The sequence below is a fragment of the Colius striatus genome, chromosome 15 (genome assembly GCF_028858725.1).
Source record: "Colius striatus isolate bColStr4 chromosome 15, bColStr4.1.hap1, whole genome shotgun sequence".
Lineage (NCBI taxonomy): Eukaryota > Metazoa > Chordata > Aves > Coliiformes > Coliidae > Colius > Colius striatus.
This window is the reverse complement of record NC_084773.1, coordinates 12214154-13345242: the sequence shown is the minus strand read 5'-3', so window position 1 is coordinate 13345242 and position 1131089 is coordinate 12214154. Positions and strand designations below refer to the sequence as shown.

General features: G+C 47.0%; 50 protein-coding genes across 101 annotated transcripts; 18 read left to right on the top strand and 32 right to left on the bottom strand.

Moving 5' to 3' along the window:
• Window positions 1–51651: 51651 nt before the first annotated feature.
• On the top strand, window positions 51652–112357 carry CFAP20DC (CFAP20 domain containing). Its single transcript, XM_062008553.1, has 16 exons — window positions 51652–51678; window positions 52293–52382; window positions 52855–52948; window positions 54824–54896; window positions 67247–67361; window positions 68010–68166; window positions 70674–70838; window positions 75996–76132; window positions 77022–77202; window positions 77751–77897; window positions 83198–83526; window positions 85774–86187; window positions 90734–90937; window positions 96591–96652; window positions 108895–108986; window positions 112245–112357. Exons 1-16 carry the CDS (start codon window positions 51658–51660, stop codon window positions 112355–112357), a joined length of 2394 nt encoding a protein of 797 aa, XP_061864537.1. The 5' UTR covers window positions 51652–51657.
• A 23860-nt stretch (window positions 112358–136217) lies between these two features.
• Window positions 136218–140830, top strand: FAM3D (FAM3 metabolism regulating signaling molecule D). Its single transcript, XM_062008115.1, has 9 exons — window positions 136218–136264; window positions 137004–137111; window positions 137430–137450; window positions 138089–138209; window positions 138462–138520; window positions 138861–138911; window positions 140166–140250; window positions 140395–140521; window positions 140741–140830. The coding sequence occupies exons 1-9, from the start codon at window positions 136252–136254 to the stop codon at window positions 140828–140830; spliced, it is 675 nt and encodes a 224-aa protein (XP_061864099.1). The 5' UTR covers window positions 136218–136251.
• Window positions 140831–157938: 17108 nt separating this feature from the next.
• On the top strand, window positions 157939–171321 carry FAM107A (family with sequence similarity 107 member A). The gene is made up of 4 exons (XM_062008559.1): window positions 157939–158056; window positions 165996–166164; window positions 170047–170203; window positions 171214–171321. The coding sequence occupies exons 1-4, from the start codon at window positions 157939–157941 to the stop codon at window positions 171319–171321; spliced, it is 552 nt and encodes a 183-aa protein (XP_061864543.1).
• A 5603-nt stretch (window positions 171322–176924) lies between these two features.
• Window positions 176925–193843, top strand: ACOX2 (acyl-CoA oxidase 2). Of its 5 annotated transcripts, none has more exons than XM_062008112.1 (15): window positions 176925–177159; window positions 177797–178027; window positions 178989–179151; window positions 181405–181556; window positions 181798–181905; window positions 182772–182891; window positions 183336–183451; window positions 183826–183998; window positions 185023–185185; window positions 185836–186026; window positions 187132–187293; window positions 188269–188374; window positions 190284–190501; window positions 192090–192222; window positions 193143–193843. In XM_062008112.1, the coding sequence occupies exons 2-15, from the start codon at window positions 177868–177870 to the stop codon at window positions 193203–193205; spliced, it is 2028 nt and encodes a 675-aa protein (XP_061864096.1). In that variant the 5' UTR covers window positions 176925–177159; window positions 177797–177867; the 3' UTR covers window positions 193206–193843. The 5 variants fall into 5 exon arrangements, with proteins under 5 accessions (XP_061864096.1, XP_061864095.1, XP_010205857.2 ...); XM_062008111.1 differs by having other exon boundaries at window positions 177748–178027; XM_010207555.2 differs by lacking the exon at window positions 176925–177159 and having other exon boundaries at window positions 177626–178027.
• Window positions 193844–194900: 1057 nt separating this feature from the next.
• Window positions 194901–203192, bottom strand: KCTD6 (potassium channel tetramerization domain containing 6). The gene is made up of 3 exons (XM_062008696.1): window positions 202786–203192; window positions 197520–197628; window positions 194901–196308 (listed from the first exon to the last, which is right to left on the bottom strand). The coding sequence occupies exons 2-3, from the start codon at window positions 197544–197546 to the stop codon at window positions 195622–195624; spliced, it is 714 nt and encodes a 237-aa protein (XP_061864680.1). The 5' UTR covers window positions 197547–197628; window positions 202786–203192; the 3' UTR covers window positions 194901–195621.
• A 115-nt stretch (window positions 203193–203307) lies between these two features.
• On the top strand, window positions 203308–208084 carry PDHB (pyruvate dehydrogenase E1 subunit beta). The gene is made up of 9 exons (XM_062008695.1): window positions 203308–203448; window positions 203640–203747; window positions 203819–203881; window positions 203982–204017; window positions 204102–204387; window positions 205099–205209; window positions 205695–205786; window positions 206243–206384; window positions 206761–208084. The coding sequence occupies exons 1-9, from the start codon at window positions 203320–203322 to the stop codon at window positions 206904–206906; spliced, it is 1113 nt and encodes a 370-aa protein (XP_061864679.1). The 5' UTR covers window positions 203308–203319; the 3' UTR covers window positions 206907–208084.
• PXK (PX domain containing serine/threonine kinase like) lies at window positions 207696–244469 on the bottom strand. Of its 3 annotated transcripts, none has more exons than XM_062008693.1 (18): window positions 244274–244469; window positions 233874–233924; window positions 233162–233209; window positions 228487–228673; window positions 226513–226590; window positions 226273–226346; window positions 225330–225404; window positions 224005–224109; window positions 223742–223843; window positions 222956–223117; window positions 221519–221636; window positions 221005–221083; window positions 218787–218835; window positions 217990–218067; window positions 217491–217577; window positions 216794–216863; window positions 215794–215853; window positions 207696–209083 (listed from the first exon to the last, which is right to left on the bottom strand). In XM_062008693.1, exons 1-18 carry the CDS (start codon window positions 244373–244375, stop codon window positions 208881–208883), a joined length of 1728 nt encoding a protein of 575 aa, XP_061864677.1. In that variant the 5' UTR covers window positions 244376–244469; the 3' UTR covers window positions 207696–208880. The 3 variants fall into 3 exon arrangements, with proteins under 3 accessions (XP_061864677.1, XP_061864676.1, XP_061864678.1); XM_062008692.1 differs by having other exon boundaries at window positions 207697–209083; window positions 215794–215856; XM_062008694.1 differs by lacking the exons at window positions 233874–233924; window positions 244274–244469 and having other exon boundaries at window positions 207698–209083; window positions 215794–215856; window positions 233166–233184.
• A 652-nt stretch (window positions 244470–245121) lies between these two features.
• Window positions 245122–247344, bottom strand: HTD2 (hydroxyacyl-thioester dehydratase type 2). The gene has a single exon (XM_010204640.2). The coding sequence runs from the start codon at window positions 247342–247344 to the stop codon at window positions 246847–246849; it is 498 nt and encodes a 165-aa protein (XP_010202942.1). The 3' UTR covers window positions 245122–246846.
• An 11-nt stretch (window positions 247345–247355) lies between these two features.
• RPP14 (ribonuclease P/MRP subunit p14) lies at window positions 247356–249675 on the bottom strand. Its single transcript, XM_062008242.1, has 5 exons — window positions 249590–249675; window positions 249419–249503; window positions 248664–248740; window positions 248067–248145; window positions 247356–247444 (listed from the first exon to the last, which is right to left on the bottom strand). Exons 1-5 carry the CDS (start codon window positions 249673–249675, stop codon window positions 247388–247390), a joined length of 384 nt encoding a protein of 127 aa, XP_061864226.1. The 3' UTR covers window positions 247356–247387.
• Window positions 249676–251816: 2141 nt separating this feature from the next.
• PRKAR2A (protein kinase cAMP-dependent type II regulatory subunit alpha) lies at window positions 251817–313593 on the bottom strand. The gene is made up of 11 exons (XM_062008495.1): window positions 313195–313593; window positions 290266–290301; window positions 273775–273827; window positions 272310–272393; window positions 269705–269811; window positions 265159–265312; window positions 261900–262001; window positions 260010–260084; window positions 257190–257255; window positions 256430–256568; window positions 251817–255924 (listed from the first exon to the last, which is right to left on the bottom strand). Exons 1-11 carry the CDS (start codon window positions 313445–313447, stop codon window positions 255791–255793), a joined length of 1203 nt encoding a protein of 400 aa, XP_061864479.1. The 5' UTR covers window positions 313448–313593; the 3' UTR covers window positions 251817–255790.
• Window positions 313594–334938: 21345 nt separating this feature from the next.
• On the bottom strand, window positions 334939–344574 carry SLC25A20 (solute carrier family 25 member 20). Its single transcript, XM_062008616.1, has 9 exons — window positions 344149–344574; window positions 343507–343599; window positions 340812–340939; window positions 339225–339315; window positions 338188–338305; window positions 336961–337033; window positions 336292–336401; window positions 335591–335715; window positions 334939–335091 (listed from the first exon to the last, which is right to left on the bottom strand). Exons 1-9 carry the CDS (start codon window positions 344251–344253, stop codon window positions 335029–335031), a joined length of 906 nt encoding a protein of 301 aa, XP_061864600.1. The 5' UTR covers window positions 344254–344574; the 3' UTR covers window positions 334939–335028.
• Window positions 344035–376670, top strand: ARIH2 (ariadne RBR E3 ubiquitin protein ligase 2). Of its 5 annotated transcripts, none has more exons than XM_062008613.1 (15): window positions 344035–344267; window positions 348650–348997; window positions 361071–361138; window positions 362809–362872; window positions 364966–365113; window positions 365816–365937; window positions 366825–366934; window positions 367381–367498; window positions 368695–368745; window positions 368847–368868; window positions 370340–370491; window positions 371521–371664; window positions 371978–372046; window positions 372966–373049; window positions 373164–376670. In XM_062008613.1, the coding sequence occupies exons 2-15, from the start codon at window positions 348749–348751 to the stop codon at window positions 373233–373235; spliced, it is 1473 nt and encodes a 490-aa protein (XP_061864597.1). In that variant the 5' UTR covers window positions 344035–344267; window positions 348650–348748; the 3' UTR covers window positions 373236–376670. The 5 variants fall into 5 exon arrangements, 4 of the variants coding, with proteins under 4 accessions (XP_061864597.1, XP_061864595.1, XP_061864599.1 ...); XR_009819805.1 differs by lacking the exons at window positions 344035–344267; window positions 373164–376670 and adding exons at window positions 344634–344776; window positions 372260–372335 and having other exon boundaries at window positions 372966–373051; XM_062008611.1 differs by lacking the exon at window positions 344035–344267 and adding an exon at window positions 344637–344776.
• Window positions 376671–377036: 366 nt separating this feature from the next.
• Window positions 377037–394183, top strand: P4HTM (prolyl 4-hydroxylase, transmembrane). The gene is given in 10 exon segments (XM_062008684.1): window positions 377037–377239; window positions 377241–377298; window positions 377370–377451; window positions 386578–386768; window positions 387812–387908; window positions 389579–389741; window positions 391326–391511; window positions 391919–392009; window positions 392544–392667; window positions 393961–394183. Coding segments are annotated over 10 exon segments (1413 nt in total). The 3' UTR covers window positions 394179–394183.
• Window positions 381033–384472, bottom strand: LOC104550046 (secreted frizzled-related protein 5). Its single transcript, XM_062008340.1, has 4 exons — window positions 384156–384472; window positions 383223–383395; window positions 382221–382310; window positions 381033–381367 (listed from the first exon to the last, which is right to left on the bottom strand). Exons 1-4 carry the CDS (start codon window positions 384470–384472, stop codon window positions 381033–381035), a joined length of 915 nt encoding a protein of 304 aa, XP_061864324.1.
• A 638-nt stretch (window positions 394184–394821) lies between the features above and the next one.
• Window positions 394822–403088, top strand: WDR6 (WD repeat domain 6; the record flags this gene model as incomplete). Its single annotated transcript, XM_062008683.1, has 5 exons — window positions 394822–397019; window positions 397337–397432; window positions 397628–397744; window positions 397921–398039; window positions 398119–403088. Coding segments are annotated over 5 exons (3021 nt in total), but the record flags the coding sequence as incomplete, so codon positions are not given.
• Window positions 399162–405581, bottom strand: DALRD3 (DALR anticodon binding domain containing 3). 4 transcript variants are annotated; one of them, XM_062007993.1, is made up of 13 exons: window positions 403366–405581; window positions 402992–403278; window positions 402636–402916; window positions 402326–402384; window positions 402123–402242; window positions 401736–401806; window positions 401157–401215; window positions 400777–400859; window positions 400567–400690; window positions 400406–400464; window positions 400189–400302; window positions 399926–399994; window positions 399162–399722 (listed from the first exon to the last, which is right to left on the bottom strand). In XM_062007993.1, exons 1-13 carry the CDS (start codon window positions 403756–403758, stop codon window positions 399603–399605), a joined length of 1839 nt encoding a protein of 612 aa, XP_061863977.1. In that variant the 5' UTR covers window positions 403759–405581; the 3' UTR covers window positions 399162–399602. The 4 variants fall into 4 exon arrangements, with proteins under 4 accessions (XP_061863977.1, XP_061863978.1, XP_061863979.1 ...); XM_062007994.1 differs by lacking the exon at window positions 402326–402384 and having other exon boundaries at window positions 402670–402916; XM_062007995.1 differs by lacking the exons at window positions 399162–399722; window positions 399926–399994 and having other exon boundaries at window positions 400214–400302; window positions 400406–400483.
• Window positions 405582–407736: 2155 nt separating this feature from the next.
• On the top strand, window positions 407737–409120 carry NDUFAF3 (NADH:ubiquinone oxidoreductase complex assembly factor 3). Its single transcript, XM_062007997.1, has 5 exons — window positions 407737–407801; window positions 407932–408124; window positions 408232–408298; window positions 408453–408553; window positions 408681–409120. The coding sequence occupies exons 1-5, from the start codon at window positions 407740–407742 to the stop codon at window positions 408774–408776; spliced, it is 519 nt and encodes a 172-aa protein (XP_061863981.1). The 5' UTR covers window positions 407737–407739; the 3' UTR covers window positions 408777–409120.
• Window positions 409121–409332: 212 nt separating this feature from the next.
• On the bottom strand, window positions 409333–420592 carry IMPDH2 (inosine monophosphate dehydrogenase 2). Of its 2 annotated transcripts, XM_062008118.1 has the most exons (15): window positions 420441–420580; window positions 420302–420350; window positions 420114–420215; window positions 419750–419824; window positions 419129–419335; window positions 417040–417127; window positions 416259–416458; window positions 415176–415266; window positions 414405–414500; window positions 413160–413231; window positions 410894–411037; window positions 410529–410673; window positions 410300–410443; window positions 409866–409949; window positions 409333–409601 (listed from the first exon to the last, which is right to left on the bottom strand). In XM_062008118.1, the coding sequence occupies exons 1-15, from the start codon at window positions 420536–420538 to the stop codon at window positions 409580–409582; spliced, it is 1617 nt and encodes a 538-aa protein (XP_061864102.1). In that variant the 5' UTR covers window positions 420539–420580; the 3' UTR covers window positions 409333–409579. The 2 variants fall into 2 exon arrangements, with proteins under 2 accessions (XP_061864102.1, XP_061864101.1); XM_062008117.1 differs by lacking the exon at window positions 413160–413231 and having other exon boundaries at window positions 420441–420592.
• Window positions 420593–422736: 2144 nt separating this feature from the next.
• Window positions 422737–449376, bottom strand: QRICH1 (glutamine rich 1). 2 transcript variants are annotated; one of them, XM_062007998.1, is made up of 11 exons: window positions 449262–449376; window positions 448140–448200; window positions 444359–444688; window positions 436215–437234; window positions 432654–432825; window positions 431907–432061; window positions 431048–431162; window positions 429627–429735; window positions 429139–429290; window positions 428390–428480; window positions 422737–427629 (listed from the first exon to the last, which is right to left on the bottom strand). In XM_062007998.1, the coding sequence occupies exons 3-11, from the start codon at window positions 444665–444667 to the stop codon at window positions 427437–427439; spliced, it is 2316 nt and encodes a 771-aa protein (XP_061863982.1). In that variant the 5' UTR covers window positions 444668–444688; window positions 448140–448200; window positions 449262–449376; the 3' UTR covers window positions 422737–427436. The 2 variants fall into 2 exon arrangements, with proteins under 2 accessions (XP_061863982.1, XP_061863985.1); XM_062008001.1 differs by lacking the exon at window positions 448140–448200.
• An 835-nt stretch (window positions 449377–450211) lies between these two features.
• QARS1 (glutaminyl-tRNA synthetase 1) lies at window positions 450212–456081 on the bottom strand. The gene is made up of 24 exons (XM_062008598.1): window positions 455921–456081; window positions 455650–455797; window positions 455461–455570; window positions 455285–455360; window positions 454909–454973; window positions 454635–454688; window positions 454381–454438; window positions 454187–454258; window positions 453937–454022; window positions 453621–453707; window positions 453407–453506; window positions 453202–453280; window positions 452995–453103; window positions 452784–452914; window positions 452562–452654; window positions 452304–452441; window positions 452138–452225; window positions 451917–452060; window positions 451740–451844; window positions 451372–451464; window positions 451017–451144; window positions 450803–450869; window positions 450465–450590; window positions 450212–450392 (listed from the first exon to the last, which is right to left on the bottom strand). Exons 1-24 carry the CDS (start codon window positions 456065–456067, stop codon window positions 450342–450344), a joined length of 2355 nt encoding a protein of 784 aa, XP_061864582.1. The 5' UTR covers window positions 456068–456081; the 3' UTR covers window positions 450212–450341.
• A 1014-nt stretch (window positions 456082–457095) lies between these two features.
• Window positions 457096–458148, bottom strand: LOC104562715 (epidermal differentiation-specific protein-like). The gene has a single exon (XM_062008681.1). It carries the CDS (start codon window positions 458146–458148, stop codon window positions 457096–457098), a length of 1053 nt encoding a protein of 350 aa, XP_061864665.1.
• Window positions 458149–459412: 1264 nt separating this feature from the next.
• SLC6A8 (solute carrier family 6 member 8) lies at window positions 459413–465110 on the bottom strand. The gene is made up of 14 exons (XM_062008270.1): window positions 464825–465110; window positions 464298–464516; window positions 463790–463921; window positions 462966–463239; window positions 462753–462885; window positions 462369–462503; window positions 462175–462278; window positions 461967–462091; window positions 461779–461891; window positions 461562–461699; window positions 461181–461283; window positions 460994–461094; window positions 460637–460807; window positions 459413–459929 (listed from the first exon to the last, which is right to left on the bottom strand). Exons 1-14 carry the CDS (start codon window positions 464928–464930, stop codon window positions 459798–459800), a joined length of 1986 nt encoding a protein of 661 aa, XP_061864254.1. The 5' UTR covers window positions 464931–465110; the 3' UTR covers window positions 459413–459797.
• Window positions 465111–465912: 802 nt separating this feature from the next.
• Window positions 465913–486048, bottom strand: USP19 (ubiquitin specific peptidase 19). Of its 12 annotated transcripts, XM_062008258.1 has the most exons (28): window positions 485962–486048; window positions 482370–482484; window positions 481970–482214; window positions 480492–480548; window positions 479302–479430; window positions 478612–478745; window positions 477886–478293; window positions 477380–477647; window positions 477092–477248; window positions 476915–476986; window positions 476358–476473; window positions 475882–476096; window positions 475367–475568; window positions 475147–475280; window positions 474823–474981; window positions 474627–474737; window positions 474387–474497; window positions 474136–474237; window positions 473674–473814; window positions 473399–473517; window positions 473089–473226; window positions 472637–473001; window positions 471881–471991; window positions 471158–471374; window positions 470689–470841; window positions 470427–470590; window positions 470175–470353; window positions 466179–468563 (listed from the first exon to the last, which is right to left on the bottom strand). In XM_062008258.1, the coding sequence occupies exons 3-28, from the start codon at window positions 482076–482078 to the stop codon at window positions 468330–468332; spliced, it is 4305 nt and encodes a 1434-aa protein (XP_061864242.1). In that variant the 5' UTR covers window positions 482079–482214; window positions 482370–482484; window positions 485962–486048; the 3' UTR covers window positions 466179–468329. The 12 variants fall into 12 exon arrangements, with proteins under 12 accessions (XP_061864248.1, XP_061864253.1, XP_061864251.1 ...); XM_062008264.1 differs by lacking the exons at window positions 466179–468563; window positions 482370–482484 and adding an exon at window positions 465913–466113; XM_062008269.1 differs by lacking the exons at window positions 466179–468563; window positions 482370–482484 and adding an exon at window positions 465913–466113 and having other exon boundaries at window positions 475882–476090.
• A 434-nt stretch (window positions 486049–486482) lies between these two features.
• On the bottom strand, window positions 486483–496651 carry LOC104561554 (laminin subunit beta-2-like). Its single transcript, XM_062008710.1, has 33 exons — window positions 496520–496651; window positions 496214–496377; window positions 495975–496110; window positions 495734–495807; window positions 495439–495627; window positions 495296–495359; window positions 494408–494610; window positions 494200–494320; window positions 493642–493830; window positions 493377–493556; window positions 493188–493300; window positions 493001–493080; window positions 492788–492923; window positions 492485–492640; window positions 492240–492367; window positions 492040–492157; window positions 491743–491935; window positions 491447–491590; window positions 491100–491331; window positions 490866–491029; window positions 490560–490784; window positions 489757–489971; window positions 489569–489665; window positions 489128–489500; window positions 488872–489056; window positions 488554–488795; window positions 488283–488486; window positions 488057–488201; window positions 487545–487752; window positions 487319–487460; window positions 487054–487230; window positions 486819–486978; window positions 486483–486740 (listed from the first exon to the last, which is right to left on the bottom strand). The coding sequence occupies exons 1-33, from the start codon at window positions 496560–496562 to the stop codon at window positions 486604–486606; spliced, it is 5337 nt and encodes a 1778-aa protein (XP_061864694.1). The 5' UTR covers window positions 496563–496651; the 3' UTR covers window positions 486483–486603.
• Window positions 496652–496866: 215 nt separating this feature from the next.
• Window positions 496867–511303, bottom strand: LOC104562006 (laminin subunit beta-1-like). The gene is given in 37 exon segments (XM_062008709.1): window positions 496867–497123; window positions 497281–497437; window positions 497525–497701; window positions 498015–498156; window positions 498249–498456; window positions 498542–498686; window positions 499096–499299; window positions 499393–499622; window positions 499697–499881; window positions 499965–500343; window positions 500794–500890; window positions 500977–501191; window positions 501566–501790; window positions 501878–502041; window positions 502533–502764; window positions 503155–503298; window positions 503671–503746; window positions 503748–503858; window positions 504325–504445; window positions 504647–504768; window positions 504845–505003; window positions 505112–505264; window positions 505432–505588; window positions 505837–505916; window positions 506047–506159; window positions 506707–506886; window positions 507009–507197; window positions 507589–507709; window positions 507791–507996; window positions 508073–508136; window positions 508215–508403; window positions 508483–508556; window positions 508652–508775; window positions 508880–509055; window positions 509578–509627; window positions 510335–510505; window positions 511212–511303. Coding segments are annotated over 35 exon segments (5484 nt in total). The 5' UTR covers window positions 509609–509627; window positions 510335–510505; window positions 511212–511303; the 3' UTR covers window positions 496867–496989.
• Window positions 511304–513300: 1997 nt separating this feature from the next.
• On the bottom strand, window positions 513301–522597 carry CCDC71 (coiled-coil domain containing 71). 2 transcript variants are annotated; one of them, XM_062008296.1, is made up of 2 exons: window positions 522519–522597; window positions 513301–520289 (listed from the first exon to the last, which is right to left on the bottom strand). In XM_062008296.1, the coding sequence occupies exon 2, from the start codon at window positions 520226–520228 to the stop codon at window positions 518957–518959; it is 1272 nt and encodes a 423-aa protein (XP_061864280.1). In that variant the 5' UTR covers window positions 520229–520289; window positions 522519–522597; the 3' UTR covers window positions 513301–518956. The 2 variants fall into 2 exon arrangements, with proteins under 2 accessions (XP_061864280.1, XP_061864279.1); XM_062008295.1 differs by lacking the exon at window positions 522519–522597 and adding an exon at window positions 520390–522490.
• A 162-nt stretch (window positions 522598–522759) lies between these two features.
• Window positions 522760–526242, top strand: LOC133626840 (uncharacterized). The gene is made up of 5 exons (XM_062008410.1): window positions 522760–522962; window positions 523036–523421; window positions 523980–524140; window positions 524518–524650; window positions 526031–526242. Exons 1-5 carry the CDS (start codon window positions 522809–522811, stop codon window positions 526235–526237), a joined length of 1041 nt encoding a protein of 346 aa, XP_061864394.1. The 5' UTR covers window positions 522760–522808; the 3' UTR covers window positions 526238–526242.
• Window positions 526243–526381: 139 nt separating this feature from the next.
• KLHDC8B (kelch domain containing 8B) lies at window positions 526382–533393 on the top strand. Of its 3 annotated transcripts, none has more exons than XM_062008406.1 (9): window positions 526384–526524; window positions 526649–526781; window positions 527729–528195; window positions 528982–529146; window positions 529351–529575; window positions 529808–529909; window positions 530745–532271; window positions 532355–532570; window positions 533083–533393. In XM_062008406.1, exons 1-7 carry the CDS (start codon window positions 526434–526436, stop codon window positions 530939–530941), a joined length of 1380 nt encoding a protein of 459 aa, XP_061864390.1. In that variant the 5' UTR covers window positions 526384–526433; the 3' UTR covers window positions 530942–532271; window positions 532355–532570; window positions 533083–533393. The 3 variants fall into 3 exon arrangements, with proteins under 3 accessions (XP_061864392.1, XP_061864390.1, XP_061864389.1); XM_062008405.1 differs by having other exon boundaries at window positions 529808–529921; XM_062008408.1 differs by lacking the exon at window positions 526649–526781 and having other exon boundaries at window positions 526382–526524; window positions 529808–529921.
• Window positions 533394–534863: 1470 nt separating this feature from the next.
• Window positions 534864–555316, top strand: IHO1 (interactor of HORMAD1 1). The gene is made up of 7 exons (XM_062008414.1): window positions 534864–535198; window positions 542269–542428; window positions 543746–543903; window positions 545692–545740; window positions 546458–546545; window positions 553520–553623; window positions 554045–555316. Exons 1-7 carry the CDS (start codon window positions 535143–535145, stop codon window positions 555305–555307), a joined length of 1878 nt encoding a protein of 625 aa, XP_061864398.1. The 5' UTR covers window positions 534864–535142; the 3' UTR covers window positions 555308–555316.
• Window positions 555317–559470: 4154 nt separating this feature from the next.
• On the top strand, window positions 559471–563188 carry PRRT3 (proline rich transmembrane protein 3). Its single transcript, XM_062008680.1, has 4 exons — window positions 559471–560593; window positions 560678–560818; window positions 561207–561799; window positions 561914–563188. Exons 1-4 carry the CDS (start codon window positions 559471–559473, stop codon window positions 562955–562957), a joined length of 2901 nt encoding a protein of 966 aa, XP_061864664.1. The 3' UTR covers window positions 562958–563188.
• A 31-nt stretch (window positions 563189–563219) lies between these two features.
• CRELD1 (cysteine rich with EGF like domains 1) lies at window positions 563220–566423 on the bottom strand. The gene is made up of 10 exons (XM_062008409.1): window positions 566226–566423; window positions 565688–565770; window positions 565486–565596; window positions 565321–565412; window positions 565019–565195; window positions 564804–564899; window positions 564624–564707; window positions 564424–564519; window positions 564199–564342; window positions 563220–564131 (listed from the first exon to the last, which is right to left on the bottom strand). Exons 1-10 carry the CDS (start codon window positions 566421–566423, stop codon window positions 563911–563913), a joined length of 1302 nt encoding a protein of 433 aa, XP_061864393.1. The 3' UTR covers window positions 563220–563910.
• Window positions 566424–567126: 703 nt separating this feature from the next.
• On the bottom strand, window positions 567127–571361 carry IL17RC (interleukin 17 receptor C). The gene is given in 20 exon segments (XM_062008403.1): window positions 567127–567597; window positions 567599–567729; window positions 568006–568044; window positions 568124–568219; window positions 568329–568386; window positions 568464–568532; window positions 568612–568724; window positions 568848–568893; window positions 568966–569016; window positions 569091–569275; window positions 569378–569432; window positions 569528–569587; window positions 569788–569927; window positions 570042–570086; window positions 570155–570266; window positions 570460–570815; window positions 570894–570915; window positions 570993–571147; window positions 571150–571218; window positions 571221–571361. Coding segments are annotated over 20 exon segments (2397 nt in total). The 5' UTR covers window positions 571345–571361.
• Window positions 571362–571501: 140 nt separating this feature from the next.
• Window positions 571502–575985, bottom strand: IL17RE (interleukin 17 receptor E). The gene is given in 17 exon segments (XM_062008404.1): window positions 571502–572572; window positions 572738–572839; window positions 572916–572967; window positions 573052–573120; window positions 573191–573339; window positions 573460–573505; window positions 573610–573657; window positions 573823–574010; window positions 574088–574154; window positions 574259–574327; window positions 574399–574538; window positions 574611–574734; window positions 574808–574914; window positions 575020–575175; window positions 575601–575616; window positions 575696–575803; window positions 575806–575985. Coding segments are annotated over 17 exon segments (2214 nt in total). The 3' UTR covers window positions 571502–571979.
• Window positions 575908–577084, bottom strand: JAGN1 (jagunal homolog 1). Of its 3 annotated transcripts, none has more exons than XM_062008413.1 (3): window positions 577037–577084; window positions 576726–576823; window positions 575908–576624 (listed from the first exon to the last, which is right to left on the bottom strand). In XM_062008413.1, the coding sequence occupies exons 2-3, from the start codon at window positions 576812–576814 to the stop codon at window positions 576162–576164; spliced, it is 552 nt and encodes a 183-aa protein (XP_061864397.1). In that variant the 5' UTR covers window positions 576815–576823; window positions 577037–577084; the 3' UTR covers window positions 575908–576161. The 3 variants fall into 3 exon arrangements, with proteins under 3 accessions (XP_061864397.1, XP_061864396.1, XP_061864395.1); XM_062008412.1 differs by having other exon boundaries at window positions 577042–577080; XM_062008411.1 differs by having other exon boundaries at window positions 576990–577052.
• Window positions 577085–577143: 59 nt separating this feature from the next.
• Window positions 577144–578872, top strand: RPUSD3 (RNA pseudouridine synthase D3). Its single transcript, XM_062008450.1, has 9 exons — window positions 577144–577208; window positions 577409–577476; window positions 577557–577601; window positions 577681–577777; window positions 577859–577966; window positions 578038–578122; window positions 578200–578326; window positions 578410–578549; window positions 578628–578872. The coding sequence occupies exons 1-9, from the start codon at window positions 577144–577146 to the stop codon at window positions 578805–578807; spliced, it is 915 nt and encodes a 304-aa protein (XP_061864434.1). The 3' UTR covers window positions 578808–578872.
• Window positions 578873–579050: 178 nt separating this feature from the next.
• Window positions 579051–582672, bottom strand: TTLL3 (tubulin tyrosine ligase like 3). The gene is made up of 12 exons (XM_062008679.1): window positions 582532–582672; window positions 582216–582401; window positions 582072–582131; window positions 581823–581951; window positions 581620–581734; window positions 581417–581512; window positions 581004–581172; window positions 580778–580926; window positions 580458–580704; window positions 579945–580380; window positions 579698–579868; window positions 579051–579188 (listed from the first exon to the last, which is right to left on the bottom strand). Exons 1-12 carry the CDS (start codon window positions 582670–582672, stop codon window positions 579051–579053), a joined length of 2037 nt encoding a protein of 678 aa, XP_061864663.1.
• Window positions 582673–583459: 787 nt separating this feature from the next.
• On the bottom strand, window positions 583460–585468 carry ARPC4 (actin related protein 2/3 complex subunit 4). Its single transcript, XM_062008116.1, has 6 exons — window positions 585209–585468; window positions 584960–585078; window positions 584497–584608; window positions 584303–584398; window positions 583839–584009; window positions 583460–583549 (listed from the first exon to the last, which is right to left on the bottom strand). The coding sequence occupies exons 1-6, from the start codon at window positions 585209–585211 to the stop codon at window positions 583544–583546; spliced, it is 507 nt and encodes a 168-aa protein (XP_061864100.1). The 5' UTR covers window positions 585212–585468; the 3' UTR covers window positions 583460–583543.
• Window positions 585469–585666: 198 nt separating this feature from the next.
• TADA3 (transcriptional adaptor 3) lies at window positions 585667–588533 on the top strand. Its single transcript, XM_062008207.1, has 8 exons — window positions 585667–586093; window positions 586207–586457; window positions 586607–586712; window positions 586865–587006; window positions 587138–587241; window positions 587328–587437; window positions 587561–587746; window positions 587830–588533. The coding sequence occupies exons 1-8, from the start codon at window positions 585887–585889 to the stop codon at window positions 588020–588022; spliced, it is 1299 nt and encodes a 432-aa protein (XP_061864191.1). The 5' UTR covers window positions 585667–585886; the 3' UTR covers window positions 588023–588533.
• A 288-nt stretch (window positions 588534–588821) lies between these two features.
• CAMK1 (calcium/calmodulin dependent protein kinase I) lies at window positions 588822–592372 on the top strand. The gene is made up of 12 exons (XM_062008061.1): window positions 588822–588886; window positions 589144–589257; window positions 590006–590137; window positions 590376–590450; window positions 590526–590664; window positions 590756–590882; window positions 590983–591058; window positions 591148–591260; window positions 591362–591440; window positions 591543–591630; window positions 591725–591851; window positions 591932–592372. Exons 2-12 carry the CDS (start codon window positions 589172–589174, stop codon window positions 591985–591987), a joined length of 1098 nt encoding a protein of 365 aa, XP_061864045.1. The 5' UTR covers window positions 588822–588886; window positions 589144–589171; the 3' UTR covers window positions 591988–592372.
• On the bottom strand, window positions 592333–594125 carry OGG1 (8-oxoguanine DNA glycosylase). The gene is made up of 7 exons (XM_062008062.1): window positions 593934–594125; window positions 593600–593865; window positions 593353–593532; window positions 593083–593261; window positions 592867–593008; window positions 592740–592789; window positions 592333–592650 (listed from the first exon to the last, which is right to left on the bottom strand). The coding sequence occupies exons 1-7, from the start codon at window positions 594041–594043 to the stop codon at window positions 592546–592548; spliced, it is 1032 nt and encodes a 343-aa protein (XP_061864046.1). The 5' UTR covers window positions 594044–594125; the 3' UTR covers window positions 592333–592545.
• A 389-nt stretch (window positions 594126–594514) lies between these two features.
• Window positions 594515–606287, bottom strand: BRPF1 (bromodomain and PHD finger containing 1). Of its 6 annotated transcripts, none has more exons than XM_062008043.1 (13): window positions 605602–606287; window positions 603538–604497; window positions 601504–601660; window positions 600261–600392; window positions 599888–600034; window positions 598714–599026; window positions 597494–597808; window positions 596368–596655; window positions 596121–596268; window positions 595582–595718; window positions 595370–595488; window positions 595099–595253; window positions 594515–595031 (listed from the first exon to the last, which is right to left on the bottom strand). In XM_062008043.1, exons 1-13 carry the CDS (start codon window positions 606195–606197, stop codon window positions 594827–594829), a joined length of 3672 nt encoding a protein of 1223 aa, XP_061864027.1. In that variant the 5' UTR covers window positions 606198–606287; the 3' UTR covers window positions 594515–594826. The 6 variants fall into 6 exon arrangements, with proteins under 6 accessions (XP_061864027.1, XP_061864029.1, XP_061864030.1 ...); XM_062008045.1 differs by having other exon boundaries at window positions 594515–595010; XM_062008046.1 differs by having other exon boundaries at window positions 594515–595010; window positions 597494–597805.
• Window positions 606288–607030: 743 nt separating this feature from the next.
• CPNE9 (copine family member 9) lies at window positions 607031–613652 on the bottom strand. Of its 5 annotated transcripts, none has more exons than XM_062008056.1 (20): window positions 613533–613652; window positions 611987–612027; window positions 611849–611895; window positions 611490–611593; window positions 611278–611317; window positions 610583–610659; window positions 610330–610393; window positions 610150–610253; window positions 609966–610070; window positions 609586–609627; window positions 609401–609476; window positions 609276–609329; window positions 609101–609162; window positions 608798–608844; window positions 608542–608723; window positions 608289–608416; window positions 608067–608169; window positions 607932–607989; window positions 607715–607788; window positions 607031–607624 (listed from the first exon to the last, which is right to left on the bottom strand). In XM_062008056.1, exons 1-20 carry the CDS (start codon window positions 613607–613609, stop codon window positions 607448–607450), a joined length of 1662 nt encoding a protein of 553 aa, XP_061864040.1. In that variant the 5' UTR covers window positions 613610–613652; the 3' UTR covers window positions 607031–607447. The 5 variants fall into 5 exon arrangements, with proteins under 5 accessions (XP_061864040.1, XP_061864041.1, XP_061864042.1 ...); XM_062008057.1 differs by having other exon boundaries at window positions 607031–607600; XM_062008058.1 differs by having other exon boundaries at window positions 611490–611539.
• Window positions 613653–614019: 367 nt separating this feature from the next.
• Window positions 614020–643221, bottom strand: MTMR14 (myotubularin related protein 14). Of its 5 annotated transcripts, none has more exons than XM_062008050.1 (19): window positions 643072–643221; window positions 642856–642995; window positions 640553–640661; window positions 639477–639552; window positions 638737–638797; window positions 638060–638182; window positions 637468–637541; window positions 635326–635396; window positions 634683–634757; window positions 632236–632302; window positions 631226–631311; window positions 630850–630926; window positions 630364–630400; window positions 628962–629032; window positions 628281–628330; window positions 627949–628087; window positions 625025–625201; window positions 617471–617626; window positions 614020–614388 (listed from the first exon to the last, which is right to left on the bottom strand). In XM_062008050.1, exons 1-19 carry the CDS (start codon window positions 643195–643197, stop codon window positions 614211–614213), a joined length of 1893 nt encoding a protein of 630 aa, XP_061864034.1. In that variant the 5' UTR covers window positions 643198–643221; the 3' UTR covers window positions 614020–614210. The 5 variants fall into 5 exon arrangements, with proteins under 5 accessions (XP_061864034.1, XP_061864037.1, XP_061864035.1 ...); XM_062008053.1 differs by lacking the exon at window positions 643072–643221 and adding an exon at window positions 641964–642091 and having other exon boundaries at window positions 642856–642874; XM_062008051.1 differs by lacking the exon at window positions 617471–617626.
• Window positions 643222–644770: 1549 nt separating this feature from the next.
• Window positions 644771–655417, top strand: LHFPL4 (LHFPL tetraspan subfamily member 4). Of its 3 annotated transcripts, XM_062008254.1 has the most exons (5): window positions 644771–644913; window positions 645055–645181; window positions 653263–653499; window positions 653675–653691; window positions 654273–655417. In XM_062008254.1, exons 1-5 carry the CDS (start codon window positions 644776–644778, stop codon window positions 654444–654446), a joined length of 693 nt encoding a protein of 230 aa, XP_061864238.1. In that variant the 5' UTR covers window positions 644771–644775; the 3' UTR covers window positions 654447–655417. The 3 variants fall into 3 exon arrangements, with proteins under 3 accessions (XP_061864238.1, XP_061864237.1, XP_061864239.1); XM_062008253.1 differs by having other exon boundaries at window positions 644771–645181; XM_062008255.1 differs by having other exon boundaries at window positions 644771–645181; window positions 653922–654366.
• Window positions 655418–657279: 1862 nt separating this feature from the next.
• On the bottom strand, window positions 657280–723706 carry SETD5 (SET domain containing 5). Of its 3 annotated transcripts, XM_062008121.1 has the most exons (24): window positions 723551–723706; window positions 697632–697806; window positions 693772–693877; window positions 692689–692900; window positions 692310–692368; window positions 691721–691908; window positions 690653–690691; window positions 688900–689142; window positions 683990–684138; window positions 683547–683664; window positions 683015–683124; window positions 682483–682729; window positions 682210–682290; window positions 679614–679877; window positions 678549–678869; window positions 677378–677620; window positions 673221–673350; window positions 671750–672003; window positions 669242–669298; window positions 667311–667781; window positions 665355–665641; window positions 662327–662460; window positions 658678–658751; window positions 657280–658498 (listed from the first exon to the last, which is right to left on the bottom strand). In XM_062008121.1, exons 2-24 carry the CDS (start codon window positions 697700–697702, stop codon window positions 657899–657901), a joined length of 4458 nt encoding a protein of 1485 aa, XP_061864105.1. In that variant the 5' UTR covers window positions 697703–697806; window positions 723551–723706; the 3' UTR covers window positions 657280–657898. The 3 variants fall into 3 exon arrangements, with proteins under 3 accessions (XP_061864105.1, XP_061864106.1, XP_061864107.1); XM_062008122.1 differs by lacking the exons at window positions 693772–693877; window positions 697632–697806; window positions 723551–723706 and having other exon boundaries at window positions 692310–692570; window positions 692689–692778; XM_062008123.1 differs by lacking the exons at window positions 693772–693877; window positions 697632–697806; window positions 723551–723706 and having other exon boundaries at window positions 692310–692530; window positions 692689–692778.
• A 1373-nt stretch (window positions 723707–725079) lies between these two features.
• LOC133626871 (SRSF protein kinase 3-like) lies at window positions 725080–736568 on the bottom strand. The gene is given in 13 exon segments (XM_062008678.1): window positions 725080–725267; window positions 726418–726510; window positions 726598–726667; window positions 727085–727192; window positions 727623–727708; window positions 728914–729067; window positions 730980–731086; window positions 731331–731418; window positions 733274–733361; window positions 733804–733912; window positions 734058–734106; window positions 734109–734169; window positions 736441–736568. Coding segments are annotated over 13 exon segments (1329 nt in total).
• Window positions 736569–737801: 1233 nt separating this feature from the next.
• PLXNB1 (plexin B1) lies at window positions 737802–793683 on the bottom strand. Its single transcript, XM_062008339.1, has 37 exons — window positions 793661–793683; window positions 776191–777334; window positions 771557–771739; window positions 771016–771144; window positions 769102–769202; window positions 768196–768328; window positions 767346–767502; window positions 764249–764357; window positions 764047–764155; window positions 762644–763495; window positions 762096–762221; window positions 760899–761021; window positions 759813–759906; window positions 759394–759560; window positions 758217–758368; window positions 756354–756459; window positions 754581–754717; window positions 753786–753962; window positions 753421–753589; window positions 752413–752655; window positions 751379–751555; window positions 750900–751048; window positions 750466–750566; window positions 749664–749881; window positions 749289–749467; window positions 748489–748555; window positions 747788–747934; window positions 747149–747326; window positions 746658–746761; window positions 746091–746175; window positions 745216–745382; window positions 744074–744234; window positions 743690–743837; window positions 742943–743007; window positions 742783–742858; window positions 742348–742422; window positions 737802–741809 (listed from the first exon to the last, which is right to left on the bottom strand). The coding sequence occupies exons 2-37, from the start codon at window positions 777322–777324 to the stop codon at window positions 741705–741707; spliced, it is 6603 nt and encodes a 2200-aa protein (XP_061864323.1). The 5' UTR covers window positions 777325–777334; window positions 793661–793683; the 3' UTR covers window positions 737802–741704.
• Window positions 793684–822590: 28907 nt separating this feature from the next.
• Window positions 822591–829531, bottom strand: CCDC51 (coiled-coil domain containing 51). Of its 3 annotated transcripts, none has more exons than XM_062008286.1 (5): window positions 829178–829531; window positions 827962–828222; window positions 827507–827853; window positions 827024–827188; window positions 822591–825532 (listed from the first exon to the last, which is right to left on the bottom strand). In XM_062008286.1, exons 3-5 carry the CDS (start codon window positions 827822–827824, stop codon window positions 824759–824761), a joined length of 1257 nt encoding a protein of 418 aa, XP_061864270.1. In that variant the 5' UTR covers window positions 827825–827853; window positions 827962–828222; window positions 829178–829531; the 3' UTR covers window positions 822591–824758. The 3 variants fall into 3 exon arrangements, with proteins under 3 accessions (XP_061864270.1, XP_061864272.1, XP_061864271.1); XM_062008288.1 differs by having other exon boundaries at window positions 829197–829531; XM_062008287.1 differs by having other exon boundaries at window positions 829233–829531.
• Window positions 829532–837534: 8003 nt separating this feature from the next.
• Window positions 837535–853708, bottom strand: CCDC174 (coiled-coil domain containing 174). Of its 2 annotated transcripts, XR_009819794.1 has the most exons (12): window positions 853623–853708; window positions 852425–852529; window positions 851002–851102; window positions 850549–850607; window positions 849326–849506; window positions 847294–847389; window positions 845989–846125; window positions 845504–845598; window positions 845118–845265; window positions 843955–844089; window positions 842351–843401; window positions 837535–839917 (listed from the first exon to the last, which is right to left on the bottom strand). XR_009819794.1 is itself a non-coding variant. In XM_062008429.1 (11 exons), the coding sequence occupies exons 1-11, from the start codon at window positions 853662–853664 to the stop codon at window positions 842452–842454; spliced, it is 2049 nt and encodes a 682-aa protein (XP_061864413.1). In that variant the 5' UTR covers window positions 853665–853708; the 3' UTR covers window positions 842307–842451. The 2 variants fall into 2 exon arrangements, 1 of the variants encoding a protein (XP_061864413.1); XM_062008429.1 differs by lacking the exon at window positions 837535–839917 and having other exon boundaries at window positions 842307–843401.
• A 15663-nt stretch (window positions 853709–869371) lies between these two features.
• On the top strand, window positions 869372–1130317 carry GRIP2 (glutamate receptor interacting protein 2). Its single transcript, XM_062008252.1, has 24 exons — window positions 869372–869426; window positions 1074459–1074539; window positions 1077643–1077778; window positions 1078588–1078733; window positions 1081510–1081596; window positions 1081890–1081965; window positions 1082488–1082633; window positions 1089287–1089434; window positions 1090078–1090247; window positions 1094154–1094279; window positions 1095132–1095284; window positions 1095480–1095666; window positions 1100753–1100898; window positions 1101250–1101330; window positions 1109817–1109883; window positions 1110660–1110805; window positions 1111087–1111231; window positions 1113407–1113546; window positions 1115872–1116048; window positions 1119002–1119155; window positions 1122101–1122221; window positions 1125697–1125933; window positions 1127537–1127683; window positions 1130120–1130317. Exons 1-24 carry the CDS (start codon window positions 869372–869374, stop codon window positions 1130315–1130317), a joined length of 3270 nt encoding a protein of 1089 aa, XP_061864236.1.
• The last annotated feature ends 772 nt before the right edge of the window (window positions 1130318–1131089 follow it).

Below are 1131089 nucleotides of genomic sequence, written 5' to 3'. Positions count from 1 at the left end.
AGCTTTGTTCAGGGCCCAATTAATAAACAGGGCACAACAGCACTCTGGAGAAAGCAACCGAGGTTACTTCCTGCCTATACATTCCTAGTTGGCTGAAGCATTTATCACTCCTGGAAAAAACAGACACAAAAGCAGCTATATATATTTAAAAAAAAAAAAAGTACTAACTGTTAAGCCAGTGACTTATACACAATGATAATTCAACATTAAATATCACAAAGAATATCATGCTGCTTAGAGGATAATCAAGCTAATAACCCTTTGTGCAAGGTACCATGTAAACATAATAAATATCATCCCCTGCTCCAAAGGCCTTACAACTGAGACAAAATAGAAAATACATGACACAGTGGGACTGACATTTCAAGAAGATAAAAGCCTAATAGCAAACATGCTAAAGACACGACAGTAAAAAAAGGGGCCAGGGAACAAGGGCAAACAAAAACTGAAAACCAAAAACCAAGTGTCTGGTAGTTAGAAGTTATGGAAGCAGGCATCAAAACACAACAGCAAACAAGCAAGCCAAGGAAGTCTCCTCAGGGGGTTTCTGCAGAAAGGGTAAAAAAATGCTCTGAAGACAAGCTAGAACAACAAAAGGAAATGTAGATACAGGTATATATAGATACCTACACATATACACACATGTATATATAAACAAACACCAAGGATTAGACTTCCATGAAGAGTGAAGCAGAATGTGAGTTCACAGAGGTTGTGGAGTGTAACACTGAAGAACAATTTTACACGCCATCCTTCAGCTCAAACCATTCAAACTCTCAAATTGCCCTACAGGTTGCTGCATGGAACCACTCACTTCAGCCTTTTTCTGTGCAAGTGCAAGCTGAAAGCTGAGTCCTGTCTATAGCTCATGGCATCTCTCCCACCCTTATTGCTAGCTCTCCCTCCCTGGCTCCACATACATACAGTTTTTTTCTGTCAACACATCTGATCTCATGGAAAGAGACAACTTGTCCAGCAGGCATCATGGAGGAAACAAAAACGTAAAGTGTCTCAGTAAAAATCTGATCATTTTAATTAAAATAGAAATCCATTTTTATTCTAGAAAAGCAGTCCATAAAACAATCCACAACTACATTGAACAAAATATGCCATTTTAGTAACACTGAAGCTCTGAAAAGCAATGTGAAGAATCTTACCTCTGTGGGATAAGTTCTGGGTTCTCCCCTCAAAAATGAGATTTAGAGAGGTTTTGTTCACTCCTTGCAATTGTATTGGGGGGGGGGGGGGGGGGGGGGGCACAAATTTATCAGTTGTAATGTCCCAAGAAGAGTGGATACAGAGGAACTGCTGGCACATCCAGTAGTACAAACATGTCTTTATTCTGGCTTGCCTACTACCAATATACTGCAGTGCTACTTACCTTTATTCACTAAGACTGCAACACACAGTGTATGGCACCAGCTTTAACTATGGCAAGGAGGGTTTGCCTTAAATGCAGTGGACATCTATATACCCATGCAGCTTGACCTTTCATAAAAGGCTGCCACCTCTTCCTAGAGGAGAATTAGAAAGATCCAATGAGCTACCCAAAGAAGCAAAATTGACTTGAGGTTTGCAACTGGATCCAGGTACATGGCTGATGACAGAAATGAGTTTTGTGTCCCTTGCCCCATGTTCATCTTGTAGCTAAAAGAAGAATGAAGTGTAGTAAGTATGAAGGACTCACTGGTGAAAATAAATGAGATGCAGTAAACAAGTCTTCATTGTGACTGTTGCCATTGCAATGTTAAATGAATGTTCAAATTCCCAAATACACACTTTGATGTCATATGAGAGATGGCACAACACCTGTGACAAACCTGTCACTATCATGCTAAAGCCAGAAGGATTCACACTGGTCTTTTATAAATACTCTCTGCAACATAGAAATTCAAATTATCTTTAATCTGTTCCTGTTACACTTCAACCTCTCTCATACAATAGCTTTCTTTGTTAGGATTTGGAACTATATTTATAAAGTGACCTAAATTCCCACACAAGCAAATGGCCAAGTTTTCCTGTTCCCTAGATGGGGAGAAGCATTTAAGAACAGGATTCAGAGCTGACAGCCTGTTAGGAAGGAAACCACACACCAGTCCATAAAGCATCACTGACAGAACTGACATGACTTAATCCTGTACCTCCTGAGGAATTAGGCACGCCACTCTGGGTTGCCAGCAGTGGTTATGACACCACAGGTTTCATGGACATGAACTTGCACCAGAATTTTGCCACCTAAATTGTCTCTCTCAGAAGGGAACAGGAATCAGACTTAAAGCACTGTAGAGGTGGCTACTACAGATTTTGTCACCACTAAATACGCAAGTTGGGATGATTAAAGCAATAGGAGACTGATGACCCAAGAACTTTCACCACTGCAGCACAGTGGTGGGCCAGAACCTGCCACACCTTAAGGATTACCTGGCATTTCTCCAATACTTCTGACTCCTACTCTCACTAATTCAGCTTTACAATACAGTTATCTAGATGAGCAACCTAAAGGAACAAGAATGGAACATTCACCACAGAATTGTGGCTTTTACTGTTGCTTTTTACTATTTAATATAGATTCTCACAATTCCTTTTGGTTTGTGGGAATATTATAGAAGATTTTTGGTCCCAATATGTACGAAAGATTTATGTCCATTACTGTAAAAAAAAATAAAAATAAAAACCTTTCACAAGGCAGGAACAGTGCAGCATGTTGTCTAAAAAGCAGAGCTGCTTACTGCCATGGCTGGAATGCACTTCTGCAAAGGACTGAGCACCGATTTGATTTAACGGAAGAGCAATGCTGCATTTCTGTGTATCAGCCAGTGTAAGATTAATGCCTTCTGAATGTGAGACTGCTGCACACCAGAGAGAAATGACTGACAGAAGCATTAACTACTGTTTGTAACATGATGGTTTGACAATCAGTATCCTCATATCTTTCCAACCAAGGGCTCCTATAAAGCAGTAGACAGCAGCACGTCACTTTAACAAGCCTCCAAACCCTAAATTCAAAACCTAGCTGTTTGTGCATACAGGTATACATCTGTGTGCATGTGTACAAACATGTACATGCTATAAAAAGTCTGTTAGGATTAGTGTTTATAATTACTGGTAAAGAATTGGACAAAATGAAAATTATTGCTTCTAATAGAAAACAGCAGCATTGTGGAATTAGAAGGTTTCCAAGTTTTAGTGAGATTACTTCTGGCTCTGAAGGGACTCTTCTGGAAACTCCAGTTATTTATATCATTTTCTTACAGGGCATCTTAAATTGGTAGAGAGTCCTACCTCATTGCCAGACAGTAGTCATGTCGATTTACAGCAAACTGAAAAACGGCTTACAATTGAGAAGCCCAAATTCCAGCTTTGATTTATCCTTTACTGTACAACTGAAATTGAGATGTTTTTGGGTTAGAGATGAAAGAAAACAATGTGTTTGTAGACTCAGGCTCAACTCTAAACAAAAACAAAATGAAGAACAACAAATTAGTATTCTGAAGCCTGTGGTGAACTCCATTGAGCTGGAGACTTCTCATTTATCTGTTGCAGGTTTGAAAAATTTAAGACATGTACTCAGCTTCAGCAAGACTAAAATCAAAACCATTTCTACTTTTCCTCATCGCTAATGCAGATTAATTCATTAGGAACTAAGCAAAGACCATCAATCTAGGCTCCAGGTAATCAATAAGAAAGTCCTATAGGTTCAGACTGACCTATCTCTATTTTCACTGGAAAACAATTAGGGGATTGAGTGTTGTTAGAGGATATTGGACAAATTCTGATAGAGATATAATGAATGGAATTAAACAGATTTAATTAACATGTGCATATTGAAAGACATACAGAATAGGCCTGCCCAGAAAACTACAAGAAATGTGATCCCAATCTGCATCTTCTCTTCAAACTACAATCTCAGAAAAGACAACCCTGCTCTCAACTCCAGTCTCTGTCCTGTTATCTTGCTCTGCACTTTCCCCTCAATCAGGGCAGTCTGAGAAGCTTTGCAGTCTGATCATGAAGAAGTGCACCTTTGCTGTGCTCTTTTATTTCCACAAAGCAGTTAAGTAATATAGAAACACACTCAGTCAGATCAGTATGACAGCACACAACCTTGATAGAGTATGGTCTACTGACTACTGTCCAGGTTCTGTGGAGCAGTCAGTGTTTGAGGAAAAGTACCTTTTCTTTAATCCTTCAGCATCTTCAAGGGTTTATAATTGAAACAAGTAGATATCAATAAATTTTATTGTAGTCCTATTTTGTATCAAATGTTATAGCAGCCTGAACCCTGTAAGAGCTGCAGCCCCAAGACAAGTCATACAAAACATTTAATAGAAATCAAATCAGGGGGAAGAAAAGTGAAGCCCACATCCTTGCTCAAGTGAAACAGTTTCATTTCTATACATTTCAGTTGTCTCCACATCTTTGTTTATATTTTTGCAGGTATGTTCTGTTTCAGGCAGATAATTTTATTTTGGTGTTAATTTCTCAGTCACATCCAGTTGCCTTTTCATTCCATTAATTATAAAGCAGGGTTTAAAAAAAATAAAGCTCATTTGATAGTAATGCATTCATTCTTTTTCAAATCAAAACATTGATACAGCTCAAGCAGCTTCCTCACATCTCCAGGTTCCAGCTGACTAATAGAAGGACTGATAACCAGCCCTCAAATCATTTCTATGCCCATGAAAACATTAAATACAGAGGGTTTCTGTTCTGTGCAAAAGAATCCTGTATTACCATTCTGTTTCTCCTTAAGATTTTTCTGTTGCTGCTTTTATGTTTCACTTATGGTGGGGAGAAAAAAATTAAGAGATTTCTGTTCATCTTTTTCTCTACAGCCACAGTTCAGAAGCAGCAATAGAGCGGGTAATGTGTTTGACCTTGTGGGAGTGGTGGGGGCCTCAGGGCACCATGCTCTCAGGCTCACTTCCTTTCTTTGGGACCCTGCAAGTGATGGAGAGAGGATTATGAGGAGATAAAAAGATTCCTTTTAAGTTGCTGTTGAAATTAACTGATCAGACTCTCATCTGTAGGGTTCTGCTCTTCCTTTTCTTGTACTCTCCCTGCTGTGGGAATGAAACTCTGCAAAGAGAACAAAAGTGCCACTCAATTCAACTAAAAGAAGTTCTCTGAAATAGCAAGCTGTTAATGTACATACTAAAGATCATCTCCCATTGTGCTTGTCAACCAGTTTGCCAATCATTTAAGCTAACATTATCTTTTTGCTTTATCTTTAAAGTCTGCAAGTTGCCATGACAAGTCTAGAAAAAAAAACACCAAACACTTCCTCATTTGGAGAAAGATGATTGACAACATGTTAAACTTGGGTCTGTAAAGGCTAAGTAAGGTATGGATGCTTGGGAAAAGAGCTCTGCAGAATTCAGACAAATCCAGCTACAAATGAACAGTTAAGGAAGTCTTCAGAAGTTTGTCTTGGGGATACTCTCAGTGAGCAATACTTGTGATGCTACTACAGTGGAAGATAAACCTGAGGGCAGCACTCCAAATTAATTCACTGTGAGTAGGACAAAAACCAAATTTATGATGTACACACTGCAAGAAAGAAATTAAAAGAGGGACAGATTAGTTCTCCAGAATAAAAACAAAGCCAACATGTGAGGGTTGTCATCTTTAGGTGAAACTCCTAAAATAATAATGCAAGCAAGGTTCACCTCATTGGCCATAAGTCTTAATAGTCAGCATTGGGAGTAATTTGGTCACTAATTAAGTCAGTAGCTACTCAAGGGGATGTTTACGATGAAGTAGTTTTAGGGTGGAACAATAAGGGTTATTTTCTGCAGGAAAAGGACAGAGGGGAGAGGAAACAAGAGAAGAAAACATCTGATAAGCTAGATGTTCCTGTGGAAAAGAAACTTACTGCTACAATTACTATTTTTTTAATGGCAAGATCACCATTAGAAATGTATGCTTCACATGCAAAAATAAAATCCAGCATGAATTTGGTGAAGATCATGGTCAGATCAATGTTCATTTAGATTGCAAAGAGGTGTCACAGCCTAGAAAGCCCTTAAGTTGCAACTGCTGTCAGAACAGGAATGTCCATTTGCAGGCTCTGAGATTACTTTATCTAGTACCTGATGGCAAAGATGTTTATAAGAGCAATCTACGATGTTTGGGAACTTCTGCTATCTTAGTATCAAATTTGGTAGATGAGCTACAATACTTGCACATGTGCATGCACATTGTTTATGCAAAGGGCTTTCAAGTCAAGGGAATTCTAGGACACTGAAAACTCTTTCTTTTCCTTCCTCAAACATGCATACACTACACTACATGGAAAAGCACAGACATCATAGATTTGAAAATGCTGTGAATCCTTTGTAGCCAAGGCAGAAATTTTCTACTCAGAGTTCCTGCCTCTTTAGAGAATGTCTTCCTTTAATTTATCTCTTCCTCTTTTCATCAAGATCATTAATTGCACAAGCATTTGTAGTGTTATCTGCAACAGTTGTCATCACATCTCTTTGCCCAGCTCATTTGATTAATTGCCTCCAAAGCATGCCTCTGGCTAGGGGGCATGCCACCTTTTACTGCATTCCCTACCAGTCACCAGCAATTTATCTCATGTGCATACACAGCCCTAGCTAGGAATGGCAAGGATCCACGTTACCATGCCCATCTCATTCAATTAATTGCTTCATTTGCAAGCCCCTGGCCAGGACAAATTTAGGTAACTGTAGTGTTAAATGATCCATGCAAACATTTTCCACATATATACTAAATCCATTTACTGGATTTACCACTCACCCATTTTCTGTCACCATACACCTCAGTCCTTGCCACTCATTTGAAGGTTAAGTATCACATGTACAAGTTTGGCTCCAGCTGCTGATCTCAGACGCTGCCTGTCCCTTACCCCACGTTCTGGAGCTAGAATATGCTAGATGAGAAGATGTCTTGCCCAGATCTGAATATATTTTATTAGGTAGAAAGTATCACCATTAAGAAGCCAGATGGTACAAGATTTACATTGTCAAAGTTATATTTTGTGGTTCACAATGCCCAAATAGCTGTAGCTTATACTGGGTATGCAATGACCAAGAACCTACCCTTGCACATCCTAAAGAGGATAGAAAAAACAGAATGGGGAGCTCCAAAGGTCCCCAGTCCAATAAACAGCATGTGTCATTCAAACCTATAAAAGCACTAGGTTAGACTGCAGTTGTGACTGATGCCTATGCCATGTGAATTGGACACAGCCACAAGTATAGGGAGAGAACATACTGCTGCAACTTCATAGCTACAGAAAATGCTGGATGAGATCCTTTCAGCAGAGCCTCAGCTTCACAAAAATCAATGGGAGATTTGCAACTGTCATTAACTACAGCAGGACTCCATCTTTGGCACTCAACTGATTTTACAAAGTCAGAATTGCAGCTGGTACACATTGCTTCTGATTTCTTCATAATAATGATTAATCACTAAATCTCTCCCTCCTACAAAAGTTACCCTGTAATGAAAAAAATGCCATGAAAACAAGATTACAAATTTGTCTGATAAACAATTCATCCTGACTGCCAGTGATCATGAGCACATAGCACATCACTTCAATCCCCACGTTTCAGTCACTTAAAACCATCTTAAGTATAACTAATTTATGAGGCAGGTAACATTTCAGAGAAGAAACAATAGTGGGAAAATCCTGCTGGTCTGGCATGGGTGAGTTGGTGCTGTAACACAAACAGAGGCAGCTGCTGCATATGAATCCTTCATATTTGACAGTTACACTCTGCATCTCATCAGTCATGAAAGCACACATGCAAGCACACATGCTATCCTCAGTCTGAACCAAGTAGAGGCTACATGACAAGCAGTTGTCCTCCAGGTTCACAAAACTGCACAAAGCTCAAATATACCCTGGCCATTCTTCATTTAAGAGTCACCCACGCAGCCATGAGTGCATAGCAGATTTATACACCAGTTAAACAACTGCTGTTCATTCTGAATGCAGGACCACACTCAGACTAACTACTGCAGTATAGCTGTATGCATTGGAAATGATACTATGATTTCTCTGGATATCAGCCACATTTATGGGGCCTTATTTATTGATCTAGCAAAGGTTTCTGATACAGTTGACCGCACATTTTTGTTACAGCAATTTAAGTGTGACACAGATTTTACTGTAGCTTGGTTTAGCAGCAATATAATTGGCCACTGGGTATTATGAGGAAGCTGACATTGCAACAGCTCTTCTGTATCTGTGGTGTAAAGAAAGGACATCCTATCCTCCCAGACTGTTGGCCTAGCATATTTTCTGAGTATGGCATATTAGCTCGCCATAACCTGCATGATTCCCCTGAAAAGTTTGTGATAAACACTGTCCACAAGGCACAGCAAGTAAGAGTAGTCCTTTATTGTCCTCTATTGTAATCAGCTCTTCCATTTCAGGGTCTAATCTCATCACCTGCAAGAACTAACAAAGAATTTCTTCTTCTCCCAATTGAGCAAATGTACTCAAGTTCTTAAGATTCCACTACCTCCAGCCCTGAAACATCAGAGATCAGCTGTAATACATAGGATGTGGTAAAGAGAATTTTCCTCCTCAGGCACCCATGTGTTCCTGCACGCTGCAGGTACAGGTGGGAGGCACAGTCCTCTTTTGCTACCCGTGACACATCAGCTTGTTCCAAATGTTAAACACAATCTAAAAAAAATCACTGGGCTGAAAGTGCAGACACACCAGTGAAAAATAATGATCTCCATTAGTACAGAATTTACTTAAAGACTAAGATGATACAGCGCTCTCATATTCAGATACTGTCATCACAGGGTAAAAGGTGATAAGTATGCATAGCAGATTAAACTTGAGGTTGAGCAAAAAATAATATGGTATCTCTAAGCAGAGCCATTAACTTGCTTTTTTCCTGCAGAACATAAAATAAATTGGACTTGGAACACTATAGAGCACTCAAATATCGTGGCTGAGACTGCCTTCTCTCAAAATTCCTTATCAGAAGTGATGAATTGTCCAAAAAGCCCTTTGCTGGAGGGAAGAAGGTGGAAAATGTTCCTCCATAACAGCAAGAATATAGGGAAGTCACCTCTCACCTCAACAGATCATGGAATTCCTAGCACAGTCCCTTGATGAAACTTCAGACATGGCAATTTGTAAGTATTACAACCCTAACACATATGGTCAGAAGCTCTTATAACCTTTTGTATTTTTTCCCCCATGAAACAGCTGCTTAAGTGTTTCCACATGTCCCAAAGAAAGTTGCTGCATTTTCCACTCTATAGTGGAAAATGAGGGTTTTTTTCTCTATTCCAGTTCATCTAGGATGATATTTCCATACCTTATGTGAAACAGTGAAGCTGATCTCCCTTTTACATTCTGATTAAAAATAACTGGAATGCATTCCCTGTACCCTTACACACAAAATGGCTTAGATCCCATTCCAAATTATATGTACTTACTTAAACAGGATCCAAAAGTGGATAGAACTTCAAATCACACATTTATATTAATTTTAATATTCTCAAGATTAGTCAGAATTTTTTAAGCAAATCATTCATTTGCTTGGATCCCTGTTTCACATTAGAATGGATAGTTGTACTGTGATTTTAAATCAATTTTGGAGTCTTTTTCTACTGAGGATTAAGCTTGATGATTAAAGGGACTTTACGTTAATTTCAATAAAATTTTGCCTTCCTCTTCATTTATTATTTTATCAATTCAGTAAGAGAATTTTGCAAAGTCTCAGAGCTCTGCTCTTGAGATCTAACACAACAGTTTCTTGCTAGGCTGCTCTTTCTCCCTTTTACACTGACGATGATAGATGACTTCAGCAAAGTCTCTCTCTCCTTTGACATTAACCTGCTGGAAGGCTCCTAATGTCCTCCTCCCACCCCACTGTTCTTACTAAATATATTTTGACAAAAGATCAGAAAGGTGAATGACCAGCACATCCCTGTGGCTACTGTGGGTTACCCTCATAGCTGCTAAAGAGAACAAATACAAATCATGGTCTATGAGCAAAAGCTAAGAATAACTCATGGGTAGCACGGCTAGTGCCTTTAGAAAGCTTTACACACAATAATGAAAAGCCTAGATACTGCTAGACAACACAAGAGAACAACAAACCATCTGTAAATTTCAGCCCTAAGCTACAGTGACCATTATCAGAACCTGCATCGGGATAGCCTCTGGAAGCCTAACCTAAAAATCACATATGAAAGGGCAGGAAAAGGCTCCAGGGTCATGAAATCCTTTCCCTACACCCAAGGCAATAATAACATGGCTGGTCATTCCTCTGAAGTGTTTATCTTGCCTGTTCAATAACTCTGCCACCCTCACTCCAGGTCTGCACAGCTAAAAATAAATAGACTCGTCCCTGTATCACAATGGTTAATAACTGAGAACAACACAAACCAATAGAAGACAGAATTCATTCCTCCATTGTTACTGCTGGGCAAGAGCAGCCTGTCTGAGCTGTAGGTCCAAATACTGGAGCTAAACAGCATAAGGAATATATCTATCCTTCTTTCAGTTAGAAGATAACCCAAAATTCAGCCCTGCATATCAATCTGGGCACAGCAATGTTCCTACAAGAGTCTGGCTGGTATCTAGGCTCAGCCCATAAGGCACTGGCACCCCCAAGTGCTTTCCTGAATTGGGTGCAAAAATTATATTCTTCTTCATCAGTCTCTGCTGTGCTTTTATAAGGAGACCTAGGAAGTCCCAGGGAGAAAGTAGATAGCAAGACTGGTCCAGAGCGCAAGAGCTACAAAGGATTTTCCACCTAGAGAAACTGAGGGGAACTGAAAGCAGAAAACTGGCCACCAACACAAGAGTAAAGCAGTTTAGCCTTATACATAGCAATGAGTTAAGAGCCTTTAAAAAACAAGAATGGCCATTTCTTTCTAACCCTAACATTGATCAGCTCTGTAATACAGGGCCAGCAAGCTCCCCAGCCAGTGTGCCTGCCTTTCCCCATCTCTTACTGCCTTCATCAGGAGTTCCTCCAGGAAGGAACAGCACATGCCTTCCCCAGTACTCCATCGCAGGGTGTCGTGGGCTCAACTGAGACCTTGATTCCCTATTCTCATGCAATGGATACTAATGAAATCAAGATGAGCAGTGACTGGCTTTTGACAGAATAGAGGAATTGTCTCTACCCTGTGGTAACAGTTTTCCACTTATTTTCTTGGTAATTAGCTTAAACGTTAGATTTTGCTGATCATAAGATAAATATTCACAAACACCCAAAATTTCATTTAGTTCATTTAGGATGGACTTGCAAATAGTCTTTGCCACCATAAGCTCCATTCTCACCAAGTGAAAAAATATTGTCTAGTTCCAAATATGATACCAGCTTTACAAAGTACTCAAGGTCAAGCCAGAGGTCAAATAGCTCAAGGAATGGTGACAGTTGAAAACACACTTTTAACCTCATGATCCCCTTCATAGCATCTTGCTCCTGCACCAACTCATCCTTCTTTGCTCAGTACTTGTATTAAGAAAAACCTACATAACCAACATCACCTACATCCTACCCATGGCCGTTTTTAACACCTCAAATCTGTTACAAGTCTCTCCCTTATCCCTTTTTAAAATAAATCCATCAAAGAAAAAAGTTCTCCTCTCTGTAGAACATGGAATTTTTTCCCCTAGGAGACAGAACAGATTTAAGGCTGAACACCTAATGATTTAACAGAGCCAGAAGAAGGAGCTGCTCAGTGGCAGAAAGGGAAGAATTTCAACTTTTTATTCTGAGAAGCAGAGTATTTGTTTCTTCCATAAATGTTTGGAAGAAAAGTGTGCCTAGGAAAGAGACTTGAAGTCATTTTTTAAAGGGCTTTATGCTTCCACTGCACCCCATGCCTTTGGACTCATGCCAGCACTACTGAGGGATTACAGTGGATTCCAGCCATTCATTCTTCACCATGCACATTTCAAATTCATCAAACAGGAGTGGTTTGTTCTTCCTGCTTCCTATGGAGATTGCCAAGCAACAGCAACACATTAAGTGGGTTTTTTGCTTGTAGGATGAGGACAGTCATCATTATAAATAGTTTGCTTAGAACTATTCCCTCAAGTCATGGATCTCTTTGTAAACATCACAGCTCACCTTTCTTCCCAGAGTGTGGTTTTATTGGCATCTCAGAAACAAGAGTACTTGGGCTTCAGTCATTGGTTGGTTGCTCCCCAGGTCTTCTCAGCACACATTTATCCTGCAAAGGAACCTGCTTCCTCCACTCCTCATCTTCAGTCACAGCAAACAGCCAGAAGCTGCCAAGGGTTAATAATAGGTCACTATCACCCTCTTGCTCAACAGGCAGGTTCTGAAAAATCTTCTTAATGGCAAGGTGCAGACAAAGATGTTTTTCCCCCCCTCTTCTCAGTTCTGTTTTGCTCAAGCCCTGGCATCCTTGTAGTCATCATGCTCAGAACAGAACGACAGGACCTTTCTTCTCTCTTACAGAATATACCCTGACCTGTCTTGTTGTCCCAGGGAACTATCAAGCAAGAAAAAAAACAGGTCTCTCTCACAGCAGTACAATGCCCAACACATACTCATCAATGTACCCTCAGACATTTTATCTCCTTACAACTAAATCTGAAGAACTTTATGCTGATCTACTGCTCAGTCCTACTCTCCAGTTCTCACCCAGGCTAAAAAAAAAACCAGAAGAATAGAAACTCTGTTACCCTTTTCTTCAGGTAAACAATGATTCTTGCATTGCTGTCAGCAGTTTGATTAACATGTTTACACAGGGGAACAATTTGTCTGAGGAACCTACTGGAATTGGTCTGGATTTTAAAAAAATAGTTTAACATACCAACACAACCTTTAAATGCACAGAAGCTCATGGCTTCACTGCAGTTGTGGATGTAGTGATGCTAGAGACCATCTTTATTATAACAGAGATAAGAAAATCCTTTGTGTTTGCCTAGAGTTTTTTGGTGAGCCCAAGCTGAAAACAACCGTATCTTTTTCATGGTACAGGGTTCTTAAGATGCCTCTGAAGCTTTTATCAGATATTTCAGCACACAGTTATTGAGCACAGGTGCCAAAATACAAGAGTACTTCCATCTCCATCTGTACTCCTTGATGGAAGAAAACAAGTTCTCTGTTCTGTGCCACTGCTGCCATCCAGAGCCAGTATGAATAGCTGGTTTTGGAAGTCTGACTCCAGCAGTAGGCTATCTGCTAGAATTTCATGCTGCAGCACTGCTAGATTCTATTTGCTGCAATTGCCATGCCATCCTTTTTTCCCTTTAAACAAATTGACCATTAGAGAACATCCTCTGTGAAAACAGCTCAGAGACACTGGCACTTCGAATCTTACAGAGGAGGATGGGAAATTTGTATCTTTTGATGGAACAAAGTCACTGGTTTTACTTTGCTGTCGCTTTTTGTTAAGCATGTGTCCAACTTCATTTACATGCCTGTCAACATCCCTTTTCCTTTGCTTAGAAACACTGAGGCCAATGCCACAGAGCTCACACTGGAAATGGAAACACAAGCATGCATCTCTATATTTATGCACTCACAATCCTAATGTCAGTGCCAGGGGGCAGCCAGAAGAAAAACACCCATGTATTTTAGCTATGACAGACACTTAAGGACCAGCTTTTCTGAATTTGGTGACAGAAATTAGCAGATTCAGTTTTCTAAACAAACAACAGCTTCACAGCAAGCTCTCTCTGGCATAACATTTTCAGCCAACTAATGTCAGAAACACAGTACATTACAGTTTTACACTCTGGATTTAGTTCCCAAAGATATCAGAGCTATACTCATGACCACAGTGGACACTGGTCTTGGCATTTGCAAAACTGTGCACTGTAGCAGAGAACGGTCACTTGAAATCAAACCAACCAGCCCCTTTGGGGTAACATGGCACTGGGTAGAAAAATTAGTTAAGGCAAGGACATGTATAGGATTTAAACACAAGAAAAGGGTCTTTCCACATATAATATGATGCAGAAAACAGTCTGATAACACACAAATGATTCAGGACTGCATATACCAGTCTAACCCAGGTGATGTCACAGAGGTTACTCAAATCTTCTGTTGGTTCATCGATATCTGCCATCACAGAGGATAGTTCCTCAGAACAGGAGCCTGTTTCAGCTACACAGACTCTCAACAGCACTGTCCTGATTCAGCATTCCATTTAAATGGACAGGACCATCTAAAGACAAAAGTAAATATTAATAAAGTAGGCAGAATTCAGCCCATAACAGCTTCAAAAAACATTAAGTATTTTTAGGCAGCATGGGAGCTGTTTTATCAAACTGATGAATGCAGTAAAAGCATTCACTTCTACAAAATGACTGCCTGTCTCAGTTATTTTGGACTTATTTGACAGTGTTCTTCATAGAATCAAATACTTCTAAATTCAGAAATTCAGCAGGGAATCTCACTTTGTTTACAGCTTTAGAACATTGGCACCTTCTAGACAACTTACTACTAGAAGTGCAATTCAAATATATTTTTGTACATCTCAGCACTAATAACAGTGGGAGATGCATCAGGCCTATTTAACAATGGACAAAGTAAATTTTGGTATGATTTCCCAGGACAGTGTTTTGCATTTGCATGACAATAAACTTAATCAAATCAATCTTATGCTCCAAAGATGAGCATTTAATTTAGCATGTTTAGCCATCTTGTACCCTGTGTTCTACGTGAGAAATAGCCAGGGTGTATGCCTGGGCCTTAAGACCAACTCCATTTCATTATCAACTCCATTAATACACACATTTGCTTTGAGAAGAAAGGTGCTGGGATGAGATTCAGCAGGTGGCACTGTTACACATAATTTAACACTTTTTTTTTTTTTTTTTACAGACTAGGTATACTTTTTGATTTGGACATGGGTTATGCCTCTGGTAGTTTTACTAGTGAGGTCTCTGGAGAGTAGGAAAGAGAGGAGGACAGCTCTTCCAAAGTGTATAAGGTTCTCTCTCCACTTTAATCTCTCACAAGAGTCAGCAGTTGAAGCAGTTAAGGTGTACACTAGAAACACCAGAAGCCATGATACTTTTGACTATACCTGTTTTAGGAACAAGATGTACATTTAAATAAATGTCATATCACTTTGAATACAGCCAACATCTGTGTTACTCAGCTTCCATCAGGGAGTCAAAAATTCCTGAGGTACAAAACCGTCACACCACTGATGTTCACAAATTCAGTAGCAGTTGTAAAAATAAAAAAGAAGAGTATTTAATGTTATTTCTTACACTGAATGTTACTTTATTGCACTGAAATTGGTATGCTTCTCTATGTGAGCACCAACAGGTCTACTGGGGTTAGCAACATAAGAAATTTGGCTAGACTACTTGAACTCTACCCTTTTCTCCTGCCCTTGTATCATTTTTGGGTTAACTGCGGACCAGGCCAAATAAATGTCAGAAAGAATTTCCTTTCATTATTGCTGCTCCTTGGCTTGGTGCCCTCTATCATAACTACTCCCTAAAGCAAATGCATTGATTTGTAGTTCCTCACTTAGGAAGAGTTAAGTATTAAGAGAAACGTTCTAACAGCAAGGAAAACAAATTGTCTCCTAGTTTGGCATATCCATCACTCTCTAGTTTACTCTTTAAGATCATCAAGCAACTCACAGCAATGCACATAGAAGTATTTGAATTAGTCTTAAAAGCAGAAAGCTGGTCTCTAGGCTCCAGCCTTGTTTTCCTAGATCTCTCTCACTCACTCCCGCTGCCAGCCATGACAGAATTAGTTACTGGCCTACTCCTAATCCCCTTTCTACAGTATAGTTGGGTCTGCTACTGGCTGCCCATCAAGTCTTCCCAATAATTTGAAACCAAAGTTACATTTTTAGAAGGACTGATTCTTCATCACTCTTGCAAGTGTTGCAAGGAATGACATTTTGAATCCATAAAGCTTTGCTGCATAGGCAATGAAGGCAGCCAACACTTTTGATCTAGCATTTTTAGGTTTTAGCGACTTGAATAGAATTCAACAAACATTAAATAAATTAGCTTTTTCTTTCTGGATGTTTCGTTGTTGTATTTTTTTTTTAAATCATACTGTTCAAACTGAATAGTGCCAGAATCAAAAGCTTTGAACTTTTATCTAGAAGGTTGAGCTGAGCAAATAACAGATATTTCTGCCTAAGCTTTTGGGGAAAGGTAAGAATGTGCAGTCATCAGGAAAAACTTATGAGAGAGAACAGATTTGTCTATTTTGAAGCAAATCTACACTGGGATTAAAAACAGATGTTTGAGCCAGAAAGCCACAGGTGGGAAGAGTCAGATGACATCCTCCCACCGAGGCTAAAGGAAACCAGGAGAGAAGATCTGTAAAAGACACAGGTGACCATTGAACATGTTGAAGCAAGGGGCCCCCTCAGCAGGTGCCACATGGGAAAAATTGAGGAAAATTACCAGAATAAAAAGGAATTATTGGTTTCTTGTGTTTTACTTAGGACCATATTTATTTATTTGCTTAGTGAGTAGTCAAACACTAAAATTACCTTCCTAGAGAGGTAGTTCGTGCTCCAAGCCTGTCAGTATTTAAGAGGCATTTGGACAATGCCCTTAATAACATGCTTTGGCATATGGTCAGCCCCAAATTGGTCAGGCCATTGGACTAGTTGATCATTTTAAGTCCCTTCCAACTGAAATACTTTCTTCTATTCTTATTAATTGCTACGCAAGAATAAATGGAACTGAGAGGAACTCACTCCTCTGTGTATGAACCCTAGAGCCCAGTTATCAACCTACAGTGGAAACCATTTAAATGTAATTTGTTCCTGGATACTAGACAAGGAGACTACACTTCCAAAGACACGCTTTGAGTTAGCTTTTACCTTTTGAACTCATGTCCATTTTTAAGTCAAGTCTTTGGCACAAAGAAGAGTATCAATGCTATACGGAAGCTGCCTGTTTCAGAATGAATTCTCCATCACCAAGATTCCAGTGACCTTCACAGGACATGGCTGCTTTCCATGCCTTTGAATCATACTGATAGGAAACTAATATGTGCAATACATAAGCTAAGAAAAACAGCAAAGAAAACTCAGAGACCAGTATCGGGTGGGCTCAAAGAGACTTTTAGTATGGCAGGACACGCTGGGCAATTCTCTCTGTAAAACAATACCATCTGCCTTCCCCCTTTAAAAATTAAAATTCAAATGAAAGCAGAATTCTGACTGCTTCAGCCTTTATCAAACTCAACTGTTCAGCACAGCATTAAATAGTATGAAATAAGGAATCTTGGAGGACTGTGCATACTGCATGAAAGCATTCATTAAGTCTAAGTTATGGTTACTTCTGCTGACAAGTCAACAATACACAATCAGTGGTGGCTAAAATTTTAGCCTGGTCTGTTAGACTAACAAATAGCTTTTAAGCCTATATAAATTCTGTTTCCTGCTAATGAGAACAAATTATATGTCACTGTGGGATTAATTTCTTTCTTTGCACTAAACAAAATAACAGGAAGAAACTTCTTGCAGATACAACTTTGTAGAAACTTGTCATGATTTTTGCTAGAAATAGCACTTTGGTTCAGCATACAAAGATAGGGCAAAGCCAAGGATTAGAAAATCTGGATTCAAATACATCCCCCCTTTGAATCCCCATTGAATCCAAACACAGATGCTATGGCCAGGACCCTCACTAGCTACCATCATAATCCTACAGTATCACAGACCATCAAATTGAGCTATTAAATTTTATTCAATATTCTTCCTAAAGTTCCTATGTTGCTCCTGTTGGCTTGACAAACATCAACTCAGAGTCATTCAAATCAGCACTACAAAACACTGTCCTGGTCTGATTTCTGACTGTGTCACTACTGCTTCTTGTAATCCACTTTCCCTCAGGCAAAAAACCTGTCTCTCCCACTGTCTGCCATAGCCAACACCCACAATGTCTCTTACATTGATACCTCAGACTATTTTTTAACTTTCTACTTTAGTGTCCCACAAAGCTCAGAGAAATTCTCAGGTTCTGCCCACCTCCACCTGTTGCCTCTTCTCTTATATTCCTATCACCTTTCTTTGCATTTCAGTCCCTACCACGGTAGGACTCTGGCCCAATATAGAGGTACTTAAGTGCTACTAGAGTGTAATAACATGCCATTACTTACATCATTTTCTGAGTTTGTCAGGCAGGCAACTGCAGCAGCTTGCTGCTATTAATGCCAGTAACAGGCAGAGGACATTTTATATATTTCAATGGAAGAACAAGCTACAGAACTAGGGATCATAGAATCACAGAATGGTAGGGTTGGAAGGGACCTTTAGAGATCATCTAATCCAACCTCCCTGCGGAAGCAAGTCAACCTAGATCAGTTGCACAGGAACACGTCCACGTGGGTCTTGAAGACCTCCAAGGAAGGAGGCTCCACAACCTCCTGGGCAGCCTGTTCCACTGCTCCCTCACCCTCACTGTGAAATAGTTTTTTCTTATATTTAAATGGAACTTTTTGTAGGAAAAAAAAAAAACACTAAATAAAAACAATATGGCAAACCAATAATAAGAGATCACAGATGCAAATTAAATATATAGCACATATCCTAAGACTGCAGTGATGCAGAACTGGATTATTCTAAGCTTACATTATCACTTTAACACCAGCTATATTACTAGCATATCATATTTGTGTTTCACTTGGTGTCTTCCAGGCAGGTTTGCTAGCATTGAGAACTGAATTTGCACAGAATATGGCATTTGGAGTAGGAACTGGGAATAACACCACTTGCCAAGTCATCATAGATCACATAAATTGTGTAAAACTCCTCATGAAGGACAAAGCTTATGCTTCAGTAACAAAGCAAGAATCACAAAAACATTTTTAAATTAGTATGTTTCCTTGGGATCACCAAAATAAACAATTACATGCTTTGTAGTCCAGGCCATGCAATCAAGTCAAGACAAAATGGTCTATACCTCTGCAAAACTGTACTCTTCCAATAGGCAAAGAACTCCAGAGAGTAAGATCTATGCAGGGAGTGCAAAACATGCAAGTCCACTTGTGTAAAAAAGGACTGTGTTTCTGTGCAAAAGATGGCAAAGCTTCTCAGACTGTTCAGAAGAAAACACATATAAAGGGCTAAACTTACCTTAACCTTGTGTAGATGAAAGATCACACAAAACAGTCCAGCAACAATAGCTTCAAATTTCATTCTGTGATAAACACCCTTATCCTTCTGCAGGTTACAAAACACCTGAAGGCATTTAGTTGATAAAGGTAGTTTAACCTCTGAGCTTCAGCCCATGTGCTCCTGGGAAATGCAGTTCAAGGTAGTTAACTAGCAAAGTCTGTGGATGAGAGTGAATTACAGAATGGTATGCAAGAATGGTATTTATTGGTATGCAAGAGAAGTCATGAATTACTTGATGGTTTGTGTTTTAGAAGATTAATTTAAGTATTTTAAGGTGAAAAGACTTAAATCTTTGGGTTATTGCAAGAGGTTAAATTTCTCTTACAAAGCCAAATAAACTTCAGCTCAGGTAAGGGAGTTGGAAGTAGTTATGTTAGCTAATGGTTTCATAAACTTTGACATGCTTATTGTTATAGTTGATAAGAAGTTCTACAGACTGAGCTGTGTAGGTTTAAATATTTTATATTAAGTCTTCTAATATTTTTAACTAAAAGAAATATTTTTAACCATTATCCCATTTCTCCAAGAGCAAGCCTGCAGGTCACAATTAAGTCCTGATTTCCCAGTGCCTCACAAGGATATCACCCCTTTCATTCCAAATCAAATCCTTTCTAGCATTTCAGATGAAAGAAATAAAATCATCTACTCATAGTTTTAACCATAAAAGTTCTGAATAATTTATAGGTCAGAAAAAAATGGAGATGTACAGCATACGACTGATCGTATTAGCATAGTACAGCAGATAAAATGTTTTCCAGAAGAAAGGCAGTTTAGTTGCATCTTTGTACATTATACTCTGAAAACCAAACAAGCAATTACTTTCAAAATGTAAATATTTCTAATGAAAGCACTGTGTACAAGTGTAGTTTCTGCTACCTTATTGCACAAAGTACATAGTGATTGTTTTTCTCATAAAAGAGTCATTGGACTGTTTATCAAAATTCCCTTCAGATTAGGTGAAGGTGCACTGAGGTATGGTCCTGAGAAGCACAAACTCGGGTCTCATCTATCCAGCTCACTGGTCTTTCAGAGGCAGAGATGAATGGAGCATCATGCTGAAAATCAGAAGACAAGTTCTGTTCCCAGTTTTGCCAAATGATCCCAGTCAAGACACTTTTCTTGTTAAAATGCTAAGGCCTTCACAAAATGACAATGGGTTTCTGCAACTTCAAAATTGACAAAACATGAAAAATTTGTGGAGTTTAAGGAGATCACAAAATATAAGGGACCTGGTACCTGTTCTTACATAAAAGAATTAGTGAATTGTTGAAATAATTACATACAATGACCATCCTGGTTAACAAAATCCCCAAGTCTCAGTCCAAATTTGTCTACATCTATATGCCTTTGCAGTCTGGCATCCCCATTAGTGATGGAAGTTTCCCAATATATGTCTAGTACAGACCTTACAAGGAGATGAGTAGGTCCACAGGGATGAGAATAGTCCTTTGCTCTTCCAGCATAGACATGCAGATTTAATGAAATGGGACATTTAGAGTTTAACAGGCTTAGCAGATGAGGCAAATTTCACCCTTTGTCCCTGCAGTATTCCCTGAATGTATCATTATCAGAACATCTCCAAGCAGCAGAGAAGGAAAAGTGGATGTGAGTGAAAAAGACTGCATGTGCTGTACACATACAGAAAACTACAAAGGAAGGAGTTGTGTACACCTTCTTGGCTTGTTTCATTTATTTCACTCATTTTTTTTAACATTCATTTGTTACTTTGTATCCCCCACCTCCCTAATATCAGCAATCACAATGTTCACTGGAGTGTACACAGTGGAAACAACGTATTTCCATATTAAGAAAACCCTTTCTACATTGAGTTAGACACCTGAGAGAGGAAATAGCACATGGACACTCGACCAGTTCCCTAGGAAGGGTAAACACATGGCCCTTAATATTTAGACCAAAGTGACTGTTCCTCCTTTTCTGTCTCTCTGCATAAGCTGCTTACTTGGACGTGACAGTTTCCTCATCTTCATCCTGAGCCCCACTTGCAAAGTGGATCCTGGCAGGAAATAAAGATGCTCAGCTCTTATCAGGACAAGGCTGCTAGGTGTTAGTAACCCTGCACAGTAGATAAAGCAGGCTGTGCCAAAATGCCACATCTTAGACACTCCCTACTTAGCACGCTGACTGGCAAACAGTAAGTGAAACACTTTGCTTGTCTTGCATCTCTACAAAGGCAAAAAAAAAAAAACAAGCCAAAACAAACTTAGTAGGTCACCAGGAAAAGTGAACCCTAAATTGATATTTAACTTTTCTGAGACTTTTTGCATCCAAGAAGATCTCTTCTAATCACCTCTGATACTTCTGTTTTTCCAGATATCCTATACATTGCCATGAGGAGACAGGTCATTGATTGGAGCCTCAAGATTTAATGTTTTCACTGAACCTTGATCTACTAACAGCTCATATTCATCTCAATAAGAATTGAATCAGCAGGTCATACCATGCCACCAGAATAATTACAGATAGACTGTATGAGATTTTTTTAAATCCTCTATTTTTTTGTGAAGTTTTAGTTTACATGAAGCATGAATGACAAGGAAGGTCCAAAAGGTTGTCGTCAATGTTTAGCACAATAAATCAACAGCAGACTACTGTGATATTCGGACCCAATCCTGCTATTATTAGTGAGTCAAAACACGGTTATTTTCAGTAGGAAGATTGGGTTTTCAGAGTTTTTTATCTGACCAAATAACAACTGCAAGATTTGGCCCTATTCACATCTAAACCTAGAGGCACTTCATTACAATTTATAGTGAAGCTCAGAGAGCAAACACACATTTTAAAGTATTTATAAAAGCAATCACTTCTGCAGGCCACAATTTCCACACTTGAATCTGGATCTTATTTCTTCACATTTTGTTATTTATGTAGTAATTTCTGTTTATCCAAGAGTGCACTGCTCAGATGTAATATCTCACTTTCAGCAAGGCTCTCCTTCTTACCCAATTTTTCACAGCTAAGTTCACTGGAGTAGAAGAAGGTTAATAAGTGACTCTCTCAGGAGTCTTATTTTATGCTTTTTTTTTTTAACTTGGTGATGTGAAGAGTTGATAATACAAGAGTTAGATAGATACAGTGGAAACAGAGGATGAAGGCAAAGTCTTCTGGCTATCTGATTTCCACATGCTGGCTATTGGCCAAATTACAGGACTCTTGCTTGTCCACACCAAGAATAGGTCTTTAGAAAGCACCTACACCCACTAAACTACGTCTCTAGCCTCATGACTTTAACAGATCTGTTCTTGTGTCAGAATTAGGTACCTACATGACTTTGCTGAACCATGTCCAGGAACAACTTTGCAGTAGCTCTTGCGGAGTTGCTGGTAAGTTCTGGCATTTCCACTGTGCATATTGTTAGCATACAGTCACAAGAGATCATGCTATCAGAGCATTAGGGAGCCACAGTGTCCAAATACTACCAAGTATTCTCAGGTATTGCAGAAAAAGAGCTTATCCCTGAACAATGTTTAATGTAGGTAGACAAAATTGTGGTTATCAACAGGCCAACTGACCAAGTAAATCCTACAAGAAATAGAGCTCTACCAACAGACAATCTTACTTTCACAAACATCTCATTTCACAAAGCCACATTTAACAAACAACTAGTTAAACTATGACTCACAGTTGTGTTACAATACAGTGTTTTTACTGACAACCAGTATAGATGGACTTGTGAGGGTGAAAGGTAAGTGATGAAGTAAGGAGAACACTGTCAGTAAATCAGGAGAACAGAAAAACAGCTCTTGGCTGGTCAACAGTAACTCATGTGGAGTTTTGTCCATTGCTACCAAGAAAAATCAAAATACTCCTGTAACCTTTATTCATCCAGAAATATCTCTGCTTGTTCAGTCTTTGGTCTTTCTGCTGGAAAGATACTCTTTAGCGCATAAAACATGCAAGAAGTATAGTCAGCACTGACATGTGTAAGACTAAGATCTAGACAATTATTCTGCTTCTTTGTGCAGCTGAATACTCAGGTTCAAAAAATCCCATACTTCTCTTTAACTTAAAGATTTTCCAAGGTCTTTCCAGCATGCAAGTGTAGCACTTCTTTTGATTTATCCTGTCTGGTCAAAGTAACAGAACGATTACCAGATTTAGAGGATTAAAGGTAGGACTTTGATGTTATTGTAATAGATTTAATCGAGCTGAGGGAAAACTATGCAGAACTCCAATTTGCTACCCTTTCTCCTGTTGCTGAATGGCCTTCTCTGCTGAAGCACAGAAGAGAGTTTATTCTTCTTCAGCACTTTAAATAAAGGTATGGGAAATAAAATTCCAAGAGAGCAAGTGCCACACAATGATACTTTTGAGTATACACTTTAATGGAGCCTCTGAAAAACTTACAAATGCGTTTCTTAGACATCACTATTATGTGGTCACTCTGATGACATTTCCAAAGGAATTTTTCCTTCCCACTTCACTCAGGTTATTGCTGACCCATAAACAGGATGCACCCATGAGATGGCAGACAGTGGCAGTAGTGGAGTGGTGTCAGTAACAGCTCTACAGCTGTGGAAGTTACATCTTACTGGGCACACACATGGGAACGCAGGCTCTTCCAATGACATCTCAGTTCCTGTAACAAAGCATCAGAAAAGTATATTCCTCAAACTCAGGAGTACCACAGAAACATGCCACAACCCTTCTTAGGCTAAGGACTATTTAGTGTCATGATGTGGGAAGGCAGGTATAGGAGGTGGGGCAATATGGGAAGGATATGGAGACAGATTCAAGGACAGAAGTCTCTTTTTATTGCCTGAGATTAACTAACAGTAATGGCTGTTTCAATCTCAGAACTATGCACATCTCCATGCCATAGGAACAAAGGCTGTATAATGAGATGACATCTGTGGTGCTGTGATTGCCATCAAAAATAAAAAGAGGTAATGATGAGATACAGAAAAATAGAGCAGTGAGGCTTATCACTGGGCAAACTGAAGTCTCTTGAGTGACTGAAAGAAATGAAGGAGGCCTCCAGTAATATGAAAAACCTACCTAATTTCATTACATCATAGGGCCCAAGAGGAATTCCTAATCAGGACAAGCAAGCCTGGCCAGCATTTCTCATAAGTATTGTATCTGAATCATTACTGTCTGACATTTGTTCACAGTTAAGTGAGAATAGCCAAATTTCCTTTGGACATTTCTTCTTTCCAAAAAAAAAAAGCCCTACTAATGTTGTCTTGAAGTCCTGATTGCCTGTTCTCTGTATGTATGCAGAGATTCTGAGGATTCATTATAACTTCACATCTTCCCTCAAGTGTTTATCATTTCTTTGTACCGAAAGTTTGTAAACTAAACCTTTGTACAACATCACTACAACCGATGGTACGAATTCAGCACTACACTAGATTACCTGAGTCTGTAGCCACATGAGTAACAGAAAAATCCTCTTAATTTTGTTCTTCTGAAGGGAGTAACAGGCATAAGAGCCTCTTGCTATGTCTAGAAAAGCAAAAACAATACATTATGTTGAGCTTTCACTACAGCTTAACGTATAATCCAAGTGCAAAGTTCTCCACAGACAAAAAACAAACACACTACGCATTACTGCTGTGTTGGATACTTTATTTGAGTGTCCTGAGGCCATTAATTAGTTGTCAATGTCTGCTAAAAGCACAATTGTAGGGGAAACTTCACCTTGGATGCAGATTTGAGAACAATGAATCCCTTATATACCTTGAAAGTCAGAGGGTGTGAAGATCACCTCCAGAAGATATTATATACAAACAAAAATAAAGTTTAGAAATCATTTATCTGATCCCTTTATGGCTTGTCATGTAACAGCTGAAGACCAACTTCCTGCATTGCCCCAGTATCATAAAAGATTCCAATGAGAAAGACAATCAGACAGATTCTCCACTGGTTTAACAATCAAAGTGAGAATATGGCTGCTCACATTTAATTAAAAAATACATTAAGTGCTGAGAAACAATTTTCAGATGGGGAAATTTCAGGTCATTATGCTTCAGTTTGCTGTTTGAAGGATTCAAGACGTAAATAGGTTTAAGTTGGTATCCGCTACCAATAACCTGGCACAGTTAACCACTGCCAAAGTAACTGAAATGTTATTAATGTTATCATCATAACACCTAGGACTCACAGTCAGGTACTACAAGTCCTTGATATTAGACACTAGAAAGACAGAACAGAATTATAGTACCTACAGTGAAAAGTTTACAGCCTCGTATATCATGTGAGGCTACAGGAGAATGGGTAGAAATAAGTGGAAAAAAAACCCCACACTGAAAATGTGTAAAGCTTATAGCAGAATGCTCTGCAGAGGTTCCTAAGTTTGTTGGTAAGATCACACAAGAAAAAGAACACAACCTCTAGTCTAGAAGAGCTATGATCCTTCCAGCTGGGAGTTCCCACAGTACACGTGTACTGACACACACATGGGAAGGCAGGAACATAATCACAGTGATTCACTGCACATTCTTTACACTTCCAAAGTGCACATGCATGGTATATCCAATGCTCTCACTGGGACAGTGCTTCCATATGCTCAAAAACGTGAGATAAACATTGCACTTCCCAAAAGCTCATCCAAGGCTTCAGCAGCAAAAGATGGCTTATCTAAGAGCAAGCAATATAGTTCTGTTCACATAACAATGACCTCTAGCAAATAAGCCCTGATGCTCAGGCATATTAGCACAAAGGTAGCAAAACATAAATGAGATCATACTGCTTGAGAACCTGTACCAGTCTGCACTTGTGCAGGCTGAACAGCTACATTTGGTCAGTAGGAGCCAAGGCTCCAACAGAAGCTAACGGCTCCCATTCCCTGCAGGAGGAAAGGACCTCACTGGTAAGTTGAAACTCAGCTGGACAGTTGCCAGCAGTTCAAAATCAGCCCACCTTCCTTTGATATATCTGCTGCAATTGCCAACACATGTCCTTGGCTACCACTGGTGAGTTAGGTCATTATGATTTGTTGCCATAATTTCTTTTTGCTGAGACATTTTAAACAGTTTTAATCCTAAAACTTGTCTATTCTCTCCTTATACTGCAATTTTGGAGTGTCTAATCTAAAACTTTCATCTGGTGGAATACTACAGTGTATGTTGGTGATTAAAGATAAACAAACTCCATATGTGGTTCAAAAGTTCAGCTACAATTTGAATGCTTTGGAGTAGAAAGTGATAAAAGAGCAGAGAAAAAAAAAGGGTGAAAATATAGGATGAAAAATGTAGTTGGGAGGAGGAAAGGGAAAATTGTAAATGAGCATAGAAGCAATTTAATTACCATATACAGCACACTTGTCAAATGCTACATTTCCCTGTTTTGATGTCTGATCTACAGAGGAAAGCTGTTTGCTGTTCCTTATGAGGCAGTTTGGTTCTGCTTTAGCGATTCAGCAGATAACATTGGGTCCTCTGCTGGACTCCTGCCAAATATAGCCCAGAGAATTTCACCAGTGGATTCCTGCCCAGAGACCAATAACATCTTGTTGAACTGGGACACATCTTTTAGGAAGACATCTGTTCCTGACTGGATCCATAGGTGAGTTGTTTCAATTATTGATTTCCCTTGCTGTTAAAAAATTTGCACTTTATTTCCCATTTGAATTTGCCAGCCTTTGTTCTAGCAGTCACAGGTTTGTACTCTGATGACAGCCCATCTATCAGTTCAGCATTAGACAATTCATATGTGCCAATGCAGTTATTGGGAAGGGGACAATTCTGCCTTTGGAAAGGCTTTCCTTTAGAGGGGGCAAGAAAAACAACCTCCAATAAAAACTTTTCAGCAAGAAAAACAGCCTTTAATAAAACCCCCTCTGTAACTAAAGAGTGAATCACAAACTACAGGGAGAAACGATACAGGGAGTGATCAGTAATAGCAGTAGAAGCTAGAGTGACAAGCTTGAATGTGTGCAGCCTGGAAGGCAGCTGCTGATGCAAAACTAGAACACTGTCTCAATGATTTTTTAATGACTCAGCAGTCCTGCCTTGAACTCTACAAATCATCCCTATAATGGAATGGATGAGGTGCCCAGAAATGTCTATCTCTATTACACAGACAAAGTCACTGTAGCAAGCAGTTACCATATTACTCCTTAATGACAGAAAAAGGAAGCTGAGAACTATCCATGGGAAAAACAAAGCACCAAAAATCCCACAAAACAAAAATCCTGTATTTTTTATAAGATTAAGTATGTAGGGGCACAGTAATACTGGCTAGAAGGAAATTTGTATCAAGACAGCACAACCCTGCCTATACCCTCTAGGATCTCATCATCTTGATTTTCCAAGTTCTCTGTTCACAAACATGTTATCTGCCTTCCTAAAATCCAACCTGAAACCCATGCATCCATCTATTTACTCACTTGCAAGCTCCAATTATCTTTCTGCTTCTATTACTATATACAGATACACACACATACATACATAAATAGTATGCATGTATGTATATACTAGTTTACTGCCAGTCAACACAGCACTTTTCATTAAAAAAGATGATTGCTTGCATTCTATTACACACACTGCTTGATCTGCTCTCCATTTAAGTTTTAGTTTAAGTCCACCTCCTTTGTTAATTACTGTTGTTTTATATTGTGTGACTGGAAATGTCTGAAGCAAACAGAAAGACAAGTTTGTTGCTAGAATTGCATAGGAATCTCACTCAATGTCAACCAATACTCTCTATATATTCATCAATTCTTACTTTCTTAATCTGAGAGATGTAAATGCACCATGAGATGGAACAACACTTTTTGACCTTGCATAGAGCGTAGACATAGAAGTGATGTTCAGCCAGAACAGTTCACTTTTTACCCTGTGTATCAGGCATGAAATTAAAAATCACCAGAGCCATGTCTCAAGAACTAAGTTCAAGTTCTCTTGCATGCATCTACAATTTTGTCTATGAGAGACTAGCAGGTACGTCACTGAGCACTGGAAAGGCTTGAATCAATATATGCTTCTAACTGACAGATGGTCAACCACATAGTACAAAACTACTCCACAAAGAGCCTCCTAGATGGTGTACCATAGCAGCCAAGCAGCTATTCAGGTTAATGTGGAAAAACAAAATGCAAAGGCCAAATGTGAAAAGCTGTGTTTGAGCCAATTATTGCTCTCTCTTGTCTCCTGAAGATACTGTAGACCATACAGGACATGTGCTGGATTGCATTCAAACTGCTGACTTTCTATGTGGGGAACACCAAAACAGGATGAATGGCTATCATACTGCAATTCAGCTTCTGCTCAGAGCACTTGTCAGATTGTGCTGGCTTGCCCAGATTCAATTACGGACAAGCTGGCTTCCAGGAAGATCCACCATGAAGTCCAAATCAGTTATGTCAGACGAAGGGTCAATGGTGGAAAGCCAAGGCTGATGAATGGCAGGCAACTACTGACAAGCACCATATGTGCTTATTTTACAATAGGCTCAAGGGGGTTTATGGACCAAGACAGAACATGACAACACTGATCATAACCAGGGAGAAAAATGCACTGATCACAGATTGCCAAGGCATAAGGGCCCAACATTTTCCATATTTGTTTAGCAAAAATACAAGCACCAGCAGGAATGTGTTGGATTCACATTCGAGGAGGCTTGGTTGAGCTATTAGTTATAGCCAAATTAGCAATACAATAGCATTAATGCAAGATAGTAAATGACATCATTTCTTGAAACAGAGAGTATGAGCTGCTAGGCTCTGTCTAAATTATTGCACCACCTTTTTTTGGTCAGATTTGGGATTCAAGTATCACTCTGCAATATTTCAAAGACAGATACATCATCTACAGAGGAAAGAGAAACCTCATAGACAGTAATTCTAACACCAGCCTTCACTAGCCAGCGTCTTTCTCAGATTCTTCCCAATCGTTTGTCCTTCCATCTGACAAAGGAAAGTTCTGGCATGCACAGTAGATCTAAGTAAACCACAAAATATTTTACACATAATTTGTGGCTGAGAAATGAAGGGTCAGGTTTTAATTAATCTAAAATGAGGAGCTCAGCTGCACTTCCATGACTAAGAAAGTTTCAATCAGCTTTCAGTGAACTGGCATAAGTTTATTTAACCTATCAGGTTAACACAATGCTCAGCTGGTGGAGAACTGATACTGAGTACTTGCAACATAGTAATCCTCTTTTTTACCATTTGCCATATGCCAGTCTAAACATTTGACAGCTTAACTGTTCGTTGTTCTTGTGAAAGTTTTGGACAACTGTGCCAATTCAGAAAACCTACTGCATCCAGATCAAGCTTTCTACTAGACTGAAGGTGTACAAGACTGTTTTCCCAACCACATTTTAAGTTGTGATGTTGTTTTAGAGCCAAATTTATCAGCTGGAGAAATTCTACTCCAGCTCAAAGAATATTCCAATATTTTTCTGAATACAGTTGTAAGACTGAATGATGATTCCTTGCAACAAGTTGATTCTATGCTCACAAAAGCACTAATGATGAAGATGTAATTGATGGATCCGGCACACTCTCCAGATGTGAATGCCTTACTCTTTCTTTTATTGATCTTGTTTAGCATGGAAAGAAGCATGTTTACCTAAGAAAATAGAGTAAATACATACAAAAGGTGTGCTTGTGCAAGTGTCAGTTACTGGCTGACCCTCTCAAGACTCTCAAGATCTTAACTGCAAATAAGTAGCAATGGAGTGAAAATGTGAGGAAAAGCATAGGATGCTTGAATAGAAAGGACATGTTCTTGGACAGAATAAAAGTGTAAAATAACAGACACACAGTATTAAAACCAGAATGCCTCAAGTAATGAGCCTTGTTAACCAAAGAAATGCTTTGAAAAAGCTTACAAAAAGCCTCAGTGTTGTTGAAAATGCCCTTTAGATTACAACTTGAAACATATTTTATTATGCATGGATACAGTGCAAGAAACTGATGTTCTATCCCTACTCAGCATGCCGGGAGTTGACAAGCTCCTACGACAATTTTGCAGTGCATTCTCATCAGCAAGTTTTTTTTTCCAGACACACACTGACCTGGCATCCCAGATCACAAAAGAAAATTCTCAGATGTATTATGTACTGATGCATATCTATGTAATTTCTAATTAATTGTAAACTTGATTTAGAGAAGAACAGTTTATGTGTGAAACCTATAATTTAACTATCACACACCAAATCTAAGATACAGGAATTAATGGAGGGATGCATTCTCAGTTCAGGAATCTATTCTTTTGCCTCAGCTGTTAGTTCTGCTAACCAAGAGAAGGTGTAAACATGATTCTTCCTTTTCAGTTCTACAGAATTACCCTGGAACAGTCGGTTACTGGGAGTACTATTGTGGCTATAGAGCCATTCCCATGGTATATTCAAGAGGAGTCAAAGAAGGAAGTCCTATGGCAAATCTTAAGTTTATAGCATTCCTATAAAATACTTTCAAGCTCACAGGCTCCAAGTGACCATTGGATTGATTTTGTGCAGCCACATCCATGCACACCCACATACTCCAGCACACTTCACAAATGAACTCAAAAGGTACAAGGCAACAGACAGTCAAGCTTGGCAAGTTATGCAGCTTACTGAGTTTTTAGCTCAGTTTCATAGTGTGTGATTATTATTATTGCTGTTGTTATTGTTATTGTAATTATTGTTTTTATTACTATTTCCTATCACTACTACATTTTGATGCCATGGTAATATCTAAAGGCTACATTCAAGGAGAGCTGTGCTATGCTAGGCTCTAAACACATTTGTAAGCAGCTCACCCTGGCCCAAAGAACATTGAACCAGAATTCTGAATTTTTCAAGGTTTGTCCTTCCCATGTATTACCTTGGTTTCACATTTCACTTTGCATTGGATAGTCCATCATTTTTCAAATCTTTCTGGTCGTTCTACCTGTCAAGGAAATGTGCATTAGCCTTCAACAGGAAAAGGCCATGTACCTGTAAGTGAAAAGCAATTAAGTTAATAATGAAAACAGTCAAGGCTTGTGTAGCTCTGTCAGAAAAATGAGAGATTTATTAATGGCACATCAGTTGAGAAAGAGAATGTTAACTCAACTTGTATACGCTTTGTACGCATTTTACTTTTGTAAGAACTGGGGAATTAAACTATATTAATAGATGCCTACTAAGAGAGCAAGTTTGTGTTCACTAAACCTTTGATCTACCAATCAATATTCACTACTACCAAGTACACATTGATATAAATGGAGTGCAAGCTTTTTCTCTTGCAATGAGAGCACTTATGCTTATCAGCTGTGAAGGTTTAAATGGGTTTATGGAGGGTGGGGGAGAGAACATGAGCGAGTTCATCTATGAGTGGTAGAAGTAAGTATGCTTGAATTTTGTAGATTTGTGTCAAATAGGTCATAAAATATTCTTGCTGTGGGCAAACTGAGTACTTTAAGATACTGGAAATTTGGATCCTGGGGCTAATTTCTTAGGAACTGTGATTCTGTGACTTGTCATTGCCTGTCTCAGAGTATTTCAACCAGCAGCCTTACCTCATAGCAACTTCATAGCGCATTCTCGATGCAGGTAGCTTAGGTGTAGCTCTGTCCCAACAAAGATATACATCTTTTAGCTCTGGAGCGTAGCTGCTGTGGTGACTCACAGGCCTCTGAGATATGTTTTCATTAGAAGAAACTTCTTTAGGCTAGTAAAGGAAATAACAGATATATTACCTTTCCCTTTCCTAGCTCCCTTTCAGGTTCTAGCACAGAGCAATGGCTAAGGGCTTGCTAGAGACAGGTAGGAAAAGACTAAGGTGCACTGGCTACTGTATTTTTCACTACTGTAAAATCTCATGGAAGTTACAGGAATCCTGAATGCAAGCCAGAGCAGTCTTGAAAGCTCTCTGTCTCATTGCAAATCTCATAAGTCTTGAGCTTTCTCAATAAAAAGCAGTGTGAATATGGCCTAGAGCCACCTCTCCCTTTCTGCACTTGATTTCCTTTCTGACTTTATTGTTGCACTGGTATAAAGAAAGAGAGCCATGTTGCTGAAGTATTTATTACAATCTATGACCGTTTGAAATTAGAGCTGACTCATAAATAAAGTGGCACAGGCAGATTTGGGGTAAGTGTATCTGATTTACAGACTACAATGCTACAGACAGAAATGGCCTTGATTAGAAGCCATCTCAATTTAGTAGCTGCCTTCTTACAGCACAGCTTATAATAGACTTTGCCTTCATTCATTAGCTTCTCTTGTTTAGTATAATATTTGTTCCTTTGTCATATGCACCTTTAAGCAAAGCTGCAGGGGAAAGCAATTAAAATGTAATCGAAGCAGTGCCTTCTAAAGAAAGATATACAGGATGTTCCCTCTCCTAACATAGCTGAAGGCCATGATTATAATTTATAACAAAACAAATGCCCATATGTATGACACTACAAGCTCTGAACCATGATGTGCAGGTAATGAAACCATACAATCCTTATTTATGCCATGAAACAAGCTGTTATATTTATTGCAACTAGATAAATCCTTCTTCTGTTGTTGTACACAGGTGCAGCTCACAATGACTCAAGCAGGATTTGCAAATGCACCACATGAGCAGGTAAGTGCTGCCAGCTTCAGTATGCACTTGGTCTTTAAGACCTCATACTCACAGGAGATATCAAATTGTCCTCAATGCTTATAGCCAAACAGGGAAAACTGGTTGGAAAATATTTTCTAAACAAAACATAGCCTTACAATACATGTTATTAACCTTTGGCCCACTTGTCCCACTAGTAAATGAGAAAGAAAATACTCAGTCTCCTTTGTAAAGCTGAAAGGACACCACATCCTAAGCACTGCAATATTAACATGCAGATGTGTTGCTATCAATACACTGTCATTAATAACCATCACAAAAATTATTATTACAAAAATGATACTAGAACTTTTAACTGGGTGCAGCCTATCCTGCTGCAACTTCTGACTATACCTACTAAAAGGCATGAGAAGTTCCCTAGAAGGCCACTCCAATTACTAAACTAGAGAAAATGTTAGAAGGATTTTTGCCTCTGCATTGCAACCACAAAACGTGTGACTAGAGGAAAACAGGAAGAGTGTCAGTAGGGTTTTCTTAGCTGCTTAGAAGCGCTAGCAGCTGCATGTTGGAAGAGCCCTGAGGTCTCTGGTGGCAGGTGGGCTCCCTGCACACGAGTTTGGACTCTGCAACTTTATGCTCTTTTTGTAAGTCTTCAGCCAGAACCACCAGCTTCCCTGCAGCAGCTAAGAATGTCATCTTGTGTTACAGTCCTTCAGTTCCAGCTCCATACTGTCTTGTTACACCCTCATCCGTAGCTATTTCTATGACTGGCACTTTAATAAAAGTTAAACCTACTACCACTTTTCTGATGTTAACTTTAATTTCCATTTCTACAGAACAGTTGTCATGAGGAATTAATACCATTGCATTTAGCAACTCAATTAATAAAAGAATATTAAAATTAGAGCAGTAATGGGTAAAAAACTATTTAAACCTTTAGCAGTGTCAGAACTTCCAAATATGCAATCCTAATGAATTTATATTAACCCTAGAGCCAGAGAACAAACTTTGAAATATTTGCCATTGAATCAAAACTCTGCTTTCAGTCTAACCAGTTTTTAATAATTTCTCATCTGGTGATGAGGGCTATTTTGTAATTTTATTTCATCAGTTTCTAGTAGACTAAAAAGGACATGTAGTTTGGTTCCATTGTTCATCCCTAAAGACATGGGGTTGCAAAATTTGAGGCTATTATATCTAAATAAATAATTTTCTCCTGTCAAAGGAATAATAAACAAAAATCACACTTTTATTGATCTTCACCTCACATTCACCACATTGGATCAGAGATTTGACATCCAGAATCTGAATGTAAAATACATTTTTTTTTTGCATTATGATTGTAGGCCTAAGCAACAAAGTATATGTCACAGTTACCTGTCAGCATATGTGGAGAGTTTGAATAAAGCTCTAGAGGTGTCAGCTGTTCTACTCCTCTCTGTGACAGCCAGGCAGACCCTAGCACTTGGCAGCTGTACCATGTGTCAATTATCCAACATGCAAATCACGACAATTTTGCTATGAGAATTTCCCTTCTCCTAGCATCATGTGATATGACCTTCTGCTAGATGCACTTGTTTTTCGTTCAGTTTTCCATCTTTCAGGAAGAAAAGTTTGAAACAACTAGAGGAGCAGTTGGCAGCCAATGGAGCAGCCAGGAAGATGGCTCATAAAGCAATCTACAAGTTCCTACCTAAGAAAAAGGAGATTCAGTGTTGGATTGCTCAAAGAGCAATTTTAGGAGATAAATCAAGTTCTTTTGCAAACCATTGCAGGCAATGCAATCTGTAAAAATAATGACTCACAGAAACAACGTTTTATACATTTTATGTCAGATAATATTCTCAAATATCGGACCATAAATCTCAAATGTAGATGTGCATGCTTTGGTGACAGAAAGAAAGAGTTAGAATGGCAAATATACCCTGATAAGAGGTCAACTGAAGAGAGTAAAACATTCTGGAATTACTGACATCTAAGGTAGAATTGAATGCTGCAAACTGTGATGCAGTTTTACCACAGAGCCTTCACTGAACTTAGCAGGTGCATATGAATGGAGTACAGGATCTGATTAATTTATGTATTCACTTTAAGATTTTTTTAAAATACAGGTGAAAACACATTGAGTAAAAATGTCAAAATACAACCCATTACAAAGTCCTAGTAGTGCTAAATGCAAGGGGCAGAAACTGTGTTTTGTAATATTTCTCCACATCCTCACACTTCTTTTGACTACACATGGTGAAAATATCTATTTGGCAAAAACCCAAATTAATAGAAAAAAGCCAGGATTTATAAAAATACTTCCCATTAAAGCTCTCAGTTTCAAGAGTGAAGGAAATGTTTCATAAATAATCACCTAGGTTCATTTCAGTAGGAAATCTCATGTTGATAGTCATGGAAGAAAGACTGGATCCTAAATTATACAGAGCGATTATATTCTTCATTTTAGTAATTGCACGAAGTTCATCTGTTTGGCTAAATGACAACAAACAGCCATGAGAATGTGGTGACCAAACAGAACTGATGTCATGATTACCATAATACACAGGCAGCAAAACTGCCAGTTATTTCACTCTCTCCTCTTCCCCTCAAAAGGCAAAAAATCATAAATACTCAAGAAGCGAAGCCAGAAGAATAAAAGATCTCTGGAACCAGATTTTTTGCTACATAAAACAGTTGTCATGTATCAAAGTCAAGATGTTTTGAGACAAGAGTTATTCAAAGGGATAGTGTTTTGAGATTGAAGAGTTAAAGGTCCACAGTCAACTGCACGTACACCATATGTAGTAGCATTTCTGAGCTGAAAGAACTCGATTCATGCACATTTAATTCATCAATCTAAAATGTTTGCAATGCTTTGCCCACCATCAGAGGCATTGTACTGTCACAGAGCTTATCTTCTGTAAATATCTTGGACCTTCAGTGAGGATTCCAGGACACTATTTTTGTCAAAAAAAGTTGAGTACTTCACCTATGCATTAGCCAGGAATTAGTTTTCTTCAGCAGCTTTATGATGACTCATGTCATGACCTTAATCCAACAAAACCCTACTCATCCCAACACAGACTTATGGATCATGTTAATATATACATTTATTCTAGTATAATGAGTATTATTGATAAAAAATAAATAAGAACCCTACCATTTATTTTATTCAGAATAGTGAGAGAATAATTAAAGCCAGTGAGCACTAGTACTGTACAAAATACTTTTGAATATTAAATCTGACGTAGGTTATAGGAGTTTTAAAAGTATATGAGTATGTTTTAAATATATATATATTTGCACATCTCAACTCAGCCACTATCTTTCCTGATAAAAAACTAGTGTACATCTTTACTACTGTGACAGACACCTCCAGCAGATCACCATATCTCTGTGTCACTAGAAACACTGAAGAGTCATAAGAAGTACCTATTCCCTCCTGTATTTAGTATCTATTCACTGAATAGATTATTGATTTCTGTTTCAGCAGTACACATCTTCCTTGAAGAAGATGTATGCCACCTTTCCAATGCTTCCAGACCACATGTCTACAAAAGATAAAATATTTTTATTTGGATTAGTTTTCCTCATTTTTAAGAGATAATCATACCTTCTTCCCCTGTTGTTTCACTCATCATACAGACTCTTCCTTCAAAGAAACGGCTAAGGTCCACCTCCTGCTTCAATGCCATCAACAGTAATAAGTCAGCAGCCATGAGGAAAGAGGAAGCTTCTCTAAAGCACAGAATAATATCTTCAACTACTTTCAACTTCAACAAGCCTAAAGAACAATAATTTATTCTAAACAAAAATTCAAATGTATCCAAGAAGCAAGTATTCACTAACTCTATCCAGCTTGAGGAGTTCAAAGAGTTATTCTGTTCTGTCTGGCAAAATGTCTAAAACCGGTCACTAAATTTTATTCAAAATCCATTTTCATTTCATGTTAATTCCTAAAATAATAATGGATTTATTTTAATGGATTTCCAGATAAATTACTGCATTCAAAGATTTACTGCATTTTCTGTATAAGGTAGAGCCTGACTTTTTCATTTAAACTCAAGTGCAGACCCTAACTATAAAATTACTGTTAGCCATTCCAGAAATCTGTATGGACAGATTTACTGGTGTGGAAAAATACATGTTTTACACCAAAATCAACAGGGCCCAGAAAATTGTTATGTACTTGAAATAGCTTTCTGCATAAAATGCAGCATCTTTGTAAGAGGTGGAGATAGAATAGCCCTTTATCTTAAAGCTTTTGCTGAGAGAAAGGAAGATCAAGAAGTATGACTTCTTTCAACCAAAAGGCAAGTGTAAATTTCTAATAAATGATATATCACAAGTATGTGATAAGAAAGAGGGTTTCCCTGTCAGGTATTGTACAAAATAATAACTGTGTTTATATTAGGTACCTCTCAGCAAAAAAAGGCAACACTTGTTTACAAATGTAGAAAACAATCATCTGACAGATTAATTAGTTTTGAATCAACAACAGCAATGAAGTGATTAATACATGGAGTTCTCTATCTCCCTGCTTCTATACTGGTCATATTAAGTAAATTCCAATTCCCTGAAAAAAATCAGACTTTCTGAAAGATCTTTATGTATTGATAAATGTGTAAACAAAAGGTAAGGATTTTTAAGAGGTATTACTGCAGTACATATTTGATAGTGAAATTTTCTGGTTAAATTAACCAACAAAAAGTATAAAGGTCTCATGGGCTTAGTCAAAAAATCCACACATTTCCAGTTGTAGCAGAGATATGATGGATGTCCTCTACAAAGGAGTATCACAACTAGCAAGGACAGACATTAATTTACCTGTTTGCAAGAGAGATATTTTTACAGATAATTTTGGCCATGAGGATCATAAAATCACAGAATGGTAGGGTTTGGAAGGGACCTCTAGTCCAACCTCCCTGCTAAAGCAGGTCCATCTAGATCAAGTCGCATAGAAATGCGACCAGGCATGAGCATGAACTCTTCTTTTTGACAAACCAAACCTGATTTCCATAGTCACCAGACGTAAATAAAATAAATTAAAATAAATCATTCTTTGCCTAAATTGTTGCAACTTGTCTACTTCAGGAATCCTGTACTGCATATGCACAGAGGGTCATTGGTCATTCAAATCACAAGGCATGGCTACCGTTCTGATTCCTAATTGGATGACTGAAACCACAGAGTGATAAATAGCAAATAAACATGTCCATTCTGAACATGTGTATACTTTCAATTTGGATTGAAATTAATCATATTTTAAGATTTGCAATTAAGGTAGGGATTCAGAGACTTATGGGAGATGTTCAGGGCACACAATTTGGGAATTTGAATTTGATTTATATTAATTTTGGGGATATAAAATCACTCTTGTTAATATTTGATTAGCCATACCAGCTAAACAGTTGCAATGTAGTTCTACTTATTACACTGAAGAGCAGAGCTGTCTAAAAGTGGAAATCAAAAACCTCTAGGATTTAAAGATGCAGAACATTTGGGAAGCCATTTGACCAGCAAACATTCATATACTCCTTTTATATGACTAGTAGCTTAAAAGGAATGATTCTATGTCAGGAACGTGTCATGTTATCATGGTATGTTATTTAATCTGTACATCACTTATGTTACCTCAAAGGTCATTGTCTAAGAAGAAGAAAAAACCTACTGTGACGTAGTAAAATGTCAGTGGTATATTTATGTAAATGTATCCTTCTCATGAAACTTCTCATCAAACATGATGAATTACAGTTCATTCTCAACTTGAGACAAATGATAAAATATCAGAATATTTTACAGTTATACAATTATTTTCACCTGGAAGAACTCAATCTGAAGGGATGCTGTGAAGTAGTGGAGGGCTCTGGGACACAGTTTCTTTAAGTAAATATTCTCCATATTTCTGTAGAGAATTTCCTCACATTTCAGAGTTGTATATTAATAGCAAATTGTGAAAAAAGTATAAAACTTTACTAGTACATTAATGGATTTCATCTTCCAAACAGGTGCCAGATTTATATTTCTTCTTATGCAAAGCAACAAGTCCTTTCAGATTCCTTCTGAGCCGAAAAGAATTAATGTTCATTTCTAGAAGTGTGAGAAATTATGCTTTATCTGTAAATACAATATCTTTACAGATTCTAGTGTGAAATTAATACATCACCACTACATAAAATGTATAATTCATGAACTGATACCCAGTCAGATGTAGCAGCCATGAAAAATAAGGCATCTTCAAATCACCAGCACTTCTGGAAAACAGGTGATGTCAACAACCCCATAAAGGTGGAATATGGTATTTTCAAGAAGTAAAAAAAAAATTCACTGCAGCTGCCTGTTATCTTTGCAATGTAAGATTTAAGAGTGGATGTAATATTTAGTAAGATACAAATTTTTTTTGAGAACAGTCAACAAAATCATTATTGGGTAGAAACAGGCAGCAAATGAGTTCTTACAGGCTCTAGAAAACAAACAGCTATATATCACGCCTATAGTATGGCACTAGCTCTTAGAAAGTAGTAGGGGTGTATACTGAAACAGTGATGTAGCTTATAAGTTTTGCTGAGAGCAGAATTTGGCAAATCTACAGTAGGTATATCAGGAGCTAGTGACACAATACAGGCAGACCCTCACAAATTCGCGTTTGCTTTGAGTCCTTTGTCGTGGACCAGAGTGCAAAGGACAAAAGATCCTCCCCCTGCACATTAGAGAGGTTATGGAGCACAGATAGAGCTATCAAGGGCAGATAGCCAGGGTGGGAGAAGAGTGACCTGTTGGATAGATACAAAGCAGCAGAAGGAGCAGCAATATCACCATTAAACTCTTTTTTCCCAAGTATTCCAGACCTCACCTACCTTGACAATTTCAAGGCTAGAGCAGAAGCAGCTGCCAGCTTAGATCCTTAGCTTCTTTTCTAAAACTGCTGAAGTATGCTTTCTCCAGAATGACAAAAGGTGAGGATTAGTGCATTGTGGGCATCTGCGAGATAGAAATTTGAGTAACATTGCTAACACACACCAAATATATTTGTTTGAAACAGCCCCATGCATTTACAACACATCATTGGAGGAATTTTCATTCAATTATCCATCGTTTCATTGTTCTGTACCAGGAATGTATAATTATGGATTGTGACAAATTTTAAGTTAGAAGAAAGATATTTTAAACAGAAAAGAATCTTGATTGTATATACTAGGAGCTGATGATGCTAAAGGAATGTTACCACTCTAAATAAAAGGTAAAAAAATAAGATTCTTGATGAATTCCAGTTGTTGGTTAAGATTACTCAGTATTACAACCTTTCCTTCTTGGATTTTACAGAACTTGACATTAGATATTAATATATTTCTTCTCATAGAATATTCTACTCTCACATATTCAAGTAATTTGCCTCCATCCCCTTCAAGTTTTTCTAAATATTTATTTAGATTTGCATAATTTTCCTAATTCTCAGAGCACTGTTAAGGTCTCCTCAAGATCTTGTTATTCATGGCAAGTGCTTCACTCTGAGACTGAATGATTGGCATTCACAAATCTAGGAGCTGGGAAGCTGGAAGTAGAATTGGAGCCAGGCTTTGGGACTCTTCTTTGTTGTGGAGGTTCTCTTTGGTGGTGTTCTCCTTTTGTCTTGTCCTGCAAGCTCTACTAGCTCTTCAGTGACAGCCTCACTAGCATTGAATCTGGAAAGCTGTATTGAAAAACAATCTGAGCCACAACATGCAACATTCTATTTTAAAATGCAGATGAAAGACTGCTTTCTTCCAGGCAGATGCACAATTTTAATATGAGGATGACTGAAGCCATGGAACACGACATGCATTAATAGAAGCCAAAAAAGTAGTATATAAATTCGTGGATTAGCTTGTCAGCAATTTAAACAATGCAACGCCAGATATCCTCGGTATCATTTTATAAACAGACAAAAAATATATCCAAAACAAGCCAGAATCCGTACAACATATTTACTTGGAGAAGGAACTGAGTGGATTTGGGAGAGAGTGCATAATAGGTGCCACAGACTGAAAATGAGGGAACAAAAATACTTTGCATCTGCCATGGCTGGATTGTCAGTGTATAGAGATCACAGCAGGAAAAGCAGGAAAAGCCAGTAAATCTCTCCTTTTTGTAGCTCTTTACAGAGATCTTTTTCACATTTCAGCTCAGTGCCAATGGACTCACACTTGACTTTGTTGACTCAGTATTACTCCAAAGCACTCCTACTCATCCTCAGGGGAAATGCTGACATGATTGGTAACATCTTGCACAGAAGTCACAGGAGAAAGTGGTTTCATTCTTGTCTCAATCATCTCAGGCTATATCCGGAAAAACTCTTCACAAGCCCGTTGAGCCTGATCCTGCTTTGCATGCCATCTGACAATCACTATTCTAACGGCTTCTAGCAGCCCTAAAGCCTGTTAGCCAGTCACTGACAACAAGCCTTCCCCTTATAGCAGGTATTACATTACCCCAGGAAAAGAGACATTTCTAGTGCACCCTGAATGCCTGCAGCCCCAAGCTGTTAGCACAGCCTCTATAGACACTGGCAGACAAATCAAGGGATGTGAGGGTTTACTAGGAACTGCAGCAGAAGGGTACTTGTGGCATGAAAGACAATCTTTATGCCACCTTCACAAACAATTACAAATTAAGTTCTGGCTCTTTGCATGGGACTGAAATATAAAAAGAGTATTTTAAAAGGATACAAGAGCAAAGAAGCACTTTGTACCAGCTTGTCCTGTTCTCCCTGTTGTGATCTCCACACATTGGCATGCTGGCCTTGACAGATGCAAAGCACTTTTTGTTCCTTCCCTCTCATTTTGCAATGGTGGCACACACTACAAAAAACACTGCAAATGTATTAATCAATTACTCTCAAATATCCAACTCCTCCTTGGAGGAAACAGATGTCCCACAAACTTGTCACTGCATGTGGTGGGATGTCTTTGCAAAGAAAGTTATTTGGTTGTTTTTACTTATATTAAATAATCAGAAGTAAAAGCTACATGTAAGGTTTGAGCAATAAGACAGGCTTGGTACCTTTAGGTAAAAATAATTTTCCAAGCATCTTTAATAAAAATATTTACTATGGTTTAATACTTTCCCTTTTTTTATATCTATCCAAGATAGAGTGCAGATCACATCTTGGGGGGTATTAATTCCAAGAAATGAAAAGACAAATTAGACTCTTGGCATCTAGTCTGCTCCATGTTCAAGCCACCATGTCACATTACCCCTTTACATAGTTTTGTCTTAAAAGGCATCACAATTATTTTTGTCCCCACATCTCTCACAGGAAAGCTGTTCCTGAATTTTTCTTCATCAACAACTAAAAGCGTCCTTCTACTCTCCAAATTTAATTGTATTCATGATTGCTTTATACTCATTTGTCCTTTTGCCAACACTGCTCTTTAGCTTCAGCACTTCTTTTGCTTCCTCAGTCATTTCCCATACGTGAGCTTGCAACTTACTAGTTGCCAAATGACCTTGCACCATATAGCCATGAATTTCATCTGATTTCAGCAACTCCAGGCTTTAGTTCATCCAGTTCTTTCTATCTGATAGGCTGCTCCTATTCAGAGTTCTGTCATCTATATATTTTATGGGTACACATCTCCTTTTTGGGATAATATTAACAAAAGTACCAAAAAAGATTAATCAGGAGTCCACTCCTCAAAAATTGTACTCTAGCCCTTCATCTAAAACTTTCCAGTGTCTCTTATGGTTCTCAATACCTTTACATCATTCTTTACTCACTTCTTAACTTTCTGTCTGATGAGCATTACCCTTAATTTTCTTAAGAGATGCCAAATCACACACACAACTACAGTCCAGCCAGAGTAGTCCAACTGCATTTTGTTATATAGAAAATGAGTTATCTTATCAATGATGTCCCCATAGATTTATCCTCAACATATTCCATCAAATCAGTGTTGAGCAGTAGCCAAAAAGACAAGTTGCTGAAAGACTGTTTGTGAAAATGCCAGGTGCTATTCAGCCCAGTTCACCTTCATTGTTCATAATCCAAACCTCTATTAGTGGCAAATGTGACATCAGTGCCAACGCTTGTCACTGCTGAGCAAAAAAAAACTCCATCATCACTTGGACCTGAGTAACCCAATTTATCTCAGTGGCTACCCAGGGGCAGAGAACCTCCTCATCTTCCCTGGTTTTAGATTCAAGTTATACTTAGGTGCAAAGTATTCTGTAGCAGTCAGAACATTGCATCTTCAGCAGCAAGCTCCAAAAAGAACAAAAAACTCAGCCAGGGAAGGGCAAGGTAAAAACCTGATCTATTTTCCCCAGTTCATAATGACATTCATGAAGAACTGGGCCCATAAACAAAGTGTAGTTTCACGTCATCATAATGTTGCTGGTGTACAGGACTCCTGTGAACAGCTGTCTCCTGAGCTATGCCAGTTTCATTTGTCCTAGGTAGTTATCCCTTTGGGATATATTTTCTTAGGAAGAATCTGAAAATACAGCAGAAGGTGATAATGAAATGTAGTACTACTGTAAAACCCAACATTAATTAAAAAAGATTAAGAGATATCACAACAGAGGCATTTATATGCAGCCCACTGCAAGAAACCTTAAACCACAACAATATGAAGTTTAAATAAATGAAAAAAAACAGTATCAAAACACCAAACAAAAATCTGACAAGTTGGATGAGCAACATCAAACTATATATCGACTTTTTTTTTTCTATCTTGTCAGTAAAAATAAGATGAAAAGTGGAAAGAAAGAAAAACAAAGCCCCACAGTAATCAGAACAAATAAAGGCTCTGTTTATCCTGTCTCAGTACAAAAGAATACAGGAAATGTCAGAATAAAAGAGACTCTTTTGACCCATCACAACCAATATCTTGTCTTTTAATACTTCATGCTACTTAAGAGGAAATACTGTGGACTTTTCCTTCATTGTACAATTTATGTGATGGAGAGATTAAGAAATTCCACTGTGAGTACAGACCCTGGAGTCCTCTTCCAAGCTTGAACAACAAGACTGCATAGCAGTCAGAGGAAACTTGATGAAAGTTTGGAAGTATACAACATAGAAATTGGCTCATCTGTTGTTTTTTTCATAAAGATCCACAATGCTCAAATAAGGAGTCTACAAAATCTCTATTGATGAAGTATTTTTGGGGCTTAGGAGAATGGGTTGTGAGCTGATTCTCAATTTTAACATATTTACCCAAGAACTGTCTTCTCCAAATTGCTGTGTTTTCTGAACTGAAGGTGTGTTACTCCATCCTACTGAAATAAAAGCTTAAGCTGATGGAGATATTATACATATGTACCTCTCAGAGAAATTCTTCTTTCCTAGAAGTACAAATAGAGACAGAATAACTAATGAATTTCACTCATTTATTTGAACAGTATTTGTATCAGAAGATCAGTGTACAAATTAGAGAAAATTCAGAGTTCATGTACATGGCTGAAGGAGGAAGCATTCTGCTGGGAAATTTTCAGAGATCCACAAACAGTAGTGGATACAACAGTGACCACACAGTTAAATTACCCTGCATGATGTAATCTAAACATGTTCCTTAAAAGGTCACTATCTGAAGAGGAATGCTAAAAGGAAGTGCAGACTGGCCTGGCACTGGGGCAAATAGGCTCCATGGCAGCTGTTACCAAGTGAAGGCTAAGCAGGCAGCAAGGCACACCATGTCTCACTTCCTTGTAACTCAAGAAAGAGAAGAAATATCGACAGAAAATTTCCTAGGTCTTCTTTCTCAGCTTAACTAGTATTTATAATTTTAATAGCTCTCAAAACATAACATGGCATTTTGTGAAACACAGTATAAACTAGAAAGACAAGAGATTTCCAGACTACGTGAAATGACAGTCTAGAAAGATGTAAACCAAACCAATTCAGAACAATACAATACAAACAGACAGGCAAATGGACATTTGAGCTGAAAAGGAGCTTTACACAGGAGGGAAGGGAGGCCACTTGCTATAAATCAACTGTCAGGCTGCTCCAAGTGCGAGCAATGGTATGCAACAGGGCAAAGACAGGAATGGATGAAGGAAATTACAGTAGTATTCCCATATAAACAAAAGCTATGTCAGTGAGGGTCCTTTAAAAAATCTAGTGCACATTGAATGCTCTCCTAAATTAAATCAATTCAGCTCCCAGAATGATGCTCCTAAGATCTTGGTGTTTCAATTTAAGACAGGAGACTTAACCACACCTTGTGCTTAGGGCATTTAAAAGATGAAGAGATGTCCATATGTTCCAATTTCCTACTCCAAGATACAGTAAGAATCTCTTCACTGGAATACATTGTACCACGTAATGAGGTTAAGTTCAGAACATAGAAGGTTCATATTAAAAGACAAACATATGCAGCAGTGTGCACCACAGCCTGAGCTACAGCTCACAGCAGAACAGGACCTGGCTGAGTTCCTGTGTGACCTACTCTAGGTGGTCCTGCTCTGGCAGTGGGGTTTGGACTAGATGATCTTTTTAGGTCCCTTCCAGCCCTTGAGATTCTGTGATTCTGTGAGTTGTCATAGTTTTCCCCAATTTTTTATCCAAGCACTTGCTAAACACACATGATACCTCTCCAGGGTTTTAGCAGCTGTAGGCTGCACAGCAGCCTAAAATGATTAGCCAAAGAAAAACCATAACCCAGCAGCTCAGGTATCAACAGCAGGTGAACTACAGATAAAACCTTATAACAAACACCTTTATTGTCTATTCATTACTTTCACAGTGTTTCCTACATAACCATAATTCCAATCCAGACCTTGGAAGTACAATGGGCTCAGGCCACAGATGGGCCAAAATTAATGACACACAGTTTCTTGCTAGTTTTACACTACCTGTGATTTTTGAGTCATAGTGTCTACAGCAAATGATATGGGGGTTTTTTCTGTAAAACTAGAAGAAAGGGGAAAAAAATTCTTCCCATAGTACGTCTAAAACCAGTTTCCTCTGGCAGCTAAGGGAACTTGTGTGGCTCAATTTTGCCCTGAGCAGGCAGATAACTGCTTTCTGTATGTTACACTCACAGCTGGATGCTTCATATACCTTTACAACTTTAGACTCTTCAGTCTAAATCTCAGTTTATAACTGGAATTTCTTCTAAGGCGTTAGTATAACTCCTATCACAAAGGATTGGAACTTTTCAGAGTTATGTAACAAATTTAAAGATGACTTCAGGTTAAACCATATATAATGAACTATGCATTTTCTGTTGGTTACAGAACTCCTCAATAGCTTTTTAACCTTTCTTTTGCTATCATCATCTCTCTTTTGTCCTTGTTCTATTAACTGTTTTTATTTAATAACCTGTAGCTGAGTTTTAGTATTATTGTTTTCCTTATCTCCAGTACCCAAGAACTCTAATCAATGTAATCCAGTGTATGATAAAAATACATTGGATGTGATTTCTTTGAAAATCCCAAGGTAAAATAAGAAAGCTAAATAAATCTTATAATTGATTTAACTCATTCCTTCCCCTGGCAAAAGAAGGACAGTACCTTTCAGGAGCAAAACCAAGGAGGTGAACAAGATGATCATGAGACAAGACACAGCAGGACTCATCAATGGCTCAGCACTTTCAATTCATGTATTTCATCATGCTGTGATAGGTTACAGGGGTTTTAATAATTGTTCTTTGTAGACATTAAGATGCACTTCAAGGAAGAAGTAAGTATTCAATTATTTTCTTGTGAAAAGGCTACAAAGTTTCACAAAGAAATGCTATGATTAAAAAAGCTGTCACTTCAAGGAAAGATCTTCTTTGACTAGTATGCCACTATAAAAACCAGGATCAAATTGGTTTCCTATTACCTTCCTAAAGGCTTTTTGAAACCATCAGGAGGTGTTAGTTCATTTTTGACAAGTGGGGCTGTACTTCTTATTTCCTTCTCTTAGAGAAGATCTGTAAGCTCATTTTAATTCCCCAAAAACCAAGGACTTTGATGTGTCTGCTCTGGCTCATAGATTCCCCCCATTTTTAAAAAAGAAAAAGCACAATGAAGCCTTACAGAGTAAATGGCCAAATGGGTTTTGGAGCTGAGTTCGCCACAGCAGTCCCTCCTGGAAACACCTCCACCGGCCCTAGGTGACACAGCACCATTTCACAGGGCCACTCTCTGCCTCGGGTACCCAGCGGTACATCCATCGGTGAACAGCACTGCCTTCGGTGCCAGCTTTGGCCAGGTTTTATTCACTGACGACCACGGAGGCCTGCGGGCAGCCCGGCCTTTACAAGGAAATCCCTATCATCCTCTGAAGAGCCGACGACGAAGGAACCCGAACTGATGGGCGAGGCGCGCTGCCAAACCGCTAACCGCCGCTCGCCATGGCTGACCGCTCGAGCCACGCCTCGAGTGCAGCCATTTTAAAGACACACACACCTCCCACCCCTTCCCTCGTTCCGCTGCCGGTGCCCGCCTACTCCCTAGGTGCGGCTTCGTCCCAGGCCACCCCTGCCCAGGTGAGACCCGCGGCTGAGCGGCCGCGCTCCTCGGTGGTACCGGCGCAGCCCCGGCGGCCGGGAGGCGGAGGAGCCAGCCCGGCGCCGGGCGACGCGGCCTCGCCGATGTCGTTGCGGTGGATACGGGTCTGCGGTGTCTTATGCCAAAGCTCCTATGATCTGTTTTTTTGTTCTACAAGTGAAAAGCTTGACTTTAATTACTGTTATCTCCTTAACTCTGCGAGTTGTGTGTAAAGGCTGGATGTGTGGCTTTTCACAGAGGTACACCGGCAGTCTAGGTATAGTTTATTAATGGTCTTTTTAGTCATTTATTATGTTAACTTGTATTTTGAGAAAAATATATAGCAGTGTTAACAATATTCAATATTTAAATATTCAAGCTTTAAATATTCAATATGTGGAATTCATTTGTCTGGAAGATGCTAAAACCCTTCATCAGTGATGAACTGCTTTCCCTGGTGTGTCCCAGCCTACCATAAATCAACACTGGCTTTGAGCCCATGATGGTGAGTTATATGTATTAACAGTCTTGGGTCTAAGCCTGTGTTCCTCGCCAAAAATAGTATATTTGTGTCACTTTCCAATGCAAATTACTAGTAGGTGCAAATTCCCTCTATTTTGCTTCACACTTTTGACTGTGGAATAGTAAGTCTTAAATAAACACGGGTTTTTTTCAGTGCTGGGTTATTGATCAGAAAAATGTATTCATGTAGTTATGTAAATAATCCAAGACTGAGGCTGTCCATCCTTGTCTACCTTGGCATTAGAACAGTGCTGAATAATGAGTAACTTAAAGAAACATAAAGGTCTGTTTACATTTACTGTTTGTGAAATACTCTTGTTTGAAACTTACTAGGGACAAATGGTTTGCATTGTAGAGCTACATAAACACAAAATGTTATTGAAACATTTGAATGTGAAACATTCAAGAAAAAACATTCAGAAGAAGATGTCATAAGGTGGAGCTGTTTTTGCAGAGTCCTGAGTGGTTTTTGTGAATGGAAGGATTAGAGGGCCCTTTGGACTGATGCCACTTTTATTTTTGGTGTAGGAAACATTGTGAAACTAATAATTAAAGTCAGTGCACAAATCAAGACTTCACAAGGTAAATCCCAATAGGAATATAATCTTCCAAAGATAAATATATTTCATTGTCTCTTAACTTTATAAACTACATTTTTGAGGATTTTTCATTGACTGACACTTTAAGCCTGTCTTTCCAGTTGGTCTGATGTACTAAAGTAAACAATTCAGGGCAATAAAAAGTAAGTTTGATATGTGCCTTAAAAATGAGAGTTTATAGTTTTCTGTGTTTGATATGTGCCTTAAAAATGAGAGTTTATGGTTTTCTATAAAGGTGTCATAAAACATCTGTTTATTTGACAATTATTCTGAAAATTGAGGACTTATATTTCAAGATGCTGTTGATTTTTCTGAAATAGTCCCTCTGGATTTTTAAGCACTCTTGATTTCTAGAATTTCTGGAGAGACTAGGAGGGAAAAAGATGAAAAAAGGGAAAATTATTGCAACTGTCAATTTTCCACACCATTATCTCTTATTTGTAACCATAGGTTACTATAACTAAAGACAATAATACTTGATGCATAATGATAGCACTTCTTAGCTTATCTCAGTAATTACATGTCAAATATGTCATTCACTGAATGTGTTCAGTAGCTACCAGTCTTAATAGCAAAAGGAATTTCTAGTCTTCATTTATAGTAACCTAACAGAAATCAGGAAGCTACAAATAAACAATGTATAAGCAAAAATGTATTGCAGTGTCACTTGCAATGTTTTTTGCCTTTATGAAAAACAAACTGACATTTCACCGATGTGGTTACAGTAATCAGCTGTAACTGAACTTTATTTCACAATTGGAAATTAGAAGATTTGTACAGTTAGTATGAGAGTCGTAGTCGTTCCGGAGGTGTTCATCACCCCATAGTTTTTCTATTTCATTTTACTACTATATACCTCCTAAATGTTGCCTCTTCATATATCTCACTACCCTTTTCTGTGATCAATCATAGAATCACAGACTGGTAGGGGTTGAAAGGGACCTCTAAAGATCATCTAGTCCAACCCAATGATCCATTGTAAAAATCATTTAACTATTTGATCGTCTTTTCTATCATAAGCATAGCAAATGAATGAGAACTTTTCAGTTCAGATATGTACTTCCTCCACTTAAGAATTAACCAGTAGCAGAAGGGGAGGGGGGGTGTTGTGTACGTGATGTCAATATGTGTCTTTGTGGTGTTTTACCAGTGCATGTATGTTCTTTCTGTGCTCAGAGTCAATGGATAACTATTTCCATAGAATACAGCATGGAGATAGATTAGTGATGTCAAGCCAAAGCTAATAAGCACTGCTGAGAGGCAAAGTGAATTAGCACAGTATTGAACCCAAGTTAATATATCAACAGGGCTTCCACTCACCACTTGCTGTATGCAGAGCTATTTGCATCTTCCTTCAAAATTGTGTAAGGTGCCATCAGTGGGCTGGCTCTTCTGAAAGCCAGGAATACTTACAAGAAAACAGTGAGAAAGCAAAAGTATTCTTTTTGATGTATTGTGTGTAATTTTGACTACGGCAGTGTCTGTAATTACCATAGCATTCAACCTTGCTAAGTAGTTTTAGCCTTTGCATCCAGAAAGATGCTGTGATAATGAAGGTGAAATTTGGCATCTACATACTAAACACTAAATGTTTGTTTCAAAATATATAGTTTGATTACAGTCAGCAGCAGACTTCTGATGTAAATATTAGTAGTCTCTGGAAGAGATTAGTTATTCCTTCCAGTCTCAGAACTGTATAATTTTTGTACAGTAACTCTTATACCAGGATCTCTAACATTTATTTAATCTTAATATTTTTCCCTGACGTGATAAGGCACAACAGAACTGCAAAATATGTAAGGATTGTGTTAGGTGTATGATGCTTGACAGATTTTTCAAGTGTGGGTTTTAGAGTGATTTTTAAAGCAAAAGTGAAAAGGCTTTTCTCCAAGGAAAAAACAATGTCTTCCTTCACACCTCCCTCACTTAAAAATAGTAATAAATAAAAACTGGGGGATGGTGAAATCCTTAGTCCTAGGAAGGGCAAATGCCTCATAGTGTGGATTACAATAGTACACCCACTGTAAATATGTACCATGGAAGGGTGTGACTCTGCCTCTCTTTCGCTGCCAGTCCTTCACACTTTTCCTACTCTGGAAAAGTGAATGAAACCAGTGGGTCACTCTGAGACTAGTCCCACTGTGCAACTACTTCTCACTAAGACATGATTTTTGAGTAGTTCTACCTTGTTTACAGGGTGTAGATAATGGCAAAGGCTGCAGTAGGCTGCAGACAAAAAAAGCAAACTGATTTCCAAAATAATTGCTCTGTATGTAAAGTGAATGTATACAGAAGGAAGAAATAATACAATCACTTTAGAAGGCACATTCTTTAAAAGGCATTTCTAAAATGTCTATTTCATAATTTAGTATAGTTCAATATAGCTATTAGTCATTCTTAAAAATAAACCAACTATGCCAAGAGGACAAGTGGGAAATTTCTATAGAAAATCATCTAAAATGCAGAATAATGCAACTGTTGTGTTAGGTGTGCAGTAGCAGTATTGCAGCCTTAAAAAAAAAAAAAAGAGCGATTAAAAATAGTTTGAGTCTTGTTTTCAGCCCTGAACTGAATCATGGAACGTAGGCAAAGTATGTAAAAGAAATGAGACACGATCTTGTGAGAGGATTTTTCTGTGAGTTGACAAGTACTTTTAGTTTTCACAATTAAGGTGCAAGTTTCTTATGACCGGTTCTACTTGTCTTTGGTGATTGACAACTACCTTTTATGTTCAGGGCTCTTCATTTCATGTTGTCTTCAGGTGAAACTGCATCCATGCAGTGGGAGGCTTCCAGTATCTGTCCCTTTGCTTTCGACTCTCCCGAGTCTTCAACTGCAGATGTCTCTTAATTATATTGAATTCAGCAGCCCTCAAATAACTGAAGTGGTCAAAGAAGAATGCTGAATATGAAAGAATATAATTTGTCCAGAAGGCTCTGCCAAATATCTCTAGATAGAGTGGCTCCTATTGCAACTATTCCATATGTCTCTCTTTTTCTGTATTAAATGTTAAGCTGCCGTTTAATGGAGTCTAATGTTTGCCAGTGGGCATTAGTGTGGGCACTTGATAACAAAGAATAATAAAAAAATATGTGTACTGAAGAGGATTTTCAAGCATATTTAAAGCATGAAAAAGACTTCATTGTTAAAAATAAAGACTCACATAAAATTACTAGTTTTATTTGGAATATAGGAAAAGGCAGCCCTGAGTATTGGATGCATGAAGAGAACATTTTCCAAGATGGTGTCAATGTTAGTATTTTTTTAATCATAATTCCTTGGCAGTAGCTCTTAGATGCAGTTGATACACATTCTGAACTCATGACAAGTATTTCATATTGGTATTTCTATTTTTTAAAATATGGTTGGGGTTTTGTTGTAGGATTTTTTCGTGTCAAATCCTATATAATTTTTTTTGTTTCTTTTCAGCACAGTCTGTAAGTGCCTTTACTGATTGAGAAGCTGAAATTATTTTTTGCCTGTGAAAGCTGGAAAATGTTCAAAAATCAGTATCAGGTAAAATAGAAATAGTTTTGTTGGTTTTGGTTTTTGTTCTTTTTCTTACACTTTCATTTCACCTCTGAGAGAACTCAATTAAAATTACTTATTCTAGGGGCAAAAGGTCCAGATACAAAAATATTTTGCAGTGTTTCATTATTCAGTATTTTTATAGAAGTGTTGTGAAATAGTGGGTAGCTGCTAACACTGTCAGGTTGAGAATGGACACCAGCATGGTGTTACCAGTGCCTGTTGATGTGTACTTAGCCTTGTGAGCCAGGGAAAGCACACCATCTGCTCCCAGGCAGCCAGGGAGCAGCCCAGCTCCCAAGGTATAGTCAGAAAAGGAGGAACATATTCCACAGTACTCCTTCAGATTTATTTTCCAATCCTCTAGTAAAGCCAAATATTGTCTATATGGATTGCCATATTATAGTAGTCTAGAAGCTGTTGCTATATTCTAATAGTCTAGAAGCTGTTATTAATATTCTGCTGTATGACTCATCAGTAATACTGAATGTGGTAACAGCCTGATGTGTAGAGGGATTATTCTTATGTACTTATCTTGACCATTCATTATTCTGTGCTGAACCTTTGGTTGCATGATGTATCCTTAAACCATTTTGTCACAGGGTGGCCCATTTGTTGAAATATTCAGTGCTCAAGGCAAGAACCCAGAAGCAAAATGGAAGATTTTTGGCAATCCATCAGCTATATGGAAAGTAAGCTTTTAAAGGAACTTATAAAACTTAGAATATAAACCAGAAAAATGTGAATGAAGCTTAAAATTAGAAGGGCTTTGACCTGCCTATGGAGTTGTCACTTGCAGTTCTGTCATTATGACAGACTAAATAACTACTTAAATTAGTTCTTTATGTCTGCTTGCAGACTAGGTTGGTTGCAGCAATTACATAGTTTTAATATTTTAGAAAGTGATTTCATTATTCTGATACCTAATGGATTGAGTTGTGCCAGTTGGCTCATAGGTCCTGTTTGTCAGCATTATTTGTAATAAAACATGCAAAGACATATTTGTGTGGATTATATTATTAACATCAAATCTGAACTACTGTCATACTTGCAGTGCCTTTTGTGACTTAAAAAAAAAAAAGTAGCTTTGAGTGTCAATAGCATAGTTGGTTGTGAGGAGAATCTTTCAAGATTCTTATGTTTGTTTATTGATCCTTTTTATAGGAATATGATAAAGAAGTAAAAGGCTTTGTTTTTATACTTAAAGGAAGCAGTCAAATCAATAAAATGCAGCTACCAAAGGAAACTAGACAAACATGTAAGTATCAAAGAATTAAATGTCTGTGATGTTCTGATTATGAAATCAGTCATCTTAGAATGTAAAACTTACATTATTCTCCCTTTGGGCATAATTCAGCGTTAGCAAAGTTATTTTTTGTTCACTTTTTAGCAGGTCAGTTACAATTAAGTAAAAGCTATAGAAATGCCATATCAAAGTAAGTATTGTAGGGAAGATCCTTGTTAATACATGTCCTAGTCCTGATAGATTCACCTCTGTACCTGATACTGCAACAAACTGCTGTCTGGCAAATGTCTTCTGACTGCTTTAACACTTACTAAAGTCAACAATTCTATTGACTTTACAGAATGTGAAATAGTTTCCTTTCCCCTTTCTCATTTTACCTTGTAAAGTATTTTTTACTTTTATGTAGCAAATAAGCACTAGCAGTATAAGGAAGTTAGACCAAATTTTCAGCTGCATTTATGTAATCAGTCTTTGGGTAGTATGGAGTGTTTCCCCAGGCCGTCTAATGCACTAGAATAAACCAGAATAAAAGCAGTTTGTGTTTCTCTGGGCATGCAGCAATCATCATAATTTACACCTTAAACTCCACTGCAGGATTTTGTACCTTATAAGGCCCGTAGTAATGAATTGAGCTGGTTTAGAATTAACTGCTTGATTTTGAAGAAAAATTGAGATTATTATTTTAGTCAAATGAAACAGGAATCTTCTAATACACTTCTCATGCAGGCTATATAATTAGATTTTTTTTTTCAAACAAATACAGAAAAATAAATAAGAATTTGTGTAGTCTAGTCATGCACTAAGGCCTTGAAGATTAGTCTGATTTTTATAAATTAGATTTGCTATTATCTTCAGTGTAATAAATACTAGTCTAATTCATCTTTCTGAGAAATCCAACTTTGTTTATCACCAATGTTACAATAAACTAATATAGGCTAAAATGAGGATTGAGAATTAGTGTTGTGGATTATCACTGCTAAGAAATGATTGATTTTAAATTTACTTTAGCTAATGCTACGATATTAGTCAAATTTCCATCTGTCACCATTTTGTGTCTCTCTGTCTCTACGTCTCTTGAGGTGTATGTAGCTCAAGTATTTATGTCAAGTATACAGTCTCCCAGTTGTATTGTAATCATGACATACTCTTCCAACTTAGAAGATGTTATATATACAAAAAATGTAGTTGAAAATGTAAATGACATTTGACCCACAAAAGAAGGAAGTTCTGAATTGGCATTCTTTAGGAGAGGAGCTAATGTTGCTGTTGAGTCTTGTTAAGTCAGTGTAGAGCAGCCCGTAGCTTCCCTGACGGAATAACTAAGAAATCAACATACATTTTAATTCATTCAGCTTTGTACTATCTGGTTTCCCTTGATAGGGAGATACCTGAATTCTGAAAGATTTCTTGTGTTTGTTCCCTCAGTTAAGCTCCTTTGCTCTTGTTCTAAAAATCAGAAGCCTGATCTGAACTGCATTTTTACCCAAGGATTTTTTGAAATTAATAAGGCATACATTGACACAAGCATTCACACAAGTTTCATGTGACTAATATAATCTTCATAGGAAAGTATTACTTTGTTTTGTAATTTTTATGGGATATTTGGTGTCTGCTTTTGGAACACAAGAATTCTAAGTAAAAAAACAAAGTTTCTTTTGTTTTCATGAGAATTCCAACAACAACATGGATGGGACTTATTAAACTAACAGTTTAATTGAAGTTTTAATTAGTTTTCTTCAGATTTTTTGTGTGTTCATATGTTGTGTGGACCTTGGGAAATAGTATTGCAGGAGCATGTCTATATGATACAAAATTAAAATGCTTGATGATGAAATGTGCATCTGCACACACAGAGGATATGTATTTAAATGTTTTTCCTGTTTCTAGTGGGACTGATCCAGCAATTTCTGACACTTCAGATTTTTGTGCCATTGGGACAAGACTTCTCCACAGAGTTACTGTAAGATGTATAAAATTTCCTTAAATACTTAATGTAAAACGAATCCCTGATAGCAGCCATTAATCGTGGTGGCAGATTTTTGCATTAAAGTGTGATGACTTATCAAGTCAATAAGAAGTAATTAAGCTAATGAGATAATTATTTCTCGGATGTTTTAAATACTGACATTCTTTTGAAGACTGAACAAACTCTAAAAATCATGACTGAAGATAGTGAAAAATCTGAAGAGATGAGACATGAGTTTATCAAACATATGAAATTACTGTCTCATATGAGATTCATGAAAATTCATAAGAGATTTATAAATAACTGTTCCAGGACTCTTTGGTTCAGAGCAAAAAGAAATATCTGTTCTTACAACTGAAGGTGGGAAAAAACAACCAACCAAATGGTAAAAAAAATAGGAAGAAAATGGAGTTGCTTAGTTGGTATCATTTATGTCCATTCTATAAGGAAAGAGAAGCACAACTGAAACACCTTTTTTTTCATAGTTCTATGTGGAATTATTATTATTGATAGAGTTTTAAACTTGGACAATTGTCAATCATTGACAACATTTCCGCTTTAGCGGCAGCAGCTGTTCATAACCACTACAACTCAGCTTTGTTGCCAAGAGAACACTTAAGATTTGAATTCTCAAAAGAGATGCTATGCTGTTAGAAACCCTGCAAGAAAAAGATGGGTTGAATGATATGCAATTAAACTGAGCAAAGTCAGTACAGAACTTTATTTTTGTTTATCATTCTACGACTTTGCATTCATCTGTACCCATGTCTGAGCTTTTCTTGGTTGTCTGAATTTTCAGGTGACTAGAGAAAAGGGAAATAACCCATGTAGGTTTAAGTCAGAGAAGACTGAATGAGATTCTGAGGAAATATGGTTCAAGCTATACTTTAGTAGATATACAGTGTTCATTGTAATGGGAATCATTATTTAATGAAGTTAGGATGGTATGCTGTTTTATGTTGCTGGGTAATTCTGTTATCTTATGTGCCTTCACCTAAGCAGAGTCATATTGGAATTTGTTGTTATTTTAACAAAGAGTATGCTAGTGTGAATTGAGTCATATTTATTAGAATTCCTCTGTGAATTTGTAACACTCCATGCAGGTATTCTAGCTTCAGTGTGCTATGAGTTAGTGGGTACTTATTACCACATCATGTAGCTCATATGATATATTCTTCTTTGACATGCCTAATTTCCAGCATAATTTTAGAACCTGAGCGTTGATAAAATCTTCAAAGGATAACTTAACTTATTTAGCACAGATCTTCACCAGAGAATATTCTTGCTTCTGCGTGGAGTAAGAAAATTTGAGAACACTGGTCTCAAAATACTTGTTTTAATGACAGCTTTGACTATGCGTCAAGATCTTGGTGCTGAAAAGACTAATGTTTTGCTAATGTAAAGTGAGAAAGTGTAGGCTGGGAAGCTGGTAATTGTTGAACAGACCAGAAAACTGCAGGTTTTCAAACAACATTGCTTTCTCTTTAATTTCCCTTCCTACCACAGCCATTATTCATTTTCTGCTATGTTTTCCTTTCAAGGAAGTTATCTTTGTTAACTCATTCTGGTTTGTTTGGTTTTTTTGTTTAGATATTAAAAGTGTCTCTAACAATGACTTTCTTGATGTCAAATCACCCTGAGTGAACTTTTCTGTTCTTTGAATTTCCTGAGTGTAATTCTGCTTACATTTTCTACTCCTATGGTTTTAATTGCACTGCTTCTAAAAGAGTGTAACAAAAGGGACAAAACAAACAGGATATGTCATACAGTAAGCAGAAAACAAGGACATAGATTTGCTTCTTATCGGCATTCTGTAGACAGATATCAGAGACTGACAGGTACAAGATTTCAGATTTTTCTGTAGTTTCACATTGAACTTGGTGCTTTTGGATACTTGTCATCCATCTATACCTCTTAACAAGAACCTCTTCTCCACCTTTTTTTCTCTTTTTGTTTTTTCATTAATTGCTTTTTTGATAATTGAGAGAGGACTCATTTTCTACCACCTCTCCTACCTTTCTTTGTCCTTTCTCTTTCCAACTCATATCTAAACTATACATTTTCTTCATGTTTTCTTCTCACCAATTCCCATTCTTACTATTACTTCATGTAATAATATGTATCCTACTTCTATACAAGTATAGAAGAAAATTACAGTTTTAAATACATATACTTAGTATTTGTGGTATACAGTTTGGGTAAACGTAGACTATATTACTTCATAATACACTATTATTACTCTATAAACTATTTCAATAGCAATAACTTTTATTTTTCACTTTAATTCTGTTTTCTGTCAGTTTCCTGATTCTAAGTCAGTATTGCCAGAGCCCGACACAAACCTTATTTCTCTCTCCTTCTCTTAATGTGCAGTGATCTCAGTGTTTGTTGATGAAGTAATCTCAATATATTTCCATAGACTTTTTACAAACAAATAGATCTTTAATTCAGTGCAACTGTTTCATTACTTAACTACTTATGTTGTAATCAAGTCATACTTATTCTGATAATTACAGGTGCATTCAAGGTAACTGGAGCTACTTGAAGGTGTATATGCCTAAAAAGTAGAATCTCATTTGTTCTTCATTTAGTGCAACTGTATGCAGAAGTTAATAAGACTTCTTTAAAAATAAATTTAATACTAATCTTTGTGTTAGAAAACTGTTAATTGGTGATATACCTATGAACTCCTTCAAGACTTGTAAAACAGTGTATTTTATTCTAGTAGACACATGATACTTCAGAAAAAAAGTAAAGACAAGTCCTTCTTACCTCACATGACTGCCATTAATTTTTTTATATTTCAGACATTTGGAAAGGAATCTCTTGCTTATAGTGGACAGAATATTGATTGTGTTGGTTCTTCCTAGAGTTCAATGTTCCAAGATGGTTTCTTACATAATCTGACTACTTACTAAACCTTTAAGTAGCTTCAAATGAAAACTGATAGCATACCAGGCCATCAAATTTACTTTATGTAAAAAACATTTTGCCAAGTTTTTTAATAGCTGCACATGATGCTTTATGGTACATTTCTTCCTCTCTCATTCTGCTTAGAGAAGGAAATACTAATTTTGTTTGAGTCTCATCCTCTCTTTTGCATTCTATTCAGTGATTGATCTAATCAACAAACAATGCCATTCATCAACTGAGCTAAACCCTCTAACTTGCTGCAGTTAACCAGTCATGCAAGATTCCTGTCATAAATACTGAATGTGCAAACAAGTGTTTAAATTCAGTGTTTTGCCTTTTCTTTGGAAGAAATTTAAGTAGAGTTTTAGATACTTAGTTAGGTGGCATGATTAGATGGGTATCACCACATTATGAATCAATGTATGGATCTGCCTAAAGATGTGTAAAATAGATTGTAGATTAAAAAATTGGTGAAGTATTATAAAATCACAGCTAAGGTAGAGAGCATGTAATTTATGCAGCCCTTTTGAAGCAAGAAACAGCAAAACTGTTAGGAGTGCTGAATGTAGCCATCTGTTGTAAATGTAGTAGCCAATTGTTAAATCCTCAATATTATGGATTTTGCTACCTTTCTGAAAAAACAAAAGTAACTCAATGTTTGAAAAAAAATATTTGTGTGTGAAAGAAAACAGCATCTGGCCTGTCTTGGCATTCTTCGTTTAATTCCCAATACATGGACATATGCAGGTGCTAGTACTTCTGCTTGGCATTTTGTCAAGCACATGACATTCATTCTTCTTAAACTACTGTAATGGCAGTCATTGTCGTACTTTTTCTGATATGTTTTTTTTTGTTGTTAGATATCACATGAAATTAGTACATCATGCTGTAATTTTTACAGCAAATGAGTATAACTGTTAATGTGAGAAAACAGACCTTCAAAATGTGCAGTAGCCTCAAAGAGTGGTCTGAAGTATGAACAAGGGCCAGGAGCTCTGTTTCTGGTTACGGACTGAAATTCTACATAGTTCTACTTGAACCCTTCTAGGTTGCTCAGCCTTTTTTCCCAGATTTTATACATTTTATGAGAGTAATATTTTATCAGTTTTCATTAATATGCAGGTTAGTGTGTGATGATAGTACAGATTTAATATTTTATGTACTATCCTATCACTGAATAAAGGCCAGTTTAGGGAGATAGCACTTTTGGAAAAGACAAAGTTCTCAGTTTTGCGTTTGAGCATTGAGACAGAACAGAATACAGTAAGAACAAAATGTATTCAAACTAGAATGTTCTGCCCTATTTTTTGATACACCACTTGTAATTCCTGTATCTCAAAAGATTCTGCAACGAAGGTCAATATTACAATCTGTCATGGGTCAGGAGAAGAGGTTCAGAAAGCTTGGAAATATTCAGACACAGTTGGTAGGTTTAAGCTTTTGAAAATTTGGCATTTTCCTAATGCTTTGGGTATCTCAAAATTAGCAAGGCCTGAAAACCACAGTTGCAGCTTATTTCATTCTGAGGAGTGATGTTTTCAATCATACATAGAACCTTAATGGGTTTATAAGACAAAGGGATGTTCTTGATTTGTTGAATAAATGAGAAGTCTGGAGTTTCAAATGCTGGAACACACCTGATAAGGTTTACAGCATTTTCTATAAAAGTTTAGCTAGTTATGTATAGATGAATCAGCAGTTGGAAAGGGCTTAAAATGTCCTCATTCCTAAAGTAGCTGTTTGTTAGAAAGTTTATTGCAAGGCTTGTGAACAGCACAGTAAAATATAGATTGTAATGTCATATTTCCTTTTTTAAACAGTTATTTCTATAAATATGTGTATTACTTTCAAATTTTTAGTAACTGGAACACACTGCATAGCTAATTTATTCATAGACACCATAATGCTATCATACTCATAATTTTAACTTTGCTGACAGAGATATGATAAATTATTCATGTTAATCTAAAGACCCAGCATGTTTTCGATACAGAACAATAAATAAATTAGAAGCACAAAGTAGATGCTAATTCTGTCATGTACTTCTGACAAGTGTTTGAAGATAGAGACTGAAGGTAAACTTTGTTGAACAAACTTAGATGGAGAGATTTGAAATTCTCATGTTTAGTAGCATGTTCCTTGAATTTTTTGTGAAGCAGAAGGGAAATACAGAAACATTCTTAAAAGTATTAGAGTATTAGGATTAAGGTTGCTAAAATGTTGAAAGTTGTATACTTCAGTAGTTTTGATAATCTCTGTTATAGTATCTTGTAAGAAGGTTTTAAGTTAAAAAAAAATATCAAACCCATCACATCTTTCTAGAGTTTAAACAAAGAAGACTAGTATGATCTATAATTCTGCCCAATGCATAAACTCTCAGATTCTGAATAGCCTATAAAGGCTGCTCAAAGGAGAATGTTGACAAATCAGAAATTCTCTCAATGTAGGCAGAGATCACCCTTGTCTGAATGTTATTGAGGCCTGTCATTTAAAATTCCACTGGCAGAGCAAACCATTAACTTTCTGCCAAATTAGTGCTACAAGAAGACAGTAAAAAATAAGAAAGTAAGTTAATGAAAATATCCTGTGGTTGTAATTACATTGAGGATTGTCAATGTGGTATGAAAACCTGCTACAGTCAACTCTTGACAGTGTCCTTTTGGTTGATTGAAAGCCAGGGTAGGTACTGTTTGCCTTAATGAGACTGTTCAAGTCTAAATAAATATATTTTTTTTAATTAGCTCACCTTAATTGTAGACAATTCTATTTGCATAGTCATCTTAATCTAGAGGTATTAATCTTCAACCCTTTAATGAAAGACATGTAGTTGGTTAAAATTAGAATGATCCCTTGTATTCTTTTTAGTCAGGTCTTAATGGCAAGTTTTTCCCATGAGCTCAGTACAGCTGATCATCCTCGCCTACATTTTGCCAATAACATTTAGATATTTTGTTTTATTTTAAATATGTAGTTAATTCCACTTGCTGTTCTGACTCTGAGATGCTTTTGTTCTCTTACGGCTTTGAAAAAGGGACCAGCCTTAAAATGGAGATTAAGTAATTTAACTCATTGGAACACTGTATCTGTTTCTTAGAGGGACAATGCAGAGTCTGATGGTATACACCTTGATGAGGGTAATTTTGTTTTGATTTGAAGAATAGGGTTAGGATGATTTGAAGGATGGTGTTAGAAGACAGTTACCAGCTTTTTCACTTTAAATATAAACTAGAATTCTATGTTTAGATAAAACTATTGCATTTTTCTGAATATTTAGTGACAAGTAAAATGAGGTCTGAGAAAGAATATACAGTCACAGGTTATTATAATCCAAGTAACATACTTAGTTTCAAACTAGCAAGGAGATGGTTTGAGACAGATTCTGGGCCTAGTAACCTACAGTAATCCTGAATTTAGGTTCTTGACTATTAAAAAAATTCAAAATACCTTAACAATTGATGTTTGTCTGGGGTGTGTTTTGGAGGTTGCATCTTCTTTTAAAACATCTTAAGCCTGGATGAGATCTAATTGGTGCCTTAAACCATTATTTTTCAATGTGCATCATTCTCATGATAGGATAAAGTCTTCCAGGTAATATTCAGCAAGATTTGCATCTGCAGACCTAGAGCCAAGTCAAGAAGAGTCAATGTAGGAAGACAGAAAAAGTGAGAGGACTACTAAATAGGTGATAAAGAATGGTAGGGGAAGTGGAGATCATTTTGGCAAGGAGGGGAGTGTGGAGGAGGGCCTCTCTCTTTCCATACATCTCCTTTTTACTGATCACTTTGGGCCTGCTAATAAGCGAGTTATTCAGCATTACTATTGCTTTAAAAAAACAGAGAAGCAGAATGATGAACAAAAATACATTTCTCTGACTTGTTTCAGAAATAGCATATTGCTTTCCCCTCAGACCAGAGCATGCTCATCAGTCTGCCAAGCTCAAATTAGATAAAATTTGCATAGTGAAGTGAACAACTGTCATAAAAAGAAGTATCTCCTTCATCACTGTGTTGTGTCCTCTGAGGCTAGTATTATAGGATTTGTGTTGCAGTAGTGTCTGCAAATGAACAGCTAGTGTAATTGCTTATTTTAAAGTGCAGTTACAGGCAGTCTTAATTTAGTATAGCACAGTACCTTTAGCTTAATAGACTGATGAAACATTGTGTCCAGTCTGTACAGTATTCCTTTTTCTTCTAGTCACTTCAAAGATGAACATTCACTTTCTGTGTTGTGGTAGTTTTGCCTAACTTTCACGATACACTGGAAGTAATTATTTTAACCAGTGTCACGTTGTCATCGTTTAAATAAAACACAGGTCTGTTGAACCAATAACAGAAGAGAGAAAATCATGGAAGGAAAAACTAAGTGGAGAGAGTAACAATCAATAAACAAAAAAAAAAATAAAGAGCCAACAGAATCAGTTCCAGGCATAAATAACTGCATTGTAAGGATAACTTGTTTAGATTGTTGAAAAGAAGTAGACACTCAACTTTCCACAAATTAATACTCATCAAAGTATTTTGTACTGAACAAATTAAAAACTATTTTCTAGAATTATGGTTTTCTAAATGATTTGGCAGAGTTAGCCATCCTTTAGAGGTGCATGCCACTGGGCCTTAGAGTAGAATTTAATTAATACTTGAAAGTAAGAAAGACAAGGTCATTTCAAAATTAAAAATGTTAAAATAGAAGTTTCTGGAATGTTATGAATATTTATAGCCACTTTGTTTTTTGAAACATGAATTTCTAAGAGTAATGAAACACATTATTCTTGATAAGAGACAATACCAGGTTATTATTTCAGTTGAAGAATTGACTGCAACTATGTTGGTATCTTGTAGAGAGACCTCAGGTATCACCAGTTGTTCTTAATTATAGCAATCAGGTTTGATTCTTTTTTTGTATCACTGCTTTTTTATGGCTACTGTTTAAGGGGACTTTGGTGGGTTTTTTTTCCTTTAGTCTTTCCAGAAAAACATTATCAATTAAAAATTCCATAATAAAAGTAAAGCTGGTTCTTCACAACTTGTTCTGTAGGTCTAGGTAACATATCAGTCTTCCTGATCCCTTACTTTGTAGAGATTTGATTGACATTCAGTATAACTAAGTCTGGTTTTAGGGCAGAATACAGTGTTCTGGATTTCAGATGATCAAGAAGCCAGTTAAATAATGTGATGTCTCCTGTGAGACCAATTTACTCCTAGCACATAAAGTAAAATATACATGAAGTACAGACTGCTCCTGAATAAGAAAACTTAAGAATCTGTAAGCATAGCAAATCAGCTGAACATTGCTGTTCCTTCATTTTTCTGTCTTTAAAATGGTGATAATGATAATACTATCTAATGTTTGTGAAGCACATACTTTTTATGGAGAAAATGGCACTACAATTGCTAAGTACTAATACACTAACATAATAACCGTTAAGCTTGAGCAGAGAATTTGGATTTTGACCAGGGTACAAACATTTCAAGTAATACTAAATTGTATGAGAGTTGCTCTTTGCTTAGCAATATCAATGAAATACCTGCTTTCATGTTTGATAAACTTCCAACTTAAGTAATTAGAAGGAGAAAAACACTTTGATTTTAAGAACAAGCGAGCCTGATAAGTGAAGCATCCTTTCAACAGTCCAGCATCATTTTTTCTAAGTTCATTTTAAGCCTTGAATTAAACCTTAACAAATGCTTATAAATTATTGTACATACAAAAGCAAAGTGAATAGGTAATCTGAGAAGATGAGTGTATCTGTACTGTTGGGTAGTTGCAACCATTTACTTGCAATTTCACTATAGTTACCATTGTGAGGAGAATAGTCAATCAAAGTTGAAGATATAAAATAAAATTGAAAATTGAATTGGAAGGCAATCTTACTTTCAAATGGTTTGCAAATGTAGATGTTAAGTGTGAAATGAATGCAGTTAATGACCATAGCTGGGAGACTTATGCACCTGCTGATCACAGGAATATTATTATAAATGAGGTTGATTTTCCTGTTGACTACCTCATTTTTCTCAACATGGTCTCATTACTTTTCTATCATATGTCTGACCCTTAGATATAAATACTCAAGCACAGACATAATAAAAATACATTAACTCCTATATAGATTTCTTAATGCATCTTTGAAAATCAAGATGTGTGCTGCAGACGTTTCTTACCTTTGTAGGCTTAACGTAGGTTGTGCTTTTTGATAACAGAAAAAAAGCTGTTTTACCATGAATACTCGAGTCATTTTACAGGTGAGAGTTCTCACGTTCTAACTCCTGTTGTCTGAATTATTTTGGAAACAGTTTCATCAGACCCTTGTTTTATTTTTATTTTCCAAGAAGCAATGTAACTGGAAAGTTTAAAGGTTACACCAACTCTCAAACAATTGTCATTCTTCTTCTTAATAAATTACAGAATTTGAAGACAACATTCTTTCTCCAATTTTGCCAGTTCTTCAAATGTTTTGCCTACTTTTGCCTGCGCAATATAAATATCTATTATTTTAAATTTATATACTGAAATGAATTTTGAACTTCTTTAGGTATGGTTATAACCATGTAACTAAGGTTTGCTGCTTCTTTATAGCATATGTACTATCAAAAAGATCTGAAAGACAGAGTCTCTTATAAATTGTATTTTTATCTAAATGAATGTGTTTAGTATTGCACTTTGGAATGTAACTGAATTGTAAATTTACTAATGGCCTTTTTATTGCTAAGGTATTTAATATTTTTCAGGAGAGGGAAAGATAAAAATATTAATATAAAAATAAATAATGAATTTAAATATATTGATCTGATATTCTAAAGTGAACTTCATTCTTTTATTGCCAGTTGTTTGGAAATATGCACGACTTAAGTCTAGGTGCCTACTGCTTTGTCATAATATCGTTTAAAGCAACATTCTTCATTGAGAATAACACAGATAGAGTTTCAGTAGAAATAGTATTTTTATTTGTGTTTCAGCACTCAGGTTACTGCAACTACCTGGCTCGTTACCACATTTGCTCAGCTGCTCTAGACATAGCCGGGAGATCTATAGGAGTTTCACTACTCTGGTTCTTTGAAGTTCTTTGCTGCCTCAGTTTCTTAGCACTTCAGAGCAGATTGGAGAGTTTCTGAAAACTACATCCACAGGTTTTTTTATCAAAGGATATATGAGAAGTGATGGATGAAATTAAGCTTTGATCTGGGGCACAGGCTTAGCTATGCAGCGAACTGGCTCATGATCTTAGGTGACTTATTTCACATCTTGCTTAAATTCCTTCAAAAGGAAGATCAAGCCCAGAATGCCTGCATTATGAGACACTAAGATCTTCTGATGAAATCACTTTCCAAGGACTTGATGGTATTTTTCATCTATCCATAAATTTATGTACAACTGATAGTGAAATCTGCTCTGTCAAATGATAGCAGTGGTGACGATATACTGTTCTTCCCCTGGCTCGGTAGTGAAATTTCTGCCTGAAGTGCATGTTGTTTATGAGAGGAACTGATAGTCTTTCAAAATGAAACAGCTAGTGAACTTTCTACTTTGTTTTGATTTGCCCACCCGTGTTATGAAGGTGAATAGATTTAAGATGGAATTGTCTCAAAGTGAGAGGAAATAATGAATTCTGGAAAGCTGATGGACTTTCTTTGCTTTGCATAATGGCCTTAATGACTATGGGGAAACAAAAAAAAGTGTTCCTGTGTTTTTATCACCTGTACTAGTAGAACTTTTTGATATTTACATATTGTAGTATATTTTGTACTGTTGATTAAACTCTTGAATTGTCAAAAATAGATGAAAATAGAGTGAATGCCCTCCAAATTTGACCTGAGAAAACCTAAGAACATTGTTTATCTGCAATTTCTGAGCATTTCATTAGTTAAGCTACAGATAGTCCTTTACTAATGAAAAGTGTTTTCAGTAATTAAAAAAAAAAACCTACATAGCAGTCTCACAATTTTTAAGTAAAACCCAGCATTTAAATATAATGATTATGAGTAATTATTTTTAACAACACAAAGTAGTGACAGAAAGTTGTTTATTGTAATTATTTGTCATCTTCTCAGAGGGGCTGCTAATTAAAGAGAAATACCCATCTGTTAGAAATAGGCTTATTCAAAAATAATAGGTAAATTAATCCCCATACAGACTGCAGCCTTTAAAGTAATGTCTGTTCTCTGGTACAGTAAGTTAGGACTGCTGGGGGATATCAAGGTTGTGCTGCTCTTGTGTTTTAACCCCAATAGGCTGCTGAGCCACACAGAGCCACACTTACTTTCCCTGCAGTGGGATGGTGGAGAGAATCACAAAAGTGGAGAAAGTTGTGGGTTGAGACCAGGACAGTTTAATAGGTAAAGCATGTGCAACCAAAGTTAAATAAGGCATCTGCTGCTTACCATCAGCAGGCAGATATTCAGCCATCTCCAGGAAAGCAAGGTTGTATCATGTGTAACAGTTACTTGGAAAGACAAACACCAAAATTCTGAGCTTCTCTCCTTCCTCCTTCTTCCCCCAGCTTTACGTGTTGATCATGATGTCATATGGTATGGGATATTCCTTTGACTAGTTGGGTCAACTGTCGTGGCTTTGTGCCCTCTCAGCTTCTTGTGCACCCCCAGCCCACTTGCTGGTGTGCTGGGTTGAGAAGTAGAAATGTCCTTGATTCTGTGTAAGCACTGCTTATCAGTGAAAAAAACATCCCTATATTATCAATGCTTTTTTCATCATGAATCTAAAACATAACAGTATACAAGCTACTCTGAAGAAATTTAGCTGTATCCCAGCAAAAAACAGTACAGTTTCTCACAAGACTTAAAGAAACAGAACATAAAAATGAGCCCCTGTCATCTTAAAGGCAGCCTAATCTTTGTGTTCATGGCTGAGGTCTGAATCTATTAGAAATGTTAAATTCGGTGTCCTTTGAGATGACCTGAATAGTGAGCAATAAACTTCTGTATTGTAATTCACAATTGAAGATATGTGCTCAGGAAATAAAGCAGACTTTTAAAGCTGACAGAGAGTTTATGTAAAATGACAGAGACATTTTTAGGAAAAGAAAGCAAATGTTTTTCTAGTTAGCAGGTGACAATATGTCCCAAGGTAACACAAGCTTAAGGGGCAGAAACAAGTGTGATCATTAAAGTTTACTGAGTTCTCAGTTCATACAAATTGAATTCTTTCATAGTCTGCAGGGCTATGGAAATCTAGTGAAGTATGTATACTATTGAAATAAAATTAGCATGTAAAGTGATTTTTATATATGCAGGAATATAGCCACCAAGTTTGAATTTCATCTTGTAAAAGAAGTAATTCTTAAATTCCATATTTGCTGTCACTGACATTATGGTTCTGCATATGAATAGGGGTTTTTGTGATTACCCAAAAATTCAAAGATACTGGATTATTGAATTGACAAATATCTGTTCCATTCTCTCCTGCTTTTTCTTTCATAGGATAACTGATTTAGGAAATATTAAAAGAAGATTGTATTTATCAACAATCCACAAGGAGTTGTCTGTAACCCCTCTGCATGCAAAAATTCCCCTGTTCATGGTCAAGCGCAAAATAGTAGGTACCTTAGGAATATTCCTTGAATTGTGGTTGATAACACTTTAATGCTTGATCAACCTTAAAGTGTAGGTCTATGTTTCTTAGTATATCTGAATGCACATCTGTCTTCTTTTAAATGGTTATCTGCCTTTTTACTGTTGCCTTTACTTAGGGAGTATGGTGCTTTCAGTGATTAGATAAATCTTTTACATGGCTCTGATAGTTTAACTTATTGTATACACAAGTTGATCATTATTATCAGTATGATTAGTTGTGAATAGGATACAATATGTGGTTTGTTCCATAACTAGAACATAGTTTACTTTTTCATATGCTAGCTTACTGTATTGTATTCATTTCAATCTCAGCAACAGAAATATGAGGTATAATTATATACTGAATTTTCCATTGGTGACTTCCAAAGAAGTATTTTTTTCCTTTCAAAATTTCGGACTAAGCTGAATAGTAGTGTATGCAACTAATTTTTTTTCACACACAAAAAAAAATATTTACTCTTTCACATTTAGAAGCTGGGACTTTTATTTTTACTTTTAGAGGCTGGTACTTTTATCATAGACACTTCATTTATAATAAACTATACAGTAATACTCTTCTGCAATGTTTAGTGTTTGGGTTTTATTAAAGAGTGTTTTTTCTCTTTTCTAGTGGTGCAATATGTGTATTGACTTGGTAGCATTCACCAGTGAAATATTCAGAGGAGCTGTCTTCCAGTCTTTGGATGGAATTATTATTTCAGCTAACTGTAAACTGAGAAAGATCTTCACTTTAAAATCCAAGCCGCAAGATACAACCGAGGAAGATGGTGTGTTATAATTATTATGTAGTCTTAATCATAACTGTTCATATTATAAAATGAAAAGCTTCTTAGTCATTGGATTTGCAACTGGAAAGATTACATGATTTCATGAAAATTAAAGTGGTAGTGCAGTATATTGAATCTACTAGTGTTAGACTTTAGGCAACTAATTAAATGTCTGTGCACTCCTCTATTTTAAACATTCACTTCCTTGGAAGTATTTTATTGAAGAAATTCTGGCAAGGTTTATCAAGTAGAGAGCTTATTTTAATGAGAGTATCTCATACTGATAGAAATCAGATTTTGCCCAAGAAAAATGTCTCAAAGATAAAAACTTAGCAGCATTTACTCTTTGTTTTCTTAATTTTGGACATTGGCAACTGCTGAAAGTTGTTTTTTTTTTTTCAAATAAACCAAGACAAAACTGTAAAAAATCAGAATTATATGGAACAGAGCTATGAAACTATCATAAACACCTCTTAGTGATCTTTAGTCCATTTATCCTAATGTATACTTGTTCATTAGGAAAACAATGTTGGTGGTGAGCTGAAAAATGATAGCAGAATATTGGTCAAAAGTTTACCATTCTCCAAAGTAGCCTCATAATCCCAAATCATGATTTTCCAATAGAGATAACTTTATTCATTTCTGATATTTGAAGTAATAGAGGAGAAACTGAGAAAACACAGCTAGTAGCTAGTTTTTTTAGAAGAGTCTTAGGTATAGTTCAACTTCAGTTTCACTGACATTTTCTTTGTGGAGCTTTTAAAGAACATACCTGAAAAAAAAGGATTCTGGTTTCTGAAACAGGGGTAGTTAACAGTATTGTAAGTGTAACAAAAGGTAAGATCTGTTTGGAAAACCTGAACCAGTAAAGGAGAGTATGTGATCATTGTGATTACTGCTCTTTTGTTTTCATTGCTGAAGTTGGGGAAAAAAATTAATTCAAAAAATTACTAGGGAGAGAATCTGGTAAATTATCATCAGAAACTGCAGTTAAAGGCTTCAGTGGCTTTAATTCCATTTCATTCCATCAGTGTATTGTTTTCTCTCCTCCACTGTAAACAGTTCTTGAAATGTACATAAATGTTCTAAATTAGTTCCAAAATTCCAAAATGTAGTTAACATAATGAGTAGACAGCTTTAATAAACTTTATGCATGGTAAAATATTGCATTTTTAATTACTGGATTATCAATTCTATGATTATTACACAGCTAGTGGGCATTAGTATTTTCTGGATGCTTATGAATTTCCTTATCTAGACAAGTCTTAAAATTGCATTACAGCTCAAGGTTTGGCTGTATTAAAATAACTCTAAACTTCATAGCCAATTACAAAAAAAGTAGTTTTTTTCTTTTTATTAATTAACTTTCAGTTAATCATGATTTGATAAAACATTTTTCCTCTCAGATGATTAGACCAGTTAGTTTAGCTCCACTGAATGCAATGACATTGCAGCTTGTAGTAAGTGTCAAGTTCTTTGCTCAAACTTCCTTGGTGGTGGCAGCAGTGATTTCAAGGTGCAAGGTGATTCCATATTAGCTCATATACAGTATGTTTTGCATTCTTGAAATGATAGCAAGTGGAAAGGAGAAACCTAATATACTAAGAAATTATTTCTGTATTAGATCATCGACGTAAAAGGAAAGAATTCATCTTTTGTGCCCCTGATATTGAGGCATATAGGCTTAAGACGTACCTAGTTTATGGTTTCCTTAGTAATCTCGAGGTTACATACGAGGATATTATCACTAAGAATTGTCTTGCAGCAGTAAATAATATATTGACTTGGTGAAAAAATGGTTGAAAAAATTTGGAATGAATTTGGATCAGAACATCAGAAATGGTTCTGACTTTTGATACTTTTCCTTATAGAGAATAGCTTTCATAAAGTCTGTCTGTATTGGTTATTAGATGGAGAGCAGAGACAATGAGGTAACATTCCACGAGTGTCTGATGTCATAAGAATAGACTGGGTGCCAGTTTTTTATTTTATCATGAAAGTGTGATAGTGTCCCAAGTCTGGAATTAAAGCTTAACAGATTTTTTTTATTTGCAGGTATGCATGTATGGGACTTCTCTATTTGCTATTTCAGTCCCACTGATATCAATACCATATCAATATCATGTTCATTTTGTCTGAAATTCAGTATATCGGTATTAGAATTAAAGCTAAGTTGTAATATAAATTAACAACATTTGTTTTGTGATTCTATTTTGTGTGTTCACTTGTCAAATCAAAGTTGGTTTACCATGGCTATTCCAGCCATTGATGCATATTTCTTAGTTCAAATGCATTCAGGGGTTTTTTGGCCTAAAAAATATCCAACATCATTTCAAACTTTACATGCTGTTCTCTTAAAAGTGAACAACTACAGTAATTATTTCAAATTACTATAGTCTATTATTATAACATATGAACTAAAGCATATGTAATCTGACAAGTAATCTTAAATCAAATTTGATTCCATTATGTGAATAGAGAATTAAAGGGTTTTTTTTTCATTCTAGATAAGTGTGTTGTTCCACTTAATCGTCATGAGCCCACAGATGTTATTCCTCGAACCTGCCAGCTAAATACTGATGTGCCGCAAGTTACACAATTGCTGGACCTGACTAAAATTCAGAAAGCAGAAATAAAGTGCAGCAGATATCCAGTAATGGGGCAAGAAACAGGTATCACGTTGTATTAAAATACTGTGAACACAATCTATACGGTATGCATAAAAATAATGGATATTTTTGCAGAGGGATATGTTAAGAGTTCCAGTGTCTTAAAGTAGAATATAACAACTCTTGCATAGCTGTGATATGAGGAGGTAGAAAAGCCTGTTCTATAGTTTGAGATCCGTGTGCAGACTGAACAATTCTAATTTCTGTAGGATTTGTAATAACAATATTTGAGGTGTGTCTTCTGAATCTACATTGAAGTGGGGCTGTTCACTGCTTTTTAAAATATGTTTACCTTAATGAAACTCTTCTAACAATAAGACCACTCATAGTCTCCAGCTTATACCCTAAAGGAGAAAATCTTGTCTGATTGGTGTCTTGGAGTTATTTGAATGTTTCTGTATGCTAGAAGACAATGAAACATATAATTTAGACTTTGGCAACATTTCATAGAAAGGACTTATTAAAGAAGTTAGGCAGTCGTGTGCCAAGATACAAACCATTGACTTGGATAAAAACTGGGAGAAAAAGCAGAGGATCAAATTTAAAATTTTCATTGTAGCTGAAGGCTAACAGCAGGAAGCATCAAAAGATTTTTGTTCTGGGATCTGTACTGTTGATTATAGTTATGAGTAATCTCAAAAGAGACATGAATAATGTGGGAGCGAAATTTCCATATGATACAGATGCTAGGTTAGTAATGAGTGGGACTTCAGAGAGTTTTAAACTTGTAAGATGGGCAATCCCTTTATACTTATTCATGACAAACACTGCAGAGCAAGTAATGTGCAGGAAACATCATATCTTGCTAAACAAACTTTCAGTTTACTCTTTTTATTTCTTACGGCCACTGTGTTGAAAAATTATGAGCTCGGGGCTACTGTATCAGTAAATGTGTAACATGATGCTATGTAAAATCTGGCTTTGATAAATGCAAACGATTGTACATTGGGGAGAAATGTTAAATATGTTTCAGCTTTAAAGTGTCAAAATTAAATGACTCAAGGAAGGAAAGTTATCATCACCAAAGATACAGCTCACTGGAATTTTCAGATTAATAGGTATATAGATTTTAAAAAAGCTAAGATACTGGGTAGCAGGAAGTTCAAAATCATATGAAATGGAAAAGATATCAAACCTTTAAATCAGTTTTGCATTATTATCTGAAATACTTCATCCGTTATCAGTTAAACCATTTCAGAAAAGATTTCACAGAAAATGATTCAGAAGGTAGCAGCATAAGTAAAAAATACTCACGTAAAGATATGCTGAAACATTAAAAATTGACTTAAGGGAGTTTATAAAGTAACTAGTGATACAAAGAAAGTTCAATAAAAACTGTTTTTCCTGTCATGGCATAAAAACAAGACATCATTTGGTGTGATGAGGTGTTTGAAAATTAAAAACTGACAAAAGAAAATAGCACATTACATGGAATATGATTAAAATATGGAAGCTACTGCTACAATAAGCTGGTGAATTATAGAAAACACTTGGCTATTTATATGGATAAGAATAATGTCCACGTCATATTTAGCACCAGTAAAAATGTGAAGAGAAAGTTTACTTTTGTACTTTTATGTTTTTCCAACTTTAAGAACCATGTTGAAGGCAGATTATTTCATAAATCCCTCCTGAAGTTATCTTGTGCCATTTCTGTAACATTTGGTTTCAGCCACTTGTTTGAAACCAGATGTTAGAGAGGTGACTGGCCTGTTGTAGAATAGCACTTCTTGTGGTTTTGTATTTAAATTGGCGTGTCTGCCTGCATAAAATTTATAAACCAACAATTAGAAATTGTAGAAGCACATACCAAGATTCGAATATGAATTTGCTTAAATAGACTTGGCTCAAACAATTGGTTGCTCTTTACTACAGCTACTACTTTGCTTTAAAACTGTGTGCTGCTACCTACCTGCAGTAAAATTAATAGCAAAGTTTCTCTAATGTTAATGTCTTTAAAAATAATGAACATATCTTCAAAACAACTTTGCAATGAGATAGATCATCCTTAAATAACAGCAATAAAATAAGAGACAGATTGTGCTCATTAATGAAACTCTGTAGTTGTAAATTTTTTTCCTAAACAGCAGCCTTAAGGTAATTATGTAAAAACTGAAATAACATTTTTAGCTATTGACAGGGTTTGTTGTGGTTTAATGAACAAGTATTTTAAATCAGTTGTTGAGTTTTGAAGACAACAGCTACATTTCCAATGAGGAAATAAATCAATATAGAAAAGAAAATGTAATTTTCATCATTAGTACATTTCATTGATTAGCATTCTAAGCATATAAAAAATATAATTTCCTCACTCCCAAGATATTACTGATTTTGTAAATCCAGTTGCCCATAATGAATCTGTCATCTTTTTTTTTAATGGGAGATATTCTGTAGATCCATTTGCAACAGTAAATATCCTATAATGTCTGCAAGCACTTCTTAAAAAAGAGAGTTATAATGGATTTTAAACTAAGAATATGTTGTATGCTCTGATTCATGTACTTCATGAAGAACTGATCATTTCACCCCTTTTAAAAACTTGAATTGATTGTTATTTTCAGCTTAACCTGTGACGTACATAAACTTATTACCGATAAGAAATTGGGTGAAAGCTCTCTCTCTAGGCAAGCTTTTTCCTCTAGTCTTTTGCAATGTTATTATTGGCTTCTGTATGAGACACAAGACCCAGCCTTTAATTTGGCCCAAGTAGTAATTGCAATATCTTACTGAAGTTTTCCATTTCCCCCTTACTCTGTACTAGCTTTTGAGTCATTGATTCATCATACTAAAATAGGGTAGGAGGATATCTTTTGAGAAGGAAGTAGGTCTGAAGTAGCTTAGAAGTGAGTCTGAACACACAAATTAGATAAAGAATCAATTTCCAATACATCATCTTCAATGCAGACAGTGCAAGAAGTGGTGCTGTACATCTGGAAGATATCTTTTTATTCCACTGGTTTTAGTACTTTCTTAGTCTTGAGGATTCTCAACTTTAGTGTTTGAATTCGGTGAATAATCATTTCCATCATTGTTGTTAAAATGCTCTAGAAATATATGTGCAAAGTATTGACCAAAGGAATAAAATAAATTATGGGGAATGATAACTGCTATTGAGATTTATTACTATAAAAGACAAGACTGTTACAGCCAACAATAGTATTTAAGGTGTAGCATCTCATGAAACTCTAAAGAAAAATAAACTTTCAAAGATTTCTTTGAGAACAACCTTGGTAATATGAAAAGTTTAAGAAAATAATTTAAAAAACTTATTTTCTTCTGCTTTTACTGGAATATGAAAAAAACAATTCATAAAGATTTTATCATCTACACTAAGCTACCATGCTGATGCTTTCTCAGGTTGTTAACTTTTGCTTTCTCTTGATATACCTCATTAGTAAAGGCAGTCTTTGGCCTACAGCAGCTGAAGTGAGGAAGAAGGGTTGTAAATTTTTGCATAGAGTAAGAACTTTCATAGATTTATATCTTTAAATTGCATTCAGATTTTTTTTCCACATACAAATACCATTTTTATAATATTAAAGGGCAAATAATATTTTCAGAGTATTGTTGCCCTGCAAGTAATCAAGCCAAAGTCAGGCTTGATTATAAGTTTGCATTTGAAATAGTGGAGGAAACACTGGAATTCAGTTTCTCAGTGACTGTATTCAAACACCAGTGCTTCTTGGTTGGATTATCAAGATACAAAGGACCATAAAACTTGAATACGATATATATATCTAAATATCTAAACATAAAAAATGAATGTTCATTTAAGTGAAGACTCAGGTTTTAGTGTCCAGACTGCAAAGATATATAGTCCTTAGGTGTATATAGTAAAATAATTAGTTAAAACATATCTGCCATGCGTGAAAATATAATGCCTTCACTTTAAGGTTTAATCTTTATTTTTAATCCCACTTTATGAACATAGCATTTATTCTTCAGACATACTTTTCAAATTTCAGAAGTTGCCCTTCTTGAAAATGGAACTTTGGTATGATTAAGTACATTTTAATTGGGAAATGTTTTTATTTGCTAAACTTTTTGTTTCATTTTATAATCAAAAGCATAAATTATTTTTAGTATCATCCACTTTTAATTACACATATTATTTCATTAAGTCATCAACACAGTTATGTGTAGATGGAGGTAATTAATTGTAGTCAATTAATATGTTCATAAAGAGAGGTTTTCATGCAAATCAGCTTTTATAATTGGAGGTAACAACATCCCAAGGTAGTCAGCAAATTAAAGAAATTGATATTAAACCAAGACAGGCCATCAAATCTTGCAAAATGGCAGCTGTTAACAGCAACCAAATGTCACATCAGGAAAAAAAGGAAGAAGGTAATGGCAGAAAAGTGGATTCCTTTGTGCTTATTAGCATAGTAAATTATTATATTTGGTGACTAATGCATGCTCTTTTTTCATTTCCTTAATGACACTGCAAATAAAGCTATCTTGAAATAAGATTAAATAATTATAAAAAATGCTTAGGAGAATTGACACAATTTTGTTTCTACTTTATTGCCTTATGAAGATGTCAAATCTCTGAAGTGAGATAGGAATTTGACACTGAAGTTGTAAATTTTAACTATAAAAAAATTGTAAATTTTAACTATAAATTTATATGAAGATACCCTTTTTATCAGCTGCAGAACGGAGAATTCACTGACAATCTTGGGAAACTAAAAAAGAGGAGAATAGGTCTGATACGCAGTTCTGCAACCCTGGTAATAAAATTAATATGTAACCATTTCACTGGTTTTCTCTCTGAAATATTTTTCAGACTGTACACCTGTGATCCATGTTTTCTTTTTGTCTGTCTTACAGACTGGTTGGCATTTTCTGTGCTTGAAAATTATAAAATTATAAAAATGTATATACATTTTAAACAAGAAAAAAAATAATTAAGGTGGTAGAATATTTTAAGCAGGACTACAGTATGTTTGCAATATTAGGGCTCAGCCCTGGTATAATAGACAAAAAGTTCCTCACTTGTATGACAAAATCCTTTTATAAAATGTACATTTCCTATTCCTACATATTTCTAGGGATTGTGATATAAAGTAATGTTGTTTTAATGTATGTTTAGCATTCATAATTCTTAATTACTATGTTGATTCATTTGTAAGTACTGTAACTTTTTAAAACTATTAGGTATCTTGGGTAACAGAGGACAAAGCAATATACGCAGCAGTAAAACTCAGGATGTGTCACATATTGCATTTGGATCAAAGATCCTTGGGCCACCACCATCTTCAAACAAAAAAGGCAGTACAAGGATATCTGGAGAGGTAAGAAGACTTAAATTGCAACAAAACTGCTGGCATTTATGCAAAAGAAGAAGTTTTTTTCAGAACTGATTTGAGACTGTGTGTGGAGTGCTCTGGTTGTGGATCTCCAGTGCAAGTTACTGTAACTGATCTAATTTCAGCATTAGGCCTACAGAGTTCTCTTCCTCCTGAAATTATTCTGTGATTATCATTCTTATTTTTCTAAATTTATTTGATCTAGAATGAAATTTTGGTGTGTTGACAAATATTTTTCCTTATCATGAGAGCTATGATACAGTGCAGAAGCTCTGCATTTCAGTATGCTAAGTGAATGATGGTTATCTGTACTGTAGCTCATCTGATGCTGTCAATTACAATGCCAGGGAAGACTGCTGGTCTCACTCTGACAGCAAACAACATGCAGGCTTTTAGGAAACTGCTCTGAACTATAATTCCTGTTAACACCATGAAGAGAGGATCTAACCAATTGAAGCAGACTCTTCTGTAGGAAGTCAATTGGAAGTCAATCGAAAGCTAATATGTAAAATGAGATTCCTTTCTCTAAAGAAGCACAGACTCCTGCTAATGTCTAGAACAGCCAGAAGTTTAACTGTCTTATTTTCCAGATAATGAATGTTAATTTCTTTTTTTTGTCTTTTCTTTGCCCTGTTTTCCTTTTGCTCCATTAAAAGAACCTTGCCTGTTACTAGACTGTAAAGATTGAAGATTCCACACAGAACTCTAAAGTTCCACACTACCATAAAGTTTCCTGAAAATATAATATTTAAAATATATGTTTGGAAACATTTCTTTGAAAAATAAGGTTAATTCAAAATGTGTGTTTACCTTTTAATATTTTGAAAGCTGTTATGGTTTTGTGTTTCATTAAGAAAATAATTTACATTTCAAGGTAACAAAGACCTTGAGTAGCAAAAGATCATGCAGACTTCATGCATCATGTTCAGCAAAAGAAACTGAATCCATACAAGACATTGAGAGACTGGAGCTATCATTCTCACCATGTGATGATTCTATAGAGCAAGGGGGCAAAATAAATACTCACCAAACAGCTAAAGATCTTTGTCAAAATGGTAAGAGCATAAACCAAGGAATATGTAGACTTCACAAACTGCCAAAATCTTTGCCTGTTTCTTACTTCAGAATTTAAGACTTAATTCTCTGTTTTTTTCATCATCTACCTACCTTAACTACTGAAGACATTTCTATTAAATCATTACTTATTCTCCCATATGAGATTGAATAAATGCTCGTTCTTTCTGCAGGTATTAATATCATAAATGTTTGAGCCAGGGATGATAACCTGCTGAAAGTATCCACGGGTTATACACATATTCTACTTTCCCTCATTCTGTGTGTATAACTCAGGTACTACAGTGGTTCTTGATTATTTTGCAGACTTTTGCAAGCCTGTTTTTTATAACTTCTATGGTTAGCCCTTCTTCCATACCTAGTGTTAAATTTCTACTTTCTTATTCTTGCTGTCCTACAAGGTTCCTGTGCTGTTTGGAAAATGTTTTTATGCCAGGACAATGCTCTTTTTCCACACCTTAAGTAAGAAAAGCACACAATATGAGTGAGTGTTCACAGGCATTTCATAAGCTTCTCTGTTGTATTTCAGACTCTGCAATTCAGACTCAGAAAACCTCTGAGAGTGGAAGAGCAGATTTTCAGTTCGCCTTGCCACAAGGACCATCAGCAGACAAGAACAGTCATAGAAGATTATCTGTAAAAATTGAAGCTGAAAACACATGGGAGATAACCAATGGTATGGTGCTCATTTTATCTCATTTTACATCTCAGTTCTGTGTGACATGGGGGACTATCTGTTGTAAATTTCAAAGGACCCAGAAGCAGTTCACATAAAATATAAATGTCTGTGTTGTTAAGGATTATGGAAATCAAAAACCTGGCAACAGAATTGCTTTCGAGCATTGATAAAGATTTGCAGGATTAAGCAGAGTACCAGAGCAGGGAATGAATAAAAAAGGAAAATTTCATGCTTTCATGATTAAAGGAAAAGAACTAAAAACAATTTATTTTAAAATCCCTGTTAAATTTAATGCTAAAGGCTCCAAACATCAAATGTATAAGAAATTTTATTTGCCCTGGATAATAGTTTGGGATATTAATTATGATACCCGTGTAATATCAGCTGTGGTTTTCCCTTTCACACCTCTCTACCAAAAAATGTGGATATTTCTTGTCATGCATTGTCAATCATCTTGCTTTGCATGTATGTGGAAATTACATTGTTGTGGCAAAAATAGCCTTCATCTGTATGAAAAAATAGTGTTACTTTCTATTAAAATGCTTAGCCACTCACCACTTGTAACATGGGCAGACTACTCAAATGTGCTCAAAATTGACCAGACAAGTTTTCCTTCATATTGTGAGGTATTTCCATTTCGTTCCATCTTTGGGATGTTTAGAAGCAGTTACATACTATGGCAATGTCAGTAACCCGTAATTGCTATTACAGGTTTCATAATTTGACTGAAACAGATGTAGGATGCCAAGGCAGGTAGAGCCTTCTGGAGAATTTTAAACTTGCTTCCTATTTACCTCAATTTTGACAATTCTGGGGCTGGCATCACTTGTTCTTCATCTTGTTCTTCATCTAGAACACCAGGGCCTCTATATACTGCTAGAATTTAAAAAAAAAAGAAAAAAGAATGAATCCATGTTATTTTATGTAAATATAAGTGGTAAGTGATATGAAAAGACAGAGACTTGGGGCAGTAGACTGGCGTGTCTAAATGCCCTATTGTAAATTCAGCAGCAGAGTACTGAGGATGAAAGCTGTATCTAAGTACTGCTGTTTTACTATTTGTGAGAGTGAAAGCTGTTTCTATAGTCTTAATTGTGTGTAAAGGCACAATGTGAACTTGTAAGGTACAATTCTCCAAACTTTTTTTTCTTCATATATTCATTGCTTGGCACTGGTAGCTCAATTTGCAGATTTGAGTTTCTTTTCAGTACATGAAGAAGTCCAACTATATGTACATGACAATGGTTTCTTTATCCTGTAGTACTGGGTTAATCTGTGATGAAAAGCTTCCCGTAGGCAACCTCTTCATGGGAAGTCCTCTTCTCTGCTTTGTTGTGAACTTCTTCCAAAGTGAGATAAACTTCACCTCAGGGAATGACAGGCATTCTTTGAGGAAAAGTTCACAGAGGAAAGAAGGTAATTCAAAAGCTTAAACCTCGAACAAAAGATGAGGAACCTAATAGTTTTAAATAAAATTACACCATTCAACATATACATCTGCATGAAATGACACAGAAATAATTTACAAAAGTGATGTATACGCTGACATTACCAGCCAGGAGAAAAAACTCCTTCTACCCATTTCTTAACAAACTGTTTCATGTTTGCATTTCCATTTTAAAAACAAATGCTTTTCTTAAAAAAGCAAATTATGATTTCTGTGATGACTCAGATTGTAGCGGCAGTTTGTGCACGCTGCCAGAATCGTAACCCTGTAAGTCTCAAAATCAGTGTTTTTAGTCAGGAAGCTCCCAGCAGCTCATCTTGCGTCATAGTGCAAGATCACAGTGCACGCTTGGTTCACTAGTGATGACTCAGCCAAAAGCATAGTCCTAACACTTCTGATGAAACCTTGATGACAAGTCATTTGCACAAAACCACATTTCTCGTGCAAGCGCAAGCTTACATGATTTCTAACTATTTATACTGAAGTCAAAACAAGTTGTATCCACAAGAATCTATCACATACTATTCTTGTCACGAGGTTTTAATATTTTTAAGCCCTGTGCAACCATATCACCAGTACTGCACTTGTTTTGTCATTAGCTTGAGTAAATATTCATTTAAATTTCATGGGAGGAGGGGAGTTTTCATAAGTGATTCTTCATATTACTTTAGAAGTTAGTCACTTCTATTTATAATAATATGTTTTAGATTTATTATAGCCCTCAAATCACCATGTCTTCCATAGCAAATGTGCAGTACCTTTACCAAGGTAATTTTTTTTTAAGCAAGGGAAAAAATAAAATGATTGAGCATTGCTTACAGTTTGTCAATCTTATTTATGCAATGCTGAAACCTTCATTAAAATGTTAGACTGCAATTAGAAGCTTTAGCATAAGTCTGACTATGTAAAAGAACTAATTAGATGTTTAGGTGATCATTCTTGCATTTATCTTGTTTGCTGCAATGTTATGATTACATAGTAGTTTGCATATTTTGCTAAGAAGATACTGCAAATTATTCATTACAGTTGACATGGAAATGCTGAGCTAAAGAAATTCCTGTATAGTTTGTGGTGGAGAGGTAATGGGATTTGGTTTGGTCCAAAACATCCCAAATCTTTCATTCTAGACTATTTACAAAATGCTACACTGACTACAGGTTTAGAGAAGTTGCTGAACTCCACAGCCAGCATAAAATGTCATCTTAAAGCTTTACAGCCTTCTGTCTTCCTCCTGCGTGTTTCATTTAGAATAAGTACTATGGTATAAAAAGTAATACTTGCATTTAACTTTTTACTAACTCAAGTTTATTTCTTCAACATGTCTAGAAATGAATGTTGATCTTTACAGAGAAGATCAGACTGAGAAAAAGGAGAATATTCAGGCTAAACATTATACAGACACTGAATCTTTTCAAGTAGTTCTTTGTATTTCTGAAGTACTTTTGATCTAGATGTGTTATTGGATGTCTGTGGCAGGGCCAGGAGTAGGAGTCAGGAGCTTAGGCTTTTACTTGCCTCCTCTTCACCAAACACTTGACAAAAACTGATACTTGAGATTTCTTTTTCGTATTTTGATACTGCATTCAGAATTTACGACAAATCTCAATACTTCTTAAAATTTTGCTTTGGAATTCATTATGAAATTTTATCTGTAATGACATCTCCAAATTAAACAGCAGCAACTGCATTAGAACTCATTCTAGAATGAGACTAGAGCAGGTGCAACTGCAGTTAGGGAATTTGGTGGTTATTAAGTCAGTAGGCCACAATAAAAATCAAGCTACTCCTCTCTACTCATTCTCAATCCTCTGCACGTGAAAATTAGCAGATTGTCATGGAGTTATACACTAAATGTATAAGCATACCATAGAGGGCTCATTACAGGGGTCTGAGCATATTTGAGAACTGCAAAGACAGCATGATACATGCCACATCAAATTACATGACAGGGAAAAGGTGTTCTGAATATTAAAAGAAGTATATGTTATACATCTCAGTCTTGGTAACTTAAAAAACACAGCTTATATAGATGTATAGATTATAAGTGTAGTGAAAGCATATAAACTGGAATGTGAGTTCATGATTAATACTGTGTTTTCTCTTACGATTTCAGAAGTTTTATTCACTTACCTTTTACATTTAATTTCAATTACCTGACTAAGAAAAATACGGTATCACACAAGTGTGACACAATTTCGAGTGATCCAAGACAGGAGAATTCTGCTCTGATACTTCTTTGAGAAATTTGTAGTTACTAGTCATAATGAAAGGTCATTGAGTTTACACAAATGAAGGGTGATTCTTAAAAGTTGAGAATAGTCTCATGTATTTCTTCAGGCTCCTGAAAACGCTAGTCCAAAATATCTGTTAAATAAATGGCAGTACTTATATGTTAATTTATCAAGTCTTTTATTAAATAAAAGCAAGATGAGATTTCTATGTATTCACAAAATAGATTTTTCTATGTACAATAGACAATGATCTAATAGATTCTTTTAAACTATCATGATTATCTAGTATAAAAAGAGTTTACTTGAAAAGCCTTGGGGCTTCTAACTATAGAGAGATGGGACTTCTAACTTTCAGTAGAGACTGAAAAATATCGTCCTCTGGAACTAGGGGCAAGCCATAATGTACAGTCCCTACTTTTAAGATATTAACTGTAGTTTGGTGTCTTTACTTGGTATTTTCAGTAGACTGGGAAAAAAAAATCTCTGCAACCCACTAAGACAACAGTTTCTGCTGGTGCCTCGTTACTCTTTCTTTTGCATTCATTTACGGTGAGGGGACTTTTTCCCCCTCAATCCGAATCTGCTGAAGTGACAATTATATCTAACAAAACTAAAGAGAGTAGCATACAATAGTAAACTTACTGTCTTCTGTGACAGCAAGCCTTTTATTATTGCAGTACTGCTTTATTATTACTTTTTTCATATTTTTATTAAGGCTTTCTGAATACGGTTGGTGGTAACTTTGTTTTATAGACCCAGAAAGTTTCAAGTGAATAATCCACACCACACTGCCTTTAATGAAGATAAGGGAGTATTGCACACTTGAGCAATTCTCCTTTTCTCAGATGCTATTTGAGATTGGTTTTAATCAATCAAATTGACATTTTTTTCTATACCATCATTCTGAACAGTAAAATGTAAGTTAACAATAAGAGTATAAAAATGGCCTTTTCATGTTTATCTGGTGCACTCGATCTTTAAATCCATTTCTGTAGTTTATTGTTTGTTTTAAAATTGGCAGATTAGTACTGCCTGTATTCAGAGAAACTTGGTGAAACAGATATCTTCATACATTTTTCATGTCACACTATTTTTCATCAGAGCTGTGGTTTGAAACTGAATTCTAAACCATAAGTTCTGAACATAAAAGAAAGTGCAGAATTTCAGCTATGAAGGAGCAGATTGTAATATTATGAACTTTCCACTGTGTGTGATTGTTTTTAAACTGTCGACCCCAAAAGACACCTATAAAAAAGGGATCAATAGCCAAATTTAATAAAATTATGTTTTCCTAGAATTAAATTCAGCTGAACAGTTCCAAATCTCAACAGCTAAATAGTTTCAAGATAGGCAAATGGCAGGCTTGCATGTCATGTATCATAGCTTGTGTATTTTTTGAACTGTGTTCTAGAAATGTTTTGATTAACCTTGTCTCTCTTAGAAAGCAGCCTGATCTTCTTTGCATCCTTGTCACTATTCCAGCTGTATAAATCTAATAAGCAGATTGTTTCTGTATTAGAAAAACTTATTTTGCTATCCAACTTCCAGAGAAAACAAGAGTGACCAGGGTAACATACAATTTACTTATTTAACTTTAAAATAAGCATTGTACATTTCAGATGAATGGACATTTCCAGAAAATTGCGATGAGAGCGTTGAGTTGGATAATAGTGAGCCATTCATAGCTACTGAAGATTTGGCCTGCCATAATTTAACCTCACCACAGAATGCCTCTGAACATCACAGCAATGAGACAGGTGATCAGGAGGTGAATAATAAAGACATTTTCACATTTTCATCAAGACCTCGATCAGCTCCTCATGGGAAGTCTCCAGATATGTCACCAGAATGTGACATTTTCCCCTTGGATTCAAAGCAAGACAGTAACGGATTACATGGGAAAACCCAGATTGAAGATAACTTTCAAGGAACTGACAGCAGTGAAGAGGTAGGCCACTTTGTACGTGTAATTCTTAATAAAGTGGTCATCATTCTAAAACTCTTAGGATGAGATTCTGTCTTCAAGCTAGACAGAGAGTATAAATCATCCGTTCCCCATATACCTACAGGTAGATTTGTCTTTGTCGGGTTGCTGTGTCTAACTGGATACAGGAGTGAAAATGCAGGTGTACCCTCTGTAACAAGTGGACAAAAGAAACCTAACTCTCTGTCAGCCCCTAAGGTAACAGAGAGTTGTGAGTATTGTGCATCATTACAACAAAGATTTTTAGGAAAGCCTGCATCATTGATCTAAGCAAGATGTAAGTCCATTATGAATGAGCAAGTGTGCAGTAAATAAGGCTTCATTGTGCCTTTTAAAACTGTAAGCAGGGACCGAGTTACATAATAGCATGATAGACTGAACTGCTCTATAGTCCATATTTCTGAGGACCCAAATTGCTTGCTACTCATTAAAAGAAATAAAATTTTCCTTTTTTTCTGTAGTTGTGACATTTTCCCATTATCTGGGGCAATGTATTATTTATTAAACTAAGGTCTTCAAGACCCGCCTGGATGTATTCCTGTGTGACCTGATCTAAGTGGACCTGCTTCTGCAGGGGGGTTGGAGTAGATGATCTCTAAAAGTCCTTTCCAACCCCTACTATTCTACAATTCTATGAAACCCATGGGACTTATTCTTTCAAACAAAATTCCAGAATTTCAGAACTAAATCTGTTTTAGTCAAGCTAATAGTTCTTGAGCAGTGCTATATGGGATACTATATACTATATGGTAGAGGATCCCTATCTTCTTTAAAATGATTTAAGGTATTATATAAAGTAAAAACTTTTCTTTGATTATGTGCCAGAGGTGTGCTAGGGAGCAGCCTCTGTTTCATTCATTATCTTTGGATGAAAACTGCGTTAAACAGTATCAGAACTGCAACTGGAAATGTGTTAGACTTACAAAGCTGTAAGATAATGACATTAAACAAATCTACAGCATGCTAACAAATTATCAAGAGGGGTTTTTTTCTCAGTCTACTACATTATTAATTCATAGTTAAGCCTTTCTTTGATGTGAAAGAAGTCACTGAACCAAGAAATTACTTAGCAGTCGTATTTTGTCCATATTCATCCTGTTCCTTGTACAGACACATTCTGTGTCGCTTCTTGAAGTCAACTTTATATTGATGGGCTGGATACACATTGAATATTCAGATTGCTCTACTTTGTATTACTGAAGTAAACTAGAAAACAAGTTTCATTTCAAGCACTGAAAATACAGGAAAGAGGATTCTGGAAAAGCAGAACACATTTGTGTTTCAAGGAAATTTCTGAGTATGGGAATAAAACTATAAACTTCCAAAATCTGTATGATTCATAAAATTGTGGGATTGTTTGTTTGAATGTGCATTACATTCTGTGTAATCTTGTCCTGAACTCGGTGAAGTCAGTAACAAACTTGGATTGATTAAATTTATAGTAGGACTGCACCTTGTCTGAGAGGCATACTGAAAGATGATATTTCAACGTCTTATTGTTTTTTTAAATAAAGTCTTACATCCAGTGTGATAGCATATTGCAGAGGACCATGATGAGATGAAGATGAGACTTCTCTCACCTTTTCTTCCTTAAGAACTTTGACACAAACACTGAATGTGTTTCCTCATTATTTTTCTTTCCTTGTGTTTGGGCTTGCTGTTTGTTGTTGAGATGAGATATGAGTGAACATCATACACTTGATTATAGGATGTTTTACAGAGACATTGTTGGAAGCATGAATATGCTAACCAAGTGGGATATTCAATGATACTACCAGAGGAGACAAAGTGACCTCAGCAGGAGTTACTCCTACATTCAAGTTGAATATGCAATGTGAAAATATGCAACATTAATAATTCAAAAGAAAAACATCATTGTCATGGACTTTTGATTTACTTTTGGTTTACAGTTGTAATAAATACCATTGAAATTGTGATTATTATGTAACACACATGTTTGGGAGGTTACCAGCATTCTAAATTTGGAATGACGTTTTGAAGTGTCTTCTTGAGATGTAAGAATATGTTTGTGGTATACTCGGTGTAGTTGCCAGGAAGAGCAGCTGGTTTTCAGAGTCACTGATGATTTGATTGCCTAATTCAGGATTAGACAACAGAGGTTAAAAAGTCATTTTGAAATTTTAAGGTTATGTAAAACTGTATAGTGTGATGGAGAAAGGGAATCACTCTTGCTTTGTTTCCTAAATTCAGGATGGCAACAGTGAATTAATCCAGGGTACTGAGAACCTGGATATCAGTCACAGCATGCAAGGAACATCTAATTCAGCGGTTTTTGAAGAGGTCCCATTAAAGACAATGTCAGGGAGAAATGAATACTGGAAGAATAAGGAACACAGCAAACGTAACCTCGAAGACATCATCTTATCAAAACCACAGAGTTCCACTGTGAGAAAAACAGATTCTGTTAGCTCTCCAAGAAGCTTAAAGCCTACCTTTTCTCTTTCTCCAACTGGAACTAAATCTGAGTTCTTTAAAGTAATTCCAAACGTATCTGAAAAAACTGAAAGACATGAAGGAGTTTCTGATCAATTAAAAAGATCCATCAGTAAAGAGTCTCTCAAAAATATCTCAAGAGAAAATTCATGTCTGACACCGCAGATTTGTGTAAGTGATTTTTACTTTGAAATTAAATTATTAGATTGTATAGAAATGCTGTGTTAGATACACCCATTTGGATGAACTGAGAAATAATGCATCTTTCTTCCAGTTATATTCTGGTTTCATCATAACAGTATTTACTAGGCAAAATCTTACGAAAGCTGATTTTGGAGTCTTTTTGTGGCACACAAAATGGTACACCAAATGAAACAGAAATCACTGAGATTTATAGATTTAAAAAGGTGTCACCAAGCAACTCCCATTTTGGAAGTACATGGGTTAAAAAGTAGTTTTCAGCTGAAAGATTACAAAGAAAAATTGACTAACTTTGAATTGATATAATAATAATGAGTAACCATATAAAGAGCTTTAGTGTAGGTACTTCATAGTGTCTGTGCAACAGCCTGAAAAATAATACATTTTGTGTTTGAGGGCCAGCAGTAAGGCTGTGCATAAGCTAAATTGCCAGGCTACCAAAGAAATTGTTACATTCACTGATGTGTTGGTTTATTCCTATTTTTTTCTTCCTGAATTCTGCCTTTGGAAACATGCAGCAATTTGAAGAACAAGTTTGTGAAGCTAATTATGTTCTCGAATATTTCCTAATAGTTAATTCTTCTCTTTTCAGCTTATCAGGAACTGGAGCTTGAGAATCCAGTGTAGCTTGTGAATCACAAACAAGACAGCATGTTACTGTTCCATGTTTTTGGATAGAGTTGTTTTGGGCTTAAAATTACTGCAGAGTCATATGTTTTAACATGTGACCTCATCTCTAAATGTGTTACGAGTAGATCAGATGCATTTGTGAGCATCTGAGAGTGGAGCAGGCCAAACTTCAGAGACTTTTTTTTTTTAGATGTCATTTAATACCCAATGAGACCAAAGATTTACGAAGCCAACCTCATCTGTCCAGCAGCACTCAGTCATAGATGGCTAGGGGGAAAAAAGTGCAAGGACAGACCAAGCATCCAATGATATCTTGCCAGAATGCCCTCCAGGCTTCCATCCAGCAGTCCACAGTTTAGCAGTTTCTTCAGTGAAAGGTGTTGTCTTTGTGGTAAATAACTGGCACTGGGATATTTTTTTTCCACAGTTTTGTGTGGTGGCTTTTTGTATCTATTTGGCCTTTGCCACATGGCAGTGAATTTCAGAGTTTAACTGATATTTGGGGGAAAAAATAGGTATCTAATTACACTTATTTTGAGCGCATTGTCTCACTCCTGATGCTTTCTCATTCTTATGTTTATTATAAGAAACAAAAATCTTTTTAATTATTATTCTTACCTGTGCCACTTACCATTTAATGCCTGTGTATCATATTCCCCTGCAGCTGTCTCTTTTACAAGTCAAGGACTTCTATGGTATTTAGTCCCAGGGTTGCTGGTTTGTGAAACTTTTTTGTCATTTACCCAGGGAAGCTGAATCTAGCTACTGCATGATCATCAATGGAAGAGTGGGTTTGGGGTACTAACATCTTATATTTTTATTATTTTTTTTAACTATGGCAAATATTTTAAAAAGCTATGTGAATGTGGCCTTTTTCTAACAATATACATATGTAAAGCTTGTTTTGTGTCTGCCACAGTTGCTTTGCAGGAAGAAACTAGTGTTCTAGGTCCACACAAGTTTCAATAAAAGGAGTGCTGGCATATAATATTGTTAATTGAAGTGTGAAAACACTGGAGTCATTTTGTTGGCTGTGGGCATGTAATTATTTTATTTCCATTTTAAAATACTCTTCATTTTTTTAAGAATTATGTACAAAAGGATAGTTTTGTGTGAAATTGTATTAGAGTGAGTTTACATCTGAGCGTATGGAGGACTGGTAAAGAAAAAGAAGTGCTTAAACAACTTTTCCTGCCATCAATTTGCTAACTACTTAATACACTTTAAGGACCTGATTGCTTGCAATGTTTTATTCATGTTTTAATGGAGTTCTCCATTATTAAGTTCAAATAATTTTAATTAAGAAAGAAGTACAGCCCTCTGGGTGATATTGCAAGCATGTAGATAGCTGGTAATTAAAGTTTTCCACACATATAACTACATTCAAACATTTCTGAATAAATCATTTGAACCTAGAAGATGCAAATGTCATTATATATGAAAAAAAATCCTTTAAACAACATGTTTTGTCAATCTAGCAAAAGTTTTAAGTGCTTAATAAAAATACTTTGTCATAAGGGGAGGACACTCAAAAAGGCAAGATAAGCTATTAATTACTAAATGTTAATTTTTAGACAAGTTTATGAGTATTGCAAAATTACTTCTTACATCAAAAGTTTCTCCTAAATTGCAAAGTCAACTTAATTTTCAATTCATTTTTCAAATTGACTAACACAATCTAAAATTTGTGAAGAGGCTTTTCTGTAGTAGTCGTCTGAAGCTACAGAATAAATAGTCCAAACTATTTATCTTTTATGACAAGGAGTTTAATGTAAAGGATAACACAGAAAATTGTCACGACGTCTATCCTACTTTGTGAGTATGGTGTTTCTAGAGCGAGGCCATTACAAGAAAAGAAAATAGAATCACAATTTAAAATAGGCTGTGGAGGGAAAAACCCACAGATGTTTTGAATTGTTTTGTAAAAATTCCAGAAATCCTTTACATGTATGAAAAAGATGCATAGAAAACAAACAGATTTGAGCAATGTTTTGCCTGAATAAGAATGAGAAAAATGTTCTTTTAGCTCTAGTGATGCAAGTTCATACTGTAATTTTAATGATTGCATGCCAAGTATTTCTTATCTGAAGTAAGAAAGGTAAGCCAAGGCTTCTCTTATAACAATCAAATAAATGCAGAAGGCTTCTATATAGGAAATTTAACAGGAAATCAGCATCTTCAGAAAGATCAATAAAAGTTATAGAAGCTGTAGACTGGTAGAAGAATAATACATCAGAGCAAAGCAGACTTTCCAGATGTGACATAGCAAGCTTCATGTGAAGTGAACAAATAACTAATAGTAAATGAGCTATAATAACTTACATCCAGTAAGAGTCTAGTGAAAACATGATTAGTATTTTAGGGGGTTGGACTAGATGATCTCTAAAGGTCCCTTCCAACCCCCTACCATTCTGTGATTCTATGAATGAAACTTGGACCTCAAAAGCCAGAGCTAGTAAAGGGGTGGCAGCTGTGCTAACACTTTCTGTCCTCTTACACTTTGTATGAAATGCCAGACTACATTTATCTGTGCCAAAAATACTTGAGGTGATTCTGCAGGAAAAACCTTTGCTAAGGCATTTAACTTAAGAATTTGAGGTGCATAGTAAAAAATCAAAAATGTTTGCAATAGGCTTTAAAACCAATTTTCTTTTTCACAATGATTTGCATAGTTGCACATGGCAACTGTTTCCATGCGAGTGCCCTGCAGTCATAAATCCTGTTTCTGATGTATGTTCCTGCTTGCAGGAACACTTTCCCATCAAAAGTGGTTTACTTTGTTACTTCAGGGCTAGTTTTGTGACCAGTTATTTGCAGTAGGTGGCTTTAAGTGAAATTTGATATCATGGTAGTCAAAATGAAAGATACATGATAGGTTTGCTACTCCCTAAAACTTATGTTAGGCAACAGTCTTTAATTAATGGTGCTTAATTTCTTATCTAGAACTAAAATAGGAATGTATTTTACATACTATCCAGATGATAACTGTGGATTTATTTTATGGCACCAGTGAGGAAATAAAAATATGCTACAAGTTTTTTATTCTGAAACTGTTTTTGCAAATATGTAGTAAACTGTTCCAGTGCTTGAAGTGAAATCAAGGTTCTCTTCATTCTATAATGCTGTTATGTATTATTAAAAAGGAGAGGTTTCTCCATCTTTGTCTTTAGACAAAGGTGATACTACAGCAGGTTTGTTGAGCTTAAACAATTTTATCATGAAGTTTTGTGTGAGGCAGAAGTACAAACTGCAAAATAGTTAATCTATGTTTTTAGCTTTTGGCCTATGAATCAAGTTTGATAGAATAATTAGTTACATTAACAATTCAACCAGTGAGTATAAAGGAAAATGAAAATAAAGTGATGTTTATTTTAAAATGTATACACTAGCAAGTTACCAAAATAACTTTTAAAATTGAATGCTGACATGTGTTGCTTCCCAGAGAAATTTTATGCTGTGCTTGACAAATACTAAATGTTGGGTTGATGGTGTTTATGGTAACTGTGTGATTGGGTCTATTTCAAGATTTGCATTTAATGCTTAAGCACTTTTATAGTTGCTGGATTTTTTAACTTCTGAAAGCCTGCTTTTGTCTTCTGTTTTTAGTTGCAGTGAAACAGCAACTTCACCAAATACCATGGACGCAAGCCGCAGAACTTAATACTGTTTGTGTTGTTCTTTCTTCCTGTAATTATGTGTAAATATGCTTTATCTTCATAGCTGAACAGAAATCTGTTAACTAGTCTTTTCTAGCAAACACTTCTGTTTCTCTTTTAGTGTTGTAACTTCTGAAGATAACTTGGAGAATCTCTTGGGGAATCTGTTTCATTCCTATACTGTTCTATGATCCTGTCTATATTCTTGACTTTTCCATTTTATTACACAGGAGTATGACTGGAAGAACCACCAGTCAAATAGGCTAAGTTCATCTGAACTACAGATGCTGGCTAGCATGAGGAGACAACAAAATGAAGAATTAAGGGATACTGGGATCTCGAATGGGCTGAGCGCATCACAGATAGACAACTGCAATGTTAGCATAAGTACAAGCAGTGATGATACAGCAACCTGGAACTCTTGTTTCCCACCAGTAAGTCTAAACCTACAGTATTTTCTCTATATAGTGTCTATAAATTCAGAGTCATGTCCTGAATATTAAAACTTCTTTGAGTAACTTGAAGTTATCATAACTAAGCATTTTTTAGAACTTATCAAGTAAAACATACAACCACACACAAAACACACAAACTTCCAGTGGGCTCTGTAGTACCACCATGGACAAAGGGCAAGTCTATTATATTCCTTCCTAGAATTCTGAATAATCATGTAGGCTGTACAGTTTGTTACAATAGTGGCTGACAACCTGCAGGTGTGTGATATAGTACTTAAAAATCATTCCAAAATGAATGAAACCCAGATACACCAGGCAGCAACTGCACTACAGGGAGGGTAATGGAAAATAATTGCTTCTTCCAATGAGAAAGTCTCATTACTGAAAAGCCAACTGTTTAAAGGACTGAAGCAGGAGAACAGCAGCAAAAAGCTGCAGTAATTCTAAGCACTTAGTGTGTGATCCTTCAATATTTTACACTTTGTATCGTTATTTGTCCTGGTACAAAGTGGTACAAAATAACACACAGCTGCACTGTGTGACAGAATATTGTTGTAAGAAGCATAGGAGTAGCTGTTATAGTCCACCAAAGAATATTTGATGTAGGAAATAACAGAATAATATTTCAGCAAGTATATAAAAGTACTTGCTGGAGCTGCTGTAAAGCTAGATAACCTCATACTCCATTTTTATCTCAGCAACATAATACTTATTTTATTATAGGTGAAACAATAATAAACAATGAATGTGGCCTAAGTGAAGCACACAACACAATTCTCAGAGGCAGCTCCAATGTTAGAAGAGTAAACACTGCTGTGTTGCCCAATATAAACTCTTTTAGAGTAAATACCCTAAAATGTTAGGTGTACATTACCTACAGGGATCTACAGGGTCCAAATATAGGCCCATAGTGGCAATCTCCCAGACTGAATGATCAACACAGCATTGGAACTGTGGTACACTGGTAAACGTGCATTTCAAATGAGAAGAGATGTATTGATAAGTGAGTAATTGTACAAATAAGAACTTGGTTTACAGAGTAATTTTACAGAGTAATATTTTGCAGGATATCAGTAAAACAGAAGATGGTTTTAACAATTTGTGGTACATCAACATTACACATTTAGTTGATTTCATCATATTTTCAACGCGTTTTCTCAGTACTCACTGTGTAGACTCAAACATGGTCTAAATCTGCAAGACTGGACAAATGGAACTCAAAGAGAATAGCAGTCTCATTAATTTAGAGTAGTTTAATTATAAGGAAATTGATAAGAATATTTAGACATGTCAGATTTGGTTAATACAAATTACATGACTAAACCAAAGTGAACTTTTTAAGTAGAATGTACTGCTCCAGTATTCAGTGAAGCACGATGTGATTGCAAAGACATTTCTTTGATCTTACTGCCTTGATCAGCTTCTATAGCTTCAGACTAATAGCATCAGTCTAAAAAAGTGTTTAGATATAACAGGTTGGTCAATTAAATTTTCATTTAATATAGCTGTAGTTTTTCATAATAGTCCTTGGTGGCCATCTTTCCCTTTGTAAATCAAGTGTAAAAGGCAACATATTTGCCTTTGAGAGAGAAGTTTTTCAAATTCTATTCAGCTGACTGAAGTGTTGCTGTGTCTTACACACAACAGCCTTGTCAGGTTTCTCCTCTGCATTTTGCAAGGTAGATATTGAGGTTTTGAGATTTAGTGGCAAGAACCTCATTTCCTGGAAGAAATAATTTAGAAAGCAAACCTAATTTTTCTCTGGTAAGGAATAACTTAGTCCCCTACTACAACAAAGACTGCTGAAATTCAGCTTCTGCAGCCTTCCCTACCCCTAAACATTTGCCGTTATGCAAAGGGACTGTCTGTACCAGTACAATGTTTGTTAGTCCACAGTATCTATTGATCCACTTCATATTTTGCTTTCGGAGATAGGTGCCATGGCACGAAAATCATAGAATTGTTTGGATCAGAAGGGACCTTTAAAGGTCATCTAGTCCAACTCCTCTTCAGTCATCAGGGATATCTTCAACTAGATAAGATTGCTCGAGACTTGTCTAACATGAGATTGTGTGTTTCCAGGAATGGGGCATCTACCATCTGTCTGGGCAACCTGTTCCAATGTTTCACCACTCACAGTCTAAAAACTTTCTTCATTATATCTCACCTAAATCTCCCCTCTTTTAGTTCAAAACCATTAACCCCTGTCCTATTGTAACAGGCCCTGCTAAAAATCTTATCCCATCTTATAGGCCCCCCTTTAAGTAATGAAAGGCCATAATGCCTCCCCAAAGCCTTTTCTCCAAGCTGAGCAATCTCAACTCTCCGGGCCTTTCCTCACAGCAGAGATGTTCCATCCTTCTGAACATTTTTGTGGCCCTCCTCTGGACTCACTCCAACAAGTCCATGTCTTTCCTGTGCTGAGGACTCCAGAGCTGACTGCAGCACTGCAAGTGGAGACTCCCCAGAGTGAAGTAGAGGAGCAGAATCACCTGCCTTGACCTGCTAGCCACGCTTCTTTTGATACAGCCCGGAATACAGTTGGTCCTGTGGGCTGCAGGCACACATTGCCAGCTCCTGTCCAGCTTTTCATTCACCAGTACCCCAAAATCCTTTTCTTCAGGGCTACTCTCAATCCATACATCCCCAAGCCTGAGTTACATCATTGTTTCTTCAGCTTAGTTTTTCCCCAAAAGTGCTCTCATGTATGTTTATTCCTTACATAAGTTATGTGAAAAATGCATGTAGAGTAGAAGCAAATCTGTCTTTATGTCACTGATCTTTACTAACAGCAGCATAGTGCATAGGAAAGAAATAGAAATAATCCTCATATTGTAATTTGAGAAATTAAGGACAGCTTGAAATTCTTTTCATCATTCAACTTTCATGCTTACGTGTGTTTCCAAGTTGTATCTTTCTGATTATTCAAATCAGTAGTATCTATTGCTTTCTCTTATGTTCTTCAAAGATAAGTATTTTTATTCCATGTTTTTGTTCATTTTATACATTTTTGTCCCTTAGTGGAATCTGTGGCAACAGCACCACCAGAAGGCAGCTTTTTGTGTATCTTTCATACTGAAATACCTGTGAATACCTGCAAGACAGGGCAGGATATAATCATGTTAGATAGTGAACTTATGTATCAAACTAATATTTTATATATTAAATACTTTCTTGTGGGTTAATTTTTTTCATCACTTGCCATTGTTAGTCTGATTGCCAGATTCATTGAAAATTCTCATGTTACAGACTCTAATGCATCTTAAGAAACCCTTCTGAATGTAGAGGCACATGGATCAATCATAATGCTAAATTGCAGTTAGAACAGATGTCCTTAAACAACTATAAAACAGATATACTAAAACTGTATTTTTATATCCTGTGATACTCTACCAAGAACTCAATATACACTGTCAGGAGAAATCGTTGAAATGTGAGTTGTTTAGCAGCTGCTGTAAACTATGACAGCCAAAAAGGAATAAAATAGCTTTGAATATTATACATTACCCAGCATAGCTTTCAGTTATAAATATGAAAAACTTCTATTTTAATATGAATTTACTTTGAAAGAGAATTATAAACCCTCATAAAACGTGTGTGGGGCACAGTTCCAAATCAATATGTGTGTGTACAACTAAGTATTTTAAAATGTTTTGACTATGTTTTACCTGAATGTTTTCTTGAATCTTAAGGTCTATGAAATTCCATGTTGGCTTCACAACATGTATTGCAGAGTATAATGTGAAGTTTATACCCACGCAGGTACACATTATCCAAGAAAATTTGCAAACCTTACAAAATATTTCTACTTATTTGCCCCAATTTGCTCAAGAGATCCAGTAAGACCTTCCTGCCCTGTTAGGAATTGTCCCATTCTGCTTCTTTGGTAGCTGTTTCCACTCCACTTCAGGTATAACAGACACATTCTGGAGAAAGATCATGTATAACAGAATTGAGGATATCTTACAGCACATGGTCCCTGAAAATAAGAAGAAAAAGGAAGATTCTCTGAGATTACTCATTGGTATATCCAAAAAGCTTGTAGTGGTGTAATGTACCATTAGCAGTCTCCAAAATATGCTCACCACTAAGACTTGTCTTTTGAGTAAGGGATAATCACAGAGAAGAAAGACTACACATTCCTCAAGCAACTTCCTAAACATAATTTCAGTCACATAAGCCTTGATTTGCAAAATATTTGAAAGAGTCCTTCCAGGTTCATACAGAATTTGTGAAAGGTCTTCTGGCCTCCTTTGTGATGTTTTAGAAAAGAAAGACACTTAAGACAAAAATGGTCTGGCAGAACTGAAGTCTGACAGACAAGAGGAGTGATATTTAAACCCAGAATTATTCCAACTGAGAGCTCAGTTTGACAGCCCCTGGAGGGATCTGTTCACATCAAGTCAAATTGCAAAACTGAGGCAGACTATTCTTTACTATGAAATGAGAGTAAAAATTATTTAGACAGATATTCTGGTTCATAGACTGACTAATTCACTTTCTGTCTCATCCCCAGTCCCCCAATAGCCATCATTTGGGAATTGCACTATCCACCACCAGGCAATGACTCATATTTGGCAGTAATTAGGATGTCAGTCGTCCTAAACATATATTTTACAACTGCTTCCTGAAACCATGAGAACATAGTCATTTTTTTATATTGATTTCTGTAAAGAAAAAAAAGCAATTACTTTCATAATGCTTAGTATTTATTTTTAGTATTTCATGAGCTAAATTGCAAGTGTATGCTTGTGTTTTAACTTCTTTTGCATTTGCTTCAGTGATTTCCTTAGAACTGCTTTTGAGGTGTGTGATGATGCAGGGGGGTGATTCTCTTCTGGAAGCACCACATATATACTGAGGGAAAAGTATTTCTGAATTTTAAAATACTTGCATTTTTACACCAGGTTATGAATATTGATTTTTCTTGCAAATAACTCTCTTTAATGTCATAAACCAAATGTAGTTTGAAACCTTGGGGAACATTCTTACAAAGGGTAGATAAGATTTGAAGACTGTGGAAAATTGTCATCTTCTATATGAATATTGATACAGTCCACTGTTATCTATTCATGAACAGCTTAATCCAGGTTTCAAATTGGCAGTGCCATAGAGAATTCTATATGCGTCAGCACACTTCATTTGGGACAGCAGAGATTACTGTTAATGGTGTTTCTGAGGAGAGAGGAATGATGCCTACCAGCCCTATTAGCTCTGGCTTAGTATTATCTAGGCTTAAGAATAGTTGGTTCTGCACAGATGTTACTAAGAGTTCCTGCGCCACACTTCCTATACACATACAGTCCAGACTTTTCTATCAGACAAGGCTTTGCCATCCTTACTCCTCTTAAGTTTCCTGATTGTCCCATCATTCTCACAGGCAGTAGAGAAATGACCATGTGGTTGAATCTTTAGTTCATATGTATTTCCACCCAGACAGGAATCACCTGTTAAGTTGTATTTCTGCATACTTAGGATCTGAATATGTTTTAAATTTCGCAGATAAGAAAAAAAGACTGTAAAATTCTAACATCAGAAGCTCCAAACGTGTGTGTTGCTAAAAGATCTCTTCTAAACACTGGAAGAATATTTGCAGAGTTCTTTTCTCACTATTATTTTTTGCTTTCCATAGCCCATCAGTCAGGAGCATCACTATCAAAAAGAAATGAGCCCGCTTTCTCCTTCCAACCCACGGTAAGCTTCTATTTATAGCCCAGGCAGTAAGGATGCAGTTAGAGCATTCTGAATATTAAATGTGACATTCTTTGATTTAATCTTAAATCTCTTTTTAGTTGCAACCTCTTCTCCTTGTGCTTTACTATTTCTCGGCTTAGGCATTGTCTGCAATATGTCTACATTGTCCTCAAATACATCATTGAATTCTCCACGTGTGGATGCACCACTGTGTATCTAAAGTAACTGACATGGGCCTTTCTCCTATGTCTGCTTTGAAGCGTGATTCAACACATCTTTCTCATCTGACATACATACACTCTCACCTGTTTCTTTCTCCTTCATTCCCTCTCTGCTTTGAAGACTTAGACCCAGAATTCTGTATATGAGTGTAGATGTCAGGGAATCAATTTGTTACAGAAGATTTTGACATTACTTATTTAGACAGGTTTTTTCAATACATGGCCCAGTCAGGTGAGGGTGTTACAACATTGTGGGATGGTTCAAGGGGATCCTGTTTACAGTGTATTTTGTCTGACAAGTTTTTAGTTTGATCTGTTTTGTTTGGAATCAGCAACAAAATCCCAGTGACTTTTAAGGTGAGGTGAAGACAAGAGGAAAGAGTGAGCTAGGGAGAAATAATCAAATTGAGACAATCAAAATTATTTGTTCAGTTTCAGAACTGCCTTGTACTTGTGAAACTAACATCACTTTCTCAGGTTTTTTAGCAGCTTGAACAAGACGTGTACTTATTTTTAAAAGTAATCCTACTTCACTTGGTGTCAATAACATCAATTTTACTTGTCTAAGTTTTAACTGGGCAATGCATATGCATTGCAAGGGACAGGAAGAGAGGATATTTCAGATGCAACTTCTGTATCTTTCATCAACAGTCTGGAATGTTTTCTGATAGTGCATAACCAGTCAGTTGGGCAGAATAATATGCATTTCTCCTCACACAGATGTTTTCAGTTACTTATCTCACTTGCTATCCACATTTTTATGGGTTTAAAATCTTCATGTTAGATTTTATGAAGTGAATACTATGAGACTAGCTGTGCAAGTTCACCCAGATGCATCAGTTATTGCAACATGAAGCCATATGTTTCCTAGTCCACAAAATACATTACTGGAGTTAAAGTATAATCCTAGATTCTTGTTCCCTTTCACATATAAATCAAGGTGTTTGTGTTGGCCTAGAAAACCTCTCTGTCTTGGGTACTGGTTATCAAAGGAAACTGTCTCTATCCGTGTGAATTGTTAGAATGGATGAAGTGGATGGACGCACTTGAGTGTCATCCACAGAGTAAGATATCAGGTGTCTTGTGACTGACGTTTCAGACTTATTCCAGAATCCGTTTCATAATTTAGATAGCATTAGAATTGCCTGTATTGTTTGTCATCTTTTTTTTCCCCATACATTGCTTGAGTCAGATTTAAGGGGTTTTTTATGCATGTGCTAAAGCAATTTGGTACTTGATACATTTTATATACTGAAAAAAACAGAATAAACACCATTATCTGTAAAAATAAAGCATTTCATGATACCAAGTTAATATGATCAACAATGAAAACTTGTATTTCCATATAATAAAATTTAAAACAAAATAGTATAAATTATGACTTAGTTCTTATGCTGTTTTAACTCAGTACACACTGTAGACTCTCTAGAAGTCATTTTCGAGAAATGCAGGCAAAGTATTCGTAAAATACCTGACTTGCAAGTGCCTCATAAATTCAGTAGCCCTTGTGAACTGCCAGAAAAGCATTATTGGGCTGTAAATACAGAAGATGACAAAATTATGAGGTCAGTTTACATCATGATATAAAAACTGGAGATGATGTGACTTGAATACCATTATTCATATCATTACCTTTCATTTATAACGGAAAACTCTGTAATGTTTTTCACAGAGGGTGTGTACCTAAATGAGAAGGAGATAAATTTAATGGTAATTCTATAACTTAGTTCCTAAACTGTTTTTAAAGCCAATTTAAGCAAGTAATGTATGAGCAACTGGAAAATGTCTAAATCTTTGTAAGTCTGCTGTAGCTATGAAGAGGAATACACAGAATGTTTTAAAAAGGTATTCATCCCATGTAGATGAGGTCTCCATGGCATGGAGACATAATGCACCTACTGCAAATGACAGATTGTTGTAGAGAGTGTTTAAGAATTTGACAGGTCTCAAGTAACTTTAAAAAGTTCTGGGAAATGACAAGAGAGCAATGTGGAAGCTGTTGTCCAGTAAATGTAACTTCTGTCCATAACAAGATAAAAGAACAAGCCAAGAAAGAAAGCACCTGTGAAGATAATGGAAATGCAGTCAATAAAAAGACCTGGCTAGACTCATTTTCCATTGGTTCCACTGGGGTAAAGGTCATAAGTCTGCCAAGAATATTTCTACTGCAATACAAATCACCTCCACATCATGCTGCTTTGCAAGGCGTAGGACCAGTTAATGAAAGGAGACAGGCTGACTGCAGAGGCTACAGAGCCAGATGAGCAAGATGATGTGCAATGTTTCAAGGCTTAGCTATGCACTTCCACTGACTGTTGTGCAGTATGGTCTTAGCTAAACTTCAGAATTGCTCTCTTTTCTCCAAATAGAAAGCTGTAACTATCTTTCTTACTTCTTCCACCAGTGCAGGGACTAGAAATTGCTATGTACCACCTGCATCTGTGTCTTAAGCATTTGTCCTCCAAAATATTTGTGCATCACAGAAAGTTTAGAAGCACTGAAAGAAAGTAAATAGTGTAGAAGAATTTGAGCCATACAGAGCTGCAAAATGTAGAGATGCTCTTTGAAAAAGATCACTTGAGCCTAATTTTATAAATAGATTTTCTGAATTTATGCAGATGCTCTCCAGAAACTTTATTTCTACAAAAGCTGATTTTTATGTCTTTGAAACAGGGGTTTTTATTAAGTTTAAACCTATCTTTACAAGCATTGCCTCACTAAATCCTCTCTTGCTATCTTACTCATGCATTCTATGAAATTCAGACACAAAAGGTCTTTGTCTCCCTTATTTCCAAGCAAAGGCTTGAATAGAAGAATAACTTCAGAAGCACATTTAAAGATTGAATTGTGCAAACAAAGAAACATTTATTTTTATGATTCATTACAAGATCAACGTTGTATCACTCCATTACTTCTGCAAAACAGATAATATTTTACTATGAAGTACTATAAAATTACACAACAGTTGTCAAAATAAGAGAACAAGAACAATGTATCACAAAATGAACTTTTGTTTTTCATTGTACTTGCTCAGTTACTTTACTCATCCACAATATAGAGTAATTTGCAATAGGTCTCCCAGTCGTTAATCTGAATTAGTGAAGTTCTGCTGCATTTGTCAGGCTGTAATATGCATGAAAAAGAACATAAGAAAAGAAGCAAATGGAACAGGAAACATCTAATTGAAAAGGTTACAGTTTTTAATCATGATGGTAAAAAGCTTAACAGCTAAAAGTTGTTGAGAACCAAGTGACTGACACGTAAAAGCTTGTTAAAATAATACAAGAATGGCTTTCCCTTGTATCGGAATCCAAGAACATGAAACCATGTCAGCATGCACACTAAGGGTTTCAGTGTAAAACATGGCAAATGCTTTCAAACATACTGTTGTGTCTGTATTGATATAAGGCAGTTTATCTCTTTTTTTTTTTTTAACTTCAGTACTTACTGAGAATATTTTTTATCACTTCCACCCTGTTTCTGAATATTTTCAGGCCATTCAGAGTTGTCTGATCATGTTTATGTACAGAGATGGAGAATAGGCAGTGGAAGATTTTATATGCCTCTAAGATCTCTTAGACTGAAAGGAAAGGATAGGTGTTGTATCATGTCTGGGATTCCCTATTCACAGTGTTGCCATGCCTGCTTCAGTACTCAGTCATCTGTTGCTGTGGCCCTTTGCCAGTGTGTCTTCTTTCAGGGGGGCTCCAGTGTTTGCAGATGACAAGACTGTTCAGTCCAGCCACTAACCAGCATCTGAGTCCAACTTCTGACAAAGCTTGGGATTTTGGGTTAGGCAAGATGCTAAAGAGTTTTTTACCGGTTGTAGTGTTCCCTTGTCTGGAGAGAAAAAGCTTGTTACCACTAACCAGCACCCCATCCATGGAAATATGTATTTATTCCTCTGTCCTCCTTCTGAACTGTAAATTCATTTAAATACAGAAAAATCAGGCTACTTGACTGGCATCACATATGCATACAACATTTTCTTACAGAGCAAAACTGGGTTTCTCAGGACACAAATGCCCATATCTCCCTTCTTTGCTATTCCAGTATCATTTCTGCAAAATCATTGGTTTTGATTCCTTTATGTTATTTCACATTTGTTGTTGATGAAAGCTGGTGTTTTTGAAGAATTAAACCAAGGTAGTATACTTGTCTTTTTTGTGGATATGATTAAGTTCCTAACTTCATGCAGTACCATTAATTGCATTAATATGTTAGAAGGTCAGAATTCTCTTGCATACTTGTGGGTTTTTTACTTTTTAGAAAAAGAAAGACAGCCTTCACAGTCTAGGAACATTCAACAGCATCACCTTTAACAAGTTTGATAATATTAAAGTTAGTGCTCTGTTGAGTCATGACTCTCCATTGATTTTTAGAAGCCCTCTAGCTCCACGTCATCCATTAAAGTTAAATGGGATATAGTCTACATCCAAGATGCACCGAACATACTGTTGGTGCCTGGATGAGGAGCAAATAAATTACTTTAATTGCAACAAGACTCATTAAGTACTAGATTCAGGTGTTTCCTGAACTGGGAATATTTTTTTTTAATTAATGATTTCTTTAATTGTTACAAATATGTAAAAAAGAAAGCACAGCCCATGGCCACTTCATTAAATGTGGAAATTCCTTTCATTCACTGATCGGTGATTACTTGATGTAATTACTAGAATTTACTTGCTTATGATTAGATTAACAGGAAGGAATTCTAACACACCTTTGCAAATTCATTTCTTCCAATTTATACAGCTGCTCTTCTGATAAACAAATCAAAACTAGCAAAGAAAAGGATAGTATTTTAAGTTATATTAGATGATAAAACATTTGTTTTCTCTACTAGTGTAATTTGTATTGCTAGTAAATATCAAGACTATAATCTAGCCAGCAAACTAACACCGTAATAAAGTATGGGTTTAGTCTTTAAATAAATTCCTTTATTACTGTCATTTAACAGTAGCTATGATAGAAATTTCATGTATTTAACTCCAAATAGTACAATATATTCATTACTAAGCTGTTAAACCTCCAAATTCAGATCAATCATATATTTAGACCGATGTAGATGACTGTATATCTTTTCAATACCCTGCACAAATTTGTCATTTGAACTTGATGATGAAAGAAAAATAGGATAGCATTACAAGTTAAACTTTAAGCTAATACCAGTCAGCATGATTGTACTGTACATACTTGTAATAGCATCTTACACTATCTAAATATCTTATTTAATAAGTAGAAATTCACATCTCCTTTATCCTTGAATCTAATCTACCACCCATAAGCCAGTTCATTCACAGATTTAAGACTTCAAGATCAGATTCAAGTCTTCCCTGTTGCACTTGTACATTTTATGATCCCTTTTATTTTTTTTCTACTTCATTAAAAAATAAATCAATTTTGTTTTCAAGAAGGCCTCTCTGCCTCCATTAGAAGTATGGTATTGGCAGGCTGAATGTGCTGAAGTGATCTGGAGGAAAAAGGCATTCTGTAAATATGCTTGGAATTTTCTAAATCTTAGTGCTAGCAAAAAACAGAAAGTTCCAGTAAGGCATACAGTAAATGAAGATATTATGTATTAGGGATGGAATGAATCTGTCACTTTGACGGATTGTGAGGCAAAGAACAGATTAACAGATTACTCATAGTCAGAATGCAGCTCACTGTGAAAAATGTGCAGGAAATGATAAGTGTTGGTTTGTGCTGATTTAATGATATTTTGAAACTACAATAACACTCCAGGAGCATAACACAATGTAGCTCACGGCTTGCACTTTTTAATCATCAATATGTTGCCAGATTGCCCTTAAATACTTTTTGAAATAGAGCTTTCAATTCATGCAAAGTCATATGGACTTGAATATTTATATTCCTTTTCAAGATTTTTATTAAAGTGCGTTCTTAAAAATCCTTGACTTTTATGTATAAGGATTCTTTATGTTCTTTGGGTAGTGTATCTTATTTGGTGTACTCTCTCAGTTTTCTCCACCTGGAGCCGAGTGACACTGTGCAATCATGGATGTATAAATTAACATTGAACATTTCGTGGTTTATGGCATATTTATGGAAAACTTTAATAATATTCAAAAATGTAAATTGTTCAAAGCATTTTAGATTCAATAGTGAATAAACTTCAGGCTCAGATGACTTCACAGTTCTTACAGACACACATAGTGGCAGGGCCTGAAATTTTATTTCAGCATTTTTTCAAATGATATGCTTGAATTTTTACAGAACAAGAACAAATCTTATTACTGATAACCTACCTAAGTCCTTACCTGACTATTGAAACTTGTATTGAAGAGTTTATTTCAATGGAAAGGTTTCCATTAAAAAAAACCAATTACCATTATGCATACATCATTAATATATTATAAAGCAGAACCCAAATAGGTGTGTATAGTGATTTAAGTTGATGAAGTTACATACAGGTATGAGGTTCAGTAGATAGATAGGTAGGATAATTGAAAATTCAGACCTGCTAATCTAAAGGAGCCTACCAAGTAATGCATACTCAGAAAAAAGATTTAGGAGGGAGTAGGTGAGGGGTCTTACAAAGCTGGTCAAATTTTTATTGGTTTATCTGAGAACTGAGTTATTCTCTAACAACCCTTGTTAAATAAATACAATTAAAAACACAAACAAGTGAGAAAAAGTAGGACTTCATTTTAGATTAACTGAATATTTAGGCTATACTGAACCATACCTTAGGTAGGAGCTGGCACTTTGCATTTAGTGGATCATGGTAGTGTTACTCACTTTAAGCATTTGCAGCAGAACTTGCTTCATATGGTAGTAAATGTCACTAATACAACAGAAGCATGTGATGAGATTTTAGCTGACAGTTACATAAGATATCAAGAGCTGGTACTATTTTCCTTAATATATTTTTTTATGTCTATATCCTTATATTGGCATTTTCTGACCCTCCACAGAGTTAGTCAGATTTTCCATTGTAAAAATGGAAATAATTTAGCAAATGTGCTCCTATTATTACCACTCAGGCACAAGAAAGTTCTCTTATATTTGAACTTAGGAAGTAGTTTATGCAGTTAAATATCGCCTTTTGTATTCTTTATTGATTGTAGTCTTCAGATGCTTAATAGTTTGTCAAGTTGATGTGTCCTTGATACAAAACGGATGCTGTTTTTTCATTCTCCAATTAGATGTAGTGTAGCACTTGCATTTTTTAAGTATAATGCCAGGCTGAACTAATAATTTGAATATTCCTTTTAATTCCTGTTTAGATTGTTGGACAAAACCGTACTAAAACTTTGGAGCATTTGGATTTAGTTAATAATGTGGATTAAATGATCCTATTGATTTAAGTAATACAAATTAAATCTGACCCAAAAGCAATGTGATAAAGTATACTTTCTCTATTAACAGCAGTGTCAGAAATCTTTATATTAAGTGACTTGCCATTTTCTCAGTCAGGCCAGTAGGATAGACTAAAATGCAAAAAATATTGGTTAAAAAATCAAAGTATCAAAATGTTTATTAAGATTTAAATCAGAAACCTCTGATTATTTGGATTTCAGTTGATGGCAATAATTTTGATACATTGTCATTAGTAGGTGCTACTTAATAAAGCATCACTAATTTTCTCAACAGATTTTACTGATGGATGCCATTTTCTGCAAAATTTAACATGCTATCATAAAGCTGAAAACTATGTCCTTAAGCCCAAAAGATTCTTTTCCTTTCCTTCATAATTCAGCTATCATCAGGTATTTCAGTAGCTGAGAATTATTTTCTGGAGGTTTTTTTTAAGGAAATACCACAGTGTAACAAGATTATATAACCCTTTAAAATTATATTTTGGAATGAAGAATAGCTTTCAAAATAATGGAGAATTTCAGTGCAAGCACTGGAGGTGTGTAGAATACGTTTGGAAGCTATTCTGAGCCTTCATACAATGCAACTCACAATGTCAAAAGACAGTACTTAGCATTCCACATTATCAGGAAAGCTGTAGATAGTTTATTGCTCATTGATTGCATTGACTACAGCTGGAGGCATTGATAGCATAAGTAGAGTGTCTTTAATTAGTCAGAATGTGTGATTGGCTTTTCTGTTTTAAGGAGATAAACCAGCTTCTTAAAGAACTTCTGAAAAAAGTATTTTTTATTCAGTCAGAATAAAAACACAATAAATGGGAACACAGTCCACAGTCTACGTTTCTCAGAATACTACCAGTTGTGTCCATGCTGGGCTCTACTTTTAGGCAAGGTCTGAAAATTTTTCAGAATGTCTTTTTATTGTGCTTTTAAATTAACTCATACAATTTGTCTTCCCCATACACACGCTGTATTTGCTTCCTAAAAGCAGTTGCAGTTTTCATGGTGCAAAAGTCTGTGTTGACTGTAAACCCACAACTAACTTGCAGAAGTAATGAACCAATTTTTAATATATATTGTGTAAAGTGTTTCCACCTTAAAAGTAGTGTTGAGTCAACAATTAGTTCCTAATACTGTAGCGATTTCATTACTTGTCTTGGTGGAATGGGTTTGAATAGCAAAATTGCCTTAATAGGAAATATCAAGCTTGCCAACATATCTCTATTGCCTCTGTCATAAATAAGAACTCCTTTGCCTCTCTTTAGAACTTTCAAAATCCCTAGATTTACACTTACACCTCCTAGAGAAAATATTAATTAATCTACTAAACCAGATAAAGATGAAACTGAACAACTCCTTTACATGAGCGTTGACTCCAGTAAATGAAAAACATAATCATCCAGCTACTCACAAATCATTCCACCTCTGGTTTCTCTGTCTTGATCTTTCAGGAAGATCTTCCAGAGATGAGACTTCAATCTAAAATTAATAAATTTACTGAATAATAACTTTCAATTTAGAAGAAACACTGTTTTCATGACATGTGATTACTTGGCTTTCTCAATGTTCCCTAAATGAATTGTCTAGGTAATTGCCTTATATCTGTCTTTCTCTCTTACTAACATCCTCTCTGCTTTCCAGGTACCAACTATATTCTTTAGAAATTCTGTGATACACGTTTTTTATGAAAAAAATGTATGTTTAAACTCTTCTGTTTTGTGCCAGACCTGTAGAATTGCATGCATGCTCTAAAGCTTCTTTACTTTTCTAACTACTTTTGTTGGTCTAAGGCAGTTGACTTTAGAAGCAATCACTGTTATTCCTCTGTCTTTGCACCATTTTTGCTTCAGCATCTTCGTAGCAGAAATGTTCTTGTTCATCTCTGTATCTCAAGCATCACGGTGTTTTTAAAAAGACAGAGTGATTTTGGAAGAAAGGGTAGCTTGGGAAGTGGAGATGTGGATTAGCACTAATAGTTTCTCCTCACCTTCTCTAAAATGGCCACAGTTTCTCCAAGAGATTGCCATTGCTGACGTGTTTCAGTGCAATTGTAGACAATCAGGTAAGTGGTAATGCTTCATGAGCTCTGCCAACACCTGGTGAGCATGGTCAGATTCTAGTGTCAGGCTGATGTTGGCTGATTCTGAGGCAGCACAAACCACACATGCAAGTGGCAGAAATGGGTATCATAGCATGCATTTAACTGTTATTCCTAAAAACTTTCAAAGCTTTGATGTAAACAGAGTATTTGTCTGTATTCAGGGAGTGCAAATATGGTGACCAATGACAGAGAGAACTCATAAGGAGGTGTCTAGACAAGCATGTTGCTGTGTGGATTAGTTGTACCAGTTCTCACTACCATTAGCTCAAGAGCAGAAGAGAAGAATTGGTTGTGAAGTTGGCTGTATATGTGATGATGTAAAAAAGTTTTGAAGTATGTTTTTTACGTATTGAAATGATGGAAAATTCAATATCTCTTCCTTTAAATCTGCTATACTACTTGCTGTATTTCTACACCAGCAGTTCTGTTTCCTGAGGCAGAAAATTAGTTTTTTCCATGTTGACTGCAAACAAATAAGTGGTTGTCCCCTGATTCACCCCAGATTATGCATACATGCCAATAGGAGATGATGTGGAATCAATAACAAGTCCAGAAGTAGCCAAAAAAGCTAAAAAGAAAACCACCTGGAAAAAAGTAATTGTCATATTTTAGCAGTTGTAACACATGACTGAGCCTTGCCAGACTTCTCACAGAAGCACATCTTACATGAGAACATCAAGGATTTTCAGAAAGTAGAGGTACATTACCTGTTTTCTTGGTGTTGGACAACTGAGTTGAGACAATGACAGTCTGGCAATGTAAAGAAATCTGTCAAGCTTAGAAAAAAAATCATCCCTTCTAGACAAAGCCGTGTGTGTTGAAGTTACCTCTATAGCTCTGGCTAATCTCCCTGGCCTCTAGCACAAGTTTGCATGCATAATATTGTTGTGCCAGCTGTTGGAATAGGCATGGGCAGGCAGAGTTGAACCAACCCCAAACCAAGTTAAATTTACTCTCTAAAGCTGTACTGTTACCACCAGCGTGAAGCCAGCACAAAGGAATTTGAAGACCTCTTTTGCCTTCCATTTCCCTTGACTTGCAGTGAAATAGGTTTGTCAAAAAACAGTTCTGTCAAAATGAGATGGTTTACTGACGTTCTTCAAATTTGGAGTTTAGGTGTTAACTTGTAATTATTTAGTCTAGTTAATGATTATATGGAAGCTTTAATGTGTTATAGCTCTTTACTGTTGAAGAGGAGAAATGGGAAGTTGAGGAAACATCAGCTATGCACAGCGGACAGAGATTAATTTCATGTATGAAAAGAATTACAAGACGTAGTCATCAGCACAGGGAATTTCTTAACTTTGTGACTTTGATGTGTCCTTTCAGGGCTGTCTTTCTCTGATTAATAGTATAATATGAGTGACTTTTGCAGTGAAAAAATCTGCAGTTCAGTTTGCCGCAAAAAGCAGTTACAATAACAAGAAAAACAACTGCTCTAGTTTCTCTTCTTTGAGCTGTAACAGTCAAAGTCGGTGATTCATAAAGTGGTGTATGTGAAATGAACATTGAACTTTGCATGAGTATATGATGACATGAAAACCATTTTTAAAAGCTGTCACAAAGTAGTGTTCAGGAGAGACAGAAATTGGCTATTAAATTGTATAGGTGAAGAAGGTCCCTACTCCCTCTACAATAAAGATCCCATCAACATTTTTTTCTTTACAGAAGCAAAATAGATATGTGACAGATGTGATGAGAAGTCCTCTGTATTGTCTTGCCAGTAGCTAAAATTAAATTATGATCAATAGCAATTTTTTATTTATAACATAAAATATGTTGTAATAATAAAATTGTATTCAGAAATTATTATAAATTTACCAAAAAAAAGCTTTTTTCCAATATTGACAATTCTATCAACAGCAACATCCTGACTCAATCCAATGGCTGTTAGTTCATTATTCTCAACTCTGATCACTAATTTCATTAGTTAATACAAATCAGGAGTCTCACAGTTCATGACCACTGAGTGGGTATCACTTTGTTAGTGGCATCTATTTCATATCTAAGCTTTGCTGTAACTCACCCACTATCCCTACTGTGAATGGTGCATCACTGGCTGCGTCACACTGTTACAGGGCACTCCAAGCAGTTCTGAGTGGTCAATGGCAAGCAAATACAACTCTTGTGACTGACTTTAAGCCCCTTTCCTTAGAGAACATAAGGATTTTTAATCACATTGACCCCCACAGCCTCTCATCAAGCACAGGTTGTTCATCCCATCTTTATTCCTTAGAAAACGAGTCTCATGACTCCTGTAGGCTTTCAAAGTACAGCTCTCTGGATTATGAGTACACCTTTTGCTGGGAGAGCAGTACCAGCTAAGTCTGCAAAGCAGATCTAATTTATAACCCAGATTATAGTGTGAACAAGGGAAAAGGCTAAGGAAGGAAGCAAGCCTTAACATTTAAGAATTGTATTAACTGTAAAGTTTATTTTCATGAAATCCACCGTGATTCTGTTTTGTCGTACTCGAGAACATACAGTTTCCTTAGAATATTTTGTTTATAATCAAAATAATTAGAACAAATAAGAACACAAACTTTTATGAGTGGTATTTTGATTTGTATTTTTCAGGGACTGGTTGAACATGTTCAGTCCCCCCATCATTCCTGGAAGCCAACAGCTGGAAGAAGACACTAAATCTTCAACAAATCAGAGTATCCCAGGTAGGAATTTATGAAGACAATGAAAAGGACCTGGGTAGAAAGATATTTCTAAGTGCTTTTTCTATAATACTGGTGCTGCCTTTTCATAGTTTTCGATACTGCTACCTTTTGATTCCAAGACCTCTTATTTATTATTCTTATAATGTATTTGAGTTATTCATTTTCTCTGAAAGTATCCTTAAAGAAAAATAGATAGTACAGCATTAGTATATTCATAAACATTTTAAAATTCTTAAATTCAGAAAATACCCTTTAAATTGGGGCATAACCTTGGAGAAAAAAGATGCAAGAAAGCCTCTGTAGTTCCTTTCTTAACATTTGCACCATCTCTAGGACATAGTTAAACAGGGAGCTGTGATGAGCTCAGCATAGTCTTCAGCAGGTTTCACAAGACAATCAAGAGGAAAATTTTTACTCATAAATATGATAAATTTCCATAGATTTCTCCCTTACTGGCCATTGATAATTTTTATTTATAGACAATTTCATTTATCTTAACAACTGATACAAGAAAGTTTCCACAGTAAATGACAAAAGCTGAGTCATAAATTCTCTGGAACTTACTGTTTTGTGTCTTGTTACTTATCTTAAGATAGTGTGCTAGGAACCACAGCACTGAATAGCCTTCTTTCTTGGACTACAGCTGTTGACAATAGCCATATGGTAACCCTGCAGTACCTAATTACAGTGTAGATTTGAGCACTGAAGTTCAAGGATCACGCCAGAGAAAATATTCAGCCTCTGCTGCCAGCTGATCCAGTGTAGTTGACTTGTATCAGGGTCAGAATGTGATCCATGTATCTTAAAGTGAAATTTGCTACAAGCCATTTTCTAATATTAAAACCTCGAATACAGTGAAAATATATTTCTGTGAAAAAGGGAAACTATTTATTTTTGTTCTCCAGACTGTGGTGACTGTGAATAGTATTAACATAATCCAAGTAACAAGCAGTTATTTGTACAGTTATTTCAGAGTTCAGGAAAAGCTGCTACATGCTTCTTCTATTCTTTGCTATTAGGGTTTAGACATCTTGAGCAAAAGCATTTCTCCATAAAAACAATTGCTCTTCTGATTTCAGACGGGTAGCATTTCATTTAATATGACAGGTATTCAGAGGTACCAACTATCTTCAGTATCCTTTCAGATCAGAACTAAATTATACTCATCCTTCTATAATGAATATAACAGACTTCAGTTTTCATTTAAAAGCAAGTTATTTTCTAGCCTAAAATACTAATTTTGTAGTGATTTAAGAACAAAATCTTTCTTTTTGCATCCACCAGTATACTCAAACTGTCAAGAGTTTTTTTTCATGCAATCCTGAGCAGCTTCATTCAACCCCAAAAGTGTGGATGGTGGAGGCATAAATAGCTATGAAAATTTTCTTTGAAAGTGACTTGTTTATCAGTTAATTTGGCCATGGACACTTCATTCCTACAGATGGTCAAGTTGCCCACAATTTACCATTTGAAAGTAGAAAGATGCTTTCTGACATGTTAGCTGAATCTTGTGAAGACTGTCGATTTAATTTGTACTTCTTTTTAGGAAGTAGAAGAACAGAAGTGAGGTTTTCATATGTTTTATTTAATCTGTTCAAAACTGAATGCTCCATGCTGCCATTAGAAATCTGTTTCAACTTCTAAAAATGACTTTAAAAGCATTTGGGGATATTATGAGATGCTAAAAGAAAGAAACCTAACTTTAAAAACAAGATACATCTAGAATGCTAATTTCTCTTCTTATTCACATGAAAATACATGCAGGTAATTATTGTTAGAAAGGTATAAACCCAGGTAGTCCTGGATGCAATCTGATTCTGATTTGGTGTGAATTCAAGGCATACATTTAAAGAGGTACACACCTGATGAGTCTGAAGAATTTCTTATTTCTCAGTCAAACCAGGGAGTATGCTGAGAGACCAGTTCCAAGTTAAAGAGGGAAGGAGATTTAAGCTTAGACAAGAAAAGATAATTGTTTTGAAGACAACCATTGGCAGGGAGAAGCTAAATAATAAAAGGAAGAATTCAGTGGAAATAACAGCATGGTTTCAGGTGAAAATGTAAGGCTATGTGAGGGAGTCAGGCATGAATACCATTTGCTTGTGTACTAAGATCTGAAGTGTAGGAAAAAAATGTTCAGTTCTACACCTTCTTTCTGCACTACATAATTTTTCCCAAGAGCTATCCAAATAAAATACCTCAGTTAACCTCATTTAGCTTACAAGGCCTGATGAAGTACCCACAACAGGGAGGGCAACCATTTTAGCTTTACCTTTTTACCTTTGGTTGTAGTCAAAGACAGTTGCTTTCTGATGGCATTTGTTAATGCTACTGAGGAAACAAAAATGAAATCTCCTACAAAACAATAAAGTGCACACTTCTTCTGTATGCATTAAATGCACCAACCTACTTTCTGGTCTCTAGATAATGTAACCTATATATCATTGTGTGATCCTGGTCGTAAATAGATTCTGAGTGTTGTGAAACTGCTGCTGTTAGCATAACAGGCCATTGCTTATTATGAAGTGTTAGGGCATACAAAGCATTTGGTTTGTATTCACAGTCTGAGAATAGGATGAACATTTATGATGAAATTCAAGGTACAGATGGAGTTCAACTGTGAATTATTTCTTATCAAAAAGCTATAGATCATATAACTTAGATTTAGCTTACATGAAAGACAGGTTTAGAAAAGGAGCTGCAATATATGAAGTGTCTATAATAAAAGTCTGTATGGCTTTATCAGTGTATTTTAGACTAAGGATTCATTTCTCTTACCTGAAAACATTCTTTCTTTTCACATAACTTCAGAAAAGCCTAGATTTAAAATTTTTATCGTCTGAAAGAATTTTATTTCCTCTCTGATATTGAAAGCTCTTTCAAACAGATTTACTAAACTGGACATTTAGCTGACATATTTGATACCAGACATTCAAACTGTGTCATTTCTACAGGCCTTAAATACACTCTGACTGTCTTTGTTCATGACAAAACATTATCACTTAAGAAGGTCATTGAATCACTTAGGAATAATTTGATCCACTATCAGTGAACATACTTCTCATGAACCGCTCCATTGGACTTTGTAAAGTCCAGTTGTTAAGAAAACCCTGATTGTATCATTTCACGTCAACTAAATACGAGTCTTCAGAAATGCAATGAAAAAGTGAATTTCTATTATCTGGAAGGTAACAATTCAGAAGTGTAAGGTCTGAGTGAATATAAGTGATTTGTTCTTACTTTTCCCATTTGGCACAGGTGAAGATGACCTCAATGCTGAAGAAGATGAGGAATTTTTGACTCTTTTGTACGATCCATGTCTGAACTGTTACTTTGATCCAAATTCTGGGAAGTACTATGAATTGGCATAGTCAGATCACGAGAGGAAATGGTTTTATATTCAGAGTAGGTTTATCTTTTAGCTGTTTGTAAAGTGTTAATGAGCTGTATAATTTATCATGTAACGTAAAACTTGAAGTAACCAATAGCTTTTCAAGCAAATGAGTACATTTTGTAAATAGTGTTTTACTTTTATAGTTTTGTATTAAGTTATAATGCAGTGGGAAATCACATAACATAAAAGTTGCTAAGACATTTATTCATTATTCTAATTTATTTCCAATAGTCAAAGGTCCTATATAGAAACAAATGAAGTTGAATAAAGAAGGTTTGTGGTGTTTATCTGTAAATTATGGCTTTAGTCAAATAAAAAATTTAAACAAACTCATTATTTACTTGCTTATAATTCATTCTGAGGTGTCTTACTGTTAGTATTCTAAGATAGACAGCATGATGTTCAAGCCCTCATTTCATAAGCTCACTCCCTTTAGTTATCAGAGAGTGAGCAGTATTTTCCTTATCTTCACAAAACTATCTGCTGTTGCATGTTACAGTAACAGGATGATGTCAGAGCTGTAGGGTGGCACAGTGTGGTGCACTTCAAGATGGTTGCATGGGCAACTTACAAACCTAGACCACAAAATGGTAAGTATGACAGACTGAGAGTACCAGCTGCTGTCTGCTTCACTGGTGTAATTTAACATAGGACTGCAGAGCAATGAGAGTGATTGCTTCAATGCTCCAAATACAGAGCCTTGGCTTATGTACGGCAGGAAGGTGTGTGTTTGATTCATATGGGATGCTGTGCTCAGAATACAAGTCTTACATGTTTGTGTTCCACCTTGCAATGGAAGAATGTGATTTATTTAACTCATCTGTATTGGATTTCAGTGCAGTTTTCAGTGAGGGTCCTAAAGTTCCAACTTAGAGTTTTAAATTGGCTGCATGACTGTGCAATTTTCTTTTTTTATGGTACATGAAATATCCCTATTGACGATAAGGAAAGACTATAGATATAAACCAGACCATACATAGACTTTGAAAATGAAATAATTATGTGAAATCAATTAAATGTGCATGGACACACATCAAGGTTTCTCTGCCCTGACAACCAGTTAACATGATCCTGATGTTTCTGAATTGCCATGGCTACTGCTCGGCTCCAAGCAGTCCCCAGTGTTTCCAGCATCAGAGGTAGGGAGATTCTTCTCCCCAGAGAACTGAGATTCTGCAACACTGCAGTGCTGCTTCCCACGAGTGCCCTCCTCCATGCAACAGGACATTTGATCAAAGGGTATCATTAAAAATTAAATCATTAAAAAATCAAGTGCCTGGTGTTGAAGAAAAGGTGTCGAGAAGGATTTGCCTGTGAAAAAAGAAGTGCAAGGGGTTGTGCTGTAATGGAGTTGAGTTTGTGGAATAGCTTTGGAGTCTACAAGTTCAGTATGTAACAGATTTCTGGAGAACAGTTGAAAGGAACGTCAAAAATCACATGGCAAAAGTGATATATAGGCATTTCAGGTGGTTCTTGTTCTAAGTCTCTACTTGATTATATCCAGTGCTATTCCACTGTAATTATTTGCAAGCTGATTACTCAGTGAATTTTTAAGAATAATGTATTTGGGTGTCATAAAGTGAGCCTAGTAAGCTCACCAGCAAGTGATTTAAAGTGATATGTCTGTAAATTATATGTAATTACAGATCCTGGTTAATGAATATCCTGGAATCAATTGAAAATGCAGTTGTTAATAGTAACTTGGCATAAGATCAGATTGTGTATTTGGCTTCTGTGGTAAGTACAAACATATCATAACATCGATTCAAGTAAGAGTAGTGCTGAAATCCACAGGAAGACAGATACTGTGTTGAGATAATTTACTTATGCAGCCTTAGCCTGTTTCTCCCAGAAAGATTTGTACCTGTTCTTGCTAATGCCATAATCAGTTTAAAAGTTCAATGAAATCATAATTTTGACCTTCAAAAATCAGATGCTAGCCTGTACATGCTTGTGCATATCTAACTGCTTTCTTTTTAGCATCATTAATGATCAGGACACTGCTCCCTTTATCTGTTTAAAGTGTGTTGTTAATTATCTTTTCATAGCTGCTTGTCTCACAGGAGTGGTTGGACGTCCTAGGGCACCCCTGTGAATCCAGACTAGGTCACTGGTGCTAGAGATAACTGCTCCCTTGGAAAAAAAAGATTAACAAAACAAAATCAACAAAATATTGGCTGCACAGTGGTGTCTGCTGTTTACGAGGCAGAAGTCTGCAAAGAGCCAAGGGGTTGTCTGCCAGTGCCTGACAGATACACTTGCCCTGGCTTTACAGCACACTCACTCATGTGTCACATACAAAAAGGTACCAGTGGACATACAAAGCTTGGCCAAAAGTGAGAGCTTGGAGACTTCACACTCTTTTTATCCCCCTTTAATAAGGGAATGAGGATGAGTCTCTCATTTCAGACAGGTTCATAGGCAAATCCAGATACACTCTCTTTCCCTGTCATTAGCACAGCAGTATTTTATAGGTAAGTCCTGCTTTTCAAAATCAGCAGTTTGGGATCCTTGCCCTTTGTGTTCTAGTTAGCAGCTTTATGTCTTCAACATCCATGGGGATTGACTGTCGAAATGCTGCGAGCAACACCTGCGAGCCGAGTGGCACAAAAGGCTTAGCTCCAGGGACTGTAAGTTTTGCTCACAATGTTTTTCTTAATCATCATCCTGTGAACCTAGAACTAAAGCACTGCTGGCACACAGCATGCTTTTTGCTTAGCCAATTTGTCAAAGCCAGCATTTATGGCAAATGATGAAAACCACGAGATTTCTCCTAGCAGTCACGTGCAATGTTTTAGTCCATGAGAATCACCTAGTTCTCACTGGAGCATGCTTTTCAACAGATAAAAAGCCCTGTTTCTGGGCATAAAGTTTCAGGTTAATGAAACTGCAGGGATTTATTTCTACAGACTCAGCATCAGTTATGATTTTTGGGAACAGATATTTCAAAATACAGTAAATTTGAGTAAAGCTTCATTAATGTTTCTTCTTGCATTGAAAATATGGGAATTAAAGCTAGCTTGGTAGAGCTGCTGGAGTCAGCAGATCACAAGTCAATCAATTGGTCTCTCAGGCCTTTCTTTGTTCCATACACACAAGATGTGACAAATGTCTCTGCTTTGTTTCCAGTGGCTAAAAAACACCGTCAATCAGCTTTCAGATAGCTCAGGAGGCAGAAGAAATCTTTCAAACACTTCTTAGCCACAGCCCAGAGCATTGTGTTTCTGGAATGATTCTCCACAGTTCTCTCATTCTGTTTGCCTTAGGTCCATCTTCCAAGGTCTTCTCTGAAGCCCAACCAAATACCAAAGTTTCAGCCTTCCAATCTCTGTGGGCTGCAGCAGCTCTGAGTTGGCTGATAAACATCAGCACCAGCATGGACACCTTCAAGCAGCTGCTGGGACTTTGTAAGCTTTGATCTTGCAGTACTGTCACTTGTACCCAAGTGCTGTCTGTAGGTGTGAGCCTCATTATGCCAAAGAAAGAACTCGCTCTGTCCTAAGGAGCTTACAGTAAGACATCAATATTGATTTTTCCCCTCTGCTGCCGTGGTTGCTGGGTGAGAAAGCATGAAAAGTCATTTTTAGTTATTATTCACATATCCTAAAGCCATAAAGCATTCTGTTCAGGGGCACATCCTCTAAACTTTGTGTCAAATGGCAAGCTTGCACAGGCTGAAAAATCCTTGAAAATTATTTTACATATTGCATTTTGTATTCAAGTTATTTTTTTCCATCGTGTTTCTTTAGTCTAGAAGAGGGGATTTATTTCTTTTTTTAAGCAATGGGCTACATGTAAAGTAAAAAGACAATCCAGTCTGTCTTTTCTATGTGGTATTGCTGATAATCACCACTTTTCTCATGGTTACTATAGTAACTTGGCATCCTTATCTGCCACCTTTTTTGGCACCTTGAAAAAAACTACTTAAATTCAGTTCCCTGATAAACTGAAAGCTTGGCTTCATGATACCCATGGGAATATCTAAGTGTAACAACAATACTTGTCATTTTTCCTTCGTTGGTGTTTAACTTGCTTGTTAGCACCTGTGCAGGCAGTTCTAACTGTGATGTTTTGGGATCCTGCTGCAGGTGTTACAACCAGCGCAAACACGACCGCCCTGGATGAAACCCCAGAATCAGCCCTGAGCTCCCACAGGATCACATGTAGCAGCCCACGATGCAAAGACCTGAGCAGGCTTTTACTCTTATCATGACACTTTAAAAGCAGTTCTGTGTCCAAGTTTGACAGTTTTCAAGAGAAAAAAGAAACCAATCTGTGGACATTAAACTACATGGTAAGAATTATTATGAAGGTTCCTGTGGTGAATCAACAGCGTTGTGATGCTTTTAATCCTTTTCCAAGTGTCAGGCAGATGAGAGTGGACTCAGGCTGGGAATGCTGGAGAGCTAAGACACATTTTTGGAGGTGAGTTCAAGGCCAATGCCACCACCAGGTGCACCAGCTGAGCATTGCTTCCTAGCATTTCCATTTCACTTTTTGCTTTAAGGGCACAAAAATGGTTCTTGTGATAAAGGTTGTTTTTCTACTTCTGTCAAAATGTGGCCCAGATACATCTCTCTGTTCACACAACCTCTGTACTGGTGTCCTGAAAGCTCTCTGCACAGAAGTATCCTCATCACTGGAAGAGGAAAGGAGATGTCAACACTTGAGCAGCTGGTGTTAGCTCCTGGCCATCAGGCACAACAGTCCAACCAGTTTGCAGAGGAAGCTCAACATTTTGCTGAAGCCAGAGCATTTGGTGATCCATTCCTGCATCTGTGGCCTCTTCAGGAGATCTCAGGTATTTTTCTTTGTTATCATGGACTTTTGAAGAACAGACAGGGTTGAAGGATATGTGATTGCAAAACAACAAAGAAAAAATGGTATCCAGAGACAAAAAAAGCAATTTACTTTTGCAGTGTATCTGGAGTTCTCCTGGGGACTGACAGTATGTTCTCATCCCACTCCTCATAGATTCCCTCCCCTGGCCACTGCCAGAAGAGATATACTGGCTATACTGATAGCAAGTCCTCTGCACTGACCAGGTACAGCCAAAGAATAGTATTTTTCATAAAGAAAACCAGCCAGGCTCCTAGTACAACTTTTACTACAGGGGTAGTGCTAGGGTACTTCAAATGCTGTTTACATTACACTGCTTGGGGTTTTTATCTATTAAAAAGTTTATTATTGGATGATTTTGCATTTTATCTGCATGGGAGACCAAAAAACCTTAGGTCACGGAAATTACAAACATCGTTTTAGAGCGCTGCATATTTATTAGGCCATCTGCTACTGCAGTGCTCAAGGCAGAAGTCTTTGTACAGGCAATCTAGTCACAGCTACTGTTTTACCACCTGATGTGCAAAATATCAAAGCTCTGGATGCTTTATTATTGTGCTGAGTAATTTTCTAATGAATTCTTAAAGCTCAGGAAACATCCCATGCAAGAGTTTCTTTATATTAGGCTGCTGTTTTCTCAATGAGGCTTGGGAGGGTGAAGGGTTCCTGCCATCCCCAGTGAGGTGCTGGTTCCCTGCAGTGCCACGTAGTTCCACCCATGCATCAAGGGTCCCAGAGTACCCAGCCCCAAGTATCTCTGGGGTGGTACCAAAGGGGCCAAAGCTAAACATTTGCCATTCTGTGAGACTCCCAGACACAATCCCAGGTCATCATGTCCAGAGCAGCAATGTCATGTGTTACTCAGAGAGATGTTTCATAGGGAGTCTCTTACAGCAACACACTGATCCCCTGCTCTGTGCACACTCAGAGCAAGGCTGAGAGTCTTTACACTTACCCCATGTGAAACACTGAGACTCCTCCATCTCTCTGCTGAAGCAGCTTCATCCTTCCTGTGGATGTCTGCCACAGCAACAGAGCTGGAGAGGAGGGCCTGGCAGCTATTGTGCCATTGATACATTACAGTCCCCTGATCTCTTGCAGTGCATTACCCCTTATTTAATATCACCTGTAAATCCTCATGTGCCAATAGAAGGAAATGTCTGATCAGCCTGTAAGGTGCTCAAGGGACACATCTTTTACCGTCTTCTGTTAGTTTCCAGCTCGTGAGCAAAGCCAACAAACGGCAGGTGCTGAGACACCCAAGAGGAGCATGTGTCGGCTCTCATCGATCCATCACTCTGTCTCTGGCTGCAGCTTCCCCTCCAGAGCTACCTGAAAGCCACACACACACAGACAGAAGGTATTTAAACTTTCCTCCAGGTGAAACATGCGGCTCAATATTGCTTTGTGCACTGATCATCTTGAATGTAATCATGGGAACGCTTTGCCACTGTTAGAAGTTAATGAAGCATTGTTTAAATAGGAAAGAGACATTTATATCCAAATTTATACCTGGAGTTGTAACACACAACCCCAATCCTGGCAGTGCTGGGCCATGGCAGCGTTGCCATTGCCCATGGTGGGGAAGTGGTAGCCACGGCAGGGCTGGCAGCTCAGGGAAGCTGCTACCCTGGCCCTGCTCCCACTGTGCCCTTCCTCAGGCTGTGCTGGCCCTGACCAAATCCATGTGCACCCCAGGGCACCCACAACCCAGAAAGCCTCAGCCATGAGTGTTTGCAGGTTCCTGCACAAATGTCCCCAGTGCATGTGGTGCAGCCCAGGGAAATAAGGATATAAGCACTAACATGAATTGCATTCTCTTGCCAGTCCTCTGACACCTCCAGCTCTGCAGTCCATTCAGCTGTAAACTCAGTGCCACGAGATTAAAATGTATAGCTATGTGACACCTTATAAACCACATAAATATGAACTGGCAATGCCCTTTAACAATGAAGGATCTTGCACAAAATCTTCAGGCACTAATTCAATCTCAGAGCTCTCTTTCCATTGCAGTGCCATTGGGAAACTTTGACTGAATTATAACCTTTTACTCTTCTAAGCATCTCTTTTGCTGTCTGCCACAAGTTTTATTATGACCCAATTATGAACACAAAAATCATAAGAGATGCAAATGCACTTGGATTTGTCTTCTTTGGAATAATGTGCCACATTGTGATGCTAGGAAAACAGCTATTAATTTAGAGGTCATTTCAAAACTAATGGATAATTATAATTCTGTGGAATTCTTTTTTACCCATCAGAGTTTACTTTGCTGAATGATTCCTTTCTATTTGCAAGCACTGATGTTTCTCTTTCCCTGCATTAACATGTTACCATTCAGAACAAATGACTGTGCTTTTGGCTTTGAATTTTTCTTCTGCATTTTTGACAATTGTTCTTTATGTCTTGTATAAATCACTGTAACACACGATAAAGTCAAGCACATTCAGTACCTACAAACAGTTAAGTTACTGTTTCTCCTTTGTGCAATAGCCCATAACTATATTTTAAAGCAGTTACAGTCTTTTATCGAGCACATGTTTTGGCATCTTTCTGTAACTGGATTATTGAGCATACTCTAACAACACTTAAGCAGCTCTCACGGACTATCATGTAAATCCTTCTTAATTCACAGTTTATTGACCACAGTGGTTCTGGATGAGCATCTGATGCCAATTCCCTCCCATGGGCACCGTGCCACCTGCTGCCACATCACCATGGAAATTCCCAAAGTTCCTGTTGAAAAACCAGAGTGTTTGTTGCAGACTGTCACTGCTTCCATAGGAAAACCCAGTCCGAGAGGCTGGCGTTTGCAGGGGGTTGTTGAACAGGGTAGCCCACAGCCAAGCAGACAGAAGCCTCTTGGTCCTACTGGTACCCAACAAGCTCATAGGAAAAGCTTGTCTTGCATGGGACAGGGGAGCAGGAGCTCCCCATCCCCACAAGCAGGAGGGTTGGGTCCTGGGGATACAGGAGCTGACATTCAGGGACACTTGTGGCAGTAACCAGCCCAACAGCACCTGTGTCTGCAAACCTAGGTGTCCCAAATCAGTGTACAGCAACACTAAGGACATCATATGTTTGGTGCAATCTGCAGTTAGTATGGATGGAAGGGGGTTATTTTGTTCATTTTATGGGATGGTTTATGGCTTGTTTACTTGGATGCCTCACCTACATTGCTAATGTTGTAATTAAACCTTGTTAAAGTGCTCAGGCCTACCTCAGGCATGTGGTGTAACATTCCACACAACCCCCCACCTCCCCACAAAAAAAGATTATTATATAGAGGGGGAAAAACTGTGTGGTGAGGAAGGGTGTCAGGCAGGCTTGGTTGTAATAAATACCTGTTTAGCAGGCAGAGGATGTTTAGTCCTAAATCAAATGATATTAAAAGTTAAAATTGCTGAGATTACTGTTTACCTGGGAAACCAAAATTGCTTGATGAAGAAAGTAATTATAGATGCAGGCTCTTTAAAAAAAACCTGTTGTGAGCCTTTATTAAATAGTTAAAATCAATATGCTACTGTGAAGTGCAGCATCAGCATATCGTGCGTGGGTTGGCTTGGAGGAGTATCTGTGGAAGAAGCACCTCAGTGGGCTGTGTGTGAATACACCCCATAGAGCTCTACCCCACATTTTTCTGGTGCATTGTATTGCCTTCCAAGTTTAAAGTCTTCTAGGAGATAACAAACCCCATGAAGCAGTATTAAATCAGGTCAAACAGGGCACAAGGGAGGAATCTGATTACCGGAAAAGGCTGATGAGTTCAGGGAATTAGTGGGGGGAAAATGGAAATTATATTAATAATAGTTGTTTAATATCTTTAACAAGGCACCAAACACCCTAATGAGCAATTATGGAGGCACAGAGCTCACCCACAGCCACAGCATTTGCAGAAGCCCTTCCCCTTGTTTTAACGCAGCTTCAGTTCAGCTTAACTCAGTACTGAATTTGCTCAGGGACCTCTCTTCGAGGCAGCTACAGCAGTGACTGCCAGGAGACAGTATCTATAGATTTGTGTCTATATAGAGACTTACACAGCTAGGTGGGCCAGGTAGGAGAGCCTTGGGATGCTCCAAGGGAGCCGCTCAGTCACATGTGCAGCACCGGAGAGGAGGCGTTGGTGGCAGCGCTGACAGCCCCACAGCAGCAGAAAGCTCTACAGTGTCACACAAAGGGATATTAAAGGCTCTCACAGGGCCAGGGAGTTGATGACTGTAGCCTAAACCTGCTGTGCTCCTGCAGACACAGAGCCAGGAACAGGGTGGCCCTTTCCTGTAACTCTCCTCCAGTGCCACATGATGAGGCAGCTCTTCCAGGAACGGTCTCCTTGCGTTTGAGCTTTATGGCTGAGGCATGCTGGAAGCTCACCAACAACTGCTGGGATGTGGGCTTTTTATAGTCAAAGCAGAGTCCCTCTTGAAATGGCAGGCATTCCTTCTGGAAGAGTGGTTTAAAGCCAGATTTGGGAGAGTCACTGAAAGGACAAAGATGAGATGAGCTTCAGAGAAATGGTTTGGTCTGAGCCCACAGTGTGTTGATGCACCTGTGCAACCACAGCTGTCAGTGTTGGTGCAGACAGCTCCGCCACCCAACACACAGCATTAATGTGCTGGGACATCAGTTATTCACCAGCAGCTTGACACTGTCTTAAAAGTTACATTCTTTTGGAAAGAATTGTTGAGGTGTTAGAAACAGCTGCTCACTGCAGTGCATGCAGTGTAAGGGGCTTGGGTTTCATGAGCTGAACAAATTTGAGTGTCTTAGTCAAGATTATCACTTTGCCCTCCTGAGGATGACAAGAACTGTGATGAGGGACCCCTGGCAGCCCCAAGGCCTTAACTCTTGCCCAGCAGGAACAGTTTGCTTCAAACACTGCACCACTTCTCCATGCAGTTCCTGGATGGATACTCAGTGAGTGACAGAGATGGGAAGAAAAGGAGGGGAAAAGAGATGTATTTCTCTTGTGGAACTGCATGAAAAAGATTCTATGTAGAGTTTTTCAGGCAGTTAGCCAGTAGTACCAGATGGCACATGGAATCGTTCCTAAAAATGAATTGGTTGTGGTGCTGCCCTACATAGAAGTTAATGGCTATTAAAGCCATGCACTTTTCAAAGAAATGCAGACAGAAGTGCAGGCAGTTTGCAACCTGCTTGGCACAACTATACAATGTGTGTTCGTTCATTAAGGAGGGCCATTAGCTTTGGCACCAGTTCTCTAAACACAAGAGACCAGCTGTAAGGAGAGCCCAGCAGTGAGCTTTTGGATGCTGTAGAAATGCCATTTATTGATGGGAGAACAGCATCTTGCACAGTCTCAGTCATGAGGGAGTTTCTTTAACATCTGTTACACAACTGCCCCTCATGTTTGGCCAGGCTGGCCTGAAAACCTCTGGAAGAATTTGCACCTTTGCAGATTTTACCTTTAGTAGCATCAGCCATTCCCTCTGGGACCAAACTGCTGCTGTGATGGCTTTGAAGTGCATCACTGATTGATGAACATCCTCTTAAGTACAGAAAACCTGTTGGTAAAACACAAACTATCAAAACAAAGCAGACAGAAGACTTACCACCCTCTAAGACCATAATGGTTGAACTGCTAATGCGTCTTCACTGTGAGGAATGCTGGGGCTGAGGCTTCAGTATGGGGCTTCACACTCTCTTGGGTACCTCCTTCAGAAAGTGAGGAAGGCAGCTCTCTCACTCACCAAATCCCTCAATGTACTTGTCTTAACCAAGAGTAAAAGCTAAATAAACACATCTAAACAACTGAAAAGCACATCAACATCCAACTTCAATATAAAATGCAGTGAAGTGTGAAATTATACCTTTTATTCCATAAATCTCCAGCAACCGGCACAGTTCTATAACTTGTATCACACTTTAATGCTGGCAGAATTTAACACACCATGCAAATCCCATAAAGTAATTACATTTCATCTCAACAAAGAAGCAAAATCCCTGCTCACTCAACCCCCTCTGTCGGAAGAAGGATTATAGACAATTCAGTGCATGTCGATTTTTCCCAGTGATAAATCCAAAGTAGATCACCAGTGAAATGGTAATGTGGGTTCCCAGGGTAGCTGATTTACAGGGGAAAATAAGAGATTTGTTTGGTTTCCTTCAAGGCAGCGTCACTCTGCTTTCTAAAACTTCCTGACTTTCCCCTCCCCTCCTTAAAAGAACCCTTAATAAAATGTAAAACTTACCTCGAACAGACCAGTTGCTCCTGTGCAGGTTGGTTATGTGCCTCACACCAGATTCCCATTCAGCTTTTAGAGCATTATTTCATTTTGCCATAAATGAGGTGTCAAGGTTTGACCCCAGCCAGTAACTCAGCACGACTCAGCCTCTCACTCACTGCCCCCACCTAGGGAGGTGGGGAGGAGAATCAGGGGAAATAAGTAAAATTCATGGGTTAAGAGAAGTGTAATAACTAAACCAATATCTAATAATATCCAATAGTATCACTGTAATAAATAACAATGATGAAATACATAATATTAATAACAACTTTAATGAAAAGGGATATAACAAAAAAAAGAAAGATAAATATATTTTTTAAGGTACAACTAAAAACCAAGTGATGCCCAGTGCCATTGCTCACCATCACTGACCAACTCCCTCTCCCCCAACTGCCCCCAGTTTCTATACTGGGCATGACATCCTATGGTGAGGACTAGCCATATGGCTAATTGGGGTCACCTGTCCTGGCCCCATTGCCTCACAGCTTCTTGTTCTCCCCCACCAATCTTCTTGCTGGCAGGGCAGGATGAGAAGTGGGAAAAGTCTTGAGCTGTGCAAACACTGCTCAGCCATAACCAAAACATCCCTGTGCCATCAGCTCCGTTTCCAGCACAAATCCAAAACACAGCCCTGTTTCAACTACTGGGGAAAAAAAAATCATTCCTTTCAAACCACTGGGCATCAGTTTGCTTCTCCTATTATGTCTGTTATTTACATCTCAGGCCCAGCATTGCTTCCTTGCCTCTGACCCAGGCAGGCTCTACAATGAATGTTGCAGAGTGGTGGGGAAAAGCCATTAAGAATCACAGAATCTTAAGGATTGGAAGGGACTTCGAATGATCATCTAGTCCAACCTCCCTGCCAGAGCAGGACCACCTAGAGTAAGCCATTGCAGCTTCACAGCATCTGGTGCTGTTGTATTAAATTGAAGGCAGAGAATGCAGGAGTAACTTGCACGAGTGTTTCTGTGCTTTTTCAGCTGTTATGCCTCATAAATGTAGCTCAGTTCCCACTTCAAGAAATTGAAGACTTGAAATGGTGTAAGAAATTGTATTGCTACAGTTACGTTTTGGGAATAGGGAAGTAGGAGAGAAACCATCACAATTGCCAAGATGGAGAGAGCAGCACTGGACAGTAGCAACCAAGAGGATTAAATTATGCTAAGCATCAGCTGAACACAATGGGTTTGGTGAAAAACATAACATTTTCTGGGAAATATTTTGTATCAAAAAGTTCACAACCTTCCTACGAGACTGGGAGCAGTGGAAAGCCCACAACAAGGCAAAAAATTGCAGGGTGAGTACAAGTCAGGTTGCACAGGGCAAAGAATTTGATAATATTATGATCAATTAAGATGAAATAGGAAGACAAGTCTAGAAAGGGCTCTTGAGAGGCCAGGAAATGTCATTGGGGTGGGGGGCAGCAAAGAGGCGAGCAGCAGGCAAGAAAAAGATCAGCTTTCTATATATAAACCCAAGCCAGGCTCCTCATTCCTGCTCTGGTCATTTCTTTTGCCCTTTAGACTTTTCAAAAAAAAAAAAAAAACACCACTTTGCTATAACTGTAACAACCCCAAATCATTCCTCCTAATGGCACCAGTATTCAGTTATATATTCTGTAGTGAGCTGGAGTAAAAGGAGAGTTGCAATAGGCACCCCACGGCACGCTGGCCACCGCCATTCAGCGTGTGTATGGCACCAAGAAAAACCCAGCAGGTGCAGGAGAGTTCCCCGAGTTCGTTCTTATTCTCTGTCTAGCAATAGACACACAGTTACACCAGGTGGTAATTCTTAGCAGATGGTGACTTTTTAAAGTTGATTGCTGGATAAATGACGCTTTCTGAGTTTGTTCCGTTTAATTCAGATCCTCAGTAGCGTGTTCAAATGTCAGAGAGCATCATATTTCTGTCTTTCATTTCCTTTGTGGGCAGAAGTCTTCTTTAAGAAGCCTAGGAATTACAGCTTGGGAGAGAAGATATGCTCTCTCGATAAAAGTGATCTACCTCACAAATGTTACAGAATACAACAAAAACAGGAGATGCAAAGAAGCTCCGCTGGCTTTGTTCTCAGTGGAGAACAAATCTCAGTTTTAATTTCTACTGCACTTTTTAAAGAGACATTTTGTCTGCACTGTAGTGGTTTACTGCATCAGTGAGGTCCGTTAACAGCATAAAGGCAGGATTTCCTCCACTGCAAGCCCAGGGAGGTTGGGGGGAGTAGGGGTGGAAGCTATCTAATTAATCAGCTACTACTGTAGGCAAACAAAAATAGCAGGACAGCTGAATGAGCACCTTATTTGTCCCCAGTTGCCTTGCAGTCCCAAGTCAAGGCGGCTGTGTGCCAGAGCCCTGCAGCATGCAGGATTTTGGTGGCTGTCCATGACTTGGGCTGACAGCCACAAGCTTTACAGCTGCACAAACCAGATTCAGAGAGACCAGACAAGGGCACTTTGGCTCCAGTTGCAAATCCAAAGCCTATGCAACAGCTCCTGAAGGCAAGGTGGCTGTTACATTGCTCCATGCTACCTACCACCTATGGCCAGTGGGTTTACCGGCTTACCCACATTTCTTTACTCATCAGCAAAGTTGCAAATCACCACGGTCCCAAAGATCTATAACCTGTACCTGGAGCTGCAACTAGAAGGACTCTCTCTGCAAGATGTGTGTACATATTGTCTTTCTAATAGTGGTGTAGCTGGATCCCTCTCCTCACCTTTGTAGCAAGGGGTGAGCACAAGGCACTTACACAGAACTTATGAGGATGCAGTGCTCTCCACCAAAGAATAGTGCCTGCAGTGGTTCAGCATTGAAGGCATTGCTGTGCATAATCCACCAAATCTGAAAATCTGTCAATAACTACAATATATTTCACTGCAATTTGCTGCTGCCAGCACCAGGTGCCCACAGTCCCCACACAGCCCCATCACGTGCCCGACTCATCCCACACAGGCTTTTCTTGGGGAAGGCATAAAGGAGCAGATGAACCCCCACAAAGTCCACTCCAACAGCCAGTCAGCATGCTGGGGTTCTCCATGTCACCCCAGTAAGGGACCTCACAGGGCTGGGAGAGCAGCCAAGTGCTTAGACAGTGTCAGACTCCTGAACTGCATCCCCACCTGCAGACTCTCACACTCAATGTCACTGTGTTTCCCACTGCTGTTTGCTGCGTGAGGCAGCAAGAAAGGGCTCACTCTGTCCAATTACAGCAAATAACAGGCACTTTTGGAGCATTCAGGTCATGCATCCCCATAGTCCTGCTCAGCCATAACTGATAAGCAAACCTGGCCAGCCTGGTGCACAGGATTACTGCCTGTTCCTTCAAATACTGCTTTTCAATGGCACAAACGTATCAGAACCAGCTACAGACAAACTCACCCCACTAACCCAGGACCTCCTGATAACATGTGAGTACTCTGGAAAAAAAAAATGGAAGTTGCAAATAGCTGAAGCTCCTGAGCTTGGGGAAGCTGTACCAAAATCCATGTCATCATTGCAAACTGGGGAGATTCAAAGGGCTTTGGAACAGCCCCTGATCTGCCCTCTGCATATCACCTCTCCTCAGTGTCTGTGTCTTAGCCTGTTTATTTATTGCAGCTCACTGGCAAAAAAAAGAAAGACATCCCCTGGCCAGAGGGAAATGTCCCAATTAAAAAGCAGACGATGCAGTAAAACAGCAGAGCGTTCTTGAGAGCAGCGGTAAAAGCGGCCACCTCTTGTCCTCAATTTATGTTGCTCCCATCACCCTGGGCATTATATTTGTGCTGACAAGGATCAGTTTAACCCCTGCCTAAAATCTAATAAAAAGCTGGCATGGTGGAAGCATGCATAATCCTTCTTCAGTGTCCGAGGAATGGGTGCAATAAAAAACTTCTGCTGCTGCTTGGTGGCTGCAGACACTGCCTGGAATAAATAACTCTTATCCAAAGCTGGCAAGTGTTTTGGAGCAGAGGTTTCTCACACCTTCACCACTTTACACAATCATAGAATCGTTTAGGTTGGAAAAGACTCTTAAGATCATTGAGTCCAACAATTAACCCAGCACTGCCGCATTCACCACTAAACCAAGTCCCTCAGTGCCACATCTACACAGCTTTTCAAAACCTCCATGGATGGTGACTAAACCACCTCCCTGGGCAGCCTGTGCCAGTGATTGATAACCCTTTGGTGAAGGAATTTTTCCTAATGTTCAATCTCAACCTTCCCTGGCACATCTTGAGGCCATTTCCTCTTGTCCTGTTGCTCATTACTTGGGAGAAAAGACTGACCCCCACCTCACTACAGGCTCCCTTCAGGTAGTTTTAAGAGAGTGATGATGTCTCTGCTCAGCCTCCTTTTCTCCAGGCTGAACACCCTCAGTTCCCTCATCTTCTCCCCATCAGACTTGTGCTCCAGACCCTTTCCAAGCTCTGATGCCCATCCCTAGACACACTCCAGCTCCTCAGTGCACTCTGGGAATGAAAGGCCCAACACTGAACACAGCACTTGAGACGCAGCCTCACCAGTGCCAAGTACAGGACAATCACTTCTCTGGTCCCACTGGCCACACTATTGCTGACATAAGCCAGGATGCCATTGGTCTTCTTGGCCACCTGGGCACACTGCTGGCTCATGGGCAGCCACTGTCAACCAGCACCCCCAGGTCTTTTTCTCCAGACAGCTTTCCTACCCCTCTTCCCCAAGCCTGTATCATTGCACAAGGCTGTTGTGACCCAAGAGCAGGACCCAGCCCTGAGCCTTGTTGAACCTCATACAACTGGCCTTGCCCCATCAATCCAGCCTGGCCAGGGCCCTCTGTAGAGTCTCCCTGCCCTTAAGCAGATCAGTGTTCCCACCCAACTTTGCAAACTTACAGTTCTACTTGATCCTCTTATCCAGATCATTGGTGAAGGTGATAAATAGAACTGGCACAACACTAAGCCCCGAGGAACACCACTGGTGACCAGTCGCCAACTGGATTTAGCTCCATTCACCATCACTCTTCGGGCTTGGCCATCGTATATCGACAGTGCTGGGTAAACAGATGTGATGATCTTAAAGGTGTTTTCCAACCTCAGTATTTCCTGGGGACAAAGCAGAAGGAAAAGTCTCAAAGGCTCTGCCATCAGTAAACAAAAGGAACTTTCCCTTCTCATCATTAATTGACCAAATCACTGTTGCAGAGCCAGCATTATGCTCTGCTACGCTTTGTAATGAAATCACTGCTTGTGTGTAAGAAACAAATTTAATGATATGATACTAATAGGGTTAGAAATTTCCCATTCAAATATTAATAATTCATATCTACAGTCATTTTTTAATACTGCTTGTAGTCTGAAACAAGAAAATACTGAGGTCTACCAGCCCCTCTCACAGACTGTGTCCAGGGAGGATGCGGGCTGGAGGCAGAGGCCCTCAGCATGTTTTCACTGGAGGTGCAAATTAGCATTTGGAAATCATGTCTTGGCCTGCAAACATGTTTCAAAAAAGAGGCAATGCCTAAAACACAAACGCTACTTGCATGGCAGCAGCCAGCTACAGAAGGCCAGCAAGTTTTGGTGCTGCCTAGGCTCCTTCCCTGTGAGCATCCCTTCGAGCATCCCTGCAACACCTGCACCAAGAGGCAAGACTGCTAATTGCCTCTGTAATAAACTGAGTGAAATGAGCTGTGGCCCAAGGGTTACAGACCACAGAGGGTGCCTAGCTGGGTATCAAGACAGCTGGCAGCAATCAGAGACAACCTTTGGGCTGCAAAAGCAGAGGGTTTTGGGGACTAAGGTGGGGCATTGGGGAGACACACGACATTTTGTTGTAGAAGTGGGAAGAAATTTATGTTAAATGTCCTCTTTTTCAGCAGGAAAAATAAAAGTGTCTTAAAGGAAGGGCAGTGACCAGAGGCCCAGGGGGTTGAAAGAGAAGATAATTCCCTCGGACAGATGTAATTGCTGCAATTCAGAATGCTAAAAATGTGAAATTAGGAATAATCAATGGCTGTTTATGATCTGTGAATTCAGCTAATACGGAGTAATTACACTCTGCTAATTCCTGGTATTTGTCATCGTTCAGTTGCAGAGGAGTCCTGCGAAACAATAAAAACAGATTGGCTGCTCTGGGCCCACAGACTGGGGGCTTAGCACTGCGAGAGCTAATTTCTCCGTTAATGGTAAAAAGCAGTTATGATTTCCTTTCTTTATTTTCCTCTCCCAGCAGCAAAGGCAGCGTCAGTGGGCCGTGCTGCCAGGCGGGCGCAGTGGATGCGCTACACAACAGCACCCCCAAAAGCCACAGCGCCGTGCTGCCGGCAGAGCATCAGTCCCTACTGTCACCCGTCTCCTCTTGTGACACTGCGTTGTCACTGTTTTGGTCCGATACAGTTATATCATCCCTCCTATCAAACTTTGTCCTCACATATTTTTTCTCCCAGCCCATCTGGCACAAGGTAACCCCGCCAGCCTTTTACCTGGATGCTCGGGCTGTGTTCGATCACCAGGACATCAGTGGAACCCATGAGATGTGTCAGCGGTTTACTGCCATGATTCACGCTTCCATCTATGAAATGCTGCTGTTTAACCTGTGCAAAGGTGGGAGAAGAGAGGACCAGTTTATTGGTCAGGGACTAATCCCCCTCGTCCTCATTCACCTCTCACGTGCAGCCTTCAAGAAACATAGGTGGTGGTAGATAAGCACAGAAGTAAAAGACTGTTTCCTTTAACATCTGCAGTCCCTGGCTTAGCCCAGCACAAGCAATCTGAAACCATACAGCCCCTGCACTTTTCAAGACAAAGTTAGCAAGCAGCAGTGGCCAGACCTCTCCTAAGAGAATTTGTCAGTCAGTTGTCCCTGCAAAGCAGCATGTCCCACAGGCACTGCAGAGCCCAGCAGACAGCAGATCTGCAGGGGAGAGCCTCTCCTGGTGCAGTGATTCTGAAGGAAACAGCTCCTAAGAGGGACAGATCTGGGAGGTTTTGCAGGAGCCACTAGTACTCCAACACCCCCTGCTCCTGCTGAGGTCCCACACGGGGCCCACGCACCCTACCCTGGCACAAAGCAGGAGGAAAAGGAGGAAGAGAGCAGCACCTCACCCACCAGCTTGCTCCTGCTGGCACTACCATGGCCTCAGCTCAGCATGGATATTTTGCACTTCATCCTCCTCTGTGCTTTCAGGGAATGAAACACACATTTAAGAGCAGAAACTGTTCACACGTGGTTTCTTTGTTGGGATGATGAGGTGCTTGGTCTTGCTTTTTTTGTTCTTTGCTCATTTCCTCTGCAAGCAGCAGCAACAAACCCATTTCCATAGAGATCACAGACAGGCCTCAGGTCCCATGAAGCAGGAGGAGAAATTCATCACAAAACTCCTGGGCAGCTGCAAGCCATGTGCTGCAGGCTGGCTCCTGCGCAGGTGGGAAGTGGGGCCGGAGCAGAGCCGTGTTCTGTGGCACAGCAGCGCTTGGGGCACCTTGTTATTGAGCAGAGGCAGTTACTGCCAGCAGCTAAGCAAACTAATCAGGAGGATATTTCCCTAGAGAAGGAGGAAGTTTCTGATTCAGACTGCGCTGTTTAAGCCCAGACTCTCACTGCAGCTAATATTTCCTTCCAAGGGCAATAATTATCCTAATGCAAAGCCTGAGTTTGTTTTCCTGCTCCCCATCTGGAGCAGGTGTAAAGGCTGCGATTTCCTCTGGTTCACAGCCCAGCACTCCTTACACCCAGGCTGCATCCCACACCCGTTGCCCAGCACTGGAGACCAGAGCTGTGGAGAAGTGAAGAATAGCTCAGTGCATAGTTTTATGCAGAAAGCATCTTCTGATATTAAACTAATTACCAGAGAGCAGCGTTGGTCCCTCAGGGGCTTCACTCCAGCTCTCTGCAAGCTGCAGTGCTGCCACTGCCAGCCAAGCATCTCCTCCACTGGCTGTTGGATGAAAATTGCTTTAAAAGCTTTGAGAGAAGCTGTTTGGTTCTTCTAAGTGATAGGAATGAAAAAAGAAAAAGGCAAAAGGAATGGGAACACTTTTGTTCTTAGCTGCCAGGTAAATGAGCTTCAGCTTTGGAAAAATGTATAGGGCCTCCAGTACTAACTGCAGGGCTGGAGTCTCCAAGGAGTGATTTCTTCCTTCAGAAACATAATAATAACAATAAATTATTAAAAAGAAAATGGCCTAAATCTATATCTACAGTTAACTCAGGACTCCTTCGGAGTTCAGGACTGTTGCTGGATAAATAAATGCTTATTTGAAAAAGGAACCTCCAGCCTCCTGCAAACAAGAGGCAGCGAAGCAGCGCTCAGGGACAGCCCACACACGTGCAGCACAGCCAGGGGGAAACCTGGATTTCAGGTTATTCTGGGTTTACCCCACGTCAGGGAACACTGCTCTTGGCTTTGTGCCCACCTAGTCTCATTGCAGCACCCTTCACCAGCCACACTGCCCCATGTGCTGGTTTAGTGCAGAAGGTCATGCTGGTGCACACTGTGGGAGAGGTTTTCCTCTTCGGATGTGGCAAAAAGGCAAGTGGCACAGTGGAGAAAACCTCCAACGGAAACACAAGAGCTCACAGCCACAGGAATTACTTTTTCTTGCCCCCTCCCACAAGACAGCTGCTCACAACCACCAAGCCTGGCACCACCCAGCCCGCCTCTGCCCTGTGGAGCAGCGCACTGGGGCACCTGGCTGTGTGCCGGGAAGCAAGATAAGGCTCAGGGAGGTGCCATGAGTCACAGAGGGCTGGGAGGTTGCCCAGCCCAGCCACACTGCCACACTGTCCAGCACATGGTGGTCCAGCTCCCCAGCATGCCCCGGCACCCTCGCAGCCTGCGGAGACGGATGGCGTGCCTGGCACACTGAGCGGTACGTAGGCTTGTCCCATCCCTGACCGGGGAAATAAGAGTTTCTAGAGCAAGACTGAAATAATGCCTCTCTGCAGCACTCTTCTTTTGACCTGATGGCAGGTTAGAGAGTTGCACAGGGAAGGTTTTAGTTGTTTTTCCTTCTCATAATGTGGAGGTGAAGTGGAAATGCCACGCATTGGCATCCCTTCTCTGAGATGCAGCTGTACTGGTTTCACAGATGGAGTTCATGAACTACCTGTGTTAACAGAAAGGGTTAAATCCACGTTTACACCCATTACAGGATATGTGGTGGAATCAGCTGTGTGATGTGTGCTGGAGATCAAAGCCCTTTATCCATAGTGGCTATGGATGAATTTGCAAGGTGTTCCCTATGCAAAGCGTGCAGCTTGTCCAAGGCCAAGCTGCTCTTCAGGATATCAATTGTGTTTTCCAGCATTGCTGAAAGGGCTTGTGTAGGGACCAGGGCTTGCTGCTCACAGAGGAGGGAGGGCATTATTTTCTTTTAAAAGCTGATGGAATCAGCTGGAGATCTGAGAAACAAGCCTGGATAGAAGGGTAGGAGGACTCAAGGTACCAAGTGCTTTCTGGTAGAAAGCAGCAAACACTGGTCAGCTGAAAACCCTCTCTGACACGATAGCAAAAGCAGCCTCATCTGCCAAGAACAACTCTGTACTCAGAGCAGCCGGGCTTGGCTGCACATGGGGAAAGCAGACACAGGGGAGAGTTGAGAAACTTTCATGCCCAACCCTGACTGTTGGGGCACCTCTCAGACACAGATTGGGAGCCCCCAGGGTGCTGACATCTGGGGTTTGCTAGCTGCCAAAAGTGCATTTCAGGTCCTCTCACACGCATAATCCCTAAAACCCAGAGCCCTTCACTGAGCTGCCCAGTGCGAGGACTGCTGCATGGCCCACCTTTACCCTGTGCTTTCAGCCCCAAGCAGCATCTCTGCCCAGCAAACGGCTTGCTGCCAAGTCTGAGCACTGACACTTGCATCTCTCCTTTTGCTCTGATGTTTTTGGCACAGGCCACTTTGACCTGCAATTCATGGCACTAGGATCTGTACTGAGCTGCCCACTGCTGTTCCCATGCTGGATGCAATTGCTCCCCTCCATCTCATCTCTGTCACAGCTCTTAATTCACTGCTTGGGGAACCCTCACCAGAGAGGCAAGCTCATAGACAGTGACATTTAGAGAGAACCAGGCAAGTGGCCACCAATGACAAACGAGCAAGAGACAGACTCGGTGGCAGCCGCAGATGGGTGATGTTCCCCTGGCAGCTGCAGGCAGCCAAGCACAGGATGGGGCACATACCCACCTCATACCAAAAGGAAGGTTCCTTTGTTCATGGTCAGGGACCTGCTGGGAGAGAGAGGGACATGTGAGGCTCAAGAGCAGGAAATAAACCCAAGACCAACACCACCAGAAGTTTCTGGGGAAAAGAGTGACGTTTTCTTCTGGTGCTGGGAGGAAACAGGAACATTCACCCCCTGCATCCTGGAAGGGTACAGATCTGCCCAGTTTCTTCTTGGCAGCAAAAATTCAGTGCTGCCAAGCAGCACTTCAGTTCTGAGCAGGCTCAGGGTAGAGCCTTTGGCTTACAACACCACAGAGCTCTTAAACAATATTTGTCTGAGAACCTTTTTGTTCCTGGAATGGTTTTTAAGCAAATAAATTTCAGGTTTATTAGACAAATAACTCTGTTTATCACCCACCACAGTTCCTTCCTTTCTCCCTGTCCTGCAAATCACTCCCTGGCAGGTGCCAGCATACTGATGCCTTTTTTCCAGCCCAATCTTGGCCAAAGAAAAAAAAAAAAGAAGAAAAAAAATCAATCTGAACAATTAAAAGAGAATATAATAGAAATCCCAGGACAGGGCTACTCTCTTGTAATGCAATCAGCCTCCAGGAATTCCACCACCCAGGCACTTCACTCAATCAATTTTACCTGGGATTAAGGTGAAGATAAATAGCCCAAATAAATTATTTCCCTAAAGCAGTGGGGTTTATTGTTTTATTTTTCCATTTCTCTCCCTCTGCAATGACATCAATATGTGCATAGAAAAACCACAAATTTGGCAAAGGAGAATGCTGTGCAATGAGTCCTGGTGGGGCTGGTATCCCCTCCAGCAGCAGGGACCAAGCAGGGCTGGGTTTGCAAACTCAGAGGAGTTTTGCTCCACTCACTGCATCCAAATCATGGCCCAGGTCTGAATCCTCATCAGCTCCAGGCTTTGATCATGGCATTTTGAAGGGAACTGAATGGACTCCAAAAGCAAATCAATACCAGTCTCAAAGACTTCGTGACTCACCAAGGGAGGATTTTAAGGTCTGTTCTTCTGTGCCCATCAGACCTATTACCTCAGCAGGCACTGGACTGGAGAGCTGAGGAGGGGTGGAGGCTGGGAGCACCCTGCATTTAAAAAGTCAAAGGTCGTGCTGGAAGGAACAGAAGGCAAGTTCAGTGAAACAAACTTGTACAGAGCAGCTTCAATGTGAGTTTAAAACCCATGTCAGCAGTCTGGGATGAGCCAGGATAAGGTGGCATGGGAGGCCACAGGCATTGCAGACCCCTATGCCACCTCCTGCAGAGACAGATTCCCACTCATAAGCACTTTCCTCTGGGAGGAACAGACACAGAGAGAAGTGGGATGCTGCTGGGAAGGTACGTGTGCTTCACCAATACCTTATCAAAACCACACCCCTGCCATACGCAGCACACAGCTACCTTCCAAGGCTTCCTTAAAATGCAGATAAACCACAAAGCCTCTCTCCTCTGGGAAGCCACTAGCTCTGTGATGGAGCAGCCTCACAGGAGCCAAGGGCACAGTGGGCACAGTTCTCATGGGGAGCAGTGCTGGGCTCCAGACAGCTGAAGCATCACTACAGGGCTACCACCCTGGCCGGGCACTGGCCTCTCTGGCTCATGGCAAACTGCCTTCAGGATCTCAGGCCAAGCAGAAAAGCCACAGTTTTCCCCCTGCAATGCAGATCCTTGTTTTTAAGGCTACCTAAAAGCCCCAAAGCTGCAAACTATCCCAGGGCACAGGGGAAGACATAGGGGAGCATCTCACCAGGGCACTGAGAGGTTTCCACCCCACCCAGTGAAGCAAGGAAGGACTCTGTACCATGGCCACAGTTCATCACGTGGCCACAGGCACTGTCCTGGAATTCAAGCTCTGGGAAGATACTCAGGGCAGGCTGTGCAGGAGGCAAAGCCCTTCTGTCCTTCCTCATGACGCAGCAGCCTCAAATCAATTTTCAGCCCAGCCCTGCTACAACATGTTGCTCCTTATTTACCTTTCAAACAGGAAGAGCAACTCTCAGCATAGCTCTTCCACACATTTTCTATGTCAAGCCTCAGTGAAGGGCTGCTTCAGTTAGCATTAGGCTGTTTAACTCTGAGCACACATCTCAAGGGTGGCGATTTGCTTTAGGACTCTGGGGTGGTTTCCAGGACGGACATTCATCAGACTGCAGCCCTGAACTGCAAAGGTAGGAATGGGTCCTCAACCCCGGGAGCATGGTGTGCGGGATGGCAGATGCCCACCCCTCAGGACTGGCAGCAGAGGGGCAGTTGAGCTCACTCAGGTAGGAATTACTGCCACTCCCCACTTACCTGGGTGAAGATGCTGCAGGATCTGGACAAGTAGAAATATTTCTGTTCTTAAGTCAGGGTTCCCAGATCTGGCTGCTCAGAGTTCAGAGGCTTAAAAATGAAGCAAGCGTCAACATCTTGGAGCCGGGACTTCAACACTAGGGTGGGATCAAGCACACATGCCATATAGGAACATATGCATCTGCAGTGACCTCTTAGTTATTGCAAATGGCTTAAACATAATTTGTTAATATCTGCTTAGATCTAGGGGATTACAGGGGTGCTTTATGGTATTTCTTTCTTCTTTCCTCAGAGTGATTTGTGACCCTTGGCCACCCCTCTGTTCTGTCTCCCCACACCACCATGCGGGTGACAGGTAAGGAGGGAGACAAGGATTTACCTTTCTGTCCATTTTTCTGTAGTCTTTTATGCTTCTCTCTCATTTACATGACCCACTCCCAAACCCAGCTACCCTGACCTTTCCCTGCTATGGGCATGGAAAAAGGCCTTTGGGTAAGCATCAGGTTTTTAAAAGATTTGTGTAGATTTCAGCGTGGTGTATTTTTCCCAGGGAAGCCCTCTGTGGCTGGGAAGAGATGGCTATTGAGACACTCCTGGTTCCATAAGAGCCATTCAGCTGCAATATAAGTATATTTTTCTACTCTCTTTCTATGCAGACCTGGAACGTTTTGCTCCGATGAGCTCTGTTTTAAGGCCAAATGCCAATCACATTTGTATTAGCAGCTGCTCAGCTGTAGCTACCAACTAATTGAAGGATAGCAGCCTTCCCAGCACTGGGAACATAAGAAAGAGTTGGATTTACATAGCTTTCTGATTAATTACCAGACTTACTCTAATACAGAGAGAAGTAGGAATAGTGCCTCCCAGTAGAAGGGTAATGCCTATCTGAGCATCACCACACACTCTAGAGACATTAATTAAGAGATCAAAGTTCTCTTAGAGGATGAAGGAAGGAGCGTTAAGATGCAAGCACTGGCTTTTACACTCTGTGGACACACAGACCGAGTCCCCAAGAAGCCAGGGGGATGCTCTGGTCCCTAACCCATGCTGTCGCTGCTGCTGCTCTCACCTGGCTCTTCTCCCACCCCTTGCAGTGGTGATCCGGTACGTGGCTCTGCTCGTCACGCTGCTGGGCACGTGGTTCATGGTGCAGACGTACTTCGAGGGGAGCTGGAGAGCCATCAGCCTGCGAAGCTGGCTTGGTGAGGCACGGCGGGGCCCAGGCGGGCTCAGAGGGAGGGGGCAGGTGGTCCCATGGCAAAGCCAGACCCCAGAGCTGTGTATTGTATCCACAAGTATTTGCACTTGCAGCCCCTGGCTGAGGCTATAGCCACCAGCTCTGACTGTCATGGCAGGGAGGAGACAGTGCAGTGGGAAGCTGTACCAGGGTGGGTGGCTCCAGGAGTGGCTGCAGCCATGAGGAGCAGTTTTGGAGAACCCACACCTCATCAGCTGCTCCTGGCTTGGGGAAGGGCCAGCAACTACCTCGGGTGTCTAACTCTCCTCCTTGTTACCCACAGGTATCACCAGCAAGCCCAACAGTGAGTACCACTCTCAACACCATCTCCATCTCACACCACTGCTCCAGGGCTGAGGGTGATGGTGGAAGCACAATTGCTGCCCTCCAGAGCCCCTTTCCCAAGGCAAAAATCCCACCCTCTCAAACAGGGGAAATTCATTATTGCACACAGCAGCAGTGTCTTTGTTAGGCTCTGCAAGCACGCAAACCTTTGTATGATCCTCCTGCCCCAGCAAACACCCTCAGGCCACCGGCTATGCAGGATGCAGATCACTGGCACCATCTGGGCAGCGTAGCACAGGTCCCCACCCTGGCCAAAAATGGGGAAACTCCAGGCAGAAAAGCCCCAAGAGGCTGGGCTTGAACAGGTGCCAGCTCCAAACACTCCCCAGCACACACCCCACACTGCAATCCCCGTGACATCAGCCATGCCACGCCGCTGCTCACTCCAGACAACTCATTCCACCCTACTCTGAGCCTCCTCACCATCAACCTCAGACAAGAAGCTGGTCCCAGCCCCAAGACAAGTCTTCTTCATGCAAGAAGGTGTTGCCCCCTTAGTAGGCCATTGTGCCAGCCCTGCTCAGCCCCTCAGGGACATGGCCAGTATCCCCCCACGGAGCCAACACCATGGCTTGCAGCTCTCCTCTTCCCTCACAGGCAAGCAGCTGCGCCAGCACAAGTGTGGGAACCAGGACTGCTCCAGCACCCATTTTGCCTTCAAGATCATCAGCGGTGCTGCAAACGTGGTGGGACCCTCCATCTGCTTCGACGGCGTGATGTAAGCAGCACTTGCTGGCATGGGACAGCTGTGCTTGGCCTGGCCTTGAATAGGAAAAATGTGGCCTCTGCTGAACACATCAGTGGCCATCACAGTGCATTGGTGGTAAAAAAAAATGGAAATCATTTTCTTTGCTACTGCTTCTGGAAATATTTCACTGTCTGCAGCCACTTGGCCCAATCAGAGTTTCATTGGTACCAGCATCTCCAGGGCAGTCCTGCACTTACTGGTTTTCTCTTCTTTTCTTTCCAGCCTCATGAGCAGTGTGAAAAATAACATTGGCAGAGGCCTGAACATCGTGCTGGTGAACGGTGAGTCAGGCAGGGTGCCCATGGCCAGGATCCCTTCCTCCCCTAGAAGGGCATAGGACCAGGGATCCATCCCCAGTCACCATGGCTGAGCCTAAAGCACATTGGTCTGGTGTTAGGTAGGGGGCACAGCCACAGCTGCCAGGGAGACAGCAACAAACCCACCTGAGTTTGTGTGTGATGGCTCTCTCAGCTCCACCAGATTTGCCACCACAATAAATATGACACACTGAGGGAAGAGCAGAGCATTTTGCAGCAGAACCCTCAAGCTGGGGTGCAGGTAAAGCCTAGAGTCATTCCAGTGCAAACTCACCGTGCTCTGTTTGGAACTTTAACCTTTCAGGAACAAATGGGCAGCTCCTGAAAGCTGACACGTTCGACATGTACTCTGGAGGTAAGTGCAGTCGCTTTGCTGCTTGCTGGTTCCCAGCCAAGGCTCACAACAAGCACATTGGCTAGCTGATGAGGCTGCTCCTCTGGCATGTATTTAACAATAAAGTCTAGTGGATTTTGACCAGGATTGCCAGATCAGGCAGTAAAAGCTCAGCTTTCTGTGAAGCCTTTGGACCTGGAGTCCTCATAATGCATCCACATTTGAGACTGGCTTCTCACTCCTTTTACACGCACAGCCTGAAAAGCATAACTCCACTAACCTGAATAAACCAGGGTACTTCAGACCTGAGACAGGCTGCTTTCTGGGATCAGGTAGTTACGTTAATCCTGAGGATTTGCAACTTTCAACTTAGTTTTTCAATGTTAAGCAACAGCTTGTTTCCCTTTCATTAGGAGGATAAATCAGGGCAGGCGAGATGTGGCCCCAGCCCCAGCCACACTGGCCGCATGGAGCAGAGCCTGGTGGCAGCAAAGACCATGTCCCTGCACCTGACAGCTTCAAATCATCATCCTAATAGCAAGAAGATGCCCTAAGCAGGGACAGCCCCCTCTCACAGCCCAGCTGGCACTGATTTGCACGATGCTGCAGATCCTACCATTGTTGCAAAGCTGTTAGCAAACCTCTCCAGAGTTTTGGCAGGATTCCTCCAAATCACATGCTAAAACCACGACTGCAGTGCTTTTGATTCACCCTTTGCTGTTTGAGCCTTCCCCAAGCATCAGTCATCTTTTTTCGGTTTTGTTTTTGTCCTTTATTCTCGGTAGCTCTGGGGTTTTAAGGAGAAACACCGATTTCATGAGATTTCTGGCTGAGTTTGCAAGCGAGACACGTGGTGGGAGAGGCACCGGGAAGGAGAAGGCAAACGGCTCCTGTGCCACTAGATGGGGCATTGGACTCGAGCATCCCACGGAGGCGGGATGAGGAATGATTCCCGCGATACAGCCGAAAGCATGATGCCAGGGCAGGCAGCTCTGCGGCTCCGTGGGCTCATGTCTAAATTCCTGTAACTAGATTTCACAGCGGTCAAAGTTTAGGAGCAGGTTGCCCCCTGCAGTTGTACCCGCAAGAGGGAAGCGCCAGCCCTGGGCGCTGTTGGAGAGTCCAGATGGGAACACAGGATGCAGCACTGAGGAGCCCAGACTTCCCCAAGCCCATTACCTCAAATCCTGGCTAGCACCAGCAGTGTCAGGATACTTCCCATGCAGCAGTCCCTGCTAAAGCCCTTTCTCTTTTCCTAATGCTTTTCTCTCCCAGACATTAACAAACTGGATACCTTCCTCAGACAGATCAAGGATGGCACCATCGTGCTGACAGCCAGCTACGATGATGCTGCCACAAAGTGAGTTTGGCCCTGGGAGCAATGCCTGCACTCCCCAAAAACCCATGCCTAGGGGCAGCTGGAAGAGCTGCTGCCAGCAGCAGAGAGGGGACAGGAGGGAACACCCACCTGCCACCATGTTAACACCTTCTTACCTTCTTTCAGGATGAATGATAAAGTGCGGGCACTCTTCACAGAGCTGGGCAGCAGCCACGTGAGCAAGTTGGGCTTCCGGGACAACTGGGTCTTCGTGGGAGCCAAAGGGCTGAAGAAGAAGAGCCCCTTTGAAGAGGTATTTGATGGTGCTTCCTGCCACCAGCTCTCAAGGCTCCCATCCTCTTCGTAGCACCTCCTGAGCTACACCTCACCTACCTGTCTGCAGCAGATATGAGCCACTGGTGTTATCCCTCATATCGAACCAAGCTGCAAGTTTAGCCACATAACAAACTTGCATTGTGTCACCAACCTCTTCATTAATTTTCTCTCTGTTTTGCTTTTTTTTCCCCTGCAGCACATCAAAAACAATAAGGACACAAATAAATACAATGGCTGGCCTGAGCTACTGGAGTTGGAGGGTTGTGTCCCCAGGAAGATGAATTAGTATCAAGTCCCAGCCTGCCACAGAAGAGAGACCAGTTTTGCAGAATCCCCATCACACCAGCCCCAGCCCCATCACACTGACCCATCCAGGGCTTGAGAAGAGCTGTACAAGTGCCTTCAGAGCCTGAGCAAATACCCAGACAGGCTTCAGCTGAACTGTCCTCATCCAGGCCTCTGGGGTATTTTTCTGTCTTTAAACCAAAAAACTTTGTCAAAGGTTTTTCAGATTTCCTAAATAATATATCTAATTATAAAACATTGCCTTCTCACTTCCATTTTCAAGCATAATCCATGCTTTTCCCTGCAGCACAGCATGCCATGTCCTCTGCTACCGGCCGGGCACCACCATCACCCATCCCACAGCACTGCACACCAGTGCTCCCACATGGTACAGAGCAAACTCATCCCTGAGGATGCTCAGACATTGGTGGCTTCCCCTTGGAACTCCTGACAATCTCCTGCTGTATCCTACAGCCACTCCAAGGCCAGAAGGCCACAAAGGTGCCTTCCTTGCAGACTAAAGCATTTATTCCACCCAGCTGCATCTTTTCTGGGTTAAATCCAAGCTAAATCCACTGTGGCATATTCCCAAAGGTCAGGATAACACCAGGGATGTGCTAACCTGATTTGGCCCTCAAAGAGGGAGGGAGGAGGGATGGGTGTGCAGGTTTCCCAGGCAGTTGAAGTTGTGCAGCATAACCAATAGGTGGGAGCCTTTTACCAGGAGAGCCGGAGTCAGCATCAGTCTGGAGCGATGGAGCTCACCGGGCTGGTACTCGCAGCGGGCAGCCCCCAGAGCTGCGCCCCCGGAGCTGCACCCCGACCTGGGGCCGGCCGACACCGCTGGGAGAGCAGAGATCCCTGCCCAAAGCAGGCCGGCAAAGCAGAACACGACAGTGGAGCATTTCTGCTGGAGCAGCTGGAGCCGTGCAGGGTAACAGGCTGCCCCACACAGCCTCTTCTGCCTCTAACAGTAGGGTTTGACCCAGCACAGCTTCTAACAGGCTGTTCTCATCAGTTATCTAGCCCTCAAGTCACCTGAAGGAAGCAAAAGCGAGGAGCATTGGCAGGATTAGACCAGGAGGAGCCACAGCCTGTCCTGCATTGGCCACCTTAGGGATGAAGCCCTGAATCTAAAACCCAGCACTACCATCTGAAAATCAGTGAGGCAATTGGTTTTCCCTAAACAAGGGAAAAAACCCACCTAAATAAACTGTGTAACAGCTATAAGAACTTCCAAAGGCAAAACTGAAATAGAACTCCAAAACAGCCAACACAGAGGAATCCCCTGATAGCTGTAGTATTTTATCCCAGCTTATCCTCCCACGTGCTCTCAACGTGCACCTGATCACACTGAGGGAAGCCTTTGCCATAAATCGATCTCTAAATCTGCTGCAACAGCAGCGGTTAATCCTGGGAGCTGAATCATCCCTACTCGCGGCAGCAAGAACACAACAGACACAACAGCCCTCACATCACACAGCCCCGCCACACTGCCAGCATAAATATGCCAACTATTTTAAGCCCCCTCAAAGGATCTAGGTTCTCTCATAAGCCAAAAACAGCCTCAGAGCTGTAAAGGCGGCTGTATGGGGTAAACCAGCAGACAGAATCCACTACAGCCCAGAAAACAGCCACTTTCAGCCACAGGAAACTCTTTCTAGCCCTTTGCAATGCACATTAGCAAACTGGTTTAAAGCCAAAATAAAGGAAATGTACGCTTCAGCATGCTACAGAGAGTTAAAAGCAGCTCTGCATCCATCACGGAGCAGTTACTGTGGCACATCATGACTAGCAATGAAATAGGGAGAGCTGAAAGTGCAGCTCCTCTGCAGGAACCTCCAGACACCTCCAGTGTTTAGAAGAGCTACTCCTGCCAAAGTTACCATGTCCTGGTAAATAAATTGGGTATAAATATGGCTTGAGGAATCAAATTTAACTTGTTCATTTCTTAAAAGGATCTGAAAAGGGTGGCAAGTGCAGGGACACCAACCCCCAAAGGAGTTTTTTTGAGCCTTGGCATTTTGAAAGCTGTATTACTGCAGACACAGGCACCTACCTGGCTGGTTTTCAACATGCCTCATCCTTCAGACTTCAGCAAACACAAACCCTGACCTGCCTGGCCTCCCAGATGTAGCTGTGGGCAACCCATGCTCACCAGGGGGCCAGGGTGGGCTCCAGCGCTGCAGGAGCAAACAGGCAGCCTGAGGCACTGGGGAGAGTAAAGCTTGCAAGATCCCCTGCTGCAGCAGAAGCCAAGAGCCAGGATGCAGATGGGTAGCAGACAGTCCTCCTTTATTTTGGGGGTACAGGTGTATTTCAGCAAAGCACCAAAGGAGCAGCTAGGAAGGATGCCCCAGGCAAGGAGCGACGGGTGCCGGGGCCCCGCAGCGGGGCGAAGCCGCATCCTGTGACATCTTGCCCTGTCAAGTGCAATTACTGTAATCTTCCACAGCCTCTCAAAATACGGATCCCGGCTTAGAAACCGGGCATCCACAGCATGAAAGCTGCCTTTGTGCCCGGGCAGAGCCTGGGTGCGAGCCAGCCGTTAGGTGCATGAAGAAAATGAGTTCTCCACGTGCTGGGAGAAGGGAGGAAAAGCAAGCTTTCCCGCCCGACCCGGCTGCAGACGGGCTGGATTTCACCCACCTCTCCCCGCAGCGGCCACCGAGGGGCCGGGAGCCAGGCGGCTGCGCGTCCCCCCGCGAGTAACGGGCTGCTGGCCACGCACAGCCGGCCAGTCCCGCAGCCAGGGCGAGCGGAGCACAGCTGCCACAGCAGACCATGGGGGCGGCTCACGGGAAAAAGGTAACGCAGGGCGGTTTGGTTGCGGGCTGCTGGAGCGGCGGTGGGACGGTGGAGAAGGCACCGGCTGCTCACGTGGGCTTGTTTTGCCCCACGCGTGTGCTAAGGCGGCTGATGGCAATGGGATTAGAGGGAAGGGACCCGGCTCATCCGTGTAGGACTCACTCCTTAGGGCTGGATTAAGTAATTCCACCTGATGGGCTCAGCATCAGGGCATGCCAGGGCGTTCAGGACAGCGAGGAGGGGATCAAAACACTGCATTAGGATGGGCAAAGTTCGGTGGGGACAAATGTCAGGCTTGCTCCAGGTACATCTGGCAGCCTGGGGACTGTCTCCCACAGCTGTGGTGCAGAACAAACCCCAAGGACTTCTTGGCCTTGGAATTGCTGCCAGCTCCCTCCCAAGATGGGGAGGAGCCAGGCCAGGTCCCATGGCACCTACACGCATCTCCCTCTCCTCCAAACGTCCCTGCGGAAAGCAAATAGTTCTGAAAGGAAACAGGGCTTTAAGGATTCAGAGCCATGCCAAGGCTGCTAGAGATGGTTGTGCTGAGGAGGCTGTTAGTTGTCATTTTGCTTTCATGTCTGATGACATCAGTGACTAGAGATGCATCACCACTGTTTGGTTGTGATGTCCTACCTGGTGTTAGGTTTCTGCAACTTCTTGTCCAGCTCTAAAAGAGATGCACTCATAGACCACACTAGGTGAGTAACTCCTGTTGCAATGGGGACAACTGTAACCCTTTGCTCCAGGAGGGACCCTGCATGCCCAGCAGGTCATGGTCTCTGTGGCCCACACAGGTGCAGACACATCCAACCCAGGTGCCTTGCAGAAATTTGCAAATCTGGTGGGCTTTCTTCCAAAACCAGAGCTGGTTTTGGAAGCAGCCTCCTGGCCAGTGTTACCAACACCCAGAAGGAAAATTGGTGCTGATGTTGCATGAGCAAGCATCTATTTTCCTGGCCCTCAGAGAAGTGCCAGGTACTGAAGGTGTTGCTCCCAGCCAGCTCCCTGTTCCTCCAACACGCCAATGCTGTTCTGGCTCACAGGAAAGCTGCAGCTAGGCTGGGGGGATGCAACCATTCCTGGGGCTCAGGCTATGATGCTTCAACCTGGGAGGAGCCACTCTCTGCCCACAGCTAACCCACAGCCCTTTGCTTGTGCAGCCGTGACCTTCAGGCCTTGGCACATTTGTACAGGCATTTACTGAAGGTAGGGAAATGAAATGAGCTAATTAGGTCAGTCTTGGCTCAACACCACCCAGTTCAGCCTTGCTGCATTCAAAGCCATCTATGCCAGCCTTCCGACCCCCAGACCTGATGGCTTTTGGACAGCTTTCCCCATTGCTCCCTCTTCTGAAGCAGCACAGTCCAGCACTGAATGGCCTGGCTTTGAAATGCCTCCAGGAGCTCGGGCTCTCCCATTGTGCCAGCTTGCTGGCAGCCCCAAAAAGCTCTGAGACAGTTTTACTTACAGAGACATCGAAAGGTCAGAGATTTCACTCCCACTTCAGCCTCCCAAATGTTGCCTGGGTTAACAAAAGCTTGTGCCACCACCCAGCTGGCACTGAGCAGGGACAGCTGGGTCCGTGCTTTACCCTTAGGTTGAAGCTGATGGGCGATGAAAACATGACAGCTCCTTCTGCTGCATTTCCAGGGTGGGCATGAATGGAAGCTCCCACCCTCCCCAAGGACCAGGCTGGATCCAGGTGACAAGCAGGAAAGCTGTCCTTCCTCCAGCCCTTGCAGAACCAGCACGGCTCAGGGCAAGGGGACCTGGCAGGCCTGAGCCCATCTACCAGCTACAGCCCTGAGCAGAGCCTGCATGGGAGCACGGGCTGGGAGGAAGGCTCAGCACCCCTCGCCAGCCCTGCCTGCATTAGCAGTCTCAGCTGCACCCCTTTTAAGTTTAGACCAGAGCAGCACTCCAAGGGGATTACAGTAGTGGATTGTAGAGTGCAAGGCAATCCACAGCTCCACAACAAAAGGGACCGGAAAGGCTGCCAGCAGGGCTCCAAGGACATTTCTGCTTTCAAAGGCCTCAGCTGCTCCCAAAAAACCTGTTCTGGTATCACCACTGTCCCATGGGTCCCAGCTGACAGCAGGGCTCCAGCAAGGCACAGTCTCTGTCAGAGAGCCTTTTGCTGCAAGGCAGGGATGGGACAGGGGCTGGCTCAGGGGTGCTGCAGAACACCCCAGAGGAATGCAACTGATGTCCCTCTCACCACAGCAAACCACCTTCAAATCATCCTGCCACAGCAGCTTCCCCAGCAGCAGCTCTCCAGGGAACCCAGGGAGATAGTCCCAGACCCCCAGGCAGGTGAGAGAGTCATTTCCAGGTACCCACACCTCCTCCACTGCTTTCTCCCTGGTTTCTCAAGGCAGGGTTTGCATAGTGGATGTTTCCCCAGGGAAAGTTTTCTGTCCCCAAATTCCCAAGAGTGTCAGTTTACACTAATGTCAGATGAGCCATGATTAGCCTTGCTGCTGAGCAAAGAGCTTTGCTCCACAGCGAGTTCAAAACAACAGGCAACATGCCAGCGCCAGGGAAAGCTCTCTGCTTGCTCAGGCAAACCACACTACCTGCTGCCTGTGCTCAAAGCTGGGACATTGAGAGCATCCTTTCAACCTCCTCCATCTGAGCACTGCAGAAGGATGGGACCAGTATTTCTAGGAGCTACTGGTGGGATTTCCCCTTGAACACAGCTTCATAGAATCATAGAATGGTAGGGGTTGGAAGGGACCTTTAGAGATCATCTAGTCCAAACCCCCTGCAGAAGCAGGTTCACCTAGATCAGGTCACATAGGAACGTGTCCAGGTGGGTCTTGAAGACCTCCAAGGAAGAAGACTCCACAAACCCTCTTGCTTGCCACTGCTCAGGGTATCCTCACGGCCTGGCCAGAGAAGTGCTTTCACCTGTGTCCCAGCTCACATGGACACACTCTGCTCTGCTCTTCAGGACACAAGGGAGATGGGCCAGGACATGCACCATGTCCCCCAGCACAGCTGGCCCAGAGCAGACCCCTGTTTCAGACTAACTTTGGCTTCTGCCAAGCTGCTTCACCAACACATTTAACTGCACCTCATCAAGTTTTCTCACCAGCGATCACACACATTATTCACACAATAAAGGAGGAGAAGGCTGCAAAAGCAACACTTCAGCTCCAGAATAAAAAGCAAGTCCTAAAAAAAATTCTTCTGCAAAACAGTGGGAGGGGGAGTAACTTTCTTGCTCTGCCCCTCCTTAGCAGGGGGCAGCTCTGGAACAGGTAAATACATGTGCCACTGCCCTGCCAGCAGCCCTGCCGTGGTAACAGCAGGGTCATATTGCTACTAAGCATCTGTGTGGAAGTCAGTCATCTTGTATGCCAGGAGAATGGTCTGTCTTAAAAAGGCTTCTGCCTGCTGCTGTCAAGAGAATAAAAGTTGTGATTTTTCAGGGTTTTCCACCCATCCTGAAGGAGGCAGGAAGCAGCAGTTCTATTTTCACAGCTCCATTTAATGCTGAGCAAGGAACTCCCTCAGATCTCCCCCCACAGGTGAAATTCAGAAGAAAACATCCCTCCCATGGGATGGGGAAAAAAGCATGGTCCAACTAGGAGTGGAGCTCTAAAACAACAAAGCAACATTTTAAAGGATTTTTTTTCAGTCTATATTATTAAATGAAAGATCCAGATTGACAAAAAAAAAAAAAAAAAGCTGTTCCTCACTATTCAAGAGCTTAGAAACTCTTATCCCAGCTACAAAAACTCTGGGTCCTTGTTTTGAAAAGCAGAGGAGTAAGGCAAACAAGAGGATCTGTGTCTGTGGCTGGCAGAGGAAAGGTTTATAATAGGAAAGAAAAGGGTTGTTTCATGTCAGTACAGCAGAGCACAGGGAAGAAAGTGCCCCAAAGGGACCAGCACAGTGGCTGTCCTGGTACAGGGACACCAATTGCACAAGGCCAAAGGAGGCAGCCCCAGGATCCATCATCACCAGCATCTTCCCTTCAGCTACCAGCGTGGGCAGCAGCTGGAATTGAAACCACTTCAAACATGAGATGAGGAATAAGGCCCAAATTGCTCCCAGAAGAGATGGAAGAGCTCAACTACAGAAAGACAAAGAGGCATAAAATGCTGCAAGCAGCTTGAGCTACTCAAGAGAGGCTCTGTGGTCCAGCAGCCCTCTCAGATGAGAGGGGACGCTAGAGGAACACAGCCCTCTGAGGCAGTGTGGCTGGGACACTGCTGCCCCATCATGCTCTGCAGACCAACAGGATTTTCCTGGCTCTCCCTGGCAGCTATTTCACCAAGCAGGGAGTCAGTGTCTCTGCCAGGTCATTCAAAGCACTCCCCATGCCCAGGCAGCACAGGAGCCCTCCAAGGGGCACTGGCCACAATGCCCCAGGAGCAGCAGCTGCCCTCCGCCAGCCAGGGCTGCCTCTGCTGTCAGTGAGAGGGGCTGCAGGTGCCAAGGCCCATGAGCAGAACAAGCCCCACTGACAGGCACTGAATGCCACCGGTTGTTTGGTGGCACTGGCCCCGGGAGCAAATCCAACTGAGAACCACAATGTCTCAATGTCCTGGAGCATTTTGCTGCTCCAGGAGAAGGGTCTGTCATGGGCTACAGTGGTTCAGAGGAACAGGAACGACAGCTGATAACTTTACACACCAGCAAAGTCTCAAGTGCCTCATGAGAGCAGCCATATCGCTGATGAAAAGCCCATTTCTGGACAAAAATAACATACACTCAGAAAATAACAGTGCAGGCCCCTGAGACAGCAAACACCAGTAAGTCCTCTCATCTGCCTGACACAGCATAGCCCAGAGCAGGAGAACTGGGCCAGGGCTGGTCCTAAAATCTCCATAGAAGCCCTTGAAAGTGACTTTATTCTGTTTCTGCTTGCCTTCCTTTTTTCTCAGTCCTTTGAAGTCCCACAGGTGGTGACATCTGAGGACTGTGATTAAGCAGGCACTGCTCCAGGCTTTTGTCACTTTCAAAGACAACAACATAAAATGCTGTAGCATCCCAGCCCTCAGAAACCAAACTCATTACAGTGAGTTGCTCTAGCTTCTGGAAATAGCTCACAGCTTCATTTCTTACCTCTTCATCCCAAGAATCCAGACAGCACAGGTAAACCAGGTCCAACACCTAACGTAGCTCACTCCCTGCCTCCAAAGAGGTTGACATTTTGGTCTTGAGAGGGCTAATATGTGCTCAGCTCAGGCAGGGAACTAAATTTGAGCACAGCTGCCCCAGTTTAAGGCTCTGCCTTCCCCAATTTGCACTTACTGCTTCTGCAGCTCTGCTGGACCAGCAGCCTGCATGCTGCATCCTTCATCACTGCAAAACCAGCTGCAACAACACCCATACCAGCTCTCTAGGCAGCTGGCTTTGCCCTGGAGTAGTGTAGAGGTGTGCACACAAGCGCAGGACACGCAGACCCCATGTCAGTAAGGTGAGCAAGCACATCTCACCAGTCTGTGCATGGGAAGCTGTGATACAGGGGTTTGATCCATGGTTGAAGGTGCAGGACAAAGAGGAGCATGCAGAGGAAGGGCAGAGGCTGGTCAGCACCAGGCAATGCTGCTGCAGCACCTGTGGCTAAAAATGGAGCCCTGGGAGAGGCTCAGGCTGAGGGGAGGCACGTGGTGTGCTGGTGGGGAAACAGGCAGGTCACTGCATGGGAAACACAGCAGCTGCCACTGGGATGGCTCAGCAGTCCTCAAATAAAAATGGATTAAAGCAATTAAATGCTTCACTGCTTCACTCTGCTCCTGGGAGTCTGGTTGAGTGGTGTCCGCTGCCTCCTCACCAGCCCTGCAGTAACAGGGACACTTCACCTCTTCCTCCACCATCTCCTCCATTTGCAGCCCATGACAACAGTCCCAGATAACAGCCAAACCTCTTCCCTTTTGGCCCCATCTCTTAGGGGTCCCCCACCCACAGCTGCCACTGGCACCTGCTGCCCACAGGGAACGGGCCACCCTGCTCTTGCCAGACTGCTACCAGCAGCACTAGGGCTGCTGGCGCATTTCTGCTCTTCATTTTCACAAACCCCACCTTTTCCAAGTTAAGGACTAATTCTAGTGACCCTGGACAGGTACAGAGCACAACAAGGTGGTGTCAGAAGTGCAGGTTTCTGACAGTAGGACTATCCTTGGCCCCTAACGTAGTCCCTAGTTGTGAAACACAGTAATGATGCCACTGCAGCCTGGTGGCTCCTGGACAGCATGGCACAGCGCCAGAAATAAATATTGTCCCTATTATTCATGTGGCAGAAGACTCCATGTTTGCAAAATGCCATTCTTCAAGGCACTTTAGAGTGTCCTAATGGTCTCTCTGCAGCATGACAGCAATTTGCTTTGACACTGTTGGAGCCGTTGTGTGCCAGTGACTGATGCTCTTCCTCTGCAGCATCCCTAGTGCCATGGTTTAATCCCAGCTGGCAACTAGGCACCACAGCCACTCACTCACTGCCTCCCCCTCCCAGGGAATCAGGAAAATAAGTAAAACTTTCAGACTGGGAAAAGAACAGCGTGAGAACTAAAGTGAAATAACCTATAATGATTACAATAATTAAATGGAATCATTATGTTAGAATGGTAATGAAAAGTAATACAACCAAAAGAGGGAGAAATAAAACCCAAGACAGAGAAGTGATGCCCAGTGCCATTGCTCACCACCTGCTGACTGATGCCCAAGCAGCAACCAGCCCCTCCCCACCAATCCCCCCCCCATTTTCTATACCAGGCTTGACGGTATGTGGTATGGAGTAGCCTTTTGGCTACTTCAGATCAGCTGTCCTGGCTCTGCTCCCTCCCAGCTTCTCATGCACCTCTTCACTGTCAAAACACAGGAAGCTGAAAAGTCCTTAATTTAGGACAAGTGCTACTTCCCAACAACTACAACATCCATGTGTTATCAATATTATCCTCACATTTCATCCAAATTAAAGCCTGTACCAGTTATTGGGAAGAAAACTAACTCTACCCAGGATAGAGAGAAAAAGTGAGGCAGTCTCTCCCATCATTAGTGGTACCACACCTCCAGCACAGGGCAAAGATAAACTCTTGAGACAGGCAAAAAATGGCTTATCTGTAGCAACAGCTTAACTGCTGCAAACATTGAGGTGAGCAATGCAGGTATTGCCAACAGAGAGTAGGGCAGGAATTTAGCTCTGTCCTGGCACGCAGCAGCGTTATGTGCCCTGCACATTGCAAAGGACCAGATTAAAACTGCAGGAGAGGATTTCCTTAGGACCAAAGGAGAGTATTAAGTCCATCAGCACTGGGAGGCAAGGATGGTTGGTTGGATGGAGGGAGGGATGGAGGGATATGCTGCTCCAGTTTGTGCTGGGGAGCTGCCGAGAGCCTCCTCGTGCCCTCCACAGCAGGATGCCAGGCTTGGCAGTCAGCTGCAACACTGACAAATGAGCCTTGAGCCCCAGCTGCCGCAGGGCTGAGCCCTCTCACCGAGTGTTCTCATTAATCTGCAGCAAATTTTCAGCTGAGGGCTGGTGTGTCACACTGGCTCTCCCCAGCAGCAGGGCCCCATGCAGCAAGGGAGCAGCATTTGCCCAGCTTCAGCAGGGGGCATCCTTCCCCCTGGGGCTGATGGCTGCAGTGAGCTCCCCTCCCCATGCTGATGCTGCACTGCCTTAGCTTTCTGTGCACTTTTTTCCTGCGCAGCCTGTGACACCAGCCTCGATTTGGCAGCTTTTTTGGCTGCAGGAGGGCTGCGCTTGCCTTCTGGGGTCAGCCCTGCCACCAGGATTTGGGAGGGGAGTGGCATTGGTGACAAAGGCAGAGGTCAGCACAGCACTCATCTATGTCAAATTGTGTTTTCCTTATGAACAAAATACCACCAAGCCCGACTTGAAGCATTTGCAATTTTCCACTTGCCTGGGCAGTGAAGCAGCCACCTGGCTGGTGCTCCCCAAGTGGCACAGGCGCTGTGGTGATGTGAGTCTGGCCCCAGCCCCACAGCACAGGCTGCTCCTGCAAACCTGCATTTACCATTTACTGTTATCCAAAAAATCCCCAAGGCTACCAGTGGCCCCCATGAGAGTGGCTGCAAGTGACTGCCCTCAGCTCTGCCTTAGCCCAAGAAATGCCGTGGATTTACAGAGGTCAAAAGACCAGTAATGAAATGTTACACCAACAACTTGATATTTCTTAAAGCCCTTTGCAATATGATAGTGAAATGGGCTCTAGTTGTGGCCAGAGACCAGGAGTAATACAAGCTCACAGCTTGGCTTGAAAAACCTGCTCAGATCCAGGCAGGGGGGGTATGTGTGAGTGGAGGGCTGCATGAGGACACAGAGCAGCACCAGGAGCGATGCGGCAAGCGCTGGATGCTGTGGTGGATCAGAGACCCTGCTGAGACCCCTTCCCATGACAGGGGCAGTGATTTCATAGCTGCTGCCTCAGGAGTGATGGGATGTGCCTGGTCACTAATTCCTGGGTGCTTGCTAGTGCCAATTGTAAAACCTGCCAAAATAACAGTGTTGCATATGAGTTGGGAGCAGAGGAATGTGCATAGTCAAGCTCCCCACTGGGGAGTAACTTCTCCAAAACCATCATCACTCTGCCCTTACAAGACAGAGGAACTTATAGTTTCCACAAGAGCCCCAATAGCAGCCAAGTCATGACCTCCACCAGAAAGGCAGAGCCCAGAGCAGGGTGTTACACTACCTTTCCTAGCCCTCAAGACGTTTTGGAGATTCATCCAAACTGCAGCACTTCCTCCAGCCAAGGCCAGCAGGGAGTTAGCAGCAGTGATATTAGGTGCTGGGGCATGCTGCTGATCTTCTCTGTATTTATCTTTCTCAAGAAAATAGTATCGTCTCAGTAAACATGTGCAGCAGCTTGCTGGTTCAAATCAGCCTCAGCACTTCACATGGCAAATCTTCGCAGCAAAACAACCGAGCTGACAGATTTTTGCACATTGACATCACAGATGGGAAAAAGTCTTACTAATCCTCATAAGTTTCTTCCAGTGGATGATTTCACTGAGGGCTCTGGATCAGTCCCAGCTGCTGCAAATGAGCACAGACAGATCAGAATTCAACAATAACACAGGAGATTTAGGCAACAGCTTAGTCTGTATCTCAGCATCCAGAAGCACGTCAGGACAGTTTCACACAGAGCACTGGGAGCAGCAAGAGGGTATTTGGGGCTAATTGAAAGCAGTGGCATAATTTGGCTAACCTCTAAATCACATGTTTTGTGGTTTCATCACACACACAAATTCTGGCTTCAATCTGCAACCACCAATGCCTTGTTCTAGGCCATGATAATTTCTTTCAAAGCCTCCAGGTTAAGCAATAAGACTATTTTAAGCAATGGATGTTCATTCATTGAATACTGACGTCAGCAGCTGCTACAGCACCTTATGCACAAAGTACTTTTCTTTGATCCCATCTACTCACAAATAGGTTGGGCAACTTCCAACCCTGCTAATGGTGCTTCCTTCTCAAAACCAGGTCTGTAGCAGATTCACATCAGTTCTCAGCCTGGGTGGCATTTTGCCCATTTTTATACCTTTTAATCACCATCATTGGATTGCAGCAATTTCTTGTCTAATTTATCAGTCCAGACTTTGGCTGCAAAGCAATACAGATGCCATGATGTTGCACCTTGATGGCACCTGCCTCACTGCACCTGCCCAAAGGCACTCTCCTCACCCTTCCTGTGGTTCCCAATCACTTTCATCAAAGCTCAAACATGCTCTGAAATTACCAGCTGCCAATTTTGCTGCAAGTAAATATTAGAGCACCCACGTGTAGGACAAGTAACACTGATTTATGGTTTCTACAAGGAGGCTGGCTTTAAGCTGCAGCAGGAGCATTGTACTCCCAACCAGGGCCATGGAGGAGGATGCCTGCTTAGAGCTGGTGGTTCAAAGCAGCCTACAACTGTGATACTGCCTCCAGATGCTGCAGGAGCTTTTTGCTATGCAGCACAGCTGGGGTCAGGAACAGTCCTGCTGGGCTACAGTGATCCCCAGGATGTTTGGGAGTAACAAAGAACAGTAAAAGTACAATGTGAGACTACTTACTCTTTATGCTTTGTGTTGCTTTGATGCATTTAACCACACTTAATAGCCAGGCTAATTCCAGCTCAGGTGGCAGGTGTCCCCACTGACACTGCTGGGAGATCCCAGGCAGGAGCTGGCCTGCAGGATGGAAGTGGTACCTGCTCCCATCAGAAGTGCCTCCAGGACTTTCCCTGTCTTGCTGGAGCAATGTGCAGGGCTGTTTCAGGCTGGTTGCTGGAAGCACCGAGGACGCTTGGACAGCAACTCCCTGGCATGCTTGCATCACCCTTGCTCACCTGCAGAGGGGCAGAGCGTTACCGAGATGCCAGATTTTGTTACTTCTTCCTCCTCCTAACGAGATGCGGTGGCACTGCACGCAGAAGTGATTTTCACATGGAAATAGAAGGGTCTGGGAAATAGCAGGCATTTTCTGCCCATTTTCTGCAATATATCCTTCCCGTCTGTGTCCTCACTGTGACAACCAAAGCCTTCCATCTCCTGTGGTATCCCATCCCCCTGCCCAGCTGGGTCAGGGATAGAGTCCCATATCCTGCTTTGTCCCACGGCAAGCAGGCAAAAGTCTCCATCATCTGGCTAATCGTTAACTCACCCCAGCGAGCTGACAAGGTGCAAGACACCATCCTGCTCTGCAAACACAATAATGGAGCAAATGGAGATTAGCAGGAGTGTGTTTCCAGCTATCTCGTGCCACAGAGGTGACAGGGTATCAGCGACCAGGCAGAGCTCAGACCAGCATATACATCCCCTGCCCTTGGCTTTGCCACAGTCAAGGTCACCACCACAGTGCAAACAGCACAACAGGTTGTAATGGCATTGCACAGTTTGTGCTGGGGGCTGGGGCAGAGGGAGTGGGAGGGAGGGCTGGGCTGCCCGGCCGGTCCCCATCACTGCAGGCAGCACCTCAGCCAATGTTGAGCATTAACCCAGCAGGGGAAAATGTTTAACCAGCCTCCAGGACCTCCCTGCAGCGGGAGGTGAAATGATGTCTGCCTTCAAGTCCCAGCCCCAGTGACTTCGGTGAGGCCAGAATTTCGTCTGTGGATCAGGAGCCCAGAGCCCAGCCAGACCAGCAGTGACACTGCACTCCCAGCCTTGTGTTGAGAGTGGAGATTTAATAAAGATAGGGGCAGGCAGGGCTGGGCAGAGCTGCCTGCTCTGTAATTCACAGCTTGCTTGCAGCCTCCTGGGTGCTGTGGCTGGGCAGACAGCAACCCCACCTCGGCGGCAGCGTTACCTCACTGTCATTGCATTCACATCAGCTGGCTGCACTGCGCACTACACGGCCATGGGGAGGCCAGGATTCATGGTGGGTGCTCACTTGATACATCTGAGACTTTTTAATACACGGGAGTCATGTCCACACAAGAAAGCTGCTGATGCCACAGCAGTTGGCTGCACAAATGGCAGCCAGCAGCCAATATCACTAGCAAAGTAACTCAGCAACTAATAAGTCAATCTAACGTACAGCCTTAGTGACCAGGACCAGAGCCATCTTCCTCTTCCCAGCATTCATTAATCACCCATACAACCACCCATCAGGGATCCACATTCAGCACAGCATTGTTTTCTCTTTACGTTCACATTGAACGAAAAAAACATGTCACTTCTTCAGCAGGACAGAGTCAGAGTCCCAAGAAACGATCCCTCTGTGGCCACACATGACAGAGAGCAGTGCCAGAGCCGCCTGGCTCTTCTGCCAGCTCCAGATACAGGCTCACTCCTCTTGGGGTGACACCTTCAAATGAGACTCCTTCCTGCAAAACCCTCGCAGCACCCACAGCAACACAAGGCCTTGTAGAGCACCTGAGACACAGGTGGTGCTGGGGTGAGCTCCCCATGTCACCTTCTCCTGGAACATGAAGCCATAAGAAACATGGAGGCAGCTGCTGAATGACGCAACTCCTTGTCTGCAGGAGCCACTCCAGATAAATATCACCCAGCAATCAACCGCCTTCACACAGTAACCTTCAGGGGGAATATAAAGGCTTTTTGTTAATCCCAAAGACTCAGGAGCACAGGGTGAGACTGCTTACTAATTTAGATAGCAAAGAAAATTGTCGTGCAATGTGCTCCTAGAAAAACAGCTTTGCCATGAAAAGTGCTTTGGTTCAGGAACACAAGGTCCTAAGCACATGCCAAACCCACTTCCCTGCAGAGAGGAGCCCAGGTGTGCAGCTTGTCAGGCACCAGAGAATATAAGAAATGTGGCCAGAAGATTTAGTTTGCCTTTTCCCAATCTGTTTTACTCAGCTGAATGCAGGTGCCGATGGATCACAGCCCTTTTCCACTTCCACAGCCATCAGTGCTAACCACACTGAATGCAGAGCTCAAACCAGGTTTAAAATTATGCTCTCTGACACATCTCCAATGAACTCACAGCCCTGATGCGTACCACCTGCCCCTTGCCCTGTTCAAAGGCAACCCAAAGGGAGCAGGACAGATGTGCACCCATCTGCTTTTCAGCTGGAAATTGAGCCAAATGGTTTTTGGGAGTGTGCAAGTGAGCAGACAGGCTACAGGGCAACAGGTGATGTGGGAATCTGCACAGCCATGGAAAGCTCAGGGGGCACATGTGGGCTGTGAGGCAGGCTGCAGTCCGAGCAAACTGCATGACTCCCCAACTTAAAGCCCTCTCCTCCACCACAGCCTTGGTCTAGGGGCACAAGTTGTGTCGGATCTCCAAACCCCTGCCTGTGCCTAACCCCATGGCTGGTCAGGATGTGCTACCTGTGCTCACACAAGCACACACACACCCCATACACACACACAGGGAAATGCAGCCCAGGCTGTTTCCTGGCTCCTACAGCTGATGTTCCACCTCGATTAAATTTATCAGCTCCTGGTCAGGAGGTTAAAAAAAATCAGATGCAAATGACCAGCAACTCCTACACTTCATCTCCTGTAACAAAGCAATACCTGTACGGTCTTTTCCCATTTCTCTTGTCTTTTCTTCCAGAAAGAATATTCCTTTCAGCCCAAGTGCCCGAGCGGGAAGGCCGGGAGCAGCAGCACAGGTGAGTGCCAGCAGCCAGCACTGCCCCAAGAGCTCTGCCAGGCGAGCTGGGGGAGGCTGGGGCTTCTGTTCACACAGCCGAGCCCTTGGCTGGAAAACACAGCTAGGACAGGGGAAAATGTGAAGAGATGAAAATAAGTGAATAAGCACCCATGTCCATGGCAGCCTGGCCTCTCTCTCCTGTCCTTCACAGGCCAGGAGCACGTGATGGCATGTGGCACCCATGGGTGCCACGGCACGGGAACGTTCATGGCACCGTGGCAGTGCTCCCTGGATTCCCTTATACCCTTCCTCTGGGTGGAAATGGTCTTGTCCCATCCTTGCCCACCTCCTGAGATCAAAGTGCTGAGCATCTGCAGGCTGGGACAGGTTGACCTCAGCAGAGCTAGATCACAGCAGCCATGTAAGAGCCAAAAAGAGCTGCTGGGGTGCCTTAACTCCTCTCTTCCTTCAGCTTTGCAGCCTCTGGTTTCCCAGGCCATTGGCAATTCAGGGACAGTCAACATGGTACCTCCAGCCACAGAGAGAAAGGGGATGAGGGACCCAATCCAGCCAGAGGCTGCATCTCAGAAGGATGAGACCTGGATCAGCGATGCAGCAGCATCCAGCCCATGGCCCCCATGCAGGGGCTTCTTCTCCCTCCCACAGCCCTTACCCAGGGGGTGCAGCAGCTGCTCCCCCTGGACCATGCAGCAGTTGGTAGATGACGGGGTGTTGCAGCACACCAGGGAATAATCACGATAACTCGAGCGGTTGCCCTGGTGCCGGGCTTGGCTGTTGCAGTGGTTGCTAAAGAGAGTGGGCGTGCGGCTTCCTCTGGGGCGATCTGATTTCTCCAGGAGCATGGTTAAGGCACGCTTAGGAGAAGTCCTTCTCTGTGGAGCTGGGACACAACCTCTCTGCTGGCAGCAGCAGCTGTACTGAGCTCAGGAGCCCTGGGCTTGCACTGAGCTGTTTGCTCTGAGGGAGAAAAAAAAACCCAAATTGTTCATCCATCCTGGGAAAACATCATCCGGCAACGAAGAGCAAGGGCAGCAAGTTTTCAGGGTGGCAGAGACTTTTGGGACCGGCACCAAGGTGCGGGCAAGGCCACCAGCTGCTTCCAGCTGAGCTCCAGCCCTTGGTGGGGTCCCCGTGGGGTGGCAAGAGCAGCAGGGAGGAAGCGCTGGGGCAGCGGCCGTCTGCACGTGACCCGCCGTCGGAGAGACCTGGCAGGAGCCAGGCAGCTTCCTCGGAGCCAGCCAAAAGTCATGCAGGCGCGAGCGCAGCCGGGCAGGAGCAGCAGCGTCAGCTCCCACAGCCCCATGTCGTGGGGCACAGGGCAGCACCTGCCCCTGGGGCTCCCCAGGGCCACGCTGCAGAAATCAGGTAAGCCCAGGGCCCTCTGAGCCATCCCGGGGGGTCTCTGCTGCAGGGACGGGCTGCCGAGCGCCATGGGGTCAGTCTGCACCGCGTCCATGCTCCCTCACAGGAGACTTTGGACCCTGTTTTAATTTTTATTGGAGGTATCATGTTACATTAATGCTTCAGCAGCTGGTTTAGGAGCTGCCGCCCTGCTTCTGCCTTTCCAAACAGACCCGTATCCCATGGGAAATTCCTTCAGCAAACTAAGCAGCCCAAACCTCTCTCTTGGAGAGGCATCAGGCTGGACAGGGGGCACTCGCTAATACAATTCCTATAAAGCCATGTGGGAAGATTTTCTGTGTATTCAACAAAATACCTTTGAGCTACCTTGAAACACCAATTAATGATTGATGTGCAGGCGAAGGTGCAGGGCAAATATTTGATGAGATATTGGAAGTAAGTTTGCGATTACGGAGGAAGGCTGCTCAGCATCTGCCAGGGCTGAACAAAACCAAACAAGCCGCTCCACATCCCGCTAGTAAAGGCACGGGACTGACGTCCCTCGGTGATTGCTAACAAAGAGGGATCCCAGCCTTGTTATCTTTGCTTATCACAGTCTGAGGTAATTAAATGAAATTATTAAGCAGCACACCCAATCCTGCCTGCCAGCAGGCAGAGGGGAACATGCTGCTGCCTGACTGTACATGCATTTTCAGCATTAGCCAAGACAAAACAGGGAGCTGGTGACATCTACACACCAGACGGCTCAGCTAGCCCGAAACCTGCCGGGATTTCTCTCTTCCAAACACGTGTGCATGGGTGCAAAGCCCCACGGGTGACTGTGGTGACATCTGGGGTCCTTTGCACTCAGGATGCTTGCAGGTGGTGGTGTGTGAGCAGCCCAGGCTGAGCCCAGCGCTCGCTCTCTGTCCCACTTCAGCAGGTACAGCACTAATGTAAACGGGGGACCCCGTCCCCGTGGGCTGCACTGCTGACACGGCCCTCGGCAGGGCTGGGCAGGACTGAGGGCACTGGCTGGACTGGGGAGACTGGCTATACTGGTGGGAGAACATGGGCTGTACTGGTGGGCACCCCTATCCCCAGCATGTGCTCAGCAGAGACAGACACAGGTACATTGGTGACATGTGGCAGCGGTGCCAGGAGCTGCAGGGCTGTCACCCTGTGTCTCCTTTTACATTTCTATTAGGCTTTTCTTTCCCTTTCCAACCCCTCGATCTCGTGGGGTTTACTCCTGAACATCGGGGCTGTATGAAGCCGAGGGGAGCCAGGACATGCACCTGCTGCCTTGAGGCACCACCTGGGAACTGCTTCCTATGGCGGCTACATCAAGTTACAGTCACCTTACTGCATTATAAATACCAGAATTAGCCTTGCTTAATTATTTAAAACTATAGATTAAAAGCAGACAAAGGCTCTTTGCCTCCTTTCCGGAGCACGTGTATCATTTATCGGTGATCCGGTCGCCTGGTGACAAGCAAAGGGGAGTGTGCCAGGTCCATCAGTATGAGATGCTCCTGAGCTGCCAGCACAGCAGGAGCCAGAGGAGAGGAAAATCACAGTGAGGATGAGAGCTGGAACCATCTCACCCAGAGAAGGTAACAATTAGCATATGCCAGTCTTTGGGCTTGCCATAATATTATTATTACTGCTATCACTACCATCAGCATGGTTATTATTAACATCAGCATCATCCATCACCAGGGCAGTCAGCCACAGCAGTCATTAGGTAACATGAAGGAATGACAGGTATTTTGTTCTGGGCTTGGCTGTGTAACAGCCACACACAAATTAGTTGGGGTATTAAGGCACATTTTGGGGACTCAGCTGTGGGGACTCACCCACCAAAGGGCTCCCAGGCACAGCAAAAGCCACCCCAGGCAGCACCCACACATGACCCACCAAAGCTGGCACCTGGCTGCCTTGCTCTGCCCTGAACCTATGGATCATGCAGAAAGTGGCTTCCAAAAGCAAGTGCCCAGCTCAGATGTCAAACCTCTTGTCCTCCCGGCAGCAGATCCCTGCAAAGCAGTTGCACACCCTAAAGCTGCTCTCACTGCACAAAGCTTTGGGGCTCACGCAGACAGATACACTATCGATTCCCTGCCCCATGACACCAACCTCAGCTATTCCCTGTTTACAAAATACAACGAATTAACGTTAGGAAAATCATGCAAAATAGCAAATGCCATCATTTCAGGAATAGGAAATGAAAGAAAAACTTTTAGCTCCATTCTTTGTAGGACTTAACATACAGTTATAACCTTTTCTGCCATTACACTCTCATGGGAAAAGCTGTAGGGCCAAACTCCAGCTCAACTTCAGACAGTGGAAATGCAGTGACTGAAAATTCCTTTGCAGAATCTGAGGATGATTCACAACCTTTGCAGGATGTGAGGACAAACCTGCTCCCCTCAGCCTTCTCAAGGAGGAGGAGTTTGAGTGTCAGTACCCTCATCTTGGAGAAAGGAGAGCTCCCTGGGGAAAAAATGCCCTTGAGGGCCATACCCCAGAAAAAGGAAGGTTTCCCTATACCTGCAGCTAAATGTGTGAGAAACATTATTTCTCAGGCTCAGGTTACTTGTGTAAATAGCTTTAAGCCACCTCTGCTGAGCTCTCTGGAGAACTGTCTTTGCAGTCAGCTCACTTGTGGGATGTGTATGACCAGCTTCTTTCAGCAGCTTTTAATTAATCTGTTGGTTCTTTAAACTAGATGCATTCATGAACAAACTCCAGGCATCCAGAAAACCAAAGGTTCTTCTTTCTAGCCAGAATTTTAAGTGACCATTTCTGCCCAGGAAACAGTCACTTGAGTCAGTGGTTTTACAAGCCCTGACCAAGGGCTCTGACCTGGGGCATCCTGAGCTTTGTGCCCAGTCTCAGCCCTTCTACCAAGTAACAGCGTTTCACACGATTATAAACAGCAATATCCTCTTGAGCTTGGATCCCATTCCCAGAATGCCTTCTGCCTGCTTTTTCATGGATGGCATTTCACAGAGGTCCATTCTCTGCTCAGAAAGTGATGCTCATCCAATACCTTTAAGAAGAGTAGCTTGGTCGCCATATGCCCCTATTGACAAACCTCACCTGGGATGCTCTAGTTGGAAAATCAGTTCTCCAATGACACAGATGGCAGAAATAAAAGACTCTGAACTACATTTGCTTTATACATTTCACTAAAGTTAAACACTGGCCTGTGCTGCAGAAGACAGCATCAACAGCTTTGCAGGTTAAGGATGCTGAGAGCCAACTGAGCATTACACAGGGCAGACTGGAGAGAGGGGCTGCCCTCAGCCTCCCTCACTGGAGGAAGAGAACCTGGGTTTGCAGAAGGCACAGAAAAGGGCTGAGAGACGTGCAGGGAAAGGGTGAGAAGGTTACAGAAGAGCAGGACATGGAGAGCTTAGCAAAAGAAAAGTCAAGGAAGAGGAGGTATTTCACAGGAAAACCTGCAAAAAGCAGCTGGTGTCCTGCTGCAACCCTTCTATACAGCAGGAGCCCAGACCTCCATCCTAAAGCTTTTTAAACATCACAGCTATGGATTAATTTTCTTTTCAGTCTCTTTCAGTTTTCCCCCAGTGAAGAATGGCTGAAGCCATGCAGGCAGCGTAAGCAGAGCTGCACCCCTCAGGTTACCTGCCCTTTACAGGGTTGTTAATCTCCTTAACATTCCTGGGGATTACTTCCATCCCGACAGGACGGTGGGGCAGGCTGCCAGCAGCAGCTCAGGGAGCCACACGCAGCCCTGACACAGAGGGGCTCACAGGACAACCCACCATGGAGAGACAAATCGCTTAATCCCAAACAAATGCTCTGTCAAGGGCATCTCCTCTGAGTGATAGAAAACCAAAAAAACAGCAGCAGCAGCAAAGGGAAGTGTAGCTCAGCTCCAGCCATGGCCAAGCCCCCTGTGCCTGATGTCTGTTCCTGAGCATCAGCAGACTGAAACCTTTCTTTTTGCTCTGGGCTGCACAAAAGCCACTCAGCACCCCAAGCAGCACATTGTGTTTTACACTCTCAGCAGGGTATATTTCATGTGTTATTTGTAACATTCAGGTTTTCAATGGCATTTAATGTTGCATCAAACCTGACTGATACCCAGTTCCCCAAAAGTAGTCCCTGTGGGGTCTCCTAGAACAATTATCAAGACTGGGAGCTCATTTCACAGCTTTGGCTGTGAAATGTTTGGCCACCTGTGGAGTTCAAGTATCTGCCAGTGGCCCTGGCCTCCTCATCCAGGCAGTCTTGCTTTTTACTTGCAGAAAAGTCACTTGGAGATGCACCTTTCCTAGAAAGCCTCAGCCTTCTAGAAATGAGGAAATGGAAACTATTTAAAGGCTAGTAAAAGACTGGGGATGTCGAACACAGCTGCTTTTTATAAGCAACACTCCAAGGCAGATCTATTTAAAAGGTCACACTGTCTTACTGAGTACAGCAGAAGGTATTAAAATGCACATGGTTTGGAGGGGTTTTTTTTTTGTTTCCATCTTGCCAAGAACAATATAAAAATGTCTAACACCTTTAGCTGATTTATGCTGGTGGCCAAGGAGGTGCCAGAGCAGAGCCTTGTTCATTGATCTACAGCTGAATCATGGAAAAACAGACATCCTGCTGTAAATCCACTGCAGAGACCTGCCTTGATTTATACCTCCAGCACTATAAATAATGACAAAAAGCAGCCTGATAGCAGTCTGTCTCCTCTTACATGGGCATGAATTACATCAGGTCTTGAAGATGATAGATCTACTCCACAAGAAATATTTTACACCGGGCCCTATCTGCCAACCTGCAGGAGAAAGGATGCCCCGTCCTCACTCCCAGCACAACTCCCAGCTGTGGTTCAGTTGCATCAATATTTTTACACTCTCAGATCTCTTTTTCTGCTCAATGCAAATGAAGACATTCCTTGAATTGTTCCAGACTAAGACTTTCTGAAGGTTTAAAGTGTGATTCTTGTAGTGAAGTTCAAGGCTCCTTCCAGTCTCAGTCAGGGACAAGGTCAGGGCTTTGACCTTGTGCCTGGGCAGCAGTACAGACACTCACTGGAAGCCAAACCCCTTAGGTCGGCGTGTGCACACTCCTAGGCACATCTAGCACAGTGAAAACCAAGCTCAGAGCTACCTGCTGTGTCCTGGCCCCTGCAGTATTGTTCAGGCAAATTGCACTCACTGTGAGGACTTTCACATGCTGATTTAACAGCCGCCTTGCCCAGAAACGCTTCCAGTCAGCTTCAGTTCCTCCCACTCCTTCTTTCCCAGTATTATCTTAATTTCTACTAGTTTCAGGGAAAAGTTTCCCATCTGCTTTCAGTAAATAGGTTGACAAATTGCTGCTTCTTCACAAGCCTCAGCCATGCCATGTTAGATTGCTGAAAGCTGGAAATAATCACATTAGCTGATTCAAAACTTCCAGGCTCACTGCAATGCTCCCCTAAAATGCTGCACAAGCAGAGAGTCCCCCTTGGGGGAAGAGGGGTGGGGTGGGTGTTGGGCTTCCCTGATCATCCTGGGTGTCTGAGGGGTGGAAACACCACAAGACCAAACTGAAAGGCTGGATGACACAGTACAATAACAATAGTGTTGTATGCTGCGAGGTGTCAGCCCTGTGTGGATGTGGCCACAAGAGAATCTCCCAGCATATGGGCTGTGGAGGTAGGGAAGAAGAGACTCCCACTACTATACTGCAAAAGGAAACCCATACAGTACTGAGGTAGGGGGAAAACAGTATTTTATAAGTAACAGTGCTGCTCTAGTGCCCCAAGAGCTAGTATAGCTTGGCAGCAGTAGCTGAGAGCTACTTGGTATAGAAAAAACCACCAAAGTTACAGCCATTTACAGCACCCAGGTTGGTCCTTCAGGCTTGGTTGACTGTGTAACCCCTCCACGCTCACTGCTCACTTCATTGTCCCCTGATAGAGCACAACAGGCAGACTTAGGATGTACAAATCTAATAGCAATATGTCCCAGCCCTTCTCCTGCCATGGGGCAGGATTTGGCACCCAGCACATGAGCAAGTGCAGACATCTCTGTCATGGAGGCAGCTCTGGTCTAACCAACGGCACAGGAACGGTGGGAAAAGGGTGACAGGACAACACAGTGACAGAGTGTAGTCTCTTAGTGTAGCTGTCCAAAAATGATGTTTCTTAAAAAAACACCTGGCATTTTTGTTAAGTTGGAGAGACTTTTTTGTTTGAAAAATGAAGGCATTGCTTTGCCATTTGAAATGGGAGCTCAGCTACTTCATTCATGCCAAAACGAGCCTTTGCTTTTGTATCTTCCTCCCTTGTCTTTTGTCTCTTCTCCTGAAAAAAGAAGACCAAAAAGGGAAGAAGTAAAAGAAGAAAAAAAAAGAGAAGCAATTTTACCCCAGCAAAAACCTGTTTTCTCACTGTTCAAAACCTGGCTTTCACCTAACAAAAATTAGCCAGCAAACTGTGCTGCCTTAACCCTTGGCTGTTCTTCAGTCCCTGCATCTCTCTGGAAGGCAATGTTTAGCCCTCAATTTCAGCCTGTGGAGTCCAGCTCCACAGAGGTTTCAGTCAGCCTGGCACTTGCCATCAAACATCAAACCACGCCACCTTCCCTTCTGCCAGCAATAGTGTGTGATCCTAGAGGAAAATAATTTGATACAAGAAATCACTGGTTCCAGCTTCCAAGTGCCCTTTAAATACGTACCGAACTCTTCACCCCAATTACACTCATGTAATGGCATCTGATTTGTTTTCTTTTGTTCCCAAAGCAGTAGGGCATTGGCTACATTAACATTCAATGAGAAGTTGTTTGATATTGAATCATTTCTTCAGCAGTATTATTCCTTACACAATTCTGTTTGATTGCAATGCACTTCACATTTGATAAGCATTTACTGACTATGAAAGAACAACCTAGCATGCTTTCTCTTGCCTTTTTCATTGATTTCTTTTTTTAAAGGGTTTTATTCCTTACATGAGATTGCAATAAGAGAGAGGGAAAAAATTACTGAACAACTATTTTCCTTGCTACCCCACCAAACCATATAACTTCACACTAGGCTCCCCAAAAAATACAGTAATAATGAGACACTGACAGACACGGAGCTGCCTACACTCTCTTCCTGGGACTTTTTGTTCTTACTGGTAAACTTCCAAATTACTCAAGCCAATAGTCAGGAATAAATTGCTCTTTCTGAGCCCCTGATTAGACCGTATTCTGAATAATTGCAGGCAGCTCCACTGCGCTCCACATTTAAAGAGGCAGCCCACCACATGCAGTTTGTGTTATAACTTGTGCTTTCTACCCACTTTGTATAGGGTTTTTTTTAAAGGAGAAATGTGAGGCACTTGGAAAATACCAACAATGAACATGTCCTGTGGTTTGCCTGAAATCCAAGCTGCCATCGCTTCCAAAACAGTGGGCTCTTGTTCTTACATCCAGAACATACAAATTATTACAGCATGATCACATAGTTTTCTTGGCATTGGGCTCAATTCTGACTATCAGGCCAGCAGGCTATCAGAAAAATCTTTCCTTGACGAGGATTTTCAGGTACAGCAGCATTTCTTCAGGCCTGTGTTTCAGAAGCCTCTCACACCCCAGAGCATCTCCTTGTGCTAAGGGACCAACAGCCTCAGCCATGATGACCAAAGCAGCAGCTCAGCACAGACCTCATCCATGGCTGTTTCCAGTTTTAGTCTGACTGTCTTGCATTAATTCATCCTTGGCACTAAACACTGCAGCCACTGAAGCGAGTGAGAGGCAGATAATTTAAGTGATCTAATTAATGTGTCTCATCACTGGTGCAAAGGGAATATTTTGTGAGAGGCACGTGCACACAGGCACTGACATGGGTGGTGAGCAGCCAGGGCATGCACCAGCTCTTCTCCTCTGTCTTGTCATGAGGAGGAGAGCTCCAGTCCACACCACAGCAGGGTGAGACTTCTGAGGCAAACATCTCTCTTTTCTTCCAGCATCGATGTACACGGAAATACAGCGACCAGAGGGTGAGAATATCCTGACCCACCCAGACTACATAGATGGAAACCCAGACCTCATCAAACCTAAAAAGCTCCTAAACCCTGTAAAAGCCTCAAAGAGCCACCAAGAGCTGCACAGAGAGCTGCTGATGAACCACAAAAGGTAAGAGGAGGTTGCAGCCTGCCACTGGAGTGGTCTGAGAGGTCCAGAGCTCAGCAGCTGAGGCACAAGCACCAGTGACAGTGTTGAGCTGGAAAGGCACAATAAATCCTTTCATTTGCAAACAGCATAAAACTTGCTGTATCCCTTTTCTCTGCCATGATAGTTTCTTTTAAAACAAAAGCAGAATTAAAAGCCTCCTTCTCTGCCATCCTGAAGCATCACTCAGCACTTTTCAGAGCTGTTTGCTATTTCTACCCACATCGAAGCACAAGTGCTGGAAGATGTGAGGCATCCCTATGGCTCCTTTTTCAATGCCCCACACATGCTTTCCCCCTGGTCCTGTTCTTTCTGTCTGCACCACTGATTTGTCAAGTCCCCAGCAATGTACAGCATTCCTGTCTGCTTTAAGATCAACCCAGAGGCAGCAAGAGGTGCAGGCTGGATGGAGCCATTGAATCATAGAATGGTAGGGGTTGGAAGGGACCTTTAGAGGTCATCTAGTCCAATCTCCCTGTAGAAGTAGGTTCACCTAGATCAGGTCACATAGGAACATGTCCGGGCAGGTCTTGAAGACCTCCAAGGAAGGAGACTCCACAAACCCCTCTGGGCAGCAGAGATAACCAGAGTGAGACTATTTGTACAAGGAGAAGGCTAACCACCACCTCCCTAAAAACCAAATGGGCAAAGGTAGGCTAGAATTCACATTCCTGACTTCCTACCTCATCACCCCAATGCAACTCTTTGGGGACACAGATACAATATTAGGAAAATAACAGCAGTGACTGAGAACCTGTAACCATGTCACTCCTCTGAGGCAACCGCCTCAACATCACTGCAATAAAAGCATATTCAGTTCAGAGGCTTTTAAGCACAGCAAGACATCTTCTGGCTTTATATTGACATTTTCTGAACGCCCTGAAATCTGCTGACACATCAGCACTTTGGCCGTCTAATTAAAAGGAGCGCAGCCTCTGTTCCACAGGACTACAGTCCTCACGAGAACCAGGCACATGGATTAATTCAGCAAACAATCAAGCCTGCCAGTGGGGTGCATTCATCAATACTGGCACTGGCTGGCCTTGGGTTTGATTTGATTTTCCCCAAACCAGAAGAATTAATTACAGGGACCCTGTCCAGCCTGTTCTCCAGCATCAAGGCTGATGTAACTATACCAACCAGATAACTTTAGAACTGTCTGGCTTGAGGGTGACCATATGCTGCCTAGTGACTTTGCTTAGTTTAAAGGCTCACCCACCAGCATTGGCTTTCACCTCACAGAACATGATTCCAGTCTGACCATGATGGAACAGAGAGTCAAGAAATCCCTGCACCAGAGGTAGCAGAGACAGGATACAGATGAGATATAGACCTGGCAGCAGACAGGATACAGACCCCACAACATCAGACTGAGCTGAACTGCAAACTAGCCAAAAAAAATACGTCATCACTTTGTATTCTGGTTCTGTGCCTGCCACCATGTTATGTCCCTCATGTGCCATCAGACACTAGCAGGAGGCAGCCCTAGTGCAGCCATCCTACATCTTCTGATCCCTCTCCTCAGTCCTGTACAACTCAGACACCAGCCTAAACCTGCTTTGGCTCTGGCCTCCCAAATATTTTTCAGCAAATATGGGAAACACATCTTACTGCAAACAATAATACATTGCTACTGGTTTCTTGTCACTCTTGAATCCATCAGTTTTGGTTCCTGCTATATGTTACTAGAGAGTTAGACAGGGAAGAAGTACCTACAATCCAATCCTGCTTCTGCTTTGTTGTTGTTTTTTCCTCTTAAGCAGCAGTGAGAAGCCACTTAAATCAGCAACTTGTGCAACAAAAACCCTTATCTTAGTCAACACCTCTGGGTATTAACATTACAGGCTGATTAAATCAAAGAGTGGCAACAAATCCACAGGCAACACTGCAAGCTGTGTCTCCAGCAAGCCAAGGCAGGTTTTCCTTCTCTCAAAACTTGGGAAAAGCATTTCTACAGCATCCAAACTCTTCCTACCTTGAAAAATCACTGTGAAAGCTCTGGGGTCAACACTACAGCTGCCCTCACTAATGTTGCCATCAAATTTGTGCTGTCATAAAGCAAAAAAAAAAGAAATTACAATAGGAATCATCGTTAAATGTGGCACTGGAAGGATGCAAGTACTGGTCCCCAGCCATGTTGTGACAGCACAGAGGTTTGCTGCATCTGGAGAGCATTTCCCTGTCGTGCCAGCCAGTTCAGTTCCTCATGATGTGAGATATCACCTCAGTGCCTGCCACCTTCCCAAAAAATCTCCATAGTCCACAGGGTTTGAGGTCTCTGCTTTCAAATGACCTTAGCAGAAACCATCCAGCCCCTGGTCAACAGAAACTTCCCGGTACTGAGCTTTGCATTAATAGCACATTGTGTCCAGGGACATCCTTAGCACAGACATGGGGAGGTCCCTTCACCTCCTCAAAACAGACCTTCACCCACAGGGACATCAAATCCAATGGCACTTGATTTAAATGAGTGTTAAACCCAGACCATAGAAGTGGTCAGGCCCCACTGCTCCCCCTTGTGTGTGACAGCTACAAGGTCTTTGATACCTTCTCCTCAAAAATACAAATTCAGCCAACTACTTCTAGTCCTGTATTCTCTTGCAAGATTACTTACATTCCAGTTGCTATTGCAGAGAATAGCCTGCATAAATGCAGCCTTGACTACTTAACAATCTGTTCTTCAGAGACATGAAACTCTGCAGTTGCACTAAAGTCTCACCTGAAATCAGCAAATGCTAGACTGCCCAGCAGCTTCAGGGTTTGCCAGGCTAGGCTAGGGCTCGAGTCACCACTTCAGCAATTTAAGCCAGGAAGCTGAAGGAATTTTTCCTTTTGGCATGGAAGAGATGAGCTGGTCAAACCACTATCTGAGAGGGCAGCAATTGTCCCACAGACATGCAGGAGCACATCTGGACTTTCACATTCACTCATAGCCCTACACATCTATTTGCAAGGGAGCAGAAGCTGGTGGGAAGGCAGCTGGGGTCAGCCACAGGAGGTAAATCTTAGTGTCTCAATTCAGGCATGGCCATATTCAAAGCATTAGATTTCTGAAATGCTTGGAGAATTTCTTTACCACATATTCATTCCTTGCCTGCATGTCCTTGTCATGACTCCTTCCCCATGATCCCACCCCTCACAGAACAGGGCTTGAAGCAGCCTCGCGTCACAGAATCATTTTGGTTGGAAAAGACCATCATGTCCAACCACTGATCTAACACTCTGAGATGCTTCAGGCAGCTCAAGGGGAGCAGGTGCCCGCACCGTCAGCAAATGCTCTGGCTTCCAGGAGAAAAGGACAGCTCATTTTGGCCTCTTGACCCAAACTCACCATGTCAATATGCAGATAGGTAGCCCTCAGCTCTGAAGCACAGCTGGGGTGGCCGGGGAGGAGAGGAGCTGCCAGGACAGTTCCTGCAGATCACTGACTACCCCTGCTGGCAGGAAAAAAATCGCCAGCATTGAAAGTGCCTTCAGCGCGGCTCAATCTGGCACCGACATCATGAAAATGAGCGACAGTGGGAGCCCGCAGAAGGTCCCGTTCCCACACCCGGCACAGAAAGCTGTAGCACCGCAATGTGATGGGATTAGCAGAATTTCCAGCACCACAAGCCCCATACACAGACTGCAAATGCAGTGCCCATCCAAGGCAGGTGGCCCAAGACACCGTCCCAGCAGTAAGGTGCTCCCAGTAAGACCCTCAAAGCCTTGTGCACCAGGACTGGTTCCCGGACCAGGTCTCTCATGCTTCCACTTAGGATGAAGAAGAGGTCTGAGGTTGCTGGGCTGCCTGTGGTTACACCCTAGGGTGCTCTGGATGTTGATTTATCTGCTTTCTATCCACAGAGGTTTGAGCATGGAGAGCAAACCGGAGCTGCAGCGGGTGCTCGAGCACCGTCGGCGAAACCAGATCATCAGGCAGAAGAAGGAGGAGGAAGAGGCAAAGAAATTGCAGTCTCCTTTTGAAAAGGAGCTATTAAAAAGGCACCAGAGGCTGGATCAGGTAGAACTGAGTTTTCAGCTGCCCTGGGTTATTTTAATCACCCCACACAAGGCAGAGACAATAGGGGAGATGAGTGGGCTGAGGCTCAACACGAGGTATAGCATTGCTACCCCTTCATAATCGGGAGCCAGAGGACACCCTTCACTCCTGCTCCATGCAGCTGCAGCACCCTCATCCTCACAGTGGGATCCACCTTATTTGTACAACCTCGCCCAGGACCTTCACTGGCCCTGGGTCTCCCAAATAGCACAGGGGCTGTTGCAGCACTCACCACAGGGGTGCTCAGGACTCTGGCATACAGGGTAAGAGGTTACAAAAGTGCTGGAAGGTTCAAACCCTGCCGAGATCACACCCAATCTGCTTCTGGGAGCAGTTTCTGCAAGTATCCTGCCAAAAAATATGCCTGGGAGAGCATTATTCAGCATGGGCACTTGTCAGCAGCACAGCCGTGCCCCAGGTGCCCTGTACCTGCCCTCTTACCCAAACCACTGCAAGCAGCAAGCAGGTTTGTTGACACTGAAAATAATGTCATTCCCTGTCCAGCTTTGCCAGTATTTTTACTACAAATGGATGAGTCTAGTTTACTTCATTTATGACACAACAGTTCCCTTGCAATACTACCAGCAAAGCCAAGGTCACGTGAAAATTAAAGCCCAGCATTCTCAGAGAACCAGGACTGTGAAACAAGGTGGCTTAGGTACAGATCCATAAAGACTTGCATATAAAATTGAGGCAATACAATGACTTACCCCACCTTAGGCAATAACCTAATGCTGAGAGCTTTTCCCAAGGCTCACAGGCCGCCTTTGCTGCCAAAGAGACTCGGGGTGAACACGCCTCCAGTATAATGGTTTGGAAAAAGAGAGCACCCACAAGTGCAATGCACACTCCTGTAGCGTTAGGCAATAGCAAGCAGACACCCAGCAAAAATGAAACCCACCATTTGAATGTAGCTGATGTGCTTTTGTCCTTCAGCACACACGGGTAACGGCAACTCTTCTTTTTTACAGTTGGAGAAAGAGCAAGAGAAGGAGGAAGACCATGCACCAGAATTCATTAAAGTCAAGGAAAACCTGAGAAGAACATCGACGGTGACTGGGGACGAGAAAGCAGCGTAGCTCTTGCCAAAACTCCACGGGGATCCCACCAAGGCCCGTGCTAACACACACACGCTGACATCTCTGTACACGGTGGATATTCACAGCCACATCACTGGGGCTACTTACAGTTATTAACATTTGCTCCAAAAAGTTTTCCCAACCCAGGAAAGTGTCACAGTGGAAAAGGTGCAGTATGCACTGAAGTACACACACGTTGATACAGAGAGGAATGATGCTATTTCCCCCAGCCTGTGGGTGCATGCTAACCTCTTGCTAACTCTTGGTTAACTCTTGAGACACAGTGACCATTTAAGACAGGGAAGTCTGTAGAGGGATGATTTGGGGGACCCCTGCTTCTTCCTGGAGGCAGGCTTGCCAGGCACGGGGTGACAGGAGGGTAGCTGCAGCTCTGCAGAATCTCCTGGAAACCTAGCATGGGAACTAAAAGGGACAATCTGTGTATTACTTAAAACAGCCCAGGTGACCGTAATGGCTTTCCCAAGGGTCACTGGTGTTGCAGCAGTGTGTGAGCCAAGCCTGGCTGAGGCTGTGTCCCAGCACCACACCTGTACTATTAGGAAAAAAATCACCCTGTGTGCCCATACCAATGCAGCACAGGCAGCTGCAACTGTTCTTCATAAGCACCTCTAATCTGTGTTTCAAACCTGTTTGAAAACAGCTATTTAGGCAGCTCCATGCTCAGGCAGAAAAGACATTGGACTCACCAGTGTCCCAAGAGCAAATGCTCTGTGCAGAAAGCAAAAGCCAGGTGTTTTCAGCATAGGTGTTCACAGAGGTGTGCAGTGACCTGCAGCAGAGACAAACTGCTTCTTGCCCTTGTACTACTGAGCTTCAGCCTCTCACCCAGCAGCTGGGCTTATGCTACCCTAGGAACTCAGAAAAAATGTCCTGTGATTGCGAGGCTGTAATATGGTAATGTCATACTGGGGTCAGGGCACTGTCCTGTTAACCACCCTGCACACAGATGGCATCTGTAGGCACCAGGGGCTACGGGGCACGGAGGTACTGATGCAAAACTATTTGTCAGTGCTTCTCATCCCCTCTTCCAGAGGTCAGAGCAGCCTCATTTCTGTCAGCACCTTGCAAAGATACAAATCTTGCCGCTGGTATAGCAAAGCTGAGATAGATGGTGCATTTGCACCTTGTAGGGACAGAGCCTACTACATTTATGGGGCAACTATGCCCTGAGGTGTCCACATCTAGAGCTAAAATTGCACCTTCAAGAAGATCTTAGCTTCTTGCACCTCACATCAGCCCTGATACAAAGCCTAGACAGCATAACTCACCAACTGCCTTTGAACACTGGCTCTCAAATGGCAAGCCTCAGTGGATCTAGCCAGCTGGGAAGGTAATGTGTGGTTAAACAACATCTATCATCCACATCTTCAGTAGATCCAGAAGTAAATTAAGAGAAACTAGGCATTTATCACATATTTATTAAAAAGCCACTAATCCATCCCCTAGTCTCCCTGATCAGGGGAGGCTGCATTTCAGGGGGCTGTTGCTTGACCCGGCAGCTTGAGTAAAACATCTGAGCCACATCACGTGTCAAGAGCAGTGACACAGCTACAGCATCTTCCACAACAGATGGAACTACAAAAGCCCTTAACTCCATTTCAGTTCCTGAGAGCCCCATCTCACAGCACTCTGGAGTGGTTTTTGAGCCCCTTGTTCATCATGCTTATTCTAAACAAGTTTTTAATTCAGAAAGCCAGTGCATATGGTCGCTATGGGTCAAATAAGATCTGAAAGGATCTATTATGTCCTTTCCAACTGTGAAGCTTTTCTTATAGGTTACTAAAACCATGAGGAAGAAGCAGCATTGACCTTTTTTTTTTTTAAGGGGGGGAAAAAAGCCAAATTTCTTCAAGAAAAACCAGGTGTTGCTAAGGTTACTTGTGCACAGCTGTAAAGAATGCTGTATGGTACTCCATAGATAACATCGGTTTAAACAAGCCTGAATTACTGTGCTGGGCTTCTGTGAGGGGTTATGGCACAGATTAAGTAACCTTGATCAAAGAGCTCAGAAAAATTCAGCAAATTAATTTGTAATTTTGCCACGGATGGAAGTGCACTCCAGGAGAGGCAATCTGTCACTCCATATGCACCAGTGAAATCAGTGTTACCAGCTCACCCGGGCTGGGGCAGGGGCGTTTATGCAAGTCCTTGGGTGGGAGCCATCCAGCAAGGTCTGGGTGAGCTGAGCGCTCAATGGAAAGTTTGAAAATATTTTGTTGCAGTCTTCTTGAGTGTGAAAAGAAACAAAATATTCGAGGTGTCCCCTTCAGATGTGGTGTCCAGTGAGCACAGAGTGGAGCTGCACACCGATGCAGTCTGTGCTTGCTAAGGGGTGTCTGGGTCATTTTCAGTAGCTGTCCAGAAGGGAGAGGGAGCGCCAGGTCATCCTGTCCTAATTCAGGCTGAGCTAATGGAGCCACAAGAAATCCTTCCAGCAGTGGAGAGATAGCAGAAAGCCTTGACCCAGCTGCCCGCCAGGACCCAGCCGCACATTGACCCATCAACCCAGCACAGGCAGGATGGGCCTGAGCAGCCTCGTGGCACATAAGAGCTTCAGCCTCAGCAATAGCTGCAGGCACGTGATGACACGTGGTAAACACTTCTGATTTTTAAGCCAATGCTTGAACAGTACAGTGTTTTCCAATGCAGCCCTTCTTCCCCCTGCAAACAGCCTCCCCAGCTGGGCTCAGATCCAGAGCCTGGACAAGCTTCAACTATGTACTTGTGCTCACAATGTGGCAGTGTGGAAGTGGCACCTAAAAACATCACTGTAGGCATCACCAGGAAGATTTGGGGGGGATCTTTGTGTCTCTTTCTTTTAAATTAATTCTTCCCTGTGCCCCCAAAACACATTCCTGAGTAAATGTGGTGTATCCAGAAGATGCAGATTATCAGAGTATCAATGGAAGACAATGTTTTGCACTGTGTATGTTGCTTATGTGGTAGATAGACAACATTCTGTGTTGGTGTTTGTATATTTATATAAAAATGTACATCATGCAACTCTAATTCACACTGTTTAATGTGGACACTTCTGAGGAAATAAACTAAATCGTGATTGTATATTTTGCTCTTTTCCATGTGGAACTGAAGAAGCTCCATGGATGCAAAGCAGACAATAGCCAAATAAACTGAATGAACATAAAAATCCATGAAGTCTGACAGCAACTCCTTTGTCAGTGCTGTGTTAACTTACTCATCAATGAGCTGTTTGCACCATCCACACCCAGTGCTGTGTCCATTGCTATCCTTAAGCTTCATCCCAATTTGATGAAAGTTTAAGGGCATAAAAATTGTGGAATCAGGCTTTGTGCACTGAAACTTCTCATGTTTGATTTCTAACTGGCCACAGATGCCCACCTGCCTGGCAGGGCAAGATCTACAAAGCCAAGAAAACACATTGCCCTTGGATTTCATTTTAAAACTCAGTTTGAACTGAAAGGTAATCATCATATTGTCAACTCACTTCATTAGACATTTTTTAAGTGCTTTAGCAGTAATCAAATAGTGTTTCTGATGTGTTTTAGCAGCAGCACTGGAATGGACAGTCAGTTCATTGACAAAACATCTTCCCACACTGTTGCCACTTACAATACTACCTCACCTGTGGCGGGTTGTGTACTTCATTTCCTGCCACAAACCACACAAAGGGAAATGTCTTTGCTGGAGAACATGGCCTTTGGTGAGACATGACATCAGGACACTCCGGCAGGACTTTGTAAAATGCTTTATCAGCCTTCCACAGCCCCGACTGGTGAGGTTTTGATGGGCTGTGCACCAAGAGTGCTTACGCAAATCACATATTGCTTTCCACGCTCAGGCAGTCGTTCATATCGTGACAGTTCCTCTTCTACAAAAGAGAGGAAGAAAAGATCTTTTGTGTTCCTTAAAGATGTGCTGCCTTTTAGCTGTGCACAAACTACTCCACTGCCTGGAGTTTTCTTCCTGCCAGTTTTCAATACTAGCTCCACAATTTATCCAGGTCATGAGATCTCTTTTCCTATGCACTCACTCCTGAAGTGCTCCCAGGTACTTTGTTGCAGTGGAATTTCCTATCAGGGATTCCTTATATTTTACTGTCTAATTTATTTCTCATCAAATGGCAAATTCTGGTTTTTTTCCCTCAAGCTAGCAGCACCCTCAGACTGGCTCTGGCTGAACACCCCTTCTCAGGAACTCTCCTCTGCCTCGTCCAGGTATTTCTCTATATTCAGATCATTTCCTAAAATCACAGAATCTCAAAAATCACCTAAAACTGGACCAGGTTTGTGTTGATAAAAGCATTACATAAAACCTGTGAGTGGGACATGATACCAGGGATATCCAGGCTTATAGAAATGGGGGAAATGTAAATTATCAGCAATACAATAATTGTGTTGTGTTCCAGCTCCAGCTCAGACTTCACTAATGCAGACCAGCAATGACCTGCCTGGGCAACTGCCCAAATATAAACCTGCATGAACATCAAGTTGCAAACAGGTTCAGGGACAAGCTTCTTCCAATACATCCTCCCTTGCCCTTCCTTTAGGATACCCAGACCCACTAGCTGAATTGCAAAGAGCATTCAGGAAGCACAAAGATGAGGGCTTCTGACCCCAGCAGAAGAAAACAGCAGAGCAAACAGAGAAAGCTCACAGATAACTTCAGAAAGATGCTACTGGCAACCCCAGTGCTGGCAACACCAGGTGACCATGGGATGGCATGCTATGCAGTATGGAATGGAACACCAGGCAGCACATCCACAGGACACCCTATGGCTCTGGAACGGTGACAGAGCCACATAGCATCTTGAATCTACCAAACTCACCCCCAAAGCACCATCCACTGCCCAAGAGCATGCTTACTGCATTGCAGGCAGCTTTTCTGATTTATTGTTGCTCCTCATGGCTGCTGGGCAAAGTTCTCTCAGAGTCAAGCTTAAAATTACAGTTATGCAAAACTACATCTGATTTCCCTTCCTTTGTTTAACTTCCCATGATAAAGCAGCTCTATGGTAGCGAATCCTACCCGTTTCACCTCCTTCTCTGACAAAGCAGTTTCCAGCAAGAAACAAACAGGGCTGAAGCAGCAGCACAGACTCATCAATGAACCGTGGGCAAGAGGGACTCGTCTCCCATCAGGCTCAGGCTGCTGTAGCTGGCGTGGAAGGGTGAGCTGCCAGCTCACAACCACCAAACACCAGGCCAGACTGCAGCCAGGGCAGATTGCTCTGCCCCCCCAGCATGACCCAGCCCAAGAGGCACATCCCCCCCCATCTCCTGGCTTGCACCCCAAACTGATCTGGGAAAACCCTCAGTGAGTCAAATCCACTTGTGAGGAGCGGCAAGAGGCCAAGGGGTGCTCTGCTCCACCCTAAGCAGACCACAAAAACAAACAGAAAAATGCTGGTAGAGGGGCAGAGTGTCACTTTGGTGACAGAACTGCAGCTTCCAGCACACAAAATGGGGTTTTTATAAATGCAGAGGCTCCAGCCCTTTTAGCAGCGGGATGTGAGGCCTCAGAGGCGCAGGGGCTGCTACCGGCAGAGGTCAGCCCCAGCTCGCTGCCGCGCACATGCAGAAACACCCACGGGCAGCGTCACACTCCGCTGGCCCTGGGGACAAGATCCCTTGCAGTGCGGACAAGGGAGCCATAACCCAGGCAGGGAAGCAGCAGCCAGATGTCTCCCTGAAGGACACGTGGGACAAGGGACGTGGGGTCTTGCGCCCACACGGAGCCGACAGACACACCGGCTCTTCATCAGCGGCCTTACGGAAGAGGGAGGCAGCGGCCGGCGCACGGCGGGGCCCCAGCGCTGCCGGGACGGCTCAAGGGCAGGTCTGTGTTACTCCAACCTTGTGTACTCAGTACGCTGCTGTGAGGCTTTTCTCCCTCTCCCAGGACAGTAAGACACCTTGAATTAAAGGTCTAAAGATCAGAGAAACAGGAATTAAGGATACATTTGTAAGAGTTTCCAGAGTTTAAATTGCTTATACAGGAAGGCAGGCAGCCTCTTCAAGGGAAAGATCTGCTTTAACTTCCACACACTACACTTGTTTGTTATTAGTGTCTGCTAACATGGGAATTACATGATTGAGAAGTTAACGTAAAGCTGAGCTCCCCGGGGAGCAGGATGACAGCAGCACTCCAGGGCCAGGACCTTCTCAGCTCGTGTCTATGGGCCAGGCAGCTGCAGCAGCACGCAGCAAGGGCTGGCCCAGCAGCTCCCTCAAACATTAACACAGAGTTGTGGGATATTCCAGCAGGAACCTCTCATAAAATACTGAGAATGGACAGCTGAAAGAAAAATATTTATTTCTTTAAAAAAATAATAAAACCTGCTTTTTGAGCTCTTAAAAGTACCCAAAATTTCCATTGTGCGTATCATTGTGATGAGGACAAGACAGTGCCCACATATCCATGCAGGTACAACATCTTAACCAGCCGACTGAAACCTCTCCTTACTGCTCCCAAGCCAACCACCCACTGCAGGGGTGCCAGCAGGTGACGAGTCCCAGCCCCTCCCAGAGCAACTCAGTCTCCAGGATGGCTCTGCCAGAGACCAGCAAGTACTCGCAGGGCTCAGTCCTTGATGGTGTGAACCCCGACCTCGCCAGCGAGAGGCAAACAGCCTCCTTCAGTGTGGAGAAGTTGACGGTGTGGCTGGACGGCGGCGTGGAGCACACGCGGACACGGAGGGCGGTGGGTGAGTGAGCCTTCTGCAGCCCCTGGCTGTGGGCTGCTGCAGAGCACACCTACAGCCCTGCTGCTGCTGCTCATCCTCTGCAGCACAGGGCGGTTTGTGCTCCTGGGTATGTGCTTACTGCCTCTTAAAAAAGTGGCAGAGATCATCTAGTTCAAACTCCCTGCTAAAGTAGGTCCACCTAGATCAGGTCACACAGGAATGTATCCAGGAGGGTTTTGAAGACCTCCAGAGAAGGAGCCTCCACACCCTCCCTGGGCAGCCGGTGCCAGGGCTCCCTCACCTGAACAGTAAAATAGTTTTTCCTTCTGTTTAAATGGCATTTTTTGTATTACAGCTTTTTTACATTACCGCTTGAATAGAAGGGGAAAAGAAAATCTCTTTTGTTTCTGCAACTGCAGCATTATCAAATGAAAATGGCATAGGTGCTGGGATTGCACACTTCCAGTGCAACTACAGTTCAGTATAAACTTAAATGTGGACTCGAGGTTTCAAGGCAAAAAGAGAGCAGCAGGAGCATTCAGGCTGGCACAGAAAGGGTGAGCCCAAGAGTTGCTTTGCAATGCTGCAACAACCAAAGCACTGCTGTTGAGCAAGACACCTGGTAGCTCCAGTCATTAGACCAAAATCCAGCTTACTTCAGCTGAAGACAGAGGGATCCATGGCATTTTCAGTCTGAGGCACAAAGTCATCCCTAACACCCTGATCAGAGACAGTGCCTTACCCTGCAGGGTCACTATTTCCACTCAACAGATCCCTTTCTCAGGCCCACTTGGTTCCCTTCCCCTAATCCACTGCATGACAGCCACCAGAGCTACTACTGCCAAAATAAAACCTGCTTGTAGTCACCTTAAAAAGTCACATCAGTCTCCATGACCCCTGCCTGCACTCCTACACAGGACTCAAGGCACTGCCCACACCTCCTCATCCCCAGGAGAACCAACTCCTCTGTGTTGCTTTGCAGTCGAAGCTATTGAATGCGACCCTGTGTTCAGCAGAGAAAATCAGTACTTCCAGAGCCAGAATGAGAGGTACGAAGCAGCGGTCAGGAAAGCTGTTCACCTCCACAAAAAGATGCACGAGATGGGATGGACTGAGGATGGACCTGAATTTAAGTACATTTACAGGTGATTTTTATTTCTTTTTCTAAAGGTACAACTAATATTTTGTTAAAAATCAGCTTCAGCAAGGGCTGGGAAAGGCCAAAAGTTGACAGATAAGGTTTTGATACAAACGTGCCACGGGTTTTCACTTCAGCAGCACACTCGGGAAAAGGGAAAATGATGACACACAGCAGGGAGGTTGTCAAAGAGCAGCACACGGGTACAGCATGACAGATCCCAGCAGTTCATATCCTCAGTGTGATATATCCACTTCAGCAAGCTCCTTACCTCTGCACCAGCTCACATAGCACTCCTTTGCCATTTTAAACCTATAACCGTAATTGGAAGTGGTGCTGTTCCAGCTACATTACTGATTTCCAGATAAATTAGAGATGGCATTATCTCTAGATAGAAAACCTAGAAAAAATACACACAGCCTCAGCTTGTAGGTAAATGGAATAAAATGCTTCTGACAGTCCTCTCCTTAAAAAGATCTCTTTACACTTTGCATGGGGTTGAGCTCCACATTTCAATGCCTTTCCCCTCCTTCTTTCCCTCTTTGTTAAATAAATTACTGGCTTGGTGTTGCCCAGTGCACACTGTTGACTGGGTGGGGTTAATATCCCCTAAGAAAATGCAAGTTTGAAGGTGTCATTCGAAAGGGCAACGCTGCTGACACTCAGAGGCACTTTCCATTGGTTTATCCTGTGAAACAATTCCTTACTCTGAGCAATTCACCACCTACAGAGAGTGGGACTGATAAAGGGGGGAAATCTTCCAATCTTGGATCTGATCATTCTATTTGCAATAAAAAGCAGTTCTCACTCCTCCCTCAGAAGAAAAGAAAACCCTTTAAGATGTTAAAAACCTGACAAAACTCAAGCATCCCTCCCACAGAGGCTTGCTTTTATCAGGCCCCCTGCTGCCAAGGGCCTCGGCAGGACCAGCCCTGTGCTCCCAGTTTGCTGGATTTTGCACAGCCTGCCTTGCGGGACAGCTCTTCTCTGATGGAACTCCAGGTGAGCACCAGGCTCTTACTCACAAAGTCCTGGTGCCAGACACAGTGAATCACTTGCACACATCTAAAAGTCAGCTTTTTTTAATTGCACTTAAAGTTACTTCTGGATGGGCTGCCCAAGGGTTCATTAAGTCTTTTTCTGTTAATCAAAGCAACTTCCCTTCTTTGTTCATATTTACCCCCCTCAAGTTTTTCAGCATGACTGATTCTCTCTCAGGGCCAGTAAAAAAGACAGGTCATAGTCATTTCTTCACAATAGAAGGTATATATCCAGAATGAGATGCTCACTAGAGCACTGCAGCAAAGCAATGTGCTAACAGCCACACAAGCTGAGACACTTGTTTTCACGTGTGAGAGAATATGTACTTACATCTGTGAGATGACTCAGTTATATTCTGAGGAATACCAGGAAGAGGGACAGTATTCCTCATATTTTCTTATCATTTCTCACATACACAATAAAAAAAACCTTAAAACAAATGAGTTTGATTTGCACCATGGAAATTATTGTACCCAAGTTGCCATACACAGCTTTTTAGGACGTATGCAGCCCTCTCAGCTGGCCATGAAGGACTTGCCCAGACAATAAACCAGGCATTACAAGGATTCATTTGGATTTTTCCACAAGAAAAATAATCTTTAATCAGGCCAAATCTCCATGAACTCCAGTATTGTTCACTGACAGTGACTGACAGCAAACACCCAGAGAACAGTAGAGCAACAACCTACTAAAGCACTTCTCCAGAACAGGAATAGGAAGGTTCAGGAAATCCAGGTCTCAGATGCCTACATACATAGTTCAGTCTAATGTGCCCCATAGGGAACTGAGGGTATTAGGGTGGGGTGGGAGGGAGTGTGAACTCAGCCTTAAAAAGTTATTATTTAAATATTTGGGAAAGAAAACAACATGCTATGAAGTAAACTAGAGATAGGAAGGGCTCACAAGCTATCAGAGCCACAGGAGCTTTGGAGCTGGGCTGTGTTTTTAAGAACTCAGCATCTGATACTCAGAACAGATAATTCCTCCAAGAGCAAGCGAGATAATGAGATAGCAACACTAGCAAACTACTGAAAGGAGTAAAAGCAGCTTGGAAGAGCACTTTTGCTGCAGTACTGTGTTGACATTGGTAAGGTATGACAATGCAGAAATCAAAAGGTAACAGCTGGTATTGTCTGGTGACTAGTGCAGTGTCCCTGCCCCATTCACACATCCCTGGAACTTCATCCATGTAAAAATACCTCTCGTGCCCCCTCTGCAGGGCAGTGTCAGGAGATATCGCCTTTCTCCTTCACCGCATCTTCAAGAGGAGTATTTTAATGCTGGGCTCTGACCAGCAGATTGCCAAATGGATTCCTCTCGCCACCCAGTATCAGATCATTGGAAGCTACGCCCAGACCGAGCTGGGGCATGGTAAGGCTATAAGAAAAAAGGCTCTGGCTCAGATTCTGAGGGGATTCTCAGTTCAAGCTGGCCCTGGGTGAGGTTGTACCATGTGGCTTCAGACCTTTGCAGGAGATGGTGTGGGGTCACTGGAAGCATTGTCCCACAGTTCTTATCTCATGTGGTAATGCCCACACCAGCCTCCAGAAATCCTCCAGTCTCTCTGCCTTTGTGATAAACTAGATTACTTACTTTATTTCTTTTTTTAAAGGAACTTATCTTCAGGGTTTGGAAACAACAGCAGTCTTTGATATGACTACACAGGAGTTTATACTGAACACACCAAAGATCTCTGCCATGAAGTGGTGGCCTGGAGACAGTAAGTACCACACAAAATATTTTGGTTTTCCTTATCTGTTCTGCTCAAGCTCAGTGTTTGAGGGTCCAGGTGCTAGCAGAGGACTGCAGTCTCCTTCTCTGGAGGCTTTCAAACCCTACCTGGATGAGTTGCTGTGTGACCTGCTATGGCAGGCAGGTTGGACTAGATGATCTCTAAAGGTCCCTTCCAGCCCCCACCATTCTATGATTCTTTGACAGCACTAAGAGATGCACACATTGAGAGACAAGTTAGAGACCAAAGGGTTTTGTACAAGTTCAAAGGCCAGAGAGGAGCCACTATCATCTTTCAAAAGCCCTTGAGTGGTAGGGCTGGAGAATTTCACTCAGGGCAAGTCCTGCCTCTGCAGGAATCAATTATCTCTTCTTTGTCAATAACATTCAGACAACCAAAAACTGCCAGGAGGTCATCAGCATAGCGGATCAGTACAAAGGAGCCATCAGCCACTCTCAGCATAAAGAATTCAAGTACAAAATTCATGGCTCCCTTCAGGAAAAGTATTTTGCAGAAAATAACTGGAATTACTCTAACAGCCACAGCAACTGCCCACTCTGTCAGCACTGTAAGAACTTCACTTATTTTTTTCTCATCTGCTGATGCAAACTGTCAATCCAAGCCTCACGGGCAGCAATAGAGGCAGAAGGATGATGCAACTTTTGAGTCAAGAGCAGGCTCAGAGCACAGACTTTGCAATCTCCAGCTTCCAGCATCTGTGGGTCACACCTATGTTGACTCATAATTGTGTGTTAGTGAGACCTAATACACAATTAGCACTGACTGTTGTTAATTGTGGAAGTGTTTGTATCGTGCCTTGTCTTAAGGGAAAGGGGCTGTTTTTCTTCGCACAGTGGGAAGGTCAGCAACCCACACAGTGGTCTTTGCTCAGCTGTACATCCACGGGAAGTGCTATGGCGTGCATCCCTTCATCGTGCAGATACGCAGCCTTCAGGACCATTCTCTCTGCCCAGGTAAACATCCTCAGACATCACAGCTCTTCTGCAAGTGTTCTGCCTACTTTGCTCTTAAACTCTAAAACACTAGGCCCAGGGGGAGAGAGAGTTATAATTACCAAAATCAAACCAAGACAGATACCCAAGGTATACTTATCATTAACCCCAACTATTTTAGATAAAGGAAGATTGAATGTATCTTTAGGCATACTCAGATCAAGCCACCTTCTTAACCAAAAGCCTGGGCTGCTCTGACTGCATCTGCATTGACACCTCAGTTCTGACCCTGGCCAACACGGGTAAAAAGACGCATCAGGGAAATCAGCTACCGTAGGGCATCTGAACGGCTGTTTGATCCCTCTGACTGAACACTGCCCTTCCCTTGAGAGCCTCAGCCTGGTACAAAATGGGGAGAAAAAAGTTCAGGTGGAAGTAAGCAGGTTATGTTTCCTCTCACTGCAGGCATAACTGCAGGAGACATTGGTCCCAAAATGAATTTTGAGCACGTTGACAATGGCTACCTCCTGCTGCAGAACGTACGAGTGCCCAGGGAGAACATGCTGAACAAGTTTTGTGAGGTACGTAGGGACTCACATCAGACTGGGATGGCACAGCCAGAGACACCACAGACACCTGCCTAAATTTAGGACAAATATCTTCCTTTGTGATGTCTGCAAGTCTCTGCAGTTTTATCAAGGGCAAAAGGTACCTGAATCCTAAATGAAACTGTGTCAGCAATTCCACATTCTGAGGGTGGGGATTGTGGGGCAGGCAGAAGCTACTGGAGCCAGAAGCAGTAAGAGTTCGGCTCTTCAAACGGATACATCTGATCCATTGCACATAAAAACATCCAGTTCTGCATTCAGGGAAGGATTTCAACGCCCCTTTTACTCTATGCACGGACACTACACAACCATCCTAGACACCGAAGCACACACTCTCTCTGTTCTAGGTTCAACCAGACGGCAACTACATCAGACGGGGATCGCCACAGATTAACTATTTCACCATGACCACGGTGCGCATCTCCCTGCTGGCAGATGAGGTGCTGACCCGGCTGATGAAGGCCTGCACCATCGCCATCCGCTACTCGGCGGTTCGCCGGCAGTCCAAGCTCATGCCTGGGTAACGCCACACAACCCAGCCAAGGAAGGGGACCACACACCACCTTCCCCTGCACTAGTCTGTTATTTCTACTTCTCATCTTTCAGCACATCACTGGCTTGTTTCCTAGCCCAGAACAGGGCATTACAACACACACCCCATCCCCGTTATTTATTTCACGAGCTTCAGGCAAAGTACAAGAGAATGTTTACAGTTCTTTCCAAGATAAGTTTCGCAGTCTGAGTAGCTCAGTGGTTCAAACAGGCAACTTAATTTTTCTTAGAACTGGCCTTCCTGTGTAATCCCATAAAGCAGAAGCCAGACAATGTGAACAAATTGCTGAACTCTTACTCCTTAGCATCCTGCCAGTGGGTGCAACAGTAAAATACCTTCCAACATCCACAAATGCCATACCCACACTTTACAACATTGACTTTTATCAGCCTGGTAAGAATTCATTTTTTAAAATATACTTTCATTTGAATGGATTTCAAACACTTCCACTTAAATCTCTTTTCCAACACAAGAAGATCCTAACGAGAATGTGGTTTGAACCAAACACAAGACTTATTGTAATAACCAATGCCATCATAAGTCTGAAGTGTATGAGCTGCCACAAAAGTGGTAAAGAATACCCAAAAAAAGCTCAGAAGGCTTATACTCTAATATTTTCAAAGAAACCTATCTACATGCATGGCCAGAAAGATCCAGTTTGAAAAGCAAAAGTGCCACCACCTCCCCTTTCACACCTAAAAACTTACTGTCCTTGAAGGCTTCATCCTCATCTGTCCCTGTTCCTCCTCTGCACTCACCAATCCCCACAGAGCCTGTTCTACTCCGTTAGGTTGGTTCACCAACAGCAGAAAACACATATTTTTCCTAGTTGGGTTTGTTTCTCTACCAGCTTAGCAAGCTGGGTAGATTTGCTGCCACAATGCCAGCTCAGTCCTGCTTTGTGATAGATGAAAAAAGCCATTTGTCATTACATGATAGGTAAAGTAACACTGCCCATGCTTTCCTGACTTCATCACCTGTATTCCAACAGGGAACAAGAAGCAAAAATCCTCGACTACCAGACTCAGCAAGAGAAATTGTTGCCCCCGTTAGCAGCAGTCTATGCCTTTCATTCCATCAACAACTACCTGCAGGAGCTATTTGACCGGGGGTACAGGGAGATCCAGAGGAATAACTTTGACACGCTGCCAGAGGTGAGCTCCAGCAGGATTAGCTCTTCTCATCTCTAAATATCAAAGTATTTTAGCAAACTGGAAAGGCATTCCTCTCACCACTAGGTAACTGGAGAAAGAGGAAGCACTAAGAGATCAGATGGCACGTCCTAGGCCCACAACCAGTCAGCAACAGCAGTTGCTTTACCACCCCAAATTTTTTGGTTTTAGAAACTATTGCAGAGTGAAAAGGCCTTGAAAAGCATGTTCTGTTTGATAAAACCCTTGTTCCAGGTAGCTGGTGGCACAAACTGTGCTGTTTCACAATTTCAGCTACAAACGGATATGCAAATATTCACTTCTGAGCCAGACCCAAAAACGTGATGTTTTAGATAGAACAGTAAGATTTTGCAACTGGAAGCCTGAAGTGAAAACACATTCTGAGTGAGGGCTGCCAAAGCCACTGCTGCTTCAGAGAAACCCAAAAATGGATAAACTGGCCACAGTATGCCCAGCACGAGGGTGTGCAGAACCCAAAGGCCAGGCTCAGGGTGCTACACCAGCACACAGAGGATCTGACAGGCATTTCACGCCCAGAAATTGCACAAAAAAAGAAACATTTCCTGAGGATTGCTTTAGAACGCTTTCACCACTAACACCTTGCCTTTGTTTTTTGTTTCTTTTTTAAACAGCTCCATGCACTTTCTTCAGGCTTTAAAGCATTGGTTACTCAGTACTGCACTTCAGCAGTGGAGATCTGCCTCCGGGCATGCGGGGGACATGGTTACTCCATGCTGAGTGGACTCCCTTCCTTGTATACTAATATACTTGCCTCTTGTATTTATGAAGGGGAAAACACCATTTTGCTCCTGCAAACTGCCAGGTAACAATCCAAATCTGCTCACCTGAAAGCCTTCCCCCTCATTTATTCAACCTCTACTAGTTCTTCTGCAAAACCAGTAAAACCAGCTGCTCCTTTCTCACATCACCTTCTAAAAATACAGCTCAGGACATAAACTATTCATGTCTTCTGTCTAACGTGCATGGAGGTGTGTGGGAATGGAACTATCTCCTCTATTTTTGGGTTTGGAACTTATACAGGTGCTGTTCTACATAACCCCATTTTCCTCTGTCAGTAGCACAGCAAAAGCAGTGCTCTATAAATTTTGTGGCTTATTTTTCAAGCAATGAATGTAATGTAATATTGGTAAAGTTGCTGGATACTGAAAGTGGATGAGTCATGCTCCAAGAAGATAATTTTCTTCCAAATAATGACCCAAAGTACATTAAATACAGGAGAAAGAAACTACAGCTGCTTGAACTTTTAATAATATGTGATTTTACTATAAGCGCTTTCCAGGGACAGAAGTGCTTCCACATAGCTCTGTGCTTGCATGCAGACACTTCTGCACTCATTACTGCCTCTTCTTGCAAGATCAGTAGTAAGGTCAAGAGAAATGCTGTAGGCTTTTGACTTACAGACCTGGTCGATCAGTCTAGGTCATAGCAGAGATGTCAAAAACATACAGGAGTGGGCAATGCTCCCTGGACTCTTGTTTAGCTCCAAGAAAGGATCTCATATTTGTTAACATAATGTGACTGTGTGCTGGGGATCAGAGAGGTTAAGATCAAATCACCGTAAGAGTCCCGGAGTGTTTAGACTCAGGCTGCAAAGTTGATAATGCAATCAATCAGCCTGCTGCTGAGAATGCTCACAGATACAAGAAGCTTCTCCCTAAAAATTCATCACTTCAAATTGCTGTAATGTTAAGTACAGCAGCCAGGCTACCCCTGAGACCCATCACAGATCATTGTAGTGAATAACATGTAAAAAAACCGCTCATTACTTGTCCAAGTCCATTCTGGACCACTGATGGGATGGGACACACCTTGCTGCTCCTCACTCTAGCCCACTTTACTTTCTGCATGACCATTTGCTGTGTGGGGATCACAACCATGCCCTGCTCTGACTGTTACCCTCTTCCCAGGTTCCTGGTTAAGTGCCTCAAGGCAGTCAGCACCGGCCAGCCCGTTCCACCATCTGTCACTTATCTGGCTGCAGTGAAACCCGGGAAGTGTCCAGCCAAGAACAAGTCGGATTTTCTCTGTTCAGATATTTACACTGAGGCCTATCAACACATGGCAGCCAGGTCAGTATGAAGGTCAGGGGACGAGGTTTGTTTCTCTCTTTGACAACAGAAATGTGTAAAGATCTCAGTATCTTCCTTGCTTTAAAGAGAGCTAAAATGACATAAATTACACCAGAATTGACACCATCTGCTCCTGAAAGACAGTTTTTTTAACCTTAGCCATGTCAAATGTTCAATATGAAGTCTTCACATCAAAACTTTTAAGTCATGTGCAACCTATTAACTATGTTCCATAGAGTTTATTCTGTACCAAGTTGATTGCACTATTTAATTAAATCCCAGACCACAGCACTGAGTTGCCATCAACATCAAACCTTTAAGCAACTGGACCCTGTGCAAATCTACACAGAAAGTTAACATTTCACATACCTGTTTTCAAGGAACACCACAGCAAACAGAGCTGCTCATTCTGTCTGTAGGCTTTCAACTGCACATTCAACTACTCAACACAAAACTGGTACCATGAGTCATCTCATTAGTATTACATACATGGCAATGGGCCATGAGGGCATCATCTCTGAAAAACAGGTAAACAGATAGACAACCCTGCTATCAGTTAAATCAGCATAAAACCTGAGACATTCTTCTGAAGGCTTTGGTGTCAACAGGAGCAGGATTTGGATGCCTGTGTAGAAAAGCAGAAACATCATGTAACATCAGTCCACTATTGTCACCGCCTCATTTTGTTCTGAAAACTCTCCTTACAAACATACAACCCAAGAAAAACTCAGCAGAGCCCCTGGTAAACTAACCTGGTAGCTGAGAGAGCAGAAGTCCTTCAGTACCAGGGTAGTCTTAGTGCTTCTCCTGATTTGTACTTAGATTTTGCATAACTTAAGTTCGTTCACACCAAGCATAGGTAACTTCAAATGTCAGAAATGCCATTTGGCCATCCAATCACACACCAATCTGAGTATGAAATGACTGCATGTGGGCTGCTATACCCATACATAATATGCTTTTTCAATTTTCCAGGCTCATAATCAGCACAGCAGCTAAACTACAGGACTTGACTCAGTCTGGAGTCAAAAAGCACGACGCGTGGAACCTGTGCACGGTGCAGCTGGCACAGGCTGCAAAGGTGAGCAACATTTACCTGCTTATTTCATGTTTGTATTTGTGATACGATATGCCACAGAAACAGCACTCTTAGCTTAAAGTCTCAGTGCTGTTCAATGTTTCCTGTCAGCATCTAAAGGACAGCACAAAGACCAGGACAACACTGTGGAAAATTAGTAGTAAGAAGCAATTCTGGATCTGAGGAATTGCCATCTGAATAGGTGGTTACAAAAACAGACTTCAGGAAATAGAAATGAAAGGGTCAAAAACCCCCACAATTATGTACTGGGTTTGTATCATGCTTATACTGTCACTACTAGCAGAATGAGACCTCCCATATCCTGCAACAAGAACCCATCACCTCCAGCTAACATTCATTTTTTATATAAGAATCTAGCTTTTGTGGCTCCCAGAGGAAAGCTTCCCCACTGTCACCCTACAAGGGTGAAACACACCTGGTGTTTCTTACGTCTGCTGCTCTCACAAGGAAAGACAGGTGCAGGGAATTCAATGAAGAGCAGTGATAGGTGCAATGTTAGTTTCTACTGAAAGAAAAATCGAAGTCAAACGAATAAATGAGGTTCAAACTCAACTCCCAGTTCACACAGGTTAAGCAGGCAACCAGCATGCCTTCAGCTCAAGTAGGATCAGGGCAGCAGCATTTGTTCTCCAAAACAGAGGTCAGTTAGTACAGAAATAAGCTCAACAGAAGGCAAGAGGGGAGAAAAGCCCTACATTTAAATGAAAATCAGAAGCACTGATACCTCAATATCTCCAAAACTCAAAAATGGTATATTTAATATACAATTAAGTGCAATTCCTCCAGAATTATGGTGAGGGTCTTCCTTCCTTCCTAAGTTGAGGCAATTTTGAATCAGATCCACAGCTTACTTTAACTTCATTCCATCTTTAATGAGAAGTATCTTGCTGTAATCTACCGTTCAGCCAGAGCCAACACAAATTGAAATGGACTTCATAAGAAGCCCCCTGACAGAAAAAAAGGAACCCTACACTTACCTAACAGTGGTGTTACCATCTTGGTGATCTCCTAGCAGGGAACAGCCCCTTTGTAGTCAGTCATTTTGATGAAGTCCTTGATGAGTCAAACTCTCTCAGCAACAGCTGAGATCCTTTCCAAACCATCAGAAGCACTGATGTGCTCGTGCTGGTAAGCACAGTTACAATCCTTCAAAAGGAGAGCTTGCTAAGGGAGCAAAGGCTTGATCTCAGTAGCAACACTTTTTTTGGTCACCTGTCTGCCATGCACCATCCCCCATTTCCAATTACGCAGACTCAGTGGAAGCAGCAAATGTTCACTGCTGTGAGTCTAAAAAAAGAGCAGAAAATCTGGGTAATCACCTCAAAAATAAAGAAGGCCCCCTATAAACAAAGTGACTTTAAAAAACTCCTTCCCTGATAATTGTTTATATGTATTTTTAGTGGAATTAAACAGAAGCAAAATGTTCCTATTCGAGATTAACTTTAGAAAAGACTCTGACCTCGCTTCCAACACACAAACCTGAGCAAGCTCTTCCCTCCTGCACCCACTCAAATGGGTGGCCAGGTTCTCTCCTGTGGATGTATAACCAAGATTCACTTGCTAAGGGTCAACAGAAGCACATTCCAATGTGTTTCCATCACACAAACTCTTGAAGGTATTCATCAGAACTATTTACAGCACGTACTACCGTGGTTTCGGAAGTGCTTTGCCAGAGTTTACAAATACCACGGTGCTGACTGTTTACACTCCAGTTCTCCCCTCGACTGTCACTGAATGCAAAAGGCCTAGTCTACCAGCACACAAAGAATACAGACTGGAAGAGTGCCAGGGAAATGAAAAGGTTTTATATTCTTTGCAAGAACATTTGAGTCACTTGGCCTACTAAAAGTGTTTTGAGGAGCATTCACTGTTAATTGCATTTGTTTTCCAGGCTCACTGCCACTACATCACAGTGAAAAACTTTGCAGAAACGGTGGAAAAACTCAAGACCGAGGCTGGCATCCAGAAGATTATGAAACATCTTTGTGACCTCTTTGCATTACACGGGATCTTCTCAAATGCAGGAGTCTTCTTGCATGACGGATACATATCTGGACCTCAAATGGACATGGTCACATCATCATACCTGGACCTCCTGGCTGTCATTCGGTGAGCTGCTCTAGCATGAGAGGAGATACACAGCTATTCAGTTTGTCCCTGTGACAGGTATAAAATGGTGCTGCTGTACCTATGGCAACATCTCCAAAGTAAATTCATCTCATTCGTTTTTCATTGGCATTGCCTGGCAGCACTAGAAATTGATTGAAACATCTACACAGAGCTCGTTTTCACAGCAAAACACACCTAAGTGTCTGGCTCCTCTGCAATCTCTAAACTAGAGTTCTGTAACATGAAATCTGAAATTATAAATCAAGATCACCTGAACACTTTCTACTGTTTGCAGTGGAGCAAAAGCAGTAAAATCTGTAGTGGGAGCAGCACTGGCAGGAGGCAGCCACAGCAACCCACCACACACTGCAAAATTCGCTTAAGCCACAGTTAATACAGCCTACTCTGTTGCCATGGCTGAGCTGCAACTGGTACCCAAACAATCCTGCCTACAGCTAGTTCCGATGCATCTGCTCGACTCCAGTTATTACCAACAGAATTCTCCAATATGCTGTGAGGTTTTAACTTGCCACAACCCTCAAAAAGGCTTTTTGACGTCTTTCACTACCCAGTGCTGCTTAAGAGCAGATTACTTTATGGTGCAGAGAAGCAAGTTGCTATTGTATGTACAATTCTACTTAAGCCACCTGGAGATAGGCCATAACAAAGAGCTGATCAATGCTGAGCCAAAGGGCAAGTGTTTTTAGAACTCGTGGCAGAATTCAAGTTAAGCAAGAAGCTTAAGCTTCACATTTTCAGAAACCTAACACGTTGTTGTCTCTGGAATTCATTGCAACTTCCTGGTCTGTAGCAAAAACCCAACCTCTCCCAAACACCCTGACAGCCATTCCCTAAACGGAACTGGTAAATGCAAATGTCAACACTTGAGCAAACCATTTTGCATCCCTGTACCTCAGGTGCAGGGTACAACCACCATAACTTCCTACACCCAGGATGATGAAGAAGAAACCATTTCCTGCTTAGAAGCAGCATCTGTCATTATATGCTTGTCCTTATGCTCTCACTGTCTGTTGCTGACTGCTGTCAGATCAGCCTCCAGGCTAGATGGGTCCCTGGTGTGGTTCAGGGTTGCTTCTTATTCTGGACACAAATACAGTAGAAGACCTTGACACTTCACAGTGAGGTAACAGAAGTGCCTAAGAGCAGATGAAGGTTGCAGCCAGCAAAGCTCTTCACACCAATCTGGCAGCAACCTTATTCCATTTTGTAAGACAACACACACAGCAAAAGAAAAACAAAACAACCAGCAAACCCCAAAGGCCAAAATTGTCAGATTCTGCTGAGAAAACATCTGCCATGAGATTTGAGTCCTGAATTAGGGATGGACCCCAGAGGATCACAGGACCCTGCAAATACCCATTCAACAGCACAGACTGCTCATGGCCTTCACAGAAAGTACTTCTGAGGAATTAAAGCAAGCAGGATTTTCCTCACAGTGTACGCAAGGGGAGGAACTCGCATAGACTTGGCTGAGGAACTTGGACAATTCACTGACAAGTTTACTTTTGACTTCTTTTCCTGTCTTACAAAGCCTCAGCAACACTGGTTCTGTTCATCTGCTCCACAGGAAGGATGCTGTTCCACTGGTGGATGCTTTTGACTTCACAGACAAGACCTTGAATTCTGCTCTTGGCAGTTACGACGGGCAGGTTTACCAACGGCTTTATGAGTGGGCTCAGAAGTCACCAACCAACACGCAGGTAGGAATGCTGGACTATAGCCAGGCCAACTTCTGCCTTTCCCAGAGCAGTTGTTTGCTTCTCTTTCAATAAAAGCAACACAGATAAAACTAAATGGAATAAGAGCTTTTCATTCTCAGTATCTTGCTCTGAACCATGACCTGTGGCGCTCCAATTGTGCCCTGAGTGTCTTCACTCAGACATTTAAGCTGCCGATGAATTACAGCCCCTAGAGCACCAGGGAGCTGGACTGTCACATGCCACCTATGTGCTTGTGGTTTTTGAACTTGTATCACTGCAGCAGCATGGTACAAGATAAGCTCAAACAAAAGTCTGTTTAACATAGTTTACATCCTATGGAACACTAGATGGCTGCAAGAGCCACTAATTTTCCATTCACTGGTACTTGTACTGGTGCAATACCATTTTTTAAATGGTATGTTTAACCAGAAAAAGTATAAATGTTAAACAAGGCAATTTCATCCTTCATGGTCTTTAGCACTTTCATTTCTTAATTCATCCATATTACTGAGCAGTGTAAAATTCTGCAAGATGTAAACAGCTATTGCTCTGTCTGAAAACTCATTTTGCCTAAGTGAGATTTTTACTGTGGTAATCAGCAACCCTTTGAAATGCCACAGCCAAACACAACATTTGCCTTCAGCAAACATTCAAGTTCAAGCATATTTTTTGAAGTTAAATAGTACGCTGCCCCATGTAGCATGTGTATTGTACACCTGCTATGAGGGACAGCACATACTATAGGGAAAGAGACCTTGCACGTAGCTGAAGTAGCCGGTGGTTTGGCTTTTCATTTGTTTGGGGTTTTTTTAACTAGTCTGGCTTTCTGTGTTTCACAGATGTTTGTTAAGAAAAAAAAATACAGTCTTTCTTTCTTCTTAATTACCATTCATTCCCTTCCACATTCTCTTTCTGAACAGATGAACCCAGCCTACAAGAGGTATTTGAAGCCACTTCTTCATAACAGACTATCAAAATTATGAAGAGCTAAGTGAAGGCCACGTATTTCCTCCTCTTCTTTGTGCGGCACTACCTTTATGAACCTTTATGAACTATCAGTAATGACTAATCAAAATTAATAATCAAGTTGCTTACTTGCAGTTTTAACAAGTATGAAAGAAGGTTCTTAGCCAGTCATTTGCATTTAATGAACAGAAGCCAAACGATGCTGAGTGGTACCCACTGCTGTGAGGCAATCAAGTCAGGAGGAGTCTAGGGTTCGTTGTTTTGTAACCTGAAGTGTTCTGACAGCATCAAAACTGTGACATTTGGCTGTCTTATATTTTTTTTTAAATCTAAAGGAAAAAACAAGCCCACCCACCACATTATGAGCCCCTCTCAGTGTGTCATAACCGTACAGTGCCTTCAAAAAGCAACCCACTTTACTGCAAAATCCAAGGCAGGTAAAATTACGGTCCTTGGTTTCTAGGAACAACTTGTTCTCTTAGATCAAAAATTGTATCAGAAAGTACATCTGTTTGGACAATTAAAATAGCTCTTCACTTGCTCAGCAGTGGAGTATTCCTGGCTAATGAAGACTCAGACAAAGCTGATGCCAACTCGAGTCTGCTGAATTTACTTTCCCATTAATAGAGCTGCTCATACCATCTTTCTATAAATCTTGTGCTCCAATAAAGTCTATTATTTGGAATACTGCTTCTCTAATTATTATATTTCATAATTATGGAAAGGGCAGGCTGATCCAGGCCAGTCATTCATTTGCTAGTAAATGAAGAGTTGCAAAGAACATCTTGTGATTATAATTCAATGCAGTTAACACGGATATTTCTTACCGCGTGTTGCAAGAAAGAAACAACCGCTCTTCCTGAGCTTCACCAGTTCAGCTTTTCTTTCCCCTCTTATAGGAGGAATAAAGTTCTTACTGCCTCTTACTACAAAAGTCAAAAAGCGTGCAAGGTATGAAAAGAGGGAGACAAAACATGACAGAGAAATACACCCCTGACACAGGCCTTCGGAGCGAGAGATGGGATGGAAAGGTCTTGCCTTCAAGAACCAGTAACTACCACAGAAGTGCAGACGCCCCCTACTTACATTCCCAAAGAGCTGTGGTCAGCACAGCCCAGAGAGCAAAGCAGCTGTGGCAAGGAACTCTTGTGACAAAGAGCTTCACAAGCGAATGCCATCCATTCATCAAAACAGGTATCAACTCTCTCACTCTCAACAGCATTCAAGTCAGAGCATAACCAGAAATTCTATTAATAACTATGACAGTGGCCAAGACAAGGAGAAATTCTACACAAAATTGAATAGAAAGACAGAACTTGAGTGCCTTGAACATCAAGCCCAGCACTCTACAGTGAAATCTGTATATATATAGTCACTAGATAAACGTCTATCAAGCCAGACAATGCTACTCGGCAGCGACACATCTTCAGGCTCCATGTTCCCTCCATCCCCATCCCTTCAGCCAGTACAAATCCTTGCCATCTTTCTGGTAGTCATAATGCAGTTTCCTAAACACAAGCTTTTTCAATAACAAGGACAGCTGAATCAATTGATTAATACAAAAAGGAACAAAGTAATGGAGGAGCATGGAGCCCTAGCAGAGCATCTGAATTACTCTGCAGCACAGAAAAACAAGGTTTGGGCGGGGTTTGTTGGTTGGCTGGTTTTGGTTTGTTAAGTTTTAGGAGACAAAAGGAAAATACAAAGTAGTATTCTGTATCTCACATTTTTATTAGCTTCTTGCTGGCAGGCATTACACTTGGGAATAATATTGCACCAGGCATTAAAAATATGAATTCTACCACAGGGACATTTTGTATTTGGAATCCAATATAAATATTTCTAATCGTATTTCCATGGCTACAGATAATATTTGGTTGCTTGATTTATATGCATAGAAAGAAACAGTTGTCATAACTGTTAAGAAACCGTACTTATCAAGTACTTTTAAAGGGTGGGATTTGTTTTCCTAGAACATTACAATACTGTTTATTGATTTAGAAACTAAATTAGTCTACACAATAGCAGCTTTTCCCCCACTGCATCTGAAATCATTTTTGTTTCTCGCTCCCAGTGTCATAGCATTAGATGGATTAGAAACCGCTTAAACGGAGGTAATTTTAGCACTTTAAGTTGCATCAGAGAGAATTGTGTTAATGACACAAAATACCCTATTGTACTAATCCCTCGGACTCCCTCTTTCAAACAACAAGGTGTCTTGACTGAACAGGCACATGCATGGTTTTTTTTCTCAACAGGACAAAAGGACAGAGCTGCTAGAGAACGAAACTCCTCCAAGTCCTTCGTGATAAACAATAAATAGTCGTATAAAAAAAAAAGCCCACATTGTTGCTTTAGTCAAAATCCAGACTCCCTTGGATTTACCGTCCAATTAAGTTGCTAATCACTCAAGTGGCTCCTGTGGAGTCAGAATCAGTCATCTGTTTTCCGTGCCAGTCTACAGAAAGTCCAGTTATGCTCCACTGTGTTTTCATTGGCACGCTCGCTCATATGATGAACTCGGGTGTTCCTGATCGTGAAGCCTTGCTTTGTGATGTACTCCATCAGATGGACCCTGAGCGACACTTCCTGGTGGTAATCGCAGGGCCCGAAAGTGAAGGAAACCTGGCAGTCCCTGGTGTCCATCATATGCTTGTTCCACTTGGTGAAGTGGTTGGAAATGCCTTCCAGTAAGGAATGGACTTTCGTCGTGATAGTGAGCTGCGTGATGATTACAGCCACCGGGTTGGAGTACTTGGAGAGCTTCCGGGTGCTGGAGAGCTCCACCACCTCCTCAAAGGTATCCACGGGATACAGCGGCTTGGGGTCGTTAAGACACTGAATTAGCGGCTCGATCTGATAGAAGTCCGCTTCCTTCCGAAGCAGGTCGAACTCCTTGAAGTCCAGTGGCAAAGTGAGCTCTGAGGTCCTTAAAAAGTTAAGAACATAACGGAAAAGTGGTCCATCTCTGTCAATAAAGTAATTGCCCTGAGAGTCCCTGGCAGTGGGGAAGTCTCCCCTGAACATGGCCCCAAGCATTGAGTCGGGATATCTCGTTAGAGTTGTGAGGGATGTCGTGTACATGTGTCCACCCACATTTAGCGTGACTGGATCAGTCATCTAGAAAGAGAGAAATTGCAGAGTTTATCAAGCCACCACGAGAAGATTCGAACACCTGACACACACGGCAAACACTGAGAGCTGCAGGCTCTGGAGAGAATCGTGCTTCTCCCCTTCGAAGCCCTTCGGCGGTGTTTGAAGTCAAACACATTCAAGCCACCTAGCAACAAGGCACAACTGGCAACTAGACAGGATGATGCTTAACATTCAGAATGCACGTTTCCAGAATGCTGTAGAAATCCTAACAACTGAGCTACTGTCACAGAAGCAAGTTTTGCATTTGGGCAACAAGTTTTTTTCCTATTCTACAGATGGGGAAATGAGAACAGAGAGAATTCCTGAAGAACAAGTTAGTTTGAATGAGGCCCATCAGTGTTCCTTACTTTCACAAACTGTCTCTCATTCTAGAACAAAACAAAAAAAAGAAGGAAAGAAAGAAAAAAAAACCAAAGAGCTGAACAAGCCTTAAGCCTCTTTCTCTCCAAAGAGAATGACAGTGCAAGTTTAGACACAGCACCAAGAGCTCAGCATCAAAATAATCCACGCTCTGGTGTAAGAGGCATCATTAAAATGAGCAAACAAAAGAAGAACTTTCAGCTTTTAACTCTAAAAAGACATTTTTATTAGCAAATTAGCATGCTGCATAGAAGAGGAGGGCAGAGCACAAACCAGTCTGCAGCAGCTTCCAGATAGCACATGAAGCAAGAGAGAAAGGAACATAAATCCCATCTGGCCACCAACCCTAACAACCAGGACTGCAGCCAGCCAGAGAACAGAGACATATGCATGGAAGCAGAATGTTTAGAGAAAGTGAAGAGGAGAAAAATAAGATGTCATTGTCTAGTTTGAGACAGGGTTTACAAAGAAAAACATTTTTCTTTATAAATAAAATGACAAAGTCCTTAAAATTATATGCAGGAAGTACAAACTATTCTCATCCTTTGTGTGCCAGGAAAACAGTCACAGTGAGTTCAAGGCATCAGTTAAGTACTCACTGATTGTACTTAGGAAATGTGAATCTGAACTCTGCCCACAAATAGTATTAGAGGTGAAGCACTCTGAAGAATGCACCTAAGCTGTTGTAACATGCAGTTTTTCTCCTCGCACGGCTGAAGCTCTGGATTTACACGAGACAGATCTGAAAGGATTCCTCCTGCAAGGCCCTGAAAGCCCAGTTGCAGCATACAGTGCACACTCAAACAGGCACTTACCATATATCCCCAGTCTCCATTATCCATCTGTTCAATCGCTTGAACTGGAGTATTCCAAGTTTAACAGAAGGCTGCTGAAAGGACACGCAGTTCACCTCCTATTATCTCCCTGCAGGAAAAAGCACACACAAAAACAGAGAACAAAACATGGAGACCATCAGTACCTACAAGAAAACCAAGAGGAATGCTTCCTAGTCAAAGGCAGGCACTCTGCCAGGAGAGCATTCAGCTACAAAGCCACATTAGCCAAAGACTCTAAACACGAGCTTTTCCCTTCCTCTCCCTTCCCGCTACCTGCAGGCCTGTCTCAGGAGCACGTGGGACAACTCCACTGGCTGCCTGACCATCTCAGTTTTGTTAAATAACAAGAAATGTTGCCTCTAAGGATAATACATATTCACAGACTACCTTTCACCTGGGAAACAGTGAGTACTTTGAAGGGCAGATGGTCTCTTCCCAACTAAAGAGGTTTATTCAGCCACCGTTGATGTCATACATGTGATCCACTAATACTGGCCAAAACTTCCATGCTCCAGTTTCAAACTGCACAGAAGAATAAATCAAGCACGAAAGTCACTGAACAGTTAGAAGGAAAAAAGAATCTTGCTGTGGAATTAATAATTTGGAAGTGGAGAATTGCAATTGATAACAAGAACATTAATCTACAAAGAGTATGAATGGACTTCACAGACAGATATGTACTCTCAAAAGAAATCTCTTTAGGGACAAGCCAGAGCACATCAAATGTGTTTTCAACGACACTCCAACAAAAGCGATCTGAGAAGTGGTTCATGCTGTAGCTTCCCAGAACATTATGAACTGCTGACTTGCATAACAAGGGGACTTTCTCCACATGACCACGGCAAGGGAAATCCACAGCCTGGGTTGGGCAACTTGAGGGGAAGGGGGAGTGAATGACCCCAGCCACCAGTGGAGATTTTCCATAGGTGCCTGTCAACCATGCCAAGTGATGCATGGACAGGGAAGCCACTCGTCGGTAAGACTTTACCCTACCAAGAGCCTGACTCTCTGATAGAATTGCTGAAAATTTAGGTCAGTTTGTTTTAAGTAGGGTGCAGCTGCTCAGCTTTGTTTATTTTTATACGCTGAAGACCACAATGTTACCAAGGCTTCTGCTCCCATCCTCTTTACTAGTGAACTTCAACACGCACTCACTCAGCTAGAAGCAGCACAAAGATTTAGCTGAGTCAAAGCCCTACATTCCAAATCAACTGAAGGCTCACAGTTAATTCCCAACCAAAAAACATCCTTCTCATGCCTAGCAAACATGGCTGGTCTCATTCACCACAGAAGGCAGCACATCCCACCTCTGTGGACTCTGCTGCCCTGCCCAAACCCACAGCCTGGGCACGACAGCATCCAGCAGGTCAGGCCTTTGGGGGCCGGCAGCAGCAGCACAGCCTCAGCTGCATCTCACATGTATTAAACAGTAAAAAACTCCAAATCAGTATATGAAAATCATGAGGTCAGACAACAGAAGACTAAGGAATACTAAGATACAGAACTAGTTGTACCAGGATCCTATTTTTACAAATTAGAGACAGAGCACGCCTCAAGAAAGTACATTAAAGCACAGCCCCCGACAGCAGATAAACCTGGAATGCCAGCTTGTTTGCCAATCTCTGCAATTATTTTTTAACTGCTCACAGATCAAGAAGCGAAATCAGGTTTTCTTTATTTGAAATTGTTATTCAAACACAGCTCATCAACTTTTATCAATAGCCCAGACCTTTTAAGTTCCAGTACTTACAGGTGTTAGTCAAGTACACCACCAGTGTAACATACAGATGCACTAAAACCACGGGAGAGATAATTGGTACACATGTCTTATATTCAAGGAAAACATTCACTTGAAAGTGAAATGATGCAGCCAGCCATAGACTTCCCTAGTAGTTATGATATAACATCTCTGCAGTCTTAATAAAATTAACTGGCATTATACATTCAGACTATCTCAAAGACAGACAGATGTCCCTCAGAGTTATTTGAACTGTTGGACAGATACTATGTTATATTGGTCAGCTTTTAAGTCCACACTACTGATGAAACAAGCCATTATCAAGAAAAGAAACAGATGACACCACCTGTCTGTATGAGGGCACGAATTAATCTTTGATCACAGCACTGCTATGTAACACTGGAGTGAATAATTTATAAGAGCAATTAGCTGAAACAAACCCAGGCCTCAAAATGTAAGTGGCACCAAGAAAATCTCACTGACCTTTGTGTAAGGACCAAGAATCACTAAGTATGCACAAACCTCTCTGGTAAAGCCAGTGCTGAGCAAAGGCACGATCCTGGGAAACCACCCTAAAATGCCGAAGTGTGGTCACAGGTACCCGCTGCTTCCTTCATTGGCCTCGGAGCTCTGAATTTCTAGACAACTTCACAGGCAAAACCAGCTCTGCTCAGGTACAACCCAAGATAAGGAATAGAAACCCACATCACAACAAGGGTGGGGACGTACACCCTTCCAACGATGCTTTAAATTCTTCCTGAAGGAAAGACAGCAATGCATTGATGGGAGTGGGCAGACACTCACTCCATCCGTACCCCAGGATGAGCAGCCTCAAGCCAGCTCTTGTCCCAGTGTCACACAACTGCACCCTGCTCTTGGACAGCCGCGCCAATGTGGCTACTCATGTCCAGACTGCAGACAAGAGGCGACACGCAGCTGTGCCCAAGACAGCCTGCCTTTAATAACCATAAGAAATACTCATTTCAGATGAAATTCAGTCAGAGAAACTGCTGACATCATTTAAGCCAAACAGGATGTCATCTTCGGTGAGACCAGAAGCACGCTGACCATGTCAAACCACAGTCTTGCTTTCACTAAGCAGCTCCTTGAGCAGGGAGAAGATGCACAGCACTAACATGGCCACGGCAGCTGCTGCCATAGCCCAGCACCAAGCACATCCAAAACCAGAAAGGCAGAACAAGAAGCAAGTACCTTTGAAGAAAAACACTCAAGTCATCATTTCATACTTCATACACTAAATTGGACACATGCATTTATAGAATGCTCACTCTTATTTCATATATGATGACTCAGAGGCTTACAAGGCTATTTAACAGCAGCACTCCTGCAACAGGTAGTGCCATTAACTCCAACAAGGCTTCTCCCAGGTCAGAGCTGCTAACGTGCAACCATTTTGCAAGCTGAAGTTCAGGGCAAGCAAATGAGAGCCAGCTGAACATCTGCATCCACAAACACACACACATACACAGTCCCCCCCACACACAGGGGAGTCTCAGGACAGGCCTGGGGATGCCAGCAGCACTGCCAAGTGCTTGCACATGCATCATATTTGGTCCCAGCCCCAGGCTATACACTGCACCTGGATAACACCACTGCCCTGGTCTCATATGCAGTTACTAGAAAGAGGAGCAGAATTGCACCCAAGAGTTAAAAGTGAAGAGGCATACACCACCTGATTTTCTCTGAATGTTTCTTATCCAGTTGTCCAACACAAGAATTTAGGGATTTATTTGTGGCACTTGTCTTTAGGGGACAGTTTAGTATCAATAGTACAACACAAGCTGTTTAACCTCAGTAGTTGCCTCAGGTTTCTAGATCAACATAGAGCTGGCAGGAATTCTACTGATGGCAACTTAAAAATGTAAAGAGTAAAGCTAGGAGTCTACTTATACACATAAACATACTTGGTATTTCAAGATGCTCAACCACTTAGCTCCCTGCCTCTCACATTTCTGTCTCCAAAGACGGGAAGAAAATGCCCTCAGCATAGTTCTGCAGTACAGGGACAACCTCTCTCCTCTCCAGATAGAACATCTGAAAGGCAAATTTTTATTGTAAATCTTTACCAGTGACTTGTCTGAACTGACAAGAACTAAGTGGTGACTGTACTCCATCAAACCATACAGCAAGAAAAGAGTCTGCAGAGCAATCCCAGGAGGCTCCACCTTCATATTACCCTAAGCAAGGGAGCAAGGAGGAGCCAAGCCCTTAAAACAATCAGTTACCGAATCTTCTGGTAATTCAGCAGATCAGCTTCACTAAAGAAAGTATCTATTGCCTTGTGCACATCTCAAGTTTATAATGACTAATACAGTTTATTAAAAAATAACTTAGTTCTTGCTTTAGTTGTCTTACTAATACTTAAGTCTTCACCTCAGGCAGGAGAGGAAAATGCTCACACCAGCCACTCAGCATTTTCACTCCTTTAAGTCTAATTATTTCACTCCAAATTCCAAGCTCCTGAAGTTTCGTTCCTTTCCTGAGTTCTGTGACATCCTGGTTTAAGTCCAGGTTCCAAACTTTTATTTAAATCGCTGCACAGAAAATCCCCCATCACCATATCCCTCATGAGAGCCAAAGGAAGACACTTGTATCCAGCCTGGTCCTGCTAGTCCTGAAGCAACCCAAGGCATCCAGGCTTTTCACACCCATGACAACAGTGGGGTTTTACTCATGCATTTCGCTTCTGTTAAACTAACTGGTAGTTGTCTGCGTGTGCAAACCTCCAAATAATGTGCGTCTCCAAATAATTTAGTGGAAAAGCAGATATCAGAAACGTCAAGCTCCCCTGCGCACAGCAACAGGGCTCAGCACATGCATGGACCAAGGAGCAAGGTAAGACAGGGGCAGAAATCCTTCCTGCAAGCCCAGAGAGGAGCCCAGGCATACAGCAGGAGCTGGGAAGTGCTCGTTTCTATTTCAGAGGAGCCAGAGAGCTGACTATTGAAGAACTCTCCCCAGGATCACAATGATTCAGCAAAGATACTGGAAATGAACTCAGACAGTTTTGCCTTTCCTTCTCCAGCAAGTGACCCAAGAGCCTACACCCTCACTCCCTCCCAAAGCAGAGTAGCAGTTTTGCCTCCCTCCTCTTCCTCGTGGGGCAGGAGGACCCTCTCTCCTCCCTGCGTGGGGGCAAAGGCCCACATATCGTAGACCCTGCTTACCAGAGATCACCGCCAGGCACCCCGGCACCTTCCCTGCTCCATCCCGCTGCCCATCCGGGAACAGGAGCCAAGCACTAGCTGTCCTATCCCCACCCTAACCCAGGGACCTCGGCACCCCGCAGCCCTTCCCTGGCAACCGAAACGGCCCCGGGCGCCCAGTCCCGCGCCGGGACTCTCACCCAGGACGCGGCCATCCCGCCTTAACGCGCTCCCCCACAGGGGGTGCGGGCACTCCCGCCCCTCACCGCTCCCCCCGAACCAGGGCAGGCCCCGGACGCTCAGCGCCGCGACCCCCGCCCCGCGGCGGCCCCGCACTCACAGGCGCAGCTCCTGGTGCCGAGGCAAAGCCCGCGGTGGCGGCGTCCGAGCGCGGAGCTGAGCCGCCGGCGCGGGCAGGGACGCGGGGGGCGTGTCCTGAGCAAGCCCCGCCCACGGGACCCGCCTCCTCCGGTCGGGGCGGGCGCTGCAGGGCCCCGCAGCGCCTCAGCGCCGCCCCCGTGCGCCTCGGGGCCGCCAGCTGCGTTACTGCGCTCGGCCTGCGGCTCCGTGCCCGGCTGCGGTGTCACCGGGGGGGCTGGGAGGAGCCCGGGCGGGGCATCCCGGTCGCCAAGAGGCGAAGCGGCGTCCGCGGGCCGGGCGCTGGAGCCCGCGCCATGCGTGTCCCGGCGCGCTCAGGGTGGGCGCACGGCCGCCGCCGAGCCACCGGAAGTGCCGTCCAAATGCCGCGCCGGCCGCTCGCTGCCGTCGCGCGCGCCGGTTCTCGCGAGAGGCGCGGCGGGGCCGCAGGGCGCGCGCCCGGGGGCGGGGCTGCGGCGGCGCTGCGGTCGGCTCGCGCGTAGAGGACACGGGCAAGATGGCGGCGCTGCGGCAGCCGGCGGCCCTGGGCGCCCGCCTCGCCCGCCTCCCGCCGCGGGGCCGCGCCGCCGCGCCGCCGCTGCAGCTCCGCAGGGCCTTCCGCCTCTCCGCGCCCGCCGCCATACAGGTAGCGAGGCCGCCGCGGGGAGGGGCGCCCCGGCAGAAGGGCTGGGGGGGGAAAAGGGGCTCGTTCCCCTGGAGGGAAGGGTCCGGCCCCGCGGATGCGAGGCGGCCCCGGGGCGGGTGGGCTGGCGCGGGGGGACCCCGGCAGCTGCGGGCCGAGCCCCCGCCCTGCCCGGCTGCCCGTGTTTCTCGCAGGTGACGGTGCGGGACGCGCTGAACCAGGCGCTGGATGAGGAGCTGGAGCGAGACGAGCGCGTCTTCCTGCTGGGCGAGGAGGTGGCCCAGTATGACGGAGCCTACAAGGTATGTGGATGTCGTTATCGAGGCGGGAAGGGGCCTCGGGTGGGCCCTGACTCCTCTCTCCTGCCCTGCAGATCTCCAGAGGTCTCTGGAAGAAGTACGGGGACAAGAGGGTGATCGACACCCCCATCTCGGAGGTAAAGCTGCCGTGCCTGCAGCCCTGGCCATCCCTTCCTTGGGTGACCCTTCCATCAGCTGCTCCCCTGGTGCTCACCCCTCTGTTCCCTTCTCTTTCAGATGGGCTTCACTGGGATCGCTGTCGGTGCTGCTATGGTTTGTAAATTTGCGTTCCTCTACTTCTGAGTCCAAAACATTCATGTAAAATCATACTGATCGGGTTTTTAATATATTTAACAGGCAGGATTGAGACCAGTGTGTGAATTCATGACATTCAACTTCTCCATGCAAGCAATCGACCAGGTTATAAACTCAGCTGCCAAGACCTGTTACATGTCTGCAGGAGCAATCGCTGTTCCCATTGTGTTCCGGGGCCCCAACGGGGCATCGGCCGGCGTGGCGGCGCAGCACTCGCAGTGCTTCGCAGCGTGGTACGGCCACTGCCCGGGCCTCAAAGTTGTTAGTCCTTGGAGCTCGGAAGATGCCAAAGGTCTGCTGAAAGCATCAATCCGGGATGATAATCCAGGTAAACGGGAAGATCATGGCAATACCTAGCACTCGATCTGAAAGGATGTCTCGTTTTCCCCACCTGCCTCATTTATAATGACAACAAAAAAGATCTTTAAGCCCTAAAATGCTTAAGGTTGCTTTGCTGAAGCTTTAGGGGAGTTAGAAAGGCAGAGAAGTGTTGATTCTTTTCCTAACAGTCACTTGCCTTGCTGCAGCAGAGTAATGCTGTGCCAGCTATGTATCTGTAGTGCTAGTTAGTACCAGTCAGGAAACTCAGAAGCATTTGTGAATCTGTCGTACAGGGTTTAAAAAGGATAAAGGTGAGTCAGTTGTTCCTGCATATACAGTGTCTGTGTAAATCCTTTCTACAGATCGTGACATTCAGATGATACTTCAGAATGTCATTAAATGAAAGCAGGGCACCCTTTATTTTTCACAAGCACACTTGCAGTATCTGACACCTTCCTAAGACAAACAGTTCTGCCACCATGTACCAGAAGTTAAATATCTCATCTTCCTTAAGACTAACTGTAGACAATGTTTTAAATAATTCAGCACTGAAGTAAAGATACTGATTTCTTTTTTTAATTGCTTCTGCAAACATACTTGAGTCCTTGTTGCCTGGATGGGCTGAGTAGCTTGAGCTAGTCTGCTGTACTGCTGTTAACCAGCGGTGCAGTCCTCTACCTGCAGATGTACGTGTTAATCCAATTCTGTTTCCTTCTAGTTGTGATGCTGGAAAATGAATTGCTGTACGGTGTCCCCTTTGAAATGTCTGAACAGGCACAGTCAAAGGATTTCATTGTTCCAATTGGAAAAGCTAAAATTGAAAGGGAAGGTAAGCAGAGAATACAGTTTGTTGTCCTTGTTAACTGAGCTGTCTGGGGAACCTTTTTTAACCTCTGAGCTATTCAGAATACTGCTGTCATGGGGCATGGAGTAGGTGATAGCTGGAAAATATTTTTCCTCACCTCAGTATGTAATTTCTGTGAAAACCACTAAAAGGCATCACTGTAGTATTTCAGCCTATTTGTTCATAATTTACCTCTGAGTTCTATGAGTGCTTGAAAAAGATAATCTGCAAACTATATTAAATACCTCTTCAGTTCCCTGAATCACAGGGTAAAGTTTCTGTCTTGGCATAGTCCATCCACTACCACTCTTCATGCTATGTATGGGTGTAGAACTTCAGTTTCATTTGAGGAGCTTAAATTTACAAGAGGATCCTAATATTACAAGAGAATCCTTGAAAGGAGCCTCAAGGCTAGAAAAAAATGCTGTAAATATTAAGTATATTTTTTTAAACACTTGTTTCTGTCGTAGGAACTCATGTTACATTAGTGTCACACTCAAGACCTGTTGGACACTGTTTGGAAGCAGCTGCTGTGCTTGCCAAAGAAGGGGTGGAGTGTGAGGTGGGTGAGGTTTCTGTTGCTTTTCTCTGGAAGTGGGGAGAAAAAAGCAGAGGGTCTTTTTGTTCAGACTCTGCAAAACTTCAGTGCATTAACTACAAACTTCTGGTATTTGTAAATGCGCTTGCAGCGTGTGCATTTCATGTTTCTGCAGTTGACCAAATTAAGGCAGAACTGGTACTGATTTTCAGACTGGCCCAGCTGCATGGTGCAGAACAATGCAGTATGTGATGGTGTTTCAATTTAGCAAGACTCTTCCCTCTGGGATTTTCCAGCAGCCACCACAAACTGTTGCACACAGTCTCTGCCAGCATAAAAAGTTAAAAAATGTATTTAAATCTTATCTTCAAAGTCAGAATAGGTGGAAGTGCTAAAGGACACTGTACCCAGTTGGAACAGTGGGAACTGACAGCCCGAGATCATAGCAAAACTCACACTGTCCCTTTTTTCCCCCCGCAGGTTATAAATCTGCGAACCATTCGACCGATGGATGTTGAAACAGTGGAAGCCAGCGTTGTAAAGACAAACCACCTTGTAACCGTAGAAGGAGGCTGGCCACAGTTTGGAGTGGGAGCTGAAATCTGTGCCAGGATCATGGAAGGTACCGAGTTTTGCAATGTACATGCTGATTCCTAGTCTGAATCCCAACAACTTCTTGATAAAGCCAGATGAAGGTAGAATTTGGGGTTTATATCTGAGGAGCTTGAGCTTAGCTGTCTTGCTCTAGCGATTTTCATAGGTTGGATCCAGTTCATCTTCTGTGTCAAGTAATTCTTATCCCAGCAATCTGTCTGTGTGAGAAGCAGGATGGAAATGTTTTGTCTACACCATAGTGCACGAAGAGAAACGAGTAGGAACAGCTCTTTCAGGAGTATTAATGCTACGGGAACAAAACTGTTTCAGTAGATTAGGATTCAGGGATTGATTTGAGAGGAAACCAGAGAGTATGGCAACCTGACAGCTGTCTTCTGTTTCAGGACCTGCCTTTAACTACCTGGACGCCCCAGCTGTGCGTGTCACCGGCGCAGACGTGCCCATGCCTTACGCAAAGATTTTAGAAGATAACTGCATTCCTCAAGTGAAGGATATCATATTTGCAGTGAAGAAAACTTTGAATATCTAAGTTGTAAATACATGTTCTGTGGTCCTGCTTTACAAAATATTCATGGTGTAGGGCAAGTTGTATGCATACCTTCTCTTGTATAGCTACGTGAACTTTTTGTACAGTGGGGGAAGTACGGTGGCCTCCTGGAATATTTATATGGGGTTACTCGCTAAGCCACACATTATATAAGCAACAATGTGGTAGTGCCTGGTTGGTTGTTTAACAGTTCTGGTGGGTTAGTTGCTACTGTTCGGGGAGAAATCCTCCATTTCTGCTTGGTTTGTAATTATCAGAGGAGCTGCTGTTAAACCAGCTGTAGGGTGGCTGAGTGCAGAACTGCAGCGAGCACGAGGAGGCCATGTCCTGCCCTAGCTGGTGTACAGCTCTCCAGGAGCCCATGGGCAGCTGGCTTATTCTGAAGCAAGTGAAGCTTTGCTTTTCAGTACAATTACCTGTACACAGAGGCTGGGGAAGCCTGTGGTATGGGCCAAGAGATGGCTTAACGTGTTCAGTTGGGAGATCACTCTGCTCATGCAGAAAAGCTGCACAAGAGTTAAAGATCCTGATCCTCTTCACTATGTGATGGGAAACACTACCTGGTTTATGTTCGCTAGCTACCACATATGGTGATAAAAGAAATACTTGCCCAGATGTTTTGTATTTATGTTTGTTGTTGTTTGAGGTTTGGGGTTTTTTTATCTTGTTGCACAGGCCAACAATGGCATGCTCAAACTATAGTTCTTAACAGTGCAAAGTTCCTTTATTCAGACTGAAACAGCAGTTGTGCAGACTGTGTTTGAAGGGCTGGTAAGCAGTGGGGGCAGGCTTGTGGCAGGGTACCAAGGCAAAGCTAAGGGGCCAGTCCTGGCAGGGAGAGCTCTGCCCTCCCCAGAGCAGGAGCTACCTGCAGGAGTCGGGGTGGTGGGACTCACGCTGTACCCTGGGCAGTCTGCCTTGGCCCTGAGCTGCTGGAGGGGAGATCCTTACCTCTGCATGCAGACTGAAGAACTTGGGTCCCTTTCATCCATAGGCCAGGAATACCTCTCAGGGTACTTCCTTTAGCAGTAAAGTGCTGTCAGGCTTTGGGGAGGCTGGGCTTGAGGGTGCAATCTGAGGCGAATACACCCACCACCACTGCTGAAGGAATTCCATTAACATTTTAATAAAAATGACTGAATATCACAGGTTACATGAAACTCTGTACAGACATTCTCTGCATAGTAACAAACACTGATGTACTTGAATTTAAAAAATGGATTATCTATAATCCTTTAAAGTGCAATTTGTTTAAGGTTTTAAATCAAAAAGGATCTTTCAATAAAGTTTAAGCTGTAGAATTAACTTGAAGTAACTTTGCATTTAACTAAATCAAGAATAATATCCCAGTGCCCTATTAACTCCCATTTCAACTGTTTTCTTCATGTAAAAAACACTTTCCCTTAGGGTTGCAGGTAGGATGTCCATTTAAACAAGTTTATTGAGACAGCATTTTAACTCCACCAGCAAATACGGTGGGAGTAAGATGTAATTCTCCACTTCCCCCACCTGTGCAGTTATCCTTTTAGGGTTGAGGGGCTGGAATACCTAAAACAAAACTTGCTGATTGCATGCAGCAAGAACTAAAATGAGTAACAAGTGTGTGAAAAGAGTTGAAAAACTGAGCAGACTAAAACTACATTCCTGTAATTTGAAAAAAGGGTGAATTCACCATGGTCATGGCCATTCCTATTCTGTGGGGTTTATTTAGCCATATAGAGTTTGCTGTACCCCTGAAAAATTGTAGCTAGAGAACCAAGTTCTTGAAGTAAAGAATAGAGTACTTATCACAGCATGGCAACACAATTCAGACAGGGCAGTGCTGCTACTCGAGGAAAGCTGAAATAAGGATCAACAGAGTATACACTGGTGGGTCGGTCACTGGCTGGGAGTTGTCTTCTTGTGAGACAGCACAGGAGGGGGAGAGGGAATTCAATCCTGGTGTGACCAGTGGCCTCAGCTGATCCTGGGAGCGCTGTAGTCACACGTCTGTGTTTTCTTCAGAGTTCCTTTCTGAAAGTTCTGAATGGAGCTGAGTAAGGCCCCTCGGCCTGCACTGACAGCGGGCTGCGGGCTGGGCTGCGGCAGCACCTCTGTGCTCGGAGGAGGAGCTGCTGGTGGCAGGGGCGGCGGTGGCGGTGCTGGGGGTATCGATGCTCCTGTTGAGAAGATGAAGTTTGATTATGTAAGGAAAGTCCTGCTGCAGAAGACTGCAGCTGCCTAGCTGGACTTGGTTGGTCCTGCACTAATCACATCATTCTTCAAATGCCAGTGGAGTGGGAAGAACAAAACAGATGAAAAATGCTGAAGTGATCAAATACCTCTATCTGCAGGTGAGTTGTGTCATCTGAGACACCTCTGAAACAAAGCCCCAAGTGCCTCAGTACTCAGGGACGCTAAATAGGTCTCAAATGTGGTCTTGCACTGAAGGAAATGGAGATCACTTAACAGGACTTCCCAGCTTCCATTTCTTGTTTGCCCCAGTGAAGCAGTTTGCTCTTTGGGTCATGAACAAGGTCAGTAACAAGGACTGAAAGCAAATCTTGCTCCCAGTTCTTATTTACATGTCTAACTTTACATTCTTACAAAGCACTGCATGGCTGCAGTATTTGTGATGCCTGCTTGGTCAGATTATACTCCATTTTTAAAATACAAACCACAGATAGAGTTTTCTGGAAGTGCTTCACACTTCCACAGTACTGACAGGCTTTCTCCAAACACTTGTTTCATAGGATGAGTGAATCACTACCATTTGCCACTCACACCCCTTGCCAGCCTCTCGTGGCCCCACCAGTCACCTTTGTGCTCTGGCCTTTGCTTCCTTACCCCAGTCACATCCATCTCCTGCTTCTCCTCATGCCTTGCCCTCCCCATCCAGAGTCCCTGGGAAGCCAGAGCCCATGGCAGTGCATGCAGGCAGCCAGCCCAGCAGCAAGGGCCCACGTGGAGGTGCTTCCAGGCAGGTGGCCTTATTTGCCCCGAGTAGCTCTCCCAAATACCCTGACCTTGTGCAGCTCTGCTGCTGCTCATTGCACCATCATTTCTACACAAACACAATCAGCCATGCTGGAGTAAGAGCAAAGGGCTTCAGAGGTGAGTGCTTGCCCTCCCACAGGACATGTGCGTGAAAGTGGCATTGGCAGCACATCACCAGCGAGATGGGGAAGGACAGGCCTGCCTTGTCTCATACATTCTGGAATGACCAGGGGCATCATAATTAGTATTTTAGAACTATTCAACAGTGAATTTTTACTTAAAATCCTCTAGATCCTAAGTTATTACATAGTAAGGCTAGAGCGATGGTACCTATAACACATGCTTTTGGTAGCTCTAACCTACAAAGAGGAATACACTTTTAAGTGGCAGAACTGTGACACAATGCAAAACAACGTGAGGCCAACCAAGAGACTATGGTAGCAGAACTGCTTGGTGTGAAGTAAGCAAATGCCAAGCAGTTAAAGGACATTACGCCACAGAGACTTGAGAGGTATTCAGTGAAGATAAAGCTCACCTATAGAAGACAGAGAACAGGCCAAGTTCTCTATGCTCCAGTTTTCTCTCAATCCCCCACTAACTCTTGCTCTCAGACTAACAAGCGATAGTAAAGAGACAACTGCTGTAATTAAAAAAAGCAGTAATACTAAATCAAAGCTGTAACTCAAAGCTCCCTCATTTTATATTTGTACCCGTCTCTGAAAAGAGACTCATCCCATATGGGAGTGAGCTCAAAGTGCAGTCTGCACACAAAGCATCCAATTTTGCCAGTGTACATTAATACATGCTGTGACTGTAGCACTTCCAGCTCCCCAGGAGAAAATTCTCATTGGCAAGAAAACCTTCTGTGACAACAAAACATGGAAGTACATATTGAGCTCTTCTTCACTCTTCTTCTTTCCAGAGGAAATATTCAACTCCCAGTGGAAATACCAGAGATCAGCTGAAACTATTTAACATGCCTGTTGCACGTGGATCAACTGCTCTCTTCAGTCATCAAAACATTGCCCAATGTTAGCACAAACTGAAATAAATAGCATACTGATGACATGGGGCCATCTAACTTATCCAAATCTACTCTTTACACTAGCCAAAGATGTAAGCCAATTTATTATTAGAAATACTGGAAATCCATCCCCTAGGTTAGAGTCCTTCTGCATCTCATGTGCGTACAGAGTGCCAGCAAAGCACAGCAAAGCAAAACTTGACACTTTGCCAGAGGAAAAACAAGACCAGGAACAGTTTATATAACCACTTCTGTGGTCAGATCAGAACACTACAGGACTGAGGTATCAACACTATCACCAAACTGATCAGATGACCTGCTGTAAAAGAGCCAAGACCAGCTAATCATAAATGAAATGGCTTGAAAGAGATGCAAGAACTGCAGAGAACAAAGACGAGATTTGTGGCTAGAATTGCAAGGTGGGGTTGAAGATGCTACTTGAAGGAACAAGTAGTTTTGCAAGATGCAACAGAGAATGACCATGAAAATAGTGGCCAGGGCTCTGTATGGAATACAACAGGAATATATGGAGTGAAAGAAAGTACACATCTAACAGAAATGGGGGCAACACAGACACAGAGTGCTCAGATCACTGAATATTATTAGGCCAAGGTTTCATGGGATATCAATTTTGGTCTGGTTATTTTACCACAGGGGTAGAAGAGACAGGGAAGCAGGGGAAGAGACCACCTTCTGTCCTAGAAATTGTTAAATTCCCCAGGACTCACTTGTACTGAAACTGAGCTGCCAACAACATCATACAGTTAAATTCTTCAGAGACTGGCTACAGATAATGATACTCTTACACCTGAGCTCAGCCTTAAGACATAAATACACACAGGTTTCATAATGGTGTCTGACTACTTATGAGCACGACATATTGAACATTTTAAGAGTATGATTCTGAAAATCAGAACAGTTAGTTCATCAAAACCAAGCTGTCCTTCCCTTCTTAATTGTGTTACGAAGGTAGGGCAAAGGAAATCTTATTTCAGGCTTGTGTACTCATGCAGTTACATCTACAGATTAAATTGTTCTGCCCAACAGGGAAATATTTTCCTGTATTGACTAGTAAAAAACAGTAGAGACAAATGCTCAGTTATCACTAGACTTTCTATACTGAAGAAGCTGCCCACAAACACACATTTTACTCATTCATGCAGTTGTAAGAATAAAACACTCAAACAAGAACTTACCAAGGGTTTTTTACAGGGACATTTTTGTTAAAAGAGTGTGTTAAAAGGAATAGGAAGTAAATCAGATGCTGTAAACTTGATGCCTGAATTGAAACAAAAACTTAATTATGAATTTAAAGTGACAGCAATTGTGCAAACAGCAATAAAAACTTGGCTGAGAATGGGATGCAAACAAAGAAAACCATTTTAGTGACAGGGTTTTTAAAGATGCTGTATTTCATTACAGTAATCCATAAGAATGTTCAGATCTTTTTCTTCTATTCCCTCCCAAATTCTAAGCAAGCTGAAGATTTGCATTCAACTTTCCCATAGAGAAACAGAGCATCTTTAAAGAGATAAATCAGCATTAGCTTACTTGTCCGAAAATTCATGTTCAAAATGATGCATGCTCTATGCCAGCAGAGAGAGAGAGAGGACACAAGTTAATCACCCAGTTCTCGTGTCAAAGTAAGAAAAACAGTTACTGTTAGCTGAAATGTTAGTACAAAAATCAATACATTTGTAGTCACTGACAAGTACCAGGACAGCAGATTGACTATATCTCATATTACATATTCAATATTTCATCTGATTCTGAATAACGAACCACAATGTTCCAAGCTATAAGCATTATTGTACTTGAACAAATACAACACACATGCTTTCAGTTGCACATGCTGTAATTCAAGCTTTACAGAATTAAAGTGCATTTAGAGAGATTTAGCAAGAGATCTGCAGGAAGATTAGCCACAGAAGATGAAATCCAGGAACATTTCCTGTCCTGTTAACACCTGTATTTACACTCACGCTGCATGGGTCGGACACACTCAGTAAGTGCACTCAGATTGTCTTACAGAAACGTGAAGGGCAGAAAAGATGCACCATAGGAGTGCCTATGAAACATATGTCGTACTGCAGGATTCAGAACAACTGGCACAGAAAAAGACAGCTAAAGTCAAGCACAACTCTTTCACATTATTCCCACAGGGAAGCAAAAATGGCACCCTCCAAACTCTACTCCATTGTAAAAGAGAGCTCATGGTATTTTATGGGCTTGTTTGATTTAGAGAAGGTGCAGTGATGTTTTAAATAACCCATGCCATGGTGTTCTGCATCCCTTCTGATCCCAGCCACAGCTCACAGCCACATAGAAAAATAACAGATTTCCAAGGAATCAAAGAAAATGTAGGAAGTTATGTTAGAATCACTTGCCCTGGTCTAAACAATGTATTTAAGATGTTGTTTAGCCAAGTATCTGCAACAAAATCAGTTCAAAACATTCTAGTCAATGAGAGAAGCCCATAAGGGTCCTACTTTTCTAGTACACACCCTTCCCCTCAAAGCAGGTCATGCCTTCAATCCTACAGCTGCAGCTGCCATAATGAAGCCAGCAAACAATTTACTACTCAGTATGGTTGATGTTGATTACACCAAACACTGCTGCAAGCCAAGTCTCATGAGATTCTTGTTTAGAGACAAAGCACCACTGAACACATGAGAAACCTCCCTGAACAATGTTCCTTCCCCAGGGTGTGTCAGCCTGAAGCCCATTCCTCTTTGGTTCACATCTTTGACCCTGCACATACCCACACACTGCATTGATTTGGTTAGTTACAGGCCAGGACAAGAGCTTGTTGGGTACACTTTTCCATTATCAGCCTTTATTTTGCCATGGCATCATATCAGCAAGGTGCTTTGACATATCCTGATTCTAACACAACCAAAACAGAAAGACTGAAAGCCTCATTCCCCTTCTGAGAGTCATCTCACCACACAGACACCCACAAGTAGTTTTGGTTTAGAGGTACATAGAATCATAGAATGGTAGGGTTGGAAGGGGCCTTTAGAGATCATCTAGTCCAACCCCCCTGCAGAAGCAGGTTCACCTAGATCAGGTCGCATAGGAACATGTCCAGGCGGGTCTTGAAGACCTTAGTAAGTACAGGGAAACCCCATGAGAGGTACAAGTTACAGATGCATCACTTGTCACAAAATCCTAGCATGGGCCAGTGAGTCTTTCAAGTCAGTAATTGCTTAGAATAGCTAAAATAGCAACATTGCTGGTGAAAGAGGCATGCTAGCTTTCTCTTAGAACTACTCTCTGAAACTTCTTCAATGAATTCTGCTCACAAAAGCACTCCTGAAACAGTGACACTTGCCTTTACACCTGAACAAAAGGATTAAAGCCATGGGCACGCTAAAGCACTTTCTGATTTGAATGCATGTAGGGCCACTGCACCCACTATGTCAAACGAGCCTGATCCCACAACCCATCCTGAGCACGCTGGCAGCAAGATGACTGAGACACTATGTCAAAGTGGTTTGAACATCAGAGCAAAGTTTTGAGCCAAAACTTGAACCATTTTCAGCCATCCAAACCATATCTACACACAAACCTGCATCACACACTCAAAACTTGAAAGTTTTCAACCAGGGTCCAACAGGTACAAGTTTATTGCAGGAAAAATAGTTTCCTAAACATCTGTCCATTTTGGAGGCATAAGGTTTGCTCTTGCCTTTTTAGCTGCTTACTTATTCAAGCAAACAGCACTGCAAATAAACTCTCCAGCTAAGAGTGAGCACATCCAGAGAACAGCACTGTTATTGTGCAACACAATAACAGTAATTATCTGCTTTGGACTAACTGGGAGAAGTTAGTTCATAAAATACACACTTCAACATACCCTTAACTTGAAGGAGCAATGGCTAATTTCAACATGACTAAATTTCACGACACAAACTGCAGTGTCCTTTGAAAGACCTGCTACAGTGAACATAAATTTGATTGCACTGCTTTAGTTAATGAATTGTGCCATGTAGAAAGTTCCTGGGACTAGAAATCATATGGCATGAGTCATCATAACAAACAGCAATGCTATGGACTGCTTCCCTTCTGGAAATGTTCTCCATTAACATTTTTGCTGCTAATGTTTGCCAGTGCTCCTCTTGTAGCCTTTCAGACTGAAGCACATCCACTATCACTAAACATTCAGATTTGTAATCAAACTTTCAGAAGCATTTCTATTACCCACTCAAGCAGATTCTTCACCACTTCCCACTGTCTGTCCTAAACGTTAGCAAAGCTGCACAGCTAACCAGCAAACTGGGAAACAGAAATGGCCCAAAATAATTGAGATATTATTTTTAGCTTAAATCAGACTCTGACTTGTTTCTGTCAGTTCTACTGGGGTCATTGATGGGCTGTAGCAGGCCTGGGGAGACAGATGTAGCCTAAGCCACTGAATTTGTCTAAAACTACTAGAACTACATCACAGTAGTACAGGTGTAAAGAGACAATACACAGAAACAAGGGAACAATAAACAGTATTTCAGAGTCAACAGACCATTAATATCAGAATAAATGCAGATGGCAACGTGAGGCCCCAAAAATGTCTGGAAAGTGGCAACATTGGTAGGACTTGACTAGTAGATACTCTGAAGCAAGCTCTTACACTCTATGGGTAAATCATACCATGTGTATCTCAAGAAAGGTTGTTAAATGAAAAAACACAGTACTAAAAGGTTCTCTATGGCCCTAAAAAGAGAGCATATGCCCACAATCAGGCTGACACAAGATAAATGTCATCTCTGTGTTCCAACCTTGAAAATCCCCATCTCTTCACCATCCTTGTGAAAATCCACAGCTGAGGGGTGGGAGAGAACAAAGACAAACATTGTAATGACTTGAACTTACCTGCTGTAGAGGGCGGAGTGGGGGATGATGGAGACGTTAATGGGGAACTTGCCCCAGAGCCTGCTAAATAAAACAACAGTCTAGTAACTAAAGCTGTGCCAAACAATTCAACACAGTCAGACAAGACAGTTAGAAACAGGTCAACTTGATTGACTGAAGATCCAATCCTGCTTCGACTAAAATCTTGGGCAAGGTTCCAAATCACAGGGACAGTGTCACTCAGACCCAACCTGACCAGAAAGGCTTTACAGTACACAGTCTCAGGAGGTCCAAACATGCAAGAAGTGCATTTAGCAGTATTTCTCAACAGTAAACACTTCTGTTGCTTAGGCTGGTGGATTTCAGCATCCTAATTCTGTTCTCCTTAAGAGCTGTGCCACTGCATGAATGACACCCCATTTCTCATGATTTTCAGTCAGTTGCTGTACTCCACAAGTTACTCTGACATCTCACTATTCCACGATAGGCTGCTTTTGTCACATTTTAGCCAAGCAACTCATCTCAGCTAAGTAGTACCAACCATTCCTTCTAAGTCAATGAAGGCCTGTCAAAGACTCTGTTGTTTCAGAATTCAGCACTGAAGCAGTAATTAAACAGCTCATTTTCTCATTCATTTTAACGCCTTCCTATGGAACACCGCTCACCACAGAGTTTCCCCCTGAAGGCTGCATTATTAAATGGTCCAAATAACAGATGTTTTCATTATTACAATAAAATATCAATCAAAACGAAGAGACTGATTTTTTTCTTCTTTTGAGGAACAGGGCACAGGACAGAAGACACATCGTTTTAAAAATGGCAGCTGAAAATCTAACATTGACAACATTTTTAAGCCCTCAACTTATCTATTACTAAATACCCAAACCAGTGGTATTGATCTCTGCTAGTCCAATATTACTGTGTAAACTGATGGTGACCCTGGGTCTTTTAAGCCAGAACATGACAGCAACAACAACATTGACATAGCTGTGCAGAAGCAAACTCTTCTCTCTGTAGTTACCTGAGTTATTGGAGTTGCTGTATTTCGCTGAGTGTTCTTCCCCACTTTCATAGGCAGAGCGTTTTGACTTCTTTAAAATGGAACAGAAGAAACAGAAGATAGGAATGAATAATTGCCTTCCATGATTCAACTGACACACCAATTTGTAACAGTCAGCCACCATACCACACAAGGTTTATCAATGCCCAGCCTCCCTCTCCACACACCCAATACTTGCTGCAACGAGGACAACAGCAGCAAGGCTGTTCTGCACTCAGGTATCTCCAGGCAAGCAACATGGGCAATTCCAGTGCCCTCTGACCACAAGGGACAGGCAGAAAACTGGCCCACCAAAAAGAAATAGAAATGCAGACTGTGCTGCAGGAACAGACTATAAAAGGCTCCAACACCTCGCCTGGGCAGCAGGAAGCAGCACAGGTTGTCATCTGTGTTATGTGTCATTTGTCATGAAGTGTTACCTAAGACTGTTTTCATACAGCAATCTCAAACAGGTTAAACAAATATGCAAGACAGCTACCACTGTAACTTAAACTTCTTAGGAAGTCTATTGCTTAGCTACAGAAGTGAAAATGCTCAGGAAAGAGCACAGAAAAACACAGGACAGAATAGAGCAGCTATTTGTGGTTCTGCCTGCTAAACATTCAAAAAGATACATGCCCTTTGTTCTGTGTGAGAAACCTACTGAAAGATTGCCTACCTTTCGTGCTAAGATCTTCCTTTTCTTTTTTTCTTCTTCAGAGCCATGATGAGACTGAGCTCTTGTCAGCCTTCTGTGCTGATGAATCTTCAAAATGAAGGGAAAAAACAGAAAAAGGCTATTTCAAGACCTTGAATATTCTCAAACAAGGCATATGTTTGGGGTACAGGATAACACACTGTAGCTGCTTTGCATGTTTAGTTTTCTTTTTTCATTTTTAGTTTTTATCATTACTGTTGCAGGTAGAGGATGGAGCCCCATGCTGCAGTTAAAATGATCCTTTAACTTAGGAGCCTGTGCATCACTTAGAACAGTGAAATGCCATACAGTCAACAGCTGTTCTACAGCTCCTCATACCACATTTCTGGGAAAGCAAACCTGTTGATAGAAGCTTTTATTAATCAAAATCGCTTTGAGTAAAAACTTGCTTTCCCCATATAAAGCGATAAGAGGAAACTAAATGTCTGTAGAAAATACAGTAAAGAAATGCAGAAGTTACCAATTTCTGTTCTTCTGTTAATCGTTTTTCTATGCATTCCTTGGAGGTTTTCAGTGCCTCTTTTAGCTTAGTAGGAATCTAATGCAGAACAGGGAAAAAATAATAGCACAAAACATAAGCGAAAACACAACTACACCACTCAAAGCTCGTTGTCTGATCATGTTGCTCATCTAAAGCTCCACTTTCCCTTAGTGAAGGGAAAAGGAAAACTCTAGATACATGTCTTCCACTCCAAACCTAGCTACAGATCTAACAGTAGGGACAAAGAAACACCAAATACCGTCAGGGATACTTTAATGGCAGGGACAGCTACTTGAATACTCCAGTCACATCCATCCCCAAACTGCCCTGAGGCTGACAACACAAGGCACAGGGCACATGCCCTCCAGTGCTCTGAGACAGCTTCCCAGTAGGAGCAGATGTGGCTCCCTAGAAGACCCAGCACTGCAGCGCTGGAGCTGGCAACAACATGCTGATGGTCTCAACTTGCAAAATCAGCTTTCATAAGTCTTAGCAATTGGTTTCCTCTCACTGCAGCTTCTGTTCTGATTAGTTGTCATTAGTCAGGCAAATGAGCCTCAGGACAGGAGGAACTGCACTTCAATACTCATAGGTCAAATCATGTCCCCCTTCTAAGGGGCGACTGAGTACAATTCAACAAAGGAATCCAAATATTGAAGGCAATCACCAAAAAGCCAAATAAAGCCATCTTTCCTCTACACTATTTTCCAATTAATGTGTAGCTACCCACAGCCTGGCACTTCCACAAACATCAGCAAATCAATGCTTAACTCTACCTTAAACTGTGGTTTCTCGGAGTTTGTTAGCAGGACGTCACTGAATAATCTGTGAGTGGATTAAAAAACAACAACAAAAAAGAAAAACAAATAAAGGAATATTATTCCCAGGAGAGAGGCAGAACTGCAGCAGAATACTACAGGTACTGTTTGCTTAACTGTGTCTTTCTCTTTCTCCTTCTCTGTCTTCATCCCTAGGCCACTGTGGGTTTTTCCCACAGGTTTTTATGTACTGCTTTTTATTTTCCAAGCACTGCTGTAAAATTTGCAGCATTCAACCCTCAGAATGCAGCCACTGCTGATGGCAGAGTAAGTAAGACCATATGAAGTATTTTGAAAGCTGACAGAATAGGTACAGTTATCAAAGGCAGAGAGGGTTCCCCCAAAAAGAATACCTTCTTCTTAAAAGTATATCGATACTTAATGACAGAAGATTACCTAAGGCTTTATGTTAAATTTCACCTAAACAAAAACATTGCTCTTTTTAAGAACTCTCTCTGAGCACAACTAATTGTTAGCATTAACAAGAATTATGTGAAAGATCAAGGAATGAACTTAACATTTGAAAACATCTGTGTTCTTGTCTGTACTCTGGCAAAGGCAGCTAAAGCAAATATTCAAATATTTTCACTCTCCCCTCTACAGTATCAGCAGCAACAGCAGAAATGATAAATCCTTTTCCATCCAAAACATAAACACTAGAGGGCAATGGTTGTCTGATAATAAACTGGTTAGTCCACTTCGAGGTATTTTGTTCTGGAGAACATACTAGAAAACCGTCCTAGAGAGAGATCTCAAGCCTGGCTCTGAAATAAATATTTCAGAGGTCTCTTGTTACTGTTCACTGGGGAAAGTTATCACAGGCCTATACTAGAAAAAACAAATTCAAGTCTAGAAGCAACTTTCTAAGAGTAGGATTCCATGAAAAATTCAGAAATAAAGCAAAATTTGTAAAGATTTTTTTAAAAAAACCCACAAAAGTTCACTCTTGTTTACAGTGCAGTTTTCTGACCCTTTCTGATGACATGTCATTGCAAAATTAAGCAAACTCATAGTTTATAAGCTTAATAAATACTTAAATTGCATTAATTGCATTGCACATCTACACAGAACACTTTAGCGATGAGTACTGGTATGAAGGGAATGTAGTACAATATCCTACATGTCAGACACAGCTGGTCATGGATTGTTTACTCAACATCTTTTAAGACCTAGATATTCCTGTATTGACAGAGTTTTCTTATAGCATTTCTCCCCTGCTTAGATTCTTCTCTCTATTTCCCACCTCCTCTAATAGCAGAGGAAGGAAGGAGGAGAAGGAACTGAAGGCTGAGACAAGCCTGTAGGGACTCTTCACACTCAGGAAATATAAATCTTGGAGCATGCTCTAAATGTACTGATGTGGATACCGTGAGATCAGACTCAGATTTAGGTAAGGGCAATCTGTCATTTATAAGGTCATCATTCTGGCACCTTGCATTAAGAAAAAATAAAAGAACCTCCCACCAGGAACTGTGGTTCTATGCTTAGCATGCTGATGACATGACAGCAGACAATTTCCCTGGTAATACTATCTCCTAATTGCTGGCAGGGCAGCACTTCAGAAAGGTATGATCTCTATCTCAGCCATGCACTGACATCACACCTTTTCTGCATTCTGGTCTTGCCCCATACCTGCCCTTACCCCTTCACTGCATCACTGGGAGGACAACCTGGAAGGGAATTTATTCTGTTTATGTTTCAGAGAATCCCTAAGTCACTCCTGAAAGAAACCAGCCAGGGCTTCTTCATGGCACTTCATACCCAGACCCAGTCTAAATGTCACTGCTGAGCAGAGCAAGAGATCTATTTTGCTAGTCTTAAGTAAAATGATAGCAAAATCTACTGAAGTAAGTCTGAAAAGAAACTGCAGAAACACTCCTTATTCTACATGTTTTAAAACAATCTGGACATGATTTTAATCTCATGCTGCTTTAATAGCTGGATCAGTCTAAACCAGAGCATCATGCTGAACAAAATGCTCCAACATGCCAAGAGGCAAGGAAATGTTAAATGAGGGTTCTATAAAGCCTGTCAATTTTAAAGCTTCATTTGGCTATAACATACATCCCTCAAAGAGGAGCAAGTCTTTCTAAGAGGGAACAAAAGCAAAAAGATTCTTCCTCCTTACATAATTAAAAATATTGCTATGAGTATAAACAAGTAAAACCAGACTTACGGCATCTGTAAGAGCCGTGAAACAGTTGGCATGCCATTCTTCATGGCTTCACAGGTCAGAATGGATTCCAACACAGACACTACCAAAGGGAAAATAAGAATGAACATATTTTTGCAAGGCAGGGTAGCAAATGACGTAGAATGAACATCTGGCACTGCTGCGTGATGTTCCATCAACTAAGCAGTGATGAAGCTCTGACATGTGGTTTTTATTATCATGTTACAATTACATGTACAAACTTTTCAAAATGTTAGACAGGAGGCCAAGGGAATCCAGGCATCTAATTACTTACCACACAGTGCTTTAGCACTCAGATTAAAAGCAAAATTAAAGTTTTATTCAAATAGCACATATATTTCAGGAAGAACATCTTTTGTAGATTTACAAATTACTAATTCTTTCTGGTCACAGGCTGTAAAGATCTTAGGCTGCTGTTTCACAGCACATCAGCTTAAGTAAAAGGTAAAGAGTACCCAGGGAGCTGAGACTGACATTTTGTTGATTGTGTACTAACCAACAAACATTGATGGTGCAGGAGGGAAGCTGTCTACTGGAATCGTATCTGGGGGTCTTCCATATGTCATCTCATACAGTAAGTGTCCAAAGCAATGTACATCAACACCTTCTAAAGTCTGTGGAGGAACAAAAGATAAAACCACAACTTGCTAGAACTAATCAGTTCTTCACAGCTGGTTTGAAAACATGCAATAACCTGTTAAAGAGCGGTCTTACATTTGAAGATAGAAAAGAGGAACCACTGGGACAGTTACTAATCCCAACCATTGCCCTGCAATACTTCAGCTCAAATTAAATCTTCACACCTCAAGTTAAAGCAGCTACTGCTGTCCTTCTATATATGATGATACAAATGGGATAGCAGTATAGTCATGTTCTGTAAAGACATGTGAAGATGTAGTAAGCTCTTTTCATACACAGCAGTTTGGAGAGCCATACATTGACACAACCAAAAGGAAGCACATTTTCCTTGCTAAGTCAAACAGCAAAGAATGAGATTTATAATATGATGAGCTGTTATGTAACAAGGATAACAGCAGATAAAGAGACAGCAAAGAGGCATACCAAACAAATCTAGGAGAGTCTCTTTCACTCCTCCTTAGGTCTGTACAAGCTGTACGTACATGCTAAGCTCCCAGACAATGTATTTCCAAGTCCTTTTTAAAAATGCTTGAACAGAAATGGCTCCTCTTACAGGAAGCTTAGAGCTTTGAGGGCACTAACAGATTTGGACTCACCATGAACTTTTGAATGTTTCTCTGACAACATAGTAGAACTTGTTTGGCAAGGTCAGAAAGCAGCTGCCTCGTGATGCTGTACAGAATTTATTACAATGAGCTCTTAGAGGGAGGGCAAGGTGCTGGCTAAAAGGCTGCATTGCTGCACCAGGAAAAATTTGCTTTCATATTTTTGTAGGAAGATAACATTTTGCTTTGCAAGCCTGCACTGAAGAGGCACTCTTCAAACAAATGAAAACCAGCTTTGAATAGGAAGACATCTGCAAGTGTCTAATCAATTTCCCCAGGAGCCAAAGCCAAGGCTGATCACTGCTCCCAAGTAATAAGCTGTGCTCATTGTACAGACAATACAAGAGAAAAAATGTGGTAGACAAAATGCACATTCCTATGAAATATAAGACCAGTTCTTAAAAGAGCTACAGTATACCTCTACTTCAGACAGCACCACTGCCACCAAAACACTCACCTGCACTCCCCCTGCTTACCTGTGTCCCCAGCCTAACTCCAGTGTGCTGCAACAGTACTTCTGTGCAGCCAGACAGTGATTTGGAGGAAGCAGAGAAACGATTTGATGGAGAAAGGCTCAGATTAAAGAAAGGGGGCTGGGAGTTTTTTTCATTCTAGTCATCTCTCCACAAACAGAAGTTGAGGATAAAGGGATGCATGGAAGTCAGATGAATTAACTGCCTGAATCTTACATTAATTTTCCGAAACTGTGAGAAGTATGATCGATAAAATGATGGGAGTCCCAACAAGGAATTTTCTAGATCCAGTAACTTGCAGGTGTCCCCATCCAACATCACATTGGCAGAATGAAGATGGCCATAAGGAAATCCTTTCTCATGCAAGAATTTTAACACCTGAAAAAAATCCAATACAGAAGTAATGTCACAAGATGCTTTGATGCTCTCAAGATCTTAAATGCTCTGATACAAAAGCAGACACATAACAAATGATGCTCCTGTTTGGGATGCTTGCTCAACTTAATCTACATCTATCTACATCATCTTTGTCTGACTGTTTACATTTCACTGTTAACATTTCTCACAAAACAAGCATTTGCTACTGATCCTTGAAGCAGGCTTATAGACATCTTCCAAATAGATCTGGAAACCAACACTGACAATGCTACTGAGTATTATAGTTTGAATAAAAGAATTTCTAAAAACATATTAATGAGAATGAATTTATGGCACAAGTTCTGCAGGCTATGAATTACTTCTTTCCCTAACTACATTATCACTTCTCTCTCACTTCAGCTCCACACATATCAACTGCCTCTTCTTTTGATTTTTTTTGGTCAGAAATGGTCTCACACATACATTCAGCTACCAGCAGCTAATCTCAATTTACATTTAACTTTGAAATCTGGTGCTGAAATAAAGCCTGTATGCTCAAAAGCTTGTCTATTTTTTTCTAGTTAAAACAGTTGACATTAAAAAAAGCAAACATAAAGTCTGGTAAAGAAAGCAAATAAAAAATACCTCTAGTATTTGCCTTCCATAGGTTTTTATTTGCTGAAGTTCAAGACCTTGAATTTTTTTAGGATTGCAATACTTCTTCAGGAATGGGTCTTTTGGCTTTGCCTTTGAAAGAAATACACAAATCAAGTATCATGCCCAGCAAATCCAGTAATTTGTCTCAGCTTGCTTAGCAAGAGATGGTATATAAGTTCTATAAGAGATATACTATGGTCATTCCAGCAGACATGCTACCGTTTGACTTGGGGGTGAGGTGAACACATTACCTTATAAATAAGGTCCTTTAGAGTTCCTTTTTCACTGAATGGTCTAATAACCAGCGCTGAAGATTCATTGGCAGTGGCAAAAGTGATTTTGTAAATATAGGGATGCTACCAAAAGAAGAAACTGTAGGTAAATTTTAGATGACCGATTCTGTAATAAATTTTTGCTTGATTCACAACTAAGTAAATATCTGCCTTGAACTGGATATTTAAAGACATAAATTGATTCTGTCAGTGACATTTACTCAAGTTATTCAGTCTTAATCTTAAGTAAATGCAAAGAAAACCTCACAAGGACATTGTTCATTTTCCACACAAATTAAAAGAAAAAAAATCCCACTCTTTAATTTTAACAAAACTGACTGGCAGTTTAGACAAATGAAGAATCCAGCCCCATTAGCACCTATACATGAGCAGCTTTACTGAAGGTTGAAGTCATGCTAAGCTAACAAATTCATTCATGGTTTTGTACAACTATGGCACATAAGGAAACTTGGCATTAATAACTGTCACAACAGTTCTGTGCTTTCAGAAATTATTGTTAACAGCTTCCTGCAAGTTTGTGAAACCAAATGAGACAGCACAGTTGGTAATAAATTACACATGCAATGCATACATAACTGAAACGGCTAGATAGGAAAAAACCCTTGTTTGTGTCTTATTTCAATACATCAGTCTGGTTTGGGGGTTGAGACACATAGTTTTCAGCCTCTTCTGTTGTGTGCATCTGTGGATTTCCAGGACCACACAGAGGCTTACCAGTTTAAATACTCTCACATGGCTAACATCCTTAAAGAGAAACTCCTTTTGGAGTCAAATGCCACTTTTTCAAAGATGTGTATTAAATTTATAACATGGCATTGCACAGGAGCTTAAATTGTGCAGCTTTCATTGTATTTCTACTAAGATACTCCTGTCTTAAGTTCAAACAAGTGAAAAAATGACACTCATTCCACTGCCTTATCCACTGTTGCCTAAGAATATCCCCAGCTCCAGCAATTACACCTTGCCAGCACCATCCTAACAGCTAAGAAGTGCTGAGGAGTTGAAATGGAAGCTCATGTTATCACAGTACTGCACAAAAAGAAAAAAATACAATTAACCACAACTCTGAACCTCCTGTAATAATCCTGTAGGATTATCATTTGTGCTGAGAACATTACCTCATATTGTGTGGGAAATGTAATTAAAAGGTTTGCACATCTTTAAATGAAAGCAACTCTACAATTAGAAGCTATGTCTTCTAGACTACATGTGCTTTTACAAGATTAGCCCTTGACACACACTTTTGTGCTGGCACAGTTTAAGTATCTTCAAGTAATACTCACAGAACAGGAAGAAAGAAGTTTCACAGCATACTGTAAATCTTTGTCAGACAAGTATTTATCAGGGCCAAGATCAGCCTGGAAATAAATAGGAAAAGAATGGCATCGTGATAGCTGTTGCACTCCATAAAGAAAATGTGATCTATATTCTGCCCTCACAAACTAAGACAGCTGCTTGAATGTATCTTTTGAAAAACAAACAAGGAAATTAAACTTAGAGCATGAAATTTTAAGAGGATGATTAAGGCCATAGGTTTTTGATAAAAAGCATCTGACCATAAATAAGTATTATGGCCTCCTTCCTCCCCCACACCCAACATGCTTTACTATCACTGAATGAACTCCAACAACCTCAAACTGGGGGACTCTGTGCACGGTGAATTGATAAGAAGCCCTACCTTCTTCCTCTTCAGAAAAAAAAAAGCTTCCCTCTTACTGCAGGCTTTGGTGATATCTGCTCCAGTGAAGCCTCACAAACAGCTATGCTTATACAATTAAGAGAGGGTGGCATATTTCAGCAGAGGAGCACAACATTGTTGTCAATACATGCATACCTTAAAGGAGCCACTCGTGCCTCTCTCACCCACTAGTTTGTCAGTACAACTAAAGACCCAAGTTAGAAAACCCACCACTTTAGAATGTATCGCCTTGATGTTTTCAGTGAGGAAATTTACACCATGGGCAACAGCAACATCATTACAACTAAAGAAATCTGAGGCACAGGAATGGGAACAAATGACCAGGCACAGGAACTTACAAACTGGATTTGCCACCGGAGAACAAAAACACAGCAAGTTCCCACACCACACATCCACCTAAGGGCTTTCAAGGCTCTTTCTGAGCCTGAACTCTTGAGTCTCTCTCTCCATCACTCACATATGGTAGTCAATAGAAATGAGTCAGGTTCATTAAGAAAGACTTGAGTATGAGATGAAAGAATATATACCCAGCTTAGCATTAGCCGTTCCTTTGGTTGATTCTTAATCTTCATTAAGAAATATTTCTTACGTATTCGCCAACCTACAAAAAAAGAGTCACCAGCAACTTTAATTAAACAATACTAAATCACACAGCTTACAGGCAGGACGAGGTCTGTAAGCAAAGACAGTATTGTAATCTTAGAACAACTCATATAGAATAATAATAAAAAACTAGACTACTTTTGTTGCATACATTCTCTTCTTACCTATATCTTTTAATGGTTCTACCACTTCCCACTTTGGCTCTGATCGGAAGAACATTGAAACATGCTGTAAGGCAATTTCTGAAAAGAAAAAGGAGAGAAAAAAACAGATTTAAATGTTTTTAGGAGACTATATAATATAACTACCCTCATATTAGGTAAGGTTCAATGTCAGAAGGAAGCTTGTAGGAATTCAGACTAAAAGTCAGCAAAATCACTTTAAAAGGAAATCAGATAAAAACACGGTTAAAGGGCAATTGCATTTTTAACCAGATAAATCCAGAGAGAAAATAGGGAAAGCACTGCCTTTGGAAAACTTATCTTACCAGCCTGCATTCTATCTGTACTAGCTCAAAATTTCCAAGTCTAAATCCAATGCTCACTGCTAATATTTCCCACACCAGGTGTACAATACATTAGATCATTAAATGGTTCTGCTATACATGTCAAAGTGCTAAAGTGCTTGCACATCACTTTACTCTGCACCTACATTGCTATTACTACGTGTCAACTAAGTGCCTCTGTGTCACTGTGTGTTACTCTACCCTTTTCTGAGCAGGTAGGGTATTCTGATAGCTATCATGATCCTGCACATGTTTCAGAGGTTGCGGGAGGATATCCTTTTGGTTACTGAATTCTCCCACAGCTGGGAACACAACTGGTTTACTCTTGAAGTGATTTGAGGGGAAATCTCACTGAGAAATGTTATAGCAGGGGGAGAAAGGGAATGATGCCAACAAGGAGTCTTCTCTAATATGGCTTGTCTCAACAGAGAAACACAGCAAAAAGGTAAGGATGCACTTCTCTCTAAAAATATGCTAAGAGAGAGAATAGTCCAAGATGACAAACTGATGGTGTCTCCAAAGACCATGACTTGATTGCTACTAACTTCCCAGCAACTTTGCTGAGAAAGCAATCTTGATGAAAGCATTCAAAATTAACATAGAAGTCACTGTCTCCTTGAGGATTTAAATTGCTTGCTCAGCATTACCCAGACAAACTGCATCCTTAAAGAGTTACTGATAATTTACAACTCCTCCATAGCTTATCACAAACATCCAGGAAATGTTCTTTGCATTTAGAAGCTGAAGACACAAGAATGTTACATAAAGGGAGAGCAAAAAGACAAGCGAAAAGGAAGCAGTAAGTTCCTGCTTCAGTAGGCTCTGCTTCTATGAACACAAGCTTTGCATTTTGCAAAGAGATGGTCTGCCCATGAACTAAATCTGTGAAGTGAGTTTCATCACTAAGAGGAAGTTTTCTCTCAGTCTATAAGTGAAATATTTACTTAACAATTTCCAATGGCTGAAGCTGAAGTCAGACAAATTCAAAGAAGAAACGTGTAAGAGAACTGATCCCTGGGCTATCATTTTAAGGGATACAGTGATTTTCCAGCATTTGGGGAGAGAAGGTGTGTGACTTATTTGAGCCCTGAAAAAAATACTCGACCTAGCTCAAATAATTAGTTCAAGGAAGTCTGACAACCCAAAGCGATACCGGGAGCTAGACAAGACGACCACAATTGTTCCTGTTGATTTGAAAAACCTCACAGTCATGACAAATGCAAGATTCAGTGTTCAGAGGATGAGCTGTTTTAGCAGAACACAGAGCTGAAAAACTTAACTCTACCTTACAGCTTGTCTCCAAACACCAACCCTCTGCATTTATCACCAACTGTGAAAAAGTATCTATTGCTCTTACCAATCCCCCTTCCTCAAGTTTGGCTTATATAGATCTTGACCCTCATCACTCCTCTGTAAAATAATTCAAATATTTAAATTTGACAAATGTAGCACAGTTCATGCACAGAGACAGAGACAGTTTCAAATAAACAATCATGTGCACAATATGATAACTTTGAAGGTTGCTCCCCTCTCCAGTCCCCATGTTTCAGTGTAAATCCCTTCCAGCATTAATGGCAGATATACACACACACTGAAGTGAAACTGTAATGCAGTTTTGCAACTCCTCACTTACCAGTGTAGTTTATAGAATAGCTGTTGGGGTCCAAGAATTTTTTTACCAGTTCACAGTTAGACAGTATGTGATGGGTAGTAATTACATCGAGATAGGCTTGGAGTCCCTTCTGTCTTTCAGCTATGAATTCACGCTCCATATTTCCAATCAATTTTTTTGGAGGGAGAGGTAGACTGAGAGTTGAGATCTTAAAAAGAGAGAAAAAATTAAAAACCTTGCTCTCAAAAATGCCTCAGGGATATAAACTAGCAACCCAGAAAGTAAGACTCCTAGCAGCAAGCTAACTACTGGATAACTCTTTTTGTACTGTAGATATACAAGCTTTTATGTTTTTCCTAAGTACTGTTATCAGGGTGAGCTAGTCAGCCTACAGCTTACATCCCGCTGTGAAGAGATCAGTAAGTGGAATGACACTGAAAATGTGAGAAGACAATTTTTTCGTAGTGAGTCATGCATTTGAGATCCCTACACAAAACTTTCAGATACTAAACGGCTACAATTTTCAGCCAAATCCTTTCTATGACAGACCTCTGCCACAGCACAAAACCATTTCACACATTATTATTTTCTCCAGGTTTTATGCTTTCTTATTTCACAGATTAGTAACCTTCCTGTGACTCTACTGCCTTTATAGGTAATTTACAGCCCTTACTGACAGATTTTGAAATCTGTAACTTCAAATATACTGCAATTTTTCCATATTCTCTTCTGAATTTGCTGCTGTACAGTTTTTAAACACCATACAACCCAGAAATAGCTACAATCTACCAGTGGATGTAGTTATGTTGACATAAGTGATCCAAAGCTTCAGATAAATACTTCAAAAACAGGACAATGAAAAAAAGTACAGAAATTCAAAGCCTTATGTAAGTCAGATCAAAGAGATCATCTTTAGTGCTTGTACTCAGTGATGTCACGTGAATCCCGGGAATGAATTTTTCATGTTAACACCTCGTTGTCCCACAGATCAAAGCACCTGCCTTGGTGCTGAATCCCTGTGGGAGTTGTCTTTAGGACAACTTGTATTGCAAGAATCAATTACACCACATGCAATAACCTCATTTCTAAAGCAAACAGTTCACCAGGGAGAAGACAGAGACTTTTGGTATTGGAATAACTTTCATTCTAATTAGTGGGAAAAGTAAAGGATTAGTTCAACAAACTGGGCCAGAAGTAACAATTTCTTTCCTTTTTTACCTCCTTTTGAGCACAGAAGCTGGCCCTTTGGTAACCTTAGCACTTCTGCAGTTTCTGACTGCAAATCATGAGCTGAAAAAGAACTGTAACTACATCTGAATTACAGAAGATATTAATAAAAATCATTCTATTCACTGAGCACTTTTTAATGCTCTTTTAACCCAAGGGAAAACAAAAAAAGTCCATTCAGAAATAAACCCAAAAGCAACAATATGCAACTTACAGCCAGTAATTCATTAATTATTTTTACCACTAGAGGCATACAAAACTTGAATTTAGCAAATCACTCTTCCTTCAATTCAAAAACAAGTTTCTAACCAAAAACTAAATCTATTTCTGGTATTACTCACTTGAAAAGCATGCCAAGTCACTATCACCTTTACCTTCTTGCCCTGACAGCTAGCTACCATCAGAGAGAAAAGGACTCTAGTTCAGATGTGTTCAAACCACTATTGTATGTTTAAAACTTATTTTAATAAACCACACATCTGTTATTTTTCAGCAGAAAGTAACATTCCTGCCATTCCCCCCCACCTTTGGCAGATTTTGTAGCTATCTGTCAAAACACACAGCACAGTGAGAACACCATCTACCACAGAAGAACACCTCACTGAGGTCCTGACCTTGCAATATTTCTCAGTGGCCTCAGCTCAGCACCAGGAGCCAGGATGGGCTTTGCCACAGAACCTGGGAATTAACATTCTTATCTTCAAACCACAGCCTGCTCAGGAATGTCTGTTCAAAAGCAGCAATAAAATGCTTCACAAAAGCCAGATATCTTGCTGTGAATACTGTACCAGTAGTTCACTTAAACAAAACAGAAGAGCAGCCAAATATCTCCACACATCTCTGTCAAATAAGCAAAGAGGAAGAAGTGCAGGACAGCCTGGAAGGAGTTTTTCAGTCCAGCACACAGACGAGGAATCTGGCTTGAGACTCTCTAATGCAGATCAGGGTCACAGGTCACACGCTTCATCATTTTCCAAGGTGTTTGGTAGGTCTGCATCACCTAGTCAGTTTTTAAATTCTTAATCCTTACTATTATTATACAGGTAGAACCAGATTAACAGCAGAAAAGTTGCATTCCAACTCAACTGCAGCCATGTGTTCAAATACAGATGCTCAACTTACTGAGGTCAAGTGTGCCACAGGAACTGCAAGAACTTGGGAGCTTTACACCCAAAAGAAGCTCTAGCAGTTTTCCCAGCAGCAGTTTAGTTTTGAAGGAAGAACACTGGGATTTGGTGTTTTCTTATTGCTCACTGCTTTATATTGTTTGCTGGGGGCTGGTTTGTTTTGCTTGGAATTTTTTGCTTGTTTTTTTACTCTTAATTTCAATGTACACAAGAGTTTAAAAACAACTCATGGACTTGAATATTGTGATGAAATACTATTGCTTACAGTTCTGGAAAGAACTGAGGACTGTTGCATGTCTCAATGACTCTGAAAACTTCAGCTCTAGCATCATAAAGAGCAATTTATAAAAGCCTCCAAAACACTGTGATGAAAGAGCATTATAACATGCTTCTCATTAGCCACTCATTCTCACTAGCCACTGTCTGCTGTCTCTTAGACCCTGGCATACGGAACTAGGCTGGAAAAGAAGTGTTTGTCAAAAGTGGAGCTGTGGATCTTTGCTAAAGGCATAAAACTCTTCCTGCCCTTCTGCTGGGCACATAATGAAGAACTACAACTCATAGGGCAGCTCTTTGTATTAGTCAGAAAAGAGTATTTTCAAGTAGAGGCACATCTTTGACTTTCCAGGCTGTTGAAAGCAGAAACAGAAGCTTGAACATCAAGGGGTGAGCAATTTTCACTGAAGATCAAGTGCTAAAAAACATGGCCTGTTCGTTTACCCATCCTCTGCATATCCTCCTGTCCAAGTCAGAGGTATGTCTTGCTGATTGATCTTTTCTAGCCATGCAAGCAGCTGATGCTTTTGTCCCAGAACTTGGTATCTTGTATCTGCAAAACCTCTCTCATTTAAAATTCCTCCTTGTCTCACTCTACAAGTTGTTGTCAAATAATTTCCTGAACCCTCCACTTTTATCTTTCACCCTTGTCTCTGATACAAAGGCCTTTTCTTTCTGCACTATGTCCTGTGTAACCTGTTTGCCTTCACTTTCTAGACCTTCTATCTCAGAGGAACTTTTCTGTATCTGTCATTTCTGAATTTTAAGTCTTAAAGGTCCATTGCCTTTTCTGCTAAAGTTGCCTCATTTGAAAGTTAAATGAGAAGGCAACAAAGCTTTTTAGTGCCTTAACACATGCTATTCCCCATGGTTAAGAGAAGCTTGTTACAGGTGGCTGCAGAAGTGAACTCTTTCTTCTTTTTAAACCTGTCTTAAAATTCTTTCTCTGTGATCTCTATCAAAATTTGACTATGTTTAAGATTACAATGACCACTATGTACTGTGACTAGTGCCATCTCATTTTCTTTTGGCCCCATGGGTGCCTATCTAATCTTAAATCTTGGATTTCTCTGGAGCAGGAGACACCTTTGCATTGCATTTATTCAGCGCATTTCTAGGTCATGATAAGAGTTCCTATGTGCTGCTGCACATTCAATAATTCCACAATGCAACCATGTTGTGTCTGTTGAATGATGACTAATTTGCCTCCCCATCCACCTTCTAGCATAAGGATCAGTTATAGCAGACTATCAGAGTGCACAATTCAACATCCTCACGTGTTTTTGCTCACTGAAGTGCATCAAGCAGATAGCTGGTTTGATGGGGGGAGTGGAAGCAGTATTAAGCTTGGATTCACACTACATTTAACAGGGGGAATAAAAATTTCAAAGTCACAAAATCCATCCTCAAATCACAGAATCATTCACTTTTTATCATTTGCCTAGTACTATGGAAGTAGCAAGTAGCAAGCTGCACTCCATAGATGCTAGTGACTGCTGCATCCCTCCTTTTCCCAAACACACTCATATACCCTGCTCTTTCCCACACAAACTAAAAAGAAATGATTGTCCAAAAAAGCAAAAGAAAAAAGACAGTAAGTCCAGTGTTTAACTAAGGAACACTTTCCAGTGATACAGAAAACCATCACATGAGAAGCAACATCTGGTAGAGCTTTTAGATGAATACAAATACTGAGACACGTAGCACTCCAATGCTGAATTTAAAAGGCTGGCATGTGTCTTGGCTTTCTTCAAATCAAAGGAGGAACAAATAATAACACATAAAACCGGAACAAGTCACAGGCCTGAAGGGAAAGATTCAGCATCTGCCAGTTTCCTCCATTACTACAGAAACTGGTTCTGTCGATGCTAAAATTACAAATTTTCAAGAGAAAACATAAGAGTTAAGAAGTGCATGTTCAAGGTACATTTAAGTTACATTTTCTCTTTACAGCTATGGGAATTTGCATTTTTTTCTTCACTGGAATATATAAAAATGTCACAGGCCTTTTAAAATATATCCTTCTAAATGTCATTTTATATTTATATATCAAGGGTGAAAGTTACCTGCAAGCTGTTATTAAGCAAGTCAAAGTCACTGTATCGCCTCACAATCTGTAAAATATAAAGACAAAGTTCAAGAAATGTTACTTTTTCATTAGCTTTTGCTCTTCAAAATCCCATCAGAGAAAAGTAATTCCCATTTATAATCTTCTTCTTTTAGCCATTTTTTACAACTGCATAACTGCTGAATTTATGTCACGCTGTCAGAGAGCAAAGAGCTTTTAATCACATCTTGACCAGAACAAAATGTATTTCTAAACATTATCTTAAATCCATTTAAAAAAATGTTTGTGAGCAAAGTTGTCTATAGACAAAGCATTTTTGCCATAGCAGATGCAACTACTTTTTGTAGCCAACTTCATTACTGCTTCTAGGTTTTGTTGGTCATGTATCAGCAAGGCTGTGATTTTAGTACTAAGGAAAGCAAACTGGCATTTGAGATTTTAAAATTATGGTCATACTAACACACTGTAGTAACATGAGAGGCATTTTTCCTCGAATATTCACAATAGCAGCAGACAACATGCCTCCTGTAGCTGGCAGCGGTACTGTTTTTCTCTCAGTTTTTAACCAAAAGTATTCAAGCAGTACATGTTCTTAATTCCAAACCAACATCTCCCTCTCCAGCTCAGATGTCAAAAGCTGGGAAGGGACAATTTTCAAACTCTTCCTAAAAAGGCATTCTGGTTGCATGAGCCACAGTTTAAGAAATTACCTGCCAACTGTTTTCTGCTGAAACTCCTCTCTGAACACGGATTATGTATTCCTAATAAAAAGAAAAAGATATTAGAAAGAAGAGCTGATGAGTTGAAGAAAGTTATTCAGTACTTCGCCAAAGATGACCACTATCCAATTAGGAAACATTCAGAAACTGAAAATACAGACACCCATGACAGTCAGAGCTGAGTTTGCTCAGACCCATCACTAGCAGCTGTCTCTGCTTTACTGAGCAGAAGACAAAGAGAGGTCCAACACCCTGCAGACCTGTGATGCACTTGAACAGTTTCATTTAGTTATGGAAAAAGACAGTAGGAGTATTCTCACCACACATCTCTACTAACAACAGCTGAAGAAACTTCTCCTTCCCTCACCTCCAATATGCAAGTAGTAGCCCTCAGGAATTACTGCCACCATCATAGCAACAGAAAATGCCAGTAAATACTCACAGCTGCCCAGACTCTAAATTATTTTTGTACAAGAAAGGTTACCATAAAAGTTCTGGAGTGTACTTGAGTAACTAGAACGTGTCAGCTTCTCAGGATGATAACTCCTCATTTATAATGCATGCTTAATGTTAATTATTAATATATTAACTATGCAGATATATCTAAATCTCAGTGAACCACTTTTAAGTTTTATAAATTAATAATTCTCCCACCATCACTGCCTTCATAAGGCACAATTCTTTTCAGTCTCTCCATTTCAAGCTCTACTGTACTTTTTGTAGACTGGTCAATACAACAATATCATTATTTGAGATTTATATAATTATCTCAAGAGTAGATACCAAGTATACTGTACACCTACTCAGACAAACCTCAAGGAAGCTGTGAGTTTGTTTATCTCTAAGTTTGGAAACAATTCTGAAAACATTTTTGACCATTCAAAGATCATAAACAACGCAAATCCTTTTCCTAGAGAGCCTATAAGCTCCATTTTAGATATTGTTTCATTAGCAAAGAAATAAAATTAATCTGGGCTAAGTGTAGTAACAGATACTTCCTTTACCATTTGCATACACAAAGCTCTACAAATGCAGCTCTGTTTAAAGTCTTATTACACAGATAATCCCCCAGCCACATTATTTACATTGAAAAACATGAAAATGGAGAGCCAAAAAGAGTTTGCCTGAGAAAATGCAACTCCCAACTCTGAAGAGAGCTGGAGATTACCCATTCAGAAGAAAAAGCAGTCACCCAGGTACTTATGCTGTTACACTTTCCTTCCAATTGTATTGGTCCAGTGTTGAAGGAAAGGCCTGTGTCCCCAACACCTTTTAAGTACATTCCTCATCTCTGCTATGCTTGGCCAGGGATAGCAGGACTCACCACCACTCAAAGGGGCTTAAAGGGCCACTAAATCCCCCAGGCTTCCCCATTGAACACACTCAGGCACACTGCACACCTGCAGTTACAAAATGCAACACGTGGACTAGAAATTCTACCACAAATACAAACGCAAGCCCCAGCTCACGGTATTTCTCCGCTGGAACATGCAAAAAGCTCTTTGCGTTTGTGCCAAGCGACCCATGAGGACTCACCCAGTTATTGCCTGCAGTGCAGCAAGCATCACATGATAAAGCATTTGTTATTCAGCTCAGATGACTTCATTCACCCTGGTACATACTTTCAAATGTATTTTATGCAAAGTGATTAATTATTTTTTCATCTCAAATGCCACCTAATTTTGCTGAACTGCTTACATCAATAGGTGTCTTACACAAACGAGAAGGACAGAGCAGAGCATTATGCACAGTTTTTTCAGATATTGAAATGAATGCTGCATTACAAATCATGGTGAATAGGCAATAAGGAAATATCAACAAATAAACAAAGGTATTTCCAGTACCTTGAGTTAATATACCAAATTTGTCCAATGTGTAACAGTAACTCTTTCTGGCATGTACTTGCATACCAATTAGAAAACACAATTAATTGTCTGATCCAGGATATATTATAAATTGAAATTCACACTTAAAAATCCACTACAGGCATTTATTAGTAACTTCTTTCAAGTACTGTGAAGTGACTTCTGGTTTTGGAAGTTGCCTTCGGAATTAATTCTCTTCTTTCAAATTAAATTAAATGCTTGTATGCTGAAAACCACGAATATACCATTGGATGCAAACAAGCAGAGCATGGCACATCTGAGAATCCCTCCACAGAATTAAATTCTCGTTGAACATTTACCACCATGAGAAGTAGGCAATACAAATCAAGAATTATATTGTTCCTGACCAGAGGCAAGGGCAACATTTATCACATGGCATTACCTTGTGTGTTCAACCTTAACTAATACAGAATTTATTTACTGAAGCTGCCTTCCAAAGTACAATTCTGCTCAGGCAAAAATGCTATTCTGTTTTCTAAAATTCACTTAAAATAACCTGTATTATCAACAGCTGTCAAATATCTGTAGTCATTCTGAACCATCTAGCCTTGAGAACAAATTCAAGACTAGGAAGCACAAGAACCAAAGTGATTTAAAACAGTTCATGTCCTAGCAGCTTAGTAAGATGTCACAAACCAAAACACTTAATTATCACACTGGAATTAAAGTGTTTGTTTTCAGAAAGTCAGCCTGACATTGTTGCTCCATATTCTCTTCTCTTACGCATTTGAAATTATAATTAAAGTATTTTCCTGCAAAACGAGAAGCCCAAATCCTCATATATAATAACAAAAAATCCACAGAGCTGATTGCCATTCAACGGGTGTAATTATGTGAGGAAACTGTGAGAGAAACTGGTTAAAGGGACACCTGGAAACCCAGATTCACCACTAATGTGGGTCTTCCTGTTTTGTGATGGTTGCTGCATTTTGGGAAGTAGGAAGAGGCTACTTTATACATAGCCAAAAAATTGCAGCAACTGCTTATTCAGCACATGTCAAAGGAACATTGGCTGTTTCTCTGAAAAACCATGTAAGTGATGATTCACCATGTTCAGCCATTCATCTTTTCCAGGATTTTGAAAGCAGCAGTTGTTGCTCAGTCCCTTGCAGCATTCACTCTTTATCCAGCACTTAGCCTTTTTCAGTTGTACCCCAAGAAAATGCTCTTGGGCAGGCAGACCACACAAATGAATTAGCCAGCCATCAAAGCATCTTACTGCAAACAACCACTCTAAACAATATGATGGTAGTCTCTTCTGCAGAGCCTAGCAATAAACAACTCAGGGCTCATTCTCACAAGAAGATTATATTACAAATAAAACCCCAGATTTAGGCCACAACTATTTTTTCTACACATACTCAAGCATTTTCCCATCCAGTTCTGCTTTAGTGCCCTAAAGCCTTCATCAAGCCCCCTCTTTATGTCATGAGGTTTGCAATCTGAAAGAAGGGAGGATTGCTTTTCAGACATGGTCATTAGTTCTGTTTGTATGAAAAAGGTAAGTCCCCACTACACTCTCTCCATCAGCACTGACTGCAACAAAAAATTAGTCACCTCAGCACTTTCTTGTCAACACAACTAATGAAAAAGTCTGAATGGAGTAGGAGTTTTATCCCCAAAGTTGATAATGAAATTGTAAGTCAAAGTATGGGTATAAAAGAAAAGTAATGATAAGAAATACAATCCTATCTGCCATGGCTACACATAATCAGCAGGCCTCAGTATTTTGAGTTTTAGTGAGAAGCTGATACTTCCTATTGCCTCGGCACAGCAAGGAGCTTGTCTTGGGATTATAATTAGCACCAGTGATATATGCTTCCCATAGGACCAAAGAAGAGCTTTCATCTCTGCAAGGGAAAAGCCTAAATGCACTAAAGCCTTTATTACTCTGCCAAACTCTGTTTTGTTTAGGAAAAAAAATCTGATTTACACCGATTTTCTTCTAGACAGCCTAATTTGATAGTGGGACTGAAACCATGCCCATAGGAAATAAATGAAAGTGTAAGGAAAACAGGCACACTCAGAATCACTTCTGGTTAGCTGCATCATCCAACATGGGGAAATAGTATGGAAAATGCTTTGGAAAGGGCTAGTAATTACCAGAGTTCACTCCTGATAATTTTAGGGATCCACAACCAGGCTCAGTGAGGTCTAAGTTACCTAGACTCACGCAGAAATTCCCATGGCATCTTTGAGCTATTCATGTAGGAGTGAAAATCTTTCCTATGACTCAGTTTACCAAACAACTTCAAAGGAGCCCTAACAGCTGCTAGCTGGCAAAGAAAGGCCTCAGCTTGCAAAGGAGAGACAACCTCCCACTGCTGATTTTGCCCATGGGCAGGAAGCTCACAAGCAGCAACTACATAGGAGCCACTGACAAGACAGGCCATAAACCCATTCCCCAAGACACCTCCAGACTCTCACACAGGTAAGGAGGCACAGCTGCTGTTCTTCCTACCAATACTGCCAAGCCAGATCCTGCCACAAACTTGGTATTCCAGCAGCAGTTCAATGTACATTTTTAAAGATGTCAAACAAAGCGTTTTTCCCTACAGGATCATTTCCTGGCTGCTCCACTTAGTCAATAAAGCGGAAACCAGTGCTAGTAGGAAGAGGTTGGGAGCAGGGAAAGCTGTATGATCCCTTTTGCACACTGTCATTTCCTAAAATCCTCCTAGCACTACAAAGTGCTGGGTAGGGTTTTTGAGAAAGAGTGTTTTCCAAACATCCACAACAACCATGTTGCATTTCTCCAGTCCTTGGCCAGTAACAGTTTCACAATCACTGCCTGGGATTAATGTTATCCTGAATTTACCCAGAGACAACATTTATGTGGTTCCTCCCCCGCTCCAAATTCACCAAGATTACTCCTTGGTATTCCACACTTGTTAAAACATCAGCAGCTCAGAGCTGCTCAGATAATTTTGTTAACATTCCTACGTGAAAGTTACACAGCAAAGCAAGTCTTAATGTTTAACAATTGCTGTTTATCATGTTTCCTAGTTTCTGAAACTGAAAGCAAACAGGAAAGAAAGGCTTTTGCAGAGACAAAATAGGAAAGAACAAGTGGTGAATTTAGAGATTCATAAAATAAAATGTAGAATCTTGCCAATATTGGGTAATACATTCTGTTTTCCCAAGAAAATAGTCTCAAAATTTCTGGCTCATGATAGTCAGTCTATTTTTCCACAGATTTCTGCTGTACATCTGTTTAATCCAACAGGCTTGAAAAGCCAACCATTATAAAGATCCAGGTCACCTTCAGGTCACATCAACTAAAAGTCTGAAAGGGCTTTATTTTATAAGCATTAAAGAGAGGAAAGCCTAATTAAGCATGAATTCAATCCCTGCTTAAGTAGCCTGCATTGGAACAATTTCTATTATGAAGCTCTTTTAAATGTTTATTTAGAAAGTCTCCCATGTGAAAAGTAGCAAGAAAATAAGGAAAACTGCTCAGACCTAGGGACCTCTTCATTACAGGGCATAGTACTTATTTGCTATTGCACAACCTGCCATAAGCCCATCTGAGGCAGAAGCAGCAACAGCAGTGTTTACCTGCTTTTTAAACAATGCACGTGTTTCTCTGGGGACATGATACAGTTCTACACACATTGTATCCTTGGTGTAGTAATGCGTAAGCCATTCAAGAAGTGAAAGTTAGGACAACTGCAGAAAAAAGAACAGGACACACGTTTACATGTGAAGGAACTTAATGAACATGTAAAACTCTGGAAAGAGAGGAGAGACATAACAGCTTTTGGGTACCCTGCATCACCACAGCTTTCACCAGAGAAGCAAAACACTCGGTATTTTTCAGGAAATACTCAGTAGCCAAGAAAAATATGCTATTTACACTGCAAGATCTCTAAGGCAATGGTATGATATAGCGATGAATAGTTTGACTGCAACCTTTGCAAGAGCTACAAACGCAATACTCATTTAGTAAGTTCATCAGAAAACCATAAAGTTGGGATATCTAAAATGAAGTGATGGAACAGCTGTCTTTTTGGAGCTCAAGCTGGGGGAGGCAAGTGGTCAAGCTTACTTACTAAGTCCAGTGGAGGGACTGCATTTCTAAAACCTCAGACAGTGAACTCTCGTAGTTCCCTGCCTAAAGCCGCCTCTAAAAGCAACTCAATCTTTTTTTTTTTTTTTCAGAAGTAAAGGCAACCTTGCAGAGGCCAAATGCAAAGAGATGCAAAATCTTTTACAAGCTTTAAAAATAAATCCTACAGTTCTAGAAAAACATGGCTCCATTTCTGTATGACAGAACAATATAGGGAAAATAAACACGCTTTTTCAACATTTTTCTAATATCAAAGCTGTGAGTGTCTACATTCATCATTGCTTAAGGAAAATGAAAAACTCTGAAAGTATATTACAAGAGGGATTTATTTCAGCTGTTCATTTCCAAATGCCTTTAAGACAACATTGTACTGTAGCAAAATTGGCTGTTTCACTACTTCAATTTCAACACGAAATGCATGAAAAAGGAAAATCACTTCAGAAGAGAATTAAGGAACGTTCAGAAGCATTTGTATAACTTGCTAGTGGTTTTACTGCTGTAAAGTGCTGTAAAATCTGTATGTACAGATGTGTAGCTCTTATTAAGGACTATGTCTAGATCACTGTGGAAGAGAATAGAATCCTATTTTAAGCCTTAGAAAGCAAGCTACTTTTAGATAGTGAATATACAGATGAAACATTACAATATGGAGCAAGTTCAACAGCCAGAGTGTTCAACAGCTTTAGTGCTGAAAGTGCCTTTGTTGTCAGAACACAAGATTTGGCATTAAGATGAGACACTTACAAATAGCTTAATAATTCCACTCCTATTGAATTCCAGGAATGCAATGTCAGCAAAACTACTTATTTTCTGCAAAATGGTTGGTACACATACCTACCAAGGGCACTGAACCATGCCTACAAAAAGGTGCCCCACACACTCCTGGAGACTCTGTCTTATGCAGTGCTAGTGACTGAAGCATACAGGAGGAGACAAAATGAAGGTGACAGGCTTTGCTCATGCAATTCCAAATCTATTAAGTGAAGTACCACTGGAATATGTCTGTAATATAAATTTATTTGGCTTTCAAAATGAAAAGACTGAACACTGCACTATAGAATTATTTGCATGTAAGTGCAGATTCCAACAAAACTCAGCCTACTTCTAACACACTTAATTGGGGAAACAACTTCGGTAAAAATGAAAAGACATCATTTTCATCTTCAATTATCACTGGAAATAAATATGCAGAAAGAATACCTCAGCTGACAATTTCATTGTTGCAACACAAAAGCATGGAGACTGTGTTCCAGTTGAGATGTACTAACTCAAGAAAAAACTTCTGAGCTCTTCTGACTTGAAAGAAACATGAAGAGCTTGTGAGCTTATCAGAAAATTGTGCAGTTGATTTCCTAAGACTCTAAAACCCACATTTACTAGACAGTTGACATGCTCTTACTAAGAAAAAAGTGTAAAGCCTTAAAAGCATATTTTGAATGCTAGCTTTGTCCCTTCTTAGGTTTATGGAGAATTCAGGTAAGTATGCAGTAGTTTCATGGTTTGTTTTCAGTTTGGTCTTCTTAGTTTCACCTTCATCCCCAGGAAACAGAAACTAAGCCTCTGCCAAGTGCAGCCCTTCATTCAATACTATGAAGTTTACATGTACCCAGTCTGTTGTATTAATTTAAAATAACAGAAGCACTTAGAACAATAGACAGCACACTATTCATTTGACACACGCTTTGGTCTTCAGCATGGTATTTCGCCATATCTACAGAGCTTTTCCTGAAATTCTTCACCTTTTCCTTAGCTGGTTATTCAGAAGACTGGCTATTTTCAGCACCCATAGGAGGTTTATATTATTACTAGTTCAGTTGGCACGTTAAAGTTGCACCTAACCTCAGCTTAAATCATCTTCATGTGAGTGCTTTTATAAGCAATGATCTATGGGCAAAAAAATTATAAATGCAAATTTAAAGCAACTCTTGCAACACCAAGCAGCATTAGAAAATCTTCATACATACTGCTGACAAAAGAGTAGAAAATTTAGTCATGGATGCCTTTGCATTTCAGCTTTAGAACAAGTCTAGCATGTGATGATCTAGCTCCCCAAACAGGAGTTGGGGAGCAAGAAACAAATAGGGATCTAAATCACTACTTTGAGGTGGGATGAGAACCCAGAAAGTATTCAGTTAGTGACAACCTAATTCCTTACATCTATAACAAAGCAAAGTAAAACAGAATCTTAATGCCCCACAAAAAGCATTTTAACCCTTGTTTCTTAGAGAGACTTCATTTACACACCTCTTCAAACACAAAGATCTATTTGTGTGGCTTACTTAAACTAGTGAAGTTCAAATCAGGGGCAACATCAACCACCAATAAACAAATTATTCAGATACCAAGGAACATAAAATGAAGTGTCTAAAAAGACAAAATAGTTGACTTACATCAAATAAAAAGCCAAGTCTCTGTTATGGCTTCCTGTATTTTGTTATCCCACCCTGCCTCTATATAAACCATCTGTGCTACACACACTTCAAGCCATCTTTCAACTATCAACAGGGCTTCTGCAGTAAAACAAACAATTACTAATAGATGTATCTTAGAGACAGATTTTAAATCAAAAGGCACAGTGATCCAGCATTCTGTTATTAACAAAAGATCAGAACAAATCACTAGAGATTTTTTTCCTGAACATCCGTTTGTAACAGAATACAGAGATGAAGCAACATTTGCTATCACATTCACCCAAACAAGACAACACACAGAGTCTGGATTGAAAAACTGCTTCCAAGTGTTCATTCTAAAGGAATTTTGGGACTTTATTTTTCCCTAACCCGAATCATACAAGCCAAATAAAAACTACAAAAAGCTTTTGTCGTTTGCAAAACCAGGTGATAAGGCACGATGGAAACAAGTTAACAATGGAAGTGTAACCTGGACTGCTAACTGGGGAGGATTGATTAGAAGTTATACAGCTTCTCACAGAACTTGGCATCGGGACCCTTCAGCTAATGAAACAGGTAAAAAGTATCAAGCTTGACAGAAAATAAACCTCACTATTTGTATTTACAAGAGGAGTTGCAATAATTGACAGCTGTAGCTTGCAAGATTCGCGTTATCTTCTGGACAATTTCTCATATGTAACTTGTGTTCAGAAGAAGACTGAAATGTTAGTTACTGGGAGTTCCTCACACAAAAAACCAGACCCACTTCCTAAGTGTAGATTACTTATAGGAAAAGTATTTAATAAGACAGTCTACAGATTAGTTTTGTATCATGTGGTGAACATACAATTATTTTCATTCAGGTTAAGCTACTCATTCAGATGCAAGGAACCAGGAAGAGAGATAAACACACAGCAATCAGAGCTGTGCAAGGAGCAGAACACATTTCCTGCTAGTGTACCTGATGCTGCAGTACCTTTGGCCTCCTTCTTAGCCCAGCATCCCCTCTCAGATAAAGCAGGGATCAGAAATGAAAGTCAGTTCTTTCTCTGATTCACAGTACTGCTTGGTCATACCATAAGTAAACTTAAGTTTTTAAAGTGGAACATAATTGCAAGCAGGAGATTGTGAAATTTGGGCTACTACTGCATGCTCAAAGACAGTACAGCTCTTAGAGAGGCAGCATGTATGTGTGCTCGACATCTCAGAAGATTTAATCTGTGACATAAAGTCACCGCAGGGCTTGTTTTGAGTGACATCACTCCCTACAACAACAAAAAAAATAGTGAGGCTCTACTCTCAGTTACATCTCTGCAGCTTCACAGCCTTCACTACAGTCACACTGTCAGGACCAGAAGCAAATGTAGCCTGTTCAAATGTAACTTCATCACAGCTGCTGAAATGAGGCAATCAGAACCCATCTCCACTCCAAACGCTGTAACAGACCCCGAGAAAACCAGAAATTACAACAACTTATTGAGTCAGGAGGCACCAGGCCTCGCTCAGAGCAACGAGAAGCCCAGGCACGGACTGCACCCGCAGAATCCCAGTCAGTACCATCACTGGGAGCTGTGGCAGGCTGCAGAAGGAAAACTCGCTTAACAGAGAGGAGAAGGACCCGAGCAACTCCCGGCTCGGTACAGGAGAACAGGCAACGGCGGCACCGCCACATCCCCACCGGAGGGGCTCCCCGGGAGGAGGAACCCGCGCTCCTGGGGTCTCGGCCCCGCTGCCTCAACGCCAGCACCATGCCAGCTGTCCCGGGCGCTCGCACAACCCCAGCCTACCCCTCCGCTACTGCCCCGGGCCCTGCCCCAGCGCCCTCCCTGCCTCTCGCTCCCCTCAGCCGCAGGCCCCCGCCCGCTGCCCCCCGCACCGCCCGTGCCCCGGCCTCGCGTATCCCGGACACCTCCTGGGCACCACAGCACCTCCCCTGTTAACCGACCCCTTCCCATTATCTCACCTCGCTCCCCCTGCTCCCCCCCAGCACCGGCCGTTCCCGCCGCCTCCCGCGGCCCAGCCTGCCCGCCGGCCGGCGCCGCTTACCGTGTGCGAGTGCAGGCTCTGGCTCGCCTCGATCTGCGCTGTCAGCGGCACCGTGTCGTCCAGCAGCACCTTGCCGGCCGGCGGCTTCTCCATAAAGGCCATACCGGGGCTGGGAGCGAGAGCCCGACGCCGGCAACCTGCTTCCCGGGGCAGCTCCCGGCGCGGCCGCCGCTGTCAACACGGCAGCGGCGCGACGACGACGGCGCCGGGCCTTTAGCGCCGCCGGCCGCCAGGGGGCGCCGCGCCGCGCCCGCCGCCCGCACGCGCGGCCGCTCGGGGCAGGCGCGGCCCCGCGCGGCGACTCCCGGCCCCGGGAGCGAGCGGGCGGGCGGCAGCGGGGCGGCCCCGGCCCCGGGAGCGAGCGGGCGGGCGGCAGCGGGGCGGCCCCGGGACCGGGAGCGAGCGGGCGGGCGGCAGCGGGGCGGCCCCGGGACCGGGAGCGAGCGGGCGGGCGGCAGCGGGGCGGCCCCGGGACCGGGAGCGAGCGGGCGGGCGGCAGCGGGGCGGCCCCGGGACCGGGAGCGAGCGGGCGGGCGGGCGGCAGCGGGGCGGCCCCGGGACCGGGAGCGAGCGGGCGGGCGGCAGCGGGGCGGCCCCGGGACCGGGACCGGCGCCGGGAGCGAGCTGCGGCAGCCGGCACCGCGCCTGGGTCTGCCCGCTGCTCCGTGCCGCTTCGGCGCACGAACGACTGCAGGAAAGTCATTAGCCCCGAGACACTGCTGGTCCTTGCGGAGAGAGTCTTAAACGGCCAGCGCTTGCTGCAGTTTATCTTTTAAGAGTTTTTATAAGTAGTCAAACAATTACTAAAAAAACACTCTCTTACATTTCATTTGTAGATTTTTTTTTGCAACACAGATTTAAAGTTGTTGTTCAACCGAGTTCCACAAACGAACTCACTGTAGCACTGTAAAAACTTTTCTTCCACTCCTGCTTCGTACTTGGGAACCTCCTGCCCACTGGACACTGGTCTGTATTTCCTTTTTCCTTTTCACACCTTATGCAGGAATTAATCTCCTGTATGATGTAGGATGCAGAGCTTGAGCTGTTCATACACTTCAGTTACTGAAAATTGCCTCCTGTCTGCATCCTGCAACTCCCCACTGGCAGGAAAATGGACTTTGTGCTGCCGTTAAGCAGCTAAATCTCAGGTAAGAACAGTAATCTTGACTCCTTCCAAACTATTCCTGACCCAGGAGGTCAGTCATGGACTTGATTTGTTAATAGGTATTAACATGTTGCCTTCCTATCCCGAGAGGCAGGTGAATGAGGGAAGGAGAATGCCTGCTTTGAGAAACATTTTGTGCTGTAAAAGCCAGTGACCAGGCAATGAAGGAAATGGGAAGTGAGGCTGCTCTTACAGACACCAGATGAGGAGAGCTCTCACTAAGCACTGGTTCCATGCTCTGAACAGGTCAAACTCTCGTGCTATGAAAACAGAGCACAGTGAAGTCAAAGAGCTTAACGTTACCCTTCTCTCTGATCCACTCTTGACTTTAGTGGACAGTGACCTGGGGGCGTCACTGTTACCGTGCAGCTGTGTTTAAGAACAAAACAGCACACTCAAGAGAGCGGAACTGCTTCACCAGTAGCTTTCATCAGAGATTAAGGCCAAACTCCCATTTCCATAGCAGCAAACAACTTCTGAGGTTATTTGCAGTCAAGAAAAGTTACAAATGCAGCAAGGATAGGGGAGTATAAGAGATGCTTTCCCAGAAAATTGTGAGCCACCAATTGAAGACAGATGAGCTACCAGTTCAAGACAGCCTATACTTTTACTCCTGATGGTTCCCATCATTCCTGAAAAAAATGTTCTTTAGTGTGTAATAACCTTGTTCATACTAAAATAATTTAACCCAGGTGATTCACAAATGAATTTACCAAAATCCTACTTTACCAGCAACCAAATGGGCATAAGGGAGTTTGTTGGTTAGTGCTCAACCAAATTGTTCCTGCTTGTCTTGCCCACAGGAGCATGAGAAGGCAAAGCTTTCTTAAAGCTTTTTTTTTTAAAGCCAAAGAATGTGAAGCTATTGAAAGAGCCACACCTCCAGCCAAACCAGAGTATATTCAACATGTGAAGGCTGACTACTACTTACTTGCAGAGATAAAGTGGGCTTTACTAGCTAGAACATTGCAAAACATGTGTGTCTGTCCTGCTTGTTAAACACACAGCACTGTTCCCTCCATCCCATGCTTGTTAATAATATCACTACTTTATAAGGAAGGACCAAGTTTTAACTGAACTTATCTAACGTGGACTGCAATTTTGGCTAAAAGAACAGCTTCAATATAAACCCCGCCACTCCACACTTCCCAGTGTGGCAGAGTGAAGGCTTGTCTAAAAGTGGCACTTTTGTCACAGTAAGTGCCTAGTTCTGTGAGTTTCATTTTGGCAGTACACAGGGAAAAATGAAAAGTTTAATGTAGTTCTGTCAAGATTAAGTTTGTGCACTGGCTTTGAAATGTAGGAGTCTTGTTGCAAATTTACTGGATTAAGTGATGTCACATAAAAAGAGTCAGAATCAAACATACAGTTCTGGCTTTTATAGTAAAGCAGCACAGAATCAATGGCTCTAACTGTCTGACACCATGACTTTCACCAGCCCTTCCATGACAGTCTTTCCACTTTCTTTCACTTTGCATGACACTGAAATGTGTGCAATAGAACCCTTCAGTCGTTTAACTTCCGCTGCAGCCACAACTTCTTCACCAGTATACAAAGGAGCCGGAAATCGGATCTCCTGAGAAAGAAATACACAACCCTGACCGGGCATTTTGGTACCCAGAACTGCAGAAATAAGTCCATTGATCAAAACTCCATGCACAATAGTTCTCCCGAACCTAGACTTCTTTGCAAAATCTTCATTTAAATGCAAAGGATTTGTGTCACCTGTTAAATCAGAAAAAGTAACAACATCTGTCTGTGTAAAAGCTTTGGTGAGTTCGGCTTTGTCTCCAACTTTTATGTGTAAACTCTGAAGTACACGATGTCCAAGCAGTGAGTTGATAAGTGTCAGCTTTGTCAAGGCTCTTTCCCCTCCAGAAATTCCACACCTCAAGGGCTGCAACATCTCAGGTAACTTCTGCTTTGTACAACCAACCCAACAACTACATTCAGTCCAGGACTAGTTCTCTACTGTTGCCGTATAAGGCGAGAAGAAATGGAGATATCTAGTTTGTAGGGAAACAAAAACAAAGCAAGAAACAAACAAAAACATTAAAAAAAAAACCCAAAAATACAAAACACCATCAAACACACTCAAAATTGAAAATGCTTAAGTTTCCCTTTTACATAAAAGATTAGAGCCATGCCTGATCAAATTTTTGATTAGGCATTGCTTTGGAGACAAAGAACTCTTTGAACTCATTTTATTAAGCAGCATCATCTGGGAAAAAAATAAGCTCTGGAAGTGCATGTTCATGCATGCATTTTTAAATGAGGTCCGCTGACAGCAACTATTAGAAAGGCAAGAAACAAGGCAACAACATGAAAGAAAAACTGGACCAAGATATGTGCCAAGAAAAAAAACCTCCCAGAAACTATTTTATAATTTAATAAGAGCAGGACTTCTCCCTGGAATGAGCCACTGCTGGCACATCTCACACGGTTCATTATGAGAATTGCTTAAATGCAGGCCTACACGCCTGCACTGAAGAGCATTTCACTCCCAAACCAAGACATTTTTGCATCTAGGCTGTTTTTCTATGAAGAGGCCACATGTTCAGCTTGCCAGACAACCTTAGAACGAGAACTGATATGTGGAGGAAGCCATTCAGCCCCACAGGGCTTTACCTGCAGCACTCGAAAGGCACACCTCCTGTTCTGGTAGAAGCCCAGCAATGTTAGAGCACTCCACAGCTTGATGAGGCCACTAAGCAAAAAGAAAATGAGATATATTAAGGTTTTCTCAGTTTTCCTGCAGCATGAACATCTTAAATAAAAACCATGTTACATAAAGAGCAACAAAATCTTAACGGAGTTTAACAGTAGGAAATACCACCAGTGAGTTCTAGCAGCAACATTATACCCTGAAGGTTCAAGTTTACTTTACTGGTCCTGGTCTTCTTCTCTCTGTGTGCTTAAGCTCCTCCTTCCACCTGCATTTAAATCCAGTGACCATTCTCATCTTTACTACAGAAAGGAATTTAAAGCCATGTATTTTACTGGTGTTCAGTTCCTATCAGACCATTCTGGTTTCAAGCAGGAACAACACACTGATGCATGTAGGTTACCAAATCTTAGTGATTTTTTAAATTTACTTTCTGCATGCTCTATGCAGACATCTGCAAGTTAGGCTGAATTCTTTAAAGACCATTCTAAACTTACAAGTTTTGTTTTCTCATGATATTTTCATGGCAGTATTTGAAGTGTGTACTAATTGTACCTTACCTGCTAATAACTCTTATTATGGCTGACAAAGTTTTTTCCTCATATGTTAAGACATCAACAGGCAAAGCTGCTCCAACCTATTAAAAAATAGATTATTTACTAAGTACCGTTCTATGCTCTTGTAGTGATTCATAAGCAAGTGATTTCATACCCACCATGCAACACCGTTAAAGGTGCTATAGTTATGCTCATAATGAGCGTTTCAGTCAAACCACCACTAGATTGTATATATCCCCCTGCTTCACAGAGCTCTTTAGGTAGAGGCCACCTTTAGTTTCACATTCCAGCTGGAGAAACAGGGACCTAGCAATGATACAACTTGCTTAAAATCACCAGCAGTACCATAAATACAACAAGAATGCCGTGGTGTTCCTCATCCGTGAAGATGTCCCCTTACCGTAACTCTCCTTTTAAAGCCTGTCTACAGTGAAAGCATCACAAATTCTAAAAGGCAAATATGCTGGAGTCGTTTGACTAAAGGTGCCAAGACAAAATACAAAACCCCGACTTCATTTGAGGCAAGTGAACACGTGAGCTGGAGAGCAGGCAACGACCTATATCCTGCCATGCACGCCCGGGACTCCAGCCGCTGCCCTCCCACCCCACTCAGACAGTGTCCGTTGACTGCGGGGTCGGCGCCGACAGAAAACCGACGGCAGCAATCGGAGGCATACGGGCCGCTCCCGCAGTGCTGTCCTGGGCCCAGCCCGAAGCCCCCAGCCGCGGGAAGGCGCCCGGTGCTGGTCGCGGCCCACCTCTCCGTGCAGCTCCCTCAGCGCCGACACCACCAGCTGCTTGAACTGCGCGGCGCTCGGGCGGGCCCCGCCGTCCGGCAGCTCCCTGCGGGGAAGCAGAGCAGAGGGCGAGCTGGCGGGGCGCGGAGCGCGGAGGGGCGGGTGCGGGGGGCGCCGGGCAGACTCACGCACAGGCGCACGCGCAGGTAGTGGTGCTCCGCCGCGCTCCGCAGCACGCGCCGCTCGAAGGCCGCGGCCGGCGGCTCGGCCCGCGCCATCCGGCCCGCGCGCTGCCACGCGCCCGCCTCCCAGCCAATGGCGGCGCGGAGCCGCTCGGCTTCCTACGGCGGCCCCGTGGGCACAAGCTCCCGCGCGCTGCGCCCCGGCCTCGCCATGGCAACCGCGCGGCGCGACCGCGCGCGGAAGGGAGGCGCCTCGGGCAACAGCAAACGGCACAGCTACCGCTCAGGGCTGGACGTGCTGGGTCCAGGGTTGGCCCTCAACTCCGTGGGGGCTTCCTGAGCTTGGCCTCTTCAAGTTGGATGTCGCAATAAACAGTCTACAGCAGAGATGTTCCCTCCCTTCCTCATTACACAAACGACGCCGGTCGCGACCCAGTTCCTCGTGGAGGGTGCTGTCTGGCACCAGAACCGGTTACAAACGTGGAGGGCACTATGTTACTCTAGCCGCTTATGGGATATGGGTTTGAACAGTACAGAGGCATAGTCTAGCAGCCTGGCTGTGCCTGACCCTGATCAACACCTATGTGAGTAGATAAAATAGCAAAATTTGAGTACTGTGTAGCTGATGTATCCTTTGGAGAGAAGCAGCATAAAGGACGAAAGTATCTTTGCCTTGCCAAAATAATGAAACATCATCCTCAGCATAGGTAGTTTCCAAAAGTAACACTGACCCCAGGAGGGTAACTCTGCGGTAGTAACACTCGCCTGCTGTGCTCGAGTTATGGCCCAACTCAGAAGATTCCATTTGCCTTTGCTGTCAAGCTGCTCAGTCTGTACAAAGGAACTTTGAGAGTTCAAGATGTTTTCTCTGTTTGGATTGAGGGTTTTCCCTGTACCCCCCCGGGGGTTCACCCTCCTGCGTCCCAGCAGCTTGCTAAGCTTTGGCCCTGAGCCCCAGCATAGTGCCAGCCTATTTATTTGCATTGGGCTGTAAAGGGCACATCTCCCTCTCTTTTACAGGCACTGATCTGTTAACCATCTTCCTACTGCTGATGTAGCACAAAGCCTGCAGACAGTGTATTCGTGTCAGCTAAAGTCCTCAGTGCCTTTAGAGAAGTATTCACAAGAAAACAGCAGCAGCTCTCAGAAAAGCCTGCCCAAGAGGTTATCTGATCCACCCCTGCCTCAGACAGATAGTGTAAGCATTCAGTAGAGGTAGTTTACAATTGTTTAGGAAAAAAATAAGTAGATAAATGAAAAATTTAGTGCTGGAAGATTTCATGCTTCCCCAAGCAGTCTATTCAAGCTGTCTTCCAGACTCATCTTTTCTATACTTCATCAACAGCTTCCCTGCTGTGGCTTAGGCCCTGTGTTAAGAGGCCTAACCTAACCAATATGGGCTCATTCTTCACTGTTTGAATATTCCCTGTCCCCTTTCCCCCAATTCTTCTTTCCACAGAAAAAAAAAATTCTACTTTTTCTTTCTACTTCTGTACAACGTCCTATCTTCTAGGTATTTGTTTATCAGTCTGCTGCCCTTTGGCTCCTTCAGGCATCAACATCTTCCTTGAGTGGAAGTCCCCAAAGCTGAAGTACTGTATTTCAGAAGAAGCTCTCTCACATCAAGCACCACAGTCCCTCTGAACTACTCTCCTGGGCTAATTAAAAAAACCTGTACATAAAAACAGTAAATGTTTAAGAATAAAACTTCAACAAAAACAAATATTGAGTATTTGAACAAGCAATTTTCACAAGTACCAAAGTGATTTTCTTTTCAAATTGTTAGTTAGGTTAAGAAAAAGGCAGCTTGCCACATCAAATCCAGTAGCTGTAAGTGTAGGCCAGCAAGGGACCTTCAGAGGTATCACATTTCTCCTGAGAACTGAGAACCAATTAGCAGAGTGCTCGAACAATAAATCAGCTCTACGATAATTTGGCAGACGTATCAGAGCAGCCAGTTTTATTGGGAGCAATAATATCTACAGAAACTGGTATTATTTTTAAGATGTTAGTAAAATTTTATCACCAAACAGCAAAACTTGGTGGTCAGGTAACATATAAATCTCTTGGTTATTGCGATAGGGCGAATGCTGTTCTCCATAAGGCTCTGCTAACACAAGCAACAGTAACTCAGGCACCCTGAGCAAACCTTATTAGTGGCTGTAAAGCCCCCTCCTGATATCAGCTGCAGTCAGTCAATAAAGAGCACACACAGGATTGTACAGGAAGGCTGGACACAACATGTCAGTTTTTTATTAACCAAAAGTGAAGCTGAACCCCAGAGTGGTATAACTCATTAAAACCGTATCTTTATATGGCAGATATTTTTTCCTTTCATGTTCAACACTCTAGTGCAAGAACCAAACTTTGCAGCTGTTCATCCTTTGAGAATCAAGTACTAAATGTAAAACAAATTAAAATAAGGGTCCCTCAATTAAAAAACAACATTTAATTCAAAAGAACAGACCGATTTTAAGAACCGTCTTATTAAATTCTCCCAAGTGAAAGACCTTTAAAAGCACTTGGAGCCTTGAGGTAGCAACTTTATGCAGAATTTAATTCCCCTCCTGCCCAACAGAGAGGAGGACAATTAGTAGCACATTATTAGCTCCAGCCAGCTAAGCAGAGTTGAGTGATCTCCTATGAGGTTAGTGACTCTCTCTTGCAGCTTGAAACAGCAGTGTAGTGCTGCAGACCATCGGGAGGAAATCCACAAGGAAGGCCTCTTGAAATAAAATATATGGTTTGAAAAAAGTGAAAATAATCAGCAGTAACTGTAAGAAGAAAAATTACCCCAAGTGAAAAAAACAAACCAAAACAAAATCAAAATGTATGTATTTTGGCAAGACTAGTTTACAAACACGTGTCAAGAACAAGAGTCCGTTTTCAGCCAACGGAAAAGAAAGAACGGAAGTGACATTCAAAGGGGTTTTGGTTTTTTTTTGCCCTCTGTGCCAAAATTGCACTTTGTTTTTAAAGTTTTAAGCTTTGCACTTTTGTTTCTAAAAAGAGAGCACTTTGGCTCTTTTTTGTTCTTTTACATTGTGAAATACCATATGCCAGGATATTTGACCACTGAAAGCTCCTCTCACTGACTTCACAACAATCACAAGCAGGGAATCACAAACAAGAGACTTTTCTTCCTCAAAGTCCCAAAGACACTATCCTCTTTGCCCACTTTGCTGCTGAGTTCTTGTATTAAAAACTAGATTGATCTCTACTGCCAATTCCAGGGGCTCCACAACAGACACACTGAACACTGAGCAGTAACAACAAAAAACCTGGGCACGTGCTCCATGACAGTTGTGATGAGCAGTCATGGTGAAAAGGAACAAGCCAAGATCCAGTGATGGGACAGACCTTTACAAACAGGTCCCTCATTTCACTCCCTGGCCTTGGTACCACCACACAGACACTTTCTGACTTTGCTCACTGCTGGTGCTCTAACCAGATACCTGGCAGTGTTGAGTAACTTACTACAAACTTCTCTCACTAGCTTCATACTCCAAAATGGTTCAGAATGGGTTGGTTAAACCAGACCAAGCTAATCAGGCACATTGCAAATTATAGCTTTTTAAACAGATGAGTTTGCTGACAGGCTCATTCTGTTTCAGCTCAAGGTGAGGTTGCCTCTCCACACCACAGGTCCTGGGTGTGGGATGGCAATTGCCCAGTATACCTTTGCTTCAGGGAGTCTAGAGAAACGTGAAACTTCAAAAACTTGTTCTTGTTCATATGGGACCCAAATCTTTTGATTTTACATTCTTATCCTTTCCTTTGACTTCCAGACATCAAATCCTCCTTTCCAGGCAGGATGACCTTAAGAATCTAACATGAGCCTTGCCTGGTTTTTTGGTCAAACCTCAGAGGAACAGCCAAAGTCTGCATATGCTGGGGTACAGTCCTGTCCTGCAGAGAACCACAGGCTGTAAGAACCAGCATCCATCCCAGCCTGCCAGGCTCCTCTGGATCAAGGAAAGGATATTCTGTCTGAGACCAACAAAGGCCAGCTGATGATTATTCACCTAAGTTTCTCTTTAGTACAGACAATAGTTTAGGCAGCACAGAAACTGATATTTGTTTGGAGACCAGTTCATGTCTGATTTGCAGGAGAGTCACAAGCTGGCTTCAGAAAGACTCCTGTCTTGGAGCTCAAAGTGTCTTGAAGTTTTATCTGTTATCAATGCAAGGACCTCATGAGTGGGTTTTTTATTTTATAGTTTTTTTTCTTGGTTGTTTTGTTTGTTGTTTTTTGTTTGGGTTTTTCTTTGTTTATTCATTTTTAATTCTGTAATCAAAAGAAAGATTTTTGTCTTTGGTGTTAAACCTTGGAAGCATGAATGAGAAGTACCTGCTGCTTCTTTGGCTGTAATTTGCAACAAAAAACCAACCCAGTAAAGCAAGGGAAATTCACTGTTCTAAAATACATGCAGTTAGAACAGCCACTAGACATCACAACCAGGACTTTAATAATACAGAAACACCTAGTTCAGTGGTGTCCATTACAAATCCTTTGCATTATATAAAAATATTACTCCAATTACAGTAACTGGACAACAGCCATTCACACTTACCAAGTTTCCATCTTACTCATATTGCAGGAACTGGGAGGAACTCATCCATTCAGGGAAAAAAAATATCCAGAAATCAACAGAGTTGCAGCTAAGCATCTTCTGCCTTAGAGAAACGTCCACTGTGATAACTAGAAGCAGGAATTCAACATCAGCATCCTTCTATTCTTGCTCACGTGGCCATGAATAAAAAGATCAGGTTCTGTTACACTAGTATCCACAATTAGAATTTTGTAACCCCATAAAACACCAGCAAGTTTTGCATGAGCTGCAGAAGAATGCAAATTCAAAGGGTCACTAGATTTATTACCTACAAATCCCATGTCTTAATATAAATATTCTGTTTGTACACCATAAAAATGTCCTTCTTATGGTCTGATTCTTATTTAGATAATACTCTGACAAAATCTCAGCAGTATGCCAATTAAGGTCATTAAAGCTATAGAAATAGAATCTACCTAATAAATGCTGCAAATTTAGCAGGTATTTCAGATAAACAATATTAGCTTAGTTATCAACTAAACCAAAAAGACTCCTTAAACACACCAACTGCGTAGCCAGCAAAGACATTTGCTTTGCAAAGTCAAATGTTGCCAACCTTTCAGAAGTTTAGCAAATCAACGTGGTATTTGGAAGCATCCATGTGTCTAATGAAGTTAGAATACTGTGAAATGTTAGGACTAGGGGGGAGCTCCTGTAAACAAGTACAGAAGTAGTCTTCATTTAAATTACAAAACATTCATGTCCTTAAAAAGCTTTAAAACTGACCCAGTCAACAACGGTGCCCTGGGAAATCTAGTAGTATAAAGGATCTCTGTAAGCAAGAGAAGGTCAGCTATTGTGATCTCACCACAATAAAATGTACTCAGTGTCAGGAACAAGGAGCAAATTTGGGTAGATGACACCTTCAGGCTGTTTGATTTGAACCACTGCACTTTGTTGGGCAGCATAGAAAGAAATAATTTTCTTTGCTGCTCAGAAAACACTTAAAGATAGTAATGCTTCATTTTCTGCATTTGGTTGCTAAGCAGACTCTCCCATGTTCCCAGCTTGGTTTACTTGGTTTAAAGAGCCATAGTACCTGCCACTTTGAGCAGGTGGAAGAAAACTTCAGTGCCACCTTAGTAATTGGCTCCATTGATATTTTAACTTCAAACCCAGATGCTACAATTAAAAGTAAATTTGACATTGTGTAAGGAAAGCGTCAGATGAAGGTAATGAGCCTATAAAAGGCTCATATTCCACAGGTTGCCTCTGCAGAACAGGCAGCCTCCCACTACAGAATCTGATCTAAAAATTTATCCCAACAGTAACACCAGAAGGACGGAAGCTTCTATATCTTGTACACTTTGGGTTTCATATCAGGCACTTGAACTGTTGGATAGATGCCATTCTGAACCAAGTAGGTGAACATAGGGTTAGAATCATCTTTAATCTAGGTCTAATAATGAAGTATCAGCAGCAAAGTGGAGGCAGGGAGTGAGCAATCCATCTGTGCTGAGACTTGTTTATGGTTTCTAAAATGCCCAAGAAGACAGCAGCAGTAACTGTCCCATAGTGTCCGTTTTCCTTGTGAGTTGTGTTGCTGATAAGAGGCTTTTCTGTGTCTTGAACTAAGAAGGCATCGAGGTACCCTGTGCCTAATTCCCTGGATCCATCAGGTCCATGCTAGAGCCAAACATTGCCACCAGCTGCTCCTCATAATGTGTTATATTCCTCTTCATAATGTCCATGCAGGGTCCAAGCAACCTCTCAAATGCTTGCACATCCATGACTGCAGAGGAACAGAAGTGAAAACAAGATGGTTTGTCATCAGGGAGACCATGTGCCAATCTATTCTTTGAACTCAGAACACAGACTTCCAATCCAACCCATTCGGGTTTGAGACATCAATAGGAGCCACAGAAACAGAAATCATATTTCTGATTTCCCTCTGTACTGTTATTTGGAGAAACAAGATTAATGAAGCACATACCTCACCTCAAGGAAAAATATAGAAGCCAAATACACATTGCACTGGCATTAAAAGACCACTTGAAAGCTTAGTGCAACAAACAAACTGTTGACAAAAAGCAAAACCAGGAACTGGTGGAAGAAAGCAGCAGTGCTTCTCAAACTTCAGTGTGGAGATCTGCTCCAGCCCATGCCCCTAGCTTCTTGTGTCTGACTACCAGCTACTAAAGGGCTGCTAGGTTTTGAACAGCTGCTCATTCAGGCATGGTCCACAAAACAAGCAAAGACCAGGAATGGGTAACTAGGAACACAGAACATTTGCTTACCTAAACATTTGACCTCCCCAACAGCATAGGCAGAGGCTGCTCTGGGTTTGTTGGTAACAAGTGCAAGTTCTCCAAAATACTGCCCTCGGTGACATCGAGCAATCTCCACTTCTTGGTTCGCTTCTTTACTTGTCATAGTCTGTTAAACAGTACATTTTAATTATTTGCACACAGTTCTGCCTTTGTACAAGGCTGCAGTTAACCCCAAGTATCTTACAGATAGGGACAGCTCATTAGGTAAGGACTTTTAAACCAGCAGTTCCCAAGTCATGCTCTGTACTGGTAGAACACCTTGACAGCATGTTCAGTTGGAAGTTTGATAAGAAAAGTGTATGCCAGCCCACAAGTTTGAGATCAGCAGATATTTACTGTTACAGCTTTGGGAACTGCTATTCCATTAGCCTAACAGGTTTTATCATGCACAATACATTCCCTAAGGCTGCTTCAGATTGTAGAGAGAACCATTCAAATGCCAACGACTTGGGATCTGTTATCTCCAGGGACATACAAGTTTTGCAAACTGCAGTTTTCTATAATCCTAGGAGAAAAGTTTCATCTCCACCCTTAAGGTCAGGGAGAGCCTATTGCAGAGGAACAGTAAACTTTCTAACTCCAGTAAAGTGACTTCTGGCCACTTCAGAACAAGTATGGGGATTTCCAACCTACATCACAGGAATGATGATGATAAATATCACACCACTGGTACTAATCAATTGAACTGAGGATTGACCTAAAGCCTTATCACCCAATTTGAACTCACCTTGCTTTTAATCAAGATTTTTACTTCACCAGATTCTACAATGTAGAAGCAATCTGCTTTATCACCCTGTGAAGAGGAAAACAAATTGGTTTTAGTTTACTGTAACAGTTTGTATACATAGTATTAAAGCATCCACTATGAACTAGGCATATGTGCAGAGATCTGCTAGAATCAACAAACATTCAAAGTCTTAACCTTAAAAGGTGACTGGTTAGGCAATATACCAGAGAAACCCACTGGGGAAGAAACTATTAAACACATGTCATTGGTGAGAGAGGGCAGGTGGAAAGGAAAGACCAAAGGAGATTGACAATATAGAGCAAAATCACTTAAATGCAAATCATCTGATCCTGATGGAAGTATCAAATGGTGAAAATAAGCTGGGCCAGAAAGTTCCAAAATCAAGGTTTACTAAAAAGCCAATTTAATGCCCACATTTCTAGATATCAGCAAGAAGGAGGACCCATGAAACTAAGTATGAGCTCAGGCAATCCACGGTAAAACAGTGAGAGATCAGCAGAACCCAGAATAACTGTATTTGAAGAGCATGAACATAGGAAGTAAGAGGATAGTTTAAAGAAAACTAAGTCCACAACACAAGCCATCTATATGAGGAATGTTGCAACAGCCATGTAAAGGTAGTGAGAATGGTAAGGAATTAAGCATTCAATAGCATCATGGCATTAAAGAAAAGCAAGGAACATCCTAAGGCAAGAGGGAGAAAAAAAGATAAATCAATAACCATTTCATATCGAGTTCTGGAAACATCACAAGCTGGTGTTGAATAACCAAGTGTGAAATAAGAAAATCTGGTTTAGTCAAATTCAACTGTTTCTAGTTGAAATAGTCTAGCCACTCTTTCACACTGTGAGGGTGACCAAGCACTGACACAGGTTTTCCAAAGAGGTTCTGAAGTCTCCATCTTTTGGGATATACAAATGCTACCTGGACATCTGGCTCTAGGTTGCCCTGCTTGACCATAGGGGCTGGGCAAGGGCTTGGTATAGGGCAGGAAGTGAAAGTGGAGAGCTGGCATGTGCTTCCTGCTATGAATCAGGAGACAAAGGGAGACAGAGGCTGGATGAGCAACTGATAAGGGAATGGGAGCAGCTCAGCAAAAAAAATCCAACTGTGAAACAATGTGAAGACAGAGATAAATCAGTCATTTAGTAAAGTGGGCAAGGAGACTATGAATGTGACAGGAAGAATGAAGAGAGATGATTACAACTTGAGTATGGAACATGGGCTAGCAGAAGATGATGTAAGATTTAAACACGGAGTTACAGAAGAACTTAAGCCCTTAGCTAAGTTTCCTGGGGATGGTTCTAAACCATCCAACACAAAGCTTTTCATTCAATGTTGCCATCTATCAAAACATGAACTAATACACTGAGCACACTTCTGGAAGAGTGAGTACTTCTGTTTTTTTAAAAGAATGAGAAGGATCTGAGTGGGAGGCATCCTTGTAACTCCAGCAGGCACTAACAATTTTCAAGTGCTTTCAAGCATACTGCCCTTAACTGAAGGGTCGAATTCCAGAAAGATAATTAAAATGTAAAATTATCCATGAGGGAAAAGGGGTTCATGGTATTGATGCAGCTGCTGTAATGTCAGAGCTATCACATTTTTTCCAAGCATAACATTTCTTCATCTTTAGCAACATATTACCATAACCCAGACCTATCCAGACTATTAATTCTCCTTTTAAGGATAATTATATCCTTGTCCTTCATTTAGTTATTACAACTGCATAATTGGATCACTGATTGAATGGGTTCCTACTTTTGAAACTGATTTATAAGCTTTGATTGTGATGGGAATTCAGTTTTATCAGGGTCTTTACCAACAAGATCTTCAACTTAAAAAACAGGGTATTTTTTGAGAGAAGTAATTCACTGACATTCACAGTAATTAACATTATTGGAGACATTATATCAAGCAGTAATATTCTGTTTATAAAAGAAGACAATGGTTGTGATAAAAAGCCTGCAATTTCAGGTAAGCCAAGGTCTTTCTTGCACTAACTTCCACTTGAATTAGAGCACTTTTGCAACAAACAAAGCAACCCAAAGCTAAAGTTGATGCAAAATTCCAGTGTTTCATCAGTAACTGTGTTCCAAAGTGTTATTTGTGTCACAGTCAAAAAAATCCCACGGCTTTAGTTCGAGTTAATCCAGTTTGATGTTCCACCACTCTGGCCTTGATCTATTACAGCAGAAAAAACACACACCAACAACCAAGGGCTGTCAATCAAAGCTAGACTATTCCAACATCAAAATACTCTTTTTAAAAGCATCAGGGAAAACACTGTTTTTAATTAACTCTGATAGCTTCTTAGAACAGTTAACTGAGTTGGGTTTAACTGTTGAAATACTCCCAGTGACTCCATTTACTTTCATCCCAATCATAATCCTGTTGAATTGTCTGGTTGTGTTGTTTAGTCAGACCTCATTAGAGATGCCTTTACTAGTGACTTCTTGTTTAATCTGGTCATAGGTGCCTATGAAATGTAGCTGGGGGATTTCACTGAAAATTACAGACACATTTAATTTCAGCTTCTTAAGGCATACTCCTCTTGAAACCTTGCAAAGATCATGTGTAAGAAACCAAATAAGATGAGAGAAGAAATCTCAAGTAACAGAACAAATTTGTGGCAAAAGACATACTGGCTGTTCCCCAAAAGTCATTAAATAAATGGGAAATATTAAAAAAATAAATGTCAACTTGGTCCAAGTTGGCAGGATTCTGTAAGTCAATTTCAAACAGGAAAAAAGAAGCAGAGAAAGAAGAAGGGTACAGAGAAATTCAGACTTCAAGTACCTGAGAAATGATACGTTCTCCATCTTGATATACTTTCTCCCCTATAACATCCACTATCTTCATTCTCTCTGATGCCTGGAACAAAGAAGAAAAATAAACATAATCATATTTTGTAGTACATCTCTGGTAAACTTTGTAGCCCTGAAATGAAAAGACATTCACTAGACACACAAGTACACAGTATCTGGGTATTGAGCAATACAGCCCCTACCATGACACTGTCATACTGCACCACAGCTTTCAAGATTATCATAATCAACAGGGAAAGAAAACTGTATCATGTTCCATCTGTGTGCTTGTCTTACCCCAAAAAGTTAACAAATCACTGATTTGGCTAGTTTAGAGCAAAGAAGAAGAAGAAAAAAAAAGAAAAATAAACACTTCCTCGTTTGAAATTTGAAGAAAACACTCAGAAAAATGACGTAAATTTTCTTAGAACAAACTTCAACGGGAAACACCAGCAATACAATTTTCAGAACATTTTAATCACCATATACTTGAATATCTGGGAGGTTTTGTGTCTGAGAACTCACTCCTAGAGTGGAGGGAGGAAGGGGATATGAAAAGGATACCAGCTCTAAATTATAAGGAGACAGTGCAACAGGATGCTCAGCAGAAAGGGCAAGAGGTACTGATTTGACATGCAATGAAGCATGTCTGAGTCTTCATCAACAGGAAAGGAAAAGGAACATTTATCTTCAGTGTCTCCCACTGCCCATATAGAACAGCACAAAACAATTCTACTTCTTCAGAACAGCGTAGAAAACATATTAAAAAAGGAAAAAAATCCTACAGTTAAAATTAATATCTCAACAGATGACTCAGTTGAAATTTATTCATTTCACAAATGCACCTTCATCTATGCCCATGTTTGAGAAACTTAATTCGGATCCACTCATGATTCAACTGCAGTGTGTCATGCAAAAAGCCATTCAGTGCTAACGAGTTGTTTTTCTCTATCTTTAAATATTTATGAGTCATTTTTGTGCTCAAAAAAAAGTCACATTATGGAACTAGTTTAAGCCAGGCACTGATGGGGAACGTGTTGTGCAATTTACCCCTTCCACAGCTAAAGACATATGTCCAAAATAATATACATTAGAGGCTGCTAATGATACTTTGAAATTTGTACTCTTCTTTCAAGGAGATTAAAAGCTCTCTTGAAATACTAAAGGCTAATGCTGAAAAATACTCTTCTGAAAACAAAGAAAAGTTGTGGCATAAGGCAAGGACAGACACACAATAATTTCAAAGTAGATTAGTATGACTCCAAAAGCCCTCTGAAGACACATACTGAATCAATACCTTAAAAGAGACAATTTACACACTGTTCTTGAAGTCATGAACCCCACACATCAACATGACATCTACTGTTTTGCTCCCAGGTGGCAGTGCTTCCCTTTAGCCTGTTCTTAGTTTACCTCCTGATTATTGGTTAAGGTTAATGCAAAGGCCTACTACAGCCCATATCTTTGGCTCAAATTTAAATTCATGGCTGAGAAAGGCCAAACATCCCACTGATTGTATCATTACTTCAATATCACAGCCTCAAAGGATATCAAAGGAACCTAAGCTCAGATTTTCACCTTAATATCTGTTCTCTGAAATACTTACAGATGGGTTATCTTTTGTGGTTTTTTTGATTTTTAAGAATCTTTACACAGGCCAAGATAAAAATCAGCAAAGCACTTACTGTGAATAAAGGATATGGAAAAAACCAAACATGTACAACTTCAACAATGCAAATCAAGTTATACAGTAAACGTCATACTAAAGCTTAACATTTTGTTCTAAGCAAAAATTACACAGATTTCTGATATAACAGAAACATTGTCTGTGGAGCTAATGCTAATGCAACAATTTGATGCAGATGTCTCTGAGACACTTTACCTCCAAGGACTTAAGAAGGGGCACAGACTCAATAAATAATTCATACGTCTTCCTCTTCTTTGCATTGTTTTTCAATATAATTCTTCTGAATGTCACTCGATCCTGCAAGAAACAGCACAAGAGAAATGCATTATTCCTCTTCACTAAAAGGCTTCTGGTTTAAGGACCTGACAAACATGAACTAGTATTTGCAACAACCATAGTGTTTGAGAAGTCAGCTGTTAAAGTGACACCATATCCATCTCAGTGGTCATTGTAACCACTGTTGTGAAAGTACTTGTTGCAATAACAAATTGAAAAACAGGGAGTTGTTAGACCTGGTCCTTCTCAGGTAAGCACTTCAGAATTCCATTTTTAGTCTTTCTTGCACTGTTTTTTCAGGGTTGAGCTTCTGGGGTTTGTTTGGTTGTTTGTTACTATAGCTCTCAGGCTTCCACATACAGGAAGAAGTTATTGCTCCTGCTGAAGCCACTGGAAATCATAATTTCCAACACGTAATTTGTTAAGACAACTGCAGGACTATGTCTGAATTGGATCCTCCTCTACTCAAGTCACAGATTTCAAGAGTCAGTCAGCGATTTACAGAGGTCTCAAATAGGTCAGGAACAGACTATCAAACAGCAACAAGCTTGATTCTCTCTTCCACCTTCTAGGATCTGACAGACAGCATTTTGCAACGACTGCTTCCCAGTTGCCAGCTGTCCATGTGCACCATAAGCACTTTCCTGATGGAAAGATTGTTTGGTTTGGTTTTGAAGCCCAAATAAGAAAGTAAGATTCTCATCCACCCCCTGCCAGCTTTCTTGCTCTGATCTTCCGCTAGTGGCACATCGGCTCCGTGGCCACTGGGCGGCACTGTGTGCCCGAGCAAAGGCAAGCTCACCCAGTTGACACAGGTACCTGCAATGGCAGACATATTTGAGGGTTTATTGTCAGAGATCTGGACCAAATGCTTTTGTTTCCATACAGAAAAGGCAGGGCTTGACCATCGGCAAACATCTATGAGAAAGGCCACAAGAGAGCTGAAACTGAACACCACGTCGATGCAAAGGGGAAGTGCACTTGCCCACCAGGTATTTTTGTTAGGGCTTGTGTTACAACTATGCCCACAGTCCCTGTTAGGATCTGCACTAAATTAGGGACAGAATGAGAGTTGCAGAGTTTACCTTACAAAGGGTGAGGCTGTAAGTGTAAGAATCAAAACCAAAAAGTCAGAGGAAAGTAGAAATCCAGTTGGGAAAATGGTATCAACAATAAAAAATCTTTTAACTTTACATATCCCACAATGAACAGAAAGAACCAAAGTCCTGAGAGCCATTCCTCTGGATGGCATTTTCTGAAAACACCGACTGATACCTCAGCAGTGACATTTGGAGATGAAGAGGTATTTTGAAGTAAGTGAACAGTTTTATGGTATGCAGGCTGCAAATTCTTGGAACTTCAAACAATGACTGATACAAGTGACACTAGTGGAATATGAAAGTTGAAGGTTGTGAAAGATGAAGGGAAGCATGGTATTACCATTATCCACAGGAGAACAAGAGGTCATAAAGCATGGTGAATTACTTTTGTTTTTTTAAAAGAAGAAGTTTAAAGAAGAATTCAAGCACTGAAGAATTTTTCAGTGGTAGAAGTCTTCTCAAATGTGTGTGTTTGTAGAAGCAGAAAGGCACAGGAAAAAGTCAGGGGAAGTACAAAAGCATAAAAACATCAGTACTTGAACAAAAAAGGCAGAGCAGTGAAGGAAGCATTTGTGGTCATGAGGTTTTTCCCCAGACATATTCAGTAGTAAAGGCAGAGGACATTTCTCTGCTCCAGAAGAGACCCACATCTAATAACTGCTTTGTGCCTGAGTCTGCCAGGCTTTTGTCAACTCCTGCTGCAATGCAGAAGTAATCCACATTTCCTAAATAGCAGATAACCCATGAGCTTCAGCAATGACTTCTGCAGGCTAATAAAAATATGTTTAAAGTACATCAGACACAAAACAGTAAAATAAAACACAGCAACAACAGAATATCTGGAAGAAATAACTGAAGTTTTAGGCAGGAAAATGCTGCCTTAGTTAAAATATCCACAGGACAGGTGACTACCAAGAGGCTGCCCTTCAACTATACCTTGCTAATTAAGTGAATGTAATCACAGGAAAAAGAAAAGAAAAAGAAAAAACCCACCAGATTAACCCAACTTGTGCAGGTTTGTTTTTTTTTTTAAAGGCAAACTGGAACACGGAACAGTCTTTTTTTTTTTGCTTTTATGAGCTTAGTTTGTAGGTAGCTGCTTTTTTCTACCTGTTTCAATAAATTAGATTTTGACATTACTTTCTGGTTGATCTACCAGAACCTTTTCTTTCAACTCACAAAGAGAAGAGAGTTTGGATCTCTCAGCAGGTGCTGAGATCGCATAAGCACACCTTGTGTAGCTGTTTATCAGTCCTGTAATCAAGGTCACAATACATGGTCAACCCCCAGTTGCTGAGGAGCTCGGAGCACACAGAAAGCACACAACACTCCTGGCTTCAAAGGCTTTGTTGATCACACAATACACGTATTATGTGAGCCCTCATAGATGAGTAAGAGAGCACTGTGAAAATAATCCTATACAAATAGTACAGAGAAAAGAACTAAAAAAGGAAAGTAATGCCTACAGCTTCCCGTTCAGCACTGCTGGGCTGGGGACAAAGAAACACCATCATTTAGGCTTGGTATCTCATAGGTCATGCTGACCTGAGAACCTCTTCCAGGGTAACACAAAGAAACCAGAAACATCGTGACAGTTTATTCTGAAGGAAAACAAAGCTTTGGACAGTTTTCCTAGCTCTTCAAATTACTGACATCCTCAAGAAGATATTTAATACTTTCCCATTCCCGTTAAAGCAGACAAAATTGTAGGAAGGCAAGCTGAAAATAAAGAACAATTTAGATGTTGTTTCCCCCTCCCATAAAATATGCACATGAATGCCTCCACTCTCCTCTGCAGGATCAGAACAAAACCAGGATTTTTTTTCCTCCTAACAGCCACAATTATAGCAAATGCAAAATAGTGAAGGATCAGATAAAACTAGTGATACAGTTTTTACAGACAAGCTGTTCTAGCAAACTGGCCAAAAAAAGATTTGCACAATCTTATGTCAGGAGGCAAGATAACAGGTCATGACAAAATAGCCATTAGCACAAGAAGCCATGCCAAGAGAAGCACTAGATAGGGTAAGTTAGTGTTCAAAAATACTATGCAAATGAGAGCAACTTCCTTTCCTTACCAGTCCCCAAAGGGCTCCTTCTGTTGTGGCAACAATGGTGGCAGCTCGAGGAGTGTTGTACATCAATGCGAGTTCCCCAAAACTGCCATGATTATCATAGCGGCCCACACAACGTGACTGGTTGTCTTTTGCTACAATAATATCATACAATCCCCTGAAAAACAGAATAGATGCTTTTCATTAGACAACATTCCTGTACAAATGATAGAAACAGCCTTTTGCTGTTATATAAACAGTCCTCTTACTAATGGGTGAGATGGGACATACTTTATTGAGCTTTCCATTTCCCTAATACTAAGTTGTTTCTAGTTACACTATTTTCACAATAATCCTCTTGTAACAAAGCATTTCAGTCCTGACAGATCCAGGCAAGATCTACTTGGTTTCCTCTCCACAGTACTTTGATATTGCTTTCTAAGTGCTCTGGCCTGGGTAGTTTCACCATCTATAACAGTATTTGTCTTCTCATAGCACATCTGTGATCCAGTGAGGCCTCTTTGGAGTGACTTGGATCCATCTATACCTGTTATCTCAGTGACAGCATGGCTGGAATACCTTTGGGATACACTCAATCCAACTGCTCACCTGCTTCTATAGTTTTGCCCCAAGTGCAGCTTAAAGGTATGTCTGTATCATAACCCCAACATGCAACTGTAGCTTGTATCTCCATATGCCCATGCTAGATTCAAACTGTCCAGCTCTCAGACAACAGTGATACTGCAGAAGCATGAAGACTGTAAAAAGAGCCTTTCTTTACATACCTAAGATACTGAGTTTTGGTAGTGCGAACTGACCAGTCTTAGAAGCAGCACATACTGATCCTCAAGCCAGAGGGTTTAAAGCTAGTTCAGGAATGTTATAAATGCCATGTCTTTACACTGTACCACAGAGGTCTCCAGAGGCAACCCTTACTCACTTGGTATTTGTCTAATAGTTCCTTGGTTTTTTTTTTTTCTTATAGCTCACTCTAGAAACAGGAAAGCTCTCTGAAACTGCTGACATCTAGCTAGGATCTCTGAAGATATCAAGAGAAAGGCACTGAAGTATTAGAATCCCCCATGCATGGGAGCTGTAGCCTGTTTACATGGGAAAGACCTCCTCATCCTGTTCTCCAAGAAACACGTGTCCTATATTGTAAAGAAGAGAAAAGTACCCTAGAATTTACTAAGAATCAAAAGACTGCTCTGATGAAGATTCAGGTGCAAGTCCAGTGATTCAAAGCAGAAGACACAAATCTGGATCAAACTGCACCACAGCAACTGCACACAAAGAAACAAAGTCAAACAAGTGTCTATAACATCCCCAGGCCTATCTTATGCTTGGGGCTTTAAAAAAAATAACTTAAACATACAGCTTGACTAGGCTTGATTAATTCTTGGCTATGGCACCAGAGATTATTCAGGGACTAGCCACAGGCCTAAGAGACTTTACAAAATATCATGCCCTGGAGGAAAGCAGGTAGGGAACATATTACTGGCTGTAAGCTGATGAACACAAATATTTTTCTCCAGCAGTTTAGATCTTTGTTAGGAGGAATGGTGTTCTCTCCCAGAACATAATTAGGGAAGTAAGATAAAATAAAGAATCACCAGAAATGGCAGTAGGTGAAACTTCTCCTGGTAGACAAGCATGGGAGCAGACTCAGTGGCAAGATCTGCCTAGTACTATCAGCAGAGGGTCCTTCAGGATTGCTGACGGAAAGCCCTGGATTTGTTAGTTATTTTTCAACACTGCTGCATCTTTAAAAAGTGTACTACAGGACAGCTTTATTTGTAGAGATTCCAAAAAGTGAAAATTAGCATCAAACAATTAAAATACATCAAAGTGAGGATGCTCTGTGCAACGACTTGAGGGTGTAGTGTATTAAAGCCTTTCAGACTATGAGAAAACTTTGCTTACTGGTTCAATAGTAGATGGGGCAAATACAGACATATCAGAAGATCCAAATTTAGTCTCTCTCTGTCACTCAGAGGCTAAAGGAGGCAGTTGGGCACATGAAGACCGTGTAACATCCTTACCAGACATGTTTTACACTCACTACTTACTTAAACCTAGGAGACAGAAAAAAACCCCAAGAGTATGGTAATAGTAAACTACAGAAGGATTAGTGTGGATGGAAAGTTTCACTAATTCTTGTCATGCATAATATCTGTTTAACAATTCTCTGAGAGGCACCAAAGGCAACAGACTTCAGAGGGTTTTTAATTGAGAAGAGCCATCTGCGAGCACCTTAAGCAAATGTAACAACTTCTTCCCATCTCTCGGACTGAAAGTCACTTACTAGTGCCATTTATTTCCAAATAATACAGCCACATAACCTTCAGCCAAGCATTCAGCCGTCTGTGGCCCAAGGACTAAATTGGTGATGCACCACTGGGTGACCTTGGCTCAGCTTTACTGAAAAAACCTGTTGCTGAGCTGTGAGACAGTCCATGAGCTAAAGCCCTGCAAGATAAGAATAAAAACACAGAGTGAAGTGTAATTGTTGAGATGGTAATCGTTAGGAGCTCAAGGACTCAACACAAAAATACTGACATGAAAAAATATAAAACCTCAAGGAAAAAAAAAAGGCAGAAGAAGAGGGCAACTCAGCAAGATTGTGGATCAGCCTGTTCCAAGAGGCAAGAGAGGCTGCCCTTCTGATTGATGACTGCTCCATCAGCAGAGACTCACCAGGTGCTTCCCCAACAGTGATGAGCATACTGATGTTTCGACACACAACACATTTGTCCTAGCTCCCCCTTTCATACAGTAAGCACTAAATAGCTGCTGCATCCTCAAGTTGCATCTGTCCTGCCTGCTATTTCTCTGCACTTGCTAAAAGATTCTCAAACAAAAGTGACCTCCTGAGGGATTATTAACAACCAGAAGACTTTGGGCCGGGGGGGAGCCGATGCCTGTGCCAGAAAGCCAGTTTTTCTATGTAGACAGGAAGGTAAAGAGTTATATCTGCAATATAAAGTCACTCTTCATTCAGACAGGAAGAAACTAATACTCAGGGATATTTAGGCATTAATGACTTAGATTAACAAGACAATCCTAGTGATGCCTTGAAAGACATAAGAGTCCTCTGAATTTGCATTTGCAGGGAAGTTAAAATATTATAGCTTTCTATAAGCAACAGTATCCTGCTATTCTTTTGCATGAAAATGAGAGGGTGGGAGGTGGAGGAGGATTGGAAAGGGAAAGAAGGAGACAGAAAAATCACAACTGTAAAATTCTAATAACTGAATAGCTGACACAAGAGTTGCAGCCAAGTTTGTGTGTGCAGCAAAGGCTGGTATGCTCAATCGCTAGGGAGTGCAAAGTTTAATTTCTCTCACTGTATAGCCTTTCTGCCACATACTTTTGGCAACCTGTTTATGCTACTGGTGTATTATACTTTGAGAGCAAAACAAAGCAAAAATCTAACCTGAAATCTTTCAAACCAACTATCTCTTGATAGAAAAAACACTGTGGAATAGCACTACATCTGTAGAACTGAGACCGTAAAAACATTTACCTGAGTATTAAAGATAAGGTTACATATGATTCTATGCTTTCACTTCTTTATTTTAGGTTAAAACTCCTTTCAGCAAGAGCTTTGTAGTAATCAACAGGTTAAGAGCCTTACACAGAAACAAATTAAAATTGGCTGATGATATCAAACATTTTTGAGAGGCTACTGAACTGAGTTTAAGTTTTCTCAAGATTAGGAACCACTGTTCTGAATGCATCTCATCTCGGCAGAGTTGGTGGCTCTAGCTCCCATGAGTTCTGATCTGTAAGTATCTTACCCTTAGCTGAGACAGGCTGACCTCCCCAGTGAACATAGCAAGAGAAGGAACTTGTCCCAAAAGATACCCAAAAGTGCATCCATACACATATCTATTACTTGCCTGTTGCACATACATATGATCCACAAAGTTATGTGAATTTGCTTGATGCAAGAAATTGCAAAATGACACCTCTAACTCTGTAAATGCAAATCACATGACTGACAGATGTAAAATAACTACAAGCCCCTCCAATTCAGTGATCAAAACTAATTTTACAAAGTCCAGGTTATTCCACAGTAGCTGCTACCGTGAAACTATTTCCTGTATTCTCCTCAAAAATAATCCCCTGCTCCTTCCCTTACCAAATGTTTTCTTTTGTTTTTCTCTCTTCAGAAAAAAGCCCGACATCCTGCTCTAGAGACAGCATGTAATATGGCTGGCTTTAAGCTATGCATATGCTGATGGGCACAAAAGCTAAACTGAACAAACCATAGGCAAGCTTATGCTGCAGCCTTTCCCCCAGAGAAAGTGTTATTTGAGTTTTTACACAGTCACACAGAACGTGTTAAAACCCAGCAGGTTTGAAATGTCCACCTCTGTCACATTTGATTGCCTCTGGGCAGATGATCCAAAAGTCAATGAGGGCCTCATAGGAAAATGGAAAGGAAGAGGCAGTAACTGCAAAAAGTACATTTCCTTCAGATACTGTCCTGCAGTTAAGCATTCCCTGCCATTTCTAAGAAACTGAAATGACACATACTCCACATTTCTAAGGCACAGCTGCTTACCGCTCAATGACATAGAAGTTGTCTCCATCATCACCTTGGTCAATCACGTGTTCCTGAGGTTTCACCTTCCTCTCAAACATGGCATCAAGGACCTGAGACAGCTGTTCCTATACAGGAACAGCAAGGTAAAAACGAAAAATCAAACAAAACCCAAATCAACACAATAAAAACCAAACAAACCACAAAACTCTCAGAAAAATACACCTTAGTATTATGGCTGGATATGGGCAAGTTCATTTGACTTGACTTGATGTGACGTGCATGCATTACCTCATTTTTTACTGTATGCAAATACAAGTGATATTGACATTAAACTATGATTTCCACTAGTAACTATCACACTTATTTCCAGCTCAATCATGCAGAAAAACATAGATACTCCCATTACTGAAGAGTTATTATCTCAAATTTATGTCCAAATGGCTTAGCCTATGTATACCATTTCAGTGCCAGAGTGCATGTGTACAGCAAGCACTCACTGGTATAATCTGCAGCTTCACTGCAATGGATACATACTGATTTATTTCATTATAGGTATGTATGTCAAGAAACCATAATTTATTAGTAACTTATTTGTACTGTGAGCATCTAAGAGCCCCACTCATGCTCAGGACTGTACAGAACAAGATTCTGTGAAAAGTTACTTCCCTAGGTAGTTTGTGTCTTAGAGAACCTGCAATTCCAGCATGAGATGAGATCACAGGTACAGACAGGGAGCATATACAGAAAATAACGCATATGAGTTTCTCTGATGAGCCATAAACTTTTTTTGTAGGCAGCACAGCCAGGAAAACTGTGAAATTCAGAGGAGAGGGTGCTATATCAATGCCTTGCCTTGATGCTGAGCTGCTGTACCAGCTTCGGTATTCCAAAGTCCATCAGCTATCAACTCACTGCATTTTCAATGACCAGATGTTCAAAGTTGAAGATGTACAAAACAGATGAGTTTCTAAAAGTCTACTCCATGAACACACAGTCTTTATGCTGCTAGATACACCTGAAATATTTACCACACTCCTTAAGTTGGGCGTAATCATTGCAGCATCTGTAAGCACCACTATATTAAAAATACTGCCTACCTTTTATCTAGAATCTTATTTTCTCATTTTTAAAAACTCTCCTGATATTTAAACTAAACAAACAATCATTGCATGAAAGCCATTTATCTTAACCACATTTCACAGCATGCATTTACTTGACAGCTGTCAGAACACAAGCAATCCAGATTTTAAAAGCTTTTTAAAAATACTGTAACTCAATAATGCTTTATTTGGAGAATAAAACAGGTATTGACTTATTTTAAGTAAATAAAACACTGAGCTCCTCTGTCAGTAAAAGCTTTGTCAGATTTCTGAACTGTAAAAAAACTCTCTTGGTTTAAATATGGGTACTGAGCTTATGCAGAGGCCTTCCTGGTAAGGATAACTGTCATTGCTCTCATCCAGTACAAAATTCAGTTGTAACTAAGATTCTACAGACTCATTTACAAAAACACTGTGAAGCCTATACATGATATATCATACAGAGCTTTTAACAGGGGATAAGTTAATTTATCTCCTCAGCCAGCACTTCATATTGAAACATAGATCAGGTTAAACCCCGAGGTTTATCGGGGTTGAACTCTGTGACAATCTGCATTGACCTTAGTCCAAAGTTCAGTGTGAACTTGCTAGAAGTGATCCACTGGACACTGGCTCCCTCATGTTTGATATCACAAATTACAGCAACTATTAATGCAAGTGAAGACATTTAAAAGGGCTGTTGAGTCACTGGGCCTAAATTCAGCAGAGTTCACCTGAATGAAACCAGCGGGAAGGGATTAATTTGGCCAGGATATTGGGAGTCACACAATTATATTTACTCCTAAAGGCGTAAATATGCAGCTTTGTCTTTGCATGTGTTTGCTTACATTTAACAGTTTTATATGACACTCTTTAGAAGTTAAGAAGCAAAAGAGCATCTTTTGAGCCCTAATTTGAAAGTGTTCCTCACAACTATTAAAGAACTATACACACCGAGCAAAAGCAGCAGCCTACCTTTCAGTGGGCATTCTACAGCCAACCTTCCAAAGCAGTCACATTATACACAGGGAATTAAAAAGTAATTTATGAGAGGAGGGGTGTAAAGATGCAAGTTCCATACTCCCTTTATACTTCATGGAAACACCAGACCAGAAATGAGGTGCATTCATTCTGTGGCCTGTCAGAACTGGATTAGAAGATCTCTCATACAAGGATAGTGTTCAATATCACAATTGTGTAATTAACTTTTTAAATTGCCCATAAAGTTATGTACTGTTTCCTAGTGAAAAGGAAATAAAGTGCAATGGTACCCAACAGTAACTCCTGAAAGACAAGCCAGAGAATTTACAAAATCTGAATCTGCAGGGAGATAATCATTGCAATTGTCAATTTCACATTTGCTTATATTTCTCCTTGATTGTTGATCTCCAAATATTTGCCCCAGTCTAGTCTTCATATAATTAATAATTCACTGAACTGTCAAACCAGTGAAATGCAAACCAGTGTCTGGACTTGCTTGTATTGTGATGTACCTGTACCGACAAACTACAACTCCACTTAAGATCTCCTTAAAATTATCTTACCTGATCTAGGTTTTTGAAGAGCAGGATATCTTTACAGGCTTCCTGCAGTCTGCATCGCTGCTCATCAGTTTTTGGATGAACTACCTTTAAAGCAAAGCAAAACAAAACTGTTGTGACATTAAAGAAATATAATTACAGACTGAACCTTCACTTCAGAGTGAAAGAGCAGAACACAATTTAAGAGTTTCAAAGTATACAATTCTTTTTTGTTGTCTACATAAACAGTACTTATATATAAACATATAAAGCAAGACAGAATGAAAGAGACAAAATAAATGTATTATGCTGACAATTAACACATGTAAAATAACAGTCAAGAAAGACAAGAAAGAAGAGGATCTCAGCTCATCTAACAAAAGAAGTTAGCTAAGAAGCCTTTTTTCTTTCCCAGCAAAATTACTTATTCATTTTGATGCTTCAGAGTTGGATTATTTTGTTACTTCTTTTCAACTATAAACATCTCATCAGGTTAAAGAACCAATACTTATTGTGTCATAAAGATGTTTATATATGTGATTGTTTGGGGCTAACTATGAAAGCGTATAAAAATACTAATTACCTCACATTTGTCACATGAACTGTATTTATGGAATAACAAGGATTCCAGAAAAACAGGTACATTAGTGGGAATTGCTAAATATTCATTGTCTGAAGTTAAACAGATGTCAGATCCTTGTTTTAAAATAAAACTGAATATTGAATCAGCAGTCAGGAAAATTAAGACTTTTGATGAAAAAAATGTATCCAAGTTTACAAACATTTGGATGATCACAGTCACTCTTTTTTTTTACCTCTCTATAGCATCTTATTTCTGAAGCATCTTCTTAAAAGACAAATTAAATTCGATAAGCATCCTTGAGATAGAATCTGGAAATGGAACACTAGAAGTCCAGAGGCAAAACACTGAGTGACCCTCACCAGCCAAGCTACAGGATTTGTTCACATAAAAGCATCTCTAAAGAAATACAATTAGAGTATCTGGACTTGCAATTCCTAGAAAATCCCAACTTGCAAAAACAATAGAACAACAGGTGGCCACAGTCTCAAAATATTTCAACAAAATACTTCTCCCACCCAGGCAGAACTGCTTTGACAGGAAAGGCAGTAAAAAGCATGTGAGGTATTTTAAGAAACAGCTGTGGTAAAGCTTAACTAATTCTTCGTAACAGCATGGATGCTCTAGGAATCGCCTCAACAAGCCTGTAAGATAATTAAGAAAGGAAAATATCCAGAATGTTAAAGATGGTAGACTTAAGTACAGCTTGAGTCCTTTGAAGTAAAATTATATTAAAGCTACAGTGAATAAAAAAGCATGTAGATAAAGTGGCCCTAAATTGCAGAACAATGTCACTTTGTCAGTGTCAGCATACCACACAGCCTCTCCAAACTAAATGCACAAGTGGTAGAGAAAAGGTGACGATACAGATACCCATCCAACCACACGATGCAATTTGCTCATTCTTACCCTTTGTTCTGTATCTTCTTCCTCTTCATCTGGATTGAAAGCTTCAGCACAAACTTGGAAGGAAAAGAGAGACAAAATTAGTAAAATGATGCAGTTACATGAGAACAGCAAACAAATCAAGTTTAAATTTTTTAATATATTTTTTTTCTACAGGAAAAATAAAATCACTTTTGGCTTTATGTTGTTATAGTGTCAAAGGCTTAAATCCTATCTGTGCTCTGAGCAGGCACAGCATGGCTGTTCACACTCTCATGTAAAAAGTCTGTAGCTTAAAATAGGAATCTTGCCTAGCAAGTACTCAAAAGCACACACACAGATTTCCTTTCAATTCTTATCAATGCACAACAATCTCCACTCAGATTAATTTACAAACATCACCTCTAAATCACAGGGGAAACATACTGCAGCTATACTGCTTTGTTCTTTGTAGTGCACTGTATACAGCAAAATATACTTATAACAGAGTACAAGAGATGGAATGTAACATCTTCCAGTCAGATTTGCAAGCGAGTATTTGTATTTTGAGTTTTTTTTTTTTTTAAGAGAAATTACATTTGCACAAAAAATTAACCTGGAAAATGAAAAATCAGCTTCATAACAGTATATTCTAGGACAAAAAAAAATGTTTACTCCTCCTATCCCATATGCCTCTGTATTTTAGTGGCTTTGAATTAAATGAATATCAAGTCATGACACAAAAACCCTTAAAAAATACACCAAGTCTTTTTTTTTTTTTTTTAAAGAATGAGAACATTTGTAGAAACCATCCAGTAGCACAGAGGAACAAGGCTCTGCCAAACATGTCACTGTAGCTACAGGACCAACTGTAAAAGAAGCAATAATGGTGAGCTTCTAAAATGACAAATGATCTTTGTTCAGTTTTAATACTACAGAAAAGGTTTATCTTCGCTTATTTAACAGTTACACTGCTACACAATTTTACAGCACTAAACACAGACACCTTTGGCTGCCAAAGCCTACATCTCTAGCTCAGATTTTCTTACTAATTTGCGGACATTTCAAAATGAACTCTGCATTCTATCTGAAGTTAGAGAAAGTGAGAGTCAATCCCATTTTCACCTAGTTCTGCTCTTACGTTAATTAGGGTGCTCTCACTTTTGAGGCTATATGCTACTTGTAAATTTTTACCAGGAAACACAGACAAGCATTTTTCTTTGTACTTTATCCAGCATCCTGAGACAATACTGAAGACTTGGCAGAATGCCCAGAAGCTCACTGCAGTGACATCTAACCAATGAATGGACTTAGAAAGTATAAATAAAAATAAGCAGACAAAAAAAAAACCTCTAAATGGTCTAGCATTCATCAACTTGCACATAATCTGAAAACACACACAGGACTATTGACCTTGTCATCATGCTTTTAAAAGGACTAAAAAATGCCCCAAGTCCAGCATAATTTGCTAAGAAAGACTTGCTTTTTTTTTTATTCTATCTAAAAGGTACAGGTCTTTCCTAGCAAGTCTGATTTTAATTCCTCCTTTTTCCTGGAGAGGTTGGAGAGACTGGAAAACAACATAAGCATTTCACTTATCAAACCACAATGGAACACACAATCATGTAATCTTTAAGCATTTAAAGAGCAGTTATTGTTCATACAATAAACCCAGTGGTGCACTGCTCCTCTGGTTTGCACCATTTAACAATGTAGAAACAGTATTATTAACAGTGCACCTACAAGCACGTACTTTTAGTTTAACAGTGTGGTCCACTTACATTTAAATTCTCAACACTAAAAAGCAAAATAGATTTTTTTCCCACCTCAACTGCAGAGAGGCTAATGCTAAGAATAGGCTTTGGAATTGAGGAAATTCTCTTCAATTTCCTCGGGAAAACAAGTTTAATTACCATGGCTAAACCTACAGCATTATAGCAAAACCTTATCTTCAAACATGCAGCAGCAAAACCACCGCAGCTCTCTGCAACTTTAGTATCAAATGGCTTTGGCTGGGGTTTGTACACGTCAGTCTCTCCCATTTTGTCCTACCCAGCATGGGTGGAAACAGCTTCATAAAGCCCAATAAGGATACAGACCAGGACATAGTGCCTTTCCTTTACATAAAGAGTCACTCTTGTAGTGCCCATGAACGGGCACCGCAAAAATACAACAAAAATGTGGCAAAAATACTGCTTCTTCCCATGCCGTTACATAGAAAGTCTTTCCCTTACACTTTTCATTCTTAAACTTCCTGCTGGGATTTCTTTTTTCATGCAGAAGCGAGAGGGCAGACTCTTTGGACTTTGACTGGCAGCTTTGATTGACAGGACTTTATTTACTTACAGGCAGAGCTGTAACACTTGATGTAACATATCTGTTGTGGGATGGTTAAAAAAAGGGGGGAGAGACAAAAGTTATTAATTCTTGATATCAAGCTTAAATTAATATTGTGATATGCTGGAAAGCCCACAGAAGGCTCTTCAGCCTACTCTATTATAACAACCAAGAGCATTCTCCAAATGTTTTAAAACATGACTAACACAAGGACAAGGTGAACATCGCGTCAATGCCATTCTCTGGTTTACATTGCAATGCCTCCCATTTTTCTTTTCACTGTTTTTAATTAATAAATTACCTGTGGAAGTAGCAGTGGTGAATATATTAAGATGTGTGTGTCAATCCTACCTTCAATAAGTTGCACATTATCTGTGCTCAAATAATGTTGCTTCTTTATCCTTCTGACTGAAAAGAATCCCCGTAACTACCCTGAACTCTGCCAATGCCTGTCAGAAATCTCAGTTTCAGGACCCCCGAAGGCTAGGTTTTTTTGTGGGTTTGCACCATTTAACAATATAGAAACAGTATTATTAACAGTACACCAACAAGCACATACTTTTAGTTTAACAGAGTGGTCCACTCACATTTAAATTCTCAACACTAAGAAGCAAATTAGATGTTTGTTCCCACCTCAACTGCAGGGAGGTTTTGTGGGTTCCAGTACAGCCAGTCACAATGCAAAAACATTTCATCTTTCACCTTGACAGAGTGAAAACATACTTGCCACGCTATTTGATATGACTGAACTCACATATTAACTATTTCAGTGTCCCACTAAAATAGGTACTTCAAGGCAAGTACATGAGATTATCCCGAAGAAGTGTTGGCATCACTGTTTCAGACTCATTGAAACAGCAGCTAGAAGGGATCTCTCTGCGATTACGATCCAGTCCAACCTACCCATTAAAGAGGAGCTATTTGCAATGCTAGATAGGAGGTGACCTGGAAACTTCCCTGGGTGAAGGTTGCAAATCTCTGTATCTACTGCTCTCCTGGGGAGGAAGTTTTTCTTAATGTGCAACTTAAAATTCACAAATATTGTGATACAATTTGAAGCGACTTCTGAAATCACACATCTCCTATGTGAGATTTTCAGCACAACTCTGCCCTTGAGCAAAAGCTAAGCATGAATACACCAGTGAAAGTTATGTACAAGTGTGACACAGCCCAATTACGTATTTCCAATACTACAGCTATATCAGCATATCTCATGCAGACCAAGCTGCCTTCCAAATCTACCCACATAGTTCAAATAGCTTTAGAACATAAAAAACAGTTTTCAGTTTTAAGCAGCTTTAAGATAAAAAGAAATGCAGGCTTTTATCCTACCATCTACATTTAGTGTCTCTTAGCTTCAGCAGCTTCTACAGCTAGTTTAGCTTTCTCCTCATATGGCACCTTCTTGGCTTTCAAGAACAGGCACATCTGTTAGCACTTCTGAAGGCTCAGAAATGATACAGCTGGATCGCTGCTTTGTTATACATCTAACAGAATCTCTCTAGCTGCAGCAATGATATAAGCAGTGGTTGGGTGAGGGGGAAGCCAGGGTGGATAAAGAATGAGAAGTAGCAAGAGAAGTTTGCCAGTACAAACACCACCTTTGTTTATACAAGTTTTCATAGCTCACAAGATAATATTGTTCTGCAAAATATGTGTTTTGTCAAGATCAAAGTCCTTGCACTCTATGCAAATGTGCATAATAGTTCAGAGTTTAACTCCCATAAGCAAATAAAACCTTTGTGAAAAATGCATACTGGTAACTCCTGTAGCTGAGACACTGGGTTACATTTTTTCCAAAATAGTAGTTGAGAGGCTGAGTCCTGAAGACCTTCAGACACACATAAGAGGAAAAATTTTCATATTGGACATGAAAATTCTATGTTTTACATAAGGTGAACACATTGCTAATATTTCTGTTCTTATTGAAAGAAGTAGCAAAGACACACTCTGTCATATTTGCTTTGCAATTTTACATAGCACCTTCTGTATTTTGGAGTTAAGTCTTACTCACTCATCTTTACTTATGAGGATGCATTCCTTCCAGTTGATCCCATGAGATCCACCCAGATCAGTACCTGCAGAACAACTTTACTGATCTGGATAAAATAACTGAAGATTTGCACGATGTTTAAGGCAACGTTCCCTGCATTTGAGTTTGCCAAAGCTTCAAACGTTCTGTAAGTCAGTCTCTCAAGGGACAGATGCATAGCCTCTTCTGGGAGCACTATGCCAGCTGGAAAGGTGACCACTTCCAGTGGCTTGTCGTTCCGTCTCTGACAGTTGAGTTGCTAATGCAGGCACTTAGAAAACAATGTGGTCGAGATGAACTTGGGAAGTTTAAGCAGAGCTTGTACATAGGTCTTTGCTGGCACAGCTCAACGTGCTTTTTTGCACTTGGGAAACAACTTCAAGTTTCCTCTCACTTCAGTTGCTGAGTAACTCAGAACTTCTTGGTTAAAGATCTCACCATGTCAAAGCAGATGACAGATTCATACCTCGATCCACCAAGTGTGAAACGGAACCTGCACTCATTTGCACTACCTGAACAATTTTCACATTTATGACAAAATGAAAACCAACACTGAAATCTGAAAAACAGGTAAGCCACAAGACCCCCCAGCTTCACCATTACTCTCCACAGATCGCAGGGGAACAGCCTGCCATCTCACCACGGCATGCAGGGGGGTCTCTGCTCCAGCACATCTCCTCTCTTCCCTCACTGACCTTGGGGTCTGCATGGTCACTTATCTCTCCTCCAGCTCTTTCCACTACCTTCCAGGAAGAACAGCCCTCATCTTCTGCCTGCTGCTTCTTAAAAAAGTGATCTCGGAGGTGCCCAATTGGCTCAGTCCCAGAAGTGGGTCTGAAGGTTTCAAGCAACTTCTTACAGGAGCCACCATTACATCCCCTTCCCCGTTACCACAAATGGTTCCACACAAACCCATGACAGTCAGCTGCAGGAAAAAGCTGTTTCAGCTTTCACTTTACTCATGAGAACTGACTGAAAGCAAGTATAAATTTTTAGTTAAAAAGAGTGGCATTGTATCAGTCTAGAACTCAGATCTCAGAAGACTGGTCTTTCTCTTTTACTTTATGTCCCAGGTAGAAATCCCCAGACACAGGAGTACCAACAGCAGGACTATCTCCTGACTTCATTCTTAATTCTTAAGAATGCATAACTGAGACACGACTTACAATGACTGGGGACTTGAGCAACCAACGCCCCCTCAAATCTTTGTCAAATACCAACACAGAATATTCAAACACATCACCACTTGCACAGCCATAGATGTCAAATCAACTGTAAGAATTTTCAGTTGAAAATTATTTTGAAATAACAAATTTAGGTGACAAAGGAAAAGAATGCATTTTCAATTCTGGAAACAGCTTCAAATTTCATTTAACGTTAAAAGGAATTAAGTCAATAAAATCAACTCAGCTTTTCACAGGTAGAAGTATTTTCTGTTACGGATTAACTATGACACAAAGTCACTCAGCATGGCTGTGCCCAACCAGCTCAGTCCAGCAACGACTACAGGTTCAAGCACAGCTCTGCACATAGTCCCAAAGCCTGCTCAGGCAGGAGAGCAGCACAGATCATTTTGTCAGGCAAAGAAGCCTATGAGACACCGATAAGGCCTAAAATCCTATGCTGTTTCGCTCAGCTCTGCCAAAAGCCAGCACTGCCTCTCAGTACTACTGTTCTACTGGCTCACCCAGACTTTTGCTTACACCCCTACTAATTCAACTTGAAAATACCCATCTCTGATGTGGACGTTAGTGGTACTTCTCAAGGCCCACTATTTCAATGAAGCAGCAAAACTGAAGTCACAGACACAGCTTGGAAGGATCCACTCTAGCTCACAGTCACCCTAAGGCACAATTTGTGACATTTTTGTCCAGGGAGACTGGGCTGTTTAAAGAGAACTGGATGGTCAATTATAAAGTACTTGCTGTCTCTACCTTGAGAAACTTTTGATAACCATTCCCTTAGTGTGATTACACCCTTTCCAGTAGCATTATCCAAATCAGACTCCTCTAGCTTGTTTTATTTCCATCAACAAAGAAATGCAACAAACAGTTCAAGTGGAACGGCTTGTGATAAAACTGTAATGCCAGTGTCACACACTCCTACTTCATACTACATTTCAGTCAGGAGTTCAGAACAGATTTCATTTGTTTTTTTTCTTCGCAGGAAATCCAACTCCACATGCACAGACATCTTTTCTCCCAAGATGTGTAAGTACAGGCAATATAATAAACCCTTTAAAATTATGACAATTTGTTGACAACTACTTCCACATGTACATTTGTTGTACATATTCTGAATGCATTTTTAAGTCTTTTTACTAAATTCATGTAGATTAATAAACATCTAATTGTAAGTGCTTATTTAAAAGGGTGTAACAATTTAGACACTGCATTACAGCAGAACAGCCATTAAAATGACACAGCCACAAATTAAATTTTTTCTTGCACTACAGGAAGATTTGGCAAAGTATTTAATATTACATTTCCCTAGGGGTAAATGAAAACTTTAATGATGCAAGACCTAGAATAATAAACAGGAAGTAAACAGCCACCATCTCTTTTAGATTTCTATCTTTATGTATGTAGAATCAAAGTACTACGTGCAGACAATACTGCATCAACTAGAATTTAAAGACAAACATAAAGCTCTTTTGACTTTTGATATAATGCATTCCTGCTTAATTATTATTTCCAGGTAGGCTTTGTTCAGGGTTTGGGTTTTTTTTAATTCTGTTTTGCTTAACTCCTCCTGCAACATGCAGTATTAGTGTGGAAACTGCCTCAAGTTAACTGACAGGCCTTGCTTTGCCACAGTCATCCCAAAAACCGTAGGGGCATACAGCACTAAGCCAAATAATAGATCAAAGGCTCCCTGGCACGCTTCAGAACCTGCTTCCAGATCTATTATGGAAAAACATTTCCTGTCAAAGTAAGAAGTAAATGGGGAGGGTGAGGAGGGGGAAGGCGTCCTACTGAACTGCAATGGCACTTCAAAAGACAATCCTCAGCCTGTATATCTTTTTAAATCCTCCTCCTACTCCGGGGCAATTAAAACAAAAAACTTGAGCCAGTGCAGGACTGGCAATAGATTTCTCTCAGGCACTTCTCCTACCTGTTTGGTATAACCAGATGGACATGACATTTTCCTTTTTCTTTCTGGCTTTTTTTTTATAATTAAACCAGCAGCAATTTATCATTGTATTTGCCTTCTGTAGTTGCCTGTTTAATTAGAGACCTTTATGTATGAGTTATGTAAGCTTATCCTTCCACTTAAACTGCTCACAACTGGTTAAAGGATCATACTCTCTCACCTCACAGAAGCCAGGTGCTGCAGAACAATAATAAAGTTATGAAGTTGCTTTGTTTCACAGAACAAAAAATTCACAAAAATAACTGAATAAAATTCTTCTTTTAAATGCACATTTGTGCATGCACTCCAATAATTATACATAATTACTAGACTGTAATTTTTGATGATTTAAAGTCCTAAAATTTACAGAGGAGTTATCGTGAAAGCACTTTGTAGATAAAATATAGCACTCTGCAAGTAGTCTCTCTCCTGTTCAGCTGGAGAAGTCAAAGGACATGATTACCTGATTTCACAGAAATCATCTGCTAAGCCACAATTAGAGGTCCTATACTTCCAGCCTACATGTCTCTATAGCCCTAACAGTAAAACCTAGTATTCCATCAGACACTACTGTGCTCTGGAGCTTGCAGTAAGAGGTGAGTCCACATGAAAAATAGCAACAAAATGCTTTCCATCATGGTAGAGGACTCATTAAAAATAAGAAAACTTTCCATGTGGCAATATCAAAGGAGTTGACAGCGCTAACATGGTAACAAACCAACCGAAAATACTGCCCCTTTGATCTTAAGCAGTAATTTGCCATTTCCTACTTGTTTCCAACTCCCTTTACAATATTTCAACAAAAAAAAAGTCTTAAAATGACAGCAGGGTATTTTAAAGTTAGACATTAGTCTTCTGTGCTGTGCAGCCTGAGAAATTTAAATGAAGCAAGCTTTATTCTTGCAAGATAAGAAATCAGAAGACTGAAATGGATAAACACGCTGCTGACCTTGTTCAAGCCTTCTAAGAGAGCCTTACCGATGAGATAGTCATCCATAAAAAAGGTCTCCTGGAAAACATGATGCTACTACTATTTCAGAGCACCCAGATCCACAATTGTAGAAGTAAGCCTTCTGCTTTAATGATCTTCTGCTTTAGCCCATCACATAAACCTTAACACATTTCTAAATGGTTATGTAAGCAAGGCAGATAAAACCAGAAATTAAGCACCAATAATGTCTACGTGCCTGATCAACACAGTGATACTTTATCTCAGTTAAAAACAGCATGGACAATGTTCATTTTACATTCAGTTTACATTAAACACTAAGTTACATGAAATAGCTCAAATATATAACTTTCAAAGAAAAACCAACAAAAGGCATGTATCCTATAGGCTTTTAGTTTCAAACAGTAGATAGAAAAAATAATCTAGCTGAGGAATAAAACAGAAGGTGTTTCTCCAGACTCAGTTTAAGAAATTCTCTTTCAGTTTCCAGACTAATGCATTTTTTGGTTTTATATTTGCAATTCTAATATTTTAATTGCTAAGCCTGCAATAAGGCACGTAACATTTTAAAAGAACCACCAGCATCTTGGGAAAAGTGCACTGAAGCACTTGTGTGTTAGAGCAGAGCAGGTATTTAACACTGAAAATTACCCATGTCTTTCTAACAACTATCATGACAGAGAATTGAAAGATGTCAAAGTGTTAGAAGGCATTTCTGAAATTAATGATTCAGCAACTTAGAAATTATTTTTAAAGATTTCTAAAGAATGTCCAAATATATTAAAAATTCCATTACCTTAATGGAACAAGTAAGGCCCATTTACCTGTAGTGACAGCAAACAACATAAAACTAGCATGGCTTTGACATACAGTGCAGAGCAATGAAGAGGAAGCCACCATGTCCCTGTGCTTTGAAGCGACTGCCTCCTGTATTGGCATGAAGGCAAAGCAGGTAACATGGAAATCTACTCTCCAATCTCTTGAAAATCCCAGCAGCTGTCCCCATTTCTCTGCATCTCCTGAGCAACTCGAATGCTCTGGCAATTGCTAGTAATGGGGAAGGCATACTGTTTGATTTAATGCAACTCATCTACAGGATGAGTCGACTCTCAGCTTCACTGGCCTACTCAGTGTAAGTGCCTCAGGCAGCCAAATGTCAATGCACAAGCTATCTCTCAAAGTCAAGCCTTGATTTAAGTCTCTCTTTAAATGAGGACACCATAGAAGTGCTCACAGCAATTCCTAACTAAGATTGCTTTAAACCTATTATGTTCTCTGTAGCTTTTTTTTTAGCGTGCTGAATAAAGCTTTGCATTATTTGGAATACATACAGTCCCATCAAGGAGTTCTGGTGTTAAAAATGTGTGAAGTTTCTGACAAAAAAACCAAAACATGGCATATCCTTCCATATTTAAATCAGGCACGTTTAAACTTTTCTGGTTTACATGGACTATGCACTCAGTTTCACATTTAATCTGAAGTTACAGTAACCTAAACTTGCCATGAGTGTATTAATCGATATAAGCACATAACATCTATGACTTTGTCTAAAACTTTCTTTTTAAAAAAGGGATAAAGTGCTGCCTTATTCACAACAAAAATGCAAAGCACATCTAATTTCCAAGGTTACTCCACATATATACATCACAGCACAATGTTTTGCACTAAGTATAAAACTGTCATTAAAAAAATCTAGCCATTACAAGCGGAATTATTCACAATGGTGTGAAATTCAAGTGATTGTGAAGTTACGACTGTTAATTTCCAAAAATAAGCTTTTCGTTATCCACTGAATGTCAATTAGATGCCAAGAAATTTTAAATACGTCTCAATATTGCAAACAAAGAAAATAAGCTTTTTTTTGTTTTGTTTAATGAATAATGATTCAGGCACTTTCTTACAGGAGAGCACCCACACAATTTATCACTACTTTCATCTGTCATCCCACACACTTGGCTTTTGCTCATATCAACATTTTTCAAAATGAATTATTTTCACTCCAGTTATGATATTAGTTTTGGAATCATTAGGGCTAGCAAAATATGATAGAACAAATCAGGTTGTTGAAATAGGAAAGCCTGTTTGTGCCATTTGTAAAAACATGCATTTTTTAACACAAGTCTCTTAGAATGTATCAGTTGCCTGAACACCTTTCAGCAGAAATTATTATGCCATCAGTTTCGTAAGATGGTGAACAATCAATACAGAAATTCATTAAACTGCTGCAAGAAAGAATTCAGATAATGATTTTCAAGTCATCCACTGATAATCAGATAGGCTGGTAAGTAGAAAGCAAAGAAAATAGCACACAGAAAGTCAGATACTCAAGTCTTCCTCCCTTGATGATTTCAAATGATGTGATTTTATCACTGAAATAGTGACAGTATCCTCAAGAGAAAAACACTCAACCACCCAAAAAAGTGTTGCTTCTCATGCCATTGCTACTATTTAGATGTTTTATTTTAAAAGGATGCCAAAACTGTACTCTTTACCAAATACTAATATGCTGCATGGCAATAATTAATATAAAAGCTTTCTCAGAAAATTATTTTTTAAAGCTGTCATTTTAAAAGGCTAAAAGCTACTAAAAAGATTTTACTATGCATAATATGATAATCTCCTGACATCTAAACTTGCCAGGGTGTGAAGAAAATGCTGTATTTCACTAGAGATCCCACAGAGATACCAGACTCCAACAAAATATCCACTTTACAGATGTCTGCTCATCTTTGGTAGGAGTCAGAAGGATTTCAAAGTAAAGAGCTCCTCACTGTCAAAATGACGAAGCAGTGAGTTTGAAGAACCAACAGTCATACAGGCCTTTTATGGAAGTTTACCTTACGAGGAATGAAAACGCCAGGAACTGTCACGGGATATCAATTTAAACAGTATTAAAATACAAAATTCTATACCTATACCCTCTAAAAGTAGCCTGTTACTCTACATAAGAAAACATTTAATCAGCAATGACATCTTAAGAGGGGGCTTAGCACCTGATTCTGAGGACAGCAGATTACAGCCTTCCTGCTTCACAAAGCCTCTGCTGAAAGCTGCCCTACCCAAGGGACTAACTGAAGCAAGACTTGTTCATTGATCACTTTTTATATTAACATGAAAATTATCATTGGTCCTGACAGTCATGTTACTTTGCTGGTATAAAAAAAATATTAGGAAAAAATGATCATATATTGCTTCTCTGTATGATACAATTCAATTATTCTGCTTATATAGTTGTTGAATGTGAAAACTGTAATTTCATTCCCATCTCACAGAGGCCAAAACAAGATTGAGGAGGGAGTATGGGAATATGCAAGAGAGACAAATTACATCAGGTCACTTAGAAATAATTGGAGAAAACAGATGAAAACCTTCTGTCACACGTGCATGGTATGGGTGTGATATTTTGTCAGATTTTTTTCTATCCCATGAAGGAATCAGCAAGTCTGCTGAAGAGTGGGTGTTCTGTAGAATGAATCAAAAGTGTCTAGAAATGGTAATATAAAAATGTAGCAGAAAACTTTACTTTTCTGAAACATGCTGAAAGTAAAAGAGAAACTATGCCCAAGTGAGACTATAGTAGGCGTCACACTCTTCATTCCAAATCCAGAATTAACTTTCATTCATTCATATACTGCCAGGAGCAAAATTCTCTTCAATGTTATGTATCAGTTGTTATAATGGGACAAATATCCATGTCTTCCCTCTAGTTTTGAAATAGTTGTGATAGTGTTCCTTGAGAAAGGAGATATCAACAATTTCTCCCATTTCCCTGCATCCTGTAGCCACTAACCAAGGGGCACAATACTGATATTCTCTGCAGTCTCTTTCACTATAGAAAAGGAAGTGACTAACAGAAAGTTTGTCAGGAATCCCTATGTTTGGGGGAAGATCAGGAAACGTAATCAAGCAAGTATATTACCATAGTCGAACTCTTGGGAGGAAAGAACGTGTATGGACTTCAGGCCATCCAAGCCAAATTCGGGGAGAGTGAGTCAGCAAGCCATGCAACATGAGGTACTCACACCAGTAGGAAGGCTCAGACATTGCTAATTCACTTAAAGCAGCAGCAAGATGATTACTGGGTAATTAGCACTGAAGTTGCGCATGGCACCACAGTTCTAGCATCCTATTGCTAGATTTTATAATTAGTGGGTTGGAAGGGATTTCTTTTCTTTTTAGTTTCTACATACGGATAGTTTATGATTCTGCAAACGGGATTACTTATGTCAGCCAGCAGCTTGTACACAAATTAGAACTGATCAACACAATGCTTAGGGTTTGTGTGCACACTGTGGAACCTGAACACATTACACATCCAAACACGCTATACTTCAGTAATCTACTCATTAGATAAATTCTATGGGAACATCAAGCTCTCATTTCTCTTTCTGCCTCCTAGCATTTCCTGGAAAAAGCTGTTTCTGTTCATTAGAACACCACTTTGCCACTCTGCACTTCTATAAATAATTCCATAAACATGATTAGATAAGTCCTGCTTTTCAAGGATGATCCTTCTGCACAGTCTATGGAGTTTCTCACTATCTCACCCACGGACCCCTGTCTTGCTGGCTGCATCTCCAACCAGCACACCATGTATCTCTGGTCAAGAAACAAATGGGATTCCCTACAGAGCCTTTATGACTGTCAAACCATTTGGAAGAGTTTAATGCCAAGCAAGCCTTCCCCTCAGGAAACACATCAGCCTAGGAGATGAGTAAGTAGCAAACGTTACAAAAGTGGGGAACGTTAGGAAAGTAGAATGAAATCCTATGTTCTTAGTACTATAGGGAGAGAAAAAAGTAGTATATGAGAACATGCAACTGTCACCTATGGTATATGAATGGAACATCATCACTTTTGGTTAACTGAGAAATACAGAAATAAAAATAATTCCTTTTTTGGCACAAGAATATAAATAAGGTCTGTTTTAATGTACAAGGTCAGCCTGAGAGTTTTAATACATTACCATTTGTTAGGCAGCTTTCTTAAATCCTGATTTCTCAATATTTTAGTGAGGCATTACATATGCTACAAATAAACTAATTTGCTCAAAGTTTTCAAAAGGCACAAAAATAAGCTTCCTGACCAATTCTTGTCAGAAAATTCCTTTTCATATACTGTAAATTCATTCATATTTTCATTAAGTCTTAACAAATGACAGCTAAATAGTTACATGTAATCGTTAAAGCAGTATTTGCCAGTACTGTCAACAGCCCCAGGTTTAGATGTTTCGTAACTAAACATTTCAATGAAAATTCAGTAATTATTATAACAATATTTTAATGGGTTTATGTATCCTTAGAATTTGCATTAGTGCACCAAGGGAATCATGACCATCTTGTTATTTTTAGGCAGCTAAGCACAACTGACCAGGAGTAAACACTCCAATTTAATGTTGAGGATATTAACAAAGCAATTTAAAAGAGATTCTGTAACCACTATGCGTAAGACACGGTCATAAACAATTGTTAGTCTCCAAGGACATATATCTAGTTGAATCATTTACCAGAACAATAATTAGTCTGCCCTAATGTATGTATAATGTAGACAATTATGTTATAATCTTTTCCTTTCATTAGAATTGTTTTCTAACTTTCATTCTCGACCTACTGAACAATGATATTAATGCCAGAATTCCTTATGTCCAGTGTTAGTTCTTAAATTCTTATTTTCATCTTCCAGAGTACTATAAATTTACAGCTTTGTGCATGTAAATCTCAATACAACCAAACAATTCCGCTCTGCTCTTTAGTCCCCTTACGAATGAACACTGCATTGGAAACATGACAACAATCAATAGAACTGACAAGGTTCAACTCTGTCTAGCAGAATATTCCTTCTGAATAGAAGACCAGAAAAGAATATATGAAACACAAGTACAAAATAAATGTAGCAGCTTTCCTCCCTGGTTTGTTCTGCTTTAATTAATTAGTTAAAAACATTTACATTTAGGTACTATGCTGAGTAATCCATAATGCAATGTCTGTTTGATATCTGTTGGTTTACAAAGAATAAAAAAAAAGAAATCTATAAAAAAAATCAGAATTAAAAGTTTAAAACCTAACACATCTAACAAGGAAATCATACCAAAGTCAGAGTACCAGAACCAACCATCAGTCATTCATTTTATGCAAGGGATTATCAATTAGCAGGGGGCCGAGCTCATTAACCTAGGAGACCCCTGACAGTCTTGTTCCAATTTGGGTAACTTCTTGACAGACACAGCAGGTATGGAGTGCAAAAAAATCTCCAACCAAACGACTTTCCTCAACCCCAAATCAGTAGGTTTCTGCACTTTTCCTGCCAAGAGAAGGAAAATTGGGTCTTTGCGTACATGCATGGATGCTGTTGGCATCTCTTTTGCATTTTAACAAATCCCACACCAATCACAATCTGTACAGTGTGTATATACAAAGTGGAGAAAAAATATTTTTAATGGATAAATAAATAAATACTGTATTTACTATACAGTAAGAGGATAGACATATTCAATTAATGTTTGTCTCCATGAGAATTCTGCCATGTACTGTGAACCCTTCTTGGAGCCACAGGGCAATTATTCATCTAAACAGTCCTCCTTAATCTAATTGTGTAAGTTAGCAATTCAATTTACATTTGCTTTTTAGTTGTTCACATTAACCTTTAGACCCCTTCAATGAAGAAACCTGTTTTTTAACTGAGAGCAGCAGCTCAGTACTACAATAGCACTAGTATTACATTTCGGTATTGTTTCAAATATATTAAAACTACTCTCTGATTAAGGCTCAGCTTTTTAACTTTTGGAGTAATTCAGCTTTTACTTAAATTTAAGTCTGAGATGTATTCACTTCATATTTCTAAGATTTTACTCCATCAGCAGGTTCCAGGGCAGATGTGTTTAATTAGCAGACAAATAAAATGTCCTGGGACTCTCCTGATTAAGATACTCTACAATGTATGACTTCCAGTATTTCCTAACCAGAGTATCAAACTCCATCACTTAAGATACAGGTTTATCTTGACTAAATTTCTCATGTAATAAGCCAAAACTACCAGCACTGTCAATTTTTAAGAGTGAGTATAGTGAGAGCTTTCTAACAATCATTTATTTGTAGTGGCATAAATACAATCATATCCTTTATCATACCCAAGAAATTGAGTTGCATGGGCATAATGACATTTTGCATATAAAATTCCACATGTATTTATCTCATATATATTAATATTTTATTTTAGTAATGCCCCACCGTAAATATTATGTCAAAGAACATGTCAGATAATATACAAGTTACAGTAGACTTGAACTGAAAACTAGAAAGAAAGCACTGAACATACAGGCATTTTTATAAAGACATTTTCCAAACCAGAACCATAACGACTTTCTAGACCAGCTAACTGTTACAACTAAATATTTGAAGAAATAAAAAGTAAACACATTTAAGCAATCCACACTGCACTTGAATGAAAAAAATAACACAATACTATCTCATCTACAATGTGACACTTTGTTTACAAGGTGCTCCTCAAAAACAACATTAAAAAGAATTTGTTTGGAATAAGAGCTATTCATTAAAGCATTTCATATTGGTTAAGACAGAAAACAAAGTATAATCTGCATCAGCAGACCAAGTGAACAGTCACAACTTCAAGTATCAATGGCAGAAGAAAGTGGCTAAAACACCACAAAGAGGGAACATGCCCTATATTCCTGTATTCTAGGGAGAGAGCAAATTCTTAGCGAAAGAGCAGATTAGGAGGTATGTTGCAGCAGGAAGAAGCTGACACTTTCAGTTCACTACAACACAAGCCTTTGCTGTAGTTATTAATGCTGCATAAAAGTTCTGGGAAGTTTTTCTGGATGGAACCATTACTACTGCTTTGATAGCGATTACTCACAGAATTGTTTTCTAAACCACTCTCCATGTGTTGCACATCAGTCCTATAGTGAATTAAGGAACAACTTTCACTACTTCACATAAAAAGGCTGCAATAAATATGATAAAGAAAGCAGTGATGAAGAGTAAGGTCATTTTTCATGTAATTCCTTTAGTCAAACACACATTTCAAAACTTTTCAGAAACATTATATTCTTAAAATAAGATCATACCTGATACTCTTCTGTTATATCGGTTCACAACTGGAGCTGCAAAAGAAACAAATCAAAATTACAAATGCTATTTATCACTGCAAATTCAAAGTCATCATCTTGAATAACCACAATATATTTTCACTACAGAAATCCTATACAAATCTATTTTTACAACCCAAAAACCCCTTTAAGTTTTCATCTGCTTACTTGTTAGCCATTAAATGTTTATTCAAAGTTAAAACTTGATATTCTGGAGGGCTACTCATGCTAAGATGGAGGATAAGCACTTTTGGGGCTCTTTTACTCAATTCTGAAAAAAATATAACTCTACAGCAATTATTCAGTCTTAACCTATCATAAGGTCCCAGACCACTTTCCTTAGCATTATTACAAAACATTCAAGGACTTTCAGTTAGCTATACCTACTCAGCACAAATCATACCCTGATGGAACTATACTCCTGCACAACACAAGCCATGTAACTGTGCTCCTGTACTAACTCCAGTCATCTATCCCTGCCCAAAGCTGACCACCACACCTCGAAACTGAAAAATTCCAAGATGAAGGATGCATTGTTTCACTGTTTGTTTGTTCATGCTGTTAAGCATGTAAGATACTCAAACTTTATCCGTAATTTGAGAAGAACTTCCCAACTTTCACAATTCACATTAATTAATTAAACGTTAGTAAAGAGTATTCTTTCCCTACTTCACTGTACCCAAGTTACTATCTTTAAGATCTGCTTCAGTTTTAATAAAAAAACAATCAACTTTTACCCAGAATAAAACCAAAACACTTCACCACTAACCACCAAAGTAAATTTATTCTGAATGTTTCATGCTTTCCCACTCCTCTTCCCCTCAACTGATTCTTGTATTTTCCCCCATACCAAGTGAGCTTTCCATTCCATTCTTTTAACTATCTGAGAACTGGATGAGCCTTTATACCACATCAAAGCATATGCAAAAATCTTAACGACCCCATCACTTCTTAAAAGTTAGAAACTTTTGAGTATCTCAGCACCACCAGAATATGAAGAACAATGCCTTCTTAGCAAATACACAAGAATTCAGTTTCTTTTGAGCATTTACAGACACTCTGTGTCTGTATTAAAACACGTGAGAATAACACCAGAAAAACAAGATCAAAATTATCATCGTGTATTCTTTTGCAATGACAAAGGAAATCAGAAGAAAGAGGAGGCTGAGAGGCGGGGGGGGATGATCAGGCTAACTCCATAGAGTTTTCAGCCAAATCTACCAACAAGGCGACAATGCTCAGCTTAACAAGAAACTAAACATTAAATGCAAGATTTTTGTGAATTTCACAACTTGGACTGCAACCTAAACTCCTATATGAAGTCATAATCCTTATAAAAATAGCATTAACACAGGGTTTCATACATACAGCTTGAAGAAGTTCAAACACACTGAATGATAAACCTGAGAATTCAACAATCTATTTAAAATCTTTAAGCAGTCTTCCTGCAAATAAGGGCAGCATATATTTCACTTATCAGAGGACATCATGGATGCAAAGAGTTTATAGCGCCTTAATAGGAGATGGGCATTTGGAATAGACATTCATTCTGGTTTGTTAAACAAACAACGAATTTATATAACTCCCTGAAATGAAAATGTTTGTATATTTTGCCCTGTTCTTTTACTTTTACACATGGCCCTGCCTGCAACAACAGAATGCTGCTCCAGACATTAATCTGCCCTGCCACAGTACATTTCTTCTTATCTCTAGTTTATTGAGCTAATTTAACTGAGTAACTACTCAAAGCTGGCAAGCAAACTTGGACCTTAAGAAACAGGAAAACTCATTACTTCTTATCTAGAGACACAGACAAATGCCTACCAGTTCTAAGACACTGCAGAACAGGAGAACCAAAACCAATTAGTCTAGTTCCCACTACAAAATTACTTAATACAAGAGGAATACTAAATTCAAAACATAACTTGTAAGTTTGCAATAAGAGCAACTCATCTAAGTCATAATAATTTCAATTAAGTGTTCAATTAGTCTCACATATTGATTTGAACACTCTTAATCAATGTTGTTATTAAGTAAATACACACTTTTACTTCAGTCACTCTCTTGCACACGCAGGCTTTCTTCTCAACCTTTTGACCACTACATTCATTTCTTACTTATATTAAGAATAACACTTTAACATCTTTCAATATTAATATACTACAGAAAAGTCTGACATACTCTGAGTAACACTGGAAAAAAAAAAAAATCACTTCTCAAAGACTATGGCTTCTTTTAAAATCTTGATTATTTTATCCCATAGCAGGGTTCAGTGTCATCAAAAGAGCATCAAGTTTTCCACAGTTAAAAACAAGGAAAAACATAACCTTTTAAGGACAGTTAAAAGAGCCCTATTATTCTGCCTCCACAAAGCTTTTAAGTTTAAACTGATAGTTGGCTTTTCTTACACTAGTGAGAGTTTTAACGTAAAAAATTTCAGGTTTGCTTTTATGTGTTGTCAGAAGATGACTATTTGTATGCTAAAGAGATAAAAACTGACATTTCCGACTACAAAAGATTAGCATTTTCTTTTGTTCTGGCTTACCAGTGAAAAGATTTCTTTGTTTATAACTCTTTTCAGTCTTGCACAGACAGTATAGCCACTATGGCATCCTTGTGTTTTGGCATTAGAAGGAAAAAAAGCCCAGCATCAAGGACTGCTAAGAGAAAGACTCCTGAAGGTCCCACATACACGTAGATTACTCTCTGGACAGACTCCAAAAAAATTAGATGGGACGGAAGGGAATACATTAGTGGTTAATCCAGCCTATTTCCTACCTTGAACACTAAAGGGCATCTCATTTAAAACAATAGTGATAGATACACTAACAGTAATCCCTTACACCAGTATGGCCATTAGAGCATACCTCCGCCTACCCTGTAACAAGAACACAGTGAACCCAGCACACCAGCCTTCAACAATTAACAGAAATCACTGCTTTGAAACAGGAAGCAATTAATTTTTTGTGTACCTACATTTGGAATGTCCCTCCTACACACCAATAGGCCATGTCTCAAGTCAGTTATGCATTAATTGCAGAAATTACAATGAGACTAAAATGTTGCTGCAAGATGATTGTATTGCTAACTCTCCATTATGTCGAAGTCTCAGGTGCAGTAATATCAAGGTTCAAAATGTCACATACCTTTGGCACAGTCCCTGCTTTTACTTGGAGCCAAGACCCAGTAATTGGGTAAACACAACAAAAACTCAGTTAAATTAAACCATTGTACCATAAGAGATCAAAATGGCCCAATTTCCTCCCTGGCAGCCAAAGGCAAGTGACGCTGGCAGTGGAAAGGCAGATCAAGTTGAGCATTCCAGAGTTTTGCCAGAACTGACTCAGGACAGTGATCCTACTTCACTGATCCATGAAAAATCAGAAATGTCTGCTGAACCTGAGCTTATTTTCCATGCTGTCCTGAGACACGGGTTGAATCAAGCATGAGATAGGAGCAGTTAACAGAGGGTGTTTGAGATTGAAGAATCTGTAGGATTCTTTTTTATTTACAACTGCAGTTTCTAGAACCAGTCAGTTCTCTACTTTAAATCAAACAGTTATTAAATAAGTAGTTAACAACTTTATCTCGGTGTCACTTAACGTCATTCATTGGTCTTTTTTTCCTGCATTGGGGAAAAAGATAAACAAAATACTGGGCATTCATTCAGGAATATATATGAATGCTCCACACGTATCATAAACAGAATAAATATGAAACAATGCTACAAATGTGCTCAGCTTTTCAATTTCAAAGACATTTTACATTATCTCCAGTCAGTTAGCTCTTAAAAAATTAGTCATATACTTATTTGCTAATAAAAGACTGCACAATTTTTCTCCCACAAAGTAGATGCAACTCATTCCAGTTATTCAGTAAAAAATATTTCAATCATAAATCAGTTCTGTATATTCCATTAGTTAAATTCACAAATGTACCTTATATCAAACAGCACTACTGCCATGCAGCTGTATTACCAGTTGTTAGTGGCTTCGTTCAAAAAAAATTTTATTTTCTCACTTGAAAAAGTAGAGATACAAATTTCAGTAACAGCCTGGCATGTGATAATGCTGAAAACCACTGACCTCAAATATTCTTTTCTTCTTTTACAATATTATTTTTTAAAAATATCTTCCAAATGGGGGAAAAAAAAAAAAAAAAAACAAACACAACAGAATTTTCCAGTATTCTTCAGTTTGCTTTGGCACTGAGATTTCCTTTGAAGTATCTAATCCTTCTCTAACTATGGTTATTGATAGATGTTAAAACTCATTCCTATAGGTGAAAAAGCATATAAAACAAAAGGGACACAAATATGATCTTTTATTTACCCCTATGTTTTCAAGATCAAACCAACAATTACAGGATTTAAGCCAAACAAGTGACAGTAAAATCATTCTCCAATATTCACTTTACAGACCAGATCTGAAAGAATGCTTTTCCTACAGTGTGTGGGATCTCTTTGTCAGTGTACTGACAAGCGCCTGGTAAAAGACGCCAGCAAGCTTTTTAAAAGTTGCACTACTACCATAACAGTTTAAGCTATTTCTCTGTGCTACTCATAAGCATTGTACAGTTACAGACGATGACAGAACTTGAATAGAAAAAATATAACAGTCATTCTCCCAGCTATTGGTATCTTCTTCTTCAGTATACTAAGAACATTACATCTTTACAGAAAAGATAAATAAAACTCAAAAGATCAGTTCAGGGCCACAGGAAAAAGTTCAGAGACAAAGAACTGGCATTCCAGGCATGACATCAGAGTATCAGATGTTACCACTCTATACTGGATACCTTAAAAAGTTTTTTTCTCTTCCTCTTCCCAGTAAAAAGAACTTTGCTGTGAACACCTCCTAATCACAATTGAGGTAAAAGAAACCTCGACATGCTGATTGCTTCTGATACTGCGTAGAATTTATAGCAGCAGACTCAAGCTATAGTGCACACAAATATATACACATCTTTCGTGTTTCACCCTAATCAACAATTTTTTGAAGGTTTCCTAATGAAAAATGGAGCATACTTTATAATAGGTTGCATAAATTCAGTAGCATAGTACTCAGAGTTCAAAAGAGCATAGGTACAAAATACCACCTTTATTAAAATCAATTAGCAGAAATCAGTGATTTCCAGAGTATTTTCTCACTGAATCATGGCACAAAGTCATACTACGTGGACAGAGAGACACAGAACGTAAACTGTTCTTATTTAACAAGTCAATTAAGATTACCCAAATATGTGAGTTGACATTATAAACCATTAAAGCTGAAATACCAGCAGCAGAGCGGAGTATAAATCTGAGGCATGACTGTCTCTGTGGAATGTTATATCAAGTTACGATAAGGAAGTGCTAGACTACAGCTGTCAAAGTGTTTTTTCTACACACCAAGATGTTAATGGACTTACATGAATATGAACCATTGCAACTGTGAGAAAATTTAAAGATTCAAGTATCAGTCGTTTATGATTTATAACAGAAACAAGACTTTCACCATCAGGTATGCAATCATACCTTAACAAACACAAATCTGAAATTGCTTTTCAGCAAGTAAGTAAACTAATAGAGTTCCTTGATACTATTACTGATATAAGAGTTATGCATCCATGACTTCTTTCAAGATACCCCTGCTGGACAGTGGTAAAATCCACTTACTCTTCCAGAGCTCTACTTGATAAGGTGGGGAGCATGGGTGGGGCCACAAGCTACATCAATTTTTTCAGAGGCAGTTGTGGAATCTAACAGTCCACACCTCAACTTTCTTTCATAAAAACAAAACAGACAGAAATGGACAAGAGTTTTACAAGTACCAACTTTTCTTTTTTTTCCCTTCTTTTCTCCTCACCCCTCTCTGAAGGGAATGGAAATTCAGAACATGGTTAGAGACAGACAGGAGAGATTCTGATGGTGTCAACTGAAGCATGCCAGATATTTGGAGGAAGAGGAAAGGTCAGGGAACACTGGGGAGGAAGCAAGTTTTCAGAGGATGAACAGAGGGAACAACAGCAACAAAAAAAAAAAAAAGGCGGAAAAATGGAAATTGGTCCAGGATTTTCTGTGTACGTATACACACACTTGACTGTTCTGTAAGAGGCTTTCACATCTATTATGTAAGAAAATGATAACAAAAGTTACATTAATATTAAACACCATCCTCTCTGATGCAGAAGTAATAAAGGCATAGATACTTTTTCATTGCCAGTATTGAAAAATAGCAAACTTCAGTAGCAAGAGATTTTAAAAAAATCAATTAAATTGGAAACTAGGATGTGTTGCTACTTTGTTTTTATATTAATCTTTGTTTTAAAATTACCAACACAAAACCGACAAACACTGTCTGGAAAACTCATTTTAAAAGAGTCCTCCATCCTAGGTTCCTGAGGTTTTTAGAACCCCTCTGACAGGAAGAGTGTATTAACTACTTCTGAAGGAAAAGGTTGAGTCAACAGGCAAGGCAATTATATCAGTTAAAAAAGATGTTTTATGAAGTTAAAGTTGTTGTGCTATTTTGAGTTGGCTTGTTTTTTAAAGACAGAAGAAAAACTAAATATGCATTCTGGAATGGACAGACTTTAAACAGCTATGAAAATAAAGATTAAAAAATCTTTATTTGGTTCTCTGAAAGAAATTTGGGTGAACCTCTAATTAATATAACACTTCTTGACTAAGATTTAAGAGTTTTGTTTGTTTTTAAATTAAAGACACTTAAGAATGTATCAGTATTTTAATATTTTCATTCCACAACTAAATATTAACAGCCCTGCACAGTAGTATTTTGATTACATTTCTCACAGATACTAATTCTACACAAAAAGATATCACGATCTCATTACACAATGAACCCTGCTCTCAAAATTCAGGAGTTAATACAGCCTGACCGAAGTACAGGAGAATGAATACCTATCAAGCGGCACTCCATATTATCTGACATTGCAATGCCATGATGCACACAGCCCTCCCCTACTTCTTGCTGACACGTCTCAGAGATCTATCCAAACATAGCACTTCTTTTTTTTTTTGCATTATTTTTTTATGAGTAATCTGTATTATGAAGATCAAAGGGACAGCAACAAGGCACGTACTTGCTTTGCAGACATGGAATTAGACAATTTCCCAGTGCGGGAACTTCACTACTACTTCAGGGTATTTAAGATCTTTGAAACGTAATGAAAGCAAATTTTGTCTGAAATATTTTTGGTAGAAACTTCAGAAGTGTTGTTTAAAGCAATGTTTTACTCTGGCAAATACGGTTCTTTTAAAGCAATGCTTCCGTATTTCAACTGATTCTTTACTATGGCTTTGATTTCTAAGACTGAACTTCACATGTTCAGATCTTTTAAAACCTCAAAGCCTAAAGATTTTTTACCACATTTTCACCCTTTTGTTGGTTATAAGGTTCAAAGTCATTGCTCTGTGTTATCAACAACAACACTTAAACCTCTTTTGGCTTATTAGGAAAGTTGAATTTCACCTAACAGTTGAAAATCCAGGAGATAAATTTCTAAATTACTTACAAAACACGTTACTTAACTATGTCTAAGTAAGCTACTGCATTTTTATTACTTCCAACTGCATCTCTTGCATAAATCTCTTTCCACAGATTAATGAACTCTATGCAGGTGAATGCAGTGTGAATAAGGCTAAAAAAAATAAAGTCCACATAAACATGAGAAAAAGTTTTACGCACCTCATTATTATTAACTTTGCATTCTATCACAGCATGGAGCCACTGCTAAGTATGTCTAAGGTATGTAAGTCACTGCCCCAAAAAGCATAGTCAGTCCCTCCTTCTGACCTGCCACTGAAATCAGCCTGACTTCTTTTTCCATTTTCAGAAGCCCAATTGTAAGTCCCACGATTATCCTGAAAAACTGAGTATATTAAAAATTATGAAAACTTTCATGAGAGCAACAACCCACCAAAGACCTCTCATGACAAGCAAGTCGGATTCTCCAGGCAGCTTCTACACTCCTTCCTAAGGCAGATGACACTCACAGCCATGGTCTGGGACAACATCATCAAAACCAGCTGGAGAGAGGTCTGCCACACTTTGACAGTGCCTGGTCACTGTTGTCCACTGACAAACTTCATGGGTAACTCTGCTCTCAGTCTCACTGTAGTCTAGATTTTCAAAACTCTGTTATCACATAAGTATTATCCTCAGGAACAGCAAACAGACAATTTCTCTTAAGTATACATCTCAAATAGGTACTCTTGTGAAAGCCAGGAACTTCTTCACAACTAGGCCAATAACTCTGAGAGAAATATTAGCCAGGCAACAGAACTACAACAGCCGAACATATATATCTGGAGGAAAATATTCATTAAAGTAATATGGACGAGATGGAAAATGCTGTCATTGGCTTTACTGTTTACACAGCCTTGTGTATATGCTATTGTAAAATTAAGTATGAAAAGGGTGGGAGGCAAGCATGTCACAGCTGTGGGAGTAACATTAGCGAGTTAAACAGCATACTGAATTTACATATTTCACACCTCCTGTCCCTGCCTTTTCTATAACCTCTTTCTCCTGTAACAACCACTCACTCTCTCCTCACACCCCTGCATTCTGCCTGAGAGCATATGAACTGCAGCAGCAAAGAGAAAAGTCACAATTCCCACTCATACAGAAACACTTCTACTTTCTGTTTCAGTACCACAAGTACCCTGTTATTTCCAAGATTTTTAATATATTCCTACTACCAAGGCTTTACGCTGTATCTCAAGGACTGTCACAGAAGCATGATAAATACTGAAGTAATTAATCCACACACTTTCAGAGCTGGATTGCTTCTGTTTTCTGACAGCTAACTTTGAGTTTGCAACACACTAGACTACAATGCACCACTGATGTTCTTGTCATTCTGCTTCCTAGGCTTATACTACACGATCCTATGCAGGATGAACTTTTCCTAATACATGTCACATAACATCTTCAAATCCCAATGAAATAAAACTATATATACTTTTATACAGAACAATGAACAACTTGAATAACTCAGATGTCCTACGTGTCAACTATTATCCATTGCCTCATATCTGTCCTTTAGGCAGAGGCATATTTTAAGGTACAGCAAATGTTACATGCATTCCTAATATTTTTCTAGGTACATTTGGCATTTAAGATAACAAGGCATAGTGCTGTGGTTTTATTTGGATGCATAATGAAGAGTTTATTTCCTCCTATATGTAACAAAAGGATGATGACAACACACAGATATTCTTATGCTCTAGCAATGAAAAGCAAAGAAAAAAGGAATAATTTTGACTGCCTCTCAGTTTCTACCAGAAACTCAACCTTAATTTTACATTCACTGCATTGTATTTTAAAGAGATTCCATCTGCTCTGTCTGTAGTACACATTAATATTCAGAAGACATCTGCAGTGTGCAGACCAAGCTTTTAATTGGAATCATGTCACAGCTACCATCACACAACACTGAATGTAAATGTTGGCTATCTGCACTTGGCAGCTGCTTGGCAGGCTTATTATAAAGTCCTACTGAGACTGATAGTGTCTTTAAATAATGCAGTATCAGGACATAAAAAGTATCTTCAAAAAAATCAAATATTTACTATCAAGAAAGCTGTACTATGCCATCCATACCTAATATAGTTTACTAGCACCTCAAACTACTTACAAGAAAAAGGTATTGTTGATATTCAGACGTAATTTTTGAAGAGAGTCAACAAACTAATACAAATGAATATTCACATCCTTATTATACATACTTAAGCACATGAACTTGTACACAAAGGAAGACAAAATGAATTTCAGTGCAACTGAAACTAGGTAGCAAAGCTCAAAGCATTTATAAAAATCTGAAACTCAAGCATTGCTAAGCATGTAAAAGCACCTGAACAAAAGAATCCAATTAACAGGTGTGCTCAGTGATTTAAGACATTTTCATTCAATGCCAGGCTAATTATTCTACAATAAGCAATGTAGTTACCTTTTTTAAAAGAAAAAAAAATGAGTTAATAGCATCATCATCATCTGCTTCAAATCCCTGCCAAACCATGGTAAGGTAAAACTACATTTTCACAATCACCTGTTTCTTTTCTGTTTGTATTTCTAAGTTTCTGACAAACAGGGCAGTGATCAGCAATCTATATACACAAAAATATATACACAAAAGTAAAGTTATCTGCCCAGTACAAACAATGAGTTGCTACATCACCAGACTGACCTAATACATGTTGCAAGTTATTTAAATCTTATCAGCAGGTAACAAGTACCTAGAAATTCCTAGTAAGTCACATTTGCTTTTCATGAAATGCACATTTTCTTGGGGAATTTGTCATACACTATCTTTGCCATAATATCATAACAAATATCTTTTCACAAAACTAACAAAACTTCAAGACCATAGCTCGTTAAGGTATGTTGCCACAAAAACAATTACACAAGTAAATGCAACATCAGAACAGAAAGCCATCACGATCCAACTGCTCTAACTAGTGCCCTTCTCTGACAGACTAATTGGCTTAAGGGATACTGCTCAGCTTCACTACAGCTTCAAACACAGAAGGGGAAGATGCAGTTGCTTGTGCTGAGGGCACACAGACATAGTCAGTCTGTATTTGCACATTCAACACCATTTTAAAACATGTTATGGTGAAAGGATAATAACAACTAAAAAAAAAAAAATAATCAAAGGACCAAGCAAGGTTTCAGTTCCAAACCTGAGCATGCAAGAAGAAGACTGATGACCACTGATTGAAGCAGCACTTCCAATCTGGTTCAATGCAAAGGAAAAAATGGGTTGGCCTTTTTTGGTTTTTTACCAGTGATATACAGCTCATCTGCTCAAGTTTGCGCTAGAAGCAAACGGAAGAATTAATGTGAGCAGTTAGAGATGAGATGCAGTATAAGCAGCTTTTCCTTTTGCCTCTAAGCTATTTACAGTCTTGGACAAAACAGATTGGAGTCACTCTCACAGTCAGGTACTCTATCTCATGTGACAGACGGTAAGAAACAACGGTAACTGAACTAGCTCTACAAAAGAGAGCAATTTAGAAGAAAAATACGATTTGCTCAAATCAACCTGCAGAAACAACATGCAACACTGACAGAGCATATTTTATGTACCCAGTACGGACGTTACACTGCTATACTTGCCAGGTCAACCAGAGCTCAGGGTTGTATAATTGTACCTAGGCAGGATTTAAGAAGCATCCTACAGCTAAAACAGGAGGCACATAAAAGCCCATAGTTCTTCAGTTAGGTAATTTTTAATTTCATTACCGATTCCTACTGTCATTACTGATTTGGATCACGAAACATAGTGTGTTTTTACATACAACAAAGCTGCAACGAGTTGTGCTGTCATCCGATTTGATCTGTATGAAAGAGCAAGAGGAATTTCAATTAGGAACACCAGCATCATGCATTACTTCAAGCTGATTCAGATCCTAATCTTGCACATCCACATGTAAATGAGGGTGTAAGTATACTTGTATATGCTAGGCAAGCCATGATACTTCATGGTATCCTGAGCTGCTTTAGAAGCAGCATTGTTGCCTGGTTGAGGGAGGTGGTCCTTCACTTCCATTGAGACGATAAGGTCATACCTGGAGGAATAGTATGTTCACTTCCAGGATCCCTAGTGCAAAAGAGACACGGACATCCTGGAGAGAATCCAGCAAAGGTCCACAAAGATGAGGAAGGGAAGGAGCATCTCTTGTATGAGGACAGGCTGAAAGTGCCAGAACTGTTAGCCTAGAGAAGGCCCAGGGGAACTCTTACCAATACCTCAAGGGAGGGTGCAAAGTCGACGGAGACAGGCTCTTTTCAGTGGTGCCCTATGACAGGACAAGAGCCAATGGTCTACCTGAACATGATAGATGTGAACACTTTTTTTACTATGGGGGTACCCAAGCACGGGTTTAGGTTCCCAAAGAGGTTTTGGAGCCTCTATCCACCAGGATACTTAAAAGCCATCTGAACATTGTCCTGGGAAACCACTCCAGGTGGCCCTGCTTAACCAAGGGGATTGGTCAAGATACCCTGCAGAGACCACTTCCAACCTCAACCATTCTACGATTCTGCAAAGATACTCTAACAGCTTATTAAAACTCATACTTCCAGTTTAAGTTCCAATAGCAAGAAGGCAAATATAGAAGTAAACTTTATTTGCAGACAGATGGACTAAGGGAGCTCCAAGCTTCAGACATCCTTTTTCCAGGTAGGTGACTATGAATTTTGACAGAGCCACTGCATACGTTTTGGCTGTTGGGATTTAATCTGTTTGGCTTTTTATTTTTTAATGGGAAAAGGGAAAAAAAGGAGGAAAATAAAAGACTGAGAAATAGTCTGGGCTGACATTCTCCATGTTTCTAAACTGAGCATCTTCTTGGGTAGTTTTTTAAAAATTTCAGTGATGACTCTACTGCAACATACTAAAACAGTTCTTACTCTATTAATGCCAACAAACATCCACATCTTGGACAAACCTTAATGTATCTACCAGCCCCTTAACCAGTGTTACAAGAAGTATCTATTACCAGTTGATCACCTATGACAAACTCTGAATTCTTTCCCACACCACTGTTTCCTAGGATTTAGAGCACTATCCTCTATGTAATCATTACTCTCTGGAGACTCATTCTTGCCTGAGTAGTTTGTGAATGACCTTTCTTCAGCCTACTCTTTTTCAAACAATCAACAATTTAAAGAGCTGACTCAATTCTTACTGAAGTCTCTTTTTGACAGTTTTTTAATTAGGTGTTTAAAAAAAGACCCAAGACATGTTGTTGATTTGTGAAATTAAAAAGTGTATTCAAAGACTCAATGTCTCTATATAAAATATGTTTAAAAAATATATTTGGAGAAAAAAATTCTATCGCATATTGCATCACATTTTGAATAACCAAAACCAGAAAATATTGGTCAGTTGTTTATAAAAAGTTTTAGATATATTTGCAACTGAAGTTATTGGTTTTCCAACTAAAATCAAACAAAAAAAAGGACAAAAGAAATTTAAAAAAAAAAATCCCATGCCAAACCTCAACTTAGTCCTACAGACAGATCTATCTACAGCAGTGATAGAAGAGGTACACAGGATTTCCGAGATTTTATCCTAGAGTGGTAGCTCCAGAACCACAGCACTGGACACCAGGTTTTCTGCCTTGCTTCCCCTCATCTCTAGGGTGGAGGATTTTCCGTGTGAGCACAGTTGCCTCTACAATTCAAGTTAATTTTCTTTCCTGATACTTTACTAGGAAGACAACAAAACCTGAGTCCTTCCACACCATCACAGCAAGGAAACACAGCCTCCGCTCCAAGAGAGAGAATGACAAAACAGTGGACTGAGGGGTGGCACAAAGTGAGGAGACAGAAAGAAAGTACTGAAGAGTATCATGAATTCTGCAGAAATATTATCAGCATCTCTTAGCAATTCTGTGATTCTATGGGTATACAACATGCAGTATTACTTTATTACCAGTAAAACTATATTTCATCAGTAATTCACAAGTGGATCTTATTCCATTCCGATGTGATTTGATAACAGTTTCTTTTGGTAAGAGTTTCTTTTGGTACATAAAGTCTAATTAAAGTTGAATCACAGAATCTTAAGGATTGGAAGAGACCTCAAAAGACTATCCAGTCCAACCCCCCAGAGCAGGACCACCTAGAGTAGGTCACACAGGAACTTGTTGAGTAGATTCTAAACATGTGCGGTTTAAAATCCAAAAACATTTAAACTTTTAAAGTGAGCAATCTTCAGCTTGTGTTATAGAACTAAATTATAAACAAAATATCTGTACTGCATCTCAAAATAATGTATTTTATAGCTTTTCTTCTTCCAGATATACAAATCTAACAATATTAAATCAACATTCAGCAAAGCTTACTTAAAACATATAGCTGTAAAAAGAATAATCTTCATGTAAAACAAGTATTTTGACAGACAACTCGCACACACACATTTCCAGTAATTGCATCACATGTACTTTCACAGGAAGAGGATTTTGGAGAAAGAGGAAGGGTGAAGACAGATTTGTCCCATTTCTCAAGAAGGGATAATAGTAAAAAAATCAGTGTGTTCTTCCCAGAACAGCAAAAATTCACTTTTATAGAATCGTAAAATCATTTAGGTTGGAAAAGACCTTTAAGATCATCAAGTCCGACCATAACACTGCGAAGTTCACGACTAAGCCATGTCCCTAAGCTCCACACCTACAATGCTCATGAATGTCTGAAGTCCCTGCAAAGGCCACAAGTTAGCATTCATCCTAACATCAATATGCCTAACATCAATAAGAACTTCCCTCACTGAAGTGAGCTGCCACAGGTGGCAAGTACTACATGGTTCAGTTCCCAGATGAACCAACTTTCAGGATCAGAACTTGTAATATAAGGCTCCTCAACCACTGTTACATACTAATCAAAACAAATGGTAAGCATTGCAAATCCTTTATTATGAAGAGATAAGTGTCTGCATGTAATAGCTATGAAAAGCTAATAAAAAACCAACCAAAACCACCACAATAGCCAAAACTGTACAATATACAAAGTTATATTGTTTCATAGTGTTAAAAAAAATACAAGCTACAACATTTAATAATTAAAGGTTTTCAGCAGCAAAAAAAACCAAAAATTACTTCACAGAGATGTAAGAGATGCTCTTACAAAATACATGAGAACATGAAGCCCAGTGTATAGCCATTTATGGTAAAGTTCCATGATCTCAAGATTAGAATTAAGCTGACACAAATTATATCCAGTGATGTTTAATTTCTATACACTTCAGAAACCAGAGTATTTAAACTAACACCAGTACTCTGAGTACCAGTAAGTTTTAGCATTTTAGAACAAGAATACTCGTGGAATCTCTCCTCCATCCTCCTCAAAGGCGTCAAAACCAGAAGACTGAATGTTGGTCTGTTTTAAAGAGCCATCTTTCATAACTTAACCCTCAGAAAGCTTTGAGAGTTACAAATAGTTATGAATTTTAATCAGAAACATTGATAACATACTTGTCTTTGAACTTTCATTCCAGAGCTGTCCATTAGACATCTTTCATAGAGAGGCACTCCCCATACCCATAGCAACCTGAGACTGACCAGTTCCTGACATTGCAACGTGTCCTTGAGGAAGCAATTCCTCCTGAATGATGGAGATTAGCACAAATGTTGACACAGAAATGGCAGTTTTTACTGGAGCCCCAACAGGAAAAACACACACAAATATTTGTATTTTTCTTTTCTTAAAACCTCTTCTATCGAATAGTTTTCCCAATAGGAAGCAGAAAACAATATGCTGTCCCAAGGGAGGAAGAACCAAAATGGAAATGAAGGGCCATTGTGACATCCTGCTGTATAACAGTCTGTCAATATACAATCACCAAGAACAAGGAACTTGGCACCATAGTCTACTCAAAAATACATAGGAAAATTACAGAGCCGTTTCTCAATCCTCATCCAAAAACCACACAGTTTACACTCCACACAAATTCCAGACATGTAGAGAATGCTCAGCAACAAAAGCAGCAGTACTTTAAGCTTTGCAATCCTTCATTGCGTATCACTCAGACTCAGAAGATAGAAACAGTTTCTGGTGGAAGAACATCTTTTTACCAAAACCACCACTTCTTCTCCAACTTCCAATCCCAATTTCCACACAATTGTTCAGAGAGAAATTCTGTGACAGTTTGCTCAATTTTACAGTTAAGGCCCCTGACCATGGACCATTTTAGTTTAGACTTCACGCTAAAAAGGAGTGTGATGTTCCAGACTTTTCAAGATGACCTCAGGACAAAAGGGCCTTTCTTACACATCAGTGTAAGTCACAGTCAGATTACTCAAATTTCCCACCGGTTACTCTTCTAACCAGTGTTCTTATGATTTATCATTTATCTAGTCTGTTTCATATTACATATATGAATATAAACAATATCAATGCAGTGTCTATCATTTGCTATGGAACTGATGGTATCTCAGGGAAAAAAAATTAAACCTGCATGAAGAATCTGGATGTATCAAAAATCACCAATAAATTGCAACATACTAAAAAAGTACTGATACAAAAAGACAGGCATGAAATCCAAAGATGCAAGTGCAGTAGCATATGTAAAGGAATCTAAAGGACCATTACAGAGGTAAAAATAACATCCCTCTAAAAGAGGAACCAGTATGTTTGTTAAGAGTTATATTTGTCATTGTCACTCTCTCCCTTCACAAAAAAATATGAATGATCATTCATAAAGTTGAAAATGTTACTAAAGCCAGTGAGAAATATTCATAGCTCATCTTGGCTACACTTCCAGTCTTCATTTGAATAATGAGTAACTGCTCTTTATTAAACATTAATGCTTTTTAATGACTGACTAGTGAATAATTTGAAGTGAGCTTGTTCTCTGCTGTCTCCTCCTCTTCTTGGAGATCTGTATTGTTCTATTTTAGGTAAGAGAGTACAACTAAACTTCAGCATTAGGCAAAAGGGGAAGATGGCACTCTGCAATACTGACAGAATTGTCTCACGCTCTAATATTAATTGATCAAATGAAAAAAAAATAGTACAGTCAAAAAGAAACTAGTAGGGTATCTAGTACTGTGGTACTAGAAACTAGTATGGTATCAATATTATATCTAGTACTGTGGTATAATAACTTTCTTTAGCTTACTATTAGAACCAGCTAGAAGAAGTTTCAGATAATTTTTCTTACAATAAACTTTTTCAACACACAAACACGAGCGTTCAAGAAGACAGCAATTATTTACAAAGACTACAGTTATCCACTTCCTTTATAGTTAGTCATACTCCTTTTACGGGCTAGTACACAGAGTAATGCAGTTTCTATATGCCCAGCAACACAGTAGGGAATTAAAGAGCAGAAATTGAGCCTAGAATTTATTTTATCAACACAGTTATAGCTAGTATCAAAAGCTCTTTCAGGAAATATCAAGTTTGACAGTGAAGTTAAGAGTTACTAGCCTGCAACAGTCTACAAACATGAGTTTAAAAGATATTTTAAACAAAAGAAAATCCTACTTGGTTCCTCACATTTTAGAATGAACAGACACGTAAAGAAAGCAGAACAATTTTGCCAATTCACTAAGAGTAAACTGGAATGAGAGTATCTTCCTCAAGAGACTGTGAGGGCTGTCTAATACATGCTATAGGAATAATAACGGTGCTGATGTCAGGATGTTACAAGTAACTCTGTAAGTATACTGAAAAATGGCAAGAAATGTATCTTCTTAAATTAACACAGAAGTTCCTCCTTCCTGATGTAGATCTGCAATATCCAGTGATATCTGAAAATTTCAATCCTCTCTTACTCAGACACTCAGCAGCATTTATACCTTAATTTCATACTTTCAGTTCTTTTACTATCTCAGGTAAGAACAATGTATTACACCTACTTTTTAATTAAATTTCATGTGTAGTGAAGGTTAGTGATGGAACCTTTCCTCGGGCACCACTGAGGTACAAATAGCAACTTAGAATTACACCACAGTTAAAAAAAGTCCTAGTCTAGTCTTGTAATAGAGTAAGTACAATCTTAAGAACAACTATTGAAAAGCAAGTATTTTGTGATAAGAAAATACAGAAGTAAAAAGACCTCCAGGAAAAAAAGCTTTTGATTATTTTGTTCAAGTAACTAAAGAGAACCAAAATCAGTCTTCCTTAATACTTAGTTTATCTTCCAAGTTCCCCTGTGTCAATAAGATAAATACAGAGAGTGAAGTTCCATTAGTACTAACAGCAGTTACTCCACTTCATCCTTCAGATTTAAGTCATTGAGAATTGTCTCTGTAAAAGCAAAGACATGTGCAAGAATTACAGCAGCTGCACAACAGTCCTGCACCTAGTATTTTTGTTAAACATATTCAAGATACTATGCTGCCAAGACCCATTACAACTAGAAAATTAAATGTAGAAATATATTCCTCTTAAAACATTCCATCACTAACACTTTGCTTTACAACTGATTTCATGTTATTGCTGGAGATCAAAGAATAAATAAAACTCTAAGGCATTTTCTACACCTTCAGGTCGCTAGGCTTGCTTACACATATACTCTTTTAAAACATACATAAAGAAAGTATGTGTGCTTCTTTCTTTGTATACCAAACTCAAAGGCTTAACACAGGCAGATTATAATCTAAAGCATCTTCCTCCCTCGCCCTAAAATTCTAGAGACTACTGAAGTAGAGCACAAAACACCTTTGTTGTAACTAAGGTATTAAGTCACATGAGTCAGTCAAACAAATTTTAAAGGAAAAAAAAAGATACAGTAATTATCAGATTATAAAAATGCCCACAGTGCTATCTGGATTTTAAATACAGTAACTATTCTTTGTGCTCAATTTGCATCATACAATGCAATAATACAGTAAAAATTATGTTCTGCAAAGAAAGGCTCTTCTAATGCTACTGACAAGAAAAAAAAATCAGGAGAGAGCTACTGTGCTCCAGTAAAATATCAATTATGGAGGAAGTAGGTAGGTGCTACTAAAAAATCTTAAGAATCTCACAGGACAGACCACTTGAAATTCCTGAGGAATTCCACAGGACACATCAGGCAGGCAGGGAATAAAAAAAGCACGGGCAAATGAGGCTTAAAAATAAGTAGTAACTTGAAGCAGGTTTCATTTAATACTAAGCACTTCTGTTAACAAATAAAAAGATAAAATATTTCAAAGATGGAATGAATTCTTACTCTGTATTATGTGCCAGATCTACTGATGTAGAAGTCCCTTTCCCTACTCCTTTCTGCATTCCTTCTGCTCAGATATCCTATTGATGTTTTAAGGATGACATTTAGAAACTCCTTGAAATTTAATTGAGAAGCTCAGTGCAGAACTAAACAGCATCTTTTTACCTATTCCTGCAGATTCATACACACAATTTTCCTTCATAACAATAGAGCACACTGAAGAGGAATATTTCAAAGGCAGTGTATTAAAAAGTGTTTCTTTTGCTCAGGGAGCAGCTGAAAAGCACATAATCTCTCCTTCAGTGTCAAGGTGAAACCTTGGAAAGGAAAAATTCAACTTGCACTAAAATATTTGTCATTAGTTAAAATATCCAAGCTCCTCAAGTTACTATATAATCACAACAATTTTTCAGTTCCATTGTTAGTTATATTTAATATCTCCAACAACAAACACAGGTGTTTTAATGAACTGATTACTATTACAAACAAGGAGACATAAACCAGAAAGTTAATGATGCAGCACCTTGCACGTTTGTGCAACTGCCTCAATTGACAAGGAAGGAGAGCTGCCAGCCTTCCCTCAGATGTGCTGCTCACAACAGGAGGTTTCTCAAAACCATGATTCAGTCTTGAAAAGTGGACAGATCATTTCTGAGGCTTTGATTTCACAGCCTTAACACATCCATTCAGAGTGTCCTTGATAAAAACACAACCCTCACGGTCAAGGACACATTTCGGGAATAGATATTCATCCCTGGTTACATCCTCAGCCTGATTTTTGGAGTTGTCACTTTGCCTCTTTTTCCAGCTCTATCAACCTGTCAATTCTGCAGTTAAACCAACCAAATAAGGGCTCTGATGAAAGCATTGTATGTATAAATTCCCTGCCACAGCTCACTGGATAAATGTTTCTGCCCCTCATCATCATTTTCTTTCCACACATTCCTTACCCTCCAGTCTTTGCTGAACATCCACATCCTGTCACACTTTGATCACATATACAAAAATAATTAAAATAAGGGATGAAACTCCAGGGGGTTCAGAGAATAAACATAAACCTGGAAGTCATTTCTTAAGTGTAAAGGGAATAGAAGTCTTTTGTGTAGTCTACTTGTTTTCAATGACTTTGACCAAATTATGGAGTACCATTAGGGCAGAAAAAGCGTTGCTAGGACTACATGAAGACATTTGCCACATGGTTTACACCATAAAGCTTATTCTGATTTCAAGTTATTTCTTGCTTCTATTAACATGGGTACTCAAAGTATATAAAAAAAACCCAAACAGGTAACTTCTCTGAAGTGTTCTCTAACTCATAACACACAGATGCAGCCTAGTAAGATACTACTTCTGACCCAGTATCACATTTGTGTAAGATCAAGATAAACACATTATTTGTGCTGACATCTTTCAAACACCCAACGTATATGGTTAGGTTCATTATTTAAATGGGCTTTAAGTTTTCTTAATGTAATACTTTACAACAGATGCTCAATTTCATCTTTCTATTTAAAAACAGCTAGTTCACCTTTGTAACTCGAAGGTAACAAACTGTTAACCTATGAAAACACAGGGAAGTCTTTCTTAAGTGGTCCAAGATGAAAAAAAATTGCAACCTTAATAAATACTAGGGTCTGTCCAATGAGATTGTCTGAGACTCTCATTTTGTGTGTTCTTGTTAAGTGTCCTTCAAATGCTAAGCAATCTAAAAGCATACAGAATCTGGCTTTCCACAAGGCAGAAGTATTGGCCTAACTGTAACATACACAGAAGTAAGGTATCAGAACCTCCGATTTAACATTTTTTAATTAATAAAGCCTTCTATTACAAGTTGCAACAGAAATCTAAAAACCACATGCCCAGAGTTGACTGTTAAACAACATTAAAGAAAGAATCCTTTCCCTGACCCTGGAGAGAACTTTGCTGCTTAAGTAGAACACAGCATTCTTCGTCCCCCAGGTCTTTGACCTCCCCAGGTCTAGGGAGAGAATAGCATGGGTTTTCAGATAAGAAGCGAGACAGCGTTACTGACAGTGGTCCCTCACCTAAAGGCCTCAAACTACAAGAAGTGGCACCGACCAGCCCTGTTAATTGAATTTTCTCTCTAAGATAGGAAGGAGATGAACAGAAACTTGAAGCAGAGACTTCTTGATGACTTCTGCTTCAGACAGCCTCACCACATAAAAGCTGTATCTGAAAAGTTGTTTGCCACCATCAAGTTTTTAGATTTTTACCTATCTTCAGAGGATCCTTTCAGCTGCAGTTGCAAACATTCACCAGGAAAACTTTACACTTACTTCCCTGGTGAAGGTCTTTCAAATCCTAAAACAAAATAAATGGATTAAGAAATAGAACAGTTGCTTTCAACAACATTAAAAGCTTTGGTGGAGCGGGGTAGGGTTTTTAGTTATGTTTTTGTGTTAGTTTGCTTGGGTTTTTTTAAAGGAAAACACTATATATTGATATTGTACATTTTTTAAAGATTACATCCAAATACTTAGTGTAATTTTTCCAATCTAGAATTTTATTTAAAAAAAATACATTTTACAAGAAGCTGTAACTTCTTAATACTTACAGTTACTTGAAAATATTGCTGACTTGGGTTGCAGGAAGAAAATAAAACTTTTTTCTAATTACTGCCAAGAATTTGCACCTACACTTGCACATCCCCTTAACTTCACTCCAGTCACTACCAGTGTCTGCCTCTACCCTTCACTTTTCATCATCTCTTCCTCATGCCCCAAACAGAACCTCTCTCTCATTAGAAAAACAATAACCATGAAAATCTAGGCAGCAGTTGCAAAATGCTTAATTCATTCTGACTGCAGATCTTATTCTTGTCCTCTCACATACTTCACGTTGGGTTTAGGTTGTGCATTTTCAAGAGCAAAAGCTGTGTTTTATTCTGTAAAGTCCCAGACTAGAAGGGCTGCAAAAATAGCTGCACTATCAAGACTTCCTTAATAAAAACAACTATTTGTTCCACAGTTCAGTTTCTTCTTGTTTCTTTAAAACTCTTAACCCAAGAATAGTCATGCAGAAAGTGACATACAGTAATTGGTCTAAAATACAATTCTCTGTCAATAGAAGTCAGAAACCTTTACTCATATGATAGGTCAAGGGCACAAGACCTCCAAATGAAGGCACTGAAAGTTTAGGCAAAGCGTACCTTTTCTTGCCTTTCCCACTTTCCCCCTTCCCTTTAAGTCACCTTATAATAAGCAGAAAGCATTCAACAAATTCAGATTCAAAATCCTGGGTGTGCCAAGTAGCACACATAAACATTTAAAATAACTTTTTGCACTGAAGCTCAATTTACAGTTCAAATTATAACCACAGCACACTGCACAACATACACAGTACGCTTTGACAGAATACATATGGAAATATCAGAAGTGGTGTTTCAGTGTCCAACTCAGGTAAGTATCTCTTGTATCTACAGCATAAACAGGAGTATATACAGCTGGTTTTATATTGTCGCTATTTAGTAACATATTAAAAGGTTATTACAGTCGTTTATAATAATAACTTTAAACACACAACAGTGGCAATAAACATCCCTTGCTCTAGTGGAAAAAAAACCCACAGTTGTCCACAATGATTTTAAAGACAGAAATGTAAAGGTAAGTACTGAAGGCATTGCACAATAACACATGATCTTCTGTATCACATGCTTGGCAGTGTGCTCAATTCACTACGATATCTCTGGTCAGACCCCAGGCGCAATTTCGGCCGTTGTATGGCAGCTCTGCACATCTGCCTTCTACCAGCCCTCCCGGGGAAAGAGCCTCTCGCTGGAGTCTACGGGCCTGACGCCACAGCGAGCGAGGCTTCCCCCTGAGAAGACAGTGCCCTGCAAACGCACAGCCCGCCCCGGCCCGGCTGACAGCTTACAGAGCCGAGGGGCGCCGGATCCCGCCGAGGGGCGCCGGATCCCGCCGAGGGGCGACGGATCCCGCCGAGGGGCGACGGATCCCGCCGAGGGGCGACGGATCCCGCCGGCGGACCCCCGGCAGTTCCCGCCACAGCACGGCCGTGCTCTTCTCCCTCATTCAACCCATCCCGGCCACTCTCCCCCCGCAGTCCCGAGCGCCGGTGGCACCGAGAACCGGGTGGCCGAGGCGCCCAGATGGCCTTCCGGGCTGCTTATTCCCCTGGGGGCATGACCCCGCCGTTCCCGGCCCTCACGCCGCAGCCTAGGGCAGCCCCTCACAACCTCCCCTCACCACCGGCACTTACGCTCGAAGTCGGAGTCGGAGTCATCGTCGCCGCGGTCGGGCTCCTCTTCGCCGTTGGACTCGGTCTGCATGGGCTCCCCGTCGAAGCTGACCACCCTGCGGCCGCCGCCGGCCGCCTCCTGGTCACGGGCATCCCGCAGGCGAGCGAAGTAGTCGGCAGCGAAGCCGAGCAGATCGGGCGGCCGGTGCCGCAGCACCTCCACCGTGTAACCCTGCAGCAGCTCGGTAAGGCCCGGCGGGATCTCGATGCTCATAGTGCCGCGGACTCAGGAGGCGGCCGCCGCCTCCCCCCTTCCGCGGCCGGCTGTGGCGGTGGCGGGCTCAGGGCCTCCCTCCGCGGGCGCTGACTGACTCCCGCCGCTCCGGTCACACGAGCCACGCCGGAGGGGAGGGGGGGGAGGGATGAGGGAGGAGAGGGACGGGAGCGGCCCTGGCTGCGCAGGCGCGGGAGTGGGCGCGGGCACGGGGCCAATGGCTGCGTACGTCACTGCGAGGCGCGGCGCGCGCGGCGGAGGCGCGCACGAGGGGAGGGCGGCGGCGCGCGCGGCGGGAGGCGGGAGGAGGCGGCGCCGGGCGGGGGCACCGGTGCGGGACGGGACGGGACTAAGAGACATTGCGCGGCCGCCAGCACTGCGGCTGTGTAGGAGTCCTGTCGAGAGATGGGGGTTCCAGTGACCGGCCCCGCGGAACAGCTGCGGCGGAGATTCCAGCGCAGGGGAAGGCTGAGCGGAGCCGGTGCTTCTGCGAGGCCGGAATCGTGGAGCCTAAGAGCGGGTTTGGAGGGGTGTTTGCAACCCTTCGGACTGGAGCTGAGCGTGGCGGTGTGAGGAGGGGTGAAGGTCAGCCCCGGGCGGCCGCGAAAGATCCTGCCTCTCCCCGGGCAGCGCCCGGGCTTGGCACAGCCCGCAGGAGGATGATGCTACAGCTGTTTGTCTTATTTCATATCTGTGACCCCATGTGCTAATTTCTTTCCTCGGAGTGTCCATGAGGGTGTTACAGAGCTCCCCTGGGAGTGGGAGAAGGCAGTTTTCTTTGATCTTAGTTGGATCTAATGTAAATCTTTATCTGATTATTGGTTGGAATTAGATTTAGGACCTCTGACCCCTCAGATTTCTTATCATAATTAAGACATTGAAGATATATTCTTAAATCTAGTGAGCAGGGTAGAAGTGTGCAGGCCTTCACACGTTTTGGTGAAAACTGCATGAAGCCATAGTGTCGTGGTCCGTGAAATGGTGGCAGTAGTCTTGATCTGCTTAGTCCTGAATGCCTGAGAGGGCTGAAGAAGAATTTCAGACTAATTAATTAATTAATTGCCATCTAATTAGTTGCTTATATGTATGAGCTTTGGAGATTCCTGTACGTATGTTGTTAAATGTGCTTTATTTAGATTGTTGCTTGTATTCTTTGTACAAAACCTATTACTTATTTTTGTGTACAAGGGAGATTTGGCAGGTGCCATGGGGTAGGCAAAGGGCTGCACATTGTGGAGTCATCAGCCTTTTGAGGTTTGACATTGCTGAGAGCAAGGCGTGGGAGAAAATAGGCCTTTGTATAAGTCAAGGGGAATCAGGATGTTGGTTTAGTGACGCCGCTGCATGTTGTTGGTGTAAATATTTTTATATAATTCTTCTTTTGTTTCAACAACAAAAGGGCAAAAATCAACTTGTACTCAAAATACAAATTTTCACATAGAAGCCGAAAATTGGCTGAGGCAATTTACTCTGTGTTTTAGGTTTGTTTGCTCATGTGCCAGAGGGTCCTCTCGCTCACCCAGATGGTTCTCACCACACTCCCATACATAGTCCTGTTCATTGCACGGAGAGCACAACAGCAAATTCCAAAACACCCCATTCCATACTTTTATTGGCTTTACTCCTGGTGAGGAAGGCCAGTTTGAAATTTCGTGGCACTGTTTACAGCACCCAGCTTTCTAGTAAAAGGTGTTCACTGTAATACAGCTCCCATATTTTTATGTGGAGTAAAATTACCCATACAAACCAAACAAAAGCAAGCACAGGAGGTAGGTTTGCCACATCTCACCAGTTTATCTGGAGACTTGTACAAAACTGTTTCTCTTCATTTTTATTCTTGTCTACGGCTGGCACAATTGCTATATCCCTTTTAGCAAAAGATAATTGATACTGAATTTTCATTTACCACTCCCATCGTATTATCTTTCTGACGTTCTCAAACAATACAAGAACACATTTCACTGCTTAATGTAACCACTTTACCTGCTGTTAGAACTGGTGCAGGGGAAATGGTTTGGATCCTTGAGAAGACTTTATTTGGCTAGTCCTCCACAAAATTAAGGTTTCTGATGAGATGTTTGCTTTGCCAGATGGGTGCTGATGCTACTACTGATGGTGAAGTGGTAAAAAATAAAAATGTTGTAAGAAAAAAAAATAATAATAAAAAGTGTTGGCAAATAGAGTCAGAGGAAAAAAGATAATGTCTTATTCCAAGGTATTACGCTTTATTTTTCTTTCCTGCTCTTTTGCACAACAATCAGCCACCTGACAATTGCCTGGTTTTGGCATTAGTCAGCTCTTGTATTAGCTTTTAATGTTTGTTGATAATTTTCTCTCATTTGTGCCTATGGATATAAATCTGGTTGTTTATATGAAAAAAATGTGTTATCATTAAATATTGTTAATTCTCTGAAGAGCTACATTGTGTTAGCCTTCTGATATTTATATGTCCACACATAACTAATCAGCTTCAGAGAAAGTAAACAGCAGAGCTCTGTTTAGCCTCTTTCTGAAAGTCAGTGGGCTAAATAAAAAGCATCCAAGGTCATATGAAGCACATTTTCAAGCTGGTTTACACCATAGTTTATCACATTTCTTTATATACCTTTTTATTTTGTGAGCATGAGAATTGATGACACAGAAACACAGGAGACCTGTCTGTGATCAGTTTAATTGTAATCCTGCCTGCTGTGCAGACATACTGCTCATCATACACTTTCATTCAACCTACATTTGCATAATTTTTAAAATTATTACTGTAATAAGCAGACATATTAAAAGAATGGTAGAAAATCAGGAAATGCAATCTTAATTTGATCCCCTTCATGAGAGCATTTTTAATTCATGCAGCGTGACCAACGCAGTTTCTTTCCACTGGCTTCTTTGTGGAATGTTCAGCACCCAGGATGGAATTAGATAAGGCTTGTATATTCCTGTCAAAATATATACTTATTTCAGTGTTATGTTCTTCTAATAATTTAATAGTCTCTAAAAGCTATTCCCATATTTACCATGTATCTGTGCTCTCAAATGTTGAGGTCTCGTCCCTTCACTCTGCCCATCCTACCTGGTGCTATGTGGACTTGATGCACCCTTAGTAAAGCTACAATGGAGCTTCAGTGCTTGTCTGCTAGCAGAAGAAGCAAAATTGCAAGCAAAAAAAGAAAAATAACCTGTACAGTCTTGCACTGGAGAAAAATTCAGATAAAGCCCCAGACTGGCTCCTTAAAAGTAAAATAAATCCTTTTATGACAAGTAATACTTATTACAAACCTGTCCACACCAGCTAGAGCTCAGATATTATATAAACACATGCACCTCTTGGGTTAATTATACTTGCCTTCAAATTCACTGTAAGTAATTCAGTACAAGGATAATGCAAAAAAACCCACTAAATACTCTGATAGCTGGTATTCTGATTCTCTGGTGAGGCTGGTATGAAGAGGGAGTTGGTAGGAGCTTTGTGCATGTTCCAAGGTAGCTAAGCTGGTCACTCACTGGATAGCCCTGACCTTGCTGGAATGGCTATGTCAGAGTTACCCTACACGGGCATTGCTACTAAATAAAGGTTAAAGGTTTTTAGGTTGTTTTCTTTCAAGAGAAGAAAGCAAATTAACCTGCCTGTACATTGTTCAAAGACTAATCTGAATCCACAGTTTCTATTTCTGTCTAGGTTTTCCAGCAGACCCTGTTTAAACAAATGATTGTTGAGTTTAAGGGTTGTGCCCCACAAAAAGCTCTAAAATCCTTTTCTTCCTTGAGCCTTTGCTTGCAAATCTGGGTGTACACACTTGTCTCTTCCCTCCCAGTCTTCTCACGTTTCTACCTGACGTAGTTCAGGTTATCAGCATTTCGCTGTGTGGTCCTGACCTGCCACTACCCGTCCCATGGAGCACCTCGGACACGTATCACTCTATTGCTATCACCTCAACTCCTGTTTTCACATCTTCTGTTGTCACCTTTGTCCATGGAAGGTTAGTTATTAACCATTTCTCACACCTCAGCATATTCCCATTTGTCATTTAACTTCACTAGCTTTTCGTCAAATAGCCATTTGCATTCCCAAAACTTACCTCATGCATCATCTACCCCTGGCCATATCTTGCTCGTATACCCCAGTATATGAGGCAACTTGAGCCTCCTCCCAGACTGAGCCTGTCTCTCTCCCTCCTCCTGCAGCATTTGATGTCTTGCCCAGTCAGCAGTCACGGTGGCTTTGCTCTTTGGCCTCAGTTTATGGTCACTGCAGGAAGCAAGCCATGAACCTATTTCTTTTTTCCCAATGATTTATGTCCTTGGCCCTGCCCTTTGATGCCCACAGGTAGACTCCATGCACAGAAGGTAGACTCCATGCACATGTACATAAACATGGAGTAGTCTTACAATGGATGCTATGTGAAGGGTACCAGTCCTTCCAGCTCAGCACAATGGGTTGACTTCATTCCCAGTACTAAGATTGCAGTATTAAATTTAAATTATAACAGTAATAAATGAGCTTTATCCACCAAATCCCCAACATTTTCTCTTTTACTCTGAAAACCCTTTTATGAGCTCTATTACAGCTGTTAGCACTTGTTTTAATTAAACTTACAGCACAGCATGCAGCTCAGTTAACCAGTTTTCAGAGAAAATCAGTAAGCATTTCCAATTGCATTTTTCTGGCATTCTTCACATGCTGTGCTTTAGCATATATTCTAAAAATGTTCGTAGAGGATTATCTCTCTCAGGGGAGGATAATGGGGACATGAAACTTCTTACTTCTAGGCTATTTCTTCCAACTTAGTTTGTGCTCTTAAGTTTTGTAAAAGTATGGGTTTTGACTGCAGTGTGGATGTCTGCCTTAAAGGAGACAGGTGGTCTCAGTATCCAGGACAGAGATTTATCAGATTACCATGGCTGAACCTTTTGTTGTCCATCTCAACAGAAAACTAATTGGTTTGTAGGGCTGAAAAATGGTTGCTGCCTTCAACTGTGACTTAAATCATGTCTGTGGCAGAAACTAATTGTGTGGGTGTTCCATATACAGTGCCTCTCCTGAGGGTTTTTCTGATTTTAATTCCCAAGGCTGTCAGCCCAAAAGAGTTGTATTAGAAAAAAGGTCTAGTTTTAGAGAATGCAGCAGCACAGCCTTTTGTTGCATGTGGTTTGAAGTGTCTCTCCATTGACATCTAGTGTCCATACAGGAAGATCTTTAGATTCCTCACAGGCCTGCTGTCAATATCTATCTCTAAATCTTTAAAGATTTTTTCCTTGCATAGTCATTAAGACCTCTTATTGATAGGACCAGGTCAGCCAGTGAGTGAGACTGATGATGAAAACACACTTAACACTGTGATATGCAGTGACATCCATAGAAGTCCATGTTCTGAATGGCTCTGGAAACCCTTTCAAGACCCTGCAGTTCACAGATATTATCCTTTTCAAGTTATCCTGTGAATACCTGCAAAATACTCTCCATACTCTTTCCTCAGACCATACAAGTTACTGTACAGTAATAAATATTCAACACAGTATGAAGTTATATCTCTCTCAACATTTACGAAGTCTCGTACCTCTGTAGTCAGGCATTATTCTAATTTTCCTTAATTAAGCGTCTCTTTCAATGACAGAAACCTCTCTGTTACACTGCATTATATCATTAAAAGCTATTTAATAGAGAACCGTTTTCATCTACTTTTACAACAATTCCTGTATTTATATTGTAGAAATCCCAAGATTTTACAAAAGCATTTGCTGTTTTGCTTTTGCAAAATCTATAAGGATGGCAGTGAGGAGGTGAATCATGTCATTAGTGTACACTTTGCTCCATAGGCAACACCTTTGCAGTTCTTCTTCCTCTCCTTCAGTCAGCCTTCAGTGTGTGCTTATGTTGGGATAACACACAGAGGAGTCACACTAGACTCTTGATCCCACCATGCTTGGTCTTAGACTGCTGTGGAAAAGTCCTTCCCTACTCAGAAGACTCCCCGTGGGTTCATATTTTGAGCATTTCCATTGTCAGAATCTGTTTTAAAAGGCACTTATTTCAAATAAATTATGTTATGAAAGCTTAACAAGATTTGTTGCCCAAATATTTGTGTTACAGCCTCAGAAGCAGAGTAGGACAAGCCCAAGGATGCACACTGAGCACAGCTCCTATCCATGACTTACTCTGTGGCTCCAAGGGACTTGTGGACTACATCGTTTATCAGTGTTGTACTATCCATCCCTTTCCAGCCTTTCTTCAATATCTGATTAGCTCTAGACAAGCTCTTTCCTGGTTTGGTGGTACCTGACATAGCAGGGACCTGTCCTTGCTAGCTAGTGAAAGCTACTAATGTGCAAATAATAGATCTTTGCCTTGGAACAACAGGAAACTTTTGCTGAGAAAGACAACCCTGAACTTTTTCTGTGGAGCGTAGAGGAGGGTGATACAATATTTCCCACAATTTCTGGGAAAGCAGCTGTCATCAGTTTTTATAGATGGTCAAATATTTTCCCTCTGTTTCTTTTCACTGTTCTGTTGTTTCACAATACTTGTTACATTAACCCAACTGTCTGTATTCAAAGAACCTGCTGAATCCATACATCCAGAATATGAGTGAAAGCATCATTAAAATGTATCCTGATCCGATGATTCATAATTTAACTATAAAGCAAAACATGTGATGGTGAGCAATGAAGGAATGTGACATAAATCCTTTCATTCAGAGCAGTGCATCGGTGCAGGCAACAGCAAAGCTGCTGCAGTGGCAGCCAGAACCTTTAATGTGAAACTGCTTTTACAGTGAGGGTTACAAATACACGTTTCTGTCTGTCCCTGCCATGGTTCTTTGGCCACTCTGACTTTTCATCGCTGGTAGGACTTGGTGCTTCCAGGAACCCCAAATTCTCCCTCTGTGGTGCCAATGGAAGGAGGCAGCAGTGGCAGCCGAGAGCATTGCGTTGCTGTGGCAACACATCCCACTTCCCTGGGGACTGCGTTGCCTCGGCGACACCCAGTAGATGAAATTGTCTCAGAGCAGCTGCCCCTCACCCCAAAGGAAAGCAGCCCTGGTCTTCAGGCAACATCAATGAGCAGCTGTAGATGACTTAATGAGTGCAGGACCACATACTCACAGCCTGGATCTGCATTAGGAGAGGGGGATTGCTGTATGTGGTTCATTGCAGGTGGTGAGGCAAGGTCACTGCCAAAAGCAGCTTACCAGTTTGTGTGTCAAAATAAGATGGCAGGAAGGACAATGTCAGCAGGTAGGGACAAGCTGAAGGGAGGAAGTGCTGGGGCCACTGTTCTTCATTTGTATAGTCAGGACCTGCAAACATATTGCAACATGAGAAATTATTGTCTCTTGCAGATTACTGAGCCTGCTTCAGGAGTCTACTGTTACCTTTGGCCCTGAAGACATTACCATGTGCTTCAGTGCTATGTCTCAATCATGCTAACATACCTGGTTTTGAGTAAACTTTGCCTGTACTTTCAGCTGCTGCCCTACTACTTGATTTATCTTTGCATTTTTGATATTGGCCTTGCTCTCTCTGAGCCATTCTTTGTGCATTTTCCATGAGACATCAGCTGGCTTTTATCTCAGAATCAAAGCTGTGGTTAATTGTATTTACAAAAGATTCCTGAACTGTGAGAAATGTTTCTCAGAGTGTGCAGTTTTGCATCATTTAGCCTTGAAAGGATGCTGCTTTCCCTGACCTCTTGCTGGTTTTTCTCAATGACTCCGGTAATTGCATCAGTAGCCTTGGGAGTCACATTTTCCTTTCACATCTAGGAAAGATCCAAACTTTCCTTACTGTCTCCCAGCTGAATCACACATCCAGTCTCTCCTTTATTCTGTGGCTCAACCACACAAGCTCTTTTTCTATGTTCCGTGGATGCAATCTCATTTCACTCTTGTCCAGAATGAACTCTGCCACTTTCCTGGCCGATCATTTCCACCACCCTACTTTTCTATGAACTTCTCAGTCTTCCTTCTCCTCCTCTGCATCAAACACATTTCTTATCTTCTCTGTCAACATCCTTTACAACCTGTCTTCAGTCATGGCTGTTATCAGTCATGGTGTCACCTCTTCAAACAGATATGTTGGTGGTTTTTCCACACCTCCCCACCACAGCTGGGCACCACCCTCCAGAAGCACCTGCAAAGGGACCAGCCGGTACTGCTTGCTCTTTCCTATTGGAGGGATTCATCTGCCATGTTTCACCTTATACTTAAATTCAGACTGCCTTCAGACCTTCTTTTTTTTCTTCAGCACAATGGGAAACCAGAAAATGTCAGCCAGGAAAGCATCCCAAACACACACATTTCAGATTCTGATGTCACCTCAGCGCCATTTGGTCCCCACACTGATGCCCCTGGTTATCTGCAGTTGCGCGGCAGGGGGTTCCCTTTCAAACAAATGCCAGCAATGTCAGTTCTTTGGGGTTTAATTTGCAGTCAGCAAGAAACTAGAGGCAACATGCAGAAAATAAACCAATTTCCTCTCTTCACACCCCTTTAAAGGTGACTGGTTTTTCTGAGTCACAGCTAACACAAACCAGTTGAAGATATTCAGCCTGGATTTATGCTGCAGCTTAGAGGAACATAAAAGACCATTTAGTGTTCAAAGGATTATTTTGAATTATTAATCAAGCCCCCTGTCTGGCTGAGCTCAGTCAGATCCTTCTTCAGATTTTCTGGAGTTTATGTCTTTTGTCACCCTGAGCAATCTTTAACATGCAGAACACAGGTTTGCTGATGAAACGAGAAGATGGCAGCGTGTGCGTTTGCAGGAGGATCTCGGTGCAGGGCATATGCATTGCAGGTATTCCTTTGTTCATATTTAATCATACGAGAAAAAGGAATGTAATTATGGCCTGTCTCCCTCAATCTCCTCCTTGCCTCTGAGTATTTGAAGTGGGAAGGTAGCTTTAACTGACAAGGGAGCATGTCCCATAGCGGATCAGAAGCGATTCAGCTCCGATCACTGCAGTTTCCATTTGACAATGGTTTCCCGCTGTGCCGTCTCCCATGTGAAGGAACACGGCCATTACAAACAGCGTTGCAAGTACCAAACCAAATCAAAGCTGGAAGCACGATGTTTCCTCTTGGTTTTCTTCGTACATCTGACAGCCCAGTCAGATCATGCTTGCTTTGCTTTCCCCCTGAATAGCTGTTTGGTTCCTCTTTGTCTGAACACACCCTCGTGCAGTTACTAGCTTTGAGGATGCAGTATCAAAATGGGGCTTGCCTCCAAAATATACCTTTTTTTTTTCCTATTTTACTATTTTAGCTGCTTATTTTCTGCTTAGCCTTCTATCACAAAGTAAACTCACTTTGCTTACACTCTAAACCTATAAAGCCCTCTAAAGCTCAGCAAAGAGTTATGAAAGATTTGCTGCCCAAGAATTCTGAAAATTGAAAATGTCTTACTGAAAAGGGTGTTTCAGGCTTGCAGTTTTGGTTGGCCTTGGGCTTAAGTGAGACCGTAACAGCAAAGACAAGGAAGGACTGGAAGGAATAAAGCAGGATGAAAAAGGAGTCACCTCCTGAGCCTAAGCAGTGTGGCAGTGCCAGACAGCTACAGAAAAAAACAGCCAGTCAGAAGACAGTTGATTGATGAAATTGCCCAAAATGAGGAAGGAGGCAAAAAGCTGTAATATGTAAACACATTAATGGCAGAGTTGTTTTATCTGGGCTGTCCTAGGAGCTGACAGGGTAAGTGTTACTGCTGCTTCCTAGGCTACCTAACAGGCAGAGGGACTGATGGGGAAATTTTCCGCTTAGTGGCAGGGATATTCAATTATAAAAAAGATAAAAGTTTATCTCAAAAGAAATGAGCTGCTATTTTCTCAAGGCCTTGCTGTTGAACTTTAAAAGAAACAGTGTGGAAATCAAAGCAGTGCTCCAAAGGGGACAAATGTGTTACAGAAAGAATGCTGATTTAAATCTTTTTTTCAGTTTGCAAAAGTGTTTTTACCTACAGAGAGGCTTTATTCCAGCTGCTTGGGATCAAAATTTATCTCTGACACACAGAAGAATAGTCCAGAGAGAGAAGCTAATAATTAGCTGCTGAAAAAAAAAAGCCATGGCAAATGAGAAACTCAATAGGAGTGGAAAGTGGAAAAAAGGACAAAAGAATGGAAAACATTCTTGCAGTATCCAAAGTGCCGCAAAATGAGAGGATTTGAATGTTTGAGGATAACTGAAAGGTTATATGTGAGGATTTTTTGGGAGTTAGTGAGTATGAAAGTTGCACAGTGCCAGTGCTGGTGCTGGTGCTTAGAAGGAAGGCTGTGGGAAGGCTGGTTTAACTGGGAAAAGCCTATTCCTATTGAGGAAAAACACAGAGATGATGAGCTCAAGAAAGAAAAGGTTAAATAAAATGGAAAGGATCCTTCTGAAGAGCTTCAGCAATAAGCAGAACAGGGGCCAGTGCCAGGTACCCACAGTGGGAACGTGTCTGGACCAGGTTCTGCTGCTCAGCATCTCACAGCTCTTGCCATCCTCCTTGGCTCCCTGCAGCTGGGATGGAGCAGCCCCTTGTCTCACAGGAATTGTCTCCACCAGAAGCAGCACATCTGAGGCTTTTAAAAATAACAAAATAATTATTAGTTGCCTTCAAACTAACACATTTAAAGGCCAAAGAACTAAACAATGAAGGCAGGTCAAGCAGCTCAAGCAAAGGAAAGCTGTGCACACGTTATTACTGTCTTTTCAGACTGAAGCTGTGTGTAAGAATGAGAAGTGATGGTATCTTGTACTAAAGGACACAGTTGCCTCCCCAGGTATCCCTGTCACAGGGTTCAACTTCTGCTCACTGTCAAAAGCAGATAGTTTAAAATGCACTTTAAGGTAGGGCAGGACTTTGGGAAAGGCTGAATCCTTGTTGGAATTTTGACCAGTATATATTTTTACAGGAAAAGACCCAATAAAGAAGGTAAACCAAAGAAAGCAGCAAGCACTCATTGTATCAGCAATTCAGGCTCTCAGAGTGCTGAGAAGAACTGCCCTCATGGAAACGAGATTCTGTTTTACTTGTGACACATATAGAATAACAGATTGCTCATTCACCTCTAAATTTATATGGAAAGTGATTAGGCAAGAGCTACTGAAACAGCAGGGAAATCATGACCAAACCTTAGAAGCAGTATTTGATCACCAGATGAAGTCTCAGGGAACACTCATTTGGAAACAAATACTCTGGTCACTGGAACAAGTTAGATAAAGTAAAGAAGGCTGCTCCATGCTTTCAGTAAACAGAAACCTCTTTATCTATTTATTTATTTATTTATGGGAAGCAGTCGCTTCAGCAATAATTAGGGCAAAGGAGGTCTTGGACAAAAAGGGGTCATCACGAATAAGTAAAACATTAATTAGTAAATCATTTTGTAAGAGTAGAAATTTTTAAAATATTTAGAATAATTTTTAAGGTGAATTTCATGGCATATGACAGAAAAATCTTAGTTTCCAGTAAGATGGTTACATATTGTACCAAAATGTGTACTGCTTGTGTTGTTTACTTATTTAAAAAAGCCTTGATACTTGAGATATTCTGAAGTAAATGAAAAAAAAATCCACCCTATATGTGATAATTTATCATTTGTTCCATTAAATGTATAAAGAAGGACAAAAGAAGACATCCCAGAGAAGAAAAAAAAACAATGTAAAACCTAGCAGGAGCACAAGAGATTATGCTTTCCCAGCTGATTCTACCAAGTGTTTAAATTGTTTTTAGAGGCACCCGGGTTTGCATCCTGTATGAAGTGAGCTTACGTGTGAAAATGAGTCTTTTTTCCCCAAAATATGTAACCCCCTTGTTCTCTTATAGCCCTTTATAGCATCTTAGAAAGTGCCATGTTCTGCCTGAGCCAGATATCGCTGCTAAATCCCAAGGTACAATCCCAAGATTGGACAGGCTTGGCAGAGGCCAGGTAGCAGCTGTGAAGGACATGCATCCACTCATGGTGCCACATCGGCAAGAGGGGTTTGTGTTGTCACTTGACACAGAAAAGGTTCTGAAAGGCTGGGGCAGAACTTGTGGGCAGACTCCCATCCAGGCGAGCCTTCCTCCACTCCCTCTCTATCATTAAATGATGCAGGCAGAGCTCAGGCAAAGCTGCCTTGGGGCTGGGGGTCACTAGATGACAAATCTTCCGCCAAATGTTCTGTGGATCTGTGAGTTCATGATTCTCAGAGTTATTCTTGGTGACCAACTGAAAGCATCTGTGTATGTAATGAAGCTGGATTTCCCATTTTCATCACCACGATGAGTCTGGCACTGCAATTAACCCTCACATCTCTGACAAATATCCCAGGAAACCAGTGTTTTTGGGAAGATCCTCCCCTTTGAAGCAAATTTCAGGAGTGACACACAGTTGCCAAAGATGATTTTTCATACTTGTGAGCAGTAAATACTCAGAAAATACTTGTGAGCAAACATTTAACAGATTTCAGGTTCCCTAGCAATCACATTTCAGAGACTCTGGAACAGCCATATGACTGCTATGATAGGCAGCTCCTTTAGCAAGCAAAACTAACCGAAAAAATCAAGACAAATATCTTCCATCGACACCTCACTTCAAGATTTTACCATTGTTCTGAGCAAAGCTTTAGCAGATGAGCTGAAGCATGAATAAAGTTAAGTAAGAGGAAGACACTCTAAATGCAGGGGGCTGAGCATTGTCAGTGTTACTAGCAACGGAGTCAGGATGAAGAAAGGACTGGGCAGTCTTTTGCTTAGAAAAACAGTACTTGGTTATTGATGGTGTAAATGTTGCTAGGCTACGTGGATTAAATTAAAAAGCCCATCCTTTCCCAACGTGTACATCACCTTTAGCAAAGAATGCTCTCTGAATTTAGTAAAAGTTGGGTTTTTTTACCAGATAATTCAAATTTACCACCAATGATGGACCAGGGGGTTTAATTATAGAAAAACCCATAGAAGGCAGAATATTAGCCAACTACTCAATAAAGAAACTTTTCAGCATATTTAGAAATCAATACCAATTTTAATTAAACAACTGTGCCAGTGCCCAGGGGAAAATCGAAAATAAAATAGAAAATATCAAAATGACTGTATAGAAACTACTGTATTTTCATACAAAATGGTTTGTAGAACTATAAGAAATGCAAAAAGGGGGAAACAAGGATTGTGGCTTGTACAAAGAGAGGTTAAATAAGATATCAGCTTGGAAAAGGACCCAAAGGAGAAGGGCCCAGAAAGCCATGAAAAAGATGAAGGGGGAACAATTTGTTATTATTTCTCACCAGACAAGATTTAAGGGACACCAGTGAAATCATTCAGCCAATCTAAAACACAGCAGCACATCATTCAATAGTGCTGCTGAGTTTTGTAGAGGCCGAAACCAGGAAGGTGTCCAAAAGATGATTACATTGAAACCCGAGTCTAGAGCTCTAGGTAGAGATTCAGCCTCCAGCTCAGTAAATCCCAGTGTGTGGCCATGGGAGGCAGAGCTGGAGGCAGCACCCTGGGGAGGTACTGCCGGGTGCTTTCATAGAATCATAGAATGGTAGGGGTTGGAAGGGACCTTTAGAGATCATCTAGCCCAACCCCCCTGCAGAATCAGGGTCACCGAGATCAGGTCGCATAGGAACATGTCCAGGCGGGTCTTGAAAACCTCCAAGGAAGGAGATTCCACAACCTCTCTGGGCAGCCTGTGCCAGGGCTCCCTCACCTCAACAGTGAAATAGTTTTTTCTTATATTTAAGTGGAATTTTTTGTGTTCCAGCTTCATCCCATTCCCCCTTGTCCTGTTGCTAGCTACTACAGAAAAGAGGGATGTCCTCCTGCTCTCACTATGGGCAGAGCTTTGGGCTGAGGGATCCTTGGTCTGAGTAAGGTGGTTCATAGTGCTCCTGTATTTTCCAGAAGGAGGAATGCCAGCTGTAATGAATTGTAGTGCTGTTGGAGGGAGGGAGATGGGGGAGTCATGCTTCCCAGTCCACTTGCCATTGGGACATTTCCCTGTGGAGCTCCTGTACTCGCCCTGTGCCTGAGTAGAGGGACAAAACAGGAGCAGAGGGTGCACAGCTCTTTCCCTGGGAAGGGCTGCTCTCCCATACCAGCAAACAGCTCTGGCATCTCTAAACATGCCTGTGCTGGTGAGCAGGGCAGCTGCAAGCTTCATTTGATGAGTATTATTGAGAGAAATGCCAGGGGTGGTCTGTGCCCTTGGGACAAACGATATGTGGGACAGGAAAGTGCTTCATCACCATAGTTGGACCCACAGGGAGGAAAATGGGGAAAACCCCGACAATTTCTCATCAGCACACAAGAGAACTCATACACATCACAAGGAATTGCTCACCTCAGGAGAGACAGACATTTCACACCAGCACCAAGTCACTGTGCCTCATCTGTGAGGCCCCTGGCAAAAGCAGAACCACCACCACATACCTCCCAAACCAAAGAGAAATGGACATCTGCCATCACAGTGCAGCTTTTGCTGAATGGAGGCAGGGGAGATCTGGAACTTCCCCCACCTTGAGCCACTGGGGCAGTGGGCACGGACAGACCAAGAGGGCTACCCAGGGCTCTCTATCCACACCCCTTCTCCACCGCAGCAGTGGCAGATCCCAGCCAGTTTCTTGGGGTGCTGGCAGAGCAGGAGGCCCTGTTCTGACCTCCTGCCCAGCTCAGCTTCAGACTCCTTTTCAGGAGAAGGCTCTGCTGCCAGAGGCAGGCTTCAGCCACCCTGCAGAACCTCGCTGTGCCTTGCAGCTGAGCACGCCTGACACTGGTGGCCAGGCTGGGAGAACAGCGAGTTCCCTTCACCGAGTGATCCCCTGCCATCGACTGCCAGTTACTGAACTTTGGCTCCAGCCAGGAGACCGTAAATGAAGGAGATAATTGCCTGGCAGTGATTGATAGGGAGTCAAGGGTGAGCGGGTAGGGAGGGGTAGGGGATGAGCAAGAGGATTATGTTTCAGAGGAAGGTATTTTTTTAGGATTTGTCTGTGCAGGCAGTCAGAAGCTTTTCTGAATCACATGGGCTTAGCCCAAGCAAGAGAACTCACTGTAATTTTACACTTTTCCAGTGTTTCAGCTGGTTTCTCCTGAAATCTGCATAGGGATTAAAAATGAGAGATAATAGAGAATTTATTTCCTTGCCTTTGGTCTACCAGAACAAATATTCAAGGCTAAATCACAGTTTAGGATTTTTTGATGGTATGAGTGAAGAGAGGAAGGAGCAAGCAGCTGCCAGCAATAAATAACTATTAGGAAACACTATTAGGAAATTGTACCAAGAAGAAATGTTGCTGCTAGGATATTCTTTCAGCCTTGAGGAATCCATAACCAGGCAGCTCAGAATTTACTTGGCTATCTAGAGCTCATGTGCAACTTCTCTCAGTCCCAGCACAGCAGCAGCGCTGGTGGAGGAGCCTGAGCTCAGGTCTCTGGTGAAGGGAAGTCAAGTCATTGCACAGATAAACATCACAGGCTTCCACTCAGCAATGCCGAGGGTTAGCAACAGCATCGTGTGTCAGCAAATTCACATTCCAGCTGTCACCTGCAATGGGAGGGGAAGCTCATCTTTAGCTTATTGCTGGAACTTTGATACTGATCTCTATAAACAGACTTCTAGTGAGACTAGGGACAACCTATGCATTGTAAACTGCTTAAATTGAACCATCTGAGCTTTAAGTGTCTGATTTCAGAGACATATGTTAGTAAAAATCCTGTCCAATTTCTACTTAAGGTTTACATTTTTACCAGGTTTGAGATACACTTGCAGAACTATTCTGGCACATTGAGGTAATGGAAAATGTCCTCAGTTTTATACACAAATCTCCCTAAATTAGAAATAGTTTTCCATTTCAAGCATCCAGCAGCACCAGGCAGCCCTTCCCCTCTCCTTCACTGGGTGGCTTTCTCATGGCAGGGTCTACAGAGCAGGAAGACATAAAACACAGCATAAAAGGGGGTCAGAGCCACATCTGAGCAGGCGGCAAGCCCACGGTTGGGTCACCCGAAATGCATCCGGAGAGCGGGGATGGGGCAGGAATCCCAGCAATCCCTCCAGCCCTGCCCCCTGGGAAGCCCCTGCTGCGAGGCAGGCGTCTCCTGGCTGTCCCCTGCTCAGAAGTTCAAGTCCCCAGCAAACAGCTGCCAGGGCAGATGGGCTTCTTTTCAAACGGGAACAGCTCTGGAAGCCCTTGGTCGCAGAGCACACACGATGGCATCAGCACAGTGTCACGGCCTACATGGCTTCATGCCACCGACTGGGCGGGCACTTCTGTCCGTGGCCTGCACAAGCAAGTAGCGCAGTCACATGTCACGGTTGGAAGCAAGATGTGGTGAGGAGAATCATCCCACACTGCATGGGTGAGGTACATTCCTACCCAGGGGCTGCAAGCCACTGGAAGGGACTGTTCTGGCAGTGGTGGAAGGTCACTTGCTTAGAGACAGCTCCAAAAACATAAGTCACCAGTTTACTGAGGTATTTCCACAGCTGCTTCTGTAGTCCCAGGCCCCTGAGGCCAATGGGAAAGCCATGGATGGCAAGATAAGGATGAGGCTCCGTGGATGAGGGTGGAGCAGCAGAGGTTATTTACCTCAGTTTTGGCAAGGCTTTCCATGCTGCCTCCCATGACATCCCCTTGGACTAATTGATTGATGCAGGACAAATTAGGTTAGTGGACTCAAAACTGATTGAGCTGCCAGGCTTCGAGGGTTGGGGTCAGCCACGTGAAGTCCGGGTGACTAGAGATAAGGCCACTCACCCATGGTGTACCCCAGGGTGGGTACTAGCGCCATTACCTTCAGTATGGACCTGGGGGATGGGACAGAGCACACCTGCTGCCAGTTTGCAGATAACACCAAGCCAGGAAAAGTGGTTGGTACCCCAGAGGGTTGTGCCATCATTCACAGAACTCTGAACAGGCTGGAGAGCTGAACCAACAGGAGCCCTGTGTTTGTCGAAGGGAAGTACAAAATCCTGCTCCTTGGGGGACAAACCCAATGCACCAGTGCATGCTGGACGGGCCCACGAGCCAGGAAGTAGCTTTGCAGCAAAGGCCTGCTCTAGTGGACCTTATGTTGAGCAGGGAGACTGGACTAGACCACCTACAGAGATGCTTTCCAACTTCAACTCCTCTGTCATCCTGCGAACCATACTGTGGTGAGAGCCGCTTTTCCTCAGGCCGTGCACAAGGCTGAGCCCTCACCTGCACAAACAGGCTATTGACATAGAAGTCCTCTTACCTAAGAGGCAGCAGGTAGTCAGAGAAATGGGATGTACCTTGTTACTGAGAAGGCACATGACCAGCCCATCCAACTGTGTGCAGACCCCACAGAACTAGTCAGGGTTTTGCTGATCATATCCTAAGAAGAACAGCAGCCAAACTATCAAAGGTCAGATGGGAGGTCTGTCTGTTCTTCTGCCTGACAGTGGCCAGCAGCAGATGCTTGCAGAAAGACTGTAAGAAAGACAACTGTCAGTCTGTATTCCCTGGCACACTCTCCTGGTTCCCATCTACCTGCAATTCGGGAACTTCTGATGCAAGACTGTAGCCATAGCAGCTCCAGTAGCTCTTGGTGAACTGTTCTTCCATCACTTTTTTAAAGCACTTTGCATTCTGTGATAACCTGTACAGCCTCACTGTTCACAATATATTTTATTTTAAATATTGCTCAATATCCTCACTGGACACACTGTATGTCTTGTACTGTGAGAAATGAATAAATGCACCCTCTTCACATTGTAAGATCTCCTGTGTAACGTCCTTTCCAAGCTGGAGAGTCTGCAGTAATGCTCCCACGGGCAGCTTCCTTTAATTAGTCAAATTTGATAAAGACTGACTTGTTAGGGGTATTCTAAGGACCTTTCTGTCAATATAGCAAGTCTGTGGGTACACAAAAGCCACTTGTACACAATGGGCAGAGAAATGCAAGCATGGGAGATTTGAAATGCAAGCATGGGAGATTTATGTTATCATGGATGACTTCTGGAATAGTTCCAGGCACCTTGACTCACCACTGGAAAAACCATTTGCATCACAGCAGGATGGGCCAGGAAGATGTGCTGTAGCACAAGAATTTTGTGGAACTCTTATGCTGATTTTGATACAGGAGAAACATATTGTATCAGCACAAGGAGCGTGAAGACAAATGTCATCAGTTCCTTTGCTGGTACAGAGACCCAGCTGACAAGCTGCTGCTGGGTACCACGAACCTGTGTATCTGCTACCTGAATTTCCTCAAGAGCAGGACAATTAAAAAAACCCCAACATCTGAATGCAAATCTGTGCTTCTGAAAGCCAGAGAGTCCTCAATGTGCACGAAACCATATCCATGTTAAAATCCCTCTCTCATTCTGAGGCTGCACACAGCAAGGGGCAAGGATTTGGCAAAATTTTGCATGGCAGAATCTTGAGAGACAAGAGCAGCTTTTTAAACATTTCCAGGGTGCCTGGGTTTCAGTTTTTGAACAAACAAGCAGATGTGTCTGATCAGCCTTCCCAAAGCTCCTCTCCTCCCACCACTGCTGCTGGAAAGCAGCCACTCATTCCTGATTGCTTTCTTCCATATTTTACTCATCTAAAAGCATTGAATGAAATCAAGCATGTTAAACAGCCAGAGTTTTATCATACAAAATACAAAGCTCTGCAAAAACTTCAGACTGGGGAGAATATAATTAGGATAATTGAAATTGGAAAAAGGATCTGAAATGCTTTAAAAGAAAAAAAAGGGGTGTTAAAATGGATCGCTTGGCAGAAGGAAGATAGCGTACAGTTACTAGTAACAACTGAAGTATTTAGTGTAGGGAATATTTCAGTCTTTCAGAGCAAATAGTGCTTCAGGCCGGACAGGCAAGCCTGAACGGGTGACAGCACAGCCATGGTAAGTGCTGGAGCACCAAGCAAGAGGCCAGCACAGACTGAGAAAAGGCTTCTTGGTGCCCAGATGGAGGAGCTGTTCTCTTAATCCCAGCACTTGAATCCTGGCTGTTACTAGTCCTCGATTTGGTTTCCAAAAAGTATGTTTTTCATAGCCTGCAGCAATGGGCTGGGAGGTTGCAACAACCACAACTCACAGCACCTCACCCAGCCTGGAGGATCAGCAGGACAGATGGGGAGAAGAGGTTCCCACTGCCTCTCTCCCGACAGAGACATCAAACTCGTGCAGCCCAGCTCGGAAAGCTGCAGCTGCCACGAGCAGAGGCACGGGTTTGCCAGCAGCAGCTGCTGGGCTGCCTCCCTTGCCTCTGACCTTGCCTGTGGCTCTGCGGTTTGTCCCTCTTGCTGCCAGCCCCCGACAGCCATCTGCTGGGCAACCACGCCATGAACCACCTCAGAGCAGCACTTCCAACCAGGATTGTGCTGCAGCTCTTCCTGGCTGCCTGTGTGACAAGGAGCCTCATGGGATGCATTTGACAGGTCAGCGTTAAGCGTCGGTGCCTGCAATTTTAAGCCAGAAGATGGACATCTGTCCTTCACAAGAGGTGTCAGTATCCCTGGAACTCATGAAATGGGAAAAAAAATCCATCTTTACAATACTTCTTGAAGCTGAAAGTTTCCTTCTAGTCATCACAGCCCCAGCCCTGAAGTCAGAAGGTGGCCAGAGCAACCCTAAAGCAGTACGGGATAGCATTTGGTGGCCAGGAAGCACAGCCACAAAAGCAGACCTGGTCCTCCTGAAACTAGTTTGGATTTAGTCTCAGTAAATCTGGAATTGTGTTTTAAGACCACTTGAGAGGTTAATGTCCTTTAATCACCACTTCTCTGAACCAGTATTAACTCAGCATTCAGGCTTTAAGCATTTTATTCATCCACAGCCACAGGGACTGCTTTGAGAAGCGGGAGCAGCAGCAGGTTCCCAAGCAGTGGGGAACAGGGAAGGTCCAGGGGAGTGAAGGCAGCAGCGAGAACCTGGAGGCAGCTCCAAGCAACTGAGATTTTCCCACACAGGTAGCTACATAACCCTACCCTGTAAAACACAAGAGGTGGACTCTGGGGAAGGCAGGTTCCCTTCTAGTCCTTCTAAAGAGCTGGGAAGGAAAGTGGGATTGCAGGTTTCTGAAGTAGCAGAAAGTCTTCAGGGCTGACCTTGCCTGTGACAAGCCAAGATTAAAACCGTCCTTATGGTACAAGCCAACACCAAAGACAAACTCTGCCCCCTTTCCCATGGGCCATCAGGACAGATGCTTTCCCTAAGCTCCTTTATATCTGTGCCCAGGCCTCTCCCTGGCAAACAAAATACTTTCCACAAGCAAGACGTGTTATTCAGTGTCTGTTATTCATAGTTTAAAAAGCTGTGTCTGCAACACAGAGCGTAACAGGACTTGTAGGACAAAGGTGTGAAGTGCAGAACATTCCTTTCCACAGCTCACGTCAGAAACCCAAAAGCTAAAAGGCATTGGGTTAACCATGTCAGACAGCACAGCACAACTTATTTCCCAAGCACCTCTATGAATTAGAAATTGGAAAACTTTTACAAAGCTCACCATGCATGACCATGCAAACAGTAAATGCACCAACACACACTCTAGCCAAGCAGCAGGTAGTTTTATTGAATTCCAATAACACTGCAGCAAAAACACAAAAGAAATTAGCTTTTGCTTCTTAGCATTAGTAGTTTCTCAAATGAAAATGATTATGTTTCATATTATTAAGAGAAAAACAAGAAATGGGAGCAAGGACAAAAGTCAGACAGAGTGCAGAGCCACAGTCCCCTTCGTGCATGTCCCTAGTGTCAGAGAAACTGAGCTCTTGCAAGTGCTGTTACGTTTTCTCAGGGCAGTGTCAGCTATTGATTCCCAGAACACAGCATCTGATGATTCAAGTATATCATGGGTTGCTATGACCCACGCTGTACTTTCAACATTGCATTTGTGATCTTTTCAGTGGGACAGAAAGGGATTTCAGAGAAAAGTTCAGGTTAATCAAATACATTTCCCCACTGTCTGCCTCAGTAAAGCTTAGTACAATGTTAAGCAGTCTTCCTCCTAGTTCCATGGGAAAGATCGATGTGCAAGATCCAGTGTGCTATCAATAACACCCCTCAACCCACTGAAAGGCAGCTCTGGCTTCCCCTGCTCCTTCTGCCTTCACTGCCTTATGTGTCTCTATAATTAAAACCACCATCAATACAGAAACAGCCACCACTGAATACTGATGGATGAGAACTCTCTCTGACAGTGCTTGTAGATACTCCTATGTGCAGCTGGTAATTCATGCCCTGAGAGTTAAGTACACACTGCCTAATAATTACTTTAACGATGTTTTTCAGCATTAATAGATACATGTTTCTTCAGTAAATAAAAAAATTACATTTTATGAAGTGCTCCCTACTTCCATGAGGAAGTACTTAAGGTACTGTGTGTAGTAGTGGCAGCAGCCTGTTAGCAGCCTTACAGCTGTGGTACTTTGGCTCAGAAGACAGGTGTATCACCTCGAACTCCTCACCAACTCTGTTTCAGAGCTACAGCTTACCTTTCCAATCAGCACATAGCACCACCTAATGAATGTGGGGAAGGCAAAAAGGTATTAGGCAAACAATCATTCCTGAAACTTCAAGTGGTCATTCATTTATTCCTTTGAGGCAGATTTGCTCTCTCTTCCTTCTCTAATTTCCAAAGACCTCCTAAGTCTTCATAGGCCCGGTGCGATCCAGTTAAGAAACTTCATAGCAACTTCAAAACCAAGAAAACATGCCTGAAAAAGAGAACAAATACGGACTCTAAAAACCTATTCCAAACAAAGCTTTTGAAATGCAGCACTGTAAACACCTCATGTGGAAGGAGGAAGAGAACAAAATTAATGTCTTGGACCAGAAGCAAGGATTCTACTCTATCCCTCCACACAAAAGCAGAGCTTCTACTCTGTTAGGCTCATTATTTATTGAGGGTGATGTCACTCCAAACTTTTCCACCCATTTCTGTCTTCTACTGGTGGATGTAGGTGAGAAAGACTATCAGGGAAAGTCAACAAAGGGCTTTCTTGGAAAGCTTCAGAGGAAGGTTTGCGTGGTGTTCCTCCTAGGTGAAGGTATGTTTTTAGAACCTGGACACCAACAGCTCAAAGTACCTGCAGTGACAAGGATTTTACTGAAGTGGTACAACAGGAAGCAGCCAGTCATCTTCCCTACAGACTGCAAACCCTCACTGGGAGCAGCCAGGTCCTCAAAATCCATGTGGAATCACAATTTACTTACCGCATTAGCGGGAAATGCCCTGATCATGACGGCCGTGAAGCCTTTATATAGAGATGCTACTCCTTCCTCTCTGATAAGCTCTCTCAGCACATCTCTAAAGCCATTTGCGTATTTTCCTGGAGGAGCTGAAAGGGATACAAAACACACTAGCTGAGACATTTGGCAGTCACAAACACTGAAGCATGTGGGGCAAAAGAGCCCCAGGTCCCATAGCCTTGCCTTATAAAGAGACGTTCCAGTGCCCTGATCATCTTGGTGGCCCTGCACTGGACTCTCTCCAGCAGTCCCCCGTCTCTATTGAACTGGAGTGCCAAGAACTGGACACAGGACTCCAGATGAGGCCTCCCAAGGGCATAGTGGAGGGGGATGAGAACCTCCCTCGACCTGCTGGCCACACTCTTCTTGATGAATTGCAAGGTGCCATTGGCCTTCTTGGCCATGAGTGCACATTGCTGTCTCATGGTTAGTTTGTTATCAACCAGGACTCCCAGGTCTCTCTCTGCAGAGCTGCTCTTCAGCAGGTCAGTTTGTGAGGAAACCAACTAAAACGTTAGGAACATGCTTGAGCTTTCCACGTACTTGTCTCAAGCAGTGCTCAAGACACATCAGTTCCCAGGTACTATGATCAGACAGCATCTTCCCAGCCCCTTCCCGGGAGCACTGCACTAAGTGTGGCTGTGACGGGCTGTGACACAACTCACCGGTCTGGAAACGGGATTTCAGCACATCGGGTGGGATGGCAACTGCCCAGTTGAAGATCCCAGCTAGGCCGCCAGCAAAGAGGATCCGAGGCGCACTGAGGTCACTCACACTGTGGCAGGATTGGAGTGCAGGGAAAAAAAGAAAACAGAAAATAAGAAAAACCCCAAAGTTAACAGCCATCTGTTTTGGATAAAGTGACAAGAAGGCAGCACAACGCTGCAGACACACAGTGCAGTATCTGAGCAACACTTCCATGAATCAGAGCCCTGTGGGCAAGATGTACTAACTCCACCCTAAAGCTTCAAATCTTTTCCTTCAGCTGCACACACACAGGTGCTCTGGGGAAAAAAATAAACAAACCAACAAAAAAAGATCCCAACAACAAAAGTGCCCAGCTCTCTGTGCACATGCAGGGGTCAAAGAGAAAAGACCTACTTTAAGTATTCCTTACTTGGCTAATAAGATCCAAGGCTAGAATCTGAGAGAAACTCGAACACTGTTTTACTTGTGAGGTAACCCCAGACCAAATCAGCTCAGTTCACAAGAGGAGCAACCTTCTTTTTTCCATTTTGTTTTGATGATACTGCTCTAAATCTCTTCATAACTGGGGAGACTAATCAGCAGTGTCTGGGAAGTCCAGAAAACGATGACTGTGAGATTTTACTGACCTCTTTCCCTCAGGGGTCAGAACATTCTTCAGCCATTCGTACGTCATGAAGTACATTCCACTGGCTGGGACGTCTAGTGGGTAAACAACAAAGGCTATGAGTAGTGGGAAACAAAATGAAGCCCCATGCCAGCTCAGCAACACCACTAAGAACATCCAGATTCCTTTTCTGAACCTCCTCTACAAACAAAATTAAATCTTCTGTTGCCCTAGACAGAGGAGCCTGAACTTTCCCAGGGAGAGCAGGTGCTAAAGGCAAGAATTGGGGAAAACAACCGTTCTGGAGTGCTTCTGTCAGCAGCCTTTCAAATCAGACTGTAACCTGCCTGCTGGCCATTAAGCTAACGACAAGACAGCTCTATGCTTTCTTAGTTGCTGCCTAGCAGATCACAGCAGTTTGGGAACTGCAAGAGTTTTTGCACACTGTTTGTTCTAACCATTCTATTTTGGGCTTTTTTTTTTTTACAGTTGATGGGTTTCATTTGTTTGGGTTTTTCTTAAGGTACTCCCACAGCTCATTCTTAACTCATGCCTAAACTCGAGAAACAGTCTCTGGCTAGGTGGTTCTATGAGAAACACTGGATGGAACAAATTCCTTAACTGAAATATCAAAATACAGAAATTTCAGCTTATCCTTGGAAACAATTGCCCCAGTACAGGGAACAAGCTTTGCAAAGGAGAATGTACTGAAACAGGTAAAGATTCAGGGTCTGTCACAATTACTTTGTTGTTGTTGTGAGTGGGGTCATGCCACCCCAGTCCAAAATAACCCACACTCAAGCAGACAGAAAGCATAACTGCTGCAACTATATCTTTTAAAGCAGTCAGCATTCTACAGCAACAGGCACAGATTGTCACAATCCTTCTCCCAAGGAAGAAGAAAAAAAAGCCAAAAAAACAGCCCAGTTCTGTATTTTTGTTTTCACTTTGTTCTCTCTGCACCTCTACTGAAGTCTCTCATTCCTCTTGGCTTCTCAGATCTTAATTACTTCCTATATCCCTCTGATCCTTGTCATCTATTCTCTTCCTCACTCATTGAGAACCTCATGTTTATTTCTCAATCCCTTTGAGGCACTGGAGTATCTCTGCAGGCTGCAACAAAAGAAACAAAGGGTGACACAGCATCTCCAGTTGGCTAAATGGACAGCGAGATCTGTGACACTATGTCAAGCTTCTTATCTTAAAGTACCCCATGCAGAAGCAGCATCAGAACATCTCCATCAGTTACCTCTCATGAGGGTGAGCACCGTCCCCTTGTACACGCCACGAATGCCGGCCTCGCGGTACAGCTGCTTTGCACAGTCCAAAGAGCCATTGTATTTAGTTTCACCTGTAGCTGCCTGGATCTGAAGGATTAAAGTGATTTCTGACTAGTGAAGGTTTCTGGCTGGTGAACAGTTATTCAGCTAATAGTTAGAAAGCCACGTGCGTGTTTCCAGAGAGGATGGAGCATGTATTCATTCTACAGGCACTCCTGCCTGTGAAACCTCAAACAGCTCTCTCACATTCAAGCTGCTGTTCCATGCAGAGGCCAGATTCTCCCTCATTTTTCCATAGTATTAAGTTTGAAACAACAGCAGTCAGTTCAGTAGTTCTACACTTGCACTGACAAAGAATAGCTTTCAAATAGTTCAGTGAAATTCAAACAACTTGTAGGTGTACAAAAGCTTCCTCAATAGTATCGTGTCTGTCACAACTAACACGTGACCACTCCTCACCACATTAATGGACTTCAGCATAGCCTGGTGTAAGCAAAGCTTCCCATCACTGTATTTTCATTTGTTTGCATTTACATTTGCCAACAATAATTTAAAAACCTTGGATGAGGTGCAGAGCTACCAGTCACCCAAACATTTCACATATTTTGAACTATATCCCTCAGTTATGTGTTGGCAGCCTGTCCAGGGAACAGAAAACACTAGAAAACGTCTTATGAGCTAGCAGGCTTTTATAAGAAACAGTTTAATTCCGAACAACTGGACTTTTCCATACTTTGAAGTGGACTGAGGCATCCACCAATGCCTCACATAATGCCATATAGTACAAGGCTTGTGCTCTGTAAAATGCATCGAGCAGTGAAGGCTGTATGTTCTTATACTGTCATGGTGAGTTTGTGTAATGCTTCTTCGTGACACAGTTGCATTAAATGACAGTTGTCTCAGTCCTGTCAAAAAACAGAACAAACACACTAACCAAAGAAGTTCCTGGTTTGGAAAGACAAGACCCTTAAAATTAAACTCCCATCACCACCATCCAATGCCTTACCTGTAAAAGGCACTTGATTCTCTCTCCTGGAGCCATGATTACTGTTGTGAACACTCCTGACAACATGCCAGCGGCAAACAGCTGAGGATATCTGCGCCGAGGAAACAGAAGAGACCCTAACACAACACAGCTCACAGGAAATGAAGGGCAGAAAGACCCCAGCATCACCAGGTTAACACTGCTCCACACAAGGCTGGCAGCAGAACGAGAAACATATCCACTGTGTTTGATGGGTGCAGAAGGGCCTCATCAATGCATAATTAGAGCATAATTACTTATGATCTCTAGGATTCAAAGCGCTGGTTCCCACAGCAACCCTAACACAGCTCTCCACAGTCACTGTATTTGCTAATATTTCTTGCACTTGCATTTTTTGCTACAGCGTTCCCCATTCATTTTTATTCCCAACAGTCTCTTCCTCCCCCAGGCTCTCACACTCTTCTCAGTGAGCCCAGCTTCCACACATACTCCTGCTTGTGCAGCCAGGAGCCTCCTCTCTGTAACCTCTCAGTCCCTTGCTCCTTCAGCCTCTGCCATTGCTGAGTCTGTCCTACCAACCTGCCATCATCTCACACATTCTGCATCTGCTTTCATGTGTCAAAGTCTCTGTGACAAAAATCACTTAACCAGGCTGAGTTTCTCCATCAGTAACTTATCTTTACAACCAACCTTCCGCCCTCTTCCCTACTAAAATGATCTACTGTCACAATTTAACTGAATTCCTCTGCTGCTCTCCATTTGCCCAGGAGATGGCACTCTATTCAGGTTTTCCAATTCTTACACCTTTCTTTACTCTTTAAGTTCACAGAATCACAGAACCTCAAGGGCTGGAAGGGAGCTTGCTCGGTGTCACAGCAGTGGCCAGTGCTAGGTGCCCTCATGCCCCTCGGGCAATGCTCCAACAGAAGCTGCACCTCCCCACCCCACCACACTTGTCTCAACACAGCAGACTCTTGCTTCTGATAGAGCTCCTCTGTATCACACAAAAAAGCTAAGGGACTGCTTTATGGGGGGGCAGAGGGTGCTTGCTTCATGCGTAAGTTGGCTTGTGGAAAGCCATACAAAGCTTTCTTGAGCTTCCCATCTCAGACAAGCCTGAGAGGAGGGCTGCTCATCAACACCTCTTTCCAGAAATTATTTTTATGGCTATTATTATATTCTAACATAAGGACACAGCAATAGTCATAACTAACAGGGAAAAGAGAATCAGGACTGTGAACGTTGTCAAGACTGCCTGACCGTGAATTTACTTCTCCCATGGTTTCTTTTAACTGTGAGACTGTTGGCAAGCAATCATTATATAACCTGCAGTGTACTCATCCAAAACAGAATTGTTCCTTAATGGTTCTTGCTTGCGTAGAAAGGGAATTGCATAGCACCTGCCCACATGCTGTCTGTTTTTAGCCTGTGCTATCAACCCCACGCTTCCAGAAGGACTAAAACACACCAGTGATTTATTTTTTGGAACTATATTTATAACCTAGGAGAAGAGACGAGTTTACACCACAACTCAGTGTGTGACAATACAAGAGGCTGCAAGAGCCTTAGGGTACCCTTCCCAACTGTCTGATTAACTTGGAAACTCACGTCAAAACGTCATCAGGTTTTCTCTGTTGGAGTCTCTTTCCCAAGCCAAATCCAAAGAAGCACACAGCAAACATGGGTGTCACTCCAATAATAGGAGCTGCCATTCCTCTGTATAAGCCCCGGACTCCCTGCAAGAAACATTATCACAAGAATTACTTGGTTTTGCACAGACTACCTACATATTTCAACTTATACAATACAGGATAGTATCAGTAATTCAAATTAATCAGACCGTAACAGGCCTGTTCTTTATTTGCAGTTTTAAGTGCTCAGCTGAGGCTGGGAACCCATTGTGGAGGAAAGCCATCCCTCCTGGAAAATACTGGCACCACTTACACCCTTCTGTTCAAATACTGTTCATCCTGTACTTCCATCTCAAGTACAAGGAAGCTAAAAGCCACTTGAATAATAGTCCTAATAAACTACATCAGAAGTCTTCTTCCTCAGATAAAGCAGATGTGATTTTTGTGTGTATTAATAAAAGCCATCAAATGCAGCTGTGTAAAATCCTGCCACTGAGCCTGAAACACCGAGTCGAACTCACTCTTTAGACCAAGGAAGAGCCAGGGAGACTAACCTGAAGTATTTCACTCCCTGCAAGGGTTTTTCTTCATTATGCGAGACGGGAGCAAACACACACCAACATGATGTGCATCAACTCCAAATTTATTGCCACGTAATCATCACTTCTATACTTTCCCAAATGCTGTGTACATGCTACAGTTCATGACAATTAGTTAACACTAAAGATCACGTGCTATGCATAAGGCCTCAGAGTTTCATTTTGGTAACAACTTAGACACCAACCTCATTGTGTTAAAACACCGTCCTTATTGTACTTAAAACATCAACCTTATTGTGCTTAGAATATCACCCCATCTATTTGGCCTTCAGTTAGTTTTCTCTCACACTAGACTATGGTTCTGCTTACTTTACATTTTACTTAACTTTATACTACTGTTAGTTACATATGTTACAATTTGCTAGTCACAGACATGCGATCACACAATGCTTAATTGAATGCTCTATTCTATTTTCTAACAATGCTTAATTTAATGCTCTATCCTGTCTTCTTGTTTTGACCTTGCCTCTGTTACAGTCTATCGCTTTGGTTTCTTCCCTGCTCAAGCTTGCTGTCACATAAGCATTCTTTTCTTTTTCTGCTGCCAAAGGCGATTCATAGATGAACTGCAAACTTTCTCTGTCTTTGTCTAACTCCATATTGTTCATTATAGCCCAGGCCCCAACAACTCCCCACACTAACTCAATTTGCAATGAGCTCCAGGACAAAGTATTTCTTCTTTCCTTCCTGAAACCAACACTTTCTCACCATGTAACTTTACCTTCCAACATTTCCCTTCATCAGACTACGCACATGGAAAAGTTCTAATGCAGATCCCAGCAGCAGCATGTTTCATTTATCTTGCCTCTGAACTGAACTTCTTCTAATAAAAAGGAGAGTTATCTAGAAAGATAAAGGCTAGAAGCACAAACTACTACTCTATCTGCTCTTTCCTCCCCCTGCAAATACATATCCCAGTACATGTCTGTACACTTACAGGCACAATTGACTATGTAATGAAATTGCATCTGGCTGACAAAGATCAGACCCTCCTGCTCAACCTTCCCACGAGCAGCAGGAAACAAAAGGCCTTGGCAGGGAAGTTTAATGGTTTTCCTTATAGAAAGTGATGAGTATTGAGTAGGAGTAGAGAGGCAGCATTACTTCTGAGCTTCACATCACAAGGCTATTATTATGGTTCAGCTCTGACGTCCATGCTTCAGCAGGGGTGTTAAAAACCCCAAAGGATTCAGAGCAAGCAAAGCACTTTGGCACTTTGTGGGAGAGACTAGGGAAGCAAGATCTGCTTTGCTTATATAACAACCTGCTAATACCATCATGAAAGTAGATTTCAGAGATGAGGCAGATCTTTCATTGAACAGGGAGTTACCTAACAAGATCCAGCACTTTGCAATTAGACTTCAGACTAGTAAATAGACAGTTGGGCTTCATAGCCACGGTTTACAAATGGCAAATAGCTACTGGGAAAACTTATGAAGAAAAAAAAAAATGGATTCTATGTCACTTAAAGTCTTTAAACCAAAGTTGCTTGCCTTTCTAAAAGCAAAACAGACTTTATCCTGTCATATGGCTGATTCAGAGGTGAAAACCACTGTCCACCTGCTGAATAAGGTTGAACAAAGCTACTGTAATTGACATTCTGTCATCAAAACAGAAAAAAAATTCTTAAGTAATGCTTCTCTGCCTTCTCACAGATGGCAAAACACATTAAAGAAGAAAGTAAAAGTATTATTTGTATCAAAAGTCACTGTCTATTTCAGGATTTCCAGAGACAACTCCAGATACCAAAGACAGTAAGATTCCACCAACAAAGCCAGAGAACAACTGCCAACATTCACTGCAGTCTATAACTTCGGATAGTGACACCATGCTATTTTGGACCAAAAGCACTTCTTAACAAAACAAAGAGACATGAACCTGGAGCCTGTAGCTGTTAAGTATTCCCCAAGTTTTGCAATCCACTTAAAAATTTTGATTAGAATCAATTCAAGTGACAACCCCAGACTTGTACAGTCTCCCAGGGGCAACATTCCCGCACGATTCCATTCCCGCGACGTCCAGGAACAACTGATCTGTTTGGCAGGCATGGCAGATGACACGAGAACACAGTACCTCTCCAACCAGAGTCTTTCTGAAGCAGTCAAAGGTCCCAGAATAGAGTGGAAGTTGCCCAGGCTGCGGCTTAGGCTGGGTTTGCAGTCTGACCTGGGAAGACAGGGAAACATTATGTTACTGAATATGACTGTCTAAACTTTGATTCAGAGAACCCCTCTATATGACTATCATGGAGTAAGTTCTGTGACTGGACTTTATGGTATTTGTATGGAGATAAATGTCGTTTTAGCCCTGTACAGATTGGAGTGAACTTCGTTGCATTTAACACTTAATGAATTTAACTAATTAATTGCTGGAAGGACGTGTGTGTCCCGGGTAACTCCCGGCTCTGTCCCGGGGCGCTCAGAGCCCCGACATCGCCCCCGACACTGTTTTTAACGGCAAAGCGGGCTGTGGCGGGACCGCGCTCCGCGGACCGCCGCGCCACCGGGGGGCGCCCCAGGCGCAGCCCCGCCCCCTCCCCGCGGTGCACGCCGGGAACTGGTGTCTTTCCCCCCGTCCCCCCCCGCAGCGCCCGCCGGGACGTGTAGTCGTTCCGCCGCCACACCGGCAAGCCTCGCTGCTCCCCGCTCCCTCGGACCGCCAGGCACCGGGCCCCGGCAGCCGCCTCGTCTCCGCCGCACTGCGCTGCCGCCTCACCTTGATGGTGTCCAGCGGGTGCCCTACGAACACCAGGCAGACGCCCCCGAAGCCACCAGCGAAGAAGTTCTTCACGGGGCTGATGGGCTGCGGTTGCTCGGCCATGGCGGCAGCGGCGGGTGAGAAGCGGGAGCGGGGCGCTGCGTCCCCGCCGAGCCAGCGCCGCCCCCTCCGCCCCGCGACCTTTACCCCAGTGCCGAGCCGCGCGGCACGCCGGGATGCTGGGGCAGGCGAGCGCGGGGCAGGCCGGGACAGCGGCAGCCGCTACCTGCGCGGGCCCTTCCCCCTCCGCGCTGTCGGGCGCTGCCATCGAGCGCTGCCGCCGGCCGAGGCCGCGCTGCCGGCGCGTCCCGGGGGTACCGAACCGGCGCCGTTGGGGCGGCCCCGCGCCGCCGGACCGGTTCTCTCCCGCCCGCCCCCTCACGCATCGGTGGCGCCGTTTACTTCCCCCCCCCCCCCGGCCCAGAGCAGTGGTCGGGCCTGGCCCGGCCCGGCGGCGGCTGCGGCCCCGCCCGGCGGAAGTGACGCCAGGCGGAGGCTGGTGCTTCCGGCGTGCAGGCAGTGGCGGCCCGGCAGGAGGAGCCCGGGGCGCCGCTCCCCGCCGCCCGCCCGCGCCCCGCGGCGCACGGTGAGTGCAGGGAGCAGGGGCTGGGCCCCGCCGCGGCGGGGGAGGTGGCGGCGGCAGGCTCCTGGGGAGGCGGCCTGTGCCGCGCCGTCCGGTGCTGGCGGGGAGCCGGGCGCGCCCGGTGAGCGCTGCTGCCGCCGCCGCCCGCCGGGCCCGTGTCCCTCAGCAGGAGGCGGCGAGGCTCTGGGCGGCGCGGCAGGTCCCGGGGCGGAGCGGGGAGAGTTCGGCGTGAGGGACGCGGTGCCGCTTCTTTGTAACTTGTTCTCAGTTCGTGGTCCGGCAGCGCTCCACCCCGCAGCCGGTGCCGAGGTCGGGCTGCTCGGGGAGAGAAGCCGCAGCCCGTGAGCGCTCAGGCCGGCGCCAGGCACGGGCTGTGCCGGGGCTCCCTTCTCGCACCGCCACGGTTCATGCAGCTCCCTGCACAGCTTCCGTCTCTCCTCCAGGTTCCCTGGGCTTTTTTCCTACAATTGTGTGGCGTCTTGGCTCTGTGGGACAAGTACAGGATTCGGTCTCGAACAGATCACAAGACAGATGGGCCTGAGTTAATTTAAATGTGCTGGGCACTTTTCTGTCCAAGCCTGTAGGTACCGTGGAAGGAAGGCTGGTGTAGGTATGGGTCAGATATAACTTGTTAAAAGTGATGATAGCTTAGTAAGGGCACGAATGGATTGGATGAGCTGGGCAGGAGAAGGCAGTCGTCATGGTGTGAACAAAGACTGCGAAGTGGGAGGAGAGCATGCAGATTCACATGGCCGTGTGATATGGCTGCAAGGTCTCTGCAGAGTCATCTGTGGTGAAAAGGGTAGGGAATATTTTTCTCGTTTCTCAATTTTGGTCTGAAAAAATCCTATCTAAACACTCACTGGAGAAAGAGAAAGCAGGGTATGCATGCTGTGTGTGTGAAGAAGCAATTGAGGATGATACAGGTTTGAGTGACGTAAAGATGTGATTAACACATAGCAAGTGTGGATCAGGGTCGCAGATGTTTCTGAGAAAAGAGAGTCAGCCCATTGAAAGTTTACATAATTAAGTAGTTCAGGAGGCACTTTCTGTTTTGGAATAAAGAAGTGAAAGAAGTACAAAACCATCTGCAGTGGCTCTGAAATACCCTCAGAAGAGCATCTTCCAAAAGAGTCATTAGAGAAATTCCACAGAGGGCATGAAATCCAAAAAGAATGATTTGATGGGGTAAGAGAGAGGGTAGAATCACGTAATTCACTGTGACAGCAGCGAGATCAGAGAGAGAGTGATGGTGGCATATTTGAAGGCATTTTGCTTCAAAAGACCTTGTTAAGAAGAACTGTGTTACAAAGCGAGAGGCATCTCTGTGTGAGCCGATATGCGTCAGAGCGCAGGGGTGGCTGTGTTTACGAGCGCCTACAAAGAGGCTGGAGGAAGAGAGAGGTTCAGATTGTATCAGTGTTAGTGACTATGAGGGAGTACCTTGGATGAAGGTGGTAAAGAGACCCTCATCTACCCTTGAGTAGGAAAACAATCCATATATCGTTTAAAATTTTATAAGCTGACATTTGGGATTAGGGTAATTATTTAAATAGTCTTTTATTTTTTCAGCTTAACATCTTTATTGTCTTAAAACTAGAGTTATTAGCTATGTCTTGTCTTAGTTTGTATTCAGAGAGCTTATGATTTGGTCATGAATGAGATCATTAGGCTGAGCATTAGGTGAGTTCTGTTCTTTGTTTCCCTAGTACTGTGCTTTGCTCTGTTCACAGCCCTTGTGCCTCAGCCTTCCTCTGTCTTTACATATGTCCATCTGATGTTCAGTTGTACTGGAAGTGAGCTCTTTCCTAGAATGTTGTGAGGAGAGCCATAAAAGTCATCCAGTGTGCAGACTGTTTTCTGTTTGATATATCCTATTTGCCCATGCAAACAGTTCCTTTGATTGTTCAAATAAGTGTCTTAGTGGTGCAGAGGAATGGCTCTGCACTGTCCTGAGGCTCCTCCCCAGCCACTGGCATGTAGCTGCTGAGGTACCAGGTGGGCCTGTTATTCTATTTAGATATCTAAACTCATCTGATTGTTTGGATAGAACTCAGTATATGTGGAGATAGCAAATAGACCCAATGTTTTGCAGGTTATTTTTATCTTCAGAGTATGGAATGATCTGAGTCAGTTTGGGAGATTTTCTGCCTGGTGAAACTTGCTTGGGTTTTGTGTGTACAAAGCTGTCACACACTGGGCTGATAGCTCTGTAAGAATGCTCACAGTGCTTTTAGATTCTCAAATAAGTTATTCCTTTAACATAAGGTTTAACAGGTGAAGATCCATTGCCTCTTTTATGCAAGAGGTCAGTGCTGATAGAGATTAAGCCCAGAGGGAATCATTAACTGTAAGCAGGGCAAAGGAAAGGCCAATATAGATTTGCGTTGTGTCTGTCATTCACATCCGTCCCCTTCCAATATGGAGGGATGGTGCCTCTACTCTGAAGTTCTATGGGAAGCAGTGCTATAAAGTATTTGTGTGCTATATATGCTGTGGATAGCTAAGGAATCGAGAGGCAAGTGACAGCAATGGAGACCAGAATTCAGGGGATAATATAATGAGCTGCTGCCCTTCATCCTGTCTCACTTAGAGGTTTGTATCTGCTGAAATCACTGCAGCCCCTGAAATTAACTGTATGTGGTTATTCTGTGCTGCTTGTTCAGGTTACTGGAAACAGAAAACAAATGAGTTGAGGAAAAATAATGAAAATTTGTAGTTGAGATTTCCTGTGCTCTGAAGTTGGGATTCTCAGAGCTTGTTTTCCCAATGGTTTCTTCATGGTTTCCCCAGCAGCTACAAGTTTTGATACTGTAGGAATATATTTGAGTAAGAGTGCTAACAACGTAATAATGCAAAGATATGGAAGAAACCCAATACTGCTGCTTGTGGATTTATGTATATATTTTTTGTGTTTTGTATTTAATATATTATCTCTTGAAACTAAATTATTTGGTGAAATGGAAATTTGTGGCTAAATACAAGATGGCCATAATTCCGGGTTGATGTGTGCTCAACTGCTGAACCTTTTAGAACTCTAATTCCTGCAGTTTAGTTGACCAAGCAGGTTTGTAGTTCAGAGAAGGAAAGTCAAATATGTGAATTTTCCAATACTAATGAGAATCTAGAAAAAAAAAGTTGTCTGTTCTGATTCTTCTTGAACAGCAGTTGTCAACACTTGAGCATGGATTTCAACATTCAGAAGTAATAAGTGTATATTGAGAAGATAGTAAAATGAGAGAATAGTTTTATTCCCCTCTTCTGAGGTAAGGCCCAAGCCACATCACATCCTACCTGAACCTACTTGATGGGATTAAGTAATTTCACTGTGGGGTTTTTTTGAGATGGTACTGGAGACTGCTAAATTGGAGGTATGTGTTTGCTTGCCTTATTTTCCAAAATCTCACTTAAAGCCTGTGGTTCTGAAGCAATATGGACTTGTACAGGGTATCATAGGTTGCTTTTCTAGCTACTGTGGTCCTAGTTAAGGAATTTATGTTTTCCTTGTTGACGAAATGTATGTGATGCTTTTCTGCAGCACTTCAGACTGTTGGTAAAAAAATAAAGGCATAAATACAGTTGTATCTCAGGAAAGATCTGTAGTGAAAGTTATGCAGCCACTTTCTGAATGTCAGAAGTCTCAGGGCCTGCAGGATGTAACATAATTAGCCAGTCTCCAAGGTTTTAGACCTCATCTGTAAGGGCAGCCTTGGCTTTGCAGGTGCAGGAACTTCAGCAGATCCAAACCAGGGACCTGCACGACAGAATCTTCTTTAGCTGGGATGTTGGGTCGGTCCATTCCTGGCTGTTTGATCACCTGTATGATGTTGATGCAATTTCTTAGGCAACAGAAAAAATTGTTTTTCCCCCCCTTAGGAGACAGAACTCAGATGAAATCAAAAGAACAATAAAGTTTGGAGGAGAAAAAAGAAGCTGCAATTGGTTTCCTGGTCTGCAGTTTGACAGGGCATTAAGATGTCCGTGGACATGAACAGCCAGGGCTCTGACAGCAATGAAGAGGATTATGACCCTAATTGCGAGGAGGAGGAAGAGGATGAGGATCCTGGGGATATTGAGGATTATTATGATGGGGTAGCTAACGACGTGGAGCAGCAGGGAGCAGATGCCTTTGATCCAGAGGAATATCAGTTCACCTGCCTGACTTACAAGGAGTCGGAGAGCACTTTGAATGAACACATGGCCAGCTTGGCTGCCACATTAAAGGTGAGGAAAGGTTTCTGCATTAACACAGTCTGTGACTGAAAAGTCAAATGCTGAGTGTACAGTTTAAACCAAAAACTGTGGCAATGTTACTGTTACGGGGGTTGGAGGAGCATTATTGAAGGTCCCTGGTTCAAAGGTTTACAGTTGTTGTGTACTGATTCTGGGGCCTGAAAAATCTTCCTTACTGAATATTGATTCTTACAGTTCTATTTTTTTTTCCAGATCTGAGCTTCATAACCAGAAATTGCAAAGTTGTAACTCTTTGCATTAGCACAATGCAAAGAGGATGTGTAGGAAAGAAACAAACCAAATCATAAATGATGCAAATTGGTACACCTGTGCTTGAGAAGATAACTGACAGATAGGAAGATGTGCTAAAACTCTGTGGTTCTAACAAAAACACATTTCTTTGTTGGTTCTGAGAGAATAATGATAGACTTTCAAAAACAGATCAGCTGTCATGCCAGGTATTAACCCTGCTGTTGCAGTGACAGCAATTAAAGTACAATGAACTTGCCAGTTCTTGTGGTAACTAACTCATCACAGTAGAATCATACTCTGAGTCAGCTCTATGGTATTATTGCTCTATAAGATTTTTGTGAAGTTTCCTTCCTATTTATGCAGCTGATTACTGTAGTAAATACTTGTAATAAGAGGAAGTTCTCTATCTTGTCAGTGTGCTTTGGTCATAGTGCAGAGGAAAGCAGAGCTCCCAAAGCAGTAAATGTGGACAATAGGTTGAAGTTACTGATGCAGCTACTTTGAAACAGGCCTTCTAGTGCTTGTTCTGCTCTGGAACAACCCCTGAAAGCAGGACAGGGGACAACAGCATATAAACCCCCATGTTGCATAGGTTTTGATTCCTGTTTATTTTGTCTGAATCAAAACTCATTTTAAAAAAAATACAATGATCTCTTGATCCTTATTTGTACATCAGTATAACATATAAAGCTTGATATATTTGAGCTCTGCCTCGTGCTTCCTACAGATTGTCAGAAAAGGGAGGCAAAAGAAAAGAGCAAATGAGAATAGTTGGTCAGCACTTTTGATCCAGCTGCCAGTTGTTATTGATTCTTAGTGATTAAGTAAAGATTCAGAATGGCTTTTCTGCTTCTTACTGTTTGCCTTCAAGTGGAGCACCCTTCAAAAAGATGACCCCTGCCATATTGTTCTTTTGAAATTAATTAACAAAAGCAATACTTTAAAATCAGGCTTTCAAAGTTAAATAAAGACTAAAATAAATTTCCCAAGAAGCCTGAAGGTCTCATTGAGCAAATATTGTAGCTGACCAGATAATACCAACCTACTAGCTCGAATATCACCCCAAATGTGACCCAAGGAGAGAACATTTTAGATTCCTTTTATATGAAGAATATACCTGCATATTTACTTAAAAATGAAGTGCTACACATTTTGGGCTGTGCATGAAAAGATAAAAGATAATTTGGGTAGAACCCTAAAACACTGTGATCTTGTAAGCCAGACACTAATCCTTTGGCTCTTGTAGTTCCACATTAACTCTGTTTGCTAGCAACAGCACTGAGAGAATTGCCCTTTTCTTGGAAATCTGTTGTGTATCTGCAGCACATGCTTTTTGTTTTCTGGCATCCTTTCTTACAGTACTTCAGCAACCCTGTTTCTTCCTCTGTCTTCCCCCAAGGAAACCTGTCATTGTGTTAGTTTTCTGAGACAAACTAGAGTGGAAAGAATTTGCATTGAAATAGCAAGTGCAAAAAGCAAGAGAAGAAGGAAAGTGAATAGAACATGTTGAACTATTTGCTATAATTATTTTCCATTGACTTAACGAATATGAGTAAATGGGCAGATTTTTGTAAGAACTGTATTAACTTCTCTAATCTAATGAGCTCCAGAAACTTGAGTGGTGGTGTTTTTGTTTTATTTAAGGCTGTTATTCATAACATCTTGGGATTTTTTGGAAAGTGGTGGTGGTTTTTCTGGAGCACACTAGTTCATTTTGTTGATTTAATCTTTACCTTGTGATAGCTAGTACTTATGTGGTCCTTTTCAGCATTAGCTCCTATTTAAGACAGAGTGGTTGCCCCTGACAGGGGAAGATAAATTAAAGACTGTCTTTAGGAGGTACAGTGTTGAAGGCAATGTATGACGTGGTATCCAAGCAATTTGCTATCACTAGAAATGAATAGACTAATACAATATCCGACAGCAAAGAAAAAACTAATGTAATAAATGGGTTCTAAGCCATGTTTGAATGTTCTACCACTGTATATTGTCATTAAGTGGTTCACTTTCTGAAGGATAAATTGGAGGTGAGGTGGTGTATTGGGAATGGATTTGTTTTCTCTGACACATCATCTACATGTTTTTAAGACCAGAAACAAGTATTTGGAGATTTACTTCTTCACACTTGCAATCTGTGTGTTATTTAGACTGTTATTAGTTGATAACATTTCATTTGCTCTGCTTGTTGACCTTCAACACTTGCTTTTTAAAATGCTTTGTTCAGCTATTTCAGGCTGATTGTTGAATTCCTATTTTCTTAAAAGCATGAAGTTAAAGGGTAATCTTCTTTGGAAACCTTCTTGGCTACTTTTTTTTGTTCCCCCTGAGTTACAACTGACCCTATTTTCACTCCTACTGAAGCTGAACAGACAACTGACCAAACCTGGCATTGACTGGCTAACTTCAGACCAGGTGTGAGCACCCTGCACAGGTTTAAAAATTGAATACAACATCAAAAGAGAAAATTTCTTCAACAAAATGCTTTGTTTTTTCCTACCACACTTAGAGACAAAAATCAGTTAAAATCTTAAGTCTGATTGAGCAATGAAACCCAGGGTGGAGGTAAATGTGTGCCCTTGTATCTCTCACTGTAGTAGAAAACTTTTTACCTTGAATTCTTCTGACTAGCTTAGAGAATTCAGAATAGAAGAATAGGTACAAAGAAGGTAGCAGTGCATACAACCAATTGTGTGGCAGCCCTGCAACTCCAGTAGTAATTACTGCAGAACCATGGAGGAATTTTGTAAGTGGTACTCTGAAAGTTTCTCCTTGTTGTGGTTTTAATAAGAACTGTGCGTAGATCATCACTTCCAAGAAAAGGAGGAAGAAATGTTTGCTCCTTGGTCAGTGCTGGTGACCTGGAGGTCTCTTTGTGAAGCGTTCAGCTAATACCCTGACTAAAATTAGGCCAGGCTATCTCTCTTGAAACATGCCAGAAGAAAATCTCAAACCAATAGCCAAACCTGATTTTTTTTTATGACCAAAAGACCTGTCAATTGAAGCAAATTCCTCAAAAGATCACTTGACCAACAGTCAACACTCATTAAGGACAATACTCGTGAAAGCAGAATGGCTTGTATTGCCTACAGACCAGCAAAGGAATTTACAGCAGTACTTTTTTAAAAGTGAATATAATTATAAAATCCAGTATCTTTCAAAAATAATGAATGAAAAATGTGTACTCATAAGTTTGTTTTCCAGCTAACCCTGTCCATCATTGAGTAATTGTGGGTCCTGGAGTGGCAGTGTCATTACAGGCATACAAACAGTTCAATACTCAACAGTTATACAAACAAAGCTGACCCTGTCATTGGCAAGCAGTTAAGTGTGTGATGATGTCATATTGTTTTTGTTTGTGAATGACACGTCCTGGCTTTGCTGAGGGTCTCCGTACAAGTCTGGAAAATCAGTGATTTTCCAAATAACTGGCAGTAGTTTCTCTGTTTCAGTGATGAGAGAGATCTTTCTAGTTTTTAATGGTAATACAAACCATCAAATAAAACAATTGTCATTACAATTTATGAAAAAAAGTATTAGCTTGTCTCTAGGTGTTTGTAGAGCTGATTGTCAGGTTGTGAGGCAGCTAATGTAGCAAGGAAAGAGTCTTGTTTTACAGGCAATTGATACTGATGGAGTCTTCCCACTGAAACCAAAGGAACTGTAAAACTGAAGAACTTTAAAATGGTCAGTTCTATAATGTAGGTAAGCTGCTAATATTTACCAGACAGCAAAAAACTAACTTCCCTCACTCTTTGAAATAGCAGCTTGTGATGTGGGATTTTTCAGCTTTGTCACTTAAAGAATAAAACTTGGTAGGTGCAAAAAGTATTTTATGTCATGACATAGTTCTGAATCTATTAATCAATGTTACCACTACTCATCTTTGAGAGATAAACCAGTTTTTCCTATATTCTTGCTCACCTTATTGACATCACATCTTTTAATGCAACCAAATTAGTGTTTGCTCATAAAAACACAGCCCTCTGAAACCGTTGTGTGCACTCAAATTGCGCTGACACAGAACAGTTAGCTTGTAGAGCTGCTTGGTGAGTGCTGGCAGCCATCCTTTTCAAATACCATCTTTAGCAGATCCAGGGTCATGTGTGTGGAGATTGGCAGCCTCTATGAGCAGCTCTACCCCAAGGAGTTTGTGCTCACAGAATGCCTGGTCAACATGATCAAAAAGTCTGAAAGGAGCCAGATGTCCGGAAGCTGATGTGTGTGCCTCTGTATCACTGTGCCAACCACCACCGAGTGTGTGGGATGGGGTGCTTATCTGAACAGACCTACAGTGCTACACAGGCATCCTTTTCAATGCCATAAGGACTTCATGGAACTTATGTGCAGCATAAAGTGGCAGTCATAAAAAAGTAGCAGTACCTAAGTACCTCGAGTGTGGGAGAGGTATTAAAGCTTCTTGAAATATTAAAATGCACATATGTAAGAACAGTGTTTGAAAAATTGATGTTCAAAGTTGATGTCCATAAGAACCAACACTGGTAAATATTAGTAAATGATAAATATTTAAATATCATTTGTTATAAATGGTAGACTCTGATAGGCTAATTTGACTTCTTCCCAGAACCCATACAGTACTGTTTGGCATCAATAACACACAATTTCAAAGTACCCATCAACCCTAGATTAGTCAGGATGTGCAGGTTTATATCTGTTCCATGTTCTGTGTTATAATGTCAAGCCAACATTATGTGGGGCATCCAGTCTGAAGCTGTAACCCTTAGGAGCACACACATTTGAGATGTACCTTTGTCCTTTACCCACTTTTTATTCCCAAATGGAAAGATGCTGGAAATTCTGCTGTATGAAAGCTGTGTTGTTGCCTGCCAGATTCGCAGTACCTATAATTTAGTAGTGTGTGAAGCATCAAGAGGGCACAAAGATGTCCCTAACTGTCTTCAACATGTGTTTTATTTTGGCCCCTAAAGATCTTTTTATTTTTTTAAAAGCACTGTTAGTTTTCCTGGACTTCTGGCCAGCAAGAGAAGAGCTGGCTGGAGAGCCCAGACCTTGAAACTGTGTAACAACTTCATGGAGTCATTTGAGGAGAGAAATCAGTTTTGTTACTTATGGCCTGGGACTGCTGAAATATTTCTCGACTCGATTGGAAAAATGAACCACAAATGTGGAGGGTGATTATAGCCCACACATTTCTTTGTGATTCACGTCTTAAGTGTGTCTTACAGCCAGTATGACTGCAGTGAGCAAAAAAAAGTCTCTTCACAGCTGTTGATGAGTCTGATCTTGGTGGGAGGTAAAGGCAAGACACAAGGTGTTAAAAATGCCGAAACAGTCTTTCAAGAACTGTTTCATGTTGCAAACTTACAGCTGGACAACACAATCACAGGAGGGGCACAAGGCAGCTGAAGTGCATTGCCAAAGACATGTGCAGTGCACCAGAAATGGGCTACGTTGTGACTACTGGCAGAGTAGATATTCCTTCTTTTTATTACAAAATAAAAACATCCTTAAAAGCTGGGACTGTCAAGTAAAGGACTATGTTATCTGGGATTACTCACTGCCAAGTTCTCCAAGCCTGTGCTCCACAGGCCTGTGCTCACACTGCTGCCTTCTGCTTCGAGTGGGCTGCCCTGTGACCTGAGGTGCCGGTCACCACTGTGTGCATTCAGGTTGTTACCTGCCCTGTGCTTCCTCCCTGTGCATCCTCCTTTCTGTCAACCGGAAGGACTTGTCCACTTCTGTGTTTTGCTGGGCAGCCCCCTGGGCAGAGGCTGAGCTGAGTTCAGCAGGGGTTGCAGTGCAGGGGGTGTTGGCAGCGCAAGGGGAACAGTGCCGCATGAGCTGGATGCTGATATTCTCCAACACTAAGTTAGGTTGGAAAGAATAGCTGCAGTGAGTATAGCTGGGGACTCTCATGTCAATCTTATATTTGCATGCATTCTTACAGCTTTCTTGCTGCATTTCTTTAGCTCCAAGTCTTTCAAAGAAGGAATCTCACAGCTATTTTGTAATAATGCCTTCTTGTATACCCTCTTGCTCAAGACTTTTTTTGAAGTTTATTTCTGACTCTCCTCAGGAATAGCCTAACAGCTTGAGAAATACGTATGGTGAGATTTCCTAGTTGAGTCCTACTGATCCTGTTTGTTGGCAGCTGCAGCTGAAATTGTTGCTGTCCTGTGTAGGAGAGCAGATGGATTAAAGCAAAGTGTAAGTGCAGAGAAGGAGTTAGAATTTAACCTGGAATCCCCTTTCTTTAGGATGTGGCCAACTAGGTTGTGCACTGACAGCTTCACAAACCGTGTGTGTAACACCAGCAGCATTTGTCACTCCCACACTGTGCTCTGCCTCCTAAATATGCGGCTAATCTTACAGACTGACATCAGGTCTCTGCGTGCCAGAGAGTGAGTGACGGGGTACAGATTAAAACCCTGTGATGGAGCCAAGCTCCTGTAGTGCTGTTTGTTGAGACCTTTCCATGATATTGAGACAGCAGCTACAGACTCAAAATTGCATTTCATTCCCTGATGCAGCCTGTAGTCTCTAATCAAGAGGGGGGCTGAAATGCCAGACAAATTGTAAGCAATACCGTGAGTGAAACCTCAAGATGGAAGGGCTTTTTCTCTTTTTTTTTTCCTGAACAAAAAAGGATGGTATCTCATTTTGTTAGAACTTTGTCTTTTTCTGATGAGTGAAATGAATCTGAGGTCAATTTTGAAAACAGCCTTCTCGTGCTCAGAAACCTGTAACAGGTGGAGAGGAATTTGCTACAAGACTTTGAACACTTGGGGTGTTTATGGAAGGTGATGTTAATCACAGCACGAGCCCCTGCAACCTCATGTATTTTCTGTCACGATTGTATATTGGAAGTCTGCTTAAAAGAGAAGTAGGTGGAAGCAAAGGAGAAAAATCTGGTCCAAAAATAGATTTTTACTTGCTCTTTTATTTCTTTTTAATTCTTAATATTGCTGCAGTTTCCTGAGAACTCCTTTGGTAAAAACAGGACAGTTTTTCCAGTGGTGCATAGAGAGAGTCAGATTTGCTTTCCATGACATGAATAAGTGTAAAATAGTATTTTTTTCCATTTGTGGGTCACTTTCTTTACTTCAGTGTCCTTAAGAAAAGCACACCTGAAGGGTTTTCTGTCTTCAGCAAAATTATTCAATGAAAACTATGGTTTGTTTTTGAGATGTTACTCTTTTCTACTACCAACTCAATTCAGTCTGTGTTTTGCCCATAGCTGCTCATCAAAAGCAGCAATTTCAGAGGCTCTTGCTCTGTGTTTTTACTGTTGTAAGGAATGGAAGGGTGTGGTTGTAGAAGTTTTGTTCAACAGCTAAACTAATATTTTCTCAAGTTCATCCTTTCCCAATCAAAACTATTAGTGGATTAAAATAAATATTTACCAAAATTAATCCTATTTGCTTAAATCAATTTGTATAAAAAACTTTTGTTAGGGGGAGAGATCAGAAATGGAAGCTGCATTTCTTTATGCCAGGTTTGTGTTCACGTCAGTCAGACATTTCAGTGCAACCCTAATCTAACAGGAATTGTCAGCTTGGTGCAAAGCCACGGAATGTCAGCTCCAACCAGATCCCAATACCTCCAACTCATTCTGAATCAAATCTCTTTCAGAATCACATGATAATTCTTTTTTTTTTCAAGTTCCTGATACCATATCTCTGCAAAAGTGAGGATTGAAACACACCTCCAAAAAATAGGCCATCCCTTGGAGAAAAGTGAACTCAAGAGATATGTATGTGACATCCATATGCATGAGCAATTGCTGTAGAATATAAGCTCTACAAAATACGGTGGTTTTTAGCTTTTAGGAAACGCTTCTGTCTGAGTTAGCAACTGTCAAAGTGGCATAGTTGAAAAGATTTTCTGCCATAGAGAGATGAAACTTCAATTCTTCAAACAGCTTATCTTATGTAAGGAAACAAGGTGAGTCCTAGTTGTTGTCTTAGAGCTCTCTAAACCCAGCAAGGTACCTGCAGAACTTCTTTACAAATTCTTGTGGTATTGTCTTGTCTTAAAGATTGCCAGACATTCTCTCACACTTCAGAAGTGTGACAGTTTTGCTTACCTTGGAGAATAAAGAATCCAGGAGATAAATGGAGATAGAAATAATAACAAAATAATACTGTGCTCTGTTCCAGAAAATCAACAGATATGTGTTTAATGTCATGGCATTCCCTCTTTGTTCTACATTCAGAATCTAATTTTGAGCAGCACTATGTGAACTTTTTGGACTTTACCACTCCAGTAGAGATTTCCATTTATGCAGAGCAGCTTCTTCTTTGCATTCTTCCTGTGTGCATAGACACTGCTCCCCTTCTCCAAGCCAGTGATAAACATGGGCGATTGGTGCCTATTTTTGGCAATCAGCAGCCCTCTGTCACTGATAGAGTTAAGCTGATGGAGTTTCGGAAGAGGTTTCTGAATGACCAAATTCCTGTCTTAAGATAAAGCTGGAAATTGCAGATTGGATGAGATCCTCTGTCTTTAGCTTTGCCACCTCATCCAGAAGAAGGAAGTCTGATCTTCAGTCAGAAATTTTCCAGGTTCAGATTTGGACTGAGATGGTTTCTGATCTTTAAGTTTTAAGCTGATGGTGAGAAAATGGGGAAATGAGAATGAGGGAAAGAAAGACATTTTTTAGCATGACTCCTGCTTTCAGGTTTCATCTTCTAAACTTTAGTAAATTTAATCAGAGCTAGAAGAGTTCTTGAGTAGTCAACCTGTGCACAGGCATTGGCAGAATTCATCAGTTGCAGATGAAAACTGAAATAGAATTGCAACATCTAGAATATGCATTCCCTTCTGCACTGTGGTCTGTAGAACTATTTTACTGCAGTGACCTGCTGCCAGCAGGACACCAAGTGGGCTATATCACCAGCTATTTTACTTCTTTCCTATTCTTATTTCAGAATACTAAGTTTAAACAAAGATGATGATTTGTCGAAGACATCTCTTTTTTTGTTTTGTGTCTGGAGACAAAGCACTGTTGTTTCTGGATAACCTGAGATTCTTGTGGCACCCAGTGACTGAAAGAAGAATGAATCATAGCTCTTTCTGAAATGTTTCAGAAGTTTGAGACTTTCCCTGTGTGAAACTTCTGTGTGTCTAGGAAATGCTGTATTGATCAGTGTGCCTGCACAGCAACCAAAGTTTACCTCCTAAGTTGAGATTGTGTGTATGTGGAAGGAACATGATGTCTTCTAACTGCATAGTTCAGCCAGCAGTACCAACTTCTGTATGCTGCCTCTCCAGTCCTGTAAGGTAATGAATTCTGTACAAATGCAGCTAACTTCTGATTGCAGTGGTATTTTTTTCTGTGCTAAGCATGTTTTGGTTTCTGTGTACAGCAAAATACTTCAATTATTCTGGGGTGTTATTGTGGCAGAACTGGCTGACTTGGTGCAATCATTCCACTTACTGTGAATGTTCAATCATTGAAGAGGTGGGGAGCGCTGCTAATCAATAGAAGCAGGCTTTTGTTAAATACTTGTTTTTCTTCTCATGCTTGCTTTCTTGAATCTCTCTGGTAGTGTTGACCCCTGATGGTATTCACATTTACCTTCTGAATTACCAGCCTTGCTTGTGGTGAGCAGGAGGTAGATTGCAATGTGGTGAGACTCCTCTCATCAGGCATGGCCGCAACCTCCTGTTATCTGTTCTACTTCCATCCCTCTCTTACACTTTGAATGTTATCTCTCTTTAACATGTAAGAACTAGTACTTCCATGCCAAGCAGACTGTGGGTATGTTGCTGCGACTGTCTGACTTTGGGACTATTTTTTGCAATATCATCTGCACTTCAATCCAGTAGTATTAAAAAAACTTCTCTGCTTTGGGTCTTTTATCAAAGTGGACTCATGTCTCGAACCTGAATTTATGAATTGAAAATTTTTTGTTCTTGAGTGATTGTTATGATGCAAATAATCAGCCCTACAGCTGATCCAGTCAGTGCTTGCAGTTGGAGCAAAATAAGAATGGTCACAGAAGCTTTATTATTCTTCTAGATCTGTTAATCAGACATTTTTCTGGAGCATTAACTCCACATTTTGCCTGACAAATAATATGACTCAAAAGCATTTTATTCTGTTGAGATAGATTGTTAGGTTTCAGAAAGGTGTATGCTGGTATCTCTGTTTCTTTTTCTGTCTATTCTCATTCTTGAATGTACTTACTTCCTCCTCCAAAACAAGGAACTTCATGGAATTATGATGTTGCCATGAATGCTACACATCAGTCTCTGAAAATCCAACTGAAAAATACTCATTTTCCTGTGTTACAAATAAACTTCCCATTTAAGTCTAGTGATTTGGGGTTTTTTGTCAGAATGTTAGTTCTTCCTTACTGCTACTGAGAAATAATTTCATTGCTTTTTAGAGAGTGATTCATTAGCGTGTGGTTTGCATTTGCAGGAAACCAGTCTTGTAGAGACCACATTCCTTGTGCTTGTTTGTTTTACAAATGCCAAATGCAGATGTCTTCCTTGTACAAGCAAGTCAAAGGTGTCTGTCTGGGTCTGCCAGGCTGGGGGCTTAAGATAACAACCCATGCAAGGCTGGCAGTGGCACTTCATCTGTAGAGACCAGAGCAGACTGTGTGTTGTCAGCAGCAGCCCTGTGTGCCACACTCCCATCTCATCACAAGCTCTGGTGCTAGAAGGGAGGGATCCACTGCCTGGGCAGTCTTTGTTTTCTGAGGGTCACATCGCTGGTAAAGTTGAGGAAGGTGACATACCAGATCTTTCATAGCATGAGCCAATGCTCCCTTTCTTCTAGAAAAGTAATTATTCATTAAAAATTACTCCGTTATTGGGATTTTTTAGTGACCAGCAAAATGGGCAAATCTGAAAGTGGGAGTGGCTAAAATCCAATTTAAACCCCTGTCTGCATTGTGTATTGGTCCTACACTGTTTTAGCTCACTGAACCAACTGTCCAGCACTGACAAATGCCAGTGCAGGACCCGGACAGTATCATGTGGCAGGAATAGGTCAGTTGTGTTGTGAAACTGCACCTCTTCAGTAGGGTGGATTTAGAAGAGAAATGAATATGCTGCCCTTAGATATGCAGAGCCTGCCTGTTCCGTAGGAGCAGCCATTGCTTGTTTTTCCTTCCAGGGTTGTGCTGGGGTTGATTGTGTGGCTGTATACCAATACATTGAATCCTGTGACTCACCTATAGCAGGATTCAAGAGGGTTTATGGCTTTTCGGCTGATGATTGGGACTGACAGCTTCTCTGTGGATAAAAAGAGGAGCTCTTGCTGCAGTTAGGATGGAAGAAGTTGTGTGTTCTCTATGTATAGTAGAGAGAGAGGTGCTGTGGTAGTAGTTTGTCTTGGAATGCAGGAGGCAGAGCCCTTTAACATCAGGGAGTGTTTGAATGCAGAGTGTGCAGACCACTGGGCGGGGGTTGTGTGCCCTCTGAATCCCTCTGGAATCAGCATCCTCTTTGCAGGTGACCTGCTGATCTGTCTGCCCTGTGGTTCCTACTTTGCATATTTAGCAAGGACCCTGATCCCAGTCAGGACTGGATATGGGGCTTCCTTAAGCAGTTAAGTTAATCCACTGAGTTCTTGGTTCCTTCCTCTCTGTGCTGTTGTGGCTGAGTTAGTTCAGGTACATCCAAGCTTCATTCCAACCTGAATATTGCAGATGCAATGGCTGTGAACATTATGTCTAGTACTTTGAAGGGAACTGAGTATCACTGGGGTATGGTACTGAGCTTGTACGACTTAGTAGTCTTATAAGAAGATCATAGTCCTAAGCAGAGCTGTGACCTCAAGATATACCTAACTGATTTTTTTTTACTTTCCACCTAGGTATCACATGCTGTTGCAAAGCTAGTATTAGTTAGTTTCCACTGGCAAATCTCAGAGATTTTGGAAAGGTAAGTGTCAATATAGTCTTACCTCATCTATGCTCAGTGCTTTCCCCCCTCATGCTTTGCAGGAGTGGTCAGGGTGGTGCATAGATGTCTTTCTGACAAGGATCTTTGCACCTGAAAGCAGGCCATGAAATCTGCTCCAGAGCAGAGCTAAAAACACTGCTTTGTTGAGGCTTCATTGCCTGTAAGAAATTTGTAATCAGGGAGAGAATAGTAGTGGTGAATGTCTTTCAGTCTTAGGAATTATGTCATGCTGGGAACCCTGTAGATGCATTGAGCTTGAAATTTGAGATAGATTGAGAATGCTGCATCTGTATTTGTTTATTTTAACAAATAAAAAGGTAATATATGTTCTGGTTTGAACATATGAGCCATAAATCACAAAAGACCACTGGACTATGCTGATGTGTTCATTAGTAGTATATTCACATTGAAGATTTTGTTCCTTCTGAACGTAAGTGATGTTTTTTCCTAAGCTGGCTCACATTTAGAGAGCAGGAGAAGTTGGTGTGAGAGCTGAGAAGTGCTGGCCCTTTGGTGCTTGATCAGTGTCACTGCATCAAACTCCTCCAGCCGATTTCAAAAGGAGGGTTCAGACTCCAGCCAAACATATACAGGAAGTGTGTCAGGAGACACTGCTGTCTGGCAGCCCCTCCAGAAAATACTGGCTCAGAACTGAGTATTGTCTGAAAATAGAGAGCCCATCAGTCTGACTCATTCTGCCATGCCATTTTTGACATCCCATAGCCAACAACTCCATCCAGAGAATGTATGGGAAATGCTTCTTGTGTATGGATATTGTTGCAGCATCTTTGGTAACTGGCTCATTCGTCACCATGCATCCTCTGGGGAACACTGAGGGTGAGATTCCTATGTAGCAGCTCAGAGTGATTCTGCAGGTTAACGACAAAAGAAGTTTGAGGAAGGATTTACTTGCAAAGCTGTGACTTTGCAAGTTGTTTTCCAGTTGATCTGGTCCTGAAACTTCTGTCTTGGTATGGAGTGACGCTATCAAATGTACAACTAGAAAGTGCTAGTGGGAAGGGAGGATTTACAGGATGGTCACAACAGTGATGCTGCTATTTCTGAATTCATTGAGATAGAAACATTCCTCTGCAATGGAAATCATAAATAGCAAAGCATGTTTAATTCTAAGGCTGCTGATAGACAACTTGATATGCTTAAGGGGTGATAATCTGTCAAAGAGTAAATGCTTAACTAGATAATAGACTGGAGTCAGTGAGACCTAACCAGGATAGCTTGATCCTACAAAGGAATAGGAGACAGACAGGAGCCTTACTGGAGTGGGTTATTATGGGCAGTGACTTAGGAGTGCTCTAGGAACGTGAATAGAAAGTCCTCACCTCAAAAATAATTTTTCATGGGGAGTTGTAGGAAAATATTCATCAAGGAGTATGAGGGAAATGTCAGTCTGTTGCTGGGAGAGGTATTATTCCTGTTTCTGGTTTTGAAGAAACCGTCATAAGGTTTTGTTGGTGAGAGTTCAGCTCACCGTTTGAAGGAATCTCACACATGCCACATTTCCCCTTTCCTTGCTGAAACCTGCCCAGCCATTTGCACAGAGCCTCTTATTTATTCAGGTTAGAAGGCTCAATTTAACAAAGCAAAATGTATTCAGAAATTGATTTGATCGTTCTTCATTGCCTTTTCAGGCACAAATCTAATGCTGCCCAATTGCTAGTAGAAGCACGAGTTCAGCCCACCTCATCCAAACATGTAAGTATGCTAACTATTTTGGTCTGTTCCCTTGGCAGACACTTCTTACCCACCTCATCAGAGGATTGCATTACTAATGGCATAGCCTGCCACATATTAACTCTTTGCAAATTCAAGTCCAACACCCTGACTCAATGCTGGGTTTACTTTTTAAACAAGAATGCTTAAAGAGGTGCTACTGTTCTACAGGTAGCAAGACAATCACAAATTACTCGCCTCAAGAAAATTAAGCTCTTATTTTTGAATGAATGATGGTACAAAACAGAAGGAGCAGAGTACATGGGCTTGGGGCTACCTCTTCCAATTCTGCTCTCTCTGTAAAAGACACTCAATGGAAACACTAGCTGCACAGAGTGAACAAAGCCTGTCTGGCTGAAACAGGGGTTCTTAAAGTTGGGTGGGTTTTTTTGCACAAGATGACTGTTTCCTATACTGCTCTGCTCAGGGATTCTTAAGCCAAATTTCCCAATGTTGTTGCTGCTGAGCCAGCCTGTAGTGATATTTGAACCAACAGCTTATGCTTTGCAGCCAGGGCTACACAGGTCTTTAGATACGTTTTTTCCCCTTTCAAGTAGAAACTTCCTGATGCATGTTTACAGGTTTCATTGACAGTGGGTCAGTTATCCCAGGAATATGTTGCCATGTGTCAGATACTGAGCAACAAAATACTACATCTGAGAAGCACTTCTTTGGGTTGGGGGGAGGGGAGATTTTAAAAGCCTGATTTGGCATCTGAGCTGACTTGTAAATAGCAGAGAGTGAAAATGCTAAAACAGCTGACAGAAGTAAGCTTTATGGACTCTAAATAAATTTTCTGCCTAGAGTCCAGAAAAAAAACCAACACATTGTTATTTGACATACCTGCAAATTAGTCCATATATTTGGAGATTTATCTGAATCTTGTACCAGCTGTCACCTAAGTACTGTTCACTACAATGGTGATTTCATTTTGGGAAGGAAGATACTACAGTTAAAAGGTTAATTTAAGTCTTGATGAATTTGGTTTGGTAGGCAATTCATTACAGTCTGTGCTGGGGCAGGTTGCTCTGTGCTTCAGCTCCTAACACAGACTGATGATATTTTGGGGGCAGATGCTCATACTGAATGTCTGCAAAACAACTGACTCTGTAGGGAGAAGCTGTAGTGGTGGGCTCAGAGGGACACATCTTGCAAAGGTTTGAGGTAGTGTGCTTGCTGGTCAAGTTGAACAGCTGATCAAGACCATTAACGCAGTTGCAGCCTCAGTGAATCTTGTTCTGGTCCATAAGTGAGGCCACTTAGAACAAAGTCATATTATTTCCTTTTTTCATGTGATCATGCTATAAAACAAGCTTTGTGGGTCCTGTGGCTGCATATCATGCTGCTGCTCCTTGCTGGTATGCAGAGCCAGGCATGGAAGCTGATGACTGTCTCACACAAAAGCCTCTCCAAGTAGCAAGGGTTTAAGCAGATGAAAAGTTATCATATGACTTCTCTCTGAAAGGAGAAATGGGAACATAAACTCCTGCTAACAGCTTTGTAGAGCCTTGCTTTTGATAATGCTGTACTAGACCTAGTTCTTCATGTCCCAAGAGTGAGCCAAGATGTGTTGAAGCCTAGATCTGTTGTCTGGGGATTAACTGTGCACTCCCCAAGTGGTTTGGTGAAGCAGTAGCAGAATTATGATTTGAAATAAACCCTCTAATCCTTTTCATCTGAAGGGATGATGATGCGTGCTTCACCCAATGTAGCATAGACAGAGTATCAGTAAATTCAGGGAAGGACTAACACAATTATGTATTTCCTCATTTTTCAAACAAGGTGAGAGTAAGAACCAGAAGAGTAAAGATGAGTTTTGGAAAGCACTAGATCAGAGCCAGAGTTCAGTGACTATCAATCTGTTGTGCTCCATGACATTAAAGAGCTTCGTGGGAAGGATTGACCATGAGTGCTGCAGCAGCTCAACATGCTAGCTGCTGCAGATCCTGCTCTGGCCTGGAGCTCACCTGAGACCATTGTCACAGTGAAGGTGACACAGGTGCCTGTGGGTGAGGTGAGAGACTCTGGGACAGCTGGGATGCCTTCAGTGTAATGCTGCTTTGTCTCTCTCCCAGGCAATGGTACATTCCTCCCATCACTGCGCAGTGTGCATGCAGTTTGTCCGGAAGGAGAACTTGCTCTCTCTGGCTTGTCAGCACCAGTTCTGTCGCAGCTGCTGGGAGCAGCATTGTACAGTGCTCGTCAAGGATGGTGTTGGAGTCGGTGAGTTCAAGGCACATACAGTACTGGGTCAAATACATTTACAGTTCAGCCAATTCAGACGACTGGCTGAATTGGTCTAAAATATCTCAGTAACAAGAAAGTGGAGCATGGAATGAGTATTTGTGACAAACTTAACTTGAACTAGTGGTCTTACTTGAATCACTGGATAGTGTTGGCATAGCACTAGGAGAGCACTACTCCTGCCTAACAAAACCTGCAAGTCCACAGATCCACTTGCTGCTTTTCTCCCAGTATGATCTCAAGAGTGTGACTGTAACAAGTTAGAAGGTGCAAATCTGCTGCATTTTGAGTTTGTGTCTCAGCCTGGGAGTGCTTCTGGATGCAAGCATCTGTTGCCTTTGTGTTGGGTAGAAGCCAGTAGCTGCCACTTGCTTTGGGCTTTGTCTAGTCTTATCTTGCATGCAGGCATGGCAGTAACATGCAGTTTTCTACTTTAAGTATCTGACCACATGAATACTGGTTAAAGAACTTACAGGTCCTGCACATGTGTGCTGACATCTTTTGGTGAAGACAGTTGGGCCTCAGCTTTTCAACAGCCCTGATAGATTTGTTTCACAGTTGTGTCCCTCTTGCCACAACAACAGATGGCACCTAGGAAACTGTGTTGAATGCTCTCTGTGCATGTGCATTTGCTCCTTAGTATAAGTTGCACTGTACTAAAATGTTGCTTTCTCTTCTCAGGCGTCTCCTGCATGGCTCAGGACTGCCTACTTCGGACACCAGAAGACTTTGTGTTTCCATTGCTGCCTAGTGAAGAGTTGAAAGACAAATACAGGCGCTACCTCTTCAGGGACTATGTGGAGGTATTGTATTTTTCAGTTTTAAAATACCCTCAATTCACCAGTGACTTGCACGTTTAGTGTCTTGCATCTTTGATTAGAACTGCAGTAACCGCAGCAAAATTATCCCCCATAAACATGATGTGGCTACTCCTGTAGGACGGTCTCACTGATGAAATGTTCTTACAAGTTGACAAAGTAACTTCTGCTGTAAGGTCACCCAGTAACTCCTTGGCTGGTGCTTCAGAATTCTCAGAGTGTTGCAGCTTAGAACTTCAAACGTCAGTCTCAGTTTTAAAATCCTCCTTGCTCTTGCATAGCTATTCTAGGTTCTGAAAAATAAGTCCCTAATGCTAGAGTGTCCCAACAGAATTGGTTTGCTCGGTAACATTTTGTGTAGGCTTTTTTGGAATTAAAGCAGCAGTTGTTACAGTTCAATGTGAAGGAGTATTTTGGTGTGGTGACTGGGAATGCTTAAGAAGCAGCAAAGTAGTCTAAGAGTGGTATCAACTCTCTTCAGTATGAGACCCTTTGAGAGGAAACAGCCACCACAGGAGAGCAGCTGAACACATTCTGGGTCACAGAGGATGGGGAAAGAAATCAAATGGAATAAAATTGTTTGTCCAGTGTCTCAGTGGAGTCTTCAGGTTGTGTTGCTGTGCTTACTTGGTCTGTAACCTTCCATTTGAATTCCTTGTTCTACAGAAGCTGCAAGTCACTAATGCTCCCTTTCCTAATGTGGGAGAGGTTTATCTGAGGTTGCTCTCTTAGCCAAGACCTGGTGACAGTTTTCACTCGTTTGACAAGAAATAACCAACTTGCATGGTTTTTGCAGATAAGAGTGGTTAAACTTGCATAGATAATACTCTTCTGCACCCACTGCTGATCTTACCACCTTGGTATGTTCACAGAGCCATTATCAGCTGCAGCTGTGCCCTGGTGCAGATTGCCCTATGGTCATACAGGTACAAGAGCCAAAAGCCCGGCGAGTGCAGTGCAATCGTTGCAATGAGGTCTTCTGGTAAGAATCAGAGAAGGTTAAAGATCACGGGGAAAGTGTGTGCTGTCCTCAGAGCTACTCCATTTGCTTGCCAACAGGTTCAGTGTGTAGAAACATCTCAAATGCTTTGCTAGATTTGTCTGTAACTTGAGCTGCCTTGAGTAATTGGACACTTGGGGTCTGAGTTCTGCAGGTGGTAAGCTATCCTCTCCCTCTCCAAACTCCTTGGGAGTCCGGTGTTCTGACAAACAGGGAATGCTGGGTGTGAGTAATGAAGGGGTTACAAGTCTGCACCAGAGAGTGGGGATTTATTGGAGCTCAGCCTTGGCCTTTGCACTCTAGTAATACATAAATGCATTTGCATCCCTTACCTGCGCTTTGCCTCCCAGATTTTGGTAATCAGGAAAACCTCCGTCCTTGAGTCCCTTCCTTGGAAATGGATGTCTGTTTTCTTTCCCCCCGTTAAGCTTCAAGTGTCGGCAGATGTACCACGCGCCCACAGACTGTGCCACCATCCGGAAATGGCTCACCAAGTGTGCGGATGACTCCGAAACAGCCAACTACATCAGTGCTCACACTAAAGACGTAAGGACAAGCACCTGCATGCTTTTTTCTTGCCCTCCAGGCCTGCCTGGGAAACCAGATACAATTCTATACATCAGTAGCATTCCGTGCTGCCTCCTCACAGACTGGAAATTCTCACAGCTTGCTAGAGACTGGGATGTAACACAGCTGAATGCCTTGAGAAGGCATTTGGGGGAAGTCCAGCTGCCCTTCTGCTATAAGGATGTGCATAATGGAGCAGATGACGTCTGGAAATTAGACACTGAAGTACTTCTAATATGTTTAGGCCCAAGAGAAAGAAACAGTATTATATATTGTGCACTCTACCTATGGAACTGCCTTTAAAACTTCTAGATATGCTGCCTTTATCTTCTAGATTAGCTGTCTGCAGGTTGGAACTTTTAATGTCTTCTGAGGGTTTTGTGGCCTCCTGTTCTTAGCTGCCGTTTGTTCTACCCTAACCAATGATAATTGTGACAGTGCTAATTAGCCACAAGCTTCAGTGGTGTTAAGAAAGCCAGTACTCAGAAAGACCAGACATCTTAAATTCCCTTTTTTCTCTAGAGGTGTCAACATGTGATGGCATCGTGTCTCCTGTGCTCTTTTCTGCTGTGCTCCTTTGTGGAAATAAAGTTCTATAACATTGAGCATTTCCCTGGCATGCATTTTGTCTGCCATTAAAATTTATAAAACACTGCAAAACTCATTTCCTCCTTTGTACCTGTGCAACCCTAAAATTATAACTTGAGACTCCAGGGCATCAGCAGAGTGAAGAAGTGAGCAGCTCTCACTGGTCAGCCGGATTGTCTTGTAGCTGTGGAAGCTACTGTCACACCTGAACTAATCATGTCCCCCTGCCTGAGCAACTGCTAAATGGTAACTCAGTGAGACCTTCAGTTTTACAAGGAGTAACAACAGCAAATTTGTTTTCTTGACAAATAGTCCAGTGCTGCAGTGTAACTTCCCTCTCTTTGCCTTTGCCTTTCTGCTTCCTTTTCAAATGGAGCTGTCAGGAATTGGTAGGAGGCAGGGTATATATATATATATATATATAAACATATATATATGTGCTAATATCCTCATGTATGTGTATGCATGTTTAAAAACAAAACAAACCAAACCACAAGGCAGGAAGGGAATAATCACACAAGTATTGTCATTCTCCAGAAAGCTGCTAGAGACAGAGTTGAATCTAACAAATGCTTCTCTTTCCCCAGTGTCCCAAGTGCAATATTTGTATTGAAAAGAACGGAGGCTGCAATCACATGGTGAGCAATTTCCTGAACACATCACACCTTCCTTCTCCTAAGCAGAGAGGGATTTTTTTTCCCATTTTCCACTAATCGGTGCTTCGTGTCTTCTTTTTCAGCAATGCTCCAAATGCAAGCATGGTAAGTAGGATCTGGAAGCAGTTTTCACTGCAGTGCTTGTTATGGTGGTGGTCTCTCTTTTTGTGGTTTGAGGACAAACTGTGAGCATCGACTGAAGTATTTTTTCCCCTAGTAAAAGGTGAACAGGATATTAATTAGAGACTTGCATGTGATAGCTGTATTTATTTTTGTTTTTCACTGACTGTGATCTCAGCTGGGCTCTCATTTGGTGCTGGTTTGGCTCCCTCTCCCTGACATGTCCGTTGTATAGAAAAGTCTCCTTCTCTGCCATAGAGAGTATTAAATGCTTTCATGTAATTGTATTCGTCATCAACTGAAATGCTGTCAGAACTGAACCATTTACTCGGATCAGCTTAAGTCCTTCTGCTTCGTGATGGAAATAATGAGCTTCAACCCAGATGAAACTGCAGGAGCTGTGAATTGTTCTGTGTAACATTATCTGTGGGACTTCTCAGTCTGCTCCTGTGCAATTACCAGCCTGAATGTCTTGGGCCCATTGTGTGGTCCTACAAAATGACAGTCTCTTCTTGCCTTTATCTTTTCATGGCAGAATTAATTTCTGTTGCCTTGGAGTGAGACAGTTAATAGTGCCTCTAGGAAGTATTATAATATCAGAACCTCATTTGGAAGATGATTAAAGATTACTGTCCTCTCTCATTTCCTTTGCTTGGGGTCCTCAGCAGCACTGGACGTGCTTTGATGGAGCTCTGTGACAAGGGGGAGCAGGCAAGTGCCAAGGTACCATGGTGACTAGCACTCAAGAAGGCTGATGTACTCTTGAAATACAAATTCCAGTCTCTCATTATGAGTAACAGAAGTGGTTCTTATTGTAGCAACTTAATCTCCCATCTTTTTCTCTCCTTCCCAGTAGAACACTCTCAGCCTTGCTCTGAATTCAGGAAACAGTCACATGGGTTTTGCTATTGCTCTCTTTACTCTGCTTTCTTCTCAATTCAGTGGCTCCTAATTTGAAGCCACTGACATCTAAAGTTACCTGGGCAATTCCATCCTCAGGAGAACCAAGGGCAGACTCTCTCATGCATGAGTTAACTCATTTTGGATTTGACTGTTCATATTTTATTCAGCCAGAGATCTACACCGGGCAGTATGCCAGTGGTGGGGAGGATGCAGCTCCCCAGTAAGACTGCAGCCTGCCTCTTCTTTAATCTAGAGTGACAGCCTGTGCAGAGCATGAGCACAGTTCTGCCCATTGGTCTTGGTGTACAGGATGCAGCGCTTCGGGATTTACTTTCCATAGCTGCATGCCAGGCTGTACAATTAAAATCTTCAGGACAGGCTGGGATTTTTGGCTCACTGTTGTGTTCCATGATGCAAGATGATACCAAACGTATATGGTTCTTAGCTTAGCAGAAGTATCCGAAAACAGATGGACTGTGTCTCCTGAAGCTTTTCTTTCTCTTGAGTTGTTCTTTTCTGTGCATCACAGTGGGTTTTTCCCTGTTTTCTGCAGACTTCTGCTGGATGTGTCTGGGAGACTGGAAGACTCACGGCAGCGAGTACTACGAATGCAGTCGGTACAAAGAGAATCCTGATATTGTAAACCAGAGTCAGCAAGCACAGGCCAGGGAGGCCCTTAAGAAGTACTTGTTCTATTTTGAGAGGGTAGGAGACATCTCCTTGGCCAGAGCTGCTGTAGCCTTTTAATGCTCCCTGCCTGGTGCAAAGGTCGTTGCCAGCAATCTCCGTGCAAGAAACTGCCCAAAGAGAGTCTGTGCAGAATTTTCAGGCCCTGTTGTTTTTCACTCAAAATCCTGCCCTGTGAGTCCCATCCAAACCAGTAATGTTGTACCCAAAGCAAATCATACTTCACGTATTTCCTTGTGCTAGAGAAAATCAGTATTACCTGTGTACCACTGAACTGTTTTCCTGTAGTCTGAGTGCTGCTGCAGTAGATAGATATTGCTCCAATCCTTTCCTTCTAGGATCAGGGAACTTCAATTCCGTTCAGAGACAAAGACTCTGACATGTTCAAAACTCCATTGGCTATAGCAAAGCTTTCCTAAATTTTGATGTAATCACCTTTTTTAAAGTTGCAGTCAGAGCATCTCTGTTCACACAGCAGGCTCGATGCACCTGGCCATACAGGGCACTTCCAGAGCAGCATCTCTAGAAGAAAACATGGTAGAGATTAAATGCTGCTGCATTTCAGTTTCTCCATTAAAATGAGTTTATTCTTCACATTATGAGCCGAGTTCTGGGGTAAAATAAATGTGTTCCTTCCTGGCCTTCCAGACCAACAGGCTTTGGGAAGCAGCCATATTTACAATGTGCATGTGGATCTTGGAGTTCACTGAGCCCATGTTAAATGTTAAACTCTTGACCTTTCTATAGAAATGCTTTAAGTAGGGGAGTCACCTTTACTTTCCATCTTGTTAGACACAGGGCCATTTTGTAACCAGAGGCCATTCCCACTCTGTGGAGCTGCGGTTGCTCCCTGCTCTTTGCTGCTGTATACGACCTCCACCACTTGCTGCCGGAGGTGCTGCCTTGCTCTTCTTTCCCACAGCACATCTTGTCTTGCTGGACTCCTACCCCACTTCAATTTCTGCTTGCTAGAGCTTGTGCTTTTACAGCAGCAGTACTCTGGTCTCATGCCATATTTTTCTTTCCCAATTTCTCCACCCCTTGCAGTGGGAGAATCACAATAAAAGCCTACAGCTGGAGGCACAGACGTACCAACGAATCCAGGAGAAAATCCAAGAAAGAGTTATGAACAACTTGGGAACATGGATAGACTGGCAATACCTACAAAATGCTGCAAAACTACTTGCAAAGGTGGGTAATTGTATCTTGTTTGGCACAGAGAATTCACATCACAATGTGATGGGTTGTGGGCATGTCAGACAATACCTCTGCTCTAGGACATGACGTAGCCAAAAGTCACCTGAAAGTGACCTCTGTGAAGTTATACTGTAGCTCCACAAGTCCTTCCAAGGAAAGCGTAGGAAATTCCACTGTGAAGTGTCAAGTTGTGTTTGTGAGAAGGCAGCTGCTTAGCCTGTAGTGGTCACACAAATGTTACTGTTCTGACTTCAAAACCTGAGACTCTTGTCCTTTTTTTGTTTTTCTTCCTCCCACTCCCCAACAGTGTCGTTACACCCTGCAGTACACATACCCATATGCCTACTACATGGAGTCTGGTCCCAGAAAGAAACTGGTAAGATATTTTGCTCCTGTTATTTTTGCTGGTGGTTTTTTGGGGTGTAGCTGGCACCATACTAGGCTGAATCGCAGAGCTGAGCAGTGTTTGAAATATTAATCCTGAGTTTGAGGTAAGAACAGGACAAATAGCAGGTGATTTTGCACCTTTCCTCTTCATTTTGAGTTGACCAGCACCTCAGTCCTCTGATGCATTACATTATTTTCCCAGGACACTTCACTGCACTTTCATTAACAAGCAGTTTATCCAGAATGTTTTGGGGCTGGAAGTGTGCATTTGTTCCTTGGTAAGACTTATCTTGGTGCTATGGGACATATATTTTGTGAGGAGCTGCTGGAAGATAGCTTTTTGAACCTTGAATCAGGATGTAGCTTTGCTTTTTATTCCTGCTGTAAGTTCGTTGGTGCATCCCATGGGCTGGACACGTCCAAAAATAGCCTTGAATTCACTGAAGAGGTAGTTTCTTTGACTCATCTGTCCTGTAAAACCTGTTACCCAGTCTCTCCTCATGGCATCATGTGTATTCTTTGAGGTTGTGGACAGATGTTCTTTCTGGATCTGACTGTGCCAGTGGAACAAGTTGTTGCCTCAGCAGTGGTTAACAGTCCCTCTGCTCTGCCTGCAGAGCTGCTCACGAGAGCAGTTCGTCACCCGTTTATGGCAAAATGAGCTGAGTTAGGAGATATTTGTCACTTGCACTGGTTTCATGCTGACTGGGTTAATTTTGAGTGATGCAGGTTAGGGAGTGCTTACACAAGAAACTTCTGGAAGGGATGATGCTGAAGGTGGATAAGGAGGTGGCGCAAACCTGCTCTGCCAGCACATCTATCAGCAGAATGTATTTGTCTGCTCCTGAAGTGTAGTCTGTCCCACTAAATTGGTTTCTTGTTGCTGTCTCTAATTCTGCTCTTTGCAGTTTGAATACCAGCAGGCCCAGCTGGAAGCTGAAATTGAAAACCTGTCGTGGAAGGTGGAGCGAGCAGACAGCTATGATAGAGGGGTGAGTGTGTGAGGAAGTTGGTGCTTCTCCAGCTGGAGCTTAGTCTCTCCCTAAAGAAGATGAGCTCTTCTCTGGGGAGTTCCCACTAACAGTTTCTACCTTCTGTTTTACCAGGACTTAGAGAATCAGATGCACATAGCAGAGCAGAGACGGAGGACCCTGCTGAAAGACTTCCATGACACATAAGACAGGAGGGATGACAGTGCAGGGGTGAGAGCAGCGAGTGAAGTGATGGCAGCTTCACCGGGATAAGCAGGCACTGCCTCTGGGAGAACATGGCCAAGGACAAAGCCACCCCTCCCCTTGCAAGTCAGACACATGCAAACACCACATCTTAGTCCAGTTTGTTCTCTTATCTTTCTGTTTCTGTTTCTACCAGGCTAGAGGCCAGATTTCAGATTGGCATATTTCCTGGGACGTTTCCCTCCTGCCCTCGATGGTTTCAGAAGGGGAGGGAGTTTTTCTCTGAATGGCTGTTAATAGTATTAGATCATGACAATTTATGTAATTTTCAACGGTTGTACAATTATACAGAGAAACCTTAGAATAACACACAACCCTTTTTAAAAATAAATTGGCAGTGGAGTGTTTTTCCTTAATCTGCTTGTAAATTTAATGGGCTTTTCCCCCTCTCCCTCTTCCTTCCTCTGACCCAGAAATCCTCCTAGGCACTGAAGGAGGTTACCAAATATTTCGGCTAGATTCCCCGATGCTCCTTTAACCAGAGCATTTGTGGCATTGGCATTGCACGGGGAGAGTGGCTGGTGGTAAGAGTGGCTGCTGCTGTGCCTGACCCAACAGTACTAGCAGTGGCCACGATTTAGTATGATTACCTGTGGCATCTCTTTTCTTGTAAATCAGCTGTGCAAAATCCTGCTACGCAAACAAAAGTAAACAGAGGAATTGTAGGGGAGAGATCAGGTTAACACCAGGGGATATGCCTTGAGTCAGGTGAGATTTTGCATTTCATGAATTTTAGGTCTTCCATGTAGATTTTTGCTTTATTTGTTTTTGTGGGGAGGATGTTGTATTGCCAAAGTGAATGATGAGGGAATAGTAGCATACAGTTGTTAATCGAGGCTTGGGGCTTTTGCAGAGTGAAACAATCCATGTTATAACAGTGCCATGCAGCCTGGTAAAGATTATTTGTGCCTGCTGGGTAACATGGCTGAGAAACGCATTCATCAATGTGAAACTAAACACGGCTACATTATGAGGAGGAGAGATTACGTGCGACACACTCCCTGGCACATGTTGGCAATGTGGACAGGCACTTGAGTACAGGTGCACTGCTTGTGCAGAGCCTGCACCAAGCCAGGCAGAAAATTAACTAGCAAAATTAATTTATTTGTATATTAGTATTGATACTGGTGGGAACTTATCAGAAAATTGATTGTTAGGAGCATGTGGAGCTTTTTTATTAACATTCTTTTTTCTAATGTAAAATGTACACTAAAATAAAAATATGAAAACCTAGTTCATCTTAGTAGGGGTTAACATGAAAAAGGTTACTGGTATGCTGATGCTTGCCTGTTTGCTACAGGAAGCAAGCCACACGTTAAGATTTCACAGGCATGTATGTCACCTGCACCAGGAACACGTTTGCAGCCAGTCAGGTAGAGCTGGAGTCTGATCTGAGGCAGTCTTCACCTCTGCAGGGAACTGATGGAATTCTCTTCTGTGCTGTATGTGGAAATGTTGCCTTTGATGCATCCCTGTATTGCTCTTATACAATGACACTTGAAGATTAAAATGGAGGGGGGAAAAGTGCTCAATTCCTACATGTCAGAGTAAGCTAACTGCTGCTGGAGCCTTTGTCCTCTACCTGACACGTGACCCAGGTATTTGCAGCGTGTGAAATTGGGCAGATGGATTTTAACAAAAGATGCATCAGTTTAAAAGAGGAGGAGTAGCTGTCATAGGAGCTAATCCTGTGACCATGCTTCTTGTACACAGCAGCAAATTTCAAACTGAGAGGCCTTTTCCGTCCTCCTTCCTTTCCCTGGTTGTGGGATGTATCCTCAGGGAAGGGCAGAACACATTGCTGAGGAGCTGCGGGCAGCGGAGTGGGAGTTACAAACAGAGGCAGCCGAGGGTAGAGCAGGGTTGTGGAGAGGTGGCTGGAGCCAGGGAGCAGGGCTGGAGCAGGGAGGGAGTGTGTGGTTTCTGGGAGCAGTGCTGCTTGCTGCACAAGACACATCTGTAACTGTGGCTCCTTGTGTTCCTGCTCTGCCCTGTCCTTGATCCCCTCTAGGCTGGAGCCACAGATAAGTCCTTGCTCCAGCTGCTATCTCCTGACTTCATTCTCTCCTCTGCCCCGAGCAGCAGCCTCTGTGCTCTTATCATGATATATTCTAGAGGTCAGTCTCTTCCTTCCTCCCGAAGTGATTATCAAAGTCTGGGCATGCTGAACCCAGGGGAAGGGAAGGCCCACGGGCAGGGACCCAGCACTTTGCAGGGCATGGAGCCAATGCTTTAACTGTTATTTAAAAATGTAATGTGCAGAGTACTAATTGGGATATAAACCGGTGTCCTTGTCTAAATGTAACTATCATAACACCTAATCTCTTTTCAGAATCAGTATGAGGAGTTTCCTAATCCCAAAGAGGTCTCACTTCTGTTACATAGTTGTCCAGCTTTGAGCTAGATGAGAATGGCATTTTGTCTTTCTCCCTCCCCGCCTCCTCCCTCCCTCTCCCATGCCCCCACACAATGCTTTGTTATGAATCTTTGTTTGTAGACAAGCTAGACCATATAGCTGTAGCCAAAATCACTGAACAGACTGCTGAGGTGCTTGGTTGAGGAACAGTAATAAATGTGTCTCAGTACACCCCCTAATTCTTTCAAATGTTCTGAAACTAGAGCTTTGTTAGGAGTTCTGTTTATTTTAAAAGAAACCAGCATACCCTTGCTGAAGGTGGTGAAAGCCCTGGTTTGCACACATAGATCCTATTTCTGTACTCTGGGGAAACAGCAGGACTGACTTGCTTTTGCAGCCCAGGCAGTGAGTTCTGTGTTGCTGTCATACAGAAAAGTCGTAGACTCCAAGATGAAACCTTCAGAGTACCCAGACTTTGGCACTTTGTGTAAAGCGACTGATGCTGCTTGGGAGGCAGGTGCCGGGGAGGAAACAGGAGCTCTCAACACCAAAAGACAAGGCCAGGTTTTTTCCCCTCTAATAGATACACGGCCCTATTTGAGCCAGCAAGGTTACATGAGTGTAAGTGACTAGAAAGCGTCTCAGGAGCCCCGTTAACTCTGAGGCACAACTTTCCCTTTGGTGCGTTACTGCTACAGATGTGGAATGTTTGCTCTCTTTTTTTTCTTCTTCCAGCACTCATTTCCTTTCCTGTGCCAGCCTGACACCTCTCCAGCCCTGCATCCAACACTCTTTTTATTTCAGCTTCGCTCCCGTTAGTGCGTTGGCCGCCTCATCTCTGATAGTCCTCAGGCTTCCTAGACTGTAACAACAAACCATTTTCTACTGATGACACAAACTGCATGACTGCTGCGCTGTGCCCGCGCAGGGCCGGGGCAGCAGCAGGTTTCTGTACTATATTGCACTCTTCAATTTTAGACTTTTTAAGCAGGAGAAAAAACAAATAGAACTTTATTTTTAAACGAGGCGTTCGTTCTGGGAATTCCTTTCCTCGCCCCGGTCCGGCGCAGGCTGTGGGACAGCGCGGGTGCGGCGGGGGGCTGCGGAGGTCCCCAGCGCTGCTGCCGCGCCTCGCTTTTCTTGGCAGGCGCTGGAGAGGCAGCGGCGGCGGAATCCGCCCGGGAGACGGTTGCCAGAAGTGTGCCCGTGGCTTCTTTGAAATAAAACCGTGCGAGAGTTCTACCCCGGGCGGTGTGACGGCTGTTCTTGGGCAGGGGCAGGGGCGGGAGGGGGCAGCGCCCGGCCCGGGCCCGCCCCCGCGGCGCCGTGACGCAGCGCGCCGGGCGGTTGCCGGGGTGACGCGCGAGGCCTGGCGGGCCGGGGGCGCGATGGCGGCGGCTGCGGCGGCGGCGGCGCGGGCCGAGGGGCCCCCGCTGCCCGGCCCGCCGGGGGGCCGCCCGCGGCCCGTCTGCTCGCGCCCGTACTTCCTCGTCCTCATGGTCTTCGCACACCTCTACGTCCTCAACGTGTTGGGACTGCTGCTCTTCGTGCACCTCAGCGCCGGCGACACCGGCGGGCCGCCCGCCGCCTCCCCCCCCCCCCCCGCCGCCGCCGCCTGCCAGCGCTCTCCCGCGCCTCGAGGGCATCAAGGCAAGGCCGCGGCGGGGGGGCGGGGGACGGGGCCGGGGCCGCGCCGCCGCTCACCGCCGCTCTCCCCGCAGGTGGGCCACACGCAGCGGGTGGAGCTGGTGCCCGGCCGGGTACACACCGTGCGCACCCTCAGCCTCAAGCCGCTCCTCTTCGGTGAGTACCGGCCCCGCTGCCCCCCGCGCCCCGCAGGCGTCTCCGCGCCGTCCCTGGGGCTGTGTGCTGCGGTGGGGCCGCGGATCCCGATGGACAGATCCGGGGGGGGAGACCTGTCCGCCGCCCGCTCTGCCCTGCGGCTTCCACCGCAGCTCCGACGGCGGGAGGGGGGATCCGTCTCACACCCGCCGCTGCGTTACACCCACTCGTGGGAAAACGACTTCTCATCCCGTGCGCCTTTTCCCGGGGCTGCGTTCAGAAGAGCGGGATTTTGTTTAAGGTATTTTGACAGAGTATTGACAGAGGTGACTTGTTCTGAGTGGCCCACTTGGAAGAATTTGGAGATTAGCCTGTCCAGGTTTTTTAAAATCCCTTTCAAATACCCTGAATAAGCAGCTGAAGAGGACCTGGAAGAAACTGCTCAGTGTTAGGAAGGGACAAGAGATCCCCACACTTTTGATAATAAGTGATGATAAAGCAATTTAGTGTTGGTGCTTCCGTGCTGAGGAAATGATTAACAGGAGAATTGACAGATTTAATGTCTTCCATTTTGCATCCTGTTCTAGATTTGGTTCTGGCAGCTCTGATACCCAACATCCATCTCTCAGATGTTTTAAAGCCTTCTTTACCTTTCTGTGGTTTTGCTGTGACCAGTGGTCTCATTAATTCAACTCAGTGTTCTGGAATATACAAATTCATTTTTATGGGACAGATGATTACAAAATTCCTACTACTGCAAAGTCAGAGAAAACCTGTTGTCTCTGAAGAGAGCACTGAGAGTCTTGCAGATGCTTTCTCAATAATATGAAAAGAGAGGAGAGCTTGTGATTCCAGATGGATTTATATACACTGAAAACCCACCCATACATCAGACAGGTTTCTTATTAAACTCCTTTAATGCAGTTAGTATCTGGAAGGAATATACAAAGTTCTTTTGTCGTTTCTACCTATGTGGTGCTAATGGTTTGCAGATTTCTAAAAGGTTTTCTGTTTGACATTCTGTAAACAGACACACTGACCTGGAACTGATACCTTCCCCCAGCCATTACAAAACTGATGCCACTACCAGAACCACGATCTGGGACAATCCCTCTGGTTTGCACTCAGGAAAACTCCGGTTCCCATCTTCTCTGCCCTCTCAGTACCACTGAAATAAGAGAGTTGATCCTGGTCTGCCAGGAAGGTGCTGAAATTGCGAAAAGGCAGGTTGGTCCTGGCAGCGGCAGTCCCACAACTCTCACCTTGTCACTCCAGCACCTCCATCAGTTCAGAGGAAAGCTTTGCTCCCTGAGGATGGGATCACAGACAGGACAGCAACAGACATTCAATATTTGAGATGCCCCACGAGTCTGTTCTCCTTTGTCCTTTGATAACAAGTCCTTAATTTAGAAGCTGCAAGTCGCAAGACAGCTCTTATCTCCCGGATGAACCTGCTGGGAGCCAGCTCTGACTTTAAAGACTTCCAGAGACTTCTCTATCTATGCAAACAGTCCCAATCTAAATCAACCACTTAAAAAAACCCCCCACTAATTATTGCAGCTCAGTTGTTTAAATTAGCAGCAGTGTGTATTTAACTTGGTTGTGTTAGACAAACCCAGAAGGAGGACTCTTCAAATTCTGGGTATTTGAAGTGTTGTGGCACACGGCAGCCTATTTAAGGAAATAAGTGGCTGGTCTGTGATCTTTGCTTTCAGCTGTAATGGGACCACAGCAGTAGGAGGCTCCTTAATGATTTAATGAGAGCTCTGTGCTTTGGAGCATGGCACAGGGCACCAGAGGGGAACTTGTGGTTTGTTTCTGAAATGGGGGTAAGTCATCTGCTGTGAGCCCAAGCGTATTTCGTGGAGCTATGAAAAAAGTCCCTGTACTATTTTTTCCCCCCCCTCCTCTGGCTATGAGACGTCATTTCTAAAGCTTGTAAATCAGACCATCTGTGCACTTTTTAGTTAGGAAACACTAGTAATCAAATAATCCTATTAATGGAAAACAAATATCAGACAAAGCCTTTTCAACCTTCAGGGCTTTTACGCATTCGTTGTGTTTTCCAAAGGCAGTCTGTTCAGAAGGTGCTGCCACCGCAGGGACCGCCCGGCAGCGGATGCCGCGGCAATTTGCAAGTCAAGGCAACGAGGAGGAATAAAAATAGGAAACCTTGCTGTGTTTTTCTTCTGAGCCTCGGGGAATAGAAGTAATCGCTGCACAAATGTCAGGGCGTCGCTGAATTTCAGCGCGAGTGTCGGAGCGCTCATCACGAGAAGAGATGGCCTCGGCGGTTGCTGGTGCGCGGTACGAGCAGAGGGAGGCAATGTGTCTCCGTCAAAGCGGATGGCTGTCCTCGCAGCAGAGCCTGCAGGCATCACGAGGGAGGCGCAAAAAGCCTTTCTCCCAAAAGCCTGTTTTTCCCCCTTCAGTCCCAGGTTTATTCCAGTGTAGAAAACTTTCCAGGGACGGTGCTTTGTTAGGCAGTAGAAATCCAACTGCTGTGCTCATCTGGTTTCTGCTCTGAGGTCTGGAGCACAGAACTATGGCTGTGTTTACCTCAGTGGGGAATTACAGTCCCTGCTTACCTGAGGGAGAGTGTGAGCTGCAGAGAACTGGGTGATCCTGAGTTTTTCCACCTTTTTCTGTCTTCCTTGCATGCAGCTGGAAGACCAGGCAGCTGTGTAACGTTTCTCCTCCTCTCCTCTGCAAGCAGCTCCTGTTGTGCTGTGATTGGGGCTCACCTCTGAGTCCCAAGTGACGTGGCTGCTGCACACAAGAGCAGAGGTTTAAACAGCTGATGCCCAGATGTGGTCTCTCAAGGCTCTTGTGATAGTGTGAGATCTTCAGTAGTTCCCCAGTTACCAGAATCTTGTGATCCAAACTGCATTTCTGATGTTGAAAAAGGGTTTTCCACATTATGCAGAAACCTTCAGCTATCTTTGTGCCTTTCTTGCTCAAGGATGGCAGTTTCCTTTTACCTGAGGTGCAGATGCTCATGAGCTCTCAGTGCAGCAAACAAAAGGGACAGCCTGAGTGACTGCTCAAGACTTTAGTATTTTTTTTGAGGGGCTGGGCATTGCCAGGGTGCGTTCCTCCCCCTTAATTTACCTGGACTGTTCAAGAGTAAAGTGTTTGCTCCATTACACAAAAAGCATCACTTAGCAGCCAGGGACACTTTCGTGTACTTTGAGTGGAAAGAAAGCAGGCACTTGGACAGCATCAGTATGTCAGAATCAAATGATGAAGCTGAAATGGCTATCAACTTTGATGATGGGAACTAGAAGGGACTGCAACTAAAAGTCTCTTCTAGTTTGTGCTCACCTGCAGGGCTCAGTTCAGTTTTGTTATGAGGTTGGATCCTACACAAAGCTGTCCATTGCAAGTCCTGGGTCTGCAGAGCCTTGCCAGAGGAAGATGTTAAATCTGCGTCATTAATCTGTCTCAGTAAAATGGGGATCTGTAGCGAGGCCCTATCTGTGGACTATGACTGCTTGGAATCACCTAAAAATATTGACTGTACATCTCCAAAACACCAACTGCCAAGGAGTTTTCTAGCCATAGGGAAGGGAGCAGTTTCTTACTGTTGGAATTGAGACTTTTCAGACCTTGTGGCCAGCCTGTTCGGGGCAGCGGTGGTGCTTCCACCGCCGCACCGCCTGGTGCAGGTTCCTGTTCTTCTTCTGCCAGGCATAGGCCTTGTTCACCACCACTTTGTCGCTCTGTACTTCACCACTCACAACGAAAACCCCTGCGTGGGTGCCTCTCATGATGTTGTGGACACAGGTAGCGTCGATGTCCAGCCACTGCTGGAGCCTGCCAGGGATTTCGGTTCTGAGGAGAGGGCCATGCTTCAGGACCTCCACCCTGGAGGGGTCCAGGTCAAAGTCTGAGATGGTTGTGGTCATGTTCTTCCTCAGGATTCGGATTTTCACTGCTGCAGGGGTTGGAAAAATAGCTGTTAGTTCTGTTTACTTTCCATAGCTCTTACCTACTTTAACGCAGAGCCAACACAAGGCGTTTGTGCTGCTTCTAACGTGGTGATGCATCCATGTAAGCTCTTGTAATTGCAGTGAGCTTGTAAGAGTTGTCATTTAAGATTAGTTTCCAGTACCAAACACCATTCTTAACACTCTGCTTTCCTCATGGGAGTGGTGAAGGCGTATCAGCATCTCTACGTGGGCAGAAAGGAAGCAGTGGCACAAGCAAATGGATGCATCAGAGTCCTGGTCTTGTGCAAGTTATGTTTTTGTAATTTTCCCTGAGATGGGGTTTCAGGAGGTGATGTGGCTGCCAGTTGCCATGGGGTTTTAACTTACTCTGTTGTGGTTTTTTTTAGTAAAGGTTTTGTGCCTGAATTCAGAACAGTATCTTGAAAACTGCCTGCCAGCTGACTGAGCAGAGCCAGCACTGACACCTGCTCGGCCTAGAACAGGGAGTCACATTACTAGAACAATGGTATTAAAGTTTGAAATAGCTATGGTGGAGTTTGCATAAGATTTTGATGGGCATTGATTGGCAAAGGAAAACCAGAGTAGTACTTGTATTTAGCAGCCACAGGCCAAAACCAAATCAGAGCCCACAGAAATAAAGCAGGTCCTCACCTTCCTTGCTACCTGGAGCTGGGCCCTCCTGCTACCTAAAAGCTAAGTTGGGATCCAAAACTCTCTGGGATCTGCTGTAAAAGCTGCAGTTCCTCCAAGTCTTTAGTTATGGCAAAGGCATTTTGTGTCCATGACACTACTGGCTGCTGAACAGCAGCAACTGATTTAAAGAGGGGGTGAGCTCACCAAAGTCGTTGGCGCAGAGGTTTTCCAAGATCTCCCTGGCAGGACTGGCCTCCTCCAGCTCACAGTCCTTGCAGCTGGCTCGGGGCACTGCTGCAACAGAAATTTGGTTAGAGCACCCTTGTCAAACTTCAATGGAAAAGACATAATGAAATGTTGAGCTCTGCAAGTAAGGGCTTGCTGGTTTTGAGTGATGCTTCCTCCCGAGCTGCCCAGTCGCTGGAGAGACAGCTCAGGCTGCCAGGGTGGGAAATGTTAAGCTCTCCTTTCTGCGGCTGGGGCAGCCGCTGCTTGTCGTGCTCTGTTTAGACTTGTGTCTGTTGCTGCGTGTTAAAGCAGCAGTGAAAACGCTCAGTGAAGATCTCCTGGTTTGGATGAAACAGTAAAGCCATCGGTATGGCCAGACTCCACCCAGTGATGCTGAAATGAGGCGTCTGTTCTCCCCTTAACTGCTCTTGAATCTCCCCCAGCGTTCATTGGTATCTGGATGTTTAATTTAGTCTTTCAGTCGTAAAGATTTTTTTCTTGTGTAACTCATGTCTGCAGAGGCTGATGCCTCTTTGTGGTGTTTCCTAATGCTGAAAGGGAAGGCTTGCAAAACATTTATTTTGCATGTTTTCAAACCCTGGGCACAGCTGAAGGATCGGGGCTGTGGCTCCTGAGCTCTGCTGGAGGCACATCTCGCCGCCCGGGGCCTGCACACCACCAGCTCTCACGCTGTGCCTGCACATTAGGCTTTTACAGCCATTCCTTTCCCCTGACGGCACCCAGGGAGCTCATGAATACAGTAGAGAGAGGAACAAGCTGCAGCCAACGTTACACTAATTTTCTAGACACAGTGGAGTTCCCAGAGAGAACAAAACTGGAATTTCTAAATTCCATTTTTAAAATAGAGCTTAAACCCAGAAATATTGGGAATAGCAACTAGGCACAGGGCCCATCCCTCTGGGATTTCAGTGGTACATATGGGAGAACTTACGAGGAAAAAAATAACCCCAGACTTACTTCTTCTGCTGGAGGAATTTTCATCTGTGGAGACTGATGCGATGCAGAGCTCGTGGTCTGCAGGGAACTTGTTGCAGTTGAGGATTTCGGGCCAGGGGTAACCGTAACAGGCCATGACGGGCGCGCAGCTTCTCTTGACGGCTTCACACAGGCTGCGGCAGGGGTAGATGAGCCTGGGGAGGGGATGGGGACTGCAGCACCTCTGGACTGCCCGCAGCAGGCTGAGGGCTGAGCCCTGGCACGGTGCTGCTGGCTGTGCAGGGCTGTGGTGCACACCATAGCCCAAGCAGACTTATTTTGGGATCTTTGATGCCTTTTGAACATCCATGAAAGCAGTGAATTTTTAAACAAGGCATTTCTGAGGGCACGAGGGATGAGGCTGTTTGACACAGGCTGCTGACAGAAGGCCCCATCCTCCCGGGATCTACTCTAGCAGTGCACAGGCTGCTTACCTTTACAGGTGCTTGATGAGACACTCAGTTTCTGCAGCAGCTCTGTATTTTGATGGTTGCATCTCAAAACAGGATTTTCTCTGCTGCTAGCACTATTGAGCTGAGAAACCCCCTGCGTGTTCGGGGCAGGAGCCGGGACTGCAGGGGAGGTGGGAGGTGAAGCCCGTGAGTGCCAGCAGCTACTGTGGTGTGTGAGAGGGGCAGCTGGGGGAGACAAGACGGCAGCAGTGCCTGGGGTGGGAGAGCAGGAAAACCCAGGGAACAAAAAGTTTCTGCTGCTGCAGGGTGAAATGCTCGTGTTTCACTTTCAGAGGGAGGGTCCCTGCTGGGTAATCCAATTGCTGCTTGCCGAGAGGGCCGGCACGGCTCCTGGGGGCTGAGCAGATCCTGCTGCGAGCATTTTCTCTCAGGAGGCAAATGCAGTTATGCTCTTGGGGAGTGATACTTGCTACAGCTAAAAGAACTTGTAAAAACTTCTTACCTGTCCAAGCAGATCGGTGCAAAGAGGGAGCAGAGGAAAATCCTGGCATCTGGGTGGCACTCCCTGGCCAGCAAGGGCAGCCAGCTGGAAGACTGCTGGATCACTTCTGGCATGGTCTCGTGCTCCAGCAGGTTGGGAATCCTCATCTCGGTGTAGCCGATGTCGTAGCACAGGGCCATGTGGTGTGGAATGGGCGTGCAGCTGGAGGATCTCCTCAGGTAGCTTGCCCAGACTCCTGGAGAGCCCCAGAGCAGCAGGAGGGCCAGGAGCCATGGGCTGCTGGAGCTCGAGGCGTGCCTGCGGTGGGCTGGGACCATGGTGGGAGTGAGCTGAGAGCAGGCGGCGCGGCCCGGACTGAGCTGCTCCTGACTATAGGGCGCCTTTTATAGCCTACAGGCCACCTCTCTGTCAATCCATCCTCATTAAGTGCGGCCCTTTCAGAGCCCTCATGGGGAAGACAATGCTCCAATTTTTGTTTGCCAGCGGCCCCGATTGTTTGGATTTTAGCAGGGGTTTGGCTTAGATCAGCAGGTGTGGAAATGAGGGCAGTTGGGGAGGGATGAATGACTTGGCCAATGTGTCTTGGGGCTCTTTCAGCCAAGATTGAATCTCTGTTTGACACCAGTGCTCCAACTCATCCCCTTTCTCTTGCTCCAGGATTAGTCATTATTTCATAAACCCCAATGTTTTCCTCTCTTTTGTTTTTTCTAAAAGCAATCAAGTGTTGCTCAAAGTCAATTAGGAGGCATTTGTTTAGCTGGATCTATTGTTGAGCAGGCAGGGAGATAGGATGGTCTCGCAGCCACAAGTTAACTGTTTAGGAGAGCCGAGGGTAGAGAGGAACTAATTTGCAGCTGTGGAGCCAGGTTGTTTGCAGACAGGATTGGCAGCCCTTAGCTGAAAAGCCTCCTCACCTTGCAACCTGCGTGGCAGAGCAGCCTTTCCGCTCAACAGAATGTGTACTTCATTACAAAATGCTGTTATGACCACTGAAGAGCAGGCTTGTCCTTCCTCCAGAACATAATTAAGATTCCAGAAGCCATCATTATTGTAGCCCAGTTTGGGGAACCGGAAATACTTGGGGGTGCTGCTTGCCAGAGCACATGGTTTGTTCGGACCTGGTGCCGTGCCACGAGGTTCAAACCAGCCAGTGGAAGCTCTGGCTCTGAAGCATCCTCTGGCACAAGGACCTTGCGCTGCCTGTGGCGGAAATTGTTTCCTCAAAGGGTGTCAGGGATACAACTGGCTGCATTGTGTTTCTGGGGCTTCCCAGGAACATCTCGTTTTCTACAGGGACAGTTCTGGTCTGTACTTAGCAAGCAGCCAACTGCCCATTGACAGTTTGAGCTGATAGGGTTGGTTTAAGGACATGGAAGTAATAATTTTTCACTTCTCTACAGAACGCTAATGTAGTTGAGATACGTGTCCTTGGAACATACCTGTAGGAGCTCTAGTGGACTGGGATCTGGAGAGCAGGACCTTGAGCTTAGGAGCACTTAAACCTGTCCTGCTTTGGTGGTTTTTCTTTCCCCCTTCAAAAGTCTCAGCAGCTGGTAACAAGATGCCTACGGCAGTGATGGATGTCAGCCAGAAGGACCTTCTTACGCTGCTGGGCCGCAGCGTAACTGTGCTGTGGGACCTCACCAGCACTTCACACTCTGCAGCTTAGAACTCTCCTGGCCTCATAGTCATCGGTGGGTTTCTCTGCACTTAAATTTGCTGAAGATGCTGGTATTGCCTGATTGCTGCTGCTGTGGTGCTGCAAAGGAAAGCTGGCGATAGCGGGATGCTGCCTGGGTATGGAGTGCGGTGTCTGCCGCGTGCAGCCTCTTCCCCTTTAACAGTGCATTTAAAGACCATTTTTTCATGGGAGATCAAGGGAATGAGTGTGAATAGTTTGGAAATCGTCCTTTGCTGTTCGAATTTCATAGTAGAACACTGTGCCAGTTTTTGTGCCAAGTGCCGCCCTCTCCACATGAGAGTGAGGAAGCCTGAAGCCCTTTCCATCACCACTGCCCACCGAGAAGAGTTTTGGCCTCCCTTCCTGTAGAGCAGCAGTTCCTAGACTGTGATCCACATGTCACCTTTGAAGTGATAATATGCACTGATATGCACGTGTTTGTTCACTGCTTTGTCCATTGTGGTATCTGTGAGAGACTTTAAGGGCTTGACCCCTGCATCCAAACATTTAGGAGCTGCTGCTGTAAAAATACCCCCCTCCAGCAGCTCAGGTGTGAGGTATGTGCTCTTTGAGAGTCCTTCTGGTAGAAGGGTGGATGTGTTGGAATATCCCAAACTTGGGCAGTTTCTAAATTTCCCCTACCTCTTCTTGTTTTTGTCTTCTGGGTGGCTTGCCATTGGTATGGGGTCCCCCTGTAACAGTCCCTCAGTCTCTCTGTTGCTGCTCACCCGTTTATTGCAGAAATTCCTGACTTCCTGACAGAGGAGGAATGCAAGCTCATTGTCCATCTGGCACAGCTGAAGGGGCTGCAGAAGAGCCAGATCCTACCGACAGATGACTATGAGGAAGCCATGGAAATGATAGAAATCAGCCAGATGGACATTTTCAATCTGTTGGACCATAATCAGGATGGGCAGCTGCAGCTCAAAGAGGTAGAGTGTGGGATGGACTGGGGGAGATTTGCCGTGGGACCTCTGGCAGGGCTCCTCCTCAGATGGGCTTTTGATTCCTTGTGCTTCTGCAGGGCCAGACCCCAGTATATACCCATCAGTATTTGTTTGATTTTATGTCTTGAGACTTGTGCTGGCCTTTGGCATGGAAGTTTCTGGGGAATTGTGCAGCAGTTGTCATGTTCTTGGGAGGAGACAACAATCCTTGGCAGGAGATATGTGTTTTGAATATGCTGGGCAAAATGTTCCTTGTGCTGTGGGTTTCCTCTGGCTGGGTGTCCCAGGGAAGGGAGTTTATAGCATAGGTACCGCTCTCTGCAGCCTGTGGGGAGCTGGCTGGGCTAATTAAGAAGACACCAGCAAAGCTACCCCTGTTAATGAACCTGGGGGGAGATAAGGAGCACCTTGACCACAGCTCTTTGGCCACCTTGCCCTGTGTGGCAGAGTGCTTCCCTTATGCCTGTGTGGCAGGTGCTGGCAGTATAATGATGTCCCTCCCCGGGCTCCTGATTCATTTGTGGCTGGGGAGGTGTCTGCCCTGTGGGTAGCAAGCCTTGTGAACTATGGAGAACCATACCAATGACAACCCAGGGCAAGGATCCTTTCTCTGGAGGTCAGAGCCTGCCAGGGGCTCTCCAAGATACTGCATCTGTCTCCACATGGTAAGGAAGCCTTTTGCTCCAAGCCTCTTGTTTTGGGCAAGTAAAAGCACTCACTTTTATCATCAGCAGCTTTACTTTCCCTTCAAGAGAAAGAACTGTGCCCTCGGCACCTCAGGACTGGTTAACCGAGTCCCAGCAGTCATTTGCCATGACCTAAACTGGAAATAACAGCACTCATCAGCCACATGCTGTGTGTGGCTGCCAGATGATTTCCACCGCAGTCATCTTTGTGCAGAGCCGTGCTGACGCCTGGCTGGCCGATGCACTGCTGAGCGGAGCCCGCCAGGCCTCCAGCAGGGAACCTGTGGGCCTTCAGTGGTACCAGAAACCAGTGCCCAGTGTTGATCCATTGATGAATTTCAGGTGCTGACCCATACTCGGCTCGGGAACGGCAGGTGGATGACCCCTGAGAACATCCGGGAGATGTACACTGCAGTCAAGGCCGATCCGGATGGGAACGGTAAGCGCAGCTCTGTGAGGATCCCTTTGCCCTCAGCACAGCTGCGTGGGGCAGAGCAGGAGCCAAGTCCCTGCCCAGGCCTGGTTTTGTAGCTGTATTCTTCAAGGGAAAATACCACTGCTTTAGAGACCTTTGCAGAAAAGCAAACCCAGTGTGCACCTCTCATCTCAGCACTCCTGCCCCTCTGCCACCAGTCTGGCAGCACACTAGTTCCACCACCTGGGCTTGGGTCTTGCAGAGGCAGGACTGGGACACAGCTCCTCACTCTCTCTCATTTACCAGACCTGCCTTGGTTCATGCCCCCATGTAATAGGACCTTCAGGGTGTGCTTCTGCTCCTGTGGCCTGAGAGACCGCTCTGGTTCTGGCTCTTGTTTTAGGGTGCACCTTCCACTCCCCCTCTGTTTTCATGGAGACTTCTGCAGCAGGCTGGGAGCCCTGCATTGCTGGCAGGGAAGGGCAAAATAAGCGGAAGTGAGGGTGGTCTCATTGGTCAGCCTTTGTTGCTGACCCCCTCTCTGCCACTGCACTCCCTGTGCTCCATGAGGCCACTTCTGCCTCTCCTGCCCTCAGGCTCCCGAGGGCTCCTGCTGGTCCGGACATGCACTCTAACCTCTGCTGCTCTAATTAGAGTGACCTCAATTAAGCAACTTGCCATTTCCTAATCAAATTAAGTGAACGCACAGGCTCTGCACGCTCTCTTCCAGTGACCTGGCATTGAGAGCTGCCCAGGAGCTGGTTTGGATTTGAAGCAGTTGAGCGTATGACTGAGTCCTCAGTGGCTTTTCCACTGTTCCGGACATTAACAAATGAAAGGTCTTGTTCAAGTGCTTTTGGCAGGACTTTGCTGCCTGAGAGCTGCTTCCCCCTATTGTTAGAGGGTACGTGACACTGAGAGACCAGGTCACAACCTGGATGTGGCACTGCATCAGCAAAGATTGCATGGAGCAAGGGGAAGTGGGGACAGGGAGACACAGGGATGGACCAAGGCAAAAGTTCATCCCTTGCTGAGTCCAGTCGAGTGCAAACAAGAAATACCTGTTCTAGTACAAACCACATATTACCTCTCACGTTTCTGCTGTTTCTACTTATGCAAGACCTTACTCTGTTGTATTTCTTGCTCATGTTCTGCAGTTACACAATGCAGAAGAATGTACTGCTTGGTTTGGGTTTGGCTTCTTTAAATTACTGTGCAAGGTCTTGTAGAAAATGTGGTCTGAGGTGTCCCACTCTGCTCTTACATGTGTCTGTCTAAACATCTAAGTAACAGGCCGCAGGGAATTGAGTGGCACGGGCCTTTTAGCTGTGCACATGTTAGAACTGTAGTGGCTATTTTTCTCTTGATGGATTGGTTTGTCTGGTTTAGGGGCTTTTTAAAGTTCAGAATGGTTATTTTGCCTGTCCCAGTTCTGACCCTGCACAGCAGTTAACAGTTCCCTTTTGCAGCTTGCTGTGTTCCCTCTGCTCAGCTAAAGGCAAGAGCATTGCTGAGGCCTGTAATCCTGCCTGTATGAGGAGCAACTCATGGTGGGCACAGTGGTGGACCCTGAATGGGGGTTGTGTGAGGAAGGCAGTTTCTGCAGTGCCCTCAGTTGGTGCTTTCTCCAGGTACAGGATGACAAGAACTGTTCCCTGTCCCGGAGTCAGATGGCTTTTCCTCTCTTCCCATAGGCATGCTGAGTTTGGAGGAGTTCAAACAATTGAATATCCGTGATTTCCACAAGTACATGGGAAGCCAGAAAGTGAAGATGAGTGACTTGGTGCGCAACAGCCAGCACACCTGGCTGTACCAGGGCGAGGGGGCACACCAGGTCATGAGAGCCATACGGCAAAGGTAAGGGCCAGGCAGCAGAGGGGCGGGTGGGTTTGCAAAGGCAGGAGCACCACCTGTGCTGGGAGAGGCAGTGGCAGACTTGCTAATATTCACACTTCCTAATTGCTTGAAAGTCTTTGGAGTATAAAGAGCAATGAGCACAGACACGAATGGGGAGAGAAGGTTTTCATTAGGGCAAGAATTGGTATTGTCCCGTGGAAAAGGAAGGAGGAAAGTCAAATGTTTCAGCACCTCCATTCACTTTTGGGAACAGCCCTGTAAAACCAAGAAGACTTGGCATTATATGAAGTAATTAATTCTAATTAGTAAATGAGCTTACTGGGAGAAACTGCCTGCTTCCAATGCTGTCTGGGTGCCAGTAGTTACTGTCATTTGCTTTAGTTACTCATGCATTTCACTGAAGTCTGTCTTAGCTGTTCAGAGCTGACTTTTAACAGGCAGGACTTCACCCCAAGTAAGCTTAATCCTCCAAGCACACGTATCGCAGGGCAGCTCATGGCAGACAGGAGAACCTCCTGCTCTTCCCTCCATCTCAGGTTTGGTACTGGGAAACGTTGAAACCCAGCACACAGGCCAAATCGTTCAGCCGTGGTGAGTTTCACATAATTGGCTGGAGACTCTCTTGTTCTTGTGGTCCTGGTCCTCGCCCAGAACATGGGTGGTTAAAATCTGTCCCCAGGCTTGAAAACGTCTGTTGGCCACTCCTTCAGTGCATTCCAGTGGGAGAATGGGGTCGCATATTGCCTTGATTAGAGCAGACTGTGGCTGCTGCCTCCTCCGTGCCAGCCAGCCAGCATGCTCAGGCATCAGCCTACTGCTTTTACACTTTTCAGTTGGCCACTGTTAGGAGGATGTGAAGACGTAGCGCTGGAGGAGGCTGTGGGACCTCCCTGGGACCGTGTGGTGCCTGGAGGGGCTTTGCCATCCCGCCTGGGTGCTGCATTCCCCTCGCACCTGCCCCAAGGACTTCACCAATCCAGGTTCTCAGAGTTCTGAGTGTTCTTTGGCAGGTCCGGAGATGTACCTGCTTGCCTTGGGGATGATCTCAGATGCAGCAGCGGAAAAATCCCAGAGCAGGAGGGCTCCGGTCTCCTTGATCACTTCCAGTGCCCCTCTGCCCTGGAGGCTGCTGAAAAGGCAACAGGGAAAGGTGAGTTAGGTGACCAGAATATTCCTAGAGCTAGTTTCTCGTTTACTCTCAGCAGAGGGCCCTGTGCTTTGCTCACTGTCCCTGAGGTCTGTAGGTGGTGTGCAGGGGTCCAGAGAAGTGACGAGATGGCACATGAAGGCTCCAGGGACACACACAGAAGGGATCTTGCTGAGCAAGCAAAGTCTTCCTGAGAGCAGTCCTGCTGGAGATACACCCTTCGGTTTGGGGGTTGTTTATTAACCCTCACAAGAACTTTCTGAGCTGATGCTGGTGGTCCAACAGATCTGTAAGGACCTAGTTCTCTCTTGGCATGCTCGCTGCAGCCCATACTTTTCTCTGGTCTGTCGGGGAAGGGGCTTATCTCTCTCTGGATTTGTTTGCTGAGCAGGGTGACGGGGCTTTCCCCTCACCTGCCCTGCCCTCCTCTTCCCCAGGGTAATGCGCCTGACCCGCTTGCCCCCCGAGATTGTGGAGCACAGCGAGCCCCTCCAAGTTGTGCGGTACGACCAAGGAGGCCACTACCATGCCCACATGGACAGTGGCCCCGTCTTCCCCGAGACTGCCTGCAGCCACACAAAGCTGGTGGCCAACGAGAGCGCTCCCTTCGAGACCTCCTGCCGGTAAGGTCTGCCTTGGCATGGTCTGAAAGTGGAGGAGAGGGGTGGAGAACCTCACCTCATATGGGGCTCTGTGCTCGGGTCATTGGGCTCACAAAGAGCTCTGGAGCGAGTGGGTCTGAGAGGGGGAGGTGAGTGAATCCTATTGGTCTGGGTGAGGAAGGCAGAGTGGCTCTGCAGAGCTGTTGGACCATCCTCACCACAGGTTAGAAACACATCCTCACCACTGAGGGTGGGAATTGGCTTTGTTGTCCTTATCTGGCCTTTGGAGAAAAGCTGATGATGTAAATCACGTATCTTGAGATGTCTTGGAGGAACTGCTGTATGTATTGTGGGGGGGCAGGTGTGGACAGCCCCTGTGTGCCTCCTCCTGTTCCAATTGTGTCCCTCACAGCCCCTCTGTCTTGCAGGTACGTGACGGTGCTGTTCTACCTGAACAATGTCACTGGAGGAGGTGAAACAGTCTTTCCTATAGCTGATAACAGGACTTACGAAGAGATGGTAAATGAATCTCGCCTACATGTTACCCCAGGGCATCCTTACTCCCTCTTTGAATGTCTTTATTCGTGGTGGCTGCAGAAGGGGTCCAGTGCATGAGGTCGGTGGACGTTAGCCTTTGTAGCTAGAGCATGGAGAAGCTGTGCTCTGCTTGTGGTCTTTTCCCTCTGAGGAAAAGGCATAAGGCTTAGCTCTGAGGTGTGAGGGGTAGTCTGTTGGCCTCATTGCCGTAATGTGGGTCCTGCTGGCTTCCGTCTGGGCACATTTCCTCAGATTGAGTCTTATCAGGAAGGTTGTGCTTCTGTCAGACATGTTAAGGAATGGGTGGCTGCTCAGAAACAGGTTATGGACCTCTAGGGGACCAAAACTGGCTGCTCTGGGTGGGTTGTGAAAGCCCCGTCCTGGTCAGCATCAGCCCTGAGCTGTCATGTGCATGCTGAGGCAGAGGGCAGGATGGGGGCTGGCAGCAGAGGCAGCCCAGTGCACGTGCTTCCTTCCAGGCCCCTTTGCAACACCTTCTCTGTGGTTTCTCGCCAGTCTCTGATCCAGAACGACGTTGACCTGCGAGACACCCGGAAGAACTGCGACAAGGGCAATCTGCGAGTGAAGCCTCAGCAAGGCACCGCTGTCTTCTGGTACAACTACCTGTCAGATGGAGAAGGTAGGGACTGGGGACACGGCAGGGGCAGCACTGCAGGAGGTGACAGCAGTCTTCTGCTGGTGGCAAGGAGCTCAGAAGAGAGCCAAAGGGTGGTAGCTGCCTGCTAGTGGGAATTGCAGAGTCTGCTTGTCACCAGCTGGGTAGGAGCTTCCTGACTCTGAAAGGCCTTTGTTTACAGGCAGTAGGTCAGTGGCTCCTCATGTCTTTGGGGGACAGGACTAGCTAGCAAACAAAGACCTTGGCTGCACTAGCTATCGCCAGCTGCCTCCCATCCTGCTGTGCAAGCTGAAACTCCTGCTGGAACTTGGTCCGCAATTCAAAATGTTTCACTGATGTGGTGTTGCCCAAAGGGTGGGGAGGGGAGGTAGACAAAGGCACAGCCATCAGCTCAGCAACACAGGGAGGCATGGTCTGCCCCACGCCGTGCTTGGGGCTGGCGTGCTTGGGGCTGGCGTCTGCTTTATAGCTCAGCTGCAGCCTGATGATCTGTGTCCTTGGGGCTGTTTTTCTCATGAAGTGCAGCGTGGTTTTGCCTGACAGCCAGGCTGGGGAATTGACATAAATCTTCTGGGCTGCTAGTGAGTGACACTCCAGAGTGTTTTGATGGCAGACTTTGAGGATTGGTGGGAATGAGTATAGCATCCAAGGGTCTCTGGGAGCAGCCCGTGTGTCCCTCTGGAAAATGCACAGAGGAGGTCAGAACACCACCATTTAGGCTGTTGGATGACAGTACAAGATCATCTCTCTCCTGTAAGAAGAGCCTTGTCATGTTCTTATAAGCAAATTGTTCTTAAATGGAAGGTGGCTGCTGACCCAAGTCAGCCACAGAAAAACCATGGGACCACTGTAAAGAGAGGATCGTTTCGAGCTGCTGAAATGCAATCTGTAATATGGCCATGACCTTCTGGCTTCCACTGGCCTTTCAATGGTAGCACCAGCTTCTTCCTTGCCCGCCTCTCCTTTTGGAAAGAGTTGAGAAAAATAGCAGCTCTGCTGCAGGATGTGAGAGCCTCTTGTGCTGATCGAGATTTGGAGGCAACAGACATTTTGCACCCAAGGACCCTGTCCTGGGGGAACTCCTCATAGATACAGGGGTGGGGTAGCACTGAGCTGGAGAGGTGCTAGGAGGAGCCAACTCCAGTAAGGTGTATCCGAGCTAAAATCTGAGCAGGCACTGGTGTCAGTCCTCACTAGTGTCAGCACTCGCTGGCTGTGTCTCCCTGCTCTGTCCTGGCCGTGGCTCCCCGTGCTCCCGCACATCTCCCCACCTCCTCACTAGGCTTTGCTCTGCAGGCTGGGTAGGGGAGCTGGATGACTTCGCCCTGCACGGGGGCTGCCTGGTTACCCAAGGCACCAAGTGGATCGCCAACAACTGGATCAACGTGGACCCCAACCGCCGGCGGCAGCAGCAGTTCCAGCAGGAGATGGAGCGTTTCGCGGGGGCCGGGGCCGGGGCCCCGGGCGAGTGGACAGTGGATAAAGCCTACAGCGGGGTGCACTTGGAGCTGTAGCGCGGGGAGGGGCGGGTTTGGGGGGGGTTCGGCCTTTTCCCGCGCTGGGCGGGGGGGCGGGGCCGCGGGACACGTGCGCGGCGGGGCCGCGTCGCGCGCCAATAAAGCGTGGAGAGCCGGGCGCCGCCTCCGCGTGCGCTGGGGGCGGGGCGGCGGGGCTCGGCCAATCAGCGCCGGGCTGGGCGGTGATGCGGCGGGGCTCGGCCAATCAGCGCCGGGCGGAGCGGCGGCGCCAAGATGGAGTCGGTGGCGCTGGTGGCGCCGGTGACGGCGCTGGAGTTCGCGGGGGCCGCGCTGCTGGCGGGTGAGCGGCGGGACGGGCCGGGGGCCGCGCTGCTGGCGGGTGAGCGGCGGGACGGGCCGGGGGCCGCGCTGCTGGCGGGTGAGCGGCGGGACGGGCCGGGGCCGCGCGGGACCGGGACGGCGGCGGCTGACGCGCTGTCCCGCAGGCACGGGCCCGGAGGTGGTGGCGTTCCGGCTGAGCGGCGGCGGCCCGGCGGCGACCCGGCGGAGCGTGCTGCGTGAGGCCAGCGTGCAAGGGTTGCGGGCCGAGCCCGGGCCCGGCGGCGCGGCGGTGCGGGTGGCGGCCTTCGGCGGCCGCTGGCTGGCGGTGCTGGCGCTGCGGCGCGGCGTGGCGCGGCTGGCGGCGTGCGGCGGCGGGGCGGCGCGGGAGCTGGGGGCACGCGTGTGGGAGGCGCAGTGGGCGGCGGGCGGGCGGCTGGCGCTGGCGCTGGGCGGCGGGGCCGTGGCGCTCTACGAGTGGCGCGGCGGCGGGTGCTGGCTGCGGCGAGCGAGCTGCGGCGGGGCCGGGGCGCTGCGCTGCGCCGTGCTGGCGGGCAGCGGCTGGGCGCGCCTGGCGCTGGCGGCCGGCACGGCGGCGGGGGCCGTAGTGGTGTGGCGGGCGGCGGCGGCGGCGGCCCCGCGGCGGCGGTTGCACGGGCACCGGGGCGCCGTGCTGGCGCTCAGCTACGCGGCGCCGCGGGGGCTGCTCGCCTCCGCCTCCGAGGACCGCAGCGTGCGGCTCTGGGCCGTGGGCGCGCTGGGCGGCGGGGAGGAGGAGGAGGAGGGCGAGGGCGTCTGCCTGCTGGTGTGTTACGGGCATGGCTCGCGGGTGGCCGCCGTGGCCCTGCGGGGAGAGCGGCCGGTCAGCGCCGGAGAGGACGGCGCCTGCCTGGAGTGGGACGGCGGCGGCGGCGTGCGGCGGGCGCGGCGTGGGCACCGCGGAGCCCTGCGCGCCCTGGCCCTGCGCCCCGCCGGCGGCTGCCTCGCCACGGGCGGCGACGACGGCGGCGTCCGGCTCTGGCGGCCCCGCCGGGCGGCCCCGGCGGCGGCGGCGCTGGGGGCCCCGGTGCGGCCGCGGGCCGTGCTGCTGGCGGGGCCGCGGCGGGTGCTGGCGCTAGGCGAGGCGGGCGAGCTGGCGGCCTACGAGGCGGCGGCGGGGCGCTGGGAGCCCGTGCTGCCCCCGGCAGCCGTCGGGCCCCGCGGAGTTCTGGCGGCTACCCTCATCCCCGGCGGGGACGAGACGCTCTGTGCCCTGGCCGGCGGCGACGGGCGCCTCGTTCTCTTCTCCCTGGGCAGCCTCGGGGCCGCTGCCGGGCTGAGGCTGTTCGAGGGTGCTGTTCGACAGCTGAGCTGGGCCCTCCGCCCCGGGCAGCCCCCCGGCACTGCCGCCCTCCTGGCCTCCGGCCCCGACGGCGAGATGCTGTGGCTGGACGTTGCCCATCGGCCCGGGCAGGCCCCGTGCCCGCGGCTCATGGGACGGTACCAGCTGCCGCCCTGCAAGCAGCGCTGGCACACCTGCGCAGCCTTCCTGCCCCAGGACGGGCTCCTGCTCTGTGGGGACCGCCGGGGCTCCCTTCTCCTCTTCCCTTGCAGCAGCTCCCAGGGGAGGGCTGCAGAAAGCACCAGCATCACTGATGGTGGCACCAACCATGTCAGCAAGGACTCGGAGCCCTTATGCTTGTCACACAAAGGGGCTCTTCCCCTGCAGGCCCCGCTGTCCGTGCTCTTTGGGCTCCACGGAAAGACAGGGGTTACCTCGGTGACCTGCCACGGCAGCCACATTTACAGCACGGGCCGGGACGGCGTGTACCGCCAGCTGCGCCTGCAGGGACAGCAGCTGGATGTCCTGGGGAAGCACAGACCCTGCAAAGGGCTGCAGTGGATTGAGGAGCTACGCTTCACCCCGGGCGGGGACCTGCACGTGCTGGGCTTTCACGCTGACAACTTTGTGGTGTGGAGCAGCAGGACTGGCGAGAATCTCCACTGCATCCCCTGCGGTGGTGGGCACCGCTCCTGGAGCTACTGCAGCAGCTTCGGGGACGAGGCCTTCGCCTTCGTCAAGTGCGGGGACGTGATGCTGTACCGGCACACGGCTGAGCCCTGCGAGCAGCAGGTGCTGCTGGCATCCCTGCACGGCCGGGAGATCGCCTGCGTCCGGCGCCTGGGCGCGGTGGAAGGGCCCAACCACACCTCCCTTAACGTCTTTGTCACCGGCAGTGAGGACACCACGGCCTGTGTCCTGGTACTCAGCGAGCGCTCCCGGGCCGCCGTGCCCCTCACCCGCCTCAGTGACCACATTTCCAGCGTGAGGGCGCTGGCCCTGACCAGCCCCCTGGGACCTGGTGATGAGGGCTTCGATGACAAGGGCTTGTCCACCCTGCTCTTCTCTGCGGGCGGCCGGGCACAGATCGAGTGCTACCGGGTGCTGTGTGCTTGGGACCCTTCCTCCGAGAGCAGTGTGACCTGCCAGGTCATCCATGTGGCCTCCCATCGGCTGGATGAGCACTGGGAGCGGAAGAAGAACAGGCACAAACTGGTCAAGATGGACCCGGAGACAAGGTGATGCTCAAGGGCTGCCCGAGGCAGCGTCAGGAGTGATTGTGGTTCGGGAGGGTGCTGGGAACCACACTGGCCTCCACTGGGATAGCTGCTCTGGGCATCTGCAGGCTCAGCTGAGGCAGGAGGAGCCTGTGTGGCTTCATGCATGCATCCCTGATGTCTTGAGCCTGGTGGCAAGGCCTCGAGGGTCTTCTGGGGTTAGAGAAAGGCTTGGTCTTTCCAGGTGCATCTTCTGTGTGCTTGGAGCTGTATCCTTTGCTGGGCCACTCACCTCCTTGAGGCCTCAGGCATTGGTGAGCGTTGTGTGTTTGCTGCAGGTATATGTCGCTCTCAGTTGTACCCGGACCCAGCACCAAGCAGCTGCCAACAACCTGGAAGTTCCTGGCTGCTGCCTGCAGCGATGGATCGGTCCGGTGAGGAGCTGATGTGGGGCCTGGCAGGGAGAACAGAGCTGGGGCTGGTGCCAGGAGCAGGGCAGGCCCCGCAGGGGAGGCTGCTGCCGTGGATGTAACCAGCTCTGAGCCGGTAACAGGACAGCACACAGCAGCAGGGGGGGCAGAGGTGCTGGAGCCCCTTTATCTGGCTGACTGCCTTCTGCTCTGCCACAGGGTCTTTGGGCTGCTGGAGGCTGCCCGGAAGCTGGTGCTGGTGGCAGAGTCGTTTCACCATCAGCGCTGTGTGCTGAAGGTGGAGGCGTTCCTGCACACAGGAGCAGGAGGGGAGAGGTGAGCCACGAACGCTGTGCTGCAACTGATGGGACTCTGGGGAGAAGTGTTTGTCCTCACAGGGACAGCAGCCAGCAGTTCAGTGGGCACAGGGGAGAAACTGGTCTCGGTGTGGACCCTCAGGGCTGCCCGCTGCAGGGCTGTGGCCAGAGGCTCCCCAAGCACCTCCCTTCTAGGAGGCAGCTCCTGTGCAGCGCAGCCACCGACGGGAGCATCGCCTTCTGGGACATCACCAGCCCCATCCTGGATGCCACAGCCACCCTGCAGGAAGCAGAGGGAGAGATGCAGGCCCTGGGTGGGTGCAGCTGCGGGTGGCTCAGCTCTGCTTCCTCCGGCTGAGGTGAGTACTGTCCTGACCAAGCCTGTGTTCCCAGCCCTGGGCGCCCCGCTGCTCACCGTCACAGCCCACAGCTGTGGTGTGAACAGCCTCCACGTGCGTGAGACGCCGGAGGGACGGTACATGGTGGCCAGCGGCAGCGACGACGGCTCCATCCACTTCTGCCTGCTGGAGGTGGCCCAGGCCGGGGGTGAGGCAGGACCAGGGCCATGCCTGCGCGTGCTGGAGCGCGGGGCCAAGCCCTGTGCCCACGCCGCACACGTGACAGGGGTGTGGGTGCTGCGGCCAGACCTGCTGCTCTCTGCCTCGGTGGATCAGCGCCTGGCGCTGTGGCGCCGGGGCCCAAGCGGGCTGGACCTGCTCAGCACCACCTTCTTCCATGTGCCTGACCTGGCTGACCTGGACTGCTGGGAGATGGCAGGGGCTGACGGGGAGCTACAGTACTGGTGTGTGCTCTGTGGGCAGGGTCTGGAGATGCTGCATGGCACGGTCCCCCCTGAGCCCCCACCACCCCAGGCTCCCCAGTGAGGGGATGGCACGTGGCACACCATGCTCCCCCCTGCCTGGGGAGGGAATCCTGCACTTGTGCTCTGCCTGGCACTGCAGCCCCTGCCCCAGCCCACATGCTGCTGTGTCCCCTCTCAGTGGGACAGGTGGGCTTGGCTCCTTCAGCAACGGCACAGCCACATCTGGCTGTGACCCCTCCTGGAGAAGCCTGAAGGCAGTAAAGAAGTATTGGGGTCCTCACCCTACCCTGGCCAGGGTTTCCAGCCGTGGTCCTAGAGAGGAACCTCCTTCAGAGGGCACTGAGGATGGTGCTTGGTCTTGGGAGCTTGAGGAAGCAGAAGGCAAAGACACCATCAGGTGGTGGGTGCTGTGTGGCAGGATCCAGCCTCACAGTCCCTGGCTATCTCTGTGTAACTGCCCTGACCCTGCAGTGCTGGGGATTCTGCCAAAATGAGTGGGGACACTGATGCTCCATAGCAGCAGCCATGGGGGGTTCTGCCCCCCTCACAGCACAGGAAAGGAGTGTCGCGGGTGAGGCAAGGTGCACAGCTGAGTTCAGACACACACACAGCATTTGTCCAACAAGAAGTGTATTAGATCCTAGTCTGGGGGCCTGGCCCAGGAGCCTCAGGAGCTCCTGCCAGCATGGAGCCCAGTCAATAAAGGGCTCAGAGAGAGGTGAGGTCAGTGTCTGGTTGTGTGGCAACTGATCCTTGGTGCCCCCTCTCCCACTTCCCCAGCCTGTCCCACAGGGTGCTTCAGGCATCCTCCTTCCTATTGCTGTGGACTGGGCAAGCACACCAACCTCCCACACTGGCACAACCCTGGGGTGCACAGCCAACCTCTACCCTGTGCAAGCAGTGAGAGGAGCACCCACATGGAGCTGGGACAGGCCTTGCCCAAACACCCTGCCTGATGGTGGGGCAGCCCCCCACCCTCCCAGGGAGGATGTGTCTGGCCCTCCCTCACACTGCCTTTGTCCTGGTGCCTGTCACAAAGTTCTCCATTAGTGGCTCAGATCTGGCTGAGGGGAGGGAGGTGCAGAGTGGCCAGTGCACTGTGGAACACATCCCTGATGGCTCCCAGCAGCTGGAGGCGGGCAAACATCTGGTCAAATAGGTGAGGGAATGGCTCCTGCAGGGAGAAAGGCAGCAACTTGGGGCTGGTTGCCCCTCACTGGGCTGGCCCTAGAGGCACTGCTACCTCTGCACCCCGTGTACACATCCCTGAGGGGCTGCATCTCAGTGCTGGTACCCCATAGCCCCTTCCCCACATGGCTGCCCCACAGCTGCAGTCCGGCCCTAGGGAGGGCTGCAGGCCTAGAATGTCTGACTCACCCCCAGGACATGGACCCGGTTGTAGTAGGAGCTGAAGTCCATGCTGAGCTGGATCAGGAACTTGCACACCTGCAACACAAAGAGCTGCTGCTGGCACAGCAAGGTCTGGCCACTCTTGGGCCCTTCCCAAGGCCAGGCACAGCAGGAGCAGCCCTGGGGTGCTGCAGTGTCTTCCTGGGACAGAACCCTGGCAGCACATGGCTTTGCCCTGGGCTGGGGCTGTTGGAGCAGCACCCAGGGGTGCTACAGCACGTGGCACTTACTGTCTCTGTGTGGGCTGTGATCCGGATGCCCTTGGTGGCTGTGGGCAGCTGTGCTGCCTGCTGCAGGACCTCAGGGAAGGGCAGGAGGTAGTTGAAGAGCAGCAGCCATTCACCCTGTGGAAGGATTACGTGTGTTGGAGAGGGATGGAGCCTCTCCTGCATCCATCCCCAGAGCCAAGGGCATGCAGGTCCCTCCATTGCCCTTCTCAGCTCTCACCTCTTCGCGCAGGCAGGAGAAGTTCAGTTCCGATGCTGGTGGCAGAGGCGGGTAGGTGCCTGTAAAGGAGGTGGCAGACTGTTGTGCCCCAAGAAGCCCCTGTAGCTGCAGGCGAGGAACAGCCCAGGAGGGGCTGAGGAGGGTATGGGGATGGTGCTCACCCTGCTCCACAGCCCGCTGGTAGGTGGCAAAGAGCGTGGCCAGCCGGGCACAGTTGTACATCACGAAGGCACCGCTCTTGGTTCCCTTCGTGGAGATGCTGCTGTCCTCCAGGTCCAGGGTGAGCTGGGGGCAGGGAAAAGAAGGCACAGTCCCAGCTGCTCAGCACAGAGCCGCTCTGCTTGTCCCATGGCTTGCCCGTCCTGTCCTACCTGGCTCTGGTGAGCTGTGCTCAGCATTTCAAACCTGATGGCAGCTACGGTGAGGGTATCAATCACCTCAGTCCAGGCTTCATCTGCAGAAAACACAGGGGACATCACACAGTTTGCTCCATTCCTGTCCCCAGCACTCAGGCTAGGGCCAAGGTGTTCCAGTGGAAGCTGGGGACCACCCCACTTCCCCAGCCCTGGCCCCAAGCTGCAGGGACTGCTCTGTACCAGCACCTCACACAGCAGTTTAGACCTTCCCCCAAGCAAGGTCAGGGTCTGACTCCATCACAGAAGGGCAAGGGGAAGCCCCATGGGCTTTAGAGGTGAGGAGGGAGACCCATGGGAACAGCATCCCTGTGTGGAGCCACAGAGCAAGCCCTCACCTTGTGCAAGCTCCCCATACTTCATCACAGAGGCCTCATACATCTGGCGCTTTCGGAGCCTGGGAGGAACACAGCCACTCACAGCCACCATCCCTGGGCTGAGCTGGCCCCAGAGAGTGCCCCATGGGTCCCCCAGCCTTCAGGGCATTCTAGCTGCCACAGCAACCCAGCCAAGGAACAGTGATACGAAGCTTCCAGGAGCCAGGCAGGGAAAGTCACACCACAGCCAGGCCCTTGTGCTGCTGCCTGGAGAGGGCTGTGAGGAAATCGCTGCATTTGGTACAGAAAAAGCTCTGCCTTTTGGCTGAGAAGGGGCCACCCCCACACCAGGGCCATCCACCAACGTGTGAAGGCAGGGAGAGACCACACCACTGCAGCATCCAGCCCCTGCCCCTGGCAGCACTGCTGGGAGGCTTCTGGGGCCTTCCTTGCGCACCTCCAGTCCTCTTAAAACAACCCTGAGGCTGCAGAAAAGCAGAAGGGAGGGACTGCACAGAACTGTCTGTGTGGTAGCGGTGTGGTGTGGCTGCCAGGCAGAGCACAGGGGTCGGGGCACAGGACAGGGACACAGAGACTTACTGGAAGTACTGGTCTGCCTCGATGGGTGCTGAGGGGTTTGTCACCTTCACTGGCCCACAGACAAGGTGTTTCTGGAAGAGAGAGGAGAGGCTGGGGTCAAAGACTCAGAAGCTCTACCATAGGCAGTGCAGGAGAACCAGGCTAAGACCAGCCCTGTTCCAGCTGTGTCCCCACAGTCTTCTCCTGCCCCTTCTTTGGCACTGAAATCCCGAGGGCTGAGGGGCTGCCCCACTGCCCAGGCACAAGTATGGAGGGGCAGCCAAAGGGGAAGGGAAGCTGCACACGTGGGCAAGGCTGGAGCCTTGGCACCCACTGTGGGGGTGGAAGGAGGCTGGCTGAGCAAAAGGCTGCTGGAGGATGCACTGAGAAGGGCCAGAGGTTCCTCACCTGCAAAGCTGTGTGGGCTCCAGGATCCAAAATCCTCCAGAGCAGGTCCAGCTGCTGCTGCTGGAATTCCTCCTCGCAGCTCACCACATGCACGATGCAGCAGCTCCCCTGGCCTCCAGCCTGCAGTATAGCACAGCAGGGAGCTCAGAAGGTGGTGTGACAGAAAGCGAGAGGCAGGTGGTGGGGTGTGGTGGGTTCCTCACCATGCACTGCAGAGCAGCTTGCTGCAGCTCTGCCACGGACCGCAGCTTCCCCTCCGTCACTGCAAGCAGAGTGCTCAGAGTGGGACACGAGGGCTCACCACCCCCCATCCTGCCTCGTTGGGTCTGCCCCAGCCTGGCTGCCTTTCCAGCTCAAACCAGAGTGAAGAATAGGAGAATGCAACTTTAATCTACCCCCCCCCCCCCTTCCTTATTTTCTGTGTAAACAATTGAAAAGAACAAAAACGGGCCTGCCTCCAGCTGTTGGGACCCCCCACTGTAACACCAGAGCTGCTGTGCATGGGGGGCTCACCATGAAGGACACCCAGATTGGGGTCGTAGCCCACCAAGTCCTGCTGCTCCATGAAGCCTCTCAAGTGCACTTCACAGATGACATCCTCGGGCAGCGCAGACGTGCCCAGCCCGTGCTCACAGGCAGCGGCCCAGGGCGACCGGCCCAGCGCCTGCTTCAGGGCCGAGACGGTGCCGGCGAGGTCTGAGTGCCCGGAGCCCGAGGGCCACTCGACGCGGAGCTGCCGCAGGACCTCCCTGCCGCCCTCCTGGGTGACGGCGGGGACCGGGCTGACGCTGACCCTGCGAGAGAGGGCGAGGTGGTTGCTGGCGGCGCGGGGCCGGCGGCGGGGCGGGGACGATGGCCGGCGTGCTCACCCCTGGGCGCGCAGCAGCCGGGCCAGGTGGTCGGCCAGCAGGAGCGGGCGCAGGTGGCTCGGCCGGAGCGGGACGGCGTCGGGCCGGCGCAGCGCCGGGACGTGCAGCAGCACCGTCCGCCCCTTCGGCGCGGGGCCCGGCGCGGGCAGCGGCCCCAGCAGGCGCCGGAACGCCTCGGGCCGCCGCACCCGCACCGCCAGCCCCGCCGGCGTGTCCTCGCAGCCCCGCACCGCCAGCACCCCCGGGCCTGCCACGGACGCCACGCCCGCCACGACGTCAGCGGGCACCTGCCGGCCGAGAAGGCAGCGGTCAGTCCCGCGCGGCGCCGGCGGCTCCGGCCCCCCGCTGCCCGCCCCGCGCCCGCCGGTCCCTACCTGCCCCCCGGGGAACGCGGCGCGCAGCGCGGCCCGAGGCGCAAGGAAATCGCGGTGCCGCAGGTTCCGGGCGCCGCTCTCCTTCACCCAGAGCGCGGCGGGACGCCCCAGCGCCTCGTTCAGCGCCCGCAGCGTCGTCGCCACCGCCGGCCGGCTCTCGCCCGGCTCCATGGCTGCGCGGCCGCCGCTTCCGCCGCCGCGGGACGGAAGTGCCAGGGCCTGTCGCTCGCCCCCGCGGGCGGACGCCATGATGGGCGCGGCGGGCACGCTGAGGGGAACGGAACGGGCGCCATGATGGGCGCGGCGCTGCCGGGCACGCTGAGGGGAACGGAACGAGCGCCATGATGGGCGCGGCGCTGCCGGGCACGCTGAGGGGAACGGAACGGGCGCCATGATGGGCGCGGCGGCCCGGGCTGTGCAGCCTCGGGGCAGGGGCTGAGGAGAGCCGGTGGGACTGCCTGCACACACATTGCCACCCTCCTTAAAGGCCTCTGGGGGCTGCAGCCTCTCGCAGACCTCGGCGCAGCCTCAGCCCGGCCCGGCCAGTGGACACACTGAGGGCGATGCGTGTAGTCAAGTGGAAAGTTTGATTTCTGCCATAATTTTACAAGTTCAGTGTGCGCTTGCTTCAGCTTCAGCTGTCTTAAAACACCCAGGATGCAGATGTCAACTCTCTTGAGACATCCAGGATGTAGATGCAGACACAGACTCAGACACAAACTAAAATATGGGCATTTTGTGGCTAAAGACTGACTGTGAGAAGAAGAAATGAGTTACATACATAAAGTGATCATGTGCAGACTCTGGACTGAAGGAACATGAAGACAAGGATCACCAGAGAGTCCTGAAGCCCCTAAAAGCCCCTCTTTGTGATTAGGAGCACATGCCCAAAGGAGATGGACCCTATGTAAATAAGCTCTGATAAAATAATGAACATGCATACACATTCTGAGCAAATTCATGCGTATGTATGTAACAGGACAGTATAGACGTTGCCTGATGCAGCGTAACAGTATGTACCACAGGAGGAACTATCCCTGTGCCCCCAGCGCTGCAGTGAGGAATGCCAGCTCGCTAAAACTCCAAAGCTGAGTCCTAGAGAGTGTTTATAGGCTGGATTTTAAGGTATTGCTGCTACTCTCCTTAAAGGCCTCGAGGGGGGGCTACAGCCCCTCACAGATCCTGGTGCAGTTTCACCCCAGCATGGCATAGAGGAATGCTGATGAGAGGGGATCACTGGCAGTGCTGAGCATGGGCTGTTTGGGCTCCCCTCCCACCGCTGGGTTGGGGACTAGGGGCAGCACCGGCCTGGGGAGGAGGTGACACTGCTTCTGAGCCCCCTCAATGCTGCTTCTGCCTGTCCCAGGCCAGGCTGAAAGGGCCAGAAGTGACCGGTAGCCCTAGGCTTGCCAGCTCAGTCCTGCTACCCAAGACCCCAAGGCTGGGAGTGTGACAAGATGGTGGAGGAGCATCAGCAGCACTCACAAGGTGCAGTTTGCCGCTGCATCTGGGCTCGGCGAAGGGCAATGGGCGGCCATGGGTGTGTGCCCTGCCATGCCCTGCCTGCTGCTCCAGCTCTGGCTCTCCCCTTGTCCCAGGGCACAGGGAGCTGCCCTCCCACTCAGCACATAAGCAAAGTGCCTTGCTCGTCAGCCCCAGGGGGAAGGAGGTGGAAACTGAGATCGTGCCATTGTGGTTCTTGATTATATCTGCAGAGCTGAGCTCCTCCACTGCGGTGGTGCCTCAGATGCAGATTAGAAAGACTGAAGGGCCCACACTGCTGCCCAGCACCCCAGGCAGTGGGGCTGCCACTCCTCTCTGGGGCCGTGGGGACGAGGGCAAGGGCCTAGCAGGTCCCCAGCCCCGAGACACTGGGAACCCCGGAAGCGCCAGCACCCCTGCGGCAGCAGATCTCTGGGGGAGCTGGGACATTGCTCCTTGCCCTTCCCTTCCTGCCCTCCCCACTGTGCCAGGGCGAGGGGGGGCTGCTCTACCCACAGGGCCCAAACCGGTTCCTCCGGGGCTTGTGTGTGAGGGGGGCAGGGTGAGGGCAGATCCTGGCAGCACAGCTCGTCTCCTGGCATGTGCTCTGCTGGGAACACGGCAACTTGTTTTGGGGCTCTCTGGACAGCTCTGCAGCCCCAGGACTGCAGCCTCAGGGCAGGAGTGAGACACATTTCCCCCCGCAGCTGTGTGGAGCTATGGCACAGTGAGGTGCTCCCTGCACCACCCACAGCCAAGAGGTGATCTGAGAATTGCTGCTCGCACCAGACCAACTGCTGACTGTCCGCAGGGCAGGAGCTGCCCAGGCCCCCTGCCCCTTTCAGGGGAGATGCAGTGGGCTGGGAGCAACCTTAGATCGTGTGTGGCTGCTTGGGCTGAGGTCTGGGCTGGATCCATCCTCGTCCCCCTAGGCAGACCACATGAGACCTTGGCAGCGTGGTGGCCCAGGGAGGGGGCTGCTCTTGGAGGTGCTGAAAGAGCTTTGGACAGACACGACATCCCCGATGGCTCTCTGGCTGCCTGCTCAGCGGGAGTGATCGTGTCATTCCAAAGCCATCTCTCTCTGGGGATGGATCCTGCCTGGGCACCGCTTGGCACTGGGGGGCCAGGAAGAGCCCCGTGTGGGGCGCCAGGAAGAGCCCCGTGTGGGGCACCAGGAAGCTCAGGTGGCCACATCCATGCCATGGCTGGCAGCCGGGGCCGACGCTCGGCACACTGGCCCCAGCGGTGAGTCCCCAGGAAGCAAGCTGCTGTTTTTAGCTGTTGGGGACACATGGCCGTGGAGGACTGAGCCCCGAGGCTGGGCACCAGCGATCTGCCATCCCAACACCCTTCCTTCTCTTGGTGTGGCCCCCACAGGCTGCCCTGGCCCCACTGAGGGGTTCAAGTGAGGCAGTTGGCTCTTGCCCTGTGCCTGGCATGGCGTGGGGCAGCAGCGGGGCAGGAGCGCATGGGGCGAGGCGGGGGCGGCAGCGCGGGTAACGAAACCCCAGGGCAGCTGGGCACAGCGGGGACAGCTGCTTTTGGGATTCCGTTGCCCGCCCTGGCACCTCAGAGGGACGGGCACAGGGGGCAATGCCCCGCCACCCCTGGACTGGCCCGTGGGCCAAGCGGGGAGAGGGTGACTTACCAGCAGAGACCGGGGTGGAGGAGCTGTGTGGGAGCCGCGGCCAGGCTGGTTGTAGCCGGGGGTGCTGGCAGAGGCTGGCACTGTGCCGTGGGCTCCCCCCGCGCGGCGGGCCGGGTGCCAAGGGGAGGGCGGCGTGGCCGAGCCAAAAGGAAACGGCTCCAAACAAAGCCCCGGTGGGGCTGGAGCATCTGGTGCCAGCCCAGCAGCCCTGGCGCGGCCCGGAAACCCGAGCTGTCCCCGAGGGAGGGCACCCGCCTCGGCACCTGCGCCCAACTCACCGTGGGGGGAAGCGAAACTGTGGGGATCCCCCCGGGCCCCACGCGGTGCTCACGCGGTGCTCACCGAAGGGGACCCGGGCCCCGGCCTCTGGCCGAGGTCTGTGGGGCGCTGGGGATGGCGGACGCCTCCGCACCCCGTCACGCCATGGCCCGGCGGGCAAAAAGGTCCCATCGCCGACGCCAGCGAACTCCCCAGTAACCCCGATGGTGTCGGGGCGCTGGCTGGCCCGGGTGGGTGGCTCAGGGTGGGGGACACGGATGCCCATCCCCAGCGCACCCTTCTGAGCCCCCGATCCCCTCCCACCCGCTGCTACTGAGCGTGGCAGGGACGGGAAAGCGGAACCGCCCGCGGTGCTCGGGGCAGGGGGGTCCCGGTGCTTCAGAGGGCTCAGCCCGGCCGGCAGCTGTCACTCCACAGCGGGGCATACCGTGCCGGCGCCGTAGGACCGGGACAGAGCTGTGCCTGGCCCGGGACAGTCCCGGGGCACCGTCGGAGTCGGGCGGGCACCCTGCTGGAGCACAGCTGAGCCCCAGTCCCGCTCCCTCCCGCCGCCCGGCCCGGTGACAGGGACCCGGGACCGGGAGCCACCCGCTCCCCTCTCACCTCCGGCCCCGCAGCCTCCGGCGCAGCAGCACGGGCCGGCCCGCAGTACCCCCGCCGCCCCGCACCCGCCGTGCCGCTCCCCGCCCCGCCGCCGCTTTCGGTTTCGCTCCGGCTGCAACCCCGCCTGGGGACACCGGGTCGAGTCGGGCCGGGTCCCGGGAGAGGGCGAGGTCAGCGGTGCGGGGCTGTGTGTGTCCCTCCCCGCCGCCCCCCCCGCAGGAGGCGGGAGCCCCAGGGGTCCCGGTCCCGCTCGCGCCCCCGGTCCCGCTCTCAGCCCCGGCAGCAGCGCCGCCGGTGGCCGCCAGGGGGCGCGAGCGGGGCGGGGCGGGGGCGGGCGGGGCTTCCGGCGGCGCGTGGCCATGGCGGCGGCGGCCCTGCGGCGGCTGTGCCCGGCGGCACGGCGGGCGAACGGCTGGCTCGGGTACGGCACCGGGGCTGGCACCCGCGGGATGGCTCCAGGGCCGGCGGCCAGGCGGCTGCCGTGGGGCGGCCGCGGGGGGTCCCTGGGGGTCGCCGTGGTCTGGCGTCCGAGCTGCCTCCCGTCTCCGCAGGGCGCCGTGCCGGGGTCACCGCCTCACGCCGGCGGACGACGAGCTGTACCAGCGGACGCGAGTGACGGTGCTGCAGCCGGAGTCCCCCAGCAGCATGTTCATCGAGGGCTACAACAGCCGCGGCTTCACCGTCAGCGGGGACGTGGTGGTGGGGCCCTGCGCCATCCTGCCCCGCGCCATCCTCCAGTGGAACGTGAGTGTCCCGCGGCGCGACTGGGGCCGCTGCGCCCCACCCCTTCCCCCACGGCGGTTCCCCGAGTAGTGGGTCTGCCCTGCTCAGCGCCTTCAGTATCCCCACAGGTTGGCTCCTACATGGACATCTCGCATGCGAGTCTGTCGCTGTTCCGGCTGCTGGAGCCCCAGATAGGTACGTGGGTGAGCAGCCCCGCCGCTGGCTCAGCCCACCTGGGCTGGCTGCTGCAGGACGGCTGAGGGGAGCTGCATCTCCCTGCAGGGAGCGCAGGACTGGGCCCTGAGTGTGGCCCCACTCATCTTTGCCTGTGATCATGTCCTGCTTGTAGAGATCCTGGTGCTGGGCACAGGAGACAGGGTGGAGCGGCTGCACCCCACCTTGCTGAAGCAGATGCGTGAGTGTGGGATCGCCGTTGAGGTGCAGGACACGGTGAGGAGGGGTGTGTAGAGCACCCAGGGAACGGGGTGCTGGCAGTGGGTCCTCTCCCCCCACCGCAGGCTGAGGCTCTCCTGCCCCAGACCTGGGGGCTTCACTCCCTCCCTTTTCTGTTTCACAGCCCAATGCGTGTGCAACCTTCAACTTCCTCACAAGTGAAAGGCGCATGGCAGCTGCTGGGCTCATCCCTCCACGGGGTATCTACCTGGGGGTGTAGGTGCCTGCCCTGGCTGTGGGCTGAGCAGCTCTTCCCTTGCCTGTAGCCCAAAGCCCCTAACCAGCACCGCTCCCACTGGAGAAACACTTCAGACTAAACTGTGGGAGCTGCTCTCTGGGCCCTGGCTCTGGCCTCAGGTGTGGCATTGCCCACATGGGGGCCCTGGAGCACAGCCTGAGGCACGAGCAGTGCTGGCAGCCCTGCAGCTCTGCTGAGGTGGTTCCCGCTGCCTTGGCAGCAAGAAACTGTCACCTCAAGGCAGGGAGGAGGCTGACGGAGTGAACTACATGGCCCTGGGGAACGTTTTGGGCACCAGCTGGGAAATACATGTAAATCGTAAATAAGCAGCAATTATGTGGTGGTTAATGTGCATGGCAGAGCCAGGCTGTAACAGCGCCGCGGCCTGTGCTCACTGGGACTGGAGGGGGCTGCGGGTCACTGCCACAGCTCCTTGGGCAGTCTGTGTGTGGGACCAGCTGAGTACAACCAGCACAGGCAAAGGTGCAAGGCAAGGGAGGAGAACAAGGGCAGTACACAAGGAAGGGAGGCTGCAGGCTCACACTAAGGACACATCTTTTCCTCTTTTATTGTAAAACACGGCCAACGCGTGCAAGGCCGCAGGCGCCAGCCCAGGATCGCTGCTCCTGGGCAGGGGTGGGCCCTCTCAGGGGGGTGATGAAGCAGCCAAGGGACACGGGGAGCTCCAGGCAGCCCAGACTAATGGCACTTCAGCAGCAAGAGCAGCTCCCGCACGGGGTGGCGCAGGGCTGAGGGGCACGACAACAGACGCAGACGGAGCTCCTTCAGAAGAGGCGCTTCTCATACCTGCAAGGGGAGCAGCAAACCAGAGGGCCTTGTGGCTGACCCACCTCCCCAGGACAGGGACAGGGGGCATCCTCAGGGCCCAGACTTGGGGAGAGCCCCAGCCCTGGCAGCACACAGCTCCTGCTGCCAGCACAGCGCTAGCCCCAGGCAGGCTGCAGCACTGGCTCAGCACATGGGGCCAGGAGCGGAGGCACAGGAGGACTGTGCTTCACCCGCTTCCACACCCACCCTGGGGTGATGAGGGATCCTGCCAGAAGCACTTACGAGTGGAGGCCATGCACCCCTCCTTCCACCTGGGCAGATGTCGTCCTCTTCTCAAACTTCAGCTCTCCCGAGTACATCATGGCTCTGAGGGGAGGGGACACCCGTCACAAGGCAGACAGAGCCATGGGGTGATGGCCTTGGCACAGGCTCAGCCGCAGTGGCTGTGATGAGGCATGCCCATGCCTCCAGCTGCAGCCAGAGTGGCCTTTGCTGTGCTGAGAGCCAGGTAGAGTAAAGTAACCCCTGTGTCTCAAGTCCAGCCAGCTGAAGATGCCACAAGATCATGTTCCTGCACCCCTGGGGATGGCAAATCTATGATACAGTGCCCAGTGGAGATGAGGGAGGAGGGCTACAGCAAGGCCAGACCACACTGCAACTAAGGTACAGCTCACCCAGGGACCCTCAATGGCACACAGACCAGGGGGAGCACTCACCGGACTTGGGTCAGGCTCTTGGCACCAATATCCTGGCAGGAATGCTGGATCCCAGCAATCAGGTATGGAATGAACTTGTGGATAGAGCCCTTGTCCTGCACTGCGCCAGAGACTCCCTGAGCCACTTTGATTTTATCCGTCTCACTGCAGGGAGCACAAATCAAGGAAGCTGGTGAATGAGAGAAGCCTGAAAAAACTTGATCTGCTTCCCCAAAGCACCATCTCTTACCTGAAATAGCGGTTCTGGCTGCCCAGGTTCTTGTCCATGGCATCGAGGGAGCCCATGCCACGGTATTTCTTCAGCCGAATTCCATCGGAAAAGAAGTACTCGCCCGGGGCCTCGGTGGTGGCAGCCAGGAGAGAGCCCATCATCACTAGCACCAGAGATCACCCACAGCAGCGGGTCAGCAGCAGGAAGGCCGTGGCTGCAACACCCTCAGGATCCCCCAGCACAGCACGGTGCTTGAACCCCCCCCCGCACCCCTGGCCACCTGTGGGTACGTGCCCTCGTGCCCCAACTCCGATACCAGGTGGAAACCCTTCCCAGGAGACCCCCCAACCCCCACCCCCCAACCCTCTGTCTGTGCTGCTCACCTGTGGAGGCGCCGAGCGCCAGGGCCTTGGCGATGTGCCCAACTGTCTGGATGCCGCCGTCGGCGATGACAGGCACGCCGAAGCGCCGCGCGTACTCCGACACCTTGTACACGGCCGTGGCCTGGGGCCGGCCGCATGCCAGCACTGCAGGGAGAGCACAGAGGGTCAGCCCCCACAGCCACGGCCCTCCCCAGCAGCCCAGCACACGCATGCTCCGGCTCTTGGCAACGCACGGGGCCCGGCTGCCCCGTCCCCGGGAGGCACGGCACGAGGAGCGGCTGCATCCTCACACCCTCCACTCCACAGAGCTGTGGGTGACCCTGGGGCCTGTGACTGTGTTGAGATGAGGGACCAGCAGCTCGTCCTGGTGCAGAGCAGGGCAGGGGGGGCTGGGGAAGGAAGCGGAGCAGACTCCCAAAGGCCCTCTCCAGAGCGTCCACAGCCACGTCCCACCACTCGTTCTGCTCCCTCCAGCAATGCCAGACCCCTCTCTGTGGGCCCACAGCTGCCCCATGTGCTTCTTGCACAGAAAGGCAGCTGGCTGGGGGAGAGCTGGCATGTATATATATGTATAGAGACAGCTATATATATACATCTGCACACACACACACACACACACATGCAGCAGTATGAAAGGAAACAGGCAGGATTAGTTGATGGCTTCCAGGAAATAATTTCTGTTCCTGCCCTGCAATGTACCAAGGGTTCTGTAGAGTTTAGCTGCTCCATGGGAAGGGAGATACAAGCTTTGGATTTACCTGCTCTTCCCAGTCAGTAGCAGTTCAAGGCTTCCCATTGTGCAAGGGGAAACCAGCACAGGGCATGTCTGGTAACACGTTTGCCAGGCACGGGCATGCAAGTGTGCTAAGATAAGCTGCTCCCAGGGAGACTTCCCTTCCCCACAATTAACTGGGAACTTTTCTCCAGTCATAGTTAGTCCGATATGCTGGGTAAGATTAGGGCCATGCAGGATTAGTGCTTTGGAGCGTGAACTCCAGTGGGTTTAGCCTGATCATCAGCAGCCCTGGCAGAGTAGAAGTGTGCTGAGGCCAGGAGTCTGCACTTGCTCCTCTCCCAGTGCTGGGCAGCAGCTGCTGAGGGAGAGAAGCCAGACTCTAGGCTGAGATCCTGAAAGAACTGATTTTAACCAGCCCAAACTGGGCATTAAGCTAGGGCTCAGCTTGGCAGGGGGGCTGCCAGCTGTAATGTGAAGGCTGTTGGTCTTAAAGAGGTGGTCTCGCTGGGTACCACACCGCTACAGGCTGCAACACGCTGCAAGGGAAGAGCTGTGTGAAGGAGGGAAGCACCTCATTTGGGAGAGTTTAGAGTCCAGGGTCTATGGGACTGCGCCACAGACAGTGCAGGGCCTGCAGAAACCTCACAAGAGCAACCCGAGACCAGCCCTTTAAGGAACAGCTTGCTCAGGGCCCCTGGGAAGCATCGCAGCCTTCCGCCCGTCCCAGGGCCCAGCGCCACAGCTTCAGAGCACAGGCTTCCAATGCAGGGTTCAGAGCACACACACGCTGAGAGGGCTGGGTGAGGGTTTGTCGTCTTTAGCATCTCTGCAAGGGGTGGCCCTACAAGACCATCTGCTAGAGAAAACATTCTGGGATCTTCAACAGAAACTTCTTTCCCTTTGAGCTACGTCCAAACCAGGACAAAGGGCAGAACCAAGGCTCGCCTCAGGTGGCTGCTCAATCTGGGGGCAGCAGAGTAGTCAAGAGCAGGCAATGCTGCACCCGGTCTCCTGCAGGGCAGGGAAAAAGCCCTGTCTTTCTACACGCATTGGGGGGAAAGATGTGGTGCTGGTGTGCAGCTGCCAAGGTGGCCGTACACAAGTACGTCCCTGGGGCTCAGGTGGCTTCAACTGAAGCTCAGCCTGTGCACATCTGCCTCACAGCTGGGGCCAGATTTCAAGCAGGACTGAGGACTGCTCAGGGGTCACCTCCCAGCACTGGATTGGCAGGACATTGCCCAACTAGAGATCCAGAAGACAGAAAAACCAGTCGGGCTCCTGAGCACATTTTGGAGCAGAACAGGGGCAGGCCTGAGTGCCCTCAGCTTTGAGAGCTCAGACCATGCTTTAGGAATTCAGAAAGGCTTCTCAGCTTCTATTTCAGATTCAAAACCAGTGTCCAAAGCCACAAAACCCCAAGTGCATCTACAGCTAAATTATTCTCAAACAAGCAGTAGGGCCATGTGCAGCCAAATCAAGGTCCTGCTTCAAGACACGTAATTAGAGTTGGGAACAGGGCAAGTGACTTACTATAGGTGCCCGTGACAGTAGAAGGGCATTTGGGGCTGTGGGACTTTAGGTCTGGAGGGATCTTTGGAGCAGCTAAACAAAAACAAACACACACATTTTAGAGACGGAAGAACAGCAGCAGAACAAAGGACCCCAGCAGTGACCTGCCACTAGGCAGAGTGTACGGTGTGGGACGGAGCTGACCTTGCAAACCCTTCCTAGCCCGAGCCAAGCCAGAGGCCAGATCCAAGGCAGCCAGGCCCGGCCGTCACAGCGCATGCTCACCTGCCCCAGCAGCCATCCAGAGAGGGGACCCCCTCACCCAAGGAGACAAAAACCTAGGCAGCTGCAGTGAAGAGTTTTGCAACCAGGTCCCCTGTGAAGCGCCACACTCTGCCTGTGCTCTGTTCCTTCTCCAACACCTGCTCCCAGCCCCATGTGCCGTGGCCATCGGCAGAGGCACCCTCTGGAGAGCTGTGTCTCACTGCAGAGTGCAGCGTGCCCTGGCAGGACGGCCCCAGTGCCACACACGACATGTGTGCAAAAGCCCAAGGACACCACAGCCTCCCCAGAAAGGTCCCCAGAGTAGGGCCTGGGGAGCCTCCACAGCCAGCACTCCCACGACAGACAGAGCAGCGCAGGCCTGCTCAGAGGCTCCATGCTAGGCCTGGCAGAGCTAACACAGCACCCTGAGCCACCAGCTCCCCTCTTGCTGTCTCCCGTGGCGAGGGCCAAGGAGAGAGGGGCTGTGTCTGTGAGCTGCAGCACCTCACAGCCCCTCTCCTGCCTGTCCTCAAGGCAGGGCCAGGCCATGGGGACACCCCTCTCTGCTTTGGCTGAGGGCAACATGACCTCTGCCCCACTCAAGCTCCCACTGACCACAGAGACAACGGCTAGAAACACAACATCGGCCTGGAAACTGCAGGAAGGCATCGAGCTCAACAGATCAGGTCTCAAGCCTGAGGCACACCGAGGCCTCTCTCTCCCCGCAGAGCTGCCGCCAGCCCCGTCCCACAGCACCTGCCACACCTGCTCTGCTCAGGCTCAGTCAGTACTGGGAAATGCCTTTGCTGCTGCTGCCACCACCCCAAAGGCTTGAGCCGGGTGGTGAAAATGTCCTGGACAGAGGGGGTGGGAGATGGTTTGCTGTTGGACACTGCTCTTACACCGAGAGAAGCCCATCCAGGCTACACTGCTCTGCAGCAGGGAATCTCTATTATAAACAGATGTCTTAAGCCTATTTAGGAGATGGCTGATCTCTCTCACCTTCCTGTGTGATGCAGATGGAGCCACTGCCCATCCCAACTCTCAGAGCATCCACCCCCGCGTCAATGAGGTTCTTGGCCTGGGCAGCAGTCACAACTGTGGGGAGCAGAAACGGGTTTGAAGAGAGACACTCGGATCCATGCACAACCCTGCTCTGCCCTGGCACTTCCCCAGGACTGCCAACATTCCCTACCCAGGGCATCCATGTCGCAGCCAGGCCCGACTGCAAAGCAGCAGCTCGTTTCTGTCCACATTGTCCCCAGGGTGAGGTGACCCTGTCCCCTCAGGCTACTCTGCAGCATGCTTATGCCCAAAGGCTGGGGGGAGCAGAGGTCACTGCACAGGCTGGGCATGCTGGGCCAAAGCAGAGGCTGACAGCACAAGTGACACACCAGTCCAGCAAAGAATGAGCTCTGCTGGCAAGAGCCACAGAAAATTTCCATTGGATTTCCACATTGAGCAGTATCCATTATCATTACCATCCAAAATTTTAAACTGGTGTGTAAAAACAGCTCCCACATAACAGGCTACAGAGGAGAGCAGTGCACTGTGCTGCAGAACAAAGGCCTTCAAATACTTGGAGCCATGGCAGCAGCAGGGTGTTGCCCCATGTCTGCAGGGTGGCCTTGCTCTGTTCCACAAGCCAGAGGAAACCATTTTAAGTTCCCAGACATTTACCCAGTGGCCGTTCCATTCAGGTCCCTGCAGCTCTCTCTATGTCTAAGAAACAAATGTCATTTACAGACAAGAATAGTCTCAGCACATGCCTACCATTTCCTCCAATGACTTGTAGGTTGGGATATTTCTCCTTAATGTATTTGATCATATTAATCTGGAAGATGGAGTTCCCCTGAGAGGAATCCTGCAACACAAAGAAAACCAATTTCAAGCAGGATTTGTGCAAAGGGTGACAAATGCAGCACTGGAGGAGCCTCAGATGCTCACCCTGCTGACTGGGGCATCTGCAGAGCAGGCAAAACAGCTCCCTGGATGGAGCACAGGAACAGAGAAGCTGCTGCCAAGGCAGTAATAACCTTCCCCTGTGCAAGACAGTCTATCATAAAGACACCAGTAACCTTCTTCATGCATAAACCCCGTGGTTTGAACAGCAAGCAACAAGCAGCACATCAGGCGGTGGGTGAGGCCCCTCTGGCTCTGCCAGCACGACCCCGTCAGCTTCACCTCAAACTACAGAAGGGTGAATGTTCCCTGTGAAACCCAGAAAGGCTGGGGGTGGATGCACCTGAAACACCATCTCAGGCCCTGCAATCGTGACCTGTTGGCAGGTCACAGTGTCTGTTACAGTGTCCCCTCGGTGCAGGGGGGACTCCCAAGCTGAGGATGGATGGATGAGAAAACAACGTGCAAACATGGACAGTGATGGCTGTGCCCCAGGGCTTCCAGGCCAGAAGGGGAGACCAGCAGAGCAGCTCGGGGCTGACTGCACCAAACATCAGGTGGTTCAAAGAATAACAGCAACAAACAACAAAAAGCTGGAGGGAAACTGTAAGAAGCCAAACACTCAAATTGAGTTAGGAAGATCACAGACAATGGTGACAGACTGCAAAAGCATTTCTAGAAGATTCTGTTTTAACTGACAAGACTTCTCTTCTCAGCCTTTAGGACTTTAGTGCACCCTACATACTCCCTCAAGGTCAAGTAAGTTCCCAGGCAGGAGGAATCCCCCTTGTTTGAGGACTCAGACCTGAATGAGACGGAGAGGTCAACAAATTCTGACACCAAAGGGCCTGTAACGAAGGCAGGAGGTGCCATGCTGCTTCAGAGATGCTCCTTCAAACCACTGCTCAGCCCACCAACCCCCCCAGGCCCACAGGGTACCCGTGGGTGACTTACCAGCACCACCACATCCACTCCAGCCTGCACCAGGAGGTCCAGCCGATACTTGTCATCTTCGTGGGTCCCGATGGCAGCACCACAGAGCAGCTGCTTCTTGGAATCCTTCGAAGCCAGGGGGTAGTCCCGGTTCTTCTTGAGATCCGTGCGCGCAATTATAGCCACCAGCTCATCATCTTCATTAACAATGGGCAGCTTGCCTTCAGACAAACAGACAGACTTTGAGGGGCGTGAGCCTGGGGCAGCCCAGGGGCATCAGGCAGGCAGCCACTGCTGCAGGGTGGAGACTCAAAGAGGCTGTTACCAAACCTTGCTCGGCCACAGATGCCAGCAGCCAGGGAAGAGAGCAAGGAGTTTGCACAACTGGAGAAGGACTCGGTGTTTTCACATTGACCACAGAAAAAAAGGCATCTTTTTTCAATAATTAGACCCATGACACCACGTTAAAAGTCAAATTCCCAAACGCCAACAGAGCTGAATCGAGTGTCAAAATGTCAAGGCCGGGACAGAAAACTCAGGCATGTGGCCAGACAGCTGGGTGCTCTCCAGTTCCTGGGCTGCCAAGAATCCCTGAGCCTCAAACAGCCTGGAGCAGAAGGCACGTGAACTCTGCACCCTGGCAGAGGGCTGTGGGCACTCTCTCCTTGCTGTGCCCAGCTCCTGCTGGGCCGCAGCCCTCCCACATCCCACCCACGCACTGCCATGTGCCCACATCCACCCGCTGCTGCTCCCAGCCGTGTGCCCCACGCTCTCCCTCCTTCCCTCACACCCTCCCACGTACCTTTTTTACTCCTCTGCAGGATTTCATTCGCTTCTTTCAACATGACGCCAGCCGGGGCCACAACAAGATCCTCCCGCTTTGTCATAATCTGGTGGGAGAGGGAAGATAAGAAGTCACAAGAACATCTTTGCACTGATCTGAAAATACTGAACCCCTCTGCCCACGCGAAACGCTCTGCAGCGGCCGTGTGGCAGCGAGTGCTCTACAGACAAAGGAGCCCACAGCACTGCAACACGCCTCCAGAAACACTCAGGAACAGCCCTCAGTGTGCTGTCCTCAGGCACGCAGCGGCCACTGGCTCCCAAACCCATGGGTGTAGTGAAAACATGATGGCAGAGGGCCTCAGCAAGCTGAGGGAGAGCACTCAGAGGCAGGGGATGACTCAGATGACCCTTGTTTGGGATGTCACCCAAACACTCCTCCCTTCTAGCAGAGCGCAGGCAAATAAGGGCTGGAGACACCTCCAGAGTCCCACACTGTTCTGGCAGAAACGCCAGCCCCAGCCTCATTTTTAGGTAGCAATACCCAGCACACAGGCTCTGCTCAGAATAACTCAGCCCTGCTGCTGCCAAGGTCAATGGGGCAAAGGACCTGCTTCAGTCCAAACATCCCCGCTCACCCACGCTCGCTCCTGACAAACAAACACCAGAACACAGGCAAGAGGCCTTCACCACCGGGGTGCCCCAAGAGGGGAACAGCAGCCCTCAGAGGCAGCGACGGCTGTCCATCCGTGGAGAGGCACACAGCCAGCTCCAGCCCAGCAGCCTGACAGGGACCTCGGGGCCCTTTCCCACCCACAGTCCTCTGCGGCCACCAACGTCACCTGGGCTGTTCTAAAAGGACACTGGAGGAGGCCACGCAAAGCCAAAAGGGAACATGTGTCACCTCTCAAGAAAGGCAGCTTAGTTGCACACAACAAAGGAAAAAGGGAATGTTTTAGTTAGTTATACCATAAGAAAAGCCGTTTGGCAGCAGGAAAGGGGCTCACCCTGCCTGCATCCACCAAAATCCTGTCTGTGACAGGACACACATCTCAGAAAAAGCCTGAGGCACCACAGCCGTATCCCACCATGCTCCCTGAGCCTGCGGGACCCACGAGCCACCTGAGCTACAGGAGACCTGTGTACTTAGCTGATGGCAACCAACAGCTCAGCAACATGACTGCTGGCTGGAGAGGGAGCAGGGAGATCTTGGGAGATCCTCTGTTTCCCCAGCCTTGCCTGGTGACAGAGGCAAGCCAAGCACCACATGCTAAGGGCAGCGAGCTTCCAGCTTGGTGGTGCTGAATGACTGGAGTAAAGCATGAGAGGAGATTCTGCTCTGGCTCCTCAGGATGGGTCAGCATCGCTTCAAAGGGACACATGCCCTTTTATAACCTACTCCTGGTTTAAGATTCTTGTTACAGGTATTTATAGGCTATTTCAAACCAAACAGGGATGAGCATGTGATACCAGGTTTGGTCAGCAGGAGCTAAAAATAGTCATGAGTCAAGAGCAGAGGGTGCTGGAGAGGCATCACCAGTGTGACCTGAGTACTGCAGAGTCTCCTGTCACTGGGATGCCACAGTCACTGGGCAGTGGCAGCACAGAGAAGCTTCTCCCAGCCAAGGGCAGTTTGACAGCATGGCATTGTTTACAGCAGCCAGGCTCCAAGTGCACAGGGTTGTTTTAAAGAGCAAGTAGCCTAGATGAGGCACATGGGGAAAGGCAGTCCAGTAAAGGAAGATCAGCACAGGGAGGGCTTGCTGGGCACACGTGGGACCACAGCAGCTGCCGAGCCTACCAGGAATCACTTCCTGAAGCAGGGGAGAGGGCCAGCTGTAGAGAGGAGAGCTTCCACAATGCTGAAAGATAAGCCCACAGGAGGAGGCACCAGGAACACTAATTGCACAGCCACTCTCCTGCATCGGCGCTGCTGAGAGACTCCCCCCAGAAAAGACAGTTAAATATGGACCCACGGAGTGAACGTGGAGCTGCTCCCTCCTGCTGGCACAGCATCCCCACAGCCACGCACTCACCCTCCTTAGCACACGCCACACAGCTGCCCCACACAACACCCGTGTCCATCAGCTGCCCAGAGCCCTGCTCACCTCTCCAAGAGGCAAGTCGTGCTCCGACTCTTTCAGGAAATCAATGTCTCGAGACGAGATGATCCCAACCAGTTTGCCCCCCATCTTCCCATTGTCCGTGATGGGAATCCCACAGAACCCGTGACGAGCTTTTGCTTCAAACACATCTCGCACTCGGTCGTTGGGGCTCAGCACCACGGGGTCTGTGATGAATCCTTGCTCGTATTTCTGAAAAGAAGCAGATTGAGCAGCCGGGCTGAGCAGCACCACCAGACAGGGCAGAGGCTGGGCACAGAGGGCTGCTCACCAAGGTCTGCAACCACCCAGCCCTCACCAATGGGATGCCTTCCAAATCAGCACCCAGGCTTGTCCAGGTAGCTTTAGGTTCCCGAGAACTGCCACGCTAATCTTCTTCCAAAATGACAGGGACTATGCCAAGAGGCCTGGCAGTTTTCAAGTCCCAGCTGCACGTGGGACAGCGTCTAACATGCAGCAAGAGGTTTGTGCTGCTGTTCAGAAACGCCAAGCTCCAGCACGCTTCAATGGTGTCCTCCGACAGCTCCCTCAGCAGGGCAGATCCCCCTGCCCACCTCCCCGCAGCGCCTGTGAGCACGGTTGCTTGCCATCGCTACAGCCACTCACCTTCACCTTCCTCACTTCGTTGGCCTGGAACTCCGGGGTGCAGTTGTGGTGGATGAACCCGATTCCCCCGGTCAGCTGCAACACAAAGGCGGCTGTAAGCGGCTGCAAAAGGCTGCTGTAAGCGGCGGCAAAAGGCTGCTGTAAGCGGCGGCAAAAGCCACCCGGCCCTTCAGCGGGCGGGTCCAGCAGCCGGGCACCCGGGCTCCCCTTGGGCTCCCACCCGCGGCCGCAGGGGTGCCAGGGAGAGGCCCGGCGGCACGGCCGCGCCCGGGAGAGCCGCGCAGGGTGGCCGGAGGCCGCAGCGCCGACACGCGAGTGCCGCGGCGGCCGGCCCTGCCCCGCCCGCGCCGCGGGCCGCACTCACCGCCATGGCGATGGCCATGCCCGCCTCGGTGACCGTGTCCATGGGGGACGAGACCAGAGGGGTTTTCAGGGTGATCCGCTTGGTCAGCGCCGAGGTCAGGTCCTGGCGGGGGGAGGCGGGATGCGGGTGAGCGGCGGCACACGGCCCCGGGCCCGGCCCCCGGCGCTGCCCCCGCCCCGGCCACTCACCACCTGGTCCGCCGTGAAGTCGATGTACCCCGGCAGGATGAGGAAGTCGCTGATGGGGGGGAACGAGGGGAGACGCGTCAGCGACCGCCGCGGCCCGGCCCGGCCCCGCGCCCCCGGCCTCGGCCCCGCTCGCACTCACTTGTAGGTGAGCCCGTCGCCGCAGCTGAAGAGCTGCTGCGCCGTCAGCCCGTCGTCGGGCACGTAGCCGGTGCCGCCGCTGATGAGGTAGTCCGCCATGGCGCCGGCCCGCCGCCGCCGCGTGCCCGCCGCGTGCCCGCCGCCCCGCGCCCCCGCGCCCCGACGGCGGCCGCGAGGGATCAAAGCGGCGTCCGCCCGGCGAGAGCGCGGCCCGGAGCGGCCGCCGGGAAGGGAGCGGGCGGCGGCTCCGCCCCCTGCCGCCCGGGAGGACACGGGCCTTAGCCCGGCCCGCCGGTACCGCCTCCCCCCCCCCGCTCCGCAGCCGCGGGCCCGGGGAAGCGCCGGCGCCGAGCTCTGCGGGCCCGTGGCTCGCAGCACCCGCACCGAGAATGCTCATGCCGGTGAAACGGCGCCAGGGCCCGGGTCTGCTCAGGGTCGGTGTATGAGGAGGAAGCGGCACGGAGGGAGCCGAACTGCAGCGCGGCTCGGCAGGACAGCCCCGCGCTGCCCGCACGGTGTGGACAGCGCAGAGGGTACCCCAAGGGTGCCGGGCCGTGGGTGCGGGGCCCCGGGCGCTGCCTGCGGGCCAAGGGCGGGTGCCGGCCCCGCACCGGCTGCTCCCGCAGCATCGCGGACACGGGGCTGTGGGGCCGTGCTGGAATGCACCAGCAGAATCCAAAGTGACGGCGTGAACCAAAGCGATCGGCAAGGATGAGGCAACAGTCAGCAACGGGAAGGGGTGAGAGGCACAGGGGAGGGGGCACAGCGCCGGGGCAGCAGCCCCAGGGGAGGAGCCGGGGTGACCCCGCTGAGCATCAGCCCCACACAGGCCCCTCGTCCCCACAGCAGCAGGACCAGGGACACACAGATAAGGGTGGCTGCACTGTACTACACGTGGGGAGCTCGGCCTGGCACCCTCCTGCCTGTGCAGGAGTGGGCCTGGAGGGAAGGTTTTGGAGAAGAGCAGGAGCAGGGAGGACTGTGCCTAGCGAGGGGAATGGGCACAAACACAGCTCTGCCTTGGAGGAGAGCTGCAGGAACCAGCGAGCCTGTTTCCAGGATGAAAGTGTTCCCTTCTCTGCAGACTCATGTGGGGAGCAGCACAACCTCCTGCTCTGGTGGGCACTTGGCTTGTGGCAATAAACCAGACCTGGGCTCGGAGCACCAGGGAAATAAGAGGAGCAGACAGACTCCTCACCCTGCTCCTGCATGACAGGGTCTCCAAGGCCACTTTAACAAGTTCAGGGAACTAAAGAACAGTGCTCCTGTACCACCATCTGTCTTCCTGCAGTAGATTTAATCTGTATCCAAAGATGAGCAAGGAGCTTTAAGAAAATGTGTTACCTAGCTCTGGGCCACGGGAAATGCCAACAGAGACGTGTGTTCAGGGCTCCCCTGCTCCTCAAAGCAAATGGCCCTTGTGTGCTGTGAGGTTCAGTCCAACACTTGGGATGCACAGATTTTGGTCTGAATAAGGTTCTCCAAAAGACAGCATGGAGCTTAGAGAGAGGCTAGTTAAGTCAGGCTTTGGTACATGCTACTGTTAGACTTCAAGATAGGGAAAATCCCCAAGTGAACTGTACTACAGCCAGAAGCAGGACTCCAGGGGTAGCTGAACAGCAAGGTCTTGAACAGCAATGACCTGCACAGACTAAAGCCTGCAGCTCCTACTAGTTAAGGGTTGTTTCCTCCTAGACTGTGGGTTTGTTTCCAGCAGGAAAGGAAGGCGCAGGCCTTGGTGCAGGGATGTTCACTTTGCTGTGAGAAGTAGATGTGCAGCCTCCAGGGACCCTCGGGGCTCTGAGAGAAGGCAGCCCCTTCACAGCTGAGAGCCAGCCACAGGACCCACCATGCTGCTTGAAGCTTTAAGCCAAGAGATCAGTAGCTCGCAGACAGAGCTGAAAGCCCTGGGCTCTGCAGTGAAGGAAGAGGCCAGGCTGGCACCGCCGCCAGCCGCAACCAGCGCTGGCCCCGCGACACTCAGCAGCGAGGCCGGGGCCAGGAGCGCCGCCAGCCAAAGGCAGCTGCTGCCAAGGACACGCACTGGCGAGGCAGCGGGACCCAGCCCAGGAGCAGCAGAAGGGGAGGCAGCCTGCCAGACCAAGATCAGCTTCACAGCTCGCTCTACCCTTTCTTTTAAACAAGGACAGCGCTAAGGAAGGTTGGCTGAGCCCTGCCGGGGAGGCACATGCTGCTCTCGCCTCTCGGGCCACAGCACTGAACAAGCCAAGGGGGCTCCTGTTCCATACAAACACCCGGCAAACGTTGATGGTTCTCAAACAGACTACAACAAAGGCTGCAGGGAAAAACATTTTATTTCCAAGCAGATTACAAAGAGCAGAGAATATAAGAGTAAAATTAAATTAAAAAAATAGTTGAGTGCATCTCTTTAAAATGATTTGTAGTGTGAGTTACTCACGGGGCAAAGCTACTGGAGAGTTCTGAAGGTCACTTTGCAGGATGCCAATCACATGTGCTGTTTAGACCAAGGTCAACACAGGAGGGACAGACAAGACGGATTTTGCATATAGGCTGCACACTCATTATCAAGCGAGGCTCTGGGCTGCAATGGGACCCTGCCTTCCCCACACATCCCTCCACCTCCTCTCCTGCAGTTCCCTCTCTAGACTTGGTTTATTGCTGCTGTAAGTGGGTTCCATCTGCCTCCCCCTTCTGATGAGCTCAAATGAGAACAGAGAAGCAGGTAAACATGGCTGCTGTGCACAAGGTTATAGGAGGGAAGGGCCTGCAGAGCTGAGCTTCAGCCACGCAACGGAGGGAACCAACATGCCAGGGGCACGGCCATCACATCAGACAGTTTGGGCAATGAGACTCATGGAAGATTTGAGATGCTCCTTAAGGTAAGAAGGTGCTCGAGTTGAGAAGGGCTCTTTCCTATGCATTGGCACCAGTGAAACAGAACAAGCTGAAACATCAGGATAAGGTAGGTTCCTTGGAGTATTTGAGAGAAGCAGCTCCAGCAAGAAGGTTGGGGAGAACAGCCCTGTCTAGGGTGGAAGACAGATTATATCCCACTGTAACAATGACTTAAGAGTCCAAATGCTGACTGCAAGTAAGTCACTATTAAACTTTGATGAGAAGGTTGATTGGTTGGACTGGGCAGCCCATCAGTGCCCAGCAGCCCTCAGACCAGCCAGAGGATAAGCAGCTGCGGTATTGGCAAGTCCTCTGCCCTACGTAAGCTCAGAGGGCTCTTTTCTACCACTTCTGGGTCTGTTCTAACCACAGCGTAGGAGGCTGGCAGATGGCCTAATCCCTTCTACACACCAAGGCAGAGAGCAGCCCTGATGCAGGCGAGAACAAGACTCTGGCTTTCTGCCCTGGGAGCAACAGTGCAGAAGGTTCTTGTTTAGGGATCGGGCAGAACAGTTCAGGAACTACTTCAGACCTTGTTTCCCACCAAAAGTCCAAGAGGGTGATGCAGCCAACCGATGAGAGCCCTACAAAGTTCCTTAGGCTGTTCCCTTTGCTCACCACTCTAGACAGGAGTGAAGAACCACTCTCTAATCTGCTCTCTGCTGCTTCAGCCATTACCACTGAGAGAAAATGCTCCAATCTTGAAAGAACAGAAAAATCAACAGTGCCATGGACAAGCATGTGAGAGGCTATGAGCTTCCTTAGGAGAGCAACGCTGGCGGTGTCTGGCAGGACAGCACACGAGTCTCATGGCGGAATGGGAGGTGTTTTACAAGTCAGTCATACTCTGCTTTCTAGGGTTCCTTTCACACTACAGAGACAAGATGGGCACAGCTCAAAACACACAACACAGGGTCTCCAGCTTGAGCTTGACTTCTCAGCTGTGTTTACACAGAGATGGACACATCTTGGGCCTGTCTCACACAAGGCCAAGGGCAGGGAGAGCTCTCCCTTAACACCACCAGGCATACAAGAGCTAGCAGTTTGGCACTCCAGGAGCCAGGGGAATGCCCTTTAAGCAGCAGTTGAGCTGGTTATAGGAAAGTGTTAAAAAGCTATTGTACATGTTTGACTGGGAACGTTTCCCAGAACTTGGACAGCAACCCCAAGCCTCAGCACTCTTCTGTGCTACTCTGTGCACGTCTTCCTAGGAGCCCCTAAAAAGGGAACAGATCATGTTCTTCACTATCAAAGAACATCACATTTATATTCTAGAAATACTGTACCTTTTAAACTAGCTCCAGAGAGCCAGATTAGAAGCCAGGTCCAGGACAATAATCCTTAAGTCACAGTATATCGATTGTCTCTAAAAGCAGGGAAGGGAGTTAACACAGCACACATTGTGAGGAGAGAGCACAGAACAGTACAGCAGTCCTCTTCCACGTCAGCAAATCCCTCTCCTCTGTACATCCCAACGACAAGAACACAATGGAAACACTTCAGTCCATCAGGACAAATCCAATCATCAGATCTCCAGGCTCACTCTGTGCCAAGTTTTCCTGCTCTTACGTGGTGTCCTCCAAGATCAAGAACTCAGCTCCCCTACAAAGATCTCAGATCATCCTGCAGTTAATGGGAGGGGAGGGAACGGCACAACCTAGAATTCTAAGGTAACACAAAATTCTCTTTCCCCAAAAAACTCAGCTGAAGGGTCTGTTCACCCCTCACCCCGAACAACCCTAACAAGCATCTGTCAAGCTTCTGGCAATGTTCAGAGCGAGAGGCGGCTCCCAAAGCCACCCAATGAAGCAACTTTGCAGACAGGCACTGGCAGATGACTTGTGCTGCTGATGGAGACAGGCAGAGCAGGTGGCTCACACCCAGGTGTGGGAGCTGCCTTCCCATGCAGCACTGCAGAGCACACGCTGGGCCTCGGGCACAGGCTGCTGTGTCCCTCACTTCTTTGCAACTCTGCTTGGAAGAGAAACTGCCCAGAAGAACGGGAAATCCACCCTGTGCAGGCCTGATGGGCATCCTGAGCAACAAGCACACCCAGCTGCTTCAAAAAGTGGGAGCTCGCCCCTAACCACCTCCTTTAACACTTAAATTAGAGCCAGGGATGCACATTCCAGTCACTAAGGTAGGGTAAAGGGATGCCAGGCTGCTGAGAGCTGAAGCAGTACTAGCCATCCTGAGAGCCAGCCCCACACACCACCTAGGCACCACCCTCCCAACTTACCCACTGGGACTGGGGCACCAGCCCAGGGCTGTTTTCCCCTGGCATGACTCTGAGGGCAGACACTCACAGCTAAGGGTCTATTTTAGAGTATAGGTATTAGCAAACAACAGTGCATTGCTACTTCATCTCTCTGCACTTATTTGGGCAGAATCCTATAGAGGGAACAAACTGCTCATACCAACAACCAGCTGAAGCACATCTGCTTTCTCATCAACACCAACATCAACATGAAGCACCTGAAGCGCCTGAAGTCTCTAAGCCCACACACCTCAATCCTGCTCAAGGGCACAAAGACAGGGAACATTGCAGCTACTCTCATCATTTACAACCGACAGGGCAGATCTTCCTTCCCAGTACAGACAGGTGCTGGTCACAGAAGCTTCAGGAAAATTGCTTGCCTGTACACAAGTTTAAGTTCTGTAATATATCTTTAAATAGATCTCTATATATTTTGCAACAGGGAAGGGACACAAGATGGAGAAGCGGGGAAGACAAGATCAAGAAGCAGAGTCATCTCTCCTCGTCCAAGAAGCTGGTGGCACAAGTAACAAGCCTGGCTAGAGTGATCTCCCCTTTCAAGCACAGTTGGCTACCCATTGGCTTCAAAAGAGCAGACTATTTGTTAATGAGATAAAATACAGCAACCATTTAAGATGCAGCAAGGCAAGGCTACAGGGCTGGGGTTTATGACCATGAATAATGCCAGAAGCTATGCAGCTGTGTTAAAAATTGTGAAAAGGCTGTTAAATAGCAGGAGTAAGCCAGGTGCTGCTCCTGGAAGGCCTTTTCCCTCCAACGCTCCTCCATCATGCCGTTGGTGTGATGCATTTGTGAAGATAGGAAGAAGGGAGTTTGGCTAGGGGTGAAGCTCACAGGCTGGCCACAGAACATCAGGACAGTCTCATCGTGTCTCTCAGATGCCATGTTCCTAGCCTGACACTGAGCTTCCATCAGCAAGCAGACATTCAGGTTAATCTCCTTCTACCTTCCTAGTTTGTAGGGGTGAAAGAAGTCCAGCAGACTCGAGCTGGAAAGTACACACAGGGATGAGAACAACCAGTTTGCATACTGATCTTTGTATAATGACCCCCCCACCCTCACAGCTCACTCTTCCCCAAATAAAGACACATTGTTCAATGGCATGTTGAAAAGACGTGCTCGTCATTCTTAATAAACAACTAGAGTAAGAATACATAAGAGAAACAGGGTGGTATCTTTATATGATACACAAGTGTATGTTACAAGAATCCATCAGGCACAGGAGCCTCAAGGTTTAAGGCCTCAATGTTAGGCCAAAAAAGAAGAGTGTGGTAAAGTTTGTACTTTTAACATCTAAAAATGTCACTTAAAGGTCTGAATAGAAATCGTTGGTTTGGGTTGTTTTTGTATAAATCACAACTGCAGTTCACTCTCTCCTCTTCCTTCCAAGATAACAGCAATTTAACGTCCAAGCACAAGAAAAGAAGATGCCTGCCTCTCCTCCACTGGCTGAGCAGGTCCATCCATCATTCTGTGCCCTCGAGGCTGCACGTGCTCCAAGGAGACAGAGGCCCCAGCAATCCAGGCCAATCCTGTAGGTTCATGTTTTCTACGTCATAAAAAAACACCAGAGTCAACCAGCAGCTTTCCACAGCTCCCAGCTCGCAGGGGGTATGCAGCCTCCAATGGTTCCAACAGTTTGGTGTGTTGGGTAGGATACACAATGGGTAGGTTTTCCTTTAGATTCTTTTAAAGAGAAGAAGCCTAAAAGGGCTTCATAACTACACCAATAAAAAACCAAAAACTTAGGCATCTCCTTTAGTGTAAAAGTCTGTACAATTTATCTTTGCTTGTCCCTCCCCCGTCACCCCGCCCCACCCCTTCTGAGCCAAGAAGGATGCCTTAGTGCATGGTGCTGGCATTAGCCACGGCAAGAGCTTCCTGAATCTCTCGTATCACCAGGATCCGGGTGAGCATCTGCTCCATCTGCTCTCTGCTGATCGGCTGGATGGAATACCAGATAGGGCTGTTGGGGGCCACCACTGGCTCCGGGGTCAAGTAAAACGTGTCATTCCGGCCTTTCACACTCTGGGGGCTGCGTGAGGAAGATCAGAAATAACCAGACTAACAGCATGTCCTGGGAGGGACAGACAGCGCCGTCCTCACCCCAGGCTCCACAATTCCTGACAGCGAACATCTGGCTGATGAGACACGAAGGTCCAGAGCTACAGTGGCCTCAAAGCTTTTGGGCCATGCCAAGCTTAAAAAGCCATGGTGATGACTACAGGGAGTTTTGATTTCACACCACTAAGGATCACACACACATGGCTTTAGGGGTCTTTCAGAGAGGAGCAAGGATGGGGTATTTTCACATCCAGGCTAGCTGTAGACCCAGCTGAGCAGAGGAATGTTGCCGTTAATTCTCAGAATAGTAATTCAGAGGCAAGCCCTTCGAGGCTGCCTCCCATCTCCATAGCAAGCCCTCATTTTTGTTCAGAAGCAGATTCCAACAGGACCCTAACCTCACCAAGCAGCGGATGCTTCCAGGTGACTCGCTTGCAAGTCAGAGGCAGAACATCGAGCTCATGCCAATGCAGCAAACCTCTGGAGTGTGAGATTAAGAGCAGCCACCAGTTCACAAATCAGGATTTGTCTCTAAATAGAAGTTCAACTTACATGCCATCAGAGTAAATCCCACCCTCTCACATCGATGGCCCTCCCCATTTCAGTACCTTTATGCAAACGCAGAAACTGTGCCAGCAATAAAAGCCAGCCCTGAGAACCAGCCCAGCCACAAGATGCAGCTCAACAGTCACGGAAGACAAGCAACCACAGACACCAACAAGAGCTCTCACCATTTGAAGAGGTAGAAGTCATACAGCTTTATCGGACACCTCAGGGGGTTCTCTGGATTCTCAGTCTGCTCTGCATACATGTCATCTGTAACTACACACCAGCCCCCCAGAAGTCTGTCAGACCCTCTGTATAAGCACAGCAAACCCAGCAGGGCTGTATAGCCCCAAAACACCTTGTTTCCGTGCAAGAGGTGTTCTAGGGCAGAGGCACCTGGTGACAAATGCCCAGAGCATTACACTGAGACCTTACTTTAGCCCCAGGCCACTGACCAGTACAACCCACCCATATCCTTCTTTCCATTTCTCCTCTAACTGCCCCAAATGAGAGAATTCTCATAACCAATGCTTCAGCTGAATCCCGGGTCTGTGCTTTTAAGAGGACAACTTGTACTTCTGTATGGATTCTCTATGGGTTCACACAAGTCAAAATAGGAGAAGCCCTCCCAAAGAAGTTTCTCCCTCTGTTCATAAACACTTATATACCCAACAGCCCCTTTGCCCATAAAACCCAAAAGTAACAAAAAAAAGAGTTCTCCTTATCTCTCCATAAGCCCTGTGTGCCTCAGGTAAGGCAGGTCCCTATGCTCATTTTTAGAAAGTACTAGGCTTGCTCAGCCAAAAGACAGGGAAAACTCCTGCTTTGGCAGAGCTGTGGGTTCTCATGGCCCTACCCACAGACATCTCCACGTTCATCTACGTCCTACAAGCCCAGTAGGTAAATACTCCCACAGAAAACTTCCAGACACTACCTTTCTGTCCTGTCTGGTGCCCGCCAAAAGCCTTCAGATAGCGGATACTCGTGCTCTTATCCTTGGGATTAGAAGGGTTCTTCTTGGTCTGCCTCAACACCTTGGAGAAGGCCAGCTTCATGTGCTGGTCTACTGTTTTCAACAGGAAGTATCTGAGCAGCGAGAGAATACAGGACATTCAGAGACAAGTAAAGGACACAGTCCCAACAGCAAAGTAGTTACTTTACTCATTGTGAACCAGCTGAAGCTCAAATCAACACTCAGTTAAAGACTTTGAAGCAAGGCATGTAACAGCCACAAGCTCAGTTTCCTCTCTGCTGGTTCCTTCCTATGTTGTACTACGTCTTTGACTGAGGAGGCTCCAAGAGGGCTCTGTGTGCGGCCACTCAAGATTCATGATTTCACCCCAATCCAGTGCAGCAGCAGCTTCCTATCAACCCTGTGAAGGTGTTTGAAGATCTTTTATTCCCAAAGACCCAAGTACTTACTTTGTGTTAAAAAACATCAGTGTAGTGAGCAAGGTGGAAGGGGAGTGAGCTCCTAGCTGCTTACACTCCCACAGCATCTCTTCTGTTACGTGACTGGAGAGGACATAACCTGCAATAATCAGAGGTTGGCATCACACCAGGAGAAGTCACAGCAAGAACATTTTATAGTTTGTAAGTACTGGAGAAGATCTCAGCCTCAAGGGCAGGGGGAGAATGAGATCCTCGCTGACATCAAGATTCACTATTGTGCAAATAACCTTTAAAATACAGGCACAGTTAGGAAACCCTCGTATACATACATCAACCTCTAGCTGCAGAGAGTATGCTTCTGCAATACTCTTGTACATCCCAGCCCAGAGAGAAAGAAATATGCACTTAAACAGCTTTTAATTAATGGCTTGACTCCAATGCAGATGCTCCTAATCCAATAATATGTGAGACCAGGCAGGCCAATGTAACAGAGCAGCTCTTGGCCCCGTGTGCAGCTTTAGTCAGCACACAGTGCCAAGTGATGTATTTGGACACATGAGTAATCCTTTGATTCTCAGACTTTTTCCCTTTGTGTAGAACAGAAATACTATACTCCAAATACACAGATAAACAGACAGCAGGATGAACTCTGAGGCTCATGGAAAGACAAAGCACAGATCAAACAGCCAGAGTGAAAACAAAAAGATTCTAAAACTCAGGGTGCTACTCAGCCATCGAGCCTGTAACATCAGCTACTTACTGCTCAGAACACAAGCAATAGCTTCTTCACTGATGTCTAATCAGATCAAAGGGAACAAAGTAATGAAAAACCAGGTTTCCGTGCTCTGGAAATGCAATTCTTAACCTCATTCACATACACAACAATCTGTCTCTTCTGGATCTGCCCCCCTAGCCCTGTCACCATCATTTCTAAACACAGGGTTGAGATGAGCTGCACTGGATTACAGCATTTGAGGCTCTCATCACATCTCATCATAGGTTTATCTCTTTGTTACTTCGTTGGTCCTGTGGACTGTGTCCATCTGGCTACACAGTAAAATGTCAGTGTGGTACTGTCTCATGAAGTAACAATACCTATTAGCGGCAAGAATTATTAGCACTCCACATGAGGAAGCTTGACTTAGTGCAATGGTCAGCTGACTTCCAAGTAAGCCCATCTCTCAACACTACCAATTCCCAACAATCTGCCTTCTGATGGGTGACAAGTGACAGACAAATAATCCTCAGTGACAATCAGGGATGGAGCCCAACACGTGCAGAAACCCCAAGAGTCGCTGCAGACACAACGCTTTTCTCCCAGAGCAGTAGGAGCTGTCCTAGGAACACTAAATGCTTAGAAAGGGTTTCTACCCAGACTGCACTCATGTTTCAGTTCAGTTTAAAACTTTCTGGTGTTGGAGTGTTTAAAGTTCTTAAACAGAAGTTCTTACCAAGAGGGGAAACACGGGGCTGTACGTCCTTGAGAACTTCATGCAGCCATTCAGTGAACCGAATATAGTAGAGGTCTGAGAAGATGTCATCTACTCGGCCATTTTCAAAGAGATACTGCAAGAGATTCACACCACAGCTCAGTACAGTGCTAGCACAGATATTCCTCAGACTGTATCTCATCCTAAAAGCCCACGTCTGGTTAGTCAAGCATTTTACAGCATAGCACTGAAAACTAATAAATTCTGTTTAGAAGAGTGAGGCCCCTTGCACCAAGGCCAGTACAGGGTGGGTCATCTCAGTTCCTATCGTGGGAACGCTAAGACAGAAAGGAAAAACCATCTTAAAAAGTAAAGCTGGTTGGATTTCACCTTTTATTTCAGGTGTGTTCACTGAAAGTTATTTTCCATGACTCCTCTGGATGCTGCTTTTTCAGGTTAAGGAAAGAGATGCTCAGTTCTCCTCTCAGAGGTTAGCGCTACTCCTGCAGTTCCTCCAGAAAGCACACCCTCGTTACCACCTCAGACTTCCCACCCAGTACAAAGCGAAGTTCTTGCCTGTTTAAACTTTGCCCAGATCAAGTTTTGACAGCTTCCTCAAACACCCTTCCTCTGGCAAAAAAGACTGCTTATTCTCATGACACTGAACTCATCGGCCATTCTTCACAAGCTCACTCAGCAGCTGAAGTATTGCTGTGCAATAATTAATTGGATCTGGGTTTATTTATTAGTTTTAAAAATCAAAGATACTTTATCCTTATGAAATTGTTGAGAAGCTTAATAGAAACCCCAGTCTCCATTTGTATAGCAGAGACTCCTCCCTGTATGTGCTCTGCTGCACATATAGCTGTCCTCCCCCTACCTTCTGAATACACAGGAAGATATAGTAGAGCACATCTGGATCATAGGGTTCACCATCACCATTTCGAGCTTCTCGTGTCATTAAGCACAGACCATAATTCAGCTCAGCCACAGCTGAAGAGATGAGATCTTCCTGGAACCTCAGCAGCTGACGCCCTGGAAAAACAAAACAAAGCCATATTATTGAAGCCATAAAGTCATATTATTTCCCACATCTCCAGCTTTGCCATTCTATCTGGCAGGCCCAGTGCTACCTCATTCTCCCAGTATAATAAAGCAAGCTGAAATAAATCAAGATCTCAGGCTGTCAGATCTACTAAGAGATATATGGGCAAGAATCCAATGGGAAGACTCCCTGCCCTGCCAACTGTGTGACTATTTGCCCTCTTTTACCACAACAAGGACAAAATGCTGCCCTACAGCAACACAGCAACTCCACGGCTGCTTTGCCAGCCTGGCTGCCACACACAGCACAGCCATTTTGCCCATCCGTGCAGCACAGCCACACGCTGCCCTTTGCTGCTGCTGCCAGCCTGGGTGCTCAAGTTGGCTCAGCACAGAGCTGATCCTCCCTTGGAACACGTTGTGGGGCAGCAGGAACATGCACTAAGTGGTACTGCAGGCTAAAACAAAGGTTGTATTTTAAGACAATCACTGATTGAACAGAGGTGTTTTCCAAACAGTTAACATTTTAGTCACTCCTAATCCTGCTTGAAAAGAAAGAAAGGCCATGTTGCCAGACACATACTTCCAATAGGTGCTAGCCTATTTTGGGCTTCTTTTTCCAGCTCTGCATTCTTGGTCTGTGCCCAGCTTTTCCACACTTCAAGCCCTTCTTCTGGCTTCAGAGAGTTTGGAAGTAGCAGTTCAGGTGAAGTCTGTGGCTGTGGTTCAACTTCAGCAACCTGAACAGTTTGAGCCTATGAAAGAAAGCATTTCTGTTTATAGACACATTTTGATAGGCTCTAGCTTGACAAAACCTAAGTAATGCTGCAATAGCTCTAGCTCCAGAGTACCAGCCTTCTGCAACACTGTCTCTGACGAGAAATTAATCCAAGGAACACTACTTGTGCTGCCTAACCTGAATTGCTGCTCCTGAAAGGGTATTTGTCACTCTGAGAGCACGTTTCGTTTTAATGGACATATTTATCACCCCTTTGGCAAATCCACACAACTTGCAGTTCGATGCATTTAGAAGCCTTTCAGAACAACACATGAGACCTCACAGGCACAAGATGTTCTTGCTGCAGTACCATTAAGGAGTTGGCTGTCACCTTCAAAGGCAAGGATTGTTCTAAGGCTAAAGCCCTCTCATCCATAGACTCCTGGTCTCCCCATAAATGCTGAAGCCCTGTTTGCTCCAACGCATTTTGTGGCTTCAGCCAACTTGTCACTGAGCCACCACTGAAGTCCATGATGTCACTGGAGGCAGAGCAGCCCAAGGCCCCTCACAGACACAGCCGTGAGCCGTGGGCAGCAGAGTGGCCGCCAGCGCAGGCAGGGGCCATGGGCAGTGCCACAGGCACCGCTGCTGCCAGCAGAGGCTGTGCCCAGCATGTGCTGCCCACTGCCACCAGCCCCTCCTGCCCTCGTCCACGAGCCCTCAGTCCATCACAGGCAGATGCAATAGATATGTGCTGTTCTTATCCACAGCAACTGGCAAGACCAATTCACTCCTAAGAGGTGTAAAGTGAAAACAGACTCAAACAGCAGCATCAAAACAAACTGCCAAACCCCAGCACTGAGGACCAGCTGCTCATCTGTGAAAAGCCACCATATGACCTACTATAGACCTAAAGAAGCTCCAGACCCTTTGGAAAACTTCCTTGGCAGCAGGACTTTAGGTTACCAAGAGCTACTACTGCAAACTGAACCTTCATGTTACAGGCAACCAATGGCATCTGTCCAGAATGAGCTGGGAGCCCTCCAGCTGCACTCACCCTGCATTCTTACTGCAGCTTCTCAATCCCATGCCACAGCCAGTTTCATAGCTACCTCAGTTAAGGAGATTACCTTGAAGCTTTACAGCCACTAGTCAAATTCTCATTGTCACTCCAAATATTAAAGGGATAGTAATTCTTGCATCAAAAAAGATTTGGTCCTGAGGGACACCCCAAAAAGCAAGGCTTTGTTATAATGAAGTGACCTTTCCCTTGATACTGCCAAGTGTCACTCATCTGTGAGGACTGCTCTGACAGTACTAGAGACCATCATGAAAGTGGCACAGAGACTTTAGTAATACCTGTACTTACTTCACATAACAAAATAAACAGCTCAAGGAGCAAAATCTGCAAGAGTCTCAGACTGGATCTTCCTGACTGTCTCTGGTTGTTCAGGTTTTTTTGTATCAGCTCTTAACAGCTCTTTGCTTATCAGCCCCTGCATCACCAGTAGAGGCTTCTACAGCTGCAGAGGGACACTGACTGAAAGAGACCAGCTTTTATCATGGCAGATAGTGACAGCTTCAGTTGTCAAGCAACCCTCTGCCTTGAAGAGGGCAGGAGCCCAAGTGTGAACTGACATCTTCTTTGTAGAGGCCAGGATTGAACCTCTGCTCTCCTCCAGACTGCTGTCCCATCACTCTCCAGAAAGCAGAAGGCTGTCCAAAGCCAACTGCCTCTGTCAGCCCATTCTAAGTGGAAATCTTCTGCCCTGACCTCACAGACACCTTGGCTGGTGTCAGCCTGGAGTTAATTTGCTGAACTGGCAGCTGTTCCTTAACTGACACATTTTTCAAAGATAGAGCAAAATAGCTTCAATATGCCTGGAGCCCACAACAGCAGGATGTCAGAGGATAGCTGAGGCATGCAGGCAAATTCCTTCCCAGTCTCACAGCTGTGAGAAGGACAACCCCCAAAAGTTTGATGATTGCCTACAGTCTATTTACAACCCTCTCAGAAGAAGAATGCATCCCTCCTGGGCTTGACTCTTTATCTCAGGCCTTATGCAAAACTCAGTACTTCAGAGAACCAGGATCAGAAAACTGTCTGATGTCCAAGAATTACAGACCACCGTGCACAGGAATCCACAGCACTGGTAGGAGCTTCACAAGTAACTATTAAACGAGTTCTGGGGCTAATATCTCAGAAAGGATCCCAAGAACATGGCTCATGCTCATAAAAGGCCCTAGAATAAGTCTTAAAATTCTGTTTAACAGAAAGGCCAAAAGTTTTACCAATTTAGTTTGTTCAAGCAGCTGAAAGTGACGATGTGACCCCTGAAATACCAATACAGGGGGAAAAACTACAGAAGGCTCTTTGAATATGACAAATCAGTCCAACCAAACAAAACCACAGACACTGCAAGACCCATAAGCTTAAAGTACAGCTTTATAAAAGATGGCACCTGCCACCTGAAAGTTAAGAGACATAGGAAACCCTTTCTAGTGAAGGCCTTGGTGGGCTACAGCCCACAACCAGCTCAGAATAATCTGACACAGCCACAGAAGCTAATCCTCCTTGACTCAGTGCTCACTGATGAAGTAGAGGGCATATATGCCTTTATAAAGCCACCAGTGTTATTTATAAACTGGAAAGAATTTATAACAACATTTATGCTAGCACACTTGCATATTTTTGTCCTCATTCTGTTCAGCAAAAACAGGCTCTGACAGATCAATCACTTTTCACTTTCTGGTAATAAAAGATAAATTGCATCCCTTTGCACATATAACAGAGGCCATTCATAGTTATTCAAGTCTTAAAAGCCAACTGAAAAGAATGTATGCTTAAAGTTACCAACAAAACCTTTAAAGACAGCAAAACAACGACAAATCTGGCTGCCATGTTTGCCAAGCACTACCAAGAGATGCTTGCCTGTAGGATGTGGGGTTACAGACAGGAAGTTTGCTCACAACAAGCCGAACTTCAACTCTTTACCCAGGCACTGATTTGCTGTGGGCTCCATGTGCTGTACAGTGCAAAGGAACAGATAACTAGGTGACTAGGGTATTTGCACACCTTACCTAGCTGCAGCCATCCCTGCCTGTCCACTGCAACCCAGAGAACTGCTCAGAACAAGACTGCAGCCCTTGGAATGCCTGCTATGATGAAGTTAGCTATGAGCATGTATCCATAAATTTACACTACAAGGATCAAGACTGTACTTTCTTTTGGGAAAGTTTGAATCCCGTAATGATGCACCAACATTAACACATCACAACTCTACACCCATCAGGAGTCAAATACCCTACGTGATGCCCAGGCTATCTCTGCTTCCTAGATATCAGCTGTCTGCCAACATCCTCCCTCTGAACAATATTCACAAGTTGTTAATCACTAATTGAGACAGAGAAGCCATTTTAACTTACTGAGCAAGTGACTTGTAGCTGCTGCTGCTGCCCTCCTTGCTCCTGGGGTGTGGGCTGCTGCTGTTGCTGCTGCGGGTCCCATATGTGCACTGTCTGTGCAGTGTTCTGGTATGTCCCTGCCACAGCCTGCACTGCCACTGGAATGTGGATGTTGCCATTCATAAACTGCGCTGGAAAGAGCGAGTTAGCAAGAGTCTGCACCACTTCCTCATGAGAGTTCTTCACTACTGAAGTACTTCCCACCATCTTATCCTTGTCATCTTCCAGCTTCACAGTGGCCAGTGTCGTTGGCGAGCCGCTGACGTGGACGGCATTGTAGGCCTCCTGAGGGATGGCAATGTGAGTTATGTTTTGCTGCTGAAGGTCACCACGTGGCTGAGCGGAGTAAACGGGGATGGTCCAAGTCTCTCCAGTGGGGCTAGTAATGGTCCCAGTGGCACTGTAGAGGTGGGCACTGTCCACTGTTAACAAGTCTGGCCTTAAAGAGACGTAACTTTGCTGCTGGCCCTGAGGAATGGCCAGCACTGTGGCAACTGGCTGCCCTGAAATAGCATATGACACAGTAATAGGCATATCCACTTTACGTTTCTTTACTGGTTGAAGGACACTAGCAGTGCTGATCCGCCGCTCCCCCTCTCGTGGGGAGCCTTGTTGGGAAGGTGGAGGTGACAGTGCCCCAACTGTCTGGATCTGTATCTGCTGGCCACCACTAATGGCCTGTCCTGCCACAAGCTGGGCCTGGATTTGCTGGTGTTGTATGTGTTCCTCCTGTATCTCCGCCGCCTGGATCTGCTGGGCAGTCTGCACGTGCTGCACTTGGATTTGAGCTGCCTGCAGCTGAGATGGGCTGGGGCTCTGAAGAGACTGGCTCTGTATTGTCTGGGACGCCTGCTGCTGAGCCTGGCCTTGGATCTGCACTTGGACCTGTATGGGCTGCTCCGAAGCCTGATGGACAGTGAGCTGTGGAGAGAGCTGCTGGGCGGAGACCTGCTGCGGCGACTGCTGCACCTGGACCTGAACCTGCAACGACACCGATTCCGCAGTTAGAGACCGGCAAGCGGCACTGATTCAACGCAGGGGCCACCAACACAGATGGGCCACCACTGGAGGTCTAAGCTCCAGGGCTGTCATGCCCAGCTGTTATGATTTAATCCTTTAGTAAAGATCTCAGGATATGCAACCAAGTTATTCTGGAACAAGTGCCTGGTTGACAAGAGCAATACGGCAGATGATGCTTTTGCTCAGCGCTGCACGTGACCACGCTTCCCAGTGCGGGCAGAGCAGCGTGTGAGCTGCATCTCCATCCTCACAGCTCCGTGGGCTCAAGCCAACAGATTGCATCCTTGGAAGCCAAAAGAGTGTTCAGAGCTATTTGCATTGCTAAAATGTTACTTCAGCACAGGCACTGCCATCACAAGGCTTTAAGGTCATGCACGTTACAGTTCTGATCTCAAGCTTATCTCGCTACAAAACACAGGAGCTTGGCTCGTTCTTACTTTGCCCTGTAGCTTGTACTGCTCTCAACCCCAGCCCCTCCAACGGCCACAGGATCCCTTGCCAGTGATAGGCAGTGATGAATATGAGTAAGTTGAAACCAGAGCTTTGCTCTTTCCCCAGAAAGCACAGAAATATAAGTTGGAAAGCAATGGCTAACAGTCATGCTACACAAACGAGTCTCACCATGGGAAGCTGCAGGTTCAACCTGAACCTTTGTCATGCACTAAGAGGCAACACAGCAGCATTGATTTTTTAAACTTCAAAAGTAATTTTTTGGCAGTGACAATTTAAACCAATTATTTTTTTCATTATTAACTTATTCAATTTAATTCCATTTATTATTCCATTAAATAGGAGTCACATTAATTATTAATTACATGTATTATTCCATTTATTGTCCAAACTACTCAGTTGTATTTTCTAGCTCATGTACTTACACAGTGCTGAATAACAGGCGCAATATGTTAAGACTTGCATCCAAACACAGTTCCCCTTATGTTACAGTCAAAATGAAAAATCAATATCCCCTTCTCACATAAATGCTCATTTGTCCAAGGTCTGTCACACTACCTAACGACAGTCCAGGAGCAAACTTAAAGCTGTGAGTCAGAGGAAGCCCTCAATATCAAGTTTGGGCCTCAGCAACTTCACACTCCAGGTCTCCAGTCCATTTATCCTGTGCTGCTGCAGCGTGTTTCAGAACCTGCACAGGCTGCCTGAGAACACCCTACAAGTGCCCCCACCTTCTTCCCATACAAAATTTTCAATTACAGTTCCCATCACTGCTGAAACACACACAAAACAAAGACTATTCTTTGTGGTCAGCAGTAAGACTTCACAGTCTGCTCCTGCTCTGAAGCAATTTTATCACAGAAGTGCAGTTAGAAAGGTAAGAGAATAGGTTTAAGCAAGAGGCACTGTCAGCAAGAGAGGTGTGGTCTGAGAACAGACCTGAGAAAGCAGCACTTTCTTCCTTTCACTTTTATAGAATAGGATATTTTGGTTGGAAGGCACCTACAGTGATCATCTAGTCCAACTGCCTGACCACTTCAGGGCTGACCATAAGATAATGCATGTTAAGGGCATTGTCCAAATGTCTCATACACTAACAGGCTCGGGGCACCAACAACCTTTCTAGGAAGCTCATTCTAGTTTTGGCCACCCTTTTGGTAAGAAACATTTCCTAACGTCCAGTCTAAACCTCCTCTGGCACAGTTTTGAACCTTTCACCACTTTAGAGCCTGAGCCCACTGCCTCTAAAAGCCAAGGGCAACTTCCAGCACTTCCAGCAGCTGAGCAGTCATGACCTGAGGTAATACTTCCCCAGGACTAAATCCTAACCCCTGCAATTAGGACATCTTGCTACTGCTTCAGAGTAAACTCCCAAAGAATGAGCCCACAATCAAACAAGATGAACGAGTCAGACTCCAGAATCACTACAAGTTTTCCACGCTGTGAACTGAGGACATCATGCTTCAGACTACAGACTGCTCCTATTTCAAAGGATACTGGAGCTCTACCTGCTGTACATTATGCATCCCTTGTGAATTACACTTCCATTTTTAACAACTAGATTTTGTAGTAGATCCCTCCCTGTTTTCAAGTAGGTTGTACCCAGGAGTGCTACAAGCATTCGCTTCAGATTTACAGACTTGCACCCAGCCTGAGACCAAAGTTTCTTCCGTTGACCTCATTGTCTAACTTGCTATCTGAGATAAAGAGCACAAAGAATTACAGTAAACAGCAGCAGCAGTTGACTTTAGAACACTACACAAAAAAGGAATGCTATAAATTCACAGGCCAAGACCAACAGGGAGGACTTTAAATCTCCATCTTATGCAGAAGATTAAAGTGAGAACACGTTATGATGGGAATTCCTGGGCCATACAGATGCAGAGACAAACACTCCAAGTTACGAGCACTGAAAAACTGCTTATTGACAGAAGTTTGGACCTAACAGCATGAAAAGAATCACTTCCCAGCAGGCCACCATCACACAGAGAAACACCTTTTTTACCATAAAACATCTAGAAGTTGGATCAAGTACTAACTGACTAGAGAATCCTAAGCATTACAAGTCTGCTCTGCACCTTAACAGGAGGGCAGAAGGAAATTTTTAAGATTCTCTTAAAGGAAATTTTCTGTCTTATTAAGCTCAAAACCATGTTGTGTCTAGAACTGAGCACATGGTGATTCTCTGCCCAACAAGGAATTGGGCTGCAGAACTACAGTTCTGAAACAATTAGGTTGAAATGATTCACAAGCAAAGAAAATCTCATCTGTGGACTGACTGGACTACCTATTACTTCCTAAAACCTAACTCCAGATGAGCATGCATACCAACTCTTGCCTGCATGGATTTGCTGATCTCTAGCTTGTCCTACAGCAACTCTCTGCACAAATAACTCTTTGCATAAATACATCTCAGTTCCTGAAGCTATGTTTACATCAGCAAGTAGCAGGATACATCAAGACCAGTAGTTCAGAGTAAGACTGAAGACCAAGTCAAACACTTGCACTAAAAGTGAGAGCTGAAGAGTCATCTCATACTTTTTAGCCCAACTTAATAAGGCTTAAAATACACTTCCTTCAGCAACAGTCTCAAGATAAAGTGACTCCAGATTAGAAACTAACACTGTGATAAAGAGTTCCTTCTAATGTTGCACCAGAAAGCACGCACACAAATATGAAACAGATCTGAAGCACAGCACAGGTGAAAAGACTGATTATTGAAGTGGCAGGAAATGTTGGAACTTGTTATTCAACTATTTTACAGGAAGTCCTTTGTCATCTATCTAAGTAAACAAGGTCTACAGGGAGTGTACAAGTCAGCTTCTCAGAACAACTGCCAGACAGATTCTCACTCCAGGTTTTATTTCTGCTCATTCATCAACATCAGAAAGAGAATTCCATGGGCCAAATTAGGCCTTGCACGTCACAGAATCTTAAGGGTTGGAAGTGACTCTTAAAAGATCATCTAGTCCAAACCCCCTGCCAGAGCAGGAGTGCTACAATATCAAGATTGTGTTGTCGAGCTGTACTGCACCCGGGCGGGATTTAGGCCTAGAACAGTTAAAACACGTGAATCAAGGAAAAAACCCAACAGATTACCTCTCAAAGAGGAACTTACTTCCCATATACAAGAAGGTGTGACCTTCAAAACATCAATCTCTAGTATAACCATTCTTTAAAGGGGTACACTCAGCCCTAGCAAACGCTAATTAACACTACTTGCAACACAAATGGTTTATTGGGAGGTTTTCCAAAGGTAAGCAAACAGTAGCCCTACCTCCAGTCTTAACTTCAGTCCCAAGTCTAGGAGAGGGACCAGCTGCATCCATCAGAAGCAAAAAAGGAAGACGTATTCTGTGTAGAGCCTGACGTAAGATCTTCTGAGCTACCCACAGGGATCTTTCCCTGCCTTATGTCATCAATAATTCCCAGCTTCCTATCATGGTCTGTAGCCACAAAATTGACTGGGAAGGATGAAAGAACTGAACAGTATACACATGAGGAACTAAGCAATTAAAAAGGCTTGAGCCTTAACTGAAAGGCATTTTGTATAGACATTTAACCATTCCTTATAGCTCTGCAGTCTTACCCATCTGTAGCATTCTCTCCACAAGCCTTCTCCAAGAAGATCTTGCCACCCAGCCATCAGACTCTTGACAATAAAAAGCTGACACTGAGGATCTTCCCCACATGCACTGTACGTATCCCTAAGCAAAGATATCTTCTGACAGTCACCCAGTTCAATCTTGCAGAAAAGAAGGTGCAAGATGTTCACTGGCCTCTGCAAAAATACCACATTCAGTAGGCCAGTTAGTGCTAACCAATTCTCACTGGCATCATCAATACCAGGGCCTCAGTGCAAAAGGTCAGCTAGCAACAATCTCACCAAAGGCAGAGCTGAAAAGACTCTTATTTGACTGGAGCAAAACGCAGCCACTCCCTAACGCAGCACAGGGTATGACAACTTGTCATACTCAACTCTTTCTTAATACTGCTAATGGCACTGCTGTGATGTTGGACAAGGTTGGATTTATTAATCTTAAAGGTCTTTTCCAACCTAAATGATTGCATGATTCCACAGAAGGGGCTCCAAGACACTTGTGCAGCAGCACTGACTAGTATATAAACCAACAGTTGCATCCACTCAGCTTTTAAAATAAACATCTGGCAACAGTTTGTTGAAGCTTTTAGGCAAGAAAACCCTAAGGTGGCAACTTCTTCAAATAGGAAATTCATTTTGCCAGGATAAATAAAAGGAGCATGCAGCCTTTTGTTGTTCAACTAAGATCTAGGATGAAACCTGAGCACCGTCCTATCTTTATGATCGTTAAGGTCATCAGCAGCACTTGGCACTGTGAGGTCATCCGACTGGTCACATTATTAGTCACCTTCAGCACCACTGGCACACTGCCAGACGTAAGAGGAGTCATCCAAAGGGTCTGCCACTGATTTGCAATTAGATTAGCAAGAACTAAACAGATTATCGAGTTGAGCACTGGGATGGCATAAGTTTGATCAAAAGCTAACAGGCTTCAGCAGATGACCAAAATTTCTCCCAATACAACACAAAAAGCATTTTAGCAAAGTGAGCCAGCTGGGTGAGGTGCACTGTGCTAGTGAAACACTGACACCCTCGCCCACAACATCCAGCTCTGTTCAGACACTGTGCCACAGTGACAATCTTGAGCCAGGTGAATGCTAAAGCATGGGTTGAACATAAATCATGTCCTGGTAAGAAATCTTGAAGAACTCTTGCAAACGGGTAGAGACATTCCTTTGCACTCTGTCCTTGAAAAAAATCTCAAGACAATTCTGAGCTAGCTGCTCAAAGACACGTGAGTCCAGTTGCACTGCTGATGCACAAAAGCTGCAGCCATACCCAGTACCACATGCCACCTGATTGTTCTGGGAGGTTCTAACACCTTGAAGCTGGGTAGGCAACATAAATACTAACTATGATCTGTATTGACAGACGTGAAAGCAGGTATTTTAAAACAAAGTTACATCAAAACCAAGGGTGAGAGTGTAGGCAATGTTCTTTAGAAAAGTTACTGAAATCTTGACTTTCATCACATATTGTCCACATTCAGGGTGCAGAGCCTTCAGTTTAAAAAAACCCAAACAAACAGGAACAAGTCTCTGCCAGCAACAATATGGTTATTTTCAAGAAAGTCAGGAGATATTTTTCTCTGGAGCATCTGATACATGACCTCCAGCTCATTTCTGTTATTAGACTTACAGGGGTCAGGCCTGAAGTTTGACTAGTTCTGAAAGGAGGCTGCAGCAGAGAGTGAGGGGTGAAAAGAGAGATTCCTTCTGACTTTTATAATCAGCTTGTGGGCCTTCCACATCTTCAAGGCTGACCAAAAAACCCCAACGCTCCTAGTTCTTCCACTAAATTCTGAAACTTTTCCTCAAAAATGGGCTAGCTGGCAGAACCAAAAGCATCCTTGGTCGGTTTTAATAGACTCACACAGAGATCCAAGCCACGTCTGTGAGACTAGAGGCTTTTATTCTTCAAAAGCCTTGCAACACAAGTTACTGCAGGGCAACAGGTTACAGAAGCCCCAGTTAAGCATTCATATACTCAATAGAGAGAGTAATTGGAGACAAGTTACCCAGTGAAAGAGGTAAGTTTGTCTTTGCTGTAGAATAAAAGCACGCGAGCTACTGCACTGCAGCAAGTTCACACTACCTTATCTCCAGTCATTTGTCTCTCCATACCCTCATTTGTTGCAAAAGAACAGAGTTCACAACTTCCCATTCATGCTACAGAAGGCTGAAAGATTCATATCAGAAGTGTATCAGAATTACAGCTGTAGATAGAGTTCAGCTGTTTGGATACATATCACAGGGAAACCTTAGTAAAAGCCCTGCCACCTATAAACTCTTCAAATTACAAAACATGTTTGAGGACCAAAGCAGTTATCCCAAGTTACATGATTGGGGATTTTTTTCCCCTTTGGTGCTAGATTTGCCCAATTTAATACTTAATAAAAATTACTGTCATATCTATTTAAAAAAATGAAGATTCCTTCCACTGTGCAAAGGGATAACCTATCTTGACACATTTGCACATTTTAAAGTTCCTTTCCTGAAAGGTATCTTGCCCTGGTTCATATAAGTTGACTTCCCTGCTTTCTCCCCTCTTAAAAGTCAGTTCAGGAACCACAACTTTGATAATGTTCAAGCAAAATTGTTTTAACGGTTATTGATTTCACAAAAAAAAACCAAACCACAACCAAAATCCAACCCCTGACGGTGAGTTAGATCCCCTGGCCACCCTGAACGAGCAGACAAAGTAAGACTGGTGGGGGGGATGGTATTTATAGCAGCTCCACACAGAGTGCAAGGCTTCAGGGAGTTGTGTACATACCAGAACTGTCAATCATTTCTCCAAGAGATTATACCACTACATTGCTATCTCTGATGCTCCTACAGCAGGGGCTCAATGGAGGTACATTTACCACCAAATTCCTTAAATGAAAGGGAAATTGTGCTGTTCTATGCAGGATTAATTTGCCTTGCTTCTTAAGTGCTTGCCTGTGGTTTCAGGTTAGACAGTAGCTGGCTCTGAACATTACTCCACAGTTAGCAAGTCATATGTACATTTAGAGAAGATTTAAGATGCTTACCTGGACTTGCTGGGGTTGCTGAACCTGTATCTGCTGCTCTGGCTGAGTCTGCTGCTGGACACTGGTTGTCACAGGACAAGCAAGTTCGAGCAAAGACCCAGCTACCTCTGTGCTGTCCGTGTAAATGCAGTTGCCACCCTGCTGATACATCATTGTGGTGGTGGCTGTCTGCTGAAACTCCTGCAGAGCTTCTGGCCCCTTGGAAGCAAGGGAGTCCAGAAACTCCTTCATCCTGTGCTGGGGGATCGTTCGTGCCTTCACACGGATGTACTCTTCAAAGGAAATGGTGTTCTCCAGAGAATTATTCATATTGCAAGGTCCTCAGGGTTCCTTAAGGAAAGAGAAAGCAAAAATCACTACAGCACTCCTTTGATGCAAGGATATTCTAACTCCAGCAACTAATTCCTCATACCGAGTACCGTATGAGAACTACCAAACATGCACAGCCATATTACCAAGACAGATACTTTAGTTCTACAGTTTTGTGAGGTATCTTGTGCTACAACACATTTCTCAGAATAATCCTGAGCAGCTCAGACTTAACAAGAACCAGGTGTAAGTGTGGGACTATTCAAAGAGCTGCTGCTTCTAGCCTTGTACTTCCCCCTGAGCAGGTAAAGTCTCATAACAGATGAAATCAAGTCATAGGTTTCAATCATTTGCAGCATGCACTATTAGGGAGAGAAGCTTAGAAATCAATATCTGTGTCCCTGCTTTGTACCACAGAGGTGGGAAAACCGAGCAGTATGTTCTACCAGGCCATGCAGTTCTATTCTAGGCAGCTAACGGGAAGCACGATGGAAGAGCAGCAGATGCAGCATTCAGACGACTGCTATTAGGATGAGGACAGCCTTATTGATCTGAGCAGAGCAAGCAAAAGGAGAGTGCTGGAATCAAGAGATTCCTCAAACAGGGAACTGCACATACGAAGAAGCAGAGGTCTGGAAATGACAAAGGCAAGAGCAGCATCAGTTCTTGATGTCCATTTAATATAGAAAGAAGTTAACATGAATCATGCCATGTATGAAGGTAAAAGAAACAGAAATCATATGATCAGGGAGGATGTGAGAGCAAGGGAAAAAAAACACCACAAAAAGATGATTCCACCTGAGAACATTAGAAAGCTCTAGGGTATACTCTGATAGCATTCTTCTCTTATTGACTTCTCCTGTTTAAACCCACAAATTGTTTCTGCAGCAAGTATACTGTTTGTTTCTAAGGCACTAATTAGTCTTGATAAAGGATAAATAGTGAAAAGATGTGAAACAGCATAAGATTAGGACTAGAAGAGGTTGATCCAGCGCTACTAGATCACGCTGCAGAAAGGAGGAAAAAGGAACAAACATCACTATGTGCATTGTGACCGCAGTCCTAAAGCGAACAGGTACAAGGGCAGAACCTTTGATATCACTTTACCATGATTTGACAAAGTGGAACCACGACAGCAATATGTGGTTGAACAAGACTGCAACAGCCTGTGTGAACATGGCAGTTAGTTCCAGGCTCTCCATGGCACTTAAGCATATTCCCCACGTCCAGATCCAATTCACAGCAAAATCAGTGGGAGCTAGAGCAAATTCTAACCACTCTTTGCTCTTATGTGACAGTAGTCTGAACACACAGGAGCTTCTGTTTACATAGAGGAGGTTCATGGCTAGTGCATTGGCCCAGGCTCACAGGAGAAAAAAAGAGAATATCAAAGGTAAGGGGAACACACGTGAGGCAACTTGCACTGTACCTATAGTTTCTGGAATTATTGAGCAATATTTGTTGCTGTATGAGATTACTACAGAAAATATTCTTAAAACATGCAGCAACGTGCAGTAAAAAGCACCAGCTAACATTGTTTGCTTAGTAAATCCCATACCTCTGTAAAAATCAGCACACAGGAGCTTCCATCAAACCCAAAGCTCGACAGAAAAACACTGCTCCTGCCTTTCAGAGATTCTCAGCTGATACATTTTCAAGCCAGCTTCAACTGATAGAACGAGTAAAACTATTTTTTTCTGAATGAGGTTTTCTCCAGCAGCCACCCAAGGGTAATCGATGCCTCTACAGGACACATTATTAACCTTATCCCAGGTGACTGCACACTCAGGGTGAAACCAATCGAGACCAACCTCGTTCACACACCCTCAGTGCCTCAGACAGCACTTACACCAGGCACACTCAAACGCTTCTTTGCACGTAAGACGCTCTGTTACATGTTCTGAAGCTGCAAAATGTATTTTGAGGAATTAACTTGTCCCAGCTTTCTACTTGGAACTTGCAATTGTTTGGTTTTGGTACTACAGCAAAACTTTCAGAAGAGCACAGTCATTTTGCACATCTGATCTGAGGTGCTCTGGCAGACACAGCTTCGAGAGGGAAGACTTTTTGGAGGAATAAGCCTCAAGGATGCCATGGTGGAACACAGATACGAACACTACAGATGCTGCTGAATAGGACAGGCTCACCTCTGAAAGGTGCTGCCTTGCTCCTGCATTGGTGCTTATTATGTTGTAACAATTAGCTATTTGACTTCCATTAGTCTTGCCAAGGGAAAGAGTGGAGAGGTCAGTGGGGTTACTGTTTTCAACAGCAGCTACCCAGCCTTCACTTTTAGTTCTGGAACTCTCACCCTTCTGCTCAAAGGTACATCATGCTCATATAGCAGAGACCAGAAGCTGCCAGAAACCCAGACGCCGAAGCAGCGGGCCTGAAGGTGAAGAAGAGGTCCACCACCAAACCATCACCTACCTCTTCCAACCATCAGGAAGCAGAACAAACACAGAATTAATTTCTTAGACACAAATCTTTCACCCTGCTCAGCTGTTCCATCTTGATTCTTTTTAGCATCAAAATGAAGAGCCTACTAGGCTACTCTTCCTATACTAGCAACCCTTCCTCTGTCACAACCTGGCAGAAGGGATCTCTTTCCCTCCCCAATTCCTTCTAGCATGGAAAAATCTTCCCTTATATTTGCTTGAAGTCACTACACTGAGAGCTGCTAATGCCTGAAACACCAAAATGCCCACCCGAGCTACTGCAGCCCTCCAAGCACCACACAGGGATCTGAACCCCACTGTGCCATATGGTCCTGCCCCAGGACAGCAGCAACATCTTCCTTTGGTTTTCTCTCCTACTCTGACAATCAGGAAGGAGCTAAAGACACTACAGGTAACAGTGTCATTCCCACACATCTGAAGGCTGCTTGGGGTTATTTAACTAAAAGCACTGAACCCCTCAAAACTGTACTTCACCAAATCCTGCACAGCAGCAGAGGTACCCAGTCTAGATGAAGGTTCAGGAACATGACGCTGTACTCCCAGGCATTTTATTTCATAAAACTAAACCCACCTGCATTTCTGACAGCAAACCTCTTTCAGGCTCAAGTGTGCATTCAAGAGCCTTTTGTGGGGCAAAATACGCAACTTGCTGCCACTGGGGCCACTTTTACCATTAGTTAGTAAAACACACTAATTTACACATTCTATTTATCCTGTAAACATGTATTAAAAAGGTCCAACACCCACCCTCATTAGGTCTTAGCAGCGTGTTTTTAATACTGCATCTTAAAAGTTATAAAACCAGAAGAGCATCCAGGCAGTGAGGTCTCCCTGGCCAAGGAAGGCAATTCCTCCTTCTTCTTTAAAACTGCTATTTTTTATTTTTTCCCCCAAGAAATAAGTTCAAGAAACTCTTTGAAGATCATGAGCACATATGGTTAGTTCATAAAACTTAAGACTGAGGTTACTGAAAACACACACACAACTGCAGCATGTGGACAATCTGGACTCACCAGTCACCATGTTGCATGTATTTCTGCTGCTCTTGTCCTGAGCTCTTAGACTTGTAACGTTCTGGAGAAGACAGAACAAAGAAGCCCTTTCCATCCCCAGTTCCTCTTTCTTTATTAAAACCATTTTATTTTTAATATGTATTCCATTAAGAGAAAGAAAAAACAAACAAATCGGGGAATAAAGATGCGATCATCCACGCAGCTAGCAGCTCCTCCTGAAGGACTGCGAGATGCCCAATTCCTAACCATTGTCTCCCTCAGCCTGGTAAGTGTTACTAGGAAGGAATGTGTGAGCACACATCTGTCACAGGCACAGCACAGCCGGTGACACCGGAGTTACTGGAAGACAGAACTTAGAACAAGGCAGCAGCAGCAGTGACCATAGCCAGAGGTCCTCCCTGTCCGCCCGCATCTGCTCCCGGCCCCAAACGCAGAGGCCCAGGACAGACGGGAACGACACAGACGGCCCCGTCACCCAGCCCAGACGAGGCGAAGCTCCATATTTAGCCCCTGAGATCATCGGCCGCGGCTCTGCCCCTCTCCGCTACTCGAGCAAGGGACGCTGAGCCCGCGGGGCTTCCCCCTGCGCCACTGCCGGCCCCTCCCGCGGGGAGCCCAGCGCTACCCGGGCCGCTCCCCGCAGCCTTTGTTCCGCGGCGGGGCCCGGGCCCGCGGGAGGCGCCGCGCCGCCTCTCCCCCCCCCCGCCCCGCCACCGCAGGAGCCATGTTGGGGACTTCGCCGGGGACGGCGGCCGCCGAGGGCCGCGCACAGGCGGAGGCCGCATCTTCCGGCGCGCGCCGCCGCCGCCCGTGCCCGCGCGAAAGGGGCCGCCCCGCGGGAGGGGGGAGGCGGGGACGCGCCCGGTTCGGGGCGGACGGGGGGAGCGGGGGTGTGGGGGGGAAGCAGGGGACGCGCCCCGCGCGTGCACGGCCAAGCCGCGCGCGTTCCCGCAGGCGGGGCCGCCCCCTCCCTTCCCCCTCCCCGCCGGGCCCGCGCCGCCCCCGGAACCGCCGCCGCCGCCTCCCCCCCGCGCTCGACGGGAGGCCTCGGCCGGCCCCGCCGCGCACCCCTCCCGGCCCGGCGGCCCCGCTGCGCCGCGGCACGGCCCGGCCCCGCCTCACCCCGGCCCTGCCGCCGCCGTCGCCTCTCGCCGCCGCTGCCTCGGCCCCGAGTCTTTTCCCCTCACAGCTCCCTGGGCGCCATCTTACATTCAACCCCCCGCAGCCAATCGGCGCAGAGCCCCAGCCTCGCGAGAGCACGCCCCCCGAAGTCCCGCGATAGCTCCTGGCCCGAGCCCGCCCCGCGCCTTAAAGGGGCCGGTCCCGCGCGGGGAGGCGGCCGCGGCGGCCGCCGGGGGGCGCGGTTTGCGGGGGGCCGCGGGCCGGGACCCGCCAGGGGCAGCGCTCCCCCGGGGCGGGGCGCCCCCTGCTGGCCGTGGGGCGCGTGGCCGTGGGGCCCGGCAGCGCAAGGGCCGCGCGCAGCCGCGCCGCGCCGGGCAGGGCAGCCAGGGGGAGGCCCCGCGCCGGCCCGCGCCTGGGCGACATCCCAACGCGCCGGCGCCAGCGGCGGCTCGGCCCGGGCCCGGGCCCTGCCCCTGGGTGGGACGGCAGGGCGAAGGGGCCCCCGCCCCGCGGGGCCGAGCCGGGGCTGCTTTAACGGTCCCATGTGCTCGGCGCGGCCGCCCGCTCCCCGCCGCTGCTTAAGGTGGCCCGTGGGGCCGCGCAGAGCCTCCCCGCGGCCGCGGCGGGGCCGCAGCCCACGACCACGGCGCTCAGGGCACGGGGCCCACGCCGATCTCGCGGGGGAGCCTCCCTGACCCTCCGTCCCTGGGCGGGAAGGGGACACCCCCTTCGAGTCCACCTTAAGGGGGGACGGCGTTGGTGTTTGTACACACTGCGCACGCTCCTGCCTGCGGCACCCCCTCGGGGACCCTCCTCGACCTTCCCAACCCCAGCCTGGCCTCACGGTGTGGGGCAGGGGGAGCTGCAGGTCTCCTGGGGAACAGTGGAGACCGACCCCCCTGGGCCAGAAGCCCAAGGCAGAGGGGATTGACAGGCGGGCACTGCAGGGCTGGGATGCTCCGTTTATTGAGGTGATGCTGTGGGGCGCCCGGGGGGCTGCGCCAAGGCACGGCAGAGCTGAGGGGCACGGGGACCCCTGGGGGTAAACGGCACCATGGCAGGGCAGCAGCGGCGGGTCCCTCAGGCCTTGCCGGGGTCCTCCTTCAGCGTCACTGTCCGGTTGAACACCAGCTGGGGAGAGGCATAGGGTCAGTTTGGAGAGCCAGGCAGGGGGAGCCCCACTGTCCCCTCCCTGGGGCTCACCTTCCCCTTCTCGCTGTCGGGATCCACAGAGAAGTAGCCGAGCCGCTCAAACTGGAACTTGTCGAAGGGCCGGGCAGAGAGAACAGAGCTGTCAACCAGAGCATTGTGGATCACACGCAGAGAGTCCTGGCAGGGGGAAAAAAAGCTCAGCTGTCTGTTCCCAGCCCCTCTGTCCCTTTCCCAGCCCTGCTGCCCCCAGCCCTTCTCCCTCCCGGGACATAGCAGTGCCCTACCCAAGGAGATGCAAACATCACATGGAAGTAGATAGCTCCCAGGTGGGTGCAGGAAGACCCCAGCTACCCCCAGGGCCCACCACCCCACCTCCTGATGCGACTCACAGGGTTGAGGTCACTCAGAAAGCCGCCAGGCACCTCCGATGGGTCCTCAGGATTTTTGTGCAAAAACCTACCAGGAGACAGAGTCTCATCCCAAATCTGCAGGATGAGGGGGTGCTGTGCCCCAGGGCGGCCGTGGGGCCACAGCCTGTGGAGTGCCACAGCAGCATCTGGGCCACCAAGGAAGATGCTGGCAGCCCAGCAGCCGCACACTCACAGCCGCTCGTAGAGCCGCACTTCACACGCCAGCGGCTCCGACACCCAGTGGATGAAGGCTTTGGGCTTCTCTGCCACGTCTGACTTGGTGCAGGTCACCTCCAGCTCAATCACGTGCCCACTGGCATCCTGGGCAAGAGGAGACAAGACAAGAGGAGTGGTGAGGCAGCAGTAAGGCAGCAGTCCTATCCCACAGGGCAGCCCTGGAGCCAAATTGTACACATGAGGCATGGTGTGCAGGTGCCATGCAGGCAGCCTGCACCCACGTTGTGCCCACAGTGCCTGATCCAAGGTGACTGTCACTGCCCTTCTCTCCACAGCCCAACTTTGTGTCACCAGTGCCTAGAGGCACCCACCTTGATGATGTTCTGTACGGTGATGACGTAGCCAGTGTGACGCAGCCCCACCGGCTGCCCCGGGGCCAGGCGCTTGTAGCCCTTGTCCACCTCCTGTGGGAGTTCATGGCTGTATGAGGCAGCCCAGCACAGGCAGCAGGTCCCCTCTCCAGCGGGGCTATCTATCCCTATGACTGTGTCCTCCGCCTCCACTCCTGACATCCCAGGGATCAGGGTGTCCAGGACTGTTTCATCTCCCAGGCTGCTGCTGGATGTTCCCCAGTGCACTGACCAGGTGTGAGCACCAGGCTGGCCATGCTGCCAGGCTCCTGCTGCTCCAGCCTCAGCTCCCAGGAGGGAGGGTGCTATGGCTGTAGGGCCCAGCTCACCTCCCTGAAGTCTGTCTCCTCGATGTAGATGGTGGGCTGGAAGGGCACTTTGTGAAAACCCTGGCTCTCATCAGCTGGAAAGTTGGGCACAAGGACCTCGAGTGCCTGCAGAGAAGCAGTGGGTGAAATGCTGACCTTGGGGAACCTCACCCCCACCCCAGCCCACAGCAGTCTCACCTTTGGGGAGGGGAAGTTGGTGATGGTGACCTTGAGGGGCTCAAGGACAGCCATGGCGCGGGGAGCCTGCTCGTTCAGCACCTCCCGCGCACACGCCTCCAGCAGATGCGGCTCCATGGTCGCCTGCGCCACCGTCACGCCGACCTGCAGGACAGCCTGCTGCTACCACACCGGCCAGGGAACGCACCTCCCCGCCCAGCCCTCACTGCCCCGGCACCTACCCGGGCACAGAAGTTGTTGATGGCCTCGGGGGGGAAGCCCCTGCGGCGCAGGGCTGTCAGTGTGAAGAGCCGCGGGTCGTCCCAGTCCCTGGGAAGACAGTGGTGTGAGCGCCAGGCCAGGCGTGCCCTGGGCGTGAACTGCCCTGGCTCCCGGCCCCGCTCCCACCTCACGGCGCCCGTCTCCACCAGCCGGATGATCTTCCTCTTGGAGACCACGGTGTAGAGCAGGTTCAGGCGCCCGTACTCCCACTGCACGGGGCAGTAGACATCCAGAGCGTTGCATAACCAGAAGTAAGAGGAGCGCCTGCAGGGGCACAGCCCGCCTCAGCCTCACACCCACACATAGCCGTGGACACGCTGTCCCCCACGGAGTTGCCCTGCCAGCCCCAGGTGGGCCCTGGGCCGTGCCGTGCACGCTGCTCACCTGGCCTGGAACTCCTTGGTGCAGAGGGAATGTGTGATGTGCTCGATGGAGTCGCACAGGCAGTGCGTGTAGTCGTAGGTGGGGTAGATGCACCTGCGAGGCAGATGCAGTGAGCCCTGGGGCAGAGCCTGCTGCTGCTGCCCCTCCTGACACCTCCCAGCACCCAGGAGACACAGACTCCTCCCCTACCACATGTCACAGAGTGCCACAGGTCCTCCCTACCACTTGTCCCTGGTGCGATGGTGCGGAGTGAACTTGACACGGTAAGCGACAGGGTCCATCTTCCCGTCCTCCATCACCAGCTTCATCCGCAGCGTGGCCTCCCCCTCCCCAAACTTGCCCTTTCGCATGTCCTGTGGAGCAGGGGAAGCTGTAGGCCCAGCACAGACCCAGATCCTATGGGCACGCAGCGCCTGTCGCCAGCCAGGGGTACCTCAAACAGCACAAGCGACTCCTCCACGGGCCGGTCCCGCCACGGCGAGGGCGGTGGGTTGTGGCCTTTGATCTCCTCCACCTTCTGATGGCAGACGTAGGCCTGGCCTCTATGGAGTGGTGATGCCATCACCAGACGCCAGTGGCACGTCCCCTGGGCGAGGGGGAGCCCCGGCTGTGGCACAGGACACCTCCCCAGCACACTCACCTGCGGATGAGCTCTAGGGCCCAGGTGTAGAGCTGGTCAAAATAATCTGACGCGTGGGTCACTGCATAGGGCTGGTATCCTGTGGGGACAAGGGAAACAGAGCAGGTTGGAGGCACGCCTAGGGCCCAGCAGCAGGACCTGCACCACATAGGGACATCCACAGCAGTGCCTGGCCTGGTCCTGCCCTCCCCAGACCGAGCCATACCCAGCCACTCCACCATCTCCCGGATGGCAGTGAAGTACTTCTCCTCCTCCTTCTCAGGGTTGGTGTCATCATAGCGCAGGAAGCACACGCCACCGTTGGCCTGCGGACAGGGGGACAGTGAGCAGCTGCTCCCCGAGCAGCTCCCTGGCAGGGCCAAGCAGTGGAAGAAGGCAGGGGCTGGGTGGAGCTGTCAGTGGGGGCTTGGTGCTCTCACCTTGGCATACCCAAAGTTGAAGTTGATGGCCTTGGCATGGCCAATGTGCAGGATCCCATTGGGCTCAGGGGGGAACCGTGTCCGCACCTGCATGGCAAAAAAGGGGACAGCTCTGTCCTTTGGCAGGTGATTCTCCCCATCCCTGACAGCAGAGGCACTGACACGAGCCCCTGACAATGCCACTGAGTCACCCATGCTACATGGGCACTGCCTCCGGCCATGCTCCCCATCAGCCGTGTGTCTCCCCAGCCACCTGGCTGGAGTCTGGCACAGCACTGCGGCCTGAAAGGAACAAGGCTGTGGGACACGGCCTCACCTGCCCACCCGTGACTGCCAGGTGCTGCTTCAGCAGAGCCATGGTGTTGGGCGTCACCACATAACCCTCTGTCTTATAGTTCTCTCCTGTGGGCACAGGATGCTCAGAGGTGCAGCACTGTCAAAACTGAGCCAAGCCCAGCAGCCAATAGGGCAGGACATGGAGCTGTCCCCTGCAGCACAGAGAGCTGGGGCTGCACACACCGTCAAGGGGAGCAGCCCCACACACGATAGTAGCTCCTTGCACTCACCAGGCTTGTGAAACTTGAGGGCTTCTCCCCGCAGCTGCTCCAGCAGCGACCGTGTCTCCGTGCCCACCTCGCCTTCAGGGAGAGACAGGGCTGAGCAGGGCCCTGGTTGCAGCTCCCACGAGCCAGCTCAGAGGCACGTTCCAGGAAGGAGTCTAAGGGCCGGGGAAGCTGCCCACAGGAGGACAGTGTCTTACCATTCTCCACCACAGCCACCTTCTGCTTCTCCACTGAGACCGGCCGGGCCTTGGCAGCCTACAGGGACCAGCACAGCATCAAGTGCCCATCCCCAGCACACACCTTCCCCTCCCAACCCAGGCTGCTGCCTCCAGGCTCTCTCAGGCATGTGCCTATGATGGTGGCTGGGCCCAGAGAAGATATTTGGGATCCTGTTGGACAGTTAGCAGAGAAATACTGTGCAAGTTCCCAGCCTCCCCCTGCTCCTCCCTACCTTTGGCTTCTTTTCCAAGTCAGCTTCTGTCTTTGGTCCCAGCAAATGCAGCACCTGGATAAAAAAAAACATAGACAACAGTAGAAAAGGCTTCCAGGGCCCCAAGGCCTGGAGGTGGCCCTGTCACTCCCCTCACCCTGCCTGTACCCACCCAGGATGCGCTGTGCCCAGCGCCGGGCCCTCCCATGGGACAGGTCAGCAGGTCCCACACTGGGTACAGCCCTGACCACAGACACACCCCAAGCAGCACCCAACCCACTGCCCCCACACCCACCTGCAGGTCCACCTCGTTCTTGATGGTCTTCCCGTCTGCCCAGCGCAGCTGGCTCCGCGCCTCCCCTGCGGACAGGGCACCCCGTCGGCAAGGGGCACAGCCCAGCCTGGGAGGGCTCTACCGGCGCAGGGGGCTGCAGCCAGTAGCTGGAGGCAGCCCCTGCCCCAGGGCTGCCCCTGGCACAGAGCACTGTGGGCAGCTGCCGCCCCCAGCCCTGTTTGCATGGGGGGCACGGTGGGACGTCTCCCCTGCATCAGGTGAGCTGCGGCACAGCGACGCTGCCGCCGGGGCCGGGCCGGCCTGCAGCAAAGGGATCTCTTGGGATCCTGGGGGGCAGGAGTGCCGGGAGGGGGCTGCCCCAGTGCCCCCCACTCACCCATCAGCAGCCCCATGTTGAAGTGGTAGCGCTCTGCCAGCAGCTCTGCTCGATGCTTGGCAATCACAGCCTCCACCTGGGCAGTGGGACAGGGACACGGAGGGTGAGCAGGACAGGGACACGGGGAGTGAGCGGGACAGCGACATGGGAACTGAGCGGGACAGGGACCCACTCACCGCCTCCTCGATCTGCTCGGGACTGATGCACACTCCCACGCCACAGGCGCGCTCAAAGTCCGCCACGTCCAGGGGCTCCAGGGGATGGCTCCTCACGTACTCCAGCGCGGCTGGGGGCAGAGCGGGAGTGAGGAGCGGGGCCCTGGCCTCCCCGCAGGGGCCCGAGGGGATCCTGGGGCCGCTCGGTACCATTGAGCTGCAGGTCGGTGAGGATCTCCCTGCGGGCGATGTAGTCGACGAGGAAGCCGAGGTGCTTCGGGTCCTTGAGGCGGGCGGCCGCGTTGTACAGCAGCGTCCCGGTAGCTTTGTCCAGGGCCGGGCCCAGCGCGCTCCGAGCCTGTCACAGCCCCGGGGACGCGTCAGAACCGGCCCGGGGCTGAGCCCCGGCAGCCCGGGGGCCGAATGCCAAGGGCCGGGGGGGTCCCGGGGAGGGGGGTCGCGTCCCGCAGGAGGGGCGCACCTGCAGCACGGCCCGGCGGAGCAGCGCGCTGAGCGCCGCGTTTCGCAGCGTCTCGCGGGCCTTGGCCTCGCTGAGACCGATACCGGTGAACAGCCCCAGCGCCTCCTCCGCCTCTGCCGCCGCCATGGCCCCCGCCACCGCCGCCATGCTGCCGCCACCGCCCGCCCGGGGGCGGGGGCGCGCGCGCCCAACCGGAGCGCGGAGGGCGTGAACCCCGCGCAGGTCCAGCCAATCGACGGCGAGAGCGGCCCGTCCCAGCCAATGGGATGTGGGAGCTCGGCGCCCGCTCCGCGAATAGGGGCGCAGGGGGCGGGGACAAGCCCGCGACCGGTTGCGTCAGTTAAGGAGCCCGGCGGCGGCGGCGGCGGCCACGTGGGGGGCGGAGCTCCGGCAAGGGCTGGCCCTGCGCCGGCCCCCGCTCGCCACCGCCCGCGGCCACGGCGTGCCCCGGGCCCCGTGGGTGTCCCCGCCGCCCCAAGGAGAGTCCCTGCGACCGGCCCGAGCGGGGGTGGTGGCGGCTGCCCCAGCCTGCTGTGTGCAGGGCCAGGCCGGCCCGAGGTCATCCCTGGCTACTCCAGACCGCTGTCCCCGCCGCTGCCCCAGCCCCTGGCCCGCACTGTCCCACCAGCCTCCCAGGCCAGTGACCGGTATCCCCAGCCTGGTGTGTGCGGAACGAGGTCAGCCCAGTGTCCCCCAGCTTGCCCAGCCCGGTGTTGCTTGCCCTCCCACAGTGTCACTCCAGCAGCCCCATCCTGCTGTACCACTCAGCCTGGTGTGTCCCCGCCTCCGCCCGCAGTCTGTCGTCCCCCTCTAGCTCGGTGTCTCCCCACTCTGCCATCCCGATATCTTCAGCCCGGTGCCCTCCCAGTCTGGTATCCCTCAGTCCTCCCACCCCACTGTACCCCTCAGCGTGGTGCCTCCCATCTGCCCCAAGCCCACTCGGACCCGTCTCAGCAGCAGCAGGCACAAGCAGTTGGGGAAGGGAGTTTATTGCCAACACCTATCAGGAGAAGGCACCATCAGGTCCTGCCAGACAGCTGCCCGATGCAGCCAGGCAAGGTGGGTCACAGCTCCTCCGTGGGCTGCTCAGACAGGCAGCATCAGTGTCCCTGGCAGTCCCACACCACCTGGGGACAGCACTGGTGCCCAGCATGGGAAAGGAGCTACAGTTACAGCTACATCCCGGTGCCGGGCACTGGCTCTGTCCCCTTGGTGGCTGCCTGCTCTCTGCCTGCAGCTGGCAGTGGCTTCAGGCTGTAGCGGGCACTGATGTTGGTACCCGAGATGCTGCGGTACTCGCCCATCTCCGTACGCACGGCCTCATTCTGTGTGATGGTGAGCAGAACCGGGACTGAGAGTGTCACCTCCTTCCGCAAGACCTGGATGCTGAGCACGGTGCGTGGGGGAATCTTTGCTGGCAGCTGCACCTCCACGCGCTCCCGGCGGGTGCTGGATTCACTGCGTCCCTTCTGCACCGTGAAGATGTTGGAGGCTTCCACAATGAGCGTGAAGGACAGTCCGGCTTTGAGGCTGGTGGCGTTGCTGAAGTGGAAGCTCTGCCAGAGCGTGGTGCTGTACTCCCGGCTGCTGCTGGCAGCCAGCACCTGCTCCGACTCTGTCTCGTTCACCCCCTCAATCTCATCCACCAGCACCTCCCGCTCTGCCTCCACCCGCTTCTGCTCCCAGAGGAGACGCGCCGAGACCAGAGGTCGCCCGGGCTGCAGCGGGCGCAGGTGGGACAGCCGAGCCTGGAAGTTCAGCTCGGATTTGTAGTCAAAAACACGCTCCCCGGGCCATGCCAGGCAGTGCCAACCCCCCCGGCCGGGGTGCTGGTAGAGCAGCCACACGCCTCGCTGCACCTCGTGAGAGGCCACCCGGTCATTGAAGTACCCATATGCCAAGTTGGTCTCCTCTGTCACCACCTTGCAGGCGCCTCTAAAGTTGGGGTGCTCATAGAGAGTGATCTGGGGGTCCTCCAGGTCGTGGTGCACGAGGCGCAGCGCCGAGAAGCTGTTGGGGCACTCGATGGAGGGGTACTCACCCTCCTCAAAGGCGTGCGGCTCCCCCTCGTACTTGGGGTCTGTGTAGGCGATCCAGGGCTGTCCCACCACCTTCAGGGAGGCGATGCAGTCCCCGAAATCCAGCTCATGCAGGTCGGGCACATCGCAGGTGAACTCCCGGCTCAGCCCCTCGAAGTCGGCGCATTCATACACCGTGATGCGGTTCATGGCGCTGCGGGCGCCTGCCCTCGCACGCCGAGGCCCCTCGTGGGGGGCGGTGTGGGCACTTGGAGACCCCTGGGGACAGCCTGAAGGGTCCCCCCAGCACCTCTTCTTTCCCTGTTCTCTGCCTCTCCTTCACCCAGCTCTGCCCGGTCCCTGCGCTGTCGCCGTCTGTGCTGGCAGCACCCCTTCACCGGCCCACACCGGCTCTGCCCTTAACAAGGGGCGGCAGGGCCGGGGCGTGCTGCGGCACGAAGCGAGGGTGATGACGGTGCTCACGCCCGCAGCCGGCCCCAGCCCCACATCCAGCCCAGCCCCGCACGGCACCCGCAGCACCGGGCTTGGGCCGACTCGCAGACCAGCCTTGCCGGAAAGTCCTGCCATGCCTCGGGCCCGCAGCGCTCCAGCACCACCGAGTCACCGCCAATTAGCACCCATGCTTCCGCCCTGCCTGCGCTAATTACCGTGTGTTGCCGGTGGGGCAGGAACTGCTGGCTCGCCCCAGCGGGGTGAGAGGGTATCGTGGTGGGGCAAGCCAGCGCCCCGAGACAAGCCCCTGTCACCCCAGTGACCCCGGATGTGGGACACAACCCTGAGAATGGCGTGGTGGCAATTCTCCTGCCGTATCTCCCACCCCCCTGGGACGATGGCCACAGACCACCTGGGATGGCCATGGTATTGCTGGAGGGTGTCAGGTGCCAGAGCTGGGAACCGTGGGATTCTCACAGCCAGCCGGGGCACAGGGACGAGCAGCAGCCACCCTGAGAGCAGTGTGACAGGGGCTTCCTCAGAGCACCACGCAGGTCCCCACGGCCTCCCCAGCAGCTGCTGGTGCAGGGCACAGAGCACACAAGCACCAGCTTGGCTGGCACTCTGCTGGGACCAGGCTCTGGCAGGTCCAGGGGTCTGGGAATCCTGGCTTCTCCCACCTATGTGCCCAGGCCCAGGGGTTGCCTCATCCCTGCAACCCTCCCCAGCCCTGGGCTGTGTCTATGGCACAGTGCAAGTAGAGGAGAGCCCCTGAAGACGATGAGAGCAGCTCCCAGCCAGATACAGATGAATTCTGACACACTTCCACAGCCTCTGCTCATGCCTGGGGACACCCAGGACTCCCAAAAGCCTCTGGGCTGAAATCTGCCCCATCAGGTGGGTATGAGGAAGCGAGGCTGGCCTCAGCTGTGTGGGGAGCCCCATTCCCCTTGTGCAGGTGCCACCCCCCATCTTGGCCCCCAAGCTGCCCACTCCCAGTGCCCCCCATCCCCTGCAGTGCTGGGGCTGCCAGGGTCTCCCAGTTTTATTGCCAGATGTTGGGGCAGTGGGGGTTACACCAGACAAACGCTACAGGAAGCGGTTAGTGAGTGGGGGGCCGTGGGGGCTGGGGGCCGGGGAAGGGCTGTCCCGCTCGCTGCCCCGGCCCATGGCCCCCCCGCCAGCCTCCCCGGGCTGCCACGCTCCCCCGCGCCGGTCCCCCCCTGCTCCCCGCAGCCGCCCCGGCCCCACAGCCCCTAGCGAACCCCCACTCCCTGCTTTCGTGTTCCCTCCCCTGTGGTGAGGCTGGCGGGCCGGGGCGGCTCGGGGGGCACGGGGGGCATGGGTGGGAGGCGGTGCTGGCATTATTGCTATGGCGGGCGGGAGCAGCGCGACCCTTCCCACGCTCAGATCACAGTCTCGAAGAGCGTTGCCTTCTCCTTGGGGGGCTCTGGGGCCAGCAGCTTGGCCTCTGCCTCAGGTGTCAGGTATTCCAGGTGGTGGTGGCCCCAGATTGGAGTGGTCAGGAGCTGCCAGCGCTGTGGGGACACCGTCAGCACCCGGCCCCCACAGCGCAGCAGAGACAGAGGGGCTGAGGTGGTCATGGGGGTGGGATTTGGATGGGAGTGGAGGCGAGATGGAGATGGGGAAGGGATTGAAATGGGATTGAGAGAGGGGAAAGGATAGCAGGAGGACTGTGATGAGATGGGGAGGGGACTGAGACAGGGATGCGATTGAGACAGTGACATCAGCAAGGACGAGATGCAGGTGAAGTTGGGAGGGGAAGGTGATGAGGATGAGGACAGGATTCAGACGGGAGGGAGAGCAACAGGTAGAGGAATGTGATTTGAATGGGGTTGAGACGAGGATGGTGAAGGGACCAAAATGGCATTGAGAGAGGGACAGGAATTGCAGGGGGACAGGAATGGGATGAGGAGGGGATTGAGACAGTGATAGGGCCAGTGACAGGATTTGGCTGGGAATGAGAGCGATAAGAGGTGGGGACACAGATGGGATTCGGAGACGGCTGGGACTGAGAAGATCCAGCAAAGATGGGATTCCAGTGAGGCTGGGAGCGAGCCATGGATGGGAACTGGGATGGGATCTGGCTCGGGATGGGACTGAGATGGCAACAGGGGCAACGCTGGGATCTGGATGGAGATGAGACTGAGATGGGGACAGGACTGAGCATGGCACAGAGACGAGGGCCGAGGCAGATTGGGGATGGAGGCAGCAAGGCCCTCACCTCACGCAGAGAGCCTTTGCAGCGCAGGAGCTTGTAGAGGACGGTGCAGGGGATGCAGAGCATGGAGGAGAGCGCCAGGACCCAGCCGATGGCGTCCCCCCACCACGGGTACACGTACGTCTTGTTGTAGGTCAGCGGCTTGTAGTTCACCACGTGGAACAGGAAGATGCCCTGCGCGGAGAGCCGGGGGTGAGACCCGCGGGGCAGCGGGCTGGCGGCCCCGCAACCCCCCGCACGTCACCGCGAGGCTGCCGTGCCCGCAGCGGCCGCGAGGGGGAGCGCGGGGCCCGCGGCTGCGGCACACGCACACACACGCGCCAGCCCACGCGTGTCCCCGCGCGGGGCGGCCCCGCTCACCACGCAGACCAGCGGTGTCACCACGGCCCAGCACCACTTCATGAGGGGCAGGGGCCGGTACCCGATCATGCGGGCCACGTCGTCCATGAAGCGGTCGGCACCTGCGGGGACCAAGGCGTCAGCCGGGCCCCGCGGGGCACCCGTGTCTCCTCGTGTCCCCTCCCGGCTCGTGTCCCCCCGGCCTCACCATAGACCCAGGCGATGACCACGCACTCCCAGAAGGCCTGCCACAGCAGCGTGATCCCGCTGGCTGAGTAGTTGTCAAAGAGCTGGAACACGTACATGCCGCCCTGCCAGGACGGCGTCACGCGTCACGGGGCTGTGCCGGGTGCCCCATATTGGCCCTGGTGCCCCACCTGCCACGGACACCCTGCATGGCACGGACAACCTGTGCTCCCCAAGCAGCCCCCCCGACAACGGGCACCCCTGTGGCATTGCGACCCCCACAGCCGTGGGTGCAGCAGCCCCAGGGAGCCCCCACCCTGCACTGGAGCCCTGTGGGAGGTGACGTCCCGGGGGCAGGTGTGGGCGCCCGGTGTGGGGCTGGTGTCCCTGCCACGTGCCCCACCTGCGTGACCATGGAAAGGTCAATGAGGCAGCAGACGATGCAGCAGAGCGCGGCGGTGAGCTCGCGGCGCAGCGAGCCAGCCCCTGGCTGGGGGAACAGGTCCAGGATGCCCGTGATGAAACCCTCCACGCCGACAAACTGTGGCAGAGAGCGGGGCTCAGTGGGGACGTGCCACCCTGCACCCTCCCTGTCCTCACCTCCCTGCCTGCTGCTGCACCTGGCTGTCCAGCCCCAGCACAAGGAGCATGAAGAAGAAGAGCGTGGCCCAGAGCGGGGACAGGGGCATCAGCGTCACGGCTTTGGGGTAGGCGATGAAAGCCAGTCCAGGGCCTGCGGGACAGCGGGGTCAGCGGTGCCACCCCACAGAGGGGGGACACAGGGGACACACTACCATTGGGCACTCACCGGACTCGGCCACCTTGGAGATGTCCACGCCTTGCTCGGAGGCCATGAAGCCCAGCACAGAGAAGACGACGAAGCCAGCGAAGAAGCTGGTGGAGCTGTTGATCACGGCCAGGATGTAGGCATCCCTGCGGGCACAGAGGGTCAGGGGGACTGGGGGTACCAGGGGCACGGCAGGGGGACACCCTACAGCCGGCACAGCCCTCTTTACCTGTAGCAGTTGTTGTGGAAGCGGTTGTAGCTGCCCAGCGCCGTCAGGGCACCCAGCCCGATGGCATAGGAGAAGAAGATCTGAGTGCCGGCGTCAATCCAGACCTGAGGTGCAAGGAAGGGTGTTGGCAAGCAAGGAGGGTGCTGCGGGGTGCCCAGCACCTGGCCCCCTCCTGCCCTCCCTGCTGCCCTCACCTGCGCCTCGGCCAGCTTAGACCAGTCAGGTTTCAGGTAGTAGACGATGCCACCCAGTGCCCCAGGCAGCGTCACCCCATGAACCAGCAGCAGGATGAGGACCACATAGGGGAAGAGTGCCGTGAAGTAGACAATCTGCAGAGGAGCAGGTGGTGTTGAGACCTTCTGGCCTGGGGCTCTCTGTCACGTGCCACAGCGGGACAGGGCTCAGGGATGTCCCCAGCAGCTGGCAGCACCTCCCAGACAGATGTGGGAGCGGAGGTCTGGCATTCTCATGGACTGTGGCACAGCAGGGCAAGAGCCGACAGTGCCATGTGCCACAGTCCTCTCCCCACATGCCCGTGGCCCCGACACACCCTCCCCATCCCTTCCCGCCAGTGTCACCTTCCCGGTTGACTTGACGCCCTTCCAGATGCAGAAGTAGACGACAACCCAGGTGGTGACCAAGCAGAGGATCATCTGCCAGTTCATCTCCCCCGGCTCACTGAGGTCCCCTGAGAGCCGCAGCACCTTGTTCCTGCAGAGGGGGAGCCGTGCTGAGCACTGCTGCAACCCCCTCAGCCCCAGGTGAGACCCCTCCCAGGTCCCCACACTCACTCCCAAAACTCGATGACAGGCGAGCGCTTGTTGGCCATGTCGGCACAGCTGAGGTTGAAGGAGCCGGTGCCGGCGCTGGCATTGGTGCTGCCGTTGTGGCAGAGCTCGAGGTGGAAGAGCTCAGTGCACTGCTCAGTGTTCCAGGGGTGGCCACAGGTGGCCCAGGGCAGGGTGTCCGTCAGCGAGTGCACCAGGTAGAAGAGCCCCCACACCAGGATCATGATGTAGTAGGAGTTGCAGAAGAAGACAATCACCATGGAGGCCAGGCCCAGACCTACGGCACAGGGAGGTCAGAGCCCACGGGCACGCAGCAGGGTCAGGGAGCTGCCAGCCTGGGGTGGGACAGGGGGTGCTGGCAGAGGTGCAGCAGGACTTGGGGCACTGCTGGGGATGCAGGGAGCTGGCAGCTCAGGGTAGGACGGGGAGAGCCAGCAGGGACAGGACAAGGGGGGAACTGGCAGCCCCAGACACGGCACGGGACAGCAGGGAGCCGGAGAGGCACTGCTGAGGTGGGGATCTGCCAGCCCCTGAGACGGCGGCAGCAGGCAGGCAGGGAGCAGGTGGGGCCAGGCAGGGCAGCGCAACGTGCCACGGGGCACGGTCGCCAGCAGCTGCCACCCTTGGCTGGGGCACAGGGCAGCAGCGGGGCACGGGCAAGGTGCAGGGGAGCAGGCAGGGTGTGGGCAGGGTGCCGCCGGCGCGGGACGGCTGCGGGCAGCCGGAGCCACAGGCAGGGTGCTGCCAGCCCCGGGGCCCAGGGCAGGGGGCAGGGTGCCAGAGGCCAGGGGCAGGGTGCACGGGGCCAGGGCAGGGCGCTGCATTACCCTTGAAGAGGGGGGCGATGTTCCAGGCGGCGATGCCCCCCTGCTTCATGAATTGCCCCAGGGCCACCTCCAGGAAGAAGACGGGGATGCCGCCCACGAAGACGATGAGCAGGTAGGGGATGAGGAAGACGCCTGGGACCGGGGGAAAGCGAGGGGTAACGGGGCTGGCTCAGCCGCCGCCGCCGCCCCCCCCGGGCCCCCCCGGGCCCCCCCTTCCCTCCCTGCGCCGCCCGCCTGGGCACAGCGAATGGCGACGGCTCCTCTGAGCCCTCCCCTCGCCACACCGCCGATGTAGGTCAGGGCAGGCAGGTGGCGGGGGGCTCCCCACGGACCCCTACCACAACGGGTAACACTGGACACTCGTGGGGTGGCCCACGAGCCCCGCAGACGGCCCCTTGCACCGGGGAGGTGCGGGGTGGGCTGTCCTGCCGCGGGGGTGACCCGCCGTGCGCTATGCGGTGGCAAGTGGGGTGCCCCCCCCATGCCGTGGGGCAGGCGCGGGGCTCACCTCCGCCGTTCTTGTAGCACAGGTAGGGGAAGCGCCAGACGTTGCCCAGACCCACGGCGAAGCCCACGCATGACATGATGAAATCCATCTGCCGGGTCCATGTCTCCCGCTCGGGGGCGGCCGTTTTCGGGGGGCCGGGGGGTCCCACCAGCGGAGCCGTCACTGCCCGCTCCTCGCCCGCCGCGGGGGGCTCCGCGCCCTCCGCCTCCCCGCGCCCCTCTGCCGAGACACGGGGGGAAAGGGAGGGGGGGAGACGGACACGGACACCTCACGCGGCCGTCACGCGCGCCCGTGGGGGCGCGGGGGGGGGGGCCGCGGGGGTTCCCCCACGCGCGCCCCTCTCCGCGCGTGGGGACGTGACGTCAGATGTCAGGCCGGCGCGTGACGTCACAATGCAGAGCGGTGACTCACCCCGCGGCGGCGGGAGGGGGCGCGCCTCGGTCGCGCGTGGCCGTGCCCCCCCGCCGCCCCCCCCCCCCCCTCCCGTTCATCCCCAACCTCATCCCTCCCCGGCGCTCTCCGCTTACCGGAGCCCGCGGGCGCAGCGGCGGGGGCAGCGGCAGTGGCGGCGGCGTCGCGTCGCGGGGCGGCGGGCGGCTGCGGGGCGGCCGTGTCGGCGGGGACGGGGGGCATGTCGCGGGGGGCCGGGGAGCGGGGGCGAGTTGGGGGCGGCTCCGTGGCCGTGGGGAGCGAGGGGGGCTCAGAAGCAATCCACGAAGCACTTGAAGGTGAGTCGGAAGAACCTCATTGAGGGCGGCGGGGCGCGGCGGGCCGGGCCGGGCCGGGCGGGCGGCTCAGAGCCGGGCTGCGGGGCCGGCGCCGCGCGGCCGCTCCGGGGCTCTCTGCGCCGCGGCACCGGGCGGCGGCGGAGGCAGCGACCGGCCGCGCCGCCCCCCGAGCCCCATTGGCCGCGCCGCCCGCCCGCGGCTTGACGGGACTTGCAGTCCCGCCGCACCGGCACCGGCACCGGGGCGCGGCGGGACAGAGGGCGCGGGGCGCTGGGGCGCCCTGGGACACTGGGCGATAAGACACAACAGGGATGGCAGGGACACCGCGCACGGGGCACACCGAGCGATGAGGCACGCCAGGGATACCGGGCACTAGAGCACCGGGACTTGCAGTCCTGGCACACCGGCGCCAGGGGACACCGGGGGACAGCGCATACCGGGAGACATCAGGCACTAGGACTTCAGGACTTGCACTCCCACCACGGCACCACCGGGGCACACCGGGCACTGTGACAGCAGCGTTGCACCGGGGCACACGGGGCAACAAGGTGCAGCCAATCACTGGATGAGGCAGTGGGCACTAGGTGTCCTCCCACCTGGGGTAGGGCTGCACCCCGAAAAGGGTGGCACTGAAAACCACCTGGCCCTAAGGGTCACCATGGGACAGCCAGTGGGGACTCCCCTCTGAGTGACAGGGGAGCTGGAGGGCACTGGGTACACCACAGTACACGAGGGGACACGGGGCATGAGGGCACCCAGCCGGGATGCAGTGGCCCGAGGATCCTCACTGGGCACTGGCAGGTCCCAAGGGAGAGCAGACAGCAGAGTCAAGTGGAGCTCAGCAAGTTTAATGAGCACAGGACAAACCCCCCCACCCCCTACCCCGTTCCCCCCACCCCCGGTGCCCGGCCCGGCCCGCACCCGCTGGGGCAGGTGCCCCTGACGCCCTAGTCGACTTCTTCCATGCTGCTGTAGGAGGGGGCTGGGCGCTCGGCGGGACTGGTGAAACGCTCAGGGAGGCCTTCTGCGGCCAGCGCCGGGGCTCCTTCGGGGGCCAGGCCGGATCCGAATGGCACCGGGGGCAGGCCCTGCAAGCAGAAGGTGGGTGTGAGAAGACCAAGGGTGTGAAGGGGAGACCAGCACCCTGCCCACCCATCCTCTCCCTCCCTGCTCCTGGGGGGCCGTGGGGGCACCTTTATGCCCTTTAGGGTAGGGAACTCATACCACAGGAGCTGGTGCTGTGTCGTGCCCAGGGTCCCCAGCAGCAGCTCCCCTGTGCCTGCTGGAGCAGAGCAGGCTGCACTCCTCTCCCCAGCCCAGCACTTGTGCCCCTGGGGCTGCTGTGGCCAGGGCCAGTCTGGGCAGAGCCCTGTGCCTCGGCAGGAGCACTCAGCCAGGCAGACAGCAGCAGCAAGCCATGGGGCAAGCTGCCAACACCCGCCTGGGGCTGAGGAACAGCACAGGACCAGAGGGGATTTCCAGAGCCGAGAGCAACTAGCCCAGGCCTTGCTGCTGGCCACCCAGCTCAGGGGAAGGCGGGAGGGCAGGTGCAGGCAGTGGCTTCTGGGCCCCAAGCCCGGGGCACCAGCGCCAGCCAGAGCAGAGGTCACCCCACCGGCGCCGGGCACTGACTCAGCCCCACGAGTCCAGTGCTGTGGGCGAGCGGGGGAAGCCACCGAGCCCCGGGGCTGCAGACAATGAGGCAACTGTTCCAGGACAGGCACCTCATGATTGTGGCACAGTCCCGCCAGGCTGCCCGGCTGAGACCTGCTTGGCAGAGAGAACATGGCGGCACACACAGAAGAGTGGTGCAGGACAGAGGTGGGGGGAGCCCCGGGCTCCCGGCTGTCCGGCTCAAGCCCTGGCCAGAAACACAGGCGAGCCCCTTCCTGGCTCAAGCCCTGGCCAGAAACACAGGCGAGCCCCTTCCTGGCCCAGCATCCTTCCCCAGCCAGCCAAGGGCAGCGCCAGTGGGACAGCGGCGGAGACGGAAAAGGAAGTCACAGGGCTCTGAAGTCACCTCTCGCACCCAAACACGCCCGAGCGGCCCAAGCCACGCTCACCAAGGGCAACACGTCTCAATGTCAGACACCGCGGGAGTGGCAGCCTGTGCCCCAGCCCCATGGGGACGTGTGCTCCCGGCCCCCCAGGCTCCCCCTGTCCTGCTTGTGTCCTATGGGGGCTGCCACCCCACATCTGGGGAGAGGGAGCCCAGCCTCTGCCCCACAGCCGCACAGGCAGAGCTCTCCTTGGAGCCTGCTGCTGCAGAGGGTGTGCCAAGCACCTGGCCGAGCACAGGGCACAGTCCCCATGCCAGCTAGGCTGGAAAGAGGAAGGCCATGGGTTCCAGCACAAAGTCCCTGCCCTTGTGTGGGGTTCCCAACACACAGGACAGAGATGCTGCAGTGCCTTGGGAAAACCCGGCTTTATTAACACAGCGAGGTCCTGCCTGCACTCCCTGGCCCTGTGCCTCTCCCATGGCACAGGCAGCCAGGCCACTCACAAATGTGATGCTGCACTGTGCAGCCCCGGCCCAGACCCTGTGCTCCCTCTCACTGCAGCCACCGTGGGGCCAGGTCAGCCCCCATGTCTCCTGGTGCTGGGGGGCTGTGGGAGCCAGCAGCTCTTGGGAGGGGATGCTCACCACAGGCACCCCAGCCCAGGCTGCCAAGCTCACCAGCACCTGCCTGGGGGAGAGGAGCCGTGGCAGGGCAGAGCAGGGAAGCACACATGTCCTTTGGCCGCAGCACGGGGGTAGCACAGAGAGGCTGGTAGGAGGCAGCAGGCTGGCCTGGGAGCCGCAGTTCATGCCAACCCCAGGAAGCACAAGGCTCCCACAGCAGCACAGACGGGAGAGGCAGCTGGGCCAGGTCCTGGGTCAGGGCATCCTGGCCTTGCTGCAGCCTCTTCGCTGGTCTCTGCTTCTCTTTGGAGAGCCAGAGCAGTGGCAGTCAATGTTCTGAGGGTCTCTGAGGCCTCGGCTGCGCTGCTGCAGCGGCAGCAACGTCCCTTCCTGAGCAGCAGGTAGCCACGAGATCTGCTCTGTGCCCCACACGCAGCAAGGGTGAGGAAGGGCAGAGACTCCCGCTTCTGGGCTGCGCCTTGGCAAGGCAGCAGGCTGGCCATGCAGTGCTGCCAGCTGGCACAGGAGATGCCAGAGCAGATGGGTGGCAGCAGACAGCCCCACGCTTCCCTCGGCGAGTCCTTCCCAGTGGTTTCTGTCCTGCTGCCCAATGTCTTCGTCGCGTAGTGTCCTGGGACAGCGCGTGCCCCGGCGGCCCCGCTCCCATGGCTGGCCCTGTGCCTATCTCCAGCGGGTCTGGTAAATGAGTGGGCAGAATACATTCAGGAACAGAGCCACAATCGCGGCCGTGGTGGCCAGGACAAAGTATCTGACGCAGCCTTCGTCTGGGTGCTGGGGGTTGCCCGGACTCCGCTTCTGGCCACGGGGCCTCCAGGAGTTTCTTGCAGGCCTTTGGGGTGCCTCGAGCTGCAGCTCTTGCTCTTCAGCCTCCAGTTCCTGCCAGATCAGAGAAGCCTGCGATGTGGAAACCTGCGTCAGCACTTGGAGAACACAATGGGCAACACCCCTCGCCATCCCCCGGGGCGGGCGGCCGCCTGCCAGCCCAGCCCCATGCCCCGCCAGCCCGCCTCCCCATGCAGCCCCGGCGCGGTCGCGCCCGGCCCCGCGGCGCTGGGGGCTGTGCGGGGCTGCCGGGCGGGCTCTTCGTGGGGCCGTGGGGAGCGGAGGATCGCGGTGGAGCCGATGCGCTGGTGGCAGCGGGTACAGGCTGGCGAGGGGACGGGCAGCGGCCAGTCACGGACCAGCTGTCGGGATCCCAAAAGGATCTTTCAGACGACGGCCAGTGCAGGAGCAGGAGGCGCGGTCGCGGCACAGCCAATCACAGCTCTGTGTTGGTAGGTGGGGATGCTCCAACAGCCAATCGTAGCCCAGCTTCCAGGAGGATTATCCGCAGGCGGCCAATCACAGCCCGGCCCTTCCCTGTGTCGGTGATCCGTGGGGCAGCCAATCAGGGCGCGGGTCTCCGGAGGGCTCCGGGTGCCGGGGCAGGGGTCCGAGGGGCTGCGGGATCCTGCGGGACCCAGCGTGCTGTGGTGCTGCGGGCAGCCCCAGCACCGTGAGGCCAGCCGAGGGACGCCGGTGCCGCGAGGTAGTGTGGTGTGGGCTCCCACCACCATCACGGGACGAGCAGCAGCGCAGTGCCAGTGCCCAGGCCACCCCCAGGGCACGCACAGCCCCCCAGGACAGATGGACACTGCCATGCCCGACACTCCCCAGCCCCAGCTGAGAGGGCAGAGCCGGGATGTGCCTAACGAGTGCCAGGCTGAGGGCTGGCGCAGAAGGGCCCTGCGGGGCACGTGCGTGTGACTGTGCCAGAGGTGAGCTGAGCACTGTCCTCAGACCCCACAGTGGTGTCGAGCGTGGAGGGCAGGCTGCAAAACAGCGATGCAGTGGGGGCTGGCCAGGCGGGCTCCTGGCCCTGCCCCAGCTTGTGCCCTGGTGTCTGACGCTCACGCAAAGATCAGCCCAATGGATGCCCGCCTGTGCACGCCAAAAGCGCCCGGCCCTCTCTCCCAGGTGGCTCAGCAGCAGAGCTCGCTCTGGCAGGTTTATCTTCAGCAGCCCACAGAGGCTGTCAGGCCTCTGGCTTTGTGCAGGCAGTTGCCTTTTTTGCACCTAGCTTGGCTCTGAGCTGGGCCCCAACAGACAGCATCCTCCACCCTGCCTCGGGAGCGGCTGCGGAGGGCAGGTTCTCGCTGCTCACCGGCACAACCAGTGCCAGCTGCACCACTCACAGCCTTCCTCCGGCACAGAGCCCGCTGAGGCCGGGCCCCTCCTACCTCCAGCATTCCAATCCCCTCCTGCACCCTGCTGATGACAGGACCCAGCTCTCCTGTGGTCTCTCAGGACCCATCCCAAGCTCACAGTAAGAACAGGGCAACATAGGCCCCAAGGCCTGGCAGGCACAATGTCCTTTTTGTCAAAGAGGGGTAGAAATGGCCCCACGGTGCACCTGCACCAGGCTGTGTGAGTGCTGGTGGATGGGCCAGGCCCTGCACATAGGCACCTGGGCATGTTTTGAGGCTCTGTGGCCCAAACAGTGCCGAGAGGGACGCAAGCTCTCACCTGGCTGGCAGCAGCTTCGGCAGAGGAGGTGCGCTCAGCTCGGTGGTCTGGGGTGTGCCCTGGCAGAGGTCTCTCCACAGGAGAGTTCCTCCGGCGGTAGAAGAGGACGTAGGCGTATCTGGTGACCACCTGGCTCTCGTCCACAGTGGTGACGGTGCTGTCGTCGAAGAGCCGCCAGCCTGAGCGGAGAGAAGGGTTGAGTGACCAGGCCACGGGTGCGGAAGCTGGAGGGCAGGGAGGGCAGATTCTCACCCACGTCGCTGCGCTGGCTGTTCTTGTCGTTGGGCAGGCGGGCGTAGGCCGTGTAGTGCCCCCCAATCATGCCCCCATAGTGGTTGATCACAGCGTACAGGTCGTACACCGGCAGCTGCTGCTCACCCTTCCGGCCAATGCAGAACTTGCTCAGGTCCAGGCTCCTGGGGAGAGACACGGGGACAGTGAGGGGCTGCCAGCATTAGGCAGAGAGAGGCCGGGCTGGAAGGCAGCACAAGCATTTGGTCCCCCAGGCTCTCACCGGACGGGGAAGTCCACCATGTCATTGATCTTGTCCCTCCAAATAAAGCTCCGGAAGGAGAAGCGCTTGAGCTGGATGATGAGGACGTTGGGCAGCCGCCATAGCATCAGCTGCTTGGAGGCCTCGCGGTGCTGCTTGCACTTGGGGCAGTACCTGGGGGCAGAGTGTTCGTTACCAGTGTGGGGACAGGGACAGCCGCAGTTTCACAGCCCAGCCCCAAGATCCCCTCACAGGGGGCTGGCAGAGGGGACATGGGAAGCTGTAGCCCCTTGTGCCCGGGGCAGGCCAGCACGGATCCGTGGAGCGCTGGCGCTGCTCCCCGCTGGCTCATGGCCTCCCTCCCCATGCACAGGGGAAGCCAACGCTCCTGGCTGCCAAAAGAGACAGCATGCAGGCCTAGGCAGCTCCTGGGAAACCCCCACTGCTGTCTGTGCCCACGGGCTGGAACCCATCCTGCCGCCTTCCTCACCATGCCTCCTCTGGGGCCAGGACTTCGGGTTTAGTGAAGAGATTGAGGCACTGCTCCAGGGTGAAGTGGCCAGCCCGAGCTGCTTCGCTGGCTGAGCCTGGGTCCTCCGCACACTCCAGCTCCTTGGACTCCACCAACACAAATTCCTTGAGGCGCTCATTGTTCTTCCACACCAGGGCAAGGGAGCAGTCGTCTGTCAGCTCCAGGGGTGTGTCACCTGCAGAGGGGCCCACATCTCACACACCTGCCCACCAGGCTGGCCAGGACACCTTGCTGGAGCTAGCAGCACTTTTGCCCCTGCTGGCTCGATACAGCCATCATGCAGTGCTGCCAGGAAGGCCCAAGCGCCTCACAGTCAGGTTCTCCACCCCACGGCAGCAGAGCTCCCCAGCCAGCAGGGTCAAGCAGGCACAGCCTCTCGCTTAGCAGTACCGACATAACCAGCACTGCACGTGGCCATCCCTTTCAGATAAGAGGTGACCCAGAGATCACAGATCCTCTTTGGATGCAGGAGGCTGAAGGGACTGGATCTATTTGCTGAGGAGAGCAGGAACACCATGCCCAAGACCTTCCAGGCAGCAGCTCTGTGAAGCAGAGCCCTGACCTTCACTGTCCAGCCTGAGGCCACCATCACATCTGGGACCATCTTGTGCCAGGCAGATCCACCACCTTGCCGGAGGCCATGAGGGATGAAAGTGACCCATTTTGGGACTGTGGGCTCACCTTTATCTTCCAGCTTGTGCTCTCGGTTGGCAGCGTCGATCTTGTTGATGTAGAACTGCGTGGCGCGAGCACTCAGCGAGTCTGGAGTGTGTTGGTACCCAGGGATGGCAGCTGTGGACAGGCAGGGACAGATCTGTGGTGGCACTGCCTGTCTGCCTTGCGTAGGGGCCAAGAATTTGCAGTGCACCCACCCCCACCTCACATGCTACGGCCTTGCAGGGACACAACCACGTGCCCCGTGTCCTTGACTATTTTTAGCAGGCGTCTGCCCCTGGCAAGCTGTGCTCCTCTGCCTGCCTTGCCCCTTCGCTGCACATTGCTGCCATCCTGAGACGAGTGTCTGGAAACGTGACAGTCAGGCAACCAAGCGAGAGGCTGCTCCCGTGCAGCTGAGTCAGAGCTCAGAGGGAGGGAAGCGCTGGGCTTGCAGCCCCGAGGGGCTCAGCCCTCCCACAGGCTCCTGCCAGCCTCTGCCTTTCCACCACTCCCACAAGAAGAGAACGCTCCAGTCTCTTTCCTCATCGGTCTCTGCTCTGCCCCATGGGCCCTGCCAGGGCAAGGCAGAGCGTGGGCAGGCAGGCATTTCAGGTGGAGCAGCACTGCCAAAACACAGCTCCCAAGGCCTCACCTATAGTCTCTGCACCAAGATCTTAAGGGAAGAACAGAATACCATGGTGGGAAATCACTCTGAGGAAGTAGACCTGGGGGTGCCCAGGCTCCAGGCACAGACACAGTTTGCATCGCACCACCTCTTACCTTCTGGCCTGAGGGCTCTTTCATAGGACGGCTCCTTCTCACAACAGCTGTCACCCTGTGACTCCATGTGCTCGGAGAAGCCCGAATCCAAGCTCAGCAGGGAACTCCTGGCTGCCAGCACCTTGCTCCGCACAGTACCCGTGTCTCCCAGCTCCGGGTGCAGCTCAGGCACAGCTGGCGAGAGTGGGGGCTCCTGTAGAAGGCTGGATGCCCTGTCCCCGTCCCCCAGCCCAGGGGCACAAGTGGCTGCTGCACAGCTGCTCTTGGCCAGTGGCTCCAGCTTGTCTGGGAGCAGAGGCTGCAGCCCCTGCTCTGGCGACATCCGACCCAGCTGGAATGGAGGCTGGAAGACGTTGACTGAGTACCTGGGTGAGGAGGTGGCAGTCAGAGCTGGAGGGGCAGAGCTGAACTCAGCCCTGGGGCAGAAGCACCCTCCTTCCCTGGGCCCTCACCTTGCGTAGCCCTCCAGCAGCTGGGCCAGGCGGGCATAGGTGAGGCGGGACTCGGGCACGCTGATGAGGAAGGGGAAGCCGATGTTCTCAGGGCGGCACAAAGCCTTGTGGTCTGGCCAGTGTGTTTTCTGACATGCCCTGTAACACATACAGCCCCTGCTGAACCCAGCATCTGTGACCAGGCAGGTGAATGGCAGGGGCCAGAGGGGTGCAGTGGGGACAAGCGTATCCCACCTCCTCCCAGTGCTCTGTCATCCAGCCCTTGAAGGCAGTAGACCCTCCCTCCCTACTGGGCACTAAGCCAACTCACACATTGCAGTAACCGACTCGATAGCACCTCGTGCAGCGCCTGAGCTTCTCATCCTCTGACAGTTGCTTCTTCTGGCAGGCTGCACACTTGGCAACGTGGCCACTGGGCACCTGCGGACGCTGCAGGAGAAAAGACCCATTGGGCAGGGCAGGGGACCCCACTGGGCAGGACAGCACAGACTTTGTGGGCATCCACGTGCACCGCAGCTTGACATCCTCGCTGAAGCTCTTCCCCTCCTGCCCAGCCTTCCCAGTATTCCCAATATCTCCTCTTACCTGCTGGACCTGCAGCTCCACCACCCTCTCCTTGGCCAGCTCTGGTGACAGCACCTCGAAGCAGAGCAGCAGGTCTGTGGGGGACACCATGTCCAGCGAGTTGGACGGCAGGAACATGCGGTGGAAGCGATTCTTGATCACCTGCCAGGAAGGCAGTGGAATGGGGCTGTGAGGGCTGTTCCATGTTTTCTCTCCTGAGAAAGCCACAGACCTCAGCCCTGCAGTGAGCTGTGGGGATGGGAGCAGCACAGGGATGCTGTGCTCAGTTCCCCACTCTGCCAGGGGCGGATGGACATCCTTTGCCCCACTGCGGTGGCCCAGCCCTTCTGTGCATGGCACTGCCACCCATGAACAAAGCCCATGGGCAAGTGGCTGCCACTGGCCACATTTCTCACAGAGCTGTAGGAGTGGGGGCACTCACAAGAGCAGCCCACACTGGTGCCCCAGCTTGAGCATTCTCACCTCTGCCAGGCGCAGGTTCTCTGGTTTCACATGGACACTGTGGGCCACTGAGTCAAGTACCTCCATGGCACTGGAGTTCTCTTTGCTGATACTCACAAGGAACTGCCGTGAAGGAAGTACTACATCAGTCACACCGTAGCAAGGCATGCAGGTTCTTGCTTAATACAAGTCTGCTGGCACATGACCTGGTGCCTGGGGAACCTCCAGGAGCCCTCTCAGGCTCCGTCCCCAGACTACATGGTGTCCTTTACCTTAATGGGTTTATTGTGTGGCTCTTTTGCGAAGTAGTAGACAGTCAGCACCTTCTGCTTCTGTGGGAGGGGCACAGGGAGGTACAGGAAAGGGTCGAATGTGATGGACACCTGCAGATGAGAAAGCACACTCAGCTGGGGGAAGTGTTGGTGGCTGCGATCAGTGGGGCAGCAGCCCCAGTGGACCTGAGATCTGGTCCTGCCCTGTGCTCCCTGACAGTCAGGAGCCTGCTGCCCTACCTTGGAACACACTGGGCACACCAGCTTGGATTTGTACTGGCCCTGGAAGAGGTCCACAATGAAAGAGTCGTTCCTCATCTTGTGTCGCTGCCAGGCCTCCTCAGCTACCACCTGTGTGGAGACAGCACTCAGCACTGTGCTGAACCACCCAGGCCAGGGCTGTCCCCCCAGTGCCTGTGGGCAGGGCCATCCTCACCTCGTCAGGCCTCCCATCCGAGTCAACAGTCTCTGTGTAGGGCTTGTTCTGGATGCGGTTGAGGTCCTCGTGCAGGCCATCCAACAGGAAGGCCATGAACTCCTGAGCATCGTGTTGGGCGTAGCCGGTGAACTGGCTGGCCTTGCTGGCCACGATGGCCTGTGTGGGGCACGGCAATCAGGGCTGGCCAGCAGCTCCCCACACACCACTGCCTGTCCCCCATACCAAGCCTGGCTGCACCCATCCCTCCTTGCTCCCTGTGGCACTCGCAGGGCAGGCCCACACAGGAAGGCTGAGGCCCCACCACGGCTCCTGTATCCCTACCTTCAGTTTAGAAGGCTGGAAGGCATGGTGTGTGCCCTTCCACAGTGCCCGCAGCAGCATGGCAAAGCCGATGGCCAGACGTCCCCCTGTCCCCAGAGGGTTGTTGTAGTTGATTTCTGACTCAAAGGACCGATCTGCAAGAAATGCAGGAGAGTGAGGGTGGCTGCTGGCTGCAGGGTCCCAAGGGCAGGGCTCTGCCTGGCTGCCAGCCTGGGCTCACCGTGGAAGTAGTCACGCAGCTCCCGGGTGTTGGAGAGGGACTGGATGACGCTGTTCATGAAGCAGGTGTTGCCCAAGTTCACCAGCCCCGTGAAGCCAGGCAGGCAGACCTTCTTCTTCTCATCCTCGTCCTCATCGTCCTCCACGCTCTCAGTGCTCGCCGGGCTGTGTGTCATCGGTGGCACCATGCAGGTCGGTTTGGGCTGCCAAAACAGAGGTGGGTGTGAGGATGCTGTGCTCAGGGGGTCTCTCTGGGAACATCAGGGAAACCAAAGGCCTGAGGCACACCACAGAAACGGCTGGGCTGGAGCCATCGTGCTACCTCCCACCAGGACTGGGACAGACAGGCCAACCACTGCCCTCAGCACTGCCAGCTCTGACTGGGCAGCGCTGCCTCCTCCTCCAGGGACAGTTTGCCAGTCTCCAGATCAACACCAAGGAGGTGGGGACCCACAAGAAGGACAAGTGGGCTCCTTTCCCCACTGTCAAGGTCAAATCCAGTGTGTTCCCACTCACCGATGGGATGTGTGGCTCTTGCTTCACTGCCACGTGCTCTGGGGCTGTACGGGCAGCCACGCCATCCAGACTCCCATCTTCCACACGTGGCTTCTCTTTGTCACTGGCTCGGGCCTCCTCCTTGCTGGACAGGGGGTGCTGGTTACTGCCTGGGGGGTTCTTATCCAGAGGGGTAGGGCCTGTAGGCACGGCAACCTTTGCACCACCCACTGCACCTTAAAAAGGGGGAAGGGGGGGCCTGTGGTTAGCAGCACCACGCGGGGCTGAGCCGCTCAGCTCACGCTCACACACAGGCTCTCTCCTGCCCTTCTCCAGCGTTGGGCTCACCCTACCCTACGCCCCTCCTGCCTGCACCCAGTCAGCCCCTCTCCTTCCCCACAACCCCGCAGCAGAGGACCTGGCTGCTGCAGGCGGTGAGGAGGGCCCGTGCCCATGGGGTGCAGCAGGCAGGCAAGACAAGAAGGCAGGGTGCAGACCTCGTGTGGCCGGAGCCTCCAGCCCTCCCCATCGCTGGCTCTGGCGTTTCTTCAGGCAGACATTGATGCGAGACACCGTGAAGTTGTATGTGCACTGGTCCGGCTCAATTAGGTTCCTGCAACACATGCAGTAAGTCAGGGGTGCCCCAGGCCCCCCAGCAGCCTCAGACATCCCAAAGCCTCTGCAAGGCAAGGCCACGGCCTCCCAGCAGCAGGGATGCAGCTAGCATCAATCCTGAGGTGGCCCTGGCAAAGCAGGGCAGAAACCCATGAGCCTGGCCACACTGTGCACACAGAAGTGCACATAGGCTCCAAGAGCTCTAGGACAGACTGAGAGGGAACTGTGGCTGAGAAGTCACTGCGATTTCCTCCTCTGCAAGTCATCACACAGAGCCAAGGCAGCCCAAGACTGGAGCATTAGTACAGAGTGGTGTAAAGCTGCTCCCCAGGTGCAGACAGGAGCACTCCCTGCACTGACCCGCTAGCTGGGACCACCTCCTGCTCTAGTTCCCACTCTCAGCTCCTCACCCCAGTAAGGGCTACGACTGTAACTGTACCTGAGCTTCACCTGCCACCGGAACACTGTGTGGGGCCCACAGCCAGGATGGAGGCGAAGGAAGTTTGTGTCACTGCAAAGAAATAGGAAGTGAGTGAAAAGAAGTGGACACACAAATAGCCTGAGCAGAGGCAGGAGCTCTGTGGTGGCCTGGCACCATCCTGAGGCGTGCCTGTACCTCGTCTGGAACACCAGCATGAAGTCTTGCTCTCGGAACAACACCTTGGATGTCTCCTTGTGGATCTCTTTCACGTAGACATGCACCACCACCAGGTCGTTGCCCTTCTCGTATGAGTCATTCTTGACAAAGGTCAGGCTCACAAAAGGCTCTGGCTCTGAGGGAAGAAAGTCATTGAGGGATGTTACCCTCTTTGCACATCCAGGCAGTGCTGCAGGCTGACCCAGGAGAGGTCCTGTGCAGACAGACCTTGCTGACCAGGCTGACTCCTGAGCTCCAGCCACTCACCATCAGCTGCTGCTTCCAAAGCCACGTCATCCTTGGACCAGTCCCTCTTCTCACTGTCCCTGCCCAGGGGAGGGGTGGCTGCTGGGACAGTCTTAGAGCTCTCTCCCAGGACAGGCGTGCAGTCTCGGCCCCGCAAGGCCTCAGCAGGGCTGCCTGGCTGCAGGACCCTCTTCTCCACACAGGTGGCAACACAGTGGGGGAACACCTCCGTGGTAGCAGTGAGAGGTGGCATCTCCACTGCAACGGTCTCCTTGGCCAAAACCCCTGCCTTTCAAGACACAGGGACATGGTGACAAACAGACACCATCACCTCTGAGCTGCCCCACACACCCCACGCTCAGCTCAGCCCCATCAACACCACAGCCCAGCGACTGCGGGCTCCTCACCTCGTCCCCTCCTCCTTCACCAGCCCTCAGCACCACCCACAGAACCCTGGGGCCCCTCTCGTGGGCAGGGATGGGTCCCCAGTGTGCAGGGGAGCCCCGTCGGGCTGGGCCCTCAGATACCTTCTCGAGCGGTGGCGCGAGGTCCGTGAGGGCTGTGGGTGCATCAGCCTGGCTGGCTCTGCCGGCGCGGCGGCCGCCTGCCCTCCCGCCGTGCCCTTTGCTGGGCTCCGTGCTCCCGCTGACTCTGGTGTTGGGCTCCTCCTCGGCAGGAGCCACTTTGAGGTACACTGCCCGCTTGGCGCTGGGGCCGCTCTGCATCCCTGGGCTGGCTGGGCTTTTCCCTCCCAGGGCCTCACTTCTTCCTGGAGCGCGCTTTGGGTTGGAGGGCTCCCGTCGGGACCTCAGCGGCTCTGTGCCCTCAACCTGCAGCTCTTCAGGGGCCAACTCTGCAGAGGCAGCCTTCTCCTTCCCATTCTCCCAGCACATGGTCCCTTTGGCCATCTCTTTGGATCCGTCTTTCCTTCTCTTCTGTGAAAAGCAGTGTGATACAGTTGGGAAACATCCAGGTAGCAGCACCTCTCATGCTCTCTGCCAGCCCCTCGTTCCTTTCTCCCACAGTATGCTGGGGCTCTGCTCCAGAACCTGGGGGCTATGTGGCAGGTAGGAACAGGGGAACAATGACACCCCGCTCTCTGGGACAGAAGCTCACTGCCCTCATGCAGCACATGGACATAGGATGTGCCCCACATTGCTCCCAAGCCAGCTCATGAGCAGGGAGTGGAACCCTCGCCCAGCAACCCCAGACTGGCATAAGCTCCCTCAAAAGGTAGATCATCCCCTCCTCACCAGAAGCGAAGACCAGTTATGGAGTGGGATCTTCTTCTGAAGCACAAGCTGTAGAAAGTTGCCTTTCTTGCACTGGACCTTGCTGCAGGAGCCCTCAATCTCCTCGTAGAACTGACAGCTCCACTGGCGCCCGTCTGCAGGCAGAGGGGGACTGGCACATCAGGCAGCACTCCAGGCAGCTGTCACCTAGCCCACAGCCCCCTTTCACCTGCCCTGAGGATCAAGGCAGCACTCATCCAGAGCCAAGAAGGCTGCAGGCAGGCTGCCACCATACCCCAGGAGCTTTCAGGGCTTCAGCCAATGTCCCTGGATTTGCTTTGTACATCTGCCTGGCCCCCTTCCCAGAGTGAAGGCCCCGGGCCTCCCCGCCCTCAGGGGTACAGTCATTTGTCCAAGGGATACCCAGGGCCGACTCAGTCATCCCAGCGAGCAAGGGACAGAGACACAGCAGTGGGCACTTGTTGCCCTGGCGCAGAGGCCAGCTCCTGCCTTCCTGAGCTCTACACCCTTCTTCTTTTACACTGCTCTCCTGTTGGCCCTGTCTGCTGGCTGAACCCACGCCAGCTGACAGCAGGGCATTGCCTCTGAAGGAAAGGTTTTATGCCTGCTTGGATCAGCCCAGCGTCTAGCCCAGAGCTGTGCCAAGCCCCACTGGAAAAATGCCTGCAGCAGTCACTCCGTTCTCCATACCTGGTAGTTTGACCAGACAGTCTGTGTCAGTGAAAGAAGTGACCACATCCTCCACCTTCAGAGCTCCACTGCCAAGGTTGAGCTTGACGATGATCTCGTCAGCGTTCTGCTTCCAGTCCAGCTGCAGCTCTGGGAAGAGGGAGGGAAGTGTGACCCACTGTCTGGGGCACGAGTCTGCAGTGCCCACTGCCCAGCTGGGGAACTGCAGGGGACACGGATCACGCCAAATAAATGGGCTGCTCACAACCTGCTCTCATCAGACAGGCCACAAACAAGAGCACATGTTAGAGCGGGGCGGGTGAATCCTGGTGGGAACCAGAGAGATCAGAAAAGCAGCGCTGCTGCGGGTGCTGTCACGTGCCGTGGCGGCAGCTGGGAAGAAGGGGTGGCTACTGCCAACTACAAAGCAATTGCTGCTTTCCCAGGGAATGAGGAAGCCACAGAATGTCTCTGGGGGATTCAGGCGGACTCTGACCACAATCAGAGGTTGCCACTTCCCCTTTGCATATGCAAACCAAGCAGCTATCAGCAAAGTGCTGTACTCCTGCCAGGTGAGCATTAATGTAGCTGAAACAGAGGCAGGCCTGCCAGCTGGGCAAGAATGCCACATCCAGGGAGAAAACAGCACAGCAGCATCACTCCCCTGCAGGCAGAATCTCCATTAGGTGCCTGCCAGGCTCCAGGTCTGGCCCGGTGCTGTCCTGAAGTCTTCACAAGTCTAAAAGGTGATTTCAATAACCTTAATTTCAGCCAAGTTTGTTCTACTAAATGTGGCACTGTGATGTCCTACTCTGTCCTTGAAGCAGGCCTAGATCAAGGCAGAAACCAGCCAACAGATCACAGCTTGGGATCTTCCCAGGCCAGCATGGCTCCCTGCTCAGAATCAAGCAGGGGAGATGCTGGCAGCAAGGTGTTCCAGGGCTGTGCTCAGTGGCACTGTGACACCCGATTTCGGAGCAGCCTGCCCTGTGCCCAGGGCCTCTTCCTTGCAGACAGCCCTTCCCAGCCTTGTGCACCCTCCTGTGCCTGGGGAGGCCTCATCCTGTTCAGACAATTACCGAGGTGAGGGAGCGCTTGGGTTAGTTCTGCTCAGTGTCAGAGCACGGCACAATGACAAGGTGAGAGCCTCAGCTCCCTGGGCAAGGGCACTCTGTGGCCATGCACTGACAGCAGCGCACACCTCCACTTACCCTCCTCTGAGTCCTTCTCCTGGGCAGTCTCAGCCTGCTTGAGCTCAGGGCGAGACACTGGTGGGCAGAGAAGCAGAGCGCAGGCAGGTCTGTCATTCTGTCACCTCAAAGCATGAGCTGGCACACTGATGCCCAAAACTGCACACATCACCTCCTTCTCCCCTGAACCTTTATTCAGGCCTTTTATCCTGTACATGCTGCTCATTTCCCTCTTCTGGTCCCTTACACATCTCCCTTCCTCAGAGCTCCTCCTGCAGCACCAGGGCAAATCAGTTCCCAGCACAGGTGCTCTGGGCCAAACCACCATATCCCAGTCTAACCAGCACCCTGGTGGGAGCAACACATCATCACACTGAGTGGATCCCAGTGCTCTGGGGCGTATCTCAGCACAGACTTTGTGGTAAGAGCTGTGTGCCCCTGCTCAGCACCCCAGGCCCTCAGCCTCCAGCTGCAGGGTCCTGCCTTGACCTGACAGGGAGAATCTGACGTTTGGTTGTCCTCAAACCAATTCTGCTATAACGAGAGAAGCACGTGGCCCAGTTGCACTTTAACATTTCCATTTCTGCATGAGCTGCCAATGTCCGTGGCCAAAACCTCCCTCCAGATCAGGCTGGAGAACCAAGCAGACCTGACACCTAATCCCTGCTCCTTGCAGGATTACCTCCAACAGCCAGAGCATCTCAGGGCCTGCTCCAGCACCACAGGGTAGCGAGCTGTGCCAGGCAAGGGGCTCAAAGCAACGTCGCCTTATCCTGGGGCAGGGAAACAGCAGCAACGGAAGCTGTGGCCTCCACCCCAGGCTTCAGTCAGCTGCTCAGGCACAGACCTTGGGGAGCATCCCTTCACCTCAGCCAGAATCCATCCCGGGAGCTGGAGGTTACAACAGTCACAATGCAGTAGGCACAGAAATCAAGCTGTTTTCCTGGGCTACAAGAACTCTTGCCTGCATCCTGCCCCCAGGCACCATTTTTGTCCTCAGATACATAGCAGCTACAAAGGCAACTATCCACAGCAACTCTTCCCCTTGAGCCACACCTTGCCCTCACACAAGCTAAAGGCCCAGCCCCACCACAGGCAGGGCATCAGCAGCACCCAGCCTCTGCCTCACAGCACCTGGCCTCAACAGACCTATGGGGAAGGAGCACCCACAGGCCTCAGCTCCACTCCCTCTGGGTGGGGGCAGCTCAGCCCCAGCCCGAAACAGAATCTAGACACAACCACAGAGGCCAGCTCCAGACTGAAGCTAACAAGGCCATAGGCCTGACCTCCCTTGCGTAGCTGGGGCAAAGTAGGAGGAGGTTACAGGTCCAGGGAGGACACTGTGCCGAAGAGGATCCCACATCACAGGGTTTCTCATCAGCTGCAGGAAGCGATTAGTTAAATCTGCTTATCCTGCAGCAGATGGCTGCAAGGCTCCCACCCTGCAGGGCCTGCAAACCACAGGCCTGCTTGTCACGGCGCAGCCCAGGGGCTCTCACCTTCCTTGCTCTCCTGGTTGGCTCTATCCTTCTGCTTCTTTTTGTTGGTGGCATCATCCAAGCCCCGAGTGACTCTCCTCTGGCCAGGGGCATTGGTGCTGCTGGACATTTTCAGTCGTTTGGAGGACACAAAGGGCCCGCCGGGGTCGGTGATGGAGTCTGGGTCAGGGGTGCGACGTTTTCTTCCTGGCCCAGCTATCTTGGCGACTCTCTGTGATCAAACTCTCTGGCAAGGAACTAGTGGCCTAAAGAGAGGAGAGAGCGAGCATGGCAGGAGGAGCAGGTGGAGAAGGACCGATAGCATCGTGATCTGCTCTCTGCCCCGGGGCCAATGCCCTCACATGACCTTCACTGTGGCATTTATGGGAAGTCCCATGTGGTGCTCAGTGAGGAAACCTACCTCATCATGGCTGTTACAACGCTTACTGCCAAAAGTATGGGCTTGTCAGAGCTCCCAGGATACAACCAAGATACTCCCAAGATACAGTCTTCTGTATGTGGCACACATTAAAAACCTGGAAAGCAATTGTCATGCTCATGGCTCCCACTACAGCAACACTGGCCTCCAGGAGCCTCCAGCACAAAAACCACCCAGAGGCAGAGCCATGGGCAAGGACATGGGGAGGCCCTAAGCCAAAATTAAAAAAATCAAGCCTTTGAGGTCAACTGGGGCAGCTCACCCCATGGCTCGGGGCAGCAGCTATTTCAGACTGACAGGGCCCCACGTCAGAGGGCGGGAATGGCAGCGAGTAACGCCCTAACAAGGAAGAAAGGGGAGAAGCGGGAGCAGGCACGGGACAGTCTCCCGTGACAGATGAGAGCGGAGCTCCCTGGCAAGAGGAGAGTTCCTCCCCCTCCACCCACCAGCTGGGAGCTTCACCAGCAGGACTGCGCTTTGCATGCTTGTCTCCCCAGGGTTTACAGACAGCGTCAGCAGTGTCTGGCCTGGAAACAGGACACCTCTGCTCCTCTGATCCTTCTGCCCCAGGGAGAGGGCAAGCAGAGGGCTCACCAGTGCCCCCTTAAACATGCCCTCCCTGGCAGAGTCAGCTACCACACCAGGTTTAAGAGCTCCTGGCCCAAGAGCTGGTCTTAGTTTCACTCTCCAGTTTCACCCTCGGGTGCTCACAACCCACTGAAAACAGCCCCACTCAAGGTGCCTCCGTGGAGATGGTGAAAGCTGAGCTGGGAAAGCTTCCTCCCTGGCTGCCCTGGCTGCATGCCCTGAACCCACTGGTGCTCAGCAGTCTGAGGGGTTTGTGACAGGCCAGCAGGCCCAGCCTCACAGATCCTGCACACTCCCAGGTGCCAGCAGCCTGTGGCAGCTCCCACAGCACTGATCCACACCAAACCCCACCCCATAGCCCTGCTGCCATCTGAGGACACAAAGCCAAATAGCATTTTGGTCTAGCCCAGCTCTGCTGAGCCTGCCTCTCTCTCAGCAGGAGGCAAGCTGAGCCTTCAGGACCACCCTGTCCTGCTCTCACCCATGCACTCAGCACAGACCCCAGAGCTCCACTCAGGCACAGGCAGGAGGCACCTCCAAAGGAAGGTGTCAGTCAGAGGGCGCACACAGGCAGCTCTGGGCTGCCCACAACACATCACCGGAGTGTCTGCCCCGGGGCAACAAGTAGCCACAAACTGCAAAAGAATCCAGAGAGCAAAGTCGTCCTACCCTTGCCCTCAGCTCTGGCAAAGCCAGTCCCATGACAGGCACTGCATACAAACCACTTCTCTCCAGGCCAACCCACCTTCATAACCAAGAGCCACCAAAGCCAAGTGAAAAGCTGAAGGGCTGCACCCAGTTAGGCTGCCCAGCCCAGAAAACCCCTGCCACCCGTACTGGAGGGGCCCCACATCAGCCAGCAGACACTGTGCAGAGCTCCAAGGAGCTTTAAAGGGTGTAGGAGGCCAGAAGGGCCAGCCCCAAGCTGCTCCATACTCTGGGTCTCCTCGAGATGCAGCAGTGCCTCTGGCTGTAGTAGGAAGGGCCCCTTGCAGTGGCAAACATGATGAGCCTCTGCCAGCAGCACACTGTTGCTCAGCTCCAGTCCCCACCACCATTGAATCAGGTCAGCTGTGGGTACTTCCTGGTGCCCAGAAAGCAAATGTGGGCTCCACAAACACAGGAAAGCATTTTTTGCTTAATTTCTCTAGGGTGAGAATCCCAGGAGTGGGAGATAAGAAGCAGCAACTGCTTGGTACAGGACCATGCAAGGCTCCATTGCCTACTTCCTGTACCTCCAAAGGGGTGGCACAGGGTAACTGCTGGGCAGGGTGACAGCAAGCTCCCAGGGGGGCTGCTCAGAGGCCTGAGAAAGGATCATCTTCTATTGAAAAGGAGAGCCCTACTGGTCTCATGCCTCACTGAGGGCTCAGCTCCCTCGGTGCTCTGCTGACAGTTATCCCCAAGAGCAGGCAGGAACCAAGCAGGGTTGGAGCTCTGCCAGAATGATGGCAGCCCAAAGCCACTTAGTACCATGGTGTTTTGGAGTAGTGTAGGCAAGGCACAGGTTGTTCCTATTTACCTGTTCTAACCCCTGAGCCTTTCTGCCTCTCTGCCACCAGGAATCGTTCAGCCCAGTGTGAAACTCAGCCCCAAGGTGCACAGGGACATGGAGGGTTTGGCCCAGCTAATGTCAGCACTGTAGGAGTGGCTGTGGGGGAGGGGTGGTGAAAGGCCACCCTGGATGGATGCCAAGTGTACCTCTGAGAAGCAACTGATGGGCTGGGAGCTCCTACAAAGCCTTCCTCAATCCTTCTCCGAGCAGGGTAAAGTCTGGCCACCCTGCTGAGGAGATGCTTCCCTGCCCTCTGCTCCCCCAGCCTGGGTGCTGGTGCAAGCACACATGTGCCTGCAGTGAGTACTGGATCAAAACATCAGCCAGAGCAAAACTGCTTTCTGCCAAGTTTGGCTTACCCTAGAGCAGTTCCCCAACCCAGCTCATGCAGCAGCTGCACAAACACTTTCACTGGCCAGAAGACAGGCAGAACTTAGGAATGGGAGCAAGGAGTCAGGGAGAAAGACCATGCCTTACCACAGCAGTGCCAGGCTGAGCTAATGTGAATGTCCAGGGAATGAGAGCACACAACAAGATGCAATCTGACCCCATGTTTGGGGCACATTTAGCACTTTGCAGTAAGAGGCCTCCTGGTTCTTGCCTGCAGCACCCCACCTCAGCACCCACAGGCCTTTGCTGAGGCAGCTGTAGAGGAGGTTGGCTATCCCCCAGCCTCACCCTTCCACAGACTGTTGCATCCCTCCCCATCCCCAGTACAGCCCACAGAAATGCTTCCCTCATTTGCACAAGTACTTCTGACACCTTCTGCTCCTTCTCCCCGCCGAGGGATCAGAAATCTCCAGGACTCAAGCTCACGTCTTACTTCAGTTTCTCGGCACGCCTGACATGCAGGCTGAACCAGGACAAGAACAGAGCCACTTGGGGCAGGCACCAGCCTAGCACTGTCACACAGAACGCTTCCAACCCGCGTGGACATCACTGTGATAGCAGAGCCCCGAGAGCTGTGCTGCGTGGGGAGCCCGCGGCCCCCAGGCAAGTCTCTGGGTAAGAATGTTCTGACCAGACAACAGCCAGTGGCTGGCCCTCGACCTCCCCCGCCCCGCTGCCCGGCCTCAGACCTTTGGAGAGCTGAAAGGACGTGGAAAGCTTTTGCCCAACGGCCTCCGGCGCCGGCGGCTCCCGCACAGCATCAGGGCCCGGCCCCGCGGCTCCCGCGCTGGGCTGCCGCTCACGGCCCGCCCCCTGCCGCTCCCGGCACCGACCCCACGCCGAGCCTCTTCGCCTCCGGACCCTCTCCCGCGGCCGCCGCCATCCGCTGCGCCCTCCCACCCCGCACCGGCCCTGCCTCCCGCCCCCGGGCCGCATCCCGGCCTCCCGGCGCCGCGGCCCCAGCCCTCGCCCGGCGCGGGCCGCCGCCCCCCGCCCCGCCCCGCCCCGCCGCGGCCCCGGCTCGGCCCGGCCCGCACTCACGGCCCCGCCCGCCGCTCCGGTCTGTTTTGTTTCGGGCCGAAGTTCCGAGCGGGCCGACTCAGGAGACAGGCCCGAGCCCGTGACGCACTTCCGGAAGCCGGCGGACGCGCCCACGTGACGCGAGAGCACGACCGGGGAGGGGGAGCGGGCCGGGGTCACGTGACGCGGGCCGGGGCCGACTGCCGGCCCGTTCCCGCCCTCCCCCGGCGCCACGGCAACGACGCCTGGCGTGACGTCACCGCCGCGCCCCGAGGTTGGGTGAGGGCGCGACCCGCGCCCGGCCGTTCCCACGGCAACGGCCCGCTGGGTTCCCACGGCAACGGCGCGGGCGGCGCCGCGGGCCCCGCGCCTGTGCCCCGGCCCGGCTCCGTGCGTGCCCCGCGGCCGCCCGGGCCCCCAGCTCACCGCCAGCCCTCGGCCTCACCGGCCGCCTCCCAGCTCCCACCCCGGGGCCTCAGGGAGGCCGCGGTGAGGCCACCCCGGGGGACTCGAGTGCCCACGGCACAGGGCAGAGGAGAAGCCGCCTTGCTCTGTAACTTTATTCACACGGGGGATGTGCCGCAGTCACCCGCCTGCACAGCGCTCCCGGAACAAGCAGAGGCTGGACGGGAGGTGCTGGAGGCTCAGTGGGGGCACTGGGGATCACTGGCAAGTGTTGTAGATCTGGACCTGCTGGTTGATGGTGGCCAGCACCTCCCTCATCCTGGCCTCCAGCCCGCCCAGCTGGGCCGCTTTGGCGTCCAGCACCCGCTCGTTCCGCTCGTACTCCTCCTCCAGTGCTGCGGGGACAGGGAGGACATGGCTCAGCCTGGCTCCTCGCCACAGCCACCCCCAACAGCCCCCTGCCCCAGCCTCACCTCGCAGCCGCTGCAGCTTGCCCTGGGCATCCTGCAGCAGCCCAGCGGCCTCATCCCGCAACTGCTGTGCCCGGCTGCCTGCTTGCTGCACACCCTGTGCCCGGTGCTGCACCAGCTCCTGTGCTGTCCGGTACCGGTCCCGCAGCGGCCCCTCCAGCATCTGTCAGTCAGTGGGACTGGTCAGCAGGACCCCCGGCAGACCCCCATTGACCACCCACACCTGCTTCTCACAAACCTGCTTGGCCTCGCTGGCTCGGTCCCGCGCGGTGCCAGCTGCCTCCTGGGCACGCGTGGCTGCCAGGCTGTTGTTGGCACGCTTCACCTTCAGGGCATCCGTTTGTCTGTCCAGCAGACCAATCCGCTCCATGGCACCCGCCAGCTGCTGCTCCGTACTCCCTGTCTGGGCCTGCATCTGGGGAGTGGTGGCATGGGCAATGGGCACAGTCAGGGTGCCTGCATGGTGGGGATGGGGCTGGGGTCACAGGGACAAGGGACCTTACCATGTCAATGGTGCTCTCGCTGTGCTGGATGTCACCAGTGGCCCGGCGCAGCGCCTCTGCGGCCATATCCTGAGCTTGCTGCGCCTTGTCCAGAGCTTGTCGCACCGCCTCAGCCGTGCCCCGCACTCCCTCTGCTCGCGACCTGTGGCCAAGGTGGCACGGCCTCAGCACCAGCCTGGGCTGGGGGGTCCTTGAGGGGACTGTGTCCCCAGGTTCCTGGGCTCACCTGGCCCTCTGGGCATCCTGCAGCAGCTGCCTGGCTTGGCGCACGTCGCCAGCCGTCTGCTCCAGGATGGCATCCACGCTGGCCAGGTTGCGCACCCGCGCCTTGATCTCCTCAGCCAGGCGGTGGATCTGGGCCGGTGCGGCGGGGAGCGACAGCTCCAGCACCCGGCTGGCCACCACCTCGATGCTCTCAGGATCGGCCCCCTCCTCTGTAGGTGGGAGCCATCAGTGTTTCCCCTGTGGCACCCCGAGGCAGAGGGGAAAGGCAGACCAGGGTGCAGTGGAGGGCAAGGGGAAGCAACAGCAGGAGGTGTGAGGGGATGGCTGCAGGGCCAGGGGACAAGCGCAGGGCAGGGCAGGGACTGTGCAGTGCAGTGCCAGGGTGGTACAGCCCACATGCAGTACCCGGACCATGCAGTGCGACAAGATGCAGGGTCAGTGCAGCACGATGCAGGTACAAAGCCACGCAGGGCCAGGCAGGGTCAGCCAGCACCCCAGCATGCTGGCACTCACGGCTCAGGAAGGCCTTGACATGGCTGATGAGCTCCCGCAACTCCTTGTTGGAGCTCTCCACACGAGCCTTGGTCTGGTTTGCCTTGTCCAGGGCTGCCTGCGCCCGCAGCCGAGCCTCATTCGCCTTCCCCTTGGCCTCAGCTACCTGAACAGGGGCAGAGATCCTAAGGGCTGGGGGAAACATGGACATGCTACCAGCTCCCTCCAGCACCCGTGCGCCACACACCTTGTGAGAGAGCTCGGCCACGTCACTGGTGGCCCGCCGCAGCTCCTCCTGGGCATGGCGTGCCCGGTCCAGCGCGCTGTTGGCTGTGGACACAGCCCCACTGCAGCTCAGCCCCCCGCAGCGCCGTCCGCCATCCTCGTCCCGGCACCCAGCTCCTCCGCAAGGGCTCTCGGCACAGGGCACATCACCCGACGCACCGCACACCTGCAAGGCAGCGCGGGCTTGGAGCGGCTCTAGGTGCCATCCTCCAAGTCCCTTCCCCGCATCCCACCTTCTCATTGAGAGGGTGCAGGCTCAGCGCCTGTGCCCTGTCTGCCAGGTCCATCAGTGCCCGCCGGCTGGCCGCATTTTGGCGATTGAAATCATCCCGCCGGCTGGCGAGGAGCTGCTCGGTGCGGTGCCGGGTGGCTGCTGAGATGCTGACGGGACTGGGCACGGCGCGAGTGGCGGTGTCTGCCCGGCGCTCGGCCTCCCGTGACTCCCCGTGGGACTGGTGGATGCTGTCATAGGCCCCTGGGGGTGGCAGGGGCACCGTCAGACCCCTGGCTTGGGCCCCGCCACCCCAGCCTGGCTCTGTGGTGCAGCTCACCGAGGAAATTGGACGTCTTGAGGGTGTGCAGCCGCTGCTCCAGGTCCTGCAGGCTGTGGTTGAGGGCACGGGCACCCCGGTCCACCGTGCTCAGCACGTGACTGGCATTGAAGTTGGCGTCCTGGGCGGCTGTCAGCTCCCCCTCCAGCCGTGTCAGCCTCTCTGTCACCTCCCCGATCTGCCGCCTGCAAGGGAAGGGGTTGAGAATGCGCCGCTGCCGCCACCCCTGGAGCCGTGCCCCACGCCGGGTGCTCACCGCAGCCCCTCTGTGATGTGCGTCAGGTGGGTGGCAGCAGCCGCGGTGGCATTGCGGGTGGCCACCACGTCACGCACGGTGGCCAGGCTCTCCTCCAGCCGCCGGAAGGTGCCCTCCAAGGCGCCGGTGGCCCCGGTGTGCTGCAGGAGGCTGGCCCGCTGCGCCAACGCCCGGGTGCGGGCAGCCAGGTCCTGCACCACCCGGTCCCAGTCACCGAAGCAGGGGTGGCAGGGCTGGCAGGCAGGGAAGGTGCCAGCAAAGCCCCGGGCACACTGGTCACAGCGGACTCCGGAGATGCCAGGCCGGCAGTCACAGTGGCCACTGCTGCGGTGGCACTGGGCACTGGCGATGCCGCGGGGGTCACAGTCACAGGCTGCGGGGAGAGGGGTGTCAGGGTGCCGCGGGCTCCACCACGGCCCACCCACTGGCACCGGCTCTCACCTCGGCACTGCTGCCGTGGGTCACCCCAGTGCTGCTCCTGGCAGTCGGTGCAAGTGCGGCCCCCAAAGCCCGGCCGGCACGAGCACTGCCCTGTGAACTGAAAGACACAGCGTGGCCAAGGCTGGCACTGCTGCAGCACGTCCCCAGCCTCGTTCCATCCCCCCTATCCTGTCCCCACCGCGTCTCACCTGGTTGCAGGTGGGTGTCAGGGCGTGCTGGGGGTGGCAGGAGCACGGCTCGCAGCCCTGCCCACTGCCCAGATTCCAGAAATTGGGGCTGCAGCGGTCACAGCTCTGGCCCTCCACATTGGGCAGGCAGTGGCACTGCCCACTGTGCCTGTCACACTGGCACTGCTGGGGCCCGCAGGTGCTGGCATCTGTGCCCAGAGCATTGCAGGAGCAACCTGGAACCAGACATGTGCTGAGTGAGGACAGGGATGGCAACAGAGACAGGGAAATTGAGAGGAGATGAGGACAGGAATGGAATAGGATGGTATAGGATGAGGATGAGATTGGGATCTGATGTTGATAGGATGAGGGTGCAGTGGTATGGAGACATGGACAGGGATGGGATGAGGATGGGTAAGGGTAGAGATAGGATGGAGACAGGATCAGGGAGGGATGGGGTGGGGACTGGATGGAGGTGGGATAGGAACAGTGTGGGGACCAGTGATGTGGATGGGATGGAGATGGGACAGGGTCAGGATGGAAATGGGAGGGGGCTGGAATGAGGACAGAGTCAGGGCGGCAGTTGGGATGACATGGCAACAGGGACAGGAATAGGCAGGAGATGAGGATGGAGATGGGACAGGATGAGTTGGGCACAGGGACAAGGATAGGGCCATAGTGCCTCGGTTGAGCAGACAGCCCAGAGCAGGGCAGGGCTGCAGGGACCCCACAGCCCCCAGCATAGTGCACAAGTAAGGGCAGCCATAGACACTCATGGTGGGACATGGAGGCAAGCCCATCTCAGCCTGGCCACCGGTACTCACGCCTGCAGCTGTGTCGCGTGGCATCCCCATAGTAGCCGGGCTGGCACTCGGAGCAGTGGGGCCCTGCCGTGTTGTAGAGGCAGCGCAGGCAGCGCCCCGTGTGCCGGTCACATGCCTCTGGGTCTGTCGTGTCAATGTTGTCGTGGCACTGGCAGGGCAGGCAGCGCCCGCCGGGCTGCAGCGGGTCCCCGTAGTACCCAGGGGCACACTCGTCACAGCGGGGACCTGCCGGCACAGAGCGCTGGGCAGTGCTTGGGGATGAGAGACCCCTCTGAGGGCATCAAGTGACCTGTGGCAGGCACTCACCTGTGTACCCGGGGCTGCAGTGGCACACAACCTGCCGGGAGCGGCTGTCCTGGTAGCAGGAGGCGGCGAAGTGGCGGAGGCTGCCGGGCCCCTCGGGGCAGGGGCAGGGCCGGCAGTGTTGCCCTGAGCCCAGTGCCGGGTTCCCAAAGTGTCCAGATGCGCACCTGCGGGGCAGGAGGTCAGCGGGGGCCAGTGCTGCTGGCAGCTCCTCACCCAGGCACACACCCCACTCACCTCTGGCACCTCTCACCATCCGTGTGGTCACGGCAGCGCAGGCACGTGCCCGTCCAGGGGTCACAGTCCTCGGCATGCCCATTGCACTGGCAGGGCCGGCAAGCAGGGAAGCCCCAGTGGCCGGGCTGGCAGCGGTCACAGCGAGGGCCGTGGGCACCCTCACGGCAGGAGCACTGCCCCGTGGCACTGTCACAGATGGCGCTCACTGACCCCTCGCTGCTGCACTGGCACGCTGGAAGGCACGGCACCCATGTCATCTGTCCCCAGGCCGCAGACAGCATCCCTCCCTGGCACCCCCAGCCCTGGACTCTTCCCCAGGCTTGGCTGGCATAGCCCCCAGCACTCACCTCGGCACCCGCCAGGCCCGAAGCCGAAGGTTCCTGGGGAGCAGCGGTGACAACGCCGTCCCACAACGTTGGGTTTGCACTGGCACTGCCCACCCTGGGGCTGGCACTCGGCGCTGAGAGAGCCCTGGGGGTCGCAGAGGCAGGCTGCGGGCAGAGCCGGGGGTGAGTGCCTGCTGCCACGGGGCATGGGAAGGGGCACAGGATGGAGCATGGGAAGGGGCATGGGAAGGAGCACGGGATGGGGCATGGGACGGGGCATGGGATGGGGCACAGGCAGGGGCAGGGGCTGGACTCACGCAGTGCCCCATCGTGCAGGATGGCCGAGAAGCTGTGCAGGAGGCTGGAGCAAGGCTCGGCCACAGACTTGGGCCCCGCGGCGTGGAAGGGCTGGGCACAGCGGTACCGCTCAAAGGTCTCCCGGCGCTCCATGGAGTTGGGGTCACCCGCCATGAACATCTCCAGGGAGGAGTAACGGGGCAGGAGCACCAGCTGTGAGGGACAAGTCAGCAGGATGTCACACCTGTCTCTCATGTCCCCTGTGGCCGCATCCTGCTCTCCCCAAGGGCTGGTGCTCCCGGTCTCGCTGCCCTCACCGAATCAATGAGCACACTGGCGGTGGGATCCTGCCGGGCAGTGGCACAGCCCAGCTCCAGACGCAGGGTGTAGGAGACTCCTCGCTCTAGGCAGATGGGCCGGGGCAGCACCACGTACCTGGGTGGGGGCAAAGCAGAGCGTGGGCAGCCTGATGCTTCCTGAAAGCCCTGGCACAGCTCAGTGCTGGTGAAAGCCTCACCTGGCACCAGAGGGGAGGCTAGTGGAGAGCTGGTCGTCAGCTGGGATGGTGTTTCCACAGGGGCTGCTGGCAGAGACAGGGCTAGGGCGCAGCACCCTCACCCTCACCTCCTGCCAGGGCTCCGGGTGCTGACGATAGAGAAAGGGCTGTGTCAAAAAGCCTCACCTTCTGGCGCCCACCACCACCACTACCACCTCCCCATTTGGTGACGCATCCCACTGTCGGGTTGACCACCTGGTGCTCACCTGGGGCTCATAGCGGATGACCACGTCGTACTCAGTGGAGAAGGGCACGTCGCTCACCTGAAATTCCACCCAGCCACCCTCCAGCACACGGGCAAAGCCTGTCCCCGTCCACGAAGCCGGGCGGTCCGTGGGGGGCTCACGTTCCACTACCGAGCCCTGGTGTGAGAAGAAACTGTGAGACAGGATCCAAAAAATTGCTTTAGGTGGCAGATACTGCCCTGCCAACCTGGGGACCCTGCAAAGAGCTACCCGCTGCCCTGCTCTGCCTGATGTCCCCCTGCCAGGGACATCCTTGTCTCTTACCTGATGCAGCTGAGCATCCTCAGCCTCGTAGGTGTAATGGTCCAGGTTGATGCGGTAGAAACCAGGCTCCACCTGGTCACACTGTCGTCCCACCACGTGGCTGCGGCACTGGCACTGCCCTGTCTCCATGGCACACCTGGTACCCCGGTGGCATCGTGAGCCCCGATGCCGGCAGGGGTGCCCTTCGCCCCCTGCCTCCCCACCAAGACTCACAGGTTGTTGTGGGCACCTCCTACGTCGCAGCTGCAGGGCCGGCAGCCCGGGAGGTCATGGCTCAGCCCCCAGTGCTCAGGCTGCAGAGGGCAAAAGTGTCGGGGAGCGCCTGGCTGTAGTCCCACGGTTCTGTGCACTGTGCATAGCCCCCAAGCACTGCACACAGGCCCTGCCACATCCCACTCACCAGGCACTGGTCACAGTTGCGCCCAGTCACCAGCCGCTTGCAGAAGCACTCGCCACTGACAGGGTCACACCGGCTGCCCTCGGCCACCGTGCCACGGGGGTCACACCGGCACCCTGCACAGAGAGCCAGCGCTGTCCAGCAGGGCCAAGCCACACACCTGGCCCGGGCAGGTGCCGCCCCGGTACCTACTCTGGCAGCCCTGCGGGTTGGTGGCGCTGAGGCCGAAGAAGCCGGGCTTGCAGCGGTCACAGCGGGGCCCAGCCACGTGCTCCTTGCAGCGGCACTGCCCCGCAATCAGCCCCCGGGCCGGGTCATCAGCACCATCACACAGCCCCCCGTCCAGCGAGCCCTCGGGGTCGCAGTCGCAGGCTGGGGGCACAGACAGGGTCAGCACCTCGACCCCTTGGCCCACCCTGAGTAACCTGTCCCACACTGCACATCCCCTGGCACCGACCTCGGCACACTGCGGGGTCCCGCAGGTCCTTGCTGGGGTCCTTGTAGTAGAAGGGCTTGCAGAGGTGGCAGCGGCGGCCCATGGTGTTGTGCTGGCAGCCATCACACACGGACCCACTGGCGTTCCCCGTGGCCAGGAAAACGGCCATGTCGAAGTGGCACCGCCGCGAGTGCTCGTTGCAGTCACAGCCTGTAGGGATGGCAGCATGGCAGGGCATGTGGCACCCTGATCCTGGCACGCAGCACCCCCAGGGATAAAATCTAGCCTATAGGACCCCTCAACCCCAATCCCTCAAGCCCCAAGCCCCACACTGCAGCAGGCAGCACCCGCATCCCAAACCCTGCAAACTGCAGCCTGCAGCACTCCATCCCTCTGAAATACAGCCCCACATGCAGCATTCCTAACCCCAAAGCATTGTATGCAGACCCCCAGACCCGAGCCACAGCCCCCAGGATGCCAAAATCCCCACACACAATGTGCAGAACTGCCATTCCCCCACCCCATCGGGAGGGAACCCAAGCCCCTGGGCACCACATGGTGCCAGCACGGGGCACTCACGGCGGCAGGCGTTGGTGCTGGAGCCCTCAGCCGGGCGCCAGGGCAGGTCCTGGTAGAAGTCCTGGCAGCGCTCGCAGTTCAGCCCCTGCGTGTGGTGCTTGCAGACACAGCGCCCGTGCACCTGCCGGGACATGACAGTGAGAGGCTGCGGGACCCAGTGGCACAGCTACCCGGCTCTGGCAGGGCCCGTGGGGCCTGCTCACCCTACCATGCCATTGGTGGTGGCAGGGACCCCGCTGAGCGGGGCGCACTCAGAGGCGTGCCCGTAGCAGAAGCAGTTCCCGCGCAGCACCAGCTCGTAGAGCGCATAGTAGTACTTCTCCCGGATCTCCCGCCGCGAGTCCAGCAGGTCGTCCCCCAGCGTGTGCAGCTTGGTGAGGTTCACCCGCAGGTTGGTGACGCGCAGCAGGTCTGGGGTGGGAAAGAGACAGGGCAGGTGGGCTGAGCTGGGCTAGGCTGTGCACTGTTGGGCTGCGTATCGTTTGGCTCACACATACGTGGCTGCACGTGGCCAGGCTGGACTGTATGTGGCTATGGTGGGTCAACTCCCACGTGTGTGGCTGTGCATGGTCAGGCTGTGCATGACTCACTGGAGCTGGGACCCCTCCAGTGCAGAATGATCACCCTGGGCAAGGGTGATTTCTGGGCAGTGGGATACCCACAGCTGGGGCCATTGGGAGGATGGATATGCCCCACAGGCTGCCGGACAGGATGGCTCCAGGACTGCAGCTTCCCAGCAGCTCTGCCCTGCAGATTCCTCCCCTCCTGCTCCCAGACTAAATTTAGCCCTGGGGGATTAACCCACTGCGTCCCATGCCCAGCCCAGCTCCTCTGCTTGTCACCAACACCATCCTGCACCACGACTCGGGGCTGGGCTTGGCTCCGGCACAGCTCCAGCACTGTCATCCCCCTCTGCCCGCCCTGATGCATCTCGACCTTTAGCTGCTCCCACAGGGAGCATGCAGGAGGGGTCCGAGCCTCTGCAGGCTGGATCTGATCCTGACCCTGCTGTGAGGCTCAGAGCAGGGAGAGAGCTGCCAAAATAGCTGCACCCAAAATAGAGCAGCCAGGCAGGAGCCCGGGGTGGGAGACTCACTCTGGATGTCAGGGCTGTAGGGGTCCCGGATGGGGATGGCAGGGTCCAGCACTCGGTAGATCACCTGGAAGGGGACACAGCAGTGCAATTAGGGGACACTGCGGGGGTCCCCTGACCCTCCCGGGGTGCCACCAAGGCCTCACCTCCCCCTCTGTGGAGGGCTCAATGTCAGAGTAGCGGGACTCGCAGACGACGTCGTCGATGCGGCGTGGGGGCCCGCGAGGGACATGGGGGAACGCGGCAGCGCAGTCGTAGGCGAAGTAGCGGTAGACTTTCCAGCTGCGCCCGAAGTCGGCGGAGCGCTCCACCAGCATGGCCGCAGGGCGGAAGGTCTGCGGGACACCCAGCTGAGACGGGGGCCACCCCCACAGCCCCCATGGGTCCATCCTGGCCTGGCCAACCCTGTCCCATCCCCAGTAGTCACGTGCCAGGACCCACCTTGAAGGTCATAATGAGGTGGGTGAAGTGGAACTCGGCCTCCAGGTCCAGCTGGATGCTGACGTGCTCGACCCCTAGGGATGGCACCCGTGACTGAAGAGCATCTACCCACTGGTCCCCCCCCACCCGGCCGTGGTCCAGGGGTGCGTCCACAGCCGGCGGCTGAGTCACACTTCCTCAGCGTGGGAGGAAGAGAAGGAGAGCCCCCTGGGACGCCCTGCCACCCCCACCCCCCGCTCACCATTCTCTGACTGCCACCAGGCCTTCTTGGGGCGGGGGGCAAAGGTGGTGACCACGTTCTCGATGCGGTGGCTGTTGGCGTTGGCACGCGCATCGTAGGGTCGCCGTGAGTCGCAGATGAAGCACTTCTTCTCTTCCTGCGAACGGACAGGGGCTCGGCAACATGTGTCCTCATCCCCATCCTGTCGGCCCCGGCTTCCCAGTGCCCCCCAGATCCCGGTCCCCTCCCAGTGCCCTCACCTGGAGGTGGCTGACAATGCAGTAGGGCTGTGGCCGGCGCAGGCCGCAGGTGGAGGTGGCACTCAGGCGGGGGGCTCGCCCCACCAGCAGGTCCCCGGTGGCCGGGTAGCAGCTGCCGCGGGCACAGCCCTGGGGGGAATCAGGGGCCGAGGCCCCCCCAAGCCCTACGGGGCAGGAGGCGGCTGAGGGCGCTGGGGGGCTGGCGGGGGGGGGAGTTGCCCGGGGCCCCCTTCGCGGCCGCCCGGAAACAAGGCGGCGGGGCCGGCCCCCACCGGGGCTCGTCGAGGGGGGAGAGAACCGACTCACCGGCCAGCAGCGGCAGCAGCAGTAGGGCGGCGGGACTCCGCATCGCAACCGGGGCGCAAAGCGCGCGCAAACAGGGGCTCGGCAGGTGCCCGGCAGCCGCCGTCCCGGCCCGCTCCCGTTCCCGTCCCGCCCCGCCGGTTCCCGTTCCCGTCTCGTCCGCTCCCTCCCGCCCCCCCGCCTCCCCTCCGAGCTGGGCGGCGGGCGCAGCGCTCGGGGCTGCGCGGAAAGCGCGGGGCGGATCCCGGCCGGAGCGGGGAGCGGCCGGACGGCGGCTCCAGGAGAAGGGGCAGGCTAGACGGGAGAAGGCAGGAGGGCGGCAGGAGGTAGACAGGCACCGGACACAGGCAGCCGCTGCTCAGCACTTTATTTACAGGCGCCCCCGCGCTACAAGGGCTCGCGGAGGGGACGGGACCCCCGGGCTGCGGAGTCTGGGGGCGGGGAGGCTGCGGGGCAGGACCCGCCGCCGGTCCCTAGCAGGTGGCATACGCGTTGGCCCTCTCCCGGATCTCCTCCAGCAGCCCCCAGACCTGCTGCTCCAATACCTGCAGTCGCATTGCCTTCGCTGCTATCTTCTGCTCGTTTTCCCCAAAGTGCCGCTCCAGATCTGCAAGACCAGGGCACGGTCAGGGTCCAGCCCCTCACCAGGTCACCAGCCCTTGGGCAGGACATGCCCACGGGGACAGGAGCTGTGCACTGGGAGGAAGGCACTGACTGGGGCTGGGATGGTGAGGAACACCCTCCACCACACGCTTCCCCCTCACCTTCCAGCTTTGTCTTGCTGCTGCTGGCCTTGTCCAGGAGGTCCCGGGCCTCGGCAGTCAGCCGCATCACGCGCTGCAGGGCTCCTCCGGACACCCCTGCCAGCCCGCTCACCCGGCCCTTCAGCACCATGTAGCGCTGCGTCACCTGCGCCAGGTCCTGGAGGCACAACGGCATGGCAAGGCTGAGCCCTCCCCAACAGCCTGTACCCCCTTGGTGTGTGCACCCCCTCGGGCCACAGCTCACCTGGCTGAGCATCCCTGAGGTGGCAGTGGCACGCTGCGCCCCGTCCCTGGCTTGCTGGGCCATGCGGCGGGCATCCTGGCCTCGCTCCTGCAGGACTGCGACGCGCTGTGCCAGCTCCTGCAGCCGCCGCTGTGCCCGCAGCTCCTTCCCCTCCAGTGCCTGCAGCCTGCGCTCCGCCTGGGCGGGTACGGGCACCGGCTACCGGCAGGCACGGCAACCACCGCACCCACGGCACCAGCCCCGTTGCCTTGGCAAACCCATGGCACCCACTCTGCATCATCCAGATCCCCTGGCATCAGCCTCACTGCTCTTGGCGTGCTCGTGGCAGCAGCCTTACTCCACATCACCCACCCCACTACTCCCAGTGCCCCCACGGCACCGTCCCCGTTGCCCCCAGCATGTCCATAGTGCATCCCCACTGCCCAGCCCTGCCAGCAGCATTAGCCCCAGTCTCCAGCCTCAGAGTGCCAGCAGGCCCGGTGCCACTCACCTCCTTGGATCTGCCCTCGGCCATCCGAATGGCGTCCCTGGCACTGCGCAGGGCACTGCCCGCCACTGTCACCTGTGCCCGTGCCATCTCCAGCGCCCGCTGTGTCCCTGCCAGCTCATCCCTCACGCCCTCTGCTCGCTCCCTGTGATGGCATGGGCAGCTCCAGTCCCTACCAGCACTGGGAGACAGACCCCCCTGCTGCTGCCCACCGTGGCCTATCCCCTCACTGCTCACCTGGCATCCCGTCCCTGCACCAGCAGCCCCTGTGCCGCAGTCAGCCCTTGTGCCGTGCTGTTGAGCACCACGTCCACCCCCTCCAGCTGCCCGATGCTCTCCTGCATCTCCTGCAGCAGCTCCTGGATCCGGCTGGGGCTGCTGGGCAGGGAGATGTTCAGCACCTGCCGAGCCACCAGCTCGATGCTGCCTGGGTCGGCTCCTTCCTCTGCGGAGACACAGGAGTGAGGTGGGCTCAGGCTGAGCACACTGAGCCCTGTCATGCCCGTGTGCCCACCCTGTGCCGGTGGTACCTGCCAGGAAGGCCTTGATCCGGCGGATGAAGTCCCGCAGCTGAGCTGTTGCCTTCTCGGCGCGGCTGCGGGCAGCCTGCGAGCGACCCAGCGCCTCCTCCGCCCGGCTCCGCGCCCCCCGTGCCAGCTCCTGCACCTCCTGCGTCTGCGGGGCATGGCGCTGAGCAGGGGGCACAGGGTGGCCCCGGGGATGGGGCACGGGGTTGGGCAGAGATGGGACAAGATGGGGACGAGGTGGGAACATCCAGGGGGGTTTAATGAGGGGCACAGGGGGGATGCAAGGGGATGTGAGGGGATGTGCCACAGGGTATATGGGAGGGGTGTGCAGGGGTACATAAAGAAGTGTGCAAGAGAGTGCAGCAGTGGCCCAAGGGGGCACATGAGTGGCCCAAGGGACATCTATGAAGGGGCAAAAGAAAGACATAAGGGAGTAACACGCTTATGGGCATAGCAAGGGCACAAGCAGGATGTACAAAGGGACATGAAAAGAGCATGAGTGGACCATGCAAAAGGGACATAAGGGGACCCCAAAAAGCACCATGGAGCACCCCTACCTTCTGTGCCACGACACCCAGATGCCCCAGTGCCACCTCCAGCTGCTGTGAGGCATTACGGGCGCTGCTCAGGGCTTGAGCAGAAACGGGCAGTGCCCCCTCACAGCCCAGGCCACCACAGTGCCGTGTCCCTGCGCTGTCCCGGCACAAAGCCCCTCCACAGGGTGCTTGCTCACAGCTCTGGTCCCCGGGCACGCCACAGATCTGGTGGAGATAACACCACATGGGAGGAGACCTCGGAGCTGCCCTGGCGCAGGGATCTCCCTCCATGCTCCTAGTTGCCACTCCCGCTCTCACCTTCTCATTGATCCCAGCAATGCTGAGGCCCATCACTCGCTTCTGCGCCTCCCGTAAGGATTTCCTCGCGGCAGCCGCGCCCCGGCGGAAGGCATCGCCACGCTGCCGCAGTGCCCGCTCGGCTGCCCGCCGCGCTGCCTCGGCCCCGCTCAGCTCGCCCACCGCGCCCTTGGCCGCCGCCTCCGCCTCCCGCGAGTCCCCCACCGACGCCAGGATGCTGCGGTAAGACTCTGCGGGTGCCAGCGTCGGGGTTTGCCCGGGATGGTTGCCACCGAACCCCCCAGGCCTCACTGGATGCTCTTACCGCCAAATCCGGCCGCTGCTACGGTGCTGAGGAGGGTTTGGAGGTGGGAGGTGGTTCGGTTGAGATCCCCCAGCTGGCGGCTCAGCCTGGCTAACTGGTTGTGCTGCCGCACATCTGCCTGTGCCAGCTGATCCAGATGTTCCTCCAGATCCTGAAGTTGTTTCCAGAAGTCGTCCAGCTCCATCCTTTTCGGAAGAGGAGTCTCAAGCCGTTTCGTCTGACAACAGAGGGGTGTCCTCCCTGACCCCAGCCCACCACACACACTTGCCTGGTGCCATCCAGCCGCCTGGGCAGCCCGTCGAGGAGGGGGCCGCCGGGGCTGTCCCGCTCTCCCAGCAGCTGCTCCACACGCCCCAGGGTTGCCTCCAGCTCCCGTAGGCGACGGGGGCTGAGGGGGAGCATGGCCCCCCCCTCCCGCAGCGCCCGCACCTGCGTGCCCAGGCGCCGCAGCCCGTCCCGCAGCCCGCCCAGGGCCGGGTCCCAGCGCCTGAAGCAGGGGTGGCAGGGCGAGCAGCGCGGGAAGGCCTCCTGGTAGCCACGCTGGCAGCGGTCACAGCGCAGCCCCCCGAAGCCCGGCCGGCACCGGCACTGCCCGCTGCTCTGCTCGCACTGTGGGCTCTCGGCGCCCAGCGGCTCACAGTCACAGGCTGAGGAAACAAGCAACAGTGTCCCAGCCTTCCCAGGGACCCCTGTGTCCCTAGAGTGCCACCATGTCCCCAGTGTCCCGCTCCAGAGTGCCACTCTGGTGTCCCTGTGACTCCAAAGACCCAACATATCTCTGGAGTCTTCCATGTCACCAGCATCCCATTGTGTCCCCCATGGCCTCAGGGTCCTGCCATGTCCCCAGCATCCTACTACAGGTCCAGGGTTCCCCCTGTCTGAAGGGTCCCATCATGTCCCCGTGATCTCACCCATGTCTCAGGGATGTCCCCTGTGTCCCCAGTGTCCCACTGTTCCCATATTCAAAGTCCAGTACCACATCCTCAGGGTCCCACCATGTTCCCAGGACCCGCCACATCCCCAGAGCCCCACTATGACCTCAGGGTCCCCTCACATCCCATGTCCCCAGACCCCCGGTTCCTGGGAAATGCTCTCACCTTGGCATTCCCTCTCAGGGTCTCCCCAGTGATGCTCCTGGCACTGGGAACAGACACGGCCACCGAAGCCGGGCCGGCACTGGCACTGCCCCGTCACCTGTGGCAAGAGCAGCGTGCTCAGCTGGGCGCCTCACCACATGCTGGGGGGCAGTGGGGCTGTGCCAGCGTGCCAGGGGGACTCACCACGTTGCAGGCGGGGTGCAGGGCGTGAGTGGGGTGGCAGCCACAGGGCTCACAGCCCCCCGCACCCCCCAGGCTCCAGAAGTGGGGTGCACAGTGGTCGCAGCTCTTGCCCACCACGTTGGGCCGGCAGGCGCAGGCGCCGGTGCTGCCATCGCAGGCACAGATGCCGGTGGTGCAGTATGAGGCCACAGTTCCCCGTGGGTCACAGCTGCAGCCTGTGGGCGGGTGGGCAGCCACGTGGAGCTCAGTCTGTGCCCCCTGCCCAGGCGATGCCTTCCTGGCACTAGGTCCCAGCACCTTAAAATCCCTGTCTGGCCCCAAACCCATACACAGCCTCAACACCCCTGCTCATAACACTCCTCCCTGACCCTGATCCCTGTCCTCTGCCCAGCCCCATCGCCCTGCAACAGCTCCAAACTTCACTTGGCTCTCATTCCATTCAGCCCCAAGCCCACCAGACACTCCTAAAACCTGCCCACCCCAAGCCTCCCTCCCTGCAATGCAGACCCAAGCCTCACCCCCATCCCAAGCCCTTGCATCAACCCCTGTCCCATCCGCAAGCCCTCGTCCAGCCCCCCGCCCCGCTCACGCCGGCAGCTGCGCTGCAGGGCATTGCCGTAGTAGCCGGGCTGGCAGTGTGCGCAGCGGGGCCCGGCGGTGTGGTACAGGCAGCGCAGGCAGTGCCCCGTGCGGGGGTCGCAGGCCCCCGGGTCGCTGGTGTCGATGTTGTTGTTGCACTGGCAGGGCCGGCACGCACCTCCCTCTGTCTCTGGTGCCCCGAAGTAGCCGGGGGAGCAGCGGTCACAGCGGGGCCCTGCAGGAAGAGGGTGCTGTGGGTGCTGAGCTCTTGCAGCCCCAGTGCAGGGGAACCTCACTGCACAGCAGCTGCGCCGGCCCTCACCAGCATATCCGGGTGCACACAGGCAGATGATGTGGTGAGTCTCCTTGTCAGCATGGCAGGCGCTCCCGTGGTAGTGCCTTGTGCCAGGGTAGCCGGGGCAGGGGCAGGGCCGGCACTGCTGCCCCGAGCCCAGCACTGGGTCCCCGTAGTAACCATCCTGGCACCTGCAAAGATGAGGAGTGAGTGTCCCAGAGTCTATCCCATCCATCATATCTCATCCTACCATCCCATCTCATCCATGTCATGACATCCTACTATCCCATCCAACTTAAACTTCACCATATCTTACCTCACCACCGCATCTCATCCTACCAGATCCCATGTCATTGTATCCATCCCATCCTATCCTATCCTATCCTATCCTATCCTATCCTATCCTATCCTATCCCATCCTCTCCTGTCCTTTCCTATCCCATCCCATCACATCCATCCCATCTCATCCTATCCCCCCCCTTTATATTCCATCCCCATATTCCATCCAATCTTATCCCATCCCATCATATCGATCCCTTCCCATCTCATCCCATATCATCCCCTTCCATCATATTCATCCCATCCCACCATCCCATTGTATCCACTTCACCCCATCTGGCTGTACCCATCCCATGCCAGGCTACGCCACGCTGCCCGCTCCCCATCCTCGGCGCAGGCTGACCTCTCGCAGTGGCGGCCGGCGGTGTGGCCACGGCAGCGCAGGCACGTGCCCGTCTGCGGGTCGCAGTCCTCGCTGTGCCCGTTGCACTGGCAGGGTTGGCACGCAGGGAAGCCCCAGTGGCCCGGCTGGCACTGGTCACACTGGCGGCCCACAGCGCCAGGCTGGCACCGGCACTGCCCGCTCACCACATGGCACAGTTGTGACACTGAGCCCTCCGGGGAGCAGGCGCAGGCTGTGGGACGGCATGACTCAGGTCAGGCACACGGGGACAGACAGACAGACAGGCAGACAGGCAGATGGGGGACCAGCACCCAGCGTATGCCCAACCCATAGGCCATGGCACAAGAGGGCTCACGGACACCCAGGTGGGCAGATAGATGGGTGGATGAGCAGGTGAGGGCAAGGCAGGGCAATGACACGGCAGGCAGGAGCAGAGGGTGGGGAGGGGGGATGGAGGGAGACACGTCTGGGACCCAACCCACAGGCTGCAGAACAGGAGGGCTGAAATGGACAGATGTACACACTGATGAGTGAACAGGCAGATGGGCAGCAAACAGAGCTCTGAGGGCTGGAAGGACAAGAGAGATGGGCGGGACAGGGCCAGGCAGATCCCGCTACTTACGGCTGCAGCCCAGGGGCCCGAAGCCATAGCTGCCGGGCGCACAGTGGTCGCATCGCCGGCCCAGGACGTGGGGCTTGCACTCACACTGCCCTCCCTGCACCTGGCACTCGCTGCTGCGGGAGCCCTGCGGGTCGCACTGGCAGGCTGTGGGCAGCGGGACCAGCGGGGGTCAGGGCAGCCCTGCCCACACCCTGCCCATACCTCAGCAACCACTCCCCTGCCTGCCCTGCCAGGACACAGCCCCATCCCAGCCCCCTGCCCTGGGCACCCTCCCCATGCTGCCAGGACACAGCCTCATCCCAGCCCCCTGCCCTGGGCACCCTCCCCACGCTGCCAGGACACAGCCTCATCCCAGCCCCCTGCCCTGGGCACCCTCCCCATGCTGCCAGGACACAGCCCCATCCCAGCCCACTGCCCTGGGCACCCTCCCCATGCTGCCAGGACACAGCCCCATCCCACCCCATGGCCCCACACAGGGCTGACGCCTGCCCGCTGCCCTGGCCACGCCACACTCACGCAGTGCCCCGCCGTGCAGCAGGGCCGAGACGCTGCAGACCATGCGGGCACAGGCCTGGGCCAGGGGGTGCGGGGGGGGCCATGTGAAACACCTCTAGGCACCGGTACCGCTCCAGCTCCTCCCGGCGCCCCGTCGCCTCGGGCCCGTGGAAGCCCGGCAGCTCAGTCACCCGCGGCAGCAGCACCAACTGCATGGGGCAGTGGGAGAGAAAGAGACAGGAGATGGGGCTGAGTGGGACACAGCCACCCACTGCCATGGGACATGGACCCTGCTCCTGGGTCAGATCCATCAGCCCCGGAGCAGCCCCAACCCTGCTCAGGGCTCGACTGCTTCAGCCTCATCAGGATCCCCAGCTCCATTGATACTCCCGTCATTGCCATCTCCAAGGGCTTTCTTATCCCTGTCTCTGTTGACACTCCCAAGGCCAACACCAACTCATCAACATGCCCAGCACTACTGATATACACTTCTCCATCCTCACCTCATCTTCTTCCCAATCCCTATCTGCTTCCCCATCTCTTCTCTCACCCCCATCCCCTTCCCCATTCCCATCCCTTTCCCCATCCCCACCCCACGTGTAGCCCCAGACAGAGCACTGCCCATCATCCCCCTCTGCCAAGCCTCAGCTGTGGGGCCCAGCAATTCCCTCTCACCGAGTCGATGAGGATGAAGGCACCGGGGTGGCGCTGGGTGACACCAGCCCGCTGAAGCCGCACGGTCACCTCATAGGGGGTGCTGGGCTCAAAGCAGAAGGGCCGAGACAGCAGCACATACCTGTGCAGGGGCAGGCATCGGGGCACAGGCACAACAGGGACACAGGGTCGGCAGCAGAACCCAACCACCCTTGTGAGCCCCATCCCTCGCCTGCGTGCCCCCATTTCCATCCCACTCCCATCCCTCAGTTCTGGGAGTGAGGCAGGGCTGTCCTTGTCCCTGCCCCATGCCCCCTCTGCCCCCAGCCCCATCGCATCCCACCTCTGGCTGTGGGGCAGGCTCTCACGGTACATCTGCTCAGAGGGCAGCAGGTTCCCGCAGCGGGGGCTGGTGGGCAGTGCCCGGGAGCTGACACTGACCACGGCCTCCCAGTCCTCGGCTGACTGCGGCAAGAAGTGAGGTGGTGTCAGGGCTGGGCTCTGCCACACACGCCGTGGCCGTGGCTGTGGCCACACTCACCTCAGGCTCGTAGCGCAGCAGCAGCTCGTAGTCCATGGGGTAGGGCACGTTGTCCACACGGAAGGTCAGGCCAGCCCCGTCCCGCACCCGGGCGAACCCTGAGCCTGTCCACGTCACCATGTGCGCGGCGCCATCCCGCAGCACCTCCTCCACGTCCGGCTGGGCAGGGCACCGGCACAGCTTGGCTTCAGAGCCCCAGGCTCTGCCCCCTGGGCTGCCTCCCCCGCTGCAGCACCATGCCATGCCCCATCCCACCCCCGGGCTCACCTTGGGGGGCTGCTGGCGGCCACGGCGTGAGGGGCCGCGGGGCTGCGGGGCGCGGGGGAAGCTGCGCTGGCGCCGTGGGCGGCCCTTCCGCCCCCCTGGCTCCCCAGGGATGTACTCCAGGCAGTCCTGGGGCACCTCTGCCCGCACGGCACCCTGCGGGGAGCGGGTCAGGGGCCATGCACGGGGACTGCCATGCACGGGGCACAGGGACAGCCACATGTAGGAGAGGGGGACAGCCATGCATGGTGACAGCCGTGCATGGAGCATGATGCACAGTGACAGCCATGCACAAGCCCGGGCTCGGGGCGCAGGAGACTCACCGGGAGCTGGGGGTGGCTGTGGCCGTGGCCGGTGGCCTGCTCACCCTCATAGGTGTAGTAGTCGAGGGGGGCGCAGAAGAAGCCGGGCTGTACCTGGTCACACTGCCGCCCCATGAGGTGGGGACGGCAGGGACAAGCCCCATCCTCCATGGAGCACCTGAGGGTGACCGTCCTGTTCCTCCATCTGTCCTTCTGTCTGGCTCTGTCCTCACCCATGCCTCCTTCTGCCCCTGTCCCTATCTCTCCATCTCTGGTAGTGGAGATCCCTCTCTCCCTCCCTCCATCCCAGCCCCTTCTCTCTCCCCAGCCCTGTCCCCATCCCTCCTCCTCCCACGCTTGTCCCCAGCCCTGTCCCCACTCCCACTCCCACAGCCGTGCCCCCCCAGGTGCTCCGCCGGGCCCCACCGGTTGCTGTAGGCTCCCCCGAAGTCGCAGGCGCAGGGCCGGCAGCCCCCCAAGTCGTAGCTCAGGCCCCAGAACTCGGGCTGCAGTGAGAGGGGAGGAGCGTGAGGCAGGTGTGGAGACAGCCCAGCCCTGGAGGGTGGCATGGAGCTGAGGAGTCAGTGCCGCAGAGCACGGCGTGGGGCAGGCTGTGGGGCAGGCTGGGGTACTCACCACGCACTGGCTGCAGGAGCGCCCGGCCACGAAGCGTTTGCAGTAGCAGTCCCCGCTGATGGGGTCGCAGGGGGAGCTGCCCGCCACGGTGCCCCGCGGGTCACACCTACACGCTGCCCCACACACATGCACATGTGAGGGGCTGCCCCATGCCACCGCAGCCCATGGGCTTCATGGCTCTCCCTGCCCATCCCATGCCCTTCCAGCATTCACCTCTTCCATACCCATCTCTCTGTCCCCGCTCCTGCCTCTACATCTCTCCATCCCATACTCCTCCCATCCCTCAAGTTGCACCAGGGAGGTTTGAGTTGCAGATTAGGAAGGACTTTTTCACTGAGAGGGTTGTTAAACATAGGAACCATCCCTGGAGATGTTTAAAAGATGCGTGGATGACGTGTTGAGGGCCATGGGTTAGTGATGGGCTTGGCAGTGTGAGGTTAGTGGTCGGACTTGATGTTCTTAAAGGTCTTCTCCAACCAAAATGATTCTATGATTCTATGGTCCCCTGCTTGTCGAGCTCCATCCCTCCATCCCTCCTCACCCTTCCATCTCACATCACTCCATCACAATCTCTTCATCCTCAATCTTCTATCGCATATCCTTCCATCTCCATCCCTCCATCCCGCATCCTCCCACGCCCATCCCTGGGCCCCAGCTCACGCTGGCAGCCCTGTGGGTCGCCGTGGCTGAGGCCGTAGGCGCCATGCCGGCAGCGGTCGCAGCGGGGTCCAGCCACGTTCTCCTTGCAGCGGCACTGCCCCGCAATCATGCCCAGGGCCACGTCTGTGTGCCCGTCACAGGCGCCTCCATCCAGGGAACCCGCTGGGTCACAGTCGCACGCTGCCAAGAGAGAGAGTGACCACGGGGAGCTGGCGCTGCCATCACCAGGGGCCCTGGGGCTGATGGCACCAGGAGCTGCGGGGTCAGGGTGAGCCATGTGGCTGCAGCCCTGGGGCACTCACGGGCACAGGCGGTGGGGGCACGGATGTCCGAGCGGGGGTGCCGGTAGTAGAAGGGCTTGCAGAGGTGGCAGCGGCGGCCCATGGTGTTGTGCTGGCAGCCATCACACACGGACCCGCTGGCGTTCCCCGTGGCCAGGAAAACAGCCATGTCGAAGTGGCACCGCTGCGAGTGCTCGTTGCAGTCACAGCCTGTGGGGATGGCAGCGTGGCAGGGCATGTGGCACCCTGATCCTGGCACGCAGCACCCCCAGGGATAAAACCTAGCCTATAGGACCCCTCAACCCCAACCCCTCAAGCCCCACAGGCAGAGTCCCAAGCCCCACACTGCAGCAGGCAGCACCCGCATCCCAAACCCTGCAAACTGCAGACTGTGGCACTCCATTCCCCCCAAATCCAGACCCACATGCAGCACCCTTAACCCCAAAGCATCGTACTCAGGACTCTCGACCCCCAGACCCGAGTCACAGCCCCCAGGATGCCAAAATCCCCACACACAATGTGCAGAACTGCCATTCCCCCATCCCATCGGGAGGGACCCCAAGTCCCCAGGCACCGTGTGGTGCCAGCATGGGGTACTCACGGCGACAGGCGTTGGTCCTGGAGCCCTCAGCCGGGCGCCAGGGCAGGTCCTGGTAGAAGTCCTGGCAGCGCTCGCAGTTCAACCCCTGCGTGTGGTGCTCACAGACGCAGCGCCCATGGATCTGGGGAGGGAGCACCCAGCTGAGCACAGCCTCTGCGTGCCACAGGGCACCGTGTCATGCTGCTGGCTGCAAGCGCCTCACCATGCCAGGGACAGAGGACGATGGGGCACCGGGTGCTGGGGCGCAGTGGGCAGCGTGGCCATGGCAGAAGCAGCTTCCACGCAGCACCAGCTCATCCACGGCATAGTAGTACTTGTGCAGCACCTCCCTTCGGGAGTCCAGCAGGTTGTCCCCCAGCGTGTGAAGCTTGGTGAGGTTCACCCGCAGGTTGGTGACACGCAGCAGGTCTGGCAGGGGGTGACACCATCAGCACCCACCCTGCCATCCACCGGCATAACAGCCCTGGCACCCCTGGCCACGCACCCTGGATGTTGGGGCTGTAGGGATCTGCCACGGGGATGGAGGGATCCAGCACCTTGAAGATGACCTAAGAGGAAGAAAAGATGGGTGAGCCCAGTCCCCCCTGGCCTCCCGCCCCCCTCCACACCACTGCAGCCCCACACACCTCGCCATGGCTGGAGGGCTCGATCTCAGAGTAGCGCTGGTCACACAGCACCTCATTCACCAGCCCCGAGGGCTGGCTGGGGATGCCAGGGAAGAGCTTGGCGCAGTCGTAGGCGAAGTAGCGGTAGACTTTCCAGCTGCGCCCAAAGTCAGCCGAGCGCTCCACCAGCATGGCTGCAGGGCGGAAGGTCTGCGGGACACCCAGCTGGGATGGGGGCCGCCCCCACAGCCCCCATGGGTCCATCCCGGCCCGTCCCATCCCATCCCACCTTAAACTTCATGATGAGGTGGGTGAAGTGGAACTCGCCCTCCAGGTCCAGGCGGATGCTGACGTGCTCCACGCCTGGGGGGACAGCGAAGGGAAGGCTGAGGTCCAGCGGCTATGTAGCTCTGAGGGATGTGTACATGGGGGCAACCCCGTTGCTACCACAGCCTCACCGTTCTCTGACTGCCACCATGTCCGCTGCCCGTGGGGGCCGCTCAGGTAGATGACGTTCTCGATGCGGTGGCTCTCGGGCAGGGATGGGTCCCGTGAGTCACACGTGAAGCATTTCTCTGAGTCCTGTGCCGGGGAGCAGCATCATCAGCGACAGGCAGCTGGAGGCTGTGCCAGTACTGGCCATGCCAGGGCCATGCCAGGCCTGTGCTAGGGCTGGGTGGGCTCACCTGGAGGTGGCTGACGATGCAGTACTCCTGGGGCCCAGAAAGGCCGCAGGTGGAGGTGGCACTCAGGCGGGGGGCTCGCCCCACCAGCAAGTTCCCGGTGGCTGGGTAGCAGCTGCCGCGGGCACAGCCCTGGCTCGAGTCAGGCTCCTGCCAGCCCCCCACCACTGGCACCTTCACTGCAGAGAGCGTCAGGGCATGGGCTGGGGGATGCAGCGGGACACCCCAGTATTCCCCACTCATGCATCCCAGAGAGCCGCTTGGCATCCACCCCACCCCACCCCCAGCCATCCCATCCCACCCTGGCCCGGCATCCCGACCCACTGATGCAGCACAAAGCTCCATGACCCGGAAAGGTGCTGGCAGCAGCACCGGGGACTCGTGACCGGGGGGCAGGGAGCAGTGCTGGGCAGGCAGTGGGGGTGAGCAGGGGGCTGGGCTGCCAGTGCTCCTGGGGGAGCAGTGCTGGGGGAGGCGGGAGCCAGGTCAGGCGCTTGCTAATCCCACCAGGGCTCTGCAGCCCACATTCCCACTGGGATTTGTGGTGGTCAGGCCCTGGCTGCTGCCAGCCAGGGAGCATCACCACCAACACTGCCTCTGCCACGCAGGCTGGAGTCCCAGGACCAGTGCAGGCTCCAGCACTGTGGGTACACCGGGTGCCCAGCCACACACAGTGACCCACCACTGAGGCCAGCGCTTACCCAGGAGGAGAGCAAGTGCCAGGAGGTCCATGGGCAGCCGCTGGCTCTGTCTGGGGGGATATGGAGATGTCACTGAGGCAGAGCGCAGGGTACGACATGGGGCATGGGGTGGCTGAGGCCTGGCCTCTCCGAGCCCCAGCACAGCCATGCACCCCAGGGTGCACCTCGGGGAAGCAGGGTCAGCAAGGGTATTGAGTCCCAAATTCCCCTGGAGTGGCACCCAGTGCCCACTCTCATGGCTGTGCCCCAGCCCTGCACGGTCCTGAGGGGCTGCGGCACACAGACCCGGGCACACAGCCATAACCCGCACCCCCAGCCCTGCATGGGCCGTGCCTTGCCCCATCCTGCCCTGCTTGGGAAGGATCCACCCTGTCCAGTGTCACTGGTGTCCCTGGAGGGTCCCAGTGCCGAAGCAGGGCCAGCCAGGGAGGGGAGCCAGGGGAGCCAGGAGCGCCGGAGCCGGCCAGGCAAGGGCGTCTCTGCTTCTGGCTGGGGTCCCACTGTTAAATTTAGGCTGGAGCTGCCTTTGTGCTTCCTTCGTTCCCCGCTCCCACCCTCGCAACCGCTGGATCAAAGCCTGGCCCCGGTGCTGCCCAAACACATCTTTCCCGTCCCTGAATGGGAGCCAGCCCGGGGCAGGGGCGCTCGGGGTGGTGGCGGGGGCCACGACTCTGCCCCGGCACTGGCCCCGCTCGAAGGCAGCGCGTGGAGCCGCGTGCCAGCGTGTGGGTCCCCGAGCCCCAGCAGCCCCCTGTACCTGGTGTCCTGCGGCGTTCGGCGAGGCCAAGGCCAGGGGCGAGGGCGTCGCAGGACCCGCTGCCCCCCGGGCTGGGCGCGCAGAAATGAGCCAGGGCGAGGGCGGCGATGGGATGGTGGCGGCTGCGGCCCCCCTTTCCCGTGCACGATTCTTATTCAAATGGGCTGTCGGCTGAAAGGGACGGCGGTCTCCAGGCTACGGGAATGTCACTGCCGATTCCTTCTGCCTGGAGGCCCCCGTCGCCCGCCCGCAGAGGCCAGGCTGGCCAGGCGTCGGCAGCCCGGGCACGCCCCGGCTCCCGGCTGCCATGGTGGGCCCCACCGGCCAACAAAAGGCCGTCTCACGGGCTGGCGGCACCGTGTTCCCCGGGCTCCCGGCACGGCGCGGCAGGAACGTGCCTGTGCCGCTCGCAGCCAGGCGCCCTGGGCAGCACGGGCACCCGACAGCCCGGGAACCAGCCAGCATGGCTGCAGGCGGGCCATGGCACCGCTTTCAGCCCAGCAGAGAACGGCACACAGCGGAGGCACTGGCATAGCCCAGCTGCGGGCTGGAGCCATGGACGGTGTCTGCCCTGCCGGCAGCTCACCGGGGTACGGCTGTGATGCCGCCGGCTGGGCACGTTTGTCCCGAAGAACCCAGCCCTCCCCGCTGCCACGGCTCCTGGGGCAAAGTCCAGCACATATCAGGCCTGGGAACAGCACCGCAGCAGGGGGAGCACAGCCCCTTCCTCCCAGAGAACTCCACAGCCGTTGCCTTCTGTGCTGCCCTGTGCCGGTGTCCGGCCTGAGCCCCGAGGCTGTGCCGTGTGCCACGGGCTGTGCTGTGCCCCAGGGCTGCGCCATGCCCCAGGGCTCCCTGCCAGCACGCAGACTCTTACCTGTGCCGGCGGGGTCTGGGACACCAAGTAGGTGGCTGGTGGCCCAGGTGGGCTGCAGAGTTGCCCAGCTGGGCCCCGCTGGGCTCGGGCTGGGCTCAGCTTCTGTTCCTGGAGGAGGGCGGCCAGCGCCTGTCTCCTCCTCCGGCAGCTGTGCCAGGCGAGGGGAGGGACCTGCCTGCAGTGAGCTTCAGCCAAGGTGAGGCAGAGGCCAGGTACAAGCTGGTGGTGGCCCACGCATGGTACGGTGGTGCCCAGCGCCCAGGCTGGCCGGGAGCTGGCACAGCATCCCCGCAAGGCTGTCACGTCTGGCGGTGCGGCACGTGTGGCTGCTGAGACAGGCAGCACGGCCGGGACTTGCCCTGCACCGCGGGCCCGCCTGTGCCTACTCAGGGCACGTCTCCAGCAGCAGTACAGGAGCCCCAGGGCAGCCGCCTGTGCTTCCCTGGCACCCGTGACGGACGGATCCCGCTCCCACCTCTGCGCTGGCACCGCAGGCACCACCGTGCCCTGAGCCAGGGCCCTACTCACCCTGCGTTGCCAGCGCCGTCCGAGATCCTTTGGAGTGGCTCGGCTGGGTGCTGAGCCGGCAGCCCTGGCGCTGTGTGGGGAGCACGGTTGTGTGCTGGGGCTGGGCTCGACAGAGACCTCGCTGCCACATGGGGATGGTGGTTTTTATTAGCCGAGGCCAAAGGAAGGAAGAGGAGCAACGTTCTCTCCACGCCAAGGCCGTGCTCTGGCCGCCCGCCGGTGAGCAAGGTCGTGGGCAGACAAAGCAGCAGCTCCCTGGGCTGCTGGCCACTGCAGTGCCAAAACCAGCGTCCCTAGGGCCACTCAGCCGCAGTTCAGGCTGGCCCCACACGTCTCAGAGGGGTGAGGGATGCTGTGGATAGAGCCCTGCCAGGTCCTCATGGCCCTGCTCTCCACAGAAGGAAGGGCAGAGCTGTGCCCAGTGAGGCTTGGACAGCACAGGGCGGTGGCCAGGCACCACCACCTCCTCCTAGACCAGGAGAGCTGGCAGGACACGAGCTGATAAGGAGCCATTAGCACTGGCCAGTGTGCCCGTAGGGCAGGTATCTTGCCAAGCAAGCCTTATCTACTGTGAGGAGATTGAAAGTGGAATGCTAAAAGTGACTGTAAGAGGATCTCTGGCCTTAAAAAGCAAGAGAGAAGTGGGAGGGAGACATCATCAACAGGACTCAAGGGACAAGTGGTGTCCAGCCGACATCCAGGCACCTCCTGGCTTCCCTGATGGCTGCTCAGACCTCACCGCTGCCTTCCCTCACCAGGGCTCCAGCAGCACCTTTTGCAGCCATCAGAGCGCTCCTGCAGCAGAGCCAAGGGCTCAGAGGGGCCGCAGCAGGACCCGCCAGCACTGGCCGCTTTGGCACACAGAGGAGGGGCCCTCTGTGCCTCAGCAGAGCCCTCAACCTCCTGGGGCAGCTTCTCACGCCTGGCCAGTCGTGCTTGGACTGACTTCAGTGCACTCAGCAGGCGACCAACCCTTCCCTGAACATCCTTAGCAAGCAGCAGAGCTGCTTAACCCCTTCCCAAGGAGCAAGTTCCAGCACCGGAGCCACCGTCTTCCCCGGCCCCGCTGCTGTTAGTGCCACCTCAGCACACCCACAGCCTCATGCCACAAACGATGAGGATCATTCGTGGGCCAACAGCGGCATTTCTGTTATTAGCCAGCCACAGGGCCCGCTGCAGAGCGAGTAGATGCAGAGGGAAGCGGGGGGTGGGCAGGCAGGGGCTGGCAGAGCGGCTGCCAACACAGCGCCCACTGGGCATGTTTCTAGGAACTGGCCTGGAATGGGGAGCAATGCCAGCTCACACCAGCTCAGCACCAGCAATGCTCGGCTGGAGCACTGCTCACCTAAGCCAGGCCTGGGTAACCCCTTAGTGGGGTCTGGGCAAACTCAAACCTCACCGAGGGGAACTGGGGGAAGCAGCGGTGGTGGTTGGTCTCCAGCTGAGCGTACTCAGCAGCTGGGGAGGACTGAAGATCCACGGAGCTCAAACAGGGCCAGGAGCCCAGAGAGCAGCAGTCTGGCGGGGCCCAAAGAAAAGCTGGAGATGCCAGGTGGTTTTGAGCACCATTTTACTGAAAGGCTGGACAGCTGTTAGGACTTCATAACAAAAAGTTCACTTCATGTAAGAAAAAACGACAGTGTGTTTTTTTGTCCCTCTCCCTCCGAAGAGCACAATGCTACTAACGCTGTCTTTCCACCAAACAATGCCATTCCAAAACATACAACACCGAGTGTGGGGCAGCCCGGCCTCATATTAAACAGTCAATATCAATATCGCTTCGGACACATTCTACACAAACAAATGAAACAGTAAGAAGTTCACTCGAGAACATGATGGTTGGTTGTTGTAAATTCCTCATACAAAAGTTAGTTCACCGCCCTCCCCTGGGCTGCGGTCGCTGCGACCCCCCAGCACCTGGGACACCGGCGCCTGCTGGGGCAGGGTGGTTGCGCCATGGCAAGGAGACGGCTCTCTGAGAGACACTGGCTGCCAGAGATGGGTGTGAAGGGCTGGGCAGTGCCCACCTGGAGCCCCCGCAGCCCCCAGAGCAGTTGCTGTGGGAAGCGCTGCTCTGCCGGGGATCGGGAGGAGGGAACGGTGTCCCACACCGCCACGGACGCCGACCCGGGCCTGGGCAGCAGAGGGGGCAGGGGCAGGAGGTATTTCTGGGGACAGCTTTGCAGCACCTTCTCTTTCACAGCAGCCTGTGTCTGTGTGAGTCACCAGACTCTCACAGGGGCTGCCTCTAGCAACAGGAACGGAAAGGGCTAATTAACACAACGCAGAGTCCCAGACGATAATAAGGCCTTAAAGGGACTCCTGAGGGCAAGGCCTAATGGTCCCCGCAGGGGAAGGTATTTCGGATGCTCACCCGAAGAAGTGCTACCCCTGTGTGAGGGTGCCTGGAAGTACAAGTCAGCACACAGGGGTTGGGGGGGCTCTGCAAGGCAGCTCATCCTCCACAAGGACACCCAAGCAGGGCCAGTCTGTGTGATCCATGGAGGATGGAAACCAGGGGTAGGAGGGGCACCTGCTCCAAAAGGACATCCCCTCGCCAGAGACTGTAACAGAAACTGTCACTTCCACACAAACCAACCCATCTGCTTCAGTGGCAGGTGCCCCACACAGCTTTGCACCAACCCTGCCAAGCACGGCTGAAACAAGGATCCTCCCACCTAAATCTGCTGGGGAAGCTGCCTAGCTCATGTCACACTGTCCAGCCGAGGGACAAACCAGCTCTCCATCCCCACCATTCCTTGTGCCGTGGCCAAGGGCCCAGCTCCCAGACAGCACAGGGAACTTGGACTCCAGAGAGAGAGCACCTGGAGTGGCTGCACTCCCCTGCATGCTGGCAGGGTCTGCCTGTGAACACAGCACAAGTCACCACTGAGAAGGCAAAAATCCTGTGCCCAAGCCCAAATCCCAAAGCCTCTCAACCCCTCAGCCCTTCCTGCCACAGCTGGAGCCAGAGGACCTCCACGAGGAGGTCCAGAGGACACGGACATGCAGCAGACAGAGCGGGGCTAGAGCCAGCACACAGTATCACCCACCCATGCTGTGTTGTCCTGCCCCAACTTCCCTGTGACACTCTGAGCTGACAACTGGCTGAACTCTTTGTGAGGAACCAGCAGGCAATGAGGGGGCTGGGCCCACTAGCCCCCCCACACAGGCTGCTCTGAGCAGCTATCCAGCTAAGCAAGTGCTCACAAGGCTCCAGGGAGCACATCTCCTCCTCCTTGCATGGAAATATCCCAAGAGTGCTACAAAACAGGAGTACTAAAATAATCCCTTCTTATTTTGCAGAAAAGTGCTTAAGAAACGCTGTACAAGGATTGCTATGGCAGCTGGCTCTGGGCAGGGGGACACAAAGAGTTTGGAAGCAGCAGCAGGGAAGAGCAGCAGGCTTGCAGGGAAGAGGCCAAGGAGAAACTTCTCCAACTAAAAAAGTGGTGGCAGATGGTGAAATCTGATCACAGTGGACACAAGCTTCAAAACATTTCTAGCAATTAACGATGTGATTTCAATGGGTATCTGATGTCAGCTTCCCGCCGGACAAGCCGCTCTCCCCACGGACCGTGCTGACGGACATCTGAAGCCCACAGGAAGCTTAAGGACCTTGTGTGGTGGAGGCAAAGCATAAACTCTTGCTTCTTGGCAGCTGAATAAAAGGAGAACTGATCTCCACAAACTCAGTTGGAAGAACAGCCCTTTGACCGCTGGCTGAATCACTTCTAGAAGTGACAGTGGCACAAGTGCACACAGCAGAAGCATTCCTAAGAGAGACTCCAAAGCTCTCGGCTGTCACAGTGCCCAGGAACAGCACAGCCCAGGTTAGGCACTTGGATGAATTCAAAGTGACTAATACAGAGACAGGTCTGAACAACCTGCAGACAGCATGCTGAGCAGAGGCTGCGGTGCTCCAGGCAACACATTCCCTGCACAGATCCCTGGGAGGAGAGCGTTAACTCTCCTGTCACAGAATGACCCACGGGAGGGACCTCTGGAGGGAGATCCCTGCTCACGTCAGCTCTTAGGCAGGTCTGGTTCAATCAAGCCCTTCATCTTCCCTCAACAGCAGCACTGACAGCATGGCCCTATCTGCAGTCCCTGCACACCAGGAGCACCCGCACCCAGGCTGCCATGAGATGAAGGATGTGGCACCAACCACCACCAAGCCACCTCTGCCAGCACGGGATGGCATGCAGCAGCAGCTGAGGTCAGCCTCTGTAAAGCCCCTTGGCAATAACAAGTTACAATCTTTCCAGGCAAGTTCCCCAATCACCCCAGAGGGGAGAGGAGACATGACAAGGGCAGAAACTCAGAGCCCCAGCGCTGCTCAGGGGCCTGGTGCTCTGTTAGATGTGTAGAAGAGCTGACAGAGAGTGGACAGACGCCGGGCAAGTCCCTCAGCATAGAGCTATAGGGTGCTCGCTGCCCTGGCAGGAGCCTCAGTGGCACGTGAGCATTTCTGATGGGGAGCACAGCCCTTGCTGGTGGCCTGGGGAGGATGCTGGGTGAGGTGTCACCACCAAGCACTCACAGACAGCTGGATGCCGGCAGCAGCATGCCAGCACTAAGGCAGCATGTTCTGCTGGATGTGTTCAGCAACAGTATATGTCAAGTCCTCGACTGGCAAAGACCCAAGACAAGAGGTGACAGAGAAGAGTGGGGAGGCAGGCAGCAGTGCAGATGGGGAAAGAAACACAACAAAGAGGAGGGATATGGCCCAGTGAGCTGGGCTCAGGTGCTCAGCTTCCTGCTCAGGCTGGAGGCAAAGCAACCTCAGTTGTGATGGTGATGGTGCTGGGCTGGCTTTACCACTGGAAGCCGGGCGCTCGGCTGGGATGTGTGCTGCACAAAGAGGCTCCAGAAACAGCTCTTGGTGCCCTTATAAGGGGCTGGGAACAGGGGAAGCCACCGAGCAGCCTGTCAGACAGCAATACCACAGGCGGGAGTTCAGAGCCCTCCTTAGGAAACAGCCAAAAAGAGAAACTCCAGTGCAAGACTTCCAGACCTGGCATTTGAGAGCGTGGGAATGAGAAAGGTCTGACAGAGTGGGAACAAAAGGGACAAAGCAATTTTTGGCCAGTTAACAGTGATGGAGGGTCCCTGTTCATCCAACACCATGTCAGGACAGGGAACTCTCTGCCAAGACATTTTATAACACAGAAGCAGAAGAAAATATTTCCTCTTCCTCTTTTGCAGCCAACCAGCGGCATTTACAGGTCAGGCTCTAACACTGCAAGTTACAGTCTCTGACAGCACGTCAGACACACACAGTAAAACCACCCAGAACCCACAGGGTGTGATTCAGAGCCTGCAACCATCCCCTCAGGGAGAACCTCCACCTGGGAAAGGGAGTAGAATCCCTGCTGTGCCTTGGGACACCCACCTTCCCAGCCCTCTCACTCCCTCAGGATCATCCTGTCTCCTCTCTGTACCACATCTTTCTGAGCTGGGGCTCAGACACTGACTCTTTTTACAAGGCCCTGAAATCCAGCCAGGTGTGAGGGAGGGGCTGGAATGTCAGGAGCTGGAGCTTCCCAGGGGAGCTCGTCCCTTCAGCCAATGTCCACAGAGATTACTAGGTCATACAACTGGTATTTTGAGCAGGTGAGAGAATGAGTGGATTACTGGCCCACTGCTGCAGAGATCTGACCATACAGCACTGTGGAGAGTCAGGCTGTGCCCAGACCAACACTGCTTCCTCTCCCCAAGCCACTGAGCTCTGCTTCTGCAGTTTCCCAACACAGATTGTCTCACTGGACACCGTTCCTCCCAGGTGACAGCAGCAGCACCATTGCAGTGTATCTCCTGGAGCTTACAGATGCTCCCTGCAGAGAGCAACCCTGGCTCCACCAGCACACAGTCTCCTGGCACACAGAGGGCTCAGGCAGCCATTGGCAGTGGCTCCACAAGACCCCTGTGTGCCTTCACACATGCCACATGCCTCCTCACGACATCCCAGGGCACAACAAAGCTGCCATCCCTCGCAGCACAGCGCCAACCTCCCCTCCTACTGCTTCACCCGACTAACAGGAAGAATCTCTCTACATTTAAGCCTATGTGTGACCTGATTGAGGTGAACCTGCTTTTGCAGTGGATTGGACCACATGATCTCTAGAGGTCCCTTCCAAACCCCACCATTCCATGATTCTGTGAACTCTTTCACTTCTCTGCTTTAATTCAGGCTCAAATATTCCCCTGAGGTCTGGGACCAGCAGGTATCTAATACATTCAAATACAGCCTGTGTCTTCTCTGCTGACACCTAGAACCTGCTACTGCAACATCCAGCATCAGCAAAGCAGTTCCATGACAGATGCTTTACACAATTCTTGTTAACAACTCCAACCCCTCAGCTCTGACAGTCAGGGTTCATGACCAACTTGGGGCACAGGGCTGCAGCGCAACACTGGGTGCCGAGGAGGAATCGCTCATTAGCTCAACGGAGGAGGCACCTAGAGATCCAGGGAGACTTGCAGGCAACAGGTCCGTGACACTCCCCCACTCTCAGGCAGAGGTAATGTCAAAAGCATGATTAAAGTCAAACTCTACTCAACTATTGGCTGGTAATTCTCCAAATTGCTTGGCATTTCTGGAGACGAGTGGCTATAACACTGCCTGCCTCTGAGCTGCTCTGGAGAGCCCGGAACAGGCTGTCACAACACTGAACCACAGAGAAATCCTGGCACCTTGCAACAAGCTCCTGACTGGCTGAAGGAACAGGAGGGGGAACAAAAGCTATCAAATCCAATCCCAGCGGGATGGAGGAAGTGCATGTCCCCACAGTTCCTGGGCCCGATGCACATATATGGATATACAGATATAGAGATAATAAAGTTACAAAATCTGATCAAAATAAACCCAGTAAATGTACAGCTTGAAAAAGAGTAATATCACAGTGCATCAATGTGACGGGAAGGTCCCGGGTTCTCCCCCTGCAGGAGAGAGCAGCCTGGCACGTTCAAGACGGCACCTGTGGGACGTGAGCCCTCTGGCCTGCCTGGCTGGCTGCGGGCAGCCCTCACTGGCCCACCTTCCCCAGCGGCCTCTTGCATTTCTGCAGCCAGTTCTGCATGGCAGTGGTAGACAGGGAGAAACAGCACGAGAGCAGGCTGCTCACCACACCACACCCAGAGTCACTCTTCACCTTCTCCCTGCTCTGGTGCCATGCTCGGAGTTACTTACAAAAAAAGTGACCAAGTGAAGAAATTCAGGGGACGCTGAGAGAGTGGGACAGGGGCTGAATGCGGATCACAGGGGACAGGTTGACCCTAAGAATCTTCTGTGCTCTCCTCCTCACTTCGTCATCAGAGGAGGAGTTGCCCACCTTGATGGCCCGGAATTTCAGCAGGTTCCAAGTGCTCTGAGCCCGCCGGGCTCTGTTTCGGACAGGAATGCTTTTTGTTTTCTTCCTCTGCGGTGCTTCCCTCGCCTCTGCAGCTTGTCTCTTCTTCTGCCCAGCGCTCTCCTGGTATGTGCTGCTAGCCTTCCACTCTGCTTTCCCCACCAGAGCTTCCACGTCTCTGTTTTTCAAGGCCTTGGCCTGTGGTGTGGTGGCGCGGCCCTGGGAGGAGCTGCCAGTGACCCTGCCATTGAGCACTCCTGAGGCTTTGCAGGCATTGCTCTCCTGCAGCACGCCCGAGGCTCTGCAGGCATTGCTCTCCTGCAGCACACCTGAGGCTCTGCAGGAATTGCTCTCCTGCAGCACACCTGAGGCTCTGCAGGCATTGCTCTCCTGCAGCACGCTGCCCCTTGGGCCCTTCGGCAGCTCCAGCGTGAGGGTGGCAGAATCCGGTGCTTTCTTCCCTGAATGCTTGTGCCCTTTCCCTTGTGCTACTTTAGTGCTCTTGCCTGATGAAAACTGCCTCGTCGGACTCGAAGCCTTGAGGAGTTTAAGGTCCGAGGGCGAGATGCCAAGACGGCCCCGCGTGTACTTGGGCTCCAAGCAGGACGGGGTGGATTTCAGCGGCACCAGCGCTTCCAGGACCACCGACAGTCTCATGGCCGGGTACACATCGGGATACCCGCCGGCGGGGAAGCCCACTGCCGCCGCCTGGGACGCGCCCGACCTCGTCTGCTTCAAGGAGCTCAAGAGGAGGTTTGTGGAATCCCCTTTGGAGGCTTTGGCCGGGCTCGGTGTGAGGCCGGAGGGCGCGGTGGACGCGGCTCTGGCAGCCAGGCTGGGAGCGGGGCGGGCAGCGTGGCTGCAGCCGTGCGGGGAGCCGTCCCTCGGCTGCCGCGGCGAGGCTGCCGTGCACGAGTTGTACCCGTACACATCCTTGCTGCGCAGCACCGTGGGCCGGTAGCCCTCCTCCTTCAAGCTCTGAAGGAAGGCCACCAGCTGGGTCTGTGTGTCCGAAAGGTCCTTGGACATGGGGTTGAAGACTCGGAGGGCTTCCTCCAGCACTTTGTGTCCTGCAGTGGATATTCTGGACCAGGAATGGACAGCTTTTTCTTCCACATTGTTCGCTGCAATATTCATGGCATTAGGCAAGCGGGTGCTTCAGAAAGATCCAGATTACTGGAAAAACAACCCTTGACACCTAAAAAGGAGAGAGAAGACAGTCAACTCACAGCAGCTGACCTCATGGCATGTTTTTAAGCAGGAACCTGACACCATTAAGCCCAGGTGTGGCTACTCACAAACAGCGGGTCGGATTCCGGCCACAGCCCAAGTTCGAAGCACATCAAGAAAATCCCATCGCCGATTTCTCTCCGAAGTAAAACCAAACCACCTCTCACAGCAAGATCTTCACACCTAACCAAAGCCTTCAGGCCATCTCACCCAGCCCATCCCAAGCTGAAGGGTTGCAATGTTCACTCAGTAAAAGCTGCAGCTCGTTTCCAGTCTTGACACGCCCCAGAGCTCCTTTTCCCTTAGTGCAGTGGCCCATCACCAGACCCTCTCCCTGCACACACACCGAGAACACCACAACTCAGCCTCCCTCACGCTGAGCAGTCCAAGCATCTCAAATCTATCCCAGAGCATGGTCACATTTTCCAGCTTCCAAATTGGTTCTGCTCAATATGAGTCCCTGCCAAAGCTGCAGCTTCCTCCTGAAGACCCCAGCGCAGGGCTGGAAGCTGTTTCGGTTGTGCCCCATCGATGCCGAAGGCTATGGCAAGGCAACACCCCTCCTTGCTGTTCCCTTGTTTGAACAACGGTCTGCAACTTCTTGTCACAGCAAACTGATGTTGATCCAAGGGCACTTGCTGCCAAGTCATGAGGAAGCAGGAAATTCAAGCAGGGCAGCAAGAAGGAAACACACATGACCAAGGCCAAGTGAGGAATGGCCCGAGAGATAAGGCTGGGATCACTCTCAAGGCACTACACAGCTGTCTGCTGGGACAAAAGCACCAATTCTTGGTTTAAATAAAAAACAGGCACCCAAGAGGAGTCCTGGCAGGAGCCTGGGATGCACCTGGGGGAACTCTGACCCTCTCCTGCTGAGCCAGCAGCCTCTGCAGCTCCACAGCTGGACACTGCCCTCAGGAGTAACAAAACCTTTTGCTTTCTTGTTACCCCTCATTCATTGGAGAATCGTTTTCAGGGATTCTTTGTTTCAGGGCAGTTGAAGTGGGCAGTAGCAGCCCTGGAAGGGACAGCTGCCAAAAGTGCTGAGAAGGGGAGCAGCAAAGGGCAGTGGGAGGGGGGGGGCAGTAAGAGCCTCCACATGACACACTAATCTCAGTCAAGTGTTCTGCAGACGTCACTTCAGAAGAGGGATTTGGAGCAGGATAATGCAGCTGGTGTGCAGCAGGCAGGGGATCTCCCATGGAGAAGGGGAGGGGGCACGTAGGGAAGTGCTCGCACAGAGCAGCGCTGGGGTTTGTCCCCTGCACAGTGAACCCACAGCAGTGGCCACAGCACAGCCCACAGGGACGGGAAACTTAATCCTCAGCTGGTAGAGGGAGGAACCAAGGGAGAAGTACAAGAAACAATGTGTGCTCGATGGGCTGCCACAGCGATCATCCTCAGGCTGCAGCAAGCCCAGGAAGGGCTGGGATGGTGGAAGGGGTATCCTGGCATTGAAAAGAGGCTGCGACGTCTCATCAGGGACACATGGATTCGCTCACTCACGTTCCGTTGCAGCAGGAGCACAGGCAGGCACAGCCCCGGCCCTCTGTCACCACAGGGGATGTGGCTACAGGGCCATAAGCCCACAGGGCTCCTGGCACGGTGCAGTCACATACGGTGGGGGTGAGGACTCCACACTAGGCTCCAGCAGTGCTGGCACGGCAGACCGGGGCTGGAGGAACTGTCCTGCACCGCTCCTCCCAGGGCACCGGCGGGGCAAGCCGGCTGCCGGCAGGGCCAAGACGCGGGGCCGGGGCTGCCTGTGCAGACCGAGGCTGGCACGGACACCCACGGGGCCGCAGGGGCGGGCAGTCCCAGGCTCGGCCTCTTCTTCTGGCCCACCCGTCGGTGGAGGGGACGCCCGTTCCCAAGCGCTCGTCCCTCGTGGACCTCCCGCGGCCCCACCAGGCCCGGCCCGCTAAGGAGGGGCCAGCGAGAGCCCCATCCAGGCCCAGTGCCGTCCCTATGGGGCTGCGCGGAGGTGACTGGTGCAGACGGTGGGTGCAGCCCCCACTCGGCCCGCGCCGGCTCCCGGGCCCGGGGACGAGAGGTGGAGGGGGGATGCGATGGGCAGGGGCGGGGCCCTCAGCGCCGCGGCCCTGCCCTTCAGCGCCCGGGAGCTGCCCCCGCCGGGCGGCTCGGCAGCGCCCTCGCCCGGGAGCGCGCGGCCCGGGCACCGCCGGCACCAACCTACCGGCCGCCGCCAGGCCCGCACCCGCCGCTGCGCCGCGACCGCCGCTCCAACATGGCCGCCCGCGGGGCGCCGGAAGTACCGCCCCCTTCCGCTTCCGGCCCGCTTCCGCCGACCGGGGCCGCCCCCCCAGCCCCGGCGCGGGCCCCTGGCCCCGCCCCCCGGCACGTGCCCACGGCAGCGGCCCCGGGCCGGCAGGGGGCGCCCCCCGGCGGAAGCGGCGCCGTCGCCAGGTAACGGGCGGCGCGGCCGGGGCCGCTTCCGGTTCCGGTCGCGGGGCCGGGGCCGGGGCGATGAGCGGCGGGAACGCGCGGCGGCGGCGGCTGGTGCTGCACGTGGACCTGAACAACACGGTGGTGGCGGGGGACGCGGTGTCGGGGCAGGGCCCGCGGGCGGCCCTCAACACCTTCCTCAGCACCGTCACCTGGGGCCGCCCCGGCGCCGCCGGTGAGCGCCGGGGGCTGCGGGGAGCGGGCGGCGGCGGCGGCGGCGGCGGCTGAGCGGGCTCCTCTGTTTTCAGGCGAGTGGCAGTGGGTCAGCGACCGCCCCTCGCTGGGCCCCCCCTGCCCCGGCGCCCTCAGCTACTACAGCCGCCACGGCCGGGATCCCGCCTTCACCGAGGCGGGCCCGGGCCGCCGCTTCGGCAGCCTCCACGCCCGCCACCTGCAGCTGCTGGAGTGGCCGGACGGGCCGCACGACGCCTTCTCGGTGGAGGGGGAAGGCGGCAAGCGCTACCACCTGATCCTGCCCGCCTTCTTCCGCCTCCTGGCCGCTCTGCACCGCGACGGGAGATCGTTCGCCGTCGTCTTCAGGACCTTCGGCACGGACCTGCCCCGCGCCCTCCGGGCCGTGGCTGGCGCCCTGGCAGGCCAGCACCCCCAGTTCCCCGCTCTGCGGGACGTGGCGGTGAGTGGCACCCGCGGGCCGGAGGAGGGCAGCTGGGTGGCCTGCAGGGAGCTCGCCGTGCCAGGGAAACCAGCACCGGCCTCTCACAGACCAACTGCGGCCGGCTTCTAGCTGGGAGGGAGCACGTGTGTGTGCGGATCCAGCAGGGGAAAGGTCCCCTCTCGGGGTATCTCAGGTGGTGCAGAGCATCCCTTCTTCCAGGGAGGGGCTGCTGTGGCAGAGCAGGGCTTCCTGGCTCAGAGCCCATTGCAGCCCTGCTCTCCCCTGGCAATGCGCCAGGCAGGAATGCTGGGAATGAGCTTCTTCAGTTGTTCCTTGGAGCGTTGATGGGGAACAGAGATTGAAAGGGGGCAGAGAGCAGCCAGGAGGTCGTTCCTTTCCACCCCTGGGGAGGGGATGACTTTTGGTTGAGGGGGTTCCACACCTTCTCCCCAGAGCCTACTCCCACACCGTGGTGGTGTGTAAGTCTCCACACTGCTGCTTGGTGTCTCTGCAAATGGACAGAACAACCTTTCTGCTTTGGAAGCCTTTCCTTTGCTACTTTCCACTGTCCTGCAGCTCCCTGTGGACCTGACCCCTGGCCAGATACGCTGCAGCAAGCGAGGAGTGGTGCTGACGAGGGGAGTGGAGCGGCTGACCAGCCGGGAAGATGGAAGAAAACTTTACGACTACTTCAGCTCCTTTGAGGGAATTGGAGGCTTCCAAGACCACTTTGACTGGTGAGAAACAGGGCAACTGAGGAAGCTGAGTGGGAATTTTCTTCTCTCCTGTGATTCTCTGAGCTTCTCCTGGTCAGGGATAGCACCTGGTTTACAGGTCTTTACATTGTTGGGGCTCCTGTTGCTGACATGCTCCCCACATGGCCTGTGGGCAGCCTGATGGGACTCTCACATCTTTCCTCAGGTCCCCATCCCTTGCTCTGCTTCCTGTTTTTCTCCAAACACTCCCTGATTTATCACCTCACTGCAAAATGCCTTTCCCAGGAGGCAGCAGCAGGCAGAGGGACAGGACGGTCTCCGTTGCAGTGCAGCCTGGCCCGCCTTCACCGGAGAGCCTCTCGCTCCCCAACTGCTCTTTGTCTCACTTGCTGTTCCAGGTGGGCCAGAAACCAGTTCTCTTCCCGAGGCGGGAAGCCACTGTGGATCGACCCCCACGACCCTGATGTTCATCACATCTTCATCGATGACAACATCAGGCCAGACCCTGCAGACACCATCGTTGATCCCCAGGTAGGCGGCCGAAAGCCCTGTGGCTCCAGCTGCCGGCACTGGGGCATCCCTGCTGGGCTCAGGCGTGTTTTGTCTCCTTGGCATGAGCCTGAGCCTGCAAAGGGGTGTCAAGGTGTAGCCCTGGTGCCATGAGCCCTGAGGCTGCCTGTGAGGAGGGTGAGATTGGACCTCAGCAGGGAATGGCCCCACTCCCAGCAGCAGTGGCCACAGTGGCCTGCCAGCCAGCCTTGGCACTGGGTCGAAAGGGCAGTGCTTGTAGTGGAGCACGCTTGGAAAAGGGAGTGTTTCTGCAGAGAGAAATGTACCTGGCAGTTGGACAGCTGTCAGTGCTCGAGCAAAGAGCTGCAGATCCATCCAGGAGGCAGCCCGGTGGGGGAAACCTGTGGCAGCCGTGAATCTGCCAGGCAGCTAGGGGCTGGGGAGGGATGGGATGCTCGGCAGGTGTTCTCTTCCCTGTGAGCTCTCTCAGGTTGGGGCTTTGTAGCTGGTGGCAGGAGTTGTAGCTGCCCAGAGCAGACCTGTCTTCGGTCAGTCCCATGCATGATTCAGGAGAAATCGTGCTGATGAGCCTGAGGCCTCTGAGCACAGCAGCTGCTGCCTGTATGTCTGCAACAGCCAGAGCTGGCTCAAACAGCTCCACTTGCTGTATTTCAGCCTCAGGCTGTTTCCCTAATGAAGGAGTTCCTCCTTTGGCCATGGATGGTCACAGTCAGCTGTGCAGCTTGTCTCAGTGCAGCCAAACTCAGGGCTCCTTCCCACGCCAGGACAGACAGGTAGGATGAAGTGCTGGTGGCAGCAGACCTCACCAGGGTCTGGATGGCAGCCAAGTATCTCACCAGCAGGACTCATCCCCACTGCTGCGGCTGTGCTGTCCTGCAGCCAGAAGCAGTAGGTTGGATGCCAGCTTCCCCTCCTCTTGTGTCACCAGCTCTGCAGGGCTGTCGCTGTGTCAGTGACAATGACAGAGCAGCGCTGGGAGGGAAGCAGATTGCCAGGTGGCTTTAGGCATGGTAAAGATCAGAAGGTGAAGTCTCTGCTCTCTCCTGTGCAATAGGCTGTGGCAGTCGAAGGAAGAGGTTTTCCTGGGGTCAGCTACTTCACAGACCCATTTTGTTCCAGCTGCATGCTGTGGCCTTTTCCTTAGGGGACCCCCAGCCACATGTGTGACAACCTGGCTCAAAGCCAAAGGTGCTTCCTGAGGGAGGGAGGAGAAATATGGAGAAACTTCACCTTCTGCTGCAGGAGTAGAGATGGGAGCCCCTGCACTCTGCCACTGGCCTGCAGCTGGCATGAGGCAGCTGACTGAGGAGGAAGAGGAGGGGAGGGCAGACTGCATCGTGGAGGGTGCGAGTCCTTCTGTGCCCTGCTCTGTCCCCACAGGTGTTCTCAGAGCGGGGCAGCAGGAGTCCCAGGCACGTTCCCACCTCAGAACTGTACGACATATGCCTGGTGCAGACTGACCTGCTGGAGGCCATTGCTGATGAGGACTATTTCCTGCGCTGTGTCAGGAGGTGCGAGGAGAACTACAACCACTACGTGTCCCGCATGGAGAAGGACAGCCCGGGCCAGCTGTGGGATGGACAGTGATGGCACCTCACAGGGCTGAGGGGCTCTGGACTGGGACACCCCTACTTCCCACTGCACGCAGGCAAAGCCTGGGGCTGGACTCCTGCTTTGAGCTCTCCCCTCTCCCACGTGTGATGTGCCCACTCAGTCCTAGCAGGAGGCTCCATGGCTGAGCACAAGCATCCTGGGAGCTTGTGTGACAGGATCTCTGGAGGGAATGGCTTTCCTTTCCCTGGCAGTGCCGTTGGGAGCTGCCTGCCTACCTGGAGTCCCTCCACAGACAGCACTGCCTGCTGTGCTGCTCCCAGGTGAGGGCTGGGGCTGGCCGTGCCCCTCCACTTGCCAGGCAGGGCCCTCCTGCCATGGCTGCAGGAGCCACGCAGCCTTCACAGCTCCCTTCTCTCTCCCATCGTGGGGGCTGGTGTGGCACAGGTGCCAAGGTGAGCGTGGTGTGCCCGGCAGTTTCCCTAAGCACTGTGGGTGCTGTGGAGTTCTCCCCTGCAGAGCTGGTGAGGCTGTGTCTCTTCTGCCTGGTTTTAAAGCAGCCCTTCCTAGCTTGCTTCTGGTGTGTTTCCTGCTTGTGCTGGGGGGTGGTGGAAGGCACCTCACCCCATGTGCTCATTTGTGAGGCTCGGCCAAGAGGGGACAAAAGGGACAGCAGAGGGTTGGGGACCCGCCTGTGCCTTCCTGAAACTGCTGAGAGACCCCTGCGAGGTCGTGAGCCAGCAGCTGGGGTGGCACCGGCCGCGTGGGGCTGCAGACAATGGAGCCGCGGGAGTGAAGGGGGCCGGGGCACGGCGAGTCGGCAGCACCGAGGGACGCGAGAGGGTCGGGCGGAGGGGAGCGGGGCCCGGGGGACGCCGGGGCGGGCACGGCGCCGCCCCCACCAGCAGCGGCAGCGGGCGGGCTCGGCGCGGGCGGCAGCGGGAGAGCGGCGGAGCGGGCACCGAGGTGAGCTCGGCCGCGGTCCCGGGTCCCTGCCCTGCTCCCGGCAGCGGACGGGGAGCCCGGCCCGGCGAGGCGGCGGGCGCGGGCTGCGGGCGGGGACCTGGGAAGCCCCGGTGGGTGCGGGATGTGTGCGGGAGCCCGGCGAGCCCCGGTGGGCGCGGGCTGCGTGGCGGGAGGCGCGGAGAGCGGCGGTTCGGTGAGTGTGGGCTGCGCGCCGGCAGCGGGAGCCTTGGGAGGTCCGGACTGTGCACCGTGACCTCCGGGGAGCGGGGAGGGCACCGGCCGTGCACCGGCAGCCCCGGTGGGAACGAGCAGAGAGCCCCGCGGTGTGCGAGTCCCGGTAAGTGCGGGCTGTACACCAGGAGGCTGGGGTGCGGGAGCCTCGAGGTGCAGGAGCTCCGGTGGGTGCAGACGGGGAGCCCTGGGGCGTGGGAGCCCGGAGGAGTCGGGCAGGGATCCCCGAGGTGCCGGAGCCCTGCTGGCTGCAGGCGGAGGGGCCTGGGAGCGGGGGTCAGTCGCATCGTCGAGGGGAGCCGGGTGCTGACTCGTGTGCTCTCCCCGCAGGAGGTGGTGGGCAGAACCAGGCCAGCACCGAGCCGGGCCGGATGGGTGGCACGGCAGGGCCGGGGCCCGGGGACCCGCGGGGCGGCTGAGCTGGCCCATGGCGGGCGCGGGCGCCTTGGCGTGGGCCACGTTTCCCGCCATGCCCACGCGGCGCGTGTACTGCAGCGCCGCGCACCGCGACGGGCAGCTCTTCGTGCTGGGCGGCTGCGGCAGTGGCGGCCGGGCCCTGGGTGCCGCCGAGGTGCTCGACCTCACGGCCCAGCGCTGGACGTCGCTCCCGCCGCTGCCCACGCCGCGGGCCGGCGCCGCTGCCCTCGCTCTGGGCAAGCAGATCCTGGTGGTGGGCGGCGTGGACGCGGCGCAGAGCCCCCTCGCCTCCGTCGAGGTCTACCACGTGGATGAGGGCAAGTGGGAGAAGAAGGCGGCGCTGGCCCAGCCCTCCATGGGCATCTCAGCCGTGCAGAGAGGTGAGGGCTGGGGCTCAGCTGCAGGTACCTGCGCTGTCCAGGGAAGCAGGGGTCAGGGATGCTCGGCTGGAATGTGAATCCCGCTGCCGCTTGGGATGCAGCACAAGGCTTTCAGCCAGCAGCTGAACTTGCTGCTTGATGGCAGGGTCATGCTCCTGCCTCAGCAGCCCTCTGAGCCTCTGCTGGCATGGGAGCCTTCCCCAACTGCCTTGGTTGGGAGCTGTGCCAGGGTGGCCTTGCACTCTGCTCCAGCACAGCTCAGTGTGCTGTGTGTTAAACACATTGTGATTCCTGCCCAAACTTTGCTGAACTGCCTCCGAGCCTCAGCAGAGGGGTTGGTCTCAGTGTGTGGTGTTTGCTGTCTGACTGGGGATGCTGTGGCATAGCCCCAGGTTGTACCAGGGCAGGCAGAGCAGAGAGGATGGTGGTGGGGGCAGGCAGGGGTACTGGCCATGCTGAGAGCAGGAGCAGGATTTGGCAGCATGGCTGTGTTGCCATGGTGTCTCCAGGGAGATGGTACTGCTGAGGATAATTAGAGCCAATGGCCTTGTGCTCCACTCTGTGCCTGATGGATGGGGCAGAGAGGGGGTGAGAGGGTCCCAGGGGGGCCAGGGCCTTGCTGGGCTGAGGCCTGGCTGCACTCTCCATCTTCTAGCCACCCTGGAGCAGTGGCTGGCCATGAGGATCAGCAGTGCCCGTGCTGTCTGCCCTGGAGAGCACAGGGTGTCTCCCAGCCCCGTGTCACTGCTCAAATCCCCCACAACCTCACAACCACTTCTTTTGCAGATGGGGCTGTCTATGCGCTGGGGGGAATGGGTGCAGACACCTCTCCCCAGGCGCTGGTCCGTGTCTACGAGCCGGCAAAGGACCACTGGCAGCCCCTGCCCTCCATGCCCACTCCCTGCTACGGGGCCTCTGCCTTCCTGCAGGGCAACAAGATCTTCATCCTGGGTAGGTGCCAGTGGGGCAAGCTGAGCACCCCTGCCCTCTCCCTCCCTGCAGCTCTGAACCAGGCAGGGACCTGGTGCAGTCCGGGTGGCTCTGTGCTGCCTTCCCACACCAGCGCTGTGGCTGGCAGGTCTCACCCTGCTTGCTGAGCCCACACACAGTGCCAGCTCGGGGCACTGGCAGCCACAGCATCTGGTCTGTGTGCAGGGGGTCGGCAGGGAAAGCTGCCCGTCACTGCCTTCGAGGCCTTCGACCTGGAGACGAAGAGCTGGACGCGCTACCCCAGCGTGCCGAGCCGCCGCGCCTTCGCTGCCTGCGCCATGGCTGACGGCGTCATCTTCAGCCTGGGGGGGCTGCAGCAGCCAGGGCCCCACAACTTCTATTCCCGTCCCCACTTTGTCAACACCGTGGAGATGTTTGATCCTGCACAAGGTAAGCTCAGTCTCCCTGGGTGGGGTGGGAGCGTGCCCTGCAGGTCCAGGATGCCTCCTTGGGTCTTGGTGAGAGATGTCCATGCCTGAGGGACACAGTTCAGCTGGGCTCTGAGCATCAGCCCCTTGCACCCCTGGCAAGTCCTGCCCTGTGCTCCCCACTGGCCTGGGGGTGTCCTGGCCTCCCTGTGTGGAGAGCCTGATGGGTGATGCTCACACCCTCTTGCCCCCAGGTGCGTGGAGCAAGCCGAGCCGCACCATCCGCATGAGGGAGAAGAGAGCTGACTTCGTGGCTGGCTGCCTGGGAGGAAGAGTGGTGGCTGTGGGTGGCCTCGGTAATGCCAGGGGTAGGCATGTGGCTGTGTTCCTGTTCCTGTCCTTTGTGGCACATCAGTGACATGCATGGCAGTGGGGAGGTCAGCTGTGCACGGGGTTACTACAACACTGTTGGCAGCCACATCTCTTCTGTGTCCCCCGAGTGATGAGGGCACCCTACTGCCCTGCCCCACTAAGCCACTTGCCCCTTTCACTCCCCAGTCAGGCATTCCCCAGCTCACTTGCAGCACATGGGGCTCGCACAGCCTGTGCTGGCTCAGCCGTGCCACACAGGGCTGCAGAACCACATCCCTCCTCTGAGAGACCCGGGAAAGGTTAGTGCTGTCACTCAGCAGCAGGGCTGCAGCAGGGAGGGCTACCTGGGGACCTTGGTGCCAGCTTCAGCACCTTTAGCCTTGCAGCGAGGGCTGCCAGACCCCTCTGAGTCTGAGTCTCAGGGCTCACTGGACCTCCTGCTGCAGGGCAGGAAGAGGTGATGGGGAAGGCAAACAGTGCTGGCTGGATCCTTGCAGCATGGAGTTGCTTCTGAGCTTTGCCGTGGCTGGAGCTGCCCTCCCTTAGCCCACAGCAGTAGCTGCATTGTGCCAGTGTGGGGGCAGAGACAGCACCAGCATGGCATCAGTGCCAGCAGCCCTCACTGTGGAAATGCCACTAATCCACTTGTGTCCCTGCTAATTGCCTTTGGGATTGCAGAGGCCCCACCTCCCAGGGCTTGGGAACTGGCCACTGCTGGGGGCTCTTTCTGGGGCATCAAAGGCCTGTGAGGGGGCAAAGGGCAGAGCGCAGGGTGCAGGGAAGGCTGTGAGGAGTCTAATGCCATTCTCTCTCCCGCAGGGAACCAGTCCTGCCCTCTGGATTCAGTGGAAGGGTTCAGCCTCTCGCAGAAGAAGTGGGAGCCGCTGCCCCCCATGCCCACCGGCCGCTGCTCCTGCTCCAGCTGCCCAGCACCCAGCCTGCTCTTCGTCATCGGCGGCGTGGCCCAGGGCCCCAGCGCTGCCGTCGAGGCTCTGTGCCTGCGTGAGGCAGCCTGAGCAGGGCCCCAGGGCCCAGCCCCGGCTGAGCACCAAGTGCCTGAAGACGGGGACAGGGTGTGTAAGCACGAGCGCGTATGGGTGGCCCGGCTCTGGGGAGCTGCTCTCCTGTGACGCCGGGTGCCGGAGCAGCCCTGGTTTCTCGCCGTGCACTGCTGTGGCAATGGAGCCCAGGGCAAAATGCTGCCTGTTGGGAGGGCTGTGGCTGGCAGCACAGAGGGAGCAGCGGCAGCAGGACTGCCATTGGTCATGCTGCCCCGTCCAGCCCCATCCGTGCCACGGCAGCGTGTCCATGCCGTGTGTGTAGCAGTGAGTACTATGTCATCGTAGACCCAGTCAATGTCTAATGTAGCAGAGAGGTGCCCTGTAGCACAGTGCCTAGGAGGTGTCACAGCACCTTGAATAAATGAAGCGTGGAATTTTACCCTACTGGAGTCATGTTGTCCGTGGTTATCTCTGCTCTGGGCACGGACAAGCCAAAGCCTGTCAGGAAGCTCCTTCCCAAGGGAAAGCCTAGTGAGCCCTTCCTTGGTGGGACCCTGTGCTGTGGGGCAGGGATGGCTTGTGCTGCTTTTCCTACTGCCAGGGTAAGGAGAGCAATGTGATGTTGAGATCTGGCTCTCCTTTTGGAGAGGGAGAGTTAAGCAACAGCTGCTCTGTCTTGGCACAGCCTTGCTCTGCTCAGCCTCTCCTGTGGTCAAAGGCACTGCAGGGGGTGAAGGCAGCAGCAGAAGGGCTTTGTTAGAGGGAGCTGGGGTGCAAGAAAGGGCAGGGAATGGTGAGAGCCGCCAGGATGCTGAGAAATGAGATGCCTGATGATGCTGAGGCTCCTGGGCCCCTTTTAGCACTGCAGTGATGTCTCAAAGGATGGAACATGTCTGGTGACCCAGTGAGTTGATCCGGCTGTGTTTGGCTGCTCTGGACAGGAGCATCACATCTCCTGCTTACCCAAGACAGGAAGGAAGGTAAGTTCTGTACCGTGGTGGCTGCAGGTGATGTTTGGTGGTGCACAGCAAGGCTGGTGGGGAGGTGACACCCCAATGGCCCAGTGCTGTGGGCTCACCTGAGCCTCATTGGTCTTGACTCTATCCAGAGTCATGCACCCCAAAGCAGAGAGCAGCAGTAGCAGATGAGACGATGCAGGTGAGATTAGATCTTTCACTGATACGACATTGGAAAGATCTCATAGATCTGTGTAAATATCAAGTGCTGACCTTTTGTAGAAGACAGCAGAGTGCCGGAGGGATGGGAGGCTGAATCCCAGCAGAGTGTGGCAGCACACAGCACGTGCTGGGGCAGACAGGCTGCCCCATCTGCCGGGGGCAGCAAGGTAAGGGGAAAGTGGGACACAGAAAAGAGCACTCACAACATGTTTTCAGTGCTGTTGCCCCATCACCTCCACTGCCCCCCCAGTGTGTGTCCTGACATGTCCTGTGGCCATTTGCCTGTGCTTTGGGAGGAACATCCTGGGATACCTGAGCTGTCAGTACCTTGGCTGAAACCATCCCTTGCATCTGCCTCTGGAGTTGCCATAGAAACCACCACTGTGCCAGAGCCATCATCAACAGAGAGCCCCAAATTAGTGATCGAGCTCTTGGCAGCTGAGGGATGTGCCAGCAGATGGAGAAGGTCAGTGTCTCAGGCTGTGCCGGGAGGGATGGGCAGAGGGACCCCCTCCTCTGAGCATGATAGGGGTTCCAACCTTCTATGAATATTGCAGCAGTGCCTCATTTTCACAGTACTCTCTGACCTGTGCTCAGTCCTGGTTGGCTTCTCCTTCCCAGGGTCCTGGGAGGTGATAGACTCCTCAGTGCCTTCTCAGTACTTTTCCCAGCCTGCCAGCCTTTTCCATAAGCCACTAAGGCATATAATAACTTCCCTCTCACCAAAACTTAAGTCATGGGGAACCCCTAAATCACAGAAGTGTGTTGGAAACAGTGTTTCCAGCAGTGTGGCTGAAGGTCCCTGCCCAGCAAGGGGTTTATCCCTGTCTCAGCAGCACTTTGCCTCATGCATCTGATTGCCCAGCACATCAACCCACTGCAATGCCATTTGGCTTGGCTCTTCCACCTGGGGCAAACAGAAATCTGTGACCTCCCCTAAAAGTGTGGATTTCTCACTCTTCTATTTCTGCTTTTTAGCACTGAACCAGGATCTCATCCGAATGAGGGGAGGATAGCAGCCAGGACAGTGGCAAAGGATATCTCAGGATGGAAGGAGATATTCAAGCAAAGGGATGATGATCCCGACCGCCCATGCAGCCTGACATGTCATTAACTGAAGAGCTCCTGTCAGTTTCTAACAAAATGCACTACGGAGAAAAAAAGTTGAGGAACATACCAAATATATTACTGTCTATCTCCTGGCAGCTTCTGCTAATTTTTACTAAATGAAAAGCTTCACTTATCTGGCCACACTCCCTAACGCTAGAAGCACAGTCTGTTACTTCAGATATGAGGAGAGCTCCGAGCCAGTGCCTGGCAACGTGGCTAATCTCCCCGGAGCGTGTTGTGGATGGGGGAGACTGGAACTGGAGGTAACTGTCAGACCTATAATTTAAAAAATGTGTTTCCTTATAGAAATTTATTTCCATTGTCAGAAGAGATGGAAATACAAAAATCTCATTTATCATATTCCACAAGACACTCAAACTAGAGTTCCAGCCACCCCAGAAAGAGGACTGGCTCTCTATAATAACCTAAAATAGCATGCCAGGCCTTATCACAGGTGTGCAAAGCACCAGCAAATCCTTTCTTAAGGGCAGTGGAAGTGCTGTAAACAGGTACAGGGCTCTATCCACTCTTCTGAAGGGAGTTGTGGGCCAACTTTCCAATTACGAGCAATACAATAATGGAAAAATCACCATTTATCGTGCAGGGCCATATAGTATGTGGATGTACAGCAAGGGTCTGGGCAGCAGTGCCATGCACCAGCCTGTTAAATGGTGTGGGCATTTCAGGAGCAGAACAAAGCTTTTATTTACTCAACAAGTGCAATAAACATTAATGGTCCCGTCAACATAGCTCTCAGGAGGAAAGTTTGCCTTCCAGCCCACAGCTGCTTTGGACAGCCCAGCCATTATCTCGTCCCTGAAGCAGGAACACGATTCAGGCTGTGATTCCCCACTCCAGTGCTAGAAAAAATCAACCTGTTAGAGGCTTACTGTGCAACTGAGAGTTAACAAGCTGCCAATGATAAATCCGAGCTATTTATACAGCCTTATTGCTGTAGTGACAAGCAAAACCAATGCAGCAAAGTCATTCCAAGAAGTTTTTTTGTGGGTAAAGGTCCAGATTTTTTTTTTTTTTTAAGTGAAAGCTTTATTTCTGTAGATTTGATTAGGAAGCCAGATATATACCTCAAGAAAGCTATTGTTTTGACACCTTTAAGCTCCAGGCTACCTTAATACGAAAGCCAAAAGAGCATAAAGAGAAATGTCAGTACTTTCCCTGATCTATCCATGAATTTATATCAACCTTATTATACAGCAGTTTAGTGCTTACAGAGTAGCTTCAGAATCAGGAACTGAACATTTTAACCAGTATTGAAGTTGTTTTGAATTAAAGGGGAAAAAATAGGCAAGTAAGTGTGCCCATTTTCCATTCCTGAAGATGGAGGGTACAGAAGCACAAGAGAAAAATATCCAGTAAAACCATATTTGAGAATCTTTCTCTGGGGAGTGTTTAGATGATGGGTTATTTTTGTCATAGTCCTAATGGGTGAGATTAAATCGTTCTGCATTTCTGAGAGAAGTATTTACACGAGAGACCACACAGTCTCTGGAGACGAAGTGAAAGGCTTCAAGCCCCGTGTTCCTCTCCCTGCTCTGCTCCTGGGTGGAGGGGCAAGGCCTGGCTGGCTGCATGCTGTGGGTGGCCTGGGGAGAGATTGGAGCTGGGGCTGCTCCTGGGCTTCACAGCCCCAGGTGAGATGCAGGGAGCTCCAGCCCCGGGCTGACTGCAAGGCCCCACGCTCCCCTGAGGCAGGCAGGCCCATGGACAGCCACCAGGCCTTGGGGTGTCCATGACAGCCAGGCCTGCCCTGGGCCTGCAGGGCTGTGCCCCCCCACCAGCTCTCCCCACAGCGAGGGGGCACAGGGGGACTGTCCCCCCACCCCGAGGTGGGGGCAGAGGCCGTGCAAGCCACGAGGGCCATGGTGAGGGGCGGGAGATCCCAGCGAGGGTGTCAGCTGTAAAAAACCATGAATTTTAACGTCTGGAATATCAAGGAGATGTTGAGCACGCCGACAGCCCCCGGGTGAGCTTGGGATCTGAGGTGGAAAGATCACGAGGAAGTTGTAGACAAACTTAAGCATTTTGGGTGTTTGATAGTGGTGAGGCAAAACACATCTAGACTTGCTCTATGGTTAATTAAAGGCTAGTTAGTAGTGGTTAATTAGCCTACTCTGTGATCCTGTTTGGGCCTGCCAGGTGCTGCCATTGAGCCACCATTGCTGGGGATTTAAAAGCCAGCACCCTCTGAAAGTTAAGTCTCTGGTTTATTCAGGAAAGTCCTGTGGCCTGTCTACATCTAATTAGATAAGTTAAATGTTCCCTCTTGCCTTGTGCAGAGGGTAGATAAAGTTAATAGTACCTTGTGATATTGTCACACATTATGTAACTCTAAAATTATTCCATATCCTGCATTTATATTCATGGCTTAATTTTTTCCCCAGCAGAAGTCAAAGAGCAACTAGAATTCCCCACATCAATAGTAGTGAAACGGGAAACCTTATTTGGATGTAAACATCTGGAGAGCAAATACGTAAGATAGGCTGCATTTTTTACAGCTGAGCATCACCTTTTGCATCAAATGACTAAAAAAGGCAGTGAGATTTATCCCTTGTTTGACTGGAGAAGCTAATTGACGAATTTGGTCCTCTGAGGCTCTGTTAGCTAAATAACCCACTTACATAACTAATTGTTGTTCAGATTCACACTTTTAGTCATACTGTCTCTTTGGCCTGGTGTTGCCATAATGATGGATGACAATGAAAACATAATAGTAGGTTCCTTGCCCATTATAAAAATACTTGGCATATGTATATGAATTAATTGAATTTTGCACAGATGCAGGGGTAAAAGGGGAGCCAATTCAGGGAAAAACATGTTTACATCTGTCATCACTTTGTCTTTATAAATTTGCATTGTGTAATTCTATTGTCTTCTTGGTATCAGCTGCTTTTAATTATTTATTATTTATTTCTTTTACTCTCAATAAGTTGCTCATAAGTAGTTTGAAAACTTGTGTCTTTCTTTCTGGTCAGAGACTGAGCAGGTTAAAATACATAATATTATATACAATAACATGAATTATGGTATCCTTTAAATAAATTAATATTTGATTACTATCTTAGTAATTACATTACATATAATATATTAATATTATATATATACTATTATGTAAAATACATAGTATAGATTTTTTTAAAATCACTGTGGAGTCATGTAACAGGAAGGGACATGAGTGGAAGAAGTACAGGTGCCCATTTGGAAAGGGATCACTTGAATTCTTTCCTCCTCCAGAGTATTCTGTCAGCTATAAAGTCTTCCCTTTTAACTTGTTTATTAATGCAGGAAGAAAATACAGACAAGATTTTAACACCCACTCCTCAGCATTCCACATTTTTTGCAAGTGAGTTCAAAAGAGTCAAATAGGGCATAAAACATTGCTGAGAATGCATCTGGGTTTTTGGAGGAGTTAAGATGGGGGAAAAGGTTCTCAGGAGCAGAATTAACTTTTTCTAAAGGAAAAAGAAAAGTTACTGCTAGGAGTGTGTGCCTGTGTATTTGAAATAGGGGGAAAAGGTATTGATTGCATTTCCCTGGCTCACTTCTGTTACTTGAAACCATCCTCACCACAGCAGGGTATGCTGAATTATCCCCAGAATACTGTCTTTCAGGGCTCTTTGAAAAATGAAACATAAAATCAGCATATAATCTAGGCAGGGTGTGAATCACACTGTGAGCTCTTTGCTAGTTTGAGTCAGGCTGTAATGCTGAGCTCCAGTGATGCAGCACCCTCATGACAGCGGTTCTGCACAAGCCAAAGGTTGCTCAGGGTTTTACTTGGTGTCTCTGTCAGACACACACGTACTTCTCTGTAACCTGAGAAACACGGTGGGGGAATCAAAGTCCCTGTTTTAGATTGGTTTATGTATGAATATTGATATAATGGAGATCCTAGAAATGCAGCAGAAGGAAGATTATCTAGTTGGACACTGTAACATCAGGGTGCCAGTTAAATAACTGGCAGGAGTGTGTCATGCAGATACAATGACAGCTATGCAGTGGAGAAGGCTTAGCCTCAATTAAAGTGTATCGACAAATGACACAATTTTTGTGGATTGAAATGCCAGACTTCATTAGGGAAAGTGCTGTGTTAGAGGCAGAAGGACAGGCAGAGAAAGATCACAGGGGATGTGAGAATAGCAGCCATCAGAACAGCAGCTGCAATAGCAGCTTTGCTTCAATCAGCCTATCGACTGGAGAAGCATCACTGGGGCGTGATGCTGAAAGAACACATTCAGGCATCAATAAATACCTGCATCAGCCAGGGAACTCCCAGGGGGAAGAGATGTCTCTTTCCTTGGCCATGAGCTCAGCGTGAGACCTGTGTTCAGGGTGTTGCTGTTTCAGTGCTGCCATGAGAGTGACAGTAGTGAACTGGAGTCAACGTCTCTGCAGGAGCAACAGAAACCAAAAAATCCACTGCCATTTAATTTCAAAAAAAAGCCAGGGAAGTAATAATAAGGAAGCTCATTAAAAAGAAATGAAACTGGACAGCCAAAAAGGTTAAATGCTTGCCTGAGGCCTGGAGATTATTCAGCCCTCATGCTGAAGCTTAGAACAAATGCATACCAGCTACCAGGCCAGTTGTGAGGACTGACACCGGGCTGGCACAGGACAGGAGACTACTGAAAATGCAGAAGGCATCCTTCAAAAAATGAAAGACTATACAAAACCCAGAAAAATCTAAACCAATATGTTATGATTTGAAATTGAAGTTATGAGAATTTTCTTGTTCTATGAGAAAAGCAATAACTCGCTCCAAGGCATAAAAGCTACTAATATACCTACTTCCAAAGACATCAGAAGCAGAAAACTCGCCAGAGAGTGTGTAAGGCCAACGTGTGATGAAAATATTGAAGAGGCAGTCAAAAGGGATGCTGTAAGTTAAGGTCTACTTGGGCCACTACTGTCTATGGCTTACTTCTGCTGTTGAGAAAAAACATCCAAACTTAACAACCTCATTCAACCCATTATTCCATGAAATTCCATCCCACATAGCAGGGCCACATCTTTTGAAGTTGCCTTAAGGTCCCAGAATGAGCAGAAAATGAAGGACATGGCTGGGACAAAGACTAGGAGAGCAGCTGTAAAAATCCCGAACCTTGGAGGAACGAGAAACCAAGGCTGCAAGTGCAGTCTGGAAGAAGGCTTCAGACCGTGGGGGGCAAAAAACCAATCCACCCTGACTCCAGCTGTCTAATTCTTAATATGGTCAGGGATGTGTTTTCTGTAAGTAAACAGAGCTGCTCTGCGGAAGTGCCAGTCTCATCCTGAGGAAAAGCCCCTGTGACCAGCAACTGGCTCGGGGCTAACACGGTTTCCAGGGTGAGGACCATCTGGGCACGGATGAATGAGTAATGCAGCGGCTCACAGAAAGTAAAAATGACCTTGAGGAATTAAAACAGGAGCAGAAGGACTTTGAACCTGAAATATGGAAACTGGAAGCAGCATTTGAGCTGAATAATCAAGAGGGATTTCATTGTGGCTAAGCATTAGGGCCAGTGCCAAAATCTGTTTGTAGAAATTCCGTTTAGGATTTGGCACACGTGATTTGCAGCAAGCAAGTCATGCCACTCCAGAGCACAGAAAGCAGAAATAATTTCATGCTGTGAAAGAGCATGGCCACTGAAGACATGGGAAACGGCTGGAAGCTGCAACAGCAGCTAAAACTCCTTGACTGAAACTCCTCCAGGCCCCTGGATGCTGAAGTTCCTCTGCACCCAAAGCCAACACTGATCCTTGCTCAGCTGCTGAACAGGCAGCAAATAATAACGATGAGAGCAGCATGTCAGAGCTAAAGAGAGTTCCTGTAGATGCAGTCTAAAGCCAGGAGGAAGAGTAGCTTCCACAACTTCAAGTGGATTTGTTGCAGTGCAGCTCTGGTCACTAAACAAGGAGAAGCAGTAAGTGCTGGGAGATTTTTTTGAAGGGGAATCAGGAGAAGAGGAACTTTAGGCACTGATACTACACAAGATTACTACCAGGAGGAAAAGATTTCTTCTTTGTGAGAGAGGCTTTAGTGTGCCAAAAAGGTGTAAGTGAGCTTCACCCACAGTACTTGGGAAGAAGAGGGATGTTGGCACAGGTTCAGTGAGGATGACAGAACCAAATAAACTTAATAAAATGTTATAAATGTTATTTTTCAAATTGTAGAAGATCGTTTGCTTTTCCAAATGACTCTTACACCTCAGTGTTGGTGTGCAAGGATAGATCCAAAGGACAGAGTAAAACTTGGTGATTTTAAAAAAAGACTGATAAGGCCTGTGACAATTTATAGTTGGGAATTTTTAGCTTGTCAATGCCCCTAGAAACATCCAGGAAACACTAGAAGAGGGTATTTATCACATGCTGCATTTCTCTTGGGTTGTGTATCTGACAGCTGTTAGGAGACAACGCAGAACCTCTCAACGAAAGGTGAACATTTGCATGTGGTTGTGCTAAAATATTTAAAGGTGGAAATTGGAACTTAGAAAAATGAAAGAAGCTCCCAAAAGATGTTACTGCTTCTTGAGAGGGGAAGACTCCCACCGACAACAGGGGAAGTGAGGCTGCGAAGAACTGACTCTCCAGATATGCAGAGGGCTGCAGCTTTTTTAGGTCACGCTCACATTACAGAAAGAGTTGGAGTTGTCAGTAGTGCAAAACATTGTGTACAGTTTGGTGGGGAAAAAGAAACCCTTCCATTGGTCAGCAGAGGATGGTTAGCATTTTTTGGAGCTGACAAGAACCTGTCTCATTCCCTAAAGTTGTTCTTACTTTGGATGCATATGATAGTGCCAATGTCACGGGAATGTTGTGGGCACAAATGCATGAACGACTTGGGGAATGGTATGTGTTAGCAGAAAGCTAAAAGTTCTCCTGAGGTAAACTATTGCATCACCTAGAAGGGACTTCTAGCTGGGATTAAATATCTGGGATGTTTCCTCGCAGTTTATAAGGAAGGGTTTATATTTAGGACAGAGTACGCAGCTCAGGCACGCTGAAGGGAACGGTCAGGTGGTTAGAAGGGTGATGGTTGCCTGCTCATGGCTCTGGCCACAGGTCTAAACACAGTTGTCTGATCTCATGCTCAGGGACAGGCCTGGGCCAAGCATGGACAGGCTAACATCTTGCCCAGATGGTCGTGTTAGTAAACTAATTGCCATTGGTGTTAGGCAAAGGAGGAAGACATTCATTGCTCAGGGGAATGAGTATGTCCAAGAGACATCTGCTTCTTCTCCCCTCCTAATTTGCAGAAATGCCATCATTCCTAAACCAATCAATGAGGTAGCAGACAAGAGAAGAAAATTAGGCTTCAGAGCAGCTGACAGCCACCTGTGGTCACTGTGTCAGTGCAGAGTGAGCCTGGGAAGTCACTTGGCTCATAAAGTCCTCTCAGTTCAATACTCCTCAAAACACCAGTCATAAAATGCTTTGTTACAGGAATCTTGTTCTTCAGGCACTAAGTTACATGAAGGGACAGAGAAAAAGAGCAGGTTATGGGATGTGACATTCACCAGTCATACCAGACACTTTCAGAGGGTTTTACAAAACAGCAAAAGACTTGAGGATTACAGAAGCCCTTTCTTAAATTAGGAGAGAGCTTTTTCAGCTAGAAGCCAGGAAGACTGAGAAAACTGGTGCAGGAGATGTGATGCTCACATTGCATGCAGGAGTCCTGCCCGTGTGGGGTCATAATTCAGACATCCATCAGGCTTTTTAGAATTCAGAATCCCATACCTCATCTATTTTTGCCTGTAGCTCAGTGTACTCAGTGAGCTTAAAGCCAAAACTATGAATATGATATTGTCACTGACACCACTGTATAATGAAGAGCGAGACTTGAGCAGTTCAAGTGCTGCTACTAAATCCCTTCCCTGATGTGTTTGTGATGTTTGGGCTCCTTCCAAAATGGGGGATTAACAGAACACAGCACTGCTAATAAATGTTGGGGTGATCATCTTTTGTTACACACATGAATTAGTCTCCTGCTCTTTCTTCTTTACTTATATGATTTGATGGGGAATGAAAATGCTGCGTAAGAGCCTTTGTCATTCATTTTGGTCTGAAACTCTCAGTTTCAAAGGCAGCAACACATCCCTCCATTTTTGTAGGTTAAAAACCATCAAGAACTGAGAGGATAAACCTAGGCCAGCTTTTCATATGTCTGGACCTAGCCAAAGCACTCCATCAGACCTGGTAGTCATGGAACAATGGAATAGTGATCATGTGAAAAATAAAAGTCTGTACCTTTGCTCACAAAAACCTGAAGCCCAGCTCCAACACAACGGGAAGCAGCGCAGCTGTGCAGGGAAATCCTTGTCTCAGGGAAGCTGTGCCATGGGCCTACCCCATAAAGTGATAGAAGCCATGTCTCTGAAGAGTGAAATCAGAGCAGCATAGCAAGAAGTCAAGGTTGGCTGGAAAAGGTTTATTTGGGCAATGCTCAGGGGAAAGAAGAGCACTTCTGAGTAGCATGTTATTATGGCAGAAATATTTCTAACAATTCAGATCAGTTTGTCCAGCCATATGCTACCCATTTATTTGTTGTTCCAGCATGTCAGACTTAAGGCATCTGGAGAATAAATGCCCAAGAAATGTTAACTATTAGTCAGAAATGTTTATTCTGTTGGAATTGTCTTCCAAGTAAACTGAGCAGCACCTGACTTACAATGGAAATTATTATCCAGAGTAGTGAAAAGGCACTGACACCAGCTGGGAGCAAACCCCTTTAACTAAAACTGACCCAGAGGGCAGGTCAGATGAGTGAGGTAGTTGTCTCATCCTGGCAAAAACATCTTCACCTCTGCAAGGGGAAAAGAGCTGCCACACTGTGTTTGTACAGACGTGGCAGTTTAAAATAAACCCATTTGCTACGCAAAGCCACATGCTGCTAAACATTACACAGTTATAGGGAGGGTGCCCTCTGAGTAGAGAGGGAAAATGAGCATGTTGGGGTGGGCCACGCTTGAAAAATTCCAACAGGTCACATAGGGAATTCTGTTTGGCTTTTTAATTGCTCAAGACTCATTCACAACCTTATTTCCCCCCTGCCAGGTCTAATAAGTTCTTGATCCGGAGCAGCGCTCCGAGTGACTACTCGAGTTTGAGCGACTCTCAGCTGCTCTTTGGCTCCCAGTTCTGCCCGGAGAATGTGCAGTCAGCAGCGCTACCGCTGGAGCTGGGCACACAGCTGGGCCAGCACAACTCCCAGGATGTGAGTCTCATTCCCCTTCAGCCCTGGGCAGGCACACAGACACTATTCAGAGTTAATGGGAAATGCTGAAGTCAGGTGGTAACATTTGCAAATGGTAGTAACTGCTGAAATCAAGTTATCTTCTTGATACGTGCACATATTTACTGCAACTAGACAAAGTAGCTACCTGGTCAGCTGAAAACCTCTGACAGAGTAAGTTATTACTGGGGGAGATATTATATTCTTTAATCACATTTACTAAAATAATGTGAAGCTATTCTCAAGCTATTCTCAGGTCACTTAGCTAAGGCAGAATATCCCTCTGAAAAATATTGTGTTTCTCTGCATTTGCTTTCTGCAACAGACACAGACTTATTTAGCATTTACTTCCATGGACTGAAACATACCTTGCTGTAGTTGAATTATGGCAGATGCTTGAATGATTTTGCATGAAGAGCTCCTCCACTCAAAGTCTTTCTCCTATAACAAGTGATTGCTGGTGTTACCAAACTCACTAATATAGCTTCTGCACTACTAATGGAGAACACCTGATCCAAATAAGGACACCTGAGAGCACTGAGGAGTGGTGTCAGCTCCACAGCCCAAGCTTGTCCTTCAGGTCCAGACCCTATCTGATGTCCTCTGCATTTTGCTGAGGATCTTGTCCATTAACTGCAGCAGCTTTCCACCAAAATCGCTCTTCATAATAAAATGAGTCAATTTAGTGGAATTTGCATTTTCTTATGTATGAAGGAAAAGGCATTTCCATCATTGGTCACACAGTGCATGGAAAGTTTGTAGAATGAAGAAACCCTTTACAGCTTTCATAATTAATACTACATTTCTTGTTCCAAAATGTCTATTGAAGCATGTGAAAAGCTCATCTACAGTCTGGTGGTGTTGCTAGTTGGCAGCAAAATGATGATGTCATCCACCAGGAAACTCAATAGGCATTTCTTTAGATTCCTGTATGGCGAGCTCCTGCTGATATCTTTAACTTTTCCCCAATTCCAGAAAATCTGGAGTTAATTTCTAGTCTCTGTGTTGAGCATACAGGAAAAAAATCTGCACACCTGATGACTGCAACCAACCAAAAATCCTTGCAGCTGAGAGAAAAGCCTGAGTCTGGAGGGATTGGGGCTGTGTCTCAGTTCCACAGGGAGTCCACCAAACTGGGCACGCTAAGTGAGCCATAATCCCATGAAATTCTTAATCTCCTCGTCCAATCTAATCTGTCACATCCAATCACTGTGTTCTCTGCAAAGCACAAAGGGTTTTTTCTAATTAATGTTCTGACTGGTTTTATACTTCAACATTTTTCTTTCTTTTGTGCAACAGAGCGAGCCCAGTATTTTTACCAAATACCAGACAAAACCACAGCTATTTGATGAAGATGCAAGAGAAAAAGGTTCACTTAATTTTGGTGCAGGACGAGTCAAAAGTGTCTTGGAAAATTTTGAAGTGAATAAAAACAAAATAAAGGACAAATATGATCGGTATGTAGACATCCATAGGAAATCCTTTCTGTGCTGCTGGTTATCATTCCCGCCAGCTCCTTCCTTCCCTTCTTAAAAATCCTACATGACACAGCTGCATACATTCCAGTAAAAGTATCTTTTCAGATTTTAAATAATCTCTGATTGGGAGAAGAGAATAAGGTTTATTTGCAATGCTACTTATGTAACACGCTCAGCCATAAGCCAGAAGGAACAACAAAACTCTAACCTGAATTTACCTTTGTCCTTCTTTAATCAGCAGGAGGGTTTCTGTATTGATTCTCTGCAAAAGATCATATTTCTCAAAACTGTACAGACTGGAGAGGTGCTGATGAAACGATCTCTGGGGATGGCCTTCACATCCCGGCCAGATGAGGAGGTTGCCAAGCTCAGTTGTGTGCAGGGGAAGATGCAACGATCGCACCTTTCTACACCTGCACCTAGCTCTAGAATTTTGCTTATATGCAGGATTTTTATATCTTGTGTGTCTGGTAACAGACAAGTGTAATTTGCTAATGTACTCTGCATCTGCTTTTTGTCAGATGTTAAGAATTAAATGTACATGTAGGTCCTAAAGGATTGTGAGGAACAAACTAACCGTTTGAAGCTCAAACATGAGAGATGGCAAACTCCCCAGTGCACCTATAAATAACTCTTAGTGCTGTACATTTTGTAATGTAACATCCAAAGTGAAACTCATTTTTATTAAAAGCCTTTGATCAAATCAGTTTATGTATCTCTCTTTTGCAATGGGCACTGTGGCAAAATGTAATTCTCTAATGCCTGCTAAAGCAGAGGAGGGTTTTTGTAAGTGAATTATGAGAAGTGAACAAATAGTTTTAAATGTTTAGGCAGAAGTTTTAATTATCCTTTGTTTCTTGAAACCAATTATGTTCCATCCTACACTCCAGACACCCTCAGAATAGGAACAGCTATAGTATCTTTACAGAGATAAACATGTAATTTATCAATTTGTGTCCCCCACAAGTTTGACTAACACAATGAATATCTTCCTCTCCCTAAGGCTGGAAAGGTTTCAGAAGCCTTGCCTAGTTCTCATGACTAGACTCTACCTGGCCTCTCTACATTTTTGGTTGTTGCAATTTGGATCATTAAATGGTTGATTTTAAAGTGACCCAAATCTTCAGAGAGGAAATAGGTTATTGCTCTGCTTAGCAACTGCTCTCACATTTGGGTTTGGTAGGTTGATCATGAATACAGCCTGGCTCCTGACAGGCTCGCTCTGCTCCAAGCATGGATGACAGAAACCACAGGCATAATCTCAGGAGGAAAGGATTTGCAGTGTTTGTTCTTCCTGGCTCAGGCTTTGTTGATGCTGAAGCTCTTCCCATGTTTTTCCCCACAGTTATTTTAGTCCAAATACAATACTCCTGTCTCCCAGCAACTGGCACGTCACCTCCGCCAAGGCTGGGTCCTTCCGGAGCAGATACCGTGGCGGTAGCAGCCCAGCAGCTAATGGGCAGCTGTGCCAATGCAAACAAAAACTTCTGAGAGGCACAAATGCTAAGCCAAAAATGGGAGAGTGAAAAAAATGATTTCACATCTATGAGATATATGTGCCTGTGTTGATTTCTTTTCCTTACTCCACACAGCAGAATCCATCCTTTCCCACAACATGTAGCAAGGTGACTTCAAAGGGTTCCGCTCCCTCACATGGCTGTGTTTCATGTCTCATATTTGCTGATCTTTTCAATCTCTGTGATCTTTTAACTTTCTCTCTAGTAGTTTACAAATCTGTTTTATACCTGTTGGTTTTTCTCATTTCAGTGAGGTTTTAAGCACCTTTCTTTCCAGCATCAAAGACAGGCTTCAAGGGGTAAGTTAATTCAAATTCAGAGTGCAGAATAATGAACAGATAGAAGCCATAGAATCATAAAATGGTTTGGGTTAGAAGGGACCTTTTAAAGGTCATCTAGTCAATGAGCAGGGACCCTTTCAACTAGGTCAGGTTGCTCACAGCCCTTCATCTGTTTAGTGTGCTGATATTTGAGTTATTGCACAGTTTGTCTTGAGCACTCAAATACTTTAAACCAAAAATTGACTTTTTTTCTGCATATACCATGTTTTTTTGTCAAGGTCTTCAGGGCCTTTCTCTGGGTCTTAGGAGCAAAACCAGCTGTAATGGCTTGTCTGCAAATATCAGTTCTTTCTTCCTTCTGCCTGAAGAAAGTAATCCACTCTTGGGAACAAGTCAATGTGGTTTTACCATCCGAAGGTGAAGGTCCCTCTCCCAACGCTTTTTAGAATTAATTTGACTAATGTTATTATAAATGCTGTTTTACAGATCAGTATCTCTCTTTTGAAATCAGGTAGGATGTCTGCAATGGTTCATGAGCCCTTTAAGCCATTCCAGATCTCCTTTGGGGCTGCAACCAACAGCTGAACAAATTGTTTGAAGCGGCAAATAAATAACCATTTCCAAGCTGCTCCGTTCAATGAGTTGCAGCCCTTGTTCTGTGGAGTTCAGGGCTGTGTTTTTGCAAACAAGGAAAGGGCTATGTATTAATTTTCTCATTTGCTCTCGTTTTTGCAGCTGCAAGCCTGCTTGGATAAGTTTGGAGAAATGTTCGATTCAAGAAACAAATCCATTTTGGTTCACCTGGAAACCATTTCCAAGACAAGTAAGTCCTTGTGGTCTTTCTGTTAACAGCAGAGGGCACAGTCAAACTGCCGAATGTCAGCGTGTTGTCTCCAAGCTGGGGTGACCTGGCGAAGTCATGCCACTCACAGCTGCTCTTCCCGAGGGAGAATTACAAATAAGTCTTACCCATGGTTTGGACTTGTGTATTTTTCCATTCTTACTCCATTATACTCTCATTTTCCCTGCTCTCTTCTACCGTGTCAAAGAACTGAGGTGTTGCCTGGTTAGACACCATGCATGCATAGGTAAATGCACCTCAGTGTTCTTGTGTGCTGGTGGAATACAGTCATTTTTAGACTATCTGGAGCACTAATTGAATACAGAGTAAAAATAACTTAGGTATTTATATCCTGACTAGCCAGTTTCAGTTTTTAGGGCTTTCTCAGATTTTCATGTCTTAGTTTGGAATCTTCCACCCCTCCTCTGTGCTTGAAGGGATTACATTTCAGATAGGAGCATAACTAGTACTGCTCATTTCTTACTTAAGAAGCCCATAGTGAAGCACTCTGTTGCTGTGATAAAAACATGACCTCCCAAACAAGCCAAGAGGTAAAATGGTTTTGAGCAGCTCTGTTTCTGAAGTGGCTAACCACAGCAGTCTTGACTGAGAAAAAGTGCTTCAGATAAATTGTTTCTGATTTAGCCTAGACCTGAGCCTTTGAGAGTGTATTAATTGTTAGTGCTGGCATGATTTTTTATGAACACCCTGTCAGGACTCTGCTCAGTGTTTTCTCTGCTCTGTGGAAGAGCAAGAGGCCAGCTTCCACACACAGAAGAAATGTGGACTGAGTTATACCTTGTGAGATTGAGTTAGCAGATGTCTACAAAGGCACTGTAACACTCTCTGTGTGGTGAAATGCAGCTTCCAGGAAGCAAAGCTGTGACAGATGCCCTTTAAGTCAACACAGCCCTCTCAGGCAAAAAGAGGGGAGCGTGGTGCATTCAGCTAGGGGCTGTGACAGCCTGTGCATTTGAAATACCCACCTGGTTACACTAAGAACACTCCCTTACTTGGCAAGGGCACCTGCTGGGACTTTAATGTAAGCAAGAATCTGTCTGCCTTGGCCAGAACAATAATCTCCCTATTACACATTTGCCCTTCTCCTAATTACTTCAGCATCTTGATTTTTCCCACTCTGCAGCAGGACTTTGCCTCATTTTGTATACCCCATGCACAGAAATTGTTGTCATGGCACTGCAAATCAAACCTATTGTTCACCATTCCCCCTCTTCGTTCCACACCATTTGCTCAGCTGTCCTGCTTCTTCTCCATACCCATTTTAAAGAAATGTGCCTCGAATGAAATGAGAAACCTCCCAGAGGTGCCTGCTGCTAGATTTCAAAGCAATTGAAAAGACAAATTGGCACTTTCTGTAATGTATCATGCTGCAGAGTGTTGAATACACAACGAAAATCATCACGCGCTCCACACTGTTGTTCTTTTTATATTTCTGGGAGGTTCATCTGTCACTGCTTAATTGCTGATAAACACTGCCATTTGACTGGTATCACAGTGATGGATAATTAAGTTCCCACTAAATAAATACCTTCACTGCTGCCTTAAAAAGATTCCAGCAGAGGCAGTTCCTTTGAAAAACTGGTATAAAATTCCTAAGCTCAGAGCTTCATAAAGCACTGGATGCCAGAGGCTGATGATACATGAGGATGACATGGCAGAGACATGGTAAATCATTGGCAGTGGAGGATTTCACATGTAGGAGAGGGATGTAGAAGATGAAGGGGCTCTCCTCAAGGAGAGCAGCAGTACACCAGGACATTCAAACAGCTCTGAAAAGCAGGAAACACCCCAGAAAACAGATGGAACTTGAAATCAAGTCTGTCTTCATTAAAAGATGACAGGGAAGATTACAAACTTCATTTGTTGCACATTTGGCACAGTCTCCATAGCCACAGGGTGAGAATAAAACATATTTTTCAAAATGTATTTCCAAAGCATTTCCAGGTGCTGTTGGGCTGGTATGCTCCATGCAGCGACAGAAAACAGTGTGCTCTTGGGAGGCTGGGGCCATGCATGCTTGCAGGCAGTGGCTAGAGCCGGCTCTGGCACTGGAGGTGAGGCCACATTGGCCTGAGCACTTCCACAGAGGCACAGCTGCCCTGTTCCTCACCCACATCTCCCTGTGCTCTCCAGAGGGATGTGAAGAGGCAAGCAGACACTGGGTCCTCAGATCTTCCACCTGACATAGTTTATCCCGTTGACTTGCCCGCTCATCATTTGCTCTTTCCTTCTGGTTTCAGCTCCTGTAACTAATTTCTTCTGTTTTCTTCATTTCTATTTCTATACCCACACTTCTATCAAAAATGTCACTTTTTTTATACCAATCCCTTTCATAACTCATCCCTCTCTGAACTGCTCTGCCTTTCTGGTATCTGGCCCTTCCAGCTGTGACAGCTCCTAACAGCCATATCCTCCACATCACCTTGCCTTCATTGCAAATGAGAAGTGTGCTCACAGCCAGCATACCACAGGCCATCCTCTGATGCTCTTGTCAGCCAGGGTGACTAAACCATATGCAGTATGTCCCTTCCAGAGGTACAAGCTGATGCAATTCACTGACAAAACTCAGGGCCTCATAGGCAGTTTCCAAATATCACTTGCTTCAAGACTGCCCAGGCCCAGTAGCTGCAGGCAAAGTTTCTGGGGTATTTTGCTGTGTTTCTAACAGTGGTACCCTGTGGCCTGGATGTTGTCCAGATCCCATTGTGTTCTGTATGGACTGAAAAGTCAAAAGGTTGAAAACTGAGAAAAGAAACACCTTTCCCATGCAGCTGCTAACTATTCCCAGAGTGATTCAATGAACTCCAAAACTTCTCAGCGTGGGTGGCAAGAGGTTGTCCTGATGAATGCTGAAACCCCTCCTTGTCACACCTCAGGGCTTGGGGCACTCTGCCATAGAGCAGGCTGCAGAAGGTGACCCAGGCTAAACAGACACCAGCCTGCCAGCTGACTGCTCTCTCACTGACAAACCTCACCCTCTGGCACAGCTCAGAAACAAAACACAATGCTCTTCTCAGCTCCATAGCTGCCTTCCTCACTTGTGTCTCACCAGGTTCATCCCACCTCATGTTTCCCCTGCTGCACCCGGGTGTGGGCAACCAACCTCCCTCCTAAGTGTTATTTAAAGCCTCTGTGCTGTTGGTGCCAATCTCAGGATGAGTTGCATGGATGGGGATAGAAAGGCACAAGAAGCATTTGCTGTTTAATACTCCTTGGCTGCCGAGGCTGTGGGAGTGCAGCTGTGCCCGAGCGCGGGTTGGTTTGTGGGGAAGCCTCTGCAGCACAGGGGTGTCAGACCTGCCCTGAGGTCCTATGGCCTTTTGTGTCATGCCAGATTTGACATTCCATAGGTTATTAATATTAACCAGGAGCATCTGAACACAACAGCATGGCGCATCAACAGTGATTTCTTCTAGGCTGTAAAAAACCTGCTTTGTTTAAAGTCAAATACCTGATGAGAGGCACAAGCCTCTGCAAACGCCACACATTAACCAAGTAAAGATTTTCCCTCTGTGATCAAGTTATTCAATAATGATCTGCTGGGGGGTTTATTTGCAGAAAACTTTCTCTGAAGCAGTCATTCTTAATCATTTTCAAAGGCAAGAGACTCAACTAGCTGGGTGCTTGAGCTGATCTAGTTCGCCCATCTCAATGCCTATCTTTTTGAAGTCTAGCTTAACACTCATTTTGGTTTTATTTCATAGTCTTTGACAAGTCTGAACAGTGCCCTGGTATGGAAGCCAGAGAGGGAAGCAGAGTGCCCCTCCTCTGTACTGAGAGGGGTTTGTCTGCAGAACACTCCCACACGTACAGATGAAAAGCACTCACAGGCCTGGCTGCCAGGCGCTTGCCTGCAGCGCTGTGCTGAGTCAAACGGGTGTGCAGATCACAAGCCCAGTGGATGCAGGGCTATTTTTAGACTGAGGATACTGCCTGGTAGAAGAACAGACAGAGCAAGGAAATCAGAAAGTTTTTTAAAATCATCCTGAACTGCAATTAAGTGTATGGGGAGGAGCAGCAAGCAAAGGTAGCTTGCTGGTTGTCCTTCCTGTAGCCTCACTATGTAGAGATGGAAGGTGGTGAAGTGATGTGAAAGGAGTTTCCTCCTTCATTCACTGCAGCTTTCCTTCTGTTTTTAGGCTTGCAGGCTGGGATGGGCCTGGCAGACTCCCCAAAGACCTGCTCTTGGGTTGCAGGTAGCCCTCAGGCCTAACTGGGAGAAGCCAAGTCCCACTCGAACATTCACTCCACTGTTAGAAACCCGTTCTGGCAGCCACAGCCTTGCCCCAGTGATTTGTAAAAGTCTAAATCTATCAGAGCAGAAGACTCAGAGCTTAAAAACAGCAGGGACAACCAAATTGCCTGCAACAGCAGGGAGCTTGTTAGTTGAAATATGCACAGATAACCCTCAGAAATCAGCCACACTCTGACAGAGAAAAGGCAAAGCCGTGTGGTGATGGGCATCTGACAACATGGAGCATCTCCTCCCGAGCCTGGCTCGGGCAGGTGGCTTAACTCCATGTGTGTGAGGAAGATGCAGGGCTGAGGGAACTGCAGGATTCCTTCTCTCCAGTGACAGTAGTGTGCACTGTGCCCAGGCATTGCTGCTTTGGAGGAAGAAAAACAAAGTGAAAAACCACAGCCTGGCACAGGGGTTCCCAGCACCCCATCGAGAGACGCCTTGCTGTGCTGGAGCAGCCCCTCCAGCCCTGTGCCACCACACACCTCTGGTTGGCGTGGCTTCCAATCTCCTTTCATAACAGGAGATTATCATCTAAGTACTTAATTATCTTGTAGCTCTTCTCTGCACGTGTCCCACTTCAATGTCTCTTTTTGTCCCTTGCAGACAGGCAGCTGGGACTGTGTGTGGGCTTCTAGACACACCGGGTGGTACCACACACACCATGCTGCCCTGCCTCACCTGCAGCCCTTGATGCTGGCAGTTTTGTCATTGCCTTACCTGCTAATTACCTGCTGGCTTTTGCATCCAGGTGACTACAGCAGATTTTAAACAGGTTTGAGCAGGCCTTGAGGAGCACCTCGCAGAGCTTCCTTGTCCCCTCCTGCCACCCCTCTCAAAAGCTGATGCTTTCCCTTCAATTGAGGCTTGTCCTTTTTTTTTCCCCTCAGCTTCTTTGACATTAGATGACAACTTTCACTGAAAAGCTTTGTTTGACTCTGCAGAAAGACCACTGCACTGCCTTTGTCCAGGAAGTCACCTATCTTAGTGTATGACATTAGCCAGGCACAATCTGCCTTTTATAGAATCTTGCTCCACTTTATTCCATTTCCCTCCTGATCTTTGACTACTTTCCCTTAAGGTCTCTTCTCAAATCTTGTACAAGATGAGAGCAAACTAGTAAGCCCATAATTGCTCACCTCTCTTTCCTTTCTTCCTTCTCAAATACTCCTTTTTAAAATGTCCCTGGGTTTTTCTCAGAAGCAAAGCCTGTACAGCCACTTGCTGCCTGCCTCTCCTTAACAGTTTTTAACTCTTTGACCAATTTCATCTAGACTTTGACAGAAGGGCACAGCTCAGTGAAATAATTAAATCCCTGCAAGCTTAATGAAAAGAGCTGGGCAGGAGGAGAGCTCCCAAGTGCTCCTCAGCTCAGCAGCCACAAGCACAGCTCTGGCCCGAGAGCTGACATAAATACTCCACGTGCAAGAATGGCTTCAGCTGGGCTCTCGAGTCAATCAAACACCTTGGATCTGTGGCAAAGGATTTATTCATTCATTGCAGAGCTGTTGGAGCCACTTGCTGAAATACAGGCTTTACTCTGGTGTTTCTCGGGGCACAGGGCCAGTGTGGGACTTGGGAGCTGGCATTACCCCGGCCCTTGGCCTGGCAGTGCTCTAGCTCAGCAGCAGTGCTGTGCAGCCTGCTTGTTGCACCAGGCCAAGGTCCCACCCCAGTCACAACACCCATGTTCACAGAGAGGACCAGACATGTTTAGTGAACAGCTCTCTCCCCGTCCCAATTTATGATTTACAGGAAGGTTCCCACAAGACTGCTGAGGATTTCTCATCTCCCCATAGGATGCAAACTGCTCTCCCATGCTGCAGTGTATTTAGGCACAGCAGTGGCACCTGTAAGAGTAATTGCAGCTGCATGAGGCTGTTATATTATTGCCCAATCATATAACACAGATCCTTATTTTGTTACCAGTTTTTCAACAAGACTCACTGAAGCCCAGTGCCTCCTGCTCCAATTTAAAACACTCCCGGGGGGGGTCTGTGCTCCCCAGAATGCTGCCAGGACCTCCACTGTCTCCTGTGGCTGCTGCCCCAGCACTGGGTGCAGCTCTGGTGCTGATGGTTTCTGACCCCATCTCTTCCTCTACCTGGTCCTTGGAAATGCCAGTTCTTTGCACACCCCTCTGCAGTTACCCCCATCCCTTTCCTTCACTTACCAGCCTCCTGTGCAGTTCTGACATGAATTCTCTGCTTGCACTTCTGCTTCTCCGGCCTGTTACCAGCAATACTATCCTTCCCATCATGCCATCAGGCTCCCACATGCCATCGGCTGGTTACAGAGGGGGGTTGCTTATACCAGAGTGGGTCAGCTCTTTTGGGTCCCACTCCCTTGGCCATGCCTGTTGTGCCGTTGGCTGCCACTGACACCTCAGCCTTCCTTACATCGGGGTGACCACCTTTGGCAGCTTCCCATAGCCTTTCCTCTCCAGCTGCCACATTGAAAGAGCACAAGAAATGAGGTTTGGGCTGCACACAGCATCTTATCAAGTGCTTTGCATTAAAAATGCACCCTATTGTTGATGGCTTGGGGCTGGGGGCACCTCCGCTGGCAAATGGCTATGGCTGCAAAGTGCTTCATGCCAAGCCAGGGAGGAAGCAGCCAGAGTATTGATAGTCCTACTTTATTCACATTTACAAATGAAAGACCAAATGTGGTTTTTATTGATTTCTCTGTTTAGTGCAAGATGCTCTTCAAAGTCACTGTGACTCGGTGCTGAAAGCTCTGACAGATAAAAGCCAAATGGAGCAGGCGCTGCTGGAGATGGAGCGGAGACTCGCAGCCGTGAGTGCAGAAATTAATCCTTTCTTGGGAGCCCTTGTGCTGAATTTCTCCTGCTTCTTCAAAATATTAACTGCATATTAAATTGCTTTCCACTGCTGGGTTATAAAGTGGGACTGCTCCTGCTGTAACAAAGGGGGAAAGAGATATTAAAATGCTAATCCTAGGCCAGATGCCAGCTGATGCTTACCCCAGGGCTGGCTCACAGTGCTGTGAGCCCGGATGAAACCCTTGTCAGTGAGGGAGGCCCCAGTAGTGCCCTGTTGTGGCAGGGTGGGATGGAGCACTGCTTCCTTACCCAGGCACGTGCCTTAGATGTGTCTAACTGACACATCATAGTACCTACAAGTTTCTTGTTTGAATATTACCATTTCACCTTTTAATGTGTTGACTATTGCTTCTGCTCCACGTGCTGCTTCCCCAGAAAGACCTGGAGATTTTGGATGTGAAATCCAGCATCCAGCTGCTGAAGGAGAGTCTGGAGTCACTGCCAGCTAAGCTGGGAGATCAGCACCTGAAGCTGTGTGAAGAACAAGGCTTCCTGAAGCTCCCAAACGCTGTGGCTGAGCTGCACACTCTCATTTCCAGTGCCAGAGCCCCCCCTCACACAGCTGATAACTCGTCCCAGACCTCCCCTTGCCCATGCCAGGGCTGTGGTCCCGGTGAGGGGCACGTGTGCTGCCGAGGCAGGGAGTTTTGCAGCTTCTCGCGTGGGTGCCAGCCCAGCTGCGTGACAGAGGGGGAGCGGCACGGAGCCTGTCCCGTGAGGAATCAGGGCTTTGGGGATGGCACATCAACGGGTGACCCAACCGCAGGGGAAGTCAGCGCTGTCACCACACCAGCGCGTGGCAGAGAAAACTCCCCTCTGCAGGTGAAATACGGATCGGAAACACCGAGCTGTGCTAAGCTGCCTTGTGTGTACTGCACTAACGGGCACTTTCTGGGGGGCAGCCTGACCAAGCGGTGTCCCGTAGCGCAGGAAGTGCCGCTGCCCACCCCGCTGAGGAAGGTGGTCAGGAGAGGCACTCGGGGATTCGCCCTCGGGACACCGGCACAGCAGAGGCAGCCTCAAGCCTGCCACCTCTCTGGGACACGGGACAGTAACAGGGAGGTGGAGAGTGCGGCGAAACGGCGGCCGGGAAGAGCTCCCTGGAACAAAGCAATGGGGAGGAAGAAAATGTGCCCCACTGGCAGAAAAGGTCAGCTCTCTCGGTGTGCTGACGGTGGGCTGAAGCTGAGGAGGGCAAACGGGGTTACTGACTCGGAAAGCTCCAGAAAGAATTGCTTTCCCAGATACACAGTTGCTCTCAATTTAGGAAGCTCTAGCCCAGTTTTTGCAGCTCCCAATCAGCAGCTCCTCAGCAGCGCTCAGCCAAGTCTGACAAAGACTCTCCCACCAGCCCCGTGTCCCCGTAAGAGCCTGCAACAGCAGCAGCTTGTGGACAGAAGGAAGAGATGTTTGGAAATGAAAAGAAGAGTGAATGTTTCCTGTGCACAAAGGAACCTCTGGGATTCCTCTCCCCAGGAGAATGAGTTTTCTCTGAGCAGCACAATGAGTGGAAACCCGGGGAGCTGCTTGGGCCTGCGAGGCCCTGCGGCCTCCACCGAAGCCCATCCTGCCAAGGTGCTGGCCCAGCACAGCACAGCCTGTTGCTCTTTAGTTTTTGATAGTGATTATTCTGATTGAAGAGGTCTGTTAGTGTTCAGAGGCATCAGCACAGCCTTGGCCACTGCAGTGGCAGCTGACTCAGTCAGAGATGTGGCTTGTGCCCAAATGCTTAGAAGTGGGATTGCCCACATTGATGTGTTGTAAAGTGCCACAGGGACCAGAGAGAAGCCCTCCCCTGGCTGGGAGAGTGGATGGGGTCTGGATTACTGCAGCCCAAGCTTCAACCACCATCGGGTTTACAGAGCAGAGGAAAAGCTGCAGAGCCCACTGAAGAACTCAGTGGGGAGGAGAGGGCTGGCAGAGCACACACAGGCAGCTCCTCAGCTTTAGCACTGAGACCTGCTGGAAACTTCTTGACTAGATTGATGTAACAACGTGGCAGTGGCCAGAGGCTTGTCCCTGCTTCTCACCTGCAGTCCCTGTGTTGGTTTGTGTGTCTAAAAGTTTGGCTGTTTAGCTCCCCACAGGGCAGGAGCTTTGTTCTGGTTTATTTCACTAAGGTTCAGATTTGTCCCAGGAGTTGTCTGTGAGCTTTGAACAGGGACAGGTCTAGCTGAGGAAAACCAAATCCCAACGTCTCGGGTTCATCAGCTGTTGCATTTCTTCTCCTTTGAGGGTGAAACTTCTTGTTTTCAGAATATTCAGGGAATTATATGGTTTCTGCTTTGTCTCTTGTATCTCTTGGCTTATCAAGGAGTTCTCCAATGCACACTTCTCAAGGGCAGTGCCAAAAGACATGCCGTTCAAATTCAGCAGGTGAGGTCACAGAGGGGTAGGTCTCATCCTTCCCCAACCTGCCCCACTCTAGCGAGGGGCCTCTCCAAACTTGCCAAGTCAGAGAGGACCCGCCTGCTCTCCTCTGGCACGCAGCAGCAGCTCGTTGGACAGCCCTCCCTTACCCCAGCTCTCCCTCAGCTCCCCAGCAGTGACTGGCAGCAGCTGCTGATATTTGTGCCCTCTGACTTCTGAGATGCTACTGCCAAGCAAAGCATTTTGGTGCTGACAAGACCCGTCTGCTGCCACAAATCCAGCCAGTCCAGCTTTGTTGTCCCAAAGGAGAAGACTGGGGTCCCTTTTTCTTGGCTTTAATAAACTCATTGTGTCTTGACTGAAGTCCAGTGCCTTTGTGTTGGTTTTTCGGGAGAGGCCAGATCCTGTTTCAGCAGGGGAGCAGCTCTTCAGCTCCCTTGGATTGTGGAACTGGGACGATTAGGTTTTTTCAGCTCCTCTCTGATGTTTAAAGAAGGAAACCTCCACCCTTCCAGTTTAACGTTGGTTTGGTGACATTAATTAGCTAGGAGAAGGCGGGGGGAAGGCACAGGGAGCTCCTCAAGCCTTGGGCCCCCTCTCCAGGTCAGCAGAGGGGCTGAGTGATGGCTACCAGCAGCAGCAGCCCATCATTTCACATTGCCCTCCTGTGCCCACCATCCTCAGCCGGGCAGAACCTGCTCCGTGGGGCTCGGCACTCCCCCATGTAGGGTTCGGGATGGGAGGGGGTGTTGGGTTCAGCCCCCCTGCACCCCCAGGCCTGGCTGCTCTCCCGGCTGGGCCGCAGCAGCACAGCAGCACGTGGCTGAGCTTGGAGGGACCTCTGGAGGTGTCTGTGCAAGCCCCTGCGCCCGGCCCGAGCAGCCCCCGCTCCCTGGCACCCACCAGCGGGGTGAAGCCCCCGGGGTGCCACCCTGCCCCCCAGCCCAGCCCCACACTGTTCCCAGTCGAGGATTTTTGGGAATGTTTGTCCTGATACGGCCGTGATGGTGGCGACTGCAGCCTGGGGAAGAGCCCAGGAGGAGCAGAACGACAGTGGCCAGAAGCCAGTGAAGCGCAGGCAGTCGGCCGTTGGCGCAGGGGTGTGAGAGTGCAGGTGGCACCCTCTGCCTGGCATCCCTGCGGTGCCCACAGGCAGCCGCTGCGGCAGCACCGCAGCCGCTCATCAGTTCATCTGCCAGTGAGTCACTTGGCAGAGGAGGAAACCGCTGATGGCACCGGGGACAAGATGGCTGCTGCACCCGTGCCTTATGCTCCAGGAACCCCAGCGCCTGTGGTACATGGGGCACCACCAGCACCTTCTCCACAGCCTACACACGGCACCACAGCCCTCACACATGGCACCACAGCCCACACACGGCACCACAGCCCTCACACATGGCACCACAGCCCACACACGGCACCACAGCCCTCACACATGGCACCACAGCCCACACACAGCACCACAGCCCTCACACATGGCACCACAGCCCACATACGGCACCACAGCCCTCACACATGGCACCACAGCCGTCATACATGACACCACAGCTGCCCCATCTGCAGCCAGGTCAGCTGCCATGGTGCCCTGTATTGCCAGGCCCCGCTGTGGTGCAGGCTCACCAGTTGCTTCCCCAGGCTCTGCTGCTGCCCGGCTCCCCCTCCGTGCGGCCTCCCCGGCGCTAATCCCCAGATTAGCCGCCTGCCCTGCCGGCTTTGTGGGGGCCAGCATTGCCCAAATTCCCCAGCCCCTGGTCTCAGCTGGCTGCCAGCATCCCGGCCCCATTGCCTGTGCCCAGCCCAGTGGTGTGAAAGAGTGGACCAGAGCCCAGAAATGCCCACGCACCTGCGGTGAGCCTGGGCACGGTGCCATGGGGATGAAGAGGTGACAGGGAGCAGGAGTGGGGCACTGTGGGCTGCCACGGGGACCTGAGGTGCCACGTGTCCCTGCTGGCACAGGCAGGAGGAGGGCAATGGCTGCCAAGGGATTTGCTGCAGCAGCCCGGGCACTGCCTGGGGGAGCCAGGGTGCAGGCAGGGAGCTGGGCTGTGTCACTGTGTGCGACAGAGCCCTGAGCCAGGGTGACTTTGTGGCCTGTGGCCGTGCCAATGTCCTGGCAGGGTGGGCAGCTCTCCAGTGAGACAATTAGCTGATTAGCTAATTACCTGCACTTTGGCAGGGCCCCAGAGCCCAGTGGCTGCCAGGGTGCTGCGTGCCCCGGGCAGGAGGTGTGGGGCAGGCGTGGGGCGGCTGTGAGGCAGCAGCGTGCCAGGGCCACCCACAGACCCCGGTGGGGATCAGCCTGGGCCGCGGTCCCGCGCTGCGGGGCCAAAAGCCCCACGAGCTGCCTGCTCCGGAGGGGGCTGCCCGCCCCGCCCGTCCTGCCCGACCCGCAGGCAGCAGCCCCCGCGCCGTGTCCCGCCCCGTGGCCACCCGTCCCGGTGCCCCACGAGGCCACGTCCCGGGGAATCCGCCCCACGAGGGATCTGCCCCACGGCGGCCGCCGCTCTGCCCGGCCCGGCGGCTCCCGGCCCCGCACGGCGGCCCCGGCCGTACACCGGCGCCCCGCGTCCCGTCCCCCCCCGCTCCCCGCAGCCCCCCCTCCCGCCTACCGGTGTCGGGCGGGTTCCCGCGCGGGTGCCCGCGGCTCGGGGCGGCGCGTGACCGGCTGCCGCCGCCGCCGCTCGCTCCGCCGCAGAGCCCGGCCCGCCCGCACCGGCACCGGCACCGGCACCGGCAGGTCAGCGGGGGGGCTGCGGCCGGCTGTGGGACCGGGGCCTCCCGGGCTGCGGCGGGCGGCGGGAGGGGACCGAGCACGGGGCACCTAGCAGCGGGGACGGCTCTGCGCGCTGCGGGCGGGATCCGCGGGATGCGGCGGCCGCGCCGGCCCCGCTCTGGTCCCGCAACGGCCGCGGCCCGGTCCCGCAGCGCAGCCCCGCCGCCTCCCGCACCGGCACCGCGGGACGGCCGCCGCAGCCAGGCGGTCCGGGGCTCGCTGCGGGGCTGAGCCGCGTGTGCGGCGGCAGCGGGGCGCGCCGGGCCGGGCATCCCCGCCGGGATGCGGCCGGGGATGCGCCAAGGTGAACGGTGCGCGACGGAGCCGGGACACTGGGAGGGGGAGCGGGGAGGGGCGACCAGGGAGGAAGACACCGGGAATGCTGGGGGTAAGGACCACCGAGCACCAAGGACGACCAGCACCAGGGACACCGGGATGGGGAAGACTGAGAACACGGGCACTGGCACTGGGGACACTGGGGACGGGGATAGCAGGGAACAGGGGCCGGGGCCGGCCTGAGCAGGGCCAGCCCAGCCGCTGGCTCTCCCCAGGCAGTGGGTTGCCATGGGCCCAGCAGCTCCATGGCCAGTGGCGTGACCTTCCCCAGGTCCTGCCTTACCAACCCCTCCATCCCTGCAGGGCCGGCTGGGTGCTCCCCATGGCTGCAGTGTGGCTCCTCACCTGGGGGCTGCTCCTGGCGACCCATATCCCCACTGGAGCCCGGGGCCCGCTGCCGGTGGGGCTGTCCCCAGGTGAGACCCTGCAGCGGGGCAGAGACCCCCTGCACAGCCCTGCCTGGGGACAGCAGTGGCCTGGCCTGACCCTCACCTGGGAGGCATCGGGGGAGCCGAGCGGTGCAGGAGTCCCTGGGAGCGAGCCCTGGGCGGGCAGCAGCCCCGTGCGCTGGTCCCCACCACTGCAGGTGGGAGATGCCACCAGGGCAACCCCAGAGACTGAAAACACCATGGCAAGTGCTGGCACCGGGGCCTGGCGGGACAGCGGTGCATCTCCGGCTGTGGCAGAGGAGCCACTCGTCACTTGGCAAGGACACGAGGCTGAAGGCCAAGGCAACCCCTGGGGGGCATCCTGGCTGCCCCATGGCTCTGTGCTGGAGACACTGGGTTCTGAGATGCCCACAGACAAGGGGACAGGGTCCCCAGGGCTGCCCTGGGCAGGGCATGACCCATCCCCAGCTGGGCAGAGTGCCACAGGGCCAGCCAGCACCCTTGGCTCTCATCCAACCATGTCCACCGTCTCCCTGACACCCACAGCAGGGACAGGGATGGGGACAGGGGACGCAGCAGGGACAGAGGGTCAGTCAGTGGCTGGAGGACCCACAGCAACCCCAGGTCTGCCTCAGGGGACACAGTTCACTCCAGCCAGCAGCCAGCCAGACCTGCTGGGCACTGGCCTTGTCCTCACAGGCACAAGGCCAGCCCACAGTCTCCACGCCAGCCCCCGCTCTGTGCAGCTGGTGGGTAAACAGGGGGACCTTGGCAAGCCCCTCAGTCCCTCTCTGGCTCTGCTCAGCTCTGCCCCACGGCTGCCCCATGCAGCCCTATCCTGGGGAGTGGCTGAGCCCTGGACACGGGTGCTCCCAGCACACCAGCGCAGCACCCGGCGGGCCCCGCTCAGCCAGGCCGCCAGCCCTGGGGATGCAGCCCCTCGCACGGACCCCAGGCTAGCGGAGCAGCAGGGATTCCAGCCCATCCCAGGGCTCAGCACCAGTCCTGCACCACCATCCAACTCCAGCACAGCCCTCCCTGGCACCCCTGCCACAGGTAGGAGGCAGCGTGGCGTGAGGGAGCCCTCAGCAGGGACCGAGCGTCAGAGGTGCCAGCACCTGGCTCTGCCCTCTCTTGCAGAGCTGCTGCCCGAGGAGGACATCGGCTCCCCACAGCGGGTCCGGGGTGCTGTGGGCCCAGTGAGTGCCCCAAACGCCACCCAGGCCACCCCACGGCTGACGGCACATCCTGCCACAGGGCCACCCGGGACCAGGCTCTCAGGTGACACAGGGCTGTGCCCAAACCCATCCCTTCCGCAGGTGCCGCGGGAGCCCATCCCCAGGGCGTCGGGCCGGCAGGGGGATGGCGGCTATCTTGGGCTGCCCAGCAGGGATGTAGTGACACCTTCAATCAGGATTGTGCCCAGCGACAGCCCTAAGCTACTCCTGCACACAGGGATTAGTGCTGAGTGCCCAGCGGGTGGGGACTTGGGTCAGAGGCACGACCGGGGCTGTGGCACCTGCTGCACCGCAGGTCCTGCCAGAGACCCCTGGCACATCCAGCCCTGCAGTGCCTGGGTGCCACGGCAGACACGTCCTGGTGGGAGGTAAGGCAAGGGGAGGGTGCCACCAAGCGCCCTACTGACCATCCCCCTCCTTCCTACCCACAGGCACCCCAGGGACAAAGCCCCCAGCCCAGGGCACCGTGGTTCCCTCCGCCACGTGGCGACGGGCAGGGGCGACGCCACAGCCACCCCCGCAGCGTCCATCCACAGCACAGCCGCAGCCGAGCCGCCTTCCCCCAGTGCCGGAGGTCAACAAGACGGGGCTGTGCTGGGCCAAGCTACGGCGCCAGCTGGGCTCCTCCTGGGAGGCCCATATCTATGGGGCAGCAGCCGTCTTCCTGCTGCTGGCACTGGGCTGCTTGCTTGGGCTGGCAGGGGCAGCCTCCCTGCGCCCCCAACATCTGCCTCACGTTTTAGGGGCTCACGGGCTGCTGCTGGCCGTCTGCCTGCTGCGAGCCACCTTCCTGCTGCTGGACCCCTACGGGGCGCGGGGCCGCCTGCCGCCCCGGGCCCTGCTGCTGCTCAGCACCGTGCCCTTCCCCTTGCTGCTCGGCGCCTTCGCCCTCCTGCTCCAGCGGCTGCAGCGCTTGGCCCAGCTCCAGCTGCTGCCAGCACGGCTCCGGGGGCTGCCGGCGCTGGGGGCTGCCATCGCCCTGCTGAGTGTGGTGCTGGGGGCCGCGGACCTGCTCCCACCCCGGGTGGGCACCACAGCTGGGCTGGGGCTGCAGGCGCTGGGCTGCGGGGCCGGGGCCCTGCTGCTGCTGCTGGGGGGCATCTGGGGGGGCTGCCGGGTGCTGAGGGCACCCCGGGAGGGGCCGGGGGGTGTCAGGGGCCCAGAGCTGTGGTGGGGGGCCCGGGCGCTGCTGGCAGCAGCCGCGGTGGGTCTGCCGGTGTGTGGGCTGCAGCTGTACAGCGGCCTGTGGCTGCGGGGGGTCCTGGGCCCCCCTGGGCGCTTCTCCTGGCCCGGCTGGACGGCACAGCTCTGGCTGCGGGTCGGCGAGCTGGGCACAGTGCTGGCACTGCTGCTGGCCACCGCTGAGCTGCTGTGCTGCCGGTGCCGCCGCCGGAGCCCCGCCGGCCATTCCTGCTGGGCCAAGGCGCTGCGGTACTTCTGCGCCGGCCGCAAAGCCGAGGCGCCCGAGTACCCCAACAACTGCTACGACTGGGCTGGCGGCAGCGGCGGCAGCACCGGCCCCGAGCGGGCGCCCACCAACGACATCTCCAAGAGCCTGATCCGCAACGCGGCGGAGCAGCTGCCCCTGCGAGCGCTCAAGGACAGCAACGAGGCCTGGGCGGCCGCCGCCGGGATGCCGGGGCTCAGCCCCAAGTGCCCCAACGTGCTGGTGGCCCGCTCCGGTGCCGCCTTCGAGCAGGGCTCATCGCCCTCGCTGGGGGAACTGACCTTCCGCCCGCCCTCCCCCATCGACCTGCGCCGCAGCATCGACCAGGCGCTGTGCCGCCGCCACCTCCTGCGCGACGGCCTCTTCGACCGACCGCGTCGCGGCTCTGGCACCTCTCTGCACGGCCCCCTGGCCGCCGACGAGCCCCCCGGCGCCGGGCGCATGGTGAGGTGCAGCTCACTCACAGAGCTGCCCGCGCCCCGGCAGCCCTCCAGCAGCGTCACCATCACCGTCACCGCCTCAGCCAGCTCGCTGGAGAGCAGCTCACTGAAGATCAGCTGGAACCCCTGGCGACACGGGCTGTCCTCACCAGACAGCCTGCCCCTGGATGAGGCGCCCAGCCGAGCCCCGCTCCTGCTGCCCCCCGGATGGGACCACGAGGGCCCCCGCAGCTTCCCGGCCCTCGCCAAGGTGGCGGACACCCGCAGCCTCTCCAGCGACACCATCGAGCTCTGAGCCGGGGGGATGCCTGGATGGGCAGAGACTGGGAGGTGCAGGAGGACGAGCCCAGCCTGGGGGCCAGAGCTCCGACCCTGTGCCGCCGCAGGGCCGGGCAGGAGCTGGGAGCCGGGCAGGAGCTGGGAGCCGGGCTGGGCCAGCTCCATTTGTGCCAAACCAGAGAAATAAAGTTTTATGCCGGGAGGAGCCGGCCCTGCTGGCGTGGGGAAGTGGCAGCGAGCAGCGGCATCCCCGGCCCCCCTGTCCCGAGCAGCCAAGGTGGGTGTGCAGAGCTTTATTTCCTGAGATATGGACAGACAGACAGATGGGCACACCTGGATGGACAAACCACAGACAAATGCAATGGCCACGCTCATGCATCCAGTGGGCCCCCCCCCCCAGCAGCACAGCACCCTGCCAGCAGCAAGGGCCCCCCGCCTCTGCCCTGCGGGAGCCCTGGCCCTCCCAGCCTGGGAGAGATGGGCTCTACCCAGGGACACAGTGGGAGGAGGGGGCAGGGGGCAGCTCTCCCAGCCCCATGGCTCAGGGCAGAGCAGGGGGATCCAACCCCACACTGCCCCACAGGGAATGGTCTCATCTGAGCGAGGGAACACAAGGTCCTGTGGGGCCAGTAGCCCCCAGCCTAAGTGACATCACCACCCCAGCATCCTGGCAGTGCCAGAGCTGCCCCCACCCCAGTGCTAGGCCTCTCCCCCAAAGCACAGAGGGGCTGGGGGCAGCATGCTGTGCCCCTTACCACGGTGCCACACTGCCTGACATCACCACTCTGGCTGGAGGGGACTGTGTGGTATCAGACACTCCCAGTTCATTCTACAGGGCTAAGAGGAGGCTGGGGGACGCATGCAGGGCACAGCACCGCGTGCAGGATGTGGCCTCAGCAGTCAGCCCCTGCCCAAGAGGGCACCCCACACCCCGGGCCGAGCCTCCCCCCGCGCCTGGCAGCCCCAGAGCTATCTGCCCTTCATGAAGCCGTCGAGGACACGGTCGCTGCGGTCGGACAGCCAGTAGCCGGCCATGGCAGCCACAGCCCCGATGAAGATGGCCGTGAAGACCATGTCACCCTTGGCAGCCAGCGTGGCGAGGGCACAGATCATCACGCCGAAGAACATCTGCTGCAGCACCACCACCTCGTCCTCCGTCACGTCATCAAAGAAGCCCTTCTCCGGGGCGTCTGCAAGGGCGGCGCTGAGCGGGCAGAGCCCCCCGCCACCACCCACCCCCACCGCAGCCAGCCTTACCAGGGGGCTTGTCCTCCACACACTGCCCGTCCCGGCGGACGTAGCCGCGGGCGCAGACGCAGCGGTAGCTGCCCTCTGTGTTCTCACACACCTCCTGTGCCCCCGTGCACACTGGCTCCTCGGCACTGGCACACTCGTCCACATCTAGGGGAAAGCGGAGCTCAGGCAGGGCTGGGGCAGTGGGGAGGGGACACTGCTGCCCCCCAGCCCACGGCACACACTCACCCAGGCACTTGGCCCCATCCCGCCAGTAGCCCTTGTTGCATTTCTTGCAGCGAGCCGGCCCGGCACCCATGCAGCCGATGCATGCCGTGGAGCAGTCTGCCATGGGGAGAGGAGTGAGGGTCACTGTCGGAGCCCCTTCCCAGCGTGGCCCCAAGTAGGGGTACGACCTGCACAGAAACACCCCCCCACCTCTCCCTGACCTCGGCACTCGTAGGAGCCCTCTGTGTTGACGCAGAACTGGTTGGCTCGGCAGTGCGCCATCTCCGTGCCACACTCATCGATGTCTGGGGGAGAGGAAGGGGGAGCCCGGCCCCGCTGAGTGCTGGCTCCTGGGACACAGCCTCCTGCACACCTGCCACCCACCCCGCCATGGCCCTCACCAATGCAGCGGTGCTCGTGCAGCATCCAGCCCCTCTTGCAGCGCAGGCAGCTGGAGTCCTCCGGCCCTGTGCAGCGCCCGCACGCTCGGTAGCACTCTGTGGGTGGAGAATGGCGGGTGTGGGTGTGAGCACGGGGGATGCTGCCCGCACCCACTGCCAGGGCAGCACCACGGCAGCAGCTCCCTCCCTCCCCGCCGGGACAGATCCCCACCCACCGGCACAGACAAAGTGGCTCTTGTTCCGGGAGGCCTCGTAGTAGCCGTCGCCGCACTCAGCGCAGAAGGGGCCGCCGTAGCCCCGGTTGCAGACGCACAGGCCGGTGCCGCGGCGGGTGCCATCGCCGTCACATCTCCCGTTGCCGCTGCAGGGCTGCTGGGGCCCACCAGCGCAGGCTGCACGAGAAGAGACCAGTTGGCTAGCAGCCATGCTGGGGGGTGGCACGCCACAGGGGGACCCTCCAGCCCAGGCCGTACCACCGGCACCTCCACCGGCAGCCCCTTCGTGCCACAGTACTCACGCTGGCAGTCGGGGCCGTAGGTGCCGGGTGGGCAGCAGAGTGCCAGCTTGTCCATGCAGAGCCACTGGAAGAAGTCTGGATGCTGCTTCTGCCTGGAGAAGGGGCATATGGCACTCAGTCCCCTGTCAACCCCCTGTCCCACCCCCTCCATGCCCCCAGACTCACTCGTGGAACCACCACTGCTCCACTTGCTCCTCACTCTGCTCCAGCAGCTGGTTGCAGGCAAAGTCTGAGGGGGCACAGACACTCTCCAGCACCTCCAGCAGACGGGTCTCGCTGTGGGGAGATGGGGTCAGCGTAGGGATGTGTCTCCTACTGCAGCCAGCATCTCCCCTCTCAGATTCCCCCCAGGCTGGAGAACACCCACCTATGCTGGTACTTGGCCAGCTTCTCCTCCTCCCAAGCTGTGTTGCCCCCGCCAAAGCCCTCGTGCTCTGTCCGCTCCAGGCCCTGGAGGGGAATGGGAAACAGGAACAGAGAGGCAGCACAAACGTGGGAACCCCCCAGTGCTCCTCTGTCTCCATATAGAGTCACCTCTAGGCCAGGCCACCCTCCTCCACCCCTGGACTAGTCACCCCCAGGAGCTGACGCCTGTGCCCAGATGGTGGGACCCTTGGGACTCCCTTCACCCCTAGGGATGCGGTAAGGAGAGTTCCCCTTGCTCACCAACATGCCCACACACGCATACCCCCCTCCAGACTCTGTCATCTCCTTGTCCCCGCCCTCACCGGTGCTCCCCCCCGTGTTCCCGCCCGCCTGTCACAGCCCCAGCTGTGTCCTCCACCTCTGTCACGCGTGGCCTCCACCACGTCACTGCCTCCCCTCACCACGGCTCCCTTCCATCGCAGGGGCCCTGTCTCCCCGCGCACTCCAGGCTCCATCACCCCCCGCGTTTATCCCCGTACCCTGCTGAAGCTGTCGGCGAGGCGGCGGCAGGCTCGGCAGGGCTCGGCCCCGTCCCCGTCCGGGTCCGGGTGTGCGCGGGTGGGCGCCAGCAGGACCCCTCCGAGCAGGGCGGCCCGCAGCAGGGCCCCCCCGAGCCCGGACCGCTCCCCGCGCCGGGCCGGCCCCGCCGCGGCCGCCGGGCCCCGCCGCGGCCCCATCCTCCCTCCCTCCGCCCCGGCCCGGCCCGGCCCGCCCCGCCCGCACCACGTGGGCCGCGCCCGCTGACTCAGCGCCCGCCGCCCCCGCCAATGGGCGCCCGGGCCGCCGGCGCCACGCCCCCTCCCGCAGCCAATCGGCGCCGCCTGCCGCGCCCCGCCCCCGCGCGCCTTAAAGAAGCCGCGGACAAGGGCAGGCGGCGCGGGGGGGTCGCGGGCGGTGACCCCGCACTGAGGGGCGGCCGCGCTCTGCCGCCTGGCCGGAGCGAAGCTCGCAGCCTTCGGCCCCACTGGCCGCTCCTCGTCACTGCCCAGCCAAACGGGACCGGGTCAGCCCGCCCTTTCTAGACAAACTGCTCCGGGACCCTGTCACCGCCCCAAAATGAGCTCAGTTCCTCCTTATCCCGTGGTCTGAGCCGCTCCAACGGCCCTTCTCACACCCCTCCGCCCCCAAATTCACTCCCTCCCCCCGCAAATTCACTCCCTTCCCCCTCCTTCCTCCCTGAACTGGTCCAGTTCCCTTTCCCCGTCCTCAAACGGGTTCGGTTCCTCCTCCTCTCTGACCAAACCAGCCCCATTACCCATCACCACCCCCAACAACCCCCTTCCTGCCCCCCAGCCCCCCTGTTCCCTCCTTGCAGTCTATCCCCATCTCCACTCCTGCCCCACAGAGCTCAGATTGCTGCTGGGCAAAGCCATCACCGCTTTATTCCCCCATCGCCCGCCGCAGCCCCTCGGCCACCGCCGCCACCAAGTAAGGCTCAGGCCAGTGTCCCCGCCGCCACCGCCCCGGCCCCGCCAGCGCCCGCAGGAACCCGCCGGTCTCGCTGGGCAGCGCGAAGGCAGGGGCTGCCCGTAGCACCGGCGGCACCGCTGGCACCAAGGCCTCGAGCCGGACCACCACATAGCGCCCGCTGCCCGCCGCCAGCGCCGGCACGGCACAGGACAGGGCTGCGGCGAAGGCCTCGCAGGGTGCTGTGGTGGGGACATCCTGGGGGCTGAGGCCGTGCTGAGAGCCAGGGCCGCTGGCTCCCGGCACGGCCTCAGCCCCAGCATCCCACCAACATGCAGCAGCCACGGCCGCCGGTGAGAGGAGGAGGATGACAGTGTCCCCGTCCCGCAGCGCCTGGCGGTGCTGGGCGTGCAGCCACGGCAGCGGGCCCCATGCCGCCACCCCCGCTGCCCCCGCCCGGTGCCGCCACCACCGCCAGCCCCAGTGGGCGCAGGGCCGCCATCATGGCACACACCACCCGCTCTGCCGTCGGCTCCGCCGCGTGCACCAGCAGCGCCCGCCGGCCTCGCAGAGGGCCTGGGGGAGAGCAGCGTCAGTGCCCACACCTCCCTCTCTACCCATCCCCTGGGGTAGCCATGGTGGGAGGCAGGCTGGGGCCACTATGGCTGCAGGAGCCAACCACAGGCCACTCAACAACGGATGCAGGTCCCGATGCCACTCAGTAGTGTTCCCAGCCCCTGCTCTGTCCCCTGCCCACCCTAGGAGCAGCAATGGTGGGCAGCCAGTAGCGATCAGCCCTGTTGGGGGACCCCTCTGCTCCATCCCCCACCCCCAAGCTCACACCACACTCACCCTCAGAGCCACAGTCAGCCCGCAGGGACTTCAGCCAGCCTGTAGAGAGGAGAGGTGGTGAGGTGGGGTCCTAGACAGGTCCCAGGTTGGACATAGCCCCCAGACAGCCATTGCTCACCTTTCACGTCCTCCTTCTTCAGCAGGAGGAGGAGGAGAAGGCAGGCAGCCCCCAGCAGCACCCCCATCCACACCAGCACCCAGTGGGTGCGCAGGTCTGCGGGGCACAGGTCAGCCTCCAACGCTGGCACCCACCCGCTGTCCCTGGCAGCTGCCCATGGGGTGAGTGCCCTCCCCCAGCCCCATGCCAGCCCAGGGACACTCACACTTGTGCAGAGGACAGGCCCAGAGCGTGCCCCCGGTGCTGTTCTGAGGGTGCCAGATCTGTGGGCACAGAGACGTGTCACACGCCACCCACTCACCTGCCACTCACCCACTCGCCCGCCGCTGCCCGCACTCACCTGCCGGCACTGCCCTGCTGCCACGTCTCGCCGCAGCTCCTGCTCCAGCAGCCCAGGATGTCCCGCTCCCTGCGATGGCAGCACAGGATGAGCTGCCATTGCCACTGGTGCCACTGCTGCCACTGACACAGGCGTCCCCGCTCCTCACCGTGCTGGTAAAGCTGGTGAGGGGTGTGCAGGCTCCCCGCTCCAGGGCACACAGTGAGGCATTCCTCCCACGCTCCAGCAGCAGCAGGTCATCGGAGCGGCCAGGCAGCGCTCCTGGGGGAGGGGGCCAGGGGGCTGGGAGGGGGGACCAGGGGAGACCTGGGGAGGGGAGTATCACCCCACCCCACCAGCCAGACCTCCAGGGCAGCCCTGCCCTCCCACCCTGACAGTACTCACGGTCCCGCAGGCACTGGGTCAGCCGGACATGCCCACCGCTCCACACCTGCCCCAGAGAGCGGGTTAGCAGTGCCTGGGGCTGCTTGGGGGGCAGCCACGGGGCAGAGGAGTCTCCTACCTGCACGCAGAGGTTGGGGTGTGGCTGCAGCCCCCCAAACTCCCGGGGTCCCTGCGAGCAGAAGAGATGCTGTCAGTGTCACCCACACCCTCCCACACCCACAGCACCCCACTGAGCCCACTCACCTGCCCCACAGCAGGCTGCTGCAGGCCGGGCAGGGCTTGGCAGGGCCCGGCGGGCCCTGGCTGCCAGCAAGGCACCAGCTCGGCTGGCAGGTCACAGGGAGCCGAGAGGGAGCAGGTCAGCTCCTGCCCCGCAGCGTGCAGGACCATCCGGCTGCGCGCCCACAGCCTCTCCCATGCCTCCGTGTCTGCGGCAGCACCAGGAGAGGGGTGTCATGCCTCGTGGTGTCCCCTCAGGTCCCGCTGCATCCCCCATGCCCCAGCCCACCCCAGCCCCGCAGCACAGGTACCCTGGGAGAATGGGCACAAGGTGGTTCGCAGCGGGTCCTGAGTCTCGGGCCACACCTGTGGAGGAAAAAGGATTTTGGGTGCTGCCACCGTGACCATGCACCAGGCCCCCTCAGGATGGCGGAGTGGGGCACACGGTGCTGGGCACCCACCTGCAGGCAGAGGCAGGGCAGCACCTCGTCGGCAGGCAGACTGTAGTTCATGGGACTGCTCTGCCACCGGCAACCAGACGTGGGTCACCCTGTGGCAAATCTGCCCCCGGCAGGGTCTCCTGGCCCAGGGAGCCCCACTGCCAGGGAGCACCTCTCCCAGCACCCTGTCTGTAACACAGACACAGCTTCCCAGAGGTGGGAGTGGGCAGCAGCCAGAGCCCAGCCAGGGTGGAGGGGTCAGGGAAGGGGTTCATACTCACCGCAGTCACCGCATGCTCGGAGTTGCCGGCTCCGTGGCTCTGGTTGTGGTAGAGCCGGAGGGTGTAGCTTTGCCCCACCATGTTCCCCTGCACCTCCACGACCACCTCCTTTGGCCCCGGTGACACCTGCAGCCTGAGCACTGTGCCAGAGGCAGCTTAGGGCACCGTGGCACAGGACACAGCCTCACGGGGGTCACCCTCTCCCCCAGCATCCTCCCACCCACCTCTTCCCAGGAGAGGTCACCAGCACCTACCTTGGCACTGGGGGACAGCAGCCTGTGCCGCGGGCCACGAGCAGTCTGTGGGGACAGGAGGTCAGCAGGCAGAGGGGACGGGGCTGCTGTGGTGGGGCACGCTGGGGGCTCACCTGGCACCCGCCGCCGCTGGCTCAGCTTCTGTTGGCCCCACGAGTTGGTGTATGCCGTGACATTGAGCTCAGAGCCCAGCGGGGCCTCGAAGCACCGGAAGGTCACCCAGCCCTGGGCAGGAAAACCACCACCATGCTGTGGTGAGGCACCGGCACTGCCAGCACCCACCTTGCTGTGGCACGTGGAACGGGACCACTGTGCCACAGATATGTGCTGGTGCCAGCACCCACATCCCCATTGCACCACAGTGCCCAGGGACCGCCGGCGCCTCGGACACCCATCCCAGCATCTCACATCTACACACCAGGGCTTGGCCGGGCAGCGCAGGAGCCAGGGATGCCTGGACCTCCACAGCTACGCAGCGGGACGAGGTGAATGTGCGCCCAGAGAGCAGCAGCAGCCCGGTGACATTGGGCCAGTGCGAGGTGGCCGCATCCAGCGGTGCCCACTGCTCCCGCTTCCCGCTGCCCTCTGCCCTGGGGGTACTGGAGGGCCTGGGGCGGCGGGTGCCCGGTGGCAAGGCCAGGCGCAGGCGTGCCTCCAGGCAGGGTGAGCAGGCTCCCGGCCTGCTGCAGCGCAGCACAGGCTCCAGCCGCAGCCGAACCAGGGCCAGCCCGCTGCTGGCACCCGTTGGGTCCATCCCGCACAGCACGTCGGTGCCTGCAGAGACACGGAGGTGGCCGTGGGTGCACAGCCCCACGCCCTGGGCGGGCTGGTGGCCGTGGCCATGGCACTTACCCAGAAGGCGGCAGGCGAGGCCCTGTGGAGCAGGCGGGAGTGAGGCTGATGACAGTGCTGGGGTGCCCGGTCGCCTGTGTGCTGGCAATGCCGACCCACCTGGGAGCAGGCCAGGGTGTCGCGGGGGGCTCTGCTCCCGCTCGTCAACCCCGTCACCACTGTTACTGCCATCAGCAGCTGCCCCAGCACGCGCATGGCGGGGCCGGGGCTGTGGGATGCCCCGGCCCCACGCCGTGCTCCCCCGACGGCCGCACTCCCGGCTCCACAGGCCCCGCCGCCGCCGCCAGCTCCCGCTTCCTGCTCTGATCCCGGACACCCGGGTCCTGCGCGGCGGCGTGACCGCCCCGGGGTGGGGCCTCCCGGCTCCCGCACCGTCCCACGCAGGGGCCCCACGCCGCGGCACTGCTGGGAAGCCACGGGGCCCCACGGCCCGAGGCCTGCCCTGCCCCATGGCCTGGGCACGGTGCCCAAGCCAGCTCCGGGGAGCTGGCAGCAGCTGCGGGACACGGGCGCGGTGGCCATGTCAGCACGGGCTGTGTCCTGCCCGGCACCTCCCTGTGCTATAGCAGGACACCAGTCAAGCCCCGGTACGGCAGACGGACAGCGGAGCAGAGTCAATTGGTGCCTTTATTGCTTCCAGCCCAGACAAGGTCCTGCTGGCAGCATGGGCGCAAGGAGCAGGGCAAAGCTGTGCCCAGCACCTGCCGCCCACCCACGCATCCCATGCCAGGTATGGAGCTCTCCCACTGCCTGGCTTCTTCCAGTGCTGTTCTGTGACAGCCCCAGCGGCTTCCCCAGGGTCTGGGCTCTCTTCTGGACTCAGTCTCTCTGTGGAAATAAAGCTGCCCCTGCTGGGACAGCACCTCTGCCCCAGCCTCTGCAGCACATCCCATGGCCAGGGCCAGCTCTGCTTGCGCCTCCATGGCCCCTGCCTGGGGCACCCACAGGAATGCGTCCTTGGCCAGGGCAGCTGGCACACTCGGCCCAGCCCCACACTTCCATGACAGCGTCCTTGCCCTCACCATGGGGCTGCGCCTAGCCCCACTGGCCCTGCAGCAATGCCCAGCTCAGCCTGGGCACAGGCACTCAGGTGCCAGTAGCCGCGTGAGGGGGCCGGGCCGGGCGGTTGCCCTCCAGCAGCCGGTGCAGAAGCCCCCTCACCCTGCTGCGGTGGCAGCGGCGGGGGGATGGGGGGCTGCCCCGCAGGGCGCCCAGCAGCCCTGGCAGCTGCCGGGGCAGGCGGTAGGTGGGCAGGGGCCGGAGGGGCCTGGGGACATCACGGAGACTGCAGAGCCGGCTGAAGTAAGCGAGCACCCAGCCCCCACCACGGCCCACCGCCCCCAGCTCCCCGTGCAGACAGGCCATGGCTGCTCCAAAGACGTCGTGGGCGTCCCCAGAGGTGCCCCCAGCCGCCCCGACCTGCCAGCGGTGGAAGAGTCGGGTGCTGCCCCGGCTCCAGAGGAGAAGCACGGTGCCGTGCTGGCGGCCCACGCGTTCGCGCTGTGCGTAGAGCCAGGGCAGGGCACCCACTCGCCCCACGCTGCCCGCTTCCCACAGGTCCAGGCGCACGTCACAGCCCAGCCCAGCGCGCAGCCGCTCAGCCAGGGCACACACCAGCCCCAGGTGCTCCTCTGAGTCCGGTGAGTACAGCAGCAGCACGGGGCGCCCACCCAGCGCGTCTGTGGGGCAGAGGGGGCGGCAGTGACAGCTCTGCCCAACCCCCTGGGGATGCCCCAGCATCCTCTAAGGGCAGCCAAGCATCCACCACACCACCCCAGGACCCTCTGTAGCCCAGGGAGCCACTGGTCTGCCCCCAACCCGCAGCTCCCCGGCGTGCTCCTCACCCTCGGCTGGCTTCCAGCTGCCACGGCAGTTGACGAGGAGCACAGTCACCACCAGCCCCAGCACCAGCACCAGCCCCAGCAGCCCGAAGTACCTGCGGGAGACTGGGGGAGGGGTGGTGAGGAGGGGGTGTCCACGCTCCCCTGCTGCTCCCACTGCCTCCCTGGAACCTCCACTCACCGTCAGGACAGAGCAGCTGCTTCCGAGCAAAGCGCACATCTGAGCGCCAAACCTGTGGGAGGGGCTGGGTGAGGGTGGTGGGCGGATTTGAGGTGTTCCTCTTGCCACATGGCTGCTGGCGTGGGGGTCACCTTACCAGCACACAGCTGCCGAGGACCTGCACCGGCAGCAGCAGCGCCAGCTCCCCCGGGGCAGAGCCATCTGGCTGCAAAGCACAAGGGCAGGGTCAGCAGGGGTTGGTGCCTCCTGTGTCCCTCCCAGCCCACGCTGCTCACCCGCGTGACGGTGTAGAAGGGGGCTTCAGGCTCGCACTGCCTGCCCCGGCGCTGGCACAGGGCTGCGCTGAAGGCCGCAGGAATGCTGGAGGTGAGGTGCAGGCGCAGTTGCAGCCCCCGTACACTCACTGACACGTTCCAGGCGGTCTCTGTGGCCACCAGAGAGAAGCAAGGGGAGCCTGAGGGACGCCTGAGGGGCTGAGGGGCGTGAGGGAGACCAGGGTATGGCTGTGCTGGGCCCAGGCATGCCTCTTCCCTGTGGAGCTCACCTGGCCGGCGGGGACACTCCACATGGGTTATGTTCCTGTAGGAGAACTGGAAGCAGAGGAAATCAGTGAAGGCACTGGGTGAGCTGCCATCACACACCACAGCCTTCCAGCCCCGTCCTGGGCAGTGCCCACCCGCCTGCGGGTGCTTACTCGGAAGCAGAGTTGGGGGTGCACGTCCACCTGGTCCAGTGTGTACACCTGGAATGGGCAGAGAGTGCATCACTGTCCCTGACCCACGCAGCCCACGGGCACCCCAGTGCCTGCCCACTACCTCTGTGGCACTCAGGGGTCAGGCAGCTGCCCCAGCCAGGGGCACAGCCTCACAACCCCCCAGGCTGGCACCTCGAGGTCAGGACCCTTCACCTGCTCCTCCTCGTTGGCAGTGGAGTTGGGGACATCATGGCAGGGTGCTGTCTCGACTGCCACCTCCTTCCAGCACAGGGTGGCCCGGGGGCGCAGGAGGCAGCTGGCGCTCAGCACCATTGCCATCTGGTCCTTGCTGCTGGCGCTGTAGTCATGGAAGCGCACCGAGGACCACAGCTCGGAGCTGTCTGCGGGGCATCGCGTCAGTGGGGCTGGGGGGCAAAGCCAGGGAGGTCCCAGGGCTCCAGTCCCCTCAGGCACTCACAGGCGGCTGGCTGGTCACGGAAGGGGCAGCGCTTGCTGCGTGGGCTGTCGTGGTGGGCGTAGGAGGCCTGGGTGGAAGGAGCAGGTCAGCCAGGGCAGGTTGTACCCTCATCCTTCCTGCCTGCCCTCGCTGCATGGGCAGAGAGAGCGGCCACAGGGGAGGGTGACACACCTCGATGCACAGGCAGGGCACCAGGAACTCATACTGCAGCAAGACTCGGTGCCCCCCCAGCACCAGCTCCTGCGGGGAGATTGGTTGGTGGGAAGCACGGACACCCCCCCAGCTCGGGATGAGGGGGCTCAAGCTGTTACCTGCCGGTGGAAGGGCCGCGGTAGCTCCTCACACTCCAGGGCAAGCTGGTGGCACAGCCGCACCCTCAGGGGAGGGCCCTCGGGCACCCACACCTCGATGGCCCGTGCCTCAGGGACCCAGGTGTAGGTGAAGAAGGGTCCTACAAAGGGGCAAGGGTCAGTGGGCACTTGGATCTCCCCGGGACACCCCCTGGGGTCTGCCCCAGACTCACCGTCTGGCTCGTCGGTGACCAGGTGGCTGCGGTTGATGGCCAAGCCTCGATCGGGGATGGTGCGGAGGGAGACGAGGACCTGCTGCCCGCTCTCTGCCGGGAAGCAGTCGAACTGCACCTGCCACTGCGAGGAGCGGGAGGTCAGCGGGACGCCCGCGGCCCTGGGCCCCGGGCCCCGCGGCCCGCCCCAGACCCACCGGCAAGCTGCCCGCTGCCCGGTGCCGCCGCCACACCTGCAACCAACCCGCACGGTTGGAGCCCAGCTCCAGGAAGTCGAGCTGCAGACCACGGACATCGCCGAGCCCTGCGAGAAACCGGCGTGGGGCACTGACACTAGTGGGAGGACGAGCCCCACCACCCTCACCTCGCTCCGCTCCGGAGTGCCCGTCCCGGCCGCCGCTGCCCGTACCTGCGGCGGAGAGGGCCAGGCGCACCCGCAGGCAGGGCTGGCACGGCCGCCGGGGCAGGCAGAGGCGGGCCCGACTCAACGACAAGGCGGGCGGCTCCAGCGGGGGCCCGGGCCGGGCCGGGCGGCGGCAGCGGAGGCGGCTCAGCGTGCTGTCGGCTGGCGGGGCAGAGAGGAGGGGGGCGGCCGTGCACCGGGGGTCAGCGGGAGCCCCGGCAGCCCTCGGAAGGGGGGAGCCCCGGGAAGAGGGAGCCCCTCATACCGGGATCGTTCGGAAAGGAGTCCCGGGGACCAAGAGCCCTCGGAAGGGGGAAGCCCCGGAGCTCTCGGGAGAGGGGAAGCCCCGGGAAGGAGGAGCCCGAGGAAGCGGGGAGCCCCGGGAAGGAGGAGCCCCGACAACCAAGAGGTCTCAGAAAGGGAAAGCCCCGGGAAAAGGGAGCCCTGGGACCGGGAGCCCGCGCTCCGGTAGAAGCGGGGAGCCCCGAAAACCAGGAGCCCTCGCGCCCTCCAGGACCCGGTAGCCCCGGGTACGGGGAGCCCCGTGCTCGCAGCCCGGCCCCGATCCCGGCCCCGCCGCTACTCACCGGTGGCCTGGCACTCCTGCAAGCAAAGAGACGGGGGTGAGCCCGGCGTCCCCCCGACTACACCCCCAGCCTCCTCCCCCCCAACCGCCGCTCACGAAGTTGGCGGAGACCCGGAGGCGGGTGACGGCGGCCCCAGCGCCCGTCCCGGTCAGCAGCAGCAGCGCGGCGGCGAGCAGCACCGGCGGCCCCATGGCCGAGGAGCCGCCGCCGCCGCCGCCCGCCCCGCCCCGGGCCGGCCCCGCCGCATTCCTCTGCCGGCACGTGCGTCCCCGCGGCCGGGCGGCGCTTCCTGCGGCGCAGACACGCGTGGGAGCACACAGGCTGCTTTATTTCCATACAGCAACACACAGGAGAAGGCAAGAGGGGGGCAGCGAAGACCCTCCATGCCCCGGGAGCCTCCCCGTTCCCCCCTCGCCCCATGCGATCCCGGAGCCGTGGCGTGGCTCAGACACAGACGTTGGTCCCCCGTGGAGCTCCCCTCCCGCCCTAACCGGAACCGTGCCAGCACCGCCCCACGGGGCCGGCTGCGGAGCTCCAGCCCTGACAGAGCCGCATTCTCCCTCATTTCTTCTTCTTCTCCTGCGTGCTAGTGAACCAGGAGTCCAGCAGCTTCTTGCTGTAGTAGAGCTGCCAGCCGTGCACCTGGGCGGCCACGACCACCACCAGGTACATAACAGAGACGGCAGAGAAGCCGAAGATGAAGCGGTAAGCTTTGCCGTGCCGGTAGAGCTGCTGCGCCATAGGGAACATCTCCATGGCCCCGTAGATGAGAGGAGCCACCGAGAAGAGGCCGGTGCTGATCATGGAAAGCACCAGGTAGCTGATGTTGTTGCGGGGGAAGGAGAGGAGGCCGAGAAGCGACGGCAGGATGCTGAGCAGGTAGGGGTACTCCCACTGGTAGGGCATGGCGACCTGGTCGTGAGGCAGCAGCTTGAGGTGCCCCACACACATCTGAGCCAGCAGCAGCAGCCAGATGCCCACGTGCGTGTAGATCAGCTTCTTGATCTCCGACTTGAGGGCCACGCTGGGGAAGAGAGCGCGGGGCCGTCGGGCGGGGGACGGACACGGGCCTCCCCGTGCCCTCCCCGCCGGGTCCCCGCGGCCGGCGGCGGGACTCCTCCCTACCTCATCTGGTAGTGTGAGGCCACGCGCTCCCGGTGCTGGAAGTCGCTGCCATCGGTGCCGGCGGCGCGGGGACCCCCGCGGGAGGCCATAGCGCGACCCTGGGGAGGCACAGCGTGAGGCGGCGGCGGACCTCCGGCCGCGGCGCTCCCGCTGCCTCCGGCCCCCCCGGGCTTCCCTCTCCCGCTGACAGCCCCCAGGTCCCCCCTTCCCGTGCCCGCGCCGTCCCCGCCCGCCCGCCTTCCCCCGGGACAGCCCCGCGGTCACCCCAAGCGACACGGGCGGGCCCCGCTCCGCGCCGCTCCCCGCCGCACCCGACCTGCCGGCGGGACGCTCCGCCCGCACTTCCGCCTCTCTCTGGCCGCCGCCGCTCTGGCGCCCGGAGGCCCCGGCTCGGTGTCCGCGCACGCGCAGTGCCGCCATGGCGGGCGGGCGCGCCGGCGCGCGGGTGCTGTCGCGCGCGGGGCACGGGGCTCGCGCGGCGGGGTCAGCGGGGGCGCGCGGGGGCGCGCGGGGCCGGGCGGGGGGCGCGGGGCCGCGCGTGCGTGCGTGAGCACAGCGGGGCGGCGGGTGCGGGACACGCGGGGACCGGGCGGGCGGTGGGGTTGGGTCTGGGAGGAGCCGTGCGGGGGGTGGATGGGAGGCGATGTCCCACCCGTGCCCCCTGCCCGCTCCGCCGCCCGCAGGTGGGGGCCGCCGCTGGGTCCCGAGGAGACGCTGGGGCTGCTGGAGGCCTCCGTGGTGCACCGGGAAGGTACCCGGGGGAGTGGGGCGAGGGGTGATGGGGGGATGCACCGCGAGGGGCCACATCCTGATCAGGCGTCCCCTCGCCAGGAGCCCTGGTGGCGCTGAGCAAGCCCCCTGGCCTGCCTGTCTTGGGTGAGTGCGGGATGGGGCGGGGATGGGGGGATCCGGTTTTGGAAGGGACACCCAGTGATCGCTGACCCCCTGTCCCCAGGGAACCCCGGGGAGCTGAGCCTGGCGGCGCTGCTGCCGTCGCTGAGACGACGCCTTGGCCTCTCTGCTGAGCTCCACGTGGTGAAGGCTCCCGCCAGGTATGGTTGGGGTTTCCCTGTGGGAGAGGGTCAGGGGGTCCTGACCCCCCCAGGAGGGCTCAGAGCTGCCACGTCCCGCAGGGAGTGTTCTGGCCTTGTTCTCCTGTCCAGCTGCCACCGTGCAACCGAGCGGCTCCAGCAGTTCTTCAGTGATGCCCGCCGGAGAGGCCAGTACCCTGCCACATACCGGTGAGTCCTCGCACCCGCATCGTGCTGGCAACCAGCGGCCCATCCTCTGCTCACCTCCTCTGTCCCTGCAGTGCCGTCACCGTGGGCGTCCCAGCGGAGGCGGAGGGCGAGATCCGTGCCTGGCTACGCTGGCAGCGGCACGGTGACACCGCAGCAGTAAGGGGGTGCTGGAAGGGTGCCTCGGGGGGCTGGGGGGTGCCTCCGGGCGGAGGTTAAAGGCTGTGTTGCTGCAGGTGGTGCCAGTGCCGGCCCCAGGACGCCACAGCCTCGCCAGGAAGGAGGTGAAAAGCACCCTGACGCGCTACCGGGTGCTGGGTGCTGCAGGAGGCTGCGCGCTCCTCCAGCTCCAGCCCAGGACAGGTGAGTGCCCCCCCCAGCACCCCCCTTTCCATGCTCTCTTCTGTGGACAGCACAATCTCACCCCTTCTTGGTGCTGTCCACAGCCTTCCCAGAGCAGCTCCCAGTGCACCTAACGCTGCTGCTGTGCCCAGCCCTGGGTGACCATGAGCACTCGTCCCGCGTGGGCAGGGTGCTGGGGGTGCCCTTCCTCCTGCCCCCTGAGGCTGCCCCAGCCTGCACACAGGTACGTGCCCAGGGTGGGTGCTGGGGAGTATCTCAGCGTGGCTCCCAGTGACCCTGCTGAGCTGCCTTCTGGTTGCAGGTGCTGGACGAGGAGCTGCAGTGCCGGTTGGGGCTGTCTCCGCAGCAGCTCCGCCGCCTCCCGCTCCATCTCCACCTGCAGCAGCTGGTGCTGCCCCAGGGCCCACTCTGTGCCCCCCCACCCCCCACCTTCCTGCGGACCCTGCGCACTCTGGGACTGCCAGAGCAGCAGGAGATGTAGAACCCATGGTGGAACCCCCACGCCGCTCCCCCTCTGCCATCCCATTAAATCCCCAACTGCTGCCAGAGTGGCTCAGCACTTGTCTCTTTTCCTGGCACACACAGGACACATCCTGCCCTGTCCCCAGAACATTGCTGGGGCTTCCAGCCCCTCGTCCTGAGCAGAGCCAGGGGTGGCAGTCTTGCCACCACACATAGCCTGATTCCCAGTCCCAGGGCACCACGGTGTCAACAGGATTGTGGCTCAGCGTGGCAGCTGTGACTGCAGCAGGTGGGAGCGGAGGTGTCTTTTCCTGCCCACACTCTGATCTGGCAGAGAAACTGCTGTAGTGGCCCCAATTCTTGCCCACAGCCCCCTCCCACCAGCTGTGCCCCCACCTTCCTGCACACAGAGGGGCAGAGACAGGTGTCTTGTCAGAGACGTGTTTTACCGCTCCTATGGGGGGTGGGATGAGTGCCCCCACCCCGTGATGAGCTCTGGCAGGGGCAGGGCTGAGCTGGGTGCCACAGTGTTGTCTCAGCTGGGATGATGGGCAGCATGCTGTCCTTTCCTGGGTGTTCTTCGGTATCACAATTATTCTGCGTCCCTCCAGGAGCTGCCATGGGCCTCCTCCCTGCAGCGGGGCTCAGCTGCTCTGGGCAGGAGGTCCTGGTGTGGGATGCCAGCACAGGCAGGCGCAGCCTCCCAGCAGGAGGAGTGCAGTGGGGCTGGTCTGCAGATCCTCGAGGTGGTGGGACAGGGACCCTGCCCAGGGGACGGACAGTGAGCGGGGTCTGAGCTGTCTGGGGCAGCCCCTGTGTCCCAGCATGGCGGCCCGGGGGCTGTGGCAGTGCTGGGGGAGCAGAGCCGGGGATGCAGCGGTGACTGCATCGCCCCAGACGAGCTGGTACCCTCTGCACTGCTCCCAGCTGGGGAATCTGGGTGCCTCTGCCCTTGGAGCTGGGGGGCACAGTGGTTGGGGGCTTGCCCAGAGATTGGTGCTTTGCCAGCTGGGGCTTCCTCATGGAGCAGCCTTGCACCATCATCTTCAGCCCCACGTACAGAGGTGTGGGCACGGCCGCCTGTAAGGGCACAGAGCAGGGGAGTGGGGGCTCGGGGAGCCCGGGAGGTACCTGCCCCACAGTCCCCCCAACCCACCTCCTTGTAGATGAGCTCAAAGGCACCAGTGGGGCAGGCGGGGTTGTCCCTGCGGTCGATCACCACACGCAGCGTGTCCTGCTGTACCCTGGCGCAGAGCCGCCTGGTCACCGCCGAGGAGGGGGCCATGGTGGGGCTGGCGTTGATCTCCAGCAGCCAGGGCTGGCAATCCTCCCCAAAGGCAAAGTCAGCCCCATAGAGCTCAAAGCTGCCCTTGCGGGACTCCACCAGGTCCTGGGCACTGCGCAGGGCGCCCACCACCGCCGCCTTCATACCAGGCACCATCACCTGCTGCCAGGCGCCCGCCCGCCCCACCTGTGCCAGGTAGGCCTGGAGCTGGCGGCAGGACCAGATCCCGTCAGGGGGCAGCTGGGGGTGCTGGCGCCGCGCCGGCCGGCATCGCCGCTGGATGGAGACGTTGCAGAGGTGCCGGGCGCTGCGGCAGGGAGAGCGGGGCTGGGTCAGGGGGCTGCGGGGCCGCCGGGGTGCGGGTGTGGGTCGGGGGTCACTCACGGCTCCAGGCGGCGCAGGGAGAAGGGCCGGGAGCAGAAGCGCAGGTAACTCTCTCGGTAGAACCAGATGGTCAGTGGGTTCCAGTCGGTCACCAGGAACCATTGCCGGACATCAAATTTGGTGCCGAAGATGAGCAGCAGCCTCTCCACGTACTTCTGCACCACCCACTTGGCTGCCTGCGCAGAGGGGGCCGCGCAGCTCCCCGCCAGCCGCAGCACCTCCTCCAGCCATGCCGTGCAGACGATGCCTGGGGGACACCGTGCCGGTGGGACCCCTCCCCAGTGTGAATCCCGTGCCCCCCCTGCTTCCCCCAGCCTTACCTCTGCCACGGGATTTGGCACCAGGCTTGAGGATCCAGATGTTGCTGTTGCCCTCCATGGCGAGCTGGGGCAGCTGCTCTGCCAGGCACCGCAGCAGGGCCTGGCACCGCTCCCGCTGTTCCCCGCTCAGTGCCAGCCAGGCCCCCTCGCTGCAGGGGGGACGTGGCAGGCTCAGTGCTGGCCCTGCCGTGGTATTTCCCTCCCCTCCATCCTGCTTGGCACTCACTGCACCACTCGGTAGTAGTCCCTCAGGAAACGGTCCCAGTCGTTGTCTGTCATACGAGGGGACAGTGGGTCCCCGTCGATGTCCTGGTGCCTCAAGCTGCCCAGGTGCTGCTCGCAGACCCACAGGGCATCTTCCACCAGCTGTGGGGACAGTGGGGGCCCTGGCGCTGCTGTGGATGGCAGGGGGTGAGGGACATGGGTGTTGGAGACCTGCTGTGCCACCCTGAGGGCCAAAACACAGAGCCTGTCGATGGGACAGATGGCTTTGGGTGCATGGGGATGGGGGTCGGAGCACCCATCGAGTGGACTGGTGAGAGGGAGGGGGTCTCAAGCCACAGCCCTGAGGCTCAGTACCTAAACCTGTCCCTGATGCCAAACTCCGCATTGTGCCCCACGCCAGCTCCCTGCACTCACCTGGCCCCTCATGAGATTTGGGGGTCTGTGCCATCCCCTCAGCCCTCTCCAGGGCCACTTTGAGTAGGCTGCGAGCTGCTGTCAGGCGGAAATCCTCTGCAAGGCAGAGTGGGGGCATCATACCCACGCAGTCCTGCACAGGACACTGGGGCACAGGGGTGGGAGCATGGCAGGGGGCTGGGAGGGCACGGGCCCGAGCTCACCGATGAAGGCTTGCCGCTCCTCAGCGGCCGCCAGCCGGTAGCACCGGGGGAAGAAGGAGTCGGGGTCAGCTTGGTCAGCCCAGGGCAGGTTTCGCAGGCTGAGGCAGAGCCCCTCCTGTTTAGAGATGGGTGGCAACCCCCACTGAGCCCTCCACCCCTGTCACATCCAGCCCCACACCCCCCTGGGGTCTCCGGGCTCCCACCTTGGTGGTGACAGTGCCCACCCCGGTGTAGTGGTTCAGGAGCTGGTCCTGCCGCAGCAGTTGGCAGTCGACAGCGCTGCAGCGGTTGGCCCAGATGAAATACGGCACCTGGTCCCGCACCAGGCAGGACTGCGGGAGAGGGGCCGGGCTGAGGAACCGAACCCAGAGCCCAGCCTGGCCCCCTGACCCAGGCTGTGCCACGCGCCTGGAGGGCTGTGGCAGAGCTCAGCCCTGCGCCTCTTGGCTAACCATGACGTCATGGATGCCGTCTGGGTCCTCGTCCTGCTGCGCTTCCTCTTCCTCCTCCTCCTCTTCAGCATGGCACAAGAACTCTGTGGTCCCCGGTGAAGGCTGTGCCCTGCTGCATGCTGACCCTGGCTGCGGGTCCAGCACTGCTTCCCCCTGCTCAGCACCATCATCAACTCCCTTCTCCTCCTCCTGCAGCTGCTTCTGCCGTCTGCCCTGGTTCGGCTGGGGCCGTCTGCCCGTGCCAGGGAGCTTCCTCTCCACCCAGCCCCGTGCCCACAGCAGCCTGCGGATGACGGGGTAGGGGCCCTGCACCGTGAAGATTTTCTTCTCCTGGGGAGGGACCCCAGGGCTCAGCCTGTGCCACCCCTGCTCCTGCAGGGACCCAGCGCTTGCTCCTGAGCCCCAGATGCACTAAATGCAGGTGCACGGTACAGGGTGGGGGTGTAGTCAGGCCCCTCACCTTGATGGCCCTCTCCACATGCAGCCTGGCTCTCTTGAGCTTCTCAGGGTCGAGTGAGGGGTGCTGGCGGCCGCAGTGGTTGACAGCAGCGGGTGCTGCCTGCCCTAGGAGGACAGCCCTGGCTAGGCCTGCTGGCCCCATGGCCCTGGCCCCAAGGAGCAGGCAGGGAGGGAGAGGAGATGCCTACCTGCCTGCCTGTGCCTGACCTGTCTGGGAGGCCCTGACACAGCCTTCACCGACCTGCTGAGCCTCATGCTGGTGCTCTGGGTACCCTTGAGACAACCTGTTCCCCTGTCATCCCGCAGTGCCCAGGCAAGGGGGCAGCTGCGAGGAGTCTCCTGCTCACCTTGTGGTCCTGGCAGCTGGGCTGTGTGCCCACCGCGCTGCTCTCCCTGTGTGAGCGAGGGCAGCTGTGAGGGGCTCTGCTGCTCCCAGGTGCTGTGCAGATCCCCCATCTCCTTGCCCTGTTGGAGGATGAGGTGGGAGTCCAGCCCCCCAACCCCAGCAGCACTGTGGTGACAGAGCCCTGACCACCACGCTGGCTCCAGCAACACCAGCCCCCCCACTTAAATCTCACATCCCTACCCACAAACTCCCTCCGTGCCCCACACTCAGCCCTCCCTGGTGCACCCCTCCTCCCCCGAGCCCTCCGCTACCCGTCGTGCCCCCTCTCCGCCCGCACTGTCGGGGCCGCCCCCTCTGTTTGCTGTTGTCATGGTGCTGTTGTCCCGCCCCCTCGGGCCCCGCCCCCTCCCCAGGCCCCGCCCCCCGCGCTGGTGCCGGTGCGGCGGGAAGGACGGAGGGAGGAGATGGAGGCGGCGGTTACAGCAAACGAGAACGTTTAAAAAACGAAACGAGACAGAGGCAGCGACCGGGGCCGCTCTGCCACAAGCAGGGGCTGCTCCCGGCCCGGCGAGGGAGGGCCCGGCCCGGCCGTCCGCAGCAGCAGGCGCAGGCAGGAGGTGCCTGGCAGGCACAAGCGTCGGGGAGCCACGGGGTCCTGCACCACGGTCTAAAACTGAAAGGTGAGAGAAGACGGGCGTCCATCAGCCAGGCACGCAGAGACTCTGCTGCTCTGCCCAGCGCTGCAGCCACCCAAACGGCCGCTTCCCCCATGGCTGCTGCCCATCCCAAGCACACTGCGGGGCCTCACAACTTGGCACTTCAGGAGCAAAGGGGTACAAGCACCCTTGGGCATCCCCTGTCCCGTCCCCAAGAGGTTCCCTGGCCCTGCAGCTAACACGAGGCTGCCTTCCAGCCCCACTTCCAAAATAAGGAACCCATCTCCTCCTGGTCCAGAGCCTCACGTTTTTGAGGAACTCCTCTGCCACGATGCGGGCCCTGGCATTGACAGAGAGCTTCATCTCGCTGATCTCCTTGTCGATCTCCTCCATGAAGTGGATGACAAAGTCCACCAGCTTGTGCTTGTACATCTGCTCCGTGTGGAAGTTTGTGATCAAGAAGCTGATGTCGTAGCCCTGTGGGGAGAGAAGCCAAGCGCATGGCAGGAGACATGAGCACTCTCCACAAGTACCTGAACGGAGGATGGAGCGAGGTGGGGCTCAGGGCCCCATCCCTGAGGATGTGCTGAGGGATGGGGGTTAGTTTAGTGCTGGGTTGGCAGTGTGAGGTTAATAGTTGGACCTGATGACCTTAAAGGTCTTTTCCAATCAAAATGATTCCATGACTTTGCATCCCAGCTCCGTGCTGGAGACCACCCTGGTGCCAGCAGCAGAGCCAGGGCCTGCTCTGCCCTCTCCCTGCCCCTCACCTCCACAGGCTTCCTGCGCAGGATGAAGAAGTTCTCAGCCCTCATCATCATGAAGCGCATGAATTTGTGGCACAAGATCTTCTCGATCTCATCGGCCTGGGGAGAGGAAAGGGACGTGAGGTGGGAGAGGAAAGAGACGTGAGGCTTCTGCAGCCCCAGACGGGAGGTGCCAGCTGCTGCCTGCCCACACTCACCTGCTTCACCGCGATGCTCACGCGCACCGAGTTAATAGAGCCCTCGATGAGGACCTTCTCCTTCTCGTTCCTGCTGATGATCACCGGCTGCAACAGCAGCTCTTTGCTGCTCCTGCGAGCAGAGGGAGGGCAGGTCAGACTCAGAAGGAAGCAGAAATGGGGGTGGGAGCGCAAACGGGGATCAGGGAACTGCGGAGGTTTTGCTTTGTGCTGCTGCTGCTAGAAGATGCTTTCTGCCTCCGGGAGGCGTTAGTTCCCGCGGCAGAGCTTCCCTCAGCTCCAGCTTACATCCCCGCTCCCCGCAGCGTCTCCCCGCCAGCCGGGGTGGCATCCCGGGGGTGCGGGGGCGGCGAGGACCCGCAGTACCGCGGCGGGGACGGGCCAGCGGCCCCCGGGGTGGGCAGCCCGGCCGCGGCAGGGCTCTCCCGGCACCCGCTGCCTACTCCCCATTCCTCCCCCGTACCTGACTTCCACCTCGGGCTTGTTGTGCCGCTCCACCACCTGCGAGGAGAAGTTCTCGAGGCACAGGGCGGCCTGCAGCGTGGCGCGCACCGCGTTCAGGTACGGGCGCAGTGTGGCGGTCTGCGGGGACACGGCAGCGTCAGGGCCTCTACCCGGGCCCCGTTGCCCAGCCCCGGCCCCCCAGGCCCCCGGCCCCGCTCGGCCCCGGATCGCAGCAGCCCGCCCCCCGCCCGGCCGCCCCCCGCCCTACCATGGTGGCGGCAGCGGTCCGGTCCCGGCAGGCGGAAGTGGCCGGTCCCCTCTTCCGGGATGCGCGGGAACTCCCATTGCTGAGGGAGGGCGGGGGAAGGGGAGAGGTTCCCGCCCCGCATTGTAGGGCCGGGGCGGCGGCGGCCGAGCCTCTCCGCGGCACCGAGCGGAGACGCGGCGGCAAGGAGCAGAGGTCACGGTGGCGGCGGCCCGCGGCGGCGGCGGCATCGCGCGCGCCTCTCCCCGCCGTGCTTGGTACGCTCCCGTCAGCGCTTCCATATTAGGGAAGGGAGATGGAGAGCGCGGCCGACCAATGAGCGGCGGCCCCGGGCGCGGCCGACCAATGAGCGGCGGCCCCGGGCGCGGCCGACCAATGGCGGCGCGCGGGGCGGGGCGGGCGCGGCCGGCGGGCGCCGGAAGGGGCGAGCGGCCGCGGCCCGGCCCAGCCCCGCCGCCGCGCCCGGTGCCGCCGCTGCCGTGCGCGGCGTCCCGCGGCTCCCCGATGCCGCCCCCCGCCCGGTGCCCTTCGGCGCCCCGCTGATCCCCCCCTCCGCCGGACGCCCCCCCGTGGCCCCTCGCTCCGCTCCCTTTCTTCTCGGCGCCCCCGGGTCCCCCGCAGCACCCCGCGTCCCCCTCGGCTCCGGCGGATAGCGCCCGCCGGTGCCCGTTCCCCGCCGCCATGAGCGAGCTGAAGGACTGCCCGCTGCAGTTCCACGACTTCAAGTCGGTGGACCACGTGAAGGTGTGCCCGCGGTACACGGCCGTGCTGGCCCGCTCCGAGGACGATGGCATCGGCATCGAGGAGCTGGACACGCTGCAGCTGGAGCTGGAGACGCTGCTCTCCTCCGCCAGCCGCCGGCTCCGCGTCCTAGAGGCCGAGACGCAGGTGCCGGGACCGGTGGATCCCCGTCCTAACTCCTTCGTGCCGAGGGGTGCTGCCTCGGCCCGTCCCTGCCCCGCACCGCGCTCGGGACCCAACTGCGTGTCGCTGCCTTCCAGATCCTGACGGACTGGCAGGACAAGAAGGGCGACCGGCGGTTCCTGAAGCTGAGCAAGGACCACGATGTGGGCACCTCCGTCAAGCACGGGAAGCCCAAGAAGCAGAAGCTGGAGGGCAAAGGGGGCCACGGGACGGGGCCTGGCCCTGGCCGGCCCAAGTCCAAAAACCTGCAGCCCAAGATTCAGGAATACGAGTTCCAGGATGATCCCATCGACGTGCCCCGCATTCCCAAAAATGATGCTCCAAACAGGTGCCTGGGTTGAGGGGGACAGTGGAATCATCTGTCTCCTTCCTCACGGCGCCTGGCCTGAGGGCAGCCCCCAGCCTGGGGCAAGGGGTGGCTGTCAGCCCCCACGGGTTCCCCTGCAGCTCCCCCTCAGAGTTGGTCTGTCCTTGCAGGTTTTGGGCGTCCGTGGAGCCGTACTGCGCCGATCTCACCAACGAGGAGGTCAGAGTGCTGGAGGAGCTGCTTAAGCCACCAGAGGATGAGGCTGAGCATTACAAGGTGAAAAACCCCTGAGCTCATCCCCTGCTCTCTCTCCCATTCTGTCCCAGCATTCAGCTCCCCCATCCCCTCCCGCTCCTCGCAGCGTTCCCCGCTGGGGATGATGCCCGAGGTGTTGGGTTCTGGGAGCTGTGTGAGCCCTGCTCTCGCAGATCCCACCCCTGGGGAAGCATTACTCCCAGCGCTGGGCCCAGGAGGACCTGCTGGAGGAGCAGAAGGATGGAGCCCGAGCAGCTGCTGCTGCTGACAAGAAGAAAGGTGTCCTGGGGCCATTGACCGAGCTGGACACCAAAGGTACTTGTCCCTCACCTGCCTTTGCCCTACAGGCCAAGCCCTGCACCCTTTCCCTGTACCCCTTATGCAGAGCCTTCCTTGCCCCCCTGCAAGCTTGGGGTTGTTTTGTTCCCCCTCCTGCTTCCTTCCAGATGTTGATGCCCTTCTGAAGAAGTCAGAGGCTCAGCATGAGCAGCCAGAGGACGGGTGTCCCTTCGGGCCGCTGACGCAGCGTCTCCTGCAGGCCCTTGTGGAGGTGAGGGGGTGTCCTGGGGCTGTCCCCGTGGGGCTGTGCTGCCACGGCCCAGCACCGTGACCCGTCCCTCACTTTCCGCTTGCCAGGAGAACATCATCTCCCCGGTGGAGGACTCCCCCATCCCTGAGATTGCTAGCAAGGACTCGGGAGCCGACGGTGCCGGCACGTCCCCCCGCAGCCAGAACAAGCCCTTCAGGTGAGGAGCAGAGGTGTGCCCGGAGCTGGGGGCTGCCCGCGGCTTACACCGAGCATACCGGCAGCTTCCCTGTGGGGAGCAGAGGCCGCGGCAGTGGGCAGCAGCTGCTCTCCATCCCGGCAGCGTCCCCCACACCAAGTCGCTGGAGGGGCGGATCAAGGAGGAGCTGGTGGCCCAGGGGCTGCTGGAGTCGGAGGACAGGCCGGCCGAGGACTCAGAGGACGAGGTGCTGGCTGAGCTGCGCAAGAGGCAGGCCGAGCTGAAGGCCCTCAGTGCACACAACCGCGCTAAGAAGCATGAGCTGCTGCGGTGAGCACGGGGCAGGGCTGGGTGCGGGTGGGGGGCTGCGCAGTGGGGACTGACTCCTCTGTGGCCTGGACCCTCATCCCCAGGCTGGCCAAGGAGGAGCTGCACCGGCAGGAGCTGCGGCAGCGCGTTCGCATGGCCGACAACGAGGTGATGGATGCCTTCCGCAAGATCATGGCCGCCCGGCAGAAGAAGCGCACACCCACCAAAAAGGAGAAGGACCAGGCCTGGAAGACCCTGAAGGAGCGGGAGAGCATCCTCAAGCTGCTGGATGGGTAGCAGGGGCCGGGAAGCCCCCTCGGCTGTGGACTTGGGGTTGGGGCCGTGGCCCTGTCACCCGCGGGATGCTGGCTTTGCCTGCGCTCACCCTGCCGGGTGGGAGGGAGGGGGCACAGCTCCCCACACACACCTGGCACCTGCTTGGCCTCCCCACCGCCAGGTGTCAGGGAGCAGCCACTGTTCTTGCCTCAGCTGTGGACCCTGGGTGAGTGTGGGGGTCCCTCCCAGGAGCAGCCCCCTCCTCCTGTGGCCAGTGGCTTCCGCTCCCGTTATTTTGGGAGGGTGACCTCAGCCGGGCCACCGTGGGGGGCAGCTCCTTCGCTGTGGTTCCCACGGTCCCCTGTCCCTCCCCACAGCCCTGGGAGGCGTGTCCCGGCCCCCCACGGGGTGTGGAGGGAAAGGGGCCGAGGCCGGGGCAGAGGTGGGCACAGCAGGGGAGGGGGCGGCGGGGCTGTCTGTAGCAGCGGTTGGTGCTGCCGCGCGCGGGCAATAAAGGCAATAACGCTAATAACGGTGTGGCGGGCTCGGGGACGCTGTGGGGCAGAGCGGGGGGTGGAGGCGTGTGGGAGGAGCTGGGGAGGAGGGAGGGAGAGGGGGGAGAGCGCCGGGGCGCGGCAGCCGGGCAGCGCAGGGCGGACAAGCCCCACGCGTGGCCCCACTCTTGCCAGCCCGCCGCGGACCCACCGCTCGGCGCCGCCCCGCGCCCCTCCCGCGCTTCCCGCGGCCCCCGCCGCGGACACGCCCCCTCCCCTCCCATTGGCTGCGGCGGCCCCGGCCCCGCCTCCCCCGCTGACGTTAACGCTGCCCGGCCCGGGAGGAGCCGCCGTTGCTCGGCGCGGGGCCGCGGCCGCCGCAGCGCCCTCGGTAAGGGGCGGCGAGGGGGGGAAGGGGCGGCGTGACCACGCGTGGGGCCGCTGCCCGAGCCGGGGCGGGGGGGAAACGAGGGAGAGGGCACAGCCCTGCTGCTCCCACGCGTGTCCCGCCCGGCGCCGCTGCTGAAGCCCCCACGCACCCACGCGTGTCCGCCCCTCCCGTTGGCCGCCGATGGCGGGCGCGGGCCGGGCGGGCAGCGGGAGGGGCCCAGCACGTCTCCCCCTTCCTCTCCTCCACTCGTGGTACAGGTGGGAGCGGTTGGCCCCACGGGTCACCATGCCGCTGGGGCAGGATGGGCCCAGCTGGAAGAAGAGGACCGAGGACATTCGGCACATCTACGACTTCCGAGAGGTCCTGGGCACGTGAGTCACAGCAGGCCCCGGGGGGAGAGTGGAAGGGGGTGGGCATGACACCGGTGACACCCCCAGTCACTCGCCCCGAGGGATCCGGCTTCACCCAACCTGCCACGCGGAACTGTGCCAGCTCAAACGTTGGCATAAGGCGGGGGCTGCTGATGGGTTGGTGTGCAAGGGACAGGGCTACGGCGCTGCCTGCCCTGTTGGCCACCTGCCTCTGGTACTGGCTGGTCGCCCATGCTGGCAACCCTCCTTGCCAGTGCCAGGGGGTGGCAGAGGGGTGCCCGGCGGTGCCTGAAGCACCGTAAGGCTCTTAGGCCAGATTAGCGGGTTAATTACGGCAGGGCTTAGGGCCTGGCGGGGCGTGAGCTCGCTGCCCGCCGCTTGCCCCACACCTGGGCACTGCCGACGGGGCTCCTGCCGGGCACCGGGGCCTGCAGGGCACACCATGGCCCTGCTCACGGCGGCACTGTACGGCACGGGGCCGCCAAAACCCACCTGTGGGCTCGATGCCGGCATGGAGATGCCACAGCCTTGTCCTGCCGGGTATGGGGCCGGCGCAGCCGTGCCGGGGGCTGGTGGGTGCTTGCTCCATCCTCAGCAGGGCCCGTGTCCGGGCCGGGCGGCTCCTGCTGGCTTTTCTCCTATAAATAGCCGGCCTTCCTGCCCGTCGCCATGGCAATCACGGCAGGGGAGTGACGGCGGCTGCGGCCCCTGGCACCCCTTGCCCTGCTCACCCTCCCACCCCTCCCAGGGGGGCCTTCTCCGAGGTGGTCCTGGCAGAGGAGAAGGCGACGCGGAAGCTGGTGGCCATCAAGTGCATTACCAAGAAGGCGCTGGAGGGGAAGGAGACCAGCATCGAGAACGAGATCGCCGTCCTCCACAAGTAGGGACCCTCCCAGTCCCAGGGTGGGGGGTCCAGCTCTGCAACCCCCTCCCAGCACCCGGCACGGCTCCCCGCTGCCAGCACCCATTGCCCGGTGTTATCGGCAGTGCCCAAAATAGCCACTGGCGCGTGATGCCCCACGGGGCCGAGCCCGGCTGCTCCCTGGCCAGTGGGGGCCACGGTGGGGGGACATCTGGGAGCCCCTTCAGCACCCCCCCCCCCACTTCCCACCCCACAGGATCAAGCACCCCAACATTGTGGCCTTGGATGACATCTACGAGAGCAGCACCCACCTCTACCTCATCATGCAGCTGTGAGTGATGCCTGGGGGGTCCTGGAGGCAGAATGTAGGAGGGGACCATGCTGACCGGTGTCACCGTCCCTGCAGGGTCTCTGGGGGGGAACTCTTCGACCGCATCGTGGAGAAAGGCTTCTACACAGAGCGGGACGCCAGCGCCCTGATCCGCCAGATCCTCGACGCCGTCAAGTACCTGCACGACATGGGCATCGTCCACCGCGACCTGAAGGTGAGTGAGGGGACACACACACACACAGAGACACACGCAGCCCCCCGACGCAGTGACACCGCCCCTCCCTGACCACCCTGCCTCCCTGCAGCCCGAGAACCTGCTCTACTACAGCCTCGACGAGGACTCCAAGATCATGATCAGCGACTTCGGGCTGTCAAAGATCGAGGGCTGCGGCAGCGTCATGTCCACAGCCTGCGGCACCCCTGGCTACGTGGGTGAGCGCCCCCCCGGGGCTGCCACTGCCCCGCAGGCAGGATTGGGGTGTCCCCTCCCACGGGGTTGGGGTCTCTCCTCACCCCTGCCGTGCTCCCTCAGCCCCTGAGGTGCTGGCACAGAAGCCCTACAGCAAAGCAGTGGATTGCTGGTCCATCGGGGTCATCGCCTACATCCTGTATGTACCACCCCCCTCTACCCTCTTGTCCCCCGCAAGGGACCAGCCCCCTAGGGCAACCCGAGGCCAGCATCCCCACTGCCCCCCAGGCTCTGTGGTTACCCTCCTTTCTATGACGAGAACGATGCCAAGCTCTTCGAGCAGATCCTGCGGGCTGAGTACGAGTTCGACTCACCTTACTGGGATGACATCTCAGACTCTGGTGAGCCAGAGCCCCCAGGGTAGGGGGCTGGGCCCTGGCGGGGCAGCACCCTGGAAGGGTGCAGCAGCAGGTGCTGATGGCCACCCCCTGCCCCCTCCCAGCCAAAGACTTCATCCAGCACCTGATGGAGAAAGACCCTGGCAAGCGCTTCACCTGTGAGCAAGCTCTGCAGCATCCCTGGTATGGAGGGGGGGGAACCTGCAGTTGCCTGCCCCCTACCCCAGCTCAACCCACAGCCGCCATGGGATGGGATGGCCCCCGTTGACCCCCCTCCCACCCCAGGATTGCCGGGGACACAGCCCTGGACAAGAACATCCACCAGTCAGTGAGCGAGCAGATCAAAAAGAACTTTGCAAAGAGCAAGTGGAAGGTGAGCGTGGGGTGTGCTGGGGGGGGGGTGTTGGGAGTGCAGGGGGTCCCTCCAGGCCCCCCATGCCAGGTGCCAGATGCTGTGGGGTCGGCAGCAAGCCTTCAACGCCACGGCGGTGGTGAGACACATGAGGAAGCTGCAGCTGGGAACCAGCCAGGAGGGCCCGGGACAGATGACTCCCACCAGCCCTGGCGAGCAGCTGGGAAGCGGCACCAGCAATGGTGAGCCCCAACACTCCCCCCATCCCTGTCCTGCCCCGGCTGGGGCTGCTGCCAGGCCCTCACCCTGCTCCTCCCTTCAGGGTCAGACTGCGGGCGCCCACCCAGGAGCAGAGCTCAGCGCCTCGCACCACACTGAGCACGGCCCCTCACGGCCACATCCTGGGGGGGCTGGGGAGGGGACGGGGGGCCCCAGCCCTCCCATGGGCCCTGCATGGGGTGAGGGGGCGCTGCAGGGGTGGAGCCAGGGGGGAGATATGGCATGGTAGCACGCTGCCCTGCTCATCTCAGATGTGTGGGGCAGCCCCCCACTGCCAGCTCACTGCAGAGCTCTGTGTGGGGGCAGGGGCAGCCCCTGGAGCCCCCCCCCAGCACGGGGCTGCATGCTGGGCCCCCTCCCACACCCTCTCCCTTCCCCCCACGCCTGCCCTGGCACTGCCCCACACTCCCCCAGCATGTTGAAGGAGAATTTTCCAAATGGATGTTTCTATTTTATTGCTTGTAATAAAGGCAAGAGGCCAACAGCACTTGGCTCAGCTCTGCCCTGGGCGGGGGCGAGCCCAGCTCTGTCCCCCCAAGCTTCACTGCCCAGGGCACGCAGCAGGCAGGGGACAGGCAGGCAGGGGTCCTGGCTGGGCAGTGAGCACAGCGCTCTGCCAGGCTGCAGAGCCAGGGGCTCTGTCCCTCCCAGGTGTCCCTAGTGGGGCCCATCCCTATGGTTGCCACGGCCTCGGCCCCCCCAGGCCCGCTCCCGGCTGCCAGCCAGCTCCTGGCCCTTGCGGAGGTCAGCACAGAAGAGGACCTGGCGTGGGGAGGAGAGGACAGGGTGGGCTCGGCTGCGGTTCAGGGCAAGGGCTGAGCCCTGGGGTGCCCGGGCAGGGGAGTACTCACGGCCTGCGCCCAGCCGGCACGGGGGCCCCACAGCCCCCGGAAGAAGTCGCCTGTGGAGAAAGGGTGAGCGCCAGCGCTGGGGCACCGTCCCTGTGGATCCCACCTTAGGACCGAGCCCTGCCCTCACCGATCTGCTGGTGGGCCCGTGGGGTCAGGCTCCTGCCGCCCAGCGCCGCGCCGTAGCGCTGCCGGGCGATGTGCCAGACGTGGGTGTCCACCGGCACCGCTTCCGCCTTGTCCAGGGCCATCAGGCACACGCAGTCGGCGACCTGCCGCCGGGCAGCACCGTCAGCCCTCGCCACCGACCCCTGCTCCCCGTCCTCACCCCAGACCCGGCACCCACCTTGGTGCCCACGCCGGGCAGGGCGCACAGCACCCTCCTGGCCTCGGCGTAGGGCACGGCCCGCAGCTGGCGCAGTCCCTCGGCACCCAGCCCCTCAGCGACGGCCCGCGCGCTCCCGCTGACAAACTTGGCCCGGTAACCAAAGCCCAGCGCCCGCAGCCGGGCCTCAGCATCCACGCCTGCGGGGGGACAGCGGAGGGCCGTGGGGGGCCAGTGGAGGGATGCAGGGTGGCCACGGGCCGTCGGGGCCGCGGTGGGGTGATGGTGGACCTGTGAGTGCCGAGAGGGAGGGGAAGGCGTGGACGGGCCGGGCATCGAGGCAGCAGAGGCGGCGGCCAAAGGCGCAGCACAGGCGCTCGATCATGGTGGTGATGCGTGAGATGTGGTTGTTGGAGGTGCAGATGAAGGAGAGGAGGCACTCCACGGGGTCCTGCCGCAGCACCCGCACCCCTGGGGGTGGCACACGGTCAGGGGGTGCTGGGGGTTGCCGTGGCTTGCCCCCACGGGGACACCTCACCTGGGAAGTCTTTGGCCACGCTCTGGAAGAGGGGGTCGGCAGCCCCCCAGGTGCGGTACAGGCCCCGCAGCCCCACGTCCAGCTGGAAGTAGTCACGCAGGATCTGGTCCATCTCAGCACTGTCCAGTTTCGCTGCCTCGGCAGGACGTTCATCCTCCTCCTCCTCGCCATACACCGTGTACCAGAGGCGGTCCCGGTCCTGCCTCAGCGTCCACACGCGGCCACCCATGACGCCGGTCCAGGCGCCGGGGCTGCTCTCCCACCACCTGCCGCACAGCGGAGGTGAGGCCGGCGCCGCGCCGCCGCGGGCCCGGGGCACCTGGGGATGGCTCACCGGAAGGTCTGTCCCGACGCCAGCACCAGGTCCAGGCGCAGCTCGGCCGCCGGGCAGCGCAGGGACCGCCACAGCGACGGGCAGGCGGAGGGGCTGTCCCGCAGCTTCATAAGGCACGGGGATGGGGGGTCCGGCCGTGACCCCTGCCCACGGACACAGCGAGTCAAGCCCCCCACAGCCCTGCCACAAAACTCGCCTCTGTCCCCTCGGAGCGCAGCTCCTGCCGCGCCCCGGCCCCGCACAGCCCCGGCCCCACACACGGCACTCCGGCCGCCCCCTGCAAGCTGCGGTGTCCGCCCCGGCCCCGCACAGCCCCGGCCCCACACACGGCACTCCGGCCGCCCCCTGCACGCTGCGGTGTCCGCCCCGGCCCCGCACAGCCCCGGCCCCACACACGGCACTGCGGCCGCCCCCTGCACGCTGCGCTGCCCGCCCCAGCCCCACACAGTCCCACATCCGAAGCCGCGGCCGCCGCTGCCCGCGCACGCCCCGCACGCCGGCGCCGCTTCCGCCCCGGGCCCGGAAGGGGCCGTTCCCCGCAGCTTCATTTTCTAAGAATCAATAGATTTTTTTTTCTTCCTTCAAAATAAATACAAACAACGTCCGAACGCGGGGCCGGCGGCGGCGGGGGCTGGGCCCGGGAGGGGAGGGGGCAGCACAGGGCTGGGGGGAGGAGGGGGGCGGGACGCGCCATCCCGTCGGCGGCCGTGACGCCGTCCCGGGGAGCCGCGGGCGGGGGGGGGCACCGGGAAGGTGAGGGGCAGGGGGTGTCCCGCCCCGCTCCCGGTGCCGCGGTGGGTGCAGACCAGCTGCACGGGGTGGGGGTGGGGGGGGCGGGTTCCCCGAGCCCCGTTAGCCCTGAGATTCGGCGGCGGCGGCGAGGGGGGGCCCGGTCAGTCGCTCTCGCTGGAGTCGCTGCTCTGCTCGCCCTGCACCTTGTTGCGGTGCTGCATGGCGCGGTGGTACGCGATCTGCACCGACTTCCGGATGTTGGACTTGCGTCCTTCCAGCATCTTCTCCTTGTCCAGGTCCTGGTTCACTCCCAGAGGCACCAGCTTCGTCCGGGGCAGCCACTGCCTGTGGGGAGCGGGGGGCCACCTCGTTTGAGGGTTACAATCGTCTCTGGCCGACCCCCCTCCCCAAAACCCCCTCCCCATAGCCTTACCAAGTGCGCTTGTTGTCGAAGAAGAGGACAAGGTAGAGGTGCTCACGCGCTTCCTGAGTCATCTGCTCCCCCAGCTTCAGCACCTCCAAGGGGGGCACGGGGATGGGGACGCCGTGGTGGAACATGCCTTCCCGAGGCATCTTGGGGTCGATGATCTGCCAGAAAGAGTGGGGAGAGGGCTTAGAGGGGGACAAGGGAGACCCCAAGCACCGCTCTTGAGTGAGCCAGGGGAAAGGGATTGGGATTTGGGAGGCCGGTGGGTTGTACTCACCAGCGCCGGGTAGGAGGGGTAACCCCTGCACTTGGCCCACACCAGGTCCAGGGCATCCAGGGAGGAATCCTCATCCTCAGACAGCCACCCTGCGCCGCGCCCCATGCCCTTCCGCACCACTGTGCCAGAGGAAAGGGGAGAGGGGAGTCAGCTGTGGCCTCCCCAGGTGACAGCACCGGCCAGGCACGCGCCTGGGCAGCCACGGTACTTACTGCCGTGCCCCACGCTGCGCCCCGTGCCCACGGAGTAGGACTCATTCTCAGTCCCTGACGTGTCCTCACTGCTGTCCTCTGGGAAGTTGACTCGGGAGAAGGAGGGTTTCCCTCTGCCCTGCTTGGAGGGGGTTGTGCTGTGGAGAGAGAGAGCGGAGCTGTCAGTGGGAGCCACACTGAGCTTCCAGAAACTGCTTTTGAGGGGGCCAGCGTGGTGGGGCACCAGGAACTACTCAGCAGAGCTGCCAGGAAGGGAGGCAGGATGGTGCTTCTGCCAGGGCTCTGGCCAGATCCTCACCCGGAAGGGCTCAGAAAACGTGCACTGATCCATGTCAGAGGCATAGGCAGGGAACCTGCAGCCAGTGCCACAGCAGCTGCTGTGCCAGGAGGGAACTCCCCGCTAACCCTTTACTGCACACCCTCTCCTTTAGGTTTCACATCAAAAGCAGGCACAAACCCCACAGCCTTCTGGGGCTGGAGGGTGCTACCAAATGGCCCTCGCCTGGCAGCTCGAGGCCGAGAGGGGCCGGGGCTGGTACCTGGTTCGGTCTGAGGCGGCACTGCTGCTGCTGCTGCTGCTGGACTCGGAGTCGGAGCTGCTGCGGGGAAGATTGCAGTCGTTGCGGTACACCAGGAAGCTCTTCTTCACCGGCTGGTTCCCGCTGCTGAAACCGTTGGCTGGCAGGTCTGTAAGAAACCCCCCGCACCCAGGGGAGCGTTAGCACCGCACCGGCCCGGCCCCGCGCCGCCGGCCGCACACAGACACCGCGGGCACCGCACACCCACCCATGGGAGCGTCTTCTGCAGACTTGTCGCTGTCGCTGTCGGAGCTGGAGCTGGGCCGTGGGCTGCGGCCCCGCTTCCTCTGTCGCTGGGACGACCCCATTATGGGGAGCTGAGGGGGCCCGATGGGGCTGTTCCCGTGCCCGGGAGCGATCTGGCTGTCTCGATTCTTCGGGGGGCGTCCCGGACGTTTTGGAGGACCTGCAGTTTTGGGGTTCTTCTTGGAGAAGAGCACTGAGGTCCTCCTACCGACTTCATGTGCTGGGGTGGATGAAGAATTGGGACCCAGACCTAAAAGAGGGAGGAGAAGGTGGCAGCTGCAACACATGGGACCTTCCAGGGATGGCTTCATTTCACCCCAGCTGGGCCACACCTACACCCTCAGGGTCAACCATCCCCTCTGCTGGCAGTAAAAGCTAGAAGGGACACTCAAAACCACTCTGCCAGCCATGGATGCCCTCCCTTCTCCCAGATACAGGTTGAGGATGCCAGCAGGAATGAACCTTTCCTGTGATGAGAAGCTTCACTGTGCCCCTGAAAGACGAAGCCCCTAAAAGGCTCCCTGCTTGTGGAAAAGTCCCTTTTCCCAGTGCTCAGCAGGGCAGGGCTGGGATGCAGAAGCAGGAAACCCCCAGCCACACCTGGCAGCTCTGCCTGGAGCTTTTGCTGTGCTCCCCATAGAGCCCAGCTCAGCATGTCTGGCCAGGAGGGCTGACCCACATTTGGCTCCCAGCTCCAGGATGGCATTTGGAGCTCAGCAGGAAGGGGCACTGAAGGCAGCCTGCTCTGTAATGCCTTGAGAGACACTGGGCAGCATGGCGGGCAGAAACAGCCCACATCACCCAGCTGGGACTCTGGGTCAGCAGGACATGCAGTTGCTCTGCTGTGGGGGAGCTGAGCTCAGCGGTTGAATGCCACAGCTGTGAGGGCTCTCTGCCTCCTGGGGATGGAGGGAGGGCCCTCACAGGGAAAGGAGGGGCAGGGGACTGCCCCCCGAGAGGCCATCTGCCTGCTCCAGAGAGTGGGGGGTGTGTGGGGAGCTGCCTGGCAGGTAGATGGGAGCCAGCTCTGTCTGGAGGCGACTCCACCGCTCCACACAGGCGGCGGTTGTTGCAGAGGCACCGCTTACCTTTGCCAGTCTCTTGGCTGCTGCTCTCCTCCGCAGCACTGTCTGTCTGCAGGTCCTTCTCGCAGGGGTTGTGTGACTGCAGCCCGCCCCGGGCAGAGGAGCCGTGCCGCTCCAGCCCGTCCCGGCCCAGCTCCCGCGGGTGAGCCAGCTTCCGCCGCAGCACCGTGATCTCCTTCTTGATCATCTTGGCCCGGCGGGACCGTCCTATGCTCTGCTTCCCGGCATTGACCTCATCCAGCCGCTCCAGCAGGATCTTTAGCTGCTCCTCCAAGGGCAGGTGCTTCTGATTCTCCGACAGCAGCAGCCGCACGTCTTCTGAGGGAGCAAAGAGCAGATGGATGAAAGGAATCTGGGAACTCTTTGGAGCTCTGCTGCCTGACAGGGCATGGGGCGATCCAAGTTCCCTGCAGGAGAGCAGTAGCTGATACGGTACCAACCACCTGTGAACAGGGGAAGTTACTCTGAAAGACCTAGGGAAGGAGCCCTGTGGGAAGCAAGGCACTTGGGACTGCTGGGGAAAGCAGGCTGGCCAGCAGCCTGGAGAACAGCGGGGCTCCCACCAGCTGGGGCAGGGACACAGCAGGAAAAAGAAAGGGAGGTGTAACAGGAAAAACAAGTCACAGGGATCCAGAAATGTTACAGAGCAGGGATGTTCCCCTGTCTGAGTCTGTCATGTGCTGGAGAAGGAAGAGGGGACCCTAAGAGGGTCCTTCTCAGACAAGCTGTTCCTGGTGCTCTCTGCTGCCCAGAGGCAAGTGGAACTAGGACCTTGGAACCAGCGTGACCTGGCTGCAGGGCATCAGGAGCCATGTGGCAGCCAGCAAAGCCTGCAGCTGGAGAGGAGTGAGGAGCACACTGCTTTGAGCCAAGGGGGTCAGACAGTCCTAGACACGTAGCACAGCAGGAGCCTCAGCAGGAGCCTATATGCTGGCCACAGAGCAAATCACTGGGGAAGCCACATCCCAGGCAGCCCCCTGCTCTGAGCAAGAGGAAGCAGGGACCACAGCACTGGCAGGACACACAGACAAGCCTCTGCCTAGAGACAACCTAACAGGGCTGATGGGTACTTGGCTAGCACAGCCCCTGCCTCTGCAGGGAGAGGGGACACACAGCCCAGGCGTCCGACCGACCCCCCTGCAGCAGCCCCCTCACTGCCCTGACTCTGCTCGGGCATTACCTCTGAGGAGCCCTCCTACCCAGCGCAGGGGATGAGCACCCACCGTCCTCGATGTCTTGAACCTGAGCCTCTTCCACCGTGACGCAGTGGGGGAAGTGCATGCCTGTCTCAAAGTCAATGCCCATCTTCTCCGCCTGCCGTCGGGCCTGCCGGAGAACAGCACCTCCCTGCTCCCGCAGGCGGATGGCTGCCCGGTAGAAGATGGTGTCTTTGGCGTTGTATTTCAAACAGTTGTTGATAATCAGATTGAAATCCTCTTCAAAGTCGTCGAAATTCAGATAGCGATAGGCCTCCAGGTTTTGTTTCATTGTCTGGAAATCCATCGGCTTCTTGATGTGATCCAGGTAGTCTGGGACCTGCAGGAGAAAAGAGCCAGAGCTAAGAGCCCGAGAGCCTTTAGTCAGCATCACCTGCTCCGAGAAAATAGTTGTTAGAGGATTCAGGTATCACTCTCTGCCTTCTGCCCAAGTGCACATCGGGGAACGCCGCCTGCTTTTGCAGCTTGAGGAACAGCAACGCCTCCGGACCAGGGAGCCCATGTGCTGCGCCCAACCTGTTCGAGCAGACACACGCTCTGGAGCGGTTTTACGGCTCCAGCGCTCACATGCCAACATCTTTCCCTCTCCTCCTGCCTGCAGGCACCCAGGCCCTGCTGTGCTACCCCACATTCGAGCCGCCCCGGGGCTGAGTGCGAGTGCAGGCAGGTCGAATAGAACCGTGCAGGTAGTGCGATGGCTGCGGGTGGGAGGTGCAGCCTTCCCCACAGCTCTGCCCAGACTCCTCTGTCTCAACCTGCTGCCAGGCCCGTGCTGGCACAGCCTTCCCCCAACTCCCCAGTGGGGACTCGATGCTGGTCTCAGGAATCACGGCCCTTGTCCCCGGCGGTGCCAGTCTGCGGGTCAATCCCTTTTCTGTGCCGCGCTCGGTCTGTCACCTGGCAGAGGCCTTCCCAAGCAGACAGAGAGTGCCTCTCCCAGCGGGAATCCCCCACAGCTCACAGACACTGGGGGATCACCAGCGACAAGCACAGAGCTCTCCTGCCTTGGGCTCACGCCAGAGGGGCATCGCTGCCCACCCCTCGGTGAGAGGTACCAGGATGCTGAGCCAGCACCAGGCTGCCCAGGGGAGCTTCAGGGCCACAGACCACCCTGGGCACGAGCCCTTGGCACAAGCAAGGGACAAGTTTGAAGTAGAAATCTGGGGGAGGGGGTTCTTACTTCGTAGATTTCTGTTACCTCAGACAGAGGGACCGGCTCGCTGAAGATGTTGCCCGTGTCTTTCTCCTGCAGCTGCTCAAGCGTCTTGCGGAGGAGGATGAGGAAGGGAGTCAGCTGCATTTCCAGTGCCACCTGCTGCACTTTGATCTGAAAGGGAGGAGCAGAGCAGGGCTAAGCCCCCTGCCCCAGTCCCACAGGACACCCGTGCCTCTCCTCACACCAGGGGAGGGACTTTGCTCACCCCTACCTGCGGCTACAGCCTACCTTACCCCTGCACCAGCTCCAGCCCCCTGGCACGCACCCTGCAGCCCCCCACAGAGCTCAGGCCGATGCCCACCCCAGCAGCTCCCCAGAAGGGGCCACCCATGGTTACCGTCTCTCTCTTGAGCTTCTCCCGCTTGCGGATGAGCTCCACCAGCAAGCGCGCGCGCTCCAGGTCATGGCGCAGGCGCTGCCACGACTTCAGCTGCTCCTTCAGTGCCCAGTTCTTATCCTCAGTGTCTCTCTGCAGGAACATCAGACACCATGAGCTGACAGGAGATGTGTTCCCATCTCTGCCTTCCTGACCATGTGCTGGGGCTCTTCCCTGGCAAAGGTCCCAGTTCCCTTGTAACCTCAGCAGATGACTGGGAAACAGTTCAACCTCTGGCCAAAGCTGCATACCTGCTCCTTGGTCACCAAGCCCTCAGGATGCAAAAAGGAAGACACCCTGAGCCTCTGGAAATACTTTCCCTAACACAACTGACTGCCTGCAGCTGCCCAAGAGTGATCAACAATAGCAGGGTGTGTGCTGCTGCTCAGAGCTCTGGCAACGGGACACAGGGCACAAAGTGAACGTGGCTCCTGCTGCTTTCACTTCTGGAGCACCAATAAAAAAGTCATTTTTTATTTTGCCATAGCCAAAGATGAGCACAAACAGTCTCACCTCTTCTCTGGCAAATAAAAATGAGAGGGGCCAAAAGCAGGAGAAACCCTTGCTGGGTCACAGCCCTCAAAGAAAGAAAGATTTAGAGCTCAGACAAGGAGCCAGAAGAAAACCTTTCCTCTCTGGCACCAGAGACTTCCCATCTGTGAAGCGCTGACTAAGGGCTGAGGCAGACAGTGGGCTGGAAGCATTACCCACAGGGAGTGCTCCTGGAGCAGTTTCAGAAACTGGAAGCAAGGCCTTGGTTCCTTCCAGAGTGTTTCTGGAGATCTCTGTCCGTCTCTCTCAATACTTGCTGATGCAGCAGCCTCTGACTAGAGCCACTTCTGACAGGTTTGCCACAGCCATGGGCTAAATGCCAGCAGCAGGAAGGAGCAAACCTCTGTGCAGCACGGTGAGAGGGCAGGATTCCCTTCCTGTGGCAGGCTGCCAACAGCCTCGCTGCCCATCGCTGAGCGCTGAGAGCAGAGGAGAAGGTGAAGCAGCAAAAGCAGCTGGGGCTGCTCTTTCTTCACCCAGGGCCTGGGTGAAGGTCACCCAGTCCCCCTGGCCCCACTTCTGCACCTTCAGGCACCACATGCAGCAAAGGCTTTGAGCCCACAGCTGCAAAGCACATGCACTGCCAGCATCCCCTGCAGCACCCCAACACGCAGCCAGCATCCCCTGCAGCACCCCACTGTGCAGCCCTTACCTGGTCACAGTTTCTTTGTGACTGTAAGTGTGTCTGGAGGCGGCGGAGCAGAGGGACACCGTTGCGAGACTGTCTCTTCAGAGTCCAGTAGCTATGCAGCCTCTGCATAAACTGACTCTTCCTCTGGATGGTTAAACGGTTCGTAATCTTACTGAGCCTGAGGAAGGGAGAGAAACCACAGAGCTCATCAACAAAGGCGAGCCTGGGTGCTGCAGAAGCCCTGGCTTGGGGAGTGGAGCAGCAAGGCTGCCACAGGGCAGAGCTCCTCGGGCAGAGAACACCCTTTCCCATGGCAGGAATTGCTGTAAGGCCAAGTCACGCGGGGCAGCTGCACCACCCGGGTCAGCCCCAAGGGAGGGAGCCAGGGAACATCCACAGTTCCCTTTCCAAAACAGATTTTTCCTTTCTACTTCTTGCCAACTTTCAGATAAAAACCTGAGACAGACTGTTCCAGGTTGAGGTACAACACAGCGGTGTCAGGAGCCTGACCTTTCACAGCTCCACAGTCCCTGGGACTGCAGGCGTTACAGTGCTGCTACCCCCAAACCATGATGTGCCTGCCTGAGAGCTGCTCATGGTGACAAGGGCCCTGGGAAAACGTTGCCAGGCAAACTTGAACCCCAAGGAGCCTGTAATTTCACCAAACCTGGCCGGACGCACGACAGAGCTCCTCTCCGAGCCAATGAAGGACTATCCTAAACAGCCCAAAACACCACAAAAGGGATTTTCCTCCTGTCTACAACAGCAGAAAGCCTGGAAGGGCTGGGACAGCTTTGCTGAGCAAAGCAGGACAGAGATGCCTGGCTAGTGGGGAGCCAAAACGGTGAACCCCCAGCACCTGTGTGTCTCACAGGGACAACTCTTCGCAGGGGATGGCCCAACCCGCATCAGCCTCAGGGAAAAAGGCTGGAGCGAGCAGCCCTATGGGCCATGGCCAGCCAAGCACAGCTCCCACAGGAAGGCATTTGACATTCTGGCAACAGCCCTTGAAGAATAATTAATCCCAACAGGAAGGCCTGGGGAGAGGTTAACAGCTTCTAGCTCAGTGTGGGTTTCACTGTGAGCTCAACGATAGCAGCGAGAGCCGACACACCGCCGGCCAACGCGTCCACAAGCAGCTCTGGCTACAGAGCAAATCCTGAGTGAGGGGAAACAGAAGGTTAGGCCAGACGGTGGCAGAAGGCCAGAGCCTCATAGCAGAGACCTGCCCCCGCAGGTCACCAGAATGCTGCCCACGGCTCTGGCCTGCTCCCCCCGAGTGCCTGGGAGAGAGGCCAAGGGGCCGCAGCGGGCCCACGTCCCCACATACATCCGTCACAGCTGTGCTTGGGGCTACACCGAGGAGGAGGAGCAGAGCTCAGAAGCCATGGGGTGGGGGTTAACCCCCACAAAGGCAAATACCTCTGTGCCTGACCTGTGCTTCAACCTCCCGATGCCTGCTGCAGGGGAACAGCCCACTGCTGAGCTGCTTTGGTCTTTTTGGCAAGGCTGCTGTCTGCAATTGGCACGAAACACTGAGGAAGCCCAGCAAGGGGTAAGCGGTGGCTGGGACGGATGAGCTGTGCTCAGGAGAGCACAGGGATCCCGATATGAGACCTCTGTGCTCCAGAGCCAAAATGACCTCTGGGATTAGCCCATTTTCCAGGCCTGGATCACTCCCACACTTCCCTCTTTTCCCCAGCACAAACTCTGGCAGAAAGTTGCGCAGGCCCCTCCTTACTCCCCAGTTTGCTCCAGCACCTGAGGTCAGCACAACAGGAAATGAGCACTGGGAACCCCCAGCTGCTTCCTGCCATGCCCAGCCAAGTTCCTGCTCTGCCGTTTAACTTAACAGCAGCTAATGTGCCCCGTCAAGGGCCCAGACCCCTTTGCAGGGCAGTGCATCGTCCTGCCTACCCGCAGGACTCCCAGAGGAAACCACCAATGCGAAAAGCAAAGGAGAGGAACAGGATAATGCCCACGTGGAGAGTGGGACATGAGGCACAGAGAAAGGGAGGAATTGCTCCAGGGTCAAGGGAGAATGGCGGGCTGTACCTGTGCGGGGGGATGCAGGGCACAGAAACCACGGGCGCCGCGGCTCGCTTCTCCGCCAGGATCTTCCTGGCTTTCTTCATCTTGATCCTAGACTTGGCTTTTGCTTTTTTGACTTTCTCAGAGCTCCAGCCCTTCCCCTCCTCCTCCTCCTCCTCATCCTCCTCTTCCCCCTCACTGTGGGAGAGGGCGGGCAGCCTGCGGACGGAGCCCGGCGGCGTGTGGATGTCGCAGTAGGCGGTTTTGCGCACGCTGAAGGAGGTGCCGTTGGCCCCCGTCTCCCGGACGGGCTCCATCTTCATGTACAGCCCGGCCTGCTGGGCACAGGTGACGTGGAAGGCGGTGTAGCAGTTGGCTTTGTGGCACTGGATGCAAGCCCCGGAGCCGCGCTGCTTGCAAATGTAACAGGTCAGCTTCCAGCGTGCGGGCGGGATGTGCTCAATGCTGTCGATGGGCTCCAGGAAGACGGTGTTGGCAAAGCACACCTCCGGGATCCAGAGGGCACAGACCACGTGTGCCCAGCGCCCATCGTCCGTCTGCTTGAAGGCCCCCCCCTTGTTGGGGCAGAGGGCACAGTCCACGGCTCGCGAGGGAGATTGGAGGCAGCGTCTGCAGAGCCACTGTCCCTCCGGGATGTAGGGCACGCCGTAGCACTCCTGGTGCACAGCCAGGTTGCACATGTCGCAGAAGAGGATGACGTTGCTGTTCTGACACTCCCCGTCGTTGCAGATGCAGCAGACGGCATCCTCGTCCACCAAGGCGTTGGGATCCCCCTTGTTGTGGCTCTCGAAGTAGGACTCCTTCTCCAGCCGGTCCATCAGGTACTCAAAGATCTCCTGGGGAATGGGACTCACGCCTTCGGTCTTCCGCCGCTCGTTCATGATGTCCAGCCAGATGTAATCTTCCTCGTCCATGTCGTACTCTACCTCCTCATCCAGCTCCTCTGCCGACTTCTCGATGTACCTGGAAGGACAGCACGGGGAGGGTGAGGGCACGGCTGGGGCTGCTGAACCCCATCTGCCACTGAGGGAACATTTAAAGCCTCCAGCCAAGCCGCAGGTAACCCCAGGGAGGAGGCAGGAACGTGCAGAAGCTGCACCCTGAGCAGCACAGCGGTACAACAGCACGTTGGGCACGACACAGACAAAACACAGCTCATCTGACTGGTGAGGTACAGGCCTTGGAAGCTTACCAGTGCAAGATGGGAGCCCACACAAGCCACTGCTCTGGAGGCAGCAGCCTCACAACCAAGACACGGCAGCATCCAGTCATGGAGGCACATTTTGTTAATTCTGGCCAGGAGAGCCGTGCCCCCTTCTCTGTCACTGCCAGTGAGGGGAGGGGAGGTTATTTGGAGAGCAAAGAGCTGGAATCCTGAGGCTGCTGCTCTAAGGACAGATGGCAACCCCCACCTTCCTCCCCACAACCTCGATACCATCACAGCAGGCAGCCCTGCAGCCACCTCAGAGGAAGGTCTCTTTTAACACCCTGACACAAACCCTGGAATGCAGTGCTGGCTTCTCAGGGCCACTGGGATGGCTGAGGTGGCCACACAAGCATTACCTGGGTTCAGGGTTAATTCCCACCATGAGGTTTTACCTTGGGCTGCTGCACTCGCCAAACCACTTGTGGAAAACCGTAGGACAACAAAGAGAAATAAGCCCACAGACACATCTCAGGGGTAAACTGGTGCTGGAGGCCCCTAGGGCTGTCCTAGCACCCCTCTGAGGGGCAGTGGGGAGGGCAGGAGGGCACACTTGGGTTTTGTTATAACTGTCCCAGCAAGAAAAGGGGACAGCAATCAAACTGCCAGCAATGACCTCAGCAGCGCCCAAGAGCTCTGCAGATGCACGGTCCCCTCAAAGCTGGTGTGTGGCACCAGGCAGAGCTCTGAGAGCCCGAAGCCACGGGATGGCCAGCTCAGCAGGGCCTGGGATGGCACGCAGGGGCATCCCCACCAGCTGCAGAGAAGCCACCTGCACAGAGCAGGGCCAGTTCTGCCTCCAGACCCAGGGCAGGAGCCAGAGCCAGCCGCGAGCCTCCTCGCGTCCCGTGCGCGGACAATACCTGTAGTAAGAGGTGGGGCGAGGCGGGGCGTCGGGGGTATCCTGCTCCAGCTCCCTGTACACCACCTCGGGCAGCTTGGGGGTGGTGCCGGCCGAGGCATTGTGGTGATGGTGGTTGGAGTCCTTGCGCTTCTCCTTGTTCTTGTGCTTGCCGGACTTCGGCGGGACGCTCTGGGTCTCCGTGTTCTCCTTATTGCTCCCGTTCTCGGGGACCTCCTCGGGAACCTCTTCGTCCTCCGACACCACGTCGAGGTTATCGAAGATGCTGATGCGATGGACGCGGCCGTGCAGGTCCACTTCCACCATGCGCTGGGCCTGGGCGTAGGTCATCACCTCCCGGCCGGGCGACTGGGAGGTCTCGGAGGGACTGGGCGACTGCTTGTTGGCGGCGCGGGCCTGTCGCCCCTTCTTCTTGTGCTTGCGGAGGGGGGTGTGCTGCGGCGGGGGCGGGTTGTCGTGGTCATAGTGGTAGAGGTGGTACTCGATCCCGCTGTAGCTCTTGTAAATCTTGCGGCAGGTGCCCACCGGACACTCGTAGGGGGGTTTGGTGGCCCGCAGGTTATGGCAGAAAGTCTTCACGTCGAAATCTACGCCCATGGCGGGGCTGAGGAGGGGGCCGAGAGGGGCTGAGGACAGGCCGGGACGGGGCCCCCCCGCCCCGCCGCCCCCTCCCCGGGCCCCGGCGGCCGGCCCTCCCCTCCCTCCTCCTCCCTCCTCCCTCCGGCCGCGCTCACCGGCGCCGGGGCCGCGCTCAGCGGGCGGGTGCGGGCAGCGGCGGCTCCATGGGCGGCGGCGGCGGCGGCGGCAGCGGCGGGTCCGGGCCGGGCCGCAACAATGGAGGCGGTGGCGGCGCGGGGCGGGCGCTGGGTAAAGCGCCGCGCAGCCCCTAGCAACCGCACTTTCGCCACGGCGTGGCCCGGCGGGGACCGGGGCCGGGGAGGGGGAGATCGTGGTGAGGAGAGGATCAGAATGGCGGCGGGGACGGCGCGGGGAGCGGAAAAAGCCCCGAGGGGGTGCTGCGGGGGCCGCGCCGGCTGTGGCGAATCTGCCGCCCCGAATCACAGCAGCGCGGTCCCGCCCCGGCACAGCACAGTCCGGCTCGGCACAGCACAGCCCGGCTCGGCACAGCCCGGCTCGGCACAGCACAGCCCGGCTCGGCACGGCCCGGCTCGGCACAGCTCGGCTCGGCACGGCACGGCACAGCCCGGCTCGGCACAGCCCGGCTCGGCACAGCCCGACACGGCACAGCCCGGCACGGCACAGCCCGGCTCTGCACAGCCCGGCTCTGCACAGCCCGGCACGGTACAGCCCGGTTCGGCACAGCCCGGCACGGCGCAGCCCGGCACGGCGCAGCCCGGCTCGGCTCGGCACGGCACGGCACGGCAGGGCAGGGCAGCAGGGACGGTCCTTGCGGTTTATTGGCAGTCGGTAACGCGGTACAGAGCCCTCCCGCAGAGCCGCCCCGGCAGCCGCGGCCGTGGGGCGGGCGGCGGGGCGGACTGAGCCGCGGGAGCGGGGCGCAGGCAGGAGCCGGCGGGGTCGGGACCCCCCGCATGCAGCCAGCCCCGGGGCCAGCCACCTCCCCTGGGAAAGGAGCCCGGCCGCCCGCCTCAGCGTGTCCCCCCGACAGCCCGTAAGCCGGGCACCGACCCCGACGGGGCTGACGGACAGTCCGGGGCATCGCTGCCGGCCGGGGACCTGCAGCCCCACGGCCTCGCTGCCAGGAGAGGAGGGTCTCAGCGGCCGACGATCGCCCTCGCAGGGGCCACATCTCCACGGCTAAGCCCTGGCCAGAGGCAGAAAGTGCCGCATGTCGTTGCCCCACTGGCTGGCCTCAGGGCACGTGGCTACTGGGGGTCAGCCCGCCGAGGCTTGATGTCGCGGGTCTTCATGTAGGAGAGCAGCTGCTCAGGGATCTCAGCCAGCACGTCCTTGGCCAGGCGGGCCATGCTCAGCACCTGGTTTCCCGAGTCATCCACGTAATCCCGAAACGGCACAAACTTGGGGGGAAAGAAGTTTGTATCCTGGGTGGGAACAGCCCTGTGGCTGCGGGGGTCTGTGAGGGGCTGAGCATCTCTCACTCGTGGTGGGACCAGGCTCAGTGCCAGTGTTACCTGTACGATGTCCCTCTCAGCGTAGCGTCCCCGGGAAGACACTCGTACCTCGTCACCATCCAGCTCCTCCATGGCTGTGGGGTGGCAGCTGGTGTCACCAAGATGCAGTGGCGTGGCCACCAGCAATGGAAACACCATCCCTTCCTCCAAGATGTGTTCTGGAGGAAGGGATGGTGTCTCTATCCTCTTTCCCTGGTGTTTCCAAGCCCCAGCTCACCCTCAAACTCAGCTGGACCCACTCCCACGATGATGATGGACATGGGCAAGGCAGAAGCCTGTGGAGCAGAGGCAGGGTGGCAGCTAGGGCAGCACCCAGCATGGGGTGGCCTGACAGCGATGAGGGTGCACTCACTGTGACAATTGCTTCCTTGGTCTGCAGCATGTCAGAGATGACGCCGTCAGTGATGATGAGGAGGACGTGATACTGCGAACCATCTGTCACCTGGGCGGCTGCCCTGTGGGGACAAGGGATGGGGTCTTTCCAGCAACCCCACCAGCGTGAGGCAGCTGGTTCTGCCATGGGACCTGTAGCATTTGGGGACAGCAAAAGGGGACAGAGTGCCCCAGCACTCACCCAGCCACCTGGTTGATGACAGGGGCAAAGTTGGTGGGACCGTAGAGCTGGACAGTGCGCAGGCTCTGGAGGTAGGACTCCAGCACTCCCTCGATGCCAGCGCAGCTGGGGTTGTCCACATTGTTGTTCTGGGGGATGGGGATGGAGGGGGATCACAGCTCTGAGGGCAGGATGCAGCCAGAGCGGGTGCTTATACCCCCCTGTGCTGCTGCGGGTACCCCCACCCCGGTGCTCCCCCCACCCTGGGGCACACCAGGGGGAACTGGTGGGAGATCTTGCCGTCGGGCGGCACTTTGGCACCGAAGCCGTAGGCGGGGAAGAGCTTGTCGCTGTCGTAGTCCTGGATGATCTCCCCCACTGCCTTCAGTGCCAGGGCATAGGCGCTCAGCTGGTAGGGGCTCGCGTAGTGCAGCGAGGTGGGCTGCGACGGCATCCCTGCGGCACAGCACCCCATGGCACCCAGCTCGCCTCCACGCCGACTGGCACCCTCCCTGCACCGCGCCACTCACCGTTAGAGGCCGTGAAGTCGATGGCGACGGTGAAATTCAGCTGCGTCCTTGGGGGGGAGAGCGAGGGAGGCTGCCAGCCCCACGGCATGGCATGTCCTCCCCACCGTGCCACCCGTTGCCTGGGCCTTCCCCTTCCCCAGCCAGCGCCCCACAGCCCAGGCCGGCTGTTCTCACCCCCTCCCCAGCCCCACCACCCGCTTGTCACTCCCAGGCTGCACCTGCGCCATCGCCGCCGTCCTTGCCCCGAGACCCTCGCCCGTGGGAGGTCTCGGGGAGCTGGGGGGCACCCAGCCCCCCACTCACCCGCCCCGGATGTAGTCAACAAAGGTGAACTCGGACTCGACTGAGAAGGACAGCAGTGTCACCTGCAGGCACGGGGGTCACACCTGGGCTCCTTTCCCCATGGCAGGCACAGTGTGGGGGGTCAGACCCGGCCCCACACACGCAGGAGCCCCAGGAATGCCCCAGCCCCACTCACAGTGCCAGAGTTTACATATTTCTTCTTCTTGCATTTCTTCCTGGGGTTCAGCACCTACGAGCACAGCAGTGGGTCAGAGCTGGGGGGGATGCTCCCCAGCCCCCTGGCCCAGCCCCCTGCCCTACCTCGTACACCGTGAACTGGCTCTGCGCCCGGGAGAGCTCGCGGTAGCTGGTGGCAAACTCCCCAATGAAGTCGTGGCTGCAGGAGGATCATGGGGTTGGCATGGCCAGACACCTCAGTGAGGGGCACCCCAGAAAGTGACGGCAGCACCCTCATGTCCCCCAGCATCCCACAGTCATGGCCTCACCTCCCATCCCGGTCCCAGTCGTACACATCTATCTTCACCGTCCTGAAAGCAAAGGTGGGCAGAGGGTGAGCCATCAGCTTGGCTGGCACGGCCACCCCCAGCCCCCCAGTTTGGGGATCCCCATCCCCACAGCCCAGCCTGCAGCAGCACCCTGCCCGCCAGCCACTGGCAGAGCTGGCTGCACCTCTGCCGGGAGGGAAGCGGGGAATTTGGGTCATGGCAGGGGCCCTGCAAAGGAGGGGGATGCCTTTATGTAATTCGGGTTGCAAAAAAAGGAAATAAAAAAAGCAACTCAACAAGGACCCAATTCTGAGCTGCCTGCTGCCGCGGGGCCAGACCCACGGAGAGAGGCCCTGCTGCTCCCGTCCCCGTGCCCGTACCGGTCGTAGTCGCCGTTGCAGAGGGCGCGCACGGGGATGGTGAAGGGCTGCCACACTGGATTGAGCGTGTTCTTCACCACCTCTGTCTTATGGCAGATGGTGAAGCTGCAGGGACAGGGCAGGGTCGGGGCACGCCGTACGGTGACACCGGCACCCTGCCCGCCCTGCAGGGCCCCACACTCACGTGCCGTCCTCGTTGCTGCGGTAGAAGACGAGGAAGGGGTCGGATTTTCCGAAGAAGTCCTTCTTGTCCAGCTTGTTGGCGCACAGCTGCATGGTGACAATGTCCTGGGGACAGGCACCGTCACTGCTGGCTGCCTCCTCACCCCCAGCCCCAGCAGCTGCCCGGGACACGGGCGCTCACCCGGCAATTGCTCAGCTCCTCGGCCAGCAGCAGGATGGTCCCACACCGCTTCCCTGGGACCCCCCTGGGACCAGAGGTGCCAGGTCAGCTTGGAGACAGGAAGGATGGGATGGGCAGGAGGTGAGGTCAGGGCTGGGGCCCCTGTGCCATGGCTGCAGTTTGTCAGGGGACATGCAGGGAGAGGTCTCCTGGGGCAAGTGGCTGAGGGCATGGTGTGAGACCTCCCCTCATCCCACCATGGGGTACGACTCACGTGAGGGCTCTCTCCAGGCGGCCCCGCTGGGTCCCGATCACCTCCCCCAGTGCCACAAACGCCTGCCCCAGGAAGTCCTGCACCCCAAGCACAGCACCATGAGACCTAAGAGCTCCTGCTGCAGCCCCCCCCACACACACCCACCCGTCACCCTCCCAGTGCACCCACGGGACCTGCCACCACCTTGCCTCAGGGCCACACCGAGTGCTCTAAACCCACCTTGTGCCTCAAGAGCTACCCCTCAGCCCAGGACCCACCCTGAACCCCCTGGGATCACCCTAGGTGCCCACTTCTGTGCTCTTGGCCCACTCTGTGCCCCCTGGACCATCTCACAACCACAGACCCACACTGTGGCCTGCCAGAACTGCCTCACTTGCCCCAGACCCATCTGCACTCCTTGGACCACCCCATATCCATCTTGCATCCCAAAAGCTACCCCTATGTTGTGTTCTCACCCCCATTCTGCCCCACCAGGCACCCCCATGAGGGCTGCGTTCCCAGGTCAGAGCAAGGGCTGGTGTGTGATGGGCACCTACCTTCTGCCAGTCCCCATGGGGCACGGAGAGATGGAGAGACGGTTAGAGCCCTCTGAGGGGCACCTGTGCCCCCCCAACAGCACCCACAGAGGACACAGCCTCAGGGTGCCCCATCATGGCATCACACTGGGGCATCCCCCTGGCATGGGCTGCGCTCACCTGCTTTAAAATGGAGCAGCTCTTGGAGTCCACGTTGTAGCTGGTGGTGTGAGAGCAGAGCCCTGAGCTGGTGTCCTCGGGGTGCCCCGGGTGTAACCCCACTTCCCCATGCATCCAGCCTTATTGCTGCAGCTGTATCCTCGTTATCCTAATTTATACTGACTGGGTGTTTTGTGGCAGCCTGAACAGGGCTGAGCCCTTCCCCTACTCACACATCAAAGCGGAGGTTTTGCTTCTCCTCAAAGTAGTAGTCGAGGACGAACTTGCGGACAAAGTCGGGGTTCAGGGTGTTGTCGATCACCTCAGTGCGCCCAAACTGTGGGGAGAGGGGTGAGGGTGGCCCCCCCAGGACCCCTCCCCACTGTAGCTGCCTCGGTGCTAATCCTGGCGGGGGATTAGAGCTGCCAGCCCGGCTGGATCAGCCGCGTGGATGCAGCGGGATCATTAGCGTGAGCATGGGCGGCCATATGGGCCCAGTTAACCCAGGCAGGGATTAGGCAGGAGCAGGGGCACTGGGGGCAGCAGCACCCCTGGCACAGGGCTGGGACACAGTGAGAGGGGCCCCACTCACCTCCTTCCACTCGCTGCTCCCCGAGCCCTGCACGAAGAGGACCACCACTGCAGAGAGGGGCAGAGCTGGGCTGCCATGCTGTGCCAGGCTGTGCTGTGCCACACCATGCCCCCTGCCCAGCCCTGCCAAGCCACCCACTTGGGTCAGATTTGGAGAAGGTGTCCATGTCCAGCAGGTTCCTGGGGATATGGAGCCAAGTGTGAGTCACTCTGGGTGCCACCTACTCAGCCCCACAGCAAGCCCCCATTTCCGGCCCCCCCCCCCCACCCCCCGATCCTGGGATGACACCATGCCAGAAGGCCATGCTAGCCCCCAAGGCTAAGAGCCCTGACAGCCTGGGGGGACGTGCTGGCTCCCATGGCAGGGTTTGGAGGGACAGTGGGGCAAGTAGGGACCAGTGTCTCCTGCACTGACAATGATTGAATGTAGCAGGGAACCTATTTAGAGGCTGAACGCTTCCCCCATGCTGCCAGCTCTGTCTGAGTGCTCGCTGCACCCCAGCAGCAGGAGTGGGGCTAATGGTGGGGCACAGAAGCGAGAAGAAAGGAGACCCTTAGAGCAGGGACTGGCAGCTGCCAGGGCCCAGTTCCGCACCCCGACAGCCACCAGCAGAGCGATTGATCCCTGTCCTGCGCACGCTGTGACACCAGGAAGTGCCAGGGGCTGTCACCAGCTCTGCTGGAATCCTTCCTGCACGCCCAGGGTGGCTGCACAGGGTGGGCTGGGGCATGGCTGGGGGCTGAGGGGCTCAGCCAGCTCCCCTGGCTGCAGCACACAGGGGAGAGACACCCTCAGTAGCCTTGGATGGGGCTGAGCCCCTGGATAGCTGCAAAAGTGCTGTCCCTCCCTGTCCTGGGCCATCTCCAGCAGTGAGTCTCAGCCCCTGTCAGAGCTCCCAAGCTCACAGCCCCCCAGCACCAATGCCTGCTGCCCGGAAGGGCTGTCAGGGAGGGTAGGGACCCAGCCATGGTGAGGGGATGCGGCAGCCCCTGACCAAGACTGGAGTTTGCAGGGCTGAGGGATGTGCAGGAGGTTTGGCAGTGCTGGCTGTAGGCTTCCCCTGACCCCTCGCACAGGGATGCCAGTGCCCAGGAGATGGCTGGTGCTGCTCCCTGCGGGCAGGACCCCCGGCCATGGGCAGCGAGGGAAGTGATGCTGCTGCCGGGCTATATTTAGCCAGTGACAGACTGGTTCAGGCAAGAGCCAGAGGCACCGAGCAGCCCCGAGCCCACAGACCCCATCCCACCATGGCCCGATGCTGACCCACTCCTGACCCACGCTCACCCGCTCCGGGCGGGCATTGCCGGGCCACTTGCCCGCAGCCAGCCCCGTCCCCCGGCGCCCCGGCAGCATCGCCCCGGCAGCATCGCCCCGGCAGCATCGCCCCGGAGCCGCCAAGCAGCCGCGCCGCGGAGCCGTGCCCGGTGCCAGCCTCCCCCGGGGACCCGCGGAGGGGACGGGACTTCTCCCCACGGACGGCGGGCGAGCACGGGGGCGTCGGGCACACGTCGTGGCACCCAGCGGCGGCCGGGGAGCGAGAGGGACCCGCAGCCACCACCCCCAACCCCCTCGCCCCGGGGTCTGTCCGGCGGGCAGCGGGACGCTGCGGGACACGGGCGCATCCCCTCGCGTTTCGCCCCCGCGGTGTCGGGACACCGGCTCCCGCCCGCTCCCCCCGGCTCACCGGCAGGACACGGTGAGCTCCACTTTGGTGCCCGGCACGCTGCCGGCCGCCGGCTCCAGCGCTCCCGGAGACGCCATCCCCGCCCGGCCGCCGCCGCCGCTCCGCGCCGCCTCCTCCCGCCACGCCGAGGCGGGCGCGCCCGGGGGCGGGCACGGCACAGCACCGGCACGGCACGGCACGGCACAGCACCGGCACGGCACGGCACAGCACCGGCACGGCACGGCACAGCACCGGCACGGCTCAGTTCGGGCCGGCCTGCGGCCACAGGGGGGCTCCGACCCAGGCTCAGCCCCGGTGCCGCGTCCCTTCCCGGCTCAACCCCCCAGGACCAGCTCCGCTCCCCAGCCCGGTTCGGCCCCGGCTCCCGCCCCGCCGGTGCCGGCTCGGTGCTATTTCGGTGCCGCCGCTCCCGGAGCGTGGGCCGGGATATTTATAGCTCCCCCGCAGCGCCCCCCGCCCGCAGCCCGGACAGGAGGCAGGACAGGGCTCAGCTCGGGGCTCTTTACTGCAGAGACTCGTCGGGCTCCCCGCGGCCCCCGGCCCCGGGCAGGGGCGGTCGGCAGCGAGCGGTGGGTGCCGCAGGTGCCCGCACCGGGAAGGAGAGGGGGTGTCTCCCAGGGCTCGGCCGGGGGGTCCCACCAGCCCCGATTCTGCAGGCAGTGGAGGGTAAGGCGGTGCTCAGAGCGTGCTGCTGCCTCTCAGTCCCACGCCCCGCACGAACTGCTCGAGGAGGCCCCCGATGGCCCCCGAAGGGCTGGGGGGCACGGCCTTCAGGCCGATGGTCCGGCTGTAGCTGGCCACAAAGGCAGAACGCACTTCCTCCAGCCGGGACTCGCGGTCGCTCGCCGACACCAGCCTAGGGGAAAAGAAAGGGGAGGTCAGCAACCGCAGCCAGCTCTCTGCCCATCCCGCTGTGGGGCAGGAAGATGGGGCTATGGCCACCGTGCCGGTGAGGCCGTGGTGCTCAGCTGGCTCCAGGGGCAAAGCCTACAGCAGCTGGTGCCACTGTCCCGTTGCCCAACCCAATGCCACGCTGTCCCCTGCAACCTCTTGCAGCCCCAGCTTCCTGCTCTCACCTGGGTCTCCTCCTTCACCCTCACTCACGTCTCTCCCCAGCTTACGATTCATACAGAACATGCTGCTTGTGCCCAGTGGCTGCTCCCTCCCCTCCTTGCATGGCCTTCCCCACCACGCCTGGCCCCTGTGCCCTGCCTGGACACTCGCTTCCAACCTATTTGGAACCATCCCTCAATTCCACCTGCCTCAGCCCCCCACTTGTGCCAGCACTGGCAGCTTTGGGGAAGGGGGGATGAGAGGGGGCAGAGAAGGCGACCAAAGCCCCAAGCAGCACTTCAGCCCCAGAACGAGGAGGGGTGAGCAGCATTTTGCTTCTGCTCCCCGGCATGGCTGCTCTGCCAGCAGGAAGGCTGCGTGCAGAGTAGGGCACAGCTTCCCCTGGGATTGCTCTCCTCTCCAGCTGATCCACACACCTGGTGAGAGGCAGGGGGAAGAGAGCAGAGGGGATATTTCATCCCAGGGAGCGGGGGAAAGAAAGATGAGGGTCTTGGGCAGCTGTTTCAAGTGCTCTGACCTGAAACAGCCCTTTTCTGCAGCACCTCTGTGATGTGCCGGTGGCTCCCAGAGAGAATAAGACATTCCTCAAAGGTCGCTCCAAGGGCACAGCACAAACCTTCCCCATCAAAAATTCTCTTTAATCTCTCCAGTGCCTGGGCTGGCTATAAATTGGCACAGCTCATTTGAATGGAAGTGTTAACCACCCACAGCCAACAGCTTCGGTCCGGAAACAGCAGCAAGAGGATATGGTGGGAGGCCTATAAACAGCAAGCGATGCTGAGGCAGCCAACCAGGCCCCTGTTTACAGTGTCTGATAATAAAGAGAAGCCAGAGGGCAGAGGAAAAAGGCAACATAACTAAACACATTAAAAAGATGCTTTTTTGACAACCTAATTAGGACGTGGAGCTCACAAACCTACTAGCATTAAAAATGAGCTCGATGAAAGCAGGACCGACTGGCACGTGAGCACAGCGTCGCAGGCAGAGCCAGGTGAGGGTGTGCAGCAGGTAGGGCCCGCAGCTTCTGCCTCTCACACCTCGGTTTGCATGTAGGTTTTTAGATTTCTTTCACAGAGAGCGCCACTCCAAGCTGCAGGGTCAGGCTGCCCGATGCTGAGCCCTGCACCATTCCATTCCATTCCATTCCATTCCATTCCATTCCATTCCACTCCACCCCGCACAGCTCAGGCAGGGAGGCAGGTCGTGCTTCCCTGCCAAACCCACAGCACTCTGCCCCGCTACACTTCCTACAGCCTGCCTGCCCGGGGTGCAGCATGAGAGGAGGCTGTCAAAGCCCCAGCTCAAAGTCAGCCCTGACAAGCCCCGCACAAGCACAAGAAGTAGGCTGTGAAACGCGAACCCTCAGCGAGCTGCTGCCAGCTGAGATGGAAAGTGGGAACTTAAATGGAATTGAATTGTCAAAAAAACTCTCATCCTGTGCTGGGCTGTGAAAAACTGGGATAAAAATCACAATGGTCTCCTGAGCAAACAGAGCTGAGGCAGAGGAAAGAGAGTAAAGGTCCTGGGTCAAGCCTGATGTAACATCCTCGGGAGCTCTTCATCCCTGCACACAGCACCTGGTCCTGGCCCCTGCAGCTGAGGGGTCACCAGCCCCCAGTACCCCACAGCTCCAGCCCAGAGCTGAACAGGGCAGGGCATTGCAGCATCTGCTGCACACCTGAGGCAGAAGCAGCACTGCTGCTCCCCTCCCTTTGAGCCTGTCCTAAGCAGCCCCACTCCAAACCCCACGAGCCTGTGCTCTCAGCACGGGCAGGCTGAGAGCTCAGCTTCCCTTCACATTTCTCCAATGAATTCCCTATTCTGACATTGGCTCCAACTCCAAGGGCAGCAAGTTTGCACAGCCAGGCTCAGGGCACGGTGAAGCAGTCACTCATTCAGATTCCCACCCTTCAGTCCAACTCAGTGAGGCCTCATTGTAGGAGGAGAGCAGATCCTGACCAGTCCACCTCTGACATCTCTCATGATATTCTGATGTGCTAATTCATGGGTCTTGCAGCTTCACCCTGACTGGGGGGCAGCTGCTGTGCTCTGCTCAGAGGCACAGCACACAGCCACAGAGAGCCTGGTTCACAGGAGATGCTGGTTCTCAGGTTGCTTGCTCTCTGCCTCCACAGCACACACTCAGGTCTTGGGAAGAGACCACAAGCATTCAGCAGCACAGCTCCAGCACAGCCCCGATCTGCCATTTCAGTGCTTTGATTGAGAGCTGGCAGCCTGCAGGCAAAAGTTGAGGTTCTCTAACAGCAATTAAAGTGCATCTCCTGTCTTTCAAGCTTCCACAGAGGTGCCTTTCTATTTGGGGAGGAACATTTGCCTCCCAGCCATTTTGCATGGCAGGGCATGGCAGGACTGCAGCTCTGCACTGGCCAGACACAGCACTTGCAAATGGTGCTGTACATTGATCAGACAACATTGGGGTTCTGGAAGGAAAGCCCCTCTCTGACTGCAGCAAGGATGTGACCCACGCAGGGAGCTGCAGATGAGCAAGATCCAAAAGCAAGTAAATCTGGGTTAGCAGTCCTGCCCTGACAAGCATGCATCCCCAGATGCACTCAATTATCCCCAAATTCAGTGTCTTCAGGGAAGAGAGAAAAGCCTCTTGTTCCTACAGAAAGCAAAGTGCCCCCCTGTCATTAGGCAGAGAAAATGCAGGTTTCTTCCTGAGTTCAGCATACGCCAAGAGCGCTCAGCGGCCGAGCTTGTGGATGGAAAGCATCAAGGCAGGGAAATCAGCACAGCTCATTACGGGCTCTCAGGCTTCTTTGAAAGTGCCGGGGTGATGAAGCCGCGGCGCTCACGGCCGAGAGAGACCCAAGGGGAGATCCTGCGGTGGAGACACTTACAGGCAAGTGCTAGGGAACTCATCCGGGAAGCTGCAAGGGAGAGAGGCGTCGGCGCTCAGCATCGCCTGCTCCCGAATGCTGCCGCACCCTGTCACCATCTGCCAGCTGCCAAAGTCTGTGGAAACGGAAGATCCGGGCAGGGAATGGTCGGCCGATCTGCGGCAGAGAGAGAGGGAGACGGCGCCGTCAGTCAGGGCCTGCAGGCACGCGGCCGGGCCGGCCGCCAGCGGCTGCCACATACGGGGAAGCAGCGTGCAGCATGCGGCTCCCCGGCTGGCTGCGGCCCGCGCCAAGCCTCTCCTGCCAGAGCCGGGGCAGAGCCAGGCTGGGGCGCGCCAAGCTGAGGCAGCGAGGGGCAGGTGGCCATGCTGGGGCACTGTGGAACCCCTCAGCGAGGTGCAGCACTGCCCCGGATCCCTCGCAGACGTGGACAAGGGGCATTCCCCTGTGGGTGCCTGTAGCTGTTAGCACATCCCAGGGCAGCGGCGAGGCCTGATGGAGAATGGAGGCTGTGGCTCGGTTAGTGCTGAGAAAGGCTTAGAGATCCTTGGTCCGGCAGCTGTTAGGAAGCAGATGACTCCTGAGGCATTAAGAGCAGATGTGAACAGAGCTAGTCACTGCTCAAGACATCCCCAGGGCACCTCCCCACCCCCAGCATCTGAAGATCTTTTCATTCCTGTGTTAGAAGAACGGACTGCGCCAGAAACCAAGTGGCAAAACATCTTTAGGATAGGAAAAATAGCCAAGGGAGGATAATGGATTGATGTATGCAACCTCCCACCAGGAAAGGGGGAAGCATGAAATCTGGTAAGTGAATCTGAGGAGTCCCTCCAAAATCTGAGAGGAGAGAGCACAATCACTTCAGACAAAGCCAGAGCTCTTGGCTTCCAGGGAGCAAGCAATTACTGTGCCCCGCTGCACAGCGGAGTGTACATAGCTGGAAGCACAGCCAGTGGCAGAGCTACTCAATTACACAGTACCCAGATCTTCTGGATAATTTATCTGGGATGTGCTGGGCAGAGAGCAGCACACCAGCTCCAGCTCTGCCGGGCCAGGTACTTGCATGCTGGCTTCACAGCTAAGAATAGCAGTGGCGCACTGCGGCTGCTCCCCAAGAGACCAGGAGAACAGCTAGAAAGACAGAATCTCCCACAGCAAGGAGGACCTCAGCCAGACTGGGAGGCAAGGGCGGGGGCAGATGCACAGCAGGAGACTTATCTGCAACCTCCATCTAATTCCAAGTCTGCCATTTAAGTAGTCTGATCAACACAGCCAAGTTGAAGGAGGCTGGAGCGTGGTCCTGAGCCACCTGCAAGCGCTCTGGGAAGTTCAGGCTCTGGAAAAACACCACAGCAGAACATGGGAAGAGCAGAGCTTCACTGCCAGGTATAGCTCTTGTTCTCTGGCTGCTCGATGAACTGAGGAGCAAGACTCAGAGAGGTGCTGTGGGCATTAAGTATTGGAAGAACCTCCTCTTGTAGAAAGGTGTTTTTCCCAGAGCGTGTAACGCCATGGTAAGAACGAGGGCACTTCTCTGAAAGCAGAACTGCAGCTATACTCTTAGAAAGGCCTTTGGGAGATCAGATGGGGATAACCTTCCCCAGATGTGAGGAATCTGGAAGGAGAAGGCAGGGGCAGTTCCGTGACACCTACCCCTCTCCTGCCTTTGGAACACAGAGCTGAGGCCATTGGTGTGAAGGGGGAGAGCAGGCAGAGCACCTGGGCCCAGAGCACAGGGCCATGCTGGCAGCACAGTGGGAACAGTGTAGAAAGCCAGGGAGAAGCAGAGAGCAACACTCCTTCAGTGCAGAGAGGAGAGAAGGATGTCACCTCCCTGAGTGTACAGCACAGGCACACAGGGCAATCAGGAGTGTCACCTGCAGGGATAAGACCTTCAGCTACTGCAGTGAAGAGGTCTACAGGCAATGGCTGAAACTAGACAGGACATGACAGACGACAGCTTTGGGGCCTGGCAGAAACAAAGGTTTTGAAGAGGACAAGTGTGGATGGCAGGGAGGGCCTGGGCTACAGCAGGATCTCTGGGTGAAGAGAACCGAGCAGAGCTCTGCAGTTCTCACAGAGGAAGAATAGCATCAGGAGCCTGTCTAGGAGACTGTTGGTGTGGCAAGCAAAGGAGTAATACGTGATCCAGGGCCCCAGGGACAGTGAAAATGTCCCTCTGCTCAGCATTATCAGCCACACTGGTCAGTCTGTGCTAGTCTTGTGCACAGTAAGTCTGTGCTGAAGAAAGTGAGCAAACTGGGTGTGTGGCCTCAGCTTCCAGCTGCTGGTCACCTTGCATGGTTGTCTGCTAAGAGCAGCCTGAACTTAAACCATTTATTTGAGATGGATCAAGTCACCTCTTGAATCCTTTCTTGGACAGGCTGATAAAAGCATTGTGTAACTCCCACAGGACTGACTCTCAGTGGCTCTCTCTCCCTCTAACAATTCCTGGCATCCCTGACCCTGTCAAGCAGCTGTGCAAACTTAGGTGACATCAAAGCTGTAACCTGTGTTACAACTAACGTTTGTAATTCAGTTCAAGGGGTCAATTCCATGTCTCAGCTCCAGGCAGCAGAATAAACACTTGTTGATAAACTGATTGAATTCATTGACTCTGCAGTGAGTCCAGGTCTCTTCTCTCCTAGCTTGGAGATCTGAGCCTGGCCAGCAGAGCTAAGATACTGTGGCAGATTTTCCCCTCTATCCCCAATGGCTTCTTAAGAGAGGCTCCTGAGGAAGTGTCCCAACCAGTGAGCATCCTGAACAGCCTCAAGAGACAGCTGAGGCCGGGGCTGGGTGGGACAGGTGAGGGGCATGGCAGGGGAAAGCTTGCATTTGCACTGCAAGGGCAGCAGAGCTGAGCTTGGCTTGAGACTAAGAGCAGAGCTCGAGGGTGACTCTATTCCAATGTAATCCAGTTGATGCTAGAGGTGAAAGTCTTCCTGTTATTTCTACTCCCGAAGGCTCCCTGTAAAGTCTTGCTGCAGAGGCTCAAAAAGGGCTTCAGGGAGACCTCCAGAGCAAGTTGGGGACCAGTCCCCCGGGCCTGTGAGAATGGCAGGTTCACAACACATCCCAGCCATGCCAGGGGCTGGCCAGCTGAGAGGGCAGTGCAGAGGGTCCTGGGAAGCAGCTGAATGACTACAGCCAAGCTGACATGCTTAGGGGAGATGAGATACAGCAAGTCTTCAAGTCCCTGTCTCTGCCACAGACATCTAATGGCAGACAGAAAGAGAATGAAAGCAGGCTTCACACACCCACCTCTTCAGGTCCACGAGTGGGAAGAAACTCCCTCAAAAGTGCAAGATTAACAAAATTAGATTAGCAAAACAGAGATGAGCTGCAAGCTGTTCCTTCACACGAGGAAGGATCTCTAGTAGACCATAAACTGGCAACTCCCAGCCTGGAACGGTTCCTTCTAATTAGGTCAGTGCTTCCCATGCAACACGCTGCACAAGACAGGAGTATTTCAGAACACACGGACACTCTCCTGCCAGAGCAGAGCCAATGCCAGAGGCACAGGCACAGTCAGGGATCCTTCCCTTCCTTCAGAGGGAACCAAGACGGGTGCCAAGTGCCAGCAGCTCGGCTCTCCTGCCCCATGCTGCCCCCGCTCACCTGCTGTATTCCTACACACCTTGGACTATTTGGGAAGCAGCTCATTTGCCAGCATCTGCTCCATGCCTCACGCTGAAGCGTTAAGGAGATGCTGTGCTCACAGGCAGGCTGTGGCAACCTGGGGCAAAGGGCAGCCCTTCCCACCTCTGCGTGGGAAGTGTTGGCAAGGAGCACTTGGCAGGGAGCTGTACTGAGAGCCCTGGCTGGATCCCAGGCAGCATCTACAGGCTGTCTCGGTGCCTAACAGCCTGAGCAGCCAGTCCTCTGCAAGCACAACCATTTCTGATTGCAGCACAGTCATGTGTCAGGCAGCAAGCTCATTTTGTGTCAGAGAAAACATTGCTGTAAACAATTCCTGTCCTACTGTGGTCACTCTCCCAGGTTGTGACACTGCAGATGGAGCTTCCAAGCCAGGTGGCTGTACGGAGCAGGACACACAGTGCATGTGCAGTCTTATCACTAGCAACAAAACACCCAAAGCCAGGGGACAGCAGCTTCTGTGTCCCTCTGCACTCACAGCACAGCACTCCCTCCAGACCCACAGCTGAGCCCTCTGCAGCCCTTTAAATAAAGGAGTTCTCTGTGGCTGTTGATCAAAGCAGATTCCCCATGATTTAACTCCCACAGACCTCAACTCTTCAGATCACAGTACTTTGGGTTTTGTTTAATTGACTTAGCAAAAGCACATTCCACCAGAGATTATCCAGCTGTTAATCCCCATTAGTGCTATGTACACGCAGGCTAAATCCTGGACATGGATACAGGGATTTTCTGCCGTGCCATGGGACGCTCAGGCTATCAGTGTGCCAAATGCCAGCACAGAAGATGGTTTGCAAGCTGCTCCCCCATGGCATGCTGGCAGTGCTGTTCAGTGCAAGCTATCTGCCATACTCACAGCTCTGCTTGGAGAACAACCACCACCTTGTCCTGTTCTTCAAAGAATCTCTGCAGTGTCTACAATGCATGTTTGCCCTTGGTAGATGTGATCTTACCATTGTGTTGGGATGAGCTAGAAAGACTTCCAGGAATGTGCCTTTGCACTGCTCTGCCTAACAAGTCCCATCCTGGGATTTGTGGGTGCTCAGGACCTCAGGATCCGAGGACTCAGATGATGGGCTGGTGAAGCAATGGCAGCAGCACGCTGTTGGCATGACCCTGTCAGGAGGGCTGATCTCCCAGGCTGACTTGGTATTTGTGACTTCAGGACACCCCAGTTCCCCTCCCAGGCCCTGCTTGTCTCTGCCTTCCTGTTCCCTCTGGAGCTCCCCTACCTGCCAGCACCTGTACTGGGCTGTTTATGAGAACTACCCGAAGGGTGCCTGCTGGCACTTTACAGGCAAACACTTTCCCCCTCAACTGCTGCAGCAGTGGTTAAGTGTTTTGTTGCTATGGCCGCACAACCAGAGGATTAGGAAGTCAAGTACAGTTGTTTTTTCATTTTAAGAGCCTTGGGTGTTAACCTGCCAGCAGCACTGTAAAGATAAAGGTAATTTTGGCATCCTGATCAGTCTCTGTGACCCAGCTTTTCCACCCCAGTCCCACCATTTTTCAGAGGGTGAAGGGACAGAATTTATCTCTTCCTTCCATCCACCACAAATACACTCATTCTCCACCCAAAATGAGACTTGTTCTTTCCTCAGCATGGAAAATGGTGGCTGAGGGTAATGTGATATCCATTACCTGCTCACCAGACAAATTCAGATCAACACAGTCCAAGCAAGGAGACCAAAGTCAAGTGGAGTGACATAACCCTTTCTCTCTGGAGAACACATACCATGTTCAGGCCCCCAAAACTGCAAGTCATGTCAGCATCTGACAAGGCAACAAACTGCTCAAGTCCTTAGCTACCAGAGCTGTTAGCAGTGTTACCCCAAGGAAGGCAGGTGTGTCTGACTCATCTGCCACTGGACTAGGAGGCAAAGGAGCAGGAATGTGCCAGAAGACTTGGTTTCAAGGAGAAGCCAAGTTCAGTCGTTGCCTTGACAATGCCCCCTATGGCCTGCAGGGTCTCTGGGCTTGTCTCCTCCAGCCTGACCATGGAGAGGAACGGGGCAAAGCCAGGAGACACCAGAGATGGGGAGCATATAGCCTCCACTCAGCACGAGTGCAACAGCCCAACCATCTTTGTGTTGTGTCTCACAACACGTTCCCTTCTCCTCTCCCCTTGGTTCCAGGTCACACAAAAGATCTGCTCCCCTTTTATCCTCTGCTTCCCCATCTTGTACTTTTTCCCTAAGCCCAGCCCTTCACACTGCAGTGCTCACAAAAGTTCACAGGGACTGGGACTTGCTGCACTGAAGGGTCACAAAGGCTTTGTACCAAGGTAGAAGCTGTCATAAAGGTCAGAAAAATGTTTACAGTGGAATTCACAGAGCATTTACCTCTTACAACAGCAGCATACTGCAGCTCCTCCTCGGGGATGGTCGTTGGGCACATGGAAAAAACACCCTCTGGGACTCTGGCCTGGCAGTCTGGAGCTTCCCCACCATGCCTGCCTGCTGCCTCAAGGTTCTCAGCACCTGACAGCAGTGGGTTTACAGACCCCTCATCCAGATACAGCCAGAGGGAAGGCAATTGCTGGCTTTACCAACTCTGAGCCTCTGGAATGCAAAACCCACGGGCTGTGCGCTCAGTCCCTTCCTGTGGTGCTCTTCTGCCTACTCTGTTTTCCCTCTTGGCTCTCACAGAGTAGTCTGGCTGAAGCACTATGAAATATTTCTTGCACAGCACTGCTGCAATGAACATGCTGAATGTTCAGCTCAGCAGCCTGTCAGCTCTTGGGAATAGCACGAGACCACACACAGGAACCGTGGCACTACTGCTGTGAACAAAAGCAGCCCTCAAGACAAGCTGTTTTCTCTCCAGTACTTTCTTCTCTTGGGAGCTTTGTTTCATCTTACAGAGAATGTAGAAGTGGGCCCCAGCAACAACTCAGAACCATCCTATCCACTTCTTTCCCCAGGGAGAACAGTTAGCAACATTTATGGCAACTGTCAGACTGATTTTTCTCTGGAATCGAGAAACTTGGTAAAAAAAGTCATATAAATTTTCAATGCTTTACTTGTTTGTCATTTCATTTTCCATGTGATGAGTACTAAAATTTGGCTGGTGGCTGTTTCTGATGAGAATCACTAGAAAAAGACTCATCAGAAAACCTGCAGAGACTACACAAGTGTTTGATGCTGTTAACAGCAACCTCTTATCTAAGAGCCTCTTTATCCCCTGTTGGCCTAAACACATGGTGTTTGCTCCACAGGCTCTGTCCTTTCTTCCTCAGCCTAGCTCACCATTCTGCTTTGCCCTACTGCAACATCAGCCTCCAGAAGGGTGCCACAATATCCTTTGTTATGGCATGAGATTAGGCTGAGGTCCAGAGTCCCCATTCCCCAGTTGCCCAGCAGGAACACACAGCCCTCTGGGTTGAATCCTTTGTGCCGGCACAGCGCTCGCTGCTTGCTCCCAGCAGATCCCACCTCTGCTTGCCAGCAGCACCCAGTGGGTTTTTTTCCCCCACTCTGCAGCATCAGGAAAGTCAGGAGGTGGAAAGGGGGACAGGACAGATGCAGAGTGAGGTCTGCTTGGTTTGAAAGGCTTCCTCCACCCCACAACACAGCCATTTCAAATCCCTGTGGATGCGTGCGACAGAGCAAGTGCTGCGAGCTCCAAGCATGCAGGATGCAGAAGTGGCAGAGCTGGTGCAGTTGAGGCATGCACTGAGGACAGGCAGAACACACACCTTGCTGGTACCAGCACAGCTCCTCACACCTCTAATGGGCTGAGGTGAGGATTTCTGTGTTTAACAGCCAGCATTTCACACAGGGTGAGGTCAGAGAGGAATGGGCCTCTCGGAGGCTTGTTGGTAGATTCAAACACATGTGCTCTCGGGTTCTCAGAGCCATATATTTTGCTGAGAAATGCTCCATCCCACCTCACCTGGATCTGGGCACTTCCAGTGGGCTGCTTCCAATCCTCAGGAAATTATCAGAATGGGTTGATGAGGAGGAGCTGGAGGACTTGACTTCAACCAGCCCTGTGGAAGGCAGCCTGTCCTCAGACTGCTGAGCCCTGCTCCAGAGCACGGCTTGTGGTGACGAGGCACAGCTCTTCCTCCTGTGGGATGGAAGATTTGGGTGAGAAAGCTGACTTTCCCATGTACTTTGATTAGGAAGCCTTTCCACAACAGGCTGGATTTTACCCCAGCAGCTACAAGCCCTTGTTCCCACTGAACCTGCCCTCCTCCCTTCCCAAGGAACCGTGAGTCACAGGTTACTGCTCAGTGACGGGGGCACACTGAGCTCAACCCATCTTAGCCCACTCTTTTATAGATCAGCATCCACGTGACTTGGAAATCAATGACAGGAGAATGCATCAGCCCACACACATACAGCAATGGCTTTGTTTAGTCTAGCTGTAAAAATGCCTCAAGCAAGGGGCCTCCCAGCAGGGAAAGACCATTTCAATCTGCTCTGACTCTACAGAGCATATCAGCTGAGTAGCTCAGCCCACGTGGGCGTTCAGCGCGCACTGACGAGGGTGACAGGGACACAGCATCCCTGTTATTTTCCCTTTCAGTGATCCCCTTCAGGGAATCTGACCTTCAGGGAATTCCCTTCAGGGAATCTGAGCACTTCTGACCGCCTGCTCAGAGCTGACAGTCACTCCAGATGCAGGTGCATTTCAGTCCTCTCCCCATCTGTGCCGACAGCCCAGAGCTGCTCTGTCTCCTTTTCCAGGCAGCACATTCAGACTCGGGCGTGATTCACTGTCCATTGCTGCATCAGGCCTCAGCTCACAGTTATCATCCAGCTACATGCCAACCAGGCACACATACCTGGGAGTAATTCATGTTACTGTGGCTCCATGTTCACAAGAGTTTCTTTCTTACATGTCTGGGTTTTCCTTAGAGTCAAAAGAATTTTTCCCTTTCCAAAACCACAGGGAGTTGGACAAAGATTTCCCTATGTACACAAGTAAAAGTCTGAAGCAAACAAACTGAAGGGGAATAGATGCTGTTCCTCCTGGAATCTGGAATGGCATCTCAGCTTTGATTGAGGTCTCCAGCACTGTCAGCAAGTGCTGCTAAAGACAAGCTCACTGTACAGAGGAAAGCATGATATCCTCGCTTCATTTCTTGAAGTGTGTCCACCCTCGAACGTCACATCACAACCTCTCTCAAGCATTATTCATCTTGTGTTATCATAGCTGCCAACATCTCCAAACATGGCCTGCAGAAACAGGCTTGTACAGCTAAAAACCAAATGCCTCTCCCTCCAGGGAGAGCTTGAGGGCACCTGTTTTCAGGACACCACCATGAAGCACAGCCTCTCCTCTCCTCACTCATGCCACACACAGTCTAGCTCATCCTGCCTGTAGCAAGCTCTACCTGCTCTTCACACTACACAGTCCCCACAGCCTGCAGAAAGACATCTGTGACTAGTGCCCTTGCTGAACATTTATGGGAAGCCTCATCACCTTCCCTTCCTCAAGCACATGCCCACAGCATGGCTCCAAACCATCCCTGTGGTAGCAGCAGCTAACCCCAGCACAGCCTGCTGTCTCCAACAGGAATGAAAGCAAAGCAGAGTCAGAAGACACGCTGCAAACTCGAGCCCTGGTACACACCAAAGCACATCTTTTCCAGCATGCTCTGGCCATTTTAGATCTTGTGAAAATCATGTGTGGGTTTTGTGCTGCAGGCTCCAGTTTGAATGTCCTGAGCACTCAGAGAAACTTAAGTGCTTCCAGTTTACTACCCTGTAGCCAGGCAAGTGGAGAGCTGTTCTCTACCTGCTGAGGATAGGTAGGCTCTGGGTGTTAAGAGAGGACTCTGTGCTGCTCACTTGGCAAACACAGTTTGGGACTCCCCATCTCCATTTTGTAATTCTGCAGGAAGATTTTCTCTTCCACTCTCCAGCATTTTAGAAGTTGAATCAGTGCCACCAGCATGGCTGCAGGCTCAGTCCCACAGGGCTTCCAACTGCCTCCAGTACAACCCAGATTTAATTTAAAATAATTGCAGTATAAAATAGCATCTTCACATGTGCTGAGGGAGTGGAGAGAAAAATTAAACTTAGAGGGGCAACCCTACAGCAAGGTTCTGAAATCCCCAAACAGCACCAGAAACTCTACAAGCAAGCACTATACCTGTCCCAGGGCAGCAGAACTGCCAGACACCTTCCCCAATCCCCGCTTCCCGCAGCCACCTGCAGCCCCTGGAGACTCCTACGTGACCCTCTATCAACAGGGAGCACTGAGAATTGCATCTTCTCCTCAAGAAGTATCTCTAAGCAGCACTGCAGGCAGCAAACTGCTTCAGCTCACACACCTCGTGCTGTTAGAGGGGCTTAAAGTCTCGAGGGGATTCTTGGCCACCCATCCCACATGCTGCTAACTGCAGACACTCCTCTGGATAATCTCTTCTGTAAACTGGTGAAGTTTCATTTTAGGGCAATTAAATGTCTGTGCTTTGCCCTGGGGAGCCTGCTGCCAAATGCCATTTTTTCTGGTAGTTTGGAACCATCTTTTAAAAGTAACAGAATCCTTTCTGGATGGAGTTTAACAGTGAAACCGGTGAACATGAAACAAAGCTCCTTCACTCTCACCAGGGGACAAACTCCAGGAGCATCCCCACAGAAGTCTGACAGTTTTTAACATGGGGTGGTCTCCAATTCCTGGTGCAGAAATTCTGCACCACAAGTTGCAGTCAAGCCTCTGACAGCCGTATTCCTCCCTCCACTGTAAGGCACCCGTGCCACAGACACCAGACCTGGAGGATGAGGGACTTCAGAAATATCTTCTCTACTGGACTCAGAGTCTGCCCCTTTGGTCTGCAGACCACTGTATGGTTATCTCCTCACCATGCAGCTTGAGCCTGTGCTCCTGCTGGCATCAGCTCCACTGCTTCATAGGTGAAGCTCCCAGCTGCTCCAGGGGAACTCTCCATCCCTAGGGAGAAGTCGCTGCTCAGGCTTGTGGTGCTGCCTCGGTCTCTCTGTTCTAGAAGAAAGAAAACAGAGCTACCTGAAGACCAGCTTGGTCTTGCCCTTTTTCTCTCCCTTTAAGCCATACAGTTCCCACATGCCCTGAGACCCCAAGGGAAGCATTCCCATTGAGGCTGGGAACCCAAACCCCCCAAGCAATCCACTGTTACCAGCACCCAGGGGCACGGGTGTTTGGCAGCAGCACTCACTGAGCATGCAGATCTCTTCCAGGGTGAAGCCAGGTGGCAAACTCTTCCTTCTGGGGAAGGAAAGACAAAGTTACCTCAGCCATGCCTCAGGGCTGCAGGGAGGCTGGCCATAGCCAGATCTCTGTAGCAGGTAGCAGATCAGAGCAGCAGGGAAGGTGGCTGTGCAGGGGCAGAGGGGACAGGGCCAGTGTGCAGTGTCCCAGTCCAAACAGTCCCAGCCCACACACCCTGTGCTTTGAGAGGGTGGCAACAGGCTGCAGGCAGACAGGTGCTTATTCAGAGCCCTTCTGTGGTGGGCTTTGTTTCTTTCTGCCCCTCCTGAGATAGGAAGGGGTTACTGTTTAGCAGCCTGTTAAAAGCCAGCCAGCCACCCAGTCCCCCCAGCAGAGCCCCATGGAGCTGGCTTCGATGCTGCTTCAGCCAGAGCACACATCTCTGGGCTCATCCCTGCCACAGCAGCCATGGACAGTCATTAAGCACACAGCACATTTCAGCATGGGCAGTTTTTCAGAGCACAACGTGGCACCTCACAAGCTTCGGCCCCATTTTGCAGCCTTCCTAGTGCAGAATAAATTAAAGAAATCTGGGCCAGGACACCAGGGCTTCCATCTCCCCAAAGGAACAGCACTAACAAGCTCCCTGGCTCTGCAGCCCATCCAGCAGCAGGCACAGGCTTCTTACCTCTGTGACTTCACAGCAGAGAACTCCTCAGAGGTGATGTGCTTCAGAAAATTGAAGCAGAAAAAGAAAATCTGAGCAAAGGGAGAGAGAAGAGCGGTTCAGAAATGAACCCAAGGCTCCAGGCAGCTTCTTATCTTGGTGGGGAGGTGCTGGCAGGAAGGAGATAGCAGGAAATCTGCAGCCACCATCCCAACCAGGGCCTTCTCTTACACGTTCCTTTGACCCTCTGTTCTCTTCCACAGTGAGGCCCAGAAAGGAGGGGGTATGACAAGCCTTCTTATCAATGTCTTGCACACATGCTGCAAGCACACAGCAAGTACTTATGCCATCAGCATAGAATGGAAAACAGACTATCCTGGCAGCTGCTTGTAGACCCAGGTAAGCAGCAAATGCAGTGAGACTGCAGGGTGAGAACTGCAGGCTCCACCTCAGCACTGCAGCTGCATCACACCAGGCTCCCGCCCTGCCACACACTCCATGCACCTGCACAAAGCTCAGCCCTCCTCCTCCTCCTCCAGTGGGGAGCAGCCATGCACCCCCTCTCCTGCTGCAGCTGCCCAGTCCTGGGCCAAACAGGTGTCAGGCCAAAACAGAGCTCTGGGAAAGGAATGAAATGGGGGAAACAACACTAATACAGAGGTCCTGGACCTCTGAAAGATGGAGAATAGGCCATAGTCCTGGCTCTGCTGTTCAGACAGGGGATCCTCTGCTGAGGAAAGATCCTGAGGAGCAGGGGAACAGCCACAGGGTTAGACATACTCCTCAGCTCTTGATTTCTATCCCAAAATGATATTGCAGTGTACTGCAACTATAGTCAGAGCAACCTTTTTTTTTTTTGCTGTTAAATAGTGAAAGTATTGAAGATAATTAGTTCCACTGATCTTAAGTGCCTCCAGCCCCATCTGTGCACCCCCAGACACATCCCACCAAATACACACACACTGGGACCAGCACAAGCTGCTCTGTGAGCTCGTGGTGACATGCAGGCCCCATGCAGCTGCAGCATCCAGGCAGGAGGGCTGGCACTCAGGACAAGCACACAAGGCTATGCAGCTTTATTTCCAAGCTCACAGGAGTTATATGCCTTCAGCATCTTTTCTCATTGCTGTGCTGAAGACCATGTTCTAGCAGCCTCTCACCAGGGGCCTCAACACTAATGGTGCAGCCAGGGAACTGGTAAGACTCACACTCACCACTGTGGCCTGAGAGAAAAGCACTCCCACACTTTATGAATCAGGACATGACAGGGCCAGGCTCCTACCTCGTATTTCCAGCACCTGAACCTTTTTAGAGCCCAGCCAGACCACTGATATTACCAGAAGCAGGCAGTGAATGCTGCTACCATAAACAAGTACCTTGAGAAAAGGCAGTGCTCAGCCACTGCCCCACACCAGACACTCACCTCTTCTCCTTTACTGAGTCGATCGACTAACATGTGCCTGGAAGGAGAGCAAGGGAAACTCAGTCACAGGCTGGAAGGCAGAATCAGCAGAAGATCAGAAGCTCTCAAGACTGGCCCATATCCCTGAGGCTCCAGGTAAGAAAAGGCATCAGCCCCTCTTATCACAGCTCACTGGAGTTGCCCCAACATCAAACACCAAAGATCACCCCCTGAAGGCTTTTTCTTTGCTGCAGGGATCCATATGTCTGGCATATCATGTGTGTTACATATGTGTGCACTTACAGAGCCTTGGCACAGGCTGCCCAAGGAAGATGTGCAGTCTCCTTCTCAGGAGGTTTCCAAACCCACCTGGACACATTTCTGTGTGGCCTGATCAAGATGAACCTGCTTTAGCAGTGGGGTTGGACTGGGTGATCTCTAGATCTCCCTTCCAACACCCACCATGCAGTGATTCTATGGTATGTGAATAAAACTTAGTGTGCCTACCCAAAGAGAAACCAGTCGTAGGCCACTGTCAGGTAGAGAATCTCAGCTGGCTCCAGCGATGTGTGGATCAGCCCATCCTGCAAAGGAAATGAGAACAGCCCTCAGGCAGCAGCCCTGGCAATCAGGACTTGGCAATTCATGATCTGTCATGGTGAATCAAGATGCCCAGCTTGCTCTACCTGCCCATGGCACTGTGTCTGATGGCACCATACCATGCTGGGCTCCACATCAAAGCCAATCCACACCCCCTCTGAAGCCAAGATGGTCAAAATGAGCATTAACTGTTCCACCATCACTTTCTGGTGACACAGTCAGTCCCTCTCCCCAACAACGTCCCCACTCTCCCTGAGGCATTGCAGGGCAGAGGGGTACTCACAGCCCACAGGGAGAGGCGCAGTAAGGAGATGAAGAGTGGTGTTCGATCCCAGCCGGATATGCAGTGCACCAGGAGCCCGCTGTCATCTGCGCCAGGAAGGACAAGGGAGAAAAAGAGCACGTTGCAATGACTTTTCTTTATAGCAAATCTGGAGTATCAACCTACCCTCTGTCCCCACAGCCTAGGCTCAAGAGCAGAGCTCAGCCACCAAGCCAGAACATTTTGTCTTGAATACAACAGTCAACAAACTGCTCAGAGTGTCTCGGGTTGTCAGCAGCCCCAGGTGATGTGCTGGCCTGGTCCTGACAGCTGTTCAGGACATGAAGTCACTAGGTATGAACATCACTTTGCTACCCAGGACATACATCTACCCAGCTGCAACCCACTATCACAATCTATCCCCACATCAGAGAGAAAACCGCTCCAGCTGAACAGTTTCTCAGTCTCACCAACCTTCCTGCTGATACACACCGAGCAGAGGCACACACAGGGCACAACTCCTACACTCTCCAGAAAATTCAGTGTTCTAACCCAGCTACTGCAGAAGAGTCTATAGTTGGCCATGCCGACAGAGCCTGCCAGGGCGTCCAACAGTGGTGCCAACACAGGGCAATACACACCCTTCAAAGAGCTGGGGTTGCTGTGATGGAAGGGGCACTTAAACAGGAACCTAACGAAACCCTGGGCTGGGAGAACAGAACACAGGTGTCCATCAAAATAAGAGTCAACAAGCAGAGGAACAATGTTTCTTCTCTTCAGCTTTAAAGTAGGGAAACATTAGGTAAAGTTTTCAGACATGCCTCCACCCCTGGGAGAAGAGGGTTTTCAAGGAATTGGCAGGTCTCTCTCTAAGAAAAAAAAATGGAGCTCTGAGATGCTAGGACATTACAATGTTTGGAAGGGAGAGAAGTGAAGGTCTCTGTAAAGTGACTCTTCTGTATCAAGAACCAATCCCCAGTGGGCTAAAACCATCAGCTGTTCTTCTGGAGAGAGCAAGGAGCTCGCCTTACCATCGCTATTGATGATGGAGATCAGCAGCTTCAGGTAGTTCTGTGTCTGCTGTACAAGGTCCCAGCTCTACAAAAAGAGAAATGTTGATGGTAAGAGTCTGCTCACAGCAAAAGGCTGCTCTGCTCTTCAAGAGCCTGTCGTGCACTTGGGCTTCTCTATCTGGAACAACAGCGAAGCAGAAATAACTCTGCGGCCATTCCTCGTAGCAACAGACCTTCCCCTTGGTGCTCCAATCAATCCCCCCATCCTCTGCTAAAGTCATTCTGGGACAAGAGATCAGGCAGGAAAAAAAACCAAAAAGAAAAGACCATCTCTACTATCTGCCTGTCTGGCACAGGCCCTGCTTGCCTGCAGCCCCAGAGCTCCAAGCAGACCATGCTCAGAGAGACTAACGTGAGGCAGCAGACACCTGTGGAGCACTGACCCTGTTCTGCAGCCCCACACGTGTGCACTCTGCCAAATGGCTCAGCAGCCACGGCACAGCTGTGTGCCTGAGGCAGGCAGTACCACGGTGTGAGCAGGTCAAGGCCAGCAGCCCCTTCCCATCACCCAAGCACTTAGTTCAGAACTCTTCTGGCCCTTGCAAAGGTCCCCAGCAGGCTGTCTTGATGAGGGCTGACCCACTCCCAGCTGCTCCAGCCAGGCACTGCACTTCTGCAGTAATGCTCAAGCAGCAGTAGCACCACAGAAGGGCTCTGAACAGAGATACCTCCAGCATTACAAGAGGTGCAGGTGAAAAACAAGCTCAAGTATGCCACTCTTCATCATTGTGTCATAAAAGGATACAGGGAATTTCAGTCTGATCAGAGGCAGAACTAGCTCAAGGAAAATGGGCAAGGAGAGGTACATGTTCCGTGCTAGTGGTGTAAGTCACATGTGACTGCCAGCAACAGCACACTTGCTGTGTGTCTGCATGCCTTCACATGTGTATATAACCACAGTTCAGACAGACTCCTGTCAGACAAAGGGCATACTGCTCTGCCATGCCTGCAAAGCAATGAAACAGTAAGAAATGGGGAACACACTCAGCCTAGGGCAAGAAAACACATACTCCTCAAGCCTTTCATCTGCCCAGTCCAACCCACTCAGGCTTATGCCAGAAGGGATCACCTAATCATCCAGTCTGACCTCTCCACACCACAAACCAGAAAGTTGTGTTCAGTTGCCCCAAATACAACTTGAAGCTTGCACTTGGCAACATCTCTGGCCAGGGAAGCACCTCAACTAGGGCTGACAGCTCATCGCTCCCCTGGCAGCATGTTTCAGCAGATCATCCTCAAAAATAACATGCAAGACTGCTTTTCCTTATTCAAAGGTCTGACTTCAGCCTGCCTCCTGTGCAGCTTTTCTTCCACGGACTGAAGAGTGCTTTAGAATCAATATTTTTCTCCCTGCAAATGTACTCACATATTAATCAAGTAAACCCTCCATCACCTCTCTGATTAGCTAAACAGACTGACAACTTCAGCTTTCAGTGAAGTACCTTCTTCAGTCCTCAGATCATTTCTGCATCTATTTATTTCACTCTCTTCAATTTTTAATACATTTTTAAAGTGACTGGCTGCTCTGTATTCTAGTGAACAGGTTTCTAGTCATAAACAAGCTGTGGTCCCATCAGTTCTGCTTCCACACTGCAAGCTACTCCCTGATAACATTCTGTGATCCTGCTTAAACATTATTTACAGCACTGACTGACAAACACTGTCCCAGCACAGGGAGCTATGCTAGTTGTGTGGTGCTTCCAGCCACAGAGTAGAGCGTGACACACTCCAGTACAGTCAGTCACCACAAAGCCCAGGGGGATTGGTAGGTCCCCTGATGTGTGAAATGGAGCAGACACATCGGTAGTACCAGGTGATGCTCCACAGTATGAACAGACAAAGGTAAACCTTGGAGCTTGGGCAAACACATGAGTTCAATTATAATTTGTGATACTGTCACAGGATGTGCTACAGTCAGTTATGATTTTCTACTCTTCTCCCATAGGACAGGCACCTGGCACAGCCACGAAGAAAGTGCCTAGTCACTGGGCTGCTGCTCACATAAGGGAAGGCTGACCTCTCTCAAGACTCTCTGCAGCCAAGGCAGTCAGCCCACTGCAGGCACGTGTTGAGCTAAGATTGTGAACACACAATACCGCCTTCCAGCTCCTGGCATGTTCCTTTGTCAGCAACATATGTCCCTAAGGGAGTGCAAGCTTTATGTAAGCTACAGAAAAAAAGACTTGATGTTGCAGCCAGCTGCCTCAGGAAGCACCAAGCCATGGAGCCTTGAGGCAGAGGATTTCCACTGCCATTTTGAACAGTCCAGTAAGCATCCTCACTCCCACTGGCACAGTATGAAGTGAGACAAATTATGGCAGTAGGAGTAAGTCAGACTTTAAATCTTTACTGGTCCTTCCTGAATGAATCTCTGACCTTACACAGAGGTTTGCTGCTTTGCTCACCTGGTACTCGCTCCAATCAATATTCAGAGATTGGGTCAGAGAGACTGGGATACTTAAAGGAGCATCTACATAATCCTGCAAAAAACCCAAACACAACTGGTCAGTGAAAAGCCATGACTTGAAGGTAGTGAGCTCTGGAACAACAAATGCCAAATAGTGCATCCAGAAGAAAATGTCTTAGCAAAGCATCTTTGGATGGAAAAGCTTGAAGTGTTAAGAATTAACTCATAGCCTCTTGGAAGGAGTAGTAGACAAGAGGAGTTTTTCTGTGCTCCCAGCAGTGACAGTCAGGGACAAGGCACACTAGTCTGTGAACCCCTGCAGGGCTACCTCACTCAACCATCTCCCTCAGCAGGAGACAGAACATGAAGACAGAACTGAGAGCACAGGCTATCAATAAGATACCAAATCCAAAATCAGAGGCAATCCATAATCTCCCTGAGAGGTTGAGTATCCTGGACTTCAGGATAACAATTTGTTTACTTTACATACAAAGGTAGTACATTCATTGTCTGTTATATCCTGTTGGTTCCCTCCTTGTGATAAAAATTAAGCACATGGCATATGCACCATCACTCAGGAACTCTGGTAAGATTTAAGCTCAGTAAAGCCCACAGCTTTGCATTTCGTAACACCCATGTACCTGTTTCCAGTTAAATATGAGACCTTCAGCTGTATAATCCCGGTCTTTGTACTCCTTAAAAAATTCACAGCCTGCAAGGAAAGAGATAATGAACAACTGTTCATCTAAGTGATATCTAACAACTCAAGTGCCCTGTGGGACTGGAAGTGCTGGCAGCCCCAGGCTCCAGTGCACCAAACCAATCAAAGCTACTGCCTGTGGGAAGAGAAGAGCTGTAATCATCAGTACAGTGTGCAGCACGGCCTCCCAGCAGCAACAACCCAGAGCACTCAGCAGTGAACACACTCACACAGCAAAGGGCAAACTCCAAACACACAGCAAACAGGGACTTGAAGGGACTGATTTAATTCTTTCCCAAGAGGTTTCACCAAGAAGCTGTGCTTTACAGGACCACTGGCTTTCAGACAGATCTAAGGCATCAGCCTGACATGCTGAGTGAGAAGGAACCAGCAAAAGGAAGTGTTGGCACAGCTCTGGAGAAATTGCTGTGGGCAACAAGGGCGGGCTCTGTCAGAGGCAGCTGTGATTTCTCTCACATTTAAGTCCCCTCTTTCAAACACACAAATGACCTTATCTGAAGGAAGCAGGTATATAACCACTTCCAAAATTTCCCCCAAGCCCCCTCCTCCTGAAGTGTGTCCTTTGGCTCTGTTCTTCTCAAATAACTATTTGAAGTCTCTGCTGCAGACTGCAGTCTCTTAGTCAGAGGTGAGCAGCATGATTAGCACTGTGGCTGCCTGCAGGCTACATGAGACACCTTTCCCAACGCACTGTGTGGGCCCCAGCAGCACCACAGTGCCTACATAACCAAGGCACCACTGTGCCAGGCACTGAACACAGACAGCAATTCCTATCCTGCAAGTCACAAGTAACTCCAAAGGTGGAAAAAAAATAACCTTTGTGCAAGGACAGGACTAACCCTCAGAAACACACCATCAGGAAGCCACCTGGCAAATGACATTTAACTCCAATTAAACAAGAGCTTAAAGCAAAGAATGGGGGATTATGGCAGCAAGTATTGGCACCCTCAAATGCCAACTCTCAGTCAAATGGAAAAGAGGGGTTTTCTGCAGTGGAGAGCACAAAAGCTATCACAGATAACCCCTTTTAACCCAAGTCTTTCACCCTAGACTGTGATTGCTCTTTACTAGTTAAGTGTGGTGGTGAATGCAATTAATTCCAGTTGGCAGCTGGTCTCCAGTGGTGTTCCCCAGAGCTCAGGGTTGGGGCATGTTCCATTTAACATCTTTAATAATTACCTGGATGAGAGGATCAAGTACAACCTCAATAAGTTTACAAGGGACACCAAGTTGGGTGTGAGTGTTGATCTGCTTGAAGGCAGGAAGGTTCTAGAGGGGCATCTGGCTAGGCTGGAGCAATGAGCTGAGGCCAGTTGTGTGAGATTCAACAAGGCCAAGTGGGTCCTACACTTGGGTCACAATAACCCCATGCAACACTACGGGCTTGGGGATGTGTGACTGGAAAGCTGCACGGAGGAAAAGGATCCAAGGGTGTTGGTCAACAGTGGTTCAACATGAGGCAGCAGTGTGTCCAGGTGGCCAAGAAGACCAATAGTATCCTGGCTTGTATCAGAAATTAGTGTGGCCAGCAGGACCAGGGAAGTGATCGTCCAGTGGTTGCTAGGCACAGTGACTAATACAGCTAGGGAGATGGGCTGGAGCAGTCTGCATCTCAGTCGTACTGCAGGCTGAGGTTAAGAGTTCTGCCTAGCACTGAGGATTATCCTACAGTGGAGCTCTGAAACACCAGGACTAGAAAATACTCTGAACAGTTGGGGATTTACATAACACAGAGCAAGATCTATATTTTGCACCAAGCAATAGTTTGGAGTGGCAGGGGTATCAAAGGCCATCTCAACCCCAGCTCCACCTCTGGGAATTTTTCTCTGCACTTGAATTAATTACAACCACTGAAAAACTACTTTGTCACCTCAAAGCTGACCCACAGCCCCAGAGCATCCAGATTCCTTGCACTGTTCTCAAAGAGCTTCTCTCCAGAGGGAGCACAGGAAACATTCAGCATGCCACAGCCGTTTCACCACACACACACAGGTAGTTCCCAGTCCCCAGAAACGGATTGTCACCTGTCCCTTGGGAGTCCCTCTGGACATCAGTCCTGTACCTGGATATGGGATGGAGAGAAGCGTGAAATCAGCGTAACGTTGAGCTTTGTCCACCTTCTCAGAAGAGGTCACACTGCATGGGACAAGAGGAAAACAGCACACATTCATGGAGTGCTTTTCATGGAGATACTTGCACTCAAAAAGCTACCCATCCCATCTCCCTGCACTCAGTAGTGAGCAGGGGCAGAACTTGCTCAATACATCCAAGTAAACAGGTATAGGCCAAAACCACTATAGCTTTCCTCAGAGAAATACCAGGAGGAACAGCTCCCTCTGTCCCTATATATAAGCAGAAGGCTCCTTTACTCTTCCTTTCTGAAGGGGTGACTGTCACATCAATGCAAGCTCTACAGAGAAAGACTACCCAGTCTGTACAAGAGAGATGAAAGCCACTATCTTGCCTATTGATACAGCTTTCTCTGGCTTAAAACCTTGGGGTTCTCTTTCAGCATCAACTAACTGATCCTGCTGTAGGACTCTTCCAGGGACTGCTCCCAGGATGCTGAGCTCATGCCCAAGAGCAATTCCCATGTAAGGGCTATGCCAGCTGCAAACCAAAGCCTGCAGAGAAACAAAGGAACCCAGACTCACTTCAAGCCAAACTTCACCTTCTTGTTTTCCACCATCAGGTCACAGATATATCGGACAGACAGGTATCGAAGCAGCTTGATGTCATGTCCCCTGACCTTGTCAAACAGCTGGGAGTCTGCATTTCTGCAAGGCAGAACAAGGCAAAGCAAGATGAGCATGGGAGATCAGCCACGTTGAGTCTGATTCATTGCACAATACTGCCACAGTTCTTCCCTGAACTGCCTCTAGCCATCATCTGCATAGCACGAGCCTTGTCTCCACAGGTCAGAGTCAGACTCTGCAGTGAATTGATACCATAAACTCTGTGCTTTGGGTCCCTCCCCATACGTGTCTCTGCTCTGCAACAAGCACGTAAGATACAGAACAATCTCTCCAGCCTGGAGAGGTACTTTTTCATGAAGTAAACACATCTGTGTACTTCAAAAGATCTTTTTTTAAAGGCTCTATATATTCCTGTCTCTATCACCTCCTGGACAGAGATTATCAGGCTTCAGTTACACTGGGAATAGCCATCCATTAGCATTCAAGACTCTTTTTGAAAAGCAAACAAAGACTCTAAGCTTGATGATGGTCTCAATCTTGTACCCAAAGCCCAGCCCAGAAAAGAGTAGAACTGAGCTGAGCCAGTCAGCTTTGGACCAAACTCCCTTTTCTCCATCCCAGTGACACATACAAACCTAAGTGCAGAATCTTCCTCTGAAATGTCTTCTGCATCAGCCCAAGCATCATCAGAACCTCCTGCAAGGAAGGCATTAAGAACTGAAGCTTGTGCAAAACAACTCAATTCCCCATCTGACAAGACATGCATGCACTCAAAAAGGTCATGGTCTGGTACCATCTCTCCACATGTAAGTGCTCTCAACAGTTCCCACATTTTGTTTTCCCCAAAAGCTCACTTTCAAACACGGCCCACTCTTCCCTTGGCGTTGCAAAGGACCTAGGCAGGTCAAAGTCCTTACCAGAAGCCAGGAGGATACCCCAACACTTCTATACAGTGCTTTGTTAACCCAAGCTTTAGCTCCCACACTACAGATACCCGATATACTCCCTTGAAGAGTTTTCTCTAGAGCCCAGTATATTTCACCCTTAGCAGGATTTGATTCCCAACAATTAGCCAAGCAATAGCAAGTTCTTATTCTTTTTCTTCCATTATTCCCAGCGCTGATATTTGGGAATCAGTACCCTGAACCCTTTGGGCTGCCTTACTTCAGTCTCAAGTTATTTTGTCACTGCTTCTTATAAGCTCCGGGTCTCTGTCCTGTAGCACAGTGCTTGGAAACAGACACACCATTTCAGTCTTTGCTCCATCATGCAGGGACTGATACAAGCAGGCCCATGCCAGCATTCTGCCTCAGCTCTCAGTCCCAGCAGTGACCAGGCTTACCACACAGACACTGACAAATGGTACCTCACTCACCTGAGAAGATATAGTTGTAGCCAGTGCGCCCATAGAGCTCTCCCCAGCCAGCCAGTGTTGCTGATCTGCAAATATGCTGGAGGAAGATTTTGTTATTAACCACACAAACTTCAGGAGTCTTTCTCTTATCATGTCTTTGGCCTATTTGCTGCCATGTTACACAGAGATAGTTGGTAGCTACAGCCACTGCCTCTCAGCAGTGTGTCCTGCAACCCTGGTCCAGACTGAGTTCCCCAAACATCCCACCCTCCCAAGGGCCTTTACCTGTAGCTAGTTTTTAGATCCCACTTTCATCTCCAGTTCTCAAATTCACTAACACAGTCAATTCCTGTCAAGTTAGCAATGTCCATGCTCCATTAACACCCTGCTTGAGCCTTATTTCCACACTCCTATGGATAAGATTATAGATGGCCCCAGTATGACTCCGGGCAGCTCATCCCTATAGGACAAGGACAGCAGGTCGAGCTCACGATGGTTTCAAGTCAGGCTGGATTAAATTTGGCACAAGTATGACTTTGCTATTCATAAAGTGTTTCTAAATGGAACTAAGACAACTAAATGAGACTACTCCTACAGGGCTTTAATACAGTTTAAGTAATCCACACAAAAATGAATCTAATTTCATGTTCTTGCAGAGCCCCTTGCAGACAAGCCCACACATTCATAAGACCAGGCATGCAGTCTTGCATCCCCAGGGAACAGACAAGGCAAACTTCTCTTTAGAGAAAAGTTATTAAATGGCAGCTCATTGCTGAGAAGACTACGGGGCAAAAAGAGACAGTAAGCTGTCTTGCCCCTCTCAAACACCAAATATCTTTGGTCCTTTGGAAGGGACATTGGAGAAAATGTTGGCTCTGGTGCAATGCTCATGACGTGGCAGAGCTGATTTATGAGAGGTAGCCACAGATGATTTATGCAGCCCAGACAACAAATACTACCTACTACTACAGGCTGCCTGCTTGAGCCTAAGAACAGATTTTTACAGTGCTTGGAAAGGTGACAACTGACTAAAGACACGGCTGCACAGGCAGAGAGAAAGGTAATTTCTTAAGACAGATGAATCCACGAGGCTTTACCTTTCCCTTGTACAGAATGACTGGGCAAACAAATCGTCCTCTACACCTCGCCATCTTACTTCGGTTGATGAGGTCCTGCAGTTTGCCAACCTGCACAGTGCTCTCAAACCTAGTGGACAGAGACTCGGTTCAGTACACACACATCTTCAAAATCAGACCCCAAACCTGACTTAATATTTGTAAATGCAAGGGAAACATTTCCTATAAAAGCAAGGAACTGTTTTGGCAATTGTGTCTTTGAGACAGGCCTGACACACAGATGCTGCTCTTTAGGTGGCCATAACAGCACTGGAACCAAAATGTTCTTGTCACATTGTCTGATCATGTACCACTGGGCTTGGATTTTTTTATAGTGTAGACACACAACATCAGGTCAAACTAAAGACATGGACGGTGTTGGAGATCTGGATGTCACAGGTCCTCTAAGACAGCAAGTAAAGAACTGAGCAAATACCTCTGTTTCCATCACCTGCAGCATCTGCCCATTCCTGGGGACACACCAGAGATTCCCAAGCACAGGGCTGCCAGACACACTCTGCTACTTTCTGTGGCTCCTCATGAGCAGCACCTGACTAAGGAGCACAGAGGGCAAAAACACACACCAAACTCCTCCTGCACCCGCCTGGATTTCAGAGCACTGAGAGCAAACTTTGATGATGCAACATCCTTTCTTTCCCCAGCTGCCCAGACACAGAATAAACTGGATCAGGAAACTGATCTCAGTCAAAAATACCTATTTTTTGCTGGTTCCCTGCCTGGCTTCAGAAGCAGCTGTACCAGCAGAACCAACGGGGCAGCGCAGAGCTCACACTGCTTCCAGAAAACCTCGGTAGTCTCAGAGGTGGGAAGCACCCTGCACGCTTAGGGAGATGTAACCATCTGACTGAGAACATTACAAAGATGAAAGGCAGCCAGACACTCAGTCCTAGAAGGAGTGTCCCGTTCACTGGCAGAGGTTCTCATGTCCTGTAACACATGAAGTGCAGTGCTCTCCACTGCGTAGATACTCCAGAGGGTACAATGAGGAAACTAAGATCCAGATTCAACTAAGAATGACTGAGTGGCTTTTACAGAGATTACTACCCAGAAATGAGGAGGAGAGGGATGATAAAGGGTAATCAATTTCTGTGACCCTCTGGGACAGAGAACCAAGACTTGAGAAGAATCAGTATGTAAAATGTTAACTGCCACTGCTGGCAGAAGTCTCAGAAGAAAATAGGACACTGAATGTCAGTGTTTGGTTATTTTGAATCCTTGACAGAAAAACTCATCATCCTTTCCTCTTGCAAGAACAAGAAAAGCAGAAGCATTTGGTTTCTCTTCCCTAAAGACACTTCTACATTCACATTTTCAGACTTCAGCTTCCCTTTTCTGTTTTTCTGATGTAACCGTTAAACAAAACTTATCCCACCTGCTGCTTTTGTGGCCGCAGTCGCTGGCCCCTGTGCTCTGGAAAGTAGCTGGATGTGTGAGGGGAACTCAGTGACCTTTGGAACACAGTGCTCTTGTCATGGACACAGTCAGGGCTGCAAAATTGCGCTATGTTTTGTTGGAGGAGAAAAGAAATGAGAGGCTGCTGTCAGAGCTGCAGGGAGCAGCTAATGCTCAGCCTGAAGTGACATCAATGTGACTCTGAGCTTGCAGGTCAAAGTCCAGAATTGGGTTGGCTTGGACTGGCACTAAACTGCAAGGCAGCAGTTCTTGTGAGCTCACTGCAGCTCAGCACCCACTGACCCACGGACTGGGGCACACTACTTCTGTCCAGACTGTCTCATCTGTCCAGCCTGTCTCCCACACTGAGATGGCTTCCAGACCAAAACTTCTCTAACCAGATGCCATCCGGTAAGACCACAAGCACTTGATCCAGAGCACGAAGAGCATTGCACCTTCTTGCTCCCAGCCATGAGCTCTCTGAGTGTCTGGGCGAGCAGAGGCACAGCAATCATTAGGGCTCAATGCTGTGCTCAGCTCTACTCGAGGACAGCATGTTCGAGTTCCAGCCTAAGCTGAGCAGCTTTCGCCATAGAAGCCCAAGAGACTCGTTGAGGAGGAGTTCGGCGGAGCCCCGCGAGAGCTCGGCACAGGCAGGGAGGGTGCCCCGGGAGCGACGTGCCCAGCGCCTGACACCTCCGGCTATAATTAGCCGCAGCGCAGCCCGACGGGGCTTTCCCCGGCTGCCGGGAGCCCCGGAGCGGCAGCGGCTGTCAGCAGGCGCGGAAGCTCCCCGGGGCGCAAGGCGAAGCCGCCCCCGCCGGCTGTCGGCCGCACGGGACGGGGGTCGCGGGGGATGAAGGAGGCCTTACGGGTCGCGGCCGGCGTCGCGCTCCAGGAGGACGATGTGCCGCGGGTAGTGTGCGCAGACCTCGCCGTGCGCGTTGGGGATCACGCTGTAGCGGTAGTCGCGGCCGAAGAGCTCCAGGCATCGCCGCTCGATCCGCTCCACCTGCGCAGAACTCCCCGGTCAGCGCCCGCGGCACCGCCGCGCGGCCCCTCCCGGCCCCGGCCCCGGCCCGCCTCACCTTCGCGGCAGCGGCACCGCCGCCGTCCTTGGCGCGGTACTGCGCCCGGGAGAACTCCATCAGCAGCTCGGCCAGGGCGCGGTCCCCGGAGCCCGCCGGGGGGCAGCCGCGGGCCGCCGCCGCCATCCCCGCGCCGCTCACCGCCGCCGGCCCATGGCCCCGCCCTGCCCGCCGCTTCCGCCCGCCGCCGCCACTTCCGCCCGCCCGACCAATCGCCGCCGCGCGCGCGCCGCGCCCCTTCCGCCCGCTCGCCGCGTCATCGGGATGCGCCGCCGCCGAGCTCCGCGGCCGCCGGGCCCCGCGCCGGACACGGCCAGCGGCCCCGCTGAGCCCTCAGCGGGTAAGGGGCCGCCCGGCTCTCGGGGACAGTCCGCCGCGGGGCCCGGCCCAGGCACCGACAGCACCGGGGCTTTGCATACGGCAGCTCTAGGCCCGCAGAGAGCCGGGGCAGGCGCCGGCAGGCAGCGCTGATGCGCAGCCCTGGCGCGGTCGCTGCTCTTCGTAAAGGATCCCAAACAGATGTTGGTGCCAGAAGCACCCCCCGGGATGTGTCCGAGTCAGCCGCAGCGGCAGGTGCGAAGTGAACGGCAGCAGGGGCCCCGCAGCCGGCCATGCGCCAGTGCCAGCACGCAGGCACAGAGCCGGCTCTTACCGCGTGTAGCGGGTTTAACGCGCAGCACCGTTACACGGCCAGCGGCACACGGTGGTTGAATACAAAGGTGGTATTTTTTCCCATCTGTGTTTATATCTGTTTGGTAAATCAGCTGCGAACTTTGAACATAGAATCACAGAATGGTAGGGGCTGGAAGGAACCTCTGGAGACCATCCAGTCCAACCCCCTGCGCAAGCACAAGACAAGGAAGGGAATGAGTGTCTAATGAAAGCCGAGTTCAGCAACTGCTGCAGCGGACCCGGGGCGTCCTAACCGGGATGCGAGATGCTGGAACTGGTCCCGAGATGCTGTGGTCTCTGCGGGTGTTTTGGGGGCTGCGGGGTGGATGTTGCAGGGCACCAGCCAGCACACAGGTGCCTCAGGCCGACATCCTGTGACGCTCGGCCTGGCACCCGCGCACAGTTCGGCCCTGCCGCTGCCAAGGCCCGTGCAGCCACCCTGGCGGCAACTGACTTGCTCCGGTCCCACCGAGCCGGTGAGGGAGGGCTGAGCCTCCGCCGGGAGGATGACCGCCGTGTCTGAGGGCCGGCTGCTGCCGGCGTTTCGCCGGGGCAGGGCGCGGCTGAGCCGAGGCGGGCCGGGCCGAGCCGGAAGCTGCCGAGCGCGTTCGGGGCGCGGCTGGAACCCCCGCGGGCCCGAGCCCGTGGCGAGCCGAGCCGAGCGCGGCCGAGCCCGCGGCGGGCGGAGCCGAAGCCACTCGGGCGCCGCCGGGGCGCGCGCTCGGGCTCGGGCTCGGGCTCGGCTCCGCAGTGGCGAGAGGGGCGGGGGGGGGGGGCGGGGGGGGGGAGGGAGCGGGGGGCGCGCGCCCGCGCGCGGGGCGGGGGCGCGCGCGGGGCGCAGAGGCGGGCAGCCAAGATGGCGGCGCGGGTGGCGCAGGGGCCGTCAGCCCGCGGGCGCGCCTAGGCCGCGGCCCCCCACACCCCCCCACCCCCCCACCCCCCACCCCCCCTCCAGCCCGGCCGGGGCTTCCCCCCCCGGCCCCCCTCACCCCCCCCCTCCCCGCGCCGCCCGTCCGCCCGGCGGCCGGCAGGATGCTGCCCTCGCAGGAAGCCTCCAAGCTCTACCATGACAACTACGTGCGGAACTCGCGCGCCATCGGCGTCCTCTGGGCCATCTTCACCATCTGCTTCGCCATCATCAACGTGGTGGTCTTCATCCAGCCGTACTGGGTGGGCGACAGCGTCAACACGCCCAAACCCGGTTACTTCGGGCTGTTCCACTACTGCGTGGGCAGCGGGCTGGCGGGCCGCGAGCTGTCGTGCCGCGGCTCCTTCACCGACTTCAGCACCATCCCCTCGGGCGCCTTCCAGGCGGCGGCCTTCTTCGTGCTGCTGTCCATGGTGCTGACGCTGGGCTGCATCACCTGCTTCGCCCTCTTCTTCTTCTGCAACACCGCCACCGTCTACAAGATCTGCGCCTGGATGCAGCTGCTGGCAGGTACCCACCGGCGCCGGGCCCCGGCCCCCCGCCCGCCGCGAGCACGGGGGAAGGGCGTGCGGGGTGTTGCTGGGGTGGCGGCGGCGAGCGTGGGTAAATGGGTGTTGGCGGCTGGGGGAGCCCCAGGCAGGCGTAGCGGGGCCTCCCGGACGCAGGCAGCACCGGGGCTGGGCAGAGGAGCTGGGCTGGGTCCAAGCGCTGCGGGGCCGTGGGTTCAGGAGCTGGCCCCGGGGCTTTCCGGGACACCCGGGCCAGCCATTGGCACTGACAGCACCAGGAATGGGCACCCGTTCTGAGCACTGGCACTCGGGGCTCCCCGGGCGAGGTCTGAGAGCTGGATCCACCTCAGGGAACCCCAGAACAGGTACCGGTTCTGGGGCACCCGGACAGCCTGCAGCACCCCGGGACAGCTGGACTATACACTGGTCTTGGAGTGTAGAGACACCCTAGGCCAGGGACCAACCTCAGGACACCCAGTACACCCCAGATAGGACACTCCACAACAAGGACTGTCCCACAGAGACAAAGACCCAGCTGCAAGGATGCCTTAGGACACCCTGGACCTGGGACCAGACCCCTGGGGACTCAGTCCCCCCAGAGCACCCCACATCAGGGACTAGTCTCCCTGTCTACTCAGCCCCTGAGTAAGACCCCGAGCAAGCCCCCAGGGAATACTCACTTTAGGGAAACCCCAAGTGCCTGAAGTGATCCCATCACTGCTAGATCTCATGAATGGACCCCACCCACCCGGTAAAAGCACCTGTACACAGACAGAGCCTCCAGCTTCCCTTTAAAGCCTGTGCCCAGGCTCCGTCCCTCCAGCATCATGAAAGGCCATGAGGACAGACTGTCCCCAGCTCTCGGCATAGAGTCCCCATGCACAGCATTTCCCACTGATAGGCACCATCCATTTACCTCTATGTCTCCTCAGAAGCGGCCACAGGCTCAAGCCCACTCGTTGCCCCCCAAAAGTGGCCCTGGCTGTAGATCCTCCTTAGCTCCCTCCACAAAGGAAATGCCACCATAGATGTACCCCAACACCTTCATTGACTCACTTGTCAGAGAGTCACTGTACAATAACAAAAGTGCTCCCCAGAAGAAGACCTGATGTTTATGTTGGTAAGGATTCCAAGCATCCCCTTGTGCACACAACTCCAAGCTGTCCTCACAGCTTTTGGGACAAAGGCCCTGAGAACAGATGCTGAGCTTCCCCCAGTACCAGAACCCTTAAATTCCTCGTCTCTCCAATTTTACCACGTGTGGAAAGACATTGTGTTACTCCCCACTGCATGTAAAGTGTGACTAGTCCCAGAGCTTCCACCGTAAGGGCCCAGAGCCCCCCATGTTCCCAATGATTCCCCTATTCCTCAGTCATTGATGTGGGAGGATACAGCCCCCTCCCTGCCAGGGGCTTGCAGCTAGCCTGGCTCTTTCCCTTGCTACTGGCTTGGGCTGGAAAGCCTGCCCTCTTCTCACCCAGATAGGGAGCTGGAGCTGCCTTGGCTTATTGGGAAATTCCTTCATCTTTAATTTTCCCCGTCCCGAAGATTTACCGGTTTAAGGGAAGCTCAGAGCCCAAATCCTCCTGATTGTCAGCAGCTTAATCAGGGGCTTGGAGTGCCCAGGCAGTGCTGCTACTGCTGCACAGGGACCTGCACTGGAGGCAGCTCTGGGCTGCCCCACTCTCCTGTCCTGCCTTGGCTCAGGACACCCTCTCACCTCTGGGCACCCCTCAGCCTTGGGGCTTGTCACTGCTTATGCTTTGCACCTTATAGCTACACTTGTTTTGATCACAACTGCTCTTGTGCGAACTCAGGAAGCATGTGGCTTCCTGGAGCCACAGGCCAGCTGTCCTGGCTCTCCAGCTCAGGCTTGGCTTGGGGCTCTCCCAAAGCAGCACAGCTACATGGCCTTTCTACATTTGGGAAAGTCCAAGGTGGCAGTAAGAGCCCAGCCACCCACCCTGCCCTGAGAGGGAGCAGCACCAGAGGGCTTCTGTCCTGCAGGAGAGGCTGGTGTCACCCTCAGGGAGGACCAGGGTGTGGAGGTGATGAGTCCTGGCAAGAGGGAGCTTTGTCTGGGGGAGGGTGGGCAGGACTGAGCTTCCCCAGGCAGTCAAGTGTTACCTTGCACATAGAGAAGGAGCTGCCATGACCCGCGGAGAGGACCTCATAGGCCAAATCCCACGGGTAGGGCAGAGATGTGGCCTGCTGCAGGCTCTGGCATGGTGTGATGGCAAGCTTTGGAGAGTCACCCACCTAGGAGGCCAGAGGGTCATGCTAAAGCAGAGGGCTTGGAGGGGCAGACAAGGAAAAGATGTTCCTCCTGCCTGGGGGAGGTTTTATCTGAAGGAGGACTTCGCAGTAACAGCGAGGTTCAAAGTTTCATGGTTTCACTGGTGAAAAAAGGTGAATGGCAGAGAGATGGGGCAGAGGTGGGTCTGCCCTGTCCCTACAGAACACAGAGCTGCTGAATGAGGGCACAAACAGCTCTTCAGAGGAGAAAACTCAAGAGCAGGAGGATGGGGGGAGGAGGACCAGGAACTCCATATCTTTTCCAGAAGAAAAGTACCCAAACCACCACATTTAAATCATCAACGTCTAATTAGTGGACGACAATCAAGGAAGGGTTTAATTAGAGCTTCACAGAAAGCTCCAGCTCAAAAGCCACTGCCCCCATAGGAGGAAACTGGATCTAATTAAGAGGAAAGTCTCTGCTTTATCACAAATAGCAGCGTAGCCATCTGCCCTGCTCGAAATCCCCGTAACGCAAACCAGGAGATTTGGCTAAATCCTTCTGTTACAAAACCAGAAACGGGCCTTTAACACGAGCATGTCAACAGCTGTGTGACTGACAGCACCCTGATGCCACCCCAGCTCCCTCAGAAAGTCCCAGGGGATGGTGCTTGCTTGAAGAGAAGTGGGCTGCACGGGTGATCCCTCTGGTCCACCCACTGTGGAGGGCAGGTAGGGGAGCGAGGTGAAGGCAGCTGGGCTGGTTTTGTGGATGCCTTGGTTCCAGCAACCCCATAGCAGTCACCTGCTGGAACCAGGGCACAGGAACACACCACCAGCACCATCACCTGTTGAGGAGGTTGCCAGGAGCCCCAGAGTTGCCTCCAATGCCCCAACTCCCTGCTGTAACCTCAGACACGGTCACCCTGTGAGTTAATTCTGAGCTTCCAACAGTCATCCCTGTGTCTTTGGGGAGAGAGACCCCAGACCCTCTATGTGGCCCACAGCCACGTGCTCCCTGTGAGGGTGGTCACTGCCATCAGGTCTAGGGCTCTGTTTGCAGGGGAGCTTTGGCTTTGTACTTACGGTCTACTGAGGGTTAAAAGAGGCAGTGAGCTGAGCACACAGTCTCTCTTGCACGAGGCCATGTTTGAAGGTGTTTCTCCATGCTTCAGGTCTGGCAGCTTGTGTGGTTAGACCTCCCAGCTCCCCTCAGCCAGGCACGAGCACAGCACATGGACTGCCTTTCCACCCAGGCCATGGGGACAGGCTTTGCCTTTGTCATTGGCACTCTGGAGTTCATCGTGCCGTGCACAAGCACCTTGCCTCATGGAGGATGTGATTATCTGTGCCCATCTTATCCCTCCTCTCCTTGGGAGAAGCTCTTTGGAGCTACACTCACCCCTCAGGCCCTTCCCACCCCCCAGCATGTGGGTGAGGAGTGTTTAGGGAGGCCATTGCCAACTGCTGGGCTGAGCTGCATGGTGTGGATGTGGGATTGGGCTCGTCTCCTGCCTGGGACTCGCTGGAGGGGCAGCTCCCTTCAGAGGGAGTCTGAGGTTTAAAAGATTTTTGTGGATATAAAAGTCGTTCATTGAAATTCTTAATGACAAAATAAGAGACAGATACCACCACTGCAAACTTGGAATGTAACTGGGTGTAAGGTTGAAGTGGCCTCCAGCTCTTTCTCTGCCCAAGGAGAAATACTGATACTCTGTCCCAGGTGAGCCACTCCCCCCTGCCGGCCTTGCAGCAAAAAGAAGACATCACTGAGAAAGCCCTTTATATTTGCTGAATTACCAGCTTCTGTCCCTGCAAAAAGCATCCCTGCCTTCCCCTCTCCTTCCCTTGCCCCTGCTGTTGTGCAGAGGGACGGGAGCAGCACGCAGCAGAGGCCTCGTGGCAGCCCCAGGCTTCAGAAGGCCACGTAACCCCCTGGAGTAGCTGCTGAGGACCCGTGGGGAGGGGCTGAGCTGGGCCTTTCAGAGCCACTTGTGTCCTGGAGCTCACATCCCTCAACTGTTGTTCCAGATAAAGCAGCTGTCAGTTCTGATTCATGCAACCTTGTAACTCTATTCTGAATCCTGCTGTGTTTTTGGGCTCGGAAACAGCCCGTGGAGCAAAATGCCGTAAGGGAGCTCCCGTGTGTGTAATGGCCGGTGCGAGCTGTCCCGAGCATGCCACCTTCAGTTTTCATCTGGTTTTGAGGGATTTCTATTTTTAGCAGGTGGGGGAGGGCTGTGTTTGTGCCCTTTCCTTTCAGTGCTCAGCTCTTGGGAGGTTTCCTAGGGAGAAGGAGCCGCTCCAGACCCCAGTGTCACAGCCCAGCCCCCGTTACACTGGGGGCTGGGGATCCTTGGGGATCTCCAGCAGAGTGGCCCTGGAGGATGTGGCACTCAGAGCTCCCTCTCCTTCAGCACAAGGTAGATCCTGAGGAAGTCACTGAAATCCCCCCATGGCACAGACGGCAGCTCGCTGAGCCTGAGGGAGGCTGATCCGCTGCCCACAGGGCCCAGCGCCCTGCTGTCCCTCAGCCAGATTTGACAAAGCCCCTTGGGGACTCAGATGCTGCTGGTTTCACCCCAGTTCCCCCAACATGTTCCAGTTTTCAGTCCCTCGTGTGTCCCGTGGCAGTGAGATGCTCTGTGTGCCCATGACTGGGGGCAGACGACACCTGTCAGCTGCAGGGCACGTCCTTTGCCCCTTCCACCCATGGCAGGTGAGAGCAGGAACAGTCAGTCTCCACCCAAAGCCTGCTGAACTAGACAGCAGAAGTGATTAAAATAATCAGGTTGGAATCTTGCAGGCACAACTGCACGGGACTGAGGTGGCTCTGAGATAATTGAGGATCTCAGCAACCACACAGGTTACTCAGTCTAAACCAGCTACATGCACCTTCTACCAGGGATGGCATCTACCAGGAGGGACCTCTTCACCTCTTGGATAGAATCTCACTCTGCTGTCGCAGCCTGAGCCATAATATTGAGTTCCCTTCCATGCATTTCTTTTGTAGGCATATTAAAAGCCCTTGAGACACCCATTTCATTTCTCAGGGCCCCTGACAAGGGAGCACCCAGGAGTGGGAAGCCATGAACCAGCTGCAAAATGCTGGTTTCCCCCAGGCCAGAGCCCCAGCCTCAGCCTGTGGCAGCCCTGCACACCACAGCTGGCTTGTCCTCCCCCCCACATAGGCTCTGCCCTGGTGACCACTGAAGTGCTCAGTCTCAGATTTGTCTTTCCAACTGGGAAAACTCTGGAAGAAGGAGTTGGAGCCCAGGGCCTGGGGTAGGGATGGTGGCAGTGGGGTGTGCTGAAGAGCTTGCTGTCCTCAGTGCCACCAGCAGCACGCTCTCAGAGGAATGAGAAGTAAAAGCCAAATGAATGGGAGCTGGGTTATTTCCTCTTTACTAGCAGCGCTGTAGGAGTCATTGCTTGGTGTAGAAACAGGCTGCTTTAAACAACCCTCTCCAGGTTTTCCTGCAGGTCTGCAAGGGACCTGGAGGTGCAGGGAGGCAGGTGCTGGTGGAGGGGCTGCGGGCAGGGGGAAGAGTGGGCACAGCAGCCTGCCAGGGGGGCTGGGAAAAGGGCACCCAAGGCCTGTCAGCCATGGGGAGAGGGTCTCCCCCTTCCTGTCCTTGCTGTAGGCACTGGAAGGTGTTTCCAGGACATCAGGCAGCCTGGGACACACGGAAGGGGAATTGCTTGTGACAGAGCAGACAGGGGCTGGTGGGAAGGGGCCGTCCAACCTCAAGCAGAGGCATTCTCGTGCATGGGGTGGCTTGGGCACACTCTTTTGCCCTAGTAGTACATTTGGAGTTTAATTCTCTCTGGCAAACAGGGACTGTGAGATCTCAGGAGCTGCACTGTGAGCCAGGGCATGGGCTCCCCTTGCCCTCGTATCAAGGCAGAGTAAGCACACAGGGCCAGGGGGGAGCAGGGCCCACAAAGCCAGCCCCAGTGCTGGGTGTGTTTCCTGTGCCTTGAGCTGTGCTCTGCTTTTGCCTTAACCCCTGGCTCTTGTGTCCTCCATGAGTGCTGTAGCCCTCCAGCACATAAACCCCCTGCATCGCTGCCCTGTCCCACTGTGCTCAGAGCCTGCTGGTGTCCAGAGACACCCTCACACATGCACCTGCAGTGTTTGCAGAGCAGTGAGCTCCAGCCTCACCCAGGCAGCTGAATCCACCCAGAGCCCAAATAAACACTCAGAAGTGCAGAGGAAACACCAACACTGAGTCCAAAGGAAGTCCCAGGGGCTGCCAATCTGCCCCTTGAAGGACTGACTGTGGGCTGTACACTAAAGCTGGCCTCTCACCAGCCCTTTGCTGCTGCAGGTAACATTGGTGCCTGACTGGTTTTTTTTACTTACATTTGCCTTCTTCAGAGCTCATCCCCATTCTCTTCTGCATTGAGAGTGACCATCACCAAGGGCTGCTGCCTGCCCAGGCAGCCAGAGCACACACTGTGCCACTGACCATGGCTTCCTCCAGCCTCACCTGGCACTTGTGGCTCTTCTCCTCCTCACCGATTTTGGCAGAGCTGTTACAGCTGTGCCCATTTGTTACAGCTGTGCCCATTTGTTACAGCTGTGCCCATTTCCAGGCTGGGTCACCTCAGCCTGAGCAGGGCTGTGGGGGCAGAACCACCCCCTTGCTGGGGATGGTCACAGTGCACCTTGTCTCCTTTCACAGCTGCACTGCACCAGGGGCTCAATGGATCCTAAAAATCCTCTTGGCATCTCTGCTTTCCTGAGAAGAGTCCCCAGCACAGGCCTGCCCTCCAGCTTGCTAATAATTCAGGCCCTCAGTGGAATTAACTGCCATCTATCTTGAATGTCCTGATATGTTTCCTTCCAGAGGGATGGTTTGGGGTCTGTCCAGTCCCGGGAAGCTGTTGTGGGAGGCCCCGGGGCCAGGGTGGCAGCGGGACTGTGCACAGTGGTGTATCAGCTCGCAGAGCTCAGCATTGTCTGCCTGCAAAGAGGCTTTTATCAAGCAGGTTTGTAGGGTGGCTGGAGCAGGCAGGGCTCAGGCAGCAGCTGGTGAGTGCATTAGGTGCTGAGGGCGATGCCACAACGTGCCTGCCCCATCCTGGGGAGAGCAGCTGGTGCAGTGCACTGTGCTGTGTCCCGGGGCCATGCCCTGCACCAGCCACGTGCTACTTTCCCTGCTCCTGGGGTTTCCTTTCCACACTGGGAGCAGTTAAAAGCACAGGCCAACACCCTGGGAGCTGCCAGCCAGCCCACTGTTGCCCATGGCTGCTGTCCCTCCAGCCATAAGGGACAGGGAGGTACCTTACTCGTGTGGCTTCTTCCCTAACCCAGAACAAAACCACTGGCAGGGTGCCCCAGCTGCTTTCCAACATGGTTAACGTTTTTAGCCTTACCAGCTGATAAGGGGCTTGGAGTAGTTGCAGTAGTTGGAAGAAAATGTTGCCTCTTCACCTTGCCAGTCGTGGGTTTTGCCTCAGCGTTTCCCTTCCCGTTCATCCCGGCGCTCTCAGGCTGTGAGGTGGGGCCCATGACCATCCTGGCAGCAGCATCCTTGCCCACGGTGCCCACATGAGCTCTGGCCTCCATGCAGGGAGCCTGTGAGGATGAGGAAATCCCATGGGGAACCACAGGTCAAGAAACCAAGACCTTGAGGTCCGCTTTAGTGTGTGGGACAGGTTTGGGGCAGCCACGTGCGAGTGCAGTCCCTTGGGGCTGCCGGGGCAGCGGTGGCTTTCACCCACGGTGCTGCCTGGCCATCGTGGGGCCTCAGTGGGCTCCCCACCGGGCATGGGCTGTGCTTGTGCACTGCCCAGGGGGCTCAGCTGCCCCTCTGAGGCCTCCCCCTCGTCTCCCCTCAGCGCTCTGCCTGGTGCTGGGCTGCATGATCTTTCCTGATGGCTGGGATGCAGAAACCATCCGGGACATGTGCGGGGAGAAGACGGGGAAGTACTCCCTGGGCGACTGCTCCGTACGCTGGGCTTACATCCTGGCCATCATCGGCATCCTCAACGCCCTCATCCTCTCCTTCCTGGCCTTCGTCCTCGGCAACCGGCAGAACGACCTGCTGCACGAGGAGCTCAAGACAGAGAGCAAAGGTGAGAGCTGTGCCGCCGGGGGGTGCTGGGTGGGCACAGCCCGGGGGGCTCGGCCCCTCTGGCAGCCAGGAGAGGGTCCCGGGGGTGTAACTGCGGCGCCAGGCGGTCGGGGCAGGGTGGGAGCCGGCTGCCGAGCCCCCGCCGTGCCCTGACACCCTCTCTTCTGTTTCCACAGATTTTGTCGGCACCGCGGTAAGTCCTGTCGCCCTCCCCGGCCCTGCGGCCTGTCTGGGTGGGACTGTGCTGGGTGGCCACACCTGGGATGGCACGGCGGGGGGACCCCGGCTGTGTGGGGCGGGAGGGACGCGGGGAAGGGAGGCACCAGGGATGGGGACTGGCACACGTGCGGCACACGCTTGTGGCACAACGGCACCGTGAGGCCCGCCCAACAGCGGCCCTGCCCCCCTGTGCTCTCCCCGCAGAGGATATAAGGCCGAGCGCCCGCAGCAGGACCCTCCTCCCGCGGGCAGCAGCCTGGGCGCTCCCTCCCCGTCCCGCCCTCCGTCTGCTGCCGGCAGCCACGCAGCGTCCCGCGCCGGGGCCGTGCCGCCCGCCCGCCACGCCCGCAGCCGCCTCCATGTCCACGCCGGCACCGCCATCCCGCGCTCCCCGCCAGCTCCGCACCCCCGCGCCGCCCGCGGGCCGCTGCCGGGGCAGGACGTCCCAAACCCGCTTCCTCCGAGAACAGCGCCCAGCTGCGGTTTTGTTTCAAGGGAAAAAAAACCCACCCCCAAAACAGTCTCAGAGTTTTTAACAGGTTTCTACATCCCCAGGAGTCCCGACCCGCCGCGTCCCACCTGAGCGCGCCCAGCGCCGCGCCGGCTGCTCCGCGCCACGGCCCCCTCCCCGCTCCCGTTTTGTACAGCTCCGTGATCCCGTCTCCACGGCCGGGACCGGGCCCGACCCTTTTACGTGTAAATGAATATTCTCTAAACAGGGTAAAGTGACTCGAGCCCCCTCGCCCCCCACCCAGCCCCGGGAGGGCGGCCGCTGAATGTGCGCCCCGGTAAGTGGGAGCAGCTCACCACGCAAACCCCCCGGGCCCCTCCCTCAGCCGGCCGGGGCTGCTGCCAAACGCCTGCCCTCCCCATCCCCATACGGTGCTTTATCTCCACTGGTGACGGCAGGGGCGCTCGGCGTCCTGGCGTGTGCCCCGGCTGCGCCGCCGTGACGGCCCAGCGGCCTCCGGGCACGGCCCAGCCTCGGTCACCCACACGCAGGCCCCAGAGGCGGCACCGAAGCTGCGGGCACCCTCCCGGGCACGGGTGGCCCGGCCTGGCTGCGGCTCTGCTGCCCGGCCCCGGGTCTGGGGGCTCCCCCAGGCCCCGGCCGTGGGGGGCTCGGGTCGCTGCAGCCTGTGCAATGCAATAAAGTCCTCAGCACTGGCCGCATCTCAGTGCAAGTAGCCGGGGGCTGTTTGCAGGGCCCCCAGCTCCCCGGAGGGACAGGCCAGAGGCCCGCAGGGGCCATGGCAGGGCTGAGCCCCGGCCCTGGGCGAGGCCCGGGAGCGGGGCTGAGCCGGGCATAGGGACCAGAGCGGGACAACGGCCCCGGGCTGCTGCACGCGGAGGCTGCTGGGGGTCGGTGATGCAGCGCCCCGCAGGAGCCGTGGCCTGTGAGCCGGGGCAGGCAGCAGCAGGTAAGTCACACCCCGAGGCGCTGCGGGGCAGCAGAGGATGGAGCTGTGCCAAAACACCATCCGGGAGCCACAGTTCTGCGGGCCCTGTGTGTGCTGGCGCTGCCGCCCACGGCCATCGCAGCCGTGAGCCCGGCTGTGCCCGCGACCCTCTGGCAGCCACCCCTGTCCCCGGGCCTCTGAGGGCTGCTGCGGCCGAATTGGGAAAACAAACAAAGAAAATCAGTGGAGAAAAGAATACAGTAGCTGTAATATATCTGTATTTTAGTACAAAGTTTGATACAGTGTTTCACAAAACCTTATTGAAAATATAATTCAAATCAGATGAGCTCAGAGCCCTGTGGTGTGGGGAGGAGAGAGGGATGGGCCTGGGAGCCTTGTGGTGTGGGGAGGAGAGAGGGATGAGCCTGGGAGCCCTGTGGTGTGGGGAGGAGAGAGGGATGGGCCTGGGAGCCCTGTGGTGTGGGGAGGAGAGAGGGATGGGCCTGGGAGCCCTGTGGTGTGGGGAGGAGAGGGATGGGCCTGGGAGCCCTGTGGTGTGGGGAGGAGAGAGCGATGGGCCTGGGAGCCCTTTGGTATGGTGTGAGGACAAGAGAGGGATGGGCCTGGGAGCCCTGTGGTGTGGAGGGAGAGAGGGATGGGCCTGGGAGCCCTGTGGTGTGGGGAGGAGAGAGGGATGGGCCTGGGAGCCCTGTGGTGTGGGGAGGAGACAGCGATGGGCCTGGGAGCCCTGTGGTGTGGAGGGAGAGAGGGATGGGCCTGGAAGCCCTGTGGTGTGGAGGGAGAGAGCGATGGGCCTGGGAGCCCTGTGGTGTGGAGGGAGAGAGGGATGGGCCTGGGAGCCCTGTGGTGTGGGGAGGAGAGGAACAGCCCCTGGGAGCCCTGTGGTGTGGAGGGAGTGGGACAAGTGGGGTGAGCCCCCCAGCACTGCTACCAGCAAAAACAAGATGCCAAAGGATCCTGTGTGAGCACGGGCCATGGCACAGCTACGGCAGGTGGGTGGCAGGGCTGGGGGAGAAAAGGAGCGGGGGAGCCCCCCTGCCCTGCATGGGCTGGGATGGGAGGGGGCTCTGGACAGAGCAAGGTCCCAGGGGAAGGGTCTGTCCCACCCAGCAGTGAGGTCCCTCAACCCTCCCCTTCTGCCCATCCATGGTCCCCACGGAGTCACGGTGTGCCATGGGCTGGCGGCTCATGGGCTGACACCGGCTGGTGGGAACCTCCAGGAGACCTCACAGGGATCTCCCTGACACCAGACCCCAGCACTCACAGTGGTTAGGAAACATAAAGCAGCTTCCAAAAGCACCTTTCAAGTTAAGTATTTTTATTATCAAAATTATTACATCTCTTGTGAAAGTTCAAATGTTACAGCATGGTGTAAAAACTCCACTAGAGTAAGAAGCTACAGCCCCCACCTTTCCAAGAGCTTTCCAGGGTTCCTCCCTCCTGCCCCACTGCTGTGCCTGAAGGTGCAGGAGCCCCTGGCAGGGCCCCCACCTCCCCCCCACTCCGGTGCCCTCCCGCTGCCCCTGCGGGGCAGGGCAGAGCCCGCCTGCCCCGGAGGGGAGGCTGCACCCCCCGGGGCTAAGCTGAGTGAAGTTTACACCTATTTTATACAGTATACAGACACCCACGGGCGGGGTGACAAGTTCCATCCCAACACGCTCACAGCCAGGCTGTGTGAGAGAAAGTTACTCTTTGTTTCAATATTTTAAAAGTCTCCCCTAGGTTGAACAAACACCTGATTTCAATTGTGAATTAGAGAATCCTGTAACAGTCCTAAAAAAAAAACAAACCAAAGGAAGAAGACGACTGACTGTGCATCTGAAAAGACAGGGGAGACAGACTCACAGCATTATGTTATCCAAGAGAAAGGAGAAGTTCCACTGCAGCACCAGGGATGACACCTGTCGTATATTAGCTAACCTACTATGGTTATAACTGAATATAAAATTAGATAAATAAAAACACGCCCGAGATTACAGTAAACAAGTGAGAAAGAAGCTGGCGATCGTATGGAATTGGACAGACAGTGCGGCGTGTCCGGGCGGGCTCTGCAGCACCCCCCCCAGCCCGGCAGCCCCCCGCGCGCCGCAGCACCGCTTCGCTCACCAGACCCCCCTCCCCGGCCGGCCCCGGCCACGCTGGGCACCCCCCTGCCAACCCCCTCCCCGTGGGTAGTTCACATTTGCGGAGACTCTGTGGTCCTGGAAGAGCTCCGCGGGCAGCCGTGCCCCAGGCGCCGGGGGCGGGCGCTCGCCTGCTTGTGACTGGAATGATCGTCAGGGATGAAAGCCCTCCCCAGAACGCACTGAGAACCTGACCTACAAAGAGAGCCTTGGGATTGGAGTTCCACTTCCCCCCCAATGTTTCCTTTGAACTGCTTTCGTATTCAAAAAGTCATCTGTACTGCATGAGTGACTGTGGCCGTGGGCACGAGGCAGAGGCTGCACCACAGTCATTGCACTTCAACCATTTGCCGGGCTTTTTTGCCTTTTTTTGTGGTTGTTTGCTTTTCCTTGTGATGTACCCACGTGCCAGGGAACAGCTTTGCTACAGTCTCTGCCTCAGGGACATCTGCGTGCTCCTACACAGCCAGAGGCTAATACTGCTCACAAACCTCACCCCTGCGTCTCAGACCTCAGCCTCTGACCCCCGGCACCCTCCAGCATCGGGCGCGAGCTCCCAACACTGGCCCAGGAGCCACTTCCAGAGGCGACTGGAAGGAGCTATGGGCAGTTTTGTCCTCCCGGAGTCCAGGCAGCCCTAGGAAAGTCCTGTTTGAGTCTTTACTCCAGAACCTGGAAGCTGCTGAAGTCTGTACTGATGGCCAGCGCTCGCCCCACGGTGCGGGTAGTGTTGTGCATTGGAGATCACGGCGCCCCGGGAGCTCTGGTAGAGCGCGGCCTGCCCGGGGGCCGGCAGGCTCATAGTCCGCAAGTCTGACTGGAGCGACCGCGCGCTTTGGGGAGTGGAGGCAGAGCCCGAGGCGGCCGCGCAGGGCTGCGAGCCCGGCTCCGAGCACAGCGAGTCCGCGGCCGCCTGCTGTGCGGGGCTGCCAGCAGCAGGGCAGCTCTTCTTCAGGAGGCTGCTGCTGCTGCTGCCAGAGGGCTGCTGGCTGCTGAAATAGCCCGAATTCCCTGCGAACAGGGCAGAGGAGTCTGTGGAGACCGAGTGGGCGGGGCTGGAGTAGGAGGTGGAGGAGAGGGATGTTTCCGAGGAAGAGTGGGAGAGGCCGTGGGCTGTCCTCTGTGCTGCTGCCCGATAGCTGTACCCAGGAGAGGGGGTCAGGTGTCCTCTGTAGGGCGAGGAACTCTGCTGGAGAAGGGTCTGGGGCTCTGCCTGGGGGCTGTCAGACTGCAGGAGCTGAAGGAGGTGGAGGCAGAGGGGGAAAAGAAAAGGCATGTCAGACAGAGTTCCCGGTTTCCTACCTCCTCCTCATGCCAGAGGTATCTGGTGGAGCAGGACTGGGAATAACAGGCAGCCAAATGGTCCTGTTAAAAGCCTTATTTCAGAATGGGCTGGTAACGTACGAGAGGATTTACCTGGTAGCTGTATCGGGAAGGACTGTAAACTGCTGGTCCTTTGTGGGCTTCTGGAGTGTCTCCTTCTGCTGTGTCTGCAATGCACAGGCAAGATATTAAACCTCACCCTCGGGACCAAGGACACAGCGGTCCCCTCTCAAATGACATCTACACACCCCCCGGTTATGCTGCTGCCAAAAGCAGCTTCTCCAGCCATCGGTGTTCCAGAAGCTGAAGAACCCCAGGAAAAGGTGACTTAGAAAACCTTAACATGTATCAACCAGCCCCACGCAGTATCAACAGGGGCTTCCCTCACACCAGCTCTCTGCTTGAGCACAAAGCTCACGTGCCCTGGAGCAGCTGCCCTGAACGGCCACTCCCGTGGCACCACACAGACACGGCCTGGGCTCCCTCAGCTCCTCAGGAGGATACGAGGGGCAGAAGACAATTTTTCTAAGCACTCAGCCATTCTCCACTCAGCCTTGGTCAAGGGAATTTCACACTGCTTACAGCTACAGCTGGGGAGATAAAACTGTCTCTTCTCAGCAGGATCCTGCTGCAGGTTTTCCTCAGCAAGGGCCCGTGCCACCAGGGCCAGCAGCACCCTGCTGCCGTTTGGGCTCTGTCCTTCCCAAGTCAGCTGAGCTGCTCCAGAGTTACCCTCACACCTCAGAAATGCCTACACAGGCCAAGATGATGAAAATGCTGTGAGGTTTGCAGGGTACCTGGCACGCACTGATCCACCTTTGTTCTGGGAGAGGGTGAGAGGAATGAGCTGCTGCTTGGCAGAGCGAGCCCTTCCCAGCACCCACCTCCCACAGGGTGGGTGAGCTGCTTGCCTGAACCAGGACAGGCGAGTGCAAGTGGCCCAGACACTTTGCCACATGTGTGTTTCAGCTGCTACTGCTGCACCCAAGGGGTTCAGCTGGCTCTCATGCTTCCTGCAGGAGGGAGTGAAACTGCTGGCCTAAAAGATTTCACATCAGAGTTCTGTCACAGTCTAATGAGACAAGGCTGGTTATCTGCAGCATCTCAGGGGCTCTCAGCAGCCACGTTTGAAATGCCTGGTGGAACAGTGTTGGGATTAGTATGGAATTAATGTGACAGATGTGTCTCGGCCATGAAACAGGAGACGCTGCCGTCGTCTGCTCTGTACTTCTGCCAGACAGGTCTGGCTGTGCACCAGACGCCCTGGCACGAGCATCAGTGTCAGCAGTGCCTGTGGCTTTGCTGTGGTTCTCCTCTCCGTGTTACATCCCACAGAGATGTGGCTTAGCTAAACAGGAATCTGGGGAGAGCTGTCTGGTCTGCTGTCGAGGCTCAGAAGCCTTCTTGCTTGGGGCACAGAGACTGGGGTGTGGAGCTTCCCTCATATGTCCTGTGCCACCTTCCCCTTCCCAACACGGCACCTGAGGCTGCTGGCTGTGGGTGACATCCCAAGTACTGCACTGCAACAGGCAAAACTGGGAAGTTTGGGGCATGTTTTGTCAAACTGTCACACAGAGAAGAGGCTAACTGCTGTGATTAACAGAAGTCAAGCATGAGAATCAGAGGAACTCTACAGATTTGTGGAAGAAATTGCTTCTTAAAAGTCCAGGCACACCAACAGGGCTGCACAGTGTGCTGGCAGTGTCTGTTCACAGAAAAAGTCCTGGACAAGTTAAAGACTATTTAAAGACTCTACATTCCAAGGAGCAGATAAACCAGAACCTCCCTGCATTTGCTTTATGCAAACTTCAAGGCAACATTTCCTTCCCCCATTTGTTAATCCTTGCACAAAGAAGGACATAAAGAAGCCCAGTTTTCCTTGGCACTTCTGGTCTGTGGCAACCTAAAGCATCTATGAAGTGGCAGCTTTGACTGAGAGCAGCTGCAGCTCTCAGAGGTGTGGCATGAACACAAATTCCATCGCATTCCTACGTGCCCCATGAGCAAACCATCCAAGTTTGGGGTTTTTAGCTCCCTTCATATTATCCATTACAGCATCAGGTAAATATGTACATCTTCACAGCTCCTACAGGCGATACCAGGAACGGCAGGGACTCAGCCACTCATTTGTTTCACTAAGAAGCAGACCAGCAACTGGGGGAGGGAAGGTGGCTGGAAAAACCTGAACAAGCTACTGAAGAAACTGCCAGAGTGTGTAAAAGAAGAAAACATGTTTTGCTGTGCTAGGGTGAAAGGGACAAAAATACTTTTGTCAGCTACAGCACTGAGTTTTCACAACTTGGTGTAGGAGGGGTTTTGGGTAACAAGAACTAAGAATGGATCAATGCAGATGAGAGTTTAACTCCAGCCCAACTACAGTGGGCAAAAGGCCTGTGGCAAAAACCTGGATTTTCCTTACTCTTCTAACAAATAAACACCAAGAAAGCCACATCCACTGGTATGAGAGAGACAGGAAAAAGACTCCCAGTGGGGTCCCACGGAGCCATGCAATTTTTGCCAGGGCAGAGATTCCCTCTCCAGGCTAGATGAGGAAAAAGCATTGGAGAGAGATGTGCTTGGGGGTACAAAACCAGAAAACCCCCCAGTGAGAGGCCAGTTTTATCCTATTTGCAGTATGGTATTTGAAATCACTTCCTGAAAACTATTTTGAAAGTACCCTATCTGAGCATTTACCCTAAAATGCTCAGAAATTAGATGTCCCAAAGGCAAAAGGTGTTGTTGCTGCTAAATTACCCAAAGAGAGCTCTGTGCTAGCCTGGGTTAAAGGCTCCAGTCCTTCCATGTCTAAAATACCCCACGATGAGGCTCTGGCTTCCTGAGATTCAGATCCCTGCTGCAGATCATCAGCAAGCTGTAATCAGATCAGCCAGGAGTCTCTAACAACAGTCCCCAGCTCTGAGGCAACACACAGACCAAGTTGTTTTTATATGATGGTCCATCACTACACATCCACCCTGAGTGCAATGAGGGCACTGAGGGTACTGTCAAGGAAAACCAATCATGTCCAACAAAGACTGCAAAATAACTCCACAGCTGAGGCAATGATGAAGGGATCTGTCCATCTCTCAAAGTCACACCTTGCCTTTAGAGCACAGATGTATAAAAGAGAGGTATCATTTCAGCTCAAGTTACAGATACTGACCCTGCAATGCTACTTGGGGGGGAAAACACTGTATTCAGAGAAGAAAAGAACATCAACACAGAACTAAAGTCATCTGAGTGAGGAGGCATTTCACGAATCTCACAAATAAGGTAACTCGGGGAACCAAGTAAATTCCAATCGGGCTGAAGTGAGGCTTGGAAGCTAAATTAGCTCTCAGCACTGCCTAAAGCCTACCCCTGCACTTCAGGGGGATAATACATTTATCTGAATGCTCAGCCAACTAGAAGTACTAAATGATAGCACTTTCATTGCCAGTATGTAAAGGCAATTGAGGCAATGCTGCTTAACCCATCTGTCCAAGGACAAAGAAGCTGTCCCTGCCAGAGCTAAGATGCAGCAGGTAGTCTTGAATCCAAATCCTGGAGAAACTCGCTCTTCCAGGTCTAACAAAGAGGAACATATAGGCTGAAGCAATATCTGAATAACAATAAAGTATGGAAAGCTCTTACAAGCACTGATAACATTAAAGCTGAAGGTCCAACCAGCTTCAGAGACAGGTTTACAAGGTTATCTGAGCATCTGCCACCAAGCAAGAGTTCAGAAGTTTCAGCTTCCTACCTGTATCTCTCTCAACAGCACTGTCACACGTAGGGGAGGATTCGGTTCTCTGGGATACCTTTGCACCACTTCGCAGCACCTTCTCAAGTATGCCTCGGCCCTCTCGAAGCCTCTCCACAGACGTTGGGACCATCCTGCAACACAAACCCAGGGAGAGAGCTCAGGATGGCAACCAGGCAGCTGAGAGCGAGGTGACCAACGCACGGCGGGGCTCTGGGGCCCCTGGTGGAGTCACAAGGCAGGTTTGTCTTTAAAGTCTCTGCTTAACCTCACCGGTACGCTGTCAGCGCAAACACAAGCCCCTGCTGTAGAAGGGAGAGATCAGACACCACTGAGCTCTCCAGACAGATGAGGAATCAACTTCTGAGCCACTTTTGCAATCTAAATAACCTCCTGTGGGACTTCAGACTGCCAGCCACTGGCTACCATGACAGCACTGCCCTCAGAAAAACAGTGTGTTTACTCCTGCCAGAAACGTGGCATAAATATCCACTTCAGTAGATCACCTGATCACGGGACACCTTCTCCCAGAAAAAATGCTGAGAGATTCAACAGTACTTGGAAAATCTTGGTATTGTTTTAAGATCAGATGCAGTTATTTTGCACTGATTATTTTTATCTAGACTAAAATAAATCAGCAAACCCAACACACCTTTATGATGACACAGTGCTGAGACAGTACAGTCAGGTAGCGTAGTGTTCCTGGAGCAGAGCTGGCTTGGCCACTTTGCACAGTGGTGCTACTTTGTCCCATTTATTTTGCAATGTGAAAGCTCTCTGCTCAAGTTTGTTCCTAGATCTTGTTGCATTTGTATATTGTAAGTGTCTGGTCTGAGGGTGAACAAAGAGCTGCAGTGGCTTTCCCAAAGCCAATCTGCAGAAGGAAAAAAAGAGCCACAGACAAACTCCAGACCCCTGGGTCAATATTCAATTTACCATGCACAGGAGTATCCAAATCTCCTTAGAAACAGCATTTTAACCTTGCCCAGGGACTCACAACGCCTTCACCCTACATGCTGAAGAACGTGAGCCTTAAAGATGCCTGAGCTTCAATACTGAGTATATTAAATGCACTGCACACCCTGACAGCATGCAGCTTACCACCACAGTCACACATCTGTTTCTTTTTAAAGATATATTGAAAACTGTGCTTTCCATTAGATTGATTGGTTTATTTTTAAATAAATAGCCCAGACATTGAAGTTCACCCCTCACTGAAGCAGAAAGGAGAAGGGGCCAGAGTTCACACCTCACAGAGGTGAGTGGGGTGAGGGGGTGAATTCACACCTTCGATGCTGCTATTGTTTTGCTGGAGACAGTTTTCTGCAAGGCTGGGTTTACTGGGCAGCAGCACATCTGTTTACATTGTGATGGCTGTATCTTGGCAACTGAAAGAGACAGAAACTTATTTTTTTTTAGATGAAAGCTATTGGCAATTACTGTAGAATTCAGCAAAAACCTGGACAACTCTAAAAATGAAGGCACTTAACTTTAGCTCCCACCATTTAATCCTGTCCCTAGTATTACATCACTGTGGATGTCTGGAAATGTATCTGAAATGTGAGCACTTGGGGTTAAAGATGAAACTGGGTCATGACTTCAGCAACATGCAGTTTCTAGTGTACTTTTTAAAAGCAGAAGGTGACTGTATGCCTGTCAGCTTTGTCCACTAAAACACAGAAGAGCAAGAATTAGAAAAGGCAGCAAATCTGCTTAATTCCATTCCAAAATGTATCAGCATGGTTTCAACTTTATATTCAGCATCCCATGACAATGTGATCTTTGTTTCCACACAATACTTACTTGTGAAACCATGTGAGAAACCGAAGCCAGAGCATCTGCTGAGGAGCAGCAGATGAAGCTCACAGAATATAAACCACGTGCCATGCTGTCACCTCACCCCCAAACCACTTTTTTTTCCATTCAGTTAGGTTTTTCTTTCCCCCTTTTACAGGCAGAAGGAAGTGGCACAGGAGGAAGACATGGGTTATCAACAGTTGCTGAGAATAGTATTTGTTATAAAATATAAACTGCTCATCAGCTGATTCCCTCAGCTGTGGCCAGTCCCACCAGCTGGCAGAAGGTCACCTGGTAGACAGAGCATATCAGAGAGGTACAAGACAAATTATGTCTATTAACCTTCCCTTGAAGAGAGATGGGAAAAGGAAGGAAATTCCTGCAGATTCACACAAAGCAATGTTTCTCATGCTCTTTCAACATAGCTTTCACACTTCTCACTGCCTTCAGCACTCCTTGGCATCGCCTCCCTTGCCACCCCCTGCCATGACATAGGCAGTGACACAGCCAGCACTAAGAAAGGCAGGGCTTTTTGCCCAGGGTGTGTGTGAACAGAACTTGAACACAAAGCAGCAGAGCCAGTGTGCTCCATAGCTCCAACCAGCAGAACACTCTCACCATCACTGCACTGACACTGCAAGGCAATACTCTGCATTTCAGTGCTGCTGTATTTCATTTTCTACACCAGATGTTACTATTGGTTTCTAAAGTTTTTGAAGACCAGGCTTTCCCCTTATCAAGCCTTCTCATGGCAACACCATTTGGCAAGTCACAGACTGCTGTCTGGAAACTGCTCTTCAAGCTGTATGTTTAAGGCCTTAGGAAAGCTGGAATTGTTTCACTGTCCCTGCTTCTCAAATGCCAAGGTGCAGAGGGGTCTGTCAGCTTTCCTTCTGAATAGGAGCTGACTTGGTATCACTCATGTCCAAAGTGAGTGAGGCCTTGGTGCAAGATGACCTGAATTAAATTCTTGTAACAAGAGCAGGACTTTCAAAGCTGAGACTTTAAAAGAAAACCAGTGGAAGAGAGAAACAACTGTTTAGCTTCATATCTTTCAAACCAGGGACTAAAGGGCAGGCTGAGAAGCTGCCCGTATCCATCACAGTTGTGCAGCAATTAGAGACCAAACTGAATCCATCCAATTGCACTTATTGTTATGGAAATGCCCCCCAGAGAGTCTGGTCCTTCTCTGCAGAGTAATCTCAGGCTTGCTTGGAAGGACAACACTCACCACCTACTGCTGATGTTCTCCTGGGACTTGCTGAGTGCTGTTGAGGAACTAGCCCCCCTTGAGTCTGGTGGGCTGACGTCCTCTATGTGAGGCAGGGAGGGATGAGAAGGGGAGAAGCCACTCTGTGGGGAGGATGGAGTTCTCAGTACAGAGCCCAACAGGCCGGTGCCATCTGTGTCAGTGCCAGCGCTGCTGCTGCCCTGGCGCGTGGGAGTCCCCGCACACCGCACCGACTCGCCGCCCTCCTTGGCTTCTTGTTTCCGCTTGCGGTATTCCAGGAGAGACACCTGGGAGCGACAAGTACAGCCATAAGTCAGGGAACATAATGGGCTAAGGACAGGAGAGAGGAACCTGCCTACACACCATTTAAAACATCTGTTTCTCTGGGTTTGCAGATAAAACTTGTACAGGTGTGTTGGGATTATAAAATCTCCCTGAATCTGCAGGCGCTCTGGAACAAGAGCCAAGTGGCACAAATTCCTACCCACATTTCCCTCTATGACCCATATCCCCCCAGAAACATCCAGACAGTTTGCTTCTCCAGCAACCTTGGGTTTCATATGACTTTGGTACATGCTCACACATTTGGGCATTAAACCTCTATACCCTCCTCTTCTCAACAGCCTTCACTCTCTCTCTGGTTTGTGACATTAGATAATGTCTATCAGTGTCCAGACATCTCCAAAACAGGACTGGCACCTTCAGAGAGTCTCTGTTCACCTGTACTAGTTAATGTTAATGCTAAAAACCTTGCACTGAATTTTAACTTGCTTAGAGCATGTTCCTGCTATCATGGTCCTGCAAACTTCCAGCAACACCACTTAAACTACTTCTAGCAACAGCAAAATATTCCATACAGAGCAGTCTTAATTTGTCAAAGACACAGACCAAAAGGTCCCAGATAATGAAGTCTTGTAATACAGGGACAGCAGAACCAAAACCACAGAAGTATTTCCAGCTGAGCACTTAACTTTCAGCATGCCTTCCCTTCGAATCACTACGTGGCACAGAGCCATAAAGAGCTCTCAGAAGGCAGCTCTGATGAAGAATTTATCAACCAGGGCTCAATGCCTGTATAGAAGGCCTTTGATGCTAAAATATTGAACAGGATATTTCCAAAAATAACATATGAAGGTTTTAAAACAAGTTTAACTTTAAAAGAAAACCAAGGGGAAAAAAAAAACCCCAAACCCTCCAGAAATGGAATGGAAATAAGATATTCCGTCCAGTTGGACACCTCTACAATAAAAATATACCCCAGCAGAAGAAAAGGCACTGACACACATTTACACAAGGGCATGTTCACTGGTCCTGTGAGCATCCAGTTTTATCACAGCAACGCCTGATTGGCTTTCACTTAGTTTTAAGTCCCCTGCTATGAGAAACCAACACACACTTGCTTTCTTGAAGCAATATTCCTGTGGTTTTAGTTTCCAGGAGTTAAAATTGAAGTCAAAACCTGCACCTACACTTCTTGCAATGTTACTATGTTCCCGTATTCAGGGAAATCTTCTAGTGGTTCTAAAGAACAGACTGTGTTTTCTTTTGAAGCTTTAGACCCTCTTTCCTAGTGAGAACTCTTTTCTTTCACCCTGATAACACCTCCACCAAACAGTACAGCTGCACTGCACTATTGCTCTGGGTCTTGTCTCAGTTTAACAACTGTTTATGAAAGCTGCTAGCATCATGCTCTCCTCTGCTCTCAGAAGAGGTGTTTTTCAATGTGGACTTTTTCTTTTACCTCTCACATCAAAGTCTCACCTAAAGGGTGGCTCAACCTCTTTTAACAACTTCTAGACTGTTTTAATCCAGGCACTGGATGCCTGAATTACTTGCTCAGGCTATATTTTAGTTGCATTCTGCTCTCTTCATTCTCCCTGTCATTCTTTCCCATGGTGCTTATTGTTCCCACTCAGGTTCCTGCAACCCAAGGGTTTATTTTATAAGAACACTTGCCTTCTTCCTCTGTGGCGGGTTCTGGGGAGCGGCAGATCTGACGCCTTCGCAAGCCCTCTCGCCGCAGGGAGACATGGATCCATGTGCTGTCTCTTTAAGCAGCCCTGACTCATGCCTGCTGAAATACCCTTCAGCAGGAGAGCTGCAGCATCCTGCTTCCGAATTCATTGGCTTCCTCTCTCCCGAAGGAGCAGATCCCCGCAACAACCCGTCGACACGTGGCATAGCGTTCAGTGGGGAGAAGGCATACATTAAATTGAACTCTGTCCGAAAAGCCTGGTCAGAGCTTCGTAGCAGCATCTGTGCTTCCCCACTTTTCCCTGGGAAGTTCATCTCTGAAGTAGAGTTTATGGAGGGTTGTGGAGTCAGGTCGGAGGATCCAAAGCTGAGCAGCGAGGGCCGTTCTGGGCAGGTGTTTGCGCTGGAATCCAGGTACCCGCCCTTCATATCCAGGTCGGGTCGGAGGCAGAGCTGCAAAATCCGAGGAGGATATAGCAGGGCAGCGGGAAGTCAGGAAAAGGGTCAGGCAAAGGTGGGGAGAGAAATTTGAGTCAGAAAGTACTCTGTACAGTGCCACCTTACTGCTTCCCAGCTCCTTCCTGATTGCCCCTTTGATCCTTTCCTGCACTGGTTTTGACCATTCTACAGGGGAATGACCGAGACTGACTCAGTTTAGGTGTCTAGTATGAGCTACCCTTTCCCCTTTAGCAGTCTTACTGCAGAAGAGGGTAAGGCTCAGCACTATCCCCAGGCAGCAAATGAAGAAAACTCAGCATTTTCAACTGGCTCCTCTGTCCCAAAGCTGATGTTAACATATAGTGCTAGCCAGGGTCACTACAGGGAAAGAACAGAAAAGATCTGCTGTCCATTTGCTGTTTCATTAGCCGAGCTCTTGACTGTCCCAAGTCAGCCACTACTAACTTCCTAACAATAAAATGCTCAGGACCTCCAAGCCATTTGTTTTCATTCATTGTGAATGCTGGAAATCTCTAACAATAACACATTCATTTAATTCATCCTGCATGTCTACATCTTACATTCTCTAACAAAACCGTACTGGCATCATCTTTGCGCTGTCACAGTTTCTGGAGCACTAGGCACTGACACAACAGTACATCCATTTATCTACTTTAAGTGCCAAAAATCCTCCAGGGCAATGGCATAATCATCTCCTTCACCGTGTTAATATGTCAGAACCTCGGACAATGAGCGTAACTGACAAGATTTCATCCTCTTTGCAGGACTACAGTGCTTGGGGAAGAATACAGCAGCACCAGGCACTGGCTCTGCCCTACTGATGCTGCTGAGAATGTTACTTCTGCTGCTTACAGCTCCAAGTAACCTGCCATATCAGAGATGAGTGTGTATTTTCTACCAGGAAACAGTCCCTGAGCAAGGAACTTCACCTCACATTTTACAACAAACCACTAGGTAAGCAAAATATTGCTTTCTGGCACCTCTTCAACATTTTAAGTCTGCAAGTGAACAGGTGATAAACAAAGGCTGAAGTGAGGGGGTCAGCTGCACCACCATGTCCTTGTAAGTCAAAACTAGCAGTGAATGCTTTCCCTTTTCTCCTCAAGTAGTCACTTTGCTGCTGCTGAGTAAATAGCACACACTGCTTATCTGCCAGGCCACAGCTGAAGTTGATTATGCTGTTTCCAGGTCCTCAGACCTCTTGCCTTCACCTCAGTAGCTGAGACATACCAAGCCTTCACACTGCCTGCTTCCCACCAGTGTCAACAAGTGAGTAATAAACTCCAGTCTTCCATTTGTTTGCTCTCTTATGATAACTGAAAACTCTCTTCAGCCTACTGTGACTAATGCTCCAGCCTTATTCCCACTCATCCCTCCCAACCATGGCCTCCCAACATGCACACAAGCACCCACCCCCCAGGCCCCACATACATCCGAGACGGTGGGGTAACTACCTCGGGTGACATGGACTCGGGCCTATGCGCAGGGGAACCCTCGGGGGAGGACACGTTCTAAAGGAGGGAAAAGCATGTTGTTAACCATCTGCTTACAATATCAAGAAGCAAAATAAAAGCAACTAAAGAACAAGCAGAGAGGTCAGCATCAGCTACTTGAAACAAAGACAGTCCTTGGAACTGGACCCAGCCTTGGATGGCAACTCCATGGGTGAGGTGGTTTCTAAAGCTTCCTGGAAGCAGAGTTTCTGTGTTACCTACTATAACATCCTATCCAAAACCAGAATACATAAAATGTTAAGAAAAGAAGCAATTCATTCTTTCTATTTCTGATGCTGTCAGGCAAAGTTTATACCACAAAGTACAGAGCAAGCCATTTATGGCATTTAGTGAGAATACGGGAGAGATGGAAGGCCTGGACTGGCCCAAAAGGTAAACTAAGATCCCCCCAACACTATAATGAGCTTTCACAGCCATTATACTAGAAAATAAAAACTTCCATTCACTGCAGGCCACCTTTCCAGCTGAAGTCAAGAGAATGGGTGTGAACAGACAGCTTTATGAAACGTCGTATCGACTCAGCACCTCTCAGCGAATACATCAGCAGATGCGATGGCAGGGTTAAGGTCTCCTTCCCAAGCACTTTCCTTTCCATGCTACTAAACAGGCCTAAAATAGAATTGGAAAGCAAGAGGGTTTCCCAGAGACACATTGCCATCAGAGAAATACAGCAGGAGTTGCTTCCCTCTGCAAAGCACAAATTCAGAAAACCGAGGAACCTCAGCTAGAAAAGCTTCTGACAAGCTCCAAGGAAAAGCAGATGTGTGTCTCACACTTCTAGTTGTTCCTATGAACGTGGGAACATCCTCCAATTTGTTTCCAATCTAAAATGTCCCAAAGCTGAGTCTGAAAAAACCAACCTCAATCAGTAACAGTCCGACCAGGCAGAGCTGCAGAAGCTTATGAGATGAGCTCTTCAGAGCAGTTAGGAATTTAACCAAGAAGGATGTTTCTGAAAAGCCTCAGCTTTCAAAAATGTACTGCCCAGCAAACATGAAGATGTCAAGCAGCATCTTCCATTCGCTTGAGGGAGCTTGAGAACTGAGGGAACAATCTTTTTGTTCTCTTCCCAGAGTGCCATAGGACTGAAAGATAAAGCTTTACACTTGGGGAGATGTATTCAGTCAAGTCAGAATTGATGACAGCTAAATGAAACAGACGTGACATGAAGATAGTGATACTGTGAACAGGCTGCACTGAGGGAAACATAAAAGTCTGAACAAAGAAGCCTATAGTCTATTGAGCTGTTAGATTCTTTTCAAGGGGAAAAAAAGGTAAAAGGGGCAAGTAAAGTACAGCTGCTCAGTGAAATCCAGGCTTCCCATGTCTTACACATGGCAACGGAAATAACCAACACTAAGGTGGGACAGGAAATTGGTGACTAGACTGTGGAGGTCCATGGCAACGCTGCCCTGATCTGCCATCTCAACCAGAGCAAAGGTAAGGACCATCTCCAATCAAGCTTTGTGTCTGAAACAGTCTTTCATCTCTCTCCTCAATGCTCCACACTCTTCCCTGCTAACCTCTACAGATCTGCCTTTCAGACAGGTTACGAGAAAGGGCTCTCAAAGAAAAGAATCAAAAGAACACGAAGCTAAAAATACCACAAAGGACTGTTCACCCTGTTGCAAAACAGATGAGTTTCCTGCAAAATGGTCCCTAGTATGGAGCAGCCTGGCACTGCACAAGTTATTTTTCAAATGGCTTTCACTGGCAGAGTGTGAGCAGCAGACTGAAGGGCTCCATATTTTAATACCAGAAAATAAAACCCAAATTGCAAGCCACCTGATCCCTATTCCCAGGCACGGAGCAGCAATGCAAAGTGGATGATGGAAGCTGGATGGATGCTGATAACTCTCCCAGAGTTTGGAGCAAGGGAAACCACTCACACAGCCTGCCCAGTACTTTTGCTTTTTTTTCAAAAGGAAACTAGATATGTATTAAAAAAAAAAGGTACAAGGTGTTTTCCTTCTACCCAATGAAGAAAAAGAAGGACCGAAGGACACACTGAAGGACACATTGAAAGCTGTTTAGGGAAAGAGAATCTGAGGATGTCACACAGCCTTTGAGCAGTGGAGCACTGCAGCACCCTTTGGCAGAGGCAGGGATTGGAAGCCACATTGGCACAGAGATCTGAAGCAAGGGAAGATGACTAAAGAACACTGAAAAGCCTGTTCAACTGGCGAGCTACTGTGCAGACATGGAGAAAATGATTATAGATGAAGGTTACTGATAGCTACAAAGCGAGGGAAGGCTGAGCTGCAGCGAGGTGTGACATTTAGTAGAGAAGGAGATTTGCCCAGAAGTGAAGTGGAGGAGGAAAGCATCAGTGCTCTGGAGTTTGATACTGTGATGCTGCTCAGGAACATAGCCACACACTCAAAGAGGAAGGTGTTACCTCTGCTGCATATATTCCAGTTCATCTCTCCCAGTCCCCACTAGATTTACCTCAAATTGTAGTGGAGTATTGCAGCGACTAGCAGCCAGAGAAGGAATTGGTGAGAACATCATGCCATAACCATTGCGACTCTCCTCCTCTCCCGGCAGCGATGAGCAGGGTGTAGCCAGCTGTGGGCTCACTGAGCCAGGAACTGAGGGGATGGGAGGTGGAGGGGTGACAGGAGACAGCGGCCTCAGCAGCTTCTTAACATTCTGCTCCATCAAGTAGCGAGACTTCCATTTCTTCAAGGGACTCAGCAAGTCTGGAAAACAAACTGAACTGAGGACAGGGCTGAACCACTAACATTAACCATGTGCAAATCACATACTGTCTCTTTGCCCCTGCTCCCAGCCCAAACAGAGCCCACGAGTCTCCAGTATGACTATGAAAGATTCCTAAAATCCAAGTACCTCTGAAATACTTCTATACCAGTCTTGAGACATATGTAGGTACTGTCAACAGAACAACAAGTCATCAGGAGCATAAAGAGAAAAAGGAAAGGAAATATTTCAACTAGGAGTAAGCACAAGAGGGAGCTAGGGGAAAGGAGGACAGGAAGGGATAGAGAGGCAAGGAGAGGGGTCAGAGGACGTATTGCTGCTACAAACAAACTACAGGCAGCTCAGTTACCATCACCCAAACCTAGTAGTTCCCTATAGGCTATATCAATACAGCCCAAACACATTTCACCCCCACAGAGGATGAATGTCTCTCCCTCAGTCCTACCCCTATTCAAAATATTATTGGTTTTGATGCGCAGTTTGAGAAAAGAAAAAAGAGAGTATTCAGTAAGTTGTTCAGGTCAGTTGTTTGCCTCTTCAGTCTTGATCCAGGACGTGCATTTATTGGTTCTGGCATTCTGTTCATTTCCTATTCATCTAGCTTTGCAATAATCAATCTGTATTATCTGTGTGTTGTCTAGCTTCCTGTCTGTCGTCCTTGGAAAACTGATCCCTGACTGGGCAGATCTTCACCCTCTTTCTCTGTAGAAAGATTCAGACACAATATTTAACCATTCTGCTGCTTTACTCACAGATTTTAGCTTCTCCATTTATGAGATTTACTTAATCATTCTCTTATTGCATACGTGCCTGTGAGACTTTGCTATATCTTCCTACAGTCAGTAGATACTTAGTTGTCCATCTAACAGCATCCTGCTGAAAAGAGAGGACATTGTACTTTTTTTTTTGTTCCCCCTCTATTGAACAGATGATCACACTGGCACTGAGGTTGATGATGCAAGATAAAGTGATTATCTTTTCACAGGAAAATACTGAGAAACTTTACACATGCTCAAGCTAGAATGGGTCTGCAGGAACTGGAATGAATGGCAAAGCGACATTCTCACCTGCCATGAAGCTGTGCCATCAAGCAGCAGTACACATTAAGATGTCATCCTGTACAGCTGCCTTTGTTATGCAGCAGCTTCCCTGGTTTCACTCAAACGCCCACACTGCCCTGATGGTGCTGAGCACTTACCTGTGTCATCTTTGCAGATGCTGGAAGAACTGCTGTTCTCGTTACTTTGGTATAGACATTGGGTCCTGTTCTCTTGCGGAGCTGGTGAGGTCTGAGTCATCCCCTCTTCCAGGGCTTGTTTGATCCAGCGCTGAAACAGAACGAGACTACATAAATGTGCAACCCCTCCAGTACTTTGGATGTCATGTTGCAGGATGCACTCAAACTCTTACACTTCTGTGCAGCAGGGCAGACTGCTCAGAACACTGATATTACCTCCTTCGTGTGCGCTCAGACAGGAACATGTTAGAACGTGGCTGTTAGCACTGAGGCTACCACCTACTGTGATGGGGCTGACTATGTGCTCTTGATGAGATGTATTCTGGGGATCAGCAGTCTTGAGCAATAACACAAAGATAAGTAAAGAGCAAATTATAAATAGATTAAATGCAAAACTCTGGCAGCTAAAAAAAAATTATATGCAAAGCAATCTTAATTAAAAGAAGAGGGAGATAAACATGATGAACTGTCTTAAAAGGATTTTTGCAAAAAAAGCTGTTTCCTGCCCAGGAGCACAAACACAATCCTCCTGCTCCACTAAGGCATATTAGAGCTTAACAGAGATTCTGCTCTAACAACTCCAGCAGAGAAATGGCTGAGTTTAATCACATAACAGTTTTTCCAGGACTGTGCTTGCTGCCAGAGAGCAAAAAAAATCTGCTAAAATGCAAGCAGCAGTTTTCAAGAGGACTAAACCAGGAAGAGAATAATAAAGGCAAATCTCTTCTTCAGCTACTAGTAAAAAAATAAAGATACAAGTCACAGTGGTCTTCTGAACATGGGCATTAAAGATTGTTTCACATCTCATGCAAGTTAACATGAAGACTCAGTAAATCAGGTGCTGCAGTGGGTGTGCTGGCCCTGTATCTTGATACAGGCTCCTGACAACAGGGTAGGCAGCCTTTGCTTGCTTTAAAACAAAAAAGAGCTGCCACAATATCAGGGAAAACACAGGTGATTCAGAAGAATGACACCAACCAGCTGCAAAAGCCCAATTAGTAATATGCATTTGTGTAGTTTGCCCAAGGTGCTCATTTTATCAGCCTTTTCTTCTCCCAGAGAGGTTTAAAATCATAACCTTACCCTTCACTAATCCACAGTTCATCTGCATGTCAGCAAGATATATCCTATTAGACATATAGGCCTATAAGACATATAGGCATATGTCTTATGGTTCCTCAAAGCTATCGTGGAAGTGCATCAGAAACTCAGTGGCCACAATCCTCAAAGTAAAAACCTTCAATGCGAGGATGAAGAGCAGGTGACAGGCTCTATTTTGATGGCCTTCACTACTGTACAACAGATGTTTCTTCTCTGTTCAAATATAACTCAATGGATTCCACGGCGGCCACCAGGAAAAGTGAGAAGTGCCAGCCAGTCTGGAGCACTGCTGCCTCAGATGCAGCATCTGATCTGGCAGCCAGGTCACTGTACAGTGTGTGATTAACGTGAGCAGGTTACCCAGTTCAGTTTCCTTGCGAGGTTCAGACTCTGGCATGCCTGGGATGCAACTTGAGATCATCAGCTGAGGTTTTTTGGCAGAGTTCTCAGTACTTTAAGGAAGAGGCCTGCTGACAATCCAAGAACAGCCTTTATAAATCAACCTTCCTGACTGAGTAGTCAGATGCATACATTAAGAAGAAGAAGATATTAAGAGAGCAATGTCTGGACCATCTTTAGACCTCAGTTGGCTGAAAAGGTCGTCTTCCCTGAGAGAGTTTTCTAAACATTCTTCAACAAGAGAAGCAGATTTATTCTACATCTCCAGACTGTTGGTGATAAAAACATTGAATGCCACCAAGCATTTTCTATGAAAAAGCTGGGAAGCTCCATCAGAGTGGATGAAATCCATTACTAGAACAGTTACTGAGTATTTACTTCCAAAAAGCAGAAACTTAACAGATGACTTTCTGCAACACCTGTTCTGGAAACAGAAGCTTTCAGTATTTTATTCATTATTTAGCTCCACTGCCTGTTCCCTTATTTAAGTCTCCAAGTTCTGCCAGCCTGGGAGAAACAAGAACACGCTCGGAGATAGTATTCAAAATCTTCCTACTAAATTGGGAAATGGATGGGGGAAAAAATCAAGACACAGCTCAGTATGGGCTAGAACAAAGCACCATCTAAAGCCAGAAACAATCTCTTCTAAAGTTACAGGCTAGAAAACTAATGGGTTGTTCTAACAAATACAGTGAATCATGAACTGAACTAAGGGTCTAAACTAACCGGCCAAATAAAACTCAGTCATCATAGTGGGATGCACAAAATGGGTATAGGCTACAAAACACAGAGCCACTGTCTGCTTTGAAGATGCCCCAGCTGCAGCAACAGATTGGAAGACTTGCTCCATGACAACAGTTTGCACTGAATGTGCCCTTGTGGACAAGAAGGTCAATGGCATCCTGGGATACATCAAGAAGAGTGTGGCCAGCAGGTCAAGGGAGGTTCTTCTCCCTCTCTACTCTGCCCTGGTGAGGCCTCATCTGGAGTACTGTGTCCAGTTCTGGGCTCCTCAGCTCAAGAGGGACAGGGAACTGCTGGAGAGAGTCCAGCACAGGGCCACCAAGATGATCAGGGGACTGAAACATCTTTCATATAAGGAAAGGCTGCGGGAACTGGGGCTGTTTAGTCTGGAGAAGGGGAGACTGAGGGGTGATCTTATTAACATTTATAAATATCTAAAGGGTGGGTGTCAGGAGGTTGGGACATGCCTTTTTTCTATAGTAGCTAGCAACAGGACAAGGGGTAATGGGATGAAGCTGGAACACAAAAAGTTCCACTTAAACATAAGAAAAAACTATTTCCCTGTTCAGGTGAGGGAGCCCTGGCACAGGCTGCCCAGGGGGGTTGTGGAGGCTCCTTCCTTGGAGGTCTTCAGGACCCACCTGGACATGTTCCTTTCCGACCTGATCTAGGTGAACCTGCTTCTGCAGGGGAGTTGGACTGGATGATCTCTAAAGGTCCCTTCCAGGGGACTTGCAGGCTAGTTGTACAGTAAACACACCAGAGGACTCAGAATAACTCTGCCAGTTTTGCTCTGGGTGCTTCTCTCTTCCATGTGGCTCAAAGATGCTGTTAAGGTTCAAAGAAGCAGCTCAAACTTTGCAGTTCTCACCTTAAAGATGCATGGAGAGATTGCCTAGGCACGTGGAAACACGTATGGTTTTGTTCATACGAGTATATAAAAACCATCAAGAGCTTTACCTATGGAGGAAATACCCAAGAGAGACCTTTGCTTCTTTTTGTAGGTGCCTGTTAGTGCATGACAACAAACTGGCTGAAAGTGGAAACAGTGGAGTCCAAAGCTTCTCTCAGGAAAAAACTGCCTCAAGGGAAAGCAAAGAAACCGGGACACTGTACCTGACTTTGAAATGTAACAAAACAGGATGATCAGAAAGGATTTCCATAAATTTTTTCTCAACTGATCACACAGGAAGTGGAAGAGCCTCTGAGCAGGATTTGGACAGAAAACTGACTGAGCAAACTAACTGGAACTACTGTTTCCCTGTGGATGGGCAAGTGCTAGCATTTACTGGCCACATATCATCACTGGAGAAATGAAGTCCTCAGCTAGGCTCAGTTCAGGCTTCCTGCATGACCACAAGTATCTTCTCCAGACAGACAAGTCTATGATCCCAAAGAGCAGTGAGATTGCTCTTGTGAACAGGCAATCTGAACGTTTTGCTAAACAACAAAGGTTCTCCAAAGACAATGGATCCTGACTGAGGCACTGTGTTCTTGCAGTCTTTTGCAACACTGTGCTATTCCCACAATGCCAACCATTCTCTGACTGTGAAAGTAGTAACATAAAACCTTCCAAGGCCAACAATTAATACACACATGCTGAATAATAAAAAGCCAGTGCAGACCTGAACGTAGGGGTTTCTAAGGGGACAGTCACAGAATAGTTGTTCTACCGCAGAAAAATGCAAGGATGAAGACTGAACCCTGCTAAGAGAGGGTCAGCACTCAGTCTGTAGACTGCATTGACACAGCAGACAAGGCCAACTCAGCAGGAATACACAGAAATCAGCTCAAAGAGGACACAACTTCACAGGGGCATTGGTAAGAGTTTGATGAGTGCATAGCCCCTGTGGGTAAGTCACGAGCAAACGTACCTTTTTACAGGAGCTGTAAATTCCATCCAACAGAAAGGGCCTTCGACGTCTCTCGGGGTTGAAAGGTGAACCAAAACGAATGTAGTGTTTGGGTGTGGTACAAATCAGCGGGGAGTGGATAAGACCTGGCAACATATTGAGGGTGGTTGCCAAAACCGTGGGGTCTGTAGTAATGCGCAGAGGGCACTCGATAGGACACTCCTGCTTTTCTGCCTTGTCATTCAGCCATTCCGTAACGAGATACTGAGGGAGAGAACACACACGTCAGGGAGACAAGCACAGACGAAGAGGAAAGGCAATGAGGACACAAAGGCACGTGGGGAAGCAAGGCTGGGGTCAGTCCACATGCTACAGCCTCCCTCCTCCTCTACAGGAAGGGACACAGCCAGGACTTCCCACATCAAACCCCATTTTCATCTGTTGCAGGCACTACAATAGCTAATCCAGTTTTACAGAAGTAGCTCAATTTTATGCTCCACTAATCTAATTAGAAGGTTCTCCCAAAACTTGATCACCTTATTCAAAATTAGTTTCTCGCTGCAAGCCTAAACACATTAATGGCTCATTTATGCCCTGTACATGGCAGCTGACTGCTAACTTCTGCAATATTTCCACCTTTCCTTTGCAACAAAACCAGCTGTTTGTCCTCATGGGCTTTTCCAGCCATCTGCCAAACCTCTCATTGCCTTCCACACCAGTACCAAAACACCTGCTTTTTGCTTCCTTAACCAGGGCTCAGCCTCCATCATCCAATTCCTTATGTTGCCAAGGCCCTCCAACTCTCCTGTCCCAGGGCCCCTCGAGCTGGAAGTAGTTTCTTCCCTGCATAAACAAAGCTGTGTAATTTGCCTCTTTCTAGACTCTTTGCTATACCCAAAAGCGAGCTTCTTCCTGTTGCACCTGCAGCACTCTGTTGGTATCTAAGGTCTATGCAGATTTACTGTAAAGATCAGCTAATTTATTTTCTGATCTTTCTATGTACAGGGCTCAGCAGCCTGATTCTGAGCCACGATGAGGGCTCTTATCCACTACAGAGCAAACAATGCAGTAAACATAAAGTTGCTTACTTCCAACTGTTTTGAAGAATTGTTTTCCCTCAGCCAACTTTTCCCCAAAGGCCACACAAAACCTCTTTTTCCCCTCTCCAGTTTGAGAACTTTATCACACTTACCTTTTTAGTTTTGGGGTACTTTACTGCAGCTCGATTAGACTGAGATCCTGCAGCCAGGGCAGCAGTTGGGTCAGATCCTGTGAGCTGTCTTCCCTCTCCTGGACCTTCTACAGAGTTGACATCTGTTGTGGTTACCAAGCTGGCAGTGCTTCCTTCTTCAGGAACAGCCTGTGAGAGTTCAGCTTGCTGGGAACTGGCTTGTTTCTGCCTTCTCAGTCTTTGTGCTGAACTGGTCCGGTATCGAGAGAAACGACTTTTTGGTCGAGGCCTGGAAGGTTTTGCTGGAGCTGGCTTAGTAACTGTTTTTTCAGGGACAGCATCCTACAATATAAACTGCCATTAGTGCAAGTACCTCTAAAAGACATACTGTTTTCTGCATATAGGATCAAGGACTGAAATTTATTTATTGACACTACTCAATTAATAAAATCTGCCTGGACTCTCTCTTGGTCCATACGATGGCTTTGGGGACCCTTCTAAAACACTGGAACGTTATCATTTTGTCTGCTGTCAACAGAACATGTGGAGTCAACCAGAACACCAGTCTCAAGGATGAAAGCAGCAGTATGAAACTTGCCACTTGTCTGAGAAAGAATTCCTCAGTCGCTGCAGTTATGCAGCCAGCCTCAGCTCCCAGCAGTACAGAAGGAGCCCACTTGCTGAAGTAGCTGGGCTTGTTGGGCCCAGAGAAGACTTAGAGGCATCTAATAAGTCTTCCTACATCCAGACTGAAGCCACCAAGAAGATGCAGTGGTGCATCAATATACATACACTGAAATGAGTGGTTCAGATTGCATACAAGGCAACATTTTTTCACCATGAGAAGAGTCATGAATTGGAAGAGGTTTCCCAGAGGGGCTGTGCCGTCTTCATCCTTGGAGCTATTCAAGACAAGACGGGGTAAAACATTGGCCAACCTGGTCTGACCTCAGAGCTGATCCTGCCTGATGCAGAACAGATTGCAGACCTCACAAAGCTCCTCCCAACCTAAATGATCTTACGATCTGATCTGCTGCCGCATCAGAGCTCAGCACAAGCTATTCAACAGGGTTGTCTTTGCCTTACCGCTACTTGTGAAGAACGCCGTGTGTTCACCCCAGTGCTGATGTTACTGTTGGAAACATTTGGAGCAGCAGCACTCAGTGCTGAACTTCCTTCTTCAGTTTCAGGAGTCTCTGTTTTTATTTCCTCCACCTCAGGAGCTTCAGAATTGCTGTTGATTTCAGCATCAGTGCTGTTGCGGTCTGATGGTTGCTCTCGTCTCCTCTTTCTCTTTTCCAAGTTTTCAAACATGTGCATGATGGCTTCTACCTTCCTGTCTTCCCGGGACTAGAACACAAGAGTAAAGTAAGTCAGCACTGCAAAGCGTGCACATAAAGAGGAGGAGGCAAGAAGAGGTATGGGATGTGGCACAGGAGGGAAAACAAGTGCCAAATAGCAATGACTAGAGCCAAAAAGGGGACAGAGAGAAGCAGTTCTTTTCAGATATTTGCATTTTTCAACATGGCAAATTTCCCAGAATAACAACAACATAATCATGTGTTCATAGAGTAACTAGAAGAACTAGACTTTGTTATTAAATAGGACCACCTAGATACTACTGAGTTTTATTTATAAAATAGCCATGAGGAAACATATAATTTTGAAGACTCAAAAGCCAGAAGAAAGAAAAGAGTGAAGAGACAACTTGGAAACAAATAGAGCTACTGGCTAATGACCAAATGTCAGAAACAAACAGAAGCCAGAGGCAACAGAACTAAGAGAATCAGTAACTTGCAGCAAGCATAACACACCACACAAACTGACTAAAAATGATCCAGATTCATTCTTCCCCTGATGTCAGGAGATCACCCAGCTCACAAATAAAAGCTCTTGTCTAAGCAGCTTACATAGTGGATAAGAAAAACGGCATATGAGATAATAGAGAGGCAAAACAAAGGTATTTATTAGGCAAACAGAAAGGACAGGAAATGTTATCACCTAGCTGTGTCAGAAACACATGAGTAATTATGCATGAAAAGACCCGGTGCAATAATGCTGCAGGGACTGGCAAAACAACAAGGCAAATCAAGTGAATTTTAAGAACTGGGGTCAACTGCCTTGTGAGATTTATCATGGAGGAGAAAGCACCTTGTAACACACAGCAGTACTCAATCACAGCAGCCTGGCTTTTACTGGTTTCTGTTAAAAAACATTCAACATACACACAAATATTAAAAGACCGGGAAAACTACAGCTACAGGAATTTACCTGGTGCCAAGTATAGGAAACAGAATCTCATTAAAGGAGATTAACTGGTGCAGCCTACAGGAACAAGGCTTACAGGCTCATGGGAAACTAACACTTCACTTAGCCTGATGGACTTATTCAAACTTCAATAGAAACGGGCTTTATCTGGCCTGTCCTAAAAAATCCATGAGATAACCCAAGGGTGTCTCTGCTGGATGGCCTTTGCCTCTGCAATCTGCTGCACTATCCTAACATTTAAAGAGCTCTCAGGAAATTTACACACAGCAGACCCATATCTGATTAGAGAAAGAAAGGTGATTGAGGTATTTGGTGAAGAAGCACACCAGGGAACTCCTAGCTCCAATAGTTGATTGGCTATGAGAAGGATGGGAGCACTTGTTCTTTTGTTTCTTCCTTGGGTTTTCTGTTGGTTGGTTGTTTTGTTTGGGCTTTTTTCTGGGTTTGGTTTGGTTTTGTTTTTTAAACGAATTAAGTAGAGCCAGAACATCTCCATTTACATGCATAAAACTTTCTAATCGGGGAGAAATCCCTGGTGTCATAAAAAGCACAAGGAACAAAACCCAGTTCTACTCGGTACTGAAAAAGGCTGAGAAGGGACTGTGTCGCCAAAGATCCAAGAGCACTACGAAATACTTTCATTAAGAAGGCTGATTAAGACAACAATGATTTGGAAGAATAAAGAGATTTCCTGATAAAGAACATGACAAATTTTGTTGACTTCTGTCAATAGTGCTGCTGGTGGCCTGTCCCTCTTTATTAACACTTGATCCTACCCTTTTCCTGCATGGCAACATGTTTAAGAAATCATACAGTGAACAGATACACAGTAACAAGCCTAACCCAGCAAAACAGGACAAGTTTTAACAACAACCAGGTTCTGGTTCACCATATGATCTAGTTTAAGATGTCCCTCCTCCTTGCTGAGGGGGTTGGGCTAGATGACCTTTCAAGATCTCTTCCAACCCAAACTATTCTATGAATCTATAAGGCTTTATAAATTCTTGTACTGGCAATAAGGAAAGGCAGCAGGAACACAAAAAGGGTGCAATTACCTTTTTTTGAATCAGGTGCTGACAGTGCTGTTAATGTGTGTTGTTTTAAACTATAGAATAGCCCTGAAAGTAACAATTAAACCTTTCAATCAAGAAACAAATCTGGTTTATATCTTCTAATCTGCAGTACTTGAAGATAAATCCTGTGACGAGGAGTCAACCTGGGTGGTTTTGGGTTGGTTTGTCATTGAGTTGTTTTGTTTTTGAGGGTTGGTGCTCTGGGGTTTTTGGAGGGGTGGGGGGCTGTGTTTTTAAATCAAATTACTAAAGACCACTGACAGTGGAATTTGTGTTGAAACAAGTTGGTCACTGCATTAAGCAAGTCCTAAAACGATACCCAGACTGAAAAAGGTACTTGCCCGTCGGTTTTGGACTAAGGCTCCCTGTTCATCCACAGGCTCCTCTTTCTCCCCTTCTTGTTTCTCCTCCTTCTCTGCCACCTGAAAGATAAGCCCAGACTTAGTATGTCATACAAAACCCACGACTGTTTCAAAGTTGTCAAGATTCTTACGGTAATCTAAGGTGTTCCAGGTTTAAAAATGGCTTCCTGTAGTTTCTGTTCTAAGATCCCAGTGGATCAGATTCCGCCCCACTGAGTGATAAAACACACTACGACGTGAGCGGGGCGTTACCTCATTGTCGCTGCCTGCCGCAGGTCCCTCGGGAGCTTCCTCTGCCTGTTGACTGCCGTTCTCATCCGATGCAATGCCCTGCTGTTCCATTTCCAGTTCCTTCCGACGGGCTTTTCGCCGGCGTGTTTCTGCCCCAATCAGTGTGCCTAAAACAGGTGGAGGTAGGTGTTCTGCAGCATTTGGGCTACGTTTCTGCACAGGGCAATTCCGGTTCCCCTTGTGACACGCACAGTCCACTTTATAGTTGCTGCTCCAAAACACAAACATAATTCGTGTCACTCTTCATTTCTCAACCCTTGTACAGAGACATTCAATGCATCTCCTACTAAACATCTCGCCACGTGCCAAAGCAAGGACAGCAGGCTACCTTATGGCCTCTATTGGAGAATATGCCAGCAGAACTGGACAGAATAGCCGGAAAATGCAATTCAGTAGAAAACGGAGCAAAATGTAGAATGCGAGGAAAGGGCTGGAGGAAGATGTCCAGTCCAGGAGGGCAGTGGAGAGCTCCTGGGCGAGGTGAAGGACTCACCAGATGTTGTACTCATAGTCAAAGGCGATGGTAACCTCTGTGTCCTTGGCAATGGTGGCAACAGCGTAGATACACAGGTGGATCATCCCATCCGCAATCACGTGACGAACCTTGTCAAACAAAGTAGAGAGAAACTAACATCTCCACAAGTTGCACTTCTTACTTCCAAGAGGGAAGCCTCCTTCTGCAAAGCACCTCTTATCTATTCCATTAATAATTATGCATAGGGAAAAGCCTACTTCACTGCTCTCATCTCATCCTGTGCTTTACCACCTACTACCACCTGCTTACCCAAACTGTCATTCTGCAGCCAAAGGAAAGCAATAAAAGAAACCTTTTCCTTCCAAAGAAAAATCTCATGTTCCCAAACTTTCTCCTCCTCCAAAAGTATCCACTACCAAACAAGCAAGAGGCGCAGGGAAGTTACCCCATTTACTTCAACTTTAAGTTTGAACATTTTTAACAAGGGAAAGTACTAAGCCTGTGCAAAACATGTAACTGCAATCACAATGATGGTGAAGAGAGAATTTACCTCTGCATTTGGAGTGCAGGAGCGCCTGATGAACCTGGCATCATTACCAAAGGTGCGGGCATCAACACACATTTCAACGCCATTGAACTTGGAGTAGAACAGCACAAAGGGATATGGCCTGGAGAAGCAACACAGTGTCTCAATCCCCAAACACCCAATTCCCACGGCACTTACAACAGGTATCCCTCGCTTGACTGGAAGCAGAGCTTCCATCAGCGCTACTGCTCTGCACGCTTACACACTTCCATCATCACAGTTTAACAGATCTGCTTCAGAGGGGTTTGGTCCATAAGCAGAGCATCGAGCTGAAGTTGCACATTTGATTTTACATTTTTATGGATGGCACAGCTAACAAGGGCCCTGTACGTGTATGTTATCCCATAGAGACACTAGTCTCTCTGTGCCACGATGCTCTCACACTCATCAATTCATAGTACTCTTACTTTTTGAAGAAATGCCCATTGACCTCGAATTGCTGCCGTAACATAACCTTCCCTCGATACTCAATTATAAGGGTATCTAGTGCCAAGTCTCTTGCTGCCCTCAGGATCTTCCGGTGCTTCTGAACCCGAGTCACCCTTCCCAGCTGCAGCTGTAACAAACAACAGAGCAAAATATAAGAATTTAAACCCAAGACCTCTAAAACTTATGAAAGAATGCTTTATCGACATTAAAAGGAAAATGACTCGAGTAGCAACACACAGAAACTGCCAGGTGAATATACTGTATATGCTGTAACAGTTTAGCGATGATCAACAACCTTTATCAGAAGCAAAGAGTATTTATTCCTTTCCTCAACAGTAAGTCTGACCGATCTATCAGCCCAAGTATCCCAGTCCTGCAGCTAGAAGGCATAACCAGACCTATCAGTTGCTGCTAAGAGGGAACAGCTCTGCCATTGTGGCTACTTCCATAGCCAGAATAACTTAAATCTTTCCAATGCTGTGAGTTGTCACACATTGAGAAGAAAAAACACAAGCTTTTCCTTCTGCAGAGGATGGTAAACTCTAGCTAACAGACCAAAGACTTAAGCTGGCAATTTCTATTTCCACCAGAAACTTCTCAGCTCTGTAGATTGGTGGCTTTTTTAAACATGAATAAAACCATTTTAAACTAAGGAGGGACAGTTTGCTGAATCTTCTTTATGTTAAAGTCTCCAGCTCTATTATAACAGGTTTTCACAACAACGTGTCTTGACAGTACGAAGCCACAAGATTCCTTAAGCACAGATATCCAAATACAACACATTATAGGGACTAATGGAAGGGATGTTTACAAGCACTAGGGCATAGGAAAGACTTCCTCCATAAAAACAAAGCGCTCTTCTTGCTAAACAGATTGAACCTCTCTGCAAGTAAAAATGATGTGAAGATGGCTGGTTGCCTCACTACAAGAGCTGTGCCTGCTCTTTCCTAAGCATGCTATTCACTGCTCATAAGGACCTGGTTTTGATGCTTTTCCGGAGTGAATTGAGGCATAAGTGTTCTTACTTCAGTAATAATGACAGCCATCTACCCAAATTAGAAGTAAACCACAAGATTTTATTAAAAGCAAGCTCACAACTTTTCCTGATAAAACCCTCTTGCTAGAAACAGCTACTGAGTACTCAAATGGATAAAAATCCCATTAGCTGAAGAGGGGGCTCAGTCTGGACAATGACACACACAGTGTTCAAACCCTGTGAAAATAAAGTTAATACCATGAGGCAGCACTCAGCACTGGGAAACAAAGAAACCCTCCATACCCACCATAGGAAATATTAAACCATACTTCTAATTTTGTTAAGTAGTAAGCTTTTATGTGCTCTGAATTAAACCTCTTTAACTACTTTTTGTTGTTTTAATATGACATTTTAGAGCAGATTTTGGAGCAGTCAGTAAAGGTTCTCTCACTCAGGTCAGGATAAACACAGTCATATAAAAATACTCATTTGAAACCTATGTAGATGGGAGTAATGGTCTTGGTATTCCAGATGCCCTCTCAGAGATACATCCAGTGCTACACTTATCATGCCTATGGGGTGTATCTCCTCTTCATACCACTGTTATCTGCTGACAATTGGAAAAACCTGTGGTATGTATTTGAGACTCTGAAAAGCCTTGCAGCAGGGTGTTGGTCATCTCTTCATATCTCAGGTCCTGACAGGAGCTCACAGAAGATTACCCAAGACAACTGAACTGGCATGAAAGAAACATGTTACTTCCAGACTAAGCAGCCACACTGCTGGCCCCAATTTCTGATCAAGAAATCCAAGACAGGAATGAACTGTTGAGAGAAGTGGCTAAATGATTTTAAAATATTAGATGCACTTTGTAGTATCCAACTGTGGCAACACAAAATAAATAAATGGGGATAAATTTGTTACTGTGTAACAGATGGAAATGAGGAGAAAGTATCTGAAGATAGCAGACAAGTTAGGACTGAAACACAGTGTGACTCCAGCTGAGTAATTTTGTTTCTATAGCACCACTTGTTTGCTCTTATAATCAGTTTCTCATGTAAGCTGGCCCAAGGCAGTAGGGTTGGACCAGGCAATCTTCAGTGGTTCTTCCCAATCTAAATTATTCTACTATATCCAATTCCTGTAGTTTCTTTCAGAGATGTAAGTTAATGCCTGGTAGCCTTTACTCTCACCTTTGGCCCATTACTGACTTGTACTACTACTGCTGAGAACAGATGCTGGAATACAGCTTGGGGAACACAGGTGGGATAAGGTGGGGTAGTGGGAGAAGAGAGCCTGTGAAGGGAAGAGAAGCTCTGCATCTGTAAAACTGAACAATACCTGAATTTAGTAAACCAGGAATGATCTCACAGCTTTCCTGATAAGACCCTAAGCTCAGCTTGATTTTGTTCCCTGAATTTAGAAGTATGAAGAGGATTAGCTGCCATGCTTTCATGTGTGAAAAGAACAAATGATTTTATTCATGTCATAGGCTCGGGATTGCTGACTGCTAATCAGGCAAAACTGTTCTGATATGTTTGCAGAGCAACATCTGCATAATACTCAGTGGCTTTATATTATAAAGGTCCATTCGCTCTTCACTTTGGAATGTGAAATCAATCAGGGCTTTGAGCTCAAGTCAGCAATTATCAGAGGCAACAAAGGGCAAACATTGACCCAGGTTTGGTTTGGCAACAGCAGGCAGAAAACTGATTCACAGCTTTCAGTTTGTCAAGCATCTGGCAGCAGCCAGGACTAAGATGATTTTATTCACAAGGCTGAACAGCTTCATATTTTCCCTTTGCACCATTAGGACAGTTGCAAATTGATTTATCCAAAACATTCCAGTGATCAAAATCCCATATCCTACATGGATAACTCTTACCTATCCTTCCCTGTTCCTCCTGGCTTGGGGAAGCTTTAAGGTCACACCTTCTTCACCTCCTCCTCCCTCTCTTTTTTTTCTGACAAGTGTACACTTGCATCATTGTTTACCCAAGCCAAACAACTTTCCACTGTGAGAATATGCAGGGCACAGAAATCATTTGATTTTTACTCCTTTCTCCTCTCTTCAGAGTCTTCATGGCCAAATTGAGCAGTTACAATACTCCATCTTCTACACACAGCTGCTACCTGCATATTGACATAATCTCCTTTTTTTTTTCCTAGCTCAAAGTACCTATTCCCTTTTCTCCCAGAAAACCTATTTTTGCACCTAGCTAAAAGAACTGATGCACACCAAGAAACCTTCTCAGTTTTTCTAACAAAGATGAGACAAATGAGTAGAACAAAAACATAATGCACAGGATGAGAGACCACAGCCTCCATGTCTGTGCAGGCCATGTCCCTTACAACACAGCCATCTGCTGAGCAGAGAAAACAAGGACATGAGGGCTGACAAGCAGCAGCCAGGGACAGACACCTGGTCTTTCCTCAGCACCCAAGAGGAACTAAAAGGCCACTCAGTCCCTTAGAGTTTCCCAGCGTGTGCAGTGACTTGTATCTCCTTACAGCTTGTTTACAGTACCTGCAGCTCACTATGAAGTTTTGCTACTTTCTACCTTTATCCTTCTTTGGGATATATCACATTTGGAGTCTTCTGATTTGGAATGCTGGCTATTGTTCTCTGTGGGAAAACTCATGTCTATACAGGGAGGGAGGGCGAGAAAGCATGACAAGAACAAGTACATTTATGTATGATATCTCCTATAATCATCTGTCCTGCTGTACTCTTTGAAGGTGATTAAAACCCAACAGCATATGTTTTATTACTTATTTCAGGATTTCTCCTAAAACTCATGTGAATGAGACACAACAGTTTACATTTCAAATCAGAAAATATTAAGAATTCTAGAGAAGCAGAACTACTTCTTCCCTGTGTTTCCTCAGTTGTTCTCTTTAGGAAGGCTACTCACAGAGCCAGGTAGAAGTGTCTCTCCCCAACCCCCACAGAAGTCTTATTATTGCAGAACTAGAGGCAAGAGTAGAAGTTAGTTGGGTCCAAAGTCCTCTTTCTGTACTCTCCCTTACTGGCACTATCTGTGCTCTGCCTGATGTGCTTCACCTACACAAAAGCAGAGGGAAAGGGGAAAGAGCACGTGAACTTCACAGAGCAGTGAGTCAGCTGATATAAACAAGAATGATTCAAGCACAAACATATACTTGATATTCAGGTTTCTGACTCTGCTCCCCTTTTACAGACGAGATGCCCCACATGTGTTCAGGAGCCCAAGCTTTTTAGTTGTGCCTATCTCCATTTTCTCGGACAAGGAAACCCCATAAAAACAGAACTGAGTGGGAGTGTTGCTCTCTGTTCAACAAAACACAGACCAGATGAAACATCAGCTGAGAAGAGTAGGGGGGAGGACAGGAACTACACCAACATACCCTTTCCCTGCTTCTCTTTGTGTACATGCACTCTCACAAGGCTAGCAAGACAACAATCATTGCGTATCTCTGAAGAGAAAACTTAGGGAGAAGACCGTTCCCTAAAATAATCCTCAAAAATATTGAAATAATGTTGAAAGGTTCTTTAAAACAGCTTTTCATACAATATGAGCCAGGGAAAAAAAACCAAAAGGCCAGGAAAACTCATCTGGAAAGCAGGAAATGTTTTATCTCTAGCAAGTGATAGATCTGGTTCTGCCTCAAGCCATTTGGTGACCAGAAGTATTTACAATAAAATATCTGTAAAACATATCACAGAACTGTGCAAAATATCCCCAACTTTAGCAACACTGATTTGGTCAAACGTATTTCTGAATCTGTTTTAGTACTGGCATCTCTTCTGTCCCTTTTAGATCAAATCTATGCCTATTGGTCTGAAATTATATGACCAGCTACGATATTGCTCACTCACACCTAGAAACCAGAGGACCTGACCTACCCTGCTTCCATCCCAATGGTTCTTACCTGCATCTGGGACCCAATAACAGTATTATTGCAGGCCAACTCTGTTTTATTGATTGTGTCTAGCATAGCAGTTTTGCCCACATAGTCTTTATTAGAGTTTAGGTGACGCTCCAACAAGTTCTGCACGTCGGCGCTGTACTGGTTAGTAAAGGCTTCTTCGTACTGATCCGTCCAGAGGCGTATCCGATTCTCCCACCCTTCAGCTGTGTTCTCATCCAAGGCATGAGCTTCAGAGGGGGAATTCTGCACCAAACAACAAAGAGTGAGTGGCTAGCACACAAAAGGAAAAACCCACCAAGCTCTATCTATATGAAGATGCCAGGGGGAAAAAAAGAAAAGGCATATCTACTCCAAGGAGAGAAACTGTGGTGATGGGGACAACTTCTTCAGAATCTGCCCTCTCAGAACTTTGTTCAACAGTGCCACTTAGGAATCTACAGACCAAGACCTCATGAGAGCTGGTATATGGCACTGATACAAGAAAATCAAGCTAGTATACAGCCAGAAAAAAATGCTAAATTGTTTTAGGACAGCAAATAAGTACATTAAAAAAGCAAAGGAACAGAACACAGAAAGACAGATCTCACGTAGGCTTGTCCTACAGTCAACACACTCATGTCCAACAGAATGCTAGATGATGCTGACTGGATCTCAAGCTTTGCAGTGACTGATCCAAAAATACTTCTAAACCTTCTAGCTAAGTGGTCATCAGGGTTTCAAGGAACTGAATGTAGAGCATAAGCTAATGCCCAGTGGGTTAAAACTGCAAGGCCTAAGCAGTGTAAAGAAGAGAGGGCAAAATTAGGTAATCTGCTTCTACGTCTCATGAGGGAGAGGAAAAAAGAAGCTGGTAGAAAAAAAGCTTCATTCTTTATTTGAAAATAGTTAAGCAATTCAACAAATAATATTCCAGAGGTGAGTAACTCAACTGGCTTTACAAGAGACTGAGACATACATGACACTGAGGTACTAGTGACAAGATCGTTGAAGAACAACCATTGTTTTCATCACACATGTATTAAAAGCTTTAAGAGTTTTCATGCATTTTTACCCTCTAAGGCACTTGTGTATTGTGTAGATGGGCATATAGTCAAACATACCACAGGACTGTCCTGTTTGCTCTGAGCCACCTGCTAGAAGACACTGTCAGCTAGGTACTGGGGCAGACAGAACTGGGTGAACTTCAAAACACCTCTTGTGTTTCTAGGAACACGTTTAGCTCAAAGTGCAAGTCTACACTTTTTGTCAAATAAACTTTCTATCAGATGGCCACACCTACCAGTATTGCAGAAAGTCAGAGATAAGTAGATCCTCCCACCCACCAGGAAAAGGACACAAAGAGAAACGAGGGAACATTGCTAGGGACTCCCAACATTAAAGCTGTGTACTAGTTGGATCCCCAAGTTTAAAATAGCTTTGATGCAATCAGATCACAACTGACCTCAAAGAAGCCTGGCCACAACCAGTTCTGCATCCCTTACATCAAACACTCCACTCCCAAGTATAATGAACCAGTTGTATCTCTTGGAACTGGATGACACTGCCTTACAGAAAGCTATCTGAAGCAAAAGCAAGGTTCAAGGGGCGATTCCTCTGATACCCTTTTGCATAGGCTTGCTTATGTTGTACGTTAAGGCTGGAGATTATTCTGAGGCTGGTCCCACAATCAGAAATTCCCCAGACAAATCAAGAGAAGCACAAAACAGGACCAAAAACCCCACTACCATCACAGAGGGTTCTCAGTCCTACTTACCTTCATCCTCAGAGACTTCCGTGAGCCCTCTCGAAAGGCCTGTGCCCCGAACAAGGTGAGGGAGAGAGAAAAAAATGTATTAAACGCTTTCTCAGAATTAGCTTCCTAGAACCACACCAGATCTTACTCAAACAGAACAACACTGAACAAAAGCTGGTAAGAATTACAGAAAGACCTACAGAAGTAGTAATGGACTCAAACAAAGATTCTGCAATGCAAATCCGGTGGAAATCGCTGAAAAGCTTGACAGCCAGGATTTCTGAACTCAAAAAGCCTGCCTCATACTTAGTAGAAATCTCAAGATCAAAACCAAAACTGTCCTGACTAACTCCACTTGCTTTGAGAGAAGAAAAGGCCAGCAACAGAATAAAGCTGGTTTACACAAAAAAACCTTGAAGGCCTCACGTGGTTCCTGCTCTCAGTCTTTTATGTAATCAGTGTCTAGCAAAAAAGCTTCAAAGGAATCTAACCTGGGGAAAACCAAGGTAAAGCTGGCAGATGATGGCAAGATTCAGCTGCTTGCACACTTGCATTCCTATGCAAGCAATCCAAAATTATTGCATTCCCCAAAACCCTTACAAACAAGACAGTAAAGTCATTCCTCAACAAATGTTCATCACCACCTACGTAGTTTTCCACACAAGCACTATCTCTGTCTCTGAAGAACAGTGCCAAGAAGTTCTGCAGCCCAGATTCCTCAACACAGCCTGCTAAGAAGTGCCATACTTCCTTTTTCCTTTCATTCACAGACTGCCCCTTTGCCACAGACAGACCCCAAAAGCTATTTCTCCAAATCCTAACAGAGCAGAGGGGAAAATATGTAATTGAATCCAAGCTCTAAGCATGAATGGCCAGTATTGGGAAATAAGGGTGGAGTTCCAGTAAGGTAATGTTTAAACCAACAGCCACTCTAGCAGGTCACAAATACAAGGTGTCATGTTATTACAACAGAAGGAGCAATTTCTGACAGAAGTTTCTTGTCTACTGCCAACTTCTCAACCTGCTCTCACCAATATTCCACACAGCATCTGGTAGAAACTGCAGCAAGCTTATCCCAACATTACATACCTTGATCTTTTTGGCTTTTGGAGCAGTGCGAGCTTTTTCTGTACTCCTCTTCCTCTTCTTAGGTTTGCTTCTACGGACGCGGTTGACAGTCAGTGTGATGCTTGTAGGGGTGTGTTGTGTAGCTGTGTACAGCACTGTAGAGGGAGATAGCTCTTCATCCCAGCTCTCAGTTGCGCTGCTGTCCCCACCTACAGAGAGGTGTGCTTTGTTAGCAATGTTTTTATTCATCCCAGAGAGAACAGCTTACCCTTATGTCCATTTTCATCAAGAAAAGTTTATTACCCTGCACAGCTCTTCCCTGAGAAAACGATACCATCTCGGTTCTCCCACCCAAACTGGGAACAGTTTCCCAGACTTCTGATATCTCACAGAATAGCACTGATGAACATTTCTCTTTTCAGTTCACAAGATAATCTGATTTTCCCCAAGTGCTAACTGAAATGAGGCAGAAGGAGAGCTGAAAATCCCAGTGATTGGCAGGCAAAGAACATTAGCAAGCACTGATCACAGATGATTAGAGCAGCCAAAAGACAAGTCTTGTAGAAAGAAAGCAAAGTCAGAATGATCAGAACTCCAGCCTCAAGCTCACCTGACACGTTGTCCTGCTTCCGGCGGTGGAGTCTGATCACCTTCCCCCTGCTCATTCCTCTGCCAAAGGAGAATGCACAATTGAAGCTGGTTTGTAGGAGTAAAGTCACTTGAAATTCAACAGGATGTCACAAGATGTGTGCCCTCAGTGGGGCCCAGGATGATAAGAACATCGATTTAACATCCTCATCTCCACTCCTGGTGCCACCAACACTTGTCAGGCTGACAACGCAAAGGAGGAGGGTCAATACTGGGCAAAGCACTGGAAAGAACGCTCCAGTTAGCAAAAGGAAGTCTGTCCCACAGCCCAAACGTGACGCAGTTCGGTAGCAAAAGTCAACAGAAGGAGCAGTCCAGATCTACACTGCACCAAAGCTTACCTGCACTTTTCACACTTGAGGAGGAAACCATCTTGGGAGACACTGCAGTGGCACCAAGGGGGAATTGATTCTCCTTCTGAGGAGCTCTCACTGTCCCCGGAGTTCTCCTCATCAGGCGAGTGCAGGCCGTTCAGTTCTGCACGAGGTATAATGGTCTGGACAGGAGGAGAGGCTGGTGGCGTTGGAGGAGGAGGGGCTCCATAATTATGATCCTGAAAACGAGTATTTGCAGTACTACTTTTAACATGAAGATATGATGCCTAGAAAATGAAGTCCCAAATCCACAGCTCCCAGCTTACTATTTAACAACTGGTGTAAAACAGTAGTCTGAATTCCTCAGCCTAGCAGGAAGGTAAAGCAATAGCTCTGAAAGATGTGAATGGTTTTCTTCTGCACCAATGACTTAAATTCCAAACCCATGAAAACCACCAGGCTATTTCAACATTAACTGTTGTACTGCTAATAATTTCAGATGACATCAGTGATCAAACACTGGAACTGGTTGCCCAGACACGTTGTGGAGCTTCTGTCTGTTGAGACATTCAAAACTCAACTGGACACAGTCCTGGGTAACCTGCTCAGGCAGAGCCAGCTCGAGCAGAGGAGGTTGGATTACATGATCTCAGAGGCCCCTTCCAAGCTCAATAATTCTGGGATGTCCTGTTCATCCCATAGTATCAAGCCACACTCCCACTCTTCCTGACTGTTCCTTGTTTCACAGTTACCAATATGAATATCTGCGCAGTTGAAACAAGTATAAATAGTGCCCAATAAACCAAATGGGGCATAAAATTACCACCAGAAAGATATTATATATTCATATATATTCACACTTCATTCATGTACTTCATTCTCTTAAAAGTCTATCACCTAGAACACTAATAAGGCTGTGATAGAGTATCAAAGACTTCAGAAACAATAAACACACAAATGCAAAATGTACGGCAGAACTCAGCTGTAACTCAGTATTCCCTAATAAATAAGCCCAAACTCCTAAGGCTTAACAGGCAAAGAACTATGGAACAAAGAGAAAAGAGTAAAGTAGACAGTAAAGAGCTGATTCACTGCAGAGAGAGTACTCACTGCGTAAGGCAGCCCGCGATAGCTGTGTTTCTGGGTGGCCCCATAGCCGTGGCTGGAGTACACATTCTTCTCACTGACAGCTGGACTAGCTTCCACAGACTCTGGGCTGCAGAAAGGGCCAGAAGTAAAACCCATCAATACATCATCATTTTTTTTTAGTGCCAGTTATTTCACTGCTCTTTTCTGTTCAACACATGAGCTCAAAATGAAGAAACTGCATGAAATCAAGGTGGTGTTACACGCTTCACCAGGCATCATGTGTGCAGAAGCTGTACAGGATGAACCTGCTTTCAGAGGGAAGGAACTGAGTAAGGGCCACTCTGGATAACTCATTAAACTGGGTCTCAATCTGGGAAGTTAAAAAGATAATTAGCATGTGAGAAGCTCAGTTTCCTTATAGTTAAGGAAGTTGGGTCTAGTTCAGCATTCCTATCTGAACTCAGCCAGTCTAATCTTGAAGCCACTGAACAGTACTGCCATTTTATCTCTGCAGCAGCTTATTTCAAACAGCAGCAAAGCAGCTTTCCTGCATCTGTGCTTGTTTCTCTCTCCCTCACATACTAATTGTTAGACAAGTCCAATGTCCTGTGATAACGTCTACATGAAACCTGCAGCTGTCCTGACAGATTCCTGTTACAAAGAGGCCAGGAAATTCATCACCTGGACAGACAGTGGCCACGGGAGAATCAGATTCACTTTCTATACAGCAACATGGTGTTTAATGTGCTGAACAGGAGATTTGCTGCTGAGGTACAATGCACTCTTCCACCACACGGTGGTGAAAAAAACCAGCTAAAAATGAAAGGGATATCCTTAGCAGAAAGCTGCAGAAACCTTACTCAGAGAAGGGACAGCTGCAATTCAATGCAGGGAATATTAGATAATGAGGCTATAGACCAGGAAGGAAACATACTGTCTGTTACAAGCAGAAGACACAAGTCAGCTAGCCTCTGCACAGATCAGAAGTAGGGCCCACAGCAGAATACGGCAGAATATCACCGAATCGTGTCTGCAGGTGAAATCTTCAAAATTACAGCATGGAGCTGAGCAAGCAGGGAAGAAAAATACAGCAAAAATTTTACCTTGGACCTCTACTGCCCTGGTGAGATCTCACAGAGTTCCCAGCGGGTCCTACATTGTCAGTGTGAATCAGGCAAGCACTCAAACCCCAATGGCCAGTGGTCACGCATGGGGTTTAGGCACCACCCAAGAACACTAACCTCTGTGTCCTTTGGACTTCCTATTAGCTCTTAAGAGCTCTGCTGCACTGAAGTTTGCCCCACCCTGCCACTAAACCAAACGCATTCTTCAACACACTAAACTTCTGGCTTGTTCTGGAGTAAGGTGGATGTGTCTTAGCAACATAAAGGAGCAATAATTCATCACACAGAGAACTGCAGAAAGTAGACAACCTTAAAGGCACACAAACTGCACTTTCACACCTCAGGATTCAGGAGCATGACATGATAAATTCTGTTAACTATAGCCAGCTAAATTATCAAAAGCAGAAGATACAGGTGGCAATACCTCTCAGAGGATATGCTTCTTAGTAAAAGACATTGTGTAGAGCTTGCCACATAATCCAGCCTTGATAGGTCTTTGAAACAGTCCTTCAGGACTCCCAGATTGGTACAGAGTTAAGTCCATTCAGGTTTAATCCTATTTTCAGAAACAATATTCGAAGGAAAAGAGCCTGAATAGCCTAAGCAGTAGATCTGTCCTCTCTTCAAGTCACCCACATTCCTAACTACAGTCAGCTTGGAACACCAGCAATGCTGCTGTAATAAAACTTCCAAGACTGTTGAAGCAACAGTGTCCAGTGGCAACAATGCTGAGGCCCGTGCTTCCTCAGCAGCAGCCCGCCAATGAGCTTCAACAACTTCCAATCTGCAGGCAGACTAACACAGCACAACTGCTCTGCAGCCTCCACAGCACCCTCAGATGAACACAAACACTCTGCAGCATTTTCACCTCCCCTCTGTATCACAGGCAAAGGGAAGGTGCTAAAGCTCAGCCTGAAAAGAGGGTCAGACAGTTTTCCTTTTACCTTTCCACTGCCTTCATGATGCACATCTTTGAAAACAATCCCTTATAAGAGACAAGAAGCTCAGGCACCCCAGACTTTATGTGTCACACTAGTAGAGTTTCAAAGGAGAAGTGGAGGATAACTTTGAACAGAGTCCTGAAGGACACTTCAGCAAGTAACAGTTCATCAGTGCAAAGCCTGGAGGATGAAGTCCTGGCATTCCTAATTTACAGAAAACAGAGAAACCAATTCAGAGATCTTCAAAAGCCTTTTTCCAAAGCACTCCAGCCTACCTCCAAGTTGGACCTGCACATTTCTTACAACATAGAGGAACAAAAAAAGGTGTTTTCCTGAAGGTTTACAGGCATCTTTTTGATATTGAAATGTTACAAGGGACATACATAGACGTATCTGTCTCTCCTCTCTACCATGCTCAGCTCTGAAAGCAAAGTGCCTAGTACATGAGCAAACTATTTAGCACTCTTCCTCCTGTCATAAACAGTTTAAAATTCCTGCATGTTGAGTCTTTAAAGTGCTGGTGTGGGAGAAGCATGGTGACAAGCAAGTGAATGTGAAGTCTTGAAAAGTGAAGGATCATATATCCACTGCAGATGAGTGACTGACTAGATTCTGACTCCTCACTTCAAAACAACATGTAACAATACGGGCTTTAGGATGGAATGCAGCATCAGGAAGAAGAATGCCTAGAATGGGGTCAGTGCCAAGACAGACAAAAAAGAGCATTAGCAGTCTTGCAGAGAGTGCGACTGTGTAGTCAAACTCTGTGCATAGTCAAATCAGGGCAAGATGGAAGAGAAAAACAATGATTCATACTCTAGCCCACTGCTCTTACAGCTCAAAATTAATGGAGTCTGGAGCAATATCTGTTCTACACTGACACATCTGACACAGAGGTACTTGCACAGTAGGTACCTTTAAATAATACATGGGGAAATCTATCTCCAAAATGCCCTTTGCGGATTTTTGTCAAGAGATGCTACAGTCCATATTTCAAAGGAGGACAGAAAAGCAGGAGGCAGAAGCACACAGAAATAACTCAAGCCCTCCCTCTCACCCCTGACAAAAACATAGTACTCATGTGAGCTGACAACAATCTAACAGGGGTTTTAAGGAAAGATCACAACGCAATATTTTCTGGATTAAAATGTTCCTGGCTCCTGCAGAAGCAGAGTATTCTAAAAGCAATAGTAAGTCCCCTTCAACAGGCCTCAGAGATAGACCTGTGGTGACAGCCCTGCACAGGGCCTCACGGTGAGGACCCTGAAAGATTGGCCACTGAGGTGTGCTTCTTGGAACCTGCTCAGAAGCAGAAACAAAAAAAAGATGTCAGCACAGGCTGATGCTGTCTTCATATCTCTGGCCAAGTTCCAGAGGAGTCCAGAAATCAGTTACATATGAGATTGGTATTGAGTCAGAGTTTGTAGGCTCTACTGAGAGGGAGACTCAGTATACTGATCCCTCATAGAACATAGCTCTTGCAAAAGGAGCTGACTTGTACCTTGACAACATCAAGCACAGGTACAGCAAACACACAACTGCCTGCAACTGAGTACAGACTTGCTAGTCAAGATATAAACCCCACGGCTGAGTGCTTCTACCATTGGAATTCTCGTTTTCCCCCATCTCCTGTGTCAAACTTACCAATTCCCTTATGCTGCATTCGTTACACACCCAGACCGTCTCTGCATTCATCTCTCACACAGACAGAGGATCAGCACCTCCTTTCTCCCGAGTGGAGAAAGCATTAGCATTGATCCTGCAGCCCCACTCCAGCCCTCCGACACCCTCCCCTCCTCGGCGGGGTAACACTCACTCCGATCCTGCAGCCATGTCGGAGTAGGACGTATCTGGTGTGGTGACTCCCAGAGGGATTGCAATGCTCATGACGCCCGTCGGGGATCACGGAGTCCAGAGGACAGCGACTGGCCGCTCCGAGGGCGGAGAGGAGCCGCAGAGCCTCGGCCAACACGTCACGGACATGGGGAAACCTACCGGGGTAGAAACAAAGCATTGCATCTCTGTTAGATGATGAGGTCTCACTGTATAACCTCAAAAAAGGCTTTCACAGTGAAATAAAAAACAGAAATACATTTACATCAGTGACATGCCACATTATCTTTACTATGTGGGGCCTGGGAAGAGGTAGACAGTAGTAATTTGATGGGGCTTGTTTTGTTTTTTTTATACAGTCCTGGACTGACAGGCAATGAGCTTCTCTGCAATAAAGCCCATAATGATACTTTCCACCTCCCCCAACTAAATTTAGGACTAATTATCAGATAAGCAAACTATTAGCTCCTTCTGCATATAAGCAGCAGCTGTCACCTATCACCCACAGCCCTCCATCAGCATTTCCTCACTCCTTCCCAAACAAGTTGCAGGCAAAGCCCCATTTGAGAGGACAAGAAGACAGAGCTGAAACAGACTGAGTTGAGACCTCTTGCTCGAGATCAGCTTGTATTTGCATTCCCTGGGCCCACGGCACGGGTAAGCACTGCCGGCAGAGTGGCCTCCCCTCAGCGAGCGAGGCCTGTCCCGCATTCTGTACCAGTTACTCAGGCTGGCGAGCCCTGACGCAGTGGGCCCTGACTTTCCACAATCCCAGCTGACACCTCCCCACAGCAAAGCCACGTCAGACATCTGGGCGCTTGCACATCGGCCGCTCCGGTGAGAAACACGGCGGGGCCGTGGGCTCGGTGTGGGGAGCCGGGGTGAGTCACGGCGGCATCACAGGGCGCAGCCGCCGGCCACGCTGGGGCTGGCAGGGAAAGCCTGTGCCTGGCCTCCACCTTCCCTGCTGACCCCAGCTTTCTGCTAAGGCAGTGAGAAAAATCGACAGGCAAACCAAACTTTTGTGGGCTGGGTGGTGGATGGAGGTAAAAAGGGATCAGCCCCCCGTTACGTAAATAACCTCAATAACACAGAGTTCAGAAAGAACTATACAGCTCTAAAGAAAACTCCTGTGATAGAAAGGCTGCGTTTCTGCACATAGCAAAGGTAGGCCCAAACTGAAGAAAAATGGTGACAGTTTAGCCACTCGCTCTGCACGTCCAACTTTAAGGCAGCCCTGAATAACTTGCTGCAGTCCTTCCCAGCTCTGGCTGAGCCAGCCTGCCCTCGCGGCCGGCCGTCACATGCTCCCCGGCATCCTGGGGGCTCTGCCAGCAAACCCTCCTGGGCTACAGACAGGCCGGGCCAAGCTTTCCTGTGGGTAGTGAATTTCTCACAAGGAACTGCCTTTGGACACCATAGTCCAGCCATTGTTAAACACACAAAAAAACCCAGAAACACAGAAACGCGCACTCGCTCCAAGGGCAAATGAAGGAAGAGTAAGAAAGTCAGAAAGTTAATGACACATGCTATATTGCCTTCTCCTGTCTTAAAAGGCAGGCCACTTCTAGCACAAGGAAATATTTTCCTTCTTCAGTATACATCCCTAAGAGAAATGTTTCTGATAATATGATGGGCACACAGTGAATTACAGAACTAGCACGTAAAAATTTCTAAGTGGTCTGTGGCAATTCCCTGTTATGCCCCAAAGCAACGGTCTCACAAGGAGGTGGGAGATGAAAAGCAAACAGGTAGGACTAGGCTCACAAGCAGCTCAAACCCAAGACAGCCCAAGTGTCCTTGAGTGTGTTTTCTGGAAAAAAAGAAAAACAAAAGGATCTTCAAGAAGTGTCTCGTTTACCCTTTCTCCAGCTTGTGACAGAATTGTAATTTCTACACTGACACCAGAAGAGACAAGCTGCTGCCAAAATACAGCTAGGAGCTATGGACATCAATCCCTATTTCAACCCAGTCACATAAAACTCTGGCACAAGGTTTAAAATAAATAGGGCAAGTTTCTCAGTGTCTGAAGCACTCTTACCTTTTAAGGGACACAGAACTTCTCTCCCCCCCACCCCGCTGTATTTTTGTAATACTTGCTTAGATTTGTTTTTACCCTGGTATCGATCTCTTCTTGCCTTTGCCATGATCACACCCAGCTGGCAGCAGCCTGAGATTTCATCAGGACAAATTCCAGCCTCCTGCCTGCTTGTGACTCAGCAGAACCAGCGGATTTCAGGTGCAGCTTTTGGACTTGAGTCACAGGATTTCTGGTCAGTCCTGGGGTAACTGGGACAAGTTTTCAACTATTTGTCATAGGAAAGTCTCTTTCCATCAATGCTGTACAAATGCTGTTGCACTGAAATGGTCTGGTAACTCCCACTTTTGAGAAAGAGATTACTGGAGAAACATGAACTATCAAACAGAAAGGTTAGACAGGGAAATTCCAGTTATGTTGCTTTTGTGTTGCCCCAATAGCACTTGTCCAACCATTACCCATGCTCAGATTTTGCTGTTTGTTGCTGCTGGTTTATGCATGCTTTCAACTGTTTGAATGTTACAACATTCAAAACAAATGGTTGAGACCAATCTCAAGTGCTGTCCAAGACCACGCCACCTTTGGAACAGATTGCAGACTGGTCTTCATGAAACTTGGCCTAGTAACACCCAAAACATTAGCCTGCATGGAAAATACTGGGGTTGAGATCAAAATGTTCACCCACTGAACTGTCTAATCTCCTGTACATACAATCCCCAGGCTCCTTCCTACCTGTCCCTGCAAAAATAAACAGCTGTACAGGAGGAAAAAAAGTGGCATCAAGTTCTCCCCAGTGCCACTGGAAGACGTTTTCCCAAAATTAAAAGCCTTAATGTAAATTTGATGAGCTTCAGACCACAGCACAAACCTATATCCCTTGTGATACAATTCTTCCAAAATCAAATGGAAGCAGGAATCTTGCTAGCCTAGCAGCTAAATAAAAATACTCTGCAGGTTTTGAAAACGTGGGGTTTAAAGATATACTTTTTTTTTTTCTCCAGTGTTTGGCATCTACACACCTGCCTCCTTAACCAGTCTCATCAGTATAAAGACACCTGGTCTTCCCCAACATCATCACAACAGCCCAGATGAGCATCCACCTGCACAGCCACTGCAGTGCTCCAGTGCCCTGACTCTCACTCAGCCCCCTTCACACCAAAACCCTAAGTGGTTGCCTTAGCCAAAATGTGAATACATGCTATTCAATTCTTTCAGGTAACATCCTGTATTGGTGGAAAGGACTGTAATACACCTAAGCTGGCCAAGTAAAGGTTAGGCAACACCTGCTGTAACAGTGAATTCCATTTTCGAAGCTCCTTTTAGGATGCAGCAGCCGCAGCGCTGCATTGGCTCATTTCCACAGCCACTCCTGGCCGTGCTACAAATAAAGCAGATGCAGAAAATTTACTGCTGGAAACTCTTTTCATTATTTGTGATGGTACTAGAGCTTTCTTCTTCAAGATGTTGCTCTCATTTTCACTAGTGTGTCAGTCTCACAGATACCCATAGTGTGCAACACATAGTGATAGACTCTAGTAAATATTTGTGAGTGCCGCAAAAATACATCCCCAGACAAAAACAAAACATCTGGGCACAGCCTCATAGGCTGTATTTGCTACCTACATTGAGATGCCAGGACTCCAGCACCATTTGGTGCTGCTATACAGTCTCAGAGAGACAGAGCACTCCCTTTACACTCTCCCATGGTCACAGCCTCAAGGTTAAAGCAGTTCCCAAGCCGGGGGGAGGAGAGGGACATTCAGCCTGTTTCTCTGCAGCGTCAGTGCACATCTTTGAGTCTGTTCCTCCAGAGGACTAGAAATATTTTAATGTTGTGTATCCAGTGCCTCATGCATTGCTGAGAATGATAAGAAAGTAATGCTGGTACAAAACATAAAATGGACAAACTGAGAAAAGCCTTTTGTGATCACATACAACTCAGCTGTGTGCTAGGGCAGGAAGGGCAGGGAAATCTCCTTTGCCTGCACTGTTGATTACCACTTCTCACATATCTCTTGCTCACAGAGAGCAATGGACAAACAGGCGCTTCCTTTAGCACTCCCCACACCTCCTAACAACTCCAGCTACTGAAGTCACAGAACTGGACACAGATCCAAGACTTTTGACAGTGTCTGAATGATAATTGCCAGCACTTCTCCATGCTCAGCAACAGGCCAACAGGCACCTATAGAGGATGAGCTCCATATATAATGAGCTGCATATCTTAAAGCTCCCACACCATTACCAGTAACACCAAATTCAAAGCACGTTTTTCTGCTGCTTCTCATACTGTCATAGGCCAGAGGTGGTGGCAAACTAGAAATAGCAGCTCTGCCATGCAGCCTTTCCTGGCATCCTCCCCATCAACTTCATCTGGGACAGAGCCAGCAAATTGTGACCAGTTCACACTTATGTTGTCATCTGCATCAGTCGCAAACCACTCTGCAAGTGAAGCAGCATAAAAAGCGTTTGCAGGCTTACGGGTCCTACTCATTCATCTTTTTCCCTGGAAAGTTCAAAACAGCCAAAATCTATGGGACATCTAATGTAAACATGAAGTGCTTCAATCTCCACATTGACAAAGTCCCCAGTGCCACTCATACACGAGTGCAGTCCACCCTGAGTCCAACCAAGCAGTGCCTGTTCTTTCTAACACACCATGTCAAGGGCAGATCCTCACAGAAGGGCAATCAGCGCCTTTAGGGGTGATCATCATATTAAGAAAACCATCATATTAAGAGTTTTTCTGTTTAAAACAGCTAGCTCAAAAACACACATCATATTCCCACAATTGCAGGTGTGTTGTTCTGTTAGAGCACCTACACAGAGGCAGGGAAAGAGGACTTAAGGACAAATCTGTAAGTCATTTAGCTCCAACATATTCTGAAATGTAGAGATTCATAAAAGTACTTGAACTGTGCCTCAATCTACCAATACAAATGCTTAGCTCTGCTATGAAAATAAGTTGGGTTCACTAAGCAGTGAGGAAACCACTGTGTCAGTTGTAAAAAATGAAATATTGACATGAGCATTTACTATTGTCATTAGAACCATCTATCATCTGCTGGCTGACTGACAAAGCAAGACAGCAATCCATCCATCCCACTGGGTCTGGGAGAACTCAGTCCCAGTCTGTAACAGAAAGGATCAGGATAACAAGCAACACAAGTATTCACTACTAGCTATGTATGCATACCTGGATAACCAAATTATCAACAAATACAGTGCAATGGGTAAAGATTTGTCATTCTTGGAGCTTTCTTAAGACTTTCTCCTCTTTTATACATAAATAACTCCATGCAAAAAGAAATGCTTGTATGTATACATTTGGTTCAGAGTTCATCTTGCTCTCTGGGATTTGCAGAACCATGATAAAGCACAACAAGCTCTTAGAACAAGAATATTTAAAAATTGTTAAGCGTCAAAAAGCAACAACCCAATGAGACCTAATCCTGCTTACCATGCTGCACAAGACCTGGAACCAAGGACTGGGAAGAGGTGAGACTGCTGCTTTTAGGATATGGGGGACTTAAAACAGCTTTTGGTACCCATGGGCCTATGCATCAGTCAAGTTGTTCCATGCAAGATGTGAAATCATATTAACAACTCCCATCATTCTCTCTCTTCATGGAAGCACTAGAAACTATCTCAACATACATCTGTGAATACACCTATACTTGGCTGAAGTCAGGGAAGGCTAGGTAAGGTGCATTTAGAACTGAGGTAGCAGCAAGCTTACCAAATGTAACCAAAATCTGTTTAACAGCCAGAAGCTAAAATCCTTTTGAATAAATTTACTTAAACTAGGTTTAAGCTATTTTAAGGCAGTTTTCATCATGTCCGTCCACAGAATTCCATCATTTTATCTGATGAAGAAAAACATCAATTTTAGTCAAACTTCTCTGCAAACTACACCCTAAGGGACTACAAACGATGACAGTGAGCAACTGAAAGAAATTAAATCATCAAGTAGGGAATTACGAAATGCACAGTCAAGTATTCTCAGCAACTGACCCGAGACTGCAGAAATTACTCAGCAATGTAAGAAGAATAAACTCAAAACTCTGCTGCTGCTTCAGTAGTCAAGAAATTACACAACTCTGTGTTGCAGAACCAACCCCCCACCCCCAAAACAAAAAAGAAAATCTGTGGTTTTCTATTGGAATCACTAAAGATTTCAGGTATTGCAGGAAGAAATAGAAGAGAAATTTAATCAGAGATAAAGGAAGAGTAGGTTAGACTTTGCCTCCAGAAATACCTTTTACTGGACAATTCAACTGCCTTCTTTACAGTCCAATACTCTCTGGGGATGGAGACACGACTGGACTTTCTTAACACATATGACCTGCATCACAGAACCTTACTGGAAAGTTTAATTCATATCGATTTGAAATCAGTTGTAAAGTCATACAGAAGGACAATTCCATACACAGATACATGCCAAAATGGAAAGAAGAAGCAAATTACACAGTAGCAGTGATCCACAGCAGACCAAATTATTCTTAGGTGTGTTTATGCAGAGGTGTCAGGCAGATAACAGGAAAACTTGCCTGCACCCCATGCAGACCACAGTGGGCCTAACTGCATTTGTGTGGTCTGCGCACACAGTCTGCTAAGCAGGACAGTGACAGAGATGATGGTTTAAAGGAATAACAACCTCAACAAAAAGGGAAGAGGACTATCCCAAACAAGAACTTCATTTCTAAGTCCTAATATTTTTAAGGGCCATAAACAGAGGAAATCTTTGAGAAAATGTCACAACACTGAAAATCTAGCAACCTATACGAAGTGCTAACATCTTGAAAATGTTAATCAGCAAAATAAAACTTGAGGGACTATGTGGAAAAAAGATCAGAAAAGATAATTACTGACTCCTTTCTATGCTAAAAACATTGTTTTACATTGCCTCCATCTCACAGCATAACAAGTTGTTGGTGAAGATGACAAATTCTTCAAACACTGAAGCACTTAAGTGATATTTTGAAAAATTCAAGGAAGGTAATCCTCTGAAAACACTTTTATTTTTGCAAATATGTTTTCCTGTTCTTTCCTGGAATACATACAGCAATACAGGAGAAAACAACCAAAACCCAACCCTACACATAAGAGCCCACAGAAACAATGATACAAAAATCACTGAAGTAAATGAAACACGGAAGAGGAACAACATCCCTCTTTCAGTTCTACCAACTCTTGATCTGGAACAGTCGTAAGGGAAAATTCCCCTCCAGTGAGGGGAATGCATTCTAATTTCTCCATCAGCTTTATACTGTGAGTTTGTGGGTTTCTTCACCCTGTGGGAAAAGACTAGTCCAACGTCCATGTGTCACAAAAATAAGAAAATGAAAACAAAAAAGTTTCAGAAATGACATTTTGAGATTAAGGGCTTGACAACTACCCTCCAGTGAATCCAGCTGTGGCAGCTGATGTTACTGCTGTAACTGCACACTCTAAGCCTTTGCCAAAACAGCTGGCAGGAAGGAAATGTTGCCATGTCTCATCAAGTGCAACTGATGCCAAGAAGACTGGACTAAAAGCAGCAGCAGGTAAAATACACATTCCCTTTTAGATACGGTTAAAGGGGGCAAGAGATTTATGCAATGAGGCAGAGCAGACAACTAGGAACAGCAATGCTGGAGACACCACTGCTGTGTCTGTGAAACCGTGCCCATATAAACACTATGTGTTCAGATTCAACTTAAGAGGCCTGACTAGAACAGAAAATGGCCACGGTTCAAATAAGAATCAGTGTTAATTTAAATAATGTAAACTAACATTGGCTTAATCTTAGCAGACCAGAGTGTTTCCTTGTTCTAAATTGAGTTGCTTATGAATTTAGTAGCCTTTACATGAATGGTACCTGTGTAACTATTAAACTTCCTTAGGTAGACAAACCTGAAATTAAAAAGGTTGCTAGACAATCCCCCCTCACAAAGAAAAACCACCACCTTTAGACCTTGAAATTGTGTTTTGAAGGTATTTCAGAGCAAAGCCTAAACCACATGCAAGGTCAGAGGGAAACAGAGCAATAAAGGGCAATAACTGGGATCAAATCCAAACCCAGAGAATTACAGTTCCCATGAGAATCCGGACAGTCCAGAGTCACGGGAAGTTGCTGAATATAGAAGGAGAATCAGCAGAATTTACTGGCACAGAGCAGAGTCCCGAAGTTGCAACCAGTGGAAGGCTAACCACAAACAAGCTGCCAGGAGTACGATTGCAACCTCCAGTCCTAGAATTGGAAAAAAGATTTCTCCATAATCCCACTAAATACTCTCTGCCTTGCAGGTCTGCCTGTACGTCCTTTATACATCTATTTAAGGCCCCCACGTGACGGAGGCTGCCTGCCTGGCCACTCCCAGCCCGGGCAAACAACCCAGTGCCAGAGGAGACTCCAGCAGTGGCTTCCAAGTAGACGTTGCATCAGCCAGGTGTGCAGGAAGCGGCGGAGATAACGCAGCTGTTGACGAAGGGGCTCTCAGACGGAGGCCGCTTCAGGAATCCCGTGGAAAGGACGACAGGAAGGAGAGAGACGCTCTGCACACAGAACAAGCTTCATCGCCTTCAGAAAGCCTTTGTGCTGGGGCTCCGGACCTGGCCCTTCTCCCAGAGATGATGCAACACTGAGGAACAAGGTCTGTGCCAGAGAAAACTATTCACAGGCTATGCAGATGGCAATGCAGCCAAAGGCTCTGGGATCAAAACACGCCAGAGCCCATCCAGGCCCGACAAGTCCCCTCCAGGCCTCCCTTCCTGCCCCGACAGGATCCTCCATTTCACATTGCCACCTCACTCTGACCAGGACCACAGCTTCAGGCAGAATGAAGGACCTTGTGACAGAAACTAGTCAGAAGGGGTTTTAAAATACTCCAGAAAACACAGCTCAGCCCCTGAGCTGTTGGAGAGAAGAGAGAGGGGAGAGACTGAGCTCAAAGCCTCAGATCTCCCAGACAGGGATCCTCCCGTCACCACAGCTTGCCAGCGCATGCCTGAGCTCCCCAAACACGTACAGCAGCTCTCTGCTCACCAGCAGCCTCAGCCCCGCTCTCACACACCAGGAAATCACGAAGGGACAAGCCCAGGCAGCCATGGCAACATCACACAGTGTGACAATTATAGAGTTGTGGCTCCCAGACGAAGGTTCAGCCTTGCTTTCCATTACAGGACTAGTTTTGACCCTTCCCCCTGTGCCCAAACCATCACCGAGTGCCCTCCCTGCTTCAGCCTGTGGCTTGTGACCAGCAAGTTTTTGCAGCCTTGCACCTGAGCTTGAGATCATGCAAATGCATTTCTCTCCACATTGTGTGGAAGTTACTCCAGACTTATGTAACGCTCTTGTGTCGTGTCCCAACAAACACTGGTTTGTCTGACATGCCTCAAGTGGGAAACTGGGCTAGGAAAACACCTGCAACCTGCATCGCACACAGCAAGAGTCAGATCCATTCACTAATGGAACTATGTAATTACTGCAATGCATTTAAATCCAGTGACTTTTACAGGATTTCAGCAATATTCCATCATTTTAGCAGGTTTCAAAGCTCACCTCATCACTTTCCCTTCTCAGAAACGTCTTTCTAGGAAATGCCATTAACTATGCCACTTGCCCAGGCATTCTTGGTCATTTAAGGTTGTTCTGGAAGCCCTAGGAAACCATACATTTAATGTAGATCTACTTTTCTACTAACAAAACATGTTAGAGAGAAGACAAAGGCAGTAGGACAGTGGCAGAAAGCAATCATGAAGGTGCAAAGGCAGCATATCAACCAAAAAGTCTTATTTCCCCTTCTGGGGCTTCCACCCACTTATGAATTATGCTCAAGAGATGTTCTTTACTGCAGTTCACTTTTCTGGCTTACTTGCATTTCATGTTATATTGTATTTTGGCACTGACAAGATACATGCTGATCCCAAAATGCTGGTACTATTGACATGACAGCACGGTATGCCCTGGGCTCTGCATGTTGGATCCTCTGTGCACAGTGTATGTTCACCCAATTGCAAGGCTACAGTAGTCAGTCACAGAACAAACTCTCAGCCAACAATACATTGGACCATCAAGCTCTAAGGAATCCTGTTGAATGCATTTTCAAACTAAAGGTAGACAACCAGAACTTAGCAGTCAAAAACCTGCAACCAGTGACTGAATAAAGACAAAAGTCACTTAAATCAGATTTACTTCTGGTGACTTGCAGTTAAACTATACATTTCTTTCCCCTGAGAAGAGCTGCTCTGAGAGCACAGCACTGCAACCAACACCTTAACTCCTTGTGGGTGGTAACACAGAAGAATTGACATCAAACAGCTGGTTAGAGAGTGCTTGGTCCTTGTAGAGCTCACACAAAAGCAATGCTGAATGAGTGGTTCTGTAACATATCAATCATGAAATGCTATCTCCTACCACAACTGCTGGCTTTTTTGAATGCTGAATTATGAACAGGTTAATGTATTGAGGACATTTTCATGATTGTCACAAATGCAACTAAGCACAGCTATGTACAATGAAACAGAGGCTGAAACGTGACAGTTGTTCATACTAAAGGGACTAAAGGCTCCATCAGCCTCTTGGTGCTGGGGATAGGAGGGGTGAGGACAGAGCAGAAAAGGGAAGGCAAGAGAGGTGTGAGACTTCTTTGCTGCTAAGCCTTCACAACCGCTTTTGTGTGCAGTACTTTCTGCGAGTCGTCTCTGCAGGTTAAGACATACAAGGCTGTCTGGACAAGGTGAGTAGCAGTGCTTGCTGCACTAGATCTCCAAGCTGGAGGCCTTTGCTTTGCGCTGTGCAGTGCCCAAACACGTTTCTGCAGTTTGCTATCCCTTTAGCCCTAAGCAAGGAAACTTGCAGCTGCTAGACAAGCTCTTTCCCACCTCAGAAACTGCTCAACTTCTGTGACAAATCTATAGGGTCAACGTTCAGAAAGCTATAGAGTTTTGAGCTGCTTCTTCTTCCTTTGGACACAGAAGCATTTCCTTATTGCACAGCTGCAGAGAGTGATGAGGCTCCTCCCTGGCCAGACTCAGAGAAGAGGCAGGAATGCAGCCATGTAGGAGAAGAGGCGAGAGCGGCCCAGGTAGCTCCACGTCCTCCTCTGTGCAGGCAAGGATGAGTGTGCACACAGGCAGGACTGATCAGGAGAGCTACCAGAGAGGAATTTTAGAATTCTGAATGTCTGCAAAGGCATCTGCAACAACCTATGGAAATACAGAAACTCAGCAGCCTTGGAGGGAGTGGTGGAATGGACAAATGCAAATAAGAAGTAGAAGCATGATCTGGAGCCATTACCAAACTGAGTCACTTAATTCCCCAGGTGAATTTACAAAGTGAAAGAGGAGCAGAACCACTGAAGTACTCTCATTTGTATGGCATGAAAAGCAGCAAACAAGTGCCATTAGAATACTGCTTCTGACAATTATCTGATACTGCTTCAAACATGAATAAACTTTCTGACTGAGTCCATTTAACTTGAGAGAGAAAAAATTCCCTACATGAAGAATGAAACCTACAAGGAGAGCTTGTGCTCACTTTCCCTCTCAGAGGAATTGTGATCATATTGCTGTTGTGCAATATTTTAAAATAACACTTCTTAAAAAGAAAAAAAAGGAAGAAAAAGATTCACAGCCTTCTGCTCTGGTCATCTGGAATTAAGGCTCATCTGAATACAGTGAGTGTACACAGCTACATCAGGGCTGCTCTTTGGAGGCTTTCAGAAAGCCTTAACCATATCTTAAACATCTAAAGCAACGCATTATGGGAAAGAACTGTGTTCCAACGAGGCAAGCCACAAAACATTACATTTCAGAATTCCCTTCCTATCTTATGTAAGGCAGTATTCTAGCACCAGGTTAACTGTTTCTCCTCTAAATTCATCTTAATTTCATGATCTTGGCTTTGACTGCAAGTGTGTGTACCTGAACTTGCACCGGCTGATCAAGGCACAGAACTGTTACAGATTCTGCAGCTGCAGTGTCAGCAGAGGAGTATCAGCACCGGTTTGGTTTTTTTAAATCACAAAGTATTTTCTCTGGAAAGATATTAGATGGGTCTATTTTAGAAGACAAAGATGAACGTTTGCTCCTTTCTCCTTCCCTGTAAACCACTCCAATGTTTGTTACCACTGCTAAGAAACTGTACCTCAAGACTGAATTTGTCTAACCTCAGTTGATATTGCTATGCCTTTGTCAGCAAATCTCACAAGTTCTGTTAGAGAAAGATCAAGTCCTCTCTCAATTGTCTTCTCAATAAGCTGAGTTAAGTTGAGCTCCTTTAAGCCTCACATCATGAGCCTTATTTTCCAGTCCCTAGATCATTTCTGCAGCTGCCCTTTGAATTCTCTCCAAATACACTGGCATTCTTCTTGAAGCATGGAAACCAAAATTCAATTCCAGTATCAATCTCAACGTTGCTGTGTTTATAAGATTACTTATTTCTGCTTCACATTCCTTTCCCCCACTTTTTTTTCTTCTCCTCAATATGCCAAGAATCACATTAACCCTTTGAAATAAAACACTGGCCCAAGCACCACTATAGGCAACTAGCTGTAAAGACACTAAAGCCCTTTGAGCCTCTACTTTCCAAAATACTGGTTCACAATTTATAGGTGCGTTTGCAGTTTTGGTAACAAATGCACCACCTTACAGCTGGGTGGATTTATATCTTTTGTTGGAACATGGCAAAACAATTCAGAGCTCCCTAAACTTACTTTATTATCCCATTAGTGTGTCTCTCTGCAGAAGTTCTAAATAATATTTTATGCTATCCAGAATAAAAATAAAACCCCTGAAGAACAGTAAATTAAAAGCTGATTTCACCTCGCAACCTTCTACAAAGCTAGGTGTATCCTTTCCAAGTTACAATCCCAGATACTGCAGATCTCCACTGTTCCTGCAATTTCTCCAGCCCAATCACTTCCAGTGTCGGAGCACCCTGCCTTCTTCCTCTTCATTTTTGCCTTCCCCACCCAGAACAGACATGTCCCGCCATGCCTCCCACACACACCTAGTCCAGCTTCCACAGAACTACAGAATCATCCAGGTTGGAATGGACCACTGAAGGTTAACTGACTGAAACCCCCTCCTCTCCTCAAAGCAGGGCCAACTTGGATGAGCTTTCTCAGGGCATTGCTCGTTTCTTCTCCAGGGTCACTAAGTGTTTGCATAACTCTGCATTTTAAGGCCAAAAATAACCTTCTGATGATCTGATTTTCCACCTAACAAAGACTGGAAAAATCTCACCTAGTCACTGCTATGCTAGGCATCACAGCTTACAAATGAGTTAGACCATGTTTGTCAAGCAGAGCCTAAAAACCAGAGTATGGATTAACTGTAACTCTTTGGAGGGAATTTAAAACCAAGCAGCAAACTGCAGCCTAGAGATCCCCAGGCAGCAGCAGCACGAGCCACTGAGACTACACAGAGAGCACATTTGTAGTTCTTATGAAAAAAAAAAGTGTAAAATTTTATAAAAAGCACCTCAAAAAACTAACTCAAGCACTCTCCCAGAGCCTTTGAAAAATTGTTCAAACTACTCAAGTGAGGCTCCAGCTCTAGGTACTCCTCCAAAGGAGACTCTTCTTCCACTGCATGTGTAGGTGACTCAAGATGTCAGCTTCCCCAGTTTATGAAACATGGACTAGTGGCAAATGCATGGATAGAATTTTACATGTCATTTTCCATATCCACAGCGTTAAGATTTATTAGCACCCATCTTTATCAATACATTTATTGAACACAACACAGCATCTGTTTCCTTGACCACCTAAATAAGGAGGTCCCTCATCCCATAACCAGCACAGAGTATCTCTCATCTCACACAGGCCAGTTCCTACAAGGCCTACTGGTTCTTGCTTCAGTCACTAACAAAAATTTCTCCCACCTCTCTAAAACCCTCATAATTACATAAACAAAGGACTAATGTGGACATGCATTTATCCACACAAAAGCATGTCATAATAGCCAAGTTATATCCCTTTCCTTAAAGAATAACAAGTGAAATCTAGGTGACTAAGAGCAGAGCTGGATTTAACATTACAGCATGAACTGCTACACTGAAATTAGAGACGTCAGCCAAGATCCTGTGATCCTCTCACCTTATATTCTTCCCTAAGCATCAATTTTTGGCCCTGTCAGGGATGAACAAAACCTTCAGTCTGACTTGGGAGACTCACTCTTGTTCTCAAACTACGTTCTTTGCTCTCCTGTCTGAGATGATCAGTTCTGTATTCCCTGCCAACAGCAAGGAACCTCTTCAAACTTGGAAAAAATGTGGAATAGAATGAAAAAAAATTCCCATCTTGTGAGTAAATGAGGCTTGACATTACGATGGATGCTGCAGGTTCACAAGTATGAAGGCACTCCTAAGAAGATGGCTTGCCCCTATTACAGCTCCACATAAGCATAAAAGACACTGTTTTGCCGCATTCAGGAGGGAGATGTTCAACTATTTAGATTGGACACATTTTATGTAAGACTGAAGATGACTAAGTCACAGCTGGACAGATTATGTTCTAGAAGCAAGCTACATGCTCCTCCCTGCACCTTAAACAACATTTCCTAATCTGCATCTTTTCTCCTTTCCCATTCACACACAAAATGCTGAATTCTTTAAAAAAAAAAAAAAAGGCCAGAAAATATTCAGGGCAACGTGATTTAACAGAGAGGAATTTCACATGCACCAGTCATCCCAGGGCTGACTTGATTCTGTCATTATGGAAAAACTGAGAACTATCAAGACCTCAGCTGGGTAACGGTTGGATAGGGGAATGATCTCAACACAGGAGGAAAACAGCACAGACAGGAATTATCTTCCTGAATAATGCAGATAGACTTTGTTTGCACTAAGCATTCAAACACAGTTTGCCAAGATATTCTGAAGGCCCCTTCACATAGTTTATCAGCCCTGATGGCTACAAATCAGTAGCAGCATTGTTCTTAACCCAAACTATCTTGTAGCATTACAAAGATAGAGAAAACAAGCAGAAATAAAGACCCTGGCTTATTCTATCATGCTTCCCCATCATCAACTCATCCAGGAGACTTTTATCACCTGTACTCACTACATAATGTAGTCCCCATCATGCCTATTAACATCAGTATTAAAACCACTGATTGCTTTACTGAAAGAAACCCAGGGCATACACAGAAGCAATAGCACTAATGAACACGGACAGATGGGCAGAGGTGAGGACTGGTGTGGGTGAGACAAATACCTAAAAAAACCCAAGAGAAACAATTTGCACCACTATATCAAAAGTCAAAAAGAAATCCATCTACCTCCACATTGCCTGTAGGATGTCCTACGTAAACTAATCCCTTTTTTTGTGTCTTAATTTTCCTACCAGTAAAATCAGAACACCACTTCTGAGATGTCACAACCAGCATTTCCAAGCATGAAAGCTCGAGCTGAATCAATAGGTCTCACCAGAACAGACGTGGGGACAAGCTGCCTCGGCAGAATTTCATTGTGAACTTTTCAGCAGAAAAAACCACCTGAAAAACATTTAAGTCACTGTAGCCATTTCACTTGTTTCATTCACAATCAGTACAGGCTAAGGATCCCCACACACATCCTGGCTGAGATGTGGCAGCTTCCCAAAAAGCGGGGGTGATTAGTTTAACTGCAGAGATTTTAACCTAAGCCAAATTACACCTTCTTAACACTAACAGAACTCCACAGCAAATCCCTTTGTTCGAGATGAGTTTTTTTTTACATTTTAAACCCACATACCATTTCAGTAACGACCATCTTTCTTAACAGCTAAGGTAATTTTGTTTTATAAAATGCTGAGAAGTTTCCATCATTTTTCATACATGTGTCAAGGCCGTTTATTTCCTCCCTCACAGCCGTCTCTTCACCTAAAACAGAACATTTCAGAATTCCTTGCAATTGTTACCCCAACACAGTGAATCTCATGGGAACAGTCTGCTTCACTATTGCTCAGAAAAAAGAGTGATGCTTTCAACTCTGACACTGGAAGAGCAGCAGAAAGTTACAGACTTTGCTTGCAAGAACAGTCTGCTCCTATATCACCCCTATCCAGCCCTTCTGGGAAATATGTTTTTAAAAAATAGTAATTTTCAGTGAAAGGACTTCGTCAAAAGCACTCTAGTTACATTTTCATACAGCTCTGCAGAAACACAGAGCAGTTATGTCAACATTTGGACATGCCATTTCATTCTCCCCGCTCCTCCAAGGTCCTCTTCTCCACGTGTGATTCCAAGGTGGTGACAGTCCTGTGCTGCATCCAAGAAAGGCCTAACTAAAGGCTGCAGGTTTCAATGTATAGTCTCACTTTTAGAATATGCTAGTGCTCTACAGAAGTTTTATTTATAGAAGTCATTACTTCTATCTGTGCATATAAGAAATACAGGAGCAGGAACCAGGAACTGTGACACATTAATTGCGTTCTTACCTTTACCCTGTGGGGAAAGACTTTTCTCAGTTCGTATGTTTTTCACCTTCTTACAAATTCTGTATCTGAACTTTTCCTAAAGGATAGTCTGAACCCTCGGTGGCTGAAGAGAATACACCAAACAGTGTCACAAGCACTTCTGTGTTCAGCTTCTTGAATTTCTCTGACTAATCCACATCATCCTCCAAGTGTTTTCAGGAGCTAAGCTGGAAAGACAACAAGCACCACTCTTCTAGCAGCGCAAACTATGACTTCAGTAGCAGTATAGAGTCTGCCATCCGCTTGGGACTTCAGCAGTCAAGTGCCTCCCACTTCAGGCAGAGAACAGCCTCTCCAAACAGGACCATTGCAGGGAACCATTAAGGCATTTCCCTTACATACCTCACAAATCGTAGTTCTAGCCTCAGCAGAGATCTTCCAACCAACAAGACGCTTATCTAAAGAGCCAGGTTTGGATGACGTGCCTCAAAAGACAATGTCTATTACTTACTAAAACTTCCCACCTTCTGCCCAGCTGCTGTCAGATAAAAGGATGTACCCAAACCCCAGATACTTATCTAAGGGCAAAGGCAGGGAGGGGATATAACTGTTCAGATGAAGCACACAGGAACTCTACCTACGTATATCACCCTACTTCTCACTTAGGTATTCAGCAGCCACACTGCAAAGTCAGAACAACTGCTATTGACCATGAAGCATAACACAACAAATACAAGCTGCTTAGTTCTTTTATTGCAATGTGATTGATTTGCGGTTAGTTGTGAAGATTTTCATTAAATAAAAGATTATCCTCTCAACAGATGAGATTTCTTGTTTGTGAGACACATTGCTCACGCCCAACGTGATTTTTTTTGAACTGCAATATGCATTTGGAGATGTCATGACATGCTCATATTCAAATAGCTCTATTCAAACTCCAATACCCAAGATGCTCCCTCAAGTTTTACAAGATTAAATAGTCTCACTAAGTATGAAACTAAAACCCTGAACTCAAAGCAGGAGGAGCAGCACACACCAGGATTTGCAATACACTGACAGTTTCTCTGTTGCAAATATATGTTGCTAGCTACAACCAAGTCTTCCATATTAAAGAGAGAGAATTCAGGTTTGTGCTGCAACTGGCCTTGGAAGAATTATATTTTTGTGCTGTTCCAGTGGCACTCATATCTCTGTACATTTTCAGCAAAGCTCGACAGAATTCATGTTATAGTTTCTTTACTAGTCTATTTCTCAATAATTTGATTGTCAGTGTATCCTCGGTAATTCATCGTTTTCTGCATGCCTGGATATCTCATAAGTCATGATGAGTGACAAGTACTGTAAAATAAAAAGTTTCTAGTTACCAGGTTAAAAAACAGGTAAGGAATATTGTGTGGTACAGATTTGTAATAATTGCACACTCACTAACATTTTGTCATCTCCCAAAATGAGACACTACTTCAGCCCTCTGCTGTATTTACTTTCTGGAAAAATGTACCTGCAAGAATTCTCTGTTCAGGACGTTAAGCACCCTATGTAGGTTACAACGCTATTCCACCACCATAGGTCAAGCCTACATTAAAACTCACATCTGCCCAGCTTCCCGAGCAAACAAGATCTGACAAAGGAAAGATTACACCACCAATTTTCAAGCAAAAAACTAAATGTTCATCTAAAAGTACTTTGCGCAGGGCAACCAGGGGCACAAGCCCGCAGTGTGCTACAGATTGACCTGCCATCCACTCTGTGGTGAGCTCTCTCCTTGAAAAGGAGTGTGAAGTTGCAGGGGACAGTTTGAGCTGCCTCACTGAATGGCAGAGGCATTGCTCCCCTTCTCCAGTCCTCACCACATCCTCTGCGCTTCCACCCATATGCTCTCCCCTATTTATTTTGTGAGGGCTCTGGATGCTTGTCAAATCTTTTTGTGAGCCAATTCCGTTCACTATCTTGGCAAAAAAAATAATCCAGCAAAACCCAAAACATCAAATAACCCCAACATAGCTTTCTGCTGGGTTAGCAAGCTGAAGGAGCTCAGAAAAGGAATCCAGAGCTGTCAAACAGAAAAGGCAGAACTCCCCGTTGGGTGGGAGAGGAAGGGGGAGCAGAACTTCCCCCATTCAGCAGCAGAGCTGTTGGATGTGCTCAGCTGTCTCATGTAACTTCACCCGGAGTAACCTCACTCACAGGGTGCAGTTCTGCAATAGTTTCAAGCTGAGTTCAGTTGGCACAGCTTCAATGCAGCCTCTCCATCCCTCTCTGCACTGGTGCTATCCTGACCCCACAGCCCAGCAGTTCAGGCAGAAGCCAGCAGAAAACTCTTTTATTTCCAAAAATGAAATGCACTTGTTTTCATCATGGTAGCCATCCTGAACAGTTCGCTACTGGGGCAGTCATGTGCCAGAAGAGAGACAAAAGTGGGAAAGAGAGCAGGACTGTGACAGAAGCACATCAGGTCTGCCTGACTGGCATGGAACTGCATCAGTAGTGTACCTCCCAAACCTGCACAATGTTGTGCACAGAACACACTGTGTGTTACAAACACTCATTCCATCCTAACACACACATTTCCATAGATGAGCAATGCCTGAGGTGGATATTAGAACTGCACAACAAAGTGAGTTTGTGGCAAGCTTAGAACCTGACTTTCACCCTACAAGTATCCTTGTTCCCTGTTAACCTCAGGCCATCTTGAACCCCAACATCCTTGAAATTCATGAAACTGCAGGAGAACTTTGAATCAGAAAGTCAGTCTCCTCTACAGTCAAGCAGAGCCTACTTAACTTGATCAAACAGTCATCTTTTCTTCAAAGGTTCACTTCAGCTGTATTTATACAGCAAGCTTCCAGATCTTTGCTGTGGCAAAAGTTAATCTACAGCCACATTACTGAAAGCATTCTTGCAGCATGATTTTAAGTTATTCCAACCTAATGCCACCAAAACACAGGAAATAATTTCGTTTAGTGTCTTTAGTTAAAGGCCACATGAATGCAAAAGGCTCACATATTCTTCCAAGTATCTATAAATTGATACTGCAACTCAGGTTGAGACATGTTAACTATTTTAAGGGCTTTATGCTGAATCCCCAGGGCACTTCAGTTTCCTAAATCACAGGTTCTCAAACTTTTAGGGGTGTATTCCTTCCTGCCTACAAGCAAGGATACGTTCTTACCTCCCCCCTCTCTCCAATAAAAACACCTGAGAACTGCTCCTTGGAAGCAGCTTCCACAGCAGGCTCCTGAAGGGGTACCAGTCCTAGAGAGCAACAGAGAGCACTGCCAGAAAGACCTAATTTGGGCAGAGGCAGAGTTGTGAAATGGGACCACACTGAAACATACTCCTCTGCTCCTATTCTCTGCACCACCTGAAGCTGAGCAGTCTTGTCTTCCTGGTCCCATCTTTCTACCAGCTATCACCTCTCTGCACCTCCCAAATTCTGCTCACAGAAGCAAGCTGCATCTTTCCCTCCTCCAGCCTGAGCAACACTGCCATACACGGGCTTCTTTATCCAAATATTTCCATGCAACACAATCCTCAAAATCCTCTGGCCACTTACTTTCATGGTTCAAAGTCTATGCAAAACCAAGAGACTGCACTATCTGACTAAAACTTCAAGCTGCATCCTTCCTTTTTCTTTTTTTCTTTCACTGAGTCACCACCAGCAGGCAAGTTCTGTTAGAAAGTTTGATGCTGGGGTCTCGCCCTCCTCCCCTATCAACAACTTGCATTTCAAACTGCTCACTTCAAAGTCAAGAGGATTCTTCTTGGTATCAGAACTTCAAACCGTTTTCTGAGTTGCTGACACCATCACTAAAAAAGTTTTGTCCTGTAAATCAGCAAGGCTGTAGAAGGAAACCCTGGTTTGAGCTCTGTAAGGACAACAGGAATAAGCCTGAGTCACTAAATGAGCAGCTACCAAATCCAGACAACATCTTCTTGTCAATGTGTATGATTGCAATTGTAATCATGCTCTAAATATGCACACATCAAAAGCACCATGACCTTTCTATTCTGAAATTACTTGGAAATATTTTAGGGCTTAAGCATTTTGCTTTTAAAACTCACATTTTGTCTCAAAAGGCTGCTTGCAAGGGAAAAAAAAAAAAACCCAACCCAAAATGTAACTCATTTAGAACAGGATGAATAAGCAAAAAAAGTTTGCTGCCTTGAAAACTGAATAGACTTGACTGCTTGGGATACCTCCCCTCTGCTAAACTTAGCCCTTCCATGACCCTTGGGGAGGAATGCAAGACCTGTCTACCTTATCAAGTTTATATGGATTAAACTTTAGCATAAACAACAGATCACTTCGAAACTTCACTCTAAAAGCCAAATTCCTGGCTATTTCTCACTGCCACTCTTCCATGTTTCTCTCTCTCTCCCCTTTTTAATTCATGTTTGGTGAATGTGGGACTATTAGATTGCTGACCACAAAAGAAAAGGCTTCTGCTGCTCACTAAAAGCTCGCCACTCCAACCGCTGACAAGCCCTCCCACATTCTTCCACCTTGAAGTCTGAGCACATCGGTACACTTTTCTGAATATTTCCCATATTGCTCATTAAAACCATTTGGATTTGTGTGTTTGGGAGGAGGAAAATAAAACTCACAGAGAAAACTCTTCTTTCTCAAATTTATTATTTAAAAAGACTACTTGTTTGTTCTACTCTTTAAGCATTTAAATTAGATATAAAGATCTAAAAGTTGCAGATTTACAATTTAAACAACAATATTGATGCTCCTACAGGGCTTGTGGCAACAAAAACTCGCATTAAGGCTATTATTCACTGCAGATGTCTTCTTTTGGGCTACAGCTTTTCAAGTTCAGACTCATCAGTTGAAGTGAGGGAAAAATCCCTTTAGCTATTTTTGTTACAGGAAAATAATACTTCATCACTAGCCTGGGTGGGGGGGAAGGAGGACGATGAACAAGAATCTCCTGATTTGTCGCTGTAGATCATCCTTGGAGACAAAGAGCATCTTTACTAATTATAGAAGAAGAAGAAAAAAATTAAACTAGGAGCAGTTGAAAAACTGTTTCTCAGCATGCTCAGTGAGCATTAGCTGCGATTTCAGCAGCTTAGCAAGTCCCACCCCTGCGTGAGCTCAGCAGGGAGGCCAGGAGCACTGCACATTCTCCCTGCTCAGCAGGGACAGAGGAGGCCGCAGCTCGGCTGATTTGCTACAGGAATACTGGAAAATTGCCACCAAAACAGCAAATCCTGTGGAAAACAACCCCAAGAAACCCACAGCAACTTCAACAAGGAATTAAGAGAAAAAATAGGTGGTGGGAGGGAAACTCCTCAGCTCACATAGTTTCAAGATGTTGAACTCCTGCTGCATTATGGTCTGGGGCTTTTTCCACAATCAAAATAAGCAAAAGGTTTAGACTAAGCCAAGTATACGCAAAACTGTCTCTAACAATGTAAGTGCAAGTTTATTGTGCACTAACTCCTGCCACGTGAAAACTGGTTGTAGAATTTGAGTAGCTTTAGCATCCACAGCTATTTTTCTTTTAATTTGGAAAAAAATGAACAGACAAGTAAAATGCAACAAAGTCTTTATTTTAAAACCAAATAGCAGCTTAAGCTTCATTGGAGCAACTGAGACTTAGTATCTCACATGCTATACATTTGAGCATACATTTAACACTTTCAAGTCAAGTACTGCTACTACATCTTGTGTACATTAAAAAAACTCCATTTCCTCCTGGAACCAATGCACATAACACAAGATTTCACTGGCAAGATTTCAGAGTCACACACACAAGTGGCATCAGAGTAAGAACACCAATGTGCTTCTGTAATACAGTAACAGTGCCATGACAACAATGATTTTTGACTTTTCAAACCTCTGAACACTCATTATGTTGTTTTACGATTGCCAGAATAGAAACATTTTTATCTCATCACATCATTCAAAACAAGTTTATAGAAGTCTGATCATCCAAAATGGGAGAAAGAACAGACTGGTGAAAGTAATAAATGACATGGCTGGGCCATCACACATTTAGTTCTCCCTTGCATACTTCACACCTGGAAGTTTGAACTAAAAATGTTTGGGGTTTTTTGGTTTGGTTCTGGGGTTTTTTTACTTCAAGGAACACCTGGAAAATTTAAATCAACAGTTGTTGGTTGATTATTTTTCCCCCCAGAAAAAAAGAGAACACACTTCTGCACATTCCAAGATGTCAGTTCCCTGTCATCTCCTTCTTTTGTGTTTTTCCAGCTTTGACACATCATAAGATCTGGCTGTAACTGAGTTCTCTTTCTAAAAAGGTATTTAAATGTATGTGGGATTTCACCATCACACCTTGGGGTGGGGAAATCTCAGACAGTGTTAGCCAAGGAATATTACTTCCAGGTCACTTAGGATATGACAGTAAAATGAAGAGCCAGGGCCTTGTCAAAGTGGTGCCAGTTACTCAACAGGATGCGAAGCACTGGACTAATTCCCCATTAGAGCATACAGAGAGACTGTAAACAACATACAGGGAGACTATAAACAAAGATTAAGGGGCCATGAAGATCACTTGCTGTATATTATTAACCCAAGGAGTTAGTTTTCAAGCTCACAAAATCCCAAGTTCGTTACTGTTGTCACGACACTCCATGCTAGGCAGCAGATACCACGTTCAGCCCCAGTGATGGATGAATTTTAGGTGGGTTAGAAGTTGCTCATCACACCTTTCAAAACAATTTGGGTACTAGAAATCCTAAAATACAAAAGTTGCTCAGAGTTTGGCATCTACCACATGATTGTTGCCAGTCAAGCGGATTTAAGGGCACATTTTAATCTCCCACACATCATTCCGCTTCTGGAATTTCTGCTTCAAGCTCATAGTAACTCTGAGTTTGGTAACTCAGGCCGGGGCAGGGCAAGGGGCTCCCCATGACAGGTATTAGTTTACAGAGATGGCTGTTGTTTTCTAATGCTAATGTATTCCCCTTTCCCATACTGCATACCTCAACTAACAGTTTCATCTTTAATAAATGCAGTGGAACACGCCTATAGCTCCAACTCCACAACACAGTATCATGCAGACAGCAGCCAGTGCCAAATGGTTAATTAAGCACATAAGAAAGGCACTCATTCTTTTTTTTAAAGGGAAAAAAAAAAGCTATTGCAGTCAAGTAGACAGAGTGTGGATAGAAGCTGGCAGATTCCACAATACATAGTCACGTCAAAAATGGCCTCCTGCAAACTGTTCCTTCATCAAGCATTTGAGTCAACCAAAAGGGAAGAATCTTCCCTATTATCCACAGGAGTTTCACCTCCCTGTTCTGCAGCAGAGCTGCATTTTCAATACATTTTGACACACGATCACCTAAGAAGCACAGAGGGTAAATTTTACTCTGCAGCAGAGGGAAAACTCCTCTCCTCATGCTCTGTTTCCAGTCCCAAAGTTGTGCTGGGCCTTTATTTTGACTGTTCCCTGGTCTGTGAATGGAAAATCCCTCCTCAGCACTAGCAGGCTGGTGTCTGCTGCACACACCCACCGCACACAGCAGAAATTCCAGTCAATAAGGCAAGTGGGGCCCAGGCAATGGAAGGGGAGGAAGGAGACACACAAACAATAAGAAAAGCATCTGGCTCTGTTACTCGCTGGAAAGGATACTGGAGTTCAAAAGAGACACGACTGCAGCCTTCACTTAACAGGAAGATCCTATCAATTCTCACTGTCCTACTTTTCACACCGACCACAATATCTGGAAAGGGTAACTCAGCGTTTCCAGCCCCTGCTTTAATCCAATTCCATTAACTCAAGAACAGAGATGAAATCCACCTTGTGAGATTTTGTCCCACTGGACCAAAACATACCCCTGCTTCTGCTTTGGACCTGAGAAAAGGGCCTGAAAAGTAAAGCTCTTTGCTGAACATGAGCCAGCCATCTCTCCACCACCACACGAACGCTCTGCTGTCCTTCCCTCGAGATAGCAGCCAAGTCTACTGAAGCTTCTCTCATAGCAACCAGAGCTCCAGAGCCAACAGCAGCTGCTGTCACTGCCTTCAACGCTTACCCACAGGATCCAGAGCAAAGCAACACCCTCCTCCCTGCACCTCCAGAGCAAAAAAATTACAGGAGGCTGGTGACAAGATGACTTTCCTAGGTCAACCACAAGGAAAAAAAAAAAAGAAAGAAGAATCCTAATAATTCTTATTCAAGTGAAAGAGAGAATCTCCTATTTATGCCGAGGAAATAAGAAATTCCTTTTCTGGGTTTAGGTTCTGTCAGTAACACCCAGTAAGGGTGGGGGCAACCATCTGAAACCTGCCATGTACCAGCACACCATCAGACAACAACGTTAAGTTCTCTTCAAGACTCAGCTGCACCCTTCACAGAAGGGGAAGCATTCGCCCCTTCACCCCTGCCCGGCAGTATCCTCAGTGCTCCCATTACATCATGGCCAGAGCCCGCAGCAGCCACCGCAGCCCTGCAGCACCCCATGCCCTCTACAGACCTCCAGACACCTCTCGAAAGAAAAGCCCACTCGAGGATCTTCGTTTCTGGCAGAGGAGCGTGGGAACAGCGTCGGGAAACGGCTGTGACCCCTCGCCACTACACCCATCTCCCCGCTTCCACAGGGCCCCACGCGGCCTCGCCTCCTTCCCTTCCTCAGGGGACGGCGAGCCGCTGCCCGCCGCCGCTTCCCCGCCCGACCCGGCGGTGAACTCCGGTCACCGGCACCCAAGGACGAGCCGCCCGGGAGACAGTGACCTTGCCGGTGCCGTCGGAAAGAAGGCGGCGGAGGTCGGAGCGGGGCCGGGCGGCCGGGAACCCACCCCGCGGCGGCCACGCGTGACGGACGAGGAAATCCAGGAGAATCGGCGCTGCAGCCCCCGGCGCCGGGTGGACTGGGAGCGAGGGGTTACGGGGGAAGACACTGCACGGGCACCATGAGAAAGCAGAAAATGCAGGTCAAACGCCGCCTCCCCCGAGGCCTGGAGGGGCCGGCAGCTCGGGGTGGGCAGCGGCGACGGGGACAGGCAGCGGCCACCCGGAGGAGGCTGCCCCGACACGGACAACAATCTGCAAGGCACCCCCGGACAATAACGGGGGAGAAAAAGGGGACGGAGAAGACCAGCCTACAGAGGGGTTTCCCCACCGCTCAACTCCACCGACAAAGCCCCGCGGCCGGACCCGGACCGAGCCCCAGCCCTAGCCCCAGCCCCACACCGGCTGCGGCAGCCGGCCCATGCCCAGCCACCGCGGGCGGGCGCGCAACACCGGGACCGCCATGATGGCTCCCGCCGCCGGGCAAGGCCTCCCGCGACAGGTCGGGTCAGGTCGGGCCTCCCCGGTCGCTGCCTCACTGCCACGGCGGGGTCCCGACACCCGGGCCCCCGAGGCAGGGCGAGGCGGAGCGGAGCGCCGAGGCCGCGGCCCGCGCCGGGACCCCCCCCCCGTCCGCAGCCACCCACCCCTGCAATTCCCTTCCGCCGGCTCCGCCGCCAGGCAGCGGCTAGTCCCCGCCCGCGCCTACCTGGCCGGCCCGTTCCCCGGGCCCCCGCACGGCACTAGGCCCGGCTCAGCGCCACGGCGTCTCCTGGGCAGCCGGCGGGAGCGAGCCCTCGGCGGCGGCCGCGGCGCCAGCCCCTCCCCCTGGCAGCGGCAGCGGCGGCTTCTCCCCAGGCCGGGCGGAAACGGCACTGGGCGCACGGGGATCCCCGGCGCCGGCGCCAGGGGCGCCCCGGACACGCCCACTCGCGCTCCCCGTTGGCTGCCGCGGCGCCGCGCCCCGCCCCGCCGGAGCGCCCGCGGCCTCCAGCGCCCCGCCCCCCCGCGCTCGCCATTGGCTGCCCGGCCTCGAGGCCCCGCCCCCGGTGCCGCCCCGCCCGGCGCCGCGCGCCCGCCCCACGGCCCCGGCGCCCTACTGGCGCGCGGCGCTGCCAGTCGTCGGTGGGCGGCGGCGGGGGGAGGCCGGCGCCGGCGGTGCGGCCGGGCGGGCTGCGACAGTGCCGCTGGCCGGGCCCCGCTACGTGCCGAGGGGTGGGGCCGGCGGGGCCCGCCCCCGCCGAGGCGCCGCTCTCCGCGGGGTAACTCCCGCGTCGGGACACGTGGCAGAAAGAAGGGGCGGCGCGGGCGGCCGGGATTCCTGGGCGGTAGCCGTGGCCGGGCCGCGCCTGCGCGGCGCCGGGGGCGTGGGGCGCCTGCGCGGCGGTGCGGGTGCGGGGCCTGCCGCTCGGCACGTCCGCGCCGCGGGGGGATGGGGCGGCCGCGGGGCCGGGGTCCCGTCAGGGGGGCGCGGGAAGGCAGCCCACCCGCCGCCGCCTCGCTCTCGGGCCTCGCAGCGGGCGAGTGCGGCGCCATGGAGCCGCTCAGCTCCGGCAGCCGCCCCCTGCCCAGCGCCGCGCCGGGACTGCCGCCTCCCGGGCCCTTTCGCGGGCCGGGGCCGGCGGGGAGAGGTGCCCGCACGCCGCCGGAGCCCAGAGCCGGCCGGCTCTCCGGCCCCTGAGCCCCAAACAAGGGGCGCGGAGGGTGGAGGCCGAGTCCTGCTCGGCTGGGCGGGAAGGACCCTGCGGAGCTGCGTGGGTGCTCCCCGGCCCGGGGGGGGGGGGCACAGCCGTAGGACGGGCCCGCGGGGCGGCCGGCGCTCCTCCTAGCTGGGCGGGGGAAGGGAGGCCGCGCCGCAGCCCCGCGGTGCGTGGCGCGGCCGGGAAAGGGGCGGCTCAGCAGGCCGGGCAGGCACGGCGGGGCTCCCGCTGCCCGACAGCCGCCGTGACAGCCCTTCAGCCTGCGAGCCACGGCACGCCGATTGCCGCCGAGCAACGCTGCGTGCGGACTGCGCGAAGCGAAAGGGACGTTTAAGGGTCGCGCACGGAGCCCGAGCGCGGGAGCAGCTGCGGGACAAAGCCCGGGGTAGGGGCGGCCGCCCGGAGGAGCCCGATCCGCGCAGCGAGGCCGGCCGAGGCGCCGCCACCGCCCGGGCCTGCCGCCATCTTGTGCGCAGCGCCCGCCGCCCCGTGAGGCCGGGCGGGTGCGGGGCCCGGCGGCTCCGGGGCTCCGGGCCGGTCACGGGGCGCTGAGCCAGGCGTGCTGCAGGCAGCGGGCGGCCGTGGCGCGGCGGGCCGGCGCGTAGCGCAGGGCGGGCAGGAGGAAGCTGGTGAAGGCGGAGACCTGGGCGGGTGTCCAGCGGTGCCTGTCAGCCAGGATGCTGTGGAGACTGCGGGGGGAAAGCCGGGAGAGCCGCAGCAGAGCGCCTGGCAAAGAGCGTAAGCACAGTGCCGGAGTTAAACGGGAGGGTGCCGCTCCCCGCGCCCGCCGCAGCAGTCCGCAGCAGCGCCTCGCGGCCTCGCTCCGAGCTTTGCCTGCACTGCCCCTTGCAGCGTCGGCTCTCGCGTATTCCCCAGAAACCATCTTTCCCAGCTAGCGTTTGGGGTGTCCCCGTCCCCCGGTACTCCTTGGGTGAGAACGTGACGAGAGCGACAGAAGCGCCCAGGCACAGCTGCTCCTTCCCTGCACCTCTCCCCATGCAACCCAGGTGGTGTCAGACCTCATGTGCCACCAACGTTGCGTTTGTTTTGTGGCTACTAACGCTGTGGGGCCCAGGAGAGTGCCACTGCTGACCAAGAAATTATCCCCAGGAGCACATGGTGTGACTGCGGCGGTTGATGTTAGGCAGGCGTGGCTGGGGCAGTTCGGTTCACACAATGCACACAAAACGAGAACTGATTTTGACTCATTTTGAGAGCTACAGAAGTAAGTGTGAGCAAATGAAGTGAATGTGCAGGGAGGTGTTAGTTGAACTACAGCGTGGGACTAGCACAGAGCATGAAACGAACTGGGAGTAGGCTGAGGTTGTGGGGCCAGTGAGAGTGAATGCAGAGAAAGAGCATGACAGACTACATTGCAAAACGATGGAGTCATGTGGTCCCTTGAAGTCAAAGACAGGATTTCAAGCCTAATGAGTTGAAAGGAATTGGGGAGAGTAAAACAGAAGAGGCATTACAGATGGGTCAGAAGACTAAATATAGCATCCACGTTGGAAGGATGGGAGTGTCCCACTCCTCATCATCCTCGTGCTCTGCCCACAAATGGGTGAGAGCCAGCCAGTTCCTGGCTGTTTCCTGTCCATGTTTCCATTTTCTCCCAATCCAAAGGAGAAAGAATGAAAATGTTTTACCTCTTGGGTGTTTGCTATGAGCATTTTTCAGGACTTTGCATTCATCCCTGGAACTCTCCTGGGTTGCAAAGGCAGGGCAGGGAGTGTTGCTGCTCTTCATTAAATCTCTGCTCATGTTCTGACTGCATTGTGTGACATAACTTTAGGGAGGTTTCGGTGTGAGCTGAGCAGGAGCGTGTCAGAGCCACTGTGATTTCTAGAGTAAACTCCCTTACTCCAGTTCTTACCTGGCCTGCTGAAAAAATTTGTTGCCTTATTCCAGGAGAATGCAATTTGAGGAGGAATTCTTCCCAGGAGTTCAATAATACGAGCAACATGATCTAGACAGAGGGAGGAAAACCACATCTAGATACATAGATTGTCATGCTTCTGTCACTGGAATAAAAAAACCCTTGATGGAATCCTACCATCATCTCTGGAGAAATATTTCCCAGGTTGAGGATCAAACAGACACTCCCCAGTCGCCATTTCAAACGCCTGGGAACAGAGTAGCATTGTTAATTCACCGACTGACTTGGAGGTTTTTCTTCCCCATTCACTGGTAGTACCAGTTTCCCTTCCTGTCACACAAAAGTGATCCTAAAATAGGGAGTTTTTCACGCTGCTTTGATCTGCACCATGCTGAAACAGGACCTGTACCTCCATTGGGATGAAAAGCAGTATGTGGGGTAACAGACATGGCGTGTGAATTGCCTCTCAGCTTACACGGAGTGGATTGCATCAGCAGCAGCATACTTCCACTCCAAAGTGGATGAGTGCAGACAGCCCCTTCCTCCTTGGCAGCAAGGATGCCTTCCCCCCTGTGCAGCAGGTGTAGGTGGGGGCTGAGGACAGGCTGTTCCTGGCCTCCCTGTGTCAGTCACCCCCCACACTGCAGCAATGTCCCCGTCCTACCAGGCAGCCCATGCTCCAGATATCCACAGCAGTGCCATAATCCAGTCCCAGCAGCACTTCCAGGGCTCGGTACGGCTGGGTCTGTATCTCCTTGGAAAAAGGCTTGTACTGAAACAGAAATAAACTCCTGTGAAGAAGCAGCAGCAAGGCTTGTGTCACAGCTTCCCGGGGCGAAGAGGGCACTGCGGGGCAGAACTGGCAGTGTGTGCTGAACCCTGCGCAGGGCACGGCCGGCACGTTCTCAGCCCCGCTCGCGGGGTGGAGTTATCTGCCAGCATTTCACACTGAGCACCATTTTGAGTTTCTAATTGTAGGGGCTAACTGCGAGCTGAAGAAACATCCAAAGTTGGCAGTGTCTCCAGGAGTACAGTGTCCAGCTTGCAGCTGGGAGTGCTGAACCTGACACCCTCTGAAACTGGCGTCTCTTCAGCACGCCGGAACAACTGTTCAGCTGTAAAAGGACAGACACCCAGGTGGGATGCAAAGAAGCACTCAGCATCCCACATGGTCAGGGGGTTGGGACTCAGAGCAGACTCACTGTCCAGCAGGCGCTGCCCAGATCTGCAATTTTCACTTGCATGCTCATCAGATCAGATTCTGCCAATCCATTGCCATTATCCCCTCCTAGACAGAAAGGACAGAGAGAAATTCAGTCTTTCTAAGCCAACAGGTGTGCATCAGCACAGCAAAGGCATGTACACCTTCCTCTCAAGTTTTTCAGCCTAAAAGGTTGCTACCTCTGCTTTTAAGGGAACACAATGGAAGAGCTCGTACCTGGTCAAAATCTAAGCAGGTCTTTGGGAGGGCAGTAGCTCAGGGTGGAGTGGTGTGACTGTGTGCTCCCCTGCTGCTGCAAGGTTCCTCTAGCACTGAGGTTAAGTCACCATGGGCCCAAAGAAGAGCACATTGTAGCAGCACTAGTCGGACACAAAGTACCTGGTATGCCCCCTTAGCCTCTAGCAATCCTCCCAGACCTTGGGCACTGCCGGCTTGGCACACACCAAGGTTACATCTTCACATGACCTCAGAAAAGGGTCATTTATGGTTTACTGCTTCACAGTGAGCTGTCAGTCTATGCCTAATACTGTGCTTTTCTGCTCCATGCGAAGGACTCAGGCATTAATTTAACATTCCTTGGTTGCCCCAGAGTTTGAGAGACAAAACAGCACCATCATGGGAGAAACACTCACGGGAGAACATGCTGTGAGGATACTATAAAGGGTCTCATTGCTGAGAAAGAAACTCTCCAGCCCTATGCCTTATTCACTGTTCACACCATTGTCTGCAAGTAAGTGATGTCTCAGAAGACCTTGCAGATTAGCATTACATACAAGTCTCCCCCAAACCTCAGAAACATTAGAAATAAGGACCAGAAGTGTCATACAGCTTTTTGATCAAACCATTTGTCTATAAACCTTCCCATGGCTGAAAACAGCAGACACAAGGGAACTGGTCTGTACCTGAAGCCATAAGAATGCACTCCAGTGTCACAGTGGGGCTGTTACCAGATGCCCATGATCTGCAGTTATCCTCTGCACAAACCTCCCTGCAAGACCTGTGATTCTTAGAATCATATAATTGAGCCCTGGCACAGGCTGCTTCACATGATCTGTGAAGATCATGTTTTTGTACATGCCTTCAGTGGCCACTCAGCCCGATGTCTGTTTTAGGCAGAGAGAGGAGGGGCCTCTCAGCAGCAGGAGCTGGCTGTACACTTGTACTGGCCACTGCAGGTAGATGGGAACCTCTCCTAAGATCCTTGTACCTGCTGCCTCTCTGCTTCCCCCCTAAGCCTCTTTTTCTCATTAAGAACACCCTGGGGTACTCACCTAGTCCCTCGAGACTCCAGTCTGTCCTCTGGCTGCAGTGAAGCGTGTCGGGCAGAAGGCTTTTGTGGGGTCTGTACAGCAGGAGGTTCTCGGGTTTGATGTCGGCGTGGATGATGCGGCAGCGCTGGTGCAGGAAGTGCAGCCCAGCCAGCACCTGGGCGAGCGGGCAGCACGTCACCCCGGCGCAGCCCCGGGCAGGGCCCTGCCAGCCCGGCCCCGGCAGCTCTCAGGGCTCTCACGGGGCAATGCCAGCTGGGGACGTTCTGGTACTGAAATGAGGGGCACCGGTGGTGACTGTCCACGATAAATTGTGGCACCGGTTGGAATAGGTACAAGGGGTTTAACCGCAGGAGGAGCAGCCTAGCGAGAGGGGCCTGGGGAGCCCAGCAGGAAAGGGACTGTTTGGGAGAGGAAGGGGAAAACACACAGCAGAAAGCATGAAAATCCAGCAGCATGGATGGGTAAGCCCAGGGAGATGGAGAGAATGGGGCTATGAGGAGGCATTATGATCACAAAGCTGAGCTCCTGAAAAAACACTGCCGTTTACGTGGCTGTTGGCTCCAGCCACTGTCCCTGCTATCATTCCACTGGGAGTTGGGGGCTGGTTATGGAGTGACCTGGCTTGGGAGGGTGTCTCATCACACAGGGAAAGCAAAGCAGATGCAGCGTAACCCAGGCAGGAGGAGGGAGAGACCAGCAGTGAGCGCGTGCAGGGAGGGCTGAGGGGCAACACAGGAGAGCCATGTAGGGAAAGAAGGGCTGATGGTGGAGCAGGGAGAGTCTGGCCTGTCACAGGAGAGAGAAACAACATCTGCCAGAGGGAAACAGCAGCCAGAGTGGCTGTCAGGAATCAGTAACAGCAAAAAGGCTACTGGGAGAGTTCCATTTGTTTAAAAACCACTCTGGTCAGTCATAAAGCGCTGGCAAATATTCTCTGTATTATCAAATTCTATTCCTGGATGAACACCAGCCCCAGGGAAATATAAACCTTAAATGGTAACTGTGACATGCAGAGAAAGATTTAAGGAGCTAAATTGGAATGAATCTGAAGTAAATACTGCCCCAGCACTGATCTGAAGTCAGGGGGAAGAGTCTGAGATTGAAGCAGATAAGGGAACAGATTAAAAAAAAAGCCTTAGGTGTGAAATGGGGCTCAGAGGTTAATGTCACTACATCTCTGTAGCTTCCCTACAAGGGCACAGGAATCAGAGCAGCAAGTCTTCATCTTGGCAAGTGTGCAAACTTCTGAATAAATCTCAGCATGAGAAGCAAAATGTCACTTTAACTGTTCTGAGGCCTCACTCAGGTTTCCTGTTCCTTGGCTATTCCCAGGCAGCACAGAAGAAACTCCAGTTTCACAATGTGTTTGAGTGGCAAACCAGATCCTTATGGGCATGAAGGAAGAGCTGGCCCTGAGCAGGAAAACTTCACCTGGAGGACCAGGCAACTAAATCAGCCATCTAGAAAGTCCTGGAAAGGCTGAGGAGTGCTGAGGGAGACCTTGAGCAGCCTTTGATGGTACCCTGCAGAAAGCTGCCAGCCCTGTCAGTGCTACCCACGGCTGGGGACTTCTCAGTGCAGTGGGAAGGCAGAGACTCATGTGGTTTGCCCACAAGGAGCACAGCTAGCAGCGTGTTTGTCCCCCTTGCTGCTCCTGCGAGCAGAACTGCTGGACTATTCAGTGATCACTGGGATGACAGGAACACAGGTGCCACCCTGGAGTCCCCAGTGCAGGTCTGCGGGCTGCTGACTTTGTGGTGGTGGCCACGACTCCTTCCAAACCCAACGAGACTGCAGGCTTGGGCAGCAACACACCCTGCCTCTGTGTTAATAGCAATGTGAGGGCTTCCCACTCTGCATGTTAATTAACATCTCTCCTTGCACCCCAAAGAAATAGTTAGTTTCCCTTAAAATACTGCCTGCTTTGTGCACTCACTCTGTGCCCTTCCCTTCTGTGCAGGTGAAGCCATGGAGTTTGTGGCAGGTGACCCCAGGATGAAGACTATGGCGTGTCCCCCAGCCAACAGTCCCCCGGTGCCCTGGCCCAGTTCCAGCTACATTCTCACCTGCTGTAAAGACTTTTTCACAAAAGGCAAAGGCAGTCCCTGGGCTGTGTAGTTACTCATCAGACATCGCAGGGAAGGACCCATTGCCTCAAACACCAAGCACACATGTGGGAAAGAGTCAGGGATTCACTAACAGAGAGAAGATGCTACCACAAGCCTTTTGCACTTCACCAGAGCAGCCCAGTCAGCCTCATCCAGCCTCTCCCCTCCAGCCATCTCCATGTGCCCCATTCCAGCAACGACTTCTTCCTCCTGGGAACACAGCAGTGGGTTATACACCCCCCTGCAACTCTCCAAGGCCAGCCTGGGCTTTGCTGGCCCACAACCATGGCACTCTCAGCACAAGGATATGGAAGCCGTTCTCTCCAATCATTCGAAAGTCATCCAACAAACAGATGATGTTTTCTCCTGCCCCATCCTTCTTCTTCATACTGCTCACCTGAGGAGGATTCCAAGAGACAATTAGAGACACATATATGCACAAGGACATCTTATGCTCATTTTATCCCATTCTACAGACTCTCTCTTCCAGGATTTGGCACTTGGTAAGAAATCCCATGAAAACAGCATCAGGAAAACTATCTCTAAACACACAAGCAGAGTCTGTTACCAAGGAATGAGTTTCTGAATGTTGTCTGGTTTTTGACTAGATGGGACCATCACTTTCATGGTGTCCAGATAACTCCGACTGATGCTTGTCCCCACATCCATCTGTGTGTCTGCGGCTGGCCCATGCTGCTGGGCTGGGTGCACCCTGCTCTGCCCAACCATGGGAGCTACAACCCCCAGCTCTTGCACCAGCACTGCACACCTGCATGGCGGGGGGTATCAGGAGCTTGCTCTCACAGAACACTGATCCTGGCACAGCAGTTCATAGAATGGTAGGAGCTGGAAGGAATCTCTAGAGACCATCCGGTCCAACCTCCTGCTCAGGTCACACAGGAACATGTACAGGCAGGTTTGGAAACCTCCAGAGAAGGAGCCTCCACACCCTCCCCGGGCAGCCTGTGCCAGGGCTCCCTCACCTCAACAGGAAAGAAGTTTTTCCTCGTGTTTAAGTGCAACTTTTTGTGTTCCAGCTTGTGCCCACTACCCCTTGTCCTTTCCCTGGACACTACTGAGAGCGTCATCCCCTGCTCCTGACACTCACCCTTTAGGGACTTGATTCATACTTTTTTTTCAAAGCCATGGTTGCCAGGACTGTGGTTTGGCACATTGTGCAGACGTTGGATCTGCCTGCAGCAGCACCAGGAGGGTTGTGCTGGCATGACAGACGTGAGCAGCCCTGGGAGCAGGGGAGCCCAGCTCACCTCCTGGCAGCTCTGCAGGCACCGACCACCCTGTGCCCTGGAGCCAGATGTGCTCTGCTGGGTGGGAGGCCTGTCTTTCAGAGAGAATTAGTAATCAGGCCTAGGGAAGGCTGGGGCTGTGTGCAGGATTGTGCTGCTGTGTAGAAAAGCAGCCCTCAGATTACACTCAACCAGTGCCACTCGGTACTTCCTATTGCCTCACTGAGCCTGGCTCCTGTCCCTTTGGATAGGGCCTGTGGATCTGCAGGTGTGAACTGAACCTCTCAAACCTGTTGGAGAAAGGCAACAATCTGAAGGAGCAATCTGAAATGCAAAATGTAATGGCTTTTACTCATCTACAGCTGGTGTAACTTTGTATTTAGATAAACCTGAAGAACTGTAGCCATGAGCTTTCTGGAACTAGCAGGTCAAGCCATCTTCTCAGGCAATTAGCTGAGACCCAGACAGGCACCTAGTTACCACATCCATTAGCAAAGGCAGGAGGGAGCTTTCTGACTTCAGATGTTTATTATTATTTTGCTATATCCAGCTTTTTCTTTTTTATTTCCCCAATATTTCCTTTTACCTCAGGATCAGTGTTGTGATAGAACAATGCCCTGGGAACAGTGAGCTGGGAACAGCACAAATATAGCAGGGCCCTATCTCCTGCTTAAGACCATAACCACATCTCTCTCTTGATTATCTGCCTTATCCTTCTGCAGGTTCCTCCTAGTTACTGGATTTTGGTCTCAGCTGAAAGAAATGGGCTGACAGGGCAAGAGGGATACAGCCACCTGTCCCAGAGTGACAGGAGGAAGGAGAAGGTTGTAGAGCCAGCACTGAGCCAGGGTGATTTCTATCAATCCTCTCACTTTCTGTTTTTCTTTCTGTTCCCCTCCTAACTCCCGAGGCTGAGGCTTGGAGGGAGAAGGGATGATAAGGCTGATACTCAGACCTCCAGTCTGCAGTCAGTGAGCCAAGTGCAGATACCTAGAATATACCTACACAGCGAAGAAATGAGACCTCATCCTGGGCAGCCTCAGCAAAGCCTTCCCTGCTTTTCAGGACCTTCACAGCTACATGCTTCTTCCTCCTGGGAAACGAATCACAGCTGCCAGCCAGCGCATGCCAGAATGGCCCTAACCAGCAGCACTTCCCATTCTCCCAGTCACCCAGGCCTGTTCTCCCAGCAGCCTTGCCCTTGGCCCATGGCATGTGGGCATCCCTCCTGGCACCTGGCAACAGCAAGGGGCTGGAGAGAAAAAAGACAGAGCATAGATACTCCAGGACGTTATTGGGAAGAGCCAATGCAGAGCATGGGCTGATCCCACCTCATTTCTGTGTTTTGGTGTCTGGGGAGCAGCTCTGCCTGTTGCACACCCCAGCACTCTCTGCCAGGTTTGCTCTGTGCTTGGGGATGCTGATACACTCCCGGGCAGGGAGCTGCATCCTGCTGCTTCTGCAAGAGGGGCCAGTCCTGCCCAGGAGATCGACCCCCCCTTCCCACTTCCCCCAAAGGCAATTGTAGCCCTCACCTCGTGTCCTGGCACAGCCAGACGGTGGCAAAGGTGCCGCAGCCCAGCTGGTGCAGAGCCTGGTACCGTGCGTTGAGCACCAATCCTTCCCTCATGGGGCAGGGGCTGCCTGCAGGGACCAGCACCAAGGGCTGTTACTGACAGCACTCCACACTCGGAGCCTGGAGAAGCTGCCTGGGAGCTGCCCTCTGACAGGTCCCATGGCCTAGGAAGAGCCTAGCAGAGCCTCTGGAGCTGCGTGCCTGAGGACTGACCTGTGTGCTGGGCTGCCAGCATCTCCTCCTGCAGCCGCTCCTCCATGGCCCAGTGGCACAGCAGGTCCTAGCATGAGGGGACAGAGACAGTGGGCAACCAGTCTGGTGTGATCTTCAGTGCTTTACTCCTTTAAAGAGATTTGGAGAGCTGCAGAGCAGCCCTTTCTGCTGCACGCTGTGCACATTGATTCCCCCCTCTGCTCCTGCTGTCCCCTTATCCCTTCCCTTCCCATCCACTCCATGGGCCTCTGGAGCTGAGCTGTCACAAATGCTCTTGGCACTTCATGGAGACAGAGATTATTTTAAGAGTTCAGAGGAGGGAAGCTGGCAGGCTGGGCCTGGGCAGGGATCCTGGCAGTGCACAGTCAGGCCAGTGCCAGGACCAGGTGGGAGTCTCTGGTTTCCCTGAGGCCAATGTGGATTTTCAGGGGCTTAGTGGGGACTGTGGGATCCCCTCCCACAGCTGGGAAAAGCACCCACTGCCTGTCCTGGCTCAGGAGAGTATATGTCTGGGCTTTTGCTGCAGGAGGAGCCTCACACTCCAGAGGGGTGCAAAGCAGAACCTGCATGTTGGGTGCTGCAGCACTGCCCCTCTGCTCCCAGCCCCAGTTTGTGGCTGACCCTCCAGTGACACCCAGCAAGAGGCTGCAACCGAGGGGGAGGCTGTTCCTAGGGTTTGTTTCTATGACAGCCCAAGGTACAAACACAGAGAGAATGCAGACAGACTGATGCAACTGCTGTCCCCTCACCCTGCAGCACCGGTGGAGAATTGGCTTCAGCACTGGTCACCTGAAATAGCAGCCCAGAGCTCATGTTGCTAATGGAAATAGAGCTGTAAGCTGCTGCAGCTGGGGTAGCCCCAACCCAGCCTTTCATCTTGGGGAAATGTCACTTGCTGGGCAGCCGAAGCTTCAGGTTAACATGTGTTGCCAGAGCTCAGGACAGGTGACAATAAGCCCAGTAGACCATTAGCACGGGTAGAAATATTGACCTTCAGATCCTTCAGATCAGGGCAAGAGCTTGCCTGCTCTGGAGGATTTTCAGAAGTAGAGGCAGTGGGCTGGCAGGGGTGGTGGCAGCAGGAGCCACATGGCAGGGAGCTGCTCTGGGACAGTAACACCGTCCAGACGCTGAGACAGAGCTGAGACTTCCCAAAGAGACTGATGTTTCTTTACACACACTGATGCTCCTCTCCCAGCACAGCAGCCAGGTTGCAGCCTGCTCAGACTGGGCCTGAGACTCCAGTCCTGCCAGGGACAGCCCTAACTGTCAGAGCTGAGGTTACACCGTTCACTCAAGCCCATACAGCAGTCTGAAAGGTGTTCAAAATCCCTCTCCATCCTTACATTTGTACACCTCTAACCACAGCATCTATAGTGTCCAGAGTCAGTCTCTCTTAGGCATAAACCTCCAAGATGCTGCATGTCTGTATGGCCACTCTTATCAGCAAATACTAACGTCTCAGCTATGAAATGGAGCTGAAATCAAAATATCTGTGTTTGTGCACTAAACGTGTCAGTGACCTCACAAGTCCCTGTGCCGCTGGAATCTACCCAAGCCCTCCTTGCTCTCATCGTGAGGGCAGCAGGGATGATTAGAGAGCTGAGCAACAGCCTTCAAGAATTGATTCTGTTGCTCACCATTCACCTGCCAAAGCAAAACTCCAGAGTGTGTGGAGAGGAGAGTCCAACAACAGCTTCCCTGGGTGGATTGTAATAGTAATAGTAGACTTTGGTGGGAAAATAGAACTCAAAGACAGTGTAAAACGCATCCTGGCACTGGGGCTGATGGAGCTCCTGGGCAGCTCACCACGCCCTGGTGTCCTCCTTGCTGTGCAGGTGAGGCAAGGTCATGCTTAGGCATATGAGATTTACCTCTGACAACCCTGTTGGATGGATGCATTGGCAGAGGATGAGGAGTGTTGCTATGCAACTCGGTATAGGAGAGCTAAACCCACTTTTCTAAGCTTTGTGATAAAGGACAATCAATGCTTTAAAGCCCTTCATCTCTTGATGACTTTATGTTAAGGACAAGTATTACTTTGCTTTTCTCATTCAAAGCTACATGGTGCAGAACCTGCTTGCTGCAGGCCTGGACCAGGTCAGCACACTTCAGCCCCAAACCATCCCGGCCCTGCCTGGTCTGCGAGAGCCGCTGCCCTGCACAGCTGCCCCTGACCTGCATGCAACGGAGTGAGGAGCTGCCCATCCCATGGGCCTCTGAAGTCACAGAGCTCTCCAGAGCAATACACACCTGCACTTCCTGCAGGAGCACAAAGCTGGCAAGTCCTTGCTGAGCACAGCACCCTGCAAGTCACACCAGGACTAGAGGCAGCCCCGTTATCGCGTGTGGCTCTGAGCCCCGGGGCCCTGCGCAGACTTACCTCACGCTGCTCCCTCTGTCATCTGCCTCCTTCTGGAGCTTCCCCAAGTGAGATACCAGCCGGTCCTGCTCTCCTTTTAGTCTGTGCTGCCTGGAAGGGGTGTCCTTGAGCAGACCCCTCTCCTGCATCGCTGGCTGGTCACAGAGGAGCAGGGCAGGGTATCGGATCACAGCACCGCTTCTGGGAACAGCCCAGGCTTGGGGCTCGCGGGAGACCTCAGACAGCTGCGGTGGACTCACTTCACTGCCAGCCTCTCCCCGCCTCCCCAGCTTCCCTGGCAGCACAGGGAAGCCTGCTTCAGTTCCACAGTCTCCACAGCAACTATTGATAGAGGGAAAGTCACAGCTCTAGAGATGGAAACAGAGAAACCCTTCCCCTCCTGCCCCAGACCCCGTGGGGCTGCCTGGTGCTCCCCTCTGCTCCCGGCAGCATGGCAGCAGCTGCATGGCCGTGGCACCATCTCCCCCCTGGACCAGTCACCCACAGCCTGTGCGTGGCAGAGAGGACAACCTCCACAAGCCACACACAGTAAAAGTCACATTTTTTTTCTCCCCTTGCCCTGTGCCTGGCCTCCTCGTGCTGGGGCCCTGGCCTGCACAGCTCAGGTTTCCTTACAGGCTGCAGAGACGGAGCCCCAGCCCCCAATCAGAGTTAGCACTGCTCCAGCAGTAGCTCTGCCACGGATCCAGGCTGCCAATGCCAGGTCAGGGCCTCCCAGAGCTTCTCCCCTTGCCTGTGCCCCCCCTTCTCTCACCTGCCTTTCCCCCACTAAAAATAACCCAGAGAAGGGAGGGCAGAGGGACAGACAGGGTAGATGGGCCACCAGCCAGCTTTATGCCTGAGAACTTAAGAATGCAGTTGTTTTACCAATTTAGGTGCACTGGTTCCTGCTTCACGCTGGTGGATAACAGTGATCCACCAAAGTTGTACGTCAGGCAGACCCTCCTCCCTTACCCACCGTGGAAAACCACAACCTGAGCTGTAAGGTGCCCCACGCCCCCCCCACATACCCCCAGGGTGGTATTTGAATTCTGGAATCCACCCGAGGATGGTGGCAGAGGGCAGAGGAGGCCGTGGAAGGCAGCACAAGGTTACCTCCAGGAAACACAGCCCCTTCCCAGGCTCTGGAAGGGGCAGGGGGGAGAAGCCCCACACTCCAAGCACAGCTCCCACCTCCTGGTGCTGGGGAGTGCAGAGTTTCCACTTAAGGAGGAAAACCAGCTTCTGGGCCATTGCACCATCGTGCAACACAAGCATACGAGGCAGGTTGTATATTAAAATTTATTGAATTATTGTGTAAGAATTCTCTTTATTAAAATCATTTGGACTCTAAACTGATTATTTACAGACAAAAACCTCTTATATCACCAATAGATTCCTACATCTCAGAACAGTATCTACAAACAGTTATTACACTATGTAACAAAATTCTGACTTTTTTTTCAAGCTTTTTATATTAATTATTAATTCCAATTTGAGAAAGACAGTACCTCAGGGGCTCTGAGCAGAGCTCAGGGTGTGGCAGCGCAGAGATGCGGGTCGGGCCAGACCGTAACAGACAGACAGACACCAAGTCACAGGGCTGGGACAGGGCAGAGTCACCAGGACTGAGGACTGGGAGGAGGACTATCAGAGCAAACACACTGGGTGTTCTGGAAACCAAAAGAATCATCCCAACAAGAAAGGCACCAAAAAAAAGCAGCATCTTGCTGCAGCTGGGGCACACCCTGAAAAAGAACTGGCATTCCACTGAGGCAGCAGTAGCCCAGAACCCTCAGTTTTCACTAAAAAAAACCCACAAAGGCCATTATTTGTACAAAAACCAACCCCAAAGGCTTCCAGGTACAGCCTAAATTTGCCAGCAGGCAGATGAAAGCAAAGGCTCTCACAGCTACAGCGTGTGGGTACCAGCTCCTCATAGTGGTGCCAGTGGGAGAGACATTCAAACACACTAACAGACATTTATCTTAATACTGATCAGTTCTCAGTGTGTCACCCAGACCCCAGGGGAAGCAAGTTCCTCTCTCTGACCGCAGTACCGAGCAACTCTCTGCGCCTGCTGCTCCAGAACATCACTTGTCTGAAAACAGGGTTAAAGCGGCAGCAGCCTCTGGCTGTGCTCGCACAGGGGCAACGGGAGCAGTGTGGGGCACCCCGGGCTGGTGCCACCCAACTTGTGACCTGCAAGAAAATGGGAATGTCCAGAGAGGGTTCTCTGTCCTTCTGGAGCAGGAATGTCTGTCTCCAGAGTGTCTGACAGGCTGGTCGTGGAATCAGGCAGAGACTGGAAGAAACTTGGGAGGATCAGGAGAAATAAATAAATAAGTCTTCCCTGCAATAGGGAACATCACACTACAACCTGGTTTGTGCAAATTTCAGTGCAACAGGAGCCTGCTGCAGCAATGGATCTGGCACAGGAGAGGGGCACGGACGGAGAGAAGAGGGGCCATGCACACACTGGGGCTGAGCCCAGCGAGGGGCCTCTGGTGCATGTCTGCAGGGGAGGGGGTGCCAGTACCTCCAACACCGAGGGCAGACGGATGGGAAGCGATGGGCACTACCAGCTGCCCACCCTCACAGCCCCTGTGCAGGGAACTGCCTCCTCTCCAGCTACGCAAGGACAAGCTCAAGATGTTAAAGAAGTCGATCACCTATGTTTAGTTCTGTTTTTAAGTCTCGATTATTGCTCTAGGAAAAGCAGCGTTTCACAGCCATGCTCAGGGGAGGCAGAGCATTCCCAGCAGCACCACAGAGAAGCAAAGAGAAGGTGGAGCCCACTGACCCAAGGCCCAAGCCAGGCACGTGGGCAGAGGCTGCACTCTCAGCAGCCTCCTGGGCTCCTGTCACTGCAATTCCAGCAGAGCCAGCAACTCCTCCTGCCTTTGCCACTGAGGTGGATTCAGAATTAAAGCCCTAAGCACCCTGTTCTGTGAAAGCACAGAGATAATTCCACACAACTAGGAGCAGGCATGAAGGACCTGCAGAGCCATAGGTCCAGCAGAGAGCCAATGGCTCCTGGTAAATGGTCAGCAAGGCTGTGCCTTGCTGCTGGGGCAGAACATCCATCTGCTGACACACGTGTGCAAAGCTTCGCTGCCACTAAACCTGCACCTGCCTCCCAGGGACTTGCCTCCCGCAGTTCCCACAGGAACTCCCACAGGCTTTACTCATGTGTGTGGCATCTGCTCTTCTCCATTTGCCAGTCCTTTCCTCCACCCAGCTTTCTAGGGGCTGATTTAATCAGTTTTGATCAAGACAAGAGGTTTCAGAGATGCTGAGTTTCCAAAAGCTTTGTGGAAATGGGTGGCCAGGCAGGAGTGAGACCTAAAAAATGGTGCCCACCTCAGAGGAGAGGCAATCTCTGTGCCTCCTTTCTGCCTAGCGGCAGCTGCCCAGCTCACCAGCTGCTCTGTACAGCAGGACAGGAGCAGGTGCCACAGGGACAGTGGCTGTACTCTGGGCATGCAGAGTACCTGGGAACTGCTGAGAGAGGGTGACAGGAGAGAGCTGGCTTCATAGGAAGAGGGGACGCTGCTAGATTATTGTTACATTGCTCAGAGAACAGTTTTGCAACTGAGCAGCAGTCAAACAAATCCACGGGGCTGCTAGGCCCGAAATTACTGTTATATGCCATGTAAAGAGAGGTAGGGACATGATCCTGTCTGATTTTGGCTCTGGGGCCTCCTAGCCCACACAATCACCACCTCAGGGGAGTGACAGAGGAGGCAGACCTGTCTACCTGCCCCAAGCACATGGACATCAGTGTGGAATAAGCAGCAGGGGGTTGAGAACGAGTAGGGCACCCTTATAAATTAGGAACTAGCTTCCAGAAGGGCAGAGTGCTCTGTTCACAGGGCACAGGATGTGAGGAGCGAGCAGGGAGGAGCTGCCCCCTGACAGCTGGCAGCTAACTGTGCTTGTGCCTGCTCCAGCCTCTCCTTCCTCACGTGAATCATTCCGTTTGCAGGACACCTGATGCTTCTTGGGAACAACACAGTTGTGCTTCCTGGCTTCCTCCAGTTCACAGCTCACCAAATAACCCTTCTACATAACACAACAGGAGAGTCTGGGATGTGAAACTGTGAGTAATGTGTAAGGCAAGCCTAACAGAAGGGCACACAGCTAAACCTTGAACCGAGCTGCAGGGAAATGCAAACTGCTGTTACAATGGAGACATCCACGAGTTATCCCTGCAGACAAAGCAGTGGAGAAAACTGCTCCAGTGCTGACAGACCTTTGTCAGTAGAAGTGCACAGAGATACTTCTCCAAGAAGAGCCTTGTCTCAAAGCCACAAAATTAAACATTCTCCTTGAGCATTTAAATACATTAACTTTCTGAGGCTATTTACAAGTCCAGTTCAGAGCAGCAGAACAGCCAGACACAGGAGAAAGGGGAAGCGGCGCACGGCATTTGTTGTGCTTTTCCAAAGGGCAACCTCTGACCACAAGGAACCAGGAAGCCAGGTCCCAGATAGGTCAGAGGACACTGAGGTGAGCCAGGCAGTGGCTCTCACGCTGAATTTGTCCTGAGGGAAAGGGTGAGGGGGTGCTGTCCATTCAGAGTACTCCCCATAGCAAGTGCCCGTGCTGGTGAGCACGTTACATCCAAACCAGTGTTGTGCATGAGCTGTCAGAGAGCAGAATACCAGGGAGCAAGAGACCTCAGCCACTGTACACTCTCTCCATCCAACATCTGAAACCAGTGGGGACGTTGCTGCAAGGAAGGGTGTCGGGTGGGACACTGCAGGAGTGCTCGCTAGTCAGGGCCAGTGCTCAGCACTGCTGCCAGCCTGGGGAAGCTGCCTGTGCCCTGCTACGGGCAGCGGCTGCAGTGCTGGGAACAGTGGCTGCAGCACAGGAGGCTCTCAGTGCTAGGAAGGCCACCCGTGCAGGGCCAAGGGCTCCACAGGCATGGTGCTCGGTGTTGTCACCTGGCTCTTCCACAATCCTATTTGGAGACTTGGCACATTCATGTAACATCTGTAGGAAGGAGCTGTGTGGCCTCCCTGACAGTCTGCCAGGGGAAAACCAAAGTTTGGTCTTTTTGTTTTGTTTTGCTTTTCAGAAGAAAAAACAGACTGTAAAAAAATATTCTCTGAGATGCAAGGACGCTTGGAGTTTGTAGTGCCCCGGCCATCCCTGCTCACGTCACCCTGGAGAGCTGGGCTCCCTGGAGAGGCTGGTTCCAACGGCAGCAGGACACCCTGTGTGTGGCTAGGACGAGCACTGTCCCCGTTCAGCCAGGGGAGAGCAGGCTGTGCCTGTCACAAATCAGTGACTTTATTCTCCACAGCTGCTGCAATCTGTTGGAGTCTATATCCGAGCTGCATCTTCTGTGCCGTTGGGTCTTCTTCCAAGGCAGTGATGATCTGCAACAAGACAGAGCTCACTGGCAGCCTTTCTCCAGCACACAGCACTGTCCACCAGCTCAACACAGCACAGTGGAGAGCCCCAAACTGGAACCCAGCATGCTTAGAAGGTATGTCACAATTCATCTCAAATTACCCACCAAATAAGTATTCGAGCTTCCTCCTAATAACTTACAAACTTCATAGTGCAAAAAGAATGCTAACCTCTCACCTGAAAATGGTATCTTTAATGAATGAACCTGAACTAACTGCATTTCATTTTTAAGTAGAGTATTTGGATACTGGAAAAACAAGAACTGTAATGAAATGCCAACACCTCCAAGTTAGAGATAAATCCTGTTCTGTGATTTTCTCCCTCCCTCCCTCCCTCTTTGCTAAGAACAAAGCAAACTTATGACATGGAAGTTATGCATGCCAATGAAACAATAGACAGTGTTGTAACAGCCTGGCTGCTCTTAATTATTAATTTTGGGAGCTTTTTTGGTTGGATGGTAAAAGGAGATGGGCACGTTCATACCTGCTGGAAACACACACTCACCTGGTCATAGTACTTATTGATGTATTTGTACAATTCATGTAGAGCCACCAGAGAATTGAGGTCACCTGAATAATTCTGAATAAGAGAGGAAGTTAGACAACACCGTGAGACACTTCACAACTGCTGCTCTAAATACCGTGTCCACACAGCTCGTTAGGAAATGTGCCTGTTGCACAAAGCAAAGGGAGTAATTCCCAGCAAAGGGAAAAATCAGATGTGTTCCTTGCCCTGAATCCATGACTATGCTTTTCTCTCCAGTGCTAGCTGGGCAGACCCTCGCCCTCCTCGTGGTGCCCCAGAGCAGAGCAGCCACTGGGAACGGTCAGTATGTCTGAGCAGACCTGCATTCTTGGCTGAAATAGCTCATCTTTGCATTACTAACTCTTAGATGGACAGGTGAGGGGCCAGGGTGACGTGTGAAATCATTTTATTTACCCGTGATAGCTCAGCCAGGGCAGAGTTCATCTCCTGGTCACTGGCAGAGATGGTCTGACGAATGTCCGCGTAATACCTACACGGGGTACACAGGCAATTAGACAGTGCCCTGCCGGCCTCCTCCTCACGCTTCAGCCACAGCTCCTCACCCATTGCTCACCTTTCCACCATCTGCTTGTAGCGAGGAATGTCCCGGGCATAGAGCAGCTTATTGATTGGAGAGTCCTTGAACGTGCAAAAGCAGAACTGATTACAGAGAGCTCCTTCATCACCTGGCCTAACCTGGCAGCTGACGAGTCACTGCTCCTTTCTGTCAGTCACTCAGCATCCAGAATGTTTGTCCTCTGCACTGAGAGGCACCCCAAACACCAGGCTCCCTTCTAGTAATGCGGTCTGAGGAACCATGAGATCTGTTTGATGGTGAAGGGACCTCAGGGATCCTTTGTCCAGCCCTCCACTGGGAGCTGACAGACCCCCAGTATGAGATCACACCGGTGTGCCTTTGCATAGCTGAGGCCTGAAATCCTCCAGAGATCCACCCATCCCATCCACAGTGACCCGTGCAGGACTGTTCCACCCTGGGCACAGGGTGAATTGTGGTGGCAAAAAGCTTTTCTAATGGTCACTTTGAATCTCCCAAGATGCCTCCCATGACTTACACTGTCTGCCATGGCCAACTAGAGTTTAGCTCTGCCCCCCAGGTAGCCATAAGCTGTAATTAAGCACTCCTCAACGATTTCTTCTGTGTGCTGAACAAAATCAGCTCCTCCCTTCTCTCTTCCCAGGAGTTCCCATCACTCTTCAGTAGCACATGGGAGCAGGGATGGGCCTGGCCCACACTATTCCCTTCCTGGGGCAGTACTGCTCAACCATCTGTGCCAACCACACTCTTTTCTTCCGTACTCACCCTCCCCAACTTGTGGTCAGCTATTGTACAGGAGTCCATGAAGGTCTGTGCAATGACCAGGAGCACAGCATCTACATTATCTGATGTCTGCACATCAAAAACAAACTGGGGATTCTTGATGATGTTAATCCAGAACCGCAGAGGTAGACTGTGGAGAAGACACAACAGGGTGTCAAAGACAGCATCTACAGTGCTGAAAGATATCCTGCACATTCCTGCATCCCACAGCTTTGCCCTCTCAGCAAAACCAGCTTTTTGCACCATGTTCTGCTGCCTTGCACTTCCATTTAGCACCTCTTCAGCAGGCAAAGGTGACTGTTACTGCAAGTCTTCAGCTCTAGACAGCTCAGCAGTGCCTCCTCTGTGGCCCACAGAACATCATACCTGTTTGTCTTCCAGATGTGGATGGTCTCAGGGTCTGCAATACCATAGTGCATTGCCTGCTCATCCAACAGGTCAAAGAAGTATTTGACTGCCAGAGGGACAGGGCGGTTGGTACTAAGGATCACCTGGAATAAGTCATCCACAAACTTCTGCAGAGTGCCCTGTGGAGAAGCAAGCAGGATAAAGTCAGAGGGGGCAGAGGAAAGTGGGGACCTCAGGCAGATGAGATGTCAACCTCCTCTGCTCAGCAACCTCCCCTCACCCATCCCAAGTGTCTCTCCCTCCACTGCAGTGAGCAAAAGGAGCCCCCGGTGGATTCTGGAACAGAGGCCAGGGAGAAGCTCAGGAACAAAGCCAAGCAGAGAGAGAAGTCAGATGTACTCAGAGGCACTGCAGGTAAAGGGGAGGGATCTCGCAAAGGGATGGAATGGCACTGAACCCTGGGGACTGACCAGCAGAGGGGGACTGCTGCCTGCCAGTAGCTGCATTCAGCTGGACCAGAACAAGCAGCAAGAGGAAGTTCAGTAGATGTGGGAGGAACACAGGGCCTAGGCCATCCCTTGAGGAACGGTACCACTTCAAGTAGGGTACTGCTGGGGAATTTAGATGCAAAAAGCTGATCCTTTCTTGAGAAGAGAGCAGCAGGACAAGTTTCTGGGTCAACTTGTTAACGATGACACTGGAATAACGCTAAAAGGAGAATGTGAGCCTGATCCATGACTGCAGCTGACTGCATGGCTGGTGTGTACTACTAACAATATCTTGCTGCAGCACGTAAAGGTCAGCCTTAGCTGCTTGGCCCTGGCTGGGGTGGAAGGTGGGCAGACACAGCAGCCCAATGGACAGTGCTGCCAAAGAAACTGCTGCAAAGCACAGGGCACCTGCTTTTGCTGTGAGATAGGCAGAGACAAACAGGGAGTGGACACAGGGATAAAACCATTTCTCACTCTCCTGGAAGCTCTGCAAAACTTAGCCCATTATGAGAAGTTTGTCCCTGCAGTGCTGGGATCACAAGGGAAAACAACCAGTCAGTGCATCAACCCAGGCCAAAGGCCTCTTCACCATCATACACAGCCCTGCCATCTGCCAGGGCATATGAAGGAAGGCAAGATCCCAAGCAGAACACAGCCTGTGCTTCTCACCTTCATAGAGAGCAGACGTGTCAGATAGATCTCTGGGATTGCCTTGGCTCGCTCCCGATCTCTTAAGCTCCCACGCCGATGCTTGGGAAGCTCTGGTTCTTCTGTTGGTTTTACCAGGTGCCAAAGTTTGATCCCACCTTCATCTGCATCCTCTAGCATTGGTGTTTCTGAAACAAGCAATTGTCCACATATGAGTGTCAGTTCTCTTGCAGCAGAGCTTGGCCAAGTGAGCCACAAGGAAACAAGATTTCACACTATGATAGAAACAGAGGCCTCTGGAGGCCCCTTATCCAGCCTGCAGAGAGTACAGCTGCTGCTAGCACTATAGCAGGTTGGCTTTGTCTACCTTAAACGCCTTGGAAGCTTCCCCAGACAGAGTTCCCCCACTATCCCAGTGGTCTGTTCCAGGGCTGCACCAGCCTTTTGCTGAGCAAGTTGGCTTTTTCCCTACATCCAATTTGAAGCCCCTAAGCTGCAGTCTGTGGCTACTGTCCCTCATGCCACAGGAGGTGTGTTTTCTGCCAGGCAGTGAGATATCTGCCTGGTGTCCCATCACCACCTTTCAGTCATGCTCAGCACCTGACAGTATTAAGACTCCTACAGGCTGCAGACTGTGCTCAGTCCTGGAGTCAGAACTAGACAATTGTACTTCTCCTGCATTTTCATGCCCAGCCTGGCTTTCCTCTGCTCTTACAGGCTTTTAGTTTTCTCCCACCTCACCTGCCCAAGCCTCCCATTTCCAGATAATCCTATGTGGGTCCAAATCACCTATCACCCTTCTATAGCAGCATAGAGCTGGGACTATAGCAAGAGACTTGTCCCACTAACTGGCAGGTGCTATAAATCATTTAATGAGAACAGGGTATCAAACTCACTCTCTCCTGGGATGTAATCCTGATTCTCCCTATGGATGTGCTTGGTCAGGCGTGGGACTAGTGCTACTGTTGCTCCATCAGGTACCTGCACACAAGCACAAAACAACATTCAAAGCACAGTGAAGATGATAACACTCAGGGACTGAGGCCACTGATGTCTAGAACACTCTGAAGCAAGGTGTAACATACTGGTGCAAGATGTGACACATTGGTGCAAGATAGTTTACAAAACTCTCTTTCCATTCCTAGAAGCCACTAGCAGATCAGTGTGTCATTACCTACTAACTGATTTGGACTGGAAAATTAACAGATCCAGCAGCAACAGCCACCAGGTGTGAACTTGAGTTTCTCCTTCCAAGCTCCACAGCTGCCCACACCTTAGGTACAGGTTAAGGAAGGGGCTGTGTTTGTTGAAGTGCAGGCCACAGCACTGGCTTCATGTGAATATGCTGCTGCAAGAAAGCTCAACCTTTTGTCAGTGATCCACCAGAAGCCAGAGCAAAAAATAGGGCGTAATAGTGTGTAGAAGATGATAGGAGAGACATGACAATGGTAGACAGTTCTGACCTTGTAATGCTGAAGCGTGTTCAGGCGTTTCCAAGTTCCTTGAACAACAGATGTCACATCCTCATCAGACAGTATCAGATGACCTGCCAGCCCTGATCTCCACTCTAGAGCCATTAAAACATAGAAAATGAAGAGATAAACTGTTAATTTTAGGCATCTCTGAAATCTGCTGTGCTCCAGCCTGGGGCAAAACCCTCCCTGACATACATTACTGAGAGGCTGCCATTGACTGTGGGGAAAGGCCAGTCTATGCCTAGAGCACCTCTGCACACACTCATTGTCCTCTCCTCCTACACAGTCTCCATGTTTTTCCTCCCCACCTCACATCCCCTTGCTCAAGCCTTTACCATGGTCCAAATCTGGCAAAGAACAACACAAAATGGAAGGGGCTGGACCAAACTGCTTCTTTCCCACCCCTGCCTCTTGCTGTTAAGGCAATGACCCCTCTTCCACTTCCTCACTGGGTTTTGGCACCAAGGAGTTCTGCTTACCAAGGTCCAGGGTGTCTGGGTCTGGTCGGTGACAGTATGGTGTCCCTTTGTAGATCTGATCCAGGATTTTCTCCTTCACCTGTGTTATTGTGTCACAATCTAGCACTTTAGCAGAAATCCCTTGGGAGTCCTCTGCCCCTCCTGCAGTAACTCCTGCCTGTGTCAAAGCATTTAAGGTCTGGGAAAAGAAAAGGTCACAGCTAATCAGCTGATAAGATTACATCTGACATGTTTACACCTTTGAGGGCTGGCATTCAGGCAAGTTAACAGCTAGTGCTTTCACTGGAAGAGTTCCAGAAAAGAAAACATCACCAATGTTAAACACCATCTTGTGTCAAGAGCTGAAAGCCAGTTCAACAGCGTTGGGGGAGGGGCTTAGACAGCCATGAGCAATTTCACCCCCATATTCCTCAGCACACCACACACACCAGAAGGCTGTGGTGATGGCTCCTGTCAGCCTGGGGCAGAAATGCTCGATTGAGCAGAGCTCTTGATCATCCATGGAGTTGTGCTACTGGGAATAACCAGGCTCCTGGGAGACAGTGGTAGGATACTGCACTTTGACCTCAACAATAAGAGCAGAGACACTTGTCCCTGTCAAACCAGGGAGCCAGAGGAAACACAAGATTTGGTGCTCACCAGCGTCCGGTACTCCAGGTCCTCTCTCAAAAGGCGGTTGTCATTCAGGGTATATTTGGCTTTCCCTGTCACCCAGTCCACTGGGCCTTTGTCCACCTGGTGCTTGATTCCTCGAAACAGCATGTAAAGGGGCTCCCCAACAGAATCCTGGTACAGGAAGGAAGGAGTTTCACCAGAGGAAAGTTCAGCTTGCTCCTCCCAGCAGAGCCCAGCAGCTTGGAAACACGAACAGCCAAGCTGCGGAGGAGCAGGACTGAGGATCCAGTAGTTACAACATAGCAGGCACAGACAGAGCCTTTGCCAACAGTTCCTGCTCCCTACACAGGGAAAGCACAAGGAGCAACTTCCAGTTGGATGCACAAGACCAAGGCATTGCTCTGCCTCTGTGTCACTAATCTGAGAGGCTCTCCTCACCACCCCCTCTCCAGGAAAGGGATGAGATCAAAACCTGTTCTTTCCACACACAACCAGTCTACGGCCAGTGTGTCTTGAGCGGAAGGATCTGTACTGAGCCCTCTGTGACCTGGTGAGACATCCTGGAAACCATGAGTGACATGAATGCTGGTTTAAGCATCCCTATCCCCACTCTGAAATAAAGGATGATTCTGGCATTATTTGAGGTACCAGCAAGGCACAAAGCAAACCTGTGGCTACCTCTCCTCTTTTGTCCCCTCTACATCCCAAAGGAACAAAGAGCTCACCCTCACAAATGCATACAGGCAGATGGACATCCAGTTGGTTAACAGCTTCTCTACCACTGTTTCTGTCCTGAAAGAGAGCATGAGGTTGGTCACAGAAATACAGTGCAGAGCAGGGAGGGATTTGGACATAAAGATCACTCCCTTTTAGAAAAGAGCACACTAAATGATGATACAGATCAAGGGATAGGGAAGATAGAGATCAGTAAGGTTAATGCTTTTGATGCCACTTATTTGCAGCGCTTTTCAGCCTGAAGGAGGCACCAAATGACCGAAGTGGAGAGACAAGTGAACAGGGGACAGAGGAAAGCCTCTGGTAGCTTTCAGACAAGGCAAATGTGTTCAGATCAGGAGGATGGACCAGACAGGAAGGAGGCTAATGGAAATCCAAACACAGAAGATATTTCAGTTTAGCTTCCAAATATGGTATGACTGTGAGCTCAGAGACTTCTAAACACCAGAGTGTGATTAGCAACTTAGCAGAGCCCCAGTACCTGAACACAAAGAGAACAGTTAAGGTACATCAGCTTCAAAAGAGGAGGAATTTGGGGTGGGCAACTCCAGCTTCCCACACTGTTCACACCTTTCCTGCCATATTCCCTGTCAATTGCTTATGGGAGAGTGGGGTGTCATGTTACTGCTTCCTCCCATTTGATGCATGTTGTCTGGACACAGGTTGGTCTCACAGCTGCAGCCCATGCCAGATGTTATCCCACTCCCAGGAGTTTTGGAGCTTGCCAGCTGGGCAGAAAGGCTCTGTCCCCTTGGGCAGCTAGCAGTGGGATCACAGCTGGCTCACTCACCTTCGCAGCATCAGCTTCGGGTTCTTGGCCACATACTGCTCCACGAGGTCATTCAGGAGGGTTTTGAGGATGTCAGTGAAATACTCCAGCTTCCCGTGCAGCGACACCGTGAGTAGCGATGCCACATAGGCCCGGTCCCTTGGAGAGAAGGTGCGTTGGATCTCCAGAGTGTGGATGAACTGGTGGGGAGACAGAAGCACCAGTGTGTGAATCTCCTGAAAACAAGGCAGTCACAGCTACCGGCTCGGGAAGAAGGAGTGCTGCAGGGAGCTCCCACTCACCGAGGAATGAGCTTCAACAGACACTGCCCACTTCCTGCTGCCAGTGACAGGGCCCTGACCCCACAGCAGCTGCAGGCAGAGAGAGGGCCATTACCTTGGTGAGGAAGAGCTTGCTGTTGAGCAGGTTGGAGAGCTGGACCAAGCCCTGCTCCACAGTTTGCCGCCGGCACTCGGGGATGTCCAGGTCCCTTTGCAGTGGTGACTCACGGTGGCCCGGGAAGAAAATGCGCTCTGCATAGGACTTATAGTCCAAGAAGGGGATTCCTGTGCCCACAAGGTCACTCGTGAGGTCCATCATCTCAGTCATCAAGTCTGAAGGAAAAGAAATGCCCGTGAGGGTGACTACATGAGCGGACAACTGATGGTGCAGAGCATGAGGTGAATGCAGGAACTAGGGGCAGTAGGTTGGGACTGAGGAAGAGGAAAGATGTTTCCTGCTAGGAGGAGGCACGTTGGGGTCTCATTTCTAGAGTATTTAAAGCTAGACTAGGCACTAGGAGAAACTGCATGAAGAAGCTTTCAGCCTTGGAAAGGAACTAAAAGGTGAATTTGGTGATTATTCTAATCTACAGTCAGGGGCTGGCTTCCAGTTTTATGACAAAGCGTCCACTGCTCAGCACAGATCTGAGTTGGGAGAATGAACTGGAGAATCAGAGGAGTCTGCACTGTGCTCTGAATTCATAAGCAGAATTAAAAATGGAAAGAATTCTCCTATGTGTTTCAGTATGTTATTTTGAGGGTTGGGCTAGATGATCTCTAGGTCATCATTCTCTGATTCTATGATTCCTGCTCTGAGCTACCCAAACAAGCATGCAGGAATGGAAAGAGAGGTAGGGCTGAGAGCAGTTCTTCAAGCTTCCCTGAAGGTGCAAGTACCTAGGAGCTCAGTGACTGACCTGTGAATTCCTTTTTGCATCTGTCCCGAACACTTGTTTCCAGATTTTCCAGCTGGATTTGAACTTTCTTGTAATCCCTTAGAGCCTGCTTGCTCTTCCTCCTGCAATAAGAAGCATATTTGTTCCCAGTAGCCCTAGCCCAGGGATTGTCTTTGCCAACTGTTGTGTTGCTGCCAAAGACTCCAGGGCAACTGGTGTTGAGGTGATTTCTACTGAACATCACATTTGCAAGATACCAGTGTTTCATAAACCAGACGTGTCTCTTGGAGGACCCATGAGCTGTGGGATCTGCACAAACTGCAGTGCAGGCTGTGACCAGAGGGTACAATGGGCCTCCAACTGGGACCCTGTTTAGGCCCAAGATGTACACACATGGCCACACATCCACTGACTGATGGAACACAAAGACCTCACACAATGCCAGCGCTTCTGACCTGTATATGAAGACGATGACCAGAACGATCAGTGCCACAAAGGACGCGCCAACACCAAGGCCGATCTGTGCCTCCAGTGGGAAGGTGAGCTGGCTCTCTGTGTCGTACTGCACTCGGCCCAGCAGGAAGTTCAGGTTTCCCATCTGTACCTGTAAGAAAGGGTGTGCCATGATATAAGCTTGGTGCAGCAATGAAATGCAAAGCCACAGGGCTTCTCCAGAATGGGTGCAGGTGACATATAGCCTTCTAACAAAGCTGTCCCACAGCACAACTCCTGAATCCAGCTATAGTAGCTTTTGGGCAACGTTTGGCACAGAAGAGTAGAGAACATGAGCATCTCCATGTCCTCCCAGTACCTCCCCAGTCCACCACCAGGCTCCTGCCTTTCCTTCACTACCTATACACCTCCCTGCTTCCACCAGTACTTCTTGTTCATCCTTCAAATGACAGGATTTCCTGTGCTGCTGCCAATTCCCTACCGTGAACTCTGGGAGCAAGTCTGTGCCCTCCCGCTTCGTGCGGTGCCGTGGAGCTGGCTGCTCAGAGGGAGGCTCACAGTAGAGATGATTCCTTGTTAATGTCTTCACCACACAGATTCCTTCCCCAATCATAGCCATAACTTCATCCTTGGAAATAGCCAGATCCAGATTTTCCCCCTGGAACAGATGTGGAACAGCACATCAAATCAGGGAAAAAGCAGCTCTGCCTTTCCATGGCCCTAGAGAAGAGAGGAGACCAATGACACAGTATGAAAGAAGCCTTTTTTCCTTCTCTGAGGAGGCTCACATACAAATTGGCTGCAGAAGCTCATTTTATAAGCCTAAAAGTTCACTTGCCATACAATTTAGGTGATGGCTTTAGAGCTCATACCATGCAGCTTAGAAACAACTAGTCTGGACATTTCCAGTACATCCTCTCAGTTTGTACTTGTGTGAAAAAAGAGCAAGTGGAGAAAGTGCATCTGCAGCTGCAGCCACTAACTTTCTTAATGAGTACTGGCCTAGGAAGTACCTTTCCATACAAAAGAAATACCCCAGAGGTATTTTTTTTCCCCTCACATTTACAGAGAAAACATTAGCCACTCTGCCCTTCCCTATCATCTTTAAGGAGAGACTTTCCTACCTCCACCTGGTAACAGGATTTCCTACTGCCAGGATTCTTTTACTCTGAAGTTACTTCTAGAGGAATCTTTAAAAGTTATGACAAAACTAGCAGCTGAGAAGAGGATGTGGGGTTTATTTAGTACAAGTCATATACAAATATTTCATTAGGATTTAAAATAAAAAAGCAGGGAAGTTTCCACAAGCCCTAAGAAGCTTTTTACAATGACTTATGGGCTCAAGAGGCTTTTTGGTGCCTTCTTTTCCCTCCTCTTATGTACCATTTCTCATAGGCCAAATGAGTCTTGTCAAATGCTTTAAAACCCTGAATGCTGTACGACATAAACTTAAGACACTTAGCTTAGAAACAACTTTGGACAAGGAACATTATTTTCCTCCACTTTTTGTGTTACCTCCACAGAGATGACACTTCCTGGCTTGTGACGATAGGGTTTGGCAGGGTCTTCAGCATTCAATGGTTTGAGGATGGGGTTGACTTCATAAGAGAAGGGCATGGGATGCAGTGAATTGAAATCAAAGCTCAGATTATCCAGAATGAATTCCAGTTTGACACGGACACTCCGCAGCAGCAGGTTAATGGCTGGGGTTTTGCACAGGATCAGGTAAGAAGAGTTAACAAGACATGGTTCTTCAAACTAAATATGAAAAGCAAAAAAAAGTGTCAGTAGTGAAACACTAATGCTTCTGCTGCTTTACAATACTTCCCAACCCTGCACAATCTTTGGCTAGCCTGCATTCCTCTCATCTGGAGCAATGCCAGAGGAACTCTGCTTAATTGTAGAGGGGAAAAATCCAAAATCTAAGGAATTCCCCATGTTCCTCCAAAGAAAGTTTTCATAGCACTGGTTTTATTGCAACTACCTAGGTCTTAGTAGCAAGATTCAGCTCTGACCTTCCCCTAGCAGCAAATTCTGGAGAGGCATCAGCTTTAGATCACACCAATACCTCTGTAGTGATCCATCTCAGGACACTGGCAGCAGGAAAGCTGAAAATGTTGGTGGAACTGGCAATCACTGAATGCTGCCTGCTTTTCTATCTCAGGGTGAAAGAGAGCCCAGGGGCTATAGAGACAGACTGAATTATGCAAAAGGGAGAGTCTGGAGCATGGACATGCTGAGTCACACAGGCTCTCTGGCTCAGCTGTAGACTCCACACTGCTACCCTTGTGTTTCTATCCACATCCCAACTCCTGTACATCTCTAAGCTCATGGAAATGTTTGTGGAAGTGTTTAATCTCTCAGTCTGGCAGAGAACACTTCCACTGGGCCAAAACTGTTGGTAGGACCCAAGCAGATAACATCAAGTGGGGAAAAAGCCCTAGGGACAGAAAGTCCACCTCTCCAGAGCAACACATTAACCCTTATGAACCCTCAGCTGCACTGAGGGCTTTGCCATACTACCTGCTGGACGCTGCACAGAGCATCCTCGGGGCACTCAGTGTCTGGGATGATTCTGCGCCATCGCCCCAGCCCTCGGCGCCGGCGTTCAGATGGAGAGACCGTCACTCGGATCTTCGGCTTCTGTACAACATCCAAGTTGTATCCGTGAACTCTGAGCACTCTCCCTCCACTGAAAGAGAAAAGTAGCTGATCTCACCCACCTGTCATTCACTAGCTTTGCCTTGCCCACGCTCCCATCCTTCTGCTCATGTTCATTCCTACAAGCCTGGCTTTACTCCAAAGTGCAACTCAACCGCAGGTGCCATCGGTGCTGTAGTAGCTGCCTCAGCACACAGCTCTGGGGGAAGGGCACTCAGTCTTTCTACCTGAGGAAGCTTTTAGGTGGCTCTGCAAAAGTGATGTTGGGATCCAGAGTATATCTGAAGAGGGATCCTTCCAGTCTCCGCTCTTGGTCCCCGTATTTGACAGTGACTGGGAGTTCTGCAGACACGTTGCTGGGACTGGTCTGGCATGCCAGCTGATCCTCCTTCATCTCAGAGAGGCTTGGAGAGACAGAAGAGAGAACAATGGATTCACACATCCATTGCAGAGACAGATTTTGCATCACTATGCCTTGCTCTTTGCAGACAGTCTGCAAACCTCTTGTGGTACTTTCTTAAATGTAATGCTGAAAGCTCTAAGCAAGTAATAACTGTTGGGCAGTTGTTGGTGAGCAGGACAAGGACAAAAGGCAGGTAGAGCCACTGGACAGACTGGAGAGACTGGAGGCATGCTACCGAGCTGTGAGCACCTTCTCACCCCCAGGGCTGTCAGGTGACATGTCCCATGGTGCAAAAGATCAAATGGCTTAGTGTTACTCTGCAGGAGTCACCTGCAGGTCCCCATCAGGAAAACCAGAGCTGTCAGGATGGGGTATAGTCCCATCAAGAGACAGGTAGAACACAGGCTATACAGCACTGTTCATGTCAAAGGAAGGTGGGCAGCAATGTAAGATGGTTGAGGATGCTGTCACAACCCTCAAGGAGATCTCCTGGAACAGAGGAGAGTAGAGCTCTAAGAGCTGGTGCTGAAGGCTAAGCCAGGCAGCATCACACTCTGCAGGGCTGTGGGAAGGACTCAGGGCAGTGCACAGCCAGCACATCAGCAGGCTGTGATCTTACATGAGGCAAGGGAGGTCTCCAAGAAGGACACTGATTTCATTAGGATGTCCAGTTAGCAGCTTTGAGCCCAGGAGAGTAAGGCAAGTTCCTCCTGCCTTGGGTCCCTGAGTTGGAACAATGGATTTCAGCTCTGGGTTCTGGAAGAGGAGGAGAAAGAAAGAAACAAGAGAAAAAAAAAGGTTAGTGACAAAGGCCTCAAAAGATAAGAAAATGGCAGAACATGTTCAGTGGCCTCCAGTGCTCTGAAAACAGAAGCTACAGATCCTAGTCACAGGTAGGTCTCAACAAAGCTCCAGTAGCCACCTGACAGAGTAGAGACGAGAAGGGAGGGATCAATTGCACCAGCAAGAACCACGGACCAGGGACCAGTCTTTCCACAGACTGCAAAAGGCAGATGGATGCTGCAAACAACAGAGCTGTGAGCCTTACACACAAACCCTAGGATTAACAGTTCAAAGGGATTGTTCAGATCAGTAACTGGATTAATAAATCAGGTTGGGAAAAACAGAGGCAGCAAATAAACTGTCTGTTTGTCTAGTAGATAAGATTATCAGCAGGGAGCCCTAAGAATATGTGTTAAAGTCTGTGCTATTAAATACATTTGTAGGTGACCTGGAAAGGGGAAATGAAATTTCATACATTATTCAAAGTAACAAAAACTCTGAATCACTGAGGAGCTGCAGCAAAATTGAGAGGAATCAGGCAGAGTGGCACAAATAAGTCACTGCCGATATATGAGCAGAATACATGAAGTGAGAAGGATACTACTGCAAAAAGGCAATCCAACCATACATAGACAGTTGTGAGTTTCAAAATAGCTCCTGCCCATCCAAGAGTGCTTTGGTACCTATAACAACTCAGTAAGCTGTAAGCACAGATCTCAACAAAAACACAGCAAGTGGTAGAAACCACTGGGAGAGGAATTAAGAAAGAAGATTTTTATGCCATGGTAAAAATTCCTTTTGCACTTACATCCAGTATGCAGTTCTCATCACCCTGCCTCAAAATGGTGGTAACAGAACCAAAATCAAGAGGAGAACAACATGCGTAACACAGGATATAAAATGGTTCTATACAGCCAAAAATGGAATAGCCTAAGACTTTTCAGGCATTTCTTTCCCCTTCTGGTGAGAGAGAGAGATACCACTAGGTGCATAACTTGGAAGCTGCACAAGAATGAAAAGGGAGTAATTGTCTCTAAAAACTACTTAAATATTATTTCATAGTTGCTAGGTTTAAGGCATCAAAAAGTTATCAGAAATCTGTTTTAAAACAGTAGGAAGCATTTCTCCATACAGTGCACAGTTACTTTGGTCTCACTGCCACTAACTGCTGAAGGTCAGAAGCTTAAAGTGTGTTCAAGCAGCAATTTGCAAGTTAAAAAAAGGAAAATCAGAAGTTTTGGTAAGATTTAAAGCCATCAATTAAGAAAACATCCCAAACCAGAAAGGTACCCTATGTTTTCCCTCTTTCTTTAAGCATTTAATGGTTGCCATTGTCAAACTCCAAAAAATCACTGGACTGTAGAATCTTCAGTATTACCCAGTATAGTTGTTTTTATAATCCAAAGGGGGGGGGGGGGGAGGGGTAACAAAAGCAAACCAAAGCACCACACCCTGAAACAAAACAACACAACACCAGAAAAATCAGATAAAACTACCAGCATCAAGTGTCTGGTTGACTCCTGAAAGACTGTGCAATAGACAACACAGCCGTTTAGCAGAGAGCCTGGAAGAACAGGGGGAGATACTAAAGAAGCAACAGGTACCTTACCTGATAGGTGAAAACATGCCCAGAAACTCCACGTCCTCCTCCAGGCACTTCCACCACAACGTGCCCAAATTTCTCCGTCCAGCTCCCGCCAGTGACGCACACGATACTGCAGGGCAACCCAAGAACAGCGTCAGACACCGTGGAAGAGCAGATGAGCTGTGTCCATTGCATCATGTCCTAAAACCATCTAAGCAACCACAGCTCCCTTCCTTCAGAAACACCTTTAAAAGCTGGGTTAGATGCATTAGAAAAAAGCAGGGGCTGGTTCCAAACAGGCCCATCCTACCCAAGATTTTTCTGGGACAGACAGGATGATCAGATCACGTGAAGGATCCAAGAACTCTGCTGATATCCAGAGCTGGTCAAATCAGTCACATCTGCAGTGACTTCAGGTTAGCAGTGGTCAATGCACACTGTGTCTGATGCAAAGGGAAACTCAAGACTGTAGGTTTAAGCTGGCACTGGTCTTCAGCCAGTGGCCTGTGGAACCAGTCAGTTCCCCTGATCTGCACTACTCGTTTTTTTTCAGCCCTTTTCCCAGCCATAATTGCTATGGGAGATGCCAACAAGGTGAAAAGTGAGGTTGTACTTAGAACAGGGCAGCAAGGAATCTCATGTTACAGTACTGGTTTGCTAACAGCAAAACTACTCTGCAGGAGCTTTCTCAGCCTTCTTACACAGCAGATGAATTTTGTGTGGGCCTTGCTCAGGAGTGGGTTCCAGGTTCACAGTTACATTCCCTCAACCAAAAAGGCTCAGGAATTTGAACTTTGGCAGTCCCAAGCCAGGACCCTGTGATGCCAAGTGATTTACAGATACAGAACAAAGACAGTGCTAACCCCAGAAATATGATGCTGTAATTCTAGAATGAAAACAGAAAGCAGATGGATCAAGACAAACAAGGTGCACAGACAAGGACAACACTGCTCAACACAGCAGGCCATTTCCCAGCAGGACCTTACCTGGATTTCAGAGGGAATAGGGCTACAACTACTGCTATCATGGAATGGAAAAAGGGGTTTGTGAGAGGTCTGATGAGAGGTTACTCACAATTGCTCTCCTCTTCTCTTGCTGGTTGCTTGGCTCCTCTCCCTCCCCTGTCCTGCCACAGGCCAGCTACACAAATATTTCTTTCTCCTTGCTTCCTAGCTGCCTCCCAGGCACATTTCTCAACATCTGACTATGCTTCCTTGTCATATAGTCCTGCCTTGGCCAGACACTAGTTCTCTTTCATTGACATTCCCAGGATTCATCAGGACAGGTCTTTCTGCTTCTTATCCTCCTCCTAGCCACTATATCTACAAGCACTGTGTGACGTGCCAGGCACTCCTAGCCACCTGAAGAGTGGCATAAGGCCCACCAAGATTCCTTGGCCTGTCTCTGGTTGTGAGGGTTCTTTCATTGGGTTTGTTCCTGGGAAGTGGAATTCTGGCAAGTGAATTATGACAGTCCAGGGGTGTGTCTGCTCAGATGTAAGAATCTGTGCCCTACCCTCCAACCACATGTTCCCATCCTCACCCTGTGTTACCATGGTCAAGATAACTTCCCAGCAGTGAGACTTGCACAAGCCAAGTCCTTTGCTTTACTGAAATCATGCCATGGCTGAGACCAAACTACATGGTTCTGAGCCTGTGGCTTCCCTGTGGGCTCTGTACCGGCAGCGTGGTTGGCACGTGGCAGCACTGCTGGGCTGCTGCCCCGGACACAATCTCTCTAAGCCTGAGTAACTAACCTGACAGTGACCTTCCTCAGGGGACTGGGCAAGGCTCAGTACCTGCTGCAGCAAAGGCAATGACATCTCAGGCTGGTGTCAAGGGAAAAGCCAGCACCTGCCTCTGGGAGGAGATTTCACAGATACTCTACCTGCTAGAGATCTCATACTCTTGAGCATCTACGGCACAGGGGATTCCTGCAACAGTGACAGTTTCTGCAATGTCTTGATGTTTCTGCCCGAGGTTTGAGCCAGTGATGGTGATTCTAGTGCCACCTTCCACTGGTCCAGACAGGGGGTACACCTGCAAAGACATCCGCGCATGTGTAAATGTCACAGTATCTCAGACCTCTGCACTGGCAACTGATCACAGGGCCCTTCAGCTGCTCCATTTCAAACTACTTGCTTGGGTCACTGCTATGGATTCCTTTTACTGGCTTGGACTAGTAATATGTCGCACCCTTATCAGAAGAAAGACCATAAAGGATACCACAGTCAGAGCTTTCTTTTCCATACCTTGTTGTTGCCAGCATTCCCCCTAAAAGGTACTAATCCTCTACAAACTTCTAAGGCAAGGACTGCCCTGCTTTGCCTGCTCATCAACATGCTGACCCCTCCATAGGGCATTTCTGCTGAAGAGTGGGAAAGCACAAGCCAATACATGTTACTGGTATTGAAGCAGCAAGCACCATTCCCCCTCAGCATCAGTAAGACAATGAGTTGCATGCTGCACAAACGTCAAAGCTCTGTCCCTGAGCAGCATCCAAGATAAACTAAGACAAGATGCAGCACATGGATGTTGTGTGCCACTGGAGGGAGGACAAGCTGACAGTAAAAGGGACACATGGCTACAGACACTTGTCATGTGGCAGTTAGCAAGAAACATTTAAAATAAACAGACAAAAATAATTCATTCCAGTAACCCATCATGCTTTTCCTACCCTTGTTGTGCTGTTATCATTAGGTTTTGACCTCCTATGCCCCAGGCTCAGTTGGGCCAACCTGTTTCAAGTTCTGGCTCGGGACAGTTGGAGGATCCAATCTGCAGACACTTTTCCCAGCTCCCGAATGATTCTGCTCCTCCTGGCATGCCAGTTTTAGCTCATACGAGCTACAAATGTATCTTTCCCCACTGTTCTCTATCAGCAAACTGAAAGCCCAGCACAAAAGTCTGATATCCTCACATCACTGAGGTATCACAGTAGAACAGAACTTTCTCTTCAGATGGCCAATGTATTACTGATCACTCTGAGTTCACAGCCTTTTTGATTTCAGCTGGAGAATGGAGCCCTGCTTGACCTGGGTGCAGTACACTAGTGAGTTACTCACAGAATGAATGAGAGGTGCTGGACACAGGTCTTCTATCTCTTCCTTGCAGGAGCCCTTGAAGATACAGCTGGGGTTGTCCCCTCCACACCACACACAGTTGTATTTTGAGTCAGCCGTTTGGCAGCGGCTACAATCAGTGTGTCCCACAGAGCAGTTGTAAAAAGTCACTGCAAAGAAGAAAAATTCAGAGCCATCTGAAAACATCCCCTAGGGCACACAATCATCCAGCAGCTTGGCATCCTGTACAGAACCCACTCCTCCTCCCTCCACTGTGACAAGCAACAGAAACGAGGCTCTATGCTGCCCTTAGTTTCCCTGTGATAGGGCTACCACAGATGCAAACAGCCTCATTTCAGGATTTCTCAGTTCTGTTCCAGCTCATCTGCTGTCTTTGTGCTGGGGAGGTGTAGCACTCCTACCATGAAGATCTGCAGCACTGTCCACTCGAAGGTGTCGTCGCCTCTGAACAAACACCACAGCGCTGAATTCGAGTTGAGGTGCTGTGTAACTGTACTGCAAAGACAAAGACCAGCAAGACAAAGGACTTAATAGAGGCACAAACAAGGCAGATGAACAGGCAAAAAGCATCACCATCCATCCTGCATAGTGCACTGGCACATACAGCCTCTGCAGAGCTTCCTGTGAATGCAGGCAAGGCAGTGTTAGCAGGGGCAGCACAGGCCTGTCCTCACTGGCTCAGAGTCATGATTCTGCTCTAAAAAAGGTAGTAAGCATTGGTTCACTAGGATGAACACTGAAAACAACTGTATGCTCACAATACCTGTCTAACATCCTCACTGCATTCCTAAATGGCTAATTCCTATCTACAAGCCACTGGCTCAGAAAACTGCTCCAGCTGGCATTTCTGCAATTTCAGTACAGCTGAAGATGTAGGATTACAATTAGTCCACTTACATGGGCTTATATGCACAAGAACCTGTGCTGTTCCTCTCTCTTAACTGTAGGAGTTTGTGAACTAGAAATATTGCTTCTACTTGCAAATCTCCATTTAAGTAAAATCCACACATCATACAGAAATGGGTTGGCTGTTCTAATTTTGCATGTTAATCTAACAATCCACAGGCTAGCTTCCACTACTGAGAACACTGGTACCACTAGCATTTTTCTTTTGTGAAAGAACTGCCACCAAAAAACTTGTCATGATCCAGAGAACCACAAACAACAGTGCCTGGAGCTAAGGCAGAAGTGGCATTGTCCTGGCAGGTTGCAGTGGATGGTGATTCAGAGACAGCATCATCCCATGCTACAGCAAATGCAGCAACAAGTCACGTGGCTCAGCCTGCACAATCTTTCTCCAAGCTGAAGGTAACTGTACTGTCAGGCAGCAGCACCACAGATGAGGGCTACATAGTGCTGCATATTTTACAAACACATTTGCAAAATGTGCTCTTTCCCCAAAGAGTTTGCCTTCCAGCCTGCTGTTTTGCTGAGCAAAACCAGCACCAGGATGAACTCCAAAATGGCATCGTATTCCAAGCACTCACCTGGTTCATCTGGCAGGTGATATAACAGAGAGATTGGTTTGTTTCTTCTCCTTCCACATAAGCATCCATCACTACTGTCTTCCCCTCCAAATTCAGGACACATTCGTAGTCCCACTGATGGTCCTGCAGAGAAGATACGTGTCACCACTTCTCAACTACACAGAGCTTCCTACTACACAACAGCATACTCCTGCTCTCCAATTCTGTACCTTGTACCAAGCCTCTTACTGCGCAAGCAGTGTGCTCCTCATTCTCTTTGTTATGTCAACTCTGTGCTACACTTCAGAGCTCTCCATGCTGTCACTGCCTCCACGTATGAAAGGCAAACCAACACAAAACAAAACTCCTAGAAAGGAGCACATGTGTGCCAGTGCAGGAAGGAGGAATTAAAGAAAAACCCGTGGGACTGTGAACTTATGCCTGTATGTCTCTATGAAACACCAGCTTGGAAAGAGTACATAGATTAAGGCAGTGCACTGCAAAAAACACTAAATGCATTTTTCTTTCTCCTATAAATCTTCCACTGAATTGCTGACACTTCAGGCAAAAAAAGATGGATATACATCTGTAAGCAGCTCTACTCCTCTGAACAGTGCAGTATGTCAAGAAAATATATAAAATAACAATCTGTGGGCTGCATGTTCCAAGGTGGTTGTTTGCAGAAGGTTACTAAATCAGTCTTTTGTCTTGAGAAGCAAAGAGAATTTTTATCAGAGGCACACCCAAGAAACATAGCTTTCAAGGGTGGTTTTCCCCATTGCAGAAGTTTCAGGTATGACAGGAACAGCCACATTAACATGAGCATGCCAGAAGGAAAGGGAATAGATGACTTATCTTTAGCATATAGAGACATAAACAGTCAGCAGAGACTCATCAGGAAGTTATTCCAAGCACATCTACAGCTCTACAGTGCAGTACAGGTGCAACTTAATCCAAGTACATGCAGATCTGCAGCAGGTTAGTGCACACTTGTACTCTCCTTTTCTCTGGGTGACCTCTACCCACCAATAAATGCAGCAATGTAATTCTTTATTCACAGAAACAGATCATTCATCTAGGAGTTTCAGCAATCAGGATAAAGCTAGGCAGAGCCACAACTGTGTCTTGCATGTATTTTTAGCAGTCCAGTGGAAGGTTGCCCAAATAGTGCTCTGCATTAATACAGTTTCTCAATGCTGATGACACTGAGCTGACTACCTGATAGAGGTGGAAGTTCTTTCCCAGCAGGGTTATCTTCCTCGCCACGTTGACTGGAAACAGGGAAGATCCCTGGATTCCCTGCACACAGGGACATGCACCTGGACCCCAGTTAAGCTCTTCATTCTGAAAACAAACACAGATCTTGAAAGAAAGATACCTCCATGGCTCCAGTACAGGGAATCCAAGCTTAACATGCCAACAAACAAGCCCTGTCTGAGCAAAGATATGGCTACACTTATTTACCATGAAGTTACAAGAAAGCAATGCAAGAGTCCAAAGAGGTGAACAGCAGAAAGCTGTGAATACACCAGACATCATAGCAGCTGCCAACTCCATGCCAGCAGCACTTCTGTGAGACCTGGGAACCTTGCACACATTTTTGTTCCTCAGGCTGTTGCATCTCACTCTGCACATTACAACAGTCAGCTTCTACAGTCTCAGAAGACGCGACCTCTCCTGTGTGCTGAAATACTGCGTCAGCAACCTATATGAAAATATGAGTGTTAACAGCCTCAGACTGTAAATTCCAAAGCTCAGCAACTTACCTCCTCCCAAAACTCAGGGGCATCATACTGATAGTCGAGGTCAGGGTGAAGGATCCTGGGAAAGTCAGGGATATCCCTCTCAGAAGAATCACCATCACCCGAGAGAAGAGTAGAAGCAGAGAAGGAAGATGTGTCATTCTCAGCCTGCAGTAAATCCATCCAGTCTTCTGTGTCCTGGAGTTCTGTGCCTTCCTCCAGCAGCCAGTCTGGGGGAGCTGATGGTGAGAGCTCTGAAGCAGGTTGTTCAGTTCCCAGCAACCTAGGAGAGCCATCAGAGGCAGCAGAGTCCCCAGGCACCTGGCTAGGGGTTTGGAGAGAGGGGATGGCAGATGTCAGTGCCTCAGTGGTAGGAAAAGAACTTGGAGGCCCCTCGAAACTGGTGACATGAGGGGAAGGCATTACTGCTGCTGCAGATGTGTGCAGGGGGCTACTCATTTGGGTGGTGGGTGGGTCAGTGTGCTGTGGCTCCTGGGCAGTAGCTGGCCCTTCAGTGGCCAAAGCCGCATGATCCATGTTTTCAAAAGAGCTGGTGAGGACATAGGCAGCAGGAGAAGTTGTCTCTGGCACAGTGACTGCCGGTTTGTCTGCTGGTGGTGGTAGAGGGGATTCTGTGACAGCCTGGAGAGATGCTGCTTCAGTTAAGAGAGTCAAATATGTATAGCTGAGGGCTTCTGTCATGGCATTGGAGGCTGCAGAGAGCGTGACGTAGTCGGGCTCCGTGGGGGGCACAGTGCTCGGTACCGCATGCACGGCAGGAGTGATGGGGTTTGTGGCCACAGCTGGGGCTGTGGTAGAGGACTTGGTGAGGGGAGCAGCTGAAGAAGGAAACACACCTGAGGTTGGGATCTGGGCCTAGAGAAAAACAACATGGTGGGGTGAGGAGAAAGAAATGAAATGCACTTAAACTCAAGCAGAAAAATACTCCATATTGCTTCCCGTAGCCATGTTGACAAGAGGCTGCTTTACCCGCTGGATTTCAATGAGAGCTCCATCTCATGCCAGCATGTCTTAGAATGGGTGTGGGGAATTCTCATAGTGCAGAAGATCCAGCCACATCTCTTCTCACAGATGCCTGCAGTCCTACATCTCTCACAAAACTGAATGGCCACCTGTGGCAGCCAGAAACTAGAACATCTGTTCTACCCCCCCACTCACAGCCTCCCTGCCAGCTTGCTCTTGTCCCTCACTTTGCAAACACAGCCTGGATAACCCCAGGAAAAGAGTGACCTGCTCCCCAGAAACCTACCAAGGCCTTGCTTCGTCAGGGATGGATTTGCTCCAACAGCTCACCTCCTTGCTTGATGTGACTGACAACTGCTATTTTACCTGAGAAGGGATCTGATTCACTGCAACTTACTGAGGTTGTTACAGGACACAGGACTAGGCCTGAGGAGGAGACGCACCCTTTCATTGTAGATAATGGTTCCTTCCTCACAGGCTGCTTTGTGGGTGCAGAGGTGCTGCTGGATACACCAGTTACATCCCCAGAGACTGCTCACACACTTCTGGCATCTGGAATAATGATAGAAAGGCAGTTGCTAAGGTGACCCAGGAAGGGACAGACACCCTCCCTACAACTACGGAAAAGAAAAAGCAGGTGCTCACGGTGCCGATATCCACAGCAGGGCCACTGCAGCACAGTCATAGAAAGAGAAGTCCACAGAAGCAATGAAGATGTCATGGAAACGCACTACAAGCTTTATGGTGACATGATCTGAAAATGAAAATAAAAATTTCTTAGCCATGGAGCCACTCTAAGTCTGCCATGCTGACAAGAGACACGGCGTGCTTTAGGAAAGACACTGTCAAACATGGAGACAGATTCCTTTCCATGCTTCTGGCAGCTCAATCACTGGATTATCCTATGGACACTAAAAACAGGTTGGACAAGTTTGTCAGGAGTAGCTTATGTCAGCTCTTGTCAACCCATGGGAAGAAAGACCAGTCTGAAGATCTCTCCATCTATATCTGCTATAATTCCACTGTCATTTCTGTATTAGAGGACGATGTAACATTCCATTCTCAAAGCTGTCTTCCTTTGTCATTCAAAGGAAAACCAAACTCTTAGAACTGACATGCTCTTACCATGCTGCCTTCACCTTGAGAGCTTTGTTCTATGTCCAGATTAAGAATTGAGTCAGTGAAGAGGTTTGTAAGACTTGTAATCTCACTTGCAATAACTGAAGGCTTATCTGCTTTAAATCCAGGTCTTATGTCAACTATAAGCCTTAGGATAGCTTAATTCTCTTTGTGAAGAGACTACCATCATTTTCTGATAGATCAAATAACTGCAAAGATAGTAAAAACTTACTGCAGCTGATAGCATGAGCCTGAAGGAGATATTTTGCACACGACAGTACTAAATCAGCTAATTAATCTTGTTCCAGACTAAACGTCCCTAACCCTAAAGTTGGGTATTAGTTCTCTAAATAATGGGGATACATTGTATGTTCTGCTCAACTGCAGGAGCTGCCACTTCTCCAAGACAGATTGCTATAAAACTAAATAACAAGAAGCTTGTCCATCATTCATATGACAGAATTCAAACCTCTTGCAGGCAAGATCTATTCACAACAAAACAATTACCGTGTCTCATGAGGGATCAGTCAGGCCCAAACTGGGTTCATAGTAGGGTGACAAATGAAGCAGTGTGCTACTGAAACAGCTGCTGATGAAGCATGTACAGAAATTCATGACTAGGACTAAGTAAAGGTATCACATGCAGGAGTCTGGTGTCATATGCAGTACTGTCAGCTCCCATCACAATCAGAGGTGAGTGCATTTGGCAGTGGTGGAAGGGCTAACACCTCCCAGTATTTCAAGGTTATGACACTGTATTTATAAATACTCCTTTCTCCAAAAAGGCCATTATTTCCCATGACTGCCAATAATACTCTTCAACAGAACAGAAGATGAGGTCAGGCATTTACAAATGGAGAGCAAGAGTTTCTGCTATCAACTTGGAGCTCAACAGCTTCAAGTGACAGCTGAGCTGGTATGCAACCTTTACAACAAAGCTGAAAAAAAGGCAAATATTTTACTTGGGAAAAGTATTATAAGAAGGAATAGGAAAGTGCCAATATCTAAGACTCTGATGAGACTTTGGAAAAAAGTGTATGGTTCTCAGTACCAGCTTCAAATTCATCTTCACAGAGCACAGAAGCCACACAAAGAAGGGCCAGCAATACAGTGAAGGAGAAGTCTGAGTAACAAAATAACACAAAGAAAAGGTTGGCAGAGTTAGCATGGCAAAACTCTATGCTAAGAATGCTGAGCCATAGTTCATCGAGCTGTGGAAGCAAAAAGACAACACAGATCAAACAGACACAAACCATCCATGGGCAAGTTTAGGCTAGAAGACAGAAGTGACCTGTAGCGCCTCAGAGATGCAATATGAAAGTAAGAGGCAAAGCATCTACAGAGTCTTGAAATGAAAGCAAGACTGACTTACAAAGGAGTCAATAAGAAAATCTGAAGCCTGGAAAAATGAGAACTAGATTGTGGCTTTATCTACATTGATTTTTCACAACTCTGCTTAATTCAGGCCCACACTTGCAGAACTAGGCGGGGAAGCCAATTCTGCTCACTCTGCCTGTGGTGGCAGCACAAGAAGCCCTTGTCCTCTGTGCTTAACCACCCTGAATGGAGACCCGGTGGGTTTGCTCCAAACTAAAGCAGTGTGAAAGCCAGATATAATAATATTCATAGAATCATAGAATGGTAGGGTTGGAAGGGACCTTTCGAGATCATCTAGTCCAACCCCCCTGCAGAAGCAGGTCAACCTAAACCAGGTTGCATAGGAACATGTCCAGGTGGGTCTTGAAGACCTCCAAGGAAGGAGACTCCAAAATACTGTAAATAATTTTCAGAATGGAGGAGTTTGAGATCGCATGAGGGTGTTAGCTGGGTTCTACTGTCATGTTATGGCCATGGAGATGGCTTCAGACCTATTAGCCAGCTGCACACTTGCACGGAAAATGTGTTTATCCATTTAGGTGAATCATGTGGAACGCTTCCCAACTGGCACCTGCCTCCTGCTTCAGATGAACAAGTGCTTTGAAGAGATCAGCTCATCAGAGCTCACACTGTCAGGCTGGGTAAAATCCAATGCAAAGATCATAAATGGAGAAATTCCCAGGTTCTTTAAAGTGGCCAATTAGGAATATTCAGCCAGTTATTGTTCACAGTAATGGAAGGCTGACTCTGTGTTTTCTGAGGTTATGCTGCATTGCGAATTAATTTCCAGCTCTGAGGACTACATGTCTCTTCTTGCCCAACCTTACATGTACTTCCTTCCTCCTCTACTATGTGGATTTTGAGAAGGTTTGCATTTTGTTCAATTTAAATAATAAAGCAGTATTTAAGAGAGTTCTCTCTCCAGATTTATGACAATGCTGCCAAACGAGCCACCCCTCTAGAATGCATTTCAGATCGTATTCAGATTTGCATACAACCCTTCAAGCAGGATCTCCTTTCCAACTACCAGAATTTGGCACTGGAATTTGGCAACAGCCCAAAATAGCACAGGATGTGTGTGACAAGCAGAAAGCAAACAGATATCATGACAGAATGAAACGAACACCTGCTGACAGACCACATGCATTCATGGCTGTTAATCCTGGCAATCTGACGGACCTACAATGTTCTTTCTCCTGACAACGTTATCAGAGCTATCGTGTCCCATTTAAAGCATTTCACTGACCTGCTCCTGTGGGCAAAGCTGGTGCTTGGCTGGGATCTGGAGAAGGACACATAATTCCTGACTCTGTCAGAACTGCTGGGCTTTCATAATCTTCAAAGTAACATGAGTAAAATTCTTCCTCACGCAGAGAAGGTAAGTCCGAGATAGCCAGGAATATCTACCAATTCAATAACACCCAGAAAATAATTTGCCTTCTAACACATTCTTATCTATTTTAATAGAATTTTCTGGCTCTATTTTTTCAATGTAAGAGCCCCATGAAGTAGTTATTTGCATGTACACTAATTTTCCTATAAGGTCTCCTCAGACTGACTGTTCCATTCATCATCTCCTGCCATTTTCAAGCTGAATGTGGCCTCCACCAAGCAATTGGCAAAATTGCCCAAATCTCTAACAAAAAGGCAGGTTCTTGCTGCCTCCTAACACAATGACAGACTTCAAAACACTGCAGCACCTTCTTAGCTTTTCTGCCAGCCCTCAGCTGCAAGACTGAAGACATAATTTCAGATAGTTCCTTTCAGATCTTCCTGACAGCAAGTGTCAGAAATGCTGTGAAATCACAGACATGGGCACCTTATAGGTACTAAGCCAAGAAGGGACTCCCCCAAGCAGCCACCACTCCAGAATACTCAGTAACTTAGCAGCCAAAGGCATTCAGTTTTATGGGACAAAACAATGACATTATCTCTGGTTACAGCCAAACTGTTAAGTCCCCTATGTGAGGCACACGTGCTTGAAGGCTCAGTGATTCAGTATCCCACTGAAAGCAAGACAAAGACTTATGACTCCTCAGAGTTTGCAGGGGACTTTCTGCATGCTTGAGTATCATCAGAGAATCAGCACCACTCACATTTCTCTTTTCCTCTCTGCTGATATTGGCTGGAGTTAGTGACTGGACAGACAGACACTGCTGTGTAGAGTTAAAGCTCCAGAGCCACTGCTCACTCAACCTGGACCGCAAGCACTCGGAGCGACGGCTGCACCTGCAGGCAAACAACAAGAAGCTCTGTGAGATATCTGTGCAGCCCTAACCGGGCATGTTCAGCTTCCAAGCTGACATTGACTCTCTGAAGCCTTGCTAGAATCTTGGGAAAGCTGTTATAGAAGCCATGGAAGTCCTAGCCTCCCACCACTTTCCATGTTAGGATGATATGTTGCCAAAATATGTATAGGTAGGAACTTTTCGGGCTTGAAGTAGTCAAAGGGTCATGAACTAGCTCCTATGGCATTTTCCAGGAAGACAGAGTCAGGTGGACCTGCCTCAGCAGGGGGGTTGGACTAGATGGTCTCTAAAGGTCCCTTCCAAGCCCTACCATTCTATGATTCTATGAACAAGCAGCCATGCACACTGCAATAAACCACATCTCATTAAGCAACATTAATAGGGGAGAAAAAAGTGAAGAATGCTAAATATGAGAGTGACACCAGAAGAAGAGATAAGGTCATTTCACTACATTTGAAATGAGGCATTTTGAGCTCAGTCAGACTAAAACCAGGCTGAAATTCACTGGACAAGGGCATTGTGAGTGGAGATCAAAGACCCAAAAAGAAGTGCAAAGACACTCGTGTTTGCAACTGTGACTGATGACTGTGTTTTAAAGAGAGTATCCCACACACTAACTAAATATAAACTAAACATAATATAAACTGAATAGCAACTAAATATAAAGTAAATCCAGAGACACAGACATATGGAAGACAATCCCTAAGCACCATCCCTCCCAAATCCATGCAGGTGAAGAGGGATCTATCTTACCGTCCCTGAAGAACACACCAGCCACAGTAGGGATCTTTCAGTGCCAGACAGGATTCACAGTCCAAGTACAGGGAACATTCCAGTATGGGAACCTTTACCACCTGTCAGAGAAAGAAAACAGTGAAAACACAGCACAACCAACACAGGCTCCAAGTCTTCAGCTGCTTCTGCCTAATGACCAAGTCCCATCATCTGCATGAGCACTGAAACAACTTCCCAATCCCCGATACTGCATACAAGTAAAGAAAAAATGAACCAATTTCCAGAGCCCACCTGCATGGCCATTTCACATATTGGTGGAGGACATCTAAACATCAGGCTGTGCAAAGGCACTGAGGCAAGCACGGTGCATTGCTATTAATGAGTTATCTGTGGCACTTGTTGCAAGAAAGAGACTCTATTTAGAGATAATGCTGTATCTTAATGAAATTGATCTTTCACTGAAATTAATGAAAGAATAAGCAAATCAATACCATTCACTCTTTTGCTTTTCTGGAATCTGTCATGGGAAATCATGTCTCTGGACATGTAAGTGACTGAAGCAGCTTCAGACAAGGCCTCTGAATGCATCTGCACTATTTACCAGCTCTGTCTGGCAGAACTATGATTTTGATCAAAGCTATTGGTCTGCTTTCAGTTAACGTAGAAGCAAAAATCTTCTGCCATCTAAGATTAAGTTTTACTTGCAAAACACTTCTGCTTTAACTTACTATCCTTGCTGATTTCAGCCTCTTGCCCTCTCTAATCTGCTACTACACTTCAGCTACTACACTGTCAGTTACTTTAAAATACCAACTTCTAATCCCTGACCTATTACTTTTGCTAAGTACGTGATGTAATTGGCATTTTTAAACTGGCAGAACAATTACTGTGAAAGGATATATTTCAGATTTCTCTAATCATCTTCCACTGACAGATTTCAACTACTCCTTTGAAGTGTTACAAAATTTCTGAGTGCACTGAGGGGGGCATGAAGGCAAGCTATGATTTTCCAGCATGCTCTCATTCTTTGTTTGTTCTTTCCTTCAGAGGAATTCAAGATCTGCTTTTCCCTTTGCTAAGAGGAGCCTTCTCTTTCCAGTTGAAGGAGCTGATATGAATGGTGTTATACAAGTCCTCTCACATAAAGTATCCAGAGCTGAACTTCCTACTTAGCAGACATCAATATCCCAAGAGGCTGAGGCCTCTTCTCTTCCAACTGTCAGTGGGCACAAACAGAATTACAGAAAGCGGGAGCAGAATGAAAGGTGCTTCACATGGTTCCTTATGCAGCTTGATTTCATCTGCAAGGCTGCAGTTATACGCCTGGTCAGAGTGCACCTCTGCTATTTGCAGACATTTCCCAAACATTTCTGCTTTTTGTAGGTTACACACCTACATAAGAGCAGCTTAACCTTTTAACTGATTAAAAACAGGAAAAGTGCCACAGTTTTATTTACACAAACCCTCCCTTTTCTCTTTTTAATCTTTTGCGAAACCAAGACAGGTCACATTACTTATGAACCCAGAAGGCTCACATTCTTCTGCTCAAACGGAAGTGCAAACTGTTGACCAAACAGTTCCTGCTCAACACAGAGGAACCCAGGAATTTGCAGTCCTTCGCCTTCATGCCGATAGAATAGTCTTTTATAGCCTGCAGCTCACATTCCTCCATCATTGCTGACAGCCTGAGGGACTTACGGAAATGCATGTGCAAACAGGCCATGGTTTACAGTAACAAGGTTTTCTCCACATATCCTCCAGCTTTTGCAAAAGGCCAGTCCCCATCCCTGGAAGCCAGACCGGCAGGGAGCTCCTGCTCAGCACCAGCTTCGCTATACCCACTCTTTCTCTGCCTTCCCCACTCCCACCAGCAGTTTGTTTGGCCCTCAAATGCTTTCAACTCTTCTGTAGAAAGGATTTTATTGCTCTTACCATTGACTGGGTCATGACAAAGAGGTGCTCCTGCGATTGGTCAAACAGCAGGTCTCCACTCACCATGCTATTTAACTGGACAGCTAAAGACGCATACACATGTGCATCTCCCATTGCTCCTAAGTACACCTGCAAGAGAGTCACAGTTCTATGCAGGCAAATTATTGCAGCAGGAGTTGGGGGCACCCAACCTGCATAAGGAACAAGTTGGAACCATTGCTGTCTGTGAGGACTTCAAACTCCCACCAAAATCTAACTGCAGTGACTTCAGCTGTGTGAAACACATGCCTAGCAATTCCTGGGAAAACCATGTAGGATGAACCAGCCTTGACCCTGGCTCAGTGCAGATGTGACCAAAGGCAACGTGACCCCTGGGGCATTCTCATTCCCAACAGTACTGTGTAAGAAGAGACCACCTGTCAGTAATGATCTTTAGTGGAAATCTGGCTTCCCAAAGGACAAGAGAAATTGTCTATTCCCCCCTACACCTAAGCATCCCTGATCAGCTTTATCCTTTCTTCCTGTCACACCCAGATCATACCTTGTGCAGACTCCCTCTGCTATCTCCCAGAAAAGCAATGGTGTGGCCATCTTCCACATGGACTGCCACAGCTGTCAGACGGGCCTCTGTTTTCTCCAGGAGGGGGGCTGCTTCCAAGGGCACCCGGCTGGCCATGGGGCTGGGAGTGTGGTCAGAGCCACAGGGGTAAGCATACAGAGTGTCCTTTTGGGGAGAGTGGAAAGAACAGGGAAATCCATGTAAAAAAATGCATATAAGGAACACTGACATCAGTAACACCTTCCAACATCTCCTTTCCCCCTCAATTCCTTAAACAGGTGCCCCAGTAGCAAATAGGCTTTTTGACTGAAAATTAAAAAATCAGCTTTCAAGAACTAGTTCTTAGATTCTCAAAAAGCACCATTACTGGCTATACACTGCCACAATATAGCTTTGGGGAAGATTCATTTCATTTTTCAGTATAAAATAAAGAGATGAGAATTGCAGCTTCCAGTGCAAAAACACCTGGTCACAAACATCACTTCCAACAATTAGCACAGTTTTGTTGTATTATCTCCAAATTCCAAGCCTTAAGTAGAATCACAAAGCATCAGGACATACATAAACACAGGATGGAGCACAACCTGCTCCAAAGAGCTTACTGCAGCACAATAAAATCATAGAGCATACAGAGACCCACAAAGAAGTAAAAATGAGAGTCATCTCTGCACACTGCTTCGATTCTTCTGAGCCTTGCAAGATTCCTGATCAACTCCACAGCACTGAGCAAAAACAGTCATCCTTCTGTTCCAGTTAGATGCCTCCCAGTTCCACAGACCTTCACTTAGTCAATTCTAAAGGAAAAGGAATGAAACCTACCAACTTTTTTACTATTTATACATGTAGAGAAAAGATATTCCATTATGATTCATCTTTTTCCTAAGCAACAAACCCAGTCATGTCTAGGATAGTTTCTCTGTTGCTTTCTGTCTTCCTTGATACCTTGTTCCACTTCTACTTTAATTTTACAGTATCCTTTTGGAGACTGAATGTAGGGTTGTTTACCTAACAATTGCTATTAAAACACAATTTTTTAACAACCTATTAGTCGCTTGTCCTAAACCAATGATTTTCATAATGAAATCCCTTATGGGTAACATTTCCATTCTCCTCTCCAGCTCCTTGCTAATTACTCTTATAAAGCTGCATGTGGAGCAGAGGCATTAACTGCACAGTCCATGCAAACTCCAGCTCCCTCTCTTGCCTCAGGCAACGTGGCTGAATTTAGACTCCTTGTGAGCAGGGTTATGTATTCCTTCTGTCTGATGTCCATGGCTTTGCATTTGGCAGCTGAGCTGCACGGTACCATCCAGCACCAGGCAACAGAGCAGTCTCTCCCGCGCTGGAGGTCAACGATAACAGTACAATGTGGCATTCTTGAGGCATCTGCTCATCACTACCCCCAACCCCATGGAAAACTTCACCCTTCCCTGCTCCTCCCATTTACCTGTCTGGGTGGGGTTTTTTGTTTGTTTTGGGTTGTTGAGGTTTTTTGTTGGGTTTTTTTTTGGTAATTGACTGCTTCTAGGAGAAACTAAAAAGAGATCAGAAGCTTTTACAAAGTCCATGGAAATTCCATGGTAAAATATATTTAACCTATTGCCCTCTATTCCTTCTCAAATGTAATACTATTTTAACAAGCAAACAAGTTTTGACACAGTAGTTCTGCGTAAGAAATCATGCTAGTTAGAGCAGCACTACTTTTATTCTGATGTTTCATTGTTCTTCTTTCAAATACCAAGTCAAGTGATTTTCTGCATACCCGGTGTAAGGCTCTGACAAAGCCTCAGAGGAGGTTACAATTTGTAATGATTGTTAGTTTTCACTCTATAATTCATTTTTAGTGACATATACATTTTCTTATCAACTCTGCTGCTTGATTCTTCAGCTTCTTCCAAACACCTTCTAGTAACTCAAAAGATTTCCTGTTTCTCCAGTTGTCCAGTTCTGTGAGCTTCAGTCAAATTTCCATACTCAAAGGCATCAAATGTTAACTTTGAATGGGATTCTTGCTGTCTTTTATAGTCTTTGTATCAATTTAAACAAATTCTACAGCCTAATGACCTCACTACTGAGGATGATTTTCAAAAGTTTGTTAAAGAACAAAAATGCATCCGAGTCAGAAATAGTTGTATCCCAGTTGTGCTCAGCACAGTTACTGCCTATTTATGATGCCAAGGGCAAGTCACTTCACATGCAACATTTATCTGCCATAAACCAATGTGACCTGCCCAAGCTCTACCAGCACCGGCACAGGCTGCCCATGGCTTTGCATGAACTGTCTGCAGCGCAGTTAAGCACAGTCAGGAGCTGAAACTTGTTCCATTCTACAGGATTAAGACCATGATAATTGTATAAAGTGCTTATATAAATTTACATAGAAGCTCTTTGGATTGTTTTCAGTGAATAAGATCTTGGCAACATGGCAGGAAAATACATTTCAGTGATCATCCACTGTTCTGCTATGATGTAGCAAGTTTGGGTGAAGCTAATGCCTTGAATTCTGATGTGTGCTTCCTATGTTACACAGGTAGGACACAACAACAGGACAAATCCATACCTACGAATGAAGAAGATTGAAAGCTCAGTGCAAAAGGATAACTTATGTATATTGAAAACTACACTCACAGAAGATACACAGTCTTCTCAAGCCTTGCACAAATACGTTCCACGCTTCCAAATCTCAAGTCACTAACAGCATCTACAGAGTCTCCTGCATCTCAAGACTAATGGATTTCCAGCAAAAGTTGAAAAACTGAACTGGTTCTGAAACTCTTATAAAAACAAACACATTTTTTTTCCCCAGTTTAAGAGACTGTGTTGAACTGTAAAACTCAATCTTAGCCTCTTCTGATGGGCTAAAAATCAGAGGCAGTACTAACTAAAGGACACACATACCTTGCACACGGGCTGGTCTGAGGAAAAAAAAGGTGAAATGAATTAGCATTATCTTTTTATACAGCACGAGCTGTCACCATTGGAACTGAGTTAAAACTGTCCCTGCATAAAATGTTCATTGACAGCCGCTTCCACCCCGCAGTGAATGGAGCAGGCTGGAGCTGGCACAGACCCTTACACCCTGTTAGATACAATCTGAATGACAACCGCTACAATGTACTGAATGGTGAAGGGTAAAGTTTGTTAGGACATTTACATACCATTGGACACACTTGTTAATAAGATGCTGGACTTCAGTCAGCCCACCAATGCCAGCCTGTGCAGCTGGGACCCTGTGAGCACGCACCAGGAATCATATAGCAAAGCCGGGCCTTTTTCTCCCACCCTGTGTACCCACTTCTGCACCAGATCAAATGAGACGCAGGGAATCCACATCATTTTGCATGAAGGATTTTTCTAAACGGCTCACACCAGTTTGAGATTTAACTCCCTCAAGCTGCCCTAAAAACCACCTCTGACAATTCTTTCCGTGCAGCCTCATAAAGGACATATGGGACAGGCTGAGCAGTCCCTTGCTTCCCAACTCTTATGTACTCCTCCTGACCTTAACATTTGCCCTGCTCCAGGTCTGCTTTTTACCCTTCCCTTGTCCCACAAGTATTCTACAGTCAGCTTTAGCTCCTGAAAGGAAAGCCATAATTTTAAAACTGGTTTTGGATCACACATCCAAACTCAGCAGCTTCCAGAGTTCTGTGGTACTGCTTTGCTCATTGTAGCACAAGGCTGGGAAGACACAATTATCTGGACAGTCTGTTCTATAGACGCAAGACACAAGATAACAACGTGCTTCTCTGCTAAGGACTAGCAACGCCCTGGGTGAAAACAGGCTGCTCACAACCACAGAGCTTCATGCTGAGGCACTGCATCCAGCACCACCCCAGCAAAACACTGTTGCTCTGTTTGTGTGTCTGATCCTACTATCACAGCACCTGACAGACTGCAAGGAGTCACAGTCACCTCAGTTCATGCCTTAATCCTGCAACATCCCATCATGCCTTTGCCATAGAATTTCAAGAAGGATTATTGTCTCTTACAGGTCTGTAGACAAAGAAGAACCAGGTTGGGAGAAGGTCTTCCTTAGGCATAAAATTTTACAGCTCTAATAAGAAATCAGTATTTTATTGACTTTTTTTTTTTTTTGTTCTGTTCTTTTTTTTCCTGGATGCCAGTTCAGGAAGTTGTTGTGAGCTGCACCTCCCTGTAAGCAACAGAGACCTAGAACATCCCGTCCCAACACACAGGTGCACGTGCACATACCCCTCTCCTTCCCTGCAGCACAGGGAGATAGAGATACTGGTAAAGAACAACCTATACTGTAGCTTCACTGCTCTTGCCTAGCATTGTCAAGAGACAGGCTGCAGGGCCAAGCCACATCAGATGCTCTCCTCATTGCCATGTGTAGTTTGTACTCCCTCTACAAGGAAGCCTGCCCACATGGGGCAGAGTTGCAGCAGCAATGAGACAGATTGTACTCAAACAAGACATGGTGGTTATTGCACTGCTGCAGTAGCAAAGAAAAAGCTTGAGCCCAGAGGCTTTTAACCCAAGCAGATTTCAATATCCACCTGTGGGAAATAGGCTGACTTTAGGAACAGAAAGCAACACAAGGACACATTGCAGACTGCCCTTTAGCCTGACAAAGAGGCAAAGCCACTTACCGCAGGCAGCTGGACACAGTTGGAACTGACATCATATTCAATATACGCCACTTCTGTCCCATCTTCTGACTTCCCATCTCTCATGTAGCAAACATCCCTAGTCCAGTTGGTCAGGCGATCCACCTCCTCCATTGCATAGACACAGAGCGCAGACTCCTCGCTCAGTTTGCCAGAAGAAGCCTGCCAGGCAGAGAAGGCTGCAAACAGCACTTCTCCCTCAGTGTCCAGTCGCCCCTGGGCCAGGTCTTTTGCTGGCTGGGTGATGTAGGCTGCTTGCAAGAGACTGTATGTATTGGTTTTGCTCTGGCAGAGCAGAGGTAACTCCACATATGAATAATAATGAGAGTCATCCAGGCAGATCCTTGAGATGTAAGTCTTGTACTCGCGTGACTGAGACTTGAGGTCCCGACGGTAGAACAGGAAATAGACGCTTGAGCGGTAAGTGAAGGATTTAATGAAATGGTGGTTGTACTCGGAGAGGCGGCCCACAGCCAGTTTTGCTGTTTCTTCATAGGAGAAAATGGAGTGAGAGTCTGTTGCCTGAACATCCCCTCCGTGGGCCCTGAGATTCCGGGTAGTGATGGGAGGAATCCCTCCTCCAACTCCTCGGCTTGTGTAACCTCGTCCCACAAACAGCAAGGGGATCTCATCCTTGGAATAGGCTATGAGTCCCACAGTGGTGATATTGGGATCATTGGCAGCAACGTACTGAGTGTCACCAGGGCTCTCTGGTCGGAACAGGACGTGGTCGATGGACGTGAGGCTCCTCTTCTCACAGATTCCCTGGTGCACACTGCCACACACAATGAGTTCCTTCTGCACGGAGTTCACCAGCAGCAGCTTGTTGTGATTGTCAGTGTGGTGTGCCTGAGGGCACTCCAGCTTTGAGACTGGGGGCAGGCAATCTTTACTGTCCAGAACTGGCCCAGTCTGAACCACGTTCTTCATCAGCAGGTCAGATGTCAGCTGAAAGAGAAAGTTGGTGGCTCCCAAGTAAATGGTCCCAGATTCCAAGTCCATAGACAGGTGGAGGAATTTCGTAGCGTTGTGTGAGAACGTGACATACTGCAGTCCCTGTGGAATCCCTGCTCCCAAGAAACAGAGAACAGGAAGGAAGTACGTTCCCAGAGGCATGGTAAACACTCTGCAAGAGAGGAAACTCTGTTATAACTCCTCATAAACCTAGAGTGAAGATTAACATTCATCAAAATCCTTCAATAGCACTCTTGTTATGAGAGGTAGGCAAGGACAAGGATAATCACAGAAAGCAGGGAGCGAGACTCAAAGAGCCAAGACAGGACATTTGCAGAAACACCAACAGAAACAGGCCTGAAGGAGTATCAGAGACTTCACTCAATCACCTCTGCACCAGGATGACAGGTATAGCACATTTAGGAAAAGCTGGAATACTGCAAGTAATGTTCTTTCCCAGAGGCTGCTACGTGGTACTGGGAAAGTTTCTCTTCACAGGCCCAGATTTGTACTAAACTTGCTCAACGAACAGTCCAAAGCACAGATTCATCAATCCAGGGACATGCTCTAAGGAGAAAGGTGACAGATGCCATGACAGAAGGTGTTCAAAGCACTGAAATTGATCGCTATTCTTGTATGACCAGAAAAAGTCACCTCTAACCAGACTCCTACACAACTCCTTCCTAGGATGCTGTATTGGAAGTTCTCCAGGACAGGACCACATTCCTACAGCTGCCAGCACATGGCATACATTGTTAATGAGCACCACCACAGGAAAACAAGCCACTGTCCAAGACAAACACAACCTTCAGGACTATTGTTTAAATAATCTGTAGCTGGGATCCAATTCAGAGCAAACTAACAACCACTTTGCTCTGTATTTGATCTAGATAGTATAATTAATCCTTCTCTCTCTTATCACTTATGCCTATCAACAGCCTCTTGTGAGTCTTAAAGCTCTTCCACTAATGCTTTCAAAAGCAACCTTCCCATGCCATCTCTGCCACTGAACATCACCCACTCAATCAGGACCTGGATGCTAGGACGAGACCTCTAGAGAGCCAGTCAGAGCAGCTCCCAGCTACCTGCATCAGGAAATCACCCTGCCAAGCCAGCCCTGGTGGGGCCCTATCTTCTTGAGTAGGTGCAGCATGCCCAAGCAAGGGGGAGACCACCTTATCCTTATCACTATTACTGCACTCTCTGGGGGAGAAGTCTCTTGCTGGTATGCATCTCCCCATGGTATCTCTACCAGTGCTATAAAAGGCAACCTAAACGAGCCTGCTCTGGGGACAATGCTCCACTCTTTCCCTGTTCCATGCCCCAAAGGGTGGGCATTAGATCCAGGGAACCACCAGACCTGTTCTGCTCCTCTCCAGAGGATCTTTAAATCCTCTTGGAATCCACTGTGACCCACCCCAGCTGTGCCACAGATGGAACAGCTATCCTGAACGGCATAGGAAAATGGTGGAAAGGTGATAACAAGTATCTGCAACATTTAGATTAACGCTATTCCCATGGAGAAAGCGCAGCAGCTGCATGTACTCATAATTTACTATGAGTATCACTTTATTTGAATCGAGAAGGAGGTGTTGATGCAGCTGTGAATCTATTTCCTTCCCTCACTCTCTCCTGCAGACAAGGTATGAAAGCTGCATACAGCTACACAGATGCCAAGCTGGACCAGTGGCTCAACAGTGCTGATTGGTACAGTACGTCCTCCAGAACTGGCCTGTAATCTGCTGTGTTCATTTGGCAACTCAGCTTCTCAGGAGTGATGTTAATTTTGTAGTTAAAGCTAAGAAAACTATCATTACTTCCCTCCTACAGCACCATCTCTCTTGGATCTTCTTGGTGAGTTCAAAGTGCTATTAGCCCAGAATTGCTTAGAGTACAGAGGTAGAAAAAACTTTGCAGCATTTCCAGAGAAGACTACCCCAGCATATACTACACAAACGATGTTACATTTGTTCTGTACAACATCCAGCACACAGTGTGCAGAAAACAGAGCAGCAATGGTAAGAACAATAACTGTAAGAGTCTAGATCCTCCTTTTATTTCATAACTATTGCAGGAAAACCCCACAAAAGTCTACTTTCCAGTTCCTTTGTCAGTAAAATTGGCACCTTTGCTCTACCAAAAAGACCAGTTGAGAGGATTAGTCTACTTGTGAAATCCAACGGATGGAAAGTATTAAAAACACAACATATTATTAAATATAGGCTTTGTGAAACTCTGGAAAAGCTCCCCTTCACATGGTTACTGTGGTTATTGTAGGTAAGTAGGTATCACTGTCAGGATACACCTGGATACAGCAATTCTGGCTCTAGGCTGGCAGCTTTCCCCCTGAGCACACAGCCGCTGATTCACGCTGTACCAGCACCCTGTTTAGGTTACATGCACACTGGGGCTTTTGTTTGCTCTGATAATGGACACTTAGTGTTTTCTACTCTCAGAGCTACTAATACACTCTGGTTCACCCAGATTTGCAAACAGCACTCAACTAGCCTTAGAGCTTCTTTTCAGGGTGGTGAGAGAGTGCACTGTAGCATGGGCCAGAGGTCCTCATCATGCAGGAGATGTTACCTGTGAAGCACGATGGGGAGTATTCATAAAGCCAGTAAGTAGATACATCTACGGTGAAGGATGGAGCTCTGACTTGACTCTATCGCCTTGGCTATACATCAGCAGAGTATTGGACCCCAAATCCACTATGTGAGTTATTTTTTTGCATTCCGACCATTTTTACTGGAGACAATTTTATTCAAGGAACTCCTTAACCACAAACCATCTCATTATCTCTGCACTGCTGCCATGCAGATGTCACAATGACTACTTGTGCAGCTCTGTCTGGAGTCTCCTCAGTTGCAAAGCTTAAAATGCCTGCAAACAAAGCAATAGACTGATGATCATCCAACAGTAGGAGATTGACTACATCATGAGAGAGTCAAAGTGACATGGAGAAGAGAGTCTTTGATCTGGAAGCAGCTGAGGATCACAAGACATCATTACACTACACTGTTTACAGGGATCTCTAATCTTCTTTCTAGCTAATACAACCTTCCTATGCCAGCACTTACACAGTAAAACTGCCATGTGTGTTCAGAATTTACACATTCTGAAACACTTGCTTTCTGGCTAGGTCATATCTGTGAGCTGCAAGACTCTGCTGTCCACTACATATCAGCACTGACAACTGCTGGAGCAGAACTAACACTTATACACACCATCAGCACTGGAACTCAAAAACCCAGCACATGACACCACTCCAGTCACACAGATTTTTTACAAGCTCTTTGATCTGTAGTTGAATCTATTCCTAAATGTTTCCTTGAAAGTGTTTTATCTATTGGAGCACCTATACTGGAAAGTGATGGAAAAGCACCTAGCCTTTGGTTCCAGTGGTCCACAATCAAAAGCAGATCCTACTGTGGTAAAAGTTCTGACCTGAAGTTATTCTTTTATCATTGACCAATATCCTCCCTGAAATCACACTGTTAAGATTTAGTACTCAAAGGTGTTCCAGGTGAGAAGTTACTGTGTAGTCTTCATGACTTTGGGAAAACAAGAGGGCAGCTTAGAAGCAAAAAAAGAAAAATGGTAGTACAGCATGTTCTGCAAGCCAGTTCTAGGAGCTCTGAGTGATGGATAAACATTGAATACAGCGCTCTTTGCTGAAGAGCCATTAGCAAATTAACTTGTATTTATTGCTAGGTAAGTAAACATACATTAGAAATGAGGATGTGTGTGTGGGTATCAGTAGTTAGAAGCGTCTCTATTCTGTGTGAAAACTGAGAGAAAAAAAGCGCCATCAGTGTCTTTTGATTCAGTTTTCCAAGTTGTTTCTCAAGCATGGGCATCACTGCCTTTTTTATTTTTGCTCATCAGTTAAGCCCATCACAACCTCTCTGGGAGGACAGGAAGGAGGAGGATAACCTACATTTAAATCTGATGGTTTCATGACAGGCTACACTACTGAGCTCTTTATGGATTTACTGAACCGTTCTGCTTCCTGTGCTCACTGCTAGTGTATAACACAGCTGCTACAGACAGATTGCACTAAAAGTGTGTACCCTTTAATTAATTCTGAAGGCAATTGCCAAGGCTTAAAGACTCTTTTAAAATATTCTGGTTTTTTATTAATTCCTGTTAAATAGGAAAACGCTCCAGACGATGCTCTGAACATTGCTCTAACACACTGTAAAATATTAACATCCAAAGGTTACTTCTGATTTTTCATTTATTTAATCTGGATCACAACAGAAGGGCTAGAGGATTAGTCAGTTCTGCCACAGCATATTTATATCACATCCACAAAACAACAACCAATAACGTGGAAGCAATGACACTATTTTGTTACTTGGAATTTGAAATAAGACTGTGTTTTCTGTGGCACTATTTTTACCTCTCTGACCTCACATATTCCTCTCAGAGACTTTACTAATTTAATAAAGAAATAAACCCAGAACTCATCTGAGCACATTTTATGAGCATATCGACACATAAAGATTATTTCAATCCTTACAGATTATTTCCCTAATACCACATCCTATCCCCCAAACATGGAGAGGTCAGGTAATGTTCCAACTTCTAGGTTAGATTTCATACTCAACACCAATCCCCGCAGTATTATCCTTGGAAAAAAAAGTACACCTCTGAAATTTGCACCTGCAGTTTCCACTGTAGCACTCGCAGAGCCAGCCCACAGTGACGGCACTAAAAGGTTTTAAAATTAAAAGCGTAATTCTTCCAGCTGAACGACAACTCTTGTCCTCCAGCACATTGAAATGATCCAGCACCAGGGAAATGACCACTGCTGTGTTTTCTGTACAAAAGCCCTGAATTACAGCCCCCCTTCTAAGTTTCATATGCTCAACAGAGACTTGCTGTTTTCTGCTGTGAAAGATGACATTCCCATTAAAGAAATAAACCTCTTTTTCTGAGTCTTATTTACTACTACCAGGCCAGTTCCTTGCTCTGCTGTTTAAGAACACTGGCAGCAAGCAGCTCCAGCAGAGATGAACACAAACCTCTGTTTTCCAAATAAAACCGACCCCAAGGAGAATCCAAAGCCCAAGCCATCCTGTCAGGGCAGGACTGGCACAGACAAGGGAGCCCTGTTATACCAGATGTGAGAAACACCAAAGCTGAAGTCAAAATACCTTAAAAAAATCCTCTAAAGACAGAATATAAAATTTGAAACTGCAAGGGAAGGTGGCAGAAAACCTGTACTTTCAGGCTACAAAACTCATAGCATTATTAGATAAATACTTGGGGAAATGTCATTTTCTAAACCTTGATAGTTACTGCTGACCATTACAATGTACTTTTCTGGATAGGGGGTATACTAAAATAATCTTGCACAAAATATCTTTTCAACTTTGTGACTATTGCAATTTTAATGACACTTCTGCATTGTTCAGGGGTCTTTGGAAAAAAATGTTGGCTCTCTACACCCTAGGCCTACCCAAACATTAATTTTAGCCACACTGGAATGAATCAATGCTAGTAGACAGGTATTTTCCCTAAACAGCTCTAGCACAACAGCACTGCCACCACATGAAAATGTGTTATAAATGCTAGTTTAAGTTTCCAGTACAGTTAATGATTTATACAATGTTAAATCGTAAGCTTCTCATAAATCAAGACAAACTACACAAACATTTACAAGGAATATAAAGCAACCACAAGCTGTTTCCTGTTAGAAGAAGCTTTCTTCATATATATTTTGTCACTGTAAATTGAGGGTTGACTTTTCACTTTGCTATCCTCTCAAACACTAAAACTGTGAACTCAAGTACCATGTTGCATATACAATTTTTAAAGGGGAAACTGAGTTGGCTGGTAGTTCCCCAGTATCTTGACACAATCAAAGCATAACTTTCTGCCAGTGTTACATATTTGAAGACTGGAGTCCTTTAGGATCTGCTCCAACTTTCTGCATTATCAAACCACAGGACACCACTAAGCAGTCTCTCCTTCTAGTCCACAAACCTCTGACAAAGTCTCCCAGTGAAGGCAGAATTGTTTCTTAGGGCTCCTAAATTACAGAAATTACCACCTTAACCCAGCAAGCTGATTCCTGAGGGTTAAGGCCTTATCATCAAGTCTAGCTTTGCTTGTCACAGGATCTTCCAAGTCAAAGAAGCTTCTAGTTATTTTTTTGCATGAACAGTTTTGAAAACTAATCCTTCTTCTTAATCCTCCTTGGGCAAGAAGATAACGACAGCTATTCTAACTCAGAGGTCCACCTACACAGAAACCCTGTCTCCAGCAACAGACAATAATAGATGCCTAAGTAGTAGTATAAGGGCAGACAAGCATAAGGCAATCCTTCCGTTGCCAGCTTTGAGCCTTCCTGAATCACAGACTGTAGCCACGTGTAATCCTTAGGATGGATGCATTAGATGGGCTGAGCTTCTTCAGATAGAAATAATTATTTTTTTTTAACATGTTTAGACTACTTCCAGAGAGCCTAGGTAGGTTTAATCCACCTGTAATAGAACCCTACTGGGAAAGCAGAGCTCACTCAATTCACTCCAATAAACAAATCCATTATTTCTACACAAATCTAAGATCATCAGTACCAATAGAAACAAATGTGCTTGTAGAAGTTCAAGAATCCAAATGTTGATCAAAATACAGCCTAATATTGTAATAGTGAGAAATCCCTGCAGTACTCAGAAAATTCCAAGAGTAGATTTCCCATTTCTAGTTAAATTAGATCCAAGAGCTATTTTTTAATCAGTTTAATATCAATTAAACTGATTTTGAAAGAACTGCCAACAAAGCTCTTGAAAAAAAAAGAAAAATGTTAAGTTATTATGGAATTCAAGTTTCAGTCGCTGTCGTGATTTATTAAGTAGTTAAAGGACAGGAAACCAAAAGTGGAAGAGTTTCTCGTCAGAGGAAGGTTATCAGCAAGGTCTGCCAAGAATTTGTTTTGCCACCTGCACTGTTCAGTATGTTCACATAATATCTATAAAGAGAATTATATCCAGAAGTGGTAAAGGTTATTAATAAAAAGATAATATTAATCATAATCAAATTCAGAAAACCTGCAAAAAGTAACTGAATTCATGTGCTTTTCAGTAACTACACAATATCTTGGATGTCAATAAATACTAAAACCAACATGAAATATTCTAATTCCATAAACACATGAGAATCCAAATTAGCTGTTACCACTCAGGAAACTTTGGAAACTTGGTAGGTCAGTTCAATATTTAGTATCAAGTAAAATGGCAAATAAAGCCTTCAGAGTGATTAGGAAAGAAAACAGCATCACCATTATGTTGCTGAATGCTGCAGGCAGTTCTCATTCCCACATCTGAAAAAGGAGACAGAATGACAAAAAGGACAACAAGGAAGATCAAAGGCATGGGGCAGCTTCCATATAAGGAGAGACAGAGCAGACTATGACTTTGGATGGACAAAGAAACAACCAGAGGGAAGATATAGAAAATTTAAGAGATCTGAAACATGACATAATGTCAAGATAAAGAACATGAAATAGTCTACTACCACATCTCACAACGCAGAAACAAGGGAGAACCCACTGAAATTACAGACTTCTCTAAGCCAGTTCAAGGATACTGTCACTGGATGTAGAATATTTGAAACAAAATTTAAATTGCATAATGAAATTGTAGAGCTCACTGCTGTAGAATGTCATGGAGACTAGAAACGTAAACAAGTTAGAGGCGAGATTATATAAATTAATGGAGAATAGATGTAGTGCAGATAAGATGATTAGATACAGCTCCTGGCCAAGGAGAGCCCTAAACTGATGATGGTCATAAACTAGGAGTCAAATTGGGCAGGGAAGGGGAGGGGAGTGGGAGGACAGGCCACGAGACAGGCCAGACAGGGGATGGGATGGGACCAAAACCAAACCCACCACATTATACATGCCCTGTTTCTTACAGTCCTCATTAAGCAGATGGTTCTGGCTCTTATCAAAGACAGAATACTAAGCTACACAGACCTCTGCAATTTGCCCCAGGATGACACTTCTATTTAAACTTCTTGTTTTATGGTACACTTATAGATTTTATTAATTTTTAAGTATTAAGAATGTAACTTTAGCCCTGCCCAATCGCATATTTAGGAAGTCGGAAACCTCACCTCATTGACTATTTCTAAAGGCATTATCTATCATATTAATATTTAGATACCATCTAAATGAATCCTGATAACACAGCACAAAAGTTAATGCACAACACAGTAGCAAAGCAAGCATCTCTCCCTCAGCAGACTGGGAAACCAAAGCAAAGACCAGAGCCACGGTGCACAGAGGTGGCACAATTGAATTTATCACACCAACAACACCTCTCTTCCAGGAACAGCTCTTCCCCATTTGCTAAACGTTTGATGGAAACATTTTGTTTGGATGCCAACTTAACAAAACAGATAACATGTGTTTACTGTACAGCTAAGAACTGAGTAGCATTCAACAGAACTGCTAGTGCTAAAAGTAGGTCAGGACCATCCGTTCTAACTGGGTAGAAAAAAAAGCTAAAGCACACCAGACTATTTGGCCAGGTATTACAGAAAACCTTCATCTAGGATTTCATCACTACTTCAAACAGACATGATTCATATTTTACAGGCCTCCACCTCAAACAAGGCACGCCTTCCCAACCACACTGCCCTCCCTATCATTAGGGGCACCTCTCCCCAGCCTCAGCCAGGATCCTCCTGTTCTCAGCTTTGGCTTCACAGAATACAAAAGCCAGAGCCCTGCTCTGCACTAGCTGTCTTAGCTGTTCTGTGTTGATTTCTGTAAAGCAGAAATGCCCAACTATTTTATCCAGAAAAAGCTAGGACAGCACAGAATCTTCTCAACATAATCCCTTCTGCCTTAGAGTTTATTTTCCTTGGCAGGGTGCCCTCCAGAAGGGAGAGAGAAGACCTGCAACCAGCACATCCTTCCCAGAGAACAGCACCGTGACCCCTAACCAAGCTCTCACGTCCCCGAGGCAAAGGCCACACTCCCAAAGCAAGTCCTTTTGCATTTAGTCTGGCCTTAGAGTAACCTAGCAAGAGAGAAAAGGAGCTCAAAGTGTACCATGAAACTCCTGTGAAAGGAAACCAGTACACATGCACCCCAAGAGGAAACCATGGTCTCCATGCTAGCATCAGCCCTGTAGGACTGTGTAGTGAAAGGGAGAGCAGAGACCTACCACAAAAGGAGTTCATGCAGCAGTGTTACAGACCACAAGCAGACACACAAAGACCACATCCCGAGCTCCACCACCCAGTTGTCAAGATGCAAATCAGAACTGTTAAACACTGAAGCCTGTCTTGAATAAATCCTTTTGCTCTGCAAACATTGAGCAGTGCAGGATGCTCTGGCCTTTTAAAAAGCAGCATTTCCTCACCATCTCAGAAGTCATCCATTTTAGTACCACAACAGCTCTATAAAGAAGTAATACGACCTGAGTGGACAGGAAGGAGTTCTTCTCCTTGGACTTTTCTTTCATTTGAAATAAAATTCACTTTTCTGTCCTCCCCAGTAATTTTCTGGAGAACCATACAGCCTGACAGCAGTTTGACAGTCTTCCCCCATCACTCCAGTAGTGTCAGCAATTCTGGCTACAGCCATGAACACAGGCAGTAACATGCAAATAAATGTAATGCAATGGAACCACATGAGTAGATCTATCCCCTCCCACTCAGGAGAGACAGCAAAATCAACAGAATTCCATATCACTACCACAATCTACTTGTGGCTTGCCTTCAAACCAAGTTGGGGTACATTCTATCTTATATTACTCAACTCTAAAGCATTATCAGAAACGAAGTTTTGATCAATTATCTTTCATTAATTAGTGCCTAAGCCTGGAAGGCTATTACTAGTCAGCTACAAACTATTAGGCTCAATATTCTGGTAATTAGGTTACATAGGTCTGCCAGATAATGATCCAGGTTGAGGTGGATAGACATTTTCTTCCACCTCTGCAAGTCAGTACCAAGGCTTTTGTAAGGCTAAGAGCAGATAGCAACACACCATGTTGTTCAGAAAGTTGCTCATAACATATATAAAACACAATAGCTCCCACTGCACTACTGCAGAAGACTGAGCAGGCTGGGTGCAGACTTGAGAGCCAGGATCAACTTTGCACCAGTCTCAACAGCCCTGAGCAATGATCTTTCCACACAGGTTGAGATCACAGAATGGTGACACAGGAACCAGCCATGAAAGGCTCTCAAGGTGCATGTGACTGAGGAGGCACAGGCTAGCAGCAGCAATGCAGCAGACTCTTCCACCCTATGGTCACAGCCCTCCATCTCAGACATTAACCATACTCAGAAATTCTTGTTTCAAGGGTAAAATTCAGAGCATCAAACTGCTTATGAACAGGGGTGGGAGAGCTACTGCTGTGCATGGGGCATCAGGTAATGCTCTTCACTCATTCTACTATGGGGCCACAATCTGGAGGAGTGAAAATGAGCAATATTGAAAATTAAGCAGTGAAAGAAGCAGAAGTTAGGACACTGAAAGATTTTGTAACTTGAAGATATAAACCATCTGGAGCAAGAGTTCTCCAGTCACTTAACAGGCAGACATCTAGTCACACCTTATCCAAAACAAGAAATTTTATTAGAAGACAAAATTCGCCATAAGAAACTGTAACACCATCAAGTGGCTTTGCAACATAAGTAAGTGTCTGTTCTAATCTGTACATTCACACTGAGGAGATCTTATTTTTTTTCTAGCAAAATATTTGAGCTCCTGGTCCTATTCAGGGCTGAGAAAGCTTCTTTGGTGCTATCCTAAAAGGCACCAGGTTCAGAACTGGCTACCTGTTCACAGCAGTCATGAATTTTAAAGGCTTTTCATTCCGAGACTGTTCTCCATCTGGTTTGCTACCCTCCCACCTTCACAGTCTGACAGCCACTGGCTGGGCAGGACCAACTGGCTTTTCCCTTTGCCTTTCAGGGAGGCCCAGACCTTCACCCTAGGGGCAGAGAGATGCACTAACAGGTCTACTGCATTAACTGCAGTCCTAGTCTGAAATGCAAACTTCTTTGAGAAGGAATTTCAGCCACTGTAATTGTCTGACTGTTGGCATTTCCAGAGAATGCTACATTGCTGGGGTCACCTCCGGGCAGAAGTGTCCAAGAGACTGGAAAACCAGATTTACAGTTGTTTGTTAGGAACAGTACTGAGAGTTTTATATGAGTGTCTGCTTTTCTGTTGGAAGGAACAGGTAGACAGACCAGAGAGGCTGGTAAGGGGAACAAGGGAAAAGTATGCACATCTGTGCTGAAAGGATAAATCGCAGCCTGTGGTCAGCACAGTTTTGTTCACAGATGGACCCAATTCCAGGCACTCTTCCTCTGTCATTTTAAGCTATATATTCCACACAGCAGAGACTGTGCCTTCCTCTGGGAAGGTAAACTATTCAGTTCTGCCACAACATAGGTAACTATTCTCTATGGAATACAAGATGCAGAGAAGACAGTTTCTGTATCCTTGCAAAAGGGCTGCTTTTTTCTCAAAGTACATCAACTCAATTGTTTTCAGTCATAAGAGTGTGGCTCCAAGAATGTACATCATCTTAATTCTGCTACCAGTCAGCTTTCCATAGCTGCTCCCTAAGGACCACAGTAGCAAAGCTAGTCAACAAAAGGTAAGTAAAAGGATACCACCCAACAGCAGAGGCTGCACCTCCAGGGACCAAAAGACAGATAGCCCCATATTGGTCTCTTCGTTCTGAAAGAGAAAGGAAAAATTCAAAGGAACAACTAGGACTGTTCTGTACTGTGTCCTCTGCAGATTTGAGTATCTAAACCCAAAGTGCAAGATCAGACTTTCAAGGGTAAAGTATCTAGAAGTAAGCCCTGCTTGAGTTATTTTTAAATGTTTAGACAGGACCTAAAATAAGACCAGTGTTTTGAGTACTACTGAAGAGTATGAACCTCAGGCAGACCATGATATTTTTAGTTTGAAAATGCTTTGAGACAGGGATTATACTGATTATATATCTGCTTATCGCCCATTTGAGCTGAAATTGGGTTACAGTCCATTACCAGACAAGAAATACTCTTTTATAGGGGAGAAAGTCACACAAATAAGACTTAAGTTATTAGCAGAAAGGCAGTCTCTGTAACTCAGTAAAACACATACCATCTCAGAGCAGCATGAAGAGTATATGCCACAGAGAAAGGGAGAAAGTCGGTTTCTCTGCTTAGAATATTTGTCTCCACACCACCCTTCCTAGCAGCATAGTTTCCAGAAATGTACTCTCCACTTCTCTTCAAACTCAACAGTCTGCAGACTCCAACAGCCTACTGGCAGTGCCTTCAGCAAACAAGAGGTGCAGGCAGTACATAACAAGCAGCACACAACCAACCCAGAACACATGCTATACCAGTCCCTGTTGTTACAAGCTTTATTTGTATTCCCCTCTCCCACTCCATGCTGACAAACCAGCCTGCTGTTGTCTAGCTCCAGTGTTGGCCTGAAACATAAGTACGAAGTAAGCATGTAGTAGCACTTCCCTGAATACTCTCCAAGGCTTCAACAATGTGTAGCTCAGGGATTTCTTGGGATAGAAGTGGTTTCTATGCATCTAGTAACCTTCAATAGCTCCTTCTTCTATGAACCTGCCCTTTCTCCTCAAATACACACAGACGTTTGGCATTCACAACATCCTGTGGCAAGAACCTTCTCAGGTTAGCTGCACACATCAAGGTCTAAGTCATTATTTGTTTTTAAGCTTACTACATGCTGGCTCCATTCAATACCTATTTATACTTGTAATAGAAGAGGCAAAAAAAAGGTTGCTTCCCCTCTAACCTTTCCATATCATTCAGGATTTGAAGATAACTATCACTCATTGCTTTTCAGGTGGAAAAGTCTTGGTTTATTCACTTGCTCTTTATATGGAAGGTAATTCCCATCTCTGGTTGCTGTTCCCGCTGCTGCATTTCTATTAAGATACTTTTCTTAAGATGCAAGGGCTTTCCTAAAGCTACGGAAAACTCAACTTCCACATGAGCTGGAGAAACTAACTTGATGATTTTAAACACAGCAGGGATTCCCAACTGCTTTAGTCAATTGCCAGTCAGGTAGTTATCTGCAAAAATACACAGCTTAACTTCTTAAACTGAGTTTGCTCAAAAGCAAAGTTTACTTTCAAGCCACAGTATCCAGTTACACCTTCTTCCTCCAGAACAGAATGCTTTTCCCCCAAAAAAATTTCTCTCCCTGCTAGTGCTTTGAGAACAAAAACAGCATCATAAAATTTGATTTAGCCTGCTCTGATGAAAGGTATATAAAGGTTGCATGCCAGAGCTTTATTCTGGCATATTTTCTTTGTGAACATTTTGATTCATCAATTTTTTCCTCAAATATGGGCACAGTATTCTGTCATTTCATTAATGGACCTTGTTCTTCTACAGGGTCATACTGTATACTTGGTTCTGGACGCTGTTTTTGCCATGACTCCCTAAAAATCATGAGTGATTTCTTCCACAAGTGCACTGATTCTAATTGCTTCTTACATTCTTGATTATCAGATATAGGACTTCATTATTTATACACATTTAGCTCACTAAGCAACCTAAATTTTCCTGTCAGGCTGACATATCTGGCTTTTCTCTGTCCTGTGCCAGTTTCACCATTAGAAGTTAAACAAGCATTTTTAAGATGTTCAGATGTAGAAATGTAATAAGGAAAAAAAAGTGAGGCCATTAAAACTCAGCAGAATTTAAGCAGACAGATGCATTATCTAGAGTTACAATACTCACTGCTAACAGCATTTTTAAAAATGTAAACCTACCTCACAATTCAGGGCTTTGAACTGTTCTTTAAGAGTTAGGAGGAACACTTCACCCCATAAACAGCCCATAACTGGTCCTGATCAAAGAGAACTTTCCTCTCAAAGCGGTGGATGCCAAAGAGCATACAGGACTCAAAAGTTCATCTAATTAAGCCTCTAGGTTGAGCCCACCTCTTCCACTATATCAGATGGGCAAAGCATTTAGCTCAAACTATGTCAATTTTGACAGTTACAGAAATCTGCACCTGGAGCATAACACAGGGGCTTATTTTCACAGAAAGCACTCACCTGGCTCCATGTATTACCCCCACAGTGCTTTTAGAGGCAAAATGTATAAACAGATTTGGAATGTTATTCCTTATCTGTTGTAGGTATGTGTAGGTCATTCCTTTTCCACTGAAAGAAGCTGAGATACTACCAAAACAAGCTTTCATACTCAAACAGATGGAGCATACATGCCTAGTGATGAAAATCTCAACATGCAGCAGGAGACATCTCAGTAACAGAATTGTAAGATGCAAGACCAGAGAGCATTTTGTACTAGTGCTTCATTGAACTACCACATTTGAAACTAGAGTTGGAGTTTGAGGTAGCTATTTGATTGTGATGAGATTACATCATAAATTAAGGAAGTATGTGACTCCAGGTCTAGAAATAGCCAAATTCCCACTACTCTGACCACTTTACTGAGAACACACTCTACAGAACTGTTGCCAGGCATAGGAAGCAATGAGAAAGAAGTGTCTATAGGCAAAGCACATGATCACAGTTTGGAAAAATGTGCCCTCCACCCTCCAAGGGTGAGAGTTGCTCCTGAAGAATTTTTGCCTTCCACACAGCACAGCAGCTGTAAGTTTATCTTTACTCTAAAAAAGTGGTGGTCCATAGAAAACCAGCCCCTACACTGCCTAAAAAGGGAGAGAAGAGGAGGCAACAAGTACCACTCTCCTAGGTAACACTGAATTGCTACTCTGGCTGCACAGGAATGAAGTCGAGCGCGACTGGGTAATAACCATAATTCACATCTCAGAAGTTAGTTTGTTCAATCACAATCTTTCACACTTAAAAGTACCAAGAAGCACATCCTCTAGTGCACTCCTGTTGGAGCACTTTTCAATAGGATCTAGACAAAATTAACCTGATATCTGGATCTAGCCAAAATTAGCTTGATATCTCTAAGAATACAACATACAGCCCTCTGTCCTCCCTTTGGACTTTTATATTTATGTGTCCTGAAAGCACAGCTCCAGCAGAGACTGGCCTCGATTCAAGTCATTTCAAGTACTTACTCATTCGCTATTTCAAACAGCTTTGATTTAGTGGTTTAACTTGAACCACCCAGAGCAATGCAAAGCTGAGGAAACCAGACTCACCAATCTTTGTACATGTGTTATATGTACTCAGGATTTATTCTTGGAGGCTCCAGATAGAAGCAGGTTTTCTGAAAACTTGCTCTTTTCCATCTAAGAGCTCAATCCAGGTCTACCACCAAACTGAAACCACACAGGCTGCACACAGAAAAGTCTGGGCTAGGGGTTGCTATCTGGCTTTGTTCTTTGTTTTTATTTCTGCTGAGCCCTCCTGCTGCTATAACTGCAAATCCAACAAGCAGATCTCCTTCTGAGAAGGGCTCTTATACTCCCTGTGCTCCAACGTGATACTCATCTCCTCAGTGAAAGAGTCAGTGACTCATCTAGATTGGTACTTAGTGTCCAGGTGCCAGGGTTTCACTCCCTAACCAGAAGTTCATGCAGATCTGCAGATCTCCAGCAGCTCATTCAGTCTGCGATCTCTGCTGTACCACCCTATATTTGATATTCAAATTCCCAAATTTATATTCCACACATTCACTTACAGACTGCTTCACCAGGCAAACCCAAACGGGAGCTGTAACAATTTTGTTTAACAGGAAGCAGCCTGAAAGGAGAAATCAGATTCAGGGAGACATTTCTTCAAGGGTCTAAAGCTGTCAACACCACAGAGCTCAGCCAGCATAAAGCAGCCCATCACACTGCATGGTGATTGACAGCCAGATATGAGCATCACCCCCACTCCAGGAGACTGTCTTCAGATTTGCCAACACTCACTGGCCTATTTCTGGCCATAAATCACCATCAGAAAGTAGCTTTTTTTGTTTTGTTTGTTTCCTTTTGTAGGTTAAACTCATGCCTTTGTACAGAAAACTCAAAGTTTAAAAGTCTTTTTTTTACATTGGAACAAAGATGGCAGTGCAGCAGCAGAGGTGCTGAGAAGATTCTTGCAAAAGGTGTACTGTGGCCTGACTTAGGCAAGACTGAAACCCACAGACCCCAACCAGCCTGAGAAAGGGCAGTGCAGGTGGGGTGGAGGACCAAGACAAAGACAAAATAACAAGCAAATAGACAGGCAGTCTTTGGAGTAAATGCATCTGCTTACAGAAGAACTCTACGGATCAAAGCCTCTGTTGAAGAGAAGCCTTCCATCCATAGGCCGTCTGTAGGCTTTCCCTACATAAAGGGAGTGTTCCCTCTGCAAAGGGAACAAGTGCATATTCTCACACACAGCCACATGCCAGGTGGTACAGTTTATCAGGTGGGTTCATTAGGTGAGGCTGCCCACCACTGCATTGGCCACCCACATTGAGAAGATCAGGAACTGGGAGGAGCCCAGTGGGCTGCAGCAGTTCATGGCCATCACAGTGCTGACTCCCGGCGCATTTTGCTTACCATTTGGACTCTTGGGACCGTTGAGACACCTTCATTTCTCTTATTGAGGAGTGTGCCTCAAGCTGGAAAAAACAACATAACATGAAATGCAAAGACTATTTTTCCAATAAATTTAATTTCTCTTGCACTTGACTCCCGCTATAGTTCCCTTCCCCCGAGAAGGCAAGGTCTGGCCAGCTGCACAAAGTCCAGGCAGCCCTGGAAAAACAATGGGATCTTTTTCTTGCCAGAACGAGCCTTCCCGTTCACCCTTCCAACCATGGCACAGAGGACACCCCCAGTGTGTCTGCAGGGGAGAGGAGTCTGTTGGCATGGCAACAGTACACCCTAACTCCCTGCTAATGAACGGGGATAAAATGTTTTGTTCTCATTAGGAAAAATACAGACACATTCCTGATTGGTGAGTAATGTCTCTGCCTCTGGGAGATTAGCTCAGAGCTGTGCAGCCTGAAACAGCCTCAATTCAGCCCATTGCCCTGCTTCCCTTGAACAGCCCCTCTCCAAGGGCTGAACGTCTCTCAAGGGCAAGCCTACAGAGCCTTCTGTAGCACTTTGCCTTCAGGCCTGAGACAGCTCAAGGCAAGAATAATGAGAAGAGGCTTGACAGGAGCAAACCATAACAGGCACAATGGGAACACACTCCTGTCTCTGCAGGAGCAGGGCAGAAAAGCCAGCTCTTGCTGGTGCATTCACTGCACCTGGGTCCCAAGCTACCACCACAGCAGGCAAGTTTCTCTTTGTGTATCCACTGCAGGCCTGCCTCACATAGGCCTCGGGTCAACCTGTGACTCCAGCTCCCACTCCAGACACTTCTTCCATTGCTGGGTGAGTAAATGAACAGAGCACAGAGTTGCAGTATATTCAAAAGCAGACCTCAGCAGCCATTTAACTGCCTGGGTGCAGAAAACTGAACAAGGGCTGCTGCCCACCAGTTTCTGTTATGATTTTGGCATTTAATAATCAGCAAGATCTACCAGGAGGAATCACTTTTGTGTCTGCAGAATATTTGCACATATGCTGTTGTTACATTGCTCATGTCCATAACTGAGTGCTGACCCAGGCTACTCTCTTGGCCTTGCAAGAAAAATAAGCCTCTGTCCCACACAGGCAATATTGCTTCCCAAAACCTCTCCCCTTCAGATACTCCTGCCACAGGGGCCAGCACAGCAAGTGGGAGGATCACAGCACCTCACTTTTTTGCAGGAAAAGATCTGGAGGAGAAGCAAGGCCAGACATCCCATGCACAGACAAAAATCCAGTCTCTAACCACACATTTGCCATGCTTTGGGGCATAATCTGGTCAGTACAGTGCAAACATAGCCCAGCAGAACTGAACTCTGGAATTGCACTTCGAGCTCATGGTTCATCTCTCCTTTATGCTACTACTGTGTCCCATTCACTCATATCAGTTTGCCTTGCTTTGAACTCAGAATCTGTTGAGAATAAGGACCTTAGTCCTCAGAGAGGACTTCATAGAGTATTTCTAGGCACTGAACAAGTATTCCAACTCCCTTCTCCCTCTGCTAGGAAATTGGCCAGGGTTAGTACCCCACACAGAGATACCTCATCTCCAAAGCAAATGGATGTGACAATGCCTTCTTGCTCTCTCAGCCCCCTCTGCATTGCTGATGGAGAAATGGTGGGATTTCGGCTCTGAGGTAATCACAGGCTGTGCTCTGAGCACCCGCTAACTCCCCTGGCCCCTCAGACTTTCACCTGCTCTTTTCCCTCTTCTCACTCCTCAAGGCTTCAAACAGCTCAAAATGGTTCAGGAGAAGGTGGGGTCAGCATCAGGAAAGAAGGGCTCTGCTGTCTTACTCCTTGGAGAAACTTGAATATTTTATAGAGAATGATGCTGCTTCAAGTGCTGCTGTTCTCACCCAGACACAAAACCTGTATGTTCACCTGTGCTGTCATCTGCTCATGGAACTGCTGGGACTTGATTTCTACTTTACATCCTTCCAGCTGAGAAATAATTCATTTCACTCCCCTAGCCAGAAACTCAATTGTCTGCACAGCCATCTCGATCTGCCTAAAGGAGGGAAATAAACCCAGGATCTTACCCAGAGGCCAGTCAAGCGGCAATAGATCTGGCGTTGGCCAGCAGCCCCTGTCCATCGTGCAGTGAAGCTCAAATCCCTCCCAGCCCAATACAAGGCTAGAGGGGCCCTGGGTGCTGTTTTCCAACCTCTGGGCATTTTACTTATTCCAGGCTCGATCCCTCCCCCAGCCCTGGTCAGAAAGGAAAAGCCGTGGGAATGGAGCTCGGGAATGGAGCTCAACACCCCAAGCAGGCTCACCCCCAGCTGATGAGGAACACTTAACTCCCTCTGCGCCGGCAGGTTGCCGTCCGCAGGGATGCCTTGCTGGCAGGCCCTCCAGCAACGGGTTACAGCTCCAGGACTGGCCTCATCCTGCTCCCCAGGCCATCACTTCCCTGCAGTGACAGGCACGGTGCAGGGGTTGGCTGGCCTGCACCACAGCCCTCAGTGTTGTGCCACAAGTGGGAGGAGAGCAAGGACAGACCTGCCACTCACCCTCCATGGTCTCTCATGCTTTCCCAGGACACCCGTTGCTCCTGCTGCCCTACGTTTCAGTGTTTCCATCCTCCACCAGCACACACACAGCAAGTCACAAGAGGGGAGCACCCTTTCCATCTCTCCACACTCTCAGAAAGTCTCCAAGGTTTCCCAATTAACAGAGCGACATCTTCATCATTGCATCAAAGCACGTTTTCCTCCTTGTGTTCCTCATGTTGCCGTACAGAAGCCATGCTGCCGCACAAAGCAGCCTTCACTCCCTTCAGCGTGCGGTCAGCAATCAGCCGGCATGTCAGGAGTTAAGTTAGCATTTCCATTCTCCTGACCTGCATCAATGCTGGCTGAATATCGAGCTATTCTTTGCAGCTTGATAAAGCATGAGAAAGTTGAAGGCCTCACACACTCCTCTTTTCATAGCTTGGCCTGCTGCCCACAAGCTGTCACTCCCTGGCACCCAGGGCAAAGAGAGAGAAGGAGGCCAAACTGCAGCCAGCTGCAATGAATCACTCGCTCCCCTTGGTCCCCTCCTCCCCAGGGAGCCTGGATCCCTCCTTCCGGCAAGAGGATAATGTCTGCCTGGCTACGCTGGCTTCTTTCACAGAAAAAGCCATCCTTGTTGGGTAGGGGGTGGGGGAGGTGGGTTTCTACTGCAAAAGCTGCCGCCACAGAAAAGCACAAAGCAGCTCCCAGCAAGTCCAAAGTATGAGGACTTCTGCTTAGCAACTGGATGGGAACACACTCCTGCAAGCGTTCAGTACAAACACCACTTAAAAACCTGATGCTGGCCATTTGTCTAAATTGCAGGAAATTCTGGAGGGAGGCTCAGGCACAGAACCCAGTTTGAAGGAGATAGCTTATCCCTTCATGTCCCACTTGTGTGATATTTATTTTAGAGACAAATTCCCATTGGAGTCCTTTCCTAGCTTCCTTTCTCCCCCTCACTACAACATCCGTTACCATGTCTCATCCAAGCCCTTCCAACCACCACCACCAGCTCCTCATGTTTATTTTGATGGTCTCTATCACACAAACTGTGTCTCCACATTACAGTTCATTCTTCACTTATAACACTAAGCAGCGTAGGGAAACAATCCAAATCTCAGGGTCAGTGGAGTCTGAGACAAAAAAGCACAGCTGAGAGGCACAGGAACACCAAGGTCATCGTGTGACTTCCTTGCACTGTAGGCCCGAGTTTGGAGAGCAAAGCCTTTGCAAGGTAAAGATGTCAGCTGTTTGCTCCCTGAGGAAGGGGATATTAATTGACAAAACACATTCAAACTCAGCTCCTCACCATCAGCCTAAGCATGAATTGGTGGTACCCGGGTCCATATGGCACAAAGTTTATTTCCATCCACTCATTTCAATCTTTGTGCAGAGCAAGGTGTTAACTGCCCAAACAGTCCCTTCTCTCTCTCAGTACAGAAAAAGGAGCGGTAAAGTGCAGTTTTACTGGGAGAGGGGTTTAGCCCCAAGCCCAGCAAAGGCATAATCTTGCTGCCTCCAAGGAGAGATAAGAGGTTGCCCTCCCAACAGCACATGTTGCCACCTCCAGCAACCCTCTTTTCCCACTATCAAATCTGTAACCTTCTCTATCCCTAACAGTCAGACTGTTCTCCCCACTTTCCTCTGAAAGGCAGCCTTTAGGCTCCAAGTTCAGTGTACCTGTCTGCTGGCAGTGTGTTTCAAATTCAGGCAGTGCCAGGCAGGATTATACACATTTCTCTTATCTCTTCCTGCACTTGTGGGGTGACGAATGAAGAGTTGCATAGTTCCCACCTGGCAGCCAGTGCTATTCGAACAACGAGAAACTCCTCAGCTTTGTTCAGGTCACCGAAGGGATCTACAGTGGATTTTTTATCTCAGTTGCTGTTTGGGTTTTCAGGGGTTTTGTTTTTACAAAATCTGGAGCAGCGTAAATAAAAATGTAAATCATGAAAAGAAACACTCTTTGTTTTTGAAAACAGAAGTGGGAAGAACCTTCACCACTCTTAAAGCATAAACTAGACTGAGTCTTAAAACACTCTTTCATGGACATGGGCTGTCAAGAATCAGAAGTAACCACATTCGAAGCTGTTTTATCACATGCTCAGTCAAATGACACATTACACAAAGATTTATCCTTATGATACATGTATAGCACTTTGAAAAGTGTCTGTTGCACTTCTGTACATCTACATCACTATGTGTGTTCTCCACAACACCTGCAGCTACAAAACTAGTTTATTGAAAAGATTATTACACTGAGCATCCTTGAGTTAACAAGCTCTGGAACTCAGGTTACTGCTTGTGCAAATCAAATACAATCCACTCCCTAATTGTAGACATACAGAGTTTAGCTGTGGGAATGTTAGCTCAACCAGCATCTCCCTCATTTGCCAGAGGGACCTCTAAATGTAAAGCTTAATAGAAACAGTTAATATCCCAAGCATGGCCCTGAGCCATCTGAGCTCTGTATGTAATGTAATCGGGTTCGTAATGCTCAGAATAGCACTCCAGAGTCATAGTACAGACTAAGATTTCACTGTATTAAGTGTTGTGTAGATAGTTGTAGTGGTGCCGTTTTCTCTTCTGTAAAATTACTGGGCATCATATACAGGAACCAACCATAACCCATATTTTACAGAAGTTAGGACACAGGAGAGCAATGTATACTTTTCAAATGTCTTTTTTTGGCAGCTAAATCAAGTTAGTATTTTCACAGACACACTGGGGGGGGAGGGAGTGAAGGAGGGGAACACTGAGGTTACTCTCTCTCCAGAGCAGACAGGCAAGAGCCCAGTTCAGCCAAAGCTCACTGAGGCTCTTTATGTTCCTGTTCAGTGACAGAGGTCACTTGTCAAAGGCTGAACCAGATCTGGTTCTGGGCTGCCTGCTAAGCACAGTGGCAAAAGGATCTGAGCTATACCATTCTCTGCAGTTGTTTGTGTTTCTTTGGGAACACCAAAGGCCTGGAGTCCTTCCCAATACTACTTGCACCACCTTTGCTAAAGACATGCCTTTTAGCTCCGAAGCCAAATTTGGCTTAAATTCCTCATGCTCTGAAGAAAAGTAGCCTGTACACAGGATCTATGAAGAAGGTAATTGCTTGTGTTTGCCAAAACACTTCATTTTACACAAATTCTAGTTCTTTTGGCATAGATCTCAGGATATTTTCCTGCCATAAATACAGCTTAGATCCCTTGTTTGAGCTGATCGTCCTGTGACCTCTTCAGGTTCACACTGCACAGTGGGTGCTGCAGCCTGCTTGTACTTCCCAAAGCATCTAGAAGCCACAGCTCTTCAATTCACTGATTTTTTTTTAAGAGGCATCAAGTCACACTGTCTGGTCTTCAGCTGAACACAGTTCATGAGCTTCCTACACATTTCTGGCTTAGGAGCTGTGTGTATTTGAAGAGACTGGATGCCTTCTGGCAAGACACCCGAGGCAAAGGCCTCAGGAGAGAAAGACACTATTTGCCAGGCTGATACAAATGGACAGGCAGCCCCTCACTTCAACTTTTATTCCCTTTGCGTGGAAAGGCTGAGAGAGTTGGCTATTACAAGGGGGAAGGAAAGAGCTGTAGGGTCCAACACAGGTGCAAGTAGTGTGAAGAAATATCTTACAAGAGGAAATGAGAGTAGACAGTTGAGTACTTAAAGAGGGGAAACCTCTGCAGAAACAAGGCAAATACCACTGCAAAATAATCTCTTGGTATAGGTTGCTCTTTCAGATCTGCACTGTCTCAAATGCCCTGATGCAAGGAGAGAAAACATGGTATGATGAGGAGCAGGAAGAGGCTATCTAGGGGCAGTAGCAGGAGACAGCTATCTATGAAGAAGGACATTCTCCTCAGCTAAAAAAAGCTGTAGTTTTCAGCACAGTTTTGCCTTTCCTCCCATGTTGTTTCCCAGCTGAGAAGAATTCTGTTAGCCTGCTGCACAGCATCTGATCAGAGCTTATCCTGCCTGCTTGGCCCTGGCACAGGGCTACCTAGGGGCTACTTGAAGGACAAGGGACAGAAGCAAAAGCAGGCACTAAAACTGCATCTGTCAAGTATTGGGTTCCAGTATGTTCTCCTGAGCTCAAAAGAGGTGGGGAGGCAGACGAAAACTTTCACAAAGCTGTTCTTTAAACCAGATTTACAGAGATACAGTGAAACAGGGTAGGCTCATGGGTGAGAGGAAATTGAACAAGTTAGTAGCTAACCAGCAAGACTGCCATGAGAGATGCAACCTACAACAGAGTTTCACAGGGAAACACCAAATCCAAAAGGGTCACCTGCAAACCAGCTGGGAGCTGCTACTGCCTCCACTCTCTCTATAGTATTGCAATACAATCACAACTACAGTACTATCCTTCTCTCCTGAAGTCCTCTCTCCTCCAAGATGAGCTCATACTTAAAACTATCTTTTCTCCTGTTTGTGTGCCATGCGTGATGACGATTTTTAAGTCTGGGTTTCAGTAACTGAAGTAACTGCTGTGAAAACATTACTGGAGTTTTCTGCCAAAACAGGTGAAAAGAGGTTTCCAGCTTCTTGGAAATGTTGTGTGTACAAAGGTGACCCAGTGCAGAGCTGTGGGGACAGTAAAAATGGAACTCCTGCTGCTGCAGTGGACATTCCCCAAGTTGTCAGTGTGGGAAAGAGGAAGAAGCTGACTGCTGCTTTACCTTTAGTCACTCAGGAGACAAGGCATTGAGACTTCCAAAAATTCCAGTGGTCTCATGAAAAGCATGAGGAAAGAGGAAGATTTTTCATGAGGATATGCCTATGGGTTGAATAATTTCTTTGTTCTAGACCATAGCTTGAAAAAAAAAAAGTCTTCCTGCTATTGCTTTGCCATTCAAGACATTGTCATTGTCACCTTTCAGATGTTTAAGTATAAGAGACAGCAGCAGCTGAGCTGCAGTAATTAGGAGGGAGAGATGTACAGGCCCTGTCTCACATCTTTCTGTTAAGATGCGGTTTAAGCTTTGGCAGGTTTAACAGTCCCTGGTGAAAATATGCCATCTGCATCTACGCCAGCAGATCATCCTCATTTCTGAACCCTTCAAATAGTTCTGGGGGAAAAAAAAAAAAAAAAAAAAAAAAAATCAGTGTTGTTTCCCTGCTTTTTATTAGGCCCAAATGCAATCACAAACCCATTAATTCTCTTACAGAAACACTGGCTGTAGACTTGCTCATAAGGTATCTACTTCAGGTTTTTTTGCTATTTTATTCAAGCATTTTTTCAAGTTCAAAGTTTCACTGCTCTCTGTACTTGCACCAGGGAATCTAAGGATGGGACCAACCCCATTCAGTTCTATTCACATACACCCTTCCTGAGGAAAGCCAATAACTTTCAGAGAGTCTCTGCAGACTTTGCTCCACCGCTTTGCCCACTAGAGAATGGCTGGTTGGTAATCCTCTTTTCACTCAGTGAGCACAGACTCAAAGGTTTTCATCCCTGTGAGCTCAGAAATTTCCATTTCCATTTGAGAGAGACGTTTTCCTGGCAGTTCTCAAAAGATGCATTTGTAAAATAGGAAACAACCTCAAGGAATGCTAAAGCAAAGGAAGAAAGCTGTATGTACGTGGACAGTCTTTCTACCCCAGCCAGGAAAGGAAATTCCTTCTCAGCACTGATGCCTCATAAACACAACCTACTTTGCAACTACCAAATACTGGATCAACACAAAGTGACCAGCTGTTCACCCTACTTTGTACAAACACCCAACATTTTCCTAGGTATTGGTTTCAGATCAGCTGGAGAAACAGCCATCAAAACTCAAAAGACAGAAAAAGTCCAGAAACACATATTTGTGTGTGCATGCCAGAGAAGAAAGGAAAATAAAGGGTGCATGACCAATGGCTGGGACAAATTAGAGAGGTGAAAGTATTCTAGTGAACTCACTACAAGGAAGACACACTTGTCAGTGATTTTTAAACCTGTAGTCTGTAGACTTTTGTTGTCTGAAAAGGTAATTAAAAAGAGCAAATCCATTGCCTTATCTCTATTGGAAAATGTTTATAAGTCTGCAAATAAAAAGAAGTTGAAACTTACTTCTTTCAAGTGCAAAACATCTAGATGGCCCAAAGCCAAGTCCCAGGAAAAAAAGCCCCAGTCAGTAGCTCAGGAATGCCAGCTCTTAACACAAACCAAAAGCATACAAACCCTCTGGTCCAGCATTTCACAGTATCCCCTCTTACCAAAAACTCACTTAAAATTGTGCTCTTACAATTGGAACTATTGTCCACCTCCTTGATTCTGCACCAGGTAAACCTAACTCAAGTCTCACTCTGACACTCTCCAAACTAGTCAGCCGAGTGATCTATTTTTCTTACCTTGCTTTGAGGAATTCCTGCTTAGCTTCTCTGTAAAGAAAAACAAGGCTTCATGCCGAAGGGATCAGTCAGGATCCCTTCCATCACTCCCAGCTCCTTAGTAAAGGCATTCCTGAAGCACACTGTGCCCTAATAAATCAACAAAAGCACTCCAGGTTTCCCCAGCAGCTGGATGCTGGAATTCTGTAGTAAAGGCAAACACCTCCCAAGCTAAAGCAAACACAGCGGTGAAGCTCCTGGTGAGTGCCCACAGCTACTGTTAAAAGAGGGTCGGGACAGCGAGAGAAGGTGGGGATCTAAGGCATGTGGCTGACAAAAGGCAGTCCAACTTAAAGCTGGAGTATGGCCATGAGTGCATCCCTGACTCAGGCATTCTTCTGTGCAGCCATATGCTTGCCAAAATGTTTTATCAGAACAAACCCACAAAACTTCATTTTTAGAGCAATGACCATCTTGCCTCTGACATAGATGGTAGTTTTGTCTTTAAGAACATTTAGTTTAACATTTAGGATATACTCATGTAAAAGATCCTGCAAAAGTACAAAACAAAAATAGCCCAGTCTTAAACAGCTTATAGCTTAACTCTAAAATAAATGAAGAGGAAGGAAACAGTACTGATCAGTATGAGCAGCAGTCAGCTCAGCAGAACAAGACAACTGCTGTTTCCAGGGGTACAGGGAGGTGTTTGATTTTTTTTCCTTTTTTTTTTAAACTATATAGCAGAAAAGACCTGATGAAAGACTTTAGAGAAGAATTATTAGGTGGGCTGGCATACTTTCACGGGCCAATCACCTCTCATACAGAAACCAAACCAGTGTTTTTCAAAAGCAGCACAAGGAAACAACAGAGACTAATGTTACCAGTCAAACAGCAGCGAGAGTCCAGCTTTCAGCACTAACATTTGCTAGATTGCATACAAAAAAACTAGATGGGTTGTTTCAATACTTCATTTTCAGTTGCACTTGGCAAGTAAGGGAGGGGAGTAGCCGAGGCAGGGCTGAAACAGGGACAGTAAAAGAAAAGCCAGAGCTGACTGCCTCAAATGCTCTCTCAACAGGCATCAACCCATCAATACCTTAAAACCAAATCTCAGTTACTATAACAAAGGCATCTTCCTCAGATACACCCTGAGAGTTGCAGTAAATGCCCAGATTTCAACATCTCCCACTCTCAACGGTTATGCTTTCGCACAGGGAGTTTCCAGGGGCAGCCTTCACTGCACTGATGGGAGGTTAGTGCTGGATAAGCGTGAACAAGTCTTACTCATGTCAGATCTGATCTGTACAGCAAACCCAAGTCTTCAGCTTCCAAAGCATCATTTGGAGCCCACTTTGAGACCACTGTAAGGCATATTTCCCTCCCCGTTCCCTTGAGGGGCCACCAGATCCCAGTCTATAAGCAAATACTGCCTTTATGGGAAATCTGCTCTACCTACACATGGTTAATTAGACACACACGCCAGGCAGCTAACAGTGCACAGCAGTGGTGGAAAGACAGCAGACTTATCTGTGAGTGCCAGGAGCTCCTCAACCACAAATCATCCCCCTAAGCCCCTAATAAACAAACTCACAGATTGTTGCACTAGAATCAGCTTGCAGAGCTGTGTGCTGTTTGGGAAGACTTTGAATGGCAGCAGGGCACTGAGAAGCCCTCAGACTCAAGAAAGGAATCACAGATGAATGTGTTGGATTGAGGACTCCTATATATGTATATGTGAAGAAAGACAGACACAAAGGAGGGTGAAGGATGTGGGTGGGGAGATAGACAGGAAGAGTTGTCTCCAAGCCTTGTGCTTATTTTGACCTTTCAGTTAAAGATTCTCTGAAGAGGCACTGTTCAGCCCTAAGCCTGATCAGAAATCTTGGGAAAAACAGCACAAAGCATCACACATGAATGAGCACTGAGCAATAATATGATCTTGATATCCCCATCCATCCATATGGCCAACAAGTAAAGTTCTTAAGTGCAAATATTGGCAGCAACAATATGAAACTAATGTGTTAATTAGCAGACTTCCTAATGCAGCAAGAGAGAGATTGCTAATGTTGGCTGTTATATAGTAAATCAGAAGCCAAACAGAACAAGTACCACGTTGGTTAACCCATTCTGAATTAAGTTAATAATTTCCTAATCACAGGTCTCTGGAGTGAGCAGATTAAGGTCTGTTTTCCAAACTTCTTTTTGCAGAGATATCTTAAAATGTATTTGATTTGGCAAGCTCTCCGTTACTCACAACTCTTTATTAACAGTCAGTATCAACTTAGATGTTTGGCTTAAATTCAGGAAAGCCCACTGCCTTGCTTTACACAACATCAGACTAGAGGAGCTCAGTGACTTGTCTGGCCTTATAAAACTGTTAGTTTTCAGCCTGTAAACAAGTTATTCTAAAACAATCACAGGCTAAATATAACATTCATCAGATTTGCTTCTTCTATAGGGTTTTCATTCTGAATGCAAGAGAAGATTAATGGAAGTAACAGAAATTACTTAAATGCAATTGAAATGTAACCCTATTCCTATGTGTATGTGAGTTTACATGCCAACTGCTTAACAAAACTCTAATATTCTTTGAAAGTTTAACCGGTGAAGTCAGTACCACCAGGCAGGTCAGATAGTAAGATCAGTGAAATATCAGTGAAATGGTGAAAAAAATACTGTAAGAAATACAAAGATTTCATTCTCAGGAGACATCTGAATTGCAAACATCAAGCTCAGACTCCTATCATGAACAAGATTCTTCATATCCAGGATGTACCACTCGGTGCAAAAAACATTTAGACATAAACAAAGTTTGGGAGGAAAAAAAAATCCTAACAGGAATGAGGAACACAACTGCCTTAGTCTCAAGGTTATTTCTAAAGCACAGAAAAACAGAAATCAACTGCAGCAGGACTAGTCAGAGTCACATAATTTAAGGTAAGACTGCTCTGACTTCCTGTCCAACACACAGGCACTGTTCCACTTCATCCACTCACACCTCCACAAAACCCATTAAGTGGTTCTGTGAAATGTAGTGGTTTATGGCATCTAGGCTAGAGGCCCTTGGAGGTCAAAGCATAAGTTCACTACTCTCCTAGTAGTTTGCTCCAATGGCTCCATCATTCTTCCTGGCAGAAAGGCCTGTCTGATTTCTTATTTGTTTGTCTTCTGCCTTGAGCCATTAATTCCTCCTCTGCTGGATTAAAGAGCAGCTCCTCAGAGTCAATTATGCATATGCTTTAACCAAATCACCCCTCAATAGCTTTTTTGGCAAACAACAGAAGAGTCTTGTCAGTCTGTCATTACAAGGCACCTTTTCTTGAGTGCTTGAACAACTTATAACTTATCTCTTTTTTTTTTTTTTAATAGCAATTTGATTGTCATCCCTCTCACCTCCTTCCACTTCAGGGTCACTCACTGCTTTGGTGAAGCAGTCAGTGAATGCTCAGCATCTCTGGCACACAGAGGTCTATAGCTGCCTGTATTAGATGGGTGTTATTTCACTAGACCCGTTTTACAGCATAACGGAGGAGCTACAGAAATCACAGACTACAAAGATTTTATCAGTTAGCTAACAATCCATTATCTGACTCTACTGGGTACAAGGAACTCCTATCAAGAAAGTCAACATTTAATTAATTCTCTGAAAACTCTAAGGAAAACTTCACTACCTGTTTCTTGTTCTGCCAAAGATTTATGTACCATTCAGGATCTTCAAGCAAGAAAATCAACAGACCTGTCATTTCCAGCCCCAGTTTTGAATTTGCCCTCAGCATTGCCTGCTTCTCTGCTGAATCAACATTAGTAGTGGCTTTAGATTTATTTCCAGAATACTGATGAATAGTACTACTGAATAGCATAAAGTATAGTACTAGGAATACCACTTTCAGATCACCACCTTCAGACATGTTCCCAGTAACCCATAGTTTCAGATGCATCAGGCTTTTTTTTAATTAAAAACTTATGAGGTATGCTGTTGATGTTGGCACAGATGAGTTTTTCATACCATTGTATGGCTCCAAGACAAACAGCCTAAGAAACACATTATATGAGCAGTCACCTGCTGCTGTGTACTCACGTGTTTCATTCCAGCTGCTCTTTCTTACTATTAACAAAACTGAATCCTTTACAGGTATATATCCTCTGAAGTATACATCAAAACTAATAACTATTGACCTCAAATCTCCCCAAAGACCCAAGTTATTTGAGAGCACTGCACAAACAGCATTAATCCCTTGTAGATGTTAACCAGATCTCCATATTACAAGGACTAGTACCTTCTGCTACTTCTGTTCTAGCAGGAAGCCAATTGAATTTCACCTCCAACCAGCATTTCCATTTCACAATAGTTCTTTTTTTGTGCTGTACATCAAATGCATATCTAAGTTTACACAGAGTGCAGACGGCTTATGCTTTATGTGCAGGCAGGAGCACAGGCCCAGGTTTGGGCACAGTGTGATAGCAGGAAGGGCTCTGCCCATTCTATCACTCGGAAGAAAATAATTCCAAGGTCATAACAGAAACACAGAATTGTTTAGGTTGGAAAAGACTTTGAAGAGCAGAAGTCCAACTACTAACCCAGCACTGCCACATCTACCACTAAACTGTGTCCCAAGTGCCACATCTACACACCTTTTAAACACCTCCAGGGATGATGATTCCACTCTTTCCCTGTGCAGCCTCTTCCAATACTTGACAACCCTTTCAGTGAATTAATTTTTCCTAATATCTAACCTAAATCTCCTCTGTAACAACTTGAAATAGAGCAGAATAAGATGTGTCTTATCAACCCTTACCTTGGTATTTTCAAAGCAAAAAACTTACTGGGGAAGAATGGTGGCAAGGAAGGTTATCCCTTGGTTTTAACAGCTCTTATTCATGCGTGACTGCTCAAGTGAACTGCCTGACTGCTTTTGTTGATCTGCTCCCAGCAATCTGTTCTTTCAGTAGGAACACCAAGCGGAAGGGAAAAAACCCAACCCTGTGGACATAGGAATGGTGCAGAAAATTCCCTTACAAATTCTGTGAGTTTATTTACAGTGATGCTCTGCATTGATTTTTCCAGCAGCTTTTTGGCACACCTTCACATAAAGTCAAAGCCATAATACAGTGGTCATTTTGACTAAATCCACTTTAGAAATTGATTAGGACATTGATTTTTTTCATAGTTTAGACAAAATGACCTTTCCATCCCACAGTAAACAAAGTCAATTAACACATGTAAACAGAGTCTTAATTTTAAAGGAAGTGCTTTGCTCCCTTAGAAGGAAAGTCCCTTAATACCTTTTTTTCCTTGCAGTTCTCAAAAGATCAATTCTCCATCCTTCACTTCAGCTTTTCAACTTTCTGTCCAAAACAGGTCAAAGGGGCAAGACTTCTCAGAGCACATATAGCAGAGCTGCCTGAAGACAAACACAAGACAGATCTTCCTATAGATCACTGAGTGGTAAAGAAATTGGTACCATTTTGTATACTAACAGTTCTGTTTCAGTCAAGTAAAGCAGCATCACAGACAACAGCTCCCAGTAGAGATAACAGTTCCATAAGCACAACAATTTTAAGGCTTCACCTAGTCATAATTTTTGTTTTGAGATGTATTCTTCATTACAGAGAGGACCACCCCATGTGTTTATATTGGTTGAAACCATTTCCCTCATTAATCTTTGTATTCATATGGTTTCTACCTGCTTAAAATAAACACAATGCATTTTGGGCAAAGTTCCATCTTTAGGACCTTGTACCTTCTGGTACTTCCTACATGGTGCACTTGGGCATGCAGATTATAATCCTAGAGCCGAACAGCCAGGTGTCATTTGTGTGACAATCCAACAGGCTCTGGCAGCCTGCAGAGAACACAGAGCCTATAATTGTCACTGCAGCATCTGTTAGGATTACACTGTGCTGGCAGCACTGGCAGGAGGGTAAACAGATGCATAGCCCAATGGCTTTCAAACATTCAGGAGGCAATACAGGCAAATGAAAAGGATGAAACCTCAGAACTGCACGTGCAGATCATTCGCCTGTAACTGCTTTGCTCAGCGCAGCAGCATCCTGTGATTTGCACGCTGCTGCTAACTAACTGCACCAGACACAAGGTGCAAACCTTCAATCAGCAACAGAACAATCAAATTGCAAAACTACTTAACTAGGAATGTTAAAGTTTCTTGCGGAATGCCAGCATACAAGTTCCTCCCAGAAAGATGCCCATCACTGTCATCATCTGGAAGGTAAACACTACGTAGATGTTATTTATCTGTAGCTAATGAGTTTAGCTTTCACAGATCCACTGCAAGGGCTGTTGCGATAGCAGGTCTGTGATGGTGGGATGCTGTAGATGTATTTAAATGGCTGGCTCCAAAATAACATGAGTCTGCAATATGGTCATGAGCTTGTCTACTTTTTCTGCACTTTACAACCTTTATTTACAGCCGTCAACAGTGACAGCTCTCTATGGTGTTGCAAAGCCAAGTTACTTTTTATGGAACAGCAGTCAATATAAATATGAGTGGTTAAGGCAAGCTTCATTACACCACCACCCTGAATGTACAGGCCTTGGTACCACAATGAGATAGAAAAATAATTTGCAAAACCCTTGATGGCTAGCAGACTTTCTGTTTTGTGGACAGAAAAAGCATTTACAAGGTTCAGGCATCCAGAACACAATACTGTTACTACAACATACACAAATAGTTTTTAAACACAATAAGCAAAACAGCTTGATTGTCAGAACTACCCCAGAAGCCTTTAGATTTGTGGCCCTCTGCTGAGCTTGTTACTGAGGCTACTGACGTGGGCTTTTAGCTCCCCTGCAGATGAGTTCAGCATTGAGAAGGAAAGAGCCATGGTGACTTGGACACTATGAGGACAGAGATTTGACTGTCCCAAGCCCAGAAAAAGCAAAACAGGCTAAATGGCTCTTTCATCTGTTCCTGCGCAGCTGCTCATATGGCCACAGTGCCAGAACAGACAGCCCCTACTCCCCATCTCTGCTGCTGTCGGGAGTAACCTGCTAGGTAGCTGCCATCTCAGTAGTGCATAGAAGAACAGCACTTGTAGGGCAGCCGCTTTACCTCACCACCCCTGTTTCTTTAGCTCTACATCACGGCAGCAGTGCTGGGCACAAAGCACAAGCAGACACTCCAGCACTGGGACTCCAACTACCTGTTTCTGTGGCCAAGGAGTTCAGTACACTGAGTCACTCAGGGATGCCAGTACTACAGGGTCTGTTCTGCCTTTTCACCGAATCAATTTTTGCCTATGCTGTCAAGACAACAAGCTGGTAGCAGGCACCCAGGGCCATTTTGTAATTGCACGTGCACTTCTGTAGGCCTGTCACACATCTGGAGAACATCGTCAATTACGAGTTCCGAAAATGATAGGAAAAATCTAAATCAAGAAAACAAATAATAATCAGTGAATCAGTGCTACCTGTTACAGTGATAGCAGTCTTCCAGAAGGCAGAGCCATGCAAGGGAATCACACCTCTTCATTGTAGCCATGAGAAAGTTGCACTGACATGCAGGTCAAACAGCAAAAAGCTCTTGCAATCTTTGCCTTAAATCTCTACACAGTTGCAGTTTGACATGACATGCAAACCAAAATATGTTTCAGATAAACTAAGGGTCAGAACATAAATTCACAAATGCCTTAGTGTTCCTAGGTCTGTCAACATTTCTGAAGTCTCTTTTCATCTATTTCTTTCAAAATGCTCAACTAGCTAGAAAGATTTGGCAAATAAACAGAGTCCACAGTTAATATTTCTCTTTCCCACAGTGGCATGTGCAGGTCCCTGGTTGCACAGCCATTTTACCATTCTCTAGGGCAGAATCATTCAGTAATGGACTGCAATCTGTATGCAAGGAGTTGAGCAGGATGCAAATAGAGATCAAAACATTGATGGCAATAGGATTCAGAAGTCCAGGAACTGTTTCTCCAGTACAGCTCTCCAGTATATGAAACATATCTTTTGATTACACCAAAGGCAGGAAACACCACAGGACAGGTGAGAAGAGCTCATGAGTCTAGTGTATGGAAGGCAGCAGACAGATGATCCCAGAAGAGTTACCAAAATGCTCCAATATATGTTAATTTACTATTGGGTAATTCACTAACAAAATTGCTCTCTCCAGCATTTTAAGGCTGTTAGTCAGCTGCAAAAAGTCTTGAGATCAAAGCTGAAAGGACTAAAAGGCCATTAACTGCAAGCTGTCCAAAACATACATTATCTTCAGTCACAACACGATTTCTGACAAAGTCTTGTCTGTCAGGTGCAGGAGCATCTCTGAAGCACTGGTTCCTGTGCTTTAAATTCTTGTTGTCCAAAGGACTTACAGCTGAGCACAGAATACTTGCAGAGCACTGTCAGGAGCATATTCTCAAGCATTTGGTTGGCCAGCTGTTCACAGAGGTTGGCAGTTCTTTACAGAGATTAGAGCTCAGAATCATCTCAGTCTCACATGGGAGGATGTGGTATGGCCACTTGTAAGCAAGAGGGGTTTCAAGGGCACATAATCTCTAGGAGTCAGGACCAGAGAGGGGAAACAGGCTGCTCTCCAGGTCTTAAGGTAATTCCCACAAAAAAGAGGAAAGTCACCTAACCAACATGTGAAAGGTGTGGTATAAGAGAGCCAAAGGAACAGAGATTGAAAATATTTTTAAATAGGTATAGATGGGCAGAAACCTTCATCTGAAAACACTACTTCTATGTAGTAATTTTCAGAATTATTCTAATAGGGTAAGATGTCAAGTAAACCCATTCTATTTATTTATGCAATTTAGTCAGAAAACTAGTTTCATCAGCATAGACAAATGCCTGAATAAATCAACTTCTCCCACCTGCACAGTCCCAGGCACAACTACACCTCTGCCACAGCAGAGCTGCAGGGAAGGGTAGGACACAAGAAAGACTACATTCTCCTCAAGATAACTTCAGCAGTAGTATGAATCCAATCATTGCAACTCAGTTGACAGGCAATACTACATTATGCTGAAATAAGCTGACACACATTTTTTTCCACTGAAATCCAGAAGCTCCAAAGGCAGCATTGCCTTTAAAATCAGAATTAAGGCAAAGTGCAAAAGAGGATTAAAACGGTTATGACTTGAAATTCTCTGTACCTGCAGATACAAAGCTTGCTAGCAATGGTGACACATTTAGTTAATATCTTACAGCTCTGTACCTCAATGGGTCACCACAGATGGGTATTTGCAGCAATTGGTAATACTAAATTCTAAATTCCAGCCCCTGGTAGAGAACCAGTGTAACTAAACCACCACCAGAAACAAAGATCAATCCGTCTACAGGCCCTGTAACATCATGAAGAAAGTTTCTAGATGAGATAGAATGGGAACAGATACAAGTAGCAAGACAAAATTACAACATTCAGATACTTCAGGGGAACAAGCTATAATTTCCTAAAGAGAGTGGCTATGAATTTGCAAGAATTTTGAGAGCAGCAGCCCTGATGCAAAGGTTGGGGAAACAGCGCTGGCCTGGAGTTAAACCTGAAAGCCAAAAGCAATGTGAAATGGCACGTTTGCCAGGCACGGAAGTGTTCCTCACAGTACTTGCAGTGTTTATACTGCAAGCAAATCACTAAAGTTCACATGCAATTAAAGCCTGGCATCTGGGAATTTCCTTAGGATCTGTACCATTTGAAGATTCATCTCATTTTTTACCAATATCTAAAATCTTCCTATCAGACCACGCTAACACAAAGTTTTTTTTCTACTTACTTTCCTTCTCATTTCTTTCTTGAGAGTGGCAAGCAGAATTTGAAAGTGAAATTCTAACATTAAATTCAGGATATTTGAAGTAATTTAAAAAATGATTAAAAAAACAACCACCCCAATCTACCTAAATGGACACTATTTGGTTGGGATTTTTCCCCCCTCTCACAAGCACCACGAGGCACTGGCGACTTCTAGTTAACAAAAGGAGATCTAAATTGCACCCTCAAATTAGCTCAGATGTCTTAGTTATTACTTGGCTAAAAAAAATGATTAGCAGAGAAAACATGTCCTCCATGTTTATGACTTCAGCAGCTGCAAAGAAAAAGCAGAGCCTTAAAGAGATCACGCCAAAGCCCTGTAGTTCTCCCATTAGTCAAGGCTGCATGTCAGCACAGGTTGAAACATCCTGCTTCATGTTTTGCACCTTTGCAGCTTCGCAAGCCTGAGCTCCAGTGATCACAACCCAGGCCAGTTTGTTAAGCAGGGACACATCTTATTTAGCTCTGTAACAAATCACAGCATGAAGGCTGATCCTATATTGTTCTACACAGTTAGCAAAAATCTGTCCAAGCAGTTTTTAGAGAGTCCCTAGACTCAGCTTGCTGAGGGGGAAGGTCTTCTGGCTCTCACCATTGTGCTGGAGTGAAGACTGTGCAACACACAAGATTACTGCTTCCCAATTGAATTAAGCATCTACTCTGCCTCCTGGAACAATGGTATTATGTCACGAGACCATGCACACGCTCCTGATGTCTCAAATACATGTTCCCCAAAAGCATGTGCAAGAATTTTCCAAGAATTGTCTTCTGGCATTGAGATGAAACCAGACAATGTTCAAATAATGATCAATATGAATCTTCTTTAAAGACATCATCACAACCACCAGGTCATCAAAGACTCCTCCAATAATAGGACAAGGAAAACGATACCAGCAAAATGAACGACCAGCTGGCACGTTCCCATAAAGGCAAAAGCAGCCCTCCTGTGGTTTTGATGAACAGCAGAAGATGAATCCTTTCAGATACATTAATCCTGCAATCAGATACTCACGAGAACTGCAAATAAATGCAAATCAAATCCAGGGCTTTAACAGATTGTAGGGAATGCAAAGGAGATTCAATAGAATACACCAGCTTTCCAGCACTCAGAGCACAAAGACATTTCATTGCAGATCCAGGTGAGTGAGAAGGGCACTAGTCCAACCCCTGCTTCCTGAAACTAGCTTGTATCTAGAGGGCTAATTCTTATAAGAAAGCAGGCAGGCTCATGCCTCCTTTGACTGCTACAACCCTGCATAGCCTGCCAGTTGGGATGAATCAAAGTCCTATCATCTTCCTCCAGGATGCCCTTGTGCAAGATTGGGAGGGTTCAGCTCAGAACTTGGCTACAACAGCCAATTTGAAGTTTTAGGGGAAAAAGCCCAACAGCTACAAACAAAGAACAGATGGAGAGGCTATCAGAGAGGAGGAGAAACTGGAGTCCTCATGAGTTTGCTTTGAGAGACAGCAGGAAGGACAGAAAGAGAGGAAGATGATAGAAGAAAAACAATGTGAATCTGATCAAGTCAAAGGTAGAGCTTTTAGCACAAAAAAAAAAATCTCAAAACCAAAAGAGCATTTTTGGGAAGCTGCTGCTTTACCTTCTTCCAAAACTTCCCCTCATCTGTTGTTCTCCCTCCTCAGGTGACACTAACGCATATATCATTTACTGAAAAGAATGCTATGCCTCTCTGTACCCAACACATCTGACTAAATGAAGCACTCCAGAAAGCAAATAAAAGTAGTGGAAGACAGCAAGCACTTTTGTTTTTCTGTTGGACAGTGCTAGATAGCACACACCCCAGCACAACCTGGGTGGGTGCTTTTTCCTTCAGAGCACACCCAGCATACAACTGGCATTGCTTATTTGGCAGGCAGCTTCTCTCCAGGCACACACATGAGGACACCTTCAGCAGCAACAGATACTTTCCAGACTCATTTAGTCCTCGCAGTCTCTGCTGACGCTGCCAGGAAAGCCCAAGCGTGCCAGCAGCAGCAGCATTCGCAGAAACAATCCTGCTTTACACAAAAACTGGCACCGAGGCAAAGAGAACAAATCTGCGCGCTCCTTACAACCCTCTGTCAGCTATTCCCTCTGCCCTTATATGGGAAGAGCTCGTGGCCCTGCAGGGAATATGATGCTGTTGGTGGACACGAAAGGTAAGGCAATACCTGAACTGACAGCATGCAAGGACAGAATTTGCCTTTTCTGAAAAGCAAGTAGGTTCTTGGAGCCCAAACCTAACATTTACGTGGGAGAAAGCAGAGATTAAGCGTGTCAACTGCTGATAGTCTGCACCCACCTTTCTCCAGAGAGTTATGCTGGTAATTTTAATCGTATTAAACATTGTTAATCGTATTACTAACCTAACTCTTTTCACATGTTGGAAGAAATTTAAAGAGAAAATTCCATATATTACCACACTATGCTAAATGCTTTCTAGTCAAATCAGTTCAAGACAAGTCCCTGGCTTGCAGTTTCCACTTTTGCTACACACAGGTGTGGATGAGTACAAAAATAGTCTGTCCAGCACCAAATTCCTGGCAAGTCACCTTTTCTACCAGATTCTTCTCTATCCCTAACTTGCTTTCTTCTCACAAGATTCTGCTAGATGTTCCTGGCCTCTCAAAGTGACCCTATTAAAACCTGGGTAATTCCATGGTCACTTTGTAGAGAACACCTCAATTAAGGAGGAACACCAATTTACCCATTAGAATGTCAAACCACATAGCACAACAGCAGCTCAGTGCACCAGCTTACTCCTGAATCAAGGAGAATGCCTCCACCACTGGCTTAGCTCCCAACATCACACACACAGAGACCCGTCATTAATGCAACACTCATTGATTTCTGCATTTAATACACAGGGCAAAACACAGGACTCCTGTGACCTCCGTTCAAAAAGTGAGACCAGAAATGAGCAGTGTTCCACCTTACACAGAATAAAGCCCTTGTTAAATAAAATACTGACCCCGCTGTTTTACAACACTAGGGATTGCAGCCTCTTTCTTTGTAACTACCGCAGCAGTCCAGATATTCTCTCAGGACTACTCCTGTTCCAGCCTGCTGCCCTGAGATAAAGCAGCAGTCACAGAAAGTTTAGATTTGAGAAAAGAAAGGTCTCAAATTGCACTGATGTAACAGAAAACACACCTGCTTAGGGGGCCCAAACACTTGCCACATACTGTTGAAAAGGAATGTGTTCAAGGTGGAAAATGAGATCTCCAGAACAGGGCTTAACCACTTTGGTTTCATCAGATAGTAAAATCAGGGCTGAGGGGAAAAAGGTGAACATCTGGCCTTCCAGAAGTTAAAGATGTTGTGTTGATCAGAAAGGCACCTTCGAACATTTTTTAACTGTTTCTGGAAAAAGTGTTGAATGGATTGAAGAGGGCAGACAAGTTATCATCCCCCAAGTTAATAATTCAAATGCATTTGTAAGTTACCAAACCAGATTTAATTATTAAGCAACTTTGCTTTCTGTAGAAGACAGTTATTGCTACCTCTGAGGCTGAAGCTTCAGGAACAAAATTATACTGACTTGTAATGCTATTATTTTTTAAACACTACCTGGCATCAGCCATTATTTACGGCTGCACCATTCACTACCAGCCCTTTAAGCCCTAACACAAAGCTACCCCTGAAGACAAATCACTTGCCAATTCTTTAGCTGATTAAAAAGTTATCTTGAGCTTCTCAAATAATACAATTCCTGAATAACTTCTCTTTTTCTGCCTTGCAAAGCTCTCAGCATCCTTTGAAAACAGCCTCTCAGCATCCTTTGAAAACAGCATCCACACCAAACCTGCACAGGGTACTCCACTTACTATACCCCCAGGCATAGGGTGAGGAATGGTCCTTACAACACCGCCGTAGACAGGGCTTCCCGGCCCCGCCGCTCCCCTCCAAGCGCTGCCAAGGTCGCCATGGACTCTCCCGGTCCCGCTAACGGGCAACTCCGCTTCACGCTACCCGGCCGGCAGAAGGGCTCGCCAGCCCCACCGCCCACTCCTCGCCGGTGCACGGTACCACGGCGACCGCGGCCCTCCCCTCCGCAACGCCTGGCCGCCCCAGCCCCCTCATTGATGCGAAGGGGTTGCTCTGCTCACCGGCGCCCCACCATCCCGCCCTCGCCCGGCCGCGCCGCTCCTGAGGGGCCGCGCCCATCCCCCCACGCGGAGACAAAGCGCGGCCCCCGGGCGGCACCTGCCGCCGGCCGCTGACCCCCGGCAACGCGCCGCCAGCGCCCCTCCGGGCCAGGCGCGGCGGCGGCAGCCCGCGCCCCGTCCCTACCCCCTCAGGCGCGTCGCCGCTCACCTGCCGCGACGGCCGCCCTGCCCCGCTCCGCTCCGTTCCCCGCCGCGCCGCCGCCGAGGAGCGCTGCCCGCACCGAGCCGCGGAGCCCCTGCCCCGGCCTCGCTCCTCCAATCGCAGCCCGCCGCCCCTCACAGGCCGCGCCTTCGCGGCCGCCCCGCCCCGCCGGGCCTTAGCGGAGGCCGGCGGCCCCCCACGCTCGCGGCCAACGGCGAGATGCCATTGGCTGCGGCCGGCGGGGCGGGGCGGAGCCCGCGGCCCCCGGGGCGCCGCGGCCGCCTCCCCTCAGCCGCGCGCACGGGGCGGCCGCCGCCGCGGGACACGGTGCCGCTCCCGGCCCGCGCTCTCCTGGCTCAAAGCGGCCGCAGCTCCAGCGCCTGGCGAACAAGGGGCCTCTGCGTTTCACCGCTCTCACTCCCGAGTCGCTGCCGGGCGAGGCCTGGCGTAGGACCCGGCCGCGACGGAGGTTCTGGATGTTACCGACAAAACCAGCCGTGGCTGCCAGCCGGTGCGCGGGCCAAATTCCTATTGCAGAGGTGTTTGCAAGGAGAGCTGGACTTCAAACTGTATATTCTGGAAGAAAGCACAGCCTTTCTCTGCTCCCTGTACTCCGAAGCAATGCAACTTTGGTGTTGGGTTCTGCCTGCAGCCAAGAGGTGTGAGCGAGTAGGAATCGCCAGCAAGGGAATAAAATCTGATAGCAAAACCAGTTTCTACTTACTTGGGAATCATCCCATTCAGACATGGCCTTGAGTGGCTGAGACACACCACAGCTCCCATTTGCAGATGTGGGAACCAGGACATTAGCAAGACTCAGAAGTGTGACAAAAGCATTGTTACCTCTAGTTACAAAGCAGCAAATAACATACTATTCCAGCTGAAATGGAGACAGAACCACCATAAAGCAAAAGCACCTGAAGTGATATCTGTAATATAAACTGCTGGATTTGTGATTTTTAGTTGTGTGAAGCTGGAAGCTCCAGCCATGAGAAGAGCAGAGGCTGGTGCTCTGTGCAAGAGACAGAGGCATTTCTTGCCCTCAAGAACTGACTGCATGAAATTTGTCTGTCTGAGTCAGAGGCAAGGTCTGTAAGTAACAGCCCTGCAGAGGAACAGAATTAATGCTCCTATTTTTCTCACTCAGTGTAACTTCTGTGTTGCCTAGGTGTGCTGGGCTCTGTTGTGGTGTTGATCAAACATGCAGCTAGTCTAACAACTGGCTTGCTATACACACAGTGACTGAGTATATGCACTGAATACAACAACACAGCCCAGTGGCCATTTGCCTGCTGAGCTGACTGCCACATGTCTGGAACTGCCAGGCAAAAGATGGAAGTTATGCTTTAACAACCCAATGCAAATTCTGTGTGGAAGAAGAGGACCTGTCTGAGAACAGGCTGTAGGTTAAAGCAAATTGAGCAAGAGGAAACAGGTACTGGCCTGGGTTATGCAAAGCACAGATTTGCTGTGTATCGGGGTCACCCATCACTTTTCCTTTTTGGCTAGATGCAGCTACAGACCTCCACTCAACACAAAGCTGCTCTGAAAGCCTGAATTGGACTTCCCTCCCACATGCATTTCTGACATTTCAGAGGAACAAAATTGGTACAAATCCCATGTCCAGAAGTGTTATTAAACATCAAGTCTCTTTGTTATAATCCATTAGCCTCTCACGCTCCCACCCTCAGCCCAAAAAGTGACTTGTATGAAGAAAAAAGTATGTCCAAGTTTACAGAGGCTGAAAAGCCCCCAGGATCTCGCAAGCATGATCACAGTTCCCCAGAGGAAGGATTATTTTGGAGGCAGCTGCTGGGTGCCTCTCTAGACATTTGCTCCTTGGCACTTCATTACACTGAGGAGTCTTTGGGCCCCACTGTATGCAGAGCCCACCAGGACTCTCATGAGACAATCCTTACTCAGTCTTCTACCTATACAGACAAAACCATCCTATTATCACACTCTACCCACTGTAATCGCTGTTCAGGTTAGGACTCACTGAACAGAATATTATCATCTCACTAGTCAGAGACATTTTAACAGCACTCAACGTTGTTTCCACGGAAATCCAGTTTTGGTGACTAAGAGCATTAAAAAAACCCCAACAATTTTTCTCTGCTCCAACCCATTCCTGACTCAAAACACTTAATCCCCTTCATGCCTTTTCTCCAGAGCCAGTCTCAACCTGCAGCCCCTTCTGTCTGGCCAAAAAAAACACAACATCTGCAAACTTCACTTAAAAAGCAGCAAAAAGCCCCATGAGAGCAGAATACAAAAGAACAGCTTTTCCTTCTGTCCCAAGGCACAGTGAGCTGGGAGCAGGGTCTGCCCTGGAGGCAGAGCAGGAAGAGCTTCTGTGCACTTGAAGGGTGTTACAGTAACCCCTCCTACCCCTGTTACTGTACTTGGAGGCCTCTGGAGTGACAAGGATATGGAAAAACCACCATGGGGTTACACACTTTCTCTTCAGGGAGCAGTTCTGGTTGGTCTGCAGAAAAACCTTTTGCTGTTTTTAAAAATAGAGAAAAAGCTCAAACATTGCACAGCTGAAAACAGCATCACAAAAATAACAAGCAAATTGAGGAAGAAATTTAAACAGTTTTTGATTTCCATTTGTTCAGAAGCTTTCAAAAAATAAATATATTTAAATCCACAAAGGATCCTTTTCTACAGAAGCCCTTGTTAACGTCTGGTTCTAAGCAGGTTAGCTAAGTTTCTTACGTAAATATTATGATAATCACAAGGCTAGCAGCTGCTTACGCTCCTTTTGATTTCCTTCTTACTCTTCCTTCCCTCCAAGCAGGGGATGAGACAGGTTAAGAAAGTTACCAGGGATCCCTAAATACTGTCTATGGCTTCTGGGAATAAACTACATTTGGAGCAGTAATTCAGGGTCCAACAGAAGGTGGACTCTTTATCTACCCTACTTTATATCTGACTACTTCTTTAAAGTTTTCAGTTTGTCAGAACACTTAGAAACAGGATTAAGGTCTTCATTACCCTCTTTGGGTACCTATAACTTTGCTAGCAGTGCTCTGTTGATGTTTAAGCACATGGTTTTGAAGATGCCTTGCAGATCAGGTAGCTTGAACAATGCCCACCACCCCAAAACCTGCAGGACCAGAGTAACGGACCCTCAAGAGCACACACCTACTTACACAGGTTTACTTTTCTCTCTCCAGAGCACAGCAAAACTATATTGGGACATTTAAGACAGAGTTCTTGTAGCTCTGTAGCCTAAGTATTGACACAAGGCATGTCCAATGTCACCATGAACAAGTTTTCTGGTGTCACAGGTAAGGGCTGTAGCCACACAGATTGTCACAACTATGTCAGTGAGAAGCAAGAATTAGATGTACTTGAAACAGATTACATGCACCAAACTAATACAGGGGGCTGGGTGATCAGGTCACTGAATCAACACAGATAATGCAGTGGTGTTTTTTAAACATTTCATGAGCAACAGGGAAGTTTCTGAGAGCACATAATATGACCATATTTAATTAGAATAATCTTTAAAGGGTCAGCTTGCTTCAGGCAAACTCATAGAAAGGCTGGTGTAGGCTGCAGCCATTGAAAGGCTTACAGATGTGTGCAAAGGTTTATTAAAACCAGCCTTTAAAAAAGCCTTCCATATAATTTCAAAGCTGGTTGAGAAGTCACCTTACAAATTTGCTTCTGAAAAATGATTCCTAAGGCGATACCTTCAGGGTCATCCATTATTTCAGCTGCGCACACACACACTCCCTCTCTCCTGGTGCCTAACACCACACCCATAGTAAACTCAGCTATTATTTTCTCAATATGCCACTTTCCCATTCTGCTCTAACTTGCACTGTAGGATAACCTGCATTAGGATGACTAGGACATCAAGCTGTCCATAAACTCTCACACTTAATTAAAAGAATAAATACAAAAAAATAGCAGTTCTTAGAACAAATGTTTGAAAACTCTTGACTGAATCCATCCTGTTCCAAGACAGGATCTATGTCTGTATCAAACCTTTATCTAAACTGCTCTTAAAAACTTCTCCCGAGGCAAGCTCCAAAACCTTGCCACAACCATAATTATCTGAAGGCCTAATTCTCCTTAAAAATACAAATTGTAACCCAGTTGTTTTTTGTTGTATTTTAGCACATACCATCTTGGATTTTCCACCAATTGTCAAACACCAGAAATCACACTTCTCCACGTGTTATGAGGAAAGTCACGAATATAATGCACTAGCAGAACCCTGGCAGTAAAATATAGTTCTAAATATATTCTAGACAAACCCAGCATTGTCTCCCTTTTCCTAGCTCATGAACCTCACTCCTACTCCAAATCTCAGTCCAGTTTCTGAAGTAAACAGGACATCTCTACCACTCCCAAGCTTCAGAAAGAGGGAAGTATTTTTTTAGAACATATTCTGTGAAATAAACTGTCTTTTCCATATAAATACTTAAATGAAATCACCAGGAACACCTGCAGCTTCTGACCAGAATCTTCGAATGTTGCAACATTGAAAACTCAAGTGTTAATAAATAAATATATATATCCTGACCCTGACAGTACACATAATTGCTTTTGTACTGCATTCATAAACAACATTTGCTATTTCTTTCATGAGTGGAAGGAACTCTTCTCTTCAGAAAGCACCTACTGTTAGATGTCTGCAGTGACCTCATGAGCAGTTATTTCCACTGCCACTGGGCTGTTTGCTTTTGAGTTACTAGTGGTTTCATACGGAGCAGAGAGAACTCAAAATAGCTTAGCATGGGCCAATCTCAGGCCAATGCCAGCCATTTCTCTACAGTTAACATCTATTAAAGGGCTCCTGTTGCTCTTCCTAGGTTCCCTCTTTAACTTAGTTTCTGTGTTTTGACTGATAGTGGAACTAACTTGGAGCAGTGCTGGCTTTCTCTGACATACACACAACGCACAGGTCACTCTCTGGCTTCACTAGACCTGTACAAACTATCACAATTACCACTCCTCTCCAAGCTGGTGAGCTGTGGGACACAGCTGGCTGAGCCCTACCCACGGAGGACTTCACTCACAGAAAGAATTTTAGTCTTGAAAAGCATTAGCAAGCAGAACTGTCTTGTTGAGGGAAGCTTCAGCTGAGAGACCTCATTCCAAAAGTGAAACTCAATTGTCTGTTATAAACTTTGTTTAGGTAGGGATGCAAAGGAACTTTTTTAAAAAAAAACCCCTAAAATATCAAAACACTATTCATTTGGCCACAGCTGAATCATCAGAAAATCTACATCTAGGTGTCACTGTGCATGATGTAAATTACTGTCAGCATTGCAAATGTACCGGCACTAACATGAGTCCTCAGATAAACATCTCTGTAGAACCCTGTGGGTTTTGTTCAAACTTCAGTCCTTGCTGCCTGTATTACCATGACAAAGATTTAGCACATGGTACTGAACAGATTATGCATACAGTCTATGTTACAGCGTCTTCCTGGCCATTGCCTTCAGCCAGCTCAGGTGCAGCATTCACCACTGCTGCCACACCTACGGGCTTTGGGGTACACATACGGCACAGCACCAAACTGCATGTTTAGATCATTGCCACAATGGAGGAATGATTAATCCAGGATTGAGGGAACAGACAAATCTGCTTTCCTAATTATTATATAGACACAGTTAATTACAAGGTTTGTTTCCTAATTGAAATTATTCTGCTGTCACTTTGCAGATGAGGATTTAGCAAGGAAGAGAACCACAGTCATCACTCGCAACAGCGAGCTCTGTCAGCTGTACAATGCTGCACACAGAATCTACTCCTGAATCTTCCAAACCCCCTACAATGGATGAGATCTAGTTATTTTCATTTTGATACATATCACATCATCTAGCTCTTCTCAAATTTCAGGCTGTGTATTTCAAACAGTCACTTATGACAGATTTAGTTGCCCCTGTTCTCATTGACTGACCATTTCTTCCTCTGACTCCAAGTAATGTTAAAACTACTTACTATCACACCTTCTTTAAATGGGTAAAAAGATCTCTTTAGAGCAATAAAGAACCATTGGGTTTGTATTGCCTCATTTATTGTATACAAGTTTAACCTCAGATCTTTACTCATTTTTGATGCCATCAAGTACAATCCAGTGAGTATTGCCTTGACTTTAAAGTTTCATTGCCTAACACATGCAGCATTTTAAAACCATGCTCATGTATACACAATCCACGCTTTTCAGTGATGCTGAGTATCTAAAATTCAGATACTTACATAATAAGGGGAGCCTAAACTGAACAAAACAAAAAAACCCAAACCAAACCAGACCAAACTTCTCAAGGACTAGTGTCAGCAAATTACAAATAGAAAAATTGTATTATCCTTTCCCCTTTAATTACATACTTGTTTCTAATCTTCAAGTTCTTGCAAGAAGTATAATCTCTAAAAATACTTGCAAAATGAGAAAATGAAATATTCTGGATTTTAAAAATTATATTGATCTATATGTATAGTTCTTGATGCAGCTAAGTGTGTGAGAATTTTAATCCCAGTTCTCAAGCCATCAGATCAAACAGCTCCTCTGACAAATGCTTGTTACTCACTTTACACTTTAAAACATCAATATATAAATCAGCAAAAGCCCTTCCCAAAACCACCTTTTCCATACCTCATCACCCTTACAAGTAGTGACTCACCACAGATCTTTCCTAAGATTGTTTGTTTATCCGGTCACGTTATAATAGTACCTAACGATACGAAATTACGTTGGTGCTTCATGGAGCAAGTGTCCCTGTCCCAAAGATCCTAAAGTCTTAGGAGCTTATAATCAAAACTTCAGACTGTTGTAATACGGTTACTAGGCAAAAGAAACCAGCAAGAGCTGCTAGAAATAAATCCCTCCATATCAGTCTGTATACTAAACACAACTCAGCCATTCTGAAATGCTCACACAAAGGCAAAGGTCTCAGCAAAGGCTGTGCAGAAGTGCTCACAGATCAGGACTGCCACCTCAGATTTGCTTATCTGCTACCATCACAGGGAGAAAACTATTTCTTATCACAATGATACCAACAACCTTGTGTGAGGCCACACACAGGTACTGATGTTTAGCTGTTTAGACAAGCATTTTTTCCTCAATCAGCCACTCTTCCTCCTTCCAGGAAAGGCAGGCAGCTCGACCTTTCACTTTTTTCCCAAATATTATTTTGGAGTCGTTTGTACCCTGCCATTCCCACTAATGTACCAGGTTAAAGGCACCTGCTGTAGAGCAGTATTGCAATTTCCAGACAAGCCGAAGTTGAAAAAAGAATAAAAACCAGAGAAAGTTCCCACGAGATACTAGTAAGGATAAGAAAGCGATTGCTCCATAGATGATTAAACCACAAAATACCTAGGCAGTGATGGGTTAAGGAGTCCATAGAGAAAGAATAATTAGCTTGCACTGGCAGAACAAACTTAGCATACTGAAAACATCTCTGTGCCTGAGCCCTTTTCTTGGCCAGTAAGCCTTTAAGGACACTGAGCTGTTAGTAACAAAGACTCGAAGCTCCAGAAATGTTTTTGGATACTTCATGACAAACTGCCTTAGCAACAATTTACCAAATGTATCTTAAATAATTTTAAGTGCATCATGTGGCATCATTGTACCCAGGTAACTTCAATCCTCAATCACTGGTAACATTCAATCCTGGCCCCTGCTGTTTGTCATCTTGCAAGTCACCACATTCTACCTAGAATTTAAACAAAAACCCAAACCAAACCACACCATGAACTTCTGGGAAAATATTTCTATCTGGTAAAATGACTCCTCATGTTTTGTATATAGACAAACTGCAAAACTATGAAGAAATCAGGGCAAAATGATACAGGATTACACATGAAGCATTTTGATCAATAAGAGATTACAGGAATCAATGTGAACAGAAAATCACAAATACATCTCCAAAATGAAAGTGGCTGCTTAGCACAATATACAAGACTAGACAGCAAAGGAGTGAAACAGTGAATGAAATCAATGATGGAATTTCCTTTGCTTGAGGAGTTAAAAACCATGATGCATGACAAAGACTGTTAACACAGAGCCTGCAGCAGCAGATGAACTAAGTCTTTACAAGTTTTTCAGAAGTACAGGAGAAAGCATAATGAGAAATGCTAGCACAGCTTCATTTGGACTTGTACTCTATGTACTTAGAGTGCAAGTTTACTTTTATTAATCTAGTAAATTGTGGCAATTAATTAGAGATCAGTTCCCTTTCAGTATAATATAGAGCACTGGCAGAGTAAGAGCAAACATGGCACATGTCAATGCAGTGCTGTAAATAGAATTTCTCTTGATTTGGGTTTCGAGTCTTCGCTCGGTATCACACAACTCTAAAATGACATCTCTCAGGGCAGAAGCTTGATTCTTACCCTCCACTGAAGATCGTGGTGTCACTCCTGTAGGTCTAGAATGGACTGCAACTTTAATGCTCTGCATCTCAGAAATCAGCTGTGCTATACTTTCCTGCAGATTGTTAAACTGCTGTTGTAAACTCCCTAGACATGAACTGACTTGTTTAGTGTAGTTGAGCTGTTCGTTTAAAGGAATTAAAAGAGAATCTATTTTTATGGAGTCATTCCTGTCTTCTCTAGTTAACAAAGCACCTTCTTTTGTTTCCTGTGATGTCCTTGTTTGCAGCACACTTTTCAGGTCTGCTATGACCTCACTGAGATCCTTCTGCTGTAAGTAATGGCTGGAGGCCTGTTCTTTGATGGCTTCCTGTAAATTTATTGGGCCCTTCTGTGCTTCGAGTACCAAGACTTTCAATTCTTGCAGCCTTACTCGGTTAACATAGGTGGAACCAAGAACACCTATAATGGCTCCCAGTACAGAACCAATAATAGACCAGTTCTTTGTTTTTTCAGCTCTTGTCCGCTCCTTCTCATGGCTTTCCCGTACAGCTGCAGAGAAGAGAGAGAATTTTTCTCTCTCAGATTCTTCTGCATTTAAATACGCAGATCGGTACCTCTTCTCTTCCTGCAAGAAACACAGTGATTTGAAGGAGATGGTACAATGTGAAGCTATAGAGACTATAGTAAAAAAACCAAACAATTCAACAAACAAAAAGCCTCCAAAACCCCAGGACACGTGAAGGAATGGAAATTAAGAATATCCATTAGCTCTGCTTCAGAAACTTTCCTTTTACTGTGGGATTTTCTTTATTAATCCTACTTAAGTCAATGAGACATCATTTTAAGCCAGAACTGAGAAATGGAAAAGATCATCAGGAATAACAGCTGAAGATCCTCTACTCAAGAACCTGTCACGTACTGATGATAGAAAAGGAGTATCAGTGGGCAATGTCCTTCTCTACCCATAATGTGCACTCTTTCTGCCCTGCTTTCTTCTCCAAACACTACCTTTATCACACTTCTCCTTCTCAGTCCTAAAATCTCCTAAGTGGAAACTGAAAATAGGACTGGAAAGGATGCCTTGCATTGGTTCATCTCATGAACATAGACTCTTCTTATTCCTCTGCATTCTTCTTCTTACTTTCTTCAGACAAACATCTTCCCTTTCTCCCTTTGTCTCCCAGAATGATCCTCATTCTTGCAAGCATGCATTTTCTTTGTGAGACAGCATCACCACCTTACAGACAGCACTGACTTGAGTTCTACTTTTCCTCATAGTCACACAGACTTAAGTTCCTTAAGTCTCCATTAAGTTCCTTAAGTCTCATCCACACCGTCCTGATTCCTTATTTAGACAACTACAGCTCTCTAGTTCTTTCCTGATGATCCAGGATCCACTGATCCAGGAGCTCAGTTCAAGCTCAGGCATGCATACCCACTCCTTGTCTGAACTTTGCCACAGCTATATCTGCTTCTAGGCCTGTTTCCTGCTGCTCCTGCAGTTTCATGTGGATTTCCTGGACTGACTTTAGCTGATACCTTGTCTTTATCTCTAGTTGATGGACTGTCCCAGCCCTGCTTGCTTATCCAGCTGAGGTACTGCAGGACTGTGTCACGAGGGTGAGGATACTGGCCCAGCCGGTGCTGTGGTCAGTCTCATCTTCTTGCTTGCTTTTCGACACAGAGCAGCCTTGTTCTCACTGCTCTCTGACAAAAGCTGTACTGAATGGCCTGTGAGTCACAGCCATACAAGCAGCTGAGACTTCACATGGATTAACAACCAAAAAAAGGGCTTCTCTCAGCACATGGAAGGTTAATTCATTGAAACCCAGCTTTTTGTTGACTACTCATTGACAGATCATCACTACAACAATTAATTCTCTAGGCTCACTATCTTCAGCTTTCTTCTCAGAATTTACTATGCTATTTTAGCATTAACATAGACAATTCGCATAGCAAATTAAACCATTGATAATAATTCACTAAAACAAGTGTCAGAAGAAATTAAGTCAGATCACTGTACTTCAGAACTGATCTGCATCTGCAAGACCAGTCACTAGTCACGAAAGCAAAGAACACAAATTTTCATCGTATTTGCCAGCGCTCAAGAAATTACCTGCAGCAACCTGTGTTCCAGAGTAGCCAGTTCTAAATACTGGGTGTCATCCCGAGAGACCCTGTCTAAGCGGTCCCGAATTTCCTTCAGTTTCATCTGTTGGGCTTCTACATTTTCACGAGCCTCTCGCACTATCCCTCGAGCTATCATAAAGACATTTTCAGCCTGAGAAGAAACAGTGTTTATTTCAGAGACTTGTTTACCTCACAGATTTAAATTGCTAATTCTTTGGATTTTGGGGAGGAAAAACAACCCCAAATCAAATCAACATGACAAAACTAACAAGACTTCATTTCAATCTGAGGGATAAGTCATTTACTAATATCATGGACTAGTACAAAGTCACAGAGCACGCGGAGTCAGTTAAAAAAGAAAGCAACCCACGGTTGTCCTTGGAGAATCTTTTTTGCCTCACAGACAATGTTTATACTTTATACAGCTCAACTCATTAGTTTTCAGGTTCTATGCTATCTCTGTGTTTACCTCTGTCACTTTTCCCTGAGCCTCTCGAACTTCATTAATTCCAACAAACTCTTCGTATCTGTCCCACCAGGTCTTGCACGTTGCAGATATTTTTTGTAGGGAGTTTTTTCCCATGATGGTCCCAGCTTCCGTCAGCCGATGAAAGAGCCCCATGGCCATTTCTAGCGCAGACTTGGCTTCGGGTCTCTTTGGTGCTGACGAGCAGTAAGTCCGCATTATGTGTAAATTCCTTTTCGGACTCCACTTTGTCAATGAATGGTGATACTGCAGACCACAGGACACCGAGGACACACTTGACCTGTATTTCATTGGCCCCATGTCTTGAATTTAATCATTGAATAAAAGTGCTACAAGAATGAACAAGAAAGTTGTTCAAATATGGTCTACACATGTGTATCAAAACCCATAAAATTCCAGAAAGACTACACCATCACTAGTTTCACACCATTACTTACCTAGAGAGCCTTCCACAACTTTCAACAAAGGGCAGCTCTGCCACAGATTCCTGCTTTTCTGCTGTTACTAAGTACTCCCAACATGCTTCTTGACTACCAATTCACTCACTGTGTAAACAGAGATCATACGTAGATCCAGTACCAACAGAAGTAGCTTCAGAGAAATTTAATGCTGTAGCACGGAAGTGATTGCCATGTGAAATTTTGCCTTGTACTTTCACATTTGAGTTTGATGCATCACATCACAGGGACGTAATAATTCTGTAAAAGAAAAGGAAAAAAGCTACAGAAGTGAAAAAAATATTGGTAAGAGAAGGGAATGATCAAGCCTCAAGTCTTACACTCCACAGATAGATCAAGTGTTGAAGAATGCAAAGATAATAATGTAAAGGACAGGGAGAAAACACGGAAGTGCTGAATTGAAGTAAGTATTCCATGAGACTACCTACAGAATTGAAACACAAGAAATACAAGATAAAAAATGCATCAGGTAGTGAACACACATCTAGGGCTGCATTCTAAAATAAGCATAACATTCTTGCTTACACTGCCAAGGCAGACTGCTAGTTACGATTTATGGTCTATCAATTTGTATATAAGTTCTTAATTTTCTACTTAGCACATACCTCTAAGAACCATAAACAGAAAAACTTTCAAATAAAGTTTTACATGCAGATTGAGTATGACTATTAGGTTTCTACCAATATAATATAAACCATGAGAAAGCTTGATAGTTGCTGCATAGTTTTAAAAGCTACTTTTGAACTGTTTTCTGTGTTAACTTTAGGTGGCTAATGACATCATATATGTGCAAACGCAGGCAAGATTTCCCTCTTTTAATTTCACTACTACATGAGGAGTTTTTATTCAGACTATTGTGACAATAAAGCAAAAAGAGAAAGATTTTCAGAAGAATTTCTAAATTACTGCAAAGAAAGTAATCTCAGGCTGAGCTAACAGGACCTAAGACAGGAAAACTTCATCTGAGGTAACATGCCTTGTCCCTCTCTCGCCCTCCTTTGTAAGAAAATGAGCTTCCTCTGCCTGCAGTCATTGACAAAAGTATCCTTCAAAAGGTTTACTCTCCAATTGCTACACACGCTGGGCACCGGTGGTGAGAAAAACTAGCTTTTAATGGTCTTATCTTATTTTGCAGCAGTCTCTTTGACACGGCCTAACTGTAAACCCCGAATCCCTGACACAACAGCATACACACACAGAGCTCTGTTGCTCACGCTCGAGGCGGAAAAAGTGTTTTCCACATGACTGACTTCTCCTCTGCTGGCGGCGATCCCTTGTCCCGGCACTCCGCAGACAGCACGGCGAGACTGCTCCCGTCTCCAGTAGTCCGGCGCAGGCCCGGGAAGCGGCACCGCAATCCCCTCAGCCGCAGGAGGTGACCCGCCGCGGGGCGACAGCCCTCGCCCTCCGCCTCCTCCCCACTCGGCAGCCGCCGCCGCTGCTGAGGTGCCCTCTGGGGCTAGTGGCCGCCGCCGCCCCCAACGCGGGCAGCAGCTCCTACGTGCGAGGGCACCGCACCGCTGCCTGCGGCGGAAGCGGCGGCGGCGGCGCTACGGAGGCCGCGCGGGGCCAGGCGGAAGCGGCGTCCCGGCGGCGCGAGCCCGTGTGCGCGCGGGCGCGGCGGAAGGCGGCGGGCACCATGTCGGGCCGAGAGGGTAAGGCCGGGCCCGCGGCCGCCGGCACCGCACCCCCCCCCCCCCTCACCGCGTCTCACTGTCTTCTCTGTCTTTGCAGGCGGCAAGAAGAAGCCGCTGAAGCAGCCGAAGAAGCAGTCGAAGGACCTGGACGAGGTAGGGCGGGGGGCGGACGGGCCCGGGGGGCGGCTGCGGGGGCCTGCGGCAGCGTGCCCGCCCTGCGCGGCTCTGGCCTGGGCTGGGCTTCAGCCCCTGCGTGTGGCGCGGCAAATTTCCGCCTTCAAACTACCCCTCAGCTCAGCTTTTCGTAGCAATACACGTTTTATGGAAAGTCACGTTTTACTCCGTGTCGTTCTGACGTCAAAACTCACGGCCGCGAGGCTGCCGAAGGTGATGCGCTGCTCTCCGAGGCCACGGCTTTCCGGCTGTTTTCTGCTGACAGCCCGCCTGTGTTCAGGGTGAACGCGGCAGTCAGCGCTGGCTGAGGTAGGAGTCCGGAGCCACGGAGAAGGCTGGAACCTCCTGGCCAAGGCAGCAGGCTGTGATGGGAAGTGTAACAAAGTTATATGGTCACAAGAGTGGACAAGGTACAAAACCCAGTAATTATCTAGTAGTTTACATAAATGGGGTACTAGTGACTCAGATGTTCAAGATACATAAATGTAAGGACTCAAGAGTGTGGGGTGTAAGCTGTTACTTCTGAGGATCATGGAGGAGGGATGAGATACCAGTGACTGTAAAAACACAAGTATAATGTATCTTTGAAAAAGTGCAAAAAGCATGAAATAGTGGCTTTCTAAATAAAAGAGAAATGGTAGAGAAATGACAGAACCAGATAAGTGCTGACAAGGATCCAATTTACAATAACGTAAAAATGAGTAGCCAGTATGGATTTCAGGAAAACTCTGGCAAAGGAAATTCAGTTCCCTGGTAAGGCAGTGCACTGTGTGTGAGGGGAGAACCAGAGGCAGGAGGCTCCTGACACTACCTCATGTGATGTCCTCACAGGCAAAGCAGGATGGGTCCTCAGGAGGTGCTGGAAGGTGAGCATGCAGCTCACTGAAGTGCTGTGCTTTGAAAGCAGCTCCTGACAATTCAGTGCCTGACTGCAAGGAGATAGGGGGATTTTGCAAAATGTTGTGTTTGGTTAGAGTCTAGTATTTTGATCTGGCTGGTTGGCTGGCTGACAATACAGTTTATTCACTTGGTAGAAACCAGAAGATGTGGAATGGCCACAGGCTGCCAAAGGACAAGAGTACTGGTCAAAAGAATCTTGTCAAATTGGGGAAGCTTCAAAAAATGGATTAGTTTAATTAATCAGGTATGTTAAGTCCTTTTTGGTGGTAAGAGTTATAAAACACAAGGAGAATGACTGACTGAACTCAAGGTCCACCTGAAGGCACTTGAGACAGATGTGGTAAAAGCAGATCATACAAGATGTATAAACTAAATCTTGAGTGTCAAACATGATGTAATACTATTTATTTTACACTCAGCACTGCCAAAGTTTAAGCATTTGGGAGCAATACATTTCAAGAAAAAACCCTGCAAAAGTGGATAAATGGGAGGGACTGATTTACTAGGACTGACACGTTAGTCTAGAGGGACAAAAACCCCACAGTGGAAAAGCTGGAGAGAGAAACAGAAGAGTCTGTTCTGTGTGAAGGAGGTAGGGGAAGTAATAACTAGGCTTACATTGCAGCAAGGGAAGCTTTAACTTAAAGAAGTTGAAAACTTTCAGTAGTCAAGCCATGGACTGGATGGGTGAAGAATCTATAGAATCTCACTTGTGAAGGTCCTTGGTTTAGTTACCCCAAGATTCTGCATGCTAAAGGAAAAGGTTGTGGTCCTATTCAGCCTTGATGTCTGTGAAGAAGGTGTATGTGAGGGGCAGAGGGTGGCTGAGTTGCCTTGGATTCTGGAGGCTGCTGTGGCGGGGTGCTTGGCAGCTGCCTCGCCTGTGCAATTTGCCATCAGTCTCATTGGATTTCTCAGAACTAATACAAATGTATTAAACCTGGTAAAAACAATGACATAGTTGTGGAAGGATCTTTTTTTTTTTTTTTTATATATCCTACATAATGCAAGTGTTATTGTTAGACAGCACTTGTGCTCCAGGCTCCTGGTGTCACTGGTGGCATGTTAATAACTGGGTTTAGTGCCAACATCTGTCATTCAGAGGGCAGAGTGAGATGATGCCATGGGAAACGATGCTCGTTTCATTTCAGAAAGATCAAACTGACAAAGTTAAAAGTTCAGAAAAAAACCCTTTGTTGTACTTCTACAAGGTTGACATATTTAGTGGTATTCAGACATCTTGCATCACTTCAGTCAGGTTTTTATGGCTGTTGGAACATGACATTTGTTTCTCATTGCTTGTCAGTTGTTTCAGATATTTGGTTTTTTTGAGGGGAGGAGATGTTAACAAACACTGTTGTTCTTTTCTTTAGACAGATCTGGCATTTAAACAAAAGCAGAAGGAGGAGCAAAAGAAACTTGAGGAGATGAAAGCAAAGGCTGCTGGAAAAGGGCCCCTCAGTAAGTGAGGTGCCATACTGATAGGAAACATGGAGGGCTTGCTGGCTCTAGAAATTGTGTGGTTTTCGTTGACAAACATAAAAGGGCCCATACCTCTAGGTTATTTAACACCACCAGTAAGTCAATGGCAGGTGTAGATGATAAGTAACAAATTAATTTTAATTTGTTAATTAATTTTTTTCTTCCTTTCACAGTCCCATTTTATCCCCAGATTACTTTGCAGGTTGTGGTTCAGCAGGTGTAATGGTGTGTCTGGCATGCTAACCTGTTCTTGTGGGATGGTGCAGAGACATTTCTATGCTTATTTTAGCATACCATCCTTTTCTTTCCAGATCTATTACATGTAGGCTTTTTCACAGTCCTAAAAGTTTAACATATCCAGTCGTTGTTCCCTTCAATGATGAATCTCTTACAGAGCAGTACATTCCTGGAAGAAGAAAACCCCACATGACTGGAAATGAGTCTTCCTCCAGCATTTGCAGTGATAGAAAGATGTTAAAGGGGGCCACCTGCCTGTTCCCTCTGGGTGTTTTTGACCTGTGGTCCATTAATGTGACTAATGACTTTTCCATTCTGTGAAGACTGTTTAGCTTTATTCTTCAGCAAGCTTTCAGTCTTGAAAGGTCTCAGACCTCTCTGACAATCCCATAGCAACTTAGTTTCACTAACAACCTTTGCCATGTTAAAAATATGAAATTCCCTGGATTAATTCTATCCATATACTTAACGATAACCTCAGAATTGCAGCAGGTCAGCGAGGAAGGGTTTATTATTTTCAGGAGTCCTCTTAAGTTACACAAGATTGTTTATCCATTTGCTTTATTACAGACTTTTATCTTCCAGAGATCAAGGTCAGACTCACTGGTCTATAGTTCCCAGTGCTTTACAGAAACCTTTCTGTGTCTGGGGACTATGCTGGCAGTCTGAGAGTCCTCTGACATAGTGGCTGTAATGATAAGTAGAATCATAGAGTCACAGAATCATTTCAGCAGGAAGAGACCTTTAAGATCATTGAGTCCAGCCTTTGCCCCAGCCCTATCAACCACTAGACCATTTCCCTAAGTACAACATCCACTCATCTCTTAAACATTTCCAGGGACGGTGACTCCAGCAGCTCCCTAGGCAGCCCATTCCAATGCCTGACAACCCTTTCAGTAAAGAAATTCCTCCTAAAAGTTTTCAGTCTTAGCCAGCAGTTCTGCATTTTCACATTAGAGCTTTTCAGTGCTCTTGGAGGGAGTGCCATCAAGTCCCTCTGACTTGGGATATTTCTTGTTTATTCATCTCAGATTGATGTAGCCCCTTGATTTATTGATGTACAAAAAATGTGCTGGTTGTGTGACTTAGAATGTCTTTAGTATTATGGACTGATGCTAAGCAATTCTCTGAGCCTCTCTTCTATGTCCTTACCATCCTAAACTGTGTGTAGGGCGCTTCAGCTTACAAATTTCATCACAGTTCTTTCCTGCCATTATTACTCTGCCTTTTCATTGACTGAATTTCAGTCATCTGATGCTTGCCAAAGCACATAGTGATTACTGTTATTGTGACAGGGATAGACTGTTCCCAAGAGCCTTAGCAAGGCAATGCTGTTAGAATCTTATTGCACTACAAAGTCTGTTGTTGACCATCAGCCCTTGCAGCCTATCTTGCTGTAGGCTTGCTATTCTTTTTCCTTTCCACTGGTCATACACAAAACATGTTGTAAAAGAAATAGCCACAAAAAATGCCACACTGGTTACTATGTTAATATGTTCTGTCCTTTCACCCTGCTTTAGTCTCTTCAATAATTAGGACTGCAAAGAACAGACAATTCCAGAAAACTGGAATTCTCATAATGCAAGTACCCACTTCTGTAGAGCTTCAGTCACAGCTGGGGGCCCTAGCTGCTGTAGGGATACCAGTGCTTGTATCCCCTTAGACTTGAATTTGATTTGACCATACTATGTTCCTGCTGTATAAGACATAAGTGGAGGGTGTCCATGAAGGAACAAAGGAATTGTTGAAATATTTATTACTTTTTCAGATTTATGGGGCATATTTGGTTCCAGGAGAAACTTGGTTTCTAATGTTAAGTTATCCATTCAGTGTAAAGCATGTGAGATCACAAACACAGAAGAGTAGCACTTGCAAAACCAATTTATCATTGGGGATCTGAGTTGTACAGGCAGTCTGGCGGGGCTCTGACTTTATGAGGAACTAAATTTGTAGCTAAGCACTGTCACAGTTGTCTAACTAGTTGTGGTGTTTCTTTTGGCAGCCAGTGGTGGAATAAAGAAGTCTGGCAAAAAGTAGTTCAACCAAACCGCAGGATAAGAAGTGATGAAGTTACTCAATGGATCTGCAGACTTCAGAAAGTCATGAAAACTCACTGTCATTTGGGAAACATTGTACATTTTGTTTAGTCTGAATAAATCATTTTTGTTAAGATGTAATATTTTCTCTCTTTACCTGTAAATTTTGTTTTTTAATGTCATTATTGTTTTATACTGGAAATGAAACATTTACTGGAGACCATTTGTGCCCTTATACAGCCTGAGTGCATCTGCTGGTTTTAGAGTTACTTGTGAGAATAAATTTCATTTTCTCTTTTCTTTTGACAATGAGAGTCAAGGCCTGCAGTTTTCATCTTGGAGGCTTAGGTTTAGCTGCAATTAACCAAGATGTGGCTATATCAGCACATGCTCTCCTAACAGCTGGAAGTTTTCTCTAGACAGTTAGGTTATACTTCCATCACCAGCAAAGCATTTGCCTTAGGGTAAGCCACTATCCAAAACACTCCTTTTCATATTACTACTTAAATACACTCTGGTGCTATGCCCCATAGTCCTGGTGGCTGTTGAACATACATTTACTTTTGTCCTACAACTAATCACCTACACCTTGTTTTCCCTGACCTTGTGCATACCGAAAACATAACAGTTCCTTTACACTCACAATGTTTTGTGGGGTAGAGGGGAGGGAATCATAGAATCATAGAATGGTAGGGGTTGGAGGGGACCTTTAGAGATCATCTAGTCCAAATCTCCTGCAGAAGCAGGGTCACCTAGATCAGGTCATATAGGAACATGTCCAGGCGGGTCTTTAAGACCTCCAAGGAAGGAGACTCCACAGCCCCCAACAGTGTTGATGAGGCTGTAAGTTTTTTATATTAATAGCAGGGATGGTACACTGGGTATGGAAACTTCAAGGAAGGAATATGATGTTCCTAAGGCAGGATTTAAGGGGAAAGAATTATTGCAGAGCACTTCTTACCTCAGTGAAGGGTAATGGTAGACAGACTGCTTCCTCCGTTAATAAAGGCTGCGAGTGGGGCTTGCTTCTGCAAACAGCAAGGCACTTCCCCTGCATCTGTGGGGAGGTACATGGTAAATCTGAAGACGTTCTGGGCTCGTAAGAAAGAGACTGTGGATGCTGTTTGTCAGTGCACCAGGTGCTGCTACAAGGTTTTCCCTTTTAACGACATATTGCTAGAGGGCTAGGGGTGTTACCTTCTGAGAGTGACTTATTCAGGGGATGCATAGTTCTTTCTCTAGAAAGACGAGGCCTCGTTTCAGCAGGGCAGGGCTGGCAGGTGCCCTCGGCGCCTGGGAGAGGACGTGGCGGGCTTTCCCCCGCCATGGCGCCTTTGGCCCCTCAGCGGCTGCGGCGGCTGCTCGGGGCGCCCTCAGGCGCGGGGCGGGCGCAGCGCGCGGGCTCTGTCGCCCCCTCGCGGTCACGCCTCGGCGCTGCGGGCGGCCGCTGAGCGCATGCGCACCGCAGCCGCGGGAATCCGGCACTGCGGCCGGCAGGCGCGCGCATGCGCCCGCCGCGCTGCCGCCCACGGGCCGCGGTGCCCGGGGCTGACGCGTGCGCGGTGACACGGCCGCCCTCCCTCACATCCTAGCGACGGAGGCGTGCGAGCGCGCTGCTTCCCGCCGGCCATTCCCCACCTCGGGAACGGGCCGCCTCTCCGCAGCTCCCAGAGCGACAGGGCAGCCCGTCCTTGTGGGCTGCTGCTCAGCACGACGGCCGCAGTGCGGCTCAGCGGAGCGATACAGAGCGAGAGCACAGAGCGCGCATGCGCCGCGTACCGAGAGGCTCGCGCTGAGGCGTGAGGGCGCGCGCCTTCCCCTCAGGGGCGGAGCGGCTGTGGCGCGGGGAGACGGGCGCTTCGCTTCTCTCGGCGGCGTCGCTCGTAATCCCACGCGGCCTGTTCATTACCATCGAGGAACCAAGGCTCCCCAGAACGAAGAACTTCCCAGACTTTTCCCTCCCGTGGGCCGTGTTTGCTCCTAGCGTTGTGTGTGAGAGGTGTTCTCCAGCACCAGTGGACAAGGTCTGGGAGAGCAGTACTACAGCAGAGGTTAGCCACGCTTTGTCAGGGAATCCTCCAAGGACCACACTCACATATTTTTTGGCACAGCATCCCACCAGCTTTAATGATGTAAGGGCATAGTTAAATAGTTTTCTGAATGCCTTTTGTCCAGAAGGTAGGTACTTAACTCTGGGGAGAGGTGGATCTTATAGGAGACAGCATGGCGTGATGGCCTCTCTTTGGTCTAAACCCGTGCCTCTGTGTTCATTAAAGCTTTAGGAGAGCCAGGTTTTTTGCTATTTGGTGGTTTCAGAGAGAGAAGCAGCCCTGGATGCTACCAGGAAGAGGATCGCTGGTGTTCCCCTATACTACAGTCTCGAGGATTACAGCCATCTTAGTGATGCAGCTAAGGGAAAGGGAAAAATGTTGTAAACATGAAGGGCGAGCTGAAGGTAAACATAATGAGGGGGAGATTGTTAGAATCAAAGATGAAACTGTTCAGTTATTACACATCTATGGTAGTCTGGCTCCTTGGTGTCTGATGAAGCCGCTTTCTATTTCTTAACTGAGTGTGAAGACATTTCACAACCTATGTGAATAAATTTAGGTGATTTACACTGCTCCATGTGGAAAGAGTAATACATGATAAGCACTGAATATTGTTAGCACCTCTGGATAAAGACTAGAAGCCTCTCTGATAGAAGCAGAAGGGTCATTCTCTCAGTTCTGGTCACAGCTGCAACCTAAAGTGGAAGGCTGGGTAAGTGCAGCAGTTACACAACATTTATGTCAGCAAAAGCCCATGTTACCATGAATACATAAAAAGTTTCAGTCACTTTGCACTTAAAGGCCAAAGCCCGTTAATAATTGAGTGTGATGGTGTCAGAACATGATCAGGTACCTCTGTGATGTGAGTTAGTAGCTGAGTCGGCAGCACAACACCAGAACAACATCTTGCATCACCTCTGGATCCCTTCCTTTAAATGAAGCTAAACTGATTGTCAACTTTCCAGAAGGCAAGTAGGGGTTATTTTCTTCTTTAGGTGCTTACTAAGGATAGTATTTACTTCTCTGACTGTGAAAAGATAATTTTATTTGATTTAGAGAAAGCAAGCAAAACAGCTTCTTAATGACAAAGTAAGCTTCCAGCCTGAACTGTTAAACTGCAATTGAAGTTTTACAGAAGTTCACATTATATCTATAGACTGCTTTAGGCCATGCCTTTGACAGAGGGGCAAACAAATCCAGTCATCTGTATGTTAACCAACTCCTGGAATATTATTACATTTGCTCTTGTCTCTGTTTAGCCTCTTTAACTATTTTAAAATGTGAAGTCGATACCTTGAGTTTGGGTCAATGCTGGACATAGTCAAAACTTCACCCAAAAAAAAAGGGGAGAGGAGGGAAGATCTTAGTCCAAATTTACTACAAGATGAGAGATACTTAGGATCTTATCAGGACTACATTTTAACAACTCTAGAGCTACTGATAGAACTTGTACCTGGACACTGAAGGATTTGGAGAGGCGTTTGGATTAAAAACAGTTAAGGAGGACAATGTGATCAATACAATTATCTGCCTCTAACCTTATCTGGCTGTACTTTTTACACCTAACAGCCTTAGTTGACATGCTAATAGTTCACAGTCAGATCCAGATCCCTGCTGCCCCTCTGAGAGTGTGGAAATCGGCCTTTGATGAAAATTGCCTTCTCTGGAGATAAGACTGAGTCCTGCCAGCCAGCCAGAGCAGGTAAGGGTTGAAATTCAAGCACGCTTTTTGCATTTTGGATAAAGACAACTTGGGTATCAGAAAAATATTCACACAAAGATGTAGGACAAAGCTGCCTTAGATTTGGTGCCCCAGAGCAAGGGACTGCCCCTGTCTCTGTGCAGAACACTGACATTGGTACCTCTCAGCAAAGAGCTAAATTCCAGCAAAATGCAACTGCAGATACAGTGCCTACAATTATGCATGCTCAGAAAAGTGTGAAAACACAGGCTTGCTTTACTTTCATCAGTCATATACTGATGGTGGCAGATTCTTACCAAGCGCATACCCATTTTCCACTGGTGTTGGAGTAGGTAACTTGGGGGTGGCAACTTAAAATGAGGAGGAAGAGGTAATGGGAGACAACATCCTCTAGATCTGGCCAGAATATGAGAAGACTGTAACCTTGGCAGCGTATCAATAGGCAACTGTTTGCCCCAGGAACTGCTAAATTAAATGAATGAGGTTGCCAATCACAGTGAAGCTAACTTGAGGTGGTCTGAGCAAAACACACTGAATAGAAATGTGTGCTTCACAGTATGAGGGAATATGCAAAAGCATTTCAGCCAAAAAATAAATCGAGACAAGAGGGAAGGAGACCAAATGGCAAAGTGACAGATCACTGCTGTGCGAGAGTCATTCTCAATAGGCTTTAGTTTCATGTAGACAATGAACTGTCTTCCTGGCCAAGAGTCCTCCTGTGTTTAGTATTAGGCTATGGAAATGAAGCTGAACAAAGGAACACTGTGATTGTCTCTCTTTACATAATGCTAATGTAATAAATGGCATTTCATTCCTTAGTGTGGCTCTAGCTTAGTATTAAACTAATGCAAAGAAAATATAGCTCTGAAACCAAGTACATATGTAAAATTACCCACAGTCTGAAGGGCACAGGAAAAGCAAAGCCCAGAAGGCAGTAGGAAGTGAATGTTAGTGATTAAAATAGTAGCAGAATAGATGCAAAAATTCTTTATAGGGAAATTCATCAAAGCATATAATTGCCCTGATGAATTCCAGTCAAGCTCTAATGTTTTAAAGTACTTTGCCTACTCTTCAGAATTAGTTCAGCTCCAAGGAAATCATACTTTTCTCTGACAGACTTCCACATACTGATGCATGTGAGGTCCTTCTTAAATACGAAACTTCTCTGGCATAAGTTAGACAGCCTGGAGAACTGGGTTTGAACTTCTACTCTGCCACAGATTTGCTTTGTGACCTTGCACAAGACATTTTGCATTTAAGTTTTCTTATTTCCACAAAACAGGGGTAGTGGCATTATCTTATTTGGGAATAATATTCTGAGGCTTGATAAATAATTTTAACATACTGTGATTCTAGACTAAAAGCAGCTAAGAAAGCATGAAGTACACAACCCAAGCCACCCTAAAACACTTCACAGTGCTGCCCAGCAAGCTTCAGAACACTCTGGGAAGTTTCTCCTGCATTTATGTTTCAGTTGATCCTTCCTTCCACAGCTACCTCAAACAAAATAAGAGGGAGAGACACACTATACCACAGAGATACAATGGCAGTTTGAGCACAGAGCTCCTGGGTCTAACTCAGTTGGAACAGTGGCTCCTTTGTAGCCTTTAGCAGCTCTGCCCATCTCCATCTTCCATTTCCTTGTTCTCCAAACTGTAATAGCATCATTTGCACTCCCACCTTCCAAGGGCATTATAGTGATTTCTAAGTTGTGACCTTTCAAAGATATAAAATTACAGGTCAGTTTTAAGGATCTTTTCCAATTTCTTTCAAACAGCAGAATTGCTCATTCAGTCTGATCTTAACTGTAGGAAACCAAGAAACTATGGTACTAAAATCTTTCTTGCTATGAAATTTAAATAAGGATTATTAAAGCATCTCTGGTCAAAATGGATTATTTTTTCCAATAGGTTTCATAAAATGCTTCTAAATGCATTACTGCTTTAAAAACACAGTGTTTCTAAGCTGGAAACCAATCCTGCCTCCCACAATCAAATTGCCCATTCCAAGTGAAATCTTAGGTGATTACTCCAGTGCTGCCTCCAACATACAGCAAAGCTGTTTTGAGTTCAAACTGACCATTCATGCATGTGCACAAAAGTTACAGCTTTTGAACAAAGCTTTCCCTGTCTGACAGTAGGAATCTAAATGAGGCCCTTTATTTCTTGTGCTAGTGCTGTAACAACTAGGCTGCCCTAATTATTTCAACATGACTGTCACTATTAAGTCACTTCTGTCAACACAATATCAGAAGTGTTCCCGCACCACTTAAGCTCGAGGACAAAAGTGGTCATTCGCCAGTCGAGGCATCACAGTGGAATCTGGTGTGGATACCTAGGAAATTTACTCAAAGTAGTCTAGCACCTTTAAAAAGTAGTAGAGTCTTTGCAAATAACCCTTAACTTAGCAATTAGCTTTTGCCTGGCCTCCTCTGTGGGCAACCAAACACTTCCTTATGAAACATTCCAACATTTAACATCAGTTTCTACCTACAAGTTCAATAACTGGTGGCACTGAAAGAAGACTGTTTTCCTAACAGTCAAATTAGAAATGTCTGGTTTGACTATTTATCTCTGTAGAAGAAAGATGCTAAAACACGATGTAATTGTTTTAAACTCAAAACTAAATGTGATGTGACACAGCACTTAAACCAATTGTACTTAGATCAGGGTCATCAGACACTACTTCAATGTTACTATGAAATAGATAGCAGAAAATAGGTATATACTGGCAGAATTTCTTATAGAAAACCAGTAAGACTAGACTGCCATCTCAGTAATATTGACTAACCTGAGATGGTACCAAAGGTAAGAGGAAAAAATCCTTGCACTGATGCTGTCACATTTGGTAGAACCAGGTGGGTTTGTAACATCTTCCTCTTCCTTTTAGTCATTAGTATATACTCATTATTTACTTTCAGGTTCTTTATTTGTACTGAAGAGATTCAAGGAGAGGAAGAAATATACACCCTAACATCAGGCTGAGTTCAGGTCAGTGTCAGCAGCAGCAAAACCCATGAGCTGCTGCTAAACTTTCTCTGCATTTCAAGTGTACCTGGCAGTAATGCATAAGATCCTCAAATTCTATGTCTGTTCAGAGAAACAGAAATCCAAAGTAATCTTAAAGCTTCAGTCTTTTAACCATTTGGCAAGGATGAAAGACTGGGGTATTTTGTGGCTTTAAAATGTTACCACTGGTATTCTTGTGGGGTGTTACTCCTCCTATAGGTGTTATTCCTGCTCTGCAAATTCCTGTGCAAAAGCCATCAATACAGGAAAGAGGAGAGATGGAAATGTGTTTACTAGTTGAAGTTAAAACAGAGTTTGGGGACAGTGAGTGTGTTATGGGGGGTATCTAAGTTGCCTTCAGAAATAAAAATGTTCTCCATGATAAATACGTATTGTTCTCTTCACTAAGATTCTGAAATAAGGGCTTGTTTGGTAGAGGTTGGTCTGCTTCTGTACATAATGACTGCTCTAGTAGTTTTTGAAAAAACCTGTTAAATAAAATAAGGCCATAAATATAACAGATGATGCAAGAAAAAATGCACATGGAGAACTGAGGGCATTTTATAGACTAGTAAGACAGTTATTTCAGGTGTCAAGATTTTGACTTTGTGAAGTGTTTATTCTTAGTCTAACCATCACTATTTATTGATTTCTGCAACGCCACTCTCCACTCAGATTCCTTCACAGAATTATGAATTAAATACAGAGCTCAGGAACATTACAACCATGTAAACTACTCTCCACCATGGAAACAGGTCACTAGATAATATTCTGCGTTTTCTAAAGGCAGGAGATTAAGTAGGCAATGAATTTCCTAAAACCATTCTGTATGTGGCAGCAGAGGGCCTGCCATTCCAGTACTGTTTCTACAGATCTCACTGAACTCATAGTACCTCCAAACTGGAAGCTAACTGGGGAGTGACAGAGTAAAGGAAAAGTTCATCTTTAGAAAAAAGACATTAATAGATACCAAAGTTCAGGTGCAAGTGGCAAAGAACCTCAATGAAATACATACTAAACTAAATCTGTACTGCAAAAAAAAAAACCCCCACATAATAAAGAGGGGGAAAAGAACCAAGAGGGAAAAAGCAGTGATGTAAGATTGCTTAGGTCTCCAGGAGATTTATTTTGATCTACTTACAGAAATGTATTTTTCCCAGATGGAGGAAAATAATATTCTTGCTGAGAAGATAATTCTGTTTCAGTTCTCTAAATCACCATTTGCTTAGCTTTTTACTCAGTTCAAGTCACTTGTCTGTAATAAGAAAGCATATCATCTAAACTTTCATAAAGTGGTTCCTGATTCTGAGCATCGCTGCTGTTGGTCTGTGCTGAAGGTGGCACATCTTGGGCACTGCAGCCACAGGCGTGTGTTCCTGGTGGCACATCTTGAGTGCTGCAGCCACAGGTGTGCGTTCCTGGTGGCACGTCTTGGGCATTGCAGCCACAGTCCTGTGTTCCTGGTGGCATGTCTTGGGCATTACAGCCACAGGTGTGACCTCTTGGTGGCACATTTTGGGCATTGCAGCCACAGTCCTGTGTTCCTGGTGGCATGTCTTGGGCATTGCAGCCACAGGCGTGTGTTCCTGGTGGCACATCCTGGGTGCCATAGCCATAAGCTTGCATTGGAAATGGCATATCATGAGTGCTGTAGCCATAAGAATGCATTGGCGGCAGCACACCCTGAGCACCATAGCCATAAGGCTGCATTGGAAATGGCACCTCGTGAAGGCCGTAGCCATAAGGCTGCATTGATGGCAGCACGCCCCGAGCCCCATAGCCGTAAGGCTGCATTGGAGGCGGCACACCTCGAGGACCGTAGCCATAGGCCTGTGCTGGTGGCAGCATATCCTCATCATCACTGCTGTCATCTGACGATGGCGCACCCTGAGCATCGCTGCCACAGGCTTCTCCAGATGCTGACACATCTTGAACGTTGCTGCTGTAAGCCTGTGCTGGCGGTGGCACACCTTTAGTGCTGCTGCTGTTGGCCTGCACTGATGGCATCTGTTGGTCTTGTGCCATCTCTGTTTCCAGTTTTTCAGGGGAGGTTTCAGGACTGCTTGAATTCTGACTTCTGTAATTATCATCTTTCTTTTGTCCCACAAAGTAATTAGAAGGTGGTGCAAATTCTGGATCTCGCTCATCTCTGAGTTCTTCCTGTTTCTTTGACCATTGTCCAAACATCAATTCTGTTACAAACAGAGAAAATGGTAAATTGAACATAGATTTCAGAGTCTGAAGATCAGTCAGGGAGGAGGGAAAATAAGCAAACAGAGAAGATGCAGCTGTGAAAAGCCATTTGAAGTTACTTTTCCATCTAGTAGTAGCTTGCTGGCTAAGCTGACAGTTGCTTTCATACAGAGCAGGAACAAAAGCATTAAGCATTAGAGATAAGCACTCTCCTCTGTATAACTCATCCTAGTCACTTTCAGGTCTCTTAACAATATGTTCATTGATTATGAACAATTACTAATTAGTTAGGGGTGAATCAAAACACCAATCAAAGCATTAAGAGCCTAGATATTATAAGATGGAGATGATGAGATTATCTCTAGTAGGAACAGGTGAAAAATGGTAACTTATTTCAACAGCAGTGGTAGATAATCTAGTTACTATGACAGCTGCTGATTTCTCATTAAAAATAGTTCTGAAGTACTGCAATGGAATGACAATGCACAATCACAGACCAGAAATGAAATCCTGTTGCTTCCAAACCATGTTTCTGAATCTGCATTTCCTTACCTTTGCCTTTATCCCACTCTCGGACATAAGGCACGCCAGGCTTTGTATCTCTTCTCTCCTGGATGACAACCTCCACCTTCCTACTTGCTGCAGTTACTCTCGGAGCTTCTGGTTCATCAGGAACGCTTTTCAGCTCTGTGTTACAGAAAGAGGTAGTTTTTGTTAGTAATAGGATAAAATCTATATGAAATTCATAGGAAAAATAGGAAGCAAAAGTTATTAGCATTTACAGAGCTCATGCTTGTGGTCTAATTTAATTCTAATACTGAAATACATCTGAATGGGGAGGTGATTTTTTTTTTCTTCATTACTGTATATTAGTTCAGAAAAGATAATGGACAAGCCAGATAATCAGGAAGTGTATCTAGGAAGAGCCACTTCATTAGCTTTCTGATTGTATCAAAAAGACTGCTGAAAATCTATTGCCTAATAACCCAAGAAGGAGTATGCCAAATGTTATACTGAAGCTAGAAAAATTAGGTAAAAATGAGAACATTAGCTTGTTAGCTCCATTTCATTTACTGGAGAAAATATTTTGCATTCTTATTCTTCTGAACAACAGTAAAAGAGTTAGCAGTGGCACATTAGTGCTCTCCATTTCCAGAACACTTCACATTTAATCCCTTGCACAGCATTCTGACACAGTGAAATAACAGCTACACTTCACAGCAGGAGACAGGCAGTACAAGTGACTAGCGGTGTCATAAGGGAGACAGTGAAGAGACAGGATTAGAACCCAAATTCATCATCCTAAATCCTGAAGTCAGCTGTGTGTACAATTTCCAGACTGCACTAAAACTGTAGATGTCTATATTCTGTGATATAAAAATTAACTTACTAGTTTTTATTCTAGTTCATCTTAAAAAAAGCCAGTAAAATTTCAACCTGCATAATTAACTCACATAGTTCCTGCTGTCAGGTGTGAATAAAAATAGCCTGCAATATACATATCACATTTCTACTTGCATTATTAAGCTATTTCTGGCATGCTTTTGTATCTACACAGTTATAAGAACTGTCACTACCTTAACAGTTGTACTAATTGTATATATAGAATACATAATACTAACATATTGAATGTCCAAACCTATATCAATTACAGCATGTCCATCCATTGACCAAGATGAAATAGCAAGTATTGAACTTTAAAAGGCAGATCATACCTCCATTCTCCAGTTTTAACGCCTCCTCCTCTAATCCAGCTTCCCTTAACTTCTTAACCTTCCGTGCTCGAAGTTTAGACAGCCTTGCATCTAGAGCTGCCTTCCTTTTTTCTTTTAACTGTTCACGTTTAGTTCTCTGATCAAGTGTCTTAACAGGAAAAAAACACATGAATTAATCTTCCTTTGTTATCAACTACATATCTTTGTTCACCAAACAAACAAAAGCAATTCTCCATAGTACTATGTTTCAAGAGGGGAAAAAGAGATCAATTTTTTTTTGTAGCCACCTGCAGGCATCACCTCCTGTAAGACTTATACAGCAAATCAAAGACGGTGACCGCCAAAACTAGGATGCCCTCATATGCCAGTTTGCTCTAAACTCATACCTGCTCTCTCAGCATATCTAGTGTTGCCCGTTGTTTGTGCCTCAGTTCTTTGTCACGAGAAAAGGCAAAGTAACCAACACCAAGCTGTCTGGCCTCTGAAAAGAACAACATCAATAAATTTAAGTTCCACTCAGTTTATAATTGACAGTAACAAGTGCCACACCTTGCTTTCAGGCATGGAATTACTCCCAACAACATACACCACATATGGCTAAAAAAGGCTTGTTTTAGATGATGTATGAAGTGAAGCTTCCTGCAGATGCAGAGGGGAGGAGGGAGTGAAATTTGAAAAATACATTTCAGAAAAATGCAATTTGAGGAAAAATAAATCTTGATTTCTGTTCTGGGAATTTGAATGGTTATTGCCCACATGGCTTAACACAGACCTATACTTTGCCATGCAGGCACAAGAAGTAACATTCTCTTGCCTCCTCCTTGACTAATCTCTTTGTTGATGTTGAGATATGTGAAGTATGGAAGCATACCATTTTCTCGAATGTCCTCATAATGTATTGGTCCCATGGGTTTTCTGAGAGCTTCTTCCTCTTCTTTTTCCCACTGCTGCCTCTGAAGTTCTTTTCTCATGTCTTCAGATAACAGAGTATTCCCATCAAGACCTTGCCTAATTAAAAAAAAAGTACTTAGGGATTGCAGAACTAAGAGTTATCAGTTTTACAGATGAAATAATAATTTTTATTGGCATCTGTTGGGATTCTAGCAATCATATATAGAAACCTCTCAGATTTAATGTAAGAAAATTAAAGGTATCTGAAATAACAAAAAGTTATTCATTATTTTACCCTTCAAGTCCATGCCAAATATTAATACCCAATATGAGTAATCTTTTTGTTCTCCCAAAATAAGAAGCAGGATCTTTTTCTTTTAGTGACTAGCTAAAGCCATTTTTGCTGACTGACCGTCATCCATATCAATGCAGTGACTGCAATTTCAAAGCACTCATATTCTCCATCTTATGATAAAACATAAAGAACACACTACCCTTATTACTGTGAAAGAATTTTAACTTCAGTAAGGGCTCAGTGTATGTGCCTTTAGATTACTTTAAGAAAACAATTCTCAGTGCTGCTGTAATAATCTTAACAGAAGAGCTGTTAAACAGATGTTTAAAAGAAGTGCAAAACAAAATAAATGGAGATCTAACAAATTCACTTTTGAATTGATAAAAAACTACCATCAGTTTTCAGGTTAAACAGAACCAGGAATCAGTTCTCCGGCATTTTCTGGAAGGTGCAAATACAGTCCCTTTCAAGGACCATGGTTTGAGAAGATGCATCAAACATCTGAGAGATTGCCAAGTCAATTTATTAGACCTTTTCTCTGCAAACAATGGTCCTTGAGTGATGTTTTAGATTTAGCCAGCATTTATATCAAAAAGTGTCCGTTAGTAGTTTATTGAATGTTTCATTTGGGCTTTTATGTGAAATTCACGGTTTCCAGTCTGTTGCAATTTAAAATCAATACACTGACCATGTATTCACATGGTCAGCTGCCAAGGTGAAAGAAAATAGAAACCTTGAAATACTATCTGAATTTATAAAAAAAGATTTTCATAAAATCAGTCAGGCACAATTGTTCTGCAGCTACTCTATTTTATAAAGCACCATGCTGTAACCAGCAGAAGTTTGTCTGAAGTAAACCTAGAGAAAGCAGCAACATCAACAATTCTGGACTAAGAATGGGGTAACAAAGCACAGCCTCTCTCCCTTCTCATTAAAGAGATATGTGCTAAATACTGCAAAGAACATGTACTTCTGCTGGAGGAACCACACCTTTTCCCTTGAAGCTCCTGGTCCATTTTAAGCAGGCTTGGCAAATCCTTCTTCATACAGCGTCTAGATCGGCCCAAGAAATCAACATAATCAACCCTGTAATGAAAGCAAAGGAAATTTGATGCAGAACTTCTATGTGCAGATCTAGGGAACTCTCAACCAGAAGACAGAATCAACAATGCGTTCCACAGAGTATCCATCACCTCGCAGCCTCTCTTTGTGTGACAGTTTCTTCTACCCTTCAGCTAAGAGACCCACAGGTTAAGAGGATTCGTTGTGAACAGGGCACGTGACAGCTTTAATCACAGACATATGCTCAATCTCCCTTTCAGTGGGCTGTTTGCCTTGGTGATAAGGCTGAAATGTTCAGAACTTACAGTGTCATGTAGTTTTTGACTCAAAATAAAACTGAGCCTAGTACTTGCTTCCCATGGTGAAAATTATAATGCAACATCGACTTCTGGCAATGAAATTGCTACAATATATTTCAATTATCAGCCCAAAGCTCATTTGGAATAGGCTGATAGCATTTGTTCAACTGGCATAACAAAGGCAGACTAAAATGCAAGCAAAATGTTCCTTTGAAGCACATACTGTGCTTCTTATTCAGCTCTTTATAATACTGAAAATTTACAGCTGTTGAAAAAAGCTGTTAAGAGCTACACTTATTGTCCTGTAATGCTAGAAAGTTCTTTAGCATCAAGCTGCCTCAATTATCCCATTGTAAAGAATTAGTAGTACATCTGAAAGTACAACAGGCAATCTAGTTCCCAAACCCCAAACCTTTAAAGATCTGTCCTTTTAGTAAGTTAAGCCTTGCACATAATTACTAAGGATATTTATATACTCAGTGACCTTTGTTTTTTATTACAATGTAACATCAGTGGAAAAAGAAGTCTGCATTCTCTATTGTAAAGATGTAACCATGGCTGCAGAATAATTAGCACCAATGACACTAGCACCCAAATGTCCTCATTAGGACATGGCCTCACTGAGATGGACAGCACATTAATAGTAGTACACGTGACTATAGTGAGGTGTATGCACTGACAGAAGAGTACCATGTGAATGGTAAAATGTATCAGTTTAAATTTCTGGTACTTTACTGTGATGAGAGCACAAAGCAGTTTCAGCCTATCACTGGATCACTAACAGTTTCATCTTGAATTTCACTACGATGTTGGCAATGGGTATATTTGCCTTTCCAGCCCAGCAGTCTTCTGTTAATCTGCTGGATTCAGTCTCCCATTTTACTCTGAAACACTACATTGCAAATCTTATATCGGCCTAACAAGCTGCAGAACCAGAGTGCTCTGCTTTCTATTGGTTCCTGCTGTTTTAAACTGACTACTGGAACTACCATCTCCGTTCCATAAGCACTTTAAACAAATGGGTAAGGAAAATCCTTGGTTTGACTGGTTTCATGTTTATTCCTAGTGTCTTGGATGAAAAACTAGTGGTGACTTGGAATGCCACTGAGTATTTTCACAGATTGCTATGCTGCAGTTAAACAGCAGAAGAAACGCTGGAAAACACTGTTCTTTTTCCCATTAGAGTTTCTCTCCTTTAAGAGAAGGTCACACAAAATGAACAGCCATTTTCATTGTAAGTCACACACAATTACAGAAGGAAAGGTGGATACAATAAAACCTCCAAGTTCTGCTAAAGTACATTTCAAGACTTCAAAGAGTAAAACTGTATCAATATTGCCAGAACTCCCATAAACTATGCATGAGAGACGATACTGCCACGTCTCTCAGACTATATTTCTCTGATGCATATTTCTCAAAATCCTGGATGCAGATTCTACTGTATTGTCACCTATATGGAAAGTAACATGGACTGTCTTTCAATGAGACATGAAAGGAAAAACATGTGACCACCTCTTCACAATGGGTAGTTGAGAAGAATTCTCAATTAACCAAAAAATCCCAGGTGCCACTCCAAATATTCTGGAGAATAAAATGATTTTCTCATGCAATTGCCAAGAAACAGACTGTCAGGACAGGTTAGCCCAGTCAGCAGCACCAACCATTCCTCATCTGGGTCCTCAGGTGGTGGTATTTCCATTTCAGGTTGAGTTTCCTCATCATCTGTGTCTTTTTCTGAAGTCTTTCGAGCAGCTTCACTCTGATACAGTTCCTGTGCTTCGTGCTGTTTGTCTATGATCTTCTGAGTGAAATCCACTAGGTACAAATCCTCTGTTTCTTCATCTAAAGCAGAAAATCAATTTTCAGAGAACAGCCATGAAAAGAACAGAACTGAACACAAAATCAATACAAAATAGCCACAATCAGCTTTTCAGCTGCTAGCAATACCCTTGACCACACTATTGGGGAATACTTAAATCTCATTCAATGCCAAACAAACTTGGAGCTATAAATTGGCTCCACAGTGATAACCCATATTTCTGAACAGAAGTTTCAGGGTATTTTAAAGCAATTAGTTGTTTGTGTACAATATAGAAAAGGTTGCAATTTTTGCACTAAAATATTCTCTGTTCATTAACTGTTTCACAAGTACAGGGTTTGTTACCTAACAGTTCAAGTGCTTTTTTGATGCTTCACATTTGGTGTGTAGGCAGGGGATAAGCAGTCACTACAGTACTTTTCTAAAGATGGATACTAGTAAAGAAAATATCAGAGATGAATCGTAGAGAGATTTGGATCCTATTTTAAAAATTACTTCTTGCAAGAGACTGAATGAGTGAGAGAAGAAAAGGGAAGATTAGAGTCCTTTAACCACATTAGCTGCATGGGTGCCATTCACATACAGATCAGCTGGGCTCCCCTCCTGCTCCTCTCCTCTTAACAAAGGTCCAAGAATTAGCATGCAGGACAGAACATCAGCAATGCAATCCAAAGACTGCATAAGAATTAATAATAATAAATTAATTTTGTTTTTCTAAGATTCTATACTGAAAAAACAGAATATATTCCACCCACTTAATGAGTGAAACAAGCCCCTAATGCTTTACTAGGACACACTGTCCTTCAAAAAAAGAATTCTATTTTCTCTAGTACTTATATTTTTCTCTCTTTTTTAAAGCTGAATAACCCACGTCAATCACTTTGTGTAACTCAAAAAATATAGTAAGTTTTACTACCCATGTAGTGAGATAAGCAGTGAATTCATGGTATGGCTGCTATAAATCACCAGGGAATCAGAAAACCCAACTTTTATGGTGAACTCCACAAACAATTTTTTATATATATATCCATATATAAAAGACTCATTTAGACTAGTTTTATTCACCTGGAAAGTCGCCTTTTGTCATTTTCTCATACAGCTTTGCTTTCTCTTCTAGTTTCTTCCTGAAAAAAGAAAAGACCCAGCAGTGCAGTATTTTTGCCCTACCAATCCCAAACACAGTTCAGAATGATCATTTTAGCCTTAGGTAAATCAATCAGGGAAGTATCAGGAGTGCTTGAAATCCTTGCTAAAACCTGACTTATGACCTTCAAAAAATCAGTAATCTGACATATCTAGGTGCTCTGATAACGTGAGGGCAGGTAGCCCTAGAGTACAAGACTGCTGAAATGCCAGTTGTATATGAATGGTAAGGAGCGTGGAATTGATGCTGGTCTTACTAGCTGGTCTAATGAGAACTGCTGGTCTTAAAAGTGCATAACTTGCTTTCTTTGCTTTTCTAAACACTGAAAAACAAGTTCTACAAAGCATTCGTTTGTTGCAGAGCCTAAGAGTTACCTTGATGTATCTAATATATGCTCCTCTTCTGCCTTCTGCTCAACATCCTTCTCGGCTCGATTTGCAACTCCTGTGTTCTGTTTGCTCCAGATGCTTGGCTTCTGTTGAGGACAATTTTATAACAACAAAGAAAGAAATAAATGAAGATATTGAAATGATAATGATTAAAAAATATTTCAACTGCATAATGCAAACTTTGCAAATCAATCATGAAAGACTTTGTGAAAAACATCTTACACTTGACTTGAGACTGTACCTATTGCACTGTGGGATGCAGCAGGTATGTCCTAAAACTACACAGATTGCAGTATGATATAATTAGTTAAGGACAGGCTGAGAAGTAAAGTAAAGCAACAACAACAAAGCACTCAGAAATCAAACAAAATCTATTCTGGCAAAAATGTTTAGGTTACAAAAAAAAAGGAAAAGAATAGTCACAGAATCTCAAGGGCTGGAAGGGACCTAGAAAGCTCATCCAGTCCAACCCCCCTGCCAGAGCAACCACCTACAGCAGGTCACACAGGAACTCATCCAGGTGGGTTTTCAATGTCTCCAGAGAAGGAGACTCCACAACCCACCTGGGCAGCCCCTTCCAGTGCTCCATCACCCTCACAGTGAAGACATTGTTCCTTGTGTTTCTTTGGAACCCCTTCCTTATACCCATTGCCCCTTGTCCTACCATTGGCCATCACTGAGAACAGCCTGGCTCCATCCTCCTGACACCTGCCCTTTATGTATTTGTAAACAGTAGTGAGATCACCCCTTAGATCACTCCGAGTTAAAGAGCCCCAGCTCCCTCAGCCTTTCATCATAAGGGAGATAGTCCACTCCCTTGACCATCTTGCTGATTACTGAAGTAATAACATAGCCAGGCATTGTTTCTATTACCTTCATTTTAGATACAAAATACAATGTTTCCCTGATTACAGTATAACACTGTAAATGCTGAATGTCAGCAATACCACACTCTACTACTAGAAAGCTACCAAGTGAATACAAAATAATGTGCAATGAAGAGTAAAACAAGAGAGATAATTGTGTATTCATTATTATACACTGTGATACAGAGGAACAGATAGCAGAGTATTTATCATGAAAAGTGTTTCTTCCTCCATCCTTCAGAGCAGCACATCAAATCCTGGAGAAAAACCCAAAAATGCCCCTCCCTATAGCTACAAAAGCTGTGGCTCCCTGAGAAACAAAGACTAAGCAGCAATTCAGATGGGCACAAGTATGAGGTAAGTCCTCTGCTCTGTACAGTCATCTCACCTAGAAATAAAATGTAAACAGTGTCCTCATTATGCAGATTTTACACTTGAATTGTAACACAGCTCTGAGTATTTATCTACTTAGATTTGAATATCAACTGCCTTACTTTGAAGGAGAAAGAATGACAAAAACAACAATGAAAAAATAGCGCTACCTTATTAGGAGTTTTGGGCTTTGCAAAGATGCCGGCATCTTTCAGCAGCTTTTCTTTCTTAAATTCTTCTTGCTTTCTGAAGAGTTCTGCTTTGAGATCTACCAGCTACATCAGCAAGCAAAAGAAACAAATCACCAAGACACATCATGTTACTGCACTTACATCACTTATTGCAATAGGGGAATAACTGTGCTTCTTGGAAAACGATCTGGCATTGACAGTTATCTGAGCATTTGATTGCATTTTATGTCAACCTTGGAAGCACTTACCCAACCCCAAAGAGAACTTTTCTGTTTACAGCAAACAATACAAAAAATTGAATGCAAATTATGATCAGATAATTAAAAACCTCCATGATATCCCTTATCCTCTGATATATAATGGGAATAAGAGACTTAATTCCATACAGATTTTACCAGCCTCCCAATGACAAACAGAAGGACTAACAAAATCACAGTCCTGGATTGGAAAGGAAACTTCTAACCCTGAGATAACGACTGAAATTCTGTCTCAGGAAAGCACTGGTAGCACTTTGCTTTCATGAAATCGATATACTTTCCCACTGTTTCATATGCTATTTACAGAGTTTTAGATTGTCTTTCTTCTTCCTTTCTAATAAGCCTGTAGCAGCAGTGCCACCCATGACCAACGCCCGCGCAGCTTTTGTCACGAAACATCACCCGCACGGGGACTGCCTTGAAGTTCGATTTAAAAGCCTAGTCTGGAAGAGGACATTGTGCTACCTTCCGTGCAAGCTCTAGACATGACAAACTTACAGATATACATTACATCGGGAAAGCAGAAGCCTTTGGTCATAATGTTTGTCCCAAACACTAAAGCATTTGCTGCCCAGGCCCCTGTAACAGTGACGCAGCGCTGACAATTAACTCTGTCCCGCCACTGCTTAGAAGCCATCGGCCCAAAATTCAGCCGTACCCTTGGCCACGTTCCACCGCGACCCTTTCAAACGGCACTTGCTTTAGCGAGCGTGCATTTCCGCGGGTGGGGGGTAGGGCGGGGGAACGGCCCCTCCGTGCTCCGCTGTACCACGTTCCTCGGCAGCGGCCTGCGCCGGCCGGGCCCACCGCAGGAGCCCCCCGGCACGCCGAGCCGCCCTCACTCCCTTATACACCCCGCGGCAGGCCCCCCCGAGGTTCCTTCTGCCTCCCCCCGTCTGCGGCTAGGCTCGGCCGCTCACCGAGGAGGCGGCCACGTCCAGCGGCTTCTTCCTGCGGTCCATGGCGGCCTCCGGTAACCGCCGCTGCCGGCCGCCTGCTGCCTCGCTTTGCGGCCTTACCGTAAAGCGCAGCGAACGCGGGGCGCTACTGCGCCGGCGCTGGCCAGCCCTGCGCCGCCATGTTGGGGAGGTCAGGGGGAGGGAAGGGCTGCGAGGGGCGGGGCGCTTGGCCTGCAGCGCGGCGCGGGCCGCTGGGGGGCGCCGTGAGCGCCAGGGCAGGCGGCGGCTGCCGCGGGCGGCGGCGGCGGGAGCGGGGCGGCTCTGGCTGCTGCTCCGCTCCGCTCCGACTCCGGCTCCTACTGCTGCTGCTCTTGCTCCTGCTGCTCCTGCTCCTGCTCCTGCAGAGCCTCCAGCTCTGACCGCAGGCAGCCTGCGAGCAAGCCGTGCTCAGCCTGGGGTGGCTCAGGGTGACCGAAGCTCTGCCAGCTTGTGGCTTCACTATCTGGGCGAACATGAGGGGAGCTGGCAGGTGGAGGTCTCCTGTTGGAAACAGCCCAGTGTGGCTCAGCTGCTGCTGCCAACGAGAGTGATGTGGGGTGCCCTGCAGATGCTGGGCTGGTGGCCATGGTGACCCAAAGGGAGAGAGGGCTTGGCAGGGATGCAGGCCAGCAAAGAGCCAGGGTTGGGAATAAATGAAGAAGTATGTGCTTGATATTTGATATCAACAGCCCTAACAACAAAATAAATCTCTGCCTTGGTTTTGCTGATACATGAATGCTTGGGCAGTGAGACCTGAAATGCTGCCTGGAGCTGGAGACAGCCATGTCCTTCAACATGTGATCATATCTGTGCCCTCTAGGCTGTCTCGTTGAAGACATGCACTTGGGATGGAGTGCTCTGGCTATCCTGCTGTGCTTGGCCCTCTACCTGCAAGGGTCTGTGCTGAGGGAGGTGGGAGTTGAGCCACAGCTTTGCAGGACCAGCGAGTGTGGTCCATAGTAATCAAATATAAACCTCCTTATATGTGCTGGACCCAGCTCTGTAACCTCAGACGTGAGTGCACATGGCTCTTGGGGAGCAGAATTCTATGTTATACTGGGTAGCTCATTACATCCTTTAACAACCCCAGGAAGAAAAAGGACTGTCTGACAGGTTTTAATTCAGAGTGATTCTGAATATCATAATTATCTGGGGTTGCAAGAGGAAGCTGCCTTTCACTTGTCTTTATTAAAGTGGAAAAATATAAGGTACTCCGACACTGTTGCTTGGCAATGTGACAGGTGATAGAAGCATCAGATAGAGTTCTTTTGATTTTTGAAATGTATTGCTTTAATGTTTGGGAAGCTGAGTTAGGCCTCTGTTTAAATAGTTTATGGACACAGAATTGCAAAGCTGACAGAGAGACTCAGTTGCTGAGTAAGCTACACCCATATCTCAGGGAATGTGAAGTGTGTGATTCACACACAAAGCACAATTTGTGGCTCTAGTGAAGCTCTCTTGCTTTCACCTTTTTAAAAGGAGAAGGGGAAATGGTGGAGACAACAGATACAGAAAACTACAGTCATATTTGAGCTATAAAGTTTACTGTTTTAGTCTGCAATTAAGGAATGAGAAATGAGCATTACTGAAAAATAGGACAAAGGAATGAAAACATCTGTGCTGTTCTAATTAAATTTCCCTTCAACAAATCATGTGTTGGTGCCTGTTCAAACCTCCCCTAACAACAATACTGAGAAATAAAAAACAGCCCAAACCTGCCCCAGGGTTGGTTTTGACTAATTCCCAACTTTTATTTGGAGGCAATGTCTTTCTGAGGGTACATTTTCCCCCTGAACCACATTAATTCTTCTCTGTGTTGCTCATGTTCTACATTGCAGTTCTAGGACTTGTTTGCTCATCCATTAGGGTTTCCAGCACTGTAGATGTTGAGCACTTTCAGGAGCTCAGGAGTATTTTTATCTTGAGATTCTCATAACATGAAGTGTTCTTGAAGAGCTGACAGTCAGACTTAGCCCTATACAGCTTTTTGTAACCGCAAATGCAAAAATATGTCAAGAAACCTTGGTCTCTTGAAAACTTGGCCTGTAAAATACAGTGGTCACTGGCTAAGCTTAATGGCTGAGGCTTTGGGGTAGAAACCCTACATGACCAGTTTCAGAAATGTAACACTAGACAGCTGTATAGGACCTCAGTGTTTATATTTTCTGACTTAAATGTAAGATGATACAAATGCTCAGTCTATTCAGGCTACTACTCTGGAAGGCACTTTTTTACCTATTTGTCATCTCTGTTCTTCAGATGCCTGAAATCAGGCTTTTGCTTGCAGGAGCCCTTATTCCTTGTCACTGCCAAAGCCTCAGTAAGGCTGCTTGCAGCTCCTTACTTCATTCTGTCCTTGATTCGTCTTCCCCCTATGACCTGCCCTTATCTCTGCAAACTGCTTGTCACATCATTCCAATTTCAATTCCTAGCAGCACTTTTCTTCTTTTAAAGCAAACTGACCCCCTCTTGTAATGTTATAAGCACATTCTTCTTTTCCACATTTACAAACCCATTTCTTTGATTTGCTCTCTCCTTCCTGCCCTATCTGGTTTTGTATTTATCTGTCCAAACCATGCTGGAACAGCACTCTTTCTGGTTTGGGTGTTGCACAAAATGGATGGGTATCATCTCAGCAGCCCTTTGTATATCAGGTGTTACTTGGATAGCCTTAGGGGATGTGTGAAGATAGAAAGAAGCCCTGGAGGTGTCAGTATCTCTCTTAAAATGTTTCTTCCTTGTTGAGGGTGAGATGCATGACCAGGGTTGTAAGGAAAAGCCAAGCTATGAGTAGTTACAAGACAGAATGTGGAAAAATGAATTAATCTCGTAAAATGAAAGCTAACTTGTGTTGTTGCTGTGAGTGAGGATCTCAGAGCTGGCACTTCTGCTCTTGCAAGAAACAGTAGATTATTTTGTGGGTAGCAGAGGTCTGGCTAGACATGCCTGAATTGGGAGTGAGTCAATCTGTGCCACTGATGCTGTATATAACTGGTGGATTTGTGCTATGAGAGAACCTCTAGCTCACATTCTTTCTCAGCATCAGCAGGACCAGCAGGCAGTGATAACAGTGGACTGGGACAACGGGGAGTACCATGGGGCAGCTCTGTGTGCTGCCCTGCTCCCCTAAGTGTAGGATTCAGCACCCAAACAGATGGCTTTCTGAGCACTTTGTACATGTCAGTTCAGTTCTCTTCTATTTATAGTTAAAGAACAGACAAGCTCTCACACCTATGGTTCCCTCAAAAAGGCTTGATGTTGGCTCTAACCTGTGGAAAGCTATTCTAGGCATTTTTTTTCTTTTTAATCCAGCCCATCCAGCCCACAGGCATTCATAAAATGTCAGTGAGGGAGGGGGAGCTGTGATAAGATTTTCAAGTTGTGAGGCAAAATCAGCTTAACTTGAAGAAATGAGGTGAGGAAGGGGAGGAGTCTGTCTTTGTGTGTGTAGTACAGACTCAGTGTGGCTGTGCTATACTTATTTCCTCTCAGGAATCTGTGAAAAATGTATAAACTACTGTGTCTGATCTCAGACTGCTGATAGCTCTGAATTCCTGGGGAATAATGGATTCAACACTTCTCATTAGCACGTAGCTTATGTTAGCATGAGGCCTAATTGTGTTTATTTCCACAAAGCTGCATCAACACAGCAAGCTTGTGTGTTGTTTTTGTGGATGATGGGGGATCACAGTGGATTATTCTAAGGGTATTTTGTATAAAACTGTGACATTTCAGCATCTTGTAAGATGGTCAGAGATGCTGCATAAACTTGAAATTAATCAGTTGCAAAGCTTCAGTGGGGACTTCTCCTACACTCCACTACTAAACCCAGACTTACAGGAGCCCCAGACCAATATATTGATGTTTGGGGGATTTGCTGCTCTGAGTCTGTTTCTCTTATCACACATACCAGGTTTCATCCTGCTCTAAGGCTTTGATGTTCTGTCTTACTTTCTACATCTTGGCTTTAAGATGAAATAAAACTATGGGCAAATAACAGCTGGACATCTTGTGAGATAAGCCTTAGTGTTAGAGCACTGTGTCCTTACATACTTTTAGGCACTCAACATCAAGGCAGCTTATCCATGTTGCTCTGAGGGATGGAGAAATTCCTCTATTTTTTTTTTCGGCTCTTCATCTCAGAAGTTATCATAGGAAAGAATTTATGCTCTGTCAACAATTATCTTTTTAAAAACAGAGAAAGATTGTCTTTGCTCTCCATAGCCTGCATATTCTTGGATGGCTAAAGTATTAGTTTGATGAATTTGTTTGGCTTAGTGTGTGCGAGGCCACAAACAGCTGTGGCACAGCAATATTGTTTGCAAACTAATTCTTGTAACATGAGAGCTTCAGAAGTGTTTCCTTGCTTCATAGCAAAGATTAGATCTCTTCCCAAGATAAAGTCCTGGGATATCTTTTTTTTTCCACCTATTTCTCTCCATTTTCCTAAAGGCACCTGAAGCATATGCTAGGGTTTTGTATTTTAGCATTGCATTTTCAGACATGTTGAATTGCTGCAGGAATGTGGAAAAACAAAGGTCTTTTGGTAAAAAGCCTACATGGGTACTATGGAGATTTTTTTTTTTACAGGAAGACTGAAAGTTAAAATCATTTGTGTGTGTAATTAGCAGGTGTGCAGGTTAGGAGAGAAATTGTAATTCTTTGTTGAGAGTTTTTTTTTTTGCATGATCCTAAGCAGAAAGTGGAAACCAGAATTGCTGTATAACAATAGTATTTAATCTCTTTCTGGCACATGTGTGGCTCTCTGGTGTATTTTGCCTCTTGGGTCACAAGCTGCAATGCCAGACTGCTTTTAGGCTACCTTATTTTTGCTTGCAAACTACATAATGGGCACAGAAGACAAATCTGATTGTGACTTAATGCTAAATTAAAATGAGATCTAAAGTAGCCTTGTCCTGTTCTATGAGAACCTCTATTTTAGGTACAGTTTTTTAAGGTACTTGTGTAACAACATTGTTCTCTCATCTTTCTTGACATGTGTTATGAGAGAGGGAGTGCTGTTCTGTGCTGCTTGTGTAGAAATGATAATTAATCTCAAATACAACTAGAAAGTAGGGATTCCCTAAGAACATCAACATAGATCAGAAATAGGCTTAATGTCTGTAGGAGGGACATAGTTATTGCAATTGTAATTAGCTTGGAAAACTGTTATTGACAACCATGATTTTTTTAGTATGCATCTTAGAAAGCCTTGATGAAAATGGGCATAATGACCCTTCCTCCTTTGGGGAGCATATGTGCATGTTCTCAAATCTGACAGGCATAAGAAAAAATGGCGTGCTGTTTCAAAAGATGAATAAGTTTCTCACTATTTTCCTGTGCTAAGGGATATAAATACATACATGTTCTAAATTGGAGATGCCATAAACAAGTTACAAAGAAAACTGTCTTGTACATGACATTGCATAGTGGCTGTGGATATTTTAATCCTCTAAACAGGAACCCTAAGCTATTGGACTGCATTGTGTTTTGAATATATTTTTGTCTGTGATTTCTGTGTGGCTGGCATAAAAGACAAACATGCCCTTTAAGGAATTGCTCAGCTCCTTGAGATTTACCCATTCATCTGTCTACCCTTCTCTCACCATCTGTTTCTTTTGCTGTGGACATGTGAAGTTGCTCCATCCCTGCAGCAAAATGCAGCCTGGATGGTTTGAATCAGGCTTTTGCACGAAACAGAGTTTTCCTGTCTTTGCAAGCACGGATGGACTTGCGTCTTTTTCAAGGTGTAGCCCTATAAAGAAGCTGGTTTTTGTGTTTCAGCTGCACGTCTGCAAGCTCCTTCGAGACTCTACAGACTTGTATTTCTTTCTGTCTAGGTCTGGGATGCCTGGCTGGAGGAAAAGTCTTCTTTTTTGTCTGCAGAGAATGCAGGACAGAGGTAAGGCAAGAGGAGAATACAACAGCAAAGGGGGGACTGTAGTCTAGGGGATGCTCATGAGAAGGGACTGGGTGTACTGATATTGCTGAAGCTGTGGGAACTGTCCTAAAACTTGTGACTTTTTGTTTAGAAAAACCCAAAGCCACAAGGTAGCTTTCCCATTAGAAAGCATATTTTTAAATTGAAATCTGTTCTTATAAAGTCCTGATGCAGAGCTCCATGAGGATACTGTTGGTGAGTGCATGCCTGCTTTGCTTACAGCTCTGTCTTTAATCTGAACCTGGCCTAGCAGATACGGCTTTTACAGTGGTAAAACTGTGTCTACTCAAATGCATCTACTAGAGCATATCAGCTGGGAACTTTAAAGCTCACATACCTACTTCATGCTCTATCTTTTTTTCTTTTAAAGAAAATACTGGCCTATTGATTGTGTCAGGTAGACAGACACATGCTCATTGTAGCTGTAACTTTCCAAAGAGGCTACTTTCCAGCTTTCAGTTTAAACCCTGTTATTTATGTTCATTTAGTGTCAGGGTGATGATGTGAGCTGTATTTATATCACCTTCACTGCTTATGAAATGCTCTGTTTATATCCTGCTGTTGAACTGAATTATTTTAAACAGCAGGCTCATGGCAGCAAATTCAGGTTTTCTGACATGGTGGCAGGAATCTGAGTCCTGTAAGCACATTCCTGGACTACTTTGAAGGAAGGGGGATAATTTGTGTTTACTAGCCCTGACATGGCATCCTTGAATGCTGTTGGTCCTTTTTAAACATATATTGAATGGTGTCATTAAAGTGTGAATTGAGTGGGATTTCAGTTCAGTACAAAGCAGCACGATTTTCCTTAGAAGAAGGGAAAACTAGCCTGAGGTTTTCTATTTGTCTTCTCAGGCTAGAAATGACAAAGTATGTGGCTGTTTGAAGAATAAATGTATATATATTTTTTTTTTTTTAAAAAAACTTTGTTCTATTGCTTATCAGTGATCCTTAAACTGTGCTTTGAGAGGCAGGCATGAAGACATACCTTCTACACCCTTTCTGTTTATGGAAGGTCTAGTTCTTGACATGGAGCAGAAGATGAGCTGGAATTATTGTAGCAAACTATGGCTCCATGTGGGATTTCCTGCTGCACAGAAACCAGTAAATCTGCATACTGTGGCAGGACAAATTTCTGGCATACAATCATTTTTACCTTGGTGCACCAGAGAGATTTAAATCAGCATAATTGGGTATGGAGTTTCTCTACCATATGGGCATTGGTTACCTAGCAGTGATCTGCCATATGCCCGTGTAGATGGCTAAGTGGCAGCTATGATTTGTTAAGAGAAAGAAACTACCATGTATATGTGTTCTTTTTCTGGTAGAGAAAAGCTGCTGTTAGATGTTTTAGAACAGTGAGACTTCCCCCCACCCCTCCTTCATCCATTCTTGATTTTCAACAGTTATATTTCTCTACAATAAAATCTTCTCTCACTAAACATCGGCCCATCAATTGTCCCCAAAACATGAAGTGGAGGAGGTAAGTTGTCTTTCTGGGCCGAGTAGCCGAGCATCGTGCATGTCTGAGGAGCTGCTTGAAAGGCTGTATAGTAAAATCCGGTCCAAGAAGAGAGAGAGCAGCGTCTAAAGAGGAATGGGCTGGCTGCTGATGCCTCAGTCCCAGCCTCCCTCTGCAGCAATGTCGGGAAGGTGAGTCACAATGCGGTAGATGGCAGTGCGAGACTGTTAGTGCAGCTCATCTGTCAGCGGTACCTGAGCAGTGAGCAGAGGTTAACTTACAGAAATGAGCATCTCCCCTGCACCTCCCGGTCATCCCTCCAGCGTCTGAGGACTACGTTGGTTTCTTCTCCCCATTCCCTCAGTCTCATAAATGTAGAATTTGGTGAGAATACAACAAATTAAGAACCTAGAATGGCAAAAAGAGCTGACCTTGGGTTTCAGGCTGACAGTTCTAATTCTATGTGAGTGTGACTCAAGTTTTAGTTCCTGCTTTGGCCAGCTCTCTGAAATGAGTTGGACAACTGCTTTGATGCTAAGCAGGATGAGTATAGCAGCTGCCACCCTTTCAAACTCACAGCTGACAATGCTTTGCTAGGGGTGAGACTAAAGATTAAATAGGTAAAGAATTCTCCAAAAGGGCTATTGGCTTTGCAGGGACACCAAGACACAAAACTTAAGACAATTGACAGAATGGTAGGGGTTGGAAGGGACCTCTGGAGATCAACCCCCTGCTAAAGCAGGTTCCCCTTGATCAGGTCACACGGGAACATGTCCAGGCGGGTTTGGAAACCTTCAGAGAAGGAGACTCCCCACCCTCCCTGGGAAGCCTGTGCCTGGGCTTCCTCACCTCACAGGAAAGGAGTTTCTCTTCATGTTCAAACAGACCTTCCCGTGTTCCAGCTTGTGCCCATTATCCCTGTGTGTATGTATCTTTTCCTTGAGGGATCGCTGTCCTGTTCTTGAACTCTGCTCCAGCCCCCAGGACAGGCCTCCTAATAGAAAGTTTACTTAAAATAGAAGCCCAGAAGGCATCAAAGTGTTGCTGTATGTATCACAAAAGAAAGCTGAATGATTATAGATGTTATTTTAGAAATAATTGAGAAAAGAAATATTGAGTCTCCATACACAGACAGCTTGGAAATGTGTGTGGCACTGCTGCCATTAGTCAAATATAGACAAGTGGAATGAGAACTAGAATAATATTTCAAAATGAATAACTACATCAGGCAAAAGTCCAATGATTGCTTTATTAAAGCCTTAATGAGTGTTCAGCTAGATGAAGGAGCTGTACAAAATGTAAATTCCAGTATTTTATGAAACACTGGAGGAGGGAGACTACACTATATGGAAGTGAAGAGGGCTTTGCCGATTTTAACTCTTGCCCACGGTACTTGTTTCCTTGCCAGGTAGCTTGGGAGAGATTCCAGCACTGCAATGGCAAGTATTGTCTTTCCCTCCCCTCCCACCTTTGAATGTATATGCAAAATTATGGAGCTTTTCCATTAAGTCTAACAGTAAACCTCAATGATTTGCAACTGTCCTGCATCCTTCCCTGATCTGAAATGGACTGTAGTCATTAATGTGTTACTGACAGCTGGAGCTGGGTCACAATGAGAAGGACAAGGAAGCCAGACAGTCCCAGTGATGGCTTTAAACCTATGCTAACAGAGCTGTAGCATTGCTTTCTGCACCCTGCTCATTTCTCAAACTGTTACTGTTCAACCAGAATAAAGAAAAACATTGAATTTTATCTAGTGGCAATATTGAAAGTGGTCCTCAGGAGATGCAAATGCCGATGCTCCTTACTGAGAGCTGGATGGATGTTTCTCTTCTATCAAGTGCAGTAGTTCAAGGTGGGTTTTGGTGGAACAGATGAATGTCTAATCCCAGCTCTGGTTTAAGGGATGCTCAGGAGGGAGCCTGAGACTGTGTCATGGCTGAAAGGTGAGTCCAAGCCCATTTTCATGTCCTGAGCTATCTTCCACTGATGCACAACCAAAATGTGCCTCATACATTTAACACAGCTCTTAGTTCATGGGATCAGGATGGAGCAGAAGCAGCAGGACCAAAGAAGTCAGAGGCAAACCTGCCAGCTGCTTCTCTGAGTCTTGCTGTCCTGAGCACTTGAGATGGTTGCTCTTGTCCTCCCTTTCCTTCCAGTGTAGTTGCAAATGGAGTCCTGGGCATGGCAGGTCTTACTGACATGTTAATAGATGGCACAGAAGTACTTCTGCTATGTGTTTCTCCTATGGTTGTTAAAAAACACCTAAGCTGTTCATGGGAGAAACAACAAATCCCAGTTAACCAGGAAAGATGTGTGTAGGGGCAGCTTAGAGATCCTTCCCATATAGGAAAGTTTGTCATTCAGGAAATCAAAGCAAAAAGTAGAGTATGTCCTAATTGGAAACCTTCCCAGGCTGAGATCTGTCTGATACCTGGGGTTCTTGGTGGTGCAGAGCCAACTATCACCTACCTGATAACTCTTTCACTTAAGTGATTTGTAAAGCTTCCCTGAGGCACCTCTGCAATGAGGAGCAGAGATTAAACCTTTTGTAGCCAGAGGCAAGTCTTGCTGCTAAGTGAATGCCTGGAATGAAAACCTTTCTGTAGCAGGGGGGTGGCATGGGGATCTTCACTGTGGGTAAATGGCAATAAGCACTGCTCTTGCTTGAGAAGATTATGTGAAAGATCCATGAAGGTGAACACTTGTACATGGTGCAAATGGGTGATATTTTATTAGTGATGCAGTTTCTATGTATGGGGAAAAATGGTATGTGCAAGGGAGAAATTAACAGGAGCAAAAAAGGGAACAAGAGAATCCTGAAAGTACCTTTGAAAAGGAAAGGATATGTTTCCAGCAACAGCATCTGCAATCATAAGTTAGAAGAGTTGCTCTTGCATTGCTGTGGCTAAGTTTAAGCTTGTTTTTAAATTCTCCTGTCTTCCTGAATAACAGTCCAGACCATGCTGAATCTTCACAGTAACCCAGACAAAGCTGCTCGCTGGCCATCCCGAGCAGGCTTTCACACAGGATGAGACCAAATGCCTTTGTCTCTCATGTTGTACGGTTGTAAGCAAATATGAACAGTATTAAGCATCAGTGCTTCAGGCTGATAGTGCTTCAGGCTCTGTTCTGACTGCTTAGATTTGGAGGGTACATGGAAAAATGTGTAACAGACACAGTCACCTCTGTGTATTGAATTTCTGACACGCCTGAATAGCCTGGAAATCAATAAGCAGCCACTACAGTGGAGCTTTGGGCACTGAACAGACTTAAACCCCCATTAGCGGGAGAAGAGGCACAGATCCCTGAGTCTTGCTTAAATATTGAAGTTTTTGGGCAAGCAGTGAGGAAGATGTAAAGCTTCCCTAGCTTTGTCTTGCTATGCACCATCTTACATGTTGCTGAGTCACTGACAGGTAAACATGGAGAATCTCTGGTGGGTCAGTGGCAGCAAGTGATGAGATTTGTTTGCGAACACGAGGTGGACATTCAGTCTCATGTTGTTGGCAGAAAAGGTGTGTAGTGTTTGTGACTTGCTCTAAACAACATCTAAATGTTAAGAACTCTTGAAGGAAGCAAAGCCAAAGCTTTGGCACTAGCATCAGCCTAGCAATCGGGTCAGCAAAGACAGACTTGTGCCCAAGAGAGGAGACCTGATGCTAGTGGTGTTGCAGGAGGAAAACCAAGTGGAGACATCTCATACCACTGAGTTTGCTGGATGGCAAACAGCCTGTCTGTATCAGCACTCAGGGCTTGTCTCATACTTACTTTGCAGGGCTCTTGCAGAATGAAGACGACTTTGGAAGGCAGTGAGGGACTGGTCTGACTCTTTTTCTGCTTGTACTGTTATTTACAAGGAAATAGATGAGGAGCAAGCTTCAGAACTGGCTCCAGGTGTGCCTTTGGGACAGAAACATGGAGCATTTGAGCACCCTTGCAGCAGGAATAGAGTCTAGTGGTGACCACAACCTCAGCTGCACACAGCTGAGAGTGTTGCAGTCATCAGTGAATCAAACCCATCCTGATGCTGTGTTGTGACAGATTCATGCATTGCTAGAGAAATAAAATTTATCTTTCACTTAAATTAAGTCCAGGAGGGAAAAAGAGAAAGGAAAATATTATTCTAGGTACCTAAATAGATTTCCTTTGTGCAGGATTATGAGGGTCAAAGTCATTTCTGGCTTGACCTTAGCTATTTAATCTACCAGGCAGTAGCAGTAGGTCAATATGGGAGGAGAAAGCCAACAGTTTTCTGTTTCCCCAGAGGGTTTTGTGATGTCTCCAAATGACTGTTGAAACTGTGTGGCCTTGGGGGGTGTCCCCTCACTGGCAGTACATCATTGTACAAGCTGCTGGGAGATGTGGGAGGACAGAATGCCACTCCTAAGGGTCTCCTGAGTGCCAGATCCTCATTGACTCAGAGAGGGCAAAAGGGGAACTTTTCAATCACTGGGTTTGGGGCTGAAAGTGAATATTGTCTCCTTTCAGTAACTTTCCTGGTTGCAGGGAGTGAGCTTATTTTCATTGTGGACTGATGATGTGAGTGGCCTCCAAGGTGAGGTAGCAGATGACAGGAGAATTTGCTAGAGACATCTGGAGGCATACAGATTAAGGACAAAATGGAAGCTAAAGAGCCTGGGCATTGTCCCTTAGCCCTTGCAAGAAAATCAGATTTATACTTGGGACCCTTCTTTCACCATACATACACTATGCAGGAGAGTGTGAGAACCATCTCACTTGGAAAGCCTGGCTTGCGTGCTTCATGACAGACCTGAACCTTAGCTCAGTGGCCACCTCCTGAGATTGATAAACTTGGTGCTTTCATGTTCTTACAGCTATAGTGGTATTTAAAGCACAGTGGACCCATCTCTCTTATTGGCAAAGCAAGCTGCTGGAAGAGAGGTGCAGAGCTTGAAGCTACCTAGGGTTATAGAAAAAACATTCCCTGCAAACCTGTAACTCCAGTCCTAACTTCACCTCTGCAGCCTTAGAGAGACACTCTACAATACATGTGTGGAAAACCTGCTTTTTGTTCTGAGCCATGCTGCCTGTTTAGGCTGTGGACACTGTAGGACAGACCTTCCCTTTTGCCCAAAAGTGGCAAAAATAGTCAGTGCACAGGGCACAATGAAGTCGCCAGTTGATCAAAGTGGGACAAATCTGTCCTGGGGTATGTGGCCAAAGAGGAATCTCTGCCTCACAAATTTGGTTTGACAACCATTGCTGCAGGATGGTGCAGCTGAGTGGGAGGACAGCAGAACTTCCTGAAGTTATGGCAGTATCCTTGTCACTGTGGTGCCTAAAATCCTACAGCTGGGCATTTCAGTCATTCAGAGAGATTAGACAGTGTTCAGGGACACAGATACTCACTTCTGAGCTTTCATATAGACTTTCTGCTGCTTGAAATATCCCTCCATGGCTCTCCTCCAAACTGTAGCATCTGTCTTACACCGATTGTGCTTATGAATTCACTACCAGTATTTTGAGCTATGTTTTGCTTTCTCTAACACAGTTTCCCATGCAAGTGCTGAAGTTAGGCTAACGTGGAGCACTTGAGAAAAATCTCATCACAGTAGCTTCGGCTCTTTCTACAATAACTTATGTGCCAAATTCAATTGTTCAAAGCCCTGAGCTACTTTTTTTCAGCTAGTACTGTGCTTGCTATTTTAATGTTTAATTAGTTCTGTGGCACCAATGTCCTTTCAAAGTATCACTGTTGTAGCCATGATGGTCTACAGAGATCTAAGGGAGAAAGACTTTTATGAGATCAGCCACTGTAAATGGCAAAACCAGATGAGACCTTAGGTACAAAAAGCCTTCACTTGACCTTACTTTAAAAAACCCCTTTCTATGTCATGTTTTCCTCAGACTCTCATTACTTTTCCTGAGAGCAATGTTAGATCAATAACAATCCTTTTTCTGGGAATCCTTTTTCTAATACCCAGAATCTGAATATCATCAAGCAATTATAAATTACATACAGCTGAGGAACATAAGGCACAGAAAGGGCAGGTGACTTGCCTGTGTGGGTGGTTGAGTCAGTTGTATAACTCAACAGCGCTTGTCTCCGTGTGCTGGGTTTTAACTACTGAACAAGCATCCTCTCCTTCCACCAGGAGGTATGCTGGCTTCAGATTAGTCCTTCCCTAAAAAGCTCATGAGTCTTCTTGTCAGCTTGAATATTTGGTGCCTATCACAACTTCCTCTAAGTTAGCGTGATGTGCCCTGATCAAATCCCGCTACGGAGCTGTGATTTGTTGTGAGTCCCAAAGGTAATAGGTACATTTGCAATGAAATTGCAGAGAGCCATGTTCTCCCCTGAGGAGCAAGCTGCAGAAATATACTGCGTGTAAAAAGAGGAGCTCTTTAGGAAGTTGTAGCTGGGTGGGGAGTCAGTCCCCACTTAGGTTTATACTCTGATGGTAAATATGGGCAAAGATAACTTGTTTTGTGTGAATTTTTCTGTGCTGTTAGTGGGGGATAGGCAGAGTCTGAGCTATGGTTGTGCTGCTGATAGTCCTTGGGGAAATCTCTCTTAGGAGGGATTGTCCCAGATGTGTGGAATAAGCCTTCAGGTGCCACCACTCCAATCACCGTTACTCCCTGGTTAGAAGCCTGGCAGGGAGTCAGCCTGTCCAGCCGTGCTCTCCTTTGCTGCTGCTATGGGAACCTCTCATGCAATTTTCAGGTGTTGCATACCACTACCTGCCCTCTGCAGTGTGGCAAACCCTTATGCTTAAATGAAGAGGGCTGTTCTCATGAATTTATGATTATCCTAGCTTAACTCACTGAGAAAATATACCATTGATAGTGACAGATCCTCTCCAGCCCAGCTCCCACATTGTTCTTGAAGAACCTGTGAGAGGGGAATAAAATAAAGAAAAAAATTGCTCATTTAACCACAGGCCTTTAACTGAAGTCAGGATCCTCAGCCCTTCAGAATCCTGCAAAGTCACGGACTTTGGCAGTTTTCTGCTTTCAGCCCCTTTCTGTGTAAACTGCTTTTCTCCCTTGAGGTGCACAGAGCTGCAGGAGGTTGTTTCAAGCAGACTCTCTCCCAAGTGCCTTTGAGTTGAGCTTTCCCCGGACAGTTGAGAGTTTTCCAGGCTCCTGCCACCCAGCTTGGCGTATGCCATGTCACATTTGGATGCCAGTACTTGAAATGGCAAATGCTCCTAAGGTGCGAGCTGTGGGCAGAGAACAGGTGAGGCTGTTGCCCCACAGCAGGCTGCTTGGCTGTCCTGTGCCTACTGCTTTCCTTTCAGGTAGGGACAGAAAAGGTGGTCTGATATTAAGCTGAAGCCCATCTAGATGCATTTAGGTGGATGTGTTCCTTTGGTACTGTAGCTCAGATGGTGTGGGCTGACCAGCTCAGATGGTGTGGGACTCCAGCTTTCTGACACTGGAGTTACTTTGGTCCCAAGGAGAGCTTGGTCTGTAATATTCTAGATTGTAGCAAATGTTCCACATAATATTATCACTCTCACAAAGGAAGGCAGAGATGCAGAGTGAGACCCACAAGCCAGCTAATAAAAGGCCTAATGAAGAATAAAAAAAGCTGCTAGTCATTGCAGAGATACGTTGCCCCCAGGAAATTAAAACCATGAATACCCTGGCACATACAATAAACATCTCCTTTGTGTCTGTGTAAAAGCACCGGAACCTCTGGAATATTAAGAAATGACAAAGATACTTTAAGCTCCCCTCCCCATACCCTCCAGCTGCTTGCAAGTGGTCATGAAAGAGATGAAATCACTCAGCCTGATTGTTGTGAAACTTTATTTACCTGAGAGCCCAACTTCAGAACAAATGGAGGTATCAAGGTGCGTGCCCATGACAGGACTGCCGGGCAGCTGCTGCTCGGCTGAGGGATGAGGCGCCGGGGTAGAGACACACTGGGGATAGGAAACACGAGCAGTGGGTTTCCCACACCTCCCTTTGGGCTTGGGTTTGCTCAACATCATCGGGCGATTTGTCAGAAACGGCGGTATGGGTGAGAGCCCAGTGCCCGGCAGCAGGCGGGGGCCCGCACTGTCTAAGCAGCCTCCACCTGGGGAAAGCATATAAAGTATAAATATTTATAAATCTTCCAAGCATCCCCCTGCCCCCGCTTTTGGCTCTCTCGCCATCCGCGGCGGGCGGGTGCCCGCTCCGCGGGGCTGTGCGCAGGCGGGGGCGGGCAGCGCCGCTCCCCCCGCCCGGCCCCGCCGCCGCCGCATGCACCGCTCGGCAATAAAGCGCCGGGGAGCCGGGCCGCGCTCGGCAGCGCTGCTCCCGCCGGCCCCCTCGGGCCCCGAGAGCTGAGCCGCTGCTCCCGCCGCGATGCCGGGCTGGAGGAAGAGCCTCGCCCTGTGCCTGCAGCGGATGCAGGAGGACGGTGAGCGCGGCTGAGGGGGGAAAGGGGGGCTGGAGATGCTCGGGTTTCCCCTCCGCCTCGCCTTTTCCTTTTTGTTTGGGGGCCTTCCCTGGGAGGGGACTATCATTTGCTGGCGTGGAGCTTTGCGAATGAAGAGGCTGGAGGGGGAATGCTCTCTGTACCGGTAAACTTTGCCGCAGCAAATCTGTCCTTCCATCACCGGGCTTGGTTGGGCTTTACTTATATGTTTGTTTGGGGTTTTTTATTTCTTCATTTTTTTCCTCCAATTTCTTTTTCCTCCTTGAAGTGGTGGGGGCAAGCCTGAGGTGGTGGCGCGGTCCTTTCTGGATATTTAGAAGGGCTAACAGCATCTGAGTTCTAACTTTCTAAACAGCGGTGCTGCTGTTTTCAGCTGGTATTTTTTTTTTCTCCAGTACCCAACTCTCCCTGGGGATGAAACGGTTTGCTAATTGCACAGAGAAGGTGCCGCGGTTATCCGGTTGTGCTGCTTACCGTTGCTCACGGTGACTGTGAATTATTTTGTTTACATGCTCAAGAGTGTCATGTTAAATAAATGCTGGACCTTGCAGCTTAAAAGTCGGGAGAAGACATCCACGAGGTGGCACAGCATAAGGGAGGTTTAAACCCTGTGTACTACGGCTGCTGTGTAGATGAACGGGGGGATAAGAATGGTGGGGAAAGTTTATGCCTCTGAAATGAAGTGCAATTCTCGTGTGCTCTCGTTAAGACTTAGGTGAAAGAGCTGATCGGAGATGGGCAGAAGCAAGCAGGGACGTGTGCCTTGCTAACCTCAGCTGCTTTTGTGCAAGTGGATAACGGCAGGTTTTTCTTTTCCATCCTTTCCTCTGACAGCCTCTCTAGACTCTGTAGTGGTAAGCAGACTTACCAAATACCTGAAGTGGCACTGTTGCATCATTTCGTGTGAGTAATACAAAACTCAGGGAATACTCTGGTCCTGCTGGTTAATAAGCATAGGGAGAGCCTGTGCTGTCAGATACTCTGTAAGGTGTCAGGACAGAGTTGTTAAACTGGCAAGTCTTCCCCATGCTGCTTCTTTGTTCCTACAGCTTTGAGAGAACACCTATTTTTGAGGTTGTACCCCTCTGGGACTGTGACTTTCACTTGGAGACCCCAGCCACCTGAGAAAGAGCTATTAAAAAATCTTGTCCTGTAGAAGAGTGATTCAGTTTGCTGTCCAACACACTGAGGTGTGATTTCAGCCCTGTTATGGTGCAGTGCTTTGTATAGCTGTCCTGCTGCAGTGATGCTCTTGCACTGCTGGACCAGGAGTGGCTTTAGGGACCTTATAAAACATTTATAGCAGCAACCTCTTGAATATACATCTGGACTGGATTAGTATGTTTGCCAGGTTATCCTCTTTGGGACCTCATACAGATGTATTGGCTCTTGTCTCTTGGGTCTATGCAATGCCTTTCCTTCTCTTCTTCCTTCCCTCTGACTTCAGTCCCAGCACTGCAGCAAGTCTGTGACTGAAGTGCATCTCTCAAAGTATGTTGGGCATTTTCCCTGGGAATGCTGCATTTATTTCCATGGGTGGCTCAAGTATGGTCTATCTTTGGAAGTTACCATTTAATTCGTCATAGAATGGTTTATCTGGATGAATAAATCTTGCAGGCTGGAGCTGTGTGGAGGAGAAGGTATATGCATGGTAAAGAATGTGCTGAGTTTGTAGGGAACTTCTTTCCCTTTCCCTAAATGCAACCAGTTTGGTTGCCACATTACAGCATATACATCTGCAGGGATAGCAGAGGAGGCATTTGGTAACATTTTTGTAGCACTGCAGTGTTAACAGGTATGGTGTAGGGTTTAACTGGGTGTGGGAGGTTTCATGTCCTGTTGGAGACACTGCCAGAAAGTGTCTGCAGGATACCTTGATTTTTTTGCAAACCAGCCTCCAAACAGTTTATGAAGAAATAGTGACTTCTGGCTTTCCTTACCAGGTTATGTCTACCTTGTTGGCATCTCCATGGCTATGCAGATGTAGTAGTTTGTTTCATATACTGCAGGTGTGGAGCTTCTTCCCCAGGCAGGTGTGCTCTGATCCATCTGTGTGTTAACTTCCTCTGAGGACTATAATATTCAAGCTTACAAAGGAAATGCTTGGTGTTCAGCAGGAGCACAGTGTCATTAGAAAAGTGATATCTTTTGGTTACTGAATATTAATGTGATGAGCATCTCTTGCAATTTGCAGACATTCAATGCTGGGTTGGAAACTTCATTAATCACGGTTGATACTCAAAAGGTCAGCCATGGTAATTCACATAGGGAAATGCAAGGTATGTGAGCTGTGTTGGAGTATGATTGTCATTTCAAAACACTACCCACAGGAAGTTTCCTTAGACATGTTTTACCTTAAAATTTCTGTCTTGGGGCATGGAGGTAACTCCTGACCAGTGTGCAGAAATGCTTCATTCTGTGATGTATTGTATCCCACCAGAAGAGGGTGGTACATGGGATATGCTCCTCCTTATTCTGCTTCACGCAGAAAAAACCTAATTGTTAATGACCTGGGAATTCTTGGTGGAAAATGTGTTCACTTCAGCCTGTACTGAAAACAGCTATGCTACTCCCAAGTCAGGGAGTTGGTTTGCGTCTCTCTGTCTGATGAGTTGTCCCAGGGCTGTGAGTGGAGGACAGAGCATACAGCTTGGCAGTTCTGTCCATAGCTCTGTATACAGAGCTATGTGGTCAGACCTTGTGCTGATGTACCTCCCTGATAACTGGTCCTCTCTTGGGGCGGTGGAGAGAACTAGTTTGCCATGCTGGACTCTTTCCCATCCAATTTTATCCCTCGTGCTGCTGTCATTCATGAGGACTACAGAGTTTGGATTGTATCCTTGCTGCTCCCAGACATTGGGTAGCAAAAGCAAGGGCTAATTTTTGCTTTGGAAGTATGAACGTGTGTGGGCAGGTGGGAAAGTCTCGGGGGTTTTTGGCATCCTTGAGTGACTGGAAACTGGATGCCTAGAAAGGATAAACTGTATCCGCAGATAGAGGAGTGGAGATGCTTTTATCCTAACTGATGAGAATGAGTGTTATCTAGAGGCATATGACTTGTATAACATGGGTCACAGTAGTGGGCAGATGCCCTTTGCTAAACCTGAAATATTTTACTGCTTCTACTGGGAGAGAATACAGGGTTTGAGTGTAAATTTAGGTTAGTGATGTAATTCTCCTTCCTCCCTCAGATGGTTTTCTTTCAGTAAAACCAGAAAATTTGACTCTCACCTTAAATCCAGTATGATGTCTTATTAAAATAAACCCCAGCCCAACACTAAACCTTAAGGAAGATGGGTGTAGTGGGATTATAAAACATGAAGTGAGTTGCCCACCCCTTGTGTGAATCATGGGACAGCTGGAAAGGAGGCAGAAAAAGAGGCAACTCAGACCTGCTCCAAAAAGTGACAATATTGCAGGATTGCATTGCTGCTGTTTGCTTCCTTGCCTTGTATATGGCTCTGTGCTGGTTACCTTGGAAACAGCTGTAGGAGCATATAGGGGCATTTTGCTGCTGTGCAGCCACTGACAGAGGTGTCCTGTGGTGTGTGTGTGTGGTGAGGGGTGTGGAAAATATCCTTTGTGGTGCAGGTTGGTTTGCAGAATGAGGGCAAAAACCCATAGCAACATCTCCCTTTCTTGCCTGTCTTATCGTGCTGCAGGTGCAATTTGGCATGAGTGGAACCCTGGGGAAAATTTAGAAGGGGGGTAGTTTTCCATGGTTTTGGCAGAGCTATTTAAATTTTTATAATGGGAAGGTAAAAATATCACAGCAGTCTGTCTTAGGGGGTTTATACAACTGGGCTATAAACAACAGCTTTTTAGTCTGTCCTCAGAACAGTGTACTGGGATGTTTTGCTTCATAGCTGTTAAACTATGACTGGAAATGGGAGTCTTCTTAATCACATACATCAAGGAGAAACATTCCAATGAGAAGATTTGCTGATTTTGCACAATTAGCAGAAAATGAGAAGATCTTTCATTGAATTCCATGTTGTTTGTGATACACATGTGATGTGTAGAATAACTAAAATAGTGTTAAAAATAATGTAAATTCTTTTGTTCACTTAAACATTTTGATCTTACAAACTATGGTGTGCATAATGTGAAATCAGTTGAACTGTTTTGCTGCTTAAAATTGTCTTGCTTGCAACATCAGAAATAATTCAGTCATTCAAAAAGGAGCTGTTTGTATTTATCATGTCATCTTGGGACCATCTTTCAGTGCCAGGTTGAGTCTCTTCAGTTTTTTAATACATTGTCTTACAGAGTCCTTTTGTCCAAACCTACAAGGATGTGATCAATTGTACTGGCACTTAATTTTCAGTAAAGAAATTCCACTGGATAGCTGTCACCTAAATAGTGTGCAACTGAACTGTTCTGTGGTTGAAGGGCTGTTACGTCTGTCTGCTGAATGCAGCATATTAATGTATGTGATACTCTTACAGTGCATCCAAGCTTTGTTAAAGATGAGGACTTGCACATGCAGTACTCAGGAATTTATGGGCTGCTGTTTGTTGGTAATACTTATTATACAGGCCACTGCTTTTAAAGAAAATATAAAAATAGAGGTTCTGACCCTCCAGGGAAGTCTGGGGAGGAATTAGGTTTGCTTGAAGGCTGTGGTGGTAATGCTTAAGGGATAATGTTCATTCATCAAACTGATGGGACAGACAGAGCAAATCCTGCTAGACTTTGATGGGGTCTTTTTTGTTCATTAATATGTTGATGTGGATTTGGCACCCATTGAGGGAGGGAGTAATACTTGCACTGAGTGCTGTGCTTGCCTGCTCCCTTCTTCACTGCCTGTTACACTGAGCTGAGTTTAGGCTGCTGCTTTTGATCCTGTGCTTCAGCAATTGTCAATCGGAGGTAAATTTTACAAGTCCTGCACAACTTTGGGCTGAAGGTACAAGGGTTTTACAGAATGACTGTAAAGCCTTGTTGGTATTTGATTAAAGACAGACATTGATCAATATTTTGCTTCTTGAAGTGGTCTGCCAGACTTTATAACCTGACTGTGATCTCATAATCACAGAATTTGGCCATATGAAACTGTATGGACACCATGCAGTTCTGCACTCTCTTGCTTAAGCTGTTACACTCTGTGGGGCTTCTGGCAAAGGAGCCTTTATTAGCACTTTATTGAGTGATGACACAGAATGATGATGCTCAGTGCTGAATGAATGCATCAGCTGCAGTGGTTTGGCATGCTCTCCCTTTAGAGGAGCCAAGGTTGGAAAGGATTGGGGGAACCTTTCAGGAAGCTGAAGACCTTGATGGAAACCATGAATTGTGGTAGCTGGAGAATTTCAGAGTGAGGAGAATTGCCAGGTCTGTCTGGATTCAGGCCATGCTTGTTGTTCTCCAGACCTGTTGCTTTGGGCTTATGCCAAGTGTAGTGGAAAAGCACGTGGGCAGTTCCCAGGAAATGAACTTGATCTTTGAAACTGCTCCAGTGTTGAGCTGTGATTGCAGTTGCTGACCCAGAGGTCTTCTGATGCTCTGGGTTGCATGGAGATGAAGATTGCTCAGGTTAAACTGAGATGTGCAGCAAGTCCAAGAGGCAGATGATTTGCTCTGCTTTTTTTGTTTGCTTGTTTTTTTCAATTGCTATTTATCTCTCAGGGGAGTTGCTTAGTTACACCCACAGCCAGACCCTTGCTGGCTGGATAGCCAGAGGAAGATTCCCTACTAGGACATGTGCTCTGTGCCAGGTTATCTCTTTCTGTGGTTAAAACTGTGTAGCCCTGCATATGGAAGTCCTCTTTCAGAATAAAAATTACTGCTTTGTTAATTTGACTTGATTATAGTGGAATAAAATGATTTTGAAACAGAAGTGAATTTAGAGAGATGTAAATATAGTAGGATAGTTTTTAGGATGTAGCTTGATAGAAATTATCTCTTTGTAGATGAGCCTTAAGACAGTGAATCAGGCCTTTTTGGAGCTCTGCATCACGTAACTGGAGCCATCTCTTTTAAAAGCTAGTCCTAACCCTTGAAGTTCAGAGCAGTGATCTATGCCTGACAGGCTTCTGTAATGTCTGGAGCAAGTTGAAAACTTGCTGTGGTTTTTGCCTTGATGATCCTTCTCTCAGAGGAGCTACATGTCTCCTTCTCCAGTGAGTGCTGGTGCTGACTCCTCATGTATATGGGCACTGCTACTGCATCCACATTTTGGCCCAGAGCTGTTATACCATGTGAATATCTGTATATATTCCTGAAATTAGTATAGCTACTGTTGACCCTGGTGTAACCAGGATTGGAGCATAGGCAACATTCGATCTGGAAAATCAATCTACATGCTGATGGCCTCTGGAAGTGGCAGCTTTGCTTCTCCAGTGCTTGGCCTGGGTGAACCACACACTGGGATAAAACATCCACTCTTGGAAGGGTCTGCAATTTGTCCAGATATACTTGATCTTCCTATGGACTCTTTCCATTGAGAGGGAAAAGTACTGAAGCTTTCCATTTAAAATTCAAGTAGGATTTTTCTTTTTCCAGCCCTCTTGTTTGTCATGAGAATAAATTACCTTTTAATTTTTCTCTCATTAATTTACATCCTCCCCCCTGCCCTGCTCCCAGCCTCTGTGCCCTTTTCTTTGGAAGACAAAGAAATTAAAGTAAGGCAACCAAAACAAACAAACTTTACAATTATGGTGATTTCCCTGTTACTGATTTTTCACTCCTGTTAATGTTAGATGAACTTGGCATCTAGCAATTACTGGCTTTTGGTTTTGAGCCAGAACTGTTTTCTGGCTCCAGCAAAATTTGCTGATGGGGGCTACCATGTGCTGGTTGAGATCAAGGAGATACTATGCATTAAGAGGTGGTTAGAGCCCATGTCTTACCTGTGTAGTTAAGTAGAAGTGTCAGTGACCCTGCCAGCTAAACTGCTGCATTTTGATGAGTAGAAATCTCTTGCTGAGGCTGCAAAATAAATTCAATTCTATGCTCTTCAAATTGTCTATGAAGTAACACACTTTTTTTGCTGAACAATTTTATTTCAACTGTGAACAGGCATTACAGAGCTTTGGTTTTAGCAGTTACATTAACTTTGGCTGCTGCTTTGCTGTCAGGGGCTATTCTGAATATTTACTCAGATTTGGTGTTGTCACCTTTTCTTGTACATGTGATGCTGTTGGTCATCTTGTTGGCACTTCATCTATGCAGAAAAATAAAGGTCTTGGCTCCCATTTGAGTATTTCCTCATGCAACGCAAGAGGGAAGCTGCTACTAGAGGCAGGAATTACATGAAGCTTGGGAGATCTCACTTGGATTCTGTGGGATGGAGCTGAGATTGGCCTCTGGATTAAAAAATCACAATAACAAAAAGCCCAACCAAACTTCCTCTCTGCTCTTGTGGCAAAGTTTAGGTGATCCTACAGTGTTTGGGCACAGAGGGCCTCTGTCTTACCTTTGGACCCAGTTTAGCAAGACCAGTCACCACAGAAGCAGTGTGTAGACTCAGGGTAGGGGGTAGACTTGTCTTCATTCAGATTCCTGTGTAGTAGAGGCTGTGAAGATTTAGCACCAAATAAAATGCAAAGAAACAAGGGGGAAAAAAAAAAAGAATATGACAAACTGTCAGGCAGTGTGACAGTTTTACAGAAATTAGTGATGCTAAGTTGCTGTCTCCTTACTTGCTATCAATGTGGTTTTCTGATGTGGGTTCAGTCTTCTCTATGTGTGGTGCAGGAAATTGTTTCCAGGAATGTGGACTCAATGATTTAAAACCCTCTTAGAATCACACAATCATTTCAGTTGCCCAAATCCATTGCTTTTGGCTATTGGAAGTCAGGGGAAATTCCCTGGGGCTATCACAGGAGGATGAATTTAGCAAAGAGCTGGGAGGATGAGTTGCTAGGTACACATAGCAGCTTGTCTCAGGGATATATATTAATCCTGAGCAGAAGGCAATATTGGGAATGAGCACTTTAATTTCAAGATTAAATGTCCTTCTGCCTACTTTCACCTTGGAAGTCAATCAGGTTCCTTATTGTGCATACAGTCATGTCCATAAAAAACCCCTCATGAGTCCCCCTTTTGTGATGGGAGGACAGGTAGATCTGTGTGAGGCAGGCAGCAGTACTGTGATGCTGCCTTTTGGTCTCTTTCCCCCCTAGGAGCATTATCTCTTAGTTCTTTGTCCATCTTGGGTTTTCCCTTTCAAGCTGGGGAGATATGTGGTCCATTTGGAGGTCTTCAATAGCTTAGAAAAGTCCTCATGGCCGTCATGCTGTGAGGTCTTATTCCTGTGGGATGCATCCCTCCAGGTCCCAGAAAAAGAGCAACTTGATGTGCTTGGTGAAGGACATATTTGCTCAGAACTAGAATGTGGTTGACCTGCACTCCTTGTATATAGGATGTGGATATAATCATCGGCTCCTTGTCTCTTGTGTATCTCCAGAGATGATGTGCTTTGTGGATACTTCACTGCAACTGTCAGTGCTTTCATGTACCTCCTTATTCCTGTCTATGACTGAGGCCCTTCAAACTGCATGAGGTTTTTTAATTTCTTCCTTAAATAAGGGAGTCTTTTTAGACCAATATCAGGGAATGAGGAATGGAGAAACAAATATTAAAACTAATGCTCAGAGGTAGAAAACATGAGTTGCTTTAACTCTGCACAGGGAAAATAAAGTCGGGTTGCTGAAGGGTGAATGAGGATGAAAGAAATAACTTGGTGTTCTTGCCCTTTTTTAAATAACATTTGCAACCAGCTTTTGAATAACTGGTTTAAAATGATCTTTAACAGAGAAGTCATGCGCTGTGGAGGTTCCTTCTTGATGGGTTGGAGGGTTGTTGCACATAACATGTTTGGACTCTATCTCTGCGTGATGCTGAAGGTTGGTGTACTGCCTGTGGGTCATTCCAAATGAAAGCAAAGTTCAGGCATGCTACAAGTCCTATGGCGTGGATTTAGATAAGATACTGATGCTATAAGCATGCTCTAACTTACTGGCCATATTTTGCTACTCCAACACATTTCATGGGCTTTGTGTCATTCTTTTACATCCCATCCACCTTGTGCAATAGAACCTGGTTGCATGACATAGCTGCCACGTCCCCCAACAGAACAGGTTATCAGTAACTAACAATTCCAGTGTGGCTGGCACTTATTGATTAGTTGGTTAGTATTGGGGATTGACCAGAATAAAATTGTCATTTAGTTTGTCAAAGTGGTGGGGCAGTTTCTCTGTCAGTTGAAATTAATATAACTGAGGAGTTATGTGCCACTCAAAACCACTCTGCAAACCTCTGCAAGTCTCAGTCTTCACCTCTGCAGAACATGGATAATGACACCTTTTTTAAAAGGTTTTGATGCTCAGATCAAACCAGCTATGAAAGTGCAGCTGTTGAGTGTAACACCATGGCTATCTTTGCTCCACATCTTAATACTCAGAATTATACCAACCGTGTCAAGCATTTGGAAAAAAATGACCAAAATGTGGTAGAAAACATCTTTCTGGCACAGAGTTGCAAATCACTGCACACAGCTGGGCAGTGCAGAAAGTTCTAAGTTGGTAAAAATGTCCCTCTACAACAGTAATCTATGTTGTGAGTTTACTAGCTTTCTAATCTAGGTTTCCATCCATTACATCAAGCGATAATCCCCCAGCAAATTAGGCACTGTTAGCGGTGTTTCTGTCAGCCTGGGGCTGGCAGCACATCTAGGCAACCTGCCTTTGAGGAATTTCCAAATTTGCCCTAGTCTGTCATCCTCCATCCTCAGCCTCTGGAGGCTGCCTTTCAAATGCAACACAAAGCTGAGCTGTCTGTCTTGCATGTTTAATTGTATTTATTCTGCTTTTCCTCCCCACAACATGCCAAGGATGTTTGGCCACGTATAGGGATGGCTCCTGGGTGGCTTTTTCGGAATAGCCATTGTAATTGGCTTTTTGGTGTGTCCTGTCCTACTTTTAATGTAATTTCTTCAGTGTCACTGTGTCTACACAGGGGCTTTTTAGTAAATGGCCTGGGGATCAGAAAGCTAAAAATTTGCAAACCAGACTGTGATGCTTGGTTTCTCTAGGGCTTGCTGGAAGGTGAGGCTTGCTGGCTGTAACTCATCCTTGCCTGGAGATGGCTGTGCAGCAGCTGTGTACCTCCAGCTCGCAGAGCCAGGCTCGCTCTGTGATGAACCCCATGCTACTCTGGCAGGCAGCACTACCCCTGCACTTTGGGGCTGACCCTGGCCAAGGGTCATGTACTGCCTGGGAGTAATTCAGTGACAGGCAATGCTGCAATCAATGTCATCCAGTTTCTGCCTCTGAATAATTCAGTGTGGCTTTTGGCCAGAGTGTGCTGTCCTCTGCCACCCATCTGCTTCCCCGACTGTTGCTTGAAGCAGCTGCTCCTCTCTGGGGGCTTCCTGGCAGGCCGAGGGGATGCCAGTTCCTGGCTACCCTTTGTTGCCTTGCCACTGACTTACCTAGTGAGCCTAAAGTCATCAGGGTGCCATTTTTCTGTGCTGCTTTTCTCTGCAGCAAAATCATACCATGATGTTTAATTGCAAGCTGCAACATTGATGCTTGGTTTCAGTGCAGCAGTGGAGAGTGTGGAGGTGGGAGCACGGATCAGGAGCTAAAGGAGTGGGGAGTGAGGGGGCTTGTTTCGCTGTTATCTCTCTCTGCAGCTGTGAGTTTCTTATAAAAAAACAGTTCTTGCACAGCTGGCTATAGGCTGGAGGTGCCATTCAGCAGTGTGCATGGAGAGCAATGTTGTATTATGCTGCGGGGAGATCCCTCGTGCTCAGGTCTTGGCATGATGGGCATCCTGTCAAAGCATCTTCCTAGAAATGGGGGATCTTTTCAGCAGGGTATAAGGCAAAACCACTGACAAAGCAGCCTTTGCATTGTAAGGGGCAGGGAGTGAGGGCTGCCTGTTTTCAAACAGCTGAGGAATTTCCTCGGTGTATGGATGTGTGCAGATTTTATTCATGTGAATCTATTTTATATGCAAAGTCTTTTAATGTGAATCTAATTCTCTTTATGTGAAATGGCTCTAGAGGCTTTTCAGTATCCCCTAAGTAGGCACAATATCATTATTAGCCACGCCTATGTACAGTGGGCCAGTTCAGCATTTGACCTGTTGAACCTCAACACCAAGTAAGTGAAAGCCAGGGAAACACCCTAGATCCATGACAGTGGCCAGCTTTGCAAACTCATCTCTGGACACTATGCCTCATTGCAAACCCTACTTCATCTCCATTAACATCTCTCCTCATGCAGAGTTTCCTACTAGCACCTGGCAGATATCCCATGATGAACCACTGCTCTGAGCCAACGTGACAGTCAGTGTGTTAGTCCTGTTTTCCATCTACCTTTCACCTTCTTGACCTGCCACTAACCAGCTGCATTGGTTAGCCACTGGCAAGTTATTAAACCCTTGAACAGCTTTGACACTGAGTTAGGCTCACAAGTTGGTGGTGAAATAGGCCCTATTATGCAACACAAATACTGGTGTTTTGAGGAATGTTATGTGAGTGAAGGGCTAAAACACCTTGAAGAGAGGTTTCTCTATTTTTCATGCATAGGAACTTGAGGTAGAGTGGAAAAGAACAATTTGGGGATGGGTAGGGGGAGTGGGAGAACTCATTTATGCAGCCAAGTAAGAAAGAATGAAAGTGGATTGTTGGACTGTGCCATGGCTAAATGGGTTTATTAGTGCAGCTCTCTTCTGGTTTATGATATTCACATTTCACTGCAAGAGAAGACAGATACAAAGATCTGCCCAACATCCACAAAAACTCCTTTGTGGAAAGGTATACTCTTCCCAGGAGGTAGTCTCTTCCAACCAAGAAGGTAAGGACATGTTCACAGCTGATTGTGGTTGACCCAGCATTGGAAGGGACCTCTGGGGTCTCCTTCCCCTATAAGTGAGATGTTAAAACACCAATCATCCAGGATAACACTGTTTCAGGAACTCATTGATTTTTTTTTAGTGGAGGGAAGTGAGTTAAAATGATGAGTCATTTTCCTGTTTGAAAAGGAACCACTTCCTCAGTGCCATTAGCAGCTTGTAATAGATCATCCTGGACAAGAGCTGGTGAAAATGGGATTAAGGGGTCCCCTTTTGCCTGCTGTTGCTCTATATTGTGTGTGACTGATGTTGTACTCAATTTTTTTTTTAAAATGGGTAAAGAAGCAGCACACCTTATGTGAATAAAAGGCCAACAATTTTTTCTGAGTGTAATTGAAATGATAAGAGTGTAGTCCTTACTAGTCCAGCTATAATTGTTACACAAAAAGAGAGAATAACGCAGTTAAAATTGCTGTAGACTAATGTTACTCACCAAAGGGGATATGATGCTCCTATTGAAGGTTTCTTCTTCCCAAGTTAGGGTGTGCTTGATCATTTTTGTTTGCCAGGACACTTTCACACCTTTGCTCATCAGTCTGTAGCTCCAAGTTGGTACTGCTTGTGTATGCTGAATGCTATTTGTTCTCTTCATAATCCCTACAAGCAGTTTAGTCCAGCTCCTGGTGTGCATTTCTTTAAGTGATGTGAGCAAGTTGTTCAGTGCTGTGAGATCTCAGGTCTCAAGTCTATGTCTCATTGGTTGCTATCCTGTGTTGATGTTCCCCTCTGCCACATCCTTCATGTGTGCTGTTTCCCTGCCCTGTTTCATCACGTCAGTCACAAATATCTTGAGCTACAAAGAATAACTGCTTGTTACAAAATAAAACTATAGTTGTTTTATAGTGTCTGTGCAGAGATGTACAACAAAGCCATAGATATCTGTTCAGTTAGAGAAATGGCTGCCACAGCTGAACTGCATAAAAACAAAGCTGTGGGCAGGTCCAGGAAAGTTCAGTCAAGGCAAGCCTCAAGAGCCTCACTTAGTACAGAGCTTGTGGCCAGTTACGGACCATGGCAATACCACGTAACAGAGCTGCATGGTTACACTGCTGTAAGCAGAGAAGATCCACTGAAGAGCTGTCGGTGGTAAGAAAAGAGGCTGGCCCTGGTTTGCTGGGAAGCAAAATCGGGGACATGTGCCCAGTACATAGGGGTGGCTGTGGTCTCTCTATTTACCTGATGGCCTTGGATCTTGTGCCCTTGCTGAGACCTGAAAGTGATGGATAGTGGGGCTGTGGCTGGTGTAAAGCACCTCTCCTGTTAGAGAGCTCCTTATGTGTGAATGTCTGAATTATCTTGCAGGCAAATTCCCTGTAGCTTTTCTTCTCTGCCTGCCTTGCTCCTCCCTGTCTGAGGTGAGCACGTTCTGGGCTTTAGGTAGCTACAGGAGATGTAGAGAGGATGTGGAGAAATGAGTGATTGTGAGTCCAGACCCCTAATTAATTTGTACAACACTCTGTGATCCTTTTTAATGAGAGATGATGAACAAATGTAACAATTTGATTTTAAAATTGAATACTGTAATGATTTTTTTTTCTTCTTGTAGATTAACACTGAGCCCATGTTTATCTGCTTTCCTGCTATTAAAGTTTCAGTCCCTGCCTTTTGATCACTACTCACCTATCTCTGGCATGAGCACAGGACTTAAGGATTATAAAGTGAAATCCTGCTGCTGAAATATCTTGTATAGGTTTTATGCCAAGCCATGACTTTGGAAGTTCAGTCAGTGTTGTGTACAGGTTTGATCAATAAAGCTCCTAGTTATGTACTTTGCTATTAAGTCTTAGTTCATTGATTTAAGGAGTTACCAGGAACTAGGGAAATAACATGGTTAATTAAGTTAATTGGCTTGTAAGGTCTATAGGGATTGTGCCTTTCTATCTGCTCTCTGAAGCACCTCAGACACCTCTGATCACTATAAAATAATGACTTTTTCTTTCTACACACTAGCAGTTTAAACTGCTTAGTTGTTTTACAACTACTTGCCTTTCAAAGCAACTCAATTCTACATAAGCCTTGGGCTCATGGCTTTGTAGCCCGTGGCTTTAGAGGTCTAAGAGAAGATGGAGAAGGATGTTCTTGATTAGGCTCAGCTACACGGTCACAAAGAATCTGGATCCTTGTATCTGTTTGCCAAGATGTCTTAAGTAATTACCTGTGCTCTTAGCAAAAAGCCTGTGGGGCATCCTGTAGTGTGGTGGTATTTTATATCTTGGTCTTGGGATTCATTTTAATTACCTTCCTTTTGCCATCCAGCAAGGTATGCAAAGAAATAATATATCAGGCTCTAGGCACGTCTGTTCTGTGGCATCTGTTTTTCAGGGAAATAAGTAAGTAGATCTTCCCCTGTCCAAAATGGAAATTTATTCTGGGTATATAAAGTGAAATTTAGCACAGAGGTATTCTTCTGGAGCTTGTATTTCTTCTAATTTATAGCTACTCTTCTTTTCCAAGTGAATTGGAGACGTAGAGCTCCCATCATGGGTCTGTAATTTACGTTTTCAAAATTTTACTCTTGTTATCTTTCAGTGGTTTTTATGAAGGTCTGCTGTGGAGGTGCTCAGATAAGGTGGTATATTAAGTATTGGCCATTCACTAGGAGCAAAACTGGGATTATAAATTACCAGAAACATTCTCTCTCTGTGTGAGCTTGTTCTCATGTTAATTTATTTAACGTCTTTTAAAGAATTAGGGAGGATGAACTATGGAAAGATGAAGCTAATATGGAACAGCTGGAAAACTGCACTTGAGTTTACCTGCATAGTGATTTGTTGCCAATGTGGAGAGCCAGATTGAGAGTCCTGCAGCATCTGCTGGAGGGCTGGTAGAAGTCAGCCTTTTCATAAGTGACCTGTTGAAGGGATACAGAATATACTCATGATGATACTCATGGTTTTATGATGGCACCAAGTTGTAATCTGTCACAAGAATATCAGTGAGGAGAGCGTGGACTTGGTGATCTCTTGGTACACCTTCAGGAATATTTTTCACATGACTTTATGGGAAGAGCAAGGAATTGAGGATGCTTGAGGACTGTATTTGGTCCTTGTATGAATTAGAGCTTCTTGGCTTTTTCCTAAGTGAATACCGGGAAGAAAGGCAAGTAAAGAGAAAGCACTTCAGTGCTGCTTGGCAATGTGCTGATCAAGTGAAGAAAACTATCTATTAGTTTACCTTGAAATTATCCCTTTAAAGCTTTAATTGCTGACCTGAGCTATCTGTGCCTCCTATGTCACCTTTTCTGAGTGTCCTGTGACTCTTCCCCATGTTTCCAGTCCCACAGGAATCAAGGAGTCATCCAAACCTGGAAGTTAAACAGATGTGAGGTGGGTTTTTTTTTGTGGTGTTTGTGGTGGTGTGTTTGATTTTTTTTCCCCTAAAAAGCCTCAGCACAATTTAGGAATCTCTCCTACCCCAAATACAAATGTGGAAGCAACTTGGATTATTCTTTTTGGCATGGCTGTTGTTTTTTCCACTTTGAAAACCAGCAGTAGGAACAATTTGTCATAGAAGATTTGGCTATTTCCATGGTGCTACCTGTGATGGTGTGAATGACCATTGCCCCACCAACTGTCTTGTCAGGAAAACACTTCATCCTGAATCTTGCTAGCCAAACTTGTGTGCACAATTCTGCTGCATTTTGATAAGTAGTGTTGCTTTTAAAAGTAATTTCTGCACAAGGAACTTGGATTTCAGTATTTTTTTTAAATTCCTGAGTAGAAAGCAAAAATTGTCTTATGTGTAGCTGGTTTTGTGTTTGGTTTGTGGTTTGTTTGGAGATTTTTCTCCTCCTAAGAGATGAAATAATTTTGTTACAGAAATGCCTTCCTTGAAAAAAGCCAACTTATTTCTTCCCCAGAGGATGCAGTAACTGCTATATATGATTTGGTACAAAATCAGAGATATATAGGAAATAACTACTCCAACAGTAACTGAACTCCAGGAGGACAGGTTTTCTGAAGAACTCAAGTGTTGCATAGTTGGAAGAAGGAATTGGTGATGTGTAGTGGGGTTTTTGTGGTTTTTGTTTTGTGTTTGCTTTTATTTTTCCTGCATGTGGATCTGTGTTTTTAAGATCTCGCCTGCAGACACCTGCATTTGCTGGCTGTCACTTGAATAAAAGACTGTCTCCTTGTCTGTTCTGTCTGATGTATGGGTAATCTTACTGTCATCAGTGGCAAATTCATTCTGTGCTGTGATTAGCTGGTGCTGTGCAAGTAGTGCTATGTGCTTGGCCCTGTGTTGTGTTGCCATCCTCATGGACAGGAGGAGCAGGAGAGGAGAGAGGGTGTTGGAGTGGTCTGCTCTTTGGTTCATCATGGGTTTTGGCAGAGAACATCTATTTACCAGTTCCCTGAGATGCACGGCCAGCCATATAAAGCTCTCCTTGATGTTTAAAGCTTCATAGGTATTTTTGCAAATGCCTCTCCAATTTCTCCCCCAGATTACCTTTAAGTCCCATTATGCAGGATTATTTCAGCTGCTACAAGAAGCTCCTCTAGCTAGGACAGCCTGTCTGTTTTATCAGCTCTTTCCAATGTTAGCAAACCCCTTTTTCTCTAACTAATTTTGACTGCCTGAATGTTACAGGCTCTCAAATTACTTTTGAGAGCTTGTCATTATGTGTGAGTTGAAGCAGGGCAGGGGAAGAGATGTTCTTAGAGGGCAGAGTGAGGGCTTGCCCAGGGCTCCTGTTTTCCCTCATCTACAAACCTGTGGACGCCATGAATTTTCAGTTCTGTAAACCCATTGGAGTACAAACCTCTGTGGTATGGAACAAGGAGCTTTTAGCTTAGTCTTCTCTTGTAAGTATTTTGGAATTGAAGAATTGCATTTTTTCAGGCTGTTAACTTGCAAATTACCTGCAGAGCTGGTCTATCCCTTCCTCCCAGCCCACTGAGTCATCTGAGAGGCTGCTGCTTTTTTCCCACTCAGTAACTGATAGTGGGGTATGAACTGCTCACGTTAATGTGCTCCTGTGAGTAGCAGAGGTGTTCTGCCAGCCTTATTCCAATGGTGCAGTGCTCTGCCTGTGTGGGTACAGCCAGCTTTCAGACAGCAATCTTGAAATCCTCTTTTCTGGCAACAGTGATGGCTGTCATCACAATCTTTATCCCAAGGGACATAGCAAGCATACACGTATCTGTTTTAAACCCTTGTGTGCACTGCTATGCCTCTGCTCCTGCATATTTCACCACATGCAACTGCTGCTCAGACTGAATCTACATCTTGTGCTGGGTGTCCTCAGCTTGTAGGAGTTGTCATGACTGGAAACCTCACAGTGGGATTCCCGTGGGTATGACAGTGTGTGCTTGAGTGGTTCAAATGTTCGAGAGGAATAAACACCAGAGCTGGAGGGGGCAAGGAGGCCCCAGGAAAGGACATGGGCAGAAAAGCTGGTGTTGATCCTCCTGCCCAGGGCCAGAAGCTGTTCTAGGCAAAATGCCATTGTCAGTGAGCTGTGATGGAAATCCCATGACACCTGGAGGAGGAAAGCTTAAGTGCTTCTGGAAGAGAAGTGCTGCTGGTGAGAATCAAGAGCTCTTGCGTGTGTGTTGCTGTTGCGCAGAGGAACTTTGAAATTGAACCCAGTGAAAGGATGAAAGGTCAGGTACATTTGTTCTGTGAGCTCCCAGCTCCCTTTCCACTCTGTACACCTACAGCAGGGAGCCTTTTGGGTAGTTGGTTCACTTATCTATATGCATAGGCTGTCTCAGGCAAAGCACCAGAAGTCCCTCCAAAAAAGAACCAAGAAAGAGAATAGTAAAGCACCTCCAAACTACTCCCAAGTGCTGCCTCTGCAGAAGCACAAATCACTGCACTGCAAACAACCAAAGCAGAGGAGCTTGCACCTGAGTACTGAAATAAGCTGGCGAACTCAAATCCTTGCAAGCAGCTCAGAAACAGCTTGTTTGGTTCTTATAATTTTTTTTTTTTTTTAGGGGGGGGAGAAGGGAAGGAATGAAGCAAGATTTAAGCAGTAGAAAACCTTGAGGTAGTCTTTCCCCACTCTGGGAGGTAACTTGCAGCTAACTGCTCATGTCTGGTCGTAAGATTTGGATGTAGAAACAGGTAATAACAGTTTTGAGACTATTTTGAATTGGCTTGGGAGATTGGAGCAGTACAGTGTGACTCTCTGCACTTGGAATTTTGAATAGATGCCACGACACTTGTCTCATTTGTGTGCTGGCACTACCTTGGTGTAGCCTTCCAGTGGGTGTTTCAAAACTGTCCACAGTCTCCTTATCTAGTAGTGTTTGTCATCTCTATGGTGAGCACAACACCCTCATTGCATGGATGAAACCTTTGCCTGTCCAGGGCCAGTGTAACTCAAACAATTTGTCAGCCAGATTGTCTCACTGCTCTGCCTGTGCACTTATACAGGGCACTTGATAGTCCACAATGGACTTGAAAGCTCACCCGTCTTCTACTTTCAACACTGGTAATGCTGAAATGTCTAATATGATTCACTCCACATTATTCTGAAGGTTGTTATGTATCTCTTGTGAGGAGTTTTCTCATTTTTATGTCTTATTGTCTGCTAAGCACTTAGATCACCTTTATTGGTGTCTAAAACCCCTAATGGACACTGACCAGAAAGAAGCCATCTAATGTTCTCAGAAGTTTCAAGGCTGGGACTTAAAGAAATGAGGCAATAGAAGACACAAAACCTGGGACAAATGCAAGAAGGTACATAAGAGTTTTAAATATGAACTGCTAGTGTTATCTTGTGATGGAGAGATGGTGGGATACCTTTTAGAAATCTTTGTTTCAGCTTGATAAAGCTGTAAAACTTTAACTTTGTAGAAGTGATGATTTAGTCATCTGTCCTCCAAAACAGATCACCCTTTCCTGCCTCTTTGCAGGAACATTCTTAAGGCAGTGCTGAGAAAAAGTTATAGCTTAAGTCAGAGGCAAGGAGATGAGAATGTGAGGATTGTTCTCTCCTGCACAGTGTGCTGCCTGGCTGTGACATTACTTCACTGCACAGGACTGTCTTGGCCTTGCTGTCACGTACCCTTGTTCTCCTTGTATGTGTCTGTTGAGCATCATCAGACTGCCAGTCTGAGCTTCTCTGCGGAATCCCAGTTCTCTGCCAACCCTCCAGTAACACTTTACATCTTTGAGTTTTGTGCAGGGTTTTGAGGCATCACACACACCAGCATCCTTTCAGCTCAGGTCCATGTAGCTACAGCACTAACAGGTTTTATTCCTTGTCAGCAACATTTACTTCTCAGGTTCCTTTTTTATTTTTCCCCATCACTCCACTTTCAGCAGATGGTTGGACACTTTCCCCGCTGGCAAGCTCCACATGAAGATGCTGAAGGATGGGATTTGTTTGCCCAGCTTTGCCTGTATGTCCCCCTTATTCATTGCAGAAAGAAAAATCAGTGCTTTATTTCCTTTCACACCAATCTAGATACCTGGTGTAGCCCTCTGAGTCATGTTTACAGGGGCAGCTTCTCCCTTTGGCTATAAAGGGGAGCTGGGGTGACTACCTGAGGTGGAGACATCTTTACTACAGAATCTAGCTCTCTGACCACATGGCTGCTAGTAAGTGATGTGTGTAATAAATGGGCCCAAACCCTTTGTTTTAGACTAGGGATGTCTTAAGGCAGATGAAGACATCTGGAGAGGACAGGAAGCCCTTCTGACTTTGAGGCAGGAGGGAACAGGACTGGAGATTCAATAAAAGTGGAATTGGAGTTCTTCAGTGGAGGGTGATTTAGGGATACAGATGTGCCAGTCAGCCCATTAAAACCTAGCCTCACCAAGTCCTCAGAGACCTCATTTTTGAAGCAGAAAGCCTGTGAAGGTTGCTAAGGGCAGGAAGAAATAAATGAGGGAAAGATTTGGTTCCCAACTTGGAGTGGTGTCTTGGATGACTAGCAAATTGCCTTTTTCATCTCTGTTGGCCTACTCAAAAGACCAGCTACTTGGTGTAAATCTCTACCCTGCTGCCTCCTAAAGATCTTCATTTAAGGTAATCCTTTCTGCACATGTTTCCTTCAGCATACTGCTAGCATGAGTTTAATTAGAAATAAAAATTGATTAGTGTGTGGTCCCTAGTGGATCCTTCAGAGGTTTGGCAGCAGCTGCAAATAATGTGTATGCAGCTGCTTAGTGAGTGAGTCAGAGGACTGCCACTTCTCTTAGAAATTGATCAGTGCTATTACTGGGTATTGATCTGAGCCTCCTGAACAGATGAGCCAGCTGTGTCCCAAGGGCAAGTGGGTGGCAGCTTCTCTAGGAGATGAGGAGAACTACCTACTATGTGGGAGAAGAAAGCTTACTCTTCTTGGTCCTGTTTTGTATTTGAAACTTTTTGTCTAGGAGTTTCCCTTACAGTCATGCTTACAAGTTTTGGGTGTGGAAATCCCTAGTGTTTAGCACAGAGGGGAAGCTGTAAATGTCACTCTGGCTGTGCAGATCTAGCACATGTCAATGTTATATATTTGCTTGGGGAAAATATGCATTGCATCTCCCAGGCATAATTCACTGTAGTGGATGCAGGCAGGATGCCACTGCACTGAGGAGCTTTGCTCTAGCTCATTCCAGTATTGTATTTAGATTGTTTCTGACAGTAAATGAGTTCATCTAAGTTTGTATTGGCACCGTGGGAAAAACAGTCTGTCTGTGAGTGGCTCCAGTGCTTGTCATTCTCTCTTATTGCTCTTCATTCACAAAAGTCCATATGCTTTGCTGGGCTACCCCAGAGCTGTATGTGTATCTCAGCTCTGTGAAGTGAGAAGTGCAGGCAAAGTGTGATGAGGTGAGGCCCTCAGCTAGCAGAAACACATCCTCAAACCAGAACTGGAGAGTCTCTTTGCACTGCTTCGGGGTTTAAATGCTACCATAAAGCTCATTTTGTCAGCGAGAGGTGAGAAGAGATGCCTGGTAAATGACTATCTTTGTGTCACGTATTCCTCTTCCTTGTCACCTCAGTCCCCTTGTGAAAGCTGAGCTTGGCTTTTCCTTTGTAATAAAAGCTGGTTAAGGATTGCTTAATATCTAGCAAGGTACCCACATACTGGTCTTTCTTATAGTGTACATCCCCTTTCCTGAGCCTGCTCTGACTGTGAAGCCTCTTCTCTGCTCAGGCAGTACCAGCATTGCAGGAGCAGATAGCCTGGGATGAGCATCCAGCTATCCCATTGGCCTTAGGGGAACCAGAACTGGGAGAAAATTTGTCACTTTACAGCCAAGATTAGCTTCTGAGGAGAAGAAAGTGCAAGCCAAATGCCCCTAGGTAGACTTCCCAGTAATGAAGGTATCTGGAGGGGCAGCAGCCTTTCAGAGCAGTCAGTACTGGTGCCTCTCATCCTCAGCATGGCACGAGAGCTGTGCAGGCAGCAGTTTTGCATGGCTGCTTGGTATCTCATGAAAGGGGCTGCAGCAAACTTTCCCTTGTCTCTTGTGGGTTTCACAACTGTCAAGCATTCATTTATCTCTTCTCAAGATTTTGGGTGTATGATTATTTTTGTTTAGTTCTCAGCACCTTACTGCCTTTGCATCCTGTCCAAGGCTATTAAATAAACCTACAAATATCTCTGTAGAGCAGGGCTGTGGGCTTTTGGATGATGACTGTATTAGCTGTGCTGCTGGCAGCTCTTTACATTTTCTATTAGGGGGTCACTTAAACAATGAAATAAGTCCCTTGGGAAAGAGGCAGGAATGGCACTGGTTAACACCTGACTGCACAAGGAGGGCATGGAGAAATCGAGCCCCTTGGGAAGGTGCCAGGCATGAGGCTCATGGAGAAAAGCTGCCTGGATCATGGGCTGGCCACCCCCATAGCTCTGTCAGGTCGCTTTGCTGTGATGGTGAGCATGGTCCCTGGGTGATGCTGTGGGAGTGAAATTGCTATGAATTGCAGCAGTCTGGTCTTCTGGTTCTGGCTTGCCAGGATTTCCTGAGAGATTTACTTTACTGGATCAGGCTTCTGGGGTGTGAATCACAGCATCTCACAGTCAGTGTTATCAGAAATGGCTGATCTTGTTATGTCACTGTGTAATCTGATGGACATCTTATTTGGACCAGTGGGTGATGGTCACTCCATACTGGGAAATATATTTTAGAACTAGGAAATGTTCAGTGGATGGAGGAATTAATGACATGGAAAAACTTTCTTGGGAAGAAAGTAAATCAAGACAGGGAGCCTAGCCCAGAAGGGAGATGTGTTAAGAAAGAACATCACTAAAATATGTACTGTAATAGCCAATCTGGGGAAGGCCAAATTGGAGTGTTCGGTTTCTCTACTTTGACAATAACGGAACAATAAGAGGTGTGACATGTTTGGAACTGGTAAAGGACAATATATTATTAGCCACACAGTGAGGGTATGGAGTTCACAAGCCTCTGAAATGATATCAAGGGCAAAGATTTTTAAAGCTTCAAGAAGGGTTTGACTGTTGCAAGAGTAGTCAGAATTCATCCTGGTTTGTAACGGAATTGGTTGTAAGAAAAAAGGGGGAAGAACCCCAAACAAACCCTCTGTAAGGTTTTAATTGGTGAATGCCAACTGCAAACACAGAATACCTCCTGAGAGTACCTGGGCTGCCTTGCTGTGTGGCTGCTGAGCTGCAGAGAAATGCTGTCCATGGAGCCAACCAGCCTGAAATTCCTAATGACAATGGGTATGACACAAAGACATGTATTTCTGAACCATCTCCTGTATGTGTTCTGTTAATCATGGACCTGGAAGCAGAGCTGAGATACCCTCCTGCAGCTTTGTGGGCTGGCTACCAACTATCTAAAAACCTGGAAGGGTGCTCCTAAGTCCTGTTGTTATCTAGTGTGCCTGATGGCCTTCTCTCTCATTTCTGGCAGCTGGTCCCTTGTTCTGGTTGTTGGTGCCCTTGAGCTGAGATGTTGACACTACACAGAGCTGCTCCCAGCCCATTTGATTCAGTGCATCTTCTCCTGCTGTTTTGGAGGTGGAGCTGTTTGCAGTAACAGGGATGCTAAAAAGAAATGGCATTGCTATGTATGGCAATGACCATTTCTGTGCAAGTGTCTTGTTTGGTTTCCTCCTTTTAATGGTATGTGTAATGAGGAAGGAAGGAAGGAATGATCTTTCTGTTCCAACTATGGAAGAAGCTCTGGATGGCTCCCTCCATCAGCAGCATGATCTGGCTGACAGGTTCACAGCAATGTTCAGTCCTGTAGCTGATCCATGGCTGGGCCCAAGTTTCATAGGTCCCTTGTATCAGCCGTTGGCAGAAAACAATCCCTGTGCTTTGTTTTCCCTGCTTAGCTGCTTCTCTTTCAACATGATAGCAAATTACCCTTTTTCTAGGAGAAGAAAAGAGCCTAGACATCAGGGTAGCAAGAAAGGTGCTGCAAACCAAGCAATGCTACTGGAACTAACTTTCCTAGGAGTGGCAAGTTTGTCATTTTTGAGCATTTGGATTGATAAAGCAGACAACTACTGAGCTGTGCTGTGTGTGGTTAAAAGGTGCAGCACTGCTGCTGTCTTTCTGCACACCTCATTTTACCTAGTGCTGGGCAGTCAGAAATAACATTCTCATGATGAACTCATTCAAAATTTACAGATACTTGTTTTACTTGTTAATTTTTAAACTCATAGGAAAGTAAACAGAGAAGCATTTGGAAGCATGACTTTTAATGTCAATGTGTGTGTAAATGTATTAGTATTTAGGCATGCATCACATTTAAATGTAACTGAATCTAACCAGCATGCTGAGTCTAATTTCTAACGCTGCTTGCTTCCCAGCATTTCATAGAATCACAATGATTTCTGCAGTGCTCTGTTCTCAACAGATTTTACAAAGCAGTGATAAAGTCTCACAGGTAGGATATGAAGACAGAGAGACTTGCCCAGGTTCCAAAGCTGTAGCAGGGCCTGGATGGTTTAGGGAGACTATTGAGCCTACCTTGCAGGGATGACAGAGACCTGCTTTGCAGCTTCCAGGATTTTAGTACAAGGAGGTTTTGTGCTTTTATCATCTAGATGCAGGTTGTGTCTGGAGCAGTTGGAGGTGGTGTAGAAACTCATTCTTTCCCAGACTGCTGTTGTCAAGCTGTGGGTTTTCTCTCTTCTTCCCTTTTACAGAGCTCGGACTTGGAAATGACTCTGCTGAAATAAAAGGTGATCTTGAAACTTTATGGCAGCCACATCATTGCTTAGAGTACACTATAATGGTCATCATAGCACTAAGGAAACTGTCGCAGCTTCACTCTTGCTAGTTATCAAACTGTAAAGCTAGTTTATAGCAGCATAAAAAGTGGCATTAAACTGGTCATAAATCATTTGGTTTGCTGGGAAAGCTGTTAAGACCATTCCTGTGCCCTGGAATGGATGCTTGGTTTGTGAGGGCAAGTTTTAATGCAGCTATGAAAAAAAGTGGAAAAACTGATTGTGTAATGCAAGTAAGAGGTTGACCTTGGCTGGAAGGGATCAGTCATAGCAAATGTGGAGCTGAAGTTGTCTATTTGGTCAGAGTGGATGAGTTCATAAATCATTGCTAGGATTTGCTGTTCCTGAGCATCTCTGGGATGGCCCCTGCTAGGAGTGGTGTAACCCATTCATGCTGCCTGCATGGAGCAGAGTGCTCTCATGGCCACTTCATTTTCCACATACTGAGCTGTAACTGTATTTCTCCCCTCTTATCATTCTGCTCTTGGTACAGAATAAGCTGTTTCAGGTTCCTGCTGAAGATGTGTGCTGAGTTCCCATGAAGGAGTGGTGCAGTGTGACTTGCCTACAATTGCCTGCCAAAGGCCTGTCTTGTTACCTGCTGCCTGTGTGTGTCTCCTTTTGGACTGAAAATTTCAGTGCTGAAAGCTTCAATTAGAGTAATGTGTGCATTCAGAGCTGAGAGTTAATTCCAGGTAGATTATTTAATGCATACAATTCCCCAGCCTTTTAAAATTGTCCTAGCAACATCAGCACTCTCCTCATTCAGGCTGCAGCTGTATGGTGCATGGCTTGTGACCTTCAGCTTGTGTGTCTGGGCCAGGAAATGGCAATTGCTTGCTGAGTGCTGTTGGGCACTGAAGGTTATTCATAGAATCATAGAATCGTTTCTGCTGAAAGAGACTTTTAAGATCATTGAGTCCAGCCTTTGTCCCAGCCCTATCAACCACTAGACCATTTCCCTAAGTACAACATCCACTTAAACACTTCCAGAGATGGTGACTCCACCACACAGGAGGTGACTCCCTGGGCAGCCCGTTCCAATGCCTGACAGCCCTTTCAGTAAAGAAATTCCTCCTCATATGCAGCCTGAACCTCCCCTGGTGCAACTTGAGGCTGTTTCCTCTTGTTCTATTGCTTGTTACTACGGAGAACAGACCCCCACCTCGCTACAGCTTCCTTTCAGGTAGTTATAGAGATCAACAAGGTCTCCCCTGAATCTTCTTTTCTCCAAGCTAAACAGCCCCAGATGCCTCAGCCATTCCTCATATGAAACATGCTCCAAATCCTTTCCTAGCTTGGTAGCCCACCTCTGTATCCTCTCCATCACATCAATGTCCTTGTAGAGAGGGGCCCAAAACTGGACACAGTATTTGAGGTGCAGCCTCACCAAAGCTGAGTCAACTGTAGGACATGGAAAAAAAGGACAGGGCTTTTCTCACAGCTCAGGTCTATTAGACAGGGCTGCTAAGACACTTGACACTCTGCTTTCATCCCAAAATTTCACCTTTCTGCCCCACTTCATTTGAAATGGGTCTTCAAATCGGTTTAGTTAAATTGCCACAAAATCCTGTGTGGATGCTCTTGAGTTGATTTAATCTTGGTTTATGTTGATTTAGTTTCTTGCCAACTTTTGCTAAATCCATTTGAGACTGAGTTAAATCAACTTATGAGTGTCCTTGCGATTTAATTAAATTGACTAATATAGCTAATGTAACTGATTGTAATTAAACACAAGCAGCTTTTATATAAAGACAAGCCCTGAGGGTGTTCAGGAAATCCCATCTCATGTTCCCATTAGCCCCTAAAAGGAATTTACTCACAATTTACCACCTCTGCCTCGGGTCCTCATCCCAGAGCAGAGCTCTGCTGTGTTGGGCCACACTTTGTGTTTACAGTAAGCCTCAGCCCTGCAGCTCTGCCCACCACCTGTCCTTTCCACAGCCATGCTTGTGTGGCCGTGTGCCAGCAGCCCTGTGAGCAGTGGCACTGGGTTACTTCCTGCCCCACATGAGTAATAACGTGCTCAAATGAAAAATAAGTATGCCTGCAGGACGAAAGGGTGATGTGTGGTGGTTTTTTTCCTCCCTTCTGTGGCATCGAGAGTCATCCTGTGAAAAGCGTAAATGTGATCTGTAGGGATGGAGTCGAGTTATAGGACTGGAACATGTTACCTTATCAAGGATGCTCATACTCAACATGAGTCTATATAGCTTCAGTGATGGAGGATTTTGCTGCCATATTGCTTGTTTCCAGGTGTTTAAAACCTCTTGTTTCTTATGAGGTCAGTTGTTCTGAATATTGGCTTTTGCTTAGTCCTGCTCTCAACCTCCAACTGGAGGGAAAGTTCTGTAATGGTATACATTTTCCTACAATAGCCAGATCCCACATGCCAAAGGCTGCTTTTTGATCTACAGCAGGGGAGCCTTGCTGTTCAAGGGAATAAAGATCCTGTGTTAACATGAATTTCTGTGGCTCTGAATGATAGCAGAAGAGAGAACCAGCTGGAAGAGCAGTGAGAGCAGGCTGTGTGGACTATATGGTGATAGCAGCAAAGTGAAAGACAAGGAGGATCCCTCTTCTCCTACCCTCTGCTATTAATGTCTGCAAAAGTCTGGGTGGCAGGGGAGGCACCATCTGTGTCCACACAAGCTTTTAATTTTCTTTCTTCTGCTCTCTGTTTCCAGCTCAGTTCACACATTAAGAAAACATTAATAGACTCCGATGATAGTTTCACGCTCTGTTTGCATCCTTCCAAACCAGACTCACCCACATCTGTGGGAGCACTCCCTCTGTGAGCAGAGGTGCCATATGTGGATGTGCCACTAAGTGGCAGCCCTATGAACAAAGAGAGACTCGTGGGGATTTTGTGAGGCCAGTCATGGCGTGATGCTCAAGGCTGCTTCTTCTGAGGGTCAGCATGGGGTCCTGGGAATACAGATCAGGCCTTAGTGCTGCCTCTGCTGCTAGGTGTTTTGATGGAAGTGGCTCTTTTCCAGGGGCATCAGTACTCCATGGGGTCCACCTTAGATAAGGGCTTCTAGGCTTTTTTTCCCTCTCACTGACCTCTTCAAGCCTGGCATATCCCTGAATTTCTCTTGTACTCTAACATCTCTCTTCATAGCTGTGCCATACCTGCAAGAGCAGTGAGAGAGTAGCACTTGGGGCTTAGTGAGCTGAGCCAAGTTTTTACGTTGAGAGAATGCCTAAGAGGAAATGGGAGGAGACAGTGGCCAAGGAGAGAGCACATACAGGAGATGATAAGGTGCATCTTATGACTAAGGTATATGGTGACATCAGAAGATGAGGTGGAAACCAGCAGAGCTTGACGAATATAATCTGGAGAGAATCTGTGGACAGAAAAGAGAGACTGGCTTTTAAAAAATAAACTGTTTCTTTGCATGATTATTTAGAGGGGAGTGAGGGACATGCCAGAAATGGCTTTTCTAGGATGGAGTTATTGGTAGAAATTTAGGGTCCTCTTAGAACGTCTGATTGTGAAGATCCAAGTGTCTGAAGACTGACAGGTCCTAGATCTCGGAGCAGTGTGCCAGAAGAGATAGGGCAGCCTTTGGCAAAACATATTTCATGAAAGCTTTGAAAATGGGCCACAGTGGATGGTTGAAGTGAAGCCAACATCTTGCAAAATAGCTGAGAAAAGGTGAGTGACGAAGAGATGACTCTCTGAACCAGCAGACACAAGGCCCTCCCTTTGTGAAGGAGGAAGGAAGGATTCTCTGGAAGGTACTGAACACAAAACTGGACATGATATAATTTGAAAGTTGATGGGAAATAACCTTAAAGGAGGGACAGCACAGACATTTGTCTGAGTGTTAGGCAGAGCAGATCAAACCACTTGCATCTAAAAATAATGTTTCCAAGAACAATTTTATCTCAAAGTATGAGTTCAAAACACTGTGGTGTTCATTTGTTCAAAATCATTTTTGGTGTGCTCTGCTCACCCATAAAAATGCATTTAGGTTTCTAGCGAGTGAAAAAGTGGAAAGTGATTTTGATTCTTTTTTGATGTTGTTGAAAGAGAAGCACTTGCAGAGAAGTTAATGAAGGAGAAAAAAAAGGATCTTTATAACATGTCTCAGCCCTCTCTAGTACCAGGGAGTGTTTTTGTACAGCAAGATCATAACTGCCTTGCTAACCAACACAACATCAAGGCAGAGAAAGGAAGCTGTGGGCAGAGGTGCTGTAGAGCAGAGATGGTGTGGGGCACGAGATGAACACATGTGCAGTTATGTATTTATGTTATGTGTTTGTAGCACCTATATTACAAATCAAGAGGGCAGTTAAATGATGAAAGTAGCACACAAATGCTGGAAATGTGGAAAAAGCAATGGGGCTAGTGCTGCAGGGATGTCCCATGAGAGATCTGGAGCGTTTAGGGCAAAATCCCCTATGGTAAGTTCAGCCTAAAGAAAGACTGGAGGGGAAGGGGGATTAAAAACCTGTAGTGAGTGCACTGCTTGCTGAGAGAGAGCATGAAACATTTGGGTGCTATCTTAAATGTGTATTTTGTGAAACTTCTCTTCCTTGTTTAGTTAGCTCTTTTCTCCCTGATTGTTTTTAATTGGTTTTGGTGCATGTAGTGGTATGTGTTTTGCGGTTTTGTTTGTTTGGTGGGTTCTTCTGTTGTTTTTTGGCCAAAAAAACCCCAACCCAAAAACCCAAAACAACCCTAGAAAACAGAGAACATTAGTTTGCCTCAAAAAAATTAATAGAATCCAAACTGAGGATGGCTGGGCCAAAATATTCCAACTGGAGTGGGGGGAATAACTGCAAAAAACTGTTCTCTTTGATGGAAATGTGATGGCTTGGGATTTAAAAAAAAATACCCAAACTGAACTCAAACCCACCCTCTTGTCATTGTAAGTGTGTCTTTATCTGGAACACATGGCCCCATTCTGTGGAGGAAAGATTGGGAAATGGGTGATTGTGTGTTCAGGAGTGCACACTCAATAGATATTTCCTATTTTACTTGTAGAGATGTGGAACAGGAGGCAGAGAAGGATGGAATGGAAGGACTATAGAAATGAAGGAAAAATAAGGCTTAAAGTATCCACTTTTGATGTGCCAGTAGATGGTATTTCATTTATTCATTTTTCTTATTCTATTGTATTTCCCAGCAGGAGTTCTCTGATGCTAAAATGATTTTGAGGAGAGGGATCAGATGTGAGCTCTGATGTTAGTGTAGCTAGCAACTCTAGATTTCATAAAGAAATGAGTGAATGAAGGAAGTGGATGAAATCACTAGCGTTGGCCTGGCTGTGTGTGAACCCCTCATCTGCTGCCTGGTAACAAATATTCAATGTGAACTTGAGCTTATTGATAAAAAATGTCCCTTGGGATATTTTCTCAGAGGTTCAATGCAGTATTTGTGACCAGTTTCAGCAGATGTGGTTGGTGATGCTCAGGGGTCTCCACTTTTTTTTTTCTTCATTGGTTTTTCATTTGGTTGCAAATCAACCAGTTTGGTTTGGGGTAGGAGAGAGATGCTTGATGGTCTGGAGGTGGGATCCTGAGACCAATGACTCCCATCCTCCTGCTGTCACATGCATGTTTCTCTTACATCATTTATAATAGAATAAAGGTTGGTAGGGGTTGGAAGGGACCTTTAGAGATCTAGTTCAGTTCCCTAGGTTGCAGATGGCAGGGATGAAGTGGAATGGATTCAGGGATCTGCAAAACAATACAAAGGCAGGAGATAGAACACAGATCATGTGCATGAACAAAGGGAGTGTACCAGTGCAAGAAGGGAGCACGTAGTCATGCAAGAGCAACTGAGTGGATTTGGAAATGTGGTTTTATTTCCAGGATACTTTAGTCAGCTGCACAGAGGCTGTGTGGCAAGCACCTTCATGTTTTGCTGCTTGGTAGGCTATGAAATGCACTTAGTCACAGTGCTCTGTCCTTGATCACAGAATTGCTCTGATCTCCCACTAATAATATGGGTTTTTTTAGCTTGACATCTTCATTCCCTGTGGAATGAGAACAAATATATATTCCCAGCACAACTCTGACATTCTTAGGCAGTAATTTCTTTCCTCTCTCTATGCTCCCAAGATTCATAAGACTGGCTTTAAAACAAAAGGCAAGGCAGATCTGTGCAGCATCTTTATGGGGAAGATCCTGTTTCTCCCTGGAATATTGGCTGCAGGATGCTGTTGGATCTGGGGAGGACTGTCTTTTTGCTTTCAGGTTAGACTGTGTTTTATAATAATCAGCTAGCTTTTCTCCTAGATTTTCAAGCAAGGAGACCTACTCTTACCTAGGGAATCCATGCTTCCCTGATGTTACATTAAGGTGTTTTCCAGAGCAGGTCTGGTTAACATAGCCCACTGATAAGAGTCTTACTAAGAACAAGGTTTGTCTTACAAATATGTCCAGAATTCCTTGTCCAGATTGTGCAGTTCAAGAGAGACATTGCCCCAATGTGGCCACTGCAGAAGGTCTGCAGCATCTCTCTGAAGAGATGTAGTGTTCTTGCAGCAGTACTGCAATAGCAGTATGACTTGCCAAATCAGACTTGTGTGTTGTGCTCACTCTGATGCTCAAACCTGTGCTGGGGAAATGATGCCATAGCACGAAAGGCCTGCTGGGGGAAAAAGGTATTCATATGGTCTTGCAGTCACTTGACACTACACTTGCAAAACAAGAGGACTGAGAGCTTTGAACACCTTGCAGACTGTGAGCACTGGTGCTGGGCTGTGCCTGGCAATGGTGGGTTATCTGTGATCAGGAGCTGGGGAGAGTCTCTCAGCGGGGTGCAGGGTGCCCTTGTCAGGATGCTGTGAGATCCCATTGCCTGCTTCTGGTGGAAAGTGAAGCACCTTTCTTTTATGTTACCTTTTATAAGAGAAAGTGGTTCAATAGCACTGTAGGTTTTACATTTATGTGCTGCTAAAGGGAGAGAAGTGTACCCAAGGTACTGCTATCCATGAGCCATTGCTTCTGATGGCAGGATGGCTGCCCTGCTGACCCATGGAGAAAATCTCTGTGTTGATAGGCTGTTGCATTTGCCTTGTGGGGTGTTTAGGTGGTTCATAGTACTTACTTTTAGCAACTGTTTTAGGAATGTATATCTGTCCTACTTCTCCACACACTGCTGTTGCTCAAGATTTTATATTGTCCCACAAAGACTTTGAAACAAAGTGAAGCTAAGCAGGAATAAGCATAGACATAAGCTGTGAGGTAGCTTAATAGCTGTTTGGTAAAACAGGGTCTCAGTTGTGCCTCAAATTAGAAATGAAATGAAAACAACTTTGCAGATGTGCTTTCATTCTGCTTTCCTCTGCTCTTCTGGGCACTGAAATGAGAGAGGATATGACAAAATACTGAGACTGAGCCTGCTTTTGTGCTGAGTCTGGCCCTGCTGTAATCCTAACTGCTTGTGACTGAGCAGCATTTGAAGGATCACAGGCAAGAGGTTTTTGATGTACTCTCTAAAGAGACTGACATGTGAATGAAACTTCCCTGGCTGTATGACTCTCAGCTGGTCTTTTGTGAAACTCTGATTTGACTGTGTGGCACCTCCTGCTGCATCAACCCAACCCACAGCTTTCAAATGTAGTTAACTCGATGCTGCCTGTGTTTTCTACCATTTCTGTACAGATTTCTATTTGGAGCTGTTGTACACAGATGTGTCATATCTTGTGGTGTCTGAAAATACCTAAGCCTCTAGCTAGCCCAGCCTTGCTTCCCTGTACAGCTGCATTTGTTCTACTTCTGCTAATGAGGAGAATGGCTGAGGTGAGGATATAACTGAACTAACAGCTAGGGGAGGATCTGAGTAAACCTGTTTGATTTAAGGAGACCCAAGGAATGAGTGATGCAGAAAGCTCACAGATGCATGTGCAGGAGTGAATGCTCCCTCCTGTGTCTTCACATCCTCAAGAAGCATTGATCTGTTGCCTTGGGTCTATGCAGTTGCTCTGGTTATCTCTGCTGCTGCTCCTGCTCTCCCTGTCTCTGCACCAGCTGTACAGCAGTGGGCTGTCTGCAGCAGGGCTGTGCAGTTGCCTGGCTGTGTGTTGGCCCTTGTGCTGCCAAAAGAAAGGGGGTCTGTCAGCTTCAGTAGTACATGACTAGATGATCTCTAAAGGTCCCTACCATTCTATGATTCTATCTGTAAGTTATGAGCGTATAGGAACTCATGGGTATATGGTATCTTAAACTTCTGCAGAGACATACAAAGTAGCTGTAAAACTGGGTAAGCTGATGACATCCTCTTTCCTGTGGTTCTCCCCTGCATCCTAAGGGATTGGTTCATTTGCTGCCTTACCTGTGCAAATGCACAGAATCTCTTGTCTCTGATGTTTTGCATCTCATTGCAGCTGCTCTTCTCTCTGTTTCTCTGTTCAGTGTGTCTGGATCTGGTTCCTGGGCATGTAGGACACCTATGTAGATGCGCATCCTTCCTTTGCAAAAAGGGAGGCAAGTAGGAGCAAATAGCATTTGGTTCATGGCCTATATCATGTCTTACCACCATGTGTGCAGATGTCTGCCCATTCAATTTAAGTGACCACTCAGCTGGACATCACCTTCTGCCATTTATACTGGAGCTGTGTGTGTCTGGCCATGCCAATGCTCTAAACCTTTGTTTCCTTAGGAAAAGCCAAAAATTGCTTTTTTGTTACCTGGTGGCCAACAGCACGGAGAGCTTTGTTTGGAGCAGACTCACAGTACCTTTGTAAACACTGTGTTTTTCCTGAATCCTCTCCATCACACCCACATAATATGGACACACTCTGCAGAGTATGCTCCAGCAGCCTTTTTATACCAAGTTAAAAATACTTCCAATTCTCCATTTCACTGAAAGCATTTGAATGGGATCAAGCAGCAGGCTTGGGAGTCAATCTTTTCTGTGCTGCTGGTGAGCCATATCAGGGTTGTTGTGGGTATTTTTTAATCTTTGGGCAGCACCTTCTAATGATGTTTTTGCAGACTCAATGTTACTAAACAGACTGATACTGAGAACCAAACCATCATCAACTTTTTTCATTGTCTCTGAGAACTCATTTTCAGATAAAGGCTGAGCCCATAACATGTCTTAAACTTTGTCATATAAAGTATTGTAGCTTGTGAAAACTGTCTTGTTTTAGGCACAACATGCGGTGCCTATTTACTGTGAGGATGACTTGGGTGATGAGGAGTTTTATTCCTTCACAAATATTCAGTGCATCGTCTTTCATCTCTGGGCTATATTTGTCTTGGATCTGTACTGCAGGGATATTTAAAGGGCAAACAAAACCCCTTCTGTAAAAGCAAACCCAATATTCAGTGAAATAAGCTTTGTGAACTTTCATCATAGATTTTTAGCATGATTCTCAGATTCCTAGTTCATTCTTGGATCAAAAAACCCTTTCTTTTTTTGATAGCCTTTTTCAGCATGACCAGGTTTTACTCTGTAACCAATATTTGAAATCCTTCTGCAGAAGGATCCTTTTCCTGCAGAAATCATTTAGCCAGCATGGCTTTGACATAGCCTGGGATCATGGCTGTGGGTTGCATGTGGCCAGCACAGATGGTGACAAAGCCTCCAAATACACAAAACTTGCCTGCTTATAGTTAGGAGACAAACCAACATCTCTTTTTTTCTAAGGCTAAATAACTTCAGCCCTTGTTGAATAACAAGTTGTTTCAAAGCCCCCTTGGGAACGTCTCACATAAAGACTGTAGCTCTTGAGATGTACAGTGGAATGGAAGATGTTCCCAGGGAACATGATCCTCTGAGAAGGATCACAAGGGCCAGCCTTGCTAGTTCATTGGATGTGGCTTTCCTCCTAAGATGAGCCTTGCACCACACTCATCCAGACAGGGTTATGAATTTAATTTTATTAGTATTTTATTGCCCCTAGAGATGAGCAAATGGAATTTCTGCAGGTCATTAGAAAGAGTGGAGGTGGTTTAGCCACAAAAAGTTCCCAATGTGGTATGGAGAAATTACTTCACAGAACCACCTGTTTTTAATTAATCTTTTGAACCAATTTGATTCTAGCAAACCAATTCCATTAACAGACTAAGCAGAATAATGACAGGCACAGCTGTTATAATTCCTTGTTATGCTTCTGGTTAAAACAAAATCCTCTTTGCATTGGGAAACACTAAGCTAATATCACAATTGTGTTCATTAGGAAATCTTTGGTACTTGAGCACATACAAATGTTTCACATGTTTCATAATTTTTACCCTCCCTGCTATATGATCAAAATATGTAAATGATGAGATGACTTCTTCCCAGAGAAACAAAGTTAATTGGTACATTAATGTACCTGAGATGAATCAAACTGAAGTCCCTTACATACTAGACTTACATACTAGCTCTTAGTATTCTTTGGGATGATTTAAATTTGATTTCAATTGGTCTTGTAGCTTTCTTACCAGCCAGATGTAGGTTGAAGTGTTCAGTTGATGTCTTCACTTTAATGGAGTGTGCTGGATTAGGCTTGAATTAGAAAATGGCCTCAGCTGATAAGATATTTCCAGCTTGGCCCAGACCCTCTACCCCAGTCACCCATCCCTGATAATACTAGAGGATGCTCAGAGAAGAGAGACAGGGTCAGCCCTTCTGAAGCATGGGAGGGAAGCCAAAAGCACTGGTGGGTTTCAGCTGTGAGTTTCACAGTGCAGCCATAAACTATGTAAGAACAACAGCCTCACTTTACTTGGTTTAAATGACATATCCTTGTGTGTGCCTTAAACTATCAGATTACCTGTGTCTCCAGCTGAAAAGTCAAACTACTCCAGGAGGAGGGGAATATTGTAATGCTGGGGTATGAATGACCAGGCTGTGGAGCAGGCAATATGTGAAACCCAAGAAGGCAAGTGAGGGAATGTAGGTTCACATTTGACTTGTGATCCAATGCCTAAGTTTTGAATGAATGCTTATACCTGCCTTGTGCCTGAGCTTATATGCAATGTGTGCTGCTGTCCTCTGGAGACTTCCAGTTTATGCTCAAGATGTGAAATTACTAACTTCTAAGTACTAGTTTTCCAAACTACATTTACTACCAAGAAACAGCCAAGGTTTCATAAGTAAGAGTCAAACCATCCACCCTGAGAGTGCAGAAAAGAGAGTTCCTGGCATGGGCTGTGTTCCTCTCTCCTGGAGCAAGTTTGAAGCAGAAAAGCCAGGAGTGAGCCCAGGTCTTCTCCTGTGCCTGAGGCTGGGCACTGCCTCTTAGCCATGCTACAGTGTTATTGCCCATCCCCTTACCTGGAAGTGACCTTCTCCTCAAACATGGCATATCAGTGTTTCACTAAAAGTTGTAAAGCTTTCTGGTCTTGTTAATGACCTGATCTAGGTGAACCTGCTTCTGCAGGGGGGTTGGACTAGATGATTTCTAAAGGTCCCTTTCAACCCCTACCATTCTATGATCTCTTGGTGCACTCATTTCGGGTCTAACTGGTTGAGCATCCTGGGCCCTAGCTGTGAGAATTTGTTGCCTGGGATAATGCAATGGAGGGGGTTTCATGTTCAGAAGCTGTGATTTTAACTTTACATGGGATGCTCTTTTAAACTGCTCCACTTGCTCTGTGCCTTTTTACAATGCATAACCCATTAGAACCCTGATGTGTGTTTGGGTTTTCTTACCTTACAAACATACAGTAACAACAGTGTTGTCGAACTCTGGAGAGGGGCTGATTTGCCATGCTGAGGTTACAGATGCTTATGTGCACTCAGGGACATGATACAGCTCTGTCTGTGTGGCTCCTAGTCCCTGCCACTGCATATGTGGGGTAGCTTTTGCATTCAGTGGCCGGGCTGGTGTTCATGCTAAACATGTTCTGTGCATGAATGTGGAGAAATGGGCTCTTGATTTTTGTGCAAATGATGTTTTAATGCAACAACACAATAGAAGGGAAAAGAAAGTTCTAAGTCACTGCAATAATTTTGAAACTGCCCTACTGTGAGATTTTGGTAAGTGATTTGAGAAGTGATGTTCAGCACAGCTTATCAGCTTAGCTTAGTTAGGAGGAACAAGAAATTAGAGGAGTGATGAAGGCCAACCTTCAGAGACCAGCTTTTCCAGAGAAGGCAGCTGCCAAGCAGAGCTTTACATGACTTGTGCACAGTGGAGCAAGACTGTGGAAATCCTTATGGCTCCAACTTTAAGTAGCTTTCTGCAGATAAACAAATACACAACCCTCTGCTGACCACATCCATCCTCTCACACAGGTGCATGCATGTGTCTGCAGGCACATACCCACACCCTCTCAGTAAGCTCATCCATATCTCAGTTCTCCTGCCTGAGGTAGCTCCAAACCTGCTCCAGAAAGATAAAAGGGGAGGGGGGATAAACTGCTGGTGTGACTGCTCCCCATGGGGCCATCATCTCTGCTGTGTTAATTAGGGAGAAGCATCTGAGCTAAAAGCTGCTGGCTATGTGTGACGACAGCATCAGGAGGCGAGTGTAAGCAGCCTCAGCACCCCTGCAAAAGGATTGTTGTACCCAGCTTGATCAGTTCTCTGGTTACAGGGCTGTGTGGCTTCCAGGGGATGCGCCTGTCGCCCTTTCCCGTTGCTCTCACTCTGCCAGTGTGGTCTATGAAATATGTGGGCGTTCGGCAGATATCACAGATAATAACAAATCTGCTCTTTTTGTGGTTAGAAGTCTGGGGCCACTATCTCCTAGAATAAAACCTGCAACAGCCAACAGTTCCACCAGCAGTATATTTAATGTGGCAGGCTGATTGTAAAATCTGTTGGCTTCTCTGTGAGTAAACCCTTGCCACCTCATTTCACCAAAACCTCTGGAGGGTGATGTGCAGTTTCTTCTAATTAAGTACTAGCTGATTGACAAGGATGTTAGAAATAACAAGGCCATCCATTGTTAATTCTAAAGCTGTTTCAGCTAGGCCAGTAAAACATGATGGCTTATCCACTGTTTGCTATCAGAACTCACTGTATTTGCATGATTTGAAAACAGTTTCTATCTTTTAGGCACTTACATTGAATGTGATGGCACTTGAACTACAGCTCCCAGAATGTCCAGCATAAGCATTGCCTATACAATTAAGAAGGAAAAAAGAAAACACCAATAAAATCCCCACTAAAAACCACACAGTAGTAAAGTAATAATCACTGTTAACATTTCAAGGCTTAATGCTTCTGCCATGGTACTTAATCGATAATTGAAATCATGGGAGAAGTGTAATGCTTGAAATTCATGCAGTTAATTTTATTGCTAGCACTTGTAATTTGAAAGTAATTCTGAAATCAATATCAATGTGACTTTGCATGGAACAGGAAAGTCTGGAGTAGATTTAACCACAAAGAGTTCAGTATTTAAGTGGGAGCCACTGTTCCGTGAGAGACTAGGATTAGTTCTACCCATTTTTTTTCACAGCTATAAATAAGATCTTCCCTACACTGTTTCAATGTATTTTGTACTTCTAAATCATATGAGATTAGTATTTCTCAAAGGCTTTAGGTGCTTCTCTCAAGTTCTCTCTGTGTCCTGCAGACTGCCTGAGTGCCAGTGGCGCTGTGAGAGAAGGGAGAGGCTGGGAGAAGGCTACAGAACTTCTCCCTGCTTACATCCTGCTATTTCACAGCATAACATGTTCCTGTACAGCTTTAGGAGCTCTAGCTCCCCACTACTGCAGGCTTCAAAGAAGGCATTTATCAAGTCAGGAGTATGCTAGAGTGATTTGTACCTCTGTACCTTTCTGATGTAGCTCATTGCAATGATCTCCTCCTGGGCTTGCTGGGGGCTGCAGTGATGGGCAGTACAAAGGCTTATGCTGGAACAGCATTGCAATGCCCTGGCCTTGCCTTAGGTCATTAAAGCTTCTGTAATTAGTCTGCACCTGCTGTAGACATGCAAAGAGACTGTCTGGGATAGCTGAATCCTTCAGAGATGTCTGTCTGTGTTCATGTGTCACTGAGCTCCATAAAACTTTGCCTGAATGATGGTTTGAGCCTCAGGGTGTCAAAGAGGTGGTGTGGGCTTTCCCATGGAGATTCAGGAGACTTGAAGAGGCAGTCAAGGTACAGAGGGTGAAGAGGCTGTTGCATGCATCTTGCAAATATGTGTATCAGTGGAGAAAGTGGCCTGACTCTTGCCTTAGAGCTTCTCCTTTGGCAGGGTTCAGCTATTTCATAACATCCCATCCTCTTCCTCAACCTCAGTTGCTGTAGCCTGGGGAAGAAACCACAACCTGCAAAGAAGAATCTTTGCAGTGGCAACACCAATCTTGGTTTCTGCCTTACTGACTGCAGGACTCTCATACCTTCCTGAATAAGATGCATTATGGCTTTTGAGCCAGCCCTCCTTTATATGTCACAATATGAGAGCTGGCAGCTTGAAGCCTGTGCTTCTCCTGTTCCCTACAATTGCATTTAAGGACACAGCAATAAATGTCATTCATTTTGGAGACTTTTGTGGTGCAGAAGTTCAAAGGTTCTTTGATACACAAATCTAAAATGACATGTGACCTGATCAAGAGCTTGAACCCAATTTGTGCACCTGCAGTGTAAGTGGAGAACACCACGGGCTCTTTGTCTTCCTTGAGCAGGCATCAGGGCTGAAGGCTGCCATCCAGACTGTCTAGCTGCTTCTTCAAACTGGCATCCCTTCTTGATCTCAGTGGGAGTGCTGACAAACTCAGAGGAAGGATTTCTCTATGTGTAAAACAAGTAGACTAACTATAGAAAGAACAATGCTCTCATTGTTTTCCAAAATAGCTTTGGAGTGTAACTTCCAATAGCTGACAGAATTTGTAAGAGGGTAATCTAAACAAGGACATTTTTACTTTCAGCCTCATCCCTTAATTTATTAATCTAATTAGCTGATCTTACCCAGGGATGCTTTATTCCTGTACAACGCCCTCCCCCATCCAAGTCAAGAGAAGGCATCTGCACTCACAGGGTGTTATTCCATCCTGTAAATTGTATGCAAGTCTGCTGGCATTTTCTCATTCATTTGGCTATGTTTTAATTTTTCTCTCTTCACTGTGAGCTCAGCTGAAGTACATCACAGGTTCTGCAGCTAATTAGCACCATTACAGCTATCTGCATCACGTTGGGAGATGGAGTTAGGAGCAGTCAGGATTCCAGTGTACTGGAGTCTCATTATTGAGTCTCCCATGCAGCCACATCTAATGAAATTCAAGCAGATCAGGTTAAATTACATTAGCTAATGGAATTCTCATCTTCTCAGTTTAATGTAATTCTGAACAGTGAATATTTAGTTTACCTAGAAAATAAATGTTTCTTTGAGCTGAACTTGAGCTAACCCTGCAGGCCTGAGCTCCTTGGGCATCAGAAGTTAATGTCTGGGATCTCAAATCTGTAGGCTCAGCTTGATGGTGGATTTTGGGGACCTCTTAGGTTAGAGGATCTGGGAGTAACTTGGTGCTGGGAGAGGAGCCTAGGCAGTTCCTTTTTCTTTCAGGCTATGTGGTGCCCCTGAGGGAATGGTGTGGTGAGTCCCTCCTGCCCTAGGTGACTGTGGCTGGGACAGAAGTGCAAAATGACTGCCTATGCTACAGCTACTGTACCCCAGTGCAAAGCGGAGTGGCCAGAAGAAATGACCTCTGTTGCAGCATGCTTTGAGATATTTGTCTCATCGTGATTAGCTACTCAGTCCTTTGTCCTGGTACTGCAGAAAGGTAAAGGATGTAGCAGGCACCTGTCAGGGAACTCTAGCAGTTGCCTTGCTGGGTTGATGTTCTTCCAAAGTAGACAGATTTTGGTAAATATAGTAGAACCTGTTTCTTTTTCAAGATTAGGGAGAAGAGGATATTCCAAATATTCTTTTTTTTTTTTTTTATATATAGAGGCAGTGCCTTACATGGTCCCTTAACAATCAGCAGCACAGGCAGCAAAAACAGCAGTGCCACAGTGAGTTAGAGCAGCCTTCAAAGCTTGGTGGTGGCTACAAAGTTGCAGGACTCAGCAAAACTCCTTAAGTGTCTTCCTGCCCTCACCTGTCTTGTAATTGGCAAGGAAACAGGCAAGATATAAAGAAAGATAATGTCTGCTTATCACTGTCTCAGTGACAGCCTGTGGTGGTGGAAGATGCAGAAACTTGAGATGACTAGGGATGGAAGCGTAGGAATGCCTGCTTGAGGCTGACTGTGCTGAGTGGTTGTCCCTGGTACATGGCTGCTCTTTATTCTGGAGTAATGTGTCCTGCTGGAGGATTCCTGTATTTTCTTCCTGGTGGAAATGGCAAAAGCTGCCTCAGCTTACCTAAAGAGCAAATGGTGTGAGCAGGAAAGGATTCATGTCCTGGTACCCCCTTGCCAGGGAAGGGCCAGGGAGGAAAAAATATTTGCTGTATTTCTCTATTCTTTAGCAAAGTGCTTCACTTTTTGAACTCTGTCAGTGTGGTACCTTTTGCAAGTACTAAATTAACTTATTTTGTGATGGAGTTGGGAGTGTGGTTACTTGGCATCATAGCTGACAGCATGAGGGCTCTTGAAAAGCCATTAGGGCTGCATGCTGCATTCCACTCAGATCCCCTTCATTTGCCTTCTTGAACAGGCATTCTTCCTGACTGCATGGTGCCTGCAGCCAGCACACCACGTGGGGGTCTGTACCACACTGTTGTGATCAGAGCCCTCCCCAGGATCAGACGAAGCATTTTGTTCTCTTCCCAATCTTCCAGCAATATGAACAAGTTTTGGTTAGATGAAAAGTAACTTTAAGGATGTACAGGGATGCTTGAAGGGCTTTGAGCTTCTTCTCAGAGTGGTCTTATTGTCACAGTGTTGGTTTTGGTAGCATCTGCAGGGTATCAGAGCTAAGGCAGATGTCCTTGTACCAATTTTCTTTTGTAAGACTCTCCTTGCCGTGACATCCATGCTCTGTCCTCTGGGGTTTGTGGTTTGGCAGATGTATTGTCCCTGTGTGTGTCTGTCTGCCCACCAGCCTGAAATGCTATGTTTAAGGTACAACATATTGTTGCTGGCTATAGCGTGCTTACAGGACTGGAAGCAGTTCTTCATAATGACACTCTTCCCTTCTTCCTTAAAATGCATTTCTTCTCAACTGCAAATTCCATTGACAGCATGATAATTGTTTTCATTGCTTCAATGGGAATGGTGAGGTTAACATCTTGAGCAGCAGCTAAAATAGAGGAGCAAATACCACAATAGCTTAATCCCCTGGAAATTACTCTTTTCAGCATGGAGTTATGTTTCCTTTTTATCTCCCCTCACCTTTCTTTTAAAGGGCAGAATTACACTTTATTTACAGCTGAGCCCAGGACCTGTAGTCTGTTCCTTCTATGTGCAGAGTCACTGAATAATCTTCTGGATATCCTTTTCCCAAAGGGAATTTCCTGGCTTTAGGGTTGTGAGACCTTGATGATGCAGAGAGTGCAGTTCAACCACACGATCTCACCTTTACTGAATGCAGCCTATTGCAAATGAAGTCCTTCAGTGAAGCAGCAGCTCTGGTCCTGCCTGCTGTGGAGCTGGGAGTGAGTTCAAGTTGTCATTGCAGTGATGAGCAGCTTCCAATGTTCATAAATATCCAACCCTTCACTGTTGACTCTATCACTTCCCTTATAAACAGAAGCACAGTCATTTTCCAAGTGAGCCATCTGGGTTTGACAGATGTCTCTGGCTTTTTCTGGGCCTATTGTTAAAGGGGAAAAAGGGAGGGAATATTCTGAATTGAAGGAAATAGCTTCTGATGGCAGTCTGCAATTTCACAGGCTGGGAGATGAACTGCCCCTCTTTCCCTCAATTGCTATCAGCTCCATTGATTGTAATCTGCATTTGCTGCCTGGGAAGCATCACTTTTCGTGGGAAGTGCTGGAATTGTCACTTTTTTGGGGGAAGGAAGTTCAGGTCTACTTTTACCCTTGATACACTGGTATGAGGTAAGGCCCTCCCTCCTGTCAGTCTTAGAGAGCCATGTGTATTCATACACTTGAAAGCTTCTTTGAATTGTGTTATTTACCTTGTCCTAATGTGGAAAGATCCCTGTGTCTGATTATTGCAGACAAATTGTGAAGCTGGCAAGGTTCATGTTACAGTTAAATACCAGTGCCAAATGTCAACATTATGCTATCTGTATTTTTTCATTTTTTGCTTTTGGGTTTTTTGTTGTTCTTAATGAAAGCACATGAAATGCATCAGCCTCCTGAAAGTAATGATGTTAAAAATAGAAGGAGAGGTGTGTATGAAGTGCTTTCAACACTAAAGGTCATGCATCAGAAGTGTATTTCAAAGACTGTATTCAGATGAGAGACCGTGATGAGACTCTGCTTCCCCTTATAGTCTGTGTGGGGGTGAAGTCTCAAGCTCTCACTTCACTGACACACACATACAGGTTTTGCTCTGTTTGAAGTATTCTGCCATCCTCTCAGGGCTGCTGGTGGTGGTTGCAAGGCATCTAGCACAGAAGACTGAATGTTTTGACTTGCAGGGCTGCAGGCATGTACTGAATGTGAACATGTGAATTGTTGTAATGCTTCAGAGAGAGCAAAGTCTGAAGGGTGCATTTAGGACAATTTTCCTAAAAATACAGATTTTATGTTTAGAGTTTGATTAGCTGAAGAGGAGAGAAGCAGGGTGAGCACTGTAGTTATGCTGCCACAAATGTAGTATTGAATATCGAGTGGGAAACCGTCAAAGACAAAAGTCTGGTAAAGAAGTCTGTCGATACTGGAAGCTTCACTTCTTCCTCAGCATTATTGTCCCTGAGGGAGGCAATAAAAAGTGGTATTATATAATCCTCATGTTCACTTGTTGTAACAACTTCTCACAGAACAGTGATTACCAAATTATGATCTACAGAACATTGGTGGTCCAGGAGGTCATGGGAAACAATCCATGTGATAACACTGTCATTGTTAAATTTTCACTTGAGGTGAATGCAGACACACTCACTCCTTGAGAAATGTGTGGTTGGATGTGAGAAACATTGACTTACCAGTTGTTTGATGGTGCAGAAACTTTGGGAGCACCTCATTACCCTAGAGGGAGGATGTCTGCTGAGATTTCCTGGTAGCCCTTTGGTAACAGCACAGTCCATGTTTGGAGCCTTCTCTGAAGCCATTGGTTTTGGGTCATTCCTCGAGAGCAACAAAAGTGACATGGCTTATGGGGTCCAGCTGAAGGTATTCTGGATGCATGTTGGGGGATGTGCTTGAGTCTTTGGTATAAAGATTTTTCTAAGGACTGCTGCCCTGTTTTCAGATCTAAGCCACCAAACTACATGTTTCAGTTCTGTTTACAGAAGCGTTTTTCCACTTTGTCAGCTTTATATGTGTGCTTAACACAAAGGTGCCTGCCCTCCATTGTAAACATTTCTGAAAAGATTTTATTCCTACCGTGTACACATAGTTCAATGGTTTTTCTGCAAATTGTTCTGGAAGAGAGCTTAGGTTCATGTTTTTTATGTGATTCCAGGGAAAAATGGTAATTTCTACAGAGGGGTCTGACTGCATAATAACTGTGATATGTGGACAAAAAGGAAAACAAACAAACACTAAATGGTTAGCATTTTGTATCAACACAAGTTTTTCTAATGTTACACTGTTCAAACATACCTTGCATTTCAGTAAGGTAGGATTCAGGGCATGCACAGATCTTTGAATGCCTTTCCCTGTCCATCTGCCACTTGTGTGATGTGTGGCACCAGTGGGCCTTTCTGTAGGAGCAGCAGAAACATCAGGTTGCTGTGTGCAGCCACTCTGGGGAGTTACCATGGTTCTCATACCTCTCACTGCTGGACACTGTCCTGGGGAAGCTCCTTCTTTCTCTAGCCCCACTCTTGTGCTCTGTTTTTATTCCTATAGCTCACTGTGGGCCGTGTTCTCTGATGGTTGACACAGGAATGATCCTGAACTCCTTTGTCCTACCGAGTGTTGGAGAAAGCACCTCATCAATCTGAGACATCTGCAGAACTGGCAGAGCACCTCCAAGAGCTGAGTCTGAAGGGGGTTTCTGGGGTGTACTGACCTGCACTTGCTTCTTGGGTGGAACAGGCAAAACCACTCAAATACAGTATCTTGTGGAGCAAGAAGGCACAGGTACTCCTCAGTGCCCAAACTGGAAGGCATGGAGTCGGTAGTGCTGAGTAGTGTGTGTGATATCTTCTGCCTGATGCATTTATTTTGCTCATCAAGATTGGCTTGCTAGTGGTACCTGAAAGCAAGACCTTCACTGGCTCCATGGAAATCACAAGCTTAATTAATAGCAAATGGTGGCATTTAACTCCTTTGGGATACCTGGAAAACCCTATCCTGCAAATGCAAATTGATTGCAGCTTTGTGAAGAGAAGTGTAATAAAGGGGTTTGAGCAGCTCAGGAAGAGATGGGAGGTAGTGTCAGGCCCCTGCAGAAAGGGATCTGTGTGTTTAGAAACTGAGTTGCTGTCTGAATCAGCCACTGGATGAATTGGATTTGTTTCAGGGATCAGCACCTAAATAAATATTTGCATTAAGACATTCACCAGCCTTTATTAAACCTAGACTGAGGCTGGTTTGAACTCTCCAAGGTGGTGAAGGAAAGAGATAAAAGGCTTGCATTAGCATTGATAGTTTGGGAAAGGTGGTTTTTTTTTTTTGTCTCAATTGGGGAAAGATGTGTCCAGGAGGTGTTTGTGAGATGACAAAAGAGGTGCTTTGATACATAGTTTTTCCTTCTGCATCAATTTTTAAAACAGCTGAAGCTAGAAAAGCTTTGCCCTGAACAGAGTCCCATGAAGCTCAGAATTTTCTTTCAAATGAAAAGACAGCTGCAAAAATACCCACAGGAAGGCACAGGGCAAAATGCTGCTTTGAAGGACTTAACAAGCAAGTGGAGCAGAGGGCTCCATTGATAAAGTCTGCTTGGGTTTTTCAAAGACATTTGTCAAGGCTCCTCAAAGAAGGTGTTTCAGGAACTGAAGCAGCTGTGGAAAAAGAGGGGGAATGTCTTTGTTTATTTTTAACAAACTGTTCTGGTTTTTAAGTAGAGTTCAAGTAAATAATGAATTGTCCTGGTGGAGGGATGTCACCAGCAGAATACTGCACCGTCTCATGCTGAGATCTTGGATCCTTCAAACGTGCATCAGGGACTTGAAAAAAGAACGATAAAAAGAGTTTTGGCAGCACAGCAAACTACTTTGAGTAGTAAAGACAGATAGGTGTGAAGACATGCAGAAGGATGTTCTGAAACAGAGTGATGGGATGCTAATATGACATGAATTTCAGTGTAGGGAAATGGGCAGTGGTGCACATAAATGTAATTTACATGTACACAAGATGATGAGCTGTGAGATGCCAACAGACTCTGGGAGCTTGAGGTCCTGGGTTATAATGGAGAGTTGTGTGCTGTCTCAGTGCACAGCAGTGATCAAAACCAAATTAAACATTAGGAGTTATTAGCAAAGACAGTGGGAAGAGAACGTAGTGCAGCTGTGTAAGCCTGTGGTTGTACTGCTTGGTGCTCTCTATCTGTTGGCTCTGGAACAAAGCAGGAGAACTGCAGAGGGGCCCAGAGCAGGATTTGATTCAGATCTGGGATAGTTTTTGTACTAGGAGGTTTCAGCACCAGGGTTCCTTATACTGAGGAAGAGATGGCTAAGGGGTGAAATACTTGCAGTGGTCTGTAAAAACAAGGGGAGACAGTGAAGGTGAATAGGGAGTGATTTGTGGTGGTCCAACTCCATCCTGGTACTAAAGGGGATGGGATGAAGGGTGAGACTCCAAGTTTTGTTTCCGGGGAGGGGGAAGTGTAGACCAGGATGTGCAATTGTAGTAATGCATGTGAAATAAAGTGCTAATTATGAGTGCTGTGGCCTTTTTGTAAATGTCTAGGAAGCCTTTAATGAAAGGTTAATTGGACAGTAGATCAGCAGAGAAGTGTCCAGGGAAAACAGGGTGTTGCTGAGAGAAAAGGGTGAGTGCATGAGTGGAAACAAATTGATTTTATTTCTGTGTATCACAGGAGGATGGTAATTCAAGCTGTTCCCTAGCTCATGTTTACTGAAATGGCAATACCACAATTCAGCCCATGGCTGTCCTGCAATCGTGGCGTTGGTGGAAATTAGTCTTTTGGTAACACACAACATTTGTTTGGCTTGATTTGAGTCTGGTGAGACTTCAGCTCAATGGAGCACAGATCTTGGGAGAAGTGTGCCCTGGGAGACTTGGCTGACTCACAGACTCGCCTTATTGTGGGAGCATGTGTAATGCTGAGCTCTGTCCCTGTTAACCTTGTTGAGACCTCTTTAGAGCAGAGCTGGGAAACAGTGGACTCCATTGGCTTTGCTTCTCGTCACCACCCACGTCATGGTATGCTGGCATTGAAGAAGCAAAGCTGATGAGATCCTTTCTTTGAAGTGTGTCTGGGTTTTATCTCTCTTAATAAAAAGATTAAAGGTTAAAAGAAGCTCTGGGACAATCTTCAAATTAATCTTTGAACTGGACAGATATCTTGAAGATCTTAGTGGCTGACCTGAACTGGGATATTTCTTGTTGTTCAGGGAATAAAATGTTTCTGGGATCCAAGTGCTTGCCTGCAATAGGGCTGCAGGACATATCAGGCTTTATTTGAAGCCTCTTTTATTTCTAATCTAACTACCTGCATTTCATTAATTATCCCAGAGGTTGCTACTGTAGCATTATGTTACTAGGCTGCACCCTGTGCACACTGCTGTTTGGATTGCTGCTTAGTTTCTGACCTCCTAACTCCATATGATGGATATCTTCCTTTCACCTGGCTGTGTAATGGTTAAGGTGATTGTGTTTTGTTCTGTCTCTTGGTGATACCTAACATCTGTGTGGGCAATCTTTCTCTTACTGGAGGATTGTCAGTCACATGAGTGGCACACACAGTAGAGCCATGGCCAACATGATGCTTTTCATTAGGTGCCTTAGGAGCAAGTCTGCTGTCTCTACCATAGACTGGAATCTTGACAGTGAGAATCCAGTGGAGTTGGGTTGGGTCAAACTTGGCCAAGTAGATGCTGAGTCTTAGAAAAATCCCACCTGGTGTTTTGTTGGCATTTGGGCATGGTAGACACATCTACTTTGATTCTTGTATATGCTAAGGATTTATGACTGAGATGAAGATAAATTAGTATGTCAATGAGCATTAGGCTCAAGCTACTTGGATTTACCCCTTTTCTTACTGCTGTTAGCTGAAAACACCCTTTTAGGCTTGTCCAAACAGAAGGTATATCCCAAGGAGTAGTTGGGGTAGCAGATGGAGGCATTGTAGCTGCAATATTCTCAAGGAAAGCTGACTTCTGCTCTCTGAGGTAATTGCAATGGAAGTTTCTGTATCAAACCAAATTTGTAAACCAGATAGGGTTTTTTTTCCCTTTCAATTATTCAAACTCTTGTCTGCTTTTGGCTTGTTCTGAATTGTTCTAATAAAAACAAAAATGGTAATGGTGGAGGAGGGGGGAAACCTGATGGTTACTGGTCAATAAAATTCTCTCTAAATCTGAGAATGAATAAATCCAGGATAAGAGTTCAGGCACATAAGATTTGTAGTATCAGTTAATAACCCACTGGCTTGGTGATGTGTATGGGTTACTGTAAAAGAAGGTATTTAACAATATGCTCTTCTGTGTTACTTGTGAACCAGTATTATTTCCTAAATGGAAACCTACACAACTTAGAAATGGTCACAAATATTTTGGATTTTAAGTTCTCTGCTTTGAAGGAAAAGTCCTGGGAAATTGCATGGTATCTGAAACTGTGGGCTGCTTTTTCAGGATGCTTCACCAACTGCCTGATGAGCAACTAAGCTCAAGTCCCTCCTGGTGCTGGTGGTAAAAATGAGCGTGATGAACCCTGATGAATGTTAATGAGGAGCTTTAAGCCACCTTCTTCCCATGGAGGTCTCCATGCTGTGTGTGTTCCCATGGCTTCTAGCTTGTAGACTGGAGGATCTCCTATGCCTCCTGCAGCCCTGACTGTGCAGGTGGGACTCAGTGCTGTTGCACCTGCTGTAGTGGGACCCTCTATGTCTTTCAAAGCATGTTTTTCTTGCTGTCAACACTAGCACAGTCTCATGAGCTGGCACTATTAGCATGTGTGTTTTCCCCTCACACTGTGCAGGAATAATTACCCTTTCTCAGCACTGTGTTTCTGTTCCCTCTGATTTATGGAAGCAAAGAACTCGTTTGGGAGGATGAGTCAGAAGTAATTGAGCTCCAGGGGGGCTGTATTTCATGGCTTTTCCTTTCTTTATTTTTGCCCTGTACTGTACCTCACAGTTACCAGTGCTTTGGCCTTCCAGAGAAAATGTGTTAAAGCTCAGAAATGAGCTTGGGCTGTGTAGTGTCTTGATTCACATTTTAAAGCCAACCTGATTCTGTAACTCAAGCATTTGACAGAGGTAATATTTTAAGCTTTGTAATATTATAATAAATATAACACTATTCATTGTTGGCTATTCCCCAAAAGTTGGTACCTGGTGCAAAACGTGGGATGGGTGCGAGAGCCGCTCTCTGAGAGTGTTCACATGTAGCTGCTGCTGGAGGGGGGGATGTGGCAGCTGTGAGTTGCGGAGAGCAGCCCTGGGTTTAAGTACAGAGCATGGAAACAAAGAGAATTGGTAAGTGAAACTGAAGCTTCCCAAAAAACCAGTCATTTAGAGGCCAAGGAAAGCTTTGAGGAAGGGCTGGTGCCTCTGCAGAGAGGAAGCCAAAGGCATACATCTCTGAGGAGAAAGATTTCCAGCAGTTAAAATATGATGATTGTTCATGCTGCTGTTGCTTGTGTGAGACTTGGAGAGACCCCAAAAGATCAGGGATTGGATGACATTAACTAGGGCAAAGATGGGATACAAAGTAATTTGCAGAACTGACATAAGCAATAGTTGGGCAGCAGATACATTTTGCATCTTGCTGGCTAAGGTCTGTGGGGTTGACTTCCCCCATGATGTTTTGAGAAGATGTTCCACAGTGGCCGGGTGAGCATCAGGGTAACATAAAGACCTGTGGTGGGGCAAGCTGCTGCTGGCTAACTGGCTGGCAGCAAGGAAGGGGGTTCTTACTGCCCTTTTGAAACATTTCCCATCCTGGTATGGTGCTGAGCCAGGCTCTATTGCGCTCAGGCATGATTCAAGATGAGGTCTTCAGTAGCTTCCGCTGCCTTTCTAGAAGGGCATGGAAAAAAGTCAATGTCAACTAACTAATCTGGGAGCTCTGGGCAGTGCCATTCCAGTTGCAATGTCAACCTTCTTGGTGGCTTGGTTTGCCCTTGTGCAAGTATCCCTTGTTTTAGTTCTAAACTTTTCCTGCTGAAGCTCTCTGGTGATAAGAGACAGTGAGATGGCTCATGCAGTACCTTGTTCCCCTGCTATTTTCATGACTCTTTTGCTGTTAGCTGAAATAGTCACCTGATTCAGCCACCAGTTTCTCCCAACTTGGGGATGATTGATAAACCTCTGTATGAGCTGACAATTTTGCTCTCACATTTCTGCTTCTGTTTACAGTCTAATTTATCCCTCCCTCTGTTGAGTGCTTCTCAAGAATACTTCAGTGGCTTTTTCCTTCAAGTGTAAGAAAACTAGACAAAAGAGTCTGATGTTTCTTTGCTGGGCTGAATAACTCACTGTGATAATGGTGAAACTGGCTTATAATCTCTGAACAGTGATGCACGTCATTAAAAACCAAGAAGACAAACTCCAAGTCCTCTACAAATCTGATTGCTTTGAACAGCAAATGATCTCTGGGGAACTCAAAGTAGGAGCTCTAGCTCCAAGGGTGCTTTGATGCAAGAAGCTGAATCCATTGTAAGAAGTAATCATGAAAACTAAGGTGATGGATCAACAGTTCATTGATTTGTATGTGCCTCTGATGGGAGGAATAGTCTGTTGTAAATGGCTTTTGGCTTTTAGCCAGCAATCTCTTGGTTGTCCTGTCTTTCCCCCATCTTGTTTCTGTTAAAAAGACTGTACTGTCTCACAATGAATCCTATTAGTTAATTAGTCTTATTTTTTTTGCGGTTTCTTTAGACTGCAGCTCCAAACCAAAATAGTGGCATGGATGGCAACTGATTTGGGGACTTTTTTTCTTTTTTCCCTGTGCTGTGGCTAGGTCAGATTTGGGATATGGACCCTCATGGGGACTGAACTGAGACCACCAGTGTTATGGACTTTCAAGCTGTATTTTCCTCGGGTGCATCCACTGCTGAACTTTGTCTGCAAGAGAATTTTAGGAAACAAAACCACAATGTAAATCTGGTTACAGCAAAAAACATAAAACATGCAAACCAGCTCTTGTGGAAAGTTTTCTGGTAAAGCTGCCAGGCTTCTTCTGATACCTCTTGCAGACTGAATTTTGCTGGGAAGGCAGCCAGAGTTTGGCATGTACACAGGTTTCTGGCTCTCATCTGCCATTCAGGTGAGGAAATACTTCCAGGTGCTTGTTGCTTAAGCCATTCTTATGTCAAAGGTGGTAACTAGTGCTTTTCCCCCAGAGCAATCGAGTGATTGATCTGTCTGTCTACCTGATGGCCTCCATCTGGTCTGACCTTTAAAACTATGCTGTGTCCCACCATGTATAGCTTTCAGAGATTGGGGGAATTGTTTCTCTTTTGCAGATTAAGGCTGCTAGTCCTTTACCTCCAGTCATGTTTAGTACTTGGGAGAGATTTAAACCCAAATACTCTATTGGTCTGTCTGTCATCTCTGAGCTGAATTCCTCCATGGACAGTTTTGTAAATACATGAGTTGCTCACTCTGAAGCACTACCTCCCTTGCAGATGGAAAGACATTCCCATTTCTCTCTGTCACTTTGGGAGCAGCTGGTGTGCTCAAGACACAAGGATCTTCTAACAATTACCATGTTAATCAGAGCTTATTTTGTACTTTGCTACTTGGAACACAAATATCCCAAGATGGTCCAAAGATGCCGAGTTGAGTAGACGTGTGAAACAACTTCAGCCTTCCAACACATCCAAAATACAGGTGGCTGCTAAAAATGATGTTGCCTGGAAAAACCTTGATACCATTTGATTTACCAAGGACAGTTGCTGCTATCAGATACATCTCTATGGCTTATGTCAAGAGACTTGGAATGTTGCTAGTAGATTGCAAGTCAGAGATTAGTTTCTTATTGCAGGGCAGTAAAGTTGGTCCCAAGCTACTACTAAATCATATCAGTTACTAAGAGGAGTAGAGGAGCTGCAGCAGAAGGTGTGGGAGAGGTGTTTGCTGATTCTTAGCCTGGAAGGCAGTGTTGTAATTCAGATGGTAGAGCATAAGACACCAGATTGCTTTAAATGTGTTCCAACCCTGTGGTGTCAAGAGCTTCATGTGTCCCCAGGGGCTTAGTGACAAACAACCCCGTCTTCATGCTAGACTTGGGAAATGCAAGGCATGCAGAAGTGTCTTCTCTGCAAATCTCCTGAGACAGGCTGGGTCCTTCAACAAAATGGATTGCTCACAGCTTTCAGGGAAAGCCTCATGCTGGTTTTGATGGCACTGCTGGATAGAAGTGTTCTCACTGCTGCTGCTGCCTTGTTGATGTTGCGCTGCTTCCCCGAGGCAAGGATTTGAGGATGATTCAAATGTCTGTGGTATTTGTTGAGTGAAGGAGGTGTGAGAATTAAAAGGGATGCAGTATCAGATAGATGGGACCAGTGCAGGGCAGGCTGCTGCCCAGAGAAAGGTGTAGGTATGGTAGAGGGCTGGCAGAAGTGGACCTGGGTGACAAGGGACAGGCAATGGGGCCAGGGACAAACAACTGAAAGAGCTGCAGGTAGGACAGGAAGCTTCCTTGCCTCTGTTGTGGGTTACTGTGGGAGATGCTGCTAGACCATGGAGACATCCCAGTGCAAGGCATCAGTTTTAGTTGACATTGAGTGGAATTTGGCTTTTCGAAATTCAGAGTCATTTTTTTTCTCTCCGGAAAACCTTTTTCTTAAATGACAATGACCCTGTTGCTAATGAGTGCATCAAAGAACATCAGGGGGCACATGAAACAGTGTGGTGTTTCTTTTAATTCCCTGCACTATTATGGTAGGGCAGGAGGGCTTTTAAATTTGATTAAAGGTCGTTTTGCTGATAAAGATATAGAATGCACATGCAAATATTCTTTCAGCTAGTGACATTTAGTATGTTTCTTCTAGATTTTACCTGGAGGGTATGTTGTTGTGTGTTTTGATTTGTTATGCTAAGTAATTGCAAAATGTCTCTGTGCTGGGCAAAGGTTTGGTGTAATGTCACCACACATGTGAATACATTTTTTTTTCTTCTTCCTTCCTTGCCACCATACATCTCCCTTCCTCTCTTCTTAGTATTGTCCATGCAAAGTCTCAACAGGCAAGTGGGCAGTTGTGAAACCCAGGACTCTGAATGCTCTCCTTCCTGAAAAGGAGCTGAGAGCAACAACTTGGGTTTTGTTTATCCTAGAACTTGAAGTGGAAAAAGAAGATACAGGTATTATAGCTGTGGCATTATATGATACATCCTGTGGGTTAACAGTGTTCCTCTTTGTGGTTTATATTTTTATGTTGGTATTTTGTCAGGAATGTTCAATTTTTTTTTTTCAGGTGGCTTGAAAACAGAATTTCTATGGGAGGGGAAGAAGATGTTTAGGACTGTTCATTCCAGTGAAAACTGGAATTGGGAGCCATCACAGCATGTCAGGACTTGAACTGCTAAGCCTCTGAAGCTGGCATTTGTGAGGGCATGGGAGCCGGTTGGAGCATCCCTTCTGTTGGTTCCCTCTCACCAGCTTTAGACCAGGCACAGGGAGGACCTGATTCTACTAATGCCCCAGCAAACATCAAACCCATTGGGCTATGGAGTTGCTCAGTTATTTCTATGAGTGATTGCCTTTTGTGACCAGGGAAAAAGATCTGTGAAAGTATGAACCCCATCAGCTTGACATGAATCAGCAGCTCCACTGGAGACTGGGCAGTGTTTTGCAGCTGTGTGGGGCTTTGCTCTGTGAGAACATTGATGGTGATTTTAATGAGTATCCCTGAATGAGAGGAGAATTCCTTGCAGCTCACAGTGGCCCCTGAGCTTGACCTCACTAGCCCCTCTGCCCCAAACATTGGGTCAGCTTGTCCCCCTACTAACCTTGGAGTGGCCAGATGCTGCCACTTGCAGAGGAGTGTCTGTGTCTGTCACCCCAACACCCTGCCTCAAGCAGGATTGCTTTGGGTTTAGGTATTCAGCAGAGCTGATATTTCCTGAGAGGAGTTACCCATGGCCTGTTTCCAGCCTGGGATCTATGCCCTTTTTATTATTCAAATAGAAATAAATAAATACATGAAAAATGTGCTTATTTATTTTTTATTAGAATACATTTGCTTTCCCCTTAGGAATGGAAATAAGCAACTAAAATGTCATCTGTATATTTTCCATGCTTTTCACTATCTGAGAATAGCATTTAAGGAGGTTTCCCTCCCCCTCTTTTTTACTTCCCTGAGGGACAGTGACTGATATTCTCTTTCTACTCCAGCATCAATGCTGGGATAGATCATGGGTTAGATATTATAGACTACCACTGTCCATGGATTATTGTGGGTCACTTCATAGATTTGGTGGTGGGAAACCCATGTTTCCTTTGTTGTCCTCTATCCTCTTCATGAATTATTTATCAGCTCTTATCACAGCAGTGTCCAGAGACCTCTGATCAGGTTTCTGCTGTGCTGAGCCATGGTCCAGAGAATCCCTCTGGGAAGTTAAATCAGGAGTATGAGGAAGAAGAGGGTAGCTGTGGCTCCAGATGAGGATTAAGGGCCAGGCAGATGAAGTGCATGTTAACAGACCACATAACTGCTAAACACAGTCTGTTTCTGGTAGCATCAGCTGCTTTTTTTGGCACATGATAAAGATCTCTTCCTTAAAGGGTTGCTAAAGAGAAAAATCCTAGAGTCTGTTGTGATGCTGACATCCTGATTACCTAGATTTGCACTTGCAGGGCTTTATGTGCAGACTGTAACTATCTTTGTGGCTATGTGGATACCTACAGGTGATGGGTCAGGATGCTGTCCTGCTGTAACCTGCAGGCTTGGAAAGATTGCTGCAGAGGAGAAGGGAAGATGTTTTGCTTGAATTCATATCTCAGTATCTACAACACTTAAATCTATTTTTGCATTGTCAATTAAGTGTTTTTTTGTTGCATTGCCATAACTCCCTCTGGTGGCTAATTTAACAGTTTAACCATCTGTTTTGGTTGTTTTTTTTTTTAAATACCTAGATGCAGTGCAGTTATGTCTTGGAGGCTGCCTTGGATGGGTGCCTTCATGAGCATCTCTGTTCCCTGCTCAGATGGACACTTCTGCCTGCTTCTTCCCTGCCCACTTCCCCAGTGGGGTAACATTTGTCTCTTCCACCAGCTGCTCATGTCCCTGGGCATGGAACATTTTAACACACTGGCCCTTTTATGCTGGAGATGTAAAAATACATGCAAGTCACCTTTACCTATGCCATACAGAAACCACAGGAGAGTTGTTTAATAAATATCAGATTAAATATGATATTCCTGCAAAGACATCAGTTGCTTTTCATTTTTTTTTATATATGCATGCCTTTGCAGGAGTTCTGGTGTGAAATGGTTAACAGGTTCCCCTTTCCCTACTGTAACAGAAGGAGAAAACAGATACTCTCTTTTTGTTCTCTGGGTCTTATTCCTTGTTGCTCTGTATTGAGTTTAATTAAATTCTAGACATTTAACCCTTAAACAAAGTTGATGGATTATGTTTAAAACTACAGGCTAGCCAGAAGTATTATGCAGATAACACTCAAATGCTCAGGGCTGTCAGGGCAGAACAATCTTCTCTCTCTTCAGCTCCTATGGGCTTAGGTTGATTTAGCGCTGAAGTGCCAGGTCCCTAATCTGTGGCTGGGAAGCTGAGAGATGTGAGTGGTTTGGATCAGATTTGAAGTCCAACCTATATTTTGATTTATTTTACCTGTTTAAAAATGGAATGTAAGGTTTGCTCTGCTTACCTTTTCTTTTTCTTTCTGCTGACATGACTTCTACATGCAAATTCACCAAGTTTGTCAAGCCAAAATAGGAAACTGGAAGAACTGGCATTTTTGGCACTGGCCAATTACTCCAGGTTTGTTTTGATGTGAGGAGAGGATGGAGTTGGCACTATTCTTGTGTAACTGGCAGGTGTACCAGGCTGAACTCTCCACTTCCTTACACGCATTTAACATACCAGTGTAGGAAGTCTGCTCTGGGATGTATCTGTCCTCTAGGCTGGAAGGTGGTGTGAGGATCCCCTGTCACTCTGATGGGGAAGCAGTGTGGTTGAGTCTGGGGATGTTGAGACTTTCTTCTCTGTGGACAGTTGGGACTTGTTACAGAGGAAAAAAAAAGTAACTTTGGGCTGTTGAGAAGGACTTTAAGGTGGCCAGTGTGGGAAGGAAAGTGAGCCAAGGAGTGGAAATAAGGAGCATAGACTGAGCAGTGAAAAAGCAGGCAGGAACTTTCTTGGTCAAGCCTGAGCTGAAATCCTCCTTGAAAAATCATCTTTCCCTGGTGGGTCACATAAGGGGTAGGTTACAGGCAAGAGGTTAGGCAATGCAATTCACTTTTCGCATTCACTTTCACATAAGAACCCTAAATCTGCTGACCAAAGCTGGATCTGTAACATTACAAGAAACACCTGAAAGGATCAGTGAGATTCATTACTACTTGCCAGGTCTGAGTTGGCATGAGGGTGCTGCAGGGATGATGAATCCTGCTTGGGAGGATTAATCCTCTCTGGAGCTGTGGCAGGAAGACCCAAGATGTCAGAGACTTGGGAAAACAGCAGTAAGCTGTGCTGGAGGAGATAAAATGCTGCAGCAGCAGTAAAACTGTTCCTCAAGTGGTTACCACTGCAGAAACACCATGTCAAACTCAGGGACTGGGGCAGTGGAGCTGAGTGCTGGCGGTGCTGCAGTCTGAGCCAGAGGGGTCATGTCCCTTTGTGCTTGTCAATGTGGATGCCAAAAGGTGGAAAAATCATTGTGACCTCAGTGTGCTTCTGCTGGTGATAGGAAACCAGTGGGCTTCTCACCTAACCCTTGCCAGATGTGCATCCCATGTTCCTAGCTCTGCCTGCTTCTCACCTGTGCTTTATCTGCCTGGGAATTTGTGACTCTGGGGGGAAATTAGGGATGGAGGAGCTACAAGAAGAGAGTGCAAGGTTTTTTGGTAAATGCCCCAGCACAGTGCTTGGAGAGTTTTTCCTCATCTTAAAACCTAGTATTTGAGAACTGGAGCTGAGGAACTGCCTGCATTATATTTGATGTTGTTTGTTGTGGCTGGACAAAAAATAAACCTGCAGAACTGGGGAATGTATTACAGTAATTAACTGTAGGGTGAGGAAAGTGAGCAATGTCCTGGACATGGAGGAAATGAAATGGAAAGTACTATTGAGCTTATGTGGGATGGAATTGCAAAGAGCTCTCTTTGCCAGGTGGAAATTAATTATTGGATTTTGTCTAAAGCTGAGCTTATGAGACAGACATGTCTTAGTCTTCCAAACATTGCCACCTCAAATCTTTACTTTAGTCTTTGTCAGAGAGGCACAGGTAATGATCTACTCTGCAACAGCTCAAGCCACCTCAGTGAGTCTGGCTTGCTGATGCTTTTGTTCAGGGATGTTTCAGTTTCAGGTGGAAACTTTAGTTGACTGAGGGGAAAATCAAATCTTGCTGCCTGTCACCCAAAACATAAATCTCTGCAAGCCCTCAATGTACTGCTTGATGGTGTGTTGCCTTGAATGAGGACATAGTACATCTTGGCAGAAACAAGATGAGGAGGGTGTTGAGCTGACTCAGATCTCCCAGTTCTTCCAGGGATGTGGCATTGCCTGTGCCCTTCTCTGGCAGCCAAGAAAAGTGGCTGCTTTAGCCAATCCTGCTCACACTTTAACTTCTCTGATGCTGCTGGATTTGGACATACTCAGGATGGGACATCCCAGTGGCAAGCACAAGGCATTCATTGGTAGCAGTTGACTCTCTGCACTGGTGACTATTCATCTACAAGACCGATTCAGAAGTAAAGGATTTGGACTGTTACAGTAGAGTTACTTGCTGTCTATTTTTGTGGGTGTCCCATGGGAGCCCAGATCGCAGACCGGGGCTGGTAGTCACTTGTCAGACACAGAACAGTGTTAAATTCATTGATTGTCCTGCCAGAACCTTGACAGTTGTTCCACTTTTCCACCTTTTTTTATTTTCCACACGTGCAGAGAGCAGCTCCAATATTTTTCTCTGTGTGTTGACCTTTGTTTGAAATGAAAGCAAAAGAAAATTGTAGAAAGCCCCAGTGAGAAAGCCAGGAGTCTGTCTCCTTTAATGTGCAGCACAGCTTGTATCTCACGGAAAGGCCATTTGGCTGGTTAAAATGTTTTCATCAAAATTCTTTTTCTGGGAGAAATGGTTTTTCAAAGGAAGCAAAACATTACTGAGAATTCTTGCTATTTCCATTTTTCATATTTTAACAAAACACACATTTGTTGCTCTTTCTTTTTTTTCAGCAAATCTGTAGCAAATCTCAAACGTTCAAGACACTGATTTTGTTGTAGAATATGTCCTTCCAGATTTTGTAATTGTTCCTTATCAGTGAACACAGAAACTCTTTCTGTATTTGACCTAGCAGAAATAATATAGATGTGTTTTTTTTTTCCACTGGTAATTGATAGAAAAGCAAAACAAAACAAGAGGAAGGAAGTGATGCTTTGCCTCAGTGCAGTAAACAACAGTGCAAATCTTACCTGCGAGGTTGCTCTATCCTTGGAAGAGAAAAATAGGAGAGAAAAACGAGAGCAGCCCTGAAACTCTGCAAGAATGTATTTAAGTGGAAATAATAATGATGCAATTATTTTCTCCATAAAAGTAGCATTTAGTTGAAAATTTAATCCTTCCAAAAAGAAAACAATAATGACTGAAAAAACCCATTAAAAATATCTTTATTACAAAATTACCTTGGAGATAATGCACTTCATGGTGGGAGGTTCCTTTAGTGCCGCTGTTCTTATGGAAGCTTCTTGTGTTTTAATGACAAGAATATTCAAAACATGTCCACAACGAAATCCATGTTCTCCTAAAGTTGTGTCTTCCATTGGGTATGCATGGGTTTGCTGCTGGAGGATGACAGGGGTAGCTGTACAATGCGGTGTGCTGATGAGTCTTCAATCTCTTTTTATCAGTGGTTTGATTTTTGGTTTGATGTGTCTACACAATTTATGAAAACAGATTTTAATATCTACCTATCTCTAGCCCAAGAGAGCATTGGGATGTTTTAAAAGTGTGTTTCAATATGAGTTTTTGTTGACTTTTTTTTCCCTCCTCTTTACTGGAGCAGCCGTGCTGAGCACAGACTACAGGGGTTGGGGTTGGAAGGAACCTCTAGAGATCATCTAGAGGTCTGCAATCTTCCTCTTCTGTGGCTGGAGATGTGGAACAGGGCTATGTTACACCTGCTTAGGTGATGTTATGCTCCGAGTCCCTCAGATTTATTTCCACATAAAATTCAGCAAGGAGCTGAAACGTGACCTGCTGTAATCCACTGGCTCAGTGTCTCTGGCCCTTTGTGTTAGTTATCCCTGTACAGTTGGCCTTTTCATAGGGAGAAGTTAAACAAACAAAATAGAATGTAAGTACCTAGAAAAAGGGTTATTGTCTGTAAGATTTCCCAGTTGTCTGATGGAGACAGGTTGCTTCTTTAACCTTGCACTCAGTACAACAAAGATTCAACAGATTTCATGTAAGCTGTTGGAACCAGCGGTCAGATTGTGAACTAAAATCCAGCTCTGTCATTTATGTATAAATATGCTCTGAATATAATGTGCCTTTTAGGAGACAGGCTTTAATAGGAGTGCCCATGGAAGTGCTGTCACAGCTTCAAGCGCAGCTTACTGCCTCCTGATCAAAGGGCTCTGTGCTCATACCACTCAAGTGCAGCATGTGAGAGGCAAAGCCTGGCAAGCATTGCTTCAGGCTCAGCATAATTAATGGTAAAGTACAACCCTCTTTAACATATTTGGAGGGAATGGAGGAAAGGTTTGTGACAGAATTTGACACTACTTTAATGAAATATGTGACCTTTCTTAATGTGCAGCATGTGCTTACTGAGCCAGTGAGCCCTGCCTCGATCTGCACTAGACCATTGCTGTTTGGATGTGCAGCAGAGTGAGCCCTGCAGAGGTGAGAGATGCCAGACACTGGCTGCCCATCTGGGGTATCGTGTATGGTACTGTCCCAAAATTCCCAGGCTTTGGTGTTTGGGAGAGAGTCAACAGGACTCCTCCGTGCCGCTTCCTTTGAGAGCCTTTTGTTTTGGTCATTTAAAGTGAGTGATGGATGAATTCCTGTGTGGATTTTGAAGGTTCTGAAAAATGTGACAGGATTGCTTCCATGTCTCACTATATATTTCTGACATAGCAAAGGAAAATGAATGTGAAGCACTTTCCTTTAAATTGGTAGGACTTCTTCCTGATGTGGTTAATAATTAGTATTTCTGATAGAAATGGAATAAAGACCTGGAAGAATGGACGCAGGAGAGGAGTGCAGGTAAGGGTACCTCTGGGAGAGTGCTGTGCAACTGGTACAGTTTTTATCCCACCATGGTAAGGTAGGAAGATTTATATGGAATGTTTGGGTGAAGTGACTCTTAAGAGCAGAGACCGTGGTGCAGCTGAGACAAGTTATGAGCTTCTTTAAAGGCAGTACATGTGTGCAGATGCTCTTTCTCCCCCACTTTGTTAAATCAAGAGAGACCCATTAATTATTTCAAACCTTTCTTTTCATCTTTGTGTTTTGGTTGACCTGAGAAATGTCAAGTGACACATCTGACCTTCTTTGACTTTACCTGAACACTTATTAACTCTTTCAGTCCAATCTGATATCACCCCTTGCAACATTTGATTGAAGGCCTGGGGAGGCAAAGCATCTTTAAGCAAAATGATTTTTATAATCTGACTGCATGCAGTGCCACTGAGAGGCTAACAAAATAAAGTAAAACCAGAAAGAACAGAAACCTGGTCCTTCTATAGAAATCCTTTCCTTCTCTCCAACTTTTCACTAGCATAATGCGGACTGCAGTGAGAACATGTCTGTTTTCTCTCTCTTCTCTATTAACTGGGATACATTTCCTTACTATGTGATGTCATGAGACTGGCAAGTTCTAACAATTCCCAGTAAGCCCATAGATTTTGAAATGGTGAAGCTTTATATGAGCTGTGATACGAAAATGTGACATAGGACCACACATCTTAGCTTGCCTGCTGATTATTTGCACTGAATGTGCAAGTCAGTTACTTTTGTGCATGTAGTTGAATATTTGATTGAAATTTGAGGGGGAGGAGGGGAGGAGGGATGATCAGTGGCAGCTCAGAAAGAGAAAACAAGGTTTAAAGCTAGCCTGAGCCTCCTTTTATTCTTTCATTGCCTTTTGCAGTCCATGGGGAGTCCTTACTTCAGTTTGCATGAAGTTGCCTTTTCTGTTCACTGTTTCTGTCTCCGAGTTTGAGTGTTTTGTGTTTGATTATTTCCTTAGTGCTGGATTTTTTTTTTCCTAATGTGTAATATAACCTAACACATGGTTTCCTTTATGGCTACTGTTATATTTTAGTGCAGCTCCTGAAACTATGACACCAAGACTAAACTACACTGCATGTGGCAGGGACGTGCATGCCTCTAGTGAAGGAGGATGCTGTGTGTTTGGAGGGGAGGAGTGGGCACTGATTAAAGTACGAGCTGGTGAGGGCACCACATAACCATTGAAGCAGCAGTGGAAGGGCAAATGTGCCCACCTTTTCTGCACTCCATGGTAGACATGGCAATAAGCTTTCCCTGATGCAAAGTGGAAGAGGGTTGAACTTTATCTGCTTGCATTTGCCCTTGGCTATGTCCCTACGGCTGCTCCAGCTCCTGACTGTCCCATGTGAGCAACTGCTGCTGCACCCAGCATGTTTCAAAGCCCAAGATTTATATTTCCAGTCTAATCACGTCAAAAGCTATTGCCTGCTTTTTTTTAGTTCTTTGTGCAATTTATCTTATCTCTTTTCAATATCCGTGTCTGAAGCCTGCTCCATTCTGTGTGTGTTTGTTCATGGGGACAGGGTGGGTCCTGATGGCAGCAGAGGGAAGTGAGGTGGGAACAAATGCTTTTTGATTAGGATTGCAGTTTAATGTAATGAAAATAAGAGTTGAGGAGACGCTGCCACTGTCCTGGGGACTGTATGAAAGGATGATGAGAAGGGGAATTGTGATGCCTTGGAAAAGATTTTAAATCCTTGTTTAAACATTGATTAAATTAATATCAGTGGCACTTGGATTCTTACCTTCTTTGGTGTGAAAGATGCAAAGTCTCTGGCATGGAAACTTTATTAGCAGAACACCTCCACCTTTTCAGGTATAATTGTGGGTCAAATTGGACCCTTTCCCAAGGGTTGTGAGTGTGATTTGACTCCTGGTGTGGATTCTCCAGTGATGTGTGCGAGATGGCTGTGGAAGTAATTGCTTTCCTCTTCCCAGCCTGAGAAAAGACCATCTTGTTAAAGGAACGTGCAGCTTGGGTCAGTTATTGGTACTGTGGAAGACAGTTGCTTTGATTCCATCAGTTAATGATTTTTTTAAAAGCAATGATATATATTGTCTTTTAAGATGTCTCACTGTTGAGAGTTCCCATATTCTCATTATCTACCTCTCTACACACCTTCTCACCCTCACCAGCCATTCCTCTTTAAATGACAGTAATTTCCTGTTACAGAGCAGCAATGAATAGTGTTTCTGTAGTGGTGGAGAGGTGCTGCTGATGTTGTTGATGGAGGCATGTGGTTGGTTGTGCTAGAAGAAAGAAGAATTTTGCTCCTTTTATTATCTACTTCATAGGATAGGGTGAGACTATGGGTTCTTTTTTTTCTCCTTTGAGATCTCTTTGCATGTGCCAGGCTATCTGAACCCATGGAAGCCCAAATGATGTTTTTAGCAAAGGGTTTTGCCCCTCTCTGCTGTCCTTCCTTCTCATCCTTTACAAGGATCTGTGCTCTGTCAGCAGTTTTATGCTCAACTGTACCACTTTCATGTTTCAGCTGGGTCATGGGGTGTGACGTGTAGATCCAGAGATTTGTCTCTACTTTCAGCTGCTGACAGAAACGATGATCTCAATTACATGCTAAAATTATACCTAACCAACTAGGGAGAATGCTGTCCAAAAAGTCGGAGACCAAAGTGACCTAAAGTGAGTTGATGTAAAACTGAAGTTGGGGACATGTTGAGAGAACAGGAGACCTGAGGTATTTGGAGTGAGGACACGTGTAAGATGTGGTTGGACTCAGCCCTCTCACTGCTAACCTCAAACAGCTGAAATGCTTCATATGAAATCTCACCTTTCCTCTCAAATTATATCTATACACAAATGTATATGTGTGAGTGCATATATAGCCTGAGGCAAACACCCAACATGAAAAATGTCATCCCAATCCACTCAAATTTGGTGATTGAGGCAGCAAAAGACAGTCTTATAATGGAAAACAGAATACTCTCAGCACAGCTTAGAGTGCAGACTTGAGAAAAGTGGCTCTTGAGCTGTATGGAATGGACTACGAACAGATCAAACTATCGAACAGATCGGATGTTGAGCTGTGCCAGACAGATCACTGAGAGCATTGTTTCCAGGTGATGAGTGCTGCCAGTTGGTCCATTCAGAGAGGCTGAGCAAAGGGATGTATAATTGTGTGGACAGGTATTTAAGTGCCTATGGCTGCATTTTACATGGTGTAAATCAAGTTAGTTCTGGGGGCTTCAGAGTGGCTCTGGTGATTCCCTTGGCTTAGGCTGGAGCCCTTGTTAATGGGCTTAATGGGGAGTGCCAGGCTCCTGCCCTTCTCAGACTTTGTTTATTCATCACCAGCCCTTTGGCTGCCAGTTCAAAACTCACAGCTGGAGCGTTAAAAACTCAAGAGACAGGATTAAAAATAAAGCAATTTCAATTTTTAAGAAAGGTTCTCCTCCTATGTGACAGTGGTTCCAAAACTTTGCTATGCACTTGGCTCACAATTTAAAGGTTTTCTGTCACTTCCTTTGCAAAACTAGAGGCTATCTTATATTTGCATGAATTTAGGACCACAGAGAAAATGTAAATATAGTGAGACTTGGGATAAAATTAGACTGACAATGCTGAGCTGCAAAGTCATCACTATTTGGATTTGCTGAAGTCCAGAAAAGGCTTAGCTCATGTTTTCAGTAAAGCCAGCAGTCACATCCTGCTTTCTTAATTGCTGTTTGATATGAGCCATGATAACTTCCTTTATGAAGCAAATTTTAATTAACCAAACAAAACCTCTCTCAGTTCTTTCTGGCCAGGTTTTTGATGGCTGCTTCTGAATTGTGACAGTCAGGTTTTTATGTGCTCTTCAAACACAGCAAGGTTTAGAAGCTGTAATAAAGCAGAGAACCATGTGCAATGGCCCGAAGCAGTAGTGTTGTGAGGTACAGAGGCTGTCAGTGCTTGCCACTGGCTACTGAGGAGGATTTTAGCCATGGTACTCAGCAAGTACTGTGTTGCTTGGGGGATCTGTAAGGTGATATGTAGCTGAGTGCAATCATTTAGAGGGGATCAAGGGGGTTTAAACTGGCAGGGAAATGCTTTATGCTGAGTGTTGCAGCTTCTGCCTGAGACTACAACTCAAACAGCATTGAAAAGAGCCATAAATTCCAAATTACTGTTGTGGTTCTCCCTCAACTAGAGAACCACTCCTGGCCCTTATTGCAGAGGGACAGTTGTGATACAGCAGGCTGTGGCCAGAGCTGAGGTTGAGACTGTCAGTTGTTTGACCCATTTTCTGCAGGATGTCTAGGTGGGTTTGTATGCTCAAATTAGGACTCCTCAGACTCTATCATTGGCTTTGAAATGAAGGACAGCCTGCCAGGAGATACTCAGATGGACTTGTGGTGCTACTTTTGCCATATGTGACCTGCAACCTCTTGAGCCCTGAAAGATGACTCCAGGAAAAGCAGCATCTCCATCCAGGTATTGCTTATCAGGGCATGTAGAGCTTGGGCTGAGAGTCCCTGGGGGGCTGATGAATTGCAGCACCAACATGGGAAAATCACTTGCTGTCAAAGGGCAAGGAGATGGTTTAATGTAAGCAGATAGATGTAGACAGCAGGTAATTTATTTCTCTCTGTCACTGGTAAATATTCATGGTACATGAATAATATATACCAGATAACCCCATACCTGACTAAATAATGGCCAAGGTAGAGCACAATTAAGTATGTTGACTTGTTTCACATCTTGTGTCCCTCAGGACTAGCAAGAGACTTAATGAGACACTTATTCAGGACTTACTTATGTAGGTCCCTGAGCATGGCCGCAGGAGTCTTTAGATTTAAAAATCTCTTAGCTGTGCCAGTGCTTTGTGGGAGAGTGGGGAAGATGGTGGTTACATGAATACAGCCCAAGGAACAAAGCTGGATGGGTACAGGAGGGGGAAGATGGAATCTGCCTATATTCCCTTATATGGTACCATCACAGTGCATCTGTGTGAGGAGGAGGAAGATAAATGAATGTTTGCCAAATGCTATTTCTCCTTGCATTGACAACTAAAGCAGTTCTTCATTGTTTGTGCATTTTTAAATGATCATGGAACTTTTTTCCCAATGATTCCCTGTGAAAAATTAGAGCTCAAGTAAAACTTTGAGATAATCCCAAATGAACCACTTAGAATAATTTACATCTAATTATAACAATCCTCTGCTTGAGTCCTCCTTCATCCTTATAGTTGTGTGATGGTATTTAGCCATGAGTTGTCTTCTTGAACCACTTTCTACAATCTCTATAATATTAACTGGGTTCCTTACCATGCTGATGGTGTTAACAGCCACTGAAAATATTAATACTCTTTTACTAATAATAGTGGTAATATAGCTGGGGCTGCTTAGCCATGATCCAACTGTCCTACTGGGATGAAATACATTAAGTACTGCTCCCCAATGAGACTGTAATTCATAAATGCACAGTGGACAGTGTGTTGTGCCTGTCTGTGTTTTGGAGAACATCTCTGCTGATTGCTATAGTTTAGGAAATTGGAAGAACATTTCCCCAGGACATATAAAGTAGCTGTCTGTTAGGGACATGTAGAGGACGTGTCAGGCTTCTGAGAAACGTCCTAGAAAGAGAAATCGAGTTTGAAAAAGCCAATGCACTGAGGAAGGCAGGCAACCTCTTTTTTTCCTCACAGTGGACAAATTTGAGTTCTATTTAAGCATGCATGCAGTTTTAGAACGGCATGTATGGGCTCAGAAGGGATCAAAACTGCATTTTCAAGAGGTTGGAAGAACTTGTCTGAAACAATGGTACCTCATTAGCAGATATTGATCCCATCAGGAAAAAAAGTAAATGTGTCTTTTGCTTTGCTGAAGAAAATGCTGCCTTAAACTCTCTCTGGCCCAGCAGGAAGAGCAGAGTCTCTAGGCAGCAGTGATTAAGGGTTTGATCCGAGCAATCCTGAGTGGGACCAAGGATTCAGACAAGCCTGGGAGACGCTGCAGAACTGTTAATCCTGTTTGATTTATTAATGGGCCACACTGCAGGAAGGAGATGTGTTTGGAGTTCATGTACTCTGAGTGCTATGCTTGGGGAGCAAGCTGGAAGGCATGTTTGGGATGATATGTGATTTCTTGTTTTTAAATAGCAGTTGTGTGGCCATGAGAGGGTTCTTGTGGAAGACAGATGGTGCAGTCACTGATGTGGAGGAGAATAAGGAGGTGTGTTGGATGTAGCATGTAAAATCCCGAAGGAACAGGCTGCGGTTTTATACGCTGAATCTTGCAGTGAAGAAACTTATGTTGGTGCTGGAAAGTCACTTTCAATTTCAGTTTTTCTTTTTGCTATATGTTTAGTGCATCAGCACATTGAGGAGGAACAGGCAGATAGAGAAGGAAAAGGAAGACAAGTTGGTAGCCAAGGTCCTGGAGTTGGTCTTTCATTGCTCAGGTACACAGATCAATTCAGGCCCAGGTGGTACGAATTAGCATTGCTTGTAATCATTAAGAATAAGCAAAAGAACCCAGAAAAAGCAGTGAATGTATCCTTAGCTTGTAAGAGATGTGGCTCTAATTTCAATGCTGAAGGGCTCAATGGCAAAGATAAAGGATAATGAAAAGTTCTGAGCTCTGCCTAGGATATAGAGGAATCTTTTAGCCAACCTTTCCATTACCATCAGCCAGCAAGTGGGGAGGGAGGAGTAATGGAAAGAGCCATTATACCTAGAGTAGGTTTTGTTCATGATTGCTGTATGGTATGTACCTGTGAAGGGATTCTGCTTGCATCTTCATTTCTTTCATCTTAGAGAGTTTCATTAACACCTAATTGCTGCTTGTTTTCCTCCTTCAGAACATCCAGGTGCTGTACAAAGTTCTTAATCAAGCGTGAAAAGACCATTTGTCAAGACAGCTCCTGCTTCTTTAGGAAGGTGCTTCTGTAAACATTTGGCTTGTGTCTAGGGGAAAAGTAAGAGTGAAGAGTCTTGAACTTGACTGAAATCTTGACTTGATCCTAGCAACCTCATCTCTACTCACATATCACAGTAGCAGAGCAAGGAAAGCCCATTTAATGGAATGACTACTCTTGGTGAGCTACTGAGCAGCTGTTGGGTTAAGCAAGTCACTCAAATGAGAGGGTGAGAGATGAGCAAGGTGAGACATTACTAGAGCCTTAAATCCTTTGCACTGTAGGTCTGGGAGACTGGCTGGGGAAATGGACAGTTTTGAGCCCAGGTAGGGGTGGTGGTAATGAAAACAGAATGGGTTCCTCATGCATGTTTTTTCAGTCAAAAAGAGTGAAGTGTGAGAGATGGTTTTGAACCGGCATAGCAAGGACTATCAGGTGTCTTAAGTTTAGATCTCCCCTTTATCTTTGCACCTTGTTAGTTCTGTTCATCAGTGCATGAGATGATCAAATGGCACTGCCAACATACAAGGCTTAAGGACTCAGATGCCTGCTCACACCATAACCAGTGACACTGGGGAGCTTGAAGGGTTAGTAAGGTCATGAGAGAATCATCTTTTGTAGTGTGAGAAGGGACAAATGTTCTCCTCTGCCTGATTGAAACTGACTGTAGGAAACATGAGGAGTATTTTTTCTCTCTCCATTTTACAGAATTAATCCAGTGGAAGCAATCTGGATTTAAGCTAGCATAGCTGGAATCAGTATACATACTTCACTTTTTTTTTTTCCCCTGGGCTATTAATAGGATATTTCTAGCTATTGGCCAAAATCTGTGCTGATATGACTTCACTAAATTCAGTGAAGCTTGGATCAAGGTCTCCAATTGGCATATTTTTCATCCAGTTCATTAAGCAGGAAGCAGTTGGATCAGATAGGAGACAGAAAGCACAGAACACTTGCTGGGAATGTAACACCCTTCATTAGTCAACTGGGCTCGCAGAAGAGCAAGGAGAGAGTTGTGTGCACATCATCTGAGTCCTGTTAGCCCTCAGTGGGTGTCTTGTCATGTGTCTCCAGCCCCTGTGTGAGATAGTGTGGGCGAGCTGTGCAGATGCAGCTGCATTGATCAGTGGTCTGAGATAGTATGCAGCTTTCTGAACTGAAATGGTGTAGCTGTAGCAAGAAAAAACTTATGATGGAGTAAGCACCAATGGATGAAAAGAAATGGTTTAAAAAAAGAGAAAGCACATCCATCCCCACAGAAGTCCTGTTGATGCCACGTTGCTTCCAGGTACTGCTGTTGGCAAAGGGGAACAGCTAGGATGGCTCCTGCAAAGCAAGAGCTGCAGCACCCAGCAGTCAATCTGGGACCAAAAGGAAGTGGTTATGGTGCTTTTTAAACAGAAGATCTGTGTGGTTTTGCATTTTTGGTGTTTGTTTGGCTTTGTGTGGTGTGTTGGGGTGTGGAGGTTTGTGGGTGGGTTTTTTTTAGCAAATGCAGTTCACAGGAAGTTTCATCTTTCTATGGGAAAGGTTGACAGTGAATTTAGCATGAGTTAAACATCTCTGTGGGCTTGCAGTGAACGGTAGCAAGCGTGCTGGGAAGGGTAAACATCCCATGTGCCAATCTGAGAGTGGTGTGCCAGTCTCTCCAAGCCCTTCAGCACAAACATCTTGGCTGTATGTCACTGGAAAGAGGAAAAGCAGGGGTGCAGGAGGGAGACTGCAGTTCCTTAGAAACGTGGAAAGGAGGATTACACCCACAGTGTTTGATATGGGAAAGCAGGGATTACTGCCTGTGTGTGACACTGTGTGGGAGAGATGCAAGTCACTCCAGGCAGGCAGAAATTGGATGTGAAACAGGAAAAGAAAGAGGGATTAGGCTGTGAAGGCTGTGATACTGGTGGAAGGGGGAGCATTCTTCTTGGTGAAACATGGATGGTGTAAGGTGACAAGACTTGGATGGTGTGGGTAGCTGGTAGGGTTGCAGCAGAGGTATAAGGATCTGCAGGATAGAGCTAGTGTTGCATCCAGACCTTGAACTAGTGGAAATTCCTGTCTTTCCAGCTCTCTGAAGCAGGTAGTATGAGGTTTACCAGAACAAGGCTTTGATGTTTAGCTCTTGAGATTAGGGTAATGCAGGATGCTTCCGAGTTAGGGTGTATTGTAGCACATCAGGGTTCTCTTATTCTCCAGGAAGTGGTAGTTATCCTTAGGTGAGACATTGGAGACTTTTCTCCTTTTGGGTTTCCCAGATGTCGCTTCTTATCAGCTCCACAGACAGCCTGCTGCCACTAAAGTGAAGGAATCTCTAATCATTGTTGAGATGCCCAGAAATTTCAAATAGATTAAGTCTCCATTGTGTCAAGTGCTACATTAAAATGTAATAAAGAAGAGGTTTTACCTTGAAGACACTTTCTGCTTTGCCTGGAAAATTAAAAACAAGTATGGTATCAACCAGCCCCAAAATAGAGAGATTGTTTGGCTTGTCAGCACATCATTTCATAGATAAGAACATCAGCATGTTTGGTACAAGGGAAGTCTCTGAAGGTAAAGCTAGTGGGATTTAGACCTGAATGAAGTGCTTTACAGTGGATTAAGTGCAAAAAGACAGAAGACCATCTGCTGAGTGTCTAAGGATGATGCTCCAGTTATGTTGCATGGAGAGTGTCTACATTGTTTATTTCTATTTAAAATCCAACCATAAAATTGTACTTGGAGTGACTGTTACACATTTCCTGCTCCAGGAGCTGACTTTCAAAGCCCACAAGAAACATTCACTTACAATTATGTCTGGTTTAAAAGGAAAAAGATCTGTAGCTTTGTAGCCTTAATAATTTGCTCAAACAGCTGTAGATTAATGAAAGTGTTGCTCAAGGCATATTTCCAGAAATAGCATGTAGCTTGGCCCTCTGAAGTCACAATGGGTTAGGAAATGTGTTTGTGTTTCTAATGCTGGGAGTGCACGTAGGAGGTGATACTCATGGTCTAGCTGGTTGGATGATCTCTGGAATGTCTTGAAAACTGCTTCTTTATGGAGTTGTAGAGGTCTTAAACAGCTCATGTTTGGTTTTACAAAGGAGGAATGTCAGAATTTTTTGCAGAGGAAATGTCAGCATCATCTCATCTAGTGATCACCAAGGACTCTGCAGCCAGAAGCACTGAGAGCCTGATGTGATTTTTCTGTTCCAGGAGTTGGAAAGCAGATGTAAATCTGCTATTTGAAACACTGAGATTTTGAAAGAATCTATGAAATTTTTCACTGCGTTGTACACTGCTGGGTTCCAAAGGTTGAGTCTACATTGTGTTCAGTGGAAAAATTCATTCTTCTGTATGTTTTTTTTCAGTCCATTTTCTCTAATTTGATTGAAGGTAGAATGACTGGGGACAAGAGGGTATGTGATAAGAAAACTAGTCATCAAGTGAAATCTGTTCTCATTCCTCTTTTCATCCTTCTTGCACACAGAGCCACAGGGACCTTGCTCCATAATGAGCAGCGTGCTCTCTGCAGAGAGGTGCAGAGAGGCTGCTTTAGCCTGTTAAATCCCAGCTTGTGATGGAGTAACTACAGAGATTGTGCAGCTGTGGTGGTACAGTTGTTGCTCATGTCACAGGAGTCCCTGGTGGGATGCTGATGGATCAGAGTTGTGTTGTAGGTATTGGATATGCATATTGAGTGCCTGATCAGGTGGTCTTACAGTGCTAGGGAAGTGCTGTAGGGCCACAGACTTTCTATGCAACTTGTTATCACTGTATTACCAAAGGACGACTGGAACACAGAAGGAGCAAACATCCTTCTTGCTCTTAACATCCTGCTTGAGATCTCTGATCCACAGCCCTGAAAAGAGACTGTTCCTCTCCTGTGAGCCACGGAGATCTGCAGGGACTCTGGTTATACTTGGTTCAGCTGTGGATATGTTTTAGGTTGAGAAGGTCAACCTGAATTTTGCATGGCTAGTCTGCATGGCTGCAGGTGGATGATCTCTAGTGACTTTTGGAGGATTTCTGTTGGGACTGACTAGCTTTGCATTGATCAGTCAGCGGTTAGTGTGAAAGCAGAGGTAGTGTCTTCCAGTGAGGTGGTGTTTAAGGTCCTGTAATGCCTAGCTGATCACACATCCATACTGGAGTTAGCAGTGGTTGCATGCATTGGCATGCTGCCACTGTTATCCCTTGGGACTGTATGCTTCTCTTCAGAACCAGGGACAGTAACTAGTGTAAATGGTGGGCTTTGCCAGGGTCATGGGTTTGCTCTGATCATGGGTTGTGGACCCTAAGGTCAGGTATAGAAGTGTTCCAACGGGTACAAGAGCAAGGTTAGATAAGACTTGCTAGCTTGTGAAGATCTGGTGAATTGCTGAGTTATGCCTAGCTGTGGGGATAGCACACGCTGCTCAGTTGCTGCTCATCATTCCTGTGGTGGAGAGCTGAAGATCAATCCCTCCTGAAACTAGCACAACACCCCACCGCTCCTATGTCAGTAAAGAAACAGCCATTATTCTGTGTAAGAAGCAAGAAATCTGTTCAAACACTGCTGCCCTGCCATAACACATGCTTTTCTTCTTAGACACTCACTTGATTGGGATTTTTCCATTGATGTCTGGCCTGATTTATCTGGTTCAAACATGACTGCAAATAAAAGCAGCGCTCATTGAGCTGAGCCAATCTGACCTGACAGGGACAAAATGACTGGAGCTGGATGGAAATTCTCTTGCAACATAAAATGACAGTGGGAGATGGGAGGAGATATGGCTTGGTTGATATTTTCTGTAGAAGTGAACCATATTTTTTCATTTCTTTCATGAACCTGAATAAACTTTAAAAAAAAACTCCAGTGAGAACAACTTTTTGCTCACACATGCAGATGTGTAAGTGTATGTATGTGTATATATATATACATATATGTGTATATTTACATGTATATACATATTTTAAATTTACTCTATTAGGAAAAAACCCCAATGCTGATGGGATATTTTTGACTACCCTTAAAAAGGCCTGCTTTTGTGATATGTCTGTGCAGAGTGCAGTGGCTCTTGGTCAGGTATGCTGCAGAGCATATTTTTTTTTTTCAAGAAAAGGTGTTTTTCTTTGAACAAGTAGCTTTTCTGAGCTGCTTTCTGAGAGAAGACTGATCTCTTTGGGAAGTGGAGAGGATTCCATTGCCTGTAGTCTCTGCTGCCTTTGAGGGAGGTCATCACCTTCTGTGGCAGTTAAACTCTGCTAATAAAATGTCTTCTCAAAGTCCTGAAGAGCAAAAAGGCTGGCAGCCACTAAAGCAGCTGGTATGAATTTGAAGGCATGGGGGCTTGCTAAGTGAGAACTGTGGAGAAGCACCAGCAAAGACATGGAAGAAGTTGTTACTCTGCTAAGGTGCAGTACCAGTCACTGAAATGGACTTGAGTAATGCCCATAGGGTTAGCAGGACTTGGAATGAGGAAAAATTCCTCATTTCCTCCCTTCATTTAGGCTATTTTGCAACTAAGTGAGCCAGGATGCTTGTGGCTGGATGTGTCAGTTTGAAAGATCAGTTTTATTTGCTGAAGTAGTGCCAAAAGGACTTATTTTCTTTCCCATGCACAGGTCATCAGGGAGAGGAGAGGAGTGGGTATGGCAAAGAGCTTGCAGAGTTTCACAGTATTGCACCTTTGGTTTTGCCTAGAGCTTTAATTGCAGGCTTCTTGGTTGCCACTAGATGACAGCCTTACTCTCTGCACCAGGGACTTGGTTGCCATTATTAGGGGCGAGGGAAATGACTCTCTTAAAGGATATATCCTGCCTGTCTTGCTTCCAAAGGCAGCCTTGAAAGGCAGGGAACTGGGCAGATGTATCCACTGAATGGAGAACATTGTGTTTGACTTTTGACTACACTTCAAATGTGGCCAAATCAAAAGGTAAAAGCAAGAAACTGCATTTCTTCCAAGAATGAAAGGATGCATTTGTTGTTAAGAGCAAGGCTGTGCTCTTCAGATTGCTTCTGCCAACCTGACCCAGTGTGATCTTCAGGATGGCAAGCTCTGAGCTCCACGTGTGAGCTTTAAGATGGCCCCCATTGATGTTCGTGGTGAGTTTCCCTGTGCAGGGACCTGGCAGAGCCCCCTCCTTCCACTGAGCAAAGGGAATGAGATGTGAGGACTCTTTTCTTTGTATGTTACCAAGGAAAAGATGCATCATCTCCTGTTGCACTCCTTGATTGTTTCCCCTCTTCATTTTTCATGTCTTAGGTTTAAGCCATAGAGCTTGCTGACTCTTTTGCTCTACTCTATCTTGTACATATGCAGATGCAGGAATCCAGTTGCATGGTGTTATTTTAGGTAAAGTGTCTTCTCCCCTTCTTTCTACAGGCTCTTAAGATCTGGATGCTGCCCAAGTGCAGGGGAGGGGAGATGCGGATTACCCAGATAACATGACTCTGCCAACCTTTCGTTAGCCTGGCTGTAGTATATAATGTGATAAAGAGATCAGCAGGGCAGGTTTAACAGCATGAAAGCTTTCACACTGCCACTGTAATAGCATCAAATCTGAATAGATGTGGTTTATATCTGGGCTGGCTTTGGGATACTGGAGCTGCATCTGAAAGGGCTGCAAAGTGGAAGGGGTAAATGTGAGAGTAACTGGGGAGATTTCATTCTTAGTGATATGTGACCCATCTTGGCACTTCTGAAGGAGAACTTTTGGAGGGAGATTCTTGCAGAGGTTTTGAGTCTTTGGTCAATCATTAAATCATATTTGTACTATGCCATGCCCTGGCTCAATGCATTTGGTTTTGCTGCAGTCCTGAAAGCCCTGAGCCCAACTTGCTTAGTGGCAGGTGTCATTCTCACTTAAATGTGGCTTTCCACCTTTACAGGACCTGAAGATGTCCTGTTGGGCTGCTCCTTCTGACCCTGCTCAAGTAGAGCAAGATTGTGCCTTGGACTGTAGTTTGTCTAACGCATTGTCTGTCCCAGAGGCCTTGTTTTCTGTCAGTGAACCTAATGGGAATGTTGGTACCACCTGGTGAGGGATGTCTTGGTGACCAGAAGTGTGTTGCTGTCAGGCAGATGCTATAGAAACTGAGGAGTGAAATCATTATTGATCAAGGTCTTCCGAAAACCTTAACCATTGAACTTAAATTATCTTTCTCTGTCTCTTCTCATTTACTCTTCCTGTATTATGTACTGTGAATATGAATGTATTGCTTGTGAAAGGTGCCAGGTTATGGCTATCATAATAGCAGCTGTGATTAGAAGTTTCTTTCAGGAATGGACAGTGTTCTTTCATCTCTGGGCAGGTCACAGTGTATGTCTGACTTCTCTGTGTATGTGGGAGAGAACTAAATACATTCAAATTTGATTGTATTTATTAATATCTGGAACTTTGCTGTTCCTTTTTCATTAGCAGGGTATGAATACTTCTGTATGTCTGTTCTTTTAAACTACCTTACAAACTCATCAAATACATTTTCCAGTTTTTGTACCTTATTACAGCAAAATTTGTGTGTTTGCATTTTGCAAATATTCAGCACAACCTTTTGTTGTTCTTGTAAATGTTCCCACAGAGGTTTTGTGGTTTGTGCTTTGGGAAACTGAGGCAGTAAATGTGCAAGCAGTGTGTCTGAAAAGCACAGAACAGATCCCAGGCCTCTTGCTTCCTGAGGTCCAACCTCACTGTCCTGACTACAAAACTGTCCTGGATCAATGCAAGAAATGGGCACCAGTGTGGTAAAACATGGAATAGTGCTAGACAGAGGTCAAGTTGGCTGCTTCCTTTGAAGTGATATTTTTTCTGACCTCTGAGAACACCTGCCTGTGAGCTGGAGCCAGTGCACACTGCAGGATTGACCTTCTATCTCTCTCAAGCATTGTCTCTTTTATCTAACACTGTGCTGGTTGGAAAGTCTCTTTTTCAGCCAGGCAGTTCTGGATGGCCTGTACCTGACAGCATTGCTGACATTACTTAATTGATGCCTCAAGACTGGTCCTGGGTGTTGGGACACAAGCAAATGCTGATAAGGTGTTTAAAAACCTGGTACCAGCTCAAGGCTGTTTAGGTGCAGCTCAGTCTGGAAGGAGGGCAGGGATGGTTGCATCAAAGCCCAAGGAGGGTGAGCAGGTGAGTGGCCACTGAGCCAGCTCATGGAGGTTGGAGTCTGGAGGCAATGCTAACAAGCACCAACTCACTGCTGTGCCTCACTGTGGACTCAGATGCAGCCTCTCGCCTGCAGCACAGAGCCTGCCTGAGGCAAGATGTGCAAGGAAAAGGCACAAGATAATGTGTGGTTCCTTTGTACAGTAACTATACACATTCATGCAATAGCCATGATCTTTGTGGTTTGTACAACTGCTGGATAACTCCTCTGAAACAGCTTTATTTTCTGGGTGTGAGCATTACTCTCACCTCTGTTTTGACCAAGAGTGCTAATTCATTTTTACATTTTACTGCTTTCCACCTATCAGCTGAAGAGGGGATGTGTTTTATGAGTGCTGAGTTAGCTGTTTTTAATGGGCATAATGTGTAAATAGTAATAATGAGAGGCAAAGGAAGGTACTATATGGAGTGGAACTTATTAATTGCTATTTATTAATCATTAAGGATTGAACAAAGTGCTATTTGAAGTATATGAGCTTGACAAGCCATAAGTACTCATATGGCTGTAAGTCACTGCTTTTCAAAACATATTATTTCAAATTCTATGAAATATTTTTTCTATCCTTGATCATTGAAGCTTTTCAAGCTGGGATGTTACAGAAGATATCTGCTAGTCATTCTCAGCAGAACTTCCATCCTCTAGAAATTTGCTGGAGACTCATCTTTGTTTGAAGTACTGTCTTGTTTAGTGTTTATGTTTTCAGTAGCTAGAACATGACTCCACAAAAACACCCCTTTATATTTTTTTTGTCCAACTGAACATCATACCTTTTCTGAGCCATATTCAATGTTTGCAAACACATTTACTAACAGAGCTGAGGCTGGATTCTGTCCCCAGGTGCTCGTGTGTGCTGCTGCCTTCACGTGTGTGAACACATTTTAGTGTGCAAACATCTGTCTCTCATTACAAGCTGTTGATGGCATGTTTTCCTGGTTATTTACAGTTTGTTACCTGTCCTCATTCTGTTTGAGGGAAATGCACAGAAATGCTGATCACTGCTCTGCTTTGTTCTCTGCAGCTGCCCTTTTCCTCTTCTGTATCTTTTTTTCTTCCTTTTTTTCCCCCCATCTGTTCCATTATTTGGATGTTGAGCTTGGGCTTTCTCCTTGCTTGTGAGAATGCCTTTTTGGGCACTAGATTTGTGGCAGTGCACCTTGAGCAGAGCACACCCAGGGGCCTGGCTGCAGGGGCTGTGCTCCTCGTGTGAAGGGGCATGTTGCAAGATGCCCCCGGCCTCGATGCCCTCCTGCTCTGATGCTTTCTGACAGCTGCAATCATAGCCAGGAGGAGCTCTGAGCAGGAGCGTGGCTCAGCCCTTTGCTCTCCTTTCTGGCTCTGTTGCAAAGAATGGAGCTTTCCGGTGTGTGAAATAACCCTTTTGGGAAACACACATGTGTCTCAGCCGAATGCCTGCTGCAGGACAGCACGGGATGCTGTGGGAAATGGTTAGCAGTACCTTTTCAGCTCTCAGGGCTGATGCTGCAGTGGCTCCACAGGCTGTCTCCTTGCTCCTGTTGAGCCAAAAGTCAGTGGCTACTTGTCCTGGTTTTAAATAGCGGCTTTTGGGAGGCACCCAAAGCTGTTACTAGGGAACCCAAAGATGAAGAACAGGAGACAGGCACTAAGGACTTGCTCTTATTTTCCCAATGGAGAAATAAAGATTTGAATGAAAAATCTTGGCTGTACTAAAAGAGAATGTCCCAAATTGGTGAGCTTCCCTCTTCACTATCCTGTTTTGATCCCTTGCAGATACTTCAATGGACAGATGTATCCTCCTCCTCTGTGAAGGGCCATATGGACTGACTTGGCAGACACTGGACTGTCTTTAGTCTATCTTGTGTAATTTATAGCATACATGATCCTTTGTAGGACTAGGTCCTCTAGTCACTATTTGCTGAGGTTGTGTGGCATATATATGTCTCTCCTTTAGCAGAGAAGCAGGAGAAGGCAGCTAGCAGGGACAGTGCAGGTTTCACCATGTCCAGCAACACTCCAAGCCTGTGCGTGTGCAGCTTATAAGCACAGACACTTCTGCACTGTCCCCATGGTGTGCATATGGCTGCTCCTGTTTTTCCTTATGAATGAGCACTGTCACCAGGATTTCTGAGCATGGACAGCCCCTCTTAGAGAGGAACATCTCCATCTGTATTGAAGCTTCCAGCTGGACTTTGGTTATTCCTTTTGTTTGTTTGTTTTAATATGTGTTTGTTAATCGTGCTAAAAAAGAAAGCTATGTTTGTGCTTCTAAAAATAACAAATCCTCAAATGCTTTTGTGCCTGAATAATCTCAATTTGGTGCCCCACAAACCATAGGCAGAAGCATAAAAGAAATAATTTTCTTCCTCTCTTAGGAACCAGATGGCTCAGTTCAATCTCTGTGACATTCTCCAAAGAAATTGTGTTGTAGACACTGAGCAAGAAACTAATTTCTGGAGTTTAGGAGAAGGAACCAAACTCACAAATTATGTATTTCAACATAGGACAGGAGAGAAGATGTGGGAGGGAGAAAGGAGAAAATAATTATCACACAGAATTTATTCTAAGCTTTTTCCTTCTTATTTTTTTTCTCTGCAAAGAAATTGCAGAATTTGCATATTTATTCAGCTCTCATGTTTAATAGCAAGCTTTTGTCAGTCTGTAGTTCTTGGCCTGAAGCTGTTAACTGAACAACTCCTTAAAGCTGTTTGCGTTTTATGTTGTGGCAACTCACTACATGCATCATCTGACAGTGCTGTGCTTTCCCTGTGTGTGACCACAGCAGCGTGAATTGGGAACAGCAGATTTGAACATAACGTTTGCAGATGGATAGCTGTATGGCTGGAAATCTGTAGCCTGCAAATGTTTGAGTGGCTGAGTGTAAAATGTGCTTTTGCCTGAGTGTTCACACTTGTAAGCTCAAGTATTGAAGCTGGTACTGTGAGAAAGACTTAGGTTTGAGGAAAGGACATGGAGGAGGAAGAGGATGGTTCAGGTCAGTCATTGGGAATATCCAGTGCTGAGAGCATCGCTGTACTTGAAGGCAGGAAAGGAAGAGTAAGGATTCTGTAGAGGAAATGATGGTGTGTGGAAAGGGGAGAACTGCCTGATCTGCAGTTGCTGAAGTATGACCTAACAGAAGGAAATGGCTAATCCTCTGAGGTAGGCAGAGGATGTGAACGTGATGGAGAGGAGAGACGTGGGGTTCTTGCAGTCCTCTGGCTGGCTGGGTTATCGCTCACTCCTCACTGGTGGGTCGTTTTACTATTGCTTGTGGTAGGTGAGAAAGGTGCATGAGATCAGTGGAACCATGGGAAGTTACAGCAACTTTTAAATGTGGCAACTCTTGCTTTGAGTCATGTGCATTGTATTTTAGCAGAGAATAAAATTATTTGGAGTAGATAAGTGCTGTAGGAACAGCTTGTTTTTAGCCGCTCCAGTAGTGCAGGGCTGGGAAGCAGACCATGGAAGGAAAATGCTGTAAAGGCCTCAAGGACTGATACATTTAAGAATGTACAAAGCTACTGAGTTGGATTGCTGGCACTTAAATGGAGTCACTGGTGATGGCTTCTATCCTGTTTGTAAGGATGCTTTCCAGTTAACTAGGATGTCTGTGTTGCTGTGTGGGACTGTGATCTCTTGAGCATTCTTGAGAAAAGTCTGTCAGGCATCCCGTGCCTCAGTTTCTCCATGATATATGTGTGTCTTGATTCATCTTTTAGGATAAATTTTGGCATAAGCTACTGTAATACTACAAGGGACTTGTGAAGATCATAAATATTCCCTGCTGCTATGGATGCTCTGGAGAAAATACGGTTTACGGTGTAGGAGATGTCAGTGCAGGAGCATGTTTGGTCAGAACATAAAACACCAGGGCAGAAGAATAGGAGGTGAAAGAATGAAATGAATGTGTATTCTTGTTTGTTCTCTAAACATTTTTTTCTTTTCCTGGGGCAAAATAAGGTACAATTAATGTAACAAAATCTGACACATTAACAGAGAGGTGTAAAGGTTTGTGACGCTGTGGAAGTAATTGATTTGACTCTTGCACTGCAGTTTTAGGATAGCTTAAGAGCTGGATGACATGGGTGGTTTTTTTTCTGTCATTGTCTCCTTGTTCCTGTGCATCACCTAACACAAAGTATCATCCCTGCAGGCTTTGGAAACTGTGGCAAATTCATTTCACCATTACTGACTTTTCCTTTAACAGTCAGTTTGTATTTCCATAGCCTGGAGCTCCTATTGCTGACTTCCTAAAGAAAGGAAGGAGCATTTTGTCCATTTGCTCTTCAGTTTCTCTATTTTCATAATAACCTTTTCTCCAAGGGGGGCTGCATTTGTTTCCATATCAGGAGAAAGAGCTCGCTAAGAGCTTCATCACTGTCATTACTTTGCTGCAGGCTGGAATCAGTGCTGTGCTTTGTGGATTTTCCCCTTTACCTCCACCACTAAGGGCTGTTCTTCCAGCCTACTTTGTTGGGCAGCTTCTGGAGTAGCCCCCCCAGTCCTTGGCAGCACAGGGATGCTGTCAAAATATTATCCTTTTTTTGCAGGGGGGAGTGTTTAGGTAAGGAGGAATTCAGTGGCACAGTGGAAGTTGAGGCAAAGAACATATTTCAGACTAAGGAAGGAAAATCCTGATATTGACTGTACTTTGTCATCTAGACTTTCTTCCCTTCTTTAGTAAAAGATCATAAAATTTGACCTGCTTCCATTAAGGTTTACTGTCTTGTGACTTTTTGGATGGTAAAATGATCACAGTTCTGGAATCCCCTGTCTCTCACCTGGAAAAAGGCAGCAATGAAGGTGATCTATGATTAGGTATGAAAATACAGTTCTACGGTTAGGCCTAAGAGCTGGGCAGAGATAATAGTATTCAGACTTGAGTTCTGTTGGGTGTTATAATCAGTGACACCAAAATATTGCACATCCCTTTTGCAAGCTCTCTGCCCAAAGCAGGAGTTTCCTAGGTTTAGCTGTCATTGTGCATTATCCAACACACTGAGTTGAGAAGTCCTGAGATGAATCTTAGTCTTGAGAAAGGTCTCTTTGGATGGTAAAGCTTGAAAGCAGGGTGCTAGAGGTGACCTGGGGGGTTAAATCCAGTCCTCATCCTTTGATTCTTGAGGTCATTCAAATCCAAAATTGTTTTTTATCTTGTGTGGCTGTTAGTCATATGTGCCAGCAGCTTCCAGGACATTGAGATGTGCCCTTGAGAAACTGGGATAATGCCTCCTGTGGGGCCTGTGACATTGCTCTATCACAACCTACGGCTTATGAAGTTACTGCTGTTTTGCTTCTATACAGTGTTGGATTTAAACCTGCTCTGGAGGTGGGGGACCTTGCACCTTCTTGTCCCTTCTCTGAGTGTCTCTTTCTCTTCAAAGTTATGAAAGGACTCTGTTGTAATAACCACTGCATTCTTTGAAGACAGGTGAAGTATGTGAGCTCCAATTGATTGCTCCATTTAGCTCTGCAGAAGGGTTTGGTCATTTCAGTGCAACACTATTGATTTTTTTTGTGTGTGTGTGATACTCAGCCTATAGCCACAGAACATCTCTTGTCACTGACCTCTCTGAACAGCCCTGCAGTGCCACACGGCAGAGCTGTCTTTGTATGGATGATTGGTTTTGAGTCTTGACAGCCAGAGAGGAAAAGTGGAGTGGAAAACCAATCCTGATTAGCTGGGGAGATTGTATGCTGTAAGTTTGCATTTCATTTCCTAGATAGTCCCAGGAAAGATAGAGAAAGAGGAAGCACAAACAACAACAAGAAAACTAATAGTCTAATCTGGTTTTGCACTTCAAAGAAACATCCAGCAAGTGTTTAGGGCAAAATCACAGGCCTCATTATCCAAGCTCATCAGTGCTGTGGGGCTGGTGTCTTGGAGCTGTGGAAGAGAGTAGGTTGCTTCTTTTTGCTGTATGTATCATTAATGACAAAACCAGCATGGTTCTGACTTGTTTTTTTTAAACATAATGTTTGGCAATGATGCATGAAGCAGAAAAGAAGTTGTTTTGATTTTTCCTTTCCACTCTCCACCTCAATAACCAGCCTTAGCTTTCTTTTTGCATGCTGTCAGCTCAGGAAAAATCATGTTGAGACTTTTAAATGGAGTAAATAGGATGAGTGAGGAGGGAAAGAAATAAGGAATGCTATGTTAGTTTTTAGAGTTGTACAGTGGTGATATCCAATGACATGTGGTCAGTACTAGGTGGGAGACGCTATAGGAGCAGGAGGGCAATTGTAGTGATGCTAGTGTGGGTACCAGTCTCTTCAAGGCAGGACTGAAGCATTGGCTGCAGGAGCAAGGAGGCTTTTGTTGGCCTGAGAACCTGAGGGAGCTAACTGCAGGGTAAAGACCACTTACTGGCACCGTTCTGTCTCCCAGTTCCTCCTAAACTGGTTAAAAGAATAATAAGATCTTGAACTGGATTTGAGAGCTCTGTTATCTAAGAGAAAAATAACCTCTGATTACCAAGGACCCAAGCTCTGAAAGTTTGAGGCTCAAATCCACAGCTTCTGATTGAGGAAACAGCTGATGTAGTTCATTCAGAACTGAAGCACCTAGAAAAAAGGCCTGGAAGAAGTCCCGAGGACTAGTTAAAAATGTTTGATGTAGGAGATACTATGGCTAGCAATGTTTTGCAGTCTTCATCATAGCTTTCTTACTGCTGTGACACAGATACCTCCCAGTTTTCAAACTACTTTTCTCTCTCAGGAGCACTGTGGTTGGCAGCATGTTAAGAGCCACTAATCCAAATAAATAGAATTTTCATCTGTTATTAGATCATCAGTTACTGAAACGGATGTGGCTTCTGTCCCAGCTTTCAACTGTGTGGTCACAAGAAAACTTTTCTTGTGAAAGAAAAGGTGTTCAGAGTTGCTTTAGTTAGTTGGACATGGAGGTCATACCTGTAACCAAACTTTGAACCTTCATCATCCGGTTTTCCATTACAAGCCCACAGAGACCAGGGGAGAAACTCCTACTGACTTTGAGCTGTTTCATGCACCAGACTGTTGTCTTTATTGCATCTTTTTTTTTTTTTTTCTTTCAGTGTTTCTGCCTCAGATGCTGTTCTCATTGCTGTGCTCTGTAGATGGCCTCACTTGTAGTGTGCAGGGCACTTGATGCTCCAGAGAGATAATAAATTTTCATCACTTTGGTTAATTTTCTGACTCTGGAGAGGTTTTGTTTTGAATTCAGAAAGACGTAGGCAGCAGACATAGCTGTTCATTCTTCTACTAGTTCATTAACTTGGTTTAATTTACTATCCTTTTGCTCAGCAAAGGATGTTTTGGCAGTTGAAAGGCCTAACCTATTGGAACATTGCTTCTTGCTCCTCACCTGCATCGATTGCCCTTTCGACATTGTCGCTGGGAACGGGGAATAGGGTGCTAATGCCATGTGAAATGTCAAGCACACAAATGCTCTATTACTTTGTACAAGCAAAGGGCAGATTACACAGCACCACTGATTAAAGACTACACTGAAAGCAAAGTCCACAAGGAAATGAACAGCGAGGCTATGGTGTAAACTTACACAGGGCAAGAAGATCAAAGCTGCTACTGCAGCAGCTATCTCCTTTGCAGAGCATGTTGTGGCTGGACATTTAGGCTCTACCAGGAATGAATGAGGGGTTAGGTTGTATTTACCTGTTTCAAAATTGTTTACAGGTGGCCACCCTTTTCTCTTTGATCAAGAGCTTAACTCCCTCCCAACTAACACCAACAAGCTGGGAAATGGATCAGTGCCAGGCAGTAGGCAAGGTGGCTTGTTGGGGTGATGGCAATCCAACCCAAACTATTGTCTCTTATGATAGTGCCTTTACCTCCACCTGGGGCATCCTACCCATCATGTGATGTCCATCAGAGGTGACATGGAGACTCAGGCTGCCAACACACCGTGGCTCTTTGCGAAAATGGTCCCATTTTCCCAGGAGCCTTTATGGAAAATGGACTGTGTTTTATTTGGAATGAAAACCATTATCCTCTTGTTTTATAGAGATGGCTGACCCAAGGAGAGCTCTGCATTTTCTGAGCTTCTAAAGTCGGGGATGGGATCTCTCCCAAGCTTTGTAGCTTCCATGTTCAACCTTATTTCTACTTGTGTAACACATCTGGTTTTGTGTTTAACCAAATCGAGTCACCACAAAGGGAAAGCACAAAACTCGTCAACTTAAAATGTGCTTAATGGTGATTTTGAAAGAAACTGAAAAAACTCAGTATTTAATTGAGGAGTGGTGTTGGGCCTTGTTAACTCAAGGCACTAGTAATAAGATACAGAGTCTTTCCTTTACAGATTGACAGCCTGAAATTAGTCAAACTAATGAAAATGAAAAGCATATCGCAAGTAGCAGTTTCTCTCATCCCACCAGAAGCTCAAATCCTGTCGACAGGCCAGTTTTTCTGATAATAACCAGAATGCTACCAATAGCCAGGAAGGCTGTCAAGAAGAATAAGCAGTAGAGGAAGAGACTGTGACTACTTCTACAATGGAGGCTGTATTTACACCGGAACCCTTATGGAATAATTGATAGGTGAAGTATTTGAGCTGATGTTATGGGTGTAGCAATGTGTACGGGTCTCTGGAGACCTTTGGACTTTCAAAACAGTAGTGGGGGAATATGGCTTCTCTGCCTGCAGACTTATCTGGAAGTGATAGATGAATACCTCTGTGTAAATTTAGATCCATGTTTCCTAGACCATGCTTAGGATTAATGCATTTATTCATGGTGATGGAACCCCAGAGGAGCTTATGCATTTAACATTAGCCAGAATCTAATCTCCATATACTCCAGCAGAGGTCTAACCCTTTTTTGACATCAGTCAAGTAGTGTTGATGCCTTCCACAAAGGTTCTTTGCTTAAAACTTGCAATACTTTCAGAAAAGTCAGTTTTTTCTTCATTTAAGGATTCCAGATATTCGGAGCTTGGGTGTAAGACTGGAGCACTTTGAAGTGTGTGTGCTTGTAGTTTCTGAACTGGCTGTTTTCTTGGGCATGGATGTGAGAAGACTCCTTAAGGAGGATGAACATCCTTTGTACTGGGTAAAGACATGACAGAAAAATTCTCTGCTGGAATATTCTGGCATCTGCACTTTCACTTCTGCATTGAAACACTTAAGGAGGAAGAAAAGTGAAACTGGCAAATGAACTATTTCTGAACCTTTTGGATGGCCACGTGCAGTCTTCAGTTGGGAAGTGGGCGAATGTTATATTCTCCACTGCAGATTGGAGGGCACTGGTTGACATTATTACATTTGCTACAGCACATAGCTAATGAAGTTCTTGGATTAGTTATCTGAATCCTTAATTGAGCAGTTTAATTTGTGAAATAAACACATGACCTCTTTTCCGTTTCATCAGTTTTTAGCTCCTTCTTACAGCACAAGCGACGTTCCATCTTCTTCAGAAGATCAAATGCGTGTTGTTAAAATACCTGGAAAGGGTGTATGACCAGAAAAAGCGCAATCCCGAATGTGCCCACTGGGGGGAAGTGTTTGACGCACAGTGTCGAAAGTATCTGCAATTTTTTTCCCCTTGAATCTAGTTTTATGCTTTTTCTTCAAGTGCATATGATTGGAAACTGCAGCAAACAAGGAAAGCAATACCCTTGTCTGCAAACTACCTCAAAAAGCTTTGTGCCTCTGCTTTCATCTCAAAATAGATGTTCTGGCTTTCCAAGACGATCTCTATTTAAGATGCTTAAACTTCTGGGGGAGGAAGAGAAAGTCAAAATAACAGGTTTTTGGGGATCTCTTGCTTTTCAGAGCTGATAGAATTACTGTCATTATCCCTTTTGACCTAGACCTTTGACATTTGCCTGCATGCATGATATTTTCTTTCAAGAGATGGTGGAAACATTGGTTATGTCATCTTAATGTCAGACTAATCACCTTCAGAGACTGAAGACACACATTCCAGCTCTTACAGTTGTTCTCTGCCTACCAATGAAGTCCTGTTCTCAAATGTTTTGTCAAGCTGTGTAAGCTGGCACTAACATTTTTATTATTAAAAAACTTAAATTTGGAAGAAAACAATTAGGAAAAATTATAGCCCTGGAAAATGTGCATGTGCTCGGTGACAAATGGCAGAGTGTGGCTCAGGGGTCACGGTGCTGCTGACTGTGATTTAGTCTGAACCCTCTTTGGAATGAGACCTGTGATTTGCTAGTTTGACAGAGATTTTCTCATCTAAGTGTGGGTTCAGGTGCTCTGCTCCACATCTCATTGGCAGGCTGGAGTGAGTCCTGAGCAAAATTAACAAGTGAGACTATAAAAACACTTGCAGTAAGTCTCAGTCCTAGCACAGCTGTGTGCAGTGGTGAAAAATAATGTTTTCCATCAGAAAGTGTTTGATTTATAAATGGTAATAGAGGATCAGGCTGGGTTCAAGCCCTGTTAGTGCATGTTGTGCTGACAGGAGGCACAAGTACACTAATGGCCTCTGTTACATTAAAGTAGCGTCAGCTGTGTGAAATATAAGAAGTTGAGACTATCAGAGAGGTTTCTTGGTTGGTATTTGAGATATAATGGTTTAAATCTCTCCTTTTTCACAAGTTGCCTCTGACCTTGGAGGAAACCTCAGCCCAATCTGAGATTCTACACTCAGAGGCAGTCCCTGGCTGGGTCTACATCTTTGGGGACACAGAATCCACACGAAAGCAAGATGTGGCAGTGTTTAGAGCTGAATCCAGGTCTTACCCTCTGTGTTTCAATTACATATTCACAACACAAGGGTGGCAGCTAAGGGCATTCCCTTGGGAATACTGTGAGGGTTGAAAATGGTGAGTGGAAAGGTTTGATGCTGCAGAGAATGAGGAGTTAACAGGAGTGAGCTAGAGGAATGCCAGAAAAACAGTTGTAGAATTCAGATACAGGTTAAAAATTTGTGACACATATTAATGCAGACATTTGCTTGTGCATTATCTCTTCTCTCGTCTGTGATCAGACAAATCAGCTCCCTCTTGCTCATAACTGCAGAATTATCTCCTCTGGTCACTGCACAGAGTGACTCAATGGTAATTTCTGATTCTGAGGCAGGAAAGTGTCTGTAGGAAAGTGCCAGAGATACTTTTAGCACTGGATGAGCAATCAGTACCGTATGGGCTGGTGTGGTGTGTAGAGCTGAGAGTGCTGGCTGCAGAATCACTGGTCCAAGCATCTCGTCTCTTCATGTGTTCAAGCTCCAGCAACCTTTTCTCCCTCATGCCACACCTTGTAGGGTGCTTTAAAATCACACGATCAGGGGGCACTGCCATGCATCATGGTAGTTTTCTGCTCTCAGCAGTGTCTACTAAAAGACTGTTGGTCTCATCTGTGCTGTGGCATGAATTTATGCTTTTGTCTCCTGCCTAAAATGAAGCTGACATTGCTTCTCTTTGGCAGGTGGCTAGAGGTTTAAGCAATTAACATGTCATAAAGTTCTTTCCTGTTGTGAAAAGTACTGGGTCTGGACAACTTTAGTTTTAATCCTTGTGTGGTTTTGTTTTGCTTTGTCTTCTTAAAGAGCAATAGTTTTAAATCTGGACTCTTTGTAGAGGGTAAATAGTAGAAAATCTGGCTGAGGTTGTTTGTCAGGGTAGAAGGCTTTTCCTGCAAGCTATGTGCCACATGGGGCAGAGCAACTAGAGATTGTTCTGTGCTTTTAATGTGTGGTTGATGCCCACGTGTGCCTTGTTATTGGTGCCAGTATTGTAGGTTATTCTGAGGTTTAACTTCTGGTAACTGAGGAGCTCTGAGTAGTGAGAAGCCCTGGGAAAGCTTCTGGGAGAGAAGCAGCCTTGGGAGAGCTATTTTCTCTGAAGTTTTCAAGGTAGGGCTGATTAAAAGAAAAAAAAAAAAATCTTGGTTTTCACTCTCCACCTGCAGCAAGGATAAAATTCTGCTCTATGCTGACCTCTGCAAGCCTGAACACACATGACTTTAACACCCAGATCTTTGGGAAGCTGGGAGTAATCCCAGTGGTGATGCAAGTTTGCCTGAGCAGCACTTCAGCTCCTGGAGCATTCACAAATGTTGCCTGTGCCCTGGGAAACAGCAGAGACATTTTGTGTGCTCTGCTCTTTACAAGGGGATATTTTTTTCTCATTTTGTCTCAAAGTGAGAAGGCTTTCATCTTGCCATCAGTGACTCAAAGAAAGCTTGAGTCACTGGGAGAGAAGTCTTTACCATCTGATAGCGCCTCTGTAATCTGGGAAGAATAATTTGGTGAGTGTTGGTTTAGTCCCTACTGGGACAGATGTCTGCATCACAAAAAATCGATTTGCTGTTTGAATAGAGAGGTTAAATGGACTGTGAAGTCTGCTCTCTTGTCAGCTCTAGAGGCAATGATGTTTTGTGATTTCAGGATATCAAATGTAAGGCACCTTGATAGAAGAGTGGGACAAGTTTGTGTTGCCAGGGCACACTCTGCAGCTACTTTGTGGCTGAAATGCTCTTTCCTCTGCTTAAAATAACTTGAGTATGCCAAGAGTACATGGATACATTTGTGTAAATACATTCTTGGCCACACACACTTGTGCACACACATATGCACATTAAAGTGTTCATAGGCCATATGAGAAGGATGAGTCAGATACAGATGCCAACAGATGAAAAGAAAATTCCCTTTTAGTTGAAGCATCTGAGGAATCTCTGGGAAACTGACAGCTTGACTCTCAGCCTTGAAATGTTCATTGGTGACCTGAATAATATCATGATGCAGACCTGTCTTCTTTATCCCCATTTTAAACAGGCTTTTATTTGCCTGCCTCATTTTCAAGCCCACATCACAGCTCAAATCACTTTAGTGAGACGGCCGTGCTTAATCTGACTCCCTGTGCCATGTGTATCTTGTTGATTACAGACCCTCTTAATATGCCATTATGAGTGACTCTTTGCATGCCCCCCTGTCAGCAGCTTTTCTCTTCTTTAAGCCTCTTGAATGTCTTTGCTCATGGGATTATAAGCCTTTCAATAAATACAGTATGATTACTGAATTAGTGTAAACTTGGCTCTGGGACTGCCAGTCACTTGGTATTTGAAAAGCAACAGCAATCAAAGGCACCTGTAGATGGCCTGTGCCAATGTCTGATGGAGGCCAAAAAAGTAGTACAAAGATGTCTCTATTTCTGTGCAAATCATATTAGGGATTGGTGTTTGGTCTTGGCTAATGCCTACGTTTATGCTCCAGGGGATCTGGGAACAGGTGGAACAACTGTCCTCTCTGAGTGCACAGGGACCCTTGGTGCTCTCCAGCCCAAGCCAGGCTGGGGTGTGATGAGAAGGTGAGAGGAGCTAGTGGGCAAGAGAGGCAAATAGTTCATTAAGGTCTGCACATTTCTGCATGTCTTGTTGAGAGCTCAAATCTTGCAAAGCACTGTGCCTGCAGCAGCAGCAGGTATCAGGATATCCAGAGAAGAGAATTCTTTTTGAAAAAACAAAACTCTAAAGGGAAAAAACCCTCTTGGAACATACCGAGGTTAAGTGGCGTGACTCTGCTGTCTTTCAGCAGCCACCACAAAGTAGGTGAGCTGTACCTGAGTGGGCAAATATCCTACTCATTTTAGACCATGCTGAACAAATACTGGACTTGTCTCTGCTTCAGTTTCTTGACTTTGGTGGTGTGAGAACATATTCCAATGGGTTCTCGATCCAACTTGCACTCTAAGATGATGACATCGCTTTGTACTCATAAATCCTATACGGGGATGCTTGAGCAGTTCAGAGAAGTGCAGTTTTTTAACTCCAAAGTCCCATCTTGGTCTATGTATCACTTTGTTTAGACTATTGTTAGAGGATATCATGTTAATTGAGCTCTTACCTCAATTCTAATATGTTACATGTTTTGGATGCCATTTTTCAAAACAGTGAAGCAAGTTAGGCACTGAGTCCCACTGACTCTTTGTGCACCCTGCATTCCTTGCCTTGTTGGCTGCTTTTGAGAAATCTCCTAGCAGTGTTAGGAGAAAAAAAAAAACCCAGAAACTAGGAAATTGCAAAGCAAGGACCCAGTGTATCTGTAGGAGCAGCTGCTCTCAGACTGTGTTTTGGTAGAGTAGCCATGGGTAAGAGCTCATGGCATGAGAAACACAGGCTGAGGAATGCAGCTGGATTCCCTGCCAGGAATCAAAACCCAATCACTTCCCTCTACTTTGAACTGTCTTGAAAATTTAGTTTGATTTGCTTTGACTCAAGTTTGCCTTTTAAAAACCAACCTTGGTTTTGGGCTGCTGAGGGAAAATGTTTATGGACTTGGGCTAGCTCTTACTTTTTAGGAGGTCTTTCTGTTTCATAATGTTTTTTTGGCAATTATAACATAAATTTTTGAAGAAATACCCCTCACTGCCTTCTCCCTCACTTGGCAGAAAGTTGTGAAACTTTTGGGAGTTATCACTGCTTTTATTCCACAACAATGCAAGTACAAACTCCTGAAGTGGGTAATGAGGAGAAGTGGGCATGGATGAAGCTATCTCTGAGTGCTTGCACTTCAGGCAAATAGCTTACTGCTCCTTAGCTGCAGTTGGCATTATGTCTTTCCTCTCTGGTAGCTTTTGGTGGTGTTAAATCATGTCTGCACTAGTTATGAATTGGGCTTAACCTTTTTCTTTCTATTCCTTTGTTGCCTGTCTTATGAGTTAATCACAGAAGGTCGAGCTGGACAGTAGGACAGCAGAGTGGATGGAATCATAGAATTGTTAGGGTTGGAAAAGACCTTTAAGATCATTGAGTCAGGGTCATGTTTCCAGCACTGAGAACAAGTGAGATCTTCCAGATCCCACAGGAGACACTAGTTTGTTCTTGGAAATAGCAATTATCAGCCATTTGACTGTGTCTAATCAAATCTTTCAACTGTGTTATATGTGCCTGTGTGACTGTAATGTGAGTGCAGTTGTCCAGGCACATTCTCTGAGTATTGTAATGATTTTGCTAATGTAGCAAACACTTTTTATTATTTAATACTTTTAAGTAGTGTCTTTGCTTCCTGTTCTGCATCTTATGACATTTCACTGCTCTGTTAAATTGCCCGTGTACCTCTCCTGAAGCATGTCCATGGCAGATAAATGGGTCTGACAAATAGGTTTCCAAAGCTTCAGAGAGCAGCTGAGATGAGCAGAACCCCATTTGCTTGCACAATACCTTGCGTGTCTGCAGTAGCTACAGCTGTGGCCATATTGTGTATGTGTACAAATGCATTCTTGTTTCAGATCAAGATATGGACAAAGTAAAAACTCCAGCTGTAAGGAAACAGTGCAGTGTGTCCCTTGAAGTCCTTGCCTGTGTTAAGAACAAGAGGGATTGAGTGTCTCATGTGGTGGCATGGGAGGTAGCTGGTGTTTCCTTTTACAGAATCCCTCAGAGGGATTTTTTTCCCTGACGCTGCAGGTTGGATCCTCTTATCTACAGGAGGCTGCTTCAGGGTCAGATGTTACCAGTCAAGTCTGTTCTTGGTGGTTTTATCCTCTTCTTACAGGCAGAGGAGATTCTTTACAAGTTTTATATAAACCTGCCTGTCCTTTCTTCCTGTGTCTCCTGCAACTCCTTTGCTCTTGGTTTTCTTAAAACATCTCAGAGCTTCCACCAAGCCTGACCTCACTCTATTGCTTGATGTTTCTCCTGTAGGTGAAAAGAACAGCAGCACACCTTTGCAGAGCAAAAAGCAACACTGCTGTGGCAGTAAGAGGAGATTTGAGAGAAATCCTCTTGCTGGTTCTTTTTCAAGATCATCTGATGAAACAGTGCAGTTCAAGTGTTCCCATGAAGCAGAGCTCAGTGGCATCCAGCTTGGTCTGAACATGAAGCAGAAATGAGATGGAACACACGGCTGAGCCATACTGATTGATTTTTTTCAATTATTGTTTAAGGTCAATATTGTAACAAAATAAGCCACAGCATAACTATGCTAGACGTGGAAGAACCTGGGAGGCAGAATTTATGGTCTAGCTCTGTACTCCTACACTTTGAACAGACTTTAATAGGAACTGTGTGTGCTTAGCATCTGGGGAAAATCAAAAGCCATCTGCTAAGTGTTTGTGGGAGCAGATTTTTTCCCATTCAGACAACTCAGACTTGGACTAGGAGTCTGGACAATGGAGCCTGTTCAGAACTGAACCACAAATCAACTCAAGGACATCTTTGTTTTGCTAGCACACATTTTTACTCTTTGGGTTGCCTTCGGTTAAAAGAGCCCTGGCTTCTAACAGGATTTGAGGAGTGGTCAGACACTTGACACTACCTTTTTTTTGTTGTCTTTTGTTTATGCAGTGGTAAGAGAAATAAGTTGAAAGGTCTGGGCCCTGTGCTCTCTATTTGGCCCTTGAGTTTCTGAAAGCTTTGGTTCAACTAACAGGCTAATGTTTTGGTAATTGTTGCTTGCAAGGAATGAGGCTGAAATCATAGAACATGATTGAGAGAAATTCAAATACATTTTGGTGTGAAAGGTAATGGGACAACACTGATTTTGTTTTGGGGATTTTTTTTTTCTTTTTAATTGCCAACAAACTCATTACAGCATTTTTGCTTTTATCCTCCCATGACATCTGCCTCCTGGGTACAACAGGGAACACTTACTGTGAGTATTGTACTTTGCAGGGGAAAATCAGCTCCTGCCTTATAAATGACGGAGGCACAACCCAGCACTGGGATGCTCAAGGGACATTGTGCAGCTTGAAATTATGGGCTTGTGGCATCCTGGTGTAACAGAGCTGTTCCTTCACACACACATAAGTTAATTCCTTCAGTTCTTTGCCTATCTGTTAGTTTTCAGTGCCATTCATTCCCAAGTGCTCCCATTTCAGCGTATGGTTTGCCAAGTCAGCACATAGTTAACGTGTTTCCATCTTTGTGGGGAATTAAACAGGTAAAAATAGGCTGAATTGGAGGAAGGATGTGAGTAGCAGCAAACTGTCTGACTTGAAAGGCTGCGTATTTTTTCAATGCTGCTGATTTCTGGATAATGATGGGTGCTTTCTACATCAAGGTAAGAAAGAACAGGAGAAAAGAGATGATTCCCTGTTCAGGGGGCAAGTGAATGTGCTTCTGCAAGGAGTGTGAGGCCAAAGCGTTCAGGTTCAGATCTCTGAAATGAAAGATTTCAAACAGAAAGAATAAAATCCAAATTGAACCAGCACCACAGTTTATGTATAGCCTAGTGAGTGCTTTTGCACTGTGGTAGTCGAATTCTTTCTGTTTCCTTTAAAACTTGAAGGCAATTGCTTTCACTACTCTTTGTGCTGTCCAACAAGCTGAAATGGTTTAAAGACAGTATTGAAGAAAAACTAAGTGTCATCAGCCAGAAATTGGAAGAGATTTAAGAGCAAACAGTATGTGAAGCTCAGCAGAGCAATGAGCAGTTAAGGCTATCTCTTCTCCAGTGCTGCTGGACTTCTGCTGCCTGCTTGGGAAATGCCTTTGGGAATGGAGGATCTGAGTACTACAAGACCCAGATTTTACATCAATAATAAATAAGGATTAAATGAAAGGCTCCTAATATTTTATTCTGTCCTATATTAATGAGCAAGATCTTATTTATAAAGGTGCAGTTTTCCAAATGTTTCCCTGGTGATGTTTGTGTTTGCTGGCTTGTGGAGGGAGCAGATAGATTACATTTGCTTTTCTCCATGTACTCTTTGATGTTTTTACTTAGTAGTGGATAAGATGCTTTTATTCACCAGATGATGCCATCTGCTTTTGTATGATTTTTGTTTTTAGTGGAACAATGCTGTTTGAAGCACATACAAAATGAAATTTTCCAGATAAATACCGAAGTTGCCTCTAGTTTGTGAGTGCTTAACTTTTCAGTCACATCAGGTACGATTTGCAGATGGCAAATGAGAGGTTCTGGGCATCCCTCATGTCTGTAGTGAATAGGTCGAGAAGGAACACGCTTAAAACAGGAGATGGAGAGGATAAGGTTAGGAAGGATGTTTAGGGTTAGGAAAATAGCCAAGGCTTTTTCCACAGAGGTAGCTGGTTTTTGTACACCTGTGGCAGCATGGCCAGGTGTACAAATAGCTGAGCACTCAACATCCAAGATAGGTGAAGGACAGATATTTGTTTCTGGTGTTTCTGATTAAGATGGTGTCCCCACATCCCCAGCAGACTCACTCCTAGAAGTGCCTCACATGGCCTGAGGTTAGAGAGGGAGAAGGAACATGTGCCAGTTTCCAACATGAGTTATTCTAGGATTTAGCCTGCACAGAGCCAAGTAACTGCCTCTGCCAACTTCTGAGAGGTCCCTTTTCACCTAGAGACAGCTAAAGGCTAATTAAAACGGTGCCCTCCAAGGCTTAGATTTAATGAGCTCTATGGTGACAGGGAGGAGTAAATACTTTAAAAAAAAAAAGAAAAACAACCCAGAAACTTTTCAGGAAGATGAAACCAATTTTCTAATGGTTTTGAGATGCACACAAGTAGAAGTAGTAAGAGCTAGGATCCCTTTGTCCCAGGCTTGGGTGTGGAGGTGTCTCTGAGGGTTTCCCCCACTATCTCCCTGCATAAAAAAGCAGAGTCTTGTGATGATGTTGGGCTTTGCCTTGGTGTTGTATCCTCTGTGATAGTAACTCTAGTAAAAATGCATTCAAAATGCTAGCAACAGCACTGGGACTCCAAGTGCTCTCCCTTCCATCCCTGGTTTTCAGTTACCTGTGCACAGCTTAGATATCCAACCCCAGGTTTGTAGTTCTAGTTTATTAAGTCTTTGCTTTGCCTTCGGTTTCAGCAGTGAGAATGGGAGAAAATACTGCACATAGCCCAAAATAACCTGTGTTCTGTGCCTTTTTCCCTTGATATAAAAAAATGGAGGTAGAATGGCACTTACAAGGATTGCTGATTTTGCCTGAGATGTCCAAACTTTACCTTGGCAGGCAAAGCTCCTTGTTACTGCTCTCCTTTCCATGTCCTGGCATCCTTTCTCTGTGCAGTAACTGTAAATGTACAGATGTGAATTTCCCTTCTTCCATTCTCTGGCTGGGGCAAGTTTGCATTGTATTGGGTTTTACAGAGAAACCAGAGCAGTTTCAGGGATCCATTTTCCTGCTGATCAAGTGAGCATGTTGAAGTTCTGTCTGGGTCCCCCTTTCCTCCTCTCCCTCTGACTTCAGGGAGGTGTCCTGCTTTCATCAGTAAAGACTTCATGCTGTGCAGTATGGAGAGCTATCTAGTCAGCCAACATAAAATGACCAAGGGTAAGTTCAAAATAGTATTTAGAAGGCGAGAAGACACTGTCCTATAGTGTTTAGAGGGAGAGAAGACTCTGGCCTTTTCAGCTTCTGGAAAGGGAGATGTGGGGCCACACTGTGTGTACAGGAGAACTGTGTGGGAACCATGGGCATGATGCTGCCTGCTTTGGACCAGGCTGTTTTCCCCTGAAGAACTTCCTTTGCACTGTATGTTGCATTATGTTATCATTGCTTGGAAGGATACAAGTTAAACCTTAATGAGTTTCTGTCCAAGAGACATTGTGAAAATAAATGCAATTCTGCCTCCTTGCTCTCCTCCCCACGCTCTGGTTCCCTTCACCCTCCTTGTGTCACAGCAATCACATAATCATATGTTGCTGAATAAACAAAATGGCCTAATGTTCTGGATGTGGCATAAACAGAGCAGTAACAGAAAATGACACAGATTTTAATTTCTTTCATAAACAATTGTGTTCATAGAATTGGTTTTGCTCACCAAAGGGACATAGTGGCATTTTTGTCCCTGTTGTGTGCTGGTAGTGGTGGGGATGCTGAAAGACCAAAGCAGTGGGATCTGAGGGGCTCAGACAGCAGTGCAGCTCTTATTCCAGCCAGGTTTTTGCATTAGCATTGCTGTCTGCTTTGCCTGGGATTGTGTTTGCCATGGGCTCTTTCCCAGCTGTGCAAAGTTTCTCTCAGCTGCTTTTCACTTCCTGGATGCTTCTTTAATGTTTGTTGCCAGAAGGACGAAGAGGAGCCTGGAAAGCAGCAGCTGTCATGTGAGAGCTGTGGTTGATCAGATAGAAGGATATTTATTTCATCATTCTCTTTGCAATTTTTTCACAATTTCATGGTCCTGGATAGGGCAGCAGGAAAGCTGAAATGTACCTGTCACTCACAACATTTGCTGAAGGGCAATCGGGAGCCAAAGAGAATGTGAAAAAGAAGATAAAGCAACATAATCAGCTGGGTTTCAGTGGGATATTTCATGCGTTCCATGCTCCCTCACCTTGTCTCTTCTGTGATTCCAGCCAGCATGGTCAATGGCTGGTGCCAAGGACCGCATGAGGCTTGACTGAATTCTCACTCAGGGGCAGCCAATCTCTCCGGGCAAGTTTTTACAGCTTGGGAGGTGGTGTCTGTGCTCTCAACCACTGTTCATACACTGTTGTAGAGAACCTTTTACTAATTAATTAATTAATTCTTTGTGTACTTTACTGTTGGCAGCTACCTCTGTATTATTCAGATTGAGTACTGATCCAAACTCCTGCCTGGGAAAACAGACCTGGGAGGTTGTGGAAACCCTTGGGATTTGGGGTTCTAGGGCAACTGGAATGTCCTTTTATTGTGTTGCAGATGTTTGTTACCACACCTAGTTCCCTATAAGCTCATAGTGTGAGATGGGGAATTACAAGTAGAAACACGCTAATTTTTATAGCCAGATCAAGCCTGCAGGGGTCTCTGATCTGAATGAGACTTGATATCTTAATTTTGCCCTTAACTTCTCACCTTGAAAAATAATAAAGCAGCTTTCCTTCTGTTGCTCTGTTTTCTCGTGTGCATTTCAAATTGTTCAAGGGAGAAAGGTGCTGGGAGGCTGAACCTCATTTTTTCTGTGACAAGCAAGTGGGCCTGGGTAATGGCTAAATGCTGTGTTGAATGAACAATAAAGAAATAGAAAATTTGCTTAACTACATGGATATAGAAACCCCTTAGCACCCCACTGTAAAATGGTTATGAATTGTACAGGTGCCTCCATGCACTGCATAGCTGTGGGGAACCCATATAGTATTCTGTCAGGATGAGTGATACCTTGTTGTGGTAGGAACAACAGGAGTCATTCATTACTTCAGGAGCTCTTTTCAAGCTGACAAGGTGGCAGTCTGTGCTCATAATAGCATCTTTTAAAGCTGAAAATACCCTTCGTGTGCTGTCAGGGAAGAGGCTGGACACTTAAAGAGCTTTTTCCTGCTGATTTGGCATTGGCACTGTCTGTGGGGCAAGCACCTTCCTGGCTGCCCTGCAAGTTGCTGCAGCATGTGGAGAAGAAATGGATGGTTTTAAGGGTTATTGCTGTTTGTGCAGCCTCACCACAAATCCTGATTTAAAGGCAATATTTGCAGAAGTCATTTATGAAGGTAGGTGGCACAAAGTGGCAAAGGGATGTGGACATCAAAGTAATTTTAGAGTTTTTGACACTTTTGATCCTCTGACTAAAAGTGAAAATGTACTTGAGGATCTCAGTTGGGACATCATGACTCATAATTACAGCAGAGATAAGGATTTTTGGACATTTAGCTTGGCAGATGCATTTCAAAAAGTGCTGGGTTGCAGAACCAGGTCTTTGGCCTGATGAACCAGAAAATGGTGATGGCCAAAGTTGACAGTGGTTCTTGGAGGCTCTCCCATGCTCCAGATCTGTAATCAGGATGGAGTCATCTATGCAAGAAAGCAGTGGCATGCAACAGCAATGCCAACCAAGAAGCAGGACAGTAGGAGGCACTGTACAAAGCTGTGTGCTCAAAAGTGAGAAAGCACCTCGTCTTCGGTCATTGCAGCTCATTAGTCCCTTGCTTGCAAGAACAGCAAAGTAATACATAATGAATTAGCTCCTGTCATTATTCTGGACATGTAGTTACTGAAACCCTCAAGTAGCTTTTTCTGACTCTGGTGGCTCTAGTGTCAATGCACAAATGCTTTACAAACATGTTTGCACGTTCACCTTGGAACAAGAATCTGTATGGGTTGCCCAGTCTTGAATTAGAGTAAGAAGACTGTGATGTATCTCAGTGTCTTTCTTCTGCCTTCACTGATGTTCTCCATCGCTTTGTGTCTCCCTAATGTTTTTCTAGGTTTATTATTACCTTTAGAGCTGGGGAGATACTTTGAATTATGCTTTTTGAGGCTGTTTGCTCACATGCAAAATTCAGTTGCCTTTGACTCCTTTTGCACCTTTCATTATCTAGTACTGAAATATTCCCCTATATTAATTCTCTTCAGCCAGATTTGCTGTCTCTAATGCCTTAAAATATGAGTTTAGATGTCAAATGATTATTTTTCTTTATAAATAATGCATCTGGAGTCCTTGATATGAGTTATGATTCCTTAGCCTTTAAGCCCCAGTCAGTTTGTTTTCAGAGCTTTTATGTTGGCAATTGTGAAGTTTAAAAGTGTGGTATTTTAAAGAATGAAAACTGAGATTCTCACATAATTACTTGCCCTCAGGAATTTCACATTTAAAAGAAGCACCAAATGCTGTGAGACTCTCAGGAAAATCATAAGGCTTGGCTGCTCTGGGAATACCCTCAGATTTTTAGTTTGGCAGATTAAGCACTGACAGTCTTCTGAGTGGTGTTATTTCATCCAACAGGAATGAATTTTAAAAGGCTTGTATGGAATTTTTCCCAAGGTGAGCACTGAGACTTGCAAATCAAAGCTCTCACATGGGAAAAGTGTGTCCAGTCAGCAACAGAGAGAAAAACAAAGCCAAGCTGGGAAGTAACTTGTGAATTCTCTCAGAGCTGGCCTGCACAGTCTGAATGTTGAGAAGTTGTTCCTTGTTATAATTTTGACTTCTGGGGGCAACTGTTGTTCCATCTCAGTCAATGTCAGAATCCCTCAGGGCATCAGTGGAGCACAGCTGTCAGCCTTGTCTGCTGCCTGTGTGTTTCTTACATAAGAGTGGTCAAGTTCTGCAGTCAGGAGCTGTTTCCTTTGGTGTTGAACAAAAATCAAAGACCCATTCTCAGTAGCTTTGTAAAATTGTTTACTTTTTTCCCTAGATAACTAGATTCAGTCACAAGGTTTCATTAGGGAGGATGCAAATACAGAAGCTGTGTTGATAGCTTGCCTATGCTTATTTTGTGTTTTATTTTCAGTTGTCTGATGCTGGGTCATTTGTCAGCATCTGCTGCCTTCCTTGCACATGACGTTGTTTCTCATGCTGTTGTGTATTCTCAGAGGTGACAATGGCCGTGCAAAGAGATCAACAGTCTTGGTACATTTGAAATGAACATTTAATGTGTGTCCAAACTGCTGTGGTTTAAGTGAGGATCTCTCCAATACCTCTGGGAGATCTATGTACTTTGGGATTTGTCCAGGACTTCTGTTCTATCCACAAAATGACCTTTAGCCTGCAAAGCATGGCCCACAGTGGTATTGATCTCATGTCTGGGCCTTTGGAACTCCATAATGGGAGCTACATTTTTGTATTATCCATATGTTTGTTCATTCATTCAAAGCTTAAGCAGCTTTTATGAAACTCCTATTTTTAATCCTTAAAGCAATCCCTTCTTTCTTATGAAAGATGGTATATAGAAAATAAATCTTAGGATGTGATGTTCCTGATCATTAACTCCACCGCCTGAAGTGTTGAGCCATGCTGTGCACCAGCCCGTTGGGTCATTTTTAAAGACACAGAAGCATAAAACTTTCCCTGAGGTTTCTTTCTTTTTTATAAATTTTCTTTCTTTTTCCTCATGAGGAGGCTGGAGATATTTTTCTATGACCTGGCAGGCTACAGGGTTTTGGTATGAATAGGTGAGAAGAGTGAATGAGTATTTTATTTGCTGGTGTTAAGAGTGCAAGTGTCAAAGACCAGAGGTGACTTAGAGAGGGCAGAACCTGTGGGTTGCCTGAAGTTTCATACTCACCAACTCTTCTGGGGATGCTGCAAAGTCATCTGCCCACCTAAACTGATCCAAAAGCTGGCAGTTGAAATGCTCAGTCGTCTGTTGTCCTCTACCAGCCACGCTCAACCTTTGGGCATGGCAGGGACACTTTGTCACCACCCTTCCCAAATGGGATGTGGAGCTGGGTAAAAGTGGCATTGTGCTCTCTGTGTGTCTCATCATTAGCCCATCTGTAGAGAGGAAAGAGCTTCTGGTGCTGCAGATCGATTGTGCTCTGAGTCCTTGTTGCTCAGCTGGCAGAATGGAACATCATGAACGTGTGAGAGGGGAAAGACTTACAGATTTTCTGGTTTAGATTTTGGCTGGGTTATATCAGCCAGTAGCTTAACCTGCAGCAGATGTACTAGACAAGTCCTCTATTTGTTTTTAGGTTTTTGGTTGTTTTTTTTGGTAGCTGAGCTTCAAACTTTGTTTTACCAAAGGCAGAAAAACATCTAGATGCTTGGGTACACTGTCAAGTTTTCATTTGAGTCCTTTTGGTTTCCTTATCAAAATGATTTTGCAGTGGCTTAGTTACAGGATATAAATAAGTATTCCTGCAATAGGAAAATACTGAATATTAAAAAGCTCTTGAATCTAGAAGAGAAATGCATAACAGGAACTAATGGCTGAAAGATGAAGCCAGATGAGTCTATGGCAGAAAGGCAATGACTGTTTTAAATAATCATTGAGAGGAAGGAGGTAAAGAATACAATGGGGTTACCATCTCTCAGTACCTTGAGGTCATGGTTGAATACCTTTCTGAAGGATATTTTTCAGGAAGTTATGTGCTGCTGAGCTCAGTATAAAGATAACCAGGCAAAAAGTAATGGTCTGTGTTGGAAGAGAGTTGTCACCAGTTACCTAGTGAGGCCTCCTGGCCTCAGCTGTTGTGAATGGAAGCAGCTGAGGATGTGATACACAGTGGTGTGAAAGGCATTTTCTTGTAATATTTCCAGGACTTCTGTATGGGCTGAAAATAAAGGTATAAGGTAGCTCTGGAGAGAGGTAAAGTTTTATCTTGAAAAAAACAAGGGTGTATGTGTGGTGTGGATGGAATTTTTGTTAGCTACTGCTTCTTTTTAGCTTTAATTCCTTACTCAGGTTTTGGGGGTACAGTGTGGCAGCAGAAGAGGAATACTTCACTATTCTTTAAGTTACACGTATCTTTGATTCCAATAACACAGTAAACTCACTTGTTTAGTGTTTAAAATCAAATACTGGAGCTAAAGCTAATCTGGTGCCAGGACTAGTGGTGTCACCATGGTAGAGGTGAAGCTGTTAGAGGATCTCTTGCCACTTTTGCTCCAAGCATGCCACCTCCAAAGTGTTTTGCGTATAACTTTGAAGTGGAATATTGAAGTCAGTCCCTCTCTCCTGAGAACCACCACATTGAGCTCCTGTTTGTTTGTTTTTGTTTGTTTTTTGGTTTGAATTTTTTTTTTAACTGAGATGCTCCCTTGAGGAGCTTCCCTGTCAAACTATCAAATCTCTGCAGAGATACTGGATTTCCTTGCTCTGGAAATCTCTTCTGCCAATTCTTGGGACATGTGGATCTGAAAGTTGTCAGAAAGGACAGAGATAGAGCAGCAGGTGTTGCTCAATATCATCTTCCCCATGGAAGCCAAGAAAAGCTTGGTGCCTGAAGAAAAGGATGAGATAGTTAACATCTGCTCTGCAAGGTTGTAAGAGGGAGCAGTACCTGCAGAGATGCCTGGGATAGGAGGATGGGCACCAGATTCCACCAGCAACTACTGAGGTGGATATATGAATATATGCTGGGGTAAAGTGACTGAGAGTGATGAAGGCAGAAGATGGAAAGGACTAGTTTCCATATAGGTCTGTCCAGTTTTCATCCTTTTTATCATTCAATGATGTGTGGTTACTGATGAGCTAAGTCAACCTTTGATCTTATCTGCTGTGTATTAACCCACTACATCTATGTAAGAATTTTTGTTGATGAATTGTTAGCACAGCAGCAGTGAAACTCTTCATCCTTTAGGAGCAGACAGTCGTTTTTCTGTTCCCTGTGGGTGGTGTTGGCTGTCTGGCACACCATACCTCGTTGCTCCTAGTTAGGCCTGTATTGTAGTGGATTTTGTCTTACGAGACTTGGCACTGAGATACTGCAGTGATGGAATTAGTACAAGTCCTTCAGGCAGGTACAGTGGTTCATCTGGAAAATGGTGATATCAAAACAAAGTGAGAAATTTTATCTCTGACAAATGAAGTTTTGAGAAGCCTGGAACCATATGCCAACACAGCTCTTGTGGAGGTGCATGCACAGGGTCTGGTTCCCTGCTGTCTCTGCGCTGCACCTGACTCTGCTGCAGGAGTCGTGCGATGGAGAGCCACCTTCCCACTGCTTATTTATACACACAACAATGTAACTCAGCTTCTGAGCGAGGGATTTATACCAGTGGGATCCTAGTGCTGTATAAATAATTGCAGTATTGCAGGCATTGCCTGCTGACTGTATGGCATAACCACACTATTTATATGAATCTGACAATATAACTATAGCCGTAGAAGACGATTTAAATACAGCTGGTGAAGTAAGTATACCCTTAGGAAGGTATAACTAACTACATAGATAATAGTATCTGGTAACTGTACCCACAGGAGAGCATAAACATACAAATAATAGCCACAATGTAAGTATAATACGGAAGTCACGGGGTCTCAATATTGATATAATAGCAGTAGGGTAACTTTACTCAGAGGAGAGGAATATAACTGTCTGAATAACAGCCACAGCCTAACTGCAGCGATGGGAGGGGGTAACAGAGAGAGTTATAGCCATGATACAAAGCTCTCCCAGTAAAAGGAGGTCATCTGCATGTGGCCAGAGCAGCATTTGAATTTGAAACTTCAAGGAACTGGGACTTGAAACATGGGCAATTGACCACAGAGAGGGGTTGATCCTAGGAAGCAGAGAGCTGAGGAGAGGGGAGTTATGTTTTAGTATGGAATGGATGGAGTAGTGCAGTGGACTGGACAAGCTGCTGTTTTGCTGGGTACTTCCACAGAACATCAATAAGAGAAGATATTTAAGAGAAATACAGACATCCTCAAAGAGAAATGTCCCATGTGTCCATTGTGTGAGATGCTGATGGGCCCTTCCAGCTGCAGAGTAGCAAAATTGTGCTGAGTATGGGGTTAGTAACTTCTGTCAGAAAGGAAGGGGGTAGGAGAGGAGAGAGACTCAAAAGCAGAACTTTGTGCAGTGACAAACAGCAAACAAAAAGGGAAACTGTCAAAAGTAATGTCTGAACTTCATCTCTTTAATTTTTTTTCAAGTTGGTCCAATTGACTCTCTAAATATAGATGGCTTCATTGTTTTATTCCTGTGCCTCCTAAAAGTAAAAAAAGAAATAAAAATCATTGCTAATTACCCTTTTTTTTGTGTACTACTCTATAGCAACAAAGACATCTGACGAGACAACAGAAGGAATCTTCTTTCTTGCTGCCTACCATGTTAGACTCTGCCTGGTGCTGTGTTCTCTGAGCTATGTTCAAATAGTACTTGGTTTGAGTAAAATAATGTGACTGCTGCCTCCCCTAGACCTTCACATGGGCTTTATATCTTTTGTAAGATGCACGTTTGACAGTGGAAGGGGAACAATTTGGTTTTAGAATAGAATTCATTTAAAACTTCATGCAGTGCTGGTCAGTGCATTCTTTAAGGCAGGAAAGTGGGTTTGCGAGTGTTTTGGGGGTTTTTTTGAGTTAATTTTTTCATTAATTGTTTGGAAGATTGAACGTCTGAGGAGTTATATTGAGGATGAGCTCTGAAATGCCAATAATTCCAGGACATGGTGTTTCTGAGGTTGACAGATCACTGGGCTTATTTCTGAGAAGTTGCTCTGATCAGTTCTGATTTTTAGAAACAGCAAAATAAATGCCTTGATATGTCTTTGGAAAATACATCATTATTAGATTGATTTTCCTTTGTCCTTGGTGCAATGGCAGCTGTCTGAAGGCTAAGACAGCTCTGTAGGAATTGCTGCCTGGAACAGACTGGTGGTTTTCCAAGGAAGTATTACCTCTTATGAATGGGTCATTGGAAATATGAGAGTAATCTCTGTTATAGAGGTGAGATGAATTGTCTGGTCACTTTACCTTCATGTGCCAAGAATATCCTTTACTCTGCAAGCAAGATGATTAGGAAACCCTTGAGGGTTGTTATGAAATACCTACAGGGTGCAGGGATACAGGCACAAAGAACAAAAAGACCAAATGAGATAAAAGAGATTTTCTGCTTGAATCTTCCCACTTACAGGGAGAAGGATGGGCACTATTCCCTGAAAAGAAAGCTTCTTTGGGAAGGTGTCTCATTAGCAATACATATTCTCCTTTTTAAAGTTCAACCTAGGAACTTTTCCTGATTTGAAGTGACTGGAAAGCAGTGGGGCAGCATGCTGATGGGTTGGGCACAGGTAGCAAGCAGCCCTAGAGGTAGAAGGAAGGGCTGCCAAGAAGGAGAAGGGGGAGGAAAGTGATGCTGAGCACAGAGAGATGTCAGCTCCATTATTCACCAGTTTCCTTCAGGCCAGCTGAAAGACTCACGTTCTGCTCTGCTGCACTCAGAAATCACTGCGGCGAGTGCTCTGCACAGTCTCCCAGCAAATTTAACAACGCCAATGGATAGATTTGCCAGATGGTATCAGACATGAGTAGCAATGTCTGACAGGCCTACATAATCACAGTTTATATTGGTTGAAACCAAGATTTCTGGAATGACACAAAGTACTTAAATATTTGTTGCACAATCTGGTAAGGTCTAGTTCTAATCAGAATCCTAATCAGGTCAGTAGCTGTAGAAATGAGGCAGACTGGAAGACGTGTCTGTTACAAGAACTAGCAAAGGACTGTTAAGGATTCCTTTTCCTCAATGAGTGATGTGGGCATCTTAATCTCATTTTCAGTTTTGGCCCTTCCACCAGAAGGTACCAATCTAGCTCTTGCTAGAGCAATTATGAAGAGCAATTATGAATGGTGGACAAAGACTTGTTAAGAAAAGCCCAATTCTTCCAAATCTCTGCAAGAATAGCAAATGAACAAGCCAAATCAAAGCCAAACTACTGATAGACATAATTGCCAACCTGTTGGAGGGTCTCCCAGTGTAGGCAGTGTTCAAACTACTTAGTTTCTGTTGTTCATTTAAGCAACTTGGGTGCCTTGTCCCTCTGGAATTGTTCTCAAGTTAGTGGAAAGGGAATATGGTCCTTTGGAGAGTGATTTAAGACATGTCAGCAAATGCTTAATTATGGTGTTTTGAACCTTCTGCTACTTCCGATTATTTCTCCTTTGGTGATTGGTCAAAGCATGGGAATATTGGCCTGTGATTAACAAAGAACTCAAGCTGAAGAAAGTGTGAACCCAAAAAGGGAACAAGTGATGGACAGATGCATCTTTTAGCAATTTAGCTTATATAATTAAACCTTGGTAGGTCCACGAGTTGCTTTTTTGTTACAGACCAAATGCATCCTGTTTGCTAATGAACCCCCTGGTGTCACTGCATCACTGATGGTGCATAGCTGATGGCAATGCCATTCATCGTGGCTTGTGTAGCTCCCAGGTTCCTGCCAAATGATAGTTTCTTGGCAGCTTATCTGACAATCTCAGCTCAGTTCTAAGTAGATTGAGACAGTCACTAGTGCTCTTATCAACAGCCCTAGCAGTGCTGTTCTGTGCAGTGTAAACTCCCTTCTTGTACCTAGATGAGGCTCTTCCAGGGCAGGTGGAGGCACAGAGGCAAGCTGGTGCCATACTGCTGAGGAAATACTGGCACTGCTGTGGTCAGAAGACAGACTTCTCAGGCCTTCCTTAAACATAAGTAGAACATTAATAAAACCAATTTGGTTGTCTTTCACAGGTTCTGGCCCTAATGAGGAGAGTGCTCCTCTGTGTTTTTGGAGCGTAGAAATAGTGAAATGCATTGATGCACTCTGGTGGTACTTCCCATCTGCAGAAGTTGATGTGTTCAACTGCGCATCAGTCTGCTGCTGCTACAGGTGTCCGTTAGCCTTGTTCACTGTGGCAGGGCTGTGCATGTGCTTCATATCCCTCTTTAGGGGCTGATCTAGGTGACCCTGCTTCTGCAGGGAGGTTGGACTTAGATGATCTCTAAAGGTTCCTTCCAACCCCTACCATTCTATGATACAATCCTGAAACAGAAAGGAACAATGTAATTCCTTAATCCTCTACTGAGTGATTCAGCAAATCTCCAACACTTTTGAGACTAACTGAACTTTAACATTTAACACAACAGAAAGGGAATTCTGAGAATGTGCTTGCTTTCTTTATTAGTTAATTTCTATGCCTATTATAAAAGTGAGTGGAAGCACAACCTGTGGCTCCAAGCCTTTTGCCATTCTAATGTTATTTATCTCCCCATAGCAGCTGCCCCTGCAGACTTACTGGGTTTGGTATATTGTATTTTGTTTGGATCCAACTGATAAGGTCTGTTGCAACTTGTTGTCTTTATTACATTTATTTTTAGTGATTAAGGAGTTCAATATGTTTCCATCTAGCTAATGAGCAGAAATGGTGCGTTGAATGTTCCAGTCCCAAAACTCCACCAGACGACACTTTTTTCCACAGCAGTCAGCTGCTTTTGTGTTAGTCTGACTTTCAAAGAAGTGTAATAACAATTTAATGGTAATGGTAAAACAATTGTACTTCATTAAATGCAGTCATCTTTTCCTTTACAATGTCAGCATTGCAATTTTTGCGTGACTCTGAGTACTGTTTCATAACCACACTCTTAAGGCCATTTCAGAATATCTCTCCTCAACCCATACATGATGGTAATGGGCCAAAGTCTACAAACAAAAAGTGGTGGTTCAAAGTAAACTTATAGAATTCCTTTCTAAAGGATATTATTAATGCAGGATGTTTTTATAGACCACCACAGGCCTCTGCTCCACACACCTAGAAGTGGTGCCTTGGTAGAGAGATGTGCTGATCAGGTTCAGAAGAAGCCAGACCAGGAGATATTTAAAGCCTGGGAGACTGCTTAGAGGTGTCATATATGCCTGTCCTGTTCTTCACTGGATATCTTGTGCCCATTGCTGAATACAGCCTGTCAACGTAGATGGAGCCTTAGTGTGGGTCAGTGTGGCTGATGCTGCATCACCTTTAGCTACCGTGAGAGAAGCATGAGTTGGGTTTTTTAATTAGTGACTGAGTTTAGGATTTCTTAACTTTTTAAAAAAATATATATCTATATTTCTTTTTTACTTCTGCCACTGAAGAGCAATGACCCTCTCCATATGAGCTGGCCTCCTGGCACAGGTCACAGCCACTCTTCCCTTTCACTGGTGGTGAGAGGCAACATTAAAGTTCGATTAGTCTCAAAAGTGTGGGAGATCTGCCGAATCACTCAGTGGAGGATTAAAGTCAGTGTAAAGCTGTTGTTTGGATGTCAAGTCCTCTTTATTTGGTGGCTGCTCTTAGCAGAGAAGAGGGGGGAAAAAAAGGAGAATTTGTGTCGGTTGACAGCAGTTTTCATCAATGCCTTAGAAAAACCTGTGCTAAGCCTGTCTGAAAAAACAGCAGATGTGTTTTTACGCATATGAATTCAGTTCATCCAGTGTTGTCTTTCCTTTCTGTAACCAAGTTTTCTTTACATTTATCATCTAGCCTAAATACAGTGCTTGCTTAGCATAGCAATCTCTTTTTAACTGAGGTCTTTCTAGCACTAATACCCCTGCATTCTTTTCACTGAAAACGCTGCTGTTGCTATACAAAATTGCTCTCAAAATTATCCTGTGACCCAGAGGTGATGCTTTGTAAAGGCAGACTGAAATGCTAAGGATGTATCTATACAAGGATGGGAAATCTGTATCATAAATTTGTGATCTTCTGACACATGAACATAGTTGAATACCATAATCACTGTTTCAAGGTGTTTGTTGCTGAATTTGATGCCTTTTTCAACAGGACACTAATAGCAGGAAAAAGTTTGTGGTTTGGGAGAAATGATACTGTGGTCTCCATTTGTTTCCCTGTGGACAAATCCATAGGTGATAACTGGATATACTGATAGGAGAGTGAGAGCAGGATTTTGGTGCTAGAGACCAGTGTTGGTCATGGTGAGTGAGGTGCCAAGTGTTTGTCTTGCTGCTATCTCCACCACATGTGCCATAGGGTAACATTTATCTCTCCATGCTGCCAGCCCAGTACAGTTCTTCCATGCCAAGCGAGAGACAGGAAGACTGAAAGCCAGGAGAAGTGTCTTGCCTAGGTCCCTCTGGAGAAGGAGCTCCCTGATAATGAAGTTAACTATTATCACTTGTCACCACAATGGATTTCTGTGAAGCCAAAGCCTTTGTCCTTCCCTCACTAGTGCCCAGTGATTTTTCACACTGAGCTGTGTCCCTGCCTGAAGCCAAGGTGGGTTTTGCTGCATGCAATTGATGCAGTGTTTCTGAGCTGCTGGGAGACAGTTCTCCAACCCAGTTTTCCTTCTAATGTTCATTTCTGAATGAAGATAAAAAGTTTTTTTGAGAATTCCCTTGAGGAGCAATTTAGAGTTCAGTTTTGATTGAATTAGTTGGATATATGTAAATAGAATCACTCATTTAACAGAAACCCAGATGAAAGACACTTTCAGGAGGGCTCAGGGCAGATGTCGTCAGTTAGCCTGCAGCAAGCACCTCAGAGCAAATCCTGCTCTTTTCCCTTTTATCATGGTTTATTCCTTTTGCCTTCACATCTCAGTCACTGGTGAATACTGTTGTTGTGGGAGGCATCTTTGTTTTGGGCACTTGTGCCTTAGATCTACCTTGGGTCTTTGACTGGCCTCTTTAATGTAGTCATGGGCCATAGAAAAAATGCTTTTGTGCTGTTCCCGCAGCCCTGGTGTTTGTGAAATTGGAGCTGTCAATATGGATGGCACAATTTGTTTGGTGTAAGCAGGGAAGGAGGTGAAGATTAAGGCAAACTGCTTTAATTAGCTGTCTCTATGTTGGGTGATGTGCACCCTGTGTGTCGGCAGCCCAGAGATGGGAACGTGGGGGATGCCTTATTACCTCCCTGCTGTGAGGATGTGGCTGATGAGGAACAGCTGCCTGTGAAGCTGGTGGCACAGGCAGGGCAAAGAGTGTCCAGGCAGCAGATGCAGTGAATGGAGCAGGAGCTATGAGTATGGCTGAGGCTGTAAAGGGCTGCATGGTCCTGCACCTCCATTGCACAAATCTGGAGTGTGGGGACTGGCAGACCATTTCCACTTCTGTGCATTAAGCCTGGAGCACCAGGCTCTATGCTGGACATCTCCTGTGAATCACTATGGAAGGTGTCTTCCAAGGGGTCACTTCTGTTCCTCATACCAACGGCCTTAATTTCAGCCTTCTTGACTGTTTTTTTTTTTTCTTCAGTGAGGCACCTCATGAAGCCATAACATGCCTATATCACTGCTTTAGCACCTAAACCTACTTATCTTCTTGTGGGAAGCCATGACTTCTGCAAGAAGTACCTGCTGAGTCTTAGCTGGGAGAGGTTTGGGTCTGCAAACAGTCAGTGCTTGCTGCTGATGTGGCAACATTGGGGTCTACCTGCCCAACTGAAAACACTGGGAAGGCCCAGAGGCACAATTTAGGGGAAAACACTTGTACTTTCCTAGGTAACATATAAGGGATCAGCTTACTGCCTTTGCACCACAAATCTGTAAAGGTCCTTAATTTCTGTTTCCTTGGTGTTGCAAAGCTCAGTGCTAGATGCTGGAAAAGGTTGGGCTTTCCATGGCCAAGAGGACTAGACACTTAAATGCAGATGTATGTAATCAGCTATGAGATCAATTCTTTCATTTGAACCAGCTCATAGAAGCAACTATGTCTCCAGTAACAGCAAGGCTTTTTGAGCCTTGTATGCAGAATTATCTCTAGTGCTGCATTCACTTGTATCCGTAGCATTTATCCAGGGACTAATCCAGTTCAGCTGAGGTTATACACCTTCTCTGGCATGTCTGTACGGCACATGGTGCTATGCAATCAAATACCCTACATCACTTTTAAAGGCAAGGTAAATAAGATGCTGTTCATCTCCCTCCCACTCCTAAACCTTCCTGTCTCCCCGAATTTAGGCTCTTTTGAGTTATTTAGCTAGAGGCTAAATCACATTGTCATACATATTCACTGGAAACAAAGTCTCAGCACACTCCTGAGCAGATGTCAAATGTCATTTGATGGAAAGTGCTTAATTACTTCTCCCAAGCCTACTTCCCCCCTCCCCACCCCCGTGTTTTTGGAAAATCCTTGCAGTGTGAAATGGCTTCTGTTTCAACTCTTAGTTCAGGTCTCTAAGCTAGGGCTGCTTCTTCCCTGCAAGAAGCTGGGAAATTTGGATGAAGGAGCTTGGAAGAATGGGATTATTTCATCATAGTCTTTGCAGCTTTTTATTCTCAGTTTCATGGTCAGCTTTCTTCATCATTTTGGGGTTTTGAGGTTTTCTTTCCAGCCCTCAGCTTTAATTTGCAGTGGATTTTTGCACCGTATCTCTTTGGCTGTATTTTTATTACTTACTGTATTCTATGAGAGTGAATTGCAGGGTGGATGGTGGTGATGTGATAAAACTTGGGAGTTGAGTTGCTCAGGACTGTCTCTCATTCTGGGTGAACTTAATGGTCCAAGTGAGATGGTGGGAACTTGAAATGCTTAAAAACTTTGTCGCAGCAACTAGGTATTGTGTGTGTGAAATTCAAGTGAGTTCACTGTACTAAAGCTGATCAGGGCACAGGCTTGAAGCTTGCATTCCACAAGCAAGGTGAATGCATGGTCCATGAGGCTATTCTGGGAGGCTCTTCTTTTTCTCTATGAGTTTTTCCTGTTGGTTTAAGGATGAAGTCAGAATGATTTTTGTCCTTGGGTAGGAAAAATTGTTTATGAAACCACAGTTACTCTTTCAGGATAGAAAATCTTCCTTTACAAAGGCACAGCAGTGAGGATTTCAAAACACAGCCTGGAAGTGAATACATGGTCTTAGGCAGTGTATATGTACAGGAGCTGTGTTTTAGTTACTGCAGAGCTTTATGTGCAGAGAGGTTGAGTGCTGCATCACAAACAGAAGCTTTGCTTATCCCAAAAGGTGGAAAGAAGGGGAAGGAGAGCTACAGAAACCAAGAGGGCTTTTGGGAACACAAACAGTCCTGGGGATGCTGAAAATAGCTCAAGCCAATCCTGTTCCCTATGAGCGGGGAAACTGCTGTGACTGTGACGCAGGTTCAGTGCTCTGCAACCACAGCTTTGGACTTGAACCAGCAGGAGCAGAGACAGTCCTGCAACACAGGCAACACGGCTGTAGTTTCTCCCTCATGCACACAAGAGTGAAGGAATGAGTTCAGAAGTCTCCTAGAGGAAATGAAGTTTTCTGTCCTTTTAATCTGCTGCCCTGTTTTCAGGTCTTTCACCCTTTCCTTTCTTGTCCCAACTGACACTGAGCAGTGCAGTTGCTGCAGAGCAAAACCAAGGATGTACAGTGTGTGCAAGGAGCCTGTTTGGTACAGAAGTGAAATGTATGCATTGGATTTTTTCATATTAGAAATTCTTTCTGTAATAAAGTGAGTTTCCTGTGCTTGGCTTTCCCTGCTTTCTCATCTGTCTATGTATCTTGCCTTAATATTTTCATTTCTTGAGCCTCCCCTGCCTCTCTGGGCCAGCCTAGCAGCACTAGAGCTGTTCCTCACACAGGATCTCCCAGCACACAGGCAGCCACGATCCAGGAGGAGGGGAAGGGGTAGCAGTGTGTGAAGTTACCGTTGTGTTTCCACAGAGGTAAGGACCTAGAAAGCATGTTGTACATTTGAAGGACTTGAGGGATTCACTTTTGCTGTATGGCTGAGCACAAGCAGCCTGTAGCGTAACGTTATCATAAAACGAACCTAAAATAAGCGAATGAACTTGCATTTACTGTCTTTTTAAAGGGTAGTTCCTTACTGCTCCCTCTTCTCAAGATCCCCAAGGTGCTCACCTGCACCTGAGGATCCTTTGCCATCTTCAATCAGTCCTTGCCCACATGGCTGTTGGGACTCGTGTTGGGGCTCAGGTGTCCTCCCTCACCCGGCTTTGGTGACTGGAACATCTTCAGCCCTATCCAGAAACAAACCCAGAGCAATTCACTTTGATGTGCAAAGTCTGAATTAATGAAATGACTGAATTAATGTTTTGTGCCTCTTGGGGAAGAGAGTAAGGGGAATGTGTTGGCCTATATTTCAGCAGAAGAAAAGACTTGTTTAGTTGCATGTCCAGAGCCAAGATTTCCACAAAAGTATGGTCTGTGTTGCTCAAGTGCAGGATCTCTGAACCTGCTCCTTTCCCCATGGAGCAGTCAGGTTTTTGCTGATTTGTAAGATGCTGGCCAGAACAAGGTTGAAGTCAAAGTTTCTTTTATTTATTTCTTTCCTTGAATGTCAAAACAGGATTTTGAAAGAGAAGCATCTCCTCTGGTCACTTGTGGCTGTGTGCAGTTGAGACCCTGTTTGAGAGGTGAAACCACCTCAGTTTAAGAAAGATCATGAGGTTCAATTCTTTAGTAGTTGTGAAGCACTTGAGTGCTGTGGTGGTAACTGCCATAGAGAAGACATGGCCACAGGGAACAGGGCATCCTGGATTTAGAAAAGGCTTTGATTGGGGTGAGGTGAGTTGGGTGCTGAGAAGCCTGTGGCTCTGTGGTTTCATCAGTGGGTGATGGGGTTGCCTGTTTGGTTATCACCATTAAGCCACTGAAGAGAAAGAAGAGACCCTCAGTTAAAAATAGTACCTATCCTATAATTAAAAGCATGCACCTTCATATTTTTGCTCTTGGAGACTGAGTTAAGGTAATAAAACCACTCTTAAACGTGCGCTTTGTAAGGCCTTCATCATAAAGTTTATTGTTTTAATATTCTTGCAGTCTGTTCTGGTTTTTTTTGTGGTTTTTATGTGCAATCTGTCTGGAGTGGTCAGGGATGGAGCACAGGCTATGACTGTATTTGCAGATGGCTTTCTGATCACACCAAAGCGGTAGCTGCCAGCCCCAGAGCTGCTTGGGGCCTGTCTGCCAGCAGATCAGGTTCCCATGTCTAGGCACAGTAGTGCCTTCCTAAGCTGTGATCCAAGCCTGCTCCACACATGGTGTGCTTTTCCAGCAAGTTGAGCATATCAGTTGCTCAGCTGAATCTCAGCTGGACTCTCCTCACTTCACTGGAGAGGGCAGAATACTTAACTGTCCTAATTAATCATTAATTAGGGGAGCAAAGTCTTAATGTGCAGTGTTTAGTGTGTTGCAAGAGCTGCTCAGTGCCTTGCAGGATGAGCCCCAACTTGCTTGTTCAACTCTAGCACTGAGCAAACTGCAAATGGGGAATTTTCCAATTCTTTTTTCGTTGTTTTTTGAGAAATGGGTCATCTTTTGCCTTCCCCACACAAAACAGCTTTAAGAGAAAGCACACTTTTCAACAATAACAGTGATTCTATTATTGCTTTTCTATGGTGCTTTCTCACAGGAAAAGCAGCATTGCTGTGGTTCCTGCTCGTTGTTTCAGCAGGATATTTTCCTTAACTATTCTTTTCTATGCAAGATATTCCTGGGAACTGATGCAGAATTAAAGATAAAGGAACAGAGCAGTATTGAGAGGGATGAAGCAGTAAGTTGTTTTGTCCATGTGCAAAATTTCCTAGATTCTGCCTGGTCCCTTTTATTAGCTTTACTTACTTGGATAGAAACCCATTGACATAACAATCTCATCTTCTAAGGTGACTTCTCCCAGGTTTTGAATACTATGGTCCCCAAACTCAGGGGTGACACTCTGGATGTTCACTCTTGCTGCTTGCAATCTGTTATGCTGCTATAGGAAGCTGTTAATGGTTTGTTTACCTTCTTTTTTTCTCTACACAGCTCCTGTAAATCTTCCCTCCCCTGCTCAGGGTGTGATTCATGAATCATCAGAGGGTTGGTGAAAATCACCCTCAGAGGGATGGGAAGTACCAATTTGCTGGTCACACAGCCAGTAAGTCATCTAACAGGACAGGGAGAAACACTCCTGGAAATTACAGCTCTGTTCCTCTTAACAGTCATCCCCCACTCTTCATGACGTAGCAATGCTGCTGATTGCAATGCTCTCTGGTGTGGGACTGCTGATTGCTAGCCCAGGCTTCTGCAAGGACACAAAAAGAGGAGCAGAGGCTAAATTGCCACCCTTTGTGCATCCCCTTTCCCTCTAGATTCAGTATGAAAACAGGCTTGGCAAAGCTTTAGCATTAATACTGGCATTGGTGCTTTTCTTCTTTCATAAATATTCCTCCATGAGTCAGGTGCTGGAAGTCCTAAAATGCCTCTTCCAATAGCCCACAGCACTGCCAAACCTGCATGTGGGGGATGCCGTGTTTTCCCACATGCAGCCCTGGTCACACCTTGGACAAAGGTTAATGGGGTGGAGGGAGTCAATGGGTCACCTGAGAGGTCAAAAGATCACCCAAAAGGCCAAAGGCCACACACAAAGACAAAAGGTAACACAAAAGGTTGAAAGGCCAAAGGATCACTAAAAATTGGCAAAGGTCACCTGCAAAGTCAAAGGTCACACAAAAGGTAAAAAGGTCAAAGTCACACCAAAGGGTCAAAAGGTCACCTGAAAGACAAAAAATAGTATAATAGGTTAAAGATCACCCAAAAGGTCTCTTCCAGCTGAAACAATTCTGTGATTCTAAGTATGAATGCTGTGCATGTTTTGGGGTCTCTTTGGAGCCGTTATCTGTGTTGCTGTGGCTGCTGGCAGTGCCAGGTTTGCTCCTTTCACACTGCTGGGGATAAGAAAAGAGACGAGGATCTCTCTGAAGTGTTTTGCTCTCAAGTTGCACTAGCCAGAGCTGTGCAAATGTCACCTCTGGTATCAGTAAATGGCCTAGGGAAACGACAGTGAGAGAGAGCTGGGAGCTCCCACCAGTGATTCCATGGCAGTGCAGAAATGGGCAACAGAGCAGCAAGAGATATGTGTGCCCTGGGTGCTCCTCTGCTTCTGTGCCCCATGGAAGTGATAGAGAAATCTGGGATGGGGGAGAGGGTTACATAATCCTCAGTGGCAAATTAGATCTTCCCCTAGCAATTGTCTGAAGCATGGCAGGTGATGTTTTGGACAAGCTGAGTAGCTGTTCTTCCCCAAATGGTGCAGGCAGTGAAGATTGCTTCACTGGAGCATACCAACACTAGCAAGGCAAAGCTCCAGCTCCAGCAGGGTTTTTTTGTTGTTTGGTTGGTTTTATTTTGTTTTTAATTAAAAAACCCTTTTGAAAAAGAGAGGAAAAAGATAGTTGGTCAGCCCAACAAGCTTGATGCCTCATCTCTTGTGCTGACTAATAGTCTGTGCTTTACAGGAGAAATAGATGGCTCGCTGACGTACCCACTCGTGGGGATGTTACATCATGGGAAGGGGATCTCTGTGTCCAAGCAGTCATTTGCTTCTAGTCTGGAGTTTTGTCTCCTGCACAGGTGCAGGAGGAACCTTTGAAATGAGGAGAGCCTCCTGTGCCATCCTTACTTAGGGTGGGGAGGCAAATGCCGGTATTTCCAGATATGCTGTGACTTGAGGTTGGGGTAGCCCCATTGTGGTGACTGAGAACTGTGTGGGTTTGCAGTACCAGTCTGTGGTGATGCTTTTGGAATTTGTTGTTTGATTGCAGCCCTTCTGGAAAGCCCAGCTGTTACCTTACTCTTGTTGAAAAGAAAAAAGGGTGAAAGTGCCTTTTGTTTTGTGGGGTTTTTAATCTGTTCAGCCCTGAGGAAACCTGTCTGCTATCACCCTCCCTCGGGTACATAGCTATTTACCTGTTGTTTGAAGGAGAGTAGCACTTTATGCTTTATGTACTTGAAGTATATAAAGCATATAAGGAAGTTAAATAAACACCACCTTTATTCTTTTTACTTTGTCTTTAGACTCTTCATGCCAAAGAAAATGTGAAGCCAAGTGGAATCAGGGAAGGACTACATAGCAAGCAGTTTGTCCATGAAATACATTTGTTTTTAATTGTCTCATTAAGTCAAGTTATGATGGATTATATGACCTTACCCAATGCAATCTGACATAATGGGATACTGTCAGAAGTTCTGGAATAACAGAGTGATATTCACTTGAGTGGGGTTTTCTTGCTTGTGTTTATAGCAGTGTCGATCACTTGCAGTGGTTATATGCATTAAGAATGCCTTGGTATGAGAAAAGGCAAGGTCATTAATGCTTTTTGTCATGATTACTTGATGGGTTTGTTGTTCCACCAGGAATTAATGGCTTGCTGGTAGCACAGGAAAGGCGTGGGACTGTCATGCTGTGGCGCTGGGGCTGTTAGGCTCACAGATTTCTGATGGTGCCTTCCAGGGCTCCGTCCATCGCCTGCTATCAGGGATCACAGCTGGTAACAGCACAGCTGTTCCCTGCAACCCCCAGATTCGTCTTCAGCTGAGAATAACTGAGATATTTTGAATTCTTTGACTGGTGTTTAATGAACATGGTTTGAATTGGCTCCTCCATGCTGCATATCTATTTCACAGGGGTAGAGCAAACAGAGGTATCACGTCCAAGGCAAAGCGAGCTTGCCTGGCAGCTGGGGCTGGCTTTGCTACTCCAGCCACGAGGACTGTGGCTTGTGTAATGGAGAGATACGAGAATATCCTTCTTTTTTTTCTATAACAAATGAGTTTTGTATGCCTCAAACTGTTTAAATAAGACTTTTGATCACCCAGGACCTCAAAATATCTCCTCCAAAAAAAAAGGAAGAAAAAAATCCCACCCTCAGGTAAATCATTACACTGCATTTGTTTTCCAAACCCTGTAAAAAAGAAAACAGGAAGTTTTAGTACAATTTCTTTTGACTTTTTCATTTCTTCCTTAGTATCTTCCAGTTGTTAAATTAATTTTTGGATTCAACCCAAACATATGACTACTTCTTTTGTCCTTCACTTACCCCTCTCTCCTCCCCATCCTTTTCCAAAGTAATTTCCAGTGGATGAAGTTTTTGGAAGCAGTATTTCCATATTGAGTCTGACTCACTCAGCATATTTTTCCTTAAATAATATAATACTGATATTCTTTACATCATGGGTGGTTCTTTTTAATTACCAAGAGCTGGACTGTTGACTCAGATGAAGCCCCACTATGCTTTTGGAAGCATTGATTAGAGTGACAGGTTTTGACAGCTGAGTCAGCCAAAAACCTTGAAATATTCCATTTGGGGCTGTTTGTTGGTGATAATGAGCCTCAACTGCCACAGGCTTTATTCTTTTTTCAAAAGTGTAGAGCTTTCTCCTTCATCAGGACAAGGGTATTCTTAAGAGTCTCTCGAAAAGGATGCAGTACACTGCTTTCCTGCAGTGGTCACTGCTATAGGTATTTGTGAAGGAAAGAAGTGAGATTAGGAGGTGTTTGGAGATAATCTTATTTACATAAAAGCTCACTGAGAAGTTGATTTCCATAATCACTTTTGAGGTTTGTGGGACAAAAATGAATTTTGAATCAGAACACATCTGAACTGAAACTTCCCAAGAAGTTTCCCAGCATTCCTCGTGAAAACACTGAAATGTGTTGTCGGGAGAGTAGATTGCTCTGTGGCATTTCCGTGGGATGCTGACTGAACTGGGTATTATTCTTGTCAGCTTCACTGGAGCTCCTGAGGGGGAGGAGGTAGGAGACTGAGAAAATTCATGTCAAGTCCAATTTGCAATTGTTAGGACTTGCAGCCTCTGTGGCTCCATGAATCCTTATGCTTCCAGGCCAGTAACAAACTTGTAACTGTTAGAGAGGGCTGAGGAGGCTGTTTAGCCCCACAACTAGTTTGGTCACCATGGCATGCGCTTGTAAAATGGGCAGTGAAAACACAACTGCACACCTTTTTTGTTCAGCCTCTAGCATCCACCTGACCCTGACTCTGCACAGCCTGATCCATGACACAGCTGACTCCATCCCATCTCTTCTTTGTTCCTTATTGAGACTGCCCTGACCAGACCCGCAAACCAGTTTGTTGCTGAGCATTGCCTATGTTGTGGCTATTGTGGACTTGGATACCTTGGAGAAATGCAGCAGAGCCAGGCAGTAGCAAGGTTCCGAGGGATGCTTGTGAAAAACTGTTTCTATCAAAAGTTTATGTAGAACCTGCTAGTCCTTTGGAAAAACACATATTTCATCAGAATCTTCCTCCACTGCTGTTTCTCTTCTCTCTACTCGTCTATCTCCTCATTCCTCTTCCCACTCTTCCTTTACCTCCATCTGAAGTTCTGGTACCAAGTGCTGGTATTGTGGTGTTAGCCCCTTGCAAGCAGTCAGAATTCCTTCAGAGATACTTTGACTCATATGGATGTTGCATCTAAGTCACCGAGTAAAATAACTTTAAGGAATCAGTTGTGACTTTGACCCTTCTGTTGAAGCTTGAGCAATCTCACAGGCAAAATACTCTCTTGTTTTGGGAAACTGCAAGCCCTTGAAACAGCATGGAAATGTGATTGCTTCTCTGGAGACACAGAGGAAGCCATGGAGCTGAAACCTACTCCTGATAAAATCCTGGGAACCTTTACTGTAATGATGTTCCTTACTGAGAACTGTTGTTTGTTTGGAGCTGCTGTGTTGTGATTGTTTCTTTCAAAAAGAAGCTTCAGAGAATATACTAAACTTTACTGCTGTTGGTGACAGGCTCTGGTATTACTTACCCCTGCAAGCCTAGGGGTTTAGACATCTGCTTTATTTGGGATTCCTGCAAATTACACCTCCAAGGAGCTTAAGGGAGTGAAATGTCCTTCCACAAACACCCTGCTGATGCATGACTTCAACATGGAAGCAAAGGCTTCCAAATTGGTGGTGGAGAGCAAGTGGAAATTACACTGAGATGGCTTTGGGTTTGGCCTGGGAAAGATATTGGAGAAAGAAATAAATGTAAGAGGGCAATTTGATCCAGAAATGTAATTCCTTCTGTTTCTTCACTGTCTGAGATGCTGGTGAGGAAACTCATCTCCTTGTACCAAAAGCACTGCTGTGTATGGCTTCGCTTTGCAGTGCCTGCTGTTCAGAGTATTTTGTTTCAGTTCTCTCAGTACCCTACCAGGAGAGCTGTGCCTCTAGACAGCTGCAATAAAGCTTGTGACTTCATTTCCAAACTGTATTTTGAGAACATTAAGGAGGTGATGGGGTTTAGGAGCAGTGAGCTGTCTGCGTCAAGCTGAGGGTGGCAGCTTCAAGGGTCAGGAGACTGGAATTAATCAGGAATGATGAGCCAGCTGGGACACAATCTAATGTGCAGGATAAAACCCAAGAGGGAAGGCAGTGGGAAACTTGGGAACAGCCTTCCTCTCTGTGTCAGCCTCCCCTCATCAGTGCTGAGTCCTGTCCACAGGAATCTTTAATGTGAAAGAAATGCAGGTAGTTGCAGGAACGGACCTAGGAAAGGAACATGCAAGTCAAATGAGTTTGTATTTTCCCCAGACGTATTTAATCATTTCCCATGATAAATGGCCACTATCTGTTCCCTGGTCTCAGCATTGTTATTGTTACAGTGAAAGTACTGTGCTCACTGTCAGGCAGTGGAATTTATTTATATGACTGGTACAATTTTTGTCATCACTAACAGCCCTTTACTCATCCACAGATAATTTGGAAGAGGTTTATGTTTTCCTTCCCCTTAAAAATAAACAAAAAACCCACAAATCTACACTGGATGCTCTTAAAAAGGAGAAGATTTTTTAAAGTTATCTGAGCCTTTTTTTGGTACCAATTTTAATTCTGAGACCACATTCCCTTGAAATAAGCATGAGCTTAGCATTGAGTGAGTGGAAGAAACTGTGAGAATCCTTAATTGCTCTGCCAGGCCTGTGCTCTTCCATTGCTCAAAGATTTTGAAATCCCCAACTTTCACTTCTATAACTGCAGTCAAGCTTGTAAGATGCTGCATACAGGTGGCAAGCCTCCAACATCATCATCTTTCTCTATTGCTTTGACTTATTGTCGTGTTTATTATCTTGTAACAAAGCCAAAACCCAAAGGTAATTTGCTTGAAATGCAGCAGTTGCAAGACACCGAGTGGTTGTCTTTTTAAAAGCTTCTCATGATCTTTGAAACACTTGGAAAATATCTAAAGGAAGGGAGTTAAATGGCAGGGTGCCAGGAGAAACTTGCAGAGGGGATCATGAAGCCTACCAGTGGTGCTGCATGGTGTGATCAATAACTGCAAGCAAAGTGATGTTTTGTGCTGTCTCTGGCCTTGCTCAGCTTAGCAGAAGCTCAGGCTTATGCAACAAGCAAAGCACATTGTATTAGAGAAGGATCAGGCAAGGGCTTACTGGTGAGGTAATGCCTGGAGCAGGATGTATCCCCTTGTTTTGGGAGGCTCAGTGTTGAACAAGGACGCGGTGTCTCTACTCTGCAGCAGACCCACGTGTGATGTGATTACTGAGCAGCCCCCTGCAGTGGTTGGTGATGCATGGGTTGACCTGTTGGCTTTGGGAACACGTTTCTGTGGGGTGTTGGATGACTCCTGTCAGGGGTAGGATTAAACAGGAGCATGAAGGAGAGGAGGGTTGCCTGGGCTGAAGTAGAGCAGGAGGCTGTTTCAGTCTTGTTGGGCAAGGGGCAGGCGCTGTGTGCTGCTGACTCATGTAATGACCCTTGTGCTAATGCTGTTCCCTATCATTTAACACCAAAATAAAACTGCTAAATTGAGACCAATTTGAAACATGCGTGGTTTACTTTGGAAAACACTTAATAGCTGGTATGCTTTAACTCTAGGATTGAGACTGGAAAAGGGGGCAAAGGTAAATAATTTGGATTAATTTAGCAATATTAAAATGTTGTTATTGAACTTTCCTAAATTCAGCCCTAATCTTGACTCAAATCAAACAGCTTCATATAATTTGTGACAAGTAGAAGGTGAAACTAACTGGGAATAGGACAGAAGTGAGTGTGATTATCTGAATGGAAACCCAAGTGTTTCCAGTACTCACGGTAGTTAGTGCTTTGAAGGATTTCTCACTGTTTAAAATCATTAGTGCTTTGAGGCAGCAATTTCAGCCTTTAAATGTGTAGAGAGCAACTCACTGCCCTGACTGCAGAATAAATTTTGAAAGCAGTGTCAGTGCAATCTAGAGGATTAACAGCCAGGCTGGCCAAAAAGCAGAAATCTTTCCAAAACAGGTTATTAAAAGTTCTTATGATTACTTAATCATGAAAAAAGTAGCCTACAAGGCCTGGGTGGTTCATGGTAGCTTGTCACCTTTTTTGTCTCTCAGCCAGACTCTATTTTAAGAATGTGGCCACCAACCTTTCTGCTGCAGGCAGCAGGAGCTCTCCAGGCACTTGCACATTGAGGCAGGCAGTGACGCTGCATCACAGACTATTTTTCCTTATCTGTGTGTGATGGGCCACACAGTGCTGTTGCAGGTAAAAAAATGCAGAATGGGCTGAGTGTAGGTAGCAACTGCAGTCACAGGGAACGTGTGAGTTGTATCTTTGGTCCCTGAGAGCTCATCTTGGCAAAATGCTTTACATTGCTCCACACTGCCTTGCTTTCCTGCTGCTCACTGTGTTGCTGCAGCTCTCCTAAAATATTAATTAGATGAGAAGGAGATTGCCCTCAGATGACCCTCTATAGCACTGCTTGCTGAATTGAGAGTCTGGGCTGCAGTGCAGCCCCAAATCTGTGTGTTTTTTGTAGGAGAAATGGTAATGGTGACTCAGTTTGGACAGCAACTTGAATTGATTTCGTCAGCTCTAATGACATTTAAGACTAATAAAGTGACTCTTGGATTGCTTTGGTGTTGTTGGTCTCATTATTAATTATGTAGACATGACAGCAGCATTAGTCTAGTATTAACCATCAAAATAAAATGAAATTGTACTCATAAATCTCACTGATGAGGAATAGGTGAAGAATTGCAGCCATTCTTCAAAGGAAAGAAAGGGAAATGGAGGGAGTCTGGGATAGGAGTGAGATGAAGGTAGGGGAAAGTTTGGGGAAGTCTGCTGATGATTGTGCAAAGCAGGAGCCTAAGCAAAGGGGAGCAGAACGAGGGGTGAAGTCTGCTGCTGCCTGCGGTGGATGAGGTTGGATTCTCCTGCATGTTAGCAGGAATTACAGATCTCATCACCCTTGAGCCCTGCTGCCTGCACAGTGCTGCTCCCTTCCCCTTGGGACTCTGCAGCTGGCTTGGTATCTAATCTAGGAACCACTGCAAAGGGTTTCTCCATTGTGTGGGGCTGAGACAGGCACTCTGCCCATCTCTCAGGGTGCTTACAAAAGCCTTAATGCTTGTGAAGAGCACGGGATCATAAATGGCAGAGAACAGTGTCAGGCTGGCCAGGAGCAGGCTCTGATTTGGGTGCTGCCCATGGACAGAAGGAAAGGGAAGTAGGCACATCCAATCCTTGCTCAGCAGAAGAGCTACCTGGATAGCTGAACCAGCTCTGACTGTAGTAAACTGCTGAGATGAGACAGTGCAAATTATTTCCTGCCTTGGAGAAAGGTGGGAGAGGAAGAATTATGCCTCAGAGGGATGCGTGGGAATCTACAGTTTCCCAGGGTGGTGCAATTTGCACAGCATTGCTTGTCTGAGGCCACGTCTCATTAAAATCTGGGTCTTAATGAGCTGAGAAGACTGCATCTGCCAAAGCTTGCTGTTGGGGTCCACTCTGCAGTACTGCTGACATGGCCACGGCTGGGTGTGGGAGTTCAGGTCTGAAAGGGTTAAGGGTGGCTGTCACTGGTGGGCCATGCTCTGCCCTGTCCTGGCCTTTGCATGGGGATGGTGGGCATGGGCTGCATCTTGCTCAGTGGTGAGAGTAATGTCTCTATTTATAACGCCTTAAATGAAGTGCATGATAATTTAATTTGTACATCCATTAACGCTATCTACTGCAGGGTTTGTTCTTAATTATATCACTCTAAATGGAATTTTGGATGTGTTAACGGGCTCTCAGTCCTGCTGCCAGGCACAGCTCTGCCCCTTCCACACATGGCTGATTGGAGAAAGACCTTTCTGCTCCACTAACCACACTGCCTGGGTGGAGAGGGCTCTCAGGCTGACAGTCATTGCCCAAAAATCACCTTTCCTCTCTGAAATGAACAAGAGACAATGATTATTTCTGTGGCATCAATGTGGAGACAGGATGATGTTGACTCTCTTCAAGGACTGAGAGCAAAAGGGTCCTGTGTGACCTGTAACCTCAGAGCCAGGAGCTACCTAAGCTCTTAAAGTTTTCCAAGGGAAGCTCATCCAGCAAATAGGATCTGAGCACCCACACACCTTTGTAAGTTAGCCCAAGGTTAACCTGACTGCTAGTGAACTGATTATCTGTCTTGGTCATTGACTCCCATGGGTAAGAGTGTGTTAATAAGCATCTAAAGTCATGTTTCACAGTCTGTTTTACAGCTCAGAAGCCAACAGTAAAGGTGTTTGTCATCTGCCTGACTCCCAAGCAGCCTTTCCCACGCACACGAGTTTCTTTTCCACTCAGCCTTCTGTCTCTGAAAACTGTCATCAAACCAAATGATTCTTTCAAGAAGAGTGCTCTTCTTATGCGCACCCTCAGTTTTGTTTGCAATGCCAGAATGACAATAGTGGGAGGGACTCCAAGCTCTCCACCTTTGGAAATTGCCATGAACGAGAGTTCATGTCAGAGCTCCTCTCAGAGGATCCTTAGAGGTTTGACTGGTGCCTGAGAGCAGGTATGGCCCTGGGTGGACACTGCAGGCTGCACACTGATGTCCATTAAAGTCTGTTTAAAGATATCAGAGTAATTTAAAAAAGCCTGGAGGCTCTAAATTATAAAAAAAAAAATAGAGTCTAAACTTTTGAATAGAGAGAGAAGCTATTTGCAGGGAGGTATTCAGTGGTTGTGCTAAAAATGTCTTGATTAGCCACTTCACCTCACAGAGCTTCAGCATCTGTGGGAAACTGAGGAAATTACTTGTCCTTCCCCAAAGATACTGGTGAGAGAGTGGTTGTTGAAAGGTGCTGGATGAATGTGAGTAATTACTCAAGTCCAGCAAAGTCAAGGTTCTTTCCTACAGCATGTACAGTTATTTAGCATTTCTCATAGATGCAGATATTATTTGCTGTCTGCATTGGCTATTTCTAATCTTTGAAATGAAGCCAGAATTCTTTAAGAGTCACTGCATTTTCTGAGCTGACGCTGGCTCTTTTGCCTGAGGAGCATTTGAAATCTGCCAGAATGCATGTATTGTCAAAAACAGAAATTGAAAACCTCTATATAGGATCTGCTGCCTCTGAGTTATGAGCCTTCCCGAGTCATCAGGAAGAAGAAATGCCTGCTGTTGTTGTCTGTAAGAGCTGTGGATGGACAGAGGGAAAAGAAATCCTTCTTTCTCCTTTCCCTCCTCCCACTGTCACCCAAAACTCTCTCTTTGGGTGGAAAAGAAGCTTTTGACACAGAGGCATGCATGCGTTCACACACGAGCACTTCTGTGCCTCCCAGTGACCTGCCGGCTTTTAGCTGTCCCTCCTTCCCAGGGAACTGGAGCTGCTGAGACACAGAGGTCGGGGAGATCCCGTCCCCTCTCTGCGGCTGTGAGACCGAATGAATCAAGTGAACAAGCTTTTGAGGATCCTTAAGAAGTCATCGAGGAGGAGGAAGAGATGGAGAGAGGAGCTGAGGGTGGAGGAGGAAGGGGAGAGTCGGGAGCTCTGTGACCCAAGTGGTTTGTGCCACCTGCACCTCTGTACTGGTGGTAAGGAAACAAGAATGCTCCTGCTTGCCTGGAGATAACATGCCTATTAGATATCCATTGCTTACGTGACAGGAGAGCTTCCTATAGCCAGCCACTGCTGTCGTGCTTTTCAAGGACTGAAATATATTGGTGGGAGAATCAGTAAGGGTAGGGAATTGGGACTCCTAGGTCTTCTTTATAAACCTTCCCTTGCTTTCAAGGGTGGCATTTTGCACATCTGTGGAGGAAGTCTTCTTTCTGGTCAGACAATGTTCCAGTGCAGGGAGAACATGTAGCTCGTTGAGATTTTTGTTTGATGTGTGTTGTTGCATTTTGAGATATTTAAGCCTGGATGTTTATTATGCATATTTGTGCAACGGAAAAGCAATGGGAAATGGGCAGTCTTAGGTGATGTTTTTTTTCTGGGAGATGTTTTTGTCTACAAAAGTGTGCTATGGCCAAATTTGGTCTGGACCCAGGTCCATTACATTCATTCTTACCTTCCAAGCAAATTATGTCGTGGCTGTAAATCATTGAAAATTAATCTGATTTTAGTCTAGCTATAGAAAAGCCAAACAAGAGAAGCCCAGAACATGAAAAAGGGACATTGACAACATTTACAGACATGTCGTCGGCATACTTGAACTTTATCTTCTGGTGGCTATGACCCAGCAGAGGAAAATGTGAAGAGCTATGCACTTGGCCATCAGACTCAGTATCCTTCATTTTGTGTTGCCAGCATCCAAGGGTGCTTATGAATCTGCAGTTAAGATGAAGCTATGCTCGTGTCTAATGTAGGTCACTTCTTTTCATTGGCACATTTGGTATTTTGCAATAGCGTTGTTGCAGGTTTTGAGCGTTTTATGGGCTTGTTCTTTTTCTTTCTCGCTCACTTAATTCTATTGAGCTGCTTTTCTGACACTGTCCTGGAGTGTCTGATGGCCCCATTCTTACAAGGCCCCAGGCAGTAGGATGGCTTCTTTTACAGCTGGAGATCTGGGCCACAGAGATGTTGTTGGTCTTGCCTGGGGTTACACAGATTGGGGCAGGGCTTGACATTGACCTCTGAGCATGAGGCCAGAGCCAGCACCATGAGAAGCAATGCTGGTGATTATTCTGCTCTTGTCTTCAGCATCTACATGAAAAATGTTTTCTGCTGAAAATCTGTGTTGCAAAAGTGGTTCAGATGAAATGAGTGAGTAGTAGAAAGCCAGCAAATACTGAAGTGAAGGTGGCATGCACAGCTCAGACCATCTCTTAGTGCTTTTGTGTGTAATTCCTTCTTTAATTACATCATGGTAATCAAGAGATCACACCCTGGCATGTCTTCTCTCTGATCTAGCTCCAGCCTGAAGCCAGCGAGCCTTACTGTGCTGCACATAACCCTAGTCTTAGCAGCTTATGAGGTCTCCCTGCTTCTTTCAGTCATAAGCTAAGGTGAGAACAGGATAGCTATCCTATCCTATCCTATCCTATCCTATCCTATCCTATCCTATCCTATTTTTCCTGGGTGTTCTTTACTTCTAGGATTTTATTTGATTTCATTTACTGATTTATTCATTCTGCTTTCAGCTGCCCTGTCTTACCTCTTCATGTAGTTCAAGAGTCTGAGATGTATTTTTGCCACCATTTTTCTAGAGAAATATATGGAACTATTTTTGCTTAAACTTTTCATTATATTTCTTACATCATCTTTAGTTAGAACTTGATCAATAGATAAGACAGAAAATTAAGAACTGAAAGTATTTAGGTATTGGAAAACAAGGAGACAGTAGAAAAGGCTAGCTAGCCTTAAATTGCCTGTTATTATTGTTGCTAACCCTGTGTTTGTCTTGTTTATATGTTATATTTTTAATAGGCAATTGTCAGTTGAGAAAGTTCACACTTAGCCCTGAGCTGTCCTGCTGCCTGGGAATTTGGTCCCATTAGGACTGAGTTTTATAATCAGTCCACATCCATCTGTGAAGTTTTTGGGTGCTGACCTGAGACACTGAGTGCTTTTGTGGCTTTTGGTTTTTGTTTTTTCCTTTCATCAAAAGAACAGTGCAGACCTTCTCAACCTGTTGCTAATGCCAGCCTTTATAGGTAATGCTAGTTAGATGTCCTGGGTCCATCTCAGCTGGATATATGGAGTGGCAGCTGTGTGTCCAGGCTGCTTAGCAGGCAGACGAGAGGGATTGGTGTTTCTCAACCCAAAATGGATCTGAGACTTGTGGGATGAATTCCCAGGGAGAGTCTGTTGACTGTAAGGGAAGTGATTGGCTAAGATGAAGATGTCTGGTGGGCTGAGTTCTATGTGGCTTGTTGGATTTTTGGGACGTGAATGTGTGACAAAGTTTTGACTTTATTGCCTGAATATGCTTTAGGTGAACAGCCCCTGTCACAGTCCCTGCTACTCTGTAACAATTTGTTAGCCTGAGGCTCTGTAAAAAACTGAATCAATGGCTTTTTTTTTTTCCCTAAATGCAAGATGGGTAGTGGGTTAATGTCCCTTCTGCCATCTAGACAACAGTGATAGAGGTGGATTGCCAGGGAAAAAAAGCATTTGTTAAGGCAAATGGGAAGGAAAGTAGTGCATTCTGTTAGCTGAGTTCTCTGCCGGCAGTTATTTCAGACGGTTATATCTCCACAATAAAATGTAAATGAATGCCATCATTTATTTTGCAGCCTGGAGGCCTAGTGGTATGAAAAGATAAGAGAGCATTTTCCATTGTTTATGTGGTGATGGTGGCTCTTCTGTGTCTTCTACTGTGTCTCTGATACCTTGGCAGCATCTAAATGTTGCCATTATTATTAAAAACACATATATGGGAATCTAATATCTGAAACAGATTAGTGTGGTGTTTACAGAAGCATCAGCTGTCCCCCACACCCGCAGGCTCCCTGCACTTGTGTGCCTTCTTCAGGAGCAGTACATAGAAAGCAGAAATGCCATCAGCTGGCCCAGGACTGCGAAGAAAAGTGGACTGTGCTAAGGCAGAAGGCGAGGAGTGATGGGCCTGTAATGTATGCTGTTGTCAGTGGTCAGAGGGATGAGCAGGAGGGCTTGGGAGATGCTGGGAAGCTGCTTCTCCAGAGGCTGGAGAGGGGGAGCAATAGGAGGGTGGAGAACAATAGGACACAGCAGTGGCATTGGGATAATCTCTGATTGTATTTAGGCATGTTTAATTGGCCTGTCAATTGTTCACATCTCATGCATTTTCATAAGGATTCCACTTTGCTTCTCATCTTCTTGTAGCTCCTTGGATTTCCCTGTGGACAGTCTCTCTGGATTTCTTTGTTTTGTTCCCCCCGCCCCCCACCCTCATTTCAAAGCAGTGCTGAGTTGCCTGGCTTTATGATGGCTAAGCAGAAAGGCAGATTCAGCAAAGGTGCTTTTTGGGAAAATCTTGTGTTATCCTCAAGAAAGGAAGAAATTTGTTATAGGAGGGGAGCCTATCAGTCACCTAGGCACATGTGCCATCTATTACAGCTCTCTTTTTACCGGACTAAGGCTCTGAATATAAACCCACATCCCAATCACGTGTAACACTACTGGGAATGAAAATTTATACTGGAGATTTTTAATTTTTTTTCCCTCTGGTTCCTCTGAAAGCTGAGACACATTTATTCTTCAGATTTTCTACTCAGTATCAGCCATCTTAGAAACAAAGAGCCACTCAACTTCTAGGTTAAATAAATGCATTCAAAGGGATGTTGCTCAGCCTTTCACATCATCTGTGTTAAACTCCTGCCCTTCCATTGTTAAGTGATGCCAGACCTAGTTGCTTCATCCTCCTGCAAGAAATCCCCCAGGCACATAATTAAAACCAAGCCATGCTTGTAAAGCCACTGGCTGAGCTCACCAGAATTGTTCCTGCATTTCTTGTGGCTTTTGAAGTTTATGAGTGCTGAGGTTTGAAGGGATGTGAGGACCCATACAGCCACAGCCTCGGCAGGCAAAGGAGATGAGGAGCTGCAGTGATTGCTGATGGGCTTCTCTCAGAGACAATTTTGACCCACCTGGTCCCTGGGGTACTGTCTTCGGGTAGGGCCTGGATTGGGATCACACCAACAAAAGCTATATGGCCAGGCTGTCTGAAGGGTTTGGGTGCTTTAGGTGCCTTTGGGTCTGATGAAACTTGGTAGCCTTTCAGAAATGTCTGGTCATTGGAACTCGGGTGTTGGTGCTCTGGACCTCATGGGCCAAAGCAAATGAGAGGTTGGTGGGGTGTCCCAGGCCCAGAATAGGAAAGGAGATGAAGAACTGCAGGTGATGGTGATGGTAGAGGCCAGGGATGGGGGTATGCCCCTTGCTTGCTGTGTAAGAGGTACCTGTACCTCAAACCATCAGAAGAGCAGCTCCCATAAGGCCCTCTGTGTCCCTTCAGTGTGGCCGTTTTCACGTGGCTTTTATGTATTTTGTGATGACAGTTTGGTTTGTGGCAATTTATTGGCCTGTAGGATTGTCTCCTCTGTTTATACCCCATGGGTCTCATTGTACAGCAGTAAATCATTGCAAAGCTGATCTGGTCATAGTTTCCAGACATAAATCCAGATGCTGGAAAAAGAGATTTGTGTGTTCCTGTGCCTCTCTTCTTTGGATGTGTCTGTTAATAGAGCTCTGTGCATCCCAGGTATGACAATGTTGTTTGGTAAAAGCAATGATAACTGTGTTTTGAGGAACTTCTAAATAAATGTTATGTAGAAATGCAGGAGCTGAAGTGATTTGAACAAGGTTTTACATCAGGGAAGAGTACAAGAAAGGGAAAAAGATCCTTTTGGCAGAGCATCAACACCAGGCTGGGTGTACGTGTGCTGCACTATCTGGTCTTGTTTGTGGTCTGGAGATGATGCTGGAGTCCTGCAAACAGCAGTCAAGCAGCTGAAGTTTAACCTGATGCAGATCCTTGAGTGAACTCAAGGAGACCTGACACCAAGTATTCTACTAGTTGGAGCAGTATTGTTGCTGGTGTGAAGAGGAAAACCAAAGAGCAGGGATTAATGTGTTGTTCTGAAGAAGTTTGGCTTAATAACATTGAAGTATGGATATTTGTAGACAAAGGCAAAGGATCCTGAGAAGGGCAACAGGCTGAAGGTCCTCATAGCCCTCTCTCTGCCTATGCCCTATGGTAGTGGGTGTACTGTAAATGAAGCAGTTATGCTCATATCACAAGATATAAACTGGTCTATTGAGCTAGAAAGAGTTGCCCTTTTTTCAACCTTTCAAAGTGATTTCCCTTGGGATCCTCAGGAGGAGAAAACTGTGTTTCCTAAGTGGAGCCTGGTGCCCTTCCAAAGCCTCAGCATTTCCAATTTCCCTCTTTGCTAACAGGGTTGTGGAGCTGCATTATTTATATCTCCTTTTGGGGACTCCCCGTTCATGTCCTACAGCAGTTGCAGGAAGGGAATTGCTTCACTGGAGATTCAAAGGTGACTAAAAGCTCATGAATGGTTATGAGATCTCTAACTTCTAGCAAAGACAATTATGCAGAGAAAGCTTTTGCTCAAATAGAATCAATCCACTGTAACCAAACAAATTTCACTGTGAAAAGATTCTGGTTCAGCAATTAAACCCTTCTTCATCCAGGTTGTTTCGTGCTAGAAATTAAGTATCTGATAATACCCCCTTTTGAATAAGGATAGATGTTTTCTTGTCTTTGCTGAAGGCTAAAAAGAAAAGTAGGTGAGTTCCTTAAATCTCTGTAATCTTGCCCTAATAAGTATACTTCCTTGCTGTTGCATGTGTTCCATGAATTTCTGTATGCCTCTTTCTCACCTCTCATATAATGCCAAGCACTAGAGAGTGGCTAAATCAAAGCTGCAGGTTTTGATGTCCTTAAGACCTCTTGATCACTGCTTTTGATTAATAACCATGTAACTTGGAACTTTCAATAGAAAATATAAGGTACAGACTGAATTGTGGACTCTGTGGAAGGCTGAGTTTGGCATTGCTAATTGAAGAAATGAATGTAGCAATTGCTAGATGTCACTGGAGTAGGAAAGTACTTCAGAAATAGGAAAAATAAATGAAGTCTGAAAAGAGTAGACAGAAATAGGGATAATAAATGAAGACTGAAGAAAGTAGATGTGGGAGCTGGAGTTATCAGTCTTCCTTGGACAGCAAAAGTAAATATCTCCCCTAGCAGGAAGTATGAAATTGATGGTAAGTGCTTTTCAAAATACCACCTGTCAGTGAGATTTCATCCATTTTTAATGATGCCATCATGATCATAATTACTACAATTTAGGCATTTCCCAAACAAGTGTCGGGGTAATTATGGGCGTGGTCAATTCTTGGAGGAGTGAGTGTTGGGCCACCTCTGCGGTGGTGCACCTCTGGGGCTGATAACCACAGGGGCTGCCAAACCTGCACATGCTGTCAAATGGGGTAAGAAAATCAAGCCTTCTGCGAATGGAAAAATGCTTAAAGTAGGAAAAATTAATGATGAGTTTTCAGGTGGATGTATGCATTTAATTAGAACTGGGCTCAGTTCCCTACTCTGCTGTTGGCTCCCGGTCCAATACCAGGCAAGCCACTGATAGGCAAGTTTTCTGCCAGAGTAAACTGGTGTGGCTGTTTGCAGGCAAGAAAGCAATGCCAGTTATATGTGGTAGTGGATGCAATCATTAGATTTGATGGTGGACAAGGATAATTTAGCTTAATGTCCTGTAAAAACACAGGCCAAAACCTTCATTTGTATATCCCTAGTATCTTGGACAAGACCAAGGCAAACCTTCCAGTTCGTTTTCTGGAAGACATCTGGTTTTGATTTAAGGAGACCAGAACAATTAAAATGTGCTCTTTCCCCAAGTAATTAGCTCTTGTGAGTGAAACACCTTTATTGTTATTTTGGGAAAGGGATCTATCTATAACAGTTGAAAATGGAAAGAATTGTACTTCTCTTGACTCTGTCTCTTCTACCCTCAGTGTGATGTGGGAACATTTATACAGTGCAGGCAAAAGAAGTCCTCAGATGAAGTCTATGTAAGCTTCTGTAATATTAGTGCAGTGTGATTAATGATAATATTCATTTTAATGGGTCCTTAAGTCCTCTTGAAAACTCTGCTACTGATTAATAACCACGTAACTTGGAACTTTCAATCTTTTGCTTACAAATCCAAGTAGTTTTTCATTGGATGCTAAATATCACTATCAGCAAGTCTAGCAGTACAACCATGCTGCTAAAAAAGGTACATGTGTTTCCTAGCAGAAACAGTACTGGTTTTGCATGATTACTTTAAATTTCCCAATTAATTTCAAAGCTGAGTTGCATGTTGCAGTGACTGCAGCTTTCCTGTCATCCTTTTTGGGGCTGAGAGGACTGACAGTGCTCCATAAGTGAGAAATTTGTGTATTATCTTTTAACTATGCTCACAGTAAAAGTCTGCAGCTGGCACTTAAACTGAGTAACAAGAACCTGCTTAAAGGCCTTTGGCATACTAACTTCTCTCGGGCTGTTACCAGCTAATTGCTTCATTAGTACAACAACGTAAAATACAGTGAGAAGACTGTTGGGAGCACATATGTGAAGGTGTAGAGTGACCCCTGTCTGGGATGGCATCTGCAGTCAGCTTTTGCAAGAGGCTTTCGTTCTTCTAAGTAAATTGGCAGCCAGGGCGAGTGGCAATACAGCACAGAGAGATAAGACTGTTTTAATTTCTTGCTTCAGGAGACTCAGCTGTCTCCTTGGAAAGACTGATGCCTTGTCTATGGATTCACAGATTGAACAAACACACTGTACCATTTAATTATTAAAGAATGGATTCAGCATTTCCTGGCAAAATAAACTATGGTTTTAGGCTGAAGACCTAAGGACTTAGCCTAGCAACGGTGGTCCACCTGCAAGACAGTGCTTCTTACCATGGACAGTACCACTTTGGCCACCTTCCTTTGGGATAATACAATTCCCATAACCCCATTTCCAAATGTATACAGTATTTTCTTGCAGTTAAGTAGCTGCTGTTGTTTACTACCCTTGCAGCAGCGTTTCCAAGTAGGAAACCTGGCTTCTCTTATGCTCTGCAAAGGAGAGAAAAAAGATGGGCTGAACATTGAGCACCTGAGCTTTTGCTTTGCTATGGATGCTGATAAAACTAGCACACCACTGAAATACTACCAGAAAAGAATATAAGTATAATATAATGTACTTTTACACAGGAATTCTTGAGATGTTGATAAAATAATTTCAGGAGGAGATGCCTAACTAATGTTGATAGGGCTCAAGCTGAAAGTTCAAAAAGGAAGCATAGCTGTGAATGTTTAAATTAGCTACCCTCTTAGCTTTGGGGCATAATCCAAATGCTATTCATCCACTTGAATTGCAGAAAAGTGTCCATAAAATCCTACACATTCAACCTTCCTGCCAATCTGGGGTATGAATTATGGAGAATACAATAAGGAAGACATCATCAGCACATAGCTTTCACCCCTAGCCTTCACACAGCTTTCAATCCTCTCCCTTGAATTCTAGTCTTAGTCTACTTTAGATACAAACCATCGGCATCTTATGGTTTGGGTTGGAGGTCCAGTCCCCATGAGTGTTACTTTGGAAACTGTGGGACTGTAGTCCTCACACATGGTTCACAGTCTCAGCAAATGTGATGATGAGAACTGGGCATTTCTCCAATAAGCCTCTTGCTGTTTTCTTGTAGCTGGTGTTACAGAGAGTCAAAGGTCTGAGGAAGTTCTAATTCAGGGAAATAATTGTATATAGCTGACAATTAAAGATGGCATTTCTTGTGACATGGCCTTCTGTGGAGCTGGTGAGTTTGTAAAAGTTACACAGGATGTTCAGAGCTTGTGTCAGAGAAGTCACATATGTGTGCAGAAAATAAGAAATGCTTTCAAGTACTGATGGTGGAGGTTAATGACTGAAGCCTGTTTGTCTACTTAGTCTGTCATGAAACTGTGTTCAGCTGTCACCTTCATAAGTTACTGTCAGGGTAATTAAACCCAAAAGTGTCACATCAAGCTTCGCTCTCAATGTTATTCCATTGGAGGCTGTGGGACTGCACAGCAAAAGCTGTGGCCATGCTAATTGGGATCAAGAAAGGTACTTGTAAAGCATAACTTAAGCCATTTCCTTTTGGGAATTGTCTGCTAATGGAGCATGGTTTCATGGAAACCATTCATCATTCACGCTGTCACTGGGATCATTTATTAAAAGTAATCAGTTAAAGCAGTACAGGTGTCAGTGTGGGCAGAGAATCTTCTCCCACCCCTTAGTTACTGACAGCGTCAACACAGGAGGAGAAACAAGTTCAGCTTGCCATGCTGTCAATTTGACCTCCTGCCCCAAGCTAACAACATTTGCTAGCATCACATTTGATTTGACAGGCACCAAGAGGCAATAAACTTGGAATGTGGGGTCTGTTCATTCACACTGGGGTGGAAGGGAGCACCTTCCAGCTATCCTGGTGCTGCTGTGCTTTGCACAGAGGATAGGGGTGTTTTTGTGGGAATTCACACATCAGGAGAGAGAGTTTCATCACTGACACACAGCATCCCATGAGTCTATGGCATATCTGAATTTTATCCATCAGCTTGTTCTGAGTTTGGTTCAAGGCATCACTGTATTGGATCTGTTGTTTCAGCATTGATCAGAGTTGTGTATTTAAGGCAGACTTCTTGTCTCCAGATGCTTTAATGCCACATTTGGCTGACATTACTTGCTTCTGTGTCTCTGAGCTCTCAAACTCTTAGGGAGGTATGTGTTGTCTTCTAATTGCAATGGCTTATCTTAACATGCACTACAGCATGAATATTTTTGAGAGGTACCTTTAGTCTGTTGTTGCACAGTCTGATGTATTTTTACTGGACAGTTATCCAACAAAATCCCTTCATCAAGGGCAAAGTTTTAACAAAGTGCTGTAGTAAGAAGGCAGGTTGTTTTATACCTTTTGTTACTGATACATGAAATTATTGCAATGAGAAGTTACCGGTATGCTATTTATAGAGCAAACCCATCTGTAGTGAACTTTCTTGCTTTTTAAATGGAAGATGTACACTGGTTAGGCAATTAAATGTAGTCTGATCTGTAGTGATGATAAAAAGCCTGTTAGCTCAGTATCTGGTGATATCTGTTTTTACTTTTTGCAAACAATGTGCAAATATGAAATGGAAAGAAAAAGAGACTGCCTTTCCATGGAAATCTGCAGTTTTCTCCCCAGAACCTGTTTTGTGGGTCTGCCTGCTGACTGTACTTATAATTGTATATAACTGAACAGTGTAAAAGTAAGGTTTGAACATCCTTTAGACTAGTGAAGATGAAAATAATCTGAACAAATTAACAGAGCAGGTTGAGGGAGGGGATTCTCCTTCTCTGCTCTCATGAGATCTCACCTGGAGTACTGCATCCAGCTCTGAGGCACCCAACATAAGGAGGACAAGGAGCTGTCAGAGTGAGTCCAGAGGAGGTCCTGGAGATGATGAGAAGGCTGGAGCCCCTCTCCTGTGAAGACAGGCTGAGAGAGTTGGGGTGGTTCAGCCTGGAGAAGGTTCCAGACAGATTTTGTAGTAGCCTTCCAGTACCTAAAGGGTGCCCATAAGAAAGGCAGAGAGAAATATTTTACAAGGGACAATAGCTTCAAATGGAAAGAGGGGAGATTTAGATTAGATATAAGAAAGAAATTCCTCACTGTGAGGGTGGTGAGCACTGGCACAGGTTGCCTAGAGAGGTGGATGCCCCAGTGTTGGAAGCATTCCAAGGCTGTATGGGCTTTGAGTAACCTGGTCAGGTACTTGGCATCAGGTACTTGGGGAATTGGAACTAGATTAAGGTCTTTTCCATCTCAAGTCCTTCTATGAAGATTCTATGATACTTGCTTTAAAATGTTTACATGAACAGAAGATTGTTATCTTCTTTACCATTTCTCAGCAGTTTCCTATTATAGAAAAGCTGTAATCACTGCCAGACAGATAAACACAGCAGTACATGCATGTATTGTGAATACTTGTAGAATCATTAATCACATGGTGTTTTGCTTTATTTTTCTGAAACTTGATGTCTATCTCTTTTCATTATCCTCTTGCATTACTTGCAATGGATTCAATGGATTGGCAGAGCCACTTCAAATACCAGACATGATAAATGGTGATAGATTTCCCATTACACAAATGCTTTTTTATCCTCTTAGTTTAATTGCTGCGTTTCTCGCTCTTTCTATTGTGCACTTGTGATGACCAGTGTCCCCACAGTCATTTCCTGAGCTGAAATGAGGATTAGATTTATATGCAGGAGAGCTGAGAATACACTTTTTTCAGTGTCAAAGAAAAACAGATGTGTTCTGTGCCTTGAATTTTCTCTAAGGTAAAACCAACTGTCTTAGGACATCCAGGCAATTCCCCTCATTAAAGAAGTTATCTGAGCCTTTGAGAGAAGGATAAACTGGATATTAATATTAACATTTCTGTCTGAATAAGCTTAAATCCCAGTGATGAACCTAGAAAGAGAACAAAATAGCGTGGTTTCTCTAATCTTATTTGTAGACTGGTACTTCAGCATCATGAAAGCAGGCAAAATCTGATACAAAATGATATTTTGATTAAGAAAACTGTATAAGTTTCTCTGTTACAGCTTCAGCAAAATTAATTGGAGATGTGACCTGATCTAGGTGAACCTCCTTCTGCAGGGGGGTTGGACTAGATGATTTGTGAAGGTCCCTTCCAACCCCTACCATTCTGTGATTCTATGCCTGTGCTGAGTTAGAAGTGTGAGACTAAAAAGCGACCTGGACAGAGCAAACGTGCATGGAGCTGATCAGCCCTCAGGCTTCCTCAGAAATTGAATGTCTGGGGCTCTATATGGTCTGATCAGGCCCCTTGAGCTCTTGCAGCCTTGGCAGAAGCAGGAGGAGAAGTCCTATTGCTTGTTCCTATCCCTCAACCCATCGTCAGCCCCTTGTGCATGCTTCTCCTGCAATGCAAACACACTCAGGCTTTTCATCTTCTGTATGAGGCTTTAAATACATACATTGCATCTGAGTTTGTCTGTACTTAACATACATATATACACACCTGCGAATGCTTCCAACTCTGTATTTTAAAGAAAACAAGATGGAATCATGAAGAAAATGTCTCATGCTGTTACATAAGGATTGATCTCTGAAGCACTGAGGTTTACTGAGTTTCAAGGGTCTGTAATTGGAATTCTGGAAGAATTTGAAATTCGGTGTTGGCTCCTCTGGGATTACCATTTGTGCTGTGCTGCTAATGCTGCCACGAGTTCAGTGCAGCTCTCTTGTGGCACTTTCCTTGCTGGAAAGCTTTCTGGGTCAGGCTGTTACATTTGCCTTTGGTTCTAAACTTACACTTCAAGATTGAATTTACCAAGCTGTGGAGGGTGACCCTAGTAATGAAGTGCAAAGACTTTGATGGCAGAGCACCACTGAGATCAGGCATCAGAGGTGAATTATTCTGTGTCATGTCTCTAAGGGAGAAGATGTACATCTGAGAAGATGTAGCGTGTTGCTGCCTGCAGCAGTTGATCTGTGGAAACTATATGTGTCCTCCTCAGTTATCTGTGGGATCAGGTGAAATGTTGGCTAGAGATGGTGCTCGGAAATTTTGTGTTGGTAAACTCCAAAATGTCCAGCTATTGAGAGCAGCTTTTATCTCTCTGGTATTGACTTAGTAATGGAGCTTTCTTCTATAAATTTGGAGTTTCTCCATGGGTTCCTGGAAGACACCTCTGAGCTCCCCTTGGACCATGATAAGATGCATCTGAGAACTGCTTCTGCCATTGTCTGAATTCCCATAGAGAGAGTGAAGAACATTTTGATGCTTCAGCTGCTAAAAATCACTGGGAGAGGCTCAGCTCAGAAGAGCACGTGAACCAAAGTGCTTCTCCCAGTGTGATTTGGGTCTAAGAAGCCAGATGAAAGGGAGTATGTTGGTCAGACAGAAGCTTCAGCAAGTGTTCTGATCCTAGAAGCGTGTTGGGGTGAGCAGGGCTGGGCAAGGAAGGCAGTGAAACCTGATGTGCCATCAGGAACCCTTTTTAAGGTCCTTTCACTCAAAGAAAGCGGGAAGAGTCTGCATTTCTCTGTGTGATTCTCCCTGACTTGGGAAGAGTGCTATGATGAGATGGAGGAGAGCAGGAGGGGTGTTTGAGGCAGAGGGGAGGAGTGTAGGATCACCAACGTGTGTGGCTCATACCTAAAAAGTTCTGCCATGGAGGCGCAAACTACATCCTGTTACCACTGATGCCTCTCTGGCCCAGGGATGTAAGTGGGAGTCTATGCAGTCAGAGGATGGTTTGTGGAGCCAGGAGCACACAAACCATAGTCCTAGTTTTCTGTTGAACATAGAGATATCTTATCTATGAAAGCTCTTTGGATTATGATTTTGAGACAGTATCGAGCTACGTAACTCTGTGTTTATCCTTGCTTGAGAAAACAAATGAATATGCCTAAGCTTTGTAAAGACTTGGTGCTAAACTTCTGCTGTTCCTTCCCAGGCAAACAAAAGCCCAGAGAATTAGTCTTTTGGAAATCTGATTTTTGTGGCAGCATGTGAGAAAGTTGAGACCAATATCAGAACAGTAAGCTGAGTAAAAGAACAGGTAACACTGTATCTTCACAGCTGGTATCTCAAAGGCTTGTTCCTTGGATAGATTTGTTATACCGTCTCTGATATGTTTTATATGTATTTTGCCCCACTGTGCTGCCTGTATTTGATGGGGGTAATTTGGGGACTATGAACTGTGTCTTGTCACCATGTGACCCACAGTCTTTTGGTTTTTCATGTCCTCTTGTCACCAGACATGGCTGGACAAAGAGACCTCTTTTCTTTTAGGTGCATCAAATCCACCCTGTCACCCTCTCTTTGAATTTTTGTGCAGGTCCCTCAGACTCCTTTTTACCCCATAAAGTGGGCCCTGCTGAACACTGCTGGTCCCTCCAGCTATGTGTGTTGGCTTTCACTAACAGTCCAACCCACACTGATCCTCTGGCAGTACAGCTGAGATGAAACCTCCCCTGTCTTCCACAGCATGAGCTCCTGGTGAGGGTTTGCATGGGGCTGACTTCTTGTCTGGACCCAGAGTGGTCCTGCCAAGGGTGAGGCATCCTTTCTGCCTTCCCCTAAATTCCCTGGTAATTGTCTGCAAAACAAGCCTGGGATTTTCTATTGCTCAATAACCTCTGCTGAGAATTGGCTGTATCCTCGAATGCTGCCTGGGGCTGCCTGCTGTCCTCTGCTGTATGGAACAGCTTATAAAAATACCCTCTTTGCAGCAGTTTTGAAGATGCAGTCCTAAACAGCCCCAGTGCTGCTCCATCCCCAGCAAAAATCTCCAGGATGATCCATCCATCCTCACTTGTGCAAGCAGGAGGTGGGATGTGGGATACATCAGGTGTGTTGTCTGGGGAGATGATCAACAGGTGGCTTGTGTGTCTCTGGGAAACACAAGCTTTGATCTCAGATCTGTGGGACATTGTCCAGGGTTTTTACAGACTCAATAATTTGTTTTGTAGAAAGTCTCTTTATGAGGACTTGTGCTGCTAGGGCTGTTACTGGCATAAAGCCTCACAGCACGTGTGCTGGTGAACTGGTCCCATAAAATCAAAGACTTTATCTCCTTTGCTTTAGTGAGCTCTGGATTAGCTTTCTGGTGAAGTACAAGCATGCACCCATATGTGCTAAGGAATAACGTTACTTTGCAAATTAGTATGTTAATGTAGATTCCTAACCCTTAACAGCAGGAGACTGGCAATGGGTTTATAGACATCAATGAGTGACTTAATTAATCTAGACAAGATAACAAGACAAAACAGCCCCGCACTGAAAATATTGCAGAGGGTCTGTGCTCTCTCTAGCTCTGTCTTTGCCACCCCCTCCCCCCTAAACCCCTTTCTCTCTCACTCCCTCTGCCCCTACATAAAGCACGACTCCACAGTAATCATAAATTAATTTGAGGCTGGCAGCCCCTCACAGAGCCAGGCAGAGGTGCAGAGGGAGAAGCGGCACAGAGCCATGTGAGCGGAGCACTGGAGGCTGCGCTCGCTGGGGGAAGATGTTCACCGTTTCACTCAAGTGCCGGCTCAGGGTGGTGAGACGGAGGAATAAAGGTACAGTGAGAGTGGAGCAACTCGCTCCTGGCTGCCAGAGGGACTTGGAGGGGATTCATTGGACATTAACTTCTCCTTAGTTGAGCAGGAGGAAGAAAGCTGCATGGTCTGTGGTTGCTTTTCACCCATGGTATGTGTTGGTGAGAGGGAGTAGGATCATTTTACTTTCTTGCATGTTGTATATTTTTCAGAGGCTGGATTTTTTCTTTTCCCCTGTTGACTCTCTGGATTTTTATTCTATCAATCTGCCATGGTTATTACTGCAGTAAATTAGATTTAGGTGTGCCTCAGAGTCTCACAGGGTTTCCCTCCTCCCATGCGGGAGCTCTTACTTTGCAGGGAGAGGCACTTGGGTGTTTGCTGGGCTTCACCAGACTGTTTTGGAATTCTGATGTCTGTCCCTTCCTGTGCTCCTTCTGGGAGAGGAATGGGTTGAAAGGATGAGAAACCTGGGAGGGCAATAGGGAAAAAAGTCAACTTTGAAAAGATTTGAGGAGGAGTAATATTTTCAGTATGTCTCTGAGGAAGTTAATCTCAGACAGGACACAGCTCCTGTTCTCATGATCCTGGAATGTTGCATGTGAAAGAGGTAAAGTTTGTTGTGTCACACTGTGATCTCAGGGTCCCTCACCCCTGGTTCAGTTGTGTGTTAGATGGTCTCTGAACTCTGTGGTGAAGGTTGCTGTGGCTGCAGGGCTCCTGGCTCACAGGGGCCACTGCAGCTGGTGCTCAGTCCCCTCACTGTTGCCTTTGATTTCTGAAAGATTTGATTCTTAACGGGCCCTGGGGCTGTCGCTAACTGCTGGGAGCTCTGCTCTGCATGTGAGCCCGTACTGCTGGCGGCACTCCTGTGGCACATCAAAGTCTTGTAGTGTAAAGGAAGATAGATGACCTGCATTTTTATAGGGACCTCCAAAGAGCAACAGCTTTCAGAATCTTGGTGTAATCTTGGGTATTATTGATTTCAGGTTTCACTGAATGCATAAACTCAGCTGTTAACCTTACTTAAAGGGAGAAAGACTTACTTGCTGCTGCAGGGATCTGTGTATTGACTGACAGGAACTCTGTCAAGACACCAGCGGGTACAAAACTTTGGTAGCAAATGGAAGGGCCTGAACACAATGCATGTTTCTGAGGCAGGCTGGACATGAAGTCTGGGGTATAACTCCTGTGCAGGACTCAGCTGGGAAGTAAAAAAGTATTTGCTCAGATTAAGGTTGCAATTCTCCAGGAGAGACCAGAGTACAAAGCAGGAGCCTGAGGTCTGCTACACTTGGCATGGGTTACTGGGATGCTAACAGAGCAAGGGAGCCCATGGATTAGGATTGCAGGGTTGGGCATGCAGAGGCATCAGCAAGATGGTCTCCATGCTTTTTGCTGCACATAGGGCACATTCATCTGGGGGTTATGGTCCTGCTGTGGCAGCCTTGGGGTTGACCTTATTTCCAATGTATGAATTTGTATTTGGCATCATTTGCCTTTGACAGTTTTTGCTGATGCTTTGTCCTCCCTGATGTGGAGGTTTCATGGGCTTCTCTCTGCCCTGCAAAGAGTTTCACATTCTCAATCAAACAAGGCAGGACACACAGGATTTCCACCTTCTAGAGTGATACCTAGAAGTGCAGGGATAAAACACAGCCCTGAGGCCCTTTTAGTGGGGAGATACCAGGAGGGCATTTGTGCCTGCAAAACACTATGAAATTACAAGCTGAGACTGTAATGAAGGTTAAAAAAGTTTCAGTGGCTTTACTTAGAATACTTAAAATTGACTTAGATCACCTACATTTCTTAGTGACAGATTTAAATGAGAGAATCACTAATCCAATGCTAAATTGTACTGCTTTGATCAAGGATTAAACTGAGCTGGAAATGGTTTTTGGAACTAAGGCTTTGAAATGAACATCCAGAGACATGTTGTTACTTGTCTTCTATATTTGAGGACAGTTGATGTTTAAAGTAAGATTGAGCAAAAAGAAATGATGCCTAGGCACTGTTGCTACCAGAATGAGCCCATCATGACTAGGCAGCGACTGAGGATGGGAGCTGGTATGAATTATGCTAGCAAGTAATAAACTCCTCTACGTTTCCTATCTGTAAATGCTCAAAAATGAGCTATCTAGCTGTTGCATCCCAGGAGATGGTCAGGCCTGTGAGAAAACAGTTGTTACTTGTCACTGAAAATCCCCACAACTTTTGTTTCAGAGAGAAAGGAAGACAAAGTGAAGGGGTTGCAGAGAGGTGTAAAGGAGAGTGGTGGATACCCCAGCTTGGGAATCTCTGTCCTCTAGTCCAGGCATTTGTGTGACCTTGTGTCCCAAAACCATGTTGTGCTCTGCAGCTGAATGCTTGGTAGGGGAGACACCTATTCTGCTCAGAGTTCATTGTAATTTAATTGTAAGGTGATAATGTTTGAACCTCAGCTATGGTGGCTGCTGTGAGGTTTATGTAGCTTTAAGATTAAACATCCTCACATGAATGAGAATTGATCTCCCAGTACTAGTTGCTACTCTCTGCTTCATAACACATCCCTTCCCACAGCCTGGCACTTCTTCTTAGACAGGCTTTCCCCCAGCTCCCTGCTTTCTGCTGTATTTTCTTTTTCTTCCCTCAAACTCTGGCTACTCCTCCCCAGCTAATCCTCTTACTTCAGAGAGAATTTTTTTCCTATTGGTTCTCCTGAATTCCTACTTTCCTTCTCTCGCTGAACCCTTGAGCTTTTTCTGGCACGGGGAACAGTCACAGTTAATCCAGCAGGCATTCATTCATGTGGTCGGGGCAGGCAGCATTTCCCTGCCTGCAGCTCAGCAGCTGCCTTTGGCCAACACTGGCATGCACAGCTGGAGGCCCCTCACTCCAAGGCCCCTTGATCCTCTGCAGAAGGTGCTATTGAAAACCCCAAGGAACAGTCACTTGTCCAATTGAGTCATTAAACTTTCCTCAGCATTAGTAAGTTTTTCCATTGGAAAAGCTAAATGACATCAGAAAATGCCGTGTGGGATTTTTTTTCTGTTGTATCTAGTGACAGGACAAGGGGTAATAGAAAGAAGCTGGGACACAAAAAGTTCCATTTTAACATAAGGAAAAAATACTTTACTGTTGAGGTGAGGGAGCCCTGGCACAGGCTGCCCAGGGAGGGTGTGGAGGCTCCTTCTCTGGAGGTCTTTAAAACCCTCCTGGATGCATTCCTGTGTGATCTGATCTAGGTGGACCTACTTTAGCAGGGAGGTTGGACTGGATGATCTCTAGGTCCTTTCCAATCCCTACCATTCTGTGATACCACACAGCAAATGTCTGTTTGAAAGGTCACTGGCCCACATGCCTATGTTCCTGCCATGCATCCTGCTCCTACCGTTTCTGTACAGCCATGCCTGATGTTCAGCTGAGCTCAAATTGGACCATTTGGAGAATAGTGGATGGTGATTGGCTTCCCTGCCAGCACCCAGTTACTGCAGCAAATCAACTGTATTCTATAAATAAGTAAACTCAAGTGGTGGAGATCGTAAATCATTAACCAGATACATGTGTCAGCCTTAAAAGTAGCAAATAAGGCAATTTAAAGGTACCCTCACAGTTTCTTCTGCTTTCTGAAACCTGCAGCTCAATGGAAGGGATGCTCTGCAAGAGGTATTGGGACCAGGAGGAGCTGCCTGAGCTGCCACACATGCACACCAAGGAGTCTGGACCCCACTGCTGTGGCAGAAGAAAAAACTTGGTTTGAGATGCTCAAGTTTAAAACATGCTTATTTTTGTCCACTCTGATTCCTTTCTGTGTGTGGTGTGAATAATGTTAGAGTAATAAAAGTCATTTTACTGTTCCTTTGTCAAAAGCTGTCAATTGGAACATGCCAGGCATCAAAATTTGCACAAGAAAATATATGTTCTGCTTCCCTTTTCCTTACCTCTGTGTTTTTCAGCCTTTTAAGCTTCACTGAGTCATGTTTACTGCCTTTTTTTCCTTTTTTTGATTGGACTAGATGCTTCCTTTTACTTTTTATTCTTTCTCTCATATTTGAATGGGAACTGAGAAAATAAGTAAAAGAAAAACCACCACCTCAAAAACCCCAGGAACAAACTAGAAGAAGGTGTTCAGAAAAACTGTCAAATAGCTGGAAACTTGCAATAAAATAATCAGTTTTAGCACAGCAGCTTTTATACTGAGATTCAGATTTTCAAAGATACCACATGTGTGGTATCAGGATGTGTGGAGACATCCTGACTTGTCCTTTAGACAGAAGTTAATGTGTCCTGTTTGGGGTAGAGAGACATTTGATTTTATTTCTGTGTTTTTGTTGCAAACAGTGTCATAGAAAACTGATCCCAGGAACTGGGAACAAGCTCTAGTGCCACGTTGCCTTGTTTGCTGTAGAGCAGCATCGCACCATAACACATCCTGGCTGTGTTTGATAGCAGGGAGCATTGCTGCAAATGGATTTCTGTCTCTAAAGATTTTGTGGCTACAGGAAAACCAGAAATAGTTTGGATGTCTTGTTGAAAAGGAAAAAAAAATATATAGAAAAATGGAGTAAGCAGGTGAACTGTTTCCATCCTGTGTCGTGCCAAGTCGAGGGCACCACAGAGCCCAGTGTTAAAAGTCCCGTGGAGCCTCTATTCCTGGAGGAGAGAGCAGTCATCATTACTGCATTTATCTTCCAGGCCTGGAGTAGCCACTGAAACAAAGTAGTGTTCATTTACCAGATGAGCAACCAGCACACAGAGAAGCCAGACTTCTCTCCACAATGCAACCATGGCGTGGAGGTTGAGCCCAGGGTCTTGGAAACCTAAGGCTGAGAGCAATACTGTAGCCTTCACGTGGCCACCTTTTCTTTAGGATGATTGTTGCCTCCCAGGATTTATTCTCACCCTCATGATTCACAGCTGAAGACACCTTGGAACCTGCTGTGGTGAATATTTATGGGGTTCTATGGTTGTTTTCTGCAGCAATAAAAGCCAGACAGTGGTGAATACAGGAAAGCTCCCTAAACCTAAACCACCGAGCTGGCAATGGCTGTGATTCCTCTTCTCTCAGTGTGGCTACACTTCAGCCCTTTCCATATCTCATTAATAACTCATGGTTGCGCATGTTTTATTTATGTCTCCTAATGAAGCACATTTTTCAGCCTGATGCTGTAGGATCCCAGGTGACTGTTGCCTGCTCTGAGCACTGCCTGGCTCCTTCAGTCCCAGCTCATCCATCATCATCTTCTGGGCTCCAGGGGCAGAGAAGATCTTGATCTGTTATGGAGGTGGGGTATCTGAGTTAAAAAGAGCCCTTGCAGCCCAGAAGCAGTTGATAAATCCTTTCAGGGAAGTCAGTGTGCAAGACAACATGTCTAAGGTGGCACTAACCCTTTGTGCTGGAAAGGTATGTAATGTGTCGGTATCTTGAGGGCAAATCCTGCCCACATTCTGCATATGTGTTTTAGTTGCAACAGGAATGAAAGCCCACCCTGCCTTGCTGTGAATACAAGAAGTGCAGTTGTGCTGACCCATGTGACATGTGTGCCATCCCTTCACTGCAACGCACAGTGAGTCCTGGACTGGTTCTGGAGTGCTTTGGAAAAGCTGGGATTTGGCCCTAGCTGTAAACTACTGCAAAAAAGGAATTAATTCCTTGTGCTTCTCATGTTTTCCTTTCTGTGCGTCCTTCTGCATCTGTTCTGTTTTGTATATAAAACCATGTAAAGGGGGTTTTTTTTGTGTGTGTTATTAAAACTAGAAACCAGAGTTGGGAACTCTTTGTCCAATACTTTCCATTTATGTTATTGTGCTTAACAATTTGTGTGTGCTGAGGATTTAAACTATTTTCTCTGTAACAACTACCCCAGCTGTTCCAGTCAAGACTCTCAGGAAAAGCCCAGGATGGTGAGAGCAGGCTCAGGGTTATGGCAAGGGTAATGCACGCTGGCAGCACTTAAGAAGGCCCCAGGACAGGAACAGTGAGAGAACACTGCAGGTCAGAGTTGGAGCAGCACTGACAGAGACACAGCAAACTGAAAAATTAGCTTTTTAGACTGAGCCAATTCCTCTTTGTGTGGTGGGGAGAGGGTTTTCCAAGAGGTAGATAGTATTGAGGTGGCTAAAGGTGTAGATAGGTGCTCATCAGAAAAAAAAGTTACAAAATACACCCCAAAACCCAACCCAAAACTTTAAGCTCCCTAAATATTTCAATGTCTGATATCTTCTTTGTTTTGATAGGTTCTTTGATAGCCTCCCAATTCCAGCTCCATCACCAGCTTTTTCTGTTTAGTTAAGAGCCTTGTGTTGTTCTTGGAGTTTTTATCCACTAGGGCCATTGGGTGAGGGGAAACAATATTTCCATCTCTTATGTTACCAAGGAAGAAATTTGAAAACATGGTTTTTACAGCCCCAAAAGATAAACAGTTGCCTATCTTCTGTGGGCACTCGATTTAATGCTAAGCTAAGGATGGGAGGGCTGGAAAACTTGACTCCTGAGCACTAATTTTGACTTTATACTCATCTTCATCTCAACATCTTCCACCCTTCAGGTCTCATAACTCACCTCTAGGCACATCCTCCCTCTGTCCTTGGGCAGTGATTTTTTTATTGATCTTGGATTGTGCACAACTGATGGCTTTGCAAATTAAAGGCAGGACTTAACAGCAGGATGAGGAGGGCATAGAGACGACTCTAATGCTGTTGGGACTGTTTGCCATGGCTCCAGTTGATGGGACGATGGAATCAAAACCTTCAACAACAGTCTTGAGGAGTAAATTTAATAGTACTGACTGTAGCCTGCTCATAAATGTCTTCTTATGCTTCTCTTTTGCTGATGTAGAAATACTAATGGGGCACAGCATATGGGAAGTAATTCACTGCTTTATTGCTAGGAGGTTTTGAAAGGTGTTATAGGTCCTGTTATTATCAAGGCTTAAGTGGATGGGTTTGCCCATTGGATGTAGTGCCTTGAGCATCACCCTCTGCCCCATGTGTCCCCTGGAACATAAGGGCTTGTCATGGTGATGCACAGACAGCCCCTGAGGCTGGGAAGTGTTGCTGATTTGCATCTCCACCTTGCAAGCTCAACCAGACGTTTTTGAAGAATGAAGAAGAATTTCCTTGACTCAAAAGGCATTTCATCTGCTTCATCATAAAGAGAAAGATCAGGCCTTGGATTTGGAAAGCTGTAGGAAGTCCATGGGGTCACCAATAGCCAATGTGCTGAGTGTGAGGGAAAGAAATGCAAATCCAGATGATAGTGTGGTTTGACAATTGCCTTTTAATTGTTTTTTAGATAAGACCTAGTTTGCCAAAGCTTGTAAGATGCAGTGAGCTGAGGATCAATATTAAAAGCAATACATTAAAAATACTATTTCTGTATTAGCATCTTGCTGCTTTTCAGATGTGTCTGAAGTTTCTCCATTTCCATTGTATAAATATCATCAGAGAGGCTTTGGCTGTTTATACCATGGGTCTAGAGAAAGTTGTTTTATTTGTTTAGCAATTGAGGTATTTTCTTCCTGATTTTGTTACATACAGCTATGTGAGATTTTTACCCACTTCTTCGAAGTCAGTGAATAGAACAAAGCAGCCTGAAAGGCAGCATTTAAAAGCAGGTGAGGAAATACCTTGATCTCCTGTGCCTGTAGAGCTTTTTATCTGTAGCATCTCCTCTCTTGTGTACAGGTATCTGACTTTGCATACTCATGGGGATATGCCAAATCACACTTCTTCATTTATTTTGGAACTGACAGGGGATCTGCAGTAGGTCTGTCTGGAGGCCAATCTGCCCCTGTGCCCCAGGGCCACATCAAGGATATTCATGGGTTTTTTTAAAACACCATTAGCTTCTCAGTTGCTCAGTGCTCTGTATGGCAGGAAGCACTTTTGTTTTAATTGCAAAAATCCACCCATATTTGACAGAATTGAAAGTCTAAAATCACCCCATGGGCACCCTTAGTAAATTTTGTATAATGCTATTCTCCCTTCTGATGCAAGTCTTAAAACTCGGGACTCTCACCAGGCTGCTCTGTGCCTCAAGCGTGACATCTGAAGCAATTAGACAAAATTATAACCTTGCATCAGTAAAAACAATTTGTTTCCTTAACTTCTGTCTGCTATATTCACCTACAACATTAAAAAAAAATAAAATCAGATTCTAGAAAGGCAGGAGCTCAACTTTTATCTATGGACTGATGTTTCTAGTATGGGATGCTTTATATCCTTGCTGGCAGATCTAAGCTTTCTGTCCTGTCTCAGTGTAAATGTCTGGTAAGGAATTAGGTTTTCATATGTACTTTGGAGTTCCTTGGAATAGCAATGGATATAATGAAATGGCTTTATTAACCTACAAAATATTTTAACAGTGTATTGCAGAAGAGGAAGAGGACAAAATTAATGTGAAGTGAGGTTTCAGCATTCTGGCCCCCGTGGAGTCCTGAGGTGATGGCAAGGTTCCATATTAACAAAGCATAAAGGTCTATGTTTTAATTTGTATTTCTCTAATCTGGCCAAAAAGAGGTGTTTCCATGAGCTACAGACAGAGAGCTAAACAATATTGGCTCTTGCTGTAGGCTAACATTAGGGTCATTTTTCAATTAGTTCCAACAATTCTGGTGGTCACCAGCTGCTCTCCTAATGCAACAGTTAGCTAATGACAAGGAGTGCTTCTCTAGCTTTCCAGTCCCTCCTGATGTGTTATGCTGGCTCATTTAGCTTGAGTAAAAGGAGTGATCTATCTCCTTGCAGAGTGTGTTGGGATGAGATCTGGTCAGATTGCCTTCATTCACTCTGGTCTCCGTTGTATGAGCTAGTTGCATCCCACCACACTCAGGAGAAGGAAACAGCATCATGTGCCTTGCCCTTGGGGCTAAATCCTTAGAAAACAAAATATTTCCACTGTTTTCTTTTAATAAGGCTCTATAAAACCTTTTCTCTAAACATACTTGTGTTGTGCATTTGAGGCTCAGTGGGTTCGACATGCCGGAGTCAGGATTGTGTCCTTGCCCAGGCTGGCAGCCTCGTGCTGAACTTTTATCCTCTTCTTGGTTTTGTTCAGATCCTGAGGCTTATTGTAACCTAGTTTTTGTGAGCCATTTCCTTGTCTCTCTCTCTCCCTCTTGCTCTTTTTACTTTATGGAGTATTACCAGATTAATCACACAAAGCTGTTGAAATCAACAGTGGTCTGTAATTCGGGGCTTGATAACTGATGGTAGGAGGGCACAGGGGAAGGGGGTTGTGCTCCTTACAAAATCGCCACATGATTTATCAATCCCCAAGACATCTGTTTACATTTTCTTTTTCACAAGCTATTTCAGGAAACACAAAACCAAATTGAAACTAACTGCCTTTTCAAATAAATGGTCTGTCTTCATAACCAATGAGCCCCTTCTCATCCGAGTGCATTGAACTGTAGAGGAACAGTCATGAGATAATGTTTTTTCCTCATACACACTCTTCTCTCCACTGAGAAAACATGCCTGAGCAGAAAAATGAGTGCTTTGGACATTTGTCCAGAGCATTGCAGCAGTTTGCTCTGGCCTATTGCTATGACTATGCTGCCTTGGATAGAACAGCATCCATTGCACTGGAGCCAAACTCAAAAGAATAGAAGTGATTAAAAGATAACGATTGCTGAGATATCTGCTGTGAATGTACTTTTTACCAGGGTAGCTCGCCTAAATATGAAGTTACCAGACACTCAACTGTTTCAATGAGATATAACCTTTTCTCTTACTAAGAGGAAATATCATCCTTTGTAGTCAAAGGCTTCACACATAACTCTTGCTTTTTTTTTCCCCCTTCGCTGCTTGCCTTTATCTTGTTTTGCTTAAAATATGTTTACATAGCTTTAAAAGTTTTGGGGAGTTAGGAATGAAACTGATACATCTTCCTATCTATATCTCCCCAGATCTATTGCAACCCATGTGGGTGGTCCAAGAAATGGAGGTAGTTGGGAGTTTTTTAGTTAAGAGTCGGAACCCAGAGATGCACAAGGTCCTGCAGAGTTTTGATGTGCTTGGTAGACCTGCTTTGGCAGGGGAGTTGGACTAGATTATCTCTAAAGGTCCCTTCCAACCACTACCATTCTGTGATTCTATGAGCTTTTTAACTGCTGTTAGACTGAAGAGAAAGAGACATTTCCCTGATACATAGGCAATGATGAGGTGGTCAGGATATTCACATGAGCGGAGAGATCCCACCTCGGATCTCTGGTGTGCCTGATCCAGAGCTGTAACTGGTATCTAAAGATATTTTAGGTTATCAACTGTGTTATGTACAGCATCTGGATCACCACAGAAAAAAACCCAAAACAAACAGTTTTTGCATGACAAAAACCCCTTCCCCACTAGGATCTGCTGCCAGTGAGACAAGAAATGCACACAGAGATATGAATCCAATAACACAGGTCTCTCTTCCTGCAGTAATTCTTCCTCTGCCAGTGGAGGCTCTAAGGTTGAGCATCAGTTTATCCAATATCTGTTCAGTGATCCCAGCTGGAAAATAAAATAGGGGCAAATTAGTTGACTTACCAATCACTTCACTGTTCCCATGTTTTAGCAACACCTGGATCTTATATCCCAGAGATACCAGCAAAGTCTTTTCTTTGACAAAATCATCTCAGATTTGTAAAGCAGGAAGAAATAACTCCTTTTTTCATTTCTGTGATACGGAGCTGAGCATTCATAAAAATGAGACATTTTCAGAAAGCAAGTAGTGGAAATGGTAATAATACACTGCCTGTGCTCCTCTCCTAAAGCAAGCATTTCTTCCTTGAGCACTTCCTTTCTTATGCATTTTCTTTCTTTGAATCTATTGTAGTGTTTTCTGATTAACTCCCTTCTTGCCTTGGAAAGAGCTATTGCTTACAGTTTTGTCTTCAACCAATGATTATAATAATAGATATTAAAATGACTCATGAAATTCAGGTAGTAGAGCACCTGCATTTATACATTTCTTTCTGGAAAGAAAACCCAAAGAAATGCAGAGAGAGGATAAACCAGAGTGATTTGAACAACAAAAAGCAATTCTAACATTTCTCACGGGATAAATTAAAATGATTGTGTTTCTAATAGATTTTTCTTGTAAAATAGTCAATAGATGAGGTTTTGTTGAATAAGTTCAGGCTTTGTCTGTGTGTCGAAGGTAGAACTGAATATCGTCATTGTTTAAAAGCTGTTGGGGGTACACATGAAGAGACCTGGAGAGGTTACTGGTGGAAAACAAAGCCCATTGCCATGTTTAGTTTGCTGTCATATTGTACAGTCCTGCTTCACACAGAGTGAGTGGGTATGTTGAGGAGATGCTTTTTGGGCAGAGACAGAAGCCAGACCCTAGGTGCCCTCACATGGAGCACTTTGGTCCAAGAAGATTGAGACAAACAAAAGTCGGAGGTGGATGTGAGTCCAAGTCATCAGGTGGTTAATGTGAACTTGTGCCAGGGTAATGAATTGAAGGACACTGTGTTGGCCTGGCATTTGCTCTAAGACCTGTTTTGTTTAGGGGTGTTCTTTGCAAACCCTGTTTTGGACACTCATAATTCAGCTCAGGCATTTTGAAGCCTTAAAGTATCAAACATGGTCTAAGCAAGGTTGTTCATCCACTGCTGCCTTTTCCACAGAGGAAGCTGTGAAATCCCATCAAAGCTGAAGGTCGCCAGAGGCAGCCTTGTGTCAATAGGAAGAAGTTTGTTCATCCATGTTCCTCTTGTGTATGGGTTGGAGCCTGGATTCTCTGTGGTCGCTCCTTGGAGGCCCATTTTAGGTCCATGCTGTCTCCCCACTGATGTGACTCAGAGCTGTGGTGTCTGGAGGGATCTCAGTGTGACCAGTGAGTTGGTGTGATGGGACCCAGTAGGACAACCTCCATCCATAGCTCTATCCATGTTCTTGGGAGGCATTGGGGTTACCAATGAGAGGTTGCCAGAGTTCTGCCACACCCAAAGCATTTGCCAAAACCCCACCTTTACCTGCCACTTTTACTGTAGCTTGAGGTTACATGATATTTTTGTTTTCCAACAGTTGCACTTCTTTTTTCCCCTGCACATAAGCATCAAATGCTGTTTGCTGAATATTTCTCTTATTCTTATTTGGACTGAAGGTTTCTGTTACTGCTGGCCCTTAGGGGACCAATTTAGCTGCACTGAACCAGTTTTGGTGTTCAATTCCTTCTTTTCAAAGAGCTGCATTTCCACATCAGTTGAACCCTTCGTATGCTGGCATCTTCCACACTTCCAGCTCAATGAATGCTTAAAAAAAGGATATTTCTCCCTCCTGTCTATGCTCACACATTCATATGCCTCTGCTGTCTAAAGTGGGGGGGACATGAAAGTCATGCTGAGACGAGGGGGAGATTTTAATGTAAATTAAATGTCCCGCAAGGGACACAACCTCATTCCAGCTGAATGAGGTTTTATGCACAAAACTGCAAAATATTCAGCCCATGTGTCATTAAAGTGTTGCAGCAAAACCTCTCCTAGCCAGCAAGTGCCTGAGTAAATTCTGAATTGCTGCCCGTGTCTCAGCTGCCTGCTCCAACCTGCACTATGTTACCGTCTGTTGCAACTGCAAACACGTCCTGCAGCATCTTGTTGTTTGCAAGATTCTTGTCCCAAGGAAATCTTCATCCTATTGGTGGCTTGTGGCTTTCATATCATGGTGGAGAAGCCTGAAAACTCACTTTATTCTCTTCCAGTCTTAGTAAGAAATGCAGGCAGAGGTATAAAGAGAACATGAGTGTTTTGGTGCCCATAGTAGTACGAAATAATCCTTGGAGATTGGAAATGCAGTGTGTTAGTATTGTTTTTTGTTATGACTTTCCTTAATTTAACCTAAGTTTGTGCTGTTGATGTCATGGTGGAGGAGAGAGGGTTTTGTGTTTTATTACAGGGAATTTTCAGCAGGATCATCCTAGCTTCAGCACATGGGTCTTTTCATGAGGCTGGTGCTTCTGCAATCACAGAGATGCTTTAAAAAAGCCTCACTCACTGTCTTGTTTGAATCATCTTGCTGCACTCAACTGCACAGGAATCAGCCTATTCAGACGTTACAGGATAAACAAACTCCTGGAGACAATCCATGAAGGTGGTGTGTGCATGTGTCCTGCACTGAGCATACAAACACCCCTATATCCTATATATTCCATCTAAGACATTAAGCAGAATCCTACTTTCTCTTCAGATTGCAGCATCTGAGTGATGGATTGCAGAACTCTGCCTGTTGCCTGCCTGCTGGTTTAACTTCTCAAAGCACTTTTAGAAGCCATGGTGCTGTGTAAGCAGAAGGTATAATTATTTAGAGGGGGGGTTTTTTTGCTATAGCTATTGGCATAATGTAGTCCAAAGGGTCTTTTTCACTTTAGTTGGTACAACTCTTTCTCACTGTAGGATGGGAAAAGCCTGATGGAAATAGGTCAAGGGACTGATGTAAATGTTCATACTTCAGATCTCCATCAGAAGTGAGTGTAACACAGTGTTTGTGCTGTGTCAGCTGGATCTGGTGTGTGGTGTGCTGGAGAGGTACACGTTTTAATGTTGACATTCCGTAAATTGTAATATGCTAGTTGTATAAGTAGTATATTATAGTCCTGTAACCTGTGCAGGGATATACCATGTGCAGGTTAGTACAACACTTAAATGACTGAAATCTCTGTCAGTGTGGCTGACTCAATAGAGCATCCAGGAGAGGCATTAGGCATATACAAATATTTCCCATCCTATCTCATGCACAGGCTGTTATCCCTGATGGCTCTTGTTTACTGGACACTGCTGCTCAATTCTGCATGGTCAGACTCTATTCTCTAGGGATGCCACTGAAGCAACATTATTTGCATTATTTGTTTGCTTTTCTCATTCCAAATGCATGTCCCCTCTTTCCCTTAAACCACAAAGACAGCAGGATGATGCAGAAGACCCCTGCTTGCATGCTGGGGCTTACAATGACACCCACAGTCCAGGACATCTTGCTCTCCCAGTTCTCCTCTGAACTGGTTCCATGCTTGATGGTAAAGGAGATATCAAGCTAATCCTCAGCACAAGCCCAAGCCATCAGGACTGGGATCCATTTATTTATTTGAGGCATATCCTCTCGGCTCTAGTAGTCAAGTTATTAAAATGAGGTTTGTCAGCACACTGAAGAGGGTTGATGTGGAGGGGATGGGTTGCATCTTTCATGCAGTTTGATCCCGCTCAGCTTGTTAACACTCAGTTGCTTTTGTGATTAATTATTTAGTCCTCTCCCTTGATACTGGAGTATAATAGCACAAGCCCCATTTCTGCTGAGATTCACAGTTCTTTGCTTTTTCCTGCAAGCACCTTTGTGCCAGCTCCAGGCACAGAGTGAGGAGGTCTGGGCTGGGGTTGCTTAGAGAGCCTGGACCACCTGAGCTGCTGCTCACCCTGGGGCAGCCAGGTAGAGACTAGGGCTCTGCCCACAGGCACCCAGCAGCCCCCACTATTGCACCGACCAAAGCAGTGAGCAGAGCTGTCCCTGAGTGCCCTGCCCCTCCTAACATGGCCTCCCACTCCGATGGGTGCTCATGTGATGAGGAGCAGTCAGACACAAGAGCTGCAAACTGGAAGTGAACTTGTCAGTAGAGAGACTTTATTTGGGGAGTCAGGCTTGGCAGCCCTCTTCTCTTTCTCTTTTGGATGCCTTTTGAACAGCTTTCAGTTCAAGTTTTTGTAATCACTGGGGCGTAGCTTCTTCAGACATTTGTTTTTAGGTGCATTGCTTGTTATCTTGATTTGCTCTCTAAGGCCACATGTGCAAAGATGTTTGCTAGTTCTCTGCACCCAGCGCTCAAGTGCATGCTTGCGCATGGCAGGGGCTTGTGCCAGTGGTGGGGCAGATGTGGGGTGCCCTCTGAGTGTGCTGCTGTAGTTAGACGCTGGTGTGTGGACAGGTGTAGGGTGGATTTGTGCCTGGTGAGTGCTGGGGTTGTTGTTACTGAGGCTGTGTTTTGAAATGGGTAAGTTGAGCACTTGTAACATCTGAACTATTGCCTCTCCTGTAGGGCTGCAGGGCCCATCGACCCTGGGAAACTGGTGGCCCAGGGAGGGCTGAGAGGTCCCTCTGGCTCTGGAGAGGCACCTTCCTCCCTTCCTGAGCAGCCTGGGCTCAAAGCCCCAGTTGTTGGATAAGGCGATGCCTGAGGTCTGAATAATTAGCAAGGAATTAGCTGTGGTTTTTTTTTTGGTGACACAGTTTCCTTGGCTTCTCTGATGTTTGCATCCTTCTCCTTTTATCTCCTGCCTCGGTGGCAGGCTCCCTGCACAGCCGTGGGACATGTGGGAGGCTCTGCTGAGGGGTGGGCAGGAGCATCCTGCTGCAGCAGGATCGGGAGCTGGTATTGGTGCCCCAACCCTGCAGATAGGACTTGGAGGGTGTGAGTCTGTTCTTCACCCCACTGCAGACTCCCTTTGTGCTGCTGGACCAACCACCCTTCCTTCAGGTCTGTAAAACAGTGAAGTGCCAACTCCTTTTTCCACCAAAGGTGATGGAAAAGCTGATTACTTGGTGATGAAGCATTAGGCTGGGTTTCTTTGTATTTTATTGATGCCCATAAATTAAAGGGAAACTCACAATGATGAGGAAAGGAGCCAAGAAAGGTAATTATTTGTCAGGAAGATGCCATGGGTTTTGCTACATGTTACTTGAAAGCATTGGAAATTCCAGCAAAGCAGAACCCAAAGGCAGCTGGCACCGAGTATGTAAAGCAGACTAAACATGCAGCACCACTCACTCATTGTTTAGGAAGCTCAGTAGTAACCAAAAGGTGTTAATCAAACAGTATCTTTTAAGACTTTAAGCCAGATGACAGAGCCACAAAGCCCCAGTCCTCATGTTTCTGTTTTTAAAGCTCAGACTCCTGCCTGCTGAGCAATTTACTGTCTCTGAATGTCTGTGCTGCAGTTTCCCCATAGGTTATAATTTTTTCATGTCCCATCCCTGGCAGTTGCATGGGGGATGTCTCTCTTGATCTCCCAGGGCTGTGCTTTGGTTTAAATCCGTGCAAAGTCTTCTTTGGGGCTCTCAATGCAGATGCGGAGTGCAGAGACGTGTGTGCTCGTAGCTTCTGCCCACATGCCCTAACCATAGCACCTCCCAGGTGGGTGGCAGTGAGTGTGAGCCCTGTAGTGGGGACTGTCCCCATCAAGATGTGGGGTACCACTGAAGCCCTCCCTGTCCCTAGAGGCAGATCCAACTTGCAGGAATGACATCTCATTTTTAATCAGAGAATAATAGTGTGTGCTTCCCTCTCCAGTGTGCATTAATAGCACATAAATAACCTGCTTGGATCAGAGGTGCTGAGGGTAATATGTAAGCTGGAAAGAATCCAGAGGGTGGACTTGCTGCCCTGGCAATTAGATGATAATAAAAATAAAGTTCCAGCCCCAAATGCCCTTTTTTCAGACTCAACATGTGAAATCACATTGGGTCACACCATAAGGGTAAGTGCCTCTGGTGAGGCACAACAAAACAGCATTTTAAGACCCCAGTACCATAACCATTGAGCTCTATTGGGAATATTATATACTAATAGTTATGGTTTAAAGGGCTGGGTCTTGATATACGTATACTTCACTTTATACCGTTGCTTAGTCTACTTGATGCTTGTGGAACCATTCATGTTACAGGGAAACCAACACACACAATAACTTGATGGTTTCAGACTGCCTATAAGAATGTTTAACTTCTAATTTTTTAACAAATCATTAAAAAAAGGATGGTTCTATAATAAGAAGACTGTGTGAAGTAAGGAAGTTTCAAATATACAACATCTTGGTAAAATCCCACATCCAAAATCATTAAATGTCTTAAATTATTATCTAAAATACATATTTTATTGTGTTTTAATGTGCTTTATTATATTCTTTAGTGCCCTGTGTATCTTAATAAATAAAAGAATTATTATGTAGAGTCTTTGCAATGTGAAAATTAATGCTCAAATGCTTGGAGACATAAAAGTTTCAGCACGTTTTCTAAGGCTAGTGTTAAGGGTTCATAAACACACTAATTTTCCCACTATTAAACATTTTGGGTCAATGGAGAATAAGAGGAGATGTTAACAAAACCTGTACTCTTTTAATAAGAGACTGGAGAGTTTGAAGGGCAGTGTACCTAGCTGTTGTACTGCAGCACTCTCTAATAACATCTCCAGACACTGCAATAGCAATAAAGCATGACAAGATTGTACAATATCTCTATTAATCACTTTTTCTGGTAACACAGAACACGTTACAGCAACCATCTAACTCTGCTCCTTTCAGTGCCTCAGGGAATTTGAGGCAATTATTGCAGAGGACCACTATCCATTGTTTTAGTTTCTGAAATGACTTCAAGTCCTTTTTGGAGTGGTGCATGTAGCATGTTTTGTTTCTTGGAAGGAACTTGGAGTAAGACATGTACATATGTCTGACCCAGCCTCCTGCCAGGAGAGACTTTGGGAAGAGGACAAAGCCAGTGCTCACCCCAGCTACCTTCCTGGTCTGATCTCTAGTCCTTGCTTGCATTATCTATGTATTTTCCCCCTAGTTTTGTGGCCCGGGGGATGAGGCAGGAAGAAAGTTGTGGGCGCTTGGTTTATGGAAGAAGCCCGTTGCAGGGTGGGCACTGGTTCCCTCTCTAGCCTGGGGTTAGGTTTCCTGAGCCCTGGACAGGGGTAGTGGTAGCCACCTTCCCATTGCTGTGGCTCTGCATCCACACAGGAGGATCCATGCATCACCACATGATCTTCCCTGGCAGGGGAATGGCTCTAAAGTCCTCCGTGGCCAAAGATTCATCATGGGATAATGTCTGTCTCCAGATGGACAACCTGTTGCTGATTAGGTGTAGAACAGGGAAACTGTGGGTTCTTTTTCCCCTTGTGTAAATTTGCACATCTAATGACTGCTTGGGTAGCAGACACATAAAATCTGGTTGTGTGGAGAGGTTTCTAAAAGGCTGCTGCTTGACCTCTGCCACCAACTCTTTCCAAAGCTGCTCAGTAGCCAGGAGGCGTCCCAGAAGGAAATAATTAGGCTTGTGCTATTTCAACCTGCTCTGATCCCTAAGAAAGAGTTAATTACAGTCTTCTCCCTCTTGCTCAAAGGTGGCTGGGTATTATTATCAGAGCTGTAATTATTCATGCTAATTGCTTATTTGGAGAGGGAGAGAGAGAAGCCCCGACTCCACATCAGTGATTAGCAAAGCAGACCAGGTGCACTTTAAGGCTGGATGGAGGTAGCGCAAGGGGGTAGAAGGAGGTCGGGGATGCTGGAGTATCTGTGAGCAAGTGGTGGAGCAGACCCTGTCCTGCCAATGCTGCCTCCTCCTCCGGGACTGAGAAAAAAGAGCATGCACTTCTTGCAGACCTTCCTCCGGTGGAGGGCACTCCGAGGTAATTGTACTGCTGACCGGATCCTTCGTTTGTTTGGTGGCTTGATTAACCTTTCATCCTTGTGTTTGTTTTGTTTTACATTTCCCTACGAGGCAGCAGAGTGGGGTGCGAGATGTGTGTCTGAGGTTTGTGTTTCAGCTCCTCCGCAGATCTTGCAGCTGATATTTCATTAACTGAACAAAAACTTCTATGATCCCCTGACTTCCTTGCTGCTGGTATTTTTAAGTTGAGAAGGGGAAAAGCAGGTGGTGTGTCTGTCCTTTTCCCTAGCGATGGACTTTTAATAGTAAGGCTGGTTTACTTTGGAGGCTTGTTCCTGTAACCGCATCTGGGGCTCGCCTGTTAAAAGTGATGGATTTAAGCTTTGTTGTTGGCTGAGGGTGTCTGAAGTGTGATGGTCCTGATTAGATGCTTTGAGGGCAGTGGCATGGTAGAATTTAGTAAACTGCAGAAGCTGAGACTTGGTGGGGAAAAAGCTGTGGGAAGCTGTCTTCTTGGGTGTACCTGGAGCCGTTTGGGGATGGTGATGTGCCGTGATGGCGCACACTGACTTCTGAAGTGACTGGATTGTGCCTGAAGTGCCTGGAGTTTGTTGTGAGAGCTTGAGTCATCTCTAAGAAGTAATTATTTTATTTTACTTTATTTTTTTTCCTGGAACAGGACCATGTGTCCTGAGCTGCAAACTGTTCCTGGTGTCTAATCTTTGCATGAGTCAGTGGAGTGGTGAGCAGTCCACTGTGGTGTGGGTTGTTTTCTGTTGGTCTTTCTGTTTTCTCTTGAGCCCTTGATTCCTGTTGGTATTAAGGCTGAGAAAAACAACCTTAAGAATCATGCTTATAGGTTACATGAACTATGCAGATTTTAACAAAATAACTGGAAGGAGCTGCCCCCCTACCAAATACCTTTGAATGTTCATCTGTCCTTTTTATAAAGGTCTCTCTGCTGTCATCCTTATGGCCAGCAGCCACATGCTGTGCTGAAAGCCAAACGAGACTACTCTCTCTTCTGGAGATCTAAAATTATTATCCCTGTGCTTTAACTTCCTAACTGGCCATAATTATGTTTTAATGTACTGAATAATCTTTTCATCTGGATGTTTTACTACTACTTAAATTACACAGGCTTTCCACGTTCACATCCTCTTCCCTACAGATGAATTAGCTCAAGTACATGGGGTGGAGACCAAAGGACTGAAGCTGCAGTTGTCCCCATCCTCTGGGGTGGGAAACAGGGACTGAAATGGAGAGATATTTCCTTGTGATTGTTGGGGAAGTTTGAATTTACAAAAAGGTCAGAGGCTTGAGTCACTATTCTAACAGATATCATGTTGCTGAACCTGAGATGAAGGTTTATTTGTAGTATTCTAAGCCTTTTGCATGCTGATTATTGAGAATGCTAGACACCTCCAAGAAGGTAAGGAATCAAAACTTACAGTGGTGGTACAATAGAGATAACTCTTTGTAATGTCTAAGTCTATCCAAATCTGGATCCCCTAAAACCAGGAAAATTTTTATTTCTCTTGAAATCTGTAGGAATTAAGAGCATTTTTTCTTCCTTGGGTATCTGACCAAAGAGTGGTGATTCTTTTTCTTCCTTGTTTTCACTTTTTTCTCTCAATATTTTCTGGCAATTACTGCTTCATCCTTTGCTGTTCTGTTCTCAAGCTATGTTTAAGTACATGTTATCCAGCTAATTACTACTTGCTGCTTTCCTATGGACCTTAGATCTCCCAAATACCTTCTGTAGAATGTTAATATACCTTTTCTCCTACAGCAAGCTACGCGTGCACTGCCAGCAGTCCTTGCATCCTCCCTGCTTGAAGCTTATTCTTCATAGTGGAATTGCAAGATTATAAATGAGTGTTGATCTTCTCTCACCCCTGTCACTCAATAATTCAACTCCACGTGCAAATTGCCTGGGGAGGTCAGAAATCTTTGGTCTGTTGACCTGATCTTTGCTTTACATGGGTTAAAATATGGTGTGCTGCTTCCATCAGGGAGAGCAATGCCCCAGGGGAATGTATTCTGGAGGCTACAAAAGCCCATGGGAGACTGTGATCCCTTAATCAAGGAAACACAGCCCTCTGTGGAGAAACTACATACAGCACACTGCATGTCTCTCATTGAGATCCCTTGGTTGTGAGGCTCTGCTCCTGCAAAATTGACTTTGGAAATCTCTACATTTTATATGCTTTTCAAGTCATAAAGAGATTTCTTAATGAATTTTTCTGTCCCCTATTTCTACTTTGATATCAGAGTTAGAGTATGTAGGTAGGGGAGAACTCTTAATTATGACCAGGTTTTTCTATTAAGCCATTGCTGGTAGGGAAACAATTCCAAAGATTATCAGATGCTGTGCTCAGAATGTCTCTGCTGACATGGGTTAATGCTGGCTCTGGGCAGACTGGGACTAAACTATACCACTGTCATGGGGTTCATTCCTGTCCCCCAGGAAGGAAAGTGACAAGACTGCGAAGAGCAACTTGGTATCGGAAGCTGATGCTGTTGTGTGTGTTTAGTGACTAGAAGGTGACCAGTGTGCATCCTAGGGATGGTAACTACTGTTTTAGTAGTAACAACAAAATGTAAAAAATGTATACCCTAAGTGACCTGGAGTGCCTTGTGCAAGTAGCAGACCTTGTGCACCATAGGAAAAAGGATGTAGGATGTCTAACATGGTGAGTCCCAACCAGAGATGACCCCATTGTCCTTGACCTGTTGACATCCAAGTCTTTGGGATGTTAGTAAAGAGGCTTGGAGCAAGGCAGCTGTGAGTACGGGGCTGGGCAAGAAGCTGGGCAGTGAAGACTCATAGCTGTCCAGTGTGTTTGCTAACTGCCTGCCTTTCATCTGCTATTGACCCATGTTGGACTCCAAGCTTATCGGGAGATATAGAGAAGCCTTTTGGAAGGGAGGCATGTCTAAGCAGGCTTGGCGTGGTTTGATCTGAAAGCTGGTCCTGTAAGCATCAGCCAGCCTTTTAGTTGATTGCTGTGGGAGAGGGGTTTTGATGGAGTGAGCTGCCACAGGGGGGTTTACTGGATTTTTTTAACTCCAGTAGTTGAAATCAGGAAACGTGGAGGAAAGGCTTTGTGAGAGGCTGGCTTTGAGAGGGGGACCAGGGAAGCTGACTCTCCAGTCTACATCAACTACTGCAGTAGTTTGGGCAGTGTTATAATTGTCTTTTTTTTTTTTTTTCCTGGCAAAATCCATTAATTAAAAGACTCCATCAATCAGTACTCATTGAGTTTGACACATCTGAGAGTCGATGCTAATTTATGGAGCTGTTCTGTGTGGTGTGTGTGCGAGTGTCTGTAGTGCTGGAGCAGCCAGCAAGTAATCCTCTGTCAGTCTCAGTTCTTGCTCCGTCTCTCCCCAGTAAATCTGGGTGGGAGGAAGTAGGAAAGAGAGGCTTTACAAAACTCAGCAAGATTAGTGAATATCCCAGAAAAAAAACCCCATCATCTATGCATTAGCTCTCGGGACAGCAGAACTGAGGTGAGGTGTTTGGCCAATGACCAAATAGCAGTTGCAGAGGGTACCCTTTCCCATGGTGAGCCCTAGCAGGGTTCTGGGGTGGACCTGAACAGTGTGGGGCTGTGCAGCCATTACAGGAGTTTTTTCTACAAATTAGCCCTGAGAAATATCCTGGCTTGAAGTCATTGTCTGCCCTAAAGCATAACTCCTGCAGCAGGTGATGTGCCTTGGGGTTGTTCTTTTCAGTTCCTGTAGACGTGTTGTGAGGAGCACTGCTGATTTTTATTATTTTCTTTTTCCTTGAGATACTGCTATTTCCTTGCTTTACCCTCTCTACATTGATGAGGGCATCCCTCATTATCTTCATTCCCAGCAGAAGTTTTCAACTCTTGCTCAAATCTTACTTTGTCATTTTGTCTGAACAGTGACATGCAGTGGTGACATAATGTGATGGAGACATAGGTAAGAAGCTTCTGTGGAGAGACATATGTAGGTATATATGTGTGTGTATATATATTTTACTAGTACTTAAATGTATTACTGATTTCTGCCACATTGCTGATGCAGCAACCTATGGTGGGGATTTTGTGGGCTATTCCCAAACGCATGGGCAGGCACAATGCAGCTTTCTTCTATATTCCCCTTTCCATGCTCAGCCAGAGTTACAAGGTCCTTTACAAGGTATGATCCTTTTTAATTTTCCAGCATATACCAACTCAACTTTCTTGTTGGTGTTATCTTGAAGACAAATAACCTGAGCTGCTGTTTCTTTGAGCTGTGTTATTCTCCTGCACCTCCACTCTCACAAAGCCGCTACAGTGTTTTCTGTGGAGGTGTTCAGCAGCTGAAAAGCTTTGTTGCTGCTGCTGCATGAGGGCCTTTTGTATGCCCATCATCAGAAAATGAATGGGCAGTGATCTAGTAGGGATTTGGTTGAGCAGTCCTGGATGTGAGGCTCAACTGGAAGTAATGCTGTGTAATCTTAATCCTAACATAATCAATACCATGGGGCAGGAAGCTCTTGTGTGAACTCTCTTGCTCCCCTCCCCATCACCTTCTAGCTGTCTGCTCTGTGCTTACAAAAGGCCTGACTTCAGAAGCTGATGTATATGGATTTTTTTTCTTTCCTTCCTCTTTGTGAGACTTAATTCAAGTTAGCACATGATTTTTGTGGCTTACTGAGTTTACATGAGGAGAGCAGCAATGGCAAATGTCAAAACAGGATCTCAGTTCCTGTCAAAAGACTGGGAAAGAATAAGATAAGGGGCATCTAGTGCTTCTGTTGCACTCGCTTGGAATAGCAACACATTATTAAGGTGGCCAAGTCAGGTCCCTCTGGCTTCAATACCTGACTTGTAACTCCTGAAGAGCCCGATGCAACTGTATTGAAATCAGCTCTGACGCCTGGTTCTCTCTGACACCTGGGGTTTTGGGATTTTTGTGTGATTTTGAGGTGGAGGGTTTTTTTTGTCTTTTGGGATGGTGTGCTTTGTGGGTTTTTTACCAGTCCAGCAGTTTTGTGCTCTGGTAGGTTAGCATATATAGACACTAAAGCAAGAAATAATCAACTGTGCATCACAGCACCACTTTTGTTCTTGCAGGGTGATCTGACTCTGTATATGTGTATGTGAGAATAAAAACCTTTAACTGCATCCCTTCATGTCCCTGTTCTCCTCCCCCAGCTCTGCGTTAGCCATTTTACAGGGAGTTGTGGAGTCCAAGGCTCTCATCTGAAAGCACATGCTGCTCTCTCGTGGAGCAGCACGCATTGCAGGCGAGGCCAGGCAGATCGCTGCCTGTAAAGGTCCAGCAGCCTCTGGAACAAGTGATGCTCCTTTTAGAAAGGGAAAATGGGATTTTGCAGCTGATGAAACGAGGTTTTTTCCTGTCTGTATTTCCCAGCCAGCCACTGCCCTGGGATGCAACATGAAGTAGCTTGTGGCTTTGGAGAAAGGCTGAGGATGTGGGGGTGAGGATAGGTTTCTCCAGCATTTTTTTTGGAGATGAATTGACCTGCAGAGCCCCAGTGTCCAGGATATTAGAGACTTGTCTGCATGTCCAGTGTGCTCTAAAGTGCTGGGTACTGCCAAATACAGGGATAAATCCCTCTCCCAGGAGACAGAGTAAACCTGAGGTCTGGGCTGTTCACAGAGCAGAGCAGGAATTGCCCCGAGTGCCTCTTGCTCTGCTGAGGAATCTAAACCCTACTGTCATCCAGCAGCTTCTAGCTCTGAGAGAGCTCAATAAATAAACAGTCCTCATTATACCTGCTGAAAGTAGGTGTCTTTTTGGAGAAAAGCCCATTTCCCTTCCAATGCAGAGAGAAGGGGGAGAGGGTTGAAGCCTGGCTGCAATCACAAGAGGGCAGAGTTGGCTCAAGGCTCATGAGCTCTTGCAGCTCGCAGAGCACCCAGGGGCAGCGAGGCCTGGCCTTGCCCTTGGTGCTGGGGGCAGCGGGAGCTGTGGCACTTGCTGGGCCGTTGGCACACATGTGACTCCATCCCTCTGACTGTGCCCTTCAGCACCAATATTACCCAGACAGAGGATGTATAATTAAGACAAGACTATCTCCTATGACCCTTTTCTCGTTGCTTTGAAAGGCTGGCTGTACCTGTGCTATACTTGTGGGCGTTTTGCTGTGGCGTTAATAAAAGCTTCATATTAATATTGATGTGAGAATTGAGAACATAAATTGATTGTTAATTAGAAGCTGAACAGGGGCTCAAACAGTGCTGGTAATGATGCATGGGGATTGGCTTCCCAAGCAGTGTCTGCTCTCAAGTACACAAATGGCATAAATGCAGATCACTGGTCCTGTTTGCACTTAAAATAGCAGAGGTGTCATTGCTAATGAGCACATCTTCCTAGCAGTTCCTCAGCAGGCTGCTAGTACAGGCACATTTTGAGAGTATCTTTTGTGACATTGCCTGGAAGGAGCTGGAATGATCACTGTGGGAGACTCCCTCCTGGTCACCTGTTGGTGGTTGCTCTTGGCACTTTCAAGTAATGCAGAAATGCAGAGTTTGAGGCTTTAAAACAAATTTTAGATTTAGAGTGATGGGAGGATACAGCCCTGCATCGGCTCTTTCAATAGCGGGAGAAAGCAGTTACCTTAATTAGTTCAGCCACTGCCTCTGGGAACTTGCCTGCAAGTGTAATAAAGTGCAGGTACCCTTTGGAAGTCCTTCTTGCTGAGAAATGAGCTTTTTGTTTCCCTCTGAGGTGCTCTGACTCCCTGCAGAATATGCTGAGGTGGGACAGACTTGTGCTCTAACTTTAGCAGATGAAGAGCAGAGTTGCTAATTACGTATCAGTGCCCACATGTGAGACATTGAGTTCCCTGAGTCATGGTCTCTTGAATCTTAGACTGGAGATGAGGCCAGTGGGTATCTGGGCTGCAAACACAGCCTAGACACTGAAAGCATTTTTTCAGAGATATGGGGGAATTTGAATTAAAAACTTGAACTAACCTGAGGCTATGACATGTCTCCAAGTATGGACAGTGTTGCCTGGCTGAAGGAAACTCACAGGTCATCTCTCCCATCCCATGCATACAGCTGACTGTCCTGTGGAGGGGCATCCTGGGCTCCCAGGTGCTTCCCAGGAGGGATTTGTGAAGGAAAGAGATACTGTACAAGCTGTCTGCTGGTGTCTACCTCAAGATGAGGGAATCTGTAGACTGTTCCCAGGACATATGAAATAGTGCTGCTCACTTCTGCTGGTTTTCACTTTGCTCATGGAAACCTGACACAGGGAAAGGTACAGCTGGTAAGTGGTCCTGGGGCTGCACAGATTGCAGTGGAAGATTGTCCTTGTTTCCCTCACTGTGAGGCCAATTAGATAAAAGTTTTAGAAGATGAGCGATGCAAAACAGAAACATCTTGTCCCTGGGAGCATACTGACTGAGTCATGCTGCCTGTGCTCCTCTCTAGCTTGGGAGCTTTTCTTTCTCAGGGGCTTTTCCTTTTTTTCTTTAAATGTGGAGGCTTTTTTGCAGCCACATGGCAGAGGAACCACTGGCAAGGCTGAATTGCTGTACTTCAGCTTTCCTCCCAGCTCCAAGTTCCAAGAAAGATCCAAGCTCCAAAGATCATTTCCTTGTTTTTAACAGCTTTTCCTCTTGACGGTTTCAGTCTCTGTGCCAAAGAAACACAGATTCCTCAGCTGCAGGTTTAGGAAGATGACTAGCTTACTGGGAAACCAGTGACAACTTGTCAGGCTTGGTGCAGCTTGGAGGCTTTCCTTTACTTTCCTCCCACTTCATTTGTTTTTTTCTTCCTAATTGGAGAATGTTTGACCATAGTGAACCGTCTGGAAGTAGTGTTATCCTTCTGAAAAGTAACTGAACTGTAGCATCCTCACTGAAGTGTTTGCTGGGTTGGAGGAGGATGCTTGCTTTATGTTGTGCTTGATGTTCTAGATAAGGAGTGCACAACTCTACTAAACAGTCTGAAATGTGGAAATAAATGCAAGTATGACCTGTGGGATTTTTAGGTGAGACCATGTGTAACCTTCACCAGAGCTTTCTGGGTCTCATTGGTGCCATCAGGTCCAGTAATACAGTTATCTCAAGGGGACAACCCTGTTCCATGGGATTTCTCCTGGGGTAGGGAATAGGGTGGAATTTTTGGCCCCCTTGTCAGATTAAATTTCCTTGAAAGAAAAATTGGAGTTATGAAACTGAAGAAAAAGCCATGCCACCATTCAAGGCATACTGGTATGGCCCCTGCTGTGAAAGAAGAATAGCTCTTCCATGCAGCTTTATTAGGGTTTGTAGTTAGCTCTGCTGTCTGTCAATCTATCAAACATTTCTAGTGTGAATCTGTGCTAATCAGGTGCAATACAGGTGTCTGGATTACAGATCCTCCTCTAATGAGGTGATAGGAATTGGCACATGCCATTAACCTTCCAGGCTGCTCTAATTACTCAGTTTCTGATCAGACACAGCTTGTATTAGTGTGTGATGGCTAAACTCAGTAGAGTGCTGCCAGAGCATCACAGGCTCTGCTCTCCAGCAGACTCATTTCTTCACCTCCCTCCTTGCCCTGCTCCATGCAACACAAAAGGAAAATTGAAGCACAGTCTTGGCAAAGAGGTTGGAGGAAAGAATGTGGGCCAAACCCAACCAATAAAACAAATGCAAACTGCAAGAATCTCCCAGTTTTTTTGTGTTTGAACTCAATATTTTTTTTATATCTTCTCAGTCTTTATACTTTTTTCCTAATTTTTATCTCATCCGTCTTGGGAGTTGCTTTGAAATGAAACTTCCTGAATTTACACCTCCACCCCTCACTTAATTAAAAAACTGCTCTAATCCTCTTCTGACCCTACCTGAACATAGCACTTTCACAGGAAAAAAACCCCAAAGCTTCTTTCATTAGTTAGTTGTATGTGCTGACTGGGTGACTAACTCCTTAATTTCATAATCCATAAAGAGGTGGTGTCTGGTCTCACACAAAAGCAGTGCTTAGGGTAGGGTGTTCTAGCACAGGCATGCAGGTGTGTCTCAATGGCTCCTGGAGCAGAGCCAGCCCCCAGCAACACCAGCCAGGGCCAAGCGTGATGGAGTGTGCTTGCCTAAACAAGCAAATGCTCTTCTCTAGAGCTGATAGGTGCTTGTGGCAATGTAGGAGGCACTGCTAGTGTGGCTGCCAGCTGTGGACTCCAAGCTGGAGGAGCATGACAGTGATCCTAGACCCAAGGAACTGGGGTAGCTCTTTGGGATGCTGTGAATATGCAAGGCGAAGTGGTTGCTAATGTCACCCATTGATCCAGCTTTGAATGGAAAGCCTGAAGACACCACAGATGAGATGACAGGAAGACACAGAAGGAAAAGGACTTCCCAAAGTGTGAAGCAGTTGCAGTGAGAGGTATTCAATTAGTAAAGGAGATAGTGGTAAACATTTTCCTTGTCTGGATGGGAATGTATAGGGAACATATGTGTTGGCATGCTCAGCTTGGCTTAACATGACTGAAGAGCCTTGTCAATGATGTAGAGTAATGCATTTGAAATTACTTAGATCTGAACTTGTCCCTAGGCAATGATATTTGCCTCAGCAAAGACTCATCTTGTACTGTCTGTTCATTATAGCTGAATTCTGTTTAAGGATGCTCATGGTAGAGCATCCCATAAAATAAAAGCAATTATGCTTCAGCCATCTTATCTCTAACTAAGTGTAAAATGGGGATTGATAGTGCCTCTGAGAAGAAAATGCCATGTAACGCTTCCCATCTATGTCTAAATGTGTTCCTGGTAGACCAAAACCACTTAGAAACAGCTGTAGCAAGAGTAAAATGCTGGAGCTGGATGGGAGCTGGTGCTGTCCTTAATGGTGATATAGGAAAAGCCCTATATTGTCTTACTGCATCTTTTTTTGAATGTGCTTGAACGAGTGTCTTGGGAACAGGTCCAAATGTAATACCTGCTCTTGGTATGTCAGACTAGCTGCAGATGCAATGCTAAAGCAGTCTTGTTTAATAGATTTTTATCTTCTGTACCAGTGGATTCAAAGGGATGAAAAGGATCCAGAGTGCTTGGCCACTGTGTGGGGGAGGAAAGCAGCCTCTGAGTCACTGGTGGTTATTAAATGGCAGCAGAATTGAAATGCCTCGAAAGCCCCAACTGTGCACTCATGTGGGCTGCTAATTGTTGATGATCTGCAAAGGCAAAGCCCCGACCAAATTTCCGAGAGCTCTGTTTCCCTACAGAAAGAGAGGAATAAAACGTCCTTTTTTGCTGGCGCTTCAGCTTGAGCTGTGAGAGCCTGTGTGACACAGAAGGCCCAGCCTCCCCTTGGGCTGCAGGCTGAGATGAGATGGTATTGCTGCCCTATGCCCCTCCAAAGCATCTCCTCTTGCCTGTCCTATGGCACCAGGCAGAGCCCAGCATGCAGCCATCAGGGGTGGTCTGTGGTGCCTTGGTGGTGGTTCATGGCACCTACATAAATGCAAGAACTAGGTGCAAAGGATAGCTGTTCCCTTCTTAATCTAGGGTGAAATGAGTCCTAGGGAGTTGATTCTGGAAGAGTGAAGGATTGCTGGATGCAGAACTGTTCCCAGAAGGCCTGAGAGGCCCTTTTCTTTCTCAAAAGCTCCAGACTCAATTGCCTGATTGAAAACAGCCTTCTCTATTCTGTGATTCCTTCATTCACCAGGTCTCTTCCTTGCACCTGGCTTGTTTTTAATTCCCTCCAGGCTGTGCCAGAAATCTTTCTGGTCAAGGCTGAGGAATATCAGGTTTAACTGGAAGGAGGTATTTCCACCAGATAACAACTATCTCTGGAGAACTTAGTTGGAAAAAATTCTCAACTCATTCTCCTACAACCCTGGTTCCATGATTCCAGGAGGACACAAGCACTTCCACATCTGTGAATCTCTCCTGGGCTGGCATGGAGATTGAAAGGATGGGACGGAGAGGAGCCGAGTCATGGAGGTGGCAGGCAGGGCACTCCTTCCCTGCAGCATGTTGTCACCAGTCTGCCCCAACAGAACTATCTATACATGCTTTAGGTTGAGGTTCTGCATAATGCAAGATTTGTGTGATGACAACATATGAACTAGGAGCTTACAGCTCACTTTTAAAGTTGATAGAAGGACCAACTTGATCCTCCCTGCCAGCATCCCCGAGAGATCACCAATTTCATATCTGTGGCTTAGTCTGACTTTTTGCCCCTAAAACTGCTGCTGACTAATTCTCAAAAAAGACACATCAGAGCTATAGCTCAGGGCTTGGGGAGATGTTGGAGGTATTAGTAGGTCACTGTAAAGCTGTGTAAAACTCACCAGGGCTTAGTTTGAAGTCAGAGCCTTGTCCCCAGACGTGAGACCCGTTCGTTGCATGGGGAGGCTGGGATGCAAATATGTACCTGGCCCCTGGGCTTCTCTGGGCTCGTAGTAATGCTGGTTCCTTCCTTGCTGCCCTCATCGTCTCGTTCATCTGTAAGAAAACACAATGGTTGCCTAAATTTAGCTGCATAAGTACTGGGGGCGTTGTCTCTTCTCTCCCCCTTCCCCAGTTTCCAAAACCCTCTTAAAAACCACACAGCTATTTAAATGGCAGCTTGATGGGAATCCATAGCAAATGACTCTGCAATTAGTAAATCTCTCCTATTGTGACAGCTCTATTATTAAACTGCCACAAATGCTAGGCTATTAATCTGCTGTCTCCTCAATCCCCATGCTTCCCCTTCCTTGCTTGTCCTTTTCACTGCTTGATTTTTAAAAAGTATTTATTTATTTTTTTAAGTTTCAGCAAGTGTTTCCAGGGAGAAAGGTGTGAGGTGGCACTTGCAGAGGGGAGGAAGGCTTTGTGATTCTGTGCCTTAGGAGCTTTTCATCTGTAAGGCAAGTGAGAGGAAGCCCCAAATGGTCGCCTCTTGTTTGTTCTGAAACTTGTGCTACTTCCAAAACAAATAATGTAAAACTCCAGATTTGCAAAAGTCAAAGTTTACCCCTTAAAGAAGCCCCTTTTTGCAGGACAGCAAAGTGATTGGGGGGGAAGCTCTGGCAGCAAATGGGAAGCAATATTGGCTTAGGAAAGTTGTAGCTGTCCCAATGGCAAGGTGAACTGGCAGCTGCTCATTTCTTTGCCTGTAAATCTGCTCTGTCACCCCAGGGCTCAGGGACAGGCTGTGCTGCAGGCAATGTGGTGGGTGGGAGCATGCAGGGCTGCAAACAGTGATGAAAACACAGCCTCAAATTTGACCCCAGATGATGCTTCAGTAGTGCTGATGTGTTGTGTGGTGTCAGTGTGCACTTGCATGCTCTCATTCCTCTCAAAAAGCAGAGGTTGCCTAGGCAGGGGCAGCAGGAGAGACATAGGACTGGAGTGACAGGAGGATTTTGTCTTTAATCAGAGCATTAAGACCATCCCTTTGAAGAGGCAGTGCTGGTACTTGTGTCCTGGGGTTTCTGCTGGGAAAGGAAATTGTGTCCTGCTTACAGCGGTGTGAGGTTGAGCTTGTCACAGAGAGGTGTCTGCTGGTTGGCAAGAAAATGCTTGGGAAGGTCCTCATCAATCTTAAGTCTGTGACCTCTTGGCTTCCAGCTGCTGCTTGGGTCGGTGCTGGTCTCAGTGGAGTGGTCTGGCATCCCTGCAGCTCCCTGGCACCACAAGGCTGGGTGGAGGAAAGGCTGGTGCTGCCTGGCAGCCTTGCAGAAAACCTGGATGTGTACTTAGAAGATGGAGATGTATAGCTGTCCTCTTCTCCACTTGAATAAGAAGCGATGCTGCCCTGTAACTGCTATACTTTCACCTGGTGCTTGTAGAAGAGTATTGCCTGGACTAGACCTTTCTGAAAGCCTGGAGATTTGGGATTGTGTGGACTTGTAACAGATGGAGTATAAAGAATATATCCACCTTCCTTCTTGGCAGAGATAACAGGAAAGTGACCTGTCAACCCAGGATCTGAGACTTAAAAACTGTTGTGGGTACGAAGAGTAACAAAACTCCTCCAGTAGGGAATTGCATTTGATTTTTTCAGACTTTTCCTTTGGCCTCAGTGACTTAAATATAGCCATGCTGACATAAATCAGCTGCACTATGTAAACACCTAAATTCTCTTTGCATCCCGTTGCTATAGAAACTTGCCCAAAGCTTGGGTAGCTGCACAGCCACTTTGCTGCTCTGGGAATATCGTATGCCTATGAGCTGGGGCATCTAGTTGAGGAGATCTACTGTGGACTTGGTCCATTTTGGGAAGGACTTGTGTCTGCCCCTGCTTTGGGGATGCTGAGGTATTAAAGAAAATGAAGATCTGCATCCACTTAATGCCAGCTTTAGTCCCCTGTGATGAGAGACGGGCTTCTGCCGACCATGCTGCCTTCTGTTAACTCTGGGTATTTAGAAGGCTCTTAAATGCAGTATTATACTCCTAATTATGCAGAAATCCTTCAATCTGGCCTGTTTCATCTGGAATTATGCTCAACTGTCAAATCCTGCCAAATACCTTCTTCTTAGAGTGAGGGAGGCTGGTGCACTTGGATTACCCTCTGCGGAGGGGCGAATCCTGGCCAGGATGCCAGAGCTGTCTGACCCTGAGCAGGATGAGCAGATGTGGGGGCTACTGGGGTAGATGTGCCTGCCTCTTTCTCACCCTGGAGACCAGGCACAGCCAGGAGCACTGACCTTCCCAACCCTTCACTTTACATGGTAAATACTTCTGTCATCAAATGCCTCCCAAATAAGGAGTATTTTTGTGTGTGTCCACGAGATTACTTTGTGGCTGCACTTCCACAGGAGGATGGATGGAGGCTTTTACTAGAGGAGATAGGAGAGGAGAGAGTAGCTTTGGGAGAGGACTCATGTGCCAGCTACAGGAGTGATGTGGGAAGAGCATTTGCAGCCTCTTCCTCCAGCATCCTTCTCCTCTGGCTAAGTCACTTTACACCAGCAATGAGTCACTCTGGGGATAATGAAGGCTACATGAGGCTTTGTATCTTTAATAGCATATTTGATGTGGCTGCAAAAGATCACAACAACGGTGCAACTACTGTCTTAAAAAATACCCCAACAGGCTTAAGGGAAATGCTGTTTCTAAAAGAATCCAGTTCTTGATTACCTTGAAAATCACAGGAAATGTAGGTAATTGTTGGCCAGTTATATCTGGGCCACCATCTGCCAGCATGTGATGCTCTACAGGAGTGCAGGGTTACTCCAGAAGTGCACCTGACATTTTTGCAAAGAAGCTCTAATGCCTCCTTTGCCATCCACCTCTCAGGCATTGCATGTTGGTTCAGAGCAGCTCTAAGCTTCATTCCTTTGATTGTTTTGACCAAGACATGTTTACTTATTGTCTCTCACCCAAGATATGTGCATATCAGCTATATAAGAGAACAACCCCATAACTTCCACTCAAATCTCTCCATCTATGAAGCTTTGTGCTGCTTCTTAGAAACAAATTAATAGTTGAGTGAAAGGGTTTTATAGCATAATATATTTTAGAGAACAAATACACATCAATTGCCATTCTCTGAGTATTTGGAGAGAATATTTCTGTTACAAAAAACTTTTTCTAGGGAGCTCTTTTAAACCTGTAATGCTAGTTCTTGTTCTGCAGTGGGTCTGGTTACTACTGTGTGTCAGGGATGTCAGCTAATATGAAGGTGGGAGATAGCAAAAATAAGTTTCTGTAGCTCTTTTAAAAGTGTTCAGAAAATAATTTTCTCCCTGTGCCTTCTTGGGTTTTTTTCTCTTTGAAAAAAATGAGGCAGCCAAAGCTGGGTTTTTTTTGCCAAGTATACAGCTTCAGAACTTGGTTTTCTTGGCAATAATACATCCAGTGTTGATTCTGGCCTGTGTTCTGTGTGCTAATCTTCATGGAGTAATACAGCTTGCAGCCATGAGCCTCTGAGTATTGTTCTCAGTAGCCATTGCACAGAAATACACTTTTGAAGTAGGAGGTGCAGCTCTGGAGAGTGAACTTCTGCAGCAGTTCCTGCACCTTCAAGTAGCAGAAACATCCAGGCAAGCACAGGGTAATAATATATTGATGGAACAGCTCTTCTCTAAGTAGTGCTCTAAAGTTGATGGCAAAAAGTGAGTAAATCTCTAACTTTCAATATCATATTGCTCATTTAACTACTGTGTTTCAGCATGGAAATGTCTGCTGGGGTAGCAGAGAGAGTGCACTTGCCGCCTCTTTCATGTGTAATCAAAAGGTACAAATGAGAAGGCATCTTTCACATAAACTGGGTCACTGGGTTAATAGAGTTTGGAAAATATCCTCTCCTAACCCATGCTGCTAATATCTCAGCATCCATCTAGACTTTAATTCTGTCATTTGCCTGTGCTACGCGTGTCTGTCATCCGCCTGCTCTGAAGGCTTCCTCCCTTAGTCGAGGAAATACTCTGTGTGATAGAGATCACTGTTGAATGCAATATGATGCCTTGCCTGGCAACCACTGGTCTTCATATGAACACTAAATATCCCATTTCTCTGGCTGGTGAAAGGCTTGATTTAGGTTAGTGGCTCAGTGACTATTCCAGGCGAGGGTTTCAAAAGGTGATATTCAGCTGTAATTCACACAAACTCAGGTTTTAAAAACTAGTTGAGCTTTTGATGTTTCTGTGTCTGGTACCAATTCTCTGGACTCCTGCATCTGCTGTTGCCATGGATTTGACTGGGATGCTCTTGAATGGGTGTTGTTTGTATTGCTTTCTTGCTGGGTTTTAGTATGTTCCCCTTGACAGTGATTCAGTGGGAAATTCTGGGGTTTAGGGTGAGGAAAAGTAGGGGAAGTAGTTAATGAGCTGTATGTGATGCTTTATCAAAAGAGACAAACTTTTTTCTAGTTTACAAATTGATGAAGTTAGGAACTTAATCCAAGGGACTTGAGATGAACTGTTTTCTGGGAATTGGTGTCTGTCTTTTTGGCCATTCTAAAGTCCAGGTGATACTCTCCTGTTAGCTCATATAGGTAGGGATAGATGCCTTCCCTAGCCTCTTCCTGAAGGCTGCTGCTCTTATTCTGAACAGCCCTGCTGAGACTTTGACATAAAACATTAGTTTTACTTTCCTATTGATTCAAATCCTAAATGCTTTATTATCCTTCTCTCCATACCTTTTGGGCCCAGGTGTTCTATTACTTCTCTGAGCTACAGTCTGGGTAGGGTAAGTTGGCACACTATGACTTCTAATGACATGGCCTTTCCTCACGTGATAACAGGAGTATGAAAAGATGCTTTACTATTGAAAGCCTTATCCCTTATCCTGACTAGTAGTCAGGATCTTGCAAGGAGGTGCCCAGTGCCTGGTTTTCTGAGCAGCAGGGATGCAGATTTCATGTGAAGGAGGACTCAGTTTTCCCTACCCTATAGCAGCACGACCTAAATGGCCACAACCTGATTTTCTTAATTTTCAGATGTCTTTAAACACACTTTTTCTCCTCTTCCCCTCTTTTCTGAGAATTAGGGGTCACTCTGCCTTTGCTGTTAGGAATTCTCCTCTCTCTCTTCAAGTGTATCTCCTCCAGAGAGATCACACCATCAAGCCAACCCCTTTTGCTCATATAATACAAATTCCATCTATTCCAAGTAGTCAACATTACCAGCTTGTGAGAGCAATAGGTTGTAGTTTCTGTTGTGGTTAGCAAAATTAAAGCAACTTCTCTCCTCTTAAATGGAAAGCAGTTTTTCTCCCCACCAGGTCCTTTAAATCTGCTCCCAGCCTAGAGCTTAGCAGGCAGGTTCTGGCTACCCTGAAATTTGTGGGATCATGCACTGACTTCTGTGGAGTGGAACTTTTCTGCCCATATCCAAATGACACCAGTTACGAAGGGAGAATGGTAAATTCATCTGTTAGCTGCTTCCTCTCCTGCAAGATTTACTTCTATCAGGGATTTTTATAGGCCAATGCTGTGTCTTTCGTGATGGGAATGTGTGGTGGAGAAAATTTATTGTTCCCTTCCTAATAGATAGCTGTATTTCATTTCAGAACAACCACTTAATGTGCGAGAAAATGATTTTATTATGCCACTGCACAGTGTGGGGAGAAGCTGTGGCAGTGGGGGCATTTGGATTAAAGGGAGTAAAGGCTGCACATCTGCTGCCCTCCACCCCTATTCACAGAACACAGTGTTAATCCTAAAGAAAAGAGAGCAATTAGCTTGTAAACCCTTCCTGAACCTACTGGAAGATTAGCCATTTTCAATTAAAGCTTTTCAGCTGGAAAGATAATGGGCTAAAATTTCCAGCTTTTAAAAAAAATACTATTATTGACCATGTGGTTTTATGTCTGTTAATTTACATCCATTATAATTAGCTACCCTGGGGTAATTAGGACTGCCTTGCACCATACCCTGTTCCCCATTCTTTCCACTTACAATGCAAATGGCAATCTGACTTCGTGGTCCTCTTCTGGCCTGTTGCAACTAGCAGGAATCCCCCGTTGTTGTTCGGGCCCCTGCTGGGGTGAGCCATAAGCAGTACTTTTACAGGTTACTGTAACTCACAAGTAGAGGGATAAACCTTTACAAACTACTGTGAGCATGCTGTAACTGTTCCTGGGATGGGAAGAGGGAGGCTGATGCCATCTTGCAAGCCTGCAAGAACAAGCAGTATGCAGTCCCTCGGGGAGCTCCACACACTTGAAAGCCTAAATATGTTTTTATATACTACTGGTCCCAGCACTTGAGGGTTACCTGGAGCTGTGTGTGGCTCCACTTTGTCCCAGTTTGGGAGGTAAAATTTCACAAGCCAGAGCTGGAGCCAAACCAACAGATGGGAATGTCTCACCCCAAGACACGTGGCTGATTGGCTCTGTCCAAAGACGTCTGCGTGTTGGAGCACTTCTGAAAGCCGCATTGCTCCTCGAGTGTCTGGGTAGAGCTGGGAGCCTTCCTGCAGCACCAGGGCAGCCTGACCTGGTTTCACCCCGTGTTGGAAAACTTCACACTGACCATTGTGGAGCTGCAATGCCTTTTGGGTCATCTCTGTTCACTTATTGTGATTTACTCCTGCTGTGGTCCCTGCAGCTACTCCTCGGTGTGCTTTGTGCTGCAAACCCAACGTGAGTTTGAGACTGGGACTGAACTGACACCAGCTTGTGGCCTGCTGACTGTTGTGGTCCTGTCTCAGCTGGGTATCCCTGGCTGTGCTGCACATGCAGCTTTGCATCCCATACTGCTACAAGTTAATGCCACCAGTAGTGTTTCAGGGGACTTGTGGCTTTGGTTACTATGTGTGGCTCAAACACGGCTCTGCCTGTGGTATTGTCGGTGGCTGTGCTATGTCTAAGGAGAAAAAAGAGAAGAAAGGTTGATCTCTCAGGGAACTTCTCAGCTATGTAGGCTGAGGTACCTGACATGGAAAATAGCCCTCTGGCCATGGCCAATGAACTTATGAATGAGGTAAGCTCGATGAGTTATCTGAATGAAAAACCACTCAGAGCTGGGTGCAACGTAGACTGTGCTTTTTCTGAGTCACCAATTGGTATTGCTCCTAGTTTTTGGCTATCTCTCATGCAGACCTTTGGCCAGGACCCACCTAGCTTTGCCTTGTCTCTTCTAGAAGAGCTGCACAGTGTAGATACTGCATGGTGGTGAGTAAGAGCGGATGTAAAAGCCATCACATCTATTTTTTTTTTAATGAATGTGACTTGGTGCTCTTGGGATCTCGCTGGCCTTTTTATTCTACTGATACTAACATCCCCTTTTCACAGTCAGCACTTTTCCTGCTATTTCTTTGTTGAAATGCATATGAAAATATGCCTTGGAAAATATTTTACATCAGAACTAGTTAATACAGCACCTTGGAGAGAAGGTGTCTGATGCAACAGAGTACAGATGAAGCCTCATTAAGCAGGAATTCAGTGATTCTGCTGAATGCCCCAGCAATTAAATTTCATCTTGATTCATATGCAGGTCAGGAGAGTCTGGAAGGAGAACAGAGGAAGCAAAGCACAGTGACTCTGTACTGTGCAAATTAGTGTTAACATGGCATTTCATTTATTGTTAATGCATTGTTACACTGTTACTCATTGAAAAGAAACTGTGTGACAATTGCAAAGACTGATGACCCACTTGCTTATTTTTCCATCTGTGTTGGCAGTGTTGCCTCCGAAAAAAAGCCACTGCCAAGATAAATCTTTTAAGGGGAAGATGCTGAGGCTTTTCTTCCCACAGAGGGAAGCAGAGTTGGGATGCTGACTAAACGTTAAGACCTGTCCTTCAGGCTGCAATAGGATGTAGTGTTGCCTCTCCATCTCTTTTGGAGATGTGGCATTGGCCACATTCCTGATACTGGCAGGACCCTTTGTTTGGGCTCAAGCACTGGGTTCTTTTGGAGCAAGAGGAGCAAGTCTTCAGTCTCTACTATTGCAAAGACTTGAGCTCTTGTGGCATGTAGCATAGTAAGGGGTTCAGGGATGCTGGCATGCTTTGCAGCCTCATTAACACCTTCACAACTCTGCTCCCACAGGGCAGCTCCCTGTTGTCAATTTGTCTGATTGGGCTGTGGAGCTGTTGTCCTGTTTTTGGAGGGCTGAAGTGCCAGTTAATTTTCTCTCTCCATCCAAAGAGCTATAGCAGAATATGTTTCCTCTCTTCTGCTTTTTATTAATGTAGTCTATGTGATGAAGCTTTTTTCATTCAAACTGCTTAGCCATTGTGCAGGAGGAAGATGCTAATACAGACCCATCACTGTTTTCATTCTTGGTGATATCAATAAAATATACAGAAGAAATAGTGTTTCTGCTGGAGTGATCATGGACAGGCTTTGCCAGAGCAGCACTGGCACTGATATTGAGGTGCCAAGTGCAACTGCCACATAATCACTATAAATTAGAGTGGTTTAATGACCTTAAAACTGGCAATTGGTCTCATCACTGAAGAAATTGGACACTTACTCTCCCTCAATTTTTTTTGACTGTATCCAGTGCATTGATCACTAAAAGCTGAGAAAGTGGAAGTTGGACATTTTGGTTTCCTGCAGTTGCATGGCATTGCTCTCAGTCTCTGTTTCTGCACAGTTCCTCTACTCACAGGTAGTTCTTTGCTGAGCTGGTTCATTGCACACTCCAGAGGATTTTACTTGTGTCCCAAGGCAGCTTGATATCTACTACCTACATTGCTATGAAGTGTTTGAGGAGAGAAAGGAAAAAGTAAAGCCAGATAGGAATATCCCTGAATGGGGAGGTGAGTTTTGACCTGAAAAAAGAGCTTATTTTGTACAATACAGCCACAGAGGTAGAGATAAATAGGAGAAATATGCTGTATCTAGCTGAAAGTTATGGACCCACTTTCAGATCCTCTACACACAGCTTCCAGAGCTCTGCTTCTTTTGGACTGGGTGGTAAATTCTCACCTTAGCCTGGCATGGCTAGTGGTTGTCACTGGATCATTGGCATCCTGCTGCATTGCTTATTGCCGTGTCTTGTCAAACTCATCTCTATTTGGCTTAAAAAACATCAGAAAGCTGAGATTCACTTCTGTTGGAGTGACCTCTATTAACAAGGTCCCAAAATGAGCTCTTTTGTATCGTTAGGGCTGGCCTGGGAATAAAGGATCTTGTACTTTGCTGCAGTCTTCCACTGCTGCTCTTATCAACTGTTGAGGTTGGCCAGAGTACCTTGGTCATTGGGACCAGGCCAAAAGCTTCTGTTTCTAAAAACTGGAATATCCAGTTACTACAGTTTTGAGCTTTGTTTCTTTCCTGAACTAAAAGTCTCTGCCTTTGGTATGTATTTCACCCCAGTTAGGGATGCTGGCATACAGGCAAGATGTGTAATCGGGGAACACTGAAGCTCTGGTGTCACATGGAGATGGGAGTCACTGCAGTGCTTCCTTCTTCTCATTAATCACAGCTCCAGGAGGCATCTGCATTCCCCACCGGCTTCTTCCTCCACTGCTTCCCCACAGTGCTATCAGGCAATGACAGATGTGGATGTCTCTTTCTGAAAGGGTTAAGCAGAAAAATGTACAGCAACTGTTTTATTGTGCTCTGGTGGTGGAGGGAATGGATTGGGGAGCTTGGAAGTACCTCTGGCAGTGCTCTCCATCTCGGTGCTCTGCGTGTGTGCATGCAGCAAGAGCTCTAATTACCTGCTGGATGGGTCAATTTATCTTTCAGTGTTCATTACCTGCAATAAATTAATGTTCAGGACTGGCTGGTGGAATTTGCACTGAAAGGAAAGAATAATCAAAGACTTCTTCCTCTGTCTCCATGATTAAACTGTGTGAATACTCTTTTCCTTAAAGGCTGGGGAATTTTCTTAACTCTGTTCTCCTTATATCAATAAAATAGTGTGTTGCATTTTGGGTTTGTATGTGAAAAACAGCGCATCTGCTTGGACCAAAGATGAGCCCTGCTGCAGGCCTCAGGCTAGCATGCATTTGTCTAAATAAGCACAAGTATATAAAACTGGAGCAGATGAAATGGAGCAAATGTGCAGCCAGTGGATAGCTGGGTAATCAGCTGTGAAGTTTCTTCCACCAAGAGAGTGATGGATCTTTCTGTCATCTCTCCTCCTCCCTGTCTGCTGCAACCAGAAATCAATCAAGGAGGGGTGTAGGCACTCCAAACCTTTTGATTTTGTGCAGGGGCGAGTTGTAGTTCCCAGTAAAAACTGGCTTTCCCAGTAAGACATCTGGCAGCACTGCATGTGCTGTGCCAGAAGCAAGCCTTGCCAGGAAAGGGGTCTCTGGCCCTAGGCAGCCCCCTGATGTGCAGGCGTGTATTTTTAAATGGAAGAAGCGGGATGAAGAGAAAGAGATGGCAACGTAAAATCTTAATTTAAGATCTGAATTCAAAAGAAACAGAAAGCATCTGCGTCAGTCTCTTCTGAACCTTCCCTAACCCAAAGCAATTTCTGTTGCTATTAATACGATTTTTATATGCGGTTAGAACTTTGGTGTTTCTCTGTGCGCTGTAAGCGCGTGTGGTTGGGTGTTTTTGCTCGTCGTTTTCCTGTGGCTGACTGTTCATTACGTTCATTCAGCTGTCTTCAGAGAGTCTCCTGAGACTTCCTAATGTGGAATGATGTAAGATGCTCTCCATGTTCTCCTGGGCTCAGAGCATGTTCAATGCTAAATGGTCCATTTCGGGGATCTTGCTGGAGCGTTCCACAGTCCTGTAACTTCTGGCAAGGATGTATTTGGATGTGGTTAAATAAGTAAGCATTTAAATCACAGGAACAGATACTTGTCAAGCAGTGGACTAAATAATTGATATTCTGAATAGCCTGTGATCCTCCCTCTGCATTCCTCCCTGTCCTTTTTGCATAAAAGTGTATTCTGTAAACGTTACCCCAACTAATTTAGGCCATGTAAGGTTTGCGGCTTCACTCCCACCGAGGTTCTGGGAGGATTTTTAAGTTAGCTCTGGGGAAAGATAGATGAAGTTCAAGAGCAGGACAGTATGTGTCAGGTAGAAGAAACTATAAACCAAGTGGTAGTTCATGTGTGTGCATGTAAAGGGAGCTGTTCCGTCCTTAAAACAAAAGAATTTTGTTCAAAGGCTGGCCTGGGAAGAGTAAATCCCCTTTCTTCTAGACTAGTGGCCTGTTGACTGGTATTGCCTCTTTAGTTGTGTGGATGAGAGCCATAAGCCTCTGTGATGGATGTTTCCAGTAGGGGCCACCCAAGAAGCTATTCTAGCCATGAACTGTCCTTCAGCTCAGCATTTTATACTGAAGGGGGATGGAGGGAGGGGAGCAAGAAGGTATTCCTACACCCTACCATTCCTAGCATGGTAATAGGAAATCACTATATATCAAGAAAGCAGAACTGAGGTTTTAAACTATATTTTTTTGAGGCTTATATGTACCTGATATTACCAGAGCATATTTTGGATAGCTGCTAATTCTGAGCACAGAAGCCTAAAGTCAACATTAAGAGTTATAAGAGGATGTACAGACTGTTCATGAAAAAATCAAAGCTCTACATACTGTTCCTCAAGTCTGTTAAGCCATAGTTTAGGTTGATGCCTCATGCCACCTCTTTATTTTGATGTCATATCTTTTTTTTTCTGCCTAGTTTTGTTGGAGTGTGTGGTGTACCCTTTTCCTTCCTCATTAGAAACTGAAGATATTTTAATATATTGCCACCTGAAACCTGAAGAAGGTATTGTGCTTATGGGCTTTGGCCAGAAACCATAGAATAAACATTTTTATCCTCTCCAGGCTTCTGGTGTGCTGGTCTCTTTCCAGCCCACTCAACAAATACCACAAGCAATTTTGGGTTTCAAATGGCAAAAAGCCTCTTTCTCCACTGACAGCAGAGGAATGTGGCAGCTCCATCCAATTCTGACCCACAGAAGCAAGCAGCTTCAACAATGTGGTAGATCTGTCCTCTCATACCCTTTCCTAATGCAGCGGATATTCTAGGAAGAATTTTTTGGTGATATGGATATAAACAATTGTTTTCAGCTTTTTTCTAGAACATGTTATTGGAGATGTCTATTTCATGGCATCCAAAGCAATGATCTATTCTCAAATTAGCAGCTTCTTGTTGTATTTGTGATGCAACTGGAGATGGTTTTTTTTCCCTTTAAGACGAGATTTCTCCGCAGGGAAAGCATCAAGAGCCCTGTGAAAAGATTTCTAATTATAAATTTTATCTCAATTACTAATTAAGTCTATTGTCAGGCTGAACAACATCTTAAAAACAAATTATGGACCAAAATATCTCTTTTGTAAGTAGGTTTTTCTTAGTAATTTCATTTGCTGTTGTGTAAATCGTCTGTGCATGAAACAGCTGAATTTGAATCAAAACAGAGATGCTGCTGCATTTCACTCCAAGAAGAACTTGTGTTAGGCTTAAACCTACTTCTCCATATAGGCACAGAGTTTGGGTCCCCAGGTCTGCAAAATTTCCCACTGAGACATCCAGATGTGTTCAGGCCTTTTTAATTTACCCTGATTTGTTTTCCAGGAAAACAAGACTTAACCTTGTTGCCTCTCTGTGAAATTCCTTCTAAATTTGTAACTTCTTGATCCATTTCAGCCAAATCTAGGAGGAATCTCAAGCATGACTGGACACTCAAAAATGTAGAAGGCTTTTGTGTGTTTGTGCCTTGGACCATGCTTGTCTTGCTTTCTCTTCATCATTTGTAGATACCGTCTTGGTGTTACATATGATAGTCAGTTGGACTAGATGATCTCTAAAGGTCCCTTCCAACCCCTACCATTCTCTGATACCAGTTCCTAAGGGAATAGAGTGACTATGGAAAAAACTGCAGTTTGAATGTAAACCATGAACTGGTTGGCACAGAGTTTGTGTCTTGCAGCTTGGCTCAAATGGGGACCTGCATAGTGCTGCAGGTGGGATAGAAGCCCTGCACACATCTTTACTGCCTCTCCTGCCACATACCTCACGGTTAGGACAGCAGCATCATCTCCATACTATGTATCTCCAACACAATTCAGCCTGTTTTGTTTTTCATTTTAAAAGCCAAGGAAGCAGATACTGGTTTATTACAAGTTACTTTCTAGTCTAGTACCCTATCTCCACCCACAGTGCAGGACCAGGCATTTGGGAGGAAGCCATGAAGCATCTTGTCCCGGAGGGCAGGATGCCTGAGGATCAGTTGGTGATCAGCATTGCCCCCAAAGCCTCCCTCGCTGCAGTCCATTGCTTGTTCAAATCCTAGCACAGGACTTGCATGTATTTTATCAGAGCTGGTTCCTCTGCCTTTCCTAAGAAAGGGTTAAACTGAGTTTTCAGAAAATGCTGTAGGCAGGACATAAGACTGCAGCTTCATACTCCCTTACGAGCACTCCGTGTGCGTGTGTTCGGGAGGCTGTGTAATGCTTTGACAGCAGCTTGACATTGCCTTGAAAGGTGCTGGAGGCTCTGCAAGCACTTGCCAAGAGGGGGTGGGGGAGCGGAAAGTGTGTCAGGCAATACTGCAGTCGCAGCCTCTTGCACTCAGCCCCACTGCTGCTGCTGCTGCAACTTGGAGGTTTCCGTGAGGCTCCGCTGCCGCCAACTTCTGCAGCTGCTTCTGAGCACGGCACTGAGGGACCTGGTACCTCCTTTCATTTATTGCCTTTTTAAACATTTTTTTTTCCTCCTGTTTTTTTCCCCTGCCTAAAATCCCCATGAAAGCCACTGAAGGGCTCAGGCAGGAAAGGGCCAGCCCATCTCAATGGGCTGCTGCCCGCTCTTGGCCGGCGGGTTGGGAGGTGGAATACCGCTGGGAATGAAGTGCACGCTCGACATTTGCTGCATCTGCCGGAGAGTCAGGGTTCAGTGGCTGCCTCCCCTGCAACCAGCTGTTCCCTCTAATCACTGCGCTTGTAACTTTTGCTTTGCGATGCCTGATGGCCAGTCCAGCTGAGAGAACTAGCACGGGATTTTTAGGACCAGCTAAAAAACCTCTCTACTCTTCATTTGACTATTTTTACCCAGGACTGGCAAGTCACACCTTAAACAGCCATGTAAAGACAGTTTCTTTCTAAAGGATTGCCACGTTTTTGAGTCCTCACAAACTGGAGTGCCTGGGACGATTTCTTTTTCCTCTCTTTCGGTGCCGTGGAGCAGCGAGTGCTGCAGCCCCCTCGGCTCTGGGAGCAGCCTCAAAGTCAGCCCCAGCTGCCTGGAAAGTGATCCCAGCGCGGGCGGGCAGAGAGAAAGGAGCGGCTGTTGCAATTAGTTGAATGGTTTGATAGATAACAGCAGACATGCTTTGTGGACTGAAAAAGGATTTGCAGTCAGACTTTGGTGAGTGAGCCTGTCTGTATGTTTTGGGTTTCTTTTTTTGCCCCTTCCTCCTCCAGTTATTTGTTTACTCTGATTTCCTTTAACCACCCTAAATACCATTAGCCATTTCATGTGTTACTTCGAAGGGTATTTGACAAATTCAAACCATTGCATACAAACTGTAACTTAATTGCTGCGATTTGCAAAATATATCTCTGCTTCTCTGGAGAGAATTTCTCCCTGTGACCACTGGAGAGTCCCCTTCAGGCTGCCTTCTTCCTTCCCCTTCTCCAGCTGAAAGATTAACAGACACGGGGGCTGTTCTTAAGGCACCTCAGATATTGCAGAACCTTTACAGCTCTTTTGGGTTTGGTTTTTTTTTTAACCCCCAAATTTAATTGTAACTCTTTTATGTTTCAAGATCAGCATGTGAATGAGATGGGCATTCAGAATAGAGGGCTGTGAGGGGTAAGGGACTCTGCTGAACATGGTGAGATCACTGCCATCACTCCCCCCTCCAGTGTAATCTACTACTACCTTGACTAAGAAATGTTTCAGCTCCTGCTAGAAATTTGTAATTTCCCTGAGCTGCCAATCCCTTGTTTCAGAAACCTGATGTGAGCAATTCACTGTGATGTATAAAAAAAGATTCTATTTCACTTTTACAAAAGAATGGGTAGATGAATGTAGAAGGGCACCTTTATAAAGGATACAGACACCAAATCCTGGTCCCAGTCTTTCCAGGATGGGCAGGTTCTGTTATTTCTAACTGGGTGCAATATTTAGGTACTTTGTTGCATGCTGTAGCTCTGCTTGTTGCAGCTAAATATACTGCATGGAGTTTGCTCTTCTGCTCTGATGCAAGTATTTCCCTTCTGAAAGCAAAGACATTGGATTACAGAGGTAATTTATGCTTTCTGAATCATCTTACATTGCCTCAAATGATGTAGTGGGACTGACTTTGTCCTCTCCTTGGCCTCAAGATGCCCTAAAGCATGAACCTAACTTTATAAAATTGTTTTCCACTCTAAATCTGATGGGTAAAATAAACCAGGTGTAAAGCATCCTAGCCTGGCTTGTGTTGCCTAACCCAAGGATGGTGACTAGGTACAATGTCCAGTTACTGTAGCAGCACAGCAAGGAACAGTTTAGGGGCTGGGGCTTATTTTGAAGCTGCCAGAGGCATGTCAATGAGTCCTGGTAGGCAGATAGGGAGTTAGGGCTGGTGATTTAACAGGGCAGGAATGCAGCTGTTCCATGAAAAGATCAAAAGACAACTTGGCAGGAGCTCCCACTGCCCTTGGGACTGAGCCATAAGCTGGGCCCCTAGCTCAGAGGTGGCTGTCACGGACTGTGTTAGAGGAGCCTCCTGGGTGCCACCAACCATAGAGGGGATCATTCCTCCACTTCCTCTAATGTGTCACCAAAGACATCTGGTGCTTCCCATGTGCAAGTCCTGATGATTACTATGTGTCTGCAAATGACCACGTTGTCTAGGTGCTGGGTGATCAAATGAGAAATATTCCTGATCTTTGCCCCAAAACTTTCTTGGAGGACTTTTGGTCAATATTGTGCATAACTCTGTCATATACATGGAACGCTGCAGCCACTTAGCTGGTAAGGAAGCCTTTTTCACCCTGGTATCAGAAACAGCTTGTGCTGATGTTGCTACTGAGGACCAAGCCCATGCCTTCATCACCCAGCAGGTACCGTTTTCCTCAGCATTCCCACAGATGAGGTCATCCTTTGCACCAGCTACAGAGCAAAGACAGAGAGAGGGGTGGACAGCTATCTTGTTTGATGTCTACCATTCCTTTTCTTCTTAAGCTGTATATGCTTTGCTCTAGCAAACTTCATGTTCGTTTAGTCCTTACTGCAGGATCACTGCAGGAGTGGGCAGAATGACAGAGCTCATTGTGTCTCCTTTGTGCTGCTTCCAGTGACCATTTGAGGATCCCACATCAAACCAGACAAGGTGAAATAGTTAATTGACTGGAGCACAGGCAACTTCAGAAGACCCTTTGTATTTCAGAGTTTGGCTGACTTCACTATTTTTTATTTTTTAGAATATGGTTTGTATAAAAAGCAAAGAAAAACTAAGGATAGCAGACGATGATGTTCAGTGCTTTCCTGTTCCGTTTGTTGTTTGTTTTTTGGGAGACCATGCTTTTAGTGTGAGATGGACTCTTTGCAGACCAAAGAGAGCAGTGCCAGTTTCTTGTGCCTCCTTCCTGACTAGCAAGCTGAACCTTTTATTTGCAGGATGAGAATGGTTAGGAAAAGAGACTTGGTAGATCTTTGCCCCTTCCTGCTCATTGATTTTTAGGGATCAACTCCCCTGCTCTGTTTCTGTGATAGCCTCAGATCTCCCCAAATAGGCAGAGAAAAAAAATGTCTGAAAGCAATAGAAAGCTAATGCAAGGAGCTAGAATAAGACAGGAGAAAATCTTCATAGATAAGTCTCCTAGAAAGAAAGATTTTAATCTTTCTTATTGAAGAATTTATCACAATGGTGCTATTTAATATAACTCCTGCTCATCAAGCTGCTTACGTCACTTGTCAGCTTTGCCTCAGTTGCAGCAAAATCAAAGACTAAGAGAAAAAGAAACTGGAGTATGTGAACCAAGACAAACAGCCTTGGGTCTGGGGATGAGTCATGATGAGCTTAATTTCCTTTAGACAAAACTGAGCAGAGAGAGTTTGTCTGGGTCATTCCTTAGCCCTGAGTTAGTATCAGCCATATCTATGTTATTGTCCATCCACCTTGCATTTGAATACATCTGTGCTGGAAACACCATATAAGCTCAAATTTATTCACTAGACTTACATGTTAAGGAAAAGCTTTCTGCATCTGCAGTTTTGGTGCCATTGCTTCCTGCCCTAACAGATAATAGATAACTCCTTCCCTCTGAGTGCATCAGTGTTCCAGATGTCTGAAGACAGAATAACACTTTCTCCTCCTTCTCTTTTCTTTAGCATAGACAACTCCTTTCTCCACTCAGTTTCAGTAGCTGTGGTCTTCTAGCTGTCTGACCAGACTGCACTGATTCAATCTAAATGAACTCCAGCTAGGCCACATCTTTGTTGAACTGTGGTACTCAAACTTGAGCACTGCATTTAAGCTGAGGCTCTTATCAGTGCTGAATAAAATGAAAAGATCTTGCAGACTACTCCCACCTTGACATGTACCAGAGTGTTATCTTTTCTTGCATGTGACGTGGCACTGTGGAATTACATCTGAAGAGTCCTTCTCTAACTGCCACTTAGTTTTTCCCCATCCTTTATTTCTTTGATTATTCCTGCCCAGGCCTGGTTACTTGCCTGCACCTCTACTGAATTGTATATTTGTTGTTTTCAAAAGTGTATGAATCATTTGGGATTACAACTTTACTTCTCAGTCTGCTTCCAGTCCCTCATAGCTGGTGGCTGTCAGTAAACCTAGTAAGAGCAATCTCTGTGCAATCATTCAGATCATCTAATGAAAATCTGGAGTCTTATCAGAGTGGGGATGGGCCCCCACAGAACTTTAATACATCCATCCCTTCTGATTGTGAACAACCAATGAATTTTCTCAGAGTGTGGTTTTCCAATCAGTTTGGCACACACGTAATCATCTGTATCCTGCTTCCCTAACATAAAAATAGCATGTGAAACAATGTCAGAAGCATTTCTAGATTTAAGTTGCAGCAACTTGCATTTTCTGTCTATCCATAAATGTTGCCCTGCCATAGAAAAAACTTGAGTGGGCATGACTTGTTTGTGGTAGATCCAGGTTTGTGATTAGTTCTTCTCATCATCTTTTAGCAGCTCATGCACAAATGGTCGGTTCCAGGAAATGAAAGAGAGGGTGGTGGATTTGTTCTCTTTCGCCCCCACTTTGATATCTCTTCTGTTTGTTTTGTGTTGGTTATTTTCAAGTTGAACATTGCATTTTGCTCATCTGCAGTCTTGTGATCTCTCACCCACCCTCCATAAGGTTTTAAGGATACCTGCTGATGGCTTTAGGACTTTAGTGGCCAGGTGTCTGAAGTTTTGTTGAATATATTAACTATAAGGGAGGTGATATGTGCAGTGGAAAGGAGCTACTGCTTTTTTATAGATGACCTGTTCCACCAAAATTGCTTTTTACAGAAGAGGAAAGACTGATTTCTTGCAACTTTTCATGATTTACAGAAATTAATTGAGATTTTTTTTTTTCTTCTGCTCCCTTTCTGAAGATTACAGAGGTTTTCCTCTTAAAAGTTTGTGCTCATGCACATCTCATTAGTATACATTTGTTAGTAGGATGTTTTCATAATGTGAAGGCCAGACAGATTCAGTAAAAACAGTCAGGCTATAGTGTCAGTCGAAAAATTGCTATTGGGGTTTTCTCTCCAGCACTAACTGTTGGAGTCTAGTTTCCAGCCCAGACATTTACCTTCCTGCCAACCTGCCTAAGAAAATCTCTTTACTGCTGGAAGAGGTGCCCTTTGGCTTTACGTGACCCATAGCAGGGGACTGAATTTCATATGGTGTCTTACGTCTTGCTTTTGGCTTTATATCTGGATTTATTATTCTTTGCAATATTGTCCTGTTTTGTTAATCCGTGTAAGCCAAGGATAACTGCATTGGCAAGGTGTTTGAATGTGTTAGGGCACGTAGGATTTGATTTATTCTTAAAATAGACTTTTAAAATTGATATTTGTATGTGGATGCCGATGTGTAATGCCTGTCATATTATCTACTTAAGGATGGAAATCATATGCAATTTTACCCAGAAGGTAAGAAAAAGATGTTGGGCAGCTTGAAGGGAAGGATGCCTGTGTGTTTGTGTTCAGGCATGTGAAGGTGTCACAAACAAAAGAAACAATTAGAGATAACTAGTAATAATAATTCAGAGAGAAATGTTGGTGCAGAACTAGAGGAGAGAAAGTAGAGCAAAAAAACCCCCTATTTAGCAACATTCATCAATTGACAATTGAATGCCACCAGGCATAAGAACATTTAAGGCTCTTTTCAGCTGTCATTTCAGCTACTGCATGATTTTTAGCGTGTGAGTAATCCCATCAGGGTAGGCATGTGGTCTTAAGCCTTGATAGGATAGGACCCCCAGGTCATTGTATGGCTGTCTATTCAAGGTGGCAGAATACTGTTTCAAGACAAGCGTGCTTATGTGGGAGTTAGGAAATTCTGGTTCTGTGACAGTCTGACTGCTAGACTGCTGCTTCTTTGATTTTTTCTTTAAATGTTATTCTGTTCATAACCTCCAAAAAATTACTAACCAAGATTGATGTTGTCAGCTGCCAAATTTATTAATCTGTGGATTTACAAATCAGTCGGGTAACTTAAGAGACGTGTAAAGTCACACAGGATGAAGAATTCCTCTCCTTCCATTCCTAACAATTGTCATCCCTGATTTTTTCATTTCAATGATTTTTTTTTTTTCCTCTGACCATGTGTTTTTGTTCAAGGATCTGATAATTACATGCTTGGAGATGATGGCTTTTCAAAAGCATCCTTCCCAGCAATTTTCAACTGGAGATGTAGATAAAAATATCTCCCCAGTTTTTTATCAGAAATGTTTTCAGTAATGTGCAATTATGAGCTCTGCCTTCATTCAATTCATCCTAGAAGAATTTGCTTCACAGGGAAATTTGTTTCCTAGCTGCTGTAGATGCCAGCATAGTTGGCAGCTGCAGGTTTGTGTGAGGAGGAGGGGAAAAAAAGGCCAGGAATTAAAATTACTGTGAAGTAAATTGGTCCTGACACCTGGAAACCATGAAAGGATGGAATACCATACTTTTTTGTTATATTACTGTTAAACTGCTTTGCATGTCAGTCCCAAAATGGCCTTGTAAATTATTTAGTATAGCTGAGAAATGAAGAAGTGATCCCACTTAACCATGCCTCACAACTGATCTGTTTCTTATTGTGCATGTTCATGAAATCATGTTGGAAAGGTGGAAGGAGTTGTGGTTTTCTTCCCAGCGGTGCTTCAGTTTCCAGTCTCAAAGTATAATTAACATTTGTGTGGTATATCCTAATGAAGCTGTAAGTTAGAAGCTGGCTGAGGTTTGGGGAGAACTTGAGAGGAGCTGTGCAACAGTTACAAAGAGAAGAAATGTGCTTTTGTACTGGGAGACAGGAGCTTGTGCTGCTAAGAGTAGGATCTGTCTCTCTGCTGCCCTGGTGTATGGCTGAAAATGGGATTTGCTGTATCCTGCTTCATTGCGTTCTCCTCTCCCAAAGGAGGGAGGCAGGTCTCTGAACTGGTATGTGATGCTATTTTGGAGGTCATATGCTAAGTTGCTTGCAGCTATTGACTGAACTGACTTGCTCGATATCCCAAATAACACTTCCTTCCCAACTTCTGCTCTCTCCTCCAAGCTCTCTTGGTGCCCTCAGAGCCTGCAGGTCCAGCACACCCATCCCCTGCCTTGTGGGAGCTCTCACCATAATTAAGGTGGGATGGCACAGCTCCAGTCAGCTGCTTTTCCCAGCCAAATACCCGAGCTAAGTCATGGATCTGCTCCTCTGTCTTTGAGCAACCATGTGCAAAACCGTATGAATGATGATTAGAATCAAGCTTCTAACAGGTTTCCTCTGTCCACACTGCTGGCCTTGGTGGAGTTGTCCCAGCAATGAGTCTGCTTCCCCATGAGGTTTCAGTAGAGATCTTCTCCTTTCCTGTTGGCACAATGGCTGATCCATACAGGATCATTACTATAGTGAATTGTTTATCCTGAAATGTGAGGGACGTGGCCTGCCTCTGCCCTGGTGATTTATAGAGGCTAATTTCTTTGTGGAATGCAGTCCCATTTGGGTAGGATTAAACTCTTGGCATAAGATGAATGTATGTGTTTTGCTAAAGGTATTTTTTCAATAATGTAATGCATTTTCCATATAACCTACTGAGTAAACAGATCGTGTTCCTTCCTGCCATGAAATGCTGTGCTGTATTGCTCATGCTGCAAGAGTGTCTTAGCCCAGCAGCCCCCAGGTCCTCTGCAGGTTCATCCTCAGCCAACTCCTCTGCAGCACACAATGAAGCCACTCTTGGGGATCAAATGCATGTGTGTGAGGTAAGAATTGGCTAGAGGGGGTCCTGCTGCAGAGACAGCCTGAAATCCAGGGAAATCAGTGGGAAAATGTTCAGGTACATATCAATCTAAATCAAACAGCCCAGATAACTTGCAAACCTTGTACCTGTGGAGTTAAAATCAAGATGAAGGTAGAAGAACTGCAAGACATCACTCATTGCTGCTTATTTTGCTCCGAAACCGGGTTTCACGCTGTGGTCCAATGCTTCCTCACCAGCCCTTGCTGTGTAGCACATGGATCTTTTCCTTTCCATTCCCCGCTCCTTGCTGCTCTGGCTGGGCTGTGCAAGGCCAACGCTGCTGTCGGGGTGGCAACAAATGTCACCCAGCTCCAGGGTCAGCCCAGATAGCTGCTGTCATTTGTGAGGCTGGGCAAGAGGCATGAGACAACAGAAAGAAGTTTATTATTAAAAATAATAACTTAGAGTTGAAGCAATTCCCTTCCTCTTTGTGTTTCAATTTGCCCACTGCCTTCCCACTCAAGTGAGCTTGGCAGAGGGACTCCATCACTTAGAGAGGGCATAAGCGTTCACCTCAGCAGGAGCTGGGAAACAAAAGGCTCTGGAGGCTGCGGCAGAGGCAGGCGAGCAGAGGCTTTCCTGGCTTTCCCTCCTTTCTAAAAGTCCCTTCATCATTCAGCAGCCGACTCAAGCAGTTCCATGAGCTATAATAGGCAATTAGCTCCTAACAGATTTATGTGACACTGCATTTTATAAGCAAACAATCATGTGTGTTTAATCATTAAATGGATCTGCTGTGTCTAACGTTCACGGAGCCAATCTCTTCTCTCTCTGTGCACACACTCAGTTCTCTTGCACTGGTATAAACCTGTAGACATTTATGCTTATGCTAAACTAGTGGAAGTGTATTACTTGGCAGCTGCCTTTGGTTCTGGCAGGCAGTGGCAAGAGGTAAGTACTTGGCAATATCTGCTCTTGGAGATATCCAGGCTTCATCTAGAAGTTAGCACTGTGAGAATGGGAGATGTCTGGTGTGGGGATTTTCCCCCCTCCCCAACACCAAGGACCCTTGGTGGGGCTGGGCTTGCACCTGCACAGCACTCTGCTGAGTGCATCCATCCAGGGATTTTAGCACTCTCCACACTTCATGAGGTTTGGGAAATAGTCAGTTTTAGTATTCATGGTTAATTTTAGATGTACCTGCACATGCTGCTCTTCCACGTATCTATTACACACTTGACAGAACCTGCTGGTTTTAATTTTTATTAGCACAAGTGCCTTGTTGAATCAAAATTAAGTGGGTATTTGGGAAGCCTAATGTGAAGCATTACACTTAATGGCCTGTGTTGCTGAGTGGAGAAAGGCTATCACATGAGTCTCCTCTCTTCCTGTGACTCTGTAGTCTTTAGCTACACCTGAATTTTCCCGACGTTCGTTGCTACTTCCTATCCTCTGTAAGCTGTAACACTCCCGGCTGTGTCTTTTGAGGTGCATGTTCCTTTTTTTCAGGCATATACCATTATTCAGATATAAACATGCTGAGCCTTGAGTTGCAGTGCATGGGGAGAAGGCAGGTCTGAAGGGTGCAGGTGGGGCTGTGCTCCTGGAGGGCTGCTCAACCCAGCCCCAGAAGGGCTTCCTGCACCTCTGTCCCATCTCATCCAGGTTCAACTTGACCCCGTCTCTTGTTGAAAGGGAGAGCAAGTGTCACCTAGAGGAAAGCAAAAATGACACTTTTTCCCCAGTCCTGGGCATAAGTCATCCATGAGTCAGTCCCTCTGGCTTTTTGTGATGCTCAGGACAGCTCTGGCACTTGCCAAAGTGTGAGCGCTGTTTTAACCAATGTCCCTGTTCCCCAGCCTGTGGCTGGCACCGTGCTCTGGGCTAATTCTTTGGCTGGGATGGTTTGTGATTTTAAACATCAAAAAAACCACCAAAGTGAAAATTAACCCATAGACCTGTGGGGCTTGAATGAAAATCCCAGGGCTGTCCCTGTTTACTCACAGGTACTCACAAGAGTGAGCATCTCTTGTGAGCCTTTCAGAGAGCAGCAGAGCCCACCTCGCAGCAATTAGTTCACCATGAGTTTCCATACCTTTGGGGAATTCTTGTGCTGGGTTCTCTACTAGCTTTGCAACACCTGTGCAATGTGAAGCAACTGGAAACCAGTGTAAGGGTTTGTATGAAGGCAGCTAAGTACACCAGCTGAAGGAACTCTGCTGAGGCCTGGTCTTACCTGTCTTTCATACTAACCAGATGTTTGTTTTCATTGTGGTGGTGCCATGCAGACCTTTGATCACCAGCCTGTTCGGAGGATGGGATGTTGGCAGAGCCTGTAGCCAAAGAAAGGCTTGATGGGAAGCAAGAAGTGGGGCAAAAACAGAAGCAGGCCTTGTTGGAATGGATTTAATGGGCAATTCAGGCAAATTTTTAACAGCTGGTTTGATGGGGTCAGACTGCGCCAGTTCTAACATCAAATAACTTTGAGCTTTAGAACTTACTTACTTCATCTTGTTGTCCTGCTAAATCTGATATTCCCTGTCTCTTTGATTTCTCTTCTTCTCCATCCTTCCTTTCATATTAAGCAGTGCTCTTGCTGAAACGTTCTTCAGTCTTTTAACTATAAGCTTATTCCATCTCTCACACAGCTCATGCGAATCCTCCTGACACAGTCAAGGATAAAACAGCCCAGCCGTGTACACGGGCCATTGCATAATAGATGGTTTGTGTGTCAGAGTCTAAAATCTACATATGTTTAGATCAGTCGTGAAGTGGGAACATCTGTATATATTCATATATAATGGCTTTTACCACATGAATGAATAATCCAGCTCCCACGATTTGGTATTTACTTTTTTTGAAACATTGCTACTTAGCTAAACTCCGAGGGGAGAAGCACATTTATGGGAATTAAGTCCTAGTAAGGTTTAGCAGAGCTTCGTGGATAAGCTGGAAACAAGTCTAAATGGGGTGCCAGAAATCTTTCTTTTAAAATAGTTAATGCTGTCTGGAACTTCTTCCTTATTTCTTGCCTCCCACTGCTTTTTAAGCACTTTGCATCAGAATGCAGTGCAAATCCAGGATAAAGCACCTGATCTGCAACCTACTGCATTGAATGTCTTATCATATCGTGCCACCTTCCAGCAGCACCAGCTGACTTTACAGTGCTTTTAAAAAGGGTTCCCAAACCTTGGGAGCTACATTGCAAGCTGGGGGCTCCAGATAGGAGACTGTCCTCTTACAATGCCACTGGCAAACCTGGCTGTGGGATATCTTAGTGCACTGGCCCATAGGATGATGGAAAAAGCTGTTCGAGATACAGGTTCCCCTTTAAAGAAAGGACTTGGTACATCTGCCTTCTGCTGGGTCAGGCTGGTTTGTTTTCTCCCCACAGTAAGCAAAGCCCTCTGAGGTCTGTGCCAGCCTGGCCCTTGCTGTGGCTACTGGGGCTGTGCGTGTACTTGGCTGTAGGCTACAGGTAGCCAGGGTTGTCGTGGTTCACCAGACTGCTCTGATTTTTCATAGCTTCCTTTGAAGCCAGAGCCTAGTTGAGATGATAAGATTGGTGCAGTAGCAAATGAGGTCGTGGACAGTTTGGTTATCTGCTTCTCATAGTTTATTTCATTTTTTATGCTAGTGCCCTTATGTTTTATATAAATCTGTTTTCTCACTTCACCTCTTGAGCTCTGACTCATGCTTTTATTAAATGTTACTGCACTGAAGTGCATTTATTCTCTTGCCTAATTTACCTGAGTTTGCATGGATTTTCTTATTTCTGTGTGCACTGAGATTGATTCATAGCATGCATGGACCAGCATCAGTCTCAGCCACCTCTTGAACTGGCACAGCAAATCTCCTGGATTTAATTCCTCATTTCATTTTCTGGGCCTTTTCCCTGAGCAAGAGCAGGCTTGTAATTGGGAGCACAGAGAGGGTGCTAAACTTGGACAAGTGACAGGGTGACCTTCCTTGTTGCAGCCCTACTGGGCTCCTGCTGCCCAACCCTTGTTAAATCTTGCTGGTGCAGGGATTGCCCATGTCAAACTGGTGTTGCTCCTAGTGATTTGCAGGAAAGCAGGATGGGATTCAGTGTAAGGTTTCCTTAAGATTACTTTATCACTCTTAGTTACTCTCCACATTGCATGCTGGAAGTTTAGCACAGGTGCTAAAACTTTATGTATGCTGCTGGGAGTGCATAATTTAGTTGTGTAAAGTGGGCTCTCTGGAAGGTGCTATAGAAGTAAAACAAAAGAAGATATTACAACTATAGTGAGTCCTTCTTAAAAAAGGATTACCAGGCTGAACAATGGCATATTGTCTTGTTGCCACCTCCTCTTCCCCCTCTGCTGAATCCCATGGGTGTTCCTCTGCCCTGTCTACTGCCTGCTACAACAGGAGCTTGTAGGCCATTTGCTCTTGGCTATTTTCCTGCTGAACTGGGAGAAGTTGAGTGCAGCAAAGACAAGAAGAAAAAACTGTTGTTTCAACCCACTAATTTACAGACTCTAGGAGATTTTTTTTTTTCAAGACTGGGTTGTTTTCAACCCAAATGAGCCATTCAAAATCCAGTCTCACCCCCTGCATAATACAAGTCAAAGAGCTTAGCTCAGTTACTGTGAATCCTGATCTGAATCCCCTGAGGAGTGCTGAATGATTTTCAAAGGTGCTCATCCATCATGACAAGGCAACCTGTAATGCAATGTCCAGGAGGACATCCAGTGTCATTCAGGGGGAAGGAGGACATGCACACCTTTCAACATCTAGGAAGAATCTCTACAACTTTCCTTCCGAAATTCTGTGTCTCTACCTCTCTGCTGAAGAGTTATGTGCTCTCCTGCCATGCTCATGTACCAGATCAGATTGCCTTCTCTTCAGTATAGCACTTGTGCTGCTTAAACCCCTTCCCTCCTTGGGAAATTAACAACCTCTTGATTTGACAGTTCTTTTATAAGATCTTGGAGGATGGAAAACAGCGGGTGCCAGTTTTAAAGTGAAGAGCACAGGGACCAAAAAGGAATTTGTAAAAGGCAAAATAGGTCAAAGAATTTACTGTCGCTGCAGCAAATCAATCTCCATTTCAAAAGATGGAAGTCCCGATTTCTACCTGTTCTATCATCCTAAGCTGCTGATTTGTGCTACATATTCACACCCAGGCAGTACATGAAGGTGCTGGGTTCTTGGTATTGCCAATGACTGCTGAGTTGTGTCTCCTCATCTCCTCCCTGTAATCCAAGCCCAGTTTTGGGTAAGACAGAAAATAACCCCCAAGACAGAATATTTTATAATTTGCACATTGATAATTTTATTTTTTGGCTGTATCTATTGATATGTAAAAAATAAGAGCTTTTGCCTCTTTGGTGTGTGCCTTTTGACAAACCTTCCCAGCTGGGAGGCAGCTTGATGCCAAACCCTGTACAGTGAAAACAAGAATGATAATTTTTGTTAAAATAAAACTCATTTTCACTTTTTTACTAACTCCAAACAAGCAGGTAATAGTGGCTACTAGGTTTAGGTGACACCAGTGTTTTAAGTGCTAAAGTCTAATAAATGGACAGTATGTAATTTCATTTGATTGAAAAGCTTCAATAGAGCTGTCATTTTATTTCATTTCACTCTGCAGTCACTTAGCATGGCATTTGGAGGAAATGGGTTCAAGTTGCACCAGGGGAGGTTTAGATTGGACATTAGGAAGAACTTTTTTACCAAGAGGGTTATTAAATTGGAACAGGCTGTCCAGGGAGGTGGTGGAGTCACCATCCCTGGAGATATTCAAAAGACACACAGATGAGGCACTGAGGGCCATGGGTTAGTGATGGGCTTGGCAGTGTGAAGTTAGTGGTTGGACTTGATCATCTTCAAGGTATTTTCCAACTATAACAATTCTATGATTCTTTGATTCTATGAAAGAGGGAAAGTCCCCAGGGTTTGGATTCAGAAGGCTGTGTTTCTCATCCTTCTCCATATTCAGGAAAAAGTTTGGAAGCTTACATGGAGTTAATAGGGGGAACTGTATGCCCTTGCAAGCTGGGATTTACGGCTGCCTGCTGCATAGATTAATAAACTGAGTTGTATCTGGAGAGGCATTCTTCCCTGGGAATGGTGTTAGGCTTTATCAGTCATTTCTCACCATTTTACAATTGCTCACTTGGATAACTTTCACGAAAGATCAGTCTGAAAATGTATCTTATTCCTCTTTAATTTTTACTCTTGAAAGGCAGTTTCTTCAGATAACACGATCACTATATAAGCAATAGTTCATCTTGTTGGAGTCCCCCTCAGTACAATCTACACTTTAATGAGAGAAATTGCCAGATTGACTGGAAAATGTAACTTTAATAACAACATTTCAGTCTTTGCAACCATTGATAAATAACAATCTTGTTGAGTTGGCATCGGTACTCTTCTTGTCCTTCATGCATAAAATTACTGTATGTAATGTGTGTGTGTTTGTGTGTGCAAATGTGACCTGCAAGGGAGGGTGAGAAACTGCATAGTTTCCCCTGCCACTGGGTTGTTCATAAATGTAAATTGATGAAGCTATCTGAAAATGCCTGGGAGGGCATTGTGGGAAGTGTCTCCCTTTCTCTCTCTATGTGTCTTTAACATCAGGAATTCAGATCTTGATGGGGAGTGCTTAAGGAAAGCAAACTGGAGAGGGCTGAGTTAAAGGGACCCTTTTGGTATGGACTTTTTAAAAGGGTGATTTGGAAGAGATGAATAAAGTTGAAGATATTTGGGGAAAGCTTTTTATGCTAAAGACCCAGCCTATGCTGTCCTTCAAGAAGCTATTAATAAGCCTGGCTTAATGCACAGAAGCATAGACTTACAGGAATGGGGAAGGTGTTGTCTCTAATATTTTAAAATTAAACAAGCAAAAGAAATCACAGGCTGCTTTAGAAGAACAACATAAGCTCCTCTGTGAACAGAAGAGCAGAATAACATTTCTTTTTAGCAGATTTGCATCCAATAGCCTTTGTTCTTCTCCCTACCATGCAGGGGAAAAAGAATGGTGAAGCTGATCTGGAGCTGCTTTGCACAGCTACTCTTTGCTTAGCTGAAAGCAATAATTTGGGCTAGTTCTACTCAAACCACAATTTTAACGGAAGCTATAGGACTATAGGGTTATAACCCCCCACTCCTCCAGGTTGAATGATGTTGGCCACTGTATTCCAGAGGTGCAGAAGGACAGTAGATAGCTGGATGTACAGACAGCGTGTGAAGTTAATTGTTGCACAAAACCAAGCGAAATAATGAGTTTAATAAAAAATGCTAGTCACTTTTTTTTCAAGTATTTTTTTCTTTCATCACTCAGTATAGTTTGAGTGGAAATTAAGAACTGCTTCCAGGTCCTCTCTCATATGCTCCCTCAGATGCACTGATTTGATAAATAAAGTTACTCTGCACTGGCTTCCAAAGTAATACCGGGCAGGAGATAGTGCATTTTAGGAATGTCTCTGGTATATAAAGGACATGACTGTAATGGCAGGTTGACTACAGATTCTTAAATAATATATTTTTCATTTCTTCCCTGTTTATGCTTTTTTCTGGAACACCATGTATTTAGAGAAAGCATGAGGAGTACCAGATTTTTGTCATTGCAAGCGAGTTCCAGCATACATTCTTATCAGATGGGATTTGAATCAGTCCTTGGGAGGTGTTTAATATCCTGTGAAAGTTGATATGAGTTAAATCTTTCCAAAGCCTGGCTTCTCTGCAGAGCCAACTGAAATGGACTTTGTGTGTACATACACACAAAGAAGCAGATCATCTGCTTGTTTACTAAATGCTGAAACTCTCCTCACTTCTCCATGAGAGGCAGGAGTCTTCTTCCATCAGTGTTATATATCTACTGAAGGCTTGCAGGGGGGAAGAAATACACTCAGGTACCCCTTGGAAGATGACCTCCTTGATAAGAGAGGCATGTTCTGACTCTTATCTTGGAGGTTCATAAAAGCTACTGCTATGCAAATAATTATCCATATAATTTTGGTGGAAAACGCTTGCTTGAATTAAATTGTTCCTTTAAAAGTAAGTTTGGTTTCTTATTAAAAATTAAAAAATAGAAGAACAAAGCACGGAGTCTTCTGTTGAACTATAGGCTATTGTAGCTTTTATAGATCTGTTTCCTGTGAATAAAGCAGCAGGTGGTTATGAAATTATACATGCCTTAGAAGGGTTGGTAGATAAATGAATACAGGCTTTAGAAGAAAAGAAGGGGAGATGTAGAGGGTGTGGGGAGGTTGAATTTCATGCTGTATGTACCAGGGAGAGGAAATTAAGAACTACAACTTCCTTTGGGAATAACTTCTAAGTTTGGACAAGTTCTCCCTGGTGCAGATACCAGGAGCAATGACTGCACAGATGAGTGGGGGAGATGCCACAAAAACCTCTGACAGCACAAGCTGCAGTCAGTTGCATGCATTCCCAGCTCAGGTAAGGGAGAGCAGCATCGTTGCAGAGGGGTGAGTACAGGCACTGTCAGCAGGTTGGTAATACTCTTGGGATGGGTTTTTTTCATCAGCAGAAGTAGCTGGGAAAATGGGAGAAAGTTCAGTCATCTTCTGTGGGGCAAGGACTTTATTCCAGCACGTGTGGTTGTTGTGCAGTATGACTGTCCTCTGCTTGTGCTCTCAGAATATTTCTGGTAAGAGAAGTTGAAAACATTTCCTCAAGCCCTTATTTGTCTTCTGTGTAACTCATGAATATATGCTAGCAGGGGATTTGTTGGCAGTGAAGGGGAAAAATATGAGGTTCTTTACAACAGGCAGCCTCTGCCATTTGTATCACAAATTTGTTGATATGTGTATTTATGAAATTAGGGAGGGGCTGCTCCCAAAATAACTTGGTCTGTTCCAGTCTGAGCTTGCTGGTTAAGTAGAATAATTAAAAAAAAAAAGAATCTTTCTGGTGCAAAGGAAAGGAGAAGCATTTCAAAGCCCAGCTTGGGACTGAGAGGCTGCCATGGGAGAGGAGTAGAGTGCCTTGTGCTGATGGATGTAGAAAGACGATTTGTGACGGGAACTGGGTTTTTCACCAGCATCCTTCTCAAATGCTCCACCCTGTCTCCTAGAGAGTACAAAGCCAGGAAACACTGGACATTTTAAAGGTTGTGAGGTTTTTTTGGATGCAGTGAGCAAAACAGTCAGTGTCATGACAGTTAAATTGTACTGCAGAATCCTAAAGTGAAAGTGATTTTTTTTTTGCCTGTTTTTAAGCACTTTACAGGAGCATGAGCTGTCTGGACAAAGGATTTAGTTTATTTGTTGCTGTATGCTAGAGCTAGTTTTATAGAGGGCAGGATCATGAACTTTATCTCAGCTTTTGCAATATTCTAGGACAGCAGTCTGGAGATCACTGGCAGATGTTTTTCATCCATTTGTTTGGGTTCTGTTTATTTATTTTCTTTAACTTCTCTGATAAAGAGCTGGAGCAGTGCATTTACAGAGAGGGGAAAAGAGCTGAACATCCCTTCTGAGTTTAATGATCTCCTGTATGAATTTTCCAAGGACTTAAGGAGCTTTGGATTTAGTTGGACAGAAGCAAATTCAAGCCACCTGCTGAGGAAGGCTTGAGGAAGGTGGGATCCTTCATGAAAAGAGAATTTCTTGCCTGAAGTGGAGAAATGGGATAAGCTCTTGGGCTGTGGTGTCCGTAGTTAAGCAGTTTCAGGAAATCATGCAGTCTGTTTGTAACAGTATTCCAAATGTGCTTTTTGTTTTCCCATCCTAGCCTCTCTAGATCCACTTGTCTCTTGTGTTACAGGGTGAGTGCTTTGAAGACTGGAGGCCACCGCTGTGTTGCTCTCGTGCAGAGCTGACAGCCATCTCTGACCAGCTGCGGTGGTGCTAAAATAACCCCGATGCCCTTAGGGGATGTGCTGGAGCTTTGCTTGTGTACAGCCGTGCAATCAAACCCAAACCCATTACTGGGGCATAAAATGCCACTGGGTGGGAAGGATTATGTCACTGTCCTCCTCTAATGATGGTACAGCCCCTGGCTAGGCTGTAGTGAAGGCTGTGTAATTTGGGAGCTAAATACCACTTTGAAATTCAGAATAGGTGTGCATGGATATATGTCTTTTCCCCCTCCCCTCTTTCTTGTATGACAACTTTTTAAAAGATGACTAGGTGCCTAAAGATACAAACAGATTATTACAGTCTAGTTTTTGTCTGCATCTTCATGTACTAGGATACCTTTAAAATCCCAGCCCTTGGAGACTAGCTCCCAGGCAGCTGCAGTTTGAATCATCACAAGCTGCCTAACCCACTCTCACGTACCCCTGACTGCACTTTACTTGACTACAGATAAATGCCTCTCTTGACTTACAGAAACGACTGTCCTCAAAATGGATCAAATTGCACTTACTTTTAATCATTTGTGTTACTGCTTCCAACCTTGTGCTTTTATTCTAGCTAAAAAATACCAGCTTGCCTTAGTGTGAACAGCTTTTGGTTCTTAACACTGGTTTAGTATTCATTTCTCTAAACAAGTAGTGCAATTACCCCGTGGCAAAATAACTGTCTCCAACTGTCTTTTTTCCATTAAACAAATGGGAGGATTTTACCTCTTGGTCTCCCCATGAGATAAATGCACTTTCTCTGCAAGAACTGTCTTAAAGCAATCCAGGAACTGAGCAACTTGCAGACAGCAGAGCTAATTGTCACAGAATCTTATTTAGCCAATGCCTATTTTCATTAAGAGGTGATCTCTGTTAATAACATAGACTAATAACTCTTCTAAATGAAAAAAACCCCTTTTTTCCCCCCACAGGCAGGGATAATGAACTCCTAAATCAGTGCTCTTCCAGAGGAAGATTTTCCCCCCCATTTTAACAAAATGTGGCTTGAGACTCAACTAATACCAGGAGATTCTGATGCCTGTGCTCACATCTCATTGGGATTTAGCTGAGAAAAGTTGTGCCATTAGTGAGATTGGTTTTGCTGGTGGTTGCTACAGAGAGAGAATTTGGCTCGGGATGTCTCCGCTGGGTCCATGAGAGCTGAGGGCTGATAGAGTGTCTCAGCAAGTCTACCTTGGTGAGAGGTCAATAAATGGGTCAAGCTGTTCAGGAAGCCCAGGGATCACTAATTTAGGGAAGCTGTGGATACCCCAGGAGTTAGGATTGATTTAAGTGCATGCAGCTGACCCCAGCAAATCAGCCATCTGGCTACTAGAAGATTAATGAGCAAACAAGCATCCTGGTTAGAGGAGCGAATTCTGTTTCTGCCTCAGTGAGAAGGCAAGGGTGGAGAGGTAAATTCTATCTTAGTATTATACCTCAGAGAATCCACATCAGAGACATCCATGAGAAATCAGGAAATGAAGTTCTGCTGCTTGGGTAGCAACTTGTCTTTTCTGTCAGTGCCCCAGTTCGTAATCTTAAACCAAAAAACACTCAACAAAGCCCAATCTAAAGGTACAGATTGGTTTAGCTTCTATCAGGACAGACTGTGGAGCCTGGCAGACAGGGAAGACATTGCACAGATCCACCTCTTCTCATGGGCCTAGGTTAACTGTATTTATTACTTTCCTTTTTAGATAGCAATTATTTAAAGCTATCACTTCTCTTTTCTTTCTCTTCTTCTTCCCCAAAGTAGAGGGTAGAGGTAGATAATCCATGGCTGGGAAGATTTGCAGGGCAGTAACAGGTCCTTGCTGTGCTTCCACAAATCCCAGATGGGATTTCCTCTGTGGAAGGAAGATCCAATCTGGCATTTTTCTTTAACTGGGTATGAGTTCTTGAAAACACCTGTATTTTGCCTACCTCTCTCTCTCCCCACTTCATACTCTCTGGGAAAACCCGTGCCATTTTCCATGCTGACTGTCAAGGAGATGATGTCTCCAATGGGGGTCTGTAGCCTCCCAAGTTGTTTTCCTTGGAAACCTATATGCTACTGGCACTATCTCAATTAAACAGAGACAACACAAAATATTACAGTGCCCTGGCTACAGGTGATACATTGCACTAGGGTCACTGAAATGCCATTAACTACAGGCTCTGCTGAGAACTGCCATTACTTGTCTGGCAGCAGGGTGGGATATTGTAGCTTGCCCTGGCCTTCCCTTCTTACTGCCCCATGATACTTCAGCTAAAGCAAGGCGACATGTTTCTTATTCCTTCATCTGTCCAGGTTGTCTCTGAGGGAATGAGATAGGATTATCTCTTCTTTTTTGTCCCTGTGTGAGATGTGTACTACTGTAAGGCACTGTTGCTGCAGGGGAGGAGAGTTTAGGGCCACATGTGTAGGAGCATGAAGCTCTTCTACCCCTGGTATTACTAAGAGACTGAAATGCCAAAAAACTATTGTCAAAGAACTTACAGGAACTTTTCTGTATTGTCACAGATTCCGATTGGATCGATATATGGAAATGTTACACTCAGTTTAATTGAGGGTTTTGTGTACTTGGTGAGATTTTGGGAAGGATCTTGAACCAGCATTAACACTGCTGCTTGAAAATCACCAATTACACAATGTTTTTTCTTTGGAAGATTTTGACCCTCTCAGTATGAGGAAAAAAAAAAAACCCTGAAAAAGACACCTCTACTGGCTCCAGTAAAAATAACCTGTGCAGGCTTTAAAAAAAAACAAAGTTATTTTCCCAGTTTTAGGGAGTAGAGAGATTCATGAATTTTCAGTGCTTTGGTTGGTGCTGCGATTTGGGCCAACTGAGCAATCAAGCTGGTTGCCAGCCTCACCTCTGAATTGATGCCATGCCAGGCAGGAGAAATGACTAAGAGCACAAAGAAAAGGAATTTCTTGTTTTTTAAAAAACAAAGTACACCCCCTCAGTAAAAAAAAAAAGCTTAGAAAAAAAGCAACTCCATTAATACCAGCTTGAGTGGCAGAGCAGGAAATCAGCTGAAAATGAACAAAGAGCCACGCAGAGGGGATGCTAATGTAAGCAAATGCCAATTCACACTTCTGCAGGCGGCCTGTGGCAGCTTCCTTTCCTGTTCAAACATTTTAGCCAGATAATGAGTGAAAAAAACAAACATTTTTTCGCATAATCAACTGGAGTTTGGAAGGGAGAAGCAATAGAGGAAAGGGAGCTGCAGTGCTAATGATTTGCTGGCTGATAGGGCTGTGGGAAAGCAGCGTGGGACTGTGTGGAGCGAGGGGTGGGGGGGGATGTTGCTAATTGCCAGCAGCGGCTGTGGTGTGGGTCGATGCTCTTGGCCACTTGGCTGATGGTGGAAGCTGTTGTTATTGCACAGGCAAGCTGGCTGCTTTCTGAAATGGAAGCCAAGGCACGGTTGCCAACAGCTATTGGGGTAGTGAGGGTAATGGTTAGCAAACCAGGCTTTCATATCAATATTGATTGGGGTTGCAATGGGGAAGTGAAGTGCAGTAGGGTGCTGGTGGCTGTCTGGTCCCGGCTGGTGTGTTTCTGTGTAGCAGATGGTTGACTGCTTTACTGTGCCAGCAGATTATGGACTTGGCTTCAAACCATCTTGCATGGTTTTCCGGGAATACAGGGATCCCATCCGCAGCTGAACGTTGCTGCCTTGAGCATGTTACCTGGGGTCAGAGCTGGTAGCAATCCTCTCACGTGGAAGGTGGCTGCATGCTGGGGTGGTTCTCAGTGTCCTGTGTGATGCAGTGGCATTGTCTCCAGCCTTGGATGTCCCAGAGGATTTTGCAATTGCCTTTTCCAGACTTACCTCCGGTGCTGAAAAACCAACCTCATGCTGAGTATCCAGGTGTTTTGGGGTTCCTGTTTCAACATGCTGCTGCATTTGGGGAAAAAAATAAAGGGAGTTTGTCACTGCTGGGCTGAGTGGTGTGAGCAGAGTAGTTGGATCAGCAGTGTCCTGCCACTCCCCTGGGAAATGCCACCTTGCTTTATACTCCAAAACCATCCTAATTTTCTGACTCTGTCGTTCTGCAAAGCATGAGGTGACAGACAGAGGGTAAGGCAGGATATTAGGGAAAACCTTTCAGAGATAGAAATTAAGATGAACGTGGCCAACAGTGGCAGAGCTTGAAAGCTCTGAATCTTTATCACTGTCAAGCAGCTACTGAAGAAGAGATGACATGGGGCTTTGCTTTTTTAATTAAAAAAAAAAAAGTTGGATGCTGGAGCTAAACTACTTCAAGTAAATTAAACTTCTTTCCAGAGTCATTAAGCCCAGATTAACCTTGACACTGGCCTCCCCATCAACCAAAGAACTGTTGCTATTAGCTATGCAAATTTAATTTTCAAGCCTTCTGCTCTTAGAGTTGGTACCAGGCTGTACCAGCATCCAACTGACATCAATGGCTCACCTTGGTGCTTGCTGTGATTCCCCAGCCAAGTGCTGCTGCTTTCACTGTCAGCCACGAGTAATGCCATAAGACCTCCATCATCAGGACAGTGCTGGTTTATCTATCTGTTTTTCTTATCTTTGAAAGGAAGAGGTTTGTTTCTTGTTTCACAGAGGTCCTGGATGCTTGAGTATCAAGCTTCAAATGTGTTTTGATGACAATGCATTGGCACAGCTTGATGATGGTCTAATGGCAAGTGTTAGTTCTTGCTTCATTAGAAATCTTCAGTTTGTGGTGATGCAAAAGCATTTAAACTGATGCAGGAGAAGAGTCCAGAGTCTGTATGTCTGCACTGTCTCTCTCTGGGCTGCAAAATTTGGGCGGCAAAACTAAGCGGTGTTTATTTTTCAGCTGAAAATTTTTATGTTTGCAAGTGCAAATTTGAGCCAGTTCAAAACTTTTCACTGAGTTTTGTCAACTTGTGAAGTTACCTCAGCTGGGGCAGCAAGAATTCAAACTAGATATTGGGATTTTTTTTGGGTAATTACTTTAGGTGGAATCTTATTTAATTTTGCTTTTAAAAAGTGTTCAAGCCCTTGAGCAAAGTTCCACTCCCAGTGGTTAGGTGTAACCTACGTGACTTAATTGACACCATCATTTTTCTGTTTGTGAGGAAAGTGGGCTGCCAGCAAATTGAGCATTGGTTTGGATTTCTTTGTGTACAGAGTGATGTCAGGAATGGGGATGAGCAGAAGACATTTTTCCTTTTGTACAGTCTGAAACATAAACTCCTCTGTAACTTAAATATAAGGTCCTTAAGGGCTGTGGACAGGAATAAATGGATGAGGTTTGCTGTAACCCATGTTTATACTATCATGTGCAACTTCTAAACCTTCAGAGCTATTGAAAAATAGTGAAGGGTAATCCAGGAATGTGATCACTGAAAATGGGAGTTACTTGATACTACATGGTTAGTGGAAATTATTGATTGCAAACGTGCCAGCTTTTTAGGAAGTGCCATAAAAATAGATATTTTAGATGGATGTCAATGGAATCTATAGAAGGATGTTCTATTGTCTACAAATAACCTCTGTACTAGATAGGAGTCTTCCAATAGGACAATGTAAAGATGTTTAAGTTCTTTACATTTAAATTTGAGCTTGTGCTGGATGGTGCACTTACTGTGCTTGACACCAGTTTTTCTTTCTTCTGACTTCTTTTTTTCTTTACAAAAAAATCACTTAAGGGAAGGTGCTCTCTATATTGTACAGAGGCTGGAACAGCAGCAGGAAAATGTGACTTTGAAATAATGGGATCTATAAGAACAGGCAATTTTGTTCAAGTATAGTGATTTAGTGCCCTGTTAGTGTCCTGATGTATAACTCCATTTCCAAAGACCGTAAGTTTCTTCACAAGCATAATGACAGGCTTAAAACTTGAGAGACTAATGCCACAGCTTTCTCTGTCCTCAGCTGTTCCACATAATTACAGTAGTAAGGGAATTGCCTTCTCTCCTAATGGATTAGCTCCAAGAGGAATAAATCAGATAATGTTATTGCCTTCTTGTTTCTTTTCCCCCTCTGTAAAAAGCAGGATAGCCCATACAGCAAAGCCAGGGCTGGTGGTGTTTTTTCCTTGGCTACAATCTGTGATACAGCTGTGATACCAGTTCTGGTGTGACCAAGAAAACTGTTTTAAAATGCTCTGGTCCTGTTGTTTATTGCTTTTAGTACTAATTTCAGCTTCTGTGTTTGCTCTGCTCACAGATGATGGCCCTTACTCGAAGGGGAGCAAGGACTCTGGTGGGATGGACGCAGCCCTGGTCTCCAGGAGGCAAAGCATTCCAGGTAAAGAAGGGGATCAACTCCTGATCCAAAACATCAGGACATTTCTTAGACTTTATGTAGCTACCTCTAAAATGGATATAAAACCCCCAAACACTCATTTTGATGCATCCGTCAGCAAGGATTTTGCTGAAGGGCAGAAACAAATGTTAGTAACTGGTCTCAGTGAATTGTATGTTACTGGTACAATCACAATCTGGTATGAAGCTGTTGATGGTGGTTACGGGGCTCCAGGAAAGGAGTGCTTCCTGCACTGGACTGATACCCAAGGAGAAAACAGCATCAAAAAGAGAAGGAAGAAGCACTACCAGATCTCAGCTTGCCAAGTGAGGAAGGAGACTGTCTGGCAAGCTTCATATTTCTCACATGTGACTAAGTTTGTTTTGATATTTAGTCAATTATAGCATACTTCTGTGTGAGATAAACACTCCTGTGCAGAAACACCCCTGAGGGTTGAAAAGGGAGTGGAGAAGTGGTAGTACCTTTGCACGTGTTGATGCTGAGCTTTGTCGGCCAGGGGCACACCAGCAGGTTTGGATGGGCTGCTCTGGATGACTCTTCCTAACAAGGTCTAGGGCTGGATGTTTACTTCTGATCATTAATGACCCAGTCACAGGTTTAATTTGCCATTGTACCATAGCTCTAATGGAAAGTGGCTGATTCCTCAATCATGAGAGCCAGCATGTCCAACAGCCCAGATTGGGACACTTCAACGGGGAGGGCAAAATTCAGCTATGCTCTTCCTGCCCTGGGATGCTTTGAGCAGAAAAAAATCAAGTATATATACCAATAGAAGAAATCTAAGACTGCTCTCATATAGCAGTTTAATACTCTGTCTTGAAGGAACAGATCCTGCTTAACCAGCTCACCTTTACATCTGTGTGTGTCTGAACAGCAGTAGATTTATAGAGGCATTGGTCAAAATCCCTTATTGCTTACCTTGATAGATTGCTCTCAGGCACTTGCCTTTTTTTCAGAGCAATGATTTCTCCTTGAACCCATAACAATGGGTAATTACACTCTGGGAGTTCTCACTTTAAACACTTATCAAGGATCAAAATTAAACCCCATTGAAGAGCTAATAATCTCCCCTTGCAGCACCATCTGTGTTGATCGTGTCTGTAGTTGAGAGGAAATTTTCAGGATACTGCTGGATGGTGTTCCTTCCAGCACGGTTGGGAGCCCCCCACAAAGTTTCTGGCAGCCCCATGGATCCTGGGTTGGTGAATTGAAAACTAAGTTACTGTAGTTGGCAAGGGATTAAAGAGCAGAAGCATTATGGACTTGATGTTTTACAATGAGCTGCCAGTGCCATGATAAATGGGTGCCCAGCAGTGCCTAAATGCCTTCCAAACTGGTGCTAGATTGCAAAGAGGTTCCCCACTTGCATTAATCAAGTGCACAGATTATTCTTGGAAGTGCTTTACAAAACAAGTAGTGTGTGGCAGGACTCAAAGTGAGGTGCAATTTCTGGTGTCATGGTGGCATTACATGGGGAGCAAAGTGCTAGTAATGAAGCACCACAGGGCCAAATGACACCATGTTTGCTCCCAGTGAAAGAGGATGGAGGGAGGAAGCTCTGCACCAGTATGGATCTTCTGTGTCAATATGTTATTTAAGAGACCCTGTCTTACTTTGGAAATCAGTGTGCAAGAGGTTTCAAATGCATCATCTCCAAATAGAGCATCTTATTTAAACCTGGTGAGTTTTGCTGTGCAAACTAACTCCTGGGCCATTTGCTGCATGGGTTTTGTTCCACAGCTGTGGGACTGCTGTTTGCCATGTGCTGCCAATGGCCATCATCACCTTCTCCTGCACAGCCTCAGAGAAAACTGCCCTGTGTGAGGAAGACTATTTTCCTCCTGTAAAATTGTGGTACATTTCAGTACACTAGAGATAGTGGAGGTGGATGAATCATGTTGTAGACAAAGTCTGAAAAAGCATCTTAGAGGAGGCTCTGGCAAGGCATGAAAGTCATCTGTTTTGCCCCAGGGCTAGTCCTCCTTTGAGCAAAGAGTGCGAGTGCCTTCACGTGGATTAATGTGGAGCTGCCTTTTGCCAAGTCTGCAGAGATCTTGGTCTTTCCTCAGGCCAGTGTTGGCTCTCCTGCTAACTTACTGTCCTCATCCATGTCAGATCCAGAAGTTGGAAAGATTTAGGGAACTTGTTTTTGTAATGCCTAAACATGAGGATCAAAACTGTTGTCAAGTTTGGCTTTTATATTTGTGCTGGGAAAACAAGAGTGTTATCTTGGTCTAAAGGAAGGTAAAGTGTATGCTGCCTGCAACAGAGAAGCAGTAGTGGTGCAGCAGGCATGGGGTGTGCATCCGCTAAACCTGACCCTGCAATAGGTATTACAGCTGGCAGCACATGTGAAACCTATTTTGATGTAAAAGTGCCTTCAATTCCAGCTGTGGATGAGGTGAGTAATATGGAAGAAGTTTGGCTTAGACCAGGTACAGATGGGTGGGAAAGTAGCTGTGAATGAAGAAAAGTCATGTCTCCCCTGCCCTTCCCCTACTGATGGCAGAATCTCACCCCTCTCCAGGTTATATTACCTGTCTCCCAACTGTATTGATGTCCCATGATGTTTTGTAAATCAGAATATTTTAAGGTCCACCCTGTTCTGTCCATCCAGGCAGCTACTGCAAGTCCACAGCATCCTCCTACCTGGTAACTGTGTCTGCCTGACATGTAGCCCTCCTAACACCCACCCTGCTCCATATCAAACATATTTCCTGAGGTAGCAGACCTGGACCATTGCTGAGATCCCATCACTCTGGTTTTGAGTCCTTCCACTGCCTCCAGCACCAACACTTTGAAACACAAAGTTTTTATCCTCTCACAAGCCCTCACTCCTCTACTTTGTCTTGCTTGGTCCTGCCTGCCAGACCTGCATGCAAACACTTTCACTCCACTGCCGTGGGTCCACCAGGACACATTCCTCTTCCACAACTTAATTTTAAATAGATTGAAGCTTTCTCTTCATACTAATTGTACAAATCATCCCAGGTCTGTTCTCTCACCATCTATAGGAAAAGGGTGTCCATGGGATTGGGTGGAATATGCCTTCCACTGATGTTTGCCCTTGTTTCTGATCTTTCAGAGGAGTTCAGAGGGGTCACCATTGTGGAGCTGATTAAGAAGGAAGGGAGCACCCTCGGCTTAACCATTTCAGGTGGCACAGACAAAGATGGAAAGCCAAGAGTCTCCAATTTGAGGCCAGGAGGACTGGCTGCAAGGTGAGAAACTGAAATGGCCTGCAGAAAGCACAGTAAAACTGGAGAGGAATATTTGCATGTTCTAGCTACTGAATGAATACAGTTATACTTAAAACAGTTGGCACCAAGCTCCCTTTTTTCAACTGCCCCAGAATGCAAAGTTGTCGCTTCAGTAAGTGGAACGTCTTCTATTTTGAATTATTTCCTATGCTCTCTGCAATTATGCTCTGGATTTTTGTGTAGGGATATTTGGGATGCTGTGAAATTAGGCAGCCTTGTCAGGAGAGCTACATGGTACAATACATCTTGATCAAGCTAAGTGGTTTAATATTGTATCTGTTCTGAATACTGAGTGTGTAAGTAACATTATTGGCTTAGAAAAGGAATGGGAGAAGAAAGGCTCCAAGAAGCAGAGAAAGGGAAGGAGTAATTGAACAATTTTGCAGAAAACAGGCAAAAGGAAAGATGTTTTCTTTTTTCCTACTGGATTTTTTTTTCAGATGGCTCTTGATGTGCTTCTCTGACTGATTGCTCTGCATGAATGGGAACCAAGCAACAAAAAGAGAGATTGTGAACACATGGTGATTGTTGCTGTATGTACAGATACAGCACTTGCCACTGGGACAGATAGATGGCCTACAGTTTTAGGACTTCCCTCTGATAGCAGGCACATGCAATCAGGCAGCTGAGATTAGCCCAACGTTGGTGGCTTGTTCAGAAAGTTCTTCACTTACCGAAGATTCACCAGGCATGTTCAGGCTGACTGAAGCAGAGGCTTTGTGCTATCACTACTTTTTTCTTTTTTTTCCTCTTTTCTTCTTTCTTTACAGAAGTGACCAGCTGAATGTTGGGGATTACATCAAGTCAGTGAATGGCATTAACCTGACCAAGCTGCGGCACGACGAGATCATAAGCCTGCTGAAAAACGTGGGCGAAAGGGTAGTGCTGGAAGTAGAGTATGAGCTTCCACCAGCTGGTGGGTGCCTCTCTTGTAACACTGCTCTCTTTCCTTAGCTTCTTTCTGTCCTGGGGTACAGATGGGCTTGCTCATGCATTAGCCATCTTGGCCAAGGCAGTATCCAGGGGCATTTTGACGTTCTGCCTTTGCTTGCTCACGGTGCTGTGGCGGATGCTGCAGAGCTGTGTGCAGTTGGAGCAGAGTGCTTTTTCCAGCACAGTGGGTGCCTGTTCATGCACACCGGCAGGAGATGGCTGATTAGGTCTGTCTTGCCTCAGAGTGACTTGGTAGCACAGACCAATCTGCCTCCTGATGCTACTTCAACTTATTTTCTTTTTCCCTTTTGGAGCCTGGCTAGGGGAGGTTTTCTTAAGTCTTAAGCATTTATTGCCAGGTCCTTTTTCTCTGACCTATGGCAAGTGTTGTTATTCCTCGAGATGCTTTGAAATATTATGTGCAGAAGGGAAGCTGAAGCAATCTGATTTCCAGCTAAGGGGCCATATTGGAAGCTAGCAAGCCCAACTTGCATTAACAAGGCTTGTGTCCTGCCGTGGGAGACTATGTGCTTTTGCCCTTGTTTGTGTGTTCTGACTAAAACAAATTCCTTGATATGGTTTCTCATCCCAGTTATTACTCACTCAGTTACCCAGATCAATCAGAGGATGGTTGGGCAGAAGAAATAGAACAACTAAAAATAAGATGACAGGAAAAGCAAACCTAATGGAATCTAAACATTTTGCTCCAGATAGGAAGCTCTCCTACACTGCATAGCTTTGCTATAGCTGCTGTTTTTACATGAAAAGTATTGAGTATATAAATAACCATATAAAGCCCTCAGAACACAAAAATAATAATTGAATTCATTTGATCTCTAGCCATCATCTTTCTCTCTTCTACAGTTAGCTTTTGCATACAACCCTGGTAAAACAAACTGTGGCTGAAGTTTTCCGTGTTCTCATACTCAGTGGAGATGACAACTCTTTGCCTTTCTCTTTAGCTACGAGCTTGGCTGTCAGGAATCTGATAAGCTGAACTTACCAACTAAGGAGCAGTGCCAATACTGCATGGCTCAATCAATAGCAGCGACGCAAAATGTCCCCACCTGAATGAGCAAGAAGAGCACACTGAAAGAGCAATTTCTCCCCAATGAGATTATTGATGCTCTTTATCAAAACAAAGAGACACTGCAAAATACAGGGAATTGTCAATTATTGCCTTGCTCTAGTTCTTTGTGGGCTTTTATCTGTGGTGAGGGTTTGTTATTGCTGTATGCACCTGCCTGTCTCTCTTTCTGTGTCCCTGCTCAAAAAGCAGAAAGAGAAGTGCAATTCAATAGCCTGTGCTTGTGGGTTTGAGTTTTCCTCTCCACTTTGTAATTGCCTGCTTTGGAAGACACCTTGCAAGTCCAACTTTAGTTTCCAGACCACTGTGTTGTATCGCCTCTTCCATAAACAAACCAAACTCTGACTTAACACTAGCTTAGGTTTCCCTCCTCCCCACTGATCTTACAAAAAGCTGTTGCAGAACTTCATGCTTGGATGCTTAGGACAGAAATTGGATGGTTTCTGAAATAATTTGTGGATCCTTTATACTCTTTTCTTGGTATGTGGGAGCCCCTTGGCTGAGAGCCTTCCTGTGCACTGAACTTTTCCCTTCTGAACCATTTCTGGGCCATGTCTGCGTTTGCAGTCTGTGCGCAGTGGCAGGAGCAAAACAAATTCATAGGGGACGGTGTTTTGGGTCTTTATTTGGCCTTGCTGTAGCTTCGTCCCCAGGGCTTGCCTGCCTGCAAGGCAATACCCTGCCTCCACTGTATGCCTTTTGGGTTTAACCCTAATTTGGTGAAGGTTGCAAGTCCTTAGGGTGGCTGGCAGTGAGGACCAATGTGGGCAGTGAGGACAGTAGGGAGATTTGCTTCAAAAAGCCCCCTCTGAGCCAAGGGGAAATGGTAGCATGGGTGTACCTAGGGGAGCTTTCAACTCCACTTTGCCAGGCTGAAGTCAAGCTCCTAGCCCTTTTTTTTTCTGATTATCCTCGTGGCCATTCATTGCCCTTGGTTTGAAGATTAGGAATTGATCTTTTCAGAGGGGACCAGGCTGAAATGCCATGTGCAATTGTGGGTGGAAAAGACTGGGAAATTGTCCCATATTCACTGCAGTAGTTCAATAAACCATTAAATAGCAGGAGATGGCAAGAGACGGAAACAGTTTCTTTCTTTTTCTCTTTACTTTTGTACATTAAATAGTACTGTGTATTTAACGTAAAATTACTGAATTGCCCCTAGGATGAGTCTAAAGGATTCAGTTAATCTTTTTTTAAAGTCAAAATATGAGAGGTAAGGAAAAAAACCATCTCAACCTTTTGCAGTGAGGATTTGGGATTTTCATTTTCTTTAAGGTCAGCCGGTGACTCGATTCCTTACGCTGCTGCTGGGTTTTTTAATAAGTTTCCATCTGCAGCAGAGGCTTCTGGCTTTTGAGTAATGCTGAATGCATTAAAGCCAGTTGATAAATAAGATGGTTTTACTTGAATGTCAGAGTATTAACCAAGACAAATTTGAAGAGAGATGCACAATACCGAGCTGCTGAAATCACTTGAAAACATGATGGTTGGCTCTGACGAAGGTTCATGTGTCTGTGTTGGGCTCTTTTTGCCTCCAAACAGGGAAGATACAGTATGGATATTGGGAAGGACTTTAATTTCAATGGTGTTTGGATGAGTTTTGATATTGTTTTGCAGGGTGTCATGGAAAAGGTTCATCTAGGGGTAACTGGGTCTTTCTCTCTTCCTTTAGTTCCAGAGAGCAGTGCTGGCATTATTCCCAAGACCATTGAAGTGTCTCTCTACAAGGAAGGAAACAGCTTTGGCTTTGTGCTGAGAGGTTAGTAGCTTCTCCAGTAAAAAACTAAGGGAAGACAAGCAACGAGAGAGATGATTTGGGAAGCAGGAAGAGAAACATAAGATGATGAATGTAATAAACCTCAGCTGAGAAGCAAAAGCGTGTCCTAGAGAGCATCCTATGCAGCCTTCAAGGACTGCTGGCTGCCCAGTCCAGGCCACGTTTTTTGCTTTCAGGCTGTCACTTGTTCTGTGATAAATGTTTCTCCTTTCTCAGCACTCTCATTCCAACTTTCAAGCCTCAAGTGACTTGTGGCTTTCCCATTTTGATTACAGGGGGAGCCCATGAAGACTGGCACAAGTCCAGACCACTGGTGCTCACCTATGTGAGGCCAGGTGGCCCAGCAGACAGGTAATACTCATGTTGCACCTCCAATATTTGCTTTCACAAGAGAGACCAGCAGCTCTTATTATGCTCTTGGACATGTGTTCTTATCTTTCTTATCAGTACCTCTCCAAGGCTTCTCATGGTGGTGGTGAGGGACCTGTGGTGTGTGGGGAGGATGAGCCTGGTGCTCCCAGGCTGACCCATGTGTAGATGTTAGAGCAGAAACTCCTCTTCCAGGGGCAGCCACTTAATTAACCCTGTGCAGATGAATAGCTGTTGCTGTTAGAAAGCAGGAGGCAGTCTATCTATTCTCATGCTGCTAATTTAATATGATGGGCCTGGTACTATAAATAACCCTAATGGTTGTCCCAAGGAGTGTTCAGTTCCTAAAAGGATCAAAGTAATTGACTTTAAATACACACACACACATATATATATAAATGTATACTCACATAAAATATACAAAATTGATACACGAGATGTATGTGTGGAAGGTAGAAATAAATGTGTACACACAAAAACCCTTTTGCCTGTGGCTTCCTACAGGGAGGGGTCCTTGAAAATTGGGGACAGGCTGCTGAGTGTTGATGGGATCCCTCTGCACAGCATGACCCATGCTGACGCCCTCAACATCCTGCGGCAGTGCAGCCAGGAGGCTCTCTTCCAGATCGAGTATGACGTGACTATCATGGGTAAGTCCAAAGTGGTTGTGGTGGCATTTTCTCTGACTGCCTGGAAAGTATGTGAGACTAGATACAGTGACTGGGGTACTCGGTTTCAGTGGAAAAAATTGCTGAGCAGTGCGCTGCCAACGTGGGTGCAAGGGTTAGAGCTCGAGGCTGGCTTGGTTGAATGCATTTGAAATATCCTTATCCAGTGAGGTGTCTCAATGGGAATGATGACTGGCTTTAAAAAAGGGGTAAAAGGGGGATTTTGTAGTGCAGGCAAAGAAGGCATAGGAGAAGTCATCCTTAAAAGGGACGGGAGTGCTCTGCCAGCACTGCCAGTACCACTGTGAAATGTGTGCAGGGGAGTGAGCTGTGAGCAGGCAGAGACTGGATGTGGCTGTGGCTTTGGTTCTGAATTTTTACCCTGCTTAATTCTGGAGCTCTTCCCTTTCTTGGAAAGGTTAGTTCAAATCTGCTTCTGAAATAAATGAGGGCTGATCAACTGATTGACCCCAAATAATACAGAATTTACTGGAGGGCAGAGGATGGTATTTCTAAAAAGTGTTCTACACAGTAGATATTAAGTTTGAGGGTTTGAAGGGTTGCTGGTTTTTCTTTTTCATTTGATTTTCAGTTTCAAGCCCTGGGAAAAGGTTTATTATTAGCTACTGTAAAGTCATTTTGAGCTGGCTTTGTGACACACAGCTGTTACTGCAGGGAGCATCGTTAATGAGTTTAAGGTTACTGCCGAGTCCGAAGCTGTGTTGGCTCTGGAAGCTCGTTGAGCTGTGCATTAGATTTTGATGTTGCATATACGTCTCCAGAGGGGTTTCTGCCTCCACTGGACCCATAGGCTGGACTTAAGTTGGAGTCTTCTCTGCAAATCTTCCAAACCAGTCCAGCATGTCTGAGCCTAGGATCCAGGGAAATTAAAAGGATCTACAGCTGTGAGAGTTCAATAACACTCTGCCCTCAAAGAAAGAGGGCTTAGAACATAGGAACTCACACCATGCAGTGCACAAGAGGGCTGTACCTCCTGTGCCAGCCCTGAGGACTTTCTGCTTTGTTTTGAGTCTCTTTCTCCCATGCTTTCACCTTCCTTTCAGCAGAAACTCCACAAGCATAGACATACTGGTTTCCCTCTGGAGGGAGGAGGCTGCCAGGACCTGGGCAGCCATGTGCCACGCAGACACTACACTGGGAGCACTGGGAGGAGAACCTGATGCCTTGACAGTTTCCTGCACGCTGCCTGGCTTCTGCCATGCTACAGGAGCAGCTTCTCTTTAGAAACTGTCTGGTATTCATGAAAAAGACGAAACATTTAAATGATGGAAAACAGAAACTACACAGACCCTGTTTTCTGCCTTTCCAAATGTGGCTGTGATTGTGGTAACTCTGCAGCAGTCAGTAAGGGATGTCTGCTCCTCTCCTCGCAGGCTATGCAGGGGGCAGGTAAAGGAAGGATTTTACATAGAACTGTCAAGTCTGAACAGTAGCAAATAATTAATGATGCATGGGAAATGGGCTTTTTGAGGGGGTTGTTGTTTGTATGGTCCCCTGGTACCTGTGTTGCAGAAAGCTGATTGTTTTAAAGCCTGTCTTGGAGCAAAAATAGCAGCGAAGGTGTCTTGGTATTTCTTCTTGAATAACTCTCCTGCCTAAAACTGTTAGGGCTGAATGAACACAGAGTGATGGCAGGGGTTTATGCAGTGATTCTTCATCTTGTGTTGCTATACAGTGGACCACAACCAGATGCTTCCCAACATGTAAACACAGCCCCTTTCTTACATAATTTTTACATCAAGAGTACTTCTCCCCAACTCTGTAAAGGGATATACTTGCCCTTCTTTTTTTTAAGGCAAGATGATGCAGAATGTGTAGCTTAAAACAATCTCTGCAGACAGTTTTGCCAGGCAACAGCTAATGACTGCAATGGGAGAAGAGTGCATCATCCCCAAATCACAACTGTTACTGACATTCTGTTTACCAGCCATAGGAAGATGATGATGAGGGAAGGGAAGAGCAGGTGCTGGAAGTACTATGGGGATGTTATTAGCCTGAAGGGAACACTCTTAATTTACATTTTGAAAACTCCTTGAGGGGACTGTGTGGCCCCACAGCTCACTTGATTCATCATAAGAGCTGGGGACACCACCATGAAGTGGTATTTGGCCTGCTTATCCCCAGGGAAAACAGGTTTTTACACTGCACTCGCTCTCTGCTGCAGCTGTGCTCACTGGGGTGGTGCGGGCTGACTCTTGAAGAGGCAAAGTTGTTTTTCTGCATCTGTCCTTGGTGAGATACCAGGGCTGTTCCGGAGGAGTGTTGAATCATGGCATTCCCCAGCTGGCTGTGTGGTTTCCTGGCCAAAATTGTGCTCTGAGAATGAGCTGTGTGGGGGCCAGCCCTGCTTTCGGTGAGAGGGACATGGCAGCTGCTTGCCATCAGCTATTGGGCTTTCACTAGGGAGGCCAACAGATGATGAGACTCTTAATCAAATTGACTGAGGCCACCAAAGGAATTAAATTAATCTGCCATTTCCATTTAAAAGGAGTCCAAACTGGGTATGCATCTCCCATGGGCATCTGCCCTTTGCCAGTGCTAGGTAAACGTTGCACTGAACAGATGCTTTCCTGGGGTGACACTCTATCTTATGGGCCTTTTTAAAATAGAAAGGAAAAACAGAAAAAAAACCACACAACAAATAAAGGGCTAAGCCAGAAAATGGTGGCATTTGAGTAGTTACTCTGTAAATAATCTGTGTGTGCCATGACACAAGGCACTGGGTTGCCTTTATGGTTGACTCATGGAGGGGGGAAGCTCTCTGCCAGAGATAATGAATGAGGAAAGTGATTTTCAGTGTCCTCCTCCTCCTCTCACTTCCCCTGGCTGCCCCTTTGCCCATTCATTTTTAGACTGAAGGTTTTTAGGCCTGTGGGGCTCTCCTGTTGATGGAGTGGAGGGCTGGTAGTGTCCCACAAGGGTCTGCTGAGTGGTGTCAAGGAATAGGGTCTGAAGAGGGGCCTATGAAATCAAATGCCATCATGTGCCCATGAAGCTGGAGAGATCATGAGCCTCTGGGCTGTCAGAAAAGGAGCCAGTTCCCTGGTTTGGTGCTTTTAGGATATTTTTATCTGTTTTGTTTGCATTTTCAGGGAGACTTGCATTCCCTTTCCTATTTTTTTTTTCTTTCCCCCTTCTTCTCCCCTTTTTCCCCCCTCTCCCTCAAAATGAGTTACATTGGGTAAAAAATCATTCCTATCAGCACACCTCATTTATTCTCTGGACAAGTGCTCATAACACTTGCCAGCCTGATTACAAGAGCCATTCCTCCTCAGGGAGGTGAGCAAAGCCAGGTGAGGCTCAAGGAAATCTAATGCAAGAGGGAAAAAACCCCACAGTATTTCCTCCAAAAATAAGCTGCTGAGAGAAAGATCTTTTAGAAAACACTTGCCATTCCCCCAGCTTTGAGTGGTGGAGTAACCAGCACTGGGGCATCTGACTACCTGGAGCACTCTGTTTCTCTTGTATCCATCATGATACTGATGAGTACCCCTCACGCAGTGTGAGCAGGTTTTGTACAGCCTTTTGTGTCCTCCTGTGTTAGCCAGGTGGAGAAAGTGATGGGATTTGCTGTATTTGAGCAAATTTTGGTAGGCTTTCCTCTTTCTGTTTTGGTGGAGGCTGTTAGAGGGTTGATTAGACCTGTACTGAGTCACCTGCTGGCTGATGAATTTCCAACTGAGCATTTTGAAATGGCTGAAATTTGCATTCAGAAGGGAGAATGCAGGCAGGATTTGAGGGCAGTTGTTAACTGATTCAGTCCAGAGCTTCTAAGACTGAATTTTAAAAGAGTCCTATCCAATTCATTTATCCTACTCATTTAGTCAATGCCACCTAAATAGAGCAGAGATCTTCAATAAGGTGGAGGGCTCATAAGGGTTTGTTTGGTTACTAGAACTATTATTTCTGAAGATGGATGAAGGTAGTTTTTTTGCTTTCTCCTGAGCAATATCAGGAGACATAACATTATTCCCCCAACAAAGGGGAGTGGGTCTGACTATCCACTAAACAAGCATGTATTTTTGGACAAGTGACGTGACAGCTGTGCCTCAGTCTCCCAGTCTGTAAAATGGTACAGTGGGAAGCACAATTTATTGTTTGCAAAACTCTTTCAAACCGTGACATGAAAATCTGCACAGCCATGCAAGACGTGTGTGGTTTTTCTGTTCCTTGGTAAGAAAACTCTAGAGACATGCTGGAAGCTGCTGTGTCCATATTGAACTCGATGTCACTGGCCTCAGTGATGCCCACTCTGCAGTGGTGTGTTTTTTGGCCCACAGTACATACTGACCAGCATTTGAGTTGAATATCTTGGGGATGCTGAGCCTCTACAATAACCGCTTTGACTCTCTAGGCTTGTGGGAAAGGATCTTGCTTTAAGTAAGATTTAAAGGTTTACCTTTAAGTAAGGTGAGATTTTGAAATGCAGGAGAGCTGCAGGTGTCTTTTCTACAGATGCTGTGTGAGGTTGCAGTCATGCCTGATGGTGCAGAAACACCTCGTGCTGCTCAAGCAACAATACCAATTGACTCCGTGCACTGAGGTTATTGGTGTGGCCTGCCCTGGCCTCTCTGTTTCTTTTTAAATTAGCTTGGGTGTAATAGCCCCATAGTAATCATGCCTCACAAATATTGCTAAATTGCAGACTCCTGACCTTTGATTTGAGCCAAATCTTTCCCTAGAATAATTAATAGAGGCTTGGCTGGTATTTCCTCAACAAATGCCTCCATAAAATAGATTTGGAACAATTCTCATCAGTGCCAGTGAGAATTAAAAAGAGATGGCAGAGTGGCCCATGCTGTGTGCAGTGTGAGGAGGCACCATGGGCTGTAGGCAGGACTGTGATTTTCTACATATTGATAACATCAGTGCTGACATGGGAGTAAGTACCCAAAGTGGTTTCTTGTCACCATCATGCAGAGACATCTCTAGGAAACACTTGGCAGTGCTGAGAAGTTTGGATGCTGGTTAAAGCTGAGAGGAGCAAGTATTTTCCTTGCAAAGAAAGATCTACCACTCCAGCAAGCTTTTTTCCATGATTTCCCCCCCTACCCCCATCTCCTTCCCTTCAGCTGGAAGAATATAACTCTTCAGAGGGACATACATGGATTGCAAAACCAACATATAGCTGGTGTTAGCTCTTGGAAGTCATCTTCAGTCTCTTGGTGCTTCCTTGGCTAATAAGTGCTTAAGTGCACCTTCCACCAGCTTTAGAAGGGTGCTGTGTGTATCTTTTGATTGAACTGGAACTGGGCTTTTTGCCAGGGCCTGCAAATCTCCCTAGATCTTTTCAATAGAGAATAAACAGTATTTTATTTGAAGCCTGCATAACCTTTACCATGGCTCATTCTGTCCTCTTCAGGAAAAAGGACATTGTGAGTAGACCAGATCCTGAACACCCCCTGGCTGATCCCCAGAGGAAATTTCAAAGAGAAATTTCTGTCTCCAGAGACTTAGCATCTTCAACAAATCTTAGAAAAGACCTTCCTGTGGTTTAAGCTTCTGAGATCTGCATTAATGCTCCAGTTTATCAGAGAGTAAGAATGAGCCATGCATCAAATCTTGGAGCCAAGTAGCATCAGCATTTTTAGTGGAGCACAACTTTGGAAGAGAAAAGCTTTACTATGAATAATTAAAGGCTGAGGAGGCATCAGTCTCTCACAGGGCTCTGCTGGCCTTTCCTTTGAAGTGGATGGCTGGATTTCCACAAAGTGCTTTTGTGAGGGGATCAAACTGCACATGGGGTGCTGGTTGTGGCAAGTCTGGTAGTGGTAGCATGTTCATGAATGCAGCCTCTTTATGATGGCTTTGGGTAATCTGGAAGCAAAAGTATGTAATAGAGGTGGAGGGAATTTCTGTTTAATCAGCCAAAGATGCATGTTTTCTTTTTCCTTCCCTTTCCTCAAGGGAGCGGAATAGGTATGGTGCAGGCTTATGCTAACAGGTGTAAGTTTGTAGGAGTTTCATAGTCTCACTTACAGCATCTATTAAACTCATTGAATAAATACATCTTTTAAACATGAGTTATCCCTACATTGTCTGATGGGTGAGAAGAAGCTTTTGTAAGCAAGTGGGTAGGTAACACTGTGTCTCTGCTCCCACCGTTGCACTGGAGGAGCTGAAAAGAGCAGTTGAGGTGATATTTTGAAGTTGATGCTGAAGCACACAGGAGTTGACTGATGTGTACTGATCATCAGCACAAAAAACTTCTGAGTAAAGAAGGTGGGATCCTATTTCTGTGTGACTTGTATTTTCTCTGGGAAGAAGTCTATAACTTCTGATCCTCCCTTTTTTGTGCTTTTAATGCTGCTGCTGCTGCACAGCCTTTGAGCAATGTCTTCCTTGATCTTGGTATTTAATACCAAGAAAAGAGGCAATATTTTGGTTTTATTTTTCCATGAGTGAATTGTAATATCTCTTCACTCTATTATCATACATATTTTACTTCTTGAGTTTGCTGCTTTGTTAAGTTACCACATGATACAGGCTATAGGATGTCCAAACTAAAGGTTTGCTGGTACACATGGCAAGTCAGCACTGTTGGCCAACCCCCTACATTTAGAAAGCGAAAAGGCTGTATGAGAAGTGCCTTCAGATTCTCTTTTGTTTTGCAGATACTGTAGCAAATGCTTCAGGTCCTTTACTAGTTGAAATAGCAAAGACGCCGGGGTCTACGCTGGGAATCACACTGACAACAACTGTGCACCGGAACAAGCAGGTCATTGTCATCGACAAGATCAAGCCAGCCAGTGTAGTGGATAGGTGGGTACAGACCTCAACAGGCTGCTCTTAGCTCTGCTTTTCCTTTCTCTGCTGCTTTTTTTGTCCCCTTGTCGGCTCTATACCATTCTTCCCTGCCTTGCCTTGAAATGGCCATGTCCACATGTTCTTAGCACTAGGTGTGCTAAAAATATCTGACCTAACACCAGTGGACACTCCTCACCGGGAATGAATGTAACTCAGTGCATGTGAAACCTGAGCTCTGTTTTAAAAATTCCAATCTGACTGCCCTGGAGCTGTGGAATGGTAAATACCTATTCTGGAAACGTCTGGCTAGAACCTTTTCTTCATGAGCAGGTCAGCTAGTCACCGTTTATGTGGGGATACCAGCTCCTGAGTGAGCTCTCAGCTATCCAAACTAGCTGTGAATGGGCACTAGTAAATACTTGAAAGATCCTTCCCAAGCCACCAGCAGTACTGACTCAAGCATGAGCCATCTTAGTTGGTATTTTGGGCAATGCTCATACCTACGGTTCAAATTAAGAAGTAAAAGTGAGTTATGAAGAAAACATTCACTTGACTTCATGCAATAATTCACAATGGCATTTTGTATTGTCTTCTCCCAGCTGCAAGGACATGGATTTTGGCATATGTGTGATTACCTCTCTTGCTGTTTCCTTTGCAGATGTGGTGCATTGCATGTTGGTGACCATATTCTGTCCATTGATGGCACGAGCACAGAGCACTGCTCCTTACTAGAAGCAACTCAGCTTTTAGCTGCCACTTCAGAAAATGTCAAGCTAGAGATATTACCTGTTCACCAAAGCAGGCTGCCTTTGAAGCCTCCAGAAACAGGTGTGTCTTCCATGGAAACACTGTTGCTCTCAAAATTCACTTGAGATCCCTAAAAGGGTTCTTGCTGCTTTTAAACGCTGGCAAGAGACATCTGTGGTGGGAAAAAGGTTTTGATGAAATGCATGTGATTAGATGACGTTGTTCAAGAATGTGAATAGGAAAGAAGGTAACATCTGTGCTTGAATGGGGAAATGGGAGCTGGGAATCCCAGGGTTTTGCATGCTGAGTGCTGTGCAAGCCGCTTCCTTAGTACCTTGGATAAGAGCCTTTAATGGAGAGGGAGGAAAACAACCTTGGTGCTGGTAAATACATTTCCAAGCTCAGTTCTCCTTTGCTGATGCCTGGTGAGACTTTGTAAAGGACGTGTCAGTAGATAGGAAAGATCCTACTGGACTTCTTTAGGAAACAAAGCTGTAATGCAAGTTTATCTTCCAGACCAACCTGTGAAGACAGCTGTGTCTGAGCAGCCAGAGGTAGAGTGAATGTGTGTGAGTGCTGCTGCTTTCCACTCCCCACCAAAGAAATACTGAAGAGAAAAAAATCTAGCTGCAGCAAAAAGAAAACAAAAATGCTTGTTAAACATTGTTAGTAATTCGTGCTGGTGAGCATCCTTGTTGCCCACCTTTAGTTTCTTCTTCTGTGTGAGAGGCTGACTCAGGCTCTTATATAAACTTCACTGTGAACACAGCCTCAGTACATTTGTTGCCTCGGTACTTACAGATCTGTTGCAGCTCTTACCTGAAGTTTTGTTACAGTTCATACTGGTGGTCTCGTAATTCAGGTATTTCCAGTGTGACTGTTCAGTACCAACCCCTTTTGCAACCATTTTCAACTGCTTGTCTCTCAATGAAATGCATTTTGCTAATATAGGTGTACAGTAGCCTTGGGCACAGCTCTCCTTTCCATTCTCTTCTAGGGCAGTTTAGGAAACAGTGGAAAATATCTATGTTGTCTTCTTTAACATGATGCAGTGAAACATAAAATCTAATAACATCTCTGTGTCTAGAAATAAATCTCTTAAATGCCTAGTCCAATTTGTGCAGAATTAAAGCAGTTTAACAGAGGGAATGGATGACTTGACCTTTGTGCCCAAGGAAAAATGGAAAGCCATAATCCTTTTTCAATGGCTGTTAACATGAACTGTTCTCCCCTTTCCATTAGTGCCCTCATCTTAATCTTCTTTCAGAATATATGCATTCAGCAGCAGCTCAGGAGAAGGAGGATCCATGGAAGGAAAGCTCTGCGTGTTTAGGACCTTTTTACCCAACCCCCTGTACGTCAAATCAGTTTGCTGTGGCAGAAACACAGAACACTAACTTGGAAGAATAATTGCAACATGAGTATGAAAAATAAGGGATATAACACTTTTGATTAAACTCTTCAACACTTGATGGATAGTAGGGAAAGGTGCTGTTCATCCACATCACTATTAGGAGGCAGATGTGTTTTTTTAGACACCAGTGCTTGGATTTGAACCATCACTGGTGCTGGTGAGGGTGTTGAGAAGATGAAAGAGAGCATTTGGGGCCAGAAGAGCAGCTCACAAAGCAGTGCATTGTGTAACCAGCCATGGCACATGGTGAGAAGCTGAGGAACCACACCAAAGCTGACAAACCACGTTTGGATGTGGGAGAGATGCTGTCTTCTGCAGACACTGAATGCCAGCTCCAGAGGCTGCATTTTCTGAGGTGGTTGAAACAAGCAGGGGCAGTAAGGAAAAATGGGCCATGTAAAAGCAAACTGTCATGGCTGGCAAGGGAGTGAAGTGCAGGGAAAGCAGCTGAGGAGAAGAGACCATGCAGATGCAGCCCTGTCAGCACTTGCAGTACTGAGTCCAGTGTGTGCCTACATCATTAAAAAGTGGCTTCTCGTACAACCAAAATTCAGTTATTGAGGAGATGAAGAGGGATCTGAAGCTGCAGCAGCCATGCAAAAATGCTAATGCACAGGATTTGTCAAACTGAGTTTGCTTTCTCTGTGGTTCTGGGGGCATTTGGAGAGTTTGTAGGAAGAATTATTCCATGCTTACAAGATCAACGGGAGCGGATGGTGCCCAGGAGCAGTGCTGGGATGGATGGGTTTCCTCAGGCAGGGATAATGTGCCAAGGCCTGGGGAAGACTTTTGAAGGTTTTTATCACAGAATTGTCCAAAATCTCTTTTCTTCCCTAATGCACTGACAGATGAGTTTCAAAGGCACTTTTTTTTTCCCGTTGTCAGATATGAGCTAAGAATTTACAGACAAATGAGAGAGTTCTAATTACTATAAATGGATTAAATGATTTCGTATATATGCCCATAAGCTCTGTCTCTCATGTTCAAAGTGTTTAATTTTATTAAGAACTGTGCTGTTTGTCTAGATAGAGCTACATTTATTAATTTGATTTTTGTTTTTAAAAGCTGTCTGGCTCGGAATTTACTTTTAAATCCACAAAATAGAAACCCAAGAGCTGCAAGTGTATTTTTTCAGAGCTCGATAGACAAAGTGCTAAACTCACTAAATGTCTGACAAAGACTAAATATAATCACTATATTGGTTGCAAAACCTGACCTAAATGATCTGATGCCTGTGGTGGAAGCACATAAAATGGATTTCTACTATTTAAAGGCACTAGGAGTTGACCTTTAGATGAGATCTTTGAGTGAACCCACTAAATGAACTGAGTACCTGTCCCAGGTTTGCATGCTCAGAAAGCTCTGGTAGTACCAGCACTGGCAGCATTTCTGCCAACTTGGGGGACATGGAGATTGGAGGGGTGTCATCCTGGGAAGGTGGTTGCCAGTCAGTGCAAGTGGTAGCGAGGTTCACAGCTCTGAGATAACTCATGGCTGCAGTGCTATTGTGCTGTGGGATGCTGTTTGTGCTTAGCTGAATAAAACAGATGTTTGCAATCTCGCTCATTAGCCAGCAACTCCTCTCAGAAGAAAATAGATCCAGACAGCATGGTGCAGATATCTGGGAGAGAAAACCCAGTGCTGTTGAACAAGGAGAACCAAACTAAACCTGTGCTGCTCAGGGGCAAAAGGATGACCAGTGAGAACAAACAAGGGACCTATGCCTGAGGGGATGTTTGAGGCACTTGTGGCATTGTGTCATTGCAAAGCCACAGTTCCTGGGACAAGGGATTTCTGGATGATGGATGTCATGTTGTGACAGGTTTCTGCCAGCATGTGCTGGGCTGCAGTTAGGGTTGAAGCTAAAGTAGTTGTGTGCCTTTGAACAGAATCTACCATGTTGGTGCCATGTTTTAATTTACTGTTTGCCACAGTGCTGGCATGTTTTCCTGTGTTGGTGGCCCTCAGTAATAGCCTTTAAGCAGCAGAGTATAAAATCCCTTTTGTTCTGGTGAGCTGGAGGTGACCCTCTGCTACTCCATGCACTCCTATGTGCATTCCCAGACAAGAGCATCCACGAAACAACTGAATGCTGAAGCCAATCAAAGTGCTCCAAGCAGTCCTTGGCATGTGTGGAAGGTGCTGAGCCTTGTCCCCAGGAGGGCAGCTCCAGTACCAAGGTAGGAAAAACACAAGGAAGTTTCCCCAGTGCTCTTTGATAATGCTGATGGCCTCTGTGGGAAACCTGTGGCTGGAGGGAGATTCTGCACATTGCATAACAGACTGCAAATGGTGATGACATCTGTGTGCTGCCAGCACGGCTTAGTCAGGCTGTTGTCTCAGGCTGCAGAGTTTTTAATGGGGAAGGGGTGGATTTCTGCCACTTTGCATCAAGTGTCATGAGGTTATGTGGGGATGTGTTTTTGCTAGGTTGACACACTAGTTGGGTCCTGATTTGTTCAAAGCTAATATAAGGCTCTTGTCTACAATGTCCTGGCTTATGCTTATTATTTTTCTTTCTCTCACTTTTCTTCCCGCCCTGTGATGATTTCTGATCCACTGGGTGCCATCAGTCAAGGTGCAGAAGAGTGACCACCACCACTGCTGGGACCCCTGTGTCAACTACTGTCACACCCACCACCCTGGACACTGCAAGACACCCACTTGGAACCAGACACCTGGACAAGACTACTGCAAATGTAACCTCAGAGCATGGCATTGCCCCATCCCTGCGCATTCTCATTCATGTTGTGCTCCTTCATGTCCTTAATATCCAACTCTGTAGCCTGGCTTGTCACTCATTTCCTCCTTGATCAGCTGGATCTATTTCCACAGGTCCAGTGCTGAGGTAACAAAATCAGTATCTGCAGCCTAGCACACATAGATATGGTAACTGCAACAAGAGCAGTGTGCTGGGCAGAGCCATGCTCCTGTCCTCTAACACCACACCTCAGTCCATGGTTTCATAGGGCAAAATGAGCTGCTGTGGGACAAGGAGGGCATCTCTGGTGACAATTAGGGATGTGATATGACAATGCATCCAGCTCAGGTGTGGTGTCACGTAGCATGTTAGCAGCAGGATTATGGTTGCTTCAAAATCTGTAAAGTCACCTGCAGGAAGCAGACTTTGTGCAACCCCATGTTTCTTGTCTTGTGACAGTAAGATAGGCAGAAGGAAACATTGCACTGTGTCCAAACTGTGGGCAGACCAGCTGGCCAGCAGCTCAAGTTTAAGCTGTGATTTCTCTTCATATGCATTTAAGGTTCATTAATGCCATTGTGCTAATCTGCTGTTGCCTGCCCTGCCTCCGTGATGCACTTCTCACCTGGAGGCCTGGGTGCTGCAGTGAGAGGCAGGCTAGTCACTGCACACCAGAAAGCAATGTCCTTCTGGAGCTGCAAGTCCAGGACAAAGTTCTCACCTTGTCTTGAGCCTTGGAGCTGGGAAGAAGGAGCCAGTCTGAACCCATTAGGTGTTTGATGAACACCTGTTAGTGACCCACTGCTGCACTTCCCTGTGCACATCCTTAACATGCTCTCTATTTCCCCAGCTTTGGTGGCTGCCAACTTCTCGTCTCCCACCATGAACGCACAGGGCTTCCCCTGCCAGAACTCCAACACGCTACCTCGCAGCTCCCACCCCATGAGCCCCCGCACCACCATGCTGAGGAGGAGGCAGAAGAAGAAGGAGCACAAGAGCTCATGTAAGAGTGGCAGTGGATTGGGGCTGGGTTGGACAGGGCTTACTGTGAACTGTTAGCTGGGTTAAGATCCATCACCTCAGCACCCCGGGCTTTCCTCATCCCCAGTCACCACCCTCACCACTGACAGATCAAGGTCTGTGACCAGATCTGCTATGTTGACCATGGCTTCCCTGACCTTCTGCTTTCTCTCCTCAGTGTCACTGGCCTCCAGCACAGTGGGTCCTGGCGGGCAGATAGTCCACACGGAGATGACGGAGGTGGTGCTCAGGGGAGATCCTTTGAATGGCTTCGGACTTCAGCTCCAAGGAGGCATCTTTGCTACTGAAACCTTGTCTTCCCCACCTCTCATCCGTTTTATTGAACCTGACAGCTCAGCAGAGAGGTTAGAGACCTTGCCCTTGGATGCTGATGGTGCTGCTGCTGAACATTTCATGGTTTGGTTTGTTTTTCTCTCCTCAGAGGCTCATTTAGATATTTACTATCATCCTTGTAATATCTCCCATCCTTCACTGGGCATGGTTTACTGTCACTGCCATTTCTGCACACGTCGGCTGACCACGGCCTCCCTCGCATCCCAGGTGAACGTCTTGGCACCAGGCTGCGGCTGTTCTGGGAGGAGGAGGAGGAAGGGAGTGTGTGTCTGTGTGAGAGTGCCATTCCCATTCCTGTTTATTTTTTTGGGTGTTTTTTTCTCTGTGAAAGAGAACCCTTTTATCTGGGTGCAGAAATGAGAAAGTTCTAAACAAGTGGGTGCAGCAAAGTGTTTTCTTCCTGATTTCACTTGTAGCAAAGCCTACCTATATAAATTGGCATTAAAGTCAAGGTTTTGAACTGCAGAGTTGGGCTTTGGTTGAGGAGCAGGTAGGTGCTGCATTTAAGCCTTCTTGCTTTTGGTTTTATAGTGCTGGGAAAAGAGAACAGAGAAGCAGCATTAACTGCTGCATGTCACCCTCTGGGAAAACTGGAAACAATGACTCTAGCAGCCAAGCCTTAGCTCAGGAGCTCTGACTGCTCTGGCTAAACTCTTCCTGATGCTCTGGCTGGGTGGATTTAAAGTCTACTTAAGTGCCTGTATGTGACAATGTAACATCTAGCAAGGCTTTTCTTACTAAACAGACCAGGTTCTAGCATGGCTTGAGCTCTTGTGGGGTGGAAAGGGGAGCTTGTTTTGTTGGGCAGATGAAATAGCGAGAAGCAAGCTGGCACTTATGCCCCTGTGCTGGTTTCTCTTCCAGTTTGTGGTTTCCACTGGTCCTGCCTAGGAGTGCCGAAGGTGCAGTGACATGGCAGTGCTCAGGGCCTGCTGCAGACCTTTCCTTGGAAGGAGAAATCTCTGAGGGCTCCATCAGCCATATGCTGATGGCTTGGTGTCCCCAAGCCAGCCTGGTAAAACCATCCACGGGGGAATCATATGTCAGAAAAGCATCTGCAAAAGGAAATGCAAACCCTTGCTGTGCAGACTGGTCTGTGTGGTGATGCTGATGCAGAGGCAAAGTGGAACTCCTTGTGTCTGTGAGAAGACAGAGGCAAGGGGCTGGTGCACGAAAAAGAGGGATATCCTGAGGGATGCAGGTTAAGAGAGATTTCAAAAGCCTTTAATGCCTTTTTGTTGCCATGTTTCCAAACATGGTTTAGAAATTAAGGTGGTGGTGTCTGGAGTTCTTTAATCCTCTACTACCAGGATGAACTTGGCTCACATTGCAAAGCATCAAACTCCTTTTATTAATCAGGCAGCAACAAAGCCTACTGTCCCAGGGGCTGAGGGAGATGTGCTGAAATCCGCCCGGCTTTGCTTTATCCTTTTGACAAGCCTGGAGTGAAAGCAAAGACTTGCAGTGCAGTATTGCTTGGCTCTAATGTATCACACACGCTGCTCTCCCTCTCAGCTGCCCACCCAGTAGGATTGCTGCTCTCCTAGCTACTCTCTGGTGACAGGGAGCAATCCTCCTTGCATTTGCCGTCTGGATTTGATTTGGGGATTAAATCTCTGCTGTGTATTTCTTCCTTTCCTAGACTGTGCTGCTCTTTCTAGCTGGCAGGAAAACACTGCCTTCCCCCCCTATCTTGAGGTGATAAGTGCAGTGAGGTGAAAGAGGCAGTTTTATGTTTTCATTTCACTTTTTGTTTCTTACTGTCCCACAGATGTTGTTTACTCCATACCTTATTCCCTGCCTTTGAGAGGTTCTGCTGTAACTGCAGCCTGAGACATTGGTGACATTTTCTGTTCTCTTTCTTCTGCTGCAGTTTTGCTCTTTGCAGCAGGGATGTGGAGAGCAGGCTTAGCAGCCTGGGTCAGTCCTGCATGTTCACACGCTCCTGTGCAAGACCTGTGAATCTGAATGTGCTCTTGTAAAAGCACACGATTCACAATTACTTTGTCATCTGGCTTGCTGTGGATGAGCTGCCTCTTGGGTGTCTAGCAGTTTGAGTACTACCAGAGAGGAGGATGGCATCACCTTCTTCCATGGAGGTTGGGCTGCCTCACTTCTTATCTGCTTTGTGCTAGCATGTGGCAAGTGGTTTGAAGAAAAAGCATACACCTGCCTGACCTGTAATTTGTTTTACAGCCAATATCTTGTAATAGACTTCCCTCTCAACCTGTTGTTTTGTTTCCTGGGTGCAAGACAAAGCCTTAGGGCTCCAAATGACACTGCGATTCACCCTCTGTTATCAGCAGGGGGGTTGAGATAGGAAGATGCTTAATGTCCCTTCTTGCCTTCCTCAAAAGGTTCAGCTTTTGTGTCCTTCTTCCCCCAGCTGTCATTGACAGCAGTGGGAGAGTATTTGGCTTCTCCATCCTGGTATTCAAAATCAATGCTCCCTGCTGAGTTACATGTTTCCTAGCTCTGCTCAGACACTGTTGTTTGATCAATTGTGTTTCTGGCTTTTGAATATGAATAGTTTGCAAAAGGAAAGTTTAGCAGCTGGGTGAAGCTGTCAGCAAAGCCTTGATCTCTGGGGTGGCTGACATAGCTGCCCTAGAGGTTTATGTAGGATCCCAGAGTAGGATCTTGCAGGAGAGGTCTGCAGGAGCCTTGGCTCCCCAGGCCCTGCTCACAGCACAAGGGCACATGCCACTTGGAAACTGCTGTCTCTAGAGTTATTCTGAAAGGTTAAGAAGGCATGTTTGGTCTCTTTGCACTCGAGGTAGCCAGAAGGTTGTAGCTTCACTCCACAAACTTTTATAAACCTGCAATACCAGAGCTTAAACAATTGTGATTGACTGAGGATAACAGTAAAAGAAGTAAAATACTTCTGCCCTAACAGAGCAATAGACTGTAAAACACCCAGGCAAATCTACCTTGTGTGAAGAAACATGAGAAATGGTTGTTTCGTGAGAAGGCAGCTCTGATGGGCAGGGTGGCAAATGTCTGACTTGATGCTATGTAGAAATATCCTGTGATTTTCCAGCCCTCGTGACCAAAAAAGTGGTACCAGTGTGGATTGTGTCCTTATGTGACCTTGAAATGACAGTGATGTCTGTATGATGCGGATGTTAATCCCTCCTTTCCAAAAGGTGCATTGTGGCCATAGCAAGAGGGTTATCGGTGCTGGAGGAGGCATCTCCTTGTCATCTTCATATTTATAAGGTGATATTTCCAAGTGCATCTGTGTGGCTGCATAGACACAGGTCCAGTAAAGGACTGTAATTAAACTTGATGTAATTTGTTTGCAAGGATGGATTCATTTATAGATGTCTGTCCTAATCCAGGTCTCCTTGAACAAACAAATCTTGAATTTACATCTCATAAAATAGACAGAATTTTTCCATGGATGGCATGAACTCAAGCAGGAGCATAAACATGCTCCAAGTTTAATACCTTCCTACTGGTAAAATAATCTCCCTAGGCTCTCTCCAAACTTGCTCGTTTCTCAGCTTTGTATGAGCCACTAGCAAAAAACATTCTGCTTGAGCATTTTTCTTAAATTTGGCTGTGTGCATTTTTTTCTTGATAACCTGGAGTTTCATATACCTCCTCTTGATTGGAGGTGAATAATACAGTCAGTGTCCTTTGCCTTTGATGTTATCTTCGTGTGCCTGGAAGATGTGGTACCACATTTTCTTACAGTTGAGTTGGATGTGAGTGATGAAGAGTATGGCTGAAAGGATTAGTCAAAAACAAGCTGTCTTCCATGAAATATCAGTGGAAGCTGACATTTAGAAAAGAGAATGAGAAGGATGTGCTTGATCATTAGACAGAAAGGGAATAAAGAGTCTCTGGACAGGCTCAAAACAGGATAGCTGATGACTTCTGGGAAATCAGTGAGGTAAAATAACTCCAAATGTTGAGGTGAACCTTAAACTTGTTCTAATAACCCTCCAGCTGTTTTGGAGACTACTCTGTAGCTTATGTTAATGATGTATGAAGAACAGTTTGCCTGGCTCTGCTCAAGTTTACAGCCTTATAGACATGTGATCTGTGGAAAGTCTGAAATAATGTGGTTATAGCAAACAACTGATGAAGGGTGTGGAGGAGAAGGAGATGAGCAATTGCCCATGGCCAGTCACAGGGAACACTCCACTCTTGATTTTGGATAGCCCCAGGTCAGCTTGGATTAACTGTGGGAGATAACTTGAAGGATTCTCTTGCTGGTGTTGCAGTCTATTTGTAACAAAAAGGGGGAGGGGCGAAAGATGGAGAGTGAATGTAGTGGTTCATGTGTAACAAACCCTTGCTTATAATTATAGAAGATTCCCAAGAGACAAACCATGCTATAGCACTGCATCTCCAACATAGCCTTGCCATCATTGTTTTTCTTCCAAAGTAAAAAAACCTTGCTGACCTCTGTTCTTTGATAAAGTGGGTCTAAACCAAAGACCCCAGAGGGCCAGTTGTGGTTATATTCCAGGGCTATTGCACTGGAATAATGTTGGCCTTTCAAGGCAGTTAAACAATATCAATGTACATTTGGCTTCCAGAAATGCAATTACAAGGGATAAATGATTATCCAATTTGCTGGGACATTTCAGTGAGTTCATTGGATTGCAGCTTCAGTGTTAGCTGGGTATTAAGCAGAGGAATCTGTGCAATTTTCAGTGCCATTAGTTTGGGTTTCAGAGAGTGCAGGCACGTGGAAAGACCTGTATACCATTAGGCATGGTAGGAGGACACATGCCCTTGCATTTGTCACTTTCATCTCTCGTCCATAGTCTTGACTTTTAGGAAGGTGAACATTATTATTTAACTTTCTGTTTTTATGGAAGTCACAGGAAATGTGACCAAAAGTGGTTATTTAGAATTGCTGCCTTGTGATGTTTCTGAGGCTCTCTGCACTGGGATGGGCATTACAGAATGAGTTACCTTCTCTTTGAGGCCACTTCTGCAGGATTTGTCACTACTCTGAGTGTCTTGATTTGCCTGACAAAAGTAACTCATGGTTGGTTGTGGGGTTGTTTTTTTTTCTCCTTTCCTCTCTTTTCCTACCCCCTTGTTCCCTTTTCCCTCTTTTCCTAATGTGGACTGCAGATGTGGGCTGCTACAAGTAGGAGACAGGGTCCTTTCCATCAACGGCATTGCGACTGAGGATGGGACTATGGAGGAAGCTAATCAGCTTCTGCGTGACGCCGCGCTCACAAACAAAGTGGTGCTCGAGATTGAATTTGATGTTGCAGGTACGTTACCAAAGGAATTGTTGCTCCTTGCTACCAGCAAGACCCTGCCAGTGCTTCTGCTAACCTGTGGGAGGGAGTGTATTCACACAAATACATGAGATTTTTCTTTTTACATTGGCAGAGCTGCCTCAATGCTGAAATTCAGCATTTCACTTGATATTCAAAGCATGTATTTTTAATGATAATCCAGACTTTAACCTAAAGTCCACAGGGCCTCAGATAACCATATTTGAACCAATAAAGCTGAATTTTATGGGTTTGTTTTTCTCGGTTCCAAAGAAACCAACCAAGCAACTGAAAACTCTTTTTTTTCCTCATATTTTCTTATTTTGTCTGTTTTTGGTTTTATAGAGTCTGTCATACCCAGCAGTGGTACTTTCCATGTTAAATTGCCCAAGAAAAGAGGTGTAGAGCTTGGAATCACAATCAGCTGTAAGTATTGCTCAAATTTGCCCTAGCAGTTGCAAGAGCCACTGCTTTCCACCCAGGCACGTCAGAGGGGCCCAAGAGAGAGAGATAAGATTATGTGGAGTTTCCTGGTAGTGCTCAGGTGCTTGTGATTTATCCCAAACTGAATTAAATGTGTGGTTCCTGCCTCCATGAGTTGGTGAATGCAGAGAAATGCAGCTGCATAAAGGGATGGGTCAAAGGATGCATCTACCAGGATGGTCTGTGCTACAGACTAATATTATGTTATATTATTAGTAATATTATTTTGATTTCCTTGCTCATGGATGTATTATGTTCCTTTTAAGAAATAATTGCTTGAGTCTGAAGAGACCCTTGCAGAGAGAGGTGGAGGGAGGAGAGCAAGTGTGAAGTGAACCCACAACCTGAAGGGTAGAGGGGAAACTGCCAAGAGGATGATGAAGAGGGTGGCAGGCCTTCGAGGTGGAAGGGAAGTGCCTTCCTTAGAAGAAAGGCACTTTAGAGACAGGACAGTGATGGACAGGGTTTTCCAGGAGTCATTGCACTGACTAACCCCAGCCACAGTGGTGGTGATCCACATGGCAGGATTTGGTGAGTGTTGACAGAATGAGATGTAAACCCTTTTCTTTCTTTTCTCTCTTCTCTGCTCAATCTTGAATAATTATCTTTGTTTCTCTTCATGTAAAGATCTTTTCGCCTCTTTGGAGAAGACACTGTAAGGGGTTAATATAGACAGATCCATCCCAAATTTCTGGCTGAGTTGGGGTCTTGTTAGGCTTTGCATCAGTGATTTTTTCCTTAAAGACAAATGTGAGCAGGTCTTATGTCACTCATCCCTCTTTCACTGCTGGCTAAACTGAGTTGAATCATCTCAGATTTGCCATGCTCAGAGGCTGCCACCACCTCTCAGCTGAAACAAAGCAGGCTGTGAGGCTGCAGTAATGGGATCTTGCATCTAAGCCCTCAGGAGCGTGGCCCCAGCTGTGTCTGGGGAATGGAATCGCCGGGGACATTTTAAACCTAGGTTTCATTAAAATAGATAAGCCATTTCCAATTACCTCTTGACATTTCCAGCATTAGTTAGTGAGTTAATTGGAGATGTTCTGGTCTAAGCAGAGTGATTCCCAGGAGTGACTGGAACATCAACAGGATGACGGCTTTGGACCTTTTGTTCATTTTGTCTTCCCAGCTTCCCCTCTTTGTGCCACGAGGATAATCCTGAGAAATAGCAGCGCAATATTTAACATTTGGCTTGGTAGCAATTACTGTTTGAAGACATCAAAGTGCTTTCTGAAAGCAGTGGGGCACCCATGAAGGCATTTCAGTGGCAGTGGAGCAGGGCACAGTGCAGCATCCCAGCTGGAACCAGGTCCTCAACCTGCTGCCCTGCCCACTGCCTTGGCATTGCAATCTCAGGTAGCTGCCTGGGACAATGAATCTGGTAGCAAAAAACTCCTGGCTGAAGCAGAAACCCTGGCAAGGGTTTCACCCCATTTAACCTCAAAGCTTAGTTGGTATCTGGGGCTGGAGAGCAAAACAAATCTGGGAGTTGCTGGCAAGAATATTAGTTTTTATTTGTGGAGCCTGACTTAAATGGGATCTGCTTCAGATGTGCATTTGCACTTCAAACAGAGTTTTTATGGCAACATTTTTTTCACTTGAAATTTGTTTAAAGAAATGATTTCACATGCTCTTTGGAAATCACTGCTAAATAAAAAGAAACTGACCCCTGGGTTTTAAAGAGTTAGATACCCATTATCCAACTACAAAGCAGACTTTCAGCAATAGGATGAATGTGATCTTTTTGATTGTTGAACATGTTTGCAGGACATAATGCATACACATAAACTTAAGATACATTTCAGTCATTTGCTGAGTCAAAGCCAAAAATATATTTACAAAGGGAGCAAAAGACAGCCCTCCAGAAAATGTGGTGGCAAGGATGAAATGCTAGTTGAATCCTAATTCTGTTTTCATATACTGGTCTCTAGGAAGCAGCCTTATGGTAAGTGCCTCCTGCAGAGACATGATGTGCATGCAAGTGTGATGCAAGCAGCAAGAGAGTAGAGATAAAAATAACTCTTAGTTTTGCTCAGTTCCTCTCTGTTCTACTCATTTGATTGCTTGTATAGATCTAGAATCAGTTTTTCTAGCTTTCCTTCTGACAAGGAAAAGCATGTAACTACTGTTTTAAAGTAGGGAACTTGGTTTACTGGCCTCCCACACAGGATTCTTGTTCCCTACTCTGTAAAAATGGAGCAAGCTAAATAGATGACAAGCTGGAGGGGTCAGTAGAAGACCCCCTGCAGTGTTGTGGCCACAGAATTGGGTTTCTTCATAAGCTTTGTGGTCCAGCTACACTGTAGATGAAAGATGAGCTGCTTTCATTGAGTTTTACCTCTTGGCTTCGGCAGGCTCATCTGTACTTAATTCCTCTGTCTAGGAAGGTTTGCTGCTGACTTCTTACATGGGTAGAAAGTGTTACGACCTCATCAGAGGAGCACTACAGAAATAAAAGCAATCAAGTTCTTGCTGTGCTGTGGCTTTTAGAGCTAATTGGGAGATGGACTAAGTAAAGAGGGGGAGAGCAGGATTCTTGATGGATGCACTGGAAGAATTAATGTAATGGAGCTGTCTGCAGGAGTAACTATAAATCTGCTGAAAAGCCTCATAAAAGTGCTGAAAACCTAGGAGGTTTTTGTATGAGGGGGGCAGGTGCTGCAGGTTCTGGGTTGAATATAGAGAGGGTCTGTGCTTGCTCCTGGTGAAGGGCAGATATTTGCTGAGGGCATTTTAGAGATTCACAGAATCTCAAGGGTTGGAAGGGACCTTGAAAGACTGTCCAGTCCAACCCCCCCTGCCAGAGCAGGACCATCTAGGTCACACAGAAACTCATCCAGGTGGGTTTTGAATGTCCTCAGAGTAGGAGACTCAGCAACCCACCTATGCAGCCTCTTCCTGTGCTCCATCACCTTCACAGTGAAGAAATTCTTCCTTATGTTTCTTTGGAACCTCTTATATTCCAGCTTATACCCATGGCCCTTTGTCCTATCATTGGACACCACTGAGAACAGCCTGGTTCCATCCTCCTGACACCCACCCATTTTGTCTTTTCTGAGTCTCAGGCTTTTCCAGAAAGAGAAAGCTTGGACTGGAAGAGCCCCTGGTTGTGGTCTGTGTGCACAGACAGGTTTCTGCCCCACTCAAGCACAGCATGGCAAAGGGATGCAGCAAATCAAGACACATGATGCAAATACATGTATGGCATTATTTCCCCTTCCATTCCCCAAAAAAGAAATAGGAAATCCAAGGCTTAAATCTTTCACTGGCTGTGGTTTCTGCGTCCGTGGCACCTTGGTGCCCTCTAGCCTCATCTCAATCTCCTACATTTGCTAAATTAAAATTAGCAAAGCAAAACACTGAAGCTGTCTTGTGTGTGCTGCTTCCCTGCACTTCATCCAGGGGTGAAGGGACAAGAAACCAGCAACATTGTGCTCGTTTTCTCCAGACTCCAGTGCCTCAGTTTCTGCCCCAGGGAGAAGACTGCCTTTGTCTGTAGAAGAGCAAAGTGTGTCCTCCTCTGCTCTGTGTGGTTCAGAAAGCTGTGTGGGCTGTGAGGCTGCCACATTTGCCAGGATCTCTGTATTGTGGGGGGAGATGTAAAGACACACAAGAGGAGACTTTTGACAAAGGGATGGGAAGATTTGGTTCTTGTTAGCCTGAGCTACTCATCTCCATTAGCAGGACACGGACCATAAATGCTCTGATCTTGCTGGCTGTATCCAGTCCTAATGATACAGTTATGCCTTTGTAGGTTTTCTGTAAATCTCTTCCAAATTAAAATCTCCAACAGTGAGAAGATAATAGTTGTGTATTCTTGTATGTTCAATACCTGACCTCTTAAAATAAGGTATAGATTTGTTATTAGCCTCTGCAAAATGATTACACAAAAGATTGCTTTTCGTGCTTGTGGCGTTGGGCTTTTTTGTCTGTGTCAAATATCCTCTCCAAAGGCTAGTTGTGACATTGGCTGCAGGGTATGGGTGTGTTACTGTTGCTCTTTAAAGACATATTGAAGTTGCCATTAATTTTAGGTATGCTTTAATGCTTTATATAGAGTATTTATCAAATTACCTTGATATATCTTAACAAATCAGTTCCTGTGCCCTTGGTGTGAAGTGCTGCAGATAAGGAGTAGGTAGTATATCTGCTCACGAGTGATAAAAGCGGAATTTGAGTAGATAGATAACTTTGATTAAATCTCTTAAGCACTGTAATCACTGTCCTAGTGAGAAGATGCATCTGTGAGCCCAGCAAATCTACCTTTGCTGGTGCTGGATTAACCTGAGACCTGCCACAAGCGCAGCAGTGCATGGCTCCAAGCGGCAGTGTGCCTGGCAGCCTCCTCTCCTAAGCCCTTGCTAACATTGCAGCTTCAACTCAGATTTGCAACTGATTCACTCTGGTGCTTTTACTGATATTCTGTCCTGGTTTTGCTACCTGGAGATTTTTGAAAGGAAATAGATCTACAGCACGGTGAGCATCCTGTTGGAGGCACTGATGATTTATGCACCTGCTGCTAAAATTAATGAATGACAGGGGAAGAATTTGGGTGCTGAAGGTTTGATTTTCTATACAGCTTTTTGGAATTGATTCTGATTTGCTTTTATTACTCCTCTCATTTCTTAGCTATCCTGAGAGTATTCCAGTTCTGATTTTGTTTTGTTTTTCTCCTGTTTATAAATGCTTGCTTTCTTAAATGTATTCTTATGGCATTATTACAGTTTCTTTAATTACATCTTGGCAGCATGCTGCTTTGACTTGGTCAGTAATGAAGGGCATTTATAATGGGTTGATGCCTGTGGGGGGGATATGTGCTTGTGCTCTTTGGAGGGGAATAATTTACCAATACGAGTCATTATGCATTCTATTAAAAACACAAACTGGACACATGTTTCTGGCCTCATCATCCATCACAGAGTAAACGCCAAGCAAGCCAGAATCCCAGCACAGGTGACGAGAGACTGGAAGCAATTTATAAAAAGTAAATAACAGTATTGATCAATTCACCTTTTTATCACTGCCCTGTCACTGCTGCCAAGCAGTGTTTTCGTTTGGAGTTTCTCCCCCACCCCACGCTTCTACCTTCACCAGCTGTTGATTTATGGAGCTTTCTCTGGGCCACTGGAGCAGATTTAAACTACCTTTTGTACTGCCAAACCTGCCAAAAATACTAATGTGTCTAAAAAAAAGCTTCCTACCTGAGGTGGTTTGCCCTGACACATGGAGGCCACAACCAGAGCGCCTGCTGAGAGCGAGCATGGGTTTCTGCACGCCAGCTTCTACCTCTGTGCCTCGATCCAGCTCATCTCATGACTCCCTTTGCTGCTGACTCTGTTTTACAGATGGGAAAGCAAGACCCAGAGGCAAGGCTGGGTGTCTGAACCATGTCTTCCTACGGCAAAAGAATTACCAAGGCAATGTCCTTTGAAGGGAAATTACTGCATCAGCAGCAGAAACAAATGGATAAAGAGACTTTACTCACCTGTGCAAGTGTCTTAACTCTAAAGACCACAGCTCTAATAAAATAAGAATGGAATTTAAGGGGTTTAAATTTTTTTTAGATTGCAGGCAAATTGTAAATGGTTTATCCAAAAATCTCACCAGGGATCCACATTTCTAATGCCTCTGACCTAGACTGAGCCACCACTTCAGTGAAATTGCAGCTGTAGGCAGGCTTCTGTTACACAGGGGTGGCTGAGGAGATCAAGGTACTTGGTCCCAGTTGATGGGTGGAATGTCAGCTGGGTGCTAAGGCACCAGTAAAGGCTTTGGGAAGCCAAATGTGAATTAATGAAGTTAGTAACTGCTGTTTTTTAAAGTGAATAGCAAATGACTGTTCTGTGCTTTGACATTTCATTATCATAACTTTGTATCTTATGCCTCTTGAGAGAGAATGTGGATTCATGAAGTCTGTCTAACTTACTCTTCAGATTTGTAGGTACAGAGTAATAATGATGGCTTTAGAAAGCCTTTCCCATTTATACTAAGTGATTATTGATTAAAGTTTGAGTACTCTGATGGTAGGACAGTTGTATGCAGCTGTACATGGCTCTTCTATTTAACTAAAGCCTCAAGAAAATCTGTTTGGAAAGCACAACTTCAAAAAAAACCCTGCACACTCAGAATGAATTTTTCCTTAAAACTTGCTTTGTTACCTAATGGACAAAGCACTTAGTTTGTCACCCTTGTTTTTTGTATGGGAAACTTGTGCTATGTTCAGTGTTGACACTAATTGCTGCAGAAGGACAAGATCTCGCACCCTGCTCCTGACCACGGGCAGGATCCCCTCACATGTCACAGAGCTTGTAAGGCAGATGCTGAGATAAACACCATTTCTGAACATCTTAAAGCATGTTGTTATCTGTATTCGTGAGGTTTTTTTTCCCTTTCCCTCCCTATTTTCTCTATTGAGTGTTCAAGGTCTCTGGACACATTGGTGCAGTTGTGGATGGGTCAGGTTTAGAGATGGCCAACACCAATCCACCCCTAGGACCGTGGAGATCCTCCCAAATCCCTTTCTGTCATAATGCCTTTGCTTTGAAACAAGTAAACAAACCTTCCAGTGGAAAGTATTTTTGCTAACCTGGATTGTTTTGACAGAACCAGGCTAAAGAGTGATTAAACATGCAGCAATGCCAGCCCAACCCAGAGCTCAGGCTGTGCTGGCAGGGTCTTCTATCACTGCTGCTGGGACCACCGCTTTGTACACCTCTCTCAGGAGCAAATACATCTCCTGTATTGAAAAAGAGAACAACAGTAGTAGTAACAAGGTGATATATCTCTGTCCCCTATGCTATTAGTCCGTGGTGTGTGGCCTTCTAAATCAGAGGAGGGATTTCTGCATTGATTTTTAGCTCCTGCACCCCATCCTTCCCTCAGCTCTGCCCAGCATGTTTCGATCTGTCTGCTGACGGGTCTGTGCTGTGGATAGGTTGAATATTGGCACAAGCTCTTGCTACACTTCTGCTTCTGTTCTGAACATGAACGTCCAGACCAAAATTGCCTGGAACCACACTCCAGTAAGACATGGGAAAAGTAATTCTTCCAGGCTCTGTATCATTTAACAGTCACATTGCTGTGTCTATTATAAAATCAATCACAATCTGCTCTTTGATATTTGACCTAACTTTTCTGCTCAGCCCTGCTATGGTTGAGATTGGCTGTATTTTTACTCTGTTCAGTACAGAAGGTTTAGTTATACCTGAGAGAGGGTATCCTTAAAGGAGATGGGTTAGCACATACGCTTTCAAATCTCATAAATAAATGTAAACAACAGGAAAACCTAGAGCAGAGAGGTTGGCAAGAGGAAGCACTTATTCATAAAGGGCAGGTGTCAGAAGGATGAAGCCAAACTGTTCTCAATGACATCCAGTGATAGGACAAGGGGCAACAGATACAAGCTGGAACATAAGAGGTTCCAAAGAAACACAAAAATTTCTTCATTGTGAGGGAGCACTGGAAGGGGCTGCCCAGATGGGTTGTTGAGTCTCCTTCTCTGGAGGCATTCAAAACCCACCTGGATGAGTTCCTGTGTGACCTAGATGGTCCTGCTCTGGCAGGGGGATTGGACTGGACAGTCTTTCAAGGTCCCTTCCAACCCTTAAGATTCTGCGATTCCTTTATGTCTGACTTTGTGGTGCTCTCTAACTGCTATTCAGGCAGGTGGATCTCTGTGCAGTTGATGCCACATGCTTCACAGATATTTTAATGTCTAACTTGTATCTGATATGTTCAGATGCTGTGAGTTTCTTCCTTCCCACACCATTTTTGCTGAGAAGCTCTATCAGCTTTAAATGAGATGACAAAATTCCTGCAGCAAGACAAGAGGGAGAAAGGCAGGCTGAAAAGGATGCTCTTGGCATATGTTTGGTGTATGGATGGCAGAGAGGTCAGGCGGGCTTTGAGTCATAAATCTCTCTTGGATTTCTCAAGAGAGCAGCAGGTCTTGCAGGCAAGTTTGAAAATGCAAATGCTCCCAGAGATACGCACACATGTTTCTCATGGGCTGAAAAAGTTATCAGGATTGGGTAGAGAGAAGAGTTGAAAACAACCCCTTTGAATTCCAGCACTGAGACCAGCCCTAGCTTATTTAGTTGTATGATGAAGTGACCTGGGGAGCTGAAACAGCTGGAAAAGAGTGTTATATCTATTTTTCCTGGGTTATTTTCCACCTGGAAATCTTCTAAACTTCTAACTTGGCTAACTGGGGCAAAGGGCAACCAATGAACTTCTGCAAGGATTTACTACCTTCTTTTGGTTGTGGGTTTGTTTTTTTCTGGTGTGGCTACTGGAGTTCAAGTGTGAAGCATTGTTTTGTCAAAGGAATGTATATTTCCCTTCTTTATGACTCCTCCTCCCCATTAACCATCCCTGCACTACCTAGCAGACTCAATACTAAGGTTTGTATCCATGTGTGTCTTTTTCAGCTGCAAGCAGAAAGCCTGGGGAGCCTTTGATCATCTCTGACATAAAGAAAGGAAGTGTAGCACATAGGTGAGTGCAGAATTTCCCATCTCCCAAACCAATTGCAAAATGTCCAGCATAGTAATGAGAGGTTGAATGAAGCCCAAGCAACACCACTTGGCTCTGGATTTTGCCAGCGTCCAAGAAAATCCTAGCCCTAGAGATTTGTCTTAGACCACAGTAGGGTTTGCAATAAAAACTGTTTGTATGGCAGTAAGTACAGTTGAGCTAGTGGAGAAGGTGGCCAGGGCACCAATTCAGATGTCTGCTGACCCTTTAGGAGATGTATGCTTAGCATTTAAGAGCATTGTGTAAAGGTGCTATGGCTCATCAGGTAATTTGCTATGTCTCAGCTCCTGTTCAGGTGAACAGAGTGAGTGAATTGTGGGCGCTGGTGGAGAACTGTGCAAATAACTCAGCATTTATTGACTTCACCTCTGATCCAAACACCTCACAGCAAGGCTTTCAGAGGGATTTAGTGCTGCTGGAAGGCTTGTTTCTAAAGGTGATCATGCAGGAGTTTCTATAAAAGATATCTGTCAGTTAAGCATCAGGCATTTTCCAGGGCTGTAGGTTACCCAGGCTGTATATCTAATCTTCCTGCCTTGTCCATGTTGATGCACACTCTACACAAACTTCTTCTCTTTAAGTTATTATTGTCCCAGACTCTGTTCATGATTTTTCCCAGAAAAGATCAAGGAGAGCAAAAAGTTGATATTGTCATTGCCACTGCAGGCCTGAATGTGTAGTGGGATCTGAAAGGCAAATACAAGCATACTTTTAGTCTTCTTTTCCTTTCTGCATAGAACTGGCACCTTGGAGCCGGGAGACAAGCTGTTAGCCATTGATAACATCCGACTCGACAATTGCTCAATGGAGGATGCTGTGCAGATTTTAAGGCAGTGTGAAGACCTGGTCAAATTGAAGATTAGGAAGGATGAAGATAACTCTGGTACAAAAATCCTGATGCAAACTGGTGCCTGTCCACTGTAATGACATTTCCCAGTAGGTAGCACAAAGTAACAAAGATAAGGGCTGCTGCCTGTCCAGGCACCACTTTCCAATTGATTGTAGTCTATTTTTGTTATTCTGCCCTTAAATGGAGTCTGGAAGGTTAAAATCCTGTTTGGTATGAGCATGGCTGAAGACTTCAGGCATTTGCTTCTGAATACTGCAAGTCTTTCCTGTGACCTCTTTCATGTGGTTAAAGACTCCATCATTCCTGTTTTTCAGATGAGCAGGAGACAACGGGTGCTATTATCTACACAGTGGAACTGAAGCGATACGGCGGCCCCTTGGGAATAACCATCTCTGGGACAGAGGAACCTTTTGATCCTATTGTCATTTCAGGCTTGACGAAACGAGGGCTGGCAGAAAGGTGAGGTTTAGGGGCAGAGGGGTTGAATTGATATGGGAAGGGATCTTGAACTTTGCCAGGTTTCCTCTGTTGTCATAAATTCTTCTCAAATGTTTTAGTCTGCTAATAAGGAAAGTTGTTATGAAGGTACCATGTGCTATGAAGAACGGTGGTCGGGACTGTGCTGTTTGGGCAATGAGAGAGGCTCAAGGCAAGAGACTTCTGGGAAAGTCAGACTGTGTGTGTCAGGGGAATGCAGCAGCCAGGAACACGTGTTTATCTGCCCCTCTTCCACAGAGGTGCTTCCTGATCTGTGATTTCCCATGCACATCGTGCATGGGGAGAGCAGCCAGTGTGCTCACAAAACTATCACAGACTATTGCTCAACTATGGCTTATGGCCATGACAGTGGCATGTCCAGCTAGAACCGCAGATCTTGGGAGCCTTCTGACCTGGCCTTGGTGGTTGCTTAGTCTGTTACACCTGGAGATAACTCAGTGCAGGGCTAGCATGCCTCAAGCAGCAGACATTTGTAATAAATGTAGGTGCAGATTTGCCATTGGCAGCCAGGGAGGTTGACTGTGTGTGTGCCTGTGTCTGAATACATAATGCATGCATTGGATTTAAAGGATCAAGACATTGCTGAGAATATAAGGTGGAACTGATTCAGACACTGTATCTTAATTAATCTGTCTATACAGTAGCTGGGACTTGAAAACAGATAATTTCAGCAGCCTTGACTCACCCTTCTCATAAGGTTGCTTTAGCCTGTGCTAACAGACAGGCAGAACAGCAGCAAGAAACCAAATAGTGTAAAGTGCCAGACCTTGGGGAGGTTTGACTGCAGATCTAGCCTTCTGGTTCTTTCTGTTTCAAGGCCACATTCCCTCTGGACTGTAACAGAGCTTAGTGCCTTTTTCTGCATTGAACTATTGAACTCTCAGCACACATGGAGCTGCATGTTTACATTGCTTCCCTTTGGTATATGAAACAGAACATCAGTGTCTCCCAAGAAGCAAGGGATGGACTTAGTGATTAGTGATTCTTCTCTTTGAGGATTTTCTATCATTGCCTGCCACTGTAGGATTCAGTCTTTTTCCCTTAGAAATTAATAGCCACATAGTATCCCACACTTTTCTGCGTGGTAGAGACGCACTGTACCTGTAGCCCAGCATGAGAGAGGTTAAGCACAGCAAGCCCAAATGCTGTCAGGTGTCAGAGAATGTTCTTGTACCCTTGTTGTGCTCAATTCCTTTGTCTGTTCCTCCTTCGACCTCGGATACACATCAGTGCATGCTCCACGGAAAAGCGTAGTGCGGGCATGTGCTGCAGTGCTATTGAATTTTGATCAGGAGCTGGCAAGTGGTAAGGGATAAAAAGCCTTTTGAGCAATGAAGCCGTTCAGCATGTTCACTGTAGCTGACTAACAAGTAATTGCCCGTGCAGAGGAGTGACATGGGAACAGAGCAGCACGGGGATTTCTCTGGGTAACCTTGGCTCACTGCAGGGAGGGCCAGGAGCACTGGGATGAAGGCTGCCTGCAGGGAAAGTGCATTTTTTTTTCTCCTGAGAGTAACAGAAGGGAGTGGCACAACCTTGGTAAGGGAAAAAGGGTGGTCCTAGTGTTATCCTAAATTGTCCCTTTCCTGCTGTCACTACTTCTCCCTGTGTCATAAGTACCCTTAGCCAGACTCTGAAGGGTGGGACGGGTTTCTGAAGGACAAGGATTTAAACCCAAATCTGTGCCTGTCTTTTGCTGGAGCACAAGATGTGTTTCAGCAGCACTGGCAAGGGGTGAACCAGATCCCAGCATCCGATAACAGGAACATGTCGACTGCTCTTGTGCAGAGGCAGAAGTGAAGGTCTGCACTGCGGCTCAGGCTGTGTGCTTGGTGCTGAGCAAGGCAGAGTGTCCTCTAGGATCTGTCACATGTCTGTCACAGTGGATGATGGGCTATCAAAGCTGAAAAGGCTCCAGATTTGAGTGACTTGGGTTTTATCTTGACCTTGATCATTTTTCTCCTTGTACATCTGATCTTATAGAAACCTACAGAAGCAGCTCAGTGTGTTGCACTGGTGTCCAGTGGTGATTCACTCCCCTGTTAATACACCATTGTTTCAAGCAACAACTTAATGACCTGTTTTGCAGAGGTAAATTGCTTCTTTGAAGTTTCTAACAGTGCCTTTTCTCTCCAGAACCGGAGCCATCCACATCGGTGACCGGATATTAGCGATCAATAACGTGAGCCTCAAGGGCAAACCACTGAGTGAAGCGATTCACCTGCTGCAGATGGCTGGAGAGACAGTCACTCTGAAGATCAAGAAGCAGATGGAGAGTGAGTTGGGGAGCCTGGTTGAGGATGGGAGGGCAAAAATACACCCCAGCAGGGACCCCAGGTGTTGGAGGAGGTAGCACTGTGGGTTTGCCTTCATGTGTTGTGGAAGGTGAGACAAGGCAGAGTGGTCAGGGGCATAACTGGGGACAGAGGGAAGAGGTGAGTATTTTTTGAACGTCTGACTCACAGTCATTAAAAAAAAAAGCAACTCAGGGACATTCTGTGGTACTGAGAGGAGATTAGACAGCAAGTTTATTGGCAATGAAAACTTTCTCAGGTGGACACCTTGTGCCAGTGGTGCCATTCCCTGTCTCTGTGGGTGTTTCACACAGAAGTGAAGCACAAGTTGCTTTTAAAAGAAGAATGCAGTGTTTTCTTTAAATATCACCCCCTAAAATGTGCAAGGGGACTTTGAGCTGGTAGAATCCATGAAAAACCCACATCTTTAATTCAACTTTTTGAAAGCCATTGGCAATAAATTTTTTATGCCCCTTTTCCTGGCTTAGAGTCCTAGGATCATCTTTCAAAGCATCTATGTTCACTCTAGAAATCCCCTTCTCATTTCCCTGCCAAATTCCCCGTGGCTTTGAAGCTGTTTGCCTTGACATGGTATCAAAGAGCAGAAGTATACTTGATGCAGGCCACTTTTGGAAGGGACAGAGGGAGGCTTGGCAAAACCAGGGAACAAGAAAACTTTTCTCTCTGACTGCACAGTCACAGCCAAACAAAGTAAGTAGCAAGTGCATTCTGGCTGTGTTTCTGTCTCTCCCCACACTCAGTATTTTCTATTGTTTTTGTGCCATGCTTCCACATTCCCTAGATTTAGCTGGACCCACACACCCAGCAGCCCATGGTGCTTTGGGAATTAGAAGACATCAAATGTCTGGAAGCAACTGTGGCTCATACTGTGTTGGTCATTTTGGCGGAGATAATATTTAAAGGAAACACTGCACTCTTCTACTTTTAAAAGCAATTTCTATCTATCACTCTTAAACACAGCATTTTTGCAAACCCAGGTATGGCAATGCACTTATTTTACAGATGGAGGAAATCCAGGCAGGGAATGGGAACTTAGCAAATAGAGATAGAACTGGGGAATTGATTCCTCTTCAAGAAACCCCAGTCTCATTCCCTGCAGTGGAGTGTCTTGCTCTTTGGTCTGACATTCTTTTGCCCCCACCCTCCCTGCTGACACTTAGCATTGTCACAGCCACTCGCTGAAATAACCGACAAGCAAATGCCAGTTGGATATTTGTTAATCATTCTGAGAATGATGCAGGTGTAATTGAAAATTCAAGGTAATCTTGAGTTAATCACGGTGAGCAATTTTCTGAATGCTTGGAAAATAGGAACTTCTGGAACATTGAGCTTTGTTTGTTAAAATTATCTGTCCTCATCAAAAATTGCATGCTTTCTGTGTGCTTTTTACCCAGCCTCTGTGAGATGGAGATCCAGGGTATGGGTGGCTAGCAGGACATCTAATCAATGATGACTTTAAAATTCAGTACAAAGAAATGCTTGTGCTGAGAAACAATACCTTGCATAGCTTTTGCCTGAAAGGGAATTTGATATAATGATAATAAGGGCCTATGATTACAAAAATAATGAAAGGGAAGGTCTGAGCTTCATCATCCACATTCAGCTTTCCATTTTCCAATCACTAATCAGGGGAAATTCAGCCTCAAAATACCAGGACCAGGAATTCCACCGTTGTCATGAGACTGCATGGCAGACTCTGGAGAGGTGGTGATTAGCCCTGAATTGATAGGAGGTAATGTAGTCTTGGAAGGGGGCTATAGCTTCAGCTATTGTAGTATGGGAACAGATTGCATTGTCATTGGAATCTCATTAAAACATCTGCTTGTAACAGAAGGTTTGCAGCCAGCACCTTGACTAAGGGCTACTGTGAGTAAAAGAGAGGCCGTCTGAGAGCAGAGAAGATACGGGCTATTGCTTGCAGAAGCCAACACTTCTCTTGGCAGGGCTGTTCGGAGGGAGCTTCCAAAGACATGAGAAGATGTGCTTGTGAATTGAGATTAGGTCCAAACTCTCATATTTGGGAATCCTGAAAACCCCATGATCACTCCTCATATTCCATGTGCATGGAATTCCATGTGCACCCAGAAAAGCATTTTTTCTTGATTCAGCTTGAGGTAAGAGTACTACATTAAATACTTTGAACTGTATTGCACAGGCCTTTCTCAGCTACTTTTGAAGAAGTACTTTAAAAGAGTTACAGTACCTGGACTTGCTCCTATGACAGCATGAGCCTTTCCCTAAGGCTTGCTCTTCATTCCTGATAAAAGTATCACATTCTGGTTTCAGAATCCTATCCCAAGAAGTCGGGGAATGTAAATGAAGTGAGCGACCCAGAAGATGAACTGACGGACTCCCAGAAAACAAGCAAACTGTCTGAGATCTACTCCACAACAATTCCTAGTGTGGACAGCGCAATGGAGTCCTGGGATGGCTCTGGCATTGATGCTGGGTATGGAAGCCAAGGTAAGCCAAGGCTGTTTTTTCTCAGGGCTCTCTGGGCCAAGATGAAGATAGTCAGGGCCTTTGAACCACCTGGAGACCGAACACGAGCTGAAGGCTGTGGTCTGACCACATTTCCACGGCTTCTCGCTTCCAGCAAGGAACAAAATGTATTTTAAAATGCCCTTATGTGGTGCTCTGAGTTGATGTATCTGGTTTAAGTTTTTATTGGCACATTTGTTCTGGCTTATTTGGCATCATACTGTTCACAGCATTTTCAAAACCGTTACAGCACTTTATAATTCACATAATCAGGGGAAGTATTCACTGGCCATATGTCTTAGAGTATTTGGTCCATAGCTCACTTGTAATTCTCTAGAGAGGCCATGTAGAATATATTAATCCTCTTCAGGATGTTTTAAAATCCACAAGAATGTCTTGTGACTAGAAGCACTCACTTAACAAAATAATTAAGGTAGTACTGCAAGAAACTCTCTAGTGAGTGATCAGATGAACATATGTCTTCAAGGCCAGGTTTATTCAGCTGTGGCTTCTGGCAGACATATGGAATTGAGATGGAGGATGCTCTTGTCATGGGAATAGATTTTTACTTGGAGAAAAGCACTGGAAAATAGTTATTCCAGTTCAGATTTAGTGACATCAGCTGGTATTAGTCCATGTTGAAACAAAGCAAAACCTTGAGGAAACTGGTGAAGAGTCTGCTGTCCAGAACAGAATGTGGGAACAGAGAGGGGTGCTGCAGGAGCACTGTTACAAAGCACCTTCAATGTGCTGAGTAAGGCATGTGCCTGTACTCACTGTGCTCTGGCGTAGAAAACTTCAAAGGACAGTACTGTGCTGCCTCTCTTCCACCATGCTCACATCTTCCTTTAGCCTCTGCTGGTCTGAAGGCTTAATTTGGGAGTGCAGATGGGACTGGAGGCTTCATTAAGAAGGAATTCCCTAGCCTTTGTAATACTGCAATCCTTCTCCATCTAATTGAATGGTAACACAAGTTGGGACACTGGATTTTGAAGTGATTGCTTTTACCAGTACATTGAGAAAGAGTAATTGAGAACAGCACCCCAGGGAGCAGAGCTGATGCCAAGCTACCCAGCATCCACAGACTGTGACTTTGCTTCATGGACTCTGTCATCTCCTCTGGTTATTGCATTTGGCTCTTTGGTGGTGTGTGCTGAGGTTGTCTGGGAAGAGGGTAGGGATGATATGCAAAGTAATGTGTGGGATGAGCGGGGAAGGCAGGATGCAGGGAGAGCTGGGATGCACAGAGCTTGGAGATTGGGGGTTGCATCAACTATGTGGAGAAGTACAAATCAGGCTTTGCAGCCTTGTAGGTTTTAGGTTCACCCACAACTTTAGGAAACTGCTCAAGGAAGGGTTTGAGCAAGGGAGCTGTACTGGGCCTAGTGGGAACATACCACCAGGTGGCTCTGAATCCCAGGGATCCAGCCCAGCTCTCTGGGAGAAAGAGGTGAAACCCAAGGCACATCTCTGCACGTATACCCGTGCAGTCCCTGGCCTCCTGTGCCCAGCCCTAACCTGCTGCTCACCCCCTGCAGGGACCTTGCTCTGCCCTGGCAGACAGCAAATGCTCTTGACTGCTCTAAGATGCTGGCAAAGCACTTTTCTGGGTTCTCTCCAGAGCAGTCTAACCTTTAAAAACACACAGAGGAAACACTCAGCTAAGTGAAATAACAGACTTTGGCATTTTCAAAGAAAGTGCTGGCATTGTCTTTGGGTATTTCCAGTGCTCTTAGCTGTTTGGGAGGTCAAGTCTCCCTTAATTATGTGTTTCTCCATTACTTCTTCCTGTTTGTTTGGCACAGCATATAATGTTTCTTGGAAAGGCTGTGAGGATTTCTCTGAAACGTTGAATGGGCATCAGGAGATGGGCAGGGGACTTGGGAGATTTATTTCCACTGCAGATGGCACTGGCACTGACACTGCTGAGGAATGCTCTTGTTTTGGAAGATTTCTGTCCAGGCAGCCCCTCCTGAGACCTGGGGATCTTGTGACTTGGTAATGATGGATTTGCATCTCTGGAGTAAGATACTGCAGTACAGAAAACTCCATGGGGGCAGACATAATGAAACTTGTCTGATTTCATCCTAATGGTCTGTATTGATCTCCTATCAAATGTGATACAGATGAGCCTCCTCTCCTCTCAAGCCAGCAGAGTTTTTCTGCTGTGCCTTGCCTTTCACAAACATGTCCCTGAAGCAATTTTCTGCTGATCCTGAAGGCACAGAAAGGCTCTGCTGTGGAAATTGGCCAGCAGCTCTTGGTATCAGGGCTGAATCTTCCTCATTTACCGCTGCTGAGCATCATTACACTTGTAGGGAGACTGTTTTCTGACCTCTCTGGACACAGTTCCTTTGCTGCTGGCCTTCTATATCCTATTGCATTTTTCATGCTGTCCATTAAGTCCCAAACACAGTTGAGAATCTAAACGGAGACTTTTTTTTTTCTTGATAGAAATGAGGCCTCCAAATCCTTCAAAATGAATGGAGAGGGAAGTTTGGTAGCATCTTCCTTGTAGCCTTTGAAGGACTTGCTGTATTTAAAAGTGGCTGCCTCAACAGCACAACTTCTGTTGGGTTCAGTGTGGAAACCAGGAGCTGTTAACCACAGTTGGAGCTGACTGAGAGTAGGGTCTGCATCGGTGGGTGTATGTAGAGCCAGGACTGTAGATCCCAGACCCACACCAAGTAACTACTCAGAAGTGGGGGAGCAAAGGACAAATGGGGCACGTTATGACAAGATCCCGAGAAGCTGCTTTGGTTAAAGCAAGAAGAGATGGGAAGAACATTCCCTTTTGGATGGCTGAGATGGAAGCAATCTACATGGCCTCAGGTCTGGGACTTGGGGAAGGAGGCTCTCCTGGCTCAGTGTGACTCCATTTGGGCTTTCTAATCAGGTATTACCTTCTCTCTCCCCATCCCCTTGCCTCCCCTAGGTGCATACATACCTCAGGCTGCAGGCATAGCCCTCCATCCACACGAGTGGAGACACAGCAGGCAGAAGAGCAGCACCCCTCCGGGGGACCCCAGGAAAAGCTACCCCTACATGGATGGAAGCTTCAGTGAAGATGACTGGGAGAAGCCCAGCAGGTACGGAGAGGTGGGAGGAGACCGGGAGGCATGTCTGCAAATGTGGATGTCACTGCATAATGACAAAGGAGCATGGGAATGCTATGGAATGGCCAGGAATGTCCCCATCTTAAGGGGTGCCAAGGGGAATGGTGCTGGGGTGGTGATCTGTTCTGTCAAACCACCTCCATATTGCCAGGTTACCCTGGGCATAGCTCTGTGGCACCTCTGCCTGGTACCTCTCCCAGGTGGCATTTGTGTCTGAGTTAGGGTAGTCTCAGCTGTATGGACCACAAGTTCTTACCATGTCTCATGCTCCTGCCATATAAAGGCTGCAGTATTTTCATAGTTTAGGTGTAATAAATATGGACAGGGCTGTCCCTAGCTGTGTTGGCCAGACTTTTTCAACTCAGGCTGCAGCTTCACAACAACTGAATGCCACAAAGCAAAAGAGCCAACCAAATCTCTTGAAGGACCAGTACGAATTTGCATGTCCAAGTTAAAGTCTCCCAAAGCTGTGTCTGAATAGCTCTCTCTATCACACTTCTGGCACTTCCAAACACTACAGAGCCACACTGAGTGAACATGGTCAAGTTAATCCCCTGGCTCAGCCGTCGTGGGAGAAATCCTGTAACAGCTCCTGAGCCCGTGGAGGAGGCTGCAGCTGCCCCTCTCTGGGGGCAAAAATCCTGCTGGATTTACCCTGGCCAGAGGCTGCCCCTTGCTGAGCTACACGTGGTGGAAAAGCCTCGTTGCTTTGTACTTAACCTTTCCCTCGACATCCTCCAGAGTCCCCATAGTTGTGTGTGTCCTGTTGTTACTGTCGGTTCTTTTGTTTTTCCTTATTTTTTTCCTTAACTTTCGTTTGTCCAAACAAAACCCTTAGAACATCTCATGGCCATTTCCACCTATTTAAAGATGATCAAACTGGCAGGAAGGCTGGCAGCAGCGGAGACTTTGTTCTTGTTTTGCCTCTCAGCAAGCGCCAGCTCACAGAGGTCATTGATCCCCCGTGGCCCTCCCGGCGAGGCTGCCGACAGCTGAAGTTGGCAAATCTGAGCGCTGAAAGCCCAATGTGTCCCTAATGAGGGCTCAGAGCCCCCATGTCAAAGTGCAAGTGAAATGGTTCATGCCACAGAGCCCTTTTTATTAGGGAGGAAAACAAAATGTCCAACCGTAGCTGCCTTTAGCCTGGAAAAACCTGCTGACCTGGTGGTGTGAGAGCTCGTACTGATTCAGCTGTGTCCTGGATGTGTTTGTTATATTGCTGACCTGAGAGGCGAGAAACTGGTAACTGGAAGGGACATTTGCCTCTCTGGGAACCTGGGAGCAGAGGAAGGAAATGAGTAAGGGGAAAGAATTGAAAAATCCTTTTTGGGGGGGGGAAATTTTGGGTTGTTTTTGTAAAGTCTTGCTGTGTGGTTTTTTTTGACCTTTCTGACCTGGTCTAAAAGCTACTGTCCTTTAAGAACTGATGAAAGGTGGAGGATGACATTAAAATACAATAAGCCTTGTCAGATACTGCTCTCTCCAGGCAAGCCATGATTCCACAAGGAGCAAAAGCATGTGTGTGTATGCCTGCTACAGACTCCCACTTAAACCAGTGGATGAGAAGCAAAGCATATACTAAAGACTTTGCAGTTAATAAAGATCTGGAAAAAGCTCTATTAATAGCCCAAGGGGTCATTATATGTTTAATGGAGGCCAATCTCTCTTTGACTTGCACGCTGTAAAATGTTTTGACTTTGCTAAGTGGTTCTGGTGGATGAGCATCCCTTCCTGTCTGCGATGCTGATGACCATTAAGCTGTGCAAGATGCTGCCAGATGTTGCAGAGCTGGAGCCTCGTTCATTGCAGTTCCTAATATGCAGAGAAGATGCATTAGGTCTGCTCTAAAGTCACTGTTCCCTTGCAGTCATGACACCTTAATGGGTTTGTCATGACCATGATTTAACACTGCATAGAGCTTCCTTCAAGAGGCTTCCGTTAAACTGAGCACTGATGGTCTGAGCCTGGTGTTCATTAAGCACTGTCCAGCTTCACCTGCTTGTTCAAAGGACTTCAACATGTGTAATTACTGTTTGTTTTAGAGGTCCAAGAATTGACCCTGGCTTGAGGTCAGAGATAAGAGATGCTGAGACTGCCAAGGTGGGAAATTGCAGAATCCCCAGCAAGATGCACAGAGTGTTCATGTTAATGTGGTTTTGTACCAGTGTGAGACAAGTTCTCTCCACCTTTGCTCTCTATTGTAGACAGAGCTGGTGACAGTCTTTACAGCCACTTACATGGCTCTAAGTGACATGACTGTTGTATAGCTAAAAAAAAATGAGACCTCGTGAAAGTACCAGCTCAGTTCCATGGCCATCCCAAGGCCAATGAAGCTTGGTTTGTATGGGTTATACGTGACACTGGCTGATATTGCTGGCTATAGTGTGTGTTTGCTTGTCCAGCCCAGGGCAATCATTTTTATATACATCTTTGCATTATTTACTCTCATAGAGACCTAATGTATTTATCATTTTCTCACCATGTCTGTTACCCTCTGTGTTTTTCTCTCTCTTCTCAGGTGTTCTGTGTCTCAGATCTGAGCTCTATCCCATCAACCTTTGTACTAACAGTCTCTGAGGCTCCTGGTTTACCCATAACGCATCCTTTTTTCTTTCACTTCTCTATTTCACCAAAACGTCTTCCTAAACCTACAATCTTCCTACAGGCACTTTTTAATTTACCCTTTGAACTTTGACATTACTGCACCAACTTAATTCTTCCTTTGAAGGACACTTTGCCCCGTTAGTAAATGCATGGAGGTCTCGTATTCGGACTCTTGTCTGAAAAGTTCATATTGTTTGCTTTTGTATATGAAGACTCTTCAAGTCTCTGCTTTTACTGGTGAGACGCTGTAGCCTCGCGGCTTTCATCCCGCTGCAGAAGAGTGCTGACAATGTTTGGTTCCTACGTTACAACAGATACCCCAACCGCCAAAACGGCCTTGAGACCACTCACGAGGATAGTTTTTGGCGTGTTTTTGGAGAAGCTTTGGAGGATTTGGAAACGTGTGGCCAGTCTGAACTTTTGAGGGAGATTGAGGTAAATCACTTTCTGAATTTGCTGCTGATCTGACTGTTTTGCTCTTGCTGTAAATGTTAGACTGCTTCCCCGGATCTGTTAATTGCCTGTAGCATCCCTGTATGGCCAGTGGTGTGAAAAAGGATTCGAGTTTTAGCCAGTGTTTGTGCTAATGGATAACTATGTCTCATTAGACAGTTGCTTGTGTGCACATTTTTTCCCTGAGCTGATGATTTATCCACTAGGAACTCCCCACTCTTTTTGCAAACTGTTACTGGCCAATAATCTCTACATGACTGTTGACAAACCTTCCCTACCTAACTGTAAACCATCTGCTTGGAAACATATTTTTTGTCTAAAGCATGTAAAGGCCAAGCAAAAGGGAGCTCCCAAAATCCCCAGTGGGACTAAAGCTTTGGCTTCCTTCAAATACAGACAGACCCGACATATATCTTGTATTCAGCTGTCACTCTGACGGAAGCTGTTTCAGTGAAATAGGTAATTGGAAGCTTTTCAGACAGCCTCCCCCATGGAAAAATCTGAAAAAGTAATTGCTTCCTGCAGAAATAAAGGTGTTTCCTCTCTTCAGAAACCACTTTCTCTTTTCTTTATCCAAAATACTTTGGAGGTCATGTTATTATGTCCGGTTATAGGATGAGGAGCCTGGATTTCTAAGCCTTAGGGTGCAAATAAAGGCTTCTCTCGAGACTGTTGAGCAGCGGGAAGCAAACCTGCCTGGCAGGATGGGACTAGTGATGCTCTCCTCCCTGATTCAGCTCCTAGAGCCCAAAAGAAGGAGTGGGACCCAGCAAGCTCATTTCACCTCTTGCTTTCTGGGTGCAGAAGACTGGGCAGAACTCCCTAGGTCATACCATGCCCTCCTTCACTCCCAGTGGGACTTTTTTTTATGCATGTCACTTTGGCTTCAGAGAAAAAAAGCAATTCCTGAATAATTGAGGGTGGAAAAGGGAAGTCCTGCTTTAGTCTATATGGTGACAAGGGACTTACTAATTGTTCTTTCCTCCTTGATCTTGTAAGTGGGGGAGGAAATCTCAAATTTATTGTGCTAAAGCACAAAATGGTGTATTTGTTATTTTAACTGCTTAAGAATATGCTGACTTAAAAAAACCCAACACACAAAACCCCAAAAGCCCCAGCCCCCACAAATGACAACTTCTTCCTTTGATCACTTATTTCCTGTACCTCAATGTATTTAGAAATTAGGTTAGGCAGCTGCTGTCAGCCTTTCTGAACTGTTGTTGGCTGCTGAAGAGAAAGATAAACCCCTCTGAAACAATGCATAGAGGTTTATCTTCTGCATAATGTCTGGCATCTAAATGTAAAAGAAGGGGTTTGTTGGATTATTATGAAAGCCAGGATGGAAGAAATATCTTTCTTCCCGATCTTTTTCCTTTTCCATGAATTTGTGTTGCAGAGGCACGTGGGTTTCTGTTTCATCTTGTTTTAAGGCTTTAGAGCTTTGACAGTTATAGCAGTGCTTTTAAAAATGTAAAGAAATTTTACACAAAGCTGAGTATTTGCAGGGTTTTGGTATATTTATCACATTTCTACAATATTTTGGAAAGTTCTGGGGACAAAAGGAAAGTGCTGTGCTTTTAGTAGAAGTCTAATGGGTTTCAACTCCCCTTTCATAGAATCCAAGATACCACTGATCTGTTGCTCCCCTTCCATGTTCCTGTCCTTCCTGGGGCATGGTGTGGGGAATGCAATTCATACTCTTCATCCTGGGGCTTTTGTTGTATGACAGATTTCTAAGTCCCAGCTCCTGGCCTCCTGTGATTTTTTGACAGTCATTGATATTTTTGTTTTTAAAAACTTTTTTTCTGAAAGCATTGACCCTTCATGCTCCACATTTGAAAAAGAGTCATGCAAGATGTCCACTCTCAGACTATGGGCTACGGGTAGAAGCAGACTTTTTTTACTCTATGTTTAATGGAGCTTGTGTCCCCACTTTGCCCCCACTAATGGAGCCAAGACATGGGGAAAAATTATGTGGGGCAACTGCAGGCTGTAGAAATCCAGAAGTGTCCTTTCTGCTGCTTGCACTTAACCCTAGGCACCTAGAAAATTGCTTAGGATGCTACAAGGAGTATGTAAATACTTTAAAGACAAGAAGTAATTGAATGCTGTCAGGTACTGTCTGGTTTTGGTATTTGCAGCACATGAGGGAAGACGGTAGCATGATGTGAACAGAATTTTCTGTTCTCCTCATTGACTCTGCAATGCTGGTATTGGTATGGCACGCTGTGCTCAGGGTTGTTGAGGCTGTCTGAGGTCAGTGAACAAATATACCCTTGTTGGCTGTACCACTGTTTTTTATTCTGCCTTTCAAGTATGCTGTAAGCCAATGTCCTTCCAGAGTGTAGCAGGTATTTGAGTTTTGTCCAAACCCAAGCCGATTAAGTAATTTTTGTGTGAAGACCTGCAAAGCTAAAAGATTTTCTGTATTTTATCCCTCCCTATTTGAGATAACGTCGGTAGTGCTGGCAGTTTCATACTGCCACCAGAATTTTCTTTATTTGCTTTTGTTCCAGCTTGGAGCAAAGAGCTGGAAGGCCTTCATTAGAGATTTAGTCAGATGATATTTCCCCTGTGCACATGAGCAATTGCTCTTTGACTTGCCACATTTAGCATTGCAGAATTTTCCTATCTGCTCCTTACCTTTTTCTGGTTTTTTTCCTTTCTTCTCCCTTTTGACATTTAATGGGGCTGCAGGCCCTTGGAGCCTGAACTTTGAAACGACAGTTTTCATTACGCCATTTAAATGGACTCTGACCTGGAGCCACTTGAGGTTCCACAGACCTGGATTCTCAACTTCTTCGTTAGCTTTGATCAATGTAATCTCGTTAGTGATAAGCACTGCCAAATGGAGTAAAATCTACTTACGGGCATCTTTTAATGGGTACTATCAAGGACAACCAGGCTTAAATACTATTTAATTTCATATTTTTAACTCAGTTTTGCTCAGTGGCAGTTCCCATTTACTGACAGATAAAATCCTAATCTCTTTGCTGAATTGGCCTCACTGGAGTCCAAGGTATTGACTTTTCTGGGCCACTGCCAGCACTGTGCAATGCTGATGGGGAGTTGCAGCCTTCAGGGGTAGACTGGAGAGACAGGCAGGTACTGGCTCCTCTGGGAGAATCCTGAGATTGGGATGGTCTAAGAGGGTTCCTGCACAAGAGGAGGCCTGCCTGTCCCTGTTTGCATAGAAGGAGATGCTTCACAAATGTTTTCTTCTGAGACAAAGCTCTGTGTTGCAGTGGGAGCTGAGACCACACAGCAGGTCAGCAATAGACCTGACAGCAAGCTCCTGAGATTCTATGGCTAACTGGAAGAGCTCCTTGGTACTTATTTTCTGGTTAATGAAAACAATAGTCCCCCACTGTTGTTGTCTGTGCCACTTTTATTGCCACGTGGTCTATCTCTTCCTGTTGCTGGCTTAGCAGAGTGACTTCATGCCCTTGCCCTACAGGCATCCATCATGACTGGGAGCGTGCACAACCTGGGCCTGGAGGGCAGCAAGCTGCTCCTGGACTCTGTCAACCCGTCAGGATTGAGCCCATTGAGAAAAGCAAACTCCAGCTGTGATGATGGACTGACTGAGGGCAGCAGCTCCCCTGCCAAGAAGAATGAGAGGAACCTGGACATGAAGAAAATTGAGAAGGAGATGCAGGAAATCATGTCCCCTACTCCTCTTGAGTTTCACAAGGTCTGTGTTGCCATGGGTTGTTGCCATAGCTGTGGCACTGCGGTACCTTGACTGTAACAGGATTTACGTGCCATTCTTCACTACGGTTCAAACCTGTATTTTGGCATTTCCTTTTATTATATGAGATTTCCAGGCCCTTGTGTTCTGGAGTTCATTAATTAGTGTTACAGATACAAGCAAGAGAGCTCAAAATACGGCCCCCTGGAGAGCCATCAACCCTTCTCCAGTAGCACACTCCATTCAGTAGGCCACTCTTTGTATAAAAAAATAACTCGTAATAACTTAAAAATAACTTATTTTTCCCTCCCACTCCACCCTCAGCCTTTTCTGAAGGGGTGCCAATGTAGAACTTCAGTGATGGAATACTTGTTTGAGTTCAGTATCTAGCTGAACGTAGCCAGTTTAAGCATGGTGCAAGGCAACGGTAATTAGAAAAAGTAATTAACTGTAGAAGCTACTGATGGAGAATGCAAACAGGCAAAGAGAGCTGGAGAGGTTTCAAAAAAAATTGATTGCCTTTTTCTTTCCTAGTGTGACTTTAGAATGAAACCTGCAGTTATGGCAGCTAGAAAAAACATTTTCATGTTTGATCTGCTCATGTCCTTCAGGGTATGGCAAATGTGTCTTTAAATAAAACTTCTTCATACCTGAAGGAGGAAATCTGTTTAATTAGGCATGTTACAGGGTGACTATTCATTCTGCTGGAGCATCTGGTGTTGGCTGTGTTTGGAGATGAGGTTGAGGCTGGGTGGGCTGCCTCTATGTGTCATACTGGGCACTGTCCTTCCCAAGGATCACACATCCACGAGGCTTTCCCAGCCAAGAGCAGGATGATGGAGTTAGAGCCTCATGGCAGAGGTGCACTTCCAGTTCATGGGAGGCAAAGGAGTATTTTGGTCATATTGGGCAATCAGTTGTCCCTGGCTCCCAGTGTTACCCCCATGGCAAGATACTCTTCCAGCAGTGCACTCCTCCTTTAGATTAGGCCAAAGCATGACATGCTCAAGGGAAGGGCAGTGAGGTTACTCATTTCTTGTCCTTGGTACGTCAGCACTTACTGATATGAATTTTATGAAAAGAACTCATGAATAATATGAAGAAGTTTAGACCTTCTTGTTGAATGATGCATTAAAAATGAGCTGTCTTCACTTTTGACATACTATATTGAAAATTTCCTGTGCACACATTGATTTTTCCTGTGCTGATCTGGCATACAAAGAGGATGCACAGTGTAACCCGGGCCAGGGAAAATGCTGCTCTGGTAACAACACTTGCTTTGTTGCTCTCTAGGTGAAATACAGCAGCTGTCTGTATTAGGCTGCTTGTGTTTCCTTCCACATTCAAGGGAGAAGGACTGTGATATTGGTTATATACCAGTTACCAAAGCACTTCTTCATGTGATCTACCTACTAAGACAATGTCTGGCAAATGAGGCTCAATCTGTATTAACTGCCCAGGATAAGACAAATCTGCTCAAGAGACCCAGAGCAGAATTGCCGTAGGTCCACACACATTACTGATGTTTTCTTACCTTCCCAACCCCGTACATCTTCTCCTCCCTCTGCTTCATTAAAACATGTGTTTTCTGTTTCTGCCTCTCCAGATGACACTCCACAAAGACCCAGAGAGTGAAGACTTTGGATTCAGTGTGTCAGATGGCCTGTTAGAAAAAGGTGTCTATGTAAATATGGTCCGTCCGGATGGGCCAGCAGATCAGTGTGGCCTCAAGCCATATGACAGAGTGCTTCAGGTAATAAATGCAAAATGCAGTTCTGGAGGCTGGGACGGAGTGAATGAGTGGCTGAGAGGAAGAGAGAAGTGAGACCCATCCATGGCAGCACTAACTTTAATGAAAGGTAATAGTTACCCAACTAGGTGAACTCTTAGCCACCAAGCACTCAATGAGACCTGTGTTTTATAATGAGAAATTACTAAGTAGTACCCCCAGGTGGTACCCCTAGGTTACACAATGGGTCCTGGCACTGGCCTTTTTGATCTTGGGCAGCTCAAAACAACCAAAAAGCTTTGTTGTTTTCTCTCCTCACCCTCAGTCATTTTTCTGTCATGTAAGGGTGATTTTTGGATGAACTATACTGTGATGATCAATGCGTGTTCCTGCAAAGCTCCATGTGAAGTGGTGTTCCTGAAGCTCTGTGCATGCCTTTAACAACTAAAAGAGTTTTCTAGGAAACATATCCTTCAAGCAAAGAGTTTTTTGTGGACATTTTTCTTTGAAAGATGCTTGGTCTGAAAGACTTGATGCAGAAAAAGAACAAAATCTCTGGTTAAAAGCGTAGTCTGTAATAAACATGACCTGGGCACATCAGACTACCAGAGGGACAGTGAGAGCATGGTGAGTTTTGGAGACTGGAGAGGAGCTTTGTATGGGTGAAAAACAACTATTTTAGCTTTGGGGCAACTCAAACAGAAACTGTGAGAAAGTGCAACCCCAATGGAAAAATTGCCACCATTTGGAAATGCAGATACTGTGACCATATTTGGAAACACTCAGACAGATGTTTAGTTTTACTAATTTCTAGGCGGGGGTTGTTAGCAGGATTAGAGCCAATGCATTATGTACACCAGGTAACTGGAGAACTGGCAGCACTGTGGGGAACCTTGTTTAAGCTTGTTATGGTCTCTAGCCAGTTGGCTGCTATACAATTATTCCTTCTCGGCTTCAAATAAAAGATGGTGCAAGAATGAACAAGAAGCTAATTAGGCTGTAGGCTGCCTTTCTCTTGAATGTTGGATGTGTCACTTTTTGCAAGTGCCAAGTGCTCTGGGAGATGTGCCCAAAATCCTAAACAGAGCAGCGTGAAGACTTTCAGCATCCCTCTTCCACACACTGAGCTGCACAAGCTTACACCTACACGAAGACGGGGCGACGCGTTGACGTGTGGAGTTGTGAATGAGGGATTGCAGACCTGGCACAGGCATCGCCCGTCGAGAGGTACAGAGGTGCCTTGCTGAGGAGGCTTCAGAGTGCTGCTGAGTGTGGGCATGGTGATGTGCCTGAAGGCCTGCTGTAACAGACTCTTGGCTGCATGGATTATGTGGAGCGTGGCATTGCACTAATGGCAGTTCTGTGCTGGAGCTGCCTTTCTGGTGTAGAACAAAGGCACAGCAAGCTCGTGGCTGGTCTCTCTTTGTCCACTTGTGGTCTATAAATTGTCCTTAGTTAATACTTTGTGAGGATCTGTATTGGGGCCAACTGTGTGGACATCAGCTGGGTCAAGGGGACACTGCAATGACCACAGAGCGCATCTCTGTGGGTATTAATGCTGGGAAAAGGTTTTGGATGGAAGAGTTACAAGGACTCATTCAACCCTTACCCAGAGAAGAAAGCAATGCCAGGCCCCAGGTATTATGTTCACTCCAAAGGTGGGTGGGAAATCTCTTTCTCTCTTCCATGCTTCTCCTCTCCATGCTGTTTACCATCCTCCTTCATCCTGAAGCTGTCATGGTACCAAGCCCAGGTGCTCTGATATTTGTAGGTGAGAGATATGAGGGGGTTCTTGCAGGTGACCCAGCCTAGAAACATGCTTGAAGGTCTCCAAGAGACAACAGTGAAAGTGCTTTCGCTGCTGAATCCTGCAGAGAGAATTTTCATCCGCCTCCTGAGCCCACGTGAAATGCATTCAGACTCCTCTGAAATGAAGGATGTAAATGGGGAGAAGAGAAGCAGAAAATGTTCAGTATAGTCTCAATTTACTGCTGGCTGAGCTGGAAAATGGTTGGCAGAAGCCTTAGGATCTGAGCTGTATTTGTTTTCTAGGCACTGAATACCATTCATCACAAATTTAAGGCCAGTAAAAGCCATGCTGGCAAAATGAATAATGGAAAATGGAAACCTTACTCCTGCAGGCTTGAACTGAAGACCTGGTTTTGAGCCCAGCAGTATTTGATACTTGCAATACTGCCCTAGACATGGGAAGTAAGGTTTTATGCCTGATCCAAACTTTTTTCCCCCCTTCCTTTACCAATTATTGCACCATTTCTCAGCTAAGCAAGGACACGCTCAGCCCAAAGGGCTGCCTCTGTTCTGCCGTGAACCCAAAATCGGGGACCTCCAAGGGTTGTGTTTCACAGGTATAAGTTTAGCACCAACCTTGCATTTTCTGACTAACAAACATGGTCTTTCTGTTGTTCCTCCCCATGGCACATCCTAAATCCATCTCGGCAGGTAAACCGTGTCCGAACGAGAGACTTTGACTGCTGTCTGGCTGTTCCCCTGATTTCGGAGGCTGGAGATAAGCTGGACCTGGTGATTAGCCGAAACCCCTTGGCACTGGCTGCCAACGCTGCCCCGGAGGGGAGCAGGGAGCTGCCGGCGCAGGTGGCCCATGGCGCCGAGGTCAAGGCGAGCGTCCAGACGCTGTGAGGAGCAGGAGCAGAGCAGACTATGCCCAGGGCCTCTGCTGAGCCGTTGTGGTATTTGGGGTGTTTATCCTGTTTTTTTTTTTTTTTGCACTGGTATTTGTAAATGCTGTGTACACCATAACCTGCAAGTGGAGAGGTGGGGCTTCAGTAAGCCTGCTCGATATTGCTGGGAGGGTCAGAGCTGGATGCATGTCTTGGGCTGTGGGCAGCACATTGGCAATGGGGAGAGCTGCCAGCGGGAGGAAGGAGCATCCACACCCATCCCCTGTGGCAGGGCATCCCCCTGCACCCTGGCTCCTGGGATGCACAGGGTCCTGCCTCTGGCATCCTCCTTACCCTGAAGGCCTTGGTCATCCTATAAACACACATGGTGCTATTATGTTTCTTGTTTGCTAAGTTAATCACATACAGCAAGACAGAAATGCCTTTCCTATTCTGTTGTGCCCAGCTCCATCCTTTAAACACTCCTGACAAATCGGTATCTGCAGCCGCTTGCATTCCTGGAAGCAGGGCTGTGGAGATCCTCATTGAAAAGACACCTCAGAATGTGCTTGAGAGTAGCTAGAAACAATTCTTTTGCAAAAATTGGTATTAGCAGCTGCCTGCTGCCAGCCCTGTCCACGCTTCCTGCCAGGGCTGGCGTTGGGTGAGGCACTTCATCTCGCCATGGATTCCTGTGAGCAATGTGGTTACCTGTGCTGGAGTAGTTATTACAGAGCAGAAGGCTGTTCCCGAGGCTAAAGGCCTTGAATACCAGCCCAAATCCCTAGCCA

Coding starts and splice junctions, on each gene's coding strand:
- CFAP20DC (XM_062008553.1), top strand. CDS start 51,658: ATGTTCAAAAATCAGTATCAG. Junction 68,167..70,673: donor AGATACAACCGAGGAAGATG/GTGTGTTATAAT, acceptor TTTTCATTCTAG/ATAAGTGTGTTGTTCCACTT. Junction 76,133..77,021: donor GTACAAGGATATCTGGAGAG/GTAAGAAGACTT, acceptor TTACATTTCAAG/GTAACAAAGACCTTGAGTAG.
- FAM3D (XM_062008115.1), top strand. Junction 137,451..138,088: donor TATCACCAGCAAGCCCAACA/GTGAGTACCACT, acceptor CTTCCCTCACAG/GCAAGCAGCTGCGCCAGCAC. Junction 138,210..138,461: donor ATCTGCTTCGACGGCGTGAT/GTAAGCAGCACT, acceptor TTTTCTTTCCAG/CCTCATGAGCAGTGTGAAAA.
- FAM107A (XM_062008559.1), top strand. CDS start 157,939: ATGCAGGCGCGAGCGCAGCCGGGCAGGAGCAGCAGCGTCAGCTCCCAC. Junction 166,165..170,046: donor CTGCTGATGAACCACAAAAG/GTAAGAGGAGGT, acceptor TTCTATCCACAG/AGGTTTGAGCATGGAGAGCA. Junction 170,204..171,213: donor GGCACCAGAGGCTGGATCAG/GTAGAACTGAGT, acceptor TCTTTTTTACAG/TTGGAGAAAGAGCAAGAGAA.
- ACOX2 (XM_010207555.2), top strand. CDS start 177,742: ATGCAGGTACAACATCTTAACCAGCCGACTGAAACCTCTCCTTACTGC. Junction 178,028..178,988: donor GCGGACACGGAGGGCGGTGG/GTGAGTGAGCCT, acceptor GTTGCTTTGCAG/TCGAAGCTATTGAATGCGAC. Junction 179,152..181,404: donor GAATTTAAGTACATTTACAG/GTGATTTTTATT, acceptor CCCCCTCTGCAG/GGCAGTGTCAGGAGATATCG.
- KCTD6 (XM_062008696.1), bottom strand. CDS start 197,546: ATGGATAATGGAGACTGGGGATATATG. Junction 196,309..197,519: donor ATGGAGACTGGGGATATATG/GTAAGTGCCTGT, acceptor CTCTCTTTCTAG/ATGACTGATCCAGTCACGCT.
- PDHB (XM_062008695.1), top strand. CDS start 203,320: ATGGCGGCGCTGCGGCAGCCGGCGGCCCTGGGCGCCCGCCTCGCCCGC. Junction 203,882..203,981: donor TCGACACCCCCATCTCGGAG/GTAAAGCTGCCG, acceptor CTTCTCTTTCAG/ATGGGCTTCACTGGGATCGC. Junction 205,787..206,242: donor AAGAAGGGGTGGAGTGTGAG/GTGGGTGAGGTT, acceptor TTCCCCCCGCAG/GTTATAAATCTGCGAACCAT.
- PXK (XM_062008692.1), bottom strand. CDS start 244,375: ATGGCCTTTATGGAGAAGCCGCCGGCCGGCAAGGTGCTGCTGGACGAC. Junction 224,110..225,329: donor AACTTCTTTCTTCCTGTTCT/GTGAGTATTACT, acceptor TTCTTTTGGTAG/CATCCCTATATTTACAAAAT. Junction 223,118..223,741: donor ATGGAAGGCAAATACTAGAG/GTATTTTTTATT, acceptor GATTTTTTTCAG/GTGTTAAAATTCTTGCATGA.
- HTD2 (XM_010204640.2), bottom strand. CDS start 247,344: ATGTTGCAGCCCTTGAGGTGTGGAATTTCTGGAGGGGAAAGAGCCTTG.
- RPP14 (XM_062008242.1), bottom strand. CDS start 249,675: ATGGCGCGGGCCGAGCCGCCGGCCGCGGCCTTCGAGCGGCGCGTGCTG. Junction 248,741..249,418: donor TGAGGGAGCTGCACGGAGAG/GTGGGCCGCGAC, acceptor ATTTTTTAATAG/GTTGGAGCAGCTTTGCCTGT. Junction 247,445..248,066: donor GTGCCTTTCGAGTGCTGCAG/GTAAAGCCCTGT, acceptor CCTACAAACTAG/ATATCTCCATTTCTTCTCGC.
- PRKAR2A (XM_062008495.1), bottom strand. CDS start 313,447: ATGAGCATCGAGATCCCGCCGGGCCTTACCGAGCTGCTGCAGGGTTAC. Junction 272,394..273,774: donor AAGAAGATACAGAACAAAGG/GTAAGAATGAGC, acceptor TTTGCTTTAAAG/GTAGTTCATCCAAAAACTGA. Junction 265,313..269,704: donor AACTTCTATGTCATTGAGCG/GTAAGCAGCTGT, acceptor TCTGTTTTTCAG/GGGATTGTATGATATTATTG.
- SLC25A20 (XM_062008616.1), bottom strand. CDS start 344,253: ATGGCCGAGCAACCGCAGCCCATCAGCCCCGTGAAGAACTTCTTCGCT. Junction 338,306..339,224: donor GAATCAAGTGCCTTTTACAG/GTAAGGCATTGG, acceptor TTAATCCTTCAG/ATCCAGGCAGCTACAGGTGA. Junction 337,034..338,187: donor GGTGCTCACCCTCATGAGAG/GTAACTGATGGA, acceptor TTTACCCACTAG/ACGTCCCAGCCAGTGGAATG.
- ARIH2 (XM_062008613.1), top strand. CDS start 348,749: ATGTCCGTGGACATGAACAGCCAGGGCTCTGACAGCAATGAAGAGGAT. Junction 366,935..367,380: donor CGTTGCAATGAGGTCTTCTG/GTAAGAATCAGA, acceptor CCCCCCGTTAAG/CTTCAAGTGTCGGCAGATGT. Junction 368,746..368,846: donor ACGGAGGCTGCAATCACATG/GTGAGCAATTTC, acceptor CTTCTTTTTCAG/CAATGCTCCAAATGCAAGCA.
- LOC104550046 (XM_062008340.1), bottom strand. CDS start 384,472: ATGGTCCCAGCCCACCGCAGGCACGCCTCGAGCTCCAGCAGCCCATGG. Junction 383,396..384,155: donor GCACCGATCTGCTTGGACAG/GTAAGAAGTTTT, acceptor TCCCCTCCCCAG/GCTCATCTACCCCTGCCGCA. Junction 382,311..383,222: donor AAATTCCTCCAGCAGAAGAA/GTAAGTCTGGGG, acceptor TTTCTGTTGCAG/CAGTGCCCCGAGCCAGCTGC.
- DALRD3 (XM_062007993.1), bottom strand. CDS start 403,758: ATGGCGCCCGTTCCGTTCCCCTCAGCGTGCCCGGCAGCGCCGCGCCCA. Junction 403,279..403,365: donor CCGCGTTCCCCGGGGGGCAG/GTAGGGACCGGC, acceptor CTCGGCCGGCAG/GTGCCCGCTGACGTCGTGGC. Junction 400,465..400,566: donor CCAGCGGGCTGTGGAGCAGG/GTGAGCACCATC, acceptor CCTCCTTTACAG/GCACCTACCCGCCTCTGCCA.
- NDUFAF3 (XM_062007997.1), top strand. CDS start 407,740: ATGGCGGCGGCGGCCCTGCGGCGGCTGTGCCCGGCGGCACGGCGGGCG. Junction 408,125..408,231: donor GCGCCATCCTCCAGTGGAAC/GTGAGTGTCCCG, acceptor GTATCCCCACAG/GTTGGCTCCTACATGGACAT. Junction 408,554..408,680: donor CCGTTGAGGTGCAGGACACG/GTGAGGAGGGGT, acceptor TCTGTTTCACAG/CCCAATGCGTGTGCAACCTT.
- IMPDH2 (XM_062008118.1), bottom strand. CDS start 420,538: ATGGCGGACTACCTCATCAGCGGCGGCACCGGCTACGTGCCCGACGAC. Junction 419,336..419,749: donor ACGAAGTGAGGAAGGTGAAG/GTGAGTGGCTGT, acceptor GCTTCTTTTCAG/AAATACGAGCAAGGATTCAT. Junction 417,128..419,128: donor ACGACTTGCCTCTTGGAGAG/GTGAGCAGGGCT, acceptor CTCTCCCACCAG/ATTATGACAAAGCGGGAGGA.
- QRICH1 (XM_062007998.1), bottom strand. CDS start 444,667: ATGAATAATTCTCTGGAGAACACCATTTCCTTTGAAGAGTACATCCGT. Junction 432,062..432,653: donor TAGGCTAGCACCTATTGGAA/GTATGTGTCTGG, acceptor TTGTTTTTCCAG/GGCGTCAGCTGCTGAGGTTC. Junction 427,630..428,389: donor GACTTCTACCTCTTCAAATG/GTGAGAGCTCTT, acceptor TTCCTCACGCAG/CCCCCAGAGTGTGAAAGGCC.
- QARS1 (XM_062008598.1), bottom strand. CDS start 456,067: ATGGCGGCGGTGGCGGGGGCCATGGCGGCGGCAGAGGCGGAGGAGGCG. Junction 451,845..451,916: donor CCAACTTCCCCTCCCCAAAG/GTGAGACTGCTG, acceptor GCTTCTCTGCAG/GCACTCGAGGTCCTTGTGCC. Junction 450,393..450,464: donor CCGACAGCGAGAAGGGGAAG/GTGAGCCCCAGG, acceptor GCCTCTCCCCAG/CTGGTGTTCAACCGGACAGT.
- LOC104562715 (XM_062008681.1), bottom strand. CDS start 458,148: ATGAACCGCATCACGGTGTATGAATGCGCCGACTTCGAGGGGCTGAGC.
- SLC6A8 (XM_062008270.1), bottom strand. CDS start 464,930: ATGCCCCCCGTCCCCGCCGACACGGCCGCCCCGCAGCCGCCCGCCGCC. Junction 462,886..462,965: donor CCTGTCATCGAGTTTTGGGA/GTGAGTGTGGGG, acceptor CCCCCTCTGCAG/GAACAAGGTGCTGCGGCTCT. Junction 461,284..461,561: donor ACCTTTCCATGGTCACGCAG/GTGGGGCACGTG, acceptor CCGTCCTGGCAG/GGCGGCATGTACGTGTTCCA.
- USP19 (XM_062008258.1), bottom strand. CDS start 482,078: ATGTCCAGCAGCACCAATGCCCCTGGCCAGAGGAGAGTCACTCGGGGC. Junction 474,982..475,146: donor TCCAGCCTTCTAAACTGAAG/GTAGGGATACAG, acceptor TGCCCCACACAG/GCCATCGTGGCCAGCAAGGC. Junction 470,591..470,688: donor ATGGTGGACTTCCCCGTCCG/GTGAGAGCCTGG, acceptor GTCTCTCCCCAG/GAGCCTGGACCTGAGCAAGT.
- LOC104561554 (XM_062008710.1), bottom strand. CDS start 496,562: ATGCGGAGTCCCGCCGCCCTACTGCTGCTGCCGCTGCTGGCCG. Junction 490,785..490,865: donor CTGCAGCCCCGGGTACACAG/GTGAGTGCCTGC, acceptor CTGTGCCGGCAG/GTCCCCGCTGTGACGAGTGT. Junction 487,461..487,544: donor CAGGATGCCCAGAGGGCCAG/GTGAGCCCAGGA, acceptor CCTTGGCCACAG/GTCGCGAGCAGAGGGAGTGC.
- CCDC71 (XM_062008296.1), bottom strand. CDS start 520,228: ATGAATATTGCAGCGAACAATGTGGAAGAAAAAGCTGTCCATTCCTGG.
- LOC133626840 (XM_062008410.1), top strand. CDS start 522,809: ATGAGCGGCGGGAACGCGCGGCGGCGGCGGCTGGTGCTGCACGTGGAC. Junction 523,422..523,979: donor CCGCTCTGCGGGACGTGGCG/GTGAGTGGCACC, acceptor ACTGTCCTGCAG/CTCCCTGTGGACCTGACCCC. Junction 524,141..524,517: donor TTCCAAGACCACTTTGACTG/GTGAGAAACAGG, acceptor TTGCTGTTCCAG/GTGGGCCAGAAACCAGTTCT.
- KLHDC8B (XM_062008405.1), top strand. CDS start 526,434: ATGGCTTTCCTTTCCCTGGCAGTGCCGTTGGGAGCTGCCTGCCTACCT. Junction 526,525..526,648: donor GCCTGCTGTGCTGCTCCCAG/GTGAGGGCTGGG, acceptor GGTGTGGCACAG/GTGCCAAGGTGAGCGTGGTG. Junction 529,922..530,744: donor TGGCCTCGGTAATGCCAGGG/GTAGGCATGTGG, acceptor TCTCTCCCGCAG/GGAACCAGTCCTGCCCTCTG.
- IHO1 (XM_062008414.1), top strand. CDS start 535,143: ATGAATTTTAACGTCTGGAATATCAAGGAGATGTTGAGCACGCCGACA. Junction 545,741..546,457: donor TCAAAGACAGGCTTCAAGGG/GTAAGTTAATTC, acceptor TCGTTTTTGCAG/CTGCAAGCCTGCTTGGATAA. Junction 546,546..553,519: donor GGAAACCATTTCCAAGACAA/GTAAGTCCTTGT, acceptor TTCTCTGTTTAG/TGCAAGATGCTCTTCAAAGT.
- PRRT3 (XM_062008680.1), top strand. CDS start 559,471: ATGGCTGCAGTGTGGCTCCTCACCTGGGGGCTGCTCCTGGCGACCCAT. Junction 560,594..560,677: donor CCCTGGCACCCCTGCCACAG/GTAGGAGGCAGC, acceptor CCTCTCTTGCAG/AGCTGCTGCCCGAGGAGGAC. Junction 560,819..561,206: donor ACCCGGGACCAGGCTCTCAG/GTGACACAGGGC, acceptor TCCTACCCACAG/GCACCCCAGGGACAAAGCCC.
- CRELD1 (XM_062008409.1), bottom strand. CDS start 566,423: ATGGGGCCGCGGCGGGGCCCGGCGGCCGCGGCGGGGCCGGCCCGGCGC. Junction 565,597..565,687: donor CTGGCCAAGTACCAGCATAG/GTGGGTGTTCTC, acceptor ATCTCCCCACAG/CGAGACCCGTCTGCTGGAGG. Junction 564,343..564,423: donor GGATGGGGCCAAGTGCCTGG/GTGAGTGTGTGC, acceptor GCTTTCCCCTAG/ATGTGGACGAGTGTGCCAGT.
- JAGN1 (XM_062008413.1), bottom strand. CDS start 576,814: ATGGCCTCCCGCGGGGGTCCCCGCGCCGCCGGCACCGATGGCAGCGAC. Junction 576,625..576,725: donor GCCTCACACTACCAGATGAG/GTAGGGAGGAGT, acceptor TCTCTTCCCCAG/CGTGGCCCTCAAGTCGGAGA.
- RPUSD3 (XM_062008450.1), top strand. CDS start 577,144: ATGGCGGGCGGGCGCGCCGGCGCGCGGGTGCTGTCGCGCGCGGGGCAC. Junction 577,209..577,408: donor CACGGGGCTCGCGCGGCGGG/GTCAGCGGGGGC, acceptor CGCCGCCCGCAG/GTGGGGGCCGCCGCTGGGTC. Junction 577,602..577,680: donor CCCTGGCCTGCCTGTCTTGG/GTGAGTGCGGGA, acceptor CCCTGTCCCCAG/GGAACCCCGGGGAGCTGAGC.
- TTLL3 (XM_062008679.1), bottom strand. CDS start 582,672: ATGGGGCCAGCAGGCCTAGCCAGGGCTGTCCTCCTAGGGCAGGCAGCA. Junction 582,132..582,215: donor GTGCTGAGCAGGGGGAAGCA/GTGCTGGACCCG, acceptor CATGCTGAAGAG/GAGGAGGAGGAAGAGGAAGC. Junction 580,927..581,003: donor GACTACTACCGAGTGGTGCA/GTGAGTGCCAAG, acceptor TCCCCCCTGCAG/CGAGGGGGCCTGGCTGGCAC.
- ARPC4 (XM_062008116.1), bottom strand. Junction 584,399..584,496: donor TGAGCATCGCGGTGAAGCAG/GTGAGTGTGGGC, acceptor TCCTCTCCCCAG/GCCGATGAGATCGAGAAGAT. Junction 584,010..584,302: donor TGCGCAGGAAGCCTGTGGAG/GTGAGGGGCAGG, acceptor CTCTCCCCACAG/GGCTACGACATCAGCTTCTT.
- TADA3 (XM_062008207.1), top strand. CDS start 585,887: ATGAGCGAGCTGAAGGACTGCCCGCTGCAGTTCCACGACTTCAAGTCG. Junction 586,458..586,606: donor AAAAATGATGCTCCAAACAG/GTGCCTGGGTTG, acceptor CTGTCCTTGCAG/GTTTTGGGCGTCCGTGGAGC. Junction 587,242..587,327: donor TCCTGCAGGCCCTTGTGGAG/GTGAGGGGGTGT, acceptor TCCGCTTGCCAG/GAGAACATCATCTCCCCGGT.
- CAMK1 (XM_062008061.1), top strand. CDS start 589,172: ATGCCGCTGGGGCAGGATGGGCCCAGCTGGAAGAAGAGGACCGAGGAC. Junction 590,883..590,982: donor CGGCACCCCTGGCTACGTGG/GTGAGCGCCCCC, acceptor GTGCTCCCTCAG/CCCCTGAGGTGCTGGCACAG. Junction 591,059..591,147: donor GGGGTCATCGCCTACATCCT/GTATGTACCACC, acceptor ACTGCCCCCCAG/GCTCTGTGGTTACCCTCCTT.
- OGG1 (XM_062008062.1), bottom strand. CDS start 594,043: ATGAAGCTGCGGGACAGCCCCTCCGCCTGCCCGTCGCTGTGGCGGTCC. Junction 593,533..593,599: donor CGTGGCCAAAGACTTCCCAG/GTGAGGTGTCCC, acceptor TGCCACCCCCAG/GGGTGCGGGTGCTGCGGCAG. Junction 593,262..593,352: donor CTCCCTCTCGGCACTCACAG/GTCCACCATCAC, acceptor GTCCCCCCGCAG/GCGTGGATGCTGAGGCCCGG.
- BRPF1 (XM_062008043.1), bottom strand. CDS start 606,197: ATGGGCGTAGATTTCGACGTGAAGACTTTCTGCCATAACCTGCGGGCC. Junction 600,035..600,260: donor AGAAGCTCAAGAGAGAGACG/GTAACCATGGGT, acceptor CCTCCCTTTCAG/ATCAAAGTGCAGCAGGTGGC. Junction 599,027..599,887: donor AGGTAACAGAAATCTACGAA/GTAAGAACCCCC, acceptor TTTCTCCTGCAG/GTCCCAGACTACCTGGATCA.
- CPNE9 (XM_062008056.1), bottom strand. CDS start 613,609: ATGGCGTCTCCGGGAGCGCTGGAGCCGGCGGCCGGCAGCGTGCCGGGC. Junction 610,394..610,582: donor CGCCTGGAGAGAGCCCTCAC/GTGAGTCGTACC, acceptor CTCTGGTCCCAG/GGGGGTCCCAGGGAAGCGGT. Junction 608,417..608,541: donor TCTCCCACCAGTTCCCCCTG/GTGTGCCCCAGG, acceptor CCCATCCCCCAG/AACAACAATGTGGACAACCC.
- MTMR14 (XM_062008050.1), bottom strand. CDS start 643,197: ATGGCGGCGGCGGCCCGCGGCTGCCCCCCGGCGGGCTCCGGGGACCGC. Junction 625,202..627,948: donor GCACAGGCTCAAGCTGCATG/GTGAGGAGATAA, acceptor TCCATCCCACAG/GAGGAAGAGCTGTGCCTCGT. Junction 617,627..625,024: donor CTGGAAGTGCCCAGATCCAG/GTGAGGTGGGAT, acceptor TCTCTGCCGCAG/ATCGGCCGACCATTCCCTGC.
- LHFPL4 (XM_062008253.1), top strand. CDS start 644,776: ATGCTGCCCTCGCAGGAAGCCTCCAAGCTCTACCATGACAACTACGTG. Junction 645,182..653,262: donor CTGGATGCAGCTGCTGGCAG/GTACCCACCGGC, acceptor GTCTCCCCTCAG/CGCTCTGCCTGGTGCTGGGC.
- SETD5 (XM_062008121.1), bottom strand. CDS start 697,702: ATGAGCATTGCAATCCCTCTGGGAGTCACCACACCAGATACGTCCTAC. Junction 691,909..692,309: donor GAAGCAGGACAACGTGTCAG/GTGAGCTTGAGG, acceptor ACCTCTCTGTAG/GTGGGGACAGCAGCGCAACT. Junction 672,004..673,220: donor CATCTGCAAAGATGACACAG/GTAAGTGCTCAG, acceptor TTTGTTTTCCAG/ACTTGCTGAGTCCCTTGAAG.
- PLXNB1 (XM_062008339.1), bottom strand. CDS start 777,324: ATGCCTCTGGGAACGTACTTCCTTCCTGTTCTCTGTTTCTTGGGAGCA. Junction 743,838..744,073: donor CACATCTGGAAGACAAACAG/GTATGATGTTCT, acceptor TCTTCTCCACAG/TCTACCTCTGCGGTTCTGGA. Junction 741,810..742,347: donor TCAATAAGTACTATGACCAG/GTGAGTGTGTGT, acceptor GTCTTGTTGCAG/ATCATCACTGCCTTGGAAGA.
- CCDC51 (XM_062008286.1), bottom strand. CDS start 827,824: ATGGGGCCAATGAAATACAGGTCAAGTGTGTCCTCGGTGTCCTGTGGT. Junction 827,189..827,506: donor CTCAGGGAAAAGTGACAGAG/GTAAACACAGAG, acceptor GTTTCTTCTCAG/GCTGAAAATGTCTTTATGAT. Junction 825,533..827,023: donor TGGAACACAGGTTGCTGCAG/GTAATTTCTTGA, acceptor TGTTTCTTGCAG/GAAGAGAAGAGGTACCGATC.
- CCDC174 (XM_062008429.1), bottom strand. CDS start 853,664: ATGGACCGCAGGAAGAAGCCGCTGGACGTGGCCGCCTCCTCG. Junction 847,390..849,325: donor GAGGACCCAGATGAGGAATG/GTTGGTGCTGCT, acceptor CTTTCATTACAG/GGTTGATTATGTTGATTTCT. Junction 846,126..847,293: donor CAGGAGCTTCAAGGGAAAAG/GTGTGGTTCCTC, acceptor TTTTTTAATTAG/GCAAGGTCTTGATGGGAATA.
- GRIP2 (XM_062008252.1), top strand. CDS start 869,372: ATGCCGGGCTGGAGGAAGAGCCTCGCCCTGTGCCTGCAGCGGATGCAG. Junction 1,081,966..1,082,487: donor CCAGGTGGCCCAGCAGACAG/GTAATACTCATG, acceptor GGCTTCCTACAG/GGAGGGGTCCTTGAAAATTG. Junction 1,094,280..1,095,131: donor TGGACAAGACTACTGCAAAT/GTAACCTCAGAG, acceptor CTATTTCCCCAG/CTTTGGTGGCTGCCAACTTC.